The following is a 953,017-nucleotide window of genomic DNA, read 5'->3' as shown; positions in this document are numbered from 1 at the left end:
ACAAAAATGTTGCAATATATGGATATAATTTTTTAAATCCTTCATTTTTTGACACAGAGGTTTTTTCTAGCTTTTCTTTGTTATAAATGCCTATATCATACAATGAAGCAGCTAAACACTTTTCTATTTAGGAAAAAATTTAAAAACCCAAGAGATAGCCTTGATTGACCAAAGAAGGTGTATAGTTAAAATGTTTAGCTCATTTTTCCAGACTGTCTTGCAAAAACGTTTAAAAAGATTAAGGTTTACTTACTCAAAGGAAATTATTTGCATCAATGTAACTGCTCAGAGTAGAGTCCTAATAAAATTATACAGATTTTCCAGTCTCCCCTGGTGTGGCAACCAGATCTCACCCATATGTTCAAATATCACCTGGATGTGTACAGTTCCCAGAGCTCTATCCCAGCTCAACTTTATCTCTTGTGTATCCAACAACAGGCTCATTTAGATACATAACAAACAAGCCCACCAGCGCCTTGACCCATTTTTGATCCTCTGCCATACAACATGGACCAGCAGGGGGCAGTGTTTTAGTCAGTTTTTTTTCACTCTTGCAAATAAAAGACCCGACCAGCACAATTGTAGAGGAGAAAAGTTTGTCTGGGGGCTCATGGTTTCAGAGGTCTCAGTTCATAAACAGCAGGCTCCATTCCTGGGGCTCAAGGTGAGGCTGAACATCATGGCAGAAGAGTGTGGTGGAAGGAAGCAGCTCACATGGTGATCAGAAAGCAGAGAGAGACTCCCCTCCCAGATACAACAAATATATACCCCAAAGCCATGCCCCCAGTGCCCACCTCGGCCAGCCACACCCCACCTGCCTTCAGTTGTCACTCAGTTAGTTAATCCCTATCAGAGGATTGATTTGATGATTGGATTAAAACTCTCATGACCCAATCATTTCCACTCTTGCATTGTCTCACACGGGCTTTTAGGGGGACACCTCACATCCAAACCATAACAGGAAGGGTGGTAGGGCTCCTGCTGCACCCTGCTATTCAGACTGCCTTAGCCCAGGCTGCCATAAATACCAAAATACCACAGACTGGGTAGTTTACACAACAAAAATTGTTTTCTCATGATTCTAAAGGCTAGAAATCGAAGGTTGAGGCATTTTGGTAGGACTGGACAACAGTCACAGAGTTAGGGCCACCCACGTGACCTCATTTTACCTTAGTCACCTCCCTAAAGGCCTTGTTTCCAAATGCAGTCACATTCTGAGGTACCTGGGGGCCTGAACATTGGAATTTGGGGGAACACACTTCAGCACACAACAGGGTCTTAAACTGACAGAGACTCCAGTGTCTTCTCAGGGCTCCACCTGGAATGTGTCACCTTTCTTAATTGGTGTGGGCCTGGGAAGTGGCACTGTAAGGTCTGTACAGAAGACAAAGTGGTTCAGACCAGAAAGGACACACCTCACTGTCACCCACAACCCTGCGGTCAGAACAGTCACAGGAGAGGGCTGTGAGAGTGGTCTTCCCTGAGCCTGGAAGGGAAGGGGAGGCAGGGATTGACAGGTACTCATGGCTGTCTCAACCACTAAGGACACTTGGCCTACTGTCACCTCATGCAACAATTCTGAGGCTGAATGCCATCCCACAGCACCCTGCCCCACACCTAAGCTGTGAATGATTTCTCCCAGAGATCCATGGCATCCTTGCGCTTGCCCAAGTCTATGTCCAACAGCCATCTTCTCCCTTTCCCTCTAAATACCACGGATCATAAAGTCCTTTTGGCTCTTGACCTGGAAAGATTTTTACCGGGTTTTCCTCTACAGCTTTCAAGCCATTTTGGTTTCAGCCCACCTCACTTCTGTACTGAACTATTAGAAGACTTGTTTTTATCCTTCCCGCCTTCAGGCCCTACCCACTGCAAGAAGGGCCCTCTATAATTTGAGCAGCAGTAGTATAACTCCAGTCTTAAAATACTCTGCTGTCTTCAGCCCATGGTCTGAGATCCTTGGGGTTGTGGGCTACCATATGCTCTGTAAGCTCCTCACTCTAAACTCTCCCATGGCTCCCCAGTTCACAGAGTTAGGAGCCAATATCCTTCCAGAGAGGGATCCCATAGAATCCAAGACAGTCTGCCACACATGCCCTCCACGCCTCACCTACTCCCCTGCCTCGGGTTCCTGCTGCTCTGGCCATGCTGGTTTCCTCGCCAGGGCTCAAACACCTGGTCCTGCCATCACAGGCCTTGAACTGACTGACTCTCTGCCTGGGATCCTCTTCCCAGCTATTTGCAGGACTGGCTCCCTTATGTCCTTCAAGCCTTTTCTCAAAAATCAACCTCAGCTTTCCTCACTCACCTTCTCCTCATGCCTGGTCCAATCTACCATGTGTTTCTCTAATGGTCTTTATACTTCTCGCCTTCTAACATGTTTTGCAATTTATTTATTAAATTAATTAATTTAATTAATTTATTATTTCTGTCTCCCCCCTATTAGAGTATAAGACCCTTGAGGGTAGGGAATTTTTACTCATTCTGTTCACCAATGCATCCCAAGCACCTAAAGAGTGCTTAGCACACAAGGAGGTACTTTGTGAGTCCATGAAAAATGGCAAGAGTGAATTGCCATCACATTTATTCCCTCATGTTGAATGCTGTAATTATCTATTGATATTTCTGCTGCTTCCACTACAAAGTGGACTTTTTTCATTTCTGTAACTCCCACATGATGCCTGACAAACACATGCCCAGTCGATATTTGCAGATTAAATCATAGGACAAACCTATCACTTTACCAATAAGAACACCAAGGCCACGGGTCTTGCTGTATATCACACAGTCAGCAAATGGTGTGGTCACAGCTAAGATCCAGGTCATCTGTGTCCCTGAAGTGGTGTCTTTCCACTATCCCATTCAACTCCACTGAAAATAGTTCCAGATCCACTTGGTTTCCAATGGTGTTGCAAATTTCTTGAGACAAGTATTAAGCACTAAGATACTTGGAAGCTTCCCCAATGCCAGGTACAGTGCAAGGTATACATCAGACTAATCGAAGAAATATTGGTGGTTTAATTTCAATTTTTAATTTTTTTTAAAAAAAAATTATTGTTAGCAATTGTTTCCACTTTTAATGACAGGAATGATAATAACCTCCCAGCAGTCTGCTTTAAATAGGTTCAAGACACTGAAATACAATTTGAACCGTGTCTTTCATCAGCCTGCTCCCCGGAGAGATGAAATGAGTTCATAATGAGATTCCTGCAATGAGTCAAAAATCGAGGGAAGGAGGACAGGCTTTGCTCCACAGATGTTCCGCTGGCATTCCGAGCCCATTTTTCCTCTGATACTCAGAGTTAGCTCCAGGCCCCAGGAGGCAGTAGCATGGAGACACCCTCCACCCCCCAGTGCGGAACCCACATTCTCTCTTCTGGCATGGTCTCTTCAGATCCACTGTATCTGTGGTGGAGGCCTGGTAGAGAACTGATTGTCTACTCACTGTAAATGTGGTTTGCTCCCAGCCCATGGAAAACGCGGCAGTCTCTGACTCCCGCACAAAATAACACACGGATTAATTGCCAGCAACCACAACAGGTTATTTTCTCAGTAAGAGAGTAGTGCAAAGTCTCTCATTTTGAGTTTCTGTTGTTACTATGTTCAACCTGCTTGATTTTAAAGCACAGGTTAACATATCTGGAGTCTTTACACATGGGTGATAAAAGTGTTAGTTTTGTAGAATCTGGGTAAGAGGTAGACACACAAATAGTCAAACGAGAAAGAGTAGGTTTCATCATCTCCCCTTATGCAACTAGCAGAGCATCAAGGAAAGGAATAGAGACCATAGGAAAAAGTAGCCCAGAGGTCACCTAAGTCCTCTCACAGGGACACTGGCATGGCTGCTGCAGATTGGAAGGGTTCTTGATACGCTGTCCTGTTCTTTTCTGAGGTGAATCAGGGCCAAGTACCCAATGACAAACTTTCAAAATACTTTTCCATTTGGGCCCACTCTTGCAACAGAATGCCTAAGGCTCTTCTCCACCCTGAGTGACACTCTGAAATAAAGAAATGGAATGCCCTCATTTCCCGAGCGCTTCTGGGACCCCAAAGCTTGCTTTCTGGCTAAAGTCTCAAGCCTTTGAGCAGCATGAGATTCTTGCCAGGGCAATTGAGGTTGGTTTTCTCTGAGTGGACGCTCCCTGTGCGCACTCCTAGTGCCCCTCTGTATCCATCAACTTTTCATCGCTGTGACCAAAATACCTGTCAAGAGTCACTTAAAGGAGGAAACTAACTGGGCGCCTGGTTTCAGAGTTTCAGTGTGTAGTCAGCCAAGCCCATGGCTCTGGGCCCAGGGTGAGGCGGAACATCATGGCGGAAGGGCATTCAGAGGGAAGCTTCTCTGCTCCTGACAGCCAGGAGCAGAGGCAGAGAGAGGGGAAAGGACCACACAGAAGATGAACACCCAGTGAGCCACCTCCTCCAGCCATGCTCCCCCTGCCTGTAGTTACCACCCGCTAATCCATCCAAACTAGGATCAACTGATCTGGTCACAGCTCTCCTAATCTAACTATTTTATCTTCCTTTCAGCACTTCTGCATTCACACAGGAGCTCTGGGGGGACACCTCATATCCAAACCATGACACCCTCTTAGGTCACCTCAGCACATCAAAGCATCCTGCCCACCACACTCCGCAAATAACCCAACAGCAAAACCGCCTAAAATAACAAACTCCGAAAGCTCTCGAAAGTTATAATGTGAGAAGAAAGAGGAGAGAGCTCGCCCACAGCTCAGTTGGCAAAATCTGACAAAGCATTCCCCCCAGTTTCCTCTCAGGAGCCAGGGGTCTGTCTTTCCTGCTGAGGGGACTCTGCTGCCCTTCAGAGTTTGGCAATTGAGAGCTCCTCCTGGTTTCTCAGCTTGCATCCTCACAAAGAACTTCCTCGGGCATCTCTCTCCCTTAGAAAAGAGGAGGATTGAAGATGGCAAATTTTTCTTCCTTTGTCACATTAAATGAAAGGGCTGTTTAAATGGGTGTTAAGTGCTGAGATGGGGTGCTGCGGCACTGAAGGATCTACGGGTTCAGCTCTGATCAGGGTTCACTGGCTGGGAGTTTAGACACAGGGCAGACTTCCTCTCTCTCTTTCCTCACAGATAAAGTGAGGTCAGTGTCACCTTCCCTAATTCTTCTGCCCAGTGGGATACTAGAGGAGAAGGTATTGGAGGGAATAACTAATAGATCCCAGGAAGTTACATGGCCCTGGTTGGAGATTCTGTGACTCCCTTCCCAGTCTTTTGCCTTCTGGTAGTTTCTACCTTTATCATTCTTTCTGCCTCCTTTCCCTACAGTGACCCAAGCCAGGAAAGCCAGACACAACCTCCAGACAGTGCAGTCTCCTTAACTACGAGCACATTACGTCAGTCTAGGGCACGGCTTGCCTGGCCGGCCTCTTTCCCCAGGCCCTTCTTGTTTCTGAGAAAAATGTACCATGGAGACTAAAAAGCTCCCCTTTTCTATCCTGGTATAATTTCTCTTCACAGAGAGTGTTTTTCCCAAGGTTTCTAAGGTAAGTGCAGGGAATAATAGCCTCAATGGGAAATCGAATTACATTCTAGTGGAATGAGGATGACTCTCAGGGAGAAAAAAAAATGTGATAATGTATGAGATATCTTTTATTATTTTTAGCAAAAAAAAAAAAAAGTTTCTTAAAGGAGATTTTACCCCAGGAGTTTTCTATTAATGTAACACAAAATGTAGCCACACACACACATGCATAAGGAGACAAAACAGAGGGGGAATGAAAGTCAAATTAGATTTGGAGGATCTTGTTTCTCACCCTCTCTTTCTCTCTCGGGTTTGCTGTGACTCATTGTGCTGATGGTGAGAAGATGATCTTCCGTCTGGGCATTTGTTGCCACTTGGAGAGGGAAAAAACAACAACAAAATAACGGTGGGCGGAACTTTCCTTTGATGCCAAATTCTTTTGCACAGTCTTTGAGGAGGACGTTGGTACTCCATCTAATTTTCAGAAAATTCATCTCAAAAGAGTTTGGCTCTTAGCCTACCCAAACAACATCCCCAAGGGTCCCAGGATGCGGTATAAGTTCTGAATCCCCTTTCTAGCCTGTCACTTTCATACTTGATCGACCTGTTGATTCCACAACATGCCAGCACAGGAATCCATCTGTCATGATGGCATGCTGCCCTTTCTGCAGGATGACATGCCAATATCCACCAACCACAGTGCCAGCCAAAGTGGCATTAGCAACAATGCCCTGCATGACACAATAAACCGTATATCGGTTCAGCAAGAAGGTCTTCCCAGGGAAGGTATAAGCTGCCAAATGAAGAACCTGCTTCTCATTACAGCCAGTCAGGCGTGACCCATTTTCGCATATACCCGGTCCCATGGATAATAAGAGCTCTGTCTGTATAGAGCTACTGTGACAGAGGGTAGTTCCTCCTCCAGAGAGTGCTCACTGTGCTGAAAGAGCACATCCCAGGGAGGAGAACTAGTGGTGGTCAGAACCACAGGGTGACCAGCCTCCCACTGGGTCAGGGACTAGGGGACTTACTTGGCATGCAAGACTTTCAGTGAAAAAAAAAAGGGGTGGGGAAGGTTTCAAACTTGATTGAGTTAGCCACCCTACCTGTGTCTCCATCCCAGGGCCCACCAGGCCAATTCCTTCTTGTCCTGTATCGCCATCCAGCCTAGTGTCCACTTCCACTCTCATGGTAGGTGTCTGCAGTGGCCCCAGTGATCCCCACCTCTTGGTCTTCACACGTAGTATAATCTCCTCCACTAGATGTGGACTGGATTTATTTTACTCCCTTCTAATGAGAATAGGGCAGGAGTGGAGAGATACCACTTCTGAGATTATCTTAGAAATACCATCTAGGCCACTACTTTTCTCTTCTCCTTTCTCTTTTTTCCCCTTTCCCACCAGCTCTCTTTCCTTCTCCTCTAAGGAATAACCAGCTACCATGTTGGGAGCAGCCCTATGGGGAAGTCCATGTGGCAAGGAATTGATGTCTCTGACCAAAAGCCAGCAAGGACCCAAGGCCCGCCACAGGCACCTGACTGAGCTTGAGGCAGATTCTCCCTCTGTCCAGCTTTGAGATGGCTGCCACCTTTTCCAACACCTTGCCTGCTGCCTCTGAAGAAACTTAAGCCAGTGCATCCAGCGAACCCAGGCTCGGGCTCCTCATCGACAGAGACTGTGAGACGGTAAGTATACGTGGTTTTGATCTTCTAAGTTTGGGATTAAGTTGTTACACAGAAGTAAAGACCTAGTAGAGTTTTAAACTGTTTAGAAGCAGGACTCAGCTCAGAAACAGATTGGACTCCAAAGAGTACTTCACAGTTTACAGAAACCCGAGAGATCAGTGTCCCGTTCCATTCATTGGAATGCCTGAGCCCAAAGGAGCCCAAGCAACTAGTTAGGAACCACTAGACTTGGCTCCTGCATCTCCGACTTCTGCTCTGGTGCTAGAGCCGTTCTGACTTGCTACCCAGCACCCAGATTTTCAGGCTGTGCCTGGATATCAGACTCTCACTTCCTGTGTCTTGGTTCCAAACAGAAGATTCTTTGAATGGACCAGCAGCAGCTTCCTAATCACATCTTCCCTGTTGGAAGCTTTTCTAACTCCTGTTAGCTGGCTGGATGCTGCTTCCAGGCCATTCTAGATGCAGTGGCATGTGAGTCCCGTCTCCCTGTTTGTATTTTCTTAAACTGTATTGTTTCTGAGATGGTGCAGGGGAGAATTTATCTCCAGTCTTGTCACAGGGTTGATAAACATAATAAAAATCTTTTCGGCATGATCTAGAAACACTGCAGATCTTTCCTGGCTCTGACAATCTGGAAGCCTCTTATCCACTTTAAATCATATTTCTATACTGTGAATAAACTTTCATTCCAATTTAATTCAACAAATATTCCTAGAGCACCTATACCATCATTTGTAGGGCTGGGATGGAAGAAGGCAAGAATGGGAAAAATATATGACATGATTTTTATCCTCACGGAGTCTGCCGTCCAGGGACTAAGACCTCTGAAACTCTAATCCCCAAATAAACTTTTCCTCCTCTAAGTTGTTCTTGTCGAGTACTTTGGTCACAGCTGCATGAAAGCTAACTAAAATTGAAATGTACATAAAAAATACATTATATTTTCTGAATATTTTTTTCAAGTTAAAGTATCTGAGTTTAATGAGTATTCACTATGTCCAAGACTCCAATAAGCACTGTACATGAATTGCTCCCAATCCTCTGAGAAAGGACTGATTTTTTCCTTTCTTTTCTGCAGTTCAGGAAGGTTGAATAATTCTTTGAAAGCCACCCAGCTAAAAAGTGGAATTTAAATCTAGTTCTGTCTTATTCCAAAGTCAGTGATCTCCATCTCCAAGTCTTAATTCTTGCTAAGAAGAAATGCATCTGGAGTAAAAAATGTGAGATACATGTATCAAATATGTTCAGACAAATAACTTCAGTAAGCTGTATGTATAACAAAGAATCAAATCTGCAGCAGGAGTTCCCAGTCAGGAAAGTGAGAAGTCAGGGCTAAAAGTGAGAAGTCGGTGCTAGCCAACCTAGTAGGATAAGGCTTCAGGAAACAGATTCATTCATTCATTCAGCTACTCTTTCTTGAGCATCTGTTATGTGCACGGGCAACGGGGATAAAGTATAAGTCAGGTCAAGACAGAGCACTGTTCCAGAGGAGCTCACATTCCAGTAGGGAGGCATGGACAATCGTAAGTACATAAGATGGCTTTAAATTTTGACAAGTTCTATGAAAACATTTAAAACAGAATGAAGGAGTAATGAAGGCAGGGGCTTTAGAGCAACTGGTTTAGGAGACCCATTGCTTAAAGTTTGACCGGTTTCCCTTTCTGTCCCATTTTTTGAGGTCAAGAGCTCATGACAGGTGGACCTCAAATTATAATTAGTGAGGTTTATGGAGACAGGACCAACAGGTGAGGGCTGACTATGTCAGGAAGGGGATTGGGGTCTTCCACAATCTGATCTCATTTAGTAACGTGTGGACATGTTAGGAGCAGGCAGTAAGGGGAAAGTTAGAGCCTGCACAGGGCGAGAGCATGAAAAGACATCCTGGGTTTGGACCAGGGTGAGAAAGCAAACCAGGTAAAGGAGGGCCCAGAATGCATGCTGAGAATCAGGGACAGAACATTCCAGAAAGACTTTTGAAAGCCATTATGCTGGGTCTTGGACAAAAATTTAGAGCCAGAGTAGACAACTGAGCAATAGAATAAAATGATGAAAGTGATATTTTAAGAGGCCTCTTCTGGGGACAGAGTCCAGGGTAGATAGGAGTAGAGACACTCAGTAAGCAAGAAAACCTTCCAGAAGACTGTAACAGCCATGTGCTACATAACGATGTTTCCATCAAGAAGGGACAAAATGCACCATGGTGTTCCCATGAGATCACAAAGGACCCGAAATGTTCCTATCACCAGCGACATTGTGGGTGTCACAATGTTGTCATCCGATGCTGAACCCGCATGTGTGGTGATGGTGGTGCGGACAAACCTACCACACTGACAGTCATATAAAAGTACGGCAGAATTATGTACTGAATACTGATAATGAGAGTAAATGACTGTGTTACTTTCATATGAATTTCTATACTGCATTTTTATTATCATTATTTTAGAGCGTGAAATGGTAGCCTCATATAGCTTGTGTTTACCATGTCACTAGATTACATCAAGGGATTTCATTGAGTGATTAACCTATACAATCTGGGTCTGCTTAAGTACATTTATTTATTTATTTATTTAGCTGTACTGCAGATTGAACTCAGGGATGCTCTACCACTGAGCTATATATCCTCAGCCACTTTTTTGTGGGATTTTTAATAATTGCTTTTTTTTTATTAGACCAAGTCATAAATGCAGATGTACAGCTTTTGTGCAATGAACACGTTCATGAAAGTTCTATATGATTTTTATGTAGTAGAACGCCGTATTTTTACTGACACTTTGGTATTCACTCTATAACTGCATACCATTAAATTGTTTTAGAATGTAGGAAATCATTCATTTACTTACCTTTCCTCTGATACCAGATTTTTGTTTGAAGTTTGACTATATTATGTATTACCATCTTGCAGTTTGGGTGGATTTTTTAGTGTAAGATCTGGAAACACATTTTATACAGAGAAGTAACCTCCTAACCTCATAAAAGAATGCTAAGAACTTAGTACAAAACCACCTCAGCATCTAAGGACTTTGGATTTACCTGCCTCCTGAACCATTTGCTGATCTGTTCTATCTTTGTGATTATTTTTGCTGTGCAAATATCAACCTATGCTGTTTGTTGATTCAAACAGTCAAAATTAGTATTCAGCCTTTTTTATTTTTTATTTTTTTGAGACAGTGTCTTGCTAGGTTGCTGAGGCTGGCCTCAAACTTGTGAACCTCCTGCCTCAGCCTCCCAAGTAGCTGGGATTACAGGTGTGTGCCACCATGCCTGTCTGTGATGTTCATACAACAACAGATTTGCCTAACAACAAATTTCTCGGTTGTTAGGCAACGCATGATTGTAGTTCATACAGGCCCTATGGAACCCTTACCTAAGAAGGCGAGAATTGGGAATGGAGGGGTGTATCTGAGATATTGCAAAGAATCAAACCCAGGAACGAGGACTTGGGATACAGATTGCACAAGTTCTCTGTTGGAGATGGCAGCAATGTTTTTGCCCAGCATTTCTGGAGGATTGGGTTCTTCTGGTCTGATGATGCTTGAACAGATTGTGAAATGATCTCTCCAACTTTCTGGTTTTGGACTTACAATGGAAAGTTTTTCTGAACTACTTGGGAAAGTGGGAGGATCATGCGTAGGCCTCAAGCTTCCGGGGGCAGAGAGCTGTTGCCCAGATGGATGTTTTACAGAGCACAGATCACAATCGACTCCAGCATTTAGAAAATTTCCTTTTCCCCTAAAATTTGTTCTACCCTTTCAGAAATAACAAAGGAACTAGTGCCATATGCCTCAAATATCACTAATGCTCCAGTACTTTCCAAAGATATTTAAACTACTATTTCTTCTTGGCCCTATAATTAAAACCTTGTCCACCAACATATTTACATATATGTGTATGTGTGTGTATAATTGAATTCTGTTTTCAAAGAACAGAGTTTTGCCCAAGTTGCCTCAAGTGAAAAAACAGGGAAGGATAATCAATTATTAGGATTTGTAATAAGATGTAAAAATGTCACCTTCCCTCTCTCAGAATTTAGATCAGGGTCCCCAACTCATGATTATTGGTGCAAAATACCCTAGACCATGGATGCAGGACAAAGAAAGAAAATTGCAAAGAACATGGTGGCCAACGCTGGCCCATCTCTCACCTCCAGGCAACATAAGAGAAAGCTAACCCATAAAAGGGATTTAGTGGCCAAGAGCTGGGACTTCTCTGCAAAGTGCCGTCATCTATGTGTTCATAACCACACTCTCTGCCCCCCTCTTCCCCTCTGCCCACATCCCCTTCCTGTCACACTTCAGTGCCTACTTATCCAATGTCAACTTCCTGCCCTGCCTTTCTTAGAGTGTCCTGGGCTCCTCAGACCCAGAGAAATTGCTAGAAATGAAGGTCTCCCCTCTCTGATCCAGGGGAGCATCTCACAGCTCACAGGAGCTGGCAACGAAGTGGGTGTAATAAATTGGCACTGTGTGCCTTACATTAGCTCTAAGTGCTCTGTGGGTCCATAATTGTTACTTTCTTCATAACAATTCCTTCTACGATTATAGGTTTCCTTCCGCATCCTGTTTTATTCTCCCACTCCTGTAGGCACCTGGGATCCCCACCTAATCAATCATTTGCACTTATGCCCTTGTCTACAGTCTGCTTCTGGGGAACCCAAACCAAGATGAAGGGAAAGAAACTTAGGCATCTCCTGGAATTTGGGACATGGGACGACTGGTACCTGACTCAGCATCTAAAGATAAAACTCACCAGAGGGACTTTCCTGGAGGCAAATCTCAGCAAAGGACAGCACTGGGAATGGCCCAGACCTCAGGGGATGAACCCATCTTTACTGTCCTTTTTATGTGTTTGCTGGATTGGATCACCAAGGTTTTAATCCATGATCCTACCTATAAACCTGAGGGAGGTAACCCTACAGTCTCCCTTTCTTCCTCTGTTTTAAGGGTGTGTCAGGTTATGCAAGCTTCATGGCCTTACTGAAGTGTGAGCGTGCCCTCTTCTTCTTTTCCCCCATGGTAGTGGGCATTAAGCAAAGGGGTTCTTTGCCACTGAGCCCCATTCCTAGCTCTTTTTATTTTTTATTTTAAGGGAAGGTCTTGCTGAATCACAGGCTGGTTTCAGATTTGTGATACTCTTGCCTTAGGCTCCCAAGTCACTGGGATTACAGGTGTGCACCGCCACTCCATAACCTCTTCCTCTAATCTTTCAAAGTTTATGGTAGATTTTTCTTTTCTTTTCTTTTCTTTTCTTTTCTTTTCTTTTCTTTCTTTCTTTCTTTCTTTCTTTCGTCTTTCTTTCTTCATTTATTTTGGTATCCAAATGTTTGGTAAAAAAACCATCTAGGCTTGAAACTTTCAAGGAGGGAAATGTTTGAATTATTGTATATTTGAAAATTTTAAAGTATTTTATATTTGAAGTACACAAAGGTGTGTGTGGGTGTGTTTGTGTGTGTGTATTTGTGTGTGTATGTGTGTGTGTAAAATAATTCACATGTTAAACCTTTTCTTGGGTACCTAAAATCTACTCTTTTAGTAAATTTACAGTGTATAATACAATGCAATATTATTAACTATAGTCCTCAGGCTATAGATTAGATCTCCAGACCTACTTATCCCCCATAAATGGAACTTTGTCCCCTTTGACTTCCAGCTTGCAATTTCATGAGAGAAATTTGTGTGTGTGTGTGTGGGGGGGTGGGGTGCTAGGAATAAAAGACAGAAAATTTGCCAGGTGTGGTGATGCACACCTATAATTCCAGTAACTAGGGAGGCTGAGGCAGGAAGATTCCAAGTTTGAGGCCAGCCTCAGTAATGAAGCAGAGCCCTAAGCAATTTAGGAGACTCTGTCTTGAAATAAAAAGTAAAAAGGGCTGGGGATGTATGTGGCTCAGCAGTTAAGCCTCCCTGGGTTCAATCCCTGATACCAAAAAAAAGTAGAGAGAAAGTTTTTGGTCACTGATTCAATTTCTCTAATTTTCTAGAATCATCCTGATTTTTTTTAATGCTCTTTTTCAGCTAGTGTCTTCAAAATACTATCTTATTAATGAATGTTTTCTTTTTTTCTACTTTTAAAACTTAAAATCTAATTTACAGAGCATAAAATTCATGCTTTTGAAGTGTACACTTTGGTGGTCTTAAGTATATTTATAAAATTGTTCATCTATCACCACTGTCTGATCTTAGGACATTTTCATCACCCTCAAAAGGAAACCCCACACCCTTTAGCAGTCACTCCGCATTTTCCTTCCCCCACAATCACTGGCAGCCACTAATCTATTTGCTGCCTCTAAAGATTTGCCTATTGGGGGCATTTCCCACAGTGGGATTATAGAATATGTGCCTTCTTCTGTCTGGCCTACCATGCTTCCCAAGTCCACCCACGCAGCAACTTGTCTCAGTATTTGTTTCCTTATTTTGTCTGAATAATATTTCTTCTGTTATTTGTCTGCTCATTGTTTAATGGGCATTTGGATTAGTTCCTAATTTGACGTTGTGGGGTCATCTGGCAACTCTACGTTAAATCTCTGAAGAGGCCCGAGCTGTTCCCAGCAGAATTTGTTCAGTCCCCTATTTTAAATATATTGGCATAATATTGTTCATAATGTCATCTCATCTGCTACAGCAGCAGCTATAGTTATGTCCCATTATTCATTCCTGTTTATTTGTTCCTTATTGTATTTTTCTTGGTTAATTGCACTGAAAGCTTGTTAGGTTTTTTTTTATTATGGAGTTATATTTTTTATTTAACTTAGAATTAAAATGAATTTGCAAAAGAGAACGTCATATATTGGTGTTCCTAATTAGTTTTAGTGATAATAAGCAAGACATATATTTTTTTGAAAGGGTAACTGTGCTTTCTTCATTAGGCTGAAGCAAAGATTTTTCTAGTACTGTGTGTACAACCAGTGGGAAAGGTGCATTCTGTATTGGAGGCTTGAGACAAGTGGGGACAGAAAGACTTCTAGTTCTGCAGTGTGCCAAGTCCTAGATGAAGAGGTCGGCATATTTGGTGTCGATAGAAGCCACTTTCTTGATCTTGATAATGTTTTCTTGCTGTCTTCACAGGGTGGAAGCTGTCAGTTGTCTTAGTCTTTGGTTTTGTTGACACTTTATAGCATTTCATTGTTATTTTGTTGCTTTTCATTACTTTCCATTCTTACTATTTTAATTTTCTTTCTTCCACTCTCTGTGGGTTTAATTTCTTTACTTTCCCAACTTTAACTTACTTTAAATTTCCTGCTTCATTAATTTTCTAATATGATCCTTTAGGGCTGAATGTTTCTCTGTGTTGTGTTTGTACTGTATCCCACAGTTCAAATTATTCAATTCAAAATATCTTCTATTTTCTATTCTGGTATCCTCTGTGATCCATAGTTTATTCAGAAGTACATTACCTAGAGATGTGTTTCTTCATTTCTGAATATGTGGGGATTTTCCCCCATTACACCTTTCTAATTGATTTTTACAATCATTGCCTTAGCATGCTAGAATCTGCTCGTGGTGTAAACATTGAGGTTTAACTTCTAAATCTCCCTTCAAGGAAGGTCCCAGCTGTGAAACCTGTGGTTAGCAGACACGCTTTACCTGTCAGCTGCTCAGGGTCTGCTTCTGCTTAGGTCACCTCATCTGGCCGCACAGCAAGCTGCATGGGGCGACTGAGCAAAGCCCGAGGTGTAAAAACTTGGTGACTTCAGCTAGACAAGGACGTTTCTGCTGGCTAACACCAACAGCTCTGTGCCATATTAGCCAAGGCTTTATTGGGCCTGCCTTGCAGTGTGACTCCTTCTGGCTTTCTACCCCTTCCTTTGACTAGTGTTGATCCCTGAGAAACATACACACCCCAAATTCTATCTCAGAGTACACTGAGGGAGAACCCAACTTGCAATGCTATTCAACATCATTTCAATACTCTAGAAATGTGTGGAGATTTTTTTCTGTTCTAGAACATGGTCACTTTTTATAAATTTTCCATGGGTCTTTGAAAAGCATAATCATGCTAGAAAAAGTCTTTGCTGTGCTATTGAATGTCATTAGCAAAGTTTGTTAATTGAATTTTTAATTGCTCTAGTCTTCCATGTGCTTACTGATTTTTGTCCGTAAGCACATGGAAGTGCTTTCTTAAAGAAGTCAAAATCTCTTGCTAAAATTGTGGATTTGTCTATGTTTCTTTTTAGTTTTGTCCATTTTTGCTTTTTATATTTTGGGATGATGTTATTAGGTACATATGATTTAAATAAACTTTGATAATTGCAATGTTATCAAGAAGAAGTAATCATCTTTACCACTAGTAATTTTCTAACCAAAATTCTATTTCAAGAGATATTTGTCTAGCTAAACCAGCTTTCTTTCAGTTAATATTTCTCTAATAAGTATAATTTTGTGCATCTTTTTGCTTTAAAAACAACTTTACTGAAATATAGCTGACATATAATGAACTACCCATGATTAAAGCATTCAGTTGAAGAAGTACTAATATATTAATATACCCATGAAATTATGAGCCTTATCACAATAATGAACATGTCCATCGCTCCCAAATTTCTCTTATATCTTTTCCCCTTTCCTCAACTCTCCTGAAACCCTTCCCACCAATTCCCAGGCAACCACGGATCTTTTCTTCTGTCCCAATAAATTTATTTGCTTTTTATAGAATTTATGCACTCTTTATACAATCTGGATTCTATTGCTCATTATAATTCTTTAATACCTTTATTTTACTTATTTATTTTTGTGTGGTGCTGAGGATTGAACCCAGTGCATCACTCATGCTAGGCAAGCGCTCTACCACTGAGCCCCAGCCCCAGCCCTCATCATAAATATTCTAAAACTTACCCATTTTGTGCATACCAATTGATTATTTGTTATTACTCCAAATGTCTAGCTACTCACCCCCTTCTTCAGGGATTCCATTTACACAGATATCAGATGATTTGAAGTTGCCTCACAGTTCACATTAGCTTTTTTCATTAAAAAAAAATGTTTTCCTGTGTTTCATTTTGGGTCATTTCTATTGCTGTTAGTCTTTGAGTACATTCCTCTTTTCTCTGGCAATGCTTAATGTGCTGTTAACCCATCCAGTGTGTTTTCATCTTACACATGCTAACTTTCCTATGTAGGCATTTAATTTGTTTTTTTTTTAAAGGGTCTTCCATATATCTATTTACCTTTGTAAATATATGGGCTACAGTTATAAGGGCTGTTTTAATATCTTTGCCTGCTAATTATGTCAGTTCTTGATCATTTTAAATTTATAGATTTTGCTTGTGACTCTGAGTCATAGTTTCCTGTTTCTTGTCACGCTTGGTAATTTTCAAATGGATACCAGACATCGTGCCTTTTTGGATGATAGATATTTTCGTTTTCCTATAACTATTTTTTGAACTTTGTTCTGAGATACATTTTAGTTATTTTGAAACCATTTGATCCTTCTGCTCTTTCTTTTGATTTTGTTAGGACCAGATTGGTGTTTAGTCTAGCATGAATTATCCCTCACTGCTAAAGCAAGACTTATTCTAAGTATTCTATCCGATCATCTGTGAATCCAGTTTCTGGTTTGACTGGTGGGAAGAGGTACTAACCTCTCCCTGTCCTATGTGAGGGGCATGAACAGTCCCCTGCCACTTTTCCAATGCTTCTTTCTCCTCCTCAATTCCTGCACATTCATGCACTGATCAGGGTTCTGCTGAGTGTTCAGGTGCCCTACAGAGAACTCCAGAGTTCTTGGTCTCTTTAGCTCTTTCTTTTCAGACTATAATTGTCCTGCAAACTCTAGTCACTTACACTCTGAGCTCCATTTCCAGTTCTCTGGGAGTTACTGACCTGCACTTGGATTCTACCTACCAACCTGGGAAACCTGGTGATCCCAAGAAGCTGGAACAATGGCAGGACCCACCTCATCCATTCCCCAGCTTTAAGAAATCACCATCCTTCACTGCCTAGTATCCAGCGACATGAATATAATTGTTTCAAACACTTTGTTTCAGGTGGAGTTCCATTCTTTTGTTTTTAATCTTTCTAGAGCCTCGGGTTTTATATGTGTTTTTAAAAATAATATGCATTTGGGTCTTTTAAATATAATTTCAAAGTCTTTATGTTTTAGTCAATAGCATCAGTTTAGTTTTATTAAGGAATTGTTGGTATATTTAGGTTGATATCTACCATCTCATCTTCATACTGTCCCTCTCTGTTCTACATTTCTTTATTGTTTTCCTCATTTTCATTTCCTGCTTTCTTTTCAATTGATTGCTTTTTATTTTTCTGATGGTTTTCCCCTTTGAAGTAGTTAGGAAGTTTTTTGTGATATTATCCTTCAAGAAACCAAGTTTTGTAGATTTGATGAGTGAAGTCAGTAAGATTCAGAATTAGGAATAGTGTAGAATCCAGGTGCCATAAGGAAATCACAACAGACCTCTGAAAAGAGAATTTAAGGAATGGGAAGTATCCAGTCTGCCTACTAAGTAAAAAAATAATTAATAATATGGGGAAGATAGCTTAAAAATGACGTGTTATTATCAGCCAAGATTCCAGTGTAAGAGGTAAAGTAGAAATTGCTACTGTAGTTTTAATTATGCTTCTATGCCTATGGGGCCTAGAAAGCAATGAATTTCTGAAGAAGATCCCAGAGATGATGGGAAGTGGTGGCATGATAATCTAAGCTACCTGCACCTTGCTCTTTCCTTAAATAAAAATCTGTTCCTCAGGGCAATCATAACAATAATGACAGTAGTAGTAATTAATGTAGGCATTTAATTTGTTTTTTTAAGTGTCTTCCATATATCATATATCATATATCAGAAGTAACTAAAAGTTTTAGAGCACATCAGTGTGGGATGTGCAAAATAGTTTTACATGTTTTTTTTTTTTTTCACTTAATTCTCCCAACAGTTTTTTGACGAGGGTCCTGTGCAGGACACCTGCTGTATACCACTTCATATTCCCTCGGCTTTGCTTATCTGCTAATCTAGCAAGTACTGAGGACTAGCCAGCTACTACTTCAGCCAGCTTCATACAGGAACTCTCCCTGGTGATGCCTGCTCCTGGTCCCTGCCAAAACCTCCTGCTTGCTGTCCTTGAGCTTCTTTGTGGATGCCGCAGCACGAGATGCTTGTAGAAAGCTCCGGTATGTCATCGGGATAGCTATACTTAGAAGAGTCCTCAGGTTAACTCTCTGATATGAAGAGTTTCAGGGGTAGGAAGGACTGTGGGGGGGCTCCTGTCAGTGCCCTCCTCCCCTACCTTTCTGGTCAAAATAATAAAGCTATCATGCATCCCAGAAGGAACTGCAGAGATTAATGCTACCATCAAAGGCTTAAAAGATGCGGGGGTCATGATCCCCATAATTATCCCATTCAATTCATCCGTCTGGCTGTTGCAAACAACAACAACAACAACAAGATAGATCATGGTACATGACAATCATAAATTTAATCAGGTGATAGCCCCAAGAGCAGCTGCTGTGCCAGCTGTCCTGTCTTTACTAAAGCAGATCATCACAGTTTCTAGCTCTTCACATGTGACTATTGATCTGGCAAATGTCTTCTTCCCCTTTTGGATCCGTACGGGGAGGATCACAATGGGTTTGATTTTACATGAGAGGGACAGAGATGTACTTACTGTCTTGCCCCAGGGCTATATTAACTTTCCTGTTCCCTGCCCCAAAAGCATCTGCAGAGACCTGTCTTGACAGTCCACCAGAACATTAGTGACATCTTCTAATGGGAGCTGATGAGAATGGAATAGCAAGTATCCTTGATGCCCTGTAAGCGAGCCAGTTTGTGGAGACAGATCTACAAAAATGGCAGGCACCACTAATGTCATTATTCACCATTTTAAAGTTTTTAACTAAGAAAATTTAAGTGATTATTATAGAAAATTTTAGATGTACACAAATTTGGTAAAATAGTATAATACATCAGCATGTGTCCTTGACCTAGCTTCAATGATCATCAATTCACAGCCAGTCTTTTTCATCTATAACTTCACTCTTTCTCCCTTCTAATAAAGTTGGAAACAAATCCAGGCATCAACTCCTTTCATTCACAGATATTCCATATGTAAAGGTAAAACTTTAAACATAACTATCATATCATTATCACATCCAAAATACTTAGTAATTCCTTAATATATAAATATCAATCTTCCAAATTTCAATTGTTTCACAAATGTCAATTTTTACATTTTTTTTTATAGTTGTAGATGGACAGCAAGCCTTTATTTATTTAGTTTTTTATGCAGTGCTAAGGATTGAACCCAGTGCCTCACACATGCTAGGCAAGCACTCTGCCACTGAGCCACAACCCCAGCCCACAAATGTCAGTTTTAAAGGTGGTATCTGAGTAAAGACAAAGCCTACATATTGCAGTTGCTTGGTATATTCGTAAAGCCTCTTCTAGTTTATGAGTTCCCCTTCCATTACTCTAAACTTTTCTCCCTGCAATTTATTTGTTTAAAAAACTGGGTCATTTCCTATGCAGGTTGGATTGTGCTAATTGCAACCCTGTGGTGTCTTTTTGACACGTTCCTCTGTGTTACCTGTGGATATGCAATTGGTGATGAAATGTTTCGGAGTCACAGAATCTGAGATATCCTGGGGTATGTGCCTCTAAGGTACAGGACAGGACTTTATATGTTGCATCTGTTGTTATTAAGGAGACACAGTGTTTGATAAGTGTCTTTGGTCTTTGCACACAATGCACTTGAGCCCGTTGAGCAGGTAGCCAGAAAGTCATCCATTTTCAAGCAGGAGCCTGCTGTCATTTGGATCTGGAATGCATCTCAAAGGTCCACGTGTTGAAGACTTTGTCCCCAGGGTGGTGCTATTGGGAGATGGTGGAACCTTCTGGAGGTGAGACATAGTGAGAGGATCTTAGGTCATTGGGGACATGCCCCCTGCTCCTTTCTCTTCTTCTCTTTCACTTCCCAGTCACGAGGTGTGTGGTTTTGCTCCACCATGCACTTCCACCATGATATGCTGTCTCACTACATGCCCAAAGTAAACCTCCAAAACTCTGAGCCAAAATTGCCTTTTCTCTTTATAAGTTAATTGTCTCAAGTATTTTGTTATAGTGATAAAAACCTGACTAACACAGATTCAGAACACACACACACAGACACACACACACACACAATCAGCAATAGGCCCAAGTTGTGGAACAAACAGCCTTCTGACAAACCCTGACATGAGAGTTATAGAATGTTTCTGAAGCAAGAGCACAACTTCTAAAGAAGAGAACTGCTCTCCTTTTAAGAAACGTTCCTGGTGTGTTCCTTGGCTCCATTAGAGATCTAACTCTGGGGATGTAAATTGACTGTGAGACTCAAACTGATCATTCTGAGCTCCCTATTACCAGAACCAGTCATGAAGTCCGTTCCCACCACAGTGATCCAATGTGCATTACAAATAGAAGTAGGATCGCGTCCGAGCAGGACTAGAATGCACAAGCAAAATATATGATGGTCCTGCCCCCAATCACCTACTCCAGTTGTACCCTCATCTCCCCCTTAGTTTACACTAGTGGCTTTATTGGGATTGTGGCAGGGTGGAGGGAGTATCAACATCCAACTAATAGAGGAAGAAATGATTTTTTTTTCATAAATGAATTACATTATATGTTGGTGCTACCCAAATATATAATCTTATAAATTATGGTATTAGAGGGATATTTTCTTTTCAGGAAAATCAAGGAGTAGTTAATACACTTAATCATTCCTTTTTGTTTGTTTTGTAGAAGGAAAAATGGTCTAAGGTAGGGATTAATGTAGATTCCTGAGCATTGGTGAATACCTTGGCTGGTGGTCATGGGCTTTCAAGGAAATAAGACTGTAATATATGGGACAAAGAATTTGGGGTAAAGGCCTGTGGATAGAGTTCTGGGAAGAAAGCATGCAGATCTTTGTGTCTCACACTGATTCTCAACAGAGAACGAACGTCCCTTGCAGAGGAGGATCTAAATAGCAAAGTGGTGAGCAGGACCACTCACGTCATGGATGTCAGCCAGTCTCTCTCCTAAGCCATCCCAGTGGCACAGTGAATTGATAAACATGGTGACCCTGGTAGCAGGGATAGAGTCTATTCATAGGTCCAACAGCATGGGCTCCCTGTCACCAAGGCTGATGCCCATCCTGCCCAGAGCTAAGGTTGACACTGAGCTCTTGAGATGGCACCATGCCTTAAGGATACCAGCCAGACACTTGGTGGCAGGTCAATTATAGCAGACCCCCCTACCCTAGAGGGAGAAGAAATTTGCCCTTCCTAGAATTTATACTTACTCCAGAACCATGTTTGCCATTCCAGCCCACAGTATCTCCTTCAGAGCCATCATTATCGGTCTCCAGAATGCCTGGCCTCTTAGCACAGTACAGAAGAACAGCGTCTTAGAAGAAAGAAAGGTACAACAATGGACATACGACCTTTGGTACCTCATGTACCCCATTATTTAGAAGCAAGCAGCCTAATCGAATGCTTTATTGGGGGGGTGTCATCCCCAGTAAGGCTCATCTCCTGGACAATGCTCTGCTGGTTGTGTCATTTTACTCAAGGATTCTGATTACCACAAGTGGCTACTGCTTTCCAGGGTAAGTAGCTCCCTACTTCCAGACATGTCTGGAACCCAGGGATTCGATGGGAGCATCCTTGGTAAGTGGTAAGTGGGATTTTAGAGACCATTGCTGCCAAGGCAACTAAAGCTTAGACTATTTAGAAATGAATATCTGAACCATCCTCCACCAGGGAAGCAAAGAGGGTAGGATCAGAGAAATAAATGTTTCCTTTCCCCTGTCAATCCCCAGATGACTGATTCTGAAATAAATTAAATAAATAACTTTTCTTATAGTCTTGCAGGATCAAGCAGCCAGTTAACCACCGCTGAGGCCAGCTCCAATGTACACCTGGGTGCTGGCTCTCCTTCCTTTCCTATTTCACATGACCCATTCTTTTTTTTTGGTGGTGGTAGGGGGGGTGTTGGTTACCAGGAATTGAACTCTAGGCACTCCACCACTGAGCCACATGCCTAGCCCTACTTTGTATTTTATTTAGAAACAGGGTCTCACTGATTGCTTAGTGCCTTCCTTTTGCTGAGCCTGGCTTTGAACTCATCATCCTCCAGCCTCAGCCTCCCAGGACGCTGGGAATACAGGCATGAACCACCACACCCAGCACATGTCCCAATCTTTACTTCAGTTCTTAGGAATGACACTGCCAATAAAACATTTTCCCATTAGCCTCGCAGGCTCTGCTTTATGGGAAACCTAGACTAAGACAGGGTACAACTGTTATTTCTGTGTTTATGGACTAATTAGTTATTTCTCCATGGTGACATAACTACTGAGTTATGGAAGCAGGATTTGGTCCCAGTTGGTCCCAACACAAAAGCCCATGCTGTAAGCGAGTTCTGTCCAACAGAACTTTCTGTGATGATTGATGTGTTTGCTATTGACTTTGTCCACTGTGGAAGCCATTAGCTACATTTGACTATTGAAATTGGAAATATGATTAGTGCAAGAAGAACTGAACCTTCACTTTATTCAGTTAAAATTTAAATAGTCACGTGTGGCTAGTGGCTCTTGTATTGGACAGTGCAGTTTCAAACCACTTTTTTCAATTTTCTCCCACAGCAGATTTACTGATTACAAATTTATAAAACAATCTGTGAGCATGGTAGCTAAAAATCAATAAAGGTGCCTTTGATTGTTCTTGCTGAGAACTAATTGGGAAAAAGAAATTCTCACACCAGAAACTAGAAAGTCATTTGACAAATTAAGGACAAATTTGGAGTCAGGCATTGGGGAGGCAATAGTAAAGGGGACAGAGCTGCCCTTCCATTGGATAAAACTGAGGACAATATTATGTGAACAACATTGTCTCCCTTTGTCTTTCTTGATCGACCACCACTGGCTCTATAGAGGGTGCCATGTGTCCCACCTTCTTCCTTGACCTTCCCTGGTCTCATGGTTGAGCTGTCTTACCACCATGACTTCTGAAGCACAGGTACTGACCCGAGTGTAGACTCTGAAGCCAGATATATCTGGATTTGAATCAAATTCTACTTTTAAGGACCTTTCCTATCTTAGGAAGTCATTTAGGTAGTTACTTACCTATCTGAACTTTAATTTTCCCATCTGTAAAATGGGGTTGAGGGTTAAAGGGAGTCATGTATATATATCCTGGCAGAACAAAGCCCCCCCAAAAAATATGATTTCTCTTTTCCTCATTCTGACTTTGAAATTTCTGCCCACTCCTCCTGAAGTGTTTATAAGAACTTTCCACAGAACAGTCAACTGTAAGAAGAAGAAGCTAACTCCAGAAGTCTGTTGATGGGAATAGGTTGGCAATAAGATAATACATAGAAATGGTTTACACAGGGAGATAAAGTTAGTGTTCTTGCAATTGCATCGCTTTTTCAAAAGGAAGAGAAAGCCACAGACTCACCATCTCTAGTCCTATCATGTCCACCTTGGAAATAGATTTAGGTTACTAATCAGGAGCATGCAAACCCAAGGTAATAAAAAGGAGATGGCACTAGACTGTGCTCCTTTTATTATTGTGGGAAACTTTAAACTGCTCATTCCATATGTGTGGCCCTGTTAACAAATGCTGTCTGACTTCCTGCCATGTGTCAATCCCTGTGCTGACCCTTAGGGATGGAAAGATCCACACAACCTGTCCCTGCTCTCCAGACTGAGGGGGTGGAGTTTTACATACCCCAGTTATCACAGGCAGCATGTGACAAATGGTAGAATAGGGCAGCTGCTCTGTCCCGGGCTGCCTAGTGGGCCTCAATAGTGGGCAGCAGCAGTGACTGGCGGTGGAGCAGTGGGACTTAGAGGATGGCCACGGGCACAGGTCATGGTCTACAGGAGGCCTCTTCCTAGAGGCCTGGTTGGTATTAACAGAAGTGTCCAGTCTCTTGACGGAAGCAAAGTGAGAGTGAGTCGCGGCACAACTAGTTGCTGATGGCTCCCAAGAATGTCTGGGGCTGGAAAAATGCCTGGGTCAGGCTTCAGCCCCAGTTTTAGGTAGAGAATTCTGGCAGCAGCGTCCTGAGGGCTTTGAGCTAGACCCTCAGCTGATCTCTCTTCCTGTGAGCACCCATTTTCAGTTCCCTATGACAAGGCGGAGTCCTCCTGGGCCCACCTCGATGGGTTTTCTCTGCAGGCAGCTCAACACCACGGGGGGGACTGGGTTTTACTTGTGGGGTTAAAACCCCCTTCTTGGTTCACTCTTGGCAACTCATCTGGGGGTCTTTAGTCTTCTCTGAAGAGAATCCTTTTGGGGGGGGTCTTTTCAGGAGATTGGTGTTGAGGCCCCTCTGGTAGCATCTTTGAGAAAGGCCTGAGGACTGAGGGATCTGGGAAGGCCTCTCGGAGGTGGAGCGGGAGGGTCTGGACACTGACCACCCTGGAGTCTGTGGGAATGGATCCCGAGAGCGAGGCAGGGCCCAGCTGTGTGGCTGTGTGTGGCATCCTCACGGCTCTATACACAGAAGAAGGGGATCACGCATTCTAGGAAGCGAGGACAACATGAGCAGCGACCAGAAGCCCTCGTTTGATCCACACTCATTTATTACCACTTTAATCCAAGGGACATTCTGTAACTCATAGACGTTTTCACCTCATTATTACTTCATTAACTCCCTCTATATCTCTGGGGAATTGGTTTGTGGGAAGTATTATTACCCTCACAGCAATCTCAGTAGAATTAAAGAAGCAACTTGGATCCTGAGAGTGAATTATTGGCAGAGGTGGGAGAGAGAGGGTTTCCCATCCCTGGGCTCTAACTCCTCTCCAGTCCTTCTTAGATTCTATCACCTAAATTAAAAAAAAAAAAAAAAAAAAAACTAACCCGATTTTTTTTTCAAGGACGGTGGAAGAAAATTGAAGCAGCCATGAGGGCACTCCACTAAACGAGGACCAAAGCCGGAAGAAAAATTTTAAAAAACACTTACCCTTGTGCAGTGACAAACTGAAGTTACTATAAATGCCAAGTGAAAACAATACAGAGAAAATAGATGGGGTTACTCAGAACATGTCCATAAATTTATGCAGTAAATGTGCTGTGTATCCTCCAATTGGCAAAAGCCTGCTATAAGACAATATTAAGGTACTGCAAATCTAAGTTAATATAACAGTTCCCCACTATACTATTTAGATTTATTGCCTGAATTTTTATGGGTTTTAAACAGCTTTTTCTTGACATTAAATATTTAGCAGTTAACAGTTAATTTGTCATTTTAATCTCAAATTGTTTCATACTGCATAATGTGACAGGAGGTAGGGGAAAGAGAAGTGGGATATGGTTATGTCTTAGATTTATGAGCAAGTTTGGGGGTGGGGATGCCTGATAGGAAATTTTCAACATTGTCAGAAGTCTCTTGTACTTGAGACAATGAGACATGTTGCAAGGCTTTCTTGGGAGATATTTGGGGGTTGGGGGCACAGTAGGATCTCACACCTAGAGCCAGGAGAACAGACATTGGTGATTCCTTCCACATATGGCAGAATTTAAGGCACTTTGAGCAAGACCCACATGGTTGACAAAGTATTGATCATCACTTGGGCTGGTTGATGGCTATGCAGGAAGCGGATTGTGTAGCCCTCTGTTTTTCTGTATGTTTGCATCCGTAATGAAAAGTGGAAAGAGAGGACCCTAGGAAAGAGAACTAAAAAGCAAAGAAGCCCATTTTGCCCCACAACAGGTGCTGGGCCCTAATGCTTCTCCCCCAAGCTGCTCTTCATCTCACCTTGTGAGGCCATTCCAAATTGTGTCTCAAGATCAGCACAGCAAATCTAGGATTGAGTCCTTCCAAGGTTTCAATAAGGAGAAGCCACCAGGGTTAAAAATGGTAATAGTTGCCATAATTTGAGCTCCTAGTGAATACTAAGCCCAAGCTTTGATATGCCATCTCATTTAAATACTCTGACAATTCTCTGGGTGAGGGGAGTATATTGCTATTTTACAGGTAGTGAAATTGATGCTCAGAGAACTAAGTAATAATGTGTGATATCATAAAAGAAGGCCAAGGTGGCATTAAAACCATGTCTGCCACCCCTAAGACGTCAGCTCAACTCCTATGTAAAAGCAGATCTAAATTATGATCTAGAGGACAGAGTAAAAGGAAGCCCTCAGGGTTGCCCATGAGGACTCGACTCAACCTTTCACATGAGTTGACATCCTTGTCCCATCCAGTGGCCATCAGCAGAAGAATTCAGGCTGCTCTCTTCCCGAGTCAAACACAGGGATCCATGATGGGAGCATGTGGGCAGGGGCATGGTACAGATGACTTCAGGTCGAGGCTTAATCTGAACCAGGTCATAATAACTGGGCTTGTCCTGAAGTCAGGCTGGGCTTTCAGTTACAGGCCAGGATGGAAGGGGGAAAGCAACCAGTGAGTAGAGCTGGGACCAAGGTATTAACATGGCTATCTAAGTAATCCTCAAGGAAGGGTAGCCAGTGGTCAGTCCCAGTGAGACATAATGGATGGATGAATGGATGAAAGGAAGGAAGAAAGGAAGGAATCAAGTCCAAAGGGCTATAAGAAATGAAGCCTTAGGCCACAGTGGCATAAGGATGTAGGATTCCAACCCATTGCATGAAGTAGGTCAGCAGAAGTTTCTATGATGTTGAAATACCTCAAGATGGAAAGAACGGCAGGCAATATCACAGTTCAAGTGATAGTGGATCACAGTACATGGTGATTTTAGGAAACAACACAATAAAGCCGACTGTAATTTCCTCCAGGGAAAAGTCCATTCATTAACCATTCATAAATGCAATTTCTAATGCAATGCCTCATTCAGAGTAGGTCCACGAAAATGTTTGTCGAAAGAATTAATGGGAAGATTTCAAGCAGGGATACGATATAGGAACGAATCTCCTAAAATCAAGATCATCTGAACAGATTAGACCTGTTACCAGGCTTACTTACAACAGTGCACCCAGCCCCAATTATTCATGGCTCAAATTATCATCAGCGAACATAGCAGATCAGTTTGCCACACCTGACTTAAGTTGGACCTTCTTCAACCATAAGCCCATCCTACCCTGGAACTCTGTAGCACCAGAGTTTCCAGTCCTCAGTTCTCCTCATGTAGATCAAGTTTCAAATACTGGAGCAGAGAACTGGAAAGGGATATTCATTCCTAAGATTGACCAGAATTTCTCTCTATAGTTCTTTTTGTCATTTCTAAGTTCAGCCCCATTTGATGAGCATCTGTTGCACTGTTAACTGGATCCAGATTCTAGTTGCTGTGAATATAAGGCTTTCAGACACACTGACTCAAGAACACTGAGTCACCCTTATCTTGATAAGAGTAACTGGGGGAGCAATGCTCCAGCATAGCTTGGCTTTCATGATATAATTGAAAACTGGCAAATCTGCCCTTTGCTGCTTATCACATTCCAGAGCAACTTGGTATAAAGCCAACCTGAACTCTGTGAGCACAGGTTCCTTAGCAACAATAAGAACATCTTACTCTGAGTTATGTCCTTCCCTTGTAGAACCAACATTTGAAACTCTCTCTGGCTCCCTGCTGCAAGTGGAGATTCCCTTTGCATTACAGTCAGGACTGTGCAGCCACCAACAAGATTTGACCTTCCATCTCTCAGCTTCTATCTTGCATCTTGCATAGCCTGCTGAATTCATGTGACAAGGTTTCTGTCAAAGGAAGGACTGTCTGAATGGGCTTGAGGCACCAGGAAATCTGGGACTGCTGGGTTCTCTCTCCTCATCTGATTTATATATATATATATATATATATCTATATATATATATATATATATATTTTTTTTTTTTTTACTGGAATTATCATTGTCTGTGTTTGTATCCCTATGATGGATGCTGTGATGTACCACTCAGATCACCTTCAAGAAGAAGAAATTGCTGCCCAGCGGCTGGTAGCTGTTGGCCGCTCGCCAGCCCCCTTTGGTACTTGCTAAAGAGAGTCACCTTGCCCAAAGCCATGCTGTCTTCCCAGGGAGGTCTGCATCCAATGACTGATCAACAGGGAGTTTAAAAGCCAGGCCTTCTTATCCCACTGGGACAGCTCCTAAGGTAATCGCATCTTCACGGCCGCCCATAAGGTAATTTCAAAACATAGTTGAGCCTACATTATAGATGAACAACTCCCTTTGCCCAATTCTGCTTCTAGAAGTTCCTTCCTTTTCATATCTGTCAATCCCAAGAGATCTCTCTAGTAAAATCCTGCTTCCTGGAGAGCTCAACCTGTCAATTCTCATATCCCAGTGTTAGAATTAAAAGTGAGGAACTGGGGGTCAAGAAGGTAAGTCTTACTTGTATGAGCCACTTGCTGCTTGCTCACTGTGAGGGTGCACTCCAAAGAGCCCAGGTTTGGTCAAAGAGGTAATCACATGTACCTTGAAACTAGAGGCCTTCCCAATCCAATTGTTTCTTCTCTGTTCTTGGGTCTGCTAAATGGGTCTCTACCCTAATTCCAGAGTCATCTGAGAATCCTCTTGAAGAGGGTAGAAAGCCTGAAGCAGGGAGGATAGAAAATCCGAGGCCATGCTTCTCTCTGGTAAACTAATAAAGTGAGGTTCAGTGACCCCTCTTTTTTTTTTTACCATGTTATTCTAGATTGTTTACATTTAATATAAGTTTCAACTGATAAGATTTTGTTCTGTTTTGTTTCTAAGTCAAGTCAGTTTGGCAGCTGACACTCAAGGATAGTTGATACAGCCAAGATTCTAAGTTCTAGGAGAGAGGGGAGGCACTTTCATGGATGTTACCACCTTGTTAAGGCCCTTGTAACCTCTGGTTTCCTGAAGCTTGAAATTTCTCAACAAGGAGCTATATTCCTCATTCATTGGCCCTGAACAAAAGCAGTATAAGTTAGGGACTGGGGTTGTAGCTCAGTGGCAGAGTGCTTGCCTAGCACATGTGAGGTGCTGAGTTCAACCCTCAGCACCACATAAAAATTAATTAATTAATTAGTTAGTTAGTTAACTAAAGGTAAAAATATTGTGTAAGTTAGAGAGAGGGAAAGCAAGTGTCTTTATGGAGGGAAGTGGAGGATAAAATTGAGGGTGTTTAAAATGTTTGTATCATCTGTGCCCAGGACCAGACATCTGTCTGTATCAATTAGTAACTAAAAAGGGGACAGCAAAATTATTTCTCTGAATGCTGACTCTTCTGTAGACTTTGATAAGAGACAAAGAAAAGCCATTTGCCATTTCTCTGTCTTAGGGCCTTTATCTATCAAGAAAAGATACTGATCTCAAGCTGGCTCCTGTGATTGGAGGATGCTTGTTAGATCGTCTAGTTCTCAGGAATAGGCAGCAGGAAGGGAAGATATGAAGCAGTTGACACGAGACATGTTGCCTGTTGCAAATTCCAAATAAAGCAATGGTGGGAAAATCTTTTAAGTGGCAGATCTGTAAGTGTGGGTTTAACTCTTGCCTTTGATCTATGCTTTTCTTTAAGACTAGTGTTTCTACTCTCCAATGTTTAAAACAAGACGGAAACTTCAGGGATTAATGCCTGCATTGAAGGGTTTTAATTTTTTAAAAAGTTCTTTCTCCAAATGGCAGAACCTCAGCATGAATGCTCATAATTTCTTTGAGGAATGAAACGCCATTGGAGGTGGAGAGATGAAGTGATAAAGAAGGAGCAGAGACAAAGACTGTTTCAAGATCATAGCGGCCCAAGAAATAGACATCTCTGAATCTTCACTCTGGGTCCCCGCCAGAGAATGCTAGGTAATCACTTCTAAATGGAATTGGTTAGACCTGATGTCTACCTCCACTGTTGTGAAAATGGGTTTGAGCAAAATAGACCTTTCCACACCATTTTCACCTAGATTGAACTAAGAAAGTGATGAGCAGTGAATTCCAGATGTTGATGATCCCCTCTTGCTATCATTTCTCTCTGCACCTGCCTTGTCATTGACAGCCCAGGGTGTGGATGGCATCCTGTGATGGATCACTGCTCTCCCTGTCTCTTCCACTTTTACCTCCCTCTCCCTTTCTTTCTCCCTTTCCTTGTTTATTTCTCCCTCTGATGAAAACTGCCTTCTATCATGGAGAGATATTTGGCATATATTTAAAAGCAGTAGGGTATTTTTTTCCTCCCTCAGTAGTGCACAAGTAGCAAACACAATCAGAGATCAACTGCTTGGAAATATGAAAAGTGCCTTTGCAAGGGTCCCCAGAAAGTCAGATGTGTATAAACCATCTGCCACCCCAACATATTCCCTTTTTTCTTCTTCTTCTTTTCCTTCCCCTTCTTTTTCTGCTTCTTCCTGGGAACAGAGAGGCACTAGGCTCAGAAAGGTCCAATATCTTCTCCACTTTTTTTTTTCAATTTTTAAAGAACAATCCTGGTCAGCAACCTTTCTACAGTTTTTCACAGACACATCCTGGGGTCAAGCAAACCCACCGAACTCACAGGCAAACTTCACCTGCCAAGAGCCACTAAAGGAACACAGAGTGGGGCTCTTTGCCAGCTGCTGATGTATGACTAACACTCTCTAAAAAGTCTTCTGTTTTAGAAGAAATAAGAAGGGACAGGTGGCCAACAGAAGTAATAGTAATAATACTATCATATGCATATGACACTTCTTGAAACGTTTAATCCTTAACACAAATGTATGAATTAGAAAGGGCAGTTGTTGTTTTTTTTCCTAGTCAGAGTAAATGGATGGCTTACTAGGGTTAGTCAGAGGCCAAGACAGGGTAATCCAGATGGAATCAAGGCCTTCCAATTCCCAACACTGTATTCTTTCCAGCCCACAGGAGCTCCTAGTCTGAGGATCTTAGCAGCCAGCAGCAGGATGTGTGGATCCAGCAGACTGCACCTCTGCCTGGGGCCAGAGTTTAATCCTGCTCTTACTTAGCTGCTTGGACAGCTCTGCAGCAGATGGCCATGATGCACGGTGCCACATCTCCTTGGTCTACTTGATTTCAGCACAGCGGTAGTGGACAGCGCCATGCACACTGCCGGATCCTCCTGCCTGCTTCACATCTCTTCTGCCTAGTGGACTCAGGGCTTTGTCTGAAGCCCCAGAAGGTGCTCAGCAGCCACCTGCAGGTGCAACCTTTAAGTGCAGAGAGTTTACCCAGTGTGTAAATGGCCAGGTAGTAAACATTCAGCTCACCTGTCCCGTGGGGGAGGGGGAGCAGTTCTGAGGTTTGTTCCACACTGTTCCTCTGAGTGTCTCCAAAAGGACCGAGCCATAGCCGCCCGCTACAGTAACCAGTGATCAATGTTGCCACTGTCAGTTTTTCTTCCTCCCTGTTCCACTCTCTCCACCCTCACACTACAGGTTCCTGAGACCACCTCCCAAATACATTCTCTATCTGCAAGTTCTTGTCTCAGGCTTTGCTTTCAAAGGAGCCCAAATGGAAGTCAATCCCCTCTCATTCACTTCCCCGGCCTCTCCCACTGGCGTGATGTCTTCTCATGCATCGTGTGATTAACCACTACCAGCCAGCCCAGCCTCCTCTGCCTGGCAAAAGCTCCCTGGTGGCTTAGTCAGCACTGTTTGTAAGAGCAATGACATTTGCTAATGAATGATTCAGTATCTCTCTGTCTGGAGTCCTAAATGCAGGGAGCTATGGCTGCACTTACTACTGTCTAGCACTTCAAAGTGCCTTCCTATTTTCTGTGCCCTAGACCATAGCTGCAAGCTTTTTCTCTACAGGGCAGACAATAAATATTATAGCTTTGCAGGCTGTACAGTCTCTGCTGCAACCACTCAACTGTGCTATTAGAGTGGGAAAGCAACCGTAGATGGCATATTAATGCATGAGCCAGGTTGCATTCCAGTAAAACTTCACCAATGGATGCTGAAATCTGCAGTTCATAACATTTGGACGTCATGAAATATACCTCTCTCCCAACATGAAAAAAATTGTAAAGAGCGTTAGTCTTTTGGGCAAAATGGCCCACCCCACCCAAGCTCCTGGAGAGAAGAACAGCTTCTTCAAAGAGCTTCTTTGTTGAGCTCAGTGTCTGGTACGTGGAGTGTGCTTAGCACTTACTGGTGGCTGAACAAGTGGGGCGAATGCCAGCCCCTTGACCGTTTCCTACAAAGCACTCACTGGCTGAACCTCATGCCCTGTTTCCCCCAGGAAGTGTCCTAGAAGACAGAGCTCCCTAGCTTAATTCTAACTAGTCTGCTGGGGACTTCTCCTCAGAACCAAAGGCTCTCTGAGAAAGCACTTAGATAAATGGGTTCCTGGAAGCCAGCAGCACAAAATCTCTTCTTCCAGCCTTGTTTCCAGAAACTTCCAGGCCATGTTTTGGCCCAGCATGCATTGGAATTTGGGTGTTGAGAACAGGAGCACAGGTAACAGGTGCTTCTGCTGCTCTTGCCAGTAGAAGAGGAAAATTCCAGCCTTGTTGAGAGCTTTATTATTGAAATAACACAAACGCACACACACGAGGGAGAAATAATGATCGCAATCTGATCAAGCAATATCACCAGCCTGTATTGTATAAAACCCGAGAACATTCCCTTAGATGACTTCCCCCCTGATTGCATCCACACTGTTAGGATAACCATCTGTGGACTCAGCCTGAAGGATTTATCACCTCCTGGTTCTGCTGCTCGAACAACTGCCCACCATTGATAAGATCAGGGAACTGATTTAACAAATTGAACTTTAATATATTTTCTTAAGAAAATTTATCATCCCAGACCCCCTCTGGCTTGTTGAAACAGTCCCATTGGAGATAAAGAGATAGAAAAGTTCTGAAACAGCATGGCCTCTGGGCTCAGCATTGTGCTGATTCTCGGATACAGCTTTGTGACTGTGGGCACACACCACATCCAAGAGCTTCCAGAGAAGCATGGAGGGTTTGGAAAGAGGCTGCTGACCCAGAGACCCCGAAGCTCCAGCAGTTCAGGCAGAGACCCTGAGCTGACCCTAGGCAATCATCCAGGCGTCCAAGGGCCCTGTTTTAGTCAGCTATTTTGCTGCTGTGACTAAAAGATCTATCTCATCAGAGAACAATTGTAGAGGAGGAAAAGTTTATTTAAGGGCTCATGGTTTCAGAGGTCTTAGTTCATAGAAGCTGGCTCCATTCCTTAGGGTTCAAGGTAAGACGGGACATCATGGCAGAAGAGTGTGGCAGATGGAAGCAGCTCACATGATGATCAGAAAGCAGAGAGAGAAGCCTCCACTCTCCAGATACAAAATATATACCCCATAGCTAGGCCCCCAATGAACCACTTCCTCCAGCCACACCCCATCTGCCTCCAGTGACCGCTCAGTTAATCCCACCAGGGATTAACCCACTGATTAGGTTAATGCTATAACCCAATAATTTCTCCTCCAGACCTTCTTGCATTGTCTTACAGGTGAGCCTTTGGGGAACACCTCTCATCCAAACCATAACAGTCCCTATTTGAGTCTTCTTCTGATTGACTGTATCCATATGCCTGTCACTCCCAAACCAGGTCTTGGGTTTTTTCCTTTTGGGTTTTTACTGAATGAGAGTATGTGAGGAACTTATTCATGCTCAATGTTCTACCCTAGAATAATGACAATTAATTGTTCATCGTCTCTTTCTCTTAGAACGTAAGCTCCAGAAGGCCAATGTATATACTTACCCCTTGACTTAATAGATTCTCAGTAGAGAAGAACAGATGTACTTATTGCTTTTAAAAAGGCTTGAGACTCCTAGGCCTACACATAACCAAATGATTGTACTTACAAATTTATCTGTGTAACAAATTTATTATTTGTAAAGTGCTTAGAACAGCGCTTGGCTCATAGAAAACAATGCATGAGTTTTTAAAGCAAGCAAACAAACATAAATAAAATAAACAAAAAACTAGCAAACCTTCCCCCACTGCTGAGAGAAATGAGAGCAGACAGTCCCTTCTAACACCTCTCCTTTGTCTTTTCCCTTCTCCATTTCACTTCCACCAAATTGGATTTTGCTTTTTTCCCCATTTAAGGCTACCACTCTGTTTGATCTTGCCAGGTTTTATCAGTCCTGGGGGAAGGCATGGGCCCCTCTACCCTCTGGAGCAGATCTTCTGGAAGCCCTGTGACTGACAAGCTCCTGGGTCACTCTACTGCATTTTGATAGGTAGCTTGAACTGAACAAGTACCTCTCTCAGGTACAACTTTGGGGGCAGTGAATGGACCCACTTTGGCCTGGGTCAGTCGGCTTTTCACTGCTATGATCAAAACACCTGGCAAGAACAACTTAGAGGAGGAAAGATTTATTTTGGCTCATGGTTTCAGAGGTTTCAGCCCATGGTCAGCTGGCTCCATTGCTTTGGGCCTGACAAAACCTAATGGTGGAAGGGCATGATAGAGAAAAGTTGAGAGCAGAGAGGGAGATTGGAAGGGCCAGAAAGCAGGCAAACCCTTCCAGGACACGCTCTCTGTGACCTACCCCTCCATCCAGTTTTGGCCTCCCAGTAGTCCATTCAGCCAATAATGGATTAATCCATTGATTAGTGAGGTAGGTCAGAGCCCTCAAAATCCAGTCACTTCCCTAAAGCCCCACTTCTGGACAGGACATTCCAGATCCAAACCATAGCACTCACTGGGGGTATCCTCCCAAGATGATCCTCGTTGGTAAGATAATGATAGTAAGGATGAAGACAATGGCTGCCATGCCTGTGCTTACCACGTGCTATTCACTGCCCTAAAATCTTTCTTCGTGGATTATCCTGCTTAACCCCAGGACATAGTTTTCGTTTTTTATATCCCTGTCATATTGACTAGGAGAAGTTTTCTAACATCCCATGCTCAAACAGCTTATAACTGATAAGGCAGAGATTCAAACTCACATCTGTCTTCATTCACATATTCCCAGCATCAGGCCGGGTGCCAAAGAGCCTGCTGACATTACCTCTCACTCTTGCAACAACACAACAAGAAAGGTATTGGTTCCCTTCTTCAAAGCTGTGACAAATGGGGCTCAGAGGAGCTAAGAGCTGCTGCATGGTGATAGTCAAAAAGTGCTGGAGTTAGTATCTGAAGTCCTTTCAACATGCAGTTTTGTTGTTCCTGAACTGTGGGTCATTTTTATTTTCTCCCTTAAACTTTTAAAATATTTTTTCAAAGTTTCGATAATACACATCTATTACTTTAATTTTTATCTTTTATAGTCTTTTAATTACAAACACAATACATGAATATATGCTTATTGTAAAATATTCAACAACGTAGAAGTTATATTACTTTTATAACGAAGAGAAGGGATTATAAAAATGACATTACTGCATATTTCTTTAGGTTTACTAATGACTAGCAATTCTTAGGCTTGTGGCAATATCCCCATTTTTTAAATGAAGGCCCTGTACTTGAGAATACTCTTTACCATTAGTTTATGCTGGGAGATTCAGTATGTTTCTCATTCTCCTCTTTCTGCCTGGTCTGCAGACACTGGGGCAGTTAGGATGGGCTTCAAGAGTATCAGTGGGAAGAAATGGGTTTCTGTTTTTCTTGGAGAATCATGGTGTGATAGGCTGGTGGGCGTGTAGGCTGTGAGGGACTAGAACAAGCAAAGAGGGAGTCTTGGTGATCATCAGGACCCTGAGGGCCTATCAATAGAATCACAGAAGGAAACGGATGGTCCCACCAAGAGGAGAAATCAGAATGGGTTTAATGAAGGCGCTCTTAAAAAGGGGTGGGAAGGACTAACAGAATCCAGTAAGTGATGGTAAAATATCCAGAGCAGCCAGTGGTGCGGTGGTACATGCCTGCAGTCCTCAGGAGGCTGAGGCAGGAGGATTGCAAGTTCAAGGCCAGTGTCAGCAACTTAGCCAATCTGCCTCAAAATAAAATATTTAAAAAGGGCTGAGTTCAATCTCCAGTACCACAATAAATAAAATAAAATAAAAATCCAGGGCAGCAATCTTCACCAGCCTAGGCCCAAGGAGCAAGAGCAAGGAGCAGTCAGGGAAACCTTGGGAGAGCAATAGCAGCAGTCTCTCAGATGGAGCTCCGGCTCCACACAAAAGCTGTGACCAAGCCACGGCCAAGTATCAGGCACACTCTAAACTAAATACCTCAAACTCTCTTCCTCCCCCTTTCTGATCTCCTGCCAGGTCTTTTCATTTGTAGAACTCAACCAGAAGTCAGGGGACAAGGAAGGCTTGTTGGATACATCCGAGGTGGTGAACTTCTAAGGCATCCAGAGGGTGATGAGTGAATCAAGAGGCCAAGTAGAGCAGCAGGACCCTACTCTCCTAGCTGAAGGTAAGAGGAAGGCAGAGTAAGAGCTGCAAGTCTCCCAGAATGCGAGGCCTGAGAGAAAGGGGACCAGGCTGGTGACCTGATGACCCTAGAGTCTGTCCTTCTTTCAATGGACTATTTTTGGAAAAGTTTTAGAGCCTTACAAAAATTTCAAAAATAATACAGAGACCTCCCACATAACTTGCACCCAGTTTTTCCTCTTATTAATTTCTTACATTATTATGGAATGTCTGTTAGGATTAATGAGCTTATACTGACATACTGCTATTAACTAACATCCATAGTTTTTTCAGATGTCTTTACTTTTTCTCCATTATTTTTTTTTTCTATTCCTGAATCTCATTCAGGATACCTCCTTACGTTCAAGCTTGTGTCTTTACACTCATTTTTAGCTCGAGGAGTTTCTCAGTCTTGTTTTGATATCCTTGTCACTTCTGAGCAGTATTACTCAGGTCTTTTATGGGATGCCCTTCTACTGGAAAATGTCTGATGTTTTTCTTAGGAAAACTAGGGTTATGAGTTATTGGGAGGCAAGAGGTAAAGTACCATTTCATCCTATCACATCAAAGGTCCATAATATCAACATGACCGACGACTGTTGATCACATGGCTGAGGGAGTGTACTGTAAAGGTTCCCCCCCCCACCACCACTTTCAATATTGTACCCTTTAGAAGGAAGTCACTATGTGCAGGGGAAGGGATGAATCTATATAAATTCTTCTGCTTAGATTTCTCCCTTGTGTCTCTCTTCTTTCCTATTCATTAACTTATTCAATTATGTATTTATCAGTATGAACTCCTGGATATTTACTTTACACTTTGATTTATAATCAGATACTATTTTACATATCTTTTTGCCCAAATTGTTCTAGCCTTGACCAAAGGGAGCTTTTTCAGTTGGCTCCTGTGTTCCTCTGACATACCCCTACTGATGTCTTTTCCTGGGTTTGGTTTAGTTTTTGTTTGTTTGTTTGCCTTTTCTTACTCCAGGCTCCAAGCTTATCTAGTGTCTTTCTTGCCTTAGTCCTGGAATCTGTCATTTCTCCAAGGATCCCTGGTTCCTTTTATTGAAAAATAATATTACAAACCAAGATCTAGACACTAGGTGCACTTGTTGTTACTGGGGCGTTGCTTCTTTTAGGCCTTCTTAGCTGACAAAACAAAAGAAAAATCTATATTTGCTTACAGTAACCTACATCCATACACATTTCTATATGTATCATCTGTATCTATACTTAGTTAAACACGAGCTTCTATATGTATCATCTGTATCTATACTTAGTTAAACACGAGCTCCTACGGCTGTCTTCAACTCGAATCCTTTACCATATGAATTGTTCTAGGTTTCTCTTGGTGTTCATCTGTAAATTTCCATTTTAAAAGAGATAAAGTTATGGTCATTATTATCCAAAGTACGTGTGTGAAGACACAAATTGGTATGAATATACTTTGCATATAACCAGAGATATGAAAAATTGTGCTCTATATGTGTAATAAGAATTGTAATGAATTCTGCTATCATATATAAATAAAAAATAAAAAATAAATTGGGCTCCCAGGTGGACGTGTGTAAAGCAGTATTAGAACTGTTCATTCCTACCCCACGATTAACAACATACCAATTTGCATAGATACAGCGCTTTATCATTTAGAATTCAGTGCTTTGGTGCAGTTCCTTCTGTCTTTAGTCTTGCAGATTCCCCTAATTTCCAGAGTGACTTGAATTGGAGCCTTCTCCACTGTCCCCTTCAGTGACATTGTCTCATACAATTGTCATACAGTTGGCTTCTTCCACAGTTGGCTCTTCTTTCTGGGACCCCTCAACTTTCTAAATGATTTTTAAGATTTACATCCATTAGGATTCACTCTTTGTACTGGAAAGTTCTATGAGTTGTGACAAAGTACAAGGTCATGTGTCTGTTACGGGACTACATGAAATAATTTTACTGCCTTAAAAATCCCCGAGCTTCACTGTTCAGCCCTCCTTCTCCCTAGACCCCTGGAAACCACTGACCATTTTACCAGCTCTGTAGTTCTGTCTTTTCTAGAATGTCATACAATTGGAATCACATCATCTGCAACCTTGTAAACTGGCTTTTTTCCACTTAGGAACTCTAAAGAAATTTCATGCATTTCTGTGGCGTGATAGCTCATTTCTTTTTATCACTGAATAATATTTCAGAGTATAGATGTACCACAGCTCATTCCCCCACTTGCCCATTGAAGGACATCTTGGCTGTTTCCAGCTTTTGGCAATTATGAATAAAGCTGCTATAAACATTTATGTGCAGGTTTCTGTGTGAACATAAGTTTTCAGATCAATTGGGTAAATACCCAGAAGTATGATTCCTGGGTTGTATGGAAAGACTATGTTTAGCCTTGCAAGAAACTGCCAAACTGTCTTTCAAAGTGACTGTCCCATTTTGCATTTCCTTCCAGCAATGAATGAGGATTGCTATTGCCCTGAGCCTTCCCTTTTAACTCAACTACCATATTTTGCAACATGAAGAAAACCTCCTTTGCTCCAGAAGGCAGTTATGCTTAAGAAGAGGCAGCAGTCCTTACTACCCACTATAGTGCTAGGGGACACTAGCTCACAAAGGATGCCTGTAGTTGCAATGATTTTACAAGAGGGAAGAATAGTTAGAGGACACTAGAAATACTTGATATTCTCATTACATAAATTGTAGCTCTGTGTAATGGAAAAGGTGTTGCATTAACTAACATTCAAACTGAACATCTGCAACCTGGGTCCCAAGATTTCCTCACATACATAGTAGTCAGGACAAATTAACCAGCAGGAGTCTTCCAAGTATAAATATATAACATGGCAGAAAAATTAAAAACTTGCCAGCTTGCTCATTTGCCAACACTTCACCACCAGAGATCCACTGAGCCTGTGCAATAGGCCAGTCACCGTGCTAGGTGCTAGCATCCTAAATTCCCAGTACCAAGCAGGAGACCAACATGCCTACAAATTTCACTATCCAATGTTTGTCCCCCAGCAAGGGACACACGTTGGTTTTGGAGCTGATATATAAATCTAGTTAGTAAAAAAGAAGTTAAATGACAATTTCAACCATAGCTTCTGCATCCAAGAAACTGGGCCAGTCAACCCAAGGGGCTGTAATTACTTTTTTAGGCTTATGCTAAATTCCTGCAATGAGCTTTTTTTGCAGATGGATATGAAAGAGGGGATGAATGCTGCTGTGTTTTGAGGATATTGTGGAGGAAAAGATGGCTGGAGGTAAAGGAAAAGGCCCAGTGGTGGAGCAGCCCTGGGTAGAAAGAAGCAGAGACATTTTTATTTCAGAACCAGCTGCAGCCCACACTCACCAGTTTCCAAAGCTTCCCTGTCATTTGGAGAGAAGACAGCACACATTTTAAGGACACAGTGGAATGCAAGCGATGGATGGGTCAACACGGCTGGCTGGGCTGGTGATTTTGTAATTACGAAGCAGATTTTTTAGACAGAATGGTTACCCCAACTGTGTAATTAAGAGGATCGTTAAGGAATGTTGCTGGGCTGTGCATCACCCTGGGGCTAGAGCTACCACATGGTTACAATAGAAAAATGCAGTCAGGCTTCATCATAAGGCCATTGCTAATTAATTGAAACAAATATTTGCAATACCAATTCCTATAGATGATATATTTGTAACAGTTGAATTCTGAGAGAATCTTAATAGAGGAGTCTGGTCAGAGGTGGAAATTTTAGAAAAACAGGTGTTAGGCCCCAGGTTAAGGAAAAAAACAATTGGCCTGTTGAAATTGGATGGCCTTGGTGCAGTTTTAGTTGAATCCAACTCTGTAGCACTGGTTAGGACTTTATTTTGTCCAGCATATTTAGCTTAGAATGGATGGGGGCAAACTGAAGAAGTTCCAGAAACCAGCAATAATGATTTGAATCGAAAAATAGCACCTAAGAGGAAAGTGAAAGAAAAGAAATTATTTAGCCTAGGCTGTGAATCTGCATAGTACATCCATAAAGACTGTCAAAATAGTGAGAAGTTTTCTTTCCCCCCTCCCCAAGGACAGAAATTAGCCACTTCCATTTCTCCTGAACACAAAGAAGGATTAACCCTCAATTATAGAACATCTGAGCCAAATCTCCAGCATCCGCCTTTTTTTTTTTCTTTTTAGTTATAGATGGACACAATACCTTTGTTTATTTTGTGTGTGTGTGGTGTTGAGGATCAAACCCAGGGCCTCACACAGGCTAGGCGAGTGCTCTACCACTGAGCCACAACCCCTGCCCTTGCCTTTTTTTTTTTTTTTTGAGAGACAGGGTCTTGCTAAGTTGTTATAGGGCCTTGCTAAATTGCTGAAGCTGGCTTTGAACTTGTGATCCTCCTGCCTCAGCCTCCAGAGCCACTGAGATTATAGGCACGGGCCACAGCACCGCCCAGCTGTTTTCAATTTTCAGACAAGAGACTACAGATATTTGATCTAACACTTTAGAATCGCAGAGGGGCTATAAATCCAAACACAACCCCTCTTGATATTCTGTAAATAAGTTTCATTTTTATGTTTTGTGGGTTTATTTATTTTTATAATTAATTATTTGGTGCATTATAATTATAAATAATATTGGGATTCATTATTGATATCACCAGTTATCAGTGATGAGTCCTGCTTCCTCACACGTTGAAGTATAACATTAGAGAAGCACACTAAGGCAAGCATATAAAGCAGAGTTTATTTAAAAAGGGGGTAACCTAGGCTTCTCCTGGGAGGGAGAAGGGGGCTGGTGTCCCGGTATCCCAAGAAGTGAGAGCATTCTGCCTTTTTTATAAGTGCTAGCTTCCTTGGTTCTCCCGCTCTCTTCCCCTTATCTTTCTCCTTCCTGCGTAAGTGACTAGGCCCAGGAGATGCTCCAGTGGGATGGCCAAAAGGCGAGAAGCAGACGGACAGGAGGAGCCAAGGTGGAGTGATCTGAGCAGGAAGCTCGCCCAGGGTGCATTAATTAACAACTTTTATAGCTCCCTGTAGGAAGGGACAATCCCTGGGACAGGTTACCTTAGCAACAGGTTGGAACAGGGGCAGGTTATATTTTTCTTTTTTTATATAGCTTTATTTTATTCATTTATTTCATGTGGTGCTGAGGATTGAACCCAGGGCCTCACACATGCTAGGCAAGCACCCTACCATTGCGCCATAACCCAGTCCTGGTGCAGGTTATCTTAATAAGGGTAGAGGGAGGGCTCTGAAGGTATTAATATTTATTTCAATCCCTCAGCAGGTGGTCTCCAACTTCCCAGACCCAAACTGGCCTCTGTTCTCTGGATCTAACCCTTGCCTATCTGCCTGTCTTTAATTCTGGCTTCATTATGACATATTCATATATGCACTTAACATAATTTGGTCAATTTCATTTCTGAATACCTCCTTCCTCCTGGGTTCCCTTCATTTACTCTACTGGTCTCCCTTCTAATTTCATGAGATCCTCCCTCACCCCACACCCTTTTTATTTCCTTTTTCGCTCTAGTTTCCACATAGGAGAGAGAATACACAATACTTGACTTTCTGAATCTGGCTTATTTCATTTAACATAATGCTCTCAAGTTCCATTCATTTTCCTACTAATTACATAATCTCATTCTTCTTTAGGAGTGAATAAAACTCCATTGCCTGTATGTGCCACCTTTTCTTTATCCATTTATCTGTTGATGGACATCTTGTCTGGTTCCATAACTTGATTAATGTGAACTACACTGCTATAAATATAGGTATGCATATATCGCTACAGTATGCTGGCTTTAATTCTCTTGGATAAATATTGAGGAGTGGTATAGCTGGGGCCTATGGTGGTTTAATTTTTAGTCTTTTGAGGTACCTCCATAATGTTCATTTTCTACGTGTTACTCTGGATATCTCTTTTGTTGGAAATCCTTATGTAGCCTTTGTCAGACACAAAATCTACTTTGGAGAAAACAGGAAAATCATTAACAAAAGACCCAATGTAACACATCAGAGGTGGGAGCAGTCTGTAGAATATAACTGAATCTTCTTAGGGCTTAAGGATGGGTTCTAGATCCTGGGAGGTCACCTCCAAGCTTAGGATTCTAGAAATACCTCTGGTGTTCACTACTGGGCTCACATACAGTAGATGTTCAGTAATTGGAGGCCACATGCAATATAACATAAGGGCTTTTGTTTAAAAACAGTGATTTTTTATTTTTAATAAATTCTTCAAGTGATTTTTGGAAATTCCTGGCCGAAGGCCACTAAATGCCAGCATTGAGCTTGGAGAAATCTCCTTGAGAACAACATTCTAGAAGAGAATGCTAAAATCTCAGTGATCAGTAGGATAGGGACCCTCTTACCAGGTTAACAAATTCACTCTATGTCTATTTACCCAGCCAGGTTGTCACAGCATGGATAAAAAATGGCAAAGATCTTCTGAAATGACCTCCAATGTTTCCTGTGCTTCACAATGTCTCGCTGGTTGCAGGTGGAGGTTCTGGGAGAAGCTGGCTCATCTATCATTCTCAGGGCCTAATTATGAATCACTCCATTCCAATAGCACTAATTCATTCCTTCCCATCCTCACTGGTTGGGGAAGCAAGAATTGCTGATGGAGACAGCCTCAGTTCTTTGAAACCTGTGTCCCTCCAGCAACAATGTGAAAAACCACAGAATACATCTAACACCTTCCCAGGTTGTCAGTGGTATTCAATGTTCTGTATCAAAATCATTTTTCCCTAAAACAAAGATATATGCACTGTAAATGAAAAAGTCACATGAGCTTTAAAAGAAAACAAGAGATGTCCAAGAAATTTCTCCCCTGATCAAGTTCTGGCAGAGGCTTCAGAAACCCAGGGATAGACACATTGCTGTGCTGTATGTTAGGAATGTTTTAAGTAGCACTGTACATTGAACTTTCTTCAATAGTGGCAAGAAGTATGCTCTTTGGACTTTCAGCCTCTAAAATTGTGAGCTAAATAAACTTTAAAAATAAGTATTCAACCTCAAGTATTTTGTTATAGTAGTAGAAAATAAACCAATACAACTTGCTTCTGTGGAAAGCAGTGAAAGGTAAGGAAGCCTGCCTGGGTACTCATTCTGGGTGTTTGTGCTCCCTCAACAAGGTCTTAGGAATCCTGAAGGTGGTCATTTTCAAATTCATCTCAGAGAAATGGAAACTGAAACTTGAAAATGGAAATATTTACTATCTCAATGATTTGGTGAACAAGACAGGAGTGTCACACTTGGCTTCCAGTCACCATGAGCTAGTTCCTGTGTCCTTCTCAGGAGATGATGGATTGTTCTGCACTGGCCTGAGAGGTTGCTAAGGTTTCAGAGCAAGACAATATCCTTGTAATTTGACCATATGTATCATATGATTTACAAACTCCCCTCTGACCTTGTAATTCCTGTGCTAGTAATTTATCCAAGGTAATTCACAGGGAAATGCCAACAACATTATATTAAATAGAGAAAAGAAGGGCACAAAGTCATATATACATAGATCACAGATATATATAATCTCAAGAAATTTTTTTAAAGGCACATTTGTGCCTATTTAAAAAATTGGAAGAAAATACAATAACTATATCTGAGTGGTAGGGCTATAGATGATTTCAGTTTTCTTATAACTTTCCAATTTTTCTTTAATAAACATTATTTTTATAATCAAGAAAGCCAATTATGTATAAACACTGACACATTGTTTATTAACAATGACTGAGTACCTGCTATTTGCTGAGGGCCCACATCTCTTTCATTGTTGAAGACATACACTGGTGTGCTCTGGTCTTGCCCTCAGGGAGTGGGTATTCTAGAGAACATGGAATTTTGAACTTCTCCTTCCTTTTCTGAGTAAATTTTCTCTGAAGAGGACCCTGCACAGAGGTGGCCATGTTCAAGAAGCAGTGCCAATGTGTAAGAAACAGGTAGTCTGACCAAGGAAGTCTTCTGGGAAGAGATTGGTCAGGTATCTTTTCAAGTGGCCAGGAACTGGGATCCTCTCTATAGCAAGTAGCTATTATCAGAATATGCAGGCCCCCACCCCCACCCCACCGAAAGGCACTTGGTAGAAAAAGTGATGCCCTTTTCTAATTCATAAAGAGGTGACTTCTAGGCTAAAAATAGCCCTGTGTAAGCTCTTTGGCATCATCAACTTGATCATGTACAGAGTGAAATACAAAAGTGGCAAACATATGCAGAAGCTATGTAGGAAATTGCCCTTACAGGAACCTTCAAAAGTCAAGGCCAATACCAAGATCTGAAGCATGCCTAATTTCCAAGCACAGACATGCAATTCCAGGCTCATCTCTTCCCTGAGGTGGCTTTAGGTTGAAGCTAAATGGGCTTTGTTTTTCCAAGGCAATTGCTGATAGAATCAGGATTTTGAAAGCCTTGCTGATAGAATGCAGCCTAGAACTATGCAGTGGTTTCTAAGGTGTTAAGAGAGCCCATTCCATACGCGAGCCAGCTCTCTCCAGACCACTGACAGATGCAGGATTGGTGGAGAGCGGGACATTCTGCTGTGATGTGCTGCTCCCACTGAGAACACACTGCTTTGCAGGCAGGACACGTAACGTTGCATTATACATCTCCCAGCTTGCCACATCCTGTTATGTTACATCCCATCAGCCTAAACCATGATGGAGGTGAATACAACCTGGGGTGACATGTAGCACTTTGTAATGCATCGTAGCATTTAAATCTTCATCGGCCAAGTCGCACACATTGGCTTGGACACTAGATGCTCGTTATTCAGAGAATGGGATCTCATGTACAGGAACTTCTGGCTGAGGGCATAAAATGTGCCAAGGGACAGCATTGGTGTCATACTCCATCTGAGAGCCAAAATTCATGCAGTACACTGAATTATCAGTCCACCATGGGAATACTCCACAACCACTGCGTTCTTAACAGAGAGTATCTGACAAATGAAAATATTTCAAGTTTTAGGGAAGAGGATGGTGCCTTTGATGCACTGTGGGATGGGTCATGCATGCCCTGAGATCTTCAATGGACAGCAAAAGCAAGTAATTAAAAAAAATTTTAGTCGTAGATTAACACAATACCTTTTATTTATTTATTTATTTATCTATCTATTTATTTATTTATTTATCTATTTATTTATTTATTTTAATGTGGTGCTGATGTTTGAATCCAGTGCCTCACACAAGCTAGGCAAGTGCTCTACCACTGAGCTGCAGCCCCAGCCCAAAAGCAAGTAATTGTACCCACATAATTCCTGTGACTATAGAATGTTCTCTGGAAAGGGGACTATGGGTGGGATATGCACCTCAACAGGCATCCTTCTCACTTCTATTTCTCTCCACTCTAAGCACAACCTCCAACTTCTCTTTCAACCACAACTTCACCCAAGTGATCATACAGTGAGAGAGAATAGGCTTGGCAGTCAGACAGACTTGGATTCAAATACTGGTTCTGGTAATTATACTGGCTCTCATATGAATGATACATAAACCTCAATTTCTCCTTAAAAATAATGGAAATAGCATTATTTAAAAAGGTGATTTTGAGAAATAATGACTCATTTTGGAAGGAGCACCTACATTCAGAATTTCTACTTCATCACTCTGTTAATAAGCGTTTCATCACAGTGAACAAAATAGCTAACAAGAACAACTTAGAGAGACAAAGGTTATTTTGGGCTCACTGTTTCAGAGGTCTTAGTCCATGGTCAGCTGACCCATTGCTCTGGGCCTGAGGTGAGACATGTGGCAGAGGTGGCCAGGAAGCAGAGAGAAAAAGAGGAGCCAGGGCACAAGATACAATGCCAAGGACAGACCTCCAGTGACTTGCTTCCTCCAGCCACACCTCACCTACCCACAGTTACCAACTCCAGTAGTCCCTCAGATTATTAATTCACCCAATGGATTAATACACTGATAGGTTAAGTTCTCGTGGTCTAATCATTTCACCTCTGAATATTCCTGTGTTAATGCAGGCGTTTTGGGGACACCTCATAGTCAAACCATGACATTCCCTTTCCGTTTACCCTATACTCACTCTCTCTGTTGTCATTAAGGTCAACTTTCTCTGTTGCTAATATATTGTCCTGATCATATTCATCTTTTCAGTATGGACATTGTTGATCACTCTTGCCTTCTTGAAAATTCTCTTTATGTTTCCTCTATATCAATGCATTCTGATTTTACAAATCCATGATGGTTTTTTTTAAAGTTATTTTACTAATTAAATGAACAAAAAGCAATCATCGATCTTTTGCATCATCACTAAAAATTAACCATTGTTAACATATTTGATTCTCCTTTATTCTTTGTTTTTTTTCATTTTGGTCACTTTATTAAATGGCATGAAATAGTTTGAAGTATAAACTACTAAACAGCACTTTGGTGGAAACACAGATAGTATATTATCATACTGGAATGCTTTCCTTTAAAAACACAATTCCAGACCATATATATATATATATATATATATATATATATATATATAGAGAGAGAGAGAGAGAGAGAGAGAGAGAGAGAGAGAGAGACTGACTATATATATATACAGGGTCTTGGAAACTGGTTCTAGTTCTACATTTGGTTCTCTCTATATATATATATTACAAAACAGCCTTAAAGGAATAAGTGACATCTTTTCTACAGTACTCAAGATATTCAATACAGAATGGAAAAGCAGTCTAACAGAAACAAAGGCAAATCTTCACAGCTGTATGATTTCAGCAGCCAAAGCTGGATGATGGACTGAAACATTACTATACAACTGGGACAAAACATATGCAATATCACAATACTAAGCAAAAATGCTTTATGCCCAAAGAAATGAAGCAGGTTACACAATGTGGAGACTTTAGCAGGCAAAACTATACTATAAGCAACATTTTAAATTGTCATTTTTAAGCCATTGCCATTATTTAAAACAAATATAAACATGAGTTTTATATTTTCTATTCTTTTCTTTATAAAAAAATCACTTCACCATTTTGTAAAAGTTTTTACTTGCTTATGATATATTTTAATTAATGTGGAAATGTAAAATATTAAACATTTTATAACAGCCCAAATTCCTCCATCTGGAAATTTTTTTAAGGAGATCACGATTAAAGCTCTTTGCTTAAAAAAAGCATCTTTTAAAAATGCAAATGTGAAACTGGAAAAATAAATACTTTTTTTTTTAAATGGGTTCGGTTCACAGGATAGACACTCTTTTAAATTAAAAGAAACTTAATTTCATTTTATTTTAATAGATGGAATTTTTGAACTTCTAATAAACTCACTAAAATAAAAACAATTTCTAAAAGATTCCTCTACAGCCAAAAGGAGTATATGAACAATATTAGGAGGTTAGAGTCATCGTCTTTCTATTTTGGACATCACCTCTCACATTTCTTCCAACCTCCCTTCCCCTTTTGATTTGTGTTAGCTGTACTGAAGTTTTTATATTGGTCACATTGATAACTTCCCATTTGATTTTGGTATAATGCTCATGATCGCTTGGAAACTGGTTCTACTTCTACATTTGAAGCTATATTCAAATGAATTTTTTGCTCACCGAGTCCTTTCATCATAGAATTTCCATTTCTGAGTTCTTTATATTTGATTTATCTCAATGTGGCATTGTGTTTCAGTTTTTCCAAAGTGCTTGAGGGCCTGTATTCTTTATTTCATGTGCTGAGAAGGGTTGTGTGAGGCTTTTCACTTGAAGGCTTATTGGACAATTTCATGTTTACAAGTCACACTTTCCCTTACCACTTTGATAATATTATTTTTCTTCTTTTAGCACTGAATGCTAGTGTGGAGAAGTCTGGGGCCAGCCTTATTTAGCATTTCTGGCTAGATTAACAAATAAAATCTTTATTCTTGTGTATATAATTTAACCTAGCTTAACTAGATTGTGTTTTGATGCTTACTGCTCCAAGAAATTGACACAATGTAGGTAAAATGCCCAAAACAGTACTCAGTACAGGGTCTACAAACTATGGCCTGAAAGCTAAACCCAACCCTCAAACTATTTTTATAAATCAATTTTTGTTGGCTTACACTCAGCTTGTTCATTTATGTTATCTATGGCTGCTTTCCTGCCTCATGGCAGAGTTGAGCACTGGTGACAGAGAACCTATGGTCTCCCAACTTAAAATATTTGCTTTACATGAGGAGTACATCTAGGAGTGCATCTAGAAAATGTTTCCCAATCCTACTCCACAACACACACACTCAATCTGTGCTATGGAATCAGAAAAACTGGATATTAAAAGCAACTTTTCACTTCATTTTTCCAGTCTAACACCATCTTTTTCTAAAAAGCATTTTCTATAATACATCTGGATATGTGCCCCACCAACCTTAGCACCTCCCAATAAGGGAAGTTCACATGCATCCCATAATTTCCACATTGCATAAAGTAGCTTTCATGAGCTCACATCTATGTCCAGAGGCCCATCCACAGGTGAAGGAGCATGATGCTTCCTTCAGAAACTTACCTTCACACAGCCAGATGCAAATAACCAATCATATCAACCACAGCCCTGCCATGGAACTTCAAAAGGAAGGAGTGATTCTGATTTGAATAAAGCCCAAGAAAATTAAATGAGTAATCTATTAGAGTTCATTTTGAAATGGTCCATATTTTAAGAGTTTTACTCTGTTGATAGGACTCATCTGGGCCTTTCCTCTTGGGGAATGGGCAGGTTTCTGCATCAGGAATACCTGTGGAGATCATTTCCGGCTCCGTGAATTGCCATCGACATCCATTATCTCTCATGTACCAATTTGTGGAGAGTGATGAGGGTGGGGAGATACAAAAAGGATTAATAGTCTGCTTCCAGTGACTGGGAATGCTGAGAACAGATCTATAGCAGAGGCTGAGATAAGAAATCTCCACGCCTTCTATGTGTTTGTACATGGAAGATACTATCAATATATCAGCCTTTCAGATACCCACTTGCCTTAGGTCAATAAAAATTAGAGGCAGAAATTTTACTTAACTCTTTGTTATCTAGTCTTTGCAATCTGAAGTAAGGGTAGACTAGTTAACACAAAATATTCTTGGGGTGGATCTGTGTTTATATTATATATGAAAAGCTAAAATATGGTTTATTCTATTTCTTTCATGGACAACAGAATAGGCATCTATTAACTTCTTAAGAAATATTACAACCTTAGCATCAGCAGACCTAGAATGTGTGACCTTGGGTGAGTTTCTTAACCTGCTCTGGCTTAGTTTCCTGATCTTCAAGATGGAGAAATAGTAAGAGTTAACCTTTGTAAAGTGCTGACTGTGCTTCTATCTCATTCAATTCTTATCACTATAGATGCAGGAAACTGAGGGACAGAGAGGTGCAAGCCATTAATAAGAGATGAGCCCGGATCTGTACTTGGCAGTCTGGCTCTAATGATGGTTCTGATTAATAGTAAGTACATTTCTTGTGTGCTTCCTATTTAAGCATGCAACACATGGAAGTCAACTACAATAACGATGGTGTCCTTGAGCAGCAAAAAGCAAGCTAATTTTAAAAAGGTATGATGGCAATCCCTGAGAGGGTTAGGGGCCCTATGCGAACAACTTACCTGCTCGAGAGAGGACTTTCTTTTTACCTTTCTTTACTTGATCCTATTACTCCTTAATAGGGGGTCCATGAAGTTCAAAGCCACCAAGGCCATGGCCACAGATGTGGTTTGGATCATTGACCACAGTGATGTGTTCAACTTTTGTCTTCTGCCCATCTCAAAATTGGGGATGAGCCTCAAGTATTCATGTAGGCCACTAGGTAGAAATCAGGAAATATTTTCACTGAGGAATGTTGGGAAATGGGGCTCACTTAGGCTTATGGGTATCATTGAGAAAGTGTGGGTATATCCTCCTTGAAGTTTCTAGTTGTGAGTTACTATTTCTGCCTTAGTACTAGGCAATCTATAAACAGCAAGCTTGGACTAGGGGTGTAGCTTAGTGGTAGAGCAGTTGCCTGGCAGGGGTCAATCCCCAGCAACACACACACACACACACACACACACACACACACACACACACACACCAAAAAAGAAAAAAAAAAAAAGCTTGAGACATGAGTTAGAATCTCCGAGCTGAAGAAGAGGGCATCATGATAGTTGGAGTAGAAGAAGAGGTAGGATCCAGGTTTGACAGGGAGTCACAGGTGAAAGCTGGGATCAAGTTGCACAATCAAGAGAATGAGTGGTTCTTCTAAAGGGAGAGCAAAGACCAAAAGAGCAGAAAGCAGGGACTCCAACAGATACTTGTACACTTAAGTTCACAGCAACATTATTCGCAATTGCCTAAAGGTCAAGCAACCAAAGAATCCGTCAACAGACAATGGAAAAGCAAAATGTGGTATATACATACAAGGGGACATCATAACAATGTGAATGTAATTAAAGCCACTGAGGTATACACTTAAGAGTGGCTTACATGGTCAATTTTATGTTGTACATATTTTACAACAATAAAAACAATACAGAAAATGTCACCAAAGGAGTAGTCAAATATGAATGATAAAACTTCATCATATCAATTACCTTCTCATGCACATCTATTACCAGATACAACTTGGTGGCTGGGACAAAGATGAAACTGACCAAATGTGTAGAACTTCCCATCTTGTCAATTGAACCCTCCATTGCTCAGAAATAGGGTCTATAATTTATTTCAAGGAGCTGTCAGAAAATGTGGGCCACTCTGCCTTCCCGTCAATCACTCTCCATAAAGGCCCAGGAAGCCCAAGAAGGCCTGATGGAGGGTGTCATCACCAGGATTATTGATGACTAGAGTTGGCAAGATGAGACCAGGAGGAAAGCAGGTCCATGAAGCTGCCAGTCACAGGTTTACAGAGGCTTTGTTTGGGGTGTGGGAGAGCCAGCTGTGCTGCTGGCCTTGCATAGGACAAGAGTGTCTCCTTTCATAGGGGAGCAAACGCTGTCACCATCACAAGGTTGCACAGAGCCCTCTAGAAGCCAAACCACGAGACTCTCACTGGCTCTGGCAAGCTCCCTAGTGTTGGCAAATCAAGGCATCACGGGATGCTAGTCTCCCTACAATTAAACAGATAATTAAGAAATAAGAACATATTTTTTCAATATAAATTGATAGATGCTGATTGGTAATGTTAGCATCAGGAATAAATGGAGCAGTAATCTGCAAAGGATGTTATTGCTATTATAAAAATAAAGATCTGTCTCCGCAACCAATCAATTCAGCAGATATATACCAACAATCAAATTGTTAAAAATGACTTCTATAAATTACCCAGTGTTCCGTCTAATGGTGCCAGAAGCAGCTGTGATACAATTTAGAGCTGATATAACCATACGTTGAGAGTGCTTTTTCATTCTGATGTTTTTCACTCCCTTCAAAGTAGTTGTGGTAGAGCCCACAGCTTTGTTTAGTGCACCCATGTGAAAACAAAGTGTATTTCACTCCGTGGGTTAGCAAAGTCATTTTGGCAGAAATACTCAGGAATATATGCATTTAATATGGGAAAAATAATTCAATTTTCTTTCTATTATTTCAGCTACAAGGTGGCCATATTCTTAATTCTTCATTAAGCCCTCTGGCTTCCAAGGAAGTTGCTGTTTTTTTATGAGCTGCCGTACTTCTTCCAAATGAATGTGGAAAAGACCCACAAAGGGATAGTTATAATCATGTATTTTTCAGTCTTGTCTAACAGCCATTTCAACGAAATCAACGATTTAGTGCCCTTCCTTGCTACCTGCAGCACTTGAAGACTCAATCTGTCTACAAGTTGATTGTCTGCTAACGTCTAATCACCAAGCCAGGCTAGGATCTGTCAGTGGCCTCTCTTCCCTTTGCATATGCATGTCAGTTGAAAAAGTAGTTAAATGCTGGCTGAACTAAAGGCAATTTTCCCATCTGGGAACCCTGACACAATAGAAATCCGTCTTTAATACGATCATTCCAAACTTAGTTCTTACATGAAGGTTTGTTGAGTGAGGTTAGGAGGTGCCCAGGTTGAGATATGGTTTTCTCCAGACGCAATCAACAGTGAGAGCAAAAACATAAACAGTAGCCACCGCACTGCTACTGAGTGTTCTTTCCTCAGGATATGGAACACCATTAGATGCATCAAGAAAAACAGACGTGGCCCTCTCCCTCCAATAACTTATGCTACCATGAGGAAATGGCAAAAAGTTCTGATAGCTTGGGAGTGACTACAGTGATGCAAACGAGGGTGGGTCTCATGGCATAGATTCTCTTCTGGAGGAAAAAGTTCCTGTTTTTCCCCAAGATGGAGTTAGACAGGCTCTTCAAGGGACATTATGGAAAGTTACTAAAGGAGCCACATCCTTGTCCGGAGTTCAAGGATCTAAGAGTCTAGCTGAAGAAGAAAGATAAATAAAGGCTGATATAATGATGTAAGAGAAATAGACAAATTCAGGGGCAGGGGTGTAAGGGTATCTGTCATTGGCCTGGTTTAGAGAAGCCTGAAGCTGACATATTAACTTTGACATAGAAAGGATGCTCAGCCATCAGTTAAAATCTGAGTCTGAAACTCAGGAGAAAAATCAAAATAAAGATGGAGTTTTAGAGTTCTGTTTTTGGAGTACCAATCAGATCTACTGCAGAGGTTTTTGTTTGTTTGTTTTTTGAGGGCCTCCTTATTTATCTAAATTGGGGAGACTGCAAACAGGCAAAATTATTGGTTAAAAGTCAAAACATCAGTATAGCAAGAAGGTTTTTGGATTTTACCCTTAATATTCAGAAACCCTTTTGTTTTCGTTTTTTGACTCTCAAAAATATTAATTTCTTCCCTGACAGGCACTCATTCTAAGACTCCCCATCTTAGAATAATGTTTGAATTATAAAAATGTTGACAACTCTGATTGGGTCCTTCTCCTAGAGATTGTCTAGGTACACTTCCCTAATCTCTCTTCATCCTCCTCCATCCTAATTTGTGCTAGAGGAGGCTGAACTCTGTGGATGGCGTCATCCTGCCTGTGAGATGCTCAATGTCTTGGCCAATGGGAAGCACATTCGGGAGAAATTGGTTAAGAGGATAATGAGATCAAGGTGTATTTGTCATGGGTCCCTCTTTGTCTGGTCATGATGACTTGGTGCCTCTTTCTATGTGGCAACTTGCTTTAGGTTGTACAAACCATTCCCCCTACTTGCCCATCTGGCCTAGGGGTGATGACAGCTCCCTGTCATTGTTAGTCTGTTTGTGACACCATCCCATAAACCCTGCCCATACTTCTATAAATAATGCCTTTATTATCTTCATTAATTAAAACTTTATTAAACTCTTCTCAGTTTCTTAGCTTGGATGCACAATGTCTTTTCCAACTTGACTTTGATAAGGTCTTCTGCAAATATTGATTGACTGACTGATAGACTTATTCATTAATACTATCCAATCTTGGCCCTAATATATCTTCCTTTAAAAATTTCTGCAACATAGTAAATGGCATTTGAGCTGATCTTTTTTTCATGAAAAAAATTATTAAGATAGTTTTCCTTATCCTAAATATTCATCAATGGGCAAATGGTTAAATAAATTATGATTCATCTCTACATATGATACAGAAATAACAAGAATGAGACAGTCTTACAGATACAGATATAGAAGTATGCCTAAGACATATTGTGTGAAAAAAATCAAGCAAAACAGTCTCTGTATAATACCATTTATTGAAACATAAAAATACAGAATTATACATTTCAAATGAATTCATAATCCTTCTAACTCTAGTCCCAAACATTTCTCTTGCTTCATCTCATACCATATCCCTGCCACAACATTGCACTTTCTGTATATTATACAGCAGTGAAAGTGGAGTCAGTATTTAATGCTTGTTGGATGAATGAATGCAATTTTCAAACATGTTCTATACTGTAGAGTCTCCATCATAGTGTTGTTCAGACTGTCCCATCAATTGGAGTGCTAAGAAGCACTCCTTTTCCAATTGCATTTCAGTTAGTTCTCCAGCAAGCATTCCCCTTATCTTCAAAGTCTTCCCCAATTCCTCAATCTAGAATTTTCTGATCCTCCTCTGCTTCACCAGAACACTTGGAACATCTGGCTTTATATTCAGATCCAGCTTCCCCTATAAGATTCAAAGATCCTTGAGGGAGCTTTGGCAATTTTATATTTCTAATACACAATTCAGAATCTCACACGTGGTGGGCACTCCTTAAATAGTTGATATATTGCCTTAGAATTAAATCTAATTGATTTCTAGGGTCTGGTGGACCAGGTCTTGCTGCCTATTGTACATCAGTCGTTGAATGTCTCCCAAACAAACTAAGTTGATTGATTTAATTATGAAATTGAGTGTTATCACATTTAAATAATTATTTAACTCTAAAACTTCAGGCAATTTAAATCTAAGAGGATAAGCAGGGAAAGGTGTAAGAGAGCAGGTAGGACAAATTTTTGTAGGATCTCAAAGTCAATGCAGAGAAGGTAAGAGTTTCAAACAAAGATGTGGCCTGGCCAATGTGGGAACAGGCAAGAGAGGAGAAGTTGGCTCATACAACTTATATGAGAAAAAAGCATATTTTCCTGTCTACTTTAGCAGCAGTTCCCCCTGTGGATTTCCCAATGAATCGGAAGCCGCCTCCACACAGACCCATAATCCACAGCTTGTAAGTAATTCTCAGATCTAATTTATTAAAAACTCATCTATTTTCAACAACACCAGATTTCTGATTAATTCCCAGCACCATGGGTTATTTAATGCAGTGGGTTTCATTGTCATTTCTGATTTCCCAAAGTGCTTGATTGATAGAAGCTATTGTGGACTTAGTCTGTCAGTGTATTATTCCCTTGTCAAGTGACAACAGAAAAACTTTATTGATGAAATTGCTGGATGTCTCTTAAATAAGGTAGGAATACAGTATGGCACCAGAGACCCTCAGGTGTTGGGCATTCACCAGGGAAACTAAAAATCATGCTGAGAAACTGAAATGTAAAGCAGATATCTGCGTCTATTATCCATCTAAGTGTCTGGCAGATCACATGATTGTGTTTGTTCTTCTGGTATCGAGGAGGAAAGAGGTTCATTCCTATCTGTCTTTTTATGAGAGTGATAAAAGGAGTATCAAAATAGATTCAGAACCATAAATCAACTTTAAATGAAACAAATCTTATTGTTTTTTAAATTTTTTCAAAATATTAAAGACCCATTTAAATCCTTAAGGAGAATAACCCATAGAAGACTAAATAGAATAATTAAGTCTCAAAAAAAAATAGTAAGATCTGGTGCCATGATGTTTGTGTAGCTAAACTGTCAAAACTAAATAGAAACCCTTTTTTCCTCCCTTTACCTCTCCTCTGGACTGAGATTATCTCCTCAATCTGGCCCTAGATATAAGCTAGCCACAGATATTAATCAGGCACAAATGTCAACATGAAATGTCCATAAAGGGGAAAGAAGCAGTTTCCTCACACATTAGCAAATTACTTATATACTCAGTTTGCTGAAATGTGGAAAATCTTCTTTATGTACCTTCCTTTAAGGTGTCTTTGGTACTTTAAATTTCTAGGGTCCTCAATGACGAACTAGTCATTAAATGGAAAGTCTGATCCCCTCACATTTCTCAAACATGAGGATAGATAACTTCCTAATCAGATCTTTCTCTTTTAAGCATCTCTTTCCACAACCCTCAGTGACTGCAGCCCAGAGATTTGGATTCGTTTCTGTGCCAAATTTTTTCTTTTAGCATGGTGTCTGGCAGCTGGGATGTTGTGATGTTTATGAAATGTTCACTGTCAAAGAGATTATATAGCACCTTGAACAGCTTAGAGGACACATACTGTGTAAATCTAAGAGCTAAGAAGTCAGCAACCTGAGAAGAAAGCATAATGCAGGATAAGTCTCCCATCCCCTTTCCATCACCTCTACTTGCCTCCTGGGAGGACATTCTATAAAAGCAAACTGGGGAAGAATGGCACAGGATCCAGAGTTCTGAAGATTCCACTTCACTGGGCCCTTTATTGTGTATGAACAAGCCTACTCACAGAGAAGCTCACATATGAATACAATGCTACTGACACTGTCAGAAAGGTGAGCCCTTTGAGGTATTTTCCAAAGAGAAGCTTGCAGTAATTTATCTAGGAATGGTTGCATGCAAGGACATGTATTTACTGAATGACTAAATTTAGTGTGAATGAGTCTTTAGTGCCCTTTATAAGAGATAAAGGTTGTGCATCTCTACTTTTCATTAAGATTGATTGAGATTTAAAATCAAATATATTAAGATGGTAAAGATATAGGGAATAGACACTTTTTTAATATTGTTGTATATAAATTGGTACAAAGTCTATGGATGGCAATTTGAGAATATTTATCAAAATTTAAATGTGCAATCAGAGATTTTCAATTTTAAGATGGCAGAGACAAGATTTTTCTGCTTTATTTTCTTGCAGAAATCACTCCAATCCAAGGGTAAAGAGAAACGAAACACAAAGTCCATAATCTATGACATTAGGAAATAATCAAAATACATAAAAGTGAATAGAGGAGGGCTGGGATTGTGGCTCAGCGGTAGAGCACTTGCCTAGCACGGGTGGGACCCAGGTTCGATTCTCAGCACCACATAAAAATAAAAAGGCATTGTGTTATATTCATCTACAAAAAAATATATTCTCTCTCTCTCTTAAAAAAATAAAATAAAATAAAGGTATTGTGTCCACCTAAACCTAAAAAACAAATATTTTTTAAAAAATGAATAGAGGAGTTTTATGATGTAGCAGAGTGGTTTTTTGGTTAATGATAGGATTTTTTGGTTAATGATAGGATTTTTAAGACATCAAAATAACACAGAAAAAGAGATTAGAGAAGGGGATATAAGTGAGAAATAAATTAGAAGTCTGTATAAGAAGAGAAGACCTCTCATAACACCATTCTATCCTAAGCAGCAGGTGACTACCCCTCAAATAATTCATACCAAGAAGAAATTAATCCAGAGGAGCTTCAGACTCAGGATGCTAAGTAGAAGAAGGCAGGTGACAGGGACTAGGTTAAAAACAAATTCTGTGTTAAGTGAACAGTGAGACCCCTCCCCACCCCAGTGTCTGCCCAGCTGCCGGATACTGGGAATCTGCCTTCTTAACACGAATTCCTCCTTTTCCCACCACTCTCTACATAAAGAAAGTAAATCATACAACTCTTCTCTGCAATATTGAAGAGAAAATGCCTCAAGAAACAAATAGGTATGAATTCCACCAACGAAAATCATGTAACATGCTATCTACTAACCTACAATAAAGCCAACAAGCTCAGCCTTACAAATGGAAGTTTCAATCAGTTTCTTAATGTCTTCTTTTAAAATATGAGCTGACCACCAGGAATCATTTGACATTTCAGGAAAACCTTCAATATTGAAGACACTAAGACACAGAAACAAAAACTGAAAATTAAAAATGACCCTAAGAAGAAAATAGTAGTGAAATGAACAATGAATGTAGTGAAAAACTACTTGCCCCCCCCCAAATTAAACATAAATGATAGCATTAGAAATAATGACCACATTATTTCATTGGAAAAAGAATGGGAACTTTAAAAATATAATCAGAGAAACAGCTCTTGAAAATCAAAAACATCAAAGCAAAAACTTTAGAATGTTTTTTCAGTGAAGGTAGAAGAAGAAAGAGTTTAGGAAATCCCTCAGAGAGTATAACAAAGAGACAAGGAAATAAAACATAGGAGAAACTATTTGAAAATTAGAGGTTCAAACTTGAGATCCAACACCTGATTGATGAATGTATAAAAAAAAGAGAACAAAGAAAGTCATGGAGAGGAAATTATCAAAGAAATAATACAAGAAAAGTGTAGGGCACAAGTCTCTAGATTCAAAGAGCCCCAAATATCAGTTCCAAGAATGAAAAAGACCCACACCAAAGGACTCACTGTCAAATTTCAAACCTCAAGAATAAAGACTCTAAAGCATTTTAGAGATTTTTTAAAAAATCACTTATAAAAAAAGATCAGTGATCAGAAGGGCATTGGACTTCTCAACAACATTTTTGGAAGTCAAAAGATAATGGGAAAATGTCGTTAAAATTCTGAAGGAAAATTATATTCTACCTATATCTAGCCAAAATATCAATAGTGAAGGTAAAAATAGAGACATCATCAGTTATAAAAGACCTAAACATTTTGCACTTCATTAGTCAGTCTCAGGAAGATACTAGAGAATGTACTCCACAAAAAGCTTGAATAATGTTGTGGGAACCCAACATGAGAATAAGGATTCTTAGAATGATGGTAAAGGCTGGGTAGCCCAGAGAGCCAACTGGTCAAGTTGGAGCAAGAAAATGGAAGGTTCCAGAGAAAAGAAGGAACTGATTGGTTATCTAATAAGTGTGTCAGTATGGAAAATTGGATTGAGAGGTTTTGGGAGGAAAAATGAGATGTTCACAAAGAAAACAGAAAATGAAAAATGTAAGGCAATCATTAACTTGGCTTGACAGTGATCAAAGTTTGCGTAGTCATAGGTTGTACATTAGTTATGATATCAATTTAACCTTGAATTGTGATACAGCCACATCAACAGTCTGGGGGGGGGGGAGAGTGATGTGCATAGAGACCAAAATCTTCATCTAACATAAAATAAGGGCAATAGAAAGCACCACAATAGTTACACCAAATGTTATCAGTATGCACATAAGATTTAGAAATACAGAAGTTAAAAACAAAGCAAAACAAAAAACCAGGAAAATAAAAACAAAAGGGTTAACAGTAGAGAGGTTGGCATGAGGAGGATCAAGAAATGGTTGGGCAAGACACTCTGGTTTTTAATTATAAGTCTCCTAGTGCTATTTGATTTTTTAAAAATGATCTGCCTGCAGTAATTTGATCTTAAAAAAATAAGCCCTTATTTAAAAGTGATAACAAGATTAAGAGATCTGTAAAATTACCCCCAGCTTTAAAAGGCACTTACTGAAAGTTTCAAAGGAAAGAAATCACTTGAAAGAGAAAAGTATGAAAACTAACTAGCATGTTACAGGTAACTAGCGTGTTATTATTTTTTAACTATAAAAGTAACTCATATGCATGAACAGTTTTAGTTTTTTTCCTGCTCTTGCTCTAATTCCATTTTGGACTAGAAAAGAAAATGCATGATTAGAATTTGGCCTAGGTTAATTTCTGGAACTAATTTAATAGAATACAAACAGAATAACTACTCAGTAACTTCTGATAAATGCTTCAGCATGGGTGACTCTTAAATGAATTAAGGGAAAGAAGCAAGAGAGCCACAGACTGTATAACATGTGATTCTATTTGTATGACATTTAAAAAGACAAAAGTACAGACATAGGAAATAAATCTGTGGCGGGGGGGGGGTCTGGAATGAGGATGTGGAGCTGACTCAGGAGCTAAGAGAATCTTTTTGAGGTGATGGAATAAATCTACTTCTTAATTGTGCTGGGGTTGAACAATTCAACACTTGTCAATCTTGCAGAATTGTACACTAAAAGGATGAATTACATTTTGTGTACATAGACCTTGCGGGTAGGGAGGGTAATGGTTTCACAAGTGTTTTAACTTCACAGATTGCCAAAGGAGACCAAAAGAAAAAAAACACCACACCTCCTTGGTCTTCTGAGTGTATCTTTAACATCCCATAAGACCTTCTCTCCCAGATGTGTCAGTTGGGATAGAAAAACCCAAAGCATCATGCAGGAGTCTATATTAGCTCTATGATCAACACAGTGTTCCTCAGAACTTTCTAAAAGCCAAATTTTAAACATGAAAAGCATTCCTACAGTAGATTGTTTGCAAAAATGACAGTGATTATTCCTCTTCCGGTATCCACATTACCTTGCTATGTGCCCTTGCAGCTCCTTCCTCAAGAGGAGATCCTAGTTCTCTGCAACCCTAAACATGGCCTAGCCTTGAGGATTGCATTACTGACTGAATATGGCAGACATAACTCTGTGCCAGTCGTGAGGGTAGGCCTCCAAAGGCTTGGTAGCCTTTCACACATTCTCTTAGAGCCCTGCTCAGCTACCATGTGAATAAGCCCAGGCTTATTCCTGTGGCAGAAATGTGACCCAGTCACTATCATTACTCTAAGCAACTTCCAGACATATGAATGAGGCCACCCTGGACCAGTAATCCATTGCTAATGCACTAGCTGACCCTTGACCCATTAGCAAGCCCAGGCACAATCAGCTAGTGTGACCTAGATGAGCTAAGTCATCCAGTGGAACCAGATTCAGGAACAATAATAAATGGTTGTTATTTCAAGTTGCCAAGTACTGGGGTACTATGCATGCAGCAGCTATCTGACACAATATTAAATATATAATTCAGTGAAAAAAGGAAAACAGCTTACTTAGGTAGCTTTATAATACTGAAAGTTAGGTATGTAGATGAGAGATGAATCATCCTGAAACAAAACCTCTTAAAGTTTCACCAAACAGCATATTATACTTTGAAAAGCCAATTTAACTTACAGGAATTTATTCTATATACTCACCCTGGTGTGCATTAATGTCATTAACTGGATGAGCCCTCAGGAGTATAAATGAAGCCTTAACCATTCATTTACATATTCTTCACTGCTACTTTCAAGCTACAATGGCAGGTTGAGTAATCTTGACATACTCTGTGTGACCCTCAAAACCTAAAAATATTTACTATCTGGTCCTTTCTAGAAAATGTTTGCTGACCCTCTGGTCTAAGCCAGCAGATTTTTTAGTGTGCATCAAAATTACTTGAAGTACCTGCGAAAACACAGATTGTTGTATCTACCTTTTTTCGGATTCCTTAAATCTAGAAGAGCTTAAGAATTTGCATTCTGAATTATTTCTAGTGATCCTCAAATTTTCCTACAAAGGCACCTACCTGATTGATGTCCTCTGTGAGCTGGTAACAGAGGTTACTCAATCCAAATGCCAGGTGTCTGGGGCATGCATTCAATGCGGCCTTGCTCTGCCCTCCATTCCTTGAGCACCTACCAAATGCTGGGGTTGAGCTCATAGTTCTGACTTTGACTTGTCATAAGCCATCTACTCTTTTCTCCTAGGTATTTGGAGGGAGAGCCATAGAACCTGCAAAAGAATGATAAGAACTGGTTTCAAATTTCTACTCCACCGTATGCCTAGGTAAGTCAGTTTACCTCCTGAAGTCCTAGAGATAATAAAATGCTCTCATCTGCTTTCCATGGCTACTGTGGGAATTAAATAGAAATTTCACACAAGCTAGTTCATCAATGTTAACATTTCACATAAACTAAAGTTATATTGCTATGTATGACTATTAGTAACCGATTGTATCGACATAACATCACTAGTATTGATGGCACCAGCAGTTTGGAGTGGATGTTGCTATCAGCTGAGAAAAAGGCTTTGCCCAGACAGAATTAACAAGCATTTATGAAATCAGTCTCTGATTAAAAGGAAGGCCTTTCACCGGTTAAGTAGCTTCACACATTATTCCGCATTCAGAGGTAAATATTTGTCTTCATTCTTGGCAGGAAACAAGAGTGTGCAGGGCAGGGAAGTGGGGTTGATAGATACAAGTTATCAGACCTGGAAGCTTGAAGCAAACCCTTCCTGTATCCCTGCCCAGAGCCTGTATCCCCCCACCCCCAGTCTTTGGGTTCCATTTCCAGCCCCAATGCCACGCCATCCTCTGAGCACCTCCAGGTGCTCTAGCGCCTTCTGCTGAATTGCTCTAAGAGGACCCGAGGCACCATGAACACCTGCCCACACAGGAAACCTCAGGAAACGACTGCCAACCCTGTTTGAGCTACAAAAAGCCATTAGCTGCTAATGACCCTCGATCAACCAGGAGCCAGACTAGAAGTTGATGTAGAGTGTGGCAACAGAGCATTCTGTCCCCTCCAGCTGCCCAGCTCCCCAGTGGCACCAAACTGATGATTGCTGGCTGGCTGATTTTGTAAATGTCTTTCCTCAAACCTCACAGCTGTCCTTCTTGGGGAGCCAGAGGCAGGGGCTGCCTATCTGCTTCGTGCTTGCTCTTCAGCTGTTATTTCAAGGTCAACTTAACTCACCAGCAGCCAGGCCCCAGGTTACCCATCAGATCGGCATATGCTCTGGTGTCCTGATTTGAAGTATTGTGCCTGCGTGTGCTCTTCCTTGCCACACTCCCTGAGAGTCGCTAATCCCAAAAGCACCCGATGCTCGACTCACACAGAACTCAGGTGAAGGTCCTCAGGAGCTCTCAGCTGATGCCAAGCAATTCAAATCCAAGTAGCATATGCTAAGAAGGCTCAGAGCCCACGGGGCTGTCAGGCTGCCTTGGGGAAACAGGTGTTGTCTGGTCCGCAGGGAGGTGGAGCCTCCTGATCCAGCCTTGTTAGGAAGCTCGGTGCCTCCAGAAGTCAGAATGCAGATGTTTTCATCCTTTGGAGCACTAATGAGATTGTCCTGACAAGGCCAGAACACTCAGTCAGGCTTCTAATTAACAGTGTGTGTTTCTCCTTTTAGAATGATGGAGTCAGAGACCTGGGTCTGCTCCCAGCTCTGCCACCAGTTCACTCTGGGATCTCAAAAGAGTCCCATAACCTCTCTGGGCCTTGAATGCCTCTTCTTCAAAAACGAAGGAGGAATTTGCATTATGATTGCTAAGGCTCCTTTTGCAGCTAAGGGTCTATGGTTCTCTTGAACTCTAGGGATGCCGTTCCTAGCCCTCCCCCCACAGATATACACACTCACAGAGAATGCAAACAATTTTTTAATATGAATCCAAGCAAAATGTAATAAAGAAGGTAAATTTGCTGCCCCAAATTTGCATAATGTATTCTCAAACCAAGCAGAAATGGCATTTGGATTGTTTGCTGTTTTGAATTATCTGCACCACCGCACCCCTGCATTTGTGCAGATAATTGGGAGTTGACTCTATATGAGGAAGATACACAGTTGTTGTATATGGATCACATCACAATACCATTTCTCAGAGTTCAGGTTAATGTAATTAACTCAGTTGGTGGAGCCCGAGAAAGAGCATGAGTCAGATCTCTGTAGATTTATATACAGAAAAATTTTTCTTCAAATGTCCCTAATTACACCCTTGACTATAAAAAGAATTAAGAGGTTAAGAAAATGCATGTTAACTCAATTCTGAATCAGTAGACTCTTCCATTTGTGTATTTTGCTTGTGATCAGAGTGACTCCAAAGGTAGGTAAGGCAGTCTGTCATTTTATTTAAGCTTGAGTTTGAATTAACTGTGGTGGGTGACAAGTAATGAGAACCGGCATTAGAGATGACAGTAACCAAGCAGCTACTCAGTATTGTCTGCATAAGCATCCACACACATGAAGTGAATTTCTTAAAAAATATTTTTAGTTGTAGATGGACACAATCTTTACTTTATTTAGTTTTTTTAATGTGGTGTTGGGGCTTGAACCCAGTGCCTCATGCATGCTAGGCAAGTACTCTACCAAGGAACCACAATCCCAGCCCCTACTCTGAGGTTTTAATAAGGACAAAAAGGCTATGAATTTGTCTGTGAAGCTTTGCAAGGGAAATATGTGATTTGGAATGCAACCCAGAAGAAACCCCGGAGCCTGTACAAATGTTCACATTCACTCAAATTCAGAAACGTGAACAGGTCCTTGTGGTGGAGGTCTCCAAGGCTACTGAGATAGAACCAAGAAGCTGTCTCAGGAGCTTGAAGGGGGTGGTTTTAGGACAAATACAACAAATTACTACTCAGAGAAGCAGGTAGAAGAGAAATGAAACATGCTGCCCCTGAAGGCGACATGCTATAGGCTGAAAATAGAAATAGGTTCAAAAATTGCTTTGGATAAATTCAAGACTTATGAATCTACTACAGCATTCTCCTTTGGAATGCAAAAGCTAGGTACACTTGACACTTGACAGAGAATAGCAACGCTCACCTACCAAGCATCCTGTTGCCATTCTCAGAATGGCAGCCACTACTACTGGCTTCCTTTGCTTATTGAGTGGCAGAAACTTAGCAAGAATTTTGCATACATTATCATATTTAATCCTCACAGGGACACTGTGTTGGGCATTATTATCCCCAATTCAGGAAAGAGGAAACTGAATATTTACAAACCTCCTGGGTTGATTATTCAGCTCACTCAATTCCTCCCCCATGCACTTGATCCTTTCCCTTCCCTGCTGTTGCCAACACATGGGGGCAGGGGGGAATCTCTTTCTGAACCCAAGGTGGGTAAATTACATTCTTTCTTCCCAGATATATGAAATGTGAAGTACAGTTGCCCAGAGGTGGAGCTGTGCCCATTATTGCAGATATCCTGTTGGAGAACATATCTTTGGAGAAATTGGAACCCTTTATACATTGCTGGTTGAAGCTTAAAATGGTGTGGCCACTATAGAACACCATTTCATGGTTCTTGAAATATATAGCTCTTCTATTCCATTCCTAAGTATAGATCCAAAAGAATTAAAAACATGGCTGGGATAGTGATAGAGCACTTGCCTCACACATGTGAGGCATGGGTTTGATCCTCAGCACCACAAAATAAATAAATAAATAAACAAAGTTATTTTTAAAAAAAGAATTAAAAACAGAGACCCAAATACACTAATATTCATGGTGATATTATTCACAATTACCAAAAGGTAGAAACAACATAAATGGTCATCAACAGATGAATGGATAAACAAACTGTGGTATATCCTTATAATAGAATATTATTCAACTGTTAAAAGCAATCAAGTTCTGATATATGCTACAATTTGGATAAACCTTAAAAACATGATGCTAAGTGAAACAAAATAATTCCAATTAATTAAAATATCTACTATAGGCAAATTCATAGAGATAGAAAGTAGGTTAGAATTACCAGGGTCTATGAGAAAGGGGGTATAGAGTATTATTACTCATTGTTTTACTGAGTTTCTGGTTAGAGTGACAAAAATGTTTTGGCAATAGATAGTGATGATGATCACACACATTGTGAATGTAACCCATGCACATTTTAAAATGGCAAATCTGTACATTTTTAAAATGGCAAATTTTAGGGGCTAGGGTTGTGGCTCAGTGGTAGAGCACTTGCCTAGCATGCGTGGGGCATTGGGTTTGATTCTCAGCACCACATTAAAAAATGGTAAATTTTATTTTATATGTATTTTTACCACAGAAGAAAGAGTGGGAAAAAAGGAAGAAGACACATCTTTCTACTACTAGCTCCTCAAGGCTGCCTAGACTCTCCATTGGATTATTTCACTGAAGTGAATCAGTATCATGATAATAAATTTCTTTTTGTCACTTAACCAGCCAAACTCATCCAAAATGAAATAGTCTTTGAAGGTTTCAGGTTTTGTAAGGAACTTGTCTAAGTCCCACAGCTTCAGAGTATCAGAACTGGGATAGGAGGCCACATGCCCATAGGTGTCTGACCTCAGACAGACCTCAGAGTCCATGACTTTAACCACAGTATCTCTGCACGTTGTCAAAGCCTAGTGTTGGGCTGTGCAGACTCTGAAATACTCTGCTCCTGTCATCTCCTCTGCTAGAATACAAACATTCCAAAGACATGAAAGACAGCTTTATTCATCAGTCATCCATCCTTCATTCATCTATCCATCCATCCAGCTGGCCAGAGAGTCAGTCATATTTACTGAGCAGTTCCTGGGTGTATAACATTATACACAATGTTGAAAAGGTGGGGTGGGGGGGAGAGAGGGAGAAAGAGAAAGGAGAAAATGAAGGAAGGAGAAAGAAGGTGGGCAGGTGGGAGGGAAGGAAGAAAAAAGAACAGGAAGACAGAGAACCCAAACCCCATAACTGTTTAATCTGTTGGGGGACAAGTACCTGTGCATAAAATACTGAAGCAACTAGGCAGTGTGAACAAGGCTTGCAAATCAAAGCATCTGAGGAAAGGGGAATTGAATGAAAAGGAAAATACATTTGTTATGGATTGGCTTAAATAATAAAAGTTCCCCTTGGTGGACAGTCTAGGCCCAATGGAGAAGATTATTTCCACTTGGATTTACAGTTCAACAACCTTAATTACCATCCCCAAATCCACTTCTAAGGTTTAGCCTCTCCTGTCATTCTCAAGAGCCACCAGAGACACCCTACTGCAGCCTTTCTGCCTGTTACTCCTCTTGCTGGTTCACTAGTTTTTACTGTGAAATGTTTGGCCCATTGGGATTTGGGGGAGGAGTGTATTCAGACAGTGTCCAAATCCAGGAAAGCCCTGCCTTTACTCTAGGTACAAAATTTTGTAGTCAGAAATCTGACTAGATGCTGGTAAGAAAAACAACCTTGTGTTTCACTGTTTAATGAAGAGAGAGTCTCATATCTCATGGTTGTAGTCAGCTGTTGAGCTGCTGTGACCAAAAGACCTGACAAGAACAATTAGAGGAGGAAAAGTTTACTTGAAGGCTCACCGTTTCAGAGGTCTGGTTCATAGACAGCCGGCTCGCTTTCTCTGGGCCTGAGATGAGGCGGATCATCATGGTGGAAGTGTGTGGCAGAGGATAGAAGCTGGGACTATGGCACCAGGAAGACAGAGAGAATGAAAAAAGAGGTCCCCTCACAGACAAAATATAAACCCCAAGGGCAAGTCCCTGTCCACCAACCTTCTCCAGCCACACTGCACCTGTCTACAGTCTCCACTCGGTTAATCTCTAGTAGGGATTAACACTCTGATCAGGTTAAGGCTCATAACCCAATCATTTTGTCTCTCACATGAGCTTTTGGAGGATACCTAGTATCCAAACCATAACACTCCTGAAATGAGGATCCTATCATTTGGGCCACCTTCAAGACCATGACTCGTCTCTGATGTATCACTTTGGATGAGCCTTATCGATCCAGTCCAACAGTTTAGCAATCAGCCATGTTAATCTCCAGAGTGTGTCTTAGTTCTCACCAAGTGCTCCTGATTGGACAGGGCTTCAGGCCACACCCCTTAAGTCTGAACTTAGAGAGGTTTCTTTCTGAGTGACAGTAGATGATGACCAGTTCAGGCAGGAATGAGGCCAGATTGACAGGCTTCCCAACTGCAGTTCTTTTTTTTTTTTTTCTTTTGAGGTCTGAGAATTGAAACTCAGAGGCTCAGGCTGCACCTATTTTAAAGCAAAATTTCTTCCCAAAAGTGGGATTCGGCCCAACCAACAAAATATTTGCATTTAACCTTGCATATAAAGTGATATAGATGTATGGATTGTATATGTTGGCATACTAATCATAAATGAAATAATATAATGACAATTACAGTAAAATTTCATTTTAAAAAGTATGTCTTAGATATGTTCCACCCATGGAAAACACTCCTTATATAGTGATTTAGGAAAAAATAACAGCCACAAACTGATTTGTAAATCTAACTTCTTTAATCTGTATGACAGACACTTGAGTGACTGACAAAGGCCTTTTCCAAAGGTCTTCTCCTTTGGCTCCTCCCACAATGGGGAGGACTCCTTCTTGCAACTAACAGAGGCAACACAATCCAGTCTTTGGGCCTTTGAGATGTAAGTGAAAGACTGGTGGGCCATAGTGAGGGAAAATTCTGGAAAAGAATTTCTCTCCTGTTTAAAAAAGGAGATGTTATGAAGATGAACATGACCTGGAGTACTATGGTAAGTGTCACATGGAATGATGGGTTTAAGGATGAAAACCAATCAGCTAAGGATGTTGAGTACACATGCATTAAGAGATGGGTCCTGAGTCTGTACCAGAAACCATGTACTTTTGGGCTTCTTCTTCCAAGTATTTGTAGTGAAGCATAATATAAGCACAGAAAATATACCTACCACAAATGGACAGCTCAATGCAGTATCATAAAACCACACACCCAGGTAAGCAGAACCCAGAATAAAAGAACAACATAACCAGCACCCCAATGTCACAGGTGTGTCCTAGTTCAATCTTACCTCTAGGAGGATAACCCTTCCTGCTTTTAACATCATTGATTAGTTTGGCCTGATTAGTTTGTACTAATCAATTAGTACAATTAGTACAAATCAATAAGTTTGTATAAGTGGAATTGTGTGGTGTGTATTATTTTATGTCTAGTTTCATTTGTTCCATATTTGTGAGATTCTTCCATCTGATTCATTCATTTTCTATTATATGCCATTTATGTATATGAATCACAATATATTATCCATTTTTCCATTGATGAGCATTTGTGTACTCTTCAGTTTTTTTTCTAAATATTCATTTTTTAGTTGTAATTGGACATAATATCTTTATTTTATTTATTTATTTTTATGTGATGCTGAGGATCAGAACCCAGGGCCACACACGTACTAGGTGAGCCCTCCACCTCGGAGCCACAAACCAGCCCAACTATTCAGTTTTTGATTATTACCAATGAACATTCTTAGACCGTCTGATGGTAAACACATACATATTTCTCTTGGGTATATACCTAAGGGTGTGATTGCTGAGTCCTAGGATATGCATTCACAAACAGTTTTCCACAAGGATTGTGTCTTATTTTTTTTTTTTAATGTGAAAACAAAAACCACTTCCATATTTGTTTAAACTACTGTAAGCTCACAGCTGAATGAATTCCCAACTGATAAAGGCCTCTTGGTGTTTTACAATATTTTTCAATTAGTTTAAACACATAAAATCAGTAAACTTAATATGAAAAACTGCATTTCTAGCTTGTCCTAAAATATTAGAAGATCTCACAAGATAGCACACATTCCTGAATGAAAACAATTGGCTAGATTTAAAAATAACCATCCACATTTGTACAGAGCTTGCTATGTGCCAGAAACCATTCTAAATGCTTCACATACGTTGATTCACTTAATGCTCACAGTGATCCTACAAGGTAAGTCCTAGGGATATGCCAATTCCACAAGTAAAAACCCAAGATACCAAGAGATCCAATATATGGTGATCACACAGGAGGAAACCACAGAAGCAGAACTTGGACTCAGACTGGTTCCAGAGTCTGTGCTCTTAACCTTAGCATATCACCAGTACAAGGACCACATGTCTCTAGTTCACCACCGTCTCCCTCAATCCTACTACCTGATATCCCGTTCTGCTTTCATTTATGTCAACATGCTAGATTTCTGTAGACATGAAATTTGCAACCTCAGCATTATATAATTTTGTGAAGGAAAGAAAACCCAGAGCATAAATTCTGGATTTTTGCCATGACATTCCAGGACACTTAGCATACTACTAATTTGTTAACCCCTGGAACTCAAAGTAAAATAAATCTATACATTTGCTGATGTTCAATAATTCCTCCCACCATCCATTGCAGTAAATTTCCTACCTCCAACTTCCTGTGGATTTTTTTAAAAGCCTATTTATTTCAGGGCAATAGTTTCACAAGTAATTTGTGTTTCTATATGTTAAGGTCAGCATTGCTCAGCAAGTGAGAAGCCCTTTAGGCCTGGGAGCCCAGGAATGTTGATAGAATGGAGCAAAAGGAAGCATCCAGAGGCACAGGAGTAGGTGGCAGAGGGGGGCAGAATGATGTGATCCAATTCAGAGGAAAGCAGAAGTAATCAGAGTCCGAGAAAATTAACTGAGCAGAGGCCAGGCATCTAGAATAGTCTTGAAAGCAGAGAGCAAATGCCCAGGGGAATGTTTTCACTTAGGTCAAAAGCTCTGGGAAGAGAAAGGAGGGTGGGCAGTGGGGGCACTCCATTTAGATTGACAAGTAACTGAGAAATTCGTTTTCCAGTTGGCACTGTAGGTAGAAATTGTTCCTGAAAAGCAGAGAAAAGGATCTTCTTGAGTTTACAGGGATGCAGAGAAAAAGAGGAGAAATGATACATGTGGACATTGCTTGCCTTTATATACTGGAACACCTTTCCCCTTCCTGGTCATAAGGCTACTCCCAGTCAGTTTGGCTTTGATAGAATTGGCCCCACCCCATAGCTCCAAAACTTGTCATGGGGTCCAGGCATAGCCAACCAGCAATTTCATTTCTGCTGGCTACACTAATCTGCTCATTGGTAGGTATAAAATCCAAGCCACACAATGCACGTCAATCCTGCAACTTTTACTGGAATCGTTAGGAAAGATACACTCTTACAGGTATTTCTGCCTACTAATAAAAGGATAATAGAGGGGCTGGGGATGTGGCTCGGTGGTAAAGTGTTTGCCTGGCATGCTTGAGGCCCTGGGTTCAAATCCCCAAGCACAAAAAAAGAAAAAAAGGATAATAGAGGTTTCGTTTATTATTATTATTTCTTTCTAGCTATTAATAAGAGTTTGAAGGCACTGGGAACTCCCACATGGAAACAACTTCTAGACCTAATGTTAATACAGATGAGAGATAAAGAAGAACATACTTCTAATGATTTCACATGGTTCTAGTCCCTGGACCAACCATACCTGAAATTCCAGACTTTTTCATGATGAGAACCAGTAAGTTCCCCTTCCACTAAAGTCAGTTGGAGTTAGATTTCTGTCACTTACAACAAATGTATTTATTTATTTATCTTCACATCATGTAGTTAGAGACAGGGTCTTGCTACGTTGCCCAGGCTGGCCTTGAACTCTTGGACTCAACAATCCTCTATCTGAGCCCCTCAAGTGACTGGGATTAAATGTACTTGCCTCCACACCCAGTGATGCTCAAATGGTAACCTACCACTATTAGGCTAAGGCATGGGAGACTACAAATCTTTAAGGCTTGAAAAAGAAAGAGACAGGAAGAGAGACTTGGCTAGTGCAGAATGAAAGAAGGAGAGTGTGCCTAACTTCACCTACCCCATAACTGGCAAGAGAAAGCTTGAGTTGACAAAGAAAACTAGAAGTCGTCTTGGAACCTTTTGAGTGTGTGGAAGGTGGATGCTCCCTGCCCAGTGTGGATGCTCAGGCCCTGCACTGTGCAGGGCAGAGTCTGCATGACATGGAAGATGCGGCTGGAAAGAGCAATTCAGGGAGAAAGGCCAGTGACTCTGGCCCCGAGGCTTCCCTCTGATAGATACAAGAGCTTTGCATGTCTGAGTGGCAGGGACCGTGTCTGTCGGTGTGGAGCTGGCACTATGTTAATGAAAGGCACTATGTTGTCTGGTAAATCTATTAGGACTTATTCATCTTTATACCCATTGAACAGCGTCTCCCCATTCCACCATCCCCAACCCTGGAAACCAGGCTTCTGTTCTCTGTTTCTATGAATTTGACTGTTCTAGATCCTTCATGTAAGTGTCATCACACTGTATTTGTCCCTGGACTGGATTATTTCACTTAGCATAATCCATGTTGTCACACATGGCAAGATTTCCTCCTGTTTTTATGGCTGGATGATATTCCATTGTGTGTATATGCCATATTTCCTTTTTAAAATTGTTTTTTTTTTAAATTTTAGTTGTCAATTTACCTTTATTTACAATTTACCTTTATTTATTTATTTGCGGTGCTGAGAATCAAACCCAGTGCCTCATACATGCTAGGCAAGTGCTCTACCACTGAGCCACAACCCCAGCCCCTGCCATATTTTCTTTTTGCAATTATACATGAGCTCTTTTTTTTGCATATAATTCTTAATACACCTTTATACCACAATTTATCAAATCTCTGTTTGTATATAAGGTGTGTTGACACCAAATTTACATCTTCATACATGTATCTTGTATAATGATGACCCTCTCCTTCCACCATCCTAGCAGTTCCCTTTCTCTCTCCCTTTCCCTCCCCCCCCCATTCCCTATCTACAGGTAATTTTCCTCCCATGCTCTCCCTCCCTACCCCACTTTGAGTCACCCCCGCCTTTTATCAGAGAAAACATGCAGCACTTGTTTTTTGGGATTTGCTAACTTCACTTAGCATAATCTTCTCTAATGCCATCCATTTCCCTGCAAATGCCATGATCATATTCTTTCTTAGTGCTGAGTAATATTCCATTGTATATAAATGCCACATGTTTTGTTTATCCATTCATCCACTGAAGGACATCTAGGTTGGCTCCACAGTTTAGCTATTGTGAATTGTGCTGCTATAAACATTGATGTGGCTGTGTCCCTGTAGTATGCTGTATTTAGGTCCTTTGGGTATAGTCTGAGAAGAGGAATAGCTGGGTCAAATGGTGTTCCATTCCCAGCTTTCCAAAGAATCTCCAAATTGCTTTCCAAATTGGCTGCACTAATTTGCATATTTTCTTTATTGAGTTATCTGCTGATATATATTCAGGTTGTTTCTACATCTTGGCTGTTGTGAATTATGCTGAAAAGAACATTAGGAATGCTGATGTCTCTTAAAGACTCTGATTTGGCAAAACTGAATCTTTTAATTAAAAAGAAGAAGAAGAAGAAGATTAGAATACGAGGCGCCATTTTCTCATTTTAACCCAAGAATTTCAGAAGAATCCTTCTAGTAAGGTTTATTGTTACTGACTCAGATAAGCCTTCCTTATTCTAATTTCAACTGACGCTCAGTCTCATAACTGAAAGCAATACTAGGGGTGTTTTAGTCAGCTTTTTCATTGCTGTGACCAAAAGACCTGACAAGAACAATTTTAAGGAAGAATATTTATTTAGGGGCTCATGGTTTCAGAGGTCTCAGTCCATAGACAGCTGGCTCCATTCCTTGGTGGAAATGTGTGGTGGAGGTAAACAGATCAGGACATCACATCAGGAAGGAGACAAAGAGGGAGACAGAAGTAACAAGGGAGAGAGAGGGAGGGAGGGAGTCTTCTCTCACCAAGGACAAAATATAAACCCCAAAGGCACACCCCCAGAGACCCAATTCCTCCAGCCATACCCTACCTGCCTACAGCTACCACTCAGTTAATCCCCAGCAGGGGATTAATGCTCTGATTAGATTAAGACTCTTATAACCTGATCATTTCACTCTGAACTTTCTTGCATTGACTCACACATGAGCTTTTGGGGTATTCCTCATATCTAACTATAACAAGGGGAGTCCTCCCACTAAAACAAAATATTTATAGAATACCCTCAATTATTAGTTGCACATCAGGGTTTAACATGTCAATCATGTCCAAGTGTTTGGCAGCAGTTAAATACTTCTTCAGAATATGTGTGTGTGTGTGTGTGTACACACGTAGGGCACAATGGCGCATGCCTCTAATCCCAGCAATTCCAGAGGTGAAGCCTTAAGAAACTTAGTGAGACACTGTCTCTAAATAAAAAATAAAATGGACTAGAGATGTGACTCAGTGGTTTAGCACCACTGGGTTCAATCCTTGGTCCAAAAAAAAAAGAGCTAAAATTAGTAAGCCCAGTTTTTCTTTTGCATATCCCTTTTTGTCCTCCACCCCCCCTCCGAGTCCCTCCCTCCCTCCCTCTCTCAACATGTATTGAAGGCCCTATTGTGTGCCAGCATTGCCAGTTCTGGAATGAAACTGAGTGTCCCTTACAGTTAAGTTACAGCCACTCTTATCCCATATTATTTGACTTGATTCACTGAGGGAATCATTTTTAATTTCATTGTAGAAATTTCCTTAGTCTCTGATTTCCCCAGGGGATAGTGTGTTAAGCAAGAAAAAAAAATTTTAAACATTTTCCTCCATCTTAGTGAGTTTGAGGGCTGATATACATCATTGAAGTTTGCTATTAACATTTAAGTTAGTTAATTATGGCAAGCACATAGTCGACATGCTGTGATGATGGAAGACAGAAAGAATAGCCCATCAGTCACAGCGAGCTTTGAAATGATTTTGCCATAATCCAGGGATATTGAAATTGATGGGTCTCAGCCCATCAACCAACCAAATATAGCTCTTACTGAGGAACAGGATCTAGGTTTTAAGCATGCTGAAATCCAAAAGGGTGGGTGACACCATGTCGCACTTGAATAAAGAATTATTTCTATCTGTCTTCTACATTCCATACTTGTCAATGTCACTTGTCCATATTCACTACTCAGCCTGTGGCATCTTGTGTCTTTCTGACCATTCCAATGCTGACACTTTTGGCTTTGACCTGAAACATTACCACCTGAGCCATGGATGATCCTGTTGAGGTGCGTTCCCATGGCCTAGACTCTGCTCCCACCCCAGGTCAGTCAGGGATGAGTCCAGCCATGATCCTGCAGATTTGGGATGAGTCCAGCCATGATCCTCCAGAGACTTTAAGAGCAGGGCCTCTTGTGGTCCCTGCTATGAGTTAAGTCACTCTCCTGTGGGTGGAAAGCATCTACCTGGTCAGATAACTGGGAACAGGTGGCAGAGCTTACTGCCACTGACTTGACTGTTGAGATCAGAAGCTGCTTTGAATCATTAACCATGACTATCAGCAAACAGCCAGAAGACATTTTAGAACAAGTCGGTGGAAAACCCACTTCCCAATACCAATCTCCTGATTCCTCCCTTTCCTCTTCCTCCTGTCCCTTCGTTTCATGCAAATAAGTGCATACAGAACTTCCCTAATTGCCCAAGAGTCGAGAGCTGAACTCAGTGCCGCTGTAGGAGAGATTTATGACCCGCTCCTGCCTGTAGGTCAGCAGCATGGGAGCCCCATAATGGTCATTTTCCAGTCAGAAAAGATTTTTAGGTTCCCTTTACCAACCTGCTCTCAGAGTTGCCCTCCATCTTGAAGCCTGTCTTTGCCTTCATCCGCGGAACAGTTTGTCTCCCTAGTAAGAGCTTCAGCAGCCTTAAGCAGTTAATTTTTCCAACCTGACCTCTTCTAGCTATGGTTCTCTCCTTAAATGACTGTGTATCATTTCCTCTGAATAAAACTGAATATTAAAGAACACAGAGAAGCTTCAGAATGAACAGGATGACAGGATTTCATCTGCAGAGGCAGAGGGTGTTAAAACGTTCTACAGTTGTGCACCAAGGAAATTTCTTTCCCCTCACACCTCTGGGAAGCCCAGAGCTGTGTCTAACAGGCTTTCAGTGCCACGTTTAGCACATATTTACACTCTCACAGCTCCTAGATGGGTATCTCATCTCGTCTCAAAACAAAGTCAGCCGGACTGGACCACCTTCTCTGTCTGAACCTATTAAATCGTATTTATTTCCCAGCTGCTAGAGATTCAGGTAATAGTTATTTATGTAGGAATTTGGCAAATGTCAGACAAACCCAGTGATGCTTGTAGAGTCCTGTTCGAAAAGGATGACAGCTAAAGGGTTGCAAGACTATTTCCCAATGTTTTCTCCGAAGACTACCCTGTTTGAGGCTTTAGGTAAAAAGGCCTTGCAATGTCTGCTCTGGAGGGAAACAGTGAGACCAGATGTTGTACTGAATGCTAAGTACTCCAGGAAGTAGAGTAGATTATATCAATAGTAACATATGTGCTCCACCAACTCGAGGCGCAAATAGGTTCAGTTCTTTTGTTTTTCTCATTAGTGTTTGCCCTACAGCAAAACTTTCCCATGGACCTGTTGGCAGAAAGCCCAGGAACTTTCTCTTGAGGTCCACCCTAATGTCTTCAACTGTCAATGGATGCCAAAAGCTTAATTCCTGGGGACAGTGTTGACAATGGTGGTGACAGTCCTTCCAGAGGGACGGTTTACCAGTTCACAACACCTAGGAGCTAGCTCGAAGGGGTCTCCGCGACCTTTGTGTGAGGGCCAGGCCTTCCCCTGAGTTCCCCCTCCACACCCTTCCTCTGTGTTTTCCGTTTGGGGCTGCCTTGTGTCTCTGTCAATTTGTTCACTTTTTCTCAGGGACCTCATCCCAAGACAATGGATGGTGAGCGGCATCGTCACACCACCTCTTAGCCACAGGTCACCCCTCTCCAGTCTGCCGTGTTCTGCTCCAGCGAGTCTTTCAAGTAAGAACAGTCTCTCGAGGAAAGATGTCACTTTAAGCACCACTGTGGATGGCCACTGTGTTCTCTCTGCCTTGCTAGGCACCCTGTTCTCAGCACATCACTTCCTAATGCTCATTTCTTAGTTCATGAAGCAAATGTTGACTGAAAAGTCTCCCTAAAGTAGCCCAGATGTGCAAACCCACGGGTTATGACGAACAATAAGATGCTCACATTTTTTAACACCCCAGATCACTTCACCACGGAGCCCACTTGCCAAATCTCCTCAAGATCCCCAGGGTTTCTCCTGGGAGGCCTCCTCATTGCTTGCAACTGCCAGCAGCCAGGAGAGGACAATTCAGATGCCCCTGAAGCCAGCCAGTGGGCAGCAGAGGACTTCTTGGGTCCTCATCAGACACCTTGCCATCAGGCCAAGAGGAATGTCAGGCGGCAGCAGCCACACTGCCTGTCTCAGAGGGGTCCCGCTCTTTGAGTTTACAGCTGTTTTCATCATGGAGGTCCCACAGAGCTGGGAAGGACAGGTGAGAAGCTAAATTTAACTCATGGGCTCTACCTCAAACCAGCACTTTCTTCTGACAGCCAAGCTGCTCATGCTAAGTCCAGGCCATCAGCCCAGATTTTGTCCTTGTTCACAATGGTCTCCTCTCAGGGACCCTATTCTGCAATCTGCCTTTAGGCTGCAGGACTAGTCTACCTAGTAAAGTAGGACTCATCTGTCATGCATATCTTCATCCCATTTACTCTTAGGATATTCCCAGATAAGGTGTAATGTTTTATTCCCAGTTGGCTCTTTGGCCTCTTATATCTGATCACAAATAGATGAAGAATGGAGGTGGAAATTACCTTTCTACCTACCTGGCAATAGCGAAGACCCACACCTAATCCCTCCAGCCAGCCATGATTCCTGCCAAACCAAGGCTAAAATGGTCTTTTACATCCACATATGATCACAGTGGTACTTTTTATTCACATTGCTCTTTGTATTAGTTTTATATTGCTGCTGTAACAAATTACCCCCGATTTAATGGCTTAGAACAACACCAAAAATTTAGAACAAGAATTTAGACCTTATTATCATATAGTTCTGCAGATCAGAAGTTCAAAATCAGTGTCACTAGCTAAAGTCAAGATGCCTGTAGAACTGGAGGCTTCTGGAGGCTCTCAGGGAAGAATCTTCTGCCTATCTTTTTCAGTATCTAGAGGCTGTCCCCACTTTTAGCTCATGACCCCTTCCTTATATCACTTCAACCTCTTGCTCCTGTCATCACGTCTACAGCTCACTCTGATCTCCTGCCACCAGAGCTCTCATGAGGACACTTACAATCACATCAGGCAGATTATCCAGGATAATCTCCTTATCTCGGGGTACTTAATCACATTTTCAAAGATGCTTTTGCCATATTAGGTAACATATAAGGGAACATATTCACATAGAAGGTTCGCAAATTCCAGGGATTAGGATGTGAATATCCTGGGAGAGGGCATTATTTAGTCTACCAAACTCATTATACATATATTTTTTTTAAAAAAACTGTTTAGTTAAATTATTTCATGTAATGCTTAAGACAACATTGAGAGCAGGTTATTGCCATTTCTATTTTATGAAAGAGTAAATTATATAGGCAAAGACTGTACTGTCCAATATGATAGCCATGGTCACCTGTGACTCTTGAATACTTAAAATGTGACAAGTCCAACCTGAAGTATACTGTAAGTATAAAACTCCCACAACGGATTTTTTATTTTTGGTGGGGGAGTACTGGGGATTAAACTCAGGGGCACTTGACCACTGAGCCACATCCCCAGCCCTATTTTGCATTTTATTTAGAGACAGAATATCACTGAGTTGCTTAGTGCCTTTTGCTAAGGCTGGTTTTGAACTCATGATCCTCCTGCCTCAGCCTCCTGAGCTGCTAGGATTGAGGTGTGCACCACCTAACCCAACGCACTCACAATGGATGTTATTTATTTATTTATTTATTTATTTATTTATTTTGAAATTGAGGATTGAACTCAGGGGTGCTCAATCACTGAGCCACATCCCCAGCCCTCTTTTATGTTTTATTTAGAGACAGGGTCTTGTTGAGTTGCTAAATGCCTTGCTAAGTTGCTGAGGCTGACTTTGAACTCATAATCCTCCTGCCTCAGCCTCTCAAGCTGCTGGGATTACAGGCATGTGCTACCATGCCCGGCTTACAATGGATTTTGATGATGTTTTACAAAAGGAAGACGGTACAATACCTCTTTAGTAATTTTAAAAATATTAATTACATATTGAAATGATAATATTTTGCTATATTAAAAATGTAATTACATTATTTTTACCTGTTTTCCTAAAAATGTGATTGCTAGAAAATGGAAAATTGCACATGTAGAGTGGAGGTATGGCTCAGTGGCAGAACACTTACTTAGCATGTGTGAGGCCCTGAGTTCCATCTCCAGCACCACAGAAGCAACAGAAAAAAAAATTACATTTCTATTGTATTCTATTTTATTGTATTAGTTTTATATTGCTGCTGTAACAAATTACCCCCAATTTAGTGGCTTAGAACAACACCAAAAATTTAGAATAAGAATTTAGACCTTATTATCTCATAGTTCTGCAGATCAGAAGTTCAAAATCAGTGTCACTAGCTAAAGTCAAGTTGCCTGCAGAGCTGGTTGCTTCTATTTATATCAATAGTAACATATTTGCTCCACCAACTCAAGGTGCAAATATGTTCAGTTCTTGTGTTTTTCTCATTATTATTTGCCCTACAGCAAAACTTTCCCATGTACCTGTTGGCAGAAAGCCCAGGAACTTTCTCTTGAGGTTCACCCTAATATCTTCAACTGTCAATGAATGCCAAAGGCTTAATTCCTGGGGACAGTGTTGACAATGGTAGTGACAGTCCTTCCAGAGGGCCAGTTTACCAATTCACAATTGCCTATATTTCTATTTCTCTTTCACAGCACTGGATTAAGGTCATGCATTTGGTAAATGGCCAACCAGGGGGTGCTGGGGTTATGGCTTAGCCGTAGAGCTCTTGCCTCACAAGTGTGAGGCACTGGGTTCAGTCCTCAGCACCATATAAAAAAATAAATAAATAAATAAACAAAATAAAGGCATATTGTGTCCGTCTACAACTAAAAAAAGTACTAAAAAAATGGCCAATCAGTCTTCTAAACCCACTTCAAGTGTGCTACATTCCATGGACTAGTAGAAAAACTGTGGGCTTTGGAGTCTAAGGGAGCTAGCTTCAAATTTTCAGGATTTGAATTACAGATGTTTATAAATGTCTCTAAGTTTCAATTTTCAAACCTCAAAAAGAGAATAATAGCACTCACATGATAGGATTATTGTGAATATAAAATTGACAGCCTATGTAGAGGATTCAGCAATGGAAACTAGAACTGGTGATAAATGACAGTTCCCTTCCTATGTTGTCATTTGTCTATAAAAACAACCACCATACACAAATGAGTAAGTAATAATTTTAAAGGTTAACAATTACAGGGAAATGTCACACTTACAGAAGCTTTGTCTCATTTGTATTAAAGTAGAAAAATCTACAATTCTTTCAACTAACTTTTGCAGTTTTCATTCCAGGTACCAATTGGATGATTTCTGTCCATAATATTTGGATCTCAAGGTTAGTTACCCACGTGGATGATGGTATATAGCAGAAAGGAAGTCAGACTTTCTGGGACCAATTGTGCTGATAAGAAAACTCCAAAGGATTGGCACTTATTTCTATTCATCAGAAGTTTGTCTTGAGTGAAATATTGCAGACTCATGAAGGATAAACCTTTGCTTCCATATGTCCTCTACTGGTAACATAAACACAGGCCTGTCACATGATACTCTGCTTAGAAAGTAGCCATTTCACCTACTGCTGGGTATAGCAAATTGCATTTGGTCGGAAACACAAAAATGCCCTGGTGAAATAAGTTCAGGAAACTCTGAGTTGAACATCAGGAATCAGGATGGAGTGTGCAGATTCCCAAAATTATTTGGCTGAGGAAAATCCTTTTTCTCCTGACTGAACATGGAACTGCTATAAAGTAATATTGAATTCTTACTCTGGGGAAGCACACTTCAGGAAATGTTGATCTATGTAAATGGAATTTTTGTCCTCTGCCCCAGCTCTGAAAATCATCTCTCAAGTCAAGACCTAGATATTTTGTTGGGTGGACTTCAGGTCAAGTTAGTTATTCCTCTGTCCATGAACCACTATCAATGTTGGTTGGATTTGTTTTTCAAATCCTGAAACTCAAAGAAGTGCTTTCATGACTGTGTTCTCCTTAGGACCTCCTTTCTGCCTATTTATTGATTTATAAGATAATCAAGTTCCCAGAGGAGAAATAACAGAATATAGAACAAAGGAGTTCCTTGTTTTGAAAGACTAATTAATATGACAAGTTACTTGAGTGGACTTTGAATCTAAAGGAGATGATTTTATTTTAATAACATGAGAAACTGGAATGCAAATTTCCTCTTGCTGTAACAACCATGCTGACATTACCAGTATTTTACTTCTCATAGCTTATACCACACTGCCATTTGTCCTTGCTGAAATTAATAATGTCAATCTAATCCTACTCTGACTTCATCAGCACCCTCAAGTGGGTCCTAAGGAGAGGAAAGGAGAGATCCCCTACTCTCTCAGTAGCATCTTTATAGCTACTTTTCTATTCCCTGCAACTCATACTAGACATTGATGCAACTTTTAGATGTGCTGCATGCTGTCAGCTGGAGTATCATTTTCTCTGATGATGGCATGATTTTACTCTCCATAGTAATCATTTTAGAAAACAAATAATCCCATTGATTAACTATTATCAACCTAAGATCAATTGTGCTAAATTTAAAATGGTCACTGTGGGCAGATGGGCTCCAATTTCCAGGCTCAACAACTTTCTTATTTCATTAGTCATCAGGAGATATTTTATTTATCCAAAGTTGCTTCCTGAAAAAAGAGAGGCACTGAGAAAAACTCATTGGGTTTTAGGTGAAACCCACCCAGGGTCTTGCTTAGACCCATCATCTAAGCAAGAATATATATCAGGTTCTTCAGTTTCATCATAGAACTTCAGCTTAGCCATTAGCACAATATACTGAAGCATATGAATCTTCTGTCAAGAATGTGGAATATAACGTGTAACCGACGTGATTCTACAATCTGCATTTGGGGTAAAATTGGGAGTTCATAACCCACTTCAATCTAATGTATGAAATATGATATGTCATGAGCTTTGTAATGTTGTGAACAACCAATAAAAAAATATATATATTAATAAAAAAAAAAGAAAAAAAGAAAAACAGTATGGAGGTTCCTGAAGAAATTAGAAACAGAAATACCTTGTGCCTGAGCAGTCCCTCTGCTGGGTATGTACTCAAAGGAAAGGAAATCACCAACTTGTAAGGACAATGCCATGTTCATTGAAGCATTATTTATAGCTGCCAAGATATGCTGACAACCCAAGTGTCAGGGGACAGATGACTGGGTAAAGAAACTGGCATATATGTGCAATGTAATATTATTCAGCTTTAAGAAAGGAGGTCTTAGCATTTGCAACATGTGGGTGAATCAGCCAAACATTATACTAAGCAAACAAAGCAAAACACAGAAAGAAAAATAGCATATGATCTCCATGAGATGTGAAATCTAAAAGAGGAAAAATTGAATACACGTGTATTTACCATTTATTGTGGTGTTCTGTTTTGTTTGACAGGTTTTAATCTGTTAATATTATGACTTACTGTGGTGCTCACAGTGTTTCAGCTTGGGCATATGGGAATCCCTTAAAGATGGCTCCTGTGTCATTTGACATGTCCTGTCTTTTGGTACCCTGTTCCAGTTTCATCTTCTACTCTAGCTCCTGTGCTCTAGAAACGGCTGCTTCTCCAAGGGATTTCTGGTTCCTTCTTGTTGGAGAGTGGTATTTAGGAACCAAGATCTGGCCACTAAACATGCTCGTTGCTATGAGGAATCTTTGCCTTTTGATCCTCTCCATGGCAGATAGGAGATACATGCAAGCACTCTTTTCTTTCCTTCATAGCTCTCAGCAAAGTTGTAAATAAATTTATCTGTTTGCTTTTGTTAAAAAAAAAAAAGAATGTGGAATATATATGTTTTAGGTTCAACTTACCTGCTCTTCATTGTCTTTAATTACCTACCCGAAACAACTGATCATTGAAAAGAAGATTCAAGGCATAGCTGAAGATGTATTCTTCCTAGCCTAAATTCTCTTCTAGACTAAATTCTATTCTCATACTAAGTAAAAAACAAAACAAAACACCACCATCAACAAAAACCTAGCAAATAGCGGCTGGGGTTGTGGCTCAGTGGCAGAATGCTTGCCTAGCATGTGAGCACTGGGTTTGATTCTCAGCCCCACATATACATGAACTATAGATCCATCCGCAACTTAAAAAGAATTTTAAAAAACTCGCAAATAATGCACTTTTGATAGACTTCTATTAGCTACCTATGAAGAAATTTTAACAAACCACTACAAATCTGCTTAACTTTCTTCCATTGGCATTTGTATTTGAGAAAGTTCTAGATAAAAATGTTCCTATATCTCAAATAAAATCCAAGATAATAAATCCACCATATTTGTCAAATATCTCCATGACACATAGATTCATTTTAGAACATAATAATAGGAAAAATGTCTTCTAAGTTGGGATAATTAATTGCACAGGTAATGAAGACTATCTCAGTGATCATATCTCTTTTTTATCTTGGCTTCCAGAATACTTGGTGATATGTTTTGGGATCAATTGCTATGATTTTGCTAGACCTAAGTTTTTATGACATTATTGCAAACCACCTAGGGGTTAGCTATTATTCTCTTTCTATCTTTCAGTGTTTTATTCTTTGTTATAAATCTTTTAAAATCTTTTGGGACAGTACATAAAATCAAAATACTATGTAAATAAGCCACACATAATTTTTATACCAGCCTCCTGGTAACATGATATAGTTACAGGTAGAGAGAGAATGCTCTGCTATAGAAAAGGAGAAAACACAGGCAGAGAAGGGAAGAGTAGAGGTAACTGTTTTGCTAGGAAGAAAAACAGGAAGAAATAATCTGCTCTGTGCAGCCCACTTATTTACCAAAGGGGATTAGGATTTGCACCCCATCTGAAAGCAGCAGATCACCAACTGTTGCTTGGACAAACTGTTAGTAACATTTTGTCAGAAAGAAAGACCATGTTAGTGACTGACTAATTTAAGAAGAAATGATAAAGGTTATCTCTATGCACAGTTTTTAAATGGAGCATGTTTTGTTTGCTTATAGGGGGAAGCGTTTTTCTCTTTTATCTTTCTTCATTCACTCAATGCTTTCTTCCTGGGTTTGTCATTTCTGACACTTTTTTTGGTGTGTGTGGGGGTGGTACCAGCGATTGAACTCAGGGGCCCTTGACCACTGAGCCACATCCCCAGCCCTATTTTGTATTTTATTTAGAGACAGGGTGTCACCAAGTTGCTTAGTGCCTCATTTTTGATGAGGCTGGCTTTGAAATCATGATCCTCCTGCCTCAGCCTCCCAAGACGCTGGGATTACAGGCATGTGCCATCATGCCCGGCTCTTTTCTGACACTTGAGAGACCATGAGCACACGCGTACTCAGCAGAGATCCCCCTGTTCAGTTCATCAGACACAGCACTGCCTTCTCTGGCCAGACCCCTCCCTCTGACTTGCAATTCCCAGGCCGCAGTGGATTGGCAGGATGGCCCTGGTGTCCCTTAGATGATTTCAGCTGCGGAGTTGGACTGTTGCCAGTCAACAGACTGGATGTCAGACTCAGCTGTATCAGCCAAAGAGATTGATCCTTTTTAAATAAAATCTGTTTGGGTGAATAGTACAAAGCTCTGGGTGTTGTGACAGGGAAGGGTCATACTAGTAGGGAAAAATCTGATCACAGTCACAGGGGAATTCAGATGGCAGCTCTAGACTTCACTAAGAAAGGGATCTTGGAGATAAGTTTGGAGGAAAATATTGCAATAAAGTTAAAAAAAAATTCATCTAACAAGCCAACTGACTTTGTAATAGAGTCATGATATTATAGAATTGAAATGATACCCACAGTAATCAAATTCAGGCTATATTAAGTGACAGGCTGTGAAACACCTTGAAATTGGATGCAATATTGTGTGGGTATGTGCACATGTTCATTCTCCTGGAAAAAGGAGTCATATTTTCATCAAATTTCCCAAGAGGTCAACAATCAAAAAAAAAAGGTCCAGAACCTCTTGCTGATCTAATCCAATGCCTTCATTTCCTCCAGACCATCCAATCATAACTAACTCAAGTTACTGAGCTAACGCAGAGCTGCCAGGTGAGGGATTAGGGAAGATCAATCACAGGAAGAGAACTTTTCTAATAAGATTTTTTCTTTGAAAGTCCTGTAGCTTGCAGGGCTAAAAACACCTTAAAAGGACTAAGAAGGGACCCAAGCCAGCTAGAACTCTAACACAGGTTTCTAGTCAAAATATGTCAGGGATGATCTTTTCTGTGACCATTCTGTGTGTTTAGGAGTATCATTTTCTCCAGTGGTAATGCATCATTTGCAATAGAGAAGCCTGCAAGTAGGAGACGTCAGTATTGGCTGGAACAAAAGCCTGCATTCTTTCAAACCCTCCACTCACCAAGAACACATGAAGAACTCCACACCGGGCAGCTTCTTGATTCTCATGATGCCACTAAGCATCGCCTCCCCTTCTTTACAGTCATCGACTTCCAAGACCCCATCCCTAGATACTATCACCACCCAGAAATCCTCCATTGCAGAAAAGTTTCATTCATTACAAATTCTTGTCCCCGACAGCTTTCATTCTCCCATTGTTCCTTCCACTTGGGTGACCACTTGGACACCCACCTATTTCCCTTTGATTTCCCCAACATCTGGCAACTCCTGTCTTCATGGCCTTCTCTTTCCTCAACTCTCCTGTCTCATTTTCTGTCCTATCCAACCACTGGGCTCAGCAGCATTTCTTGGCTAATTCACTGCATGTATTCTTTGCTTCCGGCCTGGACCACTGATGGCCTCCAATCTCTGCTAAATCTCAACAACTGCCAGCAATCCCCACTCTCCCCTTTCTTCTTCTCTACGGCAGCTCCATCAAACCTCCAGACCCTCAAGTCTCCAACCCTGCCACACACACATTCAACAGATGACCTTATCTCTACTGTACAAAGAAAATAAAGGTGGTAGACCAGAAAGGTATCCACCTCTTGCTCTGCACTGGATTTGCTTCCTTCCCTTCTGACCCAGTGAAGAGATGCTTCTCCTTATGTGAAAGGCTAATAATCTTCCTTTGTTCTGGATCCATTCCTTCCACCTGTGTTGGGATCACATTCCATTTACTATGTGTGCGCTTTTGGCAGCATCAATGTCTCCTGTTGTACTTGATCCTTAACAACATCTCCAAACAGGAAGGAAGGAAGGAAGGAAGGAAGGAAGGAAGGAAGGAAGGAAGGAGGGAGGGAAGGAGGGAGGGAGGGAAGGAGGGAGGGAGGGAAGGAAGGAAGGAGGGAGGGAGGGAGGGAGGGAGGGAGGGAGGGAAGGAAGGAAGGAAGGAAGGAAGGAAGGAAGGAAGGAAGGAGGGAGGGAGGGAGGGAGGGAGGGAGGGAAGGAATGAAGGAAGGAAGGAAGGAAGGAAGGAAGGAAGGAAGGAAGGAAGGAAGGAAACACTGTACCTCGGATATAACAGTAGCATCTTCACCCAATGTCAAGTTTGTCATCAAAGTAAGATGGTCTGTGGCTCCTAGTGAAATATAATTGGAGGTCAGTGGGATTGCTTCTGCAGTGTTCTTATAAGACGTATATGACCTGAACTGTACGACAGGAATATGGTCGGATAAATTCAGCACATGGATGTTCTGATTGACAGTTAATCTAGACGCTAAAGGATTTAATTACATGGACACAGAGCCAAGCACTGGTGGAAACTAGAGAGACATCATTGCTGAATGTGTCATGTGAACCTTGTCTGGATCCTAGATCAAAGAAAAAAGTTAGAGGACATTTTCAGGATGGTTGAGGAAATACGAGTATAGATTGAATATTGGATGAAGTTATTGAATTAATGTTGATTTTCTTAGATCAGAAACAGAATGTTCTTGTTCATGAAATACATGTACTTGCAGTGTTAGGGGAAGGGCACCTCTGGATGCTTTGAGATTCTCTGTATGGGTAGTGAGACGAAGTGGGTGAATTTGGATGCATTCATCATTTCAACTTTTCGGTGGATTTGAACGTATTTGAAAGAAAATGTCTCTGTATATTCTATTTTTTATCTCCTTTCCCCCCAAATTTGATAAATTATCCAAATGCATTATCTTTACATACTCATTTCTCATTCACTCTTCATTCCAACATAGTCTGGTTTCTTCCTTTGACACCACTGAAATTGCTTGCATTGAGGTCAACTATAACAACTTTGTTGCTAAACCCAATTTGTGTGTACTTTGATCTATTTTCTGGTTCACAAAATCACTCTTCAACTGTGTCCAATTTAATGCTAAACTTATCCAATGGGTCTTAAATTTCAGTTATGTTTTAATTTCCAGAAGTTCTGTTTTCATTTCTAGAAGTTTGAATCTACTTTTTTTTTGGCTTAATATTTTTGCAAGTGTATTTTAATGGGTAGAAGCATACTACCTTTACTTTTTAAGATATTGTAATAGTTTTATTGAGGGATAATTGATATACAAAACTACACAAATTTAAAATATATAATTTTAAAACTTTGATATATCTATACCTATGAAGCCACAGACATAGTCAAGATAAGGAACATCTATACCCTCAAAAATTTTTGGCATCCTTTTGTAACCCCTCCCTAGCCCTTTGTGCCGGCCCACAAGTTCCCAGGCAAGTACTAATCTGCTTTCTATCACTATAGAAAGTTTGAATTTCCTACAATTTTAAATAATAAGGTCATATGGCATATACTATTTTTATGACTTTTTTCACTTAGTATAATAATCGTGATATCTGTTATTTCATGTATCAATAGTTAATTCCTTTTTGTTGCTGAATAGTATTCCACTGGATAGATGTACTACAATTTAATCATTCAGCCATTGAAGAACATTTGGGTTGTTTCCAGCTTGGGACTATTGAAAACAAATATGCTATTATACATTTATGTTCATGTCTTTGTATAGACAAACAGTTTCATTTTTCTTTAGTAAATTCCTAGGAGCCAATGGTTGAGTCATATTGTATATTTAACTATTTAAGAAACTCCTAAATTTTTTTTCAATGGGATTCTATCATTTTACATTCCCACCAGAAGTATGTGTAGTATGCTTATCCCAATTATTCCACAACCTTTCGGACACTTGGTGTAATCAGTCTTTTCATTTTAGCCATTAGTAAGTTATGTGGCCATGTCTCATTATAATTTTAACTTGCATTTCCTATTGATGTTGAACATTTTTCCTGTGGTTATTTGCCATCTGTATATATTCTATGGTTAAGTAGTTTCTCAAATCTTTATATTTTTAAAGGTCATTGTGGGGTTTTTTATTTTTTGAGTTTTTTCATTGAGTTTTGAGAATTCTTTGTATCTTCTGGATTTAAGTTCTTGATTAGATATGTGATTTTCAAATATATCATCAGGTCTGTAGATAGCTTATTAGCTTATTTTTCTTTTTTTAATGGTGTCTTTCAAAGTTTTAAATTTTGATGAAAACTAATATGCTCATATTTTTCATTTTTGATGTTGTATCCAAAAAATTAAGGTCACAGATATTTTTTCTAAGCTTTCTTCTAGAAGTTTTATACTTATATCTAAAATCTATTTTGAGTTCATTTTTAAATGATATAAATTATGAAGCAAGGTTTATTTTTGCATATAATTGTCCAATTGTTCCTATAACATTAGTTAAAAGACTATACTTGCTCCATTGGATTGATTTTTACCTGTAGTGGAAAACCAGTGGACCATGTATGTGTGCATCTATTTCTGGAATCTCTATTCTGTTCAATTGATCTATTTTTCTATCTTTAGCCAATGCCACACTATCTTAATTACAGCATTTTTTGTAATAAATGTTGAATCAGATAGCATAAGTACAAATTGGAACATATTATCTCTTTTAGTCTACTCTTGTTCCCGTCTTCTTTATCTCATTGAATGGTGGTATCTTCATTCATGACAGGAACCAGAACATCATCTTGGAATCTTGAACTTTACTTTCTTCAGCTTCTACATTTTATCCATCACTGGTACTTCTGGACCACACTTTTTAAAAATTACATATTCAAGATCTCCTCTCTTTCTCTCTCTCTCTCTCTCTCTCTCTCTCTCTCTCTCTCTCTCTCTCCCTCTGTTTCTGCTTCCTTTCCATCAGGTTAATTTCTGCTCTTTCTTCAAGCTTCAGTTGAGATATCCATCACACCTGAGTTAAATCTTTTTCATATTTGCTCCCAGAGGAACAGATACTGTATCATAGAATATTATCATTATGCATATTCATAAAAGGTTCTATGGAAGCAGGAAGTAGAACTATCTTGTTGACCATTGTCTTTCTAGCATCTAGTGACACTTAGTGGGTGCTTAATAAGTATTGCATACTCTGCTCAACATGATTTAAACTGTGAGAGTGAATTTGAAAGCAACATTAATGTTTCAAATTCATTACTCTATGTTAATACACTTAAAACTCTTTAGAACAGTTTGACTTAACACATTTCAAAAAGGTTCATTTCATTTTATATAGGGAGTGACTTTGAAATAAATTGAACTTTTCATTGGTGCTTCTCAAACTTCAGTGTGGACAGAATCACTTGAAGAATTTCTTTAAATTTCAAATGTTTGGGCCCTGTTTCAAGAGTTTCTGATTCAGTATATCTGGGAACGAAACAAGGTACCTGAAATTTGATAAGTATTATATTTCCAAGGTCCCCTATCTGCCATAATAAGTAATCATCAAACCTCATATGGTTAACACACATGTAAGATTCATTTCTGAATCCAAATGAATTTGTAGCCTTCTGCTGAGATCCAGAACCCAAACTGCTAACCTTTCATCTTCTAGAGAATTGGAGTCCCATTGGAAAAACCTATCTCCACCTAAGAAATGAAGGAAGATTGAGAATGCAAAGTTCATAGTATGTGAGATGTTTGATAGACTTTACAGGCTATGATGGCAGTGACCGTAATGTGTCCAGAGCTGAACTCAACCAAGGAGTCACACCTATGGGTCAGTTGGGAGGGGGCCTCTTGTCATGCTCAATGCAGCAGAAGAGGCCTGGCTACTGATCAGCACTAACATTCCCTGTTTCTCACTCCCTTTACTTTAGCTGCCCTAACTTATGGGCAATAGTTGGAAGACGTTCTGGTAAATGCAAAACACTGTTCATTTCTTACAGATTCTAAACGTTATCACTGATAGCAGAGTTAATTATTTTAACACTTGATTTGAAGATGTCTCCAATTCTTATTTTAAAGTCAGTTAACATGTCAGATATAGCTCTGGAGGCTGTCTTAGGATGAAAGTTGTCTTCATAGCTTCCATCAACTCTTGGCTACTGCTTACACTTAAAGATTATAATTTCTGGGCTGGCACCACATAAAAAATAAAATAAAATAAAGGTACTGTGCCTATCTACAACTAAAAAAATATTTTTTTAAAAAGATTATCATTTCAATGACTCTCCTTTTTCATTGCTGCCGCTGAGGTAGTTCCTTGGAAGTTTCAGGTCTTACAATCAATTCTCCCCTTGCAGCAGGAAAAGAAGAGTATGACCAGGTAAGGCTTTTCAGCCCTTCAAAAGAACCTCTTGGTAATTAATTCTATTCTTAGGTTTCTCTTCACTTGAATGCCTTTACATCTTTGTGTTTTATTTTTTTTTATGTGAGAGCTCACTCTAAGTTATAACTGTTTGATCAATATTTTATTTCGCACATAAATGATTTTCTTTAGTAACTTCTCAGCAACTTACAACTTTTATAAGCTGCCTTCTTAAGTAAACTGCTTTCTGAGGAAGATTACATAAGAAAGTAGTTTGTCAAGATTATAAATTGTAAAAGAGTCCTCATTAAAATTATTGGCTGTGGGGCTGGGGTTGGGGCTGGGGCTCAGCGGTAGAGTGCTGGCCTTGGACATGCAAGACCCTGGGTTTGATCCTCAGCACCATATAAAAATAAATAAGTAAAGTAAAGGTATTGTGTCCAACCACAACTAAAAAATAAATATTTTTAAAAATTACTGGCTGCAAACAGTGATTTTTACCTACAAAATTCAGCATTTAATCACCCCTCAAAAATGTTTAGAGGAAATTTAAAAAGTATTTTTCCAGGATTCAAGGACTGTAGTAATTATTTGGATTAGGTGAATAATTTGAAGGAGGAGGACAGTGAGAGAGAGAGTTGTGGTTCAGCTTTTAACATGTAAAATCCACCTTCACCTTTACTTTCTGCACTGGAGAAAGAACTACAGATGAAGCTTAGAAAATAATTATTCTGAGTTAGAAACCATCGAGGGGAAGAGTGGGGAAACAAGTTGAAACCCTCTGGCTATTTCTAACCAACTCATTATGCCGTGTGTGGTTTCCAAATCCCCCTTAGTACAATGAAGTAACTTGGACTCCATCATTCCCCCACTCTCTGTTCATAAAGGAGGTTTTCCCAGAAAGTTCTACACTAATCTATGAATTTACAGAACCATAAGTCAGAGGAATTGTGCCAAATCTGAAAATATCTTCAAATTCTGGTTTTTTTTTAATGAAATGAAGGATTGATGGACATATGGTTGACAAGATGAAGCTCTGTCTCCATTTATTAAAGGAATCCTTCTCACTGCCAGACCTTTTTCAAATGGCTAGGGACAAGGGTCAAGAAGAGGCTCAGCCTCCTTTCCAAACAAGCAAATGTTAGCTCTTATAATGCAATCTAAAGTTCAAAGGATAAGCAGGTGGAATACATCTGAGACACAGTGGCAAAGGCTCTGTACACATTTCCAGGAGTGGAATTCCCTTAAGCCCTGGAGAGGTCAAGAGCCTGGTGTGCTGCGCCCTGTCTATCACCGCCTGGCTTGTTTTCTTTCTGCCATTCTAAGCCCTGGGCAGATAAAAAGCCTTGATAGATTTTCAGTTTAATATTTCTCCGGCTCTGACTCTCTGGACCTCCCTGGGACTGGGTGCCAGGGGCTTTGCAATCTGATTCTGGATATATGAAGTGGATTCTGGATGGTGAAAATAGCCCTGATCTAGAAGGTTCTGTCCCTTACCCATCACTGATCCTGAGGTCTAGGAGCTTAACATGCCTCTGCCTGCACGTTCTCACTGGAAAAATTGGGTAGTCCTGTCTGTACTGTGGTTGTGCAAAAGACTCACAAGAGAACAAGAGGCTTTTGATTTCTTACAGTAGGAATTTCTCTATGGTGCATGTCCAGGTCTCTCTCTTCATCTCAGTTGGCAATATCAGCCAAGTTGTGACACTGTTAACTCTCTGGTTCTCTCTTCTGCCTCCCTCTTCTGCTTTTAAGAACCCTTGTGATTACATTGGATCCAGGCCCGGTAATATACCTACCTTTTTGTAATTTAATTACAATGAATAAAATACACATCACATAACCATCTTAACCATTTTTAAGTGTATGGTTCAGTAGTGTTAACTATGTTCATATGATTATGCCTTTAGATAATTCTTATTTTAAAAGGCAAATTCAAGTCCTTCTAATATCACTTGGATATTTTAATACTTTTATAATAATTATTGACTTAAAATGGAAATCAATACTAAAATTACAAATTAATGTGAAATGAATGGTAACGATAACCCTCTATGTCAAAACTTGTTCAGGTGTAACCAAGGAAAATTTACTAGAAAATGAGAAAGACTAAAAACAAATGAACTAGACATTCATCACAGGAAGCTTGGGAAAGAACAAAAAGAAAAAGGGGGAAATATTATAAAAGCAATAGTAGAAACTGATGAAGCAGAAAATATAGTAGTTTGGATCAAAATAAAAATGAATTATTTTAAAGAACAATAAAATAAACAAAATTTTGGAAATACTCATAAAGATAAAAGAGAAAAAAGGAAAACAACAAATCTTAGAGAAAAGACTGAACAAACTAAAGTTTTAGCAGTGGTTTTAAAAATTACATGAGATTATGTAAATTTTATAGCATTATGTTTGAAAATATAGATTAAGTGGATGGATTTCCATAAAAATATAAATTTTCCATATTTATGTAAGTAGATGTAAGAAGTAGAAAACTGAATAATTCAATACCTATAAAAGTAATTTAATAGGTAATCAAATATCTATCTTTTCAAAGGCTCAGTCCCAGATAATTTATAGGCAAGTCCTACCAAACTTTAAAGAAATAGATAACTTGTGCTTCATATAAATTATTTCAGAAATAGAAAAAGATGGAAAGTTTTCTAACTTTTTACACAGACATGTCTAGGCTAAGAAAAATTACATGGCCATGAATTTAAATAAATATCCTGTCTAATATATTATAAAATAAGCGTGCAATTGCACACCATAGCCAAGGTAGATTTCATCCCATGGATATATGAATATTGCAATGTTAGAAAATATTTTTTATAATTTTGTACATTAACAAATGAGGACTTGACATCGGTCTATGCTGTAGAAATCTGCTCACATTCAACTTCTTTTTCTAATTGACATAAAAAAACAATACAAAAATAGTAAAGGAAGGAAACACCCCTAACCTGACAAAGTATATCTTCCATAATGGACCTGAAACACCCCACTGATATCAGGACAAGCAACTGCTGAGCTATTCACCATTGTACTGGAGCTTCAAGCCAATACAGAACTTACTATTTTAAGTGGAATTTCTGGGTCATTGAGTGGATACATTCGTGGTAGATAATCTGCTTTCTTCCAGATCAAGTAACACGTCAAGTCTGTTTTCAGGATTATGAACATATAAATACCGTTTACCGCTGAGCCAACTGAGGTGTCATAATTACATTTATTTTCTTTCTCAAATGTTTGCTTTACCTGGAGTTATGTATAATATCGGTATTTCTTAGTAGTTACTCTGTAGTTTTTTAACCCATCTATCCTATACAATCACAGAGAAATATAAAATGCTGCTGTAAAGACTTTCCTACCTAGTCAAACTTGTCAGGATATTAATTCATTCTAATTTTTACTTTCCAGAATATTCCTCTTGGAGTCTGCACCTTCCCATTTGAATCTGGACCCTCTCTGCTCAATTTCTCCAGAAAATAAATCTCTCCTCTTCTATGCAAATGGGTGAGAGTGATTTAAAGTAGAGGTGGGGAGATGAGTGTGGCCATGGAACCTTTTAAACCATCCTCCTGATCGTATGCTCTGCCTTCTCCCTTCCAAAAAAACCCACAGTGCTTCTAATTTGGGGCTCTCCTAAGCTTCATGAAGTCATCTATCTTTCCTCACCGTGTTTCTATGTTCAGGTAGTTTTGCTTGGGTTTATAAATGACGAGATGGCATGTGTATTTTCATTCATCATTCTCATTATTGTTTTGGGTGATTCCTCAAAAGGAGAAAGGGGGTATTTTATTTAGGGCCCAAAGAGGAAAATCACGGCATGTTAAATGTACAGTGATTTGCATAATGTTCAGTACATGGGTATTTATAAAGGATATGGGAAGCCACAGGGGGTATTTCAGAGCCAGGGTCTGTAGCAGATCTATTACTCAGCCGTCCACCTGAAAAGGAAAAGAGGGAAAGGGAACTGAGATCCAGGAGAGAGTTAAGGGAGGAAGCCATCCCGAGACAGTATCTGTGACCTTTGATGGTGTGGCTCTGGAAGTGACCTCATCACTCGACATTCGTCCTCCCTCTCCTCTCCTGGGAGTGAGGACAGAGTTCCCCATGAGTGAAACTCAGCCAGGAGCCAGAAGCCAAGAGAAAACACTGATGGCTCTGTACATATGGATCGCCATGGTTTGGATGTGGTTTATCTCCCAAGGGTTGGTGTACTGGAAGCTCAGATTACAATGTACCCATATTCAGGTGGTAGAAACTTCAGGAGACGGGGCCCAATGGGACGTGATTAGACCATAGGGATCTACCCTAGAAATTGATGAATTCCCATTTCTTGGAGTGGGTTAGATCTTGGGTAGTCACTAGGTTAGATCTCTTAGGAGCAGATTGTTATGTCAGGGCTATGCTGTGCACTTGACACCTGCATATGGCTCGTTCCCTTCTGCTTCCCTACCATGTTGTGTATCCCCACCAGGATGCCTGTGCTTTGTTGTTTGGACCTCCAGTCACCAGAATTGTGAGCCAAATATACTTCTTCACTTTATAAATTACCAAGCATCAGGTATTTTGTTACAGAAATACCAAGCAGACTAAACCATATATCAGCAACCTGTATACTCAGAAAAATGAGATATTGTATCCCATGTGATTCAAATGTATGATATGTCAAGATCATTGTACTGTTATGTGTAACTAATTAAAACAAATTTAAAAATTTAAAAACCCATATATCAGCTCTGTTGAGACAGAAAAAAAGGTAGAAAAGGGAGAGTGATTCTGGAGTACCAAACAGAAGGTATTTGGCAATGGGGTGTAAATCTCTTTGACTACCAAATTAAAACTGGAAGTTTGATCTCCTGTATTTAAATGTTATTTCTTATCTGACACCTAAATTGATGTTATTAAGGCCTAAATTTTATATCTCAAGCCAGACTTCTCCTTTAAAGTCTAGATTTGTAGCTGCTACTGCCTACTTAATAGCTTCACTTGTGTGACTAACTGACATCTTGAACATAAAATGTTCAAAACAGAATTCTTGATTTTTACCCCTAAAGTGTACCTCCTCAGCCTTTCCAGAATTAGCAATAGCACTGCCAGTCCCTCAAAAATGACTTAGATCAAACCATTTCTCTCCATTTCTGCTGTTACCACCCAAGCCTGAGTTCCCATCATCTTTTGTCCCAATATGAAATTTAAAGTCACCTTCTACTTCGTTCTACTGTCTTAACCCTTGCTTTCCCATAAATTTATTCTCCACCCAGCACCCAGAGCAGTCTTGAAAAGCTAAAAGCATAAGCCAGGTGTCATTCCCATGCCAAACTTCCCTGATTTCCAATGTTTCGAGGGTAAAATTCTTGAATCATATTTTGGGATTTCAAAAATAGCATGTTTTCAAGTCCCTGCAGGTTCTGGTTCAGCCTCTACAACTTTTCTCATGTGAATTCAAATGCAGCCTTACATTTTATGCTATTTTTAATTGACCTCCAAGAATAGCCCTAAAAACAGCTGGATGGTTCCAAGTGTGGGCCCTGTACCAGGAACCAGGGCTTCTTGATGGGATTAGGCTTTCAGCCACCCAGGTGATAGTTAACTGATAACGCATGCTTTACTGGCAGCTTTCCTTTTCTGTCTCACTTCTGCACTATCTTATAGAAGCTTTCTATCCTTCCAGAATGTTACTTGCCTTTGAATACTTGTCTTGGGAATGGCTTCTGGCAAAGCTCAAAGGACCAAAGACAAACACTGAGCCAAGGTATATATTTTCTATCCTTCTGACCTACATACCTACCTATCTGCCTTCCCAACCCTCCTCCCACAGTACTTTGGTTTGATTCTTAAGATTGAACCTAAAATAGATCCAGTCTAGACAATAGTGATAGTTTGGGACCAGATTACTGGACCCTAGAACATTTCTATTTACATATACTCTGTGTGTGTATATGTTTTCTGATTTCTGTGGCGTAAATACTTCCATCATGGCCAAGTTCAGGCAATCAATGTGATGTCATTGAAAGTGGAGTTGGGAAGACACACAATGGCTTATCATTCTATAGTTTTTCCACCTGTACTGGCCAGCCTTTAAGCTGCCACCTCTGGTATTCACATCCAATGTTTGTTTCCCTTCCACATTGTTCCAGGGTTGGTTTTTATAACCAATAGAAAATGGCAGAGCTGGTGGTTGGTAATATTCCAGGTTAGACCATAGAAGACACCGAAACTTCCGTCTTGACCTCTCCCTCTCTTGGATCACTCGCTTTGGAGGAAGTTATCTGCCATGCTGTGAGTAGCCTGTTGGAGAAGCCCATGTAGCAAGAAGCTGAGGTCTCCAGCCAACAGAGTTAACACTCTTGGAGGTGAAATCTCCAGCTCTAGTTATTTCACTGCAGCCTCATGGGAAACCAGGAGCCAACCCAGCTAAGCTGCTCTCAGAATCCTGACTTAGAAACTATGTGAGCTAATTAATATCTGTTATTTTAAACTGCTAGATTTTGGGTTAATTTGTTATGCAGCAATAGATAATACTGCCATACAGATAAAATAGATGTTAATAGCCTCACAAGCATAGATAATCGTAAAATAATAACAGTAAAATAATTAGAAAATGCTGAATTTTGAGTATTTATTACTTTTGTTTCTAGCATAATTTATGTAATTATATTTATGTAATTAAAATTTTAATAGTAGTGTTTTTAATAGACAACTTGAAAAATTTCTGAAATTTTAACAAATTGGATCTCCTGAGCTCCTATGAGCCAGTTCTAGCCAACCACTGACTCTCATTCAGTAATTGCCAATTTTTTGTGGTTGCATATACCAATTAGCAATAATTCTTCGAGCTAAAAATTGCAAAATATCTGTAGCTAGTTTTATATTATGTACCTGCACTACGATACTAACATGGTTATACAAATTTTAAGGGAAAATTAATACTTTAACTGATTTGTGATGTGAAACTTTATTTTATCAGTGAAAACAAACTTTTTTTAAACAAAAGAAATGTGTATCCTCTCTTAGATTACCACTAACTTCACCAGTTCATATAAGTAGAAAAAGTACCAGCCCTGTTAATTTCTTATTTCCTTGTGCTTACGTTATTAACATTCAGCTCAATTCACAATCTTTCTGGGGCAATATTTTAAAGTTACTTCTTCTTTTTAAAACTAACTAACACAATCTGAATACCATATATGCAAATTGCATGCAAATTGCAACATTGCAGAATTCAATGAAATAGAATGAAGGAGAATGGGAGTCATTGTCAATGTCAACTGAGTGTGGCATCTTCACTCTTCCTAAGATATTTGGCATATACCAGTGACAAATAAGTGGACCAAATAACAGCGTCAATGTCAGTCCACATGCCAATTATTAAAGCTTAACTCCTTTTGTTTTTTAAGAATAATGAATAAATATTTTATTATGTTTCCTCATACACCAGTGGATCATTTTACCCAATCCATGGAACATCAGCCCCTATTCACACCCATACCTATGGTTTAATCCTTTGTAGGCAACTAATTCTGACAAATGGTGTTCAATGGCCAGGGAGGATCTTCAACAAGGTCACCTGAGAGGCACACTCCCTCTTGTCAGACTAGGGAATCTCTATACCTGATTTACAAAACTAGATCAAATAAGAACACAAACAACTAGAAATCACAGCTCTCTCTGTGGAATTGCAAAGATGAGACCACAGAAGGATGTTTAAAAAAAAAAAAAACAATATATAGCAACAGAGGCCCAACATGGTGATGGATGTAACCATCAGAGCTGTGGTGCTTTGTTAAAAGCAAAACTGAAAAAGCAAGTAAGATAAAGAAAGAAAGTTCGAAAGGATCTTGAGTCCCCGAAGTTTCCGTTTTCTGGGAAGATTTAATAGAAGAATAAGGCAATCACCCATCCTTCTGCCTGACATCTATGAATGTGTTATTCTCCCCCCAAAAAGTCTTTAAAGATGATCATTCAAATGCATATTTTTCTGCATATTATAAAGTAATTTGTCACTTCTTTTGTGTTTTGATAGATGTTTCCTGGTGTTTGGCTCCAGAATGTTTCTTTTTATGCCTCCAAAACACCGTCATTTCCTAGAGACTCCAACATGGTTTTAAAAAGACAGTATCAGGGCTGGGGTGTAGCTCAGCTTCAGAGTGTTTGCCTAGCATGTTCAAGGCCCTGGGTTTGATCCCCAGGACTGCAAAAGAATGCAATGAAAGAGTATTCCTCTGTTTCTCCCCAACCATCATCTGCTCTCCCAAGGAGAGGAACCCAGAGAAACTGCAAGGTATCAGTGATTTATGCTGGAGGTGGCCCTTGACCCACCTTAATTAAGCTTCCTTATCATCGTTATAACATTTTTGGCTAGTGACTAGGATCAGGATGATAGTGAGAAGAATAGATTGACAATGTTTCTTTAAAGAGATCAAAGCCTGTATTAGTTTTGATAGTGCCAGAGGAAAAATAATTGCCATAATCATAGCCCTCAACATTTTATAAGGTACTTTCATATCCTTTTCTCTTTGGAACCTATCTGCAGTCCTAGGTTGAGATGGTTTTCATTTACTGTTGAAAAAAATCCAGGTCAAGTGGCTTGCCCAATTTATACAAAGCTTGTTTCCACTGTTAATATTGCAAACACAGCAGGTCCCATATTCTGTGACATATGACAAAAAGAGACAAGTAAAACAGATTCCCCCCACCCCCACCCATGCCTTTGGTTCATGTTTTCAGTACTTCTGTCACTATACCTGGTCCAGGTTGTGGTAAGTCGACAGTCCTCATTTACTTTCTGCTTGTTTGGAGAACACTTCGGAACAAAATTAAACCTCTGGGGCAGGATAAGAAACCAGGGAGAAAGAGACAGGTTCATTGGCAGACATAAACTGTAAGGATGATTGCCAAAATAGGGACAGACGAAGATAACTAGAAATCTGTGAAGCTATAAAGCCAAGAAAATAGAGGCAGTGTAGGAGGATCAGAAAAAAAAAAAAAGAATAAAGCAAACCCCGGGGCCTCAGATCACTCTTTCTTTCACCTTTCATAGCATCTTAGGGTAAAACGGACAGTGACCCTGTTCACAATGGTCAACTGTATAAACTGAATGAAGCACAAGTATTCTCTGAGCCTTAGTTTGTCTCTCTTAAAGACAAAAGCACACTCAATTTAAGTTTGACAGATAAAATACAGGATATCCAGTTTTAGATTAAAAACAAATGATTTATTTTAACCTAAGTATACCCCCATGGATATATGAAAGACACACCAAAAAAACTGTTCTTTATGTGAAATTTAAATTTAATTGGGTGTATTGTCTTTTGATTTGTTAAATCGGTTAACTCTAACCTAATTAAGCTTCAGATCAACTTGCTACAGTGAATATAATCTGACAGAAGCTGAACAAACCATTACTATTTCCCACTGACCTATTGAAACAGTTGTTTTCTGTGTTCAGACCTGTGCATTAGCTGCAAATGGTTCTTAGACCCTAGCTATGGTTACTCAAGATTCACATTTCAAGTGTGGTTCCCACTTTGTAGATGCTGGGAAAATTTTTCAACTAAGTATGTTTGGGGATTTGTTCTCTCCTTTTTACAAATTGCAGAGATGTTCAATCTCTTCCCTATCACCAAGATCACTTGCTTTGCCCAACTGGCAAACAACTCCAGTTAAATCACAAAGTGAACTCAGTGTCCACCTCCTTGTGGGCCTTGGAGCTTACGCCTAGGAAGGCTTAGTCATCAACATCAGGAATTTTCCTGTGAATTCTACTCTTTGAGTATAAGGTCTGTTACAAAGTTTGCAGAATCTCTTTCCTGTGAGTCAGTTGGTCTATCTAAATAGATTGAATTGATAGATGGTCTATCTCAATGGATTGAATTCAAGAGTACCACATGTCAGGAGGAAAGAAGAGACCACACCCCAGACTACATCCATTATATTTTTATTTCCTTTATCCAATTCTGTTTTGCTTAGAAGAACTGTTAAACTAGACTTGCCAAGGTGGTGAGTCATTTCATACAGAGAGAGTTGAGGGGTACTCCATCCCTACCACACAGCTGTGAACCTGACCCTATTAAGAGTCTCCATGGCATTACCCAGCCCCTCCCAAAACATCACACACACACACACACACACACACACACACACAAATGATTGTTTTGTGTGCCCTTGAGGGTAATTTTGGTGCATAGAAAAAAAAAAACATCCACAGGTTTTAAAAATTGCTGTTGGATATATTAAATCTTTTTGTTGTTGTTGTTTGTTTGTTTTCGAGGTGCTGGGGATTGAACCCAGGGCTTTGTACGTGCTAGGTAAGCACTCTAGCAATTGAGCTATCCACCCCCCCATTAAATTTTAGTTGTTAAAACTGAGTCTAATTTTTAGTTTTTTAATTGACATAAAGTTCACATAAAATCAGCCAATTTAAAGTGGACAATGAAGCGAAGGCACTACTACCTCTACCTAGTCCCCAGGCATTTCCCTGGCTCTATTTCCATTACCCATTAGCCACAATCCCCACTCTTAGCCTCCCCTCCACCCTGCATGATCACTATTTGGCTTTCTGTCCTTTTGAACCTACCTATTCCAGATATTTTATGTACATGGAATCATGTACTTTGTGGCCTTTCGTGTCTGGCTCTTCACGCAGCATGATGTTTTAGGGCTCATTCACCTTGTAGCATCTATCAATGCTTCTTCCTTCTTTTTATGGCTGGATAATATTTTCCTACATTTTTAAGTTCAATTTACAAATCTTATTATATCTGACTGATTAGTACCTAGCCCATGGATATTGTTCATTAAAATTTCAAATAATACGTGTAGATTTAACTATCCAGTTTTCTTTAATACTTTATTGAGCCTTTTAATTGAAGTGTAGCACTCATGGGAAAAGACATAACTGCTGGCTTGAGCTCTATGTAGCTCAGTGGTAGAGCGCTTGCCTAGCAGGTGTGAGGCACCGGGTTTAAACCTCAGCACCACGTAAAAAATAAAATAAATTAAAGGTATTGTGTCCATTTACAACTAAAGATAAATTTCTAAAAAAATCTAAAAAAAAAAAAGAAAGACACAATTGCTCCGTTTGCAAGGCCTTTCACAAAACACACCCATGTAGTTACCAAGAAGAACATGAGTAGCGTCGCAGAAGGGCCTTCTTGCCCCTTTGCATTTTCCTGTGAAATAATCATCTTTACATCCTGACTCGCTATGATTTTCTGTAGATACTTACCCACCAAATGTTCTATAAGTTATTTCTTCATCGCTTGTCTACCTTAATGACAGTGGCTGCCTGGTGCTGAGGACAAGATTCAGAAAGAAGCTTTTGGTCTCTCTGGCACCTCTTTAGAAGCTTCCTCAGGAACAAATTCTTCCCTTTGTGCTGAGCAGATAACACATAATGTCCTTAAGTATGAAAGCATTGCGGGTAGAAGAGAGTTATAGCCGGATCTATGCTGAAGATAACTGCTAGTTATCTGTATATGGATTTCCCACAGTGGTATAGGCAATTAGTCTTTTTGTTATGGAAAAAAACCTGAGGCTTGGCAGAGCTAACCAGGCAACTCAATGAACCTCAATACCATTTACTGTTAAGGGCTCCCAGGGCTAAAGCCAAAAAATAGCGCCCCCTAGAAAATGCATGGTGAGAAGAATTCTTTCTAGATGGACTAGAATTTAATAGCAGCAGCCCAGAACCAAGATCAATGTGGAAAGCAGTTATGAGATTGGGTGGGGAAAACAGTGTGGGGCCACAGAGTAGGGTTTCCAATCAGAGGAGAGAAATGTGCTGTTGGCAATCAGGTACTGCTGGAGATTTGTGAGGCCGACTGATCAAAGCCAATCCTCTCCTCTTCTATACCTTTACTTTTATTTTCAGAGGGGGCTTCTGACATGAATCATAGGACTAACGAGTGATTTTTCACTCCTATGACTTCTTCAGGGAGATTACTCTGTTCACAGAGGCCCTTTATCAACCTTTCTACCTCACCATGAAGTTGGCAAGTCTCCGCAGTTGATCTGCATGGTATCTGTGTCAACCATAATAATAGCTAGCAGTATTTACGATGTGACCTGTTCCAAGGGGTTTTCAATCTGTTTAGTCTTTACAGCAACCATAAAAGACAGCCTATCCTTACATCGATTTTTACAAATGAAGAAACTGAGGCACAAAGAGACCAAATAGCTTATCAGAAGTTACTGCCAGCCAATATGCGGCAAGAACAAGATTCACAGCAAGAGGGTGTGACTTTAGGGCCCATATTCCGAACTTATTCTATTACAAACTAATTCTTAATTTGAAAATACCTTGCCTACATCAAAGCTGCATTTAATGTTCAATCTCTCTGCATGTCCCTGGGATTTGTAGGCTGCTATTACAAATTTTGGATGAAGTTTTTTTTTTTTTTTCTTGCCTCTTATCATCTGGGCCCTGGGCAGTTGCTCAGAGGTAGGGCTGTGTTCTGCAGTTCCTCACCTGTGCTTCAGGTGAAGCAGGTAGGGGAGCCTGCATCATTCCTTGTCCATTTATTCAACACTAATTGAGTGCCCATCACAGACAAAGCACTGGGAGGATTTAAAACGTATAAGACATTATCCCTGGCATGCAGGTTCTTATACCTCACCTGGATCCAGGGGCATTGGGGGAGAAGATGGAGCAGGACAGAACACTAAGAACAGAAATACTCGGCTCAAGCAATGCTTAGCTATGAGCTTTATCTCTTACTCTATCTTCAATCCATGATGGTGTGAAATAAGTTGCAGCTTTCCTGTACCCTTGCTTTGTTTTGTTTTGATTGTTTGGGCACTACTGAAGATTAAACCCAGTGCCTTGCTCATGCTAGACAAGCTCTCTATACTGAGTTACATCCACAGTCTTTTTAAAAAATTGAATTTGAGACAGGGTCTCACTAAGTAGCTCTAGCTGACCTCGAACTTGCAATCCTCCTGCCTCAGCCTCCTGTTTTGTAACTGCTTTTTACTCAGGAAAATGAAGCTCTCTTGATACCTTTTTTTTTGCCACAGAATACTGGAAGTGGTTTGTTGGAGTGAAAGTGGTTTAAGATCTAAGGCAAAGTAACAAAGTGTTATCATCTGCATACACAGCACACATTGCCTTTCAGAACTATTGCCTGTAGACATATTGCACAGAGCAAAGCCCTCTGGGAATAAGCACTTACAACAAAAATGGTTTATTATCTTAATGGAGTATTCAATTACTTGCTCTGATGAGAGGTGGAGGGGTTTCTAAATTCATTGTATTAATTTAGAGTTTGAGAGGGAAATAATTAAAAATATAGGCCACCTATGGGTGCTGCATAATATGGATGATATAGTGTGACTCCAACAGGAATATGATGCATTTTATTTACACAGTCTCTGGCTACAAAGAGTATTATTAGGTATTTTGCAGTGGGGCTCAGAGGCCTAAAACAAACAAGATTAAAATCAGCAATAAAGCAGATCAGGAGAAGCCAGTGAAATTCAGCAATAAATTTGATGCAAAACCAATGTGATATGCCTAAGGCCTTTTAGAATTTGCTGCAGGCCTATGCTTCTGTTTTCTTATTTTAGCGATATGGGAGGATACAGGGGTGGGGTTGATGACTGTGGAGGAGAGGTCAGCCAGGGAGCAGCTCCTGTTATAGCTCCAGTGTTGTGGAGGAGCACAGTATTTTCATGGCCGGGAGATTTTTGTGAAAACATGAGCGCACGCGCGCGTCTGTGTGTGTGTGAGTGTGTGTTTGTGTGTGTGTATGTGTGACTTACAACCCTTACAGGCAAGAAATCCTTCCCTTCCATAGGACCTCAGATCATTTTGCTGGGCTTACCATAATATTCTATTTTGTTTTTTCTGCACTGATTCTCAACTTCCCATCTTTTAAAGTCTCTGGACTCCTATAACCATTACTCCTGGTATCCCTCATGCTAATGTAACATAGCATACTAGACAGACATAAGGATGTTCAGACCCAGTTCTGCAAAGGGGCTGAATATCACTGGTTTGCCTCCTCAGGATAAGATAGACTTAATGGTTTGGAATTCACTGGGCCCAAGTATCTCAATGTAATAAAACTCAAAAAATCTCTTACTTCAGATCTTTATGAAAATGGCCACAAAGATTCGTTGAGAAAGACGAAATGCACCTCTGTGAAGAAAATCTTTATTTTTTTCCAGGCATTTAAGTGAAACATACTCTAAAGCATATGTCCTAATGCCCTAGTAAAAGCCTTTAACCCCTATGCTGAAGAGAATGGTTCTGGTCTCGGTTTTCCCTCTTTCACATGTTCCAGGTAATTCTTGCTGCAGATGCAGATGCCCTCATCTGTCAAAGCATCACCTCCGGACTAAACATCACCTATTTTCTATGGAAGATTGCCTATCCGCTGTGGATACAAATTACTTGCCAGGTGTCTGCTCTACTATTAACAAAAGTGGGTACATAGTAAGAATAGGAATTCCTCTCAGTCTCAGAGTAGGTGGCTACCCTTGGTCTCCTTGGTCTCTGTTTTTGTCTTGACACAATCTGTGTTTTCTGTATGGAGATGATCCCAGAGCCATTTAATCCACTGTGATGGGCAGTAATCCTTGCTTGGCAACTAGGCTGAAAGATGCTGCTTTGCCCGGCGCGGTGGCATGAACCTGTAATCCCAGCGGCTCAGGAGGCTGAGGCAGGAGGATAGCAAGTTCAAAGCCAGTCTCTGCTAAAAACAAGGCACTAAGCAATTCAGTGAGACCCTGTCTCTAAATAAAATACAAAATAGGACTGGGGTTGTGGCTCAGTGGTCAAGTGCCCCTGGTACCAAAACAAAAACAAACAAACAAACAAAAAACTTGATCCTGCTTTGAGCTCTAACTTTAACATCTCCCTTCTCTCTGTGCTAGTGACTCTAGGTCTTATTGTCTTAACATTTTATTTCTAAAACTAGGTGGCAATATTGAATTGTAATCATGTACTATGCTTAATAGTTCCCAACTTGTGTGTTTCAATAGGGCAGGCACTACTTTCCTAATTCCTTAATGTTTCTCCATGTCTGATTGAATGTTGAATTTTATATGTATTAACTGCTTCATAAATATACTTTTTCCACATATGCCACTTTCCCTTTTTTTCTCTTGACATCTCATTTTGAAAATGTTCAAACCTATAGAGAAATTGAAAGAACAATGAAAATCTGTGCATTTTCACATGGAGTTACCAATTGTTAATATTTGGCCACTTTTACTCTATTTATACAAACCTTATTTTTTCTAAGCCATTTGAAAAGAAGCTACAGAAATCATAATGTTTCAACTGTGACTACTTCAACACACATTTCCTTAAAAAAAAGACATTTTTCTATATAATAACTCTACTATATTATACCCAAGAAAAAATAACAATGTGCCGTCCATATTTAAAATTCCTTAATTATCTCAAAATTGTTTAAATAGTTGTTATTTTGGGGGCTGGGGTTGTGGCTCAGCAGTAGAGCACTCGCCTAGCATGTGCGAGGCCCTGGGTTCGATCCTCAGCACCACATAAAAATAAATAAAATAAAGGTATTGCGTCCAACAGCAACTAAAAAATAAAAAAATTTAAAAAATAAATAAATAAATAGTTATTTTTTTAAAATCGAGGATCTCATTAAGATTCGTGAATTGCATCTTATTTTTATATCACAAAGTCACTTTGAACCAGTGTGGAAGTTCAAAGTTCTTCTGTTCAAAGTGTACTGTTCTGGTTCCATGATTCTTGGTAGAATCTGGATAATTATTTCTACCCAGAAAATTTGCACAGGGACTAAAGGTAACAAGATGAGGGCACCTGGAGCATAGCCTGATCTATACCAGACACCTATTGTGGGAAGAACTAGAATTATATTAAGGGCGATATTCTGGCAATATGTGCCAATATAATTGCCATGGTCATTTAATATTAAAAATACTGCCTCAAGCACCCCTAATGTGCTCCCATCCTCACACTTCCAAAGGCAAACTCCAGCACCTAAAACCTTGATTCCTGGCACTGCAGATGACCTCGAGGACCAAGACTGAGATGTCTGTTCTAATTGGTCAGTTTCTGTCACACCATTCTTAACTTTTCCATCATCCTTGGATTAAAACAATGAAAATTTCCAACAGACAAATCCCATGTAATTCTATGTCTATTTTAGTTTTCTCATCTTACTGCGATTATTGTTTTTCCCCACAATGCTTTGCAATTTTCTTGTCATTGGACTCCCATTGATCTATCATATATCTATGTGTATATATCCGTGTGTGTATAAATATTCATTATACATGTGTGTGTATATATACACATACACACGTATATATGAAATTTCCCCAAGGTAGAGCACATTTTCCACACAAAGCTCCTGACATCCAGTGCTGAGGTGAAAATCACATTTATTAATTTACAAATGTTGGCACTGAACAGATAGCAGGTGGTAGTGACTGTTAAGAATTGCATGCATATCTGAGCATTTATTTACCTCATACTTTTGAAATTAAGCATAGAAATTTCCCAAACCTATAAAGTGAAATAAATGTCAACTATTTTGCATTTGTTGAATGCAGTGAAGAGGGTGCTTATCTTGGGAAATGATTGTGGTAATAATTCAGTTAAATTATGATTTTTTTGGTAAATAATACCTTTATATGTTTCAAAATTTAAAAAATACACCTCCACCCTTTAGTCACCACTTGCTTCTCAATTGGCAACTGAAATTATTATTAGCATACCCCCTTTTTTTAACAAGGATATATATCACCTATGTGTCTGGATAAAAATATTCAGTGTGCACATTCACATGCATATAATTGAACCATATATTTAAGAGCAGCATGTTGTCATCATCTACAGGAAAATTATCAAAATCATACATAGAACACAAAAGTAAATGAAATGTAAAACAAAGTTAATGTCCATTGTGACCACTACCTAATCATTGTTACCCTTTCTTTCTGCCTGGAAGGTAGCCATATTTTTGACTCACAACAGTAAAGTTTGTTTTCCCTGTTTCTTGAATTTTTATACAGATGGAATTAGACAAAACACATCACTTTGTATCTTTGTTCATTCCATTTTATGTTTTGGAGATTCATTCATGTTGTGGGTAGTGGACGTTGGCTCCTTTTTAAATTGTTCCAGGGTATTCCATCATGATTGTGTACTACTTTTATGTTTACTGTTGTTGGGCATTTTCCCCATAAAATCCAGTTTGGGGATATTATGACTAATGCTGCTAGAATACACACAGACCTCTGTTGGGAAGAGAACTATATATCTATAGCTAGGTAGGAAGGTGGACAGATTGATAATATAAATATGTCTTCATATGTTATTACTCCCTCCACATACAATGGCTTTTTCATAAGGTTTTTTTTTTTTAATCAAACAGGACTAATAGAGGCAACTTGGTTTGTGGGAGCTAATTAAATTCCACTATGTAGGTAACTATTTTTCATGTATTCACTGAGTAACTCAGCTTTATAATCTCTGTTCCATGAATGTTCTTTTTTTAATATTTATTTTTTAGTTATAGGTGGACACAATACCCCTATTTTATTTTTCTGTGGTGCTGAGAATCAAACCCAGGGCCTCACACATGCCAGGCGAGCACTTTACCCCTGAGCCACAACCCCAGCCCTGAATGTTCATTCTTGAACTCCAGTACTGTGTACACGACAACAAAGGTAAAATACTCCAATGTCCCAAAGTAGGAGGTGGGTTAATTATGTATCTGTTCAAATCTATGCTATTCAGCTATTTAAGATTATGCAATGAAACAAAGACTTTTTATGGTTTAATGGAACAAGATAGTGTGTATCACACATACAAATAAAATGTTAATGGTAGTTTTGTCTGAGTAGCAGGTGGTAATATTATTAAGGATTATTTTACTCATGTTGTTGCTCTATAAAAATTTTCTTCCATAATAAACACAGTTTTCATAATATGAAAGCATTATTTTAAAAAGTGGAGACATAGGTCTGTTGACGTGGATAGTGATGGGCACCTGGAGAACCTCTTACTGCCATGACTACCTTCAATCCTCCTTCTCTGTCTGACTCTCTCTACTTCCTTTGTGGCACTGCGCTTGATTTTTATTCAATATTTTCTCATGTGCTCTCTCTCTCCCTTCCCATTTGCTTAGTATCAATTTCGGATATTAAGGGCACCAGCAGACTTTATTTATTTGGCACCCAGAGCTACAAGAGAGATCATGGACATGGTGACTGAACTCAATTCATCCATCTGTATGGAGCAGTGAACCCACCCGTGAACTGGGTTCCCTGTGATACCTTCCCACCTCTGCATATCCACGAAGCGTTGGCATAACATATAAAGTGATCTCTGTGGGTTGTTGAAGATCCTCTCAGGAGAGTTGAAGATAGATGGTGTTCATGCTATTATAACTATTACCAATGCAAAGGAAATTGCCATTTTAGGACAATTGAATTTCCAACTCTACTATTTTTCTATTTGGTATAGGTTTTTTTTTTTCATTCCTTTCACAAATGAGCCATTTAAGGACAAAAATAAACATCAAATAAGTAAACAGAAATTCAAAACTTTTGTATTTTGAGTATGTGTTTCATTGTACTATAAAAATCTATAAGTATTCTTATAGGACAGGATGTGTTTTTTGTATTATCTACAGTTTAAATAAGATGTAAAAAAAATTAAACGTTACAGAGGATTTTACTATAGACAGAATGAGAAGTTTCAGATGTGAAATTAGGTTGCTGACTGTTTTAATGTTCCTCCTAATTTTATGTACTAAAATGAGTTACAGTGTATAAATCAATAAAAAATGATTTCTATTTTTGTTATTGTTCCCAAAGGCAACTTAAATTTGAATTAATTTGTTGAAATGGTGAAGTCTGTTAAAAATTGCTAAAGGAAATACTGTGTTTAAATCACTTATCATTAGTTTGACGACTGTGGTGACTTTTACCAGCCTCTCTGGTGTAATTTCCCTTAAAATAAAGCATTTTTGAAAGGTTTGGTCTTAGCCTGATTATATAGTAAAGTAGTAGAGAGGATGCTTCAATATAATAAGTACTGTACTTATTCAAAGTTCTAGTCTGTGAAATGCATTGGGGGGATTAAAATGAACACTACATTTTGCACTCAAGTTTATAGATAAACAAGACTACAGGGCACAAACCCATCCTCTATAACAATCATGTCACTTTGTCATAACTAGTACTAATCAAGATTAAGAAAGCTATAATGTGTAAACATGTTGTACATGTGTGTGTGTGAGTGTTGGGTTAGCTACTGGCCTTTGGCCTTGAAGAATCAGCAGAGGAATTGAAAGAAACTCAATGCTTTAAAAACAACCCAATGCTGAGTGTCCTACATACATATCTTATGGTCTCCATGTCTCACAATAACCCTGGCGATAAGAAGCCACATTTTAACAGAGAATTGGAGGCTCAGAGATGTTTTAGGTTGAGCAAAAGTATGCAGGAAGAAGGAAAGTATAATAACACGTGGCATTTTCAGGACCTAAGTAGAGAGTGAGACCCACTAGAAGAGTAATCAATAAAGAAGCTGGACAATTAGTTGGGGCCTGGTTCTCTAGTGAACAATAGGAAAACCAATGATGTGGGCCGTGGAGAACTTGGAGTTCTTAAAAGTAGGAGTAGAAGGATTATGTTCCCCTCTCAGAAGAAATCAGGAGGAAATGTGGTGAGTAGATTAGAGGGAGGTCCTTACAAGGAAAGGGAGGACAAGTAGAAAGCAATTCAAAGAAGATGAGGGTCCAATCAAGACCAGGGGCATGAAAATGTGGGGAAGGGGTGGATTTAGGTCACACTGGGAGAACTTGGTGACCAACTGAGAAGTGACTTAATGATCCTCATTTGAAGACTCAAAAGATTTATTTTTCAGGTAACATGAAATTAACCACTGGAAAGGGCGGGACCTGAGGGCATTTCGTGCACCCACAAGGGTAAGCAACTCTCAACAATATCTGGTTTGGGAAGGAAACCCCGCGCTCACTAGGCAGTCCCCCACGCTCTCTCCCCACCCCAGCCCTCAGACCCTGACAACCACTAATCTACAAGCTGGCTGTGGCTTTACCTCTGCTGGATATTTTATATAATAGAAATCACATAATAGTTCCCCTCATGTGTCTGGATTCTTTGTTTTCCATGTTTTTGAGATTTATCTTTGTTGTAGGACCTATCAGTACTTCATTTCATTTCACAGGCCACATTTTGTTTATCCAACGATTTCTTTTTAATTTTTTAAAAATTTGTTTCAAGTAGTTACACAGGACAGTAGAATGCACTTTGATACATCATATATAATGGAGTATAATTTATCATTCTTCTGGTTGTACCTGATGTAGAATCACACCAATCACATAGTTACACATGTGCTTGGGGGTACTAATGTCTGATTCATTCTACTATCCTTCCTACTCCCATCCTCCCTCCCTCCCTTCATTCCCCTCTACCTAAAGTAATTCTATTCTTTCTTAGCCCCTACCCCATCGTGAATTAGCATCCACATATCAGAGAAAACAATTGACTTTTGTTTTTTGGGGATTGGCTTATTTTGCTTAGCATGATATTCTCCAGCTCCATTTGTTTTTCAGCAAATGCCATAATTTCATTCTTTTTTAAGGATGAGTAATATTCTATCATATATATATATATATATATGTATATGTATAATATATATGAGTGTGTAATGAGTAATATTCCATCATATATTACTCATTACATATATATATGTAATGAGTAATATATATATACTTATATATATGTAGTGAGTAATATATAAATATATAATATATAAATATAAATCTATATCTGTTCATCTGTTGAAGGGCACAAAGTTTGGTTTAGTTTAACTATTATGAGTTGAGCTGCTATAAACTTTGATGTGGCTGCATCACTGTAATATGTTATATCCTTTGGGTATAAACTGAGAAGTGGAATAGTTGAGTCAAATGGTGGTTACATTCCAAATTTTCTGAGTTATCTCCATATGGTTTTCCATAATGGTTGCATCAGTTAGCATCCCACCAGCAATGTATGAGTGTAATCCACATGTTAACAAAATGAAATTAAACCCCTATCTCTCACCCTACATGAAACTCAACTCAAAGTAGATCAAAGACTTAGGCACTAGATCAGTGTTGAGAGCCACAGCTGAAGAAGCCCCAGCAAACTTCCAGCTGATTGGCTCACCATGGCCCCAGCAAACTTCCAACTGCCAGCTGATTGGCTCCTCTGCGGTGATGCTCATTGGGCTGTTTCCCCGCCCTTTCAGACCACGGAGCTGCTCATTGGGGGACTCTTTTGGCTCTGCCCACACAACTCAGCCAATTGGCCTCAAGAGCAGGAGGAGTGGGGGTTGAGAGGCTCCTGGAACCTGGTGGTGGCAGTTGGGCTCTGAGGGAATTCCTGAAGAGCTCATGTGGTGCAGCGTGTGTGTTCTAAAAATAAAGTTCATTTCTGCTTGACAAGTGGCTCGTGAATTGTGCCCAGCCAGACTGTGGCAGACCAGAGACACTGTGCCTAACAGAAGAAAAAGTAGACCCAAATCTTCATCATGTAGGCTTAGGATCTGACTTCCTAAAGTGCAAGAAGTAAAATCTAAGAATCAATAAATGGGACAGATTCAGTCCAACTAGTAATTGATAAATAGATTGTTTACACCTTTTGGCTTTGTGAGCAGAGCTGCTATAGACATTTATGTGCAAGTTTTTATTAGAACACATTTTTAAATCTTTTGGGTATACTTAGGAGTGGAATTACTGGATTATATTACAATTTTTTATCTAACTTTTTCAGGAACCACCCATTTTCCATAGCAGCTACACTGTTTTGTATTCTCATAACTAATGTGCTAGGTTTCTCTTTCTCCACATATAAGCCCAAATTTATTTCCCCTTTTAAAAAATATTAAAGCTAACCTAGTAGGTGTAAAATGGTATACCTCATTATGGTTTTGATTTGTGTTCGTCTGATGACTGAACATCTTTTCATGTGATTGCCTACCATTTGTACATCTTCTTTGGGAAAAGTTCTTTTGCTCATTTTAAATGTTGGATTTCTTATTTTGATGCTGAGTTTTAAATCCTTTACATTTTCTGGAGACTAGAATATTATGCAAATATTTTTCCCATTTTGTGGGTTGCCTATTCATTGAGTGGGTTTGTTCTTTCTTTCAATACTTTTAATAAAATTAAAATAAATGTGGGCTGGGGATACAGCTAATTTGGTAGAGTACTTGTCTTGCATGCACAAGGCCCTGGGTTCTAATCCCTGGCACCATAAAAGAAAAACAAAACCAAAACAAATAATTAAAATAATGCAGGGCTGGGGATCAAACACAGGACCTTGTGAATGCTAACTAAGCATGTGTTCTATCACTGAGATACATTGACAGCCTCCTCACTGAATAGATTTTAGAGTCATTTACTGAAATAGGAAACACAGAGGGAGAAGCTGGTGGCCATGTAGGAGCAAGGGAGAAGCAGGTCTGGTTTGAAGTATGGGGAGAGGATGCCCAGAGGCATTTGGCTAGATAGACGTATGTCTGGAACATGCCATGCATTCAGTGTTGATGATGAATCCAGGAGAGAAGCTGGGAGAGTGTTGTGTCTTTGCTCACTAGCAGACAGGCTTGTGTCCCACAGAAACAAAGGATGCTCCTCTTTCAACAAAATTATCCTTTATTATTGAAAATACTATTCTTCTGTGCATGGTGATGCACACATGTAATCTCCGTGACTGGGAAGCTGAGACAGGAGAATCACAAGTTGGAGACCAGGTTCAGCTACTTAGTGAGGCAATTTAGCAAGACCCTGTCTCAAAATAAAAAATGAAAAGGGCTGGGGATGTTGCTCAGTGATAAAGTGCCCCTGGGCTCAATACCCAGTAGGGGAAAAAAGGAGGAGGAGGAGGAGGAGAAGGAGGAGGAATAAAAAAAAAAAAAGAAAGAAAATACTATCCTTGACCAAATTCCTAATGCACTCAGAATCCCAAATGCAACATGAAAATTAAACCACCATTTCCCCATGAGACAAAATAGATTGATCTAGGTATTAAGAATGTGGACAACAAAATTAACTAGTGTGAGAAAGATTCAGCTTATTGTGATCTATGTATAAAAATTCTCTACAAATAGAGTACAGTATGTGTATACCTGAAATCAAGCGTGCATTTATGTAAGATTTATTAAAATAAACACAATTGAAAAAGCTATACAAAATCTGTAACCAATAAAATAAAACAGTTGCTTTTTTCATGACGAAAGAATAGTTGACTTCCTTGAGTTTATAACCTGAAGCCCATACCTTGACTTTCATGGTCATACCTAAAGTGCATTTTTTTTTAAATATATTTTAGCTGAGCTGAGTGTTGTAAGCAGGCAGTGTCGACAGGGGCATGAATAGTTCCTTTACTAGAGTCCCATCCCCAGGGCTGAGAGTACAGGATGCTTGTTTTCAAATCTCCTGTGTCTGCACTGGGTGTTCTGCAGACACCCAGGCCTGGGCATTTTTGCAAATCTCAGAGAAGCCATTCTGCTGCTGAGCAAGCCTCACTCACGCATTTCATTTATCCACAATAATAAGAATATCAATACCTTGGATTTATAGAGAGCTGCTCATCCAAAGAGGTCAAAGCATTTTAATTTAATTGGATGTTCCCATGGCTTTAAGAGCCTCTGGGTATATTTACAAATGTAATAATAAAGAAACAGTCTGCCCTGGTTTGCAAAATAATAGACAACATAAAACAAGACCTGCACATGTACTGCTTCTTGCCCTCAACACACAAATATATTCAGTGACTGACTGTGGGGTTCAAGGTTATTTCTGAGAAGATCTCTGTGTGTCCCTTCACCTCATGATGCCATTTCTTCTTCATGAACCAAACATTCTAGACAAATTATCCCCTTGAATATACCATGCATGTTTTCACTTCATACCCTGTCTGGAAGGTCCTTGTCTGCCTCTTTAGGGGTTTAAGCCTCCATTCGAGACTACTCTGGTCATCCTAGTCTTCGTTGATTAGTTTGCATTGAAATATCTGCAGCATTTATGCTGTCATTATTTAGGCATTCAGTAGATTCTGTGGCTTACAGTAATTTCTACATTTCCTTTTATTTCCCTGCATAGCATGTCAGCATCTCCACCCAGCAGAGTGTATAATTAGTCTCTTAGATGTTCATAAATATTAGTTGGTTCCAAGTAACCTGGTGAGCTTTGGGAATCTGCATTGGCCATTGAAGGTCATAAATGTGTACACATACTAATCCTTTCCTAGGGAAAAAAATTTTTTTTGGTGGTACTGAGGATCAGAACCCTGGGGTGCTCTACCACTGAACTACATCCCCAGCCCTTTTTAAGCTTTTTATTTTGAGACAGGGACTCAGTAAGTTGTCGAGGCTGATCTGGAACTTGAGATCCTTCTGCTTCGGTCTCTCCAGGAGCTGAGATTACAGGAAGATGCTCTAGGCTAGAAATTTAAACAATCGTTTACTCAGATACAAGTTTGGAGTTACTCTAGAATAGAAGAAGTGTTAAGGGATAAGTTCATCATCCACAGATGAAAGGTATGTTGGGCAAAATTTTCCTGAGGTAGGATACAAAGGAAGGGAACAATCAAAAAGTTTATTGAATGAAGATTTCATTTGGATGTGTTAATTCAACCATCACTTAATTACATTTCCAGTATGTGAAAAAAGTGGGCCATCACTTTTTAAAAATATCTTTTTTAGTTGTAGATGGACACAATACCTTTATTTTATTTATTTATTTTTAATGGTGCTGAGGATTAAACCCAGTGCCCCACACGTGCTAGGCAAATGCTCCATCATTGAGCTACAACCCCAGGCCCCATCATTTTTTTTTTTTTTGATGACTAGATTTTTAAAAAATGTGGTATCATCCACACAGATTACTATATTTGTCCACAAAAAGGAATTGTCAATACATGCTCCAATGTGTATGCTAAGTTAAGCAAGATAAATAAAAGCCGAGCCAAAAGTCCACATGATGTATAGTTCCACTTATATAAAATGTCCACCACAGACAGGAGGTAGATTAGTAGTCACCGGTGCAGTAGGAAGAGGGCAATGTGGGTGGTCACAAATGAATACAGGGTTTCTTTGGGGGGGGGGTGATGAAAATATTCTGTAAGTTGCACAATATTGTGAACACTCTAAAAAACACTGAATTGTAGACTTTAAAGGGGTGCATTTTCTGGACATGTTATGTTAAGTTATAGAAAAATCATATGTCACACTGTTTTTAAAAATTTTTTAAATTGTTGATAGACTTTTTATTTACACGTGGTGCTGAGAATCTAACGCATATCCTCACACATGCCAAGCAAGCATGCTACCTCTGAGTCCCAGCCCTAGCCCCTGTCACATTTTTTTTAATAATACCTTTATTTTATTTATTTATTTTTATATGGTGCTGAGGATCAAACCCAGTGCTTCACATGTGCCAGGTGAGCATTCTACCACTGAGCCACAGCCCCTGCCCCTGTCACACTGATTTTTGAATTTACTCTCCCATGGGTACAACCAGACCTGGACTTGAGACCATTTGTTACTCCCAACCCCCTTTTTAGGAAACTTGGAAAAAGGAGATTTGTTCAAGGTCAAGATCTTTGACATGGCCTGTCTCTTTAGGTGCCTGCCACAATTGTTATGAACCCCAAGAGTGACAATAATAGCAGCTAATTATAGCAGTTCATTTTACATTAAGGACAATAAAAGATAAAATCCCTATATTATTGATTGCAAAATAATGCAAAAGTATAGAACAATTTAAGTCATAAAGACTTTAGAATATTTTGTCCTTCTATTCTCTTTGGGCCATCATTTTTGACACTTATGTAATCCTTGCTTTTTTAAAAAAGGTAATTTTGTATATTATTGTTTATCAATGTTGGAAACCATGAAAATAATATAATGAAAAATTGAAAAATTTCCCATATTATTGTGCCTCAAAACAACTGCCTATTACCAACAGAGATGTATTTTTTGAAGATGCTAGTACCCATTTCAGTAATAATAGCTGGTATTTCCCAAGTGCTGATGATGCATATCTCACATAGTCTCTCAGTAACTCTCTAAGTGAAGTAATAATCTCTCTTGCTTAAAAAGATATGGAAACTGAGGCACAGAATCCTTAATCGATCACTTTCCAAAGGTAAGCTAGCCAGTGGGTAAAGACCTGGGAGAAAAATCCAGGCTGGTCTACTGTATAAAACACATTCTTTTAAAAAAATCGTTGCAAAATACGCATAACATAAAACTTATCATTTTTAAACCTTTAAAAAATGTGTAATTCAGTGTCTTTAATACATTCACAAGTTGTGCAACCATCAATACCATCTAGTTCTAGCACATTTTATCACCCTTGTATCTGTTTCTACTCGTTCCCATTTTAGCAATCATAATATCCCTTCTGTCTCTATGAATTTACCCATTCTAGATATTTCATAGAAATTGAATTAAATACTAGATGGTCTTTGTATCTGACTTTTTTCACTTAACCCAATATTTCAAGGTTCATCAGTGTTGCAGCATATATCAGTTCTTCATTCCTTTTAATGGATGAGTAATATTCCATTGTTATTTATCTATACTACAGACATATACCACATATTACACCGCATTTATTCACTTACAGACATTTGGTTATTTTCACCTTTTGACTGTTCTGAGGAGGAATGCTAGGAATTTGAACATTTAATTCATTTGGGACTATACTTATGCGTGGAATTTCTGGGGCATATGTGTAATTTTATGTTTTAATCACCAACTATTTCTCACAGTGACTAAATCATCTCACATTCCCATGGGCAATATTCAAATGTTTCAGTTTCTCTACATGTTTGCCAACACTTATTTTTCATTTTTAAAAGTTATAGCCATCTTAGCGAGTATGAAGTGGTATGTGGTTATATTGTTTTAATTTGCATTTCCCTAATGATAAAATAATGTTCAGCATCTTTTAATGTTTGTCGACAATTTGTGTACTTCCTTTAGATTAATATCTACTCAAATCCATTGCTCAGTTTTTGCTTTTTGAAATCTTTTAATGTTGATTTCTAAGAATTTTTTTAAAAGTGTATTCTGTATACAAGACAGGTCAGATATGTGATTTGTCTATGTTTTCTCTCATTATGTGGGATGTCTTTTTACTTTCCCAATAGTATCTTTTAAAAAAAAAATCTTTATTTACTTTTATGTGGTGCTGAGGATCGAAACCAGTGCCTCATACATGTGAGGTGGGCGCTCGACCACTAAGCTACAGCCTCAGCCCCCAATAGTATCCTTTGATGCACAAAAAATTCAAATTTGGCAATTCCTATTCATCTATTTTTTTTTTTTTTTTGGTTACTCATGCTTTTGGTGTCATTTCTGAGAATCAGTTGCTGAAACTAAGGTCATGAATATTTACCTCTTTATTTTCTCCTCTGAGTTTTAGCTCCTAAATTTAGGTCTTTGATCCATTTTAAAATTACTTTTGCATATAGTATGAGCTGGGTGTTCAACTTCATTTTTTTTTCTCATTTTGATATCTCATTTTCCAGACCATTTGTCAAAAAGACTATTCTTTCCTCCACTGAGTGGTCTTGGCACCCCTGTGCCTAATCATAGATATATAGGTTTATTCCTGGATTCTCAATTGCATTACACTTAATTGTGTGTTTTTCCTTATGCTAGTATGACCCTATTTTGATTGCCATAACTTTTCTGTAAGTTTTGGAATTGTAAAATGGGAGACTTCCAGATTTTATTTTTTTCAAGATTACTTTGGCTATTTGGGGCCACTTTTGTTTCCATATGAATTTTAGAATCAAGTTTTTCATTGTTAAATAAAAGACCATTGGATTTTGATAGAAATTGCATTGAATTTTTAGATAGCTTTGCCTCCGTAACACTATTAAGCTTTCTACCTAATGCTATGGGATGTCTTTTTTTTTTTTTTTTGGTTGTTTATTGTTTGTATGTGCCAGGGATTGAACTCAATAGTGCTTAATCACTGAGCCACATCCCCAGTCGACATTTTTTTTTTTAAATTTCCATACAGGGTCTTTCTAAGTTGCTTAGGACTTGGCTAAGTTGCCCACATTGACTTTGAATTCACAATGCTCTTGCCTCAGCCTCCCGAGTTGCTGGGATTATAGGCATGCACCACCGCGCACAGTTTGGGATGTGTTTCCATTGTAGGTATTTAATTTCTTTCAGCAATATTGTAGTTTTTCACATACAAGTCTACAAGTATTTTATTCTTTTTTGCTGCTATTAAGTATGGAACTGTTTCATTAATTGCCTCTTAGGAAATTGCTAATATATAGAAAAATCACTGACATTTTTGTTGCTGATTTTGTGTCCTACAATGCTGTTGGATTCCTTTAGTAGTTCTAATAGTTTTTTTTTTTGTGTGTGTGTGTGTGTACTCTTTGTACTCTTTACGACATTCTCTACATAACACCCTGTCATCTACAAACAGAGATTGTTTTGTTTCTTCTTTCCAACTTAGATACCTTTTTTCTTGCCAAATTTCCCTGGTTACTCTGTTGAAGAGAAGGAGTAAAAGTGGGCACCCTTCTTTTGTTCCTGATCTTAGTGGGAAAGCTTAAGTTTTTCGAAGAGTATGAAATTCATTTTTTTAAACTCCCTTTATTATGTTTAAGAAGTTTCCTTACATTTCTACTTTTCTGTGTGGTTTTTATTATGATAGCATGCTGAATATTGACAAAGAGTTTTCTCCATAAACTGCGATGATTGTATGCTCTTCCCCTCTCCTACAATCTGCATTCTTAGCCAATAGGCCCAATTGCCTCTTTCTTTATGAATTATTTAATTTTATATCCTGTATTTAGCACATATAACACAAAATTATTTTAATCGAGAACATGATTTCAAGTGCCTATGTTATTTTCCCATAATAATTTATTGAAAAACATTATTGTTTCAATAACTTCAGTATTTTTTCTGTTAACTACATTTCTTTTTTTTAACTTTCCTGTTATTTTTTAAATTGATTTTTAAAAAAATAAATGACAGCAGAATGCATTACAATTCTTTTTTTAAAATTTGTTTTAATTAGTTACACATGACAGTACAATGATCTTGACATATATACATTTGAATCAGATGGGATATAATTTTTCATTTTTCTGAGTGTACAGGTTGCAGAATTACATTGGTCATGCAGTCACGTATATACACACAGCAATAATAATGTCTATTTTATTCTACTGTCCTTCCATTCCCCACTTCCCCTCCCCTCCCCTCCCCTCCCATCACTTCTCTCTACCCAATCTAATGTGACACACTTCTTCTTTTTTTTCCCCTCATATTGTCATACCTGAATTCTGTATAACAAAGGTCTCCTTCCCTCTTCCATGCAATTCCCCTTCTCCCTCCCTTTCCCTCCCACCTCTCTTCCCTATCTACAGGTAATTTTCTTCTCATGCTTTTCCTCCCTACCCTATTTTGAATCACCTCCCTTGTATCAGAGAAGACATTCAGCATTTGTTTTTTGGGATTGGCTAACTTCACTTGGCATAATCTGCTCTAATGCCATCCATTTCCCTGCAAATGCCATGATATTTTTATTTTTTAGTGCTGAGTAATATTCCATTGTGGCATTACAATTCTTATTACCCATATATAGCACAATTGGAATCAAGTGCTCTACAACCCAAGGAGGTAAGTAAGTTATCTTTCTGTTCATCTCTGAAGCTCTTCCATCTTCTGCTAGTAGCAACTTATCTCCTTATTCCCTCTCAACAATTATTCTTGTTCCTCACTCTACTCACTTTCCAGAAACATTCTAATTCTGGCTCTGTGTTCATTTAGAGTTCTGAATGAATGACTAGGCCAGTAGAGTTAATGTAGAAAACATAATAAACTTAGTGGTAAAACAACTAAAAAACCACAAACTTGTTCTATTACTACCTGTATTTATTTAGCTTGGAAAGAAAAGGAATCTGCAATTTGGTCAGTTTTTTTTTTTTTTTTTCAGTTTTCCTCTTTTCTTTATCAATATTGATTTGCACATTCCTGCATGAATTTTCAGATAATCTGGAAATATAGGAACACTGTAAAGAATTGGACTTATACATAAAACGAATGTAGTAACATTTAGTTTTAGAAAACACCAAGGAAAACATTTCTATTAATTCTCACATTGATTGAATTTTTTTAAAAAATCACTTTATGCTTGAAGTAAAACTTTGCTCATAGACATCATGGAATCCCTTTCATTTAAACACATATGTTTACACATTTTGAAGCCATCAGATATATTTGATTCAAAGACTATTAAAATTCTGAAAGCAAGAATACTGAAAAAAGCCAAAGGCCTGAATAGATATAAAAGAAGCTGCTCCTTGCAAGACTCAAAGTTGCCCTGGTTAAGTTTTCCTGAGCCGCAGAACGAGAACTACAATTCCCACAATGCTAAACGCGAAAACGCAAGCCTCGGCTTCACGGCTTGCCGCCTGAGTCCCGCCTCCTCGCCCCAGTGATTGGACTTCCCACTTCCGCGCCTCTGGACTTCCCTTCTCCCATTGGTGGAGGCTTCAGCGGGGTCAACAACGGAGTTCACGCTCGGCCGGCTTGGTTCTGTCAAGCCCACCGGCCTTCCCCTCCGTGCCAAGATGGCGGCAGAAGCAGCTGGTGGGAAGTACAGAAGCACAGTCAGCAAAAGCAAAGACCCTTCGGGGCTGCTCATCTCTGTGATCAGGTGAGGGAGGCAGGAGGCAGCGTCAGGGGACGGGGGCAGAGGCTCGATCTCCGCTGTGGAAGGGAGAAGGGTTCGCCGGGTTCCACCCCGCAGACCTTTTCCTTTCCTCCCTGCCTCCCCAGCTCCTCCCAGGGCCCCAGCAGCTCCACGCTTTTCAGCACCAGCAGTACCCCACTTTTCTCCGGGGCTGGGCCTAGAGGGAGGAGCCCCGCTTCACAGTCAGTAGGGGCTGAGCCCTCTAGGTTCCCTGGGCCCTAAGAGCAAGCAGTTTGGGTTGGTGGAGAGAGCCAGGTGAAGGTGTGTTCATCCATTGATCAAACCTTGATTTAGCAGAGCTCTCAGAGGAAGACGTCTTGTTCCCTGTACTCTGGGTGCAAGGCCGGAGAATACTGTCACGAGTTGCAGATTGTCCAACTCTGGTCACTTTCCACCACTTGTGAACGGCCTCAGCCCCACGTACAAGGGCCGGCAGTGGGCTGGTAGAAGGGCTGGGGTTTGAAGGCACACATCTGTTTTCGATTTGTGTTGTGCCCGTTTCTGCCTTTCTACCCGTCTATTCCTTAACAACAAAACGAAGCAAGTTTCAAATTCTCCTTCAGGCATCCTCTTCCCTGCCACGTTAGGATGAGAGTGGGAAAGGGAATCTTTTAGGAACCTGTGTCTTTAAAAGAGTGAAATAAATTGAGTACCGTTAAGGATGATACAGGCAATAACTATAAACAACCCAAATTAGAAGTAACGTGACGTGTTTTTACATTGTTGGCACTCGAATGTCAAGTCAGTCATTTTCCATGAAAGGAACACCGCTTTCTGCTCCTTTCCCCGACCTATGCTAAACTTTTGTTCGAGTTCTTGGAGGGCTCCTGGAATGTCCTGATCATCTTTTTATTTAAAAAAACATTTCATCAGTGCACTATAATTATACATATTAGTGAGATTTGTTGTTACATATTCTTATATGCACACCGCATAATTTGGTCTGATCATCTTTTTAAAACTCAGGACTCATCAGTGTCTGATAAGTACTAAGCAATTTGAATGAATATATCAAACTTTAATTATTTTATTTTTTGCAATATGGCGTATTGAACCCAGGGATGCTTTACCACTAAACTATATCTCTGCTTCCCCCTAACCTAACTTTAAAAATATTTTGTTTTGAGACAGTCTAAGTTCCCCAGACCTGTGATCCACCTGCCTCATCCTCCATAGTTTACTGAGATTACAGGCATGTGCCACCATGCCTGGCATTTATTAAAGGACAGTTTACCACTCAAGGACTAATAAAGATCCATTCTCTGGATCTTACTTAGGAGACTGAAGTTTAAGATTATGTCTTGTTAAATCATTATCAATTTCTTTTACAATTAGGAGAATAATTATGTATGGAAATACTTAATATACTTGGTAGGCCCATCAGGAAATGCTTTTTTAAAAAAAAAATTTAACATTTTTATCTTATTTATTTATTGTTTACTTTGTCATATGTAAAGCATTATTTGTTAAATGTTTAATGCTTCACATTAAACCTATATTCACAATATATTTACATAATCATGATTCTATAAACATTGCTTCCTACTTGTGCATGATTGGAATATCATACTATAATCTCAGACTGACACAATTACTATCTTTAATTATCTTTAACTTGATATAATTATAAATAGTTGTGCTTATCAGAGTCAATAAATTCACATTTGCATTTGGAAATGCTATTTTGGATTCTAAAGACCCACATTCTTGCTTTAGCTATACATGTGATGTATGGATATGTCTCATTATACTAAAATTCCAACTGGAATCTTCATAATTCTCTCTGAAATTACAATAAATGAATTTGGATTTTTTAAACATTTGTTCATTTTTTCTGCTTTACAGTCAACATTCACTTATAAGTAGTTAATGCTAGTTTTCAATATGCTGCCTGCCATTTATTATATACTTAGTCAAATTTTGTTGAGCAGATCCCCTGAGTTTTGCAAAGACAAATCAGCTTTATTACCTTTGAGGGTCTATCTGGGGGATAAATGTTTGTAAGAACTATGACATAAGACAGAAGAGAGAGGTGAAGTAATTTGGACATGCAGGAATGTTATAGAAGGAGTAGTTACTTCCAAAGAAAGTGGGGTATGGCCCAGGGAAGGTAGCAGCTATATACAAAGGTACTAATCTCATTTATATATTTTTGATCCTGGAGATTGTTCCTTTTTTTAATGCTTTATGTTGGTTTTCTTCAGTGCCAGTTAAATGTACCCTCCATGTCTGATATTTGAAAACTGCATGGAAATCAAAAGCTCTTTTTTTTTTTTTTTTTTTTTTACTGATACTGACTCAGAAATATACATTGCCTTTGGTGGACTCAATGTGGACTCTATGCCAGATGGGTTGCAATATGATTTTGTGGTTATTCATCCATCTCTTATCTTATTGGACTTGTTACCTTTATTACTGTGATTTGGGCCTGGGCATTTTTTGCTTTTAAGTCTGTTGTGTATTAACTGCTTTTCATTTTTCTTCTTTACTCTTGACCACTTCAAAGCTCCTGAATAACACTATTATGTCCATTGCAAGTATGGTTGGTTGGTGCCTGATCTAGCATTCTGGGCAAGTTTAGTAAAGATTGGGGTTCAGAGTTACATGTGAACGGATGCCTGGATGTTGTTAGTGCTGAAGTGTTTGTGTTTGTGTTTCAACATTTCTTTGAGTCACAGGAAACTTCAGGATTGAAGAAAGGATGTTGCTCTCCTTGTTGTTTCCTTTCTGATGTATTTTTGAAATTGGTTAAATTCCATTAATAGTGGCAGTGAATGAGAGGAGGATGACAGGATTCCTTCAGTGTTAAGGATTTGGGGTAGGGGAAAGGTCACATAGGGAAGAATGGAAGGGGGAATATAATTTTTGTTAGTAAATTGTGTTGTAGCTCTAAAGTAGCTACTTTGTATTTTTGTTCATTTTGTATCCTATTTGTTATCCTTCTTGCAACATTGTATTCATGATTCTTAATTTCTCAAACAAAAACTCCTCCTATCTAACTTTTTTCAAATTCTTCTCAAAGACTGTAGCTGTAGTGGTTGCTTTGGCAACAAACCTCCAAAGAAAAACCCATTTTAGGCTTGTGTTTATGAAGAGGAACCTAGTACATGCTAGTTCTCTTTCATGTTTCCCGATCATTTTTTCATGAAATAAATTACTTGTTAGTGATATAGTCCACTCACTTTTGAAAAATTTGATCAGATTAGCTTTATCTTTTTATGTCACCGAGCAATTATTTTTCTTTTTTAAATGTTCATAATTCTTCTTTAGTCCTTTTGCTCAGGTATGTAAAAAATGTCATTTACTTGCAATACTTTATATTGTTTTTAAAATGCTATCCCTAACAGTTGGAATAGCATTTATTATTGCAGTCATTTTTTAATATTGGATTTTTTAAAAAAATAGATAAGGTTTATGTAAGGACAGAGTAGGTATAGATAAGGGGAATATCTAAGTCTCATCACTATTTCCTGATGTGGTACTAAATAATTAAATGATGACTCTATTTTGCTAGTATGACAGTCTACCACTTTAAAGCATTTAAAGGCCAAAATAATTTAAAATGTAGTATAATTATAACAGAAGTATTATATTTGATAGATGTATGTACTTTTAATTGCCCAAGACTGATAAATAAAAATTTCTGATCATTCAAAAAATATTGGATAAAAATATTTCAGGACAGTCAGATGTCTGAAATAGTAGACTTCCAGGGCTTTACAAAAGAGGTTCTCAGACTATGGGGTGAGGGGGTGGGGGGTTTGGTGAGGAGAAAGATGGTGCTTGAGATTTATTCCATTGGAGACTGCTGCTAACTGTGTACATTTGGGGTTTAAGTCTTGCTACTGGCTCTTTAAAATGGAACTAATTGGGTGGACAGAGTCCTGATTACCTGCTGATGTACAGTTTGGACAGTTTGCATGTGTGTGTGCAGGCGCACACATGCAAATCCCCCCACCCCACACACACCTTTTTGTTTGGTGTGGAGTTGGAAGAGGCAGCCTTTCTACTTCGGGAAGAAAGCAAGATGGCATTTTGAAGATGTTGTCTTATTTTTGTGAGTTCCTGTCAGATTTTTAATTGGGAAATGTGTCTACCACTTACTCTTAGGTGATTTGCTTTCCAATTAAATGTAGCCTCTCCTTTCTTTGTAAGTTGGCCTGTAATAGCCAGTTTAATTGGGGAAACAAAATTTAGTTGTGACTTAAGGAGACCTTATGGAAACCTCTGGGCAGAGCTTTTGTAGACAGACTCTGTAGATGTCAAGGAGAATTGAACGCAGCTAAAGGCTCACATTTCCATCAATTTTTATGCCTTCACAGATGTTGAAATTTCAAAAACTTTCAATATCCTTTATTGTAGACACCAGTTAAATTTGCTTCCTCCTCAGAGTGTATTTTGGTCAGCCCACAGTTAATTCAAAGTCATCTTTGTTGAAGGGGCCCAGGCTTTGATCAGGGCTTTGAACAAATAGCTTTGAGGTTCACAACAGAGTTTGTGGTGGGAAAGGAATGTGGTCCCTGATCCCAGGTGAGTCCTGGAAGTTGTGGTAGGTGTTGTCTCCAGCACCATCTCTTCATTTGAGCCCATGTCATCATGACCTCTAGGCTTCTGCTTCTTTTTGTATCCTTGCAGAGTCTTGGCACTAGTGATGCAGTGTTGCTTGCAAGTTATTGTTAGAATTCGTGGAGACCAAACACTTCACAAACTTTCAGGAAGTTCTGGGACACTTAACAACAGATGTGGAAGTAAAACCCTTCTCTGGTTGAACATGCAGATCTTGGGGATCCATGTCTTACTTTCTAACCCCACATGTGATTGTTAACACTGGAATTTCTTAAAGTCTTTGAGTTATTTTAGTTTTAATATTTGGTGATATGGTCAAGTTTTTTTTTCAAACTATTCTAGTTAGTTGAAGACATACGTAAGTGGTTTTGTTTGGTTAGGTAGATATTTACTGTATTACCCATGTAACCAAGTAAAATCCTTGTGCTTAGTTCTCATTTGTAAAATGGAATGATAATTTAATCTACTGTGGTATAGGGGAGCCTTAAATGAGAAAAGTTTGTCAAATGTTCATTTGTGGGATCTGTTGCTTCTTTGGTTAAAAACTTGAGTTTAATAAATTTTCCAGATGACAACAAATACATAATGTGAATTTTCCACCAGAAATATCTTTGCCAGGTTGACAAGACTGTTTGATTGAATTCATGTTAGAATATTGTCTTCGTAACTAGAAAACCTTATACAGCTGAATTAAGATGGCAGCTATTTGATCATTTGAGATTCAGTTAAAGGAGCTAGATTTAAATACCTATGTCTTTGTCTATACTTGTTTGTGCATAAAACATACAAAAAAGAAACACAAAATGTAAACCATTAGATTAAATTCAAAATATTTTACAAACAAGAAAGGGTATCCTTGCCTAGATATCCTTGTTGTCCTTTGTAAAAATACACTATACAAATTTGTAACAAGTAGACCATAAAAGAGTGACACTGACCAGTCATTTCCCAAAATACTACCTAGTTGCTTTGTTTTGTTTTTGGTGTGGGGATTGGACCTAGGATCACTTAACCACTGAGCCATATCCCCAATCCTTTTTATTTTTATTTTTGAGACAGGATCTAGTTGCTGAGGCAGGCTTTGAACTTGTGATCCTCCTGTCTCAGCCTCCTGAGCCACTGCCTATTTTCTTTTTTATATTTTCATATGGATTCTGTCCATGAACATACAGAGGTTTAATAGTTGTAATTATAACAAGCGTAACATTGTTTAACATAACAAACTTTTATATTGCTGTATAACCTTTTTAGTCACATAAGTAGACTGTAGTTTTAAGTGTGGAAAATACCTATATTCTCTCCACACAGAATTAACCACTGATTGCTTCCAGTTTAAAACAAAAATTACTTCACTTTTATAAAATTATTATTACTCACGATAAAGAATTCAGATGATAAATATGATGACAATTGAAGATGAATGCAAAAAGAAATTATTCCGAATTTTATTTTCTGTCATTTATCATCATAGAAAATGGGTGAATCTAACTCTAGATTTCTTTTTCTCTTTTTCTGTGTGCCTGTGTATGAAATGTTGGCTGGATAGATAGAAATAATATTTTATGAAATGTGGAATCTTATTTTACATATTGACTTTATTTGCCCTCCTTTTTGAGATATGCAGATAAGTAGTAAAGCATACAAATCTTAAGTATGTGGTTGATGAATTTTCACCTGTACCGATGAAGATATAGGACACTTCCAACATGTTAGAATGTTCTTTCCTTTTCAGTTTTTTCCAATGCATTTCTTTGTGTGCAAGAATATCCAGCTGTTCCAATTCGTGTGTTGAAAAGTCTGTCCTTTCTTCCCTGTGTTATCCTTTGCACTTTTGTAAAAAATCAGGTCACCTTATATATGTGGGTCTATTTCTTGACTCTGTAGTCCATTCATGTCTATCTTGATGACATACCACACTATCTTGATTATTGCTTTTGTAAGTCTTAAAGACAGTGTGAGCCACTAAACTTTATTCTACTTTTTCAGAGTTGTTTTGGATATTCTAGTTTCTTTGCATTTCCATGCGAATTTTAGAATGAGCTGGTTTCTACAATAAAACATGTGATTTTGGTTGGAATTGTATTAAAAGTACAGATTAATATAGTGGAATTAACAATATTGAGTCTTCTGGTCTATGAAAGGGGGGATGTGAATCTTTCCATTTAATTTGACTTTAGTTCTCAGAAATGTTTTCTTTCTTTTCTTTTTCTTTTTCTTTTTTTAAAATAGATTTCAGGGTGTAGGACTTTTACATTTTTGGTCACATTTACCTCTTAAGAATTTTAGACCTTTTCAAGTTGTGTTATTGTTCCCTAAAGACTAATATTCATTTTTTCCAATTCTTTTTTTTGTGTTAGTACTTTATTTTATATAGTTTGTATTGCTGAACCTTTTAATTCACTATTTCCCCCCTGTTCCTAATCTATTGTTAATTCCACCTAATATGATTTTAAATAACTTTTAATTTATTCTTTTATTTTTATGTGGTGCTGAGGATTGAACCCAATGCCTCACACATCCTAGGCAAGTGTTCTACAATGGAGCCACAACCCCAGCCTCTCATCTAATATAAATTTTATCTTAAATTATGGTTTTCATCTCTGGAAGTTTTATTTGGGTCTTTGGAAGGTATCATTTCTCTGCGTACATCTTTAATGTATATCTTTAGCATAGGAAATATAAGTATTTTATGGCTCAGTTTCATTACTAATAACTTTAAAATTTGTATCATTTCAGGATTAGTTTCTATTGATTATTTTCCCCCTTCATGTGTCTTGTACTTTTTGATTACATGGTAGACATTGCATTTTTTTACCTTGTTGGATATTGGCTTTGGATATTTTTGTGTTCCTATAAAAATTCTTGAGCTTTTTTCCTGGGCTGTGGTTGAGTTGGAAACAATTTAGTCTTTTTAGCTCTTGTTCTAAGTTTTACTAGTTAGGAGCAGAACAACATTTAGTTTATGGCTGATTTTGTTTCACTCCTCTCTGTTCCCTATTACAGTCTTATATTCTGCAGCTCTATAGAGTTAGATTTTTGTTAACTGTTTTCAAGCTATGAAATAAGTTATGAACTTGATTCTTATATTAGTGTCCAATTCTCTATGTACTGGGACTTAGCCTTGAAAAATATGAGAACTCATCATTTAACACAGTAATAAGGGAACATTCTTCTGCTACATTTGGCACTGTTGGTAAGAAAATAATACATTTCAAGATTCGTAGGAAAAACCTTTTTGTCTTTTATTTATTCTTGAAAAAGTATTTGTAAAATCTTGCTAAAGGTAAAGTAGAATATAATGTAAAAGATGTTTTTTTCCATTTAAAGGTGCCTATCATTGTGCTGAATATTATAGGAGACATTATTTTATATTCAAAATGTCACTTGAGAGCTTCCTAGGAATGTATGAACTCAGGCAATACCTTGACTCACCCACCTGATCTGAATATACATTTAAGTAAGAGTTCCAGATGATTTGAAAGCCTGTGAAGTTTGAGTTGCTCTTAGAACATAATGTATTTGGGGAAATAAAGAATAAAAAAATCAATCGGAATTGTTAATATTTTTTAGCTGAAATAATGGTATTACGGCTATGTTGTTTGTTAAAGAGTCAGAAGCAAGATTGGACTGTGTTAATAGCTGTTGAAGCTGTATTTTTTTAAAAAAATTTTTTGACAAGTCTGTTAATTTTTGTATATGGTTGAAAATTTCCTTGAAAGTGTATGTGTTAGGACTGGGAATCTAGCTCTGTAGTGCTTGCCTAGCATACCTGAGGCCCTGAGTTTAATCCATAGTACTGCAAAAGATAAAAAAAAAAAAAAAAAAAAAAAAAGGCTGGGGTTGTGACTCAGTGGTAGAGTGCTCACCTAGCATGCACAAGGCACTGGATTCCATCCTCAGCACCACATAAATGTAAAATAAAGATATTGTGTGTCCACCTAAAACTTAAGAATAAATATATTTAAAAAAAGAGAAAAAGAAAAAGTGTGTGTTTGTGTACCTATGGTAAAGGGTGAAGGAATAGAAAACAGGTCCTATAGATTAATAAATTACAGAAATTCTACAAAATATATTCTGTTGGGCTGGGGTTGTGGCTCACTGGTAGAGAGCTTGCCTGACGAATGTGAGGTACTGGGTTTGATTCTCAGCACCACATATAGGCAAATAAATAAAGCTCTATCAAAAATAAATAATAAAAATTAAAAATATATATATTCTATCACCTTCCCACCATGCGCCTTGTCATATTAAAATCTTATGAATTTCTCAGTTACAGAAACCTCCAATTTGTGTGACCCAGAATTTCCAAAATGTATTTGACCACATAGAACCTATTAATATTTTGGAAAACATTGTTTCTCAGAAACCCACCAGGAAGTAAGGTTACCATGGAGGGTGCCTTAAAGAAGGATGAGAGACTTAAAATGGAAGAAAAGAGCTAGGATTTGGGTAAGGAAGTATAGGGGCACATTTTAAGTAGACTTTGTCACCTTTAGAGTCAGTTTTTTGTCCTAGTGGGTGATTTAACTTAATTTCACATAATGGTCTTTGTTGGCTGAAACACTTTTTAACCTTTTTGTCCCCTGAAATAATCTGTGTATCTGAGTTAATTGAAATATTGAAAAACTGTGTCAGTGGTGTGTAGTAGTCAGCCCTAAGTGCTGTCTGAAATAAGACACTAGTGAATTTTCAATTGACTTTAAAGCAGAAATTGTTTACTGTCACTTGATATTAAATGAATCTCTGTGCTGTTAAGGGATGCTTTTCTTGTGCATCAAAACTTTTTGAGAGGAACTTGTTGTTTTGAATTGCTATCAATTGGGATGAGATTATCTTGTGTTTTGTGGGCTCTAATAAGACATAGTTAAGAAATAAGCAATCACAATGTATAATACAATATAACAAAATTCGATTTAAAAGTGCAATGTAGATTTGCTTGTGCTTTGAGTGAAGCCCTATCTTAGGTGATTATAGTGATAATAAATATCAATGATTTCTTTAATATGTAATTTTTTTATGCAAACTTGGAATTATGATGAACGCTCCTTATTTTTATAACTCACTGGAAGCATTTCAAGGCTGTTCATCATATACAAAGTGTCCTTCTTAGTATAATAGGTTTGAAGGTCTTCCCCCAGCTTGTTTAGTGTTTATATTCGGAGTAGTCCTCCTTTCCTCCTCTTCAGTTTGTGGTTTTTCACTCCACTCATACGTGGAGCTGCGTGTTCATTTCTCTGCTGACATAAAAGGCATATGTTGCTGTCAGATACTTCTTACATGGGTTGTTTCATATTTTAAAGGAAAAGAAAATCTGACTTTGAGATAGAGCTAAATAGACCTAATAGTATACCCAAAGGTCTTCTGGCTAAAAGAACTTGGGGAAAGAAAACAGGATTCACAGTTTGTAGAGTTGTGTCAGCTGTATGTTTGTGTGTGTGTGTGTGTGTGTGTGTGTGTGTATGTGTGTATGTTGGAGTCAGTTAGAAAAAGGAATATTATGTTCGGAATGGATCAGTAAGATAATACTTTTTATTATTTTTTTTCCTACTTGGAATGAGGTTCTGAAGCTAGTTAACACTTGAGCATTTGTTGAAAGTTAAACTGTACTTAGTTTCTGCCTTGTGGAAATGTTAGAATATTTTGTAAATAAAGGTGACTGCCTGTTTCATGCTCCTTTCATTATGCAAGTAAAAAAAAAAAGAATTGTCCTCAAAGAGGGAGGGTAGCGCTAACTGGTGTGCTCAGGTGTTTGATGAGTAAAAATTACAGGGGCCTCTGACATTAGTTGGTTTCCTCAGAGGCCCGTTTTGAGGACTTTTTAGAATGGAGGGTCACTGAGGAGATTTGATTCTTACTGTAGATTGTGCTCTAAAGAGCTGTCGTTTTCTGATAAGTGATTTTTGGATATGAGAAGCCTTACTTGTAATTAGTTTTTCTGAGTTGCTTGAAGGGATTTCCATTAATTGTTTTGTTAATCTTTTTATTTCTGGAAGAGTGGTCACTGGATGCCAACAAGGAATGCCCTTAGTAGACAATCAAGCCCATTAACTGTTTTCAGAAAGCATGATTTAATGCGAATCATTCTGCAGGTGTCACCAAAATTCAGGTGTATTACATTAAATACTTATAGCAGGTTAATTAGTTTAGTTGTCTGTAGTTGTATTAGCCAGCAGATTCTTCTTGTGGATTTGCCAAGAATCTGTGTTGTTGTGGCCAAGGAGGCCAACTAATAACATCTGCCTGAGATTTTAACCCTGCAAAATACACTGCTAGTGTTTTATGATGTGGTGTATTATTCTGCTCAGGTTGTCAAAAAATACCAGACACTGTGTGGCATAAACCATGGTATTGTGTCACACTTCTATAGTCTCAGAATGAGACTGGTGATACCTCTGCCTGGCTTGTAGATGGCCTCCTCCTTTGCTGTGTCCCCACATCCCTTTTACTCTGTGAGCCTGTAGAGAGGGCTCCCTGCTGTCTCTTTCTTTTCTTGTCTAGGCTCCTCCCTGACCTCAATCTTTATATCTCCTTCTTAGGCCCTATCTCCAAATACAGTCACATTGAGGGCTGAGGTTTCAATATACATTTTGTGTGTGTGTGTTGTGTGCATGTGTGGGGGTTCAGTACATAACCAGGTATACCCTGGAAACTCTTTATTGATCAACATACCTTAAACTGCTTCCAGAGTGATATTCTGCCATCACCAGCTGATAATCTTGAGGTCCAGGTAAGATCCCTGGTCTGTGTCTTAATTTATCACCATCAGTTGTCAACCTTCCTATATGATTTCTGGCTTATGGAATTTAATAGTCTTCTAATAACCCTCTCATACCAACACTTACACCATGCACTATTTCAAAGAACTGCTAGCTAGTTGGCTTGAACTAGTAGAAGTTTTGCTGAGAAGGGGAACTTAATAAAACACAACTTGATCCATTTTGTTTTATAAATTCCCTAAATTCTAACCTTAGATTAAAATGAATCACTGAAAAACTTCACACATAAACCATATTCAGTCTTTCAAAACCTTTTAGCCTAAGTTGGTTTTAATGTTATATTCCTGAAGGAACGTGTAAGAAATGGTGATGTAAAATTTATTACTTTGTTTTCAGAGGGTTGTTGAGGACATCATTTGCTATGTTTGATAATGTCTCCCTTGTTTTTAAGATTTCTTTTAGAACTTAGACTAGTATAAAGTTTATTTTCATAGAGGATCTCGAGTCTGTGTTTTTGAGATTGAGAATTATAATACTGATTCCTTTTTGCCTTGACTACCTGAAAACTCGGATTTACATTAGGGGCTCATTTCATATAAACCACTCTTGGCCACATGACCTGCTTGTACTCTGTACTCCCACTTTCTCGTGTGAATTTTCATTTCATTAATTATATTCTTGTACAAATGATCCAAATGATCTCAGATTTTTTTTTTTGTTTGTTTGAAAGGAGGTGGGTTATAATTAAATGCTGGTTGTGAAGTTACAACTCTTTGGCTGGGTGCTAACCCTTTAGTGGCTTCAAACAACACCCAGAATAAAAGCCTACAAAACTGTGCCTTTTCTGGCTCCCAGTTTCCTTCCTGACTTCCTCTACTATCACTGTCACTCTTCTGGAATCTGCAGCCACATTAACTTCCCCACCATTCCCACTTTTCTGAACGTGCTGAACATGTCCTCCTTCAGAGCCCGTGCATCTTCTATTCTATTGTCTAGGAATTAGTTTCCCTAGATAGTGCCTGACTTTCTCCCTCACTTCCTAGCAAACTCTAGTCAGATGCTGTTCTTCATCTGAGAGGTCCTTCCTGGCCTCCCTAGCTACAATCTATGCTTCTCTGCTTTACTGACTTCCTCTCACTGAAATGCAAGCTTCATGAGGGAGGGATTGGCATTATTTACTGCTGTATCTTTAGCTCTTCAGAACTGTGTCTGGTAAGTAATAGGTACTTAATAAATATTTGTTCAGTGATTCAGTGCAATAAATAGGGGCACCATACCTATTGCTTGTCCTTGCCTAGAGATTTTTGAGCAGTTATTTCTTTGTGTAAGACAATTTAGTTGCAATTATTTCTTAGGGCAAGGAGTTCTCTTTATGACCTTGCCAGATTCTGCATTTTGCTGTTGCATCTGTAGCTTTTACTAAGCATTTAATATACCAGCCACTGTAATAATATAGAGAAAAGGTTTGGTCTCAGTTCATTGAATAATATCCTCAAGAACTTTAGAATTGGGGAGGCTTTAGATGATTTGGACTATGATTCATAGATTTTTTTTAATATTTATTTTTATAGTTGGACACAATATCTTTATTTTATTTATTTATTTATTTTTATGTGGTGCTGAGGATCAAACCCAGGGCCTCACACGTGCTAGGCGACTGCTGTACCGCTGAGCCACAACCGCACCACCCCCCTCATAGATTTTTAAATATTGTTTCTAATATCATCTAACCTTTTTTTTTTAAAGCCAAACTTCTATATATTTTTACACAGCAAATTTATACACCTCTTCAATCCCTATTACATCCTGGTGAGGCAGGTATTTTTATTATCTTGCCTGCTTTATAAAGAAAAAACAGACCCAGAGAGATTAAGTAACTTGCCCAAAGTCGAATAGCTTAAAGTTGCAGAGCCCTGTTTGAATCTGTACTTGTGCATTCCAGAACTTGTGTCTTTTTGATGTTTACTCTCGTTTGACCCATATGATGAGGGAAGAAGAAGGTTTTTTGGTGTATTCCTAATGGTAGCATTCTAGATTTGTTTTTTTTTCTTTTTATATCCTTTTATTCTGTCTTTGACTGAAAGCTATTGTTCCCCTTGAGTGATGGGTCACTTTTTGGTGACTAACCTTATTTTCATAGGTGTGTTTTTTCTTTTTGATTTTCCTTTTGTCTTTTAAAAGAATGATATCGACTTTTATGTGCTTTCACCTGTCTGGACTCCATTACCCTATTAAGTCCAAACTGAAAGCAAAATTGCTCCATAGAAGGAACCAGTGATGGTGACTAGTTATTTTCTTTTCAAAACATTTGACCGGCCAACTGAAATATAGAAGCTAGTATAAGAAAAAGAAACAGAAAATTCAGTTTTCAATCTTGTTATTTACCCTGGATTTTAATATTTGTTTATAGGATTTGCTTGGATCTGATGGCTTGTGAAACCACTAGAACCATATAACATTGTTGTTCCACTAGATTTGTTAACAGTAGCTGAATGTACTGTGGCCCTTTTAACCCATTAGGTAAATAAATTCCTTTCTGGGGATTAATTAGTCATGGTTAGAGATGTAATTCATCATCTAAAATACCAGAGCTGTCTTTGTGAAAAATTCTTAGTGATCCAGAAATGTCTCTGTGTCTATCGTCACTGCAACTTGGTTTATTCACTGCAACCTGGTTTATTCTGTTACTCCATGAACTTGACAATAGTTTGTAAATCAATTGTTTTGAGATAGAAATGGAAAAATTGAAAATCAATTGTTTTGAGATAGAAATGGAAAAATTGAAAATCAATTGTTTTGAGATAGAAATGGAAAAATTTTAAGGTGTGATTCAGTATCTTGGAATGCAACTTTAAACCATTTTGTCTTTACTCAGGTTTTTTATTATTTTTATTTTTTATTTTTTGCAGTCCTAAATGGAACCCAGGGCCTTGCACATGCTAGGCAAGTGCTCTACCACAAGAAACACCCCCAGACCAGCTCATGTCTTTTAGCTCATGCTTTAAAACCTCCAGATTCAAGACTGTTACTACTTAAAAAGCTGCTTAGTGCTCTGTGTCCATCTCTAGCTATCCACTCTTTTCCTTGCATGTGTGTTGATTATAGCACAGTTAGGGTGCAGTGTGCACCCTAGGAGTTGAAGGCAGGTAAGGTAGGATTTTGTAACATCTATAGAAGAAAGAGCATGGGCTTTGGAGTTAAGAATAGGTACATTTTAGTTCCACTCTGGTATCATTAACTGTATGTGTGCAGATTACTTCTCTGAGCCTCTGATTCCCCAGCTATGAGAAGGGTGATGATACTATCCAACTCACTATTTGAAGATTGTCTTATTATGTATACAAAATAACAGTGCATTGCCTATTGTATTATAGGCACTCAATAATTTGTACTTGTGCCTCACTTGTACCTTCTTTTTCCAACAGGTAGGACATAGGGATGAACATAAACTTTTGCATTTCATTTTAAAATTTTGCAAGTGGAACATGAGTGAGAGCTGGCTCATCAGGGTTTACTGTCAAAGGGGTCAGATTATTTTTGGATTCTATATTTTTAAAAATGCAATGTAGTTTTAGGCTTTATTGTTTGGAATAAAGAGTCTAAACTTTCAGTTTGGAAGTATGTTGTTAAGTCAGGCAGCTTTCAGTCACGGTGACAAAATAATCGATATAAAAGGAGGAAAGATTTCTGTTGGCTCATGGTTTTAGAGACTTCAATCCTTGGTTACCTGATGTTGCTGAGTTGGGCCTATGGTGATACAAAGCTTTATGGCAGTAGCATGTTGAAGAGGAAGCTTGTTTGACTCAGGGTAGTCAGTGAAAAGAAAGAGGAGGGGCTCTAGCCCCAATGTCTCCTTCTAGAGCATGCCCCCAGTGACCTAACTTTATTCCATTAGGTCCTGGCTCCTAAAGGTTCACCTACCTTCCAATAATGCCACAGTTCAGGACCTGGGTCTTTGGGGGACATTTCATACCCTAAACTCTTGCAGTTGTGTTCAGTTCTGGGCACATCTTGAAAAACAGGATCGTTAAAGCCCTCATGAGCTGGACTGTGCAGCCAGTGGCCCAGGTTCAAGGTCTGACTATGCTACTTAAATGCTCTGTGCCTTGAACAAACAACTCAATCTCATCCATCATCTCTTAAAGGAGGTATAATAATGGTACCTACCTGACAGAGTTGTTATCCAGAATATATGAATTATGTTTAAACTACTTAGATTAATGCCTGGCCACAATAAGGTCTATGAGAGTGTTAGCTATTTTGAGGGAACTTCAGAGGATAGCAACAAGGTTTTTGGACTACTTGGAAGACACTGTATGGAAGAAACAGTTGGAGATGTTGGAGGGGATGTTTTATGGAAGAGAGAATAGGCTTATTTTGTGTTGCTGAAAAATAATTAGGATAAATGGGTAGAATGATAAAGATGCTTATTTTATTTTAATAAAAGGCTTTATAACAAATAGAACTCAAAATTGCACTGAGTTGCTTTGTGAGCTAGTGAGCTTCACATTACACAGAGGCTTAGAAGATGAAGAGAGGTTCCTGACCTGGCTTGTGGGATGAGCTAGAATGCAGACATTTGTTTTACCCTGTCAGTTCAGGTTAAGTGACTAGTTTAAAGTAAGATACCCACACTGAAATTTGCTGGTTTTGCTGGTATGAGTGAGAGCTTTATCTCTGGAAGCTTGCTGCTTCATGAGTTTATGGTCTATCATTCATTCATTTTCCATGTGTTTACTGTGTGAGACATTGTAAATTGTCTCATTTTGCAGAAAAGAAAACAGACCCAAGAAATGAATCCTTACCTTGATGTCATTCAATCCTTAAAGGAATTCGGTGACTTAGGTTTCATTATTGTTGGGGGACAGTTCTCCTTGGATCCGTTGTTTTTCTGAAGTTCTTTTGAGCAAAGCACTGAGCACCCTTTGTTTTAGACTATCTTGTCAAGGATGTTTGTTTGACAAACAACCTTGAAAGACAGAAATAGCCTGTCCCTCCAGATAAAGGGTAGGCATGTCTTCAGCCCACTATAAAAGATTCAGTTTTCTGCAGGATTCTTCTCCAAGAACTCCCTTTGTGGGGCAGGCATCCATGTGGTCCTGCCTGTCTAATCTCCTTGGGGAGCTGATACAGATTTGCTGATTCTCATGTTGCTTACCATGCTGTGAGTAACAAAGTCTTTAGTCTCTGATTAAAGTTTTCTCCGGAAGTTTGTATCTTCTCACAGTAGCAATAGAACTTTGGCAGGCAAACTTGCTAGGTTATAAATAGGATAAAGGCTCAGACTCTTCATAATTCTTGACATTAGGGAAAAGTAGGAGTCAGAGAAGTCTCATACCCAGTGCTAAGTGATCTAGTATTTGGGTTAGTGGGACTTGAACCTTTGTCTCTAGAGATGTACTTCCTATTTTATTCTGGAAAAATGCTGCTGTGTTTGCTGTTTCTTCTAAGAGGTTGAGTGTGCCTAATTTGAAAATCTGAAATCTGAAGCACTCCCAAATCCTAAACTTTTTGAGCATTGACATGATGCTACAAATGGAATATTCCACACCATGTATTATACACAAAATTATTAATGTATAATCTTAATTTTAGGCTATGTGTATAAGGTATATATGAAACACATATTTCATATTTAGACCTGAATCCCCTTCCCAAGATATCTTGTTATTCATATACATACATCACAAAATCTGAACTCCAAAGAACTTCTGATAGGGATACTCAATCTGTGCTACTACTAGTATTACTATAAAAATAATAGTTGACAACTACAACTAATATTTGTTGAGTGATAATTATATACTAGGCTTAGTTTCATCTAATTTAATTCTTACTAATAACCCTATAAGGAAGTATCTTTATTGTCTCCATTTTGTGGATGAGTAAATTGATATGCCATTATTGAGGTCATATGGGAAATAAATGTGGCAGTGCCAGGATTCTTATCCAGGCAGTTTGATTCTGGCAGTTTGGAACATAATCTGCAAACAGACCAGCCTGGGTTTTAAATCTCTGTACTTATACTCATTGTGTGAGGTAGGGTAAATTAATTTAACCTCTTCAAATTTCAGCTGCTTCCACTGTAAGGGGGGAGGTGGGGAGGTAATAACAGGACCCCCTCAAGAGGGATTCCACATATATTCTATAAAATGCACCACGCAGCTGCTTCCTGGCAGCTAGTGAGCCTGTTTAAATATTAGAGTCTATTAATATTTTTATTATCCTACTGCCTTTTTCTCTAATTAAAAAATAACTTTTTGTGTTTTCATGCTCTCAGATTCTGTAACATAATTTTTTTTGACTAAAGACAAAATGTTATTCTTCCTAGTTTATATCAAGACTCTGAATTTCAAATGTTGGGCATACCTGGCACAGGATATTTCTAATACAAATATTTTCTCTAAAAATGAAAATAGCAGCAAAAATCCCCTCTGGACCCAATTTACTCTCTAATCTTCATTTTAGTACCCTGTTCTATTTCCTAAATAACTCCTAATGATGCAGTAATATGTTGTCGTGACAGCTGACGCCAGAGAAGGTGTCCTCTTTGGGCCTGACATTTTCCTTCATGGTAATTCTAACTGGTTAAGGTAAACAATGTGAAATGTTTGGCATGTTTCTTTCAAATAGTAGTGGAGAGAAAGAATTATGAAAAGCATTGTCAAGATGGTAGACTTATGCAGTGTACCTTAAAAATCTGTGGCTGTCTGCTGTTCCAAGGGGAAAGGATAGAGTTAAAAATCTAAGAACTCTTACCTTTGGAACAGTTGATAAATTGAAGGCATTTTCTGATTGTGCTTCACTTTAGATTAATAGCCTAGAAGGTTTCAGATTTAAAGAGCAAAGTTATGTATCATAGAAACAACTGGAAGACATGCTCAGCTACTCTGTAACCAAATATTACAAGTAATCTTGGTAGTTCTTTCTGTCTCTGAAACTGTTTCCCCGGAATTTTCCACTTTGATTTACTTTAGTAGTCAAAACTTGTGTGTTATTCTCTACCCCCAAAGTAACCTTGGATGTAGTGTGGTATAGAATCACCAGTTTATAGATGAGGAAACAGAATTTGGTATAATAAAGGTAAAGCCCTTCATTCAACTTTTAGTTCCCTGGATGTTGATTTCCTGAGTATCTCACACTCTCTTTTGTGGCTTTTGCCTTTTTGTTCATTGCATTTCTTTCACTGCCCGTTTCATGCAGTACTTGGTCTCTTGGCATGCCTGACACATTTACAGACTTCATTGTGAAGGTTGGATTGTAGTCAAAGGCTGGTCTCCTGAATTCTCTAAATTGAAAAGGAAGTTTTATATATTGTGTGGCTCATGAATTAAGATCCTTCCTCTGAATGACAGTTTGGAGAAGACTGTTGTACAGTATTTTGCTTGCAAGTATCTAGAAGTGGATTTGTGATTGATTTGCTGACATACCATCTCTGAAAGCAGTTCTAATGATGGACTTATAATTGATTGCATCCATCATTGAGAGCCTAAAATATCCCCCTCCCTAAATTAAAAAAGATAAATGAAATAAACCAGGCTGAATGTAGAAGCTGACAAATCTGAGGGAATTTAATGAAACTCTAAATTACCACAGCCAACAGATAAGAGGAAAAGGTGTTTTTTTTTTTTTTTTTTTTTGTCACTGATTATAATACTAAATTAAAAAAAATTGTCCCAGAAAGATAATAGAGGAAACAAAGATCTGTGGCACATGGATCAAACTAAGTTATTGAAATATTTTTAATAAGTGTATCTATCGCATTCTCTGGTTATTGTTGATTCATATCAATCTTGTTAATGCTGTTTGAAGAAGAGTAACTGCAGGGACTCTTGTTGTATAGCTTAGACTGTTGCTGTTGTAGCATTTTAGAGTTAATATAACCTTATTTCCAGGCTGCTGAGGGCTCTGTGAAATTCAGGTCATTGGAATGAACTCTTTAGAAGGTGGTTCCTCAATGTAATTTTATCAGTACCCTTTCAGCTGCATATAAAACTGAAAGTGACTTAAACAATGGATGTTTGTTATTTCCCTTAAGAAGACTTGAGGTAAGGTGGCTTCAGGCCTGGCTGCTTCCGTGGCCCAGTGACATAATTGTGACAACTTGGCATTTCTCTTGGCTTTCTCCTCCATGGTTGTAAGGTGGCTGGTGTTTGAGCATCTCAGCTTTTTATAACAATACCTAGGGTTTCTGTTATCCTTCTTCCAAGAAAATGATTTCTATGAGTTCTGTATTGACCAAGCTTGTCCCTGATAAGAGAAATGGAATCATTAGGAAGTCTGATTGACTCAACATATCAAGAGCTGCCTGGCCTCTCACAGAGTTCATGCCCACCTGCTATCTGATTAAAATAAATTCTAAGGCCAAGGAACCAAGTGAAGGAAAGGGCTCCTTGGATAGATAAGCCCTAAACCCAAGTAGATGGCCTGTTGGAATTTACCATGAAGGAGATGTCATATTTTCCATTACTTCATTTTTCTAGGTGATAAAATGCATGTGCTAGCATATTGACAGAGACTTTTCTTTCTGCAAAAATTGTATTCAGCTTGATATATTCTGTCTTTACCAGGACTTTGTCTACCAGTGATGATGTTGAAGACAGAGAAAATGAGAAGGGTCGCCTTGAAGAGGCCTATGAGAAATGTGACCGTGACCTGGATGAACTAATTGTGCAACACTACACAGAATTGACGACAGCCATTCGCACATACCAGAGCATCACAGAGCGCATCACCAACTCCCGAAATAAAATAAAACAGGTAGGCCTCCTCCTTGTCTGGTGTCTGTGGCACTTACTTTTAGTACAAGTGTGTGCTTGGAGAGGTGCCATGGCAATGGCTAATGGTCCTTAACAAGGACCTTCCTGCAGGTATCTAGAAAGCCTGCCTGATTAAGACCATGGAGAACATCCTGGGCTTGTCCTTCCGCCTCTTTGTCTCCTTGGTTTCTGCAGTGTGAAGTGGCATAAGAAGGTGGCCTCAACTTGAGGAAGACTGCAAAGAATCTGAACCAGAGGAGAGCTCTTTTCAGACTCCAGGGCTTCTTACTATCAGAGGCTCCATCACAGTGTATTTAATGTGCTCATATCCTATTTTTTACACATTTACGTATATTGCTGTAGCAATTAGAAAACATTTTTTTGGTTGTTTTATGAAATTTTGGCTTTGAGTATGTCACATAATTTGAAGTTAGTTGTGATTTATCTGCAGTTGTGTGAATTCTTGGTATTTTTGTGAAGAAAAGGAAATCTAATATACAAATTAAACAGGATGAAATGTTTATGAAAAACAATTTTTGAATATCACACTTGGATGTGATGAACTGGTATTAACTTTTATTTTGTAATTTTGTTGTTTGGCACTGTTTCTTTTTCATCTTTGTTCCCTACCCCCTTTTTTAATGATAAGTCTTTGAAAAGCTCTTGGTTCCTAGTTATCTGCCTGAGGTACTTAAGTGATAAAGTGAGTTCATAATGGGCATTTTTTTGTTTGTCAAGGGATGAACTGATAAAGTAAGGGTTGTATATTGTAACTTTATAGTTGTACTGTTCTTGGCTGTGTGTGTGTGTGTGTGTGTGTGTGTGTGTTTCAGTGCTGGGGATTAAAGCTAGGACCTCACATGTGCTAGGCAAGTGCTCTACTAGTGAATTATACCTCAACCCCTCTTGGCTGTCTGTTTTTAAGATCACTCCTTAAATACCTTTTTTTTATACTATATTTTGATGAGTAACAATAATTTCTACCCTTACTGAACATTGATTCTTTGTCATAAATGGTTGTGTTTATTTTCTTGTCAAATTTAGAATTTGAACTCTATAGTCTCCCTGAATATAAAGTTTTGCTACTGATTTTCAGGCAGTTTTTAAGCACTAAAATCCCTTTTAAATTAAAAAACATGTGATATTTTGCAGATATCAAAACATTAAGCATAGCAAACATTAAGGGGCAGTGCTTTCTACTTATTTGGAGTTGGAGTGAACCATCCAGAGCATCATGCTTGGTGGTGTTCTTAGCATTTGGCTACTGCCCTTCAGGCACCACTGGGGGATCAGTCTTAGATTCACAGCCCTATGCTAGAGATTGGTAGGGGACTCCCCGACCTGAACCTACCCAGAATGGCTGTGTTTAGGGTATTCTCACATGCTTTATTTCCTGTTCTTTAGACCTTATCTTATGATTTTGTAAGCAGATACATAAATTATCCTTCCAAGAATATTATTGGTACATGATTTGCAACCTCTCAGAGTCTAGTTTCAGAATCATTTAGCTCTTAACCTTTTTTGAATGAATGTACTGACCTCTTTACATTTTAAAAATAACTGGGCATTTTGGAAAGGAATACTATAATTCTTAGCCTTCACAAGTGGTTGAGTTCATTCTATGGATTTGTCTGTGAGACTAGGTAAAGCTATAGATCAGTTGCTGTAGATTTAAAATAAACTGTAGTCCACTTTGACCCAATATACTAAGCTCAAGAAGGGTCAGAAAATGAATGTATAGAGCTGCTGACCTTCTGGCTTTGCCTCGGGTAATCACAGCAAAGGTGAAGGACCTTTTGGTATTTGTGTTTTCTGATTAGTTTGGTTGACTGAATGGACTCTGTCCTAATCTCAAGGGAAGCACCAGCATTGCTTTCTGCTTTGCTCCCTACCATTTTGAGTCGATAGCATCTTTGCTGCAAACAAAGAGTGTTCGCCTGGTACTGAAAAGAGCCTCATCTTGAGGACTGCACATTTGTTTTAGTAGCCACAGTCTTCTTACCTTCCTTATTTTCAATATGCTGTGGTTCTGAGCAAAAGGAAACAAACAAAAGAAACCTTTCTTATATCAGACAGTGTCATGAAAGTAAATGTCATACAACTCAGTCTTCAGAATTAGCTTCAATATTGGGAAGAGGAAAAAAAGGAACTAAAACTCTTTGCAAAAAAAGCCTTTAATAATTGATTAATAGAAGAAGAAAAATGTTAGGGAAAAATGAGAGTGAATATATTTTTATTGCATAATTTGACAATTTTGTACCATGAACTTTTTGTCTGTCTATTTCTTATCACCAAGGAAACAGTGATATTTCTTATCTTTCCTTGTCATTTTTGGTTTTTAATTGCATTTTGGATTGCATATAAAATATAGGTATGCATTTTTTGAATTAAAAATGTGAATGATTCAATCATCTGTGGGGTGCTTTATTTTAGAGCCAAGCAAGATGTGGAGCAGTATAGACTGAGTTGAAATTTTCTTTCTGTTCTGTACCAAAATATAATGAGGATTCATTCAACGTATGTGTTGAGTGCTGGTTTTGTTCTAGGTCTGTTCTAAGTTCTGGGGCTATACAAGTGGAAAACACTAGTCCCTGACCATGTCATGGAGCTTCCATGTGAATGGGAGGAGGCAAGAAATAAGCAAATAGATAATGTTTATCAACACTTATTTAATCTCTGTATTTTGAGTGTCTGTCTTGGACTGAGAGCATTGTTCTAGGCTCTGGGGTATTAAAGTGATGAAAACAGACACAAATTCTTGTCCTTGTGGAGTTTACATACTAGTCCACGTTGTAATCAAGAGAGAGAGAGACTGAAAACTAATAAATAAGTAAACAGATGGAATAATAGATGGTAACAAATGCTGTGTGCAAAAAAAGGAAAAAATGAAAGGGAAAGTAGGAAACTGCTCTTTTAATTGCATAAGTCAGGAAAGCTTCACTGAGATTACAGTTGAGCCAACATCTAAAGGGGTGAGAGAGAGGGTGGGAACTGCAGCAGAGTCATGGTTAGAAGTTTGGAGGAGCAGCAAAGAGGCCAGTTAGGCCTGAGCAAACAGAGGAGTCCAGGGAGCAGCAGGAGAGAGATGAGAGAGTGGGTGGGTGAAGTGTGGCACAGAGGACCAAGGCCTACAGGACCTTGTAGGTCGTTAAAAGAATTCTGATTTTTAACTTTCAATAGGGTGGGAAACCATTGTAAAGTTTTGAGCATAAGAATGACATAATGTGACTCGTATTTTTCTTAGAACTGCTATTGGTCTAGGACTAGGTTTTAGTGGGGACTAAGACAGATGCAGATGTTCATACTCATGCATTGCTACCTTCTAAAACTTGAGACCATGCAACTGTTTACAGTTTTCTTTCTTTCTTTCTTTCTTTCTTTCTTTCTTTCTTTCTTTCTTTCTTTCTGTACTGGGAATTGAATCCAGGGGTGCTTTTACCACTGAGCCACATTCCCAGCCCTTTTATTTCTTTATTTTTTATTTTTCAATATTTATATAGAAATGTTTTCTAGATTTAAAAACTTGTACAAATAAAATACCCTGTATGATTGACAAGGTCAAATAATTCGAGTAATAAGCAGAATACTTGGGAAGTTCTATTACTTTGAATACATTGTAAAATTGGTCAAAATGAGATATTATTACATTAGGTAATTTCAGAATCCAGAAATTCTGCCAGTGTCTCTCATTAAAACTGTCTAATATAGCAGCAGCAATACCAAACTAGATGAATATGAGTTGATACAACTTGGAGACTTGTAGGTATTTGAATCTGAGAGTTTCTTTGTGGTGTACTAGGTGGTAAGATAACTCAGATTTCTTTTTTTTTAAATTTTTTAAAAATATTTTTTAGTTGTAGATGGACATAATACCTTTAATTATTTATCTTGATGTGGTGTTGAGCCCAGTTCCCCACCTGTGCTAGTTGAGTGTTCTACCACTGAGCCACAACTCCAGCCCTAACTTAGATTTCTTTAGGATGAGTTAGTCTGTGCGTATCACAGGTGCAATGTAGGCTGAAGGGAGGACACAGAGATCCAGTTCTGTTGTGATGTACACTTAACATTTCACCACTGCCCCCACTTTTTTTTTTTTTTGGTACTGGGGATTGAATGGGGCTCTTGACCACTGAGCCACATCCCCAGGCCTATTTTGTATTTTATTTAGAGACAGGGTCTCACTGAGTTGCTTAGTGCCTCACCATTGCTGAGGCTGTCTTTGAACTTGAAGTCCTCCTGTCTCGGCCTCCCGAGCCACTGGGATTACAGGTATACGCCACTGCACCTGCCTTTCACCCCATTTTTGACTGCCCTCTTAGTACTAGATCAAGATGTAAAATCTGTTTTTGCTGCCTGTAACTAGAAAAATAGCTATATGTGATAATCAAGTGAAGTCATTAGAGCCTAATTATTCGGTAATACAATGCTCATTAGTTAACATGTACAGAAAATAACTTTGGCTTTTATATGAAAGTATACTTTGAGAGGTGGAATTAGAATGAAGAATTGCCTTAATTAAAATTAGGAGTATCATAGTGCAATAACATGGTTTTTGTAGCCCAAATATAAGATGGAAATTCCTACCTGATTGAATAAAAAAAAGGAAAAAAGCCTTCAGCTTTCTAGAAATGGTGATTGTAAATAATAGGCGGTAATGAGATATTATAATTTAAAAACAGACCAGTAGTCTGAAGTACGTTAGTGTAGTAATAAGAACCATGAGATAATCCTTGCATGAAGTTCAACTGTACCCAAACTCAGCCTCTCAAAAGGAGATATTGCCCTGGGATAGGGTTGTGGTGAGCCTCTCAGAGAATTTAAGATATTAGAATGTCAGCTGAAAAAAACTAAATGTAATTTTGAAATGACCTATAGTTCCAAAGGGCTTTTAAACAGAACAGTGAGTGGTGTTTCTGAAGTTTGTCTTTCTAGGCACTTTCTATAAAATTTCATGGAAAAAGTTGGGCTGGATCCTTGCAACAGGTGAATACCCATAGAAGAGTGCTTATATGTAGAATTACTTTCACTGCCAAAGCGGAGTGGAAATGGTATAACAGTATTTTGTACTTTTAGAATTAAGAATAATATTGATTTATATTAATCTACAATGACCATCTCTTGCTCATAGGGCACTTTCAGGATCTTTGTGGTCTACAGGTTTGATGAGTTCCTTGCTCATTTGGTGCACCTTATTACAGATAATATGTACACTTAGAGGTGCACCCTCCCTTTAATCTTAATTCAGTACTTTTCTAATTACATAATTTAAATGTTATAATCTTCTAGCATTTTCCCTGTGCCTGTATCCATCAACCCCTCTTGAGTATATCTCTTCTCCTTCTTTCCCCAAAGCTAAGACATTGTGATTAAAAAAACCCCAAAAACCCCAAAAAACCCTGTTTTCCTCATCTTTTCATCTTTCCCAAGGCTAGGTTGCAAAATCTCTGCTTCTCTGCCTTCTGTATCATCTCTCATTTCTGTTTTCAATAGCCTCTTAGATTCTGTTTTTCTTTTTTTCTTGTAGTCTCTAATTAGAGTGACTTGCAGGTCTTGTGTATTGAACCTGAAATTCTTGGTTTCGATGGACAGGTGATGAGGGGAAAATGTGAAGCTGCTAAAATTCCAAGGACTCCAAGGAAACTTGTCTCCATATGTGATGTCATGATTTGAACAACTCGACTTTTTGTGGATTTTTAAGGAAAAAACAGTAACATAATTTTTCAATCTTAATTATTCTCTTAAATTAAAAGAATGGAATGAAAATACCATCATCACATTTATTAAAGTAGAACAGGGATTTGAGAAATAAATTTTTATGTGTAGTTGGGTACATTTCTCATATTTGAATGTTTTTATTTATGGATAGGCATATCCCTGTTTCCTTTTCCTCATTTAAAAATAAAACTACTTTTTAATGTTTTAAATTGACAAATAAAAATTGTGTAGATTTACTGTGTTTAGATGGATATTTTGAAGTATGTATACATTGTAGAATGGCTAAATTAAATTAATTATTATATGCCTTACTTCATATATTTAGTTTTTTGCAATGAGAACACTTAAAATATCTCAGCAATTTTCTTTTAAAAAATTATTTAATTAATGTATTCATTGTGGTGCTGGGAATTAAAGCCAGGGCCTTGCACATGCTAGGCAAGTGGGCTCTCCTACAGAGCTCTACCACTATGCGTAACAATTTTCAAGTATTTTTAATATATTAACTATAGTCAACATGTTGTACAATACATCTTTTGAATTTAGATAAATTGAAACTCTTTTGACAACATCTCTCAGTCCTATTCTCTGGTATCCATCATATTCATTCTTTTCTGTTACTTTGGCTTAAGATTTTACATGTAAGTGATGTGAAATGGTATTTATCTTTATATGCCTGACTTATTTCACTAAGCATGATGTCCTCCAAGTTCATTCATGTTGTCACAAACGATACAATCCCTCCATTGTTAAGGCTGAATAATATTTCATTGTATATTTATACCACATTTTCTTGATCCAGTCATCCTTCGATGAACACTTGGGTTGATTCCATATCTTGGCCTTTGTGAGTAGTGCTGCAATGAACATGGCAGTGCAGGTATCTCTTTGACATACTGATTTAATTTACTTTGGATATACACATATTCCTTGGCTTATGCGATTATATCCGGATAAACCTATTATACATTGAAAATACCATAAATAAAAAATGCATTTAGTACATGCCTTCTACTGAACATTCTAGCTTGGTATAGTGCAGTGTGGAGTATTGGCTGTTTATCCTTGTGATCACATGGCTTGCATCTTGCTGCTGCTTCCTGGAATCACCAGAGGATCATATAGCATATGGCTAGTCTGGTAAATGATCAAAATCAAAGTATAGCTTCTCCTGAGGGTGTGTCACTTTTACACTATTGTGAATTTGAAGCATGATAAGTTGGGGACTGTATACACGCTATGGGGATTGCTGTATCATCTGGTAGTTAGTTCTATTTTAATTTTTTGAGAAACTGCCATACTATTTTTTTTTATAATGGCTGTAGTCCCCATCTTTGTCTAGATCTAATTTAGATATACTAGAAGCATGTATTTTGAGAGTATAGGTCAGTGAATTTGGCAAGTGTGTATATCCTTGAACGTGTTACCATTGCCCTAGAGTGTTCTCTACTGCCTCTATGCAGTCGCTTCTTTCCCATATCTTGTTACAAGCTACTATGAATTTGAAATTGGATTCGGTTTTTGCCTGTTCTAGAACTTTATACTTTATACCTTCTTTTGCATCTGGATTCTTATGCTTACATTGTTTTACCACTGAACTACTCCAACTCTTTAAAAAAATTATTATTATTTATTTGAGACTGGGTCTTGCTAAGTTCCTGAGTTTCTTGTTAAATTGTCCAGGCTGGACTGGAATTTGTGATTCCATTTTCTCAGCCTCCCAGTCACTAGGATTTTAGGCATCTACTACTATCCCTGGTTTATCATCATCTTCTCCTCCTCCTCCTCCTCCTCCTCCTCCTCCTCTTCCTCCTCCTCCTCCTTATTATTATTATTATTATTATTTTGCTACTGTGAATTAAACCCGGGGCACTCTACCACTGAGCTACATCCCCAGCCCTTTTTTTTTTTTTTTTTTTAATTTTAGATAAGTAGAAGAAGGTAGAAGGTCCAGAGGTGCTGAAGAGCATGCTGTCCTTTGACTTTGAGCTCTCCAATTGCTGAGGCTGGCCTTGAACTTGTGATCCTCCTGCCTTGGCTTTCTGAGTTGCTGGGTTTATAAACATGCACCCCCATGCCTTGCTTATCATGTAGTTTTGAGATTCTTTTTGATTCTTCTTTTTTTATTGCTGACTAGCCCCCAGTTTTAAAATAATAGTTCTTTTTAACTGTGATGTACAAATATAAAAGCTGAAGACTCTGGATAATTTGTAATAAAAGTTACTGTGGCTTATGTTTGCACCCGTGTTACCTCAGTTTAGGGAATAATTTTGGTGATGTTTATTTTCTGCACATTCTGATGCCTATGTTGCCTTCTGCCCACCTGTCCTGAAAAGTTCTGCCTTTCACTTTTCCTTCCAGGTAGTGTGAAGAAGTAAAAAGTGAGTGAATGACATTGTATATATGCTAGTGTGAAATGCCATAATGGTGTTTTCCCAATCATACAAGAGTTTGCCAAATTTTACTGATAGTTTGTTAATTTATCATGAGCCTATTTGAGTGTTGTATGACATAAAATTTATCAGGAGCCTAGTTGAGTGTTGTATGACATAAAATTTATTTTTTACTACTTCCATGGTGACCATTACACAGAAGAAAAAGCTGAGACTAAGAGAACCAAGGATATGAGTAGAATATCAGAAGTCCATTTGTGAAAAGATTTTAACTAAGTTAAAAAGAGTTTAATATCTGAAGTTCTTAATCCAGCAACCAATAACTTCAAGAAGAGTCAGAAATGGCCTTGAGATAGATATTTAAAAGTCAAAACCAGAAATGGTGATAGATGCCAGGATTCCCCTACTTTATCCTACCACATTCCAAGTTCCAGTGCTTCAGAGGCACTGACTAGTCACTCTTCCAATCCACAGGCCCCACAGGTCTTTCTGTTTTTATTAGTTTGCTCACATTATTTTTTCTTGCGTTTTCTCTTTGGGATCTTCTATGTTGACTTTTAGCTATGGAGGATGAGGACTTAGTCCTTCCTCCTTTCCCCAGCTTATTACATCTTCCTCCTTCATTCTCTCTAAATATAGAAGTTGTATCTTGGTTTTGGTTAAATTATCAGTGCTTGCCTTGTTAGAACTACATAAATATTTACTTTCAAGTTGCACACAATAATTACATTTTCTCTTGTGCAGTTTTGTTGCTGTTTTTGTTTTCTCTGGAATTAGCGAATGGATACTCCTGTTGCCTGAGTTCTATAATAGTTTTACCCTTTCCCGGATCCCATGTTTCTTCTCTTCTGTTTGTCTGGTGTATTGGGAGAGCACATTGTTTAGAAGTGTGCTGGGGCCTGGTACATGTAATATTCACTTTTCGAGAGCTTGCATGTCTGAAAATGTGTTTATTCTTTCCTCATGTTGGATTGATTGTTTTTCTGGGAAAGAATCCTCTCTCAGAATTTTGAAGGTATAATGTTCCTTTGTATTATAGCTTTTAGTCTTGCAGTTGAGAACAGTCTGATGTCATTCTGATTTTCACACCTTTGTATAGGTCCTGCTTTCCCCTTTTCCTTTTGAAAGCTTTTAGATTGTTTCTTTATCCCTGGTGTTCTTAGACTTCAGGATGATGTGTCCTGGGTGCGGTCTTTTCTCACTCCATTCCCCTGAGCACTTGATGTGCGTTTTCAGTTTGAGAACTCGTGTTTTTTGTTCTGGGAAAATTTTTAGTGAAATTTTATTAGCCTTTTCTCTACTATTCTCATTTTCCTCTTCCTGGAACTCCTGGACTTTTAGGCCAATCTCCTCATTTTCTTTTATCTCTTACCTATTGTTTGTGTATGTTTATATATGTTTCTGTTTGGAGAGTTCTTCAAGAATGTCTTCCATCCTTTCTATTAAATTTAAAAATTTCTGTAATTAAATTTCTAAGAGTTGTTTTTAATTTTCTGAAAATTTTTGTAGCACCTGTCTTGTTTTGCTGTTTTATGTAATAATGTCTCTTATTTTTCCTCAGGCTGTTAATTATAGCTTTTTTTTTTATTCTATTTCCTGTATAGTTTCTGTTTCCCCACTCCTTCCAGTACTTTTTTCTTTTTGCTTGTTTAGATGCTTGTCTGTCCATTCTACATGCTTTCCTTGAATGGTGACCTTAAACTAACCATTTGTCTGCAAGAGGGAGGGAGCTGGTTAGAAGCACAGAACATATTCTGGGGTTTGTGCTCCATAATTGGGCAGGTACTTGGTGGTTTCTTCAGTGAAACCTTAGTTGTCACTATTAGACAGGACTTTTTACTTGGACTGGGACACTTTCCTGGGAAAATCATAAATTTCCTGTGTTGGGGTTGAAAGTTGAGCTGCTCCTGTTAATTAGAGCCAGATCCCTGAAGAAGGTAGAGGGTCCAGAGGTGTTGAGGAGCGTGCTGTCCAAAAGGCTCTCTGTCCAGCATCTCATGCCTTCCCTTCAGCCTGGTTCAAATCCTTTCTAATTCAGTCTCTCCAGAATGGCCAGTGTGAGGGAAAGGAATTACCTGTCTGGATAGCTTGATGGGAGTTTGGCCCTCTAAGTACTCCTATAGAAAGTTGTAACGCTGAACTTCTGCCTTCTGAATACCTGGTGCCTTTTTTCATTGGTACAAACTCTCAGTCCAGGCTGAGGTGTTCAGATTTCTCTGGTTTGCTAATTCAGTTGCCCACACCATCCATCTTCTAGAATTCTGTTGCTATCTCTTATTTGAGGTTATTTCCTCTCTTCTCTTTTCTTGATGTTCTTTGCTTAAGAAAGAATTTCTTTGCCTTTACTTTGGTGAGATTGCAGGAAGGAATAAAGATAATGGGAGCCATTTCTGTAAGATTTTTCAAGGGGTCGGTCTGTAACCCCTCCCCCCCCATGCCTACCATTCTACCAAGCCTATCTTGGGACATCACAAAGTTTTCTTACTCAAGAAATCTTTGTTTTTAAACATGGGAGAGTATCATATAAATATGATTTAGGTGTTATCCTGGGGTTACAGAAATGGATTAGGATCTTCCTCAAGAAACATTTTAATCTTAGCATTCTATCTTCATATTTTCTGTGCTTATTAGAAAAATGTGGAAATTTAGTTTGTAACCACAGAATTAGAGGGTCAGTGAGTATGCACATGCACACACACCAAATATTGCAGAAGAGGAATACAGATTTTTTAGTTGTCAAAAACATGGCAGATATTCCAGGGTAATGAAAATGTCTCATCTTGATGAAGGTTTGGTTATATAACCTTATGCATTTGCCTAAACTCATCTCATGGTACACTTGAGATGCAGTCAGGCATACAAATTTTAGCTCAAACAAACCAGAGACAAAACTATAAATACATACTGAATTTTAATTTAAATAAAATATATGAGGATTGTTAAAAGTATATGAAAGCAGTTTTGTGAATGGTCAAAGGTCATGATTAAAATTTTTTTTTCCATGTTGTAAGAAATCAGGGCACAAAATAAAGACTTACTCTTCATCATTACCCTAGGTACATGTATGACTGCACATATGGTGTGATACTACATGTGTACAACCAGAGAAATATAAAGTTGTGCTGCAGTTGTGCACAATGAATCAAAATGCATTCAGCTGTCATATGTGCCTAATTGAAATAAATAAATCAATTAAAAAACCCTTACTCTTACCATGTGTATTGTGAGTCTCCCCCTCATTCCACTCCTTGCCCTTTAATTTTGTTGTGTTGTGCCTATGCTAGTCAGGACACTGGACAGACCTTCAGAATGCTGGAGATTGTCTTATTTAATATCTGATTTTCAGAATATAAAGGCAAAAAATCCTTGGTATGTTCTTTAATTTTAAGATTATATCTGGATATGCTTACTCTTTTTTAGAAGTGGGTTATTTTTATTGTAGGCAATTGAGAAGAGTGCTCAGCTCCTTACTTGTAAATTTGCCTAACGTTGTAGAGTTAGAAGTGGACCAAGTGACCTATCAGCTGAATCAGACATCTTCAAGGAGGATTGGAGAAGGAATAATGGCTTTGGACTTACATTGACTATTCCCTTTTTATATATATTAACATTTATGTGGTGCTTTATATTTTCAGAGTGCTTTATATTTGTAGTAATTATTTCTAGATTCATTCAAAGGTATGTTAGGAGTAGTTTTCTCATTTCATGGTAGAGAAAATACAGGCACAAAGAGGTAGAGATGCACCCAAGTAAGTCAGTGTCAAAACCAGGATTGGAATTTTGTAAGCAGACCAACCAAGGGAAATAAGTGGGAGTGGGAATTAGAAACTGTTTTGCATAGTGGAACCACTGAGGAATGCTAACTAGATTATGGGTTTAGACTGACTCAAGACTGAATCTGTTTTACTGTAGGTAAAAGAGAATCTTCTTTCGTGCAAGATGTTACTGCACTGCAAACGAGATGAACTTCGGAAACTGTGGATTGAAGGAATTGAACACAAGCATGTCCTGAACCTGCTAGATGAAATCGAGAACATCAAGCAAGTACCTCAAAAGCTGGAACAGTGCATGGCCAGCAAGCACTATCTCAGTGCCACTGACATGCTGGTAAGAGAACAGCCTGTTTTGAGGGTCATTTCTGCTAAGATAAATTATCTTAAAAGTACTCTTTTTTTGTTTCCTGTGAATCCTGTAATGCATGCAGCACATTACAAAGTGCCTTCTTAGGATTCACTAGCCTTCACATGTGAAGCCTGGCTGGTTCTTTTCCTAATTTCAGTGTTTGAAATGGTAGATGATTGTTATTTATGTATTTTCTACCTTTGGAACAATAGCCAGAAATATAATGGAAAGAAACCAGAATTTAAATCATGTTGGAATGGTAATGAGAGGTGTTCTTTTTGCTTTAGAGGAAGATAATGAATCTCATTTTAAGGAATAAAATCTGTGTGACATAGAACTTACAAAGATTTATAAACCTGGTTCTCCACAAAGTCTTTAAGGAATTTTTACATTAGGGCTTTTTTTTTTAAATTTTCAATTGATAAGAAAGAAAATAATTTTTTTGAGATGATTCCTAGAAGTTACCTTGTTAAACAGAAGCCCTTTACAACTTAGCTTTTAGCCTGTATCATAGTCCATTAAGTTCTGCTATTTTTTTTGGTGGGTGGTACTAGGGATTGAACTCAGGAGCACTCGACTACTGAGCCATATCCCCAGCCCTATTTTGCATTTTTTTTTTTTAACGGACAGGGTCTCACTGAGTTACTTAATGCCTTGCTTTTGCTGAGGCTGGCTTTGAACTCGAGATCCTCCTGCTTCAGGCTCTGGAGCCTCTGGGATTATAGGCATGCACCACTGCGCCCGGCTAAGTTTTGCTGTTTTTTGACTGTATGAAAGTTCTGAGGAGATTGTGGTTGTTGGTGAGTGTCAAGCAGATGAATGAAAAATAGAAATGCAGATTTTGCTCCCAAGTAATCTAACTTTTCCAGGGCCTGTGGCTCTTACAGAGGGCTGTTCTATCTTCTGCCCATTCTACGTGTAAACACCCACTTTTACTGCTCAAAGTTGGCTGAGGACTACATAAGTTCTCAGCAGCAGATTGACTGCATTTACTTTTTTTTTTTTTTTTCCCTCAAGAAGTGAGACCCTTTTTCTTTGTTTTATCAGATTACTTTCACTGTTACACTGGAAAACAAATCCCTAAAGGAAATTGGTGGGAATTTGAAGGCAATGTTCTAAGTGGTTCCAACTAATTTAGACTCCCAAGAAGGGTTTTGCTAAAAGTGTTTCATAAGTTTTTAAGGTAATGTCATAACCAAAGTTTGAGAAGTGCTATCATATATTAAAACCTGGTTCTGAATGGACTGCCTGGTCAATTTCCACAGGGGAAGAAGGTTAATAGTGGTTTGCTCTGGGGAGTGGCAAGAGAATTGGTTGTTTCCAGCATCTTATTTAAAGTGACATCTTAATAATGACTCTAGGTTGTCTGACAGAAAAAAATTACTTGTCAGCTTTAGTGTTGGTTAATGCATAGTTGTGTTAAATTATTAAGAAACAGCAATTGCAATAGATAAATTCATACATATTTGCGAAGCATATATGCATCTATTTGCATCATGATTATTTGGGAGTAGGCCTGCATTTATGTAAGTGCCATGTATTGAAATAGTTGCTTGACTATATTTCTGGGTTATGTTCATTTAGGATTTCAGATTTTTGTTTTTTGGTCTTATTACTCAGGGGCTAATTTATTTACTTAAAGGCTAATGAATTATGGATATACCCCCCTCCTCCTTTTTTGACATATTTTTCTTCAGGACTTCATTATATAACTTCATTAAATTATTGGTCATAAGTTAGAAATTCAATGCTAGCTAGCTGTGTTAGTTAGCTTTACAATTATTGTTTGAAATAGCTGAGGTAAATTAGCTCATAAGAATATAAAGGCTCATTTTGACTCACAGTTTGCGAAGTTTCAGTCCTTGGTGATTTGGTCCCATTGCCTTTGCCTGTGGAGAGGCAGTATATAATTAATTGCAGGAATAGGTGACAGAGGAAGCTGTCACCTCATGGCAGCTGGGAAGCAAAGGAAGAGGAAGGGGTTGGGTTCCCAGTATCCCCTACAGGGTCATACCCCTGATGCCCTAACTTCTTTCTACTAGATCCCATCTCCTAAAGGTTCCACCATCTCCCTGTAGGGTTACAGACTGGGGACCAACCCTTCAACACATGGCCTTTGGAGAACATGAAGATCCAAACTAGCACTAACATAAGTACAAAGAACTGCTTGGCTTATGTAACCAATCTGCTAAAAACATATACATGAAATGTCACTGTATGTTCTCTCTGCATTGTTTTCTTGTTCTACTGTAGGCTGATCTCTTCCACATGTATGAAAGGGCGTGGGTGTGCAGGGAGAAATGATATAGGCTGTAGTCCACATTTTTTCAGCTTTTCATAAGAAAATAACCTTTTGTTCCTGATTGAAAAACATGGGATCATATTGCAAAGATTGCTTTGCAGAAGAAAATAATATCTTTTCATAGTTAAATAATCGAGACTTAGGTTGAGCCAGTTTGGGTACCATGGTCATCGGGTTTAACCAAAATCATGTGGTTAGGGTGGTGGGAATTGGGGTGGCAAGGAACCATAGTTGCCTTCACAACAGTTTGAGTGCATATGGTATGCTTCCCAGAAGTTTTGTTCCTTTTTCTTCCTATTTATAGTTGTTTATATATTCTGGATACTAATCCTTTGTCAGCAGGTGGATTATAAATATCTTCTTCCAGTTGGTGATTCATCTTTTTACTTTGTTTGTGGTGTCTTTTGTTAGAAAATTAAACAAATTTTAATGCCATGAAGTTTCTCAATCTTGTTCATTTATATTAGGTGCTTTTGTTTTAAGAATGTTTTTAATCCCAATGTCTCAAAGATAAACTCTTATGTTCTCTTTTTTTAAAAATCTTTTTTAAATTTATTCTTTTTAGTTGGTGTGTTCTCTTCTTTAATCTTTCCAAAGATCATTTTCTATATGGTATGATCTGTGGATCTAATTTTATTTTTCTTCTGGATAGCCAATAGGCGCAGACTCTTTATTGAATCATGTTTGTACTGATTTATAATGCTCTTTGTCACATGCCAAATTTTCACATATGCTTAGATGTGATTCCAGGTTCTTTATTTTATTCAATTTGGTCTCATACCTCCACCAAACCACACTGATTTAATTATGTAACTTTATAATACATCCTGACAGGAAGTGAAGACATTCACTTTCTGTATGTGCTGTTCTTTACCTTTTACTCTTCCATAGCAATTTCATTGCCCACTTGTTGAATTCCACAGAAAGTGTAATAGAATTTTCATTAAAATTAAGAGAATCTCTATGTTAGCAATATTGAGGCTTCTTGTCCGTTAATTGGATGTGCCTCATTTATTATAGACTTTGTTTAATATCCTTTAATAGTGCTTAGTTATGTCTTTAGAAATATTGTGTGTATTTTGATGGATTTAATCTGGGTATCATATTTTTTGAGGCTTTTAAAAAACAATAGTTCTTTATTAATAATAGTTTCTAGTTATTCATTGCTGGTATATAAGGATCGGATAGATGTTTCTTTTTTAATTGACCATGTTTTTTTTCCTGACATGATTCACAATTCTGTCTCCCTGGAAAATGGTGACATATTCTCTAAGATTTTATCGACTCTCTGAAAGCCTCAAACACTTAGGTGCTTTTTTTTTTTAAATGTTTCCTTAACCATTGTGTTATTCATTATAATATAATTGATTTTGTTTGTGTGGTAGGTCATTGAAGGTAGGGCTGGTTCTTATCTATTGTTGTCTTCCCTGTGCCTAGCATAGTGCAGTCCATGTGGTCAGAGTTCACAAATTGTTAGCCAAAATGAGTAACTATGTGAAAACCTTTAATACTAGTGGAGCGAAAGGTGTTTCTGTTCTAGGAGCTCTGGTATGCTTTTTCTTCTCTGGTTAGTGGGTTTTTTCTTTCTTTTTTAAAAATAAACATCTTGTTTCTGACCATTCTTCTTAGTAATATTTAAATGAATAACAACAATTATAACATCTAATATATATTTAGCTAATATGTATGTTATAATTTGTTAATTCATTTAATGCTCTCCATAACCTTATAAGAAATAAGGCTCTAATATTATTGCCATTTTTCAGATGTGATATTTGTTTGCATGATCTGAGGGGTTGGCATGTTCCAAATAAGCAATTGTTTGAATATCCCAATCACAAAGATTTCATGGAGGTAGGATTTAAAGTGTGCCTAAAAGTTTGGAAGTATTCTTCAATGTAGTCTTTTATATATAAGAGTGAAGAATAAGGTTAATAATGCTCTTTCACTGGACTTCATATAAAAAAAAGATCACATTTTCTTTGCCCATGGTTATGTGCCATCCTAAGTAAAATCTATTTAAAGAATCTCAAGGGTCCAAATGGAAATCTTTGCTAAAAGACCTTGGTGGAAAGTAATGACAAAACAATCTAGTCTTTTTAAACCCCCTAATTTCCTTGGATTTGTTTGTCTGAGATTTTGCATTTTCATTTTAGGCAGGTGCAGATGCAGATATGTAGTAATTTGATCCATACTCAGTATGGGTTAATATTCTAGAGTAAATAAATCAGTGGTGACCCCTGGCTCTTGCCATCTCCTGCTGTTCTTGTTTCACCGTCAGACTGGCCTGGTAGTTATAGGCTTGGCTTCTAGGTGGGTATTTATTTCTTCTTTTGATATGATAACCCAAGTATTGCATAAAATAATTAAATTGTCATGACAGGGAATGTCTGCAAATAGGTCTGGCCTTTTGTTTCCTTCTTCAAGGTAAACAGCTGCTGTTGGCTTATGAAAAGCTAGAAGTGATCCAACAAGAAGCCTGTATCCGTCACATTGAAATCAGAGACTTGATTAATATTGTAGCCTGTAGCTTTGTGATATGTACGGTTTAAATTAGACCTTTGCAGTCATTGTACTGGGTTGATGCAAGCACATTAATGACATAATTTCTGGTTGCTGCATCACATTTCTGCAGTCTGTCCTTTGTATTCCACTCACATTAATTGAAGTAATTTTGCCAGTGAAGCGTGTTTCAAACCTCTGCATTTAAATTGAAATTTTAATTCCCTTATTGTCTTGAAAAGACGGCTGAAGATGCCTTGTTACAGGTTTCATTATCACTCAAAACACTCCAGCTGCTGGTTCTAATGTACAATGACTGATTAATTCTGGAAGAATTATTAATATAAGAATAGTGGCATCTTCCCAGTGGTATAAGCTAGCCAGGAAGGTATTTTGTGATAGTTAATATTTTTATAAACTTTTTTCCTCAAAGAAAATTTGCATGTAGAAATCTGTATCATACCAAGATTGCAGAGAGCTTTGAAAACCACTTACACAAGTTCTGATTTATCAGCCCATAGAAGTCAATTCATAATTGCATTCAATCAGTGGAAACCAAGCCAGTGTGAATAGTTTTGAAGCACTTTAGCTGACAGTCACAAGACTTGTGACTAAAATAAATTTTTCATTTCTAAGCCTTCCTAAGATTATAGAGATTTTTGAATGTCTTTTAATCATTTTCCTTTATTTATATGTCTTCAAAATAGGAATCCATAGCTATACAGTCAGATAAGGATTATTATGATAACATATTTATGTAGCTGCCTTCTTCCCAGAGGATCCCAGAATACTTTCCTGAAAGAATGGTGTGGTGGAATGATTTCTTTCATACTGAAAAGATGATTGTGTCTGGGATAATGAATTAAATCATTTTCTAGAACCCCATAATAAAATTAAGAGTATTTGTAGTATTTTCAGTTTATAAGATCCTTGGCGGTTGTTGGGTGTTGTGGATTATCATCATGGGTCTTAGTTTGGGTTAGGTGGACCTTTGCTTGAATCCCCACTTTGACTCTGCAGATTAGTGGACTTGTGGCCCTTGTAGCCATTTATCTTTGCTGAAAGGTGAAGTTAAGAATAATATATACCACTAAAGGTTGTTGAAGGATTAAATGAGATATTAAACCTTATACATAAAGTATTCATATTATATATAGTAAATTCTCCAAATGTTATTTATAATTTTTGTTTTTTTTATTGGTAGGAAAGAATATGGTGATTGCTACCATGTTATATTCTCAAAAACTGATCTGGAGGTGGATTTACATAGAGCTAGTAAAATGGTTGAAGTAGGGCTAGGTGAAATATTTTAGGTCTAGTTAAGCATTCTTGATTTTTTCTTTTTGGCTCAACATGCACATTACTTGAATGCAGTAAAGACCAGTCCAACTCTTTATTATAATGATTATTATTTAATTTGTACATATTTATGGGCTACTGTGTAATACTCAATGCATGTTATATACAATATGTAATGATTAAATCATGGTAAGTAGCATTTCTATCACCTTTTCATTACTTTGCTTTTGGAGCCATTGAGCCCTTGTCTTTTAGTTATTTGTAAAATTATATAATAGGTTATCATGAGCTCTAGTCATTCCACAGTGCTACAGAACCACTAGGTCTTATTTATCAATATGATGGTATTTGGGTATTATTGTCCAACCTCTCTCTGCCTCCCCATTTCCCATCCTCTAGTAGCGACTGTTTTATATCCAGATCAACTTGTGGCTATCAACATATGAGGGAAAGTATAGAATCTATGTCTTTCTGTGTCTGCCTTATTTCCCTAACCATAATCTTCTCCAATTCCACTCATTTGACTGAAATTGATAGAATTTCATTCTTATTTATGACTGATTCCATTGTGTATACACATCACATTTTCTTCATCCATTTGTCTCCTGACCTGCATGATTCCATAGCTTAGCTATTGTGAATGGTGCAGTAATAAACATAAGCATGAAGGTATTGCTCTTATATGTTGGCATCATTTCCTGTGAGTATATACACTGAAGTGGGATAGCTGGATCATATAGTAGATTTTGTTTTTTTAGAAATGTTTCTTGCTGGGAATCAACTTAACGAAATAGTTGAAAGACTTCTACAACAAAAACTACAGGAGGCTAAAAGAAGAAATTAAAGAAGACTTTAGAAGATGGAAAGATCTACCTTGTTCTTGGATAGGCAGAATTAATATTGTTGAAATGCCCATATTAGCAAAAGCATTACACAGATTTAATGCAATTCCAATCAAAATTCCAATGACATTCCTCATAGAAATAGGAAAAGCAGTCATGTAATTCATTTTGAAAAATAAGAGACCCAGAATAGCTAAACCAATCCTTAGCAAGAAGAATGAAGCAGGTGGCATCACTATACCAGACCTTAAACTATACTACAGAGCAATAGTAACAAAAACAGCATGGTATTGGCATCAAAATAGACTTGTAGAGCAGTGGTATAGAATAGAGGACACAGAGACTAACCTACATAATTACAGTTATCTTATATTTAACAAAGGTGCCAGAAACATACATTGGAGAAAAGACAGCCTCTTCAACAAATGGTGCTGGGAAAACTGGAAATCCATATGCAACAAAATGAAATTAAACCCCTGTCTCTCCCCATGCACAAAACTCAACAGAAAGTGGATCAAGGACCTAGGAATTAAACGAGAGACACTGTGTCTATTAGAAGAAAAAGTAGGCCAAAATCTCCATCATGTTGGATTAGGCCCCAACTTCCTTAATATTAGACTCCTATAGCACAAGAGTTAATATCAAGAATCAATAAATGGGATGGCATCAAAGTAAAAAGTTTCTGTTCAGCAAAAGAAACAATCAGTGAGGTGAACAGATAACCTACTAATTGGGAACAAATTCTTACCACACACACATCAGATAGAGCACTAATCTCTAGAATATATAAAGAACTAAAAATCTTCACCAAAAAAACCCAAATAACTCAATAAATGGGCCAAGGAACTGAACAGGCATTTTTCAGGAGAAGATATACAGTCAATCAAAAAATGTATGAAAAATTGTTCAACATCTGTAGCATTTAGAGAAATGCAAATCAAAACTACTCTAAGATTTTATCTTACTCCAGTCAGACTGGCAGCTATTAAGAATACAAACAACAGTAAGTGTTGGCGAGGATGTGGGGAAAAAGGCACACTCATACATTGCTGGTGGGACTGCAAATTGGTGCAGCCAATATGGAAAGTAGTATGGCGAATCCTTGCAAAATTCGGAATGGAACCAACATTTGACCCAGCTATCCCGTTCCTTGGACTATACCCAAAGAACTTAAAAACAGCATACCACAGGGCCACAACCACATCAGTGTTTATAGCAGCACAATTCACAATAACTAAACTGTGGAACCAACCTAGATGCCCTTCAGTAGATGAATAGATAAAGCAAATGTGGTATACATACACAGTGGACTATTATTCATTATAAAAAGAGAGTAGAATCATGGCATTTGCAGATAAACGGATGGAATTGGAGAATATAATGCTAAGTGAAATTAGCCAATCCCCAAAAACCAAATGCTGAATGATTTCTCTGATTTAAGGATGCTGATTCATAATATGCTGCAGGGGCAGGGGGAGGGATGGGAGGATTAAAAAAACTTTAGGTAGGGCAAAGGGGAAAAGAGGAGAGAGGGAAAAAGAGGGAGTATAGGGGTAAGAAAGACAATGAATGCAATGGACTTCATTACCGCACGTACATGTATGAAGACACGAAGGATGTGACTCTACTTTGTGTACAACCAGAGATATGAAAAATTGTACTCTATTGACATTCTGTTGTCATATATAACAAATTAAAATTTTAAAAAATATTTTAAAAAAATGTATGTTGCTATGTTGCCCAGGGTGACCTGGAGTTCCTTGCTTCTAGAGAACCTTCTGTTTAACCTTTCAAGTATCTAGAACTGTAAGCACATGCTCACATGTTTTTTGACAAAACTTTATAGTGTTCTCCATAGTGGTGGTACTAATTTATGTTTCCACCAATGGTTTTTAACAGAGTTGTTCACATCCTAGCTAGCACATTGTGTGTCTGTGCATATGTGTGTGTGTGTATAATTGTATGTGTACTTTTTTTTTTTTCCTAAATAGTCATTCTAACTGGGGTGAGATATAGCTTATGGTTTTGACTTGGTTTTCCCTAAGTATTAATTATGATGATGATCATTTCTTTCTCCTTTTTTTTTTTCTTTTTAACTCCTAGTATTAGATATTGGACCCACGGCCTTGTGCATTTTCCACCACTGTGTTACATACTGTGTTTATGAATTTCTTTTGAGAAAACTATATTCATGGATCACTTGCCTATTTTTAAATTAGGTTATTTGCTCTTTTGTTACTGAGTTTTTTTTTTTTTTGAGAATTTTAATATTTATTTTTTAGTTTTCTGTGGACACAACATTTTTGTATGTGGTGCTGGGGATCGAACCTGGGCTGCACACATGCCAGGCGAGCGCGCTACCGCTTGAGGCACATCCCCAGCCCAATATTTATTTTTCAGTTTTTCTGTGGACACAACATCTTTATTTGTATGTGGTGCTGAGGATCGAACCCGGGCCACATGCATGCCAGGTGAGCGCACTACCGCTTGAGCCATATCCCCAGCCCTTTGTTTTCTTATATGTTCTTGATATTAATCGTTTGTTAAATGCAGAGCTCCAAATTTTTTTTTTTTTTTCTGTTTATGTGTCTCTTTGTTTCCTTTGCTGTGTGGAAGCTTGCTTCTTAGTTTGTTATTGTCCCACTTGTCTATTTTTTGGTTTTGTTTCCTATGCTTTGGTGATTTTTCCAAAAATTTGTTGCCTATACTGATATCTTGAAGTATTTCTTCTAGTAGTTTCTTAGTTTCAGTTTTTACATTTTGGTCTTTGATCTATTTTGAATTGATTTTTATAGAGCATGAGAAATAGGGGTCAACTTTCAATATTCCACGTGTGATTACCTCCTTTTCCCATTAGTATTTATTTAAGATGCTTTCCTTTCTCCAGTGTACGTTTTTGGTGCTTTTGTCTAGAATAAATTGGTTGTAAATGCATTGGTTATTTTTGGGCACCCTATTCTGTTCCATTGGCCTATGTGTCTGTTTTCATGCCAGTATCATGCTGTTTTGGTTACTATAGCTTTGAAGTGTATTTTGAAGCCAAGTCTTATGATGTCACTACTTTTGTTCTTTCTGTCCAAGCTTGTTTTTAACTACTTTGGGTCTTTTGTGCTTCCATATGAATTTTAGAATTTTTTTTCTAGTTATTGATATTTTGATGGGGATTGTATTGAGTCTGTAAATTGCTTTGGGTGGTGTGGACATTGTAACAATATTAATTTTTTCATACCATGAATGTGTGAAGTATTTGTTTTTGTCACAATTTCTTTCATTAGTTTTGTTCCCTCATTGTAGATGTCTTTTACTTTCTTGGTAAAATTTATTGCTTGGTATTTTATTTTTCTGTAGCTGTTGTGAATGGGATTGCTTTCATGATTTCTTTTTCAGAAATATATTATTGGTATATAAAATGCTACTGATTTTTATATGTTGTTGTTTTAATTTGGTAACTGATTTTTTAAAATCAATTTTAATATTCTCTTGGTACAAACTTGAGGTTTCTTTCTATATAGAATTATGTCATCTGTAAATAGGGATCATTTGACTTCTCCCTTCCTATATGTATTCCTTTTATTTCCTTCTTTTGTCTCATTACTTTAGCTGTGATTTCTTGTGAGAGCAGACATCTTTATCTTTTTCCCAATGTCAGAGACTTTATTCAGTATAAGGTTGGCCATGGGATTCTTATGAATAGTCTTTATTATGTTGAATTGTATTCTTTGTATACCCAATATGTTCAGCCTTTTTTTTGTTCATGAAAGGATATTGAGTTTTATTAAGTATTTTTATGTATGTATTGATATAATCATATGATATTTGTCTTTCATTTTGTTGATATATCATATTTTATTGATTTATGTGTGTTGAATCATTGAATCATACTTGCTTCTCTAGGATAAATCCTATTTGATCGTGATGGTGATGAATGATATTTTTTGTTTTTGTTAATGTTTAGGGTACCAGGGATTGAACCCAAGGGTGCTTAACCACGAACCACTCCCCAGTCCTTTATAAAAATATTTTATCTAGAGACAGGGTCTCCCTGAGTTGCTCAGTACCTCACTAGGTTGCCATTCTCCTGCCTCCACCTCCCGTGCTTCTGAGATTATTGGTGTGCACTACTGCACCAGGGTATGAATGATGTTTTTGTTGTTATGTTGGATTTAATTTGGTAGTAAGTGGATGAGAATTTTTACATTATGTTCTTTGGAGATGTTGGTCCATAGTTTTCTTTTTTTTGTTGAGTCCTAGTTTCAGTATCTACAGTGCTGGCTTTGTAGAATGAGTTTAGAATTCCCTTGCTTTTATTTTTTGGTTTTGAACAGTTTGAGAAGAATTGGAATTAGTTCTTCTTAAAAGTTCAGTAGAATTCCACAGTGAAGCCATCTGGTCATGGACTTTGCTTTTCTGGGAGGCTTTATTCATCATCGTTACTTGTTATTGGTCTGTTTAGGGTTTCTGTGTCTTCATGTTTCTATTTTTTTAAGTTACATATGTCCAGAAATTTAACCATTTCTTGTAGGTTTTCCAATTTGTTGGTGCATAGTTGTTTATAACAACAGTCCCTTATGATCCTTCATATTTTTGTGGTAACAGTTGTGATGTCTCCTTTCTCATTTCTAATTTTATTATTGGGTCTTTTTTTTTTTCCCTTGAAAAGTCTAGTTAAAGTTTTGGTCATTTTGTTTATCCTTAAATTTTTTTTTCAATTTCTTTGATCTTTTCTGTATTGCTCTATTTTTCTGTCTTTAGTTCACTCATTTCTGCTTTTGTCTTTGTTATTTCTTTTATACTAATTTTGAGTTTGGCTTATTCTTGCTTTTCTAGGTTTTTAAGATACACTGGCAGTTTTTAAAATTTTATATCTTTCTCTTTTTGCAGTGTAGGTGTTTATTACTATAATCCCTCATAGAATTGCTTTGACTATATCCCTTGTTTAAGTAAGCTGTGTTTTTGTTTTCATTTGTTTCAAGAAAGTTTTCAAATTCCCTTTTGACTATCAGTGTATTATTTAATAGTATGTTGGTTAGTCTCCATGAAGATGTTTTTGTTTGTTTCTTGTTTTATTGCATTGTGGTCTGAAAAGATACATGATATGACACGTTTTTGAGTTTTTCTTTTTAATTTGTTGAGTCTGGTTTTGTGGTATAATAATAGATCATCTACTCTATGGAATCTTAAATGTGCTGATCAAAAAAGTGTGTATTTTGTAGCAGCTAGGTGAAATGTTTGCTAGGTTCATTTGGTCTGTAGTATGGTTTAATTCTGATTTTTTTGAGGGGGATGCTAGATAATCTGTTCATTGATGAAAGGGTATTGTCAGTTACGACTGTTATTTTATTGGATCCCATTTCTCTTTATAGATCTAAAAATGTTCATCTTATAAAATTTTGTGTATTTAGGTGCTCTGGCATTAGGGGCATCTGTAGTTGTAATCATTATATCTTCTTGACTTGAGCCCTTCATCATTATCTAGTGACCCTCCTTATTTCTTTTTATGGGATTTGTCTTTAAGTGTATTTTGTCTAAGTATGGCTAGTTTTGCTTGTTTTTGGTTTCCATTTGCATAGAATATCTTTTCCCATCTTTTTCCTTTTGATCTATATGTGTCTTTACCTGTAAAGTTTTTATGGTAGCTTATCATTGGATTTTGATTTTTATCTATTCTGTATCTTTAATTCCTTCAAAATTGTTGATACGTCAGGACTTACACCTGACATTTAAAAAAAATTCTATTTGTTTTGAATATCTTTCTTTCTTTCTTTTCTTTCTTTCCTTCTTTCCTTCCTTTTTTCCTTCCCTCTTTCTTTCCTTCTTTCCTTCCTTCCTTCCTTCCTTCCTTCTTTCTTTCTTTCTTTCCTTCCTTCCTTCCTTCCTTTCCTTCCTTCCTTCCTTCCTTCCTTCCTTCCTTCCTTCCTTCCTTCCTTCCCTTCCTTCCTTCCCTTCCTTCCTTCCCTTCCTTCCTTCCTTCCTTCCTTCCTTCCTTCCTTCCTTCCCTTCCTTCCTTCCTTCCTTCCTTCCTTCCTTCCTTCCTTCCTTCCCTTCCTTCCTTCCCTTCCTTCCTTCCCTTCCTTCCTTCCCTTCCTTCCTTCCCTTCCTTCCTTCCTTCCTTCCTTCCTTCCTTCCTTCCTCCCTCCCTCCCTCCCTCCCTCCCTCCCTTCCTTCCTTCCTTCCTTCCTTCCTTCCTTCCTTCCTTCCTTCCAACCCAGTGCCTCACAGGTGCCAGGCAAGCACTTTACCATGGAGCCACAACCCCAGCCCTGTTCTGAATATCTTTTGATGTCAGTCTTCCTTTCTTGTGGTTTATCTATGAGGTGTGGTGGTTTTTTTGTGTTGATAAGATTTTATCCGTTTGTAGTTTTTGTTTGTGAACCTGCTCTTCCAGTGAGTTTTATACTTTTACATATTTTTACTCTGGTATTTAACCTTTACTTTGCTTCTGGATGTAGGACTCTTCTTGTAGGTCATCTGGTGTTGAATTCCTTCATTTTTTACTTGTCTTGAAAGCCTTTATCTCTTTTATTGTTTTTGAAGGATAACTTTCTTGTGTATAGTATTCTTGGTTGGCTGTTATTTTCTTTTAGAACTTAGAATATGTCACTCCACTCCTTTCTGGGTTGTAAGGTTTCTTCTAAGAAATCTTTTCTTAGTCTAAGGAGACCTTCTTGAGTGTGACTTGCTGCTTTTCTCTTATGGGTTTTAAAATTCTCTCTGTCTTCTTATTTTGACAGTTTGACTGTAACATAATATGTCATGGTGATGATCTTTTCTGGTTATGTCTATAGGACTTCAGTACCTGAATATCTACATTGAGGAAATTCTTGGCTATTATTTTATTAAAGAGGTTTTATCTGATTTTTCCTTCAAGTACTATCAAAATTCAAATATTTATTCGTTTAATGATGCCTCAAAAGTCTTGAAAGTGTCTTCTTTCTGTCTTTCAAGTTTAGATATTCTTTCTTCTGTTGGATCTTGTCTGGTATTCAAGCTTTCAACAATATTTTTTATTTGATATTATTATGGTCTTCATTTCCAAGATTTCCTTTTGATTCTTTTTCAATATCCCTCTTTGCTGAATTTCTCATTTATATTATGAACTGTTTTTCTAATTTCATTCAACTTTATGTATTTTCTTAAAACTTCAGTATCCTTATAATAATTTTTTATTTATACATATTAATTGTACAGAATGGTGTGTTTCATTATGATCTATTCTACATGCATATAAAATTATTTGATCAATGTCACTGACCAGTAACTTTCCTTACTCTTCTCTCTTTCCTCCCACAAATCCTCTTCCTCTATCCTAATGGTCTCCCTTCTATTTTCATGACATTCTTATCTTTCTGAGTTTGGCTTATTTTGTGTAACATGATGCCTTCCAATTCCACCTATTTTTTTGCAAATGACATGATTTTGTTCTTTGTGGCTGAATAAAACGTGTGTGTGTGTGTGTGTGTGTGTGTGTGTGAGAGAGAGAGAGAGAGTGTGTGAATAAGGTCACATTTTCTTTATTCATTCATGTGTCAATGGACATGTAGACCGATTTTCTTATCTAGCTATTATGAATTGTGCAGTGATAAACATGGGTATGTATGTATCTTTAAAATATGCTGACTTCTTTTTGGATAAATATCACCGAAGGGTATAGCTAGATCATATGTTTGTTCTGTTTTTAGTTTTTTGAGGAACCTCTATACAGATTTCCATAGTGAGTGCTTTAATTTACAGTTCTTCCAGTAGTGTATGGAGTTCCTTTCGCTCCGCATCTTTGCCATATTTTATTTTTATTTGTATTCTCTTCTGACTGGAGTGAGATGGAATCTCAGTGTAGTTTTTGTCCCATTCTCTAGGTTGTCTCTTCACTCTGTTAAATTATTTCCTTAGCTGTGCAGCGTTTTCTCATTTGATGCCACCACATTTGATTCTTGCTATTATTTCCTGAGCTGTAGGAGTCTTGTTCAGGAAGTTGTTTCCTGTTATAATATGTTAAAGTGTTTTCCCTACTTTTTCTCCTACTAGTTACAAAGTTTCTGGTGTTATACTTTGGTCTTTTCTCCATTTAGTATTGACTTTTGTACAGTGTGAGAATTAGGGATCACTCTCTTCTACATAGAGATGTCCATATTTCCCATCATCTTTTTTTTTTTTTTTTTTAAAGGTGTTCCATTATATGTTTTTGGTATTTTAGTCAAGAATCAGATGATTGGAGGTTTATCTCTGTGTCTTGTTCTTTCCCATTGGACTGTGTGTGTGTTTTATGTAAGTACTGTGCTTTTCTTGTTACTGTGACTCTGTAGTAGAATTTGAAATTGGGTATTGTGATGCCTCTAGCATTGTTTTTTTTTGCTCAGGGTAGTTTGATTATTTTGGGCCTTTTGTCTTTTCATGTGAATTTTAGGAGTGTTTATTCTAGTTCTGTGAAGAATATCTTTGGTATTTTGATGGAGATTACTTTGAACTAGTAGATCACTTTTGGTAATATGGCCATTTAATAATAATCTGCCTATCTTGAACATATAAATTTCTTCCATTTTTTGATGTCTTCTTTTTTTTAATTGTTTCTTTTAGTTTTTGATGGATTTTTATTATATTTACTTATTTTTCTATGTTGATGGATCTTTATTTTATTTACTTATTTTAATGTGGTGCTGAGAATCCAACCTAGTGCCTCACACATGCTAGGCAAGCGCTCTACCACTGAGCTACAACTCCAACCCCCGATGTCTTCATTTTATTCGGTGTTCTGTGATTCATTGAAGAGGTCTTTCTTTTCTCTTTTTTTTAGGTCTATTTCTAGGTATTTTTTGCTCTTTGAAGCTGTAGTGAATGGAATTGTCCTGATTTTTTTCTCAGTCGATTCATATTGGTGTATAGAAAAGCTATTGATATTTGTATGTTGATTGTGTCCTGTTACAGTGTCAACTTTTTCTTTCTTTTTTAAAAAATCAACTCTGGAAATCTTCTTGTGGAAGCTTTAGTGTCTTCTAAGTATAGGATTATATCATTTACAAACTGTACCTGTTTGTATCCCTCTTACTTCTTTCTCTTGCCTAACTGCTCTGGCTCACATTTCAAGCACTAATTGATTAGGAATAGGGAGATGGACATCCTTTTCTTGTTCCTGATTTTAGAGGACATGCTTTCAGGTTTTTACTCTAAGTTTGATGTTGGCTTTGTCATATATAACCTTTAGTATGTTGAGGTAAGTTTTTTCTATCCTTTTTTTCCATCATGAAGGTGTGTGGAATTTTGGCAAAGTCCTTTTTTTTTTTGCATGTATTGAGATGATCATGTGATTTTTGTCCTTGGTTCTTTGTGTGTATTATATTACATTTATTGATTTTCACATGATAAACCATCTTAGCATCCCTGGAATGAAGCCAACTTGATCATGATGTATGATCTTTTTAATGTGTTGTTGAATTCAGTTTTTTAGTATTTTATTAGGGAATTTTACATCAATATTCATCAAAGATATTGGTCTGTAGTTTTCTTTCCTTGATGTGTCCTTATCTGGTTTTGCTATCAAGGAGATTCTGACTTTGTAGAATGAGTTTGGAATCATTCCATTCCTTTGTATTTCATGAAATAATTTGTGGAGTATTAGTATTAGTTCTTTAAATATCTGGTAATATTAGACTATGAAACTGCCTGTTATTGAGCTTATCTTTTTTGGTAGACTTTTTATAACTGCTTCAATCGCATTGCCTGTTATTGGTCTGTTTAGGGTTCAATTTTGGTAGGTTGTATGTGTTGTAGAAATTTATTAATTTCTTGTAGACTTTCTAATTTATTGGAATACATGTGTTCCAAATGATCTCTAATGAATCTCTGGATTTCATTGTGTCTTTTCAAAAATCTCCATTTTCATTTCTGCCTATATTAGTTAGCAGTTTTCTCTACTAAAATTAGTTTACCTAAGGGTTTATCAATCTTGTTGATCTTTTCAAAGGACCAGTTCTTTGTTTTATTGATTCTTTATGTTTTTCTTTTAGTCTCTATTTTGTTATTTTTAGCTCTAATATTTATTGTTTATTTTCTTCTACTAGATTAGGTATTGGTTTTTGTCTTTCTAAGACCTGGTAATGCATAATTAGATTATGTATTTGATGGAATTAAAGATTGTTAAAATAAAATGAAAATAGAAACACCACATATAAGAATCTGAGAATACATCACAAGCAGTTCTATGATTTTTTTTCCCCCCCGGTGGGTGTACCAGGGATTGAACTCAGGGGCACCTGACCACTAGCCACAACCCCAGCCCTATTTTGTATTTTATTCAGAGACAGGCTCTTACTGAGTTGCTTAGTGTCTTGCTTTTGCTAAGGCTGGCTTTGAACTCCTACCTCAGACTCTGAGCTACTGGTATTACAAGTGTGTAGCACTACAACTAGCTATAATATTTTTATGTACCATATCAGTTTTAGACTCAGGTCTAAAATTTCCCTCTTAAAACTGTTTGTGATGTATTCTCAGATTCTGATATGTTTTGTTTCTATTTTTATTTTAACAATTTTTAATTCCCTCAGTTTCTGCAATGACCCACTCATTCAAAAATGAGTTGTTTAATTTCCATATATTTGTGTATTTTCTGTAGTTTTTCTTGCTATTTATTTCTAGACTTGTTAGGGGTTCAAAAGATATAAAAGGTTATTTCAATTGTATTTGCTGAGACATGCTTTGTAGTCTAATATATGACCAATTTTGGAGAAAATTCAATGACTGGCTGGCTTAAAAGTCTATTCAGCTGTTGTTGGATGATTTATTTTGTAGATGCTTATTAAGTCCATTTGATCTATAATATAGTTTAAATATGTTATATCTGTTGATTTTCTGTCTAGAAGACCTGTCTATTAATGAGAGTGATGTATTGAAGTCCCCCATTACTGTTGTTTTAGGACTTATCAATTCCTTTATGTTGGTAATATTGATTTTTATCTAATGACATTAGATAATGTTGATTTTTATCCAAGTGACATTAACATTTGGGGCAGAAATATTTACAATCTTTTTATTTCTTATTGAATTGCTCCCTTTACCAATATGTAGTGATATTCTTTGTTTCTTCTAATTTTGTTTTGAAGTTTGTTGGGTATGAGAGTAACTACTCCTGCTTACTTTTGGATTCCATTTGTATGAAATATTATTTTTCATCCTTTTACTTTCAGTCTGTAAAAATCTTTGCCTGTGCAGTATGTTTCTTGGAGATAACATACAGTTGGGTCTTGTTTTTTAATCCAGTTTTACAGCCTATGCATTTTAATTGGAGACTTAAGACAATTTACATTCAGTGTTATAGAGATATGTATGTTATTTTCTGTCACTTTACAATTTTTGTAATGTTGGAATAAATTCTGACTCTTATTGGCTTCTGGTGAGATTTATTCTTGCACAAGTTTTCTTGGTTATTTTTATTTTCTTCTTCTGTGGATTTTTTCTAGCCTCTTCTTCAATGCTGGCTTTGTAGTCATGGATTCTTATGTTTATGCCTATATAGGAAGGCTTTTATTTCTGTTTTGATTCTGAAGGATAGCTTTGATGGATATAGTGGTCCTGGTTTGCAGTTTTTTTTCTTTAAGGACTTTAAATTCATCATGCTGTGCGCTCTTGAGAAATCTGGAATGCTGATAGGTTTGTCTTTGTAAGTGACATGGTGCTTCTCTTTTGCCACTTTTAAGATTCTTTTTTTTTCTGATTATTTCACATTTTAACCATAATATATTATATAGAGGTTCTTTTCTGGTCCTGTCTATTTGGAATTTTAAATGCCTCCAGTACTTGCATGCCCATGATATTTCTGAAATTCATTGTGTTTTTTACTATTATTTAACTAAATAAGTTTTCAGTGCTGTTAGTCTTTATCTCCCCTCCTTCCTCAAGAGCTATGAATCTTGACTTTGGCTTCTTAAGTTGTGCCAGAGGTCTTGTATAATCTGGTTCTTATTTTTTTCCTTTGGTACTGATTGAATATTCTTATTTATCCATCTTCTCCTCAAGCCCTGATATTCTTTCTTGTGCTGGATCTAGTCTGTTGTTGAGATTCTTCACTGAATTTTTAATTTGATTGTTGAGGTTTTTTATTTCCAAGATTTCTGTTTGATTATTTTTCATAATCTCTGCTGAAATGCTGTTTTATATTCCATATTTTCTCCCTTAATTCATTTCTTAGTTCTTCTTTTAATTCTTTGATCATTTGAACAATCAACTTTTTGAATTCTTTGCCTGGCATTCATCTACTTCAGTGTTTATGGTTCAGTTGTTGGTGAGTTATGAACTTTTGGCGCAGTGTCTTATTGACCTGTTTCTAGTGATTCTGGTTTTTTTTTTGTGTGTGTGTGTGTATGTGTGTGTGTGTGTGTGTGTGTGTGTGTTTGCATATATATCGTGATGGCTTTCTCTTTCTTGGTTTTTAGTGAGCAGTTACCTGTTTACACTGTGCCCTGGGCTCAGGGTATAATGCATCAAAGCAACCCATCAATATAATCGAAGTGCAGCCACTAGCACTTTGAGAGAAGAGACTAAATTACCAGTAACAGCAGAAATGTAAGAGCAAACCCTATACTAACATGTAATGACAAATTTATTAACAATGATCTCTATAACCACTAACAAATGATAAAAGGGCATGAGAAATAATATGGAACAGATTGAAAAATTGAGCATTAATGATAGTGTGCTTAATACTTTGTTATGTATGAAGAAAGGAGGTAAATTGTGGAGGGGGAAGAGAGAAGAAAAAATTGTGGAAAGCAGAACGAAAGAATGAAAGGGAATAGAGATGTGAATGAAGAAGGGATGTATCAAGAAATATATTTGCAAAAATACATAAATTCAGAAAGAAATATGAAAAAAATAAATGAAAGAAAAATACAAAATAACTTACAAATAAAGTTAATGGAATAATAAACATGCAGACATGAAAATTTATCCTTATTAAGATTCAAAAAAGTGTGGATGAAGAAAGAGGAGAAGAAAAGTGGAGAGGAAGAAAGAGAAAAAGGAAGAGAATAAAAATAAGAAAGAAGAAAAGAGGTCTCAAGAAAAAAATCCCATCATTTGACAAAACACAAAATGAGGTAGAATAATGAAAAACAAATAATGAGGAAAGACACAGAAGAATAACTTCCCAAAAGCAAATACAGGGGCTGGGGTTGTAGCTCAGTGGCAGAGCGCTTGCCTCGAATGTGTGAGGCCCTGGATTCGATCCTCTACGTAAAAATAAATAAATAAAATAAAGGTATTGTGTTCTTCTACAACTAAAACCAACAGCAACAACAAAACAAACAAAAAGAAATACAATGCCAATTATAAAAAAGTTAAGATTTCTCTTTCTTGGGGTTTAAAATGGAGGCTCTTCTTTATAGATCTTGAATTTTAGATTTCACCACCTTTGGGGAATTGGCACCCATCTCTCTTCCCTCTCCCTGCTGGGTTAAGCTCTGCTAGACCTCTAGCTCTGGCAGCCCCAGTGGCATTGGGGACCTAGAGCATATGCCCTTAGACCTTAGGTGCAGGCCCATGAGTAATGGTTAGCCCCAGCAGGGGGTGACAGTGGGTACATTCAAAATTTGTTGTCAGACTCAGTGGTGGAGATGGCAGCTGGAGGCTGGAACACATGCACTCAAGTTACAGCAGTGGTGTGACAAGCCCACCTGTTCTTCTCTATAGTAAATGGAAGTTCCTACAGCTAGAGACTGGATTTTTTTCAGAAAGCAGTTGTGCTCTGCTTTAACACATGCACAGTTGGGCAATATAGACTCATTATGCCATATTTTTGGAATATGGTATGGACAAATTTCAGGTTCTCTGTGTCATCAATGACATGTTCATCTTATATGGAGTATGTGTTCATTGGAGACTCAGTGTATGGTTTTAAGCAATGTTGGTACCCAAGATCAGCTTACTGTAAAATCTACTCTTTGGTAACTAAATGCGTTAATCTACTGAATGTTATAATTTGGTATAAACCAGTTAATTATTGGAAAATGCTTGTTAAGAGTGTTGAATTTTAGCCAGGTATGGTGGTGCCCATCTGTAATCCCAGCCCCTCAGGAGAAGCTGAGGTAGGATGATTACAAGTTCAAAGCTAGTCTGGACAATAACAATAAGACTCCATATTAAAACAAAACCAGAAACAACTGCTGATTTTAATGTTGGTTGATGTTAATCTATTCTTTCTGTGAGTGTTTAGATAGCAATGAAACAATGAGGTTGTCCTATTTGTGCCGGGAAAACTGTGTCATTACTCAATATGCTGAACTTACTTTCTCTTCTTTATAGCCAAGGAAGGGATGGTCATTCATCAATTATTAAATGATTAATGTAGAAGTAACAGGATAAAAGGCAAAATATATATTACTGGCTTGAGACTTTCTGTGGTCTCACAGACTTGATTTTTTTCATTTTTCTGGGAATGGTATTGAGATGAAAGCACTATGGATATCAGGAGCTGGGAATCTCTATATCAGTGATCAATGATATAATAGTCTTTCCTAATGCACATCTGATCCTACTATAGGATATCAGTTTGAAAGACTAAGGCTAATGTTCTCTAATAATAACTCATCAGGAAATGATCTGACATATATTTTAATAGATGGAGAAACGATTGGGTCTTTAACATGTGATGATGCAGTTGTTGATCATTTCTGTTGTTATGTGTTTTCTGTGAAGGTAGCTTTAACCTTAAAGGAGCTTACATTCTAGCAGGGAGAGACAGGTGGTGAACAAATACAACAGCATCTCATCTCATGATAAGTGCAGTGGGGAAACGTGCAGTAAGAGGGCATCCATGGGTCCTGGGGATGAGGTCATGTGGTTTGCTGTTACACAGGGTGGTCAGCTGTTGTTTCTTTTAGCAACATTGCAAACCCCCTTCATTCCCTTGAACACTTACCTCTGATTCTCCAAGATGAGTTAGGAAAAAGCTGAAAATAAAGTTATTGAATGAGTGACCTTGATTTTTGTGTCCCAAATTAATTGAGCAGATTTGTGCCAACTTTATTTTTGTCTTATAGAGTACAAGTACAGAACTTTGTGGTAACTCTTTTTCATGTGATTCAAAGCCCTTTTTATTTATATTTGTTTTTGAAAGCTGTAATTTCTAGAAAACAGCCTGTTTGATAGGTACCTGGGTATTGTGTTTTCCTTCTCTTTTATTTTGCCTTTCTGTCTGCAATTCATTTGCCTCTTTTATTTTAAAGTTGATAGAAACTTTATTTTATTGCATTAAACCTTATAAGGTTTAGCAGTTTTCGTTTGGCTCATTTGGCTGTAAGGCAATGATTGCTAAACTGCACATTAGGAATTCTTCCAAGAGTTCTGAAGCTCAGGCCACATCCCAGAATGATTAAATCAAAATCTCTGGGGGTGGGCCACTGGCTTCAGTAATTTTTACTGTTCTCATCAGTGATACTGATGTGCAGACAAATTTTGAACTATTGGTGTAGGGTTTACCTTGTGCCATGGAATAGGAAAAAAAGTCATTGTCATTGTCTTCATTTAACACCAGCTCCAAGTAGTCAGAAATAAAGTATTTTTGTTCGAAAGAAAGGCATCACATGGTGATCTTCACATTTATGTAGAAACATTATTGTTTTGAAGATGCTTTGTTGCCACCCTCTGTTGCAGTTTCAGGATAGAGCTCCTGAGCACATACATGGCTTTTATAGCCTGATTATTTGATCAAATAAGTTTAGTTTAATAGTCAAATTAGATGATTCTTTAGGTTTGGACTGACTTGGTACTTTTCGGAGATGTCTTCTTAATGATATTTCTCATGCATCTTTGCTTTATTTTACTGATTGCAGGGCTTTAATGAATTGGAACTGGGGCACGCATTTATTAACCGACAAGTGGTGGCTATGTGCAGGGTGGCAACATGGAAGCAGAGTGGATTTAAAATGCAAGGAGTTCACGATTGTAGTCCTAATTCAACTACTCATGGAGTGCTGTGCAGCTTGGACAAATATATCACTTTTTCTGTTTTTTTTAAATATCATATCTGTAGAGAGGAGATGCAAATATTATGTCTATATTATTGTATGGTTATGAGAATGAAAATTTTATGGGAAGAATGTTTTGTAAGATACAAAGCAATATTCAGATTTATAATAGTGGTCAACATTATGGTCATGATAACCACTACTCAGTGTTAGGCGAGAAGAAAAGACAAGAGTCTTGGACTTGTTTATGTTGAGCAGTGTTTCTATTCTGGTGTTGCCTTCAGTAATGTACATATGTTGTTTAGTCAGATAAACCACATGTGTGTTGATACACATAAGTTTATAGGGTCTGTAGGAGGGATTATTTAGGTCAAGGACAATGCCCAAGTCATTTTCTGTCATCCATTGTATTTCTTTTTTTAGCCTGACATACAGATTTACTGAAGCAGGTTTTCAATTGGTCAGTCTGTGGCCAGATGGGAACTAGATATTTGTGTAAATTACAGCAGTGACAACTCTTGTTGATAGGAGACTTCTATCTCAACTTGATGATGGTCTGAGAATGCTGATCAGTAGCTTTCACTTAGCTTGACACGATAGGAGAAGCTTATTAAAGAAGTCTCTTTTCTCTGACATTCGTTCCAATACTAATTACTTGTGGTTGTCTCACTCTTAAAATGAAAGAAGCTATATTCCTCTCACATTTTGTGGGAGTTTAAGAGTTCAAGTTAGTAAAGAGCTGTGTAAGTGCCGAGCATTTCTAAGGGCTTTGGGGCTCTTTTGGAGTACGAGTGAAATTGTCTTGACTTATGTGTGACCTTGAAGTGATTCTCAGTGACCTCCTTTGCCAACTGTTAAGAAGAGTCCTATTCTGTAATCTTTCGTGTCCCCAAATAACAAATAAGATGATAGGTTAAGTGACTTTTGGGATATTTGTTAAAAGACAATGTCCTTATATTTTGAGGAGAAACCTAGGTTTTAATGCTCTCTTTATAGTGCACTGATGAAAACCGGGAATTGCAGGGTCCATGAGATTTGGAATAAGAAAGGATTTTTTACCCAGAAGCTTTTCTATAAGTAATTTGCAATTCTTGTCTTTCTTATAAGGTGTTAGGTATAGTTAATTTCATCAGGAAAGTAATGTGGACAGATCCGTTATAAGGCTTTTTTGAATAAATAACCTTCTTAATTTGGCGTTATGCCTCTAGAACCCCTAAATGTGAGTGTAACTTTGGACTTGGACTTCTACTTGGATACTTTTATGTTGAGGAAAAAATTAAGACTTTAATTATTTTGTGTTTTGAGATGTAAATACATACACACACACATATACACATATATTCCAGTGTTCAAACACACACATACACACACACACGCACAAAGTACATACTAGGATATTTATGAAAGATCTACAGAAGTTAAAAAAAAATCACAGTGACTTCAGTCTAGGGAATTTTAAGTCATTTGTGATATAGTCCACAAATACTAAAAATCATATGAGATCCAGTGATAAGCTAATGTTCCCAGTGTGTTGCCAAATGATAAAAAGCATTTTTAAAAATAGTCGTTTTTGTAAAACTTGGATGGCAAAATGGTTGGAAGGAATCAGATTAAAAATATATTATTGCCTACGATGAGTAAGATTATGGGTGATCTTTTCCTTAGTGAGTTTCTGTCTTTCAAGTTGGTTGATGTAAAGAGCAGACTCTGAATTACTTCATGATGAATAGAGCAGTAGTTTTTAGGTTGTGCCTAACTCTGAATTAAATTTGCCATGTATCATTCCTGTTGAGTACAGGTGCCAGGGTAGAATGATGCTACACACCTTGTTTGTGCAAATAAACCACCGCCATTGCCCAGCACTACCATAAGACATAAATTGATATATAACATATTTGTGTCAACTTATCAAACTAAATCAGGAGCACCTGACACATGGGCATCCCAAATCATATCAGAAACACCAGAGACAGGGGTGTATTGCCCTCACCAAATGTAACCCGCTCACCTAAGACTCATCCAAGGAGGAGCCTCCCAAGACAGGACACAGTGGCACTGGTTTCTTGCATGAGCCTCACTGTGGAAAATCACCACAGCAAAAAACCTCTGATTCCCTGTCCTTGGACTTCAGCTCAGCATGGTTTCTTCTGCTAGTGATGACAGTGCAAGGGCACTACAAGCTGACACTCTAAGTTGTCATTCTGAAAGTGCCATCCCTCTGAACTCTACCTTGACAACTCTGTGGAACTGGTTCTTTAAAACCCTATCTGACTACCTCCAGGGACTCTTTGCATTTCTATTGCTCTCTGCCTTTGCAGAATATCCTGTCACTTTGTGGCCACCTCAATCCTTTCTTAGTCTTTTTAAACCTCTGTTTATAAGTGTCTATATATCACCTATGACTTGAGTGTTATAGATATTAGGAATTAAGATTGGAGTGGAATTAAAGAACTTATGTTTGCTTAACCTAAAATAAAAGTGGAGTAGCTTATGAATTTATTGTTAAATTCTGATATTGTGGAAAGATATAAATATATTCAGTCTATATTAATGCAAATCTTACTGCAATTGGGCATATGTTAACTTTGAAATTTAGAATAAAAATAAAGTTTAAGAAAAAAAAGTGCCTTTTTGGACCTCACTTTTTTTTTTTTTTAAATCCATAATTGTGTGGAAGTCCAGTTTCATCAAGCTTTAAACTCTCAAATAGAAAGTTCTAACCAGGCACAATAGTAATCCCAGGTATTTGGGAGGCTGAGGCATGAGCATCCCAAATTTGAGGCTAGCCTGGAGAATTTAGGAAAACCCTGTCTCAAAATAAAATAAAAAAGGCTGGGGATATAGTGTGCCCCTGGTTTCAGTCTCTGGTAGTGTAAATACTAAACAAAACAAAACACAACCATACAACAAAAAACCTTACATTTTGTTATCTTCGAATCCTGTTGGGTTTATCTCTGTTCAGCAAAGAACTGAAGAACAGGACACAGATAACAAGCAAGCAGCAGGGTTATTGCAAAAGCCTCAGAAGACTTCTCCCAAGAGAAGGGGACCCGGAACCAGAAGTCCGTTGGGGGGGGGGTGGGGGAATTATGGCTTGTTTTTTTAATGATCTCTGGAATTTCCTCCTGTCTTTATCTCCTCCTCTGACTATGCTCTCATTGATTGGTGTCCCCTGTGTCCACGTGTCTATTTTAGGCTTTCTATTGGATCCCCCTTTTAGGAGTTTGAGAATAGAAATGTCTGTCTGATTGGGTTGCCAGCTTGTGTCCTGAGAACTTTTATCAAGCAGAATGTTGACTTCATTAGAAGACCCTCTCCATGCTTCTTTGTTCTGTCCCTGACCTCACTCATTGTGCCCTGGCTACCTAAGCCCCTCTACATCTCCCTCAATTTCATCTCCAGATACTGTCATTCTGTGAAGCCTGGTTGATGAAATATCATAGAAGACCCAGCTGCCCCTATTTCAGTAACAAAAATGAAATAAGATATTCACCTTAATAAAAAAATAGGAATTATTTGTGATAGAATACCCTATTCAGTAGAAGAATTTAAAAAGCCAAAGTTGGGCGAGAGTAGTCCAAGGTAAGCTTAAAAATAGCTCAATAAAATGGAATGCTTTTAAAACAAGTCAGTTTTGATGGTAATAGTAGGGTGAGACCTTTCATGAAACTATAAGTCCCATTTAATTTCTTTTGAGTTTTGTTTTCTAAGATAAATTCTATGGTACTTTAATGAAGAAATCCACAGGTAAAAGGTCTTTTCTTTGACAACACTTTATTTTACAGCCCCCCCTCTTCATTCATTTATCAATAACTTCATCTCATTTGCTTATCCTGTAAATTCCATTATCTCCCAGGCAGTCCATTGCATTAAGCTGTTAGTACCTAATATCGCCTCATTTACATTGACACATGCTTGACCTCAGCCCTTCTCCTCTCTTTGTTAATGCACCAACAAGCACTGATCTCTCTCTGGAGCATTATCATTTGGCTGTTAGCTGAACTAATAACAACCCTTCATTTGAGCTGATGAAGGTTTATTAAATAAAAACATGCAATAACGCTGGCAGTAATGAAGGGAGAATGGAGGTAGACTGCATCCTGTTTTTAATGTTGAGAGCACTGCTGAGTCTGCATTATAGGAATTGGTTTCCTGAGGGAGCTGGGGTACCTGACCAGTGTGATCAATATTGTGTTATCAGACTGTTTTAAAAATGGGCATTTTTGATTGCCTGATTTGATCACTGTTGATTAGCATGTGGGCTGAGGAGTTGGGGGGAAAAGGTGTTCTTGCTCCAGGCACTTGTCCTTGCTCTGTGATGCAGCTATCTTGGGAAGTCTGTCTTCAGTACCAGACTGTCAATAGCCTGAGGCCTTCAGACAGTGGCAAAGCTGAGCAACAGGGAGCCAAAAACATCATCTGTCTGTCTTCTCTAGTGAAGCTAGGATCAAACATTGTTTTTCCTTTAAGTTCTCCAACATTCCCCCAAAACTTTGCCATAGCCATGACCCTTGAATGATTTCTCTTAATTCTCCCCAGCAGGTCTCCTACTTCCCCCACCCCGCCATTTTTGCTTGAAGATCAGTCCATTCCCTGTGCTAGCTGGTGTCATACTATAAACAGAAGTGAAGTAGATGATAATTGAGTTTATATTAACAGTTGGGATTTTTGTGAACATAGGTTCATTTGCTTTGCACTTTTATGTCATATACATATAATATGGTATTATGTTCTATTAGTAAAATTGTTCCTAATTTATCTGGATCAGTTACATATACAGGATTCTATGAAGGTCAGAATTTTCTACAAGTGTGTTGTAAAGTTCCAGAGATACCAAAGCTTTTAGACTTTCTCCTAAAATTGTTAGGTTTGTCAAGCTAAAATAACAGCAAAGTGGCTGTACAAAGAAATGAATTTATTTAGGAACAAAAGGGATTATATTCCAGGATACATATGCTGTGATGAATCATAGGCACATCTAAGGAGGCAAAGGAAAAAAGAGGGTTTTAAAGTAAAATGAAGAAGTTTACATAATTTGTTTTGTAGAAAAGGACTTTGGTCCAGGTTTAAACCAACAGGGCTGGGCACGTGTCCTGGCAGAAGCATTCTTAGTTTAAAGTCGTGGTGGCCTACGTGCAAGGTTGTGGTTTCATAGAGTCGGGTGCTAGTTTATAATCTTAGGGATGTGCCCCTCCTTTATGGCATCCTGATTGCATTTTATTAGGGTCTGGCATAAGTAACTTCATTTTGATTTTGACAAGTTTCACAGGTTGAACCATATGAAAGCCAATATTTGATCATTTTGACCTGTAAAAACACATTTTGTTCAAGTTAATACAGGTAAGATGCCATATTGTTTTTTTGTTTTTCTCAAATAGCATTCAGCATGTTTTACCAGTTCCTATCTGATAAAGGTCAAAATTTCTGCAAATAAGGTGTGGCAAAGTAGTAATGCTTGATGAGAAGGATGGGGGGGGGACCTCTTGTTTCTTGTAGAGTAAAGGTCTTCCCTCTTGCTTAGAGGTGAGTTGGAATCACTCTGCGTTCACAGGGAGTCTTGTAGGTTTCTTTTAGTCTCTGAAACTCCCTGAGCTTGATGGTAAACATTTGGAAGTCAAGGCCACCCAGGGAGCCAGGCCTGAAGTCACTGAGAGTTAGTTACCTTCTGGTAACTCACAAGTAGGGTACCAACAGTGATTACGTTGATACCAAATCAATCTGTCTTTCCAAGGCAGTTTTTCTGTTTTTCATAGCCAAAGATTTTTTAGTATTCTTATTTAGTTGAGATTGTTCAAAGGTTTGTTTAACTTGTGTCTTATTTTATCCCTGTAGGAAGAGATGAGGTATTAATTCTCTGTAGTAGCCTACTTTATCTTTTTTATTTATTTTTTATACCTTTATTTTATTTGTTTGTTTATTTTTTTATGTGGTGCCAGGGATTGAACCCAGTGCCTCATGCATGCTAGGCAAGTACTCTATTGCTGAGCCACAACCCCAGCCCTATCTTTTTATTATATGTGTAAGTTGGGTGGTAATCACATTTTCAGAATAGTTACTTTGTCTCACTGGAAAAATGCCTCCCTAAGGGAGATTTACTCTTAAAAAATGACCTATTGAAAAGTGTCAAAACATTTTGGAACTGTGTAATTATCAAAGAAGTCCTGAAAGAAATATTTATTTTGGACTCAACAATACCAATGCATTTGCTTTATTGGGTTATATAGTTGCCAAATAAGCAAATTCTGAAGGTAGCAGATGGTTTAGTTATCAGATTAGTTTTATTTATTTATTTTTGATATGGTGGATTGAACTGGTACTCGATGACTTAGCCACATTCCCAGCTCTATTTTGTATTTTATTTATTTATTTATTTTAAAGAGAGAGAGAGAGAGAGAGAGAGAATTTTTTTTTAATATTTATTTTTAAGTTTTTGGCGGACACAACATCTTTGTTTATATGTGGTGCTGAGGATTGAATCCGGGCTGCATGCATGCCAGGCGAGCGTGCTACCGCTTGAGCCACATCCCCAGCCCTTGTATTTTATTTAGAGACAAGTTCTCACTGAATTGCTTAGCGCCTTGCTTTTGCTGAGGCTGGCTTGGAATTTGCCCTCCTGTCTCTGTTTTAGAAGCTGCTGGGATTACAAGCCTGTGCCACTGAGCCCAGCTCAGATTAGAGTTTGCTCACTTATAATTTCCATATTTTTAGGTTGAATTTAGGTATTTTTTAAAAAAAACAGTTACTATTATCATTTACCTTTGTGTAACTTACCTTTCACAAATTAAAAAATGAAAAGTTCAGTAGTTTCTTTTATAGGATTTATTCACCAAAGGAGCTACTGAGCATGGCAAACTTCAGTGTTCCTCTAAAACATATAGACCACAGAATTAGGTATTTCTAGCTAGAAGTTTGAGTCAGATTAGCTGAAGACAAGCACTTAACTATGAAATAGTAATTTCCTGTCCTTTATACTGAAATAAGATTGAAAAATCGAACTTGGGATAGAATTTATGCATATGGTGGTTTTTAATCAGAAAGATTTTTCTTTGTTGTAGACCGGTATCTCAATTTAAGACAAAAAATTCTTGATTATGTATATTTTAACTGTATACTTGATCTATTTTTTATGTTACAGAAACATTTTTTGAAATTTGTTTTCTTACATGGATAGGTTTCTAGTACCACAACATGCTGTCCTGTTCAATATTATGTGTTAAAGTATTTTGGGAATGTATATTTATCTTCATAATCCTAAAAGAAATATTTATTTTCAACTCTAAATCAGATTTCTTTTACCTTTATGAACTGTTTCCAACTGTGTTGACTAAAACACTGATATTCTGTTAGATGGTAGTAAGTATTCTGTGAAAGAATTCCCTGCTAGTAATATCTTTTTTCTTAAAAAGTTTATTTAAAAAAATGTGTAAGAAAAATTCCAAATATATTCAGGTGACTCTTCTCATGATTTAGAAATCTAACTTGAAGAAATGGTGTGGCGTAGTGGAGAAGTCTAAGAGTTTATATTAGATATCATTTAGGTTATGAATGTATATTGTTTATTCTGTGACTAGATGTATAGGCAGCATTAATTAATTCACTGTCCTCTATACTGTCTACTTTTCTTTCATCTGCTCTGTCTTGTCCTGTAATTTTATTATATATTTGTGACTTTGTTCAAATTTCCTGTCACATTGATTTTGATTTTTTTCCCTCTAGTATTGGGTATGAACCCAGGGCCTCATGCATGCTAGGCAAGAGTTCCACCATTGAGCTACATCCCAAGCCCCCTATCCTGTTGAGTTCATTTTGTTGCCTAATTGAATACAAATTCATCTTGTTCAATTTCTATTGATGTTTCATCAGTGTCATTTTAAAAGTGCTCTGTAGTCATCGAATTGGAAAAACCCAATATTGTGGTTTGGATCTTGAATGTTTCCCCAAAAGCCTATATGTTGAAGACTTGGTTGTAAGTCTGTGGTGCTTTTTGGAGGGAGGTGGTAGAACCTTTAAAAGTTGAAACCGTGTGGAAGGAAATTAGGTCATTGGGGACATGCCTTGAATGGGATATTGGGACTCTGACCCTTTCCTTTGTTTCACTTTCCAGCCCCCTATGCTACATGTTCCTGCCATGTTCCTCAGGCCACCCCAGGATCAAATCAACAGGACCAAATGCCATAGACTTAAACCTCTAAAACTATGATCCAGAATAAAATCTTCCTCTTTATAAGTTGTTTATTTCAGGAGTTTTGTCCCAGTTATGAAAAACTGACTATCCCAGTGAGGTAACTTATGACTATTTTTCATATACTTAAAAACTACAGCCTCAGTTATGCACATTTCTAAAAATAGAAGGTTACTTAATTATTTTTCTTTTAGTAAATCCCAAATACTCAGAAATACTTAGTCAATACTTGGAAACCAGACTCTGTAGTACAAGAGAACACTCTGTAGTACAACAGTACACTCACACTGGTGAGTGACGGGATGGTCTCTTAGGCTGAGTGCTGCCTCACCACGTTTTCCTTCATGTGTAACTTTGTGGTGCAGGCTACTGAAAACCACACTAAAAAATGCTAAGTTTTAAAGTTGACGTTCTAGAGATCAAATGTTGCATTGATAAACTCTTTCTTCAAAATGGCTTGATACCACTAATAAGATCCGGGAGGGGCAAATGATGACTTTGCCTAGTTCCCAGAATTTTAGCTCTACAAATAGATTTTTAATAAATGAAGGTCAGAAAATAAAGCACTGTATTTTCTAATAGGAATAGGAGACTATTCTTAATTCTCTTTTGTGGTGAGGTTTCCAAACTTTGAAGTTCTAAGATCCCCCTTGATTACATATGTTAATTGTGTTTTGGGTCAAGGAACCATTCAGAAAGTTTGTCCTATAAACGATTGGTGGTTCAATGAAAGAAAGAACCCTTGCTGAAAATGCTGTTGAAACATCAGGTCAATCCTCTCTGAGATTCTCTATCTACAGAATAAATAGGTGTTGCTAAAAATAATTTCTATGACACTGTGTGCCAGGCACTGCATTAATTGTTTCACCTGAATTTTTTTGTAAAAAAAAAAAAACTGATTAGATTGTTTTGAAAGTTGATATTGTCATGTTGTTTTGTATTTGGAGTGTGAGCTGTTTGGGTTAAAAATCTTCATGCAAATTTCTACAAATAAATCAAGTGTGGATGTGCAGTGGGTGGTTTTTAAGCTTAAACATCTCAGCTGGATTTAATTACCTTAAGGGATAAGGCTACACGATGGGCCAGTGGTTTACCAAATTATTTTTCATTTTCTGGATCTTGATGTCACTGAAGGTTAATGCATCCTCTTTTCTTCATTGGAGACCTAAGTTAAAATCCATTTTAGGGCATAAGTGTAAATGAATTTGTTGTTTTTCCTCCTTGGAGATACTTTGGTCATTTTGTGAGGCTGCCTTTCCATTTGGAATTGCTGGCAGCTTGCACACGGCCCAGGGGCTCTTGTAGCAGGGGCAGTTGCAAGTCAGCGTGAAAATGAACTGGCAGGGCTTCAGAGGGCAGAGCTGGCCCAGGGCTTGTCACTCTTCCATTCCTTGATTCTTTCTTGCTTAACTTAAGCAAACTTATTTACTACTGACATTTGATTATAGCACATCACAAAACAAGTGATGTGTTTGTGGGAAAGCCATTGGATTTTTTTTTTCATTAACCGTTTCAGAATGGTTTATATTTGGCAGCTTTGCAGTTTTCTGTATTCACTGTCTGCAAACTCTAAGATGACTCCTTAAACTGCTGTACATCTGTGATCAACCTCTTTGATCATCAGTATGTTTTGGGGCTTTCATTGTTTATTGCTTTTGTCTGAGTGTTTGATTTGGGAGGCATATTTGTATTTATAATTATGTTGAGTGGTTCCCCGTGAAGTGGGTAATGGGTAGTTGGTCCTTATTTCCTCTACCTATTAGAGTACGAAGAAGTAGAACCTAAGCAGGGAATAGTCACAGATCTTAGTCCTTCAGGGCGCTGGTGTGCTCTTCCCGCTCCAAGCCCAGCTTGTCGTCATGTCATTTCTTTTAGAGTCTTCTTTTTAACATTCTTTATGTCTCCCTCATCATCCTTTTTTTTTTTTTTCCCTCTTGAGGAATAGTACCGAAAGTATATTTTTCACTTTATTTTTTCTTCTTTTAAAATATAAAAATATTTATATATGCATGGACACATATTATTTATATACATGAATAAATGGGATCATATCATATGTGCTTTTTTCCCTTTGTAGTCATTGTTTTGAGTTTCAGAGTCAGTTGCTTTTTGTTCTCGGAATCCTTCACTGTTTCCATTTATTTAGGCATTTCTACACCAGTTTGATTAACCCCATCATTTTTATCTTTAAAATCTCCCAAACCACTTTACACCAGGAATTTCGTCCTCTGTATACTTTATCTTCTATTACCATCTAAATTACATTTATTCTCTCAAACTGGATCAGGATAAGGAGAGTTAATGATTTGCTATTTCCCACTTGTAGCATTTGTGTAAAAAAAAAAAAAAAGTGCTTCCCTCTGTGTGTGTATGTGGGGTGTGAGACTGATCTGTGTAGATATACATGTAACTTAGTTAGCCAAGCTCTGACTCCATGAGAATAAGCTATTAAAACTTCATATAGTATGCTTTTATTTGGTCTTAATCTTCAAAGGCTAAATTTGATTAAAAGCTGATTTAAATAGTTAGCATTTGGGATTCTTGTGAGAATATGAATGATATAATCATTTAATTGGGGAGGTCACTTCTGTGTGTCTTTCAGTAAGTGATATGTGTGGAATTAAATAGTACATACAGCATAGAGCTTTACATGCCTTCATGTTTATCTTGGTCAAGAATTTTCTTTATTTACCTTAGATGATCAGTCCTTTAAGAGCAGGACTAGACATCTACCTGATGCTCAGCCGTGTTTGATGTATGCTCACAAGGCTTTCATGAACTGCCTTTTCATAGTATCTTAAAAACAGTCTTTCTTACTTATTGTATTGCTGATTATTATTTAATTGTCCATTATTGGCTCTCCTTTTGTGTCTTTTCAGGTATCAGCAGTAGAGTCTTTGGAGGGTCCCCTGCTTCAGGTAGAAGGACTGAGTGACCTCAGGCTGGAGCTTCACAGCAAGAAGATGAACCTCCATTTGGTTCTCATAGACGAACTGCACAGGCACCTGTACATCAAGTCCACCAGCCGAGTTGTGCAGCGAAACAAGGAAAAAGGGAAAATGAGGTGGGTTAAAGTGCCTCTTTGTCATAGTGTCTTGTGGCAGTTATCAGAAGAAATATTCTTTGTTTGCAGAATATTCTAGTTTGTTTTATTTTTCCTTTAATGTACTGTCTCTGAGACTTGAAGATGGTTTTGTAATAGCTATTCCTTGTTCTGAGAGGTAGGCATCATAGTTTGTTAATTCATTCATTGTACACTTATTGTGGATCTCTTTCATAAGAATACCTAAGAAACATTTCCTGTGGGCCTCTTGTATACTGGATGAGAGACACTCTTTTATATCTCAAAAGGGAATGAAAAACTTTTTTTTTTTTAAAATTTGACATTAAAGTCAGCCAAGTTAAGAAATATAGATATATGCACTAAAGTTATAAGATTTATTGTTACTTAGGGTTATGTTTAGCTTTAGGCATTCTTCCTTGTGGAATTGTTCAGAAGAGGTTCAGAAAGAACACTTTCCTTTTACTCCTTGGCTGGTTGTAGTGTAGCTCTGTGTTTAAGGGTATGGGTGAGCTTAAGAAATCCGTTGCTTTAGTATAGACCAGATAAGGAGTAAGCCTAGATCTTAAGATGGTAAAACGTTTGGATTCTTAACATATGACAGCTATGTAAGTGCATGTCCTTTCAAAATTCTTTTAAATAGCCATAAAATCTTTTCAGAGGGGATTTTAGTACCCTATGCTTTTGCTTTTTCATCCATGTATACCAGAAGAACACTGCATGCTGGCACTGAAGTCTTTCAAGTCCTATCCTTTTTGAACAAAAGGTGCTAACTTTGTGTGTTAAGCTTTAGTTTAGCCAGAGATCCAGAAGAGAAAGAGAAATTTGTACCTTTTCAGCAGATAGACATAATATAAACTTTTGCCAGGCACATTCCATTCCAGGTAGGAATGTGTACCCGAGACAAAACTTCAAGACAAGATCTGAATAGGGTTAACTCTGAGTTACCCATTCTGCAGAGAGGGAGTGGGAGTGCTAAGGAGATTGTCTCCAGTGACTGGTGGTAAATAGTAGGTTTGAATGGATTTCTTCCCATTCCAGGAAAAATAACAAAACAAAATCACCATGAGTCTTGTCAGTTTCTATGCTATATAGGAAAATAAGTATTATGTTGAGGTATCAGAGGAAGAACATTTATTTTAAAAAAGAATTTATAAAGCAAACAAGAAAAAATTTGGGAAACAGAAGTTTAAGTTTTCTCAAAAGAAATTTGATGTAGTAGATTAGATGATTGTTTGAAATAACCTCTTTTCCTCTTCCACTTCAGTGGGAGAAGTACATTTGTTCCCCTCTAGTTTTGGGCTTTTACTTTTGTGAGTCATTAGGACGTGTAACACAGACAGAGGCTGCAAATACTCTTGTGCTGGTAAATGGGGAGTATGCCCTCTCGTGCCTCTTCCATTCCCTGCTCGCTTTTTTCCCCCAGAGGAGGAAGAGAGACATGTAGAACCAACTCAAGACCAGCAGACCTGCCCAACGTGGATCAGCTAGACCAGAATATATGCTTATTGTTGACATCATGGAGCATTTGTGGTTGTAGGCAGCAAGTGTATCGCTTCTATGAAACAATAACAGGGAACAGCGAGAGTGGAACAGGGAGAGATGCTAAGAGAACTACAGTGTGAGTTAAATGTGAGAGAAACAAAAGCGAAGAAATTTAAGTCTTAAAATGTTAGACGAATCAGCGATGTGGAGGAAAAACTTTCCTCCTCATGAAGAAGAAAAAGACAAGGTGATAAAAGAAAGATGATGGAATAAAAGATTAAAAACAGTGATCAATCCAGTGATTTTAGGTGAGGATTACACTAAAATGATAGTGCTGTGGACTGTGTTATGAACCACACCCCCTAAAATTCACATATTGAAATCCAAATCCCTGGAACCTTAGACTATATTTGGAGATAAAGTTTTTTAAGAGGTGACTAAGTTAAAAACAGGTTATTATAGTAGCTGCTAACTCAATAGATTGTTGTGCTTGTAAAAAGAAGGAATTTGGACAAGGAGAGGTACAGTGAGAAGACAGTAGAGGAGAAGACACACATTTACATGCAAAAGAGTAAGAGGAAATCAACTCTGCCCACATCTCGACTTCAGATTTCTGGCCTTCAGAACCACAAAAAATATATTCCTATTGTTGACACTCAGTCTGTGGTACTTTGTTATGACAACCTGAGCAAATCAGTGCAGAGATACTCAGAAGCAATAATTGGAATGTAAATTAAAAAGCCTGCTTTAGCAGGAAGAAAAAGAGAGACCTTGCTCTGCAAATCAAAAGGATTCAAGGTAAAATTAAAACAAAATAAAAAGAATCCTTAAATGTGACTTGGAAATTTTTTTCGTTACAAACAAATTCTATAAGCACTAGGAAGAATAATTCTGTTTACTGCTCTGATAGAGACGGTTATCTACCTAACCAGTATCCATTCTCCCCTTTGCTTTTGATGGCAATCCTGTTTGTTCCTGGTGGCTGGAGACCCAGCTTAAAGGCTTTATTTTCTATTTTTCTATATAGCTAGAGCTGATTAGTGGGTCTTCTGCTTGCAAACTGTTGAATGAGAACTCATGGGAAAAATTTGCAAAGGTGCCAACTAAATTGGCATGCTTATTGTTTTAAACCTTCATGTGCCTTTATCTCCTTCCTATCTGTGACATGCGTCGGTGCCATGAAGTTATTTTAGACATGAGATGTCCTCAAGAATAGAAGGCCACATCCTAAACTCTGATGATGTCCAACCTCTTTTAGAGCCTTGGATGGACTGCCTCTTTTGTATGAGAGGAAAGAATCCTTTGGTTACTCAGATCACTATTATTTGGGTAATTATTATGTTTTGCCCGCCCTCCCTCCCTAGCTCCCTTCCTCCTCCCTAGCTCCCTTCCTCCTCCCTAGATCCCTTCCTCCTCCCTTTCTTCTTTCCTTCCTTCCCTCACTCATTCGTCTTTCTGTACTAGGGAAGGATTGAGTTCAGGGGTACTCTACCACTGAGCTACATTCCCAGCCCTTTTTATTTTTTGAGACAGATTCTTGCCAAGTAGTCTTAGTTGGCTTTGAACTTGTGATCTTCCTGCCTCAGTCTCCTGGAAGCTGGGATTACCTGCATGTACTACTGTGCCCAGCTATGTCTTCCATTTTATATTGCAAACTCTAGTTTTGATACACAAAAAGAGTAAAAGTCAGGCTCACCAGAATTTGCTGACCAGTGGATGTGAAACAACAGTGGAGTCAAGTCTATAGTATAATGTGCACCGATGACCAAAGATTTCTAGGCCCAGCCAACTGGCAATGGGTATGCATAAGCAGCCAAGAGTTCTCATATATGAATTTGTATACAAGAAATAAATTACTAGTGTTTTTTTCCCCTTAGGAAACTACTCACAGATAAACTCTGGCATAACTCAAAAATCACAGCTTGAGAACAATACAGTTATAGATAGCTTAAAACAACTTTTGAAGAACATACACCATTTAATATGTAAATTTGTATATGAGTAACTAATAAATAATTGTGTGTTTACAAGCAGAGAACTACTGTTGAAAAAGAAGGTCTGTGTAGTCAAGGAATACTTCCCTAATAATAAGCAGGATTTATATCCCCACACTGAGTTAGTAGAGAGTGGGAAATTTGAAGAGGCAGAAAATAAAAAGGAAAATCGAATTTTTGCTAAAGATGAGCCAGAGTTGGTTTGTTTTAGACTTTAACTATTAGAGAAAATACATTTAATTTTGTTTTTATGACTCTTGATAGCTATTTTTATAGATTTCTGTATTGTTTAAGAATTATTAGGGAAGACAGAATCAAATAAAACATACTTGGTATTTCAGAGGATGATGTGTTAGCTAAGATTCTTGATTGTAAACAGTAGAAATCTATCCTGAGAACTAAAACAGCTATGGAGTTAACTGGAAAGTTATCAGATATTTCACAGAATTTGTGAGCATTCTATACAATCATGTTCTCAAACCTACCCGGAAGGAACTAAGGCAAATAAAACAGTTGAGCACACAGTCTTAGACCACATGAAGGGCCCATGAGGTTTGCTACCACTGCTGGTACTGTGCTTACCCAGGCTGGATTTTAAACACTTCTGTCAATGATCTTTAAATGTCTTGTTTCTCTCCTTCATCTCCTCCAACGTCCGAGTCTTGGGTAGAAACGTCCAGTTTGCTGAGCATCCTGGGCCCTATCTTGCCTCGTTTAGTTTCCATAGTAGGAAGTAGGTCCATCTCTTTGCTTTGACTCCATGGGGATTGTGTCCAAATAAAAAGATTGTTTACATGCTTAGTTTCCTAAAACAAATAAAATCCAATAACAAATTTCTACAGCAGGAGAAAACAAAGGAAAGCATATGAAGGCATCTACATATAAAGAACAGAGATTTTTGAGTAGGAAATAGATAAGTAGACACAAAAGAAGACTCATGACTACATTAAAAAATAATAAACATCATATCTGGAGGAAATAAAACAAATGGCGAGACTGTCCTTGTTCTTACCTCATAAAGGTGTCAGTTGCATTTAAATCCCAGTTGAGGTTTTTGAAACTGTCACATGAAACCTGAAGTTCACATGGAAGAAGAAATATATAAGATTTGCTTTAAAAAAGTTGAGAAGGGAAGTTGTGATGGAGGCTTTTCTTATGTGATATCAAAATATATTGTAAAGCTATTTTAGTCAAAATAATACAGGCATGCAGATAGAAAATCAGATTGCTGGGATAAATAGAATTCAGAAACCAATCCCAGGATTCATGACACTTTAGTATTGTACTGTGTGTGGGTGAGTCTAGTGATGACGGGTGTTTAGTAAAGAGTTGAGCCAACTGGCCAATGATTTGAAGAAAATAAATTTAGATCCTATGTTTTTTACATACAAAAGTTCTAGTTAGATTTAATAATCACATGATAAAACTTCATTAACATTAAAATACAAGAACTAAGTGTAGAGGATGCTTTCCTAAGAATGTCAGAAAATGTGAAGAACAACATGAAATAATATAAATATTGAAAATTTGAAAAGGTGTCTATAGCAAGATGGAGCCAAAAGATAAATCGCTGACTCTGAGAAAAATATTTATATTATATAAAGCTTTAGTAACTAAAATACTAAAATAGTTTTCAGAATAATAGTAAAAAGGGCAAAAGGTAATTCATAGATTTAAATGCAAATAGGTAATAAACATGGGAAGATTGTTCAATATCATGAGAAATACAGATTGAAGAAATCAAATACAGTTTTTTAATCAACAGATAATCAAAGTTAAAGACACCCACAACATAACTTTGTTGGCAGGATAGGAAGAAATAGTTTTTTCTTGGCCAAGATACCTTTTTAAGAATAAAAATTTGCATATTCTTTGAGCATGGGAGTCCATTTCTAGGAATGGAAATACAAAAGTACTACTAGTTCATAAAAATGTCTATAATAGGATGTTTAGTGCAACATTATAGGTAAGAACAACAACAACAAATCCCCACATGACTGTAATGTTCATGAAGTGGAATATGGTTCAATGCATTATACATCCATTCCATGTAATGCTGGACCTTCAAATGGGAAAGATCTCTATGTGCTGATTTGGTAAGATTTCTGAAATATGTTGCCCCCCCCCCCCCAACAAGTTGAAAGCAATATATATTATATGAACTTATTGTGTAAGAATTGAGTAGATATTTAAATATGTATCACTTATATTTATATAGACGTAAATACTTGTATGTGTATAGAAAATGCCTTGAAGGATAATACCAAAGCTCTCATCAGAGTTACCTATGGGAAATAGAATTGGGAGGCGAGGAATAGGAAAGGACTTCCCTGTGTGTACTATGAGCATGTATTACTTGTAAGATACTGCATTTATCAATGATTTTAGAGATTTTTTTTTTAATGAAATGGAAAAATGTTTAGATTGTACTGTTGAAGGGAAAAACTAGAATTCGGAACTGTATGCAAGATGATAAAAAAATGCTGAAAACATCAAATGTGCCTTTTCTGGAGTATGTATGTGTGTATGAAGAGACTTCTCTTTTTTTGGTACCAGGGATTGAACTCAGGCACACTTAACCACTGAGCCACATCCCCAGCCCCCCCCCCCCTTTTTTGTATTTTATTTAGACACAAGGTTTCACTGAGTTGCTTAGTGCATCGCTGTTTGCTTAGCGCATCGCTGTTGCTGAGGTTGGCTTTGAACTTGAGGCCCTTCTGCCTCAGCTTCCTGGGCTGCTGGGATTACAGGCATGAACCACTGTGCCTGTGTCTTTCTTAAACTTTTTAAAGTTTTTTAAAAAAATTTATTCCTTTTAGATACATGTGACATTAGAGTATATTTGGACATATTTTTACAAACATGGAGTATATCTTATTCTATTTGAAATTCCAGTTTTGTGGTGGATAGACTTTTTTTTTTTTTTTTTGGTAAAACATTTTGAAAGGTATTACATAAAAATGAAGTTAATGGCTTATTTTTATGTTTTCATATTTTCACAAAAAACCTTTATAACCACATAAAATAATTAAAAAGTCAATTCTTTCATTTATTGCATGCCTCCTGGGTTCGAACTTGGCTTGCTCTTGCTTCTTTGGACATCTTCAGACATCTCCTAGCTTATGGAGTAGAACGTTTCAAACTCATGGGTTTGGTGTCTGTATTTGTCTCTGAAATGTGTTGAGATTGTTGTGGATCCCATCATGTTATTTGATCCCTGTGTCATCTTTTATTTTTTTCTGTTTACATGTCATTTTCTTTTCGTTTTTTTTCCCCCTCTTTGCTGGCTTGCTTGCTTTATTTATTTAATTATTTATTTGATCTTGGGGGCTTAACCCAAGGTTGTTGACCATTGACCTATATTCCCAGCCCTGTTTTTCACTTTTTATTTAAATGACACAGGGTTTCATTAAGTTGCAGAGGCTGGCCTGGAAGTTGAGATTCTCCTGCCTCAGACTTCCAAGGTACTGGGATTACAGGTGTGCACTGTAATGCTTTGATTTTTAATGTTTTCATTTCACTTTATTTTCTATTACCACATCTTTGTCCTTGGTCTGTCATTTGAAACTATGACTCTTTTTTACTTTTATGTCTTCTAAATCACTCATTGTTCTTTCTGTATGTTCAGCCAGTTCATAGAACTATCTAGACATACTATGCCAGTCATTCCTGTTTCATGGTTCACTTAAACATTTACTAAACGCATAGTATCAAATGACAGATATTTCTCATCTCACTGTGACTTAACAAACTTTCATGTGCACTTGCTCTTTGACAGGTATTGTGCCAACTGTCTGGTTGTAGAGGTTATAACTAGAGTTATAGCTTACAGTTCAGCTCACCTGTGTCAGTCTTTGGTTTGATATTAAGATCAGCCAGATGAGTTGCAACTATAAATTTTGGACATAGTTGGACCATTGATTTCTAAGCAAAGGAATAGAAATATGTTCTAATTAAAAAGAAAATATTCAGTAAGCCTAGTACTTCTCCCCCTTCTTTAAAAACAAACAAACAAACAAGAATAGTTTTCATGGATTTAATTCTGAGATCAAACACATTTAGAAGCAGATCCTAATTAGCTGGGATGGTTGATTAATGACCAGAAATTTCTTGGGGTTATGGGGGCAGTAGTTGTTGTTTATTTTTGGTTTGGCTTCATTTGTTTTATAGTTTTCCTGTCCTCCACCATGTTGTTATCGAATTGCAAAACACATGCAATCCCAGTATACAATTGGTGATTTTGTAAGACTCTCTTATGCTAGGAGGGATTTAGTGTATATCAGCTATTGTTTTCAATTCAGTCATGAATGATTCTGAATGGATTTAAAATAAAAAAGTTGTTATATGTGTTTAAAAAGAAAAATATCAATATCTCTCTCAGAATAAAGTGGTTCATATTAATTACAAACTTCAAAAAAATTATTTTTTATCTCAGTTTTTATTTTCTAAAATACATTGAGGTATTCAAAACCCTTTGAAGTAATTAACAATTTTTCACCTTTATCTCTGATATGGTGAGAAGAGGTCTTCTTTTCTCTTCTTAAACGAAAACTAAGGTCCATACACATTAAATGTGATATTCCATAATAACACCTACCTGTCTGCCAAACTTCATGTCTGTAGTTACTAAATGAGTGGGTGTATCCTTTTTTTTCTCTGGAACTTTTGAAAGCAAGTCCTTCTATAAAAGAACAAGAAAAAAACCAAAAATCATTTCCAGAGTTACTTGCCTTTGGGTTAGTGTTCACAAAGGAGAAAATTGAGGCCTAAGGGAAATTTTTAGAGAGAGAAAGAGATGAGTCTATGAAAATAGTTCTGCGGTAAATTGACTTTCTACAAGTTTATTGATGGAGTTTGAGAGCCCTCTGGCTCTGATTATAAAGTTGGGAGGTTATGTTTTTCAGAGTTGAAATGCAAGCCATTTATCACCCTATATTTAACTGAAATATATTTTTAGCTTAAAACTGAGAAAATAATGTAGGTTTTAATTTAAGATGAATCGTGTGCTCTGTGTTCTTAGAAGTATGTACTGTTACAGATTCTCATGTGTATATACATGTCAGTATGCACATACGTATGTACTAACTATACTTATTTATTATTAGATTTGGCAGGTAGTATTATAGCTATACATCTACCTGGATTTTCCAGCTAATTGATATCTTTATCCTCCTTTAAAAATCACTTGGTTATTTAAATATTTATGAAATACATAATTTTCCTGTCATTGTAAATTTGAAATTGACTTTTTATTAATCACTCAGTAGCATTATTATAAACCTCAGTAGACTCTTGAGTCCATGGGCTAGGGTGCTAGGAAAATATGGACAGCTAGTTTTCTAATTATGAGAAAAAGACAGATAAAAAGTGATAAGGTAGATAAAAATAAAACAATGAGAATGCAAAAGTAATCATAAAAGATGGAAGAAGGATAAACCTCTGATCTGATTTTATAAATACATAAACTTTTATTACAAAATATTGTGTTTTTTGAAGACTTTGAGTTTTTAAAGATCGTTGAGGCAGTTAGGAGCTTATGGTTTTGTGTTGGTGGAAAAGTCATCGGAACTATCCTGGTTCAATTCCTCCTAATATAGCTTTTATATCTTATACTTTCAACTTCACATTAGCCTGTGAGTGAACTATTAGAATTTTGCAGTTTGGTGTAGCTCATATCCTAGTCACACTTGCATCTTCATCACAGAGCACAGTGGTGAACACTATCAGATGCTCAGTAATTGTTTGGGTAATGATTTCCCTTCTTTTCTGGGTAAGTGAAAAGGGAAAAGTTAATGACTGTCATAGTCATCCTCAAGGCTTAGAACAATGGTTCATACATTATGAAGACTCAATGAAAACAGTGATACCTTAACTGATAATTTTACTCTTTAACAAAGCTTATTTTTCAAATTTTTCTGAAGGAATCGTTTTTTTAAAGTAAGCTCAAAATGCACACATGCCTGGGTATAGCGTGTAGCACAATAGTAAAGTGCTTGCCTAGCGTGGGTTCCATCCCCAGAACCACTAAATGAATGAATGAATGAATGAATAACCAAAATACTCACACAACTAGCACCTTGGTTCCAAAAGAGTGTGGAAGGAGATGGGGACACATGACCATGGGGTGGTTGCAGGTGTCATTCACAATTGCTCACATCTCTCAATCCATCCTTCTTGGAGATACCCTTCTGATGGAGATGGTCTTTTCCTTTCTCCCCCTGTGCCTATTGTCCTTTTATGACCTACTTTGACAATCCAAGGGTAGCCATTACTACTGATGGTGTGTTTTTGGAATGGGAAAGAAGTGAGAACTATGACTTTGACTCTATACCCTTGGAACTGATGTTAGAGCAGCTCTTCTGTGGTACTGTTGTGTGGCTAGATCATTTAGTTTCTTGAGGGCAGGGCCCAGGTTTCATTTGCATTAGCATTGCCTACTTTCTTATAGGTAACAGGTGCTCATAAATTTAACAACATAGCTTGAAAATTGAAGTGTTCTTTATGATCTTTGTATCATTTAAGATCAGTGTTTTTTTTTTTTTAAGACACTGTAGTTTATTATTAACAGGAGGGACTAGGCTTTAAAAGAAGATTTTTTAAAAAAGCTAATCAAATACTAAATCAGCCTGTTTGAGATTCTTTAAATCAGCTTTATTTTAGTGATTCCCAACTTGTTGAAATTTATGGCCTCTTTTAAAGAAAACTAAGAGTAGTTAACTTCTGAAAAAATATGTAAAAATCTGATTTGAATAATACAAATTTAAATGAAGTTTCTGTGCTAGTAAACCTTCATTTAGATATCATGTCGTGATGTCATTTGAACTTTTCTTTTTAAGGTATTCTTTAATATAAAGGAGAATACTGCAATAGCTTGGCACAATTTCATTATAAGGTGGTCATCCAGATGGTCCAAATATCATTTAAATACTTTGAGTCTTTAGACTACATTTTTATGCTCCTGGCTGTGTCAGTCACCTCTTTATTGGAAATATGCTTGTGAGATGTTTGAAATCACAGTGTGAAGAGGGCTTGTAACAAAAAGGAAAGTGATAAGGGCCAGGCTCCTAGTAGGACTTAAGTTGGTTTTAGCAAAAATGGTAACTACTGTTCATTTTCCCCAAAGCTCCCACGTGAAAGATGCTTCTCCTGGTCCTCTGATCGATGTTACAAACCTCCCTACTCCACGCAAATTCCTTGATGCTACTCAATACTCTACTCCTGGAAGCTCAAGTGGTAAGTTTTCATTCTTCAGCCACAAAATGTTTTAGTATGCCTACTGAGTATCTGTGGGGGTCTGAGGTAAGTGCTTTGGTACCTATAATGAGCCCTTTGTGACCCTCACAGGAAATAAGACAGAAAACCATCATTTATTGATTTCTCTATGTTCATCCTTGGGATGAAGCACACTTGATCATGATGCACTATTTTTTTTTTTTTAAATTGATTTTATTGGTTTTTAAAATACACGATGACAGTGGAATGCATTACAATCCTTATTACACATATAGAGCACAATTTTCGCATCTCTATATATAAAGTATGTTCACGTCAATTTATGCCGTTATAAATGTTCTTTTTTTGCATTGCAATTCTTAATACACATATATACCACAATTTTTCATATCTCTGTTTGTATATAAGATATGTTAACTCCAATTCAAGTCTTCATACATGTACTTTGTATAATGATGACCATCATATTTCCACCATCCTTGCTAATTCCCTTTCCCCTCTGTTTCACCCCTCTTTCCTATTTAGAATTAATCTAATCCTCCCTGCTCTCCCTCCATATCCCACTATGAGTCACCACCCCCTTCATATCAGAGAAAACATTTGGCAGCACTATCTTTTTAATGTGTATTTTTTTAAAAAAAATTTTGTAGTTGTAAATTGATTATTTTTATGTGTTCTGAGGATCGAACCCAATGCCTCACATGTGCTAGACAAGTGCTCTACCACTGAGCCACAGCCCCAGCCCCTTAATGTTTTTTTTTTTTTTTTTTGTATGAGATTTGCCACTATGTTTTTAAGAGTTTTTGTATTCTATGTTTATCAAGGATATTGGTCTGAATTTTTCTTTCCTTGAGGTATCTTTGTCTGGTTTTGGTATCAGGGTGAAACTAGCTTTTTAGAATGAATTTGGAAGTATTTCTTCCTTTTCTATTTCATGGAGTAATTTAAGGAGGAATGGTGTTAGTTCTTCTTTAAAGAACTGGTAGAACTTGGCTAAGAATCCATCCAGCCCTGGGTTTTTCTTTGTTGGTAGGCTTTTGAGGGCATCTTCAGTTCATTACTTGAAATTAATCTGTTTAAATTTTCTATATTCTCCTGGTTCAATTTGGGTAGGTTGTATGTCTCTAGGAATTTGTTGATGTCTTAAAGATTTTCTAGTATATTAGAGTTTAAATTTCCAAATTAGTGTCTTATTATCCTTTGTATTTCTTTGGGGTTGGAGGTCTCTCTTTGGTTCTGGATATAAATATTTAGTTGGATTTTCTGTAGTGGCTCAAACTTGCCCCTTCAGCAAAGGGCTAGGCTAAGCTAGAATCAGAGTTTTTGGGCCTCTACAAAGAGTTTCTCTGCTATTGCAGTTTTGGATTGTGGAAGAGAGATTTGGTGTGTTGTGTGATGCTTTGCATGTGCCTTCGTTTGGCACCTAGAGTCCTCCATGTCTTTTTAAAAATAGTAATGTCTGTTACTGGCTTTTCAGATAAAAATTAGTTGTAATAGTTCTTATTAGATCCATAGTTCTGTAGAGCTTGAAATAATGTAAAACTAGAAAAGAGAAAAAATAATTTGTAATCGACCAATACATTTTGTGTAGCTAATTGAAAGTATTTCTTTTGAGAGCTTAACAATATTTTATTCCTGTGGCATATTTCATTGTCCTTTAAAATACCATTTAATTAAATCATTTTAGGGTTATTTAGGCTTGGAATTTTGAAGTTTATTACTTTTACTGTAGAAAAGTATAGGAATTATTCTATAATAGATTTTTCTTCTGCCAGTTTTCTTACGATTTTTAAAATATCCCAAACACTGATTTTTATTATAATGCTTTAAAAGAGAACACAAATCTTTTCGTTGAGTTAGGAATGTATTATTTATTTTTTTCCTCCTTTTGATGTACTGTTATTTTTTACTGAATTTTTGATTCTCTCCTGAGCTGTTACTGAATGTAGAATTATGAAATAAAGATACATTTATACTTTTGTGTTTCACCTCTACCTTTTGTGGAAATTACCAATTGTTATATCTTGGCATTTTTAAAATGTGAATCTCACTGTCTAGTCTGATTTTGTTACTGTATGCAAATGTTGCCCTGTAAATGGCCAAGTGAAATAAAAAATTTAATTGTTTATGAACAAACGAAAGTGTAGGCTTTGCAAATAAAAGTGCTTTATAAATATCAAATAAGCTGAATAATGACAATTATGGCAAATTCAAGTAGAAACTAATTTTGCCACGTCTGTTATTTTTAATATGACAGCTCTACTCTTTTTTTAAAAATTTATGTATTCCAATTAGTTATATATGACAGCACAACACATTTTGATTCATTGTACACAATTGCAGCACAACTTTTCATTTCTCTGGTTGTATACCATGTAGCATCACACCATATGTGCCATCACACATGGACCTAGAGTAATGATGTCCATTTCGTTCCACCATCTTTCCAATCTTTACTTTTTGATGGGCACGTTTTCTGGAGTAAGCCTTTGTCACTTAGTGGAGTTCATGGTGATACTTGGACTTTGGCATTATTAGGAACAACTCTTGAAGCACTGCATGGTAGTGTATTGAAGCTGGGGCCATTATGGAGACTGCTTTTAGAGATATGTGCAATTTTTCTTTTAGACGGTTTTATTATTTACTTTTGACCCTTTTGGAGACTGTTGACCTCATGATTTTTTGGTGGGTGAATGAATAAGTAGTTAAAATGATGACTAAAATCTAATAGCAGATTAAGATGTCTTTGGTGTCTACTAAAAATGAAATGATATTTTAAGTGCTTTACATTTAGTCCTTCAACAATCTTCTGAAACGGCTATTATTAGGAGCCTCATTTTATAACTGAGAAAACTGAGGCCTAGGGAGGTTTATAATTAGCTTAAACATACATAGCTGACAAGTAGCAGAGCTATGATTTTAACTCAGGAACTAGGTTTCAGAGTAGACTTTTCTAAGTAGTTTGTTCTACTGAAAAGAAACCAGGCTCTGTATAGCAGTTTTCTAGTCACACAGATGTAGTGAGTTAAAACATAAAATTTCTGTTGGTCAGAAATCTAGCATGAGTCTTCTTGTGTTAAAATCAAGTAGTTGGGCAGGGCTGTGTTCCTTTCCGGAGGGTCTAGGGGCAGTTTGTTTCCTTGCTCTTTCCAGCTACTGTAGGCTGCCATTAGCTTGGCTCCTGGCCCCCTTCCTCCAGGTTCAAAATCAGCAGTGGTTGTGGACATCTTTCTCACGCTGCATCTCTCTGACCTACTTTTTTGCTACCTCCTTTCTCTTCTAAGTATTTCTGGGATTAGATTGAGCACATGTGGGTAGTTCAGGTGAATTTCTCCAATTTAAGGTCTTTAACCTGATCACACCTGTGAAGTACCCTTTGCCATGACCTGCTCAAAGGCTCTGGGGTTTAGGACATGGGTCTCCTTGGGGAAACTTGTTATTTGACTTAATCACACCCTATTCTGCTGATTTTCTGACTCAAGTTATTTTTACAAGTGAATGAGGGAAAACTTGACTTTCTTTAAATTATGTAATGAAATCTTTTCATGTAATTGAGGTTCTAGTCTTTGGAACTTTATCAATTAATTTGTATCACATTATTAAAGGGGATTGTATAAATGAGGAAGATGTAAATTTTGTAGATATTGCTTCAAATGTTACTAAGGACATTAAAAATCAGTGGAGTGAAGAAGTTTTCTATAAATAAAGGGAAGAAATTTTGTCTTATTCTTAATCATGAACAATAAGTCCTAAGAGTCTGCTTGTGGAGTGCTCTGCAAGTCAGCCTAGAAAGTAACAGCCATTTTCAGCAGGGAGTTTAACATGGGCTCTTAAAGCTCCCCTCTCATCTTGTGAAACAGTGGGATTGAGCATGTAATCCATTAAAATTGACACTTTGATAGAAGAAGTTGCAATAGGAAATCCCTGGGTAAAACGGATTTCCCATTGGGGTGCCATAAATTAAGGTTGGAGGTGATTCCTGAGAACTTTCAGGTTATTATTAATTGAGAGTTTTGATTGCTTGTGAATGAGTCGTCTTTCAGATGTCTTATTTAAAGGTAGAGTTGTGAGTGACTTTTCTGTGAGATTTTCTGTCATAGTTTAAAAGTGATAGTTTGCAAGATATATTTTATCATCCACACAACAGTTTTGTGAAGTAGCCAGGGCAGGTACTGTTGTCAGTACTATTATTATTTTTATACTTATCTATTAATTTTAAGTATATGATCATATATTCAAGGTATAAAAATGATATAGAATTTTGTATGGGTATGCATCATCTAATTAAAAAATAAAATGAAAAGTCAAGGCATAGATTGGCAGAAGCAAATAACACATTAACAAAAAATGATTAACATCCTTTTTGTTTACCAACTACATGTTAGTGAAGAAAAGAAATGGCATAATAAAGACCTGGGCAGGTAATGGGCAATTAACAGAAAAGTTCATGCTCATGGAAAGATTGGCATTGATTTGATGGAGATTAAATATCCAGAATATATAAAGAACATCTATAAACTAATAAAACAAGCGAAGAGAATAGACAAAATTATGAACGTGCATTTTGTTTTGTATGAAACCCCTACTAACTAAAGTAAGAAAAATTGTGCATACTCTAACTATTCAGACATTATTTTAAAAATCATTTTATAGATATGGAAACTGATTCCCAGGGAGATTTGAGGGACTGGTTTGGGGTCAACTAAGATAGTTGTTGTTTGAGCCTGGCCTCATGCTGTTTCCACTTCAAATATGTAAAGAATGCATTTTGAAAGACTTTCTCTTGTTGTTCTTATCAGTCACAGTATTTTGTAATTACAGGGAAACTATTGTTTAATTTATATGTAGTTATTCAGCCATCAGGTAGAAGGATGGGAAAATGTGGAGAAAAGCCAATAATTGTAGTAAAAATGTTGGTTTAAGCTTTTGGACTCCCAGTATGTCCTTTCATTTGGCAAACTGCCTTTGGAACATTTTGACTGAGCAATTACTCCCAGGGTACACAGGCATTTCATTTGTGGCTTCTTTATTCATTTGATTCATGCTCCTGCTGGGATTGCTGTGATTATGACTGTAATGAAACTGGACTTCTTACTTCTTTTCTTTTTGGTACCAGCATAGGTTAAGAAATAAAACCTAAAGAGAACACAAATTAAATGTTTTTCCTTTTGCTACTGTTTTCTTGATGTGCGTTTTATTTCATAACATCTTGTTTGAGACCTAATATTTAAGATTTTGAGGTCTGTTATTTAAAGAATTCTCTCTACATGCATTGGGAGCTATGTATCCTAATATGAGATGAATTCTCTTAGAACTCATATGTATAAAACAGTGAAAATCTTGATTCTACAAAATAATATGATGTCTTTCGAGTTTCTTCTGTCCTTACTTCAGGCTTCCCTTGGCATTTAAAATCAACTGGTCCTAACGTGTTCTTGCATTTGTTAATTTTAACCACTATGTAATACTTCATTACATAATAGATCACAATCTATTCATTCCCCTATGCGTAGATAAAGTGTAAGTTGTTTCCAGTTTTTGTTCTTATGAACCTTATAGCAATGGTTATTTGTATGCATATTTTATAGGACAGTTTCCCAACCATGAATTTCTTGGAAATGGGTTATATATGTGTCTGAGTCAGAATCCCTATGCACGTGCTCTCTAGCCACATGCAGCCTCTTCCATTCACACACTTATGTAAGTGCTTTTATTTTCCATATGTTCCATGATTCTCAAAAAGTGGAGAAGCTCTACTGTTAGGGTGCACGTGTCTGTATGGACATATAGGAACGTTGTGTATTTTCAGCTCTGCTTGCCAAGTTATTTTTTATTATTATTATTTTATTTTTTAGGTGTAGATGGACACATCACAATGCCTTTATTTTTATGTGGTGCTGAGGATCGAACCCGGGTCCTGCCCGTGCTAGGCGAGCACTCAACTGCTGAGCCACAATCCCAGCCCCTGCCAAGTTGTTTTTGTGAAAACATTATTTTTCAACTCATATATAAGAACAAAATATACAATATTAGTGGAATACCATGTGATGTGAACATATATGCATACATCATGTAATGTTTAATTCAGGCTAAATATATCTATTGCCTCAAGACATTTGTCATTCTTTGTGGTGAAAATCCTTTCTTCTAACCACATTTCTTTTTGAAGTGATCGTACCAATGCAGATGCCTCTGAGCAGTGCATGAGCTTTTATTTCTCCACTTGTCCTTTCTGTTGGTTTTGTTAGACTTTAATTTTTGAAAATCTGACAAGACAAGCTGTGTGTGGCTTTTGAAATTTCAGCTTTGTTTATTTTAGTTTGCATTTCTCTGGTTTCCAGTGGTGTTAATCATCTTTCCATGTATATGGACCGTTTTGGTCTCTTTTCTGAATTGTCTGTTTTTTCCCTGGTTGTTATTGTGCAGTTTTCTCTATAAATAAATAAGAGAGTTAAGTGGATGCTTATCACTTTTCTGTAAATATCTTCCAGTATAGTTTTTTAAAAATATATTTATTTTTCAGTTATAGTTGGATACAATACCTTTATTTTGTTTACTTATTTTTATGTGGTGCTGAGAATTGAACCCAGGGCCTTGCATGTGCTAGGTGAGCGTGCTACGGCTTAGCCACAACTCCAGCCCTGTAGTTGGTCTTCTTAAAAATTTTTTTTGTAGTTATAGATGGACAGGATGCCTTTATTTTATTTGTTTATTTTATGTGGTGCTAAGGATCGAACCCAGTGCTTCACCTATACTAGGCAGGTGCTCTGCCACTGAGCTACAGCCCCAGCCTTGTGTAGTTGGTCTTATTTAATATTTTATTGTAGTTAATTTTACTTTATTATAGTTAGACTTGTCAGTGTTTCTTTTATAATTTGTATTTCTTATGCCTTAAAAATCTTTTCCTACTTTGCTATCATAAAACATGTTTGCATGGGTTTTTAAAATGTTTTACAAATTTGCCTTTTAATCTTGACTCTCTTAAGCTATTTGGAGTTTATGTTTTATATACTTTTTCAGGAACTGAAATTTTGTTTTCTTATACGTAGCCAGTTAATTCAGCATTTAGTGGTAGCTCATCCTTTCCCCCTTTAATAAAAAATTTTTCTTAAATGACTTTATTTTAGAATAGTTTTATAAACTGTCATAAAATTGCAAAGAGTAAGAATAATGAGCCCCATTGATTTTTAATGCCACTTCTATACTTTTCCCATAAACTATGGGTTTTTATAGTCTTGTGTTCCCCTGGACTATACTGTCCCTCTCCTAATACCACACTTTTCAAGTATCTTTGGCTTTCTTGTTTATTTTGGTGCTTGTTTTTAGAATCAGCTAAGCTATTCTTGGCCCTTTACTCTCTCATATACATTTTAGAAGTAGAATGTCAGCTTTTATTAAGAATTTGTGTCTTCTTATTGAGTATTCACATTCATGAACTTAAAATAACCTCATTGAATTACCATCAAATTGAATCACCATCAACTATTTACTTTGTCAAAAAAGATGATGTTTTACTCACCTTTTATTACATGTATTCCTGAGTTCTTTATAGTTTTTCTGGTTACTGTGATTCTTTTTAACTTTTTGTCTTTTGTTATATTTCTAGGAAGTTTGATTTTTCATGTAGACTTTGTACCTAGAAATTTTGCTGAATTATTTAAAAATTCGAATAGTATACTTGAAAAATATATTTGTGTATTTTCCTGGATTCATATGTAAATAATGATAGTGTCTTCTATTAGGAGTAGTTTTATCTGTTTTTCTTAAAAATTTAACTGATATTTTCCCCCTTTCCCTTTTTATATTTGATTATTAATATTTTTGGGTAGCTGGGAATGTACAATAATACTTTGATACAGGCAGTAGTGGGATTTTAATGGATATGCTTCTAAAATGTCACCATTAAATATGATATTTGCTTTTAGTTTTTGAAGAACCATCTACCCTTTTGTGGAATGGGAAAATATAGATTCTGTTTTTGTTCTTTTAGATTTTAACCTTCATGTTTCAGCACCTACTGTTCCACAGAGATATTTTAAAGTTATCAGCCATCTATTTTTATTATTTCAAATGCAGTGCATATTTAAAGCTACTGCTTGCCTGTAGCAGTAATAAGGTATTTGCCAAATTGTGATTTTCTTTTATAATAGAAAAATGTACTAATTAGAATTCTATCATGAGGAAGAAATGTCTCCTCTACATTTATTATTCATTATTTAAATCAGTACGAATTCATGGATACATATTTTGTGCTATGAGTTCTAATTGATTACCATTAATTATTTACATTTTTACTGAAATTGCCCCAAATCTGACTGCTGGTAGGTAGCTACTTCAGGTTGGTGTCTAGGTCCTTCCGACATTTCCTTCATCATCTTTTGATCATTTACATTCCAGTGCCATAAGACATTTTAGACTCACATTGTACATTCCCTGTCCTAGCCTTAAAATCAAATCTCTCTAAGCAACTCTGATTCCTTCTATTGGAGAATGATAGTTTGAAACCAAGATCTGTGTTTGAGTTGTACACATTTCTACTGCTATGCTGTTGCTATAGTGCCTCTGACGGAGCTAGTGGGGAATATATAAATACATGCACACACACACTTATACTTAAGTATGTAAATTTGTGTATAACACACACACACACACAAAAAAAAAACCAAATACCTACATGCAGAGAAAGCATGAGTTCAACTCCAGTTTCTAATTAACCCACTGCAATTCTAGCACTCTTTCTTAACGTAATTCTAGTTCTTTTCTCCAATAATGAGAAACCTAGCCTTCATTTTTGTTTTATTTGTTTCAATAATCTTAGTATACACATAAAGTAAGTTAAAAATTGCTAACCCAGGGAAAATAATAACAGTGAAAAACAACTTTATTCTAATATTTGTGTACAGTTCTATGTGCGTGCTATAACGCTTTGGGTATGTTGTCAAAATTGGTCAAAAGCTACTCCGTAGGTTAGGTCTCGCTTCTCTAAACCACTTTGTGATTATTGACTTGCAAGTTATTTAGGCTTGTTTTTTCTGCTTTTTATTTCATTTGGGTTCATCTAGAACCTGGCTGATTTTAATATTTTATTTTGGGAGACATATGAGACATTATAATGTCCTAATCATCACACATATACAAAAACTATTCAGATAAGCATCACTTCTTCATCCTTATCTTTTATCCATATCTAGTCTACTAAGCAATGATGCAATGAAAAAGTTCATTATGTGTTTTCATATTGTTGGAAGTGTATCATTAGACTTAAATTTCACAAGTTAAGCCAATATGTAGGTTTTTTTTAAGCTTTAAAAAATGATTTTCTTGTGATAAAAAAGTCATTACATAAAATTTACCATCATGATTATTTCTTTTTTCTCCCCCTCCCTTTTTTTTGGTGGTACTGGGTATATAATCCTGGGGTGCTCTCCCACTGAGCAACATCCCCTTTTCTTTTTTACTTTGAGATGGGGTCTCACTCTATTACCAAAGTTGTCCTTGAACTTGTGATCCTCCTGCGTTAGCCTCCCAAGTAGCTGGGATCATAGGTGTGCCCCTCTGTGCCCTGCGCTATCATAACCATTTTAAAGAATACAGTTCAGTAGTGTTAAGTGCATTTACATTGTTGTGCAGCTAATCTCCAGAACTTTTTCATCTTGCAGAGTTGAAAATCTATGTTCATTAAACAACTCTTCCTTCCCTTCTATCCTGTACTCGTGACAACTAACATTGTACCTTCTGTTTTTATTACTTTGGCAACTCTCAATAACTGTTAAGTGGAATCATATATTATTTATATTTTGTGAATAATTTCACTTATATATAGTTTTTAATATCTATTCATGTTGTAGCATGTACCAGAATTTTCTTTTTAAGGCTGTATTATATTCCATTTCATGTATATACATTCTGTTTGTCTATTCATCTTTTGATGGACACTTGGATTGGTTCTACTTTTTGGCTAATGTAATAGTACTGGTTTGAACATGGGCGTGCAAATATTTCCTTGAAATTCTGCTTTCGGTTCTTTTGAATACGCACTTAGAAGAAGAATTTTTGGGTCATATGGTAATTTTATTTTTAAGTTTTGAGGAACGACCGTAATGTTTTCATTGCAGCTATACCATGTTTACATCATTACCAACAGTGTACAAGGGTTCCATTTTCTCCACACTTCTCACTTTCTGTTTTGTTGTTATTTTGATAGTAGCCATCCTAATGACATTATGTTTGATGTGTTTTTGGTTTTCTTTCCATAATGACTAGTGATGTCAAACATCTTTTCGTGTGCTTATGGCCATTCGGAGACATTGGAGAAATGTCCACTTACACCCTTTGCCTGTTTTTTTTCTTTTAATTGGGGGGTTATTGTTTTTTTATTGTTGGGTTGTAGAAGTTCATTATTCTGAATATTATCTCCTATTTAGATTGACTTTCAATTATTTTCCCCATTTTATAGGTTGCCTTTTCACTCTGTTGATGGTATCTGTTGATGCACAGAAGTTTTAAATTTTGATGTAGCTCAGTTTGTCTGTTGTTTTCTTTTGTATTTTAGTGTCATATCCTGGAAATGTTTCTCAAATCCAATTTTCTGAGATTTTCTTTATATTTTTAAAAGAGTTTTATAGTTGGAGACCTTATGTTTAGGTATATGTGATATAAAGTAAAGGTCCCCACCCAACTGCGCTTTTATTAGGTTTTGCCAAATTCTTCTCTAGAATAATGCTAGTTTGTATCCCCATTACTAAATGTGTGCCAATCCCTGTTCCCCCACAGTCTTGCCATACTTTAATACTGTTGCCATACTTCTAAATGTTTTCCTAATCCGATGGGTGCAATGATATCACATTGTTGTTTATTTGCATTTCTCAATGTTTAAAGTGTGTGTATTTATTTTTTTTTGTGTGTGAATTACCATTATGTCTATTCTTTATCTTTAAATCTTTAATATGCTGTATTTCTGTATTTCCAAATAGTGAACCAATTTGAATTCTTAGAATAAATCACTCTTGATTATGGTATATTATTCTCTCATTGTAGTATTTAATTGTTTGCTGGTTTTTGGTTGCTAATTTTAAATTTTATTTTGTTATTTAATTTTTTGTGATTCCATGTGTGATATAACCTACCAAACTGAAAGCAAAGCAAAGGGTTTACTCTCTATTACAAGCCCTGGGGGATAGAAAGGAAGCTGGTAAAAATGAAGAACTTTAGTTTGTCCTTTCCTTGTCTTTTGTGCTGTTATTCAAAAGAAGGAGGCATGTGACTATCTGTTGGACCTTCAGATCATCCCTGGGTCTTTAGATCTGTTCCCCATTATCTCTCCCTGCACTGATATGGTAGCTGTGGTCACCCTCTCCTATTCAGCCTGTATTATTGTTGTCACAGAGAGAGGGTGCTGACAGTACTTTTGATCTATGAAGCAGTCTAATAAATCAGTAACTTTCAAGAGTAAATGTTTGCAAATATTTTATTCAGGATTTTTGCACCACTGATGTTCAGGTGTGGTATCAGGTGAGGCATATTGTATGATTTAAATCTTAGTGGATATTTTCATATGAGTGAAATTGTGTAGTTTAACCTTACTAGGTTTTTATTTCAATACCATAATTAGATTCATGGAAGAAATTTGTAAGTTTGAAATTGTTTTTGGAATAATTTGTGGAGCTTTGGAACTATGTGGTATTTGAAGGTTTAGAAATTCCGCTATGAACAATGTACTGATTTACATTTTAATTTTTTCCTAAAATTTTGTCTGTATCTTCTTTACAAAATTTTTAAAGAATTTTATCCCAATGGGATCTTATTTACAATCTGTATTTTTCCTATGAAACTATTCATCTCATCTACTTTAAACATTTTATTTATGTATATGTCTACAGAATATTTTTTTCTGGTTTTTAAATTTATTTTCCTTTTTCTCCCACTTCCTATATTTTAAGTTTGTGTTATTCTTCCTTTTTTTCGTCACCAAAATTGCTCTCAGTCCATTATATATTTTTTTTCAAGAAATACAACAGAATTTATTGATTAATTTTACTGTTATTCTATTTTTCTATCTTGTTAATTTCTACTCTTGTCTTTATTATTTCCTTGTTTGTGATTTCTTTTGGTTTATTTTGTGATATAGTCTTTTTTTTTTTTGACTTTGTATGAGCTAGAAATTTAAGTCAGGTATTTAATTCTTTCATTTTACTGAAAAGTGTTTTGTGATGCAAATTTTGTCTGACCACTGGTTTAAATGGTCCATAGACACTAATATGTAGGATTTTCATTATCATTTAAAAATTATCTTAATTCAATTTGTCTTTCCCTTTTTATCCAAATGTTTATAGTACAGAAAGTTTAAACTTATAAATGAGTGTCATTTTCAAGTTTCAGAATCAGCCTAGGTGTCTGTCAGCAGATAAAGGGATAAAGAAAATGTGATACATATACACCCTGGAGTTTTATTCAGCCATAAACAAGAACAAAAGTATATCATTTTCAGGAAAACATGGAACTGGAGGCCATGATTTTGAGCAAAATAAGTCAGACTCTGAAAAAAAATTATGTTTTTTTCATATGTGAAGCTAGAAGGCAACAACAGGGACTCCATGAAATTAAAAGGGAGATGAGTAAGGCAGAAGAAAGGGATGGGGGGCGGAGGAGGGTAGGTTGGGAAGCTATTGGGGAGTGAAATTGAACAAAATATGTTTTCATTCATGCACCAATATACCACATTGAAGGCCACTGTTCTGCAGAATTAATATTATGCACAAATTAAACAAAGAAATGAAGCAGGTGGAACAACAAAAAATGAATGGCATTTTGTATTTGTTTGCTTTATTTTCTTTAATACCTTCTAGTTTAACTTGAGTGTAATTGAAGAATAGTGTTTGTTTCTTCCTACTTTGTGGAATTTGTTAGAGCTTTCTTTGTGACAATGTAAGATCCTTTTTTTTTTTTAAATAAAATTAAATCTTCTATGGATACTTGACAGCAGGTAGATTTACATTTATCAGGTGTAGGGTTTGGTCTGTATCCTTCAGATCTTCCTCATTCAATTACATCACCCAGGTCTTCTATCTCCTTTCCTAATTTTTGTGATGGACTGAAGTTTCCTATTAATAGTGAGGGTTTTCCCTCATTTTTCTTTTGTCTCCTGTAGTTTTTGCTTTTTAAAGGTGATTTGGCATGTAGTCAGAAGTGTACCTTCATTGTGAATTGTTGCTTATGTATTCAAATTCTTCTTGGTCATGTTTAATGCTTTTGATTGGTATGCCTTTGTTCATGCTATAATCTAGCCTTTCTAAATTTGGGGGATATATGTACAGCAAATAGTTTTACTTTGCATTGTGGGCCAAAATTAAAATCCTTTTTCTTTCAATATTGAATTGAATCCCTTGATAAGTAGGAATATGATGATATATTTTGTCAACTACTGCTATCCTCTTTTATAAAAATATGTATTATATTACACTAGTTATGTCTCTTTGAGTTTGTATTTTTTACTTTTTAATTTTGCACATCTTTTGGTGTCATAGGACAGAAGGTTCATGGCTAAGGCTTCTATTGCAAAAGAGATTTAGAAGAGAAAAGCATAACAAAATTACTTAATGTAAGTCTTTTGTTTCACAGGTGCTTTCAGAAATGAAGACTCAAAGAAATGGAGAAATCTCCATTTTTAATAGACAGCCATACAAAAACATGTTTGGAGGACACAACAGCATGATCTCAGATAATAGTGTAGGGGGAGTTTAGCAAGGCTTATTAGTTCATATTCTTTTTGGTGTTCCTGTGTACATGACTTGTTGCTTGAGGTCGTTTAGGGGAGAATTGAGGGAGGTCAGAGAGTGACCTTCCTGGGATTTATGGCTGCTTCAGTGCTGAAGAACAGTGGGGAAGGTGAGAGTGACCTTCCTGTATATTTCTTTTTTAAAAATATATATTCATATATTTTTAGTTGTTGATGGACCTTTATTTTATTTATTTGTTTGTGGTGCTGAGAATCAAACTCAGGTCTCACACATGCTAGGATGCTTTTGTATTAGGGATTGTCCTGAAATTAATACCTTTAAAAAAATGTTCTCAATATCTTCTTTTTTCTATTTAACTTAATTTTTGATGTATTCATTTTTATTGGTATCCTTTAATTCCCATCTATTTGCCTAGATAAACAGTAACTTTATTTTACCTGCCTCATTCTCTGTCTTCTGATCTTTTTCATAATTTTTAGTTTTTCACAACCTATTACTTTTGTTTAGTTGTCTTCTATCCTCATGTTCATTTTTGCGTTTGTCTTAAATCTATATTGAAATATTTAAAATGCTCATGACAAGCACTTTTGTTGAAGTTTTCCCTGTCAGTTCTTGGCTGGATGAAGCTCATCAACTAAGAAGGACTCATCATTTCAATTGAAAGCTGTTATTTTCCATAGTCTTGTTAGTTAAAGGACAACTTCCAGTGGTATTAATTCCTTGGCTTGTACTTTCATTCATTGAGTTTTCTTTTTTATTTGGTATAGAAATGCTCTTCATTGTTATCTTCCTTTGTATGTTTTTATGAAAATTCTAATAATTCTAATGTTTTTTCCCTTATTGTGACTTTTTGCCTATAGACTATGAAGTTTTGTTGTTATTTATTATTATTATTTTTTGGTGTGTGTGTGTGTGTGTGTGTGTGTGTGTGTGTGTGTATTAAAGCTAGGGTTTCACTATGTTGCCCAGGCTGGCAGAGTCAAAATCTTGGGCTCAAGCCATTCTCCTGCCTCAGTCTCCCAAGTAGCTGAGTAGCTAGGAGTACAGTTACATGCTACTGTGCTTGGGTGAAGATTTTTTTTTTAATCTTAGAAATATAATAGCTTTACCTAACATTATATTTCCGTGTTGATTATTTGGATTACCTTTCCCAGATAACCAGTGGTCTTTTTCATTTTGTGTGTGTATTTTTTTTTTCATGGCAAATTTTCTTGATTTATAATTTTATGTATTCTGGCTCACTGTTTTTCTTCTTTCTCTAATAATGTTATTTTTACTTTTATTTTCTACTTCTGCTACTTTCTCTTTGATCTTTTTCACCACTGTGTTTCTACTTTATTCTCTATATTGCTACCTTGCATTTCCTCAGTACTTTTTAGGAAATACACACACACACACACACATTCACACACACACACACACACACATATGTAACAATACACATATATATGAAACAATAGATATGAGGAAAAATTATAGAAAAGGAATCTATACATAAAAATATATGTTTTATATATGTTAGTCTGTTCTCTTGGGCATTTTATAACTTTTTCTTCATGTCTGAAATAACTTTGTCCTTTTCTTCCATTTATTTTCTGAATTTAATCACTTTTCTTATTTTTTTTTTTTATCCAAGTCAGTTGTTAGCTTTTGAATTTCTGACTCAAGGTGGCTTTTTTATATCACCAAATTCTTGTTTGAATATATCAATTGCATCTGGAATGTTGCCTTCCTGTGTTTCTGTGCTTCATGGTTAGTTTTTGGAGGAACTTTACCTTAATTGATATGTATTGGGTTTTCTGACCTTTCCACAATACCTCAGTGTGAATCTGTTCATCATTATTTATTTTTTATTTTTTGTTAATTTTTATGGTATTAGGTGTTTTACAGGATTTTTGGCTCATTGGCTCCCTCTTCTGTCCATATCACAAAGTCTTGATACTTTTGTGGTTCTTTTTGGTGTTGGGAGAAAGTTGCATGTTCTCTGAATTTTGGCTCTTTTGAATAGAATCCTGATTTTTTTCCATTTTGCTTCTTTTTCTCAGCTGTCCTATAGCTGGAGGGCGTTTATCTCTTCCTTTGTGTCTTATTTCTGTTTCAGAAGAAAGCCTGCTTCTTCATATGGTGTCTACTTTTAAGTCCTTTCTCTATGGTCAGTGCTCTGATCTGGTTAGATCCTTTTATAGTACTTTGAAACTCAGGGTGGACTTTGTCTTTTATGATGATGATTGTATGGTGATTTCAGATCAACCTTAACATCACTTATCCTTTTGATCATAGGTTTCCACGCTCTACTTTGTCTGCTTCAGAGCCTTGTGGCAAAGAAGGGGCCGGTGCCAGAATGAGAGAGATCATTTGTTGGGTTTAGGTGTTTTGTCTTATTTTTATTTACAGTTATTTTGAATTTTGGGCAATTTCTGCTTTCAAATTACCTTGGTGACATAGTTTTTATGTAGTTTTGTTGATTCTTCTTACTGTTTTACATTGTTTTTGGAGGAAATATTGCTAGATGGGGACCTTAGCATCTAAGGGAATTCCTAGTCTGTGAACTCTCAAAGCCAAAAGTTTTCAGAGTACATTATTGGGGAGCATTTTTCTTGCCTTTGAGTTTTGATGTCACATTATCTTGTTTAATATGTGTTGCTTTGTGAGGCAGGTCTTATTATTTCCACTTTGCAGATGAAAAAATTGAGATCTGCAAGATTAAATGAGTGAGCTCACTCTACTTGGAAGTGGTAGAGATGCCAATCATACCTAAAACTGAAGGATGACAAGTTCTGGTTCTTTCCATGACATTATGCTGTCTTCCTGCATTATTAAACTTAAAAAAATTAACAAAGGACTATGGCTTAATCATTTTTGTGATTATCAATATAACAATCAGTTTATTATCTATTCTTGTTCTCCCTGTTCCTGTGTCCCTATTCCATTTTAGTCATCTCTTCTCAAGCAGACCTCTTCTACTCAACCCTTGAAGACCTCTGTTCCTTGCTCTAAGTGAGTTATGAAAGTTAAGCATCCGTCAATAGGAAAATGATTCAGTAGATATAAGCTGGCTTTGTTTGCTTGGGATCTAACAGAACTTACTTTCACTATGGAAGTACCAGTGTACACTCTTAAGTTCTTTCAAAATTCACTACAGTGTGGGGTTTCTCTCCATCCCTAAACTGAAACTGTCCCTTTTATCTGCCACTTCATGGTCTTATCCTGAGGCCTTGTAAATGCTTCTGTTGAAGAAACCATAGCTCCAAGTAGCAGGTGACAACAGCTTTTGGCAGCCTCTTTTCTGGAGTGGGGTGTTATATTGTCTGTAGTTTTCTTTAAAGTAATTTAATCTGCACCTTAGGGGTGCTTACTTAACATTTTTGAAGTACCTTAATCAGGAATCTACACTCCAGGGGTAGTTAGTTAACATTTGAAAGACCCTAATCAAGATTCTATACTCCAGAGGCAACTAGTGCATCAGATATTGCTCTCAATCTGCACCAGTGGGTGCATTAATTAGAATAAAAGATGTAAGAAGTAATTTTTCACTGGTGAAGGAAATAGTATTTAAGATATATAGTTGACCAAGAATTTCCACTGAGACAAGAATGGAGGATAAGGATTTGGTGAGGTCAGTAGAGTTGCAGTCCAAGTCGGAGCTTGCAGCCATTGAAGGTGGCTTTTGTTGTCTCACCTGGCCAGTGGAGCAAGGTAGAGGCCCCTTACTGGCCAAATCCAGCCTTCCTCTGCCTGCTTCTGTGTCCAGAGCTCCATTGGACCCATACTCCTCAGCACCTCTCATTGTATTTCTTGTCCTTAGAAATGTTACTCTCAATTTTCAGTCAGACTATTTAATTTCTTAATCACATATTTTTGTATATTTTAAGCTGATTGGATATCTCAAGAGTGTGAATTTGTAGTTCCATTTTGATCAGACACAAACAAATTATTTTCGTGTGGTAACCTTCTTGTTATTTTCTACTTGTGAGTACTGTCAGCATTCTGAGGCCAGGTTTCCCATTTGTGGGGTAACTTTTGTAGGTGAGTAATTTGGTAGTTTAGTGGTCTAGTTAGGCTGGATAATTTTTTTAAGACTCCTTTGAAATCTGTTCAATACCAGCAGACAGATATCATGCTAATAGTGGTAATATTTTTGAATACAATATATAATTTAGATTATATAGATTGAAGTCATATATGAATATAAGAACTTTGCATAATTGGTATACCACATGAAATATAAGAAATGACATCTGTTACGAGTCTTATAGCTTCGCTATTGTCTCACACTTTGGTTAACATACACATGATAAATTACATATATAGCATATTCAATAAAAAGCTCAAGTGTGTTACTGGGGTCCTTGTATTCTGCACTTTGGTGAGATGCATGAACAAGGCATGACACATGTTACTACTGTTCTTGGCTTAGCAGACATACTGAAGAAAGCAAGCAACCATGAACCGGTGGTGTAGATTGTTTCTCAATGTCAGGCAAGGTAGCTTTTTAAATAAAATATTTGACCACATGAATGGATTATTTCTTTTACTTTTTTAAAATGTGTTATCTGAACTATAAGTATACATGTAAGTTGCTATCAGTCATGTAAACAGATTTAAACTAAAATTAATGGAATTATGGAATTTTAGTGCTTGAGATGACCTTAGATATCATCCAGTTAATCATATCATGAGTCCCATTAAATCCCATTTCCATGATTCCATGCTTAGCCCCAACATGGTTTGCATCCACTTAGGCATATATACCTGTGTATCAGATCAATATATAGTAAAGGGGTGTGAGTAATAAGAAACCCTTGTGGCCAGTGGGATTTTTGTGGAAAGAATTGGTCAAAGGACATCAAAGTTTTTTTTTTTTTTTTTTTTAAATTTAGCACTATCTTTTTGGTAAGATTCAGAACTAAATTTGAGGAATTTCCACCTGGTAAAATCAGCTCAAAAAAAAAAAAAAAAAAAGAGGAAGAGTATTGGGAAAGGCAGTGAAGTAAAGTGAAGTAATTCTATTTTAAAGTGTTTCAAACCATAGCAATAAAGATACTAAGGGATGATCTGGGATTCAGTAGTCTGTACTGAATCTGTACATTTTGTCCTAATTATTGTGTGAGGCTTTGTTGAATTTCAGTTAACTTATTTTTATAGAAAGCCTTTTTTTTTTTAAAGCTCCAATAATTCTATCTGACCTCACAGGGTTAGTGAATATTAGACTAGTCATGGTTGATTATATTATCCTTTTAAATTGCCATTTAATTTTCAGCTGATGTAAGTGAAATAGATAATATAAATTAATTAATATTGGATCTTTTCAATGTTTATGCTCTAGGAGATTTCAGGAGACAAATAGAAAGATAAGATTCTAAACAAATGTACCAGTTGGGGCTGTGGAATTTTATTATTCATACCTTGCTTATTTGTTGCTTTTTAATGGGCCATCTATCATATTAGTGTGCATATAAGTAGCTATATGCCATGTAATCTCAGGCTTTATTGATTTAAACCACATTTACCTTATCACCAATCACCTTTGTGGCAGGTAGCTGATATTAAGGTGGCTTTTTGTATGTGTCATGTTTGTGACTCAAATGTGCTCCATTTTGAAGAACATTTTGTCTCAGCTAAATTTCTATTGCTTTTCTTTCTTCCTGTAGCAAGCAGATGTTTCATTCCTCAGGCTTCTGAATTTAAATGGCTCCTTTGCTAAGTACTTTCCTCTCCTCATTGTGCTGCTGGTTAGTCCAGAAAGTACACGTCTGTGGCCTAAGGTGTCTAGCTTCTTCATGTATAAAATAAAATCACATGTCTCTTCTTGAAATGTCACATTTGGAAATATTGATAATTTTTTAAAAAATTGCCTTCAGAATTGTCATCCTTAAAGTTTGCGGCTTTTTGGTACTACTGCTAATTTCACTAATATTAGAAAAGTATACTTAAGTAGCATATCATCAAATGCTCTCTGCCTTGCAAGGAAGGCCACAAGAATCTGCTTATTCTTTATATCCTTCTCTTTCTTTGTGAATTTTGGACAAATAGAGAGTCTAATAAAACACAGATAAATATAGAGGATTTGTTCACATAAGAATGAACTTGTGCAAGTAATTTTATTTTGTATGTAATTAAAATATCTTTGGCTCATATATAAATACAATTTTTGTTATGGTAAAATACACACAATGTAAAACTAATCATTGTAACCATTTTTAAGTGTGCGCTTAATGATATTAAATACATTCATAGTGAACCATTGCCACTATCCATCTACATAACTCTTTCATCTTGTAAAACTGGAACTCTGTACCGGTTAAGCAGTAACTTCCTCTTTGCTACTCCCTTTGCTACCTCTGGCAACCAACATTCTTCTTTCTGTTTCTAAGAATTTGTCTACTCTTAGTACTTAATTCATTGTAAGTAAAATCATACAGTATTTATGTTTTATATATTTTATGACTGGCTTGTTTCACTTTGCATAGTGTTTTCAAGATTCATTCATGTTAGAATGTATTAGGTCCCTTCCTTTATAAAGCCAATATGCTATTGTTTGAATGTATCACATTTTGGTTAGCCTTTTGTGTGTCGATGGGCACTTAATTTACTTCCACATTTTGGCAATTGTGACTGAATAATGCTGCCATAAATATGGGTGTTCAAATATATGTTTAAGAATTGTATTAGGGAAGTAGGTTTGTAGTTTTCTTATAGTATCTTTTACTGGCTTTGGTATCAGTATAATGCTGATTTCATTGAATGAATTAGGAAGTTTTCCTTCCTATTCAATTTTTTTTTTTTTTGAAAAGCATGAGAAGGATTGGTTTCAGTTCTTCTATTAATGTTTGGTAGAATTCATTGTGAAGCATCAGATTCTGGGCTTTTGTCAGGAGATCTTCAATTTAATCTCCTTACTTGTTATAAGTCTATTTGGATTTTCTATTTCTTCATGATTTAGTTTTGGTAGGTGTTCAGAATTTGTCCATCTAGGATCACACATAGTGTTACTCATATGTAGCTTTTATTTTTTTAAATTTACTTTCCTTTTGTTACTAGTTTGTTGATTGTTTTAATCATGAAAATGTGTTGAATTATGTCATATGCTTTTTCTGGATCAACTTAGGTCATCAAGTGTCTCTCCATCCTTACCAATTCTGTGAACGTGGTGTATTACGTTGATTATTCATATGTTCAATCATCCTTGCTTTCCAGGAATAAATCCCTTCTGGTTTTGGTGCATAACCTTATTAGTCTGCTGCTGCTTCAGTTTGTTAGTAATTTGTGGATTATTATGTTATTTAAAAGTCCTCTATTTCCTTACATATGTCTGGTTTTCTATCCATTGAGCATGGAGTATTTAACTCCATTATTATACAGTTCCTTTCTTCCTTCATTTCTGCTTTATGTGTAGTCTTCATTTCATAGTCTTTCATTGGGCATATGATGTTTATAATTGTTATATTTTATTTCTATAGTGAAATTTTTGTTAATATATTCTTTGCCTCTTGTAATCTTTTTAAAATTTCAAGTCCATTTTGTTTTATATTTTTACTACAGTCTTGGTCTCTTTTTGTTACTATTTCCATGGAATATCTTTTTCTATTACTTTGCTTTTAGTTTCTTTGTGTCTTTGTAAACAGCTCATAGTTGGATCACAAGTTTTTAAAATCCATTCTGCCAATCTCTGCCTTTTGGTTGAAGAGTTTAATCCATTTACATTTAAAGTAATTACTGATAAGGACAGACTTATTGTTGTCATTTTGACATTTGTTTTCTTTATGCCCTACAGCTTCCTTTTGCCCCTCTTCTTTTGTGTTTAGTTGATATTTTTATAGTGAAACATTTAAATTCCTTTTCATTTTTCTTTCTGTGCATTCTATAGCTATTTTCTTTGAGGTTACCATTGTGTTTAAACATTCTGAGGTTATATCACTAACTTGAATTTATGTCAGATAAACTTCAATAACATATAAAAAGTTGTACAAAATCTTAGCTCTATTAACCACTATGAGTCAACTGCTTTTGATTTAAAAAAATTTTTTTTTGGAGTTGTAGATGGACAGAATGCCTTTATTTTATTTTATTTTTATGTGGTGCTGAGGCTCAAACCCAGTGCCTCATGCATGCTAGGCAAGCATTCTGCTGCTAAGCTACAGCCCCATCCCTGCTTTTGATTTTTGATGTCATAAAATTACATTTTTATGTTGTATGCCCCAAATCATAAACTGATTCTTCTTTTAAGTGCATTAGCATCTTAATTTAATAGAAAATGTGCATTTACAGAATAAAAGACAAAAGACAAAAAACCTCTTTACATTTCTTGCATTTTTTTTTTTGGCTTCTCAAAATTTATAATGTCCTTTGCCCTATATTAAAGTTTATAGATTCTTTCTTCTGCCTGCTCTCATCTGCCTTTGGATTCCTCTAGTGAAATTTTTTTCCAATTATTGTATTTTTCAGCTTAAGAATTTAAATTTGGTTCCTGTCTCTTTGTTGATATTGCCATTTTGTTCATACAGGATGTTCTTGAGCATCTTTAAGATATTTTATAGTCTTTGTTGAGTAGATCTCCCATTAGTTCTTTTTAAAGGACAGTTTCTATAAATATGTTTTTTTTCCTTTGAATGGGTCATATTCTCCTCTTTCTTTGTATGTCTTGCCATTTTTTTTTTGTTTGTTTAAAATTGGGAATTTAATCATGATAATTTGGTGACTCTGGAAATCAGATTCTCCTCCTTTTCTAGGGTTTGCTGCTTCTGTTGTTGTTATAGGTTATCTCAGTCCTAAGTATGTGCCTGGGAGTAAATGTAATGTTTACCCATACCTTTTCTTGGTCATGTGCAATCATTTTGTACATGAAGTTGTTTTTGAAAATTTTAGTCTTTAATGCCTTGTACCCAAAAGAGGAGAGAGAGAAAAATGAAGGAGTGGAAGGAAGGTTCTGGCCCTCAAACTCCCTGGAAGTCACTTCAGCCAAAGCAAGAGGGGCTTGAAAAATTGGAGAAGGGCAACAATAATGGCAGCTCATCTCTGTCTGCACCTCCATGAACAGAGGAAGAAATCAGCAATAACAACATAGATTCCCAAATATTTGTAGGATAAGATCCTTTTTGACCCATTCTATGTCCTGCCAGCTTTGTCTGAGTTGCCCCATAAATATGTTAACAGCTGCCTGCCAGGGGTCTGGGGTGGGGGTGGATGGGTAGCTGTAACTGTACTAAGAACTGAAATTGACTGACATTAACTATGGTTTACCGTCCATCCAAGCATTCACATAGAAGTTACAACAAGCTTTCAGTAGACTCCAGAGTTCCATGAGTCCTTTAAGGATGGGGATACTTTCTGAGAAATGCATCATTTGGTGATTTTTGTCCTTGGGTAAAAATCATAGACTGTATGGCCGTGATGTCATTAGGCAATGCAGTGTTATGGAACCACTATCATATATGTGATCTGTTATTGACTGAAACTTCATTTTGTGACATATGACAGTAGTTAAATCAGATAGGCTCTGTCAGTACAATTGTTGTCTAGGTGAGGAGAGAGATTCTTGGTGCTTCTTATTTTGCCGTCTTTCTAGAATCCTCCTTAAGAACATGTTATGAATTGGGAGTTCCCTAAAAGGGACAGGACAGAGGGCAGAGGATTTTATATTGTTTAAAGTAGAGGTTTTAAAGGCTCTGTATAGTGGCCTTTACTCCATATACTGGGGTATTTTCAATCTTCCCTGGTTAGATTTCAGTAAGATTCCAGTGGTGATGAACAATTTATAGTGGCTTATAGTCCATTGGAACTTGAATCTACTGAGAAGAGCGCATCCATCCCTTTAGGTTGTAAACATGTTGTAAAATCCTTCCATTTGTTTTGAAGGATGACTAATGGGGAAAACTTTTAACAGTTGGCTTTCATCTTTGGACTTGTACTCACTTTGGCTTTTGTTCCTTTCATTCCTGCCATAATAAATTAAAATAATTACTTTTAAGCCAGAGGTTTGTAACTTGTGATTCTTTTTTCTAGGGGTGAAACCCCAAAATTCATATGTCAAGTTGTGTGTGTGTGTGTTTTTAACCTATAATATTACTTCTCAAAAGATTATTATGGATTATTAGCAGAGTCTGTGTTTAGTAGATAATGTTATTCCAGGCAAATCTTTAAAGAAAAAATAGGAGGTCTTCTTTTGTATTTATGCAATATGTTTTCATTACTTTTTTTTCTTTGAAATCTTGTCTCACTTGTACATATTTTCTTCCTTTTGTTTCTCCAGATTTCTTTTTCATTTGTTACAATCTTAACTTATGCTCCCTTATATGGATTTGTAATATATTTTACTCCAGCTGCTTATTACTTCTGACCAATGAATATGAACTTCAGGTTGGGGTCTGGCTTTTTAGAATTGTCCTGTAACAGCATACATGGCATTTTATAAAGAACTGGTGCCTATTAAATATCAATGGATGCTTGTCAGAAGTTACCTAAGAACAACTTCCTGTGGAGATCTGCATACTCAATTTTAGTTGCTTCTACCACTTGCTACTAACTACTGGGTATGATTTGAGGAATATAAATATCATTTTGTGACTCTTGGATAATTACTATGTAAATTCATTTGATTGTAAAAAATCTTTGAGCTGGGTATGGTGGTGCACACCTGTAATCCCAGTGACTTGGGAGGCTGAGACAGGAGGATTACAAGTTTGAGACCACCCTTAGCAACTAAGTGAGGAGATCCTGTCTCAAAATAGAAAATGAAAAGGGCTCGGGATGTAGGGGATGTAGCTCAGTGGTTAAGTAACAACAACAAATGTTAAAATGTTTATATGTTAAAAAAGATGCCTCTGGGTTCAATCCCCAGTACCCAAAATAAACAAACAAAAAACAACCAAACAAAAAGACCCCAACAACAACAACAACAACAACAACAACAACAATCTTTGATTCCTTTAAGGAAGGAATCAAAGGAGTAATCTCATTTATTATGCATCTGTTTTGGGATTTTATAATGTAAAAGTATTACTAGTATTATCAATATTATTGTTTATTTTGCAGTGAAGGAGATAAACCTGCAGGATCTCAAGGAGGATTTGGAATTGGATCCAGAGGAGAACAGTACCCTTTTTATGGGTATCCTCATCAAGGGGCTGGCCAAACTGAAGAAGATACCAGAGACGGTGAAGGCTATCAAGGAGCGCTTAGAGCAGGAGTTAAAGCAAATTGTGAAGAGGTCTACCACCCAGGTGGCAGACAGTGGCTATCAGAGGGGAGAGAACCTCACTGTGGAGAACCAGCCAAGGTAGATGGAGGTGTCACTTGTGTTTTTGATAACTCTTATTTATCATGTATTTTCTAGGGTTCAGCATAAGTAACTTATCTTGGTGTTATCTTCTGAAACTTAGAATACTATATCTCATACAAACATGGGTGAAACAGCTTGACTAGACATATTTTAGCTGTCTGTTTTTTACTGTGAGGAATTTTAAGTCATATTGTTCTTATTCACATACATTGAATGAAAGCTACAGACATATCTAACAAAAGTTTATATTCAACGACATGGAGTGAATAAAGAAATTGAAAGAACATAGCTGGTATTGAACATGCACTAGAACTAAGCAGTTTTCAAGGTGATTTACGTATGTTATCTCATTTGATTTTCACTGTAATTCTGTGAACTAGTTATTACTACTCATATTTTATACTTAGGAGAACTGGGGCTCAGAGACTAAGTAATTAGCCTAAGTTTATAGCTCAGGAGGCTGGTCGTAGAGTCCAGTTACAAGTCCATTTGATTCTAAAGTCCTTGGTCTTCTGTTGCCTCAGACTTTCTTTTTTAACATGTGGTGATATTGGCCAATAGGCAGATCAAGTCTCAGGAATTCCTATAATTATTTAAAACAATCAGTAGAATTTGGGTTTCATAACTTTTGTTTCCTAAAGAAAATGTGGAGATTATATTCTGATCCTAACTCTTTGACTATCATACATTGTGCAATCATGTTTGTCAAACCGGATTTTAGACCAGTGTCATCCATGAAATTGGGGCTTTCCTGGAAAATCAAGGATTCACTATAAAGGGATTTCTGCCCCTACTATTCTTTCCTTCCTTCCTTCCTTCCTTCCTTCCTTCCTTCCTTCCTTCCTTCCTTCCTTCCTTCCTTCCTTCCTTCTTTCCTTCCTTCTTTTAGTTGTAGATGGACACAACATCTCTACTTTATCTATCCTTCTATTTATTTTTATGTGCTGCTGAGGATCAAACCCATTGCCTCACACATGCTAACAAGTGCTCTACCACTGAGCCATAACCCCAGCACCTTCTGCCCCTACTTCTGTCCCCAAACTCCCACATACACCAGGCAGGCACTTGGCATGGAGGGAAAACGTGAGTGGAAATGACAGTGTCACCTGAGAATAGCAGTCAGAGGAGAGGATGTCTTCTTGTTTGCTCAATGGTGTGAGCCCCTGAGAGGTGGCAATGTGTAGAGGGGTCATCATCTTATTGACATGCTGTGAGGGAAATTCTACTCATTGTACTGAGTACTTTTAAATATTTTAAAAAGAAGTTAAGCAGATTTGAGGAGAAACAATCATAGCTCATTTAGTATAGACTTCCATAGACATTTTACTTTTGTGGAAAAACTGATACTCTATTTATATTTTTTATATTCTTTTGTGTATCTACATAACATTGATTTTAATTGTACTTTACAACTCATTAAAAAATAATTCCCTTGTGAACTTCATTTAGAAGTACTGTGATTGGTGGAAAAAACTATTGTCTAACCCTCTCCAGTCACACAATGTTTTTTGCAGCAAATTATTGATGAGCATGGGTTTTGGAAAGCAAATCTGACTTTGTATTCTGACTTTGTGATCTGTGTTACAGGGTTGCTAGCTGTAGCCAAGTTTATTTGGATGGTGTTTAGTGTAATAGCACCATACGCACACTGCCTACACACCTGTGTGTGTGAACACACCTGTTTGTTCATGACTGGTGCCTTCTTGTTTCCATGTTTTTGATCACTCATGTCATGATTCAGAGAAGTCAGGATATGATTCTAAATTGAACTTTTCTTCTTTCTTTGCCTGGTTCCTGGGTTTCCATGAATACCTTTTGACTCCTTACTAATGAATACTCTAAAATTCTGGTTTGTTATTTACCCTGTTGCTGAAGTCCCTGGACAAATATGCTGAACTTTCATAGGGAAATAGCATTACTATAATATATACTGGAAATAAAGCAAAAGGGCACAGATCAATACCTTTTCTGCAGATCTCATTACAGTACTCTTAAAAACATCCTGTCTTTCAAAGGGTTTTGACCTCTTCCTCTTCTATTGCCTCAGTCCTTTCCAGAATTCAGGAGTGGAAATTACAGCACTAGAAGTAGAAATTGAGCTCACTGCCCCAGGAAATACTAAATGTTTCTCTGTGAGGAATGAGTCAGCAGAAGGTTTTTTCCCACCTCTCTCTTTAAGTTTCATTTTTTTTTTTTTTTGTCAGTATTTTAAAAGGCTTTTGTGGGCAGGGTATATGGGATACTAACAAGTGAACATGATGTTTTCCTCAGCTTCTTATCTATAACATAATCCCATTTTATAAAACATACAAATTTAAAAATTCTAGGCCTAAACTCTTTGTTATGAGATAAAAATTACAGAAAAGGCAAATATTTGGGGTGAATCACTTTGTTAGGAGATCAAAGATTAAATTCTTGGGCTGGGATTCCAAATGACTGATAATTTTGAGCTAGTCTTTGGTACTTGTGTGCTATTAAACGCTTTAAAACTCCTCAGGAATTAATTCCTTTGAATTAATCACAATCATTCGAAAGTGATTAGCATTGTTGCTTCTAGTGGATTGGAATTTTAGAAAGGATATTGTCAAATTATCCCTTGAAGCTTGCATGATGTTTTGTGTGTGCAGAACTTCATTAGGGAGGCATTTATTTCAGAGAAAAGTAGAATCGCAGCACTTGCTATTATTATTATTGTATTATCATTGTATCATTGTTTTACTATTCAAGATATAAGAATCTGTTTTTCTTAAAGAAAGTTGGAGCACAGCATAAAAAAAAAAAACATGATACCTCCCTAACATGCATATTTCCTTACTCTCCCACCCCGCAAATGGCCTGTTCCATAACATTAGTATGTAAATGCTTCTCTGAAGGAGGATACCAGTAGTGTAACTTTCCCTAAAAATTTCATTGTTCCTCCACGTCTTTTTAAATATATTCTGGTAGCGAGGCATTGCAGGCCTGTTTTCATTTGTCTTTATGTAGAGAGAATTAATGTTGTGTGCTATTTTGCTAGAAATATGGAAAAAACTAGGATAATGAATTCTGTCTTGCTTTAATTCCTACAGAGTCAGAATACTTCCTCAGCCAGTTTTAAAAATCACTTTGGTGGGGCTGGGATTGTGGCTCAGGGGCAGAGCGCTTGCATTGCATATATGAGGCACTGGGTTCCATTCTCATCAACACATCAAAAAAATTAAATTAAATTAAAAAATTGTGTTCATCTACAACTAAAAATATATTTTGAAAAATCACTTTGATGACCCACTTAGGATTTTACTTTATTTTTATCTCCTAAGCTATCTATTGTCTCTTTATAGGAGACATATCTTTTCTGTTCATTCATAATCTGTTGGTATCTATAAGCCTCTACCTACTGTTAAAGGAATGTATTCAACTACTAGTATCAGTAGTTCCGTAAACATTAGGGTAATATATGCTTTTGCTAATCTACCAGAGTCATCTGCCACCCATTGTTTTCTCAGAAAGGAAGGTGGTGTCTTCAGCTTCAGATGACAAATGTGGCCTGCAGCCTCAACAGTTCAGAACCAGTTTCTTCAACTTCTATTGCTTAATTGTTGATTCTTTCCAAAAATCTATAACATAAATATTTTCATATCTTTTTTTGTGTGTGGCAAAGAAGCTGGAAGTTCTCTAATATTTAGCAAATAAGAAAAAGCATGAGGAAGAGATGGAATGAAAATCTTTCTCAAAGATGTGGTGAAATCTTGTCAAGAATAGGAAGAGAGAAGAATGTGGGAAAGAGAATGGTTGTCATCTGTAAGGCAGCTAACCACTCCATCTATTTTTCTGTTTAACATGTGAAGGCACAATTTCACTGCAGAGGCTGGGTGTGGTGGGCACCTGTAATCCCACCTCCTTTGGAGAATTTCAAATTCAAGGCCAGTCTGGGCAATTTAGTGAGACCTGTCTCAAAATAAAAAGGACTAAGTATGTAGCACAGTTCTAGAGTGCTTGCCTAACATATGCAAAGCCCTGAATTCAATCCCCAGCAACACACACACACAGATTATTACATGAGGAGATGCTGAAGGCACACTCCACTTTGGTAAAACTGTTGGTCTTAAAGGTGGCGGAAAGAATTGAATGAGTTGGAGCCACAGCTGCCAGAGATATCTTTTTGCAATATCCATTGACCTCTATATGAAGAAGGAAAATTGAATGTCAGCTATGAAAAACAGAGAAATTACTTGTTTTGTGCTCCTGTGGCATGGAAGAAAGTTCATGGAAAACACAGGAAAGAAATACTTTAATCCTTAAAGTAATTGTGTTTGGGTAGCAAGGCTATAGGTTTTATTCCTCCCCCTATTTTATAATATATATTAAGTTATACTGAAATATATTTTATTATGTAAAATATATTTCATATAATAAAATATATTTAAATACATTTATTACTTAAAAATTAAATTTATATTCAAGATATTTTAATCAGAAGAAATCTTTATAAATAAAAATGCCTCTGGGGGTTTAAAATCACCATTAAAGTAAATTTTAGTATGGGAAAATTAACACCTATTTGTAGGCCAACTGGACATTTAAGTTTTTTTTTAAAATAATTAATGTATCTGTGTGTGTGTGTGTGTGTGTGTGTGTGTGTGTATGTGTATGTATGTATGTATGTATGTGTGGTTAGTTTTTCAACTGAACCTAGAAAGGAAAAGAGAACTAGTCTACCTTGTTCAGCCCCATACCTGCACAACCTAACACAGTGTCCACCTGACCTATAACAAATATTTGTTGAATGAAAAAATGAATTCTGCACATAGCAAGTGTCTGCCAGGGACCAGACACTGGACTAAAGTGCTAAACAGATCAAACATGGTCCCTATCCTCATGGAATTTAAAGAAAAGCATTATTCAGAGAATGTTCAGATAAATGTTACAAATTATGATAAGAGCTATAGACAAAGTGTGCCATACAAGCATATGGTTCTGGGTTTGCTATCTAGTGTGGGTATGAGGGTGTTAGGAAGTAGCCTGTGTTTCACGTGCCATGAAAACATATGACTGGGTATACTATCTAATATGGGTAGTTGGGTATTAGGAAGTTGCTTTTATTATTTTGATAATAAAGTAAGGAAACTTTTTATTATTGTTGTATAATAGTTACAGTTGTCAGGTACCATTTGTTTGATAGCACCTACCATTTATTCTTCTACTTGTGCAGTTAATATGGCATTGGCATGTAAGATGTGAGGAGAGTGGCCAGCATTTCCATGTGCCATTTTCACAGTGTTTGCTGACCTCTATGGTTGATTAAATTTTGATGAGTATTGCCAAGTATGCTTTTTTTTTTTTTTAAGAGATGATAGCGGTTTTTCATGTCATGGGTAATGTTTGCGTGCTCCTATATTCCTCTGATAACATATTGTATTATCAGATGTTTTTATCTTTGCCAATCTGAAAGGTAAAAAATGATATTTTCACTGTGGTTTGGATTTTATTTTTCTTCTGAGTAAGTTAAATTTTCATTTGTTTAGAAAAATTTTGTTGCAATATCTGGGTTATATCTATAATAAAGTAAGGCAACTGGGGGGATACCAAGAACCCCAGTGGATGCCTGAAACCATGAAGAATAACAAACCAAACATATATTATAAGTGGGATTGAGAGCAGGTGAAGATATAGATAAAACCAGCCATGAAAATGATAATGAAGCAAAGTATGGGTACAGTGTGCTTTACTATTCCATTATCTTTATTTTTTTTTGATGTTTGATGTCTTAAAGTTATAAACTTCAGGTATTGTTTATTTATTTTTCAATAAATTGTCTATTTTCTACTATGTCTTTTATTGAGTTGCCAAAGCTCTTTATATATTTAGGAAATCAGTTCTTTAGATTTATTTCACAACTTTTCCATAGTTTATTGTGCTTTGACTTTGTGATGTTTCTGACCATGTAGATATTAGCTTTATTTTTATGAGGCTCTATTTTATTATAATTATAGCTTGTGGATTATGTGTTAAACTTAGATCTTCTCTATTCTTAGATTATAAATAAACACTTCCAGACTTTCTTTTAGTATATAAATAGCCTCATTCTTAATGCAGATGTACCTTGACTTATGATGTTTTACTGCAGTAAATCCATTGTAAGTTGAAAATATCATCTTAAAAATGCACTTAATACACCTAACTTACTGAACATTATAGCCTAGTAACATAATACTGTGGAGTATTAGTTGTTATCCTGCTGGTTGGGTGGCTGATGGGAGCTATGGCTGACTGCCGCTGCCCATCAGCCAGTATTGTCCTATCTTTGAAAGGTAGAACAGGAAAAAACCAAAATTTGAAATTTGAAGAATGGTTTCCACTGAATGCATATTGCTTTTGCAACATTATCTATTGGTTCTAAACCATTATAAGCTGGGGAACTTCTATATTTACAGTAATATCATCTTATCTGGGGGGATACCAAGACCCCCAGTGGATGCCTGAAACCATGAAGAGTAACAAATCAAACATATATTATGTTTTTTCCTTCATATAAATATTTATGATGAAGTTTAATTTATAAATTAGGCACTGTAAGAGATGAACAGTAATTAATAAAATAGAAAAAAAATTTAACAATATACTGTGATAAAATTTACGGTAATGTGGTCATTCTCTCTCAAAATACCTTATTATAGTATGCTCACCTTTCTAGTGATAACGTGAGATGATACAGTGCCTACAGGATGAGGTAAAGTGAGGTAGAAACCTAGGGTGTGAGGTGGCATTAGGCCACTTGCAGAGGTTACCTGGGCACGAGCATACCATGACAGTTGGTCTGATGACTGAGATAGCTACTGAGTAGCTAATGTGTACAGAGTGGGTGTGCTCATCTCAATAGCACATGATTTTAAACATTTGAATTGTCTCTTTCTGGAATTTTCCATTTAATACTTTAGGACTACAGTTGACAATGGGTAACTGAAACCACAGAAAGCAAAACTGCTGATGAAGGGGAGGGGCTACTGGATATCTTTGGAACATCTGGGATGTGAAGGAGGGGCACACTCTTTCATCAGATATGCCAGTTATTACACTGTACTGTAATGGGTTGTACATCTCTTTCCTTCCTCTGCCAGTGTATCTGCCATGTACTTCCTTGTCAGGGTCAGCTGCAGGCTTGCTGAATAATCGTAACACTGAATCATTTACTTTATAGTCATGGTTCTTTTCAAGGTTGATATTTGCCTCATTTCCTAAAACTTTTTCCTGGGGTTTTTCAGCCTGTGAAGGTTGTAGGTTTTCAAAAATCCATTGAATTGTTCTAAAATTTGAAAAACAATATATTTTAAAAATTTGAAGTCTATAAGTCAGTAGAAGGACATACTGATGCAACAGAGCATTCTCATTAAATAGTTTTATACATGAGGACGTCTAAAGGCTCAGTCCACAGGTATATGTGCAGTGTTTATGGAAAGAGAAATAAATGGAATATTTCTCAGGATCTCTTTTAGATTTGTGGCTAGAGTCAGACATGTGTTTCTTTTTCATATAAGTGGCATTTCCTTTCATCTCTTCTTTCTAATTTAGTTACTCTTCTCCAAGTATCTGAAATGCAGGACTTGGTAGAAATTGGTCATTTTATTTTACAGAAAAGTCATTTAAGAGCAGCTTTGAAGCAAGGTCAGGCATTTGTCCTTGTGGCTCCTTGTAGCCATTCCCAAGCTCTGCATGTAGCACCTGGACATGCTTGGAATCAGGAAGGGCCTCGATGTAATTTAGATGAGTAGTTAATTCGAATCAAAGCAAGCGGGAAGCAAGTAAATTTAACTTCAGTGATTATGATTCCATTTGATTAAATCTCTACTTTTGATTACACGTATCAGTGAGAACATGCTTTAAATACACCCAACCATTAAATATTGAAGGGTACGAATAGGATGAACCAGGGACATATAGAAGAAATCCCACTCTTTCTTAACTACGCACGTCCCCCACAGCTTCACTGAAATATTTTTAAAACAAATGAAAGGAATTAATTCTTTCACATATGGGACTTATTACTCTAATTGTTAACTAAGATACACAATTCATTACCATGGAAGTCCCAAGTCTACGTACATTCTTGTAAGACTTAACTAAACTAATTGATAATAGCGCCATAACATATGAGGTGAATTAGTATTATAAATAATGTTCATAGTTATCTGGTAAACATGAAGTTATAGATTGTCCTTTGCTTGTGAGCTCTAGAAAAAGGGATCTTGAATAGGCCAAAGCTACGACATTTCTTAAATCTTTGATTCATACTTGAAATTCAGGTTTTTAAAAATTCCGCTCTCAAATTCTTTTGTTTTACATAATACAGCAGGTTGAAACAAGAGATGGGACCAGTTAAGGGGATAATAGATAAAGTCTATTTCATGGGTCGTTATAACTTTATGTAGATGTTACCCTTCATGGCTGCATCAGGTCATATCTTTTTGGCAGATAGTAGGATCTGCCTTTGTTCTTGCTATTTTCTGTGCACTTGTTAGTTACATAATACAAAAGGTAATCCAAGTTTAAATGGACACTGGATCTTTTCATTACAAAAACAAATGAACTTGTGTCAAATTAATTTCTTCACTTGGTGGTGTCGGGGGGTGGTGTCAGACATGATTAAAGCCCTCTCGTGTGTCTCTGTTTGTACTTCATATTATCTGGGCTCCTTTTACTCCTGGCCCATACTTCTTAGTACAATCTCCAATTAGATTGGACTGTGAATTTGTAAGAAGGGAGTTAACTTTATGTTTTTAGCCAGAGTTAGGTCTAGGCACATAGTAAATGCTCAAGAATTTTAACAAATGAGTTTCTGAGAAAGATGTGAAGAAGATATATAGTTAGAAGAATTAAATTATGATTATTTTTTCCTTTAAGACTCAATTCTACTCACAGTGGCATCTAAGGATCCATAGAACTAGTGTTACTCAAGAGATAGAAATGCAAGTTGTCCCTATAGGTCGGGGAGCTATGATTAAATTGGGATTTCTGGGTATAGGGCCCACAGGACTCTCTGTTTTAGATGATTCTTATGCATGCTTAAGTTTTAGAACATTCTTTATAGCATCATGAACATCACAGAGTTTTACAGTCAGTTTTGTAGCATTCCTGCTTTGCAAGGCAGTCTGCCATCTGGTATCTCACCCGAATGCATCTCACCACTGGGCTCAACACAGACAGGGGCATTATTATTAATCCCAGATTTATCCAAAGAAATGTAAAAGCTGGAACAATGTGATAGTTCACAAAGCTTGTTGGTGGAGAATTAAGATTAAAAGAGTCTCTTTTCACTGTGTACAAGTTTGCTGTTTGCTTTGTGCAAAGATGATGTTTCATGTCCTGGACCTGTTTTTGTTTTTCCTCAGGAAAAGGCAGTGTTTGTACCGACATAGACATATCCATTCTCCAGCCCATACCTCCCGTTGTGATCAATGGCAGGCATCTCAGAGATAACTGGACATGTTAAGAAGTGGGATCAGCAGCCACACAATAAATGGATTCTAATTAGCTCACTTGAGACTCAAACTTAGTTATGGAAACAATTCCTCTAGAGGCCTTGACATTCATACTAAGGGTAATATGCAACAAAGTAATAAGAAAATGCACTGAAAATCTTAACTTTGGTTATCTCTGGAAAGTAGATTTATAGATAATTTTTTAAATGTTTCACACGGATGAAGTACTGTTTTCACAATGAGAGAAAGGCTTTTAAAAGGATGACACTGATATTTAAACTCAAGGAAAGAAGGCCTCGATTTATTATCTAATTTTAGTCACTAATTTGCCACACATTAGAATAAGCAGTTTATTCCAGGTCATCTCTCCAGCACTCAGAAGCCTAACTTGTCAAGGAGGGAAGTGACTCAGGAGAGGAGAGATGGAGCCAGGACCCGGTGCAGTGTTCCTGTTATTTTTGCTGTGTTTCATTCTGAATTGCTAATAATTTTTTTCCTGTTCTTTTCATACTGCAGATGGAGAATTAGTCAGCATTCTTCAAATAGTAACTTCTTTTTACATGAAGTTTGTTATTAATAAGTGCTAAAACTTATCTCTGTTCCTTAAAAGTAGGTTTTAGATAACCTTGAAGATAACTGGAATTTATGTCCAAGATACTAGGTCAGCTGAGCTAGTTATGAAAATCAGATTGTAAGTATAGGCAGGAAAAAGAAGACCATTTTGATATCATTGATTTCTTTTATTTTTTTCATATGACATGTAAAGTCTGAGCTTTGTACTTTTTTACCTTTTAGAGCATAGCAGTAGGGAAATAAATATTCTGTGTTATACCTTTGTCTGTCAATGGGAAAATGTAAAATGCTGGCATTAAGGTCTCAGCAGATAAATAGTAGAACAGAACTGCTTTTCTACCTTGTGTATGTCTTTGCTTCGTGACCAAGCGAGGCAGCTCTTTGGCTGCAAACATGGGTTTTCCAGCCAAATGACTAATTCAAGGTTCCCTGATGTTAAATTTAGATTCAGATAGTCTTTATCTCACCTTAAATATTGAACATTTTTCACAGCTTGATGATGTAAGTTATACCATACACACTTCTTGCCTTGGACATGTGACCATTCTTAACTTTCTATTCTTAGCCCTCTGCCTTTCTTCATGGTGGCACTTGAGATTTGTAGGATGGCTGCGGGTAGGAAGTTGGTAGAAGCTCTGGGAGAGTAAATAATGTTTTATTTATGGCTGTTTTTAAAGCCTGCCAGGTAATTGGATGTGTGTTTAAAGAACAAATGCTTTTTTCATCTTAACAGGTTTCTATTTTTTGCATAAAATACATTTTACTGTGGTGTTATCAAAGTCAGCTGTGAAAGCTTGTCTTTCAGCTTGTAACTACTTTATGTTCTCATCTTTATGTTGGTAAGGTTACCTTTTTGAGAGTATAGTTTTGTGTAAAATATTTTGTTATTATGAGAGATTGTAATCGACATTCATTTCTTCAGCATGTACATCTGTGATCGGGCCTGTCCCCTTGTTCTAGAGTTCATTATTTATTCCTTCATTCAAATACTCATTTATTGCCTGTCCTGTGCTGGCTCTTATGACGCATCTGGAATACAGACAGGCATCAGTCAGTTAGAAACAGTTCTTATCCTCCATGAGTTGACAGTCTGGAGGGAAAGAGTCAAGGACTAGAGGAAAGGACACTGGGTTGAGGGTTGTTTTTAGGAACTTTGGGAAGAGATGACAAGGCCAGCTGTAGAGGATAACAGTGGCACTGGGAAGAAGCAGGCCCCTTGAGAGACAGAGAAGAGGTAGACGAAGGGGACCCAGATGGATATGAGGGAGAAGGGAAGATGAGGATTGTTTGCTGGGATAAGTGAACCAATCATTGCTGTGGTGAACAGGGAGAAGTAGGGAAGGAGATGATGGGTTCCACTGAAGTCGTGTCAAGTTTGAGGGCTACAGTCCAGGAGAATGATCATGCTGGGAGACGTGTTTGGAGGCAGTAGCAGATGGAAATGATGGATGAGCTCACCTGAAGAAAATATGAGGCTGGAGAAGAACTCCTAGTACATAAAGAACTCGTGGAGAGTGACGTTCTTGAAAAGGAGCAATTAGGGAGAGGGGAAGAAAACAGAAGTGTCTGGGTTTCGAGGCCTGTGGAAGACAGTGTTTGACAAAGAAGGGAGAGGCCAGAGGACAGAGGCCTGCATCTTGTCAATTAAAGACCAAAGTGGGCTGGGGATAGAGCTCAGAGGTAGAGTGCTCACCTAGCAAGCACAAGGCCCTGAATTGGATACCCAGCACCAAAAAGAGACCAGAGAGGGTATACCTGAGTCAAATATTTATTTGAGACTTTTGCAAGAGAGAATTTATTTATAGACCTGGTGTGATAACCTGCTTGTAGTAAGAAGAACGAGGCAGTTTAGACAGTTTTGTTGATATTCTCTCTACTCTCCCAAGTACTACAGAGTACTAGTCTCTCTCTAACCACTTGTGTTGAATATTTCTTATTCTTTATTTCATAATAGCCTTTAAAAGGGACATTCTCTAAAATTGTGTCCTAGTTCTCGTCTTGTCTCTGAGCTTTAGTTTCCTTGTCTATAAAATGGAGATGAAAGTAATGTCTTCCTCATAAGGTGGTCATGAGGATTAAATGAGGTAATCCAAATAAAGCACTTAACACAGAACCTGGCATTTGTGAGCAGTTAGTACTAAAATGTGACTATTGTTTGTATACTTGTCATTGCTGTTGTCCTCATATGTAATGGTTGTCATCTTCGTTGTTGTTATCTGATCTCTCATTTTGGCTTTACTTTCTTAGGGTCCCCTGCATTGTGACAGCTTCTGCCCCATGAGAGGCAAGACCCTAGATTGCATCTTGAACCCCAGATCTCTCCTAATACTTCTATCCTTCCTTGCTGACTCTTTTACTTGTGAACTCAGTTGCCCATGGAATTTAAGTGTGTTCTCCATTCTATACATTGGGCCATGTGTTGGCAGAAAGGTGTGGTAACAAAGAAGCATGAAGTTGGTACTCTCTCTTCACCTTCTGGTCTAGGGGACTATGCACACCAATATTTTGCCACTCCCCTAAAATCATTGTAATGATCTGTTTTAGTTTGAAAGGAGTTCATAGGAACACAGAGACTCAAATTCTACTAACTTAAAGCGGGGTTTTTATAACTTATGTTATGAAGTATAAGCAGGACTTTACTAACTAAGCCGTGGGAAGGACAGAGATGCGGTTGGTCCTAGGAACATCTGGGGTAATGCTCACCTCCCCCTTTGCCCTCTAGAATGGTGGCTGTTAAAGTTTCTGAAATCTATTGTTACTTTTAGATTTCTTTAAAAGTATACATTTGCATGTGTTTTTTGCATACAGCCCTCACAATCAATTTGTGAGTAGGGAATTGTGATTGAGGAAGGAACCTTAGATTTCAATCCCAACATGTATTGGAAGTCATAGGGTTATTTGCAGAGAGCTGGTATTCAAGGCTAGGTTTCTACGTCAGTGCTTTATACCATCTCTTGCTACCATTTTGCCATCCCAGGGTTAATATTTACCTTTGTGATGCTGTATAGCATGTTATTGTATACTGTTTCATGTCTCTAGAAATAACCTATGAGAGGGGCGTGTGTATGTGTTATTTTTTTCTGAAGGGTAGAAATTTCAGTTAATTGAAATCCAGAGCTCTCAGGGTTCTTAGGCCTATTCCTGTAAGAGGCCTTTCCTAATTCAATTCAGCTTAAGGAATTGTCAAGTAATTTAATGATCTTGCCTGCTCTATTGTCTTTTAGATCAGTGGTGAAAACCTTGATCTAAACTGGATTTAAGCAGCTGAGCTAACTGCAATATAATGTTTTATTTCTTCTTTTATTTAATATTTTGCAGTGGGAGTGGGGTGGAGAACAGTTTTAGTAGGGCTTTTTGTATTTAGTTAATCCTGGGTGTCTCTGCAGCTAAAGGCAAACACACTTGTTTTCACAGTCTTATGTTGTGTGTGGGCAGATGGAGAGTGTATATGAATGTTAATGACATATTTCAGTTTATTTCTGGTGGCTTTAAACTGGGCCATACTAGTGTGGACTTGGTCCTGTTTGTTTGGGTGATTCCTAATCTCTTTTATTCTTTGATGCATTAATGGAGCATCTTCTTACTTTTCCTTTTTTAAGGTGCACATGCTGATGAGGAACATTGTGCCTTTACAAAGCTTGAGATTGACCTTGGTTTACTTTTCCTTATTAGTCATTCACTCCTTAGCTTCCAAAGCTCTACTGGAATCTTTCTTGCCCAGTTCCCTGGGGACCTGTGAGTTGTACATTTCTCTTTCCCCCTTAGCTGACCTCTGCATACCCTTGACTCTGATGATACTCTCTTTTCCCTTGTCTTCACATTTCCTTTGGTTCCTTCTTCCTCCCTAGCTGCTTCCTAACCATCCTTCACTGCTGTCTTCTCCTACAGTGTCGCCTCTGTCCTGGCTTGCCTGCTTTTCTTACTCTGCATATTATCTCTGAGTGATCTCATCCTCTCAAATATTTATACTTCTACAATTTCCAGTTATCAATCTCTCTCCTGAGCTCCTGACTTGCATACCCAAGTACCTAAGGACAAAACACCTTAAACTTGACATACTCAGGGCTAAACCCAAATTTCTATCTTGACATTATTATTCCCCCCTTCACTCCCTCCTAGGAAAAGTAACCATCATCTTCAGTGTTACTCAAGCCAGAAACCCAGAAAAAGAAATTCTGAACCTGCTGCTTTCTCTAATATTACACCATTATCTCAACTAGTTCTGTTCATTTTAAAATTGTATCTTTCTGGCAGTATTGTGAGGCACCTAGAACAGGTACTGATTCTTTGCTCTTACACATAGAGACTCCTGGAAAAGTTGAGGTTCCACCCTGCCCCGCATAATTAAAGGTCTAGGAAGCATCAGTTCTGGGAAAGAATGGAAGTCTTTAATTTCTATTTTCTTTTTAAAATATATATTATTATATATTATTATTATTATTATATATATTATTAGTTGTAGATGTGCACAGTACCTTTATTTTGTTTATTTATTTTTATGTGGTGCTGAGGATTGAACCCAGTGCCTCACACGTGCAAGGCAAGTGCTCCACCACTGAGCCCCAGCCTCAGGCCCTGGAAGTCTTTACTTTCTTATATGTTATTTATATAAGAAGGAGAAACAAACAAAAACCAAATGCACCACAAGGGAGCAGTTAATGTCCTCCCAGTAGTAAGAATTCAAAGGCATAGGCTTCCACCATTTTGTGAGTGTTCTCTTCACCACAAAAGAGACGTTGGACCCTCACTGTCCTTACTCAGAGCCACAGCTACTCTTTGAAATAAGTTTTTTAAAGAGCTATATTGAGATACACTTTGCCTACTATACAATTCACCTTATTGAAAATATGTAACTCAGTGCTTTTAGTATGTTCACAGGATTTCGCAACTGTTAGCACTATCTAGTTCTAGTACATTTTTTGTGTCCCAATTCCTTATACTCTGTCAGGTCCTACCTAGTTCAAGTAACCGCTAATGTATTATTTGTTTCTAAAATTTTTTTGATTCTGGGTATTTCATATAAATAGAATCATACAATATGTGGTCTTTTGGATCTTTTCACCTAGCATAATATTTTCAAGATTTTCTCCTGTTGTACCATATCGCATCGCAGTATTTTGTTCCTTTTTGTGGCTGAATAATATTCTCTATACATTTTGTTTTTTCATTCATTAGTTGATGGTCCTTTGGATTTTTTTCCACCTTTTGGCTAATATGAGTGATGCTGCTATGAACATTTGTGTACCAGTTTTTGTGGGCACATATGTTTTCACTTTTCTCGAATGTATACCTTTGAATGAAATCACTTTGTCCATATGGTAACTCTGTGTTTAATGTTTTTGGGAACTGCCAAACTTTTTTCCACAGTGGCAGTACCATTTTCTATTCCTACCAGCCTTGTATGAAAGTTCTAATTTTTCAACCACCTCACCAACACTTTTTGTCTTTTGATTATAGCTATCTGGTATATCAAAGTGCAATATCATTTTGATTTGATTAGCATTTTACCGATGGCTAGTGTTTTTGAGCATCTTGTTGTTGCTTATTAGTCATTCATTTTTATATATATGTTGCTATTTTTTTCTTTTTTGCAGCAATGTATATTCTAATCTGTGTCCATTTTAAAATTTGGTTGTCTTTATTACAAGTTAGGAGTTTTTAGGTATTCTCATTACCAGTCTTTTATCAGGACTTGTGAGATTTGAAAATCATTACTTTGATATCATGAATTGCCTTTTCACTTTGTTGATGGTATCATCTGGGGTAGTAATATTTTTAATTTTACTGTCAGAACTACAGTTTTATTACTATTACATGATTGCTTTGTGATAAAGCAGAAGCCAGCTTCCCTCCTATTAACGTGGGTGAATGTCTCACATAGGTAGAACTCCAGTGCATACTCTCCATGCCTGGCCTGTATCTTCTTAAGTCCCTCCCGTGTTTCCTAGGCTGTGATGGCCTCTGTAGACACAGGCCTGTCTTGACCTTGAGCCTCCAGCAGTAGCTGAAGCTGGCACTATGTTTGCATTTTATCTAGGATCTCTATTTCCATGATTTTGCTGGATACCGTGAATCTCATCTTACACTTCATTTGTCCACTGGTCTCTTTTCTAAATGGAGCACGGCTCTGTTAGAGCATTGTCAAGCTGTTCTTCTCCTTAACTGACAGATAAGGTATGCAGTCATGGAGCTTAGGCCCCGAGAGATAACCAGACAGCAGCACCCCTTCATTTAGAGGAGCCACTGCTCTTCCATTGTTTTCTACTTTATTGCTAGGTCACAGTCCAGTACCTAGAACTTCAAGCCACTGGGATGTTGCACACTACTGGGCTTCAGGCTTCTGAATGTCACGGATCAATGTGCTTTCCAAAAGTGTTGAGTATAACATATGGTCATTAAATTTTAATTTTGTCAAGTAAGGACATTTGGCAACATAGCTACCATTATGACAGAAAATAACTGAGATTTCTCTGCTGGGAGAGTGCTAAAAATATAAAATTAAATAAATTTAACTTAGCAAAAAGTCAATATATTGTTCTTATTTTTCTTATTTTACTGCCTACCACTGAAAAATAGATATGATCTGCAGATTTATATTTGGGAACTACAGTCTTATATACTTATCATAATCTTTATTTGAAAAGTAGAACCTTCTCTTAACTGGGTATTTACTATGTGTAATTCCAGTTTTGTTATTTTTATTATTATGGCAATTATTTCCAGGCACCATATTAACTATTTCAGCTGTTCTGGTTAGTCATATCTTCCTGTACTTTGTACCTTTGCTGATATTTGTGTCGCTCTCCAATAACACAGATGAGAAAGAGTAATTTTCTTAGAAATGTGAGTATAAATATGAAAAATGATATTTTAAATTATCAGTCAAAAGGTGTATAATTTCAAGATTAAGTATGTGTCCTAGAGTGGCAGTACTACATAAATTCTGTTTCTGTCTCATCTAAATTATGATGTCAATAGATATTAGGGTTTTGTCATAAGATAGTTATGGGCCTACATATTGGCATACTAATTACAATAACTGGGCAGTAAAGAAGCCATAGTAATAGATAATATGCTATATGTTTTGATAGATGGTAGATACCCTCTATTATTTATGGTAACACCATCTTGTTAACTGGCATTCTGTCAAGCTCTTTCACTATTTCTTTGTACTTTACTGGTAGATTTACCAGTCTGTTCAGGAGCTCTGAACTGAGAGCCATATAATATATAATAAAGCTCAAAATCTAAGATTTTTTGATACTTTCTCACGCTATACACAGGAAATTAGTTAAAAAAAAAATTGCTAACCACTGCTAAGTGCTCCTGAATATACCAGAGACATGTAAGACAGTGCCTACCCTGAAAGATTAATAATGGAAAAGCCAGTAAAATATTTGTGTATGAATAAATGTGACCCGCAATTACTGAGCCACATACGTGAACCATATATGATAAGTCCCATAAAAATGGATTAAAATACTACACAAATTCAGAGGAGGAAATGGAGATTCTAGACTTGGGTGATCAGTGAAGCTATATGTGTTGGTGGTAGAAGAATTGCTTTGTACCCTGACCTAAAGCTCTGTACTATCTCTAAATACACAATCTGCATTCTAGTATGGTAGTGACAGGTAGGTGGCTAAATGCCCTGACACAGAAATCAACTTTTGTTCTAGGCCCAGCTGCCTTGCAACCTCATTTTGTGTCCTTGAGTATATAAAATCGATGTAATAATATGTGTCCAGCATATCTCACTATGATAAATGAGATAATGCGGATGCCTAAGCTGCTCCCTGTAGTGAAAGTCAGATTGCTTGGCAGGTGTGTATTTTTTTTTCAGGCACCTTAGGCCATGTATTTGAATGGTAGTAAGCACGGCTTTCCATGACTAAAAGGATTAGAATCCTTACCAAAGTACCCAATTTATTGCTAGGGAATAGCATATTCTGTGCAACATCTGAGCTGTTGTCTGAAGAAATTGCCTGAATTCCTTGGAGAAGCTGCCTGGGTGAATATAGAGTGGTAGAATTGTAATCACTGAAATACATTAAAAAGGATACAAACATTCATTGAGCTTCTATTGCTACTTTAGGGACTTTATAATTGATTTTTAAATTCTTAAATTATTTTCGTTTTGTAGCAAAGGTAACTGAGGCTTAGAAAAGTATTTTTTTTAAGTTGCATAGAATATGCCACTGTTTGAAATCAAATCTGTTGAAGTGTGATATTTGTGCTGTTTATGTTGAAGTATGTTATTTCACTTTACTACACCTGATGTTTTTCTTATAGACCAGTATAAACCATCCATCAGCATGCTTGCATGTTTGTGTGTTTGTGTAAATGTTATTTATTTATCTGTTTGTTTGTTTTGTGACTAGATTACTTCTAGAGCTGCTGGAGCTGCTGTTTGACAAATTTAATGCTGTAGCCGCTGCACACTCTGTGGTCCTGGGATACCTGCAGGACTCTGTCGGGAATCCACCAACTCAACAGGAAGAAATCAAATTGTATGATATGGCAGATGTGTGGGTGAAGATCCAAGATGTGCTACAGGTACGGGATTTTTGCAAAGGGTGTCATCTTGATTTAGGACAGCAGTTTAGGACAACAATAGTAATAAATCAGTCAACTAAAATACTACATTAAGACTCATAAACAGTGAGAAAGTAGTGCTTCCATTTAAAAGGGAAACTGCTGATATAATTAACTTTTACCATCTTCAGAAGGCCATTTAACAGTTTCGTTTTGCCTAACTTTAAAAATAAGTACAGATTGTTAATTTGTATCAATCAAAGATGTATAGTATAATGCTTTCTGTTGTATTATATTTTTCTTTACTGGAATTAGGTATATATAAGGTAAAAAATTAAAACACCCTTAAACACAATTTCATAAAAATATATGCACTTATTTGTATTGACTATTTTCTAACAGTCACCTTTTGCATATTTTGGGCTATATGACATGTTAAGAGCTTATTCTGATAGAAGAGAGTAAATCTGTAAGATATAAATGTATCACTTTGATCTGTTGAAGATCAGAGGAATTATATTACTGTTTGGTATGATACTGCTGAGATGGCATTTAGAAACTGTGCTGTATTTTCTTTCCAGCAAAATATACTTGATTTGGCCAGATGAAAATTAGAAATGCAATTAAGAGTTAGCTGAAGCAAGTTTGAAATAGCTAAATAGAAATGACTCAGTCAAGTAGTACCTACTAGTAGGAAAAAAGTTAAGTATGTAGGAAATTGAAAAATATAACTATGTAGGAATGAAATTACTTGCATGGCAAATCGGAATCTTTGCAGTAAAAAATAAATCATGAATATAAAATGTAGTCATTTTTGAGAATATAGGCATGCTCTTGGTGGATTGAATGATTGATTCTTGGTTATTCATTCATTAGATTTTTTTTGTATAGTGCATTTGCTTTATTGATGATGGTTCAGTAGAAATAATATGGTTTGAAATTACATTTTCTGAGTTATTTTTTACCAATATGTCAATTATCTTGTACCCATAGTAGGTGCTTGATGAATATTTACTTATTGAATTAAATATCTTTATGGGCTGGTGATTCAGTATTTTACATCTTGACTTGATAATCTGTCATATGGAATGAATATGTGCTTTTTATGCAGTTTATTTTCAGGATAAAATAATAGGTTTTAAAGCTTTTTAAAAATATAATTAGCATTAGGAGTTTCTGGTTCTGGCCTTGATGAAGTTTCCTCTTGCTGGAAGCAAAGGTAAAACTGGTTAGACTCAGACAGCAGAGAGAAAACACATGAGGGGAGCTTCATATTTATCACTGCTTCTTCCTGGGGGTACTTTTCCAAATTATGGCATAGGGAAGTGAAGTCCAGATAGCAGCAGACTATCTTAGCAGAGATTGGAGTTGAAGGATCTAGAGGCAGCTGGAATTTGTGGGTTGGGATCCTGGAGAGCAGAGAATTGCATTCAATTTGAAGTAGCCCCTTCAAAATTTATAAATGAGTGCCATTGAACCCTTGGTCTATTATGAAGCTGAGCAACACAACGTGGCTTAGTAGAAAACAGCTACTGTGGGATTTCAGCTGAACAGAGATTTCAAAAGAAGCTGCAAAATGGTCAGAAATGTTGTAATTCAGACCATCTAGTGTGGGAGAACCTGCAGAATGCCCTGTGCTTTCAGCTGTGACTTCAGACAGATCATGCTTTAGGACCAAGGCTATTCTAGCCACTGAGGAAAGTTTACTTCTGATTTATATAACAAATCCCTCAAACATGTTCCCTTGAGATCAGCCTGATCTACCTGTAAATTAACTGCCTGGTAGACCAAAACTCTCTCTAAAATAAGACAACATAATTTGGATTCTCAATAATGATGCATCTACAATGTCTAGCATATAATTATTACACTTGTGAAAGCAAGAAAATGTGACTCATAAGCAAAATTTTAAAAGTTGACAAAAATTAGTATCTCAAATAAAAAATTAGGCAGATGGATTTAACAGCAAATTGCATAGTCTAAAAGAAAGGATCAGTGAACTTGAAAGTTAGATCAGTATAGACTGCAAACCAAAGTATGGGGAGAAAATAGACCAAAAAGAAAAATGAACAAAGTCATAAGAGGCTCTGGGACATTATTGTACAGCCTATCAATTGTGTTGTTACAGGTATAGAAGAATAAGGGCCAGATAAATTAGGGCAGAAAAAAATCAGAAAAAATAATGGCTTCCAAATTTTAAATTTTGTTGAAAAATATACACACACAAATCCAAGAAACTTATCAGATCCCGAGAAAGATTAACACAAAGAAAATCAACGCCTAGACACATCATTATCAGTTTGCTCAAAATTAAAGAAAAGAAGTCTTTAGAAATATCCAAAGGAAAAAAGGACACATTGCCTATAGGGAAACAGTGATAAAAATTATCACTGGCTTCTCATGAGAAACAATGCAAGCCAGAAATCTTAAAAGTGTTTGAAACACCAAAAATTGTCAATCTAGAATTTTGTTCTCAACTGAAAATATCTTTTGAAATGAAGATAAAAATAAATACATTTTCAAGTGAACTAAAGCTGAAAGAATTTGTTGCCTCTGTACCTGCACTTAAAGAAATGTAGAAAGTTTTTCAAACTGAAGGAAAATTATACCAGATGGTACCTCAGATCTAGAAGAAAAATTAAAGAGAGCCATAAAGATAAATATATGAGCAAAAATTCTCATTTCTTAATTTCTTTATCTTTCCTTAATGGAATTTTAAAAGTAAAAACAATAGTAATATGTGGTTTTTTTAATATATTTGGAACTAAAAGCTGTTGCAGTAATTGCATAAAGGACAGGAGAGTAGGGTAATGAAATTGTAGAGTTGTAAATGTCTTACATCATATGTGAAGGGGTGTAATGGTCAGGGTAGAAACTAGGATAGGTTAAGGATGCACAGTTTGATTCCTGGCATGCTAAAACATTGAAGTGGAGATATTGTTAAAAAGCCAATAGAGGGGATTGAATTTAATTTTGAATAAATATTTGGTTAATCCAAAGGAAAGCAAGAAAGGAAGAAAAAAGAACAAAGAAAAAAGAAGAGATAAGGACAGATAGATAAAATAGAACACAAATAGCAAGATTTTAGACATATAAAAATCACATTAAATGTAAATGACTGGATACTGCCAAAAACCAGAGATCATCCAGGATTAAAAACAAAATAAAAAGTAAGACACAGCCATGCAGTTTCAAGAGTTGGGTTTTATGTCATTTTATTACTTTTTAATTTTTTAAAGGATTTTGAAATTTTTGGAAAGTTGTAAGAATAGCACAAAGAATACCCATATACCTCCTTATTTAGATTTAACTATTTTTAGCAATTTACACTTGATCAGTTGTTTTCTCTATATGTACATGCGCATACACATTTTTCTTTGAAAAATTGACAGCTGTTATCTAAACTACTATTTCTAGTTTTGTGAAATAACGTTTGATAGAGCAGATTTTTTACTCCTTTAGTAGAGAAATCAACATAGGAGCAGGTATTACATTTAGTCTCCTTTCAACTTGAATATTTCTACTCTCTTTTTTTCTTTTCTTTCTTTTTCTTCAAAAGAAGAAATTGAACTTAGGGGCACTTGACCACTGAGCCACATCCAAGCCCTATTTTGTATTTTATTTAGAGACAGGGTCTCACTGAGTTGCTTAGTGACACACTTTTGTCTTTGAACTTGAGATCCTCCTGTCTCAGCCTCCGGAGCTGCTGAGATTTCAGGCGAGTGCCACCACGCCCAGTTTCTTTTTCTTTTCTGACAGTGGCAGTTTTGAAAAAACATGCTCTCCCCTTTTAAGACAGGTTTCTCATTTGGGGTTTAAAAGACACACTTTAAAGATACAGATAGATGAAAAGTATAAGATTTTTAAACCTTCCGAGAGTGTTTAAAAAATCTGTAAAACGATATAGTTGTCAGTTTGGTTTCTAATAAGACAGATATTTTAATGATGGTTTAATGTTAAATTATTTGGAGCAACTCTCTGCTAAGTACTGGGGAATAAAATGAACAAAAGAAAGAGAGCTTACTTCAATGAAGTAGGGAGAGCCTGCAGTAGTGTGTGTTTCTCTATTAGATTCATCATTAGTGATCTTTTATACAGTAACAGCACAGGGAATCCTCGGCTAGGAAATATTTAGTGTTTTCCTACATGCAGGTTTGGGACAGAGAGTTTTGGTTCAAGTTTCCGTATAGTTTTCTGCGTAGGACTAATTTAGTTTTATATACTTATTGGAGGATTGATCTTTAGGTTTCATAGTATTCCTGGAGGACAAAATAATCAGGATAGTAGATGCCTGCTTTAAGCATATAGCAGCATGAATGAAAAGAATAAGATCACATGATGAATGGAGTTAGAAATGTTTAGAGTTTGAATCTCAGTGTTTCTTTAAATGAAAAATATTTCTTGCTGAAAAGAATTGAAGTGTTCTTTTGTATATTAAATTTAGGCAAAGAAAGTTATTCTTGATCTTTTAGAGATGAGCATTTTTTCTCATCCAGAACCTGGGCTCTCCCTGGCAGGCAGGACTGTCCTTTAGTTGGAAGGCTCATTTGTCTCAGCATGTTTGCGTCTGGAGACAGACAGCGAGGAGACAAGGCTAGAGCTATCATAGTAACAAGGTGTCACAGTTTTCTCCTGGTGTCAGCCCTGTGACCACACACCATTGCACTTCTTTTTCGGTTTTCACTCTTTTGAAACTGTGATAATAGAAATACATGTTTTTGCCCTTCTGAGCAGCAGCAGCAGCACCTTCCAAAATGTCACCTACTTGATGACATGCCTGTCATACTGTTGGCTACACGTTTTCACGTGTATATAAGGCTGAGGTACACCAGAAACAAAATTTTCATTTCTTGTGGAATTCTACATAAAAGGAAATAAGAAGATTACTTGGAACCAACTTATCCTCTTGGCATTATCGTTGTGAAAAAGATCTATTTTTTTTTCATATCTCATTTCAAAACAAAACTGTCTACTTGGCTATTGTTGGTTAAAACGTACACCCCTTAGTGTGCTCAGCAGTATTTACAGATGGAAATAGTGGGGTCTCTTTACCTGGTTTACCACTAACAGTGTCTCCCAGAACAAATCCTTTCACTTTTTTAGTGTCTTGATTTCTTTTTCCAGAGAGTAACAGACAGAATGTAAAATCATGTTACTTTTGTTAACTGCCACATAAATGTTTAAATAGTGACAGAATTAACCTCATGCAGAGAGAACTGAAAGTTTGCTGTCAAGTAAGAAAAGCCACAAAAATTATTGCTACTTATCCATGACCTGCAGGAGATTTTCAAGGGGACATGTAATTTCTGTTTTGAATCCAGACCTGGAACTGGGTTATTCTTAGTTTAGTTGCATTCTGTATTTTGGTTAGCTGAGGATTCCCTACCTTAAAGTAAAATTAGCCTCTTTTTAGAATTCTGGGCTAGAGAGTATTCTTGCAGAAATAGTTTCTCTTCATTTTCAGCCTTTAAAACTTCTCATGGCCTCATTTTGGGTGACATAGTAAAGCCATGCTGTTAGCCATGCCATTGAGTCCTCAGAAAGGTGCTTGCTCCTAAAATGTTTGTTCTGTCTTCCCAGAGGATACCGTGCTGCACATTGAGGAGAATTCGGTTAACATTTTTTAAAAAAAATATTTATTTTAGTTGTAGATGGACCTTTATTTTATTCATTTGTTTATAATGGTGCTGAGAATCGAACTCAGTGCTTCACACATATGAGACAAGTTTTCTACTGCTGAGCCACAGCCCCAGCCCAGAATTCAGTTAATATTCAAAACTTCAGTTAAAACCTTTCTTCTAAATTAGAATCAGCTTCTACAGTACTGAGACTTTTCCTGTGTTGTTTCATGTTCACTACTAATTCTTCAGGCGGGAATTGATGGGTAGCCAAGGAGATTGCTCCTGGTACAGATGTGGCAAATGCCCAAGTCAAAGTGCTGGGGTGTCTGCTGCTCAGTGAAGCCTGATGTAAATGCAGACAGCTTAATACGACAAGCCAAACTTCAGAAAATAGTGTCTTGGCAGGGCGTACCCCAGAATAGGTATATCTGATGGTCCAGTCTGCTTTTCTTATATTCTTCAGATACCAAAGATGATCTGCTTGGCCTAATTACCTTAGTTTAAAGGACCCCAGGTAAAAATGGCAAATCTTTCTTCCAACCCACCACCTCCAAAGCTTAGTCCTTATCTATTTTTTTTTCTGAGATTTTAGCATATGAGCAGTTAAAAGCCAAGGGCCCTGGCAGAGACATGTCACTACTACTGCCTTAAGTGTCCTTTATCACATTTTGGTGTACTTGGGACTAAACAAAGAGCCATAATAAGTGGTGATGATTACACAATGGAATATTACTCAGCACTAAAAAATAACGAGATCATGGCATTTGCAGGAAAATGGATGACATTAGAGCAGATTATGCCAAGTGAAGTTAGCCTATCCCCAAAACACAAATGCCACATGTCTTCTCTGATATAAGGGAGGTGACTCAAAATGGGGTAGGGAGGAAGAGCATGAGAAGAAAATTACCTCTAGATAGGGAAGAGAGGTGGGAAGGAAAGGGAGGGAGAAGGGGAATTGCAAGGAAGAGGGAAGGAGACCCCCTTCATTATACCGAATGCAGGTATGACGATGTGAGGGGCAAAAAAAGAGAAGTGGGTCACATTAGATTGGGTAGAGAGAAGTGATGGGAGGGGAGGAGAGGGGAGGGGAAGTGGGGAATAGAAGGACAGTAGAATAAAATAGTCATTGTTAATGCTGTGTGTATATATGTGACTGCATACCAATGTAATTCTGAAACCTGTACACTCAGAAAAATGAGAAATTATATCCTATCTGATTCAAATGTATGATAATATCAAGATCATTATACTGTCATGTGTTACTAATTAAAACAAAAAAGTGGTGATGATTAATAGTAGTAGATGAAATAGTATGATATACAAAGTATCATCATGTGTTTCATGAAATTGAAGTAAAAGCTATGAACTTCACTGACATTTCTCAGGTCTACCAGAAAAGATTTTAGAGCAACAATAATTATATTTTTCTGAATTGGTAATTTTTTTTTAATTTTAAATGTGTCTTTCTTAAATCTACTCTGGTTGTGGAAGCAGTGTATGCGTTTGACTTTAAATTTATTTTTTTTTTTTTTGGTGCAGTACTAGGGATTGAGCCTAGGAACTATATCCCTAGTCCTTTTAATTTTTTTCTTTTTTTTTGATTTTTGTTTTAGTTGTATATGAAGTCAATGTCTTTATTTGTTTTTATGTGGTACTAGGATTGAACCCAGTGCTTCACACTTACGAGGCAAGTGCTCTACCACTGAACTACAACTCCAGCCCTCAATTTTCTTATCTTGAGACAAGAGTCTCACTAAGTTGTTTGGTCTTGCTAAATTGCTGAGGCTGGCCTCGAATTTGTGATCCTCTTACCTCAGCATCCCAGGTCTCTGGGATTATAGGCATGAGCCACCATACTTGGAGCCAATTTCTAAAAGGTGAAGGCTGGAGAGCTTATAAGACTCAGCCTTGGGCATTGCCTGGTATCACATTCTTTTGGACAAAAGGACAGTTCAGATTCAAGTGGAGGGAAGATATAGTCCATGCATTGGGAGGAGCGGCAAAGAATTTGCAGCTAGCTTTATTCCATGCCAATTTTGTGGGGTTATAAGTTTGCTTGTATAGATCCTCCAGAGTCTGACGTTGGCATGAGATTATTGCTTTTGCATCTTTGCCACAAGATAAAAGATCAACATTTTTTTTCCAACTTCTTTTAATTAGTTAGAGAATATTTAAATGATGTAAAGGGTCAGCAGACTTACCAGTTTGATCATATTAAAGACTATTCAAGATACACTAGTAAATACAAGTCTTTCACAAACTGTTCAAGTTTATGAAAATCCTTATAGTAATGACATTTTGTTTAACAAATTGTCACTTTATACTCAGGCACTGAAATGATTCCTTACATCTTATTAATTCCTTTGATCTTTCCCTTGTTACCATTTGCCCTATTGTCTCCCATTTTAGAGATGGAGAAACTGAGGTAATACATTTTCATGTATTATCCCTTTCTTTTTTTTAATAGTTTTTTTAGTTGTCAATGGATATTTATTTTATTTATTTATATGCAGTGCTGAGAATCAAACCCAGTGCCTCAAACATGGTAGGCAAGCACTCTCCACTGAGCCACAACCCCAGCCCTTCTCTGTCTTTTCAGAAATTTTAAACGATTGGTTCAGAAGCATACTTTGGCTTCTACTTTGACATTTCGACATGTAACTCAAGTGAATCTGTGCTACTCTCTTAGTTGATTCATTTGATTGAAATGATTTTAGTGTGTGAGTGTGTGTATTTATATATATATATATATATATATATATATATATATAGTATTAAACTCAGGGGCACTTGACCACAGAGCCACATCCTCAGCCTTATTTTGTATTTTATTTAGAGACTGGGTCTCACTGAGTTGCTTAGTGCCTTGCTGTTGCTAAGGCTGGCTTTGAACTTGCTATCTTCCTATCACAGCCTCCCAAGCTGCTAGGATTATGGGCGTGCGCTACCGTGCCCGGCTTAGTGCATATATTTTAAAAATGAAGACTTTGAGTTCAGAAATATGTCTCACCAAGTTTGTAGATATAAAATTGTATTTATATCTGTACTTGTAGACAGGTATTGATTTCAAATTGGGAAGATTCAAAATTTTGAGTTTAAAAGAATAGTATTGGGGGTTCCAGTTATAGCTCAATGGTAGAATGCTTGCCTGGCATATTGATCGTTAAGTAAATAAAATGAAGGTATAAAAAAATACAGTAACACACATATAATTTTATGTGTGTTTATATGTGTGTGTCTATATTTGTGTGTCCATAAGTGTGTGTGTGTGTGTGTGTGTGTGTGTGTATTGCAGTAGTCACTGCTTATAGATTTGGCTTTTCCTATTCTAAAATGCCAAAGGTTTGATGAATCCAATAACATGGGTTTGAGCCTTTGCCCTCTATAGTCAGGGAAATTAAGAATATTTTAGGGCTGGGGTTGTGGCTTCGTGGAGAGCCCTTTCCTAGAACGTGTGAGGCACTGGGTTTGATCCTCAGCACCACATAAAAATAAAAAAGTAAATAAAGTTATTATATCCAACTACAACTAACAATATTTGTTTTTCAAAGATTATTTTAGTTATGTTTTTGGCAGTAGCTTTGCATTAATTGATCTGAATGTTCTGAATGCTTTGCCAGTCATGGTGGTCGTCGGTTCTCCAGTGTCTGTTCCTTCCTCCTCCCCTAGTTTTTCCTTCTTTTCTTTCCTGTTTTAAAGATAACCATTTTCTCTTGTCTACCTTATTGTTGTGCAGTTTTGTTGGCAGGGAGGACAAAGAGGCTTTGGTGGTTGTCTTTCCTTTGAGATGTCTTTTTGCTTTGCATCTTTTGCTTCTTTGTCCCTCCAGTGAGGACTGCATTCTAGTGGTGGAGGAGCAGTCCTTGACCTTGTTAGTTCCACTGCTTATATTCTTGTTCTTGGATGAAAGTTGGAATATACAGAGGAGGGATATTACTTATACCTATAACATGAGTTTATGCAAAGCTTAATTTAAAAATTGAGTAGAAGTTAAATAATTTAAGTAGGATATTACTATTTTATGTACTTGGTCTTAAACCTTCTGAGGTGAAGGGTGATATAGAACTAGCTCTTGTATTAGTTCAACTAGTCTTGACCTATAAGACCTTCATGAGGTCTCCTAAAAAAAGTGATACTGAAAGAAGCGATTTTCCATGAAGTTCTGCCATGGTGAGCAGTTGCTATGGTTAAGAGGTGGCAAGAAGCAGGGATGCAGTGACCTGTGACATACTGAATGTCATTATTTGGTTTCTTTAAACATAAATATAATTTAGTCAGTGAGGTCTTCTGGATTCTGTTATACTAGTCATGCTCTGTCTTGATGTTTTCATATTTACTGTCTTAAAACAGTGATTCTGCGAGAAGGTGCATAGTCAGAATTCCTGTGGACTCCCTACCAGGAAAGCTTACTTAGTAGGATTATAACTGATTCTAATGCACACACCTGGGTCAATACTAGGGATAGTTATTGTTTGGTTGTATTAATACCAAGACCATGAAAGATAGTATTAAGGAGTGGGAGAAACTTATAAAAGTTAGATTTAGTTTAACTTTTAAAGGTATATTCAGTGTTGCACACTTGGGAGGGTTCCAAATGGTGACAGGATGAAGAAACTCCATGAAGATGGGAAAGGGCATTAATATATGCACGTTCTACAGGGTTAAGAAAGATCTAACACCTGTGCCAGAGTTGATCTCCATTTACAGATATTGGTCAACTTGAGTGTAGCAGCCCAAAGACAGCAAATGTCGGTAATTCCTATTTGTGACCTAAATAGTTGAGAATGTTGAAAAATGCAGTATTTTATCCAATAACTTTTTTGTCTAGAAAAAAATGACAACAGAGTGTTGATAATTATTATGTTATTAAGAAAAGGGTTTTCTGGGTTGCTTCTCTCCTTCTATTCTCATTTATTTCTTCTATGATTTTTCTGTATATTCTTCCTTTTAAACATGTTCTTGTAAAAGGAATTTAAGAAATTATTTTAATTTTGCAGGAAGTTAAGACAAAAACCATAACAATATGGAGCAGATTATGGTGCCCTAGAAAAATGACCAGTATTAAAGCAGTGTTAGTGTAGATCACAGAAGGACGAGGTCAGAGTGAGGTAAAGTACTTGAAGTTTATGGAATAGTCGGACTTGGCACATTTAAAAATGGTTAGGGCTAAATATATGTCACTAGTATTATAGAAAACTGGGGAACAGGGAGGTTTTTCGTTGTTTGTTTTCAGTTGGTCTTCTTGGAAAGTATTACCAAAACCCCAAAACAAACAAACAAACAACAACAACAACAACACCTTACTTTTGGTTAGTTTTGGGTGGTAGAGAGATCTTTGAAGAATAGATTGGGCCGTTTGGACTTGGGCTTTCAGAAAGTAGGCTGCCTTTATAATTTGTTTATTTGCTTTTCCATTATGGAAAAGTATGAATATGTTCAGACATAAAATAGTGTAATGGATCCCTCTACACTCATCATCTGGTTTTATCAAATATCAGTTTCTGGCTAATATTGCTTTATCCCTCCCTCTACTACTTCCTTCTCCCTATTTTGAAACCACCCTAGAAATCACATTATTTTGTTTATATTTCAATATGTATCTCTGAACGACAAGAACATTCTTTGAAAAAATCAAACTATACCTAAAAACAAATTTATCATCAAATATCCAGTCAGTGTTCATGTTTCCAGTTGTCTCAAATGTGATAATTATGTTTTTCACAGTTTGAACCAGGATCCAAACAATGTTTAAATATTATAGTTTGATGTTTCTTAGGACTCTTTTAATCTATAAGCTCCCCCTCCATCTCTCGTTTTATTTTTCCCCCTCAAAATTTATTTTTTAAGAAGCGGACCATCAGTCTTGCAGAATTCCCTACAGTGTAGCACTTATTAAATGCTTAGTGTCATTTACTGTTTACTTTTGTTGTGTTGCTTGAGTCTAGAGACTTGATCAGATTTAAATTGATTTGTAGGTGCATGAATATTTCACAGGTGAGGTGAGATGATGGTAGATGTTATCCTTTTTATTTTTTAATTTTTTCATAGAGGAGTAATATACTGAAAGTCATATTTTTAAGATGCATTTTGTGGCAACAGGGTACAGAATGAATTGATGGATAAGAAAATGGATGAAGAGACACCAATTAGAAGGAAAGTTCAATCAGTGTTGGATGGGAAGGCAGGGTAGAGAAAAGAAAGGGGAGAAAGAGTAGAGAGATTCTGAAAAGAAAAAAAGAATGAATTCTCAGATCCTTAATATTTACTCTGAGAAACGAAGAGCCTTAAGTCAGGGTAAAGTTTTGAAACTGGGTGATTGGAATAGGAAGGTGGTTCTTTATGTGGGTTAAAGTTGGGGTATTGGCAGAATAGGAATTATTTTTAGGCAATTATATTGAGCTTGGGAGGCTAGAGTAGAAATTTGAATCAGCATATTACAGGGACACAGCCACATCAATATTTATAGCAGTTTCAATTCACAATAGCTAAACTGCTGAACCAACCTAGGTGCCCTTCAAGAGATGAATGGATTAAAAATGTGGGGTGTGTATATGTGTGTATGTACATGTGTGTGTACACACACACACACACACACACACACACGATGGAATATTACTGAGCCTTAAAGAAGAATGAAATTATGGCATTTACCAGAAAATGGATGTAGCTGGAGAATATCATGCTAAGTGAAATAAGCCAATCTCAATAAACCAAAAGCTGAATGTTTTCTCTGATATGTGGATATTAATTCACAACGGCAGGAGGGGGCTGGCTAGGGAAGTATGGAGTTCTTTTAGATTGGGTAGAGGGAAGTGAAGGGAGGGAAGGGGGTCTGAGGGTAGGAAGGATAGAAGAATGAATTGGACATTATTACCCTATGTACATATATGACCAATGTGATTCTACATCATGTACAACCAGAAGAATGAGAAATTATACTTCATTATATATGACGTATCAAAGTGCACCCTGCTGTCATGTATAAATAATTAAAATAAATAAAAAAATAGGAATGTATAGGGAGAATAATGCAAAAAAAAAAAAAAGCAAAATGAGAAATGCAACATATATGAGGCCAAATATAAGGAAAAGGCCCTGGAGTCAAAGGATTGACTGTACCAAGCTTATTTTTCGTTGTTTCCCTTATAATCACTGTATTGGCCAACCTGACCTGTACTGTGACTGATCTCTGGTTAGTAGAGGTGGGCACAAGAGACTTCTCTGTTCCATCCTTCTTATATCCTCTTTAAATTCATGTGTTGAGGTCTAGTGCCCAATGTGTTCGTATTTGGAGGTGAGGCTTTTGGAGATTAGGTGATAAGAGCCTAGTTCTCATAAATGGAATCAGAACACAGAGTGTGTTGTTCATGGGCGACTATAAAAATTGGGTATAACATAAAAAAGTCCTTCCTAACTGTAAGGATCTGAAGAAAATATCTTTTAAACTGTTTAACAGCATTATATTTACTCCTCTGTGATTTGTGTATACTTTTGCCTCGTTGTAGGAAGCTAAAATAAATTTTGCTATCAAATCTGTACTTATAGTTCAATGGAGTGTTGAAGTAGGTGATGGGCTCTTCTTTACACTAGACTTGGTTTCAAAATCATTTTGGTTTTTTAATCCTTATATTGCAAATCTTATAGTACTTAAAGATGTAGATGATTTTTATTTCCCTGTAAGTCATTCTGGGCTCCCCAAAAGTACTTGTTGTCATTGCTAAAGAATTGTTCACATAAGTGAGTGACATGAACTTTTTAAAATTAGCTACCTAAAAACTTTGAAGGCCTTTGAAAATAGAAAATGAACAACAACAACAAAATCCACTGCTTTGGATATGATTCCATAGGAAGACCAGGGCTGCTGCCAAGTGAACTACAGCAAATGACGAAAACTCAGCACGAAGGAGCCAGCCTCGTGGGGGTGATAAACGACAGCACATTAGATATGTGTTAGCAGCGTGATATGGCAATGCAAAAGGCCAGCACTATTTTTGGCTGTGCTGCACAAAACAGCATCTCATCACTGATTTGTGCTGATCATCCCTTTCTATCCAGTTCTCAGGAGGCAGCATCTGGGAGGCTGTCCAGAGTATTGGGCACATGTGTGTTGGGAAGATAGACAAATGGGTGGGAGTCCCAAGCAGAGCATCTGCAGTGATGAAAGACTTCAGATGGGACAAGTTCTGCTGCTTTTGAGAGGAAGTGGCACATTTAGGAATGAGTATGGGAGTGTAAAGAAATGTTAACCATTTCAGAGATAGGAAGGTAGTGAAGAAATACTGTCAGGGTAAGGTTGGTCACCAAGAAGAGAATTGTACCTCCTCCACAGTTGGCATTGGTGTAACACAGTGCACTCAGAGGGGTCACACCAGCGCTTTCACATACAGCAGGTTGTCAGAAAGGACTGTTCGGAAAAATTTGTTTATAGGTAACTGGTTTTTTGTTTTTTTTTTTCCCTCAAGGGATCAACATTGGCAATGCTTGCTGTAATGGAAAAAGGAACACAAAACAACAATAGATTATATAGGTCTGGTACTTTGGATGGGAAATTCAAATGCAAATGTTAATCTTGGAAACAATGGGGATGAGACTTAAAATCTTTAAAAATTTAAATAATGAATCATTGATTCTGCAGTAGTATAAGCAAGTATACCAGAAAAAAATTAAAGACACACAGAATGTAAGCAGAATGTCAGAGTATATTTCTACAGTGAGAGCTACTGGCACACCGGACATTATCCTAGAAAAATGGGGTTAAATTTCATTGGACAGTTGATCCTGACAGAATTGAATGTGTATCAGTAGGGAAACAGGCCAAATATCCCTCTAGGCATTTTCATTTATCTTTCCTCTGATTCAGGGTCCTTGTTGATGATGTCTTCACCCGCTGTGATCAGCAAGAAATTTTATCTCTTGTTTTTCTACAAGATGAGAAGCTTTGCTGATTGACATAGGCCAAAAGTGGAGCTTCATTGCCCCAGGATTGACCTGCTGCCATCCCTCCTGATATTGTAGGATGGCTCCCCTCTGTTTGGGACATATGTTAGAAACCTTTATTGAAGGTGGATAAATTTGATGGAGTGGGCTGGTGTGTGGGGTCAGTTCTTCCTCTCAGATACCTCATAGCTAGCCACTGTGTTTTGGGGCCAGAAGAGCTGTGGAAGTGAATGGTAGTCTGTTTTCCTCTGGACTTTGCTTTTTAGGAAAAAGGATATTTAGCAGACCAGGTGACCGCAGACTCTTTCTTTTCCTGTAGAGGTTTGCTAATGTCAGATTCCTGGATGGGAACGGTCTGCTGAAAACCCGCTTGGCTCCTTAAGGGTTTGGTGGTGACATGTGTGCCAGTCTGTCTATAGTAGTCTCACTGTGTAATTAAAGAAGTAAACTGAAAATGCTAACTAAATTTTACATCTATTACAAATGATTTGTGTTTCCTTAAAATAAACTAGTCTGTTGGACATCATCATTTTCCTAGTTTGGCATTTTACTGACCCCAACCTTTGCATAGCCTTCTTTTCCAGGCTTACTTTTGCTCTTTATATAAGAAATGCTGTGTTCCAGTAAAATCAGTTTTTCTCCCTACCCCCTCAATATGACTCTCCTTTCTCATTCAGTGCTCCCGTGTGAACTGCACATCTTTCCCACTCTCTTTGTCCTCATCCCTGAATGTCCACTCAGACGTGCTCTGTGTTACCTGTGAAGCATTCATTGATCTTGTCCTTTCAAAACCTCATTGTGCCTTTTGTTTTTACCACTGTACTCTTTTGACATATCTAATGGTTGTATTTTTCTTCTGTTACAGAATCTACATCTTTCCTTTTTAATCAGATTAAAGATCCTCTTGAGTGCCATTTCTTACATGTCTTTAAATTTCTTACAGTGTTTTTGTACTTTAATTTTTCAATTCATTATTCAACTAGTCTGTAAGCCTTTTGAGAGAGGAGATTTTAGTGTATTTATTGTGTGGGTCCCCTCCTCTCACAGAGTTTGGCACAGGTTCTTGCAAGTAATAGGTACCTAATAAATACTTCTTGAATGAATAAGCAGTAGATACTCATTATGTATCTATTGATTGGTTGATTTAAGATTTGCTACAGACGGAATATATCCTCTTTAAATTCATGGGTTGAGGTCTAATGCCCAATGTGTTCATATTTGGAGGTGGGGCTTTTGGAAGATTAGGTGATAAGAGCATAGTTCTCATGAATGGAATTACTGCCCCCATAAAAGAGGCTCCAGAGACCTTTGTGATTACTTTGCCCATTGAGATTACAGTGAGAATATGGCTGGCATGAACCAAGAAATTGGCTCTCAGCAAATATTTGTTTTGCTGGTACCTTGATCTTAGATTGCTCAGTCATCAGAATTCTTTAGAATAAATTCCTTTTGTTTACAAACTATTCAGTCTATGGTATTTTGTTATCAAAGCCCAACTGGAATAAGAATGTTTTTTTTTCAAATTTTCATTAATTTTAATACTCTTAGGTTTAGGTGATCATCACTTGAACATGTGCCATTCCTCTCAGTAAGAAGTCAGGTACAGATGGCTGTTGCCCACAATGCCAGAATAAGTATGCTGTCAATGGAACAATGGCAAAAGATACTAATTCACATATGAAGGATTATTAGTTTATTTGATTAAGGATTTGAATTCTAAAAAATCAAGACAAGAAGAATATTAGCTTCTTTGGTGGTATTTGGAGTACACTTATGATGCTAACATATAACAAGATTGATTTTTAAATGCCATGTAAGTCTGATGAATAGATTTAAAAATTCTGTGGCAAAGAAATCATAGAACTGTGAATGTTTGCTGTGTTCATAAGAGACAAATTCATTCTGCTTTCTCTTACATTGTCTTATAGTTAAATTCTCCCTTTATGAAGTGATTCTATTGGCCAGATAGATACGAGGAATGAAAAAATGTTGAAAGAGAAACCATAAATAACTGAGCCTCTTACAGTGTTGTTGCCATCTCACTGATGTTTGCTCACTAGCAGCCATCATTTTTATCTTGGATATGACAATATAGATTGGGAAGAAAGCTAAAAATTTGATATTAGGTTAAGTAAAATAAAACTGTCTGAGATTGTTCTTCATTTACAATTTTAATAGAACATTTTAGATTTGGATATAATTTTTTTTGTCCTTACTGAAACAATTTCCTCTAAATCTTTCTATAATTAAAGTGCACTTGCTGTAAACTAAATCCATTTCTTTTGGTGGTATCTTTGGTGTGTCCTTACTTTCTTTAATTGTTATGTCTTTGTTTAGCACAATTGGGGCTTCTATTCTGTAATTCTTTGCAGTAGATGCTAATTAGGACATGCATTTAACCAGAGGGGCAACTTTCATTGAGTGTTTAGGAGGGGTCTCCTCTATGTATAGTTCATGAAGTGTTCTGTGGTACCTGGGGAGGCGAGGGGCTATAGAAATGTAAGGCTTTTATTAGAACTCATGGCCTACTATACAGAACCATGCTAACATCATTGATGATTCTTTTGCATAGTCAAAGAATTAAACAAAAAAGTCATATTAATTTTCAGCTCCATTAGAGATGCAAGAATCAAAAAAGATGTTTGCCAAATGGGAAGGGACTAAATTGGTAGGAGAAAGAAATTTTAATTTCAAGCTTCAAGTGAATGATACAAATAATCTAGCACTAAGAAAAGGCCCTACTGAAAATGTATGACAGTGTGCTTTTTAAACATCAGCAATGTTGAGAGAGGGAAAATGAAAAAAAAAAAAAAGAAAGAAGAAGAAGAAGAGAGAAGCCTTAGGAATGTGAAATTAAAATTGTTATAATTGGGTCAGTTTGTGGTAGTAAATTACTTCTGAGAGCCTTGATTTAAGGAGGACCAGCTAGTCTCTGGTAATTAGTATAATCTTGCTGTGCTCACTCAGTCCTTATTTTACTGATGGTCAAACAGCAGTACTTTTGCCTTTTTTCTTACCTGGTTGCAATTGAAGATGATGAAAAATCCATTTTACCTGTTTATAAGGGTAAATGAAGTGAAATAGGGACATTTGAAGCATTTACATCAAGAAAAGTTTGTGTTTTTAGTACCAAACACTCTTACTTACAATTTTCTCCCATCCATGTGTAAACCCTGTCACAGTATGTAGGAAAAGCACTTGTTTATCTTCTGGGATCATTAATCAGAGGTTAGAGAGAGAGAGAAGTATATGTAGTGAAGGGCAGTGTCCTTTCCTCTGAAATAAAAGCCTGGAGACAGTCAGAAGAGTTGAGAAAATCCTTGTCCTTTTCTAGCTATTATGCTCTTGATTTTATATCTACTGTATTTCCTTCAGCCTCAGTCAGCAGAATGTAAATAGGGCATAAGCAGATCACAATAACAAAGGGGCAAGTGACTTGGACCACAGGACAGTGGTGGTGAGTGTATTGAGATGATTTGCATTTAGGGCCTATGTGACTCCAAAGGCAGTGAGATTTACTGTGTAAGTTAAAAAATGAAACAACTATATGTACAAAATAAGCATGTATGTGCGCGCGCACACAAACACACACACACAGTGTTTAGAAAGAAAAGGCTATGTGTTCATCCTATCCACCATTTCTGTGGGGATCTAAATTGACAGTGAATCACTTGGGATTTGTACAGAATAAACTTGTATTAACAATATAGAAAAGGGTGGGGGGGCACCAAAACCACCTTCTCTTTAGGGGTTTCCTTTAGGGCTCTGCAGTTTTGTTTAAGGGGCCTTTCTCATTATCGAGGACCATTGAATCAGATCCCAGACCATGATGAGAAACTGCTACTATTATTTCAAGAAACCTCAACACTCAGACTCATGCTGATGATTGTGACTTGGTCCTTGCTTAAATGTATTGTTTTGTGTCAGCCTTCCCAGCTTGGTGATGACTACCTCCAAGCTCATGTGACTGGGAAGCAATCCTGGTATGATTTCTAAGTTTATTTTCTTTACTACTGCTGAACAGAAAGATTTGAAGAAAAATGCTTTTAAGTGAATATTTTTGTGTTTTACAACTAGGTGTGCCCTGGGTTAGGAAGGCACCTGGAAGGTAAGCAGCAAGTCACTTGACAAGAGCAAACTAGAGCATAAAATGAGAACTCAGTTCCGGCCCTAGCCCTACCTTTTCTCACTCTGATTCATCTAGTCCACCTAATGTCTCTCTGAACAGGCTTCTTAGGAGTCTTCATTCCTTAGAAGACTGTAAAAAAACTTCCCTGTGAAGGTGCCATTTTACAGTAAGTCCACGTCTAACTGGAAAAATTAGTATAGTGAAGTGGTTTTTTTCAAGGTCATTTTCCTCCTTGAGTGGAAGAGCTCTAGTTTGCTTCTGTTCATTTTAGTGTGATAAGTTCACAACTTTTTTACCATCCTGTTTCAGTGCGCAAAGAAATACAAACCAACCAAGATTCTGAAGTTCAGTTTTCCCTGCATTTTATTTTGCATATACTGTTCACAAAACTTCTTTGACTTTCTCCTTTGTTCACAACAATCATGGTTGTATCCATGTCAAGGCTTGATTTGGAATGGCCTTTGAACCACTCTGAATCTATTCCAAACAGACCTGATCTAGTCCATCTAGGCATGAAAATATGCTCTTATTTTCATTGGTTTATCATTTTATTTTCTTACCTGTCATGTGAAGTTGGAGTCTCCTTAGCTGAATTATTGGCCTTTGAAAATTGGGGGTTTTTTTTTTGTTTGTTTATAAAACTAATATTATGTTATTTCACAGCAGGTGTTAAATAATTTTATAAAGAACATATTGGCTTTTCCTTATCTTGCTGTTCTTTCCTAGTATCTTCCAGTCTGTCCTCGGTGTATTACTCCATTTATCTTTCTGTATTGATGATTTTTCCTGTTTCCTCTAAGCATTTGTATTTGCCCTTTCCCTAACTTACTGTCTCCATTGGTATTAAAATATTAAAAATTACAGCTAACATATAATGAGCATTTATCATTCACCATTATGCTTAGATTCACATTATCTAATTTAGTCCTCAAATTAATTATGCCAGTATTATTCTTACTTTGTAGGTGACAGGAATGAAATTTAAAGAGATAAATTTCTGTAAAGTGATGAGGCTGAGATTCAAACCCAGCATTGTCTGGTTTCAGATAGTTAACCACTGTGGTGTATTGTCTCTATGGTTTGCAAAATTTCATATGAATCTTTTTGGCCTTATCTCCTTTGCTTTATTGTGGCATCTTACTCATATATTGTGTTAATCTGATTGTTGTAATCTGGGAAAATACACTGTAGAGACTGCTAGGCAGGCCCTTCAAGCTAAAAGTTCCACACGTAGAGTCCTGGGATATTCTGCTAGAGGGATCTGATGTTATGAGCAGCAATGATGGGCTACAGCCCCCTGGCTAACATTAATTTCACATGGTCCAAACAATCTCCTTCTCTAGCAATGACAAAATTAGTGAATATGTTCATACTTAAGCTTTAATGTCATGTTCAATAATTGTATAAGTGTAAGGACAAGGATGCTTGTATGGCCCTGCGATGAAATAGGACTGTATCAGTATTTTCCCAATTTGGTTACTACCTTCTGCCATATCACACAATTCCCTATAATCCAGGATATTTTTGTTTCTATTCTTCTCTTTTCTCTTCTTTCAAACCCAGAGCCTTGCTCATGCTAGACAAGTGTTCCACCATGGGGCCACATTCCTATTCCTTCAATGCAGGGTCTGGTGACTTTGTGTGTGTGTGTATATATTTTTTTATTTTTTTGGTACTGAGGGTTGAACTCAGGGGCACTCGACCACTGAGCCTCATCCCCAGCCCTGTTTTGTATTTTATTTAGAGACAGGGTCTCACTGAGTTGCTTAGCACCTCGAAGTTGCTGAGGCTCTGCTTTGAACTTGCAATTCTCCTGTCTCAGCCTCCCAGGCCTCTGGGATTACAGGCGTGGTGACTTTGTACATTTGTTCATAAATCTTTTTTTTTTTTTAATTTCATGTTTACTCTTTGTATTTGACTAATTTAGTCAGGCTGAACTTTTACTTGTAAGTGTGCACCAGAGCACATAGTGGGGTCAGATCTTCACTTTAATAGCATTCTGCTCCCAGACTCTCCTCTAATCTATTCTTTCTTCGAATCAGCTTTGTGGTGGAGCTAAAATCAGAACTAGAAATTGAATTGGTATGGTTCTCTTTTGTTCATTTTGGTATATTCCACATTGTCAACTGAATTTCCAAGGATCAAAGGAAGCTTTAGTTCCTTTCAATGTAACCCTCACTTGATGACTTGACTTACATTTCCTCTAAATGGAAATATTTACATGTATTTGGGGGGATGCCCCATGGTTTAATTCTTATCTTGAAACTGATTAGAGAATTTAAAATGGAGTTTAAGTGCTGATTATTTTTAAATTACATTTATAAAGGTTAAAATATAGATAACTCAACCATCATTATCATCATCATTTAGAATTTGTATACCATTTACATCTCCAAAGTGCTTTATTCATGTAAATTAGCTGGTCCTCCTGGCATTCCTATAAATTATGTTAGTATTATCCATGAAATGTTGCCATTTTCTGTTGATAGTTATTATTTTTATTTCATCTGTATTACACCTTGTTAAAAGGGTGAAAGCAATTAATAGCTTTAAAACCACATAGGTAAACATTCTTAAATACTCTTGCAGATATAACTGGGTGCTAGAAATACTGATATTGGAAAAATGAATATTTTCCCTGTACAGATGATTAGATTTTTCTCCCCCTTATTCACTCTTTTTTCTGTTTAGCTTGTATTTTTTATGTGTTTTCACAGCTATACTTACCCACATAATCAACACTTAGGACAGGAAATAACACACTGTCATCATCTCCCCCACCACTTGTCCATTGAATGTCTATGTGAATGCAAGATTCTGTCTTATACATTAGACATACAAAGATCAGTATATTTGGAATCATGGGTATGATGAGTTTTATGCTCAGCTGTTGCTTCGGTCAAGAAACTTGTTTGTATACATCCCAGAAATATAATTTCCATATTTTTTTACTGGCTCTGAATATTCATAGAAAGAGATGCACACAAGATGTGCCTCATGAGTGGTGTAGACAAAATATACTATTGGATATTGCCGGAAAGAAGATGGGTCCTCTTTGCAACACTTTAGCTGGAGGTGGAATTAGTGCTATGCTGCTTTCTGGGGATAGAGAGCCTGGGCAGAAGAGTGGGCTTGAGGTACTCGAAGGAAAAAAGATGGGTAGGGGTGGCAGATAGTCCAAACAGGTAGAGATGCCTTACACATGACCTGGATTATCCCAGTTTGTTTGGAGTAGAGGGTTCATGTAAGGGCATAATCACCATTTAAATTGGAAGGGTAAGTTGGGGCTTCATTTTTAAGGATTTTGAGTGTCAGCTAAGGAGGCAGAGAACTAACACTTATTTGTGTAATGTCTGTTTTAGGCACGATTCTCAGAGATTTTTAAATTTGGGACATTTGGGACAGAGGGTCAGAGGTTAGTGACACTGAAGACATGAGGAACCTGGAGAAAAATGAGGAGACTAGAGACAAGGAAAAACAGTTAGAAGGCTATTATGGTGGTTTAGATGTGGGGTGATGAACCTTTGATTAGGGTTGTATTTAAAATTTGTAGACCTGGCCCTAGGATAGACTTTAGGTTTTCAAGGTTATTCTATATGTAGTCTAATATGTAAAGAGTTCACAGTAATAAAATGAATAACTATAGGACAGATACTTACCAATGACCCTCTCTCTGTCTCTGTGTCTATCTGTCTGGGCTTTATGGGCTGCTCACTCTGCTCCTCTGCCCATTTGGCATTAGTTGATTTGGGGGCAACAATTGTTACTTTCTAGCATCTGCAGATGACTGTTAGTTTGGGAGTCATCTGATTGAGGATTGTGGTGTTACTCTCCCCTGCATTTTTTCCTGAGGAATTTTTGTCTTTTTTACAACAATGTGCTCATGTCAGTTTATGGTTTCTCCCTTTTGTTTTTTCCCTTCCACATACTCCATTATTTTGGAACCAAAAGCCAGAGCTCTAGTGCCACAGTCTGGCTGGGCACAATTCACGAGCCACTTATCAAGCAGAAACAAACTTTATTTTTAGAACACATGATGTACCACAGGAGCTCTTCAGGAATTCCCTCAGAGCCCAACTGCCACCACTGGCTTCCCACAAGCCTCTCAACCCCCCCCCCCCCCACTCCTCCTGCTCTTGAGGCCAATTGGCTGGGTCGTGTGGGCGGAGCCAAAAAAAGTCCCCCAATGAGCAGCTCCGAGGTCTGAAAGGGCCGGGAAACAGCCCAATGAGCATCACCAAAGAGGAGCCAATCAATTGGCAGCTAGAAGTTTGCTGGGGCCACTGTGAGCCAATCATCAGCTGGCAGCTGGAAGTTTGCTGGGGCCCCTTCGGCTGTGGCTACCAACACTCTAGGAGGAGTTGCTTTTGATATCTTTCTTCCAGTTTTAGCCCCTTTTGGCCATAACAAAAACCTAAGTTTGTCTCTGGCTCTCCTTCCCTTTCATCACCCACCAAGAGGTCTTATTCTTCTGTTTTGTTAGGTGGTCTGTTAATAAACTAGATAATGACATGATAGATTTATAAGTAAACAAGGTATGTAGGCTAGTAGTTTAATGGGTATACTGGAAAATGAATTGTATAAAAAAAGACAGAAAACAGAGAAACAGAAGCAGAGAATAAAACATACAGAGGGTGAAAATAGGAATGAGAAAACAAAATGATATGCAATCTCAAGAGTGGTAGTGTGAGAAGTTGTTTATAGCCAGATATTACTGGTCAAAGTCAGATTTCTAAACTCTTAAGTTTTGTGGGACACAGTCAAAACTATTGAAATATCTCTCTAGTTTTCTTTGAATCAATTATGAGATTTGCCATGATTTTTAATAGTGCTCTACAGTGGACCTCAGAATCACAGTTACCACCACAATTTGTATGCAATTTTGTTTCTTGGTGCCAGAACCTACATGATTTTTTTATTTGGCAATCTGGAGAACTGAGCCTCTTTAAGTGGCTTTAGTACTAATATTGATCCGAATTTGGTAAGTATGTGTGTCTTCTCCCTCCTATCCTGTCGGTTGTTCTACTTACTTCTCAGTGATTTTAGTTGTCCTAAGATTTGGTCTTTCTTAACATTGACAGTGTGTTTTATGTTCTTTGGTAATTAGAGGATAAATCACCAATTTGAATATTTTTCATTTAGGATTTAAAAAAATAACTGAAGATATTAAGTAGTACATGCAATGATTTTAGTATGATTTTGTTTTTGGCTAAACTTTGAGTTTAACTTCTTCAACCTTTTAATCTACTCTGGAATGCATTATTTTTAATAGATGTGCTATTAATTTGGAACTGAAATATTAATTAGCCCTTTTAAGGCAACTCACTATCCAAAACACATTAACTGTGCCTTCTCTAAGAACCGTGGTAACACATTTTCACCTGACAAAAGGGGGTGGGCAGAAAATTAGCTAATGAAATCATTGTTCCAGACGATTATGTAATTAAGGTCTTTGCAAAGCTCTGAGGAAACAAGAAAACTGGGGATGAATTGAAAGTATATATAAGTTATCTATTACACATTTACTAAATAAATGTGTAATGATAATGAATTTTCCCTCTGGAACGTACTTAAAACAAGAACAAACCCTAGTTCTATTTGCCTAAGTATTCTGGCCTACTAAATACGGAAAATCCTGCATTACTTTTTGATCAGTGCCCCTGTGTACTGCTTTGTAAATTGTACAATTTGAAGGTTGTTGCTGACATACTTCTTCAGTTAGGTATGAAGTCAGCAATACTGTTTTTATTTTATCCATAGGGAATAAATTGTGAACATGTTCCCTAATTCAGTGCTTCTCAAACATATTTAACAAACACATGAATCACCTGGGATCTCCTTCAAATGCAGATTTTCATTCAGCATTTCTTGGGTGGGACTAGAGAATTTATATTTCCAGTAAGCTTGTAGGTAATGTTGATGTTGCTTGGACCAAACTTTGAATAGGAAGACCCTAATTAATGTTTCTTGGGATAAGAAGAGAAGCCTTTTATCTTTAATTTTTAAATTTAAAAATAATAGGAAGCACACATCTTGAAGTCTTGGGAACTGTTTGGGGGCTTTAGAGGGCTATGGTCAAGATTCCTACCCTTTTGATATCTGTTTCCCTGATTACTGGGATGCTAGTGCACTTGAGGAAAGGCTGTCAGCTGGATAACATATTTGATCCAGAATTCAGGTTCTGAACTTCTCTGTGGGTTTCAAAATAGTAGAAATGAATTTAGCCTGTCACAGTGATTGGTCACTACAGTGATAGCAATATTATTTGTTGAGTCCTGCCTGTTTGCTTAACTCAAGTGCTGAGGACCAAATTAGCTTTGTCCTTAGGAACTCCTGAATACTGCCATTCTAGATGCCCTATGTCAAAAATACCTCATATGAATCACGAAAGTCCGATAATTCTGCCCCTTTGCAGCTCAAAAAATCCTTTTAATTTTCTCTCCATAGCACCATTTTCTCTCCTCACACCACTATATCATTCTGTTCACTGAGCTTCAGGCTCTTTTCTGATTTCTCTTCACATTACAGCTCACATCATCTTTCCAAATGACAAATCCCTCCCTAACATTCAAACTCTGAAGGTTAAGTCCTAACCTCTTGGCATGGTGTACACGTCCTTTCTCTACCTGGCCTTGGCAACTTTTATTTCACTTTAGTTCCTTAGTGGGGCCGTAGTCTCTTGTGACTCCAAGATTTTGCCCATTCTGTACCCTCTGCCAAGGATACCTTTCCTTACCCCTTCTTCTACTAGGCAGCTCTTCTTAGCTTTGATGTCAGACTTTCTGGAAGGCAGTTCCTGAACACTTGGGAGGACTTGATAAGTCTGTGCGCTTCCCCTCCCTGGCGTTTTTCATGTTATATTCTCATTGCCTGTTCCTGGGGGACCTGACTGGGGACCTTCTTGGGGCCATGACTGAGTCCTGTGCACAGCTGTATTCGTAGTGCCTGGCACATAGGTGTATTGGCTGAATGAGGGCCGGAATGAGAAAGAAAAGGTTAAGACTTCAATCTTTTATTTATTTTGTTTAAGGTAGAATTTGCAATGTTTTTGAGGACATAGAAACTTTATATTAAAATCATATAACATTGATTTAGCAGTCACGTTTTAATGATGTACATATAGCAAATGTCAATAAAATAAAATTTGTAATTTTGTTGTTGGTATGTAGTCAATGAGCCATATTAAATGTGAAGGAGGAGGAAAAATATCTGGAATAGTAATCATAAGACCAATAATAAATATTTGAATTAAGATAGCTTGTGGAAATTATAAAAAATTAAATCATTTCTCCTTTCTGTGGTTTCTCTTTTCTGATTATGGAAAAAATATATAAATATTTCAAACAAATATTAATATTATTTTTGTATTTTGAATGCCTTTTGAAGCAAATGTACTATCCTAAGGTGGTATCTAGTTTATAATTTACAGCTAGGACTATCTACTTGTCCATCCACCTTAATTAGCAAGTGTTTGAATGCCAATTATGAGCCAGATACTCACTTAGGTTCTGGGATTACAAATAAGATATAATGTGATCTTACAGATAATCTGTTAACTTTATAAAAATATCTTAAGTGTGATTCTACTCTGGTGTTCCATAGATAATTAATACTTTTGAAGTGATTTACTGCTTGTGATCCCTTTCATGTGTCTTATCTTCTTTTATTTCTATACCACTAGTGAAAAAGATGAGTCTGGGAGTAGTTTGCAAAAAATCACATGGTTACCTAGGGGAGAAAATAAACTTGAACCCAGGGTAGATTCTGATTACAAATCCTGTGCTATTTTCTTATATCACTTTGTACTGCCTTCATAAACCACTTTGAAATACCTTATGGAACCCTATCAAGATTTCAAGAGCAGAGTTTGAAAAATATCTTTTTAGAAAAATTTATGGTACATGTTCAAATGCTCAGTTATATCTGAGCACTGGTATCTAATACAACTTAACTTGCGTCTGTTATGATATTTATTGAATCTGTGTTGCTTTTTCAAATACTAGTATTTCTCAGGATTGCATTTTTAATTTAGTTATAGAATGTCTAGTTTTAAAAGTTTAGTTTGATTCTTTTCATTTAATTCTACATTTGTCAATATGCAGCACTTTATTTATGAGACCAAAAGATCTTTCTGAATCACCATAGGTAATCTTTGTTAGGACTGTCTTCTATAAACAATTTTCTCTTGACTACATAAAAAGAGAAATGTAATCAAAATCAGATAAACCTCCCAGTAGGTTAGTCTGTATAGATAAATGATCATTCTTACTCATAGGCTATGTCTCTGCATTGCTCATAAGGGACTGAACTATAAATGAACAAATTTATGTTTAGCTAAAATACAATAACAGAGTGATCAAATTTTATTGCTACATTATTGAGGCTTTGTTTTCCTACCAGAAAACTACCATTTTGATGGTCTACTAAAATTAAGAGAATTTTAGCTGCATTAGATTTGCTCTTTCACTTTAATTCATTCCTCTGACACAATGTTCCTGCTACACAAGCAAGAGATGTATATATAAATGCCTGTGTGCTACATGCCGCTAAGCACAGTGACCCCCCACCCCCATCTCCTCAAAGAGATCCTGAGGAACAGAGCCCACTGTGAGAGGCAGAATGTGTTAGAGGTTGAGTTTGTTTATGTTCAGAATGTCTCCAGAAATGACCAAAGGAGTTGATTTGCTTTTGTTTTCCTTGAATGTTTTCATTGGTGCCTTTGGAGATCACTAACTCAGAACAGTAAGTGTGACTTTCTGCTATCCCCATCCTGACCTTTGCCCAACATTTCTTACTGTGAAGCATATTTAACAACTTGCCTTACGCAGACATTTGGCAGGCTGTGGTCATTCAATTAATTCCTTCTTTCTTTTCCATATATTTTAATTACCCCAGGGATCCTGTACTCTGAAGAATGTTCCTATTGGCCAGCTCCATAAGTGTTGGAAATACTCCCTGTAAGTGAGTTAGACTTTCAAGGCTGGAAAGGAGAGTTGAATTAAAGAACTGGAAATGACAGGATCTTACTTAGAGGGAGGCTGGTTGTCAGTTAGCATTTTAAAGGAATTTTGCATTTTCATGGTTCTTTATTGTTAATTAGCCTATCTGTGTGATGTTCTTTAGACAATATTCAAAAGTATTAGCCTTATTTTACAAGAAAGAAATAAAGACTGAACATATAGATTTGCAGGGGGTCTTTTTTTCCAGCTAAGAAATGAAATTATGGTCTACCTGGACTGCCTGCTTATCGCCTTTTTATTTTCTCTCTATCTTCAGACATCCTTCCTGCTGAGCCCATACAGTTAGTGCACTTTTGAAATGGTTTTATGTCTATGAGCTCCACACGGTTAGCCTGCAGGAATCTTAATAATGTGTTGGGCATGTGTTTCAAGGTAGCTCAGAGTCTTCTTATCAAGACTTAAATCTTAAAGGATATGGAGGGGGGGTGCAAAGAAAACATGATATTAGAAAAAAAGGCATTATGTTAGGGAAATTAGAGTTTTGCAAAAGGCTATCAAATTAACTTTAAGATTGATGAATGTATATCTGGGTATATGCAAATTTTTTCTCTCCATGCAGCTATACATACATTCACCTTGTGTGCATATGGGCATCTGTCCACCACCTTATTGTGTTATGTTTGGATAGTGCATTCAAGATGACCAAAAATGGTAGTAAAATTTTTTGTTTGTAAATTTTTATTTTAGCATCAATAAATACAGACCATTTTAACTGTACTAAGCCAACCTCTCTGACCTTAATTAACTAAAGTTTAGGACAGGCGTTACATTGGATAGGCCTCTGATCTTACGAGGCTGAAATTACAGAGGGTCAGCTATCTTTGGGTTAGGTAACTTTGGTTTGTTTATTGACCATAGAGTATATCCAAAATTACGGCCAGGCGTCTTAAAGATATTCATCTTTTCTATCATAAGGAATTTAGCAGAAGAAAGATGAGTATCAATTTATATCCATATTTTAAAAAATACAGTTATCCTAAAATCTTACATTTATAAAGTCATTTTCACAGACAAAGGAAAGGGCCTTAATTATTTCATTAAAATATTAACCCAATTTAAGGAGACTGAAGCATCTTTGCGGAATCTGGAGATGATACACATTGAAATCACTTTATGTACTGTAGTGCTGTCTTTAATGGTTTGTAATGTCATCAGAAACAAACTAGAGAATTCTTATTAGTAGAAATATTATTAGCCATTTATCATTATATAGTCATTTCCCATTTCCTGTGCATTTCCTGACCTCTGCCAGTACATTTTAGCATATTCTTAACACTTGGAGAATTCTAACTAGATCTTATCACAGATTATGTATTTGTAATGTTTTCAGTATTCAGTGTTAGGAAAGTATTTTTTAAACAATTTTTGGTCTTTACATTGCATATAAACATGTATTGACATTCTCAAAAAAGTCATTTGTGTGAGAATCCCACCATTGAATACTCCAGAGAGGGCATCACCAGGCACAAACTGATTGGATTATGAAAGACTTACCTTCAAGGTCACCAAAGTGTGGTGATTTTAGGAAAAGCTGTGTCACAATGTCAAGTAGAAGGAACATGCTATATTATAGGAAACTCATGCAGTGTTGTTTATACTGAAATCCTTGAAGGGATCTGTTCCTGTACTTTCTTTTGCCTTGTAAAAATCGTGGAGAAAGTCATCATATCAAGGCATTTTTTTCCTTGATTTTTGAATTGCAAGTTTTTGCTCCTCTCTAATAGTGTAATTTACTTCTAATTGTAGCCTTTGAAAGGAAACAATAGGACCCTAAACCATAATCTGAATCATCAAACAATAGTCATCTATTGGTGAGCTTATTTTTAAGGTATGTTACTTTTGATGGCTTGTTGCCTGACTGCTCCACCAAAGTCAGTCTTGCTCTACAAAAAGCAATCTACTCTTAAATCTTTAAAGAGCTTCTAGATTACATAATATTTCTGACTTATAACTTCTGAGTATTTCAGATTTCAGCTTTTTTTTTTTTTGGTCAATATTTTCTGGGCTGGCATTAGCTAATAAAAATGGTCTGTTTGGTTGGAACATTTGGGAGGATTAGATATACTTTATTTGAATGTAATTTGATATTTTAGTACTTACATATTTATTTGAATTGATGTTCACTTAATTTTTCATAGTTAGGCATAAAGTTGTTTTTTTTGTTTTTAAGCATTTGTCTAAGGACATCTCAACTGTACAACCTCACAATTTTATGTTACTCTCAAGCTAACAATATAATATCAGATCTGGTCATAGGACTGATTAATATGACAAAAGCAAGTATCAGAAAAATCATAAGAAACATTTTTTCATAAATGAACTCTTGAATCTATTAAATTCAAGGGAATGATAAATTTTAAAGTTTTGTTTTTATTATGAAAACAAAATCCAAAAGGGCTATCTTTCTCTAAACAGTGATTTGATGGCAAACTACTACTAGGCAAGGACTCTGTTTCTTAGGGGTGGTGAATTCATTGTTGGTGCTCAGTTCATGTTTAATAATAATGTTACTCAGGATTGAAATGTGGTCAAGTACACCAAGGTTAATGCTGGTGCTCTTAGGAGGAGGGTGATTGGTATTTTAATCAGAGCCAGCGTTCAGAAGCTTTCAATGACTGTATTTCCTGCTCTTCAGATTTCCCTGCTCAGTGGTTCAGCACCAATTCAGAAGGGAGAGCTCCATCTACTGAGGACCCATTTCAGACTGCTTCCTTCTGTTGAGTGTAGTGACTTTCCTTTTGCACAGCTCATTGAATTTTCTTCTGACTTGTATTTTCTTCTGATTTATATTATTTCAAATCCAGTGGGGATTTTGTTTAAAGTGGTAATTTGATTGTTTGAAAGCCAAATTCTTTCTCATTTTGCTTAGTGCTTAAATTCAGTGGAGTTACCAGGGAGCATTCTGATTCACTTTATTTAATAGTGATGTTTTGTTGGGACCTATGTAGATGGTAAGCTGCTCTTAGGGAAATGTTGCTGTAGATGGTCTTTCTTTGGTCACCCCTAACTTGAATCGCCTTCCATACAATTGCATTGGTATTTTATTGGTGATGTCACTTTGGTGTCAAATTTAGGCTTGACTTTCAATTTTGCCAGTTTGGCTGGCTCTGGGATATTGTGCAAGGGACTTAGTTTTTATAAACCCAGTTTTCCCAAGGGAACCTGTGGGTCATGCTTAATGAATTTGGACTTAGTTGGAAGGGCAGTAGAGGTTTTGAAGGGTTTTAAATAGGGAATCTTTTATATGTATTATAGATCAGACCAGAGATGTTATTGACCAGAACTGAAGGTGACAGGCCTATCAGAGACTGCCAGAGCTGCAGATAGTCATGTTTCCCAAGATCATGTCCCTTCTAGGGTTGGCCCACACTGACTGGTCAGTGAGGGGGTAAAAAAGCCAGACCATCTGAGACAAACTCTGGTACTCTGAAGGGCAGTATTTCATGAATTTGTGATAGAAAAGGATGATTTTAAAAAGATGGAGAAATCACAAGCTTCTGAGAACTAATATTTTTTATCACACAAAATCTTCAGTATAACAAATGACTTTAAAAACAAAATGCAAAGGTAGACCAAAGACTAGGAGTATATATTTGCAGTTCTTTTTGAAAGGAGTCTTAAAATAAGAAAAAGACAAATTGTTCAATAGAAAATGATAAGGGATAACTGTATTTATGTGGGTTTGTCTCTGTGTCTTTTATTTTACTGCACTGGTCTTCATGCTGTTTTTGCTACTATAGCACTGTAGTGTAATTTAAGGTCTGATAATGTGATGCCTCCTGCTTCACTTTTCTTGCTAAGGATCGCTGTGGCTATTCTGGGCCTCTTATTTTTCCAAATAAATTTCATAACTGCTTTCTATTTCTATGAAGAATGTCATTGGAATTTTGATGAGAATTGGATTGAATCTGTACAGTGCTTTTGGTAACATGGCCGTTTTGACAATATTAATTCTGCCTATCCGAGAACATGGGGGGTCTTTTTATCTTCTAAGGTCTTCTTTGAATTCTTTCTGTATTGTTTCATAGTTTTCATTGTAGAGGTCCTTCACCTCTTTTGTTAATTAATTCCCAAGTTTTTTTTTTTTAAGGCTATTGTGAATAGAGTAGTTTTTCTAATTTCTCATACAGTGGATTCATTACTGATATATAGGAACATGTTTGATTTATGGATGTAGATTTTTGTATCCTGCTACTTTGCTGAATTCATTTATGAATTCTAGAAGTTTCCTGGTGAAGGTTTTGAGTCTTCTAAATATAGGATCATTTTATTGGCATACTAGACAAAGGTGCCAAAAACATACATTGGAGTATAGATAGCCTCTTTAACAAATGGTGCTGGGAAAACTGGAAATCCATGTAGTAGAATGAAATTTCACCCCTCTCCCTCTGTACAAAACTCAATCAAAGTGTTTCAAAGACCTAGGAATTAGACCAGAAACCTTGGCCCTACTAGAAGAAAATGTTGGGCCCAACACTACAAGTTGGTTCAAGAACTGACTGCTCTTAACAAGACTCCAAAAGCACAAAAGTAAAATTAAGAACCAATAAATAGGATGGCAACAAACTAAAAAACTTCTTTACAGCAAAGGAAACAACCAAGAGCATGAAGAGAGAGCCTACAAAATCGGAGACAATCTTTGCCAACTTCACCTCAGATAGGGCATTAATTTCCAGGATATATAAAGAACTCAAAAAACTTAATACCTAAAAATAGATAAATAAATGGGCAAAGGAATAAGCAGACACTTCTTAAAAGAAGAAGTACAAAGGATCAACAAATATATGAAAAAATATTCAACTTCTAGCTATTAGAGAAATGCAAATTAAAACTACACTGGTATTTCATCCGTCTAGAATGGCACTTATCAAGAATACAAGTAACAATAAATGTTGGTGAGAATGTGGGGAAAAGAGTACACTCATACATTGTTGGTGGAACTGCAAATTGGTGCAACCACTCTGGAAAGCTGTATGGTGATTTCTCATAAAAACTAGAGATGGAATCACCATTTGATCAAGTTATACGACTCATTAGTATATATTCATAGGATTTAAAATCAGCATTCTTCAGTAATCCAGCCACACCAATTCACAATACCTAACCTATGGAGCAACCAAGGTGCCCTTCAACAGATGAATGGATAAAATAAATGTGGTATATATCACAATGGAGTATTATTATAAGCCATGAAGAAGAATGACTTTATGATATTTGCTGGTAAATGGATGGGTCTGGAGACTATCATGCTAAGTGAAATAAGCTTGTCTCAGAAAATCAAAGGCCAAGAGTTTTCTGTGATATGTGGAAGCTAAATCACAATTGGAGAGGGATAGAGAATAGAAGTTCAGAGGGTTAGACAAAGGAATAAAGTGTAGGGAGGGGAGATGGGAAAAGGAAAGATAGTGGAAAGAATCTGACAAAACTTTCCTATGTAAATATATGAATATACCAGTGAATCTTACTATCATGTACATCCACAATAAATTAATTAAAGTCCTTGGGTAAATGGTAGAAAGATCAATATAGGGAATGGAGAAGGGTGTGTGGAGTAGGAAGAGGAAGGAGAAGCACTGAGATCTGAATTAGAACAAGATATATTCCATACTTGTATAATTATGTCAAAATGGATTCTACTGACATGTATAACTAAAAAGAACCAATTAAAAAAGAGAGAAAGTGTTAAGGGATGTGATTAGACAATTCACTTAAGAAGAAGATTGAATGCCAATTATGAAAGATGTTCAACCTCGAAAAAGAAAAATGAAAAGTTGAACACTGGTGAGGTTCCATTTTATACCTATTGATGGCAAGACCTAATAAGCTTGATAATACCAAGTGCTGGCAAGATAGGAAGGAATGGGAACTCTTTTATATCACTGATGGGAATAAATTACTACATTCTTTCTATCAAGCCTTCCGGAAATATCTGATAAAGTAGAAGATGTGCATATTCTGCAACTAACGCTCTCTGCTTTCATGTGTCATCCTAGAGAATTGTCATATTTTAAAAACAAGGAGACAAGTACAAGGATGTTCATTGTAGCACTACCTCAAATAAAAAAAAAGCAGGAGATTTGATAAATGTGGTATTTATTTTTCTTCCATATACTGGAAAAATTAAAATAACTAGTTGTACATGTTTCCACATGGATAAATCCCAGAAACATGATACTAGATGAGGACAGTAAGCTATAGAAGAGTGTGTGTATAATTATATATCTGCAATATTATAAGTATAACATGTATTTTATAATACATATAAAATTTAGTTGGTACATAATTCTTATACCATACAATCTGTCAATTTAAAGTGTAAAATCCAGTAGCTTTTACTATATTTACAAAATTGTGCATCTATCACAATAATCAGTTTAGAACATTTTCATTACACCTCAAAAGAACCACTCTTCTTGGCCCCCTCAATCATCCTCCCCAAACTCCTATTTCCTCTAGCAGTAGCCACTATTCCGCTTTCTCTCGTACTTGTGTATTCTAGACATTTCATATGAGTGAGATCGTGTAACACATGGTCTTCTGTGACTGGCTTCTTTTAGTTAGATGATGTTTATGAGGTTCATTCATGTTGTGCCATGTACCAGCACTTTACTTCTTATTGGCAAATAATATTCCATTGTATTGATCCACTGCTTTTGATTCACCTACTCATCAATTGATGGACTTGTGAGTTGTTTTCACTTTTTAGCTGTTATTAACAAAGCTGCTTTTTACATTTATGTACAAGTTTTTGTGTGCACAAAAGTTTTTATTTCTTTTGGGTATACACCTAGGAGTGCAGTTACTGGTAATCATATGTTAGAATTGGTGAGCTGTTTTCTAAGGAGACTGCATGCTTTTTCTTTTGCATCAGCAACATATGAGGGTTCCAGTTTCTCTATATCCTTGTTGATCCTTGTTATTATCCATCTTTCCCTGTTATAAACATTCACTTGGGTGTAAGTAATATCTCAGTTGTGGTTTTGATTCACATTTTCTTGGTGAGTAATAATATAAATCATTTTTTCCATGTGTTATTGACTGAATATACATTTCTAAAGTATATAAACATTGGTATGTGTTGTTTCTGGGTATACATATGTATAATAAAAGTATAAAAAGTTGGCAAGACAGGAGAGTGGGGCTTTAGCTGTATTTGTGTCTTTTCATTTCTTAAAAAGAAAAATGTGAAGCAAATAATAGAAGTATCACCATTTGTTAAAGTTATAATGTTAAATATATAGATGTTATTTTTTTATTTGTGTGTATTAAAATAAATACATATACATACCCATATACAGGGTACCCTAAAATAATAGTTGATATGGTGAGAGTAGAAAACTTTTCTGAGAAAGAATAAAACATGAAAGTCCAGACATGCTTTGTTGTATGTACATTTTGTTGAAGTAGAACCTATAGGAAATAATGTTTGGTCAAAAAGTTTAAATTGAAGATCAATTGCTAGTACAGATACCAAATAAGGGCTGTTAATAGTGTCAAATGTTGAGAGAGAGAGAAATAATGTGGTTTGGTTACATACAAACAATAACATTTTATATTTGATAATTAGATCTAAGTTTTGATTTAGAAGTGAGGTGCAAATTCAAATTATAGGAGGGATGCAATAAATATACAATCTGTGGAAAAAAGAAGAGAATGGTGTAAAACACATTAAGGTTGTCAGTGAATTGAGGGAGATAAATAGGGCTGCAGCTTAGAATGAAAGATGAATCTAAGAACCTTGCCGTGTGTATCAGACTTGGTACAGTATATGCCCATTATCCATAAGGATCATTTGGGATTTCAAAGTGACACCACAGCAGCACAGTTTGAATTTAGAAGCTTAGAGTGGCTACTTTTTTATTCATAATTTCTCTTTTCCCTCCTTGTTAAAAACATTATGTAATTTGCATACATGGTCTTTCCCTTTGTAGTTCGTGCTATCCTTTGAGTGAAGGAATGATGGCTTAATTATTCATCTTTGTATCACTGCCGACTGCAATGCTTTGTGTATAGCACATGCACAAATAATGAACTTAATTTAAAAGGGAACTTTATTCAGCATGCCAAGGCTTTGTATGTGGGAAAGCCATGGAAAAACATGAAACGATCAAATGCAACATTGTGTACCAAGTGCCCCCAGCAACACCTGACTTACTAATAAGCATGAGTGTTCCCTCACATTTCCTCCCCTACCAGATATTTGAGATGAGGTAATTGAAAACAGTTCCAGTAGACTCTGAAAGGAATGGAGAGAAAGGATGACTGAAAGGTTTTTTTTAAAGACGAAAAAATGACTCTTCCCTTTCAGGGAAGGAGGACAGGGTGATTTTGGCGTGGAGGGCGGAACTGAATGAATGCATGGTCAATGCCCTAGTGCAGTGAGGAGGAGGGGGTGGTGGGGAGTTGAGGGGAAGGAGGTAACAATATAGGGAATTAAAAGGAAGAGAGACTGTGGAGATTCTTTGGATGAACAAAAAAAGAAAAAAGAAAAAAAAAAGGCTGATGATTAAGTGCATTGTCCACAAAATTGAGGGTTCACTTGAATTTAGATGGGATGACTGATGATGAGTTCCATGTGATTATGTGATTTTTATGCTTCAGAAGCTGGGCCTGAAGAAGAGCATCCAGGGTCTGTCTTACAAGGGAAGGGATTCACAAGGCTGCAGAGAAAGACTTGGTTGAGACTTGGTAGTTTTCCTTAAATGATTTGAACAATTCCAATTTGGATAAGTCATTTTTAAACATTCTGTCTTATTAGAGGACAGAACTCAGGCTAAAGAGTTGAAATAAGTTAGTATTTCCTGCCCAGTGAAAATAACTCACCACTAATCCACTAATTAGAGCTTTCTAATATTAGAATACTGTGTTTTGAAGAAGGAGCTTCTTGGGGGTTGAAGGCATCAAAGAGAGGCCAGGATGTGAAGAAGGAAGGTCTCACAGCACATTATCTATAAACCCTTTCAGCACTTAGAGTGTTGGAAGGTTTTATAATCGCAACATTGATGGGGTAAGAAAATGTAGTTTGCAGTTAAGAGCAGAATAAATGTAGTGACGGCAAGAGTGCAGTTGAGGTTACATAATATTTGCAGCCGGAAAGGAGATGAAATGAGGGTCTAAGAAAATTGGGGAACCACTATGCTGTAGTTCATTACCTTTTTTCTCCTCATGATGTCAAGAACAGATCTCCTCAGCCATATTTCCCCTTAGTTGCTATGATCCTTAACTACTTTATACTTTACTTCACCAGTATCTTTGGGCTCCTTGTGTTTTCACCCTCATTTATAATTTAATTTAGGGTGAATCACTGTATTTGACTTGCTTGAAATAAAAATGGGATTCTAAATTTATTTGTAGTTCATGCATGTAAAACATTATAATTCTTTATACAGTTGCCATTTTTGCACGCTTCCCTCCAGATCAATCTATAGATGAATTTTTGATGTTGGGTAAAGGCCATTCATACTAGGAACAGCTGTTTTGTCCATATTTACTAAACAACAATCCCTAAATAAATTGGTTTCTGTTCTATCCTTTATCTCCTCTTCATTATTAAAAATATCTGAACTGTTTATTAGCTTCACTCAAGAAGAGAATGTCAGCAGACATGAAGTTTTGGACAAGGGGAAACTGTATGTTTTGGTTTCATTTTGGTCATTGCTTAGCATATTTTGTTTGTGGACTGCAGTCTTCCAGGATCTCAGCTCAACTTTTTGTGTGTGTGTGTGTGGTACATTAGTTCCCAGAAATTTAGTATTGATTACTGCAGTTTCTCTTACTTCATCTAAATGTGAATGGAATGAAAATAGAATTTGGTTCATAATGTTGGCCAGTCAGCTCTTTTTGCTTACTGAGCTTATGCACTGGTTTTGTAGAACACTGAATAATCAGTTTCAGAATTACTTTCACATTGTAGTGATAAGATACTATGGAATTAACGGCATAGCCTTCATGGAAAATAATGTCTGATAACTAAGAAGGATGTCAAAGATGTACATAGGTTGGTGAGATGCTGGAGAGAGAAGAGCCTGCAGCTCTTGGGATAGGGGTGGGGTCACATTCTTCAAGGGCTGTGCCAGCATCTGTGGTTGCAACGTTTGTACAGGCTCATGACTCTCTTCCTCAGGTGTTAGAGCCACCATCCCCAGGATTCTTTATCTTGCTTTGTGTTACTACCTGTGACTGTCTTTAGGATTACTGTAAATGTTGTGAAATATAAGATAAACTGAGAACCACAATCCTGGTGAACATTATTGGGGAGAGAAAGTCATTCTACTTGGTCAGTTAGTTTTATAACAACCTCTAATATTGAATATAGGATTAGGTAAAGACTTTACATATGGTAAACTTTTAAAAATAAAAAAAATGGAGATTTGTGGAAATATATTGTAACGATAACAACTTTAGTGTTGAGAAAATGGTCATCTTTGACTGTGCTTAGAAGTCATGAAGTAATTCATTGTGTGTGAATGAATTCATGGCATGTGGTATAGCAGAGGAAACAGGAAGTGTCCTTTCTTCAAGTAGCTGGGTGTGTAGGCAGAATTAAAGATGGCAGAAATGGAGAAATAATTTCAAGAAAATAACAAAGTGATTTCAATTTGAGGGGCATTTGATGAATCACTTATTGAGAGGTTTTGGTGATTATGACCGGATGTGTGGTTAGTAGGACTGGAACAATGTCAAGGAAAAAAAAGAATGAAGGCTCCTGGCATGCAACAGATGAAGAGATTATTTGCAGATGCTCTGAAGGAACAAGTTTGAAATTCTTCAGTTCTCCAAGTTACTATTCATCATTGAAATAATTCAAAAGTAATTTTGAAGAACCAATAGTAAAGGAATTTACCACCTGACTATTGTTTTGCTATAAAGCAAATTTAAAGGGAGCAAATAAATCTAGAACAGAACTAAAAGGGAATCTACATTTTAACTGTATTTCCCAGGTGGTTACATTTTAAGAGATGGCACTGTAGATGGTAGATGTCAAAGGAATTTGATTTGGAGGAAATAGAAGGTTCTTTGGTCTTAAATTGGACAGGTGGATTGTCTTATGAAGAAGAAAATAATTTGTGCCATAAAGGCTTATTCACACCAGGGACTTTTGGTTCCCCCACTCCATTAAGTATAGTGTATTGACTTCTTTTTTTCTTTCTCTTTTTTGGAGGGGGCAGTGGTGGTGTACCAGGGATTGAACCCAGGGGCACTTGGCCACTGAGCCACATCCCCAGTCCTCTTTTATATTTAATTCAGAGACAGGGTCTCACCGAGTTGCTTAGCACCTCACTAAGTTGCGAGGTTGACTTTGAACTCTCAATTCTCCTGTCTCAGCTTCCTGAGCTGCTGTGATTACAGGAGTGCGCCACCAGGCCTGGCAGGGTTTTCACTTCTGAGATGCTGTTGGACATCTCTCTGAGAGTCTGTGAGTTTCTAATTTGAATATTTTGAGAAAAGAAAAAGAAATTCTGTTTCTTTGCACTATTCCATGTTGGTGTTGGAGATTGGTGGGAAATAGTGGACTTGAGGTTCTTTCCTCTGCCCTGATAGCAGAACAACCTTGAGAAAGACATTGGGCTCTCCTTTGCATCAGTTCTCTCCTATGCAAATTCTGTTCTTCCTCCTTTACAGGGTTGTTGTGTGAATTGAATGAGTTAAAGAAGAGAAAGTTCTTGGTAAAGTGTAAAGCATTATATAAAGTTGTAGTAGTAGATGCCTTTTGTAGACATTGTCTAGTTCACAGTGTTACCTCTTTGCCACCTGTAGAAGTGGGTAACTGTACCTTGATCATAGGACCACAATACCTCAAAGAGGGATGAATGCCCAACCCAAACTGGGCCACACAGATTCTCTTTCTTGGGAGTCTGCATTTGATATCAAACAATGACAGTTCAGTCCTTGCTGATCTAATGTAAGGAGGTTAGAAACCAAGTAAGCTGTAGTGCTGCTGTCTTCTACCATGTAGAATGAGTAACAGAAAGCTCCTGCAGAGCAACAGGGATCCTTGGGTCTGGAGGGAAAAGGAAAAACACAGAAAGACAGAGGACTTGCTCTTGAGGGCCTGTCTGCTTTCCAATTCCTGCTTCTTGTTCCTGGTTCTGGCTGCATTTTTGCTTTGGAGTTGTATAATATATAACTCTAATTCTGTATAATAAATTCCCCTCTTTTTAGTTTAAGCTGTTTTGCTTTCTTTTGCTTTTAACTGGAGAGTTAAAATGAAAGCCAGTAAGTAAGCATGGTACTTAATATTTTTAATACTCTAACTACTCATTCATTTCCCCCCCAATGTCTACTAAGTTGTTTTAAACTGCCAGTTACATTCCTTCATTTATCGAAAAGTCATTGAGTTTGTTTTTTTTTTCAGGGTATTTTAGAGATACTCAGATGAGGAAATATGGTTTTTGTATCCAAGCTATTTTTTATTTGCTGAGAGAGAGGGACATGTAAATGACTAGCTCTATTAGGCAGAAGGAAAAAATAAGTGCACAACTCATGTGAAGTGATTTTTATCTTATGCTCGATAATCTTGCTTAAAGTCATTAAATTTTATATATTATATTATATATACTTATTTTATATATTTTATATATATAGTTTTTCAAAGAGTTGAGCCCCTTTGTCCCTGACCAATATACTAAGGTTCTGACACTTTTGGAGCAATCACTTTGATCTGTGCTTCTAAGCTTTGAAAGTAGGCCAGGCAGTTTGTCTACAGGAGCCTTTCTTTATTAAAGTAGGTGCAGGGAATTACAATGATATAAGCAAAGCTGAAAATGAACCAAAATAAGCTCAGATCTAATCTTTTATTATTTTAAACTTCTTCCTAAGGCCCCCTAAGATGATTAAGTCACCATGGGCAATTTGAACATTTCCATGTTTAAGGTTGGTCTTGAGGTTCTGTGTTCCCCAGCTTACATCAAGTATAAAATCGATACTTATATACCTTGGGTTATGTAATAAATACAGTACTGCTGTATCTTGCATTTTATTAATATGAAGCGTTCCCTCATATAAGGGTTCTGTGTTCCCTATAGCTTGCATTACATAATAAAATGTGTGCTTAAATTAGAAACTAGTGAAATGATAGTTGAACTGCATAGTGCTGATTTTAGAACCACATATTCTTAACATGGAGATTATGTAGGTTACATGTTTTACTGGCTCATGTAGCTCTTCCAAATGACCCAGTTTGGAATGACATTCAACTTGGAGAGAGCTGATTGAAATGGGCATTGGTAGAAAATCCCTTGGGGATTTATGGAGCAATTAAAACAAAAACTGGGAATCTCATTCTTTTTAATAATAGAACAAAACCTGTGCTTAGAATTTTAGAATAGTATGTAAAAGTTTTTTTCCTGCTAAAGAAATTATGGGAAAGGCTTAAATTTTATAAAAGGAGGAAAGGAAACAATTAGTCCCATTAGGAAAATATCATTAGAGAAGGTAATAAATAATGTAATAACCTAAGGATAAGCTAAATAATTTTCTTTGTGAGAATTCTGCCAGTGATTAATTCTAAAATTATTCTAAAAACTTCATAAAGTGATAAAATTAATCCTGGCTGAGATACTCTATCCTGCCTTCCCTCCTCCTCATCTTAGATAAGCCATGTGTAGTTTTCTCTTGGCACTCTATCACCTTCACATCACTTAGCTCATTTGGTAAAAGTGTAGGTGTGAGTGCATGCACATGTACACATACAGACATTTCTCAGTTTCTTTACTACTAGATTGTATGCCTTGGACATAGTGCTGTCCTTGGACCTAAAGAGTACTCAGTAATTACTGAATGTATGAATGAGTGAACACTTACTTATTTCCATTACCTTGTCCCTTACAAACATTACTTTTAATAAGATATGCTGGAAATATTTTTAGGAAATAGTAGTTTTAGGCTCTTAGAATATTGTATGTTTGAGGTGAAATTTAGCACGATGAATGTAGTCAGCAAATAATTCATAAAACTGTTATCAGTTTGACTCATATTTCCTATATTCTCTCAGAGAGAAGTAGACCTTGAGAAAAGAAGAGTGAAGGGAATCACTAAGTTGGACATTTCCAAGCCTTACCCCATGACTTGATAGATGAGTACCAATGTTCTCTGGGGACAGTTTCTAGTAAGTCTCCATGGCTTCAGCGATGGCAACAAGTTCCTTAAGGAAGCAATGGTGTTTTCTTAGAGTCAGAGCTCAAGAGAGGGGGAGAAAGCAGCATGGTACTCTTTGGGGAGGGCATGTACTCCATGGAGAGCAGTTATGAGCATGTGGGGAGAAAAACTTCAAAGACTGCAACTTACCCATGAAAGCTATAGGGGATGGGGGAGGTGGGGAGTTGATTGCTTTTCCAAGGGAGGATAGAATCAAGAAGTGTGAGTTGGTGTGGGTACCCTGTTTTCCTGGATGCTTTCTCTTGTCTCTGGTAATGTGTAATTGATACAAAATGGGTCACTGGTAAACATGCATGCCCAGATAGGAGAGGTGTTAACTGAATCCAGCCTCTGCAAATTCCATGCTCACTTTAGAGTTGGTGACATCATGCCTCAGTTGGGGGGTATGTCTGTAATTGCCATAGATGAAGCTCTGTGTGTTGTGCCTGCAGATGGCTCTGAATCTGTCAAGGAAAGAGCAAGATAAATATTTTCTTATAAATATAAAAGGAAGAGTTAAACACTTATTGTTTAGAAACCAAGCTGATAAGCATATTACATTGTCTGAGGCACCAGAAATAAGCAAATTAATTACATGCAAATAACTGTTGCTCATAAAGTGTGGGATAATAATAGTATCTGTTTAGATGTTTATGGCAAGTTTATTTACATGGCACAATTTTCTGCTAATTTTCCTGTGGAAAATGATAACTATTGGTTCCTTTTCCTTCCTTTCTTAAATACTTTAATGAAATTATGTAAACTGTTATCTTGTCTTTGTATCTTTGCTTTGCCAAGGGTAATTTTAAAGACTGTATCTGTGAATTCATGGTGAAGAAAGAACTGTTAATTGTATTTAGGTTTTTTTCCTTCTTTAAACAAACGTGGCCATCATCAGCATCACTATGTAATGGAGAGGTTCTTATTGCATATTAGCACCGAATAGTTGCATCCAGATTTACTTTCTGTTGATCTTTTTCCATAAACATCTTTTGATGTCAGCTTCTTGGTGAACTTGAGATGTCTCCTCTCTTAAGGCAAAACAGGGAAATGAACAGTTTATATTGACAGTGTGATCCATGGTGTCGTCTGCAATTCCACTAATGAGTAATTGAGTTCACTTTGCAAGGATACCTTAGAACTCTGCTGTGCTCCACATTCTCTATTAGAACCTTAGCATCCTGCTGCATGCTCTGGGTGTTGCTGTGTGTATGTGTGTGTTTCTGCAGGTGTATCAACATGATGAGTTCTCTCTCTCTCTCTCTCTCCTCTCTCTCTCTGTCTCTCTCTCTCTGTCTCTCTCTCTTTCTCCCTAAAACTATCAGTTCTTGTGAGTCATTAGCTTGGATCATATATCAGATGCCCAAAGGCCGGGAACATTTTAGTTGGCAGAAGAAGCAATTGTTATTGTGTTCAGCTTTATAGGCTGGACTTCTCCACTGTCTACCTCCTTGAATCAGCTGACCCACACCTCTACCAGGTTACTCTTTGTTTGCTCTGGATATGCTAATTCTCTGGCACTTACTCACCTCTGTGCATTTTCATCAGCATCCTTGACATTTTGACATGATAATTTGGTAACTATTATCTTATGGAATACCAGACACCTTGATTGATATTTCTTATTCACAAAATAGAAAGTAGATTGGAAATGGACTTTTGCTGTAAGTTTTAGAGCTAGAGTTTTATTAAATTCAGTGAAAAAGAAAGCATTTTAAAAATTTGGACTAAATTGCGCCAACTAGTCTTCAACCTCATTTTGTCACCTAGTGGTTACATGTGTGTTGGGATGCAGGAAAATAGGGGTGGAATAAGAAGGTTGAACCACTGAACTCTGTAAATATCTTGCCTTTGGGGGGAATCTCTTTGCTTATCTTCTTCATTGATGCCATGGTAGAGGTTAGAGGTTGGGAGGTTGGTGGCTAAATATTTAAAAAATGTGTTTCCAAGGGGTAGGGTCGAGAGTTCTGAACACATTCACCTTGGGAATCCACTATTTTATTGTTTCTCCTTTCAGTTGCAACTCCCAGGGAAAGAAATTATACTTCCTTTTAATAATCCTGATTAAAAGGAGGAGAAAAATCCACTGGCAGATTTTGAGGAGAGGAATCAATTTTCTTATTATAGAAATGGATGAGAGACACAACTACCTGTGTTTGCAAATTATTTGCTTTCAGTCTATGATGCTTTCAAGAGTTTGAGAAATAGGTATTTAACTTCTCAACTTATGACTGATAGGATCATAGTAAAAGTGCTCCAGTCTAATGGAAGCTTAAAATGCAGCTCTCAGAATTGCTGGATCACACTTGACAGTGATTTGTATGTCTATGGATTATTAAACCCCAGCATAGAGAATGTCCTGATTTAAAAATTTCCAGTTTTATTCACTTGGTCTGATGTGAGGAGCAGCCATCCTCTCTGTTTTTTATGTGCTAGATTATAAATTCTCAACCACAGTTTAGTTTCTGGTCAAGGCCAACTACATTGAGTTGTAAGGAGTTTATTCTCCCTTGGACTTCTCAACCAGAGAATTGCTAACATTTTCTTCACGCTTGACCTTGTTCTCTAATACATTTAAATACCACTTGTTTTTCAGGCAGCCATAGGTATGTACCACCACTTGTCACCTATGCCTTAGAGTGATCAGGAAGAAGCAATCTTGGAATTTAATTACTATGTAATGTAATATTTTATTATGTTTACTACATGGGTTCTCATAGGGTTTCCTTAAAAAGATCCCTCAGGCTTATACAGCTTTAGTTATGTACAAATGCAAGGTTCAGAAATTTGCTGTTGTAGAATGTATAAATCCAGAAACCGTTTGGGCCTTGAAGACTTGTTTAACATAATCTTCAGGTTTCTTTAATTATTTTCGACAGCACTATGTTTTCTTGTACTACCACTTGCTGTTTTTTTTTCCTTAAGCTTAGTTCTCACTTAGGTTATACTAGGACTTAAAATTACTTTTGATAAAATTGCTTGCAATGAATGTCATTACTCTTCTTAATTGTTTGTGTTTTATCTTTTCTGCCTTTTTTCCCCCATCGAAAGTTTCCTTATGAATGTTATACAGATGTGCATATCTAAAACCCTAATTTATAATGAGTCAAAATCTGACTAAAGGGGATTTGGAGAAATATTGATGTCTTGGAAAGGCTGGAGGGGTAGGGAGAGTATGAACCAAGAGGGACCCAACATGAGAATCAGGATTGAGGTGGTTAGCAGTTTGGGTTAGAAGGACAGCCATGAAGGAGAAGTTGGGAGGATGTTGATTTAGTTAGTACAAGAGTACTGAAACCATGAAGTCTGAGAATATTAGTGAAGGAATTGATAGATGCATAACTTTTTCATATTCTTTCAATTTTGATGGTGTTTGTCTTTGCTCTAAGATAATGGACCAAATATAAGACTACTTTGAAGTCATAATCTGAACATTATTTTAAATATTTCTCTAGCATATTGCCTGCTTTCTATTTCAATGTTATTGTCTTTCTTTTGCTGAGTTAATTGATTTTGTTATATATTAGGGCCAATATTTTTTTCTGTAAGTTTTAAATTTTTTAAATGAAAAATTGAGATATAATTCACAAATAAATGCATCATTTTAAAGCATGCAACTAGTAGTTTTTAGTATCTTCACAAGTATGTGTGACCATTAGCACTGTCTAATTCTAGAACATGTTCATCACCACTGCAGAAAGGGAATTAGTCATTAGTGATCATTCTCCATCACCTGTCATTCCCATTCCTTTCTCCTCAACCTTTGGCAATCTCCAATTTACTTTGTCTCTATGGATTTCTCTGTTCTGGATACTTCATGTAAATGGGGTCATACAATATGTGGCCTTTGTGATTGACTTCTTTCACTTAACAGAATGCTTTTGAGTTTCATTTCTGTAACATGTATCAGTACTTAATTTATCATTATTTCTTAATATTTCATTCTATAGCCATTTTATCTGTTCATCAGTTGGTGGCCATCTGGGTTGCTTCTACTTTTTGATTGTTATAAATAATACTTTTCTGAAAATTTATATGCAAGTTTTCTGTGAATATATATCTATAATTTAAATATACACAGGAATTAAATTGTTGGTTCCACATAGTAACTTTTTAAACTTTTTTATCATTTAATTTTTTTGACATATGCAGATTGAACCCAGGGCCTCACACCTGCTAGGCAAGCACTCTGCCACTCAGCTACATCCATCAGTGGGCTATATAGTCCTTTTAAAAGATTCTCTTTTGAGAGAGGATCTGGCTAAGTTTCCCAGACTGATCTCAAATTTGTGATCCTCCTACTTCAGCCTCCCTAATAGCTGGGATTACAGATTTGCACCACTGTCCTTGGCTTGTGCTTAACTCTGTGAGGAAATGCCATACTTATTCAAATCTGTTGTACCATTTTTATACTCCCACAACATTGGGCATTTTATTTGCAGTGTAACTGACATGCTGTTGAAAAATAGTGTGCCCTTCTCTCCTGTCTTTTTTGGACATGATGCTTACTGCTTACTGGAATGAATAGTTGCCTGAAGCTTTGCAGTGTTATACAGTGTTAGGGCTGGAGTAGTTCTAATAGATTCCTTCTTTCTACTGGAAGGGAATGTCCCTGAGGTCAGATATCTTGTCCATTTTATTCACTATTAGATCCACTCTATTTAGATCAGTACGGTAAATAGTAAGCACTCGGTAAATATTTCCAAATAAATGGACCTAATCAAACCCCCGTGTTTTATAATGAGAAGCAGTGTCCGGAGAAGTCAGGTGGCATCCTAAGGCCACACAGAGACTTAATGGCAGAATGATAGAACTGTGGTCTTAATTTCCCTGCCAAACTCTTACCTGTAATTATTATCTTGAATTCCCTGATATTCTTGAGCTTGGTGGTCTGTTGGCCTGCTACAGGATTTTCTTACAGTTTTATAGCTGTGCTTTAAAGGTTATTGGCATTTACTGAGTGTTTTTGTTCTTGTGAAGTTATTTACATGTTTAGTGCTGAGTCCAGCATTTATAAAAGAAGAAAAGCATTTAAATAACTGCATTTTACCTCAGGAAGATAAATTACGGTTGCCCATCAATAAATAGATAATTTTTACAGCTACTAAGATTATTAGATTGTGGAAGACAATAAATTTGTGCCTCCCTTGTGAGTCACATGCCTTAAAAAATTCACAACTAATTATCTGAAACGGAGACAAGTTAATGCAAGTTTACTCGCTACTAGTATTCTCTTCATTCCTAATCACCCTTGTGGATGGAAGAATCCATTTTATCAGTCTTTCCTCCTTACACAGCTCTTCCAGAGTAATATATGTATAAATTAAATGTAGCATAACATAAGCAAGCATAGATGGCCCTGTGTCGGGGACAGTGTTCTTGGAGCCACATTTGCATGTTAAGTGGAGTTGTGTGCCATGAAGGATAGGTTTATAGACTAGGCCCTTAATGAAGTAGAGATTCACTGTGCAAAAGCCGGAGGCTGTAGGTAGAAATCTAGAGTCTGCGAGTGCAAAGTGCATATATTTCACTTCCTTTTAACAAAGGTTTTATTTTATAAGGTTTTATGGGAAACAGTCATTTGAATTACCTTAGTCAAAACTCATTCAAAGGAAATAGAATATTAAGACATTACTTGAAGATAGTGAGATTTCCTTATTTTAAAATAACTTTTGATAAGCTAATTGATACCTGGTATCAATTAAAATAACAGGTTTTAAAGGTTCCTAAACTCTGGTTATATTTGTCCAAATCTGTGGTACATATTCTAGGGAGGATCCTTGAGTCTGTTAGAATCATAATTGTATTTCTGGTGTATTTCATCCTTGTAGTTTTGGGAGTTGAAAGTAGAAAAATAGAAAGGAATCCTTTTCCTGAAGGTAAGAAATAAAGGCTTTGTTAGTGAGTTAGTATGGGGTAGTAGGGGAAAGAATGCACAGGCTTTTATTTAGGTTTGTGTTCAAATTCTGGCTCTATGTCTAATGTGTTATGTTGTTTAAATCACAGAACTTTACCAAGGCTCACTCTACTTGTTTATAAAATAGGGGTCACAATGATTCCTACCTCATGACATAGATTCATAGTTGTTGAGATACTATATAGTTGACATATAACAGGCCTTCAGTAGTTGTTAATAAACTCTGAACCTGGGGGTTATTTATGTATAAATAAACTTCATCCTTCAATCTATCTTCATCTCATATCTTGTTTCCAATTATATTTAACTGGTTATGTGGTTGAGAAATTAACTCTTAAATGTATGTGGTTAGTCAGAAGAACCTTTTAAAATTGTTTGTTGTAAAAATTTGTTAATATCTACAATTAATACGTGTGTCAGCTCTGTTCCAGTTTCTGCTAATGCCACCACTATTAGTTGCATTATCCAAGTTGAAACCTTGGCATGGTCTTTCCTACACCTCATCATTTCATCATTCTGTTGCTAAGCAGGTTATTCCTGTGCTAAATGAATATTGCATAAACTATTGTTGGTGCTGAGGTAAGGAATATAATTCAGGAAGTCCATGAACTGAAACATCAGTTGAAACTCTAATTTGTTACCCTTTATTTGTTAATAGATTGCTGAAGCACTAGTAAAGCTCTAAATCATATCCATTTATACTTGGAAATCCAGTATAGTCCCAATTTTACTGTTTGTTTTTTTTTTCTATTTATTTTGTGTTTTCTAAAGGTCCTATAAATGGCAAGCTTAGAACTAGTTATTTTTTGCCTGGATGATATAGTGACAATAAAATATTTCATTAGCAGGAGGATACCTGGTTTGAGTAAACAAGTAAACAAAAAACACTAGTTCTATGAATATGGTAGATTGGATTATTATTCAGCAAATATCCATTCTCTAACCCACCCACTTTTCCTCTTTCCCACCTCTATGGGAGCAGCATGCTTCTGTGCCCCATTGGTTTTGGACTATGACTGACTTATTATGACCAGTGGAGTATTAGCAGACATACCAGCAGCAAAGGCTTGAAATGTGCTTGTGCAGTTGGACTTGGTGTTTTGTACCAAGTCCAGCTTCTTTCTATTGTCATGCTTCTAATAGCTGCTAATTCAAGGCAGCTGAGAAGCAACAGTTCTGAACCTGATCTGTAGCTTGGTACTAAACCCAACCTACAACTGAGTTTCTCAGAACCAATGTAGATGTGAGCAAGAAAGCAGTTCTTATCATTGTATGCTGCTGATTTATAGGGCATTTTGTTAGTCAGTAGTGTTGTGGCAGTAGCTGGCAAATAAAAGGGATGTTGACTTCTTTTAAAGATTTTTTTTGGGCACTGATTTGGGAGCTTTAGTTTTCCTTGCAGAATCAAGACCTTTATTTCATGCCACATAGTTTAATACCAGTTTTGTGTCACTGGTCACTGACAAAACTGTTCAGAATTGAAAGCTCAGTTAAAAGGAAAGTTAACAGTTGAGAATTGGAGGAAGAAAGGCTCTCATCGACCCTGGTTATCTCTGCAAACCTGCTTGTACTTGGAATTTGTTTCTAGAAGATAATGGCCAGAAGCTCCTTTCTTGTTGGATAAACTAGTTGTATATCCTCAGTGGTAAAAAGGGCAGTGAATACACACGGATAGTCTCTTTAATTATGGAAAGAGCCTATTAAAATTCCATTTTGTCTTTAGAAGTAAACATATAAAGGAATCTGGAGGAGGCCAAACACCTCTTTAAAATAATGATTGTCTTGGACTAATTCCTTCACTGTGCCTCTAGCATCATTAGATGCCAGTCCTACTGTGTAGGTTCATTTGCAAACAAAACTGATTGGTGAGGGGAGGCTGTGTGCCAGAGATGTCCCTAAAGCAGACATTTCAGAAACCTGCCCATTGTTTAAACTGGCTATCCTCTGCAGTACTTTTATTTATTTTTCCTTCTTCCTAGGAAAAAGGTGGGGGAAAAAAGATGTTTATTTCAAAAGGTATTGTAACCTATCCTTCAAAAGAGAATGCTACAAAAAAAAAAAAAAAAAGTTATTGTATTAAAGCCCAGAAGGTTCTCAGCATTTCCCTTTCTTGCCCATTATACAATGATCTTTCCCTTTGCTCTGAGCTCCCCCCTCTGGCATTCATGGTATATTTCTCTTTCTGTAATTACTAACTTCAAAGCTCCCCCACCAAGTCATTTTGCAAACCCTCTAGACTATAAAGTGAGGGTAGGGGCTGCTTTATTTCCTTGAGTGTATGGTGGGGGTGGGAATGCTGAGGAACTGCCTGAAACATTTATTAACTTTTAATTCAGTTCAGAAAAAAAAATCGGAAACCCAATACGCCATTGATGTTGCTTCAAAGATACTTTGAGCTTGTTAACCATTTTTAAGCTTGTGTGCCAGGATTAAAATGAGGTGCTCTTTTCACAGACCTCAGGATTGTGCTGTCATAACAGACAGAACCATATGGCTCTTTGTTTTTGCAATTAAAGCTTTCCCCTTACTATTTTTTTTTGTCTTAAATGGCTATCTTTGTTCTGATAGAGACTGACTGCTTTATTGCAAGCAAACTTCTAACTGTTGTGTCATATTTGTTTGAAAGAGAAAACTAGCAATACCCTGTTTATTTAGCACTGTTTTAGAATCTGATTTTCATTGTAGCTTATTTTTCCACAAAACCACATCTCACAACCTTTAAGCACGAAAGGTTCTAGATTAACATTTTTAATGAAAAATTTTGTAAGATAATGTCTCTTAATTTTGGTTTTTTTATCATAATATACCTGACACATTTGGACTCTTCTTGATGACTGAAATAATTATTTCAGCCCTGGGTAACTGACGCTTGGGTTCAACTTTTCCAAGCTACCCCTTTTTTTGAGTGCACTGTGATGTGTTATGGTTGCCCTTCATTTATGAAGGCATGTCCCATGTTCCCCCTTGCTGGACCACCGCTGACTACCATTTCTTTCTATTTCACTTTGTCTGCTTCCCATGCTGTCTGTGTCTTCCCCTCGCTATTTGTTATAGAATGTCATATCTGGCTATTTATTGTGTCTGCCTCAAACAAGCTCCTCTTGCTTTCTAAGTGGCTCATCTGCTGTGGTGTAATTAAGTGCAAAGGCAGAGAACCAGGATGGTTAGAAATTTGTGTACAAGTAGTAACCAGAGGAACGCTCTCTGGCATCAAATGCATAATTTCTTAATTAGGGATTTTTTTAGCATAAGTAAATTTTGCCCATGGAGATGTCCATATCTTCTTTCTTTCCTATTCTTTAGTTTCTATTATTCTTGAGTGGTCCAGGCTGCAAGATAAATTATGTATTATCCTGCTAACAGTGGCACTCAAGTAAAACACCTTTATTGTAAAATTCTTTTTCGCAGTCCTGTCCTCCATGTTTGCATAATTTAATGGATGTATCAGAAATGGGTGCTCCATGGACATACTTTTCTGTGGCAAATGTTCCATTATGTTGTTAATTTCCAGAAGTATCTAGGGTAGGTATATAGTTTGTACCATTTTTTTATCCTACTTGGTTTGTGTTCAATGAATGATCTTGCTTCTTTTTGATACTGAAGCGAGTGGGATTATTTTTCTTTTGAGTTAAATGTTTGGTTGTTTTTCCCTTTTAATTTGTTCTTCTTGATTTTTTTTTTTATTTCTTATGGTAGTATAAGGAGGAATAACACAAGGATGTTTGAATTATCTAGGTGGTTATTATTATTTTAGGAGACAGGATTTACTCTTGCCAGTTGATTCATGAGATTGGTGCTCTAGTATCAGTTTGCTTGTTTTTGAAAGATTAATTTTTTTCTTGGTATACAAACTGAATGGATGTGAACTGGGTCAGACCCACACTGGCTTGTGCCTTCCTTGTCCCCCTTCATACTGTTTTAGCTGGTGTGTCTACACGTGGCATCTATCCTCCTGAGCTTTGCCTTCTGAATGAGAAGATTTTGAATTTGAATCTTGTTGTTTTTTAGGCCAGAGTTATGATTACTCATATAAGTTATATTAGATGTGTCATATTCCTTTCCATATGTGAGTCATCAGCTTTCAATTTGATTTAATCAATGTGCTATTATTAACATGTGGACTACACTGTGCTCTGCACAAAAAGATATTAAAACATGAAGTCTCCTCCAATTCCCACTTCTTAATTTAGTATGTAAAAAATGAAGCATTTAAAACTTTTGGCTTATGTTTAATGTTATTTGAGATATGCCTGTGATCTTTCCCATTGCCTTAAGTGTCCCTCCTGGAAGCATGTGTCTATATGAATTTGCCTGCCTGCCCTGTTTATATACTGAGGATGAATTAATGAAAATACATTTGAGTGTTTGACCTTGGATTGGGTTCTGTTGGAATGTGTATATATGAGGAACTGCAAAGATTCATTAAGTTATATAATGATTGTATTAAAAGTGCTTTTAGAATTTCTGTTTGTCTATTTTAAAATTTACTTATTTAGTTTTTATTTTAAATTTTTTGAAATATTTATTTTTTTAGTTGTAGTTGTACACAATACCTTTATTTTACTTTTTAATTTTTATGTGGTGCTGAGGATCAAACCCAGGGTCTCGCATGTGTGAGGTGATCGCTCTACCGCTGAGCCACAACCCCAGCCCTAATTTTTAAATTTTTAATTTGTTATATGACAACAGAATGCCACTTTGCTTGTTCTCCAAATACATAAAAGGTCTTCTTTTTAAAGAAAGTACTGAAATATTTGCCCAAATTTCTAGTGGTATGTGGCATTATTTTTTGCTTTATTTTAAAATTTCTCAAATCTAGAGTCTTTAGGTTATTATTCTCATTATGGTTTACGATTTAATTATCCACTAGATGTTGAAGTCTTATGCCTTTTGCCATTATGTCAGAAGAAAAAAGCAAGAAGGCTATATAGTCCTTTGGGGTACAGTTTTCTGCACAGAAGAGAGGGAAGTTTTTGGTAGCCTTTAGTTTCTAGCTCCCTGTCTGTCCATGTTCTGTCTGGGGATCCTGTACTGTTTGCTCTGAACTCCATGCTAATGTTGCAAAGTGAAGAAGAATGCCCCTTGGCCTCATGGAGCTCACAGTCTGGGTTGGGGAAAATGTTCCTGATTCCAACTCTAAAATTTTCCATAATCTCTCTTTGTAACCACTTTAAGATTGATAGGATATTTCATTATCTAATTTTCCCCCCTCCACTTCAGATCTTATGTTTCCCCATTTTTCTGTGATATTTCCATAATGATTGTAAATGACTGTGCAGTGTGTGAGTGAATTCCCTTAAGAGGCTCCGCTTCCCATCATCCAGGCCTACTGATTCCTGTGAGTTCAGTTTTGTCAAGTGTTTCACATCTGCTTTTTGTCAGTCGCTATTTTTGCAAAGTCTTCATTCTCTCTAATTATACAAATATGTCTTCTTCATTTTTCTTGTCAAAGGCAAATTAAAAAGAATTAGTTCAGTTTCTGAGCCAGTTTAGTCTTCATTAATTCCATAACCTACTCCATTTTTAGCAGCATTTTTCTTTTTCTAGGCTTTTCCCCTCCCCTTGATAATTTTAAAAGCTCGTCTTCTCATGTCTGATTTACTTGAGTAGCATGAATTAATTTGCTATCTCTGCCTCTTTTCTTAAAGTTTTAGCTGACTGTTACAAGATACTTTTTGCTTTTCTCCATATTTAGTTCAGATCTGTCTTTGTAGATATTTGAAGAGTCATTTGTGAAACTACATTAGGTGTTTCTTGTTCATTATCATTTTCCCCAAGAGGAATTTTAATCCTATGTGTGTTAATTATTTAATTATCCTAATGATGTCTCATAAGGTACTCCTGGCCTCTTGCACACTGATGGAATTAATCCTTCATCCCAGAGCTCTTCAGAGTTCCTGATTCTTTAATGTTTGCACATTTATATTTAAATGGTTCCTAAGTTTCTTTATAACTAACTTTCCCCTGTTTTTTCCTTTGCCAGGTCATTTGGGTTTTGTCTCTTCTTTCTCTATTGCCCTGTGTTCTTTAATTTCAAGATTTTTATTTGTGACCTTTGTTCCTTTCTTTTCATTGTCTCCAGTACACATCATTATTTTATTATCTCACATACTTTGGTTCTCAAACTTTAATAACGAGATCACCTAGAATACTGGTTAAAAGTCCAGTTTTCTCAGACCTAGTTCCTGAAATTATAATTGAGAGTCTTGATATCTTAGTTTTTAACAGTATCCTAAGAGGTTTGGATGAGATGGTCTACTGTGTAATTTCCTTCTGTTAACAGAGGGTCCCAGACTGCCAACCTTTGCCTTAAATCCAACAGCTAGGTTTTTCATTTTAGAGTATTGATTCATAAAATTATTTATAAAATGCTTGCTATCTGCCAAGCACTATTTTGGGCCCTCAGAATATCAGAATGAGCGAAATGGACTTATTTCCTGATCTTGCAACACTTGAAAGCATATTGAGTGCTTTTCTTCATGCCATTCTCAACTCAAAAAGTATTTGATTTCTCATCCTGTACAGTGACAGTGAGTCAGTTCATTAGCATTTTGCTAAGGTCCTGAGAGTACGTAAGAGCTGAGAATTGAGAGCTTTGATTTCAGTTTGGTTTTACTTTTGCTCCTGCTTTTGTCTATGTTTGACTTGTAAAAGAAGGGTGATTAGGTTAGATTACTTATGCTCCTTTGAATCACTGTTTGAACATCATCTGTGGTTTCTAACTTCAAGGTCTTTCAGTCAGATTTAGAGGAAATCTACCAGGACAGTGTCATATCACTCTCTCAACCCAGACACCCTTTACATGATCCCCCTGGACGTGCCTCACTGTTGAATTGTGGGGTGTGTGAAGACTCCAGCATCACCTGGGAAACTGTAATTCAGTGGGTGACTCTTTTATTTGCCATTATTTTTGGCAACGTTAAGAAACTAGACTCAGGTTAACCCAGTGTTTCTTGTGAATTCCAGCCTTCTGTTTTTCACTCTAATTAAATGTATTCATTTAAAAGACTTTCAGAAAACATACTTGATGATCAAATTTAATAATCATTTATGGGCAGGCCCTTTCACCAACCCCCACTCCCTCAGCCATTCCCAAGCTAGGACCTGGCACAGGGAACATTACCTACCTTTTGAATTTTCAGAAAAATCATATTTCTGAAAACTTCAAGGGCTTTCTTATTTCTCTTCATGTTCTCACTGGGTCTGACTAGTCCTAAAAGGGAGGATAACATATTAAGGGAGTCCAGAGGAAAGTACTAGAAAGAGCCTTGTACTCTATGATGCTCTCACCCTGTTACTCTTCCCACTGTTCCTACTCAATTCCCTCTTCCTTTCAAGCACTTTTAGCCCTGGAATTAACTTCTCATGCTACATCAGTGTTCATGATGTGACTGGAGGTACTATTGGGAGATTTTTGCTGAAATCTTCTATTTCCAAAGTTGTAACTTCAACAGCTCGTGGTAAAAGCCAAATAAATGGTATGGTCTGTAAGTGCCCAGTGAGTTAAAAGAGAGATCATTGTGACGTTGAAAGAAGCTTCAAGGTGGCAGTAGTATTTACAGATGAGTAAGCCATGAGATCTAGGGAGCTGACAGAAGAAGACAGAAATAGGAAAGTGCAAGGAATATGTGGTGTGGACTTGTGCAGATCTATGTGAAAGAAGATCTGGTTGGTGCTGGGTGGTGGAGGACCTGGAAATCCTACTTAAGGATTTTCAATTTTGTCTTATGGAGCAAGGGTTTCTGACATCTCATATGGCATTTATCAATAATTCTAAGGTTCCAAGAATCTTTTGAGGGCTATGCCTTGCAAATGGTGCAGTGGGACCAATTCTGACCAACAGTGCTGAGCTGTTGTGTGTCTGTGATTGTGTGCCTATGCCAGCACAGCATACCTCCTGATGGATATCACCAAGATGAGGGTCGTTGAGGAGAGAGGAGGAGAGTGCAGAGCTGCTGGACTAGTTCTCCTCTAGTGAATAATCCTAGAATGCTGAGAAATGAAAAGGTCTTTCAGATCTATTGATTTCTAATGATTGACCCACTGAGAAGGTTTATCATAGCAATGAGAAACTACTAAAGGCTTTTTGCTTTTTTTTTGGTTATTGTTGTTGTTCTGATTGAACTCAGGGGCACTTGACCACTGAGCCACATCTGCAGCCCTGTTTTGTATTTTATTTAGAGACAGGATCTCACTGAGTTGCTTAGTGCCTCACCTTTACTGAGGCTGGCTTTGAACTCAAGATCCTCCTGCCTCAGCCTCCTGAACCACTGGGATTATAGTTGTGCACTTGTAATCCAACCTATAAATACAACTTGGACCTGTATTTGTTTTAATATCTTTTTTTAATCCTAAGAATTGATACTATGAAATTATTCTTTTAGGGCTGGGGATGTGGCTCAAGTGGTAGCGCGCTTGCCTGGCATGCGTGCGGCCCGGGTTCGATCCTCAGCACCACATACCAACAGAGATGTTGTGTCCGCCGAGAACTAAAAAAAAAAAAAAAAAAAAAAAGAAATTATTCTTTTAGAAAGGACATATTAGCCATGGTTTCCATGATGAATTGGAGGTAAAAATCAAAACATAATCTCAAGGCCAATTCAGGACAGTGAAAGAAAGAGATAGTTATTAGACAGGATGTATGGAGAGAATTTATTCATTTAATAAATATGTTCTGAAATTTATTATGCTGTGGGGATTCAAAGTTCAAAATCTTGGCTTTTTCCTTCAAAGAGCCCCCACTAGTGGGCAGTGCAATATGTAAACAGCATTTAATGATGGAACAGGATGGAAGTGCCCTGGAAACAGGAAGCAACTCCTCAGAATGGTGGGGAAGGGGATGGGATGGAGAAGAGCTACAGAAAGGTGATGTTGGGTCCTATTTGAAGGCTGAAGGAAAGAACCTGGTAGAAAAGGAGAGGTTTATTTATGATCCAACTGAGAGGGGGGATAATTAGTAAGGTGTATGTAAGTATGGAGGAGGCAGGAGTAGATGGATTTTGACAAGAAGGAGACGTCATTTGTAATAAAAAAACATGAATTTGTTTTAAATGTATTTGAGTGGGAGATGATGGAGGTCCAATATGAAGCTCATATTTAGGGTTGATACGGTCAACCCACGAAAGATAAGAGTGGGCACCACTGACCAGAGAGGAGTGTAATGACCATGTAATCTGCAATGGAGAGTACCAGTCTGCTGGACTCCCTGAATTATAAAGGGGAGAAGTGAGAAGCCTCAGCTTCTGTGACAGGAGATGTGGCCTGAGATTTAAGATTGTTCATTTCCCTGTCTGTCTACCACTGTCTTGTCCTCACATCTTCTTCTACAGGCCATGTGTTTGACCAGGCATGGGCATGGGCATGGTTGTGGAGGTTATTTCTGGCATGGTGGATGAAAGCATTATTTGAAGCAAAAGTGTACTTCTCAGCCAAGGATCCAGAGACCTAGGCAGCAGAGGCTAGAGGGAAGATGAACAGCGACACCCATTCTATTGGTGAAGCTTTTGTGCACCCTGCAGAGTGTGGGAGGCTCATCTCTGCTTTCTTCACCAGAGAGAAACAAGGCAGTCTTGAATGGAATCAGAAATCAGGCCTTGGTCTGGGAAGTGCATTATAGTTTCTGCTGTGTCTATTATCACTTCATTCTGGTGGTGGAAACTCAGATACCAAAAACTCCTCCATGAACATTTCTATGGTCAAGTACCAGTATGTAGAATCTAGTTGATGCTCTGACTAAAGGTTTGCTTATACTAATCTACAGACTCAGTTGCATGCCTGTTACATCTCTAGGGAGTTGGTATGAAGTGGGCACTAGCAAAGATTTCTCCAGGAGAGCTGTTGTAGCCTCTCACTGGCAGTGGATGGTCATGGGCTCAGTCCTGGTGTTACTTCAGGAGAACCCAGATTATGAAACCAGGCTGGCTGACTGATAAAGAGTTTTCAGTCCAAAGAAGGGAGATCCTGGAAGAGACCCTGTAAAATTGATCAAGGAAGCCAGAAAAGGAAGTGTCAAAGCAGAAGGTTTGCAAGGGAGATTCCCAGGTTTTCCTGACTCTCCCTCCTTCCATATGTCTTCATTCAGATACATACTTGACTGATTGGAGAATAACATTTATTGAGGATTGACTTTGTATCAGACAATGTCTGTGTCCGTGCTATGGCAATGAACAAGATAGTCTTTCATTCTTAATGGAGCTTACATCCTATGCACAATTGGAGATAATGAGCTCTATATACATAAGGTACTTCCCTTCCTGTTGAGTTCCTGTGAGAAACAAAATTAGGGAACAACATCCTAGGTTGTGATTTGTTTGGGAGGTGTCTTTTTAAGCTAGGGTGTCCAGCAAGCCCTCTTTGAAGAGATGTCATTTGAGTTGAGTCCTGAAGGATGACAAGGAGGGAGCCCCCATTACAGTTGGGAGAAGGGAAAGAGAATTGGGGTTTGTCTTTCATTCATATTAAGTTTGGGGTGCCTGTGAGACAAGAGATACTGAGCTAGGTACTTAGGAGAGAAGTCTCTGCTGATAAATTGAGAAGTCTTATCAAATTGCATTTCAGAAGTCACAGGACTAGATAAGATCTTAATACTCAGAATATTCTGGGGAATTCTTTTTAATCATGTGTATTTGCCTAGAGATTAGCTGCATATAAAAACTCTTATCTATTTTTTAAATTTATTTTGGTATTGGAAATTAAATGAAGGGCCTCATATATATGTGCTAGGCAGGCAGCCTACCACCAAGTCACATCCCTAAAATACTTATTTTAAGTTGTTTTTTTTCCTTTTTTTTTAATTAGGTGGAACTTAGCAGGCATGAATAAGATTTTATGTATGCATTTTCCCAATGTTTCTGGACCATATGTATACTGATTGATAATGTCTTTCTCCCAGGTACTTGATAGCTCAATGACAGCATTTCTCAAAGTTTTCAACTTGTATTCTGACAAATTGAAATCTTCTAAACTCATTATAGAATCTACTGAAGTGTGAATATGCAGTCATAGGTTCTGATCTTCAGATTTATTAATAGTCCCTGAAATCTCTCTCTTAGTAAATATTATATTTGAAAAGGATTGCTAGAACATGTGCTTTACAGTTAACACACACATGAGGCTCCAAAACCCCTGGGAGGGAGGAAGATGTTGTACTCTTTCCTTTACAATTGTGTAGGGGAAGGGTCTGGAATACAAAATAGCTCACATAGTGCAGCACAACTAAAAATTATGAGGGTCAATCTTAGAACCCAAGGCTTTAGTTTATATGGAAGGGCTCTTTGTATTACTTTGTGGTTCTCAACTTTGGATACATCTTAGAATTTAAAAAGAATGATTAGACATCATTACCCTAAATATATGTATGAAGACATGGATGGTGTGAAAATATTTTGTGTAAAATCAGTGACTTGTAAAATTGTGCTCTATATGTGTGATATGGAATGAATTGCATTCTGCCATCATGTTTAACAAATTAGAATAAATAAATAATTTAATTAAAAAAATTAAAAAAGAAAAAGAAACTTAGGTCAGGCAAAAAACAAAGAAACAAATCAACCTATGCTCAGCCCCACACCAGAGTCCTAGAGATGATATTTGAAAACAAAGCAAAACAAAACCTAAAACCCTCTCTAGGTAATTCTGATGCCAGTGTGAGTTGTGGTACTCCACCTTGAACCGTGCTGCCTTATCCACAGTTACTTCTACTCCTAAGAATTTATCGAACCTTTCAGGATCCTTTCTAATGGCCTTGGAAAGCAGGGGTTTATCTTTTATTTCTGAAAAAGTCTCAAAAAGAGCCTCAACCCTTACCTGTGCTGGTTTCCCTCTCTGGTAGTGTGAGGGCATCCTACATTTCTTCCCTGATACCAGCACTCTCTGCCTGTCCCTGAGAGCACTGAAGCTGGACCAGCTCCCTTCTTCTCAACATTCACTGCTATTAAAACCAAAACCTGTATATCAAACTGTCTTACTTGAGAGGGTGTTTTGTCCAGGTTTTGGGATTCATAGATATCCTCCCCTCCCCAGGCTGCCCTGGAAAAATATCTTGGGTGATTTTATAGCATTTTTGAATGGTTACTCGAAGCTTTTAAATGCAGAGTTGTCTGGAAAATGTAGGTGAACTTTTCTCTGGTTTGCATACTATTAGCCAGTTTCTAACTGGATTGGAATACTCAGATCTGCTCAGAGAATGGTTCCCTGAGTAATACTAGTCTGCTCACAGTTGCTACATCTTGAGAAAATAAAGAAATTGAGACTAAGCCTTTAGAAACTCATTAGTGAGTGGGCAACGTAATTTTATGTCTGTTGAATAATAAACATAAAATTGGAGCTTGGATTGTGTTCATCTTTGACTTATTAAGAAAGCTTTACTTTTTTATGTTTTATAAAAACATAAAAAACTAACTCTTTCTCCCGGATCATTTCAGAATGGGCTAGATCTCTAAGCCCAGCAGGAATGGAAGGGACTATTTACCACTTTACTTTTTCACTCATGGCATCATAATATCCCTGATGGGGGACTATTTTAAGATTATAGAGTAACACATTGTCAAGTGGTAAATTTCAAGCTCTGGCAATAGCAACCAGGCTAGAACTGAGCCTCAATCTACAGTTTAAATTTCTAAACATATTTTGACACTTTATTTGCCACCTGCCCTCTATAGGCTTCAGTTACATTTACGTATGTTTATTTAGTCATTCGAAGACAGGGACATTTTGGTAGGTATAATGTTGTTCTTTAACAACATATTAAGTGATTAAGAGGAATAATAGCTTTCAGTTTGCTTTGGCAGCTTCTATTTCCATTTTTGGGTGGTTCTGGCCAAGTCAACTAATCATTTCATCATTTTCTATGTTCTTATGTATTTTGGATTTTGTGCTAATGTGTTTTGGAAAATGCATTATTTTTTTAAAAGCATATTGAGGCATGAAAACATTCATGGTAATTCTTTTCTATTACACATTGTTTTAGGCAAAGACTTCTGCTTGATTCCCTCCCCTGCCCACTGGGATATATGGATCTTACAGATGAGAAAAGAGCATTGCTTCCCCTGTATTCTTCCTGCAGAGCCATGAAACAAGTCTACTCACCTCCCTAGTATTGTAAGAATAAGGCATACCATGATAGAAATTGGGGAAATTCAGAAAAGTTTAAAAAGGAAAGTTAATCTTTCCCATCCCCTGTATCTAGCAATAACTATTGTTCACATTTTTGGTGCATTTCCTTCTCCAGATTTTCACTTCATTAAAAATCATAGACTTGTCATATTGGGAATGCATAACTCTATGCATTTATTTAAATAAGTCATTTTTCTGTTTATAAATTATATGCACATTTTAGAAATATTCAAAAAATAGAGAAAATTTATAAAGTAGAAACTCTTAAGAGTCATTCGGAATCCTGTTTCTCAGGAATAAGTTTTAACTTTCACTTGCATATTCATTTACTTTTTAAAAACTGAATTGGTATCCTAATTATTTTTAAGCACACCTATAAAGACATTGTCTCAGAACCTAGGTGAAAGAGCACTCAATGAAAAGCTAATGATTCAGGTCATTCAGTATGAGCTTGGAAGATATGAAAAATTATTCCTCAAGTTCTTAAGCAATAAATAAATAAATACATACATACTATGTTCTTCTATGTAGCTCTTCCTTTTAGAAAGAAAAATTTACTTCTTATAAAGTACTTTTGGATATTGTCCCAAATGTGTTTAAATAGTTAAACCACTCTTAGTGAAGTGGTAGAAAGAGTAACAGTGCTAATTGTCTTAATTGTCCAACGAAAATATTGTCAGCATGGGTCGATACACATGGCTCTAGGTGAGGCCAGACCAGGAAATGGCCCAGTACCTGGAAGTGTTAGGGGCTTCACTTTGCCCGTGGGCTGCACAGGGTGCCTCAGTACACTTAATCCAGTTGGATTACTGAAACTGGGCCTGGGACAACTCATGGATCCTGCATATTGTCATCTCTGTATTCTTTAAATTCTAATTTCTACTCATCCATGGTAGCCTAGAAATTTAATTGCAGAGACAGAAGACACAGAGGAAAAATGCCATGTAGGAAGCAGAAATTACAGTAACACTTCTATAAGCCAAGGAGCACCAAGGATTGCTGCCAGCCAGCAGAACCTAGGAAGAGGCAAGGAAGGATACTCTTCTAGAACCTTCAGAGACCACGGACCTGCCAACACCTTCAATTAAGATTTCCACCTTCTAGAGCTATGAGAGACTCAGTTTCTGCTTTAAGCCAATCTGTGTGTGTGTGTGTGTGTGTGTGTGTGTGTGTGTGTGTGTGTGGTCATTTGTTACCACAGTCCCAGAAACCTAATCTACTTCCCTAAATACTGGTTACTTATTTTCTCAACTCTCTCATCTGATGCTTTCTAAGCTTTCTTTTTTAAAAAAAATTATATATTTATTTTTGCATTACAATTCTTAATACACCATTATACCATAATTTATCATATCACTGATTATATATAAGGTACGTTGATACCAAATTCACATCTTCATACATGTATTTTGTGTAATGATGAGGGTCTCCTTTCATCTGAGCTTTCTTAATGGAGGATAATATTTTTTGAGCACATTCTTTTCTTTTAAGTATCTGTAGACAGTTCCATAGTTTTCTATCATTTAGTTATATATAAAAAAGATATGGTTATCCTGATTTTTTTCCCATAAATTCTTTATTTTGCATACCACCACCCCTGCCCCCACAGCTTCTTTTTTTGTGCAGGGGTTGCCTTATAAATAATTTTCATCCAGATAAGGGTTATTTCTTTGTTTTCAGAAATATGTAAACTCTTGTTTTATTCATGCTATTTTCCCACCAAAGCAAGTAAGTCTCTTTCTCTCTGTATGTATATATTTAAAAAAAAGTTTCTGTAATTCTTCGATTTAATCACAGTTCTCAAATTTTCCTATTTGTCATCTGTTCCCAGCTTTTGCAATCTTTGTTAATGTTTTTCATTGTATCTACATTTGATGGTTCAAATTTGTTTTTTTCTACCTAACATAGTACATTTATTACAGCTTTCTTGTTTTTTATAGCATTTTAATTTTCCTTGCTGCTGTTCTTATCTTTTCACTTTTAATCTTATCCTGCTGTGTTTTCCTTTTAGTCAGTTTTCCTTTTAAAGGTTCCAAGAGGACATAGGATCTTCTATGCTATTGAGATGCTGGCATCTATTGAAAATTTCTTGTTTCTAGTTTCTGGAAACTTACCTGTTGTTTGCACATTCTTAAGTGACAGGAACTTCATTTAGACCTATTGTTTGCTAACTACTGGAATGTGAGGACTGACACTTAGACTATTATTCAAACATTTGGGTGTTAATGAAATCATTTCCTGAGTATTATTGCTAGAAATCAATTTCATGTGTACGTCTGCCAGCTCAGTTCTTAGTTTTTATATAATGTAAATCTATTTGCTTGAGATGGAATCTTGAACCTGTATCACTGCTTGACTTCCTGGTATACAGAGAATAATAAATAAAATATTAAACAAACAATTTCCAAGATTATTTTTATCTTTATTTACAGTATGTTATGAAAGATGATTTTGTTAAAGCTCCATTGTCAGTCTTCTCCTACTTTTTAATAAATTGCTTAGTTTGCCGTGTAATTTCTAAACGATGTAGGACAAGCAGCGTTTGGCTAAGGTGGTGAGCTAGAGGGCTAGCTCCAAGTCAGCCTCCCTGGAATGTGGGGGGTTGGTCAATTTTGTTTGCTGGGAAGAGTACAGACCCTGTGATGGAGGGAAAAGGTTTTTGGACATTTTTGTTACAATCAAGCAGGTCACTCTCTTTCCCTTGGTAAAACATAGTTAAACCTTGAAGTATGGGTTCAACTCCATTCCATCAAACTTGCATTTAGTTGGAATTCATTAAAGAGTCTGGCAGTAGCCGAGTGTGGGTCCAGATTTTTGGCATTGGGAGTTGTGTTTCTGTCCTTTTCTTTCATAGATATTTTAATAAATATGTGGGAGAAGTTGTGTGGGGTACTACCCTCCAAATAGTTTCTTAACATTTTAACTCTTTGTATTTCTACTTTTAGATTATTTGTTGACTTGTAAGTTAGGGTAGTATCTCCTTTTAATCGTATTTTCCTTAGCTCTAAATGGAATTTTAAATTTAGATGTATATGGTTAATATGGATTAATAGTAATAGTTCAGATAATTTGATAAGTTTTTTAGTAAAAGAGTATTTTCTTATATTCATGAATGATTTCTTCCATGCATTTGACATATTCATAGTATTTTAAAATGGTGCTTTTCTTGCTATTTGTATATTTCCCTATCCTTTATCTGTAGGCATTATTTAAATACCTGAGTGAAAATAGTTACAGGGATTTATCTAGGAAATTGAGTTGGTGGCTGCCCATCAACTCTACTGCTGTCCTTGGAATAAAGTAGATTGGACCTCAATTCTGACGTTTTTTTTTTTTTTTTTTTTCCACATAAGGTCTAAGGCATGATACTAGTTGTCAGTGTGTTGGTAGGGTAGACCTTCTCAGCCCCAATCTAACTGTGGGATAGATAGAGGCCAGTGATTTTGGTTGAAGGACAGCTGTATGTCAGCTTAAGTACAGAAACCTTGTGCCTTGCTTACTCCTTTTTTAAAGAAAAAAAATTTAGTTATGGTTAAAGACATAACATAGAATTCACCACATTAGCTATCTTAACGTGTACAGTAATGCTAACTATATTCACAATACTGTTGTCTTTTTGTTATGGCTTTTACCTTTTGTCCTACTCACTGAAGAGAGTTCAGGCTCTGATAACTGAGCTGATGAACTGTGGTTTTTGGAACAATCCAACTTCTCCTTAAAAGAAGTGTAAATGAAGCCACAAAAGCTGAACGGAGACAGGATGGAAGCAGAGAGGAGGGAAGAGGAATAAAGCTCACATTAGAAATGGTCCTTCAGCAGCAGCAGTAGTATTAGCCAATATCTCATTTTCTTGATTTTAATACACTAAGAAGTATAAGATTGGTGGGGATGCGGAGGAGGAAAAAAGGAAAAAGAAATACCACCTTCAGTGTACACAGCTATCTTAAGATAACTATGTTTTTTAAGATATGTTAAAATGTGAGAAAATCTGTACCATAGAATCTTAAGAAATATGAGAAACTGTCCCCATGTGGATAATGAAGCAGTGACAGTGTCTGAGGAGAAAGCTGGTGACCAAAGTTGAACAGCGCCACAGCCCAGGCCTCTAGAAAGGTCTCATCATGTGCCCTCAGTTACCTCTACCACCTTCATATCCACCCACCCTTCAACTCTCTGCCCATCTCTTGTGTCCAGAATCAGTAATGCTCATTGATTCTAGATAATAACTTTTTTTTTTCCTATAAAAGTTGTTTTGAACTAGGTTGTTTTGATTTCCTACCATTATGGATTGTTGACAGCAACTGACATTCTAACAAATGTACCCCGTGGAAACATGTTCTTAGTAATAATGGCAGACTAGCCAACAAAATGTTACATATGTGAACTACTAACCTTTGTGTTTACTATGAGCAAACGAGCAGTATGTGGACATTTGAAATAAATGTCTGTTTAAAATTCTGTCACTTGAGGTTAGTTGTTCAATTTGGTGGTCCATTTTGTTTTTGTTCCCCTGAGGAAAATGCCTTATAATGGCATCACCAGTTGTTCATCAATCTCCTTTCCATTATGTAAAGCCTGTCTGTGTCCACCCTCTGTCAATCTCAAGTTTATCATGACATATATACATGGAAAGGACTGTTACCTTTCCTGGAAGGAGAGTAAGCCATAAATATGAAAGAGGTCTAAAGAGCCTAACATAAATCACTAAGAAAAATCTGTAGCAGACTGAGAATATAAAAATCACTGTGAATTATAAATAATACAGTGAGGCTATAGAAATCATTTTATATGAAAGCAGAAATATATTTCTACTTGCTACAGTAAGGCTGAATGATTTTAATATTATTGGTTGACCAGATTTCACATGGACTACAGTAGAGTTTTCAATAAAAATTCTTGAAGATAATTGGTGGTATGCATAATTGATACTGGCTAGTAAAGATTACATTTGCTTTATATTCATATTAATGTAACCAATAGAACTCTTTATATTTTCCTGTTTATATTTGTGTTTGGATAATAGCATACAGAGTTTTCATTCTTTAAGAATGAAAATCTGGATTAAAAATTTCAAACATTGTAATTTTACTTGAGAAGAGGTCATTTTTCTTATATTAACTTTTTTGAAACTTATAATGTATGCAGATAATTTACTTATCTTTTTATGTTATTATATAATAATATTTTCTAAGGAAAATTAATTATAAACAGATGTGAGTAAACTTTTAACTATGTATAAAGAGAATATTCTTTATAATAAAGGTATTATCTCTTGAATAATGATTTCTGTTTCAGCAACAGGCCATTCCTTGCTGAAGAAGTTTTGTGTAAAACTCTTTTTTTTTAAACTTGTATTTTATTTATTTATTTATTTATTTATTATAATTGATTATTATTCTTAATTTTTATGTGGTGTTGAGGATCAAATCCAGGACCTCACCTGTGCTAGGCAAGTGCTCTACCACTGAGCCACAAGCCCAGCCCTGTGTATAATAACTCTTATACAATTAAGGAGTTATATTGTCTGTTAAGTGTATAACTTTATTTTCAAATAGGATGGTCTTTCTTTTTTATAAAAAGTGCTATGGAGCTAAATAACTTTAATAGTTGGTAATAGGTTATACAGAAAAGGTATAGGGAGGGCACAGTGCTTGTTGTTAGATTGTTTCCTTGATGAGATCAAACTAATATAGTTTTGAACAGCATTGGCATTTCAAGACAATATATGATTAAGTTTTAAATTCTGTAATTCAGCCCACTTTTAAATGTCATTCTTAAAGAAAGCTGAGACAGGCTACCATTACATTTTTACCCCTATTCACACATACCAACCAGGAACATTCTAAATGTTCAGTTCCCAGTAGATTAGGACCTGTTTTCCTCAAATGATTTCTAACAGGAAATTTCTTCCATACTTAAGCACATTTTGTTTTGTGTCATGCTTTCAATTATTTCTGCAAAACAATCATCATTTTTTTTTGAGGAGTTACTTTGATTTGTTTTTAAGCTGAAGGTTACAAGCATAAAATGTATTTCTACGTTAGAAATTTGAGATTATTATTTAAGTATTATTTTATTATCAACTTTCACCTCTTCTGACAAAGCTTAGGAATACTACCATCTAGATTCCTATGAATGCTTTTTGGTTAAAAGTATCATGACTGACACATGAGAAAAAAGAATTTTATTTTTAAAATTTATTACCTGTAGAAACACATTATCATACTGACTTCTAGGCTTCATTGAAAGCTGTTCCAGGGTTGATAAATCTGAAAATTCAAGTGATAGGTATAGGAATAAACTGCTATTACTAAACAAAACTGAACTCTTGGTTGTCTGAATGGACAAGTGCTGACTGCAGCTTTAAGACTGCCTATATAATATACATAACTGGAAATCCATAGATTTATGGTTTAAAGGTGCTTTTATTTTGAGTTAAAAATTAAATGATCTACCTTGATCCCAGTGATGTTTTAAACATTAAATGTAGCAGAATTTTATGCAACTCAAGCAATGTAGCGCTTTCCTTGTCTATCATATCCCAAATCATAAACTTATATTATTCATCAATTTGAGAATTATTGATTATAATAGATTTAACTTCTGCTTATATAAATTCTCAGAAATAAATTATGTAAGTAGTGTGTTTCCTTTTATCTTGGGTTAAACAAGAATGTCTTTGGGTGATACCTTATGTTCTATAATCAATCTGGCACATTCTGCCTTTATCCATGTAATTTATTGTTTAAAGATAAATACATTTTTTTTATCAGTTCAAAGGAATGAATCCACTCCTTCCCATTTTATGCATTGTCATTGGTGATTGTAATTCCTGCTTGTATGTTATTACAATTGAATTATAGAATCACTCTAATTATATGGGTCACCAGATTATACAGGGGCCAACAGGTGGCTAAAAAATGTTTGGGTTATTGTTTTAGGTTCAGAATAAAGAATAGCTGCACCAAGGCCAATAAAATAGGCAATAATTATTATATCTTCAGAGTGTGAAAGTGTGTTACTGGCAGGGCTAATAAAATTGCCTTTATGGAGCAGACAATAATAATTAATATTCATATGATCATATAATAAAATATGCTTAGGGACAGGAATTTCAGATGAAGCTTCTCAGAAAGGCTGGATAATAACAGAAAATAGTAAACAGATTGTATACTATTGAATTCTTGTCTGCTGTGTGAGAAAACATAGAACATATTGTAAATTGAGCTCCATAAGCTCTGCTGAATGGCGCAGATAATCATCTTGAACTTAATAGGAACCCTCCCAACTTCCCAGAACTTGAGATAAGTCTGTTGCTGCTCCCAGTGTGGGATCAGGTATCACAGAGCCCAGGATGAAGGGCATGATAGCTAGGTTAGGCAACTGAGTCAACTCCACCAAGCACCTAGGAGATAAATGAAAGTCTTTAAGATAGTGTCTGGCTCATAAGAAATACTCAAATACTATTTAAATCAATCAAGGAGGAATGGGCCAGAACATGGGGAACAGAAATAAGAGCCAAGTTAGTGACTGGAATCTGCTGGCTGGATGGTATTTTTGAGTGTAGACTTTTCTGTGTGCTTATTATATTTTTAACATTAATATTTTTAATGTAGGACTATTTGTATAGCCAGAAGAGAAGCTAAATATTGTAGTTGACAGTACTAGGAGAGACTGGAGATTCTGAGAGCTCCATATTTGTCTGTGTATGTACAGCACCTCAGTGCCTTGCAGTCAGCGCATGCTTGCTGAATGAACAGAAACTTTCGCAAAAGGTTGATATCTGTGTTGGGCCCCTAAAGGTGACTGAATTTGATTTAGCAGAGATAAATGAAAGAGCGCTCCAAATTAGTAGGCACTGCGAATAAAGGCACAGATGATGGAATGAGCTTATTTGACTTTGTGGGACACTGGAGAAGTCAGTCTGATTAGAGTTCTGAGATAGATATTGTTGTAATAGTTGGTAACAGGTTGTTTTTAAAGATCGTTTCCTAGGAATTTTGTTTTTATTGAAGCCCTGTCCTGATTATATATCTTATTGGATAAACTATCTTCTGGAGAACAGTATACTAAAGGAGATCAGGCTTGTGGGTAAACATCATTAATTCAGTTATTATTAATAGAAAATGCATACAAGAGACAGACACACTTAGGGCAAGCGTTGGAGAATAAAAAGGAGAATGTGATACTTTTCTTCTAGAAATCCTGTTTTATAGACTACTGTCATAAATTCAGGTCAGTATCCTTACTCCGCGGTTATTCCCAAAAAGGTCCAGCAAGAAGCCAGGTTAGCAGCTCAGAACACCCATCTCCTTACAGCTTAGAGTTCTGTGTATTGAGTGGGATCATTTTCTCATCCAGATTGCTTGTCAACCCCTTGTTGATAATTTTTGGATTGAATCACACGTAAAGCTTCCTAATTCTCTTCTTTGGAAGAGGAAACCCTTGTCCTTTAAAGTTGGCCTATCTCATGTTCTTGAGAAGTCTTTACCGTTTCTCCTAAAAGAACCTAATAATTTAGCTGAGGCGTTTTCAATAAATGATTATTTAATAATTCTTCTCTGCTCCTCTGATTCCTCCTGTTTTTTTTCCAGCTAAACTAGATAATTACATTATTACGTCTTTTTTTTTTTTTTTTGGTACCATAGATTGAACCCAGGGATGCTTTACCACTGAGCTGTATCACCAGTCCTTTGTATTTTTGAGTTTGAAACAGGGTCTTGCTAAATTTCTTAGGGTCTCACTAAATTTCGGAAGCTGGTCTTGAACTTGCAGTCCTCTTATCTCAGCTTCCTGAGTTCCTGGAATAACAGGTGTGTGCCACGACACCCAGCTTCTTATATTACTTTTTCACTTATGGATTTCTCTAGAATTCAAGTGCTTTGGTTTGTTCTATGGCCAAATTTAATGGCAATGATAATAATAATCTTAATAGTAGTAGTAGCTGTATCTCCACTAGTAATTCCGTTTACATGGAATAGTAATGCTGAGAATCCATATTTTCTTTTTTTAGAAAAGTGTGTTGTAGGTACCATATATTGGGTAACCACAGAATTTTATTCAGACTTTGAGAAAGAAGAGAGAATTAGAAGTATAATCAGAGATAGAAAGTAGTCTTTCAGAAGGACTTTTAAAAAGATAAATGTGTACTTGTGTTAAAGAATAATTACTCTTTTTTTTTGAGAGAGAGAGAGAGAGAGAGAGAGAGAGAGAGAGAGAGAGAATTTTTTAATATTTATTTTTCAGTTCTCATGGACACAACATCTTTGTTTGTATGTGGTGCTGAGGATCGAACCCGGGCTGCACGTATGCCAGGCGAGCGCGCTACCGCTTGAGCCACATCCCCAGCCCTGAATAATTACTCTTATTGGTTGGATGATACCAGTCATTTTCTGATTTTGAGTTCTATAGTTATTTTGTCTAGAGCATGACATAAGTATTTATCTTGTTCATTTTTGCACTCCATGGTGGTTGTACCTAGCTCCTCTTAAGCTGGAGAATCTGAGTGTTAGAACTGGAACGGGGACCTGACTCTGGGGTTTAAGATTGTCATTTATTCTATTGCAAAAAACAAGCCCTCACAAATTTTGTGAAGTGCACTCCAAAGACATGGTTTGGCTTTCAACTTGATGACACTATAATTGATCAAATATATTCTTTCCAGGAATCATAAATTCTTATTGGAATTTGAGGAGATGTCATGTTCATTTGTCAACATGTCACTCCAGGGACACAGGTGCAGCAAATTTATGGAGGAAGCACCTCGTGTTTCTCCAGAGCCACATAAATATGAAATAGAATTGATTGAAAATGTGTGGCTTTAGATTACTCCTCAGATGGAGAGCAATTAAGATCTTTTTGCAGAAGGCATTCCACTGTGATTCTCGGGTTTTGTTGTAGCAAAGGCAGGAATCAGGTGTGAGGGGACACCAGAGAGAATTTTGGAGGCCTGCAGATGTTGTCTCAGAAAAGAACACTGAGATATTTCTTCTCTGGCAGAGGAAATATTGCACATTTTTAGTCAAGTGCATGATTAACTTTGACATTTGGAAATGGAACTTCACGTAAAAATAAGCATGGTACTTCTGCATGTTTAATTAAGATGTTTAGTTCCTGTCAAGGCTGATAGTTTTTTTTTTTTTTTTAATTTCCCCCGTGAAGGGCAATATATTCTCAACTTTTGAAATTTCAGAAACCTGTACTTAACCTTTAATCGTCATTCCGTTTACATGGAAATCTGATTAACAACTTTTAAAGTTCATGAGCTCCTGGTAAATGCAATTAAGACCTTTTTGGAGTTTGTTATTAAGAACTGGCATTTAAAGACGACTAGGGCCTGGCCACTGTTGCTGTCTCCTCTATAGCAGGATGTCTTAAGCAATTAGCAGAGAACATGGGGTACATGAATTATACTGTATTGCTTCTGCATTAACATGGTTGGTATTTAAATAGCATGCTGTCTTTTTCTTTCTATGACTTGCTTTATGGTATGAGCTTGTTACTGAGTGGTAGAATAGTGCCAAGGATAATTAGGTGGAGCTCTGGCAGTTTTCATAAGTACAGGAGTTCGGCACAGTTCTTCCCTCCCCCTTGCTGTTCTCAAGTCATGTTTACAAACATTCACTCTATGTCATGTGGAGTCAGGTTAATCATCCTACTTCATCGAATTTATTCCCTCTCTCTACAGGGTGTGGTAGTCTTTTTGAGAATTAAAATTGAAAGATGTAGTCATTGCAAACAGAAATAATTAGGTATACAATTGTTTTCCAAACTCTTAGGCATTCAGCTCTTCAACCTTGGGTCATGGGGGCAGAAGAGGAGAGTTACATCTGTTGAGGAGACACATGTATTCTTGAGAGCTAAATTAGCTAGGCTTCAGTATTTTGGAACTAACTGATGTATCAAAAGATGAGGAGCTAAAGAGTAGATCAGGCTATAGAATTGAGATAGCATACCCAGAGGTGGGAGGTTGTGAAGGCAGGTGAGTCTTCTGAGATTATGTGGGTAGCAGGCATACCAGGAGGCCAAAGACAAACAAGGTCACTAAAATCACACCCCAATGAGACAGGATGATAGTGTGCCCGGCTCTGAAAATAATATTAGGGGCTCTCTTAGAGGACAAGGGACAAATTCTACGAGGTAAGGAACAAACACAAGCATAGACTAATCACTGAAGTGACTATTGGTACCTTCACTAGTATAGTAAAAATCACTTCCTGGGGTGGAGACATTAGATGGCAATTAGACACTACATGAAGTGGCATGACACAGAAGAGCACAGACACAACTAAAACACCACCTCTATGTGCCATGACATCAGAGACTGGGTCCATTCTACTCCATAGATGCCATAAAAGCTGTACACCTTTGTCACCCTGTGATTTCTGGCCCAATGTGCTGCTTCCTTTGGACTTGAGCATAAGAATAGTCTGGCTCCTATGCAGCCAATGTGTTTTTCTGTTTCTTCAGATAGAGAGCACAAGAACCCATGGAGGGGGCTGGGGATGTGGCTCAAGTGGTAGCGCGCTCGCCTGGCATGCGTGCGGCCCGGGTTCGATCCTCAGCACCACATACAACATACAACCATGTTGTGTCCGCCAAAAACTGAAAAATAAATATTAAATAATTCTTTCCCCTCTCTCTCTCTCTCTCTCTCTCTCTCTCTCTCTCTCTCTCTCTCTCTCTCTTTCTTTCTTTTTAAAAAAAAAAAAGAACCCATGGAGTTGGTAATAATGTAATTTGCAGGTTGAGATGTGTGATGATGTATGGGAAATGGGGGACAGATAATGGAAAGCAGAAAGGATCTTATTGATCATAAGCTGCCACTTAATGATAGAATTAAGCTCTCTATTTGATGGATACATATATTGCATTCCTTAGGTACTATATGTGTGCAGGACCCTGCTTAATTCGCATTTAGAGAGATGACAAGAGAAAAACAATGAAACAAAGCATCGACAGAGGCAAATCAGTAAAGTACATTGTGTGTAACTATGCTCTTAAAGAATACTTGAATCTTTACATGTTTCTGTACTGTGAAATTTTTATGAGCATAAATTGATTTTAAATGAATATTCAAAGGGAAGAAATATTTGGAAAATATAAAGTAAAATAGGAAAACCACTCTAAAAGAGTTATATTTTATGTCAATACCAATGGAGTAGTTCTCCACTTTGGGACTCTAGTTTCTGTATTTACTATGAACTTATTTAAATCAGCAATATAGTTCATTTGATTAAACTTTTAAATTGTAATCTAACCTCATGCATAGTAGATAGATAAAATGGTTTAATCCAATGTGTAGATTTGACACATAACACTTTGGCAAAAATAGTGTATAATAACTACAGAATCTATTGTGGAATGGACATTTCTTTTCTGACAACAAAACTGATAAACTAGAATTTCTTTTGTTGTTGATAAGTATTTTTATCAGTTTAATATCTTATTCAAGGGATATATACATATCATCACTTTTAGCTAGCAGAATTTGTTTAGAGACAGAATCTTTCTTTTAGAACCAAGAATTGAAAAACTGCAGAGATAGTGGTATGCTTTTTATAAAGGATTTTAATACAGTAATCAGTTTGACATGAAATAGTGGTAATATAGAGGAACATTAGACAAAGTATCTTATCATATTACATTGGGAAGTTTAGCATTATTGCTCAACTTATACAGGGCAAGTTAAATATCTAACCATATATGATTAATTTCCAACTTTAGGTAATCATCTGTGTGTACTGTAAATATTTAAAGGATGATTTTAGTTAGGGTGATCAGAGAAGGTTTTGTGTATGAGTCATAATTAATCTAGCCCTCGACTTGGGCATCTATTTGGGGATAACATGCATATACTCAGAATAAAGAGCTAAATTTACTAAATTTTGTCAGACCCAGAACAGCCTGATTCTGATGAATTCAGTTGAGATTTCTTATAGATTCCTTATGAAAGGAACCACTTTATTTATCTCTGTATCTTGATGCTTTATATCCTTTGTGCCTTCAAACCCTGTTACATCCCAGTCTTCACAATGTCCCCATCAAATCCCATTGGAAAGGTACCTTACACAGTTCATGGAACTCAGTAGGTACATGCAAATATTAATTGAATATGTATCTGCTCTTATTATTTCTGAAGATACCATTTTGAATGAATTACAAGTAAATATTTTTATGTGTCTCTATATTCACATATTACAGATAACCAATATAAAAATGTCTTTGGGAAGAACTGCTAATTGAAAATGCTGAATCTTAACCACTTAATTGAATAAACTGCCTCCAGAGAGTAATTTGGGTCTTTTCCAAGATGTATTAACTCTTTCAGGTCATTAGGGTAGCACTTACCTCACTGGAGCAGAAATTTAATAAACGGTATTCCTGTGATGTGAGTCAATTAATGAACCTCAAAAAGCCTGAAGTTTCACCATGGGTTTTGTAGTTACACTCTGAGGAGCTAGCTCATCTGTGAATGTGAAACATCAGTAAGTAGCTGCCCTTTAGACCATCTTACTTTTAATTTAGGTAACTTACCACCTACTTTGTTTAAGATACTGTGTTACATGTTGACAGAGATATAAAGAGGAGGCATGGCCTGAACTAAGAGGCAGCAGATAAGGCAATTAGCTACAAGACGAAATTCTTGGGAAACCAAACTGCTGTGTAATTGTCAATGTAACGAAAGAATGCAGGAATCATGACTTAGTTACAAAATATTCTCATTTGTGTTTGTATGTATATATTCAAATATATGTATAAATATGAACAAGTATGTATAAATATATGGGAATTCTGGACTAGATTAATCAGAAGCATTTTTTAAAACAATTTTCACCTGTGTGCCATATCCCCCTACAAGAATATGTCTTACTGAAGTCTGATATTTGATGTAAAGTGACCGTGTTAAGGATTTCAACTGAATTCATCAGAATAAGGCTGCTCTGGTTTTAACTGAATTTAGTAAGATGCTCTTTATTCTGAGTATATGCATTTTATTCCTAACTAGATATCTAAATCCTAGTCTTCCTTCAAGGACCAGATTAACTATGACCCCCCCCCCAAAAAAAAAAAAAAGAAAAAGAAAACACACACACCCAGAAGAACAAGCCAGGCAGCATCTTCTGGAGATATGCTCACTTGTATATATATTTAGTTTCTAAAATGCATCAGAAAGGAAAACAGACTCCTGAGCTTCATCCATAAAGATAATAATAGTCTGTTACATGCTAAGCATTTCATATGTGTTATTTCTTTGAATTCTCTAACTTTGTTTCACACACAAGGGAAATAAAGCTTAGAGAGATCAAGTATCTTGGCTAAGGTCACATTATTGAGAAGTAGTAGAGCTGATTTCAAGCATAGACTTTATACATTTCCATATTGCCCTCTCATTTTATAGTTTGAAGGTATGGCACATGAATATCTAATCCACTTTAAATCGAATCTATTTTAAAGTAGATCAGTCTACCCAGAAATTTAGCACAAACTGAGAAGAGATCTATATTTGTTGGGAAGATATAAAACATCATGGTCAGAGAAAATTCAGTTTCCGACCTTGGAGATGGAGTATTTCCAAGGGTGATAAATGTGATAGAATAATGGAGTGGAGGTCATTGAAATTGAGACAGAGAAAGACTGATGATGGAATGAGTCATTATTATGCAGCCCTAAAACACTCAAATCTTAATATAGAGTAAAATTGTATTAATTATAGAATTAAGCAACAGTAGCTAAAGTTTTCATGATGGTGTTAATAAAAACTCTTTTGAGCTTGGATGGGCAATGCTGATGAGATAAAGAAGGGAAAATTAAGTGAATAAGTAGAATGATCTTTAAAATATGTTTGAATGAAGTAGGCAGAGAATATATATCAGTTTCAGTTAGGAAGGAGAATATATTTTTATCTAACTCAGCATGGCCTTTTAAAATTTATCTTCTATTTTCTAATGGTAAAAATTGGAATAAAAACACCATCAAAATACTATGGAATTCAAATTATGTGGAAGAAAATCTGACCAAATTGAAAGGAAAAGCAGAAAAATACAGTAATGACAATTGGAGATTTCAATACTCTCTTCTAACAATTAATAAAACAACTAGACAGCAAACCCCAAAGACACCTTCATTTCAACTGAGTATATTGACACTCTATCCAACATCTCAAAATACCGATTATCTCAAAGTCACATAGAATATTTTCCATGAGAGACCGTATAGGTCATCAGGGAATCTCAATACATTTTAAAGGATTAAAATCACTCAAAGTATAAATCACACAAAATATATTCTCTCCCCACAACAGAATTAAACCAAAGATAGGAGGAAAAATTGAAACTCTGTTAGTATTTGGAAAGAAAACAATAAGCTTTGGCATACATCATAGGTGAAAGAAGAAAGACCTAATATCAGCAATCTTTCTTCCCACCCCAAGAGCTAGAAAAAGAGGAAAAACTGCAAGTTCAAAGCAAGCTGAAAACAGGAAATGACAAAGCCTAAAAATCAGTGAAATAAAAATCAGAACACCAGAAAAAACTATTGAAATCAAAAGTTGGTACTTGCAAAGGATTAAAAAATTGATAAATATTTAGAGTGACTAATCAATAATTTAAAAAAAAGAAGTCATTGAAAAAAAATCAGAAATAATAAAGGAAATGTCACTGTAGACCCTACAGAAAGTAAAAGGCATATAAGGTCGTATTATTGACAATGTTATTTCAATCAACTTGACAACTCAGATGAAGTTGAGAAATTTATTGCTTTCAATTTGATCAGTTTTTCCTCCATGTAATTTGGATTCCATAGTGTTTTTATGGTTTGTTATTTCTATATTTCACCATTAGAAAATAGAAGACAAATGTGAAAAATGTCAAGCTGGGGGAAGGAAAAAAAGAGGAGACCAAGTATCAAAACTGATTCAAGAAGAAATAGAAAATCTGAATTGTCTTATAACAAGTTTAATTAGTAATTAATTTTTTTCTGTATTTTTGTAAGCCACATAAAAGTTCAAACACTTTAAGATGAAATTATACCAATATTTTTTCAGACACTTTCAGAAATGGAGTAAACACTTTCCAACAATTCCTGTTAGGCCAAAATTTAGACCTTAATAGCAATGCCAATTATAGAGCACCATCTCTCATGAACATAAATAAAACAATTCTCAATAATAACTAGTAGCAAAGTGAATTTATCATCATGTCAAATACATTAAATACCATGACTAATTAGGATTTTATTAAAAACCACTTAATATGCCATATTAATAGAATAATGGTCTAAACTCACATAATCATCTGAGTAGTTTCAGAAAAGCATTTGATCCCCATTAATGACCTCCCCCACACAAAAAATTAGGAACTTCTCAATGTTATAAAAGCCTTTGATGAAAAACCTGTAGCCAATATAAGGAAACACTAGATATATTTACTTGAAACATTGATCTGTTCATTATACTGTGTGAATTTTGTGGTACATAACTTATATCTTATCAAAGCTGTTTTAAAGCTATTATGGAATAGAATTAAAGTTACACGTTCTTCAGAATGCTGATGACCTTTTGTGGCCTTATAGATATACACTTAGCAGTCCTAATGAAAGTTAATTTATAAATCTTGAAAATCTCATCAGTACTAATGTCAAATATGTCAGGGCATTCACAAATATCAATATTCATATACTTTTTAAGGAAGTGTATTCCAGAATAAATTTATTGCGCCTACTAAACTCATTCTTCTGTGTTCCTGATTATTTTTCATGGCATGATGTTGTCTGTCCTTCAGTAACATAATTTTCAGCCATTGTTTTTATTTTTTCTCTTTTTTCCTTTGTAGAATAACTAGTTAAATTTCGTCCATTTTATCCCTCTACACTGACTCACAGATTTATCCCTAAATGTATAATATTATTAGCCCTTTGGCTTAAAACATTATTATTATTGCTGTTATTATCATTAAATGCTCTGGATAGGTTATTTCTTCTTGCTCTTCTCTCTTTGTTTTGTTTTCTGCATCATTTGTTTGTACTCTTAGTTCCATTGCCCGCTAATCTATTATTTTGTATTTATTTCATACTGTATTTATTATGATTTCCTATTATGTGTTCATGTGTATTTATCACCATCTTATTCACCTATTTAACATCTTTTTTATCTACTCAATTTATACGTTTAAATGTTGTTATTAATACTTTATAGTTATCTGTACATTGGGGTTCATTTTGACATATTAATACATATACAGAATATATTTTGCTTCATTTTAATCCCTAGTACTTCCTCTTCTGCCCTCTGCTTCCTCTCCTTGTTTTCCTTCCTTCACTCTACAAGGGTTCCTTCTATTTATTTATTTTTAACTGGTGCTTTATAGATATACACCTATAAGTATATGTGTATATATGTGTATATCTATAAACACACTATTGGTTCCACATAAAGGTGGAATTCACTGTGGTATATTTATATATTTACATAGTATAATTTGGTCAATTCCTTTCTTCAGTTTCTTCCTTTTCCCTTCCTCTTCCTTCCCCTTAAATCCACTCTCTCTCCTCCACTGGTTTTCCTTCTATTTTCATTAGATTCCTCCCATGAACCCACTTTCCCCCCATCCTTTATCTCTACCTTCTGCATATGAGAGAAAACATTTGACCCTTTAATTTATAAGTTTGGCTTATTTCACTTAGTGTGATGTTCTTTAGTTCTATCCATTTTCCAGCATATGCCACAATTTCATTTTTCTTTATGGCTGAGTAAAACTCCATTTATATATATATATATATATATATATAAATTTATATATATATATATATCAATCACATTTTCTTTATCCATTCATCTGGTGATGGGTATCTAGGCAGGTTCCATAACATGAGCATTGTGAATTGCCCTGCTGTAAACATTGGTATAGCCTGTATCACTATTGTGCTGATTTTAGTTCTATTCAGTAAATACTAAAAAGTGATAAAGCTGGGTCATTATGGTGTTTTCATTCCTGGTCTTTTGAGGAATCTCCATACTGCTTTCCAAAGTGGCTGTATTAATTTACAGTTCTACCAACAATTTCTGAGTTTACCTATTCCCCCCATCTTCAACAGCATTTATTATTATTTATATCTTGACGATTGCCATTCCAATTGGAGTGAGATGAAATCTCATTGTAGTTTTGATGTGCTTTTCTCTGATAGTTAAGGATTTGAGCATTTCCCCATATATTTGTTGGCCATTTGTATTTCTTCTTTTGAGAAATATCTGTTTTTTAGCCCATTTATTAATTGGGTCATTATTATTATTTTAATGTTAAGTTTTTTTGAGTTCTATATGTGTACTGGATATTAATCCCCCATTGGATGAGTAGCTAGCAAAGATTTTCTCCCATTCTATAGACTCCATCTTTATGCTTTTTTTTCCCTTTTTTTTTAATGTTCAGAAACTGCCTTGGCCCCATCTCTCACAGAGGCCCTTAATTCTGGAAAACTGGAGGAAGGATGATGTCTTTTAGGTACATTTGGTTAATGGTGTTTTCTAGTTCTGAAGAATATCTGCTTAGTTTATGTCTGGATAACCTACCTATTCAGAAAGATGAGTGTTGAAATCATCCAGTATTATTATATTGGTGTCTATTTGATTCTTTTTATTGAGTAGAGTTTGTTTTATATGCATAGGTGTACCAGCATTTGGTGCATAAATATTTATAATCATATCTTATTTTAAAATAATTTCTCTAATAAGTATGAAGCAACCTTACACATCTATTTTAATTAATTTTTACTTGAAATCTACTTTGTCACATACGAGAGTAGCTAGTCTGTTTGGTTTCAGTCTCCATTTGAATGGCACATCTTTTTTTACACTTTTACTTTCAGCTTTTGTATGTGTTTGTCTATAAGAGGAGGCCCTTAAAAAACAACATCTGGTTGATTCTTGTTTTTTTAACCCACTATGTCAATATTTGTCTTTTGTCTGGTGAGTTTAGACCATTTACATTCAATATTATTATAGAGAGAGAATTTTTATTTTCTACCATTTTGATTTATCACCCCCCCTCCCCCACCTATTTTCTGGTGTTGAGGATTAAACTCAGGGGCACTTGACCACTGAGCCACATCCCAAGCCCTATTTTGTATTTTATTTAGAGACAGGGTCTCACTGATTTGCTTAGTGCCTCACTTTTACTGAGACTGGTTTTGAACTTTAGATCCTCCTTCCTCAGCCTCTTCAAGACTCTGGAATTTACAGGCACATGCTACTGTACCTGGCAATTTTGATTTAATTGGACTCTTCTATTAGATTCATCCATATGCTGGCTCTGATACTTATTTTTCATTTTTTTCTGCATGAAATATTTCATGAGTATGTTTTGTAGTCCTAGCTTAGTCGTTATGAATTCTTTTATTTTCTGCTTATCTTGGAAGGTTTTTATTTCATCTTCAACTCTGATGGATAGCTGTGCTGGATGTAACAATCATGGCTGTCTCCATAATATTTAAGGGCTTGGTACACATTACTCCAAACCCTACTAACTTTCAGAGACTAGGCTGAGAGATCAGAAGAAAGTCTATTTGGCTTACCTCTAAATTTTACCTTTTATATTTCTACTGCAGCTTCTAAAATTATATCCTTGTTTTATGTATTAGATATTTAAATTGTAATGTGTTTTTGAGAGGATCTTTTTTTGATATTGTCTATTTGGGATTCTAAATGCCTCTTGTATTTGGATTTCTAACTCCTAAGGTTTGGAAAATTTTCTGGTATTATTTCAATGAAAAGGTTGTGCATTGTTTAGTTTGTATCCTTCCCCCCACCCCATACCAGTGATTATTAGATTTAGTCTCTTAATGTTATCTCTGTTTTATTGAGTATTCTGCAGAGGCTATGGGGACCCTCCTGAGCTGGGGATAGCAGTCCATGGGAGTGATTTGTTCTTGGAAGTTCCACTCTATTTCCTTTGCCTACAGAGATGGGTAGGGGGTTTAGGTGATCTTCAGCTAGGAGTTTCTTGTAGAGAGATTACTAAGACAGCCTATTTCAGAGACATTTCCTATAATTTTATTTTCTACTAGCTGTAGGCAGGGAGAATCTGTATTGGTTTAATTTCTTCTAGGCAGGCTGGCTAGCTGCGGGCCCTATAAAGTTGCTGCCCTGCCTGGCACAGCTTTCTGCCCACAATTTGGGCTGAATTGTATGATCTCCTTCCTTGTCTTTCTATACTTGTCCGGCTCTATCTTGCTCTGCCTTCCTCTCCAATTGTCATTTAGGAAGTAAGCTTGTAAGCTTTTCCTGCATTTTGTCGCCCCTTCCTCATGGCCTCACCCTGGTTGGGCTTAAGGGATTCTTTCCTTATTTTGTACTCCAGTAACCAGATTCCCAGTCCTTCCAAATCTCAAGCTGTCCATGATTTGAATTTTGGATTTTTTACTCTGTCACCCTCTTCTCTGGTTATCTGTTCTTTCACTGCTTCCGTCTGGGCTGTGAAGGAGTCAAGGATTGCTGCATAAACCAGGCATGGTGACACCCGCCATAATCTTAGCAACTTGGGAGACTGAGACAGCAGGATCTGGAGTTCAAAGCCAGCCTCAGCAAAAGTGAGGTACTAAGCAATCTCAGTGACAGCCTGTCTCTAAATAAAATACAGAATAGGTCTAGGGATGTGACTAGGTGGTCGAGTGCCCTTGAGTTTAATCCCAAGTTCTCACCCTCCAAAAACTTATGCTGCCTAGATCTGCTCTACCACCTTGAGAACTCTCTAAATTTGTATTTGACTTTGAGACATGAGATTAATATTAAGTCCTCACCTGTGTTGTTTTTATGTCATCTAAAATATTTTCTTTTTTCTGAACATGATCTAATTTTTCCCAGCAGTGTTTCTTCTGTTCTGTTAGGTTCTTTAAAAAAAACATTTAGATTCTGTTTTTGTCCTTCTATAGTGCCATGATGTTGAAGACCTTCTTGTCCTATTGGGGGACAATCTTGAGCTTTTATAAAAGCTCTTAGCCTTTTCTTTGTTGTGATGGTTTATCACTGTTTTCTTGTAGTCATTCCTGTATGTATCTTTATTACTAGATATGCACACTGAGGCAAGGATGTATTTTTAAGACTTGTTTTTATATACAGCAAACTTTCTTGCATTATTTTATGTGTTAAATAAATATATATTTAGTTTAAGATAAATGAAAATACTCTTTTGGAAGCTGTTAGAAATGGATTTTCTTTTTTAATAGATCTTCTGTGGGGAAAAGAAAAATAAAACCATGAACTCTGATCTGGACTTTACAGATCAGATGTTTGATATAGAACCAGAAAATAACATGTACTGTTGGAGTTTTTTAAGCTTTAATTCTGCATATTGATGTAATGAACTATTCACAAGGTCATATTAATAGTTTTTTAATAGTACAATTGTTATTGAAATGAGTATAATTAAGCAGGCAACCATTCCACTTTCAAAATGACTGTTTATTTTTCTTTTGGTTTCCTTGCTGCAGAGTATTTTAGTCCTTATATAATAGATAATGGCTGCTATACTGAAAAGATAACTTTTTCTGTTTTTTATGTGGTAATATTCCATTCTGTAGCAACCCTATGGGGGAAAAACCTTTTAGCAATTGTAAATGGAGGTCCTCATTTTGTTACATCATTTCACTATTTATTTTGTAATATTTTCAGGAATCAGGATGATTGACAGGTGTATTACTCTTCTTCTACTCCTCCCCACCTTCTCTGACATTTCCTTCAATACACTCAATAAGACTGTACTTCCTGCCTGGGCTCTTCCCTTGCTTCTTGAAAAGTGGGAGGTACCTTTTGGGAGAAGCCACTTGCTTGCTTCTTTTCTTCTTCCAGGGATCCTAGGCTTCAAGTTTCTGGCTAATTTGGTTCCTCTTCAGGACCTTCAACTCCCCCTTGCACCCCCCCAACAAAGGAGGAAAAGAAAAGAAAAGAAAGAAAAAAAACTATCTTCATGAAAATTAATCCTGTGGAAAATGCTGTGCTTTGCCTGGATCACATACTCTTGGGCATCTGCATTTTGAAACAGCAAATTGTTTTGTAATATTTCATATAGGCACATTCAAGAGACTGCTGAAGAATAATTGAGGTTTAGTTTATATTGGGAGCTCATGGTGTTTTTTTTTGGTCTTATTATTAACTCCCCTCATAAGAAATATTGAAACATTATAATTCTCAGATTTGTCAAGGAGGAAAATTATAGTATGGTTTTGCTATAAATTATTGAATATGTGAAGTAAGTAGTCAGAAGAATTGGATTCATTGTTGTACAGATTGAAATCTGTGCAAATCATTATTTTTGCTTTCCTGAAATACAAGAATTCTATGAAAAAAATGGTGATATAAATATTACTCCTTTATCCTTAGATATCTTAGTAAAGGAACAAAAACCTATTTAAACTGTCATGAGGAAAATGTATTGGAGAGGTTCTTTGGAATCAAAGGGTAGAAAATGTGAGACCTTATCGGCAACCGAATTTGATACCTGTAAAGCTATGTGTATTAGTCAGATTTGTATTGCTATGACCAAAATACCTGGAAGAATAACTTAGAGGAGAAGTTTATTTTGTTTCATGATTTCAGAGGTTTAGTCCATGGTAGGCTGACTCCATTGCTCGGAGCTCAGGGTGGGGAAGAACATCATGGCAGAGGGGTGTGGTAGAGAAGCCCTCATCTCCTCATGAAGGGTAGGAAGCTTAGGGCGGGGGAGAGAAGAGGGGAGAGGGGAGAGAGGAGGAGGAGAAGAAGGAGAAGGAGAGAGAGGGAGAGAGAAAGAAAGAAAAGGGAAGGGAGGGAGGGAGGGAGGAGGGAAGGAGGGAAGGGAAGGCAGGCGGGAAAACTGGAAAGTTGAACTCTCTCAAGTCACACCCCTAGGGTCCTGCTTCCTGCAACCATGCCCCACCTGCCCACAGTTACCACACAGTCTGTTCAAACTAGGATGGACTGATTGGGTCGCAGCTCTCACAATTTATCATCACCTTTGAATATCCCTGCATTAACACAGGAGCTTTTGGAGGGACATTTCACATCCAAACAACACCTTGGAAAACATGGGAAGGTTGCAACATTTCAATCTCTCTATGGATTTTCTTTTTTCTGGCCATATATCTCATTGTTTTTATTTTTTATTTTTTTTTTGTAATAGAGATTGAACTCAGGGGTGCTTGACCATTGAGTCACATCCCCAACCCTTTTTAAATTTTGAGACAGGGTCTTACAGAGTTGCTGAGGCTAACTTTGAAGTTGTGATGCTCTTGCTTCCATCTCCCAAACTGCTGGGATTTCAGGTGTGCACCACTGCACTGGCTTCAATGTTTTTATTAGTGCATTATAGTTATACGTTACTGTGGGGTTCGTTTTGACACAATCGTACATGCATAGAATGTAATTTTCTCCATTTCAGTCCATGCTTCCTCTTTTCCTCCCTGGCCCTGTTCCCTTTCCTCAACTCTCTGGCCATCTTTCTATTTGTTATTTTCTTCATTCTTTACTTCTCTTTAGATTGGCTTTCTTTGATTTTCTATCCTCATGGTGAAAGTTGGTTGTCCCAAAGAATTTACATGTTCTCCCTTACGTTAAACAGCAAAGTCTGTATTCCCCTAACACAACCCTGAGAAAAAGAATCTGGTTAAGTCATTGAAGTTGGCTGTCTCCCTGGTGGATATCTTTACTGTGACTGAGAGGGTGGTATCTCAGGGTATAAGCATGACTACTGGAGTCTACCATATGGTTGGGACCAGTTCTTACATAAAGAGAGGGTTTCGTAAACTGGGAAGTTTCTTGAAAGGAATCTGCCACATTAAGTACCAAGGAACGTCTTGAGTGCTTAAATGAGGAGTTACTTGGACAAATGGAGAGACTGAGAGCAGGAGATTTGTTAATGCTAAGCCTATAAATGCCATACTCAGCTTTAGGAAACTACATGTATAACCATAAGCAGCCACAAGATTAGGTGATGAATGGAGAATTCCTTCAGAATGGTTTTGCCAATATTATACTAAGTTATGTATCTCAGAATTTTGGCCCTACTTTTATATCAGGAGATTTCTGACTAGTATCTTGGCAACTGCTAGTCATATATTATAGAAGAGGTGCCTAATGACTTCAATTTATATGTTTTAAAGCATTATGTATCATTGCTTTGACTAGAGAGCCATCTAACCTATCAGGTAGGTTCTCAAGAAATATCATGATATCACTGGAATATATAGCTTCTCAAGTACTTCCTGTGTCTTTGTGTTTCTTGTCTTTAGTTTCACAAATTAAAGACTTCAAAGTTAAATTTAAAACACCCATGAACTTTGGATTTTGTTTTGTAACTCTTGACCAACAAGAAATTATAACTTCAGGTACTTACAAGTAGAAAATAAATTAGTGCCTGCATTATGAAGCAATTTGGAGCCAGCAAGAATGTGGGATTATCTTCTGTAGATTTTTTGTTGACAGGATGTATTTTATGTCATGTGTAATGCTCTTTGTCTTAAGTAATTTTTCACAGGCAAATGACAATCTGTACAGTTTGTTTCCTTCTATAAAAATGGAAATATGGACTCATGGATATATGCTTAAAATATTTTGTCCAATTTGGAAGATATAGTGTATTATTTACCCTATTGTAGAATCACCACAAAATTATACAGTTATATTCTTTCTATGTATGTGTGTGTGTGTGTGTGTGTGTCTATCTATACTAGGGTTTGAACCCAGGCATTGATTATGCAAAGCACACACACTACCACTAAACTACTCTCCCAGCCTCTAGTTTTATTTTAACGAGTCATTATGCTTGTGTTACAATTTCATAGTGAAAGATATAGTCTAATTTAGGCAAATTTCAAACAGTTTAGAAATAGGGGCTTTTTTATTCTTGTAGATATTTTAATATATGCCTTTACCAATATGGGTATCAAAACAAAACATTACCTCATTTTTAAAGCAGCTAGTGGTAAATGGTATTAGGAAAAAGAGGCTAACACAATAAAACAAACATTGCAACTATTTAACCTATGGTAACTTTTATATGTATTATAGATTTTTGTACCAAGAACTAATTTGCAGGGTTCTTTCTACTTTGGAGACTCCAACTTGAGTACCACTATATATACATTAGGCTTCTTTTCCTTTTTTAAATTCAGCATTTCACTATTTCCTTTTGATTTACTAGTATGATACATGGGTGTGTTGGGGAAATGAAGAAATATAGTGTTTTAAGGAATGTTTAAGACTAACACCATTAGGCAGTTTTTGATGGATACTGTTTGAACAATGTAAAATAGTGGTAGTTTAGGAGTTCAGAAAGGGGAACAGATGACCTAGAATGGCCCATGAATAATTTGTTGAGGTGAAAATGTTAAAGGTGTCCTTAGAGAGTGTTTTTTTTTTTTATTTTGGGGTGTAGAGTAGGGGAGGGGATTTACTTAGGGGAGAGCATAATCTAGACCAGGCTTTCCAGAAATGAAGATGCCACATGTATTCAGAGAATAATTATGTAACTGAGTTTGATTGGAGTTTTGGCTTCATTTTGGGGAGAATAAGATACAATTGGAGATATATATTGAAGTGATGCAATGCATATCCTTGTGTGATGACAGCAGCGATATGTTAGGATTGTCAATCTGTTGATGGTGTTTGGGAAGGACTGGAGCTGTAGGAGATGGGAGTCAGAAAGTTAAATGAGGAAAACTACCTGAGTTGAACTAAATTAGCTGTTGGCAGAATGGACCTGAAGCTGCATACGAATAGTTGAGAGTCATTAATAGACTGAGTGACTAACTCCTTAATGGGCACAAAGGATAAGAGAATGTATCAAAAGATGTTTCTGAAGTTTTACACTCAGAGACAAGTGAGAAAATGAAACTACATAGATTAAAAATGATGGCAGAAGGAATTTCTGGTTGTACTGGAAAATGATTTAAATTTTAGGGAAGTTGATTTTATTAGTGGAATATATGAATATATCAAGCATGCAGTTACAAATGTGGGATTGAAGTTTGGAAGACAAATCGGGAATAGCTCACATAATGGTAAAGGAGACAATATTTGTGAAGACTGCTCTTCAAAGTTTGGGACCAAAATTCAACAGGGAGTTAAAATTGCAGATAGTGGATAAGGGTAAAAGTAGGAATTGTGTTTCTAGATAGAGAAGCCAGCGGATACAAATATACCAACAGTACTGCAAGGCAGTAATTCAGGGGACTTTATTGATGTGGAGAATAAGATCTTTAAAAAGTGATCTTAAAATAACTGGGTTTTGAGAATGTTGGTTAGTTATGCTCTTGTCAGTAACTGTTTTATTGTACAAGGTCATCTTTTGTGTTCTATGATATTAAGTATGTTAGAAGAATTACTTGGTATTGTATTTTCATGCCTGAGTAGAAACATCTTTCTGCTATGTTGATGTTAAAACAAACACTGGAATGAAACAGTACAGTTGTGGACATCTTTCTAGACTATATCAATTTGAAATTATTTTATAGTTTTGTTTTTTTTTTTTTTTTTTTAGCTTTCCTGTGTTCACAGATTGCTGAAAATCTGAACTGTGGCACATCAGGTCTAAATCTACAACATAATTGTGTCCTTCAGTTGAATTGTTAGTAGAGACTCCACTTCTCCCTGACTGTTGAAAGTTTGGGTGACATATTAACAGGGATGGTGTTTGTCTTAATATTTTTTCATCAGTATGTTGAATAATACTTCAATGACTTCATAAATAATTTTTTAAAAAATTGACCTGTTAACATATCGTGTGTTTTCCCAATGCAATTTTTATTATACAGAGACTGAAATACATATAAACTGATGTTATTGATAGTTCATATAACCTTGGAACAAATAGAGTGTCATGGTTAACAGTATAGGCTTTGGAGTCAATTTAACCAGGTTGAAAGTCTGGCCTATTATTCTATAATTATAAGACATTAGACTGATTTCTGCATACCACTAATTCTGTTTCTTCATTTCCAAAATATTGATAAGAATTCTAATTTCACTTATTTGAGGTTCAAATAAGAGGTAATGTTTTAAAAATTTCTCATGTTTGCTAAGTTCTGAGGAATGTAAGTTTATGATAGGGACATAATTGCTTTAAAACTTATACTATCGTGTACATAGTATGCTTCATAAATCTTTGATAACAAGGGTTGAAGTAGACCTAAAACCTTTCTTGCATAAATAAAAAAATGAATAGTTAGATGGCACCTTCAGTCTCTGACAAACTTTTATTTAACTCATGCTTCTCCACCTCTGTCTTACTTGGGTATCTTAAAGTTTTAAGTGTGATAAAAGGATATGAAAGTGAGTTTACATGTTTTCTGCCCAAGGTAGATTCTAAGGAACAATGGTGTTTTCTCTTCTGGATTTGTTATGTTCTTTCACAATAGTGGGAACTCTTTAGAATCTGGTCTTAGATATTATATAAAAACTGATTCTAGCCCATACACCAACCTACTGCAAGTTGATTTGATAAACAGGAACTGTTGGCAGTAGTTGCTCTAAAACCTAGTTGCTTTTCTTCCCACAGTGAGCAGTAGTTCTGGACTAGTAAGAGTTTAGGACCTCTTAGCTTCCTTCAGCCTCTCTTCCTACCTCCTCTTGGTAGGTTTTTAGGAGGATTATGTACGATGCTGACAGAGTGAGGGGCAAGAACAGACTCTGGAATTAAAACATCAGAGACCACTTTGCAGCTCGTGAACCTTTCTTAGTCTATTTTCTTTGTCAATGCCCTGTGAACTTCCCTGATAAAATTTTGTAATTTCATTTACTATAAATGAAATAAGTAAATATTAATGAATTAGCACCTAGCCTGCAGCATTGTAAGCTCTCAGTAAATATTAAGACATTGCTTCTAAGGCTGCTGTAGTTCAGAATAATGAGGATTAAATTACAATTAAAGAATCATCACAGTTCCTGAAGAATAGTAGACACTAAATAAAATTGTTCTCTTTACCCCCATGTGCAAATGCCCATCCTTCCTTGTTACCTGTAAATAGTCAACAAGTAGATGACTTTCTGGCTAATGAATCTTTCATCAGATCTCCAATTAGAAAAATGGATAGCCACCTTAGTATACTTCTGAATGTCAAGGATGAGTTATAGGCATACAAATTACACTGTTTTATCTGGTTATACAGATGCTGTTGACTGAGTACTTGGATATGAAGAATACTCGCACTGCTTCTGAACCATCAGCTCAATTAAGCTATGCCAGTTCTGGACGAGAGTTTGCAGCCTTTTTTGCCAAGAAGAAACCTCAAAGACCGAAAAATTCCCTTTTCAAGTAAGTATGATGCCAGTAAGATAGCAAAGTATCTAGAAGAGTTCTATCCAAGTAAGATGACTTGCTATTTTACTGACAACCATTACTTTCTCTAACTGAAATTGAAGTATTTTATATGAAACAAATATTTGATTTTTTTTTTTTTTTTACCTTTCTTAGAAAAGAAGGGAAAGTGGCTGTTCCAGATTATGGTCACTGGACTATTTAGAACTCGTAATAAAAATTTCTTAAATTTGTTTCTGGAGCGTTTATATAAAATTACGGGAAATTAAAGGAAATGAAATATACCAGCTTTGAAAAAGCCCCCATGTGCCAAGAAATAGCCTTTTATAACTCTCTCTAGCAAAGCAGTGTTGGACATTATGAGGTTAGATGTTTAATGAAGGAACAGTCTGAAAAGTAGTTTGGTTTTTTAAAAAAAATATTTTTAGTTATACTTGGACATAATACCATTATTTTATTAATATATTTCATGTTGTGCTGAGGATCAAACATAGTGCCTCACACGTGCTAGGTGAACCCTGTACTGCTGAGCCACAACCCCAACCCTGTTTTTTTTTTTTTTTTTTTTTGCAAAATAGTCAAGATTTATCTTTATTTCCTGAATTTAAATCTCTCATTTTCCCCTTTTACTTGTTACATTTGAGCAAAATATTTATCCATTCTAAAGCATCAATTTAATTTACCGAAAAAAATGTAAATGGTAAATATACTTAATTACATAACATGATTTAAGGGATAAATAAAATATCTATAAAACTTTTATAAGCTTAACTCAAAAGATGCTAGTTTATATCCTAACTTAGTATTAATAAAACTGAATGAAGTTCAATGAAGATAAATTGCTTGGTTCTGGTCACACAGTTTATACACATATAAGCAAAATTTGGTTTTAGATTTTGATTGAATGGTATTACCTGAATATACATACCTTTTAAACCAAAGTATATGGTGCAAAATGAAATAATATTTTTTTAATTTTTTTCTGAAACACGTATCATAGATTTATTCATTCTATGACCATACAAATTGCCTTTAAAAAAAAAAAACCGGATAGAGAACAACAAAAAAAAGGCTACCAGTGCCATTTTTCATTGGGTAATTTACTAGTAACCACTGAGCTTAATGAAGACAGGACTGGAATTCTTTATTTTTTTTTTAACTTCTCTATCTTCTACTTTTTTTCTTTTAATTAATTATTTTTTTTTCAATTAATATGTGACAGTAGAATGCATTTCGATTCTTATTACACATCCAAACGCCATTTTTTCATATCTGTGGTTGTACACAAAGTATATTCACACCAATTCGTGTCTCCATACCTGTAGTTTGGATAATAATGTCCATCACATTCTACCATCATTTCTAACTCCATGCTCCCTCCCTTCCCTTCCTACCCCTCTGCCCTATCTAGAGTTTGTCTATTCCTCCCATGCTCCCCCTCCCTACCCCACTATGAATCAGCCTCCTTATATCAGAGAAAACATTTGGCATTTGGTTTTTTGCCAGTCTTGGTTTTTTATTTTGTTGTTGTTACTATCTTAGTGTACCCAGCAGGCTTGTGCCCAAAGTGTTTATCTCTTAGTAACAACTAATAGTTAATTACATTAATAATACTGATAGTATTAATAGCTACCATTGATTTAATGCTTCCTATGTACCAGACTCTATACCAGGTGAGTCTCTCAAACTAATCAATTAAACATAAAATTATTTGGCTTATAACAAGTTTCAGCAGCAGCAATAGTAGCTAACATTTACTGAGTTCTTACTAAGTACTAGCTAAGACATTAAGCCAATTTCATGGATTGTCTCATCTGCTCATTACTACAACTGTACAGGCAAGGGTTCCGTTTTTAATCCTTGAACACAAAAATTTGCAACACAAGAGAGGTTGTGTAAATTATGTAAGATCATATGTCTAGCAAGTAATAGAAATAGGTTTTAAACTCTTAACAGTCTAAATCCACAGCTTTGTGTCCTTTTGAGGGCTTAATACATATTTTAAGAAATTTTATCTGTAAATGTAAGCCAAAGTATCATCACAGTATTTTGCACTAATTATTTTTAATGTCTGAAACTCTAGTACATTTTATTGATTTGCCTTTGAGATTTGCTTTTATTTAATATTGATAGTGTTTATAATAATTCAGTATCAACACTTAGTTTGTATTGTGATTTTTTTTTCTTTTTTTTATTGGTTGTTCGCAACATTACAAAGCTCTTGACATATCATATTTCATACATTAGATTGAAGTGGATTATGAACTCCCAATTTTTACCCCAAATGCATATTGGAGAATCACGTCGTTACACATCCACAATTTTACATAATGCCCTATTAGTAACTGTTGTATTCTGCTACCTTTCCTATCTTGTATTGTGATTTAATGGAGAAGAGTGCATGCCTGCCTGGAATGAAACCCATTCTATTTACTGAATGCAATTCTTTTTTCTTTTTTTTTAAGGTTATATTTACTCTTCAATTATTTTTTCTTTTTTAAAAATTCTAATTTGTTATATATGACTGCAGAATGCATTACAAATTCATATTACACATATACAGCACAATTTTTCATATCTCTGGTTGTATATAAATTATATTCACACCATTTGTGTCTTCATATATGTATTTAGGGTAATGATGTCTATCTCATTCCATCATGTTTTTTTTTTTTTTTTTAAAGAGAGAGTGAGAGAGGAGAGAATTTTTAATATTTATTTTTTAGTTCTTGGCGGACATAACATCTTTGTTGGTATGTGGTGCTGAGGATCGAACCCGGGCCGCACGCATGCCAGGCGAGCGAGCTACCGCTTGAGCCACATCTCCAGCCCCATTCCATCATCTTTTTTACCCCCACTTCTCCTCCTTTCCCCTCCCACCCCTTTGCCTTATCTAGAGTTCATCAAATCTTCCCAGGCTCCCCCTCCCAACCCCATAATCAATCAGCCTCCTCATATCAGAGAAAACATTTGGCATTTGGTTTTATGGATCACTCACTTAGCATTATATTCTCCAATGCCATCTATTTATCTGTAAATGCCATGATTTTATTCTTTTATTGCTGAATAATATTCCATTGTGTATATATACCACATTTTCTTTATCCATTCATTCCTGCGGGACATCTAGGTTGGTTCCACCGTTTAGCATGACTTGTGCTGCTATAAACATTGATGTAGCTGTGTCCCTCTGGTATGCTGTTTTTAAGTTATTTGGGTGTAGACCAAGAATAGCTGGATCAAACAGTGATTCCACTCTCAGTCTTCCAAGGAATCTCTATACTGCTTTCCAGATTGGCTGTTCCAATTTGCAGTCCTACCAGCAATGTATGTGTGTGCCTTTTCCCCACATCCTCGCCAACACTTTGTGTTCTTAATAGCTGCCATTTTGACTAGAGTAAGATGAAATCTTAGAGTAGTTTTGATTTGCAATTCTATAATTGCTAGAGATGTTGAACATTTTTTTCATGTTGATTGATTGTATATCATCTTCTGAGAATTGTCTGTTCAGTTTCTTGGACCATTTATTAATTGGGCTGTTTGTTTTTTTGGCGTTTAGCTTTTTGAGTTCTTTATATACCATAGAGATTAGTGCTCTGATGTGCAAGTGGTAAAAATTTGCTCTCAAGATATAGGCTCTCTATTCACCTCACTGATGGTTTCTTTGGTGGAGAAGAAGCTTTTTAGTTTGAATCCGTCCCATTTATTGATTTGTGATTTTAATTCTTATGCTATAGGATTCTTATTAATGAAGTTGAGACCTGATCGACATGATGGTGGAGATTTGGACCTACTTTTTCTTTTAATAGATGCATTGTCTCTGGTTTAATTCCTAGATCCTTGATCCACTTTGAGTTGAGTTTTGTGCATGGTGAGAGATAGGGGTTTAATTTCATTTTGTTGCATATGGATTTCCAGTTTTCCCAGCACCATTTATTGAAGAGGCTATCTTTTCTCCAATGTATGTTTTTGGCATCTTTGTCTAATATAAGATAACTGTAATTATGTAGGATAGTCTCTGTGTCCTCTATTCTGTACTGTTGGTCTACCAGTCTATTTTGTAGCCAATACCATGCTGTTTTTGTTACTATTGCTCTGTAATATAGTTAAGGTCTGGTATAGTGATGCCACCTGCTTCATTCTTCCTGCTAAGGATTCCTTTAGCTATTCTGGGTCTCTTATTTTTCAAGCTGAATTTCCTGACTGTTTTTCGCATTTCTATGAGAAATTTCATTGGGATTTTGATTGGAATTGCATTAAATCTTTGCATAATTTCATAATGCTTTTGCTAATATGGCGATTGTGCTAATATTTGTTTGATAAACATAGATGCTCCATTATTTGGGGCATATATATTTATAATAGTTATGTCTTGTTGGTGTATGGTTCCCTTGAGAAGTATGAAATATCCTTCTTTGTCCCTTTGTTTAACTTCAGTTCAAAGTCTACTTTATTTGATATGAGGATGGAAACCCCAGCTTGCTTTCCACAGTCCATGTTAGTGGTATGATTTTTCCCAACCTTTCACCTTCCGTCTGTGTATGTCTTCTCCTGTGAAATGGCTCTCATGGAGGCAGCATATTGTTGGGTCTTTTTATTTTTTATCCAATCAGCTAGCCTATGACTTTTGATTTATGATTTTAGGCCATTAACATTCAGGGTTATTATTGAGACATGATTTGTATTCCCAGCCATTTTTGCTGATTTTTGTTACTTAAATTGACTTGGTTTCTCCTTTGATTAGCTTTTTCTTTAGTGTAATACCTCCCTCTGCTGATTTTCATTGTTGTTTTTCATTTCCTCTTCATGGAATATTTTGCCAAGGATGTAGTGCATGTTTTCTAGCTGTAAATTCTTTTAACTTCTATTGTGGAAGGTTTTTATTTCTTCATCAAATCTAAAGCTTAATTTTTATGGATATAAGATTCTTAGTTGAGCAGCAGGACCCCGGAGATCCAGGCCGACTGACTCGCGCAGCCTGCCCCACGGCTACAGAAGGCATGGCTCCGCGAAGCGATTAATTAGCAAACAGGGAGATTAGGGACTGCCATTAAGTGGAATCCCACCAGCCAAGCCCACACCGACCCTTGGGCTGAGTACAGGATTTCAGAAGGGGAAGGAAGCTGTACAGTCCCATCCCCCACAGCGGACACTCCACCGAGGCAGTCAGCGGCCACCATCCGGGAAAGCTGAAGGATATACCACCACTCTCCGACAGATTGCAACATCAAAACAGCCAGCAGCAGGACCCGGAGATCCAGGCCAACTGATTCACGCGGCCTGCCCCGCGGCTACAGAAGGCGTGGCGCCGCAGAGAAGCCATTAATTAGCAAGCAGGGAGATTAGGGACTGCCATTAGGTGGAATCCCGCCAGCCAAGCCCATACTGATCCTTGGGCTGAGTATGGGATTTCAGAAGGGGAAGGAAGCGGTACAGCCCCATCCCCCACAGCGGACACTCCACTGAGGCAGTCAGTGGCCACCATCCGGGAAAGCTGAAGAATACACTGCCACTCTCCGACAGATTGCAACATCAAAACAGACTACAACATCAAAACAGCAGACACTCCACTGAGGCAACCAGCGGCCACCATCTTGGAAAGCTGAAGTATCCACCACCACTCTCTGATAGATTGCAACAACAAAACAGGAGAAACCAAGACTAATAGGAGAAACCAGGAGACTAGAGGCAAGACCCTGGCGAGTGGGCGGCTGGAAACCGCAGGCCCGCCGGCGACAATTCACCCACTGCCTGCGTAACGGGGCGGTAGGAGAACGCTGCCCTCAGACGACTGATCACCCGCCAGCGGCCTGTGATACTGGGCGGCTAGAGACTGCCTGCCTGCCATGACTAGGAACTGAAACCAAACAGAGGCAGTCCAGTCACACCCCCCTTTAGGACACCCCAGCAAGGAGCCTGGGGCCCGCCATAGCAGAGCAGTGTTGTCACTGGAGCTCGGACGTCAGAATTCCTTCCCAGCGGAATCCAAGTTAGCAGGCATAGTTTAACAACACAAAGGAGAGACATCAGAGTAATACAGAACCAAAACAAAGCTATAGAAGAGAGCAGAAACACGACAATCAAAAAGAGCTGGGAAGTAACGTGGACAACATGAGAAAACAGGGAAAAAAGGAGTACAAACAATGCAAGACAACTTAATGCTACAGGAGGACATAGAAACATCAGAAGCAGGGATAGGGAAAGAACTCAAGGCATACCTAACTCAAATGGAAAGGAATATTAGAGAGGACGTGAGACAGCAAGTCCAAGAAATAAAAGTATATTTTGAAACTGAATTAAACAAACAAATTCAAATGGCAAAGAACGAGCTCTACCAGGAGATAGAGATCTTAAAAAAAAATCAAACGATAATCCTAGAATTGCAGGAAACTATAAACCAAATTAAAAATTCAAACGAGAATATTACAAATAGACTTGATCAAGTAGAAGTCAGAACATCAGATAATGAAGACAAGGTTTATCGACTTGAAAAGAGTATAGCCAACACAGAAAAGATGCTTAAAACCCATGAGCAATCTATTCAAGAGATATGGGACGTCATAAAAAAACCAAATTTGAGAGTCATTGGGATAGAAGAAGGAACAGAGATTCAAACCAAAGGAATGGACAACATATTAAATGAAATAATTGTAGAAAACTTCCCAGAGATGAAAGATAGAATGGATTGCCAAATCCTGGAAGCCTACAGGACCCCAAACATTCAAAACCATAATAGACCAACTCCAAGACACATAATAATGAAGATAGCCAACATACAGAACAAGGAGAGAATATTAAAAGCTACGAGAGAAAAGAGGCAGATCACATTCAGGGGTAAACCAATTAGGTTAACGACTGATTTCTCATCACAGACTTTGAAAGCGAGAAGATCCTGGAACAATGTATTTCATACACTGAAAAATAATGGATTCCAACCAAGAATACTGTATCCAGCAAAACTGAGCTTCAGATTTGACAACGAAATTAAAATCTTTCATGATAAACAAAAGCTAAAAGAATTCGCAGCAAGAAAACCAGCACTGCAAAGTATCTTGAGCAAAATACTACAAGAAGAGGAATTGAAAAATAGTGCACAAAACCAATAGCAAGAAGTAGCTCAGTAAAGGGGGAGGAAAATAACCAAAAAGTAAAATTAGCCAAACTAAAATATATAAATAAAGAAGCATGACTGGAAGTACAAATCATATCTCAATTGTAACCTTAAATGTTAATGGCCTAAACTCACCAATCAAGAGACATAGGCTGGTAACCTGGATCAAAAATATAAATCCAACAATATGCTGCCTTCAGGAGACTCATATGATAGGAAAAGACATACACAGGCTGAAGGTAAAAGGTTGGGATAAATCATACCACTCACATGGCCCTCGGAAACAAGCAGGAGTGGCCATACTCATATCGAATAAAATCAACTTCAAACCTAAGTTAATCAAGAAAGATAAAGAAGGGCACTATATACTGTTAAAAGGAACTATCCACCAACAAGACATAACAATTATCAATGTGTATGCACCAAACAATGGAGCTGCAACGTTCATAAAACAAACCCTCCTCAAGTTCAAGAGTCAAATAGACCACAACACAATAATTATGGGTGACTTCAACACACTGCTCTCGCCATTAGACAGATCCTCTAGACAAAAATTGAATAAAGAAACTATAGAACTCAACAGCACAATCAACAACCTAGACTTAACCGACATATATAGAATATATCAACCATCATCAAGTGGATACACGTTCTTCTCAGCAGCGCATGGATCCTACTCAAAGATAGACCATATATTATGCTATAAGGCAACTCTTAGTAAATATAAAGGTGTGGAGATTATACCATGCACCATATCTGACCATAATGGAATGAAATTAGAAATCAATGATAAAAGAAGGAAGGAAAAATCCTACATCACATGGAAAATGAACAATATGTTACTGAATGATCAATGGGTTACAGAAGACATAAAGGAGGAGATGAAAAAATTCTTAGAGTCAAATGATAATACAGACACAACATACCGGAATCTATGGGACACAATGAAAGCAGTTTTAAGAGGGAAATTCATTTCTTGGAGTTCTTTCCTCAAAAAAAGAAAAAACCAACAAATAAATGAACTCACACTACGCCTCAAAAATCTAGAAAAGGAAGAGCAAAACAACAGCAAATGTAGTAGAAGACAAGAAATAATTAAAATTAGAGCAGAAATCAATGAAATTGAAACAAAAACAACCATTGAAAAAATAGATAAAACTAAAAGTTGGTTCTTTGAAAAAATAAATAAGATAGACAAGCCCTTAGCCATACTAACGAAAAGAAGAAGAGAGAGAACTCAAATGACTAACATAGGGATGAAAAAGGCAATATCATAACAGACTCTACAGAAATACAGAAGATAATTAGAAAGTATTTTGAAACCCTATATTCCAATGAAATAGAAGATAGTGAAGATATCGATAAATTTCTTAAGCTATATGATTTGCCCAGATTGAGACAGGAAGACACACAAAATTTAAATAGACCAATAACAAAGGAAGAAATTGAAGAAGCCATCAAAAGACTACCAACCAAGAAAAGCCCTGGACCGGATGGGTATACAGCGGAGTTCTACAAAACCTTCAAAGAAGAATTAATACCAATACTTTTCAAGCTATTTCAAGAAATAGAAAAAGAAGGAGCTCTTCCAAATTCATTCTATGAGGCCAACATCACTCTGATCCCAAAACCAGACAAAGATACTTTAAGGAAAGAAAACTACAGACCAATATCTCTAATGAACTTGGATGCAAAAATTCTCAATAAAATTCTGGCGAATCGAATACAAAAACATATCAGAAAACTTGTGCACCATGACCAAGTAGTATTCATCCCTGGGATGCAAGGCTGGTTCAATATACGGAAATCAATAAATGCTATTCACCACATCTATAGACTTAAAGACAAGAACCATATGATCATCTCGATAGATGCAGAAAAAGCATTTGACAAAGTACAGCATCCCTTTATGTTCAAAACACTAGAAAAACTAGGGATAACAGGAACTTACCTCAACATTGTAAAATCTATATATGCTAAACCTCAGGCTAGCATCATCCTAAATGGAGAAAAATTGAAGGCATTCCCTCTACAATCTGGAACAAGACAGGGGTGCCCTCTATCACCACTTCTATTCAATTTAGTTCTCGAAGTACTAGCCAGAGCAATTAGACAGACAAAAGAAATTAAAGGCATAAAAATAGGAAAAGAAGAAGTTAAATTATCGCTATTTGCGGATGACATGATAATATACTTAACAGACCCAAAAGGGTCTACAAAGAAGCTGCTAGAGTTAATAAATGAATTCAGCAAAGTGGCAGGATATAAAATCAACATGCATAAATCACAGGCATTCCTGTATATCAGCAACAAAACCTCTGAAGTGGAAATAAGGAAAACCACTCCATTCAAAATATCCCCACAGAAAATAAGATACTTGGGAATCAACCTAACAAAAGCGGTGAAAGATTTATATAATGAAAACTACAGAACCCTAAAGAGAGAGAGAGAAGAAGATCTCAGAAGATGGAAAAATGTACCCTGTTCATGGATAGGCAGAACTAACATCATCAAAATAGCGATATTACCCAAAGTTCTCTACAGGTTTAATGCGATGCCAATCAAAATCCCAACGGCATTTCTTGAAGAAATAGATAAAGCAATCATGAAATTCATATGGAAATACCAAAGACCCAGAATAGCAAAAGCAATTCTAAGCAGGAATTTGAATCTGGAGGTATAGCGATACCAGTGTTCAAACTGTACTACAAAGCAATAGTAACAAAAACAGCATGGTACTGGTACCAAAACAGGCGGGTGGACCAATGGTACAGAATAGAGGACACAGAGACTAATCCACAAAGTTCAAAACTATCTTATATTTGATAAAGGGGCTAAAAACATGCAATGGAGGAAGGATAGCATCTTCAACAAATGGTGTTGGGAAAATTGGAAATCCATATGCAACAAAATGAAATTGAATCCCTTTCTCTCACCAGCCACAAAAGTTAACTCAAAATGGATCAAGGAGCTAGATATCAAACCAGAGACACTGCGTCTGATAGAAGAAAAAGTTGGCTACGATCTACATATTGTGGGGTCAGGCTCCAAATTCCTTAATAGGATTCCCATAGCCCAAGAGTTAACAACAAGAATAAACAAATGGGACTTACTTAAACTAAAAAGTTTTTTCTCAGCAAAAGAAACAATAAAAGAGGTAAATAGAGAGCCTACATCCTGGGAACAAATTTTTACCCCCCACACATCAGATAGAGCCGTAATATCCAGAATGTATAAAGAACTCAAAAAATTAAATAATAAGATAACAAATAATCCAATCAACAAATGGGCCAAGGACCTGAACAGACATTTCTCAGAGGAGGACATACAATCAATCAACAAGTACATGAAAAAATGCTCACCATCATTAGCAATCAGAGAAATGCAAATCAAAACCACCCTAAGATACCATCTCACTCCAGTAAGAATGGCAGCCTTTATGAAGCCAAACAACAATAAGTGTTGGCGAGGATGTGGGGAAAAGGGTACACTTGTACACTGCTGGTGAGACTGCAAAATGGTGAGGCCAATTTGGAAAGCAGTATGGAGATTCCTGGGAAAGCTGGGAATGGAACCACCGTTTGACCCAGCTATAGCCCTTCTCGGACTACTCCCTGAGGACCTTAAAAGAGCGCACTATAGGGATACGGCCACATCAATGATTATAGCGGCACAATTCACAATAGCTAGACTGTGGAACCAACCTAGATGCCCTTCAATAGATGAATGGATAAAAAAAATGTGGCATCTATATACAATGGAGTATTATGCAGCACTAAGAAATGACAAAATCATAGAATTTGGAGGGAAATGGATGGCATTAGAGCAGAATATGCTAAGTGAAGCTAGCCAAGCCCTGAAAAACAAATGCCAAATGTCTCCTTTGATATAAAGAGAGCAACTAAGAACAAAACAGGAAGGAAGAGCATGAGGAAAAGACTAACTGTAAACAAAGACAAATGGAGGGAGAGAAAGGGAGAGAGAAGGGAAAGGATATGCAAATGGTAGGAGACCTTCAATGATACACAAAAGTATAAGAGATTATGATGGGCAAGGGGGAGGGGGGAAAAAGGGAGAGAATTGAACAACAGCAGAGGAGGCAGAGAGGGAAGGTGGGAGGGGAGGGGAGGGGGGATAGTAGCGGTTAGGAAAGGTAGCAGATCAAGACAGTCACTAATATGCCATTATGTAGAAATGTGAGTATGTAACAGATGTGATTCTGCTATCTGTATTTGGGGTAGAAATGGAAGTTCAAAACCCAATAGAGTCAAATGTATGAAAGATGATTTATCAAGAGCTCTGTAATGTTTGGAACAATCAATAATAAAAAAAACATCACACACAAAAAAAGATTCTTAGTTGGCATCCATTTTTTTTCAGAGGTTGATATATATTGTTCTAGGATCTTCTAGCTTTCAGGGTCTGGGTTGAAAACTTTGTGCATATCCTAATTGGTTCCCCCTAAATGTAATTTGATTCCTTCCTCTCATGGCTTTTAATATTTTCTCCTTATTCTGTATGTTAGGCATTTTCATTATAATGTGCTTTGGTGGGGGTCTGTTGTGATTTTGTTCATTTGGTGTCCTGTAAACCTCTTTAATTTAGTTTACCAATTTGTTCTTTATGTTTGGAAAAATTTCTGATATTGTTTTGTCAAATAGATTGTTCATTCCTTTGGTTTGGAACTCTATGCCTTCCTCTATACCAATAACTCTTGAATTTGGTCTTTTTATGCTATCCCATATTTCTTGAATATTCTGCTAATCAGGTTTCTTACCATTTTCACTCTGGTCTACATTCTTTTCAAGTTTATATATATTGTATTTATTGTCTGCGGTCTTGTCTTCCAATAGGTCATGCTTTCAACTGAACTTTTTATTTGGTTTATTGTTTTTCTATTTCAAGGATTTTTTTTGTTTGGTTCTTCTTAAGAATCCCTATCTCCCTATTGAAGTAAACTTTTGCTTCCTTATTTGCTTATGTAGCTCTTGGCTGAAATCATCTTTTTTTTTTTTTGCTGAAATGATGTATTTACTCTCTTATATCATCCTTTAATTCACAGAACATTTTAATTATGTACATCTTGAACTCCTTCTCTTGTCCTTTTATCTGCTGGGCGGCCATGAATTCTAACAATGTGGTATCTTGATTTCTTTGGAGCATTTTTTTCCCCTTGTCTTTTCATATTGCTTGTGTGTCTTTATTTCTAGCTTCGTGGATCTGAGGCATTACTGTTTTTACCCTGAAGGCTTATAGTGCCTTGAAGGGTTTCAATATCTCTCCTTTGAGGGGAAGACAATGTTAACAGATCCCAATATAAACAAAATACCACCTAAAAACAAAGAGTTGATATTAAGACATTTACCGATTGGTCACAATGTACAGAAATGGTGAATTAAATTATTATCTACAATATCATTAGTAGGTTTGTAAAAGGGTTTACAGTTTCTGATGGTAGGCAAAAACTGGGGATGAGGTGTAGGAAGATATGCTGAGGAGGTATGAGGTGAGGATATAGAGTTATTATATCTCAGGAAGTGTGAAAGAGAAATCTAAAGAAGAAGGTTAGTAGCAGGAGAATAGAGAGGAAGTAATTTTAGGCAGACAAGTAAGAGGGAAGACAAAGTACATTAAACAAACATAGAGAGGAAGTAATTTTAGGCAGACAAGTAAGAGGGAAGACAAAGTACATTAAACAAACACACATATATATTAAGAAAAATAAAAAATGTTAAAATAGTAAAAATTGGAGAGAAAACAGAAAAAAACAACAACAAAAGAAGAAAGAATATACCACACAACTGTAATATACTATTCAGTTGTCTTAGTGCTCTATATCCTAATTCATGCACAGTGCTTGGTTTCACATATGTTGGGGATCTGATGGCGGTAGAATAAAGAGGGAGAAGAAAGAAAAAAATCATCTCCAAGGAAGAAACAAGGATTGTTTGGTTTGAGATCAGTGTGTTTTCTGCTTACCTTCTCACCCAATAGGTGGGGTTGTCTGTTCTTAGTTGGTATCTCTGCCCCCAGGATGATGGGGGTTCCAAGGATGTAAGGGTTGGTTGGTCTTGGGCTCAGGGCACCTGCAAGTGGGCTATGGCACCCGCTGGTCCTGTTGGGAGGCTGCACCTGAAGGATCTCCTTTGAGGTCTGCTCTGTGATGTGGGCTCCCGGTCTTATCTCTAGTCTTCCCTATGGACCTCATAGTTCTTGCCCTCTAAATTAGTCTCTAAAGCTGTCTCCCTCACGCTCTCCCTTCTCCTTCCTAATCAGGAACCTTTCTCTGGGGGGAGGGAGGGGTCTTGTGTGTTGCACTCTGGTGCCTGACCATCTGTCACCTAGGGCAGTTCTGAATTGGACAGTTGCTCTGCTGAGTTAGCGGCTGCTGGGATTGGGGTGAATTTAAAAACTATGGGTACCTGGCTCTTAGGTGTTCAAAACTGGAAGTTGCTCCAACTAAACATGGTGATGGAGGTAGCTCAAGATGGAGGCAGCTGCTTTCAGGGATGAGGCATCAGGTTGTGTGGGGGGAGCCTGTTCGATGCGTTCAGAGATGAGCTCTGTGATGTTCAGTATTCAGCTGTCAGCTTCTTCAGAGCCTGTGATGTGCCCAGGTGCAGGCAGACTGCTACGAGTAGTGGACTATGATGGTAATTGCCAAGTCCCAAGATAGAGGTGACCAGAGGAGCCCCATGTTGGTAGACGGGGGTCCACATGGGGGTGGCGGCTAGAGTTCCTGCTTGTGCGTATTGGATGAGTGTCCTTTGTGGAAGTGGTGTCTGGGAATTCTGTGCAAGTGCTGATGCCGGTGGTCCCATTAAGTCACCCATGAGACCTAAGTGGGCGAGTTGTCAGGAATCCTTTTCTAATGTTGAGGCCTGGGACCTTTCACAGCATGGTGGCCATGATTCATGCCCAGGATCAGCTATGGAGGGGTTCTCTATCACTCTCAGCAAATCAGTATTCCTACTAGTTGAGACCTGGGTCGTGGGATGATATAGAATACCGCTTCCCTCTGACCCACCATCTTGGATTCCCCCTGCAATTCTTTTTAAATAGTTTTACTCCTTGAATAGATGCAGTATCTGTTTAAATGCTCTGGGCTGCAAGTAATATAAGATGTTAAATGGAACAGATGGAATTATAGGGAAGTCGTTATTTCATACCATGTAGAGAAATATGGAGATTTCCTTATTCATTGCTACAATATCATAAAGCACCCAGCCCTTTCTGTCTCTACCTCCGTTTACCAGAGAAATAAGTAGTGTTTTCTATTGTGATTATAATGTGTTTGCATCAGTTCCATTCCAATCAAGAGGGTGATGCCAAGGAAACAGCATGAGTTAGTTCCTGTGCATCTTTTTAAAATCATTTTAATATATGTACTAATTTTTTTAGGGCAGATTTAGCTATAGAGAAAAGTAAATAAAGTAATATAGAGTGTTCTCTTACCTCTCCCCGCAGTTTTCCCTATTAATATTTTGCATTAGTATGATATATCTGTTATGGTTGTTATGTTATTATTAACTAATAGTTTAGTTTTCATCAGGGTTCATTGTTTGTGTTGTATAATTCTAAGGGGTTTTGAGGAATGTATAATATCATGTGTATACCATTACAGTGTCATACAAAACAGTTGTACTGCTCTAAATAATTTCTGTGCTCTACCTACTTTTCCATACCTCCTCCCTAATTTCTGACAACTACTGATCTTTCTATAGTCTCCATAGTTTTGCCACCTCTCCCTCATGTCCTGTAGTTGGAACCATATTTTACATAATCTTTTCAGACTGGTTTCTTTTGTTTAGCAGTATGAATTGATTGTTCTACTTCTTTTAATGGCTTGTTAGATTTGATGAGTCATATTTCCTTGTGTGAATGTACCAACACTGATATATCTATTTAGCTGTTGAAGGGCATCTTGGTTGCTTTCAACTTCTGGCAGTTATGAATAAAGCCTGATATAAATACCCATGTACAGGTTTGTACTTATTTGAGTTAATATCTAGGAGTATTATTGACAGATTACATGCTATGACTAACTAATTTTGTAAGACATAGTCTAAAATCTTCAAATGTTTTTAGTAATAACTAATTATCCACTTGTTAATATTTTTCTAACAGTAGCATATCCCCTCTCCTATTTCCCCTCAGGTTCTAGAATTGGGTCTTTGGCTCAGTTCTAAACCAATCTCTTGGAAGTTGAAGTTGTCTTAAACCAGGCAAATTCATCTCTGGTACTAAGTTTCCAACTGGAGAGGGAGCCACTTTTCTTGAGTGCATAGCTAAATAAAGAGGGAGTAAGAAAGTAAAACACCAGATGGAACTGGGGATATGGCATAAAGTAAGAAATATAATGGAAGGAAGAAGTGGTTGATTGTGGCAACTAAGACTGAGATGCAGCATAACCAGACTTTTTCCTCCCCTCCACCTCTCTTCCCCTTTATTACATTCTAGAATGTAGGTTTATTGCAGAAAATAATCTTCAGGGTTTTTAGATTTCAAGCACTTAGGTCTCACCTCTAACTTTCAACCTCAGACCATGTGTACATTTTCAAACATTTAGCCACTATTCTGTGGTTGTGGTATTGGGGGGAAAACAAACAAATTATTGGAAATGATCAAATTAAATTAAGTAATTGTTATACATGTATTATTATTGGACAATGATAAAAACTCAGCACTAGCACAGAATTATACAGTTATTACAGATTTGCCTGTTTCTGGTGTTGGTTCCACCATTAATGAGCCGTGCATGCCTGAGCAGGTCTCCTGTCTTAGGCCTCAGTGCCTTTGGCTATAAAATAAGAAGGTGAGACTGAGTAACCTCTATTCCCTCTTTTACTATAAAATTATATCAATCTGTGACTTGTTGCAAACATAAAAAGAAATCCTGAGTAGTAAAAATATATTCAGTCACAAAGGATTAAGATTTTGGAGAGCTGTAATCTGTTTTTATCACATCTTTGAAGGACTTTATTACCCTCTTTAATTGCCCTCAGCCAAGGTTAATTAAGTGTATTTAAGTTCTGTCTTACTATTGAAAGTGTGCCTCTGTATTCTTTGCTCAAGAGTTTATTTTTTTTCCCTTGCCATCTCTGATCAATAGCTGTCAGCATGCTTTTTGGAGGTCAGTGGCATCTCTTCTTCACTTTATTGGCAGGTGGCACTTTTGATGTGCAGAACTCTTTGCCTTCCTTCCTTCTTGGTAGGGTGCAGAGAGAGAATCAAATTACCCAAGTATTTGCCTCACACACTACAGTCTTGGTATTCCTCTTCCTTGTTAGGAATGGATATAGAGACCTAATTAGGGAATGATGCTGCTCCTTTCATGTTGCCAGAGACCTATCCCATTATCACTCTGCTCTTTCATGTTGTTTACACCTCAGTCATTCTTAGAAGGATACCTTCTTTATCAGCCTAATATCCTGCCTTTGAAACTCTCAGGTTCAAAATGGAATCTCTTAGCATATTAAGGGATTTACAGTTTGATATAGTCAGAGTTTAACAGGTTGTTTTCTGTTCCTCACTTGTATATTTCTCCTTGAAACTGGTTTGTCATTGTTGTTTTGTTTATTTCAGCTTTATAGACCCATTCTATATTGTAAATCTGTCTCTCATATTTTCAACCTTTGGAAACACTTGGTAGCATGGTAGTTTTGAGAATATTTTATGTGGTGGTAAGTGGCAGATCAAAAAATTTATAGCCATTTGATGACATTATTTTTAAGGCATTTAAGAACAAAATGCCAAAATTGCCTTACTTATTTGATTTCATTATTCAGCATCATTTATAGTGAAGTCTGTTGTACTAATCCTCCACCTGAGGAAATGAGAAAGGTATGAGTTCTGCTCTGAGAGGTAAATAAGCCTGTGGTGGCAACTGGCAGTTACTGGTGGGTTTTGAGCTAGGTAATAGCATAATTAGAATGACTTTATAGCATGGTCTTGTTGCTGGATGTGTACTAATCCAGGCAAAGCTTGATCATTTTCTGAAGGCCTTTGCCTTCAGAGGCAGATCAGAGTTGTATCTGTTAAAATGGAGGACAAACAAAAAAAATATAAATACTGTTATAGGGGAGATTATCCTGGAATATCATTCATAAACCGGGGTCTCTGAGCAGCTGTCTCTGGCCTTGTCTCCATATAGCCAAAATTTCATGATGATCAAACATCACACAGACCAGAGTAGAATGCTTTTGGAAATCCAGAACTGGACACACCTAACTAAGCACTCATTTCCTGTGTTTCACTGCAGGTTTGAATCGTCCTCTCATGCTATCAGTATGAGTGCCTATTTGCGGGAGCAGAGAAGGGAACTCTATAGTCGGAGTGGAGAACTTCAAGGTAGGTAATGGGCCTTCTCTAAAAATATTAATTTTCTGGAGGAAGATCTGAAGTGTTTATAGCATAAGAATTCATGATCTGCATTCAGAAGATTCTTTCTAGATCAATACATTTAAAGACTTGATATTCTATTTCTTCTATCGTTTCCCAGCCTCTCCTGCCAAGCAAATAAAACTATTAGTACAGTCAGAAGACTTCCAGATATGCTACCATTCAAACAGGGATTCTAAGTGACAGAGAAGTGGTTAGGCTCTTCTTGCTTAGCTAGCATACAAGTCCAATCACCGTCCAGTAGATTGCCAGTCTTCTGTGGTAGCCACTGTTACTGTTCCTTTTGTTATTGTTTTCTTTTTAACACTTTCAATAATATGGCAAGCATAAGTGAGATTTGGAAAAGAGCAAATACAATCTCTGTCATTGTTTAAAGGGAAGAAGGATGCCTCTATGTAGTATGGTCTAATCCATATGACTGGGATACATGGGATTCTTCTTACCCATATGTGGTTACTAGAGTGTTTTACTGCACATCTGCAGAGGAAAATAGTTTGGAAATGAAATATAAAATAAATAAATAAAAATCAAACTAATAACATTTCCTTTTAGGATCAAAAAATGGTAATTATGATAAATTAATTAATTAAGAAAGATTCGTGAGTTCCTGCTAAGTGTAAGACATCATAGGATTTAGAAAGAACTGAAGTTGGGTACAAAGAAATAAAAGATAAAACCTTAAGATTCAGTTGTGAAAGTAAGGTGTGTGTGTGTGTGTGTGTGTGTGTGTGTCTGTCTGTCTGTCTGTGGTCAGTCCTCCACAGTCCATGGTGGGTTCTGCATGTAGTCGCATTTATACTGAATAATTATAGGAGTTTTTTTTTTTTGCCACTGTTTCCTAAACACTGCAGTATAACAACTACTTATATAGCCTATTCATCATATTAGATATTATAAGTAATCTACAGATAATTTAAGGTAATAACAATAAATGTACAGGTTACAGACAAATACTATACAATTTTATGAAAGAGACTTGACCACTGTCAATTTTATTACTCACAGAGATGTCTGTATTCACACATCTATACATATACCCACAGAGACACAGACACCTCACCAACAATGTGAGGAAGTACATAGGAGTAACTAAGTAGATTGTATGTATAGAATTGTTAGAGGACTTAAGAGAAGAGAGTAATTATTGTAATTATTTTAGAATTCTGGATTTTGTTCATGAGGGGCAGGTATGACACTTTAGTTTTTGATACTTTGAAGCATTGTTCAGTGACTAGCCTGCACAATTAAATATTTAGTTTTTAAGACTCATCATAGTTCCACATCAAAGTACTGTGAAGTAACCAGTCACCTTTTCTGGTTGAAGACTTCTGTCATCCCACCTCCACATGGGCTTATAATAATGTATTAGACTGATTAGTCTAATAATCTCTAATTTTTTTCACATAGCTTTGCTCACTCACTTATATCATAGTAATTGTTCCACTGCTTATATATATGGTAACCCAAAGTGAAAGCCTTGAAATATGTTCTAAGGTACTGGGAAAATGAGATTAGCCTGCCAATATTTTATTTAATTTTAAAATGTTAGCATACATTTTGGAAAGCATGCAGTGTGTTTCTTGGAGGAGTACAGAGAGAATAGTTAAAATTGTGAATGACCAGCTCTGTGGTTGGACAAGCAGTTAAAGAGGGGGACAACCCAGGTCTAGCAGGCAGCCACCTCCCAGGGGAGTAGGGAGGGCGGCAAAGTGTGGATAAAATGATGGTAACATCACATGTTCTTGTTGGAGTTGGGATCATGCTTTAAATGTCACTTAGAGTTATAGCAGGTTATCTAGGGCTAATGTATCTTCCTTAAAATGTCCTGATTTTGGTCTCTCTGCAGTGGTGGTTAAGGAATGTTTTTTTCTACCTGTCTTCTATTATATTAAATTCTTTTAATGGTGACAAAGCCTCACCCCCTCCTCCTGCCCCTTAGTTTGACTCCTGATGATTTTATTGTTTTTAAATTAATAAATATTTTAATAGCAGTTTTAAATTCACACCAAAATTCAGTAGAAAATACAGATTTCCTATATGTCCCCTGCTCTACCCCATATAACCTCCTATTGTATCCATATTCCACACCATAGTGAAGCATTTCATGTGGTGCTTTGAGATGAAAAGAGACCATATAATTAATGGGTCAGCAGTAGAAACTGTCAGTCACCCAGATCAAGGATTATTAGCTACCAGGATAAATGGCTGTTTCCTCACACTTTCTTCTTTTTGTTATACAATAGGGGTAGTGAACACTCTGTGCTGTAGCCACATGGCCCAATTTTCAGATGCCCTCAGCTTTCCATGATCTCTTTAGAGAGTGTGGCATGGTAATGCAGAGTAAGGGATTCTGAGCTCAGACTATCCACATTTTAAAATCTAACTCTACTACTAGCCTCACATTCTTGAACAAGTATCATGACCCCTATGCCTCCTTTTCTTTTCTCTGAAAGGGGATAAAAGTAATGGGACCTATCCCATGAGGTGGTTGTGAAAGTATGTGTTTAAAAATGTGTCTACCATAGAGTGAATGATATACCTTCTTATGTCCCTTCCAGTGTTAATTTCTAGTACTGTGATTTCAGAGTTTTCACACACATTTCGTTTATCCTTGTGTTATCTTTTATGACTAAATCCTACTTATGATTAGCTTTTTAGGTAAATTTAGTCATTACTTATTCTCATAAGTTTCCTTCCTGGCTCTTTCTCTCCTCAGTCTTCTGCAAACACACACATATTGTGGGGTTGTGGCCCTGAAATGTGTTCATGACACATTTTTACTGTTCTGAGTATTTGGATACTATAGGTCAAAGCTCACTTGCTTAAGTTGCCATAAAACAGAAGTTCTGCAACATTTTATTTCCTGTGGTTCATACAGTGCCTAGTGCAATAATTTTTTGATAGAGACTAATTGAGTTAGTGACAGAGTGAAGAGGACAGTTGAAATGTAAAGTAGGATAGAGAGGTCACCATTGAGAGGGAGGAGGGCCCTAAAAGGAGGTGGGACACTGATATTCAATATCAGCCTTATAGGTTCCCATTCACTTTCAAGTTTGTTATTTTGTCCCATTGTCCCAGACATGGAACATGTAAGGAAACTGAAGTTGAGCAACAACTATACTACTTATTGTGGCTTTGGAATATTATTTGAATATTTATTATGTTAACAGAATTGAAAACTTGAGAGACTTAATGGGCTAAGAAAGTCAAGACTCTGCATATTTTTTTTTCTCTGCAGTTTCATTGTATACAAGTTTTATGAAGCAGAAGAGTTGCCATTGTACTGTCTGACCCAGGAGGAAACTGTTATATATAATTGAAAAAACATTTTATAATCCAGTTTAGCTGCAGAGAAATTTTATTCTTTGAGGTAGTTAAAGAATCACTGTAATCTAACCTTCCCATCCTGTAGGTAATTCATTGAAATATGCCTGTCTCAAGCACAAGTCTATTGCACTTACATTATTCAGCAAGACAGGAGGAGTATCTCTGGTTACATGAGAGAAACAGTTAGCAAAGACATCAAGTTCATGATAATCATTAAAAAGTACTTTAGTGGAGCTGGGGTTGTGGCTCAATGGTAGAGCATGTGTGAGGCACCAGGTTCCATTCTCAGCATCCCATATAAATAAATAAAGTCCACTGACAACTAAAATAATATTTTAAAAAACTTATTTTAGTAGAGGTGATACATTATACATTTGATGAGAGCATGGATCAGCCAACTAGTTTTTGTGAAAGTTTGATGCTGTTTCATATAGCAGCAAAAGTTTTTCTGACAAATGCTTTTAACATTTCAGTAGCAATAAAAAGAGGAAATCATACCCATCTTCCATTAAAAACTGTCATCCCTTTTCAGTTATTTCATTAATCTGACTAGTTCAAGGACTACAGTGAGATCTGCATTTCAGCTTCCCCTTGAAAAAAACATAATTGGATAGTTCAGTTAAATCATAAGAGACTGGCAAAAGGTTTTTGTCTTTTCTATTACCACCACCTAGCTATAGGTTTCGCTTCCCAGTGGTTTGGTTTGTGGGGTCAACCTTTCCTTCTGTTGCAGGATAGCAGCAAAGAAATCCACCACGAAGACTGTCAAAGTAGAATTAAAAAGCTCAGATTTTAGAAAAGTTAAGTTCCTGCCAATGCTTTCAATTTATCATGCAATTAAAATGTTACTCAGTCTAATAATACGCATGGGGTAAAAGAATGTAAAAATGAGATTTCTTTGGTATTATCAACCCATCTCAATTGGCTCTAACTGCTATGGTACAGATGGTTCATTATATAGTCTGCCGTTGGCAATTGGGCCAAGAAGGTGGGGGTGCGACTTCCAAGTGTGTGAAATAACAGGTGGAAATCTAGCTTGTGTATGTGTCTACGTTAATCATCGACTTCCTGTTGTTTTGAGCCTCTCTAATGCTTCATTGTGCTGCTTAGCTATATAGAAGTGTTCTAGGTGAAGAAAGATACTAGTTTTAATGAATGTTTACCTTGAACATAAGCTTCTCTGGTTTAATGTCGAATTCTTCAGGAGAATAAGATAATTGATGAATGCTGTATCTCATGAAGTTTAAAAGAAATCAAAATATTGCTACTCATGAACAAAATAAGCTCTTAGGGTAATCAATTCAATTGTGTCTCTATTTTCTCCATGAAAAATAGAGCCTTTATCAGTCCTGACTACTTTAGGGGGATATTGTTCAGTTACAAGTTTAAAAATTAGAATAACTATGTTGATTTAAATTAAAGAAATTATCAACCCCAGTCCACCAAGTAGACTCTTCTCAAGGTCAGCAGTGATTTCTATCATGGCATATTCTTTGCTTTTCTGCATTCTTTCAGTTGATCTTTTAGCAGTTCTTTCCCTTTTTTCTCCTCATATTTCTTCTTAAGATTCTCTAGTCTCATTCTATTAACTTTCCCCTGATGACCTCAGCTGAGACCAAGCTTTATCTACTACCTAGGTACAGATGATCTCTATGTCTGTTTCTCTTGCCTAAGTCTCATTATTGTTTCCTGACTTTTTCCATTATCCAATCCTTCATTCTATGCTTATTAAAACATTTTTAGAAGTATTTTCATAATGCTTTTCTTAATATGTCTATTTTTTATTTACTTGCTAACATGTTTTCTACACTTCCCTCTGTCCAGAATTGAAGTGGTACTCATTGGTACACACCAGCTTCTAGGATGCTTGGCTTGAATTATTGAATTAGGCTCTTAAATAATATACAACAGGGGTTTGAGGTGAAGTTCAGTGATAGAGCATGTGATTAGTGTGTATGAGACCCTGGGTTTGATCCCTAGCATGCACATAAATATATATACCATGTATACATGGTGAAGGAGACTCTTTTATTTTCTTCAATATGAGGACAATCCTACTTATTTGAGAAACTCTAGGGGAAGCTTTAATAAATAGAGAAAGATCTGGAGTCTGTAATTTGTCTTCTCTAATTTTTAAGGATAGTAAGACTCACGAATGGGTAGAGTTCATTAATGGTCATTGATTCAAATGTCAAGGTGTACTCAGTTTTGATTACAGTTTCTTTTGTATCTTGGGACTACTTAACTCCTGTTTGTATTCAGTGATATTACCCTTACAGTGCCATTTTTATCTCCGTTAGTTTAATGAGTGACATTTCTATAGCTCTGACATTAATATATTCTGTAAAGCTCTAGCCACTTGAGAACTGACTTTGCTAAGAGGATTTGCTTTACATGGTAAATATGGAAGTACTGGCATCAGGGAAAACTGGCCCTTTTACTGACCTGATCTGAATTTTCCAAGCTTTCCTCTCATGGATTATTGGTTCCTGGGGTTGTGAATATGTAATGATATTGTATGCAATTAATCTATTTGGAGATACTTTGCCTTGAGGTTAAAAAAATATTGAGATCTATTAACCATGAATTGATTGTCTTTCTTACAAAAGGATTTATAATAGGAATCTCTTTGATAGCAGGATATTCTATTATGGAGCATTTAAAGCAAGACTTCACTTACATACACATTTTCAGGGACATTTTCGTTAAAAGAAGGGATGCTCTGTAGTACAGCAGTTTTATACTCATATTCCACATTTGTTCCACAGCCTGAAGTATGAGAAACACTTATGAGCTTTGTATCCTGAAATTTGATTAGAAAATTCTTTGCAGCCTGTTAAATTTTACTTAATAACTTTGTTAATAATTATTTAACAATATTCAGGAAGTGTGAAGAGATATGTTTTTTCTTTTGAAAATTGCATGTAATTATTTCAAAATTATCTTTCACAGTTAGCTTTTCTGTTTTAGCCTCTAATATAGTGGGTAAAAATCCAGTCCTTCTCTCATTGTATATTTATATTCTTGCTTTTTAAAAGAGTGACCTTACTCCATTTATTTGTAAGATTTGTCTTATGAACATAAATAGAACTATTGTCAATGCTAATTTCTTCATCTGTTCTAAGAAATAGTAAGTAATAAATATTCTTTCCTCAGGTCATGAACAGAATCATACATTATTTGAAATCATTTAGGAAATAAAATATTTTTATGTCAAGGTTGTTATTAAGTATACTACTTGTTAGCCTCAATCTCAGTGGTGTAGAAATTTATTTTAATTAAAAATATTCTTTAGTTGTAGATTTAATTTATATAAAAAGGATTTATGTGGGAGACCAACCTTATACGTGACTGGGTTACACTCCCCGGCTGGGAGCTGAGGCACTCAGTCACAGAAATGTGGCAGAGCTTTCCCCACCCTTCTTGGGTGCAAGGGTTGGTGTCTTTTGCATGGGTGTGTCTTGCTACAGCCCGGTGGGTGAAGCTCACCTGTTCCTTTGTATTATAATCCCTTGCTCTGTTTAGGATAGAATCTTCCATGGAAGTGCCTTGTGTGTGTTCCCTTCTCTTACTGTGCCCTTTGGTGTGGCCTACCCAGGTGTCAGTCAACCTGCTGACAGTAGACATCATGAAGATAGACTCAGTCCCCTGAAACCTGCCCCCTTGCCTTATTTGAATAGCTTCTCCTCAATAAAAGGGGTCAGCGCATGCTCTCGCTCTCTCTCTTTCTTAGGGCCCTTAAGGTCAGAGGAGCCGTCACAGTGACCCCAAAGAAAAAGGTATTGTGTCTCTTGTGTGGTTATTTCATGCAGCCCAGTTAGCCCAGTTTAACTGGAGTGACCCCTGAGCCTTTCAGTCGCGAGAACAGAAACCCGGAAGATTTATTTTCTAAAACACTCTTAATTCTTATGGTAACCTACAAAACACTGCTAATTCTAACATTAGGAAGAACCTAGAATTCATGAAAAAATGGATCTCGAGGGTACAATATAGCCATCACAAAGCCCATTACTTAGCAAAGGCATATAGCTTACTTACTATTGAGACATGATCTTTGGTTGTCATGCAAAACCAATTGGTGACATGTAATCTCATTTAGAAAAATTCCATTCTGTTTATTCACTCACTCATTCATACAGTTATGAGAAAAGAGGGAATGCTACAAAATATAATGTTTTGAGTTTTAAAGGTGACACCAAATGCATTTCTCTATACCTATACTATACTTTGGTTATAAGGTTTTAAAAATAAGTCAGAAAAAAGAACTTCTAACATGATGAAACAGAAAACTTTGAATGTTATGAGTTATTTTTTCATTATTTGGCTAACATTATATATATATATATATATATATATATATATATATATACATATATGTGTGTGTGTGTATATATATATATATTATTTGTTTGTGATACTGAGGCTTGAACCCAGTGCCTCACACTTACTAGGCAAGTGTTCTATCACTGAGCAACATTAGTTTTTTTAATAAGGTGAAAATAACAGCTTTTCTCATTTCCTTAGACTTCCTTTAGTACCACAGAAATTATATTCTTGGCAAACTTAATAGTTTACATAATGAATATAATGCTGAGTTTAGATTTTTTTTAAAACAGGAAAGATCACAGTCATTTATTGCATATATTTACTTCGTACACTAGAGCCACCATACCATTATAGACTTCTGTATGAGAGAAGTCTATACTCTGCCTTTTGATTTTCTGTTATATGCAGCCCTTCTTTGATCCTAATTAATTCAAGCACTGTGATACACACTGCGATGGAGTTATACATATATGTGTATAACTGCACTGTGAGTACAGCTGGGATTTGGCAAAGGCAGAGAGGCTTCTGGACATTTTTAAGGCTTAAGCTTGGTTATGAAGAATGAAGAGAAGTTTTCTAGGTAAAGAAAGAAGTGGCAGGCTTTGCAAGCCCTGGGTAATGTATGAAAGTGTCGGAGTGTGGGCTTTTCTTTCATAACTTCAGCTTTAGAAAATGAATTGGTTATAATGTTTTCTATTAGTTAATGAACTGAGTTAATATTTGTAGACAACTACTGATTATAGTATTACTTCCAGGAACCAGAGATGATAGAAAGAACACCAAGGCTATTGTGAATGACATTCGCCATTGTTTATCCTAACAGTTAAGAGATTAAGAACCAATAAGTACCAATGTGTACTAGTGAGGACAGGAAAGTAAGGACCATTATTTACTCGAGTAAAAACTAAATATAATCATATACTGCATTTTCTAAATGACGTTCAAGAGTTATAGCTGTGCAACATCATTATTAAAATTTCTATAGCAAAACAACTTTGTTTTTATGTGCAACTACTGGATCTTGTCAGTCTCTCCCTGTTAGATGAGGCTGGACATATTAGCAGGGGCCAGGTCATGAAGGATTAGCCTAACCTGTTTCTAAAGTACCATGGCTTAAAAGTAGAATGTTCCACTTGAATTGCAAGTGGTGATGGCAGCTTGGTTCATTACGGAGATGGCAGAATTCTGTGTACTCACGTCTGGTTTCCAGCTTGTGATTGTGGTGTGGATGAAAATATGCATCAAGTTACTTTTGGCTTCCCCACAAATTAAACTCAAAAAGCCCATATTACTGTAATGTATGATAGTATGTACGAATGCTGCATGAATATTGTAGTAGTCATAATATAGGGTGTTCATTCCTAGAACTGTGATGACATCTACTGAATCGCAGCCAGTTCATTTGCATATTCATGCCCACTTAGCTCAAATAAGTCCCTGTTTGTTTGCACATTAATGTCTGATTTCTGCATCAGTTAACGAATTTACATATCCCTGTTCAGTTAGTTAGTGATGTTCATATATGAAATATTGGTGTGGCTCTGTTTGTGCTTTGAGTAGCTTGAGGAGTGTTGTAGTTTAATGGAAGGAGCAATGATTTCTCATTCTACTTTTACTGGACACATCAGTTTACCTTTCAAAGTTCTAGATTTAGAGTCTACATAATGGAGTCAACAATAGTTACCCTGCCCACTTCTGAGTTGCTTTATCAGTTTCCAGGTCAACTCAATTCTAGGTCCTGCTGCGGGAGCATTTCCTGAAGAAGGAGAGGTCTTAGGTGCTATGGAAGAGAAGATGTGCAAACAGTTAAAGTTCTAGTGAATGTGTCAAGAACTTTGGGAACATGAAGAAGACACTTATTTAACATTGCCAGAAGTCACAGAAGATGTTACAAAGGAAGCCTCCTTACAGTAAACTGGAAGGGGAGTTAACCGGCTGACCAAGGGGAGAGAACTCACTGAGGTGGGAGAAGATGATGAGAGTTTCATGGAATTGTAGGCATTTTGTTGGTGTTGAAACATAAAGTGTAGGTGGGAAAACGGACCTGGACAGGGAGACAGGCAGGCAAATCTCAAAGGTTTTGATATAACATAGCAAGAAAGTTTGGATTTTCTCTTATGGATAAAATGAAGACCTCTGAAGAGTCGAAGTAGGAAAGTAGTATGCAAATATAGTCAGACTTGGATTTTAGAAAAAAAATTCTGATGGAGAATGAATTGAGTGCAGTGAGATCATTGACAAAGAGGCAAGTTGTGCTGTTATTTCAAGTGAAACCTTATGGACGGTTTTTAGAACACATGGAAGAGATCCAGAAGCTAATTTGGAGGCAGAGTCAGTTGGACATGATATTCTCTGTAGGATTTAAGCAAGAGATACACAGTTTTGCTGATCACCAATTTTCCAATATGGTGATAATGGTGTTATTTATTAAGAAAGAAACACAAAGAGGAGTAGTTTTATGGAAGGTTAGATAAGGATGAAGATAACTTTTTTTAGTATTTATTTCATTTCGTTCAGTTTTGTTTATACATTTCAACGAATCTAACCTAATATGCTTTTACTACTCTAATCTAATCTTCTTATCTCCTTCCACAGGTTTGAGGCTCTTAGCAGTTTGTGATTACCCATAAGGACTCCCTTCCTAAGTCCTCAATATTGGAGTTTTGTTTTTCTTCCCTCCTCTTCCTCCTTTTATTTTCAAGTTATAAATATTATTTTCTTCTAAGTTTTGGTTAATCTGAAAATGTTAACACTCACTTTAGTCTCTGAAGAATACAAATTTCTTTAATTTTTGTTCCTAGATGTATCCTGCATTTTTAGTATTAAAATCAAGCTACTATGTATCTTTCTTTTTTTTTTTTTTTGGGCAAATCACTTAACTAGTTTTCTGGGTTGTGAAAGGAAGAAGTTAAATTATTTCTGTGAAGCTTATTCATCTCCAAAGCTTTAGATTCTTAGATACTTAGCCGCTTGCTTTCTATCTGTTCCTTAGATTGGAGCTTGAGGACTATTTAGAGGTTCAGAGTGTAGTTTCTGGAGTCAGGCATACAACCAGGGTGACTATGCAAATTAACTCTGCTGTGTGTCACTTCATTTTCTATGAACTGTGAATAAAATACACCATAGTGCCTTAATGAAGATGAAATGAGTTAACACATGTAAAATGTTTAGAACTGTTCCTGGCACATATTAATAATGAGTAAATGTCAGTAACTATTACTTTGCATGTGATACCCCACCCCCAAGCATCTAGCCTCATTCCACCCACACTCGAGAATTATCAGTAGCTGTGTCTTTTTAAGTGCATGAATTAATAGGCATGTTCATGACAAGTAAATTTAAATAATATCTTCCAGAATGGTCTCTAGAAACACTCCCCACCCTTCTGAATTTATTTTTGACAAAATCCCTTTCAGAGTTTTGAGAAAATGTATTCCTCTCAGTGATCATCCTAACCTGATAGTCTGAAGAGACATTGACTGAGCAGTCTAAGGGGGAGTCACATAAACCTCTAACAAAAAGAGGTCCATGCTGTGATTTTTTTTTGAAGTGTTCTACTACTCTTCCTGGATTGTATCCTGCCTCAGGTAAATATCCGTAGTTGTAACAAACATAGACATTTCTCCTAAAAACCATTTTGACCTTGAATGTCTCTAACTGATTTTACTACACAAATAACTTAGAACAATTAGAATATGGAAAATAAAAAGGTTAAAATGGAAAGGACATCCCTTCTATTTATAAATTTAGTGACTTGCATCAAAACATTTTGGCAGTGTTTTATGTACACTGTTGTTTTGCATTCCTATTGCCTCCGGTTGAAATCATTTCCTTACCACTTAAGAAAACAAAAATTAAGAAAAAAAAGTAGTTTTACTCCAACTCATGATCTGTTGACATCTCTTAACCTAAATATGTTAAAGCTACAGAGATATCAACCTAGTACCATATAATGAAATAAATGGAAATTATTTTTTTTAAAAAATAGTGTGAGTTCTAAAAAACAAAAGATATGTGACTCCATGTTTGTTAAGGTTCTTCAGAGAAACACAAGCAATATGTATGGATGTATAGAATGAGATTTGTTATATGAGATTAGCTCATGGGATTATGGGGACAGAGAAGTTTTTTTTTTTTTTTTTTTTTTTTTTTTTGAGGTGGGTTTTTTTTTTTTTTCTCTCTTTTTTTTTTTTTTTATTGGACGTTCATAACATTACATAGTTCTTAATACATCATATTACACGGTTGATTCACGTGGATTATGAACTCCCGCTTTTACCCCGTATACAAATTGCTGTATCACATCAGTTTCCCTTCCATTGATTGACATATTGCCTTTCTAGTTTCTGATGTATTCTGCTGTCTGTCCAATTCTCTACTATCCCCCCTCCCTTCCCCTCCCCTCCCCTCCCCTCCCCTTTTCTCTCTCTACCCCTTCTACTGTAAATCATTTCTTCCATTTGTATTAAGAAACGACAAAATCATAGAATTTGGAGGGAAATGGATGGCATTAGAGCAGATTATGCTAAGTGAAGCTAGTCAATCTTTAAAAAACAAATACCAAATGACTCCTTTGATATAAGGGGAGTAAACAAGGACAGGGCAGGGACGAAGAGCTTGAGAATAAGATTTACATTAAATAGGGATGAGAGGTGGGAGGGAAAGGGAGTGAGAAGGGAAATTGCATGGAAATGGAAGGCGATCCTCAGGGTTATACAAAATGTCATATAAGAGGAAAGGAGGGGCAAGACAGAGAAGTTTTGTGATATGTCCTCTGTAAGCTGGAGACCCAGGATGGTAAAGTTCTGGTCTAAACCTGAAGACTGAGAAACAGAGCCACTTGTGCAAATGTCACTCTGAGGCTTAAGGTCTCATTTATTCTGGCACTTGAAGGCTCATAAACCAGGAGAGCCAGTATGTAAGGTCAGAAGATGGAAGTCTCAGTTCAAGGACCAAGAGGGAGTTTACCTCTCTTCTTTTAGTTCAGTTCAGGCCCTCAGTGGGTGGGATGATACATTGATGAGGGAGATGGACATTTACACAGTAAGGGATTCGAATGCTAATCACTTTCAGAAAAACTTTCACAGACACCTAGAAATAATGGTCTTCAGGCTATCTGGACATCTCTTAGCCCAGTCAAGTTCACACATTAAAATTAACCATCATAGACTGAAGCAAACTTTACACACAGACACGCAGGCACATTGACATATGAGCATGTATGTGTGTGTGTGTGTATGTGTGTGTATAGATATATGTATATAACAAGAACACATATACATGTATGTGTATAACACACACACACACACACACACACACACACATATATATATATATATATATATTCATGTTGTTATTTTGATTAGTTTGTTCTTGTTGTATATTATGTAGTACACCATTACAAGACCATAGAACAGTTTATTCAGTCTCCTTTTTATAGAGTTTTATTCGCTTCATGTTTAGGCTATTGTAAGTAATTCTGCAATGAACAGTTTTATATATGTTTATTCATTTATCTTGGGTATATACTCAGAAGTTGGAATCACTGAGTTCTGAGCTAGGTATACTTGTGTTTAACTTTAAAAGATATTAACAAGTATTTTAAAATTATAGAAATTGAGAAATTGAATGAGAACTCCAATTGTTCTGCAGTATCACCAACATGATTTTATCAACCTAATTCTCCACCATTTTGGTGGTTGTGTAGACTACCTTATTAAATTTTTTTCCAAACAGTTACTAAAGCATTTCTTTTTCTGTCATTCGTCTTCTCCTGCATTTTTAGAGGAGTTTCTAGACTTAATAATTTACTTTACAGGTCACATACAAATTCACTGTCTTACAGTATATCTTTTCATACTTAAAAATTATCTTGTGTTCTCCCAGAGGAAGTCCTGATTGTGTATATAAAATTTCTACCAAGAAGTCTTAAGTGGCCTTTCTTTCTAGAGACCTACTAATTTCTTAGTATTCTAGAGGTTGAAGTTAAAGTACCCCTCTCTTTGCCTTTTTTTAAAAACTCATTGACCTCCTATTTTGAAATCAATCAATCTCTCTCTCTCTCTCTCTCTCTCTCTCTCTCTCTCTCTCTCTCTCTCTCTCTCTCTCTCTCTCGTATATGGACAGAATGCCTTTATTTTATTTAATTTTATGTGGTGCTAAGGATTGGACCCAGTGCCTCACACATGCTAGGCAAGTGCTCTCCCACTGAGCTATAGCCCCAGCCCTTGAATTATATCTTTATTACATATATTTTATTGGTATCCTCACTGGTACTAAACAGATTTCTGTAATGACCTCAATGACCTGACCTATAATTCCTCCCCTTTTGTGGGCAGGATCTGTGACAGTGTCTCCCATGATTAGTCTACATTATATGGTGGTAGTGAAGGGATTTTGCAAATATAAATAAAGTCCCTAATGATTTGACTTGAAGTTAATCAAAAGGCAGATTATTCTGGTTTGATATGGCCTTATCAGACAAGTCCTTAAAAGAGACATTCTTTCACTGTGCTCCTCTGGTAGCAGTGGAGTAGTGATTTTTGAGAGAAGCATAAGCTGTGTAGTCAGGGACCACAGTGACCCCATTTCAACAACCAGCAAAGAAAATATAGACCTCAGTTCTATAACCACAAGGAACAGAATTCTTCCAATATCTAGAATGAGATGGGAAGAGGGCTGCAAATCTCAGATAAGATTAAGACCTAAAACCTTAATTTCTGGCTAGTGGGGCACTCTTATAGGACCCAAGTAACCCAAATAGCTTAGATTTCTTACCTACATGCATTGTTTGTGTTATTTTTAACCTGCTGAATTGGTGGTGGTTACACAGCAGTAGAAAATGTGTATACCACCTAGCCTTGATATTCCTTGATTTCCAAATATTCCCTTAGACTAATGGATAGAAGTTGATAGACTTTTTCTATGAAAACAACTTTTTTCCTCTTCCTACCCCAAATTTACTCCATTTGTCAATCTTTCAATTGTTTCCTGCCCCTTTAATTGTGACTTTTATTTATTTGGAAGCTAAAAGGGACTTTGGAAAAACTTGAAAGTTTTGTAGGTTATCTGTGTTTCTGTGGGCTTTATTGTATGAGATAACAGTTTTGAAAATATTTATAGTAATTCAAATATATAATAAAATATCAACATAACCTTATAGGAAAACAGCACAGATGATATTGTTCTCTGGGATTTTTCATGGGCACCTGACACCCGATATTTTAAATTAAACTCATTATCTCCTTCTCTCCCACCACCCCAAATTTGTTCTTCTTTCTGTGCACCCAGTTTTGTTAAATGAAATCATTGAATTACCAGTTGCTAAACCTGGAAGGCATCCTTGACTCTTCCTTTGACTCTTCCTTTGCCCTCTGATGATCAGAGAACTGATCATCAGAACCTGCTGATGTTGCCTCCTTAGTGCCTCACAAGCCCACCTACTGTTTCATTTTAAAATATTATTTGCTTTCACTCAGGTTCTAACTAACGTTATCTCCTGATTGTTTTTGTCCTGAATTTCTCAAAACCAGTTTTTATATAAGAACCAAAGGGTTTAAAGGATTTAGTGATTTCTTCTGTCTTTTTGTGCTAGGCCCCATGTTGTTTGTGTGTGTAGCAAGGTTCTGTATAATTTGATCACTGGCTCGTGTAGTGTTTTCCTGACCCCATTTTATCACCACGGCCTTGGGGCTTCCTTATACGTCTCTGTCTGTACCTGGAATTGGCTTGTTTCTATCTTTTTGACAACAGCTGACATCTCTTGGCAGTACTCTGCTGTGTTATAGGAATTTTATATAGTGCTTATTGAATACTTACCATGTATCATCAGAACCCTGAAAAACTTCACATACAGTATCTTTGTAGAAGGAAATAGAGTCAGGAAAATTATATCTACAAGCAACACTTTATTAGTGGTACCATGGCCCAGAGGGATCATTTCCCAAATCTGAGCCCTAAACACAGCAGGGCTTTTACTTTTATATGTAAGCAAGTTTTGGTACATAAAGGCAATTCTATTGGATGGTGCCTTCCACATTCCTTATATGTTGTCAACAGCCTAGAGGCTCTTAGTTCATACCACCTTAGGGGTTTTTATTTGCACTAACCCTAAAGGGGGATGGTTCTGTCCCTGCCACATTGTTTCCTGCTTCTGCTACTAAGGTCATCTTATTATAGATGTTAGCCAATTTCGGCCCCTGTAGCTAAATGTCAGTAAGCAGAGCTGCTTGTGTCAGGGTGTAAAACCACAGCCTCACAGCTCTTAAAGTGGGAAAGTTTCCATTTTGCTCTACTACATCTTTTCTATCCTCTTTCACAATGTTTCTTTGGGGACTTTTTTTTTTTCCTTAGCTCCTCAAATTAGATTATCTTCCTTGTGTGTAACACATATAGTTATTGAATTATTTGTTTTTGTTTGTTTGAGATGTGTATTTATCATTTATTTTCAATTTTATAGTCAGGAACCAAGCCAGTTGGGTTTTCTGTACATAGCAAGAACCTAGTAAGCATCCAATAAATGTTCACAGTTTTCACAGATGAAAAGTTTCATTAACTAAATGGTTGAACTAGACAGAAACATAAGTCTTTTCTCTCCATTATTAGCTTTTTCCAATATATTGATAATACTTGGGGAAATATATACATAAGATTAAATTTTGTTAAGGAGGAAGATAAGGGAAACTGATATTACTTGAGGGAAAAAGGTAAAGTTATTAAGATGGCATTTTTTTTGGAGTACATACATAATTATCATTTTATTCTCACAATCATTTTGTCCAGTAAGCCTTATTAATTTTTTAATATGGCTAAGAAAACCATGGCTGATAGAGGTTAAGTAACTTTACCAAAGTCACAGAACCAGTAAATGGCAATGTTGTTCTCTGATGGTTTTATTATATAGAGTTTGCAGAGTCATTTGAAATGGCTGTGTATTTCCTACTTTATTGGGACAATTTAAATATGGTAAACCCCTCTTATTTAAAATGAACAAATCGATTATTTTGAGGAGATGTATACACCTGTTAAATAATGTCGCCATCAAGGTGCAGAGCATTTTCATCACCTATAAGCTTCCTTGTGCTCTTATATAATTTGTTTCTCCCTCTACTCCCAATCTTTGGTAACTGCTGAAATTCGTTACATCACAATAGTTTAGCCTGAAATTTCTAGAATTTTACATAAATGAAATTATCCAACATACAATTTTGTGAATGGCTTCTTTCACTCCACCTAGTGATTTTGACATTTATCCATATTGTTTCATATCAGTAGTTTGTTTCCTCTTTCAGCTGAACACTACTCTGTTGTATGGATGTACTGCAGGCTATTTATCCCAGAGAGTTTCCAGGTTTTAGTTATTGGGAATAATGTGCTGTGATTGTTTGTGTACATGTTTTGATGTGGGAATGCATTTTTAGTTCCTTGGGAATACATAGAAATGGGCTTGCTAGATCATATGGTCAGTATAGGAACTATATAGTCTTAATCAATTGTATCATTTTATATCCCCCCAGCATGTATACCAAAACTTGGTATTGTCAGTTTTTTCCAATTTTGAACATTCAGCTGGGTATATAATGGTATCTCATTACGGTAGCTTGTCCATTTTTAATGTATCGTCTTATTGATGTAGGATCCTACAGAGCTGTGGATTTGGGATTTCTGTATTTAAATAATAACCTAAATCCTTTTTCCTTGTCCAAACCTCTTTTTTATGTCATTTATGTTGGAAAAACTTATATCTACATTCACAAACATTTTAAATACAGAGAATACATGAAGTATTTGACATGTCAACTGGAAAGCCACATAATATTTATGTTCATGTTAAAATTAATAAAGTATTCAATAAAATACTCATTTTGAATATCTGTATAGTTGTAATATTTTCTGAAAGTTTGTGGGTGAGTTCTGAGGGAGCTCTGAAGCTAAAAATTCCCAATTGTTGCTTTATTAGTAATCTCAGGACTGATGTAAAGGGCTACTAATTAACACTCCATTTTTTTTTTTTTTTTTGAGTGCCACCGTGGCAGCAAATGGTATCTTAAACTGACAAGCTGTAAATTAAAACTTGCAGAATGCAAGGCCCAGTCTAGGGAAAATGGAGTTATGTATAGGTGACTTGTTCCATTTGAATTAATCAAAGGGCTACTGGTGTAGACCAGATGTGTTCTCTGATGACAAAAACGAATCTTGACATTTTGGATAATGAAAATTCAGTTCAGCACCTCTTAGAGATATGTATGATAATATATTGTCAGTCAGAAGCAGAGGGATGGGAGATGCACAAACCTTGTCTTATTAAAATAGACAGTGTGACAAGTGGACATTGTTGGATCTCTGGTTTCTAAGAAAAAAAATGTCAAGGGAAATCTCTTCTGAAAAAATGATAGGAATAGCTGTTTTGTGGAAGGAGAGTGAAAAGATTTGACTTTTGATGCATGACTTCTTTGACAGTGGCCTTTGTTCATGATTCATAGTTTCATGGTTTATTTTCCTGGGGTACAGGGTAAGGCATGAAAGCCCTGAAAAGGAAACCCACTTTTTTGGTTTGACAGTATTAATGTAGTCATCTAGTTCATACCTTGTAAGCCCACTTATTATTTCCTCTGCGTGTGTTTTTTCTAGTTTAGCGGATTAGCTGCACTGTCTCTTCAAAGGCTATCCAATCAAGGAGGGGTTATTAAAACCAGGGCGATTTATGACTGAGAATTAATTAGAGAAGCATTTTCATGCAAAACATCCAATTTTTTGATTAGCAATGGAGCAGGGCCGCAATTAACACTCTAGGAAGCTTAAATTTCCAGCTTTTTGATTCTCAGGAAATGAGATTATCAAACCAGGGTCAGACACTTGACAGCAAAGCAGGAGTGGGGGAGTGTGAAATTATATGTTAAAAAAATGTCTTTTGATTTTTATTCTGAGATTGCTATTCAGGAAATAGAAAATTCAGAGGAGGGGAAGAACAAAAATATCTAAAATGCAAGAACCAGAAAGACCTGATTTTTTAGTGACCTATTTGCTATGCAGAATATCTGTTGGAAATGGTTACTCAGAGTATGTGTTAAAAGCACAGCAATATTTTTTGTTCCTTAATTATTACTTATTATTCACTCTTTCTCTCATAAAATTTCTTTTGGATATTCATTGCCTGAACAAATATTTTAAATGTTTATGTGTTGTAAGGAGGCCAAAATTTCTTTCATTAGAAAAGGAAGCTTCTTTTATAAATGGTGGTTTGCTAGTTTGGAGATCTTTTCATTTTTCTTGGTGTTTTTAATTATTTTAAATCACTTGAGATATAGTTTAGATAGTGAGTCATATCAAGCCATAGATTACCACTTATTGATAAGTGACCTTTGTAAAGTGTAGGTGCCTAAGAATTAAGACAGCCCCAGACCTGCTATAAAACAAAGTATACTCTGTCATTATTGTAATTGGTGTTCCCCAAGGAGATACACCATAATGGAAATTCATTTGTTCTGGAAAATATTTTTTCACCCTCTAGCCTCTTAATCTGGACATCTAATTTCATTGAGAAATAGAGGAGCAACATATCTTTTGTCTTAGCTCATTCTGCTGTTAAAACTCAGATATGTCTCTTTATTCATTAGGTTCCTAGATTCTTAAATGAATGGACCTCATCAGTATTTTCAAGTTACCCAATCATCTCTTCACTGCCTTGTTTTCATGTTTGCACTTACAATGCTCTGCCTATCTAGAAATAATATATAAATACTGTATTTACATAGTGCAATAGTAATATGTGTTCTTTATGAGTTATTGATAGCATGGGCATCCTTGGCAATCATTTATGGATTAAAACTCTTGATGAACCTTTTACTTGGCCTGGGTGGGTGTGGGGTTGGGTATTGATTAGTATGCCTCTGTGAATATGACTTCTCTGATGTTCTCCCATCCTTGGTTTCTCTATTTAAAGGTTGGAGTTTTGTTAGAATCTCTAAAAAGAGCTTTAAAACCATGAATGGAGGAGATTATAGGGTATCTATATAATCAGAGATTTCTGGTGTTGCATTTTTTCTCCTGAAAGCGTCTCTGATTTAGGAACATGATTCATTGATCTACTCTATCATTCTTGCAATCCCACTCTAGATTCTCAGCTTTATATGTCAATCTTGCTTAATCCGCCTTTCTTTGTTGATGAAGAGTATCTATCACTGGCTGGATGAAAATTGGCTGCAGTTTGATCTTGGGAAAGGAGGAAGAAAAACTGCCAATCCGAGGCCAAAGTGCTGATCTTGTTCGATTTATAGCTGTCAGTCTCAATGCTGATGTTCGTGTTTTTGGAATGTTGATGATTATATGCTTTTGTGTATCAGATAAATATTTGCTAAAAGAATTTATAGGGTTATGTTTATAGATTTTTCCTTTTTTTAATTGGGAAATATTTCTGTGTTTCCAGGTCCATTACATAGACTGAGCTGAGAATCAGAGTTTCTCAACCTTTGTGATCTGTGCTGGGGGAAGGTTTATATATGTAGCCTTTGGGCGGTCTGTGGTACCCAGCAGTGTTTGCAGATTTGTGAAGAGTGGGAAGAAGACTAGTGTTTGTTAGGTTTGTAAAATGCTATTTCTATGTGTTTGTATATAAATACACACATTTACAAATTCATATACAATATAGTTCATAACTTTAAGAGTCTTAATACCTATAGGAAAAAAAATAATCTTAGTAAAAACACATAAGGTTGGAGCCTTTTGTAATAATTGTGAACTAAATATACATATATTTAAATGTTTATTAACATTTAATGTTAATAATATTAATACAAAATGTAGGTGGAAATAATTGAACTTATGATAATTGAAGAAATTTTAATCAGAGGTAGAGTAATTAAATATAAATCATTTAAAAGAAAGCAAAATTCATTATTTAGTGGAGTGGAAAAGTAAGGTTTTCCTAAGCTTGTTTCTTTTTTTCTTCTCATAATGTGAAGTTTTTTAGAATTGCAGTTGGACATAGCTCTATCAATTAATTAAGGAACTTGATTTTTCTTTAAGAGGCTCACAATTGATAATAAACATATTATCGTGTGGGATTCTCAGTAGTGAAATGGTGGTGTCATCTGCTCTCCTGGCAATGTTTCTGCTTTTGTTCAATTTGCTTGTGCTCAGTGTGTATAGTGGTGGATGACGGATGTGGAAATAGACTATTTAAAAACATGCTGGCAATGATTGGAAAAAATACTTTAACATGTTAGCATCATATATTTAATCTGTAATAATGATAGACTTGAGTATCTTTATGATTACATATAATCTATTTGTATAGACACAGATACTTAACTATTAAATATAGAGAGATACTATTGAAATTTTTGTTGGTCTAGATTACATTGCCATTAAAACTGAAACCCTCTTTAGTGCCACTTCCCATTGAAATACTTGATTGGATAGCGCTATCATGTCTAGCAGAGATAGTGTAGAAGCAAAGAAACCCATTTTCATAGAATCATGATCAGTCTAATTTGTGGAGGTAGATTATTTTGTGAGGATGAAGGGAAGGATAGGCCAGTGAAATGAAGGGTTGAAACTTCAAGGTCCAAAGAAACAATGGATTGGGAGAGATTCAGGTCAGCGATTGAAATTTATGAATCTTCTATGTGGTAGATGGAATCCCTGGAGTTGTTTAGCTTTTGAATTAGGATTACATGGAAGGAAAAACTCTTGACCAATCAGAGGAAATAAGCAGAAGAAAAAGGCTGCTACTTGGTTGAAGAAGAAGAGCTCCTGAGACTCTAGGAGTGTCTAGAATAAGTTACGGATAGACAGGCAAGTGGACACGCAAGGTTTCTTGAATGAAAGTCATGTTATCAGCTTTTAAAAAAAAAAATCACCTAAATGAGGTCTTAATGATTCCTAGGAACCATAACCAAATGTTTGCTTTTGCTTTCAGTGCCCTTCTGTCAGTTGTGATAGCTAGACCTTTCTCTCTCAGCCCAATATGTTCAAACTTGTGGGTTTATTATAATGGCTTAATAGTCTGTTTTAGGCTACAAGTTTCTGAGATAAAATTTTATGATTTCTATAGCCATTATCAAAATTATTGGTGAAAATTTATCTTTATTTAATGTTGACATCAAGTCTTTAATGAAAATGTTTTGTTTTGTTAACATGAACTGAACTGGAACCATTCGGAATTTTCCATTGTAGTCCCAAGAATTACTCTTTCTCTGTCTTATATGAATTGTCTCTGAGGCCCAACTAATTGCAAGACCTCTTAAGTTAGTGAATGAGAGCCTGTTCTCATTCTGAATCTTATGATAATTTGCAACTACTGCAGATTATCTTAGTTTTTTTTATCCCTCTCTCTAATTGCTTGATAGCATAATCACAAAAGTTTGATGTTCTGTAGTAGATTTCTTTAAATAATATAAAAAAATGTTATGAATGATTAGTAGCTTGAATAGCTTCCAACATTACTCTCTGGGAGTTTTAATTCCTGTGATTTTGTGGTTGTATTAACCTCATTGGTTTAACCACTGCTGAAGTCTTTTACTTACCCACTGGGTAGCTAGTGTCCATCAGCAGCATTTCATACAGGATGAACAAACAATCTCTTTTTCCTAAGTTCAATGGAATATGTAAATATTTTCAAATGTCTTTCTCCAAATATAGTTTGTTGGAAATGGGACCCATGATGAAGAAATATTATCAAGTATACTCCTTTGGTATCAGATGGCTAATGGTAGTTGTGTAATATTTGCATTTGGATTACAGGTTATGTTTTAGAATAACTAAATGTACTAAGGAAATACATTTCTTGATATTGGTGTATGATAGATTTAAATTGTAGGAGCAACTCTATGGTAGTGGTCTAGTAATCTGAAATTATTCATGTACGTAATTAAAGTTTAGGTGGTATTCAGTGATATTGAACCCCTTAAAAACATATTCTCCTCTGGGACTAGGAAGCATCTTCAGAGTTTATCTAGTCTAGTGAGTATGAATTGTATATATTCTCTAGGACACTTAGAGGCATAAATACCATTTGGGTAGAATCATAAGTATTGCCTTAGAGGGAAAGAGTTACAACAACTCACTAATCAGCATTCCCAGCCCTCTTTTGATAGGTTCATCCAGAGAAGCTCAAGTTCTTTGTTTTTAAATGTTTGAATTTTTCACATATTTCAAATTTTGCTATTTTTTAAAATGATACAATGAACCTTTCTATGAACACTTGTTTATACACCTTTAATGTTGAGGAACAGAGAAAGGATAATCCTATTTAAAATTTGATAGACTCTCTAATTACATTCCAAAATTTGTTTTACCAGTTTATACTCTTTGCAAAAGTCTATGAAAGTGTCCATTTCTTTTCATTCTTAACATTATTTAATATTGTCAATTTTTAAAAATGTAAATTTTTTAAGATGTGAAATGTAAATTTTACTGACTAGTGAAAGTACCTGATAGATAGCCATGTTTATTTATGTACATTTATTTGATGTGTGTGTGTGTGTGTGTGTGTGTGTGTGTGTGTGTGTGTTTTAATACTGGGCATTGAATTTGGACATTTTACCACTGAACTCTATTGGCATTCCTTTGTTGCTTATGTTTTGTTTTAAGATGGGGTCTTCCTAATTGCTGAGGAGTGCCTGGAACTTGTGATCCTCCTGTCTTGGCCTCCTAAGTCAATGGTATTACAGACATGTGCCACCATGCATTATGATTTTTTCCCAATAAATTATTAGTAGGAAGGGCTGGTTTGTGGCTCAGTGGTGCAATGTTTGCCTAGCATATGCCAGGCACTGGGTTCAATCCTCAGCACCACATAAAAATAAATAAATAAAATAAAGGTATTGTGTCCATCTAAAACTAAAAAAAAGTATTTTTTTAAAAAAATGATTATTAGGAGTCTAAAACTAACCTCTTTCCTATTTTAGTGGCTGGTACCTTCTTTTGAAATGATTTTAAATGTCTTAGATGTAATTATATTATAAATATTGTCTCCCAGTCTGATCCTTAGATAAAATGTAATTTGGAGGAAAAGATGATTTTGTTAAAAACAATCTTAAAGCTACGACTGTAATTGTATGGTATGAGTTTATTTTTGATATGATTACTTCTTTTAGATGAATAGACATTTTTAAAAACTGCAAAGTAAATAGGTATAGTTTTCCTTGAGTAATCTGTTTTAGTGTCTCACAGTCCTTACCAGCTGTTTTTCAACTTTTCAAAAATTTAAATGTGACAATTAACATCTTAAATTAGTTTGAATATCTATCTAGTTTAGTAGTCAAGAATTTTACCCAGCATAAAATTTCAAGATTTTATTAGTCACTTTTAATTAATCTCAAATGTTTAGTTAAAAAGCAGCAACTTAATTCTCCTTTTCTTCTTAAAATTAGTCTGTTTTATGGACTGTGAGCATATTCTACAATATCGCTCTAGATAGATTGCAAGTGGGCATCGTTTGTACTTTTCAGAAGGGAAGCACAGATGTTCAACAATTTGCTGACAGTAATGCCACAGCAGAACTAGAAATTAAGATCCCAGTCTGTTAAGATGTTCTCTCAAGATAAAAATGACTATGCCATGCAAATGGGGCATAGCTCTCCTGTCTAGTAATAATACATGGCTCAGTATGTGGTCCAGCATGTGTTTCTTGTAGGAGACATGAGAATCATTCCTGTGTTGTGTTCCTCAAGGCTTCCATGAAGAGTTTCCATCTGGCTGATGACCAGGGCTGATTATGGCTGGAAGAAGCCTAGCAGGACTCCTTGATCTTCGCCCTCAACTGCCCAACTCCAGCAGTTAGTGATATGGTGTAAACTAAGTGCAAATTGGAGCATTATAACACCTCTCCTCTCAATATTAAAAAAATAAAGAACAAATATAGTTATTTTTATTTATCAATGACTATAAAGTTTCTTCATTGAATATGTAATGGCATTTCTTATCTCATATGTCCATAAGAATTATCTCTCTTCACTGAAGAAGTACAATATAAAGTATGTCCTGAACAGTGTCCTCCAGCTTCAGGGTAGATCTGGAGGGTTTAAAAGACAGACATCTGTTTTTGAGTTCCTGACTTAGACTCAGAATTTGCATTTCTATCAAATTTTTCTAGGATGCTGCTTTTGCTCATCCAGGGAAACATGCTTGGAGAATTACTATTCCAAACCTTGTAGTAAAAGTGCAAAAAGATGGTGCTGAGCAGAATAGACCTGTTGACTCTGACCAAGTATTTGTTTCTTCTTTAACACTCTAGTATTTAGGAATTATCTTATTTCCCCTGGAGAATATCAAATCTAATAGAGTTATGCACATGCATTAGGAGATCATCAACCTTACACCTTTTCCCCTGGGCCTAGAGTAATTTGAAAAGAGACATTCCCATCAAGTGACATAAAATCTGTAGCTATAGTAACAAATTAACAATTACCAGTCTCTGTAATTGGGTGTTTGTATAAATCTCCTTCACTGGGGTTTTATGCATGAATTACAAACCTGGAGATAGGATAATATTTGGGGAAAGAATGTGAAGGACTTGTTTCCAAGGTCTCTTATTCTAATAGAGATTTCAGACTGTTTGAATTGAAAATAAGTAATCATGTGCCTATAAGGCATACCACATTCTTGAATATAATAAAATACTGCAAGGAAGATATTATCTTCATGCTGGTTGTTTAGTTGTACATTCGCGTGAGCGATTTTAAAGGTCATCTAGTGGCCACTGTTAGTTGCTTTGTCAGTGTCCGTTTTACTTTGCCTCCACCCGCTGCTGACTTTGTTCTGGGTGGTAATGTTCTCAGTGATAAATTTCTCTGTGTCCTTTGCAATTGGATGAAGCCAATGAGATATAAGTAGAAGTAGTTGTATACTTCTGAGAAAACTCCTTAAAAAGGGGGCTGATTCAGTTGAGAAGTAGGAACTCTTTTTGTTTTTTTTTGGGGGGGGGTATAATACCACGACCATTGAGCTACATCCCCCAGCCCTATTTTTTGTATTTTATTCAGAGACAGGGTTTCACTGAGTTGCTTAGTGCCTCACTTTTGCTGAGGTTGGCTTTGAACTCAGGATATTTTATTCTCTGCCTGCAATTTGAATGTGATGGCTTATTCAGTAGCCATTATGAACTATGAGGTACCTTGAAATTGGAAGCCAGGGACTAATGTTGGTAGAGCAAGGAGGACTACTTGACTATGTACCTTCAAATTGTCTTTTTTAACCTATTTATTTGGATTATCTGTTATTTGTATGTAAACCTTATTATTTATATTGAAGATGGCATTTTCTTTTGTTTTAAAGATTAATACATCTTTAAATCTATGAGGTGCTTTTACTATTGATCCTGTGAATTCATTATAAATTATCCCATGATTAGGACTAGCTTCCTGACATTCTACCTCTTTTCTTTTTTCTACTTTTCACCTAGTGAAACAGTATGTTTTTTTTTTTTTGTAGTCTGAAGAACAGGTTTTAATTTTAATAATTTAAAAAGTTTTATTAACATAAAATTCCCCAATTTTAAGTGTATAATTTGGTGATTTTTGGTGAATTTACTGAGTTGTATAAATATTACCACAATCCAGTTTTAAAGCACATTTGTCAACTTGTTTGTATATATAAAATAAAACATTTTATTTGTTTATGTAATCCCTCATTCCTATTTTTAGGAAATCCTCATCTCTGCCTCAAACAAATAATCCTATCAAGTTGTAATAAGTGCTATGGTAGGAAGGTGTGGGGGTGCTTAGAAAATGAGCAGTACAAGAGACAGCAGAGCCAGTAGAATCAGATTTCTTCTCTGGGGATCTCTGAAGGGAGATGGGGCAGAGGCAAAGTAGATTGTTCCCTACACCAGGAAGAGAATGGGGAAGGCATTGATTCAGGAAGAAAAGGAGGGTGTATAAGAATTTCTTAAGGAGCTAGTGTAATGAGGAAAAACTTGAAGAGTTAGGCTGAACATCATTCAGTGATGTGGCTACACATTGTCTCATTAGTTACATGACTTTTTCGGGAAAGCAGTTAATATAGAAGATAAAATAAATGAATTTTTGGCCATATAACTGATGTTATTTTTATCAATAACAGTTTTATATATTTTCTTAAACTTCCTTAAAGTACAGCATGCACTTCTTTATCTTCTTGAAGACGAATATTTTACATATTGTATAACTTTTTATTGGTAACTTCAGGAAGTCATTATGAACTTCAAACAGCATACTATATTAAGGTTTGAGTCTGCTTGTCTTTGATTCAAATGATCTAGCATCTTGTCTGGGGTCTAATTTTTACTTAATTTTATTTTCTTTTCCTTCTTTCTTTCCTTATTGTCAGGCTTTTTTTCTGTTCCTGGCTTATATCCTTCTAGTAATCTTTGTCCCCTTCTTTTTTTTTAAATGTAGAAATTGGATATGAGAATGTATTGTTCCGTGTAAAGTAGAAGTAAATAGACTTGTGGTGAGTAATAAGGCATGTGAAATTTATAACATCTATCTTGTCCCCTGAGAGGCCATTTTTGTTTACTTCCAATTCTCGATTACTGGCTGGATTCGTGAAATTGCTGGATATGTGAGCTGTATCTGCTCTCCAATTTGCTAGACAGTAATTGGGCAGAGGAGAAAATTGGTTGTTCCATTGAATGTGTTTTTCTAGTATGTTGGTGGCTGGCTCAGTAGATACCGAACCCTTATTAATCGGTTGTCATACCCAGAAATTGTTCAAGGTGTTGAACAATAATATAATTTTAATTATATTAAATAATATAATTAGTATTGATGATATGTTTTTGCCGTTTTATAATATATTAATTCATGTAGTCCTAATATTCAACTCATAGGAACATTTCTATGTTTAAAAACAAAAAGTAACTTTGTTCTCCCATGTAATTTCTTATAACAGCATATTCTAGAATGAATGTTCCAGAAAATTTGATAAAGATATTCTTCTAAATAGCATCAGATGCCTCTTTATTGGCTAAATTATTGTTATTATTATCATCATCATCACTACCATCATCATCATTATGATGATGATGATGCTGGACAACAAACTATAGACCCCCTTCCACATCCTATTTCACAGAGCTACATCCTCAGCCCTCAGCACCTACATTATTGATGGTACATTTCCTAGTCTCAATTTATAGACTCTCCATAGGAATAGCAAGAAGCATCAAACTTCTTAAAAGGAGTCTAATGAAAATATAAAAATATACAGGAAAGCAGGGTTACATATTTTAAGTTGATTGAACTACAGTGAAATCCTGAGGGCTTAGACTTAGGGGTTCTATGAATTAAGCATTATATAGAGAAAAAAAAAAGAGTTTGCTACAGGAGAATGGGGATACTTTGATCCAAAGTCTATGTCCTTTGTACTATGATAAATTATACCTTCTGCACGTAAGGACATTTTTTTCTGATATTTGGACTAAGGACATTTGAACTTTTTATTTGCTGTCCTCAGTTTAGTTTTTATCAATTATTGAGAAATTCAGATTGATAAACCAACTGTTAAACTATATTTTTTTTTAAAAAAAATTTATTAGATTTTGATAGACCTTTATTTTATTTACTTATTTATATGTGGTGCCAAGAATTGAACCTAGTACCCCATGCATGGTAGGCAAGTGCTTTACCACTGAGCCACAACACCAGTCCTAAACTATAGTTCTTAATATATTATTTTGAAAAGAATATGTTATTTAGAGCATATTGTTTCTTTTGGGCAAATTTACTTTTGGTTTTACTTATTATACTGAGATTGGGGAAAAATCTGACTCCAAATTCTTTTTGCAACTAATGCATGAAGCAGTATATTGCAAGAGATCTGGTATATACTTTCATCAGATGAGTTGTAAAACCTTTCTATCTTCTAGCCCTTGAAATTACAACATTAGGAGCACAAGACACTGAAATTTTCAAATGGCATTTTTTCAGGGGGAAGACGGCCAGTGTCTCATTGGGGAGTTCTTCTGCCCAGAGGAATCCAAGCCACCCTAAGTAGCCACGCTAAATCTTGTTATCTCAAATAATTAAACCACCCTAAATTTTAACATCTCACAACAATTAACAAATAATAAAACACAAACACTCAGAAATATATTTGCAAAAGCAAAGCCCCTGATAGATCTAGACTATATGGGTTCTTGAACTACACAAAGACCAAATGGCTCTGGTGGTTTATTTAAGGGTATACATGAAAAAGCAGGGTTAAGGTTTCAAGGGCAGTGTCTTGCTTTGTAATGTCTTGTAGTCAGCTGGTTGATTAACATCTTAGCAGGTCACAGCTATCTCAGTGCTCTCTGTGATCTTAGGCAGAACTTGAGGGGGAAGTTACATTAGGAGATGTAATATGGAATGCATTACAATTCTTATTACACATATAGACCACAATTTTTCATATCTCTGGTTGTATATAAAGTATGTTCACACCAATTCATGTCTTTATGCATATACTTTGGATAATGATGTCCATCACATTCCACCATCCTTGCTAATCCCCTGCCCCCACCCTTTCCTTCCAACCCCTCTGCTCTATCTAGAGTTCGTCTATTCTTCCCATGCTCCCCCTCCCTACCTCACTATGAATCAGTCTCCTTATATCAGAGAAAACTTTCAGGTTTGTTTTTTTGAGATTGGCTAACTTTAATTAGCACTATCTTCTCCAACGCCATCCATTTACCTGCAAATGCCATGATTTTATTCTCTTTTATTGCTGAGTATTCCATTGTGTATATATGCCAATTTTTTAAAATGCATTCATTTCCTGAAGGGCATCTAGGTTGGTTCCATAGTTTAGCTATTGTGAATTGTGGTGCTATAAGCATTGATGTGGCTGTGTCCCTGTAGTATGCTGTTTTTAAGTCATTTCAGTATAGAATGAGGGGAGGGATAGCTGGGTCAAATGGTTGTTCCATTCCCAGTTCTCCAAGGAATCTCCATACTGCTTTCCATATTGGCTGCACCAATTTGCAGTCCCACCAGCAATGTATGAGTGTGCCTTTCCCCCACATTCTTGCCAACACTTATTGTTGTTTATCTTCATAATAGTTGCCATTCTGACTAGAGTGAGATGATATCTTATAATATTTTTGATTTGTATTTCTCTAATTGTTAGAGATGATGAACATTTTTTTCATATATTTGTTCATTGGTTGTTTATCCTCTTCTCAGAATTGTCTCTTCAGGTTCTTGCCCATTTATTGATTGGGTTATTCGGTTTTTCGGTGTTTAGCTTTTTGAGTTCTTTATATACCCTAGAGATTATGCTCTATCTGATGTATGAGAGGTAAAAATTTACTCCCAAGATATAGGCTCTCTATTCACCTCATAGATTGTTTCTTTTGCTGAGAAGAAACTTTTTAGTTTGATTCCGTCCCATTTATTGATTCTTGGTTTAATTCTTGCACTATAGGAGTCTTATTAAGGAAGTTGGGGCCTAATCCCACATGATGAAGACTAGGGCCTACTTTTTCTTCTGTTAGATGCAGGGGCTCTGGTTTAATTCCTAGGTTCTTGATCCACTTTGAGTTGAGTTTTGTGCATGGTGAGAGAGGGGGGTGTAATTTCATTTTGTTGCATATGAATTTCCAGTTTGCCTATTGAAGAGAGCAAGGTAAATCTTTCTATCTTCTAAGATCTTCTTTGATTTATTTTTTTAGGGTTCTGTAGTTTTCATTGTATAGATATTTCACCTCTTTCATTAAGTTCATTCCCAAGTATTTTATTTTATTTTTGTGGCTATTATAAATGGGGTAGTTTTCCTTATTTCTCTCTCAGAGGATTTATCACTGATATACAGAAATGCCTTTGTTTTCTGGGTGTTGATTTTATATCCTGCTACTTTACTGAATTCATTTACTATACTAGAAGTTTTCTGGTGGACTTTTTTGGGTCTTCTAGGTATAGAATCATATACTTAGTCTCCACGTGTTGGAGTAGTTTTTATTTTGTCATTGATTTCCATTTCATCTCATTATGATCTGATAAAATGCATAGTAGTATTTCTCCTTTTTTGTATTTGGTAAGAGTTGCTTTGTGGCATATTATGTGGTCTATTTTAGAGAAGGATCCATGAGCTGCTGAGAAGTGTATCTGCTTGATGCAGGTTGAAATATTCTATATATGTCAGTTAAGTCTAAGTTATTGATTGTATTATTGAGTTCTTTAGTTTCTTTATCCAACTTTTGTTTAGAAGATCTATCCAGGGGTGAAAGAGATGTGTTAAAGTCACCCAAGATTATTGTGTTGTGGTCATATGACTCTTGAACTTGAGAAGAATTTGTTTGATGAACATAGCTGCACCATTGTTTGGGGCATATATATTTATGTTTGTTATGTCTTGTGGGTGAATGGTTCCCTTGAGCGCTATGTAATGTTCATCTTTATTCCTTTTGATTAACTTTCCCTTGAAGTCTACTTTGTTTGATACAAGGATAGGCAACCTCTGCTTGCTTCCACCGTTCATGTGAGTGGTATGGTTTTTCCCAACCTTCCAACTTCAGTCTTCGTATGTCTTTTTCTATCAGATGAGTCTCCTAGAGGCAGCATATTGTTGGGTCTTTTCTTTTTTTAATCAAGTCTGCTAGCCTGTGTGTTTTGATTGGTAATTTTAAGCCATTAACATTCAAGGTTATTATTGAAGCATGTTTTGTATTCCCAGCCATATTTGTTTATTTTTTTTATTTAACTTGACTTGATTTTCTTTCTTTTTTTTTTTAGAGAGAGAGAGAGAGAGAGAGAGAGAGAGAGAGAGAATTTTTTGAGAGAGAGAGAGAGAGAAAGAGAGAGAGAGAGAAAGAGAGAATTTTTTAATATTTATTTATTTTTTTTTAGTTTTCGGCGGACACAACATCTTTGTATGTGGTGCTGAGGATTGAACCCGGGCCGCACGCATGCCAGGCGAGCGCGCTATTGCTTGAGCCACATCCCCAGCCCCAGAGAGAATTTTTTTAATATTTATTTTTTAGTTTTTGGCGGACACGACATCTTTGTTTGTATGTGCGGCTGAGGAAGGAACCCAAGCCGCACGCATGCCAGGCAGGCGCGCTACTGCTTGAGCCACATCCCCAGCCCTTGACTTGATTTTCTTCTTTGATTTGTTTTTTCTTTTGGGTACTCCCTCCCTCTGCTGATTTTCCTTGTTGTTTTTATTTCCTCTTCATGGATTATTTTTCCAAGGATGTTTTGTAGTTCTGGTTTTCTAGCTATAAATTCTTTTAACTTTTGTTTATCATGAAAGATTTTTATTTCATCTTCAAACCTAAAGGTTAATTTTGCTTGATACAAGATTCCTGGTTGGAACCCATTTTCTTTCAGAGGTTGATATATGTTCTTTCAGGATTCTCTACCTTTCAAGGTCTGTGTTGAAAAATCTGCCGTTATCCTAATTGGTTTTCCCCCTATATGTAATAGATTCCTTTCTCTCATGGCTTTTAAAATTATTTCCTTATTCTGTATGTTGGGCATTTTTATTATAATGTGCCTTGGTATGTATCTGTTGTCATTTTGTACATTCGGTGTCCTGTAGGCTTCTTGAATTGGGATTTCCAATTCAGTCTTCATGTTTCGAAAGTTTTCTGATATTATTTCATTGAATAGATTGTTCATTCCTTTGGTTTGAACCACTGTGCCTTCCTCTTTCTCAATAACTCTTAAATTTGGTCTTTTTATGGTATTCCATATTTCTTGAATGTTCTGCACGTGGTTTCTTACCATTATTACTATGTGATCTATGTTCTTTTCAAGATTATGTATTTTGTCTTTATGTCTGATGTCCTATCTTCCAAGTGGTCTACTCTGTTGGTGATGCTTTCATTTTAGCTTTTAATTTGGTTTATTTTTTCTTTCATATCAACAATTTCTGTTTTCTTTTCTTTTCTTTTCTTTTTTTTTTTTTTTTAGGAACCTCTATCACCCTGTTGAGGTGATCTTTTGCTTCCAGTATTTGTTTATATAGCTCCTTGTCGAACTGATCTTTCATTGCCTGTATTTGCTCTCCTATATCTTCCTTGAGTTCACAGAACATTTTAACCATGTACCTCCTGAACTCCTTCTCTGTTCTTTTGCTGTGGCTGCCAATGATTCTACTGGTATCTTGATTTCTTTGGGGCACTTTTTTCCCTTGTCTTTTCATGTTTCTCATGTGTCTTCCTTTCCAGCTCTGAGTCTGGGGTGTTATTGTTTTTATCCTATAGGTTTGTAGTACTCTTATAAGGCTCCAAGGCCTCTCCTTTGTGTGGAAGGACAATGTTAACAGAACACAATATCAACAATATACCACCTGTGAACAATTTGTTGTTATTAAGACGTTTACAGTTTAGTCTCAATGAACAGCAATGTCGAATTCAATTATTATCTAAAATATAATCAGCAGTTTTGTAAAAAGTTTTACAGTTTCTCATGGTGGACAGTGAACTGGGGGTATGGCATAGGACCATATGCTGAGGAGGTAGGATGTGTATATATAGAGTTAATATATCTTAGGAAGTGTGAAGGAAAAATCTAATAAAGAGGGTTAGTAGCAAGAGAATAGACAGGAAGTAAATTGGGGTAGTCAAGTAGGTGGTAAGACAATAGAGTACATAAAACAAACAGACATATGTATTTAGACAAATATAGGATGTTAAAACAGTAAAATTTGGAGGGGGAAAGAAAAATGAAAGAAGAAAAAAGAATAGAAAAAAAGGGAAAATCCAACACCTCTATATTATATTATTCAGATGACTCAGTCCTCAAAATCCTATTTTATACAAAGTTCTTGGTTTCACATATGTTGGGGATGTGAGGGCCGTAGGATAGAGGGGTAGAAGAGAAAGAGAAAAAAATAAAAATACTCAACGGGAGAAACTAGGGTTGTTGCTAGTTTTAGGGATCAGTATCTTTCCTGCTTCTCTTCTCATCCAATAGGTGAATTAAGAGTATTTGTGTCTTCCTACTTTTTTCCCATTCTCCTAGAATGTGTTTTGGTTTTTTTTTTTTTTTTTTTATTGGTTGTTCAAAACATTACAAAGCTTTTGACATATCAGGCCCAGACTGTTTGCCCCAGATCCATGTCAGCTCAGCATTGCCTAGTGATCCTGAGCAAACAGCATTTAGACGGTTTACAACTCCCTATGCTCGTGCAGCTGAAGAGGTCAGAGACTTGATCTCTCCACGCCCACCGCCATGTTGTGTTTTGGTTTGTATCTGAATGAAATTATATGGAAGAAAAACTTAACATTCATTACAACACAAAGAATTAAAAAGGGGACTTAAACAGATATTAATATACCCATCTTCATAAGTGCATTATTCATAATAGCCAAAAGCTAGAAGCAACCCAGGTGTCCATCCCTGGATAAATTCATGAACAAAATGTGTTTTAAAATGCACAATGGGATGTTATTCAGTCTTAAAAAGAACAGAAATTCTGACACATGCTACAGTATGGATGAATCTGGGAAACATTAGAGTAAGTGAAATAGAATAATCACAAAAGGACAAATATTGTGTGATTCCCATATACAAGTTACCTAGAATATTCAAATTCATAGAAAAAGAAAGTAGAATGGTTGCCAGCAGGGAAGGAAAAGGAGTTAGTGTTTATTGGGTAGAGTTTCCGTTTGGGAAGATGAAAATATTTCTAGAAGTGAATGAGGTGACGATTGTCCAACAATATGCATGTCTGAACTGTATATTTAAAAATGGTTAAAATGTAAATTTTATGTTTTGTATATTTTACCACTGTTTAAAAAAATATACTCTTTGCATTAATGAAAAGTTGGCAACTTCCCAACTGTTTAAGAGTAGGGAAATTGCAGATAAGTCAATATTTCATGTAAGTTTAGAAAGAGGTATTCATTTAAATGTTTTATGATAATACTTAATGAGATGAAGTTGTGTCATAAATAAAAGGGCATGTATTTAAACAATACGACTCAAACAGATAAATAAAATACATAAAACAGGTGTGTATTGTCTTTGAAACTATAAGAAAAAGTTATCTAAAAATAAGCAGAGAGAAGAAAAACAGTCAAACCAGAGAAAATCTATTGAAGTTTTTCATAGCAAACAAAAGAGTTTTATAGAAGTTGACTGCAACTTAATTAGCCTCCAAATTAGAATAATAGTTCAGAGAAGTTGAGCATTTGTAGGAAATCTGTTCTAGTAGTCATTGCTAGTAAGAAGCAGTTTTCAAATTAAGTTCCTGTGTAAAGCAGAATACTCCATCAATGGAAATGAATCGACATCTCAGATTTCGTAAGCATTTGCTGTATATGATAATTGGTTCAATGCATGTAGTAAATAAATGCTGTTAGAACAACTTGTAAAGAATCTGCACAATTTACCTCATAATATTTGACAAAATTAATTACAGATATTTCAAAGAGGTAAAATATACCAAAACCATAAAATTACAAAGTACAAGCGTTTTTAAATGTTCATGTGTAAAAATACTTAGTGCTTAAATATAATGAAAACACTTTGGAAGGTTAACTTAATATTGTTACATATAAATGTAAATGTTATAATCCAAATTACTATCCCCCCAAATTAAATGGAATAATTTTGCAACAAATATGACAGAAAGTGTAAAGTTGTTTCAGATGCAAGTTTCATAAGACCAGTGCAGGTAGCTGATTCTTGGATTGCAACACTGTTTTATGATAACTAGTTTTTGGCCTATTTCCCTTACAGTGGTAGGAGGGTGTGTGTGTGTGTGTGTGTGTGTGTGTGTGTGTGTCTGTGTGTGTCTGTGTGTGTGCACGAAATTGCCTGTCTGTGTACTTTTTAAAGTTTTTGGCCTTTTCCTGAACAAATATAGTCTAGCCGAAGGTACTTAGCAAAGGTCTGAACATGAACAAGTTGGTTTGGGGGTGGAGGGGCTGGTTTTCCCAAGGTGTGAAATTCTACAAATGTTTTTGTCCATTGATGAAGCAGATTTGGGGATGGTGGAATAATGTGCTTCATCATTATTGTGCAAGGATTGCTACATTATCCTGCTGATATAGCATGCATAATCATTTAAATGTAAAACATTTAAAAGATGAAATACATATATATATTCCATTAAAAATTCATCGGGTATAGACATCACATTATACAATGGAAATAACAACAATTATTAGTTTACAGGGCCTCACTAGTTGCTGAGCCTGGCTTTGAACTTGTGTTCCTCTTGCCTCTAGCCTGCTAAGCTGCTGGGATTACAGTCATGCACCACTGTGTCTGACTCTGCTACAGTTTTTAATTTTCCATTTCAGTTGCTGCAGCCCTTCTTTCACTCCTCCTGTCTTATTTCACCTCTTTTTTTTTCTTTCTACCTCCTTCCCTGTCTCCCCTCTACTCTTTCCCTCTCTTTTTCTCAATTCCCCCTTCCTCTTTTCCTTTCTTTTATAATCATTCAGTTCTCTCAATAATCTCAGCAAGAATATAAAGTTTTTGAATTTAATTTATGCCTTTCCCTGTTTAACCATAAAAACCAACCAAGTGTTTATTTCCGATAGCACTACTATAATGGGAAATCAGCCTGCAATGCAGGGTGATTACTGTTGGTGATGAGGTATAAAATAAATGAAAGGCTGTTATGTGGGAATGTTGACCCTTCAGGGCTTATAAGTGCACATTTCATGGTCTGAATGGTAAACTGAGCCAGTTTGATATTGACTACTGGAAATGATGATGTTTATACATTTTCAAAATAATATTTGAATGAATCATTCTTCCACTTATTATATTGAATACACTTGATAATCATATTTTAATGCTGTTCTTTCAGAGCTGCTTTTGCTATGAGAGACAATAGTTGAAAATTTGAAATCTTCAGAAATTACTTGATTTTTCTTTTCCCCAATATTTCATGTTATATAATTAAGATTTTATGTTTGTAAGTCTCTCTCCGTGTAGCACATGAGAAAAAGATTTTTCAAGTGGGCCTGATGGTGTACACAGGAAGCTGAGGTAGGAGGACTACAAGTTGAGGCCAAATTGGCAAACTTAGTAAGACCCAGACTCAAAATAAAATAAAAGGACTGGGGATGTAACTCAGTGGTAGAGCACTTGCCTAACATGTCCAAGGCTCTGGGTTCAAGTCCCAATATCAAATATTTTAAAAAGATTTCTAATTTATGATTTTCTCACTGAAAATATTTTTTGTCATCTTTATTTTAAAAAGAATCTTTTAAACAAAGTGGTCCTATTACATTATAGAATCTGTTAAAAATTGATTTGTTAATATTTCTTATTTTGATAGGTTTTGAACTTTGTCCTGTCCCCTGTGCATTTCAACAACAATGTAGAAAATGAAAAATAAAATAGAATTATATCTTCAGAGTAATGTACTATATTTTTTATTTTTATTCCAATTCTGTTTCACATATATCTGTAACTTTAACAATGCAGTAATAATGGAGTGAATTCAGTTTTCCTTCAAAGTGAATGTAAGTAGCTTATCTCATGACTCCTGTTGATTAAATCAAAGTCAGCAAAGATATTTTATCAAGAGTAATATTTGTCCTTTTTAGCCATTTTAGTAAATGTTAGGAAGTGAAATTGCACTTTATTACCAACCTTCAATCATGTCTTATACTTTAATTTTTAAAATCATCAAGCTAGTTGAAATTCCTCCAAAGCAAACATACAAACAAATCCCCAACTCCAGGTGTGGGCCATCATTATCTTTTCTCTTATGTCTTTAATGTGTTTTGAGTTTCTCTGAGGAGCATAATATGTGTTATTTGAGTTTTAGCCATAGTGATTTTTCTCCATTATGGACTTTACACATAATGAATTTCAGGAAGTACACAACAACAGCTTCTTCTGCTCGTAGATAAAGACAGTAATATGATGGAGTGATCAAATACAAATGTTCCTTTAATTTATTTTACCAAGACATTTATCCATGTTTTATTTATAAGGCAATTGAAGTCATTTATTTTGTATGGAACTCTTCCTCTTCTGAATAACAAATAATATATTATCATATACACTGCATTGGAAGAGTGAATGATGAAAACCATACTTGAAAATAAAAGTTTAATATTTTGGGCTCATTGGGCACAATTATAGTGGTGCTATCTTTGTTTCCTAGTGAATCATAATGGTATGCACAGATTTTTTAAAACTTTGGATGGTATATCGCAGAGAGGAGTGTGGAAGTCAGAAAATTCTTTGTTCAAAGAGGGAAAGTGTGTTGTCTTTTTTTTTTTTTTTCGGCTGAAGAGCATTTTAAATGCATAAAATCTGTCTCTGCAATATCCCTTTCTAAGATCTTTGCATACGCATAATTTAAATTTTTTTTTTTTAAATGGTGACTAGAATGCAGTGGGAACCAGCCTGCCTTGATCTCAAGAATGGCCACATGAAGCCTATGGCCAATGAGTTTGTTTTTAATTATTTTCAGATAGCCGCCCATTTGAAGGGATTTGGCAGTATTTCATTTTGGAGCCATGTCAAGTTGACCACTGATGTTTAACTGCATTCCTGCCTTTTGTTTGCTGTTGCCTGATGTCAGCAAGAAATATACCTAAAGCTGCAATGTAATGATGATTATTTACTCTCAATTAAGTTCCAGCTAATGGGTATAATGTGCCATGGTGTTATATGTACTGGTTGCCAAGGTTACCTGCTTCTAGGATATTTTAAATGAAAAGTTCAGAAAGGAAGGTTTAAAGTTCAGAACCTCATAAAATAGGTGGCAGAAGATTAGTTAGCTGCTCTGTTAAAACAGACTGTACATTTTAAATTCAGTTAGGATTTAAATGTATTATTAGTAATAGTTTCCTGTGAGTTAATTTGAGGAAATATATGTTAACATTGAAATCAGCATTTATTGCTATGCTTAGCCAAAGTATTTTCACCTATATTTATAGAGACAGAATCTAAGCTTAAAACTAGAGTACAAACAGCTTTTCAAGTGTTACGTTAAGATTTCTTTCAATAAGGAGCCCTTTCTTAACACTTTGAAAACATCTGACTTACAAAGCACTATTTCAAGAGTATCTTTTATGGTAGATTGGATAATCCAAACATATCTGAGAATTTTAAAAATACTGGTTGTGATTGTCTTAATATCCTGTCAGTCTTTTGCAAAGTTATTCAACTGTCAGGTAATTTTAAATCCTTTCTATACTGACAAAGAGCTTTTGACCTATTCCATCTTATAAGTGTGAAATTAGCTGACCTGAATGGTGTGCCCCATGTCATTTATTACTTCCTGTGTTCATACTTTAAGGGATGCAGTTCATGGTGTGGCCTCATGATGTTCCTTCAGTGGGGCCTGTAGGTAGGAGTTAGGGCTGAGGAAAATATGGCACCTGATAATGTGTTTGCTGAATTATCACTGAGCTGCCTTTTCCTGTCCCGGAACAGCCATAGCTGGTAGATTAATATTTCTAAGGTCAAACTGATTGTTGAAAATTATTGAGACCAAATACATCATCTTAACCTTTTTTAGGTTTTGTTTTAGTTTTCAAGTGAGAATGACAAGCTAGTATTTCTTCCTAATTTGTTTGTTCATTTCAGAACAATATGCATTTGTGTTTCTTGGAAAATTCCTTTTCATCATGGGGTTTATTTTGAATTTTCTAGGACTAGGTCAATGTTCACTTTTCTCATCCTATTTTTTTTTCAGAGTTCTTAACTGTTTTTGAGTCACAGTGCCCTCTTGACTCTTAATAATGTTGTAGAATGTATTAAAGACTGCCCAGGATTAAAAAAGTTACCAACTATGTTGAAAAACATTTATAGTAAGTAATAAGATCTACTGGTGAGTCTAATAATACTATCATTTCAAAGTAAGTGTAATTTTGAGGTTACCTGCAATAATTATAGTATGTGTGATATGAAATTATTTGTTTCTGTTGTTGACACATATACAAGTATGTTAATACTATTGTTGTTTTGTGCATAATAAGAATTGAAGGAAATGGTAAATTTCAGTGAGAATTATTCAAATAAAGATGTTTATTTTTCCACTCATATACTTGTTATATCCATGTATCCTAGATTATGAAGCCTCTTTTTAAAGGGATTTTTGCTTGTCTGCTCAGTAATTGTTTGGATCCATTTGGAGTTCTAGAGTAAGAGAGACTGTTATTAGCTGACTTCACTAAATATTAGCAGATGAGGCCTATAGTACCTTGATAACTTTAGTGTCTTCTGCTGCATTATTTTCTTTTCCTCCAATATTTAGCTCTTTCTTTTCTTTGGAGACCAATACGATATTGTTCCTCAGGCTGTTGAGAAATTCTTATTTCTTTGAGATGGTATAGACCAAAGCATAATTTAATTTGTCAGAAATCCCCATTTTTTCTGTCTCCTGTTTACACATACAAGTTATTGTCATTTATAAATGTTGACTACTCCTTCTTCATCCAAGGTGATATCTGGCTAGGAATTTGTTTGTGATGTAGGATCAGTGATTTGAAATAAACCAGCTGTTCACTGTCCTAAAAAGAAACACCAGATTGATTGGCAGAGAATATATTGATTCATTGAAATACTAGGTGACCATTTCATATTTTAAGTCAGCTGGGACACAGAAAAGTGCTCAGAGTAAAAGAGTGTATGTGAACTCTTTATAGTAGAATTGGCTTAATTTTCTGCAATCCTAAACCTGCTCTACAAAATAAACTCAATTAATTTAAAAAACACATTTTCAGAGGCAATATATTTATCTGAACAGAAAGAGAAGGGATGAGAATATGTATGCAAGTTTGACAGTTAGTGGAGGAGAAATATCCTGTATGTGCAAGATTTTCCCCCCTTAAATCCCTGTTCATTTACACATCCAAACATCAACAGATTTATGATTTAGCATTTGCCCTGCACCTCTGGCTCTAGGGACCATGGAGTTTTTGGATGTGGATTCTCTGCTGCAGTGAATTCAGTCATTGTTCTGAACAGCTGGGAATGGAGTATAGCTCATTAAGACAGGAGATGTTATCTGAGATTCCCATGGCATCCACAAGAGTAGTGAATATGTTTTGCTGCCCCAGATCTAAAGTATCCATTTCATTACCACCTAGTGTTCTGTTGCTTTTATTGAAAAACTCTGTTGGCCCCATTGCTTCTTTGAAGGATCTGTGCAGTTTATACCAGCTGTTCCCTTCCCCCCCTCCCTCCTTCTCCTTTGGCCTTTATTATGTTTGTGGTATATGCTATGCCTTTTATTAAAAAAAAAAAACTCAGTGTAATTAGTAAATATCATTTGTTTATGTAACTAAAAGAATATTTAAAGTAGATTTCTTACACTAAATTCCTGTTATTCAGATATCCCTGCTCCACTGGGGCAAGGAGCAACTTTGTTGGACAGAAGGTTGCAATTTAAGTTCTTCATGCTTCTTGGGGGAGAGAGCTTACATTTCACTTTTTATTGTATGTCAGATGCTTTATTTATATTACTTAATTTGTTTGTAGCAATAAACCAATGAGGCATAAATGATGTTGTCATCCCACTTTGTAGATTGGTCACTAAATGTCAGAAAGATCCAAAAACCCAATTAGTAAATTGTGGCACAGTGGTTCAAACCTGTGTCCTTTCAGTTCTTTCATGTCTCCCTACATCTTATACAACCATTTGTGAAGTTATATAAATTTGAACGTCTGTGATCATTTTTTGTATGGCATCATTGATTATGTGGCATGATTATACATTCAGAACAAAAATAGAAAACCAGAGGAATCATTTTAACAATATTGATTTTATCTGGAGATTTAGATTTCTATGTAGGACATCATTTTTCTATTTGGAGAATTATTAAGTCTTTATAAATGAAATAGGCAAGGACAGTCAGGGATAACAACCTGGAGCTTTCTTTCTAATTGAACAGAAGAAAATATTAACCTCCATACATATATTCGGAGTGTACAATGTGTTAGCCTCATATGTGTAGTTTTTCTTTTAATTCTCTAGGAGGTATTGTCATAGAAGAGGAAAATACAGTTCAGAACAGTTAGGTAACATGTCAAAGGACACCTAGTTTGCAAGTATACTGCTATATGATTCTAGTGCTCATGTTGTGAGTCCTGGTGCTGTACTATCTAGGATCTGATTTGGAAGTGGGATACTATGACGTAGTAACCTAGAAAAGGAGATAAATTATTTGAACACCTGGATATTTTCTTTTTCCATCAGCAAAATGGAAGCATTAAGAAAATGGACATACTTTTATTCACTTTCAAATGTTAATCTCCTAAAGAGAAATTAAAGTTCATATAAACTTACTTTATATTCTTATTTATCAAAGTTAGTAATGTGATTTCTTACTTTCTCAAGTTGGGTACCATGGAAAGGAACTGGGAATTTTAAGAATGAGAAAGGGAAATTAAAGCAGTGGCAGAGAAAGGGTAGAGGTTTGCACATACCCAGCTTTGTTAGATGAAGGATTTCAATTCATTTTGCACACTGAAGCATCTATGAGGAAAGAGGGAGTGATTTCAGTACATTGTTTCATTAACTGCATGACCTTGAGCATAGGGGATGGCTTTACCCTTATCTCTTTTCTCTTAGTTAAAGCATCTCTAAGGTATTTGACAATCATTGCAAGACTCTTAGAAAAGTCCTTGACTATGTGCTTGGAGTAGTAAGCACTTCTTCTGGTACATACACATACAGATATTTATTAGTATACTTATTTTCTGTAGAAAAGAGCCAAATTGTAGGGAAATTACAAAATTAAGTTTTTAATGAGGAAAATTTTGTAATTAAAATAGTAGTATATTACCCATTATTTTTCATCTCCAATTAATAAATAAATTTTCTTTTATTGGCTATAAATGTACCTTTGTGGTCTTTCCTCAGTCAACTCCTGAACCACATTCTACCATTGGTACTTTGAAAAATCTAACCATTTGTGTTGAAAAGTATCCATGCTTTGTAATTAGGTTTGATATAATAAATATTTCACATTTTGCATTTTGGATATGTATTTGGCTTTTAACTACAGACTTACTGATTGAATTTGTAGTTTATTTTAAAATTCCAACAAGTAGGGCTGGGATTTTGGCTCAGGGGTACAGTGTACTCACCTAGCAGTGTGAGAGGCCCTGGGTTCCATCCTCAGTACCACATAAAAACAAATAATCAAAATAAAGGTATTGTGTTAAACTACATCTAAAAAATAAATTTTAAAAAATTCCAACAAGTAGGTGAAAATTATAAGCCAAACAAAGGAACATTATAATAAAACCAAGACAGATTTGGGTATAGTCAGGGCCTCTTGCACTACCTTTTTTTTTTTTTTGTCTCATGTATATAAGGGTTGGGGCCAGATTGACCAAACTTGGGGTCCAAAATTAAGAAGAAAAAGATGGAAAAAAAAGACAAAAAATGCCCTTGTTATGTGAAAAAAATGTCTTCATATGAAAAGTCCTTAGGGACAATAATTCTTCTTGGGGAAGTGATTGAACATTAATTTCTTTGCTTCTTTGCAGTGAAACTGAATCTAAGTAATATGATAGTTTTAAATTTTTTATTTTATTATTTTTTTTTTCATTGACAAGCTTAGTACTGAATTGCTTTTAGAAAAATGCCAAATATATTCTCTGATACAAGGAGGCTGATTCATTGTGGGGTAGACAGGGGGAGCATGGGAGGAATAGACAAATTCTAGATAGGGCGGAGGGGTGGGAGGGAACGGGAGGGGGAATGGGGTTATAAATGATGGTGGAATGTGATGGACATCATTATCCAAAGTACATGTATGAAGACACGAATTGGTGTGAACATACTTTGTATAGAATCATAAATATGAAAAATTGTGCTCTATATGTATAATATGAATTGTAATGCATTCTGCTGTCATATATAAGTAAAAAATATAATTAAAAAAGAAACTGACTTTGAGAACAGAGGTTTGGTAGACCTGCAAATATCCAATACTTGTTTTTTTAAGTTTTAGGGAATCCACTCTCTTTGAAAAATATTATAAATTTATTCTTTAATCATTAGTCTGATCTTGACTCTTTTACTCTTTTGGAGACCAAACGATATTGTTCCTCAGGCTATTGAGAAATTCTTATTTACTACCAGTTATTAGCCTTGAATGATAGTTTTAGTTAAAAAACTCCAAAAGAGGATGGACTTATAATAACACTATTTGGGATAATTTATTCCAGTGGAAAAAAACCCTCTTATGAAATGATTGTAGATGGCTCCTTCTACTGTAGATAGGAGCAGAGCAATTAAGAGGTAGTGTTTACTTTTATAGGTAATTTCTTTTTGGGGGTGCTGAATGCTTTTTATATGTGGTGACATGGTAGTAAGTTAATGACAGGAAACAGTGCAAAGCTAAATGAAAACATTGCCCTGGGAGAAAACCTGCTAGTGATATACCTTTCTTCTAGAATTGAATGGAATTTTGGAGTGGTCAGGTCAAAAATTGGCCACACATGGTATTATGTTTGAAAACCATGTTTGAGTTTGAACTTTAGCTCAAGGGAAGGAGGAGAATTATTTATTACAGGATAAATTTGTAAACATCAATTATAGACTTATTTAGCAGTAATAAGGTAATGCAAATAATTTTAGAAAATTTACTTTCAAGAAGGAATTTCAATAAAGGATAATTAGACAATTGTACTATGCATGAGAAATGACTATTTATTAAAAAGAGATTAAGGTTACTAATGATGGCTAGAGCTTAAACTAAAGATTCTCTCTGAAAATAGTCTCTTCTCTGAGATTTCAGGGTAAAAAATTACATAGATGGAGCATGACCCAGAAACAGCCCTGTCAATGATTGCCACTGGGAATAGAGTAATTGAAGATTTGCCTGTGTTGATTGACTTCCAGTATCTGATTTCAGAAGCATTGAACAGTATTTCTTGTCCTTTTATCTCCTTTGTTACGTCTTTTCAGAAATGCTTGTAAAATGTGTTTGCTTTATCTATAGATTTTGAATTCTTAGAAGACTGCTTATCTATTTCTGTTTAGTGTTTGCCAGGCTAATATTTCAGTCAATATCAATATAACAACAACAACAAAAACCCTCTGAATTAAAATTCACTAAAATCCTGAGACTGATTTCTTTTTAGCATATAATGTACTTTCTTATTTATTCTTTCTAGAACTTCATCTATATGAATGTTTGAGTCAAAATTCTTAACCTTGAGTGATAGCCTGTGGCAGGACATTGCAGTTTATAGATGCCATCTCTTTTTGAGTGACTCATCAGTGCAGGTCAATGTTTTGTGTATTTCAGTCTTTAAGAACTAAATTCAATACTGGTCACTTTATTTAGATCTCTACAGAGGAAGAATGAATAAATGGACCTGTATTTTTTTTTAAAAAAAAAAGAACATTGGTGTGGTATTATACTCTACTCCAGCTCTTGGAACAGCCTCTACAGTGCAGATTATTTATGGTCAACTTCTAGCTGTAGGTTTTCTGTTTTATCTTTTAAAAGCTATAGTAGATCTGCAACTGGCTGTGCCATCTCTGTGTGGACTTGCTATTTATTTTTATTGTTGTTGTTTTTGTTTTATTGAACCTGCTATGCTGCCAGAAACATTGGTGGATGGATTCTGTTGAGTAGGTTGGAAAATAGAAATTTATTACTCCTTTGACAAGAGGACATTTCGACTCTCATAGACATAGTTCAGTGATTCTTCTGTTTCCCCCTATGTTTTAATCTGCTGATTGGGCCTTGATAGTATGGGAGGAGGAGGTAAGAAAAGGGAAGGAAAGGAATGGGAGATCATTGTCCTGAAAGCTATGGATAAAGTATGTAACTCCTAATCTTAGTAAGTAACAGAATGAGAGAAGTTCATGTGGCATTTAAGAGTGTCTTTCCTAATCAACTTAGGAAATCAGGGAATTTTATTTCCGATCAGTACTTGGTTTGTTTCTAGTGTGCCTTGTATTTTTGTAATCAAACCATAGCTTTACCTTTTGACATTTTGTTTTGCACAGCACTTTGGTTCTGTGTATTCGTGTTTTTATTGCCATTTTTGATTTAGTGCAGAATTTGATTAATGACTGCATACATTTTAAACGATGTCGCATTGAAATGTATATTTGCTCAAATTTATGTCTAATCAGTAAAGGTATGTTTTTGGTGTTTCCTTTCTGTTTCACAGATCCATGTCTGGCTGCAGTTGTTTTCAGAGCCCCTCCATTTTGTCCTAGGTTGAAAAACCTCAGCTAATTTTAATCAACCCTGAGCTGTCATTCCTGTTCATCACTGTCACATTAGCATCATTCCTGTTCATCAATGTCACATTAACAGCAAATCTGAACTTGCTGATTAGTAAAGTGGATGGAAATCACGGCTCTGTGTGTGTCCAAATAGCTACTCATCAGCAAGGCTTGTGATGGGGTCTGATGGTTTAATGCAGGCCTTAATCAAGGGCTCAGAAATGTTTTCTCTGCAGTTTAACCTAGTAGTATTGAATTACATTACCATGTATATACACTTCCATGCACATACACACACAGAAGCAATGTTACATCATGTTCAAAGTCAATCAGACCAAATCAAACAAAAGGAAAAAATAAGTAGACTTTGAAGATGGCTTCTTTTGTTATTTTAATTCAGTAAACAAACAGCCTATTTGTCTTTGGTCTCATTGAGTCACTCATATCCAGCTCAAGAACTGCTTGATTAGTAATCTGCTACCTTTGAGGACATGGACTGAAAAAGTATGTGGTACATGGGATAAATGTTATGTTTAGAGATGACAGTATCCCATGTAGTGTTAGTTGCTTATTTCTCAGTGGTACTTGTGTAGATATATAAACAGATCTGCCTATGAGACATACTATTAACAGGGCAGAAGAGTCATTATTTGGAGATGGGATAGTGGAACACATTATGTAGTATTTGCACTTGAGCACAGAAAACAATTATAGTTTATTTTTGGAAAACAGTTTTTTCATTTGTCACACCTAAATGGTACATATTGTGTGTGCACTATAAAACCTAATGTCTCTATGGCATTTGACTTATCACATATTGTTTTTGTGGTAGCTCATGGTTAGAATTGTCAGTATTATTTTATGGATGAAGTTCTGAGTAGCTAAGTGACTTGTCTAAAGTTAAACCACTTGTAAGCAAAAGCTGGACATTGAATGCAAGTCTTTCTGACTCCAGGTAGTAATTCAATCTTTCACCCACATAGCTATTGCCTTCTTTTTTTATGTGTGTATGGGGGTAGAGTGTGAATTTTAGCACAATTGTCTAATTATCCTTTATTGAAATTCCTTCTTGAAAGTAAATTTTCTAAAATTATTTACATTACCTTATTACTGCTAAATAAGTCAATTACTGATGTCTACAAATTTATCCTGTAATAAATCATTCTCATCCCTTCCTTGTGCTAAAGTTCAAACTCCCAGCCCTATTTTGAATATTTATTTGAGACAGAGTTTCACTGGGTTGCTTAGCGCCTTGGGTTTGCTGAGGTTGGCTTATGAACTCGTGATCCTTCTGTCTCAGCCTCTCAATCTGCTGGGATTATAGGCATGTGTTGTTGCGCCCTGTTGCTGTTGTCATTATGTGGGTAACATAATAGATAATTGTGTTAGCTTTATGTAGCACCAAGCAAGACCAATTTAGAGGAGGAAAAGTTTATTTGGCCTCACACTTTTACATGTTCAGTCCAATGTTCGTTGACCCCATACCTCTGGGACCAAGATAAGGCAGAACAGCATGGGGAAAAGGCAGTGGCAGAGAAGAGCACAGAGAGAGAGGGGAAGGGGCCAACGGACAGATGAACCCTTACAGGGTACACCCCCAGAGTCCTACCCTGTCTAGCCATGCCCCAACTGCCTATAGTTATCACCCAGTCAGTTGATTCAAATTAAGATGGGCTGATTGGGTTACAGATCTCCTGGTACAACAATTTCACCTCTTCATATTATTGCAATACACAGGAGCTTTGGAGAGATATCTCGTATCCAAATCATAACAATAACCATAATATGAATTTGTCAAAAAATGTCTTACACTTGGATGTTTACCATCATATCTGTATGACCATGACTTTGTGAATCCTAACTTCACTAAAGATAAGCACTAATATTGGAAATTTTCTAGAAAGCAAGAGTGACACCAAAGTTTACACCAAGATTCTTCAAGAGAGTTATAGAATTTGTAGTAAGACCAAGGACAGCATGGGGAATTGGAGCTCTAGTACCATTTTAAGGAAATTAATGAATTTTTAAAAATAATATCAATTATTTTACATGATTAGAATTCTTTTAACCTTATGGGTTTTTATTTTCTTTTTAAAATTCCAACCCTGGAATCATGTTTGTTTATTCCTCCAAATGTGGTCAATTTCTTTCTCACAAAACCAGCTGTGTGTGTGTGTGCGCGCGCGCGCACGCTCGCATGCGCGTGCAAGTGTTTCCAGCATACTTTTTAGTGATGTCATAAACTTGGACTAAACATACTTGTTTTCATCCAAGATTCCCATTACTATTGCATCATCTTTCTCTCTTCTGGTGGTTCCCATTAACACATTTGTTTCCTTTCCCTTTTATGCCAATCTGGATTTTTTACTTTGCTTCTATTCTGAGTCAAGTATGTTTTGTTCAGAAATACAACATCAGGTAATGGAAAGAATGTGAGCTTTTGAGACAAATGCCTGAATGTGGATTCTTGCACCTCTACTTACTTTTTTGTTGTTGTTTTCTAAACTATTTTCATCCACACTATTCTGCCCATAATACTAAGAGCTAGTTAGGTTATTGTCAGGATTACATGTGGCAGCCTAAGAGAGAGGCCTGCCATAGTTCCTAACTCAGGGCAAATGTTCAATAAATTATACTTCTCCCTTTTATGCAGAACAGTTTTTCATGCTTTTTTATTAGATATTTTCCTCACTCCCTCTGTTTTCCTTTCTTTCTCTTCTATCTGTTCTCACCCCAAAGTCTTAGTGATCTCATGAGATCTGCTTAAGGACTTTGAAGTTTGTCTCGATCATGCTTTGGTCATTAGTGTTATTGTTTCTTCAGCAGGACTCACAGTTTTTATCCTACTATTCCTGTCCTTCCTGCTACCTCCCTTGCTACCTGTTTTATCTGGACCTGTTGCTTCTTGTCACTTCATTTTAAAGCACTCCATGTCAAGTTGACTGGCTTCCTGCTAGACATTTTTATCACAGCTGTAGGAGTATATTTGGTTTTGTGTAACAGAGACTCAGTGTAACAGTCACAGTCATGTAAACAACATGGGATTTTTTTTTTAATTTTTATTTTTATTGGTTGTTCACAACATTACAAAGCTTTTGACATATCATATTTCATACATTAGGTTGAAGTGGGTTATGAACTCCCAATTTTAACCCAAATGCAGATTGTTTATGTCACTTAAAATCTAGTTGTCAATGCTGGCATGGTGGCTTTGATCCCTGACATCTCCAACAACCCAGACACTTTCTGTTTTATTATTTCATATATGTGAACTTCATTCTAAGGTCTCATCCTTATCCAAGGTGGACATTTGAACTCTTGTCATCATACTCAAATATTAGACAACAGGATATATGGGCAAAATAGGACATGTCCTTCTCTCCGGTAACTGTACACACTGACTTCCTGTTACATTTTATTGGATAGAACTTTATTACATGAGCATACATAGACATAGAAAAACTCAGAAATGTTGTGTATTTCATCCATCCATGTGCTTTGAAAGGAGAGAATTTGAGGTCACCTAGCAATGTCGGCCTTGTTGGTTCATGTGAGATGTGTGGTGTCCTTCACTAACATGCCAGGAAGCCAATTCCTTTTTAAAAAAAAAAAAAAAATACCACTTATGTAGCTATCATTTGCTTCTTGTATTGCACTTTGTAAGTCTGCACTATTTATGGAAATGAAATGCCAATGGCACTCTATTTTGTTCGCTTTCTTGCCCAGAGATAAGTGTCTATTCTAGTCAGATTTTTTTGTTCCTGTGTGACTCTGGCACTATGGTCCATGACTGTGGCCTTCGAATGCAGATCCCAAGTGTTGGGGCGTTTTTCTTTACATTCCTCTGAAAGTAGTCCAACATGTATGTGGACTTTAATATTGTTTTTAATCAGAGGAATAATGGTGTAGCACTCCTCATTGTATTTTTATCCAAGCATCTGTGGAAACGTATTCCATATTTCAAATATATCAGTGTTCAAGTGAAATGATGAAAGAATATCTAATTGAACTGTATTGAAGATATAATTGTAAAAAGTTTTACAAATCAGTTGCAGCAGCTCATTGTTTTGTTTCATTTTATTTTGTTTTACAAATTCATGTTTTCTTTCTATGTTAGCATAAGTTCAAGAATTTTCCTTGCTTTTTCATGGATTTTATTGTGATTAACAGAAAGGTGAGACCTAAAGGATATTTTCATTATAAGAGATATGGCAACTGGATTTTAAAGGTTGGATAATGAGTTGACTGGTTATATAATTAGTAAGCAGCATGTGGAAGACACACCCCACACCAGAGTCTTTTGAATTCAAACTCAGTTTATTTTCCATGAGAATACAGCAGCCAGAAAAATAGGAGTGCCTTTCACTAATCACAGGATATGAGTTCTTAAAATTCCCTTTTGTTGACCTTTTCCAGATGGATGACTCATCTTTCACAGGAGGAGATCAGTTTCCACCATCTCATTCAGCTGTTGCACCATTGTTTTTCTTTATTTAATATTTGCTATTTGGGTTTCTTCTCTTCATACCTTAGTAAATGCATTCTTCTCTGTCCTTAAAATTCTTTACTTTTAGACCCTTTTTCTTCTATTATTGAATTTGTAATATCATTTAAAAAGTTATGTTCATGCTCTCAAGGAACTTAAAATCACTTTTGGTTATACTTGCTCCTTCAAATGGTTGCATATGTAATTTTTTCCATTTATGGTTCTTTAACCACTATATTTTTAATGTAAACTAATACTGACCTGTCATGTTCTATTCTAGAAATACTTATTTGTTTTTCCTTTATCTTTTTCCCATGTACCTTGTACATAAGGTATGTTGAAGACTCTGTTGTACTTCATTACATCTATAGAAATGACAATTTTATATTTGCACACACATTCGCTTTATCATATGATTATAAAGAATAGGACAGAAGTCAATGGAAGAATGTTCTGCCCTGCATGGAACTGGGGAGAGCATCATTCTTCATTCTGTCCTACTTGAGCACTCTGATTCTTTGATTAGTTATGAGATTTGGGTCCCCCCTCCTTTTTCCTTTTTACTGTTTCAGCTTGTGTCTGACACAAATAGCCATCTCTTCTGTACCTCATTTATCCTTAACTTTATCTCCTGTGCTATATTTTTCCATTTTGCATATTGTCTGAACTTTGAAGTGAACTCAAATTATGAACTCAGGAACTAATGTTCATTGGCAAGATGAACTTAACATTGTTGCAGAATAAAAGGGTAAAGTTTCTAAGCTGCAAAGCCTGAATTAAAATGTAAAAGACCAGGCATCTAAAGTTCCTCTGCTACACCCAGAACCTGGAATTCCAGAGATAGTTAGGACAATGCCCTACTGGCCATTTAGCCTAGGGCCCTGTGCAGTTTGTCATGTAAGCATACAGGGCCCAAACCAATCAGTTTGAATGTGTACCCTGCTTAGGAGCCACTAATCACCTCTGCCTGACCTGTTCCCGCCAATGAATGTGCTAATCATGTATGAGAGTTGTTGTTCAATTTTCCTGCGCCTCATGCTGATTTGTTCTGATGTATTCAAAGCCCCCGCCCTCCCCAAAAAAGTGTACTTAAGCACTGCTTAGCCTCTGCTCTGGGCTCTGGGCTGCTTGTGCTTTTTGAGCAAGCCTGCCTGGGGCCTCAGTGCGCTGAATTGGATCCTCTATAAACTCCCTCCTGCTTATTGCATGAAGCCAGTCTCTTGTGGTCTCTTCCTGCGACGCTTCGCAGGGCCCTTACAGATCTCCCTTGTATTCTATTTTTTGCTGATTTAAGTAAAAAATAGGCTGTTAGTATCTGATAATCAAGAACTGAAAAAGCCATTTGTCCCTGATGTAGTTTCTCTCTAAAAGCTAACCACAGTATGAGTGTAGGTTAGATGATTTTGTTATTTGGAGGGATTATTTTTCTTTATTTCCTTCTTCCTTTGTTATTCCAATTTTCAAGTAGGAAAAGAAATTATAATATGCTTTTATAACATGAAAACTGTCCCCAGGTCCCATTATAAATTAGCTGGGATTTTTAGTTGATGTTTAGTGAGAAGTTCTTTGCTATGTGATGTTTATGAATTCTTGGAATTTTTAACATTATCTTTCTAAGGGAATTTGTGGATGGTTCCCAGAAGTTCCTAAGGAGGCACTCCTTAAGGGAAGATCTGCTATGGAGGTAATGGGTGATCTCACTTTAGGTGATCACACAGAATCCCTTCTTGCTTTGTGATTCTTTGACAATTCTGTAATTCAGGTAAGTATATAAACCCCACCAGCAACCTCTAAAATCTGAGAGGAGCAGTTAGCTGTTTCCTGTTGGTAGTTTTGAGCACTTTAGAAGGAAGGCATTAGATAAACATAAGGCATATTTTTGTTATTACTGTTGCCATTACTTGTTATCATTGATGTAGCACCTGTTTCACTAATGCAATTGCTTACCGGAGCTGCAATTTTACTGCTGATGGCTACTTTTTGTCATTATGTAATCCGGTAAAGGACATAACATCTAAATGTCACCAATGGATTTCTTTTTCCTTGAAACTCTAGCCTTAGATTAGTGTTTCTGTCCCATTTGTCAATGAATCCCTAATGGAAATTTCTTAGGAACATAAGCTACTAGATGTCCATGAAAATAAAATATTAAAAATCAGTGTAATTCCAACTGGTAATCCTCTCCTGGTTCTCATTATCTCAGAAAATTAGTAAAAGAGCATTAATAAGTTTTCCACATATGACTTCATTTTTTATAACCAATTTCTAAGTTGCCTTTTTATTTACTTTCAAATTTGTAAACATAATTTCCAAATTTGTGCTTTCATTTACTAATGCACAACTCTTTGATATATATATACACATGGGCATTTTTTTTTTCTGGTGAACTGTCTTTTTTTTCATATTTAAAAGTTCTCTGTCTCTTATTCTGAAAGATTCCTGACAGCAGTTATCAGTGTGCATGTTATAGAACAATACATTGATCTGATGGACTTTGCCAATTTCACTGGCAAAATTAATGGCTTTCATTATAGAGAAAGACTTTACTACCCACACAAATTTATTAATTCTCTATTTACTTCTCAAAAAAGAAACTTTTAGACAATATTTTGTTTTGAAATTTGGACTCTAGATGTGTGAGATATTTTTACACATTGAATAAAAGCATTTCTTGCTCGCTAATTCTGCTTTTCTCACTTTGTTAACAATTTTATTTTTAAATTCTAGGAACATGAAAGGCCTCACATTAAAATAGGTAACAAGAAAAATGATGGCCCATCTTCTGAATTATTTATGTCTACATGAAATAATTTTTGAGACAAAATATGTTTTTGAGTCATTCTCATTGAATGTACTTTGGCTTAATTAAGTTAATTATAGCTATTATTTACTTTTTTTTCTTACTTGAAATTTTTCTCCCCATTTTTGCAAACAATTTGAGAATTTGTGCACTATACTGATTAGATTTCCATTTCTGAGAACCTAAGCCTTAATGGCCCTTGTATTACTTTTTCACTGTTTTGTCCTTCACTGTTACCTGCCTATTCTATAGCACTATTGGTTAGACTCTGATACCTTTGAAAGCTTTTGGCCATTAACACTTGGGAATAATGATGCTTGGGGCCACATTAAACAGTTGCCCCAAATTTTTTGTTTTAGGTATGTGTATTTACATTTTAAAGAAAAATTTTTACCTGTGTATATCTTTGTTTTTTCCATGTTTTTTATTGGTGCATCATAATTGTACATAATGGTGGAATGTGTTATGACGTACACACAATATAACAATATAATTTAGCCAATATTTCCCTTGTTCTTCTGCTTTTCCTTCCTTCCTCTTGCTCTCCCCTGTACCTTTTCATCTACTGTACTGATTTTCCTTTGATTTTTATGAGACATCCTGTCCCCAACTTTCTTTTCACTTTTTCTCTCTAGATTTTTGGACCCTCTATTTGATGAATGAATAAGCAGTATGAAAGAGGAAAAAATTCTGGGCAGTCTTGGGAGTAATTCTTGGGAGAGACCTTTTGCCAAGACACTACCTTTGTATCATCTGAGCGAGGGGTTATCAGTAAGGAAGACAGAGGCTCAAGTGTATTGTTGGGAGTGGTCATGTACTTTCCTCCCTGGAAGACTTAAAGTTCCAGATCTCTTAGTATCAACCTTTTTTGTAGTACACAGGATATATGTATTCTAAAAACTTAAGCTTTTGTAGTGTAAATGTATTTTTCAAATTATTTAGAAATTATTTTGAAATGTCATTTGGGGAATACGCATTTAAATATTTTCACAAAATGATCTGTGTTTTTGGCTTTTTGGCAAGAACAATTTCAGAGGAGAACAAGTTTATTTTGGGGCTTACTCTTTAGAGGTCTCAGTCCATGGAGAGCAGGTTTCTTGGGACTCCAGGTGAGGCTGAACATCATGGTGGAAGAGTATGGTGGAAGAAAGTGATGATCAGGAAGCAGAAAGAGAGAAAGACTCCGCTCACCAAGTACAAAGTATGACCCACCTTCAGCTACTCCCTACCTGCCTTCTGTTACCACTCAGTTAATCCCCACTAGGGATTAATTCATTTAATTAGTCAAGGTTCTTATAATCCAACCATTTCACCTCTGAATCTTTTTGCATTTTCTCACACATGAGCTTTTGGGGGACACCTCATATCCAAACCATACAATCTGAAATTATTTGAACCTGATTTAATGGATGATATTAAAAACTATATTTGATTTTCAGTACCAGCTTTATATTTCTTCTATGAATTAAGAAAACTTTGAATTGCTCTTTTCAAGATCCTTGATGGATTCAGAATTAAAACTTAGATGTTATAAATATTAATGAGGTTAAGTGTGTTTAAACTAGAAATGTGCTAATTTTCATCAGAAGATGACCACAGCTCTGGAAATGTTTTGCTTCTTTTCATTTATACCACAAACATAACACCTTGAAAAATTGGAAATGTAAGCCTTTTGGGTTTGACTTTGAACTCTTGGTTGGCTTTGCAATTTGTTTTCTGAATGACATATTAAAGGATTTATATTGTTGTATTGATTTTAAAACATGATCAGAGCTTTTTAAGAAAATAATTTTTCCAAAATTCAGTTTTTATGTGCCTGGACATAATCTGAATAGCCTAATATTTTCTATTCTATTTTTTTAATTCTATTTTTAAAAAATCTTATTCTCTCATGTATCCAAGTAAAATTACTTAATTCTGCAGATTTCACACAAGCTTTTATCAGTTGATATTCTCTAATATTGAATTTCAGAGGGAGAATTTTTATACTTTCAATGTCTAGTGGTTATACTGAAGGCAAATCTCTCCTTTCACCTGATTCCTTAATTTCATTTCCACTTGAGTGGTTCCTTGAAGAGCTACTCTCATCCTTCAGACAATGAACTCTCATGTATGTTTTTGGTAACTATTATTTGGTTTCTTATGCTGTCATTTCTTTGGCCACAGTAATCCCAGTTCCTTTAGGCTTTATTTTTTTAAATGTTTTTATTAGTGAATTAAAGCTGTACACAGTAGTGGGTTAATTTTGACATAATCACACATACACTGAATGTAATTTGTTCCATTCAGTCCCTAGCACTTCTCTCCCTTCCTTTCTCCTCCCACCCTTTCCCACTGCTCTCCTCACTGGCCCTTCCTATCTATTTGTTTTTATAAATCGGTTCTTTATAGGCATGCATAAAGGCAGAATTTGTCATGGTACTTTGGCATATGCACACCACATACTTTGGTCAACTTCGTTCTGCTGTTCCTCTTCATTCCCATACCTCCCTCAGTTTTCTCAATTCCCTTTCTGTGTTCCACTCAACTTGCTATCATTTTCAAAATATTCACTGACTTTACCCCCCCTTATTTTGGGGCTTTATTTTTATATGACTTTATCTAGGCCTTAATGATTTTAATGACTTCTTCTAGATTTTGGAAAAGAGTAGTATGAGATTATAACATGTACTTCTTACTAGAAATATGCTTGTCATTTATCTTCTGTATCAGTCAAATTCTTTGCGATTCTCAAACTGAAGCCTCCATGGGAACATTTATTATTTGTTCAGTATATGGCCATAAAAATTGACTTTGCAATCATATTGAGTCATCTTGACAGTGCTGTGAGTGACAGAAACTAATCTTATCTGCTGGCTAGCATTTTAAAAATGATAAATGGACCCTAAGTCTTTAGTTAGCCTATAAATGAAATTAAGTTTATCTTATTTCTCCAAGAAATAACATTACTTAGAAAATTTTGAATTATACCTTTCCGAATGAAGTTAAATAAAAAAGGCTAGGGGCTACATTTTGATTATTATTATATACAGATATTTTTTGTCTGGCTTTTATCAAACCAAATAATGGTGCTCTGGGAAAATCAAAGTGTTTAGAACTCAGCTTACATTTCCTGAACAGAACAAAAGATTTCTCATCATGTATACTTGCAACCAAACTTTATTCCTCCAGGTGAATTGAGCAATATACATTTGAAGTAAATTTTGTGAATATTTTGTTGGATCATGTTTTGTCAAATGTGAAGTTGCACTAAATCAAGGACATTTAAAGTAGTGACCTTCTAAGTTCTGTTTCTAAGCTGTAGCACTTTGATGTGCTGGGTTAATTGTGAAAATACTTTATTGTCATCTATTTGTAGATTTCCCTCCTTCTGTTTCCTGGTCAGCATGCTTTAGGACTCTTTGTATTTTTTACATGAAATAAAATGGGGAGAAGGCTTGAATGAGTAGAAGTATAGCTCTTTACCTTTTGTTTTACATTTTTATTTCACTTCAGGTCTTTAAAAATCAAGAGCAATATACACACGCGTGCATCTTGGTATTTGAAAATTTACAGCAGGTATATAGGTTAGCTAGAGAAATATCTCTTGTCAAATATTCATAAATGACAGCATCTTCCCTCAGTCTCTTTAGGTTCAAGATGTGCGTCATAGAGATAAAATCCTAGGAATGCCTCATTTGTTGGTATTATTAAGAAATGAAGTATCTCATAAGTATTAGATTTTTCCTTTTTCCTATTAATACTGTAACTTTATTGAACTTTCTTAATTCTTCACATTCTCAGTCAGAAAAACACTTAGATTTTTACATTCTAATATTTTTTATTTGAACCCTTCTGTGTTCACTACAGGTTTCCCAGCTTAGATTCTCTTCTTTATTCACATGAACCATTTTCAACATTTAAGGGTCATGAAACTAATTTGACTTGAATTCTATATACACTATTTCTTAAAGTCGTTTTTCAGTCTCTGTGTTGCTTAAATGTACTGGGTATACTTTCACCCTGTGTCAAAGTCACAGAGAATGTCTAATATCTGTCTCATGTGGCCTCCTTTCTAATAAATGAGACTGGTCGGCATGTTCCCATGAGCCTCTCTTTCCAGATGAAAACTCCGTTCCCAGTTTATATTTGTGAGTTTCCAGTGCTCTTGACATTCTGACATTCTGATTGATATTCTTGACAGTTTTAGTTTAAATTGTTTAAAAAAAAAAACAAAAACAGATTCTCTATTCCAGATGCAATTTAACCAGGAGAGTTGGGTGATTATTTCTTCTAGTCTAGATGCTTGTTTTATATTAATGTAATCTGATATTGCTATACATGTGTTTTGTAGCCAGTGTGTTGATTCATCATAACTTCTAAAGGTTCTTTATTGGTTCTGTTTTTAAGGTATATCTGTTCATTTTTATAGACATTTTTGTGATCAGGTTTATTGAGAAAATTATTTGTATATTGTAAAATATACTCTCTTTAAGTTGACAATTTGATGAGTTTATGCTAACCTAAAAATGAGATGTAGAGTGTTTTCTGTGTTTCCTTCATTAATTCAGTTTCCTAGTGCCCCTCTGCAGTCAATCTGTTTCTTTTCCTACCAGCAGCCTTGGGCAATCTGATTTCTGTCCTTGTAATTTTGCATTTTGTTACTACCATTCTATTCGTACACGCCTGATTTTCCTGTTATGGTGTTAACACTTCATCTTTATTCTTTTTAAGTTTTCTTCATCTTAGCTTGGATGCAGAGCTCTAGATCATCATGATGTTTTTGGACCCTGATCCTGGCCTGACATTATGCATGTCTCTTGTTACTAAGGCCCATGCCAGAGGCTGCTAGGATCCAGACTAACTGGATTTGGTTGCCTGCTGCATCAGAAATAAGAAAAACCAATACATAAAAGAAAAAGTGAATTTAATCACAGTTTGACCCTAACAGGGAAGATAGCTAATCTGCTTTCACTAACCTATAGAAAGTTTGCCATGTGTAGAAAACAAAAGCTAGGAAATATACATATGTAGGTCAGCCAGGCCCTGTTAGCTGAGGGACATTTTATAGTCCTGGTTTTCTGAATTTTGTTGGTAACCTGGGTTTGGGGGACAGTTTCAGCATAAGATGATAGCTGGTAGGAAGCTAGAACAGGGTAGCAGAAAATGGAGAAGAAAAAAATAAGCTGGTATTTCTGATTTTAAATGGGCCTCCATGAAATCATGAAATGCATAAATTTCGCAAGTTTTTTGTTATATTATTCTTCCATGTTATGGTAGGTAATACTAACTAAAGACATGATGAACAAAGGGCATCATCCTTTGACACTAGAGAACATTTTCTATGATGACTTTTGTTCACTAATCATTCTCTTTGGGTGTTGTACTTTAATTTACCTAACTGCATTATCATTCTGTTTATACTTAGGCATACATTTTTAACCAAGGACAGCCTGAGAAATCTTGGCACATGCCTTGTTAAAGTCTAGAACACAATTTTAGAACTAGATTTCTGTTTTATACTAGTCTAGCACCTTTTTTGCCTATTAGCATGACATAGAAATTATCATATGACCAACTGATGAAACCACATTTTTCTTTGTCATTTCTGTTCTTTGACATTTAAAATTTTGAAATTTATGCATGTGGTACTTTCCATTAACTATAAATAGTCCAAAATCAATATATTCTGATTCTCATTTGACTATTTCTTGTGTATCGAAACTTTGATAATATAGAATACATTGTGTATTTGCATTGAAACCATGCTATTTGTTACAAAACACTTTCACAAGGAATCAGGTCTACCTCACACCATCAGAGGATGTTTCCTAGTAGATTATTTACATTCACTAAATAAATTATCTGAGGTTAGGCACCATGTCTTCTTTGTGTACTGCTGTGCCCCCAGGATCAAGCAGGATGTCAGGTACATAATGGCTGCTTCCTACATAAGAATCTCTAATCTCTTCATAGTAAAATGCACTGTACTTACTCATACTAACTACCAGGTCCTTTTTAGGCTTATTTTATTATACATGTATGGCCATTGCTTACAAAAACAAAGTTGTTATTGCTGCAGAAATTTAATAAAAGTTTATTTTTTGAGGAGAATATAACTATAGTCTGAGACTATAAAATCTCTATTTCTGAGCAAATCTAGCATTTAATAACATCTAGTTTTTGCTCAAGAGTATTTTTTATTCCCACTAATAGTGCTATTAGTATAGAGTTTTTATACTTTCCTTTTTCACTGACTTTTATGAATTAAAGACAAATATAAGCAGTCCAAGTTAACTGAGATGCAATTACAAAGCGCCGTCTATAGGGCCATAACCCCCCAATTGTGGGCAAAGTGCCGGCTTCTACAGTAATACTTGTGAAGGTCATTTTGATGTGTCTACTTTTCTAGACTATAGTCTTCAGTTATTCAGTGACATGGTTATTTATATATCACTGTGAAAGTATTTTGTATACATGTTTAAAGTCCACAGTCAGTTGCCTTCAAGAGTGGTGATAGTTCTCCGTCATCATCATCATCATCAGTGGGTGGGCTGGTCCACTCTGGTCCAGAGTGGTAGCTGCCTGAAGGAGAAATTCCCTCTGTGGACAGTAACTTCTTCTCTCACAGAGCCTTCCTCCCTGTCTGCCTGCCCCGTGGATTTTGAGCTTGCCTAGGTAGCTCCCCCACACACTCAGCCAGGTCCTTGCACTACATTTCTTAATATATATTTCCCACTTGTCCTGCTTCTCAGGCCGGACCCTGACTGACCTATCAGATCCTGATGATTTTATGAGGAATAGTGTGGTGCAAAGCTTGATTCCTAATTCATCTATTCCTCTGTTACCTGTACACAGGACCCCTGCCTAATGGAACATGTCTGTGCTTTACCTACCTTTCTATTGTGCTGCTGCTGTAAACTGACCTGTGATTTACTCATTGATTTATCATTTGATTCTTTTGTTGTTGTAACTTCCAGGTTTTCTTTCGTAAGGAAAGTTTCTTCGTGTTATTGTTCCATTCAAACATATAGGAAAATAATGTTTGGGTAAATTTAGTTGTTTTAAAATTGCTCTGTTTATTTTCAGAAAGAAAATTAGCTGCTGTGCATTTTCATTTATTGCATTTGGGAGCTAGGTGTATGATATTTTAGCACAGGTTTAATATGTGTTCTAGAGCACAGAGAGTTGATCCAAAGGGAATGCCAATTGCTCTGAAGTTGTATTCCAGGATTCTGTCACATGCTGATATAGTGCCAAAGCATATGGATTGCCATATGGTGTTTCTTTTGGGGTTTATACCACCTGTAATCTAGCTGATTTTCATTCATTTGAATTTGTCCAAGAGGTAAGCAAACTAAACCTGGATGTGAAAATAATATGCCTGTGTTAAAATGCTAAAGTTTGGGATGAGTTACTGTTATTACAGTAATTACTGAGGAAAAATAATTCATTAAAGGAGTGCATTAGTAACATAGCAGCAGTGTTTCTATCACCTCATTAACAGCGGGGAGCAGCATATCCATTTCTGACTTGTGGAGTGGAGAGGAAAATTATTATTTTTTATTTTATTGAGTTTTCATGAGAAGATGGAGTTAGATCATTTTGGACATTTTTAAGGGTAATAATAGTAATGAATTTAAATATGTTTTCATGGTTCGGGAGTAATGGTATTGTGAATGGCATTTGGCATTTTGATTGAATATAAAAAGTAATAAAACTGGTTGTATTCTGACTGCATGATATTGAAGTTGTTTTATATCATTAAGAAACTTTGATTTCAGAATCAGAAAAGAAAAGAAAAAAAACCATGTCTCTACTGAACCATGGTTTTCAGACCTCATAAAAATGCTTCTTTAAGCTCCAGGCGGAGTTATTGGTTTATGTGTCAGCTAGCATTGTTTTACATTGCATCTTAAACATTTTAGCCTCTCTTTAAAGCAGCTGTTTTAACACAAAGGGCAAAAATCATTGAAGATCTCTTTGTGCTATTGTTGTCTTGTACAAACAAAAAGGTGCTTCTTGCTTACAGTCTAGCATGCATTTGAAAAACTTAACTGACAGTGTTTTATTGGTAACTAACATTTTGAGGACATTGAGTCATAATTACAGATGTTTGAAATTCCTTGAAGGCCAGACATTTTGGACATTAACCTTATTTTCAGTTGTCACCCTAAGAAAGAATGGCACTTTGGATCTTTACTGCAGGCCCTTTCTTGCTGAGACTCAGAGTGACATAGGACAAAGGTCTCAGAGGGATGGGGGAAAGGTTGGTGAATGGGTATTGAATTACATAGTTAAATAGGAGAAAGAAGCTCTGGTATTCTATTGCACAGAAGAGTTCCTAGGAATAATGATAATGTACTGTATATATTTAAAAAATGAGAAGAAAGGAGGAGATTTTTTTCTCTGATTTGAACATCACACAGTGTACATGTGTACTGACAAATGACAAAATCATAGAATTTGGAGGGAAATGGATGGCATTAGAGCAGATTATGCTAAGTGAAGCTAGCCAAGCCCTGAAAAACAAATGCCAAATGTCTCCTTTGATATAAAGAGAGCAACTAAGAACAAAACAGGAAGGAAGAGCATGAGGAAAAGACTAACTGTAAACAAAGACAAATGGGGGGAGAGAAAGGGAGAGAGAAGGGAAAGGATATGCAAATGGTAGGAGACCTTCAATGATACACAAAAGTATAAGAGGTTATGATGGGCAAGGGGGAGGGGGGAAAAAGGGAGAGAATTGAACAACAGCAGAAGAGGCAGAGAGGGAAGATGGGAGGGGAGGGGAGGGGGGATAGTAGTGGTTAGGAAAGGTAGCAGATCAAGACAGTCACTAATATGCCATTATGTAAAAATGTGAGTATGTAACAGATGTGATTCTGCTATCTGTATTTGGGGTAGAAATGGGAGTTCAAAACCCAATAGAGTCAAATGTATGAAAGATGATTTATCAAGAGCTCTGTAATGTTTGGAACAATCAATAATAAAAAAATAAAAAAAATAATGAAAAAGAAAAAAAAATATTTTCTAGCATGCAATGTATGTGTGATAGGTATTATATCACATTGTGTCTGTGGTTTATATACGTAGTTTTATTCTTACTGCCCAATTGATCTGAACCTTTTTCTTTCTCACAATTGAATGATGCCTGTCTTTTACTAAATGAATTCTCTATCACTTGCTTTTATGTAACATGTTAAGTAATCTTGAAATAATGTTCTAAATATGTTTCATTCCTTCTACAGACAGGGTCTCATTGAGTTGCTTACCGCCTCTTTGTTGCTGAAGCTGGCTTTTGAACTCAAATCCTCCTGCTTCAGCCTTCCCAGCTGCTGGGATTACAGGCGCGCACCACCACACCCAACTCCAATTTTTCTTTTATAGGAATAGATAATGGAAGCTAGGATTGGGGGATGGTGGCCAGAGGAGAAACAGTATAATCTAATTTGATTTTTTATTTTCACCATTACAGTTTGAGGTGATCCTTGTTTTTTTTTTTTTTCTGTTGGAGAATTTAAAATTCCATTAGGTTTGTATTTCTCCTGTAGCATGTCACCAATTCCTTCATTCATATCTGTTCTGTTATGCTTAAACTTGTAAGATAAGTGGATTTTATAAAGGTCTATATACCTATTTCATTACATATAGATAAAAATCTTTTAAAATAAATTTTATGTAAATTCCTTAGGAAATATACTGGTTAGAGTAATGGAGAGGTGAAGTACCTTGAAAGTGAAGATTTCAATTTTTATATGAAAAACTTCATATTTTATTATGTAAATGTAGCTTTCTGTATATTAGCTTTTTTTAAAAAACCTTGTCATACTTTATTTCATGTTAGTGGAAATATTAATATAAGGGAATTATTTTCTTGTTTATATGATTTGAGTTGTAAGCATCTTGTCAATGTCAACAGAGCAATTTTATATGTTTAAAAACTGAGTTTCTGAGCTCTCTACCTCTCTAAAATAATTCCTAAAATAGAATTATTGTCATATGTCTTTGTCATATGTCTCTCTCTCTCTCTCTCTCTCTCTCTCTCTCACACACACACACACACACACACACACTCTCACTCACACATACACACACACACACACACACACACTTTTTAAAAATTTTTTGGTAAATTGCAAAATAACTTGATAATCTGGTAGTATCGTTTTCGCTGTTTGTACTCTCCAGCTTAGATCCAGTGCTAGGGTAGTATGTGTACTTACTTCCCTAACTAAATTGATTATTTTTCTGTAACAGAATCACTATGAATTTGAATACCAACCACAGGGTTCACTTTAGGTTTGGTTTTTTGACAGTCATCATTTTCTTCTCTTTACTGTACTAGACCCTGTTCTTTGGCTCAACTTGCTACTGTGGGCATTCTGTAGCAGCCTGTATGTCACTTTTGATCAATAGTGCCCCACCTCAGCTCTCGGAATTTAATGTTTTCTTTCCTATTCCAGTAGCTCCATATATATTATTATTCATCACTTTGTATTATAAATTTTTACTTATACATTTCTCTACCCAGTTACATTGTGACATCGTTGTGGGCATAAGATCTGTATCTTACTTATTATGTATAACCCTGTGCTTTGCACATTCCATATAGTAGTAAATGTTGCTGAAATCAAAAGATGGGTTAACAATAATAAGAGTTCTCATCTTGTAGGTATAGCAGCATGCCATTAAGTCTAGAGAAACCTCCAAGACTATTATGGATAGAAAATATTTGGAATAGCAGTGGATTAAAAATTATTGGAAAAATTGAATCTACCCTGTAATTCCCCCTGGGATCTGGATTAATGCTGGGCAAGTTATTTATCTAAATAACAATGAACAAGTATTTATTGAGTACCTATCAGCCTAAGGGACTGTGCTAGACATGAAGATGCCTTTCATAGACTGAGGCATCTAAGTAGATTCCCAAACTAGCAATAATTAAAATGTACTTTCTCTTGACTCGTCACTGAGTGTCAGTAGTTAAGAAGATGGTATGGGCTGGGGATGTGGCTCAAGCGGTAGCGCGCTCGCCTGGCATGCGTGCGGCCCGGGTTCGATCCTCAGCACCACATACCAACAAAAGATGTTGTGTCCGCCGAGAACTAGAAAATAAATATTAAAAAATTCTCTCTCTCACTCTCTCTTTAAAAAAAAAAAAAAGAAGATGGTAGTACATTAGTCTTAACTTTTTTCTAGGGAAGACATTTCATGTCTCAGAAGACAACCTATACTTAATAATTCTTTTTAAACTATATTTTTCCTTAGGTTAGTAATCTTTTGAGTATTGCCTATAAACCTCTGTTTTTTTTATATTGTTTAATAAAATTGAAAGACACTGTCTTGGTTCCTCTAAGGATCTAGGCTTCTACTCAGAAGCCATATAGTCCTTTGGAACACAGAGAGATACTGTAGACTTTAGAATCAGATTGCATGGCTTTAGATTTTGGCTTTGCTACTCATTCTATGATTTCAGACATGTTTACTTTATGCTATTTTGTCATCTACACAATAAAGATAATAGTAGTACCTACCTCATAGATTAATAATGAGGATTAAATGAGATAATGCACATAAGACTCTTATCCATGATTGTTCATGTTTTTAACATGCACTCAATATACAGGAATTTTTAAAATAAAAATTCCAGTTTGACATCCCCATATAGCATGCAAAATGCAATATTTAATTTTTAAAAAGTTTGAATTTCTCAGCATTTTTGAGTAAGCATGTAGTTATACTTTTTGAAAGGGAAATGGCCAGGTGTATTAGGTTATTTCTTACAGAAGGAGGATGTGTCATTGAGAACATTACCTTCCCAGCGTAGTGGGGATTGCAGGATTGCAGGCTTTTTCATTAACTTCGTTTTTCCTGCCAGTTGTTGCTCACAGTTAAGTTGTTGCAGAGCAGCATGGTACCTGTACTCTTTAACTTGTCACTAGATATGTTCTTAATGGATTGTTGTAACTTTAATGAAATCCAGTCTTGCTGAATCACTAAACCTGCTTTCTCCTCGAAGACTCTTTATTGGGACCTGACAGATCACCTCTCCAGAGCCTTTGGACGTCCTGGCTCTCTAATTCTTCTCCATAACGAGTTTTGTGCTGCATGATAAAATATTCATGTTAAAATAGGTTCTAAACTAATTATCTGCAGCCAGCAGTTGCCACTGCAGTCATTTGCTGTTAGCTTGGCTCAAGTTAATGGCTTGTATTTCAGTACAAATAGTCCCTTCTGGCTGTTTCCTGTCGCTGATTCTTATCCTAAATGGAATTTCCATATATATCTAGCATTAATTCTTATTTTGAAAGGAGATTTGTTGCCCTACTTTTCCCATCCCATTTTAAGATGGGTTTGATTTTAGTGTCCACTTCCTTGTTATATACCTATATCTTCAATCTCTATACTAATACCAAATTAGTAACCCCAACAAGGTCCAGAAAGAAAAAGTCAAGTGTCAACTTTACATTTAATGGAACATACTATGTCACATTTTTAAAGAAACAACACTAAAGTTCCCCAGTAAGGATGCAAGCTAGTTTCAGTGAATAAGATACAATATTTCTGCTTGGATGCTGGAGACTTACAAAGAGAGTGTTATGATAAGGAATTAACCACCAGGAGAAGAATAATGGGACTGAACATGAGGAATAGAAGTCACTAATGGAGTATTTTTCTGTGGGTGTTAGTGGAAAAATGATGTATGAAAAGACAAGAGTAATAGGACAAAGGACTTTTTGTTTTGGGGAGTGCACAGTGTGATATAGAAGCAAAAGGAGCTGTAAGCAAACCAGCAAGACTTTCTGTTTGTTTGTAATTTGCTTTTGCAGTACTGGCATTGCACCCAGGGTGCTCAGCCTCCAGAGTGCTGGGATTGCAGGCGTGGGTCACCTTAGAGACTCTCCAGCACCAGCAAGACCTTCTACCTCATGGACTGAGTTAGGCTCCCTTTCTTAAATCCTTTATGTGTTGTGAGGCCTGGTGGCAATGCCTGTAATCCCAGCAATTTGGGAGGCTGAGGCAGGAGAATTGAAAGTTTGAAGCCACCCTCTGCAACTTAGGCCATAAGCAACTTCATGAGACCCTCTCTCAAAATAAAAAATCTGAAGAATTGGAGATGTAGCTCAGTGGTAAAGCACCCCTGAGTTCAATCCCCAGTATAAAGAAAAACCAAAACCAAAACACTTTATGCTCTTCTCTATTTAATGAATGAAAGACAAAGAGAGAGAGAGAAAGAGAGGGAATGTTGTGGATAAGTCAAGGATGGGCCTCCTTTAGAATTTCCCAGTCCCCCTCATCTCAGCCTCATGGTGATCACTGCAGTTTTCCGAAATGAGCAGCTTACTTAGAATGTTTGAAAGGAGACAGGCACCCAGTCCTTTAACTTATATTTTATTCAACTTGACTTTTTCACAGTGGGTTAGTCATCTTTAAAGGCTACCTAGTCTCCTCTTTCTCACCTCTTACTCCTACCCCAAACAGAGCAACTTTAGATTGCATATTGACTCTCTTGCCAATTAATTGGTACATGCCCTGTGCATTCTGTTAATGGTCTCAGGATTTATGGGCCCAGAGTTAGTGATCTGATTTGGAAATAAAATTTTCTAGATTTTATGATCTAAAAAGGTACAATTTGGTTTTGAAAAAATAGAGTTAATTGACTCATACTCTTAGGACTTATCAGGATGTTGAGATAAAGGTGTGTGGTGAATGAAACCTGTACTTTTTGTGGAGTTCTGATTAGGAAAGAAAGTCTATCTAATACCAACTTCACAAATACCATAGTCTGTTCTCCATGGCACTTAAAACAACACAAGCATGGGGAATTATTGTGATTTCTCCTTGCTTTTTTTTTTTTTTTTTTTACCTGTGTCCTGAGTTTGTGAATTCATCTGTTCTTTATTGCTTGATGAAAACAGAGTCATGACTGTTTGGGGGAGTGCACAGTGTGATATAGAAGCAAGAGGAGTTCTAGGCACCTTGGGAATGCTTCCTGCAAGGAAATGTTACTTCGCATTTTGGTTCTTTCCTTTTTGACTAAAAACATTTTGGCCTTGAATTCTGATATAAATGTAAGTCCTAGGAAATATGTAAAGGGAAATCCAATATTAAAGTGTGAGAATTGAGGCTTTTAGGAGTTCCACTCTAACTTGAAATTAAAAGAGCCACTATATATTATGTTTTTCATTTAATTTCTAGGCATAGAATTATCATAATCAATTTGACATTAAATGCATAAACTGTACTTTTTGAATTCATGAAATTCCTGAGGCACTAGGGAGAAGGATGTGTGAAACATTCACTAATTTAAGGGGAAAAATGTTTTTGAACTCTCTTCCCTTAATGTAGAAAAATAAATTTGAATATCATAAACAAATTTCATATATATTCTTTTAATCTCTTTTTCATTCTTTTCTTTTTTTCAATGCAAGTCATTAATATAAATTTTTGAGTTTTTTTGAATGTTTCTCACTGAAGGGGTTAGGATATAAATTGCATTTAATGGAATGCTGATCACTTAAGATATCTGAGAGTTAACACTTCCAAATCACATAGTAAACTTTTATTGGCCCAGAGAGGGAAAGCTACCTATAACTGAATCCAAGGAAAGCTTTAAGGCCCTTGGAAGGACACTCTGTGCCCAGCTCTCCTCCAGGGGTTCTCTGTGGCCAGCCCCATTATCTGCCTATTTTAAGGCTAAAAAGGGGCATAGGAGAAGAACGATATGAATCATAAGTTACAGTAGTTACATAAATTGTTCTTTGGGCCTATGATTTTAAACATTAAACCAATTACTTCAAACTTTGGTCTTGTAATTTGGTTTGCACTTGATATGCCTATTTATACTTCTGGTTCTTTTCTTATTTCTTTATTATTTTCTATACTTCTTTTTGATTTGTATATATCTATATAATATATATATATGTATATATATATATATATATATATATATATATATCCTTCCTTCTATATGTAAAAATTATTTTCTCACACTTTTTACTTATCTTTTAAACTTTATAGAGTATCTTTCATTATGCAATAATGTAATGTTCCGTGTCATTAATTTTTCTTTTTCTTTATAGCTTCCTGGTCTTCAAATTTTGTTTAGGTCAGCCTTCTCTCGTCTAGTATTAAAAGTACATAGTTTTCCCCCTGTACTCCATAGTTCTGTTGTTCTGTAGTAAATATTGGTTTTTAATCCATTTGGAGTTTATTTTGATGTAATATGTGAGTTAGAGCTTGAACTTAATTTTTTTTTCCTGTTGTCAAATCAGTATCCCAGCCCCTCATTTTGGATAACTCTGCCATTTTCCAGTGATTTGAAATATGAACAGGTATTTCCAAAGCACACTCAGGATTTCTTGATTTCAGGTGAGAATGAATCAGCCTACTGAGCAACATGGGGCAGTTATTACAGAGAGTGGATTTTTTTCCCCCCAGAACCACCAAACAGGATTGTGGGCAGGCTTCTGGTACAGCTATGACCTGGGACTCAAATACCATCAGGTTATATTCTCTTTCTCTCCTTTTCTCAGCTCCTCTCTTTCATCTGTTTGTTTCATTCTTCTTTCTCAACATAGACTATCTTTTTCTAATCGATTGCTAAGCCATTCATCTACTTAGAGACTGACTTTTGTTCTCCAGTTCAAAAATCTTGGGGTTGGGCCACCTACCCATTTCATTGTTTTCTAGAAATGAAGATGTAAAAGAGCATAGCCAGCCCTGGCCAGACGAGGATGAAAGGCTCATGCTTCCTGCAATGCCCACTGGACTTTTGTATGTGGATCTCCTTCTGGGCTCTCCAGAATTTATAATTAATCCACCCCTGACCCAGTTCAGTGCTATGTAAATTGCTATGTTTTCTGTTGAGCTTATAAAACTGTAAGACAAGTACTCTATCTTGGTTTATTTTTCAGTTTTTAAAAATACCATTGGTGGGTATTTAATCTTGAGAAGAAATTCAGAACCAGTATGTCAAGTCCCATTACATGGTCCACATTTATTTGATAGGTATACATTGAATTTATAGTTTTATAGGTAGGAAATGGGCTTTCATCTTTGCCACTTATTTTCCAGAATCATGGTATACCTCTCCATTTAAAAAACGTTCTTTTATGCTAATGTATACTGACATAGCTATATTAGTGTCAGCTAAGTTCTTATTACTCATTTCTACCACGTCAAAAAAACCTTCATAGAATAATAATTTAGGAAACGCAGGTGAGTGAAAGAAGAAAGAAAATAAAGATTTCCCATAATCCTGCCTGCCATTCAGGGTTAACCATTTACATTTAGGCATGTGGTGGTGCTGCATCTTCTACAGAGTTGAAAGTTTAGGAGTCAGCAAACTGGCATTTCGCTGTTTTTTTTTGTACCAGGGGCACTTATTCACAGAGCTACACCCTCAGCCCTTTATTATATTTTATTTAGAGATGGGGTCTTGCTGAGTTGCTTATGGCCTCACTAAATTGCTGAGGCCGACTTTGAATTCATGATCCTCCTGCCACAGCCTCTCAAGCTGCTGGGATTATAGGTGTTCACCACCATACCCAGCCTCAAACTAGTATTTCTATCAGGACTGTGTTCACTTGTAAGAAACAGGAAACCCAGTAACAGTAAAATCTATTATTACTTATAATTGACAAGATCTGAAGATTTTGGTTCAGTGGCTAAATGAAATCAGAGCTGTTTCTATAAAATTCTTTGTGCCTTTTTTGTTGTTAGGATAGTCATGTTCATGTTTGAGGCAAGAGGGTAGGGATGGCACATGTCAGTTTGTCACCTTCTTCTCATAAAAATGAAAGCATTTTTTGGTCACCTGACTTTACATCTAGTTACATGAGCACCTTTGCATACAGGTAAGATGGAGGAGCCAGACAGGTAAGATGGAGGAGCAAGCATCCTGGTTTTTTAGTGTCAATGTGGAAAGTGGTCTGGAGTGGCCTTTTAGTATCTAGTCAACACCATCTGCTTTTGCAAATGAGACCATGATCACCCTTGAAAATCTTGTAAATTGTACAATCAGAGTTTTGTATCATAGATATGTTCTTCTGTATGTTCTTCAACTGGTGTTTCTCTATGTGACTTGATTAATTTTTTTTCATTTTTTTCTCCAAAGAATTTCTAAGAAGCAATTATTATTGCCTGATACTTGTACAGTGCAGGAAATGGTCCTGGAAACCCTAAAAATTATCTATATTTTGTTTCTGTCATTATTTACTTATTTTTCCTTTTTTATTTTTTAGACAGGGTCTCATGAAATTGCCTATGCTGGCCTTGAACTTGCAGTCCTCCTGTATCAGCTTCCCAAGTAGCTGTGATTATAGGTGTGCACCACTATGCCTGGTCCCCCATAATTTTAAAATGCCATTCCTTGACTGATTATGACTGGGATGTCTTGGTCATTCCTCACTGAGTTGAATGGTGATTCTGTTTCTGTTTATTGGCTTTTTATATTGAAGAAATACTCAAAGGGCTGTTATGGATACAGTTGCTGTCATGGTCACCTCTGTCCTGCTCCAGGCTACCCATGCCCAGGGCTTGGTTCTGCTCACCACATGTCTATTTGGGCCATAGCCTGCCCTGGAAATCAGATTGTCTGGATGCTTCTCTGATCCCTGGGTTCTGCACTTCTAGGTTCTTCCACTTTCCTGACATCGCTGCCCAGTCTTGTAAGGTGATTCTTTGAATCTCATTCATCTGGCACTTCTAGACTTATCTTTTTTATTAGAATTCATTGCTTCAGCAGTTACGCCATACCCCTGACAGAGTTCTTTTCTTACCTAGGAAAAATATTAGCTTTATTTTAGCTGTGGCTGTTTTCACAAGTGTGTGAAGAACTGGAAAATTGCAATTAGTTTCAGATAAGCACAGCTGAAATATACTTGTTTTGTAGTAAGACAACAAATTGAAAAAAAGGTTGAGGGCATTGAGTCATTGTAGTTTTTAAAGATACAGCTGATGCATTAGGGGGTTCATGTATCATACTGGGACCTTATTACTTATGACGTCCAAAATAAACAGATTTTAATGTGTCCTTACTAATCCTCGTGCCTCTTATTAAGAACTTTAATGTTTTGTCCCTGAGTGATCACATTTTTGTATTGCTAGCCTTCCTGTAGCCAAACCATATACTTTAATAATTAATTTTAATAATATGAAGACTTATTAGGATAAGTCTGGAATAGACTATGGTGATGCATGAACTTGTGAATGGAGAATGAAGTATTTTGGGGTATTTCAGTGCCACTTTTTTTTTTTAAATGGCCATTTGAGGCCAAGGAGGACTGTTTGTGGTCAGCATTTGGGAGGCTGAATATTGTACTTTGGTGTGTTCTATTTTATGTCTCTGATTTTTATTGGTATGTTTTCATACTCTGGTATCAGTGGTCATTTTAAATGGCCATTTTTAATGGCATATGAAATTGAAAAAGATTGATGGATTAGAAGGAAGGAAAACAATGTTTTATATTTATTAAAGTATTCTGAATGAAAAAAAAATTAATTCTCAAGTAGTGTATGTTTACCAACAATGAAACTCCTTATCACATACAGCCATAAGAATAGGATCCTAATTAGAATGAGTTATAATCTGTGTGTGTGTGTCAAAACACATTCTATTGTCGTGTATATCTAAAGAGACACATAAAAACAAATTTTAAAGGGCGGATAAAAAAACCCAAGTGTGTGTGTGTGTGTGTGTGTGTGTGTGTGTGTGTTTGTCTATATATAAATATATATATATATATATATATATATATATTATTGATTGTTCAAAACATTACAAAGCTCTTGACATATCATATTTCATACATTAGATTCAATTAGGTTATGAACTCCCATTTTTACCCCAAATACAGTTTGCAAAATCACATCAGTTACACATCCACATTTTTACATAATGCCATATTAGTAACTGTTGTATTCTGCTACCTTTCCTATCCTCTACTATCCCCCCTCCCCTCCCCTCCCATCTTCTCTCTCTACCCCATCTACTGTAATTCATTTCTCTCCTTGTTTATTTTCCCATTCCCCTCACAACCTCTTATATGTAATTTTGTATAACAATGAGGGTCTCCTTCCATTTCCATGCAATTTCCCTTTTCTCTCCCTTTCCCTCCCACCTCATGTCTCTGTTTAATGTTAATCTTTTCCTCCTGCTCTTCCTCCCTGCTCTGTTCTTAGTTGCTCTCATTATATCAAAGAAGACATTTGGCATTCGTTTTTTAGGGATTGGCTAGCTTCACTTAACATAATCTGCTCTAGTGCCATCCATTTCCCTGCAAATTCATGCAATGCCAATCAAAATCCCAACGGCATTTCTTGTAGAAATAGATAAAGCAATCATGAAATTCATATGGAAGAATAAAAGACCCAGAATAGCAAAAGCAATTTTAAGCAGGAAGTGTGAATCAGGCGGTATAGCGAAACCAGATTTCAAAATATATTACAGAGCAATAGTAACAAAAACAACATGGTACTGGTACCAAAACAGGCGGGTGGACCAATGGTACAGAATAGAGGACACAGAGACTAATCCACAAAGTTACAACTATCTTATATTTGATAAAGGGGCTAAAAGCATGCAATGGAGGAAGGATAGCATCGTCAACAAATGGTGTTGGGAAAATTGGAAATCCATATGCAACAAAATGAAACTGAATCCCCTCCTCTCGCCATGCACAAAAGTTAACTCAAAATGGATCAAGGAGCTTGATATCAAATCAGAGACTCTGCATCTGATAGAAGAAAAAGTTGGCTCCGATCTACATATTGTGGGGTCGGGCTCCAAATTCCTTAATAGGACACCCATAGCACATGAGTTAATAACAAGAATCAACAAATGGGACTTACTTAAACTAAAAGTTTTTTCTCAGCAAGAGAAACAATAAGAGAGGTAAATAGGGAGCCTACATCATGGGAATAAATTGTTACCCCTCACACTTCAGATAGAGCCCTAATATCCAGAATATACAAAGAACTCAAAAAATTAAACAATAAGATAACAAATAACCCAATCAACAAATGGGCCAAGGACCTGAACAGACACTTCACAGAGGAGGACATACAATCAATCAACAAGTACATGAAAAAATGCTCACCATCTCTAGCAGTCAGAGAAATGCAAATCAAAACCACCTTAAAAGATACCATCTCACTCCAGTAAGATTGGCAGCCATTCTGAAGTCAAACAACAAGTGCTGGTGGGACTGCAAATTGGTGCGGCCAATTTGGAAAGCAGTATGGAGATTCCTGGGAAAGCTGGGAATGGAACCACCATTTGACCCAGCTATTGCCCTTCTTGGACTATTCCCTGAAAACCTTAAAAGAGCGTACTACAAGGATACTGCCACATCAATGTTCATAGCAGCACAATTCACAATAGCTAGACTGTGGAACCAATCCAGATGCCCTTCAATAGATGAATGGATAAAAAAAAAAAATGTGGCATTTATACACCATGGAGTATTACGCAGCACTAAAAAATATATATTTTTTAAAGGTGACTCAAAATTGGGTTTTCTCTCATGAACATATGAACATCTGTAAAGCAGTGAATTTTATTCCCCTATAACTGCTATTGACTCTGAGACTTTTAGTTTTTTTTTTTCTCTATTTCTCCTCTTTTCATGTCACATATTTCCTCTTTTCTTTCTGTTGCCTAGGTCAAATGTGACTGCTCATGTAGAAAAATTAAGATGTTGTAGTTACTTTTATAAACCTAAAGACAGTGTGCTTATCTACTAAAAAATTTTCCACCAACCACGTGTTAGCAGTGGAATTGATTATGTACTAGCCAGAGCCTAGTTATGTGTGGCTTCAGTGGGAGAGGTCTCATATACTATCTATCTTTTGAAGGGTTTTGTTAAAATGGGTTGGGTAAAAGTAGATGGCATGTGAGTTCGAAAAATCTAGATGAATCCTAGATTATAGAAATTCTTTGTAAAATACTGCCTTAAAAGTCAAATGTGACTGCTCATGTAGAAAAATTCAGATATTCTTCCTTATACTTTTGACATGAATTACAAATTGTGTGAAGATAAGAAATTTGCTTTTACAAAATTGCCAGGAGTTAAATTGCACATTAAGAGCACTGTCTTTTGACATCAACCACTTTGTCCATCTGAATTTTCCTGCTAAATTACCCTTTTGGGCATGATACTATAGATGTGAGTTACTCTAGAGAAAATTGTAAGTACTGAGAATGCTTTATTTTTGTTGACATAAAAAGTCTGATTCAAATTGAACTTCATGGAAAGAACAGTTGCTTCAATGAAATTCTTTTATTTTGCCTACCAAGTTGCAGGTCAAAGTTGAACTTTTCTCTTTTTGCTCTCTATCTCCACTTTTAATACGAAATTAAATTAGACATAATAAATATACTTCAGATGCATTTTGTAATGCTTTTAAACATACAAATTTAATAATAGCTTCAACTTAACTATATCTGGTGATCAGTGTGGAAGGTAAGGTCTAGTCAAAATGCTTACTTTTTGGTGACTGACCAGTAGGAGACAGGCTAAGATTTTCACTATCAATATTTTTAAAGATTTTTATCATGTAAGGTTTTGGAAGTGCAATTGAGAAACAATGTTCATTCTCACTGAATGAAAGTATGTCCTAACTTGGACCTTATAAGAGTTTTCTGGGACTTTGACATGAGAGCTATGAGTTAAGTGGCTAAGGCCAGTTCTAGCAGTCTGAATTGAAGTGGCCCAACAGTTGTATAAACACATGTTTCATGTAGCATAGTGTAGGATATCTAGGGATCTAATGTGGTGACTGCAAATGGCAAAGGAAATCTTCAGTTTGGTGAGCAGTAGTGTTGGGATGCCAGATTTAGTTTGAAATAGAATTCAAATTTAGTTGCCCTCAGAAAAAGTTTTCCCATTTTCAGAACCACAACCAAAATGAATTAGGGTTCCAAGGAACTATCACCTAGTTTGAGGAGCTAAGGGAGAAGCTTATTCCCAATAGGGGGACATGTCTAGTGAGGCTGATAGTGAAGACTGCTGACCTTTCTGAATTGTTCTGGATTCTGGGCTTAATTTCCTTCAATCTTTGTTTTCTCCTCTGACAGTTAACAGTAGTCCATAGCTGTAGTTACCTCACAGAGTTGTCTATGATCCTTGAGAGAGAAAGTCTCATAGGGAATCCTACAACAAGGCCTGAGATATAGTGAGTGTTCAATAAATAGGTTGACAATTTTAGATACTAACCACAGGATTTTTACTTAGAGGCCAGGCTAGGTTAGAGATGGCTCAGAAAGGAGTGAGGTCCAAGCCAGTGAGTCTCAAACTTTCTGTGTGTTGATTTTTTTTCGAGACTGTCCCATGCAAAATGTGCAATAAGCTTATACTAATAAAAATTTTAAAAGATCATTGTGTAACTTAAATTTGAATTTAACTGGGCATTTTGGGTTTTCATATGTTTGTTTTATATGTTAGATCTGGAAAACTTAGCTTGCAGTATGGCATGTTTGAATTTGTGTCAAACAAGTTCCCTCAAGAGTAATGCTTATAGATTCAGGATCACACATTTTACCTTTCTTCTTTCTTTCTTTCTTTCTCTCTTTCTTTCTTTCTCTTCCGCTCTTTCTCTCTTTCTTTCTTTCTTTTTTTTTTTTTTTTTTTTTTTTTTTTGAGACAGGATCTCATAATGTTGTCTAGGCCGGACCTAAACTCATAGACTTGAGTAATCTCCCCACTTCAGTCCCCAAAGTACAGAAACTACTTCCAGATAGGTAGAACTGAGGAGTATGTTAACAATCATTAAAAAAATACCTGTCACACAGGTGGGTAGTTCCTTGGGAGTTTAAAATATACATGATACAATGCAATAATGTTAATATTCATGTAGCCATACTTTAGTGGGTGTTATAGACATGTGATATAATTTTTAAGAATAAGGATCATAAGGTTGATATCCTTTTCAAAGGTATGTAAATAAATGCATTGGCCTAAATGAAGTAGATTTACATTTCATCTTTAGCATGATGTCAGTTTAGGCACATCTCCTTCCATGAATCTCTGATTTACAGCTTTTAAAGATGACAGGAGCTATATTTTAGGTTTGAGTGAGAAGACCCAGAGTCAAACCTTAAACTCATCTGTGTTTATCTCCCTTTTAATTCAAAGGCCAGAAATTAATCATATAAAAGGGAGTGTGGTGAGTGGTTTTTTCATGAACTTTAAATAGTTATTGCTGTGGGATGCAAGGATGGTTCAATATATGTAAATCAATAAATATTATTCACCACATCAATAGACTTAAAGATAAGAACCATATGATCGTCTCGATAGACGCAGAGAAAGCATTCGACAAAGTGCAGCACCCCTTTATGTTCAAAACATTAGAAAAACTAGGGATAACAGGAACTTACCTTGACATTGTAAAAGCTATCTATGCTAAGCCTCAGGCTAGCATCATTCTGAATGGACAAAAGTTAAAGGCATTCCCTCTAAAATCTGGAACAAGACAGGGATGCCTTCTATCACCACTTCTATTCAATATAGTTCTCGAAACACTGGCCAGAGCAATTAGACAGACAAAGGAAATTAAAGGCATAACAATAGGAAAAGAAGAACTTAAATTATCACTATTTGCAGATGACATGATTCTATACCTAGAAGACCCAAAAGGATCTACAAAGAAACTACTAGAACTAATAAATGAATTCAGCAAAGTGGCAGGATATAAAATCAACACGCACAAATCAAAGGCATTTCTGTATACCAGCGACAAAACTTCTGAAACGGAAATGAGGAAAAGCACTCCATTCACAATATCCTCAAAAAAAATAAAATACTTGGGAATCAACCTAACAAAAGAGGTGAAAGATTTATACAATGAAAACTACAGAACCCTAAAGAGAGAAGTAGAAGAAGACCTTAGAAGATGGAAAAATATACCCTGTTCATGGATAGGCCGAACTAACATTATCAAAATGGCGATATTACCAAAAGTTCTCTATAGGTTTAATGGAATGCCAATCAAAATCCCAATGGCATTTCTTGAAGAAATAGATAAAGCAATCATGAAATTCATATGGAAAAATAAAAGACCCAGAATAGCAAAAGCAATTCTAAGCAGGAAGTGTGAATCAGGCGGTATAGCGAAACCAGATTTCAAAATATATTACAGAGCAATAGTGACCAAAACAGCATGGTACTGGTACCAAAACAGGCGGGTGGACCAATGGTATAGAATAGAGGACACAGAGACTAATCCACAAAGTTACAACTATCTTATATTTGATAAAGGGGCTAAAAGCATGCAATGGAGGAAGGATAGCATCGTCAACAAATGGTGTTGGGAAAACTGGAAATCCATATGCAACAAAATGAAACTGAATCCCTTTCTCTCGCCATGCACAAAAGTTAACTCAAAATGGATCAAGGAGCTTGATATCAAATCAGAGACTCTTTGCCTGATAGAAGGAAAAGTTGGCTATGATTTACATATTGTGGGGTCGGGCTCCAAATTCCTTAATAGGACACCCATAGCATAAGAGTTAATAACAAGAATCAACAAATGGGACTTACTTAAACTAAAAAGTTTTTTCTCAGCAAGAGAAACAATAAGAGAGGTAAATAGGGAGCCTACATCCTGGGAACAAATTTTTACTCCTCACACTTCAGATAAAGCCCTAATATACAGAGTATACAAAGAACTCAAAAAATTAAACAATAAGATAACAAATAACCCAATCAACAAATGGGCCAAGGACCTGAACAGACACTTCTCAGAGGAGGATATACAATCAATCAACAAGTACATGAAAAAATGCTCACCATCTCTAGCAGTCAGAGAAATGCAAATCAAAACCACCCTAAGATACCATCTCACTCCAGTAAGATTGGCAGCCACTATGAAGTCAAACAACAAGTGCTGGCGAGGATGTGGAGAAAAGGGTACTCTTGTATATTGCTGGTGGGACTGCAAATTGGTGCGGCCAATTTGGAAAGCAGTTTGGAGATTCCTGGGAAAGCTGGGAATGGAACCACCATTTGACCCTGCTATTGCCCTTTTCGGACTATTCCCTGAAGACCTTAAAAGAGCATGCTACAGGGATGCTGCCACATCGATGTTCATAGCAGCACAATTCACAATAGCTAGACTGTGGAACCAACCCAGATGCCCTTCAATAAATGAATGGATAAAAAAAATGTGGCATCTATACACAATGGAGTACTATGCAGCAATAAAAAATGACAAAATCATAGAATTTGCAGGGAAATGGATGGCACTAGAGCAGATTATGCTTAGTGAAGCTAGTCAATCCCTAAAAAACAAATACCAAATGTCTTCTTTGATATAATGAGAGCAACTATGAACAGAGCAGGGAGGAAGAGCAGGAAGAAAAGATTAACATTAAACAGAGACATGAGATGGGAGGGAAAGGGAGAGAAAAGGGAAATTGCATGGAAATGAATGGAGACCCTCATTGCTATACAATATTACATATAAGAGGTTGTGAGGGGAATGGGAAAATTAACAAGGAGAGAAATGAATTACAATAGATGGGGTAGAGAGAGAAGATGGGAGGGGAGGGGAGGGGGGATAGTAGGGGATAGGAAAAGTAGCAGAATACAACAATTACTAATTGGGCATTATGTAAAATTGTGGATGTGTAACCGACGTGATTCTGCAATCTGCATTTGGGGTAAAATTGGGAGTTCATAACCCACTTCAATCTAATGTATGAAATATGATATGTCCTGAGCTTTGTAATGTTGTGAACAACCAATAAAAAAAATAAAAAATAAATAAAAAATAAATAGTTATTGCTGGATGCACAGGCATATAATCCCACTGACTTGGGAGGCTGAAACAGGAGGATTACAAGTTGCAGGTGGACCTCCATTACTTACCAAGACGCTGTCTGAAAATAAATAGCACTGGGACTGTAGCTCAGTGTTAGAGTGCCCCTAAATTTGACCTTCAGTAACACACATGCACACAAATACACATAGCTTGAACGTTATTTAATCCATTCAAGCCCCAGTTTTCGTTTTTCTCATCTGTACAGTGGAAATAATAATAGTAACAATTAATCTCATAGGATTGTTGCAAGCTTGATGTACAGGAGTGCACATAGAACATGTAGTAAACTCTTAAGTGGAGGCTAAAGTAGGATTAGAGTCAATAAAACTCAGATGCTCCATTCAGTGGGGAAGTTCTTAAGCCAGTGGTAACAAATCTGTTAGTGAGGGTTTGTTTGTGCTGGAGATGCATTGCTGAGTCTTGGAGGGAAAGGAAGATACATAATTAAACTTGGTTACTTGGTGTACTCTCCACTAGAATATTAGCTCCTTGATAACAGGGACTATTCTTGTTTTGTTCTTCTATCCTTAATGCCCAAAACAATGCATTTCACATAAAAATGCTCACAAAATATTTGTGGAGTGAAAGATGACTGCCATTGATAAATACTTTCAATAAACTGTGTTTAAAGATAGTATAGTAATATGTAAGCAAACTTGTTATGTTGAAAGATTATTATGCTATTGATATAACATTTGACTAAAGTTTAGAATTTCTCAAATAACAAAAGTGAGCATATATATAGAATCATAGAGTATCAATAAAAATGCAAAGGGTTTCACATGTTTATGCATTCATTAATTCTCTATGGGAATAAAGTCTCTTTGCTTCTTTTCACTCTCTTTCTTTTTAACTTATTGACATAATAAATTGCCTTAAAAATATCTTTATTATTGTTCTTGTTATTTTTATAGTGCTGGGTATTGAATCCAGGGCTTCATGCCATGCTAATCAAGCTTTCTACCTCTGAGGTATACCTGCAACTCAAACTTATTATTTTTAAAAGCCAATTCAAATAAGCAATAGGCGCATATGCTTTATAATTTAAAAATATAAAAATACATATAGTAACTATCTCTCTGTAACTCCTGTGTCAGACACCCTAATCTTTTGTGTGGGCAATTGATAACACCGATTTCTTGTTTATTATTTTCAGAATATTTTTGCATATTATGTTTGCTCTTTTTATATATAAATAGTAACCCATTATAAACACTATTCTGAATATCAGTTATCTTCATGTAATACATCATGAAATTTTGTTTTTTTATTTTCCTTATGGCTTGAGAATATTTCATTGTGTTTATGTACCATTGTTTAACTTGTCCCCTATTCTTTGCTCTCTCAAGAAGTCTAAAATATAAATGTCCCATCACTCATGTGTAAGTATATTTGTAAAGTAAATTCTTGGAAGTTGTATTTGTGGGTCAGTGATACGTGCACTTGTTATTTTGGTGGACAGTTCCTTGCTGACCATGTAGCCAGTTTAGACTTTAACATGCAGTGCTATTCAGTCTTTCCATTCATATCAACACATCATGTTAGCAGACTCCTGAGTCATTTCAGTCAATTCTGATGTGTAAAAACCTGTTTTATATTAGCTTGTATTTGTATTTCTCTTAATGATGAAATTGAACTTTTATCTTTTATCTGAGCACTTTTTATACTTCCTTTTTTGTGACCTGTCTGTTCTTATTATTTCAGATAATTTTTAATTGCCTCTTTTTTCCCCTTATTGATTCTTTGAAATTCTTTATCACAGAATTTAGCACTTTGAGATATGAGTTCCCATTTTTTTCTCATTTAAACTTTGACTTTCCTTATCATCACTTTAGCTGTGCAGAAATGCTTAATTTTTATTTTATTAAATATTACAAAGTTTTCTTTTATGACTTACATTGTTAACACAGTTATAAAAGACTTCCACCTTTTGAAGTTATAGTATAAGGGATTTTATCTTGATTTCTTTCATTAATTTTATAGTTTTATTTTTTACATTTAAGATTTTAATTCATTTGTAAATTATCTAGGTGTTACATGTGAGGAAATCATTTTATTTCATGAGTTTGCTTTATTTATGATTCCACTAATTCAACTAATTTTTATTTATTATCATTTGTGTGCAAAGAACCTTCTAGATCCCTGGTGGTGAGTGTTTTTTTCATGAACTTTAAATAGTTATTGCTGGATGCAGTTGCACAGGCATATAATCCCTCTGACTTGGGAGGCTGAGACAGGAGGATTACAAGTTGCAGGTGGACCTTCATTACTTACCAAGACCCTTAGTAGGATGGTTTGGATTTCCAAAGCAAATAATATGAAGAAGCTTAAGTATGATTCCAGATGCTTGGGAATGTCTAGGAACCTGGAGGAGGAATGGCTAATTCTGTGTAAAAAGAGAGGTATAAGGAAATATTTTGATCATACTGCTTTTTGAAGTGGAATGTCTTAAATCAATTTAGGTTTATAAATACTAATCAAAGGGTTGATTTAGAAGAATGGGTGCAGTCTGAGTTACGAGAGTTTAGTGTATGGAGTGAATGGATTCACTGATGACATAATTCACAATTATAAGACTGGTGACTCCCTGCTGATATTTTTTTTAGCTAGATAAAATAAAGTAATAAATGAAAGGGATTGAGAAAACTAATTGAAAGAGCCCATTTCTAGGATACTAGAAATTACTTTCCAACTTTATGATTTTTGGAACTTCTTTTGAGAAACGACCCAGAATAATTTAAATATCTTTTAAAAGGCAAAGATTAAAAAACCTTAAGACCTCAGATAACTAGAATGGTGACAGAAGGAGTTCTAAGATGATATAAAGAAGCTTAATTGCATGGGGGAATCAATAACACTTGGTACATTTAATCAAGGTAAGCAAAATTTTTAGTAATTGGATAGAACTTAAATGCAGGGGACAGTAAAGATATTAGGTGTACCCAGAACACATAACTCACATGACAGTAGCTTCAGTTTTGAAAACCAGATGAAATTTGTAAGTTTACATAACTTTCAGGAAAGCATAGAATGACATTTCAATGGAAGTACCAGTAGGCAGTTATTTTGAAAAGATATCAAATTATTTTCAAAGCTGAGAATATATACTATATACTGTGGTTAAATGTGCATTAACTTAATGTTCTTAAGAAAATAAAGAATGAGGAAGACAGAATATTGAGAAAAATCCCCCAAAGTATGTGCAGACCTTATTTCACATATATATGTATGTATATTATATTATATGTCTGTCTGTCTCTCCCTCTCTCTCTCTCTCACACACACACACATACACACACACACACACACACACACACTGATGGGGCAATGGGATCTGTTTCCAGAAAGACAATAGAGGTGTAAAATATTTAATTATTATTCAAATTTTGTACATAGTCTTCAGCATTTCTTGCATGAAGATTTATATTTTTTTCTTTGCATTTGCCTCTGGTTTCTAGACCTCTTCCAGGGAATGAGTGGCTGTTACTGGAGATGCTGTGCTTTTGCACATCTGGTACTTTACATCTTTGTTTCAACCAGAATATGTTTTTGAGATGGGTAATTATCACCAGTGTGCACGCTTGTTTTCTGTCCACCACTTATTTTTATATTACTATGGCAAAATGCAACAAAATATCAAATTGTTACCTTACTGCTTCTGTACTAAGATGGCAGTGTTGGTGAAATTGAATTGTGAGCTGGCAGGAAGGGCCTCTGTGGTTTATCTTGGAATATTTGACAGTTCAACTTGGTATATATAAGTCAAGCTAGTAGTGTCAATACCTAATGTGGAATAGAAGGTACAGTATGAATGTCTAGAACCTGCTACATGTATGTGGAACCTCTGTAGACTTTTAAGATTGAGAGGAGTTAAGGGCCACCGGGTCTCTTCAGTTTGAAGATTGAAAATGCTTCAGCAGTTAATGCTCATCTAGGTCAGTCACATTATTTTATAGCTGAGGAAAGTGCAGTCTAAAGTGGTTATTTTTCAAGGCAAATTTTGGTGGCAGAAATTAAAAATCAGGTTTTTCTACTTTTCTTTGTTGCCTTTTTTTTTTCAATTACACATTCCTCCATCATTATGGTTTTCAATTTTCAATGCATTGCATGTGATTCTTGACAAAATGCAGATTTCTGATATCCAGCCTCAGAGATTTTGATCAAAACGGTTTTGGGAACAAGACCCCAAGAATCTACATGTTCATATAAGTACCTTCTCAAATGGAGATGATTTTTGTGCCACTCTTTGAGAAGGATGGAACATGTCTCATATTAAATTTCAGTACATAGGAGGCATATATCCACTGTCACACATATAGGAAGCAGGAAAATCAATCTCTTATTCACTCCTCTATATTTTTAAATTTTTTATTAATATATGACAGTGGAATGCATTGTAATTCTTATTATACATGTAGATCACAATTTTTCATATCTCTGGTTGTATGCAAAGTATATTCACACCAATTCGTATCTGCATACATGTATTTTGGATAATAATGTCATTATTATCCTCAATCTATTTTTGATCTATAGTTTTCATGTTCTAAAATGTTAAGTGACTAATTCTACCTAGAATTTTAAGTAGCATCTAAAATCAACACAATGCCTCTTGTGATGTGGGGTATGTATATTTGTTAATAACCAAAATAAAATTGCCCAGCATGATTCACGTGTAAATAGGTATTCAAAAGAAGACTATGATAACTAAAGTTTTAAAAACAATTTAACTTTCAGTTGATTACAGATGCTAATTTGTAGATTGGTATGTCCATATTTCCTGATGTTCCTTCCTGTAGTGGGTGACCACTTCTTCCCAGATGGTAGAATTTAGAATTGTTTTGAACTCTACCTTTAAATAACTTGCAGTCTTGTGAAAGACACAACTTAAATATATTTTTTAAAAAGTTTTTTTTAAAGGATGCTTGTAAAAGTGACCATTAAATGATCCCTTGTATGGTTCCAGGTCACGTGATGATTCAGAGAAGAAGAGACAAGTCTCAGAGTAGTGACCGAATAAGCCCTTTTAATGGTTTATATAGAAAAATATTATCTGACAGAAGGAAGCCACAGAGTGTGGAAATCACTAATAAAAACCAAATACCTATATCAGAAGGTGTCATAGTCCATTTTTACCCCAGACAGAAATTCATTTTCTCACAGTTCTGTAGGCTGGGAAGTTGAAGATAAGATACCAGGCATTGAAGTTGTCTGGTAAAGTCTGCCTTCTCTAGAGGGGAGGAATGCAGTGTTCTCACATGGTGGAAGGTAGAAGGGTGCCCATTCATGAGGGAGGAACCTTTGTTGCCTAATCACCTTTTAAAGGCATTACCTCTCCACACCATCTTATTGGCAACACCTGAATTTTGGAGGGAATGCATTAAAACCTTAGAGAGGGTTAATAAATAATTAATTCACTGGAAAAATAGACTTGGAGAATACTTTGTTTATGCAAAAATAAGAAATCATGGAGAACATCTTATAGAAAAGGCAGTACTGTTTGAGAATGAAGATTTTTAAGTGTCATTGGTATCAAGGAAAGTAGATGACTGTTTTAATGATCACATTTGTGATTGAAGGTAGTTTATTGCAACACCATAGCCTACTTTCTTATGTTTTTCTCCAGCATTATAACTAATTAAATAACTCAAATTTTCATTGGGAATGCTCTCAAAATTTCCTCTCCAAATTTGCAGCAATGCAAACAATGTGTCTTAATTATAACAGTGAACAATTGAATAGGCCAAAACATGAACTTGCCTGCAAAAGAAGACTAGAACTGAAGATCAATAAGCTTAGGAAAAAAACTTGTAAAAGTTTGTTCAATATAAAAATATCAATAAATCAAGACTAATGAACATTTGAGTTGTTTGAATAATCATTTTACTTTGAACAGTGGAAACAAAAATTGATCATTTCTGTGAACATATATGAAAGATTTCTAGTATTTGAAAAGCTATGGTAGAATACAAGAAGTACAAACAAAAATTATATAAAAAAATTCCTTATGGGCAGGTTTTGGGACATCTTTAAATGCCATTCCACTAGGAATAGCATGACTGTGATTGCTAATTAGTAACCAGTCCGAGAATATGATATCTGAACTTAATCTATAGTGATTTAAGATGATTTAGTACTGTATCTCCATCTAACAACTACAAGACATTTTACAATATAATAACCTCAAGCTTCCATAGTGAAAGTGAGCATTGTTTTAGGAAAAATCTATTATTTTTGAATTGGATACCTTCCACTCACCAGGTAGCACTAGCCAGATTCTAAGATAACATTTAAGGATGTCAGTATCTGATAAAACTCTTAGTTGTGTAGGTAAGTTGAAACAAGATCATTCTAAAACAATCAAAAGTTCATGGTCATATTCAGTTGTGGTAATATATGAATAGATATTAAATGTAGTCTTTGAAGTCTTCTGATGAATACAATAACTAAAACAAAAATATAATAATCTATGATATTCATGATACTCAAACTGCAATTTATAATTTGATATATGGAAGGAACCCCGTTTTCCCACAGTTTAAAAACTTTTATCTGTAGAGGGGGATTTCCTAGTTATTGATAGAGAAACAGGAACTCAAATTATATGGGCATCAGTTTAGCTAAACTCTAGGGCTATCCAGAAGACTTTTAGTGCCAGACAGTAACAGATTGGATTCCTATTCAGTCCCCTAATTGCCCTCTCTGGTAAGTCACTATATGCTTCTTGAGAGCAGGCATTTTTAATAACCCCTTTCTTCTTCATATTCAATAGACACTAAATAAAAATATTTGTTGATTGCTCTGATTTTGGTAGCTCTTGCTCTCTGCTTGAGACTACCCAGGAAGCCTCACTAGAGGCATCTCCAGTAACAGAAATTAGGGATCAAGAGACTGTGGCATTGCACCCCAACAACATAGTCCTGCAGAACTTGGTGGACCTAGGGCCAGATCTTTAACTGTCAGCCTGGGAATTGATACATAACTGTTAGGCCTGTATGCTCCTGTGTTAAGCACAATTTAATGATGTTGGGACTACATATATTTTTATTATGAAGAGATATTCTTCAAGCCTGTGAAAACCTTAGAACACTTTCAGTTCCATGTTATAATTTTCCTAGTTATTATTTAACAATTTAAAACATCTTGCATTTTCAAAGTGCTTCTTAATGTTATAAGGTAAGAGTTTTAATAAGTTTTCTTATTAAGAGTTTGTGTGATTATATACATTGTTACTTATAATATATTTTATTGTTATATATAACATAATATAATACATATATAATATTGTTTATAACTAGTATCTGATATGAATAAGTAGAAAGTGTGATATATGTAAGTAGCAGCTGAGACTCTTGAAGCAGTACGTGTATGTGCACTTATGCGTGCATATGTGAATATCTGTACATGTGGTTGGAGTATACACATGCATAATCATTTAGTTGCATAGAATAGTATGCTCCCTATATATGTGAAACTCTATATACATTTGTTTAAGTCTTTATTCACACATTTGATAATATGCACCTACTTATATGTAGTTTTAGATTTTTAGAGAATTAGACTGAATCTAGATTATAAGTTTCTTTGCCAGACTATATGCTTCTTGAGAGCAGGCATTTTTAATAACCCCTTTGTTCTTCATATTCAATAGACACTAAATAAAAATATTTGTTGATTGCTCTGATTTTGGTCTTTGGGAAGATGAGTATTTCTCGCTAGGGGATAATTAAAATCAGGGTGCTTTGTGTGTAAGTAGTCAGTCCATTTGTCTAGAGGGCTACTGACCTGCTACCCCTGATATCTGCCTTCATCCTGAAATGTCAGCTCTTTGCATGCCTGAAAGATGAAATTTCTGGTCAGCATAACCATTGCATTTCAGCAAAGTAAATGTTCTCTTGTTAATATTGTACTTCATGCTGCCTGCTCTTCTTTCTTCTCTTTATCTTTTTCTCATTATAATTTTGTCTTTGCCCTTTACACCTAAATGCATCTGTAAAATGGTCACCTACAAGAGATGTGAGTTGGTGAAGATTGGAAATGTTGGAAGAATTAAAATTTATCTTTTATCTTCAGTGGGTCTGAGAGGTCTAGAACAAGTTGGAAGGGATGTTGCAATAAAATACTACTTATAAAATTCATGACCTGATTGTTTTATGTGTCTTTCTATTTTCTATATCAATGAAGTTCTCTACAGGATTAAATAATTATATTTATGAATGTGCATAATTGTTGAACAGAAAAGAGATGTGCTCAGTTTCCAGCTGTGGAAGTTTTAAAGTGATTTCTTCCCTGAAGGAAGTCAGTCATTTCTTCTTCTTGTTTCCTCTTCAGATTTGCCTGGTATAGGTGCCTGATTTCACTGCCTCCACCTTACTCACGTCTTCATCACCTCAGACCCTAGTTGATATACACCCTCTACTTGTTTCCCCTAATTCTGGCCCAGTCTGTTTAGTATCTACCTCATGGCCATAAGATCTTAGTTCTCTGCTGTGAGGTAGACCAGAGATGTATTTGCTTGGAATCTTCTGAGCACTGATTTTAAAAAACAAAGTACTCTTTATATTAACAATAATCGAGGACTATCACATATATAGTACTAATTTGGATGTTGAAAGCATTTAATAAATATTTGCTGAATTCAGCAGTTTCCTTGATTTAAAAATTTTGTTTTGGTGATAGGATATAGTAAATGGATAACTAGAGAAGAGTAACTCCATTATGTTTCTTGTGCAAAGATGACCAATTCTGGGATGAGTAGATCACTTTTTGAAATTAACATTACAGCAAGTCTAGTACAGCAAAGCCTGCATGAATCCTTGTGCTGCCTCTCTCCTCCTGTGCTTCCTTGATCCTTAGTGGTGTACAATTAAGAAACATTCTGGTGAGTGCTTGTAACAGTCTTCTGTTTTTTTCCCTTTCTCTAACTCCAGGTTCATCTTAAATGATCCTCCCCTTGTTCCCATAAGGCCAGTCTGTTTTTGCATTCCTCAGTTCTGATTTTCTTTGGCAAGAGGACTAGATGTGGTTGACAGATTATATCTGAAAGGGGCTCTGGTAATTGCTTGTTCTGTTTGGCGACTACGTTGCTGACAGATGGGCGCAGAGAATACTGAAAGTGTCCTGGACCTCCGCATCCTCCTTCAGCTAGCTCATGAGTGGGGAGCACTGCCAGCATTTTTCTTATTATCTATTAACAAATTTAAAAAGAGCCGCTTGAATCTTAACATCTTTTTTGGACCTATTACTAACTCACGTTTATGGCTAGGTTTTCTCCCACCTCTTCTACTCCCCGCTTGTTAAATACTTCTTGGAATAAAGAAAATTCTCAAGATGTTAGTGCAGGCTGGCATGAATGGGTGCCAACAGTTCTTACAGACTTGTTAAAAGATTTATTTTTTGACTGAGAATTACACATATGGCCCAGAATGATAATATTAGGATCTGTGTTGGTTGAGATAATTGGCAGATCACACCTTAAGAAAAGTGATTGGTTGGCTTGTCTATTTCATTTAAATTTGCTGTCTCTATCACAGTCAAATTGCCATTGTGTAGAATATCACTATAATTTTTAAAAAGTCATTTAACCCATTTATGGGGGGCAACTGTTAGTTGAGTTTGAATTATTTAAAGTGTTCTCATTTAAAGTTTGAATTATTTAAAGTGGCCAATTTAGTTACAGCCAACAAAATAAAATGAGCAAAGATGGGGGATCGCAATAATCACAGATTTATAAAGCATCTTTCTCAAGGGGATATCACTACCCAGGTAATACTGAAGGTAATCTCACTCAGTTGACAACGAAAACATCAGAAGTGTGTAATGCGACCTTGAAACCACCTCGGTGAAGGCTCATTGCCCACATGGAGAAAGAGGATGTTGGAGCACAGTGTGATGTTGAGGAGGGAAATGGTAGGCCTTTCTATCCAGGCAGGCCCTGCATGGGTAGCAAACCTTTATAGGACACTTTGAGGTTTAAGGAAAATCCATACATTTGTTTTCATTTTATTGAAAACAAATAAGCCTGTGAAATTTCCATAATTCTGATAAGTATTAAATCAGCATTTGTGTAAATATCAGCATTTCAAAGCATTCTTTTTGTAACACTAACTTTTTCTTCTTTTTGGTGGGGGGGCCCAAGGATTAAACCTAAGGGTGCTTTATCACTGAGCCACATCCCCATTTTATTTATTTATTTTTATTTCAAGACATGGTCTTACTAAGTTGCTAAGTGCCTCTCTAAACTTGTTGAGGCTGGCTTTGAACTTGTGGTCCTCCTGCCTCAGCCTTCAAGTCACTGGGTTTATAGGTGTGCATCACTATGACTGACTATAACACTTAATTTTTGTTATACTGATAATGGACATTTATTTCTGCTTACAAAAAAAAAGATGCTAAGGGTAAATGAATTTAATTATTTGCTTGCAGGTCTGTCATTCAGTGAGAATGTGTGTGTGTGTGTGTGTGTGTGTGTGTGTGTGTCTAAAATAATATTCCCCGGAGGACCAGATATGTATTTTCATTTCTTTCTTTTTTAAAAAAACATTTTTTATTTGTTTATGGACCTCTATTTTATTCATTTATTTGTATGTGGTGCTGAGAATTGAACCCAGTGCCTCACACATGTGAGGCAAGTGCTCTACCACTGAGCCACAACCCCAGCCAGCATTTTCATTTCTTAATACATGGAAGAAGAAGCTCCCAACCTTATGTTCAAAAGCCTAAACTTGACAATCTATTTCATAGTATACTTTGTGGCAGAACTAATTGAAAACAACAAATTACACAAATGCTGTAAGTGGGACAGACCTTTGTTAAAGTTTGGATAATACTCTAGATCAGAAAAAGAAAAATGTGCTGCCTATTTGCTTTGAAATATTTACTTATTGCTTTCATCAGACTTTTAAGAAGTTAGAAAATATATGATGAAGGTACAAATTGTCTGTCTATGTTTTCCTTTATTTTAATAATATTTTGCTTTATGAAAATAGTATGAACTATAAAAACGCCACTTTGTAAGTTCTCTACTCACCATTGTCTTCTCCTAATAAGGCAATTGTTTGTTCAAATTATTCTAATAATTATTATAAAATTGGAATGACTTTCTGAATCAAATTCACTTTATAGAAGCAATAACTGAAACCCCAGGAAGTTAAGGGATTTAAGATTGTGTAGTTAAGTCAGAACCTGGAGAAGAATCTAGATCCTCTCATTTCTATTCAGTACTCTTGCTCTAATCAAGCTTCTATCACATTCTCAGTCTGGATGAATTGTCTACAAAAAGCCAAGAGTGTGTAATTGTAAGTCTAATTCTGCAATTGCTATCAATATTTTCTTCCATGTTTTCATAGACCTGTTGAGTTCAAGTTTATTATTTTTTATAAGTCATATATGTAAAAATGTTCAATACATATTTACTGACTGAATGAATGAAACTGGTAATTTTGTTTGGCATATGCAATTTTTATGACTTCCAAAAGGAAGGTTAAATCAGAAAAACCAAGATGGATCCATATGCTGATTTGAAAGGACATTATTATATAATAAAATATCAACACAATCACATTATGTAAGTCAGTGTTTATAACTGGTGAAAAATCAACATGGCAGAGATTATAGATTTTCATAATAGGTTAGGTATTCCTTTCTTAACCCCCTGAATAGGTAGGTGCATGTATTCTTCCACCTCGGTATGCATTTGAAATTTAAATTGCTGTTTTTATGTTATTGGCTTAATTTATTGAAATTGTAATACTTATCTTTTATAATAGGTTTGTTATATAGGATTCAAAGAAAGGAAGTTAATGGTTTAGTATTCTCCTTTGGACCAGATCTCTTTCTTTTCTCTCAATTCACCTTCAAAATATACTCAGTGAGATTTTCATGATTTATCTTGCTATCCTCAGTATATAAAAAGGAATTTTTCACTTTGTTTTATGCCATAGAACCGTGCGTATAGTTCCCAGATTGCTGATTATTTTGCAACTACAAGTATAGCCTCTTATTATCTGGTCGCATTCATGGGTTTGACCTTAAGATATTTTTATATCTCAAAATCAGCAAAAAATAGAATTTCTTGCCGAATATTTTTTGCCATTTTTATTCTTATCCCCATGACTAATTTGAAATAATAATTTGATTTTAAAAATATGTAACTCTGAGATGATGATATACTTTTGATAGCTCCTTGAATTCTCAAGTTATTTGAACCATGGCATAAAAAAGAGTTGAATCACTTTGGGGAACTATCAACTAATTTGCATAAATGTGCTTATGATTGAAAATTAAAGTAATGCATTGTTACTTTTATAAAATATTGGAAGAGCTGTCAAACCTTTTAGAATTCTTTGTGGTATTAGAGCTCAAATTTCCCAAGACATTGGAAGAAAAAGCAAAGAAACAAATCTTTAATAGCATTGCATTTTGGTTGTTCTCTTGGGTTTGCAGTGAAGAACAGGTGTTAGGGTGTTGTTGAAATTAGATTGGAACCATGAAAAAATAAAATTCAGCTCTTTAAGATGGAGAGGACAAAATCACTTTGCAATACCACAATTGCTTTGCTCCCATCTGAGAAAATGCTGCTTGTGTTCAGTAGTTCTTGTTAACCTGAAAACTCTAAGATCACATAAATAATGAATGGGTCCAAAAATGCATTGGTTTTGTTATGTAGATGAAGGTAAGATGTCATGTCAGGACTGAATTTGCATATTAGAATAATTTCTGTATCTTATCTTGTTCTTTAAAGAAATAAATGACTATGAATATTCATGGTTCAATTAAAATATTAATGGTGTACTGATACTTCAGTTTTAGGTCTCTAGTCATCCATAAAGAGTTTCATTTAAACTTGATTAACAGTGAAGGGATATTTCGGCATAGAGTATAATATATTGCTTTTTGTCTCTGAAATGAAAATGTTGTACCTGATGTGTAAATAATTTGCTTATTGGTGCAATGCATCATTTCTTTGGATAAAAAGACTATTCTTTTTGAGTATATAGCAAGGCATGCACATAGTCTGAATATCTTTTCATATTGAAGTATTTGTTTTTTTTAAAGGACTAGTCTTCATCTTTCTTATTTAGTTTTATTTTCATTATTTAGTCACCTTGACTGTTTTATTTCTTTTCCATTTATTTATTTACATATTTTCATGGTGTTGAGGATTCAACCCATGGCCTCATGCATGCCAGGTAAAGGCTCTACCACTGAAACACATGCCAGTCCTAATTTTTCCAATTGTGGTAAAATACTTAAAACTTAAAGTTTAGTGTCTTTCTCATTTTTAAGTGCATAGGATAATTTTATTAATTCAATTTACATTTTTGTGCAACTATCACCTTCATCCATCTGCAGAACTCATTACATCTTGCAAAACTCAGACTCAGTATCCATTTAGCAGTAATTCCCTTTTACTTCTCCCTCTAGCCCCTCTCAATCACCATTCTTCTTTTGTTTGTGTGAATTTGACTACTCATATAAGGAAAATCATACAGTATTTCTGTTTTTTCCAACTGGCTTATTCCCTTAACACAATGTTATCAGGACTCAAACATATTGTAGTATGTGTAGAATTCCTTCCTTTAAGCCTGCATAATATTCTGTCATTTGTATATATTACAGTTAATTTTTCCATTCGTTTGTTCATTGATATTTGGGTTGCTTCCAACTTTTGGATATTGAGAATAATGCTGTTATGAACACAGGCATATAAAACTTTGCTTCTTGAGACATTCCTTTCAATTAATTTGAATAAATACCCTCAAGTGTAACTGCTGGGTCAAATGATGATACTAATTATAATTCTTTGAGGCATCTCCATACTGTTTTCCACACATCTGTACCATTTTACTTTCCCACCAAGGATACACTTGGGTTCCAATTTCTTTACATCCTCTCCAGAACTTATTTTCTATATAATAGATTGATTTTTAAGCTATAGGAGTTGCATGTACTTATTGTAGAGATTCAAACAATATGGAAAGTATGAACTAAAACTGAAGATCCTTCTTTATACTGTAGTAGAGCAAGGCAATCCTTGGAGCTGAAGTGACCAAGGATGTTCTTGGTCACCGATTATTACAACCATGCAAGAAGGATTTCAGATGTGTCACACATAGTGGTAGACAGGAATTTTTAGACAAGATTGGAAAGTGCATAAGGGAACAGTCTGAAGGGAGAAAGGGAAAGAGTAACTTCTCACAGAGAGGAAGGGGACTGGTGTGCCCCTCCTGCCCTTCAGTTTTATTAGTGGTTCAAAGGACATTTCTAGAGAATCTTGTCCTGGTCCACCTCTTGACTTTTGACTGACCCAGGATTGCATCAGAATTTCAAGTTCCCACTTTGCATGGCCTTACCCATAAATGGAAGATTTCACTATAATAATGACATGTTAAGAATCCAAAGCAACCCTGGGTCACTTGGGTCATGCTGATCAGTTCTACTTGGGACTTGTTTTACAAATGTTATGGTTGGGGGCTTTGCTTTTAATTTTCCTGTCTCCCTGAGTCCTGGAATCTTGTGGGAATAAAGTTCACAAAAGTCCCCCGCTTTAAGGTAACTTGTGTTCTTATTGACAGGGAGAAACCTCTTGGGCCTGAGTTTCTCCCGCAGATGACAGGTTGTTTGCTGAGTAGTGTGGCCAAGACAGGGTCACAGGTAAATTGATTTTGAAAAGGAAGCATTTGGGGATCAGCACAGTAGACTCAGTTTATAGAATTAGCCCCTTAATATCATGTTCCCACCACTCAAGTCTGTTACCTATCAATACCCCTTTTGACTCCTAAAACACTGATTAAGAGTGATTGGATTAGGTCCCAAATGAGGTTTCCAGTTCCTCTGACAACCTTCTCCAGGACAGCATTTTCACAACACCCTCCCTCCTTCCTTTGAGCTTCTCTTTTAAGGAGATTCTTGGTGACATAACTGCCACCTAAGAGAATGTGAAGTTGATTTCTGCCAGGCTTGTGTTAACCATGCTTTTCATGTTTGTGGCACCAGCAGCACCTGCATCACAGTGCTTAGCATGTCTTAATTGTTCAAGACAGGTGTCATGGATGAATACAGGTGTGGTATGGGAAGGATGCAAGGGTGCTGATGCAGGGCCTTTCTGTCTAGGTTCTCTATTGGCGGCCTCTTCTGGGGGTACACTGGGTGGTGGTACACTGCCATCCCGTGTCTCCTCGGAAGCCTGTGAGAATGCCTGACTATTTAATGCTGCTTTTGATGTAGGATCAGAAAATTTTGAGACCCACCAAGTATTCTGAGTTGCTTAGTGGAGCTTAGAATTATGGAAGTTTTAAGTTGAATTGAAGGTATCAAATAGTAACCTGAAGACTAACTTTGCAGATGAGACTGACATATTCAAAGATTTCTTTATGTGAAGGACATAAATTTTAAACAGCACTCTGTCTTCTTTTTTTTTTTTTTTAGCATCTTTATTAAAGGGTCCTGTGTTATAGAATCACAGAAGCCTCTACATCTAAGACAAAATAAGAGAGACTGTATTATGATGTTTAAGCCAGATTTGTCAAACATATTTAATCAAATAGAATTACCCTAATTACATCTTAGTTATCTTTGTGCAATCAGAATTGCTGTTCTTTTTATTCTAAATAAAAGATGAAAACATAGAGGTTTTTCCTTAGTATTATTTACAGGTGTAAAAATGATTAGATACCATTCCATGTTAATATGAATATGAATAATATTTAGAAGGCTGATGATTAAAAATGCAGGAAAGTGCATTTTAAATGGCAGTGAAACCAAATCACAAGATCAGAATTGACCTATTTCTCAAGGTAATCAGAAAAATTTCCAAATATTAATTATACATTAACTGAAAAAAGAAGTGGAGTTTATAAAAAGTACAAAAGAGTTCATAGGTTTTTAAAAGCATCATTCTTTGTAGATCAGTTGCATCATTTAAGAAATAACAGTATATGTAGATATTAGGAGATAGAATTTATTCTTTAAAAAAATTTTATTTACTCTCTTTAGATACATGATAGTAAAGACAGTAGAATGTATTTTGACATATTATACATACATGGAGTATAACTTCCCATTCTTTAGGTTTTTTATCAGGTTCATTGCGGCATAATTCAACATACATATAAGTTGCTCACTTAAAGTATACAGTTCAGTGTTTTGTTTTTTAACTCACTGAATTGTATAGCCATCACAACTGTATAATTTTAGAATATACTTTTTCTTTTATGCCAGTTTTTGTGCTGTTATTTACATTCTTCCCAAGACTGTATTGTTCTTAATTTACTTGGTTTTCTTGAGATCTTATCTGCCTCTTTTGTCCTGAACTTTTTAAAATAAATGTTTAAAATTTATTCTAATGAGTTATGCATGACAGTAGAATAAGAATAACATTCTAATCAAGTTTAACTCTAATGTTAGGCACATTTACACAAGGCCATATATTTGTAACTTTTTTCTCACTCACATATCCCTCATGTAGCTATTTTAATCTTTTTTTCAGTGTTTATTGAGATCTTTTTCTCTGCCAAGCACTAGACTGTTGACCTAGCTGGGAAGATGGACTTGTAATCCAGTAATGTAAAAATCCAGGAGCTGCCATGCTCCAATGAATATAAAGTTCTGGATGGTATAGGAAGACAGAGGAAGGCCACTTGAGATCAATGCAGGGAAGATGTCACACAAAAAGGGAGTCTTGAGCTGAAACCCAAATATTGAGCAGGAGTTAGCATGGCGTGCATGGTAGAGAGTGCCAGGCAAGGGGATTCCCAGATGTAGAGTTTGAAAGATACGAGAGAACCTGCAGCATTCAGAGGAGGACAAGTCCTTCATTCAGTGGTGAGCACTCTGGCTGGAGGAAGAGATTAGGGAAAAGGCCCCATTTTGAAAGGACTCTGACATCAAGCCAAGGACTATCACCTTTATCCTGAAGCCAGTGGTAGACTTTGAGGATTTTAATAAGAGGACAAAATGATTAAGCTGATGAAGGGTTTAAACAGAGGATTGGTATGAACAGCTTTTTGCAGAAGTTTTGAGGGTAACTTTGGTAAGCCATGGACTGGAGATAGATATCCAATTAATGACATTATTGTAGTTGCTCCTATTAAAGGTGATCAACTGAGGCCAAATTGCAGAGTGCCTATTGGCATGGCTCCCTGGCCACTAAGCTGTGCAGCCAGCCCACTGGTCCCTGCCTGGAAGCAGCAGGGAAGCACTGAAGCTGCAGAGTGGCAGCAGGGTGAGCTGCTGCACAGGCAGTGAGTACTGGGCTGCCTGAGGAGCCCACCTTGTTGGCTTGGGCCTGAGGTGCTGCAGCCCTGAGTTAGAGGTGGGGGTGAAAGGAGGGGGGCAGTGCAGAAGTGGACCAGAGAAAGCTGATGTGTTATCCCAGGGCAGCTGGCCTCCACAGGGTGTGGATGCTGTCTGCAGAAGTGCGTTCCACACATAGCTTCAGCTCTAGACCCCCACACTGAGCAGGTACAATTCAAGGACTTCAACCTCAGGCTTCCTGCAAATGGAGAAAATGGAAGCAAGGCAAACCTGAATGGGATTCGGGGCTAACTAATAGTGGTACTCCTTTTCCAAACCCTAATTAGCATATATTTGGACCTCTAGCATTGATCCAAGTGCTATATAAACCCCTCCAATAGCAGGTGGCAACCCCTGTGGAGTGCCCCCTTACACTATGGGAGTTCTGTTTGTATACACACTTGAGTAAATTCTACTCTTAAGCTTACTCATTCTGGTCTCTGGACTTCATTCTTCAAATTCATGAGAAAAGAGCCCAGAAATAAGAAATCATTGGTGAGCTTCTGGGGTTTGCTGCAACACTGGTGGGTAGGGCCACCATTAAGCCTCAGGCTGCAGGGGCTTGCAGGCTGTGCAGATCCCCTGTACCAGCAGAAGCAGTGAATGGAGTTTCATCGTAAAACTCAGGTTTCACTATGACTAGGAAAAAAGTGATTGTTTGATGGGAAAGATTGGAGATAAGGAGAGGATTGTTGAATGACTCCTGCCTGTGTGCAGAGGGTCAAACCTTGGGTGAAGAGCTCGGGCTAGATACAGAGAAGACGTTCTCAGACTTGGACTTGTTGAATTTGAAGTGTGTGAGCTATAGGGATGAAGTCTGGAGTTAGGGAGAGCAGTCTGGGCCATACATGGATGTGTGTGTCACTAGCATTCATGTGGTGGTTGATGCCCTAATGGTGTATTGATGATTCCTATAATGAATAAGAGACTTGAGAACCTGTGCAAGAAAGGGACCTTGAAGGTAGAGGAGACCATACGCATCTGGTTGTATTCCTCATCATCTCCTCAAAACGCGTCTTCCCAGATTTCCCTGTCCTCTCAAAATGGCAGCATTTTTAATGTGTTGGAATCAGAAATTGGAATTCTCTCTGACAATTATCTGTCACCAAGTTTTTTGCTTTTTACCTCACAGTACCTTTCAAATCTGCTCTTCCTTATTTTTCCCAGTTATATCACCTTTTTTCAGGTATTTGTTTAAATCTATTGAAGTCATTTTCTAATGTATCTTTTTGTCTCCAGAATTTTTTCTCACCTTTTACCTTTTTGGGTAGCGGAAATTGAACCCAGGGGTGCTTTAGCCACTGAGCCACATCTCAGCCCTTTTTATATTTTATTTAGAGACAGGGTCTCACTGGATTGTTAAGGGCCTCACTAAGTTGCTGAGGCTGGCCTTGAACTTATGATCCTCCTGCCTTAGCCTCCTGAGTTACTGGATAACAGGCATGCGCCACTGCACCCGGTGATTTATCTTTTTGAATATAAACCTCTGCATACATTTGAGGTTCCTGCCATTCTGTAATATTTAATTCTCTTGAATTTTCATGTCTGCCTTTTCTTAGGCTGTTTTCATCACCTTGTTCACTCTTCTCAGTCATTCAAATGTCAAACTCAATTCTTTACAACTCATTTTCTATTTGAAGAGGAGGCAGTGGATATTGTGGAGATCTTTGTGCAGTGACTTATCATCTGTGTAGTGTTAGGAAACTTATGAGAGAAACTACTGTGAACTTTACTTTCTAAATAGGCCTGTGTATGGGTTAAATTACTAAAAAGATACAGCAGGTACCACATTAATTAATTTTTCTGATTGCTGTTTCTTCACATCTCCTCCTTCATTTATTTATTTATTCATTCAACAAATATTTGCTTTGGCACTACTTTGAGCAGTGGAACAAAATGGAAAAAAAATCACTGCCACCATGGAACTTAGTTTCTAAAGAAGAGAAATATTATAAATAAGGTAAGAAATATATACTATTTTCAAAATAAGTACTAAGGTGAAAATTAAAGGAGGAAAGACAGACATGAATTATCGAGTGGGAGGGTGGAAATTTTAGACTGATTGAAAAGGGAAGGCCTCTCTGAGATATTCTGTCTTCAGTAATCTAGAAACACTTGAGATGCTCTTAGTACTCACCCTGTGACCTTCTGTTGTTTGTCTAGACATGTGCATCTCATCAGCTTTGCCCTCAGCTCCATTATGGGCTCTTTGAGCTGAGGGACAGTTTTTATTAGCCCTTTGTATTCCTCACCCCATTTTTACCACAGTGGAAATATATCATACTGATGAGAAATTGCTACAATATGAAAATATGTAAGTGGAGATAATGGAAAAGGCAAGGCTTGCATATCTGATGGAAAATTGGTGGAGTTCTGTGAAAGTTAAATATTTAGTATTTGTTTCATCTAATTTTTAAAAATCTAGACATAGGATTTCAAAATGAAAACCAGAATAATAAAAATTAGTTTCCAGTATCAGGTGTTGTTCTTTGGAGTTTTCAAATGAGGATGGGAGTGAAAACTGATCTGTACAGGGGTGGGTTGGGGTGGGTTGGGGTGGGGTGGGGGAAATGACCTGAACCCAGACCAACTGAGGCTTCAGTATTCAGACCAAAGCTGAACTAGACTGACCTTGAGAGAGAGTCAGCAGCCAATTTTATTCACTTCACTTGTTTGTTTTACAAGGTGTTTACATGTCAGACCCCATCAAGTAAAATGCCCACGTTTTAGCATCATTGTTTGAACCCATCAAAAAAAATCAGATGGTTTTTGAATATGTAATTAACAGTTAAATTTGTCCTCCAGATTTCTTTAGCTTCAGCATACCAGGCAGGAAATTGAAATCTGAAAAAGGAACTCAGGATGTGAAACTCTCATTTGTGGTTCAGTTTTTTCCAAGGAAAAGTTATCCTGAGAAGAGTTTAATTTTCTGCCAACAATGCCAGGAAAGCTGTGTGTCTGCCATTGCTTTTGTTTTCGACTTTGAAAAAAAAAAATCCACCAAATACCTCACTTTGATTAGTTCTAGCAGTTTTTGTTTTTGTTTCTTCCCCTTAGGGGAGACTACAGACTATAATTTTATCACACACAAAAAAAAGTGGTGCCTGAACTCTAACCAAAGTTTGAGTTTGTTTTTCCCTTGGGGATTTGACATTTTCTGTTTCTTGACATTTTTACCATTGTTAGACACACTTCTTTGTATGCTTGCCCTATATTCATCCCCTAAGGGAAATTGTGTATTTTATCTACTGCAAGGCAGGAATTCCTTCTGTTTTGGACAAACCATTTAATTGTTCAAATAAATCCAGTATAGTGTAATAGACCAATCATTAGGAACTGGGCCATGTGGCAGTGTTTAGAATCATGAGACCCAGATCCTCAGTTCATTCCAAAAACAAAATTAAATGCACAAAATGAACAATTTACCTTTTTTTCCCCTTTACTTCCCTGGTCTACCCTATTCTACCCTTTAAAAATATTAAATGACATCCTAAAAACAAACTATCAAAATATAAAATGCCATTTGTTTCACTATTTATAGTTTGTTTATTTGTAATTTTCTGGTTAAGGTATGATAATTTACTAGCTATTAGTAAAATTTTAAGAGATCATGTTTTTGCCATTTTTAAAAAAATTTATCTATATAAAATGAGATGTTCAAATAACAGGGAAATGAAGACTGAGTGATACCATAAGTTAGGTCCTTGTCCCTGTGCCAATCCCATAATGAGGACAAGGCTTTGAGAGAAAGGAAAGAGAAGTTTTATTGCTTTGCCAGCAAATGAGAAAGGCAATGTTTTCAGGTCATAGAGGCTGACAGTCTGACTGCCGGGGGAAGTGAGGGCTTTAAAAGGGGGCTGCAAGGACTTTTTTCCAATTATCATTATCAGCAGATCTAATTAATGTTTATATCCTTGAAAGAGCTGTTGTTCCAGTTTCCAGGTCCAGAATTTCTTTATTCTTGTGCACAGTGAGTGGAAGGGCAGACAACTTGGCCCAGGGCAGGAAGAATGTTAATCTTGCTTCCCCTGGGTTTGGGGAGGAGAAGAGGGAGAAAAAGGAGAGGGGGGCAGGGAGTCAGTTTTAAAGTAAGCCTCCAGTGGTTGAGCAGCAAGATCTGTATGTACAGTATGAAGTATACTCCTGTTACATGAAAGTGTCCCCTGCCCTGCTACAGTAACACCTTTTAAAAAAAAATATCCTTTTCAACTATTTTGATGCGACTCCATTTTTACTTATAATTAATGCACATACACACAGTCATTATATTTCCTAGCAACACTGCCTCTTTCCCTTCATTTTTAATCTTGTACATTTGTGTAAAAAATACATGTCTGGAAGTAAAATACCAATGGAAATTGCTTAGGACACCGTCTTGCAGTGTCTTTGCAGAAGTGAGTTGTCTCAGGACCTCACTTAAAGGACTAAAGGGCAGCCCACTGGACTATGAAAGGTGAGAGTAAGTATAGGTAAGAGTTGGCCCATGACCTTTTATTGGCCTACACTGTGGCTACAAGGCCGGCCGATGCAAATAGACAGACATAGGGCAGTGTGTCTATTATGATCCTGAGAGGGCAATTTCAGGCTTGAGGACAAAGTAGTTTTTATATTTTCCCATCTGGTCTCTAAAATTCCCCTCCTGGGATTATTCCTGGGTGGAAGACAAGTATGGCAAGATCTGGACTTGAACTCTTTGCAGGCTAGTTGTAAGCATTTCTTTTCATCAACTCTAGTATACCCAGGAATGTGTATACCTTGTATCATCAGGAAAGGCTTTGAAAGATCCATCTGGCCACTTAAGTGACAGATGTTGTCAAGGCTTAAACGTTCCAAAATCTGGAAAGCCTTTTGGTTTCACAAGTTCTTTTCAATCTTCATTTGTTGTGAAACCTAGGAGAGAAAAAATGCTATAAGCAGCCGTCATTTCTGTACTGCAGGAAGCACTATGGGGTTGTTTTGTTTCATTTTTACAAGTGAAACAGGAGAATGAATCACATACAGGCAAGGAGACATTCCTCAAGGCTGCTTTATTGTTCTGGTTGTGGACTCTGACATTTCAACGTTACTTCTCAGTATCTTCAGTTCACTATCCGAAATTAACTCTGGTAATCCTTACCCAGCAGGCATAACCTTCAGAGCCTGAGATAATCCAGCTGGGAATCTATAAGCCATAGGCCATCTTGCTCCCTGAATCACTACCATGCATGTAATTACAAAGTGGGAATCAGTTTGTCTTTGGGAAACTAAACTGAGTAATAGCTGAGGAAGTACAGTTGTCAGATCTGTGTGGCAAATTATCATACTGGGTCTTTATGGTCAAAGTTCTTGAAGGATAGAAATCCTTCCTGATTCTATATTTCTCTTCAATACCATACGTATTTCCCACAAATCAAAAGGATTTAAAAGACAGTATTCTCCATTTTTCACACCTCAAACTTTTCTTTTCCAACATTCTTAAGAGTGAGTTTAAATTAGATAAGGAATCATAATTTGAGCAGATATTGTAAAATGTACAACAAGTTTTAAATATCAACACACAAAAGTAGCTTATTAAGCAAACAAAAATAAAACAATTTTATTTTATTTTTATAAATATTAAAATGAGAATAAATTTATTCTGATTTCCTATTCGCTCATCCAAAAAAATCCGAAGAGAATGTATTGCTACATCTAACAGCGTCTGCCTAACCCTCCAGTCTCATCACATGAATAGTTTTGTTAGTGAACAGATGATCAACTACTTAATATATGAACTTTGTTTACTTCCATTTGTCTTTTAGAAAGCTGTGCTATTGCTTGCTGTGGTGGTACACACCTTTAATTCAGAGACTTGTAAGGCTATGGCGAGAGAATTGCAAGTTTAAGTCCAGTCTCAGCAACTTATTGAGATCCTGTCTTAAAAATAAAAATGGGTTAGGGGTGTATCTCAGTGGTAGAGCAACCCTGCATTAAATCCCCAGTACTGCAAAAGCAGGGGAGGGGAAGTCGTGCCTTTATCAGTAGACTGATGTCCAGTGTCTAGAAACTGCAGAACTTAATGTGTGTGTCTGTTCTATCTTCACAGTAGACACAAGTCATATGAAGCTGTCGAGTTCTTCAGATGTGGCTAATGTATCAGAGAAGCAGAATTGCTAATTTAATTTAGATTAAATTTAAAAATTGATTTGATTATTGGTATCTTTTGGTTGTGTCTGGATCAACTTGGGGTGTAACTTTAATTTTTCAACTGTAAATCCTATGAAATCCAAATGCAGGTCTAGTATTTCTGATGAACATGTCCAGAATGTCTGAACTTAGCTGGGCTCTAAGTATAAAGTATAAAACATATTAAAATACTAAGTATGGGAAAAATGTAAAGGATTTCAGTTTTTTAAAGATGCAATTACATGTGTAAATGATAACATTTTCGTTGTTTTGGAGTAAATACAAATTAATTTCACCTATTTCATTTTGCATTTTTATACCGCTAATGGAAAATTCAAAATTATACATGACAGTATTCCCATTGGTCAGCATTGTTGTAAAACTTCATTTTTTAATAGAGGACTTGCCTTCATGTACAGACAAGAAGCTTCTTGATATCTTTTTGTTTTGGGGAAGCAGAAATTTTCAATATGAGTAAAGTCAGGCTTTATCTTTTTGCCACATTGTCCTTTCCGGGTGCTAGTGAATTCTCTTTATGTTGCTGTTTCTCTCTGCTTCTTTTGATCCTTTCCTGAGGCTTCTCCTTAGCCCTGTCCTCACCTCACATAAAACTTGCTGACTAATTACTGTTTAAAAGAAGATGACCGTATTGTGTATTATTCATGTGACATACTTCATCCATATGGTGTATCCTTGTGTCTTTGATGGCAAATACCAAATTAGCCTTTCTGACATTTACTTCCACATCTACCATATGTTATTTCTGGATTTTGGTTGTTTCTAAAATGGATTGAGCACAGTCCTCATCCTTTTCTTGAAATTATATGAAGTGTATTGTGTTCAAAGCGTACTTTTTATTGTCTCAATTTGGTATCTGTGATAAGATGACTGGGGGGAAAGATCTGATTCTTAGTTTACAAAGTGAACATTCATTTCCATGTTGACATTATTGACCTAAATATCACACTACAAGTAAATCATAGGGTAAATATTGGAAACAACCAGATTTATAAGTTTTGAAGTCTTCCTGTGTTCCTTGGATTGCCTAGCATTTTCTTTGTAGTTGTTTTATTTTATTTTATTTTTGAGAGAGAATGAATTTTAATATTTATTTTTCAGTTTTGGGTGAACACAACATCTTCATTTTTTTTATTTTTTATTTTTTATGTGGTGCTGAGGATGGAACCCAGCGTTCCGCGCATGCCAGGCGAGTGCATTACTGCTTGAGCCACATCCCCAGCCCGGTAATTGTTTTAAATCACTAACCAACTATAGGAATCTTAAGGCAAGGTGCTTCACCTTTTGGTATCTTAATTTTCTCATCAACTGCCTCAATAGCACTTGCTTTACCTCACATGACTGCAAGACCCAGGTTAGAGTGTGACTGCAAAGGCAATTTGGATGCTTACTATCAATGTCATTGCATTATTTGTGTAGGCCTATTTTCTTCCTCATTGAAATGGGAGTGATTTAGTTTCCTACTTGCCCAACCACCTAGGTGCAGAGTATCCTCTTATTTTCATACATAGGAAGAATCAGTGTTACAGATTTTCCAAAAAAGCAAATAACTTAGAAAACCATTTAGAATATCTACCAGCAATTACATGGATCTCTTTTATGTTCTAAGAATTAATAATTTGAGAAACAAAAACTAAAAAAAAAATTAAATCTGATTGAGAAGAAGAAACTTTACATTATTTTTAACCCACAGACTTATTGTTAGAAATGTGTGTTTTTCTCTAACCAATGCAAAGTTCTAGCTTAAATCACTGCTGTCTTCTTCTTCTTCTTCTTCTTTTTTTTTTTTTTAGCATTTCAGTGCTTTTGGGAGATAGGAACAGATATTTATGAAGAAGCCTTTTCTTTGCTTTTATAGAAGCATCAACTGTATACAAATTATGATAAAAGTACATAATTAAATATCATCAGAATACATTTGAAAGGAGGTTTTCTGTGAATCACCACTCCTGGGAATAATCCCCTGAAGACTGTTCTGGCTGGAGTCCATGGAAATCCAACATGCATAAATTTATCACCCAGCCTCTCCTCTTTTACAGGCTACTTAAAAAAAAAAAAAGAATTTGGCATATTTTTTTCAATTTTTTTTCTACAAACCTCTTTGTGACCAAAGTGTTTTCTTCAGGGGCAAAATTCTCCAGTTCATTTTTTAATTCATTCAAATGCTCGGTTTTAGTGTTCATTGATATCACTGTGACACTTAACTGATAGACATGCTATTTCTATTTGAAGGAATTTCTCCTCTTTCCTTAGTAGAAAGATCTGGTAGGGATGGTGGAGATATCTAGGGAAAGGAAACACTCTGTGGAAATTTATATGTGTGTATGTACACACACACACACACACACACACATATCCATACATATGTGTATGTATGTATACATTATATATTATATACATATATATCTCCATGGATGCACATGGAGATATATATATATGTATGTGTGTGTGTGTGTGTATATATATACACACACACACACACACACACACAGACAGGCAAATATATATATACACATTCATGCACATATATTTGCATATATATTTACTTATTTTCAGGTATGCATACTATTTAACACTAAGAGATAACTCATCCTCTTCAGTAAATCATTCTAAATTGTTGTATCTAGCCCACCATTCTGTTCACATTCTCTGGTGGGAATCTTTAAACATGAACAAAATATTTTGGTCTACTCTTTCTGTCTTGTACCTCTACCTACTTCCACTCCCTAATTCTCTCCCTGTTGGGAGAAGAGAAGTCTCTAGAATAGATGAAGAATAGACAAGATGGACTAGCAGTTTTCTGCTCTTCTTCTCTTTCCTTCTCTGGATGTGAAGATGATGACAGAGAACAGCTCCAGCTGTAGAAGCAGATGTGGCAGGTGCTGTATCTTAAGGTGTGATCATGGCTTTTGTTGTTTCACCATGACGCTGGCTAAAAATTGAGCTCGTGGCATAGTTCAGTCAAGCTGAAGGGCTTCCTAAACATCTGGGACTTGTGTCCATTGCCAGCAGAGGCTTGGCAATGAAAAGGCTCTGTTCCTAATTTCTGTTTTGAAGAAAACCTCCATAGATCTCTGGAGCATGGGGACCATTCAATCCAGATCCTGCACCTGTCCACCCAGCTGGTCACCAGTTTTATAGGTTCACACTTCTATTCTTTGTGGTTATGTGAATGCATGCCTAAATGGCAATGTGTACGTGTGTGGATGTGCATGTGTCTCTGTGTTTGTATAAGTAAACAAATAGAGAGGTGTGTATGGACTCATAAACAAATTTGTATCTCTAGAATGTGTATATATGTACAATTTTCAGAGCTTTGCTAAATTGGGTCCAGCATGATGCTGACACACTGACTCTCACAAAATTGGTTTTCATTAAAGTCTGCAGGTTGATCTTGTACTGGCAATGGCTTTGATTAAGCACTGTGTTAGGGTCATATCCTAGAATAACAGCATTTTGAAATCCCTGGCTGTTATTGAAGGAATTGTGATTAAAGTTCTGGCTGTTTTCCCATGATTACTAATGTCTGCTGAGGCTTGAGTTTCCCTGGTTGTTATTGGTGATTGAGTTGTGTGGCAGCCCCTTGTGCTTTCTTGCCAATATCAGTGGCATTCTCTGGGGGGAAGTGATTTTGCATTGAAATCTGAGAACTAAAATCCATAACAAAATTAACAAGGGGTCTTGGGTTTCTGATGTGACTACAGAGCTCAAATGGGAATGTTTCCTAAAGCCTAATTTATCTGTGATTGAATTTCAGACTAAACAAAGCTGCCATGATGAGAAGGGAGAGAAACCCATCTAAAAGAGATTATGAATGAACAGGTTGAGGAATTCAGTATGGCAGGGTGAGGTCTAGGGAATCAGATACTTTGGCTTCTGCTGGGCCTTTCTTCCTGACATGTGTGTTCTGTGCCAGGCCTGAGCAGACCAGGCAGCAGCATACCTGGGAACGCCCTGCTGTTAGGAAGGATCTTTGTTACTAATATGAAATAGAAATTGAAAACCATTTTTTTTCTATGTATAAAAAAAATATGTATGTATGTATACTGAAGGTGTGGACTGTGGGCAAATCGCTCCCTGAGTTTTACAATATGTTGTGGATTATGGTTGTTTAAAAAAAAATTACTGTATATGCAGTACTTTCCCGGTTAATCATATTCTTTTCCACAGTGGGACAAAAAATAGAACTAGATTTTAGAATTTAAGTATATATTGAATGTGTAATTTTTTGATTATTATCAAATTTCTACATAATTTTATGTTCTCTTTGGAAATTTTAGGGGCTATTTATTTCTATTTAAATAGGTTGGTAATACTTTGAGGGTAGGATACCATGTCTTAGACTTTGTTTTCTCTTACTATGAAATACGGTGAACAGTTTTGTAATGCCTGTCTGCCCTGACTTAGACATTTCCCTTTGTTCTCTACAAAAATAATTTTTAAACTCAACTGAAATTCATGCAAATACCTAAATAATTAAATTTATGCTAACTTCAGAGAGTTCTGAACTTAAAGACTGATACACTTAGTATTTTTCATTCAGCTGTGGTTATGTATGTACTTAATTTGGGAGGCTGACTTTAAGATAGAACAACAGCCTTCTGATTTTACTGCTGCGTTAGAGTAAGAGTTGCCATATCAAGAAAAGAGAACAGTAAAATAGTAGGTGTGCACATATATATGAACTTGTCAATTATTCAGCAGATACTTGAGATGTAAGAGCAAACTGAAGTTCTTGCAGTTTCTTCTTTATTTTATTTTATTTTGATTTTTTTTATTGAGAATAAGATTCATATGTCAAAATATTTATCATCTTACATAATTGTGTGATCATCACCATTATCTAATTCTAAAACACTTTTGCCACCCCTCAAAGAAACCTTTCTCCATTAGTAGTCACTCTTCATCCTTCCTTCCTTCAGCCATTGGCAACAACCAACCTACTTTCTGTCTGTATGTATTTGCTTAATCTGGACTTTAAGTATAAATGGAGCCATCTAATAATAATAATGTAGCCTTTATGTCTGGCTTCTTCACTTAGCATAATGTTTTTAAGGTTCATCCATGTTTTAGCATGAATCAGTACTCCATTTTTCTGAGGTAAGGATAACTATTGAAGGAGTAAGTAGGAGATGGAAGGATATTTTGAACCATGTTAAATTAGACTTGTGCCTACTAGAATTTTAGTGGAGATGTGGAGTAAGCACTTTGGCATGCAGACCTGGAGTACAGGAGAGACATCTGGGCTGGAGGCAACAGTTGAAAAGTCATTATCATATAGATGATATTTAAAGCCACCTTGGTTAAATGAAGTCTTCTTTGGAACATAAATACAATGGAGAAAGGATTCAGGAGTTGAGCCTGGAACCCTAAATGAATCAAACATTTATAAAAACAAGAAGGAACTAACAAGAAAATCCCAGAAGGTTTGTTTTAGGAATAGAGTCAAAAAGCATAGTCCTGGAAGCTAAGTAAAGAAAGTATTTCAAAAGAGGATGGTTAATTGTGTCTTGTGACGCTGCTTGAGAAGAGAAGAATTCATTGTACAAGAGCATTCTATGAAGTTAGTTTCCACATCACCAACTTCAAGAAAAAAGGTGAAACCTTCAGTGTTGTGAATGTATCTGGCAATTCTCATGGTCCTTAATCTCTCATAACTCTAACAGCATCACATCTATACTCTCTGCATCTAATCATATTCACTATTTTACTTGTGTGAGTTACCATAAAGAGCCCAGAGCTCCCCATCATATGTGGTACATTTCTATTTCTATAACAAAATACCTGAGATCATTAGCATACTAAGAAAAAGGTTTTGTTTTGCTTTAGTCTTCTAAAGATTCCAGTCCATGATTGTGTGAGGGAACTCATTGCTTTTAGGTCTCTGGTAGAGTTGCTTAGGGCAATGGTGGAGATTATGAGGTAGAACAAATTTTTCACCTCATAGCTAGGAAACAAAAGAAAAAGAAGAAATGGGCTCCCAAGATCCCTTCAAAGGGTGTGGCACCAATAACCTAAGTACTTCCCACTAGGCTTCACCATGGAAACGTTCCACACACTTCCAGGTAGCCCCACTCTGAGGCCCAAGCCCATGTGGGCCACATAGGCCTTTGAAGGACATTCAGCATCCAAAATATAGGGCTAGAGGTTTAGCTCAGTGGTAGAGCACTTGCTTAGCATGTGGAAGGCCTTGGTTTGTTTCCAAACAGCACAAAAGTAGCAAACAAATGAGTATACAAATTAGAGTAGCAGTTGATCAACTTTCCAAATCCTTTATCTCCAGCAATGCTATAACATCTCCATTTCCTCATCTTTCAGTGGTGAACTTGCCTGCCTCATCATTGCAAATCCCTTACTTTCCAAACACCTTCACTGAATGTGGTTTTAACCTTCTTAGAGCAATTAGAACTAAACCCCATGTCATCCCTGAGAACTTGCCCCCTTTCTGCTTTTTTAAATGATGGGTCATCTCTGACCCATGAGAGATGTGATAAGTGGCTTGCTTGCTCTGGCTTCTTCCAGACCATTTTCTTTCTCTTTTTCCTAAAAAAAATCTATGCACTAAGATTATTCATTCAGTTATTATTCCTTTGTTGTAATTATTTATAGACCCTAGGACTGTTCTACCTTTTTTTTTAGCTGTAGATCCTACAGTGTGTATTCACTAATAATAAATTTTTTTCTTACTTTCGGCAAGCATCATTATTGTAACCTGGCTTCAGTGTAGTTTACAAAAGCAAGGACAGTTTTTTGAGACCAATTTTTTTGAGACATTAGTAAATTTGGAAAATAACAAATGCATTCTTCGAGATCCTGCTGTACAGGCCTGCTCTGAAAACAATGCATGAATTTTAAGTGGTTTATGTAGTTGAAAGGAGAACTCAACATATGTGTCTGACAAGCTGATCAAATGGTAAAGTAAAAGAAAACTGGGCCTCAACCTTTTGGGCAGTCAGTGAAAGTAAAAGCACATTGCAGTTTTCTGAGACAGATGGAATGTGAACAACTAATAAATCAGGTTTTGAAACACTGAAGAACAACTTACTTCAATGCATATGGTGTTGGATCTTAGACAAGATAGTTTTGGGAGTAAAAATAGATTAGGCAGCATCAGGAGGACATTGTACCTAGGCATCATCTGCATAACAATATTTGGACTCATTTTGTGGCATCAGGCTTAGAAGTTTAGTAAATCAGTAATTATAGTACACCAGAAGGAGCCTTGGAGGTCTCTCTGGAGTTATACATAAGAGAGATCAGAGTGAAATTGTACTACTACCAGCATTCTGTTATTATTTGAATATATTCTTCTCTATTGTGCTTTAAGAAGATCAGAAGACTTGTAATCATTTTATAAACTTGGCATAACAAGCATTAACAGTACAAATTCAGATTATTGTAATGAGCAAATTTGCATCAGTGCTTGCTCCATGCCATGTAGTTGTCTCTTTTGTCACAGAGTGATATAAAATGGACCATTGCATACAACTTAAGTGTAAAAATAGATTATATAAAATCAAACAGACTTTGAGCACTATAGTGTAGGCCTATAATCCCAGCAGCTCATGAGGCTGAGGCAGGAGAATCACAAGCCAGCCTCAGCAACTCAGGGAGACCCTGTCTCAAAACAAAAATCCAAAAAGGGCTGGGGATGTGTCTCCATGGTTAAGAGCCCCTGAGTTCAATTCTGGTACAAAAAAAAAAAAAAAAAAAAAAAAAAAAAAAAAAAAAAAAGAAAGAAAAGAAATAAAGAAAGAAAAAGAGAGAGGGAGGGAAAGAGAAAGAGAGTGGGGAGGCTGGGGATGTGGCTCAAGCAGTAGCGCGCTCGCCTGGCATGCGTGAGGCCCGGGTTCGATCCTCAGCACCACATACCAACAAAGCTGTTGTGTCCCCTGAAAACTAAAAAATAAATATTAAAAAAAAATTCTCTCTCTGTCTCTCTCTCTCTCTTTAAAAAAAAAAAGAGAGTGGGAGTGGGGGGAGAAAAAGAAAACAGTCATGGCTTAAAAATTGTATTTAATATTTGCCAAAAGATGTGGGGAGTGGAGCAAACAAGAATTCATATCATTAAGTAATTTTAAGTCAACCTTTATTGGCTTTGTAAACTTGTAAATGGAGTTAGGAAATATTTTTAAAAATAAGGCCTTAAAAGTTTGTTAGTAGAATATGCCTCAAATTGAAGATGTTCACAATTTGATAGTAGAATTTTCCTGGGAGTTTGTAGTGGCATTTTCTTAGAAGTTTCTCTTAAGGTAGATTCTTAGGTTTCGGCTTCATATAAATTGCTTTAATCTGAGTTTGAGTCCTACTTTTGTTAGATAAATAAAAAATAGTTATGGAAGTACATTTTCCATAGAGTCTAGTGAATATCTTCTCATATTGCTTAAAGGTACTGTAACCAGGTAATTTGTTAGATTTCTTCATTGAATTCATGTTAATTTTTCTACCTTCTTAGTATGATTTTGTATTTATTATATTCACCGAATTGTGAAGACTATCAGAAGGTTGGGCATTCTGCTGAAATATGGGATAAAAAGACTTTGCCTTCAAGATGGTCGCTGTCCCTGGGCAAGGAGAGGGCAACACATTTTAACAGTTTCAAAAAAGCTCTGAAAATGAAGATGAAATGAAATATTAACATGAATTGCATGAACCTAGTTAGGCAAAGCAGTAATTTGTTCTGGGCATAGAATTTAAAGTTTTCTTCAGTTATAAACTTGTAACCAACTTGTACCCAATTGTGAGGTTTTGTCTTCAACCTGCTGTGAATTTGGAGAGGTGCTATAAGCATATGTCAAGTGAATCTTTTAGACTGGCTCCTTGGAGACCACTGCCTGCCACCCCTAAGCCACTTGTCACACTGAATGCTTCTGACGAGGTGCACTGAGTGTCATGCTAGCAAATCTTCTGCTTTGCCTGCTTTTGGCTTCCCAGGTATGCACTGCTTGCCAGGATTGCACTAAGCAAAAGAAATCCAAAATGTCTGAAGACAGGTGTTTACCTTGAGGGAGTTACTTTAATAGGAGAGAAATTAATATATAAACATAGTGACAGTCATCTAAGCAGTCAAAACAGAGCCCTGGGAGTGCCAGTGGCGTCTTCAAAGCACTCTTCATTGGAGGGGGCCATCTGCAAGTTGGACCTGAGTAGTGAAATTTTATGAACTATTCTTCACTTGTTGAATAATAAAAAAATAAATAAATATATTATTGAAACATGCTACAGCAGGGTTTAGGGGGATTTCTTACTAAAGATGCTAATGGGTCCAGAGCAAACTAATAAGTGATTGTTATCTATGGTAACTATTACTGCTCTCTTTCTGGAAGTTTTATTTACTTACTTATTTTTGGAAGAATTTCAAAACAAGCACAAATGTTGGTAAATAGGACGCATATAACTTTCACATTATGCACATTTAATAATTACAGAATTTTCTACATTTTACTGTATTTGCTTCATTTCTCATTTTATTTGACTTTTTATTCTTGTTGAAGCATCTTAATGCAATTCTAAGATATCATGACATTTTACTCCTACATGCCTAAATATGTATCTTTAAAACATAAGCATACTTTCTAAGGTACCATCAATTTCAACAACTGTTTAATATTGTATTTAGTTCATAGAAGTGTTATGAACTCTCATTATACATTTTGCCTTCATTTAGAATTTTCTAATTAAAAGGATTCAGTAGAAAAGAAATAATTTTTTGTTGTGTGAGATCCAGTATGAAAATACAAAACTAGTCTTATAAGTATGATAAGTTTTGGGGGGAGCGATGATAAAGTTATATCATAAAATCATGAGAATAGTTATAAAATCATTAGTGTAACAGAGCAGGCTCAAAATGGCTCACTAGAGCTGATTGTCACATTTTTGCATTCAATGACATCATGTTGGTAGCTTGAAATTGACCTTGACTGGGTGTATTTGCACCACAGAAATAAAAAATGCTATAAATCAGGATTCCTGCTTTTCTCAGAAAACTCATTATCAGATATTAACCAATACTCCAGTGGTTATAATGCATGAAAAACTTTTTACCTATGTAGTGAGAGGTATGAATACCGCTTCATTTTTTTCTATACTTTTAGTTTTTTCTTAAAAAAAATACTGTTCCATTTTTTATGATCATCTGCTTTTTTATGTTGCAATATTCCTTTTTGCTCTTACACTAGATATGATTGGACATGTTATATATTTCATTCCCTTTTTATGATCCTATGTGACTATGACAGAATATAATGGTAATTCTTTAGAGTAGTTACCTCCTGTCAACTCTTGACTATTGACCCTTGGTGATGGTCTGTGACTTACTAGTATTTATGGTTTCAATACCAAGACATTTTAATGAAATCCCAGAATCTCACTATTGTAATGGATTCTTACTTTTCAATCAGTGCTTTAAATCTACTTTATGATACCCTGACAAATTATCTCCTGTTTCACTTTGGAAAAACAAACGACTTATATTATAAGGAAGAAACTATCTTCTAAATCATTAATGTTTCATGCCCTTCTAATATTTAGCAAGTTTTTACTTTTATAAAGCCAAATCTGCCCTTTTGAATTTTTTACTTTTATTTTTTATTGGCAGATATTACTTGTGCTATATTTTGGGTTGTAGTATGATAATTTGATACATGTGTTCAATGTATAATGAGTAATGATCAAATCAGGCTAACTAGCATTTCCATATGCTTAAACATTTATCATTTCTGTGTGTTGGGAACCTTTGGACTCTTCTAGATCTTTCATAATACATTACAAATTGTTGTTGACTAACTAATTCCTCCTCTCTAACTGAAAGGTCAAACCTGTTTGTCTTCATTCTCTCCTCTGGGACCATAGATGACAGATCTGAAGATCATCATCATATTCCTTCCTATACCTCCATTCTTCTAGCTCACTTGTTCCCATTTCTTCTACATTTTTTAAAATTCTAGAATAAAACTATGAAAATTTATCCTGCTTTTCTATAAGAATTTGGCTCTTAATAGCTTTTTCATAGGGCAAATTAGCAAAATTTTTACATCACAGTGTTTCCCTGTTGTAATAACTAGTATTTGTAATAATAATTTTATTAAAAAGTCATAGAGAGGTTCACACACATTTTTTGATTTATATAAAAATCCATACAGTTGGGGCTGGGATTGTGGCTCAGCAAAAGAGCGTTTGCCTAGCACGGGCAGGACCCGGGTTCGATCTTCAGCACCACATAAAAATAAAGGCATTGTGTTGTGTCCATCTACACCTAAAAAAATAAATATTTTTTTTAAAATCCATAACAGCAAGGAAGGTATTATGACTGTTTATAGATAACTAAATAAGGTTGGAAATGTTTAAATATTTGGACCAAGGACCCATACATCAGACAAGAACAGAGGATATAGTGGGATTTGAACTTGACTTCAACATTTGAATTTGTTTGTAATTCTAGAAACTCTACTAATTTTATTATACCTGAAAGTTAGGCTTTTAAGACTGTCTATGAACCACCTAGAACTGTTTGTAAAATGGTGTCTTCTTTTTGTACCTGTATTTTTCTAGAGAAACTTTGGTGACCCCACCAAGGTTAAGAACCGTGGACAAATTGCCTGCCTCTCTTACGGATTAACCATCAGAGACTGATTTAGAGGCAGACTCTTTACTAAATAAAAGATTTGACTTCAATGTTTCCTTACTTATAAAGACACAGATATGCCTTTCTCTAGGTTGAATCTCCTGGCTGTAACATATGAATTGAATATGTAATGAACATTCTTCATTGTTTCCATCCAACAAGAAGACAGAAAGAAAGAGAAAATGTACTCTTTCTGTTATATATTTCATTATGTTTTCCATTCTTTTCATATTATAATTTCCCAAAAATTTATTGTTGGTTTTATAAGTTATAAGAAACAAATTTAGCCAAAGTAAATCTGAATTATGGAACTCATCTTCATACTTTATATTTGCACCTCATTGAATAATATCACATTTCTGTCAGAGTTTAATGTGTGGTATGAATTTATCTCTTTGGTCATTTTGAGAGAGGCTGAATTTTCAATTATAGGAAGTTTAAAATTATTCTAAGACATTCTTCTTAGGTACTAGCTTTAGGTTGGGCGAGCTCTTTTCAAAGCTCTGAGAAGAGAACTACAGTGGGCGTAGATATGAGAACATTGATGTTTCTGCAAATGGGAAAGCACAGGAGGTCCAGGTTGTTGATATCTGTATAAAGTAGGAAGAGTGAGGGAGAAAGTAGTGGAGACTGGGGTTTGAGAATAGAGAAGAGCTGATGTAGTTGTTGCTGACAGTGGAAGAGGAAATTATCCACAAAAATGAGGTGGGTGTTCAGGGTAGAGTTGAAAGTCTTTTTTAGTTGGCCAATGTGCAGTGTATAGACCGAGTGAAGGCAGGTAATGGGGCTTCTCTAGGGTTGGCTTTCCCCAGAGTAGTTTGATGACAAGGAAGTGATGTTGGCAAGAGAGTATGAACAAAGAGGAAAGTGAAAACAGAAAAGGTGATGCAATGGGGAAAGGTGAGGAAGGACCTGGTAGGTTGTAAGTGATGTTGCCAAAGAAGATGGCAAGAGGAAAGTGGGAAATTTGTATTTGGAGCAATAATAGATGGTGATAATATATGGGTTGAGACAGGAGGGGATGTTGGGGACTGAGGCAGGTTGGATTCTCTAGAGGCAGAGACTGAAAGAGGTGAAGGTGAATGATCCACTGGTGGTTACCAACTATGAAAGCTAGTTTGGCAGAAAAATGGCAAATAGCAGGCAGGCCCTTTAGAGCCTAGGCGAATGGAGCAGGGATCAGTGGAGTGGATTTTGCCCATCAGAACTTCCCTCTGCTTGGCTGAAATGGCCTCTTGTTTATGTAATCATTGGATGTGGGCCTGCCTGTGAAGGGCATGGCCTCCACAGAGAAGGTCTTCATAGTCTGCAGAAGGCTGATTACCATGTGGCTGACAGCTGGGGACTGAAGGTGACAGCACTTGCTGCAGCAGAAGCAATCTTTTCCTTGAAAGAAATTCTGGGTGGTGCATCCCTGTGTCTACCACAGTGGCTAAAGTAAATGGAGGAGGTCCTTGGAGAGGAGAACATCAAAGCCCTTAGAGGCCCATGTGTTTGGAGGGCCATGAGCATTAATACTGACATAATCTGCCTAAATATGGGACAAATTTAGGGGAATAATATAGTGAATCAGAGCAAAAGTTAGTAAATGGTAGTAAAAGAAGATGTGATGGTACAGAATAAAGTGACAGACCCTAAAGTAGTAGGATTGTTACAAAGTTATTATCCAAATGCTGGAGATGCAGTGGTCTGAAACATGTTTTGGGATACCACTCAGTCTAGAGAGCCAGTGCTCCTGCCTGTGTGAGAGTAAATAACAACACTTAGAGGCCCTTGGAGAAATAGTGCTCATAGGAGAAAACCAAGAGATAATTGTGAGGAGTTTTGGAAACTAGAAAAAGGGATCTGAATCAGGAGCAAGGAAGTTGAGAATATCAACTGGGGTAATGGATAGATAGTTACCACCCATGGAAATTAGCCAATGAAATAGGAACCTGCCGCAGTCCGGCTGCAGCAAAATAACCAGGGGGTGACAGCAACTTGTGTACATTGATACAGCAGGAGTGGGAGCCGTTTATTGTAGGACAGGAGGGGTATATATACATTACACACAGCTTATCTTAATTAGCATAAACTAGATACAGCAGTCAACCAATAAGAAATTTCCACACCTAATGGCTTGCTGGAGTTACTTCACAAACCACTCCCTCTGGCAAAATGCCAGGCGCCATCTTGACTTGTTTACAGAGCCTAGCAGAAACCAGAGGTGTTCTGGCTTTTACCTACAGTGGCCAGAGGTTTTGTCATCCTATGATGGTTGGTTGTTCCATAAGCTGAAGTTTCCACATGCTATTTGGTAGACTTTGCTTTGGAGCAGATAGGAGAGGCATTTCAAAGCAAGACTTATTGGGATATAAATTAAGGAGGGCTTTGTGCTGGAGAGTACCCTTAAGTTTTTGAAGACAGGGTCTTCTTATAGTTCCATTAAGTCATATCACTTCCCTACTATAACCCTTTTATAGCCTCTCACTGCATTTATGATTTTTAAAAAAAATCTATTTTACTTCATAAGACCCGCAGGTCCTGTGTGATTGGGCTCTGCCTGCTTGCCCAGTCCATGGTTTGCTTCCACACCCAGCCATTTACAGTGCCCTGAAGGTGCCCAGTGCCTTCTCATGCGCTCCTCCACTGCCTGAAACGCACCTTCCCCAACTCCAGAGATCAACCGCCACTCATCTTTTACGTCTCTGTGTAAATAAAAATTCCTGAAAGGGGAGGCTTTCTCTGGTTCTTGAAGTAAACTAGACCCCAGTAATATTATAGAGATTATCCATCTATGTGGTAGGGGGCTCAGGGTCATTCCTGCCACTTTGGTCTGTCTTTCATATCATGGAAGACAGTTCATGGTTACATTTTTATTTACATGATTCCAAATTTCATTAGCCTATGTGAACAATCTCATTTACAGTCTGGTCTTCTCCATGAGGGCAAGGGCTATATCTTTTTGATCCTTCTTATTTTCCAGCACCGAGTATAGTGCCGGGCACACAGCAGTCTTTCTAATAATAGTTGTTGAATGGTAAATGTTGGGCAGTTTCCTACCAGGTCTGTACTCATACCCATTTTCATAAAAAAAAAAAATTAATGACATGAGAAAACTATGTTGTTAGGAGAAGAAAAGCTGATGCAGACATGTAGATATGTGTGGCTTCAGTTTTTATGTGACTGTTTGAGCTGTGAGCTTTGCAGATGTTTCATTGGGGTGGGTCTCCCATGTGTTACCTCTTTCATAGAATTATATCATTATGACAGAATTCTTGAACTTAATTCTAGGAGATTTAATTGTTGATATATAGAAATACATGCTTTGTACTGATTAAATTGAATATTCAAATGAATTTATTTGTATTTTTTTCACTTAATGACATATGCCAGGGAAGAGTTGACTGAGAAAGAGATTGTTGAGTAATGACCTGAAAGAGGTGAGAGAGGGAACCATACAGTACTGGGAAAGAATGTCCACCAGCAGAGGGAACAGGATGAGCAGAGATCCTGAGGCATTCATGGTGCATTTGCAAAAGAGCAAGAAGTTCTCCTGAGTTGAGCAGAGATAAGAAAGGATCAGTAGGAGATGAACTCAGAAACCCAGGGCAGCAGGGGTGTAGAGTCTTAGAGGTTTTTGTAGGAGTTTGACTGCTACTCCAAATGGGAAGGGCATGCCTTGCAGCGTCCTAGAGAGGACCCTGGTTGGATCAGACTCTCTGGCAGTATTACTCTGGCATTCATGAGGAGAAAGGGCAAGGACAGAAGTAGGGAGACCAGTTAGGAGGCCAGTAATCCAGGAAAGGAAAGGTGGTGGCCTGGAAGGTGGCAGTAGTGAGTAGGGTGAGAAGTACTGGGACTCTTTTTGTTTTGAAATACAATTGACAGGACTGTGGTGGGTTGGATGAGAAGTGGGTGAAAGCTTGACAGGGGTGGGGGACACTAAGGTTTTGGATGAGGGAACAGAGGCTGGTGTTCATTTCATTGCCAAAATGGTTCTTAATAAATACTTGTCACTGTATTTGAATTTAATCTGCCTCTGGTCTTTTCCTCTAAATTTCCCTTAGTTCTGTGTTTCGAGATGAAGAATGCCTCACTGTAGATCTTTTCCAAGGCCATTAATCTCTAGGCTAGGTTACTTCGGTATCTCCACAGCCTCTTTGTTGGTGACCTCTGCCTGTCCCTGCTCCCTCCTAAGCTAAACTGACAAGTGATTCTTTTGTGCATTCTATTTTAATAAAACTTTGTCTGTATTTGATTTATTTTTTTCCTGTCTGTATTTTAAACTTTTGAAAAACAACATTTAAAAAGCAGAATAGCCAATCTTTAAAGAAATACAAAGGAAAAATACTTTTCCAGGAGGAGGTCATAGCAGTAATTTTCCATGATGTATTTAGAAAATGTTAATAATTAGCTCCTTTGTTCTGTGATTGAGTCACTAGTTTTGATCAGCCAAATGGAGTGTTTATTGAATACCAATATTAAGAATTCTATATTATGTGTTATCATTGCCAATCTATTTTCTTGTATTATTAACATAAGGCTATTTTGTAGAGGAACAGTGCCACATTTCCTCCACTAAACAAATGTAACTTCACATTTCTCCATTTCTTAACATTGGATTGTTATTATGCTTACATAAATTGGTCCCCAAACTCAAGAACAGTTCTTCTCTTTTTGAAGATTTTTTTAAATTTTGCTATATTTTATAAGGGCTTTATATTTTTTGCTGTGTCTTAAGAATCCTAATCATAACATGAGCTTGTGACCATTATTTATGTCTATCACTCATGCTTATTTTACCACCAACCCATTCCTAGGCACAAAGATGCTGAGTCACTCATTATAGAGTATTGAATACAATGACATTGTTTTTCTTGTTGCATATGTTTCCTGCAGATTGCTTTTTTAAGAACCATTGGTTATAGTGACTTTAAAATTCGGATGCTAGTTTGGGAGTAAATGAGAAATATTTTAGATAAATTTCAGAGACTTGCTATGGCTTTTGCCTCTTTTATTTCTCTGCATTGGAAAATTCTTGTGGCAGTCATGGTTTTTTTTTTTTTTTCCGTGAAAAAAACTAAAAATGCTATATAAAACTTTGAAAAATGCATTAAGTTTCTTTGATGAGCTGGCAAGACAGCACTTTTGGGAAACCAAACAAAATAAGGCCTAGGAAAAGATTTTAGAGCAAGTACTGCCAAAGCCAGTTTTCAACTTGTGAAGCCTAGGAGAATAGAAGCAAAGCACAGGACCCACCCAGCCTGGGGAAACTAGTATATGGATATTCTAAAAATATCAGCCCTATCCTATTATCTTCTTACCTCTTGTCAGAGACCGTAAAAAAAAAAAAATTAACCATGTTGTAGTAGGCTGAAAGGAGGAAAAATTCCTAGAGAACTGAAAACTAGATTTGTTGTCTAAATATACATCCTCTGGTGGTGTAAGAAAATTTCAAAATGCTAATTGATTCAGAGTGTGTTTCATGGTGATCATTCCCTTTGGTAGAGTAGCAGAAGTTCCTACAAATGCTTTCTGAGGGAAATGATCTTCATACGTTTCCTTAAATAATTTCTACAGATAAATTTCTATGGGATATGAACCTATAACACACACACACACACACACAATGTACAACACAGGAAAAAAGAAGTCAAGATTTAGCAGACTTGAAAGAAAAAAGCACCAGATCAGCAAATATTTCCAATAGTGCAATTATGGGACTTATAGGCTCATCTCACACTCTGATTTTAATCTTTGACCTTTTGTTTAATGGTTTTATATTTTTCTTGCCTTATTGCAATTTATGTACTTTTAGTGGTTGTATAATATTTCAATTATGTATATGTACATATGCATATAGTTAGATACTTATATACTTAGATTTATTTAGTCAATTATGTTTTTTCATTTAAGTGTTTCTTTTCTATACTATCCTGGGATGAACATCTTTTTTTTTTTTTTTTTGCCAATTCTTTAGTTCTTTCATATTATTACTTTTTATGGAGGGTAAGAGTAAATTCCTAGAATGGGAATTTTAGGATCAAATAAATAAAATGTCAAATGTTAAAGCTCTAAGTATGTGCTTTACAACAGTCCTGCCTATTCAAACAATAGTTAAAAAATTGAAGATAAATATAAAATAAAAGTGTGCCTGATAAATGTGGAGCAAATAAGATTGGAAAAATTACTGTATTTCTGTCTTTGGTATTATTGTAATTAGTGATGGACGGAAGTAAAGACTTTAAATACAGAAAACTTTTTCTCTATTGTTATTGTCACTATTTCAATTGTAGAAAAATAGGAGGGGAATGTGTTTCCTGTTGTTATATATAAAAAACTCCACTGCGGGTAAAAGAGTACTGACATCAGAGAGCTTCAGGATAGGCAGTCTGGATAGATTGTAAAACACGGATTATTTTCATCAATTATTTGCTGGACATTAGGTATGTACAATCCTATGTTATTGTCTACACGTAGGCAGTAAAACAAATGCCCCTCTATCACCTATAATTTTATTGACCATGTCATGGATCATGTTCAGCTGGCTTGGAAGGCTGATTTTGATTTCATTAGAATATTGTAAGAGTATTGTAAGAGTTGCTGTGGAAAGTTGACCTAAACAGTGACTGTGAGTTTGCTGGTAAAGTTATTTAAAGCCACCTGTGCCTCAGTAATCCAGATGCTTTCAATGAGCCATGGAATAATGCTAGTCCTGTTTGGATGCCAGCACTGATTATCGTTGTCAGTAAGCTAAATGCCACTGTGTTTTGCAACTTATATTTTGACTCTAAATTTGTGTTTAAGGAGCCCATCATCTCTCCTACTTCCCTTAGTCATTTTGGGTTATTATACTTCATATCTGTCACATTGATTTCTTCAAAATAATTATTTCCCAACTTTGGGAGTACTTAGATTTAAGCACATCTCTGTGTGCAAAGACAATAAAAGCATTTAAGAACACCATTTCTTCAATATGAACTCGTATATTTATACATTAAACATTCCCACTGAGCTCCCTTTTAGACAATTTCATAGGCAGAATAAGGCCTGTGGGCTCAATCTGTCCTCAGTTTGAGACTTCTCTGCATGATAAATCTACCACCCAACTGCCAAGCCATCATGGGAAGTCTCCAACTAGCCCAACATACCTACAGGTAACCCATGATGAGCACTAAGGTAGTCTCATCGGATTAGGGAACTTCATTGTATTCTGGTGTCTTTTATGTCACTCTCGCTTACTTACCAGCAATATTGAGCACATGGTTTAGTCTTCTGAGATCTGAAGTTGATGAAGGAGAGAAAGCCCGATGTGTGTTTGGGTCAGGAGGAAGCAGTGCAGCTAGTAGCGCTTCCCAGTGGTGCCTGTTCCATGTGCTTCTGTTTGGCCAGCATCTCCTGCATCTTCATTTGAGCCATCCCTACAGAGAGCTGGTATAGTGGGAAAGGTTTCTTCTGAAGAACAAAGTACTCGTAGTGCCTATTTTTTTATCACTACCCGCAAATCCTTTAATTTTCTGTTGAAAAACTAGTAATTAATAAACTAAAATGTATTTCCATGCATGTATGAGTTTGTCAGGATGAACCCAACTACAATGTAGAACCATCAAGCTTTAATAAAAGACAAAAAAAAAAAATCAAAAACAAAACTAGTGTTGGGATACAGTCTCTTTTGAAAATGATTTAGCAGTTTCTTAAAAGGCTAAACAGATTTATATAATCAAGAAAATTGAAAACATATTTTCATACAAAATGTTCGTAGCAGGATTATTCATAATAACCTAAAAGTTTGTATATCCATTTATTAGCTGATGAAAAGTTGAATAAATTAAATGTTATGTGCACAAATTGGAATATTATTTAGTCATAAAAAGAAATGGAGTATTAATATATGCTACAACAAAGAAATATGCTAAGTGATAGAAATCAAACATGAGATAAGTAAGGTAGGCGACTCCAGCTTACACAATGAGCATTCTGAGCTAGATATACCCGATTAGACAACTAAAATGTATTTAATAGATTCAAGATAATTAAAACTAGTTAGAGTGGAAGGAAAAGAAAGGATCAATACAATCTCCTGATGTAGCCTTAAAATAAAGCTAGTTGGAGGATAATGTCACTAAGATAGGAATGCTTCTCAAAAATGGTCAATTAAAGTTCCTTTGTGCCTTATTGATCCACCATTTAAAAATATGCATGCAGGGACTGTGGGTCCATTGGTAATTGGCTCATGTCCTACAGGGTCCCTCTTCATGGGGCATGCCATTTTAGACTCCATTCCAGAAGAATTCCAACTGCTGCTACTGGATCCTTCTTTGACTTGTGCTTATGGAGGAGGTCCCAATGAACACAGTCAACTGATGGCTCAGGATGAGCTCTGACTGACCTGAAACTCTTACTGACATCAATTCATTTTGGTTCTAATGTCATCCTGTCCTCCCAAACTTGTTTTAATATTTGTTGAGAAGATAATAGGCACCATGTGTGTTTTTCCTTTGGTTTTATTTTCTTTAATCAAGAGACTGCTCCCCAATAAGTAACAAGTTATTATAAAATTCACTTATTAGCATGTATTCAGTTCTTGAGCTTCAAAGAGATATCATCTTTGTGTGGGGGGGGTTGTGAGGAAGGGAGGGAGGGAGAGAGAGAGAAAGAGAGAGAGAGAGAGAGAGAGAGAGAGAGAGAGAGAGAGAGGGAGGGAGGGAGGGAGGGAGGATTGAGCCCAGGAGGGTCTCAGGCATGGGAAGCAGGCACTTTATCCTTGACCTATATCCCAGTGCTCTTTATAAGAATTATTTCATGGTCTCTAACCAAAAATATAGGAGTGAAGCCAAATTTGGATGAGTCACCCACTGTCTAGCAGTCTGTTCATAGGGAAATTTCCAGCAGATACAAGATGCCAGGAAGAGAAAAGGATCTTCCCTTTTTTCCTCTTTGCTGAGACCCTTGGAATTTCCTTCATTTCTGTGTCTTCCCATTATCCCCAAAGTTTGCTTATGCAAACCTGGAAACATCGGATTTATTCCTCCCCTTCTACATTTCTAATTCAGAGGAGAGGCTCTTGTGGCTCCTCACAGGGAAAGTGAGGCAGGATATAATTTCAGCCATCTAACTTCAATCTCCCTTTCCTTTCAAACAAATGCCCTTAATTCTTTTTTGGGGGGTGGCGGGGTTATAGGGCTTGAGCCCTTGGTCTCTGTCATTGAAGCCAGAGTTAGACCAGCAGTCAGAATAGATGGTTAAATGGAGTCAGGTCAGATCCCTTGAGTGACAGCTGGAGACTGCTGCTAGAGGGATTGAAATGTTAATTCCTTCAGAGCCTTTCCTACACCCTTATCTAGAACCTGCCCCTGCTCCTATCTGTTGCTGAGGTAACCTGTCCCAGGAGTTGCCCTCCCTAAAGGTAGCTCTAAGGTTGTTAAGGTGTCCTGGGTTGCAGCATCCTGCCCTTCCCCCTTCAGCACACTTGTTTCCCATCCCACCCAGCATTCCTGGGCCCAGTCCTGTACTCAGGAAGGAGAAAGATAAGGGAAAGAGGGCAGGAGAACAGGGAATCCTAGGACACATGAGAAGAGCAGAACACCTTGCTTCTGGGAATACAGGATACCAGCGACTATGTTACCCCCTTTTAAAATAAACCCTGCTTTATGTGCGTCTTTGATATGCTTCCCTAATGTTCAGACTTCCACATTTGAGGGAGCAGAACTTGTCACCAGTAACGGGCTGTATCATCATGATAGATGTACCACTGAGCTACATCTCCAGTCATTTTTATTTAGAGACAGGGTCTCACTAATTTGCCCAAGCTGGCCTCGAACTTGCTGGCCTCTTCCATCAGCCTCCCAGGTTTCTGGGATTACAGGCATACTCCAGAATGCCCAGTTTGAAACTTCTCTCATTCTGACATCAGTCATAAATACTGTGACCTTACAGAATCCCCAGGTTTCAGCTGCCTCCATTTTTTTGGGCCAAGTCCTTTTTAGCCTCATTTCTTTTCCATCTATAGTTAATAGTCTGAATTTCCATCCCATCAGAACTTTCAGGTGTTTTTTTTTTTTTCCCCTCTAGTTTTTCTACCATATCTGTCTCATAGATCCCTAATTCTGCCTGAGTTGTTTTCACTATTACTTTGACTCTAAAATGTTCTATAATTGTACAGTGATACTGTAAATTCCAGATATTTTATCTCAGCTGGGCTATTGGTATAAAAAAATTATCAAGAAATCCTTAATATTTTTTCTTTTATTCCTTTCAAAGTTCAGTTCAGTTTACCTTAAGCTTCAAACTACTGAGGAAATCAAGCATGAATTTACTGAATTTTCATGAGCTCCTTACTCTTTCCTGTTTCATCCCACCCCCATTTTGTATGAGAAAATTACCCTGAAAAAATATTCAAGAAAGCTTTGTTGTTTTTATTCATTTGTTTTGTATAAAACAAATCCTAATAAAGGAAGAACATGGAGCAAGAGAGATTTTTTTTTTTTTAAATAACCAGAATGACTGATGGATTTTCACTTTCCAGTAGTTTCCATTGTAGCTGCTTAAAGCACAGAAAGGATTCTGATTCAATTAGAGAGCACCACCAGTGCTTGTGAGAGGCCAGAAGGACATCCTGAATGATGTCTGTCACCTTACTTTATTATGCTTTTGAATGCCAAAAGAACCCACCCCATTGCTTGTTTTTCTCCCAGTGCTCACACCTGCATATTAAGTTGTGGGTGTTTGGGGGCGGGTTGGAGTGTTTCATGACTATTAAAACAAGATTCATGCTTGTGACTCTAAAGTCACAGAATAAATAGAGACAAGTTTTAAGAAGGAAGGGAAAGCAGGGAGGAAAGTCTATCTCATTTACATACTAGGATTGCTCCTTTTATTATGGATTTTGACACATATTGAACTTTATTTTTTCCACATTATCCTTTTTTCCTTTGTTGTTAAAATTAAAAACTCTGAGATGATTTCTCTAGGACTCCATGCTTTGTGGGTGTGGCATGAGGAAAATGTAAGATATTGCATAGGGGTAGAAAAGTGGGAATGACCTGTGGGGACCATAAAAAGCCAGGGAAGACTCTTGTTTAAGCAGTAACAGAAAATAATTGAGATTCTGTTACTGTTTTGGGGATTGAGACAGATAAACTGTCCAAAATTCCCTCCCTGAAGGTCCCAGCCCTTTCCTCTCTTTCTGCCTTCATGTTCCTACAAGCAGAGCTTCTCCTGCAGCATGAAGCATATCTACTGCTGGAAATCAGGAGACCTGGAGAAATGGGGTTCTGTTCTTGCTGCTGGACTATATTAGAGGGGAGGGGTTCTCTCTGGCCTCACTTTCCCCCAGGAAGTTTCTGTTCAGTAGTTTATACAGCTAGACAGCATAGTTGCTCTCGGCTACACTTGTAATCTGAGAGCCTTTTTTAATATTGGCTTGAATAACCTACTGCTGTCTTCAGTGTTGTCTCTGGGGGATACATTTTGTGTGTGATAATACCACAAAATCAGGGTTGACTGCTTTCTATTTTGGACTTTTCTTATATCACCCTTATCTCTATCCACTTATTTAACTTCTGAGTTGAGTTTCTTGGAATATAACATATTAAACAAATAACATGGTTGAAAAAAATTTCTTGGGGAGGGCAGCCTGAAGTTTGAATGTGTGTGACCTTGAGCGAGATGTTTTACCTCCCCTCCCCCACTACAAGCCTCCCTTCCTTCATCTCTATGTTAGATAATAATATTGCAGAGATATCCTTAGGATCAAATTAAATATTTTATGTAAAGGATGCAGCACAGTACCACTTTCTTAGTTATTTGCTTGATAAATGTGAATTCCTTTCTCCCCTCTTAGCTCTTTCAACTCATCCAAGGGTAATACTTAGCACCGGTCTTATTTATATAGACCAAAGTTAGTGCTAACCAAGAATAAAATATAATTGCATAATGAAATCTTAGCAAGGCATTTATTTGAGAAGTTACTTTTTTATGATGAGAATAACTAACTTATTACTATTTGGAAAATTTTCTTCTACAAATAACCAATATACCTTTGAGCCCTTTATTAAAACTTGGATTTCTTGCTGAACATATTTTATGTAAGAACAGATGCTATTTTTGAAGGTCATTTGTGGTTGAATCACTTGGTCTAGAAAAATGCATATTTATTGTTCATCCACTTATATTCATGTATTCATTCAAAAAATATTTATTGAGTAGTCATTATGTGCCAGAAATTGTTCTAGGCACAAGAGATCCATTCATGAAGAAAACCGTCTTGTCTTAACAGTTATACCCTATTATGAGTTTAGTCCTGAAGATGATTCTTTTCTTGAGGGACTTCTGCCCGGCTTTTCTTCCCAGGCTCCAAAACAAGTCATCATTGAGCAAAACAATAACATCACCAATCCTGATTTGTTTGACTTTAGTGCAATAGTAAACGATTTGAGGGAAAGGATAAGGATTTTATATTCATTTTCTTCTTGACACCAAACCCCAGGGTCTTTTATTGACAGACCCATTACAAGTTTAGTGGCAAAAATAGGAAGTCATAATGATAATTTATGCCTCAAGAATAGGCACATGTGAAAAAACCTGATCTAAAAGAGCCCACCTAGGAAGCGGACAGCTGTGCATCAGGAAACTCCGATGACTCACTCTCCAACTAAGGACCTATTTATTGATGTGATCAGGAAGTCCATGTTTATGGTTCTATATACATTTTGTGTATTTATGGAGCAAATATTTACAATGAAAGAATTCACCTTCCCTGTGGTTTGTTAAATCCAGAAAACATTAAAAATATCAGATGGGGCCTGCTGCCTTCTGTGGCTTAATAAATGTCACTATCAAATTCTATTACGATTTTTAAAATATGTTTAATTAAATTTATTTATTTTTATGTTGTGCTGAGGATTGAACCCAGGACCTTGCCCATGCTAGGAGAGTGTTCTACCCATTAAGCCACAACCCCAGCCTGATTACTATTTTTTTATTTAAGTACTTGACACAAGGTATTCATAACATTAACATCTACATGTTTGATACTGATTACCTTTAATTGAAAAATTAAGAATAGAAAAAGACTTTTGTCATTCCATCATGCTGTAAATTTCCCATCAATTTTCTAAGCATGTCACTGCAGTATAATAACACAAGTTTTTCTTTTTTATTTTTTCATTTGTGGTAAAGTTGGTCTCATTAATAATATTGTCTTTGTTGTACTTTGTTGCGTAATGTATCAAGAATACCACTTCTGTCAATTTGGACCTTTTTTTTTTTTTCTAGTTTATATCCAGTAATGAGTGTGTGTGTGTGTGTGTGTGTGTGTGTGTGTGAGAGAGAGAGAGAGAGAGAGAGAGAGAGAGAGAGAGAGAGAGAGACACCCCTTAGATCCTTAACAGTTTGAAAATTTTTTTAAAAAAGAGTACACAACCATTACTTGAGAGAGAGTGGACATCACATGCTGTAATATGTGCCCTTGTATGTATTATCTCTTTGAAACACCACCACAAATCTGGGATCTTACACAAGTCCTTCAAGGAGAATATTTATTTCCATTTCTATCTGAGCCTTTGGTTTTCTATTTTTGTTTGATTGAGATGGCTATATTCATTATCAATGACAGCAAATCCTAGTTGGGGAGAATCAAAGAGTAAATTAATTTTGAAGGTAATTTCTGAGAAGTAAATGAATTCTGAAGGAAGGAACTAGCCTGGGAGCACTAAGATGCTGTCATACTCAGTGTTCATATGGCCTTGGTGCTGGTTGCCAGTCACTCAGGAGAGTCTGTCAGACCGTTCTCATCCTGACCAAAAGCAGGAAATATGACCAGAGCACTGCTTCCCTCCCTTTGCACTGTGCTGTTCTACTTGGAATGCTGTTCTCAGATTCCCTTTCATCCCAACCATCCATCGTAATTAATATTTTTTCTGGTGCTGATCACATGGCCTCCACTGCTGAGATTAGACTTTAAGCACAATGAATGCAAGAGAGAGATGTCCTGGCGTGTTGAATGCTCTTCTCAGCATTGAGCAGCATGCTTCTTAAATCCTGACAGTAGCTCCCAGATGACTTGATTATGGGAAGGCATGTGAGGAGAGGTGAGTTTTATTTCTCAACCAGAATACTGAAATGCTAGATTAGATCTCAGAGGGTAGAGACCCACAGACCTTTTAATCTCTGGCGTTGGCCTTTACTTTGTCTGACAGCTTTGTTGTCAAGAATAGTTTCACTGGATAGGTGCTGTTCATTGGTACTTTAGTGTCTTAGTCTATTTCTTGCTATAACAGAAAACTGCAGACTGAGTAGTCTATAATGAACAGAACCCTATTGACTTATGGTTCTGGAGGCTGGGAAGACCAAGATCATGGAGCTGGAGGAACTTCTTGCCACCTCATTGACCTTGGTAGAAGAGCAAAGAGAGAGTGAGAGAAAGAAGTCCCAACGGAAATTTATAACCAGTTTACTCCTGAGATAATGGCTTTAATCCATTCATGACAGCCCTCATGGTAAAGGTGTTATCTTCCAACACTATTAAATTGGAGACTAAGTTTCCAAAGTATGCTTTTGGGGGAACCCATTTATAAGATTTGGATATCTGGTTTGTAAAGAGGAAATCACGTCAAATGTAGTATAGCTGACACTTGATGGAACTATAAGAGAATACCAGCATTCTGTAGATGGAATTTCAGCCGTGGGTTGAGGCTCAGTATTGGGGTTGAAGTTTTTGCCCAAACTTCACATTTGATTCAGCTTTATCCCACTTAGTGAATCAGAGGTTGCCATTCTGTAGCTAGTAGGGATTTAGACCAAGTCAAATGATTATTTAGTCTCCAGCCTCATGTTCTGTCATTAACTTCACAGTCAAATCTTTAAATCACTCATGTGACTTCTATGCTTTATATTTCATTTTTTGTCTTTATTCCTCACATTATTGTCACTAGAGAGTATTCTTTACATTTGTTAGGGCTTTGAAAGTTTGCGAAGAAATTTCATATATTTTATCATCTAATTCTAATAACATTCTGCCTAGATAGGTCTCTGACCCTCCATTTAAAAAAGATTTACATAAGCATTAAAAAGCACTAAGGCTCTTGGACGTGTCCTATGTTAAGGTTCATATGGGTTACTTATACAGTTCCTGTTAATGCAATTGTAGACTTTGGGAAGGCATTTGACAGTTTGGGGCCAGACAGGGACCTAAAGTAATGGCAGGAGGAGAGAAAGCCCTCCAGTGGGCAGCCCATTGTGGCCAATGCATACAGGTGGGCAGGAACATCATGCATTCATTATGTTGTAAGAAGGGACTTGCTTAACTGGAGTTAGGTTAATCAGGTCTGAATTTAATTTTTGAATACCAAAAATCATAGCACTTCACAATATTTATAAAACATTGGAAATCATCTCTTTGAATTCATATGTATAATTTAAAGATATGTTCATATTGGGTTGAATAATGAATTATTTTTGTATTTATTGCATAGGAAGTTATGCTTATGGTTCATGGAGTACAGAATATAACCTGGTTTCTTTTATACATGTCTCCATGGTGATTTAATTTTGATTAGATTTTATTATCTTAGAAGGAAAACTGTTGATGAAGATGATATATTTATTCTATTTCTTTATTCTGTTTGAAACCCTACCATGTGACATTTTGAAGAGGATCTTTATTAAAGGAGTAGTGTTTCTGTTAGTCTTTTGTTTTGGGTGCTGGGGTTTGAACCCTGGGGCCATACTCATTCCTGAAGCACATGTGCTACCACTAAGCTACAGACCCAGATTCAGTGTTATTCTCAACACGTTTATTTTGCTTTCTTTTTACCTGCAAATATTAGCCTAACATTAATATCTCTGATGCAGATGTGATATTAGAAGCTGGATTTTTTCCAGGTTGGTGTTGTGGCGCAGTTGCAGAGCACTTGTCTGGCATGCACAAGGTCCTGCGCTGATCACCAGCACCTCTTCAAATAAGAATAAATAGGTCATGATTTTGAATTAAGAACTGTATGTGCCAGCAAAACTATATTCTGATTAGTTGCTGGAAACAGCTGGTCTAAATGTACTTATCCAGTCTCTGATGCCTCTGGGAAGTCTTGATCCAGGGTATGGATTTCTAAAGTTTATCAATTTCCAAGATGCCTCAAGAGACCATTAGGTAGATAAATGATCAAATGAGATTTGTTCATGTTTGATATCATTCAAAGAAGTATAGTCAGAAAGCAGATGTTTAATTTAGAAGAAATAAAATATTTAAGTGTAGAATGGTAGAATTTTGAAGAAACCCACTAAATAACATCTATTTTTCTTTCCAGAATTCTGAAACTATTAAGAAATAACAAAAGATAGTAGAAAGTGAAATACCACTTTTATATTAATAATAGTGATATAGTCATAACTTAGTTTGTGGTCAAATGGGAGTGGTAGTGAAATTTGAAATTTAGATGTATTTACTCATTTATAGAATGTGTTAGACCACTTCCAAAAACGGGGCCTTTATAAATTTACTTTGCCTTTCTTTCTTTACTTTTTTCTTTCTTCTTTTACCTTTTGCAGTGCTGAGGATTGAACCTGGGGTCTTGCACATGCTAGGCATGTGCTCTCCCACTGATCTACCTACCCAGCCTTATAGCTACACCAAACCAGACAACACTTAATATCTACGGGCATTCAGTTTCCAAAGTAGAGTAAGAGCCTTGCTAAGCCATGCATGCCCAGCGTTTCCTTCTCAATATTTACCAATCAAAGGGGAATTACTTCGTTGCCCCTAGAGTGGATACAAGTAGAGAGAAGTCAGGGATTATATTAATTGAATTTCATTTTTAAATGGAAAGAAACAGGAGGAGTGGTGGAAGCATTTCTCCTAATATCCAAAGTTATAAACATCGTTTTTACATTCTAAACTCTCTGAAATTAGGACATACCCTAAACCTGTGGCATCTAACTGGCCATTGTCCTTCAGAAAATAATTATGATGCCACAGAATGTGTTGCACCATGATGCTTCAATGTTTCAGTTAATTAACCAATTAAGGATGATTTGATAAAGTAATATGAATTATGGTTGGTATAGGAAAAGCTTCTATTTAAATTTTCTAATAGCACCAAGAAAGAATCAACTTTAAACTTTTTAGAATGCTCATCACCTGCTTGGAACAAAATACTAGAAGATGCAACATGGCATATTTCTTTAAGAAACCCACACTCTTGGTGACAAGAATGACACTGTTTAGAACACAAGGACATTGACAACTCTGAGTCATATTTATTTGGAAGAACAAGTCTTTTTTTTTATTTTAGTAGCTGTAATGAGCCCAAAACCTATTTTTTAAATTTATTTTTATGTGGATTGACAGTGCCTCGCACATAGTAGGCAAGTGCTCTACCACTGAGCTACAACCCCAGCCCCAAGAACAAGCCTTTGAACATTATATAATTTTGAGAATGCTTTAACCAGCCTAGCAATGGTGCATACCTATAATTATGGGTACTCAAGAAGGTAAGGAAGTTACAAGTTGATAATAGCAGGGCAACTTAGCAAGACCCTGTCTCAAAATAAAATAAAGAGCTAAAAAAAAAAAAAAAATGCTGGGAATATAGCTTAATGATAATGTGTGCCCTGGATTCAATCCCCCAAAACTGTCTCAAAGGTTTGTTTTTCTGACATTTGCTATTGAATGTGCACAAGAGAGTAATGGCAAACATATATTTATTTTAAAAGCCAAAGAAGCTTTTCATAAGAAAAAAAATAAAGATTTTTAAGAAAGCTGTATATAGTTTTCTTAGAATTTTTTTCTAGTAGTAAATAAAATAACAATGTATCTATAATCATTGGGGTCTTAGATCTGATGAAATATGACCAGGTAGGTTTATACAAACCTCTGCTTCAGTCCCTACAACCTGGGACAATTTTGAATGGAACTTCTTCCTTCCCCATGAAGTTTCATATGCTCACCTAAGATAGGCATAGTTGACCAGAGACCTAAATTTTAACCTTAACTGGCCATTGTCCTTCAGAAAATAATTATAACCTTGTGGTATTGATTTAAATATTGCATTTATTCTTACTAGGTTCTGTGTTTTTTTTTTTTCCAAAATCCTAATTCACAGTTTATTCAAGTGAGAAGACTGGGTCAAATTACTTAAGATAATTTTGCAGATATGGAGATAAAAGTTTTCAAAGATGGTCTTTAGGACATTGTGATATTCAGGTATACAGACTTGGCTTATTTATTTATAAAAGTTTCAGCATACTAAATATCTCTGTTTTCTTTTTTCTGAAAGGGGGTCCTGATGACAACTTAATTGAAGGTGGAGGAACAAAATTTGTCTGCAAACCTGGAGCCAGAAACATTACCGTCATATTCCACCCATTACTAAGGTAAGTCAAGTCCAATGAGAACTTGCTGCAGATCAGCATTTCCATTATTTATGCTGATGTACTGCATGCCAATAGTTCAGTGTTGAAAAAAGTCATTAAAAAATATTCCATTTGTTTGGCCCTCACAATCAAAGTTAGTCAATAAAACAGAAAACATCGATTCTAGAAGTAGTCACTTATTCTTGGGAATAGCTATTTCTAAATATTTATTTTGGTTTTCTTTCTTTGCTCCCTTTTTCTCACTGTCTGGTCTGTCTCAGGGGTTGGCATACCATGGCCCTCTGCAGACATTCCTCCTGCCACCTGTTTTTATAAAAGCATTTTTATTGATACACATTCCTGCTCATCTGTTCGTGTATTGCTCCTTGCTTCTTTTGAGCTACATTTGTAGAGCTATATTGCAACATAATCCATGTGGCCCACAAAGCCTGAAATATTTACTCTCTGGCTCTTTATGGGGAAAAAAATTGCTGACCCATAATCAGTCTTTCTTATTTACATTAATGATTCTTTGTCTTTTGAGAATTGGCAGGTCTCTGAATGAATATAATTTCAAAAACTGAAAGATATTATAGCAGTTAGATACATGATTTTGAGCAGGGTATGGTGGTTCATGCCTATAATTCCAGCTGCTTCAGCTACGCCCCCAGACTTATTGTTTGGGACAGTAGGATCACAAGTTTGAGGTCAGCCTCAGCAATCTAGTCGAATTCTATCTCAAAATGAAATTCAGAGAGGACTTTGTAGCTCAGTGATAGAGCACCCTGGGTTTAATCCCCAGAGTGAAAGGGAAAAAAAGAAAGACAAAAAGATAATTTTGTGACTTACGTGAAACTATTGTAAGTCTTAGTTAAGTATAATGCTATGATTATAGGAAAACAACAATTCATGATGCTTCCATTAAGAAAATTTCTAAGCCCGAAACATCTTTAAAAAGGTACTTTTCAGTGTGATGGTGGGTGGCATGGGCAATTGTTCAATGGATACAAAATTTGTTTTGTTTTGAAAAGTTTTTATTGATGTGTTAGATAACAGTATGTATGCAGTAGTCAACAGTACTTTACTGTATACTTGAAGAAGATTAAGATGGTAAATTTAATATGTTTTTTAAATTAAACTTTTAACTGCTACATGAAAATATAAAAATTGTAATGAGACATTTCGATACATGAATACATTGTGTAATGTCAAAATCAGGTTAAACATGTCTGTCTCCTCAGTTATTGTTTCTCAAAATCCTTCTACGTTTTTGAAATGTATGATATGTAATTCTACTCTATAGACATGCCGCCGGCAGTAGCACACCAGAACTTCCTTCTCCTCTGTAATTTACTTTCCACCATTGATCAACCTCTCCCATCCTTTCCTCTATGGTATTCTTCCCAGCCCTTGGTATCCACCACTCTACTCTGAGCTTCTACAAGATTATCATTGTTTTACTCCACATGAGTAACATTATGCAGTATTTGTCTTTCTGGGCATAGCTCTTTTCCGTTAATACAGTTACCTCCAGTTCCATCCATATTCTCACAAATGATAGGATTTCATCCTTTGTATTGCCAAATAGTGTTCCATTGTGTATACGTGCCATACTTTCTTTATCCATTCATTAGTTGATGAATACATGGGCTGTATCCATTTCTTGATATTGTGTATAGTGCTGCAATGAATTTGGGAATGTAGATGTCTCTACAACATACTGATTTAATTTATTTAGAAATTCTAATAGTGGGATTCTTGGACCATATGGCACTTCTAATTTTAATTTTTTGATGATTCTCAGTACTGTTCATAAGAGTACTAATGACTTTCCCAACAATGTAAATATAGTAGTTAACACTATTGTACACTTAAAAATATTAAGGTGGTAACTTTACTGTTACATGTTTGTGATCACAATTTAGAAATGGAATTTTTGGATGTAGATAACTAATATAATTTTATTTGTATGTTTTCTCTGTAAAGAACCATTATATACTTTGCTTTATTTTCATATAAAAGAATAGGAACTTGTGGGTTCACTAAAAGTTAAGTATATTTCATAATAACACATTAACCTTCTAAGATAACTCCTGTAACATTTAAGGCATTTGGAATAATAGTTAAATGAAAGCTACGGAATTAAGCAGTTCAGTACTGGAACTTTCTACTTTCTCATTAAACAAGATAGTGATTTGATAGCCTTATGAGTATTTAAATTCAAATCTCTTATTTAGGTAACCATTGTTTTCCACGAGATTACCTTCCCTTGTTAGTTTTGAATATAAAAACATAAATGTATAAATTAAAATAAGAAATACCACTCTCATACAATGAAAAATTTAATGATATTTAAGAAATCTATTGTAACAAACATTGTAGCAAGTAAGTTTATTTAAAATTACAGGATTAAGACAATTATGACTTTCTCCATTGGTTTAGTTAATAGAGTGTGTATACACACACACACACACTCACACATATTTATAATAGATATATTAGAACATGCAAAATTTCCCTTAGATGGTGCTCTTCATGTATATTAACTGACTTTGGTAGTTAGTATTCACTCTTTTCTGCAATTACAATTGATTTCTACTTAATGTTTTTAATTGTTAGGAAAATGAGAAAACACTTTTATCATTGTAGGCATCTTCTAAACTTAATGCCATAATTTACTGCTATAATTTGAATAAATGGAATCTTTATGCTTACATCTGTTTCTTTTTTTTTTTTTTAAAGAGAGAGTGAGAGAGGAGAGAGAGAGAGAGAGAGAGAGAGAGAGAGAGAGAGAGAGAGAGAGAGAGAATTTTTAATATTTATTTTTTAGTTCTCGGCGGACACAACATCTTTGTTGGTATGTGGTGCTGGGGATCGAACCCGGGCCGCACGCATGCCAGGCAAGCGCGCTACCGCTGAGCCACATCTCCAGCCCACATCTGTTTCATGTATAGAAGTAACCCTATGGAGGCTATTTAATGGTGTTGCCAATAACTGTTTTTCAAGAGCTTTTTCTTATAGAACGTTTTTAACATAAAGTAAGTGAAAAATATGTTATACTGTTTTTCACATTTGAAAGAAGACTGGTAGAGTTTAATGTATTATAGTTCTTGACAGTCTTTTTTTAGTGTAATATTTATGTTACTTTGGTAGAGAGTTGTTTCAAGACTTGATAGTACTCCCACTGGTCTACTTATTTGGTTTCTACTTTCATTCAGAATTTTAATTTATTATTGATAATAACTAGAGGAGATTTGTTGCATGATATAAATAGTATATCTAGTATATCATTCATTCTTTCTTTATATATCTCTTGATGGAATTGATAGGTATATCATGTGGCCTGTAAGGTAAGTTAATTCTTTGATCAGTAGATGATGATTATAGACTTTAAATTAGCCCTTAACACAAATTTCAACTTACTTCAACTTACTTCTCAAACCAATTAAAGAATTTCATTATAGAATACTGGGCTTGTGGAATTTCAAACCATAAGGCTTTTAGTATTCTTGTACTTTTTAACTTTAGTTTATATACTTCAGCCTTTGCTTTATTTGGATTTATCACTTCTTAAGTCTAGAATTTAAATTTTTGTAATTAGAAGAATCAATGTGCATTATTATCATAATGTATTTCATTATTGCTTTTATCATTTAAAAGTTTTCTCATTTTTTCTTTTGTCATTCTTTTACTCATTAGCACAAATGTTTATTGATAACTTATACTGTATGTTTTCCCTTCTCCAAATTAGTTGTGGACTCCCAACTGAGAACAGTTATTCTCATTTTTGTGCAATAAAATTGTGCTGTTATGTTTTGGAATTCTCATTGCTTTTTTCCCATGCTAGTTGAAAGTAAATGTGATTTAGCATTCTGTTGTTCAACAGAAAATCTGGCATAGTAGGAGGGCAATGCAGAAGAATGGAAAAGTGGGTGGGGGAAGAAGAAGACCTGAAATTAAAAATGAAAACCACAACAACGTATCTGGGTTCAAATGGAGGCGACTTCACTTCTGTTTTACTTAGTGTTTTTTTTTTTTTTTTTTTTCAAACTGGACTCTGATTCAAACGAGAGGTCCTAGAAACAAATAGTAAAATGATATTCTTCTCTACAACGTACTCACTTGGTAGTTTGCATAAGTGGCAAAAATTAAGAAGCCTGAAACACCAGATATTGGAAGGGACACGAATTAATGGGAAACCTTATGCCTGTGAGAGATCATGAATCACTACAGTCTTTCCCAAAAGAGTTTTGCCATATGTGAAATGACATATCCTGTTTCCCTTACTACTACCTCACTCCTAATGCTATTCTTCAATGTGTTTCTGCTTGTATCAATTGATTCATTTTATTTTCCCATCCCAACCAGCCACACTCTTCTTCTAATTGACCTTAACAAATTATTTTTTACTTAGAATTTACATCATAATTTAGTAGTTCAGAAGGAACTTTTTATGAATTCGCTTTTATCACAAGTTAACACCTGTTTATTTAAATTTAGGTCATTACCTCCTTGGAATATTTGAGTGAAATCAACTAGTTTTTGCTGGAAAGGAGAGACATTTCCTTTTCTAGTCTTTCTCCTTGTCTAGCCTCTTTGGCACTCTGTCTTCCTAACATTGTGCATATGGCTTTCTAAACATCATTCATTAAGAAAGCTCTTTTCATAATTTTCATTCTGCTGGCAGTGCAGTCTTTGAAGCCTGGAGTATTTTCTGTATCAAACCCTCTGAACCATCCTGCTGCGAACACTACACAGCAGTTCCCATTACACTCTTTTGTAGATTCCCAGCAGTCCTGCATGATCCCTTCTCTTAATGTCATACTACAATGTCCTCAATCCTGGTAATTTTGTAGCTTATTTTTGTTTTGCCCTCATAACCCCCTGCAGTCTCATCATTACACGATTTCATAGGATATTGGAGGCAAATGAACTCACTTCCAATTTCTTCTTTCCTCTTTAAGTCTGCTGATTCTTTTACTTGTTTATTTCATGTTTTTCTTGCTATTTTCTTTCTGGCCAGTCTTGGTTCTTAGAAGGATGGAATGTAGTATTTTTTTTTTCTTGCTGTACTGTTCGTCTACTAAGACAGTGTGTGCAAATAAACCCTTAATGAATGCTTATGATGACAGTGGTCATCTAATCAATTTTTCTTCCTTTAGGTCCAAATGAAAAGAACTATATTGAAACAGATAAATTTCTAGCCATACCTAGGTGATTTCTAAAATATTTTGGCATAGATATGATGACTAATGCCTTTTTTGCCCACTACATGTTTTTCAGCTTTCTGTGGAAACTTTCAAGAGAAATGGGTAGATTGATTTTGATAAGTGGAATTTATTTTATGAGCCTGAAGGAAGATAATGTTGAAATTTAATGTTTTTGAGCCTGAAAGAAGATAATGTTGAAATTTGAATGGCATTTCCCTTATTTTGTGTAGGTCCAATTTATATTTAGATGTTTTTGGAAAACTACTATTTCTGAATAATACATTGTGGTAATTATTCACCATAATCTAGATATGAACATTTGGCAATGAAGTTCCTTTTATTGATGTATCAACCACAGTTTATCACAATGACACTTTTTAAATTAGTAATAGTGATCATTTCAGGATAATGATTCCTTGTGGAATTTTGGAGTTGAATGGTCAGAATTTAATTTTTTATTTGTTTTTTCATTCATTTTTCATTATTCTCTGAAAACCTAAAATGAGATAAAACATATTGTGCCTTAGATTTGTTATTACAGTTCCTTCATATAGTAAAACATGGTGAGAGCAAAAACGTTTCCTTCATAAATTAAATGCTTATAGCACTGAACTAAAATATGCTTTTTTTTCTTTAATGAGCAAATAAGGTACACTGGTAACAGTGTTTCTAAATGAAAACAAAGTTCTATCTGGCTGCAGTTACATATGAGGTCGGTAGTGCACACTTATAATTCCTGTGACTAGGAGACTGGGGCAGGAGGGTCTCAAGTTCAAGGGCAGCCTTAGCAACTCAGCAATCTGCCTTCTGAAAAACATAAAGGTCTTGGGTTGTACTTCAGTGGTTAAGTGCCCCTGTCTTCAAACCCCCGTAACAGGGGAAAAAAATCCTATCCTTGTCTCTGTCACAACTACTCCCTCATAAGGGGAATCATTTAAAAAAAAAAAAAAAAAAGGTGCAGGCATTTAATGTAGTCCATCAGGGCTTTAGAAACAGAATTCCAAGTCCTAATTAGCTTGGACATGAATCACGTAGGAGGACACAGAGTCCAAGGAGTTCTCACTTTGTCCCTTATCTGTGTCTGGGAGGGAGAGAGCTCCCTGATACCTTTTCCTCTTCTCATGGGCACATGAGCCCTGTTGGATCAGGTCCAGCCTCCTGATCTCAGTTGACCTTAATTCTTTTCTACATAAACATTAGTTTCTTCACATATGTTAGTTTTTACATTTAGAACCAATTCAGAAAATTAATGTAGTCAATGAAAGTGTCTTGTGGGATGGATGGGAGTCAACACATTCTAATCTTTGATGTTGGCCAAATCACTTGTGATTCTTCATTTTCCTTATATGTACAGCAAGGAGTTGATTGGCCTGCATCTTGCTTTCTACCTTTCAATTTTTATGATTCCATGACTAGGAAATGCTTTTATAATATTTAGGGATTCTAAAACCCTTACATTTCAAAAGATCAAGTGACAAATAGATTCTACCATGTGTGTTTCTTTCGCTTTTTGCTTCAACCAGCTTTTATGAATATTTTACTCTTCACAGTAATGAGGACTTTCTTATATGAAATATGCTTCCTATGAGACAGCTGACGAAAAATTGTTTGCATTTTTTGTTGGGCGTATTTTCAGAGACCACAAGCTGGAGACATGGGGATGATGAGGGATTTCAAAGTTGTGAAAATATTACCGATGCACACTGTATTAGATGCAGCTTGAATATTGAATACATGACCATGAGCATTTTCACTGTTATCATCAGCCACACTTCATTAATGTCAAGTAATAATTAGTGTCTTCCTGGGGAGAACAAAAATGAAGTACTTACTGGTCAGTGAGGAGTGCACTGGCATCTAGGTCAGTGAAAAGATGAAATTTTCTTCACTTAGATTTTTATTGATGGACAGTATATCTTCTGGTTGGCTGTGTACTTTCTTAAATCAAGCAACAGTAAAGGCAAGAAGTAGTTGTTATTGTATTGTCTAATGTATAGAGAAGAAGAACTTCGTATTGGATAGAGTAACTACCAGTTAGCAATGATACAGGGAACCATTTCAAAAACTATGGCCCTTTTATGAAATAGCTTTACAATTGAAAAATAACTAAATAGAAGGGAGACCAATGGAGTAAAGGAAGAGGATAGGGAAGGGATACGGGAGGGACAGGGGAATGAAATGAAACACAAATTGTGATATAAGCACATATTAATATGCCCCAATGAACATGTATGTTTATACTGTATTTTTATAATATTCTAATAAAAACATTTATTAAAATTTAGTTGTAGAAAGAAAAAAAAAGAAATGCCTGTGATGGTTAGGAGGGAGTAGAAATTAGGAGGACAAGAAGTAGCCGAAGGCAGACATAGAAGAAAAAAAAGCTCCAAGAATAATGATGCCATTAACATAGTAAGTTATGTTTCTCCAAAATAATATTCCAGAGTAGATGACAATTGTGATTAACTTTACTTCATACTGTTTCTTTTACTACAGTACTTAGAATATTACATTGCCAATGCTGCCAGGTCAAAGACACATAAAATAAATTATAATTAAGTAAAAGAAAAATTCACTCACTCACCCAGTAACAAAATTTATTGAGAATTTTGTAGCTAATCTTCAGCTAATAATTACCAACTCTCTGCCTCATGGAATTTAGTCGAGTGGAAAAATCACACAATGAAAAAATAAACTAGTACACGTGGAGAAGGTATGGAGTAGTGATAGTTTTATGAAGAACAACAGAGAAAGGAATCTGATAGTGACTATATGGACTGGTGTTGGGGGTAGGGACACTATTTTAGGATGAACTGGGATGTTCTAAAATACAGCATTTGGTTAAACCTTAAAATGAAGTGAGAGAGGAAGCCGTATGGGTAAATGGGGCAGAATGACTTGGCCATAGGAAATGGTAAGTATAAAGGAAGAAGACACACATTTTCAGAGAACAGTGAAAAGACTGATGTGAATAGGGGTGTGGTCTAGAAGGGCTCATGTTGGAGGACATGGGTAGAACTGTACTCAGGGTGGTCTAGATGAAAATGGTCTTCTCTTTGCTTAAACATGGAAGATATTTGGATTTACAAGAAATTTTGGCACTTCTCAAATTCCCAAAGATTGTGATGGCATAGAAAAAGCCTGATAATACTGACTGTCGGGAGAAATTATTTCAGAAGACTTTATCTTGCTGGATTTGAGATATGCAGGAATCTCTGTTTTTAATGGTGAAGTCATTGTCACTACTCTTTTTATTATAGTGAAAATGCCCCATCCTCTCAAGAACTCTATATCCCAAAAATAGAATATATAATTTGATAGAGGGCACTTTGGCATTATTAGCCAATGATATTGAGCAAATATGAGATTAGACTAGCAGAGTGTTTTTTTAAAAAAAATTTTATTTGTTCTTTTTAGTTATACATGACAGTAGAATGTATTTTGACATGTGCAAACTTAGATAATAACTTCCCATTTTGTGATTGTACATGATGTGGAGTTAATGATATGGAGTTAACACTGGTTGTGTCTTCATATATAAACATAGCAATGATATGTCTGATTCATTCTACTGTCATTCCCATTCCCATACACTATCCCTCCCCCCTCCAATCTAGTGTACTTCCACTCCTCCCTCCCTGGACCCCCACCTATTGAGAGTCAGCATCTGCATATCAGAGAGAACATTCAGCCTTTGGTTTGTTTTTTGGAGATTGACTTATTTCATTTAATATGATAGTCTCCAGTTCCATTCATTTACTGGCAAAAGGCATAACTTCATTTATCTTTATGGCTGAGTAATATTCCACTGTGTATGTGTACCACATTTTCTATATCCATTCATATGTTGGAGGGTACCTAGTTTGGTTCCATACCTAGGTATTGTAAATTAGCTAGCAGAGTGTTATTAGGGAGTAATCCTATATGGTATTTCAAATATATGAGTTTTTAAAGAGTAGTTGTAACTGCAGTATAAATTATTGTTTTCTCCTTGAAAAGGTATGGTATGGCAGGCTGCATTGCAGAAAGCCTGGTTTGTTTTTGATTTTTGTAATAAGCTTTGCAACAAATTTATCAAATGTGTTAGTCTATACCTGATCTAGCACAAAATGTGTTATCAACATTTTTTTTTTTTTTGCAGTCTTAACTTGATGAAGGGATTTGGAAAGATTGTTTTAGGTCTTCAAAACTCCAAATCTTTATTCCTTAACATTCTAGGTTTCTGCCCTTTTTGATGTTTCCTTTTCCAATCCTTTTTTAACACTGTTTAGTAAAGAGATAGAACAGAGGTTCAGGTGTAAGTTCAATGTGACTGGGATGCCCACTAGTTCTTAAGCAGTATATTGTAGGAGCACTTACTAAATATTTTGTTATATAATATGCATAAAATATGAAGAGAAATAATTTGTATTTAGCAATGACATTAAAATAGATTAGTCTGTCTTTCAGACCTAAAGATAGTACAGTAGTTCCCCTTCATCCACAAGAGACATGTTCAAGACACTCAGTGGATGCCTGAAACCACAAATAGTACTCAACCCTAAATATACTATTTTTCCTATGATACACATCTATGATAAGGTTTAATTTATAAGCCATGTGGAGCAATGATTGACAACAACTGCTAATAAAATGTAGTAACTACTTCAGTATAATGTAATAAAAGTATGTAGAACTTATGAATTATTTACCATTAAATGGAATTTACCATTTATTTTTGGAATACTGTTGACTGTGGGTAACTGAATCCATTGAAATGGAAACTACAGATAAGAGGAACTACTCTAAAGTCCTTTTATATCTTTTTTCCTTTATTGTAAATAACTAAGAAGTATGTCATAGGATAAAATATAGAATTATAAGTATGTTTTTAGAAATTTACTATTTTACAGCTTTGATCCTAAATTACTACTCTTTGTAACTTAGAATAATTTCTTTTGTACTGATTTGTTAGAAACTGAGATACTTTTTCCTTTTACATTTTTCTCTTTCTTATTACTACTGCATTTGAAAGCCAGTGGTTGAATGAAGTGTCTTTTGCCTTGTTCTTTCATGAATCATGGAAGCATCTTCCAACATTATAAAACCTTTGTGATAGAAGAAACCCTGCTTTGAAATAGTTCTTAGCCTTTTACTTCATTTCTGTTGAATTTTTTTTTCACTTTTATTTAGACAGTAGATAGTAGCCCTTGGATCATTCCTTGATATTTTGTGTGTGTGTCTTTGAAAGGAAGATTTAGTTTGAATACTTACATTAAACTTAAATATCAAAATTGGAAATAAGTCTTTCTTAGTTCCTTTCTTAGTATTTTTATCTTTGAGAAATACAGAGGAGTTCTCTTTCCTATGTCAGTTTGATGTGTGCATTGATGTATTAGAATGTTTTCCTTAGTATTCACAGGTAGGTGATATTTTTATACAGGTACATGTTTGTTCTTAATGAGCTAAAGCTTATATAGACATTTTGAAAGATGTTGGTGATTAGATAGTCTAGCAAATAACATTGTGGATCATACATTATTCATGCATGGAAGGAAATGTGGCCACCTTGTTGAATTTTTATGAAACACAACCTTTATTTTTTTCCTGTTCTCAGAATTATGACAAATATTGCTATGTTTTCAGACAGTCTGACCTACAAGGCCTGTGAAGCTTTGATTGGTGGTATATTTAGATTCCAAAGTTCACATTTATGTAACTGCTTTCAAATTTATATTACCAATGTTAGATGCTTTTATTCTTCAAACTAACTTTTGGAGATTATATAAGTGTTTTATTCTAGTCCTTTTTTCACATTGGATTATCAAAAAGTGTTTTAAGATATAGCTAAACATTGATTGTGACTGACATATTCTTGAGGGAAGTTGAAAGACAGTCAAGGCTCTAACCCACTTATATATGCACATTTCAACAATCTCAAAAGAAGTTAAGACATGTCTGCCTGGTTAGCAGAAAAGTATAGGTCATTTCTTATGAGAAATGATAAGAAAATTGGAAATGTTAGTGAAGCTTTGACGATTTGGTATCTATTTCCAAATATATAAAAGCTCTTATTTAAAAGAGATAAAACAGGTTTTTTTTCCCCTTTGTTGCTTCATAAACCTGGATTAGAACTAATTGAATGTTAAAGAAATGTGATTCTACATAATGAGACTATGTGCTAAATAATGATAATTTTCTAATGAATATGTCAACAGAAATAGGATAGCTTTCCTTGGACGGCAGTACTCTTTTCTGAGATGCTTAATTAACCAGAAGCTGAGTTCAGGTTGCAGTTACCTGGATGCTGAGCTGTCAGGTCTACATTCTTTCATGCTATGACTGTGCAACTTCAAAGCTATAGATAGATCTATTTCTTTCAGTCTTATTTTCTCAGGTTACTTTTTTGGCTTCATGTTAATACTGGTGATTATCCTTGGCAGCAACAAGAAATTATAGTTGCCTGTTTGGACTGCTTTTGTTTTGCACTTTCTTCTTCCTGATGTGTACCAAGAAGGAAACTCATGCCATGACTCAATCTGGAGCACTTATTAGAGAAACTCCACCTCCACCACCACGTAGCTCTGTTCTCTTTCTTTTTGCCCTCTCTACTCCTGTTTTGTATTCTTCTCCTGTGCCAGTAACTAGTTCATATAACTTAACTTTTTCAGTGACCCTCAAAGGCAAAAAGAAATCTGCCTTTCTTTTGCTGTAAAATCTAAAAATGGGCCCAAAGTGTACTTTAAATAAACCTAAAATCATCATGATTTTACTGCTGTGACTTTGACCTAGATTTTAGCAGATATTTTAGACAGAGGTTTTCTTAACTTTTTCAATTAAATTTCATCACTATCAATTAACATTATTGGAGATTTACATATAAGAGACAGTAGAAAAGATTATTTTCAGTACAAAAATGCTTACATGGTTGGTTACTGCTCTTTATGTATTCTGAACATGTATTTATCTTTTGGACTGCAGTAGCCAAAATATGCTTATGCAGCATTCAATGAAATATATTTATGTCCAGCCACAGGCCCATTTACATCTGATTTTGAAATCTAAATTGATAATGTAATTTGGTATCAAAAATAATATAGGCATACCCAGAGGAAAATATACAGTTTCTCCCTTTAATAACTTATACTCCTTTGGATATTGGATATGCATTATATCTCCGTACAGTTTGTAAAATTATTTTACCATTCCCCTTGCTCCTCAGAGCTCAGACACACACACATTCCTGTTTATTTTGTTCTCTTGTTTCTGCCTTGTGGTAGACTTTATTAATATGTCTTAGACTTTATTACTATGGCTTCTGCATACTGTCAAGACTCTTCCTTGATTGTTTTGAACATTTTGACCTTGATTAATTGTTTGAACATTTAATCATTAATATTGCCTACTGTTTATTAATGTGTATAATAGCTTGTTCTCCAGTGCCATAACAAAATGGCTGAGAATGGGCAATATGTGAAAAAAAGGGACTTTCAGGTTTTATTTAACAAGAAAGAGTGAAAAGTTCTTTGCTTCAAGCAAGAGATGAGAAAGCAGTTACTTATACAGAAGAATAGATGTATTTTTAGTTTAGTTTTTAATTACCTCCATCTCATTTTCTGGTAAAAGTGGTTCCAAGTGGTTTTGAACTTAGAAACTCTGAGTGTTCTCTCTTTTGTTTTGTACTTGAAATAAATACTGAAGTTTCTGATGTCCCAAAGTAGTTTTCATTAGTTATAGAAGAACAATAATTATTTGACAACTACTGTTTTTTAAATTCAATGAGAATTCTTTAAAGCCTATTCCTATAAGACACTACAGTGTAAATAGGTAAGCAAATATTCAATAATATTTTAAAACTATACAGTGCTAGTAATTTTCTAGTATACCACTTTTTAGAGAAGGAACATGGAAATATACTCAATTAGACTCAGAGTGCAGTGCCATAAACTTTTCTGTTATGTTTTTATTTGTACATCATTTTTATACATATCAGATTCTATAAATTTTTGAAGCTAAAATAATTTTTATTTTTATTGAGATATGATATACATCAAATGTTTTACATACATATTCATATATTTTATGAGTTTTTACATTAGTATAATGTGTCTTCTTTGTGCAACATAATGTCTGTGTTGTCTACATTATTAGAAGTGTTAGCAGTAGTTGGTTTGTCATTGTGTGAGTACATTACTGAAATTTACAGTTGAAAAAACAAAATTCTCAATCATCACTTTGAAATATATGAGAATATTTAGCATTTTATGGTACTAAAAACTGCATGCAATCTAAACTTCTTCAAAATAACTTCTTAGAAATTTTTTTCATTTCCTATCATGCCTGGCCAAAGATCCTCTCAGGCTAGTAAGAGACCTTGGTTGTTGGGACAGTGCCTGTTGGGCAATGGGCCAGGGATCCAGAGTCAGATTCTGTACATTACACAGTGTCATAAGCCTGGTTGTAAAAGTCAGGGAAGGGGCTGGGATTGTGGCTCAGTGGTTGAGCGCTCGCCTAGCATGTGCAAGGCCTTGGGTTGGATTCTCAGCACCACTTTAAAATGTATAGATGAAATGAAGATATTGTGCCCAGTTATAACTAAAAAAATAAATGTTAAAAAAATTTTAAAGTCAGGGAAGTTAAAATTAAATGAGTCTTTATATCCTAGACTTTGGGATTTATGCATCAACCGATGAAAAAATAATTAACAAGTAGCATAATTTGCCAGTTTATTTAAAGAAAAAGAATTTCGACACCAAAAAAAGTGATACTATTTCAGCATTGAATAGTTTTTCAAAGAGAGAAGGTAGGCAACTTTAAATCAACATTCTTAAGCAAACATTAATGTGCAAACTACTTTGGGGAAAGAATTCAGTCCAAAGTGGAGGTGAGACGCTTGAGAAGAAGGATTAGCTGAAAGCCAGTTAGCAGGAAGAATATTGTAGGAAGCAATGAGAAGGCATGGGCCCATTTGACAATTCATAGTGAGAAAAAAAATCACTTTTTTTGACTATGTTTTAGTCAATAAAATGGTCTGGTTGGTCCATCATAGCAGTTCAGTAGAAAACAAACAAAACATACACATACACACACACACACACACACACACACACACACACACACACACACACCATTCTCTGTAAATGAACAAATGACTCATAGGTAGGTATTGGATCAATTTTAAAAGTGCAAGGTGAACTTGACAGATATTGAGTACTCTTTCAGTATGTCTTTGAAATCTTGCATTTTAATTCTTGCCAATTATAAAATATGTGTTTTTAATCTCTTTTAGTGTCCTAAGTCCATTTATTCATCATCTTCACTCTAGCTTAATGGCTATTACAATGAAATATGTCCTGTAGTCATATATGTCATAAGCACTTTATTTTCAGAGTTTCGGTACATCTGTGGGCTCTCCTGGTGGCCAGTAGGATTACAAGCCAGGCATATGAAGGACTCTCACTCTGTCCTGTGTATTCAGAGTGCTAGCAACAGTGAAACCTTCCATATCTTATTTGCATATTTTGCTTTTGCTTTTTACATCCATGTGAAGTATGGTGGGAAAATGTTTTAAAAGACTGGATATAAGAGTAGCAAAGAAAATTGTCTGAAAAAAAAAGCAACCCCTAAATCTATTCTTTAGAATGAAATTAGAAATGCTTAGAGAGGTGCATCGATGCTCAGAAATGCCTCTCATTGAATCTATACTTCTTTCTTATTTTGAAGCTTTTAAGAAAATTGAAATGAGGATTTCAGTAAAAAATAAAAAGGACCCAATATCATCCTCTGGAAGGTGGAGGTCCATCTGCTATATAAGCCTTAACTCTTTACATTCTCTCTCAACGTGTTCTTGATTGACGTGTTGATTTTCGAGATACAACACTGACATCCAATGGAAGTTGACTGTACTTTAAGTAAACTGAATGGGGGTGGGAGGGTTCCTTTAATTTGGTCCTATTTTTTCTGCTGTTTTGTTTTTCATTGTTCCATTCCCTTTCCCCCAACCAAATATTCATCATGAACTTAATATATATCAGATCCTTGCCACGCCTTTTTGGAGCTTATGTTTATAATTAGGATGTGGTCATTTGATTATAAAAATACAAGTCATGACAAGAAAGTCCATTATTCTGAGTGCTACATTTCCCCCATTTTCTGTTTCACTTTGGAATGCTATTTGTTGTAGAGATACCTCTCTTTTTGTGGCCTTTTATTTTTTCAGATTAATTCTATCTCTAGTCTAGTTCTACTTTCTTTCATCCCATTTGGAATCCAGGCCAAAAAAAGCTTGGAGTCCAACTAGAATACTCTTGTTCCTAATACCCCACACATCCAGGGTCACCAATTTCTTCTGGTTTGACTTAATAGATGTCTCAAATTCATAACCTTCTTTGCATACCTGTTGGCATTGCTTTAAGTCTCCTCACCTTCCTGATTTCTTTGCATTGTGCAAAGAAGTACTCCATCTTCTATCCCTCTGCCTGAGGGATCATGCTACTTCCCTGCTTCATTGCAATTTCTTATTCCCTATTCATGGTGTCTGAATTCCTTATTGTGGAATAAAAGGCCTAACCCTGATCTATGAACAGTGCTGTCAGGTCCCTCTTGTACATCCTTGACCTAAGATCCCTTTCTTTTCTTAGAATAGTCATGTTCTTATACATATTTTTCTTTTTCTACCAGAAATCTACCCACTGATATCAGTCTTCTGCCATTTAAAATATATATATAATTTAGTTATCAATGGACCTTTATTTTCTTTATTTTTATTTGGTGCTGAGGATCAAACCCAGTGTCTTCCATATGCAAGGCAAGCACTCTACCACTGAGCCACAATCCCAGCCCTCTTCTGCCCTTTTTTATTATATGACATTTTAGCCTTCAAGAATCAGCTCATACATCACCCCTTCTACTACTTTGTGAATGACTCCCACACACCTTTATGATCTATATTTAGAAATAAATGTGTGTTGCTCATTGTCTCCTTTTGAAAATTATTGTGATTTAGACATATTTTTATACCATTTAACACATTATCTTGAAATGATTCAAGATAGAACATAGGTCTTATTTTGAAAGGAATATATCTACCCCAAGTGAAAATATTAAGAAAGTAACCTCCTAATCAGGAGAAAATGGTAGCCTCTGTTAATTACTAGTGATACTTGGGACGAAGTTAGAAGAATAGGGATGAAAAAGTAGTTGGAATGTATTCAAACTCAATATTTTTGTTTGGAAAGTGGAGTTGGGAGATGGAAAAGGAGTGGCTGAAAAGGAGAGTGGAACTTCTAGATAAATGATGTCAGCCAGATGAGCTGATGATACTCATTGAAGGGGCACAATCAAATATTGCATTGGATGATGGTGGAATGGAGGGCCTGCAGAAATCCCTTAAGCTTGACCACAGGGATTCTGGTAATAAAACAACAAAAGGATGAGTGGGGAAGAGGATGGGAAGAGGATGGCTAGGAAGAAAGTTAAAGATTCTGAAATGGATGAATCACAGGGGATGTTAGAACTGAGATCTATATTTTATAGGGCTGTCTATCTAAAGGAATTGATTATACAAATTATATTACATGAATATAACATTATTTGTTATACTATCTATAGTTGTGGACTCATGATAAGAATTGTATATTTATTTTATGGTTAAAAAAAGAAAGTCAAAAAGAGGGACCAGCCTGTGAGAGGAGGATCTACCAGAATACAAAAAATAAGGATTGTATTATTAAGATCATGATACTTTCTTAAATGTATTAAATGTATAGTAACAAAGAATACCTACCACGTAAATAGCAATTTGTAAAATACTTCCAAGGTTGATCCTCATAACAACTCTTACAAGTAGTTTTAAGGAGTCGTACTATTGTCCCTAATTTCATGGATACACGTGAACGTTCAGTTTCCTCTTTGAAGGACTACAGTGTTGGAAGCAGGTCTTAGTCCCAAAGATCTGCTTCTAGATACAGGGTTTTCTGCAGTGTGCTGAATTTGGAGCCTGGCATGAAGCTGGACTATGTTAGGGACTCCATGGAAGGTATTATAAAGTGATGCAGGAACTAGGCCACCACCTTGTGGCTCCTCTCATGTCTCGGCTCTCAGAGTCTTTTTAAGGGAACAAGAAGGCAGGCTCCTTTCCTTTATTTCTCTGTCTTCTTCCTGTAGTCTACATAGCCCTTGTAAATAGCTTGAAGTTCTGTAAACCACAGCGCTCTGTCATACCCATCCCTTTGTGAATGTATTTTCTGTCTACTTGATGCCTTTTTCCTCCTCCTTTGCCTGGTGAACTTCCATCTGTCTGTCAGCAGCATCTTACTGGAAAAACTTTCCAACATATCTCTTAATCCCCCTTTATTCCCAGTGTCCTTTCCCCTTTCCTCTGTGCTCCAGTAAGACCTGGCGTGGAATTATTATCTAGGTGTGTGTTCTCACCCATTCCTCCATCATGAAGAAAATGCTGGGACCATTTTTTGTTGGCTTTGCATTTTACCTACAACTTCATTAAAGTCAAGCTTGCTGTATGTTTTCAGTAAATATTTGATGAGTGAATAAGTCGTGTGAATTTTCCCACAATGAGTAATGCTGAATGGTTCTCACTGTCAAAAGCTTGATGCGACCAGGCAACTGGGTGTCAGGTGACCATACACAGTTCATGCTTCAGGTTTCAAGCTCCCAGTGTTTGCCTTGGGATCCTTGAATCCTAAAATGGATTTACATTTTGTTCTCCTAGTTGTTGCTTTTGAGGCCCAAATAGGTAAATTACGAACATACATCTTCCAGTGTGTTTTGTGGTAAAGTTATTTGAGGAGGACTGATTCTCATTTAGGTCATTGGAAAGAGGAGGAGGAAGCAGAGAGAGTTGCTTCAGGTGCTGTCTTCAGTGCTTTGTGTTTGCTGACAGGCCTCCAGTGTTTGATTTGAGATGATAGTCTGTAAACTCCTTAAGGTAGACTGTTAATTTCCCGTGACAGCACGTGAAGCTTATCCTACCCTCCCTCCCCACGCCCAGCGTATGTATCACAAAAACCTTCTGACTGAGACATTTGTTTAACGTTGCCTGTCAGAGAAGGTACTGCAGCAAGTCAGTCAGGTTTGGAGTTTGCAAACACACTTCCACCTTACTGAACATCACAAAGACTGTCAAAAATTTCATTTCCCTATATTTTCTCTTCTTTCTTGAAGAAAAAACATTACAGATGTAAATGTTAGAGGTATTTTGTTACAGACTTTGGAGCTTCTGCAAGAAGTTTTATGCAGTTTGAACTGGGCAGAGGAAGGAAGCCTGGCTGACACTTTTGAAATCTTCCCAGCAAGAGAACTTTATTTAAATATGAGAATTTTATAGTTTATTGTACTACGAGAGACTACATATTTTTCTTCAAAATATTAGCTATGTCTTATGCTCTAGTTTTTTTTTTCAACCTCCTTTCTCTGAAAAGCAAAGTGTAAGCTTTTCTAAATAGTCCTGGTATTTATAAAATATATATTTTTTTTAAATTTCTTTTCAGTCTTCTGACCTTTTTCTACTAACCCACTCCTAGAAATTATGCACTTGAGCATTGGATGAAATGTATGTGTGTGTACTATTCATCTTTCAGATATAATTGTATTTGGTTGCTAATGAATAACCACCAGGAAAGAAACCAGTTGCACTTCGAAATATAATTAGGAACCCCAGCCCTGAAGAAGTTTGCATTTGGTTGTGACAAAGCCAGTTGAGTGGTGTGCCCTCTGCAGAGAGAAGGGGAATGCAATCAGGAAACCCCTCTATAATTTAAATGTATTAGCATATTCTAAGAAACCCTGGTATTTGAATGTCTCTAAGATAGTTCAAAGACTCTCCCCAACAAACATGGCTGAATTACTTGAGGGAACACATTAAGATAGCAGGCATGGTCCTTAATGGATCAACACTGTCTATAGTCATTATCACAGCAAACTCCAGGAAGAGCATCACCAAAGCCATAAGGAATCAGATTATTGATGCAGTCCTAGTGATTTTGCTTGCATTGCTCACATCTAATTTACCACCAAATGTTTGACACCATGCAAACATGGAATTTCTAGAACATTAATATTGTTTCCTACTTGGACCTAAAAATGCTAATGAGCATGGATATTGAGTGCTTGTTGAATTATATATAAGAAAATAAATAATAATTTGAATTTTGTATTACATAAACAAAATAAATAATAGTTTTCAAATATTATGGTTTCTAGGAATCTTAGTGTAATATGCTGTGGAATTAATGGTCTAAATATTCATTCTAGGTTTCTTTTTTTCTTTTTTAGTCCTGAGGATCAAATCCAAGTCTTTGTGAATGTCACTTTTGTAATCTGCTTTTATGTTATTCAGCTCTCAATCAACTCGAATAAATAATAAGAATAGCTAAAATGATTAAGCCCAAATTAGGTGCCCAAATATAAGTACTTTGCATGTATTATCTAATTTTGTCTTTCCAGCAGCTCTATGTGGTACATACCATGTCAACCCCATTGTAAAAAGGTTTAGAGAGAAAGTAGCTCCACTAAGATTACACTATTGTAAATGAAGGGGCTAGGATTAACCCTAGCCAGAAGGAACTAGGAATTCTAGCACTTACTTTCTACTTCATATTGCAAGTATGCTCCTTCATTCAAAACTCTTAAATTCCCAGTTTTCCCAGGTTCTAGGATTCTTCCATGATGACTTTGATTGGACTGTTTAACTTTGTAATATCATCTTAACAGGAAACTTTGGGAATATATTATAAATATAATTCTGATAGGTCACAAGAAACTATTTTTTGTTTAAAAAAATAAAATGAAAACACATAATATGACCAGCTTTGATTCTCAAAGACATTATAGGTTAGGTCTTGTCAATCACTGTGTCCTCTTAAAAATATATGATCCAGGGGCTTTGATTTTGGCTTAGTGGTAGAGCGCTCTCCTTGCACGTGCTAGACCCTGGGTTGGATCCTCAGTACCACATAAAAATAATAAACAAGTGAAATAAAGGTGTTGTGTCCAATTACAACTAAAAATTAAATATTTAAATATATATATATATATGTATTTATATATGTGTGTGTATATTAATTTGGGTATAATTATTTGCATAACTTAAAGTCTTTTATTATATAAATTTACCCAAGGCAAATTTTTAAACCTATTTAAAATAAAACTTATTTAAAAGAACATTGTCTGCACAGATTAAGGATGTCTCTGTTGCAGGAAAGGTACACCTCCTATTTTTAGAATAGAACGTTGCACTTTTCCTATTAGGTTTGGTTCTTAGTATGGAGTGAAATGAAAATTTTCAAGCATCCCCTGCAGTGACTGAAGGACTATTTTCTTCATGAACATTCTCATTGTCATTATCTTCTGGGGAGTGCACTTTCTCTATATTTTCTGACATTATATGATTTCTCAAATGATGTCTAACTTTGTAAGTCCTTCTTTACTTTTGCTGTGAAGTATGACAAATATGGTATTGTAAATGTTTTAGTCTTTATGACTAAAATATGAATTTTTATGAATTGACTTTAAACACATATATCTGCCAATGTATAACATATTCCTTACTCCTTATTTTATAGTAGAAAAATACAGTGGGATCCATAAAGGGAAGGAAGACAATTCTGACTCTCCCTGGGCTATTTTGTTGATGTCATCTTGCCAAACTTTAACCAGCAAGGAAGAATAGACACATCCATATGTTTTCTTGGAAACGTTTGAGTAAAAGTTTAGCACTTTGGACTCTGAATTTCATTAATTCTTATAATTCACTTACTTGTGCATTTCTGCTTTTCTAAAATGACTGTGTAATATTTTGTTTGAGGAACACTTAAAAGCTAAAGTAAAACAATTCGAGAAATGACTTATTAAAAGAAAAGCAGAAGCAGTGGACCTGTTTAATTTTTCTTACTCATTTCTCTTAATCTACCTATGTGTTCCCATTTAGTGCCTTAATATTGGGGAGAGAGAAATGAAGTGATTATTACCTTTGGTAGATTGTTATGAGAATGAAGTAGGCTTTTTTTTTCTTTGTAGAAGCAAAGTCTCAGTTCATAAGTAAAAATCATTTGAAGCTTTTAAATGTAGTCGGATATTTTCTGGAGCTTATTATTTTGAATATGCTCTTCCCTTTTTCAAAGTACCATATTGCCAAACTCTGTAATAATCTTTTTCTAACATTTGCCAAATTCCTTGAGGTTTCTTCTGGTTCTGTGAAATTTCTCTTCTCCAGGTATTAACAAAATCATTAAACAAGCTGAGGCTCATGATTACTTTTCGAGCACCTCTTTCCTTGCTTTTTATCTTTACATTTAGTGTTGTTTCATCTAGTTCTCAATATCTGTGGCAGGGTTCACAGTCCAGCCAACTGGAATGAATATGATCAGGAAGCATTTCACACCTGGCTCTGTAGCATCCTCTGCCAGCCCCTGCCAAGTGGGAAGCAGGACTACTTCGTACCACCAAGGATCATTTACAACTCTTCCACTCTCTTTTTCGTTTCTGAAGATAGGAAGGAGTGGTGTGTGTCTGTTCAAAGTGGTTCTCTTGGTGTTTCTCCTGTAAACCTTAATAATTCTTTCATTTACCACCCTCTGTCACTCTTTTTACGAAAAAGGAGACAAAAAATGGAGATCTGAATGTTACATCTCTTTTCAGCAAAAATATGCTCTGGGGAGTTCTGATTAGTTTTTCCCAGTTACCTCAATGGCTTCCCATTAGTGGCTTGAGAAGCTGTAAGAGGGAGAGTGTGTTTTGTTGGGAGTGTACTTCAGTACACATTTTTAAATTAATGGGTCTCAAATAATTTTTAAGAGCTTAGTCCTTAGAAATTGTGATGAAACATGACTGTGGGAATCTATTTGATGTTATGTCACTACCTTGAGAAAAAAATAATTTCTGATAAAAATTTCAAAACTAAGAGAAAGAGTTTATATTTCTAGGATTTTAGTTATTTTCCAGGTTTCTACCTCTTTGTAAGTATCCAAAATTATCCAAAGCAACTTGTATTAAAATTCTAAATCAGCTTAAGGTACTCTTTTCTTTGGCCATTTTTCCTTCATCTCTCAGTTTGATAATCCTATAACCATATATATGTTCCCTAATTTAGAGATTTCCCTCACGTGGCATGATTAGTCATGATGTGTGAACTGATTATGTGGAAACATAACTGCAAATTCCGGCTTGTCTAAATACTGTATGTTTTTACTTGAGAACATCACCTCTGGAATGTATTTCTGGCACTTTGAAGAAAAAGAAAAGTCTTGATGTAAAATATAGCCAGAAATTTATTTGTGAAATGAAGCTTTCAACTCAATTGTTCCTCCCACTGGTAGCAACTCTAAATTTCTTCTTTCTTTCATAAAATGAAAATTGAACCCTGTTAAGAATACTTAGTCTTATTTCTTTTTAATCTTTAAGTTGATGTTTTCTTATGAAAAGAGCCAAGGTTTACATGATATGTTTTTGTCTGTGTGTTACATAGAATCTAAATTCCAAACCCTAATCAGCACCACTTAAGACTAATGGAGGTCCCTAGTAATTGCAATAAGCCCTTAGGATGGGGAAGTGAAACTTACATGAAGACTTGACACTAAAAATCCAGGCTGACTTCTCATCCTGTATTGAAATTCACATAGGGAATAGTATTCCTATTATAAGATGTAATCAATAACAATCTAATTGATGAAATAACTTCAGTGATACAAATTTAAGAGGAAGAAAAACTAGGAGATATTCCTATTTTCTAAGCTATTTTATCTTACAATAGAGCAAAGCTATTCATTTGAGCTTATAAGTAAAGCTTTCTTTGTACTGAGATTGGCCCATTTCATTTCTAGAATGGGCATTATTGTATTTCTTCAAAGAATGAAGGAAGTGGGAAGCGGGCCATTTCTTTGCTAATTTAATTATTATGACCATGGAAGGTTCTTTGAATGTGTCCAATGTACCGTCCATGTAAGAAAGAAGACAAATTGAAAGAAAGCACAGGCCACATTTTCTCCCTTGCCCATTTCTCTCCAAAGCGGACATCGATGTTATGTAGTAAAATGTCACTTTCTACTCATTCTCAGCATTTCATGTAGATGATTGACAGCATGTGTACTGACTTAGTCTCATTAGGGCCAAGGCCAAGGAAGACATCATAGCTGAGATCAAAACTCAATACTGAAGCAGGAACTTTGTATTCAAGCTTGAATAAATCTAGAGGAAAAGGATGAGGTATCTTCAGAAAATTAAACATCAAAACAAAATGAGGAAAGAAAATCAACACCTAGTTTCTTAGCACCACAGATTCTCTATTGGTTTTGAATTGAACACTTTTAGAAAAAAATATCATGTTTCATTAGTCTGAAAAATTATTACATTATCAAGAAAAAGATTGCTTAATGGAGTTATGGTTGGATTGCTTATAGCTTGAAGTAAGTTCATAGAATTAATCCATGATTTAAAGATACAGAGTGTTTGTTCACTGCATAGGATGATTTTAAAAATTACACTGAAGACATTTATCTGAATTGCCCACAGGTACCACACCTTGTTACACAGTAACTGTAGAAGCCACATACTACTTGGTAGATTGATTATCTTTATTAGCTTAAAGATAAACAGAAAAGCTGCTTAATTTCCTCTCCCAGATATTCAGCTATAATGCTGATATTTTAAAGCCTACCTTTCTCCTTATGGCATCCACATTAAATATTCTCATTAGATGAAAAGCTACCAGCATTCGTACTTTTGATAAAAGATGTGTTTTTGAAAACATTTACATGCAAAAACCTATGCAATTGTGATTATTTTCTCACATAGCCAGAAGTACAGTATCTTTTTACAGACAAATGAGAGATGAAGGAGAATTTTTTTTTCTCCCCTCTGGATTGCCCAAAAATAAATTATGTGCTAAATACTGATAAAGTGGATTTTTCTTTTGTTGTTATTGTTGTCATTCTTAGAGAAATAGAAGCTATTTAATTTGTCTTTAACATAAAATAGAAATATAGTCCTTTATTTACTAAATATAACAATTGTTTAAAAACAAGACCTCAATTCCTTGTAAGCCCTCTTAGCAGAGGGAACGAAGAAAAGGGATGGAAAGGAGAGAGTGGGAGAGAAAGGAAATCTTATGAGGCAGAACAAGGAGAGAGACGAGGGCCCAAAGAATAGGGGCCCAAAGAATGGGGGAGGGTGGGTCATGGTTCCCAGAGGAGACCTTGGAAGAGAGAAATGGCATTGCTTGGCAGCTGGGGAGTGAGAGGTGTCCCCAGGACACGCAGCCTTTAGTGCCCTCCCTGATCTGCAACTGACTATTTTGTGTTTTTATGAAATTTCAACTGTTCCTCCTGATTCTCCAGACTCCCATCATAATATTCATTTTTACTTAGAAATATAAAAATGAAAATAGCTTTAATGCTTTATGTAGTATTTTTCTATGTACTTAATACATGATGGGCCTAAGGGTGTCTACTAATGAAACTTTAGAGAGGAGAGGGTCATTATTAATAGCAATACTTATATTTTTGAGCAGATATTATATTTTAAGATTCTTTGTTACTTTGAATTCTTCAGAAATCTAAAACCATAACTTAGCTGTCAGTGCCTTTTCCCCTAAAGACCAGTTACTATGATAAAATAGTTCTCTACATATTGTGCCTATCACAGATAACAATACCCACTGTACTAAAACACCTCTTTATTTGGAAAATTGTGCTCAAAAATAATTTTTGAAGCATATACAAGAACTCTTGGTACAGAATTATTGCTACAAGAATTATTGCTATTTTTGCAATATTTTGCATTTGCATATAAAACAGCAGTAATTTTTTTCTTTTAGAACTTCCAATTCTCTCTGGCAGGTTCAAATGGGTAAATGCCATTTCTAATCTTTTTTTTCTTTGGGTCTTCAGCTCTGCAGACACCCCTCACTCCTTGTAAACTCTCCAAAGCTTAGCAAATACCTCCCCCTGTGTAGCTGAATATTCTTTTCTGTATAGCTGGATTTTCCTCCTTTTTGACAGATAAAAAAAGTGAGCTGGGATTTCTAAACCTTTCTCTGTCCTGTCACTTCTCAAACAACTTCCTGTTCTGAACTGCACAGCAGAATTTGAAGTGAACAAAATAGAAATATTTGAGAATTGTGTGCTATTTGTCCATAGCTATTTGTCTTTATACTTACATGACAGGAGAATGACAGCAAGTATTCAGGGCTGGAGCAATTCAAGTTCTGTTAGTATACAATAAGTAGTCTTAAGAAAGCCTAACTATAATTAAGAAGCTTATTGGGAAACACAGGGGCAGTCATGGAAGAATCGAGTTTCCCCTAGATGTCATGTATTTCCCCCTGTCCTTTGGGTCTCATAAAATAGGGTTTCTAATATATATAAGTTTTTTTTCTTAATAAGAAATCAAGTAGTGCACCGGATGATCTCTGTCTTTAAAGCACTTCTTCTAGACATTTGTGAATAAGGGTTTGTAAAAATCGATACTGCATGAAAGAATAAGTGTTAGTAGGAATTTAAAGGAGGGCCTTCAATTCATTAGTATTCTACAAGCTGTGAGTAAAGCTGTTTAGCCCTGAAGGCAGAAATACTGTGGAGATTCAGGTTTTGGAGTCAAACTAATCTAATTTCAATTTCCATTTTAGTCACTGAACTTCATTAAGCCTCAGTTTTTTCCTCTATACAATAGGAATAATATTGTAGCAGGGTGCTGTGGCTCATGCCTGTAATCCCAGTGACTCAGGAGGCTAAGGCAGGAGTATTGCAAAGTTGGAGGCCAGCCTCAGCAATTTAGCAAGACCCTACCTCAAAATAAAAAGGGTTGGGGATATAGCTCAGTGGTAGGGTGCCCCCAAGTCAATCCCCAGCTCCAAGGGAGATGAGGAGGAATAATACATTAGCTTTATGGGATTATTCAAGAGAAGATGAGCCAATATTACCTAAGTAAATTAGGATTATACTCGAAACACAGTAAGGTTTCCAGAAGTAATATTAGTAGAAGTGGTTGTTATAGAAACTGAAAATGGATAGTTAAAATGAATTAGCATTCTTATATGATTTGCAGGCCTTAGATTTAGTGGCTATTGGATATGGATAGAGTAAATTGAGGGAAGAGAGAAAATATTTGACCCTTTCTTCTAATCTCAGTAGTGGGCCCAGCAACTCTTTCTTGCCTTTTCCTACTGATCAGTTCTCATTCATAGTAAAGTAGTAGGATATGTATTTGTTTTATATTATGTGAATAAAAAATTGCTTGCAAGTAAATTATTAAGGACTGATTATTAATGGCATAGTTCTGGTTTTGGGGGGTTTTCATAATCATAGACTATGCTACTTTCCTTCCTTTGAAAAGAAATTAGCAAAATTGGCTATTGGGAGAAATTGAAAATGAATCTCATCTTGTAAAATATCTAGAGTATACAATCAGAATAGCAAGAATTATTTTTGAGTTTTTAATATGCTAAGTAGGTAATAGTAACCACCTCAAATACAGAATAAGCTCTAGTAAAATGATGAATGATCCTCGTTAATTAAAATAATAGTGCAAATGACATGACAACAGAATACTGATGAAATTACACATTAAAGATTCATTTACAATAAGCAAATTAATTTTATGTGAGCACTAGGGTGAACCCTTACTGAATAAAAAAAAAATAGGCAGCCACCTGTTTTAAAGTATTTTGGTTTTATGCAGAAAACATTCCTAAAAATGATAGTTGAACTGATATATATGATTTATGCAAGTAAGTGAACACAGAATATTGTAAAATAATATAGTATAGTTTTTTTGTTTGTTGTTTTTATACTTGTTTGAATTTTACTTTTAATAGCCAATTTCAGAAATTAAGTCATGATTAGAAATAAGAATTCACAAGAGCATTTCAGATAACAAAAGGCATTCGGAGGGGGACTTCATTCATCTAAGTTAACACCTGCTGTGAAGACATATATTCAACCAGGCAAAGCTTCAGAAGTAGCAGATACTATTACCTATCTTTTTGCTCTTAGTCTGGTAAAGTAAAATGACATTTCTTCTAGGAACTGAGGCATGGTTTAGAAAAAGAAAGTTATCCAAGTGGCTTATGATAGTTACTGATCCCTTCTGGTTTCCTGGTTTCTTATTAACTTAATGATAATGAATTAAGCCCAGCAAATGAGAGTCCTGAGCATCAATTTCTTTTCACTTGTAATTAATATTCAGCCCAAGAAGAAACTGCCATTCACAGCTACTATTCCTTAGAATTTTGTCACTTGAACATAGGAAAATAAAATCTTGAGTAACAAAATTTTATTTCAGATCATTTTTTTCATCATGGACATTAAATACTATTGGATATTCTATATTAATTCATTTATCCCAACCATTGACAGTCCCAATTGAATTTTAGTGATATTTTACTAAAGGAGATCATTATATGTTCAGTATAAATTGTCATTATGAACAGAAATGATATTTGATTTCCCAAGGACAGCATTTTGGGCAGGTGTTTTGAGATTTTTCTTTTCTAACTAGAGTTGCACTATTATATTAGGAATTATTGTGAATCCTGACTTAGTTGAAAATGAAATCAATATTAGGAGATCATCAAGTCAATTACTGAGGCTTTCTGGAAAAAATTGGAAATTGGGGTTCTCTTTGTTGTATTTTAATACTCTGGATGGGTTAGGACTTCAAAGAAATCAAGTCAGTTTTTGCTCTTAGTTTCTACTGCTGTAGGGAGACAGACATGAAATCAATTATGCAGAATTGGCTCCACTCTGAACCTACTGTTGGAGCTTGGACCTAGGTAGGGTTTAGTTTGCTTGTTTATTTATTTATTCATTGGTTTACAGGGCAACTATTTACTGAGCACTTGTCATGAGCTAGGCCCTAAGCTAGCCAATAGGAGTAAAGTAGACCTGAGTAACACATCCCAACTCTCTGGGGAAATGAACAATCATGAAGAAAGTAGTTAAGCACTACAAAGAATGGGAGAATATAGTAGGGTAATCTAATTCTGACTTTGAGGGCCAAACTTTGCCTAAATCAGGAAGTGTGTAACCTGAGATGCAGATGACATCTGGGACTTAGGAATGAGGGAAGAACTTTCAGAGAGTATAGACTGTGCTCAGGTAATGAGAAAGGAAGAGTGAACCAGAATAAAAGAGCAAGGAGAGTGGAGGATGGAAGTCTATATGCATCTGTGAGGGCTTTATGAGTCTTAAGGTCCACCAGATTGTGCCATCATGAACACATTTGGCCATTAGCTCTTGGTGTTTCTCCTCTGTGGTTTGAAATGTGAACACGTTATTGTAGACCACATGACCTCTTTGCCAGTATATTTCTAGGACTTTTCAGAATTCTAGAATTTTTAATTTAGGTTAAAATTTATATCTTCCCCGTGCCAACCGGTTAGTAGGTTCTGATCTCCTTTTGTGACCATCTTATTGAATGTCCTCTATATTACCATGCTGCTTTGTAAGTCATGTTGCTCAAGCTCCAAAAGTACATGACAGTGGGGCACACCCTTAATCCCAGCCACTTGGGAAGCTTAGAAAGGAGGATCAGAAGTCCTAGGCCAGCCTGGGCAATTTAGCAGGACCTGCCTCAAAAAACAAAAAACAATGGGCTGGTGATGTGGTGACGTGGTTAAGTAATGATAATTTCAGAGGACAGTAGTTAAATAAGTAGCCTTGGGTTCAATTCCTGGTACAAAAACAACAACAAGGATTTCATGTCCTTACATTGGATTTATTGAATCAGAGCCTGAGGACAAAGTGTGGGAATCAGCATTTAAATAGGCTCTCAGGGAATTCCTGTACACAGTGATGATGCTTATAACCTTGAATCTACATGGTCTTGCTAGCCTCTCACTTGCTGCTATAGGAAGGAAAGACTGGCAGCAACTTCCTACTTGTTTCTTTTTTAAAAAAAAATTGTAATTTGTTATGTATGACATCAGTATACATTATAATTCGTATTACACATATATAGCACAATTTTTCATATCTCTGGTTGTACACAAAGTAGAGTCACACCATTTGTGTCTTTATACATGTCCTTAGGGTAATGATGTCCATCTCATTCCACCATCTTTCCTACCCTCTTGCCCTCTTCCTTTCCCCTCCCACCCCTTTGCCCTATCTAGAGTTCATCAAATCCGCCTCCCATGTTCCCACTTCTTTCTATTATATATGTTTTCTACAACCTTGAATCCTGAAAGACTCTGTTTTATTTTATTTTAGAGAAATGAAATTATTTAATTCTGTTTTTTCTTTTTAATTTTTTTCATTTCTTTTTGGTACCAGGGTATTGAACCCAGACCACCTAACCACTGAACTGCATCCCCAGCCCATTTTTTGTTCTTTTTTCATTTTATTTTATTTTTTAATTTTGAGGCAAGATTTAGCTAAGTCCTTGGGCCCTTACTATGTTGCTGAGGTTGGTCTTAAATTTGCAATCCTCCTGCCTCAGCCTTTTCAGTCCTGGGATTACAGGTGTGGTCCACCATGCAGGGCAGCGATTTATTTCTTTAGTAGCCTTCATTTACATAGGTTTTCCCAGAGAAAAGTAAGATGTGACCTAACTCTTTCTAGATAAATCTGCCATTCCTAGCATCCATTTATCTAAAACTCAAGGAGAGGCCAATCCCTCTTTGCCCTCAAGCTTGGTAAATGTAGTTAATAAAGCACTTTTCTTTTCTCCATCATAGTGTTTATTACCTTGGGGTAATATGTTCAGCATCCATAGCCTGGATATTAATAACAAGGAAAAAAGGGATGAAATTCTGTACGTGTTTTCATTAAATTTTTTACATCCTTAAATTGATTGTTTCCTTTCTCCCAAACCACACCCAGTATAACTCTGATTTAGTGCAGCTTAATCTATAGACTGAAGAATCACTCATTTGTTTCCACTCATTTCTTTTCCAGGTATCTTCTAAGCAACAGTGAGTAGGGTGAAGAGAGATGTTAAGCATAGGTGGGCAGCTGTCTTCCTGTGTTGGCTGCCATGAGTGTGTAGAGGAATAAAGAGGAGGGGAACAAAATGGTGAAAATGCTCACCTGCTATGATGTTATTTCTGCCACATTACCTGAAAGATTTCTTGATGATGGCAGAGTAGCTCTTTAATGGATCGTTGGTTTTGTGGTGGTCTGTGTAAGCCATAAACAATATATTAACCACTGAATGGGCCCAGAGCAATTATGCATATTTTAAAATCATCTAATACTAACCTTTGAGTGCAGTTTAGGATTTTCCTTTTCTTTTTTAACTCTTTTTTATCCCCCTCAGATTACTTTATGGAAAAACTCAATGTTAGTTTTATGTTTATGGGGATAAAAAATAAATGCCTCAATAAAGTTGAGTGCAGAATATAATGGGAAGGTAGGGCAGGCATATGCTGCCAGATGCAGAAGTTCACACAAAGCCAGAAAACTGCCATTTATTCATTTAGTAAGGCTTGCTGTATACCAACTGCTTTTCATGTCTTATTTGAATTTTTGTGATAATCATTTGATTTTTAAAAACCAGAATACAGACTCAGAAAGCCAAGTACCAAAGCAGTTCCCTGCTTTGTGGAAGTAGAACAAAATAAAAGAAAAAGGAGAGGGAGGACCCCTGTGAAAATAGAATGGAGATCAGTAAAGTAGAAGAAGGGGATAGAGGATAAGGAAGAGGGACAGGAAAAAGGAGGAACTGTCAAATAAAAGTGACCAAATTATGTCATGTACATATATGACTACATCACAGTGAATTTCACCTAAAAAAACAATAACAGAAAGAGACTAGTAGAGTGGGGGAAGGGGAATGGAGGTAGACAGGAGGGAAGAGAAAGAGGAGAGAGTAGGGACTGACATGAAGCAAATTAAATCCCATACATGTGTGATTATGCCAGACTCAGCCCCACTATTATGTATGACTATAAAGTACTATTTAAAACATTTTTAGAAAAACAAGAATCTAAGAAAGAGATAAAGTGATTTTTTCTGGAAGTCATAGAAGATAGTAACTTCTGATGGATTTGAATTCATATTTGTCTTACTTTAAGTTTCATTTGCTTTCTGGCACCGGACTGGAGCCAGCCTGAGACACTTGAGATGATTGATATAACAGTGAGGCATAGCATTGTTCCACAGATGAGTAGGAGAAGTGAGCCCACTTTACCTGTGTGCTGGTCATAAGCCACACGCTAACAGATGCTAACTATGATTCTGAAGAGTGAGGTTCTAAGAATTCCCACTTTAAGAGCTATCCTTGAATGGAGAGAAATACAAATTCATGATGAGTCCTATACTCATTTTATGGTGTTGGATCATTCTGTTAGCTTTCTGTCACTATAGCAAAAATACCTGAGATAACCAACTTAAAAATAGGGAAGGTTTATTTGGTTCACTGTTTGGAAGATTTCAGTCCATGGTTGCTTGCTTTTTGGCCTGTGACAAGGCAGCACACTCTGTTGGGACCCTGAGGTGAAAGAAGCTGCTCACCTCATGATAGCCAGAAATTAAGGACAGGGAAGAAGAGGGGTAGAGCCCCCTTTTAGGGCACATCCTCAGTGACTAATTTCTTCCCACAATGATCCACCTCTTAAAGGCTCACTCATCTCCAAAGAGCACCAATCTAAGCACCAATCCTTTAATACATAGCTTCTTGGGAGGGGGCAGGAATTTCAGATCCAAACTATAGCAATCATTGAGCAATCCAGGAGGAGCTTTACACATTTGAATAACCACCTCTGATACCTGAGCTATTGTTATATTCTGCCCTTTTCTTCTGGACAGAAGTATCTGAACTTTATAGCCACGAGGTGTGAAAAGCTCACAAGGAAATGATAAAATTGGAGGTGTGATGGCATATGCCAGTAATAGTGACTGTATTAATGCCAACTTCTTGGGAGGCTGAGGTAGGAGGATGGAAAGTGTGAAGGCAGACTGGGCAACATAAGAGAGAGCCTGTCTGAAAACCAACTGACCAACCAAACAAACAAACAAAAACAGAAGAAAAGATCACATCACTGGGGCTGGGGAAGTTGCTCAGTGGTAAAACATTTGCCTGGCATGTGCAAGGTCCTAGGTTCAATCACCAGCACTCCATTTTTTTTTTAATTAGAAAAAAAAATCATAAAAAAGGAAAAGAAATGGCAAAATACACATTTAAGTGGCTCTGTGGATATAGTTCATTAACTTCTTTCAATTATGGGCTGTATATTTGTGAAATAAAAATAATTTTGTTGGTAGTGATAGATTATTTTAAAATAGATTATTGGCTGACTTAGATTTTTACAACAAATACAAAATATCCAATTAAAAGTAAGTAGTGACCTCTTTGTCCAGCATGAGTTTAGTGTCCAACATGTCTAACACACTTTAGAAGGTATATTGTCAGACTCCTTAGTACTTAGAAGTTACATTGAGTATCCAGTTCAGTGGTGCACACCTGTAATCCCAGTAATTCTGGAGGCTGAGGCAGGAGGATCATGAGTTCAAAGCTGGTCTCAGAAATTTATCGAGGCCCTAGACAACTTAGTGAAACCTTGTCTAAAAACAAAAAAAATTTTTTAAAAAGGGCTGGGGCATGTGGCTCAGTGGGAAAGCACCCTGAGTTCAACCCCTGATACCAAAACTTGAAATAAATGCTAGAGCTGGGAATTTATATTTGAGAGTCACAATAATAGTCATCATGTTTTGAATGTATAATATGCTAGTGTGTGCCTTGAGTCTTTTTCGGGAATTTTCTCATTTTACCTTCACAAACATTCCATGAAACAGGTAGTATTAATATCCACATTTTACAGGTGAGGAAACTGGCACTGAATAGATTTTTATAATATGTCCAGTCACAAAACCGGTAACAGAGTATGAATCTTTGTGATGTTTAAATCTAAGCTCTTAATTCCTGTGGTATTCTGTTACAGGTAATTTTTTGTGTATTTTTATTGGCACATTATAATTACATAATAATCATATTCATCATTACATTTTCATACATGCACATGATATAATAATACACTTGAATAATACTGTTTCCCAGTATATCCTCTTTCCCACCTCTCCTCTCTTCCTCTGGTTGCTTTTCTCTATTCTAAGGGTCTCCCTTCTATTTTCATGAGAACCCTTACAAACCACTTCCCCCCTCTTCATTTTCTTCTCTGTAGTTTGGCTTATTTCTATATTTGGCTTATTGTTGTCAAGTTCCATTCATTTTTCTGAAAATGACTTTGTTTTATTCTTTTTTGTTACTGAATAAAACTCCATTGTATGTATGTGTGTATGTATATACATATGCACACATAAGCGCGCGCGCATGCACACACACACACACACACACACACACCACGTTTTCTTTATTCATTTACACACCTAGTCTGGTTCTATAATTTGGCTTTTTTTATTATTGTACTGCTATAATCATGGGTATGCCTGTGATTGGTATAGTATGCTTATTTTAATTCTTTAAAACTAACACTGAGTAATGGTATAGCTGGTTCATATGGTGATTCCATTCCTAGTCTTTGAGGAAACATCATAGTGATTTCCATAGTGGTTGTACTAATTTATAATTCCTCAATACTGTAAAAGTGCCCCCCCACATCCTCACCAGCATTTATTATTCTTTATGTTCTTGTTGTTTGCCATTATAACTAGAGTGAGATGAAATATCACTGTAGTTTTTAATTTGCATTTCCCAAATTGCTAAAGATGTTGCAACTTTTTCATACATTTGTTGGCCATTTATATTTCTTCTTTGGAGAAGTGGTCTGTTCAATTCATTCGCCCATTTATCATTGTTTTGTTGTATTTTTTACGGAAAGTTGTTTTTTTGTTGTTGTTTTTGTTGTTTTTAGTTATTTGTATACTCTAGGTATTAGTTCTCTGGCAGAAGAGTAGTTGGCAGAGATTTTCTCCCATTCTTTAGTTTCTGTCTTCACATTCCAAATTTTTTCTTTTCCTGTGCAGAAGCACTTTATTTCTATGCCATCCCATTTATTAATTCTTGGTTTTATTTCCTGAGCTTTAGGAGCGTTGACCCTCTGTTTTCTCCTAGCAGCCACCTTGTTTCTGGGTTAATTCCTAGGTCATTGGCCTATTTTGAGTTGACTTTTGTGCAGGGTAAGAGATAGGGATCTAATTTCATTCTTCTACATATGGTTATCCAGTATTTCTAGCATAGTTGTTAGAAATACTGTCTTTTCTCCAACATATGTTTTTGGTGCCTTTGTCAAGGATCAGATGACTGTATCTATGTGAGTTTGTCTGCTACAAGGTTATTTTTAAGACTTGAATATACATAATTGGAAACCAGGCCCGATTTAATCTTAGAACATGCCTATATGAAGGGGGTGAGAGAAGTATTGAGAAAGCAAGTAATGAGACAGCAAAGGGCATCTTAAAAAAGCCAATGAAGAAAACCATACAGGAATGTGTAAAATAGAGAGGTATTAAAAGCTGCAGAAAAGTTAAGGAATGAGAAAGGAATCATTGGATTGCAAGATTGTGTTTTTTGGAGACTTTGAAAAGAGCAATTTTAAATAGACCATTTAATCATAGCTCAATATACCATTCATTTTGAACATTTGGATTAGTTTACTCAATGATTATCCTTGGATATCACTTAAGGCTAATTCAAGATCATAATTTTATCTGGGATAATAGATCTGAACATTTTCTTAGCAAATTGAAACCTATGTAGCACTTACTTTATATCTTTATTCCACCCCCTACCTCAAATAAAGTACATGTGTAAAACAAAGAAAAGAATGTGCCATGTTGTCTGCCTTATTGAAAATAGCTATGAGATACCAGATATTTTTGTATATTTTGCCTAGAAAAAAATTGCTAAGAGAAAGTAGATAGAAGATAGCAATAGATGATGTGGTAAATGTATCATGGGGCTCTTGAAAGCAGGATTTCCTACGCTTTTCATAAGGTACTCAGACATTTCATATACTTGTTCGGTTTTTGTAAATGAAATATGACATATATGAAAGATAGACTGTTAATTTACTTTGTTTTCCCATTGCCCAAACATAAACATACAGGAATTGTATGGTATGGAGAAAATATGACCCGCAGTTTTACTTTTCTGTGCATTCTCCCCTGTTCTGTACTTTTCCTGCTAGTCAAAGCAAAGTGACCATCATTGTGACCAACCACTTACAGATGTTACAAATGTTACAAAACCCATCTGGAGTACTTCATGGGCCTTTTTTCTGAGATTCCTTGAAGATTCTTCACCTGGTTCCAGGGTCATATATTCCTCTAGTTTTCCTCTGTCCACATTGGCTCTCATCTACCTAATCTCTTAGCCTGTGGTACCCAGGTCACCTTCTTATTACATCTCATCCCATTTTATAGGACTTTAAAAGTATCATCTCAAGCTGATAACTTCCAAATTTATATTTCCAAACTGGACAACTTCACTGAACTCCAGCCTTATATATCTTTCAGCATATTTGACATTTCCATTTCTTTGTCATATAGGAGTCTTAGGCTTAAAATATCCTATAGTGAGATTTGCATCATATGTTCAACAATTGCTATCTTCCCCATTTCAATAAATGGCAGTAATTTCCTTCTAGTTGCTCAGACCAAATCCTAGACATTATCTCATATGCACATATCCCAGACGCAATCCAACAACATGACCTATTGTCTTTTCAAAAAAATCCCTGGAATCTGTAGCTAGGTGTGGTGGAACATACCTGTAATCTCAACTACTTTAGAAGCTTGGGCAGGAGTATCACAAGTTCAAGACCAGCCTCCTAAAATTAGTGAGATCTTTTATCAAAATGGAAAAGTAAAAAGGAGTGGGGATGTGGCTCAGAGGTACAATTCTTGTCTGGTATGTTCTAAGCTCAAGTTTGGTCCCCAGTACCAAAAACCAAAAAATAAAAAGCATAAGAACAGAATCTAAGCATTGCTTACCATTTCAAAACTACTATGCATGTTTTAAGCTACACCATCTTTACTTATCTGGATTATTTAATTAGGCTCCCAATTGTCTCTTGCTTTATTTTTTCCTCTGTTCTCTTAGCCATAATGATGCTGCTGAAATGCTGGTCACATCGAGTGAACTTTTGGCAAACTCTTCATATAGGGTGAAAATCAAATATTTTCTTTTTCTTTTTTTAACATGTACAAATCCTAAATAATGTGGCCTTGCCAGTTGGTACTGAATGCGTTTTCTACAACCCTCTCTATAGCTCACTCGCCTCCAGCCAACTGGTCTTCTAGATACTCCCTGAAATTTCCCCACATTTACATTACCCTTTTTTTCACCAGACAGCCCTGTGTCTTATCCCCTTAACATCTTTATTGCTTTTCTCAAACCGTAACATTACCTTCCTAGCGAAGCCAACCTCTCTCCCTTATCCTATTAAAAATTGTGACATTACCCTCCAAGATGCTCTGCTATTTTATCCCCATTACCTGTATTATCATCTGCATATGTTATTTTTATCTATCTTATTGTCTGCCTCTACTTCAATATATGTTCCACAAATGCAGGGCTTTTTTGTTGTTGTTGTTATTGTTCATTGTTATTTCCCTGCAGGGAACAAGTAGGCCCTATCTTACAGTTTGTTAATGAATAAATGAAGTTTCCAAGACTAGAGGTATTGAGTCAGGGTATGTAAGTACTGTACCTGTTTGTGGAAAAAAAAAAAATTCTTTCACCTGCTAAGCTACAGTCCTAAGATAGCACTTGTCTACCTCTAACAAAGGTACCTCTGTATACCCACATCTTTAGCTCTGTGAATAAGCATTGCCTATTAGAGCCAGATGAGAGAAGCACATATCACCATCTTCAATTCCATAGAGTCCCTTTGGCCCAGAATGACTTCAAAATCCTGTCCCATAAAGGCAGAAAAATCTAGGGACCTTTGTAGATCCCTTTGCCTCTGTTGCATTAGCTGAAGATAAATCTATGCAGAGTTCACTAAAGGGATCAGACAACTGCATTAAGCTGTGTGATGATGAACACTAATGGCCTGTGACAAAATGGGCCTCTATAGACTGAGCTGCCATGCAAGGTGGAGATTTTCCCTCTTTTTACTTTTTTCCATTGTCATTATTAAAGACAAAGCCACTTCCAGGGATGCAAAGAAACAACCTGTAGTCCAAGTTAAACATGAGTTCTCATGCTCTTTGTTTTTCCTTTTCACTTTGGAAAGTACATGCTGGCTGAAAAAGGTACACAGTACACACACTACTGTAAATGGTGGGACCAGTAGAGACAACCCTCTTTACCTAATAGCAAGTTCATTTGTTTCTTTCTCCATGGCATATGGCTCATCATGCAGGTTGTTAAATTGAGTTTTCTAGTTGTTTGTTCTTACTTATAGACACTTACAATCAGTACGGTGATCCATATGGATTTATGTCATTTTCCGTTCATTTCTCTCATTCTTAAGTGAGAACTTATTTATTTATTTATTTATTTATTTATTTATTTATTTATGCATGCCCCTCTTCCCCTTTGACAGTCACATGGTTAACTGGGTAATCTTGTGGTAATTAGTTACCTTTTTCTATTGCGTGTTGTTAAGAGAATCAAACACATACTTATAACTACACTTTATGAACTACTCTTAACATTTAAATTAGCAATGCTAATGTGAATATTAAACCAGTTGATCTCTAAGACTTCTTTCACTTACAGACCTGAATTATTTGAAGACTTCAAAAAGTAATCTTTCTAGTAGTTTCTATAAATTTAGGTAATTAATATCTAAGTGTATGTCTGTGTAAAACCAGAGACTTCTGAGACTTAACTGGGAAATATTAAATAATCTGAAGTAACTTGGGATTTTTTTAATCTGTTCAGAAATCCAGTATGACTTGCACATGATGTATTTTTAGTGTTTGCTTCTCAGATATTCAGGACACATTTTACTCTACAGCAGAATTACTTAACAACACATTTCCTTCCTGCCCTCTGAATCTCTCTGGATGATCTACAAAAATATAGCATCTCCATTTGTGACTATATAAAGCCCTAGTATGATGCTTTCCTATAAATCTAGTTTTATTACCTGAGCCCAAAGTAATTTCTGATAATCCAACCAAACCCTCAGTTTTGTTTATCATTTTCAAGCTAGATTCTTGAATAAGAAGGCTCTTATTTCAGCCTAAGAATAAGGGGTTACAAGGATAATTTAAGACCCTCGTTTTGTTGCCTAGTCTACTAAATTTATAAATTCTAGGAATCCATTTATTTTTTAAAATATTTTTGTTCTTATTTTCAGTACCAATTTGTTTCTTTCAGCTTTCCCACATGCATGACTTTTATAGCCCAGTATAAAGTAGAGTGCTCTGCCATATTGATTTAATGGTATGTTTCAATAAATTTCCCCTGTACAGTGCTTGCTCCGTACCAGGCAGCCAAAGGGGAAACAGACGGATGTACTGGTTAACTAATTTTAAAAGAGAAAAAAAGCCCATTTTCTCCATCTTTTAATGTCATAGCTGTCCTACCAATGACCTGATACTGAGATGTATTAGGTTCCCCTGACATATGTTACAGGAAGTAGTGACCTGACCTTTTAAAAATTTTATTAACATTTATAAATTTGTTTTAGTGTATTATGTTGGAAGCAATGATTTTTTCCCCTGGAATGGATTGAGGTGACTAGTGCACAGATTGATAGCTGTGCTGTATATTAAGCTGGTGGACATTTTGTGGTGTGTACAGATGCTGGCTTCTCCCCTGCTGACCCCCATGTACCTCCTCTCTTTCCTTTAAGGGTAAGACTAATGGGGATGGGAACATTTAAAATTTTTCTTTTAAGTGTTTTACAAACAACTGGAGCCATCAATGTTTTGTCAGCCTTTACTAGTTTCGATTATTACTTGATAAATATTGAGACATTGGTATTTATTCACTTGGTCTTCTTTCAGTGCCTAATGCATTCCAGAGGCTATGCCAGTCACTAGGGACATAAGAGTGATTGCCACAATCCCTGCTTGGAAACTTATGTATTGGAAATCAGTGGTATACAGTCAAGATCCTAAGCAAGGATTTTTTTTTTTCTCCCTCAATTGTGTTCAAACTTCAGATGTGTTTACTAGCTTGCTTTTCTTCTTTCTTATTTTCTTTCTCCTTATATCTTTAAACCATTCTGCCTTTGTACTTCCTAGGAATAATCTTTGTAGGCATATTTGTAGATTAATACAGGAAATCTTTATTAATGCAAGTCAATGCAATGTAGCTATGTCCAATTTTAATGCCTTAGCAATTCTCATCTTTCGTTCCCTACCCTAAAAAACAGAAAAGTTTATGGTTCTTTAAAAGGGACACTTCTCCCATGACAGAAAACATAGGAGCCAAGGAGAGCTGGCATGCTGCTTTGCTAACCTGCTTCCTGCCCCAGCAGTCCTGAACAGTGATGATGATTGACACTTCCATCCATCATCTGCCTTTTTCCAAATGCTTTTGAAATTTAAATTAAGCCTCCCAACTCCTCAGTGAGTATAGATTGCTGTTTTATTTTACAGTAAATATTTGTTTATTTTATAGACAGGGAAATTGAGGCATTGAGATCATAAGTGGATAAATAAGTTATGGACAATGCTGGGAAATGTCAGCTAATGTTTATTGAGCCTGTGTGGAGCATGATAGTCTCATGAGCCCTGTGAAATATGTTTTGTTTCTAGCTTTCCACCTTATGTTTGAGGAGAGTATTCTGTGACTTAATAACTTGAATTTACTCTTTTGTTTACATGGAAAGTCATTGCATTATTGTTGAACATTTCATTTTTACATTTGCATTTTCCTCATACATTTTACTTTTTAACCTTTGCTGTACAAGACATAAGAATAAGAACAATGGCCACATTTCCAGTTCTAGTTACTCAGTTATTAAAAAAAAAAAAAGGCAGTGTTATCAAATGTCAAATACCATCCCATGGCCAGAATGGTGAATTAGGAAATGGTTCTTATTTACAAGCAATTATTCTAGAATGTCCTTTTAAATAACAACTATCTACCAAAAAAATTATTTTTTTGTTAATCTATAAAACAAGCAGCTTTCTTTATCACTGAACTTTTAAAAACCTTTCATAAACAAGGTGCATTGTGAATGAATGCGTGGAGGGAGGCAAAGAGCATGTGCCACATTTTCTGAGCTTATGTGAATAATAAACACTTTATTCAAGAGTATACACTCTTGGGGTTGCGCTTCTTCAGAACATACTTCAAAGAACAGACAACATAGCCATTTTTCACCATCCACTTGCCAAACAGTGCTAGAAGAGACCAGGGGCAGATAATCCAACTTGCCCAGAACAGCTGTTGAGAATTTAATCTAGTCAGTCTTTGAACCTGTTGTCCCTTCAAATCCAGTAGCAGCCTACAAAAGAGAAATAGGCCCCCTCCCCACTGCTCACATTGATGCTTAATCTACAAAGATATTTTATGTGTGAAATTCTTCAATGATTAGTAGTCATCCATTCTGTCCCTCATGTTCAACTTGAACAGACAGAAGCCAGGAGGGAGAGGCTTTATGATTTACTTAGGATAACAGAGCTAGTTAGAAGCAGAAACTAAAAACAAATCTTTTGCCCCTTCCATTCTATACCAAAAAGAGTAAATTCAAGTTATTAAGTGTCTCAAATGATGCCTCATCACAAGTTTTCTATGTTGAAATAGCTAGTGCATTGGATTCAAAATCATAAATAATCTTTACAGTCAAACAGACCAAAAATAGCCTCTCCAGTCAAATACTTTTTGCTGTTTTCCTACTATACCTGAATCTGTCAGCTGTTCTTTTCCTTCTTTGCAGCTTTCTCAGCTGTTCTGTCCTATCATAAGTTTTAGGGTATGTGTCTTCAATAGTCTTATTGTATATGAGGCCCTGGTGGGTCTGCTTCCTCCATGCTCCCTGACATGTGTTGATTGACTCAGAGTTAAAATCTGATGCCCTACAGAAGTTCTCTGTAGGTTATATTTTGAAAGTTTTTTTTTTTTAATGTCAGGGGAAGTGCAATAAATATAGGCCTGTGGATGGATTTATGCTTGTTAAATGTATGGATGGAAAATATTTTATAAGACCTGGTTTTCCCCTACAAATCTTTTCCAAGAAAGCATGTAAGTCAACAAAAAAATCTGTACTCATTTTGTAGAATATTCTGTGGGCATCTTTAGGTCATGTTCATGGTCATTTGCCAAATAGCCTCTTTTCTGAAGCTTTTCTAAAATACAATACCCTGTCCTATCATAACAATATAGTTTCATACTTGTGAAAAGATTATGCTCCATACATCTGGATCATTTGTAAGTCAGTTGTTTGGAACTCCAAATGCATTTTCTCATAGAAATAATCTGATATTGTGTTATTTGTTGCAAACTTCCACAAAACAGTTTTATCCAAAATGTATCTCTAATGTCACTCACTGTGACTTTCTGAAATTTAACAAATGGGTCCTGAGAATGGATTTAGAGTTTGAGTTGAGATTCTTGGAGCACATTTCTTCCTACTGAAGCCTGAAAGTGGGGTCAAAGTTCATGGAGTGAAACATAGGGGACCTTAAACATTATCTCGTCCAACCTTCTTATTTTTGAGAATAAGAATATAACCCTCATTCGTGTTACTAATGCCTGAGACTGGGATTCCTTTCTAGATAGGGACAGACAGTGAGGGGCAGAGTCTGTAGCAGTCACTGATAGGAGAAGCAGGTTCTGTCCTGGGTCAGGCCTGTCTCTGTGGTGAGGTATGGAAAGGAGAGGTGCTAAGGGTGTCTGAGGACAGGAGTGGATGTGCAGGGCCCTCCTTCCACATGGCAGAGTTGCTCTTCCTTCTTTGCCTCACATTTTGTACCCTACTCCACCTACTTCCCCTCTACCTTCTAAGCCACGTTCTGAGCTCCCTTTCTTGTAGCAAAGGGAATTCATCTTTGTCTTCCCCATTGCCGCCACCAGCGCACCAAAACAGAAGCCCCTATAGGAGCAGAACTCCATGGTTTTCAGTGGCTGCAGAGTCTGCAGCGGTGACAGCCTGAGGAACAGGGTGTTCTGTCAGTGAGGAAGGAAGGAGCTCCTGTGGAATCCAGCCTGTGTGTGCGGGGGATGAGGCCTTCTGAATGTAGGACTAGACCTGCACATTACAGTGCCTGCTGAAGCCACTGCCGACATGGGGAGAACACAGCACTAACCCCATGGCCAAGCTGGGGAGCCTGCCTGCAGGTGAGGAGGGTAGCAGGGAAACTCTTCTCTCCTGATGAGTCAGAAGATGTGATTTGGTGACAAATCCTGGAAAATTAAATGGGAGATTGGACTTGAGAAAACAAAAAATATTCAAACACCACGCTGAATAACCCATGTTCATTAAATGACTGTGTTTAACACACAAGAAGTTATGTTATTTTACCCTGAATCTTATAGATATTTATAGTTGAAAGATAGAAATTAGCAGTAAAGTGTATTTGTGTTTGCTGAGGTGAGAGAGGCTGGTCGAAAACAGAATGGACGGCATGAAACATGGAGGAAAATCCTTCAGAGCCCTCTGTGAAGAAGGTGTCCTTGTCCCTTCCATTCACTGAGAGAGAGCTTCTTGAAGGGCATTGGGAGAGAACATTCTCATTTCTAAGGAACTCTTAAAAGGACCTAAAAAACATTGACCCTCTTATTCCATTTTTTTACCTTAACATTACATAGATATTCATAGTTATTTCTTTACCTAATTTATCATTGTAGCTATGTGTTTTGAGGGGTGAGTAGGAAGTTCATTTTCTTAATACTAAAGTTTCTGATGAAATTTTGGTGAGTTTTCTAGAAATTAGTTACTTCAATCTGGGGTAGTACAAATTCCCAATTGATTTAGTCATGAACATGATGTTGCCAATACCTGATGAATTGGGTGTTTATGAATTAAAAGTGGCTCAGATTGGTGCCTGCGTCACTGAAGTACCTGCTAGTGTCAGCAGTTGTGTTGTCTTTTCTCAGCTTGTAGAGTCTTTAGAGCCCTGTTTAGGTTGAAATTCTAGTTTTGCCAACATTCTGATGCAAGGCAATTCTTTAATAATCTCAATTTCTTTCCTTGCCTGTCTGATGGGGCAAATATTACCCAGCTGGAAGTGTTGTTCTAAGTGTTAAATCTTAACAATACATGTGCAAGGTCCTGGCGTTTACTAGTTGCCCAGCCAGTGTCTGGTTTGTGTTAGTTTAATTCCTTTGTGACTGTGCTCTTGGCCTGTTGCTAAAAAGCAAGCAGAAACCATAGCTGCAGTCTGGCTGGAGGTTGTTTGTGACACTGCAGAACCATGGAGGACAGCCTGCAAAAACTGCTTTGCCTCTGTGTCAGGGTGCAAGCCTCCAGAATTTGCATCCTAGATTTCAGAATTCCATCTCTTTTCCCTCACTGTGTGCCTTGTATAACTGGCAAACTCTCCTGAATGTTTCTTTGTGCCTTTATCTCTATGTTTGTGGGTAGGATTTGCCTCATCAAGATAATTCCATCTGGGAGACTGGATAACAGATCTAAGGAACATTCTTATATATACCTCAGTTTGCTACAATGGTATAATCTTTGTTTATGTCCAACAAATATTTATATAGCTTCTGTTATGTGCCAATCAACGAAAAACAAATCTGCTCTCTAATGATGAGTATTTTTGATGAGAGGAGCAGACAATAAACAAATGTCAGTTGCCTCAGGTTTTTTGTTCTGTATGATGACGAGAAATAAAGTAAGGGAAGGAGGAGTTGGGGAGGATGTTGTCTTATTCAGGGGGCTCAAGGCACGTGTTCAAGCAAAGACTTGAATGAAACTAGGTAACGAATGATGGTATATGTGGGAATGAGCATTCTTGACAGAGGAAATAGAAATATACCTGAATTCACAAGCAACCAAGAGATGGTGTCAAAGATGGTGTCAGAGAGATGCTACGGACAAGATGATTTAAATCTTTTAAGTGGTGATGAGGACTTTGGATTTTATCCTGAGGAGAAAAGCTGTTAATGAAGTTTCTTTTTGTTTGTTTTGCATGGTATTGGGGATTTGAACCTAGAGGCTATCGCTGAGCTTTAATCCTCAGCCCTTTTATCTTATTTTACTTTATTTTATGACAGGATCTTGCAAAGTTACCCAGGCCTTGAACTTGTGATCCTCCTGCCTCAGCCTCCTAAGTAGCTGGAATTTAGGGGTGTGCCATCACATCTGGCTTATTAAAGTTTTGACTAGCAGAATATCATAATTGGGTTTCATTATTTAAAAAGGATTGCCTTGGTTGCTATTTGACAAATATGCCATAGAGAAGCAAAATAGTGTTACAATTTGGATATGAGTTGTCCCCCAATAAGTTCATGTGATAGATAATGCAGGCATGTTCAGAGGTAATCCATTTGGTGGATCAGTAATTTGAAAGGCCTAATGTACTTGGTGGTAATTGTAGGCAGGTGGTTAGGTAGCACATGCCTGGAGGAAATAGGTCTCTGGCAGTATGTCTTATCTCTATGCAATGGAGTCAGCCAACCATGGACTGAATATCTGAAACTCTGAGCCCTAAATAAACTTTTCCTCCTCTATGTTGGTCTTGTTGGGTATTTTGGTTAGAGGAATGTAAAGCTGACTAACACAAGTAGTAACAAAGTAAAAAGCCATTTCAGTAATTAATGATAGGAGCTAATGACCTGGACTAGGTTGGTAATAGTGAAAATATTATGAAGAATTGTCAATTAGTTGAATATGAATGTTAGAAAAAAAGAAAATCTGAAAAGATATTCACCTAACAAAAAGAAGAATGGGTCCATCAACCTCATCTTACATCATAAATTCAAGAGATGAAGACTACAGGAAGAGCTAATTGGGTAATGAGATCATGAGTTCTGTTTGGGCACATCTACATTTGAGATGACTATTACATAGATAAGGGTCTATGCTGACTAATTTATGTGAGCATATAACTCTAAAGTTTGGAAGTGTGAAATGGACTAGCACTGTCCAATAGAACTTTCTGCCATGATAGAAATGTTTTTAATTTTTACTGTCCAATAGGATAGCCACTATCCATGTGTATGGCTACAGAGCACCTAAGATGTGGCTAGTACAGCTCAGGAGCTGAGCTTATTTAATTTTAATTTATTTAAATAAAACTTAAAAGAATCACTTATGTTTAGTGATTTCTGATTTCTTCTATACTGCTCAGTATAGAAGACCATAGATATTAACTTAAAACCACCAACATTCCTATGCTGTTTAAGGCTGTGAGATGGGATAAATACATTTGGGAGGAAGAATAGGTATAGAAGAAAGAGAATGTGAAGACTGAGACCCTCCAAGATACAGGGCTACTAGCAAAGGATTTTCAAAAGGAGCAGATGGTGAGGAAGCAAAGATTGGAAGCAAGTGGTTTCTAAGGAGCCATGATTTAAAGAGAGTGTGTACATGCTGCTGAGCTGTCCATCAACCTCATCTTACAGTGAGTCACTTAAGGCTTTATTTCTTTATCGCCTCCCCTTGTTTTGGCTCCTAGCAAATAATTGTTGCTATATAATTATTTCTCCAATGAAGACTTAGAACAAAGGAATAGTTTACTGGATCTTTAAAAACTTATTTTCAGGAAATATGCTTCCTAACATAGGGTTGATGCACTGACATCTTAGAACAGCTACCTGCTGAAATCCCCAGCAGTGATCCTTACCTCTTACCCATTGGTCCCCACCACCGTCCCACCCTCCCCTGGTCCTGCCAGTACTTATTTTAGTGGAGCAGATGTGCAGACACCATCCAGACCTCTTAGCAGCTGAGATGAAAGAACCAAACATCTGCCTCACCCTAGGCTTTCCTTTTCTCTTATACTTTGCTTTTCTGCTATTGATTCATTTAAAGAGTTCTGTTAAAGGGGTATCCTAGATATGGATGGGGGAAGCTGTATGTACACTTGGCCCCTGTCAGCTTTTAGAGTCAAATGAAGTTATTTTGTATGACTAAGAAGCCAATTTTACCCCAACCCTCTGATAACTGAACTTGATTTTCCCCTACTTCCTTTTAATTCTTCTTTGGGGCTTTGAGTTTTAACACCCAATAATGTAATCTCCTCCCTTTGTTTTGTGTATATTTTTCCCTTGTTCTTTTCTCCCTTTATTCTCTATTTTTGAGAAATTCTGCTATTTTACCTGTGAATGCTTTGTCTCAGATTCTTACTTTGTCTGAACATACATCCTTGTTTTATCCTGCGATGCTCTGAAATGCCTTCATTAGGAATTTTCCCCATGTGTCCAGGCCTCTGACTTGGTTCTGTGCACCTGCCTCTACCTCAGCTTCCATTCTATATGTGACATACCGTTTCTGCTGATCTCTGAGTTATTACAGTAGTTTGAAGAAAAATCTCAAAACCAAGGAAACAACAGTCATGCTTTTTTTTCCCTGATTATTTTTTAACCATATCAATTATACTTCCTATGGTAATTCTTTGTAGAATGATTTTAAATAATTACTACCTTTGGTTGGTGCTCATTGTCCTTGTTCTTTATGTCTAGGTTGTACTATCCCATAATGCAAAACAAACAGTATGGTTGACCCAGAGAATGCAGTCTCATTCCTATTGTTAAAAGTGCCCATAGTCATATGAGTGGGTAGTGTTGTGCAGCACCAGGGAGGAAGAGCAGATGGTAGGGTAGTATGGAGCCTGACCCTGAAGACCCACAATGACTTTGTGGAGCGAAGTGCAAGGGAGGCAAGGAATTGGTGTCACTCTCAAGCTCTCCAGAGTTTAAATCTGCCAAGGAAAAAATGCGAAGCTGTAGCTTGCCTTGAATGATTAAAAGTCACACGAGGAATGGAGAAAGAAAATCCCAAAGGATTGGTGGCTAGAAAATCTTTTATAGTCAAAAGCTGTACCAAAAGCAATTGCTTGAAACTCTAGAAACCAACAGTGGGAATGAGAATGGATTATATATAATACAAAAGACAAATGCACACACATTCCCTGCCCAATGGGTTTTCAATATAAGACAAGCCGATTAAGCCAAAACGCACAATAATTAAGGCACATCTTACGAAGGGTCAGGGTTGCTGGATTCTTCATGCATTCATACACTTAGTTTATTCTGAATTCTCCTGTAAGGATAATTATATTATTCTTAAGGTACAAATTTTTGCAACCCAGTTACATGAAAATGACAGATTACTAGATGACTTTTGTGTATTTAACCTCATCATTTACTTCTGTGCCGTTTGTGTTTCTTGCCTAGAATGTTTGCCTTCTAATGTTTCTGTGTTAACCCAGCTGCCTGCCTTTATTACTGCCATATTACAACGAATGTTTTCTGCATTTTTATGAAGAGCCTATTAGCAGCATAGGCTTGATTTAAAGAACTTCTCCAGTTTATGAATACAGTTCATCCCTGTGAATGAATTTAGCACTTTAATGCTATTTATTTACTCCACACCATAAAATGTAATATAATAAATAATGGGTCCCTTGGGCTTATGGTAAAACTTGGTGATCATCCTCTCAGCGGGAAGATGAACACAACTTGAGTGGAGAAATAATGATCAAAATTCACCATGCTCACTGGGATGCCATTTATATACCTGAATCTAATAAAGGCAGAATTACAATGCCTAACATTATGCTTAGAACTGGCATCTGAATGTAATGAGGCTCAGAGACAGAAAAGACTCAGTCATATTAGCCACATTTTAGAAGATTATATCAACTTCAAATTGGCAATTCAAATAAGAAAGTATTCTTAAAATATATACAACCTAATGTTTTTCTTTTAAATATTTTATTAGTTGTTGGTGGACCTTTATTTATTTATATATGGTGCTGAGAATCGAACCCAGTGTCTCACACATGCTAAGCAAGCACTCCACCACTGAGCCACAACCCAGCCAAAACCTAATTTCTTATGTGAACTAAGTGGTAGTGTCTTTCACCTTCTTCATTAAAAGGAAAATCTTTGGCCTGTTTTTGTTTTGTTTGGAGAGAACATTTTTTCAAAATTCCTTCATCGTCATTTCTATTTGGAGTTTTTAAGGTGATCCTGTAAGCCATCTCTGCATGAAATACCTACAAGCCAGAACTTGAACATGGTCATTGGCAGTGGGATCACCATCTCTGATGTGGAGGTAGTCAGTTTATAAGGGTTCAAAAATCTATATACATGAATGTGTGCCTGATTATATCCCAAGGTTATTCAGGTGATTTTTTGTGTTTTCTTTGCTTTCATTTGATATTAGTTGCTTCATTAGATTATTTGTTCCTTGAAATAAAGGTTTACAAATTTAAATGCCTATAGGAGTCTGAGCCTGATTTATGACCCAAGTGAGTGACTTAAGCATGAATTAAGTCTTAATGCCAATTGGATGTATTCATGTTTCATCCATCTAAAGGATCTAGCCCCCTGTTCAGGTCCAGCTAACTGTCATCCAGAATATAGGCCCTATTGTCCCAAATCTTCAAAATTAAAAAAATAAAAACAAAAAAGGCATATACCTTTAATTTTCATGTGAAATCCTCATATGTTCAATCATAAACTAATTTCTTAAAAATTAAATATGTAATTTCATACAGATATCTCAGCACTCCGGTTTTGATTCATCATTGACCATTTTATAATTACTAACTACAATATTCTTTTAAAATCTTTAAAAGGAAATTGCTAAACAAAGTTGAGTATTAGAAAAAGTAGAGGCATACACACATATACAAGTATAAATATATATGTATATACATACACATACACAATTATTACATATGCATATAATACACATAGAATAGTGTTTCTTTGATATGTCATTTATATATATATATATATCAGTCTTTAAAAAACAATGTCTTTAAATTTCATTTTAATGTATGAATAGATATGGAGAATAGAGGGCAATGCTGAGATTTTTCTTTAATAATAATAGTCATAGACAACTGATTTGATTGTGTTTTGTTATTAGTAAATGATAATCAGAAATACATGTCAAATACACGTCAAAGATTTTTCTCACTTTATTTAAAGATATTTGTTAGAAATGTATCTTTAAAATTTATTGTATAATATTGAGGAGATATTGTATTGATAGTTCTTTGCAATCCAGTGTTTTTTCTATATACAATTTTTTTCTCTATATACAAATTGTTTTCTCTATATACAATTTGTTTTTATTAACTAGAGAATAATGTCTATATTTAAAAGTATGTATTTTAAAAGGGGATCAGTTTATGAAGACTATTGTCTTTATTGTTTTATTTAAGGGTGTATTAAATCATTTAGGAAACTCTAGAAATCTGTATTTCTAAATCAGGGAAGAGTTTATTCTGAAAGATTTCTGAGGTTTGATCTACCTCCAGTGTGGGCAAATCATCTGCTTTGTAGACTATTTGATTTAGAACAGAATGCACTCCTGATGGCCCTAGTAGGTTGAACTGGGCCCACACTACATCTCCAGATAACAAGGTAGACTGGCTGGTAACAATATGAAGAGTCCCTCTGAAGAGCAGTTTCAAGAGGCAGATTTTGACTTGTGTAGCTGGGAGCCCAGTAATTGTTCGTGTATTAGACAACTTCAGTTATTAAGTTGAAATAAACTCTGCTTTCTTGTCATTTTTATTTCTAATTTATTCAACCTCTGGATTCCCCATAGTAATTCTTTGTCTTCTTCTCTGGTAATTGTTACTTTCTGCCATGTGTATTATTTATGCTTATACCACGAGTAAGGAATGTGTCCTCTCTTTTTAGCAAGGTTGCCTACTCCATAAGCCTGCAACCAGAACAGTACTGTGGTTGGGCAAAGCACCAGATACAGCTCAGTCTAGCAAATGGTCACAAAATTGGTGGGTGAGAGTTGTAATTCAAAAAATATTTAAGCCAGGTGTAGTCACGCATGCCTGTTATCCTGGCAACTCGATAGGTTGAAGGAGGATTGCAAGTTCAAAGCCAGCCTGGGCAACTTAATAAGAAGACCCCATATAAAAAAGTAATAATAATAATAATAATTTTTTTTTTTAAAAGGCAGGGGCTGTGATGTAGCTCCATGGCATGTGTTTCCCTAGTGTGTGTAATCACTCAGTTCAGTCCCTAGGTTTGGAGGGGTTGGTGGTTATACCTATTTTGGAAAACAACATAGAGTAGGTCTGATCACTTTGTGACAGTTATTAAGAGTTTTAACCCCGTTGTCTTATGTCTAGGCTAAATAACAGTAGTTCTTCTAAACAATTTGGTTGCCTTTCTTCTTTGTAGATCTGGTCTCTAGTTGATTATTATAGGCCTTCAGGTGTTGGTACCCAGACATTTCATCTTTCCAAACTTCCAGACAGAACACAATGTTTGTGAGAGGATCTGCATATACAGAGTGGTGGGGATGGTGGTATATGTTGTGGGATTTATTAATTTTGCACAAGGTATTTTATTAACTAAAACCCCCTTCATTTTTTCCCAAGGCAGTCTTATTTTTCTCTTTTTCATTAAGTAAATCAACTAACAGGCTTTGTATGTGGTATCTAAGTATGTCTACTCTCCAGCTAATTTTTCTTATTTTCCTGGTCATTTTTATTAGTAAAAAGAATGTGATTAAGGCATCTTATTTGCAGTAGGAGGTTAATATCATGTATATGTTAGAGAAAGATTTTCAAGAACTCATATAAAATTATTATTTGGGGTCCAAAAATGTAGTGTGTGTGTGTGTGTGTGTGTGTGTGTGTGTGTTAATGAAATCAAAGTGATCGTCTCCAAGGCTGAGGATTTTTTGCCACCTTATTCTGGCAGTCATTCTTATTTGTACAGATATCTGTCTTTTCCTCATAAAATTCTGTTTTATTTGAACTCCTTGTTTCTTATACATGAAAAAAGAAAACTGTTTTGTGAATTTTTAGTATCTCTCTTGTCTCTAATTTTTTGTTTTAGGAAAAGAATTAAAAGATTCCTATTAATGTCTTTGTTGTGGTTAAGATGGATTGCCATCCCAGGGAAGAACTGACACATCCCTGTCTTTTCTAGTCCACAAGGCATCCACCAAATCCATGGGTCAAAGTGCCTTATCCAGGTGATTTACTGTGCTTGATTTGTTTCATGATTTCATGTTTCCACACTTCCATCTTTGTCAAGGCCATACTGACCTCACCATAGGAGAAGTGTAGTAGAATTTTTCATATGTCAACATATTGCATACAGCAAGAAGAAGAAAAGATTGCCATCCAAGTTATCAGCTCCCAAAATAAAATTGCATAGCCTCAGTTTGGAATTACAGGCTTGTGGTTTCAAAGGTTGCTTTGCTTTTGTTTGGTTTTACTTTGTTTTTTGCTTTCTTCATGAATCTCAGCTTCTTCATTCTTTAGCATTTAACGCCCACTACTGCAAAAATTATTCTAAACACTTCTTACATGCCCACTACATGCCAAAACTACTCCAAGCACCTTGATAGTTACAAAAATAAGCAAATGTACATTTCTTCCTTCTTTCACCGAAGACCACCCAACCATCAATTAATCTTTAGTGTTTTCCTTTCTATAAATAGCATCAGAAGGGAATACTTTACTTTTATTGTTTTAACTGAAGGATCTCATTTAAGTTCCTTTCACTGGTTGACAGTTATATTTCAGAGAATGTAGTGAATTAGGATGTTTACTGAATGACCTAAAATGTATTAAGCAGTGTAGTCCAATTAAAAGGTGTTATTATAATTATGCTCTTATTTATTTAGGTGGTTTTTTTGTTTGATTTTTGGTTTGGTTTTTTGTGTAGTACTGGGGGATGAACCCAGGGCATAATGCTTGCTAGGCAAGTGCTGTGTCAAAAACTCAGTTATATCCTTATCCCTATTTCCTATTGAGTCAAGGTCTTGCTAAGTTGCCCAGGTTGGCTTTGAACTTGAGATCCTCCTGCCTCAGCCTTCTAAGTGGATGGGATTTCAGACATGTCCCCCACCCTAGAGCCTGACAGCTTTATTCCATTATATTTAATAAGTCTCCTTTCCCTTCTGTATTTGTTGAAGTTAATTATAGCTTTAAATACAGCTGAACTTTATGGTATATAAATTGTATCTCAGCATAGCTATACAGATTATATCTATATCTCTATATATGAAATAAACCAGAAAGATCTTAAATAATATTATTGTATGTTAGAAACACAAATAGCCTTCTTTAGTTAGATTTAATCCCATCTATAACAAATTTATTGGACCATTTTGCTTCACCACAGATCAACTGCTTTATTCCACATACTAACTTCAGTTCCAAAACATGGAAAAATCTTAGTTAACTAATTGAGACACTCATTTGGATAAGAACTTAAGCAAGGTTCAGTAATTCCCAATTTCCCACTTTGCTTGCAAAACACAATGTAAGTATGGAATTACCCTCTTCACAGCTTATTACACTATGTGTTCACTCACAGGGAAATAATTTAATGCAATTTACTCCCAACTGTTTCCCTCATGCTGACCCTGTTATTAAAATAACTCATTTTTCAAGGTTTGGTTTATTTTGAAATTATTTTCTTGAAGTCATGAATTTAGTCATACCTGGCATCTTTTCTTTTCTTTCTTGTCCTAACTCTGGAGATTGAACCCAGGGCCCTCTAACACTGACCTACATCCCCAGACCATTTTATTTTTTATTTTGAGATAGGGTCTCACTAAGTTCCCCAGTTGGGCTTGAACCTGAGATCCTCTTGCCTCAATGTCCTGAGTAGCTGGGATTACAGACCTGTGCCACCACACCCAGAACTCTCTGTTTGTATTGTTCCCCTTTGAAATTTGAAACTGACCCAGTTCTTGATGACTCCAACCATTTTTTCCTACCTAGATGATCTTATAAATGTCTTTCATTTAGACAGTTATTTTTATATTTTTCTATTATTCAATCCAGTGTCAACTTCTGTCTCATTAAAGTTCTGAAGGCCTGTTACACATTAATAACTTTGGCCCTTGCCTTGGAGCTTTGTCTTCATCTCCTGGCCTGGGAAAAGCAGAACAAGTTTTTACCTCCTGTACCTGTAAGTATGATTCTTCTCTACTATAAGGTGTTCTTTCAGGAAAGAATCATCATGTCGAAAAATAATTGAGTCATTTCGAAAACTTCAGGAGATTTTATTTTGGGACTTTTGCAAAGCCTTTTTATTTCTTTTTTTTTTTTTTTTTGCCATCTTTGTTCAAATCATGCTTTTTAAAACTTTCTCCCAAAGCACTTTAATTAATAGCTGTGTCTTGAAGACCTCCCCATCATAACTGATTGTGGTCAGTTGTTTCCTCCTCCATGCTGTCAGTGCTGTGGAGACCTCAGAGATTCCTGTTGATTGTGGATGTCCACCACAGAGCACAAAAGCAGACCCCTGGCCTGGTCTTCCAGGAGCGCCTACTGCTCCTGCTTTGTTGTGCCCCAGTGCTGGCCTGGGCAGTGTCTTCAGCTTCACTGAGTCCCACCATCCTCTCATGGCCTGGTACAGACGTTACATTCACTGTAACACTCATCATCAGTTGATATTGCCAGTCATTATTTGAAGCAAGCCCTTGTTCTCCTAGATTTTCCATTTTCTCACTGCACAACTATCTAAAGATAAAAGATTACTCAAAAATGGCAGTAGATGATAATATATGCAGTGCAAAGTTTAGTTTGTCTATGATCTAAGCCTAAGTAGAAATGAAAATTTAGGCTGGTTACAAATTATACTATCTCAATATAAAATAATTTTTTTCAGTTCTTTAAATTACTTCAAAATCCTTTATGGTTTTGATATTATTGATAAATATTTCAGGAAAAATCGTCATGTCAAAAAATAAATGAGTCATTTCAAAAGCTTCAAGAAATTTTATTTTCAGACTTTTACAAAGCCTTTTTATTCCTTTTTGCTTTGATATTATTTGATAAATTTGTGTATATTCCCCCTTCCAAGAAGTAACCTTTTTTCCTTAGCATAATCCCTGTAAATTAGAGGCTAAAACTCTTTGTTTTATATCTGGAGAATAAATGGATGTTCCCGTGTCATTCTAGACAAGAGAGTGATTGATGGCTTTGATATCAAATTCTGAACTGAAATAAATTTTGTCTCAATTTGAGAGAAAACAGTGATAACACAGGTCCTCTCTGCCAACTAACTTAGGAATACTGCTTTTTATTTTTTGTTCTTTATTTATTTCTACCCGAATTTGAAAGATCTCACATTTTCTTCTAAGTTGATTTAACAATATGGTTATCATTTTAAAGTACCTAAATTAAAAAATATATCACGTTCTACAAAAATAAGTAGCCAGGACTTACATGTTTGGTCTAATGCATTCCCCACCTTACATAAATCTCAAGAAAAGCTATGGAAGGGAAACACATGCCCCTGACAGGACAGGATGTAAAATGGATGTAAACCAATTACTTTTTGCAGCTCTTAGAGCAGTCTCTGGAATACTGACCCTCTTACTTCATTTCCAAGCAAGAACTCTCCACCCACATCTTGCAAGGAAAAATAATTGAGCTGAATTCCTAGCAAGAAGTAAATCAAGGTGTTCAAAGAATAATTTTGCTAGGACCTACAGAGCAAATCACCTTTCAAACACGCCAAAGGTAGTTATTTAAATACATTTAAGCCCCTGATCACAGGGGTCTTTGATGAACTTTTCCTACTTTAAATACATCAAAGGAAGGAAAAATAGTAGAAAAAGCCATTAGAAAATCATTATAATAAACAGCAACATTGATCTACTTCCCTTTCCTCTGGAACCTCCCCTTTCCTTGTCTTCAGCTATTTAGGTGGGATTTATATAGCAGAGTAGTCAAACTCTCAGAGGTTATTAAAAAAGAAATGTAACTGTTTAAAACAACAACAATACTTTATTTAGATTTCAAGGAATCTGGGCAGTACTGTGAGTGCCCACTTCGGGGCTCTGACTTTCAAGTTGAACCTTTCTGATGGTAAATAGTCTCCTGCTTATGCCTGTGTTTTGGCTTTAAAAAAAAAAAAAAATCAATCTTTGAGAAAATGGGCTTCCATCTTCCTTTCAGCCCCGTCTCCTTTGATGATTGATGTTAATTCAGTAAGCTGCTGACCCAAGAAAAAAGAATTGTTTGTGCTGTTGTTTTGAATAAATAAACTTACAAAGAATCAATGGCTGTAGCTTAGAGAAATTAGGTGGTGGAGAGTCTTAAGTCTCTTTCTGTCTTGTTTCTCATGTAAATAGAGCAGGTAAAGGGCAATGCAGCACCAGATAGCTTTTTGAATGATGGAAACTTGCTTCAAGGGGAAATTTTTTTTTTAATTTAAACATCAATGCTCTTTCTCTGTAGCTGTAATGAAAAAGGCCTGTATTTATGACAACACAGATATTTATTTGCATACTGGCAGTAACAAAGTAAATTTCCACATTCCCTGAGTCTCTGCTTCCATTCATATTGTTAGATGTGCACTTTGGTCTTCTACTGTCCTGGAAAGAAATATGTGGAAGAACTTGAAAACTCTTGATAATGCTAAAACTGAAAGGCAGTGTGATCTGCCAGACCTGAATGGTTAGCTCAGGAACTTTGCTGAGTGTCAGCTGGCTGTTTATTGACTCATCATACTTCAGTGAGTTTGCTTCTCCATGTCACCATTTCCATTACCTAAACCAAACCACTGAATATTATGGCCATGGAGTGAAGGTGACATCAACATAAAATGACTATTCTTCAGGCAAAAAATTTGATTAGGTGGGTTCCTGGCCATGGCCATAAGACTTAACAGTTAGTGATACAGGCAGTCCAAGATAATTGAAAATATAAATGCAGCCTTCCTTTTTTATTACCTTTTTTTTTTTCCCGGTACAACTTACACAGCAGTGTCTCATAAATACTATGTTTCACTTCTCAGTCCACTTGCTTAATCCAGTTTCAGCCAGATCAGCGTAAGTTTATGATACATGCAGAGTCCGACTTCAACATTAGCTTTTTGCATTACAGTTTTATAAATTACAAATAATCTAAACATCAAGAAATAGTGGAGCCTGGCATGGTAGTGCACCTTTATCATCACAGCTTCTCAAGAGGCTAAGCAGGAAGGTCACTTGAGGCCAGGAATTCAAGGCCAGCCTAGACATGATAGTGAGCTGCTATCTTAAAATTTAAAAAGGAAGGAAGGAAGGGAGGAAAGGAGAAAGAAGGGCAATATGGAAAGACTGAGTACATTATGGTATTTTCAGACAGTGTACAATTTATCTAGTCATTAACTCAGGTATCTTTTTCTGTGAAATAGGCATAATAGTACTTGCCTCATTGGGCTGAGGTGAAAATTAATTGTCCATCTATATGAAACACTTCAATACTTCAAGTAAGCTTCACATAAATTTTTGTAATTATTAGTAGTAGTACCTCTTTTTTTTTGCCTGATTACTTTCTTTGAAGTTTTAAATTGGTTCATTAAAGTTATATATAACAGTGGGATTCACTGTTATATAATCGTACATACCTATAGCATAATTTGGTCAATTTCATTCCCTAATACCTCACCTTTCCTTCCCCTTTATTAGTAGTTTCTTAAAATTCTGTCCCTGAAGAGGTTTATTAGCAAAGAGAATATGTTCCAAGTGAATATGAGATAATGCATACACTATGACTTCAGCTATATAGAACATAACTAGGAAATAATATAACAAATAATAAATGTGGGCATTTCTTATTATTTTTTCCTTTCTGTTTTTCTATTTATTTTTGTCCAAGGAGTTTGTATTTTATTAGCTGAAACAAGTGTCAAAAGTTGCTAGACAATTTAAGAAGGCATTCTGTCTGAGAGAAGTAATCTCATACAGCTTAGTATGATCAAATTCAGATATAAATAAAAGAGTGAGTACCTGTAAGTTTAGGCAAATGCATATGTATAGCCTAAATCTAGTTCTATCTAGTTTCAACTCCTCACTCTACTATTTACTAGGTAGTTGATTTCAGGAAGCAAAAAGAGAATCCCCTCACTGGATACAAATGTATACTCGAATCGACACCATAATTCCCACCTCCTGCAGCCACACCCTACCACTTCTGCTACCACTCAGTTAATCCCTATCTGGGGATTGAATCACTGATTGGGTTAAGACTCTTACAACCCAATCATTTCTCCTCTGAACCTTCTTGCATTGCCTCACATATGAGCTTTTGGGGGACATCTCATATCCAAACCATAACATTGACCTTACCTGAAAATCCTAAGATTCTCAGGTAAGAGGAAAAGGGCACCCTTATCTCCAAAGACACAGCAACACCAAGAAGAACCTGAACCAACAAATCTTGCAACATTTCCCAGGTTGTTACTTGTTATATCATACTCCTTTCTCAAGTTGAACTTCTCGACACTGATCCACTTCTTGATCAAAGAGCATAAAAGTACAGAAGTGTCTGTTTTTCTTGACTTCATTTCTGAAGAGTTCATGTCTCATCAAACTTACATTATATACATTTGTATGTTTTTCTGTTGTTAATCTATATTTTATTGTAGACATATTAACCATGAACCTAGTGATGGATGAGAAAAATAAATCTTTTCTCCCCTACTGCATAGTGACTTTCCTCTATCCAAGTGTCATGCATGAAAAGGGAAAAAGATAATCTTACAAGGAAGAAACATAATAGGTACCCCCTTGCAGGTGCTCCAGGTTTACATCACCAGTAGTAAGACATATTGATATTGTGTATTTCCCCATGTGAAGATGAAAAGAGCACTTTACCCATGTGGCATTCTTTCCAAAAATCTATAACTACCATCTAATCTTAGGAATACATCAGAGCATCAAAATAATTGACTGATACTCTTCAAAAGTTTCCAAACCATTAAAGATAAAGAAGGTACTATGGAGCTAATAGGAGTCTAAGGAGACATGACAACTGAATTCAATGTGGCCTCAAGCATTGGACCCTGAATCAAAAAGAAAACGTTAGTGGAAATGCCAGAGAAATCAGAAGGAAGGCTATAGTTCAGTAGTAATAACAGATCCATGTTAACTCCTTGGTTTTCATCATTGTGCCATGATTAAATAAGGGGAAGGTGGTGAGAGTTGTCCAAGAGCTTTCTGTGCTATCTTTGCAACCCTTCTGTATGTGTACAGGTACTCTAAAACAATATATTTGTTCATTTATTTTTGGTGTACAAAAACGTTTATTCAAAGCTAGCATTGGAGAAGATAGAAAAGATGTTTTCTGTCTCAGATGTTCATCTTTGGGGCGCTCAATGGAGGGCATTAACAGCTTTCAAAATAACACTTAAAAAAACATTTCTAGGAACAATCATATACATATATAACAATAGTTTTGCAAAAGAAGTGCTGTGTTATGTATTATATTCAATTGTATATCATAAAGAATATCAATATAATTTATATAATTAAAATCTGAAGTATGAGGGTATAGCTCAATGGTAGAACACAGGCTTCATCTGCAGGTAGGCCTACAGTCATTTCCATACACAAAAAAATGAATAAGGAAAGAAAAATCTCATTAATCTTTTGAAATTTGCTAACTTGTTAAATTTTGGTTCAATTTCAATTTCCTTTGTTACCGGTTTTGAGCAATTATTCTATTACATATTTTCTTGGATTTTTTCTTCTGGCAGATCTACTGTTATACTTTGACTTTAGCTTCTTGTTCCTTTTTAAATATGCATGTGTAACACTCTTCCATTTACTATGGAGGAAGAATGTTCCATTAAAATGGTTGAGATGGGAACTTATAAAAACTATAAAAATTTATAAGTTTGCTAAATGATAATATAGAAGTCAGAAAATCCAATAAGTACCTTAAGCATGACAACAATAGTGCTATTAGATAAGTTTATAATTATAGAGTGGTATCAGTCTAGCATTGCTTTAAGCATTATACATATATGGATTTATTTAATCCTTATAACTATTTATAGCTTATCAGGTAGGCATTGTTGTAGTACTTGCTTTATAGATGATGTATTTGATACACAGGCAAAAAAGCCCAAATTCATACAATAGACAAGTCAATAATTTTCCCCTATTTCTGAGAATTCCCTTTACCCAGTTGATGCCATTGCACTCACTGAAGTAACACTCATGACTGTGTGGTATGTGTGGGAGAGGGCCATCCCTGAGCAGTTTCATGAGCCACCTTTCTCATGCACACATTATAATTTTATTGCCTACCTCTTGTGTACCAGATGTAAGATCAGACCCTTTTCCACCACATAGGGTTTGAGGCTCTCAGTCAAAATGATTCAAAAGCTGCCCCCGCTGGGTCTAAGAGCACATGGTTATTTTTTTCAAGCACAAGTGCATGCTTCTGAGGGAAAGAAGTTGCTCCAAATAAGGCAAAGGGACTCATGGATTTTCCTCTTACACTGAATACCATGAAGTTCCTTCCTCTAAACAAGCTAGTGTTCTGATCTTCCAGAGACTTTGTCATCCTGTGAAAAGGGGAGAGGGGGTGTGAAGTCCCATTGGAAAGACCTTCCTTTCCATCTTGATTTTTCTGAGCACTATGACTCTTCTGAATGTCATCTCTCTTCTCTTCTATTCCTTTCTTTCTTCCTGGGGCCTGGCTTCTCCTTCCCTGTATGTTTATATTACAAGGCTCATTCCAGCTGACACATATTGTTAGTGTTATCAGACAGATTAGAAGGAGCAAAATCACTGCCAGTGTTGTTTCTCATTCTTCCAGGTCAGCAAGCTTACTTTCAAAGATAGCACTCCTTGATTGCTCTGCTTGGGGCATAATTGATCAATATCAAGTTTGCAGTTTATTCTGCATCTGGGTTCTTAATTTAACTCACTGTGTACTGATTTCATATGCAGCGTTAATTCATATCTTGGGGCTTGGATCTAACATATATGCTAAACTGTCAAGAGGCTGGCAACAAAAGAATAAATGTCTTATTATTTGATTATTTGAATCATTATAACTAATAGATATAGCTTTTGAATTGAATGAAACTGTATTGAGGTGATTATTCTTTCACCAGTTTTATATACACACACACACATGCACACACACACATATATGTACATATATGTTAAAATTCGTGGAAATATTTTCTAGTAAGTCTTCATTTAGAATCCCTATCCCTAGGATAGTTTTGTGGTCTCCTGCATAGTACCACAATTTCTTTTGTACTCCAATTTTGGTATACTTACATGAAATTTGAAACATTTTTGAACCAAGAAAAGTAACTTTGCTCATTCTGTCAAAATAGTTGTCACTTTTCTAATGTGGGAAAGTATCAGACACACACACACACACACACACACACACACACACATACACACACACACCCCAGAATATGAGAAACTGGTAAAGATTTTCCCTATATGTTTTCTTAAATATTCAAAATAATAAGTAAATAAGCTACTTAGAAATGTCTACTTTGTAAAGCTAAACAGAGTATTGATCATCCAAGTTAGCAGTCTGTTCTTTATAGGTTATCAAGCTATTAGCTACTCTAAAGATTTATTGTTCTGTCAATGTAACATGTACTGTTTACCCAATGAATTGAGGCACCTTTGCTTTAACAAACTTTGGATGGTACTTCTTAGCCCACATAGGAGGAACTTTAATGAGGACTGGTCACAGCTCAGAACACATATGTCTGGATGTTGTACCATTACTATTCTATAAATGAAAGATAAAACATTCATCCCTGAAGATTAGAAAAAATGCATTTAAAATGATAAAAACCTTTATTGTTTCAGTTTTAATGTACGCTTGGAACTTTGAGGATGAGAAAATGATAGTTTAATGATAACACTGTACATAAATTACATAAGCTTCTAAGAACCAAGAGAATACTATAAAAAATTTACCATCTTTTTATTTAATTTCCCATTTTAAGGATTAGTAATTTATAGAAACAAAAATACTTTTACTTTTTAATAGTGTAGTTTGCTGAAGTAAGAGGCGTTTCTGTGATATTTGACAAATTTGTGGGTTCAAAGAAATGGGGAAACAGAAAATATTAGAAATGACCCTATAAAAAAAAGTTGAAAGGGCTTTGGTTTCTGGCAAAGTCCAAAACTAAAAAGTCTGGAAATTTTCCTGATACAAAGCAGTTAGAAATGCTGGTTAAAATGTAATAAACTTCCTTTTAAATGTATTGCTGACCTTGTTAGCGAGTAAGAGGTCTCCTGGGATGAAAATGAAGAGGAAACTAAAAACCAGGCCCATGAGCTAACATGGATATTGCAGCTGCCTTGGGGGCATTTGTCAGTCTCAGTTACCTAGAGGTTTGAGTTTTAGCAGCTGCTTCACTCCTGGACACAGGGCCTGGGGCCTGGTCAAGAGGGATTTAGAATCAAAACCTCCATTGGAAGCATAGGAATTTCTAAGTGTTACACCTTCAGTAAAAAAGTAGAATAAAAGAATTCCAGATTCCCAGCACTGCCCTTCCCCAAAAAAATTGGAAAGAAAAAAACTCATCAGCAAAGAAAAATGAGGAGGAAATTTGCCGTGGCAAGAGACCCCTTCTTCTTAAGGTGCATGCCTTGGGTTCAGGTTCTTTCCATGGGAAAAAAAAAAATCTCCTAAAACATGAGTTCAAACCCTCAAATCACAGAAATACACAAGGAATGAAGCTATAAGTAGCTAGAGCCATTCGAAATGGTAAGCAGTGCAGTTAGTTCTCAATAATTTTAGAAATGGAATTGCCTATTGAAGAATATCAAATAGTTATGGTTCAGATACTTTAAAATAAAATTTTGCTGGGAATAGCGATGCATGTCTGTGATCCCAGCTTCTCAGGAGGGTGGGAGACAGGAGGTTCACAAGTTTGAGGCCAGACTAAGCAATTTAGTCAGATGCTTTCTCAAAAATAAGAATAAAAAGGGCAAGGGATGTAGTCAGTAGCAGAGTATGATTGGGTTCAATCCCCAGGACATGAAAAACAAAATATTAATAATGATAAGATTAAAAAGACAAATTTTGATGAAAACATGAGAAAAGGAAAAAGATGCTGTCAAAAAAGACTAGGCAGACTTGAAAAGAACCAAATAGACTTCTAGGAATGAAAATTCTCATCTTTGCTTTTAAAGTTTATGGGCTAAATGCTAGATGTGGTGATTCATGCCTATAATCCAAGTTACTCAGGGGTGTGAGGTAGGAGAATTACAAGTTCAAGACCAGCGTTTGCAACTGTCTCAACAACAACAAAATTAAACAACAAAGAAGTAGCTCAGTAGTACAACACACTTGGGTTCAATTCCCAGTACCCCTACCTCCCAACACACTTGCTTAAGGTTAAACAACAGAATATACACATTCAAGAGATAATTAGTAAGCAATAATATACATTTGACAAAGGTACTTGAAATGTAACACATATAAAGATGATATATTTAAAAAAATAACAAAAGTACAAAAGAGATATTAAAATTTCTAAGATTCTGCAGCAGGTGCAGCTTAGTGACAGAGCATATGCTTAGCATGTGTTGAGGATCCCAGTTCAGTTCCCACCACAAAACACCAAAACAAAATAGTAGAATTCTGTAGCAGTTTTAAAAAGGACCACAAGTTCTTTTAACACTATCCAATTTCCAGATAGAATCCATGGGGCAGGGTGTGGTGGCACATGCCTACCATCCCAGCTAAGAGGGAAGCTGAGGCAGGAGGATCACCAGTTTGATGCCCCCTAGGCAATTTAGTGAGACCCTGTCTTGAAATTGAAAGGAAAAGAAAGAAAGTAGAAAGGAAACAAGAAAGGAAAAAAGAAAAAGAGAAGTTCTGGGGATGTAGCTCAGTAATTAAAAACACCCCTGTGTTCAGTTAGGATGAACAAATACAAAACCTCACATAAATGAAGTTACAAAAGAAGACAATTAAAAAAATCAGAAAGAAGCAATATTTTAAAAGATAGAAAATGAGAAATTTCCAGAATTGTTAAGTGGCTAAGACCCTTGGATCTCAGAAGTATGATGAATCCCAAGCAAGGAAAACAGAATAAACACATACCGCAATGCATCCATATAAAACTGTAGAACAGCAAAGTCAAAGATTAAGCAGCATTAAAAGCAGACAGAGGGAGCTGAGTATGGTGGCACAAACCTATAATCCCAGCTAGACAGAAGGCAGAGGTAGGAGGATCACAAGTTCAAGGCCAGTCTGGGCAATTTAGCAAAATGCTAAGAAAAAAGGACTTGGGATGTAGCTCAGTGGTAAAGTATCTACCCCTCCAGGTTTGAGCCTCAGTACTGCTAAATAAATGAATAAAGGCAGACAGAAAAGATAGACTCCTTACCAATAAAGTAACACCCTATATTAGTTGGTATAAGTAAAGTACTGGAAATATCCTAACTATTCATGAATAGAAGGATTAATAAAAATGCTGTAATAAAACATATTAATGTATTTATCACATATAAGAAACACATGATGTTATAATAAAAGGATATCTATTCCACCCAGCAGTAAAATTGATTGGAAGGGAGACTATGTGTATAAACATGAAGAATCAGCCTTCCAAATGTAGTGCTTGGTAAACATCACATCAAAAGCATTTATATAAAGGTTAAAAAGTTGAGAAATAATACTTTGCATGCTTTAGCAATCCGTACATGTAAAATCAAATTATGAATGATAAACATTAAAGTCAGAAGAGTAGGGAAAGAAAAGGAGTACAACTAAGGACCATAATCCTTTCAGAAGGTGAAGTCTCCATGTCTGTGCATTCTGCTTGTATGGATTCAGCAACTTCATATCTACAATCACCAGAAAAAGAATAATATCTATATTTTACACATACAGACATTTTTTCCTGTCATTATTCCCTAAACTGTATAAAGTAACAACTATTTATGTAGCATTTACATTGTAGTAGGTAATTTATACGTAATCTAGAGATGATTTAATTAATAGAATGATGTGCTTGGATTATATACAAATACTATGCCATTTTTACATAAAGAATGTGAGCACTCACAGATCTGATTATCTGCAGAGGATCCTGGAACCAATCACCCTTGGTTAACAAGGTATTGGAAAAGGAAAAGGAATGTAGTCTGGTAGGATAAAACTTATTCCTTGAAGGAAATAGGTACCTAATTTGTAAGGGATTTGGAAGTTAGAGATTAAGTGAATCTTATTTATACTTTGGTTTAGGTAAGTAATATTCTAAGGGTCCGGCGAAGTGTTGGAGAAAGAGACTGGCTTCATGCAATTGGCAAAGGGGATTTATTGATTCAGCATGCTGAAGTTCCAGGCTCACTTAGGAAGATAGAGCAGCCCAGAGCCCAGAGCAGAGGTCAAGCCGAACTTAAGTACACTTTTTGGGGAGGGCGGGGGGCTTTGCATACATCAGAACAAATCATCATGAGGCACGGGAAAACTGAACAACAACTCTGAGACATGATTAGTACATTCATTGGCGGGAACAGGCTGGACAGGGGTGATTGGTCACTTCTAAGCGGGGTACACATTCAAACTGATTGGTTTTAGGGCCTAAAGGACTACGTGACATACTACACAGAATCCCAGGTTATTAAACAACCAGTGGAAACAGTGGAAATATTTACTGGGCAGTTTGGGTATTGTCCTAACAGCTACAGGGATTACAGGTTTTGGGGGTAGCAGAGGAATTTTAACAATACCTAGTCTTTCAATTTTTAACCCAGGCCTTGCAGTTTAGAAACTTTACAATGCCCGGTCTGTTACACTTTAACTCAGGCTTTGCAGTTTAGAATCAGCTTAGAAATTTTACCCTTTACAATATAATGTACAAGTGAAAGATAACATCAGTTGTGGGATCAGTTCTATTTGGGAGATTTTGAATTGTGGAGTACATGGAGTAGAGAAGGGGAGAACATGAACTACGAGATATGGAAACTTACTTTTCTTTTGTTATTGTGTTTTCAGTGCTGGGGACTGAATCCAGATCCTCACACATGCTCAGCAAGCACTTTATTGCTTGAGCTACATCCCCAGCCCAATATGAGACCTTATGATTGAAGTCTAGAAATTGTTGTGAATGGATATGTTGCTTCATAATAAGTAAGGTACCATTGAAAAATCTTTATGGTCTTAAAATCTTTTGATTGTCTTAGTATCTATAATAATGAATAATCAGATTTTGGTAAAGAGCATTTTATTAATTTCTCCAATGTCTATAAATCACTAAATTGTCAATAATAAATGAAGTTCTTGTTAGGTGATTAAAAATGGAATAGAGAGAGATGTGTGAGGTGATGCATAGAGACTAGGTAAAGACAGGTGGGAAGTGAAGGAACAGTAATTATAAAATTGCTAAGAATGGTAGTTGCAAGACCATTACTGCCATCTGTATTCTTCTCTCCAGTGAGAATTTGTTGAAGAAGAATTAGTTATAAAGATAGCAACTTACTCGGAAATTTTACTAGGTTTTAAAATCTAGTCAGGCACAATGGTGCACAGCTGTAACCCTCATGACTGGGATAACCAAGACAGAAAAATCACAAGTTTGAGACCAGCCTCAATTTAGAGGGACCATGTCTCAAAATAAAGGGGCTGTGGGTGTAATTCACTGACAGAACACCCCTATGTTTTATCTCCAGTACTGCAAAACAAACAATATCCAAACAAAGTAAATAAATTCCATTAGTAAAGCTTCTACCCAATCTTCCATTGGATCCCCACCCCTTCCCCCTACTGGAGATTTAACCTAGGGGTGTTCTACCTAGGTTAAGCTCTACCTCCAACCCTTTCTTAACATTTTTATTTTGAGACAGTGTCTTGCTAAATTGCCCAGGCTGACCTTATACTTGGATTCTCCTGTCTTAGCCTCCCAAGTTGCTGAGTTTACAGATGTGCTCCATTACTGGATATTTTCTTTGCAAAGAACAGCGACTCATTCAGAATATTGCAAGTGTTAGGGCAAATGCGTGACATAGTTAGGGGCTATTAAAAAATGCAAGGGAAACATAACAATGGTAGTAAAGTTTATAAAACTGGGTGAAAGAAGACAGGATTTAAATGACAGCCAGCCCACAAGATTCGTCTTCCATAAAAATTTGGCTATCATGCTTCCCTTTCCGTTTGTTAGCATTTCTTTTTTTCTTAACTGAGTTTTCCTGTAAAAAATCAATATATATGTCATTTCCATCCTTACTCTACACCATGATACTTTGGAGTTTTATTTGTTGTTGTTGTTGTTTTAATGTTTACTACTTCACTTCAATTTCAGCTTTGTAATAGGAAGAATAAGATCTTGGGTTCTAGTTATCCTTTGACTTGGCTGCCATTGAATTCTGTAGTTTGATGCTGTAGAATCCTGCTGTAGAACAGAGTCTCCTGGCCTGACCCATTCATTAACAGAGACAGTGTGAAGTAGATTATGGTGATTGTGATGGTGATGGTGATTGTGGTAAACTTGATCTAGTATATCCAGGGATGAGTAGTCAACAGAGTGTTTTCTGTTTCTTCAGCTAACACCAGCTGAGACTTGACTGGGCTCCTATAGATTTGTTTTGTTGTGTTGTTTAGTTTCTTGCTCTGTTGCCCAGGCTGGCCTTAAACTCCTAGGATCAAGGGATCTTCCTGCCTTAGCCTCCCAAGTAGCTGGAATCTCAGGCCTGTACCACTGCACTCAGCTCACTTCTACAGTTTTGATAAATCTATAGGAGAAGAACAGACATGCTTTGGAATGTTACTAACTTTAAAGATTGGCTTGCTCTAATATCCTTATAAATTTTCCCATATTATTTTGGATTTGAAGTTTTTACATTGGCTCCTGTCCATGTGGCTTCTTAACATCAATGTTTTCCATACTTCATGACTTGACTATTAATACAAGTATTAACCTTTGTTTAAACTAAATTATTCAGTCTGTTCTTAAAAATTAATTTAAGCCATTGATCATTATTTTAGCTTACCTAGCTAGTAATCAGATGCCATGAAATGTGACTGAAAGAAATAATTCTGTTGGCTAAAAGTATTTAAGATAATTATTTATATCAAATCTTAAAATACTAGTTTGTGAGTTTAGCAAACTGTGTTTTATATGTACAGGAATATGTAAAAATTTATTTAAAAAATAGGATTAGAGGGCATTTATGTTTGCCTCGAAACTCTTAAAATAGTTGGTCTAGAGTGGAACTCTTTAGCATCAATTTAAATGTCATTGAACTTGGGGTTAAAATCATGATGGAGACACCCTGTAATGTAAATAGAAATGTCCTGAGGTCATTATGTAATTTTATGGAGAACTTCACCAGGAAACAGAGCCAGGAAAGAGAAGGCAGTAAGTTTTATAACGTGATTAACTCTGAGATGGCTGGCCTTTATGAAGTGGGTTGAAAATGGAACTCGGAAGGCACACACTAGAGGAACCAGGCATTTCGTTATGTGCATTCTACTTGCGTTTTTCCTTTGATCAATGTGTATGTTTAATTAAATAGAATGAGATCTTCTACAAAATGAAAGTATGCACTGAAGAAAGTGGCAGCAGTAAAACAATACCTGGCAGCTTTTTACTCTGGGTCCCAGTGGATTAGCAATTTTACTTTATAGTATAAATGATAGTATAGTGATGATTATTGCTCCCTGAGGACTGATAAGAAAAGAAATGGTGCCCTATTATATTAGTTATTAGCATTCTCTGTTATAAGTAGTATGGGAAGTAAGCTCTGGAAGTAGAATATGGCAAGTAAATTATCTCTCAGTATTGGTGAAAATGTACTTTTCTGCCTTAGAAAAATAAAACCCTCATATGTAATTTATCTTGTCTATCATTTAAATATTTCAGAAAACATAGTTTCATAGTCTAGGCCCATTTTTCTTTGTCAAGAGATGCTTAATTTGTTCGTATGTGAAAGTTTTGACATTTATATTACATTCCGAATACTTGAAAAAACAAAGGATTCCAGTTCCTTTGGAATTAACCAATGGTTTCTCATCCATCAGTCAAGCATTCTGTGTGCACACTAAAATTGTGCTAATGTTGTGCTGATGTCTTCTTGCCTTAGATGTGTTTTGTTATATTACTATTTTTCTGTTTGGCTTCTTCCATTTGCAACCCAGTGCTTCTCATTCTCTCTTAACCCCTCCCCAAAGTTACTGCTATAGATCAAATAGTTTGAAAAATAAATAGTTTTGAATTTTTGTTTTTCTCTCCAAGCAATTTCTTCATAAATAGCTTTCCTAATAGGGGTGATTGTTCAGGACCACGTAGAAGGATTTTGTTGGACCATTTTAGTCCTCCTGCTTTAGTCATAACCAGCATCTTCTCTCTCTCCCTATTCTAGCAAACATAAATGCAGAAACCTAGCACTCATGGCCTGATCTACTATACATCAGGCTAAGAGTTACAACTGTAAAGGAATTTCTAAAGAAAAAAACAACATTCATGACACTTGTTAAAGATAGTAGGAAGCCAGGAGCAGTAAAGCATACCTGTAATCCTAGCTACTCAGGAGGCTAAGGCAGCAGGATTGTAAATTTCAGGCCAGGCTGAGCAACTTAGGGACACCTTGTTTCAAAATAAAATTTAAAAGGGCTGGAGTAGCTTTGTGGTAGATTGATTGTCCAGGATGTGCAAGACTCAATCCCCAGTACTGGGGAAAAAAAAAAAAAAAGTATGAAGACTTTATTTAAGTGGGGCTGCTATATCAGTGTTTTGTAGTAGAGGAAAACATTGTACTCAACACCAGACGTATTATAAACCAAAGGTTTGTAGGGTTTGATGGATGGAAAACTGCTAAGAAGAAACAACCAGGAGTAGAGGAATCTGGATATACCAACTTAACTGGATTATTGCTGAAGACAGGTCAAGACAATGCAATATTGAGGCTTGGGGATGATCAAAGTTGATACCAGATATTAAGGATGGCCATATATCAAGTGTGGGGCACTAGGAGAGATATTTGATCAGATATGAAGGTCAGTTGCCTAAACTGACCCAGGAGCATTATTGCTAAAACTCGACAAAAGGGGCCAAGGACAGAGCCCAAATTTAGTGGCCTAGGCAGAAAGAGGAGACTGGCTCAAGTTTGGTCCAAGTTGGGAGTCTTTGTCAGAATAAAGGAGATATTTACTTCTGAGTTTCTTGAAGAAGGAAAAAGTCATCTTTAGAAATTCATCCTGGGCTAGGGGTGTATACATGAGGCCCTGGGTTTGATCCCCCAACACTGCCAAAATTAATTAATGAATTATTAAAATAAAATTCATCTCACTGCAGAGCGGTTTTTGATATCTCTTCCTCAACCCAAAGTTAACAGTCACAGGAAGTGCCACTAATGTGTTCACAGGCCCCAGATCACTATGGGTCTGTCTCAGTAGCCTTTGCCTCCTTCCTCCCCTACTGGTATTCTCTATCCCACTCTGGGCCTTTTCCTGACAGGTGACTCCCATTTAGTTCTATAATACAGTGCTTCATGTCAAGAAACAGGTGTGTTTGTTTATATTCTCTCTTTTCCCATGCAGGAGGAAGAAAAACTTTTCCTCTACTCTCTAAGATTCAGTGTCTATTAGTATTCAATGCATGTGACTTAAAAAAAATTAAATAGTGACTAGACCCAGGGTCTTATATACCAGTTAACAAAGTGAAAGCAGTTGAGCCTCATGGGTCAGTTAGTTTGGGCAAAATGACTAGGAAAATGGGGAAACTAATGGGAGATAATTTTATTTTTTATATGGTGCTGAGGATTAAACTCAGTGCCTTGCACATGCTAGCCAAGTGTTCTACCACTGAGCCACAACCCCAGCCTGAGACAATACTTTTTAATGGGAAAATTATCCCTCTTTCTCAAAGGGAAATTTAGTCCCTCTTCTAAGTGCTGAAGGGAATAAAAATTTCTTCTTACGTGTTTTGATTCTCTGCTTTCTTAAGTGTAAAATAATCTTAGTGCTAAAATGGCATGTTTTGGGGTACAATATCCATATCCTCTTCATTCTCAAAGATCTAAGATGACTTGTAAAGATGCAACTAAGTAACCTAAAATCTTTTGATAAATGTAAAATTAAGAATATTATAGCTCAAAAAGTCACATAGAGGGCTGGCCGTGCAGTTCAGTGGGAACACAAATGCTTTGATGCAAGAGGTCCTGAGGTTAATCACCAGGACACACACACAAAAGTCAGATAGCTATGATATTAGTGTTCTGGCCATAGGTGATCCACAGGTGTGTCTTTGAGCTTTGTAGTATCACTATGTATATATGTGTATGTATATGTATGTGTGTGCACGCATATCTAATTTAATTCCTTTTATCTGTAATATAAACTAAACCATTTGCTCAAAAGAACGTCTGTTGCTGAAAACAAGAGTAGCTTTTACAGATCTTGGAGTTAATACTATGTAACGTGAACAGTAACATCTTCAACACTCCATAAATGGAATGCAACAGAATAAACAGAATATCATTAAAAAGTACTTAACTTATATATCTGCTATATGGTGGTAGAAACATGTTAAGTGTCCTGGATATGTAGAGGTGAACCAAACCAACATGACTTCTGTCTTCACAGGTTTATAAATACAATGGGGAGAGAGATAATAAACAAATATATGAGAGCAAAAAGATCAGAGAATTAGAAAATGCAATAAATGACATGAATGCAATCATGAGGGGAGTAGTAGGAGGGTAAAAATGTGTGGCCACTTCAAGAGTATTATTGAGCAGTCTTCCTGGAGAGATGGCATTGAAGTTGAAGATTGAAAGGGTTTTGTAATTGTTGTTGTTCTTGTGTGTTTGTTGTTGCAGTACTGGGGATTCAAACTATGGCCTCACCCATGCTAGGCAAGCACTCTACCACAGAGCTACATCCCCAGCTCTTATTATTTTATTCTGAGACAGGGTCTTGCTAAGTGGGTGAGGGTAGCTTCAAAATTCAGATCCTTCTACCTCAACCTATCAAGTAGCTGAGATTACTTATAAATGTATGCACAAGAATTGAAAGTTTTGTAATGAGGAAGAGCTCGGCACATTTGAGAAATTGGAAAGCAACCAGTGTGGTTAGAACAGAGCTATTCTTCAAATCATAAAAAGTGTTCATGTAGAAGAAAAGCTACATTTGACCACCTTCTCCATGTCCCTCACAATCTCATGGCTGTCATTTCAGTCCTGTATGAGAAATAGAGAAAAAATTACTTAAAAAGCAAATCAGGCATTATGGCTCATATCTGCAATCCCAGTGACTCCAGATCAGGAAGGAGGAAGAAGAATCAAAAGTCTGAAGCCAGCATGGGCCACTTAGTGAGACCCTGTCCCAAAATACAAAATTTAAAAGAACTGGTGATGTAGCTCAGTGGTAAAGCACCCCTAGGTTAAAAAAAAAAGAAGAGTTTTGTCAATTCTAAATGTAGTAATCAATCCTATTCAAAAGCATTAAATATTATCAATGTGTGAAAATCAGTGTATGCTCATGTACCCTTTCTTCAGGAATTTTCCAGCAGCATCTTAGCATTGCTTTCCTCCTTAGAATATTTTTAATAATATAGTCAAAGAAATATTAATGATTACTTGGGCCTCTGCCAAATGTCAGGACTGTGCTAGCCACTTGACATGTATTATGTAATTCAGTTTGTACTAAAGCCCCTTGCTATCAGCCCTGTTGATAAACCTATGTGTTTTAGATAGGAAAACTAAGGCCTGGGAAATTTAAATAGCATACCCCTAACTACACAGAAAGTCACATAGCCAGATTCAAACCCAGGTGCTCTGTTTCTAGAGCCCACTCATTTCCTTAATCATAACATGCATGTAAATCAATAAAAAATTTGTAAAACACTGTCTTGTGTTCTAAGCACTAAAGATAGAAAAGCAACCACATAGGGATAGGGGTGTGGCTCAGTGGTATCAGAAGGTTGCCTGGCGTGCTAAAAGCCCAATACCACTAAAAAGAAAAGTAGCTATGTGGACTTCATCTCAGTCTTTCCCCCTGACATGGAAGGACTGTAAAGAACAGATTTTTCTATAAGAGGAAAGCGAATGAGTTTAGGAGGATACTGGTGGAGTCTCCAGGGCTAGAGATGGGATTGTGCTTGAGGTAAGCTTCAGTGGATGTAGCAAATTTGTGTAGTTAGTTGGTCAAGGTTGAAGAGCTGCTTGCCAGGTTCTTCACAGGGTGGTGACCCCTGGACCAGCCTTCTCTGGCATTTTATTAGAAATGCAAATCATCACCCTCACCTAGACTGGTGGAATCAGAAACATGGAAGATGGGCACCCAAAAAATGGCATTTTTTAAAAAAAAATGGACACAATATCTTTATTTATTTTATTTATTTTTATATGGTGCTTAGGAACAAACCCAGTGCCTATCAGTTGCAAGGCAAGTGTTCTACCTGAGATATCACCCCAGCCCCCAAAATGGCATTTTTTAAAAAGCCTTTTTGGATAATTCTAAGTGTATTCAAATTTGTGTACCAGTGCAAATGCAAATGCTCCAAAAGCAAAAAAGAAAAAAAAAAAGAAAAGAACCTAACCACAGGGCCAAGAAGGTTGATGGATCATCCCAGTTTTCTTCTAGATTGGTCCTTTGGGTTCCAGAAAACCATGACAAGTTCTGGTTTAGTATTCACTTATCCAAAAGATATATATATCTTCTCCTTAGCTTGTTTTTCTTATTAACCATTCTGTGTGTGCCAGCATGCCTCTACCTCCAAGCCAGTGTTTCTCAACCATATTTATCCAGATGCTCCAAGGATAAATCTACAGTTGGTTTCCTGCCATTTCCCATCAGCTGAAACTATTTTGCTGAACATGACTTTATGCAATTTGTATCATGAAATCCCTGGACATTTTGAGTGTGTTTTTTCAAACCTGCCCCACCCCATCTAACCTTGAGGGTCACTGCTTAGAGCCATTGTTCTCACCTTGCCATCTCACAAATCTCATTGGAAACATTCCACAATTCTGAAAGGGCATGAGCACCCAAATTGAGAACCTGTGAGAAAAATTTGAGCACAGGGTTGGTCTTCACTAGGGTCATGTGGATAGAGGCAGCAGGGCAAGAGGCAAACATGTGGCAATACTTAGATAAGATGGTTCCAGATCACCCTGAATAGCTGTGTATCATTGGATTTAGATTCCAGCAAAATTAAAATATAAGATGTAAAATATTAGCATAGAAAACTTATATCCCAAATTTGTCCCAAGAAATCCCAAGAGTATGTCTGAAAGGAGCCAAATTTTGAGAAACACTGTCCTAAATAACACACACACACACACACACACACACACACACACACACACGTTGGAAATTTAAGACTCCCTTATTGTGAAGTTTATCTCTAGAATTGTAAGATTGTTAATTTCCTTCTGTGGTAAATAGTGGTAATGGTTAATTTCTTTTCTACTAAAGATGTACATACAGCTAAAAAAAGAAAAGAAATCTTGACATTTTAAAAATTAGAATATTATTTTCATTACTCTCCCTGGCAACCCAAAGTTCTTTGTTTACCGCACCTGGATTATTCCCCTAGCCTAAAAGTAAAGGAAACAGTTGAAGATGCACTCACTTTTTAATTTATTTATATTTATTTATTTGTCTATTGAAAATGCCGAAGATTTAACCCAGTGCTTTGCATATACTAGATAAACACTCTACCACTGAGCTACATCGCCAGCCCTTCATTTATTTTTAAATAAGATAGTAGACTTTGTGTTTAGTGATTCAACATTTTACTGTCACTCTTCAGTCCTTTGCTTAAAAGCTAAATCCCTTCCAATTTGCCTGTCTTGAGAAACTTGATATTGTTTAATGATAAGATATCATAATTAAATAATGAGTTATTTGCCAATGAGTTGACAAAACCAAGCCATTAGTAGTTTAAATAAGTCTGTGTTGGTAATTGTTATAATGATCATGATAGTAACTTTTCTAGTCTTTATTACTAATGATGTCCATTATATGGAGTTGATATCTGCCCTATGAAATTTCATCTAAGAACAGCATTTTAAAAGTTTGAAATGGAATTGTACAGGCATTGGAATTATGTTTATCCTAACAATTATGTTGCCTGGTTCAAGTCCTGTAACAGTAAAAACCAAGGGACATCCAAATTCATTGATTATGCTGAAATATGGCTGCATGAGATATTATATAAAAAGTATAGTTTTGTTATGAAAATCTACATAAATATGGGTCAGGAATACTGTGTTTCAAAGAATATTCATACTGCTTCTTAGTCATTAAGAATTATAAGATAACTGGTAGAACAATGATCTAGCATGTTTAAGGACCTGGGTTCAATTTCCAGCACTTCAAAACAGGTAATGTGGTGTGGGTGGGGACATAGAGTCCTAATTAAGAGGCATCTAAAACATGGGCATTGATATTTCCATTTAAATTTGGGGTTATTTTTTCTATATAATGTTTTGAGGAATTTTGTTGTTGACATTGGAACAATACAATCTATTGAATTCATATAGCTGCTTTAGAGTAGCACATTAATCCCACTCTACTTTTTGCTATGTTTGTTTTGTTGCATTTATCACAATTTTATTTTGTTTCACTATACTTAACTGTCAGGCTCCATTATTAAATTGTGACGGCACAATATCTTATTTGTTGCTGTTTCTCCTGAGACATTATTAGTATAGTTCTAGTGTTTTCTTTTTTGAATATATTACAAATGGGCTCAATCAATCATTATATGCAAAATACTCATTTAATAAATATTTACTAAACATAACCTTTATGTTATGGGTTTATATCTGCCTTAGGAAATTTCATCTAAGAACAGGTCTGGAATTGACTGAAAGAGAATTACCTAGTGAACTTAAAAAATAATTCCAGGTCCAGGGCCCTTTCTAATACATAGGGTACATCTTGGGACCTGGGAAGGTACTTTTTAAAAAATTCCTATGGTAATGCTAATGTTCTCTCAGAGTTGACAGAGAAAAAGGTGGTTCTTTCCCAAGATGGAGAATATCTTCTTTTTCCTTACCTTTTATCTTTGTTTCTTTTCTTTTTATGTTTATTCTCATTCATAGAAACAAAAGTTTAAATAAAAAGCAAGAACTTTAACATAAACTTTCTTATTATTTTGTTTTCTTATTATTTTAGAATAATATTATAACAATATTATCTTTCAATATGTCTGTGAAGTTAAGATTATTCTTCCTTCTTTTTTTTTTTTTTCTTCGTGAAGCATTGAAAAATAGTTGTAAAAGCTTACTTAAGGCACACAACCAAGGGACCATCCAAATTCAGGAACACAGAACTGTATAACTCCAGAGCTCATGTTTTTTCCCCTTGATACAACCAGTTTTGAAGAAAAAAACTAACTGGGTGTGGTGATGCATATTTGTAATTCCAAAATCTCAGAAGGCTGAGACAGGATCACAAGTTCAAGGCCAGCCAAGACTTGGAGAGACCCTGTTGCAAAATAAAAAGGGCTGGGGATATAGCTCAGAGGTAGAATTTTTTTTTTTCATTCTCCCTTTTTTTTTTTTTTATTGGTTGTTCAAAACGTTACAGAGCTCATGATATATCATCTTTGATACATTTGACTCAATTGGGTTTTGAACTCCCATTTTTACCCCCAATACAGATTGCAGAATCACATCTGTTACATACTCACATTTTTACATAATGGCATATTAGTGACTATTGTATTCTGCTACTTTTGGGGAGGGGAGGGGGGATAGTAGAGGTAGAGTGTTTTGACGTTCAATCCCTAGTACTGATTTTTTTTTTTAACCTTTTCACTTAGACTAACAACTTTATGGCTTCTCTTTGGCATAGAAATTCTCAAGGTAAACTATGTTACCAAGATGGTCCAAGTAATAAGGAATATAGCAACTAGGGGGCCAGTGGGTGGACAACATATATAGCAAGGCTCTGCTGGATGCAGGGATGAGTCATGTCCTGCATAGATGGAACATGACAGTACAAGATTTTATCACACTGCTCAGTGTAGTGCACAATTTAAAAACTTGCAAATCATTTGTTTCTAGACTTTCCGTTTGATATTTTTGGACCACAGTTGACCTCTGGTAACAAACTGTGAAAAGTGCTGAGTTTGTTCCTCTGGAAGCTGCCTGTAATTGATTACTTTAAGTGTGAGTATTTGATTGTCAGCTGCTTTGTGTGAATACCAGACCTGGATGCTCCCAGAGATGGTGAAGACCATCTCTGAAACATTGCACATTGAGCTGGTGCAGTGCTACATGCCTGTAATCCCACTGGCTTGGGAAGCTGAGGCAGGCTGATCATGAGTCAAAGCCTGCCTCCGCAAAAGGGAGGTGCTAAGCAACTCAGTGAGACCCTGTCTCTAATAAAATACAAAATAGGGCTGGGGATGTGGCTCAGGAGTCAAGTGCCCCTGAGTTAAATCCCTGGTACCAAAACAAAACAAAAATTGCACATTCACTACATATTTGATTTTTATTTGATGAATAAAATGTATTTTATTTGCCCTTCAAATGGAAACTATACCAGAAAATTAATTTCACATGATATGGTTGTGCAACATATCGTGATGCTTATTTTTAGAAAAGCTGAGGTATGGGGGAGTTATGGTTTGCTAAAGCCATACAGATTTTTCTTAGATTTAGTCTGACACTGTGTTCATTTTTCTTAAGTCTGTACGCTTTTCAATAAACAACAGTTGCAAAATTATTTTCCACTATTGCCCCTAAGAAATGTAAATGAACTCATGGCCACTAAAGGGGAAGATGGATTTGGTGGAACGTGAGGGATAGAAACTTGGTTAAATATTAGAACTCTTTTTAAAATAATATTCTTGTCTGCCTGGAAAGCCTGAATCTTTTTTTTTTAACTATACAATTTGGAGAAGGTGGACTAATGTATTTTATATGATGTTGTTGCAAGTTCTTTAATGTCAAAGTCATCTTGACTTTGTATGTTAATAACAACAACAAAAATGAAAGGATATTGGTTATGGTCTCTTTTCCTGAATTTGTCTCTGATTTATTCTGTGAATTTTGACAAATCCCAACATTGCAGGAAATTGTTTCTACTTTTTATTAGTAAGGGGAATATCTGGAGAGAGTCATGGTCAAATACTCAACCTTGGGATTTGTGACTTTGAGCCTATAGCCATTGTTTTGCTAATGGGCCTGAGCAAGATGTATATGTCAGATCATATTATAAGAGCAACAATTGACAATTGACATTCATTTATTTTGTTGAATTTATGTTTTTATTGCCTGAAGCAGTTGACTTGGTAATTGTTTTTTATATGGAGACTTAGGCATTAAATGTGGTTCAAGAAATATTGCAGAAATTTCTCTCTGTGGCCACTTATCCTTTGTCTTATAAAAAGAAAAAAAAAAACCTTTCTCTGCTATTGAATATTAACTTAGTATCTGTTGTAAGAAATTTTAACTTGATCAAATTCAAATCTAAGGATAACTATGAATTAAAGTTTAATTACAAGAGGGCATTTAGATATAGTTATATTATAATTTAAGATATAATCCTCAGAAAGCTAATAGAGATTGTAGACTTTGGAAGGCCAGGATCATCAGTGCAAGGGAGTATTCTTGCCATGGCTGTGTGGAATCAATAATTGTAGGAAAGGAACTGAGCTTTTATACTTTCCCCAAGAGAAGACGTTTCAAACTTGCCTAAATGTATTCCAGGAGAAATCATCCACACAAAACAAATATTGGTGATTTAAGTTAAAGCTCTGGATCTACCTGAATTTGAGGAGAGGGAATGTTGTAGGTATGAATCAGTGTGGGAGTATTACTGGGCTGAGACTCAGGCCCATAAGATTTGTGACATAGAACAGCTGCTCTCCTCTTCATGTACTTGGAAAAAATGAAAGTTCAAACTTCATCAGACAACAACTCAGAGAGAGGAATGGAAGAGGAAATAGAGGAAACGTCTTTAACATTAATATTTGAGGTGACATGTTAAAGGCATGTTCATTAGAGGGATTTTGTTTTTTAGTAAATAATCTAGATTTGATCATCTAATTGAATTTTACCCATAAAAATATTTATTTAGGAATGTATATTTTTTTCAATAATTATGGTGCTTTTTTATTCAAACATTTTTAAAAATTTTCCTTTGCAGTTATCCTAGAGCAGAATTAAGGTTCTAATAATCAAGTGCAGTTGCCTTATACATTTTGCATATATCTATATTTATTTTATATGTATATTTGTGTATGTGTATATATAAAAATATATATGTGTGTGTGTGTGTGTATATATATATATATACATATAAACATAAAATCATAGTATCCAATTTTCTAACTTCATCTATTTGAGGTTTGAATGATTTTATTTTATTTTTTTTAATATCTTTATTTTACATTTATGTGGTGCTGAGGATCGAACCCAGTGCCTCATGCATGCTAGGTGAGCGCTCTACCACAGAGCCCCAACCCCAGCCCCTGAATAATTTTAAATAGTCAAAGAAATTCTTAGCTTGGCACTGTGGCACATGCCTATAATCCCAGCCATTAGTAGGGCTGAGGCAGGAGAACTCCAGGTTCAGAACCAGCCTGGGGAACTTAGAGAGACTCTGTATCAAAATCAAAATAAGAACGTATGAGGGTATAACTCATTGATAGAGTACTTGTGTAGCATGTACAAGGCTCTGGATTCAATCCCCCATACTTAAAAAAAAAAAAAAAATCTGTAGTCAACAAAAGTGTATCCCTGCTGATTTTTTTTTTCTAAGACAGTTACTTAAGTAGAATTCTTGAATATTTCGATTGAGGCAGCAGCTCTGAGATAAACATTTAACATCCATACGCCATTGTTTTGGGAGACTCTTATTTAAATATTCATTATGTATTTGTATGTTTTAAAAATAACAATTATATTTTAACATGTTCTTACTTGATAAAATAAATTGAAAAGATCAAATAGGAACTTTGAGACTCAAAATGCAGAGCAGTACATCAATTAATATAAATATTACTTAAACTTGTAGGTGGTATTCTACTAAAAGGTTAAAAAATACCTAGAAAGTTGTAATTTCTAAGTAGCATTTCTCCCTGAGTAATTAAAACTACACTGTAATCCAAGACTTTAGAAATTTTCCATTATCTAAATAGCTGTTACATGCCCCAGAAGATCTGTGCAGCGCAATAAATTACATAATTCCACATCTGTGGTAGGATAATCTGAATTGGAGCTGAGCTGAAGTGTATTACTTTCAAGATTTTAATGAAGGAGAATATTAACGTGATTAGGCAAGATCAACAAGATCAAAAGGGAAATGTTTGTTTAATCACACTGTTCTTAGGCACTTTGTTAAAGAGCTTGCTCCCATTGGGGCTTTGCTCTGCCAATTTTACATTATTTTTATTTGTTTGTGAAGTTATAGTTTGTGCTAGACAGCATTTAGTTAGCAGTTCCAGTGTATTTATATCTTCAGAAATAATCAAATTTAATTTTTTAAGATAAAAACTAAAGTATTTACCTGGCCTTTCTCGGAGTTCATGAATAAACCTTCCTTCCAAGTGAATTCATGTCATTATAACTACCCTGTTTTAGTTATGTATGCAGGTCTGTGTCTGTATGTATGTAGGTCTGTGTCTGTATGTATAAAATATGTATAATTAATTTTAAAAAATAATATATGGTATTATTAGCTTCAGTAGCATCAATACAATTAAATATTTTACTGAAAACAATTGGTTAGCTGTTTTCAGCATACTACCTTTCTTCTACTTTATAGGAATTTGCAAACTAGATTTATCAATTACAAAAGAAATACGTTGGTACTTGTCCTTGTATATCCTTTATAGACACATGAACCCCTAAGTCAACATTAGACTTGGCTTTGGGTTGACAAATGTACAAATTAGCGCTTTGCAATATAAAATATAACATGACCTACAAATGTGACTTTATTTTCAATATAAATATAACCCAAGCCACAAATGCAATTTTATTAATAGAAATGTAATATGAACCAACATTAGACAAGTATAAACTGATTAAATAAATAACATTTTAATTTGATTTACAACATCCAAAATATTATCATTTTCTTGTAATCAATATAAAAATTATTAACGTATTTTAGCTTTTTTAATAATGTCTTAGAAATTAAGTGTATATTTTAGAATACTTTTGAATTTGGATCAGCCACCGTTGAAGTGCTGAATAGTCATGCGTGGCTCATGGTTACCATTATTGGGCATCACAGGGTAGATGATTATCAGCTTGAAGCTGTGAGAAGGTTTGGAATTGTGAGAATAATAAACTTAGTATTAAATCATAGCTCATTTGACAGCTTACCCACTAATCACAGATTCTTTGCTATAGTAGGTAAAAATGAAGCAGAAAATGGGAAAATAAGATAGCTTTCTAAATATAAGTGGACACAAAGAGTATTTACCCAAAGAATTGACTCAATTATTTTTTTCTAGCTTGCTGACAAAAGCAACATTTTTCACATCAAAATAAGTGTAAGAGTCACAGACATTTCCAGTCCTTACTGATTCCTCCTCAGGCCTTCTCTCAGGATTGCAGGAGACATGCAGGAGTGGAAGCCTGCTTTATCCAGCAAGTTTTCCATTAACATGTAGAAGGGGGGGTTCTTGGAACTGAATCTGTTCTGAAGGAAGTTTCAGAATCCTTTGAGTAGCCTTCACTATAACTGCACATATGAAGACCCAGCATGAAGGGGTATCTCAGTCAGCTCGGGCTGCCATTACAAAACTTCATAGATTGGGTGGCTTGAAGAGCAGGTATTTATTGCTCAAAGTAATGGAAGCTGAAAATGAAAGATCGGTGTTGCCTGCATGGTCAGATTCCTGGCTTGCAGATCTCTGCCTTCTTGGTATGTGCTCAAAGATAGGTGTAGGGGGGAAAGAAAGAGAAAAGAAAAGGGGGAGAAAAGGAAGAGAGGGAAACACACACTAGTTCTTGTCTAGCTTTCATTACAAGAATACCAGTCTCAACCTGGGACCTCCACCTTTGAGACCCCATCTGAACCTAGTCACCTCCAGAAGGCCCTACCTCCTAACACCATTTCACTCAGGATTAGGACTTCAACCTAGGAATGAGTGGAGGGTACAAACATTTAACCATAGCACAGGGGACTGCTTTCATGCCTCTGGCTCTCACTGTATCCCAGTATACCAGAATTCTTAGAATGTTTTTATGTGTTTACGTAAAACAGCCTTTATCTGCCTGTTCTCTTCTTTGAAAATCAATACAGAATGGAAGCCTAGAGATTAATGAAGTATATTATTAATTGTCAGGTGCTTAGGAAACTTTGCATTGAAGCTTTCACTGGCAAAAGTATAGCATTTAGTTCGTACCTGCACTTAGTTAAGAAAATGACAGAAAAGCCATTGTTAAAGGGAAACAAAGAAAAATAAGGTGACTCACGAAATACCATTTAGATTAATTCTTTTCCACTTCAAAGTGGATTTTGGGACTACTCCTCCATTTCTCTCATATCCCAGATGCTTTTTTTTCCTTTTTTATTTGTGGTACTGGCATCAAACCCAAGGCCCACTTATGATGCTAGGCAAGCACACCATCTCTGAGCTGTACCTCCTACCTCAAAATGCTTATTTTTTAAATATATTCACTATCTTTTTTGCTTCTGTTAGATTTGAGGCCCTGGAAATTTAAAATTCTGCAATTCTGGTTGTGGTATGTGACAATGAACAATTAACTAGATAACGGAATAATAAAACAACCTGAAAACTTTATGGTGCTTTGCGGTTTATAACATTTATAATGAGCTTTTTGGAAAGCCTCAATATAGAACTTAATTTAAAAAAAAGAATAAGAACAAAAAGAAGAAGAAGAGGAGGAGAAAAGAAAAGAAAAGAAAAAGAAGAGGAGGAGGGGATGTGGTCAATATTAAAGAAACCGGAAAAGGATTGGGGATGGGGCTCAGTGATAAAGCACCTGCCTGTAGAGCAAATTCCAAGCATCACAAAAATACAAAAACAAAAGAAAAAAACCTGGAAAAATAAAGGAACTCTTCATAAGCAATTTGGTAAACTGAAATAAATGAAGAGTTTGAGGCTTTTATCATCATAAACTCTTGTTTGATTTAAAGTACTAAGTTCAGGAAAGATCAAACATTTAATTCACCAGATGGGGACTTCTGTGGCTTGAATGTCTTCTCTAAAATTCATCTTGAACTTTAGCCTGGGGGTATAGAGCAGTGGAGGCCTTGATTTTGATCAGAGCACAAAAAAGAATCATGAATGGATTTGTGTTTTTCCAAAGAGAGCAGTTTATCTGTTGTGGGAGTGGGCTCCTCACAGAGGTCAAGTGCCCCCTTCTTCAATGTCTGATGAGTGCTAACTTGTACTCCTGCCATGTTATGATGCAGCAAGAAGGCTGCATGTTTGAACCTTGATCTTGGATTTCTTAGCCTCTAGAACTGAGAAATAAATTTCTATTCTTTGTAAATCTCCTAGTCTGTGCATACTGTTGTAGCAACACAAAATGGACTAAGACAGTGGCATATTGATTTACAAGGATTCCATAAGTCACTTAGTCCTAATAAAAGAATTTCCACATCACTGAAAACGGAATAGCCATTAATGGACAATGGATTGGAAAAGGGCACACAGAATATTTATTCATTTATTCATTCAATACATGTGTTTTAAACATATCATATGCTGGAGAATAGGCAAGAATCCTTGCTGTCCTGGAGGGTCTCTGTCTCATTGCAATACTGTGCCAAGCTTTATTTTATTTTACTTATTTATTATTTATTTTGGTACTAGGGATGGAACCCATGGGCAGGTGCTTTACTACTTAGTTTTGTTCCAGTCCTTCTTATTTTTTGAGGTAGTGTGCCACTCAGTTGCTGAGGGTCTTGCTATGTTGCTAGGCTAGCTTCAAACTTGTGATCCTCCTGCCACAGTTGCCTGTGCTTATCTGGCAGTCACCAAGCCTTGAGTCCAACCTGTAGGATCAAAAAGAAAAGATGAAGACAGGAGATGTGGTGGCTTGTGCCTAGCTTGGGATAGAAAGAAGGATCACTTAAACCCAGGAGTTCAATGCTAACCTGCACTAGTGAGAGCACCCCATCCAAAAACAAAAAAAAAAGACACTGAGTTTTAGTAGTAAATTTCTCAAGATTATACAACTAGTTAATTAGCAAGAAAGGTAGGTGGTATATACTTAGCTGTTAATATATATATTAACAGCTTTTGCTATGTCAATTAAGTGGAATAGTTTTTTGTTTGTTTTGTTTTGTTTTGTTTTTGGTACCAGGGATTGAACCCAGGGGCACTTAACCACCAAGCCCTATCCCTAGCCCTTTTTTTTTATATTTTATTAAAGACAGAATTTGCTGAGTTTCTTAGGGACTTGCTAAATTTCTAAGGCTGGCTTTGAGCTCAAAATCTTCCTGCCTCAGCCTCCCAAGCCCCTGGGATTATAGCCACATACCTAGCTAAATTAGTGGCTTTAATAAATTCAAAATAATCTCAGCTATTTGGGAGGCTAAAGTAGGAGGATTGCAATTTCAAGGCCAGCTTCTACAACTTGGTGAGACCCTGTTTCAAAAAGTAAAAAGGGCAAAAATATAGCTGTGGTAAAAGGCCCTGGTGTTCAATCCCCAGTATTGCAAATAAATAAATAAAATACAAAGTAAAATAAAGTCTCGATTTGTCTGACCCCATACATAGTCCCATAGATATACATCTCCCATGGTCACATACTTTATGAGGCGACCTTATTGAAAGTCAGTATTTAATAATATTAGAAAATCTAAGTGTGCTTATCATTCTTTTGCTTTTTTTTTTTGTTATCAAGCTTGGTTATGTCTTCACAAGAAATCAGATCTGATATGCTTAATCTGATCTGATAGCACAAACTGCTTCTTCCCCTCAATAATGGCAGGAGAGTGTTACTTTTTTCTTCCACAAAACTGTGGCACTAGAAAATTCCTAATGGGTGCTGTCATTCAAAGGGTGGCTCTGATAAACCTCTTTAATAGTGTAGTCTGTGAAATAGCAAAGAACAGCCAATTATAATAAGGCATTTTCTGTCAAGATTGACATTGGCAAAGTTGCTACAGAAATATATAGATTGTGGGTTGGGGGTATGGCTCAGTTGTAGAGTGCTTGCCTATATGCTCAAGACCCTGGGTTGATCCCAACATCACAAAATAAATATATAATATTCACTCTTTATAAAAGAAAGGAAGGGTTAAGGGGGGAGGGAGGGAGGGAGGGGAATAGACTGCAGGAGATGCATCAAGGAAAAAAATGATAAAAAGAAGTAAGATAGTTCCATGTATTACAGATCAGATATAGTAAAACATTAATACATTGTACTGCCCTGTTAACACACTCTGCCCTAGTAAGTTAGTGTTGTTACCTGCCAAATTGTTTAGATATCTTTTTTTTTTTTTTTGGTACTAGGATTGAACCCAAAGGTACTTAACCACTGAGCATCACATCCCAGCTCTTTTTATATTGTATTTAGAACAGGGTCTCACTAAGTTGCTTAGGGACCTCACTAAATTGCTGAGTCTGGCTTTGAACTGGAGATCCTCCTGTCTCAGATTCCCCAGCCATGTTTAGATATCTTGATTATTAGGTTAAGGTTTTGATTACATCTGGTCCAACAGAAAAGGGACCATGTTTAATGAGAGGGTGTCAACCTCACATTTAGCTGGGGGAGCATGTCTGCTCATTGAGTGAGTTTAGCACCATTTTCAGATTTCCTTTAATAGACTCATCACTATCATAATCTGTTTTCGATTTCCCTTTACAGTGGTGAGGAGTTTTAGCGTAGTAGTGAAAACCCTGTGGAGCTGTAGGTAGATTGCCCTGGCACCCACCTCTAAGTACCTGTGAAACCTCAGACAAATAACTCAGTATCTCATTGTCTCAGTTTGCTCTTCTGTAAAATGAGAACAGCAATAGAAATCACTCTGTAGGAATTTTTGTTTCTCTCTCTCTCTCTCTCTCATACTGGGGATTTATCTCAGGGGTGCTACATCCATCTCCAGCCACCACCCACCTTTTTTTTTTTTTTGAGACTGGTTACGTAAGGTCTTACCAAATTGCGGAGGCTGGCCTGGAACTTGGAATCCTCCTGCCTCAGCCTCCTGAGTTGCTGGAATTACAGGCATGCACCACCAGTGCCTGGCATCTTTTTCTTTTTTGATGGTGCTGGGGGTCACACCTATGGTCTCTGGCACTCTAGGCAAGCCCTCTACCACTAAACAACACCCCCAGCCTGACATGATTTTTGTGAGCAAAGTACTCAGAGGAGTGCCTGGCACATGGTAGATGTAATATACATTAACTAGGCTGCTATTATTATGATTGTTGTCGTTATTGCTATTATTGTTATTATAGAAGTGTTATCATGTCATGCTTAAATTGGTCACCATTATCCTCTTAACATCAAATGGCAAATTTACTTTTAGAATCTTAGTACTTTACCCATGAATTGTTGTCAGATTTTTATTAGCCATAAAAGAACTTGTGAGTTTTATAAAATACTGCATGCAGTAGTAGCTGAGCTTTTAGGATAGAAGAAGTGGAGCACAATGGCACAGATCGAAGTGTGGGCTTCCATGGCATGGTGGGACAGTCCTTGGGGATTTCCATCTCCTCTGCAGATGATCTTTAGTCACCTTCCTGTATTTTCCCTTTTGCTCACAGCCCTGGTAACAGGGCTGGTTCTGTTGCTCAGTGGTAGAGCACTTGCCTAGCACGTGTGAAGCACTGGGTTTGATCCTCAGCACCACATAAAAATAAATAAATAAAATAAAGGTATTGTGTCCATCTATGACTAAAAAAATATATGTATTTGGTAACAGGAAATATGAACTGCTGCTATGTGAGACCTGTCCAGCAGCCTCAACCATTTTTATTGAGCAGTCAGTGACAAAGAAGCATATTCTGGGACAGCTTCTCTAATTTCTCTTTCCTTCATTTTGCTTTCACACAATTGTCATTTTAAAAAATTTTTCTCTTTGTCATAGAGTAATCCTAAATCAGGAAACCATGTCATGTTATCAGGCTTAATTTTAACAATGAGAAAAAAAAAAAAAGAGAGAGAGGAGAAGGAAAAGGTGTCATCACCCATCACCAGTTTCAGACATTTTACAAAATGAATGAAGGGAGGGATAAATTAAGCACACTATTGGTAAAGTGGAGTTCAAGAGGTGAAGGGGACTGTATGCCACACTGTCCCCATGGAACAACAGCAATAGAAAATGAACTATATCATTTTTTACTGACTTGTTCTGCCAGTGATTGAGGTATTTCAGCACACAACCAGGAAAATAATAGGTTACTTGCACAATGGTAAAGTTTAACAAATGCTCAATCATTCACCCTACATCAGCGCTGTCATTGGTGAGAGCTTTACTGTATGATATTGATGCCTTGCTTCTTTCTTATTGCCGTATTCTTTTCAGATTCAATCTGTCTGCAATGGGCCACTAAACATTTCAATTTGCTACCTGTAGAGTTGGATTGCAATGCTCAGACTGAAATGAGAGAGAAATAGATTTAGTGAAACTCAAAATAGAAAGAGTTTCATGGATTTTCATAGAAGGAAGCACAAACTGAAACCCACTGATAAGATACACACAATCACTTTTGAGTGTCTCATAAAAGTACATGGTATTAAGCAATTCGTGGATGTTTATAGGGAAAATAGACTTGGCTGGATACTGATAAGACCCCCTACATTTAGAGGAACTCAGATCATGACAGCCTGGGTATATCTGCCTGTAGTCAGGGCCATGGTACTAGTCTTGAATACATGTAAAACTGTGTTTATTTGGATGTTCCTCAGTGAACTGAGCTAGCAAAGAACAGGAGAAATTCAAAATTATTTTCTGGCCATATCCTCGCATTAGCCATCTCCTAACCCCAATCATTTGGGAGATTTTCTGGCTAGGAATAGAGGATTCCTTCCATCTGGGTATTACTCATTTTTATTATTTCCTGACTTTTTTGACCATAGTTTTTACTACCTCCCTGTTATTTTATTGATTTATTCTTATTTGCAATTTGTCATTCTTCATGCTTAAAATCAATATGCTTCTAAAAATTCCCCATTTACCCTAAATTTGAGCTTTATAATGTAAAATGGATATGACAGACCTCAACAGTATTCAGAAGTACCCAGCAGAAAAAGAAAATATGAAATTAGAGCAGTAAAAAAGATTCAAGTACCACAGCAAGGTATCCCTTGACGCTGCTAGGATGGCTACATCAAAAGAATAGAAAATAACAAGTGTTGGCAAGGATGTTGAAAATTGGAATATCTCTGCATTGCTGGTAAAAATGCAGAATGGTTCAGCAATGAAAGTTTGCACATTTCCTTAAAAAGTTAAAGATAGCCAGGCACAGTGACGCAGTTAAGAGGACCATAGAACACTATAAGGACTAGAATGAAACTAACCAGAAGCTGAGACATAAAAATATGGAAGGACACCTGTTCTGTTCCACTCAATAGTCAATAGAATATATGATACACAGGGTCTTGGAAATGGGGATGACCACCTCCACACCCACAATAACTGCCAGTGCTGGTTAGAAACTTTCTACTCAGAAGTTTTCTAGGGGCTGAGAGGGGAGCTCAGTGGCTGATCATGTGGTTCTCTTGTACAAGTCCCTGATTTCTATCCTCAGCACCCCACAGAAAGTCTTTGGGGTTGAAGTAGATGGGTTCCTTAATATTGCTGCCAGTATCTGTGCTTGCTGCCTCCATTTTCCAAGGCTTTGCTGCCAACATTGTTTCTGCATATCCCCATGTTGTTCCCTTACTGCTTACACTAGTTTTTAACCAGATGCCTTCTTCTAATAACTGGTCTGAGCACCTTTTGTGTTATTTTGAATACTACCTTGCTTTGCTACTTGTTTACAGGTGTGATACCAGGATTATTGATGCATTTTCTGGTTTGACCTTTTCTCTAGCTTTTGACTCCAGTGTTCCCAAATTGGTCTCATTGTCTGATATCCAACTTCTAGAGTTCCATCATGATGCACTCTTTTCTGATTTCTGTCCAATCACTTTTTTATACTTAGCCTTGATCTAACTGTTGATTCTCATCTCTTCCCTCTTTGCCCTGTTGATAATAAAAGCAAAGTCAGAAAATGTACAATTGTTGGTTTTCCTCAATAGCTTCATGAGCAGCCAGGAAAGCATGCATATAATCTGTATGTGCATCAGTTTTAAAGATGGGTCTTTCCTGGGTTTGTTTATTGACAATATCAATCATGGCTGCAGAAGGAAAGGCAGAGTGAAAGCAATTAGGCAGGTATCAGAGTGACAAGAGGTGATAGGGTCAGAACATACATTGGGATTCTGGGAAAAAGCAAGGACTTCACTCCAATTTTTTGTCTGGAATTGAAGAAAAAGTTTTAATCATGGTATGGGGCCTTAGGAATAACTACATCTTTATTACTGATCTAGAAGTCAACCTTAGCCTTGAGCATTCTTGTATTTTCCACTGAGACTGCACCCTTTCATCAAATATGATTTGTGTGGTCTGTCTTATGTTTATCAGGGTGACATCATTACCTATATTGGATGATGGTGCTTACCTGCCCAGAATCCACCTCCTCTCCATCCTTCTGAATGGTATCCATTCCTCCCTAAAGCAGCCCATGGGACCTGGGGGAGTCTAACTTTCCAAGTTCTAGAGGTTATGCAGAGTTCATCAAATCCAATTCTAAAACAATCCCTTTGCAGGGATTACACTCCAGTGGGATTCCCCTAAGGAATATCCCAGTATAGGGTAGGCTCAAAACTTCACTTGGCCCAATCAGACTGAAAGGAAAGATGTGTATTCCATAGTTAGGAGAGACAAGTTTTTTCTATAGTGCATTTTAAAGGCAGAAAAACCTGAGGACAGACTGTGGAGGAGGAAGTGAATTGCAAACAACTGGAGTCACAGCCTGATTTTACCATCCTCGAGCCCTCCCCTCCTTCCCAGCAGCTATTAAGTAAAAAAAATAGATTGTCTTACTGCCGCCTTCCCTGGCTGCTGGAAGCACACTGATGAACAGAGCGCCTTGGGGTTTTACCTGCACTCTGTATTGTATATTCAAACGTACAGTCAGTCTTATTTCAGGAAACAGTTGTGCAAGCTGGCAAGTTGCCCCACTTTACCAGAGTGGAAATGAAAGGCTCTAGGGGTGACTTGCCCAGGGCTCAGCCAGGAGTCACGTTCTGATCTTTACATGCTGATCTAGTTCTTTTCCATTCAGATCACAATCACTGTCATAATATAATAAAAATAATACTGAACTACAAAGGAGTAAATACATTTGGTCTTTAGCCTCTACTCTGCCACTGTATGACCATGAGAAAGACATCGCATCTCTGAGCCTCATAAATCCCTTCAGAGTAATGATTGGGGTATATTACACTATTTCTGATAGTTCTAAAACCTCCTGAGACCATTAACATTTCTTTTTTATGTCTTTTTATTTCCCCCCCAACCATCATCATCACCACAAAAATCAGCAGTGCCTTCCCAGGTTGTATAAATAGAGGTGGCTGCAAGGCAGAGAGTGAAACCTGTGAATAATCTCAGGCTGAGTGTTCTGGGCGCTGGCATCCCAGCCCAGTTATGTGGAGACTTCAGTGCCCTAATTGTCCCCTCATTTCCTGCTGCCAACACTAAACAACTCTGCTAGAAAAGGTGTTTCTTAACTATAAAAGTGAATTTAGTCTCTTGCCGCCTTCTCTGCTCTTCTTGAAGGAACTATTCAATTTCCCTCTTCTAATGATTTTTTTTTAAGAAGGGGGAGATCCTGGGAATACAACCAGTGGGAGAGATCCAAGTGAAAGGTCGTAAGAGTAATAGTAATTGAGTTGGGCATGGTGGGACATGTCTGTAATCACAGCTACTGGGAAGCTACTCAGACCAGACTGTGCAACTTAGAAAGACCCTGTCTCAAAATAAAAAGGGCTGGGATGCAGCTCAGTGGTCATGAGCTCCCTTAGCCTGTGCAAAGTCCTGGGTTCGATCCCAAGTAAAACACACACAGTTATGGTAATTCAGTCTTACAGCATGAAGGCCCTTATTATTTTGAATATAGGAAGGTTTTTTTGGTTTTGTTGTTATTGTTTCCTTTGCCTTAGCTCTGCTCAGCTCTTATACTTTTCTCTTAATGTCAAGGCCTCTAGACTTTGTATCTGAAAAATTTGGTTAATGTCAAAGCTTACTACTTCCTACCACTTCTGCATTTTCTGTTGTTTTGCTAGACGTGGCTTATTTATTTGTGTTCTTTACACTATTAGAGACATTCAGAAAGAGGAAGAGAAGAGAGAGGGTATCAGGGGTCTGTTATTTAGAGAGGAGGGTATTGGTATTTGTAGTATAGATTCATGGGAACAGGCATTTACTTCTCATATTAATTCTTACTCCACAAAGCATATTTCTTCATCACAATGTTGCTGTGAACTATCCATGTTATTATTCTTCAAGTGATAACTGCTTGAAGGTGTTACAGAATCATTAAAGCAGTTAGCTTTGCCTTGAAGATGTAGCTAGCACATTGTATTCTGGTTAAGAAATTGTTTTCTTATTTATTAAAAATATTAAAGTCAGCTGGATGTGGTGGTGCACATCTGTAATCCCTGCAGCTCAGGTGACTGAAGTAGGAGAATCGTATGTTCGAGACCAGCCTGGGCAATATAGAGAGACCCTGTCTCAAAAAAATTAAAAAGGCCAGGGGTATAGGTCAGTGGTAGAGCATCCCTGGATTCAATCCCTAGTATTAAAAAAAAAAATTAAAATCAAATTCTCAAAGTCTGTATGATAGAATATTACCTTCAAAGAAGTGTGTGTGTGTGTGTGTGTGTGTGTGTGTGTTATACTGGGGATTAAATCCAGAGATGCTTTTCCATTGAGCTACACCTCTAGACCTTTTTATTTTTAATCTTGAAACAGTATCTCCCTAAGTCACCCAGGCTGGCTTGAACTTGTAACCCTCATGCCTCAGCCTCTGGATTTGGGAGTACAGGCCTGGGCCACCATGCTTGCCTATAAAGACACTTATTCTAGCATGATAATTGTTAAAATATACTTTTTCTAGATGCATTTCATGATTTAGTGATTCATTCGGCAAATGTTTCACTGAGTTCTTCTTATGTGCAGTGCACTTCCAAGTGAAAATATAGACAGGAGACTCTGCATTTAAGTGGCTTTCAATAATGGTGGAGAAAACAAATTGAATAATTAAATTTAAGGGCTTGTTAAAGAGCTGAGTGGGAGAAAGTCTTAGACAAAAATAACCCATATACACATAGTTAGAAAAATTTGGGAGTAAAGAACACTACTTTAGAAGGATCTAGGAGAGGAAATTCTCTATCCATAGAATAAGTACATACTTTTCATATCTTGTCGCATTGGAATTAAAGACTTAAAAGGATTTTTATTATAGATCTGGTCTTCTATTTTGAAATGCAGAAATGGAAATATCCAAAAAAGGGGCACTTTCATCTACAATGTTCTTGTAATTACAGAATGTATTTGTTTGTGTTTACAGCATATAAGTATACCTGTTTCTTAAAACATATGTCTCTTCAATTGACCATGACTCAGACCAGCTCTGTGTTCCTTGAACTCAGATATATACAAAGAAATATTAACTCTTGTTTTTTTCATTATTAGTTAAAAACTATTTATTACAAGGTAATTTCATTTGATAATTCCCATAGAATCAGATTTGGCTATTAAAATAAAACAAATTGGGCCAGGCATGGTGTCACACCCTATAATCTCAACAACTGGGGAGGAAGAGCTGGAGGATAACAAGTTCAAGGCCAGCCTGAGCAACTTAGAGATACCCTGTCTCAAAAAAATTAAAAGGCTGGGGTGAAATTCAGTGGTATAGGACACCTGGTTTCAATCCCCAATACCCAAATAAATAACTAAAAACAAAACATACACACACAAATCTCAGACAAAGATGAATTGTTTGAACTTTTGAAAGGTCATTGCTCTGTCTTATCCTTTTGGGTGGCTATTTCCAAAGAATAAAATCAATAAAATTACCCTTTCCATGTAGTTCATGATTAATAACTGATAGGATAATTTTTGATCATTAAGTGAACTTTATAGTTTTATAAATGATAGGAATTATCTCCTTATATGTTAGTATTAAATTACTAAATAACTAACTGGTGTGTTTCTCTTGTCCTGTGTAAGCTTTGTCCTCCCTTTAGTGTGGTTCATCATGCCATATACATTGTGGTGCTCCACTTGTGTATCTGCCTCCACCTACCTGTGAGGTCCTACATGTCCTGCCCATACTACCCTGTGTTTCTGATTAATTTTAAATAATACATTGCTTGTTTGTCTTCCTGCTAGCTTGGAAGCTTCTTTTGCTGAAATAGTGGTATCTTGTAAGCCCAGTGCCTAACACAGTTCCTGATATGCTAGATGTCTATGTATTTCTAATGAGCAGATAAAGGTACCCTTTTGAAGAACAGGTATACTTATATGCTATAAAACAATCAACTAGGAAATATATATTAAATGCTTGTACATGATTCCATCTGAGCCTCTTGAAAGTTTCTAAATGAAGGGCCCGTCCCCTACCTTGCTCTACCCTTGAGAAACAAAATTTCACTGAAATCAAAATACATGTTTTGGGAAAAGGTGCCTTCACTGGTGTGTAATGTATCAAAGGTTTACTTTGTGTGGAGCCCAAAGGACCCCCTTTCCTAAGAAGAACGAGGGCCTTCTTTCCAGAAAGAAAGGGACTTTAATTCAGTTTTATAAGTGTGGGTAGGAAAATATAGATGGGGATTGTTGTGTTCAGCAGCTCAATCCAGTTCTCCATAGTGTACCAGAGGTCAAAACTGACCTTAGAATCTCTCCCAGCAGGAGTAAGGAATAGGTTTCAATGGATAAAGGCAAACTTGCAAGGCTAACTGGGCAAGGAAAGAATTGGTGTCCCCAATTCTCCCTTCATCCCACAGAGAAGCAGACTGCTTTGGGACTGTGCTGCATCTGCTCTGGGGGTATGAGTTCCCTGTTACTCTGCCTTCCTTTAGAGCAGGAATGGAAGCCTCCTTGTCATTGGGAGGATGTCTAGCCTGCTTAGTCCAAGCAGTTCTATTTGGGGTCCCTGCAGCCCATAGAAGCTGTCTGAGAACATCAGCTGCCTGGTACCTTGATACCTTCAGGCAATGGAAGTTGCAGTTTCCTCTTCTGAGAGGAGGAAGTCATCAGTGCTGGGATAGTTGACCTGGAAGTCAGGTGCTCACCTGCCCCTGCCAGCTTGTTGTTCAGGTTACACTGACTGAGCTCTGGGGTTACCATAAGATAAACCTGCCTCTTGTACTATGTTGGCTGAATTTGGACCCCAGAAGTAGAGACCTCAGTTTGTATTCCAGCTTCCCACTTATTGGCTATGTGATCTTAGACCTTTAACTTCTCTGAGTCTCAATATTCTGAAATGTGAAATTGTGATAGAAGTTTATTTTTCATAAGATGGTAATGAGAATTAAATAAGCATGTAGGGCTGGGGTTGGCTCAGTTGTAGAGTGCTTACCTAACACAAGTAAAGCACTGAGTTTGATCCTCAGTACCACATAAAAATGAATAAAAAAATAAAGGCATTTTGTCCATCTATGACTAAAAATTCATAAAAATAAATAAGCATATCACATATAGTTAATGTTCCGTGATTTTTAGCTGAAAAGGAAAAATCCTCTAAGAAATGGAATATTGATCAGTCTCGTGGGGGAAAGTGCTCATTCTGGGGAGCAGAGGACAAGATTTGTGGATAGGCCCTTAGCGAAGGACTGTAGAGTTATCTTCCAGTCCATTTGAAGCTCCTGAAGATTTTTACATCAAACCATGATGTGTAGTTGAAATTTTAGGAAGAATAATGTAGTGTTAGGCATTCCATGTAGATTAAAAGGTAAAGAAACTAAAAGCAGAAAGACCTTTTAGGCTGGAAGCAATTTATTTTCCAGGAAGCTGTAGATTTGAGTTGTTTGAACTTTGACTCCACTCAGTCTGCCATCAGCCTTCATCCCTTTAAGTTACAGCCTTAGTTACAATATATGTCAGACCTTGCTCCATCTGCCATTGTTCTTTATTGTGGCCATGGTTTGAAGTTTAGCATTGTAAAAACAAGAAGTTAAATTAATACAAATTATTTTAAAGAAGATATAGTAACAAATATAAATAACATATATAATAGCATTTCTCTGAAGTGCATTTGGTGATTGCTCATTAAGTTGAACTGGCAGAAACTCAAAAACAACGCATCCCTATTTAAGAAATAATAATTCTAAAGTTGCAAGACAGAGTTCTAGAAAAGTTGGTAATGTTTGTTTTAAAATTTGGTTTTCCAACCCTGCCTAACATAGCACTTTCTAGAAACCGAGTTCTTCTCAAGAAATGATGGAAGGATAGAGATGCATTGACAGTTTGCTAAGGCATTGCTGGATGCTGTCCCACTGGATTGTAACTGATCATGTGTGGTTATCTGATATGTCTCCCACTGTCACTGCAGTGGACCATGGACTTCTTGGGCAAGGACTGGCTCTCTTTTTTTCATTGTATCACCAATTCCTACCTCAGTGCCTAGAATAATCTCTCCTGAGTGAGTGGATTTACCCCATTATGAGGTTAACTATGGCCTTTTAAGATAGTGCATCACCACTAAGGGGATGTGTTCTAGCCTTGAGCCTTGAGTCACTCAATTAAGATCTGTAAATCTTGGTTTCCTTATCTGTAAAAGTGTGGATAGCATCCATTTTGCCAGTAACAGGTTAAAATATAATGTATACTCCAGGTGCAATGGTGCATGCCTATAAATCTCAGCTATTGGGGAGTTTAAGGCAGGAGGATTGTAAGTTCAAGGCCACTAAGTAAGACCTTGTCTTAAAATAAAAAAGAAAAAGGGTCAGGGATATAATTCAGTGGTAGATCACTCCTAAGTTCAGTCCCCATTACTGTAATAGCAATATAATAGTAGTAATATTAAAAATGATGCAGAGTACTTCAGAGTTATAATAATCCAGTCTATTTATGCAACTAATGGGGGAACTTGCTTCAAGAATGTTGCTTTTAAGGTATGATATGAGATTTGTTCAAGTCACAGCTACAGATAAGAGACAGCACTGTATACAAACCATGATTTACAATACAGTCAACATTATAGTCTTATTTTGGAGATATTTTGTTTTCTTAAGCAGTTTAAAGAAAAGAAATATAGTTACTTTGGGGATTTCTAAACTTATAAAACTGAAAATTTCTGACAATTATTGGATCTTTTACTCCTGACCCAGTTGTTTTCTCTTAAAATATCTGAGGGAGGAAAAATTAAACTTTTAAGGGTAGGACAATATTTTGCTTACTCTGTTAATGATACTTGTAGCAGCTCACTGTTTTGTTTTGCAAATAATAATATTCCCATCCCAGATGAACAATATGCAGACCACTGGGGAAATAGAAAATGGACACCAAGAAAAGGAATAGATAGCTTGAGGTGGTCCTGACTGCCATTCTCAGCAGGCCCCCACAAAAAGAATGGATTGTTATTCAGGGCTTAAATGTAATCTGATAATTTTAAAAATAAAATCTTTGGGGCTAGAATAGGAACTTCTTAGTATTAATAGGAGACTTGAGTTTTCCTTGAGCAAATATGTAAGTAGGTAGTGTTTGCTGTTAAAAATGTTATTTTGGCTCTATTTTTTCTGCGTTTGGTGGACTTGCTCTTGCATTTACTGTCTGTATCCAATTAAGGGGAAAATGGAGAACTTGAAATTCATAGAACTCCTTCTGCCTTTCACTACATTAATGGGCTGGCTTCGGTTTTCAGTGAAGATGGGAAAATATGGAGTTTCATTTCCATTTTTTTCATTAAGATTAAGAAAAAATATCTGTATTTTGCACATTTATCAGCAATGACATCATATTGCAATTTACTGTTTTCCATACTCATAGGATCTTATTATAAAGAAAAATACCTTGAAATATCTTCAAACATACTTTTTGAGTGTTGCCTATTTAGAATTCATATAACATCTTTAGTGAAGGAACCAGAAATCAAAACTGATAATTGGAACCATTAATAAGATAGAGAACCCCTTTTAATATCCACACAGTGTGGGACGGCAGTAAAAAATAGTATGTTTTGAAGTCCAGAGGTCTTGTTACTGTTCCTAATATTGTTATTACCTATGTTACAGGCCAGATTTTATCTCATTTGATACAGGCCATTGTAAGATTTAGTGAAAGAAATATATAGATGTAATATGATACTTCCAAGACAGAGTAAGTTTTGAAACCTTTGTAGTCAACCGAAAGTACCAGAAATTTCCATGACCTCTTACTACATCATGTATCTCTTTTATATGTAAACACTGGGCAGGTTTCCAGGGTGAGAAATTTGTAGGGAAACAATTTTGCACATTTGTGTTTATTCCTGTCTCAAGAATATTTTTTTCTTGTGGACTCTTTTCTCAACGACAGGCACATAATGAATAGCCTTGGAAGAAAGTGATTGTGTACTATCTGCAGTCATAAAAATAAATCTCCCCCAGGGCAAAGGTTGGACAGGTTTTGAAGCCCATTATAGAGTCTTGGACTTTTCTAACCCCAGCTTCTTCTCTTATAATGCAACGGAGTATGTGCACACGCTGACCTCATCATATGGTTCTGTGGGAGGACCAGTATAAGGAAATGATGAGAACTGGCTGCTATTGTTGCTGTAATAAATGTCCTTTGTCCCTGATCCAGAAGATTTTTTTTTTTATTTCAATTCTGCCAGCATCCATGAGACTGTAGCAGGTTAGCTTCTTAGCTTGCAGGTAGGGTAAGATCTCAGATTCTTCACAATTCCAATACAGTTGAATTTGAACATAGTCATTTTAAAATAAGGCACAGAAATGAAGTTCTGCACCTGATGCAGTTTGCAACCTCATGTATGTCTGGCACACAGAGAAGAACTAAAGATATAAAATGTGACTTTGTGATTTCTTACTAAATAGGCCTTACCCTTATCTCATTTGGAACTTGAATACCTTAAAACCATTATTTCATTGCAATGAAATATTGGAAATTCGTTGATAGTGAACTTTGATTTTGAGAGTTTCAGACATAAAATTAGGGTAAACTGGTTTCTTTGGCCACACATATTCAACTACTTTATCTGAGTTTATTAAATTCTTGTTGCTTTTGCATTTATCTAGATTTCAGGAGGGAAATCAGAGGCTCTTTAAATGGAGAAAAGAATTCATTTCTGTCTCTTTAGGAAAAATCAAGATTCGGCAGACTGAGGAACATTAAAGAAGCAAAGTATTCTTTCCACAGTAAAAGAGAAACTGGCTGTTGTTAAATGTTGATTTGGGCAGTCATGTGTCTCTATCAGTAGTCAGATTGAAAACAACATCAAAACCTTCCATCTTTGGTATAATATAACTAACAGGTGCAGTCAGTGGAGTTGATAATTGTTAGGGATGAAAGCTCGAATTCTAGGCTTTTTTTTTTTTTTTTGGTACCAGAGATAGAACCCAGGGGCACTTAATCACTGAGTCACATCCCCATCCTGTTTTATTTATATTTTGAGACAGGGTTTTACTAAATACCTGAGGCTGGCTTTCAACTTGCAATCCTCCTACTTCAGCCTCCTGAGCTGCTGGGATTACAGGTGTGCACCAACCTACCCAGCTAGAATTTTTAGGCATTTTAAAGGTCATTGGAAAAGGAAAAATAGTCCATTAAATTGTTACTAGAGTATTCATTTAAGTGTCTCGTGGAAAATCAATGCAAAATTTCACGACCATTCAAAATGCAAGTGTTACATAATATCACAACTCCAAACTACCCTAAGTTGTTGAATTTTCAAATAAGCAGAGTTTGGGTCCCTTACCACAGACATTCAACTTCTCAGGTTAGATTACTGCCATATTAATGCAGTAGAAGGAAAAATAAGTTTGTGTCAGTCTGAATTGCATTTATTATTTAAAGTGCTCTTAACCTTTTTCCTAGGTCAGTGATCCTCTTGCAGATTTGTTTTTATTGATATGCTCAGAAAATAAAAATTCCTTTGTTCATGAGTACTATTTATAAGTTTCTTCTCCATATTAGTAACCTTAAATTATTTACCTGGTTTGAAATTGATATGTTACAAATTTACCAGATCAAAACTGTCAGATGAGTGAATATATTTGTGCTACTGTCTGTTTCTCATTAAAGTACATGGTTGGGGTTCTGGCAACAATAAAGTGTTGTGAAGGGCAAAAAAAGAGAGAAGGGTCAAGAGTCCATATCAAAGTCTGCAGTACTGCAGCTCATATCAAGTGGCCTTGGCTCCATTTCAGCTAGACTTTGAATCCTTTGTTCACCCTTCGACCTTCTCTACTGTTATCTCTCCTTCAGTCTTAGCTGGGATTGGTTACAGTGGACAAATAGGACAACACTATTTGAAACATGAGATATAGCATCTCCCTGACAGAGAGCAAATATATGACTACCTCTTATACCTACCAGGGAGTATTATCTTGCTTTACTAAACAAATATAGTTTCTTTCCATAATGACTTTCTCAAAATTGGAAATGAAGTCCTTAGTTGTAAAAACAAAACAAACCAACAAACATACTAACTTACATATAATTGCTGCTCATGCTAGTCAAACTTATGTGATACAAATAACTCAAATATAATGATTTATAATTTTAATTATTGATTAAAGATTATTAGTTATAGGTCAATAATTGAACATAGGCTAGTAGATTTAGCAATGCTAAGTTTTCTCTTTGGAATGGTAAATTTAGTACAAGGCCTTGGGTTACTTGATCACTTCTCGTTTTTCTTAGGCTGATATTTCACATCTTATGCTCTTGTAGAAGAGCTTGAGGTAGAATTCAATTTGAGCTGTAAAAAATCTTTTACTTACTTTTTCAGTGACTCCAAAGTCAACTGAATGATGTCAGTTAAACCAAGCTTTGGTGGAAGTAGAAGACAAAATTTCAAATCCATGTCAAGAAAATAGGTCAGCAAAGCATGTTTCAAAGCAGAAGAACTCATATCCTAATTTTTCTGTCCATTCACGCATTCGTCTAATTTTTATGGAGTAATTCCTATGTACTGTATTTTTCTGGGCTCTGAAATATATCAATAATAAGACAGACACAATTCCTACTTTTGGGAGATTTACACTCTATGGGGAAATGCAGATATTAATAACATCATATCTATTATTTTATTAATGAATCATAAAATATAGATAATGACCAGATGGCAAAAAATATCATCAAGATAAAGTACACTAAAGGTCTTATTAAGAAAAGGATCTTTGAAGGTGACTTTTTAATAGAGGCCAAAGGAAATGTGGACATGATTCAAGCAGATATTTGGAGACAAATGCTCTGGAAGCATGGAACAAATACAAAGTGCCTTAAAGAAGCACATTCCTGGCATTTTGAGGAACTGTAGGGGAACTGAGATGATCAGAACAGTGAGGGAAGAGAAGTGAAACTTCTGAAATTGTAAGCCCAAATAAACCTTTCCTTTTCCAACTTATTTGTGTTAGGTATTTTGATCATAGCCATAAAAAGCTAACACATGGATGTTATATGGTCTCTTAACATATGATCTCTACTCAATTGTGCTTTTAACAATATGTAAATGAACTGGCATGATTATGTTTCAATAAAACAGTAATTATTATTTAAAACATTATTGGGTCAGATTTGCCCCCAGGGCTATAGCTTTCTGACCCCTAATTAGATTGGGAGGTGATGATGACCAGGGTATTCTTCAAAGAGAATTGGCAGGATTTATTGGGAGATTGCACAAGTAGTGTGAAAGAGGACTAAATACCTTAAAGAATACTAAATACCTCTTGGTAAAATGGAGTTGCTGTATACTAAAATGCAAATCAGGAGTCGATTTGGGAGGAGAAATAGAGTTGAATTTGGCTTTGTTGTGTTTAAGATGTCTATTAGGCATCCAAAAGGAGATTGGAGTTTGGAAGAGATATCTGGTATGCAAATATAAATTTGACAGTTATGAAAAATAATGTATTATAACCATGGTCACGAATAGGATGTAGATAGAGTGAGAGCTTGACAAAGAGGAGAAGGGGACTTAGGACTGAACCATTCTTGAGCATAAAATAGAACAGAGAAGGAGAATGCTGTAAAGAAGACTTCAAGCAATGGTGAAAGAAACCATAAATGATATCCGAGAAGCCAAATTAAAGTATGTCAAGGAGGCATTCATCTACAACTATCAGATCTGCCTGAACATAATAAGCACATGTATACATGTTGAGTCGGAGTGGCACTGGACACACACTTCTCTGCACTTCTGTTGAGTTGTAATATGCAGTCTCCTCCTATTCAGAATTTTTTAATGGATGCCCATTGCTCATTTACTGACCAAGAGTTTATATTTTAATATGGCTGTAAGCCACATTGAAGCACTTCTTTATAAGTGTCCAAAAGGTCCAGCAATTTTGTACTTCCCTGTGTAGATTCTTCAGTCTTTGTAGATTCCTTTATATCTGGAATACCATTTTGTATTCCATTACCTATTGAAATTGTAGCCATGTATTGGGGGCCAATTCAAATGTCTTTCCTCCAGGAATACTTACACCTCCTTCCTTTTGTCTCTTCTGACTCATCCTTAAACCTTTGCCATGGCTCCATGGACGTGATTTTCACTGTACACTTGATTCCAGTTGTGTACTTCACCATGACTTAGACCCTGTAGGTGCAGGTGAGTGACACTCTACTGATTATGAGCATGGGGGAAGATATAAAACAAACTTGTTTTTAAATACCAGCTCTTTTATTTACTAGCTCGTGACTTTGCAAAAGTACTTAAATTCTTGGAAGCTTCATTTCTTCACCTGTAAATTAAGATAAATAAGGTTTCATGGGAATTAAATGAGACAGTCATATTGCTTATTCCTTTATTGCATTTACTGTATCTCAGGTTAAAACTAAATTTTTTTTGTCAATGTAAATGATTTAACAAACAAGTGTGTATGAAGAAAAGTCATTAAGATTATTGTTATCCATGTTTTCTAATCTCTTCCACTGTTTGCCACTTTCCTTCTCGCATACTTATTCTTAAATCATTGACATTGAAAGGAGTAAGCACTGAGTTTTATGCCTTAAGTTAATTACAGTTCAATTCCTCTTTTTTTCATTTTATATTCCTTGCTGAAGTTCTTTTAAATCATTTCTACTTGGCAGTTTATTAACTTGATAACAGCATATGAACATCTGTTTCTTCCTTTACCCCCACATGCCACTTTGCTTATAGATCAACAGAGCATCAGTGAGTGAAAAGGAGTAGCAGCCAAAGTCAATATTTATAACTTTTTCATTAGACCTTAAAACGTTATGTGAGAAATTTATGGCGGTGCATCAGGTGGAGAAAGGGAAAGTTACATGGAAGCTAAACCTATGGTTAATGGCTTTGTGAACCCTGGGCAGCAAGAAGAGTAGTTTCTCTTTCTGTAAAGTACCTGCTAGGAAGTTGTCTTGAAAGGATTATTTCTGAGACAGTGTGTACTGGGAAAATTTTTATTGAGACTTTCCATTGATGTTGTCACATAGTTTTTACTGGTGACAGCTTTTTATTTCAGAACCGTAGATAACATTGAGTGTTATAAACTGTCTCAGACCTTTTTGAACATATTGAATCAATCAAAGAGTACCTTTCGTTGTTAGGTTTTTGTTAGATTTTCTATCCTTGACTTGGAAAATGATTGTATTAGTTGGTAATTTGTTTTGATATTTAGTGCAAACTTTCCTTACTTCATTGCCTTCGTTATTTGAATTTATATTATGTTCTACTGTAACATAATATTAAATTGTATTTCACAAACTCTTTTGGAGCCCTTCCCATTTCTTTATTAGTTAAAAAGAATCATTTCTATGTGCAAGTCATTGTTCTAAGACCTTTAAAGTCTTCTATTCCAACCACCCTCCAAAATATGATCTTCTCTCTACTCTCCCTATCTTGAATTTTGTCCATTCTAATAATTAGTAGGTTTATAGTTTCACAAAACTCTCCACCTTTTGAGGAAACCCATTTCGCCTTTCAGTAAAATTGCCATGTGAAAGGTCTTGTATTGCGAAAATACTTTGTCTCCTCCAAGTCTTACCTGTCTAGTCCAGGTCTAGCCTTTGGGTTCTTATGGAAATAATCTAATCTATCTTCCACCCAAGGGTCCTTCAAATATTTGAATGACAAGAAAATAATTCTATTGTATAAATTCTTTTGTTTTTCAGATAGTGTTGGTTTTTGATGAGTTTTTTCTCCTTTATTTTTTACTTAGAATTAGTTTCAGACAGAGCTAAAAAGAACAAATACAAAAATAAATTCAATTGCAAACTAGAAACTTGGGATAGGCTGCAAGGAGAAATGTGGAATGAGTGACAGCTGACTTGGTTACACTCTATTGAGTAAATATATAATTATGCCATTTCATTTAAAAATCTGACATTTTGAGAAGACAGTAATTGCATTAGTGTATTGAATAATTGTTAAAGCAATACTATTTGCTTATTTGTCACTAATCAATGGATTTGGATGCATCATATTGGCCTAATATGCAAATCTTGCAAACTGCTATTTGAGGGACTGAAGAAAGGTAGAAATACATGCAAGAGACTTCCAGAAAAATTCTTATTTAGCCAGGAGGAGGCAGGCCAGTAAGTTCCCTATGCATTAGGGAGCAATGTAGAGGCCTCCTTGCGCTTCCTAGGCATGGCAGAAGGGAGTGCTAACTTACAGAATAGCTTCTGGATTCCTCAAGATTTTCTTCTTTTTAGTTAGCTATAGAATTTTGTTCAACATTTTTTAAATGTGTCTTCTTTTTCTAATCTTATATGCATATTTTTATGATAATATTTTTTTAAAGAAATGGGATAGTCACAGTCAACACTGTGATTCTCTTTTTATAAATGCTTCCTTCAGTGTAGGAGATAGAATTCTCCCTCACTACAAAAGACTAAGAAAACTTTCTTTTTCTGGGTCTAAAATAGCTTTTCCTCTTGGTCAAAAGACTAAGATTAATTAAATCTTAATCTGGAAACCTTCCTGAGCAAGATATAAAGTAACTGACCTTTAGAAATTAAATGTTATAGCATTCAAATGAATAATCATTGGCTGCTGTGATTCTTAGATCTGGGTGAAGGAAATAAAAAATGTAGGCTTTTGACCAAATAATAGCGATGCTTTTATTTCCTGTTATTCTAATATTGGCACTATGTCTAATAACCAAACATGAAACAAAACCACCACAACCAAAAACACTTTCTAGCACCCAGAAGCAGTGTCTTGGTGACCTCCTTTCTGCCCTACATAGTACAAAAGAGATGCTGGGAAACAGACTAATAGTTGATAGTGACAATATGAGAATATTGATGAATGGATTTAAAATTATATTCTTAACTTGGACTTGTGACCTACAAGCCAGCAGACAGAATCCCCAAGCATGGAGTCTTAGAATTAATTGTATTGATACTTTGCTGAGATATTCTAATTTGGCCTTATTCCTTTCAAATAGATGATAGATGGATAGATAAGATGATATTAATGGTGCTGACACATCTGCTGAGCAAGGCTCTAAAACAGTAGCTTTTTGATATAAGCAAAGTCAATTCGATGAGCAACCATCTGTTTCAAATTTAGCAAATCACAGCTTTTTTTTTTTCCTGAGTGCCTGTTTGGATGTGTTTATAAAGTTATTAATCTTCCATCTCTTCCTTCTCTTTCCTGGTATCCTTCTTCTGTTATTTGCTTAAGTCTGGGCTCACAGCAAAGAAAAAGACAAGGTCCTGTCTTCATGGAGCTTACAATCCAAAGCATTTTGAAAGAACTATATTAAAATACCATCACTGAGTATTAAGCTTTTTAGAATTATTGTTTTGTTGGTTTTCCTAAATTGGTTTTCCTAAGCTTTGTAAGGAGTAGCTCATTAGTAGATAAACACTAGTATGGTGAGTTTTACTCATTTCATGTGAATCCTGTAGAAGATATAAATATCTTAACTTCTGCAATTAGATTTCCCTTGACAGCATGAGACTCACTTAAGTCATTACAAAGAGAATCTAGTGATTCTGAAGGAAAGTATAATTTAAGTTTTTTCTTTTATATTTTACTTTAAATATGTGTCACATTTAAAATGAAGAACAGCGTATTTAACATAGATCCTTAAAGAAAGTAGATTTCACCCGGAAATAATTTATGATTTGCATAGTAATAAGTCAATCAAAGCATGACATGATGTGGTTTAGAAAAGTTTTATTGTTGTTATTGTGATAATGTGCATAACATAAAATATACTATTTAACCATTTATCTGTGTAGTTCAGTGATCTTAAACATATTCACATTATTAGGTAACCATCCTACCATCTATCTCCAGAACCTTCTCATCTCCCTAAATGCAAACTGTGAACTCATTAAGCAATAAGTCCCCACCCCTTTTTATGACTTGTATTTCATTTATTTGGCACCTAAATAAAAGAATGTCTAGTATCCTTGGCTCTTTGTAAACTAATTGTGCTAACTGAAGACTATTTATTACTGGAATACAATGAAAAAATATCATACTTAGGATTGGGCTGTAGCTCATGATAAAGAGTTGCCTGCATACATGAGGCTCTGGGTTCAAACCCAAGCACTGTCAAAAATAAAATAATAAAAATTTTATAAACTAGAAAAAGATATCAAACTGACTTCCACAACTATATAACTTCCAAAACAGCAGAGAACGAAGAAAAAGAGATTTAAAACAAAACAAAAAGCAATATGTCTAGCCACATAAAACTCACTGACTGGCATGTAATTTGGGCATAAACCTCAATTTGAATTCTGCCTTCTGCACATACCCTGGATAGCTGCTTCTTAGCAAGTTTCTTAGCCTCTCTGTGCCTCTATAGCTTCAGTTTTAGAATGGGTATATTAAGAGATTGTTTTTTCCTACCTCAAAGGGATGATGTATAAGACCCAGGAGTTAATTATGTCAAAATATTCTGAAGTAGCATTTCAACTGTTAGTATACATGTCATTTAGGTCATGTACCTGGGTGTTTTTATTGCATTTCCTTGTAGTGATATTTAAATAAAATTCTTTGAATCAAAGAAGTGCCAAACTTAACAACTTTTTAAATGGGCTGTTTTACTAACTCCATAATTGACATTCTGTCACTGCTAAGACTTTATTTCATTTCTGCTCAACTCAATATATAGATTTTTATACAAACCATTTACCAAGCAGTAGACAATAGCGCCTTTGGCAGATCAAATTTGTACAGGTAAGTTGTTTGTTATCTGTAGGAGAGCTTCATTGTATCACTGGGACATTGTCTTTTAGCAGACCAGGTTGAGAGTTGGTGACACTTAAAAATTCAAATTATTGATGAGAACATCCCAAGTACTATAAAGAATTAAATGTTTTAAGCCTCTGCAGTCATTATCACATTAAGCAGGGAAATGATGATGGGTCATAAATTGGTTTTCCATTTTATTTAAACAGGACCTGGCAGAATATAAATGGAATTGTTTAAGTTCACTTATTTCATGATAATTCTTCACTTTTTTTGAAACATGGTTATGAGGTTGAAACTTTAGATGATCTGATTATTTCTGTCTCCATTTATTGGAAAAATTATATTTGGAGGATCTTGCCAGCCTCTTTTCATTTTTTGAGTGTTTTCGAGAAACCTAGGGATTCCTTAATATTCTAATTTTCCTGCATTGATTTCATGCAACTTTTTGAATTTTTAGGGATTTAGCAAACCATGATTCACACTTCAGACAGTATTTCTTAAACATTTAAGTTCAGTGTTCGCCAACTGCTTACAAGCCATTCCTAACTCAATATTTAATCAGATCTTTAACTTTCTTCAGACTTAATGTATGTGGTAGTTGAAACTGCAGTTCAAGCAGTTCATTTCCTTTTTGTAAAGGAGTGGGTATCTGACTTTGAGCCATATTATTTATAACCTTTACCAGATGACTCACAAGTTTACCTGAGTCCTCTACATGCTTTCCAAAATACTTCCTGATATTTTCACTTAAAGAAATATAATTACTTACATCAGGAGATTGTTTTTCTGCCCCAGTTAAATGGGATCTTTAGTTCTTTTGAGATTTGTAGTCGTCTTCTACTTTGTACCAACTTACCAATTTGCCATCTAAAGGGCCTTCTCCTAGTATGCCCATAGTCTACTTAACTCAAAAATCTCCATTTATCTTCCTCTTCTCTCCCTTTATTTCCTTTTCTGAAGAATAAGTCCTCTTCTGCCATATCAAGCTAAGTTAAATTCCCCATTTATGCCCTTGCTCCATTGTTCAACCCTCTCTGCCTTCCCATAAGATGCTTACTTTCTCTGTGTTCAGTCTCTCTCTCTACCAAAGGGTATGTGGGTTCCCTTCTTATTCCAAAGACATCCTCCATGAACCTGAGTTCCTCTTGAGATACTGCTTTCTTTCTGCACCAGGTTTATCCAGAGAGTAGAATTGTTTCCCTTTTCTCTCTTTTACCACCCGCTGAGTCTTCATCTTTCTCTTTGGAATGTCCTCACTTCATCACTCTGTGTAGAACTGCACTTTTCAATCATGGTTGAATCAGCCAGAATCTGAGTAGCTTTTAGAAGGAACTAATGCTTGAGCACCACACTGACAATTTCTGATTTAATTTGATGAGTGATAAGCTTCCCCATTGATCATTTTAGAAATCTTCCGAGAAAATTCTGATGTACATCCTGGGTCAAAGAGCCACTGATCTAACTGATCACTGTAACAACTTCCTAATTGTTAAATCCAGTGGATTTTCTGCCCAGGATTTATCCTTCTTGGCTTCTTAGTTCTTGTGAAATAAGTGAAAACCTCCTCCTTGTGTATAAATGTTCATGGTTAAACTGTGCACTGTATTTGTTCTCCCACCTTTCTGACTGCTCGTTTTCTCTTTTCTCTTTTAACTCCTTTCCGAATTTCTGTTCCCAAATTACTGCTTCTGCCTGATTCTTCTTTTTATTATTATTGCTGCTGCTATTGTTGTTGTCATTGTTGTTATGATTATACTGGGGACTGAACCCAGGGCTTTATACATGTTAGGCATGAGCTCCACTACTGACCTCCATCTCTAAACCATGCCATAATTATTTACTTAGGTAAATTATTAACTTAGTCTATATAATGTAGATTAATGATATTATTTCCTTGCTATACCTTATATTTGTATAATAGATCCCACTCTCTGTCCCAAAACCCACAGACCTCATCGTGAACTGCCATCCAGACACCTTCCTATGCATATACCAATGGCATTCATGTCCAAACAAGAGCTTATCTCACTGACAGAATTTTTTTGTTCTCTCTAGCTTCTGTTTTTCTCAGTCACTTATGTCATAAAAACCATACTTGTCTTCGATTTTATCTTCTTTTCTGTGGCTCCCAGTTATTATCTAAATCTTTTAGATTCCATCCTAGAAATTACTCCTTAATTTGCTATTCTTTTAATATTTCCCCAGTCATTAATCTTATTCTGGCTGTGTGTGGACAACTTCAATAACCTTGTGGTTGGCCTTTGCTGTCTCCTACACAGTGCTGTCATATTACTCTTCAGGGACAGCTCCAATCTTTTCACTATCTTTTAAAACCTTCTAAAGCTCCTTATTGACTATAATTGAATACAAACAATTAGCATGAAATTTGGGGCACTTGATAACAGGCACCTGCCTGCATTTTTTGTCCATCCCTGTCACTGTGCCTCAAACTCCATTTTCAGCTAAACTGGGCTGTTGCTTGCTGTTGTTTCCCAGCCTTAAAACTTTTCTATCTTATGAAGATTATTATTATTTCTGGTTCTCTTAGTCAGAAGGATTTTTGCCATAAATTTCCCAGGCTATGTAGATCCTTCTCCTGTTGCTTGATTTCTAGATGCAACACAGAGCTAGTACCTTGAGGTTTCTGGTTGCTTGGATCTCATTTAAACAGGATGTCTTTATAGACTTGAAAATGGTTTGTGGCTGATTGAAAAGCATGTGACATCCTGGAACTTTGTGTAGCAATTGGATCTTTCCTTGAAACTGTTGAAGGTTAAGGAGACCAGTAGAATAGTGGCAAAGAGTCCAGGGGATCAGGGGAGGAGAGGGAAAGGAGAAATATTGGGAAACAATATAGACCAAATCATATTGTTATATTGTGTGCATGTGGGTATATATAACAATAAATCTCATTATTATTTATAATGCACCCATAAAAATATAATAAAAAATAAAAATAGAAAAAAGAAACTATTAAAGGTCAAGATGATGTTTCTTAGTTTGGGGGTAGTTATTTGTTTGCTTGTTGTAGAGGCAGCTCCCATATTTTTGTAGGCCAGAGTCTATCTTTCCAGTCTGGACCTTTTGCTGTTCAATTCTCAAGTTTATTGACAAAATAAATATCCTAGAAAGTTGGGCCCATTTAATTTTCTATTCTTTTAACTTTGCATGCTGTCCGTGTCCCTCGATTATTAAATCCAAATTGTCCTCCTGCTATCTTAAAAGAAATGAAATTTCTCAGCAGTAGCAAATAACAGTGTCAATCTATTTGAAACTGTTAATGACTCATTTATAATGCCAGCAGACACACGAAGGCTGGAAAAATTAAATGTACAGCATCATTACCTTTGTGGTTAGCATTGCTGGAAATGGCACAGTGCTTAGTGCAACATTTTAAAAGATGAGAAGAATTCCTCCAGGAGAAAGAGCCTTATGGTTGAGGGTGTAGATAATAGAATGACAAACTGATCACCTCTTGCTATTTGGGCTGCCTTCTATGAGGTATTCTTTGGAATTAACTAACAGATTCTACAAACTTAAAGAATCTCAGTTGTTCTAATCACGGTGACCTATTTTGCATAGATAATAATTTTGGGCGTATATTTTTGGAGTTTTGAGATTATCACTTTCAGGGAACATGATTTAAAATCTCATATAGTAGTATTTATTAGAAATTCTCTAAATTATTATCTTCTAATCTGAAACTGATGTTACTGTCATATTAGGGATGCTGCAGACATTATGTGCCTATAAGTTCCCTTCAAATCCTTCAAAGTTCCCTGGTATACTGTTACTTGCATTCCACTTGAATGGTTTTCCAGTAACTGAAATGAATATGCTCTAGATGATTCTTCCTTTTTATCTAGAGAAGATATTTATAAAATAGATGGATTGTTTTGATGGCTTATAGCTGTGGAAGAGAGCAAAAATAATTGGTCCAATGGAGAGTGAAACAAACCTGAGATCCAAAAGTGCAACTTGAACTATCTAGTGTAATATAAGTGCAATTTATTTGGGGTGGTCTGAGAGGAGAAACTCTTACTTCTACTGCCATAAATAAAGACTTTACTTTTTCTTACAGGGCAACAAACACATTTTGTGAAAGGACAACATTAAGTTTCAGGGCATCTTCCTGCCCTACAGAAGCATGTATATAATAAGGGATTTGTCACAGGAACTTCACTCAACTCAGGCAATTGTGGGATCAGGATAAACAGTCTCTGTGAGGTTCTTTATTTATGGTTCATGCTGGAGCTTGAAATCTGTAGAACAGATCATCAGGAAATTGAGAGGGACATAAAGTTGGGCAAAGCAAGGACAAGATGGAACCCATGAGAATGTTCTAGAATTTTTGTTCTTACTATCTCCAACTCTGATGGTGTAAGTTTCCCCCAGGAGCAAGAACCCCATCATGGAGCTAGAGGCACAACTGGCTCAGAAGTCCACAAAGCTGGGAAGTTGGAGCATTTGTAGGCTGGGCAACTGCCCAAAACCAAGGAGTTGAGCCAGCAATTAAGCAACAACATTGAGTACACAGCTGCTGGTATATAAAACACAGCAGCTTCTGCTTCACCACCATTCTTCATATCTCAACAAAAGTATCTGGTAGCCCTGGCCAACCCTAAACACATGGAGAAGGGGATTTTGGGAAAAGCAATTCAGTCTATAACAGTTCCATGTTATAATTTACTATGATAACAAATTAGCTCTCTCTATAACTGCTTTATTCAAAAGGCTAATATTCTACAGGTCATAGCTTCTCCAGCCTTCTCATAATAGCTGAATGACAAAATTCCAGGCATAACCTGTATATATAATCACATCATTAATGCTGCTATGGAGCTGAGAGTCCTAGACTTTGACCCATTATATTTAAGGGTAAGCTATTATAATATAGCAAAATTAAGAGTAAATAAATGAAGGTATTAGGGAAATCTCTTTTAAGAGTTTCATCATAAATTGATGGCATCAATTCTCGGATAGTAGTTCATATTATAATGTAGTTTGATTTAGTGAACTAACTTTGGTAAGCATAATGGTACCATAAGCATATTAGGCCGTAATCCTTGATATCCTCATGATTTTATGAAATGAAATACTACTGAGTGTAAAAAAATGTTAGAACTTGACAGGATTCATATGCATTAGCTTGTACACTGTAGCCACTAAGCAAGCATGTGACTTTTGAAAACTCTAGGCCCATGAAATTTTCATTATCTACACATTTTACATAGACGAAGCTGCTTGGATATTAGCATGTACATTAATACCAAGCCCTGTCCCTTAAACTTCACGTCTTGATCCATTAATATCTACTTGGATAGCAGTTAACATACTTCCCAAATACAGTTCACCTTCACACCTTCATCTAATATAGTGGTACTGCTTACAAGAGTCTTCATGAAAAATGAAACAAAACAAAACCTGGCAATCTGTGGCAACACTCCCCACACTGTTGGCAGTTTCATGGTTTGCTTGTCTTTCATCAGATAGAATTTAACTTCCTTTTCCCAGGATGACTATGTAAGATGTTTCAGAAACACACATCTCAGCAAGTTGCTTTTCCCCGACAATTATTTGCTCTTCTAATTAAACTCATCAGAGAGGATGGTACTTTCTGAAAACAAAAGTCTCCTCTCTGACTCCCCATAGTGTGTCACATTGTCTACAGAGGTTTTACTTGTGTCACTTCATGCTATCCTCCAGGACTAATTGGCCTGTTAGATCAGAGGCATTACTTACCATGCGAATGATGCGCTTGTTAGAGGAGCAGGCAGATATTACACTGTTGCTTAGAATGGAGGTGTTAGACACAGGATTGGAGATGCAACCTAGCTCACCCTGTTGGTTGACTGCTCATGCCCCTTCTCCTAGATGTCATTCCTCACTTTGTTCAGGTTGCACTTTCTTCACGGTGATGTGCTAAAGGAAGACTGGTCATGATAACAGTGTGTCTTAAGCCATGGTGATCTGGGACATAGATAAATAATATGGTTCTGATCAGTGAATGTGAGAAAACATCTATTGAGGCCTTTGGGGAAAGATTTTCTCCGATTAAAAGATAATACAAAGAAATAGTCTTATTTGTTCCTGGCAACATTATCACTTGTACATATATTAAATAGAATGGTGGCAGCCATTTTTCAATCATGTAGGGACAAATCTGATGATAGAGAATAGAAATGGAAAAACTAAGTCCTTAATAATGGATTAACTAATTCTGAGACTGTGTCCTATCTTTAGAATTCTTGTCATGAATGGTAGAGTTGTCCTTAGTGTTTACTCTGCGTGTGGTGGGTATGGTGATTGGAACTAAGGAAACATCCCAAGCTCCTCCTAGTGTGTCTTTTTGATGATATTTTTTGACCTTCATTACAGCAGAATTTAGGGGATGACTTAGATTCCTCTAGGTAGATGCATTCATGTGATATTTGGAAGGGGGAACTTGGAAGAGATTTGGAGAAAGATTGTTTTTTGTGGCTTGTTTGTTTCTTGGACAAGTCTGGAGAAATTGCTGTTTCCAACAGTGCTGCTGGTCACTCTGGCTTCTTTGTTCTCAAGAGGCAGTTGTGGTCTTGGCAGTCTCCTAACTCCTCAGCTTTCTAATAGTGACAGGGGGTCATTTTTTCAGTGTTATTTTGGAATAATTCCTGGAAACTGAGCTTGGATCCAGCTCCACCAGGCCTTTTTATGATATTGCAAGCACCAAATTTCTTGTATCAAATTCCTCCTCGTGCTTGAAATAACTGGAGTGTTTTCTGTTGCTTACAGTGAAACCCTATTAACCACTTCTACTCAGTTTTCTGACTTTTGTAGCTAAAACAGTTGCGTACATACGAAAGAATGGAGTTAGGACTTAAATCCAGCTCACCTGGACTACAAGTTCAAACTTGACACCATGACATCATGCCTAGGAAGTCCATAAGATGACATTCGCTTTATTGTTTCATTTTTCTTTACCCATCCCTGTCTCCTAAAGTAACCTCCTTACAGGCTTCTCTGTCTCTTACACCTTCCTTGTCTTTCCAAACATATCTGCTCCTACTGCTATGGTTTAGATAAGGGGTGTGCCCCCAAAGCTCATATGTGAGGTAATGCAAAAATTTTCAGAGGTAAAATGATTAGATTACAAGAGATTTAACATGATGGTGGATTAATCCATTGATTTGGACTGGGTGGTAACTGTAGGCCTAGGTAGGGTATGGCTGGAGGAAGTAGGTTACTGTGGGTTTTGGAAATTTTATTTTGTTCCTGGTGAGGGCAGCTCTCTCTGCTTCCTGCTTGCCGTGTCCTGAGCTGCTTTATTCTACCATGCCCTCCTGCCATGATGTTCTGCCTCACCTTAAGCCCAGAGCTGTGAGTTAGCCCTGTATGGACTAAGCCTCTCAAACTGTAAGCCAAAATAAACTTTTCTATCTTTAGCCAAATGAACAACTAGTTCCTTTTTTTTTTTCTTTTTCTTTCTTTCTTTCTTTTTTTTTTTTTTTTCAATACAGGGCCTCAAGTATGTGAAGCAAGTGCTGTACTACTGATGTGTATCCCCTAGTCCCCCTTTTTTGTTGTTTTATTTTGAGACAGGGTCTCACTAATGTTGCCAGGGTTGACCTTGAATTTATGATCCTCGTGCCTCAGCTTCCCCAGTAACTGGGATTGTGGTCATGTGCCATTATGCTTGACTTTGAGTGTTTATCACCACTAGACAGTGACCATTTTAGAAAATAAGCCTTTGTACTCCACTGTCTGGGACACAGTGGATTCTCAAAAGTGTTTCCTGAACTACAGAAACACCATCAAGTGCTCAAATCAAGCTTTGTGCATAGCATAGTATTAATCTTCAGAATAAGTAATTCAAGATCTTAAGGATGTTTTTCAACTTTCATTTCTGAACTGAGTATTATATAATGCACCTGAACCAATATTCAACTAAAGTATGTTTGAAACCTAAATCATAGATGATTACCTACGACATTATCTGTGGCCGTTCTGTATTGTGGCATAGATTGTGTATGACTTTCTCAATACCTTCCAATGAATTGTTTGTCATTTGCTGATCTAGATTTGTGATATACTGATGCCTGTGACCAGCTGATTACAATGATTTCCTCAGGGACTGATGAAGCTATTATAATAGAAATCCATTTGCCCATTCACTAAATCTCCTGGAAGTCCTTGGAATTGTCACTTCATAGTTTATGTGCCTTTGTTGGTATGATAACACGCTGTATAGGGGTGAACTCCTTCTGCTGCTCCTACTGCTCAGTGCGCCCTCTCTGCTATGGACCAGGCCTTAGCCCTCCTCTTGTTGTTGTTGCTCTTAGAGGGTTCTTGCATTTCATTTTTTCCTTTGCCTCCACTGTATTCTTTCCACCACTTCCCCCATGTTCTGGGTTTCAAGGATTACAGGTTTTATGGCTATTGTTAGCCCTTGAGAAGTCCCCCTTTTAGATATTTATAATCATTTTAACCATTATTAACTGCTCATACTTTATGTATTTCTTCTCAAAATTACCTAAAAATATAAAGTAAAACAGAATATATCAGTTATTTTTGTTTACCAGGTCATCTTGACTTCTAGATAACTGATTTGGACACAATTCTACTAAATTATATTTGCTTCTAGAGAACTACACCTCGGTAGCAATTTAAGACTCTCAACCAACAGGTATTATTAATGTTCCAGAAAACTTAGATTTATGAAAAATTGAAAAGTTTAAATGCACCTTAGAAGTGTCTTTTAAACAGGTTTCATCCCCTACAGCAAGAATACTTTACATTTCTCCCAGACAAAGAAATCATGATCTGTTAAAAGCAATTGTCAATGGCACATTAATATTCAGGGAAGCTCACCCAATATTGCTTTTTTTTTCTTTTCTTTTTTTTTTTTTAAGTTGAGACTTTAAATACAACAGCATTTGAAAGGGAACATGAACTCAAAAGATGTCCCTGATTCCTAGGTTGTTTATCGTCCTGGAGTTGTTGACCTGGAAGTTCTAATAGATTATGTGCTGAAAATAGGAGAAACATCATTTTAACATCAAAAGAGGAACAAAGAAAAAGGAGTTGTTTTCCTTTTCCCAGCTGCCCTCTGGTGGCAAAGGCACAATGCACAGCGAAGACACAGAACAAAGATTTTTGTGGTGCAGGTGCTGCTGGTGATCCTTACAGGGGTCTCAAACTGGAGTCTTTGCTGTCCACGTGAGCCTGTGGGAAGCAAGGCAGAATATCGGGTCCCCTAATTACATTGTGCTTCCCAGTGGCATCTGTTCTTATCACAGTAGCACCAGGTTCTACCAGCTCAGTCAATACTTGTATATTAACAAGAGACAATCAATAAAAAAATTAAAAAGGAAAGTCAAGGTAATTAGGCTAAAGCTGCTGCTTATGAGTTTTCAATAATTACTTTAGCTTCTTCTTGTTTTCCCATCTCCAGAAAAATAGGGCCTGATTGAAGGACTGGGTCGTGTTTGACTGAGGACATGTCAAAATTATACAAAGCCAGGCAGGAAATAAAATTAAGCTGTATTTGTTTTAGCGCAGTGAAGGGGGCTTTGCATGATGGCATGGGAAGAATAGATGTTGATTTCAGTGCCCATTAGCAGCTGTGCCATCGTTGGTACCTGTTTCCTGTCATTGGTTTCTGTAGCACTGGCAGAAGCCCACTCAAAAGCTCAATGACATGTCATGTATTAAACCTCCAGAGGAAGATAGTGGATGAATTTCTCCCAGAAACATCAGGATCTTTCTGGAAACCAGATGATATGCTTTACAAAACAATGAAATAAGTAAATCTCCCTTGGCTGCTACTTCGAGCCATATTTCAGCCATTGTTCCTTGAGGATGTAAGTGAAGGAATCACTGTCCATTTATTGGGCCTTAATGAACAAGCCATCTACATTAGGGGACTGAGTCTAATCCTTGGTTTTGAACCATTTTCGTGTTTTTGTGCCCTGCTGCTGTAAGTCTTCTAAATAAATAGGAGCCATCCTGTTTATGTACTGCATATTAGGTTGGTGTGTCTGCCTCTTCAAGAAGGAAAAAAACAAAACAAAACAAAACAGAGGAATTCCTAGTTTGGGAGAGATAAATCTAAGGAGAGAGGATAGTTTAGTGAGAGAGATATTTCATGTTTTATGTCCATTTACAGTGTTCGTTTGCACTATTTCTGTCAGCTCAAAGCACTTTATAAACTTTACAACCAAATTATATACTGACATCATTTCATTCTCTGTTGATATGTAGCTGTTAAACATCTGCCAGGTGTATATTTCCTGGAGGCAAAAAAAAAAAAAAAGAATGTAGAAGAGAATTAGATCTTATTAAATGTCCAGAGAAAATTAATATATGAGGTCTCTTTTATGCAGGTATTTATTTAGCACCAGTTATATCCAAAGCATTATAGGAGGCTCCCCAGTTGAAGAAAATAATGCAGGAAACTTTCACTTCTACCATCAATTCTCCCTTCTTCCCTTCAAAGTTTGTTAATCAGAAGTTAGTGATAGATTCAGTATTTGAATGCAGGACAGTCTGATTTCAAAGTTCAGGCTTGCAAACCTTTTATTACATTATAATTTTCACTTGAAATTTTTGTTGTTGTTGTTTTTAAGGCTCTTTGGGGGAAGATGAAATGTGTGAAGCATTGTCTTTACTCTTTGAATCCAAAATCTTATGATAGAGATGCCAAGGTATGGATTTGGAAAGTGAAATGGAGGATTATTGACTAGGGTTTTGGTAAGAATTTTTGTTATTCTTAATATTGCACATGGTCTTATATTATTCTACCATTAATTGAGCTTGCATATGTGAATCTCAGCTGGATGTAGAACTTCCAGCACAGGAAACCAGTCCAGATTGGTGATTTTGATCTGTCATTTTCATAAGATGGTGCCAAAGCTCTCAGAAGATTCCTGATTCTGTGTACCCTTTCATTGAGGCCTGGGAATCACAAATCAACTAAACCTAGATATATCTGACAGCTGAATACTTTGCTGGGTTTTACCCATGATCCCAAAAGTTCAGAAGCTTCTAGCTAACATGTTCATAGTGAAAACAGTACATAATAAGCATTTGTTCTTTTACTTTAAAAAAAGTTATTTTTAATATATAACCACTTCTGGATTGGCACTGTGTAGAAATTTGCCAAGGGAAAAGTTTTTGAAAGCTTATTTTTCCTCTTCTCTCTTAACATGTTTAGTAATTCCAAAAGAAGCCTCTTACTACTGCTTTACCTCACCCCTCTGTATTTATCACTTCCCTTTTTACCATATTTTTTTCTCTGTATTGTTTCCACATTCACACTATGAAATAAATATTAACCAAATAAATGTTAACCAAATAAGAGTGATGGAATATTATGCAACCATTAAGGCAGAATAGTTCTAAGAGCTAGACTTGAATCTAACTGCCTAGTTTCAATCTCAGCTGTACTTTATTCTCTTTCTTTCTTCCTTTTTCTACTTTTTTCAAAAGCTATGCTTTTCATTAACTAGGTAATCTTCAGTAAATTGCTTAAACTTTCTGTCCAATTTTTTAATCTGTAAAATGACGACAATAGTAGTACCTATGTTATGGACTTGTTACAGAGATTAAATTAGCTAAGACCAGAGGTCTGTAAATATTATCCTACTTAATAACAAAAACTATTATTAAAATGACATCCATAAGGATTGTATACTGATATAGAAAACGTTCAGGGGAAAACTTTATGTGAAAGAAATGGGATGTGAAGTGACAGAACCACTTGAATAAAGTAGAATAAAATATTGTGGTTCATTTTAGAAACATTTCTTCTTGTTACTCTGTCTTTTACAAAAAAAAAAAACTTGAGGTACTTTTCAAAGCACATAGTATTTTAATGATCTGTTAACTTGCTTTTTAGTTATCTCGTCCTGCAGCATTTTATTTATTTATTTTTATGTGGTGCTGAGGATTAAACCTCACACATGCTAGGTGAGCGCTCTCCCATTGAGCCACAACCCCAGCCCCCTTCAGCATATAATTTTTGTCAGACTGACTTGTGTCAGACTTTCAGGATTGTATATCCTGCATCTTGGGGCCTAGTGTCTGGCACAGGAGATCCCTTCATAAGTGTTTGTTGAGTGAATGTGTTTACGTCTTACCTTTCTGTATTTTCCAACGATGTTAAAAGAAAAGTATGTTACACTGGGGTGGGACTATTTAAAAGTATCCTAGCCCTCTTAAAGGCAAATTATTATAGTGCAGTTTATAGTGAGTGGTCAAAAATAAAGGCGTGGTTTCTTATGTTATTTACTTAGGTTTTTTTGTCTGTTGGTTAGTTGATTTTAGAATTGGCCATTCTAACTCATAGATTTTATTTTTAACTTTTTGATATTTTTGTCTTTAACTGTTAGTCAGTTTATGAAAATTCTAGTCATTAATTTCCTACTATTTTGGTTTAAACATACTAAGACTCTTCTTTTTCATTTAGAATAATTATAATTGCAAGTTCCAAGTAACAGAAATTTCAGTTATTTTCTGGTTAAATTTTACTTTAAAGCATTATTGTAGATGAAGAAATAATATCTGTTCTTAATTCCAAAAAAGTATAACCTGGCTAATGAACCCATAGATTCCTTTAGTGGTTTGCTCCATGTCAACATGCCCAGCCCAGAGTCCCTACCTAGTACATTTTTGACTAGCTGAGCCACGGCATATCTCTATCTACCTGCAGTATGACAGTGAAGGGACGGGGACACACTTGCTTCTCTGCCGGAGACTTTACTTTCCGGTGAAATTTGGCCTTGGCATTCGGTAGAAGTACACAGGCTCTCTGGTAACTCTGTAATTCAGTGCTTATTTTTTAAGTGGAAGCCTTAGTGAAGCGGGATTGTAACGAAACACGCAGGTTCACACAGTGAATTCAAACAGAATGCAGAAACCTTTTCATCTGTTGCTAGAAATTTTCAAAGTCCCAGAGACGCAGCTCATATTTCCCATGATTCTTCATTCAGCTGCCAGACTGACAGCAAGAAATTTTATTATGGTTCTTATAAGTCAAGGCAGAGTTTTCTCTTTTCTGAAGAGGGTCTCAGTGAAGTACTTTGGAACAAGCAAAAGCAAAGGAGATGAGAGAAATAAGACATAAGTAAAGGGGTGAGAGTCTGTGACTCAGAAGAAGGGCAGTACTGGGTACAAGTATATGCAGGAAGTGCTAGGATTCAGGTATGTCAAGACGAAAGATCGTCCAGGCAGCGCTGAGAAAAGCGTGAGCTCTCTACAGCTGTGGTAGAAGAGATTATATCTGTGGGTAATAAGTCTTCCTTTGTTGAAGGTCTGACGGTCTGATTTCTCCTTTTTTTTTTTTTTCCTTGTGTGTCAGGGATTGAACACAGGGTTGCTTAATCACTGAGTCACATCGTCTGCCCTTTTTAAAAATAATTTATTTGCTTAGGATCTCACCAAGTTTGCTTAGGATCTCACCAAGTTGCTCAAACTGTCTTCAAACTCGCTATCCTCCATTCTCAGCCTCCTAAGCTTCTAGGATTACAGGTGTGTACCACCACACCCAGTTTGAGATTTCTTTTCTTTGAGCCCTTAAGTCAGATTAACTCCAATTTGCTACTGATTATTTCCTGAAATACTGTTATCACTTTGTATTAACAGCTATTATTTATTTTACATAATGTTGGAATGCATTGCAGTGAGCACACTTAAAAGCAGTTACCATTGAAAGTAATGAACTCAAGAGTAAAGAAAACTGTATACTTAGTATTAGTAAATGGTGGATGACAGGTTGTAGTGGCAGTGGTGATTGTAGCAGTGATTGATATCACTGTTATTATTTTATTTTTCTTATAGGAAATACATTCAGCATGTTTAGTGTTCAGAAAAAAAAACTAAACCTCTATGGAATAACATCATTTATTTAAAATCACACCAGAAATAATCACAGAAATTGGTATGCTGTGAAAGTCAAATGAAATGGTTTGTGAATTGACTTTGAAATTTACATACATTGTAATGTTGGTAAGATGATGGTGATTATTCTGTGCCTTTCTGATCCTCATGTATGTAATTATTCCAGTCAAAAATAAGGGTGATTTGAGCTGCTTTGCCCCTCATGGATCACACTGAGCGCATAACCTGACTTCTTAGCTTCTCTATCACTCCATGCTTCCCCATCCCTAGCCCAAACATAAATATTCCTGTTCTGAGGCAGAGTTTAAAATCTGTATGATTCAGCAAGAAAAATCAACAGTTAAGGAATATATTAATTATTTTCTTGCCTATCAGGCACCACCACATAATTGCAATATCTACATCCTGATTGAAAATTTCATCTTTCAGATTTAGAATGTCTCATTAACTTTTTGCTTCTTGTTCTCACACTGAAAAAGAAAATCTGTATAGTCAAAAAGAGTAGGAGACTGGTAGATTTTCTCTTCCTCTGGGAATGTGCCTTCAGCCTTCCCTTTGTGCTAGACAAGCCCTGTTTGCAGATCTAGGGCCAGTTGGTATAGTATGACCTGAGACCCTGCAAAGCCTGTATTCCCTCCAGATACTTATTTCACTGACCAGTTATTCAGTCTTTCTACTTGGCCTTAGAATTTCTACTACCAGAGTTCATGCTTTATTTAATTAAATAAATTCATAATTTATTTAATTATTTAATAAACCTGAAGTGATGTGTTTTCAAAACTCTGCTTACTAAAAATGGTACGGTTTTGAAGGAAGATCTCAGATCCTAGAAATATATAATGACACTTTTCACTAATATACTTTATACTCATATACTAATATACTCAGTCTGCAAAGGTAAAAACTAGGACAGGCTTCAAATGGGGACAAGTGAAGCCTACCAACGAGTGAGCCCCATTGATGAGAGGAACCACATGAAGCCCCAGATTGGGGAGGTATTTGAGAGTTGTATTAGGGGTGCCCAGAATTACTCCCGTGTTTGGAGACTCACTAGAAGGACATTTGTAACAGAGTCTGAGTCTAGAGTTTATGACAGTGATGCAGCACGGTCATATGCTGAATGATAAGGGGGAAAGGCACAGGCAAGGAAGGTCTAGAGGAATTCATGTGCAGCCTTCCTTGTGCTCCCCCTCCATGAGAGGCTCACACAGACAACACTCATTTCCCAGGGACAAAAATATAGTAATGTGTTGGAGACATTCGGTGCTGAGGTGAGGGACTGGGTCATGGAGATAACGTGTGACTAGCATTTACCAAAACTCTAGATTCCCATAAGGAAAGCCAAAAAGCACAGTGAACTACCCTTACCAATTAGGAGAAAGTGAGGTCACTTCCAAAACCCAAGTTTGCAAATCCCAGTCGATGGCCAACCTTGCAAATTGGCCTTTCCTAAGATTTCGGCCTCAGGCTTGCTAGGCTAACCCTATCTTGTACCTTATAAGCATATCAGCCTCCATGAACTCACTGGACAGCTGAAACACAACAGGGCAGAATAGGCTGAGGAGCCAGGGAGCTGGCTTTCCATGAGGCTTCTGTTCTCACACTCCCATCCTCGCAGCAGTGAAGAGGGCTCACTGTGGCAGTAACTGAAGGGAACTCCATTTACTTGGAAATTGAGTTTAGGGGATTCTGGTGCCATTACTTTTCTTTTCTTTGCGAATCACTGCTGTCCGAATAGACTCCAGTGGAGCCCAGAGCGGTGATCGAAAGAAGAGAGACTCCTCCCGATGGGCTCCTTACAGCTTTATCCATGTTTTCAGGTCGTGGTGGATTGTGGCTTCTATTTAAAAGCTGTGTGTGTTATTAGACTGAAGAACTCTAAATTTGTGACAGTTGTTTTGAGGCTGGTTTGACCTGTATCACTGGTAAATCTAATCTTTTCAAACTTCAAAGGAATAATATTATGTCCAAAATTCCCTAGTTCAAGCACTGAGCAGAGTCAAGTATGAACTAGTATTTTGACACCAAACCAATATTCAATTCTTTTTCCAAGTTAAGTTGTTTCTCCTTTTATAGTTACCTTGAGATTCAGTAGATGACTTAAGAACCTGCTTTATAAAATTATTTTTGCCCTTCCTTATTGGCCTTATGAAGGTGGTTGGCTTTTTCTTTACCAGTGGATTTTTATGTCATGAATACTAAACAGATAACCCTCTGAGACAAAGTTGTATTCCTGGAAATTTATCTAACATGAAGGAAAGCTACACAACCTAATGTTGTGACTTTCTAGTCTTAGCAGAGGGGAGTTGTGGTATATGTTAGAATTACCTGGAATGCAAGTTACATGTTTCCTATTTCTCTATGGTGTTTGATTCCATTTGTCCCTACCTCCAAGATTTTGGATTCCATTTGCTCTTCATAGTGATCCATTATTAATAATATTTTATATTTCAAACATCTTTAGACCCCAGTATATTTAAGAATTGTTGGCCTAAAACATATTTTCCAGAGTTTCCATTGAACTCCACTGATCTTAGGTATTTTGGTTTCATTCAGTCTTTCCTGGATGGAGACCCAGAACTACTGGTAGCTTACTGATTTCTTCTGAAATGAACATACAGTTTGAGCATCTCTTACCTAAACTGTTTGGGATCAGAAGTGGCTTGGGTTTAAGTTATTTTTTTTAAGCATTTGCATATACGTACTGAGATATCTTAGAGATGGCATCCAATTCTGCACAAAATTTGTGTATGTTGTGTGTATACCTTATATACATAACCTGAAGGTAAACTAATCCAATATTTAAATAATTTTGTGCATGAAACAAAGTTTGATGATGTATTAGTTGGCTATTGTCACAATAATGAAGTATTTAGGTAGATAACTTTATAAAGAGATTCATTTTGTTCACAGTTCTGGAGGTTCAAGGACATGTTGCCTGCATCTGCTCACACATGGTGAGGACCCTCTTGGTTATGTTATACCGTGACAGATTTCAATAGTGGCTGTGCATTTGGGAGTAGGGTTTGACATCACAAACAAGAAGTAAGGGAGGGATGGGTCCAAGCTTGCTTCCTTTTATATCTACCCTCTAGGAGAAGTCACACAAGAATCATCTTAATTCCTTTCAAGGACATGTCCCCAAAGTCATAAGGTCCTCCTGCTAATCCCTGTCTCTTAAAGGTTCACACTATCTATCTTAGCACAGCTACCTGAGGACTCACATGCTCCTTTGGATGGACACCCAACGTCTAAACCTAGCACGTGATGTGGAAATTTTTTACTTGTGGCATCATATTGGCACTCACAAGGGTTTGGATTTTGGAGAATTTCTAATCTTAGGTTTGGAATTAGGGATGATCTATCTACATATGTAAAACAAATGTCTATGGTGCTGAATGTTGTGGGGAACCCAGCTTTCAATTATGATCAAGATAGCCTGGTACTTAAAAGATGAGTAGCTGATGTGTGAGGGATTATGGACTTGATTTAAACTTTTTCAATGGCAAAACTTAAGGAGATCCATTTCTGGAGAAGAGAAGATTTCCTAAAACACAAGGGTCAAAACACTTGCATAGAAGTTGTTTGTGTTTCCTTCCCACATTTGTGTATCATTATGTAGGAGAGGACTGTCTTGGCAGAAAGTACTTTTCTCCCTGAGTTGGTTTACTAACTCTTTCAAGTTACTTTTTTCATCAAGAACTATTAAAATATTTGAAAAGCTAACTGATTTTATCATCACAAACACACCTTTAATTGCTTGAATGAAGTTGGAGCCTATCTTTCTCCTTTCCCAACAGTGACATTTATTAGTATTTCTCTGGTAGTTATTTGTAATTGCACTAATGTTCACTATCCAAAATGTTACAATTAAATCATTTGAGATTCTAGTCACATTTCTAAGCAGCTGTACCAAATTACAGCTTGAGACTTCTGCTGGAAATCTAGAGTTTCAATTAGTGAAATATCTGGGGAGGGAAGGGTTAGCAAGGGAAAGACCTGAGAAAACACATAGCCCAAAATAGTTTGAAATTTCCTTGCTACATTGCCTCCACCCGAATTTGATTCGTAAGCATGTAAGAGGGTGTTGCATCTTCTAAGAAACTGCTTGGTTTCCTTTTCATTCAAGTTTAATTGGTTTTCATGGACTGAATTAAATCAGGAAAGCAAAAGTTAGATCGATGATGTAAGTGAGCAAATGATTCCATTTAGAGCAGCATCTCGATTCGGGTGTTTGTGAGTTCTTTGTTGTTCTTTGTTTCCATCAAAATCACAGTTTCCTTTACAGCTCTTTTTGTCATGTGGGCTTTTACACTTTGCGTTAAAACAAAACTGCAAATTCTTATGTCCAACTTTTTATTTTAGCTTGTTGCAACTATCCTTTCAGAAGCAGCTCCTTTTACTTGGAATGGCTCCTCTATTACATCTCTGGATTTTCCAATTTATTTTAAAACCAACATCTAAAATCTTTCTCCTGTAAGTCTTCCTTTCCTGGAGACTCATTAAGGTTCCTTCAGCACTTATGAATTTAATTTTTTCAGTTGCTTCATAAGGGAAGCTGTGTTATCAAAAGGAAAGAACATGGATGGTAGCCTTAACAGTTTGGCTTATTGTTGCCCCTGCTGCTAACTTCAGAGACGGACGATGATCTCATCATGAAATGGGACTAATTGTACCCATCCTTCTGGGATGTTCTTTATTTTCTTCATTTGCTCATCTTTCTTTCATTCATTCATTTAGGACATGTTTTGAGCAGTTACTCTGTGTCAAACCCACTGCTGATGCTGGGGTGCCAAGATAGTCTGTGCTCTCACAAAACCTGCCATCTATTAAGGGATGTGAACATTAAACAAGTAGGTTACAAGCATGACCACTGCTTAAAAGCAAAGCCCAAAACAGGATGCCCTAGAAGCAAAGCAGGGGAGCAGCAAGCAAAAACTATCAACCTATTTCTATTTTAGCAGGTTGGGGGTGCTGAGACTAATCATGAGCAGCTTTGCCCACCAAATAAACAGTGATTTCATGTATGATTTCATAAAGGCTGAGTGGGTGGGGGGCATGCCTTTCTGCCATTCACAAATCCTGCAAATGTTTTACCAGTGCCTCAGTTTCCCATCACTTCTCAGCCTTTGACAGCTCACCTGGCTCTATCAGACATTATCCCACACATGTGCCACTTGCATTCTACTCAGGTAGAGCCAGTCAGTTTGTCTTTCCTCCTCTGGGATCTTGTCACCTCTGCTTCTCTGACACTATTCTTTTTACCCCTGTGTTGTGAAATACTCTTTTCTCTGCCATATTGACCACCTCTGTCAAAGATCAAAGAACTCAGTCTCTTTAGATTGGGCTTTTTTACAAGGTAAATAAATGCCACTTCAGTATACATATAAAACACTTTCATCTATTGGGACCAAGAAGGTGAAATAACAATTCTTTTCTAAAAGAATGTAGTTCTTATTTTAACTGCCATTTTTTTTTTGAATCTACTCCTTTACTGTGGTCTTGCTCATATTGGGACTTGGACTTATTCACCTTTGTATCACTAGCGCATCCAAAAATACTTAGAATGTTACATGGTAGATATTTGATAAGATGGTATTTAACTAAAAGAATGTACTAAAAATAGTCACAATTGAGCTTGTTACATATAAACAGCAATCAAATGCCTCAGAAATGAAATAAGTAAATATTTTAGGTACAACAATATATAATTAATGCTACATAGATACCTGGCAAGGATTAAATGGTCTCTACCTAAGGGAGGTCCAGAAAGGCCTAGTGAACATTAATATCGTATATCTTAAATTCTAAAGGATGCTAAGGATTTCTTCAGGTGAATTAGGAAAGAAGATCATTCTAAACTGAAGCTTCAATATGTAGAAAGTAGGAAAGAATCTCACACATTTGCATAAGAACAAATTGCTCACTGCACCTAGTATATTTAGAAGCATGAACATAAGGCTGGAGAAGGGGGCGCCAAGGCTGGAGCCTCAGGGCCTGTTTGTAGTTACAGAGGATTCATAAGCTAGACTTCATGTGTTGTAAAGAACTGAAGGGGTTAAAGTCAGAATGATTTGATCTGACTTGAACTTGAAGAGGGTAGATGAAAGAGAGGAAAAGAGAAAATAATTCTTAAAACATGCCAGACAAAAACCTATCTTCTCTCTATATTACTTGCCGCAGTCTGGCTGGGCACAATTCAGGAGCCACTTGTCAAAAGAAACGAACTTTATTTTTAGAACCACACACGCCAAACAAAACTGCTCCTCAGGAAAAACCCTCAGAGCCCAACTGCCACCACTGGCTTCCCACAAGCCTCTCTCACCACCACAAGCCTCTCCACCTCCCACAATCCTCCTGCTCTTGAGGCCGATTGGCTGGGTTGCGTGGGTGGAGCCAAAAAAGTCCCCCAATGAGCAGCTCCATGGTCTGAAAGGGCAGGGAAACAGCCCAATGAGCATCACTGCAGAGGAGCCAATCAGCTAGAAGTTGCTGGGGCCCGCTGTGAGCCAATCATCAGCTGTCAGTCTGAAAGTTTGCTGGGGCCCCCTCGGCTGTGGCTCTCAACAATTACTCATTTAATCTTTATGTCTTCTATGCTCACAGTAATGCATGCATATTATAGAGGATATTTTGAAGAGGGAAAAACCAAAGGCAATGAGTATAGTCTGGTTGAGAAATGGTGAGGTCTTGAAGTAGGATTTTTCAGTAAGTCTGAAGTAAAGAGTCTTGTCAATGGAATTGACAGGTCTTGGACAGGTTTTTGGAGATGAAGGAGAGGGAGGAGGCCCAGTTCTGCCCTGTACATCTGGGAACTTGACAGACCCTTTCTCTGAAATAAAGATGTGAGTTCAGGAGCAGATTTCTGGAGAAACATGTGACGTTTAGGTTTGAACTTGTAGCATTTGAGGTTCTCAAGAAATAGCTGGAAGGAGTGCCTTAGTTAGTTAGAAGCATCTGTCTCTAACTCATAAGGGTAGCTGTAGAGATGTGTGTAAAGGAATGATAGGTATTTGAGTGCTAGTTAAAACCAGAAGAGTAGTTGAAATGAAGTAGGGAGTGAAGAAAAGAATTGGCTGAGCATAGATGTTTATGGAGTGGTCAGAAGAATGAGGCTTAAGGTGAAGATACTTCTATTATAAACGTTAAAATTCTTAACTGTGATAAAATGATTAGCATCATAAATGTTCCATATTGATTGATTATATAAGGCATTCTGATACATTTATGCACCATTTAAAAATCCATCTTGATTTTAATTTAATGCTAACAAATAGGATTATCACCACATAGTTAATTAATAATTTCAGTTTAGAAGGGCTACTAAATATTATTTCTGAAATCCATGCCTAAAGTTATTCAAAATCCCTGAATTAATGTTTTGCTTTTACATACACAATTTGTATCTTAACAAAGATGGATAGTCTCCATTTTTCCATAGATTTGTAAACACAGTATTACAGTTGCTGGTCAGTAAATATCTATTGAGGATGATCTTTTTCCTATTGAGAAAGAAAATCATGGCATCAAGTTTGACCCTGCATTTCTCCCGCTTATCTTTTTCTATCAGCATAGTTTATTTAAAATATGATATAAATGCTGAGAATCAGACTATGTAAGAACCACAGAAAATAAGTGCTAACACAGCCTCCATTCACCAGCTTATCTTCATAAAACCTACTTGATTCTACACAAATTCTATGCTATGGAAAGCCATCTGATATAATCGGTAAGCCATTTGTTGAGAATGTTTAAAGGTGCAATGGAAGAAATAAGAGCAGCACCTAATTCCATTTGCTGAACGCCTGTTCTCCAGGCTCTGTGCAAACAGGCGCAGTATGTGCCTCCTCTCTTAGCCTCACAACTGTGTACTCAACTACTCTGAGCTGCTTATACCATTTTCTGGATGTTCTCGTTTTAATTTTTCATGTCTTGACTCCAGGTGGAATATTCACTCTGTATAGCTTGCCCTGCCTTCTCTGAGATGCCTCTTCATCTTTCATGAATTAGCTTTTATCACGAGAGTCTGTGTGGTGGCTTCCTTCACAGTTAAATCATGGAAAAATACTGGGATAACAGTGAAGTATTTGGGTGAAAAAACTCATCATTCTATCCTAACATAGCAACTTCTTTTAGTTATATACCTTCCAGTTCTTTTCCTCATGCATATGTATGCTTATTTTTCTAAAAGTACTATTTTGTATTCTATTTCTTGCACGTATTTTCACATTTCTGTATAATTTTCATCATAATCATTTTCATAAAAAATATTACTGCATTACAGAAAATAAAACACACTAGCATGATGACACTACTGCTTATTTTCTCTGAGCACTTTTGTTACAATTTAGGTTAAAGAGTGGAAATGTTTAAATACTTAAGGAAAAATAGATTGCCACTTTACATTTTGATAGTCATTTTTTCATAAAAGTTCTTTCAAATTAATTTAGACTTCTGAACTTCTATTATGCGACCTGTAAAATGATTATCTCTGAGATTTTCTCTAAAGTCCTTTTAAGCTCTAACCAGTCTATGACTTTGACTCTTTGAATGTAATAAACCTCTAAACTATTGATAGTTCTTCACCTTTTTGTGCCATACACCCCATTAAGAATGTGGTGAAAGCTTTGAGCCTCTCCATTTAAAACTGCCCCTATGCATAAATACATGAAATGTCTCATGCCATACCATCTGGGGACTAAGAATCTTGCCCTAAGCATAGGAAAGAAAAATTATGGAAATGACATAGAAGTCAGAAAGCATTTCATATCTGAGAGGTGGTGGGAATGATGTAGCTCCTTTTACTCTGATATTGCACAACCAAGAAAATAGAAAATGAGAAGAAATTCTGAAAAGTGTATATAAAACATACTGAAAAGTTATATAAAATATTGACTCAATTAGTTTAAAATGTTTGATTTTGACATGGTTATTTCATGTAAGAGAATCACTGTAGTAAAGACAGTGATGCTTAGAGTATGCATGGGAAGGGGGAAATGGGCATTTTCCCAATTGTCTGGCTGCTTCTTTAAAATATGTATTAAAAGACTAAATATGCTCCCTAGATTTACCGTACATTACTTAAAAACCTATTTGTGGAATTGGCTGTTGGGTATTTTGCTTCCCCTGTGTAAGCAGGCAGATGCTGGCATTCTGCCTTAAGACTGATGATGCCTTCCTTTCTTTCTAGAAAGGACCCTCTTTTTATCCTTGAAGATAGTAGATCCTACTTTCAAGTGCAATTACAGTGGGGAAATGATGTAATGTTGAATGTAAGCCATTACAAATGAGTTGCATTTTATGCCTCTAGTTGAATGGTTTGGATTTTTTCTGTTGAATTTAAAAAAAAAAAGGGAGGGGTATTTGGGGGAAAATTAAGCAGCATCTCATTTTTTTTTTTTAAGCTGTAGACTGGATTTGCATTGCAATTTAGATGTTTAAAGGAGTGTCCTGAGGATGCCTTAGCTGTAGAAATGCCCAGGCTGAGTTAAGAGAAGACTGTCAGCTCTTTTCCAGAGGGTTTTTTGTGTCAAAACTCTTTGGTGGATTCTTCTAAGAGAGACTTTTAAATGCCACAAAATCTCTGGCTGAGGATGTGGCACAGTGGGAGAGTGCTTGCATAGTATGCGTGAGGCACTGGGTTTGATTCCCTGCACTACATATAAATAACCAAGATAAAGTACATTTACAACTAAAATATTCTTAAAAGAAGATTATTTTTAAAAATATATAATTAAATGCCATGAAATCTCATCTTGGATTAAATTATAGTTAAAAATTAGCAATAATGCCCTAATTGGATATCTTTCATTATCTGTGGAAAATTTTTGATTCATACATTCTTGAAATGCTCTGAATCAAAACAAGATATTCGTGGATCTGGATTCTAGCTAAATATTTGTCTGTTTAGCACCCAATTCCCGCTGCCAAATCAGTTTGGTTTGGAGTGGCTGCTCCTAAGCCCTGAATACTATGCTTTTAGATTGATTGACTCATGTTATCCTCCCAGTAACCTTGTGAAGGTAGGTATCAGTATTATCCCCATATTTTGAAACAAATAAGGAAATTAAATCTTTAAAAAAAATTATTTAACATCCCTAAGTTGACACAGCAACTAAATGATGAAACAGGGATTTGAACTCAGTCCAGGTAGCTTGAGAGCCTTCTTTCTTATCCAGAGAGATCAAAGAAATTTCACCCTACCAGCTGCTTTTATTTTGTGTTCAGTCAAGAGAATTCAGAATAGCTGCACTGTTTGGGAAACATCTCTAGTGGTACCACTAGTTAACAGTGACCCAGGCAGAATGACATGACACTAGCCTCAAATAACTAAATCACTGCTCAGTTTATTCATTGAATTGAGCAGATATTTTTTGAATACCTATGATACCCCAAGCACTAGGGATTCAAAGATGGCTTGAAGTCCAGGCCTTGGTCTCTGAGGAGCTCTGTTGGAGAAGCAGACATAGAAACCATAGGTATACTCAGGGTAATATATACAAATGCAGGGAGAGCACTGGGGATGAATGTGTCATTATGGTTTAGATCTTAAGTGTCTCCCAAAGCTTTGTGTGTTAAAGGCTTGGTCCCCAGTTGATGGCATTATTGGGAGTTGCTGGTATCTGAGGATAGGACCTGGTGGAGGGAAAGATCATCAGGGGTGTGCCCTTGAAGAGGATGTTGGGACCCCAGCCCTCAGCCCCTTCCCCTCCCTCCTCCTCCTCCTCCTCCTCCTCCTCCTCCTCCTCCTCCTCCTCCTCCTCCTCCTCCTCCTCCTCCTTCTTCTTCTTCTTCTTCTCTCTCTCTCTCTCTCTCTCTCTCTCTCTCTCTCTCTCTCTCTCTCTCTCTCTTTCTCGTTTCATGGCTGTCATGAGGTGACCAGCGTCTTCTGTGAGGCAGTCCCTGCCACGATGCTCAGCTTTGCCATTGGCCCAAAATAGCAGGAAATCCCTGAAACTATTCTAATAGTATGCAGTGTTACACAGTTATACACTAAAAGTGTGTGTATAAAGCTTAATTAATTTTTCTTGCCTGATGCCCACTTGATTCTTTATTCATCTTTGAAGTTTAATAACCTCACTAAAATATATCTCTCTTTTCCCCCTTCTGGGATATATTTTGCCTTTTCAGTCTGTAGACCATAAAGAGGATAAAGATTATGTGATTCATAAGGGAAAATCAAGAATTAAAGGTCTTTGGCAGTTTCAAGTGCTTAAGGAATAAGTGTTGAACTTTTGAGGTATTTCTGGAGAGTAGGGGGAATAGGAAGAGAGGCCAGTGGATATTGCTAAGGTAGGCAGTTTGAAATATGATGAATTTTTTTTGGATTTGAAGGACTATTTTCAATGCCAAAAATTCTCTCCCTCCATCATTCCCTAAAATCCCACCAGTAATATCTTACACATTAACTCACTTTGCCCCAAATTATGTTCTGTAGAGTTCTATTATTTTGCAAAATGTTAAAACATGTTCTAGGCAAAAGAAAGAGTTTCATAAGCAAATAAGAGAATAAAGTTAGAAAATACTACAATTAATCCCATTCTTGACAATTGCTAAGAAGTGCCCTTGTAAGAGGGGAAAAAAAAATCCATTCAGTTCTAATTAGCCCAGCCCTTCACAACTTAATTAATTTAATAGTGGGGAATGAACCCAGGAGTGCCTTACCATTAAGTACAACCCTAGCCCTTTTAATTTTATATTTTGAGACAGGGTCTGCTAAATTGCAAAGGCTGGCCTTGAATTTATAATCTTTCTGCCTCCACCTCTCAAGTCACTGGGATTACAGGCATGGACCACTTCAGGAATTTATGTGCTTGTAGGATCCTTATTTTTTCATGGAATATAGGATTAAGGTATTAGTTCTCTAATCAATCTTCCTATAAAACTCAAGTGAAACTGAGAGAGGCCAATATGTGATGATGATGGTGGTAATGATAGCATTAATGATGAAGTAAAATAGCATGAATCCATAACTGGATGTCTTCTATGTCTTAGGTACAGATCCAGAGTGGTTCTGCGTGTATTAGCTCATTTAAATGCTATACACCTATGAGCTTCCTTGGTTTACAGATGAAGAGATTTTGTCTTGACTGAATTCTATAGCTTTTTCATGATTAAACAACTAGTTAATGACAGAGATACTTATAGCCTAGAATCACTTAGTAACTGACTTTCTCTCTAGTATAGCAAACTAAGAGAAGGTCAGTTAAAGTTCAGATGGAAGTTGAGGGCAGGGAGAAAGGCCTCAGTCCTCACATGTTGGGGAGGCATATGAGTGTGGTCAGTAGGAGTAAAGTGTGTATGTGTGAGGGGGATTCACCTGCTTTTTAGTGTCTCTAGCACAAGGGATGTTTTAAAATTAACAAAACACAAAGAAACAGAATGCAGATTGGAATTTTGTTTTTCCAAGGCAACATCACACTGAACAATGTGGACATGTCAGAACAAATCAAATCTGTTATGACTAAAGTCAAAGGTGGTGAAGTCTGTACTGAGGGGGACTGTTGTGATATCTACTTCTGTGGAATGAAGCCACCATATACAGAGGACCCATGGCAAAACTCCCCTCCTGACATGGACACTGCAAATTGTGTAAAGTCAAAGCAAATTTGTAAATCAGATGCACTCCGAAGACCCTGATATGTTTGCTTAGTCCTTTTCATGAAGAAAATAGGATTTTTCTTGTAGTGCTTTTGTGCAGTGATTTAGTTTTATTATAATATGTAAAGCTCTTAATGAACACCCACCCTTTTCAAACTCTTTCCTTAGTTCATGGGGTGGGTTATGGAAGGATATGCCCCATCATGATATTTTCCCCTAACAGACAGTTCATTCCTAGAATAAGAAGGCGGCAAAGAGGGTGGAAAAGCTGTCCCTCTCCTCCAAACTCAGATAACTCAAACTAGTTATCGGGGCTCACCTCCACCATTCATCTCTGTCTACTCAGGTGCCTGGCACCTGAGCTTTGCTCTCCTTTCTGGTGAAACTTGCTTCTGCCCATCTTGTTTGACCCTTCATCATTCTCTACCTCATTTTGGAAAGGCATTGGCAGCAAAGCCAGGACCAAGGCCCCCACTGTCTCACAAATAATACATAATAGTGTTTAAATGCATCATAACCTGTTTAATGTCCTTTCAGGCTGTTTAAAGGGGGCTTTTTTGTCTCAAGAACAAAATGTTCTGTGTATCAAAAATATTTGCAACGAGCAATATCTGGTACAACAAAATTCTAACAGAATAAACATACATATCATTTTCTGGGTTTCCTTTCATCTTTATTTGGTCTAAAATACTCAGCTATACAATCTGGTGGCAAAAGCAGGATGGCAGATTCACAACCCTGCACCAAAAATGTCATAGATTCAATCTATTGATAATAAGTAATAAACAAAACAGTAAATTAAGAATTTAGTATTAACACTACATCTACTGGGGCTTCAACCTTCCCTAATTAAGAAGTCTTAAAGGGAGATTAGCATACTCTGTTGATGTTTACCTCTGAAATTTTGAACAAAACAGTGTAAGCAAAAGATACCCTAAGGAACATTTTCGGCAAATCCCACAATTACATTGAGTCACACAGATGAAATGATTTAATTAAGTTGGATAATACTATTCTTCTAAAGCATCTGAAGCCGACTCATGAAACTCATAAAAAAGCCTTGTATTTTCTAGCACATGTGAATTATACAGGTGCTTAAGGGCCTACTTTGAAAGATTTGCTGAATCTCCATTGGTAAAAATGTACTGTTGCCAGAATTATAAGGAAAAGAGGCCGTTTATAGTATTATACACTTGTCAGCGTCTTCATATAATTGAGAACTGGAAAGATACCATAGAGCTCTTCTAATCTGTCTCTTCTTATAAAGGAGTGAACCAATTCATACGTTGGCTATTCACTCAGTGAAGGTCCCACAGCTAGCTTAGGCGACAGGTCTAGGGCTGGAATCCAGACTGCCTGAAAGATAAAGGGAAGTTCAGAGCTCTTTTATCCTTCATACTACCTGGCTTGTGTCTGATTTGCTTTTCTCTGCGCAGTCAACTTTGTTGATTGAGCTCATAGCAGATAAGTGACTTCTCTATATGATGTTGTTCATTTCTAACCATGTCCCTGGGCAGTTCACTAGCAATAGTAATTCCAAGCATTACTTTCACTTTAACCCAGTGATTTGGGCCTACACTTACTAAATAGACAATTTGGGCAGGCTTTTCCTTAGTAAAGAGTTTCTCTCCATTCTTGTGAGATTTCACTGAAGTGACTTGCCAAGAAAGAATGAGAAATAGGCACGTGAAGAGATGTGCAGACAGACCTCACTGCTTCTATGAGCTCAGCTGTCTTGTGCTCAATTTTATCTATTACATATTTTAAATATTATAATCCTAGTGGTTACTTGGTTGTTGGAGTAATTGAGAGTTGTAGTACCTGAGTAGTGATATGTATTTTTTTCTGTTTTCATGTATATACTTGTAGCATCTCAGATAAACTGAAAATTCCACCACTACAAGGGTGACACAACTTTAAAATTTCATGTATAAGTGATATAATTACAGAGTTCTGAAGGATAAGCTGTTAGGTTTGAACAATATGAAATTGCTGATTTTTAACATAGTTTATCTACAAAAATATTACTAGTCAGGCCTATAATCTCAGCTACTAATGAGGCTGAGGCAGGAGGATTGCAAGTTTGAGGCCAGGCTCAGCAACTTAGCAAGACCCTGTCTTGAAATAAGATAAAAAAGACAGTGAATGTAGCTCAGTAGTAGAGTGCTTGCCTAGCATGCATAAGGCCCTGGGATCACTTCCCAGTGCCTAAAAAAAAAAAAAAAAAAAAAAAAAACAACTAATCCAAAAAGTAAAAAATCAAATAATACATCATATATGTATTAAAATATCATAATAGCTGATAAATATAATTCAAGAAGTTCAACACTGCTAGAAAACAAAGTAAATAAGGAACCATTTCCTTACTTTTGTTGAATAATAAGCCAACACATAGTCTTATACTCTGCTGGTGGGAACATTGATTAATGCAACTAATCAGTAATGGAAATGGAAATATTTAAGCTCAGTGTTTTTTCACTTTTAGATATTTATACAAGATAGTACACTGATATGTGAATAAATATTTCTATGCAAATATGTTCATCACAGTTTGTTTTAACAACAGAAAATTGAAAACAAACTAAATATCTAATAATAGGGGAATGGCAAGTTAATCACGATACATCCATTTTATGTAGTGTTATGTAGTAATTAAAATGATTCTTACCAAATGTTTTTAATGACACTGAAAAATGTCTAGAATAAAAAATGAATTATTTCAGATAGTATATATATTATGATCATAATTATGTTAAAAAGGCAGTTTATAGTCAAAGGAAAAAAATATACCAAAACATGGACAGTGTCTTAACTTTTGACAAAAAAAAAATCTTTGCACTTTTCATTTATTATGCAATTAGCATACATAAGCATATTGATTATATTATTAGTATATATTAATAAGAATAAATGTTTATTATTTATAATGTGGAAGAACATTCAAGTAATTGTTGGTTAGATACATATTTACTCAAGGTCAAGTATAGCAACCTGGACAAAAGTTAGCATGTTCACACAAAAACATGGACACCTGCATCTCTAGGTTCCCAAGGAATGTTGCTGCTGTGAGTCTGAGGCCACGCTGAGAATTACTAATGTAGACAGTGATTACTAATGTAGACAGGGATGTCCCCATGGAATAAACATGTTCCCAGTATCCTCACATATCCACGGCTGCTGTCCTCACCACAACCTCAGCAGCCCAGAGAGGCTTCTGCTTATTGGAACAGAAACTCTTATGAATGATGCCTAAGTTTAGTTAAAACAGGGCGGAGTGCCAAGGCTGTCTCTCTAAGTCACTAGGCTCCAACAGTGAGAGTTAGGGGTATAGTTTGTTCACTATCCTATGTGTGTGTACCCTGAGGACCCAGAATTGTGCCTTTCCTTTCTGTCTCCCCTTCACTAACAGTACATGACATATAAAAAATGTTCAGTTCTGTTGGTTAATTTATTGGATGAATGAAGTGGTGAAAAATGTAGTTTTCAAATCATAAAAAATGAATTAGAATCCTGGTCCCATTAACTTCCTATGATATAACGTTGGACAGATTACTTACCCTCTTGGTGTCCCTGCTGCTATTCTGTAAAATTTTTTCATGGGATTATTGGGATAAATAGTTAAGACACTAGTTTGAAAATAGAACTTTATAAGTATTCACAGCTGTTGTTACTTTCATACAGGATTACCTGCTTTTTAATGTTTTTTCAAAACAGAAAATTTATTTGAGTACCCAGCCAACAAAATACACAAGCAAACCTTTCAAGAGAGGGAAATTATGATTCTTTTAATAACCAGGGAAACTTAAGGAAAGGACTGTAGAACCAATAGAGTTATTTAAAAGCAGTATAACAGGTTTCTATTGTATATTTTTACTTTTAGTAGCCCTCACATCCCCAGCATTTACCAACTAGGGTACCTCTCAAAAGTACTTGAAAACTTTGCAGTCATTTTTATTTTTTTGTAGACATAAAAAATAAAAATCTTTGAGCCTGGATAGAATATCTTTCTTTCTTTTCTTAATTTTTGCTTTGGCACAGGGTTGGCAAAGTTGCCCAGGCTGGCTTCAAACCCAATCCCTGCCTCAGCCTCCTGAAGAATTTCTTCACCTTGTCACTTCTGGCCTTTGTCTCTGATGTGAATGGCGACAATACCGACTCCCTTATGGGTCAGTTGTAAAAAATGTATAAGGAATTATATGGAAATTAATTAGCAATGTCCCAGGCACACAACCAATTCAACCTAATAAATGTTAAATCACTTTCTTTTCCCTCCTTGTTTTACCTTCTGCTCATCCTTCTGGGTCCCACATTTCTAGATAAGTTTTCAAATATTGGACAGAAATCAAGGTAGTATTTCTGCTAGGATTGGTAAACATTGTTATAAACTACCCTAATATTTCACAAAGTAAAATAATAATCTTGATGCCCTTGCAATTAAAAAAGAGAAGATAGACTCTAAGAAAGGAATCCATCCAGGGGCTGAGAATGTGTGTGGCTCAGTGGTAGGGGACTTGCCTAGATGTGGGACACCCTGAGTTCAATCCCAAGTCCCAAAGGAAAAGCAAGAAAATAACAACTCTAATCCTCCCTCTCAATATATGAAGCCCTTCTCTCTCTTACAGTAGAAGAAGGTTCTGTGTCTGTTTCATTATGGCATCTTGGTGTTAGGGAAGATGCCAATGACCCTTGCTAGGGGGGCTCCAACTGCTGTGCCTAGAGAAGTAAGTGTTTTTCAGAGGCAGATGTGCCATTGGATATTGTTTGATTTGAGCCTTTCAGTTTAAAAAGGTATTCATCCAGAAAAGCTGATTTCCTATGGAAGAGTTAAGAAACAGACCGTATACTTCATGTATGCACAGTTGCCTTTTAATTTTCTTTTTAGGTAATATTTGAAAATATGAGAAAGTTGTTAGTTTCAAGCACACTAAGTAACTTTTCCAGATGAGTTGTTTTGCCATGTGTTGACCTATCTTGGAATTGCTTCATACTGCTGAAGTTTTTGCTAATCTAGAGAGTGGTGATATCTAGTGTACATTCATGCAGACCTTTGTTCATTGTGTGACATATGAAAGGTATCGGGGAAAACAGAAAATTTAAAATCCAAAGGCCTGGTTTGAAGCTCAGGTTGTGCTACTTACTTGCTAGGTGATCTCAAACAGGAAAGTTGACTGTTCCAAATTACAATTACTGTGTTATAAAATAGATATAACTCACTAGGTAACTACAGTTGTGACTATCAGCCAAGTAAAATGGGAGACATTTTTTATAACCTATGAAAGTAGGTGGGGCTTCCACTCCAAGGTGGAAGTAGGCTACTGCTGCTCTCTTTGTTATATTACTTGTAAAAATAAGTTTTCTTTTTTGTAAAACAAGAAAATCTTGTTGCTCTGGGAGAGTTTACACTTTGATTTTGATGAGTGTTCCCCTTGACTTCAGAACTTCCATTTAAATTAAAGTAACCCCTAACACATGATCATTACCTACCTGTCTTTTGACTGGTTCAGACTGGTTTAGATGTAACTTATATCATACAAAAATTTTAAAAACTGATGGTTGGGGATGTAGCTCAGTGGTAGAGTTCTTGCCTGTGTGCACAGCATACTGTTTTTAATAACAATCATAATCATCATCATTATCATCTAGATAGTTCTTCTAATGTAGAATAGGTCAGATTTTCAAATAGCCTATTCTCATTTTGAAAACCAGAGGTTAATGGAATACTTCTAAGGATGGTAGACTCTGGAAGCAGAAGTTATCTGTTTCCAGATTACTTTGTTACTTTGTTTCTTGAAAAGAACATATTTTCCACATTTATACATACTGCCGTACTAGTGTCTGTTGTATTAATAAACGTGGATGTGTAACCAATGTGATTCTGCAATCTGTACATGTGGTAAAAATGGGAGTTCATAACCCACTTGAATCATAAAAAAAAGAAAAGAATATATTTTCTATGGGTATAGAGAATATGGTGTTTTAAAATCTTTGTACAGAATTGATTGCGAGGCTAAAATTTCTACTTCAACTTATTTTAGAAATTACCTAATTAATTATCCCATCATTTTTCTTTGCTCAGTGTTAAATAACAATACACATCTTAAACATTACCTGTAGTTATACTTCTCTTCTTTGGTAATTTACCTGGACTCAGAATGACATACAACTTCTAGGTGATTGGTTTTCTTTTGTAAGGACAAAGGTCTTACTAGGGAATTATGTAAAATCAATCTTTTTAAAATATGGCTTTGTCTTTCCAGCTTAGTGATATGGCCCCATAAAACTGAAGTGAAATGAAATCTGGCAATGTATGGATAGGGCTTAAAAATCAAAATCAACTCAACTTTTAGCAGTGATACTCGATTGCATTCTCCAGTGCTCTCCCTTCAGTAGGTTTCTTTGCTTTGCTTTCTTTTCCTTGAAGATGACTTTTAGGAGGCTTGTATTTAGAAACTTCTATGCTTATAAAATGAGAGAAAGAGAGAGAGCTTTATAATTACTATGTAAGAACTATGAAGTGGGAAAGAATACATTGGCAAGGCATATTACAATTACTTTGTCATGCATCTGGTTATGTTGGCATATTTGTTTAATTAAATTCCCTGCTAATTATAACTGTATGTACTTGTGTTAATTATTATTTGCTTAACACAGGCAATAGCGTAATTCTTTAAAGGAAAGCAACTTGCTTTTTATTTAAATTAAATTCCAATTTAATATGCTTCCTAAAATAGTAGTAGTGACATTTCATTAAAATAGCAGTTAAAAATATTTATCTACCTCAATGGAATCTGGACTGTCTAAAATTTAACAGAGTTGTTTTAATATCAAGTCGTCATAGGGATCTTAAAGTTTTAGAGTAAAATGGTTAACATCACCAAGCCCTCAGCTGCTGCTACACATACTTCCTCTACGGAAGGACTTCCACCCTTTAAAGAGAACCTCCCTGCCCTCCAAACCTCCCCATCACATATTTCAGAAGAGAGAGGGAGGGAAATAGTTGACAGTGATTCTCAGACCCAACAAAGTGCAGTTCTCCTTCTGATCCAGTCTCTGAAGCATTTGTTTGAGGTCAGATTGCCCAAGTCACTTGGTTAAGGTCACTCACCCAGAGGCTGAGTATATTTATACACTTTCTCAAGGTTACAAATCTTTCATTAAAGTTAAAATCAGATTTCTGGCCCAGGACAATGGCTCATACCTGTAATATAGCTACTCAGGAGATAGAAGGATGGCAAGTTCAAAGCCAGCCTGGGAAACTTAGTAAGGCCCTCTCTCAAAATAAAATAAAAAGGGCTGGGAATCTTGCTTAGTGGTAGAGTGCTTGTCTAGCATGGTAAGGTACTGAATTCATTCTCCAGGACTATAAAAATAAAAAAATCGGATTCCCAGTGGAGGTGGGTCTTTTCCATTTTATTCTCTTCATCCTCCCTGTTTCAAAATTCTTCTACCTCTATAAGTGTCACCTTCCCTCCACCTGTTGTCAGATACTGGACAGATTAAAACAATTTCCTTCTTCTGGTAGTGAGGAGGTGGAACTCCTATCCACATAACTGCCCATTTCTTTCATGAGTACTTGCGTCTATTTAGCAGGCTTGCCTCTTACCTGTGCTTTCCCTTCATTTAGTTTAAAGCTACTTTTTCTTTATAAAATGCCAGTTTTAAAATTTTACAATCTATTCTCCCTAATTCAGATCAAAAACTTTTTTTCTGTTTTAAGAGCTTGATCTTTGGTCCAAGCAGAAATGAGTTTCAAATGTGCCTCGATTGCTAATTTTCTGAGCCTGAATTCTTGTTTGTAAGATGGGTTATCAGAGATAACTGCCATATGCAGCTGGGAGCAGGTCCATGACATAACATATGTAAAGTATCTAGTTCATAACACTTCAATGAAGTGGCATGTTGTGTGCATATTATATATGATGTGTATGTGATATTTCAAACTTACTATGTACACACAGCTGAACCCCTGTTCTCATATTCTCCCAGTCTGTTTCAAGAGACAAACACATTTACAAATGACACAAGATCTACTGAAATCAGAGATTTTCTTTTGAGCAGTGGAAAAATCTTTTCAACTGAAACCTTGCATGAAACCATATGAGACTTTTGTGAAACAGAGAAAGGCATATCCATTCTCCATGAAACACAAGATCCTTTTGTGCTTTTCCAAGTCACGCCTTGTAAAATTATGTGGTCTGTGTCCATAATTTAAAAAGCTACTGAACCATGATTTTGAATTCACTCACATTAATGAGTGCCCGCTGTATGCTAGGCATGGTGCTAGAGATGAAGATAAATTAAGACATACCCTTCCCCTCAAAGAATTCACAGTCTGGTAGATAGCCTCTTCCAACTCAGGTTCAGAAATTCTAGATTCAGATAAAGATGTCAATAGTTATAGAACAATGTACATGGCTAAATATGATATTTAATTATCTAAAGGAAACAGAGTTGTGTTTATCCATAGACTCATCTCAGAAGATTTCCTCCAGTGATGATTTGCAAAAAACTTGACACTTTACTGCCAGAGGTAGAAAGGAATCCCTGCATAAATGAAAATCTCTGGACCTATCAAAGACTAAGGAAGAAGGCTTACAATTTCTGGATAGAAAACAAATATAGTGCTCAGTGTACTGATCTTGTCAAATGGGAAAGGCAGAACTAAGAAGTTAGAAATGAGATAGAAGGAAAAATTGGCACCAGTTGTCAGACGATTTAAAAACAACTTGGTTAATGGAGCACTCTAGATTCTTTTTTAATCAAGAAAAAATGCTATTCAGAAAGACTATTATTGTCCATCTGGAGTTTTTTTTGTCATCTACTCCTCTCCCCGCCCAATACACACCCTGCCCGTGTCCTTTGAAAACAGGCAATCAGCAGCGTTGAGAGCATCCCTGGGTCATAAAACACTGTGGATAATCTACTCTATCTGCAGCAGCAATGGTGCCCTCTAGGAACCTGAAAATAGTCAAAACTGCTTTTCAAGTACAGATGTCCCCAAGATTAGAGAATAAAATTTAATTAGCAAAATGCAAATACTACAGCATTTTTTTAGAGTAATTCTCCATATTAAGAAATTTGTACCTGGCCCATAGGAAATTATTCTCTACTAGCTCTGTTATAACACTTCAATGAATTCTCTAAAATTTGATGCTGAATTTAGAACAGGTATTCAGTTCAAGTCAACAGATATTCTTTGGTTGATTTCCATATATTGGGTACTCTTCTGGGTACAAGATGAAAATGGCATGAACCCTGTTGTCAGGGAGCCCACAATCCAGTACTGGGGTCAGAAAAGTAAGCAGGCAATTTCAAGATGTTGTGGTACCTGCTATAGAAGAAATATGAAGAGAAGCTTATTTGAACACAGAAAAAAAGAGGATGTCCCATCAGAGGCCATGACATTTAAGCTGGAAGTTTGAGAATAAATTAGGAATGAGGCAGAAGAAGATGTAGGGAAGGACATTGTTCCAGTTTAGATATGAGATGTCCCACAAAAGCTCATATTTTGAACAATGCAAGAAAGTTTAGAGGCAAAATGATTGTATTATGAAAGCCTTAACTTAGTGTATTAATCCGCTTGAATAGATTACTGGGCGGTAACTAAAGGTGGGTAGGATGTGGCTGGAGGAGACTGGTCACTAGGGGTGTGCCTTTGGGAGTTCATGTTTTGTCTGTCTTGCTGCTTCCTGGTGCCATGTCCTAAGTTGTTTTCCTCTGCCATGCCCTTCCGCCTTGTTTTCTGCCTCACCTTGGGCCTACAGCAACAGGTTTGGCTACCTATGGACTAAAACCACAGGTGCCAAATACGCTTTTTCTCCTCTACATTGTTCTTGTCAGGTCTTTTGGTCACAGGGGTGAGAAAGCTGAATAAGATAGATGTTCTATGTGCTTTCTGTTGGAATGGACATCTGATACACCAGAGCCTAGGTTGGCCACACAGGGTGATATAACCATATATTAGCCATTTTTAACCTCTTGGAGCATTACTTTCCTCATCTGCATTTAGTGTTTGCCACAAAATGCTTCGAGAGTTAAGTGAGAATAGATGTGAAGAGGCTAATTGAGGCCTAGTTTATTGGTTGTTCAATAATAGGTTGGTTTCATTTTGAATGTTCACGGTTGGGCTGTCATTGTCAAGGCTGCCAAATTCTGGTGTTTGATAGCAGCTAAACCTGCCAAGTACCCACGCATTAGTTAGGCTACTAAGATAGAAAGTTTCCCTCCCAGTTAATACAGCATTTTTCTCAGAGACTTTGAACAGACATGTTTTTGATCCATCAAATCTTTCTGTCCTGGGGTTGTGTCTGGTTTTTATTCCAATTTTAAGGTCTGTCTGCACACATTGTGCCTTGAGCCATGTAGTGCAGAGAAGGACAAATGATTGCTTCTTATGAATCCCTTTATTAACAACTACCGGGAATAGTTAACATTTGTTTAAGAAAGAAAAAGCTTACTTGAGAGAACTTTTAGTTATTTTCTAATGAGAAAAAAAATCTGTAAATACAATACATCAATATTGTTTCCTAGATAACAAAGCAAACCTGAGACAGTTTTGAACTTTTCCCTTATTCCCTTTATCATGAATGTTTAATATCCAAAGGAGCAGAGTTTGTTCAGAATTAGCTTCCAGGTTTGAAGGACTATTAGCATTCACCACAGGGAGCCTCCCACTTCGATTATATTTGCCATTTTTTTTTCCAGAACAGAATCATTTTCCATGTAGTTATCGCAAGTGCCTTTGTTTCGCGAGCCTCATCTTTTGTATTTTAAATATGTTCACTTTTGCCCGACATGAGATGTCAGGAAAGTAACCAAATTATATTTTAGGAGAGAATAGATCTTCAGTAATCTTGGTGAAATCAACATGTATAGCCTACCATACCAATAAAATGCCAACTCGATCCTTCTGTAGCTGTTTCAGCCACATCACAAGTATTCTCATAATCATAATTATAATATTAGTTAATTTTTTCCTCATTTAACACATGTTAACCACTTAGCATGTGTTATTCTATTTATCTTTATGACAGTCCTTTCAGTAGATCCCAGAGTGACATCATTTTATCTATGCAGAAAGTAAGGCCGAAGAAATCAAAAAGTTGCTATTATCCGTCAGGGCTGGGTTCTACACCCAGGCCCTCTGATTCCAGAGCCCCTGTTCTGGAACACCAGGCTGTCCTGCATCTCTTTAATCCTTCTGTGATGTTCCAAAGTATACTTTCCCTATGACAGCTCCTACTCTACACCATAATATGATCTCTTACAATATGCTCATTGGCTTATTGATACTTTTGTTTTTAAACATTGATATTAAGCTATTAAGAGTGCAGACTAAGCTATTTATCCTGCAAGTGTGTTGTTGCTAATAATAAGCCAGTCATTATCAAGGTTAAAACAAACAAAAAATATCCTTTGGTCTTGAGGAAGTCACATCTCATGAAAACTTAACCCCCAAATTAAAAAAAAAAATCATGTGAAATCCTTTATTCAATATTCCCTATTCCAAAATATTATGAGAAAGGAGTTTTTAATGTGTGAAACTCTAGCGTGCTCTGACCTGATAGCAGACTGCTTATGACCTTTGTTTCTACCTCTTGGTATAATTTTCATACGTGTATTGGATTTTGAGGTGCTGCCCCAAATTCTGCTGGAGTTGTTACATAATGTATAGCATAACTTTTCTAAGATTGGAACTTCTGAATTCTGAAGTCTATCTGATCCTCAGGATTTAGCAAAAGGGAATGTGGGCGCCTGCAGTGAGCAGAGGCATGGGAGGCCTGTGAGAAGAATGCTGTGCTTCCCCTGATGGAGTTTCCCATTCCCGAAGAGAGACCTTGGGCAGTGCAAATAGAATTTCCTGAAGGGAGATGACCATCTAGGCAGAACTGAAGCCCAGGCAAAGACATAGAACCATTAACGAATATGGCCAGGGTCTGTGTCTGTGAGGGAGACGGGACTGGAAAGGCCATGTGGCACCAAGTTATAGAGGTAGGGTGTTGTGTGCCACAGGGTGTCTGTGCACTGTTTTTCTCTGGCCAGGTTCCAGGGACAATGGGAAGCCCTTCAGAAGGTGAGTCACCTCATCTAATTTTTATTTTTTTAAGGAAGAATAATTATATTAATTTTGAACATAAATTAATTTGGAATATATGCGTGTGTATACGTGTGTGTGTGTGTGTGTGTATTCTATATATGTACTTACACACATATACATATATCCTAAGATGAGATACAAAATAATTGGGGGTTTTTTTTGTTCTTTTCAGTTATACATGACAGTATATTTTAGCATATTTATACAAACATGGAGTACACTTTATTCTAACTAAGATCCCAGTCTCATGGCTGTATGTGATGTGGAGATCCATATGGTGTATTTAATCTATGTACACAGGAAAGTTAAGTCAGTTCATTTCACTGTCTTTCCTATTTCCTGTGCCCCTCCCTTCCCTTCATCCCCCGTTATCTAACCTATTGAAATTCTGTTCTTTTCCTCCCATGCCTTGTTGTGTGAGCATCTACACATCAGAAAGAATGTCCTACCTTTGACTTTGGGGACTGGCCTATTTTGATTAGCATAATAGTTTTCAGGTCCATCCATTTACCAGAAAATTGACACAAAATCTTTCTTTTTATGGCTGAGTAATATTTCATTGTGTATAAATACCACATTTTCTTTATCCATTCATCTGTTGAAGGGCACCTAGTTTGCTTCCATAGCTTAGCTCTTCTGAATTAAACTACTATAAACATTGATGTGACTGCCTCACTCTGTAGTATACTGATTTTAAGGCCTTGAGGTATACTAAGGAGTGAGATAACAGGGTCAAATGGTGGTCTATTCTGAGAATCTTCTTTTGCTGCAGTGAGGAGGCTGTACTAGTTAACAAGGTCTAAAATAGTGACACATGTCTGTCATCCCAGCAACATGGGAGGCTGTGGCAGGAGGATCACAAGTTTGAGGCCAGCCTCAGCAATTTAGCATTTCTCAAAAAAAAAAAAAGTATGGATAATGCTTCTCAGTGGTGCACCCCAGGTTCAATAACCAGTACCTCAAAAAAACTAATTGATTAAATAATTAAGATTTTAAAAATACACCTTTGCCACTAGAATTATTCAGTCTTATCTATTTACCCTTGTGGATGGAAGATGGGAGCAGACATATCTAATGAAAAGACTGATATTAAGTACCTGGCAGGGTTATACTTGTTCAATTTGCTATGGGGCCATTTATTTATTTAGTGAATATTTGTTGACCAATTGCTTTAGTCCAGGAAATTTCCAAACTTGGGGCCATAACCAACAATATGCACATATTTAACTACCTACAGCAGGCTCCAATTTTTGTATTCTGTTTGTTGCATTCCATTTCATGCTGACCCATGTTTGGAAACCACTGGTTTGGTCATTATTAATAACACAAAATTGAGCAGATATAGGATTTTCCTTCCACTCCCAGAAATTCATAAATGATTGCAGATGTGCACTGCCTCAATCTTAGAGTGGGGTGGGTAGGAGTTCCCTATATGCATTATTTGCAGGATCTTACACAACTTCTATCCACTGCCAGTATTCTGTCGTATTCCATTCAGCCTCATTTGCTAATGTTCCTTGCTTAGTTGCAGAATGTCATGAATCCATTTGGAGAAGCTGATGAGTAATCTTGTGAATGGAAAAATGAACTGAGGGAAATTACTTACTTTCTATGTTGATTCAGGCCCCATTTCATCTTAACCCCCTAGTTGGAGGACATCAGTAATGATTCTGTCTCTGCAACTCATTCCTAAATAAAATTAATTGGAAACTAGATAGCTCCCTAATAACCATGCTTGTTTTTGCATAATAGACAGAGAAAAGGATTAAATTCTTTGTTCTAATTAATAGGAATGAAAATAGAATTGCAATCCCATGGTATGGCAAAATGAGAGAAAATAAGGCTTGTAAGTAATTTTCATGGTTGTTTAGGAATAATTGTTTCATTATTGAGTTAATAGTTTTTACAAACAGCTTCCATTTCCATATCATATTTCTGCAGTCACTCTTTATTGAGATTGCCTAGCAGAAGATGACAAGAAGTTGTTTTAAATTCATCACTTGTCTAAAATATGAGTTCCAAAATAGTTAGGGGAGGAGGATGTAGCAGGAAAGAATGAGGTACAGGAGGGAAATAAGGGGTCAACTTGAAATCACTTGATTAATAAGACAACAAAATTCATTCACCAGCTTGTTTCAAAGGAGACTTTTATTATTCTGGAAAGAAATTAGACATCAGATCCCTCGTAGGCCCCAGGCTCTGACATGTGTTTTATAATGACAGTTAATTAGATACTGTCTGCAGCAATCATAGGCTGTCATTTCTAATACATTTCTGGGAAGTTGAAGGACAGGAGAAGTCACCCCTCCCCATCTTACCCCTTCCCGTAACTAAAATCGGTTGCCAAAATTAACTATGAATATATGAGGCACGAGTTCAACAATTATACAGTCGTTCAGCACATTTACGTCTTCTATTTAGTATGTGCTCTGCATTCCAGGCTATGCTGGGCATGCATTTGCAGACAGAGATGTTACTGCAGCCTTGGTAATATTTAGGAACATCTCACACAGCAGCCTCTAACACCTGGTCTCATGGAAGATGCCACTTGTCATTGCAACTTGTGCATTGGAACACAAAGCATCTTTCACACTGTCAAATTCAATCCACTAGGCCCCCCTCTTTACTAAAACAGAACTTACAATGCATTGATTAAAGTTATTTCTTTTTATGTGTTTATAAAATCCTAACATTTGGATAACTCTTATGGTAGTACTTAACCTAGATTTTTCATGCCCCCCTTAGTCAAACATCATTATAACATGACCATAAAGAATAATTTTAAAGAAACACCCTTGAGGTAGAATCCCTGCTTATGTCAGTATAAAATCATAGATTGTCAAAATTTTAAAGATTTGTGGAAATTTTCCTAGTCTACTTCCTTTACTTCCTGAGCCCTTGGAAAACCATTCTTTCTCCTTAGGCTCAAATGTCCTGATCTGTAAAATAGGTATAGGAATAGTACGTATTTCATAGAGTTGCCATAGAGCCACTCTTCAGTCTTCTATAGGACTCCAAGCAATTGTGTTGTCCTCTGGTTGCTTTTACCAGTATGTCATCATTTCCCAGGGCATGCCTAGAGCTCAAAGGGACATACAAAGGCTCTTAGTCCCTTTCTGGTTGAAAACATCCTCTTTGACAGGTTGTCCACTATAATAATTCTGGTTTCTGGTTCAGCTACATATTCACTCTAGTTATGTGCAGAAATACCAGCTTTTCCAACCAAGTTATCATAGCTGATGTCTCTCTAGGGTAGTGGTTTCCAAGCATGACAGAGTGAAAATTACCCAAAGAGTGTTTTGTTTTGTTTTTCATTTTGTTTATTTATTTATTTTTGCCAGGCCAGGGATCAAGCGCAGGGCCCTGCACATGCTAGACAAGTTCTCTACCACTGTGCTACACCCCCAGTCCTGGAGAGTGTTTAGTATATATTCCAAGCATCCAACATATGCACTCTTACCAATTTCTCTTAGAAAAAAATCTCTAATACAGCTGATTTGAAGGAGGTCCTATTAATCTGTATGTTTGCTAGGCTTTGTTCTATTTGTTTTTATATTTATTTATTTTTTATTTATTTATTTATTTATCTGGTCCCTGGATAATTGTGGAGTGCAGTCAGATTTTAGAGTAACTGCCTAGGAGTTGATGCTTCCCAGAGCAGACCATATTCCATAATACAGCACCTTCCACAGCTGCTCAAACCTCTGGATCTGGATACTTTTTTTGGATTCTGATTAAACACTTTAGAGTTTGAATTCACAACAGTAGACTGATAATATAAATTCCCCAAAAAACTCACATTTCTTTCTTTGCCCTTACATAGTCAGGTATATGCAAAGCTCCCACCTCCTCTACCAGCACCATGCACAACCCTTCTGACCTACCTGGATTATATAGTAGAGAGCCGATGTCTCTGAAGATAAGCCTGCTATCCACTACCAATACATAACACATCTGAGATTTGATTTGTTTTATGGTGATACTTTTTACTTCAAACCCACCACCCTAATAAGTGAGCTGGGCTTTATTAAGTCACTGTCTCTTATATGTGATTCCCTCATGATCAAAGACACATATTTTCAAAACATATAGCTGAGATCAAGGATAAAGTATATGGCCTTGAATAATTATTCTCTATGCAAAAGAAATTGGTATTGGATTAAGCCCTAGCCTTGACTACATTGTGTGATTCTCTGCCCAATAAACTAACCAACCAGGGCAGAGTTGTGAAGGTGTAGGATTGTAGGCCTTTAATGTCTCTGAAGATCCAGGCTGATGTCTTAAATTACATTCAAGCATGAGCAGTATATACACAGCCAATTCCATATGTGAAGCTGTCATGGTTTACTTGCTTTCTAATTGAATGCAACCTCCTTACCAGCTGCAGACCCTTACTATTTATAAAGGTTTAAAGATACTCCAGTAAGGAAGAAGAATGACATTGAATAAAGATATTGGAAAAACAAGGTAGTCAAGGATAATAAGATAATATATGTGAAAGTTTAGCAGAACCTGGCACACAATAAGCTTTTAATACATGGTGGCTCTACTTGAGGTCATTACTATTACTCTAATGCCATCACTTTTTAACTGAAGTTATTGCTGATACTCAGTGGCATATTGACCATGGATATTAAGCATATAAAGCTGAAGGCATTTAACTTGATATTTTTTTTTAATCTACTTCATTCAAGCCTACGTTCTTACTCTTTTTGTGTGTATTATAGTATATGGTCCTTAACTTATGGACATTAGCTCTGAGTTTATATTTCCATTGGGTTTAGTGAATTAGATGTTTTGAGGTGAATTAAATGGGCTGTATGAAACTCATCCCTGGCTTATGGATAATTCACAATGTCAATTCAAAGTTTATGATTATTTTTCCCTAAGGACTCTAATCTTCCACTCAACTCGCCCCCACACCATTTTATTAGTTGAATAAATAAGGAGGAAAACATGGTTAACCTGACTAAAGTCTGTTGCCTCTAGCAGTGACCCAGATATATGGCAGTAGAATGGAGCCTGCCTTTACCCCTGGGGCTCCAAGTCTAGGGCTTTTAAATGGATTGAACTCCCTATGGAGCCATAATTGTGGCAATTTTTCAAAAAGGTAGACAATATTTTGCATGATTTTTTCTTAGTTTGTCTTGTCAGAAGTGAAGAATTGTATTTTTCCTCCTAAATTCTTTACTGTGTAATGTCACATGCCAAATTTTCTTAATGTCTTTAATCTGCATTATGCCTATCCTTCAGGGAAAAAGAGCAGAAATCAACATGGATGAAATGCACAGCCTCCGTTTGTTAGGCTTTTATATCGATTAAAGAGTGTCCATTGATCATTCACAGCTTGTGTCATGGAAAAATGACTTCAAGCCACCTGTTAGGCCATTCAGTAAAGTCATCAATTTGACAATCCCACAAGGCGATGTGCAGAAACCTAGTGTTCTCATCTGAGTACACAAGGTAGCACTGTCCTCATACTCTGTTTTGTAGTTTGTTGTCTTTAATGAGGTAGACAGGGGGTTAAATGAATTGTAGCAGGCTTATCCAGAAGAGCGTACACAGCTACACTGATGCTATCTGGGATATACTCTCCGTACAGTTTTCACAGAGATTTAGAATAATAGAGAGGACTGTAACATAGCATGCTAGTCAGCTGTCACTACAATGAAATACCTAAAGCATTTAACTTATAAAGTGAAGAAGTTAATATTTGACTCTTGGTTTTGGAAGTTCTAGTCTAAGACCAAGTAGCCCTGACCTCATGGTTGGGAGCATGTAATAGAACACAGATTTACATCATGAACCAAGAAGCTTAGAGAAAGAGGAAGAGACAGTGGTCTCACCATCTTCTTTAACAGCATGACTCCAGTGACCTCAAGGCCTCCCACAAGATCTCACTTCCTGAAGGTCCACAGTATCTCCCAGTAGCACCACCCTGAGGACCAAGCCTTTACTACAAGGACTTTTGGGGGAGCATTATTCAAACCAAAGTACATGGATAAGACATCAAAATGACTAGGAATGTATGTGAAATCTTTTTCCTTGTCTACATCTTCTGCAAGGTATCCATAAATCTTACAAACCTTTCCATTCACTCTTCAGTTGTGTGTCCTAATTGCACAAAAACATAGGAGCTAGTGAGACTGATATGACTGGTACCCTTAATACAGATAAATCATAGCTGTGACCCTTTGTGATGTTCTGGTATCTGCAAATAAGCATTGAAACATGATGTTCTTGAGGCTTCAGAAAAGGTTGGGAAATGTGTAATTAGGCTTGGTGCTAGAAAAAAACCACATCATCAATTCTCTACAAGGAATTGCATCCACCTTCTTTTTGCTTACAGTCTTAATGGACTTAATTCCTGTGGAAAATCCTGGCTATTCTATAGATAAATAGTACTCTTAAATTTAAAAAAAGGTAAAATGAAGTATTTATGTTTTTCTAGTTGGATTAGAGTGCTTAAAGGAGATGGGAACTTCAAGCTACAAGTATTTGGTTTTAAAGTCTAAGTTAGCTCCTTGAGGAAACTGAGTTTTCCCATTGCCTTTTACCCTGTCTCTTGACTGACTGTCATGAATCTATTTTGTAACACCACCCTTTATTTATAAGAATACAAATGATGTTATCTCTGTATTGTTACTCAATAAAACTACAACACAGTATCTTCCTCAAAGGCTACCTTTCCTCCCCCATTCTGATGCCTGTTAAAGGCAATCACAATGATTTGGACCTTAACTTCACTTCTATCTTAATTTCTATTCAATCATCATTCAAGCGTTAATTGAACATCTTGTCTCTTGTTCCGGACATTTGGCAGGTGTTGTCCCAAGCTCAATTCCTTTATATGGAAAAAGGGAATGCCAAAGAAAGCTAATTGACCTTTTTGTGAATGAAGGACTTCAGAATGTGAATGATGAATTGGGGTCCTTTGTGAATGTGGACATGATTCATTTATTCTTCTGTAATTTTTAAGTTCATGTGTAATTTATGAAAAATTCAATTCGTGTTTGATTTGTGTCCTCTTAAATCATCAACATTATTTTTTAAGAGTTATCGAATGTTCAAAAGCTAACATTTGGCCCAGAGTAAGCCTATTCATATGCCAAATAATTTGGATTAAGTTCAGAAACATATTGATTTGGGTCTTCAAGTGAATGTTCTTAACAAAATGTGATGTTCTGTATTTCTTTATTGCAGGTTGTGGGCCTTGAATTTGTCACCTGCTTTACAGATAAACTCCTAAGTCCTTGTATCTAAGAATACTTACCTATAGTTACTTCCATGCTTAAGACACTAAACAAAGCTGCCCTGGAATGAGAGACCCTTTCAGCCTTCTGGAAGTAACTGAAGTGAAAACAAAATATGGGGTAGCCTGAGGGCCAACAAATTATTTAATTTATATTTTCAGACATTATTTCATAAATACATTTTGTTGTAGATACTTAATTAGACTACTAAGATTACAGGTTTAAAGTAGTAAACTTTACCGTGATCTTTAATGATTCTTATTCATTGTGAAGGTGAATTCTTTAACCATGGTCCTTATCAGAATTTCTATTGAGATTGAAAACGGTAATACACTTTATTCTTTCTTCTCAGCCTGTGTGTGTGTGTGTGTGTGTGTATACGTGCGTGCCTGAGAGAGAATATGTTTGTATATCAATTAAATTCTATTTCATTAGCTACATTTGCAGAAGGAATTATCATAAAACCTTGTTCTATGCCAGGTCTGATTAATACAGTCTAACAGTCAAATTTTGGATCACAATTCACAATTCATGGTAGAAATACTTCCTGTAGAAGGTCATATAAGAAGTTTTTCTTCTAGAGCTGAGAAGTGTTGTCACATTCTTCATGCATTTCTGTAGAAAAAGGCATATTATGATTATTTGTGGAATCAGAAATGTCCTGGTTTGTAATTGTAGCAGGGAGTGGTTAAATAAAATAGATGATATATAGTAGTATATACTTGGGAATGCAGGCTTTAAAAGCAGACTTTCTAGATTCAAATTGCAGCCCAATCACTTACTAAATGTATAAACTTCAGAAAGTTGCTAAACCCACCTGTGCTTCCATTATGTCATCTAGTACACAGAGATGAAAGTGATGGTGAGAACTTTTATGAGGATCAAGCTTGTTAATTCTTCCAAGTCTCTGGTATATAGCTAGCATATATGGCATGTATATAATGTCTGGCCTATTCTTATGAGCCAGTATGAAGTTTGTCTTGGTACCATACCTTGCCTGCTAATATTCTGTTCTCTCTGTGTTCCTGTGCTATTTTCAGCCGAGGTGCCTACTAACATTTCCGCTCTCTCTTTTTTTAAAAGAGTATCTCTGAAAGGTTTATGAAAGTCTACTCAATTGATGAGACTTGAAGGTGTTCTCCCAAGAATATTTACATGTTAACCAGGACACTGCCATAATTGAGACAAATGAAATGTCCAAAGGATTAAAAGTTCCTATCTATTCTGCTGCATCTCTAGATTCTGATCCCAGGGGGGCAATTAATGAGGACAAAATGTAAACCAAGTTCTTCCTGAATCTCTTGTTAACTGTCAAGTGGGACTTGATCTAAGACACTCTCGTCTTAGACTCCACTGTTTGCAGAGTGCTGACAGAATCAGCAGGCAGTGGCCACTGTCTTCCTACCATTCCTCATTCAGAGTTAGCAGAGTCTAACCAAACTTTCAGAACTCTTTTCCCCTTCTTTCTATCACATAGCAGAAACAATACCCAGGCAATAATTACTTAATCTAATCCCTTATTAGTCTATAATATGACCTCTGTCATGTTGTTTTCTCTTTTAATTTAATTCTACCAAAATGCTAACAGCATTTCCCTTCTGATTTAGACTCACATGGGCTGCATCAGAGATTTTTAAGTAAATTATTACAGTGTTAATTAAAATTTCATGGTCAGGCTCCATTCCTTAATAGATATGGTAGGATTTGGCCTCCTCTGTATCTTCAAATAAGCAATCCTCAAACATCCTCTGATCTCTCCTGCCGCCTTAAGAAGATTTGATATAATGGAGGGATGATAAAGCAATCAAACAGATTCTATTGATTCATCTCTGTGAGCATAATTCATCCATCAGTGAGCACCTTAGATGCAAAATTACCTTTGGAATTTAAATTTCCCTTGTAGAGTCATATTGGAAAGGTAATTTTGTTTGGGTAGGCCACAGGGTTTTGCTTTGAGATACCGTAAAATTTATATCTACTTGCCATCTGCATTGTATAAGTAAGAGGTTTAAATACTATGCATTTAATGCCCTTGTCTATAAAAGTGAGGGTTTTTTCTTTTTAATGGCTTTCTCAATACTACTAACTCTTATTTTTGCTGCAGTGCTAGGTGAAAAGTGTGAATTTATGATACTATAAAATGCAAAGAGTAGAAAAGAGAAAGAGAGAAAGAACAATTCAACTGTCTTAGAAACTGTGTTCCTTGAAACTTTTCAGAACTCAGCTAGGCCTTTGGATCATTTGGGAAATTCCAGTTATTGATTTCTTGATACTTAGGTCAGAGGACATATCCTGATGATTTGTTGACGAGTGGGGCTGTGTGTTCTGGGAGGTTAGAAGAGCAGGAATTAGAGGCCTGAGGGATGGAGTTTGCTTATAGCAAGTGATATTACCATAAAACTAATGGCCACTAACAGTTTTTGACAAGTAGCTGTATTTTCATTTATATTCATCAAGCAAATGTCCTAAATGCTTTAGATTCATAGTTAATAAGCATTTTTAAAACTCCTCTTTATATTTGAAATACTTTTTTCTTCCTATAATTGCTTTCTAAGAATCTTTTAAAAATCACACTTTTAGCATTTTATTTGACAGTATTGCCAAGTCAATAAAAGCATTTTGTTTTGTTTTGTTTTGTTTTTCTAAATCTGGAAAGGGAGGCATCAATGCTGTTAGCAGCCTCAGGGACGTGTTAGACCAGGAGCTCAAAGCATACTGTTAAGAGCTTGTCATTAACTCGGCTTCTTCTTGCACACACACATATATAGGTTTTTAATTGTCTTTTATATTAATAGAGACAGGCTCTTGATTGACTTAACAACTCTACTACACTCACCTTGAGTCTACCAACATTATTTTTTGTACAATAATTCCTGGGAGCAATGTTTCTTTTTGTGTTGGTAGTATGGTAGTTTCATAAAGAATCCCACCCTGGAGCTGGGTGTGGTGATGCACATCTGTAATCCCAGTGAGCAGAGAGGCTGAGGCAAGAGGATCCCAAGTTTGAGGCCTGAGGAAATTTGAGACCTAGGGAGCTTAGTATGATCCTGTCTAAAAATAAACATAAAAAGAACCTGGGGATAAGCTCAGTTAGAGTATTTGCTTAGCATGCCTCAGGTCTTGGGTTCTGTCCCTAAGTACCACAATTAAAATACAAAGAATCACACATTGGGCCAGAGTGGCCTTCAAGTATGCTTACCACATGCAATCATTGACTAGGGACAAACTGAAACAAGACTGTAGAATCCAAAGATGTGCACTAATAAGCAATCAGCTCCCTCTCGGAAGCAGATTATGTGGACCAGAGATCCAAGAGGGACACCTCCATGGCTATCACAACTCCTGGTAGCATGGTGGTGGCATTTGTCCCTCCTCAAATGTATTGAGTTTTGGTTCTACTAAAGATAGTTCTTATTGCATGCTGTGCTTCATGGTGACTCATCACAAAAGTGGACAGATGACCTTTAATTACTCTTTGGAAGCCTGATGCCCTGATTAGTGAGTCAGCAGTCCTCATAGCACGAGGCCTAACATGGCCTAGATTCTCTCCAGTACACTGATTCTTGGAGGGAGGGGATAAAGCCAACTTGTGGATGGGTTGTCTTTCCATATAAAGGAAATACACAGGATCAAGAAGCAAGTAACTTGTATAGTATTCAAAACAGTGTGTGAAGAAGGCTGTTGAAAACTGAAAACTTTTAAGGGCTTTCCTAAGTTGTCTGGTTCTTTTTTGTTTTTGCCCTAGGGTGGCCATTCAACTCAAGATCAGACCAGACTTCTTGGTATTTCTAGATTCACTCTAAAAATAAACCGGCTTTCTGTAGATTCTAAATTCAAGGGATGGCTTGTCCACATTGGAGATGGTAATGAAACAGTGGGCCAGCAACTGGTAAACCTGAGTTTGAGATCTGGCTCTGCCACCTACTGGGTGCATTCCCTTGAGGGTTTATCACTTATTCTTTGTAGGTTTGCTTTGTCTATGGATGGCAACATCTGGAATATCAGTGAATGAAGCTATCCTTTCAATTTCTAAAAACCAGTGACTCTGTAAGTGTCTGGGTTAAATCCAGGTAACTGTGGCCCTGGATACCCAGTCACCCACAAACTGGAGCTTGTGTCTCCAGAGACTCTGCCTGACGTTGGGCCATCTTCATTTCCGTGGGTTTTCCATATGGGATGCAGCATTGACTCCTCCTGGTCAGTGGAGAGTGGGGCTCAGAGCCTCATTTCCCAATTGTGTTCTTGGCTTACTCATAGCTCTTGTGCATTTGGGCAACTTGTCTAACTTATCTTTAGTTTCACCAGCTCAAAATACAAATAATGCTTCCTTCCATTGAGTGTGTTATCAATAAGGGATAACATAGAAAAGCTTTTGTTTTGTGAAAACTGACCACTTTCCATTTTAATCATTACTTTGTCCCTCTAAATTAAAAAAAAAAATCCTTTTCAGTTCTAGCTTATATGAGCTTTTCTTTTTTTATAATCAATTTATTTTACAGTAGAATGCATTTTGACATTGTATGCAAATGGAGCACAACTTCTCATTTCTCTGTCTGTACATGCTGCAGAGTCACTCCACTAATGTAGTTATACATATCTATAGAGTAATAATGTCTGTCTCATTCACCATCTTTCCCATCCCCACAGCCCCACCCACTCCCCTCTACACAAAGTTCAATCATTCTTTCCTATCCCCTGCCGTACTATGGATCAGCATCTGCTTATCAGAGAAAACATTCAGCTTTTGGCTTTTTGGAGATTGGCTTATTTCACTTAGCATGATATTTTCTAGTTCCATCCATTTACCCGCAAATGCCATGCTTTCATTCTTCTCTAAGGCTGAATAATATCCATTGAATATATGTACCATATATACAATGGAATATTTCTTTATCCATTCATCTGTTGAAGGGCATCTAGGTTGGTTCCATAATTTAACTATTGTGAATTGAGCTGCTATAAACATTGATGTGGCTGATTTTAAGCCCGTTGGGTATAAACCAAGGACTGGGATAGTTGGATCAAATGGTGGAGCTATTTCAAGTTTTTTGAAGTATCTCCATACTGCTTTCCATGGTGGTTGCACCAATTTGCAGTCTCCCAGCAATGTATGAATGTACCTTTCCCCCCCACATCCTTGCCAATGCTTATTATTGCTTATATTATTGATAATTGCCATTATGACTAGAGTAAGATGAAATCTTGGTTTTGATTTGCATTTGTCTAATTGCTAGAGATGTTGAACAAAATTTTTTCATGTATTTGTTGATTGATTGTATTCTGTGAAATGTCTGTTTGGTTCCTTAGCCCATTTATTGATTGGGTTATTTGTTTTCTTGATGTAAAGTTTTTTGAGTTCTTTATATATCCTGGTGATTAGGGTTCTATCTGAGGTTCATGTGGGTAAAGATTTTTCTCCATTCTGTAGGCTCTCTCATCACATAATTAATTGTTTTCTTTGCTGAGAAGAAGCTTTTTAGTTTGAATTCATCCCATTTATTGATTCTTTTTTTTTAAAGAGAGAATGAGAGAGGAGAGAGAGAGAGAGAGAGAGAGAGAGAGAGAGAGAGAATTTTTAATATTTATTTTTTAGTTCTCGGCGGACACATCTTTGTTGGTATGTGGTGCTGAGGATCGAACCCGGGCGAGCGCGCTACCGCTTGAGCCACATCCCCAGCCCCCATTTATTGATTCTTGATTTTACTTCTTGCACTTTAGAGTCTTGTTCAGGAAGTCAGGTCCTAAGCCAGCATGATGAAGATGATTTGGGCCTACTTTTCCTTCTATTAGGTGCAGGGTCTCTATTCTAGTATCTAAGTCTTTGATCCACTTTGAGTTGATTTTTGTGTAGGGTGAGAGATAGAGGTTTAATTTCATTTTGCTACATATGGATTTCCAGTTTTCCCAGCACCATTTGTTGAATAGGCTATCTTTGCTCCGTTGTATGTTTTTGGCACCTTTGTCTAGTATGAGATAACCTTATTTATGTGGATTTGTCTCATGTCTTCTATTTTGTATTCTTGGTCTACATGTCTATTTTGGTTTTGATACCAATATATGACCAGTTATATGAACTTTTCTACCTAATTTGTTTGGGGGGATGAAAACAAACAGGTTGGGTCCGTATAAAAAGGTTGCTGAGTGACATGATGTCCTGGGTTGCTGGATTGTCTGCTACCAGTATTATCTTGGAAACTTTCATTAAAGCCATGTTAGCTTTCTTAGCTCAGAGGAAGTCATCAATCCAGACCTTCCCAGTTATTTGTCAAAATGCTACAGAGGAAATGTTATGTTTATACATATCCAGCTTTACTAAAATAAATGTAACCTCTGAGGGCATGCAATCATTTTGGAATCCATACTGCTTAGATCCTTGGGCCTCTAGGCTTACAATAAGCAAATATCCTTCCTTGGTTTTATAAAAATGTTAGATTATTTCAAATCACACAAATGCACCTATCCTTGGGGTCTTGGGGGCATTAACATTAGTCAAAGTGATGCAAAATTCAATTGGAAATTATCTGATGCTCCCTGCATGTTGATTTCACTAGGCAAGAAGTCTCTTTTGCAATAATCTGCTTGAACAGATGAGACTCAGATCATGCAGGCTGAAAGCCATCAAAGGATAGTTTCAAATAAGGGCAGAAAAATGATCCCCTTCTTCAAAGCATCACCCATAGTAGAAGTGGAGTCTGGGGCTAATCATACTGTAATGGGCTCCTGAAATACTTTATTTAGTACAAAAATATCTGGTTAAATTAATGCCAGAATGATTGTCTCCTTTGATTAACTTTTCCCAGGACCTGGGTACATATCTATAATTATATTACACATGTGGGGAGAGGGATGTGATGTCAAAGACTGATTGTATTGTGTGAAGTTGAGCCTTTGAATTCCTTGAAAACTTTATTTTTTTTAGCCAAGGAACCTAAGGGTCATCACATCTTCAGAGCATCCTTAAGTCTCATTGCTGTTCAGGTTGTCAGAACCAGCTCTAGCTGCACATATTCAGAGACCAAGACCAAGGATCGGCTGTGCTTGATTGTGGGAAGAGTGCGTCATAGTCATGTACTCCTGTGAATTTTGATGCTTACATATGAGCACTATAATGTGACATCATATCAAGGCATGGCCCAGGCCATTGTCCTGTTGTGGTTCCCTTAGGACATAACTGCTTTTATGAACAATGAGTTTTATATGATCTCTAGTGGCAGAGGGCCAGAATGTTCATCTCATTCACCATGCCAAATTGCTCATCCATCTTTATGCTCTTGAACTCTGTTATGCTGACATATAATAAAGCATGCATGCAGTGATGGGATCATGCATTTAGTGTAGGGGATCATTGCTTGTAGGTAGTTTCAAAAAGTTGTAAATGATTTGGAAAACAGGAAGGTTTAAACTTTCAGACTTTAACAATTTACAAAAATAACTTAGTTGTTGGGGTTTTTGTTTGTTTGGTTGGTTGGTTTTGGTACCAGGGACCAAACCAAGGGACGCTTAACTACTGAGCTATATTCCAAGCCCCCTCTTTTTTTTTTTTTTTTTTTACTTTGAGACAGGGCCTTACTAAGTTTCTTAGGCCTCACCAAATTGCTGAGGCTGGCCTTGAACTTGCTATCTTCCTGCCTCAGTCTCTCCAAGTCTCTGAGATTACAGGTGAGTGCTACCACCCTGGCTAGCTGAGTTCTTTTTTCTTCACTTACAATACAGCAGAAGTATGTGTTCTCAAAACACAGGATTTAGCACAGACTTGGGGATGTGAGGCTTTCAAATGTTGCTAAATTCTTTTACACAGTTTAATTGCTCAGACACTTAGTTGCCAGCACAAAGAGAAAGTTATATTCTTTAAATGAAGTGCATGTTTATTTTGGATGCAGTTTGTTTTGCTCTCTTTGGACAACTTAAATGTGATAAGTTATTCACACCCCCATCCTTATGCTCTTAAAGAATAGGAACCATTAATTTAAAAACTTCCACTTTGGGCCTGGGCTCAGTGGTGGAGCATTTGCCTAGCATGCATTAGGCCCTGGACTTGATCCCCAGCACTGCAAAACAACAACAAAACACTCATTTTTTTCTATCCTTTCATTTTCAATCTTAATATTATTAATTATGTTAATTTAAGTCAATAAAAATCATAATTATGCCACTTAATTTTTTTCTTAAAGCACTTTCTCGTGTGGTTAACACACAGTCTTCTTTTTGCCCCTTTTTTTCTTCTTCTTCATCTCTCACTAGGCAAAGGTCAAGTGGAAGTGCTTATAATGGTGCATAACAGTTATTGAACTCTTGTGGTTAAGACTTCAAGAGACCATATAAGAGGATAGAAAAATGCACCTTTGATATCTTAATTTGATCACTCTAATTGAGAAAAAAACACCTTAATAATTATTCAGTAGGTATATTGACCTGATCATTCATTTGCCGTCTAATTTGGACCCTCAGTCTCTGCCTTTCTGAATTTTATCTCCACTTAACTAGGTGATATATGAAGAGCCCTGGACATCAATATTCATGTGATGGAGCACAGGCCTTGACCTGTGTCTTTTTCTCTTCTTTCTTCCTCCCTGGAGTCCATTCTTCTCATGCATGGCGTTGTTGGTGGGCTCCATCAGGGAGCTGACAGCAGAGGGTAGTTATAATGATGCTTTCAGATTTCTTCAGAGTCTGTAATTAAATGACATCACTGAGTCTTAAATGCATCTGCTGTGAAAGTCAGAAGGCTAAATTATCCCATTAAAGAGAGAAAAGTGTTACTCGGTGTTAAAGAATCCCAAGTTTAGTATGCTGAAGAGTTGCTTCAGGAAAGCTGTTGAAAACCAGTTGAGCATGGAATGGAGAGGAAAGATTGGGGGTCTGGAAGGCCATGTGGCTCAGAACAAGCTGTTCAAGAATCGCAGCTGCACTCAGGCTAACTTTTAAAAAAAGAAACCATTAAAAAAATGTCTTTTGCTTTGCCAAATGTGGTTAACTACTTAACTGCTGGCTTTACTACTAACAGCTGTACTATTCCAGGCCCTGCAGCTGATACCTGTAGCTCCATGAGGGCAGAATAGTATACTGTGGTCATCAGAGCACAGTTAGGCAAGGACAAGGCCATGAGTTTAGTTCTCATAAGGTCAACTAACTTCACACTAAGTTAAATCACCAGATATCATATCCCCAACCCTATTTAGGCATTTCCCAATTCTTGCCTCACAGCAAAAGGGGACCTGGGAAAAAGAACCTCTTTTAGAGGTTAGAATTATGTCTCCTAGGCCTATTTGACTTAGTGGAGGTAATTTCTAGAATCAGTGGAATTACTTATATGTTATCAGCTATGATGCTTCTTTTTAAATATAAAAATAACTATAAGCATTATATCAAGTCATAACTTTTCATAAACTATTTTCTCTGACTCTTCCATACAATTGAGAGATTTTTTCAGTTGATTTTTTTTCTTTCTATGTATATCTGGTTTGTTACACTATATCATGCTGAAAAACATTTAGTATACTGTCATAACTAAGAATTTTATTTTTTAATTACTGTTTACTATAGGGAAGACTTGAAAACCTGCCCATATTCATGCTTCCCCTAAGCACTTTCTCTAAACGGCTTGGCTCCTTCCTTCTTCACCACTTGATAATGCCATTATTTCAGCCAACAAAATGAGTTTAAAGGAAGAAATGGAAGACAGAAATCAACACATGTATTAACTTCTTGGTTTTCCTTTAAAACATTGATGAGTCTTCTTAACATCCCAACTCCTTTTTTATATGTCATATATATAATTAAGGGGTTTTTTGATTGTATATAAAAGTAACCAATTTTTAAAAAGTAACTTTTAAGCAAAAAATATAATATTTTAGAAGGACACTACACTATACTATCTTATAGGGTCCAACCCTTTGGAAGAATGGAAACCAAGCAGCATAGGGGACCTCAACAAAATGAATCTATGGCTTTTCTCTCTTTTGGACTACCATCACAGGCCCTTTTTGTTATCAACTAAATCCCAGGTCTCTCACTTAGGCCAGTTACCTCTTGATACTGTAGAATGTACATAGATCAACAATAGGGCCATACAGCAGGGAAACACATACACACACACACACAAAAAAAAAAAAAAAATTCAAAGGATCTATCTTTCTGGGGTTATAGATCCTTCTCTGAGAAGGTACCAGAGAGTGTCATCCAAAAAGCATCCATGTTGTTGTAACCAGAATTAAGGAAGGGCTTATAGGAGAATTTAGAACATCAAAAAGTAAGAAGTTCAAGGAGTTCTTTCAGTATCTGAGAATTTTGAAGCAATAGGTCAGAAAAGGCTATTCCCTCAGGCTCAAGGCCACCTAGAAGGTCTATACTCTCCATATGTCAGCTTGCATTTTTTTATGACCTTTATTCAATTATTTGCCATTTCTTCCCAATCCAAGAAGAGGCCATGTAAGATTCAATGGTGATGACTTTATCATCCTGCCTATTAGAAAACTTATGGTTTATATATCTCATAGTATGTGTTCCCTCCTAAGCATCTAGGCAATTAGAGAATAAAGTAAAAAAAAAAAAAAAAGAAAGAAAGAAAGACCCGGATTCTATTCTGCTCTGCCATAGTGTATTATTCCACTAATACATTAGTGTTCAGTATCTACTATGTTTATACTATTGAACCAGAATTGTTAAAAATATAAGGAAGTTGAAACCATTTCTGATTCTTATACTTTAGTTGGAAATGTAAGACATAACACAGAAGTAGTTAAAATTATGCTTTGAGGTTATAAATAAATTCCAAATGATCAGTTTATAGATGGTAAGTGCTTTAGGCATAAAAGAGGAAGGATTCATGAATAACAATGATAATGTTGTAACATTTATTGAATATTTTCTGTCAGGTACTATATTGAACACTTTTTATGGGTTAAGTCCTGTAATCCTCCAAAGAGACAGGGTCATTGTCTTAGTCATCTTGAGCTGCTAAATCAAAATACCATACACTGGGTGGCTTAAATTTCAAACATTTATTTCTCATAGTCTGGAGGCTAAAGTCTGAAATTAGAGAGTCAATTTGACTGTTCTGGTCAGCGTTTTTCCTGGCTTACAGAGAGGTGCTCGCTTGCTTTCTTTTTTCTTTTTCTTTTTGTTTTATTGTTTTATTGTGATACTGGGATTAAACCCGGGATGCTTTACCACTGAGCTACATCTGCATTTTTTTTTTAATTTTTTGACAGGGTCTCATTAAATCGCCCAGATTGACATTACCCTTATAATCCTTCTGCCTCAGCCTTCTGAGCCCCTGGGATTATAGGCATGTGCCACTGCACCTGGCCAGACAGACAGCTGCTTTCTTGGTTGTCTTCACATGGTGTCATGGGAGAGAGCTGGCTAGCCCCCTAGTGTCTCTTCTTATGAGGACACAAATTGAATTCCATTTTGAGGTCTACATCTTCCTGACCCCATTTAAACCTAATTACCTCCCAAACGCCCCACCTGCTAATACCATCACAGTGGGAGTTAGGTGTGGGAGGCCATCCTTGCACGTGATTTGAGTCACCTCCCTGGCTGGGCCAGAGGCACTTAGACACATCTTTGTGTTCAGAGCTTTCCCTACCCTTCTCGGGTCCCAGGGCTTGTCCGTGTGGAGGAGTGCCTGACCACAGCCCCTGAAGACCCAATTGTCTCACCTGACCTTGGGACACTGCCCCCTTAATCTTCACTGGATGAGATTTTCCCCAGAATTTTCTGTTTCCCAATAAAAATTTACTCCCTGGCGTGTTCCTTCTGTCTCGATGGCCTCTTCAGTAAACCTCCCTACTCTAATAGGTAGCTTGAGGCTGGGGGTACGAGAAGCTGTCCTGGAGTTGGTTTAAAGGTAATTAGAGTCTGTCTCTCTCTTTAAGTCAAACTCCCTTTGGATTTCTCACATAGCCCAACCTTCACCTATGAAGCCCGTGCTGGCCGAGGGCTAAAGTTAGGGCCTCAACATCAGAATTTGGGGGCAGAGGGACACAATTCAATCCATAGCACTCATAGAGGTTAAACAACTTGTTCAAGGTCAATATAGTAGCTGCATGACCTAGATACTTCTTCCCTATGCTTGTGTTCCTAACCATTATGAAATATCATAGTTGAGGTACTTTTTTAGAGGGAAGAGAAATTGAATAAAATTTGTATATATTCAAGACACTGCGATTGAGTTCTAGGCCCATTGCTGATGCTAGGTATATACTTGGTCAAATTATGAAATGCTATACTTCAATGACTGTTTTTGGTTATAAGATTGCGTTGCCATTATAATAATTGTAGGTTTACTAATCAATCTAATTCATCCATTTCAAGAGAAATTGTAGGCATGGTGAAAAGAGACTTTCTCCTTTCCATTTAGGTTTCAAAGACATACCATTGTTACAAGTAGTGGATAGACTTAATGTGTAAATTGTACATTGAACCACCAAGACCACCTTGTACTGACTTAGTTTCTAAAGCTCCATCTTAGATGTAGTCAACATATTGACCATCCTGTTTAAAGTGTCCAAGGGCTTGCCACTTTGTCTGGATAGTGAGATCTTCAGCCCGTTGACCACATAATTAGATGAAATATATATACTCATGTAACAAACCTGACACCATTAGTGTTAGGCAGCTCCTGAGGGAGTCAGAAGCTGCCTCCAGCCTTGTAAATAATGAGCACATAACTAACACAACCTGATCTTCCCAGCAGAAATAAACATCAGCCCCCTTCCCAGTGCTCAGAATGGTCAATGAGTCAGTCAGTGGTTGCTGAGTGAACTGCAGTTCCCCAGCTGGGGGAGAAACAGGCTTTTTTTTTTTTTTTTAAGGAGCAATAGAGCATGCACTGGAATGTAGACAGGAAAGGAATTTGATGAATTGATTTCCACTGGAAAAGTCTGAGAGATGTCTTCACCTGAGATTGCTTAATAGTCCTAACGCTTTACACTGCTAATGAGTCTCTGCCCATCCCATTGGGAGCACACACATATTGCTGAGCACTGAGGAGGCTGAAACAAATGATGCAGAAGCATGATTCAGTCCTCTGGAACTGTGGGGTGATTACCGTAAGACCTCAAATCTCAAAAGTGATGGAACTTAGACAATTGATAGAAAATCATGGAAGCTATTTGCCTCCATCACAAGTTCACATTAGTCCTATTTCATATGGTTTGTATTTTGGGGGTGGCCATATCCATTCTATTTGAAAAATAAATGATTAGGCAAATCCTTCATGTCATTCACCCTCCATGACTAGAGCTAGATTGTCTCCCTATTTAAGATTTAGAAATAGTAGCTTAAGGGAAGATATCAGGCTGGAAAAACAAGCCTGTCCAGACAGGATTTGCAGGTAGTTTCATGCTGTGTGCGGTGGGGGCTCTGAGGAGCCTGCTTGTCAAATAAACAGAACATTCATTCTCAGGCATGTGGTCTCAATAGCTTTCACAAGCATTAAACTCACTTAGAAAATAATTAGTAATCAAAAAAGGCATTTAAACTCAACTCTCTGAAGCATGGAGGGAGATGTACATTACATCGATTGAATTATCAGTTTAAATATCTACTTTAGTTGTAGACATAATTAGGTTTTAGTGAAAGAAGACATTTATGTAGATTGGGGGGATGTGGAATGCTTTAATCATTGAAGTATCCTTTTTATTAGGGCTGCAGATCAGGGACTGGTATTGAATTGTGGATCTTCTCCACTGGGAATGGTGGAATCTTAACATGGTAGAAGTAAAAGGAATCTGGCAGCTGGTCTCAGCAGCAGCCTGCTCAGGGGTCCCAATTCCTAGAAATCAGTGAAGTTGATGAGATTTTTTCCCCAATGTGTTCTTGTGTTTGAGTGTACTCAGAATGGCTGCAAACTCACCAACAGAGAAGTTACTCCAAGCAAGACATGTATAGCAAAAGCAAGTTCACATTAGTCCTATTTCATATGGTTTGTATTTTGGGGGTGGCCATATCCATTCTATTTGAAAAATAAATGATTAGGCAAATCCTTCATATCATTCACCCTCCATGACTAGAGCTAGATTGTCTCCCTATTTAAGATTTAGAAATAGTAGCTTAAGGGAAGATATCATAGTCTTCCTGCTAAGAACTTTATTCCCAAACTACTCCAGGTTCCTTCAGTTAAATACACCTTTCCTAAGATTTAGAAATGTAAAATCCATGGCTATAAGTATAGCTTATCTCTTCCGTTTCTTCTCACTTTTACTCTTACATTTTGTGAGTGTGTAAAATTAATGCTGTTTTTCATATGAAGACCAGGCTCTAGACCAGGCTCTATCTAAGGGAACTTTGTGGTTTTGAGACATGTTGGGGATTACAGCTGGTGACAGCTCTGAAGAAACACCTGTGTGTTTCTTGCATCAAGCAGTTCATAGACCCCAGGTTAAGGATCCTGATTTAGGGGATCTGCCACCATTCCTATGTTCCTCCTGTGGTTTGGGATGTTCCTTTCAGAACTGATGAACTTCCCAATATGGAGGTTCCTTGGAAAACTTGGAACAGAAACACCATTAGACCCTGTTATCCCATTTCTTAGTTTATAACCAAAGGGTTTAAAAGTCAGCATACTATGGTGACCAGTCACTTCAATGTTTATAGCAGTTCAATTCACAATAGCCAAGCTATGAAACCAGCCTAGGTACCCTACAATAGAAGAATGGATGAAGAAAATGTGGTGCATACATACAATGGAATATTACTCAGCCATAAAGAAAAATGAAATTATGGCATTTGCCAGTAAATGGGTGGAACTGGAAACTATCATGCTACATGAAATAAGCCAGTCCCCCAAAAAGAAAGGTCAAGTGCTTTCTCTGATACTGACCCACAACAAGGGAGGGGTTCATTGGACTAGACAAGGGGAATGAAGAGAAGGGAAGAGGGATATGAAAAGGAAAGACAGACAGAAGAATGGATTGGACATATGTTTCCTATCTGCATGTATGAATAGATGGTCAATGTCACTCCACAACATGTACAACCACTATAGTGGGATCCTAACTGTAACAAGTTGTACTTCAAAGTGTATTCTACTTTAAAAGAAAAAAAAAAAAGAATTGATGAGCTTCTACTCTGATCAGTTAAATAGAAGCTGATTACTTCCTTTACAACTCAGGCATTTTCATTTTTTAAAATATCAAAAATAAAACCTGCTGTAGAAGAAAATTGTTCACAAAGAGCAAAAATCTAAATCACTACATCATGATGAAGCCATAGAGGAGCCATTGTAAAATATGCATTTTTATCGCAAAATGAAAATGGACCTGTAAAAATAGACTAATATTCGGGGAAAAGTATATAAAATAGTATGCGTTTGTAGTTCCTCGAGTGTCAGGTCGTGGAAGAGAGCAGTCAGCTGCAGCTGTCTGAATGGATCTGGAGGCTCATCAGTACAGAGAGGGCCACGTGGCGAGTCCTCTTTCCCGGTGTTCTCCTTCCTTTGGAACGTCAGCAGGACCATTGTGAGACAGGAAGGTGAATGTAGACACTCACCTTGGCTTTGCTGAGGCATTTTTCTCCCTTACCATCTTTTTCTTTCCCTATGAAAATAAGCCAGTTATTGGGAAAGCAAGCTCAGTGTTTTTAATTAGCAAATGAAAACATTTTATAAAAACGGAGTCTCAAAATCTGCAAAGACAGGGCTCAGGTTGTAGCTCAATGGTAGAGTGCTTGCCTCGCATGGGTGAGGCCCTGGGTTTGATCCTCAGCACCACATAAAAACAAATAAATAAAATGAAGGTTAAAGTCTTTATTTAAAAAATCTGCAAAGAGCAGCTTTAGCTGGGAGCCTTTCTCATCTTCATTAAGACTTTTAATCCTAGTGATTGGAAGAGGCTCTCCCAGAGGTGACCATACTCTGTTAATCTCAACTTTGTTCATCAGGAGCCTCATGTAACTTTTGAACTGTGGGTCTTAGATATACAGCAACAAGAGGACCTTCGGCCACATGTTGCCCTTCTCACAACAATGAAGAGGCCTCCCTTGCATTTACAAAAGTCTTTTCCTCCATCAGTCCCCCTGATACAGCAAGAAACTGATGGAAGAGTCGGATGTGAGGACCTCATGCATAGAGAAGCCATTTAAGCCATTTCTCTTCATATATTCCAGTTGTTATTTTGCTACAGTGTGGTTTGTGGGTTTTTTCCAGTTTCTGTTTTCAAACTTTGAATCCTTTGTGAGGCTTTTAAAAGCTCTTGTCTCCTAGCTGAAGAAATAACTGTTTCAAGAAACCATGTTGGGGCAGGGGTTATGGCTCCGTAGTAGAGCACTTGCCTAGCCTGTGTGAGGTGCTGGGTTCAATTCTCGGCACTACAGAAAAATAAATAAAGGTCCAACAACAACTAAAAAATGTATATATTTTTTAAAAAAAAGCTGTACTTCCTCAGGAGACTTGAGTAAATAGAGTGATCTTTTCATCTTTGCTGTCAAAATCAAGTCATAGCCTAAGTGCCTCTCCCAGTTTCAATGGTGAATTACTTCAGAAAGCCTCTGGCAGCCTTGCTCCTCCTCCTGGTGACATGGATGCTACCTGGCCTACATTCTGAGCCCAGGAGCAGAGCCTGTTGGTGTTCTTACTTGTCAGTGTTTGTGCAATCTCAAAATTAAATCACCCTTTTCTCAATTTTGAACTTCCTTGGCTATCCCATCTCTCACTTAGCACCTGAAAGATATTACCTTCAACTCTTTCAGCCCAGATGTTCCTTCCAACTTTATATTAGGTCCTTGCAAGCTGTCCTGGCTGCTGCTAATAGCCTGAATATATCACAGATGATGACCACTGATCACTTTCTCTTCAGGAGAGTGCCCTTTGGCCTCACTGAGGAAGCGTCTCCCAGTTTAATCACTCTGCATATTTTCTTAAATGTTACTTGCTGTGCATATTTTCTTAACATGCTAAATTGAAGATGCTACGTATTCATTATTTTTACAAAAATTATTACCCAAGCAAGTTCATATATCACCATTGTTGAATAAACTATTATCCTTAATAAATAAGAAATGAAGATACTTTAAAAGGACAGAACAATGGTTAATGGGTCTGCTTTTCCCTCAAACCGCAACCAAGAAAATATAATCCTCATTAAAGGGCTGTAAGTTGTCAGCCTAGCAGTTCAGCGGCTAATGTCTCCTTGCTTTTAGTGCTATTTTAGTGTGTTGACCCTCTGTTCCCTGCAGCTGGGAGTTTATTAGTCTTTGTGGCCTTTGGGAATGAATATTCATAATGAGATAGCCACAATGACTCAGATCCCTTTTAGGGCCCTGAGGGAATGACTTCCTAGCAACTAGGAAAGCCAAGAAAAAGGCCAAATCATGTCAGCATCCCATATTGAACCATGGAATGAATGAGGCTGTATTGAAAGGATCCAGTGATTAAACTGAGACCCAGAGTTCCATAGTTATAAATAGTGTAGCCATGTCAGAATTCTGGTCTTTTGATTTCCCAGGCCTTGTTCTTTCCATGACATCATGCTATCTCCATATTAATTTGTCTTTTCCCTTCCTAAGGTTCTAAACCAGGGAAGACATGAAATGCCAAATATCTAGCTAGTATTTGGCCATGATGGTGTGACATCTGTGACAACTATCAAGGACTATGGAGTGGAAAAGCGTTCCTATAACTATGTTGGTTCTTTGAAGTAAACACTAGTTATATTTTGAGGAATAATTTTACCAACTATATCATATATTTTCGTCTTAAAATTATTCTTCTTATTTCTAATAATTTCTTTATAAAACATTCTTAAGTTTATCAACAGAGTTTATAGAATACCCGTTACATGCTGATCATTAGGTTACCCAGGGTGGGGAATATGGAAAACATGTGCTCCTCCCTTTTTAAGTTATTTTTTCCTAATTGAATTCATCTAATCTTAAAGTTTTTCAGTTAAATTCCCTTTAACTTTCTCTATACACAGTTCATTTTACTCTTTAAATTTCTAAGTGAGATTAGGTCAGATGAAAGAACTGTTTTAGTTGCCCAAGGTGACATCATTTGGATCCCAGACTAAGGCTGTATCTTTTCTGGGCTGGGTACCAATCAAACATATGGGGGAAAGGGCTGTATTCGAAAGATGGCCAGAGAGCCACTGTTCCCAATCAAGGTTGCTGAGGAAGTATCTCAGTTGACTGAGGGTGGAGTAGATGGCTTTGTCTGTTACAGGCATGACATTAACATAACATTGGGTTAACAAGATTATTTTTAGTGATCTATGTCTTTGGTTTTATTTGGAAGACACCTGACTTCATAGATGGGCTCCTTCCCCAGTTATGTGCCTAGAAAGCTAATTATTCAGTCGGAGGGTAATGAAAGACCCTGCCATCTGTCTGCCGATTTAATAGAGTGTCAGCATATCCCAAATAGGAAGTAATTGGATTGACAGACACAAAGCCAGTTATTAGACTGTTATTATCTGATTGGGAAAAAAAGCAGACAGAGAAGCATACAACTGTAGCAAAACTAATCTGATGATGTCTGTTGTTCCCAGAATGCATAGTTCTCCACACAGAATATACGGGCTTTGAAGCCCCTGACCAGCTTAGGAGCATTTGGAGTTCCTTTTCTCAGAATTCATCTCTGTATTCTTATTACAAATCATTATAATGCAATCTAATAAAACACAGTTTGCATAAAGATGGGGCCCATTTATAAAACTGTCACCACAGCCACTCTATTAATAGAGCCATTTTAAAGATTTATTGTGAGCATATGTTACTTTTTACAGGGGTCCAGATTGAGAGCTGCAGGATTTGAACATGCAAGAATGTGCTACTGGTGATAATTTAAATTTTTTTAAAAATGAAGCTATTCTTCCCAAGTGATGTCGTTAGACACGTACTTTTTCATTGTCAGGTGTAATCGTCAAACAACAATCTTGATTAGGCACTAGAAAAGGGTGACAAGGTCTAGAGCAGTGTTATTTACCCACACTTTTTGCTTTCTGAGGTTTTAGTTTTATTCCTGGGTACCACTGGAGATCAGGGAGTATGGGATGGACAAGATACAATGAGGGTTTGGAACCAGCACTGGATTTGGTGCTTTATTCACTGGCCGGTTGTGGCTGGCTGGATCTGATGGGGAGGAGGTAGTAAAGACATTGTCCCCCTTCCTTCACTAATCAGTTCAGTGAGAGCCAGAACCCTGCTCGTTGGAATTCCTGGAGTTTCTTATCTTTGGAGCTCATGGAGAGAGGTAGACAGGAGTCCATCAAGCTTATGTTTATTCAACAGTATCTAAAGAGCACCTGTAGTGTGCAAGGCACTTTCCTAGGTCTTAGGTATACAACTATGAATCAACCAATGGCTATGCCCTCAGGGGGCTTATGTTCCAGTGAGGCACATATTATTAAGCAAGCAAATCCATAGATGTTCTATTGACTGTGACAAGTTCTGTAAAGCAAAATAAAACACTGGGTACACTGGTGCACATCTGTCATCACAGCAACTTGGGAGGCTGAGGCAGAAAGATCACAAGCTCACGTCCAGGCTTAGCAACTTAGTGAGACCCTGTCTCAATTTAAAAAAAAAAAGGACACTACCCAGTGGCAGAGTGCCCCCTGGGTCCTTGGTTTAATCTTCAGTATTAGGGGTGGTGGGGAGAGTCAATGAAAGGAGATAGTGCTTAAGGCAGTATTTTAAATGTCAGGCCTTCCCTGAACATCTTCAGAAGGGGACATTATGCAGACTACAATGACAGAGTGAGTCCTGTGACTGTCTTGAGAAAGAGCAGCACCCGACAGAAAGGTAGCATTTTCAGCCAAAGTTATTATAAATGTTTTTCTCCATGTTACAGCCAGCTTCCTTTGCTTTGTAATAGTCCCCAACTTTGATAGTCTGAAATTATGGAATTAGGGAACTGTAAACTCTAAATAATATATAAATATATGATAGTTTTATATGATAGTGTTAGTGTTAGTAAGCTCTAGAGAACTCCATTATTGTAAATTGAGCCATTACAAATTTTTGAAGAAATTTATTTCTAAATACACTGAATTTATGGTGACATAAATTTATGACACAAATATTCTATTATTAATTTGATTGGCACATTTACAAATAAATAAATAAACAAATCAATTATTAGAAGTATCACCTACCGTAAAATGAATGCTACCATATTTCAGGAACTATACTTATATATATTGAGGGGCTGTATAGCATTATTGGGAAACTACCAACTTTATTATAATCCTCCAGGGAATGTATTATTTCTCCATTTCATATATTAGGTACGTGGGTGGTCAGGGAAGGTCCCCTGTTAAATCCAGGAGAGCTGAGATTCCATCCTATGCCTGTCTGACACTAAACCCTGTACTCTCTTCCTTGTGCATGTTGCCCAAAAGATGGGCCCTCCAAGTTCTTAGGTGAGTGGCAGACAAGTTAGGAACCATGGGAAATGTGGGGAAAAGAAAAGCCGAAGTCCTGTGTTCAGAGAAATGAAAATACTGTTGGGGGGAGATAATTACAAGAGAAATAACAGAGGACAGTGAAAGATGAAGTATAAACACATAATTGCATTCCTAGGACCATGAAAGAGGGAGATTAATGTAGACTACAGACAATAAGCCTGAAGCTGAGCTTTTGAAAGACAGGTAGAAATTAGGTAGGTCAGATCATAGAGTTCCAATCAGATAGGGGTGTTGGAATCCACTTCTGTACTTAGGGTGAAAATCGAATATGATGATTACCCATGAAAATTACTTAGCAAGCTAGAGATGAACTACTGTCTCTCAATATGATAAATAAATACAGTGCAGCTAGATTTTTCTCTAGTTGTCCCCGCTTTGGTTAAGCTCCAAAAGAAGTATTTACCTTATAAATAATAGGCATTATATTACACTTTAAAAATCGTATTTTAAAATACTAGATGACACAGTTGTATTCAGAGTTTCTGGACACTGACATGAAAGGCAGCCAGGAGCTGCACCTGATAGAGGATTTGTGTCTCCCTGTCCTACTCACCCTGGGGTATATTTCCTTCAGTGGGATGGCAGGCTAAATGTCTTGTTGTATTTATGTTGTGCCCTTTCTCTCAGCCCTTGCATTATTGATTGTATATAAGTTAAATATGAATATTCTGAAACCTTACTGAAATAGGACATGTTCCATTTGAGAAAAAAAGAAAAACAGTAGCCAAAAGTCGAGGGTGGAAATAATTTTGGATTCTGATGAGATAATATGCAAATGAGCATCCTGCAGAGCAATGGGGCCAGATCATAGGATAGCCTTTAAACCAGAGACAGCTCAGGAATCACATGTTGGAAGTAGAAATAATTGCAGGTCTTTGAGAAATGGAATATCACTGTGGAATAGATATGTAATGCAGATTAATCTGCTGATAAAATGTAGGATGGGTAGTAAAATAGAAACAGATAAAAACCAGTGTAAAGGCATTGTAATAATCTAGGAAAAGAGGTGGTATAAAGGAAGTATTGACCAACCATAGAGATGGAACTTGTTTGGAGATAACTTTATTTTCTTTTCATCTTACTTGATCTCATTAAAACAGTTTAAAGGAAATAATAATGCACATTATTATTCAATCCCAAGAATTTGGTGACTCAGCTAGCTGTAACTTTTCAGAATGTATTTTTTCATCCACCCATCTATCCCATCTTCTTTGCTTCCTCTCTAAATATTTGGTTACAGACACATTCCTTCCCCAGATAAAAGTCCCAGCATAGCACCATAAGATGTTGGTGGCAGTTAATTAGGTGATGAATGTGAAAGTAACTCAACAATTCTGAAAACATATTTGAAATGGTAAGATTAATTTTATTATTTAGTTGTCATTCCTTTTGGATTCTCTTAAAATCATATTTAAATTATGTAGGCAGATTACATATTGCTTGTATATTTCAAAATTCATACTGTGTATCGTTCAATGATCTAGTTCCTAACTATTCTGATTCCTATTGCATTTTTATGACAGCATCTCCTAGAGAACTAATTGATCAAAAAGGAAGACTTTTTCTTTCTTCTATCAAGACCTAGAATTATCACTTTGGTTTTCTCTATGATGCTCTTAATGAAACATTTGGAACTCTAAGAATAACAATTTTCCTCTTCTGTTTTAATAAGATTTCTTTTTTTGTTCTCATTAGACAGTATTAAGGACAGTCATGTTAAGCACTGTATTTTCGATCTTCTGATAATAAGGTTTTCTTTCTTTTGGTTACAAAAGGCCAAATAACCTTACGAATGGCATCCAAAAAAAGTTCATTTACGGAAACATTCATGGTGATCCCTGGTCATTGCTTTCAGAGTTTAGTTGACTGAAGTAACTGACAGTGTTGACGTCTAATTATAATTTTCTTTTCCTATTGGGAAACCTAGCAGGCAAGAGTCTTCTCTTCTCTAATAACAATACTAAAAATTGTCAAGCAAGTATAACTTCTCAAGTCTGAGAGCAAGATATGAAATTTTTAAGATCATCTCATGCTTTTGTTCCCTTCCAGCATTTTACTTACATAAATTATCTTGGGGAATAGAGTGGCTCAGTATTACCATTGAAGTTGATTAAGCCCATCCTTTCCTAACTGAATAAAAGAATTGTTACATGGCAACTGGCCAAGAGCTACAACCTGCATGACAGACACCTACCAGATACTGGAACCTGGTGTCAACAGGGACCAGGGTAATGAGAGAGCATGAAGGCAGCTCCCTTCCAGCCCTGACTGCTCTCCTAGGGATGCCTTCTACTCCCCTGCCCATTTCCAAGGCTGTGAAGGGAGGAGAGCATGAAAAGTTTCACTGGAAAAGAATTTTCTTCTTGTTGGCTGTGAGTTCAACATTATTTACTGGCTTTCCCCAGTTTATATTCTGTTGTTGGGCAAGTATGTTATGTTTTCTCTTTATGAATAATCAGGAGGCCCACTCCTCCCCTTCACTCAGATTTGTCCTAGCAGCAATATTGTTTATAATTCCTGAATACTTCCTGAAGTAGAGTCTCAGAAATATAAATTAATTAGAGCTTGCACAAATGAAGTTAGGTCTAATTGTCATGGGAGAGGGATACAAGCATAAAAATGATCATAAAAACTGGCCGACAGCAAATGAATATATATTTTTTCACATATGCTCAGCTAAACATAGCCCCGGGTAGCTGGTTTGCTCCATGGCCACTCTCACAGCTGGCTTAACTTCCAACTTTATGCAGGATGTTTGCACTGAGCATCTGCCAGGGCGATATGCTTGGCACTGTGGGGAAGGTAATGGTAAATCTAACCCACACCCTACCCTCAAAGGAACTAAAGCCTAGAGCGCTATAAGGTCTGTAAACAAATCAAAGAGTGGATCCTAACAGTTGGTGCTCTTGGCCTGTCTAAAGTATAATTCTGAAACTCTTTTTTTCTGTGAATCAGTGGGTTGTTTTATTTTTTTTTAACCCACATTAAGAATTGTAGTGTGGTATATCCTATATGTGTGTAAAATAAAATAAATATATATTTAGAAAAATTATGCATGGTTTACTATTAATAAATGTAATACACTCTGATATTTCCTATCCTGTTCAGTCTTCCTCTCTCCCCCTCCTTTTCCCTCACCACCATACTATCTGCAATCTTTGTTTCATGACATTAATATAGCATGAGGTGTGGTTTGCACTCAGCATGGTTTTGCCTGAGCTATAATGACACAGGTTCTGTATTATGTTCATTTTCTAATTTTCATCATCCAGTCATGCTTGAGGTGTGGTAAGCACGCTCAATTTTCATAGATACCCAAATCTCCTTACAACCAATTTTTTGGTCAAACCTGATGAATGGCACAGATATGTTCCCTATGATCCTGACCTAGAGAAATAAGAAAAAAATGCCAGTGTTTCCTTCTGTCACCTCTACTGAGGCGAATGTAAAAGGATAATGAATTCTGTAATATTGGGAAACCATCCATATAGTGTAAGGGCAGGCGAAAACATATACCACCCTCAACTTTTAATACATTTCATCTCACTAATGGTCTCTTTTATTCAGCATGCTGTTGAGGATTTTTCTGAAACCATGACTTAAGGAATGAAATCTACCTTCAATTATTTATGGTTTAAATTAATGCAAATAAGACTTCCTGGCTTGCTGTGCTGATGCTCATTAATAAATATTTCACTGGGTATTAGGAAGAATCAGATTGACTAAACGAGGCTCTTTTTCAATATAAACAAAAGCCCTTGTGTTTTCCACCACTGTGCAGGCCGATTCCTAGGTCTGGCTTTCATTAAGGCAAATGAATGTTAGATGGGTGCATCAACAGAGCCATGGGTCCTGTGGGAGCCAGAGTCAGCAGGGGCTCTGCAGTGAAATAATCCTTCAGTTAAACCAAATTTAATCTCATTAGCAGGGTAATTGTGCTGCTAGGGGAAATGGCCAACCAGGTTAAAGAGAACCCACATAGTCTAATTACGCTTCCACTCTTGTCATTGGAGAATAGAGCATTGAACTAAGAGGCAAAAGATGCAGGGATTCTGTGCTTTGGCCTAGAGTCTCGAGTGTTGGAAAATCCCAGTTCTCACACTTCCTGTGAACTGCATGTGTGTCATGTCCTACATACTGGGATCCTTTCCTATAAACACAACAGTAAATTAGATCCTGTCACACTGCTCCTTTTTATATATGCATTTTACCCCCTTACTTTTCCAATAAACTTATGCACATCAGAACTCACCAAGGTTTTAAAGCTGTTCAGAATATGTTAGTGTAACAGAAAGTTCCAAACTACCCAAATGTCCAAAATTTAGTTATGCAAATCTTGATTACCATATTTCTACTCATTGGGGAGTTTTCTAGAATCATTGAATCTGTAACCATATAATTTACATTCTTATAACCTTGTGTGCATAGGGGTAGCCATTTTTAGGATGTGGTTTGGAAGAAAAATAATGAACTGATTAGCAGCCAGATCAGGGCTCTAGACAGTCTTAAAACTTGATAGCAGTGTGACCTTCAGCAAATTACTTATCTGAACTATAGTTTTGTCATATGTAAACCGGAAATAATTATCAATATCCAAATAGCCCCCAAAGCAGAATGAAGTTCAAATATGAAAAGTCCTTTGTAAGCATTGACACACACTACAGGTATGAGATGTCCTCATGCATCCATTTGCACTATATGATGTGGCATCCCTAGTTCCTAGAGCACAGCTTGTTCATAGTCAGTAGATACTAGTTTTATGTTTTGGAGGTTTAATATGATGTTTTAGATTTTTGCTGAAGTTTTTGTTTGGTTTTGGGTTTTTGTTTGTTTGTTTTGTTTTGTTTTGTTGGTGGCATCCGGATTTGAACCTAGGGGTACTCTTGCACTGAGGTACATCACCACCACTCTTCATTTTTTTTTTTTTTTAATTTTGAGACAGGGTCTTGCTGAGTTGCCCAGACTGGTCTCAAAATTGCAGTCCTACCTCAGCCCCACCTAAGTAGCTGGGGTTACAGTCCTGTGCCACCATGCCCAGGTGCTGCTGGGATCTTATGTGAAGGATTATTGCTTAGAATTTGTAAAAAAATAAACAGACTTTCTTTTTAGAAAAGAGAGAAAATACATTGAATACCTTCTGTCCAAGAAGGGCTTATGTCACTTCCAAAACAAAGTATGCTTATGGAAAGTGACATAAAAACACTTAAAGATATTAATAAGTAAGAATGTGATGTAGTAACAACCTGAATGCATAAATAGTAAATGCAGAACTAACTCCTTGAGCTTGTAGTTATCATGCCTGCGGCCATAATTTTTCATTGTGGATCTCATAAAAATGAACAATTTTATGTTTACTATCATACTGAAAATAAACGGTGTTAAAGGGACCTGGCTGCCGATATGATGGCTGGAATTTTTAAAATAAATTTTCATATACAAACAACTTCTATAGGCCATTCTGTTTCCTGTATGTTCTTCTGTAGTTAAGAGCAACAATCAGCCCAAGAATGTCACACATTGAAAAAAGTCACCTGATTGCGAAGGTCGACTCTTGGACAGCTGTTTTGTCTGCTGTGTTTTTTTTTAGGTATTTGTCATCAGCATAATCCAAAAGAATATCAGTTCTGCAGAAACTGATAATATTGTAATTCTTTTATGGGGGCTAGTTTTTCTTTGGAAATGCTGTGTGTTCCATCATTTTAATGCCTTCACAGTTGATTCATAGTCACCTGGAAGTTCCCAGCCACACAGGAGACTATTCTTTTTCTGTCTTATTCAGTATACAATGTAATAATCTTTACTTTCCTACATCTCAGATTTGTGAGCAGAATTTTAACTCTAATATAGCTTTACAGAGAATATGAAAACAAATAAAATGGAACTTTAGAAATAATAATTCTTTTTTTTAGATTGGCTGATGTTTTATTTTGTTTTTGATTGACACATAATAGTCATACATATTTATGGGGTAAAGTGTGTCCTTTTAATACATGTATATATCATAATGATCAAACTAGAATATTTTCTTAGTTAAATTTTTTATATTTAGATAATTATATATTTAAGTGTAGTGATAAGAAATAATACAGAGAGATCTCATGTATCCTTTACCCAAGAGGAATAATTATTCTTTAATTCCTGTCTAGTAAGTCAAACACAGGATATTTAGCTTAGTTCACTTCTGATACTAAACTGGTTTTACACCAGCCCGATTTGTCATGTTGAAACCCTGAGAGTATAGTTTGTCAATACATGGCCAAAAATGAATCTAAAAAGTGAGACTCTTTTCAAGTAGGAATGGACTCTGTAGAAAGTAAATTTGAGAAGTACTTTGAACCACTATATAATAATAACTTTGGGAATATTGTTGCAAGATAATTAGATATAATATGTGTCATGTTGAAACCCTGAGAGTATAGTTTGTCAATACATGGCCAAAAATGAATCTAAAAAGTGAGACTCTTTTCAAGTAGGAATGGACTCTGTAGAAAGTAAATTTGAGAAGTACTTTGAACCACTATATAATAATAACTTTGGGAATATTGTTGCAAGATAATTAGATATAATATGTGTTATACATTGGCCTGGGAAAGTGGGGATATAGTAGCAGAGAATGAAACCAACAATGATAAGAAATTATCATTTTTTAACTGAAATAATCAAGTTATGCAAATAAATGAATATGGAAGTAGAAAAGTGTAAGGGTCAAGACTCATATCATAATTGTTATTGTCTGTCTGTGCCTCGTGTCCTATTTGCTGACTAGAGGATCACTTACTACTTGATAGGTACTTTTTTCTCAGAGCACTTTTCATTCGGGTTGGCAGGTAGTCAAGTGACAAGAAACAGAAGGGTGGGGTACAAAATGATCATAAGTTCAGGAGCAAGGTCAGCTGACAAATAGGCTCATTAGAGATCATTCAAGATGAGTTTCCACAGCTCATTTGTTAAACATAACAAAATCCTTCCTGTTGAGCAACCATGGAGGAGAGAACCGAGTAGCCTGCCTGTCTCTTCCACAACAGGATACTGTAATTTTATCCCAATAGGTTCACAAGCCATGTCTTTTGTTTTTCCTACTTAGTTGTACATGACCGCAGAATGGATTTTAATTCATCGTAAACAAATGGAGCATAACACTTCAGTTCTCTGGTTGTATACAATGTAGACACCATTCATGTAATCATACATGTACCTTGGGTAATGATATCCATCTCTTTCCACCATCTTTCCTTCCCCCCTAACCCCTTCCCACCCTCCCCTTTGCTCAATCCAAAGTCCCTCCATTCTTCCCATGCCCATCCTCCATCATAGATCAGCATCCACTAATCAGAGAAAATATTCATCCTTTATTTTGGGGGGATTAGCTTTTTACTTAGCATAATATTCTCCAACTCCATCCATTTACCTGCAAATGACATAATTTTGTTCTTTTTTAATGCTGAGTAATATTCCATTGTGTATATATACCACAGTTTCTTTGTCCATTCATGTATTGATGGGCATCTAGCTTAGTTCCACTGTTTAGCTATTGTGAATTCAGCTGCTATAAATATTGGTATGGCTATGTCACTATGGACTTCTGTTACTAAAGCCTGAGTAGTGTTTGACTTAGGAAAGATTCACTGAAGTTTACATTACAGAAAAGGACTAAGTTTAAATTTGCTGATAATTTGTCTTTAAAATGCCTCATTTTGACATATTTAACTTAATGCCTGCATCATTTCATTTTATAACCTTCTTTATATTTTCTTTCACCATCTCAATTATTTTATCATATTTTTATCCAGCCCTAGTTATTCCCTAAAATAGCCTTAAAATAATCTGTGCATTGTATTCTAACCTTTAGAAAGTCCTGGCCTTTAACATCAAGTCTAAGTAAGTTGTAATAATAATTTAATATTATTTATTAAAATGCTTGTTTGCTGTGTCCACTCTACTTAATGTTCTGTTAGGTGCTTCTAACAGTATGATTCAAAGATGTACAAAATATAACTGCTGCTCTGAAGGAGTTTAATTCTGTTATGAGAGAGAAAAACATAGGTAGAAAAATGACTAATTCTATGATGTAATGAAATAAAGAAATTCGAATAAATAAGTAAAGTAAAGAGGTTTAAAGAGCAAGTCAGTTTTGAATTAGTCCTTGAAGGAAAGCTTCAGTGAAAATAATAATTTTTCAAACCTCCACTCTGATATGCCACAATTTATAAAATGTAGCGTATACCATAAGTAGACCACATGGACATTGTGAGAAAAGGCATGGAATTCTTTTTCTTTCAGTGCACAGAGTACACATTAAGTGAAGTTTGCTAATGCATAAAAGTGGAAATAATGTCAGACTTATGTTCCTTCATGGCCCCACACACTATTTACAATGAATAAGACATATTTCCTCTTTTCAAGAAACTTAAAACCTACTAGGCTACAGACCCCTCAACAGGAGTAATCTTTGTAGGTAGAATGATGCGGTCACATAGAAAAAGGTCATTCAACATACACATATAGGATTAAGTGACACCTAAATTAGTGTCTGTAAGACACATGCCATTCAGGAATATTCTAGGTAAATGCTTCAGCATGTGTAAAGACCCGGAGGCGAGGGAGGGCAGGATACATGTACAAAATTTCCAGTAGTTATATATTCTGTACTTTTGTGAGATTAATATGATATAACTGTCTCTTCGAAAAATTGCAGGAAGCAGGGGTTGAAGATAGGAAAACCAGTTAGGAAATTGTTTTAGGAAAGCCTGAGAAAGCTTACAAGTTCTGTTCATCCATCTACATATCTCATTTAATAAGAACCTGAATTAGGGAGTGACTGTTAGAATTGGAGGCACAGGAGTATCTGCCTGAGTTGGTTCCATTCATATTATTTGCTGTGTGAATGACAGCCCTTGGACCATTACTTGTTCTTTCACTGTGGATGCCTGAGCACCTACAGCAGTATGGAGCATGAGGTGGACACACCATAAACATTGCCTATATAAATGAAGTCATGAACTAATGAATATATGCATTAACAAAAGAGATTATATAAAACTGATGTCTCTAAGTCTGGAAGCTTCTTACATGAATAGAAAGCTGAGGAAGAAGTAAAAGATGGTTTTTAAGCTTGATCCCGGGTAACGAAGGTGATGATGGTACAAAAATAGAGAGCAAAGAGAGAATTGAAATAACAATTGGAGGGCATTGGTGATGAGTTCCGTGTTAGGTGTAATTTGAATTATCAAGAGGATAATTTCAATTGAAATTATCTAACAAGTGATTGAAATTGCAGATCACAAACAAAAAGTGTTAGATATGATTCGCCATATTGTGGTCTTCCATATATTAAAGTATTTGTATTCAGCAATACTTAGACTTCTTCACCCACACAAGATCCCGTTAGGGACCCCAATGGTGTTTTCAGCATGGACTTGTGACTGTTGGCTGTTCCCCATTCGCCTGCCCACCTCAAGAGTCCTAACCCTAGGGGTGAACATTCTAGAGGCAGTGATGTCAGAGGTGTATGTGAGATAGTAGAGTAGGCTTGCCTCCTGCGTGGTCTCTGGGGCCAAAATGTCCAAGATCAAATTTTATTCCCAACTCTTACTAGTTATATGACCTTGGGAAGATGATGTAACCTTTCTATGCCTTTCTTTCCTCTTGCAAATGGCAGTTACAGAAATACTTTATTTCATAGTGTTGTAAGGAGTAGATGAAGCAGAGCATGATTGCCTTAAAACAGTTCTGGCATATAATAAGAACAATATAACTGTCAGCTATTAATGCTACTGTTATTTTTTCAGTTGCTCAGTTTCATCCTAGGAAAAATGGAGCTAGGAATAGTGCAGTCCTCTGGAGTAATTGTCAAAGTTACATGAAATACTCCACATAAAGCTCTTAAATCAAGACATGGTAAGAGCTCCATAGGTGTGAGCAATTGTTAACACAGCTTCTACTGACACAGCAACAGGTAAGACTTGCCAGATTCCCCTGTGTCTTGCATTAGAATAACTGAAGCCCAGCCTGATCTGGAGCACCTAGAGTAGAGTATAATTTCACACGTAACTTTCCAGGTGATGATAGTCATTTTGTAATAAGTTGCTTTTTTTTCTTGGAAAAATTTTTGACAGCTTTGTCTTTTATTTAAAAAAATATAAAGGGGAGGTTATTTTACTGTAAGTAAAGTAAACTGAAAGGATAAAAATAGAATTTCAAACCTACCAGAAAAGCAGGATAATTTTGCCTTTGAGTTTTATATTCATAGGCCTTATTTATTTATTTATTTATTTATTTATTCATGTGCATTTTAAGGTGTTAAAAAAAGATTTCTTGATATTAAGGGTTAGAGTTTAAGTCACTTCAATTTCCAAATTATATGCTTAAAAAACTTAACAGCTGTCATTTTAAAGAGCCTTACTTCGTTTTACCTAAAGTGCTTTTCAGTCTGAAGGGAACACTTAAATGCAGTTGCGAATCTCTTGCAATATACTCATGGTAAGAGTTTTAAAAGTTAAATTTGTTTGTAAGCCTGCAGAGTCCAAATTTTGTAGATAATATTCTTTTCTCCCTTTTCCTAACGATTTTTACCTCTTTTCTTCTATAGTCTTACACATAAATTTCACTCATTATAAATAAGAGTGCCCAATTCCTTTTTATTTCATTACTTCTGCAAATTGTCTCCTAGGGGTGTGGGCCGAGGACATGATTGGACTTTGCAATGATGAGCTTATTTTGCACTTTTACCCAGAAAATCTTTCTCTACAAAAGCACAGATAGTAGTTAGACTCAGCATGAACAATTACAGCCTGTTGGGGGAGAGGCTCTTCCTGATGTGCCAATGGCTTACTCCCATGAATTAAGAGGCAAATGTGCTCCAAAGTGCATTAACCTTTATGGATTTTTCTTCGGTTTTCATGTTCCACTGATTTATGGTCTTAAATATGCCTGTTGCTGCTGTTTCTGAATGAGTCCCTTGTAAATCATTCCTAAACGATCTTTTTCGACTCAGATAATACAAGTAAGTTGAATATATTGCAAATCAATTCCTCTGATCTTCTTTTCCTCTTTGCCCAAGTTGTTTTCCAGTTTGCTCTGTGCCTTAAATGTCATATCTGGGAGCAGTCAAGGAAGTAAGAAACATGTCTTAAAAGGAGCCACATTTGCCAGGCTGCCTCTTTCTGCAGCTGAGCCATTTCTGTTCTTTTGCATGACCTTACTTGGGTTTGATTCTGAAACCACACTTAACTTTAGTACAACCAGCTGGTCATCCTTTGTATAAGAATGGGCTCATGTCTGGCAGTAGAGTCTATTGTGGTTTCTAGGGATTTTTTTCCCCATACAAATCAAACATGGAAGGGATTTTGAATATACTATATTCTCAGTCCACTATCAAGAGCTGGTTTTTATTCAGATGAATAATTAAACCTGTTTCCATCACACCTTCTACAATACAGTGTAGGCCCTCTGTGTTCAAGGATACTTAGAGCTGTTAGCAGCCACAATTCTTGGCTGACATGAAATGGAAAAAAAATGGAGTTTTATGCTAAAACGTAATTTGTGATAAGGAGGCTGAACTAAGCAAGGGGCTTGGGAAACTCGAGTGAAATTTTATTTAATTTATAACTTACCTGGATAGAAATCATATCAAGATAAAAATTTTGAGAATACTGGGTGAAATGTTGATAGTGCATGCTCATTTGTGCATTCCCCAAAGTGCATAACTTGCTGTAAGAAAGTCAATTTTAAAATGCAGGTATTACATATGTATATGATTTTAGAAATTCCCTACTGATGATCTAAAAAGAAAACTTCTGGTTAAATATTTACATCTACCAATATTAGAATTGAGGAAATAAAACCCATGCTTTTCACATTCAAATATGATGAATTGGCTTGCATATGTTGGTTATTTATTTTGTGGTTTATCCTACTTTATAACCTTAGGTTTAGGAAGCTGATTTGGATAATGTTCTTTAAAAATCCTGCAATTAGATGCTCCACATACAGCCTTATACAGATCCTTTTCTTTGATTCCCATGGTCTCTTTCCCATATGCACAGATGTACCTTTCCTTGGTGTCTGCCCATTCACCACTTGCAGGGCTAGTCCCCAGTGTGAAAACACTGCTGGAGATGAGCTCTTACCCTTTTGACAGGGTTCCATCTGTGTTCTAGCTTAACTTTGAAGTGAAGTATTTTCTTTCCTAATGAGATTCTTTTCACTGTTAAAAATTCAATGCTTTCCTACTTCCATCGAGTTAAGAGCCTTGTTGGAAAAACTGGACTTTTTTGATGATTCTCCTCTACATAATTACCCATCCCTCCTATCTCCCACTCAATAGATCATTTATAAAGTACTTACTAGGTGAAAGAACCCAGGCAGTTTATTGTGGGATTTGGGGGAAAGTAAAATGTAGATTTGCTCATGAAAAAAGTTGAGGAACTGCCTACATTTTAACTTATGGAAATAATTTAACAGCAGCAAAATGAAGATATTCACTGTGAGGTTATCTATTTTTAAAAATCTGGAGGCAGCATTGATGTTGCCTAATACATGTTTGGTTTAATAATGTCATATTCGTTAGCACCATGGAATGAGTTTAAATATTCTCAAAGAGTAAAAAAAAAAAAAAGTAGTATGGACAAACATATTGCACAAAATGATTAAGAACAATGTGGAATGCAGACAGTGACCAGATAATACTCTTGTCAAAACAGATACCAGTTAACATTGAAGTGGTGGAGATGTGGCATAATTTTTTTTCTTCTTTTTAAATCTTCTATTTGAACTTCTCCAAATTCTTGGGAGTAGGGCATTAGTTTTCAGGTAGGTCATGTCCTAGTTTCAGAAACTATGGATATAAATCACTATAAGTATAAAGATATATTCTTTATTTTATTCAATATTTTTTTCAACAAATACTTTCTGGGACTTACTGATTACTAAGGATATAGGGATCAGTTTACACTTGGCCTCTGTGCACTTGGGGACTTGGTTATTCCTGCATCTATTACTTAAATATTAAGGTATCACTCTAATCATGTCAGTTGCTGGTTATGGCTGCTCATATGGAAAAGTAAAGGATCAAGGTGAAAACAATCGTCAAATGTCACACATTAATATCTAGTCTCATTGGGTCCTACATAATAGTAATAATAGAAATTATAAAAATAGCAGCAGCCATCATTTACTTAGCAGTTGTTAACGTGTCATCCTCCATTCTGAATGCTTAATTTTTATTTCTTCATTGAATCATCAGAGCAATCTTATAGAGTAAGTATTGTTATATCCTTTTTACAGAATAGAAAAGTAAAGCTAAGAGATGCTAAGTGATCTGCCCAAGATAGTTCCTTCCAGATCCAGACTCTGGAGTACCTACTCTGAGTTCTGTGCTGCTAACATTCTGCTTCCTTGCTACTGTGACAGTGGGTACAGTGAGTGAGGTTTGCCTCTCAGATGGCTAGAAAAGCTCATTTTCCATGTCTTTTCTGCCCAAGAAAGGGCAGTTTGCCCAAATAGCTTCTCATTTTTAAAATTTATTATTGTAATTTTTATTTATTATAATGAAACTGACGAAGTTTTATATATATAGTATGTAGCACAATGTTTTCAAATATACATTTCTAATGGCTAAACTGAGCTAATTAACAGAGTTTCATTCATATATTTACCATTTTTTAGGAAGAATACTTAAAATTTAACTACATTCTCTGTGATTTTCAAATATATTTTATTATTAACTATTTTATACAATAGAGTTCTTAAATTTATTCCTTAACTAAAACAATGTCTCCTTTGATCAACATCCCCCCCACCACCCTGCCCCGACCCAGCCACTAGTACCCATCCTTCTACCCACTCTGACTAAAGAAGGGGCTGGTGAGACAGCCCTATTTTTTTTCTTTCATTCTCCGCACCACCCCCCGCCACACACACATACACATCCATGTTTCACGCTTTCTGCACTTTGAGATCTCTCAGGGTTCTGAAAGCAGATTTGGAAACATGTTGAATAGGTCCCCTCCAGTTAGAGATGACAATATCAACCTGGAAGTGTCTTTGGAGACTGATGAGTGTGCTTTAGGAAATGAATGATTTTTATTTGAAAAAAATCACTCAGCAGCAAGTGATGGGGCCCCTTTGTGGCGCTTGGAGCAGTCACATATTGTAGGGACACCAAAGACAAATAGACACTGGAAAAAAAGAAAATGTAGATAGTTTAGAGACTTCTTTAGTCTGTGAGGAACAGGTTGACTAGGAAAATATGTGTTCTAACGTTTAAGAACTTTTTGAAAATATAACCAGTACTTTCTGCTTAGAAAACTCTCATTCTAAGTTGTTTGAAGAAAATAAATAGGAATTCTAGAATTGATTTAAAAAAATAATAAAGGGAATTTTGATGTATTTACTCATTAGCAAATAAATAAGAGCAGTTATTGTTTGGAAGCAGACCAAGGAGACCTGGATGCACCTGGGTGGGGGATTTCTCTGGGAGTTAGATGAGATCAGAAGGGGTTAGCCTGCAGGATATGGGGTTGGAAGAACTTAAAATTATGGCCCTGGTTAACTACTTTTATTTCTCCATTTTCCTCTGCCTTCTTCAATTCACCCTTTTCTGAAAGAATCATGAGCTCTTGTTCAAGGTCAAGCTTTTTACTTCCTTTTCCATGTTGATAACATCAAGTAAGAAGTCTTATTGTTGTTTCTCTTGCTTCTCAATTCCTACTTTCTTTTCAGAATTTTTGGGTTAATTCTTTTAATTATGATGATCCAATAAATACTATGCCACCCCCTTTCCAGCACACACACACACACACACACACTCACACACACCAGGGCTAGTAGAGTATTTAACTGGTGATATGCAAGATTATCTGTAATTTGTTAATTTAATAAGTAGAAGAAACTATTAGGTTGAAAGCTAACTTAAAGAATTATTTATACACCAAACTTTAAATGTGATCTAATTACATAGCAATTTATGAAATATACTCTTTGATATGTGTAGGTAATTTTTTAACTTTCTAATTTAATTTTTAATCAAGCAGCTAATACATTCACAACTTTTAACAATCAAATGATTTTAAAAAGTTATAATTGAAAGTCTCATTCCCACTCCTCCTCCAGACTTCACCCCTGCCCCTTCATGTTTTGTAAAACTACCCTGGGTGTATTTATGCTAAAGGAAACAAATGAGGATATATAATTTTTATAGAGAGGTTATTATAGTAAACATTCCCAAATAGCTATTGATCTCCACTTACTTTTTTTCCCCCCACTTAACAATATATCCTGGAGATCTTTTCACATGGTTCATCAAAAGCTTTTGTATTCCACTATGTAGTACACCATAGTTTCATTTTCCCCTAATTGATGGACTTTGGGGATGTTTCTAGTCTTTTGCCATAAAAACAATGTTAAATGTTGAGTGTCCTTATTCAGGTATAGCTGTCCGAAGAATTTCCCAGAAGTGGTATTTCTGGGTCAAAAGGAAATGTATTTGTAATTTTGAAAGATAGTAGTATCAACTGCCCTGTATTAGTGCTATGCCATGTTTCCCTCCCATCAATGTTACATAAGCATACCTTTTCCTCTGCATTTGCACCAATAAAGGATATTTTGAAACTTTTGGAATTTGGACAATTGCATGGGTGTAAAAATTGGTATCTCAGTATGGCTTTCTTTGCATTTTTCTTGTTATGAATGAGGCTAAGCATCTTTTTATGTTTACTGGCCACTGTATTTCTTTTATTATTAATGGTATTTTCATGTCCTTTCTTCAGTTTTCTACTAAGTTGTCTAGGGTTTTCATTTTGATTTCTAGCCACCATCTGTAATATGAGTTGGACATGCATCTTCCCAGTTGGTTACTCATCTTGTCCTTTTTTTTCAATATGAGGGATGGAACCCTAAGAGTGCTGTACTATACTGAGCTGCACTCCCAGCCCTGTTTATTTTTCATTTTGAGGCAGGGTCTCCCTAAGTTTCTGAGAAGGGCCTTGAATTTGCAATTCTGATGCCTCAGCCTCCTGAGTCACTGGGATTACAGGTGTGTGCTGCCACACCTGTCTCTATTTCATTTCATTTTCCTCCTTCTCCTTTGTAAGGAAAGTTTAAAGGCAGCCCTTGCTTTACACAGCATTGTAGAATGCTGAAAATGACCAAGCCAGTGAAAACCATGTGAAGCAATGAGAAAAATCACAGTAGTTTAAAAAATTTGGTCAAAACACTAAGGGCTCTTAAACTGATATTTATAAGTGAATAGAGGAATGACAAATAAGAATACTAAGATATATTTAGTATACTATAACATTAGAAACATTGAGAATTATGTTAGACAGCTTCTTATCACTGTAACAAATACTTGAGAAAAATCTACCTTTATTCATTTATTTATTTCTTTAATATTTATTTATTTAGAGTTTTAGGTTGACACAATATCTTTATTTTTTTGTGGTGCTGAGAATCAAACCCAGTGCCTCATGCATGCTAGGCGAGCACGCTACCACTTGAGCCACATCCCCATCCCTGAAAATCTACTTTTAGAGTAGGAAAGATTTGTTTTGGCTCATGGTTTCAGAGGCTTCCATCCATGATTTTTTTGTCTCCATTGTATTAACATGGTGGAGCAGACTGATTATCTCATGGACATCGAAAAGTACAAAAAGAGAAGAGTTGGGACTAGAGAGAAATAAACCCTTCCAGTGCATACCCCTAGTCACCCACTTCTTCCCACTAGGCCCTACTTCCTATAGTTTCATTTATGTCTCAATAAAGCCATCAAATTGTGAATTCCTCAAGGATTAATTCATTGATGAAGTCAGAGCCCTCATATGCAATCACTTCCCCAAATCCCCACCTCTGAAGCTTGAGGACCAAGCCTTTGCCACCTGAGCTTTTGGGGGCATTCCAGATCTAAACCATAACGAGAATTAAAGTGTTTTATTTCTTCTTGACAACCTTAGCAAGAGTAGTTTGAACACTGTTTCCACCTTCATCTCATTACTTAGTGAGACAGGGTGAGAGTCTTTTCCATGTCTTAGAAAACTGTCATATCCCGTCTACATTTGGATCAGCTGCCAGCATTTGATCCTTTTTTGTTGTTGTGAAATATCTACACGAATTCTAATGTGAAGCTTTTTGCCAGCATCCCTTCCTCTGGCATCCCATCCTTCTTCATCCTCTTCCTTCCTTTCATCACAAGCACTTTCCTCACTGATGTTGAGAAACTCCCCTTTGTTCTGGCAACATGTGTCCCTCCAATGGCAGCAGTGTCAACATCCCCTCAGTCATCTGTGTCTTCTATAGCTCTATTTACATTCAGTTCAGATTTCACTTCCAATACTATCACTTTTAGTTTTGTTGCTGTGCTTTTATCTTTGTTCTCCAATTCCCTCTTTCAATTATCCATTTTTATAAAATGTCACATGGGCTTATCACAGGGAGACAAAGAGACAACACAACTACACACTTGGCTGCCTGCACATGAACGGAATAGCCAATGCATTTTCCATGCTCAAGTGGAGCCCTATGGACTGTGTCATGAGGCTGTCTTGCCATGACCAGTTACCAGTAGACTTGGAAAAAGTCATGTGATTGTTCACCGATCACGATGCAAGGCTGTTACTTAGAGAATTCAGAAGAGCTGGCAACATAGTTTTGACTTTATGCAATTACTCAGACTTAATATACTGTGGAAACTATACTGTGATACTATGGAATTTAAATCATGTCAGGGCAATGATACTATCTAAGGAAACCGTAGTAAGTTAAATGTGTGCATATCAAACCACACAATGCAAGGGCTGCCTCTTTTTTAAAAAAGTATAAGAATAATGTAAAAAACTCTGCATACTCATCTCTGAGACTTGACCATTATTAACATTTTGTTGTGTATGCATCGAGTGTTTTTAATAAAGGAAATAAAACATTAAAAATAAATTTTATATTCTTTGCCCTGCAGCTCCCATCGTATTCCCCTCCTCAACCTCCAAACTGATTTATCATCATGAATTTAAAGAGTATCTTTTGAGCTGAGGATATAGCTCAGTTAGTAGAGTGCTTGCTTTGTATGCACAAGACCCTGGGTTCAATCTCCAGCAATGCGCATGCGCACACACACACACACACACACACACACACACACACACAAAAAAAAGAGTATCCTTTATCTTCTCCCCTGACCCTGCCTACTCTCTCTCTTAATGTTTATAGGTGTTCCTGTGAAGGCTTCAGTGAGTAATGTGTACTATTTGTAGGTGTGCTCTTTGATTTGTGTCATCAGTTTGTTTTCTGTTTATCATACTCTTCCTTTGCCACATGCAGCCTTAGTTCTCTCCTCTTTCTACTCTAGTTTAGAAGTCATGTTTTTCTATTTCATCCTATTTCTATTTAATAAGTGAAATAATTTTTTTAAGGAAAATCATGCCTAGATGAATGCTAGAGTGCTGACCTCTCTCCATGGATATGTGTTGTGGTGTCATGTTTATACAAATATTTTTCTGATATATTTAACAACCTTTTTACTCTGTCTTCCAGATTTATTCAGGAGATTGAGCATGCCCTGGGGCTTGGCCCAGCCAAACAGTGCCCTCTTCGAGAGTTTCTCACCATGTACATCAAAAACATCTTCCTCAGTCAGGTCTTGGCTGAGATCAACAAGGAGATTGAAGGAGTCACTAAAACATCTGATCCCTTGAAGATCCTCGCTAATGCAGACACCATGAAGGTGTTGGGGGTGCAGCGGCCTCTCCTACAGGTAATAATCTTCCCGAATTTACTGCTTTTATCAGCAATTTTTATTGGCTTGGCAAGAGTTGTGAATTAAAGAAGAAGGATTACCATCTGTTTCCATATTCAGCAGGGACAAAACAAGAGGAAATAAATTAAACAGGCACTAGGGAAATTTAGGTCTAACATAGTTGGAATTTCCTTAAGATCTTTAAGAAAAAAAACTGGTTAACTTTGTGGGAAATGTTGAGTCTCATTAACACAAAGTCAACCCTTCATTGTCTGCTGGAATTTGTCCTTGAAAGGCCTTCTTTTTCTATTTGTAAATGCATCCCAGAGTATGAAGGATTAACAGAAAGGAATTCAGTCACCCTACCTAACCTCAATTACCAGCCGGAAACCCGCTGCACCATTTGACAGCAGACTTGCTGTAAATAACTTGACTAGTTCATGGTGAATTTGAACCAGTAAACTGACTTTTACAAGTGAGACCATTTAATTCAAGTAATGATCTCATTAACTTTTAAAGTTCTACTTTGACTTCTTAAAAAAATGGTGTGGGAGCAGTAGAAATTAAACAATCTGTAAATAGATACTTTTGATTAATAAACTTGAAATATATATATATTATACACATTTTGACTGGTGACTTGGAAATGAATATAAAACTAATAGAAGATTAGAACAATTTTAAATTATGGGTGAAGTTTGACTTTTATTACGTCGTAACTTTATATAGGGTTTCTTCATTTAAAGGAACAATGGGCATAAAGCCCATGTTTACAGAAATTACACAATGTGGTGATATTCAAGATACAAAAGACTCAAGTTCTTCAGGAGAAGCTTCAGGAGAAGCTGGAGGGGAGTTTTACTTGCTTCAGTTACCTGTGGGATCTTAGGGAATTATCCTATTTATGAGCATTTTTTATAAGCAAACTTTTCTATGATACAAAGAATTTTGAACAGAGGCCTCACACTTAGGAAGATGCTCATTTGGATTATCTGGGCCTGTGTTCCATATGCTCCTGATGAAGGACCTATACTGAGTCTTGGGTGTGGAGAAGGGGAAATGGCAAAGGAGTGTGTTCACTGCTCCATCTGTGGACTACTCTATAATGGTTCTTTGCATAGTGGGGAACTTCTGTGTCTTATTCGACATGCCACCTCCACTGAGAGGTCTTTCTTGACTGCTCCACCTAAGAGCTCCCCTTTCCTGATTTTCATCCATTCTTCACCTCCTGTGTGTTTTCAATACTACAGCTAAACCCTATGGTCTGTGTCACTTGCCACATGGCTGTGATCAGGTTCTTTCAATAAGAAACACCAGCTGAGGTGGAGGATGAGGAGAACAAGGTTAAGTTTGTTCTTCTCCCTTTCCTCCCCACTTTGGATCATGGTCCTGGCTGTGGGTGCATCCCTCCATAACCCGAGGTCCCACCAGGTGACATTTCCTTCATAGCTTGGCTTTCACTGGTCTCTGACACCATTTCTTCCTTGTCCCTTGATTGCAGCTTTCTGCTGTTACTGGTCTCCGAATGCCTCACTATCCCTTGATGCTTTGTTCCACCCTGCCCATGCCTCTGGGAGTTCTCTCTTCATTAATCTCTCTTCATTTGAATCATCTGAATCAAACACTCTTTGTGTCAGAACCCCAAAGGAGTCTCCTCGATCACTGTTTTAACACTTTGGGTTTTTTATTGTATTTGGTTATTCATTCATTCATTCATTCATTCATTCATTCATTTATTTATGCAGTGCTGGGGACTGAACCCAAGGCCCTGCACACCCTAGGCTAGGTATCTACCACTGATCTACATCCCCAACCCCAACATAGGTTGTTTTTGTTTTTGTCCTCAACATTTATCATGACTGTATTGATTAATTTTGCTAACTTATTTAATTTCTGGGTTTTTCCCCCACTAAAAGGTAAGTTGCAAAAGCATAATAGAGTATCAGACAGCAGGAAAATGCTCAATAAATAATTTATTGAATGCATTCATGCATGCATGGGTAGATGGATGGACACAATAAGTAAGTTTTGAGAGTCATAAATACCTGCAGAGTCAGAATGGGAAAATGAGAGATAATGGCAAAAACATGTTTACTGTCCTGCTTTGTCTGGCCATGTTAGTCTCCTTCATGAGAAACCCATTCGTTAGTTATTTCCCTGAAGTGTTGTGCTATATGCCACATAGAGCAACTTGAACATGCTTAGTGTACTGAGATTGAGAGGGGAAAAAGGCAACAGGGCACTACCAGGGAATCTGTGAACTAGAGATTCTGGCTTATTAAACATGATTGTTTTCAGCTTGAATAGCAAGGACACATTAAAACTTATCACTAGCTGACTGCAATCTGGGCTGTGTCAGGCCATGTGCTGCCATCTGAGTGTCATCTCTGGGCAGTGCACTGATGTGCCTGTCAGATCACTCCCAACCTCGTCACCAGCCATTTTGTATGTGTAACTGCGCCTCTTGTCCTTTAAATCAATTACTCTGTTCGGAGACTCGGGAAGAACTCCATTTCACCTGTTCCGTCTTTGACCTTGTCAGGATATAATTATATGTAAGTAAGTAAGTCTTGAGACTAAGGCCATTCAAGCTATTAGCCTCTAAATTTGTTTTTGGAGATAAAAACATCTGCTTTGTTATTGAGTTATTTTGTTGCCCTCTCTCTTTTTTCAATCCAAATTTTATTTTATGAAAATGCAAGGTGCTGGAGGTGCAGATAATACATTTGTTTAATATTCTCAGAGTTACAAGATTTAAAAAGCAAATGAGGAGATGCTTATCTTTCCTTTCCCATGCTGAGAACTTCTCTTGCCTTATAAATTGTCTTCTATCATGATTTCCCATGCTCATGTTTCACTGTTTCTGTGTCTCTTTATGTTTTTATTCTCAAATAATCATAGGTAACTAGTCTGGGGAAAAAAAGTAAGAAATAATTCTCAGAAATGTGAACTGAGAATCCAAAACAAAAGTTAAGAAGGGAATTGGAAAAATATATGCTTATGTGAAAGATGCAGGTGGGTTAAGTATTCAATTACATGAAGCATAAAAATGTCCTTTACAGTTATGCCCTCTACTAGAGGGATGTTTGGTCAAAGAATAGAAGGGAGGACATGCCTTTTCCTTGAGGCAAGCACCCAGTGTCATCTGTTGTCAGCCCAGCCCGATTCCTCAGGGAAGAGGAAGGACAGATGTCTTAATGCTGTTTTATCTGTTTAATGATAGGCAGATGCAGTGCATGGGTGCCCTGTGAAGAGAGCACCAGTGTTCCTATGCCTCTGAGATGGCTTCTGGGCATTACAGAACTCATATTATGGGCGGGCATCCATGGGTGCTAGCATGCTTTCCCACCAGTGATTTCACCTGCCATCGCAGATCCCACAGAAGGGAAGGAAGGAAGTCAATAGGAAGGAAGAGAATACAAATATAGTTTTATAAGTGAAACAGCTATGCAAGTATTGGCCCAAAATGATACAGCAAAGTAGTACTGGTAGAAATAATAGAAGTAATACTAGTAATGGCAGCAATCTTAATAGTAGGTAATTGGTAATGTTAGCAGATATCACTTCAGCAGCATTTTCCATGAGCTGGAACTACTGAGTGCTTTATGTGTGTTAACTTGTAAGTGCTTTGATTGTATGGCAGGAACTTCTGTGAGGATCTTATTATAGTTAGAAAAGTGAGAAACTAAGAAATTAAATAATTAGGCCATCATCATATAGCTAGCAAAAGTGAAATTATAATTCACACCCAGGCAATATAACCCTGGAATCTGTGCTATAAGCCTGTTCTACTCAAATTATAGTAAGGATCATGTTTGTCTGCAAGTTATATGTTACAGGTATCTCAGACACAGAGAATTTGAAGGTAAGTGTGTGTGTGTGTGTGTGTGTGTGTGTGTGTGTATACGCAATTTGACATTGTCAAGACAAAAACAGAGGGACTTAATGTTTTGTACATTTTTGTGAGTTTTAAATTTTTCTTTTCTAGTAATTTATTTTTATTGCATTTCACAAAGGTGCCTATCTGAAATATATTGAGGGAACAAACTAGACTTTCACCATGTTGAAAAGCACAGCTCTAAATCATTTACTCTCTTTGTACTGACTCACAAAGAGTAAAGCACCAAACCATCTCTTTCCCCAGCATCTGAAGCACTTTATAACACACAGAAGAGCTTGGATATTTGCCATAGTTGGTTCTCTCCAGTTCCTTGAAGACTCTTAAAATAACTTGAATATTGAGGAAGCACTCAATATTTAATGAATGAGTGATGGATGAATGAATGATTGCTTTCTTAGTACAAGGATATGTGTGTCTATTTTCCTCCATGATATGAAGTTTATGATACTGAATTTAAGATTCTAAACACTGCTTAAGTTAAAATGGCACAGTTCTTAAGCTTCTCATGCTGATAGCATGAAGTCAGGACTAGTTCTGGCCATGGGCTGACCATCTGAGAGCCCTGTATACCCATCCCTTTTTCTGGAAAATGGTTTCCATCCTTGTAAAGTAAAGCATATGGATTCAAATTAAACCAAGGACACCTCTTAGGAGAAATTCATTTTTCCTGAGTCATATTCTGGACATGGGATTTGGGCACTCCATGTCTGGCATTCTAGACAATGGATTTGGGGAACAGTCACTTTAGGGAGACCTTATATGTCTCTCATAGTCTACAAATTGTTCATAAGACATGAGGAAAAATTGGCGTAATCACTTTTTTTCTTTAGTTTATCATGGGTTTGGGGATTATTTCTTCTTTGGTACCTCTATGTTGTTGTTTTTAAAGAGTCAGGGGACTAATGCTTAATATTTTTATTCTTTACCTTTCAAACTGATGAATGGGCAACTATTTGTGAACAATGGCCCTAGACAAGTTACCTGTCCTACCTCCAATGGCACTTAAAGGGCAATCTGTGGACAAGAGCACCAGACCTCTGAATCAGAGTCTGCACATGTCTGGTGTCACCAGCTGATTTATCTGCCCATTAATGTTTGAGAAGCATTGCCTTAGATCAGGACAACACAAAGCACAGGCCATGGACTGTAGTGTTGGCATCTCTGGGAGCTTGTGAGAACTACAGATTACTGAACCTCATTGAATCTTTGAAGTAACCAGCCTTCCAGGTGATTTTGATACACTCTGAGGTTGTAGGTTCATGTCCTTAATACAGCAGCATCATGCCTGGCCTGAGGTTAACAAATAGGATCTGGTGTTCTGAGCTCTTAACCTTGTGGTGAACAACAGTAGTCACTAAAAATAAGTTTTCCGCTTTGTTTCACACAGGCCCAGACATTGTAAAAACAATATTTGTCGTGGCAGCAGAAGCCACTTCCTAGTCTAGCACATTTCTGAATTTTGCTAAGTTCTTTTCAAAGACAGGAAGAACCCACATTTTCTGGCTCCTGTAAAGCAATTCGAGACAGAGGCAGCTTTCCTAATGCTCAGGCTCAAATTCCCACATCACTGGAGGAACAAACATAAGCTGTGCAAGTAAAATTTTAAGCAGTCTTGAAACATTTAAAGCATATTTTCATTTTCCTCACTGCCCTAGTATTTGTCAGAGTCTCTTCTGAGAAGTGAAACAGCTAGTCTGCCTGCAAACACCACACTCTCACCTCCTCCTCAGCCAGCTACACTTCCCACTTACACCTGCGGGCTCATCATGGCAGATTCTCAGCTCCATTAGAATCACCAGGAGCTTCCTGTAAATACCTCTGCCCACTTCCAATCAGTTGCCCTGCTGGGGCCTGCCTTGGCATCCGTGTTTTCTAGAATACTCAGAAGGTCCCAACATGCAGGCAGAATTAGTACCACTGGCCTAAAGTTTCTACTCCATGGAATTAGTTATTGCCCAGAGAAACAGAACATAAAAAAGTATAGTTGAGGCTTTCTTCAGTCAAATATATAACAGGGTACTCTGTTGGATAACATTGAACCAAACTTTGTATAGAAGTTTTGGATTCAGGCATAAATGGATTTAAATTCCAGTATCTGTTCATGATCAAATTGCTTAACCTCTCTGTACCTCATTCTTTCTCTAAAGATGGGAATAATAAAATATCATAAGAAGACTCCAGTGGTGAACTGGAGCAGTTGTAAAGCATTCCCTCTTCTTTCTATCCCATGTCACATGGGCTTGGATTTCAGCATTGGCTGCTCTTCTATGTTACGTGCCTGCTCCTTAATCTCACTGTTATGGCTTTTGACCTCTGACCTCTACCGATGGCTCCCCAACCCCCCCATCTCCCTGGATTTCATTTTGCATCTCCTTATCCTGACTTGCTGTTTACCCACTGCTTGCTCTTTGTACTCTAGCACCCACCTAGTCACTTTTCTTTCCAGGCCCCCACTACCCTGGCCTGACACAAGAAATCGTATTTTCTGACCTCCTTTCTCCCTTTCCTAGAGTTTATCTACTGATCATTTATAGCAGCAGAAGCAGCACACAGTATTGATGATTAGTGGATTAGTTTCTTGGGCTGCCATAACAAATTACCACAAACTTGATGGCTTCAAACAACAGAAATTTATTCCGTCACAGTTCTGAAGCCATAGTCCTTCCAAAGTTCTAGAGGAGGACTCTTCCTTGCCTCTTCCAGTTTCTGGTGGCTTCTGGTATTTGTTAGCTCTGGCAGAATAACTCCAGTTTCTGCCTCAGTCCCAACATGGTCTCTTCTGTGTCTTCATCTGTCCTTTTCTGGCCATTTGCATTGGATTTAGGATCCATCTTAACCCTGATGGTCTCATCCCAGTTTTTACCTTAGTTACATCCACAAAGACTCTGTTCTCATTTTTCCATTCTGAGGTTCCATGTAGAATCTTGGGGAGCAACACTGTCCAGTTCACTACAGTCATTAACTAGAAGCAAGTTACTTAGAATACAGTAAACTCAATTTGCAATATTTTCCCTCAAGACCGTCTGTCAGAAAACAGTGTAGAAATATTGCTTTCAAGTAACATGCCCAGGATGGTATAAAATCTAGACACTAAGTTTAAAATGAACGAACGATCTGAGGAGGCTGAGTAATTGCTGAAGCTCTAGTTGAGCCATATTGAAGGTTGGTGGACACAGCTGCTTACAGTATAATAATTTGCTAGAGATAATTACACCAATTCCCAAACCTATTATCTCCCCAGCTAAGCTTATGCACTGCCAGTAACCTCTCCTGTTTTCCCAAGGAAGTGTGGCCAGCAGTAACAGCATATTGTTTTCATCATATCAGATTATGTTAATATGAGGAATGCTGCCTTTGAGTGGCATTTGCACCACAGCCAGTTGTTGCCGTTCCACTTTCTGGTATGGAATAGATTCAGCTTTTATTAGTGTAACTAGATTAGTCCCATTTAGGTCTCCTGGAAGTCATCACGAAAATCATTAAGTCGAAAAGGGAGATGATCAATTGATTTATCCCCCTTGTAAGCTCAGAGAGATGGTGCTGATGGTCTCACTGTGCTAAAATAGGCCAAAGAACCAGCGTGTCTTGGGATCTAATCTCTTTCTTCACTTGTATCTATACCTAAAGAAACACAACTTACCACTCAGTTTTATTTTGAGTTTTACCCATAATTTTATTTATTCACTAGCTGTATTGTGTGGCCTCTTCATGACAAATAGGGGCCTCACATGAGCAGCCACTTGTGGAGTACTAGAAGAGGCCCTTTGTTCCTGTCTTTGTTTAGATTGTCACCATTGCTTTCAACACTCACCTGTTCACTTCTATGACAGCTAAACAAATTAAATCTTTCATTACCCAGGGGGACTTTCAGGATCTTTTGACATTCATCTGTTTTCAGATCATTTCATCAAGTTGTGCTACTGTTGTTAACTCTCCTGTTGATTTAATACATTTTAACTGTGTAGAATTTTTGTTGTGATCTTTAAAAGATCCAGAGCCATCTTTTAAAGTAATTACTCCTAAGTTTCATCATGGTGGGGTGGGAAAAGCAATTAAAGCATGAATCTGGTCTCTGTAGCAGCCAAGGACAAGCCAGGCAGCTGCCTTCCCTGAACTCCCATCCCTCATCTCTAAAATGATAATGATACTTACCCAAACTGCCTCATCAGACTAGGGCGAGAAGTACAACGGGATAAGGTATTCAGCAGGACTTGGGGAGGTGCTCTAGATATTGAGGTATTCTCTGATATTTACTGGTATTGGTCCACATGCTCACATAATCGCTCCATTCAGAAAAATCCTTTAGCATTAAAGAGAACGGTGCTAAAACACCAGCAGAAATAAAAAAATTTCTCTCTTAAATGAAAAGCTTCACTAGTCTTTACCAGCAGTTTTTTTCATATGACTAGAAAACCATCATAAGAACCTGACAATCATGAAATTATTTTAAGAACAGTTTATCATGAAAATATTTCACACATACATAAAAGCTGGAAAAATGTCCAGTGAACACCCACATTGTCACCACCCAGATTCTACAATTGATACTCTTCTATATTTATTACACATATTTATTATACATATACCACAACTGAACCTGGTCATCTTAATTCCTTTATCCCAGAAATGAATTCCCAACCACTCCCTAAGCAGTTTATCAAGATGCTATTCACAGGATTTTTAATATCTTATGTAGAAAATTTGAACATGAGAAAGTAGTTGCTTTGTTGAATGTGTTCAACTTCTAAAAGAACTCATCCAGATGCCTCCTTTAAATAGTATTGTAGAATAGGAAATTGACCAGCTCATGCTTATGATTAATCTACAAATAAGGTCTTTATAAATATTTTATTACAAAGGAACTTGTCCCCTTAACTGTTGATGAAGAAGATTGTGAACTGGGATGGTGAGAAATGATTTTATACATAGCCAGTCCAGGCACATTATACAATTGTCTTCAATTTTTATAAATGTCTTATAGTCTTATCTCTGAAAGAAAAAGAAATAGGATCTCATCTGTCTGGTTTTCTTAGAGAAGTTCCTGGATAACAAGATTTTTATAAGTAGCTTTATGCGAGCCAGGAGAGAAAAAATTAACTATATTTAAACCAACTTATATAGACAATAGCTAGCTAGGCATTTGGAGTAATACCAAAGGGACTAGAAATAAGCATTGTTTTTTTTTTCTTTTGTCTGCAGAAAATCATCTGCTGCTAGCCTTGTATATTTTGTAAGGATCCTTATGATCTCAATTTTTTTGTTTTTTGGGGTCAATCATTGTTCCAAAATGTTTTCTTCAGCAATCCATCATCTCAAACACTGTATTTGGAACAGATTTTAATTTAGATGCATTTTTTCAAAAATCCATCTACTACATCTGGGTTAAGGGGTCAGCTTCAAAAGAACAAGCTGGAAGGCTTTAGTCACAAGGGACAGCTGAACAGAAAAGTAATTACAGCTGGTGACACTTGTTTACCAGCTTTGCTTGGTTCTAAGAAACTAGTTTGAGTGCGAGCCTGTTTGAGAATGACATCAGTATGGGGATAAGCTCTGGCTTTAAACTAGGACTCTGAATTTACTTTCTATCATGAGTAAAGGTAGGTCCACTGATGGCCAGCTTAGTTGTCACCTGGACTGCTCTATGAAACTGGACTCATTTGAGATAAATATTTTGAGACGTTGATTGGCTGCTGTCCATTTTGATCTTGCCTCAGCCCACTCCTTGGTGGATAAGCAGGAGAGAAGGTAATGACTTATGACAGATCTGCTGACAGGAACCGAACTACATTAACACTCTGTCACTCAGATCTTTAGAGAGCTGCCTTTGCCTGAAATATATTTGACTTTACTTGCTAACAAAGGCATCTTCAGATTTATTTCTTTTCCTTAAATGTTAGAGAAGAGGAAGAGTGTCCCATCAAAAGACACCCAGAAGAGAGAAAAGCCTGGCTCAACAGCCCAGGCAAATGATAGTCATCATTCTCGGGAGCAGCAGAATTGCTGATCTGGCAGGATTACTGGTCTGAGCCAGATGAGTGGAGACGGAGAACTGCTGTACCTAGGGAATTTTTGAGGTTCTTATCCTAAGTCTTTTTTGCCCTGACTGGATGTTGCAGCTCTGGCTTAGAGATGTTCTAGTGAGAAAATGAAGAGAGAAAAAGAAGACTGTCTCAGCTTGAAAGTTAAATGGCTCTGTCAGATGAACTGTTCAAGGAAAGCAGCTGTTTTTCTTTATGCTTTTCCAGGATCCTGTCCTACTCAGAACCTGTGTGCATCTAATCTTGGTATAGGCATCTAAGATAGCTTGGTTTAAGCCCTAGAACAAGAGTGACATGGCACAGTTCAGTAATTTTAATGGTTGAAATTCTAATAAAGCTAAATAATTAATATTTATTTATTAAACATTTGCTTTGTGCTATCACTGGACAATGTTATACAGAAATACCAGATGAATTTAAAGCAGGACTGTCACTTCTCAGCAGTTTAGAAGGAAATCAGCCAACTAGGAAATCAGAATTCCTCTCACCTATAAATCCAAAAACAGTACAGGGCAGTTTATAATTGAGCACGGAATATGGTGATTCAGAAGATTCACACTGTAGAAGTTGAGGAAGGGCACACTGAATGCTAGAGGATTCAAGAGAGACCAGACCTTAGGCAAGAAGTGGATCCTTGGGTGTTATAGGATGTGCAGAGATGGAGAAGGCGTCCAAACATGGGACAAGGAAGGTAGAACTGGCCATCGTGCTGTCATGAAGAGGGAGAGTGATCCAGCTGAGTAAAGGAATGGATGGAGAGTGAGAATTCAGGTTATCAGGGACACAAAACTATAGCAAATATCTGAGATTTTAAGCAGACCAACTAACTGGGAAGATATACAGTCATGAAAGGTGTAAGAGAATGGACCTGCTCACATGGATGTGCTTTGAAGGAAGAATGGGCTTACCATGGACGGACCCGGTAGAGGACAGAGAGCTGGGCTCACAGAGGCAGCCAAGGCAGCCTTCAGTGATCCAGGGCTGAAGGAGAGAGAGAGTTTCTTATGAGTATTTTGTTTCACTCTAGGCTGAAGCTTTGGGTAATGACCTCAAGGCTGCTCGATATGGTAAGCCCCAGATTTTGCTGAGCTCAGCATTTGAAGTCATTCTTTTGATTGATTGTCCTAATCAACCAAACAAACCCAATAGACTGACTTTCTGGAATAAATATTGTACTCATAAATCTCCATCAGGTTTTTCTTCCTATGCCTCAAAGGCCATCCCTAGATGAAGTTCGTCATCACCTCTGTGTCTGCAGGAAGCACCATTTAGCTGTAACACATTCATATTTGTTTAAAGATTAAGTGGTACATTTCTCATTTATTACCTTTCTAGACACACAGAAGCTCTGTCAGTTAAAGTCCTGCCGTGGGGAAAAGGCAACATGCAGCTCGCTTATTAGCAGGTTATCTATATCATTATGTCCTTTTGGATTGTGCATATTAGAAATAGTCTTTTGAGGGAAAAAAAAATCATGTAGGCTTCTGGTTTCCCTTTCCTTTTCTTCCTCATTTTTATCTATTCTTCTCCCTACCATAGTTACAGCTATTCCCATGATGGATGGTCATATCTGTCGAGGCCAGAATACCCTGAGCATTCACTTGCAAATAGCTACAAAGTCAAATTCAGATAACTACACTTAAATGAGAGCCATTCTCTACCTCCCCTCGTTGGACACACACTACTTCTTTTTGCCCTGTTTCAACCCACAAGAGCTTAATTGCTTTCTCCTTTTTGTTCCACAAAGCATTTCTGAATTGGTTGTCCCCTTGGTCATACCAAGGTCAAGGCTGCCTATCCGGTGCTTGCATACATGCTTTGGAGACCTTGCTGGCTGTGTTTGCCCATGGTTTCCAAAGCTTTACCAGACTGAGGAGCCTGCCTGAGCAGACAGGGCTGGATTGGCAGTCAATCTCTTACCTCCCAAACCAGAGTACCCTTTTCTTCAGTCCTTTCAAAGTTTTTCTTTAGAGCCAATAGAAAAAAAAAAATTGGGGGCTCATAGTAGGAATACCTTGTTGAATGAATAAAATGGAAATTGCCAACAGTATGTCAAAGGGTATTCTCTGGTTTACATATTTAGGGAGTATATAAGTATATAAAAGTATATAAGAGTATATAAAAATTAACCTATTTTGTTTGCAAGGAAAGTACCATTACAAATTGTTTTTTTAAAAATTAAACTTTCCATTTAGGAAAAGTTTTGATTTACAGAAAAGTTGCAAAGATAATACAGAGTCCCCATATGCCCCACATACAGTTTCCCTATTATTAACATCTATGGTTCATTTATTACAATTAATGAACCAATATTGATACATTATTATTAACTGAAGCCCATGCTTTACTTATACTGCCTTGTTGGGTTTTTTTATTGTTTTCTTTTGATTTTTAACCTAATATTCTTTTTCAATTCCAGACTGTCATCCACAATACCACATGACATTTCATTTTTATGTCTCCTTAGATTCTCTTGGATATAAAAGTTTTCTGCTTTTCCTTTTTTGATGACTTGATAGTTTTAAGGAAATCTGGTTAAGTATCTTGTAATATGTCCTCAGTATGGGATTATCTGATGTTTTTCTCATGGTCTCCCTGGGATTATGTGCTTTTGGACACCACCCTAGGGGTGTAGACTATAGGGATGGCTGAGTGCCTTGGTCACTTATCTTTGGCCATGCTTATCAGATTTTTTTCACTATAAAGTAACTCTTTTTTTCTTCCTCCCTTTACATACTGTACTGTTTAGAGGGAAGCCAGTTTACCCATCGGAGAGCAGGGAGGTATGTATGCCCCACTTCTTGAAGGTGGAGTATCTGCAAAAATTATTTGGAATGCTTCTACTTAAGAGATTTGTTATTTCTTCTCCATCTTTGTATTCATTCAATCATTTATTTATACCAACATGGACTCATGAATCGTATTTGGGGTTATAATTAAGTGTTACTTCAGTTTGTTGCTCTAATTGTTCCTGTTTTGACCATCAGGAGTTCTTTCAGTTGACTTTTATATCGACTATGTCCACATCATTGGTTTTGGCTATTTTGTTGTTTTCTATATTTGAAGCACTTCCTTACTTATTAGCACTGAAAGATGTTCCAGGCTTCTAAGGTTCCTGTCCTGATCTGAAAGTCATCTATTTTTTTAAAAAACCCGGTATGTATGTTTGTTTGATTATTGGAGAATGGTATTAGAATTCAAAATCTGGGGATTTGGTAGGCTTCTTGCTGCTTGAGTTTATCATTATTTCTGGTATTTCTAGTTCCACTTGGATGTCGTTATTTCTAGTCCCTCTCAGCTGAAAGAAGGAAGAAGTATATGTATGTATTCTAACACTTGTATATATTTGTATCTATATCTAAAAGTCTTTCTGTATGTAACTGCTGATGTATCCAACTCTCATTCATTACCACATGGATCATTCTAGCTTCCTCTCTTGCTTAACGGTGGGAACCTGGCTCCCCGCACATCTCCCCGTCCATTTTCCTTTTTTTTTTTGCCCATTTTTTAACTATTAGATTCCAGTATGCATATATAGCAATATCAGAATTTCTAACCTATACACTCGTGAAAAGCATCCTTAGCAACCAGTATACCATGCTTATGGACATTTTCTTTTGCCACGGGTCTTACAGAGTCTAAAACTAATCTCCAAAATGATTTGGGCAGCACCTTTTTTTCCCATTCCCTTCATAGAAGTTATTTTATACATTTGGAATATGATTGGTTTTGTTAATTCTACATTCTATCCTGAGATCCCATGGCATCCTAAGTGATCTTTTTTAATTTGCATACATTAGTATTCACTTTGTCTTGAAGTTCTGTGGGTTTTGACAAATGCATGGTATCATGTATCTATCATTTAGAGAAGAGTTAATAATGTGGGAATATAGGCAGAGGGGTCAAAGTGTGAGTGTAGAAAGCACTTTCTCAATAGTCAGCATAACAAGAAATTCGTAAGCAGAGAGTGATCAAAAGCTTTTTGATGCATAAAACATAAATAAGAAAAAAAATGACGATTTTTCTTAGAGTGAAAAAAATAAGTTGTAATTTATAATGCTATTATTTAGTTGGTGAATGTTTTTAATTAGTCCCTAGGTAACTGTTTTTTTAAATCTTGGACATCTGAATATAAAGTCCCTATGTTTGTTTAAAATGCATGAGTTAAATATTTATATGATTAGTTACATATTTATAATATCTGCTTTTTATGGAAAATATATAATCATTTTATAGAAATTAGCATAAGTGACTGAGTTGAAAGCTATTTTTACTCTTAACTAGTTAAATCCACAGAAAACCAAGCTAATTGGCTCATGAAACTACTGGTCAGATACCTCATGTGTATTTAACCCAATTGCAGATCTTCTACCTGGGTAGAAATAATCGATTGCTTTAGATCTAGCTTAGCAGGTACAGATAATTCAAGTAATAGCAAACAGTTTGGGCTCATTAAATTCTATTTCCTTATTTCTTTTAAATCCCAAACATATACTCACGGACCGATTTACTTATATGGTGGCAATATAAGAAAGCAATAGGTAATGTTGTATCCAAACTCATACATATGGGGCAAATATTATTTCTAAATTATAGCTCTTTTAATAAAAGCCTGATTTTTGTATAAACCTGAGTTATGAATTTTTCCCAGCTGATATTGGTAGTCTATGATCTGAAAACTTGACTTCAGTAGAATTGTCAAAGCTGAAATATACTTTAGAAAGTAGTCCATGTCCTTCACTGGGGTCAGGCTCAGCACGTTAAAAGCCTTGTCTAAGGTGACAAGGCTCTGCGAAGGTCTGCTAAATGGCAGCTCCACTGGTAGAATCCAGGTCCCTCTCCTGGCCCAATTCTCTTTCTGTTCTACTTGTAGTACTGTGTAAAATCTGCTCCTCTCATGGGCTGAGTGCTTCATTTGTACTGGATTTTAACAGCACAACACTGTACTATAAGAAAAATATTTTGTTCTGCTGAACTTTAGGAAAAGTAACATTTTAAATCACCTCCTCTTTAGGGTGACTTTGCCTTTCTTTTTGCTTCTTTCTCTAGGCAGAGCACGTTTCACTCCAAAACCAAATAACAAGCATCTCTCTCCTAATTTATGGTTTTCAAAATTTTATAGTGTTTTTTTTCCCTTGCTGTCCAGAATGCTGTCTGAAAAGTCACAATCATTTAAATAATTGATGGCTACTTTATGAAATTGTCAGCCTGGATCCATCCTCCTGCCTCCCCCAACCACAAGTCCTTGAGCAGCTAATCCTTTTATGTTGTATGCTTTTTTTTTCTTTCTGGTTTCATTTAGATAATTATATTATTCACCCTGGAATATAATTGCCGTTATACTGTGGGGGAAGAGGGGGCGGAGTGGGGCGGGAGCTGCCTGCTGTTGGCATCTGCAGGTTGTAAAATGCCTGTTATACTCTAGCCTCTAATTTCTTTGCCATCCCACCTTTTAAAGATTTAATTATACCTGTGTAAAAGCATAATTTGAAATGTGACTTCTGATTCTTTTGGAAGATAAAAGAGAGATTAATCCATTGTTAAATATGAACAGGCAGGGTACAATGGGAAAAACTGGAGGCTAGAATTCAGGGGTCTGTAGTCCATTGAACAAATAATTTCTGAATGCCTGCTGTGTACCAGGCACAGGACTAAGGATTAGGAAGTACAAAGATTTAAAAAGAATGAAGGAAAAAAAAACTATTCTTCAGGACCCTCCATCAACCTGTGACATGACTTTGGGCAGTGTACTTAACTTCTGGTCCTCAACCCCTCATCTCCACACAGAGGCAGCTGGGCCTCTTCAGAATTTCCTCCTACCTGTAACATTTGTTGACATTCCAAAAAGAGTTCGTAAAGTAATAACCACATTCCTTCTTTGTCATATTTAACTGGGAGGGTGAGGAATGGTAAAAGGTATGCATTTTCTATGACAGAAGTCAGCGTGTCATCTTGAAATCGAACAAGGTCCAATTTGAAAGCACTTAGACAAATGATTTTTTTTCTTTTCTTTTCAAAATATATTTTCTACCTATTAAGTTTAGTATTCTGTTTAGGGACAGAGGAAACATTGTCTAAGCAACAGAAAGTTATTATTAAAGGAATGATAACTCCTCTATCAAATTCTTACACAACATCATTTTTACTAGCTCACAAAGCTGTTTTCCAAGCAATTCCCACATGTGATTTTTAACATGATTTTTTACAAATCAAAATTTTCTCTGTCCATTGGTTAGAAGGAAAGATCATAAAATGGTTCTTTTCTCTTTAGAGGTATTGAATGTGGAGGGGGTAAAACTTGCCAACTTGAAAACTTAAAGATATTAAATATAAAAAATAGCAGAGTAGGTTCTGTAACTTTAAGTCATGGTATTCATCTCTGTCAGATCCTTATGGTGTTGGATAAAGTAAACTCAAAATGACAATAGATAGCCTGTTACAAATGGAACACAAATAACGCATGATAAAATAGAGATTTAGAGTGGATTTTATAACATGTTTATTTTCAGAGAGCAAATCATAACCCATTTGCCTTATTGGAAAAACAATTTTCCTGTTACACAGGGAAAATGGAGTATTTAAAAAGGAAATGAATATGACAACTAAATGGACTCAGTTGGAATCAGCAAATTTGTTTCTTACTTACTTCTTGTTTTTGTACTGGGGACGGTGATACTGGGGCCTAAACCAGCTTCAATATTCAATACTAAGAGTTCTTTTATGGAAAAACAACAACAAAACAAAAGTAGCCATCTAGGCTAGCGTAATTTGCACATGTCCCATATTCTCTAAGGGTATAAATTGGTGCTAGAAATCTCTCCCTCTTTGTGTACAATAGCAATGTTTTTTTACAATTTGCCATCTACCTTCTTTTTTTTTTTTTTTTTGCCCTTCTTCATCATTATAAAAGTATTTATGAGCAGCCTTCACCTCTTTTGTCTAGTAATAAAATATTATGAATTTAGAAATAAGCCCATTCCTTTTGGGGAGTTTTGTTTCTCTTTAGGACTATGTTCTTTAGCCTAGTGCTTCTAAAATTTTAATATTTATGTTCATCATGGGGGGGTGACTTTTAATAGGTGCAATCTGATCCAGTTAGTCTGAGTAAGTCCTGCTGTTCTGCATTTTGAGAAAACACTCAGATAATGCTGATGCAGCTGGTGCAGGAGTCCAAGAGTAAGGTTGTGTACCTTCTCCTATAAAGACGTGGTAAGATTTTTAGCCATGTGACTCATCTCTCTTTGAATAACTGTGCCTTCATAGTTTAAAGGCAACGAGAGACAATAAGTAAATGACTAAGCATGGCTGTGTTCTAATAAAACTTTATTTACAAAAATAAACTTGCTTTATTTACAAACATATAATGCAGCTGAATTTGGCTTGTAGGTTGTAGTTTGCCAAACCTCTGCTTTAGATAGTGTGTTTGGAATCATTTATTATTGTTTTTTTGACTTAAAGGTCTCCATCCAAATGTTTCCATAAGGTTGTTTTGAGGTGGTATGTATAAATATAGAATATGCGAGAGGTTAATTTATGCTCCACCTAGGTATTATATAAGACAAATTTTAAGCTTTTTAAGATTTTTCTTCCACATAGAGGACTTGGTGAGATGAGTAATGTCTTAGCCCTCTTGTGGAATAATAGTGCCAGCATTTTGAAAAATCACTTCCTTTCTGGCAAGTAGTGTTTTACGGTTATATATTGTTCTGTGCATGCCTTTCTCTGAACTCTGACTTTTTCCTGTGTGTGTGCATTTCTTTTATAACATCCCTTGCCATATCATTTGGCAGTGATCCATATTTGGGTAATGAGATAGTTTGTTGTGCCTGCAATGAAGAAAATGATTTAAAATGTTTTTTAATAAGTTAACAGGAACAAGTGTTGAAATTACTGTAATGAGATAATGACAGTGCAGCATATTGCTTTGAAGATTGTGCTCTGGTGAAAAATGTAAGCTCTTAATAAATTCATTTTCACTGTATTTTCCTTGGCAAACTTATTTAGCATTTGTCTGTCTACCAGTAATAGGAAAGTGGTCATACGAGTTGTCGGTCAATAACAAAGACCAAAGCTAGTACTCAGTTAAGAGGGTTATTGAGCTTTAGGATATCAGCCATAGAGGACTTGTGCTAATACCCAAATGCTGTAGTGGCAAGTGCTTTATGGGATGTTGAAATCCAGATTTATGAACCTCAGGCTTATATACCAGGTGCACCTTTTTAATCTATCTGCTATTGTAAATCACATGTACTTTGTTTCTCTGATATTTTAAGTGCTATGCTTGAAGACTGTCTAACTTTTAAGCAGTAGCCAACACATATCTTGTGTGCATACTCAATACATAGCACAGTGGAAGACACTAGAACAACAGAGATGAAGAAATCAGAGTCTTGCCCTCAAGTTTGCTGTTTATTAGAGAGAGCCATACATACTGACAGATCAGGGTTATATCTGCCATCATCTATAACTATACCTGGTGCATTGGGAACTTGGGAGATAGTGTTCATTTCTACTTTGAAATTATTCAAGAAAGACTTTTTAATATGAGAGTTTATATGTAAGCTGAATCTAGAAAGGTAGGAGAATGTTCCTTGTACAGGAAAAAGCATTAGAAAAGGTGTAACAAGTGAGGCATAACTGTGAGGTTAAAAGACACATACCATAGATACCTGTAACTGTTGTAATCTGAAATGATCCCCCAAAACTTATGCATTAAAGGCTTTGTCCCCAAGGCAGCAGTGTCCATAGGTGGTGTCTTTGAAAGGCTGTTGGATCATGAAGAATCCAATCATTAATCCACATCAATGGATTAACCCATTGATAGATTCATAAATTAATGGACTATTGGGAAATGGTAGAAATTTAGGAGCCTAGTTAGAGGGAGTGGGTTCTTGGAGGCGATGTGCCCTACAATCTGATATTTTTATCCCTGTCCCTTCCTTTGCTTCCTGGCTTCCATGAGGTGAGCAGCTTTGCTTCACCACACACAGTCAGCCATGATGTTCTCCCTCACCAGAGGTCCAGAAACAACCAAGCCAAAAACCATGGACTGAAGGCATTCATTAAAATCAATATTTTCCTCCTTTTAAATTTTTTGTCTCAGTTTATCTTAGCACCAGAAAGCTGACTAGCACAACCACTATAAGGGAATCCTCCAAGGAACTGAAAATGAATGAATGAATTACATATTACACATGGCCTGGGTGAACCTAACAAGCTTTGTGGAAAGAAGCAACACACAAAAGAATATGTAAAATATGATTCCATTTGTAACAGGCCAAATTAATATATATATATATATATATATATATATATATATATATATATATTATATATATATATTATTAGCTCTCTCTCTCTCTCTATATATATATATATATATATATATATATATAGAGAGAGAGAGAGAGAGAGAGAGTGTGTGTGTGTGTGTGTGTGTGTGTTTAGGGATACAAATGTTAAGTGGTAAAATCATAAAGATTAGCCAAGGATTGGTACAAAGTTTACCTCAGGTAGGAGGGAGAAGGTATTGACTAGAACAGGGAAGCATTTAAGATACTGGCAAGTTTTGATCCTTTACCAGATTTTTGGTTCTATTGGGTGTTTCTTATATGATGCTTGAGATGTAAATTCATACTATAAGCTGGTTTTGTATACACATGTTAGTTTTCTGCTGCTATAACAAAATACCTGAGACTGGGTACTTTATAAAGTAAAGAGGCTTATTTGGTTCATAGTTTCAGGGGCTGAAGATCAAAGATTGGGTGGCCCTACAATGACAGTAATATACGTGGAAGAGATCACAGGATGAAACAGGAAATGAGAAATCTGGGGGTCAGACTTGCAGTTTTTATGACAACTGATTCTTGGGAGAATTACCAGAGTCCTGCAACAACTCTGTTAATACCTTCCAGGAGTGATGCTCCCAGTAACCTCACTAACACCCATAGGACCCCCACCTCTTATGGTCCCATCACCTGTCAATATTGCCATACTGGGGACTTGCCTTCCAGCACAGAAGACCTTGGGGGACACACACAAAGCATATCCAAACCATAGCAGTGTGCATGTGTATGTGTGTGTGCGCATGTGTGTATGTTAATTTTTAAATAGAATTTTTTTAAGAAGATAAAAATCTAAAGTAAATTAGTAGAAAATAGAAGAAGAGGAATTGTCCTAGTCTATTCAGGATGCTATAGCAAAATATCACAAACTGTGTTGTGTGGCTTAGGAAAAAAACAGAAATGTTTTTTGGAGATTGAGAAGTCAGTCATCGATCATCTGTCCTTGTGACCTAGTCAGCTCTCAAAGCCCGTGAGGGTTAGAATCTCAACATATGAATGGGGGATGTCTTAAACCTTCAATCCATTGTGGTTGTAAAGGGGGTCAGGTGGTAGAGCCACATGGCCACTGCTTCCCCGGGGGAGGAACACCAGCGTCCACCATGATGCCCAGGTTTTTAACTTAGTGACTAGAAACTGGCCTTTGCAGAGATAGGGAATGAAGTTTGCATAACAGGCAGGGACTTTTCTGACACAGCTTTTCTTTCCTTTTAGACCAATTCTTATTCCACAGAAAGGTTACTTTTCATACCTGCTTCTTCAGATTGGAATAGTCACTTACCCCTTCCACCTCAGACCTGCCAAGAAAACTGCTCAGTTGGCCATCTTCAGCCGTTGATGGAGACACAACTCCCACAATCACTTCAAGCTAGTTGTATTCTCTCACACGTTTTTACCTAACCCATTTAATTCCCATGAGCTTCCCTGTACCAAACATTCTGTTCTTCTCAGTTTGACAGGTACAGTCCTTACTGCTCACTCTCTTTTCCACACCTTGCCCAGACCTCCCTGCTCTGCTTCCATAGGCAGAACAACATCACTACATCCTTTTCTTGAGATCCAACTCAGTTTTTATGACCAAACTTGAAATCCCCTTCAAAAGCCCATTCCTACCCCAAACAGATCATTTAGGCCCTCCCTGAATTACTACCCCAAAATGTCTGTATCTATTGAAGGCCACACTAGATTTTCTACTTTGTAATAGGTTTCCTTCTATCAAATGTGGATTTTTTTTTTTAATTTAGAAAGGCCTTTCATTAACTAAAGCCTTAAAATTCAAACCTATATCTTGACATTGAAATGTGTGGGAATAAATGGCCTCTATGCTGGGTTTTTATTGCTTTTTGTTTTCCCTTTGTTTGAAATAGAATGAATAAATCCTGTTATCTACTTAAAAAGATGATATGGGGCCTACTCTAACGAGGTTGTCATATACTTTGTGTTGTTTTCCTAGCATAGCACCTGGACTTGCATGTTCCACGTACATCCTGTTCCTAGTCCCTCCTACAACAAATGGCCCACTAGGAACGATCTATTCAGTTGAAGTGTTCTGAGCTCCCCGTGTGGGCCAACTAGCAAAGATGCAGAGCCAGGTTAGGAATATAGCCTCTGCCCTTTGACCTTACTCAAAATACCTGTGGGTTAAACTCTTCCCAAACCATCTGCTGTCTGGTTCTCTAAGAAAGTCAAAAAACATTGATGTGTGGCGTGGTGGGCTTACTTCCTGACAGAAGCACTTTACATATGTCACTCTCCAGCTTGTAGCTCCTACCATGCATTCATTCCATCCCTGAGGACTCCCTCTCACCTAGCAAACTGCATCTTTCTTGGTATCATTTTAGAGTTTGATTTAAACCAAACTCCACACTTTGCATTGCATGCAGTGAGTTAAAGGGAGCTTTGCTTACTCTAATGGGTTACAGTTTATTTTATAATCATGTCATGAACACAAGACACAATATTCTGGACCTTGGCTTCGGTGGCATCTCAGTGCTGATAATGCACTCCCCTTTTGTGGGGGGAAATGAAGTGTCTCTGGTTGACTGGCTAAACTCTTCAGTCTTGCAAGATATGAACAAATATAAAAGGCCAGCATTTGTTCACTATAATAAACCAGCAAACTTTACAATGAATTCTGTGATAACTGCCATCTTTCCACTCTCCTATACACATATGTGTGCATTCATATACACACACAGAGGAAATTTTTAATTTATAGCCCCCAAAAGTGAAAGTCACATTTATTTTATATCTATGAAGTTGGTCTTCAATCAAGCAAAGAAATAGGGGATAAAGTGAAAGGAAATTTGAGAAAAGGCAATGCAAGCAGCAAGCTGAGACTGGAATTTCATAAAATCCATTTCTAGCCTGTCAGCTGCTTGCTTCATTACCTTAGGCTTTCATTTAATCTCTTAAATCTTTGGTTCCATCTTTCTACTTCGTTCTTTTTCTTCAGTTTCTTGGAAACCTAAAAAATGCTAACATAAAAATCATAGGCCAATCTGAAGTTACTTAGTACCTTGTAACCATAGACCTTTCCCCGCCCTTAACTGAGTTGTGTGTTGGTGCCAGATATCCCATAGTTGGCACTCTGGCTTGTTGAGTCTGTGGTTGATATGTAGGTGGTGTTTATCATGTCTTGGCATTGTGGCTTAGAGGTTCCCTTTCCGGGACCTCTATTATAGGCTGAACTGAAGGAGTCCATATTTTGTTCCCAGAAATTTAGAACTACTCAACTAAGGCAATATGGTATAGTACTGTAGGGGTCAGCAAACTTGTTTACAGCTATGTGACCAATATCACTAATGACATAACTACAGATAATTCCCAACTTTGATGATATACCAATTTTTTACTACATCATGGTATGAAAGTGATACACATTAAATAGAAGCTGTACTTTGTGTTTTATTTGTTTTTTAGATATATGTGATAGTAGAATGTATTTTGACATAAATCCATGGAGTGGTAACTTATTCTAATTAGGATCCCATTGTTGTGGTTGTACATGACATGGAATTTCACTGGTCATGTATTCTATACAAACATAGGAAAGTTATATCCAATTCATTCTGCTGTCTTTCCTATTTCCCTGTCCCTCCTCCCTTCCCTTCATTCTCCTTTGTCTAATCCAGTGAACTTCTATTTTTTCCTCCCTGCTTCCCTTATTGTGTGTTAGCATCCACATATCAGGGAAATATAAAGCCTTTGGTTTGGGGGATTGGCTTATTTCACTTAACATTGGCTTATTTCACTTCACTTTTGTCCATTTACTGACAAATGCCATAATTTCATTCTTCTTTATTTCTGAGTAATATTCCACTGTGTATATATACTTCATTTTCTTTATCCATTCTTCTTTATCCATTCTTCTATTGAAGGGCACCTAGATAGCTTAGCTATTCTGAATTGAGCTGCTATGAACATTGATGTGACTGTACTATGCTGATTTTAAGTCCTTTGGGTATATATCAAGGAGTAAGATAACTGGGTCAAATGGTGGGTCCATTCCAAGTTTTCTGAGGAATCTCCATACTGAAAAGCTTATTTTGAATTCTAATTTTTATCCTTTCCTAGCCTACCAGTGGTGGTTCTGATATACTTGGGAAGGAGCATGAACCTAAGCTCCAGACAGCCACATGATCGTGAAGGAGAGTAGCTGATACCCTATTCTTGCTGTGTTGCTAACCTCTGATGGTCAGTAGTTTAGGTACATTAAATACATTTTCCACTTGCAGTATTTTCAATTTATGATGGTCCTTCAAGATGTAACCCCATCATAAGTTGAAGAGTGTCTATACTCAACTCTGCCTTTGTAGCAGGAAAATAGCTTGGACAATACATAAATGAACCCATGTAGCTGGGTTCCATTAGATTTGGCACACAGATGATAGCTTGCTGACCCCTGCTAAAATGACAAGAATCCTGGATTTTGAACTGGGTTTTGAGACCTGTAATCATCCCAATTTCGTCTTAAGTGAGTCTTGTTGCTTTTATATTTATTTGTAAAGTTTGTGGCAATGTCATTTCTTACAACTCCCTTAGTTGAATGGGATAATTCAGGTGAATAGGATTTTTTCACTGTGAAGTACTGTGTAAACATAGTCTTTTTTCCTAATAAGTATTATTAGCAGCAATAAAGGCAGGATTAGGACTCATTTTTAATTCCCCACAACCATAACAGAGTATGTTGGAACTTGTAGTTTCAGGGGTGGCAACAGAACACTGGGAGGCAAACTGCACCTGGAAATGTTCATGTGAACGTGATGTGATTCTGATTTGAAACACGGTAGCATAGCACCTAGCATATTCCCTCGTGTGCTCCCTCTGCTAGGGAAGAAATTAGAAATGGCCCCTTTTGCCTGAGTACACAGTTTCAGGAAGCACACAGAGGAACAGAGGGATGCCCTAGAGCCAGTGGTGTTTTTTACATCAGCTGTGGCAGTCAGCAGCTGGTAAGTATTGCAGCTCATCCCTCTTCCTTCTGAGTCTTCCCTTGTGAAGATTTCAGGCTTGCCAAGGATTTGTTATACTCACATTTTGCTGCTAAAATTTTGCAGTTTGTGTGTCTTTAACACTAATGAAGCCAATCTGCAAACATGTCCCATAAAGGGAAACTATGGAAAATAATTATATCTTATATAGAACAGTATATTTTATATAACTAAGATCTTCTAATTGATCGGGCACTGTCCTCAAAAGCATGCATGGCATTCTTTGACCCCTTACTCTTCCACAACTCTGCCCTCTACCTAAACAGTCTTTATACTTTCCTTCAACTGTCAGATCCTGTCTACAAATATATCTCATTTCTTCTCTGGGATGTGAAGTATTGTTGTTCTCAGTATTGTAATAATACTGGCTGTCCAGACCATCAATGAAAAGTTAGAGATTGCTCATTTTATTATTTCTTATCTTTTCATTCTTCTCAATGAGATTGTAAATTTTCTGAAATCTGAGACTCTTTCTAATCTAATTCTGCATCCATCTCAGAGTGTTTGGTATGATAGGTTTTTTAATAACCACTACTGATTGAGTAAAAATGTGTTTAAGCAAAAGTAAAGACTTTTTTGGTATAGAAGTATGGCTGTAATCCCAGTGACTGGGGAGGCTAAGGCAGGAACCCTGTCTCAAAAAATAAGAGGGGCTGGGAGTGTAGCTCAGTGGTAAAGTATGTCTGGGTTCAATTGCTAGTATAAAAATTAAAAAAAAAAAACACCTTTCTGAAGCCAAGAATACCAGAATATAAAAACAATCTTTGGTAGTTTCTATCTTTTAATGGAGGCCTCATCTATGTTAACCTGAAGTCTTGGAAATTGAAGGTAGTTCTTATCCAACAGTGTTCTGGTAAACTTTTAGCAACCAACTTTCTGGGGAAGGGGGAGAAGTCGACTGAGGAGGAAAATTAATAAATCAAACTCTGATTTGTAGTATTTACAGTTTCCATGTTATAAATACTGTTGCCAATTCTAAAAGCCAACAGGGTGCTGAATCAGTCTTGGGAAGACGCACACATTATACCACACCATTATGTAGAATCTCATCACATCAGGTTCAGTAGCCATAAACTGTCTCCAGAGCACCAAGGAGGCAAATGCAAAATAGCTGGGAAGTGTTAAGTTTTATTATCCTTGTTTTTAATAAAATGTATTTAATTATAACTTACATAATATGTTAATGATGTTTATGGTTAATAACTGGCTTATAAAAGTCTTAACAATGTAACATTGGGAGCTGATAGAAGCCAGGCCCAGCACATCACTGTTCTTATCAGTTTATTATAATAGCTTTTTTAACTGTCTGCCTTCCTTCCTAAATAATGAGCTTCCTGAAAAGAGGGGTAATGTCTTTATTACATCTCTAATGAGGAACATATACTAGATACCCAAGTATTTGTTGACTGAATGAATCAGTCTAATATTTTCATTCTTATCAAATTAAACCTAAAATAAAGGAAAAGGGTCTTTTTTTCTGAAAATCACATTTTCTTCCTTCTGTTTAACTTCAACATATACTATGAATGTTCATCTCTAAGCATTCCAACATATGAAATATTAATGTTTTCAATATCTTGCAGCTAAGCATATGTGAGTTATTCATGGGTATAGTGTTCAAAGAAGTAACTCTTAATGTAAATATGTTCAGGACCTATTTTTTAGCAGAATGTCGATGTCTTTTGAGTTCCTTGTGTTCTTTTAAATCAATAAGACACTGCCAATTCCTATAATGTATAATTTGTCTTTATGAAATTGCAGAAAGTTTTTGTTTTTTAAATTTTGGGGTACTGTACATCTTTCATGTTCTCAACCTAAAGCTTTGGTGCTGACCCAAATGTAGAAATAGAAATTCTAGCATTTTTGCAGTTAAGGTCAGTCTAAGATTCACATCGATTACACATCCACTTTTTTACATACTGCTATACTAGTATCTGTTGTATTCTGCTGCCCTTCCTATCCTCTACTATCCCCCCTATGTGTACGGGGTAAAAATGGGAGTTCATAATCTGCTTGAATCAAATGTATGAAATATGATATGTCAAGAGCTTTGTAATGTTTTGAACAACTACTACTAATAAAAAAATTTAAAAAAGGTCAGTCTAAGAAGAATCCTCTTTCCATAGTGTAGGCTAACTTTTCCTAAAATGTGTTTCATTAGATCCAGCTGTGTAGGTTTTTAAATAGGTACTGTGTTAGAACTGGTTGCAAGGACAAACTAGGTTTCTTTCAGTAACACATAACAGAAAGGGTACAGTATATACTGTTTCCCAATTAACCCCCCCACACACACACACACAGGCACACAACACAAATTCAAAAGAACATCACGGAAATATTACGTTTATGTGTGAACAGACTTATGGAATCATATAATGTTCAGAATCGAGGAAGCTCAAAGGTATTCTAGGTTATTTCCCCGCCCTCTCCACAGCCACCCATGTCAGAATCCACTTTACAGCACACCCTACAGATGGCCATTGGACCTCTGCTGAATACAAACCTTAGCAGGAAACTTACTACTCCAAAAAGCAATCTACTCTATCACTGACCTCCGTTCTTTTTTTAAACATAGTTCTTTCTCATAATTGAACCAAAAATCTGTTTCCCTGTAACTTACCATTCCTTCTAGTTTCGCCATTTGGACTGTGGGCAAAACGAGCTTGCTTTCTTTTCTACATTATGACTGTCATGTTTTCTGTTATCCTTCTCTTCTTTGAATTGAATATTCCTAGCTTCTTCAACTCTTTCTCCAAAGTGGAAGTTTCTGGAATTTCACCATCCTGGTTACTTTCCTCTGGATAATATCCAGTTTTTCTGAGTGAGATATCTAGAATTAAACACAGTCTGCTACAATCTGCAATGCACAAATGTGTAACATTTTATTCAACAAATACTTCTGGAGCCACTATTCTATCTTGGGCACTATTCTAGATGCAGGGAATACTGCAGGCAATAAGACAGGTGTTGAGTAGGAAATGTAATTTTTCCACAACCCTTTTAAATTCATAGCTGGGACATACCTCTATAAAAAAGACAGATTAACAAGAAAAAAAACACATTTATTAATATGTGAGTGCACATCACACTGGAGAAACCTCTATGAAAGGAAACTCAGAGCAGTGGCTTAGAACTCTGGCTTACATAGCATCTTCAAAAAAGAATAATAAATTTTACAAAAGTGACAAGACAAAGGAAAGCAGTTTTAGGTTTCCAGAGGTGGGAAACTATGGGGAGGTAAATATATGGGAAGAAATCAATAGAGTAGGGTTTGTTTGTAGTTTCCTCTGATGCTGTCTCTGAGCTTATGAGAGTTATCTTGTTTGTCTTGGTGCAGGGAAGGCATCTTTCCCATAAGAATTTTTATGGCTTGCTACAGAAGAAAAGGGCAGATCAGATAGTGCTTTCTACAGCTGCTGTTTCTCAAGTGCCCTCAGCTCAACATTCTCAGTCTACCAAATCGGCATATTTGGGAATGGCATGTTCTGGTTTCCTGCACAGGCAATGTCATAGCTTTCATGGAGCTCAGTCTAGTGATGGGAAAGGCAAATAAAGGAACATAAATAAGCAAGATGGTCAAAAGAGTTTTGAAGAAAATAAGAGGGTAATGCAATAGAGGGAGTTTACGGAGAGGTGGCTTATTTTAGGTTGGTGGTGAGGGAAGGCCTCTTAGGGTGCCATTTGAACTGTTCCTGAGAGATTCAGAGTGTGTGAGGTTCTGAGGCAGTGCATTCCGGCAGAGGAAGTGGGAAAGGGCAGGCTTAATGGTGGACACAAGTCTTGTCACTAGAAACAGAGCTCTTTCAGGAAGTATAATAAGGAAGGGGAGAATAACTTGAGGTGACTTCAGAGAAGAAGGCAGCAGCCAGACTAGTTAAGGAGGGACAGCTGTGTTACCACTGCTCCGGTAAGTGTAGGTTTTAAACATCGTCAGTGGCCACTGGAAGATTTAAGCAACATAATGACACAAACTTATAAAAGATAATATCAGTCAGTTTGATCTGCCCATGAGCCATCCTGCTACATTATATTGCTGGGAATCCAGCCCAAGATTTTTGGTTGTTATTGTTGTTTTTCTAAGAACCTGTTCAAATTTCTAATTCTTATTGATTTTCAACAAATTAAAATGTCTAGATATTTTTGTCATTGTTGTCGTTCTTCTTCTTAAGATGTTGACAAAGCCAGCAATTTGGAATCCAGGTAAAAAACATTTCTTGCTCCTAAATTTCATAAATTTGGTCTCATGCTTATCAGAATCATGTTGAATCCTGACCACGTCATTAGTAGTATTAGAGCATTCTCAGCTTTCTGGTTTTATCAAGTTTAATAAGTAAACAATAAAAGTCTTTATTCAAAATTATCAATACAATTTCTGTGCAGGACATGTTTGAGCACTGTAGTCTGTGAGGGATACCCTTTAAGTTGAAAATACTCCACTGAGCAAATTCTCTTCAGTGTAGCATCTCAGCCGCCTGCTAACACTTTTTATTCCATGAATTGTCATCCATCCTACATTTTTATCTCAAGATATTTAAGACTTACAGAAAATTTTGTCTACAAGTTCTGTAAGAAAAGAAAAAATCAATGTACCTGGGTGATAAAACTTCTTTGTCTAAACTTTCATAACATAAGAGATGATGGAAATTTAATCAATAGTTTCTAAATTGCATCCTTTCCTCTTTTTAAAAATATGCACAGTATCTCCCTTACTCCAGGCTGGGACAGAGATTGAATGCAAACAAAACTCTTATGGAATTAGGGAAAAAAAAAAACACTTTTTCTAAGGAAAAGGAATACTGGCAACATCTGTTGTCTCTTAAAATCCATGCCCATATGAGGGCACGCATAGTGAATTTATTGAGTACTCCAAAAGTGACAAAGGGACCAAAGATTTGTGAAAAACACACACCAAAATAATAAACAAATAGATAAGTATCTTTGCTCTTAAGTATTCCTTGAAGGCCTGGCAGAATCTGAAATGGGTTAAGTCCCTGGAAGCTAGATTTAGTCAATTACCTGTCTTTTTGTTCCTGATGTTCAGAATCCAATAAATGGTTCTAGCCTCAAGTAGAAAAGTACCCATTAAAGTACAATTTGATGGTGTGTAGACAATCAAGATTGTCTTAGGCTTCTTTGGAACAGTGCCATTCTTTAGCTTGACACTAAGGGTGACTGTGCACTTATTCACCAGCAAGAACACCTGCTTCACATAGCTAGCTAGGTTTTCATGCCATTCACCTCTCTTTTTTTTTCTTTTACTTCTTTTTTTTTATTGTTGGTTGTTCAAAACATTACATAGTTCTTGATATATCATATTTCACACTTTGATTCAAGTGGATTATGAACTCCCATTTTTACCCCGTATACAGATTGCAGAATCACATCAGTTACACTTCCATTGATTTACATATTGCCATACTAGTGTCTGTTGTATTCTGCTGCCTTTCCTATCCTCTACTATCCCCCCTCCCCTCCCCTCCCCTCTCCTCCCCTCCCCTCTTCTCTCTCTACCCCCTCTACTGTAATTCATTTCTCCTCCTTATATTATTTTTCCCTTTCCCCTCACTTCCTCTTGTATGTAATTTTGTATAACCCTGAGGGTCTCCTTCCATTTCCATGCAATTTCCCTTCTCTCTCCCTTTCCCTCCCACCTCTCATCCCTGTTTAATGTTAATCATCTTCTCATGCTCTTGGTCCCTACTCTGTTCTTACTTACTCTCCTTATATCAAAGAAGACATTTGGCATTTGTTTTTTAGGGATTGGTTAGCTTCACTTAGCATAATCTGCTCTAATGCCATCCATTTCCCTCCAAATTCTATGATTTTGTCATTTTTTAATGCAGAGTAATACTCCATTGTGTATAAATGCCACATTTTTTTTGTCTATTGAAGGGCATCTAGGTTGGTTCCACAGTCTTGCTATTGTGAATTGTGCTGCTATGAACATTGATGTAGCAGTGTCCCTGTAGCATGCTCTTTTTAGGTCTTTAGGGAATAGACCGAGAAGGGGAATAGCTGGGTCAAATGGTGGTTTCATTCCCAGCTTTCCAAGAAATCTCCATACACAACAACAAGTGCTGGCGAGGATGTGGGGAAAAGGGTACACTTGTTCATTCACCTCTCTTAATAGCCTTACTGATGAGATTTCCTCCATCGTTTTGACCATCACCACCTCTGTTTCACAGGGAAAGAAAATCTTCCTTTGCTCTGTTATCTGAGTTGCTCAGTACGAAGCCTATGCACCCCTGAGGAACCAAAAACCATTCACAGGTGTTGCCAGTCCCCAGTCATCCTAATTCAGCTTGATACAGTTCATCAGCTGTATATGCAACCTTTAGCATGTACTTGCATTTGTATTCATCTGTGGGAGCACAGAGATTCTGTTCTAGAGACATTTCTCACCTCTTCTGCCCCCAAAAGAACCTGCTGGTTCACGAAGCTGAGCAACAGTTTTGTGCTATACCCTCTTTCCAGGTGCATTCTTCTGTTGGTGTGTCTTGAGGTACAGAGCTCCTCATGAACAAAGTTCTGGAAGTTCACAGGCCCTGCTTGATTCAAAGATGTTGGACTGTGTTTCCATTTGTCTTCCAGAATTAGGGCATTTCACCTTCAAGGAGCTATGGTGCACAGAAGAAGCAGACTTCACTTCATCAGAGAATCAGTGCTCACATCGGAAGGGCTGGGTCAAATGGTCCATCCCATTTGCCTGTGGGCAGACTGTTTGTAGTGACACATCAGCAGTGTTATTTTACATTTGCCTCTCCCCTGATCACCCAGCCTCCTGTTTCTCAGCACCAGACTAAAGGTAGAACTCTGCACACAGACTCCTCCAGGGACTGAGGGAGGTCACGGCTGTTTAAGACTGAAGATGCTATTCCTGCGCACTTGCTTGTCCCTTCTGATGATCTCTTCGTTTCTAGGCATTTGTCATTAGCAGTCTTCTCAACTGGGCTCAACTGTTAGGACATGTGAGCGTACACACACACACACGCACACACACACAGTTCTAATCCTGTATTTCACATGCTGTGAAGCTAAAAGCAGTGCAAGAGGAAAGAAGTTTACATCAGACCTGACAGTCTTACTGATTGTTGCTGATAAAAACTGGCAAAGGGAAAGGTAATCGGAGCCTCGGGAATTCAATTCACTGCTTTAATCCACTCAGCAGATATTTTATTTTTAAAACATTAGCACAGCCATCAGCAAAATTGTAAGGCTGTATGGGACCCTGAGGCACTTTAAACTTTTGAGCCCTCTTAACTCCCCATTCCATCCCTACCTTCAAATGGTCCCTCTTATCCATTTCTTCTGCTTAGTGTATCCTCCTCACCCCCTCTTTCCCTTGCTTCCTAGAAGCCAATTAAAAAAAGAGAGAGAGAGGAAGAACTTGTCTGTTGGCATTAATTAAATAAGGAAGATGCTTTGTGATCTAGACCACCAGGTAGAGATTCGTGCTGTATAATATCCCTCTTCTGTGATCCTCTTAATATGGCCCTGTTGTTCTCATTTACAGTAGATAGCAAGGTGCTGACTTCCAGCTGATTAGAGTTCCATATGTGGCCCAAACCCCCAGATTTTTTTTAAGGACTTTTATCTCAGTTCTCAAGATACCAACACAAATGTATTTGGAAATAATGTGGTTTTTATTCTAGGATCCTTGGTTCCATAGTTTACCCTGTTACCCTCAAATCTTCAAATCTACTTTCTTATCCTATGCCCAAGTTGTGATGTAAGAGTACTGTTAATATAGAATAATAAATGGTTCTGAAAAGCATAGCACGTACCTTTTCTTTTGGGAGAGGGTAGAAGCAACTATGGGTAGGAAAGTGGTTCTTACATCCACTCCCTATGTTCTGTCTACCAGTCAAAGTAGTTAACTCTGCATTCCCCTTTATAGTCAAGAAAGTTAGTGAACAATTATTACGTAACTATAAGACTAATCTACAATTATTATGTCTATATATGTAGACTTTAAGGGGAGAGCTGGTTTAGATCTGGCCCCTGGCTGTAAGTCTTTAATCTTATCCCTTTTAGCCATGTAAACAGGTCTCATCCCTCAACACACCAAAGCTCCAAGCCTCAATTTTCTTGCCTGTGATCTGAGGCATTTATCCCACAGCATTATCAGGAGATTGAATGATCTGGAACCTATAGAAGAACTGTAACTGTGTAAAGTAAGACCCTACAGGAATATTAATTTTAAGAAACTGGTCCTTATCAGTAGACAAGAATGTGCTTTGATATTAGATATGGGATCAGATTCCGACCTGCTGTTACTGGCTGTGTGAACTTTCATAGGAAGCCTAGCTTCCTTGAGCCCTAGTTTCCTATAAGTTAGAAATAATACTAACCCATCTCTTGCTACTCCATTATGTGGATTAAATTGTAATGCATGTAAAAGAATGTAAGACTTGTACAGATAAAGTTATTGGTGCAATTGTAAATGAAAAAATATATGTGATGCTTTACTAAGTTGTGAGAGAGCTTTGTAAGAGTTAAGCACATGTAGCACTCTCCCTAGGCCTGATTCCTGGCACTGGTGTTTACTCACAGAGGGACATCACCTGTTCTATAATTGCTTGTTTAATTCTTTGCCACCCCACGTTAGATTATTTTTGAGTATAGGGAGACTACATGAGCAGCTCCCAGTGTAGTATCTCAGGAAAAGTCTGTTGAATGAGGAAATGTGTGGCTTTTAAGATCTACAATACTTTTTATGCTATGGTTTCTCATAAGATATCATTCACAGTTGAAAAGTGGCGATAGATTGGAATTAGTAGGACAATGGCCAATTAATACAGTTGATGTGCGATCTACGAAATTGCTCCTGTCCATCTTCAGGCTTATTGATGGCTTTCAATTCAAGTTTCTTGCTTGATAGGATCTCATTTGAAACCAGAGTGCTAAGGAGAAATAGGACACTCTTCTTGAGGTACTGGGGATTGAACCGAGTGGTGCTCTACCACTGAGCCACATCACTGGCTCTCTGTTGTTGCTGCTGCTATTGCAGTTGTTGTTATTATTATTGACATTGTCATCATTGTTATTATATTTTGAGATAAGTTCTCACCAAGTTGCCCAGGCTGGCTTTGAACTTGTGATCTTCCTGCCTTAGCCTCCCTTGTAACTGAGATCATAGGCATGTGCTACCATACTTGGCTTAAAACATTTTTAAAAATAATACCTCCACCTGCTCTACCTGGATGATTGCCTTAGTACCTGGGACTAAACACACATACTTTTATCTGCCAAATGGCCCTGAGGAAGATACTCTGTATGCCTTTGGGAATCACATGTCTTAGAAACTCCTTGCGTGTGGCTTTGTGCAGATACTCAGTTGATTCTAAGATTGGTGTTCTGTTCAGTTTGCAGAACACAGTTTTCTTATACCTTTACTCCACGACAGTTAGTCCAAACCTGTATTAAGTTATTTTCAAGTTAGTCAAAATAGTGTCACAGTCTTGGGCACCTCTTACGCTTCATTTGGTTTGAACAGCAAGTGGCGTCTTGTTGCAGCTTGCTCCCGAATTCCAGAATGCATCTCAACTTCCAGTCACTTATTTAGGGACAGTGTTGCACTCTTTCAGGTCTCTTTTGTCGATACCCTCTTGGTACCTTGCCCTTCAAACTTTGCCAAACCACACCCAGTGGCACCTATTTAATTTTTTAAAAAACGGATTCTGCTTTTCTTACCATTTCTTTTCAGTTGAGTTAAATCCACAGCTATTGCTTATGCAGTCTCAGTTTTTCCAAGTGTCCATTAGAGGCAAATGGCACCACAGTTCCTGCTACATTTCAAGCACAATGTCTCAAAGGTAGTGAGACAGAGCATCAATCTTCAGCGCCACCTGGCTCCCTGATAAGCTTTTGTTTTATGTGTGGCTATGTTGTCAGGAGCTTTGCTCCCTCTGTTCCTACCATCTCACCCAGAGAGCTTTTCTGAATATGACAACCATCTAAAGACGAATTATCTCCTTGAAAAGTTAATTTCTGTTTCTCAGCAGGGAGTCGCTGGTTCCCGCTGGGTTTGAAAGTGCTGCTGTTTGGTTAATGGATGAGTGTCTCTTGGATCCTGGTACCCACACTGGAACTGCTGCAGCCCCTGGCTTTCCATTTGCTTTAATTTCCTACTTGCAGCTGGAGTTAGGAGACCTAAATGGGTTTATTCACGGGATAGTGGCTTACAGTCATTAGCATGGGAAGGAAATGATATTGAAGACAAGGTCTGGAGAGCTGCTTTTATGCCATCCTTGTTCAGCTAGGACAACTTGGTTGCTTGGTTGGTTGGTTGGTTGGATTTTCTTTTAGAGAATGGATTCACAAAATCCTTGTAGAAGTAGAACAAATAGCCTAACATAAGAAGTTCATCTCTGACTTTTAAGAGTGGGAAAAGAATGGATGGCGTTTTTTTGTGTTTCTTCAATGCCAAAGATTGTAAAGATAAAATAAGATGCTGGATGGAAATTTCTCTAGCACTTTCAAGTATAATAGTCAATGTTGCTAATGTTTTATATCCTGAAGCTCTTTAAAATGCAGGAAATTTTGTGACAACTAGTACTCTTATCTTCCCAAAAGCAGAGCCAGGATGCAGACTACAAAACTTTTAGGGCACACCTAGAATGTTTCTGTTAGATTATGAAATTGACACTTTTGTTGGTCAGTAAGGTCAAATCTTGGCAATTTCTTGCAGGTTCAAACTATGTAGTTTGGGCTTTTTAGATACAGTTATAAAAGCCAACAGAGTACTGTAGGTATGTGTTTCCCTCTCTGAAAACACCCAAAGCCTAGAGGCCAAGCCTGTTTGTCCTTGAGAGGAGCCCAACCCTAAGGTATTAACTGTGTGTCAGAAAAATGACAGAGTCTCTATGCTGGGAAACATCTTGGGAACACAGACCTGCTAGCATTGGACAGCTCTCTTCCCACTTTTAAGCCTCCTTTTCCTCAGCATTCCTGCGTATTACAGTGAATAACAGCATGAGATAGCGATCACCAAACTACAGGTTCTGAGGAACCAAGTAAAACAGCCAGCAATTCCTCATTCCTAAAATGTATTTGACAATATATTTTTTTAAATTCTGGTGATGCCAGAAATGTGTTTATTTGGCAGTTTATGAGAGGGAAGAAGAAACTATGTAATAAAAGAAGAAACCCCACCATATCTGCAATGCAACTTTGGGCAAATATCTTTTTTTTCTTGATGTTTTTTTATTATTATTTATATATGACAGCGGAATGGTGATTACAAATAAAAGTCATGAGACAAGGTATTTGGTCAGCAGGTGGTTACATTATGTAGCTTTAGAAACAGTCCAATAAAGTGCTAAGGCATACATCAATAGTGGCTCCAGTGCTTCAGATCTTTAGTTGTTTTTATCTCTCTTTTTTAAACTTTATTTAGTTCAGTTTTTTTTTTTAAAAAAAAAAAAAAAGCTTTATTTTCAAGGCATTTTATTTCTTTGGTTGATCAATTGATTGATTGATTGACAGAAGTACCGATTATAGCAGAAGGGATAGAAGGGATCACCTTAGTTAAACTAAATCATTGCCTCCAGCTGTGAAGCTCATGTATGGCTCTTTCTAAGATTTCCAGGGACATCTTCAGGAAGTCAAGGATGTTCTTTAAGTCAAATATAGATACATTCATATTTCTTCTTTCTTCTTCTTTTTTTTTTAGTAATACAAGGGATTGAACCCAAGGCCTTACATATTCTAGAGGAATATTCTACCACTGAGCTGCATCCCCCAACCCGGATATATTTCTTTTTTTTTATTTATATATGACAGCAGAATGCATTATAATTCTTATTGCACATGTAGAGTACAATTTTTCATATCTCTGGTTGTATACAAAGTATATTCACACCAATTTGTGTCTTCATACATGTACTTTGGATTATAATGGTCATCACATTCCACCATTATTAATTACCCCATGCCCCCTCCCTTCCCCTCCCACCCCTCTGTCCTATCTAGAGTTCCTCTATTCCTCCCATGCTCCCTCTCCCTACCCCATTATGAATCAGCCTCCTGATATCAGAAAAAAACATTCAGCATTTGGTTTTTTGGGATTGGCTAACTTCACTTAGCATTATCTTTTCTAATTCTGTACTATTTCATTTACATTTACCTGCAAATGCCATCTCTTTTATTGCTGAGTAATATTCCATTGTGTATATATGCCACATTTTTTAATCCACTCATCTACTGAAGGGCATCTAAGTTGGTTCCACAGTTTATCTATTGTGAATTGTGCTGCTACAAACATTGATGTGGCTGTGTCCCTGTAATATGCTGTTTTTAAGTCCTTGGGTATAGACCAAGGAGAGGGATGTTTCTTATTTAAAAACTGAAGGTCTGGAGACAACACTTGGTGGTAGAGCACGTGTCTTGCATTAATGAGGTCCTAGGTTCAAACCCTAGCACTGCCCAAAACAAAACACTGAGGTGGGCATTATGTAGGAAAAAATTTTCCCCATATACTTACATATGGTGATATATAATGAAAAACATTTAAAAATTAACATATAAAGCAACTGTTACCAGGTCAAGGATCTCTGTGTTATTGCAAGGATCCATCAATCTGAATAATTTGTCAATATGGGTAATTGTTTTGTAGCCTGTAAATGTATTTCATTGAAAAGTTTTTGCCAAGAAAACGAAGACTGTGTTAGAGGATGCCATCTAGTTTGGAACAGCTTTCTTGTTTGGAAAAACTCCCAACTTTACAACTCTGCACTAGTGACTGATAGTTGTGACATTCAACAATTCTACTGGAATCTACTGACCAAACAGTTATAAAAGTAGATTTCATAAAAGGCAATAAGTGGCCCTTGAGTTATTTGTTTTCTTGCATCTGTTTAGGATGATATTAGTAGCAATAATAAGTATATCTTGATTCTGGAATGTGTTCTTTCCACACCTAAGACTTATTCTCATCACCATCATCAGTTAATATTTTGATGATTGCTGGCTATGTCTCTGCTGCTATCCCTAATGGCTACTTCACATAAACAACTGTAATGAAATAGTGCAGAGCATCATGTGCCCACGGTGGTTATTTATTCACAGGTTCTGAAGTTTGATTTGACTAGACCCACTAATCTATTTGTGGAAATGGGTGCTATCAGTGCAATTTGGATGGCATTTTATTTGTTGCCTTTTTGTATATCATGTGCACAGCCATCTTGAAAGAGGTTATTTCTTCTATTTTGCATAGAAGAAACTTGTCTAACTCTGTTACTGTAGCACAATTAGAGTGTGTGAGATCAGGATCCACTCTTTAATTCTTCTAATTTTGTGTTCTTCTTACTCTGCTTCCTTTCCTGAATTAGGAAGGCATAAGGGGTCTTCAATTTACAAAGGTTGGTAGGAATTATTAGATGATCTTGCTGGCTCCCAATCTTTTCCAATAACTATTGATATTTAATAATTTACCAAATACCAATCTAGAGAATATTGCTTAGTAGTAAATTCTTAAATCATTTCCTTCTGGTTTTTAAAACTTTCACTGTACTACAAAAGGAAGAGGGATTGAATGATGAAGGATAATTATGGAATAAGAGGTAGAACTCCTGAGTAAATTTGTGTATCAGAAGTGGGAACTAAACTTTGTCCTGCTGTGGCCTATCTGGACCTCGTAGTCTTACATGATAAGAAGTGAAAATACAGGAGTCCCGAAGACCAAGTTTCCTAGACCAGGAGCCTTAAGAACAGAAACTGAAGCCCTGAGAACATTTGATAGCCTGGGGACAAGGGGAAGGAGAGGTCCTTTCTGAGCATTTATCTTCTCCAGTCCTGGGTGGTCAGCGCCTGGGTTCCTTCTCACCTTCTTGGCCTAGTCCTATTGTTGCTCTGCCCCCTTCCCCATTCTGTGTTCCAAAGGGGTGGTGTGTCCATAGGTATTGTTTTCATCCTTATTGGAGGCAGTTGCTACACTTCATGAAATACCAAAGTTTATTTCCTTTTATTCCCGTGGTGATTTTAGGAAATAATTGATCACTAGTTTTGCACAGGCATAAACTCACTCAGGTGCTCTGAGATATTCAAGAAGGAACAGGACCAGGCTTTGTTTCAGGAAACTTAAATTTTAACTTAGGTATATGAAAAATACATTTGTATGATGAATTCTGTCTTCCTCATCAAAGTATTCATGGTACTTTTTGCACACCTGACTTGGGAAATGATAGTGATGCTCTTGCACTTAAAGTACTTGATTGCTTTAAGAAATTAACAGTAAAAGTAGATTAGTATAAATAAAATGGAAGCTTCTGAGTTCATAACTAGTGATCTTAACCTAGATACCAAAGTTCGTGTACTTACCCACAGACCCTTAGTCAAATCTAGTTATTCTAGAAAATTTCAGCTATTTGATTTTCTGACTAACATTGTTATTAATTAGTTTTGGTGTTGGGGATTGAACCCAGGACCTCTCACATGCTAAGCCAGTGCTCTGCTGCTGAACTACATCTCCAGCCTCTGGTTCACATTATTTTTAAAAAGCAGCATACTAGTATTTCAGGAACTGAAAATAGTAAGGGTCTACTACTATTTTTTTTATTCAAAGCATTAAGATTTAATAGCTGCCAGTCTCTATAAGGAAAACCATGAAATCATTAAACTACATGCTGATTTGCAACTATTTAAGTGGGACACAAACTGCTTTCTCTGCCACAGTACCTTTTGAGGGCATGGCTTTGTTGCTGAACAGAGAGGTTAATTGTGATAACAACAAACCATTAATTCATAATGAGTCATTATGTGGTTACATTAAGATCTATGGATTTCACTGCAAAAGGCAGGGCAGCATGAATATATTTTAGAAAAATCATCAAAGACTGGAGTGTAAGAAATTATATAAATCATTAAAGTGTTTGTTTATACTGGAAGTTTGATTTATTAAATATTATATTAAAACAGGTAAACTACTTATTAGGAGTTGGGATTTTATTTGGTAAGTCTTTTTCTAAAAAGGTAAGTGAGTAGTAAAGGATTATTATGCATATAATTTTTAAAATATATTTATTTATGTATTTATTTTTTATGTGGTGCTGAGGATCAGTGCCTCATGCTTGCAAGGCAAGCACTCTGCCACTGAGCTATAGCCCCACCCTATTATGCATGTAATTTCAGTGATATTTACAGTTATCTAATAGTTTTTAATTTGCTTAAACAAATTTCATGTAACAGAGTTGTTATTTTGACTAATTTCATCTTCCCAATCAGATTTAAAGTGATTTTTAGCATTTTTATTTTTACTGAATTTCTTATTTTCATTCTCTTAAAAAATGGCAACCTTGTGTCAAAAGAAATGAAAATTAAGAAATTCATTGGCAGTGCATTGAAATAGGTGAAAACAAGTAGCTTGTGATGAAAACCTCTAAGAGTCATATAATCTATTTACAAATGACATATAAATTCAGTGTATGCCAAAAGTTTTCTCTAAATTATACTGATATTCTGAACATTTAATTATAATCCCATTGTTGCACTGTCATGTTTATTTTTATTCATTCCTGTAGGGATACTTGTTTTTTAATTAATTGATTTCTCAAGATACATTTTGATGACCAAATGAATGCAAAGGCATCTATTTTATCTATTTTGCTGTGCATATTTTTCTTTATATTCATGTCTTGAGTATTTTTTCAGGTGAACTAAACTTAATTTGGTCAACATTTATGAATGGGGTCTATAAAACCACCATTTATTGCACTAAGTGCTTTTCATAAATATAATCTTATTTAATCTCTGCAATAATCCTCTGAAGTGAATACTTTAAATCAAGGGAAACTAAGTGACTTCTCAGGGTCACAGAGCAAGTTACTATCAGAGTTAGCAGTGAATCCCATACTTTGCTCTCCTTGCTACACGTCTTCCCTCAAGCATCTAGCTTACTGGGTATCAGACACTGAATGGCTGCTCAGGGTGTGCAGGCCCCCATGTATCTCAAGGTTTAGTTGGGTTTGGGGCAGGGACTAAAGAAGAGGGGTGCAGGTGTGCTCTTCAGTGCAAGCAGTGCCAGAGGAAATAGGCAAGAGATGAGGCCAACTGGAGAGACCGTGCTGGTAAGACTGCTGTCCTGTTACTAGCGAGAGTACTCAGCCACAGGGGCTGGGCAGCAGGGATTTGGTTAATCTGAGGCACTGCAGCTTCCTCTTCCTGCTAAACTCTAACATCTGCCCTCCTATTTAATTATTTATCTATGTTACAAAGTAGAACTCATTTTGATTCTGAGAGCCTGTGTGCTCTGAAGCTTGGAGGTGGTTCCCCCATCCCAAGTTGAAGTATAATTTACAAATAAAATTTCTACATAGTTAAGGTGTAGAACGTGATGATTTGATATATGTATACATTGTGAAACGATTACCACAATCAAGCTAATTAGTACATGCATTGCTTCATATACTTACTCTTTGAAGCTTTGAGTTTTAGAGCTTTGCAGGACTTGTATAGCTTCTAATAAAGACAGAAGTGTGCATGCTCCCTTTGCTGAAATGGATTCAGTCCATCCTAGTTTTCATGGAAAGGCTCATTTGTCCCTTTGGTTGATTTGAAAACATTTATCTCTCCTTTGCCCTGTATTCTTTCTATGCAAACCAACAAAACTCAACCCCTGAAACTTGCCTGGTTTTAGTGTAGTATTGGGCTCCCAGACAGCCACACACCACCTATCAGTGACCTTGGGCACTGTAGTAGAGGATTCTGCCACTTATGGAAGCTGCTACTACTCAGTCCAGGCATTGCCAGGCTCCAGGGATCCACCAGAAGTGATTAAGCCAGTAGGCTCTGGAGCCAGACTGCTTGGGTTCAAGTTGTGGCTCTGCCACTTACTACCTGGGTAGCCTTGGGAAAATTTCCTACCCCCTCTGCCTCAGTTTTTTGCTTTGCAAAATGGCAATAATAGCACCTTCTTCACAAGATTATTGAAAGGACTAAGTAAACTCTTTGTAAATTTCTAATATGTGTCCTATGAATGCTCTCTGAAGTAGTGATCAGCACTCAGCTAACATGCCGTATTATCATTGTCATCATTGACTTCAACCCTTTCAGAGCATACAGAACCTTCTGCCCCTTCCCACTGAGGGCATATCCCAACCTTCTCTTTCAGCGGCCTGACCAATGCAGGTCAGGTCTCCTTACAAGCTGTTAAACTTTTCCTGGGGAAAAAAAAAAGATGATTATTCTTTCACATGAAGTCAGGGAAGGAGAAAAATGTATTTGGGGAGTTTCCCCCAGCCATTTCTTTATTGGCTATAACAGAATTAGTCTCTCAAAGTTCCCTGCCATATTCACTTAAAAGTGACATTTAGGGTGACCCGTAGAATAACAGTGGAATACCCTCGTCACTTCCTTAAACCTGCAAAGACCAATTTTTCTATGCCTCAGAAGTGGGCATGCATATTTAAAAAGACCAGGTCTTTCAGCAGAACCCCGAGCAAATGCATATTGATTCACTTAATTAAAGGAAGATTATAACTTGTGCACTGCACTCCGTGTGTTCTCTTGACTACTGTATGCTTCCAAGGGCTGTTTAAAGCATGTGTGCTAATGGCCTTCTCTTTTAGCCCTGCATGCATTTGACATTATTTCATCAATTTGGTAATCAAATAATCACCAAGAATACAGAAGGTGAAAAATAAGAATTTTCTTTTATAAGTTAAAATACTATAAACTGTCTTTAGTAAGAGTTTTATGTGGAATATGACTCAAAGAGACTCTTCCCTTTTTTCAAATTTTATTTTATTTTAAGAGGAAGGGTTCTTTAGCTTTTTTTAGCCTTCTGATCAAACTTCATGGCTTGGATAGGGGTCACAGAATTGTGAAGATTTGACTAGGCCATTTATTTGAAGATCTCCAGTGTTCAAATCTTTAGGTCATTCCTTTTGGACCAGATTCCACAGAGGAAGATTCTCTAAACTGCTTTCTGGAGACTAAAGCCTGGCTGCCAACATCAAAGAAACCAAATGCAAACAAAGTGGCAGTGGGTTGGTGATTCTTGTCATCTAATATGTGTCAATTCACCTAATGCCCACGTTTTTCTCTCGCCCTTAATTATTCATGCCACCGCCTAGTCCAAAGACCCTTTATTTTATTCTTTCCAGAGAATAAACCTTCAGGTTTTTGTTAAAGTAGAAGAGAGACAGTTGCTCAGCTGGGGAGGAGATCTGGAGGTCTGACTACTGAAATAGACCAATAAGCAATCCTTTTATTAGCCACTTTTATTAGCCCTTTTGCTCCTGCATCAGATATGCCTGGAGCTGATAGGAATTTGAAGTGGGTTGCTTTTCAACTTTCCCCACTACTGCCATGGGATTCTGTTTTCTGGAGTCTAATTTAGAGTCCGCTTGCCACTGTAATCTACTTTCCAGCTTCCAAAATTGGCTTGTTTTTGTTTTCTCCCTCCTGTTCTCCTTACCCTTGTAGGTTTATGTCTTAGAAAAGAAATAATCTCTTTTACTGTCATTTCAGCAGGGATTTGTGTGACAGAGAATCTATCTGCATGTTCAGTCAGCTTTCTTTACCTGGAAATAAACTCTTTCCTCATTGCATCTCTCTATTCCTCATACCTGTGCCTTTACTCAGAGCTGTGCCCTGCCATTCACGACAGGCATCTGAGGAGAAATATGTCCCTTTATTCTCTTCCTACCCATGCTATTGAGGTCCAGTTTCTCCACTTACACCCCATAAAGGCCCAGCTTATTTCTTGGTTTGTCTGTGAAACCATTCTAAGCATCCCAGGCTGTAATGAAGAGCATCCATATATACGTCAAGTGTGTGACTGAGTTTTTGCATATTCATCTTTTCCTTCATCTTTCAGAACACTGAAACTCAATTACATTTTCTTCATGCTAGTGCCTTGTCTGATAATTTGTGATGGAAGTGGCAATATGATCAATTGAAAAGAGCAGCGTTGAATAGGACAGCCTGGGGGCCGATCTGGGCTCCACCACTTTCCAGCTATGTTTAACTTAACCTTTCTGCAGCTCTCTGTCTTCATCTGTAAATGAGCTGTGTGAGGACTGCATGACATGAAGCCTGTGGCCCTGCTCGGTGTAACCTCTGGCATAGAGGAGGTGTTGAATACAAATTCTATCTCCTTGGCACAGTGCTTCCTTGATAGTAGAACTCAAGAAATATTCAGTAAATGATTTTTCTGGAAAAAAGAGCTTAGTAGAGATTCTTCATTAGACATAGTTACTGTACTTTGTCCAAGCTGTGTCACATCAGTTGTGGCACAACTAATGTCCATAGAATGTTATGGCAGGAAATTCTTAGGGCACCAGGGGAGCAGAAACAGTGTTCAGTAAAACTGAAAAGGCCTCAGTCTCCGTATTGGCTTTACCAGAGTCAACCTGAAGCTTACAGCTGTGCTTCCTGTTTGCAATTATGAAAGTGAGAACTGTGTTAACTAACTTCCAATTCAGTCCACAGCTTGCCACTTGGGATCTGGAAGCTAGCTGATTCTTTGACCTAAGGCACTCTGCTATGTAGAGTTGCCAGTTATAATTATATGTTCAGGTGTCAATTAGCAAAACAGCCCATTATTTGGCAGTTTGGAGTAATGAGATGGATCTTGCCCTAATCTTTCAATTCGACAAGCATTTGATAAGTGCTTTGTACATAAAATTCTATATTGTGCATACCTAGTAAAAATTACAGAAAGAGCTGGAGGTCAGAAATTTAAATGTGCATTCCTTTGTGAACTCATGAATTTTCCAATAGAATCTTAAGCAATAATGAAAAATGTAGAATGTTCTCTATTTAAAAAAAAATGTTTTTTTCTTTCATACACACCCTTTGTATTCAAGTGAGAAGAGTTTCAAAGATTTCATGGAAGAGATATCATGGAAATCCATTTAGTGTAACCATTTAGTGGAAAATTATTCCTGAAAAATGATTGTAGTGGACTCTGCTTAACTCTGGGGAAATCTTGGTCAGTGAAACAGACCATCTTTTTCCAAAGGTTGCTAGTTGCTTGTGATATTTAATGACATCAGAGCTTTCCATGAGACTTTTATTAGTGCCACATTCATCTTTATGCATAGATTGTCTTCATTAAATTCATCTGTTGCACTCTCTTTTTATCATTATGGCTTGAGCTGTGATTATTTCCCATGAATTAAAAGTTTCTGCAGGACACAGAAAGAAGATGCAAGAACTTGCTTAGGGAGTTGAGAGCATGGTAGCCTATAGCATGGTAGAGCACAAAGACTTAGCCATGCACTGGACTTACCTTCTCAAACTTCCTTTTTCACACTTGACCTCTGTTCTACTCATTGGATTGCAGTGCATATTCTGTTTTTCATAAACTCTATTATTCTTTTTTTGTCACTCTCTTTCTGAATTTATTTTCTAGCTGTGGTGAATTATTAGATCAAACATCCAGATTATTATCTATCCATATATTTGAGAATGGATGTATTTGGGTAGTCATACTCCTGAGGTTCCTGAGAGATGGTCTGATATTTTTAGGAATTTTGTGAGCTGATTAATAAACACAACCATTAATAAAAATAGATTCCATAGTATTAAAAACAAAGGTAATAAATACTCAAATTCATCAGTTCTTAATTATTTTACTACATTTTACTATTATCCCTGCCCTTGAGTTAATTTTCATCCATTGTAGCAATACTATATATCACTATGTGCATCTCTTCCCAGCTCTGAGTTTGATGGCATTACATTTAGTGTTTAAAATTGGCCATGGTAGAACTATTTACATTACTAAAACCAGAAAACACTACAAATTGAACTTCTCCATCTCTCTGGAGAGCCAGTTATCAAACCGCCAGTCATGTCCTTTTCTTCTACTACTACCAGTTGCCAATGACCTTGAGCCACCACAGTTACTTTATCTTCAAGGTGGCCAATTCTCCCACTAAGCTAGTCAAACCTGTCTTTTGCCCCAAAGCCTGAGTGAACAGATTTCTACTCTGGATTCATGAGCACTCCTACCCTGCTCCTCCTTCCTTCCTGTTTTTCACCAATGAACCAGTCATTCATTTATCCTTTCCTTCTTCTATTTCTACCTTCAATTCCCTTGCCCTTCCTCCTCCTTCATATTCTTTCTCTACCAGTGATTAAGAGCAGGGCCTCTGAAGCCCACCTGACTGAATGGCTCAGAATCTGAATCCACCATTAACAGGTGGTGTTACTTTTTCTGCCTTGGGTTTATTATGTGTGAGTTGGAGATAATAATAGTATTTACCTCACAATTTTTATGGGGCTTAAATGAATTAATGATTTTAAATCACCTAGAACACTGCCTGGCACATAGTAAGCAACAGGCATATGTTTATTTATTAAAATAAACACCTGTGACTGTTATGGTTTGCAAATGAGTGTCCGCTAACACATTCCTGTGCTAATGTAGGAATGTGAAATAACTGCACCGGAGCACTGGAACTTCACCATCCTAGTTTGAGTGAACTGTGTGGTACCTGTAGGCCTGTGAGGCATGACTGGAGGAGGCTGGTCATTGGAGCGAGGGAGGCTTACCCTGGAAGAGCATATCTTCCCGGGGTCCCCTTCCCCCATCCCGCCCCCACCCCCTCTGCTTCCTTGCTGCCATCAGTGGAGTTACTTTCCTCTGCTGTGCCCTTCTGTAATGTGCTGCCTCACCTTGGCCCAGAGCAGCGCAGTCAGCCATCTATGCACTAACACCTCTGAAACCTCGAACCCCTGATAAGCTCTTCCTCCTCTAGATTGTTCTTGTCAAGTGTCTTGGCCACTGCTACAAAAAAACAACTACCTAGTCCTTTCCTACAGGCTTATGTGGCAGTGTTCAAGACCAAGTAGTAGTAGAGGGACACATGAAAATAAAAGAGGCCAAATGGCCTGGAGATGCACCTGAAAATGATAGCTCTAGAAAACTAGGGGAAAAGTGGGCGAAATAAACCAGAGGAGGGGTCCCAGCAGGGAGGGAGGTAAGAGAAAATAAAAACAGTAATATTTCAGAACAACCTACAAAAATTACAAAATATATAAAAGAGACTTTTAATATTTTCTTTCAAACAAGAATACCAGGAAAATAAAGGCACATTTTTCTAACTGTATAGAAAATTTCCATTTTTATTTTAGCAATTAAATCAATTTCAGCCTTCATTCAAGACAGAAATTTGGTTGTCATATATTTAAGGTACTTAAGCTAAATCAAACATGTATTGAACAAGAGCCACAGAGACAGAGTGAGAAGAGTGTCCATATCTATAAAAAAAAATGCAGGCCCAGAAGCCAGAGTACTCGTTTGTTTGACCATCTGGAAATCTCTAGTGATCTAGGCACTTAATTTTACCCTCATTTTTAGAACAAAAGGGAGACAATAAAAGAAGAAAATGGGCAGCAGGGACATTGTACTTTTCATTTAAAAAAAAATCTTAGTGATAAAAGGAGCATAGAGTTTAAAAGAAAAAAATGAAAAACCATTAAAATGATTTGAATGCTCTCTCTATATTTTGTGGTGGGCTCTATTGTTTTCTGTTACATGGGAACTGTGGTAATTTTATGAATCATTAGAGTTTTCTTTCCAAATTATATCTGCATGTTCTTAAAGTGCCTCCTAAGTTACCCACAGTAAGAGGCTGTTGAGCAATTTCATTTAATGCTTTTGAATTTTGTGCTAATTTTGCATTTTAAAAAATTTATACTTAACAACCCAGAGATAAAATCATGACAGCTGAGTCTTTGTGTATTTTATTCCTCCTCCTTTTTAAATCAGTGGAGGCTGTCTTTATTCTCATCTATAGTGACTATATGAAGCCCTCATTTGGTATAATGATGGCTTCCCACTTAAAAGCAAGCACTCTCCCATACTATTCAAGGTGGAAGACAATCAGAATATTTGACCTTTGTCCTCTGGCCTAGGTCTCAGTAGGCATAGTGATCTGCAAAACATGAATTTTGTTACCTCCCCTTGTAGAAGGATGGCCCACAAAGCTAGGCCACCAGCCTAGCATGTATTCCACGAAAGCTGGTAGTGTATGCATGTGCATGGGAGGTATGATCTGTGCAAAAATTTCAAGTTTACTTTCTTTGGGGGACTGCCATTATTTTTTTCTGATATTATTTTTCTCCTTTTTTATGTTAAAGCAGTCACAATTTTGTGAAAACAATGACAATATAGGTGATCTTCTTGTTTTGGTTCAAGCGTCTTAATAAGATTAAAGGTCATATCTATGCTGGTCTCCTTTTCCTTCTGGTTGGTGAAATCCTAAAGTCTGGAAGTAATTGTAGATTCTATGTAAGTATTGGCTGTATCCTTCCCAAGGGCGTAGGTGTTTCCTGTGTGAAGAGATTGTCTTAGAAGGAAATACATCAAAGCTTCAATATTCTGATTTTTAACCACTAACTATTCTTGTACTTGAGAGAAAAGCTGCCTCCCTGGGCAGCGTGTGGGTGGTTCTATTACTGTTCTTTCACACTAACTTTGGCAAGATGCCCTGGAGTTTAGTTCATTAGAATGCATTATAGGGATTTCCAATCTCATCTTGGCCTATCTCCTCATAAATAATGTGCCTCAATAACTAAAATCTAGGAAAGAAAAGTGTGGATGACTCATGTCTTGGAAAGATGAGTTAAAACCCAAGTTTACTTTATGGTGGGCAGGCTACAGATGTCACTATAGTTCACGAAGATTATCTCGCCCCTTGCCAACATAGATGCTTAACATCCCAAAGTCAGTGAGTATTAAAATGATGTTCAGAGCCCACTTCTCTTGTGGGCTTGTTTGATTTTGTGCCTGCAGTGCATTCTGTTTTGCTCAGCATGGAAAGAACATATAGAGCAGTTAACTTTATTCCTGGAATGAGCTAGAATGCTGGGTTTACAACTGCCAGTTTTTTTTTTTTTAAACTACTTTTTAAAAGTCATTAGTTCTCAGATGTTATCGTGACTCCCAGTGTGAGGCATATCTGAATTGTACCTCTACCCTTGAACAGATTCCCCCTTGCCTGTGCATTCTTGCATGCTGCTTGCACACTCTCTCCCCCAAACAGTTCCATATGTTCTGTTTTACTGGAAGCCAAGCTCCCTGCTCATTCTCCTCCTCAGAGGACTCCAGATCTCACCTCTGAGGTGCCTGAGTAACTGAGGCTGAAACAATTTGTAGAGAAACTTGTCAGCATAATTGATTATTATATGGCGTGAGCCACCAAAGACAGGTGAGCCAGCACAGAGTGGAACAAATGTGTATGTAGTGTGTATTTCCCACTGGGTCCAACTGGACTTCCTCCTCTGACATGTTGATTTATATTATTTGTAGCTCTTCCCTAATGAATCCTGCCCCACTGTGGGTCATTGCAGCCTCCTGGTGAGTAACCTGCTTCTATGAGCAAAAAGAATAGCAAAGGTTCTGCTCTGTGAATTTTTGCATTTGTTTGTTGGCTCTAATGGGAGTGGCTGAGGACATGTAATCTCTAAAAGGACAAAATAATCACATAAAATGCTGGAATAATGTTGCCACATCAAGAAAGGGGCTGCTGTACTGCAGGTGCTTTGTGACATGACAGAAATCTGTCGAGGAACATGAGAATTTTTGAATGTAAAGAAGTAACAGCATTTCCCATCACCTTTGGTGGCAGCTTGATGTTCTGATGTTCTTTGAAAACCTCTTTCTAAGTGTTATGCTTGTTCCTGGAAGCTGCTCTAAGTGTTAGACTTGCTATAAAATAGGGAGATAATGACTGCTCCACTTTCTCACAAGCTGTTAGGATACTGACTGAGATATTTGCAAAGTACTCTGAGTTCTCGGGAACAGGAAGAAGAGCATTACAAAATGCTATGGCACTGTTGTTAGCGGGGCATGGAAAATTATGCTAAGACACAATCTCAGAAACAAGTTTTAAGACAGGTCGGATTACTAGTCTGAGCCTGTGCAGCTGTCCTGCATCCTTCTGGTCTGTCCTTTGGTCTTAGGTATCAGTTTGGTGTGATTTGAGGCCAGGGTTTCAGGAAAGCATGAAGAGTTGCCCATGCTGGCTCAAAACTGCCCAGGAGTAGACCATGGGCTGCTGGCCTGGAGTGGCCTCTGCCTTCAGAAGCCTGGTCAAGCAGAACAGCCTCTGTCTTGTCACTGGCTGAGTTCCTTACATCTCCCTTTCACTGACTCATCTCAGGTGACCGTCTCTCTTCCCTCGCATATACTAACCTGTCCACAAACCTGATTTTGGTCTAACAACCCCACCATTGTAACTGTTGTCTTAAGGTGCAGTAAGCTTCTTCCTCTGTTAGTCCTTTTTCATTTTGACCTTGCTACACCAGACACTGTAGACCGCCTGGATAGCTAGAACGCATCACTTACACGGTGTTTGTGTATTTACTAAAAGCAACAAAAATACTGACTAGGAAATGGACTCTGGGATCAGGCTGCTTAAGTTCCGATTCTCTATGTAACTATTTCTTTCTAGTTGTGTGATCATGAACAACTTTTCCACCTCTTGGTACTTTTGTTTTCTCAACTGTAAAACAGGGGTAACAATAGGAACTATTTTATAGAAATTTAAGTAAGACTTACAGTGAGTTAAATAAGATAATGCATATAAAGTACTTGGACCTATTATGCCACATTTTATTACAATCTCCTGTTTTGTTTATTTATCTAAACTATAAACATCAGGAGGCAGAAAGTGTGTGTGTGTGTGTGTGTGTGCGCGCGTGTGCGCGCACTGTTGTACTCTTATGTTCCCAAAGAAAAGCATAGTGGCAGGGCCAGGCACATAATGGATGCCACTCCAGTAAAAATTGGATGGATTGATGGATGAATGGTAGGTAGGCAGCTCATTTTAACATTCACATTTATATTACAATGTAAACTCTTTATGTTTATATCCAAAACTTGAGAAAGGAAACCTTGGGAATCTTACTTTGTTCAATCAAGATCAATAAGAGTTAGAATAAAGTTATCTTTAAATATCCATCTATTCTTTGTAACCTCATTTATCTTTGATCCTTTTAATTCTTTTTACTTTTATACTACTTCTTGTTATTAATTTTCTTCTTTTAAGTAAATTGCCTTTTTAAGAGAACTTGTATTGGTTTTGTTAAGGAAAAGAATGAAGGTATTTTTTTTAAATGTGTATACCTAGCCTTTAACACATGGAATAATTTGGGGCTCTTTAAGCAGAAAGAGAACATTTAGAAATATACAATAGGGAAGTAAAATTCCCAGGAACACTGTTAGATGGAATAAATCCTCCCAGTTTCTTCTTTCTTCCCTGGGATTTCATGAGTGGTTGGTTTTGTTATTTAAAAGTCAGATGCCCTTACACTATCCCTTTTCCTGCATCCTTTTTTTTTTTAAGTTAAAACTGCTGATGCAGTACATATTTTATTACACTGATATTTTATGAAGAATTTCATTTCCAAGTATGAAATATTTCAGGGAGTATGTAAAGACTATAAACTGATAACAGTAGCCAAGGTTATCTATTTTTTTCCCTGCTTAAGAAGGCTTGTGTAAATACTTAGAAGCCTTGAAATTGTCACTTGAAAAAAAAATGAAATGTCTTACAGTGAGTTTTATGTCTACTTGACAGAAAACTCAAGATTGATTCATAGCCAGCCAATAATATACCACTCACCACTCAGGAAAAGAAAAATACATCAATTTATAAGAATAATGAAATGTTTTTATTTTCTATTATCTTGAAAATACTTAGAAATCAATTTATTTTACTTCTCTAAACTGACTTCTCACTTGTATCATGAAGGTCAAAGTCAAGGCACAGATATTCATCGTTCCAAATATCATGACCTATTGTTTATGTGCTGTGTTGGGTCTATACCTGTGTACTTCCTGTGCTTTTCTTACTATCCCAATTGAGTAGTATAATACCTCTACCTACTCGCCTAAAGAAGAAAACAGCAGCACTGACTTTTCAATCTACACCTTTTGTTAAGTTGTCTCAGAAACAGCGAGAGATGCTCTGCCTTCTCCATCACACTCACTGGTCCTGACATATACAACAGCAAATAAAGCAGATTTATGTGATGGCTGTACCTGTATTTCTATACTCTGGAATGCGTATACTTGCAAACAATCAACTCCAGAAGTGCTAAAAGGCCCTCAGAAATTAGGAATAGTATTTTTAGTATAAAAGAATTTTAAAACATCCAGTTCCAAATAGCCCCTGTGCACACTGTTTGTTCCAGCAAGAAGTGCACAGAGGTAGTGAATGGAAGGCACATTTTTCCAAGTTGAGTACCACTGCATTAAGCTAGAGATCATATAACAGCCAGGCCAATCAGGGGTTCTAATTGATGCCATCTCCTCTGACCAATATTAAATGTCATATGTTGGGAAAATAATCTGATGTTAGATGTAAACACAGCACTTTTGACTGGAGGAAAGGCAGGTGGGGTTTAACAACCCTTTCACGGAAAGTTCAAGAATAAAGTACAGCTTCAAGTCTCCTCTTCTTCCTTTTCCAAGAAATCAATAAATACTTCATTCCATCAATTCCCTCCTGGGTATTTATAAGTTTATCATAGCTAAATTCAGTTAACTGATCTTGGAGTGTCAGATTACTACTGACTAGGAATGCCCCCAACACTGCTGGTAAACATCTAGAAAAGAAAGTCCATTGTAGGAAAAGTTATCTAGTTATCCACTGATACTTTATTAGTAGCCTGAACATCCATCTTGTATTAGGAATAAGAGTTTGTGAGATATGAGTCGGGGAACTAAGAGGTAGAGATCCAGACTGTTTATCCATAAGAGAATTTCCATAGGATGTTCTTTAGTATAAGGATTAGATGTAGTTGCTTTAGACCAGAGCCTGTTACAACAACTCTCTTTTACATGATCCCACTTAGAAAAGCAATGAGGTAGTCAGTAGATGCTATAATGTGTATATTACACAAAGGTGATTACTGTCCAATAATGTGCTGGCTGTCATCTCCTCTCAACATCCAAATGTGGATGGGAAGTATAGTTCTAAAGATGAATCTCCTTTACATTGGCTTATTATCCAGTCTAGTCGATCCCCACAAGGTCATAAAGTCCCAATATGATCAAGGACTTCTTCAGTTATAAAATTAAGGACTAATTTCACATTGATTTCAGGAAAGAAGCCAGAGTAAAGTCCTGCAGCATAGTGCTTCAAAACCTTTATGGTTAAAACCCAAACCATCAAGCACAACTCAAGGAGTAACTGCAGCATCCATTCATGAAACCATTCTTCATATGACTAAGTTCCTCATAGAGTTGTTCAAGTTCCTTAGAAAAGGAAGGAGAAACCTTACTGAATAGATTATACAGAGTTGGCAGATCCAGGTTAGCTCTCTTTGGTTTCTGCAGTGTTCTATCAGAGGTGAAAACTTTTAAACTGCTGTGAGTCTCAAAATACTCTGCTAAGTTGCTTGTTTTATCTTTTTAAATTTTCTTTGAAGGTGTTTCTTTTCAAACAAGAGCTGAAACTCTATTCTAGGCTTGAATCTTTTGGCTATGACTGCATTAGTCTCCTCTTCTTATTCTGAGAAAGCTCTTCATCATCCTTTAAATTGAAAGCAGAATATTCACTTTCACTGTCAGAATGAGACCTTGGAACTATTAATCTTTCCTTAGACTACAAGGTAGCATTGACAGAAATTCACTTTTGTCATTGTTCTTCAGCTGAACTTTGAAGCCGAATGGCCCTTGCTACTTTGAGGAATATTTATCATGATTTCAAAATCATTCTTCAAACTGAATTGAACACTATTTCTTGGTGTGTTTGCTGGTTCTTAAGTCAATATAGGCATCTTCTCAGAGTGTTTTCTACTCTAAAAGGAAAAAAATAATATTCCCATCATTTGTAGCAGAACCATTTTTCAGGAATTAGTGGTGGAGGCTCTAGGGCATGGTGCCAGCATCAGCTAGCTCCCATGAAGAGCCCCAAGGCTGCATCACATGGTGACGGAGTGGGGGCGGGGTAGGGAAGGAGCATGAGGCCCAGCTAGAAAGACCACATGGTGAGACAGGAAGCCCAAGCCCTCTTCCTTAGCTTCTGTCAAAGGTTGTTCTCTCCTCCCCTTCCTCTCCTTTTCCTCCTCCGCTCTTCTTCCTCCTTCTTTTTGTCTATAGCTCTGTTCTTTATTCTCTATTAATCTTCTTTACCTCATGCCATGACTGTCCAAGCCATTCTAGTCTCCTGCCAGGGCTCTCCCTTCTTTAGACTATGCCCAGTGTGCCTGCCAAGTTCATCTATGTCTAACACCCTTTTCCCAGGAGGGGCACAGTAGGGGCTAGTAAAGATAACATTGACCTGGAAATCAGAAGGCCTGACTTATTTTTTCTTTCCCAATCTTATTTTCTCCATCCTTTCCCACCCACCTCTGTTTTTGATTTTCTGTTTATCTCTGGTTTTCAGCAATTTGGCTATAGTGGACCTTGCTATTGTTTTTGTTATCTTCTACTTGAGGTTTATTGAACTTCTGGAATCCGTGAGCTTGTATTTTTCATCCATTGGAAAGTTTGCAGCCATTCTATCTCTTTTCCTTCTCATTGTCCCCTACCTCCCTTGGAAACTAAAGATGTGTGTGTATTAGATTGCTTGACATTGTCCCACAGTTCACTAGCTGTTCTATTTTATCATCCATTTCTCTGTGTGTGTTTTAGTTTGAATAGTTTCTTTTGCTATGTTTTTCATTTCTCTTCTTATCATGTTCATATATTCCTTTACATTTTGAAGCATAGAATTACATTTATCATAGCTATTTCAACCTTCTTTCTACTGATTTTATTATCTGTGTCACTACTGGATCTCTTTTGATTAATTTTCTTTCTTCTTGGGTATTTTCCCATATTCTTCCAAGCCAAGTAAATTTTGAGAGATGCAGAACATGTAGTTTTATTTTTACATTGTTAAATGCTGAATTTTGTTATAGTCCTTTGAATATTGATGAACTCTGGGAACACATATAAATTGGGGGAGATTATTTTGATCATGCCATGCTTCTGAGCTTTGTCAGATTTTTCTAGAGCAGTCTTTAGTCTGAGACCAGTTTGAACCCCTTACTGTCACATTTCTTTTCTGAGGTTTTGCCCACACCGATTTGTTAGGAGGTTCTTCTGCCCTAGCCAGTGGGACCATGGGCCATTCCTGAGCTGGATGAACTCTGGAGACTGTTCTTCCTGCTTCTTTCAAACACTTCTCTCTGTCTCTAGTGGTTTCCTTGACATAGATCAATACTCAGCTGAAGGTTTAAAGGGACCCTTCTGAAGAGCTCCAGGATTGCCTGCACTCTCTCATGCCTGCTCTCATGTCTGTCTCTCTCTCTCTCTCTCATTCTTCCTCCCTCTTTCCCTCCCCCTCCTCCTGGCCATTTCCCTCTGCCCCTCCCTTTCACTTCCTCACATCATCTTTGTCTCTCCCTCTATTTGTGCAGCTACCTCTTCTCCAGTATTTTTCCTCACAAAACTCTAGCTGCCGTGGTCTCCCCCAACTTCAAATTCTGTCTCCTCGACTCAGCCAGTCTTCCAGGTTCTGTTTAGGTCCTTTCATGAGAGTGATGCTGGAGTTGATGCCTGGATGAGGCCTATATCCCTCTGACCTCTACCCCATGTGTGGTTTTCTTTGTCTGATCATAAAGTAATCCATGTGGTGTTAACTTTGGTACAAGGAATGTTCGTTTCTCGGTCAGTCTCTTGTTTGTTTCAGTACCAATGGCTAGCTTTTACCTGAACCCATTGTTTGGCTACAAAATGATTTTCTAATTCAGTTACATCTCCATGTATTAGCTGGCATTCTTAAAGTAGTCTTTTCCCTATTTGGTAATACGAAAATACAGTTTCTACTGAAAAGATCAAGCAAATGCTCAATACTTTCTCTTTGCCCATTTTCAAGGGAGATTTGATTTGTCATCGAGAATTGTGACAAATAAGTCTTTTTCTGATTTTCGTTCTTCTTTTGTTTTTCATGTATTTTTCAGTAAACATAACCAATTCAATATTTTTTTCTCTTTTTGATGCTTTTATCATCAGCTTTGGCCAAAGGGAATTGAGAGACTCGGACTTTAGCTTTTGAAATATCATGAGCTGAGCTATCTATCTATGCATGTTGCCAGATCCTTTAAGATTTGTATTTATTATGACTCTGTTTTTCAACTGGAGAACAAGGATTGCTTTCAGCTCTAGAATTAGGACTCCAAGCTCCACTATCTCGTACACTGCCTTGCTGCTCTCGAGGTGCAGAAGACCCTCAGCCTGCCTATCATCAGGCTTTCCACAAACTGGTTCCTCTTCTCCAATCAGCCCCAGCTCCCCTGATTTCTCTGTGGGAATCCCTTCCTCCAGTCACATTTCTCTCCTGTTTGCTACACAAGACCAGCTCATCCCTTGTCCCCAGCCTTTGCCTGCACCCTTTTCTTGCCTGAAATTCCTTGCCTCAGCTCTCCAAGCATCCAACTCACCCATTCTCCACATCCCAGACCAGCCTCCCCTAACTTTTTGCTTCTGTTCCCTAAGTTGTCTTTTTGCACATATTTTCATCTGCTATTGGAATTTCACCTTTTTCTATTCTGAGTGATGTTAGCCTAACTAGATTAGCATCACCCTCAGAAAGAAGAGTCTATATTTTTTAACCAAGAATATTTCTTGACACAAAAGAAATACTATAGCTACTAATGTTACATAATCCATAAGTTTCCTAACATATAGTGCTTTCTATTTTGCTAAGTAGCAACTGTAAGGTACTATTGAAAGACAGAGAGAGAGAGAGAGAGAGAATATATGTTGAGGATATTTTCTACTCTTTCTACTCTCTGGATTTTATTATACATCCAGGGGAATTGATAACTTAGCCATAGCATTACACTGATATAAATAGAAGTCAACAGACATTTCTTATTACCTAATATTATCCAGGGAAAGGAAGTTGCCCCCTAGGAGCTCACAGTCTAATTGAGCATACTGTTGATGCTTTTTGTTTCATTCCCCTTTCCTGCTATTTTGTTTTGCTTTGTTTTGAAGATGAAATCACAAATCCCAAATAAACTCAGTCAGCTGTGCTTGTAAGATATGTTAGGCATAGATTTTATTCAAACATAAGTGTTTATCTACCCAAAATTCTTAAAAATACATTATCAGTAATTTATATCATATATATTTCGAAGTTTTTAACTGGCAAATGAACTTTATAATCACTTTTATGAATTCTAAGGCTGGAGATGTGGCTCATGGCAGAGTATTTGCTGGTGTGCATGAGATCCTGGATTCAATCCCCAGTACCAGCAAAAAAGAAAAAAGAAACATGGATCCTAAAGGGATATACTTTTTTCTAAATATCCAAAATTTGACTTCATATTTTCTTTGTTTGAGCCTATTTGTAAATTCTCCCTTACTCTTGAACCTGATGAAAGAGCCTCAGAATATTTTTCCATGTCTGCTATGTAAGTATATTCATCTTTTCTGAGCAGTAGAATTTTGCGAGAGTACCCTCCTACATTTGAAGTGGGACACTTAGTGACTAGAGTCATCAGATTAGATTAATTTGTTGGATTTCTTGCTGAAAAATAAGGATATTCACAATGTTCCACTGGGATATATCCACTGGTATTATAATAGTATGCATTATAAAAGGAGTTTCATTATTTGACTTCTGACAGCCTCTCAGCCTGCCCTCCAAGTTGATCTTTCTTTCTTTCTCTTTCTTCACAAACACACACACACACACACACACACACACACACACACACACACAGCCTTCAACCCAACCACAAAGAATGACTTGCAATTCTCTGAGTCCCATGCTATGTCACGTTCACACTATTGCATCAACCTGAAGTACTTTTCTTTCATCTTTGTTCAGCCTGCAAATCGCTATTTATATTTTAGAACTCAGTTCAATTGTGAAATTTTCCTTCTCACCATTTTCTCTAGCCTTCCATCACAGCCCCATTAACTCTTTCTTCTGTGCCTCTCCTGCATAATATACAGCTCCCATCATAGCACCGATATTTTATTGTCTTTATTTGTGAACCCATTTGTCTTTTCATCTAAGATTGTTGAAAGGCAGGAATCCTGTCTTGTTTGGCTTTGCATCTCCTAAAGTTTGTCTAATATTTGGCACAGAGACCATATTTACTTAATAAATCATTTTCTTCTCAGTTATTTTCCTTCTGATCCTCTTTAGATTAGTTCTCAGCTGGTGGTTATGGCCAGCAACACTGCTACATAGTCACAGTTTTAAATACTCCCTAAGTAAAAACCATTATGATAGGATACATATAGATGGAGTTCTGAAAAGTTTCTGAAGGGGTGCCTATTTGTACAATGGTTAGAGATGAGTTATTTAAAATTGAGGTTTCAATGCTCCTCCCACAGCCACCAGCCAGATGCCCTTCCTAGTCAGTATCCACTGGGATTATAATAGTATGTATTATTATTTTTGCTGGAGCCAGTCTCCCCTGGCTCCAGCAAAAATAACTCTATTCTGACTTCTGCCACCGTAAACTCTCTTTGCCTTATTTTGAGCTTCACATAAATGGAATCTAATGGTATACATACTCTTTGGTGACTACTGGCTGCTTCAGCATTATGTCTGTGATGTTCATGCATGAGAATTCTTGTGTGCACCACTAGTTTGTTGTTTTGCATTGCTCAGCAATATCTAACTATATGGCTGTTTCAGAATTTTACTTTCTGTTCTACTGTCAATGGACATTTGAGTTATTTCCAGTTTTTAGCTTAGCCTTGAGATTTTCTTTGGGAACCACACTATAGAGCATATCTTCAGTGACCTGCTTTTTATTCTTTCTCCTCCTTCCTCTGACAGGTAATGCATTGATCTTTACATAGAAAGTGCCTTTTATGTGCCTAGTTCTATATAATTTTCCCTCTTTCAAGGAATCTTATGGAACAGTGGGGAGGCGATTAAAAGTACACAAAATATTATAACAAAGAAGTTAAAGGAACAGCTACCCAGTCAGGATATTTCCAGGTTCTTTTTTTTTTTTTTTTTTTTTTTTTTTTTTTGCTACTGGGGATCAAACGTAGGGTCTCAAGTCTCAAATATTTTAGGCAAGTGCTCTATCACTGAGCTAGAAGTTGAGCGTTCCTTTTTTTTTTTTTTTCCTTTTTTCGGGGGAGGGGTGGGTGGACCTCAGATTGAACTCAGGGGCACTCAACCACTGAGCCACATCCCCAACCCTATTTTGTATTTTATTTAGCAACTGAGTTGCTTAGTGCCTTGCTTTTGCTGAGGCTGGCTTTGAACTCTCGATCCTTCTGTCACAGCCTCCCAAGCCACTGGGATTACAGTATGTACCACCATGCCTGCCACCAGGTTCTTTCTTGAAGAAGGTTCTTTCTTCCCCTTCAGGACCTGCCCCTTCCCCGGGGAGCCAGTATTCTGACTTCTCCAGAGATTTCTTTTGCCTGTTTTTAAACTACAATAATAATAAAATCTTACACTTATACTACTTATGTCTGATCACTTTTAACTAAGCATAAGTTCTGTATGACTCATCCCTGTCATTGTGTACATTTGTCCTTTATCATTGCTCTGCAGTATTCATTGAATGAATATACCACAATTTATTTGCCCACACCTATTGATAGATCTGAAGCTTGCTCTTCTTTCTGACCATTTTAAATACAATTGTTATGAATGTGTGTATTCTTGTCCATTGACGAATAAGAGCACACATTTCAGAGAGAGATATAATTTTTTAAAAGATGATTTAGTGGAATAGCAGTGGCAGTTCCTTAGGAACCAATTTCTGAACTTGTGGCCTTTTACCAGCTGGTTCAGTAAAGGAGCAGACCCATTCAGAACAGTTGAAATGTCACACGAATCACAACATGGACCAAAAAACAGAAGGCAGGTTTCCTTTTGGCCTCTGTCACTGTTGTGTTTGTAGGTAATGTCTTTGTTTAGTAGCCAATTACTATTTCTTACTGACAGTAACTGGAAGGACAGTGTGGTATGATGTGTTTCGCTAACTTGCAGTTGAATATGCCTCAATTAACCACCGTTATTGTCATCATCAAGAATTTGTGAGACCCTCTCATTCCACAACTTCCTGTATGTGTCATGGGGATGCAGGGTGTGTACCTGAGGTAGTGAGTGGATTTTTATGACCATGTTTTCCTTCCAATTCTTCTAAAGCAGTTTCCCAGAATCCTAGGTTCTTTCATCATCTCTGAACCATCGATGCACAGGAGCTAGAACAGCACACATAGAGACAGCATCCTTCAAACCAAAGTGGTTTTGTTTGCTTTTCTAATTGTGAATTTATTTATATATCTTTAAATCTCTAATTAGCATATTTTGGTTTATGTATCAATGTGTTATAGAAACTAAGATATTTGGATGAAATTAAATGTTTTGCAGAACTATCTAAGACCTTCAGTTACAATAAATGTTAAGTCCTTGGGAATCAAGATGCCGTCATAAAAGTAGCAAGTAGGCTATGGTCCACTTTACTCAGTCAGGTTTTTGACCCACTACTGAGCATTGTAATTGTATTCCAAATTTATCTTTTCACCCTCTTCTGAATGTGCAGTGCATCAACTTATTTAATAAACAATTATTGAGCACCTGCAGTGTGTCAGATACATAGCTAGGATAGAGTCACTGGTCAAAAAGAATTTACAGTATAGTGGAAGAGACAGCCAAATGAACCAGTGGATACCATAGACCATTAAAAGACTAGGCTGAATTTATTTAGTCAGGGAGTTCTGGTAGTACAGAAGACTGGCATTTACTTTAGACCAACTAACCCTTTGGTGAATCTTCCAGGATAAGAGTCATGAGGAAGGAAGACCGTTCCAGGCGTAGAGATCAGGAGGCACAAAGGGACAGAAGCAGGGATTATCCTGGTGCAAGCAAGCACCTGCTAGTGACTCAGTGTGGTTAGAGCAGGTGCTCAGTAGAGATGGAAAGAAGGCTAGATAGGTAGACAGGGTCAGAGCTTAAGAGGCTGGAGTATAGGACAGAGTGTAGGCCAAGAAGAAACAGACCAGATTTCTCCACTATGAAGAACAATGGTGGTAATACCTCTCAAGCATGTCATTGGTCTTTAGTGTCCTCGACAGAGCAACCAGGAAAGAGACATTTCCAAACCATGTTCTAGAACTTTGTTCTAGTAGATATAAAAAGATGGGCCACAAGAAAAAAAAATTCAGTAGTTAAGGAGCAGATTGAATACTATATATACTATATTCTTCAAAATTCACAATTGAGAGCATATTAAAGGTTTTCAAAGTCTTCTAATAAAGGAACTACTTTAGTTTTAACTCACCATTTTTTTTCGAGTTTTTTGAGCTTGGAGTAGAGGCCCATTTTGACAAACAGAATCCATGGTCCAAACATCTTCATTTCCTGTTTTGTTTGTGTTGGTGGAGCTGGGGATGGCACATGCCCTTCAAGTGTTCCACCATCAAGCTTCACCCTCCATCCTCGGTGATACCTCTCCAATGTGCAGGACTAAAGAGCTAGTTCTTATAGATTTACTTCTTAGATCACTTTGTGTCCTTGTCATCAACTTTGGCTGTTTATTTTTCATAGCAACTTTTTTTTTAATTGTCTCACCTGTCCTTTTCTCCTCATTTTTTATATCATGCTCAGACCACATGACCTGCTATTGAGTTGCAAGAAATGTGAATTGAGTTGTTGCTAAACAAATATCAATCATTTATAATGTATTTAATAGAAACTATAATGAATAAAGTTAGGATTTTACTTTTTTTAAAATTTTTTTTTAAACAGGGAGAGAGAGAATTTTAATATTTATTTTTTTTTTAGTTTTTGGCGGACACAACATCTTTGTTTGTATGTGGTGCTGAGGATCGAACCGGGGCCCGCACGCATGCCAGGCGAGCGCGATACCGCTTGAGCCACATCCCCAGCCCAAGGATTTTACTTATTATAAAGTCTTCATATTCTGCATTGGCAAACTTCAAAATTAATAGAATCATTATGTTGCTAAAGAGATCAAATAAATAAAAACAGAATTAACTTTGTTAAAAATTTAATATTTTCAATATTTACCTGTCAGAGCCACTGATTTGGAAATTGTTATAAATTCTCAAAAAATGGGAACATTTTTTTCCTGTAAAAATCCCCATCATTTTGCAAACTGCAGTGTCATTTTCCTTGAAGAGAATGTAGTGATTGATTATCCAGAGTGCTGCCATGACAAGGTAAACCAACCAAATAGCGGAAAATTGTATGTAATCATATAGCATCACCTAGGTGTGTGCTGAGCACAGCCATTAGAATTAAGCCATGCCATTCTGATCATTCCCTGCTGTACATCCTTCTCACCCCCCGAACATGAACCTCCAGGGAATGGGCAGAGATGCTTGCAGTCACCTCTGCCCCTACAGATGTCATCAGTGCAGTTCTTGTCACCCAGATGCACTGTGGTAAATACAGTGCAAACCTGCTTCACAGCAAGAGATTTCAAAATGCAGAGACATCTGTATCAAACATCCCTCACATATATGACAGAGAGACGTTCATTCACATTCTTTTATTAGTAGTATAATCCCGAAGGTCCTGAGAAACTATAAACAAGGAGAGAAAAGGAATCATGGGAGCTGAACAAAAAGGAAAGGAGAAAGATCCTCCTGAGAATTCCGCAGTATACTCAGGAAGGCCACACGTACCTGTGATGACTTGTGAACTGTTACACTGTGATTCAGCCAATGTCAAGGTAATGTAATGATGAGCAAATTGAATACATGAGTCATGAGAGTGATCAAATTATCCTTGGTTATTAGAGTACTAAACTGAATCAGAAGAAAGGAAGGGGCTACCCAAGCTACCCCAGACATGATTACCAATACTGTGATTGGGAATAGAACCAGGCTCTTTCTCTTAATAATTAGAGTAATCTCATCTTCCCTGCAATGCTTTAGATATTAAGTGGGCTCCGTTAGGATGGCAGACTCCTCTCTCCTTTATTAATTGCTGTCCACATGTCTTAGGATACCCTGTGTTCTGAATCAAGATGAGAATTTTAGATGTTTCTACGCATGGGGACATGTAGCCAGGCAGAATCAATTCCTGTCACTCACTCACAAATACAGAGGAATGGGATTATGGATCAGGGTGAAGCTGCAGTGCTTTAATCTTAAAATCAATACAGAAAAGGAAGTTGAACTTGTGGGGATTCTATAGAGACTGTAATTTGGTTTCCTAAGAGGTTTGCCTTACAGAATATAACTGTTCCTTTCTTCTCTCCTTCTAATTATTTTACTGAGAATGGAAAGGGGAGGGGAAGGGGAAAAAAGACAGAAACCTCTACAACCAAATCATCTTGAATAAGCATGCAAATGTAAGTCATAATTCAAGCTAATCCTCCTTTGTGTTGAGAAAAGCTATACACTTTTATCCATTCTTTATTAAAAAAAAATTAGTCAAAACCTTGTATCCTATAGCCTGTATTTAAGCATAATAAAATGCCTTTGATTCCTTCATAGGTCACTAGAAAAATGTTTTTAATGTTTACTTTTATGCCTAAATCTACTATAGCCTATGTGATTTTACACAAATAAATATTCAACACACTTGTTATTGACCAAAGGATTCCAGGCTGCTAAGCATGTGATTAATATTTACTCCCATGTAATTCTGCTCCTTTTGAAAGAGACATGAACTAATGGTTTTAAAGACTCAGTCTTTTTCTTAATCAGAGATTTACAGCTTATTGAATATGCCTCTTTTCAGATATAACACTGATTTGTTGCACAGTACTATCTATCCGACTTTAAAGTGGGCTTATTATTTTTCCCTTTGGATAGTTCTTTAATTCAGTTTTAAAATATGTCTGAGTCTGTTTGGATCCTGTTCCTGTAATGGTGACGATGATGTTGTTACAGTTTGGATTTGAAATGTCACCAGAGGCCCGGGTGTTATGTTAAAGGCCTGTTCCCCAGAGTGGTGCTGTTGGGAAGTTGGAGAGAACCCCAAGAGAGTAGGGTCTACTGGGAGGTCTTCAGGCCACTGGGGGCATGCCCTTGAAGGAGGTTTTGGAACCCTAGCCCTTCCTCCTCCTCCTCCTGCTGCTGGCCATTAGATGAGCAGTTCTGCTCTGCTGTGCACTTCTGCCATGATGCCCTTGCCATAGTCCCAAAACCACGAAGCCAGTTAGTCATGGACCGAAACCTTCAAACTATGAGCCAAAATAAACCTTTTCTCTTTATAAATTGATTATCTGAGTTATTTGTTACAATACTGGAGAGTTGACTAACAGTAATATACTCTGATCATGGGAAAATGTTTGAGCTGTGAGCAGAACTCAGGACTAGCGCTGAGACAAAATGGTTTGGTGAAGAGAGCAAAGCCCGGAGCCCTTGCTTTATTTGCTTCATCTTTCTAAGTTTCTTTATACTTCTTTTGACTAGGGGTGATTTTAGGTGATGGGAAGGGGTGTCGAGAGGAATAAATGAGCTGATGCATACAAAGTGCTTAGCACTGTACCCTGCACTTGCAAGAGCCCCATAAATGTTCATGATAGTCATGATGATTATGTGAGTCTCGAGTGAGAAAACATGCTGTGCATGTGAAAACGTTCTACAAGCTTTAAGACAATACAAATGTTGTTGTTAATATATTGATAGTTTTGAGACTTTCAAAATAAACCATGGAAGGCTTTTTCTTTATGCTGCTTATCATAGGTCACCCCTCTCAAAGTAGAACTCTGAAGGTTGTAAATCAGGCTCCAACTGAATATGCATTTTCTTTCTTAAAAAACAAAGAGATATCTTGTGACTGTCAAGAACTCCTCAAAATCAGTTTGCAAATCCTTATCCTATGTCATTCCAGAGAAAATACCTTCACAGGTCTTTGGAAGACCCAGTAGGATGTAAGATACTAATTTTGTTCTTGATTTTAGTCCATGTTTTTAAATGTCACATCCTTCAGGAAAGTTCAAGTGTCTTCAATTATTACATCCCGTCATTTGTCCTTCCTTGTCCTACACATTACCTGAGCATGGAAATCTCATGAGTTTCTGTGTCCTCTTTTTCATTCATTTCCAGAGCACTATCATCGTGGAGAAGACGGTGCAAGACCTCATGAACCTGATGCATGACTTGAGTGCATACTCAGATCAGTTCCTCAACATGGTGTGTGTGAAGCTCCAGGAGTACAAGGACACCTGCTCTGCAGCCTACAGGTAGAGCTTCTGCTAGGGCCTAAGCAAAGTCACTTTAGAACCCCAGGGGTGGCTCTGATTAGTGATGCTATCTTTGTTGCCTAACTTCCACCTTAAGAAAAAAAGATCACTCCTGAATTTTTCAGGGGACCTGATAGAACATGTTTCACAGAAATAGGCTCTTAGATTCTTCCATAGTCACCCTGACTGAGGGAATGAAAGGGACCAAGAATCAGAGACACATAAGACTACCCTGGAGTGGCTCAGCTGAGGGTGTCAACCTTGATTTTCATGAGACTCTAGAATTGTAAGGTTTGCCATCCTCAAGGAAATTTCAAACCTTGATTAGTCCATCTGGTGAGTAAAAAGATCCTTTAAGTAGAGCAATTTGAAACTCTTAATAATCTATAAAGTACTTCTTTTTCATCCTTACAAATGTATTCTCCCTGATGTTTGATCTATAAGCTTCCTACCTTCACAAAAGGACAGTTTTGTGGTGATGTTTTCAACATCACTAGAAATGAAAAACTAATGTTACAAACTTGAAAATGGTTAGTTATACCTCTGATATGTTTTCTTTGGGTTGAAAAACCTTTCTGGGCTTATGGAAGAGATCATAGTCCTTCTCATGGAAAACAAATTTAGGAACAAATGATGGTCTTGTTGGCAAGACAGAACAATTATCAAAGAAAGGAATGTGGGCTGGGGACATGGCTCAGTTGGTAGAGTGCTTGACTCACATGTACAAAGCTGGGGTTCAGTCCCCAGCACCACACACACACACATTCTCTCTCTCTCTCTCTCACACACACACACACACACAAAATAGGAATGTGTGATAATATTCTAACATGTATGTGATATATAACTAAGGATAGAGAGGTACAGAACATAGTAACTGTACTGCAAAGGTGATAACTGTATAAGACGAACTCTAAGGGCAGAAAGATCAAAACATGAGCAAGACTGGAAAAAGATGGTGGCAGCCAGGAGTGACTTTGCAGAAGGAGGGATATGTGCTGGGGAGATGACACTTAGGGAGGTACAGCTCTGCAGGGGCGGAGGGGAAGCACTAGCATAGTTGCCTTGCATTTGGAAGGACCTATGTGGAGGAAGTTTGACTGGAATAGAGCTCTCAATGGACGGTAGTAGGAGATAATGGTGAATAGAAAGAGTAGGACCAACCAACATAGTCTTTTTAAAAAATGAGGCTTGGAAATATAAACATTGTATAGTAAATAATAAGTGAGTCCAAAAGCAGTGTTTAGGGGCGATTAATCAGACAGAGTAATACAGTATAGATGAATGCTCAACCTTCCTCATTCCAGCAATAAGTGATATTTGTGCACACCTACGTGAATCAGTTAAAGAAACCCAACCACTTTACTGAGATGCACTCCCAATAATATTTTATTTTTTTCATTCAATGATTAATTCATCAAAAATTATTTTTGGGTTAAAATTATACATATAATGAATAACTTATAATAGATTAGTTAAAAAATATTTAGTAATTCAGATAAAAGGGCTAAAAAAGTATATTGTTGTTAACAGAAATCTTAAATTTATATTTTTTAGATTCAAATTCGTATAAATATTTTTTGCAGAAAATTCCATATATCCCATTAGGATAAAATTCATTGAGGATGTGAAATAGAAATAATATTCAAAGAGAAAAGAAAATACATCCAACTGTTAAAAAAGAGCCTTTTCCATCTATATTTTAATGGAGGGCATAAAATTACAAATAACACCTGTGAAAGACACGAACTTAGGATATCTGTCTGAGATTGGAATTTCTGAGCCATACATATTGTTTTTTCAGTTGCACAAAACCTAATTCCAAAGCAGTTAAAAAGTTGTACCAATGTCTCACATAACAAATGAGAATCTAATAGCATATTTTAAATATTAAAACATAAATAGTAAAAATGTCTTTAAATAATGACATTTTAAAATCATTGCATTTTAATTTTACTTTCATGACTATGTTGAACTTCCATTAAATTTAAAACTTTTTAAAAGGCAAGTTCTGCCCTCGTTTTCTTACATCTGATTATGAGTACTCAATAATTTCTCACAAATAATAATGTTGAATGTTAATTATAATGAAGAAGTTATATAACCTGACTATAATAAGGTAAAGTTGACTCTAGAATCTAAATGCCTCTTGTAGTCATTTTTATAGTATTGTTATTCATAATATTTTGACAGAAAATTTTAAAACTCTTGCAACGTTATTCATCACAGGTGCTCTTTTTTTTTTTGTAGTTTTTGATCCTGCCTCTCAACATGAGATATGACTGGAACCTATGTGTATTAGTCTGCTTTATGATACTATAACAAAATGCTTGAGCCAATTAGCTTATATAGAGAAAAGGATTATTTTGGTTCACCATTCGGGATGGTCCAGTCAAAAATCAGATGATCCCATGGCTTTGGACCTCAGCCAAAATAGCACAGAGTGTGTTCAAGCATCTGTTAGCTATTTACTGAGCATGTGCCAAGACACTGTGTAAGTGTGTGGGAAGAAAGAACTTAACCGGTGACTGATTCTACCTCTAATGAACTTATATTATAAAGGATAGAAAGGGAAATATGAGACAAATTATGATAATTTTATATATAATCTTCACACCACTAATTTATGACAGGAAATATGGTAAGGTAAGGGAAGATGCCCTGTTCCAGGAGGAAGAAATCACTGAGGGAAGGATATGAACCAGGCTTCTGGAAAAAGAAGAGGATTTGGAGAGTCTTAGGCAGGGGAAGAAAGGAACCTGAGCAATGTCAAGGACTGGGGCAAGTAGAGGGGAGAGAGATTAAGTCCCTGAATTGGGGGAAAGAGAGGGATAATGGAGGGGAAGTAGACAGCTCAAGAGGAATTAAAGAGGTAAAATTTTTAGATTTGACCATTAGTTGGCTACAGAGAGTAAGGAAATGTTAGGAAGAAACACTGGTTGAAATTAGCATTATCTTTTCTATTGCTGTGGTTTTTTTTTTTTTTAGTTGTTGTTGGACACAATATTTTTATTTTATTTATTTATATGTGGTGCTGAGGATCGAACCCCGTGCCTCACACTTACTAGGTGAGTGCTCTACCACTGAGCCACAACCCCAGCTCCACTATAGATTTTTTTAAAAACATAAATTTAAGATCTAACATTTACCCATTAAATGTTATGTTATTTTTAACTCCTTATTGAAGTCTTTTAAGGTATTTTTAAATCTTCATTCTGTCATCAAAAAATCTTAAGCTATTCTTCCAAATTCCATGTCATTCTTGATTTTAGAAGCAATCTTTTAGCTTCTTTATATATGTCCTGAAAAGAAAAAAACAAGAAGAAGTTCAACCTAACAGGAATTTTGGAATCTACTTCTTAAGACAACTATGTATCACTCAATACTTCAGGAGCCCCTTTGGTTTTGTAACTAAGAAGGTGGACTTTAGTTCAAGAGCAGGCCCTGCAGCCCAAGTGTGAATACCAGCTTTCTGCCTACTAGTTAAATGGACTAGTCTCTCTGTCTTAACTTCCTCATCTGCAAAAAGGGATTATGATAGTTCTTTTCTTTTCTCAAGGGGTTTTTAAAAAATACTAACTTTTAAAAAAAATTAGTTTTTAAGTAAAATAGTATGTCCCCCTCACACAAAGATGAGCTCCTGTTTTGTTGATAGCAGTGTGTGGTGGTGATGGCTGCCTTGACTACCACCTGTGGCACCTATATTTTTCATCTTCTGCCCTACAAGAGATTGTATCAGGTTTCTTTCCTATATCTCCCAATTATAACACTTTTAAGGCAAACAGTACCCTGCTTACGTATCTCCCCAAAATGTGCATGTAAAAGCCAGCTGTGGACAATACTCCAAGTATTTGTTCAGGAATCTTCCCAACCCTTCACTTTCAGGACCTACTTCTCCTGCTCTACTGAACGATTCCTTAGGAATTCTCATTTTAGGCTGTGTTTGGTTAGGGGGTATCCCCCCAAAATTCTCATGTTAGACAATACAGAAATGTTCAGAGATGAAAATATCAGTGCTATGGGTTGGATATGAGGTGCCCTTCCCCCCACAAAGAACCCCTGTGTTAATGTAAGAATGTGCAGAGGTAAAGTGATTAGATTATGGGAGCTGTGACGTTATCACTCCATCCTAGTTTGAGTGACTGGGTGGTAACTGTAGGCAAGTGGGACATGGCTGGAGCAGATGGGTCATTGGGGAAATGCCCTGGAAGGATGTATCTTTCCTGTGGCCCCTCTCCCTCCTCTTCTGCCCCTGCCCCTTCTTTCTGGTCTCACCATGAACTGAGCAGCATTCCTCTGCTGGGCCCTTCCCCCATGAAGGCCCTTACCTGGGCCAAGAACAATGGAGTTGACAATCTACAGATGGAGACCAACAAAATCATGAGCCCCAAATCAATGTTTTCTTCTCCAAAACGTTCTTGTCTATTTTGGTCACAGTGATGAAAGGCAAACTAACACAGTCAGATCTTGAGAATAAAGTCAAAACAACCGAAAGCCAAATTTGTCATTTCTTCATGTAAATCAGGAAAAGAACAAAGTCATGTGTCTTGTTCTTTGAAAGATCTTCCTAGCTCCTGGAGAGGACCACTTTCTCACTGTTCACAAACTGCCTTTTATAATCTCTTCAGAGTCTTGTCCATGATTCCAAATTCACTCCATTTCTTTAATTTAATTTCCTTTTCTTTTTTTGAACCTCAGGGATTTGTTCTCAGTGTTTCTCCATTTCTGTCAAGATATCTCCAATAGTTCTATGATTCCATGTTTAATTATTTCAGTATCCCAAGATAAATTGCCTAAATTTGTCAGAATATTCTTTCATCTCAGTAATTATTAACACTGTTTATTATTTCATCCTTAAAACAATTATTTACTTCATTTCTAGGATTTCATTCATTCAACAAATGTTTATGGAGAGTTTATAAGAGAGTTTATAAGAGAGTTTGTAGATACAGTGGTGAAAAAGCAGATTAAACATCTGCCTTTATGTGGTTTACATCTGTTGGGATGGGAGAGAGGAGATAAATAATAAGTAAATATAATCCATAAACATAAGGAATTTCAGAAGATAATAAGTACTGTGGTGAAAAGAAGTGGAATAAGGTACATAACTCAGGAGTGTGGGAGAATGTAGTTAGAAGTTTAGTCAGTATTCCAGGAGGCCCTGTAGAGTCGAGGTTGAGGAAAGGCTGGAGAGTTAGGCAAGGTATCTGGAAAACGAGTACCCTGGCAGAGGACGAGGCCCTAAGGCAGAACTCTGCATGACCCTTTTCAAGAACAGCAAGGTAGCCAGAATCACAGAGGCAGTAAGGAAGTGGTATTAGAGGATGGCCATGAGGACAAGGCCAGCCCACTATTGTGATGTGAAGTTTACTCAGTGAAATGGGTGCCATTGCAGGAATTGTGCTAGGAGCAGCATGCTCTTACTTACACTTAAAATATAAGTACTGAAAATGGACTATAGGGAGACAGGATTGGAAGCAAGGAGACCAATTGGGTGATTGTGGTGATCAAGATAAGAAATCAAGTAACAGTGAACAAAGTTCCCTGCCAGATTGGACATAGAGTATGAGAGAAAGAAAGGTGGCAAAATGACTCTTAGGACTATTTCCATTGTGAAACAATAAGTTGCCAGCTATTAAGATGGAGGACACTGCAAGTTTAGGATCAAGTAGGCCAAGATTTAAATTTGGAGGGCCTGTTCTATCCACTTGGAGAAATGGAGTAGAGAGTTGAATCAAATAGAGGGAGCTATAGCCTGAAGATAGATATTTGCCAGACATCGACATATACCTATTATATATGGGATATTTAAAGCCATGTTACTAGATGGAATCTCCACAGGAGTGAGAATATATATGGCATAGAAAAAAAAAACACAGAAGTTTGCAGAATGAAGAAACAACAAAGGACACTAAAAAGAACAACAAGGGAATAGGAGAGAAGTCAAGAGAATATGATGTTGTAGAAACCAAGTGAAGATGGAGGTGATCAGCTGTGTCAAATTCTCCTATTAGGTCATCATTAGAACTGAGAATGGACTGCATGGAGGCCATTAGTGACCATCATGAGATCTATTTTGGGAGAGAGAGAGAGATAGAGATAGATATGGAAGGATGGAAGGGGAAGTAGAGAAATTGTAAATATAAGCAAAACTTTTATGAGTTTTGCTGCCAAGAAAACACAGAAATGGGGTAGTGGCTGGAGAAGTGAGCCCACATAAAGAGTTGTTTTTTTGTTTGTTTTATTGTTGTTGTTGTTATATATATGAAATGTTATTTTAAATAGGAGAAGTAAATGCATATCTATATGTTAAGAAAATGATTTGGGAAAGAGAAAATTGGTGGTAGGAAAATAGGGAGAATTACTGAAACCGTGCTTTTGACTGGGTAAGCAAGCATGGGATCTCATGCACAATTGGAGTGATGGTTTTAGGCAGGAACAAGAATAGTTTTATTCACTGTGGTCTATTCTGCCCATAGGAATTGAGTTGCTTCTCTCATTTCTATTCACCATTTTGTTCAAGCAGGAAGCTTCTACCTTTTGCACTGTCTGCTAGAACACGGTTCTTTTGGTTATTAGCATATCATGGTTCTCAAGATTATCCTGATTTCTTTCCAAGAGACTAGACCCCGTTAACATCTCTCCAGGCCATAATTTCTGGAGTGGTGTCCACTTTTTAGTACTCATTCCCAGAGTACCCCACAAATAGGGGGGTGCCTGAGATGATATGCCATGGCTGCTGAATTACAGGTCTAGGCTGAATTTATCTCAGGGTCTGGAAAAATAATCTGTGAAGAGTTGAAGAGGAATAAATAGAAAATCATCTTTATGCTTGTTATACAGCAGTGCACAGTCACACACACACGCATACACAACACACGGCCCCGTGGTGCACATTGCTTATTTCTTAATCAGGTTTTCCAGGTCTAGAGAGCAAATGTTTTCTTGTTGTATGGGTCTGAAGATTCGAGGTGTCCTCACTTCCTCTCTTTTCATTTATTGCTCTCCCCCGGATTGGCACCTGCTGAGGAGTAATTAGGGCAGTCCTAATTTGGACAGCCAAATTCTGATTACAGTGAGAGGAAAAACAGGAAATGTTCTAGTTTTGCTGCCAGCAAATGACTGATTTAAATAGAAAGCCATATACAATTCAAATGATCCAAAATGATATAACATTGGGGAAGGAGGAAGGGAGCAGGAAACATTGCAATCTGATTTTCTCCCCCGTGATTCTCAGCAGATATCTTTCACAGAAGTGATCAAATCCATAAGCTCACAATGCCCTCTGCTGAGATTTGGTTTCTTTTCCATTTGCTGCAAGAACCTGGCAGCCACTGGGAGTTTAGAGATCCGAGGAAGGTCAGAAAAATCTACCTTCCTGAGAGCACCTCACTCTGGAGAGGTGGACTGTACTGTATAATGATGTCATGTCACAGGCTTTGGATAAAGAAGTTTCCTAAGAGGGAAATGAGCACTAGATGTCTTTTTCTTAATTAGTCACACCCCTTGGAGCTTAAAAGAAAACTCAGCTGTGAGTTCTGCACTGCATTAGTAATCAGGCAGTTGGTCCATTACTCTGCTGCTTCTAAGTTGAACACTTCTCTCCCTTTGCTTGTCCTCTTTGCCCTGAGACACAAGCAGCAGCTTATGCGTCCCAAAGTAGTAATTTCATGATTGGAATCACAGTTTTCTGAAGTTTCTATCTGTTCTAATTTAGCATCAGTTCATTAATTTTTTTCAGGTCTGAGAGAGAATCCCACCCAATAACTGGGCCTAGTAAAGAATACAAATAAAAACTGCACTCTCAGAAGTTCAACTGATATAAGACACAAGCAGGGTATTTTGGAGGGATGATATCATCATCCTCACAGCTCACCTTTCACCATTTCTAGGAGAGCTAGAACCCATGGTGGAACCTGAAAAAAAAATAAGGATAATGAGATATGTCTTGACCAGGTCTGGGCACCTGGTCGGCCCTTAATTTGCTTGTTGAATAAATAGGAAATTGCTTCCAGACTGAGCAGGATGAGCCAGCAGTAGAGCAGTATCTAGGGACATGATACATGGGGAAAGGTTGAGAAATCCAAGTGACTGGAATGACTAGTGTGGTTGGGTGGCAATGGATCAGAAAGGGGAGTTTGAAAGTTCTCCATATAGGGTAAAAGAATGCTGTCACAGGTTTTCACCAGGAGGATAATATGATCAATTACCACATAGTTTGAAGATCTCTCGGGTCCCACTGTGCTAACTAACGAGCAGGTACTGGATGCCAGAAGTTCTGGTGAAGCCCTTCAGGTTCCCTGTGTAACCAGAAGCTACAGGAATGAAAGCCCGCTGAGCTTGCCTTGCAGGCTCTGCTCACCTGACTCACTCTGAACATCAGAAGAGCTGAGGTCAAATGCCAGGGAAACCTTCTGCAAGCTCCACAGAAACTTGAGTTCTGATCTGCCTGTTACAACTTTCTCCCCTACCTTTTTAGCTCAACTCCACTGATATATATAGATTCACTTTTATTAAATATTGATTAGATACAAATGAACATTATAAAATATGTACAGTATCTCTTTCATAGAGGGCATTCAGCAAGTGAGCTTTTATTATGTGCTTCTGTAATTTATTTTGTATAACTCCATTCTGATATTTATTCCATTGTACTAAAATTTGAATTTTTATGTATTATTTGATCAGTTATGTGTTCCTCTCTCTAGAACATTATTTTTCAACCATTGGTTCACATCAGAGTTATAACGATGTGAGTTATAATATCAGATACATTTACTGGCTTTTCCACATTAGGCCCACTGACAGACCTGGGGAAGTATGGTTTTAAAATGTCCCCAAAGTGACTCTTCTCTTTCTGGTTAGAAATCACTGTGGCATATCTCCGCTCTGAGAAGAAGTTTATTATGAGGTTTTACACAGTTTTTCCTCCATTATGTAGCATGGTGTCTCTATATGGGCTTCCACATGTGTTTATTGATCAAGTGACCTTCACTTGACTTTGGCAGTGCACACTGGCTGCTCTCCTGGCCCAATACAAATGTGTCTCCCTAAAACATGTCTTAGGAATTTCATAGCAAGCAGCTAGTCCTCATGTCCCCTGCCTTACTCAGCCTGCAAGATCAGATAGGAGTCTCTTGCAGCAGTGACCTTGATGTGCAGTAATGAGGACCTGGACGAGAATGGAAATAAACACTCAGTAATGTACTTGGTCTCTGTGCAAGGGACTTTTTAGTCATTAGCTTTATCTAGTCATTCACAACCATTCTGTTAAATTGGATTTTTCTTACCTTAGAGATGAGAAAGCAGAGGTTCAAAAAGGTTAATAATGTGGCAAAGGTCATAGAGTATGAAAGTCATAGTACGTGCGTTAGAAGCTAAGTCTGTCTACTATGAAGTCCAAAGAAGAGGCAATGGAATTCTAGAAGAAAAAAGAAACCTGAAAAATGTTTCAAGTGGTTTAGAGAGACAGTATAATAGTAAGAAGCACAGACTCCAGAATAATGGGTATGGGCCCACTTCAAGCTCAACCTCACCAGCCGGTTGGCCATAGGAAAGTTCCCTGACCTCTGTGCCTGTGACTTTCATCCACCAAATAGGAATAATGATAGTGTCTACTGCAGAGATTGTTGTGAGGATCATAGGAGTTAATAGACATAATGTGCTTAGAAGAACCCCTACCTAGTTTGTGGTAAATAATGTGTTGGCGAGTATTATTATTGCTCTTGCTCTTTGTAGTGTTTTCATTGTTTTATACTTCGAAAGTAATTTCACTGGTACTATTGTTGATATTTGCCAATAAGATGTCACAAGAAGAGTATTCTTGTGACTTCTGTTATTTTGTTGGTGTTTTGTGCTTCAGTTGTGTCATTCCCTCATTCCATCTATTACTTAACAACCATTGATCCTAAAATAAGACAAGGAAATCACAATAAAAGAAACCTACTGGCCAGTATTCTTGATGAACATAGACTCAGGAATCCTCAGCAAAATAACTAGCACATCAAATTCTACAACACATTAAAAGGATCATTCACCTCATTCAAGTGGGATTTATTCCTTGGAAGAAAAGATACTTCAACATACACAAATCAATGAATATTGTTTGTCACATTCACAGAGTGAAGGACAAAAATCTTATCATCTCATTTGGTACAGAAAAAGCATTTGACAAAATACAGTACCTTTGACAAAAAAAAAATCTAATGAATGAGGTATAGAAGGAATATACTTTAATGGCTTGTAGGCCAGACATGATATGCTCACAGCTAATCTCATGCTCAGTGGTGAACAATTGAAACTCTTTCTTTGAAGATCTATAAGATCAAGACAAGGATGCCCACTCTCATCGCTTCCATTTAACATAATATTGGAAGTTCTGGGAAATTAGGCAAAAGGAAGAAATAAAATGAAAAACTGTTGCTGTTTGCTGATGACATGATCATACAGACAGAAAACTCTTTAGATTCCACCAAAAAAAAAAAAAAACCATTTGAACTGATGAAACAATATGGTGAAGTTTCAGGGTACAAAATCTACATATAAAAATAAGTAGTATTTCTATACACTAATAATGCATATTCTGGAAAAGCAATCAAGAATACAATCCCATTTACAGTAACTACTTTTAAAAATACTTAGGAATAAATTTAACCAAGGCAATAAAAGTCCTACACACTGAAGACTAAAACATTAATGAAAGAGACTGGAGAAGACACAAGTAAGTAGATAGATAACCTCTGCTCATGGATAGAAGAAATAAATACCATGATTATGTTCATACTTCCCACAGTGATCCACAGACAGATTCAGTGCAATCCCTAACCAAATTCTTGTTTTTCATAGTGATAGAAAACAATCCTAAAATTCTTAGGGAACCATAGAAGACCCTGAATAGCCAAGGCAATCATGGACTAAAAGAACAAAGGAGGAGGCATCACACTGCCATACTACAAAACTACAGTATAAAACAGTATAGTACTGGCATAGAACTAAATTCATCAACCAACGATTACAATAGAGAGCCCAGAAATGAACCCTCTGTTTTTGACAAAGTTTCTAAGAATAAACATTGAGGAAAGGAGTATATTTTGAACAGTGTTGTTTGGAAAACTGGATATTCATATGCAGACAAATGAAACTGGATTCTTATCTCACACCATGTACAAAAATCAACTCAAAATGGATGAAAGACTTAAGTGAGATCTGAAACTGTAAAACTACAAGAAAAAAATTTGGCATTGCTCTAGGCAAATATACATTTGACCAACAGGGAGACAACAAAAGCAAAAATAGATGAGATTACATAAAAATAAAAAGGTTCTGCACAAGAAAGGAAACAAAAGACTGAAGACACAACCTATAGATTGAGAGAAAACATGTACAACCCACACATCTGATAAGTCGCTAATATCCAAAAGACATAAGGAACTCAAACAACTCTATACAAAGAAAACAATTACTCCAATTAAAAATGGGCAGTGGGGGCTTGGGATATAACTCGGTGGTAGAATGATGCTTAGCATGCATGAGGACCTGGGTTCAATCCCCGGCACCAAAGTGAAAAAAGAAATATGCAAGGACCTACATAGACATTTTTCAAAAGAGGACATGCAAATGACCAGCAGATTATGGAGAAAAAAACTCAACATCACTAATCATAAGGAATTGCAAATTAAAATCACAAAGGGATATTACCTCACACCTTTCACAATGACTATTACTAAAAAGATGGAAGATAAGTGTTGTCAAGGATGTAGAGAAAAGGGATTCCTGTACAGTGTTGTGAGAATATAGATTAGTACAGCCATTATGGGAAACTCAAGATTGGGGTTCCTCAAAAAAATTACAAATAGAATTACTACATAATAAAACAATTTCACTCTTGGATGTTTACCCAAAGCATCTAAAATCAGTATGTCAAAAAGATGTCATACTCTGTATGAAATCAATATGTCAAAAAGTGTCATGATCACTGCGGCACTGTTCACAGTAGCCATATTATGAAGTCAACCATAAACCTCCATCAGTAGGTGAATGGATAAAGAAAATGTGGTTATACAGGGAAATTGACCAAATTATACTGTTTTGTACATGTATAAATATGTAACAATGAATTCCATTATTATGCCTAATTATAATACACCAATAAAAAAGGAAAAATGTTATATGTACATGATGGAATATGATTCGGCTTTAAAAATGAAAATTCATCCTTTGTGAAAACATGCATGAAATTTGCAAACATTATGTTAAGTGAAATAAAGCAGACATAGGAAGACAAAAACTTCATATCCTCACCTATCTGTGCAATCTAAAACAATCAAACTCAAAGAAGCAGAGGGGAGAATGGTGGTTACCAGATGGTTGGGAAAAGGAGATGAAGAGATGGGAGGCACAGGTACAAAGCTGCTATTAGACAGGGGAAGAAGACTTTTTTTTGTTTTAGTGTATTGCAATGTGATAAGTACAGTAAATAATAATGTATGTTCAGAATCAATACGTTTCTAACTTTCTCAACACAAAACTAGTATCTGTAATGACACATTAGATTGATTTAATTTTTCACATTATAGTCATAAATCATAACATTACTTTGTATCCCATAAATGTATATTGGATATAATTTGTTGATTTACGATTTAAGAATAAAATTTTTGAATAAATACACAATTATTTATTGAGGGCTGGAGTAGAGAATTGAATCAGCTAGCAAGGTCTTGCCTTCCTGGATTTTACATTCTAATAGAGGGAGCTGAATAATAATCAGTTGTCAAATGAAAGAACAAAATAGATTTATCAGGATTGAGGATAGTGTGATTTAAATAACAACAACAAAAAAGAGTTTCTGAATGAGGGGCAGCTTCAGGAAAGGCCTCACTGAGAATGTGATGTTTGAGCTCAATTCTGAAGGATGAGAAGGAGCCGCATAGAGGAAAAGGAAGGAACAGGCAGAGGATAGGATCTAGCTCACAGCTTATGTGAACTCAGGTAAATTAAACAGAATAGAGTGAGCAAAGATTGAATACTGAATGAGGTTAGACAGGTGCAGAAGTCAGATCATTTGGGTATTTTTCAGGCTACTTGTGAGAATTATGTGGGAGCTTTAAAAATACCAGCTCTGAGCCCCACTTCAGCATGTGAAATTGATTTATTTTTAAAATACTTCTCAGGTGTTTAACATGCAGCCAGATTTAAGAATCACTAATGAAGGACCTTGAGACCAGAGGATATGAATTTTACTCTAAGTGCAATAGGAAGACATGTAAGGTTTAAACAGAGAGCTACCTGGTCTAACATCTGTTTATAAAGATCTTAAGGATATACAAACACAGAATGTGTTTAAATTTGCTTAGCACAAGAAAAGTCTGATCAATGACAGTTGAGACAGATTTTATATTAATCATTGGTCCACTGTCTATGCTACAATATAATTCTATTTTTTCTGGGGCTTTTAAATATCCAACAATTATGACTCTTCATATGACAACTTGTCTATTTGAAGATCGCTATTAAATTATCTCTATGAGTTACCTTGTGTAAACTCTCAGATTCCAAATCCTCCTTCCCTAGGGTCCTCTTGAATTGTTTCCCATGAACCATCTCCAGAATTATCAGATGTTTCCTAACCTCTGGGTACAAATATGTACCACCATAAGGTGTGACCAGCATGGGGTATTGATATCAAAGATAATCTGATGTTTGTATTCTGTTCCATCTTATCTTGAGGGATCTTGGTTTGGGTTGCCTGTTGGTTTTGTTTCATTTTCTTCAGCAGTAGCATAATACTGACTCTTACTTTGCATCTCTCATTGTCATTATCATTTGTGTTTCTGGGCACTGCTCTGCAGTTTGGCCTGCTGCAGGCCCAGTCATTCACAGTCTAAATTGGACTACAGCCGTTTAATTTGGAGCAGTTTTGTCCAGGGTTCACTTGTCTAGCTTGGCTCCAAGTTTTTGAAGTGTCTGAAAGATTCAGTCTGGTAAAGTAAGCATCATGCCCTGGTTGTCACCAAGCAGTTGAATCCAATTAGCCCCACCTGCCCCTGGTTGTTTACCTAATGAAAGACTCAGGGCCCCAGCTGTGTCCAGGGACCATGCACACTTGCACATCCCAACTGCTCCAACGCAGAAGCAATGCACATCAGAGTGAGTTGACACCAGCAGATGTTTTCTGAATGAAACCCACTCAACCGTGTCTAGAGGGTGGACCCTTCTTGTGGCAGCCTTATCACCTGTTTCCAGAGGTATACCTATCTTCTCTTCCTCCTGGGAACGGGTACAAATAGTCTCACAGATGGCTCTGTCTGTGGCCCACTGAGCTGTGAATTAATTAGTAGATGATGGTTCTGGTAGAGATGATTAACCCTACTTCTCTTAGAGAATAATTGTTAGGAATGCAGTTTTCTTTTTTAAGGCTATTTGGACATGTCCTGGAATTTTGTAACCCACATGATCCTGTTTGTCGAAAAACCAAAAACTAATCAAGGCAATTGGTCAGGGTGGAAACTTTGCCACTTGAATGAAAAAAAAAAAAATATTCCTCTATGGTAATTGTATGCTAATTGATGCCAGTATTTCAAATTAGAATATTTGGAATTGCTTTTGGGATTGGTATTCATTCCAATATGAATTAACATATTTATTGTTAAGAGCAGGATGTAGTAGTATTTTAATTCATTCAGATTACTATCCTTTAGTAAAATTGGATCCATGAATGTTAGGTAGTAACATAATATTGAATTTTTGAATTAATTCGGTGTTTAAAAAATACCTAAGTAAAAAATATGTGTACCTTTAACATAGTGTCCCACTAAGATAATGTTTTATCCCATCAAATGCTAAAATAGAAAATTATGACCCCGATGTGTATAATACCATCTCACACTTATTGAAACTGTATCCCAAGCTTGGGGGCGGGGGTGGGGTTGGTGAAAGACCATCTCTGACCCAAAGATTTAAATGCTTTGGGTCAGATTTTGGGCTTCTAACTGCAGAGCAGAATTCAGCCTGTAATGTGGCTTTAAAAGGAATTGAAGCATCCAACCAAAATTCTGACACTGAAATTTAAGTTTCACATAATTTATATATGGCACAAAATATTATTATTATTTTAATTTTTTTAACAAACCATTTAAAAATGTCAACACTCTTTTTAGCTTACAGGACATAATACAGATCAGCTGGTGGATAAACAAGATTCACAGGTCATAGTCTGCCTACCCACTGTGTAGGACAAAATACCAATTGTAAAGTGATAGAGTTTTGTTTCCTTTCCAAAGGAGAGATCATTGTAGGCTCATACCAACAGATTATTCAGAAAAAGTGAATTTTTGAGGAAGTTTTTTAATAGTAGAAAGGATTGTCATCAGTCCTTGGTTCACTTCTTTTGTGAGTCAGGACTTTTTCTATTTAATTTTTTTCAGAGAGAGACACACCTATATTGATTTATTATTCTTATTTGTATTTTTTTCTTTTTAATACTAATTTGTTATATATGACAGCAAAATGCATTACAATTCATATTACCTATATAGAGCACAATTTTTCATCTCTCTACTTGTATATAAAGTATATTCACACCATTTCTTCATACCTGTACTTAGCGATGTCCATCTCCTTCCACCATCTTTTTTACCCCCTTGTTCCCTTTCTTCCCTTTGCCCTATCTACGGTTTGTCTAATCTTCCCATGCTTCCCCTTCCAATCCACTATGAATCAGCCTCCTTATATCAGAGAAAACATTCGGCATTTGTTTTTTGGGGATTAGCTTATTTCACTTAGCATTATATTCTCCAACTTCATCTATTTACCTGTAAATGCCATGATTTCATTCTCTTTCATTGCTGAGTAATATTCCACGGTGTATATATACCACATTTTCTTTATCATTTATCTACTGAAGGGCATCTAGGTTGGTATTCTTATTTGTATTAAATTCAAAGAGGCACAGAATGATCTTCTGTTGAACACCAAGTGACTTAGTAGCTCATCTGAGTCATTTACTGCAAAGAAACAAAGGGAACCCACTAAAATTGTTTAAATTTAGTAAGTTATCTAGACTCCTAAAATTGAGGATGGCTTATTTTTATCTCCAGTTTAGTTCTTATATACCTTCCAAATACCAGGTATTGTTTTGGGCACCGAGGATACAAAAACTAATAAGAAATCAACTCTCCTCCAAACTTGTAAAAATGTGTAGCAGGGCCAGTGAGAGAATGTGCAGGGTGGTGATTGTCACCCTTGGGTGCACATTTGGATCTACTGGGAAATGAAAATCTTTTGTTGCCCCTACCCCCAGAGATTATGATTTGCTTGGTCTAGTATGGCCTGGGTGCCTAGTTTTTGAAAGTGTTCCCCAGGTGGTTCTTAGGTGCAGTCAAGGTTGAAAACCTCTGCTGTAAGAGTGATGGGGCATACACAGAAGGGAGGACTCAGCTGTAGCAAGGTAGGAACTGTCACAGGAGAGCAGTCTCCAAAGAAGGGTCCATAGAGTTCCTAGACAGAGGGGGAACTTGACTCAGGGCCTGCAGGGTTTCTTGGCATGAAGGAAAAGAATTTCAGCATGCTGCAGTCAAAGGCATAGACAGAGGTTTATTTAGGAAGGTAGATACACATTCAAGGGACAGTGGAGGCAATCTAGAGAGAGGCCTTTGGGGTAGAGCAATAAATACTCAAGGGAGATTGCAGGTTAACTTCAGAGGGAGAAACAGCACCCCATTGGTGTGGGGTGTTTATATTTATAGAGGGCTGGTCCTAGGGGCTGGACTAAAGGTGAAGCAGGGTGGAGCTACACATTTTCACTCTAGTTTTTCCTGTGCTTGCATGTTTTGCTCATGTTACACAGGCATGGGTCAAGGGTGTGGGCCAAGGACATGTATCTCAGGAATTGCAATTCTTCCCTGGGCACTTATATGCATCTTGATGGCTTATAGGTATTTCCTTTAAGGCTCTGTATATCTTTCTACTGAATCCCTATCTCATAGTCAAGGTAGTGCTTGATAAGCAGAGGCAAAGAAGGGGGTTGAGAAAAAAGCCTCCCTGGCAGTGATAACACAGAGAAGCAGGAAACGATATACAGCATGTCCACCCAACGTGCACAGAAGCTTGGAGCAGTAAACAAAGACAAAGGAGGAAAGCAGTAGCAGCAGGTACCTCCAGAAAGATAGATGTTCATGCTTGCTAAGTGTGGTCTTGGTCTTACATGGAATTAGGAGTCACTGGAGAGTTCTGAGAAGGTGAATACAATTATTATATTTGTAGTTTAGACATAAGATTCTTCCAACCTGTGTGGTGAGTTGGACTGGGGAAAAAGCCCAATTACAAGGTTATTGCCAAATCCAAGTGAGAAATGATGAAGGTTTAAATATAGGTTAATGGCAGTGAACCTGGACAGGAAATGACAGATTTATGAGATAGTAAGGAGGTGGAATTGGCAGGATGTAATCACTGTGGGTGATTAGGATGCCTCTGTGTTTCTGGCTTGAACAACAGCATGGCTTGAATAGGGGATACCAGGTGTTTAGTGGGAGAGAAAGGAGTAGAAAGCAAATGAGTTCCTTTGACTCATTTTAATTTGAAATGCTGGTGGGACTACCAAGCAGAATTTTCCAGTAAACCTTTGGATACGCAGACTTAGAAGAGAGGGCTGCCCTGGAGATATTAATTTATTTGTTGGAATACAGGTTGGTCACATCTGGCAGGAAGATGAGATTGCCCAAGTGAGGAATGCAGAATCTGCAAAACACAACATTTGAAGTATAGATACAGGAAAAGAGTCATCAGTTTAGCTAAGAAAGGGGTTAGGATGGCAGGAATACAACCAGGAGGAAATGATATTATAGGAAGCAAAGGAATAATGTTTTAGGAAAAGAGCGATAAAAAAATATTGGATGCTTCAGAATGGTCAAGAGTATGAAGATTAAAACATGCCTGTGGGTTGGTAAAGCAGCATCACTGGAATTAATTATAAAGCCCTTTTTACAGTTGGTTTAAGACTGAATTTTAACTTCTTGTCAAAAATATGGAGTGAATAGTTTTAGGAAGCCCTTTTCCTGCTCCTTTTATATGGAAAGTAGATAAAAATGTGTAACTTTAGAAGTGTTTCAAATAGCTAACCAACTCTAACCAAATTCAAAAGGAAGAAAGAATTCTCCAGATGTCATGAACAAAAGAGGGATTAGAGGCCATAGAAACAAGTGTTGAAGTTGAGAGGCCACAAAGGTATTAGATCATATAGGGAGGTCAAACGGGGACTAGCATTTTAACACCTCCAAGACAGGGAGAGAGGGAGCTTTATTTGTGCAGAGTTATGCAGAGGAACTGTTCTAACCATGAATAGAACCAGGAAAACTCTGGGTTCCCAGGCTGCCCATTTGATGAGTATCTGGAGGAGAGAGAAGAGCTTTGGTAGAGCAGAATGTTGGGTCAAGGGAAAAAAATCTTTTTTTTTTTTAAGAAAATATTGAAAAAATACTGAAAATATAGGAAGGAAAAGGGATAATTATAGATCCTCAGAGCCTAAGTAGAGAAATTACTTGAAATAAATGAGGAACAAATTTGAACATATTATCTGTTGGAGATGGGAGGCAGAATATTTAGCAATATTTAGTAGGTCCCCTCTTCTCTGTCAGATAGGAAGGATAAGGAGAATAAGCAAAGTGGAGATTCAGAAAGAACAAAATGGCTGTCTGTTTATAAATCCATTATAGAAACGGAGAGACGAAGCTGAACAGAGACACATAAAAAGAATGAGGGTCCACCTGCAATGAGATGTCAGAAATCTGCGGTGGTACCATTCTTTACCCAGCAATGCAAGTATGATTATAAAATTTATTAAAGTTAGATTTTTGAATTAATCCTTTAATGTTGCAGAAAGATGCCAGAAAATAACAAGAGAAAAGAGGGAATAAAAGGTAACACCCAGAGAGTAATTTGGGAGAATAGAGGGAAGAAGGTTCTATACTCAAATTTTTATCTCTGGCCACGGTAACTAATAGAAACCATTCAGTTATAGTGAGTTAGAAAAATTCTAGAAATCACATACAGTTCTCTTATTTATCCTAGCTATTCTTAAGAGAATCAAGGCACTATTGCATTACCTTAAGTCAGGCTGTAATTAAGTCAAGGTTTGGAGGCTTCAACTTCTCTTGTCTTCAAACCTTAAATTGTTTATTGGGTCAAGGAAGTTTTAGCATATGTAAATACATTATATATATATATATATATTTACTTGAAAATGCATAATGTTCCCAGGTTGACACTTACAACAAAAGATATCCTTGCCTGGGATGGGGAAACCTCCTGGAACCTTGGTCATCTTCTAGGGGGCATCCAGCTAATTAGCACTTCCTTCATAAATAAATGTCATTTCTAACACTAGTTTTACTGATAAGGATTTTTAGGCCATTGAAATCAGTCTTAGTGACAGAAAAAGAAGCTTTTTAATTAAGTTGAAATGGAATATTTAAGGTGAATTTTCAGGTACACTCTGGTAAAAGCAGTGTTACTAGTGAACCCAGCGGCCTATTAAAGGGCTTATTAAAAGCCTGTCAACTCTGGGTCACTAGATAAAGCCCACTGGAGATAGCAATGATCAAAGGCTCTTTCTGTCTCCCAACAGAAAGATTTATGTTGGTAGATTTGTTTTGAATAAAGGAGTGTCTATAGTTAAAAAAAAAAAAAAAACTTAAAGTAGAACTAATTAATAGTTTAAACCAAGAAGTCAGAGAATAATGTTTTGTAACACTTCTGTCACCTTTCAGGTACCACTCATGTTGTCATTTAGCAGCATTTTTTAAAAATACAATCATCCCTATTTTATTTATTGAACATATTCTTGAAAGATACCCCCTAACCTACCACACAATTTATTTATCCTAAGGGATTAACTATGATAAGGAGTACTAATTAGTATGATCTGCTTTCATGATTACTCAACAATTCAGAAACTAAGAATGAAATCTAGAAATGATGTCTCCCAATAATGTGACCTATTAATGGATGCTTCTGCTTCCTACTCAGATAATGGATTATGTTAATAAGAGAGATGGATGTGATATCTTTTTCTGCAGCTAAGGTAAATGAAAAAAAAAAAAAGCTAACTGAATACCAGGTATTGTGCTAAAGCACCTTTTTTATGGGCTATTTTTAGGGGCATTGTCCAGTCAGAAGAAAAACTTGTCATCAGTGCATCTTGGGCAAAAGATGATGATATCAGCAGACTCTTGAAATCACTACCAAACTGGATCAATATGGCTCAGCCCAAACAGCTGAGGCCAAAGAGAGAAGAGGAAGAAGATTTCATAAGGTAAAGATCTATTTTTTAAGATCTTTTTTTTAAGATCTATTTTCTAAGTGATATAAACATATGGAGGAAAGTACACATGTTTAGCTCCTCAAGGTCGTGATTCTTTCCTTGGCCCTGTGGAGTCTGGTTAGGGTGTTTTTGATTTCTTATATTTCCTCTTGATCATTTCTTAGTATATCATCTCTTCTTATATACCTATGGTTTACTTTTTATTTAATACAATATACTGAGAAAAATATATATGTACATACGTATCTCTCTCTCTCTCTCTCTCTCTCTCTCTCTCTATATATATATATATATATATATATACACATACACATGTGTGTATGTGAGTATGTATACCACACACATATTTACATGTACACACAATAGTATGAGGCATAATAAATGTATAGAAATGTACATATATCAAAGCCAGTTTAGTGAACATGGTGATGAAACAGAATGTGTTTGTAACTAATATCCAAATCAAACAGAACTTAAGGGAGGTGCAGAGGCACACATCTATAATCCCAGCGACTCGGGAGGCTGAGTTCAAAGTCAACCTCAGCAACTTAGCAAGGCCCTAAGCAACATAGTAAGAGTCTATCTCAAAACTTTTAAATAAATTTTATAAAGGGCATCATTGCTCAGTGGTTGAGCACCCGTGGATTCGATCCCTGGTACCAAAAAAAAGAAGAAGAAGAAGAAAAAGAAAAGAAACACAACTTTACCAACAAGAGATGAAACATAGCAACTTGAGAACTCCAAGTTATTCTTATCTGATTTCTAACTACATAGACTAGTTTAATCTGGTTTTGGACCTTATATAAATGGAATCATGCAGTTATGTACTCTTTTACGACAGGCTTCTTACGTTCTACCTTATGTTGGCAAGATTTATCCATATTGTGTATAGGTTCTCTTTACTTTGAATAGACCACTGTGTGTAGTAAGCACTACAGGTTTTTTAGAAAATATTTTATTATGTGTATGTATGACTATATATGTATGTGGTGGTATGTATATACGCATAGGTACAGAAATGTGTGTATGTATATTATTCATTCTACAGTTGGTGAGCATTGTTTAGCTTTCATTTTGGAGCAATAACAAGTAGTTAGCTATAAATATTCTGCTGTGTCTTTTGGTGACCATGAGTATATGCCAATAGAAGAATTGCTGGTTGAGTTTTAGTTCATACTGTCAAACAGTTTTCCAAAGAAAATTGGTCGTAAGAATTTATGTTCTCCCAGTGATATATGAAAGTGCCAGTTGTTCCACATTTCATTAACACTTGCCATTTTCATTCTTTTAAGTTGTATCCATTCTGGTAGGTTTGTAGCAGTATCTCATTGTTATTTATTTATTTATTTATTATTAATATTTTTTAGTTGTAGATGGACACACATTATCTTTGTTTATTAATTTATTTTTTATATGGTGCTGTGGATTAAACCTAGTGCCTCACAGGTGAAAGGCAAGTGCTCTACCTCTAAGCCACAATCCCAACCCTCTCATTATTATTTAATTTGCATTTCTCTCACAGATGATGAGAACTTTCAATTTATTTTTATGTATTTCTTGGCCATTTGGATATTTCTTTCATGATATGTTGTTTCAGATAATTTCCTAGTAATTTCTAAATAGGTTGTCTGTCTGCTCCCTAGAGACTCTGGGGAGTTATTCATACATCAGGTGAAACTCTGTTATGGATGGATCAGTCTTCTCCCACTTGACATGTTGCCTTGTTATTCTCCTAACAGTGTCTTTTACTATCAACCTTTTAAAAGTTTCAGTAAGTCTAGTTTATTAATCCTTTTATGGACATGCCGTTTGTACCCTATTAAGAAACCTTTGCTTATACAAAAGTCACATAGATGTTTTCCTTTAAAACTTCCATTGTGTTGAATAAATATCCAAATCTCAGCTTCTGAAATCAATTAAAATTCTAAAATTTTTAATTTTGTATTCTTGCACTCTATACTTCCCTTAATTTAGATCACATTATCATGGTTTTAGTAGGAGAGTGTATCCTCCTGATTTTTTTTTTTTTTTTTTTCTGTCAGGAGAGGTGAGGAGGATTAAGAGATTGATCAACTTGAGCCTCAAGTACAAATAAGTAAACTGACCTAAGACAAGCCAGGCCGGGCACAGGGTTCACTCCTTCACTGAATTACCTTCGTATTAGCCTTCCCAGATTCTTAAAAGGTCTAGGGCAAACATATTCTCACCCTTTTCTTTAAGTATTTCATATAACCATATCCATTAGCATTAATAGTTGTTTAAGAAGCTATTTCTGAAGCAATTTCTCCCAACTTTGCAGGATTCTTTAAGTAAATATGTGCCTTTTTCTTGTTCCTCAGCTTATTGTTCTATAGTTTTTGAATTGGGTTTTATACTTGCAAATGGTTTTTAATCAGGTGTGTTAGTTATCTTCAATAGCATAAAGTTAAAGGAAACAGTTTCTAGCTCTATTTTAGAAGAGACTGCTGAGCCAGAGATGAACGTCTGTGTATACCTCACTTTTTTGATTTAGAAAAGCTACGAATAAGACCCTTTTTTTTTCCTCTTGAATTTACGAAAGAATTGTGTCACTTTCCATCTTAAACTTGGAGGAAAAACAAATTATGTTAACATTTCTTAGCTTTCTTGGTGTGATCTACATGAAGACGTGAAGTAAAATATAGTCTTAATTGTATAACACACTGAAATACATAAATATGATTATACCCTTGTAACCCCCTCCCAGATTAAAATATGGAATTTTTTACTGTTCTCAAACGGCCTTCCTTCCCTCAAAGCAACTACTATTCTGATTTCTATATTCATAGCTTACTTTGTCTGTCTTTAAATTTTACATACATTTCATCATAGTGTCTGGTTCTATTTTTGTGTTTGTTTTTCCTGAACAAGCCTCAAAGATTTGCTCATGTTTTTGCTGGTAGACATGACTTGGAAAACAAATTATATTTCCTTTAACAGAAGAGAACTACATTTTGCGATCTGTTTTGTTTTGTATGTTGATTGATTCTTTCCTTTTAAACTGTCACATTCTCTTCTGGATTAGAAGTTGAAAGCAAGTCAGGAGGAAAGGATGCTCTTCATTGCTATTCATTGTGGTTGAGCTGACCGAGAGCCTTGAGCAGCACATTAGAGCGCCAGAGAACATGGCTCGAGCCAAAAGGACTGAAAAGTCACACTCTCCTCCTATAATTAGTTTTTAAAGCTCAGAAGGGTATTTGGCACCCAGATGAATATAGAATCCAGTGCCCTTTGCATCCAATAAAGGTTACATTCCCTTCATTACTAAACAAAGCCCTTTTCTATTCTTGTTTTTTAACTAAAAAATAAAATGTATTATTTCCAGGTTTAATTTTGAATAGAGGGGGAAAAAATTAGGTCAAGCCGGGGCTTTAATAGAAAAGAAAAACAGCAAATACCCTTCTATTCCCAAGGAAACTGAAAGCAGGTTCTTTAGCTCGATTGTCTTTGCACCTGTCATGTATATGTATATATTTATCCTTTTGAGATCAGGGAGTATCCACTGATAAAAGGCAGCCCTGCTTGCTGGAGGTGTAATTAACAGAAGGAAGAAGGTATGGAGGAGTAAAGGAGGTAAGGAAGGGCTGTGTAGGAGGTGGGGAGGCCAGGTGTATTAGAAAAAGTCGCCCTCAAACCAGCTACCCATTCAGGGTCCCTGAATTTCAAAGAATAGGTATCATTCCTCTAGAACCAGGTTTGAAAATTCTTAAATGGGATTGGTGGGATCAGGACTGGATTTTTCAGGTTATAAGAGACAAACATTACATAAAAACCTAAAAACTAGTCTTGAACTATAGCAGGTAGAGAGATGAATGATAAAAAATTAAGTCTAAGGACAGATTGTACAATCGATTACAATGATCAAAATAGTAAGAGCTAACAGAGCCTGGCACCCACCATACAGTGATGTTATGAGTTTCCAAGAATTGTTACTCCCATTCAACAAACGAGGAGACTGAGGCACAGAGAAATTAGCAACTTACCCAAGTTTACAGAGCTATCAAGTGACAGAGCTATAATGTGAATCCAGGTCGCCTGGCTCCCTGAGCCACCACACTGGAGTCAGCCGCCTAAAAATGGATCCGGAATTTACATTTTTGAACTTTTGAGTCATTTCTTTATTTTCATTCACCATCATAATCTTGACTGATAGTCATCATTTTCTGATAAGGTCAAAAGCTTTATCACATTGGCACTTTGACTAGATTTGTTTGATATTTTGACATTCACTGTTATATTTGATATATGTATTCCTTCCAATAACAGACTTAAAACAGCACATATCCAGCAATGTCTAGGGAGAATAATGTATTGAAACCAAGTTTATAGGTGCATTAAAAATGCTTCTTTTATTTTCCTCTGAGTCATAAGTTTCCCTAGTCAAAGCAAAGAAAATAGAAATAACCATTGTTGAAAAGGGAAGGAGGACACAAAAGGGATGAAATATAAAATTATAAAACTAAAGTGTGTAGTTTTGGAATAGAGGGTGATGCAGTCCTGAATATGGAAGAGAAGCCATTTGTAGCTATTTAGTTATTTAGAAGGTATCTTTTACAACTTGGGGAATCAAACGAGTGGATGCTCATTAAGACTCATTTTTGTTGTTTTATGAAATTATTAGTTAAAATGATTAAATAATCACAAAATATTGTTTTCAATGATCAACTGGTTGATTATAATAATTTATGTGAGTAATGAAAAAAAGAGTCTGAATAAAAGCAGAAAACACCTTTACCTGACTTCTCTGGAATCCCTAGGTCCTTTAAGATGTTGAATGAATAAAATGAATTTTAAAAACTGGAAAAATCGGCCACTCTTCAATTAAAAATCATAAAATGTGAGTAATAGGGATGTTTTAAACTATAAGATGGTGCTTTGCGTGGACTCCTGAAAGTTACACACATAGAAACATTTTCCCTTTGGAAGCTTCATGGGCCTGAATTCTGGTCCTCAGCATTGACTCTGCCTAGTTTGCTTTGTTTTCCTTTGTGGGTCTTTATATCTGTTCTGGTTTTTTTTATCCAGTTCAAATTAGACAATTATAAGAGAAGCAGAAATCTATCACAGGTAGGAATACATTTTGATATAGAAATTGCATGGATAAAGTAGAGCATTAATAATTTTCTGAAAAGTTCCACTCGAAAATTTAAAAGGTCCCTAGCATAACGTAAGCAATGGCTATTAACACGTACTGGCTAACTACAACTATTCAAAATCTTTAGATAAATTTGAGGAAGCAAATGAAAGAGATGCAAGAAAAAGACTTTAGCTACCTTGAAGAAAATGTTCAGTGGATGCTGACATTGATTTCACTACCTCTGGGTGCTTAATATGACTTTAAAAATATATTTATAAAAGGAAAAATGAATCTAAAAACATGACCATATCAAATAAGTGCAAGAGTAGAAAATGTTTTGCTAAAATGTTCCCTTTTCCTACCTTCATTAAATCAGACAAACATCATGGATAGATGTAAGTCAGGATGAGAAGCAGACTTACATCCCAAAATAAAACAAAAAAGACAGGCCATTAACTAGAGACTGCAACAAACATATTAATTAATGTTCAAGATGATCGAATTAGGCACTTTGTTATTACATCAAAGTTCTTTTTTTTTTCTTAGTGATCCAGTTCTTGTTGTCAAAAGATTGGTAGTAAATGAGGCAGAGGGAGGAGAAAACAAACATAAAATCTCCCCTACAAGTTGCATAAGTGCTAGTCTCTCTAGGCAATTATTTGGCAAGTACAATCCTGTTAGTATTATTAAAAAGCCACTAATTTGATATTCTCTGCATTTTTTATTGAATTTCAGTTCATGGAATTATTTAATATTTTTCATTAGGTGTACATTTAATCCCATTTCTCTTTTTCTCATTTGCAGTCTTAGAAAAAGGAAAAAACTGTCATCCTTCCAGTTTAGTCCACCTTAGCCCTTGAGGCTGATAGTGATCATCTTGCCATCACGATGGTGGACAGGATGTGCAGGATGGGGCCCTGGAAGGTGAGCAGGACAGGGCAGGCAGTGAGACTTGCAAAATCATTGCTGCAAGGCCTGTGCCTTCTGCCAGCTTCCCCTACTCTGTCTCTAATGAAGGCTGAAAGTCCCTGCCAGATGATGAAGGGCCACTCACCTCCTCATATCTGTCTTTTCCTGTTGCAATTTTTAAGGTTTTCAGTCTGCACTGCTTTTCCACCCCTCGTCATCTCCCATTCCCATTCCTCCTTCCTGGAATGCCCTCTGATCATCCCACCGTACCTCTTGTACCTGCACAGCTTGGCTTCAAGATTCAACTCAGGTATCAACTCCTCCAGCATCTTCTCCCAGCAGCCCTCTCCCCTCCTGCAAGCCACAGGGCTTCCCATTGGACTAGGAGCTCCCAGTCTGGAGAGAGTCATACAAATGAGCAGACACTTTAGGGGGCGATATCTGTTGCCCCTTAAGGTAAAGCTATGTGTAAACATATGTAGAAGAGACTAGTAAAAGCTATGTATTAGGAAGGAGTGGAGGATGTCACTGGGGCCAAGAGGAGGGGACCCAAGTAAGCTAAGTCTTTACTTAAGCTAAGTCTCCTCCATCAAGCAGGAGATCAGAATAAAACCTCTAAAATCAACACATCAACAAGAAGCATTTTTAATAGATTACTTAGCTAGATGAATATGATCACTAGAAGAACTGAGAGAAAGAAACTATTTTTCAAAACCTCTGCATTTTTTCTTGGGGCACAGGACAGAGGCTGGGGAGGAGTGGGATGGGGGCCAGTGCTCATCATTTAACCATGGGTAATTATTACTTTGGTTTAAAATTTTTACTTGCTTAAAAAAAACTCCATGCATCCTCAAACCCTGTCACTATTTGCTTCTAGTTCACTAATTCTCCAAAATACACTGTCATTCTAACAATTTTATCCCTGAAAAAAAACTTTGTCTTAAAATTTATCTTTATTTTTCACCAATTTTATACAAAACATTCACTCTTCTGTACTGAGAATACATTGCGACCAAAGTTCCCATCTATGTGTGTGTGTGTGTGTGTGTGTGTATGTGTCTTTCTCTTAAGACCACATCCTGTTTCTCATCTCTTCTCTCTAGTCTAAGAGACTCACTTGAAGATCTGATGCTTGGGTGCCCTGGCTTAAGATCAATTGTTTAGTGTCTCTACTTTGAACAGATTTAGAAGAATACTTGGAGGAAGTATTCAATGCTATATAAATTTCAGCTTTTAAACATCATCATTCTATGTAGTCGAAAAGCCAAAGTATATTATGTTCACATTATAAGTGGTAGCCGATTATTTTAATCATACACTGATAATGTCTCTCAGCTCAAGACATGTTCTTGATGGGAAACTATTACAATTTGTATGAGTGCTGTAGAAAACCTGCACCCCCTGGAAGTTCCAGCAGCTAAAGAAACAGCTTGTGCTTAGTTGTTTATGTCGAGTGTTGCTCAACAACATCTATGAAGGAAACTTAGTGGCCAAGCTTGTTTGATTGGCTTTTCTAAAAAAATATGTGTTCTTGTTCTTAGCTAACAAAGCAAGTCAATGCAACTTTATTCCTAGTTTAGTTTCCACACCATAACTCTGGGCTGGTGCCACAGTTTCTAAAATGCTGCTTTGCAATCAGCTCTTTGCTTATTGTTAGCAGCATCAATTTTCATGGAATTTTTCACTTTCCTTAGCCACGGATATATCAGTGAACTCTTGTTCCAAAAAAGGGATATTTTTAAAAATGTAGAGAAACTCGTGATACTGAGCCTTAGTTCCTGCCCCATTCTGCCTCTAATTTGCTGTGTGTCTCCTCATTCCTCTGCACCTCCATCTCGTCATCTGCCAACCACAATCAGTAAGTCTAGATTTATTGGTCATTTTTCAAAAATAGTGAGCCTGAATGTGTGTGTGTGAGTGTGTATGTGTGCATACACGCATGTGTATTTATTTTAACTGACATATTAGGTCTTATTTATGTTGTGTTTTTATGTTTTGGATTTACAGTCTGGAATAGATTGGAACTCCTTGTATAACGAGTACACCTAGTGCATTCTGCCCATTTTGTCAAACTTTGAATATAATTTTACTATTTTTAGTTATTAATTAGAGTTCTAGTTTTAGTATGTTTACATTCATGGCATATATTTGCAAACATTCATCATTTATTTGATGCCTCAGAAAAACAACCTTCAATTATAATGCTGTTTTATAAGAAACTTTGGTTAATTCTCTGATGTTTACTGGCCAATGAAGTTTTCAGCAAAACACTGCACAAAAGCAGAGACTGCTTGTAATAGGTTTTGAAACCATCAAGTTCCCAGATCAATTCAGCTTTACACTTCTGATATCAGAAGTGTAATGCAAACGACTAGAGTGAGTCATTGCTCTAGAATTTTGGTGTTGAATAACAGAATGAGTCACACAGTACTTGCTCAATATATGCTTGTTGAATGCACACAGGCCTGCCTTCTTGTACTCCTTGTTATACAAATAGTGGAGTTAAATAAGAAAAAGGATAGTATTGGAATCTTTGAGTGTGGATACTATTTACCTAAAATCTGAGCTCTAGTTTTCCATTAGCAATTGGAGATTTTTAAGTTAACTGTTTAACAGAATATATAGAATTCATTAATAATACAGACAAAGGAACAAAGTTATGCTGCTAGAAAAGCAGCTTAAATTAAAAATAAAATTATAGAGAAGTGTTAAAGAATTTCTTCTTATATAAATTATGCAGATCTGATTCAAGTAGGAAAAGTTTTTTTTTTAACCGTAATGAATCTCCCATAATAATGCATTTGAACTTATCACACAGTTACCTACATTGACCTGTGATTAAAATCTTAGCCTCTAATTGGAGACCAGCTCTTTGAACCCCAATCTTTTGCTACCAGCTAATCTCTGTCAGAATGATGCTTTTGTGTCTTTTCTTTTAGATAAGGACCCCAAGAGGTGGCAAAGCTGCCCCTAGCAGAATGGTGCCTGCAATTTAGTTTCCAGACCTTTGCCCTGCCACAGCCTTGGTAGCTCTAGCCCTTTTTTCTTCAAGAAAAGACTTGGTTGTGCATATAATTTTTTCTGTGCTCCCTAATAGGAACATAACATATAAAGTGCTCAAAAATACTTATATAAAGACAAAAAGGAGGAGCAGGAGGAGGAGGCAAAGGAGAAGGAGAAGGAAGCGGAAGAGGAGGAGGAGGCCGAGAGAAGAAAAAGACAGGGTTGGAGATGTAGCTCAGTAGGTAGAGCATCTGCTTAGAATGCACAGGTGCTTTGCATCCCCAGCACCACCCAAAAAGAAAAGAAAGAAAAGAAAAATAAGACAGTGTGTATTTATGCATTCATAAATTAAGCATGTGAAAACATAACTGACTGTCATTCTAAATATTATCTCTCTGGACCTGAAATGAGAACAACAAAAAGAGTTTGCAAGAGTTCTGATGGCTTTAGTAATATTGTTCAAGTTTTTAATTTGTTGCATTGCCTTCTTATCACACATGTTATATTATACCTTATATAAAACCTTCATTTCTAGAAACTCAACACTGGTTAGAAACTTAGAGATAAGGGAGAAACTAATTTTGAAAAGCCCAACCATTGCCCTGTTTCTCACTTCTTAGTTTTCTCCTGAGCTTAGACTTTTTTTGTTTTTTAAAAATTGAAAAATGTTTAACCCTCAAAAAATGTGAAATAATAATCCAATGAATACATGTATACTGTACACTGACTTGCATTTGCTGTTACTATTTGTCATGTACATTCTTCTTTCTCTCTAAATACACATACACTTCCTTCCTGCCAAGCCTTCCAAAAGTAGGCTACAAACACAGTGACCATTCTCCCTTGAACTTCAGCATGTATCTCCCAAGAGCAAAGACCCCCTCTTCAATACCTACCTCCTTACAGTATGTATTAGTTTTATGTTTCTGCCCTAACAAATTACTCAAAAATTAATGGCTTAAAACACAAATCTGTCTTTACAGTTCTGTAGGTCAGAATTCCAACCTAAGTCTCAATAAGATAAAATAGAGATTTCTGCAGGGCTGTCTTTCTTTTCTGGAGGTTCTGAGGAAAATCCATTTCCTTGCCTCTCTACCTTCTAGAGACCAGCATCACACTTTGGTCTGTGGTCTCCCTCCATCTTTCAAGTGAGCAACACAGCCTCTCTCGGACCTTTCTTCCATGATCACTTCTCACTCACTGACCAGTCACTTGAAGTACTCTGGTTTTAAGGACCATGTAATTAGATTTAATACACCCAGACAATCCAGGATAATCTCCCCATCTCAATGTGGTGTTTAACCTTAATCTCATCTGTAAAGTTCTTTTTTACTGAAGTAACATAATCACAGTCCCTGCAATTAGAACTTCTTTGCAGGGCCATAATTCTACTTACCATACCACACCTTTCAAAACTTTATCCAGCATATATCTACAGTTATATTTTCCCAGTTGCCCCTCAAAAATGTCACTTACATTTTTTTTTAAATCCAGGATTCACTCAAGGTTCACATATTGTGTTTTATCACCTCAGTTTTCACTAATGTACAACAACAGTCTCATCAACTCCCTCTATTTATTTGTAACTTGGAATCTTTGGATAGAGTCTAGGGTGATGTCAAGCAGAGGTCTGAGTTCATCTACCAGTTTCTTGGTGATTATATTCAGCCTGACTGTTTCTGTCAGGAACACCAGATACGTGATATTTTATACCTGCAGCCCTCTCGTGAAGCCTGGCTATGCTACATGGAGGAAAGCCAAGCCTGACCATTTGGGCAAGGTAGTACTGCCAGATCTCTTTTTGGTCAAGGTTTATTTCCTTTGTTATTAATTAATAAAAGAGGTTCATTAATATTCTCTGTGGGGTGGCACTCTGACACAATGTGATTTTCCTCTTCTCTAACAACTTTACATAGTTTCAGCATCCATTGATAACCCTTGTCTGAAACATTGTCATTATTTTATTTAAAAATAGCTTTTCCTCTGACTCCCTACCTTCTACATTTCCCTCTCCTTTCTCTCTCGCTCTTTTCATTTATATTTAATATTGAGGTATAATTTACTTACAATGTAATACAACAGATCTCAGTGATCAATTGCTTGAGTTTGGCAGGTTCATACACACATATAATCTGCACCCCAGTCAGTATAGAGAACACACTCACTACCACTGGAAAGATTTCTTTTGCCTCTCCACCTGGAGGCAACCACTGCTCTGATATCTCTGCTACAGTTTTACCTATTCTAGAATTCCACAGTAACAGAATCATACAGTAGTGCCGTGCCCTTTTGTGTCTGACTTCCTTTATTCAGAATAATGGTTTGAGCTTCAACCCTATTATCATACCATATCATCCCTTTATCAGTACTTTCTGTTTATTCTTGAGCGGTTTCCACTGTATGGATATGCTACAATTCATTTTTTTCAGTTGTCCTGTTAATGGGCATTTGGGTTGTGTCCAGTTTCATTCGTGATAAATAAAACTGCTGTTAATGATGCTGTGTTGTTCATTAATTACTATTAAATGGCTGTCTTTATATGCTTTTGTTCTTTTGATAATGGCATAGAAGTAGAATTGCTGTGCCATAGGTTAGGCATATGAAACTGCTAAACTGCTAAACTCCTTCACATCCTTAACAGCATTTTGTTCTGTTTCTTATTTTCTCTAAAAGTTCATGAAAGACTGGTTTTATTTCTTTCTTAAATGCTTGATAGAATTGATAGAATTCAACAGCAAAGCAATCTGGACCTGTATTTTTTTTTTAGAAGCTTTTTCTTATTTTGATTTCTTTAATGTAGCAGTTTACATTTTCTATTACTTTTTCTATTTGTTTTCAAATTTAAACTTTAAGGAATTTGTTCATTTAAGTTACAGAAGTAAATTTATTTTAAAACTTATTTTATAATAATTATTATAAAATTTACTGTATTTGTTATAATAATGGGGCTCGGGCTGGGGTTGTGGCTCAGCGATAGAACTCTCACCTTACATGTTTGAGGCCCTTGGTTCGATCCTCAGCACTGCATATAAATAAATACATAAATAAATAAAGTAAAGGTATAAAAAAATGGGGCCCAAAATATGGTATAATGGCCAAGAAGATAATCTAACTTGATTACTCTTCCAGGTATAATTGTAATGAATTATTATTTATTATTAGAAATAAATGCTTATTACTAGTTCAGTGCTATATTAAGATATATATACACACATATACATAGTGCATGTGTATATACTGCAGATATATATTTTGCATACATATATTTACATATATACACATTGATATGGTCTGTATTGAAGTCAAATAATGCCACCAGATGGCAAACTGGGATGGGATTTACTTCATTGTTTTCCTTCTCCCAGGAGGTTACTGTTTCATGCTGCCTGTTGCTTAACATCTGAACATTTAATTATTTTATCCAGTTTTATGGTTGGCCCATAGTAGGAGAGCTGATTCAATACCAGTTCCTTTATCATGACTGAAAATGGAAGTCATTATTACTTTTAGTTTGAGGAGATTCAGATTGTCCCAGATATAGCCAGGGATAATCCTTTTTTCTGTTGGCATGACCACTTTCATCTTTGATCACTTCTAGTACAACAAAATGATCTAAGCTCATCTTGTATTTTTACTTCCCAAATCTGAAGCCAGCCATTTCTCCTAAGAATCCTGGTTTCCTTTACTGGGGAATGTTATTTAGAAACTAAGATTTTAGCATTAAGTATGCTTATTACTAACATGTGCCTTGAATTCACCACAGGATCTAGGACAGAGCTTAGTTAAATCCCTAAGTCTAATGTTCTGTGCCTGTCCCAGGGAATAAACTGATTTAAAGGCACAGGGGACAAGTTGATTCCCTCACCCACCTACCCACACCTTAATTACAGACATGGTGAATTTCTATGGCTATTTTCTAAGTGAGCAGAAATCCAGAAGCCTTAATTTCCCTTCAACTAGAAAAAAAAATTAAATGAACATTGTTGTGAGTATTGAACAGGAGGCAGGGGAAGAAACGTTGCTGATATCTCTCCTTATGCAACTTGATTACAAAGAGCACACTTCTTCCCAATGTGCTCTGTGCACTGTGGGACTGTGAGGCCTCATCTCATCAAATGCATTGCAGATTTTTAAATGGTAGAAGAAAAGTTGATAAAACAAATGAAAAATCCTTGAACATGATCACTAAAGGAGGAGCAATTACTTATTAAATACAAAAAGTAGCTATGCAGATGACAGCGTGTAATGACATGCACATGCATGAAAACCACTGAAGGATCAACTTAGTGATGAGAAGGAGCGTTCCTAGGAGGAAAAATTAAATTTTAATCAAGATAGCTAGACAGTTTTATTACTTTCTATTTGTGAGGGTTTAGCAAAGATCATTTTAGAAAAACAATTTTTGAAAAACTGATTAAATAACTCATCAGAATAGTAGTACCCCCATTATTTTTGACATGGACAAATTAGGAAGGTTTTGAAAAGGCTGAAAATTGAGTAGTTGTGAAAAGTAGAAGAATTAAATGGAAGTGTCATTGTCACATCTCATAAGAATCAGTCAGCATTATTAGGAATCTAAGTAGGTGACCTCAACTTTTTTATTACCTTTATCAGTCTCAGCTTTATCAGATAATGCCTAAGTGATTCCTTTTTCTTCACAGTGCTGGGATCGAACCCAGGGACTCATGAATGCTAGGCAAACACTGACCCAGCCCTGCCTGAGTGATTTTTAATAGGTCACCTTAACATATTTCAGGTTCTCTATCTAAGTGACAGAACTACTGATCCCTTTGCTGAGAACTTTAATCAATTCCAAATAGTATTAAATATAGTGAAATATCATGATTATTATTAAAAATAGTGAAATATCATGATAAGTCAAGGTCTAACATGAAAACAAAGTCACTCCAGGTATTTACCTCAGAGAGTATTTAACACGGGAAATTGTTTACATGGTTAATGAGGTTCTGAGCCTCAAGCAGAGGATATTAAGATAACCCACATGATAGCAAGAGCAAGGAGCCATTATCCCTGCCATGACTATCATGACCCCACAGCCCCCCAGATATAATACCAACCAGACAGGCAAGTCAGCGGAGCACAAAGCAACAGAAGGAAGCTGGGGCGTGGTCGGAACCAGAGCCATGGAGGAGATGCTGCCATTGCTAGAGATATGAGCAAGGGGGATAATGCCCTGGCTTCTCTTCTCTTTTTGCCCTTCAGTTTCCCACCAGGGATTCCCATTGTCAGGACTCAGCTGAGAGCTTGGAAGCCAACCAGCAAGAGTCACATCCCTCTCCCCTCAGTACAGATCAGAGCAGGGGAAAGGTGGGGAATGATGAATCTTAGAGCAAAGCAGCCTGGGATGTTTGTGTATCCATTCTCACCCTAGACTTATCTTAGGGGTTTGCATTTCTGCTTAATTCACAGTTCCTATTCATCACATATAAAGAAAAGTATTCTCCCCAACAAGATAGACTCAAATCCCATCAGTCATTCCATTCATTTCAAGTCTAGGACCTCAACAGGCCTCTATTTCAGGTCAGATCTGCATCCTCGTATTGGGTGACCTCTGAACTAATTGGAAAGTTTATCACTTCCAGTGCTGCTCACGTAAAATAGAAGAGGAAATACCACTTCATACTCATACCCATGGCTGTTATTTTTTAAAAATCAAACAAAAAGTAGAAAATAGCAAATCAGTTGTCAAGGACATGGAGAAATTAGCTCTTATGCACTGTTTGCAGGAATATAAAAGGTGCAGTCACTTTAGAAAACAGTTTGGTTATTCCTCAAAAAAATGGATACCATGTGATCTAGCAATTCCCTCCTAGGTATATACTCAAAACAATTTTAAGCAGCATAGGTATTTTGTACACCAATGTTCATAGGAGCAATATTTAGAGAAGCCAAAAGGTATAAACAATCCAGCTGTCCACCAAAGGTGAATGGATAAATAAAATGTGGTAATGGACATATGATAGAATATTCAGCCTTGGAAAAAGAAGGAAATCTGATGTATAACAGAGATAAATCTCAAAAGCAGTATGCTAAGTGAAATAAGTCAGATACAAAAGAACATGTATTGTAGGACTCCACTTATATGAGGTATCTAAAATAGGCAAAATCACAGACACAAAGTAAAATATAGTAAATAGGGAGTGCAGCAGGGAGAGGAAGAAATGGAAAGTTACTTTTCAATGGACACAGTTTCTATTGGAAAATGTTGGTTGCTCAATATTGAAGATCTGCTTGTTGACAATGAATTGTACTTTTAAAACATCTTAATATGTAATGATGTCATATGCATTTATACACTTTCATATAATGAAAAACTGATGGAGAAGTGAAAAACAAAAAGCATCAATCAATACAAACTATGTAAGGCTGCTGCAGTCCTTTCTATTACTGGTCACAGGCAGTGGGATATATTTACTTCAGCATCCCATGTTGCCCTTGTCCTTGGCCAACACTGCAGCTGGTCAGAGTTCTTTACCTGTTTGTGCTGAATGTAGCCTTTGTTCCCTGAAGACCTGACTTCCTAGTCGACTTGCCTTTATTGGGCTACCATGTTTTTTCCATAACTTCAAGTATGGACAAGGAAGAGAGGACCCAGTGAGTCCAACACACTCTCTGCCTGGTTCAGTAATGTGAGAAGTGTCAAATAATCAGATGACAACTTCTCCCTCCAATTCAATGCAGTCATTGTATTTTCAATGGAAGTATCCCTTCCTGAACATCGATAGATTAACTTGGCCTTAAGCTACAGGGGAAAGAGTATGACACCATGTGTAGTAGTGCTGAACAGAGGATCATTTGTACTCCTAATTTAACATTTTCTTGTTCTTGTATCGGTGGAGGGAGGGCTTTTATACACTGGTCTCTGAATCACAGTATTCCAGCACTCCGGCCTTTTAAGAATTTCTCCTGGTGCCATGGCTAAATTCTGCCTAAGCCACTTCAACCCCTGTGTCAGGCCACCTCTATCTGAACAATTGGGTGTACAATTTGAGAGGAAAATTCCAGGAGTTGGGGTCCCCACCTCACTTGTTTTGCTACAAGTTTCTGGTCAGCAGCATTATTGAATGAGATACCATGATTGTGAATATGACTTTGAGTACATCTCTCAGCAATGGTGTTGGCAGAATTTTTTCAAGCAAGGAAGTCAATTCCAAACTGTCCCTTTGATATATGAGAAATCTGTCCATCCACTTGAACCATTCTTCGTCCTTCCCAACTGTCCTGTGTATGAGACTCTTGTGCCATGTCAGGGCTGGGCTCAGCAGTAGGAAGCAGTGGTACAAGAATTGGGATGGGGACTTGGGGAGAGAGGGCTGGGTCTAAGTGTATTTTCTCTTGATCAGATATAACAACATATATGCAAATCAATCACTTTGAAGCCATTTATGATGTTTTTTTCATGGTTTCATTTAGTCTGCTGAAAATGCAGATTTTTTGCCTTCCTTTCAGTGAATAACAGAATTATTTAAAGACTAAATGGAGATAATTTTGTGCATCTTTGGTAACATTCTCTTAAATGAATTCTTGTCAGTCTTCTTTAAAGATTATAATTGTGTGGTAAAATTAAGTTAAACAGGTTTAGCACTCTTGGCAAAATTCTTTTAAATGGATTCTTGTCAGATCAGGCTCTTTAAAGATTAAAAAATATTGTGTGGTGAAAATTAAGCTTTAACAGGTTTAATGCCCTTCTTCAGTTTCATAAGCTTCTGTGTGAGCTCATTGGCCAGCTGATTGTGAAGGGGACTCTTCCTGTGCAGTTTACTACCTAAGACCTGGACATTCTGAGTTCTGCCTTCTCTTCTGGGCTATGTCAGATGATCCCTGGATGGTGATGAGTGCCTGTTTCTTCTGAGTTTGTTACTTCGCCTTCTCAGCATAGTGATTATTCTTTTGCCCACAACACTCAAAATTATGTAATGTCCTCATTAAGTAGCCTGTTTTCATAATAAGCAGAAGATGAAGACTATGTAACAATTCAGATCTAGAAAGAGGAAATAGTTCTGCTACAGATGCTGGGTGACCACTGTGGCACTGAGACATTCTGCTGGGGATGGTGCATCTTTAGTAAGCCTGGAGCCACAAGGACAGAGCAGCCCCAGGCCAGCCACTCATTGCCTCCCAGTTTGGCTCCGATACCTTTATACCCACATCTTCCTGTTTGCCATTCCGGGATCCTTGACATGCCCATTTGTTTTCTCATTTTTGATGAGGATTTTCAGTATTTCTTTCTCTTTTTTTTTTCTTTTTCTTTTTTTAGTTGTAGTTGGACACAATATCTTTATTTTATTCATTTATTTTTTTAATTATAAAAAGATTTTAATGAAAAGTAAAGAATACCTTATATGATTTTTAATTTATTTTAAAGTGATGCATAAAACTATTAAATTCATACATATCAATATAGTACATTATGATGCTTCAATATATGTATACATTGTATAATGTTTAAGTCAGATTAAGCACATTTATCTCAAATATGTATCACTTCTTTACAGTGAAAACTTTCAAAATCTTTTTCTCTAGGGTTTTTTTTTCCTAATTGTATACAAAGTATGTTCATACCAATTCCTGTCTTCATACGTGTAACTTTGGATAATAACAATCATCAAACTCTACCATCTTTATTTCTTTTAAGAAGTCAGATAGTAGAATGCATTTATGTGCTTTGATATATCAAGCATAGATGGGATATAATTTCTCATTTTTCTGAGTGTACATGTTGCAGAATCATGTTGGTCATATAATCACATATATACATATAGTAATAATGTCTGTTTCATTCTACTATCTTTCCTATCCCACAACCCTTCCCTCCCCTCCCATCACTTCCCTCTACCTAATCTAAGGTAACACTGTTCTTCCCTAGTGCCCACCCACTGCCTTATAGTGAATTAGCATCCACATATTAGAGAAAACATTCGGCCTTTGGTTTTGTGGGATTGGCTTATTTCTCTTAGCATGATATTCTCAACTCCAACCATTTACTGGCAAATGCCATAATTTCACTCTTCTTTAAATCTAAGTAATATTTCATTGAAAAAAATATGTATATCACATTTTCTTCATCCATTCATCTATTGAGGGACACTTAGGTTGGTTCCGTAGTCTAACTTAATACACCTTAATATGAATTGAGGTGCTATAAACACTGTGGCTGTGTCACAATATTATGCTGATTTTTAAGTCCTTTGGGTATAAACCAAAGTGTGGGATAGCTGGGACAAATGGTGGTTCCATTCCCAGTTTTCTGCGGAATCTCCATAAAGCTTTCCATAGTGGTTGCACCAATTTGCAGTCCCACCACATTCTCGCCAACATTTACTGTTGACTATATTCTTGATGATTACCATTCTCACAGGAGTGAGATGAAATCTTAGTGTTGTTTTGATTTGCATTTCTCTAATTGCTAGAGATGTTGAAAGCTTTTTCAATATTTGTTGATTGATTGTATTTTTTCTTTTGTGAAGTATCTGTTCAGTTTGTTAGGCCATTTATTGATTGGGTTATTTGGGTTTTTTGTGTTAAGTTTTTTGAATTTCTTTTATAACACTCATTTATTTTATTTTATTTTTTTTATTTTTTATTTCTTACATACATGACAATAGTGGAGTGCATTACATTCATAATTATCCATTCACAGCACAATTTTTCATAACTGTATATAAAGTATGTTTGCGCCAAATTATGCCATTATACATGAGCTCTCTTTTTTTGCATACAATTCTTAATATACCTTTATACCACAATTTATCATATCTTTATATATCCTAGAGATTAATGCTTTATTGGAGGTACACATGGTAAAGATTTTCTCCCAATCTGTAGGCTCTCTCCTCATATTATCAGTTGTTTTCTTTGCTGAGAAGAAGCTTTTTAATTTGAATCCATCCCTTTTATTGATTCTTGATTTTACTTGTACTTTAGGAGTCTTGTTGAAGAGTTCAGTTCTTAAGCTGACATAATGGAGAGAGTTGTGCCTACTTTTTCTTCTATTAGTTTCATCTGTTCTAATGTCTAAGTCGTTGATCCACTTTGAGTTGATTTTTTGTGCAGGGTGAAGGATAGAGGTTTAATTTCATTTTGCTACATATGGATTTCCAGTTTTGCCAACACCATTTGTTGAATAAGCTCTCTTTTCTTCAGTGAATGTTTTTGGCACCCTTGTCTAGTATTTTTTTGGGGGCGGGTTGTCTCTGTGTCCTCTATTCTGTACCATTGGTCTACAAGTCTATTTTGTTATTTTGGTATTGCCATTTTTGTTACTATAGTTCTGTAGTATAAAGTCTGTATTGTGATGTCTCCTTCTTCACTTTTCTTACTAAGGATTGCTTTAGCTGTTCTGGGTCTCTTTTAATTTTCCAAATAAATTTCTATTTCTATGAAGAATGTCATTGGGATTTTAATAGGAATTGCATTAAATCTGTATAACACTTTTGGTAGTATGGCCATTTTGATAATATTAATTCTGCCTCACCAGGAGCATGGGAGATCTTTCCATCTTCTGAGGTTTTCTTCAACTTCTTTCTTTAGTGTTCTGTAGTTTTCATTGTAGAGGTCTTTCACCTCTCTTGTTAGGTTGATTCCCAGGGTTGTTTTTTTTTTTTAATTTTTTTTTTTTGAGGCTATTGTGAATGGAGTATTTTTCCTAATTTCTCTTTCAGTGGATTCATCTCTGGTGTATAGGAATGCATTTGATTTGTGGGTATTGATTTTATATCCTACTACTTTGCTGAATTCATTTATTAGTTCTAGAAGTTTTCTGTTGGAATTTTTTGGATTTTCTAGATATAGAATCATGTCATCAGCAAATAGTGATAGTTTGAGTTCTTCTTTATTTGTATCCCTTTAATTTCTTTCTTTTGTCTAGTTGCTCTGCTTAGAGTTTCAAGGATAATGTTGAATAAAAGTAGTGAAAGAGGACATCCTTGTCTCATTCCAGTTTTTAGCAGGAATGCTTTCAAATTTTCTCCATTTAGAATGATGCTAGTGATGGGTTTAGCATATATAGCTTTTACAATGTTGAGGTATGTTCCTGGTATCCCTAGTTTTTCTAGTGTTTTGAACATGAAGGTATGTTGTATCTTATCAAATTCTTTTTCTGCATCTATTGAGGTGATCTTATGGTTCTTATTTTTAAGTCTATTAATATGATGAGTTAATTTATTGATTTCTGTATGTTGAACCAACCCTGCACCCCTGGGATAAATCCCACTTGATTGTGTTGCACTATCTTTTAAATATGTTTTTGTATGAGATTTTCCAGAATTTTATTGAGAATTTTTACATCTGTGTTCATCAGGGATATTGGTCTGAAGTTTTCTTTCTTTGATGTGTCTGTCTGGTTTTGGTATCAGGGTGATGTTAGCCTCATAGAATTAGCTTGGAAGGGTTCCCTCCTTTTCTATTTCATGGAATACTTTGAGGAGTATTGGTGCTCATTCCTCTTTGAAAAACTTGTAGAATTAGGCTGAGAATCCATCTGGTCCTGGGCTTGTCTTGGTTGGTAGGCTTTTGATGGCATTTTCTATTTCATTACTTGAAATGATCTTTTTAAATCATGTATGACCTCCTCATTCAGTTTGGTAGGTCATATGTCTCTAGAACTTTGTCAGTGTCTTTAATATTTTCTATTTTTTAGAGTAAAAATTTTCAAAATAGTTTCTACTTATCTTCTCTATTTCAGGTGTGTCTGTTGTGAGATTTCCTTCTTCATTTTGTATTTTAGTAATTTGAGTTTTCTCTCTTTTTTTCTTCATTAGCATGGCCAGGGGTTTTTCTATTTTATTTATTTTTTCAAAGAGCCAACTTTTTGTTTGTCAACTTTTTCAGTTGTTTCTTTTGTTTAGATTTCATTGATTTCATCCCTGATTTTAATTATATCCTGTCTTCTACTGCTTTTGGTGTTGATTTTTTCTTCTTTTTCTAGGGCTTTGAGATATAGTGTTAGGTCATTTATTTGTTGACTTTTTATTCTTTTGATGAATGCACTCAATGCAGTAATCTTTCCTCTTAGTACTGTCTTCATAGTGTCCCAGAGATTTTGATATGTTGTATCAGTGTTGTCATTTACCTCTAAGAATGTTTTTTCATCTCTGTTTTTTTGTATTTACTAAGAGTTGCTTTGTGGCATAAGATATGGTCTATTTTAGAGAAGGAGCCATGTACTGCTGAGAAGAAAGTATATTTGCTCATTGATGGATGAAATATTCTACATATGTCTATTAAGTCTAAATTATTGATTGTATTCTTTAGTTCTTTAGTTTTTATTTGGAAGATCTGTCCAGTCGTGAAAAAGGTGTGTTAAAGTCACCCAGTATTATTGTATTGTGGTCTATTTGACTCTTAAAATTGAGAAGAGTTTGTTTGATGTACATAGATGCTCCATTGTTTGGGGCATAAATAGTCATAATTGTTATGTTTAGATATACTTACCTTAAGAAATATGAAATGCTTTTGTCTCTTCTGATTACCTGTGGTTTGAAGTCCACTTTATCTGAAATGAGAATGGAAACCCCTGCTTCTTTATGCAATCCATATGAGTGATAAATTTTTTCCCATCCTTTCACCTTCAACCTCTGGATGTTTTGCCCATCTCTTGAAGACAGCATATTGTTGGGTCTTGCTTTTTAATTCAATCTGCCAGTCTGTGTCTTTTGATTGATGAGTTTAGGCCATTAACATTCAAGGTTATTTTTGAGGTATGATTTGTATTCCCTGTCATTTTGAATTATTTTTGGATTTTGATTTGTCTCAGTTTCTCATTTAGTTAAATGTCCCTTTAATGTAGAGCCTCCCTTTGCTGGTTTTCACTTTTTTTTTTTCACTTCATCCTCATGGAATATTTTGTTGAGAATAATGCTCTGTTCTTCTAATTGTGAATTCTTTTAATTTTTGTTTATCGTGGAATGTTTTAATTCATCTTCAAATCTGATACTTAGTTTTGCTGTATATAAAATTCTTGGTTGTCATTGATTTTCTTTCAGAGCTTGAAATATATTATTCTAGGACCTCCTCGCTTTGAGGGTCTGGGTTGAGAAATCAGTTGAGATCCAAATTGGTTTCCCCCTATGTATAACTTGATTTTTTTCTCTCACAGTCTTTAAGAATTTATCTTTATTCTGTGTGTTAGTCATTCTCATTATAATGTGTCTTGGTATGGGTCTACTGTAATTTTGTACATTTGGGGTCCTGTAAGCCTCTTGTATTTGATTTTCCATTTCATTCTTTAGGTTTGGGAAATTTTCTGCTATTTTTTCATTGAAAAGATTGTGCATTCCTTTGGTGTGTATCTCTGCTTCTTCATCTATTCCAATAATTCTTAAATTTGGCCTTTTCATGTTATCCCATAGTTCTTGGATGTTCTGTTCATATATTCTTACCATCTTCTACACATGTTCCACTCTCCTTTCAGTATTATGTATTTTGTCTTCATTGTCTGAGGTTCTGTCTTCCAAGTTGTCTAGTCTGTTGGTGATGCTTTCTATTGAATTTATAATTTAGTGTACTGATTCCTTGATTTCAAGGATTTCTGCTTGTTTTTTTTTCCCATGATTTCTAACTCTTTATTGAAGTGGTCTTTCACTTCCTGTATTTTTTTCTTTGATTTCACTCCTTATACTGTCCTTTATGTCACATATCAATTTCACTATTTACATTCTGAACTCCTTCTTGGACATTTCTTCTACTGTGTTGTCAGTGGCTTCTGTTGTTGAAACATCTTGGTTTGTTTGGGGCACTTTATTCCCTTGTTTTTTCATGTTGTTAGTGTGTTTTCCCATCTAAAAGTATGGATCTAAGGCAGGATAAATTCTACCCTGTAGACCTATTATGTCCCTGAAGGTTTCCAGCGCTTCGCCTTTACTGGTGAGGCCCATATCAACAGCACCCAGTGTACACAATATAGAGCGTTAAACCTAATAGCTCCCACTAAGGCGTCTACTGCTTTCTCACATTAAACCAAAATGATGAGTTCTGAAATGAGAATGCTGCTGAGAAGAAAGTATATTTGCTATCTACAGTACAAAGAGAATATTTGTTAAAATGATTTACAATTTCAAATGGTAGATGAGAGAACAGAGATAGTATAATATGCAGTATTCACAAGGGAGGAAGAGAGAAGTTAGAAGTAAAAATTCACAGGAGGAGTGGAAGAGGAGCTGAAATAGATTGGTTGTTGGTTGGAGAAAAGTTGGAAACAAAATAGACAAGAGAGAGAAAGAATACGAACAAAGAGAACAATTAAAGACATAAGAATACAACAAAAATGCAAAACACCATTCATATATCATGGTCCTCCACACACTGATGCATAAAAACATCCTGTTCCAAATATGGTAGAGAGATTAGTGAATCAAAAAAATAAAATAAATCTTGCTGGAAAGTCGAACTGTCTCTGTCAGTGTTCAACAGTTTCTCAGCCCTGTCTCTAATGTCTCTTGGGATCACCAAACCCAGATTAGCGCTTTCAAACCCAGTCCTGTCCCACCAATCTGAGCTTCATATACCTCAGGGTTGGCTACACTGCAGTCCCAAGATCTCAATGCTGCTCCTACTTGCAGAGAGATCACCAGGGATACACTCATGCAAAGGAGCAACTATGAGATGCGGCAGTAAGGCAAGGGCCACCAGCACTCTCAGCAGGAAGACCACACCCAGGCTCCTCCAAACCTGCAGGCACCCCACACTGGACCTGTAGTCTTAGCTGGAATCCCCAGACAGAGGCTTTTGTGGTGGTAAACCTGCTGGCACCCAGGCCTCAAGCTTTGGCTGGTGTCCCAAACTACATGCAGCCACGTGCAACCAAACCTGGAGTCTCCTCCGAAACAGTCCTCTAGGCTGGGGTGGCAGTAGTGGTTGTTGACAGCAGGCAGCAGGTCAGCAGCAGTGTTGGCTTCAGTTGCATCCAGGGCAGTGGTTTCTTCTGTGGCAGCAACACCCAGAAGGAAGACCTCCAGGCGACCCCAGGCTGGCAGCAGTGGAATTAGAGGCAGCAGCAATGGCGGTAGCGGTGCAGGCCTCATTTATTATTATGTGGAGCTGAGGATCAAACCCAGCGCCTCACACATGCTAGGCAAGTGGTCTACCGCTGAGCCACAACCCCAGCCCTCGGTATTTCCTTTAATTAAAAAATAAACATGTTTCTTGAAGAAATGAGGAAAGTACAGAAGAGCAAAAAGCATGATTCAGTCACATAGTTAATACTTTCAGTATCTAGATATCCAATCCTTTTTCCAGTTTATATATATAATTATTTTGTATTATTATACAGTGTATACATTTTAATAATAATTTATTTACTCAACTACATATCATGGCTAGAAATAAGTAATACCAAACATTTTCCTATGATATCAAGTATTCTGTACTATGTAATTTCTAATCACTCCATAAGTTTTCATAGCATAGATATACTGTAATTTAATAAATCAGAGGGTTTAGGGAAAAATCTGTAGTCAGGCAGCTAAAGCCAGCCCTCTAAGGTTATTGTTACATATAAAAACCTTCCACCAAGCTCTCTCATACCCACAAATCCTCGAAGGAATGGTTTTTGTGTGAGATGGTTACAGCTGTCAATCAGTTATCCTCCATGCCGTGGCTTCTGTGCTCATTCCAGGTTCTTAGGGGGCGATTATGGATTCCTGTCAAATGAGATGTCTACTATGTATTCAACATGAGGCAGTTTGTATTTTTCTCAGTCTATTGCTCTCCCATCTAAAGAGGTTAAGCAAATCTGGGTGAGCCAAAGGGAAATGGGACAGGCATCCAGCGCTGGAAGCACAGCAGACATGCCTGGGGCCCACAGAGCCCTCTCACAGATTAGCCTTCTACATAAATTTAACATTCGTCTTGATTGTCACATTCCACCCAGGGTTACACCTACATGCATAAAAATGGCTTCAAGCCTGGCTTTCAAAGCTGTTTGCCTCCCCTGTTGCTTTTTAACCACCCAGCTTGCAGGCATTCTTTGTGTTATATCTATCAAAGATGATCAAGGGCTGGAAGAGTTGATATATAAGAACAGATTAAGAAAACTAAATATTTACAATTTGACTGGGTGACAGCCAAGGGGAAGATATTAGAAATGTCTTCTGGACTCAATCACAGAAGGGACATGGTTTTGCTTTCCCAATAAATGGATTTTAGGGATATATACATACAGAGTAAGTTTTCTGAGGATGACATCATTTATGCTAATCAGATGATTATGTCAATTAGAAATTACATTTAGCAGCTAGTAACAGAAACTTGAAATATCAGTGACTTAAACAAAGAAGGTTTCTATTGCTCTGCAATGACCTGAAGCCCAGAAGCATATTGTCTGGGAGGTTTGCAGCTCCATGATGTCATCAGTGCCTGCATCCTCTTATCTTTCTGCTCCATTATAGCAGCACTTACTTCCACATTCAAGGTCACCTGATGTTTGAGAAGAGCTCAGTTGCTATGGCTGCATTCCAGAAAGTGGGAAGGCAAAAGAGGTCCCTGCCAACTAAGTTTAACAGAGAAAGAGCTTTCTAGAAGCCCATCTGATTTCAGTTTACATGTCACAGGTCATCACATCCACAAGAGGGACAGGGAAATTTAGTGGACTTTTTGTTTTGGTTCATTTTCAGTTTAATTGGGGTTTATTACTAACAATACCAGGCTCCTCTTACCAGAAAGACATGGGATATTGAGTATTGGGTAGGGTAGTGATTTCTGTCACAATAATTTACCTCTTAAAGATTCTGTGAGATACAGGGACACATGCTATAGTGTCATGAGGTTCCATTTGTTAAATGAGAACTAATTTATTTCCTGCTGCTCACTCTTACCTGTTTAATTTATTCATCATCACATGCCTTGGGCTGACTCTAAATAACTAGCCATCTCAGCAGACCTAAGAATAGTAATAGCTTCAACTGACGACCTTTACTGAGTTCTAAGCAATGTGATACACTCTTAAAAGCATCACCTGAATGATTTTTGTTGAAGTATTCCAAGAGGGAGAGGAGGTAAGGACAGTAAATTCTATGTTGAGTTTCTAACAGTTGAACTGGAATATGTGTAACTGGAGTTTGTAATACTCTTCTCTCTGAAATTGAAATTTTCCCAATAAAAAGAGTCAAAAATTGCTGGGTACAGTATTGGCACATGCCTGGAATCCCAACTACTCAGGAAACTGAGGCAGAAAGATTGCAAGTTTAAGGTCAGCCTCAGCAACTTAGCAAGACCCTATCTCAAAAGATAAAAAGGACTAGGAACAAAGCTCAATGGTAGAGCATCCCTGGATTCAGTCTCCAGTACCATTAAGAAAAGAAGAAGAAAGTTTTAAAAATCACCTTATCTGATTGTTGCATTACTTCATGCTCAGGGACATTAAGCAGCATCCTACAGTGAGCTAGTAGCAGACTCAGGATTCAAACTGCAATTTAAGGAAGACTGCAATTTAACCTTTGCTACTCAGACTAAATAGCCTGGGAATCACCTGGAACCTAGTTAGAAATGCAGCATTTGGGGTCCCACAACAAGACCTTTTATAAGATCCCAGATAAGATTTGTTGGTACACTCAAATTTCATGTGCTCAGTCCATTGTACTTTATTGTCCCTAAAACCAGGACTTACTCAAATCAGTCAATCATCTATGACTTTTCCATTTAAAAAGGCAGTCCTCTGTTGAAATAAGGTTAATCTTGAGTCACTGCTTGGTAGCATAAGCATTTTTAATAGACATCTAATCATGGTAGTAGTTTCAGCGTTGAGTGCTATAGTGCTGGGCTCTAAGGATCTATTTGTCAGTTAAACACCTTCTGACTGTAGTTCGCCTGTTGTTACTCATTGCTTGCTTGAAACTTAATTCACCTTGTTCTACTTAAATAAAGCCCTTGCATCTTCTCACTTAAGGTGTTCTGTGTTTTAAAAGTTGTGGGACTTAGAGAAAGCTCCCGATGCCTCTTCCTACCTCCCCAAGCATCAACTCTGCTTACCTGCCCTGTGTAATTTTCCTCAAAAAACATAGTTTTTCTTTCCACTATCCTCAGTCATCTTTTCTTATTTTAGCCCTCTCTGTTTTGGAAAGAAAGAGAGCTATTGAAACCAGGCAACGTGAGCCCAGCGTTGCCGCTCATGTGTCACATAGACAAAGCAGTTCACTTTCTCAGTCCCCATTTCTTCATCTCTGCGGTGGTTATGACATGTGGTCTCCAGGGTCCCTTCCAGATCTATTCTCTGTAACCCCATGTAACTTGATTTTTCCACCCCTGAAAACATTTTGAAGATATTGGGTGCTGTGTGAAACCTACCTGATTATATCGTTTCAGTTAGTAAAGGAACTTGGCATTGGTTTTTATAGGTTTCTCTTTCCAAGTGATGCTTACAGTTTATTTGCATCAGATATTTCAGAATAAGTAAATGAATAAGACCAGTCATCCTTCTCAGATATAACCTGCTCCCTCAAAGAGACCGGGTCCTCTTTGCTTTTGAACATTTTAAAGTGTTTTCTAGCCACTGGATTAACTTGGTCTTTTGTTTTGTTTTGTTTATGATGAAACACTAACCATATTTGGCACCCTAAGCTGTTCATTAGGGGGACTCAGAGAAAACTCCAGGTGCCTCTTCCACAGCTGGAGAAGCAGTAAGGAAAGACCCCACAAGAGAGTAGCACAAGAACCATCCGTGGGGGCTGTCACTGTCACAGGGCCCATACTGGTTCCTCCTAAAGTTGCAACCAGTGGGGTTACCTCTTTCTTCTTCCAAGAACTCTTTTTCCCACAAATAAGTATAAGCCAGCACATGACCATTCTGTCACGAAGTTAAGCCTAGGACACAGCACAAAGTGAAACAGTGACTGCGCCAGTATGCCTTCAAAAGCGTCACACATCTCTGCTTTCGCTGTGCTGTGGGTGAAATGTGTTCCTCATTTGTTTTTCAGGGCCGCCTTTGGCAAGGAGTCCGAAGTTCTCATTGGGAACCTGGGTGATAAGTTAATCCCTCCACAAGACATTCTGCGTGACGTCAGTGACCTCAAAGCCTTGGCAAACATGCATGAAAGCCTGGAATGGTTGGCAGGCCGAACAAAGTCAGCTTTCTCCAATCTGTCTACATCCCAGAGTAAGTCTCTAGTAGGACAAGATTGTGAGGACTGTGGAGGAACCAGTCTGAGTGCTGTTGTTTGAAATGTGTCTTTCTGTCACAATATGAGGACAGGGCGTGTGCCATATTGTCAGAAGATCTGAGACTGGGGATGGTAGAGCACCTGCCTGGCACGCACAAGGCCCAGGGTGTGATTTCCTAGCACTTCAAAAAATGAAACAAACAAGCAAACAAAAAGAAAAGAGTGTCAGAAGATCCTATTAGATCTCTGAATTCCATCTGTACTGATCTCTACTACTTTATAATTCTGGAAAGGAGCTAATCTAATTTCCCTGAGTTGGGTGTGGACAGTCAGGAAAGGCTCATGTTAACAGGGTTTATATTAAGCCCTAGAAACATAAAATCCTGTCAGACTGAACCACTGTGTCTCAAGAACAGAAAGCAGTACCTATGGTCCTCCTTACAATAGCTTCTCAAGGGCAGAAATTTGCCACAGTCTTGGCTGGGCACAAGATCAGGAGGCACCACACAGCTTTGTAGATTCAAACAGCAATTCTTTATTCCCGAACTCACACCGCCTCCACACAGGTTCAGGGGCAATCTAAAATCTCTCCGCCCAATTTACCTACTCCACGAGGCTTTTTCCAAATCCCATTAGAATCTCACAAGAACTCAACGGGAACAAGCAGCAGGAACACCCTAATCCCAGCAGCAATAATCTTCAACCTCCAACTTCCCTAAAACCCCTATTGTCTTAAACAGGGAACGCCTTAAACTCAAGGAAACTTCCTCAAACCTGATCAGGTCTAAACCCGGATCCTCCCTGGTCTTTGAGCAAGGTCACCTTACTAAAGCATACATGCAATGTCCCATCGAATGTCCTCTAAGCAGCATGGGGTACGCTGGCAAGGAAATTTTGATGCGTCATTCCTACTTGGCAATGGCCCTCAGCAGAAATTGTTTCAGAGCTCAGGGTTGAGTGCATGGCTACGTTCTCATTTTAACTTGATATAAAGCTAATAAAAAGTGTCTAAAAAGAGAATAATAGAAGCAATTAAGGTGCTAGAAAATAGAGGTAATGAGGACAGCAATTATTCTGGAAAAGAGATGGCTGAGAGATAACAATTATAGATTTCAAGGAAATTAAAGAATAGAGTGTGAAATAAGAATGGGAAAACTTTCTCGACCAAGGACCAATGACTCAGAAAAAAATAATTTGAAAACTTTAGGGCACATAAACTTTTAATGGTGATAAAATAAATACTTTTTCTACAGCATTGCTTTAAGAGTATGTATGTAAGATGTAGTTAAAATAGAGACCAAGAAAAACTGATGTGAAGAAGGAATAAAGGAAAAGGCAGGTTTAGATGTATGAATGGAGAAACAAAAACAAGATAGCAAAAAGCACATAGCAACAGGAGGAAGAAAGCAGCAAAATCAGCTCTGTATTTCACTTTAGGGTTAACTGTCAGATGATTATTAGAAAATGCGATGTTGTTTGGACTGTGGACTCTTGAGTTACCATCACTGTCGTTTGAGAAGTTCCTACTTGATTAACCATGATTCCAGCCTAAAGATAGAAAAGGAGTGGATGAATTTCACAGGGGTAAATTATTCCCTGAAATACAGGATCCATAGCTGAGTCCGAGACCTTCTTTGAATGCTCACTCTGCCTGCAATCTCATGCTGATTACGTCCCTACTCTGAGGGCCAACAAAGGGCAGGTAGAAGGGACAGAGGGAGTGGGCTTTTAAGGGAGATTTTATCATCTACTTTAGAAATCTTCTTAAAATATTATTCTTTACTTATACTTTTATTTTTATAACATAATTTTTATATTTTTATTTAAAATATTACTTTTATCTGATGGCAAAATTATACACTTATTCTCAGAAATCCATAAAAATAAAAAATGCATACGCCTAGTAAATATAGTATTGTATTTGAGCTGACTCTGTGAGGAGATATACTTAAAAGGCCCTCCAACTTTAGAACCTCATAGTAGCAGGCAGTTCTATCACAAGCAGTAGTTGAAATTGTCCATTTTATCTCCCAGACAAGCCCACTCTCCCCACCCCCAGTCAGAAAGGGCTAATTTTCTGTTTACTAATATCAAAATGAACAGCTCTATAAAAGGGACCACATGCCTCTTGACTTCTTGTGGCTCCTGCAAATGCAGGGCTGCTTGGGAAGGTTTCTTAGTGATGTTTACAAGGGATCCTCTCATGTGGTGGCCAGCAGTGTCTAATTGTAATATGATCTTGTTTCCATTGGCATAGCATTCCAGATTTCTATCCTATGCAGTCTCAAAGGACTGCACAGGCAAGATCCCTCACCATCTCTAAGGCAAAACACTGAGTGATTCAAACAGGCTAGCTTGGCATCAATTGCTTCAAAAGGAGAAAGATGCTCTCTGAGTTATGCTTAACTTTGTAATTGTGCAATTTAGCTGTTGTGTTCATGTCACTAAGAGTACCCGGTGGAGATGATGTCTGATTCACGTCTTTAATCATCTCTGTAACTCTGAGAAAGATCTCTTCTGCCACACCCGTTAATACTCTGTCTCATGTGCTCAGTTCCATTTTATAATATAAGCTGTACCCTCTCAATTCCTTTCAGGATGATTATTCCACCCAGTGAGTGATTAAAGTGACTGTCAGCATTTTGATGATCAGTGCAAAACCCAAGTGAACCGTAATAACACTTTCTGGTGTCTTTGCTAAAACAAAGCGTCAAGCAAACTTAGTTTATCCTGCTAACACCCAGCCTACCTCACCCACACTTGCATGCTGTCTGAGGTCCCAGGAGAGATGCCCATTGATGTTTATAATTTGAACAAAGCAGGGGATTCTCTGATAATGGGTTACTTTGATTGCTCCATGTCAGTGTGACTCTATGGAGGGAATAAGGGGCAGCTCTTTATTATTCTTTTGAAAAGTGAACCCAATGATTACTCCAGCTAGGCATTTCCACATCTGGGGAAGAGATTGCATGAAGAAAATGCTGGCCTTTTATCCTGTACTCACAGATTCTCAGAAGGACAAGGGAAAAAATCAAGTCAAGTCAAAAAGATTTTGGATTTATTTGTTGTTTTACATTCAGTTAACTATTTGACACAGTAAACATCATATTTTATTAAATTTAAGAAGCTATAAATGCAATAGATTAGAGAAAGTTTGCAGAATATTGTTTTCATGGCAGAATATCTCTTCAGAGAGTACAGCAGGATTCTCACCCACCTGAAAGATTACACATCATGCTGAAGAAAGTATTGCATGTCAGTAGCAGGTTCTCTTTGTTGGTTTATTTGTCTTGTTTTCTGACTTTCTTCCCAACCTTAACTAAATGTCTATCTGCCATTCCCATCCATAGAATACCTTAATTTTCAGGATCTGTTTTAATACCCATGATTTTGGTGCAAAGAAGTTGAGCAGGATCACATTCAGCATTGAGTATTCATAATCTATGTTTATACATATTTTCCCCCATTTATCACAATTTCAACCATGTAGTGAAGGTACCAAATAGTATCTGCTCTTCAAAATATCTGCTGTTTGTAAAAATTCTAAATAGTGACTTTGAAATTGTTTAAGGAAGTTCTGAGGATAGATTACCACCTACATAAAAATTCCTGGATTATATTTCAATTTACTATTAATTACTTTCTTTTATACTTACCCTTTTGTTTTAAGGATATGTTGCTTTTATTTATTTTATTTAATTTTTAACTAATACATCAAACAAAAAACATTTATGTGGTACCATGTGATGTTTCAATACATGCATGTGTGTCATGTTTAGATCATGTTACATATATCTATCTCCTTAAAAATTATCATTGGTGAAAACTTTCAAAATCATTTCTTCTAGCTTTTTCAAAAACATAATATATTATCATTTTCTGTAGTCACCCTACCATGCAATAGCACACCAGAACTTTATTCTAACTTATTGTACCTTAGTGCCGCTGATCAACCTTTCCCCATCTCGCCCTCCTCCCCTTTCTCCCCAGCCTCTGGTAACCACAATTCTACTCTCAACTCCTATGGAATCAATGTTTTTAGAGTCCATATAGAGTGAGATCAAGTGATCTTTCTGTGCCTGGCTAATTTCATTTAATGATCTATAGCTCTATCCACATTGTTGCAGATGACAGGGTTTCATTATTTTTTTGGCTGAACAGTATTTCATATTATATATGTAGTACATTTGTTCATCCACTCATCAGGTGATCCATTTTTTTTCCTTGGCTCTGCTGCAGTGAATGTGGGAGTGCAGATGTCTCTTCAACCTTCAGGTCCCATTTCCTTGGGATGTATACCCAGGAGTGGGATTCACTGCTAGGACATATGGTGGTTCTGGTTCTGATTTTTCAAGTAATGTCCACACTGGTTTCCATATGGCTCCATTAATTTATATTCCCACCAATAGTGTGCAGGGTTTTCTTATTTCTTCCTTCTAGCCAGTACTTGCTATCTTTTGTCTTTGTGACAATAGTCATTCTTACTAGGATGAGGTGATATCTTGTTTTGACTTGCATTTCCCTGATGATTAATGATATTGATCATTATTGATATTCTCTATGTATCTTTTGGTCATTTGTATCTTTTGATAAATATGTATTTAGGCCTATTGCCCATTTTTAATTGGGTTATTTGGCTTTTTTGCTATTGAGTTATTTTAGTTCTATATCTATCTAGATATTAATTCCTCATTACAGGGTTAGTTTGCAAATACTACCTCCCATTTTGTAGATCGTGTCTTCACTCTGCTGATTGTCTCTGTTGCTATGCAGAAGCTTTTTCTTTAATATGACCTCACTTGTTATTTGTGTTTTGGGGGTCTTGTTCAATAAATCCTTGCCCATTCTAATATCCTGAAGCATTCCATCTATTTTCTCTGAACAGTTTCAGAGCTCACATTTAAGTCTTCAATCCATTTAAAGTTGATTTTTGCAACTGGTGAGAGATAAGGGTCTCCTTTTATTCTTCTGCATGTGGGTATCCAATTTTCCCAGCCCAATTTATTAAAAAAGGCTGTACTTTCTCCAACATGTGTTAGCACCTTTGTTGAAAATCAGTTGGCTGTAAATGCATGGGCTTATTTCTGTACTCACCACAAGATGTGTTGCTTTTAGAATCATGCTTCATAAAGCTGGAAGGAAGTTCCAGGGCTGGTTTTGCCTGCATTGCTCTCAAAGAGGCCCTCCTTTCTATCTTAGAGTTTGTTAAAATCTATAGGATTCCAACCCACAACTTTCTACAATCTATACTATCCTTTACTTTTAAACCTTACTGTTTAAGAGGTCATCTTTTTTTTTCTTTTTTGATGGTTACAACCAACATTTATTGAGCTACATAAATGACTATAGATGATCAAATAACAATTATAGCAATGTATTATTTCATTTGTAACATTAAGAGACATAATATGTATAAGAATAAAGCCAAAAGAGGTAGGGTTGTGGTGCATATATAGAAGTGACATTTCTGTATCTCATTGGAATGGTTAGTATAAATATGAAATTGAATCTGACTAGTTAAGATGTGTACAGGAAGCCTCAAGAAAAAAAAAACATTTAAAAACCCACCAAATAGTGACCAAAAAAATCAAAGAACTTAAATGCTTCATTACAAAATGTTCACTTAATACTAGAGAAAACAGTAAAGGAACAATAGAAGACCAAAAAGACATGAGACAGGAAACAACCATTAAAATGGCCACGTAAATCCAGCTTATATCAAAAGAACATTAAACATGAATGGATTAACCAACTGAATCAAAGCAAACAAAAAATGAGATACAACTATATACTGTCAGAGATACCATTTTAGATTCAAGGATACAAATATAAAAGGATGGGATGTGGCTCAGTTGCTGAGTGCCCCTGAGTTCAATCCTTGGTGAGGTCATCTTCTTTTTAAAAATTATTATTAAAGCCCCTTTGCCTCATTCTAAACAGTTTTCATATGTTATGGTAGTTTCAGAAATTAAATGTTGATTATTTTTTTCTTGAAATGTTTCTGAGAACATTTTCCTCATCCCATACCTGCCCATTTTAAAGACTTTTAGCCTGGAGGTCCCAGTCTGAGTCAAGGGTGCCCAAACCTGGTGGGATTTGAAGCCCATATCAGGCCCAAGTTCACTTACATACATGTTCTTGCTCTGTGATTTTGCTGTTGGGTTTTGTGAGCTGTTTAGATTCCTTTGACAACAGACTCATCTCCCTCCCTCTCACTCAGTTCCCATTGCTGAAGATCTTGCTGAGCCCTTACATGTGGGTAATAAAAAAATAATAATGTCATACTCTAGTCTTTTTCAGTCTCAGCAATCACAATTCCCTCTAACCTCCAGGGCAGGTAATCTCATAATATTGATTCCTGGGATTGTTTCAGGAATTGCAGTATTCATTATAAAGTTATTTATATACTTATTTCTTAAAATAGAATTATTGTTAAGGATAAAAAATCGTCTGCTACAACTCAGTTGTTTTAAACATGAGGAAATTAAGGCTTCAGGATTGTCACACTCTGTGTGACTATGCTGACCTGGGACAAAAGCAAGTCTTCAAATTCTCAGTCTAATTTCCTTTCTGCCACTTCACTGTCTTAACGAATACCAGCATTAGAACCACTAGCTGGTGTTTCACACCATATTCCTATTAAACCATTTCAGCAGGGTGGACATATTTTATTTTAATTGAAACACTCCAATACCTACAGTTTACTCATGATCACTTCTGATTATCATTTTCTTTTGCCTTGTCAGAATTTTTATGCCCTAAGTAGATGGAATGGAATTATTGCATAAATCTCTTTTAAATTTCATCTGACTTACAATAAAACATTTCTCTAAATTCCGCCCCCCCCTATTTTTGTGTTAAAAGTATTTTGTGTTGGGTATAGTGGCACTTGCCTGTAATCCCAGCAGCTCGAGAGACTGAGGCAGGAGGCAACTTCAATGTCAGCCTCAGGAACTTAGCCAGCAAAGACCTAAGCAACTTAGCAAGACCCTTTATGCGAATTTTAAAAAACTAAAAAGGGCTGGGAATGTACTTCAGTGGTTAAGTGCCCTGGGTTCAACCCATAATAGCTAAAACAAAATTAAAACATAGAAGTGTTTTGTAAGTTATTCACAATGTCTTATTATGCTATACAATATATTCTAGGTATTGTATGATCCTATAAAGTAGCCACTACTTTGAGTCTATTTAAATTAAAATTTCAGATTTTCTGTTATATTAGCCACTTTTTAAATGTTCAGTGGCTACTGTAGTAGCACACAAATAGAGACTTTCATTATCACAGAATGTTCTGTTTTACATTGCCATAGATTACCACATAGGTCATTGGTAAAGGTTTAAAAGGTTACCAGTTACATACTTAGTCCTTGAAGCATACTCCAAGCATCCACCTAGTTATGTCAAAACATGGATAACTACCTTAACTGCCCAGCCTCCAAATCACTCATATGCCTGTACATAGATACATGTTTTAAGCCAAGCATTAGCCAATTTTGTTTATATTGATGTTGATAGATGCTAAAGGGAAAAGGTGCAGTGATCAAATAGACTTGAGAAACAGTTAGGACAAGAATATTCAGTATAAGTCTATACCCTAAACCTATGTTTTTTAAATTATTTTCTTGTCTCTTCCTCACCCACCCAGGTAATTATAGCAGTGTTTCTTCAGTTTATTTTTTAATAGAATTCTCTTGTTTCAAAGCATCTCAGGTCTTTTTTCCCCTTAATACGATTCTAAGCCACACAGTCCAGTGCTATATTTATATAATTTGTTCAGTGTCTTTTATTTCTCCCAATACTGTAAGGCACAGATGTTCCACTGTTACCAAAACTGAATGTCATATTGCTGACAAATTTGCACAACATCAGATAACTTCTCTTGCAATCTGGTTATTTGATGATTTGATTTGTTTAATTATTTTTAGAAATGTTCAAGTCACCCAATACAAAATGACCATGGTTCCCTTTTGGTTTGTTTCCAGCTTGGCTGCTATACTGACCCTTTTCCAGACTGCATTTTTCTCACAGTTCTCAAAAATTCTAGCTGCAGTGTCCTAATATCACACCTCAGTTCACAGAGGAATGCTAGTATATTTATTGACAATCTTGCAGAATTGACTTTTTTAAAATCAAATTGATTTCACAATACATTTAGATTTAGAATGAAGTTGCAAAGACACTGCAGAGAATTCTCATGTATCTCACATCCAGTTTTCTCTATTGTTAACATCTTACTTTAGTACAGTAGGTTTGTCACAACTAATGAACGAATATTTGTACATTATTATTAACCAAAGTCTATACTTTATTTAAATTTTCTTGGTTTTTGTCTAGTGCCCCTTTTCAGTAGGAGCTCATCTGGGATATCATAATACATTTGGCTGATGTGTGCCTTTGAATGCTTGCAAAATGGACAAGTTGAATACTTGCAAAATGTGGTTATCCACCTTAAATAATTATGCAATCAATATAGCTTATAATCCTAAGGGTCAGAAAGACTCCATGTGGAGGAAACAGTTTTTTCTTCCCTGGGGTCACTCTTCAGGCTGTACCCCAAACCAGCCAAATCAGGCTGAGAACAACAGTTCTAAAAGAGTAATTCTCAACTTTGACTCTTATCATAACACCCATGAAATCTCCCCAGGAGATTTCAACAAACAGCCAGGGATTAAGAACCCCTAAAAATTTCTTCTTCAATTTCTATAGTTCTTTATATTTTGGAAATGCTTTGCAGTTGTTTTGCCAGTTCTTCTATTCTCAGATGCATAGGATTGACATGATTTTCCATTTTATGAACAAAAACAAAGGCATTGAGATACCATATTTTGTGCCTGTGCCAGAGTCGGCATAATAACCCACTTCTGCTTACCAATAGATATATAGCCCATCTGTCACCCAAATCCAACCACAAATAAAAACATTCCTCTTATCCTTTCAAACTAGCTAAATGAGAAGGACACAAGGAATCAGGGCTTCTCTTGACTCAAAAGACCACCATTGCCACACCTAGAGATGAATGTAGAAAATGCTTATCATTGAAACTAAAGGTGGAAAAGGTCCAGGTGGCTGCCCAGCCACCTCTGAGTACCTGGCTGGGTGGCATGCCAGGATGCTTGCACGCATTGCCTACTATGATTTTACATTTTCTGAAGATGGAATTTGAATTCTCTTATGCTAGAATTTACTATCTTGGACTTTTTGTGCCTTGATGGTAAAAGAAAACTAAAATGTGAATCTCTGCCTTGGCAAAAATGAGAATAAAAATTTCTCTAGCCAAAATCTCATGGGACACTGTCCTGTTTCAGCTTTGCTTTTGTCAAACTATTAAGCCAGAGTTTTCCTTGTCATAATTTCATCTGATTCTTTTTAATTAGGACGCTCTGTATGGTAATTCCTCTTCCGCTTCAGCATTTACAAGTTTCAAATATTTGTAGACTGTTATCAGACAGCTCCTCCTCAGCTTGCTTAGCCTTCTGCTGCATATTTCATTCCTCTAATCATCTTTCTGTGCTTAGGCTTTTCTTGTCTCTTCCTTACCCACTGTTTAGATGTTAGGTGTCCCCTAAAAGCTCATATGTGACACAGGGCAAGAAAGTTCAGAAATTAAATAATTGGGTTAGGAAAGCCTTAAGCTAATCAGTGCATTAATCCCCTGATAAGAATTAGCTGTGTGGGAACTACAGACAGGTAGGGTGTGGCTGGAGATGAGTCCCTGGTGTTGTGTCCTTACAGAGGGGACTTCTCTGTCTCAGCTTCCTGGTGCCATGTTCTCAGCTGCTTTCCTCTTCCACATCTTTCTGCCATGATGTTCTGCCTCCCCTTGAGCCCTGAGGCATGGAGCCATCTTCTGTGCGCTGAGGTCTATGAAACCGTGAGCACCAAAATAAACTTTTCTTCCTCTAAAATTGTTTTGTCAGGTCTTTTTGTCACAGCACTGAAAAGGCTCACTGAAACACTCGTCATCAGTTTTTGTTCTTAGTAGCTGTCATTTTCTTAATCGGACTCATTCCTATCATTCCTCTTCTTTTACTGGTGAAACTTTTCAAATTCATTGGCGTTGGTTAATTTCACAGTCATGGTGTTTACTAAGAAAATTAAGTTACCATTGGTATTATATTTTGCTTAGGAGCTTCCCACCCTCAGTCCAACTCAGAATTTGTTTTGGTATTATCTAATTGAGACTGCTCTACTTCTGTATGAGCCTTTCTCTCTTGTTAAAATAATGTCCAAATGTATTTCCATGTTATACCAATTTCACAGTTAATCAGGTTTTGTAGGAGTAGAAATACCAACAATCATTTTATGATGATTTCATTTTTGTCCATTTTCAGTCTTAACTGTACTCTGTTGATATTTATAAACCCCTTAACATTTATCATAATAAGGAAAGGATTGTGTGGAAGCTGCTCTGCTCTGGGTGTTCACCTGGTTTTTCTTAGATTCTTCTGAAACTTAGGTTGTTACAAGGAATGGAGTCTGTGCTTTTTCCATTTCATAAGAAATACCACCTGGACCCCTGTCTCCTCCACACTGATGTGCTGCACATGGTGAATATCCACTATCATCCAAGCTTCAGACTAACCCCAGTGGGGTCTCCCAATTCATTTGCCTTGAGCACATTATAAATGCTAGTGCATAATGGAAGCTCTCCTGTTTAAGCAGTCCTGCTCTATTGTTTTGTCTTTTCTCATTGAGCACCCTCTCATTGCTCCCTAATTATGGTTGATTGTGTCTCTCTCCATACATCTATGTCCTTTTAATTTGTAGAATCTTCCCCATTTTTCTTCCTTGGTGTAGGAGGCATATTGGGCATACTTGACTCTGAAGTTAGTCACACTTGAGAACAAATAACCAGATTATTATATTAACATGAGGAAATTATTTAGCTTTTATAAGCCAAATAGGTTTCCTCACCGATTAAGAAGAAATAATGATGTTGCTGTATCCAATAAATGAAATGATGAACTTGGAGTTCTTAACAGTGTCTGACACACAGTGAGTGAGCAATAATAGATTCCTGGGCTTCCTACTGTGAAATCTTATCACTGAAGATCTCTCTTTCATTGTACTGGGTTTTTTACCTTCCATACCCCTTCATATGGTGGTTTTTAAAACATGTTAATATATGTGCTTATGAATCATTCTAGTAAATCACCAGTTTCCAAATGTGTCTGAGGTCATAGGAATATGTCTTGAGAGTATATCTGCATCTGAGAGGCTACAAGTGACTGTCTGAGAAGCCAGGGCCCCTTTCTGTTCTACAAAATTCTGAGAAGGCCCAACCATTATTCAAAAACATGCTGGAGCCAAACCCAGTTCCCTTCCTCTGATCAGCTGGTCATCTGTAGAGTTCATTATCCTCTGCCAAGTCCTGATCAGGACCTCCCCCACTCTGCAAGGTGATTATTAACTGCAGAGCAGAAGACTTGTGCTGTGAGCTTTCCAGTGTAATGATGGAGTTCTGAGTATCTGCCCATAAAGAATCATGTGACTATTTCTTTACAAGTGCCAACATCTGTATTCATAAGGGAAATATTTTATTAAAATATGATCATATCATGGATGTTTAAGTGTGTTGTGGGGGAGCTTCCAGCTGAATGTATCTATAAACAAAACTATAAAATGGATACAGGAAGAATAAATGTAAATTAAAATCTCAAGGAAAGAGAGGAGGCAGAAGAAGGTGGAAAACAAAAGGCAGCTCTTTAGTGACATGCTGAAATTGCAGAGCCAGACAGAGAAGATGGTGGAAATGCAGAGTTGCCTGGCCTGAGCTGGCACCCTGCGTAGCATTGAGGAAGAATGGCTACTGTGGCAGCGTGACTTGAATAAGAAATCTGAGGGGACTGATTTAGCTGGGAAATAGAGGGACATCTTACAATGAGAAGCAGTGAAAGATTGTACCTGAAGGCACCAACTGTACTATTAAATCTACGCTACCGTCTGGAAAGCCAGTAGTCAGTTAGATGCTTTAAAACTTGAGATAAGCCCTGCACCAACATGAAATCATGATTAATAAACTCCTCACTAGAGAGTGTGCCTTTTAATTTCATCACCCTTAAAACTAAGTTTAGGTATGTTACAAAAGGTAGTGAGTGGGTAAAGGGAGACAAATCCTAACAGAGAAACCAGAAAGAGGCTGAAGGATTGGCTGAGGTTTCATGGAAGAAATCTCTTCCTTGGTGGGATTGAATTGAGAAAAAATTTTCTAAATGTATACTGGATATGCTTTTTCAGTGCTTATTTGTCAATGGTGCATAAAGACTTTTTCTAGACTGCCAACACCAAGAAAGTGTAGCAAAGGGATATATATATATATATATATATAAAGATTGTGTGTGCATGTAACCGTCCCAAAGGATGATGGTAATTGCACTCAACAGATTACATTTCATACTTTCAAGGACCTCTACAATCATTAATTCTTAATCACTTCTCCCTGCCTCAAGCTTCAGTTGCCTGCCTTTATTCTCCTAGATTTACAAAGCATGGTCATGAAACAGAAGATTGACCATTTGGCAAGGTCAAAATGAGTCAGTGACAAAATCTAGATGAAATATAACTGTTCTCAGAATGCACATCACAGCATCTGGAAAAAAATATATACTCACCTGTTATAAGGCTGCCTCCAAATATTAAGCCAGCATGCCGCTGGGTCCCTACAGAAACAGACATAGCTGTTCTTTCATCTTGCCAAAAGACAGTGGCAAGATGAATGACATGCCATGTCACTGCATGAAAAACACTGGATACACTAAAAACAGTGAAGGAAGTTGATCTTGACAGTATTTCACCCACTTTGAGAAGCTGAAGCATTATAGCTCTCTGGCCCCAAAGGATTTTTTTTTTTTTTTTAAGAGAGAGGGGAGAGAGAGAGAGAGAGAAATTGAGAATTTTCAATATTTATTTTCTAGTTTTCGGCGGACACAACATTCTTGTTGGTATGTGGTGCTGAGGATCGAACCCGGGCCTCACGCATGCCAGGCAAGCGCGCTACCGCTTGAGCCACATCCCCAGCCCAAAGGACCTTTTTTTAAAAAAAATATTTTCTTAGTTGTAGATGGGCACAATACCTTTATTTTTTATTTTTATGTGGTGCTGAGGATCAAACCCAGTGCCTTCCACATGCGAGGTGAGTGCTCTACCATGGAGCCACAACCCCAGCCCCCAAAGGATCTATTTTGAAGCCAACTCTGGTAGTCATGTATCAGGGGAAAATTCTATATTTCATTATCTTAAATCCAATACTGTAATTTACTTTAAACATCATATGTTATGGAATAAAAATGTAAAAGACCTCCTCTTCATATGAGGAACAGGTATATCAGATGTCAGACTTCAAGGTACTGGGTTGCTTATTAATGGCGGTTAATTCTGTGCACTAACATCTTTGAGCTCTGGTCGTTGAATCCTAGGTGATTTTGACTAGGCTCTTAACTAACAACTTAATCCAATTTTTATGAAAAGAAGAATAAATGGAGACTTTTCTGTAAGACTGATGAAAAAACCTAAGTGTCTTTATAGAAACCAAGAATATCTGATCTGATTCTTAAGGAAGCAAAAATCCTGTAAATGTCAGAAAGATGTTACATGCTGGGAAACCCCTTTGGTCAAATTCATCTAAAGGAAGTACTATTTATAGGTGACTTTTTTAGCAAGTCTGTCAAAAGCTTCTCCTACAGATAAAAATTCAATAACCTTTCACTGTGGATGTGCCACAATTATCACTCATTTAAAAACAGTCCCTCTAATAGAGTGCTTTATCAGGCTGGACAGTCTCTGCATTGTTCATTATTTAGTGTTTGCTAAGCTGATGGCACTTCCACCACACTTTTCTTATCTCGACTCCTTCAGAATTGGATTTTATATTTCCAAACCAGTCAGATATGACAAGTCATTTTCTTCCCTCTTGTCTTTTAAGAAACGCAAACTTGATTTCTTTTTTTCTGCAATCACCACTTGAAGATTAAAGTTATTGGAAATGTCTGTGTTAACTAGCACTGGGACACGCAGTGGAGGACCATTGCATTTTAATTGCAGTTGGGGTTTTTCCCTCTCCTTTTTCATTCTTTTTATTTTCCAATTTATGCATATTTTAGAAGTCTTCAAAACCCCTCTGCCCACGCCATTCTGCTAAAATACACAGTATATGGCAAAAATGAGATATTATGAAGCCTGATGTGATTAGAAGGCAAGGCGAGGAGGGTATTATCAAAGTTATTATATTCTAGAACCTCAGTAGGTGATGATAAGTGATGTAAGTGGCTCTCTCTATAAATAAAGACTGTCTTTATATGAGAAATGTCCTGAAAGGAAAATGATAAAGTCATTAGCTTGACATGTGGGAGAAGGCGGCCCCAATGCAAACAACATCTCTTTCTATCCACAGGTCATTATTGAGAATTTGAACTGTTTTGAAAAGTTCTACCTGTAGTTCTGGAAGGATTCTTTGAAAAGATCTGTAAAACTTACCTAAGCTTTGGACCTGACCCAGAATACATACATTTAAGTGTTTACCTTTTATTCTGGATTTTTTTCTTGGGTGCTCTCCTAGAACAAGGGTCTTTTCTAGTTAAAACCCAGTCTCAGTGTGACCGGAGATCCAGGCTGACTGATCCGCACGGCCCGCCCCACGGCTACAGACGCTGAGAAGCGACCAGCAAACAGAGAGATTGCTGCAGATTCTGTGGAATCCTGCCACCTGAGCACTCACGGAGCCCCGGGCTGAGTTCGGGATTTCAGACGGGGAAGGAAACGGGACAGTTCTATCCCCCACAACGGAAACTCCACCAAGGAAACCAGCGGCCACCATCTTGGAGAGCTGAAGTAACCACCACCACTCTCCGACAAATTGCAACAATGAAACAGGTGTGTGTTAGCACATCTCCCATACAGCAGGGAATTCGCATAAAATCTCTCCTAGGCTCTCTGGGGGAGGGATTATCAGAGCAAGCCTGCATAAAGACACGGGGAAAACTAGAGACACCCGACCTTCAACTCCCCCTCCCATCAGCTGGGAAAAGGAAACCTCTGTTGCCAGCATGGGGGGAGGGGCAAGCTGAAAAAATCAAAACAATAGAGTGGGGGAGGGTTCTCAATAGCCACTCTCCACACCCAACAAATGGCAGGCCCAGAGTACAGTTTGAACTGCCGAGAGGCATCACTCAGGGGAAATCTGGTCTAGCAGGAGAAACCAGGACTAGTAGGAGAAACCAGGGGACTAGAGGCCAGGCCCTCGCGACTGGGTGGCCTGAGAACGCACCCCCGACGGCGAAACTCCACCCGCCGCCCACGTGACTGGGCGGCTGGAGTCCGCCCCCGACAGCGGCCGACTGCATGACTGGGCAGCTAGAGATTGCCCACCCACCAGCAACAGCCGGCCCATTGCCCCTGCGACTGAGCGGCTGGGGACTGCATGCCCGCGGGCAACTGATCGCCCGCCGGCTGACTGCGCCACTGGGCAGCTGGAGACCGCCTGCCCACCGGCAACCCACCGCATGACTAGGCAGCTAGAGATCGCCCCCCACCAGCGACAGCCGGCCCGTTGCCGCTGCAACTGGGCAGCTGGAGACCGCACGCCCGCTGGCGGCAGCCAGCCCATTGCCCCTGCGACTGAGCGGCTGGAGACTGCATGCCCGCGGGCAACTGATCGCCCGCCGGCTGCCAGCGTGACTGGGCGGCTGGAGACCGCCCAGCTGCCGGCGTCTGGGAGCTGAAACCAACCAGAGACAGTCCAGTCCCACCCCTCCATTCGGACACCCCAGTAAGGAGCCTGTGTTCCGCCATAGCAGAGAGGTGACATCACTGGAGCTTGGCCATCGGAATTCCTTCCCAGTGGAATCCACTTTAGCAGGCATAGTCTACCAACACAAAGGAGAGACAACAGAGATATAAAAAACCAAAACAAATTTATAGAAGAGAGCAGAAACACAGCAATCAAATAGAGCTGGAAAGTAGCGTGAACATCATGAAAAAACAAGGGGAAAAAGGAGTACAAACAATGCAGGACAACTTAAATCTACAGGAGGACCTAGAAGCATCAGAAACAGGGATAGGGAAAGAACTCAAGGCATACCTAACTCAGATGGAAAGGAATATTAGAGAAGACATGAGACAGCAAGTCCAAGCAATAAAAGTATATTTTGAAAATGAATTAAACAAACAAATTCAAATGGCGAAGAACAAGCTTTACCAGGAGATAGATATCTTAAAAAAAATCAAACAGTAATCCTAGAAATTCAGGAAACTATAAACCAAATTAAAAACTGAAACGAGACCATTACAAATAGACTAGATCAAGTAGAAGTCAGAACATCAGATAATGAAGACAAAGTTTATCAACTTGAAAAGAGTATAGTCAACACAGAAAAGATGCTTAAATCCCATGAGCAATCTATTCAAGAGATATGGGATGTCATAAAATAACCAAATTTGAGAGTCATCAGGATAGAAGAAGTCATAGAGAATCAAACCAAAGGAAGGGACAACCTATTAAATGAAATAATTCTAGAAACTTCCCAGAGATGAAAGATGGAATGGATTGCCAAATCCTGGAAGCCTACAGGACCCCAAACATTCAAAACCATAATAGACCAACTCCAAGACATATAATTATGAAGATAGCCAACATACAGAACAAGGAGAGAATATTAAAAGCTACGAGAGAAAGGAGGCAGATTACATTCAGGGGTAAACCAATTAGGTTAATGACTGATTTTTCATCACAGACTTTGAAAGCGAGAAGATCCTGGAACAATGTATTTCAAACGCTGAAAAATAATGGATTCCAACCAAGAATACTGTATCCAGCAAAATTAAGCTTCAGATTTGACAATGAAATTAAAATCTTTCACGATAAACAAAAGCTAAAAGAATTCGCAGCCAGAAAACCAGCACTGCAAAGCATTTTGAGCAAAATACTACAAGAAGAGGAATTGAAAAATAGTGCCCAAAACTAACAGCAGGAGGTATCTCAGTAAAGAGGGAGGAAAATAACCAAAAGTAAAAACTAGCCAAACTAAAATAAATAAATAAATAAACATGACTGGAAATACAAATCATATTTCAATTGTAACCTTAAGTGTTAATGGCCTAAACTCACCAATCAAGAGACATAGGCTAGTAACCTGGATCAAAAAAAACAAATCCAACAATATGCTGCCTTCAGGAGACTCATATGATAGGAAAAGACATGCACATGCTGAAGGTAAAAGGTTGGGAAAAATCATCTCACTCACATGGCCCTCCGAAGCAAGCAGGAGTGGCCATACTCATATCGAATAAAATCAACTTCAAACCTAAGTTAATCAAAAGGGATGAAGAAGGACACTATATACTGTTAAAAGGAACCATCCACCAATAAGACATAACAATTATCAATTTGTATGCACCAAACAATGGAGCTGCAACGTTCATAAAACAAACTCTCCTCAAGTTCAAGAGTCAAATAGACTACAACACAATAATTATGGGTGACTTCAACACACCGCTCTCACCATTGGACAGATCCTCTAGACAAAAGCTGAATAAAGGGGCTGGGGATGTGGCTCAAGCGGTAGCGCGCTTGCCTGGCATGCATGCGGCCTGGGTTCGATCCTCAGCACCACATACCAACAAAGATGTTGTGTCCACCGAGAACTAGAAAAATAAATATTAAAAAATACTTTCTCTCTCTCTCTCTCTCTCTCTCTCTCTCTCTCTCTCTCTCTCTCTCCCCCTCTCTCACTCTCTCACTCTCTCTAAAAAAAAAAAAAAAAGCTGAATAAAGAAACTATTGAACTCAATAGCACAATCAATAACCTAGACTTAACCGACATATTTAGAATATATCAACCATCATCAAGTGGATACACGTTCTTCTCAGCAGCACATGGATCCTTCTCAAAGATAGACCATATATTATGCCATAGGGCAACTCTTGGTAAATATAAAGGCGTGGAGATAATACCATGCACCATATCTGATCATAATGGAATGAAACTGGAAATCAATGATAAAACAAGGAAGGAAAAATCCTGCATCACCTGGAAAATGAACAACATGTTACTGAATGATCAATGGGTTACAGAAGACATAAAGGAGGAGATAAAAAAAATTCATAGAGACCAATGACAATACAGACACAAAATACCGGAATCTATGGGACACAATGAAAGCAGTTTTAAGAGGGAAATTCATTTCCTGGAGTTCTTTCCTCAAAAAAAGGAAAAACCAACAAATAAATGAACTCACACTACACCTCAAAAACCTAGAAAAGGAAGAGCAAAACAATAGCACATGTAGTAGAAGACAAGAAATAATTAAAATTAGAGCAGAAATCAACAAATTGAAACAAAAAAAAAACATTGAAAAAACTAAAAGTTGGTTCTTTGAAAAAATAAATAAGATCGACAGGCCCTTAGCCATGCTAACGAAGAGAAGAAGAGAGAGAACTCAAATTCTAACATACGGGATGAAAAAGGCAATATCACAACAGACACTACAGAAATACAGAAGATAATTAGAAAGTATTTTGAAACCCTATATTCCAATAAAATAGAAGATAGTGAAGATATCGATAAATTTCTTAAGTCATACAATCTGCCCAGATTGAGTCAGGAAGACACACACAATTTAAACAGACCAATAACAAAGGAAGAAATTGAAGAAGCCATCAAAAGACTACCAACCAAAAAAAGCCCTGGACCGGATGGGTATACAGCGGAGTTTTACAAAACCTTCAAAGAAGAATTAATACCAATACTTTTCAAGCTATTTCAAGAAATAGAAAAAGAAGGAGCTCTTCCAAATTCATTCTATGAGGCCAACATCACCCTGATCCCGAAACCAGACAAAGACACTTCAAAGAAAGAAAACTACAGACCAATATCTCTAATGAACTTGAATGCAAAAGTTCTCAATAAAATCCTGGCGAATCGAATACAAAAGCATAACAAAAAAATTGTACACCATGATCAAGTAGGATTCATCCCTGGGATGCAAGGCTGGTTCAATATACGGAAATCAATAAATACTATTCACCACATCAATAGACTTAAAGACAAGAACCATATGATCATCTCGATAGATGCAGAAAAAGCATTTGACAAAGTACAGCATCCCTTTATGTTCAAAACACTAGAAAAACTAGGGATAACAGGAACTTACCTCAACATTGTAAAAGCTATATATGCTAAATCTCAGGCTAGCATCATCCTAAATGGAGAAAAAATGAAGGCATTCCCTCCAAAATCTGGAACAAGACAGGGATGCCCTCTATCACCACTTCTATTCAATTTAGTTCTTGAAACACTAGCCAGAGCCATTAGACAGACAAAAGAAATTAAAGGCATAAAAATAGGAAAAGAAGAACTTAAATTATCGCTATTTGCGGATGACATGATAATATATTTAACAGACCCAAAAGGGTCTACAAAGAAACTGCTAGAGTTAATAAATGAATTCAGCAAAGTGGCAGGATATAAAATCAACACGCATAAATCAAAGGCATTCCTGTATATCAGCAACAAAACTTCTGAAATGGAAATGAGGAAAACCACTCCATTCACAATATCCTCAAAGAAAATAAAATACTTGGGAATCAACCTAACAAAAGAGGTGAAAGATTTATACAATGAAAACTACAGAACCCTAAAGAGAGAGATAGAAGAAGATCTTAGAAGATGGAAAAATGTACCCTGTTCATGGATAGGCAGAACTAACATCATCAAAATGGCGATACTACTCAAAGTTCTCTACAGGTTTAATGCGGTGCCAATTAAAATCCAAACGGCATTTCTTGTAGAAATAGATAAAGCAATCTTGAAATTCATATGGAAAAACCAAAGACCCAGAATAGCAAAAGCAATTCTAAGCAGGAAGTGTGAATCTGGAGGTATAGCAATACCAGAGTTCAAACTGTACTACAAAGCAATAGTAACAAAAACAGCATGGTACTGTTACCAAAACAGGCAGGTGGACCAATGATACAGAATAGAGGACACAGAGACCAATCCACAAAATTACAACTTTCTTATATTTGATAAAGGGGCTAAAAGCATGCAGTGGAGGAAGGATAGCATCTTCAACAAATGGTGCTGGGAAAATTGGAAATCCATATGCAACAAAATGAAACTGAATCCCTTTCTCTCGCCATGCACAAAAGTTAACTCAAAATGGATCAAGGAGCTAGATATCAAACCAGAGACACTGCATCTGATAGAAGAAAAAGTTGGCTACGATCTACATGCTGTGGGGTTGGGCTCCAAATTCCTTAATAGGACGCCCATAGCCCAAGAGTTAATAACAAGAATAAATAAATGGGACTTACTTAAACTAAAAAGTTTTTTGTCAGCAAGAGAAACAATAAGAGAGGTGAATAGAGAGCCTACATCCTGGTAACAAATTTTTACCCCTCACACTTCAGATAGAGCCCTAATATCCAGAATATACAAAGAACTCAAAAAAATAAACAATAAGATAACAAATAACCCAATCAACAAATGGGCCAAGGACCTGAACAGACACTTCACAGAGGAAGACATACAATCAATCAACAAGTACATGAAAAAATGCTCACCATCTCTCGCAGTCAGAGAAATGCAAATCAAAACCACTCTAAGATACCATCTCACTCCAGTAAGATTGGCAGCCATTCTGAAGTCAAACAACAATAAGTGTTGGCGAGGATGTGGGGAAAAGGGTACACTTGTACACTGCTGGTGGGACTGTAAATTGGTAAGGCCAATTTGGAAAGCAGTATGGAGATACCTGGGAAAGCTGGGAATGGATCCACCATTTGACCCAGCTATTGCCCTCCTCGGACTATTCCCTGAGGATCTTAAAAGAGCATACTATAGGGATACTGCCACATCAATGATCATAGCAGCACAATTCACAATAGCTAGACTGTGGAACCAACCTAGGTGCCCTTCAATAGATGAATGGATAAAAAAAATGTGGCATCTATACACAATGGAGTACTACGCAGCAATAAAAAATGGCAAAATCATAGAATTTGCAGGGAAATGGATGGCATTAGAGCAGATTATGCTAAGCGAAGCTAGCCAGTCCTTAAAAAACAAATGCCAAATGTCTTCTTTGATATAAAGAGAGCAACTAAGAACAGAACAGGGAGGAAGAGCATGAGGAAAAGATTAACATTAAACAAAGACTAGTGGTGGGAGAGAAATGGAGAGAGAAGGGAAAGCATATGGAAATGGTAGGAGACCCTCAATGTTATACAAAATTACATAGAAGAGGATGTGAAGCGAAGGAGGGGGTAAAAAAGGGAGAGAATTGAACAACAGCAGATGAGGTAGAGAGGGATGATGGGTGGGGAGGGGAGGGGGGATAGTAGGGGATAGGAAAGGTAGCAGAATACAACAGTCACTAATATGCCATTATGTAAAAATGTGAGTGTGTAACCGATGTGATTCTGCAATTTGTATTTGGGGTAAAAATGGGAGTTCATAACCCAATTGAGTCAAATGTATGAAAGATGATATATCATGAGCTTTGTAATGTTTGGAACAACCAATAAAAAAAAAAGAAAAAAAAACCCAGTCTCTTTAAAATGAGAATCCCTGGGAGATTTGGGTGAGACAGCCTGAACAAAGGAACAGAATAAAACAGACACATTTCTGGTTTCACTGGGAACTCTGTCCTTTGGCCTCCTGAGGATCTGTCCATTCTGTCTAAAACAGTCTCATGTGTTTTTTAGGGAAATAATAGAATTTCATTCAAAAAGTTTGATGACAAGATCTTGGTCTCTTCTGGTACAATTTTTCAGTAGTGATGTCAAAATACTGAAAAAAGATTGTGCTGGAGAGAATAATCCCACCAAAATATTAACTTTAAGATTTATGAGTATCTATAGAAGAAACACTGGAATCTTTCTTATAACACTAATGGTAAGGGCTGCCCTTTAGGATTGGCTTTATGAAGAAAAATATTTGTTCAAACTTTTCCCAGAGAGAGATGATTAGAACTTGTGCTTCTAAAAGAGGGAGTATGGCTAAGAATCTGCCATCGTATTATTTGTTTAAAGGTACCACAAGCCAATTAACGCATTTGTTCAAGCCAACAGCCTTTTAGCTTTTCACGGAAATCTTGGAAGTGTGCTAGAGAAACACCCCCACAAGAGTTTGCATATGCTGCTGTATCTGCCTCTCTCTGAGAAGCAGAGCACGGGTCACTGACAGACAGATGGCTGTCATTAGCACTGCCTGTGGCCAGAAACTCCACCCACCAGCTCCCATTCCTGCAAAACAAGCAGGGAGAGGTGCATTCCTTTAACACTGTGCCCAGATTCCCATTCTCTTGGCCCAACCCTGCCCTTGGAGCACTGAGGCCAACTCAACATCTAATGTCACACTACACTCCTATCTTCTTGCTATTCCTCAGCACCAACATAACTCAGCAGAGGAGTGGACAGAGGAACTTAACATCACTGGAGGTGTCCTGTGTAAGAAACCCCTCATAGGATTTCCTGGTGGGGCTAGTGATCTGATATATACACAACTCCTGATACAATGCCTGGCGGTGGACTTGATCCATAATAGTTTCTTCTCCTACTGCTTTTTAAAGTTCTTTGCCTCATTCTTAGCCATCCTGAGACTATCTTATTTTTGACTCTCCCATTTGCTGCCAGTAGTTGAGTACAGTGACACGCAGTGTGAAATGCCTAGGGGTGCCTCCTATTTACTTTCCTGTCCCCCATCCTTTCTGTTGATAGCTGGGCCATTCTATTTAATACTTTAATTTCACTGTCAAGGGATCTTTGATGTATTGCATTTGAAATTAGATTTTGAACTCTTAAATTTAACAGCCTTCCATAATCCCATGTGGCCTTGGAACTGAGGTGCAGGGTAAGATTGTATTTATTCAGGACCAAATGAATGAAACTTAAGGTTAAACCTCCAGCTCCCATGAAATGACTTTCTCTGTAAACATGAACTTTATTGTATTTGGAGATATGGAACTGAAGACGCCGCTGGGTTGTGGCTTCAGTGAAGACTATAACAAAATGGTGGACATCTAATTTTAGAGCCACTAGTAGCTCTGGAGCTCTTGGGTCTGCTTTTGTTGTTGTTGTTAATATGTATTTATTTAGTTTTATATGGTGCTGGGTTTGAAATCCAGTGCCTCACATGTGCTAGGCAAGCTCTCTACCACTGAGCCACAACCCCAGCCCTGCTCTTGGGCCTTTTAATGTCAAGGGATTCTGTCTGCATTGAACTAGGCTTATGAAATAGCTCCCATTATAATACCCAAGCTATATGATCTGGTTAGCTGCTTGCCCCTTCTCTGCCACCTCTGCGATAATAAAACACTCAGGGGAGTTCTGAGGTCCCAATTTTGCTCACACTTTAGGAGTATTACCTAGAATGGAAATTGGCTTTTTTTTCCCTCTACCATTTTAACCATCTTCAAATGGGCAGCTCCACAGCAGTAAGTACATTCACATTATTATATAACCATCATGAATCTGCAGAATGTTTTTTATCTTCCCAAACTGAAATTCTATAATCATTAACAATAATTCCTCACTCCTCATTCCCTTCAGCCTCTGGCAGCCATCCTTCTACTTGCTGTGTCTATGAATTTGACTATTTTTGTTTACTCTTTATAAAATAGGTATTATACAATGTATGTCATTTGATACTGCCTTATTTCATTTATATGATGTCTTCAGGTTCCTCTGTGACATAGCATGTGTCAAAATATCTGTCTTCTTTTAAGGCTGCATAATATTCTATTGTATGGATATACCACATTTTATTTTCTTATTCATATATTAATGAATGGAGAGGTTGCTTCCATCTTTTGGCCATTTTGAATAATGCTTCTGTGAACATGTGTATAAAAGTATCTGTTTGAGTTCCTCCTTCTGTTTGAGTTCTTTTGGGCATGTACCCTGGAATGGAATTGTGAATATTAGTATTTTGAGGCAAGATAAACTTCATTTGTTTTTCCACTTAGTACTTCCTAAGCCCTTGATTGCTTATATACAAGATGTCTTTTGAAGAAAAATTCAGCATTTTTTCAGATATGATAATAATGATGATTATATTAATGTATTCCAAGCTGTATATCTTATTCCATCTAGACTTTATGCCTGTGACCCATTAATTCATGGTTCTGCTGGTGAGTGGTAGAGTTAATACACACTCACATTTGAGTAAATCAGGGCTCGTGTCTCTTTCCATCACAACCCCGCTGCCTTCAAAGGAATCATTATTCCTAAACACTCTCAAAATACAAAATAAAAATTCTAAAATCCCTAGATATCGCCCTCTTTTCATTTCTGGGGAATTTTAAATTTACCACTGAAAGTTAAGCTTATTGTTCTGTTCTTTAGATAGGTTGCTTTCAATGGGGACTATATGCACCCCCCCCCCCGGGAGTCTGTAATACATTGGAGCATAAGAGAACATTAGATCTTCTATTTATATTTTGAAATCTAAAAAAGTCATAAACAACAACGTACTGACGTTTATTTACTATAAGAAATGACATGGAATCACTCATTTGGGCTATATGTCAGATACTATGTAGGTGACATCTGGAAGGGAATTCTAAAGATTACACAACAAAGAAGGCTAACTTTGACATCTCTGCCATTTTTTTCATTTTCAACATTTTGTACAGAGTGACTGGTGAAATGGATTTATGGATTATACTTTATAGTTTTTAACTAAACTCACCTTCACAAAATGGATTAATGGCTTAAAAGGGAAACCAAGGATTAAATATATAAGCAAGGGGACTGGGGATGAGCTCAGTGGCAGAGTGCTTGCTACCATGCACCAATGTACCAGGCCCCGGGTTCAACCTCTAGTACTGCAAAAAATAACAAATAAAAAACAAGCGTTAAAGATAAAAACAAGAGTGAGCAACAAGAAAATGGCAGAACTGATATCACTCTTTCTGCTGGAAGGCTCTTCATCAGTTGCATTATAATATATCTGAGGAGTAATTACAGTCTAATCAGATAACTGGAAACTGGCAAAAAGAAGTTGAAATTGTCAAGAGTATTATTTGGATTTTGGATTTATATCTGAAATCATGAACACAAACCTTGCCCTAGGTGTGTACATACTTCAGGATATTCACTGCCATCAGTATGAAGCAATCATGATAAGGAAGACATTTAAGAACATTGTGTATTCCATCTTAGCTTATCTGTTATTGATTTCTTTGCTGGTTATGTAAAGTGTATATATAGTAACAAAATAAATTGTAGAATTGATAAATAACTAAATGTACATATACTGATGGTCTGGGCTCAAAAGGAATCAAAGGAATTCGGAGATCATCAATACCTAGAGAGTATTGTCTTCAGATGGAGCTGTTATGGGGCCACAGGGACAGCATTACCATTATTGTTTTGCATTCTTTTGGTTTTTATTTTTATTAAATGAGCACTGTGAATTGTCTCTGAAAATATGACATAATTAGAACTTTAGCAGCTTCCAGGTTTTTTTCCACATAAAGTATGTGGTAAAGGATAGAAGTGACTCAAATAGGAAAGGGTATTTTGATGGAAAAACAGAGATCAACAACAGTTTTCCCTTATGGAAGCTCTCAGGTCTATTTCAGTCATTGCAAAATGAAACTGTCATGGTCAAAAAAAAAAAAAAAGTGTTACTGGAGTGTACAGAAACTTAGTCTTTCAGTTATCTGTTACTATAAAACAAACCACCCAAGTATTTCTCACAATTCAGTGATGTGACTGGGCACCTTTCCTTGCCAGAGCTCCCTGAACAGCTGGGCTAGGCTGGCACCTCAGCTGAGAGCTGCCTCATCTGGGTTAGCAGGGCCCCTCCCCTCATGAGGTCTTTCAACCTGGGCTTCTCCCATGCACAGAAGTCTCTGGCAGTTCCAAAAAGGCAGGTGCTATAATACTCAATCCTAGGTTCTGGAACCTATCTAACATGACCTCAATCACATCCTGTGAACTAAAGTGAGTCAGAAGGCCGGTAGAGATTCAAGAGGTAGAGAAAAGACTCTACTTCCTAAGGGAAAAACAGCAAGAAATGTTACCATATTTAATTCTGAGGAAATAATACCAGAAAAAGATATTACTTATTTTTAATAAATCAGTTGGGCCTATACAAAAAACATGTTTTCTGTGCATTTCCTTATATTTTAAAAAATTATTATATTTTTGAACTCACAGTACTCTTGATTTTCTTAGTATAAAGACTATAGAGAGAGACTGAAATGCACAATTAAAATGATACGTCTTTTTAGTATTCCTCAATGTCATACTCAAAATGGTCTTTATATTCATGGCTTAGAATTAACTGAATTAAGTTTTCAATGCAAGTGTATTTCCCTAAAGTCAAATCTTTTCTTCCTTTCTTCATTAGAGATTAATTTATTAACACGTCTCATTAGAAGGATTGCTCATAGAGATTTTTTTCATTTAGGCCTCTCATAAATAGTTTTATTTTAGGTAGACAGAATAATTATATACTTTTCAGCATATGAGTGACCCTTAATAGACCTAGGAAGGTATACTAAGAACTGACAGGCCAATAATGTTATATATACTGAATTTTTAAAGTAAATATGCACTGATTTTATATATAAAAGGTAAGTGAATAAATAAATAAATATGCATTATTTTCAAAATCTACCATAACTTTTGAATAAGTAGAGTCTTTAGTCTTTAATAAATTCCTGATGGAAAAGCTTAAATTAAACAAAGTTAGGACTTTTCTTATAAGGGTCCAAGAAATTCAAGCCACTTTGGCCTTTAGAAAATCAAAATTCAAAATGTTAATGAGGTAGTTTCTGGGTCCTCTATTTAGATAATAAATTATTCATAATATATAAAATTCCTGTGTATACCAGCCCTTTACTAGGGATCATTCCTTAAGATTTTACCTACATCATAAGACAGTACTACCAGAGGTTTTTATTAGCTTCAGCAGAACTATTTGAAACATCTGAATAGCTGAGAAGTACATTCTAGTAATATACTCGAAAGGCTAGGAAACAAGAATAGTGAAATAGCCATTTAGCTTGAATTGATTAGGGGTCAATTACCCATGTTGCAATTTATTTAATTTTCTGCTTTCCTCCTAGAAGTAGACACCTGAATTACTTGACAACCCCACTGCTGCTGTCAGATCAGTTAGCACTAAGATTCCTTTTCCTCACCAGTACTTCACGTTGACTTAGACTGTAAACCAACAGTACCCACACCCTGATGTGCTGCATGGGGTTCAGTGATACAGCAGGAAGTATTCCTGTTGATCTGGATGTTAACAGAGCCAATATGCTTTGTCAGTGTCAATAATAAATCCTGTTTGTGGTATAATTTCTTGAACATAGCAGGTACTGAGTAAATGTTTTATTCAATTGAACTAACTTGTTATCTACTACCTTGCTCACATTTTCAGAAGTGGCCGCTAAATTAAATGAACCGACCCTTTTTTGTAATTTTTTTAAATTTTAATTTGTTTTATATAACAACAGAATGCATTACAATTCATATTACATATATAGAGCACAAATTTTTATATTTCTGGTTGTACACAAAGTAGAGTCACATCCTTCGTGTTTTCATACATGTACTTAGGGTAATGATGACCATCGCATTCCACCCCATGCCTCCTCCCTGCCCCTCCCTCCCCTTTTCCCCTTTGCCCTATCTAGAGTTCATTTGATCCTCCCATCTTCCCCCAAGCCTGCAGCATATTATGTATGAATCCGCATCCTTAAATCAGAGAAATCATTTGGCATTTGGTTTGGGGGGATTGGCTAATTTCACTTAGCATTATATTCTCTAGCTCCATCCATTTATCTGCAGATGCCATGATTTTATTCTCTTTCAATGCTGAATAGTATTCCATTGTATGTATATATAGCACATTGTCTTTATCCATCATCTATTGAAGAGCATCTAGGTTGGTTCCACAGTGTAGTTATTGTGAATTGTGCTGCTATAAACTTTGATGTGGCCAACCCTTTTACTTATTTTCTTATTTTGTAGCCATGATTCTTTCTTTTCTTCCTCCTCATATTTCCCAACTAATAGTAACAATTGTAGTACAGGAAGAAGGTTCTTTTCTGGTCATGCACTTTTCTCTGTTATGAATTTCTCCTAGGTTTAAATGGTATGATTACCTTTGAATTTCCATAATACGGGAGTAATTTAATTCTATACAAATTTGTCCTTTAGTACCTATTGGGCACAAATACTCACTCACTGAGTAATATATATATTATGTTCCTAAAGTTCTTTTTTCACCCAAAAGTTAGGGAATTGGCATAACTAATTACCATTGAAAGAAGGAGTAAGTGCTGATGAAGCTAAAAACAGAAAGACTTGTTTTAAATCTGTTTAGGGGATATGCAACCTCAGAATTTCTCCCCTGTTTCCAGATGCCACTGTTTCTATCAAAATCATAGAGTACTAAATGTTTAGTATCTAAAACTGGTCTATTGGACCAGAGGCCCTGCACCTACTAGAATAAAAAGTAGGCCAAATTATCCATCATGTTGGCTTAAGAACGGACTTTCTCAGTAAGATTCCTAAAGCAGAAGAAACAAAATCAAGAATCAATAAATAGGATGGCATCAAACTAAAAACCTTCTTCACAGCAAAGGAAACAATCAAGTACGTGAGCAGAGAGGCTACAGGATGGGAGTAAATCTTTACAGCCTGCAACTCAGGTAGAGCATTAATTTACAGGATATAAAAAGAACTCAAAAAATTTAACACCAAAAAATAAATAACCCAATCAATAAATGGACAAGGGAACTGAACAGACACTTCACAGAAGAAGAAATATAAATGGCCAAAAATATATGAAAAAAAAGTTCAATATCAATAGCAATTAGGGAAATGCAAATTAAAACTACACTGAGATTCTATCTCACCCTAGTCAGAATAGCAATTATCAAGAATGCAAGTAACAATAAATGCTCTTGAGGATGTGGGGAAAAGGTTTACTCATGCATTGCTGTGGGACTGCAAATTGTTACAACCACTCTGGAAAGCAATATGGAGATTCCTTAGAAAACTTGGAATGGATCCACTATTTGACCCAGTTATCCCCCTCCTCCACTTATACCCAAAGGACTAAAATAAGCATACTACAGTGATGTAGCCACATCAATATTTATAGCAGCTCACTTCACAATAGACAAGCTATGAAACCAACCTAGGTACACTTCAACAGATGATAAAGAAAATATGGTATATATACACAATAGAATATTACTCAGCCATAATGAAATATGGCATTTGCCAGTAAATGGATGGAACTGGAGAATATCATGCTAAGTGAAATAAGACAGTTCTACCTGACATGTGGATGCTAACCCATAACAAAGGAGGCTAGGGAGTGAAGGAATATAAATTCATTGGATTAGACAAAGGAGATTGAAGGGAAGGAAGGGGGATGGGAAAAGGAAAGTCAGTAGAATGAATTGGACATAACTTTACTCTGCTCATATATGAATACACAACCAGTGTAACTCCGTATCATGTACAACCACAAGAATGGGATCAAATTGGAATGTGCCACTCTTTTTGTATGTATAATATGTCAAAACACACCCTACTGTCATGATTATGTAAAAGCAACAAATAAAACATAAATGAATAAATAGAACAATAAATAAATAAAACTGGCCTATTAGCTTTGCATCACTATGACCCAAGTATCCAAGAAGAACAACTTAGAGGAAGGAAAGTTTATTTTGGCTCACTGTTCAGAAGTTCCATCCCTGGTTGGCTGAATCCCTTGCTCTGGGCCCAAGGTGAGGCAGCACATGGTGGCAGAAGGGCATGGTTGAGAAACCTGTCAGGACATGGTATCTGGGAAACAAAGAGTGCGAAAGGACAGGAGGGGACTGTAGGAAAGATGAAACTTTCCAGGGCACACTCCTAGTGACCTGTCTCTTTCAGCCACACCCCAACTGCCTGCAGTAACCCAGTCCTGAAAGATTGAAAACCAAGATGACCTGATCAGGGTACAGCTCTCACACCCCAATCATTTCACTCCAGGCAGTCCTGCATGAATCAGGAGCTCCGGGGGACACCTGATATCCAAACCATAACAACTGACTGTGAAGAGACAGATTCCCTGGACTGGAGGATATAAGTCATGACTGAGTGTGGGGGCTTCCATACCAGAATCAACCAATGTTTGTGCGACTATTAAGACCTCCCCTCTTTCCCCCACTGGCTAGTATCTAGGTATACATCTTCAGGCAGAAAACTAGAAGAATCTGGTCAGCCCCCAGAGAAGGGGGAACAAAGACCTTAACATCAGTAGTTCCCTAATAAAAGAGGTCAGTCAGATCATGTACCAGGATGACTAGAATCCATCCACCCCTCCCCAGACACAAAACTACTCAGCCCCTCTTAAATATGAGCAGGCAGCCAAAGATAGTAGATATATACAGAACCCTCTTACCATGAGGCACAGAGACCACAGCAAACGGAAATGTGCCTTAGAGGAGATAGGGATTATCAAGAAAGAAAAATTTTTTTGAGAAAAATTGTAATTAATATCCCTAGAATAAATAAGGTATTGTATCCATGAAACAAGAAGAGCTTACTGTATGAAGGGAACACACTCGGAATACAAGAAACCTGAGAGATAAAAAGAAAGCAAAATAAAATCTCAGAAGTAAGGTTAGAAGATAGAGTTGAAGAAATATCTAAAAAGAAAAAAAGAAGAAGGAGAGGGAGAAGAAGAAGAAAGGAGGAGGAAAAGAAGAAGAAAAAGACGTTGCGCCTTGTGGAACACTCCAGGATGTTGAACAACTGAGTAATAGGACCACAAAGAGAAAATAAAGGAGCAAGGTTCCTTCAAAATGTAAGAAAACTTCCTAAAGGAAAAACATGAATTTTTAAATTGAAAGGATATTCAAAATATTCCAAATTGAGTAGACAGCCTCACCAATATAGGTATCACAAAATATAATCCTTTAGGATAAAGAGAAATTTCTACAACTGTTTTTTTTTTAACTTAAAAAAAAGGTAAGTTTTTCTAGAGAAGACCAAAAAGAAATAAATTGACTTGTCAAAACTAATACAGAAACCTAGCCAACAATAGAAAATCCTTTAGGATTGTAGGAACAATTGCTTCCAAGCCTGGGTTATATATCTAAACATACCACTAACTCAGTGTGAGAGGAGAATACACACATTTTCAGATCTGAGATCTCAACAAATTTACTCTCTATACAGTCTTCCCCACAATCTGCCAAACTGAAGGAGACTATATAAAGATAGGAAGACACAGGCTATAAGAAATGAGAATTCTAGAAAACTCCCTGGGATGAGGACCGGAGATGCCAGGATAACAGCTCTGCCACAGGCTGACAGAGGAACCAGCCCAGGAGGAGGACCTCAGGTCTCAGGAGAGCTCAGGAAAACAATGAGGATAAGAGCTCAAGTTCAAAGCCAGCCTCAGCAAAAGCAAGGCACTAAGCAATTCAGTTAGACCCTGTCTCTAAATAAAATACAAAATAAGGCTGGGATGTGGCTCAGTGGTCCAGGGTCCCTGACTTCAATCCCGTTACCCACCACATCTCCCCACCACCACCCCCCAAGAAAAGAATATCCAGATTGTTCAGATGTATTGGAAGGAGAATTGTTCAACTTGGGAAGAAGTCTAGGTTGGAGGATCCCTCAGTACTTAGGAAACTAAGCAAACAACTAATATGACTGCTAGAAACACCAGAGAAAACAGACATGTTGTGAGGAGAAAAATTATTGGACACAACATTCTTTAGATGTTGATGGCATTTACCCAGCCACAGCCACGCAAACACAAGATGTTGATTTAACCAAAGTTAGGAGGACTCTGTCGTGGGAGGGTAATGGACACAGTATGTCAAGGGGAATGAAATCCTTTTTCTTCATGGTGGGAAGGCAACGACATACAGTACTATGATAGTCAAGTTCTATGCAGGGGAAGAACCAAGGAATTCAACTGGAAAGTGCTTTTCTAGCAAAAAACAAAAAACTTATGAAATCTACTTGATTCTAATTTATATGCGTATCTAGATTTGAATAAAGTAAAGAGTGAACTAAAAAGTGATTTCAAAGGCTGGGGTTGTGGCTCAGTGGTAAAGCACTTGCCTAGCAAATATGAGGCTCTGGGTTTGATCCTCAGCACCACATAAAAATAAATAAATAAAATAAAGGCATTGTGTCCATCTCCAACTAAAAATATTTTTAAAAGTTATTTTAGTGTGATAGTCCTCTCTAATCTTCACTTTTTAAGTTTGTGATCAATTCTTTTAACACCTGCTACGTGAAAATATACCGATGGGCCCAATCAAGGAAGAGATTGTTGTCCACAAAGTTCCAGTCAGTCCTCCTGAGATCTAAAACTAGAGAAAAATAGACCTTTCAAATACCTGTTGGAATATGGACTTTCATAGTTTTTCCTGTGAAATTTAATGGGAGTGACTATATAATGAGACCCCATTCCTAGTACTGACCACCAAACCCAAATCTGACCAGAATAATTTATTTGCTTGGATTTGTGTGAAAGGATAAAAGCTACTGTCTGGTAGACCCCACATGGATTCTGCTATATTCTGTCTTTGTCATGGACACACACTCTTGGCCAAGATGTTTACTGGTTAGATAACTAAAACCAATAGCATGTTCTTCCATTCTGTAGGATGTCTACCAGAATAGATGGACCTGGTCCTGCTAATAGCATTAAGTACTTCCAAGAGATACGGGAGGGAGGACCCTAAGATTTTGACCTTGGGTTTTGTTTTTTTTTCAGGTATAGTAAAAGATTTTAAACCTATCTGTATAAATACACATGTGAAAAATTGGGAAAAAAATGCAAATATGTTTAATATTTAGAGACATATCATTATACTCCACATAAGTAATAGTATACACAATTTGCTATTGTGTGGCTATTTTATGTAAATTATTTGAAATATAATAATCCTGTTAAAAGATTTAACTTGCCTCAAACTACTATCAACAGATCAACCAGAGAGCCAAATATAATTTTGTTATAATATTCTGTCTATTCATAGACAAATGTTACAGTTACACAGTCAGGACTTAGACTCTACCTCCTTTGGATGAAAACATAAAATTATGAGCAAATCATTTAGCTACAAAATGACAAGATCTTCCAAGTTTCATAGGTCTTAGCCACTAGTCAGATCCAATGAGGAGCACTGTTACTTACTGAGAATTTATTATGCCCAAGACACTACACAGAGGGTTTTACAATGTCTTCTCTAATTTCCAGAACCCTGTCAGGGTAAGCATATTAGGCAAAATGGTGGCTGCGCCAAAAATGCCCTCACTCTAATCCCCAGAACTGAAACCTAGAACCACGTGCCTCCCAGCCAAGACTCTTTCAGTTGCAAAGTAGCTGGCATTTATTGAACACCAACAAAGCAGAAGGCAGGCTCTGGTCTGTGCCCTCTAGTGTGACATCTTGTGTAGTCCTTACTGCAACCTATGAAGCAGGAGGTGAGTGCCTTCATTTCTCAGAGGAGGACATTGAGCTGAAAGTGGCAAAGGCAGGATTTAAAACTGCTGTTTATCTGCTTGAAGCACATAGTTAACGTGGAAATGCCACATTGAGCAAAGATTCTAAATAACAGCCCTAAATACCAAATGATGCATTTGCTCTCTCCTTTTTGTTAGTGTGGTTCAGTTTTCCCGAGGAATTTTGTTCATACCTGAAATCTTTCTATAAAAAGAAATTGTGCAACTCCCAAGTGACTGTCGTGTCTGTATTTTGTTAGCTGGGCTCATTAACATACCTTTACCTTAAATGACAGTCTCCTTAGGTTAAATCTGTTCAAAGTGGATTGCTGTCACTACTTGGCTCTAGTCAGGGCGAGATGTGTTGCCTTGACCCTCTGGTTCCCTCTGACATCCTCTGTGGAGACACAACCCAAGACGTTTAAAAGGCTGTGCTCCTGTTTTCTGTCACTCTCATACACAGTCTCGATCATATCATACAAACATCACTTATCACGCAAGTTAAACAGATTTAAATTTAAGCAAAATTGAGTGTCACCACGTGCGGGTATGCCAGGTCTGTATAATTCTTTTGAGGTTTTTGGAAACATGAACCAAGCCATTTACGCTTCATAGGAACAGATTATATCATTTGAAATCCTCAATAAAAATGCAGTCTCATATTCTACAGATGGGTGTCATTTAATTATAATATGTATTTAACATGCAAAGGGCTACATTAATTCCACACTGTGGCTGAGATTTTAATTGCACTCAAGTTAGGAAATTCTGAGTTAATGTTCCCCTGGCATCTCTCATTCAGCCTCTTAGAACAGATGTATTGTGATCTGAAGAGGATTTCAATATGTTTTCACATGCTGTACATGTAGAAATGCCTTTGAGATATGAGGGTGGCAGGCATCAGGAAAACAGAGAGTTAATCCCAGAGGGCACACTGCAGCCTGGGGCTCCCTTTCATGGCTCTTCATTTGGCCAAGTAGCCTCAGCTAAATTCCTGCTGCAGTGGTGCTGCTTCTCATCCCCCAGATCAGATACCACAGAAGGTGGTTGTGGGGCTCCTATTTCTGTTTTAGCTTGGGAGAAAGGAGATACCCATATAAAGTGCTCATAACTTTGAACCACTCAAACATTTTTTAAAAAATGAATGCTTTTGTGCATTGTAGAGTCTACATGTATTTACTAAACACCAATTGACCAGCAACCCAACCAGCAGCCTCACTTAAGTACCATTGTCATATAAACTAGAAAATACATTCCCTGGTGGCACACAGGAATTCTGAACTCTTAGGAACTTCTCCATAGATGGGAGACAGCACAGGGCAAAAGGAGTGCCAGCCCACGGGGGTGCTTCTGACAAGTGAGACCAGGACTAAGAGGAAAGTGACATAGCACTAGACATGGAGGGCCCCAGAGCCACGGGACAACTGCAGGGCCAAGCATTTGGGGAAAAGACTGATTTTATATTTAAATTGGTGCACTGTAATCCATGATATTAAAGTGTCAAAAAGGAAAGAGATGAGAAGTCCCATGACAGGAGCAAGGAAGATTAAATTGGCACAGAGCAAGAAAGGATAGTATTCCTTCATTCTTCCTGTTCAGCCTGCTCTATGCTAAGGACAGTGTTAGGCTCGGGGACCGCAGGGTGAACCACAGACACAAGGCCCTGGCCACTTTGGGGCTTGTCACCTAAGGGGCCATTATCTACATAAGACATGAGTTAAATCAATGTAGAAATTCTTGTTTTATTTTTAACACAGTTACCTAGGAAATACTGAAGGTTGTGGCATGAAGAAGAAAGGGGTAGTTTATCTTGAGAGGATGAATATTAAGAATGTTAAGTATAGAAATGGGAACTTGTCTTATATATTTTATGAGAATGTTTTTATTATGTATGTATGCCCTTGTGAAATCTTTTTAATTAAAATCTGAAAGACTAATAAGAGGTAATATATGAGAAAGAACTTCAAGTTCTTAGGAAAATAGGCAGCGTATAAATCTTTGGGGAGAAAAATAAATCCCAAACCCTCTTAGAAAAATCAGGAAAAGAACCAGTCATAGAATTCAGACCTCCTGGCTCCTCATCTAGTTCTTTATACCATACCTTTTTATACTAAAAAAAGAAAAGAAAAAGAAATGGGAAAGCCAGCTAAGTTGAAGGGCCAACCATATTTTTCTCTCAGGTTTTTAAACATAGTTTTCTGTCTGGTAGAGAAAATGACTGCCACCAGGAGACTCCAATTTCTGAACCACCTTCTCCAGATCCACCTTCCTTTTCTTCCTCTACTAAGTTCTCCTTAGACCTTAAAATGATTCCCACATTACTTCTGCAACTTTAAGAAATGTCTTCCAAATGAAGAACCCACAGAGAAGCTGAGAAGAAAACCTCAGTCTTAACTGCAGTCCTTTGTAAGACACCGAGGTCCTAACCCCAGAGAAATGAAGTATCTGAGGCCCAGGCATGACTGGCTTAATTCTGCAGGAGTAGAGAAGGGCTAAGGACCTTGGCAAATGGAGAAAAACTTAATCATCAGGGTTAATGTTTAAGACTCAACTAGGGAGACATTGATTTCTCTATATTGTCATGGAAAACTAATAGGACTTAAGAGTTGTTGGGTTTTTAAAAATGTTCTTAGCTTATATCTGAATCCTTACATCGGACGGATGGACAGATGGATGGATGGATTTTTATGAAGATTTGTTTTGCCTGCTGTCTTTGATCTTTATCAAATAAATTAGATAATTTATAAAGAGGCAGATTTTCTTAAGGCAGGATGTTTGCAAGAACTAATGGAAAACAAACCACTTTTAAAGGACTGATTGCTTCCTTAAAAGTGCTCATTTCCATGTGAAATGTATGCCTTCTTGCAGAGTCAGTGTGGAGTACCCCAGGCAGTTGGAAAGAGACAATTCATTAGTGGTTAGTGTACACACTCCATGAAGGACATTAATTCACAAAATGAAAAACTAATTGAGTGTCTAGCTGGCTCTTTATCACCGGTGGCAGTCTGCACTGTCTCTGTCCTTTGTGTTTACTGAGCCGATGGGACTGTGGTCAAGCCTGCTTATCACAGCCTCATCTCAAATGAGTTTGCATCACTTTCAGAGCTTCAGTGGGCATTCCTGCTCTCCTCCTTGAAACCACAATCCAGGGTGCCCCGGGAAAATTTGAGGTTATTGTCTCCATTTTTAAATTTTGTTCCCTTTCTCTTTGACTTCCTAAGGTGTCATGGTCTAGGTGCGGAACCTTCCTGGCCTTCCGTTTGTACCTTATGCTGTAGTCATCCATGGGCTGTTCCTCACAGCCACTTTCTGAGCTCATGAGAAACTAACATCTTTATTCCCATTTTACACATGAAAAACCTGAAGCCTGAAAGGTATCTATACTTAGCCAGTGATAGAGTTGGGATCCTGATCTGAGAGCCTTTCATTTTCATTACATCTCCTTTTAGAGTTTACCCTACTTCCCCTTCTCTTCCTCACATGTTGTACTTTCCTTTCTCTCAGCATCCCTTACGTTAGATGATGAGCCCGTACACTATTCTCACGATTTCCACGTCCTAAGGTGATGGATACTTTTGCAAATCCTTTATCAGTAGTTCACAGCAAGTTGGATTTCCCCACACAGTCTGTGTGGGGACCCTTGGACCCATCACAGATGAGCACAGAGCTGGCACAGGACATGAAGGTGAGCCTTTGGTGCGCTATCAGGCAAACTAAAGCACAGAATGACTTGGTGGTCATTTTGTTGTCCTCAGCTGCTGCAGAATGTGGCAGTGCTGGGCACAGAAAGAACATGGAACAGATCTGCCAATGAGTGAAGTGGAGAGTATGCCATTAGTAGAAAGCCGAACCACTCTCTCCTGCTTGTTTCTGTCTTCTTTAGGAAGGAAACTATTCTCCAGATAAAAGGACAGGACAAGTCGTGGTATATAACAGTTGTGAGGAAAGTACCAGATGGCACCTGGCTTCTTTAAAGTAGAGCTCAAATGGATCAAAACTGAAGATGTTATGAACATTTACTGAAGTTGAAAAGTTGTGGATTTCGTAAAAGATGACCAAACACCAGATTATCGCAAATATTTCTATTCTCAAAACAGTAAAAGAAGAAATTCTAGAAACTACAGACTATGCAGCCTAAAGTTAGACCATGAGCCCTAAAATGATTGTGATTGTTAGCACACAGAAAACAAGGGAACCTGGTGTGTTGGTGCATACCTATAATCCCAGTGACCTGGGGGCTGAGGCAGGAAGATTGCAAGGTTGAGGCCAGCCTCAGCAAACTTAGCAAGGTCCCATGCAAGTAGCAAGTCTCAGTCTCAAAATAAAAAATGTAAAAAGGGATGGGGACATGACTCAGTGGTTGAATGCCCCTGGGTTCAATCCCTGGTACAAAAAAAAAAAAAAGAATGGAATGAATGTCAAGAGCCAATAATAGGGGTTAACCAGAGGGAAAGTATCACAGGAGGCCAAGGACCACAAAAAGAGATTAGTTGAAAAAGACAATATGTATCCTTATGATTAGTGAAATATATGTATATATTCATATGTATTTTTATCATTGGTGATCAGAGACCAAGACTTGCCACATTCTCAATATTTATGTTTAACAAAAACAAAATGGATTGGCACCATAACAGACTGGTAGACCAATGGTACAGAATAGAGGACACAGAGACTAACCTACAAAACTACAATTATCTTATATTAGACAAAGGTGCCGAAAACATGCACTGGAGAAAAGATAGCCTATTCAACAAATGGTGCTTAGAAAACTGGAAATCCGGGGGCTGGGGATGTGGCTCAAGCGGTAGCGCGCTCGCCTGGCATGTGTGCGGCCCGGGTTCGATCCTCAGCACCACATACCAACAAGAATGTTGTGTCCGCCGAAAACTAGAAAATAAATATTGAAAATTCTCTCTCTCTCTCTCTCTCTCTCTCTCTCTCTCTCTCTCCCCCCTCTCTCTTTAAAAAAATAAAAAAATAAATAAAAAAAAAGAAAAAAAGAAAACTGGAAATCCATATGCAATAAAATGAAATTAAACCCCTATCTCTCACTAGGCACAAAACTTAACTCAAAATGGATCAAGGACCTAGGAATTAGACCAGAGACTCTGCTTCTAATAGAAGAAAAAGTAGGCCCTAATCTTTATCATGTGGGATTAGGCCCCAACTTCCTTAATGAGACTAATATAGTGCAAAAATTGAAACCAAGAATCAATAAATGGGATGGATTCAAACTAAAAAGTTTCTTCTCAGCAAAAGAAACAATCTGTGAAGTGAACAGAGAACCTACATCTTAGGAGCAAATTTTTACCCCTCACACATCAGTTAGAGCGCTAATCTCTAGGGTATTTAAAGAACTCAAAGAGCAAAACACCAAAAAAAAAAAAAAAACCAATTAATAAGTGGGCCAAGGACCTGAACAGACACTTCTCAGAAGATGATATATAATCAATCAACAAATATATGAAAAAATGTTCATCATCTCTAGCAATTAGAGAAATGCAAATCAAAACTACTCTAAGATTTCATCTCACTGCAGTCAGAATGGCAGTTATTAAGAACACAAACAACAATAAGTGTTGGTGAGGATGTGAGGCAAAGGGCACACTCATACATTGTTGGCGGGACTGCAAATTGGTGCAGCCAATTTGGAAAGCAGTATGGAGATTCCTTGGAAAACTGGGAATGGAACCACCATTTGACCCAGCTATCCCTCTCCTCAGTCTATACCCAAAGGACTTAAAAACAGCATACTACAGGGACACAGCCACATCAATGTTTATAGCAGCACAATTTACAATAGCTAAAACTGTAGAACCAACCTAGATGCCTTTCAGTAGATGAATGGATAAAAAAAAATGTGGCATATATATACAATGGAATATTATTCAGCAATAAAAGAGAATAAAATCATGGCATTTGCAGGTAAATGGATGGCGTTGAAGAAGATAATGCTAAGTGAAGTTAGTCAATCCAACCCCCCAAAAAAATGCCGAATGTTATCTCTTATATAAGTAGCCTGACTCATAGTGGGATAGGGAGGGGGAGCATGGGAAGAATAGATGAACTCTAGATAGGACAGAGGGGTGAGATGGGAAGGGAGAGGGCAGAGGGTTAGCAAGGATGGTGGAATGTGATGGACATCATTATCCAAAGTACGTGGAAGACACAAATTGGTGTGAACATACTTTATATACAACTAGAGATATGAAAAATTGTGCTCTATATGTATAATAAGAATTGTAATGCATTCTGCTGTCATGTATTTTTTTAAAAATCAGTAAAGAATTTAAAATATTTATATTTAATATTCAAATATATTTTAATCTGTTTTTAAATTAACATTTGCATCCTATCAAAACAAATCTATTTAGTCAATCTACCAGAGGAAGATGCAAAAATTTAAGAGTCCAGGCTGAGCTTCCCTAAACAAATAATCCAAAATCTCAAATGATAGGTAACATTTCATGCAGCTTCAGATTTTGGAATATATGGGATTTGGGGTTTTCAGAATAGGGATGCTCAACTAGTAAAGTATATGCAAATATTCTAGAATCCATTAAAGATCCGAAATCTGAAACACTTCTGGTACCAAGTCTTTTGGATAAGAGATATGCAACCAATGTTCATTCTTTCAAAGTGAGGATTCTACACAATGGGCCTGAGAACAAGAACTAAGCTCTTCTTCCTCAGTAAGTGATTCTTGATTAATTTATGCCTTTAACTTAGCTGCAAAAAGACAGATGGTCTAAACTGTGGAGCTCAGAAGCTGTGACACAATGTGTTCATGAACAAGGTGTCTGTTTGGAAGGTACAGTCAGTATTAATCTGAGCTTTCATAGAATGATTGAAAGCAACTCAAAATTGAGTGACCTTACTAAGAAATCTGTTTTGTAAGGTCTATGTCTCTTATGTATTAATATGCAATAATCATATAGGGTATAGTCACAGTGTGACATTTCAGCAAGTGTATACAAAGCATGTACTGATCAAATTGAGATAACTAGCATTTCCATCTCCTTGTCATTTATTTATATTTGGAGCATCAAGCTCTTCTCTTCCAACTCTTCATAAAATATACACGAGGTTATTAAGAACTATGGTCACCCCACTGTGCTATAGAACACTAGAATTTATTCCTTCTAAACTGAAAGAGAACATTTGGTACTTGTCTGGCTTATTTCACTTAATATAATGCCCTCCAGTTCTATCCATTTTACAACAAATGACAAAATTTCCTTCTCTATGGCTGAATAATATTCCACTGTGTATATATATGTATATCAAATTTTTTTAAAAATCTATTCAACCAGTATGGAGGTTGCTTGAAAAACTAGAAACAGATCTTCCACATGATACAGCCATCTTACTTCTGGGTATATATTCAAAGGAAATGAAATCAACATTTTCATGTGCATGTTTATTGCAGCACTATTCACAAAACCAAGATATGGGATTGACCTAGGTCCCAGTTAAGGTTTATTTAGAAAATATTATAACATGGCACAATTTTCTGAAAAATTAGAAAGCAAAATTGTTCTGTAAAATATTTTCTGAAGGGAAAGCTCAAATCTGCTTTGAAAGGGAATCTTTTTGGAATGTGTTATCAAAGACCAGCAATTTGTAATCTGTTCTGTAGTAAATACAAAAAATAAGACACTAGAGATCATATAACTAAATAATAAAGAAAAAGGAGAAAGCTGGACACTTATTCCTAATAAATATTATTTATATAGATTTTCCTGGAACTCATCCTTGGCCTGTAGGATTTGTGCTCTAATTTAAATGTTCGACTTTTAATTCTAGTTGGCTGGAATACAGTGGAAACGTGTTTGTTTGTAACCAGATCCTTCCTTTTCAACAGCAATGGTTTCTAAAGACCTTTAGAAAAAGAAAAAACAGCAGCAGCAAAACCCTTTCTTTCAGCAGAATTTTATGGGCAAATTTTAATTAGGTGACAAATAAATATGGAGCATCCTGATTAAGGTGGGGAAGAGCAAGACTGAGAGAACGAAGGTTAGGGACTCTGAGCACCTTCTGCAAACCCTTGCCTTGGGGTTTACCACCTTCCATTAAAGAGTGGTTGTTGGTGACCCTTTGTGCCACTCCTCCTCTCCAAATGTTCTCTGAGACTCCAGATGCCATAGTTCAGAACTCTCTCCTGGGCGGAAGGTTGTGTTCACTCATCAAGGCTCAGTCAAGAACACAGAAACCAGTTAAAATGTTTAACTGGTAAGAAGAAATCGAATACGGGGAATTGGATGCTTTAAAATTGCTGAAAGGGCTTAGAAAACAGTTGGAAGGAAGCAAAAAGCAAGGAAAGTTGCTGCTGGCTTTCAGGAAAATCAGGAAGTGCAACCCTGGGTTTCGCCTACCTGCAGAGAGAAAGCAGCTGTTTGCAGGCGCTCTTGGGAAGCTGCAGCAAGCCTCTCATTTGCCAGCTGCCTGCACATCTTTCTGCTACTACAAGTGGAGATGATGCTTTCCTTTTTTTTATTTTTCTGCCTTTCACATCTTTGGGGAGCACCACCCAGTGGCAGGATCTAAATCCTGCTGGACAAATGTTGGAGAATGTCCTCATGCTTCCAACAGAGCAGCTGGGGAGGGTACCATGGTGATGGCAGGTAAGGACACAAAGGTAATTCCCACTTCACTTCCTACAGTAGATTTAGTGTAGGGTAATATGAAGGGGAACGTATTTCCAAGAAAGCAAATAACATAACAAGACACCTGTGTAGTAAACAGATAAGCACATTACCCAAGTAATCCTGATTCAGCTGTTTTAAGCCTTAATAGAAGGCCTGATTTGTCAGTGTCTTTATGTGCATATTAAACTAATTTATAACCCAATTTTAGTCTCTTCAGATAAAAATAACTCAGTTTCTGTCATTTCATATCAAAAGTGTGTATGTGACCATAATGGCTATTAGGTTAATAATCATCACCCCCTTATCGTACCATGCAGAACCACACCCATGTGTATTCTTTTTCTTCTTTCCTCATCACACCTTTGGTAGAAGAGAAGTAAACTGTGGTCATGATGTAAATGCTGATTCAAAATAAATATAAGCTCAACCTTTCAGGTCCTATGTGAGTGAGATGGACCGATCTCTCAAACATGTGAAGAGTTTTAAAGCATTGTTGGATATTCTTTTGAATTCCTAAAATAACTCCTAACTTCTGTTTGCTAAACAAAGGAAATCTCTACACATCCTTTCTTTGGCAAGCTTGACCCTTCCAAGGAATGAGAATGACCTTCAAAATAATGTAAGGAACACCCTTTTTATTTCTTCCAGAGCCACTTCTGAGTGTCATTCCTTTCTGTCCCCAGACTGCCACTAACCTCATGCCTGAGTGAAATGCCATCTCTACTCCTAAGTTGGCAACTCTAGAGAAAGTTGCTCTTCCCTTTCATGGATGAAAAGATAAATTTTAGGCCAGTGTCCCTCAATTCCTATTTTTTCCTGCATGTCTACTGGTTTCAACATTGCTTGACTTCTATCTGGGTCTCATATTTCTGTAACTCCTTATTTTAAGTTCAAAGTCATGGTTTTACACAGTGTAAATGTCGTAAGTGTGTCTACATATCATCAACTAAGTCCACAGCTCTCAGGTTTTTCAGAGAGTTTTTGGTGAGTAAGAAGTCGATCCCGGAACCTCACTCTTCCAGGTTCCCATCAGGACATTCACATACTAGCTTAGATTCACTGAGCGCTTACTATGTGCTTAGCATGTATTTTTTAATCTTAAAAATACATGCTAAGCACATAGTAAGCGCTCAGTGAATCTAAGCTGAAATAGAAGCTGAAAATATTGTCATTTGATTCACAAGCTGAACAATTTTCCCAAGGTTATTCAATTAGTAAGTGGTTGAAGTGGAACATAACCACTGCTTTCTGGGCCATTCTAAAAATAAACGTAGTCAATCAAAAAAGGAAATGTTTTTGTTGTAGATGAAAGAATTGGGTTCATAGTTAATATGAGAACACTCACATCCTTTTACGTAGATAAAGTTATTTAGATTTTGAGGCAATATCCTGAAATTATGTAATCAGCTGATAGATACAATGATAATTCTCTATGAGGGATATAAACACAGATTAGGAATTTTTTTTTCTTTTTAGGGAAGTTGATTCTGGAAGCATCTATGTGAGCTGTTAATTATTCGAGGGATTATATGGCAAAACTTGAATGTGTGAACAGTGTTCATGTGTTACTAATATATAAAGACAGAAATATGGCCGTGAGTTACCAACCTTCACAAGGCATTAGTCAATATGTGTATGGTACCAGCACATCAATTTAACCTATACAGGTTAAATATCTTACACAAGAGATTAAAGAGGAAGCATTCATCCGTTATCTTTCCCACATATGAGAGAAGGGGCCATATTTGTCCTCACTGAGGAAAAATTATCTTAGCAAGATTTATACCTGAAGATTCTATACTATGTGTCAGTAAGTTGATTCTCTGTGTATTTTCTTTCTTCCAACATTCTTCAAAGGAGCCCTTCCAACTACATAGTCATGGTGATGGTCCATGTGCCTGGTGAAAGGGACAGTTCATTCTTCCAGATAAACCAGTTGTCTCTACATTGTCTATGTAACAATAGTACTGAGCAGCCAAGCATCTAGGATTCTGTGTCCATGTAGTAAGATTCTATGTGTATTGTACACTTTTTTCAATTCTTTATATATTTTCTTATTTGACCATCAGAATCCTGTGAGGTAGGTATAGTAATCCTTTTTGGCCAATGAAGAATCTGTTACAAAGAAGCTCATAAAAATAGTATATGAGAAAGTCAGAATTTGAACTTGGGTCTGTCTACCTCCAAAGAGCATTTTCCCATTCACTGTACTTGGTACTTTCTGGTTCCAGAAACATTATATGCTGGAGATCAAAGTAAGAATGAGGTTGTATCTGCTGTCAGTCCAGAAGGTAATGATCATTTCTCAACCCAGGCCCAAATTTATGAGTGATACAGCTGCCTGAAAAGCAAAACCCCTGAAAAAGGCAACTGGAAAACAATGAAATGTTGTCAGTTTCCCAGCCGGGACTCTCAGTTCACTCTGGTTCTGCCACTGAGGAGTGCTTCCCCATTGTGACACTTCCTTGCTGGCCATCTTGGGAAACATGCTTTATTGCTGTTTGACTCCATTATAGTTCAACTTTACCATTCATAAATGAACCTACTGTTTTTCATTTACCCACCGAATAAACCATCCCATTTGAACATGTAGATAAATGTTTTCTTCCTGCTATTTAATATTATTGCCTCAAAAATTCTCTTAAAACTAAAATCCATGTCATTTATTCAACTAAAGTCTGATTGTGTGTTTAATAGTCTAAGATGATCTCCGACATGGGGTGTTGCAGAGGTATGAAGGGCTCACAAAGCCATGGACAGGGCAGCACTCTTCAGCAGGACAGGAACTGCTCATTAACCTCCCCCACACTCCTTTCCACATCTGTCAGAGCTGCATTGGCCACACCACAGTCCTTTTCAGAAGATGATGAGGTTTCTATCAAGCCTCCGGGAGGATTATTTGGAATAAAGGGGGAAATAATCAATCTTAATATTTCTCCCTGGGACTAAAAGAGACTGAGGTCTTCCCTGTCAATCACAAGATATGTAAAGCACATGTTGGGGCTGGTTTGCACTGTATGTAGATAGGACCCTGAAGCTAAATGCTTGGAGGACCAGGGGCTTGCCCAGACCTGTTACCATCAAGCACTATTTCATGAGTGACTGGATGAGATCGTTTCTCTACAGAGCTGTGCAGAGAGCAGTGTGTTCTGTTGGCTCAGAATTGGCCTCTTATCCCATGGTAGCCTAAGGGAACAACTATCTGTCTGTAACTTGGCTCTTATTTCTGTTTTGCTTTTCAGAATGGGCCTTACATGATTTGCCTTTGTTCTTTCTATGTAGCTCATATTTGGAATAGTTTTTCTGTTTCAGATGCTCATACCCTTTTTGGAGCTTCAGTTTATTACCCTGAAATGGAATTCTGTTCTAGGCTAGTGAACTATTTGGAAGACCTTAGGGTAAAAGTACTGTGAGGTATAATTTGTAAAATGGGGAGAAAAACAGTTTGATTTGTCCTTAAATGTTAAATTCAGCAAAGATTATTGGCAGTCTGCTGAGTGTAAGCAGGAGCTGTATAGTATGACAGAGGCCGGGAAGAACAAGTTATATATGTTGCCATGAGTCTTACAGCCTGTGAGAGATACTATAGGTGGAAAAAAAGCACAAAGTGTAATGTTCCAAGTCGACAGAAGAGAGGCAGAGCATTACTAGAGGTCCAAGTGTGGCCCTTGGCTCTGCAGCAGGCACAGCACCAAGTGTCCCATTCCCACTTTTGTGCACGCAATAAGTTGTGTGTATTGGGAAACTGAGGCTTAGGATTATTAAGGACTTTGTTCTAGAGGTAATAAAAAGTGAATACATTATATTTTCTGGGAAGTAGCAGGAAAGGAGTATGGCTTCCTAGAGATGAAAATTACTCCTAAGTGGTATCCTTAAAATCAACGCAACTTTGTATAAGAGCCTGGTATTTGGTCTTTTTGGAGGGAAGTTTGGGATTATAGTAATACATGGTCAGATAAATATTATTAAATATCTGAGACATTAAGCTGGGCAGTGAGTGGGACAGGCATATCCTTTCTTCCCCAAAGGGTAATATGTGACAGTTCAGAGGAGGCAAGCTGTGGAATGCTTAGAAGCCATATTGCCCATAGTCTTATAACCAGTAGTGATGAGAGATGTAACACACGGTCATTTAAATAACAGATAGTACCGCAGAAGAGAAAGTTGATCTCTACCTCCTATACCCATATATGAAGTGTTCCCTTCATACTTAGGTTGCACCTATTTTTCGCATAAATATATTATTAGTTAAGCAACTAAACTGTAGGAAAGCAAATAGAAATAATATAGCTTCCCCTGGTCTTCCAGTTCTCGAAACTTATTTTTTTTCCCTCCTGGTAATGAATTTTCCTACTCTTTCCCACTCTCCTTTTTAAAAAGTACCTTCCATTTGCCCCTCTTCCTTATCAGAGGGGACAAAGAAGAGCTCCCCTCCCAGCAGTGCCAAGGCTGGTAGTTCTTGTGCACAGTTCTTTGATGCAGAAGAAATCAGAAGTTGGGAGTTGTGTCTCACATAGTAGGCTCTCTCTGCAGAAACAGTCATATACTTGTGTATGTGTGTATAGAGTGTAATCTGAGTGATGGGTAATGTTTCCCCATCATTTAGAAATCAGAATCCTTGTTAAGAACCTGCATGTTGGTTTTCAAAATCAATTAACGTTGCTGGTTCAGTAGTTATTCTTTGGGGATGGAAGAACCACTGCTTCTGAAATAGGAAGTAAAATGAAGAGACTTCACAAACTTATTTCTTAGATCCCATCCTCATGTAGAAACAAACAAAAACCTCAAAACTAGATTACAGATGGTTTGGAAGGTAAGAAAGAGCAATTAAACAAATGAATTGATAATAGTAACAGAAGCTGAGATCTGTTGGGAGTATTGGAAAATGTGTCTGGGGAAAGTTAGGAAGAAAATTTAGCTTAGAGTAATTAAAGAGCAAAGCACATCTCTATCCTAACTCAAATTAGATGTTAATAAGACAGGAGATACTTCAGTGAAGACCACCTGTCCTTTCCAGAAGTCAGTAGGCAGCTTCACATATAGGTAAAAAAATTTATTTAAAAAGCATTTATTAAGTTCCTACAGTGTACCAGAGTGGGAGAAGATGCCTGTTGTACCTTTGCAAATAATTCAAGCGAATGAATAAAAAGTAAAGCTAGTGGTATAAAGAAATGAGGAAGACTAACGGTAGAGTTAGGTGAGCACTAAAGTTGCAGCTTGGAGCTGTGGTATTATAATGTCTGACACTTTCACACCCTCCCTCTGTGCTGAGCTTGCTAGTCACATATCCTGTAGGCATTTAGGGAGAGAAAAGAAGCTAGGTGGAGGGACTGCTGTCACTGTCCCCAATGACTCTGTGAGTCCTGTGGATTCTTAATGTCACAGACCTCATCATATTCCTATTTTTAGTTTTTTAAAACAAGGTGCTTAGCCTGGTAACAACATCAAAGGATCTCAAAATCCTTTACAAGACCTAATAACACATAGCCATAGGAGCTAAGAAGATGCTGTTGCCACAGTTTTCTAAACAGGAATATGGAAGATTGGAAATTAAATAATTTCATCCCAGGTTAGAGCAAAGATCATTATATTGGGGTCTATTGCCTCTGTACAAATAGAGGATTCAGAAATAATTATTGCACCCAAATTTGATCTAAAATGTTTCCAGCAAGAAAGTCTCATGAGATCATTCTTCAATGTCTTTTTCTATCTTCCAAAAAGTTTGAATTCACAGGGTTAACCTTTCTTTTTCTGCCATAATAACTATCTTTCCCTTTTCAATTTATCACTTTCGTGACAGCTGATAGCAGGCTAAGCTAATATTGTAACAGTTTTAGAGAATATTGCAGATGCACAAGGACATCCTCATATGAATCAATTAAAGAAGTCACAGTAAGTTGCCATTGAAAGTGTAGCAGCTGCATCCTTGAAAACAGATGCTCTTCTGGGTCTGAATGAATCCAATTTTGACTAATTTTAAGGCCTACACAGATTTCAGTCTGGTTAATATTAGGATATGGAACCACTTGAGACATCTTAATGTCCTCAACTGATTGCTTCTCCATGACAGTTAATATGTTGGTTTTCCTTGAGAGATGCTGGTTCTTTGACATGCCAAGGATTTTGTCAATAGAGAAGAGAGACTCCAAGTCTTGATGCAGCAAGGTGGACTGAGTCTCTGAAATTAAAGAGTCTTCAAAAGGCAACCCCATCTATAGGAAAAGTGCTCAGGCTGTAGGGATTAAGCAGAATTGCATGCAGTAAGCATCCTGAATAGCCCAGGAAATCAGCGGTAAGAAATCATCTTCACTCTCTCCCTAGATCAATCCCAGAAAAAACTAAGAAGAAAGTTACAGTTGTAAATGGCAAACTGTTCCTTCTTTTTTTTCTGATCTTTATCAATGTGTTATGTAAATATTTCATATTACACTGGTCAATTAAAATCATTAGTTCAGTTTAGTTAACAAGGAGTGGATTGAGCCCCCATAGTGCCTCAGAGTTATTCTGCTGGCTTTGAAAATGAAATGTATATTTCTGCACCCTGAAAAAGTTAGCGATCAAGAAGGGAGACATGCTGACAAGCAGATAATGTTAATGAATGTGACAACTCTCGTGCTAGAATTGTGTCAGCTGAAAACACTTGGAAGCACCACTGACCTTATCCTGGAAAGAGTGAATAGTTTTTAAAGAGCCTGCAAATGTGTAAGATTATGAAACAGCATGAAATAATTGGGAAATTTGCTTTAAAAGGGTGATAGGTCAGAGAGCCAGTGTTGGGGAAGGGATAAGTTAGAAAGGAGACTGGTGAAAAATGTAGTGCTGTAAGGTTGGGGAGAAATAGGAAAGCCAGGAAAGCCTTGATAAGGAGCTTGGACTTGATCATGTGAGAGTGGAAGACACTGATACAGTTTATACAAGGAATTAACATAGTCAAATTTGTGTTTTGGATAACACATATTTTGGATAACTCATACTTAATTACATGCAGAGAGGCAAAGACACCAGTCGGGAGATGATTCCAGTTGTCCATGGAAAAGATAAGGTCTAAACCAACAGAGTGGAAGTCGTATAGAAAAGAGATAACATATATTAAGAAAAGGTTTAGATAATGTTTAATGTTTAGCAAATAAAATTAGCCTTTGCTGGAAATGAGTCAAAGATTCTACTCACATTTAAATTCAGCTTAAATTCCTAAACTGATATATCACTGTTAGAAGGGGAATTCAGGATAAAGAACAGATGCCAAAGAAAGATAATGAGTTTAGCTTTGAACGCATTGCATTCGAGATGCCTAAGGGATGCACAGGTACAGAAATTTTGCAAACAGAGACTTAGGAGTCATCCTGTCATAGATAATAGTGCAAATGATGAAAATTGATGAGCTCACCCAGAGCATAATGGGAAATAAGGAGGACCCATGTAGGGGAAATTCCCCCGAAACACCAGTATTTATGGGCAAATGAAAGGGAAGGTCATTCAGTGAAGGAGACTATAAAGGAAATGTCAGAGAAGTCAAAGAACAGACAAATAAGTCAAAATAAGACAGTTTCAAGAAGTAAATGGCCAGTGATGTCACATGTAGCAGAGAGCTTTTAAGAGACTAGGACTGGAAAACACCCCGTTTTGCAATTAGAACATCCTTGATTATTGTGGTAGTCAGCTTTTCTTTAACATGACCAAAATGCCTGACATAACAACTTAAAGGTGGAACATTTAACTTTGGCTCACATTTTCACAGGATTCGGTTCATGGTCAGCCAGCTCCCTTGCTTTGTGCCTAAGATGAGGCCAGATATCATGAAGGAAGGGAGCAGCAGAGGGAAGCTGCTCAGCTCATGGCAGCCAGGAAGCAGAGACAGAAAGAGAGAGGAAGGGGCCAGGGACAAGGTATAGTCCCCAGAGACAAGGCCCCAGTGACCTACTTCCTGCAGCTGTGCCCTACCCGCCTATAGTTTCCACCACTTCCCGGCAATCCATTAAGCTATCAGTGGATTAATCCACCGATGAAGTCAGAGCCCTTAAGATCTAATCACTTCTAATCACTTCCCCCAAACCACCTCTAGACATTGGGGCATTTGGGAACCAAGCCACGTAAGCTTTGGGGGACATTTCAGATCCAAACTCTAACAAGCACTATCAGTAGTATTTTTTTTTTTTTTTAAGAAAGAGGTAGAGATCAAAATCAGATAATGTGATGCACAGAGCAGTTAATAGAAAGGCGGACTGTGGAGAAAGCAAGTGCTGACAGTTCTTTTGAAGTCTTACTATGAGTCTGAGGTTCTCATGAGAGAAGTGAAGGGGAGGGCCTGAGGAGAACAGCCTGAATGTAGAAAGATGAGTGAGAAAGGGAGATGCAGCCAAGCAATGGTGAGAGGACGGGCAAGTGATGTGGAAACCCTTTGTCGAGATTGAAACCCAGAACATCTTATTGGCAAAACTCTGTACTTTGGTTTTCCTGTCAGAAGTTAGTTGTAGAACTGACCCAGGGTTAAATGGAGTTTTAGGGCATTTATGTGAAAGGAGAGGATTCAGGGGAGTTGATAAAAGAGCAGCACAGAGGATCAGCCAAGTTCTCCATGATGAGGGCCCACAGAGAGACCTCATCTACCAGGAGAAAATGGGGGGATTACAGAGTTCAAGTTGAACAGCAGAGATAGTGGAAACGAGGTATGAGAGAGCTTGAAAAGGAGGTTTTCATCTCAGAATATGATCCTAGTACTTAAAATTTCAGAGGCAAAAACAAGATTTCACTTGGCAGCAAATTACTGTTTTGTTTCTTTTTGAACTTGCAGTAGTTTTAAGAGGTGTTTGTTTTCCTAATAGAACAAGAAATCTGAAGGTGAGCAGTTGACTAGGCTTGGCCAATGGTTCAGCAATAAGACCTGCACCTTTCTGATTCTCGGTCTTTCCCTCTCAGTCAGAAAAATGAAAAGCAGGAGAGAAAGGAGTAGCACCAGCCTCAGTTCTCTCCTTTTATCAAGAAAAACAAAAACCTTCCTAGCCAGGTGCCATGGCATAGGCTTGTAATCCCAGTACTCAGGAGGCAGAGGCAGTAGAATCACAAGTTCAAGGCCAGTCTGAGCAACTTAATGAGACCCTGTCTCAAAACTTAAAAAATTATTTTTAAAAGGCTGGAAATGTAGTAGAGCACTCAAGTGGTGATAGTGGTAGGGGGGTTAATCCCCAGCCCCAAGGATGGGGGAGCCTCTTTCTAGAAGTTACAGAAAACTCTACTTAGATCACTAGCTAGAAGTGACCACATGTCACAGTCTAGCTAGTTATCTAAGTAGAGTTTTCTGTAACTTCTACAAACAGGGATGACAATGGGAATAGTACACTTGCCAGAGGCTAAAGTAGAGTGAGCAAGAGAGAAGGGAATTGGAAATGCCCTGTTGTTTCCCCCAAAAAGAAATGTCTGCTTCAGAGACCAAGGTTCAGCCTCCTCGTATAAACCAATCAATTTAGTACAGGAAGCCACAGTACCTTGCCATGAACAACTAGCTTGCATTCAGTGATTGTAAAAAGACTAATGATATGAATGATCTGATGTCACCCATCCCCAATATTAGAAAAGTTACTCTATGTGCATGTCTTTTAAAAAATCATGTGCTAATATATTCATAACTTAATATATATGGACTATGCTGATGTGAAGATCAATCCCTGAGATAAATATGGAATCATGTGGCCACTAAATGATATGTGCAATTATGTGTGTGTGTGTGTGTGTGTGTGTGTTTGTGATGTGTGTATATCCACTAATCTCATTTTTTGACTGTAATCTCCCAGATTCTGTCAGCATTGCCTTTTTGTAGCTTTCCATTTGACATTTAAGAACTAGTTAATTATTTTGTGTTGTCTTTATTTGCCATGCTCAGCATTTCTTTGCTCAATATATTCCTTCTTATTAAGAACCCTTCGTAAATTTCAGTAAGCCCTCAGGAATTCATAAACCAGCTTTTCAGTAGAGCTCTGGGCATAATTTTTTGTGTTGCTTTAATAAAATGTTTTATTTTTACTGTAGATTACAGTCAAATGAAATGTAGTGCCTCTATTCAAAACTGCTCTTACCTTGCTCATTGCAAATCAGTTAATTACCTTGGCAGCTAAACATGCTGTTGACTTACTCCACTTGGATTTTTCTTATATTTGTAGTTTGGCAGTAGTCAATTGCCACATGATGAAATTACATCTTTCTGTTGTAGGAAAGGGAAATGTTTTAGTTTCTACTTAGGTTTTGTTCAGGTTATCTTTGATAGAGTCTGATCAATTAGTATAGCTTCGGACCTCAGACCACAAGTGAAACTGCAGGGTCTGATTTCTGCCTCTTCTTACTGATACTTAGGTAACTAACTCTACATGCCCCAATTAGTGTCACATCTTAGTGTCACATGACAGAGGAATCCAGGGTTTGAAAGGCTGTCACATGCCTTGAAATATTACAACAATGTTATTTACAGTTGCTTTTGTCTTGCCTGCCACATGAAACATCGTGAAGGCAGTGATCCTGCCTTATAATCAGACGTGAACAATGTTGACCTAAGAGAGGGGGGATGCAGTGTCTTTCCTGTCCAGCAGGTAGAGTTAGTGAATATCTAGGATGAAACCAAGCCTGGGAATAATTTAAAATCTACATTGCTACATTCCTTCTTCCCTACAGGTCAGCTCCCTTGAACAATGTTCACTTTTTTGTGTTTACCATATTATTTTGATGTATTTAGATTTAGAGTCTGGTTCCATGGGAGATAATTTAGCTTTATAAGTTATACATCTGGATTATCTATCCAGGCCCTTGTCTGGATCTGGCCCATTCTAGGAATAGAGACAGCACTGAAGGGCCATGACAGTTCTCACTGTGATAGCCAGAGGGTGGCTCCCTTCCCTGTGATGTGAAGCTACTGTCCAATTAGTCAGTGATGGCTCACCAGGTCCCATGTGTCCTTGGCCAGGGAGCCCTTCTTCCAGGGGACTTCACATCCTCTGATAGAGAAGATTTTCAGAGAGAAAATTAAAAAATGCTGATAAATGGGAATTGAACTTCAAGACAGTTGGAATTATTTTGTAAGGAATTTGTAGCTAAAATTCATTTTAATACAATCTGGAGAAATAACAGAATAGAGAATGATAATTGCTTATTTTTCTGAATTATATCAATATTGTGTAAGTTTTATATGCTATTACATATTTTACCTATATTAATTCATTTAACCCTATAACATAGGTACTAATTTCCCCATTTTACAAAAGAAACTAAGGCAGAGAGAATGTAAGTAATTATGTTTGGGTTATATAAAGAAAGTAGAAGAGACAGGATTCAAAACCAACCTTTGAAGCTCCAGAGAAGTAAGAGAAATTTGCAAAGGATAATTTGAATAATTGCCAGATTATTGTTGGTGATCTCTGAGAAATTGAGAGGAGCTGGAAATACAACTGAACTTTGGAAATAAACAAATATACTTCACACTTCTGGATTTATGTTCCTGAAGAAAATGTTCAAATGTGGTTAAATATTTTCATAAATTATTGTGGAAAGATCTAGAAGGTAGCTCTACCAATGTTTCCAAAAAGATCTTTTGAAGACCTTAGTTGGCCATAAGCTATATGAGTTTCCCTCCCCAGATTTTAGGCATCAGTACAAGTGGCAAGGAATTTCAGAAGAGAATTGATAATTCTGTCTAGGCAGGTCATGCCCATCTATGGAATTTATCGTGCTTGATCCTGAGTCCCACATTTCAAGGGAGATATAGATCAACTAGAAAGTTTTTGTCAGTAAAATTTGAGAATTATAATGTGATTCAGTCATTTGACGAATGACTGAAAAACTGGGGACATTTAACCTAGAATAGGGAAGAAGACCTCAAGAAGTCAAAAGAGAGATCTTCAATACTTGAAGCACTGACATGGATTGTAAAAAGATGGAATCAGAGCCGAAGATGAAAAGTTAATGAGGATAGATTTTGGTTTGTTGTTAGATAATCAGATATTTCAGAGGTGAAATAGGCTACTGCAGAAGGTACTGAGTTTTCTTGCACAAACATTTGTGTGAGCCTGCAGCCAGAAGCTGGTCAGCCACTTGAAGAGGTACAGAAGACACAGTACAAACCATGGGTCCATCCACACAACCAGTAAGGCCACTTCCAACTCTGAGATCCTGTTTCTATTATTCTATAAACTGATAGGAGACAGTGGCTTCTGTGTTTAATAGTTTCTATGTTTAACCAAGTACAGAAATAGTCAAGTATATCTTGGGCTTCTGTTGCTCTCAACACTAACAGTCACCAAATTAGTAAAAACAAGAATATGAACAACAAAGTAATATGTATTCCAGAAACATCTGTAGACATCTAATGAGACAATTAATGTTTTGTCCTCACCCCTTCTTCCAGTGCTTTCTCCTGCTCAAGAGAGTCACGTGAACATGGACCTTCCCCCAGTGTCCGAGCAGATCATGCAGACTCTAAGTGAACTCGCCAAGTCCTTCCAGGATATGGCTGACCGCTGCTTGCTAGTCTTGCATCTGGAAGTGAGGTATGGCCAGCCAAACGTAGGACTTTGCCATGGCAGTACATTATTATTTATAATCACTTGTGTGTTTCAGATGGAGTATCACCATAATTTGTGGTTCTTATGTTGATGTTGTCCTTTTTTTGATGATGAATATGATTTTTAGTGTTATTCAGTCACTTTGAAGTTAACTGACCACATTCTGTACTGTATGATGATCCAGTGTCGGCATGGCCCATATAGTCAGAAATCTGACATTCAGATTTGAATGTCAGTGCCAACTGGTTAGGTGATCTCATGTGAGCTAGTTAACTTTACAAACCCTCAGTTTTCTCTTCCTAAAACTGGAAATGGTAATTCCTAATCTAGAGAGATTTTCTGAGCAAAATAATACATACTGAGCAGAATGCCTGCTACACAGGAAGTGCTCCAAATGTGGTAGCTTTGCAATTAGGGTGACTATATTATCATTGATATTTTTACTGAAGGGGAAAGTCATGAAGGAAGTTACAGAATCAGGAACTATGATCTACTTCTTGAAGGTACTTAAAATCAAAATGCAGAGATTAAGTTAAATAATAATTGAAGAATATTATTTCGAATATGGTATATTCTTGTCCCTGTTCTTCCCCCTGAAGTGAGGAATACTCTGATTGACTTTGGCAGCCTCTATTATTAGGCATATAGAAGTGGGAGGAAGGAGGACTAAGAAGTCTTCAGTTGTTTTTTATTTGTTGAATAGGTATCTATTGAGTGTTTTCTTTGTGCCAAGCAGTGTTCTAAAAATTGGTTACAGCAATGGATAAAACTCAAGGTTCCTTCTCATAGAACTACATTCTGACAGGGGAAACAGTCAAGACTAGATTAAAAAGACAATTTCAAATAAGTGCTACTATAGTCATAAAATAACATAATGGGATCAATCAGTACTATTCAACAAAAAGATGATATGAACTAAGATGTGAGCTACATAGATAATTTTAAATTTTCTAATGAAGTTGAGCATCCTCAATGCAGAAATACAGAATGCAAAATTCTCCTTTGATTTTGGAACATTTCAAATACTGGATTTTCAAATTAGCAATTCTCAACTGGTAAAGTCTATGCAAATATTCCAAAACCCAAAAATCTTTTGGTCCCAAGCATTTCAGATAAGAAATACTCAACGTATAGTCACATTTGAAATAACAGAGGGAAATAGGTAAAATGAATTATAATCATATATTTAATTTAACCCACTATATCCAATGTATTTTGACATGTAATTAACATAAAATGATTAATAAGTTATTGTGCATTTTTTGTACTAAGGCTTTGGAATCTGCATACTTTGCATTTGTAGCATATTACAATTTTAGTCACATTTCAGGTGCTCGGTGATCACATGTGGCCAGAGCAGACTGGATGTTGCAAAATTACAAGGTTGAGTAGAAAGAGAATTTTTTTCTTTAGATTAAGTAGTCAGAGGAAATGTGACAAAGTGACAAGAAAAAGCCATTCGAACAAAAACTTAGGGGAAGAAAATTTCAGACAGAGTACAGAATAACATTTACAAAGGTCCTGAGACAAAATCAAGCTTGGCCATTTTGAGAAACAGAGAGAAGCCCAACATGTTTGTAGAATGATCAACAAGACCATGGGAAGAACTGTAAGAATAAGGTCCAAGTGACAGGCTGGAACCTGACCCTATGGGATCACAGAACCTCACCCTCATCTTATAGGCCAAGTGAATTATTCAGATTTTATTCTGAGGGTATTAAAAAGCCACAGGAAAGTTTTAAGCAGGGGAGAGATGTTAATTCATTAACATGTTTAAAAGAGATAGAAAGCTTGCCTAGCATGTGCAAGACCCTGGGTTCCATACCCAGTACCAAAACAAACAGAAAATCACTCTGGCTATTGTGTGGAAAAGATATTAGAGGGAGAAATATGAATGGAAGTAGGGTGGCCAGTTGGGACCCGTTAAGAGAACTAAAGTGGCAGAGGTGGAGTTGTAAGAGGTGTTGGATTTGGAACATATACTAAAGACTTATTGACGATTGATTGGGTTGGGTTGAGTTGCTGGTAGCAGCAGGAGAAAGGAAGGTTTCACGGAAAACCACCAGTGTGGGGCCTGGCAGTATTGTGGATGCCAAAGCCATTACCTAAAGTGAAAGACCAAAGAAGGAGAAAGGGTGGGGGAGGGATGATACCAAGAATTCCTTCTCAAGATACTCAGTTTGAGACGCTCATTAAACGTCTAGGTGGCAGTGTCAAGTAGACAGATGCATACTTGTGAAACTTCAGGATCAAAAACCTCAGAGGACCAGAAAGTACACTGTAGGGTGATACTTTTTCTTCTGTTTACTTTGGAGCATTATTAAAATCGATAGAATATTTTCTTTTCATTTGAAGTCTTACTAGATTTAGGTTTTAAAAATGTAAACAGGACTTTGGTTCATAGTAACATCTTTGGAATATGCTTAGACTCAAATTATACCTTGGGTATCTTTCAGATGTGTTCCTATCACTTCTTTTTTGTGCCACTTGCTTTTTTTATTCTTCATTATCTCGCCAATGACTTACTCCTTTATTGCTTATAAGCAACTTGTGAGTGGAACAAAAGAAGTAGCATTGCAGATTTGGAATCTATTTTACCCAGCATTATTTCTGATTTTATTTTTTACTTTAACCTGTTGAGAAATAAAGGCTCTTGCTATATGTTTTTTGATTTATTTTATGATAATTTTTAGATTTGTTTTCTATTTATTTTCATGCTGATAGTGAAGTAAGTCAGGCATTTTCTATGAATAGATAAATGCAATAGTCAAAGGGGGATAAAAACGCCCACTAATGTTCTGATGCCTCTGTTACCTGAGTTACAAAGAAAAACAAGGGAACACCAAATTAATTACTCTCACAACTCCTGGAATTTATGCTATTGATTGTGTGGTGGCGGGACGTGTTCTACATTCTGAATTTCTTACTTGGAGTGTAGTTAATTCCAAGTGGGATATTTTCAACACGTTTGAGTAAAATCTTTTAAATCCTTAACCTCTATTCTGTCCTTTTTGTTTCTGTACATCTTGGCAATACTATTCCTATAATGCTGAACATGTGTTAGCCATTATTTATTAACTTTACAAGAAACCATACAGTGCTATAACACTCTGCTGTATCTCCTTCAACTTTAGTTTAAAAACAGAAACGCAATTTTAGGCTGAATAACAAAAAAGACTGGATTTTAGAATCCTGAATGCAGAATTGTCTTTCCTTGACTTTGCAAACACTACACATATTTATTTTTTCTAAATTAAATGTACACATTTCCTCTTATAACATGATTTCAACATTCAGATTGTTTTTATTTTTCCATTTTTATTTTATTTTTATTTATTATTTATTTTTATTTTATTTTATTGTTCCATTTTTCTTTGTTCCTTTTAAACTATGGTTTATTAAGCTAGGAAATTACTCCATGTGTGGCTCAGACAGTAAATGTTAACACACTTTATTCTCTCCTACCACATTAACAATGAGGGGGTTGTACACTGGTTATACAAAATGAATAAGACAAATCCTACACTACCACTCTTGTGTGATAACGCCAGAACACAGGCATCTGCTAAGCTCCCTGTGGACCCAGAGTGCAAGGCTGTGGGAAAGACCATCAGTTCATCCACCATTGAGGACGGCCCCAGAACCTGAATCAGTCTTCTTGCATATTAGGTGCTCAGTAAAAGCATGATGATTTTTAAGAATTATCTGTTTTGAAATCACACTTAGATAAAATAAGTTCTAATTCCCCAAACAAAATTTGGTGCTCTTTGAAGGAAATGAATCGACTTATAGATTCTGTTTTCAGACAGTAGTCCACTGGCAAGTCCCCTGCTCGTATTTAAGAGGTGCAGTACTGCTAATGTTTGCTGTTTCCATCACCCTGTGAAAGGGAATCAACACTTGGCCCTGTTGTCCAGGAGCTAGTGTGATGAAGTGGCTCATTGGATTCTGTCTCTGGCACTTTTAGCCAAGAAGCCACTGTAATAAAAGAGCACAGAAAGAATAGAAAGGAAGGAAAAAAAAAGATTCATGTAAAAAAAAAAAAGTGATGGGATATGCCATCAAAAAATATAGAACAACTTCAAATACCAAAAATTGTTCTTATTCTCCCCAAAATCTTTATATCTATAGCCCATATTTTTCTTTAGTGTTTTAAAATTCAAACCAAAAAAAGTTCTCAAATCCAGGAAGTGCTGTGTGAAAGAACCCATCCAAAGAGCATTTGAACTTTTATCTGCGTCACTGTGGGTCACATTTAAGCACCAAATAGCCCCTTTCCACAGTTTGAGGCATAAGGGAGATGACACCCCCAGATTTGAAGGATGTAGTGCAGCCATTAAAAATTGTTAAAATTTTGTTTCCCATTTGAACTTTAGAAGAAGAAAATTAAGTTGTCATTTGATCTCAAGATGCCAAGAATGTCACCTTTACCAGCCGATTTCCCTCACTATCCAGAGGGCTCTGAGTGGGTTCAGCAGCAACTGCCCATCACTGTTGGCACCCTAAGTGTGCACTTTCTGAAAATCAACCATCCTGCTGTGTAATCAGCAGTGTTTGCAGAAAACCTGATGCCAAAGTCATGTTAAGGTTAGCAACAATATGCCAGAATTTAAAGGGAAAAAAAAACTTTATTTGAATTTGACTGATGACTATTTTAATTTCTTCACCTCTAATCATTTGGGAAGAAGAAATGTATACCTTGAACAGTGGTTCTCTCTCTCTCTGCCACCACTTTAGGATCTGATAAATTCTCACCTCCAATTCATAAGACTTCCCTGACCAGTATCTCTACTTTTAGTTGGTTCCATTCTCTATCAACACATATTATGCCTGAGTTGCCTTACCAAAGCTCATATCTGATAATACCATTTTATCTCTTAAAATTCTCCTAAGGCTCCCTGTGGCTTCTAACAAAGTCCAGACTCTCTAGCTGGTCTCCAAACCCTGTGATGACCATGACCTCCTGTCCTTTTCCCCCCAACTTATCTCATGCCTCGGTCATGATCTCAGTGAAGCAAGAAAGAACCACTCGCCATTGCTCAGAACCATCCTCTGCCTACTGTTTCATGCCTTCTTAACACAGTCTTCCTGTTAACTGGGTTTATGCCATCTGTAATTTAATTTAAAAATACCTTAGCAGACATGCTTTGATTTCAACTAAGTCCTACTTCCTTTAAGTTTCTACTGCAGTAATGATCCTTTGCCCTAATCATGAATCCCAGGGTTGTTCACTTTTCATTGTATAAGAAAGGTCATATTTGAGAGGAGGCTCTGACCAGTACCATTACTGGCATTTTTATCAGAACTGTACTCTTTGTCAATTAGCACATGAATGTCAGGATGAGTTTTTATTGATGAAACCAGTCACTACTTAATTAGCAGTTGTTTTGATGAGCACCTGTAAGTGAAAATGAACAATAGTTTATCAGGATATTTAGATTCCCTTGCCTGAATAGATATAAGAATGTCACACAAAACTTATCTCAAATGAATTCTAGAGACTAGGAGTGGAGTTCGGTGGTAAAACATGTGCCTAATATGCACAATGCCCTGGATTTGATCCCCAGCACCCCTCAATAGGGGGAGGGGTCTAAACTGAATGTAAAACCTAAAACTTCTAGAAGAAAACATAGGAGAAAAGTTTTGTGAACATGTTTAGGCAAAGATTTCTCAAATATACACCAAAAGAACCACATATAAAAGAAAAAATGGTAAGTCAAGCTTTTTTTTTTTAAGAGAGAGAGAGAGAGAGAGAGAGAGAATTTTTTCATTATTTATTTTTTAGTTTTCGGCGGACACAACATCTTTGTTGGTATGTGGTGCTGAGGATCGAACCCGGGCTGCACGCATGCCAGGCGAGCGCGCTACTGCTTGAGCCACATCCCCAGCCCAAGAACTATTCCTTGAAAGACATTTTTAAGATGAAAAGACAAGCCAAAGAGTGGGAGAAAATATTTGCAAAATGCACACTCCATAAGATTTGTTTCCAGAATATATAAAGAAGCCTCAAAACTTAATAACAAACAGCCCAACTTAAAAAAAAAATGGTCAAGGGATGTGAATATGTAATTTGCCAAAGATAATTGGATGGAAAATCACTAAAAAGTGCTCAACATCATTAGTCATTAGGATAATGCAAATAAATGCCACAAAAAGATTCCACAGTACATCTATTAGAATGACTGAAAAAAATGTTTAAAAACTGACACACTGAGTGCTGGTGAGGATGCAGAACAGCTGGAACTGCATTTTGGTGATGGCTATGCAACAAGAGAAATGAAAATTCATATTTACACAAAACCTGTACATTAGGTAGATTTATTTATGACCGTCCCAAGCTGGAAATAATCTCGGTGTCACCTAGTGAATGGATATACCTCCTGCCATTCAGTGCAAGACTGCTCAGCAATGACAATGAGTGAACACAGCAAGATAAATCACAAATGCTGTTTCAGTCAGCTTTGTTGCTGCTGTGACTAAATGACCTGACCAGCACAAGTGTAGAGGAGGAAGAATTTATCTGAGGCTCACAGTTTCAGAGGTGTCAATCTGCAGACAGCAGGCTCCATTCTTCAGGGCTCCAGGTGAGACAGGAACAACATGGCAGAGAGTGTGGCAGAGGGAAAAGGCTTATGTGGCCATCAGAAAGCTGAGAGACTCCACTCTCCAGATACAAATTTATGCCCACGCCCCAGCTCCCACCTCCTCCAGCCACACCCCACCACTTTAGTTACCACTCAGTCAATCCCTATCAGGGGATTAAATCACTGATAGGGTTAAGACTCTTCCAACCCAATCATTTCTCCTCTGAACCTTCTTACACTGTCTCACATGTGAGCTTTTCAGGGACACCTCACATCCAAACCATAATAAATACTCTGTGCATAATGAAAGAAGCCGAACTCAAAGGCTACATGCTGTCTGACTGCATTCTGAGGAGGACAAAACCACAGGTACAGAACATAGAGCAGTGGTGTCTGAGTAGGAATGACATGCAAAGGGACCCAGGGAATTTGTATGGTGGTACTTATGCTACTAGATGCATTTGTCAAAACTCATACAACTGTACACTGAAAGGGAAATTTACTGTAAATTATTTCTCAATAAACCTTTAAAAAGAAAGATGGGGTTGGAGTTATGGCTCAGTGGTAGAGCGTTTTCCTCACACGTGTGAGGCACTGGGTTCGGTCCTCAGCACCACAAAAATGAAGAAATAAAATAAAGGTATTATGTCCTCTACAACTAAAAAAAAATTTTTTTTAAAGAAGAAATATGACAGGCCAAGCCTACAGTTGTATCTTTGGGAATGATTTCCTGGGCTTTTGCCACCATTTCATTAGGAATGCTTCTTATATCTGATGCCAAATCCCTGGGTCATGGCAGCCTAACTCTGGATTAACCTCATGTCACTTCCAGCCAACAAGATCATGAAGGATCAGAAAAAGCACCTGATGCAGTGGAGAGTGAGGACTTTCTGGACTTACAGAAGCAGACTGTTTGAACTATACCTGCCAATGCGTGGCATTGATTTGGGGGGGGGTTGGGGGGGACGGATTGGATTGGGTGTTTTAGTTTATTCAAAAGAAATTCCTGTGTGTGAGGCAGAATCCAATGGCACTTGCTTTCATTACAATTTAAGTAGGCTCAGGGACAGAGCCAGTCCTCACCCACCTCAGATATCTCCAACTGTCACTAACATCAGCCAAAAGACGCCAAGGATAACCATGTCCAAACTGACTCAGACCAGCTCAGCCAAGAAATACCCTTCTTCCCAGGCTCACTCAGACATATTTTGAGACTCAAGTATTTCTTCCTGTTGTGACCCTTTCCTGGTACCCCAGGGTCACTTTCTGTGGCACCTCAGGTTGATGGGCTTTCAACGACATGTGTCCCTATGGGGCATTTTTTTTTTTCTTCTTCTGCCTCAGTAGGCTGTGGTGTGTTTAAGGACACAAACTGCTTTGTGTTCCCAGGGGCCCAGCTCAATTTCTAAGCAGTTCATAGATGCCCAGTAAGCAGGTATTTAAATAACACATTAGCAATGATAAACATACAGCTAGTAATGATAGCCGAGACTTCACTGTGTGCTTCCCTTATTCCCAGCACTGTGCCGTATACTTTATATGTAGTACCCCGTGAAGTAGGGGTTATCATCCCCATTTCACAGATAAGGAAACCGAGGCGTAGGGAGATAAAGTAACTTGCCTAAAGTCAGCAAATGTTGGAACTGGGTATCAAAACCAGTAGTTTGCCAACAAAACCTACACTTGGGGATCTGTGACCTCTGACATTTCCATTTCAACCTGTACTGACAAATATAATGCTTTCCACATTTCACATGCAATCCTAGCATTGAAAAGACTTGCAGAACTCCTCTATTCCTTATCAACACTGTATGGATCAGTAAAGACCTTAGAAGCCCACTTTGCTCCAGATCATTCAGCTATTCTACAGCAAAACTAAAATTGCTTTCTGGCAAGAAAAAAGGTTGGCAGGGAAGTACATAAAAATTTATGAAGCCACTGTCGCTTCAAATATTTTGGTACTCTGTCACAAGATCATTGTCTTCACTGGAAAGATTTATTATTAGCTGCTCTCATCTTTCTCTTTTTCAGAGTTCACTGTTTCCACTATCTCATCCCTCTGGCAAAGGAGGGGAACTACGCCATTGTCGCCAACGTGGAGAGTATGGATTATGACCCTCTGGTGGTCAAGCTCAACAAAGACATCAGTGCCATCGAAGAGGCCATGAGCGCCAGCCTTCAGCAGCACAAGTTCCAGTATATCTTTGAAGGTCTCTTTCTCTGGGAGTTAGGGGGGAAGGAAGGGGGAAGGTTTTCCTGATATTCTTTATTACTGAAGTGAAAAATTGTAGAAACAGGTATTTTGCTAGTTTGCTTGGATGAGAGCTGCAGAACCCAGCCATTCCCTGTACAAGTAGGTAAATAATACGGCTGCCATCTGCTCCTGATTGACAGGGAGATTTAATCCAAGGTAATGCAGATGGCTGCCTGCTGTCCACCTTGACAGACCACTCATGAGATTTGGTTGGACCATGAATTAACTAGAGAGCAGCCCATTAAAAAAAAAAAAAAAAGGAAGAAAGAAAAGAAAAACTCAATGAGGAGAGCACCCTAAAAAAATCTTTCATTGGCTAAAATTATCATTGGAGGAAGAAGTTTTCTCTCACAGATGCATCATCGCAGGAAAAGAACAGAAGCCCATGATTATAATGCAGCAATAATGAGGAAAACAGCATGCATACATGCATTGGAAGGAGCAGGCAGAAGAAGGATGAGAGGCAGTACCATCTAAAGACACTGACCTTCAAAATTTTTAAAAACATGGTGCCAGCCAAAAACTTTTTCAGGCTGAATTCCACTCATAGAACCCTGTCACTGTTATAAAATACCTCTAAGATACTTAACTTATGAAGATCAAAGGTTTATTTTGGTTCATAGCTTTACAGGTTCCCACCCATGACTGAGTCGACCCATTTCTCTTAGGCCTCTGGTAGGGGTCCTAGGTGTTAATGACAGGGAGTAAGTGGCAGAACAAATGGTTCAACTCATGGCCAGAAAACAAAAGAGAAAGAAGGAGAGGTCAATTTCCTCCCCATTGACTCAAGGACCTCCCACTAGGCCCCACCTGCTAAAGACTCCAACACCTCCCAATAGTGCCAGGCTGGGAACCGAGCCTTTAACACATGAGCTTTTGGGGCCACCTTTGCAAAAACAAGAAAAAGTGAAGGAAGAAACATTTACTTAGTTCTAAGTGTGCATAATTAAATCTAACTTTTAGATACAGTAATCTGTATGTGCCCCACATTGTTCTGAACTGGTATTCCTCAACTGAAGCACATGGGAGCACCAAGATTTGGCCTTATATCTCCCTGTAGGAGACCTATTAGTTTGTTGATGTCCTAGGCTGCCCTCTACCAAATTTCATAGACTATAAGACAATACTTAAGATTAAGAACAAACCCCCACTTATGGGCCCCCAGGAATGTTCACAGACATCTTGTGGGAACTCAGCAGCTAGCTCATGATCTGCTTTTCCTTTGTACTTTGTTTCTGATCACATCACTCCTAGTACCACTTTAGAGATGTACCCCATTGCCAATGCTGAGGTGTATTAATAAGCATTATTGCCAGTAAACCTCCCCAACCCCTTTTTGAGGTACTGGGGATTAAACCCAGAGTGTCGCACATGCTAGGCAATTGCTGTACCACTGAGCTTCATCCTTAACCCTAACACATTTTTTAGTTGATTGATTTTCTTACTTGTTGATATTGAGGTTTATTCACAATATTATCAATGCCCAATTTTGTATTGAAATATTTTTACTTATGTAGGTTCCCAATCAATTTTAAGCCAAATTGTTCCCCTTCCTGTTTTATGGGGAAAAAAAAGGAGAGACCAAAACAGATCACTTGAATTTACTGCTTCCCAACTGTCTGTACATAAATGCTCATTAATAGTTTATCACAATCTGACATATTCCTTAAGCCTTGGCATGGTGGCTGTAAGTGAATGTGGCAGTGCAGGAACTATAGATATACCAGGTTTTCTTGATAACATACTAGGACAATGTAGAAATGTTCTGACATGATTGTAAGATGAGCCGGTACAGCCATCAGAAGTGTTTCTTGTTCATTTCAGTTTATGGAGATTTAGAAGAGATGTCCTAATCTGTCTTCTCTTTTCTCCCCACTGCCCTGCTGACCCCCAGGCCTGGGACACCTCATTTCCTGCATCCTCATTAATGGAGCCCAGTACTTCAGGCGTATCAGTGAGTCTGGCATCAAGAAAATGTGCAGGAACATTTTTGTTCTTCAGCAGAATCTGACCAATATCACCATGTCCCGGGAGGCAGACCTGGATTTTGCAAGGTAGGAGGGAAGATTGGGATCAACTTCTTGTACCAAAGCCAAGGCTCACTACCTGGAAAGTAACCTTTTAAATGGATTCTCGATATGTAAAATGCTTTTGTTAAAAATGGGGACGGGAAGATAGATGTTCTTAGCTGATCAAGAAAACAATTCCACAAAATTTTGTTTAATGTTTAACATTCCTTGGGCAGATCATTTTTCCTGTCTAACCTAAGTTCTTACTATAAATCTTTAGCAACTTATTTTTTTAAATAAAAGTCACATATGCTCATTGCATAAAATAAATGAGCTAATATGCAAAGAAGAATATCAACATTTGTCACAAATTTCTGATCCAGGGGCCACAATCCTTGGTGCACCCCCTTCTTGGCTTTTGTTGCACATGCTGTATGCATATACAACTTTTCACACACATAACTGCATGTTATTTCTCTTTTTGCAAAATCAGAGCTATGTTAATATAATTTTATGTTAATTTATTTGCACTTTTCCATATCAATAATGTTCTTTGATACTATAATCTTTTCAACATTCTTAATACTTCTTGAAAACATAATACCTAAACAAATATTTCATAGTATAAAAAATCATGATTTATTTTTTAATCAGCGTGTGATTATTTGGACATTTGAATTTTTTACCTCCTTTCTCTCATAGTAAATTACAACTATCAAATGTATCTTTATAAGAACCTATTTCTTTATCTCTTCTGTCTTGGTGCAACTGAAACTCATCTCCTCTTGTTTCCACCAGAGAATAATAGTTATTCAGCACTGGCCTTTCTCTTCAGGTTTGCTGATCTCAAATTTTTTTTGATACTTTTCTTATAAGATTCACTTTTAAATTTGAAGAGTTAATTTTCTTTTCATTTGGTCTTAACACTGTACCTTAAACAATTAAACCTTTGGTACTTCAATGAAAGTTGAAGCAGTATTGAAGCGGATGGATGATAATTAAGGTACCCCCCACGCTCTGTTGCTGTTTATACCTAGGTGGATCATTCCATAAACTCCTTCATTTTCCAAAAGCCATTATGGTTAGAAGTCACTTATTTTTTATAGTCCAGAATGTTCCTGACTATTACTTCTGTTTCTTTTCATTTGATTTTTGATTCCTTGAAAAATTCAGGATAAATTAAAACAATTATTGAGTTATTTAAGGGGGTCATAAAACATTATGTTACTTTGACAATTATGAAGACATATTTTCTAGTATCTTTGTTTTGAAAATGAACCACACATGTTCATTTTTAACCTTTCTGCCCTTATTACTCCTTTTATTTCATTTACTGCATTGCCATCCATTCCTATGCTTCTCTCTCCTCCTCCTTCCCTTTTTCCTCTTATTTGCAGGAAAGAGAGTATGTAAGAGAGAGAGAGAGAGAGAGAGAGAGAGAGAGTGTGTGTGTGTGTGTGTGTGTGTGTGTGTGTGTGTGTATTAAACTCCCTGTTCTAGGTAAATTTCGTGGAAAGCCTTCCTTTCTCAGATTAGGGAAACCAGGTGTGACTGAATGCTGCATTTATTTGGCTGCTCTTATGGGAAATGATCTCATTATTGAATTAGTCTATTCATAATAACATTGACAAGGGGAAGTTAAGAACATGGAGGCCTGAGGGATACAGAGAACCATTACTAATTCTCTGAGGAATATAATTCCTAAATTCAATCATCCTTTTTAAATGATTTTTTTTTATTTAGCTGAAATAAGTAAATTAACACAGTTCTTGGCAGACAGTATGGGGCCCAAACACGTGCTAAAAACACTGGTGTCTGAATCATGCAGTGCTGACTGGGCAGTATTAAGGTTGGCATGAGTGGCTGTGTTCCAACGAAGCATCTGTTCAGGACATAATCAGAGAGCACCCAACTCATGTCTTTCACAGTTGGATTTGCGAATTATGTCCAAGGAAGTAGGTAAAAGCTGAAGTGACCACCTGGGAGAGCTTCTTCTACTCTTACTCCTTATTCTTAAATGGATTGTGAAAGAAGTAGGCTAGCATGAACACAGCGCAGATTATGTCCAGGAAGCCAATACTGTTTCTTCAGTGCCTGGACCAGAGTAGGTGATCACTGTGTGTCTTGACTAAATGACTAAATATCACATGGAGGTATGTTTTGCTGTTGATGCAGGGCTTGGATAATGACAGCTTAGTTTATCTTTAATACTCTGAAGATTTTATTTTAACCAGCTGATATGGTCAGTTTCCTTATAAGCTGATAAAAAACAAAGCACCCCCCTTACACTTCTTTCTTTTAGAGCAGAAAGCATTACAAAAACTAATAATGTAATAATTCATCATCTCTTTCTCTCATTTTCTCTTAATCTCATAGAGACACACTTTATAGCCTTACTTTTTTTCCCATCTTGCTTTTGGTAGGGACAGGTTTTGTGAAATGGGCTCCATCAATTCTACCAAATTTGAAGCTATGTAAAATAAATTTAACAGCAGTACCAAAATAGCCAGAAATAATAGACTGCAGCAGTGTGCCTCAGCATTCCTTAAGCAATGTCTAATCAAGCATGGACGGCATCTGTATTTCCAGCAAATCTCTATAGAAATGTTATCTTCTAGCACAGTAATTAATCACTGGTTGCCATGTGTCAGAAAACTTATTTAACAAGAAGTTGCACAGTGCTTGTAGTTTTTTACTTCCATAGCCTTTCTGGCCAGTGGGAGATATAACACCGTTCTGTACTCAAGAAATGAGGGATCTGGGACTGGAGCTGGGGGAGCAGCTCAGTGGTAGAGCACTTGTGTAGCATGCTCAAGGCCCTGGGCTCAATCCTCAGCCCTGAAAAACAAGAAGGAGGAAGAGGAGGGGGACAGGGAGGGAGAGAAAAGAAATGAGGGAGCTGGAGTGATTGATTCCCTTTGTGTTGACTCTTATGATTATGGCATTGTTGTCTGTCTTTCATACACAACAATCTTTGTTGCACAAAGGATCAAGACAGTCTATACTGTTACCAGAATTTCTGAACTTCGATCCTTTATGGCAATGATTGCTTAAGCACTGCTATATTTTTGACCTGTACAACCATACAGTTATTGTACAGGTCATACTCAAAAATATCCTTTATCCAGGAAGATCGCTGTAAATTAACTAGAAAGTGGAAGGGCTTTATACATAAGTGTGCCTCCTTTTCAGTTCCTTCCATCACAGATCTTTTTTTTTTTTTTTTTTTTTTTTTGTATCAGGTATTGAACCTAGGGACACTTAACCACTGAGCAACATCCCTATTCTGTTTTTGTATTTTATTTAGAGACAGGGTCTCACTAGGTTGCTTAGGGCCTCACTAAGCTGCTGAAACTGACTTTCAACTTGCTATCCTCCTGCCTCAGCCTCCGGAGCTGCTAGGATTACAACCATGCACCATGGTGCCAGACGGATCATCTTGAGCTTCCATGTGTGTTTCAAAATGTAAGAAACACTAAAAGCCCCAAAGATTTGCAATGATGAGTATGAAACAACAGAGGTCTGGATGGGTATTAAAGGCCCCAAGGTGTATCTGGCAGTCTTTGTAATTGAAGTGAACCAACTACCTATTCAAAAGGAACATCCCCAGAATTCTCTTCTCATCTTCCTTCTCTCCCCCATCCTCCCTTTTGTATCTGTGACCCTTTTAATTTGCCAGGCATTCTTCCTCTATCCTGTCGCTCTGCCTCCTGACTTGCTTCTTTAAGGTTTCATTGCTCCTTGAATTTCCCCCCTCATTTAGTACTTCTTTAGACGGCTGTCTCTCATTTTTAAATCTGACAAAGATAAAGGAATGAAAGGTTAAGTTTCAGAGAGTTGTAAGGAGACAAGTTCTGTGTGTGTGTGTGTGTGTGTGTGTGTGTGTGTGTGTGTGTGGTGTTGGGAATTAGAATCTGGGGCCTTGTGCATGCAGGGCAAGCACTCTACCAACTGAGCTATATCCCCAGCCCCAGGAGACAAGTTCCAACACACAAGAAAGTTTCCTCATCCTTTTATTCCATTCCTTCAGCAAATATCATTTGGGGTATGCAATCTGATTAATAAGTAAAATGTAAAATATGTCAGATGATGATATAAGCAATAATGAAAAGCTAGGCATGAGAAGGAGATTGGAGAGTGCCAGGGGTCTAATCAAGATAACCTGAAATTTGGAGTGTTTGTGGACATCCTTAATGAGATGGTAACATTGGAGGAAAAAACAACAGGAAGAGTAGGAGTGAGCTGTGAGGATATCTAGGGAGGAGCATACCAGGAAACAGTCTCTAAGGGTGAAGACCCAGGGGGAGGAGAATCCTTGACTTTTGAAGCAGTAGACAGGCTAATATAGATGAGTAAGCAAAGAAGACTGATAGATGAGGTCAGATGCTTAATCCAAGGGGTTAAATCTTGAAGACCATTGTACTGACATTGACTTTTACTCTATAGTAAGCTATTTTGAGGGTTTGAGGCAGAAGAAAACCCTAATCTGAATCACTTTGGCTGCTACACTGAATAAACAGACCCCTGGGAGAAGAAGGGTTGTAGGCAAGGACAGAAACAGAAGGATCCATTGGAAGACTATGGCAGTGATCTTCCAGGTGAAAGATAGTGGTGATCAAACCAAGATGACAGCAGTGGAGAGGAGAAGAGGTGTTTTTAGAAGCAGGTCAGCATAGGTATGTTTTAAAAGTAGAACTGACAGGGTTTGCTAACAGATTCAAAGTGAACCAATGGCTCCAAGGTTTTTGATCTGAGCAGTTCAAAGCTTAGGGTTTATTTTTTTGTTTCTGTTTTTCTTTTTTAATATTTTTAGTTATAGATGGACACAATAACTTTATTTTATTTATTTGTTTTAAATGGTACCGAGGATCAAACCCAGTGCCTCACACGTGCTAGGCAAGTGCTCTACCACTGAGCCCCAGCCCCAGCCCAAAGCTTAAGATTTTGATGTACTGAAATGGAAATGAGCCAGATCATGGGTGAGGCCAGCTGAGTGTATGGAGGGCAGGGGGACAGATAGGGAGGAGATATGGAAGAGTTTCCGTTTACATTAAGTCTGATAAGCTTTTTAGACATCAAAAAAGATTTTTTTAAAAAGGGAGAGAACTGGATCTAAAACTATAGAGTTCAGAAGAGAAGTCTGGCTGGAGATATGAGTTTGGGAAGCAAACTTCGAGCCATGAGAAAGGAGGAAGAAGAGAAGCTAGGAGATGGGTCTCCGTACCCTGCTGCTGAGATGCTGGAGCGCTGAGGAAGGACCATCCTAGGGATTGGAGGGGACACAGCCAGTGAGTGGGAAGATTAGGGGAGAGGGTCACATCTGGAAGCCCAGTGGAGAATTTGAAACACTGAGGGCAGGAGGTGAGGCCAGGGTCTTCTCCTGTGTCAAATGCTGCTGCTGGATTAAATTAGCTCAAGACAGAGAATTGGTGGGCTGGAGCTGAAGTTCAGTTCTCAGCATCACATATAAATAAATACAGGTCCATCAACAACTAAAAAAAATTTTAAAAACAAAAAAGAGAGAGAGCTGACTGGTTTAAAAAAATTAAAGACAAAAAAAGAGAAAGAGAAAGAGAGAACTGTCTGGTGTTGGGCTTGATGAGCTCTGACAAGCATTTGAAATGCATCCCTTCATCTTCCCTTCACAACTTATGTAAAACAGGAATAAGCTTCAAATGGTATGTTTAGAAGCAGGACTCTCACTCCTCAATTAAGTAGTAGGGTCTGATGTGATTAGAGCAAACAAAAATGGGATTAGAGTGTTTGTAGTGTGAAATGTATAAGACCATATTGGCGGCAGCTCTTTTTTCAAGGTCAGCATCAGCATGCAGGAACCATTTTGAGAGTATCTTCCCTTGATATGTGATAAAAATGGAACTTTACCTCTATGACCATCTTTCCCAAAACCCAGTTTAATCATGAGAGAGACTTCAGAAAGATTCCGATAGAGACATCCTATAAAATACCTGATCAGGGATCTTCCAAACTGTCAAAGTCATCAACAAGTTTAGGAAATTGTCACAGCCAAGAGAAGCCAAGGAGACATGACAACCAAGTGTAATGTGGTCTCCAGGCTTGAGTCCTGGAACAGAAAAAGAGCATTAGGTAAAAACTAATGATGCCAAATAAACCATGGACTTTAGGTATTAATAACGTGTTAATATTGGTCCATTAGTTGTGATCAATGTACCATACTAATGTAGAATGTTAATAACAAGGAAAGTGAGTGTGAATTATGTAGAATCTTCATACTTTCTTTTCAATTTTTTGTGAATCTTGAACTATTCTAAAAATTAAAGTCTATGAATAGAAATTAGGCAAGAGATTTGAATAGACATTATCCAAGGAAGATATACAGATTGGTAACTCACACTGAGCTTAAAAAGACGCTCGATATCATTTGTCATTAGGGAAATAAAAATCAAAACCACAATAGATGTCTTTCTACAGCCTCCAGGATTGCAATGATCAAAACAAACAACTGGAATCTTCATTTGTTGCTAGTGGGAATGTAAATGGTATAGCTGCTTTGGAAAACAGTTTATCAGTTTCTCAAAACATTGAACATAGAGTTATATGATTTAGCAGTCTCACTTCTAGACCCAAGGAAAATGAAGACATACATATATAAGAAATTTGCATGCAAATACTCATAGCAGCATTATTGATGATAGCCAAAAAATAGAAACATTCTAGGTATCCATCACCAATGGAGGAATAAAATGTGTACACCAAACAATGAATATTATTTGACCATAAAAAGAGATGAAGTCACACAACACAACGTGGACAAACCTTGAAACATTATATTATATTTAAGAAGCTAATCAGGAAAGACTATATGTTGCATGCTTCTATTTATATGAAATACTCAAAATTGGTGAATTTATAGAGATAGACAATAGGTTGGTGGTTTCTTAGAGTGGGGTCTTGAACAGAAATGGGGAAATGGATCCAGAATTTATTTTGGAGATGATGAACATGTTCTAAAAAAGATTGTTGATGGTTACATGACCCATAAATACACTACAACCTTGAATTGTATACTTTAAACGTATGGATTATAATGGCGAGTGAATTGTATTGCAATAACTTGTTCTAAAAAATGCTGAGCTTAAAAATCCTAAATTATGGGGCTGGGGTTGTGGCTTAGTGGTAGAGCACTCACCTAGCACTTGGGAGGTGCTGGGTTCAATCCTCAGCACCACATAAAAATAAATAAATAAAACAAAGGTATTGTGTCCAACTACAACTTAAAAAAAAAACTAAATTATGTGTCAGCAAATGAGTAGCCAAAGCTTTATAGTGATATTAATGGGCGGGGAGTACAGGGAATTTGTAAAGAAAATGAAAATATCTAGCTCATTTTTTAGTTTCCCTAATCTATCCTGAGAGTTAGGCAGCCAAGAAAGAATTTTTTGGAGAAGGAGGTGATGTTGAATACTAATTCTAAATGGAATTATCAAGGGTGGGAGAAGAGCCATTTCAAACCAAAACCACTCAGAGGGACTGGGACAGATGTTCAAGGAAGAAATTGGTAAGCATGAGCCTGAGGTGAAGTCAGGGCTAGCTTAGGGCAGCTACAAATGCTACATCTCCTGCAATTTTAAGACACACCTCCCTCCCCCACCAGCACTCCCTATTCTCCTTACTTTGATTTATTTATTCTTATCACGTATCTAATATATTTTATATTTACTTATGTATCTGTTCCTTTATTTGTCTAAACCCACCGTAGAATGGGAGCCCTGCAGGCATAGGCTCTTTTCTTTTGGTTCAGTGTGAGAGTCCTGGGCCCTGGACTAGCATCCAGCATGTAGTAGAATTCAGTGAACACTGGTGAAGTGATGCAGTTATTCAGACTAGATTTTGTAGGTGACCAAAGGATTTTAAGCAGGGGAGTGAAACAGTCATGTTTGTATTCCAACTGAGTCATTTTCAGCAGTTATTGAGGGCATGGATCTGAGGCCCAACTAGAAAGTAGTTCTTAAGAGAATGATTTATAGGACCTGAATCAAGCCAATGTTGGCAGAGAAGTAGGACACAGATTTCAGAATTGTGAAGAAGCTAAAATCTGGTAGGATTTGAAGAGTGATTGAACAGCGAGAGTAGAGGAAGAGAAGTCAGGATGGGTTTACTCTTCAGTGTCTGACCTGGGCCACAGTATGTCAAGGAAGACAGGCCGCAGAAGAAAGGAGCAGTAGGTTTGATCATCATGGCTGTGTGCGTGCAAGATGCCTGGGGAACTTCTGAGATGTGTAATAGGCAACTGGAAACACAAGCTGGAAGCTTGAGGGAGAGGCCAGGATACATCAGAAGATCTTGTCAATCATCAGCATAGTCTAATTTAAACCCATTAAGGAAGGTGAACACAGTGACAGAGAAGACTCCTCTAGAACAGACCCAACCTTGAAGGGCATGAGAGGAAGAGGAATCCTGAGGAGGAAAGGCACTATTAGAACAAGGCCCAGAAGGGGAAGTGTCTGAAGACCAGAGTGTGTGGCCCATTGCTGCCTGGACCCAAGTGCTACTTACCCCATAAACTATTGTAGCAAATTTCTTCCCAATAAATGAAAGCATTTTCTCATTTTAACTTCTCTAACTCCTTTTGGAGGTCAGCTGTCCAAATGCCTTCTTCTAGGTGATAGCGTGAGTGGTGAAGCCAGCCTTTATCCTTGACCTTGTGCCTCCTCAAAGGCTAGGAATTATCTCTGGCCTGGCTGAGAGTGCCCAGTTCCTCCCAGGGGAGCTGTTCATGTTCACTTCTTTCCTACAAACCTATTGCACAGGAGCATTACTTTTGTTATTTGCAGGAAAGGTTATGTGTTTTCCTATTTGGAGTGACCAGGGCATAGCTTGAGAGTGGGTTTAGCAATGACATGCTGCCACCTACTGGAACACCCACCAACATCCAGACAGATGAGTATCTGTGGTCTGAATCCCCATCTCTTCTGAATCAAAGATGGGTACTGCCCCTGAAGTAGACTTCAAAGGTGACTTAGCAGAAAATATGAAATGCCCCCACCCATCAGATGTAATTTTCTTTGACTGCCTTGCAGAAGAGTGGTTTTGTTCCCGAGAAAAGAATCAAAAATATTTTCTATATCCTTTTCTCTGTTTATTGTTTTCCTGCCTTTATTTCTGCCGTTGGTCTTACCTGCCTTTAAATTCTAGGATAACCTGTCCCTTTTCCAAGCCTGACTTGTAATACTCCAGATTCCTGACTCAAGTTAATTAACCATGTGGATTTGTGATTAGTTTCATAGGACAGATTCACCTGATGCAAAAAAAAAAAAAAAGTCTTTTAATGATGATGCCCCTAGAAAATCTGTTAAATGGTGATAAAAAGCTAGCCCTAATTTTCATAGGGCCCAGAGTAAACTGGCAAATATGATGAGACACATAGCTTCTGCTGCCTGGTAGATGGAAATATACCAGTTAATAAAATTTAGTAATAAAACTAAAATGTGTATGACTAAATCTGATAGAATTTTCTTAAAGACCTTTTGTAAACCAATTTCAATAATATTACATCTGATTAAACCCTAATTTGACTTTGCTATGGCATTTCAATCTGATATCCTTCCATATCCCTTTTCTATTTTTAGTATACTCAAAGTAGATCCTATACATTGTAACAATTAATTGGATTCTAATTAATTATTTAATTAGGGCTTTTCAAATGCAGTTGAGTGTGCCTTGCTAGTCCACATATCTAGTCCTAGAATAATGAATACTTACAAGTGTCTCAGGAAAATGCATGTCTGTAATTGGTGTTTGATTTCTTATAAACATATCTCATTAAGAAAGATTTTTTTGATTATACTCAATTAATGTCACCATACCTTGTACATATATAGTACCAATGTATAATTTAGGGCTTCTCAAGATCACTGGCAGACATGGCAGTCTTTCCTTTGTAGCACATTTGCTGGAATTGGAATGATTTAGAGATTAGCATAGATGGCAGATGCTATTATTATCCAATAAAGATTCTGAGAAACAGAAATCAGAAGTGACTTGTCCAAAATCTCCTCAAGTTGTGCTATTTATATATCCTGCAATACCTCTGTAGTCATCATAGTTAGGAAATTAAATTAACTTACCCAGTGAGGCCATTTTTTCTGCCAAGAAAGGATTGCATTGTACTGAAAAGACATTAAACTTGTACTGTGACTAAAGCCCAAGACTGATCATTTACTGACTCTATTAAAATTCGTACTGAAAAACTTGAGGCTAGAATCTGCCCTTTCTAGTTTCCTAAATAAAGATGTAGTATTGAAATTTGGCTGCTTAAAAGTAGGAAATAGGCCCAGCTGTGACAGTTGTAAAGCAGAGCTGCCAACCCTTGCAGAGCAGGCTTTCTACCTGGCTCCTGCCTTGTCTTGCCCAGAGAATACAGAAGGGTCCTCCTCTAGGCCTCCCTCCTGCTTCACATAACAGCCTTTGCCCTCTACAGAGAACAAGGCCACTGGAACACCGTGGGCCACTCTTAGCCCCAGTCCCTTCCACTCCCCCAGCCCTTCTCCAGCGTGTCTACCCACATGAGTTTCTCTTTTTATTACACTTTTTTCCTACTTTTCTATATTCTGAAATTAATACCTCATTCATCATATGCTAAATCATTCTTCATTTGTTCCCATCTTTTTATTGCTCTCAGTTTTATTAGCATGTCCTCCCTCCCCACTTAATTATAAACCCTTATGACTAGTTATGATTGCATTTTGGTTTCTGGGTTTTTTCTAGGCTTTCTTTTTCATAACAATCTAAAGTACTCTGAGTGTAATTTGGGCTTCAAAGTATGTTGATATGTAGAAATTTCCATGTGTTTCAGATAACATCCTTAACTCAATACAAATAGGTTAAATAGGTTACCAAGAAATCATTTTTGTACCTAGCCTTATAAACTTGGACTCTAAACTGCCTTCTTTAAAATAAGGACAATTCCTGGGAGACAAGTGACCTTAATGTACATTATCCTAGAGGCCTAAACTGGTTATTTTCATAGATGATGATATATTATCATTATAATATAAAAGTGATTACTATTATATAATTGAGCTCAGTTACAATCTACATTGGTTCACTTGAATCCTCCTTGAAAGTCTGTCATCTGCAGCTGTAATTTTCTTATTGTATAGTTGAAAAAGCAATAGTTGAGAGAAGTTGAATAAATTCCCAATTTATATCATAGCAGAGGCAGGATTCAAAGTTAGGTCACTTGAAGCCCAAAGTCATACATGGTCTTACCCATGTGAAGTAAGACTATTATTTTGGTAAATATTTGGTCTTTATTTTGCTTTGTTTAACTCAGATATAATCTCACTATTCAATTAGACTCTTAGATCTTAAATATTTTTTCCCTTTGTTTTTCTTGTTGTTACGTGTCTACCTCCTTGATTTCCATTGCACTCTGATGGCTGGCAGAGTTTTAACTAACCTAGCAGTATATAGAGGGCTCTACAGATTCCTGCTACCCTGGCCTGTGTTGTGGGGTTAGTTTTGCACAACCATCAGGTGCTCTGTGCTGCTTGTTGATCTTTGCTGACCTTGCACACAACAGTTGTAGAGTAGTAGCATTTACCTCCCACCCACTAGAGCCACGACTAGAGGTAGCACTTGCTCATCCCCATCACTGGCAGATTTCAGCATCAATTCCAAATTCACATACCTGTGCTTTTTTTTTTTTTTTTTGGTACTATGGATTAAACTCAGGGACATATGACCACTAAGTCAAATCTCCAGCCCTATTTTGTATTTTATTTAGAGACAGGGTCTCACTGAGTTGCTTAGCGCCTCGCTTTTGCTGAGGTTGGCTTCGAATTTGGATTCTCTTGTCTCAGTCTCCTGAGCCACTGGGATTACAGGCATGCACCACCATGCCCAGCTGCACATACCTGTGCTTTTAAGACAATAAGCAGCTTAGCCAAGTGGTTCCCAAAGGAACCAGGGTATAATAATTTCCTGGGGAACTTGATTTAAGTAGAAACTCTGACACCATCCTTAAAAGTTCTAATTTACAAGGTTGAAAGTGTGGTCTGGTCACTGCAATTTGACAGATGCCCAGGAGATCCTGATGGCTGATTGGTAGTGGAGAAACACAGGCCTGACTGTCAGACTTTGGGATTACACAGTATCCAGGCCATTGTGCTTCCAGCCTCTTGTTCTCCTCTTGTTCACTCTTGCTTTCTCTCCTGCTACAGCCAGCGAAAGAATAACCCGAAAGAACTTTTCTATATTGATTGAGTCATCATTAAAACTACTGGGCAAATCAGCCATCATTATTATTTTTAGTTTACATATGTAGAAATTTTGGCAGAGTCGAGTTATATTCTTGGAAGTCTGGTATAAACTACAAATCCCCAGCTGGATAGCCAGCTCAGTGGTAGAGCACTTACCCAGCAGGCACGAGGCCCTGGATTTGATCCCCAGCACTGTAAACAAACAAAGCACTGTAAAAGTCCTTGGCTTATAATGGTTTGACTTACATATTTCAACTTTATAATGGTGAGGAAGTATACCCAACCAACAATTCTACCTTTGGATGGTTGGTGTGGTTTGGCATTTTGGTGCTAGGGATTGAACCTAGAGCTTCATGTTTTCAGCAATTCTGGTTTTCACTTTCAAGTAAGTATTCAATAAAGTATATGAGATATCTGACACTTTAGTATTATATAGGCTTTGTATGAGATGATTGTAGCTTAATATAAGCATTCTGAACATGTTAATGTAAGCTGTAATGTTCCATAGGTTCGGTGTCTTAAATACTTTCAACTTACAATAATTTTCAGTTTACTATGGGTTTATCAGGACATAACATTATAAGGCAAGGAGCATCTGTATTTCATTTGCCTAGTGGATGGCTAAGCAACAAACTCCACCCTCATTCATTACATGAACTTGAGCAAGTCACTTTAGCTCTCTTGGCTAAAGTATGTAACAAGTTTAAATGTATAAAACAAGTTGGAATAGAACATCAACCATAAGGCTTTTTGCAAATTTGACTTGCCCAGAGTCCCATGATGTAGTGCCAGAGATGGGGTTGAGAGGACTGGTGCTCTACCTCACCTCTACCTTTCAAAAGACACTCTCACAGGAAAGGCTTTCAAAAGGAAGGAAAGTAGCTACAATCCATACTGTAAAGATTTCTGAAATACACAGTACCTAAGAATGCATTTTAGTATTTGTTGATTGGCCACACAACTAATGTGTGTGTGAGAATGGATGAATGAAGAAGGAAGTGACATGGGCTCATTTCTTTTCATAGTCAAGATCATGTTTATAGCATTTGCTCACTGCACGTGCAGGAGAGTAAGACAGACAGATAGAGATAGAAGCTGGCTACTGCTTGTGCCTGACCTATAAAGGTCTTCTAAGGCTCTGAATAGTAATTCAAAAAATAAACATGTAGGTACTCAAAAACATAAATGTCACATCTGCTGTAGCTCTTCATCTCCTTTGCTGTGCTATGCTTTTCCAGTTGATGGAAAGGTTGTATTCAGATCAGCCATTTTACTTTTTCCTGGAGGCACTCTTAATCTTTATGTTCTAACCTTTAAAGATATAGGCTTCAGTTGCTGCCATAATGATTTCCATTGCCCAGCATCTACATGTTTAAATTCTTCCAAAGCATTGTGCACCTTCTATTTTTCTCAGTTGTAGATGGAGTCAAACAAGAAAGAAAACCAAGTGGGGGTAGGAGAGTCTGGCTCTTGATTGACTTCTCTCTCGATATGCACGGCCGGGAAGGAGCGGATCAATGGCGCCAACCTTCCAGCAGGCATTAGCACTGCATCTCATTCTCCTTCGGGCAATCGGCTTCACAAAGACGCTGATTAAACATTTTGGTGGTACTAGGGACAGAGGAGGGAGGGAGAGATCGGGAATTTTTAGTGGCTAGAGCCATTTATTGACAACATTAAAGGCTTCATGATATATTTGACCAGAAATTAATTACAGCCCGGTTCCCCGTTTCTCCCTCAGGTGACAGTCTTCTGTTGACGTGTGCTGCTGGGAAAGTAATAATAGGTTTCAAATGTTTGTGAAAAACATGAAGTAATTACTTGCAGGGATAGATCAGTCATTTGAAGCTTCGGCTTCTCTGGGTTTCATGTATGTGTTTCTGTCTGATTCTTTTGTTAACCTTAATTATAGAGCATAGGAGGATTTGTATTTTTCGGTTTTCAGAAATTTGCCTTTTTTCATTTCCTGGCTTGGTAGTTCTCCAGGGATGTAAGTATTGAAATGATGATGACACATAACCAACATTTGAACAAGAGAAGCATATGTCTGCCAGGGAGCTGATTGCCTTAGTTAAGTTCCGTAGCTATTGGCTATCAGTGATTTGCCAGTTCCTCTAATGAGCCTTAAATATTTACTGTGTGTTGTACAGAGGGGAGAATTGGCTCTCGGGCATTGTGAGGCTCCTTCTCACCAAAGGCATGTTTAAATTATGGGCCCTCAAGCCATAGTCTGTAATAGCTCCTTTCCCCTTTTTAAAATTAAAACAACAAAAGCAAAAACAAATGTACGGTTTTCCCATAACAGCTACTGCTCCTTTCCCGGGGTCCTTTCCTTTCGATGGGACCTGTGCAGATCTGCTTGGGTCATACAGACCTCTGTGTTTGCTTACCTGAACAAAGACAGGGAAGTCTCCTTTTGGCAACTCTCAAGAGGGAGCCTCACCAGCTGGATACATAGCGAGGCATATGCAAGGGCCAGCTTGACGCGTTATCACGAAGGTAATGCTGCTTGAGCTGAGGCTGGCCCACCTCTAAAAATATGAACTTTACATATTCATATTTCTTTTCAATTCAACTAATTAATATTAATCCTCTGTTTTCCTATTCTGTCTAATCTGTCTTGTCCATTCCTAATCAGTGAGCGATTATAAATCCCAACTTCAAACGTTTGCTTAATCTCCAAGACCAAGCTGTTCCTGTCCTAAAGGAATAGTTGTTTTTCCCTTCCCAGTACTGATTTTTTCCTTTAGACTATTGCTTACATTCAGAACCAGGTATAAAAATAGTGGGAATTTTTACCAATAATTCTTCTCTATGGAAAATCATACTGACCAGGACTTCTGTATTTGGGGTTCGTGATGTTTGCCACTGAGTGTGGAAGATCCCGTCTGTCGTGCAGAATACTGCTACATTTAGGATGGTTATAGCATTATATAAATTTCACTGTGTTCGGTCTTTTAAAAAGGTGATTCAGTGTGATGTCTCAGAATCACCAAAAATGTCTGATTAACTCTGACCCCTCGTTTTCTTTCCATATGGCATTATGGGGCTTTTCTATCTCTATGATTCTATCATTTTCATATAATCAAGAAATTACTTAAAATAATTATTTAATATTTTATTAATATAATATTATATTATTAATGTTAATGATATTGTGTATTACTTTGTACAAGGAATTATCCTAATGCAATTTACAAACACTCTTTGTCTTAATCCTCACACTAACCTAGTGTGTATAGGTGTTTGCATTTTTATTTTACAAATGAGAAAATGGAGTCTCTGAAAGTTTAAGTAACCCAAGGTCTACACAAGTAAATGAGAGGACTTGCTCCGAAGCCAGGTCTATCTGCAGTTGAGCCATCCTGCTGTGCAGTTTATGACAATATAATGCTTTCATATTCCAAGAAGATATACCATGGCCTCAACATTTTTGTTGACTCTATTAAACAGTGGTGATGTGGTGTTCCTAGATGAAAGGGCTTAAAGGAAGAGGGTATGTGTGACAGTTTTTTTATCATCCCTGAGAGAAACTGAAAGGCCATGTTGCTTAGTAAACCTGCAGGGATAAACAAAAGAAAACAAAAAGATTATGAGAAAGGAGTTTAGCACAGCAGCCAAGATCTGTCCATGGGTGACCACAATCATTGACAGACCCAAATGAGGCATGAAGGGGTGTGGGGCATCACAGAGACTTGGCATGGCAGCAGAGTTAAAGGGTGTGCAAATCAGTGAATAAAACTGGAACAGAGTGGGGTCTGCCACTGTGATCCCAGAGTATTTAGAACTTGTGCAGATGGTTGTAATATGATGACCAATGAAGTTGTCTTTAAAAGCTAGTGTGTTTTTGTATAAATTGGTGAAAGCATTCAAAAAGAAGAAGAAAGAAAGAAGTTATGTCTTTTTGTTCTATCAATAGAAAATCAATTCTTGATAGTTATTTAAGTATGTTATATAATTGACCAAGATAAAGAGGATGTGGGTCAAAAGTTTAATCATGCATAATAACAAATGCTAGATTTTCTATCCATGTCTATATGTATGTATGCAGCAGTCTGGGTTTGAATTTGCAGAGAAGGAATTATTGAAAAGGTACTGGGTAACTCCTAGTTCCAGGAGAATGAGATTTGGAAAGTGAGCAAGAATGAAGTAAGCTAGGCAGCAGCTGGGAACACAGCCAAAGCACTCCAGAATCACTCCTCAATGATATTTTCATGAAGATAGCACCACCACTGCTGCTAAACACAGATCACCACATCTCACTCTGCTGCCAGCAGGACTGGATGTTGGCTATGCCATGACAACTGTTGTTGCCACAGCCTTAGGTCAGTGGAAGCTGTCACAGCCATGCCACTGCCTCTCGTGGTTCTCCATTCTCTGTATTCCAAGGCCCCAGCTCCCAGATGAGAGCTCGGAGTGGCTGCATTTGACTGGTCCAGGCTGTCCCCCACACAGTCAGCAGGCTTGGACTTCTGTGTTTTTTGATGGAAGGTGAACTGTCTCCTTCCAAGTCCAGATGATGGGGAGTCCCCCATATATATTTAGACGCTAGGTAGCCAAAATATGTCATATGTCACTAATTTTTTTGGAAAGGACTTGATTTTCTGTTGATAGAACGAAAAGATATATCTTCTTGCTTTCTTTCCTTTTTAAAAATTTTTAATCAACTTATAAAAAAAAAAAACCACTATGACTCAGGATTAGCTGCAAGGCTCTTCTCTAGACTGCTTGGGGTCTCTCGAATAGCTGTAAGCTGCTGACAGCCGGGACTGGAACATCCAACACAACTTACCTCACACATCTGTGCCCTGGTAGAGAGAGCTGGAAGGCTGGGCTCAGCTGGGATGCAGAGGTAGCTAGAGCCCTCACCTCTCTATGAACTCTCAGAGTTTTTCCTTCTCCCTGTAGCCTTTCCATGTGGCCTTGACATCAGGGTTGCCACACTTCTTACATGGTGGCTGAGGACTCCCCAAAGCATGAAAGTAGAAGCTACTACGCCCTTTTAAGACTTAGACTCAGGACTGGCACAATTATCATCAGTGTCACATTCTTTAAGCAAGTCACAAGGCTAGTCAGATTTAGCACAGGAGAGGACTATATGAAGGCCTGAATAATGGGAATCGTGGCTTATTAGGGGATGTCTTCTTTGGACAGGCTTTAGGTTAGATGCATTTAATTCAGTGCGTGATACAGTAGACAGCTGATGTATTTTTCAAGACTCTTACAGTTTCAAGGAACAGAAACCTAATCCAAACTAGTTTAAGCCAAAATAAGAAATTTTTTGAAATCATGAGACTAAGACTTTCAAGAGAAAGCTGGCTCTAGACTTAGATTCAAACCACATCAGCAGAACTTCTTTTCTTCCTCCATCTCTTATATTACCTACATCTACTTGGACTTTATTATTATTACGTAGCCTGTCTCTACAAGGTGGCAAAAGAGAGCACACACTTAAATCATACTCAGCTGGAAATCTTAAGGAAGAAGAGACACTCTTTCTTCCAAAAGCATAGAACAAGTCTCATGGCAGGACTCTTGTTGGAGTCTGTCCATTTCTGAGCCAGCTGCTGTGGTCAAGAAGAATGGAGCATTCTACTAAACCCAAATCACCTGTCCCCAACTGTCCTGAAGTGTTAATTAGGGCCTCATAGAACACTTTCCAGAGATGAGGAAAACTTGGTTCTCAAAAGAAGAGAGACAGGTAAATAGAAACAAGAGGTAACCACTACTCCCAACAGCATTTGCTTCAGGAAAACAGTTTAAGTAATAAATGAGTGGTGCAGACGATGACGTCCTGAGTTTGTGATGTGTCAAAGAAGATAGACATTTTAAAACAATTATTTTCTGGAAAGACATTTTTATGGGTAGAGTTAGAGATGCAGCTGGGCCATTATTGAAAGTGGGTTGACATAATTAGAGAACATGTTGAAGAAGCAGTTTTTGAGCTGTACTTGGAAAGAGGTAAGATTTAAAAGAAAGGAGGACATCATATGAAGAGGAAAGGTTACCGTCTCAAAAACCAAATGCTATTTAAACTACCTTTAAAAAGTTACAAAATATAATTTGGAATGCTGCTTCTCTCCTGAAACCAGACCTCTAAGAAAAGCAAGACTTTATTGACTCTAGGTATGTTGTACTATATAGTTTGATTGATTCTAAGACAAATTTTAACCCTACATGTGATTAGTAGGTGTCTCAGTGTTTATGGGCTTATACAAAAATAAAATTTTCAAGGTCATTGGTATTAAAAAAAAGAAAACCCTTTCTAAAATGTGTATTAATCTCTCCACCTCTGCCACTTTGACTACCATTACATGCTGAAATTACCAGAAATAATAGTGACCTGTGTCTGTCCTCCTATGATGCTGAAGGCATCAGTGAATGTGGATTAATTTAGCAGCACTCTCATGAGTTAAGAAAAAGAGTGAACTGGCTCCCCCCCACACACACACACACCATCTCTCTCTCTCCCAACCACTTCAGTCTCTCTGAGAAAAGTAGCAAAAAAGGACCGAGAATATGAAGAGCAAAGGAACAAAAACTGAGTCAGCTAAGCTGACTTAACAGCTTCCAGGGGGTGAGGAGAAAGCAGTGGAAGGCTGAGAAAAGTGTAGAATCTGGTAAGCCAAGTTCCTGTGCCTGGGATTACTTACGTCATATGGCCCAAAACCTACAAGGACTTCATTAGACAGGGCCTTTGAGATAGCGCCATCTGGCCCCTTCTTCTCACAGGCAGGAAGCTGGCTCTGAGAGATGGAATAGCTGTCAGTAATGATCCTGGCAGGTCTGGAACCTAGCTTTCCTGCCTCCTCACCTAGGGCTCCCTCCTGAAGATCCCAATGCTTCCTGCAGACTGATGGCAAAAGCTCTCACCCTGTTCACGTTCTCCTCACAAACAGTGACACCATGGACCAGTGAGAGGCAGCCTGAGGAGGAGGAGTTGCTAACATCCTCTGGGAAGGGGTGTTATACCCATAATGCAGTCCTAAGGGTGTCATGTTCCCTCACCAACCACTGTCGGCTGTCTACTACGACGGTAGTATAGCTGCAGGCACTTCCTTATAAAGACTCCTATAAGGCCATAATTATGATTTCTACTCACTGTGTACACTTACTCACATCCTTATTACTAAGCAAATGCAGACAGATTATTAGTTTTCTTAGCTTTTGATATTTATATTGCTGTATTCTCTCAACTATAAATATCTGCTGTACCTACATTAATTTATTAAGGAAATTAAAATAGAAACTATAACACAATCAATTACTATCTAAATTCTCCTAAACGGTTAGTCAAAACAGAGAGAATGAGAGATCATAGGAGATTTTTCTGATGCTAAGGAACAGAAAGTTAAATCTTTATAGAACACAGAGTTCTTAGGTCATCCCAGTGTGGAGGATGGTGGCTCATCTCTTGCCACCAGTGGGCACAGGGTCACTGCCCCAGCTTGGGTGATGACTTGCCTTGCCAAGTGCTGACCTGCTGCTTGTCTCTTTCCTCCAGCAAAGATTTCTCTCCAGGGTGCACACTTTCTTTTCCTGAGCCCCATAGTTTGTGATCAGAGTGTAGAAATGTACCCTTAAAATGCCAGATGAAAGGGAGACTCTAAACCCCTGACCAGTTTGGAGAAGAGCAGAGGTATAGTGTTGAGGCCACTCACACATGATCTTCAAATTCTTATGTTCCCCCGGTCTAGTCTAGATGTCTGCTGACTGTCTTGAAAGAATTTTCTCAGTTATGTTGGTGTGTCTAACATAGATGTGAGAGATCCAGTGGTCTTTCTAAGGAGTTAGGAGGGATCACGGGACATGCACCTAGTGATTTTCTCTTTGTGGCTAGGCCAAGGTGTTCACCCAGTAGGTTGGCCTTCTTACGTTGAGGGGTGACGTGTCCTCTTTCTCCAACATGTATTGATTCTTTCTCATTGACTGTACATTAAGCCTTGTCCCCAGTTTTAGGATATTGGTGGACTTTTGAAGTATCTATGGAACTATCTATGAATGGTGGCTTCTTACCACAGATTTGTTTACTAAGTATAGCCATGTACAAGTATAAAGCACATATTTTAAACCATTTCAATATCTGAAGCATTTCTAAAAGAAGTTTCTTGCTTGAGGTGGTTGTGACAGATTGTCGAGGGGTCAGTCATTTCATTCATATATCAACTATCTATTAAAGGTCTGTGAGAGATAATCAGTATAATTCCTGCAGCTATAGGTACAAATATGTGGTTCCTGCATGTAGTGTGTCATGGGAGGCTCAGTAATATGAGCAAGGCAGTGTGATGAGAATTAAGAGAGAGGATTGAGATAAGAAAGGGTATTAAACCTCACAAGATTCATTCCTAGCTATATACCCAAGAGAAATGCAAGGATATGCTCACACAGAAATTTGTACACAGTTGTTTATAGCAGCATTATTGATAATGGTCTAAAGGTGAAAACAAGCCATATACCTTGTTGAATGAATGAAGAAAGCTTGGCATATCCATAAAATGGAATATTATTTGACTCTAATAAGATCAAAGAACTGAAACATGCAAGATACATATGGAGAAACTATGAAAACATTATGCTAACTAAAAGATGACAATCAGAAAGACTACACATTATCTGAGTATATTCATATCAACTTAGAATTAGAAAATCCAAACAGAAAATAGAATCAGACACAATAGAACATACCTGTAATCCCAGTTACGAGGCAGGAGGATCCCAAGTTCAAGCCAGCCTCAGCAATTTAGCAAAACCCTGTCTCAAAAACTAATAATAATAAAAAGGCTGGGAATATAATTGAATGAGAGCACCCCTGGGTTATATCCCCAGAGGAACCAAGGAAGGAAGGGAGGGAGGGAAATTATTTTTTGATTTGGGGTGGGCGGGAAATAGAGAGGACAGGATGATAGTAGCTAAAGGACATAGTATTGTTGGGAGGTTTTTTTTTTTTGAAGTAATGAAAATAGTCTGAAATTCACAGTGATGATAGTTTTCCAGATTTGTAAATGATTATTAAAAGACATTGATTGTGTACTTTAGATGAATGAGTTGTATGGTATGTGAATTATATCCCAAGAAAGCTGTTTTTTAAAAACAAAAATTCAATAAGAGCAAAAATTGAGAATGGTAGGGAGCTTCCCCGCAGTGTGCTCCTCCAAAAGGGAAAAAAAAAATCTTTTATGGTTGATGAAAAACAGACACAAAGTTTGCAACATCGCCTCTGGAAGTAAGGGAATGTTTTTAGTAGTCCTGGTGATTTTTATTATTTCTATAATTAAGAATTGATTGTGGAACTAATTGGTACTAAGGAACCAGCTAGAAAAAAAAGGGTAGATTGTACTTAGGGGGGAACAGACAGATATTACTGGTCCCAAATCTGACGCACAGCTCCACCCAGCTGGAAGACTTTCTTATCCTAGAAGAGGATTTGTGCTGCAATAAGCTACTGAAGATATAGCAATTCCAATGTCAGGATGAATACATCTCAAGCAGAGAAGGAAACTTCTGTGCAAATGACTTGAAGACTCTATTATAGATCCATTAAGTTCAGAACAGCTAAAGAAATATGACAGAATTGTTTTGTATTTACAATGAAAATTTTTGTTCCATACGTTTTGTTGCTGAATCCTTTGGTTGTAATTATTATAATAAGTAGACAGTGAATTTAGAAAGTCATGATGTAAAATACTACATGTCTGATCTCCGCAGGAACCCCAATCATCCGGGAGTATAAATTATGACTCTTTATTGCCACCTGATGACAACAAAGAGTACAGCCCCCCTGAAAATACTAGCCTTTCTAGAAATAAATTAACTTCTTGGTAGATGAAATTTGGAATCATTGATAAGAGATGGTGACAAAGGGTCCTCTGACCCTGGCATCAGAAAGAGATCCCTTGTCATAGCATGTTTAAACATACTGAAGTCTTTTCTTTTAATCACATTAACTAGAAATCAATATGCTATATTCTGGAAACAATTATATTACCCCTGTGTCTGTCAACACCTTCTCCTGCAGTTGTAGCTACTGTCACTGTCCAGTGGCTGCTCCTCTGGTGTCTGTGGCAGCTGCCAGCCTGATCTCACTGTTGCTGCTGTCATCACCATCACACACAAGCTGTTGCCCCTGCCACCATCTTCCTGCTGCTAATGGGACTGACTGGCACCTCTCCATGCCATATCAAGGTGCATATGCTGTCACCCTGCCAGGCTCAGAGCCATCTGACACCCTTGACTGCCACTGCTCATTATCACCCTCCCAACAATATACCAACTGGGACTACCCCAGCTGAGCGGGAGGCCTCATGGGTGAAGTGACTGCAGTGGCCGCCTTGCTACCTATGGAAGCAGGTGAGCCCTTAGTGAGATGGGACCTAGGAACTCAAAAAATTCTGGGGTTGTCAAAGCAATCCCTATCAGGTCTCGTGTTTATTGGTTTCTGGAGATGAAAGCAATTGGGAACCGCTCTCTGTGGCTCAGGGCTCAGCTTCACCAGCCTCCTCTTCACCTTGTGTCTGCGCAGGTACCATAGGTAGGCAGTACTCTGTTCATCCATGACCACAGCGTAGAGAGAGGTTGATGCCAATAACGTTGAAAGCTGACAATGTCCTGCATAATCTTTAATATTTTTAACATATCCCATGAGGCTTAAATAATAAGTAGGACACAATGTGGCAGACCACTACTGAACTTTCACAGAGAAATGAAAAAGATTGAATCCACAGCTGAGAACAAATTGGGGGTTACTTACCAATGAACAAAAGATACCAACAGATTTCTAGAAGACAGGAAAAATAAGGGACACTGGTAAACCAGTGGAGAAATCCTTAGAGTATGTAGTGACCGCCTCGGAGAAGTTCCAAACTCATAATCAACAGTCCATGGGAGTGCCAACAGAAACCAGAAGAAAAGGATGCATAGAAATATATCATGTAGCTCTCTTTCATTGTTCCCTCTAAAATGTTGGAGAATTTATTTTTAGAAGAGCCATTTTAGGAAATACTTAAGGATAGTCAAGAATTCTGGTGGGAATGTTGGAGTGAAACCTCCTAATTCTGAGACTGGAGGAAGAGGTTCCCTATCTGACAGTTGGCATCCCATCTGCTCCCCCAAAAGAGAAACCTACCTGTTGGCATCTTCTGCACCACCCCACGTCACCCAGGCACAGCACTGTTTTTAGGAACAGGATTCTGCCCATACATAGAAAACTTGTATTCAACCAGAGCCCCAAGAAAAGAGAACAGAAAATGAAGGGGAAGGAAATTACTGAAGAATAGTAGAAATTCTTTCCTAAACCTGACAAGGACACAGGTCTTCATATTAAGAGCCTACTGGTGCCCAGGGCAGTGAATGAAAAAATCGCAACACCTAATCCAGCTTCACAAATTCTCAGAATGCCAAAAATAAAGTTTCTCCTTTTTTATGCATTTTTTAGTTGTAGATGAATACAATATCTTTGTTTTATTTATTTATTTTTTAATGTGATGCTGAGGATCAAACCCAGTGTCTCACATATGCAAAGCAAGCGCTCAACCACTGAGCTGCAATCCCAGCCCATGTATTAGCCAATTCTGAGGGCAAGATGGATCCTTCCAGATGTATAAGGACAGCTTACTTCTCCTGTCTTCTTTCTAGAGAACTAATTGAAAATGTATTCAAGCAAAGGTAGGAAATAAACAAAAAAATTAGAAAACATAATGTGTAAAACAAAAACACTTGAGTCAGGCACAGTGGTACACACCTGTAATCCCAGCAGCTCAGGAGGCTGAGATAGGAGGATCATGAGTTCAAAGCCAGCCTCAGCAATAGCAAGGTGCTTAGGAGCTCAGTGAGAACCTGTCTCTAAATAAAATAGAAAATCAGGCTGAGGGTGTGACTCAGTAGTTGAGTGGCCCTGAGTTCAATCCTTGGTACAAAAAAAAAAAAAATACTTGATTCTACATGGAAGGACAGGGAAAGGGTAGCCATGAAGCAGGCTTAGAGAAGAATCCATCCAAATTGGAGCAATAAGATAGAGTTCCCTTGGGGAGAGGCCTCCCAGCAGGGGAAAAAAATGGGGTAGAAATGATAGTAGAATGAATAGGACATTATTACTCTATTGCATAGATGATTACAGGACCAGTGTAATTCTACATGATATACAAGAATGAGAAGTTATACTCCATCTATGTATGATGTGTCAAAATGCACTCTACTGTCATAACTAATTAGAACAAATAAATAATAATGATTTGCCAGGGGAGAAATAAACATAATGAGGGCAGGAAAAAAAAAACAATAGGCAGTATGATCGACAGGTTGGAAAAAACTTAGAATAAATACAAATAGCGCAGAAGAAAGGAAAGTCAATTCAAAATGTTCAGGAAAAAAACTACATAAGAAATTCATACAAAACAAACTTTTAAGCCTGGGGTTGTGGCTCAGTGGTAGAGCACTTGCCTGGTATGTGAGGCCCTGGGTTCAATCCTCAGCACCGCATATAAATAAATAAATAAAATAAAAGATCTATTTTTTAAAAAAAACTTCTAGAAGCATCCCTTCTGAAGCTCCTGACTGCCTCATAAGGGGGCAGGGATCCTGGCTGAGCATGGACCAGTATTTATGGACACATAGGCACAGTGGCAAGAACCCTTTTTATTGGTTTGGTGAATCATCCTGCAGACAAAGTGTGAAAGACTCCATGTGTTTGCAGGACAGTTTGTAAATGTTTGCCTTCACATAGCAACATGAAAATGTACCTGAGAGGAATAGAAGGTGGGCACAGGTAGAGGGAGGAAGAAAGACTTTAAAAAGTCATTCAAGGGAGCAGGCAAGAGATGTGATGAAGTAAAAATAGTGGCTTGGGTGGTTAATTTAAATAACGAAGAACAGCATTTTCCTATAAAATATTAGAAGAAGAGCAGTATTATAGGTGAGCCATATCTTTGTTTCTCACATCAGGAGATCTCTCTATTAGGATACTTCAGACTACCTGTAATAGAAAGTCCTGAGTTTTCTTGAGGCCTCAAATTCAATTCCCAGCATCAAGAAAAAAAAGAGAGAGGGAGGGAAGGTAGAAAGAAAGGAAGGAAAGAAGAGAGAGAGGAAGGAGGGGAAGGGAAAAAGAAACCCTGACTTGAGAGGGTTTTTCTGTGATGGGAATCACTGTGTGGGTTCACAGCTGGCCTTGAACTCCTGGACACAACTGGTCCTGCCTCAGCCTCCCAAGTAGCTGGGCCTACAGTTACACACCACCACACCCTACTAAAACATTTTTTTTAAGATTTTTTTTTCTGAAATAATATGAAATCCCAAGATAAGGTGGCTGACTCTATGGCCTCTGGAAGTCACCAAGAGCCCAGGCACTGCCATCTCTGCTCTTACTTCCTCAAGGTAAACTGGCTTCATCCTCCACAGCATTCTGTGTGGTCCAGGGATGGCTGCTGGATTTCCACAGAGGAGGAGCATTTCCTCGTCCAGTGCTTTATTCTTGTCATCACAGAAACATTTTGCAGTCTCTCAGCTTACTTCCTCTCGTGTCTTATTGGTCAAAATTTTATGACACCACACACACACCCACACCACACACCTAAAGCAGTCACTGGAAACAAAAATGGAAAGTTGCTACCTTGCAGCCACTCCCCAGCACATTGAATTCAGAGGAAGGTCCCTGGAAAGGGTAATTTGTGTCTCAGCATGAGCCTAAGACATAGGCAAATCATCTCTTAATCTCGTCTCTTAATTAGTATGTGCTCACACCAATAGACTTATTAAAGAAAAGATACCCACAGTAGCCCTGTACTCACATCCATTACAGACATCATTCAGAAAGGCCATGGTCACTGTCACTGTTTCCCTTGTTCAGAAATTCTGTCTTGAGATATACAAATGGGCTTTCCTTCTTTCTGACTAATATGAAAGGTTAGGATCCTCAAAGCGGTTAAGTGAATTTTTTCTTTGACTAAATAGCTTCATATAATTCAAGATGCTAAAAGATCCTTCATCTCTACGTAATCTCTAAGTTTTACGTAATATATAGATTCTATAAAGACAGAAGGATTCTGTGTCTCTTCTCAAAACTTCCTTGTTCTTTTAATACTTTAGTTAGTTAACCTTCTCTATAAAATGGAGATGGTGTACTCACATTTTAGAGGGCCATAAGGATTAAAATGGAACTACAAACAGAAGTATCAGCTACAAATAAAAGGGGGAGGTCAGTAATTATTCACTCTTTTTCTTAAGATTGTAACATGCAAGAGGTTGTACAGCTAGGTGCAGTGACATATGCCTGTAATCTCAGCGGCTCTAGAGGCTGAGTGAGGCAGGAGGATTGCAAGTTGAAGGCCAGCTTCAGCAACTTAGCCAGTCCCTGAACAACTTCATAAAAGTCTGTCTCAAAGATAAATAAATAAATAAATAAATAGGCTGGGGATGTGGCTCAGTGGTTAAGCATCCTTGGGTTCAATCCCTGTCCTCCCATCCTCCCCCCAGAAAAGGATGTCTAGCTCTTGGATTCCTGGTTTTCATATTTTTTGAGCCAGTTTTCATATTTTTGCTAGTAGGTTGATATTATTGAAAAGTGAGTCAAATTAGGGGGCAAGGCAGGGGAATTTAGCTCTCATAACTATAACAACAAGAAAAGAGATGAAAAGCAGCAAGGGTAAAGACCAAAGGAAGAAAACTCCAGTGATTTCAACTGCATTCTCTCAAAGACTGCGAGCTGCTGTCACCTAGCCCCGAGCTGGCTCCTACAGAGCCCCACTGAAGCTGTTTCAGTGGAACTGTTCCCTCACAGGAGGAGACCCGGGCAACCTTATCTCTTCACTGAAACACTTTGAATTATAAAAAGAAATCAGATGATCAGAAAGCATGATTGATGAGTAAAATATGTTATGGGATTAGAATTCAGTAATCATTGAAATTCTCTAGCATTTGTCCCTGGTGGGGAGGCACAAATAAGTTCAAATGTGTCATCTCAGTTAATCACAACGCATTCATCGGTAGAGATGAGGGCCTGAGGTTAGGTCCTCTGTTCTTCTGTTCCCACCAAGGCCATGAGACTGGAGCACTTTTTCATCTGTGGCTTGATAAACTTTGCAACAAACATTTCAGGCATGATTCAGAAGTGGATTATCCCCATCCCTCCTGGGAGACTTTCTTGGTCCTGAGAATCATCTTTCCAGTTTCTTCTGTGAATGCCCTTAAAACAGTCGCTCTAGGTTCAAACAGTTTGCAGAATGGAGTGCTGCAAGAAAACAAACTGAAGACTTCCTGTGACTTTTCACAAGTTCTTATTCCCCAGTGATAATTCAGGAGTTCTTTACAAAGCATGTTTTTATTTCCAGTATTCCAATTATAAAATAGTAATCCTCAGCATCTCACTACATACCAGCTCAGGTTTTCTCTGCTTCTAAACCTAGGGGGTTCTTTTCAGAATTCGTAAACTACAAATAAATAACAAGACACCAAACCAGGTAGCTTTTCTTTCCACCATCTAACTTTAGAAGGTCAAGATGGAAACAAAATCCAGTGCATTTTAGGCCTTCTTTGCCTCCCGTGGCCCACACAGTAGAACAGACATCACATTTTCTGCAGCAGGGCTGAGTAGCACCAGCTGAGGAGTTTCAGTATCGATTGTGGAAGGATTAGCATATCTGGCAGATGGGGGCTGTCTGAACTCATTGGATGAGGGGAGTCTGCACCAGGAAATCAGCACTGCTGAACTTTCACATGGCAGATGCAGGATCTTGACATGCAGCCCAAGCTGTAGCAACCTGACACCTCCCTGCAGATCTAGCAAACACATAAAAAGATTTAAATCCTTTATTAGTTTGGGGATATGTTAAGCATTATAGAATAAAAATATTTTCCAAAAGTGTTACGTTGATACTCTGAGCATCTATAGTTACATTGATGCTCTCTGGGAACCACTCCATGGAGTCAGGTATTGGGATTGGTGGCTCTCTAATTTGTTTTACATATGCTTTAAATTGTCATAGACTGCAGAGCTTAATTATGTTGGAAAATTCATCTTTTTTGAAAAATCACTTGTAATACATCAAGTTCATTCTCCATGGCTTCCTTTTGCTCCACATCTCCGTCCCGTTTCTGCCTTCTAACTCATTCTCATCTCTGTGCTACTTCTTCCCTGATTTCTTACCTTACTTTCTTTTGCTCTCCTCCTGGCCCTGATGCCAGAGGTTCTTCCCAAAGAGCAGTGTGAGGCCTAGGCCCAGCCAAGCAAGGCATAGCACAAGCTGCTGAGATCTGCATCGGTTACCATCCACAGTAACTAGGAGCTCTTGGGTGATCTCTGGGCCATTTGTTTAAAACAAGATTGTCCTGGGGTCTAGGTGAGGATGCTGTGAAACAAAATAATTGTACATTTGCTTACCCTGTTGTCTCAAAGCACTCAAAATACATGTGTAAAGATACATATGTGTCTCTACATAATAAATGCCATAACCTGTGGTCCTACATCCAGAGACTCTGAGGTTTCTGCCTTCATTTGCTTTGCTATGATGTAGAAAGATCCACCCACGTTTACATTGCTTTAGTCTTCTGCTTCCTTTTGATTTGAACAGCAATGCTGATTAATCAGAAATAGCAATGCATGAGAAAGTGCTGTGTGAGACCTTAATAGTAGATAGAGTAGTAGGAAGATGGATGATAACTATATATGCACTCACATAGGCATGGTTTATGTTGTAAAAAAGTGTCTCTAGATAAATGAATGTGTGTGTACACATGTGTACATGTTCAGTGCAGAGTATAAACCATGTAATCCTGACTTAGAGTGCATGATGGAGCTTCAGAGGTACAAAAACACCTTAAAATTATATCAAAAGCTTTGTTTATGTAGATGTGAAATTTTTTTGTCTGACAGGATAATTCATGATTTTACCAAATTTTCAAAAGGTGCTATGAGATTCTAAGTTCCTTCTCTTGGCCCTCTGTATTTGCTCTCGTTCTTGGCATTCTGAACACAAAGCTGGGAATCAGAACAGACATTCCACTTGGACAAGAGGTAACCATGCTGGGCCCACTAGTGTCATCTCCCTCTGTGTCTCCCATAGTCCTCCTTTCACAATTGATCACGCTCTCCAGTTTTGTTCAGCTGCCCAAAAAGAGTGAACACTGTGGAATACAGATGTAGAATGCAAGGGTTTTTACTTCACTGAAGAGTTTACATCAAAAAGAGCTCAGCAACACTCACAAAACAAGTTCCAGTTTCTAACCTTGACAGCATTCTCATTCCGGAGGGAAGTCTCACATAGTGGCTGCCTCCTGATGTTGTTTCCTTATACGTATTTGGTCCTAGTGTTCGGGCATTTGATAGCTGACAAACATGTTCATTCGCTTGGTTTTGTTTCTCTATAATGTTACTGAGTTTCAGTGACCTCAGAATTAGCTATATATTGGTCGTCTCAGATCTGCCAATCTGAACCTTAGCTCCACATCCCATCCCTTCGCCTTAGATTTCACATTATAATTGCTAACACCTCTCTATGGTTTATCTGTCTGTCTTGTTACCCTCTTAAATCCAGTTAAACACAGAGTTTCATTATCTCCTTTTCTAAATGGTTCTCAGTTTCTTCCTGTTTTGCTGTTCTCATCTTCACTACCACATCACATCTGGAATGAAGCAACAGTCTCTCGGCTGATATTCATGTTCTTCATTCTCTTCCCTTCAGCCATCCTTTGTGATATTGTTGGCCTGATCATTTTCAAATTGTGCTTCCCTTAAACTAATTTTTTGCACAATCTTTAGAGTGACATCTTTATATATATTCCACCTAGCCCATACTATTGATGCTCAAATAAAAAATTGATGTTCAAATAATAATTGTCCTTTTTAAATTAGCTGGATGGTTCTCTCATTATTTATACTGGAATCATTTGTTCCCACTGATATCACAGTCCTCCTTACATGTGACCTGTGGTCCAACCCCCATGCCTTTGCTCTGCCATTCTGTTGCTTGATTCTTAAAATTCCCACCATCCAAAACTCATGGCACCTCTACCCCTTCTCTAGAATGATTGGCTACTTTCAGTTGATCCCCATATTTCTATTTTCTAAGGTCCTTAACATATTATTTGTATTTGCATAATGCAGAGATTATAATAGATACTAATAAATATTTAATCATTTCAAAGATTATTTTTCAATAAATGGAATCCAAGGGTAATAAAGGTTTGTCTAGGGGAAAGCATGTGATAATTATGGCAGAGTAGTCATTGCCAGATTTTTACCAATATGCAGCTAATTTTGAGGTCAGCAAAGAAAAAGATTTAAGAATGTTTAAGGCTAATGCTTCTGAAGGGCAGCCAATCGCCTGTAGCGTGGTGTTATTATTGATCAAATAGTATAGTATCAGTGATTGGGCCTTTTCTTTAACTAATCAGGTGACTATTTAATGTAGTCTCCCCAACCTACTCCCTGGTTGACTGGTGAAATGTAGTGAGCTGTTTACTTTTAACCTCTGTAAAATGTAATTATGCATTTCCCTTTCCCTCCCTAAGCTGATAGTAAACACCACTGAATTTGCATATGTCTAGATCTCCCTGTGATTATGGCATCAGATGTTTGTAGATGGTTTCTGTTCCAGTTGGTCCTAAATAAGGGCAATTTTTTCCATTGTAATTACTGTTCCCAAAGAATAACAAACTGCTTTAGTCAGCAAATATATGCATCATATTTGTCTTGCTCTATATTGAATTGCTGACTCTTCTTTAGATCCAATAGTCATTTCTTTCCTCCCTAATTTATGCATGAAGCCAAAAGAAAAATCACTTAGTATTCTTAATAAAACAGCAATAAGGTTTAGATAATTTTTTACTATATGCAGTAAAAATGCAAATGTGTGTGGCTTATTTGCAAATGCAGACATTAATAATTGATATTTAAACAGGCTGGATTAGCAATTTTACTGATATATTTAAGAGATTTTTCCAATAATTTGCACACTCAAAATCAATTTGAATACAACATGTAAATTGAATTTAATTTTTTGATATAAAATTGTAGTTATCAGCTTGAACCATTAAATTTACTATTTAATATATGCTTTCCAGCTCACTTGGTTAGAATTTCATTGCGCCTTATCTATATAAATTTAATTAGGCTTGATATCATCAGTATATTATAGAACTAATTAAAGATTTAGATAAGTGCTGAGGGGTCTTATTGAAAACTCCATAAAGTTCCATTTGGAAAATGAGATATTCTTCCTTTGGTTCATTGTGAGAGAACGAAACAGCAAGAAGTATCTCTTGCAGTGTTTCTGAAAAATTATTTAACTGGATTTAATGGTCTTATTCCATCCTTTGAAGAGCTTTTTAATTACTTTGTATCTTTGTGGAGTCTAACAACAGTTACGATCTTTATTTAAAGGCTTTAAACTCCTCATTTCCCTCTCCTCCCTTGAGCTAGCTTTCTTCTGTTGTGGTGTGCATGCCTGAGTGTGCGCGTGCACAGGAAGGAAGAACGCCCAGAGATCGAGTAATATGTAGTGGTGTTTGCTGGGAAGTCATCAGTCCTCACAAGTAGAATAAAGGTCGAGAAAGATCAGGGAGCAGCTGACATCAACAGAAAAAAGATAAGAAACCCTGATCCAACCCTGAGCAAAGAAGCCCTAGGAAAAACTGAGGTGCCCACTCAGAGATCTGCCTACTTTGAGTGAATCACTTTGTAGAAACCGCTTTTGAATTCCCTGTATCTACATCTCTGCAATGGGGTATAAAGCAGATTAGCTTAAAAGACTGTGATTTCAACTAAGTGCTTTGTGTCTTCATTACAAAGCACAATAAAGCTTTTTATTGCAATGAAGCTGCTATTACATTCAATTGAATATACACTGAAATAAAGCTGCATCAACCACATTTCCCAGTGCACTCACTCTATGCTCTTGTGAAAAGCATAAAGCATTTTTTTTTTTTTTTTTAGTGCAGATGGAGTGATACAATGCAGGCTAGCAAAATAATGAAAGTGAAAGGACAAATAACAAATGTGGACCATCAATGGGTACACTGTGGTTTAGCACAGAGGCCCGGAGGAAGCCAGGGAACCAGATAAATTGTTGAGAGCCTGTGTAGGATAATAGAAAGGTTACAGGCTTTGGGCTCAGGAGATGCAGATTTAAGTCAAAGCTCTGCTGCTGATTAGCTGTGTGACCTGGGGCCTAATCTCTCCATCTCTCCAAGTCCAAATTGCATTTTCTGGAAAATGGAAGTAATATTAATAATACTGCCCCTTCCCTTGACTCCGGGCTCCCACGTGGGTTGGGATGGCTTTTAGATGTCATCTGTTCTAGCCTTTTCCATTTAGTTTTCCAGACATGGAAACTGAGGTACAATAGGATTGAGAAGCACGACCATGGTCACTAGTTAGCTAATGACAGGACAACGACAGGAGTCGATGCATCAGCAATGTCGCATCACGCCTGCACGGTCACATGCTATGTAACAGTGCATTATGCAGGAATGGAGTGAGTTCAGAAGCATTAAGGCATTCTCTTAATGACATTCTGGCTGCATTAGGTAGTGTTGGGATTTCCCCCCCAAGCAACTATTACTAAAACACATCACTGCAGTTTTCCTGCCCAAATGGTTTGTAAACATTTCCATCCTCCCGCACCCAGCCTGAGAAAACATTTGCAGAAACATTTGGGTCACAAACCAGTATTTGTTTCACCACCACATTTGAAATGTTTCCCTTTGAAAACATTAGAAATGTTTGCCAGTAAAACAGATTCCAGCAGCAGCATAAGTAAGGAATGGAAGGGGTACCCCCAGCAACATGGTTTGGGACATCCAGGGACTTCCAGCATAGCAGTTCTTCCAGAACTGCATGTGACTGTGCACTCATGATGCGACATTGCTGATGCATCGACTTTTGTGGTTGTCCTGTCACTAAGGAACTATGGCATCTCCCAGCATCACCTTAGACTTCTTTAACATTCTTTGACTTTAAACTATAATAAGTATATTGAGTGGTGCTGTGGTTTCAGGTGAGTTTTGCAGGTGGCAGGTGAGTCCTCCCCTCAGGCTGGGAATTTGGAGTGTTTATGGAGTTGGAACTGTGAAGGGAGGAGGCAAGACATAGGCCGAGTAGTCCACCGTAGAGTAGCGCAGACTGAGGCCAACTTGATTCCTCCTTTTTCTCCTCCTTCACAACATGGCCTCTGCAGCTGCCACATAGTAAGTAGCATTAATTTGAAGCAGGGGATTTAGAAGAACCTTGCTTAGTAGCATGGCCTGCTCTGCGCAGAGCATGATCTAGGGATGAGATGAGCAACTTGAAGTTCAGGTTGAATCTTGACTTTACCTCTGACCCATGGATAACCTCAAGTAATCCAGCCTGCACAGGATAAGGCCCAGTGGCAAAGAGGCTCAAAAGCCCCTGACCAACATCTGGTTGAGGTGGTTTGTCACCCGCTTCTTCCCATGTTGTTTCTTTCCACTAACACAGAAGTCATGAGAGCAGCATCTCCTCTGGGTCACAGGGAAGCGAGCAGAAAGTCACCTCCCCACTGGAACCTGTGAAGCACCTATGTAAATTCAGTAGGCTTTTGAAAGCATGAATATTATGGGAGTCTGATTCTGGAGGTATTAAGAGTGAAGGAAGTGGCTGCCTGCCACCCTCTTCTGCAGGATCTGAGAAATGTTAGGTTGGGCTTGCAGGGTATTTCTGCTGCCTTTTGGATGACTTCTACTTTTCCTAGTAGGGATCACCATATATTTTCTTTAAAATCTGTATCTGCTGAGATCCCAGGCCATCCCATCTGCACCTTCCTCTCTCTCTTCTACTCAATTGTGAATGGTCATTCATGACCTTGAATAAAAATCTGAGGTCAACTGTGCAGGAGAGCCAGCGATTGCAAGACGCCTCATCGTCCCCTTTAACTTAACAAGTGGGCGTCACACTTATACTTTGAACAGTCAGCTGCACCATGGTGTCCAGTCTCCCCATCCACTACCACTAATATGCTCCTGCCTGATGCATACTCGCAGAGCACTTTAGGGTTTCCCTAAGGTTGCCACAAATATGATTTCAATGGGCCTCCCGATGAGTAAACCCAAGCTCTAGTTTGTCTTCTCATGGCCCAACTCAGCTGTTTTCCTGGAGTGGTCTAGGGGAGATAAGGCAATATAGTGTGTCATTATGTAGTCAAAATCCAGTCCTAAAAATAAAAAGAATTCAATCATGGCATGGACCGTAGGCAAGTGTTCAGCCTTTGCGAGCCTTAGTTACAAGGACTCAATCAGGTATACCCATGAAGCACCAGGCACCTATTATATGTTAAATGATAATTGTTCCCCTTAACTATTGTCCTTCTTAATAATAAACATCAATGCAATATTAGTGAATCTTTGGCTCAGTTACTCTGTAATTGTACACATAGAAGTATTTTCAATTCTAACCTATTTTTCTAATTCGGATTAATCATTATTAGGTGCCATAAATTTTTCTTGAGAATACTATATAGGGATAGAGTGAGTTCGAAACATTTACAGCAAAATGCTGGGGGGTCACCTAATCTGCAGAAGTGTGGAGGCCTGAGAAATGGCTTTAGTCCAGTTGGGGGGCACCTAGTGAAAACGTTTTCCTGTCAGCTTAGAGATTCTTTTCCACAATCATCACCAGGGAACACTGAACTGAAGCAAATGTCCTGATTAACAGATGAATCTTCACAAGAGTGTGGCTGGATGTCCTCTGTATACCTAAGCCAGGGTTCTAGCTCATAAAATTTGCATTTTAATAATAGCTTTATGGAGTTATAATTTGCACACCATACACACTAACCCTTTTAAAGTGTGCAGTTCATTGGGTTTTAGTGTAGTCACAGAGTTGTACAGCCATCATCACCAGCTAATTTTAGAACATTTTCATTGCCCCTCAAAGAAACCTCGTGTCCATTAGCAATCACTCCCTGTTCCTCCACAAGCCCTCCCCCTGGCAGCCACTAATTACTGTCTCCTGGACAGATCACATAAATGGAATTAAGCAGTATGTGGTCTTTTGTAACTAGCTTCTTTCAGTTAGCATAAAAATTTCAAGATTCATGAAATTAACATTTATTAATGGTAAGATATGAGACTGAGTTAAAAAGGTATATTCAGGTCACTACCCCAACACCTGGGCCACCACTTGCTCACTTTCTTGCTTTCTTCCTCCTCTTTCTCCTCCTCCTTCTCCTCCTCCTTCTTTTTCTTTTCTTTCTTTCTTTTTTTTTTTTTTTGATGGAGGGATGAGGAGAATAATAGTGTGTTTTATTGGAATACATGTTCAGTAAGTTCCATTAATCTTAAGTATACAGCATGATTACTTCTTAGAAAGTGAATGCATTCTTGTTAAATATCACCAAGATAAAAATTTTGAATCTTAAAATCACCCCAAAGCTTCCTTTTGTTCCCCACAGTCATCCCCCTGCCCCCAAATATCTCCTGGTTTATTGTAATTACCTCCTTTTTCCTTAAATGCTTGTAGTTGTAGATGGCACAATACCTTTATTTTATTTATTTACTTTTATGTGGTGCTGAGGATCCAGCCCAATGCCTCACACTTGCTAAGCAAGTGCTCTGCCACTGAGCCTCAGCCCCAGCCTGTGATGTCCTTGTTTGCACCCACACCCCGTGCAGCCTGCGGAGCCCTAGCTGCAGCCCTTTCCAACACTCCAGCCTCAGTGCCTGCATTCATTGATGCTGGTTCCCTGGAGAAAGCAAAGCTGTGTGCTGACACTCAGAGCCCCTCCAGGTACACTCCTGTCCTTCTGCTGTTCTGAACCAAGTGACTCTTGGGCCTTTGTGTCTCCTCCTTGCTTTTGTCCCCAGCTTTCCTCCCAGATGCTAGCACTCTCTGGGCACTGGTCACCACAAGAAACGGTTGGAGCATGGGAGGGACACCAACCTCCATCCCCATCAATTGCTGGGTGTGACCAGTGCGTGGAGGGGAAACCTGGGGGGGCGAGTCTCTGCCACCACCTCCCTGCCTTGTCACAGGCTCACTTGACTGATCAGAGTGGTATTCCTCTTATGAAAATCCATGGACTAGTTTGATCTTCACAAATTAAAAAAAAAAAAAAGCATTTCTTAAAGAAATTAATTTTCACTTTAAATTCACTTTACCATCTTTGAAAAACTTTAGTTTTTCTGTGGTTCAGAGCCATAGGTTAGCATTAGCATTTAAATAGAGGCAGTAAACTTACTCAAAGACCTTGCCCTTTCTGAGGGCTTTCTTCAAATCAGATACTTTTCTTTCTAAATGAAGACTGCAAATGCTATATAAATTTTTCCCATCAAAGACCCTTTTCTTTATAGGTAGACTTAGGAGAGTGGTATTGTAGAGCAGTCTCAGTGTTTGTTTTTTATCATGGGAAGGGCAATTTTTAAAAAAATTGCTATTCTCTTTCTTAATGCCTGATTTTTCTCTGCTGACTCTCAGAATGTATTTCCTATGGTTAGTTTTATCCAACTATATCTCATTTCCCTTGAGACACTCTCCCCAGACTCAAATCCCAATTCTAAATTCTAGTGGACGTTCTCACTGTGTGATATTGGTGCTTGGAGTTACCAGTGTGTCCATTAGCTCCCAGAAGAACCTTGGAGCTTGAGCTTTGGGATCAGATCATCCAACGACTGAATTCATGTGAAGATTTTGTGAACCTCTCTGACCCTCTATTTGCCTACCAAGTCGTGGTTATCAAACCTTTGTTGTAAGATTTTCAGTGATTACATGAGATAGCTATATAACTCCTAATGCATACCCCGCATCTTAGTTGCCCTCCACACACTTCAGCCTGACCAGTTGGAGACTAGGGGTAAGAGGTCCTTTTGAGTAAAAGGCATCTCTTCTGTTGTGTTCTTCCTGCCAGCCCTCCTTTCCTCCCAGCCCCCTGCCTCTTCTCAGTCCAGGTGTTTGTATCCTGAAAGTCCCAGGCCAGTGCTGACCTGAACAAAAGGTAAAAGATTAGAGACCTGGAGTTTTTCTGGTTGTTGTTGTTGTTGTTGTCGTCCTCTACTCAGGTGGCAGCACTCTTCTGTCTCTTTGAGGTTGATTTTGTCAAGTTCCCAACTTGGGAATGTAGAATTATAAGGCAGTTTTTCAGGAGACTGATATGGTCTTGTTATCATCAGGGACTCCAATTGGGGTCCAGGTCCTTGGGGTCCCAAACAAAGAAATGAACAAGACATACAAAAGTAACGGGCAAAGTGCAGACTTATTGAAGGTGAAGGTGAAGTAGCACTCTGTTAGGTGGAGCAGAGTGGACTGAGCAAGAGAGAGGAGCTCAAGGCCCCAGTCTCTGGAACTCAGTGTCTCACATGCTGAGATGTGGGGCAGCCTCCTCCCTATATGGACCTGATGGAAGACCTTATCCCCTTGGCCCCCAATGGTTTCCTTATGGTAACTGATTAGAATATCAGTTAGTTTTTAATTTTTTTCCAATTTCCCTCCATTGGTTACTTTAGGAAACCTAATTAGAATACTACCCATTTTACCCACATTGGTCATTTTAAAATACCCAACTGTGGGCTGGGGTTGTGGCTCAAGTGGTAGTGTGCTCGCCTGGCATGTGTGAGATACTGGGTTCGATCCTCAGCACCACATAAAAATAAATAAAGATATTATGTCCACCTAAAAAACAAAACAAAATATGTATATATAAAATACCCAACTATGGCAGGAATTGTCAAGGTGAGAAGTCCTTGCTGGCAGGACTCATCATGGAATGGGATTTATTGTAACAGGGACAGGACTCATTTCCCTGTCTTGTCCTCCAGTGACTTCTTCATCATGTTGTCCCTGAACTCCTACCTAACAGTCTGATTGGAGAAAAGAAGTTAAGGAGCCCAGGCTAGAGCTGGATTACCCAATGATCTGAAGTTCTCCTACCCTCAGACCCACTCTGTGCTGTAGCTGAAGAGATCTCTCTGAAGCACAGTGGCCATCCAGTGTGACTTCTTCCCAAAATGGCCTGTCTTCAGTTTTCTTCCCCACACCCCCCATCTACTAAAGCATCAGTTCCCAGGTGCCAGGGGTTTGTACCAAAGCAGGGCCGTCCTCACACACAGGAGAATTAGAAAAATCATGACCAAGTAGTGAGTGTGTAAGTTTCTCAGAAAATAAAACATGGAACCTTTCGTTCTGACATTATTTCCTTTCTACTTGAGGAGTGTTCACATACCTTCTTTTATTAAATCCTGGAAATAATAAATGGTAATTGTTTTTTTTTTTTTTTTGTAATAACCTGGGCAAAGTAAAATATTAACAACTCTTAAGGCAGCCTACCCTTCTTCCCCTTCCACCATCCATGAAAGTCCTCAGTCCTCAGCATGACCCAGGTCTGGTACGGTCTGGCCCCAGTTTACCTTGGCTAGTGTTTTCCCTGCTTTCCCCCCATTGCACTCAGTGAGAAATAAACTTCTCACAGTTTCCCCCAAATACCACACTCTTCTTATTTTCCCACCCAGTTCACACGTTCCATTTCCTGTGGAACTGGAGGATTTTCTCCCCTCATATTTGCCTTGTCATTATTGTTTCCTCCAATAAACCTCCGACTGCTCTGAGACACATGCAGCTCCTCCTGTCTGCAATCGTAGATAAAAATACAGTGAGAAGTGCCTAGGATCGGTGATCATGAGATTGGAAAGAGGAAACGAACATGAAAGATGTTATATTGATAGACCAGACCTGGTGACAATCAGGCAAAAGAAATGAAGGAGTGAAGAGTCAGTAAAATTCAGGAGTTAGGGAGGTTTCCTGATAAGGGCTTCTAGTAGAAATGTGGGAGAACAGTGAGAATTAAGCTTTGATCTATGGAGAGACCAAGCCAGGCACAGTAGTAAGCCCTGTAATCTCAGTAACTCAAAGGCTGAGTCAGGAGGATTGCAAGTTCAAGGCCAGCCTCAGCAACTTAGTGAGACCCTGTCTCAAAATAAAAAATAAAGGGCCTAGGGGTGTGGCTTAGTGATAGACCATCCCTGGGTTCAATTCCCAGTACCATACAAATACTACTACTAATTATTATTATTATTATTATTATTATTAAAATGAGGGGCCAGATCTTGAGAGAAAGAGACCCAAGCATCACAAGCGCAGATAAGACTTTGGGAAGCAGAGAAAGGACCTGACTGGGAGGAATGACTGCAGTGGGCAAAGTCAGAGCCACTACATCAGAGAAGGACCTGAGAGGGAGCTGAGAGCAACACCTAAAAAAACACGACACAAGCAGAGTCAGTTTAAGATGGAAAGCTACCAAGGAAAAGAGGAGTAAGTAAGGGCCATTGTGTCTGTTCACCAAGATGTCACTGGTGACCCTTTCAAACACAAAATGGAGGCTTTGGAAAGACCATGAATACAGATGCTTGTTCAAGAAATTCAACAGTGAAAGGGAAAAAAGACACAGAGTAGAAATGGAGTGGACACGGGCCGCAATGGGGTTTGTTGTTTGTGTTGTTTTTCCAAAATAAGAGAAACAGGATGTTTGAAGGCAGACATGAAAGAACCAGTGAAACAGGAAATACCAAACACAAGAATTTAACTCAAAACAATGCCCTGCAGGTCCTGAAAACATTGGGAGGGGCTGGGATCCAAAACAGAGGGCTGATGCTGGACAAAGGAAGAAAAGATACTCCTCTTTCTGAATCAAAAGGGAGGGATTACACACACACACACATACACACATGCATACACACGCACGCGCACACACACTCACATTCTCTCTGACATTTCAGTATAGAGGATACAATCGCTTATACAATTGTGGTAAAGAGAAGAACCAAAGAAATAATCTACACATGAACAGTGCAGGTGAAAACCACGTCCTACAGGTTAAGCATCCCTAGTTTGAAAATCTGAAATGTTCCAAAATGCAAAACTTTTTGAGTTCCAAAATGATACCACATACACAGTCTGACAGTTCATCATACACACTTGTTCTAAGAACTAGATTATTTTAAATACTGTATAAAATTCCTTGCAGGCCCTGAGTATAAATGTATGAAGCATGAATGAATTTTGTATTTATACTTGGGTCCCGTCTCCAAGATATCTCATTATGTATATGCAAATATTCTAAAACCCCAAATTGGAAAGACTTCTGGTCCCAGCATTTCAGGTAGTAGAGACTCAACCTGTAGTGTTCAGTAAGTCAGTCATTATTTTTACATGTTATTTGATTTAATCTTCACATCTAACCTGTGATGTCATACTACTTATCACATTCTGTAAATGAAGAAACTGAAGTTCAGATAGGTTAAGAAATTTCCAAGGTCATACATCTTAATGAAAGACAGGGATTCACATCTAATTCTCTGCCAGAGAATTAAAGAATGGGGAGGATTACAGATCATTAGCCAAAAACATCACTTCTGAACATATCTTCCCCCTTTCCATTCACAACCAGCTGCCCCAACCATGTCTCTCTGTGTTACAAGAGAATAGTCCTTTGCATTTTACATAGTTCAACTATTTTCTATTCATAGATCTTCCCTCTCAGTATCAATGAATATGATTATAGCTCATACTCATTTATTCCTGTTCACTTATTTAGCCCCCTGAGACACCCTCTTCACAGGCCCCTGGGGGAGCAAGGAGGGATACAGAGTCCAGCTGTGTTCTCAGAGGGCCTACATTCTAGGAGCAGGAGGCAGGTATTTATTGATGCTTCTCTAACTTTAACCCATCCAGTCTCTGCTCTTATTTATGATTTGCAACAACCCCATAGTACTATTTCTTTTTCTCAGATGAAGAAAATAAGGTACAGAGAAATTAATAAATCGCCCAAAGTCATACAAATAATAAGAAGCACAGTGGAGACTGGCACCTGGGCCACTGCTGCCTGGGTCCAGGATCTTAACTGCTGTCCTAAGCTGCATCTCTCTACATGCCTATATTTAAATGTACAGATTAAAATATATTTTGAAAGCATATAGCTTGTTAGATGGAAGTGAAACTGGAAAGAAAAGTTCTATAGAAGGACAGTTGGATGAGAATGGGGCAGGCATCCTTTTAATAAGGTAATAGGGAAGACCCCACTGGTTGACAACCTGCCATTTAAACAAATTGGACTGGATCTCTTTTAATTTTGTATTTTCTTCCAACTCTTTATCCTTTTAATCCCATTTGATGTTCTTTTGGAATATCCTTTCAATTGTCTTCTGTTATAAAGAAAAAAAATTACTGTAAAGAACAGCAAAGGCAGAGATTACACCACTTCCTTGCCCTATCTCCAGTCCTTTTGTTTACAGGAAGTAAGAAAATGCCCTGGTTCCTCCATTCCTCCCCCAGCACACACACAGCAGTCCATTTCACCCACACAGTTCTAAGGTTTCTCTCAGCTATTTGATATAGGAAGTTAGAATTTTTCTAGACATATTCACATGGGTTTTTCTATGATGAAATTCTTTTCATTATTTGCTTCCCATAGTTCTAAGCTCTCTGGAGTCCTTCATGTTATTTCTTTGTCAATGTGCACAGCCCTTCCCACTTCCTAACATTTGCCCTCTCCACCACTCTGTATCTTCCTGGGCTATAATTAAGGTATTAAGTGAGATCAGTGGTAAAGCCAGGGTCCTTAGTATTCACTAGATGCTTTCTCCTTTGAAATTGTTGATTTGCTTTTATCATTTCCCTTTGTTTGTTTTTCAGCCTGTGTCCTATCAGGGGTAGCCATTCAGAATAAATTCATTTTGCTAGTTATATTTTTTTAGCAGCACTGTATCAAATGGTTCACTGACATCCGAATATGTATCAGCCACAATGGTCTTTTCATCCCCCAAATTCACATTGCTCCACAGCTATCCATCACATTTGGCAGAGTCTTTGGGCCCTTAATTAAACCCTGCTGGATACTGTACATATTTCCATTAGCTCCTTCCTATTTAGTCCATTATTTTTCTAATTGACATCCATTCTGAGTCACATGTCCTTGAATCTCAGGTGGCCCATTTTGTAGCTTTGGTTTATTTAGTTTTTCTCTCTTTCATAAATAACCTAAGGCTTTAGTTAATACACCCTCAAGTCTCTACTATGGGGACTGGCTGATTTGCATATGCTCACGCTTTCAAATAATCCACTGACTTTTTTGGTTCCTCTGCCAAACCTTTTTTCCCTTCTGGCTTTCAGTCCTAAAAGATGCATTCTTTTCTCTCAGCAAAATGAGAAATCCCCTAACAATTTTGAGAAGTGTACCCAGGATCACTAAGTAGAACCACAAGGTCCAGTCAGTGTTTAAAGGACTCGGGCAAATGATAAGTGAGCTTTAGTTAAGGAGAGCTGTGCTGTGCTGAATATCACTTCAGAGGCTTTTCAATTAAAAAAAAATTGTTCATTGAATATCACTTTGAAAGATTCTTTGCAATTTTTAAAAATAATGTATCTAATACCACAGGTTGATTAAAAAAAAGACCCAGAATACATACACACACACACACATACACACACACACACACACACACACAGACACACACACTCATATGTATGTATTTCTTTTAACCAATCTGCATGGGCCTCTTATACTGTGTGCTATCTGTATTTCCATTCTCTATAATTCCATTCCAGCCCAACAGCCACAATGGGGTGCAGTAAAGAATCCATTTGACCTCACTTGGCCCCTATCTGGACCCAGTTGTGAGGCAACTGGCTAGAGGCACAGTCAGTGGCCACAGACAAGAACTACCGGCACCTATTAGAACCAATTCATGACCTTGGCCTCTTTGGCATGATGCTCCGGTGGGAGTATTTTCCCATCAAAACCATGCGATCCACGCCTATTCCCACTGATCTTTCTCCCCAAACACTTCTAGGTAGAAGTGTTTATATTTTAAATGCAGAAACTGGGCGGGTGTGTAGTGAGGTAGAATACTTACCTAGCTTGTGTGAGACCCAAGGTTTGATCAACAGCCCAGCAAATAAATAAATGAATGAATAAGTGAAGAAACCTAAAGCCCGTTACCTTTTACATCTCTGTCCCATTACTAACTCCAGTCATCACTTGGAGCCAAGTCTTGATTTCCTCCCTTTCTAGGGTCTTCCAACACTTTTATTCTATCTCACAAAACAAGAAACTGGACCACAGGCAGACTGGAAAGCCTTGTTTTATTTTAAATTAAAACATTTGCATTATGCCTTGAGTACCTTTGATCTGGGCCTGGACTGGATTTTTTTTTTAAGAGTAAATTAAATAAGCCTCTTAAAGTTAAGGAGTATACATTTTTATGTTATGTTATCATTTAAAATGTTATTGGAACTTCCTAAGCATTAATAATAATAATATTAGGTTTCCCTTTGAAGAAGTACTATGCATTATTTATTGAAAAGTTAATAATTCCATTTCATTACTAAAAACTGAAAAAGCCATAGGGCCTCTGAATTGTTTTTAGTCAGCATACCTCAGCAGTGGTTTTTCCAGATCTTTAAGCAGGGAAATATAGATAATACACAGTATAAGAGGCCCATGCAGATCGGTTAAAAGAAATACATACATACGTGTGTGTGTGTGTGTGTGCGCGTGTGTGTGTGTGTGAGTGTGTGTATAGAGAGAGAGGGGGAGATTGTGTACTTTCTGGCCACCAAAATGCATAATATATTCTGGGTCCTTTTTTATCAACATGTGATATTAGATAAATAATTTTTAAAAATTGAAAAGACTCTCCAAAGTGATATTAGACAAATAATTTTTAAAAATTGAAAAGACTCTCCAAAGTGATATTCGATAAACAATTTTTTTTAATTGAAAAGACTGAAGTGATATTCAACACAGCATAGCTCTCCTTAACCCGGGCTCACCTTTTGATAATCAAAAGAGCATTTACAGAAGTATGAGACAAACACAATTATGAAAGTAAAATGAAGGACCTAAATAAAAAATCACAGAACAAGAGGGTAATTCTATTCACTCTTTCATATTTCATTATTTGATAACATCAGAAGATGAATCCATCAAAATTGCTTTGGCAAGTGCAAACAGAAATGTGCCTGATCAATATTTATTAAAACCTTCGAAATGGGAGAAGGAGTTGAGCAGACTTCTTAATGGACTGAATAATTATTCATATAAATGGGCTTTGACCAAAGGCAGCGCCAGACCAAAGAGACACAGTTTTAATTGTACCGAATTTAAAATGCAGATCTTCCTCCAGCCCTGCTGTAGAAAACTTAATTTAAAAAATTATCTGATGTAGCGGAGAGTGACATATGAATCCTTAAGTGTTGAAGAGGACATTTAACCATAGATATTTATGAATTTAGAATGTATTCCAAAGGTGGAGAGAGAGCAAAGTTGTTAGCTAAGGGAACGAGAAGATATTTCCTCCCCATTCCAGTGACTAACCAAGCTTGGGGAAGTGTGCCATCTCAACAGTGATGGGGACATCGTGGGGGATTCCTTTGTTTTGAGCAATTATATTTTCTGAAGAGACATAAATCCAGGCTCTGACTGTTGCTGTCAAAAATGACAAGATCTTATGTTCCTGAAAGGAGTGGACACAACTGACTTTAACTTTTAAAGCATTCCCAGCAGAAACACCCACAGTACTGATAGAGCATTGGCATTCATCAGAACTGGGCCAAAAGGTAATTGTCATTTTTTTTCCCTTTGGTGGTGCAGGAAGTCAAACCCAGCACCTCCACATGCTAAACACTGAGCTATACTCCCAGCCTGGCAATGGCCATTGTAAATATAATGCCATACTTAAATGGGGTGTCACCTTATATAAAGACAATGTAGGTAAAACCATTCACTTTCGGGTTCTCTTCCCCTTTATTCATCTAAATCTGCCACTAACTGCCTGAAAATTACTCAGCTTTTCTCTACCTTAGTGTTCTTATTCTTGAAATGGAAATAACTACCAACTCATTTCAAATTAGAATGTTCAATCATGTCTGTAATAAACTCTAAGCTCTTTGAAAGGGAAAACAAATAAGGGCAATTATATTCTATTTTTTAATAAACTAATTTATTGTTATGACACATAGTATTACCATACATTTTATTATTGGTCTGGAAAATACATCAGACTAAGACTACACTTGTTCCGAGTATTTCCAAATCAATTGCTAATACATTTGCTTACCATTGCTTGGTGAAAATCAGCATCAGCTGATTCCAGTGGAAGCCCCATGATGTTAAAGGACCCAGCAGGGAAAGCCATAAAGGTCGTAAAATCCAAAAAGGCCGGCAGTATTTAAGCTGCACCTATAACCTCTCCAGTTTCCACATGGAAAACAGATGTCCATCGTTTGCCCAAGGTCATGTAGCTAGTCAGGGGGAATGAGCAACACAACCAGAGTCTGGGTTTAGTTGATCTCTTGAGTATTACTTCTCAAAGTCTTTCTGTTGTAACCACCTCTCAATTATTTATGGGATGATTATCTAGTTTATGGATTATTCAGTTCCTTTCTTTCCATTTTCCTGCTTATTATCATATGTACCATTGGGTAGGCAGAGAAAACAGGGATGTTTTCAACGTTTCACTTGATGTAGTGGCCCTTTTACCCCTGAGGTTTTACTAAAATGCTTGAAATATTCCAGTAACAGGTTGAGCATCCCTAATCTGAAAATTAAACTCTGAAATGCTCCAAAATCCAAAAAATTTTAACCACCAACATGATACTGCAAGTGGAAACTTCCTCACCCAACTGGTTGCAGTCAAAATGCAAGCTCACTAAAAATATTGTATAAATTCACTTTCAGGTTATGTATGTAAGATGTTGTTAATCAGCTTTTCATTACTATCACAATGTACCTGAGGCAAGCTACTTATGAACACAGGAGGTTATTTCGCTCACAGTTGTGGAAGTTCAAGGGCATGGTAGCTGAATCTGCTCAGCTCTGATGAGGGGCCCTTGGCTGGATCACATCATAGCAAATGGCAATAGTGGGAGTGTTGGAGGAGTGAGAGATCACATCTTGATTCAGGAAACCAAAGAACAACTCAGGGGTCAGTTCCAGGATTTTCTAACAACTGGTTCTCAAGAGAACTTCCTCCAAGAAACTAGTATTTCCCTCGTAAGATAGGGGTAGCATCCCCAAAAACTCAAGAACCCACCACCAGACTCCCCTTTCAAAGGCCCCTCCACCTCCTAATACTGCTACCTTGGGGACCAAGCCTCCTAACCCATGTGCCTTTGGAGGAACACTCAAAACACATTCAAACCACAGTATATATATGAAGCAAATGAATTTCATATTTAGATTGGATCTCATCCCCAAGATATCTCATATATATGCAAATATTCTAAAATTTGGTGAAAAAAAATATATCTGAAATCCAAAGCAGTTCTAGTCCCAAGCATTTCAGATAAAGAATATTCAGCAAGTATTGGCTAAAAAGTAATTTGGGGAGCTACTAAGTATATACAGGTCCCTCTTAAACTTGTATTTCAGAAATCAGCACTTAATTCTCTTGTTGACACCAATATAGTTTTATCTCAGGAAGGATTAAAGAGAACGTCTTTTTTATTGAGACATAATATTTGCATGGATTTCTGGGTTATGGTATGATAATTGAATACATGTATGTAGTGTGTAATGGTGAAATGAGGGTAATAAGCACTTCCATCTCCTTCTACCAACAGTTGTTACCCTAATGCGCTCTAGAAAACCAGAACTAATTCCTCCTATTTAACTGTGTTTTGGTGCCCTTATCTGACTTCTTTTGTGCCCTTTCAGTGTCTAGTAACCACTATTCCACTCCATTTTTCTCTAAATCAACATTTTGCTTTTTATAAATGTGTGCAAACATGTGCATTTGTCTTTCTGTGCCTTTGGCTTATTTCACTTAACATAATGACCCTTCATCCAGCTTCATCTATGTGGCTGCAAATAACAGGATTTCACTATTTTTATGATCAATTAATACTCCATTGTGTGTGTGTGTGTATGTATGTCACATTTTCCTTTTTTATGCATCTGTAGATACTGCAGTTGTTTTCTTATCTTGGCTCTTGTGAATAGTACTGCCATAAACATGACAAGGCAGTTTCTCTTTTAATGATTTTATTTCCTTTAAATATGTACACAGTGATCGTTTGGATCATACAGTAGTTCTCTTTAGGTTTTTAAGAAATCTTCATGCTGTTTTCCAAATGGCTCTGCTAATATATATTCCCACCAACAGTGTATAAGAGTTTCCCTTCAGATAAAGTCTTTACAATGAAAACGCTTTGATTACTCAGAAGTAATGAATCAGAAGAGCAGTCAACTTTAAAAAGGGGGAAAAAAGTTACTCATCCATGAACTTTTAGCTTTGAGTAGCAAAGAAGGAATAAAGAAAGGTAATAAAATGAAATAGTCAAAACTCTTTCTGTAACTCCTTAATTATGCACTGTTTAAGTTTGTATCACTTAATTCCCAGGTCTAAGCCAGTGTTTTTAAATTGAACTACAAAGTTTGTATAAATGAATTCTGACTTTCTTCTTTACTGGCTCCTTCCATTATGATAGAAGTCAAAGAGTTAGTACGGGAATTTTATCTAATTTATATTTCCAAAATCAGGGCTAAAACTGAATTAGCTATACAAATATTCTTTGAAATTAGTACTTTTGCTTTTTACAGTTTCAGATATGTGTATTATGTGGCTTTGGAATGAGTACAGAGCTCAGAGTACTTCACTTTGAGGCCTTAGATAAATCATTTGTACTCTATATCTTAGTTTGCTCATCTGTAAAATGTGGATAGTTGTAACTGTTTCAAAGTTTTTACTCTGTTGATATATCTAAAAGTTGAACATTATTGTTAACATTATAAAAATAAAGACAGATTCTAAAAACCAGCATGAGACATAGCTGCACTGCCAGCCATCCTTACTCATGGGCTCTCCATCCACGGATTCCAACACCCAAGAATCAGAAATATTAAGAAAAAATAGTAAATGTACAGATTTTTTTCTTGTTATTCCCTAAACAATAGAGTATAACAACTATTTGTATTGCATTTACATTATATTAGGTAGTACAGATCATTAGAAATGATTTAGAATATGGGAGGGTATATATAGATTATCTGCAAACTATCTGCCATTTTATATATGGGACTTGAGCCTGGGGATCCTGGAATCAGCCCCTCCCAGATACTTAAGGACAACTTGTATTTAAAAGCACAGTTTCCATTCAGGGATCTAGACTCTGAATCTCACTAAGGCAAATGGCAAAGCTTTATCCAGAGATTTTGGACAGTTCTGTAGTCAGGGCCTTCCTGTCACCCCTACACCCAAAGCCCACAGGTACAAGAAGGAGAGTTGCCCTGGGTAGAAGTAGGTGTTTTAGTGGTGCCTTGTTCCCTCAATTTACAAAAAAAAAAAAAGGATTTTTTTTGTAATATTTGCAATAACTTCCAGAGATGCAGTAGTAACTTCTATGCCGAGTTTGCCAAGGTGAGAGATAGAGCAATGGATGAGAGACTAAAACTATCCTGGTGTCTTAGCTATGAAAACGTATGAAAAGCTCTTAAAGAAAGATCAGAATACTCAAAAGCAAAACAGATATCAACAGTTTGTTTATATACATTGAAAATCAAAAAGCAACCCAGCAGCACTGCCTAGTATTCGAAACAATATGCTTACCTTTGGACTAATTCTGCTTTTAGAATCTACCCTCAGGAGAGAAAGTCTTGTATAATTGGAAACAACCAAAGTGTCCAATTGTGCTTCAACCTAAATATTTCAACTATAAGAAAGAAATTGATTGGAACACTACATGGTAGTGGGTGGAGGAGCTACCAGAAAATATGCCAAAATGTGGTATCTCTTTATGATGGAATTATATGAGTAATCTTTTTTCTGTATGTTCCATATATTCTATATGGTATGTGTATTAAGTTCCAGAGAGATACAGATTCATTACAAAACTTTAAAAAGATATGCCCACCCTACCAAATGGCCTTCATATCATTATCAATGGTTTGAATGTTTTCAGACAGAATCTCTGAGGGGAAGCGTTGCTGGGCAATGCCAGTAGATAAAGTCAGGGGCTTGGGGTGCAGCTCAGTGATAGAGCGCTCGCCTGGAATGTGTGAGGCCCTGAGTTCTGTCCCCAGCACCAAAAAAAAAAAAAAAAAAATGTATGGAAAGGAAAGAAAAGGCAGGGGCAGAACAGTCTACCACTAAAGCAAACCTGAGGAAGATAAGAGAAAATGATCTGTTTGCCCCAGAACAAAATGTCAATGCTGTGTGTTATAGACTGTGCCCACAAGGGCCAGACTGTGTGACATCACGCGCTGCTTCTCTACCACTCCCCCTTTGCCCCCGCTGTGGGTGATACTTTGGGAACTGCTGCCCAAGGCACAGCAAAGGATAAGAGAAGCCACCCCGGAAGGCACACCCTTCTTCACAGACTGCCGTCCACCAGGCTGATGCGGAACTCTTGGGTCTTTAGATGAGGGTGTTGGGTCCACATCTAGTAAGTGACCTCTGAATATCATGGGCTCTGAAGAGACTTGCTCTACAGGTCATGAGCTACAAAATGTCACTGACCCTGCCCAGGCAGCTAAGTAAAGCGCCATCTAGTGTAAAATGTGGTGCCCGGGAAGCCATGGCTGCTCCTGTAACAGCTGCTTGCTATTCGAGACCAAGTTTTGCTTTTCCTGGGGCCTCAATAAGTACTGATCAATTATTTATCCCTGTTGGGTGACATAATTTCATTTCAGTCTGCCAGTGTTTATCATGGAGGCTCACTCTAATTGCATAGTTTGGGGCGTTTTCCTATTTTCTCTTTAGGGCACCTCACAGCACCCTATCCCCCCCCTCCACGTCTAACTGTTGCTATGCCGATTTATTAGTCTCTGCTACTGGGTACCTTTCTGAAAGATAAATGAATTTCATTCTGTCTTTAAATATTTATGTTTCTTTATAATCTAATATATCATCATGGTTATAGGGGAATTTTTTCCCTAACTATAGAAAAATACACCATCAGTTACCTGTCAATTTTGTTTAATAACTTGGCTTTGCAATTCTGGCACACTGTTCATCTGAAGCTGTTGAGAACTCTCTCAGTCTTTCAGTCCACTTCAAAGTGTCAATCTGGGATTTATAAAGGTCTTCATTGCACAGAGGATATTGAAACATTAAGGACTTAAGTGGCATGCCCTTCGTCACTGTCACCCAGAAGATCCAGGACTAGCAATCCAGGCATCTTCATCTTGTTGTTTGCTCCCAGCAGAAAAGAGCAGTCTCTGTAGAAAACCAGCCAGTATCCCTAGAAACAATTCATCAGACTTTTCAAAAGAAATCCAATTTCATCCAGGCTGATGGGTTCAGTGTTACTTCTTAAGATAAATGAGAAAAATATCAACATTATAATGCAAAGAATTCCAATTCTTTTGGTTTAGTCTCAGTGAAAAGCATCACAAACCCTTTAACAGCAGGCTTCTGTGGCCTTCCCTAAGGCTTTTATGGCTGGCGGGAGAAGATGGGGATGGTTTTGTATTTATTCCCCTACCAAAGAGACTCTGGCTCCGAGTCCTGGCTGGCTCAGAACCTTTGACAGTCACAGTATCTGTGTCAGTGTCTCTGCACTCTGCACCTTTAAGAAACTCCCCAGGTAACTATTAGTGAGGCCCTCTGAAATTCAAGAACTACTAGTCTAGAAACTGCAGATTTCAAGTCCCTTCAAGCTTCAGAAGCATCATAAGCCCCAAATTCTCATTCTATTTGTAAACCTTGATTTGTACGTAAGTTATTCTCAGGCAATTTTTTGCATGCCTATTCTTAGGAAGTTTCCTAAACAGACAGCTCTGTTCCTCACAGGTATAGCTACGGGAAAGCACATTAAATGATACAGGCTCTCATTTCTTAAAATAAAAGCCAGTGTCAGGGAGGAGGCCATTGTGTGCCAGGGAACCTATGAAGACAGGACAAAAATGGTGCATCTTCCTACAGCATAAGATTTTCTCTAAAATATTATTTGTAAATGTTATTGTCAAATATTTTAAAATTACAAGAGGTATACTGAGGAGTGAGTGCAAAGCTCACATGGGTATTATGCTAAACATGTAACTTCAAAAGGTGTCCTAACTGTAGCTAATATGGCTCCCGGGCCTGGAGGTTAGTTCATTCTGCTCTTCTACCAGAAATGCTTTTGTCACATTCAATGTTACCCTTGACCAGGGGTTCCTGCACATCAGGTTCCATGGGATTAAAATGAATACACTTTAGAAACCACTACAGAAAATTAGTCTGAAGAGGACCCTCTACGAAGGCAATGCTGAACAGTCTGCTCCCAGGAGACACTCAGTAAAATAAGCACTTTCATTCCTGCCACATTTTAGGAATGTTCACAAAAGAGAATTATTTTGCAGGGCACAGTGGTGCACACTATAATCCCAGTTACTCGGAAGGAGGGGGGCAAATTCAAGGCCAGCCTGGGTAAGACCCTTTCTCAAAAAAAAAAAAAAAAAAAAAAGTATTATTTCTCTTCTCCTAATTTTTCTTTTCTTTTTCTTTCTTTCTTTCTTTCTTTCTTTCTTTTTTTTTTAACCAGAATTGAACTCAGGGGCACTTGACATTGAGCCACATCCCCAGCCCTATTTTGTATTTTATTTAGAGACAGGGTCTCACTGAGTTGCTTAATAGCCCTCGCTTTTGCTGAGGATGGCTTTGAACTCAAGATCCTCCAGCCTCAGCCTCCTAAACTGCTGGGATTATAGGCTGTCATTTTTAAATAGTACATTAGTTAGAAAAGTAGAGTAAGGAAAGCAGGAAAAAAACATCATATGAAAAGACACCAGAACTCTTCTTGATTACAATCCCATTGTGTAATTTTTGAAATTATAAAGCTCCTTGAATATATTCTCTAGCCAGGATGGCCTCATCTTTCCTTAGGATATATACATATACCTATATTATTTTTTCAAAATGTTCTTGATGAAAAAGAAACAAATCAAAGGTCCTTATTCCAACAATACAGGATTTCCGAGCCAGTGACCCTGATAAGATTTGTGAGACCCCTTTACCGGCAGGAGTTACCTTGGGCCTGCTCCCTGGTCTGTCCCTATGACCCTGGCAAAGCTCCAGCCCTTTGTGTCAGGAAGAGAGAAGGAGATCCAGACCTGGGAAGGCTCTCATGTCCTTTGCTAAGAAGCTATGGTGGCAGAGGTGGCTCGGAGCCCGTGCCAAATTGCTCCTCCTGGGTAGTTTGGAGTGACCATGCCAGTAGTAGCTTAGAGTCCCCCGGATGCATTGGGGTATAGTGGTGGTAATGTCCATTTTAGGAATGGCGACTCTCTTCACCTTCTCACACTCCCGCCTTCACCCTCTCCCTGGGGTGGAGAAGATGTGTGGCACTTGAATGCAGGGTTGCTCTTTCTCCAACATCCAGCCAATGACCCCTTGCTCCTGCTCTCCCCTCCATCTGGAATTTCCTCCCAGAAGCCGCGTCTGACCAAAGCCTAGGCCTGTGAGTTGTCCCACTGGTCCCACACCCTCCTCTCAACAGTGTGACTTTTCCTTCCTCTGCTGTCGATTCAGTCTGTGTACACCTCACTCATGGACATGAACATTCTTCTTTTGAGTTTTCTGTGTCTGTGAAGAAATACTAATGGGTTTGGAGTCAGCATCCTGGGTTCATATCCTGGTGCAGGAACTCACTGTCTTAGTGATATTGGGCGAGTCCGCTAACTTCTCTTGGACTCCGTTTCCTTTTCTGAGAAATGGGAGTTACAGCTTCCTGGGTGCATCAAGGGTTGGACAGGAAGGAACTCAGTCAACAGCAATGTCATTATTTCTCTTCTCTTTACCTTTCCTCTGTGCTACTTAAGGAAAGGGGCCCTTTCTTGCTTATGGCTATTACTTCTAGCTATTGACACATCATTGTTTCATTCCTAATAAGAGCTCCTCTTCATCAAGTATCACCATTCTATGCATTAATTTAATTCTTCCAATAACCCTAAAAGGTAGGTACTACTATTAGCCGCCTGTATGGAGGAAAAAACGAATAGTTCCTAGAGCATCCAGAAATGAATGAATGAGCAAGTGAACGAAGGGGGGTTGAATGGGACCAAACCTGCCTGCCAGGGACGAGTCACTGCAGCGGAATAGTAAGCATTAACACCCCGCACATTCCTGTCTCATGTCACCACCGCGTCCTGTCCCGCAGGCAGTACTACGAGATGCTCTACAACACGGCCGACGAGCTCCTGAACCTGGTGGTGGACCAGGGCGTCAAGTACACGGAGCTCGAGTACATCCACGCCCTCACCCTGCTGCACCGCAGTCAGACCGGCGTCGGGGACCAGAGCACCCAGAACACACGGCTGCAGCGGCTCAAGGAGATCATCTGCGAGCAGGCGGCCATCAAGCAGGCCACCAAGGACAAGAAAATAACCACGGTGTAGGGCGCCGGGCTGGGGCCCTTCCCCCCTCCGCCAGACCCGCGCCCCCTTCAGCTTAGTTTGTCCTCACTGATAGCTAGCAGAAGCCGGGCTGAGGGCTTTTTCTTGAGTTTTGGTTTTCCATGGGAACTCTAAAGGAAGTTTGCAGTACCGATGTCGCCAGGTAACAGCGATTTTAACGCATTCTGTTCTGCAGGGGCTGGGGTGGGACAGGGGGAGGGCACATCAAGCTGTTACAAGCTGAAAAACAAAAGAATGAATTTGTGACACTCAGTGATGTTTGATTACCAGCATGTAAACTTCTACCTTGGGAAGTAGACTGCCACCTAAGTTTTAGTCCCTTTCTACAACCACTTAATGGGGTTCTCCTACATGAACAAAAAGATTTTTATCCCCTTTAGAGCCTGATGAAATAAGTGTATGCTCATTGCTTTCTGACTCTGTTGCCAAAATTAAATAAGTGGCTTCTCAGCTGGCTGTGACTTCCAACAAATTTCCCTCACCAAAACAGGAACTCCCCAGGGTTAGAAACGAATGCCCTTTATCCACATGGCTGAGCAAACTTGTATGCTGTAGCTTGTACACAGGGTATTGGTTGGTTTGTTGCCTTTTTCTTTTATTTTATAAAAAAAAAAAAAAAAAAAAAAAAAAAATTAGTGACAGATACGGAAGAATGAAAGGCAATTCAACCCTCTGCCTGGTTTTCCCCTCTAATTTCCAAGAGAAAATAAGGGTTAGAGAATGTTCCATCTCACTCAAAATTTGGGGGATAGTGATCCTGAGGTCCTCACTTGTCCTCCTGCCAGCACCTCAGTCTTTCTCACCTCAGAAAGCAGCCCAGGTCTGCTCAGCTGAGTGCCAGGACCATGAGACAGCTGTGACCTTTCTCCTCTGTGCAGCCACCTGAGCCTGTTTCTAATTGCTGTTCTGTGGCGTCGGTGGGCACTCCTTGTGTTTCTGGCCCACTGGACCGGACCTTACCATTGTCCCCAGGCTCCCAGATCTTCTGCCTGCCCATGCCTCGTGTGTCACCAGAGGCCACAGTCACTGACTGGGTGCATATTGAACACATAAGAGCCAGAAGGACTTGAATGTGCAGGGTCTCTCACCTTGTGCCCTGGCGTGGGGAGCTTTATGCCTGTTTGTAACAACTTTGGTCTTGATGGAATAAACAGAAAATTAAAAGATGGTTTGAGAAGCTTAAATGTTGTGTGTTGCTTTTCTTGTATTCTTCACTCAGCAAACATTCCCTGAAGGCCAGGTATGTGTCAAGCCACCTGGCTCTGGGCACATATATAAAGAGGACATCCTTATTATGGCAGAGTGTAGGAGCTGCACTCAACTCAGATCCCACCAACCTCTGCTCAAGACTAAGCCAGAAACCAGGCTGGCCAGTGCAGCAGCTCTGCAGGGACCCAGATGCAGACTGCATGATGGCCTTCCACAGGCTTCTCAGGGAAGGAATGTGACAGAGCTCTGTAGTTCAGAGGCCTGGCTGGAAACAAGTTGAATCTGTGTAGGAGAAAGCTATGGGAAAACAGGGTCCTCCACAAGGTCATTGGCATTGGTGTCCCCAGGAAGGAGGGAGGCCAGCGGAGGTTAGAGTGGGCCACTTTTGTTTGTAGTGGCCTCCCTCTATGCCTTCTCTTCTCTTTCCTGTCCTCTCTAGGGGGAGAACCTGAGTGTTGCCAGAAGAGCCAGGGGAGGAGTGGGGAGCGCCTAGGAGAGCCTCCCTGGATGTGGGGAGAGACAGGCGTTTGGGTCGATTGAGTAGAATGCCAAAAACCACTGAGAGCCAGCAGAAAAATGGCCACAGAGCTGCTTCAGGGCAGCATTTAGGGAAGTGGGACCCTTACTGTGCTTACAATAACGATGCAATTGAAACGTGTCAATTCTGAACAGAAAAGGGAGTTCAGTGATCTTTGTGCAAGACATTCCAGACACAAATTTCTTGAAGGTTGGAACATCAGTCTTTATTCTTCAAAAGGTTAAGAATCCCCAGTGATGCATTCAGGGGCTGGTTGAATGGATACAGCTGGAGATGGCAGGACTGTCCTAAATCTGCCATCACTAGGGACAGTGAAGGTTTCTACATGTTATGGCCCCGCTTCAGAGGTGTTTGTGAGACAGGTTTTGCACTGTTCACAGCCATGACTGAAAAGTGCTCCAGAGAGCCAGAGTCCACCAAGGACAAGCCTCAACATATACACACACTGACATGTAACCACAAGAGTCACATTCTCCCACGAAGGCCACCCTCTAGATGTGCAGTTGCAGCTAAAAAGATCAACAAAATAGTCCTTACCAAAGGGGCACCAAAAATAAAGTAAACCATATTCTCATTCCTGGTTTTCTTTTTCCTTTTTCTTTTTATGTATGTCTGCATGTATTGAGAAAAAGTGTCACTGTGTCACCCAGGCTGGTCTCAAACTCCTGGATTTGAGTGTTCTCCCCCCACCCCACCCCCACCCCAACCTCCCAAGTGCTGGGACTGCAGGCAGTCACCGCCACACCCAGCTCCACTTTCTCCCTACACAGAAGGGACAAGTAGAACAATATACAGCTGGCCCAAACAGTGCTCAGGTTCCAAATCTAGGGATTCAGACAACTGTGGACTGAAAATACTCAGGGGGGAAAAAAACACATGTGTACAAACAGGACAGACTTCTTGTCCCGTCATTAGTCCCTAAACAAAACCGTACCACTGTTTACATGTCATTTACATCACATTAGGTATACAAGTAATCTGGAGATGGTTTAAAGTTTATGGGAGGATGTGCGTAGATTATAGGATAATAAAGCCACTCCATACCAATTTACTGGAATGTCTTCAGATTTGGGCATCCAGAGAGGGGGGCCCTAGAACCAACCTCCTGCAGATATAAAGGGATTACTACAAGGGGAACACTGTCTGTAGCACTAGTCACAGATCATGGAGAAGGCTCCTGTGACTAGGCAGGGTCCTGAGATGGCCATAGACATAACCACGTAAGAAGGAAGGCTTTGGTTGTATCACCCAGCCTGGTGGTGATACAACAACAATAGTTTGAGAAAACTAACTTCTCTGGTCACTATTGTCTACTCTACAGTGCTTCACAAGTTTTTCATTTTGTCCCCACAACAAACCTGTGTCCTAAATAATACTTTCCTTTCTATCATACCCAAGGGATCAGAAACTACTAGAAGCTTCTCTCTCAACTTAGCTACCTTTAGAATAAATTTCTTTAAAAAAAGAAAAACCAATTTAACAGATTAGATGCAGTTCTTAACTGGCAAATTGTGTTCTCAGAACTGCAGGTAGTAGATGCTGCTGCAGGGTTTTTTTTTTTTTTTTCTTGTTACTTTTAGCCATCTTATTATCACCTGTCAGTACCCCCTTTTAATTTATAAACAAAATTATGCTTTGGTGCTATTGTGCCCTTTACCCCATGAGCACTCATTGAAAATACCTGGCCTATGAACACAGATACTTCCAGGGCTTTGATCCTTGTGCAGTATTTTTACAGCTACATCAAAATCTTAAATCTTATTTCCCAATTAGAACTTTCTCCCCTTCATGCTAATGTCCCTGCTGATTGGACAAGTGTACCTTCCTCAAGTTGCCCTTGCCTGAAGCAGACAATTCCTGCTTCCAAGCCCTGAAAGACAAGTTTGTTTCTGAGTGGATCCAAATCAGCTCAGATTAAGGGCAGGGCCAGGCCTGAGCTCCTACAGCCTATGCTCTTGAGACAGGCACTCACGAATGAGTGGTGGGACCCTCATCCTGAGTCACTGCATTCAGCAGAGTGACCTCATTGACAGAAGCCCCAGCCCCTCTCCAGGACTGCCTTCTTACTAAATGTTTTCAGCACCTCACACTCACAATCTCGTGCTTCAAACGGTTTGGGAGGAAAAACAACAGTCAAACTGAATTGGCAACCAAACCCTAATGACTCCTGCTGTCAAGTCATATGCAGGGATTTCTTAGCACTGATGCATTCATTCAGTAAGTCAGGAAGATATAATTGCCTGATACAGCTCAGGTGGTGTGGGATTCATGCAGTGGCAAGCCAATGAGACAGGCCTTGTGACATGGAGCTTATATACTTCCATCTGCTTCTTCAAGCCACCTCTTACAGAATTCATATTCTCAAAGACTGCCCTTTTATTTAGCAAGATATTTCATAGGATTGACTGAAATGTTCAGCCTAACCTCCTGCTGCTCTCTTCTGAGCTCTGCTTTTCTATAAGCTTGGGACTGTCACTATTCATGTGCCCTTGCAGGCTAGCACAGCCTGGCATTTCACCCTTTACCATTCCTTGGTAAAGCAAATGGATCTCCACCTCATAGGCTCTATGAATGGACCAAGGCCACTGCATCCAAGATTCTTGCACTGAGGCATAACTATTGCTGCCTCCCCAGGATCAGGACACAGAAATTTCCCAGGAAATAATGAAGGAGAACAGAGTCCACCCCCAGGGCTAGCAAGCCCAAGCTAGATTTACTCCATTTAGGGTAATTGTGATCCAAAGACCCCAAAACGTGACTGTCCTAGTAGGATATAAACACAAGGAGAGTCCTGGTCAACAGAATCTTGCTTGAAAAGCAAAGTGTTGAAATATGCACACCTGAGAGCAATCGCCTTAATGTGGCAGGGATGTAAAACAAATTGGGCATAATTTGGAGGGAGGGTAATGAGGTACGAAGAACAAGAAAACATAAAGAATCACTAGGCTCGGCAAAGGTCTCAACTCTGTCCTAATTAGGCACAGTTGTTATAAGAAGTACATAATTAATAAGCATATGACCAGATGTGAAATACAGTGGTTTTTTTTTTTTTTTCTTCCTGAAATAGAAGTGGTAATGAACTGTACACAGCTGGAAGCAGTTGTCCTAATTTGGCTGCGGCAGAAGGCCTGCCTGGGATTTTGAAGAGATGTAGTAAGATGCACGCCACAGGTTTACACCTGAACCAGCTAATCCTATTCCAACTGGGCTGGAGTGTAATGAGATAGAGCTAATTATCAAGAGTGCAATGAGACGCAAAAGCCATCAGAGCTGAGCTGGAAGTTTCTTTAAAAGTGAACTAAGATGCAAACACCAGAAAAGACTTTCTGCTAAGGGAGCGAGGCAGGTGAGACTGTGATGGAATGCACAGGACTCGCTGGGTGGGGGTGGGGAGCTGTAACATACCTGAGCCAAAGATGCGTCTGTGATTAAAAATATCTCCAGGACATTCACACACCTGCAGCAGGAGCTCCTGGGATCCCAAGAATGTAATGACCTGTAAAAGCCAATCCCTGCTTTTTAAAATGAATATACAGCTCATGTGTGTACACACAACTGAAAAAAAATAAGTCAAGGTGCTTTCAGGTGAGTGGAGTTCCCATTACACATGATCCCATTTAGAAATGTGGCCTCTGATTCCTGCTGACTTAGCAACACTCTAGGAGAAACCTGACTCCGAACAGAAAAGCCAGGCTGAGTTCTCTTTCTCAGGATTTATTTACTGTGAGAGATCAGGAAACCATTAGCAGCCAGGTTTGGTTATTGGTTTTATTTTATAATTGCCATTATATTATTTTAAGCACCAGTTTTTAAACAATTGAGTGTCAGATGCTGTGCTAAATCTTTATCACATCATTTCATTTCCTCCCCACGATGAGCCTGTGATGGAGATCTGAGGAAACCAAGGCTCACGTTAAGGACCTCGCCCCACATCCAGTAAGCGGCCATGTTCTGCCCAGTACCAGAGTTCAAGCTCAGAGTCCCTCTCTGTGTTCTCTGTTCTGAGCCAAACTTATGTGTCTGCCTGAGCTGCAGCTGATGTTCTCTGAAAGCTGACTCCCTGTTTCCTCTGTCCTCTCCTGTGGCCCCTCCAAGGAGCCATCCTGGACCAAATGTGGAGCTGCCCCTCCCCACCCTCCTTGGCCTCGGCTGCCTGAGCCCACCCTGTGGCGGTCCATCTACAGGAACCCTGGAAACAAGCCGCCGACGCCCAGGGCCGAGTCCCAGAAGGTCCACTGAAGCAATTCAGCAGTGTTTTGTAACAGTAGATTTGGTAAGAGTAGATCGTGGAAATGAGAGGACGCTGGGCAGGAGCTGGCCGGGAAACAGGCAGGGCCTTCTGTGGGCTTCGTGTCTCAGACCTTCATCTTCAGAGATAAAGGAGTGCCTTCCTCAGGTGGAGAGAGGTACTTCACCTAGGGGTCTCAAGACCTGCTTTAGGAGAAGGTCAGAAATGCCTGCCAAGGTTCTATAACTTGTTGTGGGGGACAAGGAGGGGAAGGGCAGAGAGACCCTCCTTGTAGGCAGAATGCCAGGGTGCGGGATTTGGGGGTCGTGTGTACTGAACTCAACCCATTTTACAGGTGCCTTGATATTATACAAGTTATTAAATGCACAAATTCTTAGTTTCCTCATCTGTGACATGGGATAATAATAATAGCTTCTACCCTACAGCACTGCTCTCTCAAGTAGACGAAGTGTTCCCTGCCTGCCGTGTAATAAACATACGTGACCAGTAATAAGATCATTGTTTGCCCATTTCTTCGAGGACCTTTTAACCCAATTCTGAGATAACTTGCTCTTTGCAGGTGGCTTCAGAGGACAGCCACCCTGCCCAAGCCTGGGTTATGGCAGGAGGGTCCCAGACAGCTCTGCCTGCTGTGTTTGGATGCCTGAAGCCCCAGGGATCTAGGACAGAACCAGAAGCAGACGTTCTGATTTTGTTAGGTGATTGTTTCAGCTCCTGCCTCTTGTGGTGCCCCACACAAGACGACTGCCCGCTATGTCTGGCTCCTGGGTCTTCCTTTCTATCTGTTAGAGCCCCGTTTTGCCTCTCCGGCCTGCCAGGGTTTTTATATGCGCATCTCATTAACTCTGGAGCCTCAGTGCCCTTCAGGGGCCAGGCTTCCCTGCCTTTCCTGGCCTTCTGCCGGGCTTGGTTTGCAGTTTCTCTTCCCACCTGTGCTGAAGGACATCAGAGCATGGATTTCTAATAGGTTTTCTCAAATTGCTGTATGAAATTGAGGTGAAAAAATGTCACATTCTTTTGTTTTTTTTAATTTTCCTAAATCAAATCTAGCTGAGCTCCCACTTAACATTCTCAGCAGAGGTCCACCTTCAGTCGTTTTTTGTGGCTTCCTCCCCAAAGGGATGCTTTCCTTCCTTCCAGTTGTGCCAACATCACTGCTGAAGCAGGGCGGGAAGATCGGGTGAAGACAATATTCTCATGGCATCCTGGTCCCTTTGTCACCCTGCTCCTCCTGTGACCAGTGAGGACTCTAGATGCCTGCTCTCCCCAAGCTGTGCTGCTCTTCCCGTGGAATCCTCTTCAGTGTCCCCAGTACAGACACCCCTTTTCCTTTCTGCACTGAGAGATCAGGACTCTCTCTGTTAACCTAAGCCTTCCAGAACAAAAGCCTTCTGCAGGGATTCCTCAAATAAAGGTATGTTCCTCCCTCCTCCCCTTCCCTCCCCTCCCCTCTCCTCTTCCTTCTACCTCCTTTTTTTAATCCTCTGAAGCATACTGGTTGGTTGGTACCAAGGTTTAAACTCAGAGGCACTCGACCACTGAGCCCCATCCCCAGCCCTTTTCTGTGTCTGACTTACAGATAGGGTCTCACTGAGTTGCTTAGGGGCCTTGCTAATTTACTGAGGCTGGCTTTGAACTCTGGATCCTCCTGCCTTGGCCTCCTCTGGAGGCACTGGGATTACAGGTTTACAGCAAACAGGATGTTTATCAACCACACCCTGGAGGTAAAGGGAGTGGACTCCAAGAGCAATCCCAAGATAATCTTCCCTATGAAGGAACGGGAGGTGGGGGTATTCTTTTTTATTCTAATCTAGGGTAAGGTTTTTACATAAATTAATTTTTTAGTAACTTTGATAATCATGTGACTAACTATAACATGTACCTGAGATAAGCCAGTTTACATGAAGGAAAGGTTTATTTTGGCTCATATTGCTTTGGGCCTGTGGTGGCACAATAAATCATGGCAGAGGAGGCCTGTTCACCTCATGACAGCCAGGAAGCAAAGAAACAGAGCCAGAGAGGAGAGGCCTAATACCCGCTTCAAGGGAAGCCCCCCACGCCTTGTGACCTAACTTCTTACAGGTTTCAGTTTTCCAGTTGTGCCAACTGAGGACTACAATTATAACAACACACGGAGTTTGGGAGGACATTTCAGATCCAAGCTCTAGCAGTAAATTACCCTGTGGTCGATACATAGAGCTGGGTGGAACTTATAGAGCTTTCATCCTAACCACCAAACTTTTCAGAGCAGCAAAATGAGGAAATCCAACAGAAGACAGGAGAGACATCTAGTTAATGACCAGGACTGGCATCCAGGTCTCTAAACCAGCACACTCCAGGGACCCTGCATTTGAGAGAGTCCTGGCCTGGGTCTCACACTGTAGGCTGCCAAGTGGAGGGGTAGAAGGCCCGGCCCTGAGTGCAAAAGCATGACCACCTTATAGAAAGAATAGGACAGTGCGCGTGAATTAACTATGGAGTGTTTTAAGCCAGCCTGAGAGTGGAAGATCATTCCACGATACTTGAGGAATTCAGAAAAGGGGATAACAATCTAAACTATTGTTACTTAAAGAAGGAGGTATATTGGACAATGGTCTTAATGAAAATGTAGAGCTAGGGCATTGGTGGGTGGACTTGAGATGAAGGGAGGCATTTTAACAAACTCCATAGTTAAAAAAAAAAAGTATGAAAATGAAGCAAAGAACCATCCGAAGTATAAGAAGGATCAGCAGGTGCACTCATGAAAACTTGCCACTTGTGTGTGTGTGCCACTATTACAGAATACCTGAGACTAGGAAATTTATAAAGAACAGAAGTTTATTTCTCACAGTTCTGGAGAATGGATAGTCCAAGATCAAGGTGCTGGGATCAGGTGAGGGCCTTCCTGCTGTGTCATCACATGGTAGAAGGAAGAAGGGAAAAAAAGAAGAGACAGAGAACACATATTATGAAGGCTCGTACAAATTATATATATTATATATATATATATATATATAGAGAGAGAGAGAGAGAGAGAGAGAGACAGAGAGAGAGAGAGAGAGAGACAGAGAGAGAGAGAGAGAGAGACAGAGAGAGAGAGAGACAGAGAGACAGAGAGAGAGAGAGACAGAGAGAGAGAGAGACAGAGAGACAGAGAGACAGAGAGTCAGAGACAGTCATTTTGAGAATTGGATCATATGATTCTGGAGACTGAGAAGTCCCATGATCTGCCATCTGAAAATTGGAGAACAGGAAAACTGGTGGTACTGTTCAGTCTCAGTGTGAAGGGCAGAGAATTAGGGGACCAGTGAGGGTATAACTTCCAACCAAGGGATATGAGCCCTAAAGTACAAAGGCCTGAGAACTAGGAGCTCCAATTTCAAAGGGCATGAGAAGAGAGAGAATTCATCTTTCCTCCGACTTTTTTTCCTCTGGGGACCCTCAACAGATTGGCTGATGGCCTCCCACATTGGTGAAGGCAGATCCTCCTTAGTTCACTGATTCAAATGCTAGTCTCTACCACAAACATCTTCACAGAGGGGCTCAGAAATTATGTTTTGCCAGCTCTCTGGGCATTCTTTAGCCCAGTCAAGGAGTCACATACAATTTACCATCACAAGGTGTGACCTTGGGTCCCCTCAGCTCGTTTACATCTTTTGCTTTCTCTGTCTCCTTCCTTTATTTTAACTCAAATATTGTTTGTGAGTCTATATACATAGGTTCAATGTTTCTGACTATTCATAGGAAACCTTCTATGGAAATCCAATATAAAAATAGAAAAAGCTGCTCTCTACAATAATTAGCTGTTGTTAAAGCTTAAAGTCAGCCCTAACCTTATTAGCAAGAAAGTATGGAAGTCACCTTCCAAGATGCTCTGTGAGTTGGGTGATGTCCCCACTTTCTGGCTAGTACTTTATTGGAATGTTTACTCCAGGGCAAACCAAGACATTCTGCCAACAGGATCAGACCCACCATCTAGACGAACTGGAGACAGAGTTCATTATAGAAGACCAGGGTCTGGGATTGTGGCTCCATGGCTGTCAAGTACTGGGTTTATTTATTCTTAACTATATTCACAGAAGCCCAGAGAAGTTACCAGCCAACCACACATCTTAAATACATTTCACCATTCATTTCCAGCCCCTCTTATGCTGAAAAACCAGCCTCTACCTCAGAGCAAAGCCTGTCCAAGGAAGGGACATCACCTTTATCCTTGGAAAAACCCACAGAGTACTCCTAGGCACAGTCCCACCCAGCTAAGTTGTTTATCTACAAATAACAGGAGAGATCTGCTGCGCTAGGTGTCCCTGACTCAGTCAGGCTAGGTGGGGATCCATAGCAGCCCCCTAGCAGCCACCAATCAGCATGAGACAGGTAAATACCTGGGGTGCCAGATGACCCTCCTGGTAGTTTATGGTGGTTGATAACATGTTGGGAAACCATGTAGTTCAGCACTACACCCCTCTTGGCTTAAACCAATCAGTTCAAATGAATACCCCTTTTGTACTGACCAATCACCCCTACCCAACTTGTTCCCGCCAGTGAATGTGCTAATCATGTTTCAGAGTTGTTATTTGATTTTCCCACGGTGTGTGATGATTTGCTAAGAGATGCTATGATGTATGTGAAGTCCCTGCCTTCTCCAAAGAATGTATGAAACTGCTGCAAACCCTGGGCTCAGGACCTCTCAGCATCACCAGTTGCTGTGTGTGCGTGGAGGACCGAGCTAGCTCGCAATAAGCACCTCTTTGCTGTTTACATCGATCTCGGTCTCTGGTTGTCTTTTGGGGGTCCCAAATTTGAGCATAACAATGCTAATTAACCAACCCTCTGGTACTACTCCAATTTAGATGGCAATCCTGGAGATATCTCTGTGGCCACCTTTGAGAGCAGTTTCTAGAAGAATGCCCCTGAGTGGTCTTTAAGGACAACCTTTCTCAGAGAGCTATCAGCATGGGCTGTCCTGTCCCTCATGAACATCCCAACCTTCAGATGCAGTGTCAGTTCCTCTAATCTGCAATAGGACATGTACTAATTGTCACCTTCTTAGTTTGGGGCATGGATTTGCACTGAGCTGTCCACACAGCCTTAGGAATTATAACTCAGATTGGCATGGCAAGATCCAGGGCGTACCCCCCTCTGCTTCAGAGCGTGAAGCTCTGCCAGACACAAGGCTGTGCTTGGCCCCCTGGCCCAGTGCTCTTCTGACAGTCACCCCAGGGGCCCAGTGCTCTACAGTCACCTTCTGTAACAGTTCAATTGAACAGCCAACTTGATTAAATTAAGAGATACCTAAGATTCCCAGGCTTCTGGGGTGTCAGTGAGGGTGTGTCTAGGAATGATTGGCATGTGGGATAGCGAACTGAAGTGCAGCACCATCCAATAGGAAGGTGGCTCGAGTGGAATAACACTTGGAAGAACAGGGAAGCAGCCACAGATGCTAGCTCCATTCTTCTTGAATGGGTTCTTGATTGCTGCTACAATCACCTGAGGATATCAGACTCAGGCTCCTCCACTCTTCCAAAACAGACTCTGCCAGTGATTCTCCAGGGAGTTTCCAGAAGCCTTTGGTCTCAGACTGGAGTAGCATCATTGATCCCTCTTGTTCTGAGGCCTCAACATCTTGGACCGTGCAGCTACTGGTGCCTCCAGCTCTCCAGCCTGCAGACGGCCATTGTGGACTATCCAGCTTCTGCTTGTGTAAGGCAATCTAATGAATCCCCTTCTTATAGTCATACCTCCTATTGGCTCTGTTCCTCTGGAGAACCCTAACGCACCTTCAATCAGGAAGTCTGAGTCAGAGAGGTGCCTGTGCAAATCCCCCCACCAAACCTAACCCCTATTGCCATGTGATAGGTACTCCCTGAGGGTGCACAGCTTTGTACTCTTATCATGTCAAGACGGGGTCCAGCTAGCTCATGCTATCAATAGCCAGGGCCACGCCACCAGCCCTCAGCTTATTAATAATGTATAGCTGCAGCTCCTAACTTAGTTAAGCTGCCAACATCGCTCATCTGCATGATTAGCTCTTACCTTCCTGATTAGAAAGTTTCGTCCTGTCATAAAACCTACCCTTTCTGAATGAATGGCTCTTTTAAAAGGAGCCAGTTTCTCTAAAGTATATATTAAACTAAAAAGAATTTTTTGACAGCAAAAACAAACTTCCTTTGTTTCCTTTATGGAATGAGAAGAAAGGAGTTTAAGAAGGTTCTTAGAATTCAGCTCTGTGCTTACAGCTGTGGCCCTGAGTGGGGACTTGGAGGAGACACGGTTGGAAAAGGACTCAGGAGCTTGTGGGAGACATTATTTAATGAGCTTGCATTTTTTACTTTGAGGAGTGTGGAGTAACCACCAAAGGGTTTCAAGCAAGAGAGGGGAAGCAGGTTTTGACCTTCAAATTATCAGCTGGTGTTGGGAGGGTGGAGGAGGGTGGGGCGGGTGGAGGATGGAGGAATGATAGGTTGAGGATGAATGGAGTTGACCGGATATGATCATGGGTTGGGTGGGGTGGGGCAAGATGAATCGGTAAATCAAGGACCAAGGGAAGAAGGTCCCAGGTTTCTAGCTCGGTTAACAGGGTGTGTGGGTTACCATTCATGATATGGAGAAATACCATGCAGAAGGAGAGGGGCAGGGTGGAGTTGAAGCAGGAGATGTGTAGTAAACTTGAGTCACCTGTGGGATATCTAGGACAAGACAGGAGAGAGCAGTGGACTAGAGGAATAGATTTTGCAAAATATTTATTGTGATTCAAAAAATGTTTATGATTATTCTAGTTGTTCTAGACACTATGTCAGGCATGGTGGATACAAAGATGTGTGAACTGATGTCATGCAGATACACAGCATTACTCGTAAGGTCACTGGTACTACCACCCTTGACAGCAGCCAGTATTTTTGAGGGAGCACAGAGCAAACATTTTAGACTTTGGAAGGAAGTAGAAAATGATAGCACTTTTCTGTAATACAACTTGACAGTATGTTTTCTTTTTCTTTTTTCTTTTTCTTTTTTTGGTACTGAGATTGAACCCAGAGGCGCTTAACCACTGAGTCACATCACCAGTCCTTTTTGATATTTTATTTAGAGACAGGGTCTCACTGAGTTGCTTAGGTCCTTGCTAAGTTGCTAAAGCTGGCTTTGAACTCATGATCCTGCCGCCTCTGCCTCCTGAGCCGCTGGGAGTGTGCACCACCGAGCCCAGCACTCCCGTATTTATCCAACAGCAGAGACTTGCCTCTTGCAGTGTTACAGAAGGCATCCAATCTCCTATTAGCACACCATGAACTACACCATTGGAGTGATCAATGGTAAGAATGTGGCTACCAATTGCTGGCACCATCCAGAGAAGAAGAGCTCCAGAAGCACTGGGGAGCCAGGCTAGGAAAGCTGATCAGAAAGAAGGTCCCCAAAAGCTGGCAAGTGCTCCTATCTCAGGTTGACATCTGAGCTCCCCTTGGGTTATCTTGCTATCAGAAGGATCTGGGGCAGCTTTCTCTGAAAGTAAATCCCTCCCCACCTTGCAAAGCTGGCAGGTGGTTGTATGGAGGACACAGAATTTTCAAGTGGTCAAAGAGGGGATGAGCTCTTCTGCAAGTTTCCAGTTTGACTTTAGAGAAAGCATTCACCCAAGGGCTAATCTCCCCACCCGCTTAATTCCCCTGCTGTATCCTGTAACTGCTAATGGCAGCTCTTGGCCAGGTTCAAATGAGACCTTGAATTTCAGTTCTCAGTACAGGTGAGTGTGGGGGCTGTAAAATATGTTGACAAATTCTTTGGTGCTTCTCCCTTCAAAAAGTGGAGCTTGGAGACTTCTAGAATGGGGAGCTAAAGATCTTTTGAAAGTGTGCTTCTTTAGAAAATCAATAAGAATACTGATCCAAAAAGGAAAAATCTACTTTTCCAAACTCTAAAAATTTACCACAAGCATGCAACAACATATAGAATATTTATTCAAGAAAAACTGCTGCATAATAATAGCAATAGGTGTTTTAACTTATGCTATTCTTCTCACCCTGACTCTGTGGTGGCCTTAAAAAAACAGTAGCTTTGTAATCATGGTTAACTGTGCAAATAAGCAGTGCTGTGGCCTCTGAAAGATACACTGGGTCTAGAGCTTTTCAAACTGCGTATCCCATATAATTGCCATTAGTGTAAGCTATCCTGCAGCCTCTGGAAAAGCCTCACACCCAGGATGATGTCATATGACTTCATTCAGAGCTTTCTGGGTTAGGAGAGGAAGAGAAAGGTCTCATCTCCAGGGCATTTGTCAAAAACAATCAATAGAAAATTTTCAACATTTGGTTGCCTAAGGCTACAGTAGCAGTTGGGGCAAATGTGAGTCTGGTCAAGTATTTAAAGCAAAGATCTTGCAAACAAGATGTTCTTAGTGGGCTTTGAAAAGCTCCAACACATCCCTGGAGATCTAGAAGGCCACTCACATGTGTGTGTGCATTATATACGCCCTGCAGGACTTGCCTGCTCAGGAAAGACCCACAGGGTAGCCTTTCCCTGCTGGCTGATCTCCACGCCCTCTATAGGCAGGAAGCTTTAATCTGTGGGAGCACTGACGATGCACCCCAGCATGCAACAAACAGTGTCCCCTAGCAAAGGTTGGAGACTTTCTGGCTCAAGGCATTTAAGGAAATCCTCTGCTTCATCATTAGCTGACCACTAAGTTAACCGAGCAGAGGCTTTGGTCATAACAGGGAATAGACTACAAAATTTGTCCAGAAAAGTTACTAAACAAAGATCAGTGACATCAACAAGACAGCAACAATAGACCCTGGGTAGAAGAAGCTATCTGGTTTCCAGAGGAACAACATTACATTATTTTAAATTTCTACTTTTCAAGTAGTAAGTATGGGGTTTCTTCTTATAAGTACCACATGCTAACCAATTGTGCCATCGGAGCTCCAAGGTTTCTTTTAAGCTTTCTTTTTAGAGTGAGAAAAATACAAGAGTGGTGATATTCGTACACTCTGTGAGTATACTGAAGTCCATTGAATTGTATGTATACTTCCAAAAGTGTGAATATTAAAGTATGTGACATATCTCAAAAAATGTTTAAGAAATAAGTTTCAATCAATAAAAAATCAGTGGTACATGCCTGTAATCCCAGTGACATGGGAAGCTAAGGCAGGAGGATCACAAATTCAAAGCCAGCCTCAACAACTTAATGAGGCCCTAAGCAACTTAGTGAGAACTTGTCTCAAAAAAATAAAAGTAAAAAGGGCTGGGGATGTGGCTTAGTTTAAGCATCCCTGGGTTCAATCCCTGGTATCAAAAAAAAAAAAAATTGAGATGCACAAAGAAACAGAAGAGTATGGCTGATACACAAGGGGAAAAGGAAAGTCAATAGAAAGTGTCTCCAAGGAAGCCCAGATGTTGGGCTTATAATACAAAACTTTCAGCCAGCTAATATAATGTATGTCCAAAGAACAAAAGGAATCATGTATAAGGAATTAAAAGGAAGTATATGAATAATCCTCACCAAACAGAGAATATCAATGAGAGAAATGATTATAAAAATAAGTAAAAGAAGTGGAGATTGATTTTTAATTCCCTTCCCACTTGAGCTAGACTGCAGTTAGCCACTGAGTTCTCCTGGGTGGAATATGGCAGGGTGATGGTGTGGGGCCAGATCAGTCATAACAACATGGAGGCTTCTCCTTTATCTCTCAGATCACTCCTCTGGGGGGGCCAGCTGCGGGACACTCAAGCAGGCTTTGGAGAAAGCCACATGGCAAGGACCAGAGGCCTCCTGCCAGAAGCCAGCAAAGAACTGAGAGGCCTTCTTCCAACAACCAGGTGAGTGGGTCGTCTGGGAAGCAAGTCCTCAGTGTAGCCAAGCCCTGCCAACCAGCATCTCGCCCTCAGGAGAGACCAGGAGCTGGACCACCCAAGTCATTAGCTCTTGTTTCCTGACCCTCAGAATTATGACTCTCACACAAACCGTGTTTGTTGTTTAAGTTGCTAAATTTTAGAATAATTTGGTATGCAGCAACAGTAACTAGTACATGCTAAAAAGAAAAATTCTCTAATCAAGGAAAGAATTAAAACAAATAGGAAAATGTTACTATGCTAACTTTGTTTTAATATAGGAAGAACTTTACATAGTGAGAGCGGCCCACAGGGAATAGGTCACATTTTATTTATGTATTTGTATATTTCTGGTACTGGGGCTGAACCCAGGGGCACTCTGCCACTGAGCCACACTCCCAGCCCTTTTTATTTTTTACTTTGAGTCATGGTCTCACTAAGTTTCTGAGGCCATCCTTGAATTTGGGATCCTCCTGTCTCAGCCTCCTGAGCTGCTGGGATTACAGGTATGTGCCACCACACTGGGCTGGTCTAGGTTTCATTGTAAAGTAGTATGTGACTTGATACTTCAAGATTTCAACCAATGATAGGTGGCCACTTTTCACAGAGGATGAATGTGGTTTTCTTCTCTGGTGTCTAGAGGAGTTTTTCGACAGAGATGAGCTCTGTTTTCAAATTTACTTGCAATTTGACACACCACCATCTTTTTTCAGAAAGAATTTGAAGTAGTCTGGAATCATGAACCATACTCATAAAGAAATTTAAAAATGAGCTGTGCATAGTGGCACAAACCTGTAAACCTAGCATTTGGGAAGCAGAAGCAGGAAGATCACTGAGCCCAGAAGTTTGAGATCACCCTCTGCAATAGAGTGAGACAATGCTCAGAATAAAAAAAGTGAAAAATAGAGATCAAAGACCACATAGAAGAATTAGAGAGTTTCAACAATTAAAATTAAGGCTCATGGAAACTTAAGAAATCCAGCTCCTAAACACTGGAAATGTTAATTCACTTAAGCCTGAAGAGGAACCAGGTAATATATTTTCTTTTAAGCCCCCTCACTAATTCTGCTGACTCTGACTATCCCTCCAAACTTATCATCTCCTTTGTGCATTTGTGAGGATCTAAGCACTACTCAATTTGAAGTAAGTTGAATATTCCTTGTTTTGAATAGAAAATAAACCCATGGACAGAGGATCCCAGAAAGCAGGCTTGAGAAAGTTCTAGCTCCCTCCTTAATGGACTCTGTTGTTCACAGGGGATGCCTCGCTATGCCCTGAAGTAAGGCTGTTTTGTTCTGTGTAATTTGGGTAGCAGTCTCTTCAGTTTACCCAAATGGAAGATGGAAGACTTAATTTTGGCTCATAGACTATCCTTATAAGACAAACATCTGGGTGAAGGCAAAACAAGGTTTCCTATCCCCCTTGACCGGGGATCTGTCTCCATAACCTGATGTGGCATTCAAACACCCAAGCCACCAGAGGTTCCTTTCTGTCCATAAACTGGTCATCTGAGCCCTCCTAGGGAGAGACATTCAGATGTTACTGTTACTGAAATCTCGGTCCTTGTCCCCAATACCAATCCAATAATGAGAAAAAAGGGAAAAAGGTTCATTGCTTTGCTAGCAAAGGAGAAGCACAGGGGACTCTTATCCCAGAGGGTGTGATTCTGCCCATCAAGGGGAACAGGGGGTTTGTAAAGAAGGGATTCAAAGGCTACCTTCCACGTGTGCTGTGTCCAGAGCTGTAATTCACTTGTTAATTTCTGAGCTAGTCATTTCTGAGATCTTCTGGTGCAATCCTCAAACTCTGAATTACTTCTGTTCCATGATGGATATGTGCTCAAGGAGATAACTGTGCCTAAAATGGGGAAGAAAGGTAATTCTGTTTCCCTTGAGATTAGGGATGGGGAGAGATGGGGGAGAAGCTGGGAGAGGGGATGAGAAAGAAATATGTCCATTTCAAAAATAAGTCACAGTGGCAGAGCAGCAAGGGTTATATTCAAAGCATAAAGTGGACCACTGTTACAGAAACCAGCACACATGTCTCAGGCAATCCCCGGGAAGGAGGGCTCCCACGTATCCATCAACATAAAGTCTGAGACAAAAGGAGAGAAACAGCACCTGATGTTCTTTTCGAGGAAGGTCCCTGCTTAATTCCCAACATATTCGACAGGCTGCATGTCAGGCAGCTGAAGGATGATCAGTCTTATGCTGGAATTGCAGCCTGCTGTGATGTTAATGAAGAACAGCCAGTGGGTTTGCTGGAAGGTAATTTAGATCTACATAATTATGACTTAATCCCTCGCCCTGTGACATCAAAAGGGTCCCTACCCAAGTGCAAGCTGCACGATTTCATGCCACAAAGAGTACAGCTGTGCGACTCCTGTTCCCTTTTGTGTGTACTGCTCACATCAGTCATGATAGCTTTATTAAATGGTGTGACCTGACCCAATTCTTGCGCACAGGGCGCTATCTCCTAATCAAAACCACAAAACGTGGCTGAGCCGGCTGTGGAAAGAAATCGAGATCTGCATCTTAAACAGCAGATTAACTGCTCTGGACGGGAAAGTTGCTGACTGGGGTGGGGATGGTTCAGAACAGCCTGCTCTTCAGAGGTAGCCATTGGAGATGCGGCCTTCAGTGGCTGAGGTGAGATAGTCCTTAGGAATGTCTTCAGAACTGCAGTGCTGTTCTGGGAACAACTGGTGTGGCAGAGAACTCCCACGAGGACACACCTTGTTGTACCCAGGAGGTGCCAGGGACAAGGAGCACTCTTATTGAAGCAGCTATGCTTCCTGTTCTCTGTCCCCAAGAGAGATGAGACACTGGAGTGAGATTTTGAGACCCTGCAGGCCCAGGGTCAACATTCCCTTCAGAAAGTAGCCAGGAGCCAACTTGAATATCTGAATCAGATGCAAAGCCAGTGCTGTGTGTCGTAAAGCTTGACAAATCTGCAAGAGTTACTCAGGCCTGAGGTGTCAGGAGGGGTAGAGATTATGTCAGGCTGGGGATAGGGAAATGAGAAAAGGGTTGTTTTCAGAACTAGAGAGCATTTGGGCTTGGCTTAAGATGGTGTCATGGATGGGTTGAATCGTGTCCTTCCAAAATTTGTATAATGAAGTCATAACTCCTGGTAACTCAGAAATGATTATATAGAAACAGGATCCTATGGATGTCAATAGGTAGGATGATGCCATGGTCTCTAATCCTATGAAAGTGCTATCCTTATACAAAAGATAAGGGGACTCAGAACATGCTACCCCCTGTATGCCACCTTGCCATTTAAGAAATTAGTGGAAACAGGAAGGCCACTCTCCTGTTCCCCTCATCCTTTATTCCTAAAGCAGGCCATAAAACATAGGAAGGTTACTCTCTGCCTTCTGTCCCCATTCACCTCTGAAGACCTTGGGACAAGTGTTCTTACCTATGCTGGAGGGAAGGAATGTCACACAGGGATGCTTAGAAGGGTCAGAGCAAGCAAGCTTCCAAGTCCCCCAAAACGCTTTTGTCCTCCAATCTTACCTCTGCACACAGTCCATACAAATGTGTAGATGTCCCCTTTGTAGATTTATTTATGAAGGTTCTTGTGTCACATAAAACTGATGTTGAATAAATGTGTGTACTTCTCTATTGTTAATCTCTTTGGCTATAGGAGTCTCAGCCATGATCTGTGCCAGGGTGAGGAAGACATTACTTTTTTCCCCTACGAGGGGACACTTGGAGACATACACACATAGGGAGATGCCATGTGAGGACTGGAGCCATGCTGCCACAGCCTCAGAACTAGCAGCAGCTAGAAGAGGGGGCTGGAATCAACCCTTCTCTGGCACCTCTGGAGGAGCCCCGCAGGCTGCCATCCTGATTTCAGACTTCTGGCCTCCGGACCTATGAGGCAAAACATTTCTCTTGTTTCAAGCCACCAGTTTGTGGCTTAAAATAGCAGCCATAGCGAACGAATACACATTTGTAGGGTCTATATTTATAAAGAGCCTCGGGTATAGGGATGAGCATAAGGTGAGTAGGTTGAAAAGATGTTCCTACACAGTGACAGGGGGTTCCACTAGAATCACAAGTCGAAGAGGAATTGTGGGAAGGGTGTTTTAACCAAGCCATAGATGGCTTCCAACACTGGGGAAACACTTACCTTTTAATTTTATGGAGTCTGCTTATTTGCCAAGTTACAGTCACACAGGATGTCTTGTCACCAAGACCACTCACTGCCTCAGTGCTGTCCAATAAACTAGAATGTGAGCCACGTGTATGTAAAACGTTCTAATAGCCACATTAAAAGATAAAAAGGAGCAGGTACAATGGATTTTTACCTATAATCTCATTTAACCTAAAAATCCAAAAATACTACCCTTTCAATACACGATTTTTCCTTTTTTTTTTTTGGATATGAAGTCTTCAAAATCCAGAGTGGTCCAATTTGGCCCCCCAAAATATTTTGGAGGTAGCTGGCCTTAGCAAGGCCACAGGGAGCCAGGTTGGGTGCTAGGAAGTGACTTGATCAGAGCCTCCACAGGAAGATGAACTCGAATGTCCCTTAGCCAAATGACAGGCAAGCAGTCGAGGTAAGAAGCCATGGCCTTCATCTAAAGAAGAAGCAAGGAAAATGGTGGCCAATCAGAGACGAAGGGGTCAAGGACTAGAGGTAAGATGATGGATTGACCTGGCAAAACTTGGAGTGAGGATCGTGGAGAAAGGGGCCCTCAACCTCTTGAGTCTGGTGACTGGGGGACTATAGTGCCATGAGCAGATTTAGTGAGGAACAGAGAGGGTCCTGGCGTGGTGCCCTTGAGTTGGTTGTGCACGCACTGACTCTGAGGTGTCCCTGGAGCCTCCAAGTGGGTGAGTATCATTCATCTCAAGAAGTGACATTTTGTCACCAGCTGAAAAACCTGTTCCACTCCACAGGAAATGAAGTGAAATGGGGCAGGGAGACTCACTCTCTTAATCCATTTAAAGGTTGTCTGTCTATTGGAATGTGTGCTGTTGGTATTCAAGTACTGTTGGCAAAGAAGAGGTCTAGGCACTGCTTTTAGGAGGAATGACATCCTGCAGAGAATGCTCTAGTTTGTAAGGGAAAGTCTCTCCTGCCTGAAAAACAAAAGCTTGAACTCCAGCTGGTCTGTGAGCCTGGAGCCCTGCAGTCTGGAGGCACAGGAAGCGGAAGTGGAATCCTCTGAGATGAGGCCCCTCCTCTGCTTTCTTTGGAGAGTTAATTAGCAAGTGAGCAAGGAGCTCTCTGTCCAGGAAGCTCAGGTTATCAAAGCATCCTTAATTGACGCATCTGCAGAAAGGGACAAAAGAAGCAGCCTCAGGAAGACCTTGGATGCTTTTAGCACCACAATAAGATTCCTTTCTCTATAGTGGAGTAAAAAGAGCCTAGGTTAAGTTAAACAGTGAAGAGCCCGCAGCATACTGATACCCAGCACCACTCCTTCTGTGCTGAAGTATTTATTAAGCCAGGTACAAGTGAATATTATCTCCAGTGGCCTCTTGTCACCAAAGCCTGTTAAGCCAAATAACAGTGAATAAGATCACACAGAATGACTTGTCACCAAAACCACTCACTGCCTCAGTGTTGTCCAATAAACTAGAATGTGAGCCACATGTAACTTAGAAATTTCTAAAATAACCACATTAAAAGGCAAAAAGGAACAGGTAACGGGTAAAATTAATTTTAACTATAACCTCACTGAACCTAATACATTCAATACACAACCATAGCTCACTTTTTCTTTGTTTCCTGGTATTGTTAGGGGACAGAAGAGGATGGTAGGAATACAAGGTTAAGGGAATAATTCATAATTCTATAAAATGGGCCCATTGTGTTTTCTTTGCAGAAAAGCAATTTACCTGCAGCCCTGCCCAGCCTAAGTGGACAGGATATGTTACATTCTTCAGCAAACTACCTGTTATCTGTAAGGAAATGATGGCAGGAAATGACAGGGATTAGAGGAACTCAGGTTATTTGGAAGGGAGACACTTTTGTGACCCTTCTCACAGACCAGATTTTGGAAGATTAAAATAATTCCTCCTAGCTGGGCACAGTGGCGCATGCCTGTAATCCCAGCAGTTTAGGAGGCTGAGACAGGAAAATTGTGAGTTCAAAGCCAGACTCAGCAACTGCCAGGCACTAAGCAACTCAGTTGAGACCTGTCTCTAAATAAACTACAAAATAGGGCTGGGGATGTGGCTCAGTGGAGTGCCCCTGAGTTCAATCTCTGGTACAAAATAATAATAATAATAATAATAATAATAATAATAGAATAATTCCTCCTCTTACCACAAAACATACAAAAATGCATGGTTAAAAATCCAACTAGAACCAATTAGCATAGGCCTGGGTGACACAGTGTTGTCACGGCAGTGGAGACTTGAAAGTCTGGTGTCATTTGCTGTCAGTCAAAAGGTGGACCTGGGCAGGACTCTCTGGAAACTTCTCTGAGATCCCCAATAAAACTGGAGCGCAGGGCTGGGTTGTGGCTCAGTGGTAAAGCACTCACCTGGCACGGGTGAGGCACTGGGTTTGATCCTCAGCACCACATAAAGATGAATAAATAAAGGTGTTGTCCATCTACAACTAAAAATATTAAAACAAACAAACAAACAAACCGGAGAGCAGGAGAGGCAGCTGTCCCTCTCCTCTCTGAGAGGACCCACTCTCTCCCTTGAGAATGTCCCCTTTCCCTTTTCCTATTCCTTCCATAAACTCATGCTGATACTCTGAGCAACATGTCTGGAATCTGTCTGACCTGATAACAGGAATCAGGGTTTGAAGGGTGGGTCTTCAAACGGCCTCAGTTTCTTGGAGAACTCCAGCTCTGTAACAGTATAAAGTCTTCAAAATTCAGAGTATATTTTATATTTAAAGCATTTCTCAACCAACAAGCCACATTTCAAGTGTTCAATAGCCTCCTTAATGACGGTCACCTTAATGGAAAGCATTCTTTCCTCTGAACAGATTTCCTCTCTTGCTAAGTTATTCATACATATCAGTTCTCTAGTTAAGGCTTTCTGCCTCATTTTCAAAATTTTTAACCTCTTGTTTTTATGTTTATTTACTTATTGTACAAGGAGTTGAATCCAGAAGTGCTTAACCACTGGATCACATCCCCAGCCCTTTTTATTTGGAGACAGGGTCTCACTAAGTTGCCGAGGCTGGCTTTGAATTTGCAATCCTCCTGCCTCAGCCTCAAGAGCCTCTGGGACTACAGGCATGCACCACTTATGTCTGACTTGCTTTTTCATTTTTATCTTTTTACTTCTGATAAAGAGAAAAGCTTTAAACAAAATAAATTTAACAGAGTTTATTTGTGCAAAGAACAATTCATGAATCAGGCTGCACTAGGAACCAAAGAGGTTCAGAGAGGCCCATTGCTGCTGCAGCCTGGGCAGTGAGCTTTTATAAGCAGAAGTAGTCAAAAAGAATCTATTTAACCAGTTAGAGTGGAAAGGTCCTAGTTAGAGGTTAGGTGATCGTTTCTGACTGGTGGAATCTCTAATTTTGTTTTACTGTTTACATTGGGCTTGGCTTTGCTTCTGCAGAAACTTAAAGACACTCTAGCCTAATTACCACCCCATCAAAAAATATGGAACATTAGCATATTGACTATTTTAGGCTAAAGGAACTTGAGAAAACCAGAGAAGCAGAAGTGTTACTCACTGGCCTTCTGTCTTTGCCCCCTGAAACAGGTCATAAAACTTAGAGAGGATTTTGTGACCTTCCTTGAAGAAGGTCATAAGGCCTCACTGAAGTGCCTTCCCTTCACCTGGAGGGAAGGAACATCCTCATCTTTGAAAACACAAGGACACACAGAGGAGCCTGAGCCATTAGGCCTTCCTAGGATCCACCCCCTACCCTGGTTTATTATCATTAGACCATCCCCCTTTTGTCCTTATATTTCTGTATGATTGTCTGTTCTTCATCAAATTTAGGATTAAAAATATAGTAATTTCATTTCTTCTTTGGATCTTCATTTCCTTATGAAGGCTCCCATGTCACTAAAATTTCCCTTAAACAAATGTGTGTGCTTTTCTCTTATCAATCTGTCTTTTGTTATAGGGAGCCCAACTATGGTTGAGGGGAAGATATTTTTCCTACCCTACAGTGCAAAGGCAAACTAGAATCTCAAATTTTTATGGAAAGGCATTGGGGAGAAAGAACACTAACATTTACAATTGTTTCCTATTCAGATGAGAAAACTGAATATAAAATTGTCTAAATATCTTGTCCAAGTACATGTTGCAACAACAGCTGGTAAGTGTCACTGTTAAAAGGTCTAATGTTCAATATTAATGGTCCTTTTAGTTCTAAGTAATGGTCTACTAGCCAAGGTCCTTGATGGTTTTCCTTTACTCTTGCATTGAGTGAGCACGAAGGCAGGTCATGTGGCCATCCAAACCGTCACACATTCTTATTAAGGCAGGTGGACGTTGGACCCATCCCGTCCACCTCCCCTCACGTTAACACATGTAGCACCAAGCAGACCCTACCCAGCACACCCTGAAGCCACCAAGATCTCCTGATAGGGGGATGAAGGAGGGACTGAAGGAGAGCCCAGTCGTTGACCTAACCAACTCCATTTTTTTTCCTCCATTTTTTTCCTCATTTGCCTCTTCAGACTTTACCCCCCTTCTGAGCACTCTCTTCTCTTAGATTCCAGGAACAACAAGTCTGATTGGTAAACACCTTTATGGAAGATACAAAAAACTATCCTCAAGCAACGATGAGCCTATTATAACAAATCACCCCATGATGAGACTGCAATTACCCCGTCATGGGAACCAAGGAACCAAGGTTGCCCCATAAGCAGGAGCAGTCAACTCATCATGGCAACCAAATCACCCCCTCGAGCAAGGACAATTTTCTAAGAACTGCACAGAACCAGTCCTGAGATAATGATCAACCAGAAAATGGCCTGACCAAGATTCCCAGCTCTGCCAGCCATGCCAAGCTGCATCCCCAGCAATGCCATGCCCCCAACCCCTGCTTTTATTCCCCTTTTCTATAAAATCTCAAAGTTCTTGTCAGGCCCTTGAAGACAGATCTTAGGTCACTGAAATCTGTCCTTCTGGGCATTGCCACGCTTATTAAATCTCCGTTCCTGCCCTTTATTGCTCCTCTTTGATTCATCTCTTTTGCTGGCATGTTGGAGTGGGTCCCCAAACTGTGTGTGTTGGCACCTCTGCCCTACAATTCTAGCAGAAGGACAAACAGGGAATGTTCGACTAAGACTGAGGCTAAGCTGGCTGCCCAACCCCGTCCTGACAAATCCTAGTCCCTCCTCTACTATTAAATTCTTGTCTCATGGGCTGAAGGATGAGAGCTGGCTTAATCTGAAGTGGCACCCCCTTTCTCCACTGAAAAGTCTTAACTGGGCCTCTCCAGAAATCTTCACCATGGCTGATTTTAGGACTGTCACCAAAAGAGTGTCTGCAAAAGAGTCCAATGTAGATAAACTTCCTATTTTCATGTCACCCTGTTTACTTGGCCACTGGACGAGAAGATACCAGCACTCCAGGTGCTGGACAGCCCCTTACTAGTTTTTCACAAACATATCCAGTATAGTACTTTGAAGAAATGTGCAAACAAGGCCTCTGGCCTTGAGCTGGGCTTCACAGAGATGTCTACATTTTTAAGATAAGTTACAATTTGGCTCCATGGTAACAGCTAGCAGGGGGAGGAAAGAGAGGGGAGAAGAAGCTCTCCCCTTCCCAGGTGTTGTCCTTGAAGCATTAACTTGCCCAGAACAGTGAAAGGAAAAGCTGCTTTTATGTGAACTTCTGCAGACTGTGAACTTCTGGGCCCCTCCCCTTCCACGCTGGGTATAAAACTCTGAAACTCCCTGAACTCGGGGTTCAGGGGATTAATTGATTACAGCAAAAGCTGTGCCCTCTGAACCTGGCTGCAGCCAAGTAAAACTGTTTCCTGCTGTCTTTGGTGCCTTGCCTCCTCTGTCCCTACAACAAATCAGCCTCTTGGAGTGAGCCCTTCTTCATGCTCAGTCTTAGAAGATCCCAGGAAATGCACAGCTTAAGGGAGGAAAAGGAGGCAGCAGGCAAAGGCAGTTAATGATAAATTTATAAAAGTAGTTGAAGAGGGGCTGGGGTTGTGGCTCAGTGGTAGAGTGCTTGTCTCCCATGTGTGAGGCACTGGGTTCGATTCTCAGCACCACATATAAATCAGTAAAATAAAGGTCCATTGACAACTAAAAAAAAAAAAATTAAAAAAAAAAGTGGTTGAAGAGAGCTGCTTATTGGAGAGCTGAGGCAGCAGGGCAACGAAAAGGGATAATGGATTGACTGGTTAAGAAGAGAGGTCAAGAAAAGGGAGCAGTAGAAAATCTGGTGGGGGGCATGGGACTGGGCCTGCAGCTGATCTGCTGACCAGTCAAGGGGGTGGCAGGAGCTGATTCACCCTTTCTGCCCCTCCCTCCCTCAGTCTCACCTGTCCTTTCTGCCTCTGACAGTCAAAAATGGAACCCTGATTTGTAATCTCTGCTTCTCCTACTTTACTCTGCCTCATTTCCCTTACTAGAGTCCAAGTTAACCGAGGATGGGCACGTGACTTTCTTTCTAGTATATTCTTGTACACACTTATCGCTGTGCTTTGCACATAGTAGACACTCCACTTGGTGAATTAAATGACAAAAATCTGGCATGTCCCCTGAACTCAAGGTTGCAAAGTAAAGGAGCCGAGGGGGCAAAGAACACAGACTTTGAGAAAATCATTGGAATTGAGAGACAAGAGTGGAGGGAGAACGCCCTCAGGGGATGAATTGGGAGAAGAGGTGTAGGCAGGGTGCAGCTTGAGACCCTTGGAGAGTCCAGGAGAAATCCTAGACCAACATTATCTCATTATCACATTAAAGAGCTGGAGCACAGGAGGACTGCCCTTTGTTGACAGATACCTGTTTGATGTGAGGAAGGAACACAGGGAGAGAAGTTTCCTGCGGCTTCCTGTGAAATTGCTCTGCATTTCACAGAGAGAACTCTCTAAATGACAAATGAGAAGTGAATGTGAAGTGATTAACTGCCCCAGATTTCACAAAAATGGGGGGGGGGGGAGCAAAAGATCTCAAGTAACCATTTAACCATTGGACACATCAAGGAAAACAATGAAAATAATGAAAGACCCAAGCTGGTTCTTGATCTGGGCAGAAGGCAGCCATTTTCAGAACACCAGGTCCCCTCCCACAGACCCCGGTGACATCCTGCTGACTAAGAAGGCTGGTGATTTTCAGAAGCTGAAAATCCACATTTCTGAACCAGAGGCTTCAGGCTCCAACCTGCCTTTGAAAAACCCCTCTAGGAAGGGAGCCTCACCATTTTAAAGTTGATTGGTAATTTCTCCTGAGTTTCCTTGGTAATCTCAAAGCCCTTTGACCCGCAGAGCATAGACGGCTGGAGAGCAGGTATCAACCCCCTTTTCAGGAAAAGAAAACAAAGTACAGGGCCACAGCAAACAGATGGCAAGGCTCTAATGTCCAACAGCTCTACCAGCGAAGGAGATGATTCATGTTTATAACACAAAGTCCCACAATCCCAGCCCCAGGGCTGGAACGCACAAGCTCAGCGTATATCCAAATACACAGGTTTGGGTATGTTGTTTTTGGCCACCACGTGAAAGGGTAAAGTTTCTAAGCTGCAAAGCCTGAGTTAAAATGTAAAGGACCAGGCATTGTAAACCTGCTTCTAAACTGCAAAGCCTGGGTTAAAATTCCTGAGGCAGTTAAGACAATGCCCTACTGGCCATTTAGTTGTTTAATAACCTAGGACCCTGTGTAGCCTGGCACGTAGGCATTCAAGGCCCAAACCCATCAGTTTGAATGTGTACCCCGCTTAGGAGTGACCAATCACCAGCCCTGTTCCCGCCAATGAATGTACTAATCAAGTCTAGGAGTGTTGTTTGATTTTCCCGCGGTGTATGGTGATTTGTTAAAGGAGACTGTGATGTGTGTAAAGTCCCCTCCCTCCCCCAAAAGTGTACTTAAGCACTGCTCAACCCCTGCTCAGGGCTCTGGGCTGCCCTCTCTTCCTGAGTGGGCACGGAGCCCCAGCATGCTGGATCAATAAATCCCCTTCTGCCAATTGCATGAGTGGTCTCTTGGTGGTCTCTTCCTCCGACGCTTCACCAGTCCCTTACACACGTCATCCTGACATGCCAGCCTAACTTGGAACCTCAAAGAAGCTGGCACAGTCCCAAGAGCCCTATGTGGAAGTGTCACCAATCTATTCAAGATTCAAGATTTTTTCCTGATGATACCGCTGGAAATTGGTGACGAGTCCTGCTCCCTGACATGTTGAAGAATGACATTAGAGAAGCATGCAGGGACAAGCATATAAAGCAGGGTTTATTTAAAAAGGGACAATACAGACTTTTCCTGGGAAGGAGAAGGGGGGCATAGCTGGTATCCCGGTATCCCAAGAAGTGAGGGTGTTCTGCCTCTTTTGTACATCCTAGATATTCTAAGTTCTCCTCCTCTCCTCCCACTTGTCTCTCTCTTTCCTTTGAACGTGATCCAGCCCAGGAGATGCTCCTGAGGGATGGTCAAAAGGTGAGAAGGAGATGGGTTGGAGGGGGCCAAGGTGGAGTGATCAGGCGGGAAGGGCGCCCTTTTGTAACTCCCTGTAGGGAGGGACAGTCCTGGGGAAGGTTACCTCAGCAACAGGTTGGAGCAGGGGCAGGTTGTCTGAATAAGGGTGGAGGAATGGCTCTGGAGGCATTAACAGTTCAGTTCCTCATGTGGTCTCCAAACTGGTCTTCCTTCTCCAGATCTGACCGGGATCACCTCTCTGTGTTGACTGCCTTGTCGCTCCCTGGGATAAGGGTACGTGGGAAACAGGCAGGATCAGCCTGTCGACTCCGAGGCACCAGCTGTTGGAACCACCTCCAAAGGAGGTAGTGAAGCGCACTAGACCAGCTAGTGTCTCCGGGACTGAGCGAGAGGGTAAGTGTCGCAACCCGGCCTGCCACCCAACCTGGCCCAGAATCACACCGAGTCGGGAGATGAGTCAACCATAGGGAAATGCTATGGAAGAACCCATGAGGCCACTCAGCCAACACCCAATAATGACCGAAGTCCCAAGGGAGGTAAAAGGTCCCAACACTGCCTGTTTTTAATTCTGGCTTCCCTGGGGACCTTTCTTTTAAAAAGTGAAGGGAAATCATTCCCAGAAACCTCACCAGCATAGACTTCAGTGGCCAGACAAGTTCCATGTGACCATCCTAAGCCCATCACTAGCAAAGAACAACACTCTGATTGGCTGATATCAGTCAAGGGGCTGTGGCTGGGGGGGGGAGCCCCTGGAAGTCCCTGTTCCTGACGGGAACTGAGCTTTTTTGCCGGGAAGAGGTGGGGAACATAGAAATTAGGTTATCAAATATTGGCTATGCTCCAGCTTGAGTTTCTCATAACTCAATATTTAATTCCATTTGTTAAACTAATGATATCTCAGCTTTTTTTTTTTTTTTTTTAACTTTAAGAAATTTCAGTGTACTTGATTGTATTTCAGTGTTTTGTGGGATGCCCTGAATCTGGTAGAGAGAACATGGACTTTGGGATGGATGGAGAGTAACTGGATTCAGATTTTTTACTGTGCCAAGTAGCATATGTGCTGGTAGGTAAGTCGTCTAACCTCCTAAATCCTGTTTTCTCGATTGCAAAATGGAGATAATAATTACCACCTGTGAGCATCAAGAAACAGACAGTATGTAAAGAACCCAGCATAGGGTCTGGAATACAACAGGTGTCCATTCAGTGAAGTCCTTTATTCCACCTCTATTTGAAACAGTGGCAGTACCCTATGTTTATTAATTTGCTAGTAGGTTGACATCTCAGATTTGTTTTCAGGGGGGAACACTTTAAATAATTTACCATTCTGTAGAGTCCACAGAGAAAACTGGTGAAGAATGAGATATTTCTCATAAATTCTGAGGGTGGAGGTGTGTGTAACCAGTCTAGCAAATCAGTGGATTCAAACAGTGAAACGCTGGGCTGCCCATTTTCTCATCTCCAGGACTAGAACTCCACTTGTTCACTGGGCTGTAATGGCAAGGGTTGTGGGGTCCAGAAGAACTTGGTTCGCTAGTCCCACCATCTTGCTTTCCCTTAGCCCTCGTTCCATAGACTCATTTTTAGCATTCATCGAGTATTCGAGCACCCACCAGTCTTAAGAATCATCTGGACTTAGTGCAGCTTCTCCTACTAGATCATGAGTTGGCCTAAGCACTGATTCTTTTTTATTCTGTCTTCCTAAGGGAAATGCTGGGAATCTAGAAGCTTCTGTTTAGTATGTAAATTACAAAGAGAGACTGCCATTTTCCAACCAATTCTGACCCCTTTTAGTTCTGTGATGAGGTCACAGGTGCCCATTTCCTCATGTCTTTAAGGGATGGCTGCAAAGTTAACAGAGTTACCTCCGGAGGAGCCATTAGGAAGGCAAGGGAGGGCTGAGCCTCTGACCCACATTTCATTTTTTAAGGGGACCGCCATCTTGTTGCTGAGTCATTGCTTTTTTATCTCAGCCTCTCTTGGCAGATCTCTTTTTATCTTGCTCTTTGAGAGGGAGTTCTTGCTCCTCTATTCTAGTAGAGTGGCTCAAATTTTATTGACTCGGCTTTTTTCAATTTGTGCTTTTCTCCAGGAGCTGCGTTTACCAGACTGGCTTTCAGAAGAACTCGTTTTCTGATAATGGCCTTGAGTTTTAGCCCTGGTGGCCCGGTTTTATTTGGGATTTCCACACATTTCTCATGCTATGATATTTCCTCATTTTTGATGCTTCGGTTTTTAAATGGCTGAGCTCAGAATTGTAGCTTCGATGGTCTAGAGCTCAGATTCTACAGCTTGTCATGCAATTAAAATGCTCATATTCTTTAGGTCTAATGAATACATCATGGGTCTGCTTAACAATGAAATGTTTTCAGTTGCTGTCTGTAGTATCTGCAAACAGGAATTAGGTGGGTTGATAACCCTGGTGACACTAACAGATGCCCAGCATTTATTTGGGGAAGGGGAGGGGAGGGAGGGCTGGGTGGTAAAACATAATTGCGTGGCAAACCCATGTCCTGTGCCCTATAAGAGAGGGAAGGTATCTATCTTTCCCTTCTACCTGTAAGTTCATTAGCCAGGGTTCCCAAAAGACAGATTAAGAAGAGAAAACATGCACATGGATTTAATGTTTTATGTGACACAAGAGCCTTCATAAGGAAATGAAGACCCAAAGAAGTGGATCAATTTTAGTATTTTGGTTTTTTGGTTTTTTTTTAAATGCTAGACTTGATTAAAAGTAGAAAGTGACAAGGTGAACAGGGTCTGCTCTGGGAGCAGCAAGGTCTGCTCAGATACTTCTTGGCCTCTTCTCTGATGTTCATTTCCTCCTAATACAGGGAGAGCACCTCTCCAATGAGGCTCTTAGAACCTGCTTCAGGGAAGACCAGAGAATCCTTCCTGGGTGGGGGAGAGGTAGGGAGAGATCATCTGATCACCTTCCTGGTTCAATAGTTTTCTCAAATCTCTTCATCTTAAAATATGCAGTATACCAAGTTGTCAGATTTGGGGGTATTATGTCCTAAAACCCATCATCCTCAAGGAAGTTCTCAAAACAAACCAATGGCTCAGTGATGGTGTAAACCCATTGCCACACTGTCACTTTGGAGTTGAGGAGACTTTTCTTTGGTCTTGCATGCCACCTACAACCTTCCCTTCCAAAACATCCTATCCTTTTCTTGATAATATCTGACCCCCCCACCCACATCGGGTCCAGTGCTCTCTGCTCCCAGATCCAGATTCTAACCGGCCTCACAGCACATTCTTGTCTTTCCGATCTTTCCCCTTCCATTCATCTATTCCTGTCCAATTCAAATGATAACCTCTACTACAGTGCTTTTTTTTTTTTTTCTTTTTCTGGATACTGTTGTAAAACAATATAGATCTCTTTCCTCTTTACTCAGAAAAACGAATGTCTTTTGTGGTCAAAAGAAAATTAGAAGCAGCTGAAAGTAGAATTTTAATGACACTAAAACCTAATTGTTATTCAGCTTTAACTTTAAATCCTACCTCCTCTTCCACGAATTCCTATTAATTCATCAGCTAAATAATGTGGCTGCTACTAAAGATTCTGACATCTAATTCTCTGCCTGTGCAGGTTTATTGCCAGGGTGAGAAATACTTTCTCTTTTTACTTTCATTTTTAAAAACAAGCATAATGAAAATATAAAATATTGTTTAGGATTTATCTTAAGAAGATGTGGAGGTTTCTTTGAGAAATGGTTGAATGGGGAGATATGAATCAATTTGAAAGTCTTTTCTCCTTGCTTAAGTCATTATTTTAAATAAATAGGAGCTGATTGATTAGGGAGAGGATCTCTCTATGTACTTTTTGGTACCAGGGATTGAACCCAGGGCACTTAACCACTGAGCCACATCCCCAGTCCTTTTTATTTTTTTATTTTGAGACAGGGCTTAGGGCTTCACTAAGTTGCTGAGGTTAGCTTTGAACTTGTGACTCTCCTACCTCAGCCTCCTGAGCCAGTGGGATTATAAGGTGCACCACTGTGTTCAGCTCTACTATCTATATTTTAAAACGTGACTCATATCCATTTAAAACAAAATTAGCATGAAGAGTAATTCTTGAGGGTCAAAGGGTTAGGAATGAGTGGTGTGTGTTAGTCAGCTTTCTGTTGCTATGACAAAATACCTGAGATAAACAAAAGGATGAAAGGTTTATTTTGGTTCACAGATTCAGAAGGTTCAGTCCATGGTCACTTGGTTCCATTGCTTCTGCGTCTGTGGTGAGGCAGAACATCGTGGGAGGGAGGATGTGGTGGAGCAAAGCCACTCACCTCATAGTGATCAGAAGGCTCAGGGAGGGAGAGAGGAAAGGGCCAGGGATAAAATATACCTTTCAAAGATACACCCCCAGTGGCCTAATTCCTGCAACTAGGCTACATCTCCTAAAGTTTCCTCCACCTGCCAATATCCTGTTAATTCATGAGTTCATCAAGGAATTAATCCATGATTCTTTGGGGACCTTTTAGTTCCAAAGCATAACACCATAACACCATTACTAATCATGATGGCTGTTGGCCTTGGACCAAGTTGGGTTTACAAAATCCCCCATACAGAGTATTTCCATCTGAGGCTTAACTCTACCCCTATAATCCTGATAGGTGATGTTGGGTGGTAGTGTTGTAGGGACAAACGAGGCAAGGCACCAAAGACAGCAGGAAACAGTTTTATTTGGCTGCAGACAGGTTCAGAGGGTACAGCCTTTGCTGTAATCAATCAATCCCCTGAACCCCGAGTTCAGGGAGTTTCAGAGTTTTATACCCAGCGTGGAAGGGGAGGGGCCCAGAAGTTCACAGTCTGCAGAAGTTCACATAAAAGCACCTTTTTCTTTCACTGTTTTGGGCAACTCTTCAAGGACAACACCTGAGAAGGGGAGAGCTTCTCCTCCCCTTTCTTTCCTCCCCCTGCCAGCTGTTACCATGGGCCCATTTGTAACTTATCTTAAAAATGTAGACATCTCTGTGAAGCCCAGCTCAAGGCCAGAGGCCTTGTTTGCACATTTCTTCAAAGTACTATACTGGATACGTTTGTGAAAAACTAGTAAGGGGCTGTCCAGCACCTGGAGCGCTGGTATCTTCTCAGCTAGAGGCCAAGTAAACAGGGTTGACATGAAAATAGGAAGTTTATCTACACTGGACTCTTTTGCTGATAGTCCTAAAATCAGCCATGGTGAAGAGGGCTTTTCTGTGGAGAAAGGGGTGCCACTTCAGTAGTGGGCATGTTTATAAGGGCAGAAGCAGCATCTTACGATTGAATCAGCAATGGGGGTTGCCCCAGGGCAGTGCAGTGACTCTGACCTCATGTGTGCTCAGGATTCACCTCTAGGGTATAAGATTCTGAGTATTTTATTATTATTATTATTATTAGTAGTAGTAGTAGTAGTAGTAGTAGCACCGGAGAGGAGATTGAACTCAGGGGCACTCGACCACTGAGCCACATCCCCAGCCCTATTTTGTATTTTATTTAGAGACAGGGCCTCACTGAATTACTTAGTGCCTCACTTTTGCTGAGACTGGCTTTGAACTCATGATTTTCCTACCTCAGCCTCCTGAGCCACTGGGATTACAGGCATGTACCACTGCGCCCAGCCTGAGTATTATCAATAATTACTTAATACAAGTTTTGTTAGATAGCAGAGGGATCTTCTAGACTCAGATTGGTACATAATCGAGGCAGGGCTGAGTGTGAATGGGGTTTTCCCAATGAGTAGGTTCAAATGTATAGAAGAGAAATTAGCCAGGAGAAGATATAATCCCTCTGAGAGAGGACTAAAAGAATAAGATTAAAAGAAATAGAGTACTTGGCAGTCCCAAATTGATGCCATTAACTTCCAGAATGATAAATTTTTTGCTTAATGTAATTCAGTCCTGGATCTGTTTTTTATTCCTGAATTATGAACATATTTCTGTGGCTGAGTACTACATAAACGATGCTTGGGTTTTTTTGTTTGTTTGTTTGTTTTGGCCATGCTGGGGGTTGAACCCAGGGCCTTGTGTATGCTAGGAAAGCATTCTACCACTGAGCCACACTCCCAGGCCAGTGCTTAACTTCTTGACTGGGTTTGGGGAGTCTTTAAAACCCCTTTTGGTTACTTTAAGGTGCTGACAATGTAAAACCCCCCTTCCCAAGCTTCTCCCTCCTCCATACCAAGAAAAAAAATCTAAAAGAAAAAAAGGCAAAAGAGTTGACTCCTGGGTCTCTCTTCCTCAACTTGCAGCTACCACACAGGAAGTTAGGCCCCGGAGGCAAGTATCTCTCTGGACTAATTAGTTTCATGGGCTCCTTTCAAATGGTTGTGTCTCTATCCATCTACCATTGCTGTCAGGCAGGGGCCCTGGAGGAAACTTGAGGCCACTCAGAATTCTGTGGAGATTTAACTAAGGGACACTTTCAGAGGTATGGTCAGGGTTGGAGGAACTAACAAAGGATGTTGAGGTATCCAGGGCCTAGCCGCTGTGGGAAGAGGAAGGATCAAGGGGAGCAGACAATATTTTTTAAAAGGCAGTGGTGTCTTTTCAGCACACAATGTTGGCAACATCGGATATCTACATGAAGAAGAATGAAATGGGACCCTGATCTCACGCTGTGTATAAAAATCAACACAAAATGGGTTGAGACTTAAACCTAAGACCAAACACTGTAAAACTGCTAGAAGAAAACCTCGGAGATAATGTTCTTGACATTGGTCTTGGCATAATTTTTCAGATGGACACAAGAGAGCAGGCAACAAAAGCAAAGACAGACAGGTGGCATTGTATCAAACTAAAATGCTTCTGCACCGCAAGGGAAACAATCAACAGAGCAAAGGGAAGAAAATATGTGCTGACTATTTAGCCAACAATGGGGTAATATCCAAAATATATAAGGAATTCAGACAACTCAGTAGCAAAAACAATCAAAAGAGCAACAACAAAAACCAATTTAATTAAACAATGGACCAAGAATCTGAATTAGGTATTTTTCCAAAGAAGACCTACAAATGGCCAACAGATACATGGAAAGGTGTTTGACATCACCAGCCATCAGGAAAACAAGTGTTGGCAAAGATGGGAGAAAAGGAGTCCTTGTATACTGTTGGGGAGTAAATTGGTACAGTCATCATTATAAGAAATAAAAAGTCCAGTTTCAGAATATAGTATTTAGCTTTAATTGGGATGTAAGATCCCATAGCCCTTCCATTTGCCCTCCCAATTTTAAAATTAGCCAGTCACGTAGATTGTGACCCTAAGCTCCTCCTATCAGAGCAAGGGGCTGTGCCGCATCAGGGATAAGAACAGGCGGGTTGCCTGCCCTGATGTGCTTGCAGGCCAGGCTCTGCTCTGTAGCACACCCTTCTGCAGAAGTGAAGTTGGCCTGGCCGAGCTACTGTCTGAGCACGGGTTTGATTCCTTGCAGGACCCTGGTATGGCTAACAGTATGGACAACAGTATGATGTTTACTTAGGCAATCCCACTTCTGAATGCATATCCAAAGGAAATGAGATCGGGATAGTGCCATGCTCATTGCAGCACTTTTTACAATAACCAAAGGTAGAGAAAAAACATAAATGCACAATAATAGTTGAATGGATAAAGAAAAATGTGATATATATGCATGTATGAATATGTGTATACATAGATACATGGATTTCTATTTTTAAATAAACATAAACATTTAAAATATGTTTAAACATATTTTTTAAATAAAATAAGCATCTGTATTTAAAAACAGAAATTCATATACATGTATACTTATATAGGTACATATGACTATTATATGTGAGTGTACATGACTATTATTCAGTTTTTTTTAAAAAAAATTTTTAGTAGTTGGGCACAATACCTTTATTTTTATTTATTTATTTATTTTTAATGTGGTGCTGAGGATTGAACCCAGCACCTCACATGTGCTAGGTGAGCACTCTGCCGCTGAGCCACAATCCCAGCCCCTTATTCGGTTTTTTAAAAGAAGGAAAATCCTGCTATTTACAATGCAGTGAATGAACCTGAACATTATACTAAAGGAAATAATCCAAACACTGAAAGACAAATATGATCTCATGTAGATCTCATGTGATCTTATATAGAGAATCTTGTAAAAAGTTAAACTCATAGTAACAGATTAGAATGGTAGGATTCAGAGGCTTTGGGGAGGGATAAATGGAATCAAGATATTGGTCAAAGGTTACAAATTTTTAGGCCAAATGAATAAATTCTAGAGGTTTAATATATAGCATAATGACATAGTTAACAATATTGTGTTGTGTATTTAAATTTGCCAAGAGAGCAGACTGTAAGTATTCTCAGCACACAAATACCCACATCCAAACCAAAAAAAGAAAGAAGGAAAGATGGTTTTCAAACTGAAGCGGCAGATATATTAATAAGATTGATTATGATGATCAATTCACAATGTGTGCTTCTATCAAAATATCAAGTTTTATACTGAACTATACATAATTTATACCTATTATACTGGAGTAAAGCTGGAAAAAAAAGGGAGAAAGCTTCATGACATTGGATTTGCAGTGATTTTTTGGATATGATAGTAAAAGTATAGGCAACAGATTAAAAAGAAATAAATTGTAGTACATCAAAATTAAAAACTTCTGAGTCTCAAAGGTCACAATCAAGAGAACAAAAACTCTGGGATAAGAATGGTTAAAGGATTTGGAATAAGAGAAAGTGCTTGCAAACCATAGATCTGATAAGAGGTTAGTATACAAAATACACAAAGAACTCCTACAATGTAAAAAAAAAAATAAATAAACAGGCCAATTTAAAAATAGGTAAGGACTTGGATAGACATTTTTCCAAAGAAGGTATACAAATGTGCAATAAGCATATGAAAAGATGCTCGTTATCAGTAATCACTAGGGAAATGCAAACCAAAACTACAACTATGCCACTGGGATGGTTACTATCAAAAAGCAGAATAACAAGGACTGATGAGGATGTGGAGAAAATGGAACTTTGGGCAGAGTTGGTGGGAATATAAAATGGTGCAGCCACTATGATCTAGCAATTCTGCTTCCGGATATATAACCCCCTAATCCCCAAAGTTAAAAGCAAGATCTTTTTTTTTTTTTTTTAATATTTTTTTAGTTGTACATGGACACAATATCTTTATTTATTTATTTTTATGTGGTGCTGAGGATCGAACCCAGTGCCTCACACATGCTAGGCAAGTGATCTACCACTGATCTACAACTCCATCCCTAAAAGCAAGATCTTGAAGAGATATTTGCACACCCATGTTCATAGCTCCGTTACTCACAACCAAAAGATAGAAGCAATTCCAGTGTCCATTGGTAGGTGAGTGGATAGGCAAAATAGTACAGACATGCAATGGAATAGTATTCAGCCTTGGAAAGGAAGAGAATTGGGACACATACGGCAACATGGTTGAACCTTACAGACTATTATGCTGATTGAAATAAGCCAGTCACAAAAAGACAAATATTGTATGATTCCACTTATATGAAGTACCTAGTCAAATTGATAGAGGAAGAAAGGAGAAGGAGGGCGATGGAAGGGTATTTCTTAATGGATACAGAATTTCAGTTTTGCAAGATGAAAAGGTTCAGGAGATGGCTGGTGACATGGCTGTGCAGCAGTGTGAAGTCCCTCCTGCCACTCAACTGTGCACTTAACCATTGTTTTACGGTACATGATACATTATGTGTGTTTTATAATTTTTTAAAAGCAACTCGATATCTAAAAAGGTAAAATCAATTTTCCCCTAAATAATTTGCATTCAAAAGAATTTTTCCAAAGCCATAAACCACTTTCTGGATGGACTCATAGTCAAGATGGACTTTTGAGTAGCTTGATTGGGTCAAGAACAAAAATCAAAGCATGACAAAGAGAGCCGCTTAAGAGGACTCAATAATTAATGAACTTCGAAAAATGCCCTAAGCTTCTAGCTATTTTTAATGAAAACATGCATACATAAAGCTTTTTGTATGTGCAAGACTTTTATAAACCAGATAAATAATTCAAATACAAATTTGCTCACCTGGTATCACAGGGCAGTGAGGGGCAAAGGCCAAGTTCCATCTGATTCTTCTGATGGTCACGGATTTTTGTTCTATAAAAATATATGTTGCCATTGTAATGTCCTCACCCACCTAAAGGCCCCATGACATGACTCTGGGGGTGATTTCTTTCCTTACCATCCACTTTTATCTTTGAAATTCTAATGTTCGATTTGAAGGAAAAGAATTTCAAAGCTGCTTCTTGTCTCCTTGTATTTTTTTCATGTAAGTGTGGCTCTCATCATCATCATCATTATTATTTGGGTGTGCCACCAAGACTTTTTAACATTCTTAGATTTGCAACATCACAGACCTTAGGGAAGGCAGGAGTGCTACCCAGACAATGGTGCATGAAAAAGATGGGGGTTTTTTCCCCTGTCATCAATTCCAAAGAACTTCATAGACTCCACAGGCTTTCTTCCTGTCACTTACTTAGTGACTTCCCATAAGTGTTACTTGCTGAGATAGTGAATTTTATATGACAACTGGAAAAATGAAAAAATGTCATTCTGGGTGTGTCTGTGAGGGTGTTTGGGGATGAGATGAAAATAGGAATTGGTGGACAGAGGGAAGCAGATAGCCCTCCTGAGTGCGGAGCTTCATCCAATCATTGAAGACTTCAATAAAGCAAAAAGGCTGAGTAAGAGAGAACTTCAGCTGACCGCTTGAGCTGGGAATTTGATTTTTCCCTGCCCTTGGACTAGAACTTACATCATCAGCTCTCCTGATTCTTAGGCCTGCAAGATTTGTACCTGAAGTGCCCCACCAGCTTTCCTGGGTCTGCAGCTTGCCAACTGCAGGTTATGAACTTCTTAGCCTTTGTAACTGCATAGCTAGATAATATCTAAATATCTATTATGTATATGTTTATCTCTCACACATAGGCACACATGCTCACATGTGTGAGCGCGTGCACACACACACACACACACACACACACACACACACACTACTGCTTCTATTTTTCTGGAGAACCCTGACTACTAACACATTTACATTTTTGGAAAGATCTGAAGCCTCAATAGCAGCACAGATATGTTTATCAAGGAAAACAGTACCTACAGTATGAAAGGCTAATATGCAAATCCTCCCTTCAGATAGAATCAGAAAATAAAGATTCTAACCTCAGGCTGTTAGTAAACAGCTGGGGGGAGGGGAGCATGCAGGTGTTCCATATGTGTAAGTTGATTGCTGCTGCCGTTTGACGCTTGCCAGAACTCAGTGGCTTTAAATGACCGTGTGCTTAGCCCATGATTCTTTGAATTGACTGGGCCTCTTATCAGCCAGTAGGCCCAAGTTTCTTTACAGAGGGGAGTGGTGGCTTACAGGCTGTCCCCAACTCAGTCCCTCCCTGAGAGCCTTAACAGAACTGCAGACCAACCAAGGGGAACTTATCTCCTCTTGAGTATTTTTTGAATTTATGTTTTGAAGTCTGTATCCTGTGGCCCAACCATGATGCAAATCCCTTGGATAATGCAAATCCCCTGATCTCTTTAGACCCAGGCTTTAATGGTTTTTGTATCCACAGGTACAAAAACAAGCTGCTCTATATAAGTAGGGCTTTCCTAGTTGTCACCAGGTGGTGATAATGGTGACGTGGGTGTGTCCCCGTACTTCATACTAAGGCTGTCTGACTTGCTCTTCCACAGAGTACCACCGTTTCACATTTGCTCTTAACCAGATGAAGTACGTCGCTATTTCCAAAGTGGATGGGCTTTGATGGAATGTCTTGCCCATTTCATTTTCCTGTCTTCTGTTTGCTCTTCCTTCTGTTTTTATTATTCAGTGCCATTGATGCTTTGGTGAGGCAACCTGGTGTGTCTCAAGCTCTATTTCCTACCACCTCCTGTAATAATTTCTTCTGAAATCTTCTGAGTGTCCTAGCATAACATCCTCAAGTCCGTGTGTGTGTGTGTGTGTGTGTGTGTGTGTGTGTGTGTGTGTGTGTACGTGTGTGGTGTGTAACCAGGGTTTGATCCTGGGGGTGCTTTGCCACTAAGTCACATCCCAGCCTTTTTAATATAGTTTATTTAGAGACAGGGTTTCCTTGAGTTGCTTAGGGCCTCACTAAGTTGCTGTGGCTGGCTATGAATTTGTGATTCTCCTGCCTCAACCTCTGAACCACTGGGTTTATAGGGGTGCACCACCTCAAGTTTTCATCCCAAATATTTCTAGTCATTTTGACCTTAAGTTTTCATGACTTCCCTGATGAAATCCATATATGTGTGAGAGATAAACATTTCTGTGGGCTAAGGTAATCTGAGCTAGAAATTCCCAGGAATCCCCTCTAGTCCTTGGCTCAGATTTCATTCAAACTTGACACTTGGCAATTCCTTTGCAGAATTCTTCACTGGGCTTGACTTTTCTGCTTTAGTCTCTGAGCTCTCAAGATGAACTTTTCCTAGACTTCAGTTTTTATCTTTGATCTTAACAGTGTCTCATCCACGGTTTCTTTTTTTTTTTTTTTTTACATTTTTTTTTGTATTGATTGTTCAAAACATTTATCCACGTTTTCTGTGAGTGGGGACGCCTCCCCCTGTGCCTTTGATATCTTCTAAAACAGATATAATTTGACTCAAAGTCCTATTAGCGCAATTAATTATGACAGTAATAATCTGAATACAGTCGAGTTCTGCAAGGACAATAAAAATAGTCCTCATTTGCCTTATTGTCTTCCCAACTTCCTTGATAAGCATTATGAGGTGTAAGTGGCTGTGTGACATTTTGAAGGACCCCTCCCTGCCATATTGGATCAACGTCCCAAGTGATATTCTCACAGCTCCTATATGCTTCCTTTTTAGGCCTGGGACAATTAAAACAAAATGATTATTTGTGTATATAATTGTTTAATGTTTATGGACCCACCAGATATCTATTAGATAAAAAGCTTTCTTGTGAAGAATCATCCCTTCTTCATATAAAGATATATTAAAACACAAAAGGATAATAGTTGAGTTATCTCAAATTCAGGGTTTTCTTCCATGAAGTTTTACTAAAGCAGTTGAGAAGTAGTGTGTGTGTTTTTTTTAATATTTATTTTTTAGTTGTAGTTGGATACAATATCTTTATTTTTTTAATTTATTTTTATGTGGTGCTGAAGATCAACCCAGGGCCTCACAGGTGCTAGGTGAGCGCTCCACTGCTGAGCCACAACCCCAGCCCGAGAAAAGCAGTGTTTTGATCAAAGGTGTAGGATGGGTCTTGACTTTTTCACTGTCTGACAAAGTGGGTTCAGTGAGTTAAATAGTTAATACAAGGAAATAGTAATGCAATTTTTTTTTTCACTACTGGGGAATCAAATTCAGGCCTCAGGTCAGAGCCAGGAAGCACTCTACAAGCACTGAGCTTCATCCCCAATTCTTTTTTTAATTATTATTTTTTATTTTGAGACAGCTGTCACTAAGTTGCCCATACTGATCTCAAACTTAGCTCAATATCCTGAGTAGACTCTTATGAATCTTTACCTTGCAGGGTTCCTATACAAATAAATGAGTTAGTATACGTGAAGCATACAGAAAGTTGTCTGGAATGTAGTTGTTACTCATAAACATTAGTTGTGATTACATTTTGTTTTGTTTTTTAATACCATGGATTGAACCCCAAGGGTGCTTAATCACTGAGAAACATCGTAGCCTTTTAAAAAATATTTTATTTAGAGACAATATCTCACTAAGTTGCTGGGGGCCTCAATAAGTTGCTAAGGCTGGCTTTGAACTCACGATCCTCCTGCCTCAGCCTCCTGAGCCACTGGGATTACAAGCATGTGCTACCACTCCAAGCATGGTTGTGATTTTTTTTTTCTTTTTTAAAAAATATTTTTTTTTAGTTGTAGATGGACACAATACCTTTATTTTATTTATTTTTATGTGGTGCTGGGGATCGAACCCCCTTTTTCTTCTGCCTTTTTCTTCCATTTTCAGTGAGGAAAGGTCTTACATCAGGGTGGGGTTCCAGACTCGCAGAAGACTTAGTTGTACACAAAGAAGTGAAGACGAAAAGTCAAGGATAGCACTAAGGAAAAGTACCTGAAGCTGGTGGTCACTATCCTCCCCAACTTAAGCTTTTTGCCCCCTTGTTTTAGTCAGCTTTTTTGCCACTGTGACTAGGAGCCCTGACAAGGACAATTTTAAGGAGGAAAATTTATTTTGGGGGCTCACAGCTTCAGAGGTCTCAGTCCATAGACAGCCTGCTCCATTCCTCGGGGCTCGACGTGAGACAGAATGTTAGGGCAGAAGAGTGTGGTGGAAGGAAGCAGCTTAGTGATGACTGTGGATCCATAACGCAAAGAGAAGACCACCGACTCCAATTTTAAATCAAATTAGAGCAAACTTATACTGTGAACACAAAAGCTGGCCAGCGACTGTCTCTCCCAAAGCTGGGCTAGAGAGCAGCAGCCCAGCTCTCCAGGTAAAAGGTTTTATGGCACAAAGAGTTACAGAGGGGGGTGTCTTTGAAACTTACAGCTAACAGAATTCTGGCAAGCATAATACAAAGGCAGAAGCGGGTTAATAATGGACAGGCTTAACATTTCAAGGAAGGGAGTAAATTGAGATTCGAACATCAGAATTTATGAGGTGCCCCTGAGGTTTTAGGGAGGGTTGTTATCTAGTCAAGGAGAGCCAGGCATGGGTGAGTTCTGAGCATGGGCAGGAATTCCAGACAAGTGTAGAAACCTCAGTAAATTTAGAGTAAAAGAGAAATTAACTTTTCATGACTTTGTGATGAGATGGTTCCCAATCTTAAAGTGGAATTAGGCTGGGCTCATCAATGATTGGGAAGCAGAGGGAGACTCCACTGGCCAGATACAAAATATAAGCCCCAAAGGCACACCCCTAGGGACCCTCCTCCTCCAAGCACACCCAGCCCACTCAGTTACTACTCAGTTAACCCCATCAGGGGTCAATTCACGGATTGAGTGAAGACTCTCCTAACCCAATCAATTCTCCTCTGAACTTTCTTGCATTGTCACATACGTGAGCTTTTGGAGGACCCCTCACATCCAAATCATTACACTCCTTGATCCTCTTCTGCCAGCTACTGTTCTGAATGCCCTCTAAGGAACACTCCTAAGTGTCACAGTGCCATTCCTCCACTTTCTCCTTTCTTCCACCTAAGGTGCTAAGGACCCAGAGCCATCACAGAAGACCCTGCTCTGCTGGGTGATCACAGCCCAGTGACTGCCTTCCCTATTCCACCTCCCTGGCCCTGAAACCTGGGATCTTCCTGCCTGGACACACACACACACACACACACACACACACACACAGCAGGGCCAGGTGTCTGTCTCTCACAATAAATTCCTGAGACACTAATTAATGTTCTTGGAGAAAGTAAACCATTATGTTTAATATCAGGCGTTAGGGATCCAGAAAGATCTGGGTTGGAAATTCAGTGTAGACACATGTTGTGTGACTAGGCAACTCATGTAACATCTTTTTTTGATACTGGGGATTGAACTCAGGGGCACTCGACCACTGAGCCACATCCCCAGCCCTCTTTTTGTATTTTATTTAGAGACAGGGTCTCACTGAGTTGCTTAGTGTCTTGCCATTGCTAAGGCTGACTTTGAATTCACGATCCTCCTGCCTCAGCCGCCTGAGCCATGGGATTACAGACGTGCACCACTGCGCCCGGTTAACTCATGTAACATCTTTAAGCCTCATTCTTTAAAAGAGGGTATATCAATTCTTATTTCATAGGATAGTTGGAATAATTAAAGGAGACATGTACACAGCACTTAGCAAGGCTAAGTAAGCAATGAATAAATGAAAAAGATGATTGATGTTTTATACTAACACTCGCTCTCTGCTCACCTTCTTTCCCTCTGCCTATTTTTCTTCTCTACCTGATAAAATAAGTTGCTTTATAGAGACATAAGCCTTCTGTTTTCATGTCCAATATTTCAAAGTCAGAATTCTTATAGAAACATTCCAACCTCGGGAACATACTGGTGAACTACCAAGAATGAAGACAGAAGGCAAGCAGTCTAGACTCTAATAGTACTCTGTGGCTAACAAGTCAGGCAATTTGGGGCACGTCATTGTCCCTCAAGGGCCATCAATTTCTTCTGTAAAAGAAAGACGTGGTTTTAAGATGGACTTATAGATCCCTTTCGATTCTTACACGATCTAATCTCTACGAAAAAGTGATTCTGAACTGGGTACAGCGGCACATGCCTCTAATCCCAGGGGCTCTGGAGGCTGAGACAGGAGGATCGCGAGTTCAAAGCCAGCCTCAGCTAAGCAATTCAGTGAGACTCTGTCACTAAATAAAATACAAAATAGGGCTGGGGATGCGGCTCAGTGGACAAGTGCCCCTCAGTTGTTCAATCCTCTGTACTAAAAAAAAAAAAAAAAAAAAAAGTGTGAATTATTTTATTTGTTCTTAAGAACCTTGACTGGTTTGTTTTCGTTTTCTTCTGAGACCACTAGCTCTATCTTGCCTCACATTTTTTTTTCCCACCTACAAAGTTTGTGGAGTTGGTCACTCTAGCTCTGGATTTCAGCACCATCATGTGGTTTTGGGTCAGTAATTTAACTCCCTGAGCCTCCGCGACTTCATCTATCAAAATGGGAAAAAAAAATGAGGTAGATATGAAGCTGAAAAGAAATCAAACACCTAGAAATATATTACGCAAATGCTGTTTTCTGGTGCTGTAGGGCATTAACAAATTTTGTAACTTAGCCAGATCATTTCAGAATGTCTTTCCTGGTAGATTCTGAATACCATTACCATCTCATTCCCTCATTATTTAATGAGTTATACAGAATCTTTCACATGTGTTTTATTCTATCTTTTATATGAGAATCATGGTTTTTTTTTTTTTTTTTACTTTTTGAAATTATTCTTTGACATGACATAACTAGCTCTACCTTAAGACACCTTTCCTGATAGATGGAGACTGCAAAGCTGGTTTGCTAGAAATGCTGATTGTTGTAGAAAACAATAACAACAACAAAAGGTTTGTATTTTTATACTTTCTGCTCCCCTTTTCCCTGTGTCAGTTTGGGGGAGAGGGTAGAGAGAAATCCCTTGGAGGAATCTTTACTACCAGAAAGAAAAAATAAGCAAGAAGCAAGATGAGCCTAGTAGAGATACTTTCACTGTGGCCTTTACATTTATGACTAGCAAGATAATGAAGGAAGGTAATTCTGAAAGCTTTATGTCAGTTTTAACGGTCCCTCAAGCACTGAGAAAGAGAATAGTCAATGGCTGGTGTCCATAAGGATTTTTTCTCCTTCTCCCCTGACAGCCATTGACAGGATCATTTTGTATTTGCAACTGCTGTCACTGAAGCGTGGAGAAAAGGCCCTGTAAGGCCAGGAGGATGAGGGCAACTTCCCTGCAAGGATCTCTATTGTCATCACTATGGCAATAATGGTTACTATAATTTTCATCCTGCTTTTCTATGGAGTGTCTACTTTGTGGAGCTTAAGGCTATGGGATTTGGGTCACATAAAATCACACTAGCACAGAAGCATGCTTTGTAATCTTGCAAGAGTATTTTATAAAACTGCAAAGGGATACTATGCAACAAGAATCAAATAATTACCAATGCAGGTCACTTGACTAATACAATTATTTATGGGATGCTAATAGCTTTTCGGAGGCTCTCAGATTCAGCCTCCATTTGACAGCCATTCTTTTTCCTCTCTCTGTTTGGATGGCCAGACCACTACCAGTTTTTCTCCCCAAGGACAGACAGAGCTTATGATTTGAGGTTGGGGAGATTAAATTAATTGCAAGTTAGTTCTCAGAAGTCTGCTGGTAGTTTCTCTTTATTATCCACAATTAAACCACACGAACAGGAGTCATGCCTTCGATTCCACTAATGCACACCCTCATCTCCTCGCCCCACACTGTGCACACGGTTAAATTTTAGTGATATGGGGACATCAAAGCCTTCTAAAGTAAGATTCTGAAGAAAGGGCCCTTTGTGAACCAAGCGGGACAAGAGGCCCACGTGTGATCAAATGTGAGATGTAAAAAAAAGCTCTGAGAGGGGCTTCTAGGAGGGAAGAGAGACAGGTGGAGACAAAAGGAGGAGGGTGGCGAAAAGAGGAGACACACAAAAAGAAACAAAGCCAGTGACTGAACTGAACGGGCTAAAAAGAGAAGAATAATAGAAAAATGCAGATAAAAAGAACTCAAAACCAAGGCGAGCGGCCGCGCGGGAGGAAGGCGAGCACGCGCGGCAGCGCGGGGACTACAGCCCCCAGGATCCCTTGCGGCGCCGCGCCCCCGGCGTTAGTCTCCTAGGCAACTCCGCCAAACAAGATGGCGGCCTCCGAGGGAGGTCCCCAGGGACCGAGAGCGCCTTCTCTCCAGAGAGCCTTCAACAGTTTACGAACTGGATCCCCGTCGGTGATGCTGCACTCAGAAAAAGGGCGCTATCCTTGTTGGTCTTCTTTCCCCATGGGGCAGAAACAGAAAAGCACTTTCAGCAAAGACTCCTCCTACCTTCTCCAGCAGCTCATTCACCGCTACCAGGAGTCGGAGGCGGAAGGAGAAGACTACCAGGGCGAGCCCGAGGGAGAAGGGGAATCCGAGGAGTCCTCCGAGTCCGAAATGCTGAATTTGGAGGTGTGCCTTCTCCCCTGCCCCTCCCTCCCTGCCTCCCTCTCCAGCCGTCAGGCCCTGCCGCTGCCTCGGCGGCTCCCCGCGCACCCCTCACCAGCCCCGGGCTCGGCCCTGCACCCGGGCTCCAGCGCCCCTTCAGGAGGGCGCAGAGTCCCGCTCTTCGCTTCTCATTTCTGTTACCCGTTTCTCCACCCGCTGCGTGAACTATCACCAAACATCTTTCTTTTTCGTTGACGTATTTGATTTCTTAGGAGTCAAGTTACATATAGCATCGTTACGAAAAGAAGTATGTATTTGAATGAGGGTTAGGGCTTTAACGTTTTCAAAATCACACCTGGACAAAATGATTGCCTTATTGTGAATAGGCAGAATTCATCTCTGGCTTCCCCAGCAGCTGACCTGTTTCCCGGGACTGTGTGAAGTACGCTCGCACTTTCCCCCGGGTTGTGGGGTTACTCTCTTGAAGTAATCTAAGTGCTCCCTCAAACACTAAGTGACTTAAAACGAGTTAAAACTTTCATGTATTACTGCCAGGGACATATGCCTTATGTGAGTGAATGAGGCGGGGGAGGGGGGGGAGAGGTGAAAAGTGTAGAATGTTCAAACATCCAGCTTACTGGGGCGTATTTCACCAATGTGCAGAGCCTTCCCAACATTTTCACCTATATTACTTGGAGCGGTGGCTTCACCTTTCACATCAATACAAATTCCCTTCTCTACAATACTTCTTTTGTCCATCTCCCAGTTTCTTTCTTCCACTAGCTTCCTGTTCCCCTCTTAGCCTTCTTGTTCCTTTTCATTTCTCATCAGATCATTTTCTTCTCTTGGCTTCTAATAAATTCTTTACTTTTTTTTTTCGAAAACAAATGGATTTGTTTTCTTTTCAATACACAGTTAGGTTTCCCCTCTTGGTTTTGGCTACCAGGAGACTCAGAATCAATATATTTCCTAATTTCAATAATTTTCTTTATATTTTCTTTCCCTTTTCCTCTTCCTTCATAATATAAAGTGCTTCAGATTCTTTCTAGAAGTACACATAATTGGAAATAGAATGTTTCCAATATCTCCATTCTGTGTATTCTTCTTACTTTCCCTCTTAGCATCTTTGTATCTTTCCCTAGTCACTGTTCTTCCTTGGAGCTAGACATGTTTCTCTGTTAATGACTGTTCCCTTTCACAAACTCCTTCCTTTGTCTTATTTCTTCTCATTCTCCCCTCTCTAGCCTGCATATTACTGGTTCTACTATTAATTGTTCACATTCTTCCTTCACTTGGGTTCCTCTTCTTTAGTAATGTCCTTTTTCTATTCACTTTGAACAATTGGCAGTGTTTTCCAACTTTAATATCCCCCATTTTATTTTTCTTCTACTTCCTTCTACTTATGCTAGTTAGCAATTTAGTCTTGCTTAAATAAATTGATTGTAGAAAGTTATTACTTTGTTCATATTTTGTTGATTTACTTTGTTTGCCACCTTTAACAATAACTGTTGCAAAACTGTAGCAGTGTTTTTGCAACTTTGAAATGTTTGTATGGTTTCCACCAGCTTCCATCCCAGAGGAATTCACAAATGAACCACCAGTATACTTTATTATTCTAATTAACACATGCTCTTCAGCTATGGGGTTCATTAGTACCAATGTTAATCTGTCTTCAGTATGCCATTAACAAGCCATAGAAGGAGTTGACTTGAACTAGTTATTCCTTTTCGGCTTGTAGAATGTGTTTAGAAAAAGTTCATTATTTCTTCCATTTATGTTCGAAGCATTAATATTTATTTTGGGTCCTCACATTCTATTTTGACTTTTCATAGTATTGTTTAAATTTTAATGTGCTGAATGAACTAAAAAGTTTTAAAAAGAAACATTTGGCCATTCATTCTCCATGATTTATTTTCCATGTCTTAGCCTGATTGAGTTGTAATGCTAACATGGTCACAATGACTATTGAGTGCCTATCATTGCAATTAGCCTCAAATTTCAGAAGTCCTTATGAATTTAAGGGAAGCAGTACAGTCCAGCTGCTCAAAGCAGTGCTTTTGGAATGACAGATTTGTGTTTGAGGTTTGGTTTAGTGTTTTGGTAGTGTGAGATCTTGACCAAGTTACTTAACCTGTTTCTGACTCATGCATAACATGAGGATTATATTAAGGGAATTGTGAGAATTAAGTGAGATGCTATCTGTAAAATGCTTAACCTAATATATCACTTATACTTTGTAAATAGAATAAAGTTTTACATGTTTTTATCTGCTTAGTAGAGTCTATTAAGAGGTTGTGTATGTGGTGCTGGGGATTGAACCCAGGGCCTTGTGCATATGACATAAGCACTCTACCAACTAAGCTGTATCCCCAGCCCAAGGTTTTAATGAGTTTGACTTCATCGAACAAACATCAATGAGATGATTGCTATATAAGAAGCCCTCTGACTGTGTAAAGCAGAAATGTCAGGTCCCCAAATCTGATGCATGAAAACCGCACTTTGTCTGTAACTGAATGTGGGTAAAAATGCCTACTCATGGGATAGTTATGAACACCAAATTTAATGAGAGACTCTATTAAATATGATACAACATAATTAACTATAACAAAATATAATAAATATAAACAGTAAGGTATATAGCATAGGATCTCAAGAAATTAAAAGATGCAGTAAATAATAGCAACAGTAATGGTAGAGGAAGGTGAGAAAATGATGGAGGACATACATGATCTCTGCTCTGGAAGTGAGGTGAGCATGTGAGGGAATCCTAGCACTCAGCCTCTGTTGGATCATACACCATATCTCCTGTTTGGTGAAAGGTGTGCGTGGAGCAGCTTCCTACTGAGGGTTCCAGGTGAGAGCAGACGCAGCAGCCGTGGCAGGGCCAGTGTGGAGGGCTCTCTGCTGCTGCACAGACTTGATACTCTAAGCAGTGGGGAACTGCTCTGATGGCCAGTTGGGGTTAGATGAGAGGTTGGTAAGACGGTAAGAAGATTCTAGCAGTGTCTAGAAGAGTCTGGATTAAGGCAATGGCAGTGGGAATGCAAAGGAAGGTAAAGAGGAAAGGTTGCAAGATATTTAAGCTGGGATAGTTACTAATTGAATGTCAGTGGTCTGGGAAGAGTGCTGGGCCTACGGGTCACCATCACCATAGGAATCAGGGACAGGTGGAGCTGTGCATTAAGGAGGTAGATCTAGGAGCCAAATGACTGAAAATCAGGGGAGTGGTCTCAGAGTAGATGACTTGGGGACATTTTGCATGGAAGCCTAAGAGGTCATCAGGGAAGACAAGGGAAGGGAAGGGAATGACCAGGAACAGAATCCTAGGGCTATAGTAATTTTAGTGACAGGCAGAGGAAGAAGAATCAAGGAGTGAAAGTGGAAAAGGCTGGTCAGAGAAGTAGGAGAAGAAAGAAGAGCTATATAATGGGGAACCAAGGCAAGGAAGAGTCTCAGGAACGTGGACGTAGGTTCTGCCACTGATGGATTATGGGGGAAGAGGCCGGTAGAGTTCTCATTCTCTTTGCTTATCTGAGGAAAGCATGGTAGGGCCAAATTATGGGAACCTCAAAGGACATGCGAGGAGGTTGCTGGGCAGTCTTGCCTGGGGAATCTGGGGAAATGCCTACAGAGTGGCCCATCTCCCTGTCACAGTGACCTCAAAAGACAGGCATCTACCTACTGTAGGAAGGATGGAATGGCATCCCATTTTCAGGGAATGGGGGTATGATGGGACAGATGAACTTAAGCATCCAGGTAGAAAGTTTGGGACAGGAGTTAATATTCTCCTGTCTCCATTCCTTCCTGGGCCTTACAGAAGACATTGCCACTCTATTTAGAAAGAAATAGCTTCCCTTTTGTGAACAGGTTGGTTGGTATGGATGAGTGAAATATTAAGATGTGGAATTTCTGACATCAACCAAATACAGCAGCTGTCATTTAGTGGGGACACTTGCTGGGTTCCAGGCACTACACTAAGAATGTTATAT

General features: G+C 37.4%; 2 protein-coding genes and 1 pseudogene across 2 annotated transcripts in view; 2 read left to right on the top strand and 1 right to left on the bottom strand.

The window, feature by feature from the left end:
• The first annotated feature begins 120,233 nt into the window (after positions 1-120,233).
• Exoc4 (exocyst complex component 4) lies at positions 120,234-903,257 on the top strand. The gene is made up of 18 exons (XM_026392784.2): positions 120,234-120,377; positions 140,266-140,455; positions 152,475-152,669; positions 186,641-186,825; positions 197,425-197,534; positions 222,302-222,545; positions 240,958-241,132; positions 330,116-330,261; positions 347,637-347,725; positions 479,950-480,046; positions 669,975-670,194; positions 734,418-734,554; positions 754,707-754,862; positions 782,808-782,986; positions 837,514-837,655; positions 846,286-846,464; positions 848,403-848,562; positions 901,828-903,257. Exons 1-18 carry the CDS (start codon positions 120,292-120,294, stop codon positions 902,063-902,065), a joined length of 2,928 nt encoding a protein of 975 aa, XP_026248569.1. The 5' UTR covers positions 120,234-120,291; the 3' UTR covers positions 902,066-903,257.
• LOC113185605 (origin recognition complex subunit 2 pseudogene) lies at positions 721,834-723,266 on the bottom strand (annotated as a pseudogene).
• Positions 903,258-948,746: 45,489 nt separating the features above from the next.
• The window catches only part of Lrguk (leucine rich repeats and guanylate kinase domain containing), a 67,021-nt gene continuing 62,750 nt past the window's right edge, over positions 948,747-953,017 (top strand). The window contains exon 1 of the mRNA XM_077796416.1: positions 948,747-949,052. Within this exon, the coding sequence (XP_077652542.1) occupies positions 948,747-949,052 (306 nt within the window). The remainder of the gene's footprint in view (positions 949,053-953,017) is intronic.

This window comes from Urocitellus parryii, chromosome 3 (genome assembly GCF_045843805.1).
Source record: "Urocitellus parryii isolate mUroPar1 chromosome 3, mUroPar1.hap1, whole genome shotgun sequence".
NCBI lineage: Eukaryota > Metazoa > Chordata > Mammalia > Rodentia > Sciuridae > Urocitellus > Urocitellus parryii.
The sequence above is the reverse complement of the archived record's forward strand: the minus strand, read 5'-3'. Positions and strand labels throughout refer to the sequence as shown.

Excerpts from the sequence above, each read along its gene's own strand:
- Exoc4 (XM_026392784.2), top strand. The coding sequence starts at position 120,292 with ATGGCGGCAGAAGCAGCTGGTGGGAAGTACAGAAGCACAGTCAGCAAA. Across the intron at positions 330,262-347,636 it reads CCGAAAAATTCCCTTTTCAA|GTTTGAATCGTCCTCTCATG; the intron begins GTAAGTATGATG and ends GTTTCACTGCAG. Across the intron at positions 734,555-754,706 it reads ACCTGCTCTGCAGCCTACAG|GGGCATTGTCCAGTCAGAAG; the intron begins GTAGAGCTTCTG and ends GGCTATTTTTAG.